This window comes from Dendrobates tinctorius, unplaced genomic scaffold (genome assembly GCF_039654945.1).
Source record: "Dendrobates tinctorius isolate UK_male_01 unplaced genomic scaffold, ASM3965494v1 ptg000084l, whole genome shotgun sequence".
NCBI lineage: Eukaryota > Metazoa > Chordata > Amphibia > Anura > Dendrobatidae > Dendrobates > Dendrobates tinctorius.
The window spans coordinates 51,268,142-52,408,322 of record NW_027361752.1 but is presented as its reverse complement, the minus strand read 5'-3'; the positions used below and the strand labels follow the sequence as shown (position 1 = coordinate 52,408,322).

Below are 1,140,181 nucleotides of genomic sequence, written 5' to 3'. Positions count from 1 at the left end.
ATCCATCTCCCCAGCCTCGGTGTATAACATCCAGCCCCATTGCCCCCGGCCCCGGTGTATAACTTCCGTCCTCCCAACCCCAGCCTATAATATCCAGCCCCATTGCTCCTGGTGTATGACCCCTCACCCTCGGTGTATAACATCCAGCCCCATTGCCCCCGGCCCTGGTGTATAACTTCCGTCCTCCCAACCCCATCCTATAATATCCAGCCCCATTGCTCCTAGTGTATAACATCCATCTCCCCAGCCTCGGTGTATAACATCCAGCCCCATTGCCCCCGGCCCCGGTGTATAACTTCCGTCCTCCCAACCCCAGCCTATAATATCCAGCCCCATTGCTCCTGGTGTATGACCCCTCACCCTCGGTGTATAACATCCAGCCCCATTGCCCCCGGCCCCGGTGTATAACTTCCGTCCTCCCAACCCCAGCCTATAATATCCAGCCCCATTGCTCCTAGTGTATAACATCCATCTCCCCAGCCTCGGTGTATAACATCCAGCACCATTGCCCCCGGCCCCGGTGTATAACTTCCGTCCCCCCTACCCCAGTGTATTATATCCAGCCACATTGACCCTGGTGTATAACATCCATCTCCGCGGCCTCGGTGTATAACATACAGCCCTATTACCCCCGGTGTATAACAACCAGCCCTCACCATGTCATCTGCCTTTACTAACGTGACAGAACGGCCGGTGGCGCAAAGCCCACTGATACCAGCGCGGTCCTGTAATAGGAGCCACCGGGGTGACAAGTCCATTCATGACATTTCTTCCTCCAGAATCTTCCCCCATCAGTGAGATTATTGAGATGTTGAGACCACGTATCGTTACAGAGCAGGGAATCAAGTGCTGAGAAGCAGAGGACATAAAAATCACCAACACTCTGCTGACCCCATAATTGCAGAATCCAGACCTGGTATAACATCAGCACAAACACTGCGCCATTGGCCAATGGTGGCTACTACAACACAGTTTGTATTAAATCTATCTTCCAACAAGTCTGACCAGCTTCCCTGCCCCTGCTGAAGAAAAGCCTCTCCACAGCATGATGCGGCCACCACCATGCGTGTCGATGGGGATGGTGTTTCCAGGGTGATGTCCTGTGTTAGGTTTCCGCCACACACAGCGTTTTGCATTTAGCCCAAAAAGTTATACTTTGGTCCCATCTGACCGGAGCACCTTCCTCCACATGCTCGCTGTGTTCCCTACATTACATTTTACAAACTACAAATGGTACTTATGGCTTTGCTTTAAAAAATGGCTTTCTTCTTGCCACTCTCCCATAAAGGCCAAATTTGTGGAGTATATGACTAAGGGTTCTCTCACACTAGCGTATAACACAGTCGAGTGCTACAGTGGGGAAAATATATATTTCATACATTGCCGATTTTGCGAGTTTTCTGACCTGCAACGAATGGAGAGGTCTGTAATTTTTATCGGAGCTGCATTTCACCTGTGAGAGACAGAATATAATAATAAAAAACATAAAATCACACTGTATGATTTTTAAAATATTATTTTTTATTATTATAACACATTTATTCCATGGCGCTTTACATGTGAGGAGGGGTATACATAGCAAACAACAAGTACAATAATCTTCAACAAAAATGAGTCACCGACTGGTCCAGGAGGAGAAAGGATCCTGCCCGCAAGGGTTCACAGTCTACAAGGGATGGGTGAGGATACAGTAGGTGAGGGTAGAGCTGGTCGTACAGCGGTTTGGTGGATCGGTGGTTACAGCAGGTTGTAGGCTTGTCGGAAGAGGTCGGTCTTCAGGTCCCTTTTGAAGGTTCTCACGGTAGGCGAGAGTCTGATATGTTGTGGTAGAGAGTTTCAGAGTAGGGGGGATGCACGGGAGAAATCGTGTATGCGATTGTGGGAAGAGGAGATAAGAGGGGAGTACAGAAGGAGATCTTGTGAGGATCGGAGGTTGCGTGCAGGTAAGTACCAGGAGACGAGGTCACAGATGTATGGATCGAAACAGCTGTCTGTGGATGGATACCATGTTTTGGCATAGGTGGTTTCCTTCATTGGAGACTGCCCTTCCCTTGGTTGTTCCTCCTGGGGGATGACCTGGCTAGTCATTGCTTGCGTTGAGAAACATGTGATGGTGTCTCCGCCGCTTGTGTTTTGCAGGCTTTTATATATTTCCCATAAGGGATGGGGGCATTGCTCTAGAAACACTGCGTTGAGAAACGTGATGGTGTCTCCGCAGTGGTGGATGTTGATCTCTATAAGTTCATTCATCCTCATTTTTCACAGATGTATGGATGACTCAGGTTGTGGATGGCTTTGTATGTCATGGTTAGGGATTTGAACTGGAGTCTTTGGGTAATGGGGAGCCAGTGCAGGGATTGACAGAGGGGAGAGGCCGGGGAATAGCGGGGGGGACAGGTCGATTAGCCGGGCAGCAAAGTTTAGGATAGATTGGAGGGGTGCGAGAGTGTTAGAGGGGAGGCCACAGAGCAGGAGATTGCAGTAGCTGAGGCGGGAAATGATGAGGTCGTGCACTAGAGTTTTTGCAGATTCTAGGTTAAGGAATGTATGGATCCTGGAAATATGCTTGAGTTGGAGTCGCCAGGAAGTGGAAAGGGCTCGGATATGTGATTTGAAGGAGAGATCAGAGTCCAGGGTTATCCCGAGGCAGCAAGCTTGTGGGACTGAGGAGAATGAGCAGCCATTTACCTTAATGGATAGGTCCGTTGAGGAGGTTAAGTTTTAGAAATCTAGCAGAGAAGAAAGATGAAATTCTGCTAAGTAAAAAGGTGATATCGGGACCAGAGAGGTAGATCCATGCGTGATCATTATAGGGATGACACTGAAAGCTGTAAGACTCTAAGAGCTGTCCCAGGCCGAAGGTGTAGATGAAGAAGAGCAGGGGCCCTAGGACTGGACCTTGGGGGACACCAACAGATTGGAGGTGAGATGAGGAGGTGCTGTGCAAGTGGGAGACACAATGTCTGATCAGTTAGGTATGAGGAGATCCAAGATAGGGGTAAGTCTGTGGTGCCAAGAGATAAGAGAATCTGTAGTAAGAGGGAATGATCCACTGTGTCAAAAGCAGATGACGGGTCCAGGAGAAGCCATGCACTCCCTCCACAATCCGCAACTCATCCTCCCTTCTGTGGGCGCTGCATTCAGGGATCTTCTGCGCAGTAGCCAGTGACTCACTGTGACCTCCGGTGTGGCGCTAATAATGTGCTCTGCCCCACTTCCTCCCTTCACAGTTATCACTAGGAACCATGTGCACATGGCAATGATTATGCAGGAAGGAAGTGGGGAGAGCACCTTATTGCCATGCACGCCATAGGTCACTGAAGCAGAATTCGCCGGCGCATGTGCAAAAGATCCCTGAATGCAGTGCCCACAGAAGGGAGGATGAGGTATGTATTGTGGAGGGAGTGCAGGGCGCAGGCGCGGGAATCTGATGCCATAACTGACACTAATGGGAGGGGGTAGTATTACAATGAAGATTAGGAGGCACCACACGCCCCGCAGCCTGGAAGAAATCATTAGCATCAAGAAAGAATCTAACATTTCTCATCAACAAGACTATTAATATGAGGCAGACAGGTAGGACTAGTGTAACATCTCTATCACCTGTATGCCCATATTAATAGGTCTTACATGTCCCTGGGGGGGGACAGATTCCCTTTAACTACTCTGTGTGACATAACTCTCTGGTTTAAGGGCGTCAGAATGAAAAGTTTAAAAATTGCTAAATATTCGCCAAATTTCCATTTTTTTCACAAATAAGCACAAGTCATATCAAAACTAATTTTACCACTATCATAAAGTACAATATGTCATGAAAAAACAGACTCAGAATCAGTTGGATCCGTTGGAACATTCTAGAGTTATTACCACATGGAGTGGCAGTGGTCAGAGTCGTAATATTTGGCCTGGGGATGAAGGTGAAAACGGCTGCGCGGTGTGGAGGGTTAGACCCAATCTGGCTGGATAGTGCACACGGATTCTACAGCCGGTGTGCGGACAGATCTCCTTTCTTGTACAGGGCAGAGTACATGAGCTGTAGCAGCGGCCTATTGGCACAGCGGAGCGGTCCTGCTCTACAAGTAACACCGGCGACATCCATCCTGGTCTATGCTACTAGTTGTGTCCCAACCAAAGATCCACACCGCTCCCTCCTCCGCACAGCTTCATGATTTTACAACAAATTATCAGGTGACAGCATCTGATCAAAGAAACAAGCAAACTAGGAAATGTAGATACTTCTTCATCATGTAATACTATCAGGGAGGCGTCCGATTGTCTCACCATTCATTCTGCAGAAGAACAACGACCCCAAACATTCAGCCAATGTCATGAAGAACGTGGAGTCCTGGGGGTGATGATCCGGCCACCGCAGAGCCCTGATCTCACATCATCCAGTCTGTCTGGGGTCACAGGAAGAGACAGAAGGATCCGCACAAGCCTCATACAAAGAAGATCTGGGGTCAGGTCTCCAAGATGTTTGGAACAACCTCCTGCCAAGAACCTTCAAAAACTGTGTGTGACAGGTACCTAGAGGAACTGATGGTGCCATAGGGCGGTCACCAAAAATTGGTGAGATTTAGATTTCTCTTTTGATAAAAACTATTAACTTAGTCCATTTTTTAATTCTGCACCTGCCTAAAACTTTTGTACCCCTTCAGGGTACCCCATGTCAGCTCCTTCTATAACTTTTTCCTTCAAGGGTTTTCCGGCTCCTGAGAAGGGCGATACACGTGATCAGTAAGGAATCCGGTGTCAGACTGAAGGAACCTGAAGACCTGCAAGGTGTGAGCTATACAAGTGAAGTTAACAGAAGTGAGGAAGAAAGAAAATGTGTTAGTCGCATGTCCCACCCAAGCCCACCTCATATTCACCTTCATATCTCCTGAAGTTTTAGCCCCAACACCTCCTGTTCCTAGCCAGGATTTCTTTACACGGCAGCAGCATTGATGGCAGTCAGCATGGCACAACATGGGTGCTGAAATTGCAAAGTATTTAACCTTTCCCAATGTCCGGTGCGGTGCATAGAGCTGAACTTGCTTGATACACAGCAGTTGTCGGCTGTGTTATACAGCCATCACCCGCCTAACAGCAGTGGCTGTGGCAGCTTTACGTGGAGATATACAGTCATATGTTAAAGTTTGGGCACCCCTATTAATGTTAACCTTTTTTCTTTATAACAATTTTGGTTTTTGCAACAGCTATTTCAGTTTCATATATCTAGTAACTGATGGACTCAGTTATATTTCTGGATTCAAATGAGGTTTATTGTACTAACAGAAAATGTGCAATCTGCATTTAAACAAAATTTGACAGGTGCAAAAGTATGGGCACCTCAACATAAAAGTGACATTAATATTTCGTAGATCCTCCTTTTGCAAAAATAACAGCCTCTAGTCGCTTCCTGTAGCTATTAATGAGTTCCTGGATGAAGGTATTTGTGACCATTCCTGTTTACAAAACAATTCCAGTTCAGTTAAGTTTGATGGTCGCCGAGCATGGACAGCCAGCTTCAAATCATCCCACAGATGTTCAATGATATTCAGGTCTGGGGACTGGGATGGCCATTCCAGAACATTGTAATTGTTCCTCTGAAGGGAACAATAAAATCCCACATCCTAGATATCACTGAAGGAAATATTCTAGTTGCAAATCTTTGTTCATTACATAGCGGAAAGCGTTGAGGACAAGAAAACATAAAAATGATCAATGTAAATCAAAATTAATATCCAATTGTGAGAGCAGGATTTATATTTATCGATCCTGACTCCATTTCGGATATTCTACACGTATCTCCTGCTTTCCGAAATGAGAGTCTGTGTGAGAGATAAGGAGTTTTAGGAATTCTTTGTTTCTTTTCTCCTAGACTCTTCAGCTGGAATTTACTTTAGCACACATACAACTCATTGACTAATACCAGCACATTTTTTGCAGACAAGCGAAGCCAGTTACATTGTTACCATGCATGACTAATAATAACCTATATAAAATTACGTTATTATGATGTAATAGAGAGAGATCTGCTTTGATGCTCAATGTATCAGCGTGGCTCTTCCGACACCATGGGTGTCTGGATTTGGAATAATACTCAAAACCAAAGTGGAAGATCAAATTTCTGTGGAAATGCCTCAAAACAAGTAAATGATGCTCAGTAGTGTGTATGGCCTCCACGTGCCTGTATGACCTCCCTACAATGCCTGGACATGCTCCTGATGAGACAATGGATTTTCTCCTGAGGGATATCCTCCCACACTTGGATTAAAGCATCAGTCAACTCCTGGACCGTTTGTGGTACAACGTGGTGTAGGTGGATGGAATGAGACATGATGTCTCAGATGTGCTGGATTGGATTCATAGCATCAAGGATTCATCATCATGCAGGAACTGCTGACACACATCAGCCACATGAGGCCGAGCATCGGCATGCATCAGAAGGAACTCAGGACCCAGTGCACCTGCATATGGTCTCACGCTGGGTTTGAGGATCTCATCCCGATTATTAGGCGTCGGGTTCCTGCAGCGGCACAACAGGAATCCAGAACCCCACATTCTGTGGTCTCCCATTCTCTATCGACCGCAGAGATTGCTCAGCAGTCCCGTCGTTCCAGACGCTCTACCCAGACCTGCTCTGTGGGTCTGGCTGTTGCTGCCACCTTTGGGTCAGCAATAGCAATGCAGGCTGCTCAGCAGCAAATCGCTCCAGAGGATGTCTCTCCGTCGCTCTACTGGGCATGCTCACGAAACGATCTCCCATTGGAGATCGGGAGTCACATGCCCAGGTCCTTCTCCAGATCTGATTGGTCCATCTCAGGGATCTGGAAGCTTCCGGAAGGTCCCGGCTATAAAAGGTTTGCATGGCTGAGCGCTAGTATAGACTCTAGTTGCTATCTGTGTGAAAGATGATGGATGCATGTACCTGCAAATGACTCATTAAGATCCCCTCCCTCTGATATTACATGTGTGGATAGGGACTTAGTCATTGAGTCTGTGTCAGTCAGTGGCACGCTACAGGCCACAGTGCACATCTCACAGAACTAGAGTCCAACAGTGCACCCCCTCTTGGGCATTGTCGTATTGCGGCTGGATCAGACGCCGTGCTGCAGTCAGCAGCACTTGTTGGCGTCCGCGGTAGCGACGCCGCACGCACAGTAGGTCTCGACGGACTTTGACCCTGAGTCTGCGACCTAGTCCTGTGATCATATACTGTGCGTGCACACCGCTGAGACCTTTGAGGTCAACAGGCTCGGCATTTATGTTTATGTCTTAGGCGCCTCTGTGATAACAACAGAGCTCGCTAGCGCACGCCGGGTGACGTTCAACCCGCGTGTGCCATACCGCCGTATTGTGCACATGCCATTATATAGCAGCAGTTTAACACCTCTGCACGGTGGACCCCGGGCGGCGAACGCACTTTCTGTTATTTAATATTTAGTGCTTTCCGCCGTCCCTAACACCGGTACCTAATGGTAGTCAGGGTACCTCTGCCTAGCACATGGAGGGCTGTGTAACCCTACAAAGAAATGCCTTCCCACACTATTACTGACCCACTGCCAAACCGGTCATGCTGAGTGTTGCAGCAGCAGAATGACTCCACGGCGCCTCCACTCTCTGTCACATGTGCGCAGTGTGAACCTGCTCTCATCCGTGAAGAGCACAGGATGTCAATGTCGAATCTGCCAACTTGGTGTTCTCTAGCAAATGCCAATCTCCCTGCACGGTGTTGGGCTGTAAGTACAACACCCACTTGTAGACGTAGGGCCCTCATACCACCTTCATGGATTCTGTTTCTGACAGTTTGAGCAGACACATGGATGTTAGTGGTCTGCTAGAGGTCATTTTGCAGGGCTCTGATTCCTGTTCCTCCTTAAACAAAGAAGGAAGTAGAGGTGCTCCTGCTGTGTTGTTGCTCTTGTACGGCCTCCTCCACGTCTCCTGGTATCTGCTTCATGCTCTGGACTTCTTGCCACAGCTCGCATTGATGTGCCATCCTGGATGTGCTGCACTACCTGAGCAACTTCTGTGGGTTGTACCGTAGACACCGCTTCATGTTACTGTACCTCTAGGGGTGAGAGCAATGACAAAATGCAAAAGTGACCAAAACAACAACTAAAAAGGATGAGAATAGAGAAATGGTCTGTGGTCACCCCCTGCGGAATCTCTCCTTAATAGGGGTTGTCTTGCTAATTGCCTGTTGTTTCTACTTGTCTGTTCAATTTGCACAACAGCAGTAGAAATTGATTCATAATCAGTGTTGATCCAAAACTGGACAAGTTGATTTTACTGAAGTGTGATTGACTTTGAGTTACATTTTGTTGTTCCCTTTTTTTTTTTTTTGAACAGCACATAAAAGCACTATCTTGCAGTGGGACCAGCCCAAGCACCCAACCATGGTAGCTTCACCAACTGTCTTGGTTGCCATCTGCATCGCTGCCACTCAAATAATTGACCCAGTGGGCCATGAAAGACAGGAACTGTCCCTGTCCATAATTGCTGCTTCATGTGTCCCTTTGAGCTCAATGTCAAGTCTCCTGAATGTGATGGCACAGAGCTGGAACCCGTTTCTTTAAGCACAAATGGTGGCTTGGCATCTACGAGCCAGGCAGACTAAACACGATCATTTCTCGAAAGACAATGGAATACACTGAGTGGTACAGCAGCAACTGAATAACCATTAACTTAACCAGGTAGGAAGTATGTTGGTACACAAGCCACTGACTAAGTGCATACATTTGTTTCCTGGCCACACAATCAGGTATGGATAGCTGATGGTGTGAAGAAAGCAGAGGAGAAATAGAGTTCGACAAGCAGTAGTTGTGGATGATTATGACACGGACTGGGTAATATTGGAGGATGCCACCGGCTACCAGACAGACAAGCTTGAGGAGAAGGGGTAGGAGGACAGAGCTTGGCTCATATTTCTGGACCATTTGCTTTCCCACATGAGAACAAGATGCTGCTCCATGTGCTGATGGATATCTATAGTTCCTAATCCATGATACAAACCTTGAGGTCCACAACCTATTTTCTCCCTGCAAGGCCTGCACACTGCAAGGGATTCATTGGTCAGCAAAATGGAAAAGAATGTCCACACTGGAGACGCCTGCAAGTAGGATTTGTTACTACCATGACCAGAATTTTTAGGCTCTGTTGTGCCTGCTTCACCAACTGTAGGGTCTTTTGGCTAGGCATCTGGGTCAACCCTCACACCCAGGGCAGCGGGGTACTCGGTACCGGGCAGGTGTCAGGGGGAATGTGTCACAGCAGCGGTGACCCGGTCCATGGCCCTGGGCACCCAATATCAATGGCGATGATGTCAATAGTGTTATAGCTTAGTTGAATAGTTTGTGACGCCACCCGTGGTGTTTGGCAAGTAAGATGTTAAGCCAACGCTGCATGCAGGTCCACTGGGACTGATGGTGTGGTGCAGCAAAGATGGTATAGCTCCCCACAGGTGGAGCTGTAGTCCCAGGGCAGTGTGGGTGCAATGGATGAGGAGAGGCGCAGAATGGTATAGATGCTGGTACACAGATGTAGCGGCGCTGAAGGTGTTAGCGACGAATGAATGGAGGACACCAGGGCTTGTAGTTTCAAAGCTTTACTCACAGTTCGTGGTACCCACTGGTGCCTGCCTCCGTGCCGTGTCCTCCAGGGTAGAGACTCAATCAACCTCCCGGGCAAGTCAGGGTTCTCCTCTCCAACACTCCGCCAACATGTGCCTTTCTTGAACGACTCCTCTATTGCGCCTTTTAATGTGAAGAGCTCCAGTACCGTAGTTCTCTGGAATTTCTCCTGTCAGATGTTCCTAGAACCTTACTTGTATGACAGACAGCTGTAGCCTCTATCGGGGACTCCTCTCAGAGTCCTGGCTTGCAAATTGGTTGCTGTTGTGTCTCAAGTCTTGGATGGGAGTAATGCATTTACAGCCAACTACTCCACCGGTGTCTGCTGCAGAACCATAAGTGTCCATACAACCTCGGGGAGCGGGCCCCGACCTTGCGCTGAGAACCTATAGGCAGGGTACTCTCTCAACCCACAACTCCTCTCTGTTCTCCGACTCCTTCGTTCCACGCTGTTCCTTCTCTCTCTTATGGAAGCTAAGGTTGCAGGTCTACGTCTTTCTCCTTCTCTTCTCTTTCCCTTGCCAGCTGGCTCAGATCACTGAGGCAGTTGCAGCACTCTCTTTCTAAACTGAACTCAAACCTGAACTTCTCTGGGACTCATCCCAGACCTTCTGTCAGACTGACCCCCTATTCTCTACTTTCCCCTTCTTTTATACTAACTCCACCCACCTCCCAGCACATCTCGTGTTACGAAGCAGGGTTCCACGAAGGGTGCTCTGCTACCCCCACCCTGAAGCTGCTAGGCTGACCAACTGAACTATCCTGTGTGTGGGATGCAGGTGTTGGAGTGTGGAAAGGAGTTCCCAACCTACCTAGGTTGGTGGGGCACTACACCTTAGGATAAGGTGCAGTGCCTCTGTGGCGACTGAGCCTCAGGGGCGCCACACGTCCGCTCCGCTCTTTATCACTGATGTAAAAAAACAAAACCTTCTGCTGTGACTCAATCACCTCCTAGTCACCCCTTTCTGCTACTTGTCTCCTCCACAATTATCAATCACCACTAGAGTTGAGCGACTTTGGTCAGATCGGGTTTCGTGAAACCCGAATGAAACAAAATTTGAGTCGGATGAAACTGGTCCGACTAGGGCAAAAAAAGTCGGAGTTTTGTCCGAAACCCGACCCCAATGCAAGTCAGTGGGGAATAAAAGTCGGCATTGAATGGATGAATGTCATCCGCTCAAAGCCGACTTTTATTTCCCACTGATTTGCATTGGGGTCGGGTTTCGGACAAAACTCCGACTTTTTTTGCCCTAGTCGGACCAGTTTCATCCGACTCAAATTTTGTTTCATTCGGGTTTCACGAAACCCGATCTGACCAAAGTCGCTCAACTCTAGTGGTGATTGATAATTGTGGAGGAGACAAGTAGCAGAAAGAGGTGACTCAGCCAACTCTCCCATACGCAGGAGAGCTTGTTTGGTCAAACTATCCAGTGTCCCTTATGTGAAACATATTGAATGACACATCGGCCCGATGGTTCATTTCCAGGAGAACAATGCAATCGGCAGTCCAGAATCCGACATCCCCGGTCAACATTTATGATGCTTTTACACGAGCGGCTTTCAGACCAATAAGCGAGCGCCGACGGACAATATTTCCGGCTGACGGAAAACCATGGATACAAAACAATCACTAATAGATTATTCTGTCCCCATACATATCATGTTATCAGCAGCTCATCTCCTATTACAACTGGCGATGCTCTGCCGAGAATGACTTTTTGTGGAAGGAGGTGGTTGGCAAAAGTTGCTAGATTTGGGGACAACCACAAGCTGCAAAAAAAAAAAAAAAAAAACAACAACTTTGCAACATTTTAAAACAGAATTCTGATGAAAACAATTTGTTGAAGGCAGGCCCATATTCCTAAATGTTCCCCCCCCCCCTTCCAGGATTTATATGGAATTGTTGCAGATAACAAGTGAAGTGAATGATGGATATTGGCTGAGTTTTGCTACCACCTAGTGGATAACTGTAAGAATACTTCCCCTGCTACACCCATTTCCCCCCAGCAGTCACTGCAGAATTGAATAATTTCTTGCTGTCCATAACATCTGTCCTATATTTTTTTTTCATTGCTTTTATAAACTCCACTTGTTTTCACGCCGCTGCAGTCTGTTACAATGTACCAGTGACAAGTAAAAGCTTTCCTTCTAGAATCAAGATATATACTACGAATTCGTCCTTAATAGCTCTATAGGATTTACCCGTATATAATGGGTTGTACTTTCTTTAATAAACTTATGAACACATTATTTGATCCCGTATGGTATTTTATGGAAACAAAAATATTGAACTGACTAATACTAAATATTTAAAACAGATATTTATTTTAGTTGTACATAAAAGAGCATTGCTAAAATTACTGGAATAAAGTAATAATAGCGGTGAATATAAGTCCATAATAAAAAAATAAATGGTCAAAGATGACATAAAGATATTCAAAATTACCTAAGATAAATAGATTTTTCTTGTAAATAATATTTAGAAAGAGCAAATGCTTCAAAATAAATTAACCAAAAATTGGTTTAAAGTGCATAGTGTAAATAATAAATTTTACAATAAATGCTTGATTCATCAAAGGTGGTGCAATTACACAAAGTGATCATTGGATGGTGCTTTTCATTTGCCATTCAAATTATAGGACATCTCTCTTTACATTAAGTGTATTCCTCTCTTCACATATTAGCGTAGACTAACAGGGGCAACGACGCCTTTGGTATCATTATTAGCTGTCTTAGTGCAGAATTTCCTAATACATACAGAACTACACCAAAGAACAAGGTGCACTTCATATCAAATATCTACTGGCAAAGTATAAATATGAGCCTAGGGGGGAATATATTACCTTTCTGTCACTGCCTCATATGCTCAAACAGGTGCTCGTGGACTCCAACCTCCTGGCCCCGACGTGTGCATTTCGCCCTGTTTCTTTGGGGGACGTGTTTAGAATACAGGGGTGCGTGTGTGTGACGAACAGCCCACCGCCGTTCGTCCACTTACGGACAGCGGACCCTGTGTCACCACTATGTCACAGTCCCACCACTGACACGGGTGTATCAGCGGACGGAGGGGCGTGACACAATGCCGGCACACGGCTATCACAGGCGCAGTGGGGCTTATCTTAGTTATCCCAACACTGGCACCATGTGACCAAAAATATCCAGCAAGCTAATCTCGCTCTACAATTTGCCGCAGGGGGAGTTTAATTTGGATGCCCCACCACTGCTATCAATCTTCCAAGTACTGCGGGGATTTATGTATATCCCACTTTCTCAGTTCCACTTTGGAACTCGCAGCTCTCCGGCGCCCCCCTTACCCTCAGGTCAGTCAGGGAACTGCACCTAGGATAATTAGTCGCCGGACGGGCTGCCTGTTGTGAACCGGCAATTAGGCTTCTGCAGTAAGGGAATTATCAATGCTGTGGCTGAAGCCCCTTACTCAGCAATATAAGACCCTTCTAGACTGCCAGCAAGCCGTAATAGCCGTACACAATGCGCTGCCACCAGTCACGGTTACTTAATTCACAGTGTTAAATTAAGAGGGTCCGTGGCAAACCCCTTGAATTAGTAGCGATTATCTATCAAAGGCGTATAGTTCGATTCTTAGAGCATGGAGACAGATCTAAATAATTTCATTTATTTTCCGAAAGAGGACAGTGATTACAGATAAAAGTTGCTATAAAATTGAGACATAAAATATGTACAGTACAGGTATAAAATAAAAGTGGAGAAAACAAAGAGATTACACTCACAGTTCCATATTGTTCCTTAGGCAGACCATGCGGCTAAGGTGGGTGGAGGCGGAGCTGCACTTCTCCGCTCATTGGGGTCCTTCTAGCACGACGACTTGAGCTGTTCTGAGCTGGTTTGCCCAGGAAATGCCTTATAGACTTTCCTATGTGACATCACAGAGAGGTGCATTCTGGGTTGATCCCACCTCTCTTATCCAAGTTATGTTTTGGCTACAAAACTTAGATTAGCTATAACTTTAGGGGAGAAGCTGGTATGGACTCATCAGTGGTATCATGTTTCCCAGCGTAATGAGCCCATCAAGAAAACATCAAACATCTATGCGATATGACCGTCCATTTGGGCGCAAATCCTATCTCATGTTCTGGACAGGGTAGAACTTCGAAACATACGCGGTCTCGAAGCTGGGACCGCTCAGGTTACAAAAATATGATTTTCATATCTCTAGGGTATTTGGTTCTTATGGTATAGTCTCTCATAGTTTTATTCGTTTCAAACAAAGAAGTTTTTCCCGCTCTGAAGAGGAGAGAAGGCAAATGGTGTGAGGAAGATGGTCTAGCTAATTAACATTCCTGCTCTTCCAGAGGAAGTGGCAGGGTTGATAAAACCTGGGGGGAAGGAATTCCTACTACTGAGAGTTTACAATGTCCTAGGGTGGAGGATTTGTTAGCACATTGCAACAGAAAACATATCTTGCAGACATGGTACATCACACCTCCCCCCTTAAGAGGGCGCTAAGGAGGCATTACCTCTCGGTAATCGGCCATGCGCACCTCAGCGGGTTCGCCCCGGCGGGACAACCCATCGGCATTGCCGTTTTCACTGCCCTTCCTGTGTTTTACAGTAAAATCGTACTGTTGAAGGGCAAGGCTCCAGCGGAGCAATCTTCCATTGGTTCCCGACACGGTGTGCAACCAGCTCAGTGGGTTGTGGTCGGTTACCACCGTGAAGGCGCGCCCATACAGGTAGGGCTGCAAACGCTGCAGTGCCCACACCATGGCCAGACACTCCTTCTCGATGGTCGAGTATGCCACTTCCCTCGGCAAAAGTTTCCGGCTCAGGTACAACACGGGGTGCTCTTGGTCCCCCGAGTCGACCTGGCTAAGCACAGCACCGAGGCCAAACTCGCTGGCGTCGGTCTGTACCAGAAACGGGCGACTGCTGTCGACTGCTCTCAACACTGGAGAGTTGCACAGGGCTGCTTTCAAAGCTTGGAAAGCCGCCTCACAGTCATCTGTCCAGTTGACTGTTTGGGGTAGCCTCTGCTTGGTGAGGTCAGTCAAGGGTTTGGCAAGGGCGCTATAGTCCTGTACGAACCGCCTATAGTACCCTGCAGTGCCCAAGAAGGACTTCACCTGTTTCTTGGTCCTGGGGGTGGGCCAGGACACGATTGCGTCCACTTTTTCTGGCTCCGGACTCATGGAACCCCCGCCTACCCGGTGCCCCAGGTAGTGGACCTCGCGCATGCCTATCTGGCACTTCCCCGGCTTGATGGTCAGGCCTGCCTGGTGAAGACGCTTGAGCACCTCCTGGAGGTGCTGAAGGTGTTCCTCCCAGGTGGAACTGAAGACGGCAATATCGTCTAAGTACGCCACTGCGTACTCCTCCAGTCCCCGAAGCAGGTGGTTGACCATCCGCTGGAAAGTGGCAGGGGCATTCTTCATGCCGAAGGGCATGACCGTGGACTCGTACAGTCCAAAGGGGGTGATAAAGGCGGATTTCTCCTGCGCCTCAGGGCTCAGGGGAATCTGCCAGTATCCCCGACTCAAATCCATGATGGATATGTAGTTGGCGTTTGTCAACCGCTCGAGCAGATCCTCGATGCGCGGCATCGGGTGGGCATCAGAGGTTGTGATGGCGTTGAGCCCCCTGTAGTCCACGCAGAACCGGGTGGTTCGATCCTTTTTAGGCACGAGGACTACAGGTGAAGCCCACGCACCTTTTGACCGTCGAATCACTCCCAGCCTTAACATCTCATCGACCTCTTGGCGCATGACTTGTTGCACCGTTTCAGAGATCCGATAAGGTGTTCGCCATAATGGGGCATGATTCCCGGTGTCCACCTCATGAACCGCTAACTCCGTCCTCCCAGGACGGTTGGTGAACACGGGCCGGAAGAGTTCCAGGGTGGCCATCAACTGCAACCGCTGGGACACGGTGAGCGAACCACTTATCTCCATGTCCTCAATGGACCCATTGGCCTTGGCCTGGGCCAGCATGTCCAGGAGGGAATCTTCCTCCCCATCCTCTGGCAGATTGCAGACCGGTAGGATGCAAGCTTCACGTTCGTAGTGCGCCTTCAGCATGTTGACTTGAAAGGCCTTGCGCCTACCCCGAGCATGGTCAAGCGTGACCACGTAGGTGACCGGGTTGAGCTGTTGGTGGACGACGTACGGGCCTTCCCAGGCTGCCTGAAGCTTATCCGTTGGTACCGGGACCAACACCCACACCTTTTGACCCACCTGGTAGGTCCGCTCCCGGGCGTTCTGGTCGTACCAGCGCTTCTGGTCAGCCTGAGCCTGCGTCATGTTGTCATGCACCAACTGCGTCAAGGTCTGCATCTTGTCACGGAAGCGCATGACATAATCCACGATGGACACTTCTGTGGGGTTTGGCTCATCTTCCCAGGATTCTCTTATCAACCCAAGGGGTCCCCGGACTCGCCTGCCATACAGGAGCTCGAAGGGGGAGAACCCGGTCGAAGCCTGCGGAACTTCTCTGTAAGCGAACAGCAGGTGTGGGAGGTACCGCTCCCAGTCGCGCCCTTGGGTCTCAACCAGTATGCGGAGCATCTGTTTGAGGGTACCGTTGAAACGTTCACACAAACCGTTAGTCTGTGGGTGATACGGACTCGATACCAGCTGCGTCACCTGCATTTTCTCACAGAGAGCCTCCATTAGGCGAGACATGAATTGGGGCCCTTGATCGGTAAGCATCTCCCTGGGAAATCCTACTCTCGAAAAGATGGTCACCAGTGCGTCAGCCACCTTATCTGCCCTGGTTGAAGACAGAGCTACTGCCTCTGGGTACCGGGTAGCGTAGTCTACCACGGTGAGAATGTATCGCTTTCCGGAGCTGCTGGGGACGGACAGCGGTCCTACAATGTCCACCGCGATTCTCTGGAAAGGCTCCTCTATCACCGGCAAAGGAATAAGGGGAGCCTTAAGAGCAGGCCCCGCCTTACCCACTTTTTGACAGGTGGCACAGGAGCGGCAGTAGTGTGTTACATCTGTCCCCATCTTGGGCCAATAGAAGTGTTGAGACAGCCGTGCCTTTGTTTTGCTGATCCCCAAGTGTCCAGCGAGTGGAATCTCATGGGCAATCCGCAACAACTCAGTTCTGAACTGATAGGGGACGACCAGCTGTCTTTCCCTCAACCACTCCTTTTTAGGATCTCCGGGTACTGTCTCCCGGTACAACCTTCCTCGTTCCCAGAACACCCTCTCCTTATCAGACTTGGAGGTGGGCGTCTCGGCGAGACCTCTCAATTTCTCCAGGCTGGCATCTGAGTGCAGAGCAGCCTGGAACTCCATGCTGGAGGCTGCCAGAAGTGACGTCAGGGTCCCCTCTTTACTGGGACCCTCTGGAACCGGCTCTGGGTTCACCTCTGGTTCAGTCTCTCCTGTAGCAGCAGAGGGTCCAGAAGACAGTGCGTTACCTGCGATCTGGGCACTCTGACTGCGTGTGACAGCTGCTATGTATGCTGTCTCCCTGGGGATTTCTGCAGACCCACCAGCTGGTGCTGCCCTGGGCTCTACCTCCCCATCCACCCCCAACACTTCAGGAGCAGTGCTACTTATGGGCCAGTTACCTTCCTCGGTGGCACTGGTCAGCTGCATGGCATTACCTTCCTCATGGTCCCCATGCACCTCCCCATTTCCTTGAGCACCGTTGCTTACTCCTGCCAGGGGTTCCTCAGCCGTCTCACTCCGCAGAGTGACGGGGCTGAGCACTTCGGTACCTGTGGACACATCTACCGCTTCAAAGAAAGGGTTAACGGGTTCAGTCGGCACAGATACATCAACATCATCATCATCCTTCCTAGGAGAAGAATGGTTATCAGTTTGCTTTGGTACATTCACATCAGCATCAGCATCGTACCTGGGGAAAGAATGGTTGTTAGTTGCATCATTACTCATCAAGGCATTAGCAGGTAACACATTCAGTTTCCCATCATCAACATCATCAGGGTTAATGTTACCCTTATTATCAGTTTGGGGAAGGGTGTCAGGGACATAGTATGCAACCATCCTCCCCAAGTCAGTCCCCAATAAAACATCAGTGGGCAAATTTTCAGACACTCCCACCTCCCTCAACCCGCTCCCGGCACCCCAGTCAAGAAAAACTCGTGCCACTGGCAAGGGACAACGGGTGCCTCCAATCCCGGTGACAGTCAGGGTTTTCCCCTCAACAAACTCTTCAGGGGCCGCCAGTCCAGGACGGATGAGGGTTCGTTCAGCCCCGGTGTCCTTGAGGCCTGTAGCAAGACGGGCCCCCACCTGAACAGGTTGAACGTTGTCGTCAGCCCTCCCAACCACACCTCCCACCAAAAGAACAGAGGCATTGGGCCCGGGGGCCTTGGCTGGGGGGTTCTTCGGCCTGTTCGGACAGGTGTAAAAGAAGTGACCAGGCCGCTGGCAGTGGTGACACAGGCGACTGTCAGTAGCCGGCCTGTTGTTGGCAACAGGGACAGGGCCTCCGGAGGGACGGCTAGCTGGGGCATTGGGGTTGGTTGCTGGCTTACCCCCTTTCCAGCTGGTGGCGACTGGCCTCCGCGTCTCGGGCTTCCGGTTGGCCTCGTGGTTGTCGGCGATCTGCGCCGCTTTGTCCGCGTTCGTTGGTTCGCGGTCCAGGATGAACTGTCGGACCTCAGCTGGGCAGAGATGCAGGAACTGGTCTTTGATCATCAGGTCCCGTAGCTGCTCAAAGGTTTCAACGGACAGTCCATGGATCCACTGGTCAAAGTGGGTCCTGAGTCCTTGCACCACATCACTGTAGCTATCGTGTGGGCCACGTTGGAGGTGTCGGAACTTCTTTCGGTATACCTCAGGTGTCAGCCGGTATTTGGCGATCAGCGCCTGCTTTATGGCGTCATAGTCATCATCGGCTTCTGGCGGAAGAGAAGCAAATGCCTCCAGGGCTTTGCCTTTTAGCCCTGGGGTCAAGTACCTTGCCCATTGGTCTCTAGGCAGCTGGTACTGTCTGCAGGCTTTCTCAAAGGCTCGCAGAAATGTGTCCAAGTCCCCGTCCTTTTCCATCACGGGAAAATGCTCTGGCCGGGGTTTAGGAGTCTGGACGCTGCTGGGCTCACGGCTTCGGGCTGTGAGGGCATTCCCACCCCGCTGGAGTACCTCCAGTTCATGGGCCCTCTGCGCCTGGCGCTCGGCTCTCTCAGCCTCAGCTTGGCGCTCAGCTCTCTCCGCCTGGCGCTCGGCTCGCTGCTCTGCTCTCTCTCGAGCTTGCTGGATCAGCCTCACCCGCCCATCACTGTCTTCGGCGGGGAGTTCGTCCAAGGCCATTTGCAGATAGGGGTCCACCCCGTTCTGGTTGAATGTGGGGCCAGCGCTCAGGAGTGGAGCCTCTGCTGCAGCCCCATTGCAACTTGGGCCAACTTCTGCGCTCGCTGTATTCTGGTCGTTGTCCAGCTGCACTAGAGCCGCGATCATTTGAGCTCTGTTTTTGTTCGTGGCGTCAAGGCCTTGGTACGTGCATAACGCAGCAAGAACTTCCTTTGTCTGCCGGGTGTACCAAGGTTCTCCTTTTGCCGCCATGGTTGCCAAATAAAAGATAGAAAAAGAAAAACGAAGAAACGGGAGGGGGATACTTGCAAGTACACACTAATGTCTCAGGACTAGTAACCACTGAGTCTGTTCTCCAAAACCTATGATGCAGGATTCCCGCAGGAACCGTGCAGGTTTTTAGTGAGAGGAATGATTGCTCAAACCAAATCACTAATGCTCTAGGATTATCCCACCGCGCTGCCACCAATATGTGACGAACAGCCCACCGCCGTTCGTCCACTTACGGGCGACACTAACGGGAGTCCCGCTGCCACCAAAACGCGACGGACAGCGGACCCTGTGTCACCACTATGTCACAGTCCCACCACTGACACGGGTGTATCAGCGGACGGAGGGGCGTGACACAATGCCGGCACATGGCTATCACAGGCGCAGTGGGGCTTATCTTAGTTATCCCAACACTGGCACCATGTGACCAAAAATATCCAGCAAGCTAATCTCGCTCTACAATTTGCCGCAGGGGGAGTTTAATTTGGATGCCCCACCACTGCTATCAATCTTCCAAGTACTGCGGGGATTTATGTATATCCCACTTTCTCAGTTCCACTTTGGAACTCGCAGCTCTCCGGTGCCCCCCTTACCCTCAGGTCAGTCAGGGAACTGCACCTAGGATAATTAGTCACCGGACGGGCTGCCTGTTGTGAACCGGCAATTAGGCTTCTGCAGTAAGGGAATTATCAATGCTGTGGCTGAAGCCCCTTACTCAGCAATATAAGACCCTTCTAGACTGCCAGCAAGCCGTAATAGCCGTACACAACGCGCTGCCACCAGTCACGGTTACTTAATTCACAGTGTTAAATTAAGAGGGTCCGTGGCAAACCCCTTGAATTAGTAGCGATTATCTATCAAAGGCGTATAGTTCGATTCTTAGAGCATGGAGACAGATCTAAATAATTTCATTTATTTTCCGAAAGAGGACAGTGATTACAGATAAAAGTTGCTATAAAATTGAGACATAAAATATGTACAGTACAGGTATAAAATAAAAGTGGAGAAAACAAAGAGATTACACTCACAGTTCCATATTGTTCCTTAGGCAGACCATGCGGCTAAGGTGGGTGGAGGCGGAGCTGCACTTCTCCGCTCATTGGGGTCCTTCTAGCACGACGACTTGAGCTGTTCTGAGCTGGTTTGCCCAGGAAATGCCTTATAGACTTTCCTATGTGACATCACAGAGAGGTGCATTCTGGGTTGATCCCACCTCTCTTATCCAAGTTATGTTTTGGCTACAAAACTTAGATTAGCTATAACTTTAGGGGAGAAGCTGGTATGGACTCATCAGTGGTATCATGTTTCCCAGCGTAATGAGCCCATCAAGAAAACATCAAACATCTATGCGATATGACCGTCCATTTGGGCGCAAATCCTATCTCATGTTCTGGACAGGGTAGAACTTCGAAACATACGCGGTCTCGAAGCTGGGACCGCTCAGGTTACAAAAATATGATTTTCATATCTCTAGGGTATTTGGTTCTTATGGTATAGTCTCTCATAGTTTTATTCGTTTCAAACAAAGAAGTTTTTCCCGCTCTGAAGAGGAGAGAAGGCAAATGGTGTGAGGAAGATGGTCTAGCTAATTAACATTCCTGCTCTTCCAGAGGAAGTGGCAGGGTTGATAAAACCTGGGGGGAAGGAATTCCTACTACTGAGAGTTTACAATGTCCTAGGGTGGAGGATTTGTTAGCACATTGCAACAGAAAACATATCTTGCAGACATGGTACATCACAGTGTGTGTATAAATATTGTCGGGGTAGCTATTTAGGGAGGGCTAAATTAACCCTTCACGGATGAGTCAGTGATGTCCAAATTATTCCACAGAGTGTTGCTAGCAACTCAAATGACCACACGGAGACGAGGGTCTCTGTACGGGAGGATCGAGACAGATCACCAAGCCCCTTTATTTTAGTCACTTCTTTTATAACATTTTGCTTAATTATGCAAAGTTCTCAACTACCAATAACATCATTTCACTTTATAAGCCAATAATATGGCAAGAAAACCGGAAACTACACATATGTCCGTATCCAAATAGCATAGAAAGCAATATAATGGCATATTCTTCAGAGTTTTACACCCCCGGTTCCCTTATCTTGCACCTGATGGGAACAGTCTGGTTTCATTACAGCCCATGCCAATTACAAAAATTTATCTTACAGCAACAAAAATGGAGAAACGAAACCTTCAGAGAATGGATAAAACGAAACTTCAACTCTGATTTTAGTATTAACCCTTCACATTCCCCCTAGATAAATTTTGTTAACACATATGCAGCATCAGAGGTGCTATCCCAAGCTAACAGCTTGAGGTGTACTGGTCTTAACATGACTGATGCCGTGTTACCAGTCATGGCTGTCGCAGCGCACACGTCCCCCCTGTATACTGCAGTTCACGAATAACAATTTTTGAAAACGGTGGTGGAGATCTTTTGTAGTTAGCCATGTGCTTGGCTTCAACATCTTCATCAAGTAGCCTTTTAAGATCGGTGCAGAGAAGAGCAGGGGCAACGACGCCTTTGGTATCATTAGCTGTCTTAGTGCAGAATTTCCGAATACATACAGAAATACACCAAAAAACAAGTTTTAGTATCACATATACCTCAAGGATACAAGCCGCAATGTGCACAAGCTTTGTAAGATCCCAGCTATCCAGCCCCCAATTCCCTTAAATCAATTGGCTGGATTCTCCTTTGAAGGTGTCTGACCAACAACTGTCCTTATTACGATCATTATCTTTATCGTATTGATCTCTGAGTCTTTGAATATCTTCTAACTTTAACTTTTAACTTCTACCAATAATATGGAAAATGCGAAAAACCAAAACATTATGCCCCTTTATTTGCTATTGGCTTGGTTAACCAGCTTGCAGTGCGATGCGTGAATCCAAGTAAGTCTTCTAGTTTCACTGATATAGGGGTGATAAGGAGAACTTGATCAGGACCGTCAAAGCAAGGGTTGTAGTCCGTGCTTTCTGACATGCCTTTTCATGACTACCAAATCACCAGGCTTCAGGTTATGACAGGTGTCGGTTTCTGCTGAATCTGGAAGAGAAAAGAAAACTAGAACATAGGTGTTAGCAAGATTTTTACTAAGCTGAATAACATATTGAACAGCACCGGTCAGTTTCTTCTGATAACTGCTGAGGCTGGAAATTTGCAACTGGTGGCCTAGCACCAAACAATATCTCATATGGGGACAGGCCATGTTTTGCAATAGGGGTAGTACGAATATGGTATAGTACAATGGGTAGGAGCTCTGGCCATGGAGCTGTAGTCTCCTGCATCATTTTGGTCAATTGTTCCTTCAGTGTGCCGTTCAGCCTCTCAACTTCCCCACTGGATTGTGGGTGGTACGGAGTATGGAGGGCTACAGTGGATCCAAGCATTATCAGAACTTCTTGGTACACATGAGAAGAAAAGGCCGGGCCTTGATTACTTTTAACAACTTCTGGAACCCCATATCTGCATATAACTTCCATCACCAGTTTCTTCGCTGTGGTCTTCACAGTCATGTTGGTAACAGGGAATGCTTCCGGCCAACTGGAGAACCGGGGCCCAGTAGAATTTTTGCACCAGGGCGAGGGCCTGATTCTTTCCTCGATGTGTAGGTCCATGTGCCCATGTGGCAATAGCAGGGTACATCTGCTTAGGGAGACACACGAGTTGGTCCTTTTTCCAGAGACCATTATCCATTCGTGCCCCATCAGTCTTCCATTGCTTCGCCTCTTCCTTTGGAGACATTCTCTGCGTTGTCATTAAGCGGTCTCGTGGGGTCCGACAGAAAACTTCAGTCTGTCGTAGATCATCAGGTTCTTGTAGGGTCAATGCTTCTTGTAACTGTTTATGCTGAGAGCGTGTGGTCACCATAGTTTGTATGGTTGGTTCAACGGTAAGAGAGCAGCGGCTTTTGCTTGCATATCCGCAAATGCGTTGCCAACAGTCTATGGACTAGTCCTAGGACAGTGCACCCTAACTTTGATCATGGCCACCTGAGTAGGTAATTTGATCAAGTCCATGAGGGTTTTAACAGATTCAGCATTTTTCACTGGAGTTCCGGCAGTAGTAATAAACCCTTGATCGGCCCGTAGAGCCCCAAAATCGTGAGCAATACCAAATGCATACCGTGAGTCCGTGTATATATTAGCCCGTCTGTTCTTGGCCAAAGTACATGCAGTAGACAGAGCCTGGAGTTCTGCTTCTTGTGCTGACTGTGAGCGCGGGAGCGCAGCTGCGTGCACTACAGTGTCCTCTGTGGTAACAGCATATCCCGTGTGGAATCTACCAAACTCATCAGCATATCTTGAACCATCCGTGTATAACACCAGATCGGGATTTGGGAGCAGATTCTCACTGACATTTGGTGGAGTAGCTGTTTCTTCAGTCAGAAGTTAGGAACAATCATGTTGGAGGTAATCCTCATCACTGCCATCTTTCCTTATAGTTCATTATACCGTCTTTCAAAGCATTGTAAAGGGGTTGCATTATGCGGGATGCATCAGGTATCCACGGACAAAAATAAGTGCACAGTCCAAGAAAACGCTGGAGTTCAGTTGTATCTAGTTTCATCTTTTGGGAAAGGAAGGGAGCTGACAGCTATTTTTCTTTCTTCTGTGAGGTGTCTGGCACCCTGAAGGAGACAGTGACCCAAGAATATCACTTGACCAAGGCAGAACTGAAGTCTCGAGGCCGAAACCCGACAGTTCAGTGCTGCCAGATACTTAAGGAGGCTAACAATGGCAGCAATGGCAAAAGACACTCGCTCATGTTTTTCAAACTGGTTGGGACTGTTTTCGGCCCCTTGTGGCATCTGTGGGAAAGGCATGAAAAATACAAATTTCCTCACTGTCTTCATCTACATAGGGATTATATAACGTAAGAACCATCTGACCATCATCTTGGAATTGTATTCTGGAGCAGAACTGTGATAATAAATCTGCTCCTAGTAAATTTACAGGACATGTGGGAGAGATTACAAACTGAGCAGTAACCTCTGGGAAGGGTTTTATGGGGTTTATAAAAGTATATTGAGTCTGCCATCTACCCCTATTAAAACAGCGTCCTGTATGACAATCTCTCTGAAAGTGTCCGAGTCGGGCACAGCGCCAGAATTGCTGACGAGAATTAGCAGGGTTCCCAGTCATAGGATTGGAAGAGATATTGCAGCGCGGGAGCTGGAGTCTGAGGGGGAGCTGTGTGTTCACAGCTGCAGTGGGGGCGATGGGAGGGGGCTGTAGCAGCTACGGCTGCTAGCTTGTTTTGGGTTTTTTTCTCTCTCTGCTGAACAGAGCGGGTTAAAGTCTTCTGAAAACTTTTTTTTTCCTTCTCTGGATCTGGTAAATGGAATGGGGTGGATACTCATAACCACTAGCAATATTAGGCATAACGGGGACTAAGGCTGGCGGCGGATAATAGGTACCGTCATCAAAGGTGGGGGCTGCTGCTCCCGGTCTCCTTGTACAATTGTCATCTAGCAGGGAGACCTCTTTTTTCAAATCATCACTTTTAACTATTTGTATGCCTTACACATTAGTATCAATCTTAATTCCTTATTTAATCACTTTCTCACACCACAGTCACTTTCTTGAACCACAATACATCCCATCCTTGCCATAATAGACAATTTTTCCTTCAACATAGCAGTAACAGAAACAATCAGAATTCACTTCCTCTGTTCTTCCTAACACCTTCGTCACACAATTCATGTGCCAAGCCACAAAATTCTTCTCTTCCTTCCACGGATTCTCTCATTTAGAGCTAAATATCCTTACTTCAGTTGTACACAGATCTGGAGCGGCCGTATCAGTCTGTTCCACTGGGTCAATAATCCCCCTCTGGGATTGCCCAAAATTCGCGATACTCAGTGAAAGGAGGAGGGTGTCTCAAGATATCCCTCCGGACACCTCTGGTTATATATATCTATATACCTGAGTTACGTATCCTACCCAGTCTTTGATCATTTCACCACCCCTGACTAATAGTGAATTCAGGACTTCAGGATATTTTGACTATAAAGAGAGTCACAATCACTGGTCAATCCGGGGTGTCCGTCCCTTATGAGGTACGGTTTGAGCACTGGGCCCCCAACGGGACTACACCTCTATATGATTCCACCCATGAATCACCCCACCACAGGGACAAACCTCAGATCCTCTTTGCAGCAACAAGCACAGGAAAACCACAACAATGGTCAGTCTGAACAGTATAACTGCCAACTTACCGTGGTTGTTGTGGGGGATGATCAGTCCCAATTTTCCAGCACCTGTGTCCGCTCCGAGGGTCCTTTGTCTTGCTGTCCTCCGGGGGCAGAGGCGTCCCTATTCGGTGGCCCCACATTGGGCGGCCAGCTGTCGAGAGAGCTATTTAGGGAGGGCTAAATTAACCCTTCACTGTTGAGTCAGTGATGTCCAAATTATTCCACAGAGTGTTGCTAGCAACTCAAATGACCACACGGAGACAGGGGTCTCTGTACAGGAGGATCGAGACAGATCACCAAGCCCCTTTATTTTAGTCACTTCTTTTATAACATTTTGCTTAATTATGCAAAGTTCTCAACTACCAATAACATCATTTCACTTTATAAGCCAATAATATTGCAAGAAAACCGGAAACTACATATATGTCTGTATCCAAATAGCATAGAAAGCAATATAATGGCATATTCTTCAGATCTTTACACCCCCGGTTCCCTTATCTTGCATCTGATGGGAACAGTCTGGTTTCATGACAGCCCATGCCAATTACAAAAATTTATCTTACAGCAACAAAAATGGAGAAATGAAACCTTCAGAGAATGGATAAAACGAAACTTCAACTCTGATTTTAGTATTAACCCTTCACAATATGATGTTGCTCCAATCACAAATTTGCTTTTATGTGACCTAGGTTGTTGCCGTGTATCACTGCGCAAGTAAGAAAATTACCAAAATTACCGTAAGTATTAACTATGACATAGGTAGTTGCTAGATATTATGGCGCATGTGCAAGCTACATATATGCATTTCTTCTAATGCGATCTGCAGACTGCGATCAGGTAAATTGCAACATCTACACCACTTACCATGTTGGCGCTGAGAGACTGGCTATCACCTACAGATCAGCAGCCTGCAAATCCAAATGCCAAAACAGCCTCCTTACATGCGCGCCAACCAGCAAAACCATTGAAAGGGGAGATTGTCTATAATCCAATAAGTCAAACACCTGTATTGATCTACTGATATAAACGGACATTTGTAAATGATAAAGCTAACAATATAGGAGGGCAAAATTTTAAATATATAGTGTAGGGAATATGGGTGTGTATAAAAATTGACAAAAATATATAAAAAATAAAAAATGTATGTTGCAATGTGAAACTAAAATGGGGAAGTAATATTAGTGAATATCATGTAAAAAGAGAAAAAAGAAGTAGGATGGCAGGATTGTTCCCGTGCCAATGCCTACGCCCTGTACTGATGAAATAAAGTGATTTACTTCACAAGAACGGTGAGTGCCATCCTACTTCTTTTTACATGAAGTTCACTGTTTTTTCAATTAGGATAGAGCACCCGTTCTAAGTGGGATTAAGGTGTTTCATGCATTTGTGGACTAAGGAATATATGTGCAAGTAATTTGGGTAATTTTGTGACATAACAGTGCCCGACATTTATTTCTTTTATTTTAATATTAGTGAATGTGTGTGATGTGTAAAGGGAATGCATTAAGGGTTTAACGTCAATGACTGCCCGAAATATAATCAGATTAATATTCTGAAAAATAGTGAACCAGTATACAGTGGGGGAAAAAAAGTATTTAGTCAGCCACCAATTGTGCAAGTTCTCCCACTTACAAAGATGAGAGAGGCCTGTAATTGACATAATAGGTAGACCACAACTATGAGAGTCAAAATGAGAAAACAACTCCAGAAAATCACCTTGTCTGATTTGGTAAGATTTATTTTACAAATTATGGTGGAAAATAAGTATTTAGTCACCTAAAAACATGCAAGCTTTCTGGCTCTCACAGACCTGTAACGTCTTCTTTAAGAGGCTCCTCTGTCCTCCACTCATTACCTGTAGTAATGGCACCTGTTTGAACTTGTTATCAGTATAAATGACACCTGTCCACAACCTTAAAACAGTCACACTCCAAACTCCACTATGGTGAAGACCAAAGAGCTGTCAAAGGACACCAGAAACAAAATTGTAGCCCTGCACCAGGCTGGGAAGACTGAATCTGCAATAGTCAAGCAGTTTGGTGTGATGAAATCAACTGTGGGAGCAATAAGACAAAGGAAAAAATACAAGACCACTGATAATCTCCCTCGATCTGGGGCTCCACGCAAAATCTCACCCCGTGGAGTTAAAATGATCACAAGAACGGTGAGCAAAAGTCGCAGAACCACATGGGGGGGACCTAGTGAATGACCTTCATAGAGCTGGGACCACCGTAACAAAGACTACCATCAGTAACACACTACGCCACCAGAGACTCAGATCCTGCAGTGCCAGACGTGTCCCCCTGCTTTAGCCAGTACATGTCTGGGCCCATCTGAAGTTTGCTAAAGAGAATTTGGATTATCCAGAAGAGTATTGGGAGAATGTCATATGGTCTGATGAAACCAAAGTAGAACTGTTTGGTAGAAACAACTCGTTGTGTTTGGAGGAGACAGAATGCTGAGTTGCATCCAAAGAACACCATACCTACTGTGAAGCATGGGGGTGGCAACATCATGCTTTGGGGCTGTTTCTCTGCAAAGGGATCAGGACGACTGATCCGTGTACATGAAAGAATGAATGGGGCCCATGTATCATGAGATTTTTAGTGCAAACCTCCTTCTATCAGCAAGGGTATTGAAGATAAAATGTGGATGGGTCTTTCAGCATGATAATGATCCCAAGCACACTGCCAGGGCAACGAAGGAGCGGCTTCGTAAGAAGCATATGAAGGTCCTGGAGTGGCCTAGGCAGTCTTCAGATCTCAACCCCATAGAAAACCTTTGGAGGAATTTGAAAGTCCATGTTGCCCAGCGACAGGCCCAAAACATTACTGCTCTAGAGGAGATCTGAATGGAGGAATGGGCCAACATACCATAAACAATGTGTGCCAACCTTGTGAAGACTAAGGCCTCTTTCACACTTCCGTTTTTTACAATCAGTCACAATCCGCCAGGTTTTGAAAAAAAACGGATCCTCAATTTTTTTTTGAGGATCCGTTTTTTTCCCATTGACTTGCATTAATGGCGGATTGTGACGGATTGCTGTCCGTTGCATCCGTTTTTTGTGAGGATCCGCCAAAAGTTGCTGTCCGTCACCATCGTCAAAAATTTCAAAACGGAGCTTGTAACGTTTTTTCCTCTGGCGGATCCTGCAAACACTGATTTAACCCGACTTTCTTTCTGGGTGCCGGACAAAAAAAAAAAAAAAAAAAATTTTCTCTCTCTCTCGCCAGCGATTCCTTTAAATTTCTTCATTTTCAGGATCCGTCTGAAAACGGATCCTGTGCCATCCGTTCACATCAGTTTAGAACGGATCCGCTTGTCCGCCTTTTTGGCGGATTATAACTGATGCAAAAAACTGAAGTGTGAAAGAGACCTAAGACCTCTTTCACACATCAGTTTTTTGTCATCAGTCACAAGCCGTCATTTTTTGAAAAAAACGGATCCAGCGAATGATGCCGCTGGATCCGTTTTTTTTCTCAGACTTGTATTAGCGTCGGATGGCCGCACATTTCATCCGTCGTTCGACGGATCTGTCAGACATTCTTTGTCCGTCGGCCGGAAACAACGGACATAGGAACGTTTTTTTGTCTACGTCGAAAAGTCGGACAGACGGATCCAGCGCCGCCCGTCGTTGGCTATAATGGAAGCCTATGGGCGCAGGATCCGTCGCTGTCCGTCAAAAGACGGAATCCGGCGATGGATTCCGTTTCTTAAAACTGAGCATTCCCGGAATAATTTCTATTCCTTTAATTTAACCCCTACAGCTGCTGAGACGGATCTGTAAAAAAAACCAGATCCGTCGCATCAGTTTTTCACAATCCGTTTTTTCAAACTTTGACGGATTGCGACTGATTGTTTTCTCATTGTGACTCTCATAGTTGTGGTCTATCTATGATGTCAATTACAGGCCTCTCTCATCTTTATAAGTGGGAGAACTTGCACAATTGGTGGCTGACTAAATACTTTTTTACCCCCTGTATAATATATGATAATAAGAAATAATGATATGTGTGAAAATGATATGACATTTTTAGAGACCTAAATTCGAAACTTGTCCATCTTTCTTGCCTGTGCGAATATTATCAGCAAGTCCAGAAAATCTCTGTTGGAGATAGTCATTGGTGCTTTCATTATCTCCTTCGCTATTCGGTTTCTTCTTTTCATTATTGCTCGGTAAGGTCAAATAGCGATCTCCACATCACACGATGGATGACCTCACAATTGGAAGCAGAGCAAGTATACATCAACTAAATTGAATTAAAAATAGTATACTCAAAATTGTAAAATTATAAACATAATAAGAAAAAAAAAAAAAATTGAAGATAGATCTGAAAATCAAACTTCGACGTCTTAAACGAACCCTAATAATATGGGTACCCTTCACTCGAAACCCCCCAAAAAAATACTCTTTCTAAATTAAAGAAAAGGACTTAAACCAAAGTTTTCATTTAGGCCCTGGGGTGCAAGAGAGCCCAATTGGAAAATCCACCTACTCTCCTTTTTTGCTAATATCGTCCCAAAATCCCCCCCCCCTCTAAAACCCATTAGGACATGATCAATTCCCCAAATTTTGAGGAGGTTAAGGTTACATTGATGGAATTTTTTAAAATGTTGTTTCGGGAGTGTCTTAAGATTAGTCATCTGTTGTCGTCCTCGCCTTCTCCAAACAACGTTCCCTTGGAACTTACTTTTAATTCACGGCTTGTAAGAGCTATATACATTTTCTGACAGGGACATTTTGCCTGATAAATGACGCCTTTGGAGGAACATGTTATTCGTTTCAATATCTGGTAGATTCTAGAGCCATCATGATTTTAAGTTTTTGCTTTTTACCAAATTGGCGCAAGCTTTAGTCCACAGGGAAAAATGCATTATTCGCACTATTAATTTCTTCTTGTTTTTTTTGGCTCATAACGACTGAACGAGATGGTCACGTAAATTTTTTGAGCGCTTGGCTACAATTGAAGGGACTGGTGGTAAAATTCTTTTTAAAAACAGGGTCTGTGAATAAAATGCTCTAATTTTGAGAGACAATTTTTCTAAAATCATACTATTGAGAATGAAAATTAGTGATAAGACATAACCTCCTACTGTGTTGTCTCAGTTTGATGCAATGATTGGTTCTAATATAAAAGGGAATTTCTAGGCGTATTTTTTGCTGTTTGGAATCCGTTTTTAATTTTTCGATGGATTATAACCTCTTCTCTTGGAACGGTGCTCTCAATTGCTAGGACTGTCTCAGAAACTCACTCTCTTCAGAGCAGATCTTTCTTAACCTTAAGAATTGTCCTATTGGAATACCCTTGATTGTAGACCCAGGATGTGAAGATGTAGCTTCAAGGAGCGAGTTGGTTGCTGTTGGCTTCCTAAAAATTGTCGTGGATAGATATCCTTCTGAATCTCTTGCAAGTGATAAATCCAAGAAATCAACCTGTTTGCCATACTTGAAAGTCAGTTTAATGTTGTAATTATTGGCATTAAGCCGCTCTATTAATGTAGTTCAATCCTTTACTGATCCCTCCTAGATAAATAGAATACCTATGTAGCGTATCCATTTATGGATTTTATCAATACATGGGATGGTCTCATCTTGGAAGATTTCTCACTCCCAATAACCTAAAAAAAGGTTAGCGTATGAAGGGGCACAAGCTGCCCCCATCGCTGTTCCCTGCTGTTGTAAATAAAAATTTTTATTGAATGTAAAAACATTATGGGTCAAAACAAAGTTTAACAAGGTGATAAGAAAATCTGCCATTGATTTGTCCACATTGCTAGATTGAAGGAACCAACTCACTGCCTTTAAGCCATCCTGATATTGAATCGAGTTATAAAGTGCCTCCACGTCTGCAGTCACAAGTGGCATATTTTAATTAAGGACTAGAATCAAGGCAGGAAGGCGTTGTTTTGCCATGCTAGTCTTATAGGGGCTGTGTAGCACCAGTTACTTCCGTATTGGGAAGAAAGTGGAGCTAATGAAATTGCTCACTTCCACATCAGAAGGAGAGCGGGTTCGGAGACTCCACATCTACTCATACCGGCCAAGTTGCACGCTTGATCAGCAGGCGTCATGAACCTACTCTATTTAATACGATCAGCAAAAGTGTCCTTTGCCTTTCTACAGGAATTGGAGGCAGAGAATTGTCTCCTGCTCTGCTCAAACTGTACATAGGAATAAAAGCGAGGTGCGTTTTTTAATTCAGGGCAAGAAAGCCATTGACAGATGCAACAATGGTGGGAAGTGATGGTAAAGTATATCCCCGCACCTATAGAGCTGGCAGAATGCTAATAAAGAGGAAATGCCAACTGAAATGTAATGGATGGCAAGTTACAGAGCAGAATAATAGGGAACGTTTCTGGGCATATTAAACTGTTGTGTGCCCAAAAAGTAGTTACTAATAGATAATGAGAGACGCAGTCACTAGATATAAATTTTGGTTTAATCGTGTGTTCAGTCTCATTTACAGTTTTATAAATACAACAAGAGTAGACATCCAGGTGTCAGATTGCAGTGATAACACTTAAAAATCAGAGCACAATTAATCGAAAATGTTTTAAAAAAAATATTTATATATTGGTTTATGGCTACCAGGAGGCAACCAAAAGAAAAAAAAAAAAAAAACGGAAACAAGAACGAAGCATGAGAGCAGCAAGAAAGCAGTACACAGATTATAATCAGGTGCACAATTCATTCGTACCAACTACATTAGTTTCTACTACAACTCTCATCATGGAATTAAAGCTCAGTCCCAGTGGGTGTGGAGTCAGTACAGGCAGCGGGTGGGTAAGGGTTAAAGGTCAGTCCCAGCGGGTGGGTTAGGGGGGCATCTCAGAATTTTCTTTTAGAAGTAGGTTCCTTTTAAAATAGGGCATTTGCACAAACTAGGTACCTCTTATGCAAATTAAAATATCAACAGTCATCCTACTTTACATGGAAAGCCCCGCCTACCTGACTGACTTGTAAAGTAGGAGGAGTCGTGAGAAATCAAATTTAACAAGCCAATTTATGGCCCGACTGACTGACTCTTTGGGAACGGAAATGCTCGTCGTCGTGTTGTACAAATGTCCTAATCAATAATTAACCCGTCCTAAAAGAAAAAATCCAAATTAAAGGACAAGTAAGAAAAAAGTAATATATAAGACTCAAACATTGTAAATGTGTTAGCTGCCAAGTGATTATCTTAGCATTACCATATATAAAAATAACCCAGACAAGATGGCTTTCTTTGCATTGATATCCCAACCAATAAAACTCATCTTAGCACTGCCCCTTTAAGGCTAGTAGACTTACTGACTATAGTCCAACAAGATGGCTTCCTCCATAATCAATTAAAGGGGCTGTCAGCACAGAATGACTGTTCAGACCAAGCACAGGTGCGACCATGGCGTGGTCGATCATTTCAGTGACCCTTGATTTCCATCTATCCCCCGCCCTTCTCTGGCTCTACAAAGGCGGAGCTGTCCATCAAAAAAATAGAGGTGGGGCAGAGATAGAGGGAAGACAAGTAGGTGGGAAGGTAAGACTGCCTTCCGATCCTACGATCACATTAACATCAATTCTCATTTTAATGAACGGATTTCATCACGGAGGATCGACACGTACAGTCCGAGAACAAACATCCCTGAAAAAAAAAACTAAGAAAACCAGAAGTGACAAGTCCATGTGGAATGTAGAGAGACGAACACACAAGTGCACACGGTCAAAAGAGGAATTGCTCCTTTAGGAAGGAAGGAAAAAAAATTGGAAAACCAAGAAAAAAAAACATTTTAAAAGGGACCTCAAAAATTGCCAATCCGTTGGCTGCGTGTCATAGAGCAGAAGGAGCCGAGCACATTGATATATAGTTTTATGTGAATAGATTCAGTAAAACATTTCCTTTATTCAATTAAACACATGATTTATACTTAGGGAGTCCAGTGGGTGGAACCCTCACCGAGTAGGACCACCCACTGGACTCCTAGCCATAGAACAGATATTTGAATATATTACAAGTTCTACAGAATATTTTCCCATAAAACTATATATCAAACGACTCAGTAAATCCTGCTCTATCACATGATGCTGTCAGAGGAGACACTGCGTCCAGTGTCACAGTTTCTCTTTCAATATTCAGTACTGCAGGTAAGTGAGTGCTCATGGTCTATGGCTTTTTGAGGAGGAAAAAAAATAAAAGATGAAATGAAACAGTGCCTCCAGTTAGTAGTAGTGTACGACGTTGCCAATTCTGGCATACTTTGGACTTTGAAAGGAAAGGACAGCAATAAGTTATGTAGAGAAGGTCACGTCTCAGAGAGCTTTGGTACTGACGGGTTCGTAAACCAAAAAAAGTTCCCAGCAGCAAGAAACTAATCATAAGGAATCACGGACAGGTCCATCCCGCTGTCCAGGGGGGATAAAACACCATCCTAAATTTATTTCCAACGGTGACGCACCAAAGAAGATTCATCGTTGACCACCTCAGGGTCATTGCTGTGACGTCTGTTGGGAAGAAGCAGCAAGACCACGAGAATCAGAAGTACTATGCCGCAGAAGGTCATGAGCGTGTAAGAGATAATCCACATGATCGGCTCCCGGAGGGGGTTGCGGGCAATGCAGTTACTGGCTACATCCACAGTACTGAACGGGCCGGAGATCTCAGACACCACCACACCTTTCACTTCTGCAGGAAAAAAAATATATAAAATTATACAGAGACAGGTTATATACACACTAAAATATTATATATATATATACACACACACCCATATACAGTATATATAGCTCTGGCAAGAATTAAGAGACCACTGCAAAAGTTTGTCTGATTTTTCTCTTTATATTTTTGAGTGAAATGTAAATTGCTCTTTTATTCTGTTAACTACTGACAACATGTCTCCGAATTTACAAGCACTAAATTTCGTATTTATTTTCAGAAAATGAGAAATGGTCAAAAGAACAAAAAAAAATGCAGAGCTTGACAACCTCAAATAATGCCAAGAAAGCAAGGTCATAATCATTTAGCAGCAACAATACTAGTGTTTTAACTCAGGAAGAGTTCAGAAATCAATATTTTGTGGAATAACCATGATTGTTAATCACAGCTTTCCTGCGTCTTGGCTGCTTTCCACCAGTCTCTCACACGGCTTTTGGGTGACCTTATGCCACTCCTCGTACAATATTATAAGCAGTTCTTCTTTGTGTGATGGCTTGTGACTGTCCATCTTCCTCTTGATTACATTCCAGAGGGTTTCAATGGGGTTCAGGTCTGGAGATTGGGCTGGCCATGACCGGGATTTGATGTGGTGGTCCTTCATCCACACATTGATTGACCTAGCTGTATGGCATGGCGCATTGTCCTGCTGGAAAAACCAGTGCTCAGAGTTGGGGAACATTGCCTGAGCAGAAGGAATCAGCTGTTTTTCCAGGATAACCTTGTATGCGGCTTGATTCATACGTCCTTCACAAAGATTAACCTGCCCAATTCCAGCCTTGCTGAAGCATCCCCAGATCATCACCGATCCTCCACCAAATTTCACAGTGGGTGCAAGACACTGTGCCTTGTACGTCTCTCCAGGTCTCCATCTAACCATTAGACGACCAGGTGTTGGGCAAAGCTGAAAACTAGACTCATAAGAGAAGATTACCTTACTCCCGTCCTCTATGGTCCAATCCTTATGGTCTTTGGCAAAACTTCAGCCTGGCTCTCCTTTGCTTCTCATTGATGAAAGGCTTTTTTTCTACCTTTACGTGACTTGAGCCCTGCCTCTAGGAGCCTGTTATGAATTGTTCTTGCCGTGCACTTCACCCCAGCTGCCATTTGCCGTTCCTTTTGTAGGTCACTTGATGCCATCCTGCGGTTGCTGAGTGACATTCAAATAAGATGACGGTCATCCCGGTCAGTGGAGAGTCGTTTTCGCCCTCTGCAGGTCTGTAGCTTTGTTGTCCCCAATGTCTGCTGCTTGACCTTGTTGTATTGGATTGCCGTCTTACAAATTTTAAGCATGAAGGCAACATGATGCTCACTGTATCTCTCTGCTAGTAAAGCCAGAATTGAGCTCTTCTTTTCCTCACTCAAGACTTTTCAACTCCTTTGGCATGGTTTAAAGTTATTTTCTCATTCCTATTACTTTTGGGATATTACTAGCACTTGTTTTGCCATCCAGCTTGTCCTATTGCAGGAGGATTGTGAACACCACAGCAGGGTTTATTATACTTTCCTTCGTTAAATAAGATTTGGTTCAGGTGATCACCTAATCAGAAGCACATTAAGTAGAATGAGGTGGACTCTGGTTGGAATTCAACGGACACTGGAATGTAATGGCTGCCAGACATGGAGAGAAGCGGATTTTTATAAAACTGTGTAGCCGTCTCTTAATTTTTGCCAGAGCTGTACATACATACACACACGTAATGCAGCATTTAGCCACTAGATGGCAGCTGATATCCTCCAATTACATAAGAGCAGGACTGTGTCAGTTTATTAAACCTCCTGTGTAATCCAAGATCAATTAATCTCCACATTCCGATGTTTTTGCATTTGTTTGTTTTACAGGACGAGTTGTAGTTTTAGGGCAAATACGATGTATTCAATTGTTATTCTTCTGAGTCGGGGGAGGGGTGGTGGAGTATTTTCTTTTTAGGACACTCCTTTTTATTTGATGTCATGGGTCATCACAATTAAAATAACAAAAATGTATAAAAAAAAAAAATTAATAAAATATATATATTTCACTATGAGCTGAAAAAAATTACATTTTTTAAATTTTACTAGAGGATTTGAAAATCTCATCGTTTCACATCACTTCTCTAATATTCCCTGGATTATGACCGTCAGTGCTACACGGACAGACGATTAGGGCCGCACCGTCACTGCAATGTCCCGCAATCCCCTTCCATAACAAACCTGCTTTTAAGCTACATTTTTTTGACCCCATATAAAAATTTCCTGATATGAAAAGTACCGATGGATTATCAACATTTTTGGATTATTGGATTCCAGATTAAAGGAATTTTTGAATTTGTATGTTCTGAAAATAAAAAAAAATAAAATAAAAAAGGGACAAACAAGGCGACGTCACCGACGACATATAGGAGGAAGGCCAACACCTGGGCCGGGGCATTGGCTCTATCAGGTGGTCGCCATTTTTGGGGTTTACATATCAAGAAGTCTTCAGGGAAGTAAGCGGTTAATAAGGAGGCCATCACAAAGAAAAATTGCCAGGAAATCTTCTCATTGTGTCGTTTCCCGGAGTGAAAGCCAAAGCAAACACGAAATGTGCAAGTAATGAGGACGAGGATTAAAGCGTCGCCCCTTAACACCACGCACAAAAGCCACTAAAGATGCAAAAATATTCACACCGGGGCAATGTAATAGGCACGTCTCAAAATTTGGAGGATGTGCCTATAGGTCTATATCGGACCCCAATAATGGCCATAAGTATCGCCAAATAAGCCAAGTAAGTGGCGTTTTGGGGACACAGCGTCTGACAGCTGATGGAGGCGGCCACTCTGCCTCATTCACAAAACCACAGATGCGGCCAGAGAAAGTCGCCAGACGCAGATTATGCCCAGGAATCTCGGTGTATTTCAGGATTATTTGTCCAGAATTGTGCGATTTAGAGATCTTTCTACAGAACAGAATCGGTGAATATTAGAAGCGCCCGATATATCATTTTCTAAAGGAAAACAAAGATTCTGGAAATGAACGGACACGATCTGTGCAGATTACATCCCCTAATGAACCAGCTGCCAATCGCCTCAGCAGCCATAGTCATCCCACTCACCTGCGCATTTACTGACGGCAAATCCAACCCTCCGCTCTTCCCTGTCGAAGATGACGTAGAACCCCTCCATGACGGTGGCGCCAATCACCAGAGCGCTGGAGGACGAGGAGATGCCGAAACGGAAACAGCTCAGATTCTCCCGGAAAGTCAATACGGACTGGATGTATAACTGGAGAACAAATATACAACGCTACATGTATAATAATACACGTATAATAATATAAAACCCACACACGTATAATACACACACCGTCACACGCACATAATACAACGTCACACACTGATAATACATACTATCACACATGTATAATACACAACACACACGTAGAACAAAACACGTAACACATGTATAATACACACACCGTCACACGCACCTAATACACACGTCACACACTGATAATACATACTATCACACATGTATAATACACAACACACGTATAATTATACACATCACACACGTAGAACAAAACACGTAACACATGTATAATACACACACCGTCACACGCACCTAATACACACGTCACACACTGATAATACATACTATCACACATGTATAATACACAACACACGTATAATTATACACATCACACACGTAGAACAAAACACGTAACACATGTATAATACACACACCGTCACACGCACATAATACACACGTCACACACTGATAATACATACTATCACACATGTATAATACACAACACACGTATAATTATACACATCACACACGTAGAACAAAACACGTAACACATGTATAATACACACACCGTCACACGCACATAATACACACGTCACACACTGATAATACATACTATCACACATGTATAATACACAACACACGTATAATTATACACATCACACACGTAGAACAAAACACCTAACACATGTATAATACACACACCGTCACACGCACATAATACACATCACACAATACACACCACATGTACACACACACACACCACATCACACATATATAATATAAAACACCTTCTACATTACACAATATGGAAGTTACCATTTACTTTATTCTTTTTTATTACACAGTTTTTTGTTGTTCCTGGCCATTCCATCGGGAAACGTCATCTGTCTCCCCATACTCTGGTACGTGTCAAACTGAACGTGACGCAGACCGCACTCCACCCTGTTTACCTTGTATTGTCACCAGGAAGGGTTGTTCTCTGGTTTAAGCAATCCCAGACTTTGGTTTCGTTATAGCCCTGGACTATGGACAGAATGTGCCCCCTCCACATTCCCCTCCAGGAGCTTTTTTGACCCCCCGATCCTACAGCCATAGACATTAATATGGAGTTGCTCCTCTGCAGATATAACGGCTCCTGCTCTTCTGGATTTCTACAAGATTTTGGAGGAGTCTGTGGGAATATTCACCTTTTCATCCAGAAGATCATTTGTGGGGTCAGGCCCTGATGTAGGGGGGAGGCCGAGGTCACAATCTCTGGTCTAGTTGTTGGATGGGGCTGAGGTCCGGGCTCTGTGCGGCCCCTCATGTTCTCCCCCCATGTCTGTATGGACCTTGTGCACTGGGCACAGTCATGGGGAACAGGAAAGGGTCTTCCCCAAACTGTTCCCACAAAGCTGAAGATACAATTGTCCACAAAGTCTTAAGACACCAGAACTAAGAGACCGCGGCTGCCCCCTGATAACAGCCCATAGCATTATCCTCCTCCCCATCTGTACAGGGGGCACAATGCAGTCAGGGGGTAACGTCCTCCCGGAATCACCAAACCCAGACTCCTCCATCAGGGAAGTGTGACCCGTCACTGCACAGACCACGTCTCCTCCAGAGTCCAGTGGTGGCGGCTTTACACCACTCTATCCGACGCTCGGCATTGTGCTTGGTGATGTATGGCTGCATGCAGCTGCTCGGCCATGAAGCTCCCGGCGGGGGCGCAGTGCTTGTGCTGATACCAGAGGAGGTCTGGACTCTGCAGTTATGGGGTCAGCAGAGCGGTGGTGACTTTTCTGCCCTCTGCTCCTCAGCACTCGTCCCCCCGCTCTATAACATTACGGGGTCTCCACTTCGTGACCGAGTTGCTGCTGTTCCTTACACTTCTCAATAATATCACTCACAGTTGATGGGGGAAGATTCAGGAGGAAAAAAAGTCATGAACGGACTTGTTACCCCAGTGGCTCCTATTCCAGGACCGTGTTGATCAGTGAGCTCTGCACCACCGGCCAAACTGGCCCAATACTTTTCTACGTATAGTTTTTCAGTCTGCTGTGGATTTTCCCGTCAGTCATTTATTAGAGCTAATCCTTCTTTTTTTCCTTAGCCATTAGTAACATCTTATTGCTGTGGAGACTTATTACACATTCACCATATTATAAGTAATTTGTTATTGCTTCCAGCGAAAAGAGATTTGGTTTCTTTAATGGTGGCACACAGTTTTCTTAGGGTCCGTCTGTGGGGCGGTTGGTCTGACGGACGGATCTGCCCAAGGAGAGAGGCAGAGGAGCAGCGCAGTGTAGGCTGAGATATAGAGCCAGGGGCGACATGTGGCCGTTTGACCATTAGAGGGCAGTGGGGAGCGTAGGAGAGAGTGGTTATGTAACTGCCATGGGTCAAGGTCACTGCCGTTGGTTAAAGGTTACGGTCAGGTGATAGTGGGCGGAGCTACTGGGACTGGGGAGTATAAGAGGTCTGGGAAGGTTCTGGAAGTTCCAGTCAGCCAAGGGCGCTCACTAGAGAGAGGAGAGTTAGCTGTAGGCAGAAAGACAGAAAAGGCCTACAGAGAGCTACTGACCGTGGAGACGGTCACGGGGGGTGACCCAAAAGGACAGTGGCTGCGGACAGAGACAGACTGAGTATCAGGTGGACGGCGTACTCTAAAGGGTGAAACGCTGTGGTGAAAGTGCTTAGGGCAGCCACAGCGGGGAAGAGCCATAGAGGACGCCACGAACGATAATATAAGGAAGAGAAGGTACCGGGTCCGTGTGTAAAAGTGAATTGTGGACAAATCCTGTGATGAAGTACGGTGGTCGTCCAAAAAACGGCCATTAAAATCTGAACTGTTGGACACAACCCTTGTCTCAGTCTCATGTCTGCCGGCGCCACGAAGTGGGTCACCCCCCAGTCCTGTTGGATCAGCACCACCTAATCGCCTCCCTCAGCCCGACCCTACATTTGGCGTAGTCGGCAGGATCGTTGCTGCCAATACAACATCTTCAGTGGCAAGCCTGCCACCAAGTAACAAAGGCCCCCAAGCTGTGTGGGGTGAAGAATTTTATTTTTTTTTCTCTTTCGCTCCCTGTGGATTACAATTTGAACCTGCGCTTTGGATTGCTGGCTGCTAATAAGATAAACCAGAGCAGAAACGCGTACTGCTAATATGGCTGTGACGTATCAGCAGCAGGAAGAAACACAGGGGTTTGAAGCCGTAACTGACAATCCAGGACTGTGTCGCATCCGCCCCTGGGGGGGGGGGGGGGGGGGGGGGGGGGGGACGGCTTACATCAGAAGGCAGCCACCCTCCCATGCTGGCCCTTGGAAAATGGTGGAGAGGCCGATCAACGCCCCACCCCTGGTGAAAAGACTGGGTGTAGCTGCTTGGCGCCGTTGAGTCTCGGAAACTCAGACGATATGCGACGTTGCAGTTGCTGTGGCCTCAGACGCCTGGAATGGAAATGGCGTCAGGAGGGTGAAAACCGCCGGGAGACCTGCTCCTGGGAGCCATTCTCGGTGGTCCGTACCTCATTGCACCCGCCAGTGGGAGAAACTGGAAATACATCTCATGCGGAGCCATCGGGCCTGGAGGCCAGCCCTGCCAGACGGCAGAGTGAATACTCATGGCGACTGGAGAAGCTGCGGGAAAGCCTACAGGGAGCCGCGACGCCGGGGAAGGCGAGCATTCCCCCACCTCAGCCGGCGGCATCACAGGCAGAACCCGCCCCAGGGCTAATGCATTTAACAGACCCTCGGACCCTGACTCTGGCCCTCAGCCTCCCCGGCTGACTTCCTGATCTACAGCAACCACGGTCCTGAATGATTCCATGGCTCCTGATGACCGTCAAGATCTGCCCCGCCTGGCGACGCCGGTGTGGAGTCAACCTACGGCTGCCCCTGCGCTGATCCGTTTACCAGCCGCGGCCTATTCACCAGAGCCTGCTGTCATTTCGGGCCCGCCGCAGGTCACCACGGCCTATTTAATGACACCCGCGGCCGCCGCTGTTTCATCTGCGACCATGGCTGCGGCCTACACACCCGAGCCCACGGCCGCCTTGATTCTGGCTGCGGCCAACCACGCAGCCTACCCGAAAGCACCTGTGACCGTTACTCCGCCTTGCCCGCTACTCCGGTTACGGCCTGTTCTTCAACTACTGCAGCCGCCTCTGCCCCGTTCTTGACCCCGACTGCGGCCCGCCCACTGGACTCTGCGGCCTATACCGGACCCTCTGCTTGGGTTGCGGAGATCATTGAGGAAAAGAAGGCCAAGGAGCGGGAGGTGTGGCCACTGCTCCATGAAAAAGGGGAGGCCGCCATGCCTGTTCCTTGGTCACACGGGCGGCTGGTGTACCTGGATGCCGGCAAAGGCTACGGGTTTATCAGAGATCGTACCACCGGCCATAAAATTTATTTAAACGTGGCTTTCATCAAGCACGGCCGGGTTCCGCGGGAGGGAGATTTAGTCTCCTATTACAAGGAATATTGCCCCCGCGGCTATTATGCGGTGGCCGTCATTGCTTACCCTGAGGGGTATGAGCCTCCAAAATAGAGACAGTACTGGCATCCCAGAGACTCTACGGCAGTGGAGTCCCCTGTTACGGCAAGACAATGGCCGCCAGGAGGTGGCCTGGAGGGCCCATACAATGGATTGCCAGGACTGCAGTGCACCGTTGCACAAAGAGGGGACTGTTCCGCGTCCCCATAGGAAGCCTACCCTCCTCCTGATGTATCAGGAATGCCAGTGGGGGTGTTGTTCGTAAAGGAAGGGGGAGCGCCCCTGTACTCATTCTGATAATAGTTTTTTTTTTGCTTTTTTTGTGCTTGCTTTGTTGTGTGTTTAACGAGTATTGGTCTAAAAAAAAACGTATTGCAACAAATATGGTAAAGTGTTATTTTAAAAAAATGTGTGTATTCAACAGGTTTCCGGGTGCATGCAGTATGACGACCACGACGTATTTAAGAGGACAGGACGTCAAGACAGGAAGAGTGTAGACAGACCGGGGTACATGAGTCAGGCCCCCAGTACCACGCATCCCTCAGAGTAAGATTGTCGAGGACGACAATAAACAAAGGAAGGGAGAATGTGGGGAGGTTGGTCTGTCGGACGAATCTGCCTAAGAAGAGGGGCAGAGGAGCAGCGCAGTGTAGGCGGAGATATAGAGCCAGGGGCGACATTTGGCCGTTTGACCATTAGAGGGCAGTGGAGAGCGTAGGAGAGAGTGGTTATGTAACTGCCATGGGTCAAGGTCACTGCCATTGGTTAAAGGTTACTGTCAGGTGATAGTGGGCGGAGCTACTGGGACTGGGGAGTATAAGAGGTCAGGGAAGGTACTGGAAGTTCCAGTTAGCCACGGGCACTCACTAAAGAGGAGTTTGCTGTAGGTAGAAAGACAGAAAAGGCCTACAGAGAGCTACTGACAGTGGAGACGGTCACGGGGGGGGGGTGACCCAAAAGGACAGTGGCTGCGGACAGAGACAGACCGTGAGTATCAGGAGGACGACGTACTCTAGAGGGGGGAAACGCTGTGGTGAAAGTGCTTAGGGCAGCCACAGCGGGGAAGAGCCATAGAGGACGCAACGAACGATAATATAAGGAAGAGAAGGTAAAAGTGAATTGTGGACAAATCCTGTGATGAAGTACGGTGGTCGTCCAAAAAACGGCCAATAAAATCTGAACTGTTGGACACAACCCTTGTCTCAGTCTCATGTCTGCCGGTGCCACGAAGTGGGTCACCCCCCAGTCCTGTTGGATCAGCACCACCTAATCGCCTCCGTCAGCCCGACCCTACACGTCTCCCAAATGTCATTGTGTGTATGAGGCCTAAAGTCTGCTAATGAAAAGACTGCACAGATATAATAAAAAAAACAAACAAACAAAATACTGAACCTGAGGTTTTATGGCGAGACGGAAGGACATGCTGGAGTTCACATCCCGCAGATAGATAGATATGTCCGGAAAGTACGCCCATGGCTCCTCCGTCTTCTCCCAGCACGCGAGCTGCAGGCCCGTCCAGAAGTCGTTATTGAAATTCTCAATCTGCAGAATCAATGAAAGGACGGAAATTATATTTTATATAAATTATATTTAGCATATAGTTTAATTTAATATTTTTTAATTTTATCCCCACTGATCACTTATGTGAATGGTAAAGAAACAAAAAGGTAAAAAAAAATCATTTATACTTTACCATTCACATTAAGTGATCAATGGGGATAAAAGAATGAAGAAAAATTAAAAATATTAAATATGAAAAATGTAATATTACATAACGTGTATATTTTACTATTATTTTTCATTCATCGTCACTGACCAGTTCAATGATCGGTAACGTAAAAAAAAAAAATATTTACAATATATTTTATTTTTTTTTGCACGATCAATAAGATCCGGGTGAATCCTCAGGCTTGTACAACTGAAAACCCCTGCTCTGCCCTGCTTGTAATACAAGGTGGAGCCGCCGTCTGTGACAGTATTTTCCAGTGACGTGTTGTGTTTGGTAAAGGAGAGAACGTGGCGCGATCTCCGGACAGAAAAGCAAACACCATAATTATACATGGTGCTGCGCGAGATGGATCAAAAGGTTCAATCATTCCCCCAAAGATTCCAATTTGTGCATTAAAGAACTTTTTGAACAACTTTTTTTTTTTACTTATTTAATTTTAAGTAAATGGTGTAAGTCACCAGGTCTTGTAGCGAGTATTTCCTTATCAAAACTCACCAAAGACGTCTCAATAATCCCCTCCACCACTGCATTGAATACTTTGTCAGGCAGTCGCAGGAGGGTCGTGCCGCTGTCCACAATGGCTTTATCAGAATTGTACTAAAGACAAAAGAAAAGGAAAAAAAACAAAAAAAAAAAAAACCTTAAATTATTCAGACAGAAAACCCACTCAAATGATTGCATTTTGAAGAATTCATCTATAGCCGTTAATTTAGAAAAAAAAAAAAAAAATACATGATTAGACAAGTATTAAAACCTGTGTTTTCCCTTCTATTCCCACTGCTCTATCAAGTACACCGTTTTTTCATAATCTGCCGCTCGGCTACAGAGATATGAGCCTGTTTATTTAGCAATTTTTATGGTCTTTAGAAGAGGGTGTGGCTCACAGGGTAATTATGCACAGAAGCCTAAACACACGCCCCTGAGGATCCTTTGAGTGATGCCCCCTTAGTAAAGACCACAAAAATAGCGGGAAATTTAAAAAAAAAAAAAAAAAAAAAAAAAGCCCATATCTCTCCATATCTATGGAACAGTATGGAGGATTCAAAAAAATAAAAAATAAAACTAAGGGTGGATAAAAACTGGATACGCTTGTCCTGGTGATAGTTGCTCGCTAATCACTTGAGTAATCAGCCAGTCCCCTTCACACACACGTCTGGTCACAAGCCAAAAAAAGATGCACTGCCCTATGTAAGTAGATTTCATAGGATCAGGCACCTGAACTAATTATTATTGTTTAGTGGTCTTTAGCGCGATCTCGAACCATGGTGTCTTGATGGATGAATGCTCTGTAGGATGATCGATCTTGTGCAATCCTAGATAGGGTCACCAGGGTCTTCTGGCCTGGTTCCTTGTATTCTTCCGACCATGACGACCTTTCGTATGAGGTGTCCAAAGTAGGCAAGTTGTAGCTTTGTAATTTTTGCGTCAAGTGACACGTCTGGCTCGTTTTGTTTGGTCTTCTTGGCATCCATGGTATTGATAACATCCTTCTCCATTACCACAAATTTGAAGTTGTTGATTCTTCTTCTGTCTTGTTTTTTTATCATCCAGGTTTTGCTTCCGCATGTTACTACAGAAAAGACCAGACCTATGTAGGAGCCGTGTCTTTGTCACTATTAAATGTTCCTTGATTTGAAAACCCTTGTCCAGTAACTTCATTGTTGGTTTTCTCCTATTGACTTCCGATGTCATCTCTGCATCTCGAGTCATCATTGATCCAAGTAGGTTGAAGTCCGTTACAGCTTCCAGTTCTTCTCCATCCATCTCAAATGTGTCCCGGTCGTACCTGGCAGTGATCAAAATCTTTGTCCTCCTTGTATACAGTGGGAGTGTCATGTTCGAGCTTTCCAGCTTGACACTCCGTAATAAGTCCTTGTTGCCATCAATGTTTCATCGTCTGTGTATTTTAAATCGCTGACGATTCATCAGGCAATTTTGATTCCATCTTATTTTCCCGCAACTCCAGCCTTCCTGAAAACCTGACTAACCTGAGCTAAAGGAACTTCTAATTGGATTTTTTTTATTTTTTTTTTCAGGTGGAAAATCCATGTAAAGGCATAATATACAATTAGGTCCTGCTTTCTAAATGAATGCCACTCTTACCTTTGAGCTGTAGCTATCATAGTAGTCACTAAATGCAACCTCGGGCCGAATTCTGATTATTTTTCACTGACCACAGGTTTCCTGACCAGAACTTACAGCATCATAGGTACATATGAAGATATAAGTTCTGGTCGGGATTCCCAAGGTCAGCCCAGACAGACATTGTAGGGGCGGTATACGGTGTGTAGTGGCACCATTATAGAAACTAAAATCCAAAGCATCCTATAAACCGACTGTCTAAAAATATTCCAAAATGCAAGTTAGAAAAGTAGAAAATCAAAACCAGAAATAACCGACTTATTGGACTTCAGTCTCAGGCCTCTGCCTGGCGACTTTAGATCGGATAACAAAGCATTTTCCCCAATTTACCTCCATACAATCCAGGTTTAAGTTTAAGCCTCCAACTTCAAACTTGAGAACCTCTACTTGGTAATACCACTCCTCAGTGATCGGCGTGTACCAGATCTCACCGGTGTACAGACTCGGCTCAATACCACCCATGACCTACAGGAGGGAAGAGTATGATGAGAAGCCAGTTACAAAACTAGGACTGAGAAGGAGAGGTTAAGTAAAAGTTGGTGTTATCAGAGTTTTCATTAGGGGTGTGTACTTCTCCCTGTATGATGCTGACCAATCGTAAGCTGGCAGTAACAGCGGAAAAAGAACACGCCCCCACCACAGCTTAGAGCAGGTTTTTCAGTGTGTGAGATGTAAGAAAATAGCTCTAACCTCTTGGTCTAACCTCCTGCATGGATCAGTGTGGGAGAAGAGCACAGCTCAGTTTAGTTGGGTCACATTACAAGCCTTCTATGAGCTCTCCTGATTATTGAGAGTGTCAGTTATTACACTTATGTCTGTTGTGCTCAAGCAACTTGTAATCCCTCTGCAGTGAGATAAAGGCTGTCATTGCATCTCATATAGAACCAGCATGTATTGTCTGGGCTACTGCTATGTGAGATGTAGAGAGACATAAGTGTGATTACTGACATCTATGGACAGGCAGTCTGGGGGAATAGCAGTGCAGCAGAGCTGAAAGTGCTATCAGAGGAGGAGCGCTGATAAAAGGATTTGTAATGTAACACAGCTAAACTTTAATGCCCCCCAACCCCACACACAATGAATCACACAGGAGGTTAGACCAGGAGATCAGAGCTGTCTCATACATCTCACACACCAAGAACCCGGCTCTAAGCTATGTTGGGGGCGTGTTCTTCGTTCTCTAGTCTGTTGCTGCCTGCTGATTGTTCAGCATCATACAGGGAGAAGAAGGATACGCCCCTCAGTAAAAACTGTCTGATAACACAGTTGGACTAAAAAAAAAAAAAAAAAAAGGGAGGGGCTAAATCCTTGCATAGAAGTCAGAAGTAGGTTCTTCTGATAGCTGCTAGTTTGGATGAAGTGAATACAATTACAACTTGACACTCGTAGACCCTAAGCAAAAATCTCCAAGGAAGCCTCCAACTGTCGCAGGTCTTTATTGATAATAGTCTTTTCGTGTGGGTCACAGGGACCTTTTGGGGCCCATTGGCTCCAGGGCCCAGGTGCAATTCCAACTTCTGCATCCATTACAGTTACACCCATAGTTGCAGCCGAATCGTTGTAGCACTTAGGAGTATGTATCACAGCTACTTACCAGACTGCCTCCATTGCTGCCCTCGCCGGTGGTGGGTAGACCGGCTCCACACATCTGCATGGAGAAGATATTGGGAATATTCTGCTGTTCTACCAGGGAATCAAAGAAAGTTTCTATAGAGCTGGAAGGCTGGAATATTGGAGGAAAAGAAAAAAAATGAAACAAAAACAACTGCAGGAATTAAAAGAAGTTTTCTACGATTTTCCGTCCTCTCCGATCTGCTGAGACAAAGCAATGGTGTCATTTACTCTCCCTCTTATGGCTTGCCTAAGAAAAGCGCCATACGTAGGGGTGTGGCTGTGCCTGGTACTGCAGCTCAGTAACAGTGATGTGTAATGAACGGATCTGCCCTGACCACAAAAATCTAACTTGTTCCATACATGAGGAGATGTATCGATGCATCTGTAAAGTTTGGGGTTTGTACCAGACACCTAATGTCCAGTGCTGAACTCCAAACATTGACTTCTTCTGGAAGTGAGACTGTGAAAAAGAGTGCGAGAGAAAGAGAGCAAAAAAGAGCGCGCAGAGCAAAAGATTTTTCAGCTCCAAAGTACGGGTCCTCATTGACTTCTATGAGGTCCGGGTGCAGTTCTGGTACCTGAACCGAACAGTGGACTAAAGTTTGGCGAACCTGAACTTCCAGGTCTGCTCCTCCCTATTCAGAAGCAATGGAAACTTTTCCCAATTTCTGCGATGGTTTTTTTTTAGGCACATGTGCCAGATTTTCCAAGTAAAGTCCTCTAGTATAAAAATAAAAGGTGATCTACCAGAAGTGGTGCCAGGCTTACGTTCTGGTGGGATACGCGACACCTCACCTTGGCCAAGGTCCTGTATGCCAGTCCTAGAATCCCATGCCAGTTGATTTGAGGCATAAAGAAACTCTCCGACTCCAGGATTGAGGCGATGTTCACCACAAAGGTGGCATTTAAACCCTTGGGAATCGTAATTACATCTTTCCCCAGAACTCCGGTCCAACTTCCCTGAGTGTAACGGACCGTGACGTCAATTCCCAGCGGCTGGTATGTACTGGACCTACAAAATAAAAAGAAAAAAAAAAAAAGAAAATTCTTAATTTATTTACGTGAAAACCAATATGACTTTAGTCATCCTCTTGGATTAAACTAATAAATATTCTATTTTCTAGCTCTATCCGCAACTGGGAAAGCCAGGTGACGAGTCTCATAATCGGGGGTAGCGGAGGTATTAGCAGGAGCCCCCTTATGAGAAAATCACCCAGAAAGAAGAAATCTCAGATCTCAGGATTGGGGCTGGAAGTAAAGCCCGGACAGCACATGAACGGCTCCATCTCGCCTATTGTCCAATAGTAAGCAGCCATATAAAAGACCAATCTCATCGAGTAACGTGTCAGCAGAGCTGAACGTGGCATCTGACGGACCACCACTCATCTGGGGAATGAAGGGGCCGCAGTTCGGGTGTCAAGCTTTCTTTATTTTTCTCTCATGGATGGCAGTCCCCTCTGCCGCCAGCACCTAGTTGTGCAGGAAGTAAATGGGGTTCGGGCGCACAGCCATGGGGTCCGGAGTGCGGCCAGCTGGCAAAACCTAGAATGGGGTGTAGCTCTACGTCTGGAACCCACACCCATCTGGACGATGGAACCCACATCTCACCAACATTTATGGCGGGGACTGTCCCTATACTATAAATGGCAACTATTGGAATAATCCTTCAATGTTCGCTGGAGACCCGACCTCTGGGACCTCCACAGTCCTCCAAATTAAGAGGCCACAGCCATGCTTCAGTGCGCTACACCTGTGCACAGCAGCGCTCCTGGACACACTGGTTAGTCAGGGAAAAATTATATTATATATACACAGTCAATCAGTGGAGTTATGCTGGAGCAGACGGCAGGGATGCTCCTCCAAAACGGACGTAGCACTGAAGCCCCTTCGGTAATATGCCATCACTCTGGAGGTGGCGATTCCCTTAACACAAAAGGGTATTCCAATGCTGACACTTATAAAAGGTGGTCACCGATTCAGATCATGGGTGGGTCATACATAAAGTCATGAGCCCCCCCGATATGATCGCTTCTATCCTACATGAGCACCCTAGATTTAAAAGCAATTTTAAACCCTTAGACGCCCTCTGCGCAGTGCTACACAACACGCAACTTGCGTGCTGATCCATCAGACCGATACAACTATGTGATGGCAGCAACCGATGCGACCTGCATGGCGACATTCCAGATCATTGAATTATGTGGAAAGACATTATTAGCCCAATAAATGCCAGAAAAAGGCTGCAGGTGACAACGGACAAGGCGATAATTACAAGGGGAATTTCTCTGTCTGACATGTATGGTATATCTCGTTTCTGCTATACGTGGGGGACACAACATCTCAAGAACGTGGCCCCATCTTTGAATGTCGAGGTGGCTGCGCATTTGCGACTCCCTCTATTCACTACATGCTTCCCAGTAGAATATAGGACTTTGGCACCTCAGGGGGCTTCCAGCACATCCAGCCCCTGATGGAACACTGTTGTACCAGACACATTGACCACCCCAAGCCTTTCTACAACTCTGTCTTGGTAGGAAAAAGAAGGGAGGAGGTCACAGTGATGTTCTGCAGTTTCTCTTCACGGAACCTCAGGATGAATGTAAGAGGTCACCGGATGTTGCTACATTGTCTGCGGTCAGGGCCGGGCCGTGCAACATAAGCCCTCATAGAAAGGCAACAGTTGAATGAGATTTGTTGTAGAAGTCTTCAGCCCGGAGGTGCAATTCCAGTAAGGTTTATGATTAAAGGCCCCTCGAGAGCCGCAGCCAACGCCTCCGAGAGGGACAGCTCCAGGGGGAACCAAAGTATCAGCAGCTGAACTCCAACAGTCCAGACCTGGCCATCTTCCGACATCAGGAGGCCCCAACACACAGACAGTAAGAACCTCGCCGGTCCTGCTCCTGGGTGAGAGAAAGATGGTGAAGGGAAGTCTTTTCTGGCCTTCTTACGTCAACTTTTTGAGGTTTTAGAGTTTCCGGTCAGTGACTCGGTGAACAGTTCTTCTAGGAGTTTTTGGAACAGAAACTGGGTGGAAACTTTCTAAATCTTAAAACCTTGGGAGTTTCTGCACCGAAAACTGAGTAGAAAATCTGCATGCACATGGCCTTACATAAACAATGCGGTCAAATGACCGGAGCGCGGCGGTGGATTTCACAGCGTCTCCACCTTGCAAGGATCAGTGCGTCAGTCGTTACCCCACTTGTAAACCTGGATCATTACACATGTCACTGACCTCCTGGTTAGAAAATCTCTCCGCAGAGCTTTTGTGTCACTGTGTCGGGAATTAGAGAAGCGGAACCCCAAGCAGATCCCTTGGATTAACGGTAAAATGCTCCGCTCTTATCACCTTCACAAACAAAGCACTGACTGCCCTCCTGTACTGCTCGGTATCAGCACGTCGTGAGTGGCGGTCTTAGTCGTGAACTACCAAGACTTGGAAGATTTATCTTGACAAACATCAAACCACTTTTGCTGTGAAGCTGCAGGCCTCCACGACTAGAAAATCACCAATGCTTTTCGCTTCCCAAAAATCAGCACCCCCATCTGTCTGCAGGTTGTATACGGGTATTGCATTTTCAGCCCCTTACTTCTATAACATAGAGCGGAGCTGCAATACCGCATACAACCTAGAGACAGATATGGCGCCGATTCTAGAAAAATGGCAAGTTCTGCATCGATTTGATTTTTCTCTTTATAGGTATATTTTTGAGTAAAATGTAAATTGCTCTTTTATTCTATAAACTTCTAACAACATGTCACCAAATTTATTGCTTGGAAATTCAGAATGTTTTTTGTGACAAAGAAAAATGGTCAGAATTAAAAAAAAAAAAAAAAAAAAAAAACACCCTGAATAATGCAAAGAAAAACCTCAAATAATGCAAGGAAAAACAAGTTCATAATCATTCAGAAACAATAATACTAATGTTTTAACTCAGGAAGAGTTCAGAAATCAATATTTTGTGGAATAACCATGAATGTTAACCCCAGCTTTCCTGCGTCTTGGCTGCTTTCCTCCAGTCTCTCACACGGCTTTTGGGTGACCTTATGCCACTCCTGGCACAATAATGTCAGCAGTTCTTCTTTGTTTGATGGCTTGTGACTCTCCATCTTCCTCTTGATTACATTCCAGAGGTTTTCAGTGGGGTTCAGGTCTGGAGATTGGGCTGGCCATGACAGGGATTTGGTGTGGTGGTCTCTTAGTTTTTGCCAGAGCTGTATCTATATGTGTATAATTTCCACAAACATAAAATAAAGCATAAAAAAAAATAATATAAAAAAATATATATAATAGAATAAAATATATATCAAAAGAATGTATGACGCTGACACTCACCAGTCCAAATGGTAATAAGCAGAAATGTCAGGATTCGGGGCTCCAGCCACTGCAAAATTACTGCTACCTGTGTCCACCAATATATTTAGCTGTAACATAGATAAAGGAAAGCACACATTATACATGGGCTAAAAATATATTTCCCCTTTAAAAAAAACCCCAAACATTATACCTGCAGTATTACAATATACCATAAGATTTTAATAACTAAATAATAAACCCATTTTCTCCTATCCCTTTAAATAGTCAAAGCTTAAAAGAAATTCAGAGAATTCAGGATAATAAAGAAAAAACAACAACCTCCTCCGTGGTTTGATGGGATTTCACTACAGCACCCTCTATTTGTCAGGTTTGTGTCAGTCTTTACTGAAATCCTGGCATTCTATACACGAACCAGGTGACCGAGGATTCACGTTCTTATCTGCAAAGTGGCTAAAACTCGCACAACTCGTGCAAACTTTGCAGCCAGTAAACTCCTACTACCGAGAATCCATCCAAACCCAAAATAATCTTACAAACCGCTAGAGATAATTTGCATCAATGGTGTGTCCGCCCCAATAAAGGTCTTAGTACAACATTAAAAATGATACTTTTACTTTAGTAATCGGATGTGCCAGTGTTGAGAAATTAAGCTTTGAAGCCACATGCAAATCAGGCAGGATGTGCTTTGGGGGCGTGTACATACATCCCAAATGCAATGACACACCCACAATTCACTTTACAGGTTAATTAGCAGCAGTTCCATTTCTGATGGTCCGTCTATTAACCAGGAGCGCTATTCATTCATTTGAAAGGCTACATACAGTACTTTATTTCACCAGCAGATAAAACAGGCAGCACCAGCAAAACCAACTGATTGGACCTCAAGATCTTCATTGATCAGCTGATCAACCAACCAGTTTTCTAACTGGAGGAATGCCAGCAAAAGCCACGTCCGCTTTAAAGGGGTCTTCGCCCATAAACATCACCTATCCAAATTACTTCTGGGATTCCAAACACTGATATCCCCACCGATCCCAAAATCCAGCGTGAATGAAGTGGTAAAATGCATGCAACAAGCCTTGTGGGATCTGTAATGGAAGCAATATAAGTGATAGCCCAATTTTACCAGGAAAAGAGAAAATTGAATGCTATTCAGTGACTTGCTGACAATCTATACAGACCTTTTTTTTTTTTTCATATCCGAGTCTGGCTACAATAAAGGCAAGTAAATCATCTGTGAGATACCTGGCAGTGTTGGACGTTTATAGCATATACACAGTTTAGGTCAGGATTAGGAGCGGGTCCAGAGGTGAAATCCTGTGTATGAGATGGGGATACCCCTTTCAAGGGTTAATAATTGTTGTAAAAGGCAACGTGTAGTAATGGGAAACTTGTCCAGGAGCCAGGGGTTTAATAGATGCCAGTCCTGACAGAGGGGAGAGTAATGCCATGCTGAGTAAGAGCGCAATATATTAATACAGAAATAGATGGCGCGCCGTCCGCAGATGGAGGAGGCGCAGGCAGAAGGCATGTCTTACCATGTCACTGAGAAATGTGCCAAGGCCTTGTCTGTAGCTGAGGAATGTGACGATCAGCGGCGCCCTCCTCGGCACTACAGCACTGGACATTCATGGATCTGCCCACCACAGATTCAGTGCCATCCAACAATGCAACATATTGTATAGAGCAGGGACAGCGACAATCCGTTACATGCATGATACACTATCAGGAATTAAAGGGACACTACACCGAAGGTCAGCAGATGAGTATAGCCGGGTTATCATGTCCCCAATCTGCTGTGCAGAGGAATGAGATCTAGAATTCCCTGTTATCAGCCAATTTATGCTGACTGTGGGTCGTCTTCCATAAGATCGCTGGCAGATGTCCAGAGGAATCCCTGCCCCCATTATCACCGCTTTATCTCACATATCTGCAATGCGGAGAACATTTACATCTATAGTGAGAATATATCCGCAGCCCCACATTTACCCCGCGCACAGTTATACCACGCTGTGCGTCAAAGAGTTTAAGGTTGATGGTAGATATAAATCCATCAAGTTCAACCCATGGCCGGTGGATCCAGAGGAAAGCAAAATCCCCATGGGGCAGATGCTAAATGATCCATAATATGGGGAAAAAAAAAAATCCTTCCCAACTCCACATACGGCAATAAGACTAGTTCTCTGGATCAACGTCTCATCACAGAATCGGGTGCTCGCAACCTGTAATATTATGTGGTTGCATAAAAGGCATCCAAACTTTTATAGTGAATTATGCAAAGAAAAAGACACACTGGCGCTACAAACACACAGGCAAATGAATAAGCTGCTGGCACACCAGGCAGAAAAGGTGTGCTGTCTGCCACTGAGAAAACAAAACAACTGAACTAGAAGTGGCCGCGCTTAAACGCTGTGTGATGGATTAATGAAAAAATTAATCCATCACACAGCGTTTAAGCGCGGCCACTTCTAGTTCAGTTGTTTTATAGTGAATTAACCATTGCAACATCATGTGGCAGAGAGTTCCAATGCCTCGCTGCTGGCACAGCAAAGACGCCACCGCCTCGCTGCTGGCACAGCAAAGACGCCACAGCCTCGCTGCTGGCACAGCAAAGACGCCACAGCCTCGCTGCTGGCACAGCAAAGACGCCACAGCCTCGCTGCTGGCACAGCAAAGATAGTCAGACGCGCAATGTTTAAACCTTGTTTCTTCTAGACGAGGGGTGGACAATTAACTTTCAAGATAGGCCATATGAGAGACCAGGACTGTTGTGGAGGGCTGAATCAATAGGCTAAAATTAATATTACATAATTATAATGGCATCACATAATATTGACTCAAGTATGCCGACACCCTTCTATACACAGTAAGAGTCCCCACACAGCCCCTCCCCCCCATATAAAGTATGTGCCATCACAAAGTCCTTCCTATATACAGTACGGGCCCCCACATAGGCTATACTCATCGCTCCCGTGGTGCTCTGCTCCGGTCGCACCGACACACCACGCAGCAGATGCGATACAGGGACTTCATTGCATCTGATGTCTCAGTCGCACACGCAGACTGGTAGAAGGAACGGAGCCTGCAGATAACAGCGATACTGGTGATATCGAGACGGCAGAGGGCACAGCGTTTCCAGCACGTGGACAGTCTGGGTCTGCGGGCTGCACTTGCCCACGTCTGCTCTATACCTACAGGATGCCCTCTTGTCCCCGTCACAGACCTCGGTGTAAATAGATCATTGGAAAGATTTCTGTACGATCACCTCACATATTTGTACTTTTTAATAACATCGTCCCAAAATTTTCACTTTTCCAAACTGAGGAAGCCCATGTCTAAACCTGTCCTGATCCTGCCGCCAACAGCTCCTTCAAACCTTGGTAGCACTTCTCTGTACTTGCTCACGTTCATCTATGTCGCTAGAGTACTGTGTACAGATTTGGGCTCCAGCGTATAAGTGTAACCGCACTAGTGATCTGTATAAAGGTAAACTTTGTTCTTGCCACGAGCATCTATGTCTCTTCTAATGCATCCTATTATTTTATTAGCCTTGGAAACAACTGCCTGACACTGGTCACAAAAGGTTAAAGTTAGTACATAGGGGCAGTATTATAGTAGTTATATTCTTGTGTATAGGAGCAGTATTATAGTAGTTATATTCTTGTACATAGGGACAGTATTATAGTAGTTATATTCTTGTACATAGGAGCAGTATTATAGTAGTTATATTCTTGTACATAGGGGGCAGTATTATAGTAGTTATATTCTTGTACCTAGGGAGCAGTATTATAGTAGTTATATTCTTGTACCTAGGGAGCAGTATTATAGTAGTTATATTCTTGTACATAGGAGCAGTATTATAGTAGTTATATTCTTGTACATAGGAGCAGTATTATAGTAGTTATATTCTTGTACCTAGGGAGCAGTATTATAGTAGTTATATTCTTGTACCTAGGGAGCAGTATTATAGTAGTTATATTCTTGTACATAGGAGCAGTATTATAGTAGTTATATTCTTGTACATAGGAGCAGTATTATAGTAGTTATATTCTTGTACATAGGAGCAGTATTATAGTAGTTATATTCTTGTACATAGGGGCAGTATTATAGTAGTTACATTCTTGTACATAGGGAGCAGTATTATAGTAGTTATATTCTTGTACATAGGGAGCAGTATTATAGTAGTTATATTCTTGTACATAGGGAGCAGTATTATAGTAGTTATATTCTTGTACATAGGAGCAGTATTATAGTAGTTATATTCTTGTACATAGGGGCAGTATTATAGTAGTTACATTCTTGTACATAGGGAGCAGTATTATAGTAGTTATATTCTTGTACATAGGAGCAGTATTATAGTAGTTATATTCTTGTACATAGGGGGCAGTATTATAGTAGTTATATTCTTGTACATAGGGGGCAGTATTATAGTAGTTATATTCTTGTACATAGGAGCAGTACTATAGTAGTTATATTCTTGTACATAGGAGCAGTATTATAGTAGTTATATTCTTGTACATAGGAGCAGTATTATAGTAGTTATATTCTTGTACATAGGAGCAGTATTATAGTAGTTATTTTCTTGTACATAGGAGCAGTATTATAGTAGTTATATTCTTGTACATAGGGGGCAGTATTATAGTAGTTACATTCTTGTACATAGGAGCAGTATTATAGTAGTTACATTCTTGTACATAGGGGCAGTTTTATAGCAGTTATATTCTTGTGTATAGGAGCAGTATTATAGTAGTTATATTCTTGTACATAGGGACAGTATTATAGTAGTTATATTCTTGTACATAGGAGCAGTATTATAGTAGTTATATTCTTGTACATAGGGGGCAGTATTATAGTAGTTATATTCTTGTACATAGGGAGCAGTATTATAGTAGTTATATTCTTGTACCTAGGGAGCAGTATTATAGTAGTTATATTCTTGTACCTAGGGAGCAGTATTATAGTAGTTATATTCTTGTACATAGGAGCAGTATTATAGTAGTTATATTCTTGTACATAGGAGCAGTATTATAGTAGTTATATTCTTGTACATAGGGGGCAGTATTATAGTAGTTATATTCTTGTACATAGGGAGCAGTATTATAGTAGTTATATTCTTGTACCTAGGGAGCAGTATTATAGTAGTTATATTCTTGTACATAGGGAGCAGTATTATAGTAGTTATATTCTTGTACATAGGAGCAGTATTATAGTAGTTATATTCTTGTACATAGGGGCAGTATTATAGTAGTTACATTCTTGTACATAGGGAGCAGTATTATAGTAGTTATATTCTTGTACATAGGAGCAGTATTATAGTAGTTATATTCTTGTACATAGGGGGCAGTATTATAGTAGTTATATTCTTGTACATAGGGGGCAGTATTATAGTAGTTATATTCTTGTACATAGGAGCAGTACTATAGTAGTTATATTCTTGTACATAGGAGCAGTATTATAGTAGTTATATTCTTGTACATAGGAGCAGTATTATAGTAGTTATATTCTTGTACATAGGAGCAGTATTATAGTAGTTATATTCTTGTACATAGGAGCAGTATTATAGTAGTTATATTCTTGTACATAGGAGCAGTACTATAGTAGTTATATTCTTGTACATAGGAGCAGTATTATAGTAGTTATTTTCTTGTACATAGGAGCAGTATTATAGTAGTTATTTTCTTGTACATAGGAGCAGTATTATAGTAGTTATATTCTTGTACATAGGGGGCAGTATTATAGTAGTTACATTCTTGTACATAGGAGCAGTATTATAGTAGTTACATTCTTGTACATAGGGGCAGTATTATAGTAGTTATATTCTTGTATATAGAATACAATAGTCACAGAAAGTCAAGAGTTAATTGGGGAGAAGTTGACCCTGAGTCACTAAGCACCTTGTGCGTCTATATTACACATTGTTGTGCTGGAGCCAGTCAGCTATTTGTGCCATGTTGGCGCGGGTTACTCCATACTAATTTAATGAATATCCCAATTGGTAGAACTATGTAACATGAGGCCAAGTCCTCGGCTTCCTGAATAAACCATATTTACACTGTACATAAAGCTTAACTAAGCTTCATTATTGTATAATTAAAAGTTGTACAACTCTCTAATATATTTCCAAGACTTGTTTGCAGTCAGTGAATGGTGCATTAGGAATTTAAAAAAAATTGGAAAATTCTACTAAAAATGAGAAAAAGAAAGCAACATTTTTGGGTGAATTTGTGGCCCAGTGAAGCTGGAGTGATTCCCAATATAGCTGCCATTATGGGTCCCATAGCACAGAAAGACAAACTCTAGTTACATATGGATTCATCTCCGCTCCGGAGAATAATGAGAGTTGTAGTTTCCATCTAGAGCCCACAGATATATAATGTGTATCCCCCATTCTGCCAAGTCCGGGAAGGAAGGAAGGAAGGAAAAAAGGATTTAGAAATTAGAATTTGCGGCTTCTTCAATTCTTCAGCGGGTTAATAGATGTGAAAATTAGCAGCCAATTTAAATAATGCCTCATTTAACACAAAGATTCCTAATTACATTACAAGCCCATCTGCTGCCGCTCCTCGCGAGCGCGGCATAGTAAATGGCTTCCTGGCCGGGCTCGGCTGGGTTTGCATGCGATTATTACATGTTATTATTGGCGCTCGTTTTGTTAATCATGTTCGTTTGGCTCTTTATAACTAACAAAGCCGCTCATCTGTTTAATCATATGTTTCGTAAAAAGGAGCTGGCGAAGAGCGGAGTCATGCATCAAGTCTCCGCCGAAGACACCGCCGTCTGCCGGAGGAATCCTCCGTACGTAAAAGGGGTTTTCCATTTTTATAAACGTGTGCATTCTTTAGTATTTTGTTTCATCTTATCAATGTGCACGAAAAAAACAACAAAATATATTATCTTTTAAGACTGTTAACCCCCTTAGATGCCTCGGCTTTCCTTTGACTTTGGCAGCTAAGGGGTTATACAACGAAAGACCAAATTTACTAATCTCCGATCTGTACATGATGCCCAAAGACGGCCAATACTAGTCTGAGCATTGTGACTGTGCGGTTCACAGCACACCAATCCTCATGTCCCGGCGGCACGTCAGTAGAAATATTATGGAAACCTTAAACTTAGGAATGAATGAGAAGAGTGAATCAGAAAAATGGTCGTCCTCGCTAAGGTCTTGCAGAAAAGGCTGTGAAAGTTTACAGAAATTCTGAGAACACAAGACTTATCCTCGAGCTGGGAAACTTACATTTATTTATTTTTTTCCCAACCAGTCACTGGCTAAAGGGTTCATCTAGAAAGGACAGAGGGGAGAGGCTCCTGCTGCAGACAGTTGCATGGAGATGGAGGAGGAAGACATGGCAGATCTCCCGAGACACACAACTTAAAGGGGTTCTTTGGGACTCATTTAGGATAGGCCATCAATATCTGATAGGTAGGGATTAGTGATGAGCGAGTATACTCGTTGCTCGGGTTTTCCTAAGCATGCTCTGGACTGCAGCTGAGACGACGAAACCTAAATCTCCGAGCACACCAAAATACTTAGAGGACACACGAGCATGCTTAGGAAATCCCGAGCAACGAGAATACTCGCTCATCACTAGTAGTAAATATGAAACACTCAGCACCCCGCCGATCAGCTGATCCTGGTGGTGGATGGATGTGTGTTTCCTCAATGGCACAGCGGCTGTGTCCAGGTACTGCACATCTGCCCCATACGCTAAATAGGGGACGGCTATGAAGTATCTGACAGTGGTCACTATACTGTTGACTCAACTCTGCACCTGAGCATATCCAACCGCCACCGAGAACAGCTGACAGGTGGGGGTGCCGGATGTTGCCATCAGTGTAGAAGTCCTGGGACAACCCCTTTCAAAAGGAAGCATGGTTTCACACCGCAAACTATTTATATGTGAATGTTGCTCTTTGGAAGTTAAGTCCAGCAACACCTTAACATGGCCAGTCCGTTACTGAGAAATAAGCATTATAGTTCATCTGCAAATTACGTTGAAGAGCTCTTTGTAGATCTGATGCCTCCGTCACTCCAGCTCTAGTCCCCATACAGCGCCACCTCCTACTGCTTTAATGACAGTTCCTTCGACTGAAATCACTTCATCGCACTTGTCAGACAAGCAGGAGGAGGCAGCACTGGGCAAGGAATAGAGCTGGATTGACAGAGGCATTAGATCTATTATCTCTCCTCAAAAGGAGAAAAATGTCAAGTTTTCCAATAAGATTATCACTATATCTCACTCCAAAATAAAAAACTATTGAAACATCGGATCAGTGACCAAATTACCAATTGCCAAGGGTGGGGAATTACGGGAATATTCCCGAGAAGCCACATGAGAGACCATGACTGGTGTGGAGGACAGAACAAAGGCTGAAATTAATTCTGCTCAATATTAACATTAATTACAATATAAATAATTTATATAACTTAATATTGAGCAAACATATGCCGACATAGCCGCCTATTCATAGCGTGAACCCCACACACACAGCGCCCACGCACACAGTGTGAGCCCACAAATCCACACAAAGGCGAAGCCCACACACAGCACTTTCCCCACACAGCGCAAGTCCCCACATACACAGCGTGAGCCCACACAGAGCGAGCCACCAAATAGCCCCCTATATACATACATTTATTCCATACACATGGGGGGGGACACACATTCTCACCTGGCTCCCATTCCCCCAGCACTCTGTTCCTGTCTCCTGTGCAATGAAATGACGTCATCTCGTCTGCGGTCTGTGCCGACTGGTGGAACATGGAGTCAGTGGCCCCTTAGTCCACCAATGTGCAGTGACAGCATGTAGCGGTGGCGGATAGACAGTGGGCGGGGAGGTCACGTTGCAGCCCGTGGGCCACTGTTTTAGCCCTTGGTAGTCTCGGTCCACAGGCAACATTGCAACAGTCAGAGGGCCGGACGTGGCTCACGGGCCGCATTTTGCACAGGTCTGCTATAGACTAAAATTGCATGGAATTTCTCTCAGGTCACTCACAGATCTTCAATGGGATTCAAGTCTGGAGCATTCCAAAAACTTTGTTCTCCTTCTGGTGAAGCCATTCTTTTGGCGATTTGAAGGTCGCTTAGGGTCATTGTTGTGCTATAAAAGTTGAAAGTTCTCATCATCTACAGCTTTTTATCAGAGGCCTGAAAGTTTTCTTGAAAAATTGACTGATCTTTGGAAATGTTCATAATTCCCTCCACCTTTAGGAAAGCCAAAGTTACAGCTGTCGAAAAACAGTCCTAGAGCATAATGCTGCCTCCAACATGCCTCCCTGTGGGTATGGTGTTCTTTTGGTGCTGTGCAGTGTTGGCTTTGGGCAGAACTGTATCTAGAATTTCTGGCACCCAGGGCAAGAATTCAGTTCGGCGTACCCCCACCACCACCACCACCAGCAGACATGCGATTTGCACACTTAGTCAGGTACCGACGAGCTGCTCTTCCTAATGCTCTCAATGTTCAGTGGAAAACATAGAAGCAAGAAGAGAAGCTCGTTGTCACAGGACCATAAGTATGAAAATCGCATATGAGTGAAGTGTCCATGTGATGACTACTGGAACCTGAAGAGCTGAATCCTGACATTGCAGCTTCTGAATTCTCACAATGAATGCACTGCACACTTTCAGGATTCTCCCGTACCGGTCACAAGTATGTGAATTATATACTTCAGACCATATTCCGACTAGACGTGCCCGGTCTCGCTCCGTTCATTTTCATTGAGTGAGGCCACACATGTCTAGTCAGCATGTGACCGCATGGATGCAAATAACCAGCACAAGAGAATCCTGACAGCGTTCAGTGAGCACTGTGAGAATTCAGAAGTCTGCAGTCACATAGAATGACTGCAGACACTGCACAAACCTGGACAACCCCTTTAATGTTCCTAACAAATAAAAACATGAGAATTAGTCGGTATCACAAATAACATTTACATCCAAGTACCTTATAGATGACGTCGTCTCTGGGGTCGTTCTTTTTTTCTTCTTGTCCAGACCCCATGATGAGTTTTCTCATCCACATCTTGTCTCTGCAGACTTCCATCTTCTCCGGTCTTCTGCAGCAAATTTCCACATGATGCCCTTAGAAATAGAAGTGTAATAATAATGCTCCCGATTAAAAATATCTGCAGTACGCTGAGCCCCTGAATAAATAATTGCCCCTCACTATATTGTCTGCACAAAATATGACCCAACACTGACCCCTTTTGGTACATGCTCTTCGCACTGACCTCTCCTATCCAAACTGGGATAACCTATTCACACTGTCCTCTCACACTGTGTCCTCCCTATAGGGCTCAGTCGCTATACTGTACCTTTTCATCACGCTCACTCTCCTTGGTATACTGTCCCCCTATGCTACACCCTCACTGCTCAGTCTCTATTCTGTGCCCACTCACTTTACTCCCCCCATACTGTCTCCTCACACTTTTCCCCTCCCTCCTCATACTGTCTCCTCTAACATCCCCCTGTTCACCATACTGTCTCCTCATATTTACCCCCCTGACTCTCTATACTGTCTGTTCACATGTACCCCTGACTCCCCATACTGTGTCAGCACACATCCCATCACCCTCACTCCCCATTTTGTGTCCACTAACATTTTTCCCATCGCTACTCATACTGTGTCCATATACATTTACCCGCTCACTCCCCATACTGTCTGCATCAATCCCCCCACTCACCATACTGTTTCATCATGCATGCCCTCATACATACACTCTTCATTGTGTCCTCAAATCCCCCCCCACACACATTAAGTGCCCTCCATCCCCACGCCAAATCCCGACACACATTAAGTACCCCCATCCCCTTGCCAAATCCCCCCACATAGGTACCCCCATCCCCACTCCAAATCCCCCCACACATTACTTACCCCCATTCCCATACTTACCCCCATTCCCACTCCAAATCCATCACACAGATTAAATAACCCCCCATCCTTACTCCAAGTCTCCCCACGCATTAAATAACCCCCCCATCCCCACGCCAAATCCCCCCACACATTATGTACCCCCCCTTCCACTTCCCTCAATTTGTGGTGGTTTCTTTAGCTCCAGAGTGGAGCACTTACCACCAATGCCCTTCGCGCTTCTAGGCGCCGGCGAGTGACGCTAGTAGCGTGATCACATGATCTGATCACGCTGCTGGCGTCACTCTGACCCAGTGGCCAGAGCTTCAATTGTACTGGCATCTGTAAGATGACAGTACAATTGATCCTTCGGAGCCAGCGCGCAGCAGCTTGACAGCCGACACAGAATGGCCGACTCCCTGTCCGGAGGGCGTCAGAATGCTGCCGCCAGTGGAGACACTGCGGACCATCGCATTATCACATTAGGCGGCCCGACTGTGCCCCCCTGCTGGCTGCGCCCGAGGCACATGCCCCGGCTGCCCCCCCTAGATACGCTTCTAGCCTTGGGTCAAACATACCTTTTGGAATTCAGGCCAAAAAGTTCCACCTTGGTCGCATAAGACCATAAAACACTTTCCCACGTGCTTTTGGCTGACGTGACTTAGGTTTTGGAACAAGATAACCAGGCTTTGATATTTTTCTTTGTAAGAAAGGGCTTCAGCCTTGCCACCCTACCCCACAGGTCAGACATAGGAATACAGCAGATTCTTTTCACATGCAGGACTTGCCAGAAATTCTTGCAGCTCCTTTAATGTTGCTGTAGACCTCTTCGCAGCCTCACGGACCAATTGTCTTCTTGTCTTTTCATTAATATTTGAGGGACATCCAGTTCTAGATAATGTCACTGATCTGCCACATATTTGGCACTTCTTGATGATGTCTTCACATTGTCCATGGTATAATTAATGCTTTTGTGATTTTTTTTCTTATACCCTTCTCCTGACTGAACTTTCAACAACGAGATCCCTTTGCTGTGTTCTCAGCTGTTTACGGGCCAGGAGTTTTGTTGTTAAATGCAAACAAGAAAGTGACTGGAAAATCCTCCTAGAACAGCAAAACTTTATGTGGGCTAATCAGAATGATGGCAGCCATGTGCTGACTACTATGTAACATGAGGATAAGTGAGACGGGCCAATTCTGAGCACAATCACATCCCACATATAAGGTGTTTATTCTTATGCAACCATATTATTTTAGTTTTGATCTGTTTTCAGGGGGAAAATTAAAACTATTTCAGTTTGTTTCTCAATGGATTTGTGCAGATTATGGGCGACATTAAAAGGTGCAAAAAGTTTCTTACATTATTTTTCTTGGTAGGATTTTTTTTTTACATGACAAAAATGTGGCATTTTAGCAGAAGGTGCAGACAAAAAAAAAAAAAGTCTATATCCACTATAACAATTTTTCCATAGACACAGCGATGTGAGGGTGTGGGGTTTCTCTTGCTGAACGAGTTACAGTTCTGAATAACACTATTCATTTTACCATATAATGTACACTGCTCAACATGGAAAGACAGATAGAGAGAACTGTACTGGGGCTCATGGCAGCTATGATTTTTAAAGCTACGCCACTTCCCTTTCTTTGCCCAGCGCTTTTTATGCGCCCCATAAAAATATTTTACCAGTGAAGCCAGTTATTGTTTACACACAGCATGGAGACCCCCCCACCACACGCACACACAGCATGGAGACCCCCCCACCACACACACACATACACAGCATGGAGACCCCCTCACACACACAGCAAGGAGACCCCCTCCCCCACACACACAGCATGGAGGCCCCCCCCCACACATCATGGAGGCCCCCCACACACACACAAACAGCATGGAGGCCCCCCCACACACACCACACACAAACAGCATGGAGGCCCCCCCACGCACACACACAGCATGGAGGCCCCCCCCGCACACACACACACACACAGCATGGAGGCCCCCCCCACCACACACACACACAGCATGGAGGCCCCCCCCACCACACACACACACAGCATGGAGGCCCCCCCCACCACACACACACACAGCATGGAGGCCCCCCCCACCACACACAGCATGGAGGCCCCCCCCACCACACACACACACAGCATGGAGGCCCCCCCACCACACACACACACAGCATGGAGGCCCCCCCCACCACACACACACACAGCATGGAGGCCCCCCCACCACACACACACACAGCATGGAGGCCCCCCCCACCACACACAGCATGGAGGCCCCCCCCACCACACACACACACAGCATGGAGGCCCCCCCACCACACACACACAGCATGGAGGCCCCCCCCACCACACACACACAGCATGGAGGCCCCCCCACCACACACACACAGCATGGAGGCCCCCCCACCACACACACACAGCATGGAGGCCCCCCCCACCACACACACAGCATGGAGGCCCCCCCCACCACACACACAGCATGGAGGCCCCCCCCACCACACACACACAGCATGGAGGCCCCCCCCACCACACACACACAGCATGGAGGCCCCCCCCACCACACACACACAGCATGGAGGCCCCCCCCACCACACACACACAGCATGGAGGCCCCCCCCCACCACACACACACAGCATGGAGGCCCCCCCCACCACACACACACAGCATGGAGGCCCCCCCCCACCACACACACACAGCATGGAGGCCCCCCCACCACCACACACACAGCATGGAGGCCCCCCCACCACCACACACACACAGCATGGAGGCCCCCCCACCACCACACACACAGCATGGAGGCCCCCCCACCACCACACACACACAGCATGGAGGCCCCCCCACCACCACACACACACACAGCATGGAGGCCCCCCCACCACCACACACACACAGCATGGAGGCCCCCCCACCACCACACACACACAGCATGGAGGCCCCCCCACCACCACACACACACAGCATGGAGGCCCCCCCACCACCACACACACACAGCATGGAGGCCCCCCCACCACCACACACACACACAGCATGGAGGCCCCCCCACCACCACACACACACAGCATGGAGGCCCCCCCACCACCACACACACACAGCATGGAGGCCCCCCCACCACACACACACAGCATGGAGGCCCCCCCCACCACACACACACAGCATGGAGGCCCCCCCACCACACAGCATGGAGGCCCCCCCACCACACAGCATGGAGGCCCCCCCACCACACAGCATGGAGGCCCCCCCACCACACACACATAGTGCGACACCAATGATGTCAGTGGAGGGGATGGTGGGCAGTTAATTCAGTGCTCCAGGGGGGCTGCACCACTTAGTGATTGACTGCAGCATTTAGGTTGCGGCTGTCAGTGTTGGTTGCTGACTGTTCCGCTCCGGAGCCGTTTCCTGAATCTGTACCCAACATGCTGAGAAGAGGTTATAACGAGCTATATTGTTTCTCACTCCTTTAGGGCGGTTTCACACATCCAGATAATTCCGGTACTGGAGCTATCCGTGTCCGTGTGGATACGTAGGCCATCCTTGTGCTATCCGTATGTCTGTGTGTACCATCCGTGTGTGATACGTATGCTGTCCGTGTAGTGAAAAAAATTGGTTTCAACGTTAACCCTATGACTCCATCCGGACAGCATCCGTGTGCGGTACGTGTTTACACGGACCCATTGACTTGTATGGGTCCGTGTGATCCGTGCTGTTGCACAAAAATGGACATGTCAGCGTGTTTTGCACACGGACACACGGTCCGTGAAAACACGCTGACATCTGCATAGACGCATTCCTGAGAATGTGTCTACATGTGTCAGTGTCCCCGGTACGTGAGAAAACGGTCACTACACGTACCGGAGACACTGACGTGTGAAACTGGCCTTATACAGTGTAGTCTGGGTTTAATCCAGTGATCAGTTGGTCGACAAAATTTCAACAAATTTCGCAATTACTGACACATAGGATACGGATTTAGGCTCCTTGGTCGGAGAAATACGTCTAAGACACAACAGGCACAAATCAGGCCAAATTTCTGATTTATCTAGCTTAGACAATCAGCCCTTCATGCGGCAAAGGAGTGATGTCATGGCCTCCCTAGTGGCGGGATATCACATGATACCTTACCAGGTCAGGGGGGCAATTATTATTAAGGGATTTACAGGGCCTCAGAGAGAGGCGGCTGCCGGGTGTGTGTCATAGGATTATTACCGAGACCGGAGCCCTCATCAGCTGAGAGAGTCCAAGTCTGCTCTGCTTCATCACATGGATTCACATGACGCCTCACTGGATAGAGGCAATCTGCGCACTAACCCCAGACGTGTGACACAGACGGCCTGACGGTGAAAACACAATATCCATTGTACACAGACACAAAGCGAGGATCTACCCGGATGACACTCGTTATTGGAGCCGCTCCCCAGAACCGAACTCTGTGCAAACCACCCTGCAAATCTGGAGAACAAAGGGGACGCTTTTCAGGCCAACGGCCCAGCTGCAGGTGACCAATGTCCATCTTGTTTCCTCTTCATCAAATCTTCGTCCCCGGGTCCACTGGCGAATCTCACTGCTGCGCCCCATGTCTGAAATTGGCTGCGGCGCAGGCGAAACGTCGGCAGCCAATAAGTGAACTCAGCAGCTCTGTCTGCGTAGATCGAACGTCCCCGTACTAAGAACATAAAACTGATCTGCAGGGCCCCCACATGTGCTAAGGACCTAAAGCCGATCCACAGGGCCCCCGCGCTAAGGACCTAAAGCCGATCCGCAGGGCCCCCGCGCTAAGGACCTAAAGCCGATCTGCAGGGCCCCCACATGTACTAAGAACATAAAACTGATCTGCAGGGCCCCCACATGTGCTAAGGACCTAAAGCCGATCTGCAGGGCCCCCACATGTGCTAAGGACCTAAAACCGATCCACAGGGCCCCCGCGCTAAGGACCTAAAGCCAATCTGCAGGGCCCTAGCACTAAGGATGTAAAGCCGATCTACAGAACCTCTAGATGCGCGCCAGGCATGTAACCTGAATCTAATGATGGAAAAAAAAAAAAAATTGGCAGGAGCAAAAAAATGATCTGCAGGATCCCCGACACGCTAAAACCAATCTGCAGGAGCTCCGGGCGCACTAGGGACCTAAAACTGATCTGCAGGACCCTTCACAGTGTCATGATTTGCACCACAACAATAAGGCCAGTGTATGACACAAAAGATTCAGATCCTTCTTTCCACCAGCCAGGTGGGAACTTCCAATCCGCAAGTTGCGGACGACCATTGGATCACTTCTATAAAGCACAGATCCGCCATTATTGGGGGCAGAAGTCACCTTAAGTTTAGATATCAGAGCTTGTCCCTCGAGTTTGCGCAGCAGATTTACATGAGGATTAGCCCCGTCATCACTCATCTGTTTTCTCCACAGCAGATTTTTATTTTTCCCCCCCAACTGCACAGGTGAAAAATCCCCTGGCTGACATCAACTTCACCCATAAACAAACCGGCCGAGCCAAGAGTCCATGTTTATTTCATTGGAGAGAATAAGCCGCTGCCAGACACGTCAGAAAAACCACGACCACTAGACGTAGCCAAGATCTAGTGTTTTCACAGAAAACTATGACGTGTCCAAACTTGTGTGTTATTGGTTGTCTCCTATGGGAATTCTATGGCTCGTGGCCATGTGGCTCCACACTACACAGCCGTGAAGTCTCCACACGCTGACATATAGACCTTGCCTGTCCTGAGTGTCGTACAGACAGGTGACCATTGTAGACCATCACCGCTGCAGCCAGCGGAGACGACATATGCCATCTGTGGTTGGAAGAGGAACCCAGAGACCACCTGCACTAGGAACTGCATTCTTTGAAAAAATAAATAAATATGGAAAACCCCTTTAAATCAAGCTGGATAAGAAGTGAAGAGAATCATATGACTATATCCCTCACGTGACACACAGAACCTGTCGCTCATGACCTCAAGCCCAGATATTCAACATATTTGCACTTCCTTTCTACCGCAGAAAATTAGCCCCAGGCGGAGAACAAGTTTTGTCAAAAACAGGATCAACTGATCCGTCAGGGACTCGCTAGAATGGGGAAAAGGGGGACAAACAGAATAATTCCTCTTTAAGAGGAATACAGCTAGTTAGAATCAGGGTGTGGGTCAACCGGGTGACAGGGGTAACAATTGCTACCCATCTTTCCTGGACTCCTATGTGGTAAATATCTCCCCTTGTCGGTCATAAAAAGGACAGGTCAAGACAGGCGCTGGTGCTCATTCCCTCCGCTGTACTGTGAGCAGAGAAGAATCCTAAATATTGGGCTCCCAGAGACAGCTTTGTGTAGTTCATCGGTGAAACAACTCTGCATTATATTCAGAAACACAACTCTTACTTTACAGGACAGGAGCACAATACCTGCTGGGCGGTACACGACATGTCAGCTGTGCCCCTCTCCTCCCGATATGGATCCCAATACATGTGAGCTTGGAGAGACCATCAAAGTAGCAGAAGAACCCTGGCATTGACACAATATGGTCCAGCAGAAAAAACCCACAAATCACTTGTCACTAAGGGCTCTTATTGATGGATGAAGAAAAAAAAAAAAAGAAAAAAGGTTAATTACTGACCATTCCCTACAGTGTGCCAATTCTGCCCCAATGTTAGAGTCACAGGGAACCATGAACTGGAGACATAGGGAGCTGTCCGATGAAGTCGTGATTTAGCTCATCCATCCCGAGTCTGACATGGAGAGAAACCTGACAAAACCTAACCCCTAAAATTTGCCCCTACACACAATCGAATGGGACACGAGCTTAGAGGACTCCACAGGGTCAACGCATCCAAAAATACATTAAAGTGAAAACTCAAATAACACATCCCAGATCTACATGAATGAAATATTCTCATTGAATACTTTGTTCTGTACAAAGTTGGATGTGCTGACAACATAATCACACAAAAATCATCAATGGAAATCAAATTTTTAAACCAATGGAGGCCTGGATTTGGAGAGACTCCCAAAATGAAAGTGGAAACAAGTCAAAATGAAAATCAAAACAAGACAAAATTAATGTGGAAACAAGTCAAAATGATGCTCAGTATTGTGAGTGGCCTCCACGTGCCTGTATGACCTCCCTACTGTACAATGTCTGGGCATGGTTCACACTCAGCACATGTGACAGACATGACAGTCTGGACACACCGTGGAGAGCGATCTGCTGCCTGCAACATCCTTCAGCATGACCGGTTTGGCAGTGGGTCAGTAATGGTGTGGGGTGACATTTCTTTGGAGGGCGGCACAGCCCTCCATGTGCTCATCAGAGGTAGCCTGACTGCCATTAGGTACCGAGATGAGATCCTCAGACTCCTTGTGAGACCATATGCTGGTGCGGTTGGCCTTGGGTTCCTCCTACTGCAGGACAATGCCAGACCTCATGTGGCTGGAGTGTGTCAGCAGTACCTGCAAGATGAAGGCATTGAAGCTATGGACTGGCCCGCCCGTTCCCCAGACCTGAATCCGATTGAGCACATCTGGAACATCATGTCTCGCTCCATCCACCAACGTCACATTGCACCACCGACTGTCCAGGAGTTGACGGCTTCTTTAAGCTGGAGTCACACATAGCAATCTCACTAGCGAGATCGCTGCTGAGTCACAACTTTTGTGAGGTACCAGCGAGATTGCTGTGTGTGACAGCGATCGGCCCCCCTGCCGGTATCGCTGATCGCTGCAAGAAACCTCTGTACATATTTTTGGTCGCTGGTCTCCCGCTGGCCAGCACGCATCGCTGCGTGTGACAGGCGGGAGACCAGCGATCAGCTGTAAAAAATTTAAAAAAATTAAAGATATTGTTATTCTCACCTTCCGACGTCCCGCGCAGCCTTCCCGCCTCTCTCCACGCTCCGGTCCCAGTGACCCTTTGCACGAATGACTGCGAGACGTCATGCTCCCTCGAGACCGTGACATCTCGCGGTCATTCTCGCAAAGGATCACTGGGACCGGAGCGTGGAGAGAGGCGGGAAGGCTGCGCGGGACGTCGGAAGGTGAGAATAACTATATTTTTTATTTTGATTCTATTTTTTACAGCGATGGCAAGCGATGCCGGGCGCTCGGCCTCGCTGTGCTGATCGCTGGTGAAGCTGTCAGTGTGACAGCTCACCAATGATCCTGACACGTTGATATCGGTGTTGGGATCGCTGATAAGTCGCTATGTGTGACTCCAGCTTAAGTCCAGGTCTGGGAGGAGATCCCTCTGGTTTCTAGCACCTTATCAGACCTGTCTGATTACAGATAATGAAGAGATAAATATCTCGTCCTTTTGATGGTGGAGCAGGAACAACTCGATTATCAAAGAGAGATGGCGCTTTCCTCTCTAAACCTTCTCCATCCTGACTGTTCCAGGCAATGATCAGCCGATTACCAGCACAGGATAAGGCCACGTTCACACGTTCAGTAGTTGGTCAGCATTTGTAAGTCAAAACGTGGAGCAGATCTGACCCAAAGACCGGTCAGAGGTGAGGGACAATCTGAAAGGAGCTCCGGCAGCATGGCAGGCCGGTCCAATATTATTTGTTAACCCCTGTCTAGCCCGTCGTTTAATATGTTTTGTTGTTTTCCCCCAAATAGACTTTTTTTTTTGGGGGGGGGAGGGAGGCAGAATTAATAGATCGAATTTGTCTGAAATAAATTTTTAGTTGTAGACAAGAATAACCTGAATCACTGGCAGCAAACAGGTCTTAAAATTTACAGAGAAAAAAACAATAATATATTTTTTTTTTTCTCCGTAAATTAAGACCTGTTTGCTGCCAGTGATTCAGGTTATTCTTGTCTGCAACTAAACATTTATTTCAGACAAATTCGATCTATTAAGAAATATATTTTCTTAGAACATTGCGAAACAATTTATTACACAAAAAAAAAAAAAAAACTATCCCTTTAAATGTGTCACCCAATCACACACCTTACGGCATTCCTTCCCAACCAGGAACAGCCAGATGAACAGGTGACTGACAGGCCAGACCGGTCACAGCCGCGCGCTCCGCCGTATCGTGTACGCAGCTCTCGCACCTTCTACCCAATGTCCTAGAAGAAATATATGAACCCAGCAATAATGGGCCGGCAGCAGGGAGGCTTTTTAAGCCCTTTCAGGACCTCGCTCCTGGGTTTTTGTCCAGCCCTTGGTCAAGTTCCAGCCATATAAGCCCCAATGGCGGCCTCCCAGCAGCAGAATAACCCATAAACCCAGAAACATTGTAACCACGATAAACGTTTCCATCACTGTTACTGTAAACACAATGTATCACAAGGAGAAGTCATTGGGGGGGGGGGGATTTAAAGGGCCAGACACAAAGGATCTCATTGCATTACACTGGTATATATAGAGTATATATTTACCGCCCTTTATGGGGGGGGGGGGGCACTGGCCTTATGGACTGGTAAAATGTAGCTGCATTTAAGGGTCCGAATCACGGCTGCCGAACCATAATACAGACCCTAAAGTGCGGCCATATAACCTTTTTAACCAATCTACAAAAAGGGTCCGCAGATAAAACCCCACCAAAAAAGTCAGAGATGGCAGCACAGGACTCATGGACCTCACAATGGAAACTGAGCATGACAACAATGGGCAAAGAAACAAAAAACTTCCATGGGGGAGGGGAGATAGAGCTCCAAACACACAGACCCCATGTGATCAGCCTTAGGGGGCAATATAGTATTTTTTTTTTTTTTAGGGGTTTAGATGGTGCATAGTATTGGACCCATGATCACCTGCTAATAGGTGCAAAACTACAACTCCCAGCATGCACTGGCAGGCACATGATGGCTGCTCCCTTTTTGAGGCTTCCTGCAGCCCCTCACACATGGGCAGCTGTAAGTAGCACCCAGGGGAGGATTACACATCCTGATCCACTGCCAGTCACAGAGCAGCCATAGAGGTGCCCTCCATACTGGGCACTCACCTTCTGAGCTGGGGTTCCTATCATCATCTCCAGGTAGTACCCCCTGCCAGAGTCCCCCTCCAGATTGTCCACCATGGCCATGAAGTTGATTTTGCCGCTGGGGTCTGATGCCAGGGAGAGGCCCACGATGTCCTTAGGAGTGGCAGGAGACACTGGCATGGGCTGGCTGACCAGTGCTGGGGAGATCTTCAGAGGAAAGGAGAACCTGGCAGAGGCATACACCTCCCCCAGCAGCAGGAGCAGGGCCAGGAGCCCCCTCCTCACAGCCATGATGTGTGGTCACAAGAGCTGACCCTCCACTGCCCACATGCCTGCAGCTCCTCAGTGCCAGGTCCCCTCCTGCAGTCCCAGCTCAGCGGCAGCTCTGCCCTGGGGCTACACAAACGGATATAGCAGGGAGGAGCGAGCTGGAAAGTTTTGCAAAGTTTTTGGAAAAGGGGGGAGGAGGAGCCCGGCTGCCCTCTGGTGGACACACACAGGTACTGCTCTGTTTCTTCACGCTTAGAGGTCACATCACAGGACAACACTCCAGGGAGTCCCAGGCAGACAGTCCATTGGGGGAGGGGAACTTTCTCTTTGTTTCCAAACTTTATTTTGGAGTCACTGATGGTAAATGTGCCCCCATCAGATATGTCGTGCTGGTGAGGCATGGGCTGGCAGAAAGGCACATACCTTCTAAAACTCTTGAAATGAGAAATAGGTGTAAGTTATCACCCCCCACTAAAAAAATAATACATCAATATTACTCATGTACCCCCATATCATCAGGCATAAGAGGGGTCACCAGCCCTCACCATGGATTGGCCTACAAAAGAGTTCAAGCGTATCATGCATTGTCCCCATGAGAAGCAGCTGTAGAGCGGCCACCATAAGTGCCAGGTATTATACTCATATAAGTGCCCGAAGTAACACCCACCACGGAGACTCCATAAGTGCCACGTATTATACTCATATAAGTGCCCGGAGTAACACCCACCACGGAGACTCCATAAGTGCCACGTATTATACTCATATAAGTGCCCGGAGTAACACCCACCACAGAGACTCCATAAGTGCCACGTATTATACCCATATAAGTGTCCGGAGCAACACCCACCACGGAGACTCCATAAGTGCCAGGTATTATACCCATATAAGTGCCCGGAGCAACACCACCACGGAGACTCCATAGGTGCCAGGTATTATACCCATATAAGTGCCCGGAGCAACACCCTCCACAGAGACTCCATAAGTGCCAGGTATTATACCCATATAAGTGCCCGGAGCAACACCCACCACGGAGACTCCATAAGTGCCAGGTATTATACCCATATAAGTGTCCGGAGTAACACCCACCACGGAGACTCCATAAGTGCCACGTATTATACCCATATAAGTGTCCGGAGTAACACCCACCACGGTGACTCCATAAGTGCCAGGTATTATACTCATATAAGTGCCCGGAGTAACACCCACCACGGAGACTCCATAAGTGCCAGGTATTATACCCATATAAGTGCCCGGAGCAACACCACCACGGAGACTCCATAAGTGCCAGGTATTATACCCATATAAGTGTCCGGAGCAACACCCACCACAGTGACTCCATAAGTGCCAGGTATTATACCCATATAAGTGCCCGGAGCAACACCACCACGGAGACTCCATAAGTGCCAGGTATTATACCCATATAAGTGCCCAGAGCAACACCCACCACAGAGACTCCATAAGTGCCAGGTATTATACTCATATAAGTGCCCGGAGTAACACCCACCACGGTGACTCCATAAGTGCCAGGTATTATACCCATATAAGTGCCCGGAGCAACACCACCACGGAGACTCCATAAGTGCCAGGTATTATACCCATATAAGTGCCCGGAGCAACACCCACCACGGAGACTCCATAAGTGCCAGGTATTATACCCATATAAGTGCCCGGAGTAACACCCACCACAGTGCTCCATAAGTGCCAGGTATTATACCCATATAAGTGCCCGGAGTAACACCCACCACAGTGTCTCCATAAGTGCCAGGTATTATACCCATATAAGTGCCTGGAGCAACACCCACCACGGTGAATCCATAAGTGCCAGGTATTATACCCATATAAGTGCCCTGAGCAACACCCACCACGGTGACTCCATAAGTGCCACGTATTATACCCATATAAGTGCCCGGAGCAACACCCACCATGGTGTCTCCATAAGTGCCAGGTATTACACCCATATAAGTGCCCGGAGTAACACCCACCACGGAGACTCCATAAGTGCCAGGTATTATACCCATATAAATGCCCGGAGCAACACCCACCACGGTGACTCCATAAGTGCCAGGTATTATACCCATATAAGTGCCCGGAGTAACACCCACCACGGAGACTCCATAAGTGCCACGTATTATACCCATATAAGTGTCCGGAGCAACACCCACCACGGAGACTCCATAAGTGCCAGGTATTATACCCATATAAGTGCCCGGAGCAACACCCACCACGGTGACTCCATAAGTGCCAGGTATTATACCCATATAAGTGCCCGGAGCAACACCACCACGGAGACTCCATAAGTGCCAGGTATTATACCCATATAAGTGCCCAGAGCAACACCCTCCACAGAGACTCCATAAGTGCCAGGTATTATACTCATATAAGTGCCCGGAGTAACACCCACCACGGAGACTCCATAAGTGCCAGGTATTATACCCATATAAGTGCCCAGAGCAACACCCACCACAGAGACTCCATAAGTGCCAGGTATTATACTCATATAAGTGCCCGGAGTAACACCCACCACGGAGACTCCATAAGTGCCAGGTATTATACCCATATAAGTGCCCGGAGCAACACCACCACGGAGACTCCATAAGTGCCAGGTATTATACCCATATAAGTGCCCGGAGCAACACCCACCACGGAGACTCCATAAGTGCCAGGTATTATACCCATATAAGTGCCCGGAGTAACACCCACCACAGTGCTCCATAAGTGCCAGGTATTATACCCATATAAGTGCCCGGAGTAACACCCACCACGGTGTCTCCATAAGTGCCAGGTATTATACCCATATAAGTGCCTGGAGCAACACCCACCACGGTGAATCCATAAGTGCCACGTATTATACCCATATAAGTGCCCGGAGCAACACCCACCACGGTGTCTCCATAAGTGCCAGGTATTATACCCATATAAGTGCCCTGAGCAACACCCACCACGGTGACTCCATAAGTGCCACGTATTATACCCATATAAGTGCCCGGAGCAACACCCACCATGGTGTCTCCATAAGTGCCAGGTATTACACCAATATAAGTGCCCGGAGTAACACCCACCACGGAGACTCCATAAGTGCCAGGTATTATACCCATATAAATGCCCGGAGCAACACCCACCACGGTGACTCCATAAGTGTCAGGTATTATACCCATATAAGTGCCCGGAGCAACACTCACCACGGTGTCTCCATAAGTGCCAGGTATTATACCCATATAAGTGGCCGGAGCAACACCCACCACGGTGACTCCATAAGTACCAGGTATTATACCCATATAAGTGCCCGGAGCAACACCCACCACGGTGACACCATAAATGCCAGGTATTATACTCATATCAGTGCCCGGAGCAACACCCACCACGGTGTCTCCATAAGTGCCAGGTATTATACCCATATAAGTGCCCGGAGCAACACCCACCACGGTGACTCCATAAGTGCCAGGTATTATACTCATATCAGTGCCCGGAGCAACACCCACCACGGTGTCTCCATAAGTGCCAGGTATTATACCCATATAAGTGCACGGAGCAACACCCACCACGGTGACTCCATAAGTGCCAGGTATTATACTCATATCAGTGCCCGGAGCAACACCCACCACGGTGTCTCCATAAGTGCCAGGTATTATACCCATATAAGTGCCCGGAGCAACACCCACCACGGTGACTCCATAAGTGCCAGGTATTATACTCATATCAGTGCCCGGAGCAACACCCACCACGGTGTCTCCATAAGTGCCAGGTATTATACCCATATAAGTGCCCGGAGCAACACCCACCACGGTGTCTCCATAAGTGCCAGGTATTATACCCATATAAGTAGCCGGAGCAACACCACCACGGTGTCTCCATAAGTGCCAGGTATTACACCCATATAAGTGCCCGGAGCAACACCCACCACGGTGTCTCCATAAGTGCCAGGTATAATAACCATATAAGTGCCCGGAGCAACACCCACCACGAAGACTCCATAAGTGCCAGGTATTATACTCATATCAGTGCCCGCAGCAACACCCACCACGGTGTCTCCATAAGTGCCAGGTATTATACCCATATAAGTGCCCGGAGCAACACCCATCACGGTGACTCCATAAGTGCCAGGTATTATACTCATATCAGTGCCCGGAGCAACACCCACCACGGTGTCTCCATAAGTGCCAGGTATTATACCCATATAAGTGCCCGGAGCAACACCCACCACGGTGTCTCCATAAGTGCCAGGTATTATACCCATATAAGTAGCCGGAGCAACACCACCACGGTGTCTCCATAAGTGCCAGGTATTACACCCATATAAGTGCCCGGAGCAACACCCACCACGGTGTCTCCATAAGTGCCAGGTATAATAACCATATAAGTGCCCGGAGCAACACCCACCACGAAGACTCCATAAGTGCCAGGTATTATACCCATATAAGTGTCCGGAGCAACACCCACGACGGAGACTCCATAAGTGCCAGGTATTATACCCATATAAGTGCCCGGAGCAACACCCACCACGGTGACTCCATAAGTGCCAGGTATTATACCCATATAAGTGCCCAGAGCAACACCCACCACAGAGACTCCATAAGTGCCATGTATTATACTCATATAAGTGCCCGGAGTAACACCCACCACGGAGACTCCATAAGTGCCAGGTATTATACCCATATAAGTGCCCAGAGCAACACCCACCACAGAGACTCCATAAGTGCCATGTATTATACTCATATAAGTGCCCGGAGCAACACCCACCACGGTGTCTCCATAAGTGCCAGGTATTATACCCATATAAGTGCCCTGAGCAACACCCACCACGGTGAATCCATAAGTGCCACATATTATATCCATATAAGTGCCTGGAGCAACACCCACCACGGTGACTCCATAAGTGCCAGGTATTATACCCATAAAAGTGCCCTGAGCAACACCCACCACGGTGACTCCATAAGTGCCACGTATTATACCCATATAAGTGCCCGGAGCAACACCCACCATGGTGTCTCCATAAGTGCCAGGTATTATACCCATATAAGTGCCCGGAGTAACACCCACCATGGTGCCTCCATAAGTGCCAGGTATTATACCCATATAAATGCCCTGAGCAACACCCACCACGGTGACTCCATAAGTGCCACGTATTATACCCATATAAGTGCCCGGAGTAACACCCACCATGGTGTCTCCATAAGTGCCAGGTATTATACCCATATAAATGCCCTGAGCAACACCCACCACGGTGACTCCATAAGTGCCACGTATTATACCCATATAAATGCCCGGAGCAACACCCACCATGGTGTCTCCATAAGTGCCACGTATTATACCCATATAAGTGCCCGGAACAACACCCACCATGGTGTCTCCATAAGTGCCAGGTATTATACCCATATAAGTGCCCTGAGCAACACCCACCACGGTGACTCCATAAGTGCCAGGTATTACACCCATATAAGTGCCCGGAGTAACACCCACCATGGTGTCTCCATAAGTGCCAGGTATTATACCCATAAAAGTGCCCGGAGTAACACCCACCATGGTGTCTCCGTAAGTGCCAGGTATTATACCCATATAAATGCCCGGAGCAACACCCACCACGGTGACTCCATAAGTGCCAGGTATTATACCCATATAAGTGCCCTGAGCAACACCCAAAACGGTGACTCCATAAGTGCCAGGTATTACACCCATATAAGTGCCCGGAGTAACACCCACCATGGTGTCTCCATAAGTGCCAGGTATTATACCCATATAAATGCCCGGAGTAACACCCACCATGGTGTCTCCATAAGTGCCAGGTATTATACCCATATAAGTGCCTGGAGTAACACCCACCATGGAGACTCCATAAGTGCCAGGTATTATACCCATATAAGTGCCCGGAGCAACACCCACCACGGTGTCTCCATAAGTGCCAGGTATTATACCCATATAAGTGGCCGGAGCAACACCCACCACGGTGACTCCATAAGTACCAGGTATTACACCCATATAAGTGCCCGGAGTAACACCCACCATGGTGTCTCCATAAGTGCCAGGTATTATACCCATATAAATGCCCGGAGCAACACCCACCACGGTGACTCCATAAGTGCCAGGTATTATACCCATGCAACACCCACCACGGTGTCTCCATAAGTGCCAGGTATTATACCCATATAAGTGGCCGGAGCAACACCCACCACGGTGACTCCATAAGTACCAGGTATTATACCCATATAAGTGCCCGGAGCAACACCCACCACGGTGTCTCCATAAGTGCCAGGTATTATACCCATATAAGTGCCCGGAGCAACACCCATCACGGTGACTCCATAAGTGCCAGGTATTATACTCATATCAGTGCCCGGAGCAACACCCACCACGGTGTCTCCATAAGTGCCAGGTATTATACCCATATAAGTGCCCGGAGCAACACCCACCACGGAGACTCCATAAGTGCCAGGTATTATACCCATATAAGTGCCTGGAGTAACACCCACCACGGAGACTCCATAAGTGCCAGGTATTATACCCATATAAGTAGCCGGAGCAACACCCACCACGGTGTTTCCATAAGTGCCAGGTATTATACCCATATAAGTAGCCGGAGCAACACCACCACGGTGACTCCATAAGTGCCAGGTATTACACCCATATAAGTGCCCGGAGCAACACCCACCACGGTGTCTCCATAAGTGCCAGGTATTATACCCATATAAGTGCCCGGAGCAACACCCACCACGGTGTCTCCATAAGTGCCAGGTATTATACCCATATAAGGGCCCGGAGCAACACCCACCACGGTGACACCATAACTGCCAGGCATTATATCCATATAAGCGCCCGGAGCAACACCCACCACGGTGTCTCCATAAGTGCCAGGTATTATACTCATATCAGTGCCCGGAGCAACACCCACCACGGTGTCTCCATAAGTGCCAGGTATTATACCCATATAAGTGCCCGGAGCAACACCCACCACGGAGACTCCATAAGTGCCAGGTATTATACCCATATAAGTGCCTGGAGTAACACCCACCACGGAGACTCCATAAGTGCCAGGTATTATACCCATATAAGTAGCCGGAGCAACACCCACCACGGTGTTTCCATAAGTGCCAGGTATTATACCCATATAAGTAGCCGGAGCAACACCACCACGGTGACTCCATAAGTGCCAGGTATTACACCCATATAAGTGCCCGGAGCAACACCCACCACGGTGTCTCCATAAGTGCCAGGTATTATACCCATATAAGTGCCCGGAGCAACACCCACCACGGTGTCTCCATAAGTGCCAGGTATTATACCCATATAAGGGCCCGGAGCAACACCCACCACGGTGACACCATAACTGCCAGGCATTATATCCATATAAGCGCCCGGAGCAACACCCACCATGGTGTCTCCATAAGTGCCAGGTATTATACCCATATAAGTGCCTGGAGCAACACCCACCACGGTGACTCCATAAGTGCCAGGTATTATACCCATATAAGTGCCCGGAGCAACACCCACCACGGTGTCTCCATAAGTGCCAGGTATTATACCCATATAAGTGGCCGGAGCAACACCCACCACGGTGACTCCATAAGTACCAGGTATTACACCCATATAAGTGCCCGGAGTAACACCCACCATGGTGTCTCCATAAGTGCCAGGTATTATACCCATATAAATGCCCGGAGCAACACCCACCACGGTGACTCCATAAGTGCCAGGTATTATACCCATGCAACACCCACCACGGTGTCTCCATAAGTGCCAGGTATTATACCCATATAAGTGGCCGGAGCAACACCCACCACGGTGACTCCATAAGTACCAGGTATTATACCCATATAAGTGCCCGGAGCAACACCCACCACGGTGTCTCCATAAGTGCCAGGTATTATACCCATATAAGTGCCCGGAGCAACACCCATCACGGTGACTCCATAAGTGCCAGGTATTATACTCATATCAGTGCCCGGAGCAACACCCACCACGGTGTCTCCATAAGTGCCAGGTATTATACCCATATAAGTGCCCGGAGCAACACCCACCACGGAGACTCCATAAGTGCCAGGTATTATACCCATATAAGTGCCTGGAGTAACACCCACCACGGAGACTCCATAAGTGCCAGGTATTATACCCATATAAGTAGCCGGAGCAACACCCACCACGGTGTTTCCATAAGTGCCAGGTATTATACCCATATAAGTAGCCGGAGCAACACCACCACGGTGACTCCATAAGTGCCAGGTATTACACCCATATAAGTGCCCGGAGCAACACCCACCACGGTGTCTCCATAAGTGCCAGGTATTATACCCATATAAGTGCCCGGAGCAACACCCACCACGGTGTCTCCATAAGTGCCAGGTATTATACCCATATAAGGGCCCGGAGCAACACCCACCACGGTGACACCATAACTGCCAGGCATTATATCCATATAAGCGCCCGGAGCAACACCCACCACGGTGTCTCCATAAGTGCCACGTATTATACCCATATAAGTGCCCGGAGCAACACCCACCACGGTGACTCCATAAGTGCCACGTATTATACCCATATAAGTGCCCGGAGCAACACCCACCACGGAGACTCCATAAGTGCCAGGTATTATACCCATATAAGTGCCCGGAGCAACACCCACCACGGAGACTCCATAAGTGCCAGGTATTATACCCATATAAATGCCCGGAGCAACACCCACCACGGTGACTCCATAAGTGCCACGTATTATACCCATATAAGTGCCCGGAGCAACACCCACCACGGAGACACCATAAGTGCCAGGTATTATACCCATATAAGTGCCAGGAGCAACACCCACCACGATGACTCCATAAGTGCCAGGTATTATACCCATATAAATGCCCGGAGCAACACCCACCACGGTGACTCCATAAGTGCCACGTATTATACCCATATAAGTGCCCGGAGCAACACCCACCACGGAGACTCCATAAGTGCCAGGTATTATACCCATATAAGTGCCCGGAGTAACACCCACCACGGAGACTCCATAAGTGCCAGGTATTATACCCATATAAGTAGCCGGAGCAACACCCACCACGGTGTCTCCATAAGTGCCAGGTATTATACCCATATAAGTAGCCGGAGCAACACCCACCACGGTGTCTCCATAATTGCCAGGTATTACACCCATATAAGTGCCCGGAGCAACACCCACCACGGTGACTCCATAAGTGCCAGGTATTATACCCATATAAGTGCCCGGAGCAACACCCACCACGGTGTCTCCATAAGTGCCAGGTATTATACCCATATAAGTAGCCGGAGCAACACCCACCACGGTGTCTCCATAAGTGCCAGGTATTATACCCATATAAGTAGCCGGAGCAACACCCACCACGGTGTCTCCATAAGTGCCAGGTATTACACCCATATAAGTGCCCGGAGCAACACCCACCACGGTGTCTCCATAAGTGCCAGGTATTATACCCATATAAGTGCCCGGAGCAACACCCACCACGGTGACACCATAACTGCCAGGCATTATACCCATATAAGTGCCCGGAGCAACACCCACCACGGTGTCTCCATAAGTGCCAGGTATTATACCCATATAAGTGCCCGGAGCAACACCCACCACGGTGACACCATAACTGCCAGGCATTATACCCATATAAGTGCCCGGAGCAACACCCACCACGATGACTTCATAAGTGCCAGGTATTATACCCATATAAATGCCCGGAGCAACACCCACCACGGTGACTCCATAAGTGCCAGGCATTATACCCATATAAGTGCCGGAGCAACACCCACCACGGTGACACCATAACTGCCAGGCATTATACCCATATAAGTGCCCGGAGCAACACCCACCACGATGACTTCATAAGTGCCAGGTATTATACCCATATAAATGCCCGGAGCAACACCCACCACGGTGACACCATAACTGCCAGGCATTATACCCATATAAGTGCCCGGAGCAACACCCACCACGGTGTCTCCATAAGTGCCAGGTATTATACCCATATAAGTGCCCGGAGCAACACCCACCACGGTGACACCATAACTGCCAGGCATTATACCCATATAAGTGCCCGGAGCAACACCCACCACGATGACTTCATAAGTGCCAGGTATTATACCCATATAAATGCCCGGAGCAACACCCACCACGGTGTCTCCATAAGTGCCAGGTATTACACCCATATAAGTGCCCGGAGCAACACCCACCACGGTGTCTCCATAAGTGCCAGGTATTATACCCATATAAGTGCCCGGAGCAACACCCACCACGGTGACACCATAACTGCCAGGCATTATACCCATATAAGTGCCCGGAGCAACACCCACCACGGTGTCTCCATAAGTGCCAGGTATTATACCCATATAAGTGCCCGGAGCAACACCCACCACGGAGACACCATAAGTGCCAGGTATTATACCCATGTAAGTGCCCGGAGCAACACCCACCACGAAGACACCATATGTGCCAGGTATTAAACCCATAAAAATGCCCGGAGCAACACCCACCACGGTGACTCCATAAGTGCCAGGTATTATACCCATATAAGTGCCCGGAGCAACACCCACCACGGTGACTCCATAAGTGCCAGGTATTACACCCATATAAATGCCCGGAGCAACACCCACCACGGTGACTCCATATGTGCCAGGTATTATACCCATATAAGTGCCCGGAGTAACACCCACCACGGTGTCTCCATAAGTGCCAGGTATTATACCCATATAAGTGCCCGGAGCAACACCCACCACGGTGACTCCATAAGTGCCAGGTATTATACCCATTAAAGTGCCCGGAGCAACACCCACCACGGTGACTCCATAAGTGCCAGGTATTATACCCATATAAATGCCCGGAGCAACACCCACCACGGTGACTCCATAAGTGCCAGGTATTATACCCATATAAGTGCCCGGAGCAACACCCACCACGGTGACTCCATATGTACCAGGTACAGTATTATACCCATATAAGTGCCCGGAGCAACACCCACCACGGTGTCTCCATAAGTGCCAGGTATTATACCCATATAAATGCCCGAAGCAACACCCACCACGGTGACTCCATAAGTGCCAGGTATTATACCCATATAAATGCCCAGAGCAACACCCACCACGGTGATTCCATAAGTGCCAGGTATTATACCCATATAAATGCCCGGAGTAACACCCACCACGGTGTCTCCATAAGTGCCAGGTATTATACCCATATAAGTGCCCGGAGCAACACCCACCACGGTGTCTCCATAAGTGCCAGGTATTATACCCATATAAGTGCCCGGAGCAACACCCACCACGGTGACTCCATAAGTGCCAGGTATTATACCCATATAAGTGCCCGGAGTAACACCCACCACGGTGTCTCCATAAGTGCCAGGTATTATACCCATATAAGTGACCGGAGTAACACCCACCACGGAGACTCCATAAGTGCCAGGTATTATACCCATATAAGTGCCCGGAGCAACACCCACCACGGTGACTCCATAAGTGCCAGGTATTATACCCATATAAATGCCCGGAGCAAGACCCACCACGAAGACTCCGTAAGTGCCACGTATTCTACCCATATAAGTGCCCGGAGCAACACCCACCACGGTGTCTCCATAAGTGCCAGGTATTATACCCATATAAGTGCCTGGAGCAACACCCACCACGGTGACTCCATAAGTGCCAGGTATTATACCCATATAAGTGCCTGGAGCAACACCCACCACGGTGACTCCATAAGTGCCAGGTATTACACTCATATAAGTGCCCGGAGCAACACCCACCACGAAGACTCCATAAGTGCCACGTATTCTACCCATATAAGTGCCCGGAGCAACACCCACCACGGTGTCTCCATAAGTGCCAGGTATTATACCCATATAAGTGCCCGGAGCAACACCCACCACGGTGACTCCATAAGTGCCAGGTAGTATACCCATTAAAGTGCCCGGAGCAACACCCACCACGGTGACTCCATAAGTGCCAGGTATTATACCCATATAAATGCCCGGAGCAACACCCACCACAGTGACTCCATAAGTGCCAGGTACAGTATTATACCCATATAAGTGCCCGGAGCAACACCCACCACGGTGTCTCCATAAGTGCCAGGTATTATACCCATATAAGTGCCCGGAGCAACACCCACCACGGTGACTCCATATGTGCCAGGTATTATACCCATATAAATGCCCAGAGCAACACCCACCACGGTGACTCCATAAGTGCCAGGTATTATACCCATATAAATGCCCGGAGTAACACCCACCACGGTGTCTCCATAAGTGCCAGGTATTATACCCATATAAGTGCCCGGAGCAACACCCACCACGGTGTCTCCATAAGTGCCAGGTATTATACCCATATAAGTGCCCGGAGCAACACCCACCACGGTGACTCCATAAGTGCCAGGTATTATACCCATATAAGTGCCCGGAGCAACACCCACCACGGTGACTCCATAAGTGCCAGGTATTATACCCATATAAATGCCCAGAGCAACACCCACCACGGTGACTCCATAAGTGCCAGGTATTATACCCATATAAATGCCCGGAGTAACACCCACCACGGTGTCTCCATAAGTGCCAGGTATTATACCCATATAAGTGCCCGGAGCAACACCCACCACGGTGACTCCATAAGTGCCAGGTATTATACCCATATAAATGCCCAGAGCAACACCCACCACGGTGACTCCATAAGTGCCAGGTATTATACCCATATAAATGCCCGGAGTAACACCCACCACGGTGTCTCCATAAGTGCCAGGTATTATACCCATATAAGTGCCCGGAGCAACACCCACCACGGTGTCTCCATAAGTGCCAGGTATTATACCCATATAAGTGCCCGGAGCAACACCCACCACGGTGACTCCATAAGTGCCAGGTATTATACCCATATAAGTGCCCGGAGTAACACCCACCACGGTGTCTCCATAAGTGCCAGGTATTATACCCATATAAGTGACCGGAGTAACACCCACCACGGAGACTCCATAAGTGCCAGGTATTATACCCATATAAGTGCCCGGAGCAACACCCACCACGGTGACTCCATAAGTGCCAGGTATTATACCCATATAAATGCCCGGAGCAACACCCACCACGAAGACTCCATAAGTGCCAGGTATTCTACCCATATAAGTGCCCGGAGCAACACCCACCACGGTGTCTCCATAAGTGCCAGGTATTATACCCATATAAGTGCCCGGAGCAACACCCACCACAGTGACTCCATAAGTGCCAGGTATTATACCCATATAAGTGCCCGGAGCAACACCCACCACGGTGTCTCCATAAGTGCCATGTATTATACTCATATAAGTGCCTGGAGCAACACCCACCACGGTGACTCCATAAGTGCCAGGTATTATACCCATATAAGTGCCTGGAGCAACACCCACCACGGTGACTCCATAAGTGCCAGGTATTATACCCATATAAATGCCCGGAGCAACACCCACCACGAAGACTCCATAAGTGCCACGTATTCTACCCATATAAGTGCCCGGAGCAACACCCACCACGGTGTCTCCATAAGTGCCAGGTATTATACCCATATAAGTGCCTGGAGCAACACCCACCACGGTGACTCCATAAGTGCCAGGTATTATACCCATTAAAGTGCCCGGAGCAACACTCACCACGGTGACTCCATAAGTGCCAGGTATTATACCCATATAAATGCCCGGAGCAACACCCACCACAGTGACTCCATAAGTGCCAGGTACAGTATTATACCCATATAAGTGCCCGGAGCAACACCCACCACGGTGACTCCATATGTACCAGGTACAGTATTATACCCATATAAGTGCCCGGAGCAACACCCACCACGGTGTCTCCATAAGTGCCAGGTATTATACCCATATAAATGCCCGAAGCAACACCCACCACGGTGACTCCATAAGTGCCAGGTATTATACCCATATAAATGCCCAGAGCAACACCCACCACGGTGACTCCATAAGTGCCAGGTATTATACCCATATAAATGCCCGAAGTAACACCCACCACGGTGTCTCCATAAGTGCCAGGTATTATACCCATATAAGTGCCCGGAGCAACACCCACCACGGTGTCTCCATAAGTGCCAGGTATTATACCCATATAAGTGCCCGGAGCAACACCCACCACGGTGACTCCATAAGTGCCAGGTATTATACCCATATAAGTGCCCGGAGTAACACCCACCACAGTGTCTCCATAAGTGCCAGGTATTATACCCATATAAGTGACCGGAGTAACACCCACCACGGAGACTCCATAAGTGCCAGGTATTATACCCATATAAGTGCCCGGAGCAACACCCACCACGGTGACTCCATAAGTGCCAGGTATTATACCCATATAAATGCCCGGAGCAACACCCACCACGAAGACTCCATAAGTGCCAGGTATTACACTCATATAAGTGCCCGGAGTAACACCCACCACGGTGACTCCATAAGTGCCAGGTATTACACTCATATAAGTGCCCGGAGTAACACCCACCACGGAGACTCCATAAGTGCCAGGTATTATATCCATATAAGTGCCCGGAGCAACACTCACCACGGTGACTCCATAAGTGCCACGTATTATACCCATATAAGTGCCCGGAGCAACACCCACCACAGTGACTCCATAAGTGCCACGTATTATACCCATATAAGTGCCCGGAGCAACACCCACCACAGTGCTCCATAAGTGCCAGGTATTATACCCATATAAGTGCCTGGAGCAACACCCACCACAGTGCTCCATAAGTGCCAGGTATTATACCCATATAAGTGCCCGGAGCAACACCCACCACAGTGCTCCATAAGTGCCAGGTATTATACCCATATAAGTGCCCAGAGCAACACCCACCACAGTGCTCCATAAGTGCCAGGTATTATACCCATATAAGTGCCTGGAGCAACACCCACCACGGTGACTCCATAAGTGCCAGGTATTATACCCATATAAGTGCCCGGAGCAACACCCACCACGAAGACACCATAAGTGCCAAGTATTATATCCATATAAGCGCCCGGAGCAACACCCACCACGGTGACTCCATAAGTGCCAGGTATTATACCCATATAAATGCCCGGAGCAACACCCACCATGAAGACTCTATAAGTGCCACGTATTATACCCATGTAAGTGCTCGGAGCAACACCCACCACGGAGACACCATAAGTGCCAGGTATTATACCCATATAAGTGCCCGGAGCAACACCCACCACGGTGTCTCCATAAGTGCCAGGTATTATACCAACATATAAGTGCCCGGAGCAACACCCACCACGGTGACTCCATAAGTGCCAGGTATTATACCCATATAAGTGCCCGGAGCAACACCCACCACGGTGTCTCCATAAGTGCCAGGTATTATACCAACATATAAGTGCCCGGAGCAACACCCACCACGGTGACTCCATAAGTGCCAGGTATTATACCCATATAAGTGCCTGGAGCAACACCCACCACGGTGAATCCATAAGTGCCACGTATTATACCCATATAAGTGCCCGGAGCAACACCCACCACGGTGTTTCCATAAGTGCCAGGTATTATACCCATATAAGTGCCCTGAGCAACACCCACCACGGTGACTCCATAAGTGCCACGTATTATACCCATATAAGTGCCCGGAGCAACACCCACCATGGTGTCTCCATAAGTGCCAGGTATTACACCCATATAAGTGCCCGGAGTAACACCCACCACGGAGACTCCATAAGTGCCAGGTATTATACCCATATAAATGCCCGGAGCAACACCCACCACGGTGACTCCATAAGTGCCAGGTATTATACCCATATAAGTGCCCGGAGTAACACCCACCACGGAGACTCCATAAGTGCCACGTATTATACCCATATAAGTGTCCGGAGCAACACCCACCACGGAGACTCCATAAGTGCCAGGTATTATACCCATATAAGTGCCCGAAGCAACACCCACCACGGTGACTCCATAAGTGCCAGGTATTATACCCATATAAGTGCCCGGAGCAACACCACCACGGAGACTCTATAAGTGCCAGGTATTATACCCATATAAGTGCCCAGAGCAACACCCTCCACAGAGACTCCATAAGTGCCAGGTATTATACTCATATAAGTGCCCGGAGTAACACCCACCACGGAGACTCCATAAGTGCCAGGTATTATACCCATATAAGTGCCCAGAGCAACACCCACCACAGAGACTCCATAAGTGCCAGGTATTATACTCATATAAGTGCCCGGAGTAACACCCACCACGGTGTCTCCATAAGTGCCAGGTATTATACCCATATAAGTGCCCGGAGCAACACCCACCACGGTGACTCCATAAGTGCCAGGTATTATACTCATATCAGTGCCCGGAGCAACACCCACCACGGTGTCTCCATAAGTGCCAGGTATTATACCCATATAAGTGCCCGGAGCAACACCCACCACGGTGTCTCCATAAGTGCCAGGTATTATACCCATATAAGTAGCCGGAGCAACACCACCACGGTGTCTCCATAAGTGCCAGGTATTACACCCATATAAGTGCCTGGAGTAACACCCACCACGGTGTCTCCATAAGTGCCAGGTATAATAACCATATAAGTGCCCGGAGCAACACCCACCACGAAGACTCCATAAGTGCCAGGTATTATACCCATATAAGTGTCCGGAGCAACACCCACGACGGAGACTCCATAAGTGCCAGGTATTATACCCATATAAGTGCCCGGAGCAACACCCACCACGGTGACTCCATAAGTGCCAGGTATTATACCCATATAAGTGCCCAGAGCAACACCCACCACAGAGACTCCATAAGTGCCATGTATTATACTCATATAAGTGCCCGGAGTAACACCCACCACGGAGACTCCATAAGTGCCAGGTATTATACCCATATAAGTGCCCAGAGCAACACCCACCACAGAGACTCCATAAGTGCCATGTATTATACTCATATCAGTGCCCGGAGCAACACCCACCACGGTGTCTCCATAAGTGCCAGGTATTATACCCATATAAGTGCCCGGAGCAACACCCACCACGGTGTCTCCATAAGTGCCAGGTATTATACCCATATAAGTAGCCGGAGCAACACCACCACGGTGTCTCCATAAATGCCAGGTATTACACCCATATAAGTGCCCGGAGCAACACCCACCACGGTGTCTCCATAAGTGCCAGGTATAATAACCATATAAGTGCCCGGAGCAACACCCACCACGAAGACTCCATAAGTGCCAGGTATTATACCCATATAAGTGTCCGGAGCAACACCCACGACGGAGACTCCATAAGTGCCAGGTATTATACCCATATAAGTGCCCGGAGCAACACCCACCACGGTGACTCCATAAGTGCCAGGTATTATACCCATATAAGTGCCCAGAGCAACACCCACCACAGAGACTCCATAAGTGCCATGTATTATACTCATATAAGTGCCCGGAGTAACACCCACCACGGAGACTCCATAAGTGCCAGGTATTATACCCATATAAGTGCCCAGAGCAACACCCACCACAGAGACTCCATAAGTGCCAGGTATTATACCCATATAAGTGCCCGGAGCAACACCCACCACGGTGTCTCCATAAGTGCCAGGTATTATACCCATATAAGTGCCCTGAGCAACACCCACCACGGTGAATCCATAAGTGCCACATATTATATCCATATAAGTGCCTGGAGCAACACCCACCACGGTGTCTCCATAAGTGCCAGGTATTATACCCATATAAGTGCCCTGAGCAACACCCACCACGGTGACTCCATAAGTGCCACGTATTATACCCATATAAGTGCCCGGAGCAACACCCACCATGGTGTCTCCATAAGTGCCAGGTATTATACCCATATAAGTGCCCGGAGTAACACCCACCATGGTGTCTCCATAAGTGCCAGGTATTATACCCATATAAATGCCCTGGGCAACACCCACCACGGTGACTCCATAAGTGCCACGTATTATACCCATATAAGTGCCCGGAGTAACACCCACCATGGTGTCTCCATAAGTGCCAGGTATTATACCCATATAAATGCCCTGAGCAACACCCACCACGGTGACTCCATAAGTGCCACGTATTATACCCATATAAATGCCCGGAGCAACACCCACCATGGTGTCTCCATAAGTGCCACGTATTATACCCATATAAGTGCCCGGAGCAACACCCACCATGGTGTCTCCATAAGTGCCAGGTATTATACCCATATAAGTGCCCTGAGCAACACCCACCACGGTGACTCCATAAGTGCCAGGTATTACACCCATATAAGTGCCCGGAGTAACACCCACCATGGTGTCTCCATAAGTGCCAGGTATTATACCCATATAAGTGCCCGGAGTAACACCCACCATGGTGTCTCCATAAGTGCCAGGTATTATACCCATATAAATGCCCGGAGCAACACCCACCACGGTGACTCCATAAGTGCCAGGTATTATACCCATATAAGTGCCCTGAGCAACACCCACCACGGTGACTCCATAAGTGCCAGGTATTACACCCATATAAGTGCCCGGAGTAACACCCACCATGGTGTCTCCATAAGTGCCAGGTATTATACCCATATAAATGCCCGGAGTAACACCCACCATGGTGTCTCCATAAGTGCCAGGTATTATACCCATATAAATGCCCGGAGCAACACCCACCACGGTGACTCCATAAGTGCCAGGTATTATACCCATATAAGTGCCCGGAGCAACACCCACCACGGTGTCTCCATAAGTGCCAGGTATTATACCCATATAAGTGGCCGGAGCAACACCCACCACGGTGACTCCATAAGTACCAGGTATTACACCCATATAAGTGCCCGGAGTAACACCCACCATGGTGTCTCCATAAGTGCCAGGTATTATACCCATATAAATGCCCGGAGCAACACCCACCACGGTGACTCCATAAGTGCCAGGTATTATACCCATATAAGTGCCCGAAGCAACACCCACCACGGTGTCTCCATAAGTGCCAGGTATTATACCCATATAAGTGGCCGGAGCAACACCCACCACGGTGACTCCATAAGTACCAGGTATTATACCCATATAAGTGCCCGGAGCAACATCCACCACGGTGTCTCCATAAGTGCCAGGTATTATACCCATATAAGTGCCCGGAGCAACACCCATCACGGTGACTCCATAAGTGCCAGGTATTATACTCATATCAGTGCCCGGAGCAACACCCACCACGGTGTCTCCATAAGTGCCAGGTATTATACCCATATAAGTGCCCGGAGCAACACCCACCACGGAGACTCCATAAGTGCCAGGTATTATACCCATATAAGTGCCTGGAGTAACACCCACCACGGAGACTCCATAAGTGCCAGGTATTATACCCATATAAGTAGCCGGAGCAACACCCACCACGGTGTCTCCATAAGTGCCAGGTATTATACCCATATAAGTAGCCGGAGCAACACCACCACGGTGACTCCATAAGTGCCAGGTATTACACCCATATAAGTGCCCGGAGCAACACCCACCACGGTGTCTCCATAAGTGCCAGGTATTATACCCATATAAGTGCCCGGAGCAACACCCACCACGGTGTCTCCATAAGTGCCAGGTATTATACCCATATAAGTGCCCGGAGCAACACCCACCACGGTGACACCATAACTGCCAGGCATTATATCCATATAAGCGCCCGGAGCAACACCCACCACGGTGTCTCCATAAGTGCCACGTATTATACCCATATAAGTGCCCGGAGCAACACCCACCACGGAGACTCCATAAGTGCCAGGTATTATACCCATATAAGTGCCAGGAGCAACACCCACCAGAATGACTCCATAAGTGCCAGGTATTATACCCATATAAATGCCCGGAGCAACACCCACCACGGAGACACCATAAGTGCCAGGTATTATACCCATATAAGTGCCAGGAGCAACACCCACCACGATGACTCCATAAGTGCCAGGTATTATACCCATATAAATGCCCGGAGCAACACCCACCACGGAGACTCCATAAGTGCCACGTATTATACCCATATAAGTGCCCGGAGCAACACCCACCACGGAGACTCCATAAGTGCCAGGTATTATACCCATATAAGTGCCCGGAGTAACACCCACCACGGAGACTCCATAAGTGCCAGGTATTATACCCATATAAGTAGCCGGAGCAACACCCACCACGGTGTCTCCATAAGTGCCAGGTATTATACCCATATAAGTAGCCGGAGCAACACCCACCACGGTGTCTCAATAAGTGCCAGGTAATACACCCATATAAGTGCCCGGAGCAACACCCACCACGGTGACTCCATAAGTGCCAGGTATTATACCCATATAAGTGCCCGGAGCAACACCCACCACGGTGTCTCCATAAGTGCCAGGTATTATACCCATATAAGTAGCCGGAGCAACACCCACCACGGTGTCTCCATAAGTGCCAGGTATTATACCCATATAAGTGCCCGGAGCAACACCCACCACGGTGACTCCATAAGTGCCAGGTATTATACCCATATAAGTGCCCAGAGCAACACCCACCACAGAGACTCCATAAGTGCCATGTATTATACTCATATAAGTGCCCGGAGTAACACCCACCACGGAGACTCCATAAGTGCCAGGTATTATACCCATATAAGTGCCCAGAGCAACACCCACCACAGAGACTCCATAAGTGCCATGTATTATACTCATATAAGTGCCCGGAGCAACACCCACCACGGTGTCTCCATAAGTGCCAGGTATTATACCCATATAAGTGCCCTGAGCAACACCCACCACGGTGAATCCATAAGTGCCACATATTATATCCATATAAGTGCCTGGAGCAACACCCACCACGGTGACTCCATAAGTGCCAGGTATTATACCCATAAAAGTGCCCTGAGCAACACCCACCACGGTGACTCCATAAGTGCCACGTATTATACCCATATAAGTGCCCGGAGCAACACCCACCATGGTGTCTCCATAAGTGCCAGGTATTATACCCATATAAGTGCCCGGAGTAACACCCACCATGGTGCCTCCATAAGTGCCAGGTATTATACCCATATAAATGCCCTGAGCAACACCCACCACGGTGACTCCATAAGTGCCACGTATTATACCCATATAAGTGCCCGGAGTAACACCCACCATGGTGTCTCCATAAGTGCCAGGTATTATACCCATATAAATGCCCTGAGCAACACCCACCACGGTGACTCCATAAGTGCCACGTATTATACCCATATAAATGCCCGGAGCAACACCCACCATGGTGTCTCCATAAGTGCCACGTATTATACCCATATAAGTGCCCGGAACAACACCCACCATGGTGTCTCCATAAGTGCCAGGTATTATACCCATATAAGTGCCCTGAGCAACACCCACCACGGTGACTCCATAAGTGCCAGGTATTACACCCATATAAGTGCCCGGAGTAACACCCACCATGGTGTCTCCATAAGTGCCAGGTATTATACCCATAAAAGTGCCCGGAGTAACACCCACCATGGTGTCTCCGTAAGTGCCAGGTATTATACCCATATAAATGCCCGGAGCAACACCCACCACGGTGACTCCATAAGTGCCAGGTATTATACCCATATAAGTGCCCTGAGCAACACCCAAAACGGTGACTCCATAAGTGCCAGGTATTACACCCATATAAGTGCCCGGAGTAACACCCACCATGGTGTCTCCATAAGTGCCAGGTATTATACCCATATAAATGCCCGGAGTAACACCCACCATGGTGTCTCCATAAGTGCCAGGTATTATACCCATATAAATGCCCGGAGCAACACCCACCACGGTGACTCCATAAGTGCCAGGTATTATACCCATATAAGTGCCCGGAGCAACACCCACCACGGTGTCTCCATAAGTGCCAGGTATTATACCCATATAAGTGGCCGGAGCAACACCCACCACGGTGACTCCATAAGTACCAGGTATTACACCCATATAAGTGCCCGGAGTAACACCCACCATGGTGTCTCCATAAGTGCCAGGTATTATACCCATATAAATGCCCGGAGCAACACCCACCACGGTGACTCCATAAGTGCCAGGTATTATACCCATGCAACACCCACCACGGTGTCTCCATAAGTGCCAGGTATTATACCCATATAAGTGGCCGGAGCAACACCCACCACGGTGACTCCATAAGTACCAGGTATTATACCCATATAAGTGCCCGGAGCAACACCCACCACGGTGTCTCCATAAGTGCCAGGTATTATACCCATATAAGTGCCCGGAGCAACACCCATCACGGTGACTCCATAAGTGCCAGGTATTATACTCATATCAGTGCCCGGAGCAACACCCACCACGGTGTCTCCATAAGTGCCAGGTATTATACCCATATAAGTGCCCGGAGCAACACCCACCACGGAGACTCCATAAGTGCCAGGTATTATACCCATATAAGTGCCTGGAGTAACACCCACCACGGAGACTCCATAAGTGCCAGGTATTATACCCATATAAGTAGCCGGAGCAACACCCACCACGGTGTTTCCATAAGTGCCAGGTATTATACCCATATAAGTAGCCGGAGCAACACCACCACGGTGACTCCATAAGTGCCAGGTATTACACCCATATAAGTGCCCGGAGCAACACCCACCACGGTGTCTCCATAAGTGCCAGGTATTATACCCATATAAGTAGCCGGAGCAACACCACCACGGTGACTCCATAAGTGCCAGGTATTACACCCATATAAGTGCCCGGAGCAACACCCACCACGGTGTCTCCATAAGTGCCAGGTATTATACCCATATAAGGGCCCGGAGCAACACCCACCACGGTGACACCATAACTGCCAGGCATTATATCCATATAAGCGCCCGGAGCAACACCCACCACGGTGTCTCCATAAGTGCCACGTATTATACCCATATAAGTGCCCGGAGCAACACCCACCACGGTGACTCCATAAGTGCCACGTATTATACCCATATAAGTGCCCGGAGCAACACCCACCACGGAGACTCCATAAGTGCCAGGTATTATACCCATATAAGTGCCCGGAGCAACACCCACCACGGAGACTCCATAAGTGCCAGGTATTATACCCATATAAATGCCCGGAGCAACACCCACCACGGTGACTCCATAAGTGCCACGTATTATACCCATATAAGTGCCCGGAGCAACACCCACCACGGAGACACCATAAGTGCCAGGTATTATACCCATATAAGTGCCAGGAGCAACACCCACCACGATGACTCCATAAGTGCCAGGTATTATACCCATATAAATGCCCGGAGCAACACCCACCACGGTGACTCCATAAGTGCCACGTATTATACCCATATAAGTGCCCGGAGCAACACCCACCACGGAGACTCCATAAGTGCCAGGTATTATACCCATATAAGTGCCCGGAGTAACACCCACCACGGAGACTCCATAAGTGCCAGGTATTATACCCATATAAGTAGCCGGAGCAACACCCACCACGGTGTCTCCATAAGTGCCAGGTATTATACCCATATAAGTAGCCGGAGCAACACCCACCACGGTGTCTCCATAAGTGCCAGGTATTACACCCATATAAGTGCCCGGAGCAACACCCACCACGGTGACTCCATAAGTGCCAGGTATTATACCCATATAAGTGCCCGGAGCAACACCCACCACAGTGTCTCCATAAGTGCCAGGTATTATACCCATATAAGTAGCCGGAGCAACACCCACCACGGTGTCTCCATAAGTGCCAGGTATTATACCCATATAAGTAGCCGGAGCAACACCCACCACGGTGTCTCCATAAGTGCCAGGTATTACACCCATATAAGTGCCCGGAGCAACACCCACCACGGTGTCTCCATAAGTGCCAGGTATTATACCCATATAAGTGCCCGGAGCAACACCCACCACGGTGACACCATAACTGCCAGGCATTATACCCATATAAGTGCCCGGAGCAACACCCACCACGGTGTCTCCATAAGTGCCAGGTATTATACCCATATAAGTGCCCGGAGCAACACCCACCACGGTGACACCATAACTGCCAGGCATTATACCCATATAAGTGCCCGGAGCAACACCCACCACGATGACTTCATAAGTGCCAGGTATTATACCCATATAAATGCCCGGAGCAACACCCACCACGGTGACTCCATAAGTGCCAGGCATTATACCCATATAAGTGCCCGGAGCAACACCCACCACGGTGACACCATAACTGCCAGGCATTATACCCATATAAGTGCCCGGAGCAACACCCACCACGATGACATCATAAGTGCCAGGTATTATACCCATATAAATGCCCGGAGCAACACCCACCACGGTGACACCATAACTGCCAGGCATTATACCCATATAAGTGCCCGGAGCAACACCCACCACGGTGTCTCCATAAGTGCCAGGTATTATACCCATATAAGTGCCCGGAGCAACACCCACCACGGTGACACCATAACTGCCAGGCATTATACCCATATAAGTGCCCGGAGCAACACCCACCACGATGACTTCATAAGTGCCAGGTATTATACCCATATAAATGCCCGGAGCAACACCCACCACGGTGTCTCCATAAGTGCCAGGTATTACACCCATATAAGTGCCCGGAGCAACACCCACCACGGTGTCTCCATAAGTGCCAGGTATTATACCCATATAAGTGCCCGGAGCAACACCCACCACGGTGACACCATAACTGCCAGGCATTATACCCATATAAGTGCCCGGAGCAACACCCACCACGGTGTCTCCATAAGTGCCAGGTATTATACCCATATAAGTGCCCGGAGCAACACCCACCACGGAGACACCATAAGTGCCAGGTATTATACCCATGTAAGTGCCCGGAGCAACACCCACCACGAAGACACCATATGTGCCAGGTATTAAACCCATAAAAATGCCCGGAGCAACACCCACCACGGTGACTCCATAAGTGCCAGGTATTATACCCATATAAGTGCCCGGAGCAACACCCACCACGGTGACTCCATAAGTGCCAGGTATTACACCCATATAAATGCCCGGAGCAACACCCACCACGGTGACTCCATATGTGCCAGGTATTATACCCATATAAGTGCCCGGAGTAACACCCACCACGGTGTCTCCATAAGTGCCAGGTATTATACCCATATAAGTGCCCGGAGCAACACCCACCACGATGACTTCATAAGTGCCAGGTATTATACCCATATAAATGCCCGGAGCAACACCCACCACGGTGACTCCATAAGTGCCAGGTATTATACCCATATAAATGCCCGGAGCAACACCCACCACGGTGACACCATAACTGCCAGGCATTATACCCATATAAGTGCCCGGAGCAACACCCACCACGGTGTCTCCATAAGTGCCAGGTATTATACCCATATAAGTGCCCGGAGCAACACCCACCACGGTGACACCATAACTGCCAGGCATTATACCCATATAAGTGCCCGGAGCAACACCCACCACGATGACTTCATAAGTGCCAGGTATTATACCCATATAAATGCCCGGAGCAACACCCACCACGGTGTCTCCATAAGTGCCAGGTATTACACCCATATAAGTGCCCGGAGCAACACCCACCACGGTGTCTCCATAAGTGCCAGGTATTATACCCATATAAGTGCCCGGAGCAACACCCACCACGGTGACACCATAACTGCCAGGCATTATACCCATATAAGTGCCCGGAGCAACACCCACCACGGTGTCTCCATAAGTGCCAGGTATTATACCCATATAAGTGCCCGGAGCAACACCCACCACGGAGACACCATAAGTGCCAGGTATTATACCCATGTAAGTGCCCGGAGCAACACCCACCACGAAGACACCATATGTGCCAGGTATTAAACCCATAAAAATGCCCGGAGCAACACCCACCACGGTGACTCCATAAGTGCCAGGTATTATACCCATATAAGTGCCCGGAGCAACACCCACCACGGTGACTCCATAAGTGCCAGGTATTATACCCATATAAATGCCCGGAGCAACACCCACCACGGTGACTCCATAAGTGCCAGGTATTATACCCATATAAGTGCCCGGAGCAACACCCACCACGGTGACTCCATATGTACCAGGTACAGTATTATACCCATATAAGTGCCCGGAGCAACACCCACCACGGTGTCTCCATAAGTGCCAGGTATTATACCCATATAAATGCCCGAAGCAACACCCACCACGGTGACTCCATAAGTGCCAGGTATTATACCCATATAAATGCCCAGAGCAACACCCACCACGGTGATTCCATAAGTGCCAGGTATTATACCCATATAAATGCCCGGAGTAACACCCACCACGGTGTCTCCATAAGTGCCAGGTATTATACCCATATAAGTGCCCGGAGCAACACCCACCACGGTGTCTCCATAAGTGCCAGGTATTATACCCATATAAGTGCCCGGAGCAACACCCACCACGGTGACTCCATAAGTGCCAGGTATTATACCCATATAAGTGCCCGGAGTAACACCCACCACGGTGTCTCCATAAGTGCCAGGTATTATACCCATATAAGTGACCGGAGTAACACCCACCACGGAGACTCCATAAGTGCCAGGTATTATACCCATATAAGTGCCCGGAGCAACACCCACCACGGTGACTCCATAAGTGCCAGGTATTATACCCATATAAATGCCCGGAGCAAGACCCACCACGAAGACTCCGTAAGTGCCACGTATTCTACCCATATAAGTGCCCGGAGCAACACCCACCACGGTGTCTCCATAAGTGCCAGGTATTATACCCATATAAGTGCCTGGAGCAACACCCACCACGGTGACTCCATAAGTGCCAGGTATTATACCCATATAAGTGCCTGGAGCAACACCCACCACGGTGACTCCATAAGTGCCAGGTATTACACTCATATAAGTGCCCGGAGCAACACCCACCACGAAGACTCCATAAGTGCCACGTATTCTACCCATATAAGTGCCCGGAGCAACACCCACCACGGTGTCTCCATAAGTGCCAGGTATTATACCCATATAAGTGCCCGGAGCAACACCCACCACGGTGACTCCATAAGTGCCAGGTAGTATACCCATTAAAGTGCCCGGAGCAACACCCACCACGGTGACTCCATAAGTGCCAGGTATTATACCCATATAAATGCCCGGAGCAACACCCACCACAGTGACTCCATAAGTGCCAGGTACAGTATTATGCCCATATAAGTGCCCGGAGCAACACCCACCACGGTGTCTCCATAAGTGCCAGGTATTATACCCATATAAGTGCCCGGAGCAACACCCACCACGGTGACTCCATATGTGCCAGGTATTATACCCATATAAATGCCCAGAGCAACACCCACCACGGTGACTCCATAAGTGCCAGGTATTATACCCATATAAATGCCCGGAGCAACACCCACCACGGTGACTCCATAAGTGCCAGGTATTATACCCATATAAGTGCCCGGAGCAACACCCACCACGGTGTCTCCATAAGTGCCAGGTATTATACCCATATAAGTGGCCGGAGCAACACCCACCACGGTGACTCCATAAGTACCAGGTATTACACCCATATAAGTGCCCGGAGTAACACCCACCATGGTGTCTCCATAAGTGCCAGGTATTATACCCATATAAATGCCCGGAGCAACACCCACCACGGTGACTCCATAAGTGCCAGGTATTATACCCATATAAGTGCCCGAAGCAACACCCACCACGGTGTCTCCATAAGTGCCAGGTATTATACCCATATAAGTGGCCGGAGCAACACCCACCACGGTGACTCCATAAGTACCAGGTATTATACCCATATAAGTGCCCGGAGCAACATCCACCACGGTGTCTCCATAAGTGCCAGGTATTATACCCATATAAGTGCCCGGAGCAACACCCATCACGGTGACTCCATAAGTGCCAGGTATTATACTCATATCAGTGCCCGGAGCAACACCCACCACGGTGTCTCCATAAGTGCCAGGTATTATACCCATATAAGTGCCCGGAGCAACACCCACCACGGAGACTCCATAAGTGCCAGGTATTATACCCATATAAGTGCCTGGAGTAACACCCACCACGGAGACTCCATAAGTGCCAGGTATTATACCCATATAAGTAGCCGGAGCAACACCCACCACGGTGTCTCCATAAGTGCCAGGTATTATACCCATATAAGTAGCCGGAGCAACACCACCACGGTGACTCCATAAGTGCCAGGTATTACACCCATATAAGTGCCCGGAGCAACACCCACCACGGTGTCTCCATAAGTGCCAGGTATTATACCCATATAAGTGCCCGGAGCAACACCCACCACGGTGTCTCCATAAGTGCCAGGTATTATACCCATATAAGTGCCCGGAGCAACACCCACCACGGTGACACCATAACTGCCAGGCATTATATTCATATAAGCGCCCGGAGCAACACCCACCACGGTGTCTCCATAAGTGCCACGTATTATACCCATATAAGTGCCCGGAGCAACACCCACCACGGAGACTCCATAAGTGCCAGGTATTATACCCATATAAGTGCCAGGAGCAACACCCACCAGAATGACTCCATAAGTGCCAGGTATTATACCCATATAAATGCCCGGAGCAACACCCACCACGGAGACACCATAAGTGCCAGGTATTATACCCATATAAGTGCCAGGAGCAACACCCACCACGATGACTCCATAAGTGCCAGGTATTATACCCATATAAATGCCCGGAGCAACACCCACCACGGAGACTCCATAAGTGCCACGTATTATACCCATATAAGTGCCCGGAGCAACACCCACCACGGAGACTCCATAAGTGCCAGGTATTATACCCATATAAGTGCCCGGAGTAACACCCACCACGGAGACTCCATAAGTGCCAGGTATTATACCCATATAAGTAGCCGGAGCAACACCCACCACGGTGTCTCCATAAGTGCCAGGTATTATACCCATATAAGTAGCCGGAGCAACACCCACCACGGTGTCTCAATAAGTGCCAGGTAATACACCCATATAAGTGCCCGGAGCAACACCCACCACGGTGACTCCATAAGTGCCAGGTATTATACCCATATAAGTGCCCGGAGCAACACCCACCACGGTGTCTCCATAAGTGCCAGGTATTATACCCATATAAGTAGCCGGAGCAACACCCACCACGGTGTCTCCATAAGTGCCAGGTATTATACCCATATAAGTGCCCGGAGCAACACCCACCACGGTGACTCCATAAGTGCCAGGTATTATACCCATATAAGTGCCCAGAGCAACACCCACCACAGAGACTCCATAAGTGCCATGTATTATACTCATATAAGTGCCCGGAGTAACACCCACCACGGAGACTCCATAAGTGCCAGGTATTATACCCATATAAGTGCCCAGAGCAACACCCACCACAGAGACTCCATAAGTGCCATGTATTATACTCATATAAGTGCCCGGAGCAACACCCACCACGGTGTCTCCATAAGTGCCAGGTATTATACCCATATAAGTGCCCTGAGCAACACCCACCACGGTGAATCCATAAGTGCCACATATTATATCCATATAAGTGCCTGGAGCAACACCCACCACGGTGACTCCATAAGTGCCAGGTATTATACCCATAAAAGTGCCCTGAGCAACACCCACCACGGTGACTCCATAAGTGCCACGTATTATACCCATATAAGTGCCCGGAGCAACACCCACCATGGTGTCTCCATAAGTGCCAGGTATTATACCCATATAAGTGCCCGGAGTAACACCCACCATGGTGCCTCCATAAGTGCCAGGTATTATACCCATATAAATGCCCTGAGCAACACCCACCACGGTGACTCCATAAGTGCCACGTATTATACCCATATAAGTGCCCGGAGTAACACCCACCATGGTGTCTCCATAAGTGCCAGGTATTATACCCATATAAATGCCCTGAGCAACACCCACCACGGTGACTCCATAAGTGCCACGTATTATACCCATATAAATGCCCGGAGCAACACCCACCATGGTGTCTCCATAAGTGCCACGTATTATACCCATATAAGTGCCCGGAACAACACCCACCATGGTGTCTCCATAAGTGCCAGGTATTATACCCATATAAGTGCCCTGAGCAACACCCACCACGGTGACTCCATAAGTGCCAGGTATTACACCCATATAAGTGCCCGGAGTAACACCCACCATGGTGTCTCCATAAGTGCCAGGTATTATACCCATAAAAGTGCCCGGAGTAACACCCACCATGGTGTCTCCGTAAGTGCCAGGTATTATACCCATATAAATGCCAGGAGCAACACCCACCACGGTGACTCCATAAGTGCCAGGTATTATACCCATATAAGTGCCCTGAGCAACACCCAAAACGGTGACTCCATAAGTGCCAGGTATTACACCCATATAAGTGCCCGGAGTAACACCCACCATGGTGTCTCCATAAGTGCCAGGTATTATACCCATATAAATGCCCGGAGTAACACCCACCATGGTGTCTCCATAAGTGCCAGGTATTATACCCATATAAATGCCCGGAGCAACACCCACCACGGTGACTCCATAAGTGCCAGGTATTATACCCATATAAGTGCCCGGAGCAACACCCACCACGGTGTCTCCATAAGTGCCAGGTATTATACCCATATAAGTGGCCGGAGCAACACCCACCACGGTGACTCCATAAGTACCAGGTATTACACCCATATAAGTGCCCGGAGTAACACCCACCATGGTGTCTCCATAAGTGCCAGGTATTATACCCATATAAATGCCCGGAGCAACACCCACCACGGTGACTCCATAAGTGCCAGGTATTATACCCATGCAACACCCACCACGGTGTCTCCATAAGTGCCAGGTATTATACCCATATAAGTGGCCGGAGCGACACCCACCACGGTGACTCCATAAGTACCAGGTATTATACCCATATAAGTGCCCGGAGCAACACCCACCACGGTGTCTCCATAAGTGCCAGGTATTATACCCATATAAGTGCCCGGAGCAACACCCATCACGGTGACTCCATAAGTGCCAGGTATTATACTCATATCAGTGCCCGGAGCAACACCCACCACGGTGTCTCCATAAGTGCCAGGTATTATACCCATATAAGTGCCCGGAGCAACACCCACCACGGAGACTCCATAAGTGCCAGGTATTATACCCATATAAGTGCCTGGAGTAACACCCACCACGGAGACTCCATAAGTGCCAGGTATTATACCCATATAAGTAGCCGGAGCAACACCCACCACGGTGTTTCCATAAGTGCCAGGTATTATACCCATATAAGTAGCCGGAGCAACACCACCACGGTGACTCCATAAGTGCCAGGTATTACACCCATATAAGTGCCCGGAGCAACACCCACCACGGTGTCTCCATAAGTGCCAGGTATTATACCCATATAAGTGCCCGGAGCAACACCCACCACGGTGTCTCCATAAGTGCCAGGTATTATACCCATATAAGGGCCCGGAGCAACACCCACCACGGTGACACCATAACTGCCAGGCATTATATCCATATAAGCGCCCGGAGCAACACCCACCACGGTGTCTCCATAAGTGCCACGTATTATACCCATATAAGTGCCCGGAGCAACACCCACCACGGTGACTCCATAAGTGCCACGTATTATACCCATATAAGTGCCCGGAGCAACACCCACCACGGAGACTCCATAAGTGCCAGGTATTATACCCATATAAGTGCCCGGAGCAACACCCACCACGGAGACTCCATAAGTGCCAGGTATTATACCCATATAAATGCCCGGAGCAACACCCACCACGGTGACTCCATAAGTGCCACGTATTATACCCATATAAGTGCCCGGAGCAACACCCACCACGGAGACACCATAAGTGCCAGGTATTATACCCATATAAGTGCCAGGAGCAACACCCACCACGATGACTCCATAAGTGCCAGGTATTATACCCATATAAATGCCCGGAGCAACACCCACCACGGTGACTCCATAAGTGCCACGTATTATACCCATATAAGTGCCCGGAGCAACACCCACCACGGAGACTCCATAAGTGCCAGGTATTATACCCATATAAGTGCCCGGAGTAACACCCACCACGGAGACTCCATAAGTGCCAGGTATTATACCCATATAAGTAGCCGGAGCAACACCCACCACGGTGTCTCCATAAGTGCCAGGTATTATACCCATATAAGTAGCCGGAGCAACACCCACCACGGTGTCTCCATAAGTGCCAGGTATTACACCCATATAAGTGCCCGGAGCAACACCCACCACGGTGACTCCATAAGTGCCAGGTATTATACCCATATAAGTGCCCGGAGCAACACCCACCACAGTGTCTCCATAAGTGCCAGGTATTATACCCATATAAGTAGCCGGAGCAACACCCACCACGGTGTCTCCATAAGTGCCAGGTATTATACCCATATAAGTAGCCGGAGCAACACCCACCACGGTGTCTCCATAAGTGCCAGGTATTACACCCATATAAGTGCCCGGAGCAACACCCACCACGGTGTCTCCATAAGTGCCAGGTATTATACCCATATAAGTGCCCGGAGCAACACCCACCACGGTGACACCATAACTGCCAGGCATTATACCCATATAAGTGCCCGGAGCAACACCCACCACGGTGTCTCCATAAGTGCCAGGTATTATACCCATATAAGTGCCCGGAGCAACACCCACCACGGTGACACCATAACTGCCAGGCATTATACCCATATAAGTGCCCGGAGCAACACCCACCACGATGACTTCATAAGTGCCAGGTATTATACCCATATAAATGCCCGGAGCAACACCCACCACGGTGACTCCATAAGTGCCAGGCATTATACCCATATAAGTGCCCGGAGCAACACCCACCACGGTGACACCATAACTGCCAGGCATTATACCCATATAAGTGCCCGGAGCAACACCCACCACGATGACTTCATAAGTGCCAGGTATTATACCCATATAAATGCCCGGAGCAACACCCACCACGGTGACACCATAACTGCCAGGCATTATACCCATATAAGTGCCCGGAGCAACACCCACCACGGTGTCTCCATAAGTGCCAGGTATTATACCCATATAAGTGCCCGGAGCAACACCCACCACGGTGACACCATAACTGCCAGGCATTATACCCATATAAGTGCCCGGAGCAACACCCACCACGATGACTTCATAAGTGCCAGGTATTATACCCATATAAATGCCCGGAGCAACACCCACCACGGTGTCTCCATAAGTGCCAGGTATTACACCCATATAAGTGCCCGGAGCAACACCCACCACGGTGTCTCCATAAGTGCCAGGTATTATACCCATATAAGTGCCCGGAGCAACACCCACCACGGTGACACCATAACTGCCAGGCATTATACCCATATAAGTGCCCGGAGCAACACCCACCACGGTGTCTCCATAAGTGCCAGGTATTATACCCATATAAGTGCCCGGAGCAACACCCACCACGGAGACACCATAAGTGCCAGGTATTATACCCATGTAAGTGCCCGGAGCAACACCCACCACGAAGACACCATATGTGCCAGGTATTAAACCCATAAAAATGCCCGGAGCAACACCCACCACGGTGACTCCATAAGTGCCAGGTATTATACCCATATAAGTGCCCGGAGCAACACCCACCACGGTGACTCCATAAGTGCCAGGTATTACACCCATATAAATGCCCGGAGCAACACCCACCACGGTGACTCCATATGTGCCAGGTATTATACCCATATAAGTGCCCGGAGTAACACCCACCACGGTGTCTCCATAAGTGCCAGGTATTATACCCATATAAGTGCCCGGAGCAACACCCACCACGGTGACTCCATAAGTGCCAGGTATTATACCCATTAAAGTGCCCGGAGCAACACCCACCACGGTGACTCCATAAGTGCCAGGTATTATACCCATATAAATGCCCGGAGCAACACCCACCACGGTGACTCCATAAGTGCCAGGTATTATACCCATATAAGTGCCCGGAGCAACACCCACCACGGTGACTCCATATGTACCAGGTACAGTATTATACCCATATAAGTGCCCGGAGCAACACCCACCACGGTGTCTCCATAAGTGCCAGGTATTATACCCATATAAATGCCCGAAGCAACACCCACCACGGTGACTCCATAAGTGCCAGGTATTATACCCATATAAATGCCCAGAGCAACACCCACCACGGTGATTCCATAAGTGCCAGGTATTATACCCATATAAATGCCCGGAGTAACACCCACCACGGTGTCTCCATAAGTGCCAGGTATTATACCCATATAAGTGCCCGGAGCAACACCCACCACGGTGTCTCCATAAGTGCCAGGTATTATACCCATATAAGTGCCCGGAGCAACACCCACCACGGTGACTCCATAAGTGCCAGGTATTATACCCATATAAGTGCCCGGAGTAACACCCACCACGGTGTCTCCATAAGTGCCAGGTATTATACCCATATAAGTGACCGGAGTAACACCCACCACGGAGACTCCATAAGTGCCAGGTATTATACCCATATAAGTGCCCGGAGCAACACCCACCACGGTGACTCCATAAGTGCCAGGTATTATACCCATATAAATGCCCGGAGCAAGACCCACCACGAAGACTCCGTAAGTGCCACGTATTCTACCCATATAAGTGCCCGGAGCAACACCCACCACGGTGTCTCCATAAGTGCCAGGTATTATACCCATATAAGTGCCTGGAGCAACACCCACCACGGTGACTCCATAAGTGCCAGGTATTATACCCATATAAGTGCCTGGAGCAACACCCACCACGGTGACTCCATAAGTGCCAGGTATTACACTCATATAAGTGCCCGGAGCAACACCCACCACGAAGACTCCATAAGTGCCACGTATTCTACCCATATAAGTGCCCGGAGCAACACCCACCACGGTGTCTCCATAAGTGCCAGGTATTATACCCATATAAGTGCCCGGAGCAACACCCACCACGGTGACTCCATAAGTGCCAGGTAGTATACCCATTAAAGTGCCCGGAGCAACACCCACCACGGTGACTCCATAAGTGCCAGGTATTATACCCATATAAATGCCCGGAGCAACACCCACCACAGTGACTCCATAAGTGCCAGGTACAGTATTATGCCCATATAAGTGCCCGGAGCAACACCCACCACGGTGTCTCCATAAGTGCCAGGTATTATACCCATATAAGTGCCCGGAGCAACACCCACCACGGTGACTCCATATGTGCCAGGTATTATACCCATATAAATGCCCAGAGCAACACCCACCACGGTGACTCCATAAGTGCCAGGTATTATACCCATATAAATGCCCGGAGTAACACCCACCACGGTGTCTCCATAAGTGCCAGGTATTATACCCATATAAGTGCCCGGAGCAACACCCACCACGGTGTCTCCATAAGTGCCAGGTATTATACCCATATAAGTGCCCGGAGCAACACCCACCACGGTGACTCCATAAGTGCCAGGTATTATACCCATATAAGTGCCCGGAGCAACACCCACCACGGTGACTCCATAAGTGCCAGGTATTATACCCATATAAATGCCCAGAGCAACACCCACCACGGTGACTCCATAAGTGCCAGGTATTATACCCATATAAATGCCCGGAGTAACACCCACCACGGTGTCTCCATAAGTGCCAGGTATTATACCCATATAAGTGCCCGGAGCAACACCCACCACGGTGACTCCATAAGTGCCAGGTATTATACCCATATAAATGCCCAGAGCAACACCCACCACGGTGACTCCATAAGTGCCAGGTATTATACCCATATAAATGCCCGGAGTAACACCCACCACGGTGTCTCCATAAGTGCCAGGTATTATACCCATATAAGTGCCCGGAGCAACACCCACCACGGTGTCTCCATAAGTGCCAGGTATTATACCCATATAAGTGCCCGGAGCAACACCCACCACGGTGACTCCATAAGTGCCAGGTATTATACCCATATAAGTGCCCGGAGTAACACCCACCACGGTGTCTCCATAAGTGCCAGGTATTATACCCATATAAGTGACCGGAGTAACACCCACCACGGAGACTCCATAAGTGCCAGGTATTATACCCATATAAGTGCCCGGAGCAACACCCACCACGGTGACTCCATAAGTGCCAGGTATTATACCCATATAAATGCCCGGAGCAACACCCACCACGAAGACTCCATAAGTGCCAGGTATTCTACCCATATAAGTGCCCGGAGCAACACCCACCACGGTGTCTCCATAAGTGCCAGGTATTATACCCATATAAGTGCCCGGAGCAACACCCACCACAGTGACTCCATAAGTGCCAGGTATTATACCCATATAAGTGCCCGGAGCAACACCCACCACGGTGTCTCCATAAGTGCCATGTATTATACTCATATAAGTGCCTGGAGCAACACCCACCACGGTGACTCCATAAGTGCCAGGTATTATACCCATATAAGTGCCTGGAGCAACACCCACCACGGTGACTCCATAAGTGCCAGGTATTATACCCATATAAATGCCCGGAGCAACACCCACCACGAAGACTCCATAAGTGCCACGTATTCTACCCATATAAGTGCCCGGAGCAACACCCACCACGGTGTCTCCATAAGTGCCAGGTATTATACCCATATAAGTGCCTGGAGCAACACCCACCACGGTGACTCCATAAGTGCCAGGTATTATACCCATTAAAGTGCCCGGAGCAACACTCACCACGGTGACTCCATAAGTGCCAGGTATTATACCCATATAAATGCCCGGAGCAACACCCACCACAGTGACTCCATAAGTGCCAGGTACAGTATTATACCCATATAAGTGCCCGGAGCAACACCCACCACGGTGACTCCATATGTACCAGGTACAGTATTATACCCATATAAGTGCCCGGAGCAACACCCACCACGGTGTCTCCATAAGTGCCAGGTATTATACCCATATAAATGCCCGAAGCAACACCCACCACGGTGACTCCATAAGTGCCAGGTATTATACCCATATAAATGCCCAGAGCAACACCCACCACGGTGACTCCATAAGTGCCAGGTATTATACCCATATAAATGCCCGAAGTAACACCCACCACGGTGTCTCCATAAGTGCCAGGTATTATACCCATATAAGTGCCCGGAGCAACACCCACCACGGTGTCTCCATAAGTGCCAGGTATTATACCCATATAAGTGCCCGGAGCAACACCCACCACGGTGACTCCATAAGTGCCAGGTATTATACCCATATAAGTGCCCGGAGTAACACCCACCACAGTGTCTCCATAAGTGCCAGGTATTATACCCATATAAGTGACCGGAGTAACACCCACCACGGAGACTCCATAAGTGCCAGGTATTATACCCATATAAGTGCCCGGAGCAACACCCACCACGGTGACTCCATAAGTGCCAGGTATTATACCCATATAAATGCCCGGAGCAACACCCACCACGAAGACTCCATAAGTGCCAGGTATTACACTCATATAAGTGCCCGGAGTAACACCCACCACGGTGACTCCATAAGTGCCAGGTATTACACTCATATAAGTGCCCGGAGTAACACCCACCACGGAGACTCCATAAGTGCCAGGTATTATATCCATATAAGTGCCCGGAGCAACACTCACCACGGTGACTCCATAAGTGCCACGTATTATACCCATATAAGTGCCCGGAGCAACACCCACCACAGTGACTCCATAAGTGCCACGTATTATACCCATATAAGTGCCCGGAGCAACACCCACCACAGTGCTCCATAAGTGCCAGGTATTATACCCATATAAGTGCCTGGAGCAACACCCACCACAGTGCTCCATAAGTGCCAGGTATTATACCCATATAAGTGCCCGGAGCAACACCCACCACAGTGCTCCATAAGTGCCAGGTATTATACCCATATAAGTGCCCAGAGCAACACCCACCACAGTGCTCCATAAGTGCCAGGTATTATACCCATATAAGTGCCTGGAGCAACACCCACCACGGTGACTCCATAAGTGCCAGGTATTATACCCATATAAGTGCCCGGAGCAACACCCACCACGAAGACACCATAAGTGCCAAGTATTATATCCATATAAGCGCCCGGAGCAACACCCACCACGGTGACTCCATAAGTGCCAGGTATTATACCCATATAAATGCCCGGAGCAACACCCACCATGAAGACTCTATAAGTGCCACGTATTATACCCATGTAAGTGCTCGGAGCAACACCCACCACGGAGACACCATAAGTGCCAGGTATTATACCCATATAAGTGCCCGGAGCAACACCCACCACGGTGTCTCCATAAGTGCCAGGTATTATACCAACATATAAGTGCCCGGAGCAACACCCACCACGGTGACTCCATAAGTGCCAGGTATTATACCCATATAAGTGCCCGGAGCAACACCCACCACGGTGTCTCCATAAGTGCCAGGTATTATACCAACATATAAGTGCCCGGAGCAACACCCACCACGGTGACTCCATAAGTGCCAGGTATTATACCCATATAAGTGCCTGGAGCAACACCCACCACGGTGAATCCATAAGTGCCACGTATTATACCCATATAAGTGCCCGGAGCAACACCCACCACGGTGTTTCCATAAGTGCCAGGTATTATACCCATATAAGTGCCCTGAGCAACACCCACCACGGTGACTCCATAAGTGCCACGTATTATACCCATATAAGTGCCCGGAGCAACACCCACCATGGTGTCTCCATAAGTGCCAGGTATTACACCCATATAAGTGCCCGGAGTAACACCCACCACGGAGACTCCATAAGTGCCAGGTATTATACCCATATAAATGCCCGGAGCAACACCCACCACGGTGACTCCATAAGTGCCAGGTATTATACCCATATAAGTGCCCGGAGTAACACCCACCACGGAGACTCCATAAGTGCCACGTATTATACCCATATAAGTGTCCGGAGCAACACCCACCACGGAGACTCCATAAGTGCCAGGTATTATACCCATATAAGTGCCCGAAGCAACACCCACCACGGTGACTCCATAAGTGCCAGGTATTATACCCATATAAGTGCCCGGAGCAACACCACCACGGAGACTCTATAAGTGCCAGGTATTATACCCATATAAGTGCCCAGAGCAACACCCTCCACAGAGACTCCATAAGTGCCAGGTATTATACTCATATAAGTGCCCGGAGTAACACCCACCACGGAGACTCCATAAGTGCCAGGTATTATACCCATATAAGTGCCCAGAGCAACACCCACCACAGAGACTCCATAAGTGCCAGGTATTATACTCATATAAGTGCCCGGAGTAACACCCACCACGGTGTCTCCATAAGTGCCAGGTATTATACCCATATAAGTGCCCGGAGCAACACCCACCACGGTGACTCCATAAGTGCCAGGTATTATACTCATATCAGTGCCCGGAGCAACACCCACCACGGTGTCTCCATAAGTGCCAGGTATTATACCCATATAAGTGCCCGGAGCAACACCCACCACGGTGTCTCCATAAGTGCCAGGTATTATACCCATATAAGAAGCCGGAGCAACACCACCACGGTGTCTCCATAAGTGCCAGGTATTACACCCATATAAGTGCCTGGAGTAACACCCACCACGGTGTCTCCATAAGTGCCAGGTATAATAACCATATAAGTGCCCGGAGCAACACCCACCACGAAGACTCCATAAGTGCCAGGTATTATACCCATATAAGTGTCCGGAGCAACACCCACGACGGAGACTCCATAAGTGCCAGGTATTATACCCATATAAGTGCCCGGAGCAACACCCACCACGGTGACTCCATAAGTGCCAGGTATTATACCCATATAAGTGCCCAGAGCAACACCCACCACAGAGACTCCATAAGTGCCATGTATTATACTCATATAAGTGCCCGGAGTAACACCCACCACGGAGACTCCATAAGTGCCAGGTATTATACCCATATAAGTGCCCAGAGCAACACCCACCACAGAGACTCCATAAGTGCCATGTATTATACTCATATCAGTGCCCGGAGCAACACCCACCACGGTGTCTCCATAAGTGCCAGGTATTATACCCATATAAGTGCCCGGAGCAACACCCACCACGGTGTCTCCATAAGTGCCAGGTATTATACCCATATAAGTAGCCGGAGCAACACCACCACGGTGTCTCCATAAATGCCAGGTATTACACCCATATAAGTGCCCGGAGCAACACCCACCACGGTGTCTCCATAAGTGCCAGGTATAATAACCATATAAGTGCCCGGAGCAACACCCACCACGAAGACTCCATAAGTGCCAGGTATTATACCCATATAAGTGTCCGGAGCAACACCCACGACGGAGACTCCATAAGTGCCAGGTATTATACCCATATAAGTGCCCGGAGCAACACCCACCACGGTGACTCCATAAGTGCCAGGTATTATACCCATATAAGTGCCCAGAGCAACACCCACCACAGAGACTCCATAAGTGCCATGTATTATACTCATATAAGTGCCCGGAGTAACACCCACCACGGAGACTCCATAAGTGCCAGGTATTATACCCATATAAGTTCCCAGAGCAACACCCACCACAGAGACTCCATAAGTGCCAGGTATTATACCCATATAAGTGCCCGGAGCAACACCCACCACGGTGTCTCCATAAGTGCCAGGTATTATACCCATATAAGTGCCCTGAGCAACACCCACCACGGTGAATCCATAAGTGCCACATATTATATCCATATAAGTGCCTGGAGCAACACCCACCACGGTGTCTCCATAAGTGCCAGGTATTATACCCATATAAGTGCCCTGAGCAACACCCACCACGGTGACTCCATAAGTGCCACGTATTATACCCATATAAGTGCCCGGAGCAACACCCACCATGGTGTCTCCATAAGTGCCAGGTATTATACCCATATAAGTGCCCGGAGTAACACCCACCATGGTGTCTCCATAAGTGCCAGGTATTATACCCATATAAATGCCCTGGGCAACACCCACCACGGTGACTCCATAAGTGCCACGTATTATACCCATATAAGTGCCCGGAGTAACACCCACCATGGTGTCTCCATAAGTGCCAGGTATTATACCCATATAAATGCCCTGAGCAACACCCACCACGGTGACTCCATAAGTGCCACGTATTATACCCATATAAATGCCCGGAGCAACACCCACCATGGTGTCTCCATAAGTGCCACGTATTATACCCATATAAGTGCCCGGAGCAACACCCACCATGGTGTCTCCATAAGTGCCAGGTATTATACCCATATAAGTGCCCTGAGCAACACCCACCACGGTGACTCCATAAGTGCCAGGTATTACACCCATATAAGTGCCCGGAGTAACACCCACCATGGTGTCTCCATAAGTGCCAGGTATTATACCCATATAAGTGCCCGGAGTAACACCCACCATGGTGTCTCCATAAGTGCCAGGTATTATACCCATATAAATGCCCGGAGCAACACCCACCACGGTGACTCCATAAGTGCCAGGTATTATACCCATATAAGTGCCCTGAGCAACACCCACCACGGTGACTCCATAAGTGCCAGGTATTACACCCATATAAGTGCCCGGAGTAACACCCACCATGGTGTCTCCATAAGTGCCAGGTATTATACCCATATAAATGCCCGGAGTAACACCCACCATGGTGTCTCCATAAGTGCCAGGTATTATACCCATATAAATGCCCGGAGCAACACCCACCACGGTGACTCCATAAGTGCCAGGTATTATACCCATATAAGTGCCCGGAGCAACACCCACCACGGTGTCTCCATAAGTGCCAGGTATTATACCCATATAAGTGGCCGGAGCAACACCCACCACGGTGACTCCATAAGTACCAGGTATTACACCCATATAAGTGCCCGGAGTAACACCCACCATGGTGTCTCCATAAGTGCCAGGTATTATACCCATATAAATGCCCGGAGCAACACCCACCACGGTGACTCCATAAGTGCCAGGTATTATACCCATATAAGTGCCCGAAGCAACACCCACCACGGTGTCTCCATAAGTGCCAGGTATTATACCCATATAAGTGGCCGGAGCAACACCCACCACGGTGACTCCATAAGTACCAGGTATTATACCCATATAAGTGCCCGGAGCAACATCCACCACGGTGTCTCCATAAGTGCCAGGTATTATACCCATATAAGTGCCCGGAGCAACACCCATCACGGTGACTCCATAAGTGCCAGGTATTATACTCATATCAGTGCCCGGAGCAACACCCACCACGGTGTCTCCATAAGTGCCAGGTATTATACCCATATAAGTGCCCGGAGCAACACCCACCACGGAGACTCCATAAGTGCCAGGTATTATACCCATATAAGTGCCTGGAGTAACACCCACCACGGAGACTCCATAAGTGCCAGGTATTATACCCATATAAGTAGCCGGAGCAACACCCACCACGGTGTCTCCATAAGTGCCAGGTATTATACCCATATAAGTAGCCGGAGCAACACCACCACGGTGACTCCATAAGTGCCAGGTATTACACCCATATAAGTGCCCGGAGCAACACCCACCACGGTGTCTCCATAAGTGCCAGGTATTATACCCATATAAGTGCCCGGAGCAACACCCACCACGGTGTCTCCATAAGTGCCAGGTATTATACCCATATACTGTAAGTGCCCGGAGCAACACCCACCACGGTGACACCATAACTGCCAGGCATTATATCCATATATGCGCCCGGAGCAACACCCACCACGGTGTCTCCATAAGTGCCACGTATTATACCCATATAAGTGCCCGGAGCAACACCCACCACGGAGACTCCATAAGTGCCAGGTATTATACCCATATAAGTGCCAGGAGCAACACCCACCAGAATGACTCCATAAGTGCCAGGTATTATACCCATATAAATGCCCGGAGCAACACCCACCACGGAGACACCATAAGTGCCAGGTATTATACCCATATAAGTGCCAGGAGCAACACCCACCACGATGACTCCATAAGTGCCAGGTATTATACCCATATAAATGCCCGGAGCAACACCCACCACGGTGACTCCATAAGTGCCACGTATTATACCCATATAAGTGCCCGGAGCAACACCCACCACGGAGACTCCATAAGTGCCAGGTATTATACCCATATAAGTGCCCGGAGTAACACCCACCACGGAGACTCCATAAGTGCCAGGTATTATACCCATATAAGTAGCCGGAGCAACACCCACCACGGTGTCTCCATAAGTGCCAGGTATTATACCCATATAAGTAGCCGGAGCAACACCCACCACGGTGTCTCAATAAGTGCCAGGTATTACACCCATATAAGTGCCCGGAGCAACACCCACCACGGTGACTCCATAAGTGCCAGGTATTATACCCATATAAGTGCCCGGAGCAACACCCACCACGGTGTCTCCATAAGTGCCAGGTATTATACCCATATAAGTAGCCGGAGCAACACCCACCACGGTGTCTCCATAAGTGCCAGGTATTATACCCATATAAGTAGCCGGAGCAACACCCACCACGGTGTCTCCATAAGTGCCAGGTATTACACCCATATAAGTGCCCGGAGCAACACCCACCACGGTGTCTCCATAAGTGCCAGGTATTATACCCATATAAGTGCCCGGAGCAACACCCACCACGGTGACACCATAACTGCCAGGCATTATACCCATATAAGTGCCCGGAGCAACACCCACCACGGTGTCTCCATAAGTGCCAGGTATTATACCCATATAAGTGCCCGGAGCAACACCCACCACGGTGACACCATAACTGCCAGGCATTATACCCATATAAGTGCCTGGAGCAACACCCACCACGGAGACACCATAAGTGCCAGGTATAATACCCATATAAGTGCCCGGAGCAACACCCACCACGATGACTTCATAAGTGCCAGGTATTATACCCATATAAATGCCCGGAGCAACACCCACCACGGTGACTCCATAAGTGCCACGTATTATACCCATATAAGTGCCCGGAGCAACACCCACCACGGAGACACCATAAGTGCCAGGTATTATACCCATGTAAGTGCCCGGAGCAACACCCACCACGAAGACACCATATGTGCCAGGTATTAAACCCATAAAAATGCCCGGAGCAACACCCACCACGGTGACTCCATAAGTGCCAGGTATTATACCCATATAAGTGCCCGGAGCAACACCCACCACGGTGACTCCATAAGTGCCAGGTATTACACCCATATAAATGCCCGGAGCAACACCCACCACGGTGACTCCATATGTGCCAGGTATTATACCCATATAAGTGCCCGGAGCAACACCCACCACGGTGTCTCCATAAGTGCCAGGTATTATACCCATATAAGTGCCCGGAGCAACACCCACCACGGTGACTCCATAAGTGCCAGGTATTATACCCATTAAAGTGCCCGGAGCAACACCCACCACGGTGACTCCATAAGTGCCAGGTATTATACCCATATAAATGCCCGGAGCAACACCCACCACAGTGACTCCATAAGTGCCAGGTATTATACCCATATAAGTGCCCGGAGCAACACCCACCACGGTGACTCCATATGTACCAGGTACAGTATTATACCCATATAAGTGCCCAGAGCAACACCCACCACGGTGTCTCCATAAGTGCCAGGTATTATACCCATATAAATGCCCGAAGCAACACCCACCACGGTGACTCCATAAGTGCCAGGTATTATACCCATATAAATGCCCAGAGCAACACCCACCACGGTGACTCCATAAGTGCCAGGTATTATACCCATATAAATGCCCGGAGTAACACCCACCACGGTGTCTCCATAAGTGCCAGGTATTATACCCATATAAGTGCCCGGAGCAACACCCACCACGATGTCTCCATAAGTGCCAGGTATTATACCCATATAAGTGCCCGGAGCAACACCCACCACGGTGTCTCCATAAGTGCCAGGTATTATACCCATATAAGTGACCGGAGTAACACCCACCACGGTGACTCCATAAGTGCCAGGTATTATACCCATATAAGTGCCCGGAGTAACACCCACCACGGTGTCTCCATAAGTGCCAGGTATTATACCCATATAAGTGCCCGGAGCAACACCCACCACGGTGTCTCCATAAGTGCCAGGTATTATACCCATATAAATGCCCGAAGCAACACCCACCACGGTGACTCCATAAGTGCCAGGTATTATACCCATATAAATGCCCAGAGCAACACCCACCACGGTGACTCCATAAGTGCCAGGTATTATACCCATATAAATGCCCGGAGTAACACCCACCACGGTGTCTCCATAAGTGCCAGGTATTATACCCATATAAGTGCCCGGAGCAACACCCACCACGGTGTCTCCATAAGTGCCAGGTATTATACCCATATAAGTGCCCGGAGCAACACCCACCACGGTGTCTCCATAAGTGCCAGGTATTATACCCATATAAGTGACCGGAGTAACACCCACCACGGTGACTCCATAAGTGCCAGGTATTATACCCATATAAGTGCCCGGAGTAACACCCACCACGGAGACTCCATAAGTGCCAGGTATTATACCCATATAAGTGCCCGGAGCAACACCCACCACGGTGACTCCATAAGTGCCAGGTATTATACCCATATAAATGCCCGGAGCAACACCCACCACGAAGACTCCATAAGTGCCACGTATTCTACCCATATAAGTGCCCGGAGCAACACCCACCACGGTGTCTCCATAAGTGCCAGGTATTATACCCATATAAGTGCCCGGAGCAACACCCACCACGGTGACTCCATAAGTGCCAGGTAGTATACCCATTAAAGTGCCCGGAGCAACACCCACCACGGTGACTCCATAAGTGCCAGGTATTATACCCATATAAATGCCCGGAGCAACACCCACCACAGTGACTCCATAAGTGCCAGGTACAGTATTATACCCATATAAGTGCCGGAGCAACACCCACCACGGTGACTCCATATGTACCAGGTACAGTATTATACCCATATAAGTGCCCGGAGCAACACCCACCACGGTGTCTCCATAAGTGCCAGGTATTATACCCATATAAATGCCCGAAGCAACACCCACCACGGTGACTCCATAAGTGCCAGGTATTATACCCATATAAATGCCCAGAGCAACACCCACCACGGTGACTCCATAAGTGCCAGGTATTATACCCATATAAATGCCCGGAGTAACACCCACCACGGTGTCTCCATAAGTGCCAGGTATTATACCCATATAAGTGCCCGGAGCAACACCCACCACGGTGTCTCCATAAGTGCCAGGTATTATACCCATATAAGTGCCCGGAGCAACACCCACCACGGTGACTCCATAAGTGCCAGGTATTATACCCATATAAGTGCCCGGAGTAACACCTACCACGGTGTCTCCATAAGTGCCAGGTATTATACCCATATAAGTGACCGGAGTAACACCCACCACGGAGACTCCATAAGTGCCAGGTATTATACCCATATAAGTGCCCGGAGCAACACCCACCACGGTGACTCCATAAGTGCCAGGTATTATACCCATATAAATGCCCGGAGCAACACCCACCACGAAGACTCCATAAGTGCCAGGTATTCTACCCATATAAGTGCCCGGAGCAACACCCACCACGGTGTCTCCATAAGTGCCAGGTATTAGAATCATAGAATCATAGAATCATAGAATCGTAGAGTTGGAAGGGACCTCCTGGGCTATCTGGTCCAACCCCCTGCTCAAAGCAGGATTCGCTAAATCATCCCAGTCAGATGTCTGTCCAGCCTCTGTTTGAAGACTTCCATTGAAGGAGAACTCACCACTTCTCGTGGCAGCCTGTTCCACTCATTGATCACTCTAACTGTCAAAAAGTTTTTTCTAATATCTAATCTGTGTCTCCTCCCATTCAGTTTCATCCCATTGCTTCTAGTCTTTCCTTGTGCAAATGAGAATAAAGTTGAGCCTTCTACAATGTGACAGCCCTTTAGATATTTGTAGACAGCAATTAAGTCTCCTCTCAGTCTTCTCTTTTGCAAACTAAACATTCCCAAATCCTGCAACCTTTCCTCATAAGACAGGGTTTGCAGACCGGTCACCATTCTGGTCGCTCTTTTCTGAACTTGCTCCAGTTTGTTGATGTCTTTTTTAAAATGTGGTGCCCAAAACTGGACACAATATTCCAGATGAGGTCTGACCAAAGAGGAGTAGAGGGAAATAATGACTTCACGTGATCTAGACTGTATGCTTCTGTTAATACATCCTAGAACTGCATTTGCCTTTTTTGCTGCTGCATCACACTGTTGACTCATATTCAGTCTGTGATCTATTAGTATACCCAAGTCTTTTTCACATGTGCTGTCACTTAGCCCTATTCCTCCCATTCTATATATGCTTTTTTCATTTTTATTGCCCAGATGTAGTACTTTGCATTTCTCCCTGTTAAAAACCATTCTGTTAGTTACTGCCCACTTCTCCAGTTTATTTAAATCTTTTTGAATCCTCTCTCTCTCTTCTCTAGTATTAGCTATCCCTCCTAGCTTTGTGTCATCAGCAAATTTAATCAGTTTACCCTCAATTCCTTCATCTAAATCGTTGATAAAGATGTTGAACAATACAGGGCCCAGGACAGAGCCCTGTGGTACCCCACTTGAGACATTCTTCCAACTGGATGTGCAGCCATTTACGACCACTCTTTGGGTCCGATCACTAAGCCAGCTATGAATCCACCTAACAGTTGCCTTGTCCATTCCATACTTAGTCATTTTTTCAATAAGGATTGTATGAGAGACTTTGTCAAATGCTTTGCTGAAGTCAAGATATACTATATCTACAGCATTTCCTTGATCCACCCAATCAGTGATACCGTCATAGAAGGAAATTAAGTTAGTCTGACATGACTTATTAGTTACAAACCCATGCTGACTCTGTTTGATCACTTCATTCTTATCCAGGTATTGACTTACATGTTGTTTAATAATTTGTTCAAAGATCTTTCCTGGTATAGAAGTCAGACTCACCGGCCTATAGTTGCCTGGGTCCACCTTCTTCCCCTTTTTGAAGATAGGAACAACATTTGCTCTTCTCCAGTCTTCTGGCACTTCTCCTGTTCTCCAAGAATTTTCAAAGATTATGGAGAGTGGTTCAGAAATTTCTTCTGCTATCTCCTTCAGTACTCTGGGGTGTAATTCATCTGGACCTGGAGACTTGAATTCATTTAGGTTAGCTAAGTGTTTCCTCACTATCTTTCTGTTTATAGATATCCTGGATTCTTCTATTCCCTTAATAGGACAGTGAATAACAGTTGGTGTTACATTTCCTTTCTGAGAGAAAACAGATGCAAAATAGGAATTTAAAAGTTCAGCCTTCTCAACATCCTGTCTTACCATTTCATCATTTTCATCCTGTAAAAATCCTATAGCATCTTTGACTTTTCTTTTACTTTTGACATATCCCCAAAATCCTTTATTATTGCTTTTGACATCTCTTGCAAGCCTCAATTCATTTTCAGCTTTAGCTAATCTGATTTGTGCTCTGCAGATTCTGCAGACAGCATTATATTCTTCTTTAGATATGCCTCCCTCTTTCCATTTTATAAACATTTTTTTCTTCCTTTTTAGCATGTGCTTAAGTTCTGTGTTCACCCATCCTGGTTTCCTTAAATGCTTCCTATTCTTCCCTCTTTTCGGAATTGTTAACAACTGTGCTTTGAGAATTTCATTTTTCAAGATTTCCCATCCTTCCTGGACATTTTTGTCTTTAAGGATATCCAGCCATTGGATCCCTCCAATTATCTTTCTGAATCCCTTAAAATCTGCCTTTCTGAAATCTAACCTTGACGTCTGAGTCTTCACAGGTCTTCCGCCTCTAGTTATCCAAAATTCTAAAATAGCATGGTCGCTACCTCCTAGGGTTCCAGCCACTTTTACCTCCTCAACCATTTCCTCCCTGTTTATAAGGATTAGATCCAAGGTAGCAGTTCCCCTTGTTTTCTCCCCTACCTTTTGGAAGATAAAGTTGTCAGCAAGAGAGGATAAGAATTTCCTTGACCTGTTAGTTTTGCCTGAGAGAGATTCCCAACAAATGTCTGGATAGTTGAAATCTCCCATGACAACTATGTCATATTTTTTGGAGAACTTGGCCATTTGATGCATAAAGAGTTCATCCATATCTTCAGCTTGCACAGGCGGCCTGTAGTAAATGCCTACAATGGTGTCCTTTCCATTGTTCTGTCCTTGTATTCTTACCCAAACAGTTTCCACAGAACTCCCAGTCTCTGAAGCTTCAATCTCTGTGCAGATATATGCATTTCTAACATACAATGCAACACCCCCTCCTCGTTTATCAAGTCTGTTTCTTGCAAATAAGTTGTATTTGCAAGAAAGTGCCAGGTATTATACCCATATAAGTGCCCGGAGCAACACCCACCACAGTGACTCCATAAGTGCCAGGTATTATACCCATATAAGTGCCCGGAGCAACACCCACCACGGTGTCTCCATAAGTGCCATGTATTATACTCATATAAGTGCCTGGAGCAACACCCACCACGGTGACTCCATAAGTGCCAGGTATTATACCCATATAAGTGCCTGGAGCAACACCCACCACGGTGACTCCATAAGTGCCAGGTATTATACCCATATAAATGCCCGGAGCAACACCCACCACGAAGACTCCATAAGTGCCACGTATTCTACCCATATAAGTGCCCGGAGCAACAACCACCACGGTGTCTCCATAAGTGCCAGGTATTATACCCATATAAGTGCCTGGAGCAACACCCACCACGGTGACTCCATAAGTGCCAGGTATTATACCCATATAAATGCCCGGAGCAACACCCACCACAGTGACTCCATAAGTGCCAGGTACAGTATTATACCCATATAAGTGCCCGGAGCAACACCCACCACGGTGACTCCATATGTACCAGGTACAGTATTATACCCATATAAGTGCCCGGAGCAACACCCACCACGGTGTCTCCATAAGTGCCAGGTATTATACCCATATAAATGCCCGAAGCAACACCCACCACGGTGACTCCATAAGTGCCAGGTATTATACCCATATAAATGCCCAGAGCAACACCCACCACGGTGACTCCATAAGTGCCAGGTATTATACCCATATAAATGCCCGAAGTAACACCCACCACGGTGTCTCCATAAGTGCCAGGTATTATACCCATATAAGTGCCCGGAGCAACACCCACCACGGTGTCTCCATAAGTGCCAGGTATTATACCCATATAAGTGCCTGGAGCAACACCCACCACGGTGACTCCATAAGTGCCAGGTATTATACCCATATAAGTGCCCGGAGTAACACCCACCACGGTGTCTCCATAAGTGCCAGGTATTATACCCATATAAGTGACCGGAGTAACACCCACCACGGAGACTCCATAAGTGCCAGGTATTATACCCATATAAGTGCCCGGAGCAACACCCACCACGGTGACTCCATAAGTGCCAGGTATTATACCCATATAAATGCCTGGAGCAACACCCACCACGAAGACTCCATAAGTGCCACGTATTCTACCCATATAAGTGCCCGGAGCAACACCCACCACGGTGTCTCCATAAGTGCCAGGTATTATACCCATATAAGTGCCTGGAGCAATACCCACCACGGTGACTCCATAAGTGCCAGGTATTATACCCATATAAGTGCCTGGAGCAACACCCACCACGGAGACTCCATAAGTGCCAGGTATTATACTCATATAAATGCCCGGAGCAACACCCACCACGGTGTCTCCATAAGTGCCAGGTATTATACCCATATAAGTGCCCGGAGCAACACCCACCACGGTGACTCCATAAGTGCCAGGTATTATACCCATATAAGTGCCCGGAGTAACACCCACCACAGTGCTCCATAAGTGCCAGGTATTATACCCATATAAGTGCCTGGAGCAACACCCACCACGGTGACTCCATAAGTGCCAGGTATTATACCCATATAAGTGCCTGGAGTAACACCCACCACAGTGCTCCATAAGTGCCAGGTATTATACCCATATAAGTGCCTGGAGCAACACCCACCACGGTGACTCCATAAGTGCCAGGTATTATACCCATATAAGTGCCTGGAGCAACACCCACCACTGTAACTCCATAAGTGCCAGGTATTACACTCATATAAGTGCCCGGAGTAACACCCACCACGGAGACTCCATAAGTGCCAGGTATTATATCCATATAAGTGCCCGGAGTAACACCCACCACGGTGACTCCATAAGTGCCACGTATTATACCCATATAAGTGCCCGGAGCAACACCCACCACGGTGACTCCATAAGTGCCACGTATTATACCCATATAAGTGCCCGGAGCAACACCCACCACAGTGCTCCATAAGTGCCAGGTATTATACCCATATAAGTGCCTGGAGCAACACCCACCACAGTGCTCCATAAGTGCCAGGTATTATACCCATATAAGTGCCCGGAGCAACACCCACCACAGTGCTCCATAAGTGCCAGGTATTATACCCATATAAGTGCCCGGAGCAACACCCACCACAGTGCTCCATAAGTGCCAGGTATTATACCCATATAAGTGCCTGGAGCAACACCCACCACGGTGACTCCATAAGTGCCAAGTATTATATCCATATAAGCGCCCGGAGCAACACCCACCACGGTGACTCCATAAGTGCCAGGTATTATACCCATATAAATGCCCGGAGCAACACCCACCATGAAGACTCTATAAGTGCCACGTATTATACCCATGTAAGTGCTCGGAGCAACACCCACCACGGAGACACCATAAGTGCCAGGTATTATACCCAAATAAGTGCCCGGAGCAACACCCACCACGGTGTCTCCATAAGTGCCAGGTATTATACCCATATAAGTGCCCGGAGCAACACCCACCACGGTGACTCCATAAGTGCCAGGTATTATACCCATATAAGTGCCCGGAGTAACACCCACCACGATAACTCCATAAGTGCCAGGTATTATACTCATATAAGTGCCCGGAGTAACACCCACCACGGTGACTCCATAAGTGCCAGGTATTATACCCATATAAGTGCCCGGAGCAACACCCACCACGGTGTCTCCATAAGTGCCAGGTATTATACCCATATAAGTGCCCGGAGCAACACCCACCATGGTGACTCCATAAGTGCCAGGTATTATACCCATAGAATCATAGAATCATAGAATCGTAGAGTTGGAAGGGACCTCCTGGGCCATCTGGTCCAACCCCCTGCTCAAAGCAGGATTCGCTAAATCATCCCAGTCAGATGTCTGTCCAGCCTCTGTTTGAAGACTTCCATTGAAGGAGAACTCACCACTTCTCGTGGCAGCCTGTTCCACTCATTGATCACTCTAACTGTCAAAAAGTTTTTTCTAATATCTAATCTGTGTCTCCTCCCATTCAGTTTCATCCCATTGCTTCTAGTCTTTCCTTGTGCAAATGAGAATAAAGTTGATCCTTCTACAATGTGACAGCCCTTTAGATATTTGTAGACAGCTATTAATTCTCCTCTCAGTCTTCTCTTTTGCAAACTAAACATTCCCAAATCCTGCAACCTTTCCTCATAAGACAGGGTTTGCAGACCGGTCACCATTCTGGTCGCTCTTTTCTGAACTTGCTCCAGTTTGTTGATGTCTTTTTTAAAATGTGGTGCCCAAAACTGGACACAATATTCCAGATGAGGTCTGACCAAAGAGGAGTAGAGGGAAATAATGACTTCACGTGATCTAGACTGTATGCTTCTGTTAATACATCCTAGAATTGCATTTGCCTTTTTTGCTGCTGCATCACACTGTTGACTCATATTCAGTCTGTGATCTATTAGTATACCCAAGTCTTTTTCACATGTGCTGTCACTTAGCCCTATTCCTCCCATTCTATATATGCTTTTTTCATTTTTATTGCCCAGATGTAGTACTTTGCATTTCTCCCTGTTAAAAACCATTCTGTTAGTTGCTGCCCACTTCTCCAGTTTATTTAAATCTTTTTGAATCCTCTCTCTCTCTTCTCTAGTATTAGCTATCCCATATAAGTGCCCGGAGCAACACCCACCACGGTGTCTCCATAAGTGCCAGGTATTACACCCATATAAGTGCCCGGAGTAACACCCACCACGGTGACACCATAAATGCCAGGTATTATATCCATATAAGTGCCCGGAGCAACACCCACCACGAAGACTCCATAAGTGCCACGTATTATACCCATATAAGTGCCCGGAGTAACACCCACCACGGAGACTCCATAAGTGCCAGGTATTATATCCATATAAGCGCCCGGAGCAACACCCACCACGAAGACTCCATAAGTGCCACCTATTATACCCATATAAGTGCCCGGAGCAACACCCACCACAGAGACTCCATAAGTGCCAGGTATTATACCAATATAAGTGCCCGGAGCAACACCCACCACGGTGACTCCATAAGTGCCAGGTATTATACCCATATAAATGCCCGGAGCAACACCCACCACGAAGACTCCATAAGTGCCACGTATTATACCCATATAAGTGCCCGGAGCAACACCCACCACGAAGACACCATAAGTGCCAAGTATTATATCCATATAAGCGCCCGGAGCAACACCCACCACGGTGACTCCATAAGTGCCAGGTATTATACCCATATAAATGCCCGGAGCAACACCCACCATGAAGACTATATAAGTGCCACGTATTATACCCATGTAAGTGCTCGGAGCAACACCCACCACGGAGACACCATAAGTGCCAGGTATTATACCCATATAAGTGCCCGGAGCAACACCCACCACGGTGTCTCCATAAGTGCCAGGTATTATACCCATATAAGTGCCCGGAGCAACACCCACCACGGTGACTCCATAAGTGCCAGGTATTATACCCATAGAATCATAGAATCATAGAATCATAGAATCGTAGAGTTGGAAGGGACCTCCTGGGCTATCTGGTCCAACCCCCTGCTCAAAGCAGGATTCGCTAAATCATCCCAGTCAGATGTCTGTCCAGCCTCTGTTTGAAGACTTCCATTGAAGGAGAACTCACCACTTCTCGTGGCAGCCTGTTCCACTCATTGATCACTCTAACTGTCAAAAAGTTTTTTCTAATATCTAATCTGTGTCTCCTCCCATTCAGTTTCATCCCATTGCTTCTAGTCTTTCCTTGTGCAAATGAGAATAAAGTTGATCTTTCTACAATGTGACAGCCCTTTAGATATTTGTAGACAGCTATTAAGTCTCCTCTCAGTCTTCTCTTTTGCAAACTAAACATTCCCAAATCCTGCAACCTTTCCTCATAAGACAGGGTTTGCAGACCGGTCACCATTCTGGTCGCTCTTTTCTGAACTTGCTCCAGTTTGTTGATGTCTTTTTTAAAATGTGGTGCCCAAAACTGGACACAATATTCCAGATGAGGTCTGACCAAAGAGGAGTAGAGGGAAATAATGACTTCACGTGATCTAGACTGTATGCTTCTGTTAATACATCCTAGAATTGCATTTGCCTTTTTTGCTGCTGCATCACACTGTTGACTCATATTCAGTCTGTGATCTATTAGTATACCCAAGTCTTTTTCACATGTGCTGTTGCTTAGCCCTATTCCTCCCATTCTATATATGCTTTTTTCATTTTTATTGCCCAGATGTAGTACTTTGCATTTCTCCCTGTTAAAAACCATTCTGTTAGTTGCTGCCCACTTCTCCAGTTTATTTAAATCTTTTTGAATCCTCTCTCTCTCTTCTCTAGTATTAGCTATCCCATATAAGTGCCCGGAGCAACACCCACCACGGTGTCTCCATAAGTGCCAGGTATTATTCCCATATAAGTGGCCGGAGAAACACCCACCACGGTGACACCATAAATGCCAGGTATTATATCCATATAAGTGCCCGGAGCAACACTGACCACGGAGACTCCATAAGTGCCAGGTATTATATCCATATAAGCGCCCGGAGCAACACCCACCACGGAGACTCCATAAGTGCCAGGTATTATACCAATATAAGTGCCCGGAGCAACACCCACCACGGTGACTCCATAAGTGCCAGGTATTATACCCATATAAATGCCCGGAGCAACACCCACCACGAAGACTCCATAAGTGCCACGTATTATACCCATATAAGTGCCCGGAGCAACACCCACCACGGAGACACCATAAGTGCCAGGTATTATACCCATATAAATGCCCGGAGCAACACCCACCACGAAGACACCATAAGTGCCAAGTATTATATCCATATAAGCGCCCGGAGCAACACCCACCACGGTGACTCCATAAGTGCCAGGTATTATACCCATATAAGCGCCCGGAGCAACACCCACCACGGAGACTCCATAAGTGCCAGGTATTATACCAATATAAGTGCCCGGAGCAACACCCACCACGGTGTCTCCATAAGTGCCAGGTATTATACCCATATAAATGCCCGGAGCAACACCCACCACGAAGACACCATAAGTGCCAAGTATTATATCCATATAAGCACCCGGAGCAACACCCACCACGGTGACTCCATAAGTGCCAGGTATTATACCCATATAAATGCCCGGAGCAACACCCACCATGAAGACTCCATAAGTGCCACGTATTATACCCATGTAAGTGCTCGGAGCAACACCCACCACGGAGACACCATAAGTGCCAGGTATTATACCCATATAAGTGCCCGGAGCAACACCCACCACGAAGACACCATAAGTGCCAGGTATTATACCCATATAGGTGCCCGGAGCAACACCCACCACGGAGAAACCATAAGTGGCAGGTATTATACCCATATAAGTGCCCGGAGCAACACCCACCACGGAAACACCATAAGTGCCAGGTATTACACCCATATAAGTGCCCGGAGCAACACTCACCACAATGACTCCATAAGTGCCAGGTATTATATCCATATAAGTGCCCAGAGCAACACCCACCATGGAGACTCCATAAGTGCCAGTTATTATACCCATATAAGTGCCCAGAGCAACACTCACCACGGTGTCTCCATAAGTGCCAGGTATTATACCCATATAAGTGCCCGGAGTAACACCCATCACGGTGACTCCATAAGTGCCAGGTATTATACCCATATAAGTGCCCAGAGTAACACCCACCACGGTGACACCATAAGTGCCAGGTATTATACCCATATAAGTGCCTGGAGCAAAACCCACCACGATGACACCATAAGTGCCAGGTATTACACCCATATAAGTGCCCGGAGTAACACCCACCACGGTGTCTCCATAAGTGCCAGTTATTATACTCATATAAGTTCCCGGAGTAACACCCATCACGATGACTCCATAAGTGCCAGGTATTATACCCATATAAGTGCCTGGAGTAACACCCACCACGGTGACTCCATAAGTGCCAGGTATTATACCCATATAAGTGCCCGGAGTAACACCCATCACGATGACTCCATAAGTGCCAGGTATTACACCCATATAAGTGCCCGGAATAACACCCATCACGGTGACTCCATAAGTGCCAGGCATTATACCCATATAAGTGCCCAGAGCAACACCCACCACAGTGACTCCATAAGTGCCAGGTATTATACCCATATAAGTGCCCGGAGCAACACCCACCACAGTGACTCCATAAGTGCCAGGTATTATACCCATATAAGTGCCCAGAGCAACACCCACCACGGTGTCTCCATAAGTGCTAGGTATTATACCCATATAAGTGCCCGGAGCAACACCCACCACGGTGACTCCATAAGTGCCAGGTATTATACCCATATAAGTGCCCGGAGTAACACCCTCCACGGTGTCTCCATGAGTGCCAGGTATTACACCCATATAAGTGCCCGGAGTAACACCCATCACGGTAACTCCATAAGTGCCAGGTATTATACCCATATAAGTGCCCGGAGCAACACCCACCACGGAGACACCATAAGTGCCAGATATTATACTCATATAAGTGCCCGGAGCAACACCCACCACGGAGACTCCATAGGTGCCAGGTATTATACCCATATAAGTGCCCGGAGTAACACCCATCACGGTGACTCCATAAGTGCCTGGTATTATACCCATATAAGTGCCCGGAGTAACACTCACCACAGTGACTCCATAAGTGCCAGGTATTATACCCATATAAGTGCCCGGAGCAACACCCATCACGGTGACTCCATAAGTGCCACGTATTATACCCATATAAGTGCCCAGAGCAACACCCATCACGGTGACTCCATAAGTACCTGGTATTATACCCATATAAGTGCCCGGAGTAACACCCACCACGGTGTCTCCATAAGTGCCAGGTATTATACCCATATAAGTGCCCGGAGTAACACCCACCACGGTGTCTCCATAAGTGCCAGGTATTATACCCATATAAGTGCCTGGAGTAACACCCATCACGGAGACTCCATAAGTGCCAGGTATTATACCCATATAAGTGCCCGGAGTAACACCCACCACGATGACTCCATAAGTGCCAGGTATTATACCCATATAAGTGCCTGGAGTAACACCCATCACGGAGACTCCATAAGTGCCAGGTATTATACCCATATAAGTGCCCGGAGTAACACCCACCACTATGACTCCATAAGTGCCAGGTATTATACCCATATAAGTGCCTGGAGTAACACCCATCACGGAGACTCCATAAGTGCCAGATATTATACCCATATAAGTGCCCGGAGTAATACCCATCACGGTAACTCCATAAGTGCCAGGTATTATACCCATATAAGTGCCTGGAGTAACACCCATCATGGAGACTCCATAAGTGCCAGGTATTATACCCATATAAGTGCCCGGAGTAACACCCACCACGGTGACTCCATAAGTGCCAGGTATTATACCCATATAAGTGCCCGGAGCAACACCCACCACGGTGACTCCATAAGTGCCAGGTATTATACCCATATAAGTGCCCGGAGCAACACCCATCACGGTGACTCCATAAGTGCCAGGTATTATACCCATATAAGTGCCTGGAGCAACACCCACCACGGTGACTCCATAAGTGCCAGGTATTATACCCATATAAGTGCCCGGAGTAACACCCACCACGGTGACTCCATTAGTGCCAGGTATTATACCCATATAAGTGCCCGGAGCAACACCCACCACGGTGACTCCATAAGTGCCAGGTATTATACTCATATAAGTGCCCGGAGCAACACCCACCACGGTGACTCCATAAGTGCCAGGTATTATACCCATATAAGTGCCCGGGGCAACACCCACCACGGTGACTCCATAAGTGCCAGGTATTATACCCATATAAGTGCCCGAAGTAACACCCACCACGGAGACTCCATAAGTGCAAGGTATCATACCCATATAAGTGCCCGAAGCAACACCCACCACGGTGACTCCATAAGTGCCAGGTATTATACCCATATAAGTGCCCAGAGCAACACCCACCACGGAGACTCCATAAGTGCCAGGTATTATACTCATATAAGTGCCCGAAGTAACACCCACCACGGAGACTCCATAAGTGCCAGGTATTATACCCATATAAGTGCCCGGAGCAACACCCACCACGGAGACTCCATAAGTGCCAGGTATTATACCCATATAAGTGCCCGGAGCAACACCCTCCACGGTGTCTCCATAAGTGCCAGGTATTATACTCATATAAGTGCCCGAAGTAACACCCACCACGGTGACTCCATAAGTGCCAGGTATTATACCCATATAAGTGCCCGAAGTAACACCCACCACGGAGACTCCATAAGTGCCAGGTATTATACCCATATAAGTGCCCGGAGCAACACCCTCCACGGTGTCTCCATAAGTGCCAGGTATTATACTCATATAAGTGCCCGAAGTAACACCCACCACGGAGACTCCATAAGTGCCAGGTATTATACCCATATAAGTGCCCGGAGCAACACCCACCACGGTGACTCCATAAGTGCCAGGTATTATACCCATATAAGTGCCCGGAGCAACACCCACCACGGTGACTCCATAAGTGCCAGGTATTATACCCATATAAGTGCCCGGAGCAACACCCAACACGGTGACTCCATAAGTGCCAGGTATTATACCCATATAAGTGCCCGGAGCAACACCCACCACGGTGACTCTATAAGTGCCAGGTATTATACCCATATAAGTGCCCGGAGTAACACCCACCACTGTGACTCCATAAGTGTCAGGTATTATACTCATATAAGTGCCCGGAGCAACACCCACCACGGTGACTCCATAAGTGCCAGGTATTATACCCATATAAGTGCCCGGAGCAACACCCACCACGGTGACTCCATAAGTGCCAGGTATTATACCCATATAAGTGCCCGGAGCAACACCCACCACGGTGACTCCATAAGTGCCAGGTATTATACCCATATAAGTGCCCGGAGCAACACCCAACACGGTGACACCATAAGTGCCAGGTATTATACCCATATAAGTGCCCGGAGCAACACCCACCACGGTGACTCTATAAGTGCCAGGTATTATACCCATATAACTATAAGTGCCTGGAGCAACACCCACCACGGTGACTCCATAAGTGCCAGGTATTATACCCATATAAGTGCCTGGAGCAACACCCACCACGGTGACTCCATAAGTGCCAGGTATTATACCCATATAAGTGCCCGGAGTAGCACACACCACGGTGACTCCATAAGTGCCAGGTATTATACCCATATAAGTGCCTGGAGCAACACCCACCACGGTGACTCCATAAGTGCCAGGTATTATACCCATATAAGTGCCCGGAGTAACACCCACCATGGTGTCTCCATAAGTGCCAGGTATTATACCCATATAAGTGCCCGGAGCAACACCCAACATGGTGACTCCATAAGTGCCAGGTATTATACCCATATAAGTGCCCGGAGTAACACCCACCACGGTGACTCCATAAGTGCCAGGTATTATACCCATATAAGTGCCCGGAGCAACACCCAACATGGTGACTCCATAAGTGCCAGGTATTATACCCATATAAGTGCCCAGAGCAACACCCAACACGGTGACTCCATAAGTGCCAGGTATTATACCCATATAAGTGCCCGGAGCAACACCCAACACGGTGACTCCATAAGTGCCAGGTATTATACCCATATAAGTGCCCGGAGTAACACCCACCATGGTGTCTCCATAAGTGCCAGGTATTATACCCATATAAGTGCCCGGAGCAACACCCAACATGGTGACTCCATAAGTGCCAGGTATTATACCCATATAAGTGCCCGGAGTAACACCCACCACGGTGACTCCATAAGTGCCAGGTATTATACCCATATAAGTGCCCGGAGCAACACCCAACATGGTGACTCCATAAGTGCCAGGTATTATACCCATATAAGTGCCCAGAGCAACACCCAACACGGTGACTCCATAAGTGCCAGGTATTATACCCATATAAGTGCCCGGAGCAACACCCAACACGGTGACTCCATAAGTGCCAGGTATTATACCCATATAAGTGCCCGGAGTAACACCCACCATGGTGTCTCCATAAGTGCCAGGTATTATACCCATATAAGTGCCCGGAGCAACACCCACCATGGTGTCTCCATAAGTGCCAGGTATTATACCCATATAAGTGCCCGGAGCAACACCCAACATGGTGACTCCATAAGTGCCAGGTATTATACCCATATAAGTGCCCAGAGCAACACCCAACACGGTGACTCCATAAGTGCCAGGTATTATACCCATATAAGTGCCCGGAGCAACACCCACCACGGTGACTCCATAAGTGCCAGGTATTATACCCATATAAGTGCCCGGAGCAACACCCAACACGGTGACACCATAAGTGCCAGGTATTATACCCATATAAGTGCCCGGAGCAACACCCACCACGGTGACTCTATAAGTGCCAGGTATTATACCCATATAACTATAAGTGCCTGGAGCAACACCCACCACGGTGACTCCATAAGTGCCAGGTATTATACCCATATAAGTGCCTGGAGCAACACCCACCACGGTGACTCCATAAGTGCCAGGTATTATACCCATATAAGTGCCCGGAGTAGCACACACCACGGTGACTCCATAAGTGCCAGGTATTATACCCATATAAGTGCCTGGAGCAACACCCACCACGGTGACTCCATAAGTGCCAGGTATTATACCCATATAAGTGCCCGGAGTAGCACACACCACGGTGACTCCATAAGTGCCAGGTATTATACCCATATAAGTGCCTGGAGCAACACCCACCACGGTGACTCCATAAGTGCCAGGTATTATACCCATATAAGTGCCCGGAGTAACACCCACCATGGTGTCTCCATAAGTGCCAGGTATTATACCCATATAAGTGCCCGGAGCAACACCCAACATGGTGACTCCATAAGTGCCAGGTATTATACCCATATAAGTGCCCGGAGTAACACCCACCACGGTGACTCCATAAGTGCCAGGTATTATACCCATATAAGTGCCCGGAGCAACACCCAACATGGTGACTCCATAAGTGCCAGGTATTATACCCATATAAGTGCCCAGAGCAACACCCAACACGGTGACTCCATAAGTGCCAGGTATTATACCCATATAAGTGCCCGGAGCAACACCCAACACGGTGACTCCATAAGTGCCAGGTATTATACCCATATAAGTGCCCGGAGTAACACCCACCATGGTGTCTCCATAAGTGCCAGGTATTATACCCATATAAGTGCCCGGAGCAACACCCAACATGGTGACTCCATAAGTGCCAGGTATTATACCCATATAAGTGCCCGGAGTAACACCCACCACGGTGACTCCATAAGTGCCAGGTATTATACCCATATAAGTGCCCGGAGCAACACCCAACATGGTGACTCCATAAGTGCCAGGTATTATACCCATATAAGTGCCCAGAGCAACACCCAACACGGTGACTCCATAAGTGCCAGGTATTTTACCCATATAAGTGCCCGGAGCAACACCCAACACGGTGACTCCATAAGTGCCAGGTATTATACCCATATAAGTGCCCGGAGTAACACCCACCATGGTGTCTCCATAAGTGCCAGGTATTATACCCATATAAGTGCCCGGAGCAACACCCACCATGGTGTCTCCATAAGTGCCAGGTATTATACCCATATAAGTGCCCGGAGCAACACCCAACATGGTGACTCCATAAGTGCCAGGTATTATACCCATATAAGTGCCCAGAGCAACACCCAACACGGTGACTCCATAAGTGCCAGGTATTATACCCATATAAGTGCCCGGAGCAACACCCAACACGGTGACTCCATAAGTGCCAGCCACTCTGTGCCATCAACAATAAGTGCCAGACACAGTAATCCCATAAGTGCAAACCACAGCACTTTCTTAAAGGGGTTTTCCTGGAAGACGACATTATCATGTATCCCCTGGAAAAGTGATAAGCGCAAGATTGATGGAGGCTGAAACGCTGAGCACTGAGACCACCACCGATTGCCAGAATGGGAGACTTCTGTACTACGCCAGCACAAACTTCAACTGGATGTGCGTCTTTGAACGTACATTCAACTGTAGTGTATTGCAGCACAGAGACCTGCTGGGTTCGTCCGTGGCAATATACGCTGCCGGCTAATCAGAGGCCAGCAGCTGATGTTGCCGAGCTTGTGACTGGGAGCACATGGCACTGGCGTCATGCACTCTAGTTACGCCACTGGCTGCAGTACCTGAAAATGGCCACTACACAGTATACGGCGCAGTCCTGCCACAAACCAGCAAACAGCTGGTCAGAGTGGGTGCGGAGTGTGAGACCGCCACCAATCTGATGACCTGTTCTAAGGCCCCATTAAGATGTCCAATTTTCACGTAAGTGTTTTGTGTGTTTTTCAGGGATAGAACATTTACCTATTATAGTCTTTGGGGCTGTGCACATATCCCTGTTTGCAGGCCTTGTGTCTGCAAAAAAATCCCAGCAACATGTCAGTTTTTCTTCCAAGTCATTAATAAAAATAACCCATCTGAGTCTACAGGTCCTTGAGAAATACGGGCATCATCAGGGAGTAATGTGTGCGCTGTCTATGGTTAATATCATAGCGGATAGGAGAAGATTTAGAAGATCGTTCCGCTTTTTGAGTACAAAAAAAAAATCACTGAAGTCTGAGCGAGGCCCGAGGATATAAGTCATTAACGGGGTTGTCCAGTACTAGGATTGTCCGCAGCGCTGATGTCACGTCGAAAGAGCTGCAGCCAATCAGTGAGCTCAGCGGTTCTGAATGATCTGTGCCGTCAACTCGGGCACAGCCTCCGACCTCACTGACTGGCTGCAGCTCTCTTGACGTAACGTCAGCGCTGCAGACAACATCTGAAGCTTGGAGCAGCGGCGACCCTGATTTATTGTCATAGGTCCTATAATAAACATCACCTGGGCATTTTTTGCATCGTACTCTTCCCAGTGACGGTGATACAGGAGGTGTCGCGAGGGAAGCCGGGCGCCATCTTTTCTGGAATCACTGCGGCGTTGTCAATAAGAAGAGATCACAGCTCCAAAAACTGCAAATATGTTCACGCCGTCCCCATGTCGAATGCCACAGATTTTTGCCATTTGATATGATTTAATAACCCTCGTCATCACCGCCGGCCAGGCTCGGTTGGCCGACCTCCAGTTGGCAGACGTTACATAGGAGAACTGTGACAAAGCCTCAGGCTACGGCTGGAAGGATGTCAGCGCTGTGTAAACTGGAAAGTACTGACGGCTCATTACACGGGACGGAGGAGAAAGCTGGAGCACGGCTCCGGGAAGGAAATTCGGGGATAATATGCAGAATAATTAAGGAATTAATAAGAAGCCTACCACCAGCAAAGATGAAAATACCAGTAAATGGAAATCCTGGAGTCATTTGAATCAGTCAAGAAGCGACTTATTTGGAATTACTTCTTGGCATTTCAGATTCCCTGGTGGTCCAGGGCTGTGAGAAGGTCTGTGGTAAATTAATAGGGTGTTGAGGGTCCCCCTTGACACTGGGGATGTGGGAAATTGCAGAATTTTACACCTGCTAAAACCGACCATACTATCTTAGACTGGAGCATGTGTTACGTGCTACAGAACCACTCAGCACCCAGAATATGTTGTGCAGTTATATGTATGTATAATAGTTTCTATGTGAGATGCATGTCCCTAATGCATCAGCCCACAGGCTGCGCCCCTGGGCAGAGGGGACACGATATTCTCCTTTTGTCTGCCCTCCCCCCACCTTTGTAATTCGCACAGTAAACATCAGCAGGCTCCGGCCACCTGCGGCTTTTGTAATGCATGTCTGGCCTGCCGCTTTTCTATTGGCCTGCCCTCTGTATCTGTGTGATATATTCTGTGTCCTGTGAGTAAAGTGTTGTCAGACTGGAAATACGTGGAGAAGCAGTGATCTTTTACATGCGCCCATGTAACCAAGGAATTCCAGCCAGCGTCATTCATTCAGACTCCAGCCAACGCAGAGCGGACCTCCGAAAACACGGGGTGGTACTGAAAGAGGTACTCCAGCTTGGTAGACCCCGTTACAGCTTGTAAACCATCACTGCCAATTGACGACCAGGGATGATGCCAGCGATGTCACACCGGTGGGGATCTGACCTCTGGCATCACCATCTTCAATCGACTGTATGAAGCTCCCGCTGCTGCAGCATGTAAACCATGTACAGAGGTGGCTAAATATAGTGCCATACATTGTGTTGTGGCCATTTTTTTACAGCAGCTCAAGTGGAATTGAAGTGATTGGGAGCTGAGCAACAGTGCCAAGAACGGCCACTACACAGTTTACGAAGCTATGCGTCTGGCCACAGTAGGACCCCCACTATTCTGAAATCGATCAATCACCTGTCCCAAGGATACATCATCAATATGTGGGAGTCATCACATAACTTTCCTCACAATCCTAAGGATCAAATCTGCCATCAACCGGTGTGAATCGGAAGGAAGGGCCTTCTGATGGAGGCTTTAAAGAGCAAATGGCACAAAAGTCTGGGATTAGATCAAAGAATGGGAGGTGGTGAGAAGGTTTGAGGAACAGAATACGCCAGCTACCGAAGAGTTAGCTCTTCATTGCTCTTTACACTAATTCTCTCTGCTAGCTGCGTTCTTCATCATGATCCAACGTTAAGAGTTCTTTGTCTGGGTCTTTGAGCTGAATCGAGGTAGTACAGTCAGTTATCTTCATAGCCTCCAGCAAGGAACAGAAGTGGAATTTATCCTTGTAGACGGAAAGAGGGGTGTCAGGGATGGTGGTGTCACAGACCCAAGGAGCCAAAAAAAGAAACACCCCAGGAAAAAACAACCCAAATCAAGTCCTGAAAGGAAGAAAGTGGAAGATGATGACAAAATCACTCATAGAGTGACAGACGAATCTGGCCAGAGGCCACAGGAAGCCTCCACCGATGGATCCGATCACCGATTTGGGAAAGTGGGCATCAGGGCAACCAGACCGATGGAAAGCAGCAGGCTTATGTTTTTTTTTTCTTGGCCACAGGTCAGGGAGATGATTTAACAGCCTTCAGCTCGATCTTGAGCCATTGGGACTGGATGGATGAACGCTCTGTAGGAAGATCGATCTTGTGAAGGCTAGATAGGTCCACCAGGGTCTTCTCTGCCGTTATCTTGATAGTATCAAGCCATCTGGCTGCTGGTCCTCCTCTTCGCCTTGCTCCTTCTATTCTTCCGACCATGATGTTCTTCTTCATCGCTCTGTCCGTATGATGTGTCTCGGTCGCCCTCCCAGGGCTGTGGGGTACTCGGTACCAGGCCCGTGAGCTTCAATGGGAGTTGTCACGGCAGCTGGGACCCGGCCCGTGGCCCTGGGCGCCCATTGTAAAAAGGGGGAAATGTTCAGTGTGCTTATGATGATTAGAGTTTATGAATGAATGAGTCGTGACGCTACCTGTGGTGTTCGGCAATGAAGATGTTGAGCCGACGCTGCAGACAGATCCTCTGGGACAGATGGTGTGGTGCAGCAGTGATGTTATCACCCTCCACAGGCAGGGCTGTAGTCCCAGGGCAGAGTAGGTGAAGTGACACTTAGATGATGTAGTGTCGGGTGCAGGGGATGTAGCAGTGCTGGGCAGGTTGATGCAGGAATAAGTGGAGGACACCAGGGCATGTAGTTCCAAAGCTTTACTCACAGTCTGTTGTGGTACCAGAGCCCGCATCCGTGCCGTGTTCTCCAGGTCAGGAGCTCAGCCAACTTCCAGGCAAGATGAAGTACTCCTTTCCAACACTCCGCCAACATATGTGCCTTTTCTGAATGTCTCTGTCATGATCCAGGACGGAGTTTCGCTTTGGCCCGTCCTGATCAGACTGGGGGTTAATTGTTTTGCCTCTCTCTGGCAGAGGGCGGCTATTTAATGCTCACTGGACCTATGTCAGGTGTCAGTTATACTCCTGCCCTCGGCTGAGTTAGTTGACCTTGTGCGTACGTGTGCCTTGTGCCTGATATCTTGCTTGCTTGTTTTGGTTTTGATCCGGTTCTGTCCCTGTTACGAGTTCTGCCTGTCCCTCTTGTACTGCGCTACCTCTCGTGTATGACTCTCTGCTTGTGACCCGACTTTTCTCTGCTCGTCCCCTTGGTACCACGTCACCCTCTTGTGTATGACCTTTGGCTTTATCTGACTACCCATCTGTTTGTCCCTCCTGTGCCTCGTTTGCCCGTACTGTTGTGACCTCCAATTGCCTGACTCTGAGTTGTTGTATGGTGTCCTGTCATATCTGAAAGCAGGACGCTAAGCCCCGCCCCCTTGCAGTCACCTGACCATAGGTCCTGTGCCAGCTTGCTGATTTCAGTGTCCGCAGGTCCTGTGCCTCTTTACTTTCCGGCGCTGACTGGACCCTGACACTAATAGTTTGAAGCACGCATTGTCACCTCTGCTGCCCTGCTCCACAGGTATCTTTTAGCACTGTTTCTGTACTCAGGACACGCGCACTGGCTCTGTGAGCGAGTGTAGTGCGGTGTCTCTGACATTCTCCCTCTTAGCGCCTTTAGTGAAGTACTCATAGTACTGAGTTACACTGGAGTTCCTCCTGTCAGATGTTCCTATGAACTCTACTTGTACGGCAGACAGCTGTAGCCTGCTTCGGGGACTCCTTACTACCTAGTCCCGGCTGTTAGGGATGGCGGAACGCACCAAATATAAATAATAGGAGGTGCGTTCGCCGCCCGGGGTCCACCGTGCGGTAGGTGACTAGACCGCTGCTGGACAATGGCAGATGCACCAGAAGGTGTCGTAGTGCGCACGGGTTAACGTCACCCGAATGCTAGGAGCGGCTCTGTTCAGACACAGAGTCGCTTGGCAAAAATATATGCAAAGGCGATGGCCCTGTTAACGTCACAGGAGCCGGCGTGTGGCGTCGCAGCCGCGTACACCAATAGCTGCTGGTATTGCAGCGCAGCGGCAGCTAAAGCCGCAAGCGTCGGCGCCGAGAACCGGGCACTGACGGACGCTAGTGTAGGCGTGGATCGCACAATGGCATGTAGCTTGCCACAACCTGGAGCTGACTAACCCAACACACAGTCACCAATCGTATTATCCAAGGGAAGGGGTTTCATAATAAGTCAGTCACCAGTCCATGCATCCATCACCATACACACACAGCATAATATGCTACACTAGCGCATGGCCGAGCCGCCATGCGGGCTTTTTATAGCCATGCACTTCCGGGACCTTCCAGTACCCTGGAAAGAACCAATCAGATCCGACGCAGGACCTGAGCATGTGACCCCTGCTCTCCAGTGAGAGGTCACCTTGCGGGCATGCCCAGTAGCACGGCATGAGGACTTAGCCTCTGGAGCGGTTCCCTGCAGAACAGGATGCGCTACCATTGCTGCACCAGAGGTGGCAGCAACATCCAGGCTGTCAGTGCAAGTCTGAGTAGCACGCCTGGCTCGCCGTGATTGCTGAGCAGCACCCAGAGCGGTCGGAGGAGAATGGGAGACAGCTGGATGTCTGGCTCTGGATTCCCGCTGTGCAGTGTCCGGAATCTGATGCCTAACATTACCCCCCCTCCTAAGGGCCCCTCCCCACTGCGCTCAAAAGCCGTGATCAGGAGCGGTGCATGGATATTCTCCACCGGCTCCCAGGTTCGAGCCTCAGGCCCATGACCCTTCCAATCCACTAAATAAAATTTTTTGCCACGGACAAACCTGCGCCCTACGATAGCATTAACCTCAAACTCGTCAGACGATAAGTCTGACGACCCGGCCGATGACTCAGAAAACCAGACCATGTGAACTGGTTTGAGGAGGGACACATGAAACACGTCCGAAATGGCTAAATGTGGAGGAAGAGCCAGGCGGTAGACCACCGAGCTAATTCGCTCAAGGACCTTGAAAGGTCCAATATATCGCGACGCGAACTTAGGGGACTTGACCCGTAGTTTGATGTTTCGGGTGGAGAGCCACACCATGTCGCCAGGGGAGAAGCTTGGAGCGGGTCGCCGATGCGTGTCAGCGGACGCCCTCATCCTCTCCTTAGAGGCATGGATAGCATCCTGAGTGCGATCCCAGATGTCCCGGGCCTCCACTGCCCAGTCTGACACCTTGGAGTCAGTGGAGGACACTGGCATCGGGACAGGGACGCGTGGATGTTGGCCATAGTTTAAGAGGAAGGGCGTCTGTCCAGTGGAATCAGCCACCGCATTGTTTACGGCAAATTCAGCCCAAGGTAGCAAAGATGCCCAGTCATCCTGCCTGGCAGAGACAAAATGCCGTAGATAGGTGGCCAAGGTCTGATTGGCTCTCTCGACCAAGCCATTCGTCTCGGGATGGTAGGCGGAGGACAGATTTAGCTCGATGCTGAATAGGCTGCAGAGCTCCCTCCAAAACCGAGACGCAAACTGGGGACCTCGGTCACTCACGATTTTGTCCGGCATGCCATGCAAACGGAATACGTTCTTAATAAACAAAGTGGCCAGACCTCGAGCGGAAGGCAGGCGTGCGAGTGGCACCAGGTGCACCAGTTTGGAAAAATGGTCGTGACCACCCAGATGACCGTACTGCCACCAGACTTGGGCAGGCCAACTATGAAATCCATGCCAACCATCTCCCACGGTCTATCCGAAACTGGCAGGGGATACAACAGCCCCGCCGGCCTCTGTCTAGAGGGTCTGTTTCGAGCACACGAGACGCATGCTTGCACGTATTCCTTGACATCTCGAGCCATATGTGGCCACCAATATGACCTTGCCAGGAGTTCGGTGGTCCGTTTATTGCCAAAATGACCACCCACCCTGGAGGCATGTGCCCAGGCGAGGACCTCCGGCCGTAGCTGAGGAGGCACCAAGGTCTTGCCTGGTGGCACTGACTCGAGAGCGACTGGAGCCACGGTTGTAAAACTCTCCGGCGGGAGAATTAACCGAGGCTCAGCCTCTCCTTCTTCCGCCGAGACCACCGTGCATGAGAGAGCATCCGCACGGACGTTCTTCTCTCCAGAAAGGTAGTGCAGGGTGAAGCGGAAGCGGGAAAAGAGCGACCACCTAGCCTGACGGGAGTTCAGGCGCTGGGCAGTCTGAAAATAGACAAGATTTTTATGGTCCGCATATACCTGGAAGGGAAACCGAGCCCCCTCCAGGAGATGTCTCCATTCTGAAAAGGCCAACTTCATGGCTAGCAGCTCCCTGTCACCGATGGAGTAATTCTTCTCTGCCGGTGAGAAGGTCTTTGAGAAGAAGAAGCAGGGATGCTTCCGACCTTGAGCGTCCTTTTGGAAAAGAACTGCTCCTGCACCGACAGAGGAGGCATCTACCTCTAGTATAAATGGCTTGTTCACATCGGGACGATGTAGGATGGGAGCGCCAGCAAAATGAGACTTTATAGCCGAGAAGGCCTTGGAGACCTGTTCAGACCAAGCGTTGGGGTTAGCTCCTTTTTTGGTGAGAGCAACCAAAGGAGCTACCAGGGTGGAAAAGTGTGGTATAAACTGGTGGTAATAGTTCATGAATCCCAGAAAGCGCTGCACCGCTTTGAGTGAATGAGGTTCTTGCCAGTCCATTACCGCTTGCAGTTTGGCAGGATCCATGGCCAGCCCCTGGGCCGAGATGATATAGCCCAGGAACGGCAAGGACTCCTGCTCAAACTGGCACTTCTCCAGCTTGGCAAAGAGGGAATTCGCCCGCAGACGGTTGAAGACCCTGCAGACGTCCCTCCGGTGGGTAGTCAAATCTGGCGAAAAGATTATATCATCCAGATATACCACCACCGAGGTAGAAAGCATGTCGCGGAAGACGTCGTTGACAAAATCCTGGAAGACAGCTGGCGCATTACAAAGGCCAAAAGGCATAACCAGATATTCGTAATGGCCATCCCTGGTATTAAAAGCTGTCTTCCATTCGTCTCCTTCGCGAATGCGGATTAGGTTGTATGCCCCTCGCAGATCCAACTTAGTAAAGATCTGGGCCCCTCGCAACCTGTCAAACAACTCAGAGATCAACGGTAGAGGGTATTTGTTTTTAACCGTGATAGCATTGAGACCTCTGTAGTCAATGCAGGGGCATAACTCTCCGCTCTTCTTCTGAACGAAGAAGAACCCTGCACCAGCCGGTGACACCGACTGTCTGATAAAGCCTCTAGCCAGGTTCTCCCGGATGTATTGTGACATAGATTCAGTCTCAGGGAGAGATAGTGGATACACAAAGCCTCTAGGAGGTACTGTGCCTGGCATGAGGTCTATCGGGCAGTCGTAAGGACGGTGCGGCGGGAGCGTCTCTGTAGATTTTTTGGAGAATACGTCCGCGTATTGGTGGTAGGGTTTAGGTAGTGCGGAGAGATCCGCAGGCACTTCAGTGGAAGCCACCTGAAGACTGCCCCTCAGACATCTCCCCTCGCAGTCCTTGCTCCAGGCCAGTATCTTCGCTGTCGCCCACTCGATATGAGGAGAGTGGCACCGAAGCCAGGGAACCCCGAGCAGCCCCTGATCGATGCCGTCTGGCAGGATTAGCAGGGACAGAGTCTCATGATGAGAGGGTGAGATAGTGAGCCCTAGTGGAGCTGTCTGATGGGTCACCTGAGAGGGTAACGGTGCTCCGTTAACCACCCTGATGGTCAGAGGCTGAGGTAATAATACCAGGGGAATGGCGTGTTTCTGGCGAAGGTAGAAGACATAAAGTTCCCCTCGGCCCCAGAGTCCACGGTAACCTCTGCCTCCCAGGTGGAGGACCCACTGTCTAAGATGCCCCGGAATACCGGTTTGGGTGAGAAGGGTTTCATATTGGACTGCCCACTACCTACGGCCACTGGGCGTGGACGCCTTTTCGCCCGCAGAGGACACGTGCTAGCCGGGTGACCAAACTGTCGTCACTGATAGCAACGTGCAGAGCTTCGCATCGGTCGTGGCTTAGAGCCGGTGCGAGACACCTCCATAGGTTCAGAGGGTGAAAGCTCCTGTGCGGGGTATATTAGAGGTTCGGTGAATGTGGGAGCCAAGTTAACCCTACGTCTGGATTGTGCCCGTTCCAGCCCTCGCTCCGTAAACCGGAGGTCAATGCGGGTGGAAACGGCAATCAAATCCTCCAGACTTGTGGGAACGTCTCTGGTAGCTAGAGCGTCTTTAACGTGCTCAGCCAACCCTCTCCAAAACACCGGGACTAAGGCTTTGTCCGGCCACTCTAACTCGGAAGCCAATGTCCGGAACCGGACGGCATAATGGCTGACCGAGAGTGACCCCTGTGTTAGGGAGAGTAATTGTAAAGAGGTGTCATGCGTGATCCGTGGTCCCAAAAAGACCTGCTTCAGGGCCGCGAGGAACTGCGCAGCACCCTGAACCACGGGATCATCACGTTCCCACAATGGCGTGGCCCACTGTAATGCTCTGCCAGACAAAAGTGACAAAAGTGCCCCCAAGTCTTGTGTGGGAATAAAGTGGTGACAACTTCTATTCCTCCAGTGTCTGCTGCAGGACCATTAGTATCCATACAACCTTGAGGACCAGACCCCAGCCTTGCGCTTAGACCTTGGGAAGGGTTCTCCTCTAACCCTAATCCTTGGTTCTCTTCTTCTCCTCACGTTCCATGCTAATCTTTCCCTTCTTATGGAGAGTCAGGCTTTCTAATAATGTTCCTTTCCTCTGCCAGCGGACTGAGGTTGGCTGCAGCACTTCCTTCATCCATCCACTCAGGGTATCTTCTTTCACAGACTTACCAATTCCTACACTCTTCCCGCTCTTTTGAGTGCAAAGCTAAACTCCACCCGCCTCCCAGCACACTTCGTGTCCCAAGCAGGGAGTCACCAATGGGTGCTTTGCTACACTACTATGTGGTGTGGGATGCAGGTGTTGGAGTGTGGTCGGGTGTCTCCACCTTACCTGAATGGTGGGGTACCACACCTCAGGAGGAGGTGCAGTACCTCTGTGGCGACTGAACCCTCAGGGGTGCCACATGTCTAATGTAGGCAAGTCGTAGCTTGGTGATCCTTGCTTCGAGTGACATGTCTGGCTTGATTCATTCAAAAATTGGAGCTTTATAGAGCTTTTAAAGGGAATCTGTCACCTATTTTTTCGCCTATCAGCTGCGGGCACCGCCATCAGGGGCTTATCTACAGCATTCTGTAATGCTGTAGATAAGCCCCCCGATATAACCTGAAAGAGAAGAAAAATGAGTTATATTATACTCACCCAAGAGCGATCCGGGTCCGGTTTTGGTCCGATGGGTGTTGCTGTCGGGTCCGGGGCCTCCCATCTTCTAACAGTGACGTCCTCTTCTTTGCTACCAGTCGTGGCTCCTGCATAGGCGCACTGCTCTGCTCTGTTGAGGGCAGGGCAGAGTTCTGCAGTGCGCAGGCACCGGGAAGGGTCAGAGAGGTCCAGCGCCTGTGCACTGCAACATCAACAGAGCAGAGCAGTGCGCCTACGAAGGAGCCAGGACGAGAAGCAAAGAAGAAGACGTCACCGTCATAAGATGGGAGGCCCCGGACCGGACCGCGACACCCATCGGACCAAAACCGGATCCGGACTGCCCCTGGGTGAGTATAATATAACTCATTTTTCTTATCTTTCAGGTAACATCGGGGACTTATCTACAGCATTACAGAATGCATTACAGAATGCTGTAGATAAGCCCCTAATTAGCGGTGCCGGCAGCTGATACTCGAAAAAATAGGTGACAGATTCCCTTTAAAAAGGGCTTTTTTGGGGCTAAAAAGTCTGCAGTCTCTCTCTGTTCTGAAACACAACTGCGTGCGATGCTCATACTGTTACAATTAGTTGCTATGAGTAAGAAAGTCACGGTTTGAAACACGTGGATCAGCAAACTATGTGAAATAAAGGATTATTTTAACATTTTCCTTATGGACGTTCTGCCGGATAGAGAGAATATTTCTGTTATGATTCCTGTGGGAGTGGGCGATTTGCATACATGTGGTCTCATGTTGACCAGATACTCTATTCCACTTCTTTCAATGAAATATTGGACAAATCGTCCATCCAGCATATGTATATACTGTATGTATAGTAAATGAAATGTACAGACTGCATTGCATACGGGTCGTACTGTGTGACGATTGTGCTCTCTTGGGCCCTGGAATCGGGAGCATCTTGTCCGTTGCAGGAGACAGGGTGGGTCGAAGACCTCGTGGAGATGATGGTTGATCATCTGAAATGTTTTTAGGAAATCTCATTATCAGAATGCACGGCCTGGAAATGGCATGTCACGTTAATCAGAGGAGTCTGTTACAATTCCTCCACTCAGTGTGTCCGGGACGCAATTAGTGACAGTTCTCCTGCCCTATGGAATCAAGGTCGTGCTGAGCTGTCTGTTTGGTAACAGCTCAATCGCCCAATCTAGTGCCAGGGCATGCTAAGCTGTCAGTATTTTGAGAGACAGCTCAGCCATCCATTCTGAGACAGGGAGGTGCTGAGCTTCCTTTAGGTGCTCCCTGTTCTGAGTAATTGCCCAGCTACTTAACTAAGCAGTTGTAAGGACGTGGCATGGACCCTCATGTATCTTCTCGCTCCTTAATGTTGTACACCTGTGTCACATGAGGCACCCTGATGTTTTATTAATGTTTTGCTATTGTGTGCACTGTAAAGTATTTGTCATGTACAGTAATGTCATGTGATGTATTATGCTTTAGCTTAGGGATAGATTAGTAAGTAGTGCAGGACCATAGGGGGATTAGAATAGAGGAGGCACTGTAGAGATTGAGCAATAGAATAGATAAGAGTGTTAGTTAGATACAAGATGCATAGGGGTTAAGCAGATGGGAGGAGTCACACAGTAGAGCAGTGCAGAGCAGGGAGGTATAGGAAAGGCACTTCCTGATTAGAGAGACCGGGCGGGCACCTTGCCCAAGGGCAGGACTAGTGAGCAGAGTATTACAGGTTTGTGGGGATAAAGCTTCAGTAAGGGGCCCCGGGCTGAGAATCGTGCCAGTGGTCACCAGCTTATACAGAACCATTCCAAGGAAAGATCTGAAGCTAGGGGCTGGGATTAGGAGGCAGCTGAGTCGGCAAGCCCGTTACCCTATAACTCGCAGCTTGACCAAGGAATCGGCAGGAAGCTGGTGGGCCTGGAGCACAAGTAGGACAGAGATTGTCCAGTAGAGAGACAGAAATTCTCCAAGGAAACAGATGGGACACGGATTGTCCAGGGATATAGTTGAGTTTGCTGGGAAAGGGAAGCTGATGCAGAAGATAGAGTCTGTCAGACAGGGAAAGATAAGAAGATGTCTCTATGTTTAACTTGTGCTGCCTGTGTGAAGAATGCAGATAAGATGTCTCTGTGTTTTACTTGTGCTGCCTATGTGATAAATACACTACTGTCTAGTAAAGTTAAACTGTTGGAAAAAGACCTCGTCTGTGAAGTGATTTGTGGAGCTCATGAATGCGGAGCCGACATGGCAGCAGCTGAGGGGAATCTGACAGAGCCTGTGAGTGTGCTGTGATGCATGCTGCACATGCAGTACAAGGGACTTTGTTTTTCTTTTCATGTACAAGGTGTTGGGGTGCTCACTGACTGTTGCTTAATGAACTTGCCCATAACTACCACCCCGTGCCACCTTGATACACAGTCAGTCCCAGATCGCTGCCAGTCGTAGTATTTGCTCTGTGGTGCATGTTTACCTTGTATCTCAGTGCTCTGTTTGTTGATCCATTGCTGCCTAACCTTGGACCTTGCTTTGACCAGCCATTTGCCTAGCCCCTTTGCTTTGATCCATTATCTTTTTGGTATTCTGACCTTGGACCATGACCTTTGTCTTTCCCCTTAGTTTACGACATGTTCTCTAGGTATCTGATCCCGGAACGTGTTACTATCCTGCATCACGGCTTGTCCAACAGTAGTGACTAGCTTCACAGGGTTATTACAGTTTGGTAATAGTGGATAGCAATATCTACTGCAAAAAGTTCAACCATCAAGCTCTTGTGCCTAAATGAAATTTGCAACTATGAAGCCTGTTGTGCCAATACAATCTGCAACTTTCTTTAAAGTGGACGACTCCACCAGCCTCTTACTCAAATGTCCTATCAGGGTATCAGGACCACATCCATGAGTCAGTACAGAAAGCTGCTCAGTGGGATCGAGCCATCCTTGTATTATAGTGATAACCATTCATATTAATGACCATGTAACATGACATCATCCTTACAGGGAGCGCCACAAGCAGGAGTTCAGCTGATCACTCCAGGGGTCTCTCGTTCTGAATGGGGCTGTCTCAGATTAAATTACTCCGATCAATAGGGGTCCAACTGCTGGCTTCAGAAAACCCCTGCTGTAGATAGTTCTAAAAAAAGGGAAACAAAGTGTTCTACCCTTCCCGAGTTATTGTCTGCAGCGCTGATGTCACCATTGACTCGCTGTTGATGTGACATCAGTACTGCAGTCTATAACAGACACTGGGAGCAGCCGCAGAAAATAAGAACTGGACCTGGGGAGGGTGAATAAAGCTCAACTTGTTATACTAAACAAATTGCAGCCGGGAAACGGTTGTTTTTTTTTTCAAAACCTTTAATCGAAGTGATCCCTTTTATTTTCTGCTGCTTCACCTCAATCCAGTACTGTGCAGGTACTGCAGCTCACTTCCATTCACTTGAGTGGGCATGTGTGTTTGAGTTCTCTATTGAGAGTACTTAATCTGGAGAGGGTTCCGTGCAATAGTTTAAATGGCCCTGTTTCAGATTTTAAGTATCACCACTTCCGCCGCCACAAATTGTCGCGAATACCACTCGCTCGTGACACACGTGCCTTGGATTCTAGTGTAAAGGGGAATTGCTGGTGATTAGAAAAGCCGAACTTGCAGCAAATTTGTCTTCTCCCAAAAGCCACCATTAGGGGGAGCTACTTACCCATGAATTTATTAATTCAAATAGTGTTGAGTTCTGTCTACATTGGGCTCCCCCTAGTGGTGGCCACAGGCACAAAAAATAGTATTGAGTTTTGTCTATATTGGGCTCCCCCTAGTGGTTGCCACAGGCACAAAATGTTAGATCACTGAATTTTTCACACTAAATATATTAGCCATCTTCAGAATGGAGATGAGGCAATTGTATGATGGTGGGTTTCCATCACTAGGACCCCATTTTATCTAGAGAAAAGGGGTCCTAAAGTCACTTGTTGGAATAAAGTGACTGTGTGTGTGTTGCGTGATGGGCATGCATTCATTTCTATGTGTCTGATGTATCGGCTATCTGGCTGCATATGTAGATGTGAGGGTGGAGACGGTAGCGTGACTGGGGGCTTCAAATCTTGTGACGGGTGCGGAACATATTGGAAAGGGGATGTAAGGGAATACCCCATGAAAGTAAGCTCAACCAGTTTAGAAAACCCCTTTTCTGGGTGGGGGCCCATTCCTGGCTCTGCCATAGGTCCCCATATATTTCAGCTTCGATCGTGCACCCTTAGATTGCTCTCATTTGTAGATGGATCATTTCCTGGCAGATGATGATTTGTGCAGATTCTGACTTTACTTTTGCATCGTTGGGGGTTTTTCTCCATCTCTGAGCAGGTGGTGACCTCCGAGCATCAGCACAACGCCAGGATGACTCCAGGATGATCTCTATGACCTGTTAGCCATGTCCTGAACACAGAGGTCTCCATTACATCCTCCTGATCTCAGAGGTTTTCAAGTTCCCACAATGGAGGCAGCACCATGACCCTGGACCTTTCCAACCTTGTACATAAATGACTTCATCTACTTGCACCTGAGATGGTTCCGGGGTTAGGGACGGTATTCCTTTCATATTCCTGGTGGTCTAGAGGTGAATACCCAATACTTCTGGTGGGCTGAGAAGAAGTAGGAGTACTGAAGTGTGTTATAAATGATGGAATATCCCTGAAGACCTGTTGTGCCTTAGGCTAATTTCACACATCAGGTTTTCGGCGTCAGGCGCGATCCGGCGTCGTGCCGGAATGCCGGATCCGGCAAATGTTTTGTAAAACCTGATGTGCCGGATCCGGTTTTCTGCCGGATCCGTCTTGTTCTTGACAGATAAAACCGGATCCGTCTCATCCGGTTCATCCGTTTTTCTATCCGTTTTTCGACGGATTACGCCGGATCCGGTTTTTAAAATTGACCCTTGTGGCCCCTCAAGGCAGAGTACACTGGCAGGATGACAGAGTGTGAAAGATTTGTGCCCTAACCAAACTTGTGTACCTTCTGGACCAACAGTATATATCTTTGCCAACCAAAGTTGGCTATCTTGTCATGGTCTTACTATTTTTACCTTTAGGCCACAGGTGTTTACCTGGTTGTGTTTTATGCAAAGTATTTCACCTTTTAACAAAAGTTGTGTACATTGTTAGGAAATCACCAACAATAAACACAACTTTTTAGGTGAAATACTTTGCTTCAAACACAACCAGGAACACAACTGTGGCAAAAAGCTAAAATTTACCCACAGTTATATACCTGGTTTTGAATACCTTTTTACCTTTGAAATACCCTGTATTTAACCTTTTTTTTAAACATAGTTCGCCGCAGAAAGAAATGACAGACAACCATTGTGAAACGATAATTTAACTTTTATTTAAAAATTTTTTTTTTTTTGTAAAATGTTTTTAAAGTGCAAAAAACTTTTTTAATAAAGGTTTTAAACCCAATGGGCATTTTTATTACAAAACACATCATAAATCTGTGTAGTGTGGGGTGGAAATACTGCTGGAGGGGCTGCGGGACACTTCGACACTGGGTGTGTGGAGAGAGGACTGGGATCGTGGTGGGGAAGGAACAGTAGAGGTGAAGGTGTGGAAAAAGCTACAGAATGGGTGGACATGTTGGAGGCAGAAGAGGTGGTGGGCGGTGGAGTGGAGGGTTGGGCAGGGACTGTAGGAGCAGATGATGTTGATGGAAAGTTGTATGGGGAAGGAGTTTGGTACGGGGAAGGAGTTTGGTACGGGGAAGGAGTTTGGTACGGGGCAGGTTGCTGGAAGTGGGGAGATGTCTGGTACTGGGGAGGTTGCTGGTATGTAATAGGAGGGGGAGGATGGAAAGTGGCTGGAGGGGGTGCAAATGTAATAGGAGGGGGAGGATGGAAAGTGGCTGGAGGGGGTGCAAATGTAATAGGAGGGGGAGGATGGAAAGTGGCTGGAGGGGGTGCAGATGTAATAGGAGGGGGAGGATGGAAAGTGGCTGGAGGGGGTGCAGATGTAATAGGAGGGGGAGGATGGAAAGTGGCTGGAGGGGGTGCAGATGTAATAGGAGGGGGAGGATGGAAAGTGGCTGGAGGGGGTGCAGGTGGAGGAACTACAGTGGTGGGAGGTGGAGGTTGGGAGGTAACCTGCTGTAGAGCACCGTGGCACGAATGCATTACATGCATCTGCTGGGTAGGAGATAGCGTTTCCATGCGCTCCACAACAGACCTGAAAAAGGTGTGGTTTGGCGAAGATCTTGCTTCTGAATGCATGGTTTGCAGAAGTGTCTTCACCTCCAGAATGCTGGAGTTGATCTGCTGAAAGCCTGCGGAGATTTGCTCTGACAAGACTTTTAGACAGTTCTGGAAAGATGCATTCAGATGCAAGAACTCTTGCGCATAACTCTTTTCCTGACCCCTCTGCCGCTGCCGCCCAGTACCCGCAGGTGTACTAGAGGTGGCAGGGGCAGAAGGGTGGGGTAAAGGGAAAGCGATCTCCTCACCAGCAGCTTCATGTAATGTAGGCGGCCACGATGCTCCTGTGCTGGTGGATGGGACTGATGGGTCGAATGTGTGGGAAGGCTGGGAAGGTGCAGATGTACCGGGGCGGTCGAAGTGTCCCTCGGTGCCGGTCTCCTCAGGGATCGCCTCAGAAGGGTCCAATCGTGCAGGCTCCCGAGTGCTGCTCACCGTGCTGTGGAATAAAGAGAAAAAAAAACAATTAAAATACTGACATGGTATGGCCCTGGCTGAAAAAAAAAAGTTACATCTAACATTTTTTTTCACATGTGGTGTGTAATATTTACCTTCTGGTGAGCATTGTTTCCCGGAGGAACGACAGGGCTTGTGCGTACTTGTACTTGCTCCTGCGTCCTCCAGATCCACTCGGGGCCCGCATCTCTTTATTGAACTCCTTCTTGAAACGATCCCTCACAGACCGCCACCGCTTCACAATTCTGTTCCCTGAAACGAGAAAGGAGTGGTTAGTATACAACATCAGTGTTTCACAAACTCCAGTCCTCATGGTCCCCAGGGGTCATGTTTTCAGGATTTCCATAGTAAATAGAAATCCTGAACACATGATCCGTGGGGACCACGAGGACTGGAGTTCGGGAAACACTGGTTTACATCAAGCAACCGGTACTGTATATACTTACGCTCTTTAATCTGGGCCCGAACATCGAGGTCCTCCCAGCGGCCCACAAGGAGCGAACAGATTTCCTCCCAGAGTCGTCGGGTAACGATCAGGTCAGCGTGGCGGCGGTCAGCCATATTCCAGAGCGGCTCCCTTTGTCTGACGAGATCGATGAGGTGGTCCACATCGAGTCCTCCATCCTCACCGTCAGAGTCGGGAGCACGCTGTGAAGGCTGTTAAAGAAAAAGACAAAAATAACATAATTAGCCTCCACAAAAGAAATGAAATAAAAAGTGCAAAAAAACAAAGCAAAAATATTTATACTTACACGCTGGTGACCGCCGCGTTGCTGTCGCCGACGACCCTGGGAGGCACTGCGAGGACCTCTTGGCCGAGCACCAGATTGGGAAGACTAGAGAAGAAAACAAAAAATGTTATGTCTTTGGATGTAGGCATTTGTTTGCTGTGTGTGGTCTGCAGAACATTGTTTTCTATGTGTTGTGTGTAGTGTGATGTTGTGTTTCTGCGTTTGATGCAAAAAACTTACCAATTGTGAGCCCACTCCAGGTGTCTGTCCACCCCTTCCTTCTTCTTCTGGGAGCTCCTCTTCATCTTGTGATTCCTGTTTTGAAATAAAAGGCAATGAATAGACATATATTACAGAGATGATGGATTTTGGAAATAAAAACTTACCGTCAAACGCTGACGATGCGAGGGAGGGCTCCCAGAAGAAGATGTGCTGTCCTGTTGATGGCCAGACTCCATGCCTGTGGGTATTGCTGCTGCTGTTGCTGCTGCCAGTGATGCCATTTCTGCTGCTGCTGCTGCTGCATCTCTTTGGCGGCTGTTGAATAAAGAGAAACAAAGGGCCAATGAATATCTTGATATTCCATGGCCCTAGTTTGGAGGAATGGGGGATTTGATAATTACCGTCTCTCATCTGCTGCTGGACTCCCCTCCTCAGCATGTTCCATTTGCTGCTCCATTTGGGGTGGTGCTGATGGTGCTGCTGCTGCAGATGTCTGCTGCCTTCTCCTGCTCCTGGTTCTTGGCTTGGGTGGCATGTTGGGTGTGGCTGAGGGTCCCATTGTCTTGCTTTTATATATCTCCTGTGGGCAGAGCTACTGAGCATGCTCAGACCAAAAAACCTGATCCGGCCGCCGGATCCGGCTTTCGCCGGATCCGGCGCATTGCGGCGCTCATAGGCTTTCATTGTGTGAAAAAGCCGGACGCGCCGGATCCGGCGTGTCCGGCTTTTTAGCCGGAGACAAAAAACGTTACAGTAGCCGTTTTTTCCAGACGCCGGATCGCGTCACATTGCCGGATCCGGCGAAAACCGGATGAAACGCATGGCCATCCGGCGCGATCCGGCGCAAATGCAAGTCAATGGGGGGGAAACCGGATCCGGCATTGCATTTTGCCGGATCCGGTTTCTGTCAAAAGCGCCGGATCGCGCCTGACGGCGAAAACCTGATGTGTGAAAGAGGCCTTAGTTGTCACCTTTTGTGAATGGTGGATGCCCAGTTAGCTGATGAACAGTATATAGAGAGCTTATCAGTCATTGTACAGGAGGGGGAGGAGGTGAGCTGTGACATCACCTACTGTGAATGGTGGATCCCGTGTTATCTACTGTATATAGAGATGTTATCAGTCATTGTACAGGAGGAGGAGGTGAGCTGTGACATCACCTATTGTGAATGGTGGATCCTGTGTTATCTACTGTATATAGAGGAGTTATCAGTCATTGTACAGGAGGAGGAGGTGAGCTGTGACATCACCTACTGTGGATGGTGGATCCTGTGTTATCTACTGTATATAGAGATGTTATCAGTCATTGTACAGGAGGAGGAGGTGAGCTGTGACATCACCTATTGTGAATGGTGGATCCTGTATTATCTACTGTATATAGAGGTGTTATCAGTCATTGTACAGGAGGAGGTGAGCTGTGACATCTATTGTGAATGGTGGATCCTGTGTTAGGCCTCTTTCACACTTCCGTTTTTTACAATCAGTCACAATCCGCCAGGTTTTGAAAAAAAACGGATCCTCAATTTTTTTTTGAGGATCTGTTTTTTTCCCATTGACTTGCATTAATGGCGGATTGTGACGGATTGCTGTCCGTTGCATCCGTTTTTTGTGAGGATCCGCCAAAAGTTGCTGTCCGTCACCATCCTCAAAAATTTCAAAACGGAGCTTGTAACGTTTTTTCCTCTGGCGGATCCTGCTCTCTCTCTCTCTCTCTCTCTCTCTCTCCCCGGCCAGCGATTCCTTTAAATTTCTTCATTTTCAGGATCCGTCTGAAAACGGATCCTGTGCCATCCATTCACATCAGTTTAGAACGGATCCGCTTGTCCGCCTTTTTGGCGGATTATAACTGATGCAAAAAACTGAAGTGTGAAAGAGGCCTAAGAAAAAAAAAATAAAGGTTGCAATTCTTCTTGCCACCACTAGTAGGCGCTATCTTCATATAAATTTATTATAGAGCTCAATGAGAGTTGTATAAATCTATCTGCAGTGGGCTCCCCCTAGTGGCACTTACAGGAATATAGAATTGTGTCGTGCTACACTATGGCTATGGTGTAGGTAACCCAGGATTTCAGAATGAAAGTGAAAGATAAAGAAATTGTAGGAACACTTTGCTTTTAAAACTACCTCTCGGCCATATATTATTATAAAACAATATGTAATGCTATATATACCATAAAGAATTAAATGGATTGTCCTGTAAAAGAAAGTTATCACCTATCCACAGTTTCATTATCACAGAAAGGATTACAATGAAAGGTAACAGCTCTGTATACAGTGGTTTTCACCCAACCCATGATCCACCATTCACAATAGGTAATATCACAGCTCACCTCCTCTTCCTTCTGTACAATGACTGATAACACCTCTATATATTAGCTGCACAGTGGTGTTTCCAGGCACTAGGACCCCCACTAGGTGTCCTGCTACATAAGGGGTGTCACCAAGCTTTACAAGACTTTATAAAACATAAATTGTCAAGTTTCGCTTTCTCTCGCAGTTCGCACAGGGAACTGTCACCCAGCTTTCCCAGATTTCTGACTGTTGAGCTATGTAGCATGACAATCCGTCTTGCAACACTGAACCGATTCAGGAGTCTGGGAAAGCTGGATGGCATCTAACACAGCTTTCTGGGACTTCTGAATGGCAGATTTGACTAATTGTGCGGCGATAGTCTCTGATAAGACAGGTTGGGGAGTCGGGGAAAGATGAGTTATCTTGAAATTTCAGCAATATTTTTCATATTATCTTATCACATCATGTGGTCTCCAAAGAAAGGCAAACCTAGCGGAGGGCAGATAAAGTGATATGACCCCATCATTGTCATGTTACAATCACATGTAAAGCGCTATGGAATAAATGGCGCTATAATAATAAATAATAATAGTAATAATCCCTTTAAGAGAAGGATCAAATGCTGTGCAGTATTTCTACAGTGCTCTAGTTTGGAAAATAATACAAGGTTGTGACAGCAGAGGGCTCTGTAAGATCACAGTTACCATCCTGAACACTGTAAACGATTGATAGGGGGGTAGTACAGATCTCCAGGTAATATTACAGGGATGGGGGGGTATTATCAGATCACTTATTATCAGAGTGGTCCGAGTCACCATTGCTTTGAGCCACATAGGTTCGGGGGTACGGAGCGGGCTCAGGAACTGTGGTCGCTGCGTTATACAGCCAGCACCTGCCCATAACAGCAGTGATCAGAGCTGGCTCAGATCTCGGCTGATGAACAGTTTCTATTGCTGCTGCCAAACTCTGAAAGCTGCATGTAAACGGTTATCTAAGAGGCGGTGATTGCCCAATGGCACCTAAATGCATGTGATTGGGCTGCGTGCCCATCCCCTGTATGATGGGTTACCACCATGCCACCCTGGAGCCTTATAATGATCCACGCCGCCCTCATCTTAATCCTCTACCGCTCAGGCTTCATAGAAGATCATCGTTTTTGCGATATGAAAAATTGCAGTATAAAGTACAAGCGATCAGATGATTGCAGGTTCCAACAGTGGACTAAAAAAAAGAGAAACTTCATAAAAATATATAAAAATGTAAAAAAAATATATATATATAATAGTGTGACTCATCCCTTTTTCCAATACAAAATTAAAGGAATTAAAATAAAGTAAAGGGAAATGCTCCTTTAAATCCATTTTTGGGAATGTGTCCTGTGCAGGATAAGATTTACGGAGGCCGGTCCTCCATCCTGGCATATAATGACCCACACAGGAGGACTTGGCATTCCTATCAGCTGCTGGACCAGCCAGGGTTGCCCTGGCAACAGTGAGACTGCAGGCAGCATACAGTCAGAGGGATGAGAGTGGAGATGTTGCAGACCCCGCTCCGCACTCCTCCTTATTACATGCGGGACCGTACACATGGGTGCGGGAATTCTGGATTATCAGACGTCCACAATTTACATAAAGAGACGGCTCAACATTTATAGCTGGGAAATATCTAAAAATCATTTTTTAAAAATGCAGCATTGTGGAATATAAACTGCACCCAAACTCATGTCCTGTGCAAGCAGAGAACCCGAATATACTGTGCAAGCAGAGACCCAATATACGGTGCAAGCAGAGAGCCCCAATGTACGGTGTAAGCAGAAAGCCCCAATATACGGTGCAAGCAGAGAGCCCCAATATACTGTGCAAGCAGAGAGCCTCAATGTACGGTGTAAGCAGAAAGCCCCAATATACGGTGAAAGCAGAGAGCCCCAATATACGGTGCAAGCAGAGAGCCCGAATATACGGTGAAAGCAGAGAGCCCCAATATACGATGCAAGCAGAGAGCCCCAATATACGGTGCAAGCAGAGAGCCCCAATATACGGTGCAAGCAGAGAGCCCCAATATACGGTGAAAGCAGAGAGCCCCAATATACGGTGAAAGCAGAGAGCCCCAATATACAATGCAAGCAGAGAGCCTCAATATACGGTGCAAGCAGAGAGCCCCAATGTACGGTGTAAGCAGAAAGCCCCAATATACGGTGAAAGCAGAGAGCCCCAATATACAATGCAAGCAGAGAGCCTCAATATACGGTGCAAGCAGAGAGCCCCAATGTACGGTGTAAGCAGAAAGCCCCAATATACGGTGCAAGCAGAGAGCCCCAATATACTGTGCAAGCAGAGAGCCCCAATATACGGTGCAAGCAGAGAGCCCGAATATACGGTGAAAGCAGAGAGCCCCAATATACGGTGCAAGCAGAGAGCCCCAATATACGGTGCAAGCAGAGAGCCCCAATGTACGGTGTAAGCAGAAAGCCCCAATATTCGGTGCAAGCAGAGAGCCCCAATATACTGTGCAAGCAGAGAGCCTCAATGTACGGTGTAAGCAGAAAGCCCCAATATACGGTGCAAGCAGAGAGCCCCAATGTACGGTGTAAGCAGAAAGCCCCAATATACGGTGAAAGCAGAGAGCCCCAATATACAATGCAAGCAGAGAGCCTCAATATACGGTGCAAGCAGAGAGCCCCAATATACGGTGCAAGCAGAGAGCCCCAATGTACGGTGTAAGCAGAAAGCCCCAATATACGGTGCAAGCAGAGAGCCCCAATATACTGTGCAAGCAGAGAGCCCCAATATACGGTGCAAGCAGAGAGCCCCAATATACGGTGCAAGCAGAGAGCCCGAATATACGGTGAAAGCAGAGAGCCCCAATATACGGTGCAAGCAGAGAGCCCCAATATACGGTGCAAGCAGAGAGCCCCAATATACGGTGCAAGCAGAGAGCCCGAATATACGGTGAAAGCAGAGAGCCCCAATATACGGTGCAAGCAGAGAGCCTGAATATACGGTGAAAGCAGAGAGCCCCAATATACGGTGCAAGCAGAGAGCCCCAATATACGGTGCAAGCAGAGAGCCCCAATATACAGTGCAAGCAGAGAGCCCCAATATACGGTGCAAGCAGAGAGTCCCAATATATGGTGCAAGCAGAGAGCCCCAATATACGGTGCAAGCAGAGAGCCCCAATATACTGTGCAAGCAGAGAGCCCCAATATACGGTGCAAGCAGAGAGCCCCAATATACTGTGCAAGCAGAGAGCCCCAATATACTGTGCAAGCAGAGAGCCCCAAAATACGGTGCAAGCAGAGACCCAATATATGGTGCAAGCAGAGAGCCCCAATATACTGTGCAAGCAGTGACCCAATATATGGTGCAAGCAGAGAGCCCCAATATACGGTGCAAGCAGAGAGCCCGAATATACGGTGCAAGCAGAGAGCCCGAATATACGGTGCAAGCAGAGAGCCCCAATATATGGTGCAAGCAGAGAGCCCCAATATACTGTGCAAGCAGAGAGCCCCAATATACTGTGCAAGCAGAGACCCAATATATGATGCAAGCAGAGAGCCCCAATATACTGTGCAAGCAGAGACCCAATATATGGTGCAAGCAGAGAACCCCAATATACGGTGCAAGCAGAGAGCCCCAATATACTGTGCAAGCAGAGAGCCCCAATATATGGTGCAAGTAGAGAGCCCCAATATACTGTGCAAGCAGAGAGCCCCAATATACGGTGCAAGCAGAGAGCCCGAATATACGGTGCAAGCAGAGAGCCCCAATATACGGTGCAATCAGAGAGCCCCAATATACGGTGCAAGCAGAGAGCCCCAATATACTGTGCAAGCAGAGAGCCCCAATATACGGTGCGAGCAGAGAGCCCCAATATACTGTGCAAGGAGAGAGCCCCAATATATGGTGCAAGCAGAGAGCCCCAATATACTGTGCAAGCAGAGAGCCCCAATATATGGTGCAAGCAGAGAGCCCCAATATACTGTGCAAGCAGAGAGCCCCAATATACTGTGCAAGCAGAGAGCCCCAATATACGGTGCAAGCAGAGAGCCCGAATATACGGTGCAAGCAGAGAGCCCCAATATACGGTGCAAGCAGAGAGCCCCAATATACTGTGCAAGGAGAGAGCCCCAATATACTGTGCAAGCAGAGAGCCCCAATATATGGTGCAAGCAGAGAGCCCCAATATACTGTGCAAGCAGAGACCCAATATATGGTGCAAGCAGAGAGCCCCAATATAAGGTGCAAGCAGAGAGCCCCACTATATGGTGCAAGCAGAGAGCCCCAATATACGGTGCAAGCAGAGAGCCCCAATATATGGTGCAAGCAGAGAGCCCCAATATATGTTGCAAGCAGAGACCCAATATATGGTGCAAGCAGAGAGCCCCAATATACGGTGCAAGCAGAGAGCCCCAATATACGGTGCAAGCAGAGAGCCCCAATATACAGTGCAAGCAGAGAGCCCCAATATACGGTGCAAGCAGAGAGCCCCAATATACGGTGCAAGCAGAGAGCCCCAATATACGGTGCAAGCAGAGAGCCCCAATATACTGTGCAAGCAGAGAGCCCCAATATACGGTGCAAGCAGAGAGCCCCAATATACTGTGCAAGCAGAGAGCCCCAATATACTGTGCAAGCAGAGAGCCCCAAAATACGGTGCAAGCAGAGACCCAATATATGGTGCAAGCAGAGAGCCCCAATATACTGTGCAAGCAGTGACCCAATATATGGTGCAAGCAGAGAGCCCCAATATACGGTGCAAGCAGAGAGCCCGAATATACGGTGCAAGCAGAGAGCCCGAATATACGGTGCAAGCAGAGAGCCCCAATATACTGTGCAAGCAGAGAGCCCCAATATATGGTGCAAGCAGAGAGCCCCAATATATGGTGCAAGCAGAGAGCCCCAATATACTGTGCAAGCAGAGAGCCCCAATATACTGTGCAAGCAGAGACCCAATATATGATGCAAGCAGAGAGCCCCAATATACTGTGCAAGCAGAGACCCAATATATGGTGCAAGCAGAGAACCCCAATATACGGTGCAAGCAGAGAGCCCCAATATACTGTGCAAGCAGAGAGCCCCAATATATGGTGCAAGTAGAGAGCCCCAATATACTGTGCAAGCAGAGAGCCCCAATATACGGTGCAAGCAGAGAGCCCGAATATACGGTGCAAGCAGAGAGCCCCAATATACGGTGCAAGCAGAGAGCCCCAATATACGGTGCAAGCAGAGAGCCCCAATATACTGTGCAAGCAGAGAGCCCCAATATACGGTGCGAGCAGAGAGCCCCAATATACTGTGCAAGGAGAGAGCCCCAATATATGGTGCAAGCAGAGAGCCCCAATATACTGTGCAAGCAGAGAGCCCCAATATATGGTGCAAGCAGAGAGCCCCAATATACTGTGCAAGCAGAGAGCCCCAATATACTGTGCAAGCAGAGAGCCCCAATATACGGTGCAAGCAGAGAGCCCGAATATACGGTGCAAGCAGAGAGCCCCAATATACGGTGCAAGCAGAGAGCCCCAATATACTGTGCAAGGAGAGAGCCCCAATATACTGTGCAAGCAGAGAGCCCCAATATATGGTGCAAGCAGAGAGCCCCAATATACTGTGCAAGCAGAGACCCAATATATGGTGCAAGCAGAGAGCCACAATATAAGGTGCAAGCAGAGAGCCCCACTATATGGTGCAAGCAGAGAGCCCCAATATACGGTGCAAGCAGAGAGCCCCAATATATGGTGCAAGCAGAGAGCCCCAATATATGGTGCAAGCAGAGAGCCCCAATATACGGTGCAAGCAGAGAGCCCCAATATATGGTGTATGCAGAGAGCCCCAATATATGGTGCAAGCAGAGAGCCCCAATATACGGTGCAAGCAGAGAGCCCCAATATACGGTGCAAGCAGAGAGCCCCAATATATGGTGCAAGCAGAGAGCCCCAATATACAGTGCAGGCAGAGAGCCCCAATATACGGTGCAAGCAGAGAGCCCCAATATATGGTGCAAGCAGAGACCCCCAATATACGGTGCAAGCAGAGAGCCCCAATATACTGTGCAAGCAGAGACCCAATATATGGTGCAAGCAGAGAGCCCCAATATACTGTGCAAGCAGAGAGCCCCAATATATGGTGCAAGCAGAGAGCCCGAATATACGGTGCAAGCAGAGAGCCCCAATATACTGTGCAAGCAGAGAGCCCCAATATATGGTGCAAGCAGAGAGCCCCAATATAAGGTGCAAGCAGAGAGCCCCACTATATGGTGCAAGCAGAGAGCCCCACTATACGGTGCAAGCAGAGAGCCCCAATATACGGTGCAAGCAGAGAGCCCCAATATATGGTGGAAGCAGAGAGCCCCAATATACGGTGTAAGCAGAGAGCCCCAATATACGGTGCAAGGAGAGAGCCCCAATATACGGTGCAAGCAGAGAGCCCCAATATACGGTGCGAGCAGAGAGCCTCAATATACGGTGCAAGCAGAAAGCCCCAATATACGGTGCAAGCAGAGAGCCCCAATATACGGTGCGAGCAGAGAGCCTCAATATGCGGTGCAAGCAGAGAGCCCCAATATACAGTGCGAGTAAAGAGCCCCAATATACGGTGCAAGTAGAGAGCCCCAATATATGGTGCAAGCAGAGAGCCCCAATATACTGTACAAGCAGAGAGCCCCAATATATGGTGCAAGCAGAGAGCCCCAATATACGGTGCGAGCAGAGAGCCTCAATATACGATGCAAGCAGAGAGCCCCAATATACAGTGCGAGCAAAGAGCCCCAATATACGGTGCAAGTAGAGAGCCCCAATATATGGTGCAAGCAGAGAGCCCCAATATACGTTGCAAGCAGAGAGCCCCAATATACTGTGTAAGCAGAGAGCCCAAATATACAGTGCAAGCAGAGAGCCCCAATATACTGTGCAAGCAGAGAGCCCCAATATATGGTGCAAGCAGAGAGCCCCAATATACGGTGTGAGCAGAGCCCCAATATACGTTGCAAGCAGAGAGCCCCAATATACTGTGTAAGCAGAGAGCCCAAATATACAGTGCAAGCAGAGAGCCCCAATATATGGTGCAAGCAGAGAGCCCCAATATACGGTGTGAGCAGAGAGCCCCAATATACGGTGTGGGCAGAGAGCCTAAATATACGGTGCAAGCAGAGAGCCCCAATATATGGTGCAAGCAGAGAGCCCCAATATACTGTGCAAGCAGAGAGCCCCAATATACGGTGCAAGTAGAGAGCCCCAATATACGGTGCGAGCAGAGAGCCCCAATATACGGTGTGGGCAGAGAGCCCCAATATACGGTGCAAGCAGAGAGACCCAATATACGGTGCAAGCAGAGAGCCCCAATATACGGTGCGAGCAGAGAGCCCCAATATACGATGCAAGCAGAGAGCCCCAATGTACAGTACGGTGCAAGCAGAGAGCCCCCATATACAGAACGGTGCACGCAGAAAGCCCCAATGTACGGTGCAAGCAGAGAGCCCCAATATATGGTGCAAGCAGAGAGCCCCAATATATGGTGCAAGCAGAGAGCCCCAATATACTGTGCAAGCAGAGAGCCCCAATATACTGTGCAAGCAGAGACCCAATATATGATGCAAGCAGAGAGCCCCAATATACTGTGCAAGCAGAGACCCAATATATGGTGCAAGCAGAGAACCCCAATATACGGTGCAAGCAGAGAGCCCCAATATACTGTGCAAGCAGAGAGCCCCAATATATGGTGCAAGTAGAGAGCCCCAATATACTGTGCAAGCAGAGAGCCCCAATATACGGTGCAAGCAGAGAGCCCGAATATACGGTGCAAGCAGAGAGCCCCAATATACGGTGCAAGCAGAGAGCCCCAATATACGGTGCAAGCAGAGAGCCCCAATATACTGTGCAAGCAGAGAGCCCCAATATACGGTGCGAGCAGAGAGCCCCAATATACTGTGCAAGGAGAGAGCCCCAATATATGGTGCAAGCAGAGAGCCCCAATATACTGTGCAAGCAGAGAGCCCCAATATATGGTGCAAGCAGAGAGCCCCAATATACTGTGCAAGCAGAGAGCCCCAATATACGGTGCAAGCAGAGAGCCCCAATATACGGTGCAAGCAGAGAGCCCGAATATACGGTGCAAGCAGAGAGCCCCAATATACGGTGCAAGCAGAGAGCCCCAATATACTGTGCAAGGAGAGAGCCCCAATATACTGTGCAAGCAGAGAGCCCCAATATATGGTGCAAGCAGAGAGCCCCAATATACTGTGCAAGCAGAGACCCAATATATGGTGCAAGCAGAGAGCCACAATATAAGGTGCAAGCAGAGAGCCCCACTATATGGTGCAAGCAGAGAGCCCCAATATACGGTGCAAGCAGAGAGCCCCAATATATGGTGCAAGCAGAGATCCCCAATATATGGTGCAAGCAGAGAGCCCCAATATGCGGTGCAAGCAGAGAGCCCCAATATATGGTGTATGCAGAGAGCCCCAATATATGGTGCAAGCAGAGAGACCCAATATACGGTGCAAGCAGAGAGCCCCAATATACGGTGCAAGCAGAGAGCCCCAATATATGGTGCAAGCAGAGAGCCCCAATATACAGTGCAGGCAGAGAGCCCCAATATACGGTGCAAGCAGAGAGCCCCAATATATGGTGCAAGCAGAGACCCCCAATATACGGTGCAAGCAGAGAGCCCCAATATACTGTGCAAGCAGAGACCCAATATATGGTGCAAGCAGAGAGCCCCAATATACTGTGCAAGCAGAGAGCCCCAATATATGGTGCAAGCAGAGAGCCCGAATATACGGTGCAAGCAGAGAGCCCCAATATACTGTGCAAGCAGAGAGCCCCAATATATGGTGCAAGCAGAGAGCCCCAATATAAGGTGCAAGCAGAGAGCCCCACTATACGGTGCAAGCAGAGAGCCCCACTATACGGTGCAAGCAGAGAGCCCCAATATACGGTGCAAGCAGAGAGCCCCAATATAAAGTGCAAGCAGAGAGCCCCAATATACGGTGCAAGCAGAGAGCCCCAATATACGGTGCAAGCAGAGAGCCCCAATATATGGTGGAAGCAGAGAGCCCCAATATACGGTGTAAGCAGAGAGCCCCAATATACGGTGCAAGGAGAGAGCCCCAATATACGGTGCAAGCAGAGAGCCCCAATATACGGTGCGAGCAGAGAGCCTCAATATACGGTGCAAGCAGAAAGCCCCAATATACGGTGCAAGCAGAGAGCCCCAATATACGGTGCGAGCAGAGAGCCTCAATATGCGGTGCAAGCAGAGAGCCCCAATATACAGTGCGAGTAAAGAGCCCCAATATACGGTGCAAGTAGAGAGCCCCAATATATGGTGCAAGCAGAGAGCCCCAATATACTGTACAAGCAGAGAGCCCCAATATATGGTGCAAGCAGAGAGCCCCAATATACGGTGCGAGCAGAGAACCTCAATATACGATGCAAGCAGAGAGCCCCAATATACAGTGCGAGCAAAGAGCCCCAATATACGGTGCAAGTAGAGAGCCCCAATATATGGTGCAAGCAGAGAGCCCCAATATACGTTGCAAGCAGAGAGCCCCAATATACTGTGTAAGCAGAGAGCCCAAATATACAGTGCAAGCAGAGAGCCCCAATATACTGTGCAAGCAGAGAGCCCCAATATATGGTGCAAGCAGAGAGCCCCAATATACGGTGTGAGCAGAGCCCCAATATACGTTGCAAGCAGAGAGCCCCAATATACTGTGTAAGCAGAGAGCCCAAATATACAGTGCAAGCAGAGAGCCCCAATATATGGTGCAAGCAGAGAGCCCCAATATACGGTGTGAGCAGAGAGCCCCAATATACGGTGTGGGCAGAGAGCCTAAATATACGGTGCAAGCAGAGAGCCCCAATATATGGTGCAAGCAGAGAGCCCCAATATACTGTGCAAGCAGAGAGCCCCAATATACGGTGCAAGTAGAGAGCCCCAATATACGGTGCGAGCAGAGAGCCCCAATATACGGTGTGGGCAGAGAGCCCCAATATACGGTGCAAGCAGAGAGACCCAATATACGGTGCAAGCAGAGAGCCCCAATATACGGTGCGAGCAGAGAGCCCCAATATACGATGCAAGCAGAGAGCCCCAATGTACAGTACGGTGCAAGCAGAGAGCCCCCATATACAGAACGGTGCACGCAGAAAGCCCCAATGTACGGTGCAAGCAGAGAGCCCCAATATATGGTGCAAGCAGAGAGCCCCAATATGAGGTGCAAGCAGAGAGCCCCAATGTACAGTGCAAGCAGAGAGCCCCAATATACGGTGCAAGCAGAGAGCCCCAATTTACGGTGCAAGCAGAGAGCCCCAATATGCGGTGCAAGCAGAGAGCCCAAATATACGTTGCAAGCAGAGAGCCCCAATATACGGTGCAAGCAGAGAGCCCCAATATACGGTGCAAGCAGAAAGCCCCAATGTACAGTGCAAGCAGAGAGACCCAATATACAGTGCAAGCAGAGAGCCCCAAAATATGGTGCAAGGAGAGAGCCCCAATATACGGTGCAGAGAGCCACAATATATGGTGCAGAGAGCCACAATATACTGTGCAAGCAGAGAGCCCCAATATACGATGCAAGCAGAGAGCCCCAATGTACGTGTCATGGTTTGAACAGGGTTCTTTCCCTGCACTCACAGGGTTAAGTGTTCGTGGCCTCTTTCTGGATCTGGGAGGGGTATTTAAACTCACTCTTTACCAGGGTTCTCTGTCAGCTATACTGTTGTTCTGGTGTGTCTGACCCCTGGTGTGCGTGTATTCTGCGTTGCTTGTTTGCTTCCCATGTATGACCCGGTCCGGTGCAAGCAGAAAGCCCCAATATTGAGAGCAAGCAGAGAGCCCCAATATACAGGGCAAGCAGAGAGCCCCAATATACAGGGCAAGCAGAGAGCCACAATATACGGTGCAAGGAGAGAGCCCCAATAGATAGATAGTGCAGGTAGAGAGCCCATATACAGTAAATAGTGCCAGTAGAGCATCTCTATAGAGAGTGCAGGCAGAGGGCCACCATAAATAAAGCAAGCAAAATCCTGATACCAAAAACATGATTAGTGCAGTAGCCCTATAAACAATGCCAAGAGTGCCCCTAATAAATAGCGCATGCAGACTTCCCTGAAATATCCAAATCCTGAAGAATCTCAATTTCTCAGACAAAAAAAAGAAGAAATAATAAAAATAAATTCTCAGAAAATAAATTTTCTTGAATCCTGTTTTACTGGTCGGTTGTTAAAAATATCTTAGTTTCTGGGAAAGCTGCCTAACTAACCACCAATGAGATGTGTCCTCATATACTGTAAAGGATCCTGAAAGGCAAATCTGTCTGGTTACGCAGCAAATCATAGAATCATAGAATCGTAGAGCTGGAAGGGACCTCCTGGGCCATCTCGTCCAACCCCCTGCTCAAAGCAGGATTCGCTAAATCATCCCAGTCAGATGTCTGTCCAGCCACTGTTTGAAGACTTCTATTGAAGGAGAACTCACCACTTCTCGTGGCAGCCTGTTCCACTCAATGATCACTCTAACTGTCAAAAAGTTTTTTCTAATATCTAATCTGTGTCTCCTCCTATTCAGTTTCATCCCAATGCTTCTAGTCTTTCCTTGTGCAAATGAGAATAAAGATGATCCTTCTACAATGTGACAGCCCTTGAGATATTTGTAGACAGCTATTAAGTCTCCTCTCAGTCTTCTCTTCTGCAAGCTAAACATTCCCAAATCCTGTAACCTTTCCTCATAAGACAGGGTTTGCAGACCGGTCACCATTCTGGTTGCTCTTTTCTGATCTTGCTCCAGTTTGTTGATGTCTTTTTTAAAATGTGGTGCCCAAAACTGGACACAATATTCCAGATGAGGTCTGACCAAAGAGGAGTAGAGGGAAATAATGACTTCACGTGATCTAGACTGTATGCTTCTGTTAATACATCCTAGAATTGCATTTGCCTTTTTTGCTGCTGCATCACACTGTTGACTCACGTTCAGTCTGTGATCTATTAGTATACCCAAGTTTTTTTCACATGTGCTGTTGCTTAGCCCTATTCCTCCCATTCTGTATATGCTTTTTTCATCTTTATTGCCCAGATGTAGTACTTTGCATTTTTCCCTGTTAAAAACCATTCTGTTAGTTGCTGCCCACTGCTCCAGTTTATTTATATCTTTTTGAATCCTCTCTCTCTTCTCTAGTATTAGCTATCCCTCCTAGCTTTGTGTCATCAGCAAATTTAATCAGTTTACCCTCAATTCCTTCATCTAAATCGTTGATAAAGATGTTGAACAATACATGGCCCAGGACAGAGCCCTGTGGTACCCCACTTGAGACATTCTTCCAACTGGATGTGCAGCCATTTACGACCACTCTTTGGGTCCGATCACTAAGCCAGTTATGAATCCACCTAACAGTTGCCTTGTCCATTCCATACTTAGCCATTTTTTCAATAAGGATTGTGTGAGATACTTTGTCAAATGCTTTGCTGAAGTCAAGATATACTATATCAACAGGCTGTTGATAACAGCATTTCCCTGATCCACCGAGTCAGTGATTCTGTCATAGAAGGAAATTAAGTTAGTCTTACATGACTTATTAGTTACAAACCCATGCTGACTCTGGTTAATCACTTCATTCTTATTCAGGTACTCACATATATTTTGTTTAATAATTTGTTCAAAGATCTTTATACCACTCTCTTTCTCTAAAGCGCCAGTGATGCAGCCATTAATCCCTTCTCTGAACTAGACCACAAAGACTGAAAACAGCAACCCCTTCCCGGCCCTAGATGATGAAATATGAAGACAATAACCTCTTTAAACCAAATCTATCATCAGGTTTTTGCTCTATAATCTGAAGACAGCATGAGGTTGGGATTAAAACACAAATTTCAACAATGTGTCACATGTCCGACTGTGTTGCTTTTACTTACAGTGAAGGTTTTATCACCTGGTGATTATCATTGCCCAGACTACAGCAGCTGCAGCAGTTCATGCATGCTAATCTGACCTCTCTTATGATAAGCAGCTCACTCTCTGTAGATAATATACATACAGAGTCTGGTGGGGGTGGGGTTAGCTGTGGTCTTGGCGGGGTTAGCTTTGCTGCATTGCTAAATCTAAAAATTATGTCAGAACTGCTGCACCCAGTAAACTAAGTGATACATCGTTGGATTTTGGGTCTCTGTCCCTACATCATGCTACTCTCAGATGAGGTAGCAATAGCATGATAACAGATTCCCTTTAAGGGTCTGTCACCAGATTACACGTTTCACACTGCTTACATTATTAAATAGATCTTTTAGGGTATGTTTCCAGGGGCGTATTCCTTCAGTATTTGCTGTGGATTGGACGCTGCATACAGTTACAGCGTCCAAACCGCAGCATCCAGATGTTACAGCATAGTGGGGGGGTTTCATGAAATCCCATATCCACTGTGCGTGCACAGCTGCATCCGGCGGCCCTGCATAACCGGACATGAGGAGCGCCTTTCCAGACCGCAGCATGTCTATTTATCTTGTGGAGAAGCACAGTCTATGTATAGGACTTGATTATTCCGCAAGGTTCAATGAACACATCCAGAATCACCGTGCGTACAACAGGGGGCGGTGCTTTGGGTGGGGCCGGGTATCGGCTGCGTCCAAAGCGCTGCCAATACGCCCCATGGACACATTCCCTTAGACTTGAGGCTGGTGTGCTTACTTTTGAAATGCTTTTCAGATTGTATAACTTGCCTCCTCACTACTGCAGCTGAATAATAACCTACAGCTCCTCAGTGTCTCTTCTACTTGCTACTGCTGAATCTGCAGCCACCCAGCCCTACTGACAGGTCCTCAGTGTTCCTCCTCCTTGCTGGGTGAATCTGTCCCTGTCTCCTATTGTACCTCCATTCCTGCTGCTGAATCAGCGTCCATCTAACATAATTGACAGTTCCTCAGTGTTCCTCCTCCCTGCTGCTATTGAATCTGCAGGCACCAGCCTGATTCACATAAAGTCAGTGTTCCTCCTCCTTTCTGCTGCCGAATCTCTACCCAACTAGCCTAATTGACCGCTCCTCAGTGTCCTTCTTGCCGCTGTAGCTGAATCTCAACTCATCTAGCCTGACTGATAGCTCCTCAGTGTTTATTCTCCCTGAGGCAGTTGAGTCACCGCCTACCTAGCCTGATTAACAGCTCCTCAGTGTCCCTCCTCCCTGCTATTCCGATTGTCATCTCCTCATTGTCCCCCCTCCCTGCTTCAGCTGAATCTCCACCTACCTAGCCTGATTAACATCTTCTCAGTGTCCATCCTCCCTGCTATTTTGATAGTCAGCTCCTATGTGTCCTTTCTATCTGCTGCTAAATCTTTGTCCATAAAGCCTAACTGACAGCTCCTCAGTGTGCCTCCTCCCTCCTGCAGCTGAATCTCCACTTACCTAGCCTGATTGACAGCTCCTCAGTATTCTTCCTCTCTGCTGCAGCAGAAATTTTACATTGCTCAGTACAAGCTGCATAACGATGTAGGGTTGAACAGGTTCGCAGGATGCAGTGACGAGACACTAGACGACTGATGGTTTGCAAAATAACTTTTATCTAGCTTTAGCCACTGGGCTTGTCTGAACAAACATACAATTAAGAACAAAACAAACAGTCCACGCAGGGACTCAACAATCTTAGCCAAATTCTAATGCCACTTAGCCTTCCAGGGACTGCTGGTTTCGTGAGCGTGGCCGCGTTGAGGTCGCTGAGGCGGCTGTCCTGAAGTCTCGCTTCCCCGGGAAGGAATGGGGCTCAACAGGCCCTGAAGAAAGTGATGACGGTGGGGCGCAACAGGCCCTGAAGAAAGCAATACCGTTGGGGCGCAACAGGCCCTGAAGAAAGCGATGCCGTTGGGGCGCAACAGGCCCTGAAGAAAACGAGGCCGTTGGGGCACAACAGGCCCTGAAGAAAGCGCTGCCGCTGGGGTGCAACAGGCCCTGAAGGAAACGCTGCCGCTGGGGCGCAACAGGCCCTGAAGAAAGAGATGCCGTTGGGGCGCAACAGGCCCTGAAGAAAGCGATGCCGTTGGGGCGCAACAGGCCCTGAAGAAAGCGAAGGAGGTGGCGCGTGGTGATGATGCAGTTCCCCAGATGACCTGTAGCCGTCCTTTATCAAGGAGTCTCTCCCAAAGCCAGGGTAGCGAGCCTTTTATCTCGCTTGTGACGAGGTGGCGTATCTTCAGGCCGGTGACGGCCGGGTCGGCGTGATGGGGGAAGGCTGGGGGGAAGTGCCAAGGCCTCTGTGGCCTGGTTATGGGTACTCACGGCCACAACCTGAGGTAAGGTTCCTCTCTCACCAAGGCGGGGGGTCGCGGGGATGATTCTCTCAGGACGGGAGCGGGGAGCAGTCTCTGGGAACAGTCTCTCACATCTCTCTTGTCAGTAAATGTCCAGCTTTCTCCTCGCAGGCTCCTCTCGGTGCCCCTGCAAGTCACCCTGCGTCCTGCCTTCACTCTCTCTCTTCCCCAACTGCCACTTCAGGGCGTCCCCTGCTCCTTTTACCCTAGCCCCGCCCCTTGTTGCCCTGACAACTTCAGTCGCATGTCTCCCTTTGTAATCCTCCTGATGTGATTCCTTCAATAACTCTGATGGCGGTCTGTGAGGTACACCTGGGGTGGACCCGCTAGACCGTGGCAACGAACCTCCCGGGGGCGAGCTGACCAGGTGGACCACCCCCTATACAGGGAGCGTTTGGGGCAAGCCCGCGGGTAACTATTACCACGGCAGCTGGTACCCTGGGAAGTAACGACAGACAGACAGCTAGAGCCGAGTTGGGGATACAGGACTGACGGTACCGGCTGGGAACCACAGGACAGACGGGCACGGCTTAGAGACACGAGACAGGTGGGCACGGCCTGGAGACACAGGACAGGCGGGCACGGCTGGGAGACACAGGACAGGCGGGCACGGCTGGGAGACACAGGACAGGCGGGCACGGCTAGGAGACACAGAACAGGTGGGCACGGCTAGGAGACACAGGACAGGCGGGCACGGCTTGGAGACACAGGACCTAGGAGAGAGGAAAATGGAGAGGTGAACGAGCAACGGATGGACAGGACGCGATAGCGTGCATAGAGGGCGGCCAGAATCACTAGGGAAAAGCAGTGATACTCAGGCACCGCTGGCAGGAAGAGGCGGCCAGATATAGGGGCTAGTAGGAAGACTTCCGGGTCGTGACCTAAAGTGGAGGAGGAGCAGGCGCGCGTCCTCAGGAGGAGGAGGCGCGCGCGTGCCCTGGCACAGTATGTGCGCGCGCCCGCCAGGCAGGAGGGGCGGGAGCGTGCACCCGGCGCGGTCCGGAAGACCGGACGGAGGAGACCGCCGGACGGAGAAGAGGAGCCGGGGAGGACCGCGGAGAAGACCGCGGCCGCCGGCGCAGAGGGGAGCAGGACACCGGAGGATAGGTAAGCTGCGGCCGGGAGGAGGCAAAGAGAGGAGTGCGCGGCAGCCGCCGCGTGACACGGTCCCCTTGGTTCCGGCCCAATCACTATATGGGGGTCCTCCTCCCCACATTCCCCCACCCTGTAAGCTCGCCAGTCCTCGGGCGAGGGAGTTAGTCTATTGAGATTGGCCTGTAAAGGTGTCAATATTCGTTGCCATACGAACTGGTCTTGTTCATACCGTTCGGGGGGTTTGCCGGCTGTTGACCGCTCAGAGCGTCTAAGTTCGACTGGGGTGGAATCTTCTGGGGTGGTGGACGTCGGTGGGCTGCATGATGCCGGTGGGTTAATTGTGTCAACTGGCTCATTATTGGGTGGAGGGCCCTTGGGAACTGGAGGGAAATCCTCGTCGTCCGAGTCCCAGCATATGGACTCCGGTTCGGATGTCTTCGGGACGGGTTCCAGTTGCTTCGGGTCGGTGGAAATACACGGGCGTAACATATTACGATGCACAATGCGGGTGGGCAGTGTTTCATCCTGCTCGGGCCGTATTTCGTACACAGGTCCTTCTGGATGGACACGGCGTAGTACCCGATAAGGACTCTCTTCCCAACGTGACACCAGTTTATTCTGGGGCGTTGATCTAGTACAAGCACACGGTCCCCACTTTGGAGATGGGGAGGGGAGGTTGTATTCTTCCCTGGGTGTTCCCAGTCTTGAAGTTTGGTATGCACAATTCGGTGAAGCGTTTGCAGCCTGTGGCGATGATTTCGGACCCAAGACGACACTCCGGTCCAGGGCCGAGGCTCTTCGGGGTCCAACTCTACCTCCGTGATCCCTTTACCCTCTTGTCCGAACAGCAGGAAATAAGGAGTATAGCCGGTAACTCGATGTACCCGATTATTATAAACCCATACTAATTCAGAAACATATTCAGGCCAACGAGCTTTCTTGTCACTGTCCGATTAAATCGCTCACAAGCCCCATTCTCTTGCGGGTGATATGGTGTGGTCCGGGATTTATCAATCCCATAAAGATGATGTAGTTCCTCCATAACTTTCTCCAAAAAACATGCTCCCTGGTCGAAATGTATACGTTGAGGACAGCCGTACACTTGCATAAAGTTTCTGCAAATTGCGGAGGCGGCTGACTCCGCGGTCTGGTCTCGAGTAGGGGTGACCACAGCGAACTTGGTGAAATGATCCACCATGACGAGGCAGTGTTTGTATCCCTGGAATGCGGGACCAATGTGCAGATAATCCACTGTCAGGAGCTCAAAGGGTGCTGAAGTCACAATCGTCTGTGTTGCGGCCCTCTGAGCAGGCGGTTTGGCCAATTCACATAAGCGGTAGGTACGGCAAACTTCGTCCACAACAGCCGACAAGCGTGGGTGATAAACTTTCTGTTGTAACCATTGCAAAGTCTTTTTGACTCCAAAGTGGGCCCCTTTTTCGTGAGCCTCTCGAGCGAGTTCGTGTAGTTGAGCTCCGGGCGTAACCACCTGCCAAACAGTCGTTGAGGTTGTTTGCGAAGTGATTTTACGGTACACTAGTCCCTTTCGGATAATCAGTCTCTCCCATTGTCGCAGCATCAGCAACAGGTCTTGGGTCAAAGTTTATCGTTGAGTATCAGTGGGTAATTGACCAGCGGCGACCCATGTCCGGAGAAGTCCAACTTCTTCATCTTCTTGTTGCTGTTGTATCCACTTATCCCGAGATTGTTCCAGGATGCCCCTGTGGGCCTCTGGGGAAGATACTTTTGCATCAACATTGGTGAGCACGGCAGCAGTAAGAGCGAACGGTATTTCCTCTCCTTCTAATTTTTCGTCTCGATTCTGTCCGGGAGTTGTATGTCGAATCCTGGAGAGAGTATCTGCATGAACATTCTCGGCCCCTCTTTTGTAAATAATCTTGTAATTGTACTTCGCCATTCGGGCCACCCATCGCTGCTCCAAAGCCCCCAACTTGGCGTTTTCCAAATGAGCCAGTGGGTTGTTGTCAGTTCGCACTACCACCTCGGAGCCCGCTAGGTACTCTGCGAATCTCTCCGTCATAGCCCACACCACTGCGAGGAGCTCGAGCTTAAAAGAGCTGTAATTGTCAGGGTTACGCTCGGAGTCATGGAGTGAACGGCGATCACCCTCTCCCGGCCATCCTGAACCTGTGACAACACAGCCCCTAGCCCGTGAAGACTCCCGTCAGTGTGCAGGATGAACGGCTGAGAGAAATCCGCATAAGCCAACACTGGGGCATCTGAGAGTGCAGCCTTGAGATCTCAGAAGGCCTCTCCTGAGGGTGTTGCCACTGGAATTTTCGCCCATTGGCCCCAGCGGGAGCCCCCTTCAGCAGGTCATGCAGGGCTCGAGCTCGACATGCAAAATTCTTTACGAAACGACGGTAATATCCAGCTAACCCCAGAAAAGCCCGCACGTCTTTCACCGTCTCGGGGGTAGGCCATTCCTGGATAGCAGCAATCTTCTCCCGGGATGGCCTCACACCCTCTGCTGAAATGACATGACCCAGATACTCAATCTGAGAGCGAAATAGGTGGCATTTCTGAGGCTTCACCTTCAACCCGTACATTTGCAGCTGGCTGAGTACCTGTCCCAACCGCTTCAGGTGGTCCTCGAAGGAGGCGGCATAGACAATGATGTCGTCCAGGTAGATCAGCGTGGCCTCAAAATTGAGATCCCCTAGACATCGCTCCATCAATCACTGAAAGTTCCCGGGGGCGTTGGCCAGCCCGAATGGCATCCGATTAAACTCAAACAGTCCCATGGGCATTATGAACGCCGTCTTAGCTCTGTCCTCTTCTGACATGGGCACCTGCCAGTACCCACTGGCCAAGTCCAGGGTCGAAAAATGTGTTGCTTTGCCCAATGCAGACAGAGATTCTTCTATGCGGGGCAGTGGGTATGAGTCTTTAATAGTGCAAGCATTCAATTTACGATAATCCACACAGAATCGTAGTGTACCATCTTTCTTCCGGACCAACACGATGGTGGCCGCCCAAGGGCTTTGACTTTCCCGTATCACCCCTTTTTGCAGCATCTGGGCCAGCAAAGTTTTCACCTCTTGATAGAGTTGTGGCGGGATCTGTCGATATCGTTCTCGGATAGGGGCCGCTCCTGCTGTGGGGATCTCATGAGTGATGGCGGTGGTACACCCAAAGTCGTCCTCATGGCTAGCAAATACTTCATGGTACTGTCCCAGCAATGCTTTTACTTATGAAAGTTGGGCCGCAGTTAGTCCAGAAAGCTCGGCCCGCATCTGCTCCAAAATATTTCGGCCCTTCTCTTGTGTCGAGACTTCGTGGGCCTGTAAGGTTCGTATTGTTACCTCCCAAGGATCCTCAGGGTGAACTCGTAATTGAACCGCAGGAGCGGGCAGCACTTCTTCTAAAGGCTTTACTAGTTTGGCCAGTACAGTCCGTGCTTTCAGAATGGTATCTCGGTCTTCAAGGTTAACGCAGCGGACCAGGACGGTTCCTTTTCGCACCATAGCGAGGGAACGGGCCACCAGTATGCCAGGAGGTAAGTGCTCTGAGTGACACGGCTCCACCTGCACCTCCACGCCCTCCAAAGGTATCGGGGCCCGAATTAGCAGGGCCACCACTGTCTGTCCAGGAGGCAACACAAGCAGGGGTGCCGCTGACACGATGACCTTGCCCAGAGCCTCACCCTCCTGGCAGTCCCGATGCACCCACGCACCTCACACCAGCTGCTGGAATACCTGTCCCTGAGCTGTGTGAGAACCCCACTGCTTCAGTGTCCTTTGTGTGGGATCACTAAGCAACAGGTTACCAAACTGTTTTAAAATATTCATGCCTAGGGTGACGGGGTGTCGTTGATCAACTTCTCCTTGAGTCAGCACCACCCCTATGCGGCCGAGGGGTTTACCGCACAACGTCACCTGCACCTACACTACCCCGGCAACCGGGACCGGCAGTTGGTTGGCGGCTACTAGTCTAATCATGGGCCCCCACTGAGGCCTTGCTGCCTCCGGAAAGTTTCGTTGAAAGTACACTGCGGGCATAGTGGTTACTTGTGACTCCGTGTCCACCAGACACCGGACGGCCCGGCCCTCTACTTCTGTCCAAACTACCGGACACTTTGCTACCAAATCTTCGGGACTTCCACCACCCCTAGTTGTGGTTTTCGGCTCCGAGCGGCGTCCCCCCAGCCCGGAGCCCTTTAGTTTAATGGCCGCCGGGGTGGGTATCTCCCACGCCACGGACACTCTCGGGCGAAGTGGCCTGGTTCTCCACACTCATAACACCGGGCCGGTATAGATTGACCACCCCGCGGAGAGCGTGACCCCCAGGGACCGGGATTAACACTGGGTCGTCCAGTCTCCGGTTCTTTTCTTCTCTTTACTTCAGCCAACTCGCTCTTAATATTTTTCAATTCTCGCTTCATCTCCTCCACCAACTGAGGTTCCTCAACTGTGTTCGAGGAGGCCTCCACACCTCGGACCTTCCCCACGGGGACCGCCATCCCCTGCTCTTGCTCCCGAACCCGTGCCTGACTTCCCACTTCTGAAAAGTCTATTTGGGGATTCATTCTGATCTGTTCCCGTAATGCCTGCTTTATCAGTGGATCTCGCAGTCCAGTCACCAGTAGGTCACGTAGGGTAATGTCAACAGGTCCTACCCCTACCCCGTCTTTTCTTTCAATAGCCGTATGCAATTCTTGGAGTACATTCATATACTGAGTAATCGTCTCCCCCTCTGCCTGCATCCGGCTAAACAGACGGGTCCTTAACTCTCCCACATTAGTGGGATCCCCGTGGGTCTGTTCCACTATCTGCAACACCTTTTCAAAAGTGTTGCGGTGCCCCAGAGGTTTCAACATCACTGACCTCCGCACCTCCCCATCTAGGGCCATGAGTGCCACTTCAGCTTCCAGGTCAGGGGTCATTGGGTGCATCCGAAAGAGCCCCCGCATTCGCTCTGTCCAGCTCCATAGCATAGTATTGGAGCCGGAGAATCTAGGCAAGTTGTTCAGCATGGCCCCCAATGAAATGCTAGTACGGGGGCCCTCATTATTTACAGAGTCTACAGCTTCCCCCTGACCTGCGCCACCACCGTCTACGCTCGGAGACTGCATCCTGCCGACTACGCCAAGTGTAGGGTTGAACAGGTTCGCAGGATGCAGTGATGAGACACTAGACGACTGATGGTTTGCAAAATAACTTTTATCTAGCTTTAGCCACTGGTCTTGTCTGAACAAACATACAATTAAGAACAAAACAAACAGTCCACGCAGGGACTCAACAATCTTAGCCAAATTCTAATGCCACTTAGCCTTCCAGGGACTGCTGGTTTCGTGAGCGTGGCCGCATTGAGGTCGCTGAGGCGGTTGTCCTGAAGTCTCGCTTCCCCGGGAAGGAATGGGGCTCAACAGGCCCTGAAGAAAGTGATGACGGTGGGGCGCAACAGGCCCTGAAGAAAGCAATACCGTTGGGGCGCAACAGGCCCTGAAGAAAGCAATGCCGTTGGGGCGCAACAGGCCCTGAAGAAAACGAGGCCGTTGGGGCGCAACAGGCCCTGAAGAAAGCGCTGCCGCTGGGGCGCAACAGGCCCTGAAGGAAACGCTGCCGCTGGGGCGCAACAGGCCCTGAAGAAAGCGATGCCGTTGGGGCGCAACAGGCCCTGGAGAAAGCGATGCCATTGGGGCGCAACAGGCCCTGAAGAAAGCGAAGGAGGTGGCGCGCGGTGATGACGCAGTTCCCCAGATGACCTGTAGCCGTCCTTTATCAAGGAGTCTCTCCCAAAGCCAGGGTAGCGAGCCTTTAATCTCGCCTGTGACGAGGTGGCGTATCTTCAGGCCGGTGACGGCCGGGTCGGCGTGATGGGGGAAGGCTGGGGGGAAGTGCCAAGGCCTCTGTGGCCTGGTTACGGGTACTCACGGCCACAACCTGAGGTAAAGTTCCTCTCTCTCCAAGGCAGGGGGTCGCGGGGATGATTCTCTCAGGACGGGAGCGGGGAGCAGTCTCTGGGAACAGTCTCTCACGTCTCTCTTGTCGGTAAATGTCCAGCTTTCTCTTTGCAGGCTCCTCTCAGTGCCCCTGCAAGTCACCCTGCGTCCTGCCTTCTCTCTCTTCCCCAACTGTCACTTCAGCGCGCCCCCTGCTCCTTTTACCCTAGCCCCGCCCCTTGTTGCCCTGACAACTTCAGTCGCATGTCTCCCTTTGTAATCCTCCTGATGTGATTCCTTCAATAACTCTGATGGCGGTCCCCTTGGTTCCGGCCCAATCACTATATGGGGGTCCTCCTCCCCACAACGATATACTTGCATTGATTTTTTTTATTGTGCCAATTAGAGGAAATACAATTCCATGCCCTTCCTGCCCTGTTGGCAGTAAAGGTGTAACGGGAACATATTGCACTTTTCATCCTGAGCTCCCTGGTTCATGGTTTATATGGGATAAGGTAGCCGTATACAATTATACAGAAGGGGCTGTATTTGTGTTTGTCACCAACTATATGTGGTTTTATATATTCGGTGGGGGACACTTATTTTTGCTGGGTCACGATTACCAGGAGCAACGCTTCATTGTACATTCTGCAGGTAGAAGCAACATAAAAGCCTCTCCGTTATCATTCACCTCTCGCCGCCTGCAGCCCCCACACCTGTTTTTCATTCCCTTGCTCCCAGGTTGGTGAAATCTGTTTTTTTTTGCCATTTGCGTGGTCTTTGGAAACATGAATGGGTCTGTTACTATGCAACTGAAAGCAGCAAGTGGATCTGTCATTACAGGTTATCCCTTCCCCCCGCAAGCATTAAAACCTAAGGCAAGGTCTGCAGCCTGTAGAAACGGCGACGGAGGAGGCCGGGAGAATAACAGTACCGGCATCCATTAATATTATGTCTGTAATAATCCAGCAAAGACTGAAATAACGAGAAGCCGGATTATTGGAAATAGTAAACTATCGCAAATAAACAGATTAGAAAATGAGACAATAAAGTAAATAATAGTGATACTTTTATCCTAAACCAGATTAGCAATTTCCAGGCCACTGAGGCCCATTAATCCCTTAGTGCCCAAGCTAATTTTGCCCGTAATGGCCAGGCCAAAATTTAGAAAATCTGACCAGTGTCCCTTTATGTGATACTAACTCTGGAACACTTCATCAGATCCCAGTAATTCTGAGGAATGTTTTTTTCGTGACATATTGTACTTTATGTTAGTGGTAAAAATTTAGGTTGATATTTTTTGCATTTCTTTGTTAAAATATCGCAATTTTTGTGAAAATTTAGAAAATAATAGCAATTTTCAAACTTTTTATTTGTATATCCTAAGACCAGTTAATCATGTGTGGCGCCCCTGAGGCTCAGTCGCCACAGAGGTACTGCACCTTCCTCTCTCCTAAGATGTGGTGCCCCACCATCCAGGTAAGTTGGAGGCTCCTGACCACGCTCCAACACTCGCACCCCACACAATAGAGTAGTTCAGCAAAACCACATTGCGGCTCCTTGCTTAGAGAAAAGCAGAGCACCTTTGGTGGCTCCCTGCTTGGAACACTAGATGTGCTGGGAGGTGGGTGGAGTTTAGAATACATAAAAGAGCGGGATGGTTTAGGATTACAGGTCAGTATGAGGCAGGACGTCACTCAGAGAGGAGTGAAGAAAGGAGATCCCTGGAAGAGGGATGGAGGAAGGAGTGCTGCAGCTGCCTCAGTGATCTGAGCCAGCTGGCACGGGAAAGGAAAGAAGGAGAAAGACATTGAACCGAAGCCTGAGCTTCCATAGAAGGGAAAGACAAGTACGGAACGTAGGAGTGAACGGAACACAGAGGACGAGGGTTAGAGGAAGAACCCTGCCTGGAAGTTCTAAGAGCAAGGCCGGGGCCCGGTCTCCGAGGTTGTATGGACACTAATGGTTCTGCAGCAGACACCGGTGGAGTAGTGGGCTGTAAATGCACTACTCCCATCTAAGACTTGGGGGCACAACAGCAACACGGATAGAGAGCCGGGACTCAAGACTAGAGAGTCCCCGAAGCAGGCTACAGCTGTTTGCCGTACAAGTATAGTTCTTGGGAACATCGGTTAGGAGGAACTCCAGTGTAACTCAGTACTAGGAGATCTTCACACTTAAAGGCGCTATAGAGGAGACGTTCAGAAAAGCACATAAGTTGGCGGAGTGTTGGAAGGGAGCATTCCATCTTGCCTGGAGGTTGACTGAGTTCCTGACCCGGAGGACACGGCACAGAAGCGGGCACTACAGACTGTGAGTAAACCATTGGAACTACATGCCCTGGTGTCCTCCATTTCTTCCTGCGTCCGTCCGCCTGACACAGCTACATCCCCTGCGTCAGACACTACACCATCTAAGTGTCTCCACAACTACACTGCCCTGGGACAACAGCCCTGCCTGTGGAGGGCTATACCATCATTGCTGCACCACACCATCTGTCCCAGAGGATCTGTCTGCAGCGTCGGCTTAACACCTCCCTTGCCGAACACCACAGGTGGCGTCACGAACTATTCATCTAACTACATTCCACCATTCAATCTCCCCCATTAATTGGGCGCCCAGGGCCACGGACCGGGTCACCGCTGCTGTGACACATCCCGCCGACCCCGGCCCGGTATCGAGTAACCCACGGCCCTGGGAGGGTGATCCAACTTGGCGTCACGAACAGGATGACGAGACCCAATGCCATCGGGTTCTGTGTGCCTAGGATTTGTTGGACTTAAAACTTTTGAGAATGTGCAGAAGACCCAATTTAATAGACTGTGAAATGAACATTAAAAATGGCTGTTGGCGTGGAGAAGAAGGGCGTGAAGAGATGGGAGGTCCTAGGAAAAGACCGCGAACAGTCTTGGGCCTCCCCTGCCTGAATTACTATGTGACAGCAACATGGCCCACCCCCGAGGGGTTCGTATACTGGCTTGGTATGGAGGCGCTGGAAGAAGACACCGCCCCAAGAAGGAGGGTCAGAAGCCAGTGGCGGGAAAGGGGCCGAGAGAGGAGGGAGAAGAACGCCAGAACGCCATCTTGGAGAGAGACGGGAGGAGACCTGCGGAGCGCGGGGAAGCGGATCTCCCCGGCGCCATGGCTGAAGGCTCCAACCCTGTAGCGGAGATAAACCGTCAGCAGCTGGAGGACGAAATTGCCCAGCTGACGCGCCGCCTGCAACTGAGGCAGGAAGCGCTATGGACACTGAACCTGCAGCACGCCCAGGAGGGGCCTACACCTGCGGTATCCGCGACACCGGTACCCGCCGCTGCTGCACCGGACCTCTTCCAGGCGGACCCTGTGGAGCCTGGAACCGCTGCTATGCCACTGGCAGCGTACTTTGTTCCCTCCCTGCCGCTACTACCCGAGGAGTTGTACACAGCACAGGGAGCTGAGGCGGAGAAAGAGAAGCCACTGTCCGGACCTGACGCAGCTGCGCAGGTCCCTACAGAAACCCCCACGGGCCCAGAGCTGCCGTTAGCTCAACCGCCGTCCCCGGTGTCCCACCGAGCAGTGTCCACTGCCACTATGCCTGCACCGGAGCAGAGACCGCACCGCCGGGAGGCACTAGGTTTATACCCTGGCCCTCCTAATGGGTTGCCCCCCCGAATTCACGTTGTCAGAGGCAGGCTTGCGGGAACTGGAAATGGGGCAGTTGGAAGAGTCAGCTGGGGGCACTGGACTGTCGGAAATGGGGAGGTGGAGGAGGTCCCTACTGAGAAGGGTACGGCTGAAACAGGCACGCACGATTCCGCATGTTCGGGGATTGGAGGAGTCTAGGTCACTTTGGGATAGTGACCTCGGGATCCCTTGGCTGCCAAGTCCCCATGTAGTCGCCTATCAGAGCCAACAAGCTGCGGCATCCCTCGGTGCTAGACCACGCACCAGACCATTGGAACTAGCATGCAACCAGCAGCAGGATGAAGATACCCAAAGTATCACATCTGGTAGCGGTTCCCAGTCAACAGCTTCCAGAACCCCAGGAGGGGACTATCATTAGCTAACTAAGTCTCGTTACCAAGGAGGGTTTATTTGCACCGTTGTGCCTGTTGTTCTATTTTTGACCATCATGGTTTAGTTTTGTTTTTTCAGTGTTGCCCTGTTTTGTTGGCAGCCTTCCTACTAGACTGAGCAATCATGAACTTGGAGTGATCCTAAAACTTTTGTTTGTAAATAGTTGCACCTCTTTAGGTGCCCTCTCTTGGTTTTACATGGGACACTTTGCGAAGATTACGTCTACCTCATTTGGAGCATGACTCCAATCAAAGGACACTGCAAGAGATCCCGGCTGGGAGCGGTGTCCAGCACTTACAAGAATTATTGAAAAGTTTTAATGTGAAGTAATTGATAATGATGTGTTTTATAAGAGTATTGGTAACTAGGAAATGGCTTTTATATAGAATTAGGAATATTTTGATACAGAGATGAGAGATTTGAATAAAGAATTGAAAATGTATATGATAAGCCAGGCATCACGGTTGTCACTCAGAGTTAAGAGAAAGTAGAAAATGTGAAAAGAGAAAAGAAAGAAATGTTGATGAAGAATACTGAAGTGATAGTGAGTAACAGACAATAGCACTTTCAATTAAGTATTGTATGGAAAATTGCACTTTTTGACATAGGATTTTAGATAATTAATTAAGAATTGTTTGCAACGTTCAAGAATGAGTGCCTCTCATATTGGGAAGTTTAGTATAAGAAATGTTTATTCAGCATTGCTAAAATTTGTATGTTCCTGTATTGTCAACTTTGTTTACCTTGCAGCCCGCGGACGTGCTGTGTTTAACGGGGGGGTATGTGGTGCCACAGAGGTACTGCACCTTCTCCTAAGGTGTGGTGCCCCACCATCCAGGTAAGTTGGAGGCTCCTGACCACGTTCCAACACTCGCACCCCACACAATAGAGTAGTTCAGCAAAATCACATTGCGGCTCCTTGCTTAGAGAGTGTTCCTGCTTGGAACACTAGACGTGCTGGGAAGTGGGTGGAATTTAGAATACATAAAAGAGCGGGATGGTTTAGGATTACTGGTCAGTCTGAGGGAGGAAGTCACTCAGAGAGGAGTGAGGAAAGGAAATCCCTGGAAGAGGGATGGAGGAAGGAGTGCTGCAGCTGCCTCAGTGATCTGAGCCAGCTGGCACGGGAAAGGAAAGAAGGAGAAAGACATTGAACCGAAGCCTGAGCTTCCATAGAAGAGAAAGACAAGTACGGAACGTAGGAGTGAAGGGAACACAGAGGACGTGGGTTAGAGGAAGAACCCTGCCTAGAAGTTCTAAGCGCAAGGCCGGGGCCCGGTCCCCGAGGTTGTATGGACACTAATGGTTCTGCAGCAGACACCGGTGGAGTAGTGGGCTGTAAATGCACTACTCCCATCTAAGACTTGGGGGCACAACAGCAACACGGATAGAGAGCCGAGACTCAGGAGTAGAGAGTCCCCGAAGCAGGCTACAGCTGTCTGCCATACAAGTAGAGTTCTTGGGAACATCGGTTAGGAGGAACTCCAGTGTAACTCAGTACTAGGAGATCTTCACACTTAAAGGCGCTTTAGAGGAGACGTTCAGAAAAGGCACATAAGTTGGCGGACTATTGGAAGGGAGCATTCCATCTTGCCTGGAGGTTGACTGAGTCCCTGACCCGGAGGACACGGCACAGAAGCGGCCACTACAGACTGTGAGTAAACCGTTGGAACTACATGCCCTGGCGTCCTCCATTTCTTCCTGCGTCCGTCCGCCTGACACAGCTACATCCCCTGCGCCAGACACGACACCATCTAAGTGTCTCCACAATTACACTGCCCTGGGACAACAGCCCTACCTGTGGAGGGGTCACCGCTGCTGTGACACATCCCGCCGACACCGGCCCGGTACCGAGTACCCCACGGCCCTGGGAGGGCGACCCACATGCTGCACATATTAATTAATAAATAACATCTCCCGTATGTCTACTTTACATCTGCATCATTTCTCAAACGTCATTTGATATTATTAGGATGTTAGAAGGGTTAAAAGTTTAGCAGCAATTTGTCATCGTTGTCAACAAATTTGCAAAACCTGTTTCTTTAGAGACCTATTCAGATTTAAATGGACTTTGAGGGGCCTATATATTGGAAACTTCCCAAAAGTGATGCCATTTTTAAAAAACGCACCCCTCAAAATACTTCAAAACTGCTGTCAGGAAATTTTTTCAGCCCTTCAGCTGCTACACAAAAATTAATGCAAAGTGGAAATAAAAAAAAAAATAACTCTAAAATGTTGTTTTAGCCCCAAATTTTTCACTTTTAAAAGGGATAGCATGACAAAAAGGAGAGCAAAATTTGTTACCCTGTTTCTTCTAAGCGAGATGATACCCCACAAATGGTCAGAAACTTCTGTTTGGGAAAATGGCAGGGCTCGGAAAGGAAGAACCATTTGAATTTTGGAGTACAAATGTGGCTGAGATTGCGGGCGCCATGTCGCATTTGCATGGCCCCTAAGGTGCCTAAATACCAGAAACCTCCTATAAGTGACGCCTTTTTGGAAACTACACCCCTCGAGGATTTTATCCAAGGGATATAGTGACCATTTTGAGCCTCCAGCTACTACACAGAGTTTAATAACATTAGGTCCTTGCTTTTATGCTTTATTCCCAAATTTCTCACTTTTGCAAGCGGTATCACCAAAAAGTGTACCCCACTGTTTGTTACCCACTTTCTTATAAGCATGGTGAGAAAGTTCTCTTTGGACAAATGGCAGAGCTCGAAAGGGAAGAGGAATTGAATTTTGGAAAACAAATTTGACTCTTTTTGGAATAGATTGCCATATTTGCAGAGCTCGCCTGGTTCAAGAACAACAGAACCCCCCATAAATGTATTTTATGCAAATTATACCCTTTAATGGATTTATCTAGGGAGGTAGTGAGTAGTTTGATACCACCATTTTCTATACATTTGATATGTGGTATTTCTCAAAAGAGGGGCTGACACAAAGACCTGGTTGTGATGGGCACATGGGGCAATAATAGCAGGAATCACTCCTTCTTCCGTGCTTTCTACAATCCCAGGATCTATTTGTAGGACGGTTTTGGGTTAGAGTAGGAGAAATGAATAAAATGGCGCTCTACAAGTCTCCGGAAATCCTCGTACTAGAAGACTGCCTCCTGTGCTGTTGAGACACTCAACATAGGAGACACTCAACAATTATCTCCTGGAACTGAAGGAAAACGAGCACTGTGTGGTCAGCATGTAGACATCCTTCCTGTCATTCCACTTCGTTGCCAGAAGTTGGTTACTTGCCAGTGAGAATGACGCCCTCTTCTCCAAACATCTGGACACCAATTGTGATGGAAACTCTACTCGTTTTTTTCTGACTGTCCCACAGGCCCCTGTATATGCAGCATGGAGGGATTTATATAGGGGAATACTGGTGTAATAATTATTACAAGTGGAGTGTGCAAATTCACCCAACGACTTTTGCTACATTCTGTAGTGAAGAAACTACGAAGAAACATTACGGAGTTCGTTAGAAAAAGGTATTATTTTTTTTTATATAAAACTCTAGGTGATCAGGACAAGTCGTGGGCTCCACATGTGGTGTGTTCTGTTTGTGTAGAACTAAGACAGTCAGACTAAAGGGAAGAAAGCGAGCTTTTGTTTTTGCGGGCCTATAATCTGAGGGAAAAGCAAAATCATAGTGATGATTGCTACTTTTATATGTGCAACGTGAAGGGATTCAACCTTACAAATAAGAAGGAGATTATATACCCGGACCTCCCATCAGCGATTCGCTCTGTGCCTCAAGGTCCAGGAATACCTGTCCCTTCACATCTAGAGAAACTTTAAGATACACCTGATTCAGAACACGAAGAGCAGGACTTTGATGGAGACTTTCATGCTAGTCTCAACGAGCCACAGCTTTATTCAAGCCTCAAATTAAATGATTTAATTAATCATGGACTTCGACCTTCCTAAACATTCTGTAGAACACTAAAGGAAAAGAACCTGCTAGGCTCCAGGTACCTCTTTTTCATGGTACAAAAGCAGAGAAGAGTAACTCCTTCCATACTTTTCCAAAAATGGTGCTCTGGGCTGATGGAAACATTTAACAATGTGAAGAGAGTGGAGACTCTTTATTGATTCATCAAAAAAAAAGAAAAGTCTGCAAGCTGTGCTACTGCACAATACCAGCAAATATGCTTCAGTGCCTGTAGGGCATTTTGTGCACTTGTAGGGAAGCTATGGGAATTTAGACTTTATTCTCAAGAACTTAACTACAAGGAGCAAGGATGGTCAATATGTGATGATGTAAAAGTTTTCTTTACTCCTTAGGCAGCAAGGAAGATACACAAAATACCGCTGCCTTATGTGTGAATGGTACAGTCTGACAGGGCTTATTGGCGCCAAAAAAGTTGGCCAACGAGAGCATCTTTGCAACCTGGACTCAAGAACATATTTGCGGAAAGTTTAGTTGATTCCACTAAAATTCTCCTCCCACCAATCCACATTAGGCTTGGACTGACGAAGCGGTTTGGGAAAGCTCTTCCAAAAAAAGGACAGACTTTTTAAGGACCTGTGTACCAAGTTTCAGTGACTGTCCGAAGCAAAACTGAAGGAAGGCATTATTGTGGGTAGGGATATTTGGAAACTCAAGAAGGACGATGTGTTTGAAATGAAAATGAAAAGGGCTTAGGATTCTTTTAAAGAAGTTGTGAAGAAATTTCTAGGTAACAACAAAGATCTAAAATTTAACTACATCATGGAGAAGATGCTGAAACGCTTCAGAGCCTTGGGTTGTCTGTAAAAAATGTAACTTCATATTCATCATTCTCATTTGGACTACTTTCCTGAAAATCTTGGTGCTGTTAGCGAAGAGCAAGGAGAAAGGTTTTATCAGGATATCAAGGAGATGGAAAGACGATACCAAGGTATATGGAACGTGAACATGATGGGGGACTACAGCCCTACTGCTGGATGCTTCACAGAGAAGTTCTGCAAGGCTTCTGTAAGGGAAAAGGTATCAAGAGAAGCTTTGAATGGGAAAAGGCGCAAGAATTAATTTTCAATAAAGTTACAGAATGAATGTTTAATACATTTTTTATATATAATACTGTGTACATTTTTGGCTTCAATAAAAAATGTTCTTGTTCATCTCGCTTGTAATTTCACACGCGTTTGGTGCAAAATCCATACGTGATGGTTAAAAAAGGAAGTGTTTTTATAAATCAAGGCATAAAGAAAACATAAGCGTCAGTCATAGGATTTAAAAAAATGTGAAAAAATGTTCATAAACCCAAATGTTGCATACCCGTGGTATCAATGTACATGTGGTACACTTGATGTAAAAATGGCATCATTGGGGGCGTGGCCTGACTGGCAATGGTGCTGACTGCATAACTTCTGAGCTCCCATGTGAGCTGCTCTAAATCGGCTCAAATAGATTCATTCCTCCTTCTCTCCTGGCTGGGGTTGTGAGTTTTACCTGCATGCCTCCCAGGAACAAGATGACCAGAGGGAAAGCTGCTAAGCGTCCTTCTCCAGCCAAACTTACAGACTTCTTCCCCAGAGACGGCAGCATGGTGAAGGGGAAGATGGCAGCTTCCCCTGCCTCCACTTCTTCCCGCTCCTCCAGAAGAGCCTCAGTGGTGAACTCTGACACGGCGCCGGACCAGTCAGACATCCCGCTGACAAAGAAAACAATGCAGAGCCTGCTGGTCTCATTGAGAGCTTCTTTACAGGAGGATCTGAGAGGTATGCTGGCGGGGATCCGGGAGGACATAACGGCTATAGGGGACAGAATGGATCATTTAGAATCTAAAATGGCGGAGCTCACCAAGTCTCATAACGACCTTATAGACGCCCATTCTACTTTAGAAGATCACGTTAGTGGCTTTCAAGCTAAAGTTACAGATTTGGAGGATCGGTCGCGCCGTAATAATGTAAGGATTCGTGGAATCCCCGAGTCGGTACCAGATGGGGAGTTGTCAGAGTTTTTACAAGGTCTGTTATCTGAGGTGCTCCCTGAGGCTGAATCGGCCAGTCTCATGGTAGATCGGGTCCACAGAGTGCCTAAGCCTAGATCGCTCGGAGCTGACATCCCACGTGATACCCTTTAAGACTAAAGAAGCCTTCTTGCGAGCTCTGAGGAGACAGCCGGTTTTATCCCCAAGATATGCAGCCTTGTTGGTATTCCCGGATCTATCTGCAGGGACACTTGCAAAAAGAAAGGAATATGCTCCTCTCACTAAAGCTCTCAGAGATGCTGGAATAAAATACCGCTGGGGCTTCCCAGTCAGTCTCTCAGTTTCACACAACGGTGCCCTCCATGTTTGCCGGTCTCCTGCCCATCTAGCAAAACTGATGGAATCCTGGAACATTCTCCCATATTGTGAGGCTGCAGGTTGCCCTCAAGATAATTCCCAGTTGGAAAAGATCTCAGAGGAATGGATCCAAACCTGAAGTTGAGAGCCAGCTCACTGTTGCTCAAGATCCTGGTCTATTTTTTTTTCTTTCTTCACCAGGTGCCCCCAAGTGTCTCAGTTTCGTTTTTAGCCACCAGCTACCCCCTTTGTGGTGGTGGTGATACAGCTTCTTGTTAAAGCTGTTTATTTGACTGCATGTTTTCTTCATGTTATTTTTGCTAGCTTCTGCTTCTTTCCTTCTAGTTATCATGCTTTTTTCCTCACCCACTCCTTTTCCATCTTCCTCTTCCATTCCCCTCCCTTCCTTCCTACAGATAACATAAATATTCTGCATGATCTGAAATGGGGTTAAAGTTCTTATCGTTGAACACTAAAGGGTTAAATTCCCCGGCTAAGCGTAACATGTTATGGAATGAGGTTCACAAGTCAAAGTGTGATATTCTATGTGTACAGGAAACTCATCTGGTTGCAGCTGACAATTTCAGGCTCAACAATCGGTTGTTCCCTCATAATTTTCATGCTAACTTTAGTAAAAAGCGGGCTGGGGTTAGTATTTTTATTAAGCATACAGTGGCGTTTAAGCTGAATTCTGGACATTCTGACTCAGAAGGCAGATTTCTGATTATACTGTGCTCCCTGAACAATGTGAAATACACTCTGGCCGGGGTCTATGCTCCTAATATAAGGCAAATCGGATTTCTGCGGAAATTCCTAAAAATCCTGGACCAAACAGCTGTGGGTCATAAAGTGATCTGTGGAGATTTCAATATCCCTGTTTCAAAACAACTAGACTGTTCCGCTAATACTGCTTATAGGAAAGAAATTGGCCAGCTTTTAGCACAACATCACCTTCACGATGTTTGGAGATACACCCATGCTGAAGAAAGGGACTACACGTATTATTCTGCTAGATACTCCTCTTATAGCCGCATAGATTATTTTTTAGTGGATAGTAGCCTCCTGGCTGAGTGCTCGGAGTCTCAAATAGGAGTCATATCATGGTCTGACCATGCGCCCGTCTCCCTAACAATTAATGAGGGTCATAATTCCTCAATTTTTCATAGATGGAAAATAAATGATTCCTTGCTCTCTAAACAACATGTTTTACAAGAATTATCTGGGGGGTTATCAGAGTTTTTTTCTTCTGAATGATAATTCAGTTTCAGATGAGACTCTTTGGTCTTCACATAAGGCGGTAATTAGGGGAATTTTTATTAAAATTGCTGCTTGGGAAAAAAAGAAAAGAGAACAGTTGACAGCGAATATTCTTGGTCAGATTCAAACCTTAGAATCACTAAATAAAACTGGCCCCTTACCCTCGCGCTCGGCCCAATTAAAAGAGCTAAGGTTACAGCTAAGGCAAATTCTTATCTTCAAATATGAAAAAAATCTTAGAGCTTTTAAAATCAAACATTACTCTTTGGGAGATAGAGCTGGTTCCATTTTAGCTAGGAGGGTCAAAAGTCGGGAAATGATGTCCAGGATTGAATTCTTGCATACCCCGGAGGGCTCTATAATTAAAAATCCTATTCACATTGCAAATGCCTTTGCAGACTATTACCAGGGTCTATACAATTTTAAAGACGACCCGTCCACCCCTCAGCCAACGAAACCTGCTATTGAGGCCTTCCTAGGTAAACTACACCTGCCTAGTCTGTCTCAAATGGACCTGGAGGTTCTAAATGCCCCCTTTTCTATAGAAGAAATCCATAAAACGGTCAAAGCTACAAAGACACATTCTGCTCCAGGTCCAGATGGATTTTCTAATTTATACTATAAACAATTTGTGGATCTCCTGGGTCCTTATTTGTGCAGGACTTTCACATATTGGCAAAATCAATCCTCGGTCGCCCCTTCCAATTTAGAAGCGATAATTACTACCCTCCCTAAGCTGGGGAAGCCCCCCACCTCTCCGGGGAACTTTCGCCCTATCTCACTGCTCAACTGTGACCTTAAAATATATGCAAAAATTTTGGCCTCTCGTTTACATAAGATCCTTCCCTCCTTGATAGCTCCAGATCAGGTGGGGTTTGTTGCCGGAAGGCAGGCTAAAGACGGGACTAGACGTTTGATTGACCTTATAGCTGTGATAGAGAGTAGGAGGGTCCCCAGTGTTCTCCTGTCCCTTGACGCCGAAAAAGCCTTTGACAGGGTGCACTGGGGATTCCTAAAGAATGTTTTGGAGAAATTTGGATTTCGGGGACCAATTTTATCTGCAATTCTCTCCCTGTACTCCAATCCTAACGCTAAGGTTCTCACTTCAGGGTTTGCCTCCCGTAGTTTTTCTATATCTAATGGTACCCATCAGGGGTGCCCCCTTTCCCCAATAATTTTTGCTTTGGTGGTGGAGCCTCTGGTGGAGTACATTCAGTTGCATAAGGGTATCGTGGGGGTGGCAGTTGGTAAAGTTGATCATGTTGTGGTCTGTATGCTGATGACATTATTATTTCCTGTTCTGAAGTACAGAGTTCTTTAATTAATGTACTATCGGTTCTTGAGGAATTTTCTGCTGTTTCATTTTATAAACTTAATGCAAATAAATCCCTAATTCTTCCCTTCTTTGTTCCCCGGGCTGAATGGGAGAGGCTCGCCACATCCTTGCCATTTCGCTGGGTGGACCATAGTATTCCCTATTTGGGAATCCATCTTACAACAACTAAACAATTGGTAAGGAAAAATATCTCTGAACTGACCAAAGAATTGGGAAAAGAGCTCCCTCGCTTTTCTGCATTGCCTCTATCGTGGTTGGCCAGAATTCACGCTTTTAAAATGTTATTTCTCCCAAAGCTGATATACCTTTTTAGATGCCTCCCTTTGAAGATTCCGAGATACTCCCTGTCCGGTATACAAGGCCTTATCCGCAAATATATTTGGGCTGGGAAGAAATCTAGAATACTTCAATCACTTCACCCCTCCTTTGGGGAAGGCGGAATGGGTGTGCCTGATCTGGTAGCATATCACAGGGCGGCGGTTTTAGAGTCTGTCAGGGACTGGTGGAGAGAGACGGAGGATCATAGATGGCTGCAGATTGAGGGATTCCTAAGTCCACTAGGTTCAACAAAAAAACTGCTGGGGGCTTTGATTCAAAATCGGTTGGTCCCACATTCCATTCTGGGCACGGTCGAGGCGGTGAGATGGCACTGGAGGGATTGGTCATCGGAGCTTGTGGCCGGTCTGATTTGGAGGTTGCCCTTTAAGGACATTAGGGCTTGTGTTCCTGATGTTGACCTCAGGGCTTGGGATCAGTTGGGGTCCCTGCGTATGTCAGATCTTTATGACAAGGGTTCCCTGTTACCTTTTCCTGAGCTGATGTCCAAATTCAACCTTCCAAGGCAGGTTTTCTACCAATATCTTCAAATTAGGCATTTCCTAAGCACTTTCCACCTGAGTTCCTCAGCATCAGGACATAGGTTTTTGGCAGACTTTCTATTGAAAGACTCGCCACTGGTCAAGGGCTTGTCCTTATTATATCGCCACTTTGCTTCTGATGTGGAGGGGAAGACACCAACATATATGACAAAATGGGAAAAAGAGCTGTCTCTCCCCTTGCCACCTCGGCAGTGGCATGTGGCCTCCCGGATGGTACTGGGGTCCTCCGCCTGCCTTAACCATTTGGAACAGATTAAGAAAGTACACATGGGTTGGTATAGGTGCCCAGCCCAGATAGCTAGGTTTGCGGAGGATTACTCTCCCCTCTGTTGGAAGGGTTGTGGCATGGTGGGGACAATAGGACATCTCTGGTGGTCTTGCCCTTTAATTTATAGTTTCTGGGGTCAGATCTTTGATCTAGTGGCAGAGGTTTGTGAGACTAGACTCCCTCCCTCACCTCAAATGGGGATTTTACACATGGGCTTGGATGCCTTTCCTGCTCCCATTGCTCAATGCATCTCTCACATCCTAATCTCGGCCAGTGTATCGCAGCTAGGTGGAGGTCCCCTGAAATTCCTGCTCTGGAGGAGGTGATTGCTAAAATCAACGTGCACTTCCACTATGAAACTCAATTAGCCAGCAGTGTCTCTTTGGCCTTAAAAATTCAAAAACGTTGGGCGATGTGGTCGGCCTCTCCCCCTCTAAAGTGGTGATAGCCTGCTCTTGTAATAGGTTGGACAGGTAGTTCTGTAACCGGTGGTTTAGAACAACTCTCTTTTTCTGTGCAATAAATATACTTACTGTATTGTTGTAAGTTACCTCCCCGCCCCCCCTTCCCCCTTTTCTTGCAATGTATGATGTTAGGCCTTGTCTTGTTTTGTGCATTGCCTTTCTTGTTGTTTGAAAATTCAATAAAAATCTTTGGATTAAAAAAAAAAACAAACAAAAAAAAAAAACAGCATTCCTGACGACTGAAGGGCTGTTCGAAAACTTGGTTATGCCCTTTGGTCTCACCAACGCTCCTGCAGTTTTTCAGAATTGTATTAATGTAATTTTCTCTGATTTGATTGGTCGTTTTGTGGTTATCTATTTGTATGACATTTTGGTGTACTCGGTGGACAGTCAATCTCACTTGCACCATTTGCGGATGGTTCTCATGAGACTGAGGGAGAATCATTTGTATGCCAAGTTGGAAAAATGTTCATTTTTCATGCAAGAATTATCCTTTCTGGGTTTGATTGTGTCAGGGGAAGGGTTCCGCATGGATCCTAAGAAGGTCCAGGTTGTTACGGATTGGGTGCAGCCTCATGACTTGAAAGGGTTGCAGCGATTTTTGGGCTTTGCCAACTTCTATAGGAAATTTATTAAGGGCTTCTCGCAGGTGGTAAAGCCTCTAACGGACCTCACTCTCAAGGGAGCTGATGTAAAAAATTGTTCTGTAGCTGCAAAAAATTCTTTCATGACATTAAAAAAATGCTTTTCTTCAGCCCCTGTATTGGTACAACCCGACCCGTCAAGACCTTTTGTCGTGGAGGTTGACGCCTCGGAAGTAGGAGTGGAGGCAGTATTGTCTCAGGGCCCTCCTACTATTACTAATCTGAGACCTTGCGCCTTCTTCTCTAAAAGATTTTCCTCTGCCAAGAGAAATTACGATGTCGGCAATAGAGAGTTATTGGCGGTAAAGTTGGCTTTTGAAGAATGGAGGCATTTCCTGGAGGGGGCCGTTCATCCCATTACAGTCATCACTGATCACAAAAATTTGGCTTATATCGAGTCTGCCAAGAGATTGACCCCCAGACAGGCTCGGTGGGCGCTTTTTTTTCTCGATTTCAGTTTACCATCACATTCCACCCGGGATCTAAAAACATCAAGGCTGATGCCTTATCCCGAAGCTTTGATTCGGTGATCTCTCCAGAACCTCCCTCCTCCATTCTTCAGCCAGGAGTAGTAGTGGCCGAAATCTCATCTGAGTTACAGAGAGGGATTTTGGAAGCCCAGGCTCGGGCTCTGGGTGGTAAACCCCCTGGTAAATTGTTTGTACCGGAACGTTTTCGTCTCGGACTTGTGCAGGAATTTCACGATTCTATGTTGAGTGCTCATCCTGGGATTGCAGCTACCCGGGGGGCAATCACGAGGGGTTTCTGGTGGCCCTCTATGGTAACAGATATTAAAAAGTTTGTGACTGCATGTGGGGTGTGCGCTCGTTCTAAAAGTTCTCAGGTCCGGCCGGCCGGGGAGTTGGTGCCTTTGCCAATTCCGGATAGACCATGGACACATTTGTCCATGGATTTTATCACAAATCTTCCTCCTTCCTGGGGCAACTCGGTGATATGGGTGGTGGTGGATAGGTTTTCAAAACAAGCCCACTTTGTACCTCTCCCCGCGTTAGCATCTGCTGAAACCCTGGCCCGTTTATTTATTCAGCATATAATTCGGTTGCATGGAGTGCCTATGAATGTGGTGTCAGACAGAGGGGTACAGTTTCTGGCCAGGTTCTGGAGGGCTTTTTGCAAAAAGTTGGGGATTTCGTTGTCCTTCTCCTCTGCCTATCACCCAGAGTCTAATGGACAGACTGAGCTCACGAACCAATCATTGGAGCAGATTCTGAGATGCTTGGCCTCTTCCAGGCAGGAGGACTGGTGTGAGGTATTGCCCATGGCAGAGTTTGCGTTCAACGGTCGTGTGAGCCAATCCACTGGGAAATCTCACTTTCAGATCAACTATGGGTTTAACCCACATTTTGGAGAGTTTTCCCGCATGGATTCAGGTTGTCCTGTTGCTGGGGATACGACACAATGTCTTAGAATCCTTTGGAAGGAGGTTCAGAGGAATATTTCCAAGGCCCAGGAAAACTATAAGCGGTTTGCTGACAGGAGGAGGGGGCCAGGTCCAGCATTTCCAGTAGGGGAGAAGGTGTGGCTATCCACCCGCAATATCAAGCTTAAGATACCATCTATAAAGCTGGGCCCCAAGTTTATTGGCCCATACAAAGTTGTGAAGGTTGTTAACCCAGCAGCCTACCGACTGCAACTGCCCACCTCCTTTAAAATTTCTGATGTCTTCCACAGGTCCCTGTTAAAGCCTGTGGGGACTGTGAGAGAGGATTCCTCATCCAATGCTCCGCCAGTGCTGGTAGAGGGGCAGCTGGAGTATGAAGTAGGGTGCGTTGTTGACTCCCGGTGGGTGCGCCGGAGATTCCAGTATCTGATACACTGGAAGGGGTACTCTCTGGAGGATCGGTCATGGGTTCCGGCCTCTTCGGTGCATGCCGATCGTCTGGTGCGGGCTTTCCACGCCAGATACCCAGACAAACCTGGGGGTCCAGTGGCCCCCAGTTAAGAGGGAGGTACTGTCATGGTTTGGACAGTGTTCTTGCCCTGCACTCACAGGGTTAAGTGTACGTGGCCTCTTTCTAGATCTGGGAGGGGTATTTATACTCACTCTTTACCAGGGTTCTCTGTCAGCTATACTGTTGTTCCGATTGTGTGTCTGACTCCCCTGGTGTGCGTGTGCACTGCATTGCTTGTTTGCTTCCCGTGTATGATCCGGTCTGTCCCCTCACTCTGTACTCCATCTCTCGTTTTGTTATTATTGTCTTTTCCGGTTCTGACCTCCTGGCTTGGCTATCGTTACTCCGTTACAGTTTATCGCTATTGTACCGTCTATTGCCCGTTCTGGTTTCTGATCTATTGCTACGTCCTGACTATCCATTCTGCCTAACCCTTTGGTACTGTCATGCTATCTTGTGCTTTGACCCTGGATTGATCTGGTTTCTGTCTCTGTCTATGCCCCTTGGTAACATTGTCCTGTAGTTACCTTTCTAGGAGTTTTCATCAGCTCCTAGCTCTCTGGAGTTTAGACCACGCCCTCAGTAGTCACATGCTTCAGGTCCTGTGAGCCTGAAGCATGCATCATCACCACTGCTGCCCCATTCCACAGTTTTGTACTCAGGACACGTGTACTGGCTCAGTGAGCAGGTGCAGTGCGGTGTTCCTGACACTCCCATTGAAGATAATCAAGAACTCTGAAGATCCAGTTGACTTAATGCAGTTGTTCCACCAAATAGGGATAATACTAATCAATTAATTTGGTCCACCTGTATGTATTGTGGGCAATAGGGCACTGCTGATTAAACAGTTGCATAGAGTCTTTTATCCTTCTACCTGAACGATACAGCAAGGCAGAGGATGGCCGCCTTTAAATAGGGAGACATGAAGAAGGTGAGCCCCTGCCAAGAAATTAATTACACTGTGACTTTAAGAGACAATGCTTCCCTCTGATTTGTGTGCATTTGAAATAGTCCTTTATTTTCCCTGCAGCTTTCTTTGTGTTGGTTTGAACAAGAAGCAGGAAGTGACTGTTCAGGACATGGAGAAGGGGCCTCATGCCTGTGAGAGACAGGCAGGACAACAAGTGTGTCCTAACAACGAGAGACTGGAAAAGATAGTGCCCAATTACCGAAGGTTCAATCTCCAGGACTGTGTCAGAAGGAAAGAGTTGCATTGCACAGCCAAGTTAGTTCTCCCAGAGCACCTGTAACCTGAGAAAGGAAACAACACTGTGGTACCAGTAATTCATCAACAATGAAAGTGGGAACGAGACTTGACCAGACCCAGAAGAAAACGGATCCGTTAACCTGAAGGAAGAGCTGAACACAACAAACTCGGCACCACTACATCAGGACCAAGCAGCAGCTACGAGACTTTCTTCTAAGCGCTACAGAACTGTGAGTGAGACACCAGTGTTCAACTGTATTAAGGTGTAGAGCATGGTTCTTTAGCAAGGGCACTGTAGCAGCACGGCTCGATTATTGGAAGCCAGGTAGGAAGATAGAAGAAAATCGGTTGTAGAAATTGTTTATACTGTTTGTATTGAACTTTGCATTGCCATAGCTGGAGCACAGCTTGTGTACACGCTCCAGCTATCTCTCTTTGCATCTATTATTGCCATTACCATTACAAGAACCATTACTCTTATTTTCTGGCATATAATCCTCTGTCTTTCAATAAAGCCAGTGTCTTGTTTCTGCCTCCTCGTTCACTCTACCTATATCTATCTGTGTGTCTAGTTATTTATCTAGCTTATCCTACACCTTTTTATAGAAAAAGCAGCATCTGCCTCATGGTACTACTATGGTGATCCTGTGAATGCTACAAGGTCCACTGGGTAAAGATACTGATTGATCTTGACACTGTCACCTTAATAGGATTCTGTTTTCCAGGTGGTGTGGCAGAGAAGAGATGTATTGCTGTCAGGTTCCATCTAGATTACATCTGATCTTTGGGGCCCCTGCGAGGCCATACTTTGTGATCAGTCTGTGGTCAGGAGACCCTTTTAGTGCAAAACAAATTTTCATTAATGGGGTTTTCTACTTTGAAAAGTTCCTTTTTCTAAAAGGGTCCCTGAAAAATAAACCAATCACAGAGCATCCAACCATCCCCCCTCATCTCCCAGCCATCAGCTGTAACCCGTGGGGGAACGAGAAGTATTTCATGTCCCTACAGCTCCTCCGCAGGTGAAATTAAGCATTACACCACTTTTTATTGAAATTTATGGGCCATCCATGTAATGTTTGTGCATGCAAGGTTTTTCCAGTGTCAGAGACACATTTATAGCTGTTCTCAGCCCTGGTTAAGGCTACTTTCACACTTCAGGTTTTCGGCGTCAGGCGCGATCCGGCGTCGTGCCGGAACGCCGGATCCGGCAAATGTTTAGTAAAACCGGATGTGATGGATCCGTTTTTCTGCCGGATCCGTCTTTTTCTTGACAGACAAAACCGGATCCGTCTCATCCGGTTCATCCGTTTTTCTATCCGTTTTTCGACGGATTACGCCGGATCCGGTTTTTAAAATTGACCCTTGTGGCCTTCCGAACGGGATTGGCTACTGGAAAACTATATATAGCATGTTCCTACAGCCCTTCTTTGACAGGTTGTAGAGGAGAAAGTGCAGGTTGGAGAGAAGAGCAAGTTATTGGCGAAGATGGATGTTGTCATTGGAAATATTTTGAAGAATTTGGCTGATTTTATAGCGGAGGCGAATCGTTTGAGGGTGATTGTTCTGGAGAAGGAGAGAGCGAGACAGCAGCGCATCAGGCATCGTAGACGACGTTTGTGGATCCACCCCATCACAGCCAAGAGAATGACGCGTGGGGTCTATTCTACACTCTGCATGCACCTTCGACGAAACCCGGATAAATTTTTTGGATATGTTAGGATGAAAATGGAGAATTTTGATTACTTGGTGGAGCGCATTGCACACCTCATAAGAAAAGCGGACACCTATTGCCGCTTCTCTGTTTCACCCACAGAGCGTCTGATGGTGACTTTAAGGTAAGCCACATTTATTGGATGTGATCGCATCAGAGCACACTTTCACTGCAATCTTGTTGGTGGTAGTTTGTATCTCCAAGTGTTATAGCTCAGTTTTGGTATGTAATGCTGTGATTTAAAACTAATTTATTGTTTTTTAATTCCCCACAGATTTCTTGCAACTGGAGAATCCCTTTCGTCACTGCATTTCCAGTACAGACTCGGGATTTCCACCATATCTGGAATAGTGAAGTACACATGCCGTGCACTGTGGGACTCCTTAGCTGAAGAGTTTTTACCAGAGCCCACAACAGAGAGGTGGATTGAAATTGCTGACAAGTTTCAACAGATATGTCAGTTTCCCAACTGCTTGGGCGCTGTGGACGGGAAACATATCCGCATTGTAAAGCCAGCTGGATCGGGATCGGAATATTTCAATTACAAGAAATATTTTTCAATTGTCCTCATGGCCATCGCTGACGCGGAATACAAATTTATTGCGGTTGATATTGGGGCCTATGGCCGCTCCAATGACTCTCAAGTTTTCAAACTGTCTGCCATGGGGCGTAAACTGTATGGAAACACCTTCCAGTTCCCACCACCTAGACCGCTGCCGCAAACATCTGGTCCACCGTAGGGGATGAAGCCTTCCAGCTGTCAGAACACCTTTTGAAACCGTACTCTAGCAGAGGATTGACAAGACCAAAACGCATTTATAATTACCGCCTCACAAGAGCAAGAAGAATGATTGAATGTACCTTTGGTATTCTGACAGCCAAATGGCGGGTCCTATTGACTGCGATCAACCTCAAGACAGAAACTGTGGACGAGGTGATCAAAGCGTGCATGGTACTCCACAATTTTGTTATCTGCAAGGAACCCATTTCCATTGAGGACACCTCTGAAGAAACCACCTTGCAAGATTACCATGACATTACCACTAGAAGTTCTGTGACGGTTTCAGTAATGAGGGACAATTTTGCACTATACTTTGTCACCTCAAGGCAGAGTACACTGGCAGGATGACAGAGTGTGAAAGATTTGTGCCCTAACCAAACTTGTGTACCTTCTGTACCAACAGTATATACCTTTGCCAACCAAAGTTGGCTATCTTGTCATGGTCTCTATTTTTAGCTTTAGGCCACAGGTGTGTACCTGGTTGTGTTTTATGCAAAGTATTTCACCTTTTAACAAAAGTTGTGTACATTGTTAGGAAATCACCAACAATAAACACAACTTTTTAGGTGAAATACTTTGCTTCAAACACAACCAGGAACACAACTGTGGCAAAAAGCTAAAATTTACCCACAGTTATATACCTAGTTTTGAATACCATTTCACCTTTTAAATACCCTGTATTTAACCTTTTTCGCCGCAGAAAGAAATGACAGACAACCAGTGTAAAATAATTTAACTTTTATTGAAAAATGTTTTTTTTAGTAAACTTTTTTAAAATTTTAATAAACTTGTTTAATAAAGCTTTGAAACTATAAAACTGAAACCATAAAACTGGTCATTTTTATTCAAATACACACATTATAATTCTGTGTAGTGTGTGGTGGAAATACTGCTGTAGGGGCTGCGGGACACTTCGACACTGGGAGTGTGGAGAGAGGACTGGGATCGTGGTGGGGAAGGAACAGTTAGAGGTGAAGGTGTGGAAAAAACTACAGAATGGGTGGACATGTGGGAAGCAGAAGAGGTGGTGGGTGGTGGAGTGGAGGGTTGGGCAGGGACTGTAGGAGCAGATGATGTTGATGGCAAGTTGTATGGGGAAGGAGTTTGGTACGGGGCAGGTTGCTGGAAGTGGGGAGATGTCTGGTACGGGGCAGGTTGCTGGAAGTGGGGAGATGTCTGGTACGGGGCAGGTTGCTGGAAGTGGGGAGATGTCTGGTACGGGGCAGGTTGCTGGAAGTGGGGAGATGTCTGGTACTGGGGAGGTTGCTGGTACTGGGGAGTTTGCAGGTACTGGGGAGGTTGCTGGTACTGGGGAGGTTGCTGGTACTTAGGAGGTTGCTGGTACTGGGGAGGTTGCTGGTGCTGTGGAGGTTGATGGTGCTGGGGAGGTGGATGGTGCTGGGGAGGTGGATGGTGCTGGGGAGGTGGATGGTGCTGGGGAGGTGGATGGTATGTAATAGGAGGGGGAGGATGGAAAGTGGCTGGAGGGGGTGTAGATGTAATAGGAGGGGGAGGATGGAAAATGGCTGGAGGGGGTGTAGATGTAATAGGAGGGGGAGGATGGAAAGTGGCTGGAGGGGGTGCAGGTGGAGGAACTACTGTGGTGGGAGGAGGAGGTTGGGAGGTAACTTGCTGGAGAGCAGTGTGGCATGAATGCATTACATGCATCTGCTGGGCAGGAGAGAGCGTTTCCATGCGCTCCACAACAGACCTGAAAAAGGTGTGGTTTGGCGAAGATCTTGCTTCTGAATGCATGGTTTGCAGAAGTGTCTTCACCTCCAGTATGCTGGAGTTGATCTGCTGATAGCCTGCGGAGATTTGCTCTGACAAGACTTTTAGACAGTTCTGGAAAGATGCATTCAGATGCAAGAACTCTGGCGCATAAGTCTTTTCCTGACCCCTCTGCCGCTGCCGCCCAGTACCCGCAGGTGTACTAGAGGTGGCAGGGGCAGAAGGGTGGGGTAAAGGGAAAGCGATCTCATCACCAGCAGCTTCATGTAATGTAGGCGGCCACGATGCTCCTGTGCTGGTGGATGGGACTGATGGGTCGAATGTGTGGGAAGGCTGGGAAGGTGCAGATGTACCGGGACGGTCGAAGTCTCCCTCGGTGCCGGTCTCCTCAGGGATCGCCTCAGAAGGGTCCAATCGTGCAGGCTCCCGAGTGCTGCTCACCGTGCTGTGGAATAAAGAGAAAAAAAAAACAATTAAAATAGTGACATGGTATGGCCCTGGCTGAAAAAAAAAAGTTACATCTAAACATTTTTTTGTCACATGTGGTGTGTAATATTTACCTTCTGGTGAGCATTGTCTCCCGGAGGAACGACAGGGCTCGTGCGTACTTGTACTTGCTCCTGCGTCCTCCAGATCCACTCGGGGCCCGCATCTCTTTATTGAACTCCTTCTTGAAACGATCCCTCACAGACCGCCACCGATTCACAATTCTCTCCCCTGAAACGAGAAAGGACAAAGTGGTTAGTATACAACATCAGTGTTTCCCAAACTCCAGCCCTCATGGTCCCCAGGGGTCATGTTTTCAGGATTTCCATAGTAAATAGAAATCCTGAACACATGATCCGTGGGGACCACGAGGACTGGAGTTCGGGAAACACAGGTTTAAATCAAGCAACCGGTACTGTATATACTTACGCTCTTTAATCTGGGCCCGAGCATCGAGGTCCTCCCAGCGGCCCACAAGGAGCGAACAGATTTCCTCCCAGAGTCGTCGGGTAACGATCAGGTCAGCGTGGCGTCGGTCAGCCATATTCCAGAGCGGCTGCCTTTCTCTGACGAGATCGATGAGGCGGTCGACATCAATCCCTCCATCCTCACCGTCAGAGTCGGGAGCACGCTGTGAAGGCTGTTAAAGAAAAAGACAAAAATAACATAATTAGCCTCCACAAAAGAAATGAAATAAAAAGTGCCAAAAAAACAAAGCAAAAATATTTATACTTACACGCTGGTGACCGCCGCGTCGCTGTCGCCGACGACCCTGGGAGGCACTGCGAGGACCTCTTGGCCGAGCACCAGATTGGGAAGACTAGAGAAGAAAACAAAAAATGTTATGTCTTTGGATGTAGGCATTTGTTTGCTGTGTGTGGTCTGCAGAACATTGTTTTCTGTGTTGTGTGTAGTGTGATGTTGTGTTTCTGCGTTTGATGCAAAAAACTTACCAATTGTGAGCCCACTCCAAGTGTCTGTCCACCCCTTCCTTCTTCTTCTGGGAGCTCCTCTTCATCTTGTGATTCCTGTTTTGAAATAAAAGGCAATGAATAGACATATATTACAGAGATGATGGATTTTGGAAATAAAAACTTACCGTCAAACGCTGACGATGCGAGGGAGGGCTCCCAGAAGAAGATGTGCTGTCTTCCTCATGGCCAGACTCCATGGCTGTGGGTGGTGTTTCTGCTGCTGCCATTGCTGCTGCTGCTGCTGCTGCTGCATCTATTGGGCGGCTGTTGAATAAAGAGAAACAAAGGGCCAATGAATATCTTGATATTCAATAGCCCTAGTTTGGAGGAATGGGGGATTTGATAATTACCGTCTCTCATCTGCTTCTGGACTCCCCTCCCGTTGTTCAGCATGCTGCTCCATTTGGGGTGGTGCTGATGGTGCTGCTGCTGCAGATGTCTGCTGCCTTCTCCTGCTCCTGGTTCTTGGCTTGGGTGGCATGTTGGGTGTGGCTGAGGGTCCCATTGTCTTGCTTTTATATATGTCCTGTGGGCAGAGCTACTGAGTATGCTCAGACCAAAAAAAACGGATACGGCCGCCGGATCCGGCGCATTGCGGCGCTCATAGGCTTTCATTGTATGAAAAAGCCGGACACGCCGGATCCGGCGTGTCCGGCTTTTTCGACGGATACAAAAAACGTTACAGTCACCGTTTTTTCCAGACGCCGGATCGCGTCACATTGCCGGATCCGGCGAAAATCGGATGAAACGCATGGCCATCCGGCTCGATCCGGCTCTAATGCAAGTCAATGGGGGGGAAACCGGATCCGGCATTGCATTTCGACGGATCCGGTTTTAGTCAAAAGCGCCGGATCGCGCCTGAAGCAGAAAACCTGATGTGTGAAAGAGGCCTAACAGAAGATGGTCCTGAATATGGACTTCTCAGGTAAAACTCTAATTGAGTATTTATAAATGAGCCATTAGGCAACATATACTTAGTTATAAGTAAGAATATTATAATAAAACGTAAGTTACAGACAATTTTTATTTCCAAAGAAATTTTTTCCTCTTCAGTGTAAGGTTAGGATGCCGCTCGTGGGTTCCCCGCTGATCTCTTCTGCTCTGACCCATTAGTACACTGCGACAATAATAAACCGCTTCACCTAATGGTATACACCACAATAAAGAAGCTGCTGCATCAACAATGACGGATTACTTCTGCATTGATTAGTGTCCTGTGTCTTATTTATTTTTTATCACGCCAAAAATATACTTCCCATGCTGCCCTCTGGCTGTGTGTACAGCCATTTAACCAATTACAGTACAGTATAGAACTTGTATAATTACTCTATTCCAAGGTGTTTGTTTTTAGAAAAGTACACAACCCCATCTAAAATAGGCAACTTCACCATTAGAAGATGCACAACCTTAATTGACAATTTAAAGAGTGTCCGTCGTTTTAAGTTTTATCTAGTAAAACAATAGTACACATGAAAATTAGAAACTTGGTAATATATCTTATCAGAAAAATCTGCTTCTTTCTCCTCCTGGACTGATCTATCACTTTCAAAACTTTCAAATCTCAGATAAAATCAAGTGAATGACTGGGCTAGGAGTTGGCCGTTGGTGCTCATAAAGTTCTATGGAGAATGGTAACTGTTGTTTCAGCAGAATGTCTATGTTTTCCTCTAGCTCCTCCCTCCTCCATAGAGTTTTAAAAGCACCAACTCTTCATCTCCTATCTCAGTAATGGAAAAGTCTGTTGTGGAGGAACGCACACAGACCCGTTCCTCCCACGTCACCACCGTGACGTAACTACACAGGCACAGCTCTCCGGCTCCCCTTTGTCTCTCAGGTCATTAAGGGAACTGCACCTAGAGCAAATGGTCGCCGGGGAGGAGGTCCTGTTACCCGCTGGGGGTTCTAAGATTCGTGATCAGAGTAAAAGCATCAGCCCAAGATTAAGTTTATAGTTTAATTGCCTTAAGGGCGCACTAGATAATTACAGAAATATACAGCAAATTTGCAGTCAGAGAAAAGATATAACAATAAGGGTACAAGACTTAAGATACTAAGCTGGAGGTCAATTTACCAGATTGTAGGGTCATGTGGGTGCTGGGGAGCGCTGCAGTCCACAGGTACAAGAATCTTAGTTGCCGGACAGACCCCCAAAGCATGGGGCAGGTCTGTCCCCAGGTCCTTCTTAGATCTTCTGTGTGAAAGAAAGAATATCTGCCAGGGGCTGCTAGTCCTTAAACACGCTAGGTTCCTCCCCCTGTGTCAGAGGGTGGGCTAATAATCCATGCTCCTAGGAAGGAGCCAAAGCGTCTGGGACACACAAAGGACGTATATTCCTGCGTCTGCTAGCAGGTACATTCTAATTGAAGCCCTAGGCTTTTTTCCGGCCCCCTGCTGGCACGGCTCCGTACCTGAGCTTTGAAGCTCTGTTTTGGGCCTATCCTCATTATCACACCAATGGCCCTGGCTATTTAGCATTGGAACACTAAATCCTGCTTGTACTTACTAAGTACACAGCACCTGGGGGTATAGAAGCCGTTATCTGTCTGTAATTCCTAGGATGGAGCCAAAGCGTCTGGGACACACAAAGGACGTATATTCCTGTGTCTGCTAGCAGGTACATTCTAATTGAAGCCCTAGGCTTTTTTCCGGCCCCCTGCTGGCACGGCTCCGTACCTGAGCTTTGAAGCTCTGTTTTGGGCCTATCCTCATTATCACACCAATGGCCCTGGCTATTTAGCATTGGAACACTAAATCCTGCTTGTACTTACTAAGTACACAGCACCTGGGGGTATAGAAGCCGTTATCTGTCTGTAATTCCTAGGATGGAGCCAAAGCGTCTGGGACACACAAAGGACGTATATTCCTGTGTCTGCTAGCAGGTACATTCTAATTGAAGCCCTAGGCTTTTTTCCGGCCCCCTGCTGGCACGGCTCCGTACCTGAGCTTTGAAGCTCTGTTTTGGGCCTATCCTCATTATCACACCAATGGCCCTGGCTATTTAGCATTGGAACACTAAATCCTGCTTGTACTTACTAAGTACACAGCACCTGGGGGTATAGAAGCCGTTATCTGTCTGTAATTCCTGAACTTAGACCAAAATGGATGCCAAGCTCAGACATGTGGCCCCATATCTAAGATGGCGGCTGCTCCTTCATCACATCTTTCTTCACTGAATATGGATTTTACCCATGAACCAAGAATGAAAGATGATTCCGGAAGGAGTAAGAAGCAGATTTCTCTGACAAAATATATTACAAAGCTTCTTATTTTCCTATGTACTTCTAAAAATTAAAACGACGGCAACACTTTAAGAATGATTTGAAAATGCCAAACGTGATGCAAATTTCTTTTGGATTCTGTCTTTTCATTTCACATTATTTTGTTCTGACTCCAATATACCATTCAGGGTCAACCCTATAAAACTCAAAGGGGTGTTCAAGATTAGAAAAACATGGCTGCCTACTTCCATAATCAGCAACACACGTCTACTGGTTCTACGTCCTACTAAAATTCCGCACCATTCATTTCAATTGAGCAGAGCTGCAATACCAGACACAACCTATAGGCGGGGTGGTGATACTTTTCAAATAAGGTAGCCATGTTTTTCTAATTCTAGATGCCCCTTTAAGACAGATTTTTGGCCTAAAATTAAATTTTGTCATGTATTAGTAAATCAAAATTGACTTTTAAAATAACCCTAAATAATAATTTTTAAAAAATCCTATTAGGTTTGCAGTCACCATGCAGGCCTATGTGTCTCCACAACTATGGACTGGACTATAATCCTGGTGTGCTGTCTGATCCTGTAGCCAGGGGTTACACTTCTTATAGTGTTTGTAGATTAGCAAGAAGAGGGAGCAGATTGAGTGAAAAAATACATGAACGTAGAATCCGACTACACTGCGTTTATTTGTAGTCTGTAACCATGGAGACGCACAGGTCTGCATAGGAGCTGTATATGTAAATGGGTTTCTTTTTTTAAGACAGATTTTATTTTAGATGCATTGGATCTATATTAAAATGATTACAAAAGAGAAATATTTTTAAGGAACCTATTACCAAATGAATGTAACAAGATGGCGACAGTGAGGGTGTGTGCACACGTTGCGGTTTTTGCTGCGGTTCCGCAGCGGATTTGGTCCTGCGGATCCGTTTACAGTACCATGTAAACCTATGGAAAACCAAAACCGCTGTGCACATGCTGCGGAAAATTCTGCGCACATTTTCTGCTGTTTATTTTCCGCACATGTCACTTCTCTTTTGCGGAACCGCTCCTGCAGTTTTCGTTCCGGGACAAAATTCTCTCTCTCTCTCCTTCCACAATCCACACAGCCCAAACCGCAAAAAGGATCGGAAACCGCAGGAAAAGAGCAAGCGTTTTACCCTGCGGTTTCTGACAAGTGATGCGGATTTTTATGCACAAAAAAAAACGCAACGTGTGCACACACCCTGAGAGAAGCAAAGCCCAGATCCGAGACAGCAAGATAAGTTTCTACAATCCAGACCAGTCTAGTATGATAACCCAAAAATCAAAACAAGCATAATGGTAATATGTGTGACGACTCCTGGAGAGGACCCTCTGGGTCGTGACACCAACCCTCCCAGGGCGAGCTGACCTAGTGAAGACCACCCCCTATACAGGGAGTGTCAGGGGCAAGCCCCAGGGGGTGAGGCACCACGACTGCTGGCACCAGGCGGCTGGCTCACAGGAGACACGAGTGGGTGAGTGTGTCTGCAGGAACGTGTAAAGTGTGGACACAGGAACACGTGGTATACAGAGACTTCGTTCGTCCGGGTGTGAGTGAAGCAGAATGCGTGCAAGGAGCACGTCAGAGCACTGAGTCAGGCAGCAGGTGTGCCAGGAGGTGTAACAGAGTGCAGGAGCAGGGTGTGTGCCAGAGGGCACAACTGAGCATAAGACAGAGCGCAGGATTGGTATGTGTGCCAGGAGGCACAACAGAGTAAGAGACTAAGTACAGGATCAGAGCATGTGCCAGGAGGCACAACTGAGTATGAGACAAAGCACAGGGTCCGAGTGTGTGCCCGGAGGCACAACTGAGTATAAGACAGAGCACGGAATCAGAGTGTGTGCCAGGAGGCACGACTGAGTATAAGACAGAGTACAGGGTAAGAGCGTGTGCCAGGAGGCACAACCGAGTATGAGACAGAGTACAGTGTCAGAGCATGTGCCAGGAGGCACAACCGAGTACGAGACAGAACACAGAGTCAGAGCGTGTGCCAGGAGGCACAACCAAGTACAAAGCAGAGTGCAGATTCAGAGCGTGTGCCAAGAGGCACAACAGAGTGCAAGGCAGAGGACCTGAATACAGCGCACAGCCAGGCAGGGACACGGCAGACCAAGCCAGGAAGCACAACAATAATCAGGCACCTCCCCTAGGGGGAGGTCGTCTGATATAGCACATGACTACTACTGGTTCCGGGTCAGGACCTAGCCAGAAAGCACATGAGTACTACAGGTTCTGGGTCAGGTCCTCCATTACCATAGAGAGGACCGAGCCCTATACAGCACTGACAGGAGCGCGCAAGCGCAAACGTGACATGTAGGAGGCCCGGGGACGAGAGCTGCGCGTGCGCACCCTACGGGACCCCCGGAGTGACCGCAGCTCCGGAAGAGATGACGTCGGGACCGAGGTCCCGCCCCCAGGTGAGCACGGCGTGACAATATGTGGCCAGGAACTGGTAGAAGACCCATATAGTTCCCCCACTTAATATAACGATACACCAATAAGTGTGGAGTACTCCCAACAACATGCACAACACCAGAGAAATGAAGTAACCATAAACCACAGACAAAGAGATTTATATATATCATAGAAAATACATCTTTATTAAGTTAAAATATCAACCATTTATAATACATGAGGTATTTTAGAGGTGCAATCCCAGGTAAAACAAACAGCAAGGGATCACCGCAATGAATTCAATTAAGGCAAAGAAAAGAACAGAGGTGCAAATATACAGATACTAGTGTGCAAGGTACTGATAAATACTGCAATAGGCCCAAAAGCTTATATTAAAACACCAAGCACCAACTGTGCAATAAAGAATGCACCAACTGCAGGTAAGTATCTAATGAGAACACCGGGGTTAATACCCATAGTGACCAATGCACATGTTAGCACTTACCCACATTGTCAATATTGTGAAGGTGAACACCTCGCCGTTGCCCCGACGCGCGTTTCGCAACAGCTTTATCAAGGGGAGATTCTTTATTGCACAATTGGTGCTTGGTGTTTTAATATAAGCTTTTGGGCCTATTGCAGTATTTATCAGTACCTTGCACACTAGTATGATGCCTAGCTGCACTAGGTGGCACCTGACAGACCCTATGCCATAGTAATCTGTAGAGAAGGAGGTCCTTATGAACCAACTAATGCATTGATAGAGACAGCTGCCGAGATGGACCATTTAGAGATGTCAGCTGGTCCAATGTGATCCAGGTACAGAAGATTTGTCCAGGTTTAATTTTGCAAATGACTGTGTGGCAGAGCTTCCCTTGCTGTCCTGGAGAGCAAGAAGTTATCACATGGGCTTGCCCCTGGTTGCTCAAAGCAGGAATGCCAAGCACAAAATGTACTAAACTGGAGAAAATGTGGAGGAATTTTAACATAGTCCACTGCTCACTTACAAGAAAAATTAACTTTTTTGCATTTTTAATAACATCTGTTTGCATATTTGGGTCACATTGGTCACTGTTAAAAAGCATGGGGTCAGCGCTAGCTTGTAACCTTAGCCTAGGAGAAGGTACTCAGGCTTCTGTTTTCCTTCCAGTAGAAGTCGAATGCGAAGGACAGAGAAGCTGCCACATGTATTGTCTGCATCGTAAAAATGGGTGATAGTCAATGCTCAATGGTACACCCTCCCATGGTTAGATAAGGGGATACCACAGTAAAAGGTTCCTATGTGCTGTCCTGAGGATTACCTGTAAAACAGAGAGAAAGAGACCTTAAACTAGAAAGATCAATAGGAAAACAAATTTTGTATCAGAACATTGAGGGCTAAAATTACATTGTCCAAAAGATCTAGTTTTAGGCTGGAAACGGGCTAGGGTATGGGATCAGAGGCAAGAACATCGGATGCGTTCTGCTGCGACAATAAGCCGAGTGTCTGAGTCGTGGCAGAGGAGACGGAGAAAGTAATTTCTCCATCTCCTCCACTGCCTGTCTCAGCATTTATCCATCACACTGCACTGGGATGTCATCTGATTGCAGTCTGTCGTTTCACTTGCACCCATAGACTCGTATGTATGCGAGTGAGTAGAGTCTTGCTGCCAATCACAAAATGCTATGATCATTCTCCCATGCCAAACCGGCATGAGAAAATAATCACAGATCTGAGCAGCCCCATAGAATAGCACTGATCAGAGTGCTGTGCCGTGTTTTATCGCATAGCACTTGGCCATGTTGCACGGTAGTGTGACTCCGGCCTTAGAAATGATTTCAGAAATAGGACGTGGGCAAATCACTCATTTCCATGGAACACAAGCTGAATTTGTCTGAATCCTTATCAAGACCAAGACTGTAATCTCTAAGTCCCGAGTAATTCCCTTGTCTGGATCTTTTAATCCTGGTGAATTAGTTTGGAATGACTGGGGACGTCCTGTATTGCGCCCTGATAAGCTACAACATATGGTTGGCAAGATGGTGATGTTAGATCCTTCCTGAACTGAAAAGTCTGACAACTTTTCAAAATCTGCTTGGGGGGCAATAATTTGATGTTTAACATAATGGTTGTGATCGTCTATGGCTACAGGGGGATACGATGACGTTCCTCCGGCCATCCCTTACAAATGCCGCTAAGCTTTAGCTGCCACATCTTCTGAAAATACATTTTGTGAGACTTTTTTCTGACCAAAATTTTGGCCACAAAAAAATCAGACTCCTGTTTCCTTTGTGGTTTGCACAGAATAATGGTTCGGCTGACGTGTGCCCGCTGGGATCCTTTTTACGACAATTTCCTCTAGCTTTTCAAAATCTTTTCCTGAACGTCTTGCAATAACATCAGGTATCTGGACACGTGGCTGTTCATTTTTTTTTTCTGGCATCATCCAAAAATCCAACTTTTGCACCAAACCATTTATACTACTAAGTGCTGCATAGTGAAGGCCTGGCAAATGCCCAGGCATGTTGGACAGACACATACAAACAAGACTACTGCCCTCCGCAGAGAAACACCCGACTTATGTATCATTTATATGGAGACAGAAAACAACTAATTAAAAAAATAATTTATATAAAAAAGGAATGTGAGAATTTTTACAAAAATTGGAGTCAGAAAGTAAATACAATAATTTATACTACAGTAATAAAAGAAAGAGACATATTTCCTGGAGCAAACTGACCATTAAGGAATTAGGATGGTGTCCTGAGGGACCATAGGGACCTAAGACCAGAATAATCAGTTACAGAGTTTATGCAAGGTATAGGAGACATGCAAAAATAAACAGGAAATGCCCGTGTGACGGGTTTACCGTAACAGAGCGGAGCCAGAAGACCGCAGCATGATTTCTCCTACTCCTGCACTGATTAGAAGCATTTTACCTTCATATTAAATGGTGCTGGTTTCGTTTAGTAGTGCAGGGGTTAATCTGATCAATTGAGAGTTTCTGGAAGCTTTCCTGAATTAAAGCTCTCAGCTGTTCATTCTTAGCCACTCCCATCTCCTATATAATCTGGGCCCTGGCTAGCACTCATTGTCAGAGTTAGCTTATGCTGCATGGCTGGAGGTTGTTGGTGGTTGTTGCTATTGAAGAAGGCATTTGGTGGATTTATCTGTGACTGTTGATAGGTTTTGGGTGTGTGATAATTCCCATGCTTCTCCTACTTTGGTTTAACCCCATTCTCCACTCCCCTGTGCATTCCTATGTTATATGTGCAAGTATATTTGTATGTCTGGTATTTTTTGTTATCCCTGTTTGTATTACCTTCTTATTCTGGTTGGTGTATTATGGTACACTACTGCTCCCCTCTTCACAGGTTGGGGGAAGGTTACAGACTGAGGGCGAATTCAGACACTAAGGCAAGGTACTTGGCCCTGGCGTCTTCACCATCAGAAGCAATCCAGGGAACAGGGCGAGCTAGTGCATCCCTAGCGTTAGGGACGGGGAAGGAGCCCGTCTTGGGACACCCAACAAGAGTCATGACAGCTTGAAGACGTGGGCCCAAATTATAAGTTCTATATCTAGGTCAACAAAACTTTGAGAAATACAGCACTCTTCTTCAGAGACCAGGAGGTAACAGAGGAGGTAAATACAGAACCTTTTCTGCATATACAGTATATTATGTAGTGTTACTATTTACCGTATTAACGTCTCCGGTAGTCCAATAAAGCGGTCATTAACTCACCCAACCCTTTAATGATAATCAGATGAACCTGCTTGTCCAGTCCCAGTCTATATAGCAAAGATGATGAAAAGAGCTTTAGGCCATATTCATTGTTGAAAATTTCCGCTGCAAATTTTGTCACAAATCTGTGACAAATTTCTATGGCATCCACAGACATAATCCACGAGTTACTTGCGACTTTTGCTAAGTATTACCCCCTACTCCATTACTAAGCACTGATTAATGTACCCAACCATCTAATGATAATGAGATTACCCTGCTTGTCCTGTCCGGGTCTATACTGCAAAGATGATAAAAAAAAAAAAGCTTTAAGTCATGTGGAAATTTTTTTGCTGCAAATTTTGGCACAAATCTGTGAAAAATTTGTAAGGAATGCACAAACAGAATCCCCAAGTGTTATTTGTAGACTTTTTTGCATATTTCACCCTACTCCGTTACTACCATTAAATAGGACTTTAAATCTGCACCATTATTTTATTTTTGCATGGATTTTTTTTTTCGCAAAATGTTATTTTGGAAACCCCATTTACTTGCCGTGCGGAATATGACAGACAAATCCCCCAAAAAATATGCGACGTGTGAATTTAACCTTAAAGGCATCAGTCTGTATTAAGACCCGCAGAAGAGGTGACTTTGGAGTATTTAATCAAGGGAGGGCCTGTAGAATCCCAGCTTGTTGATAATTTCCAATGTTCCGATATTGGCAGAGCAATCCTCACTACCTGGGTGACCGGTAAGTAGGCGTACGGGATATAGGTTGGTGAGTTCCACGACCAGCTTGAACTCCAACTTTTTGTAGAGGAAGGGATATAGGTTCTGCGCTGCAATGATTAGCAGGTCAGTGTGGGAGTTGTAGTTCTGCCGTACGTCAGGTTGCACTTTTTTCCTTGACCCAAGAAAGAATTTTCTTATGCAAAATGATCCTATCACTTCATACAATATCTCCATCTTTTCATGGCGCTGCCTGACTTGTTTTACATTTAGCACACAGCTGCTCTAACAGATGTCTGAAGACGTATTAAACATTCATCCCTGTGTCTCCACCATCTGGTAATTGCTAGAAAGACGTTGTGGATGTGTGATGTGCAGCGTTTATTGTCAGTCCTCGCACCGCGCTAAGTTGGGATGTTACTCAGCATTGTATGATGATGCCAAACGAGGACGGAATCACTCAGATACTGCTGACAACATCATTTTTGTACGTAACGCTGAGTCCCGTCTCTGGGCCGTTCGGCGGGCGTTAAGGTGGATGTTCTATCGTCCTCCCGGTTTATTCTATCATATTTAAAAGGTTAAAAAGCAATGCATGTAAAGCTAGAGCGAGTGATTAGACATAGGTCTGTAGATGATAAATTGTGTTTGTTTGCTTATTTTTTGTATGTTTTCTTTTTTTATTGTTTTCGAAACTTTTCCTGGGGGCGGCCATATTGGAAACACGCTTCCTTGTATTATATAGAAAGGCTGTGCAGCATTAATGTTTAGGAGTCTATTGAAGGAGAAATGTCCATCCCACATCATGAGTCATCCCCAGAGACCAAGGCACAACCAAGGAGTTGCATGCATAGTCTTATCCATGTGTTCACGCTCAGCCAAAAGCTAGCTCTCTAGAACTTCCCATACACATAAATGCTCGGCTTAGCTCAGTGTTTTGTTTTCTTTTAGCTGTTTCTCTGGTTGCTGAAATACAATTATCAGCATTTCACACGTTTTTACACTTTTATTGGTATATTCATCAAGTTTACATAAAGACTTATTATTTACAGTGCAAATTGAGATTCTAGTTTGGCTTTCCCCCCCCCGAGTCATAGGTTCGTTCCACCTTGGACGTAACCATACGTCCCGGTGACCTGGGTCTTATTGACCTGGAACATATGGATACGTCTCATCTTTAATGCAGCACCGCAACCGCTGTCCCGGTGCTAGCACTAAAATTCCGGCGCCATTTTAAAGCCAAGCACATGTAGTTGTCGTCCCGTAGTGTGGCGACGACCACCCTGCAACTATGATCGCTGTGATTGGCTGTTCAATTCTGCAACTATGATCGCTGGTGCATCGCTAAGTGGTCGCTAGTGAGCTGCCACACAGGCAGATCTCACCAGTGACATCGCAGGGGTCGGGGGTCGCTACTTAAGTCTAAGGCACTGAAAATGCGAAGATGGCCAATCTGAACACAACAATGGGCTATCTTTATCAATGTCATAGACTGTATGGTGCATCAGGGTGCTTGAGCGGCCAGCAGCTTCTTTCCAACTCCTCCTGGCCACAGTTGTGCTCACCCATTTCTGGTAATCAGTGGTGGGACCCAGACTAACAATCAGTACCTATCCAATGGATAATGAAAATCCAGTGATAATGTCTGAACGCTAAAGAATTGACGCTAATGCGCTTTGTACAAACACATAGGTCACACAAACATTATGGCGGCCGACTCCGATGAGGACCTAAACTTATCCCTGTGGGTATGTTCTCCCACTGCCAAGTTTTTGCAAAAAATGACAGGGAAGGAAGCAGGGGTGTGATTTCCATGACTTTCTGTTGAAGTTTAATCACTGACTTATTCGCTGATATATTTTTGCCTCTTTGTTTCTGCGCGTTTCCCGTCTTCCAAGTGTCACGAATAACAAGCCAGCTAAAGGCATTTCTGCCGGGGAGAGGGGGGAAAGGTATAATTTGAGATTGTTTTTTCTCTTTTCAGAACAATTCTAAAATCTATTGTGTCACATTTACACGATAAGAGGTTGCAAGTAAATGTTATTTTCTGCCGCGGAACGCTCATTGAAGATCCCCTCCTGTCATGTTAACAGCTTGTTTGTTCGCAGTTTGCACCTCCCTTCTTCATGCACTTCTCATAGTGTTTCTTAAGTCTTCTCAATATTATAAATCCAGAATCTCACTGTTAGGCTCAGCTGGTAAGGTAGATCCTCCAAGCCCAAGGTCTAGGTGGACACACGGATGCCGAGGCAGCAGCAGGTGAGGCATGCTGAAAACAGGTAGTAGAGGTACTGGAAGCCACAGACAGATACTAGAGGTAATGGAAGCCACTGGCAGACAGGGGACATCCTGGAGACCGTAGACAAGTAGCAGAGGTATTGAAAACCACTGGAGACCACAGACAGATAGCAGAGGTCATGGAGACTGCAAACAGGTAACAGAGGTCCTGTAGACTGCAGAAAGTTAGCAGAGGTCCTGGAAGCAGCAGGCCGACAGCAGACGTCCTGGAGAGCAGAGACAGGTAGCAGAGGTACTGGAAGCCACAGGAAGACAGGTCACAGGAACACTAAATATTTTAATACTAAGACACAGGTGGGTGTCTTGGAGAGCATTAGATAAGCCCAGGGATAACACTAAGCCATCTGCAAAGCATGAAAGTGTAAAGCAGAACGGGGTGAGGGGAGCAAAGTTTGGATCTGGGACAGGTATATAACACTTACCCTTCTTATGCTCAGTGGCATATATCAAAGGGATTTGTGTGTCTGATCCAAGTCATTCAATCAGACATCAAGAAGATCCCTTAAAAATACAACTGACTTCTCAAAAGCCATCTTCTGGACTTCCCATCAAGCGCAGTGTGCCTCTGAAGGTGGGAAGCGTACACAAGGCTTTAGGGACACAGTGACGGTACCGAAATGAGCAGCGTGCATGCGCAAGATTTCCTTCAGCTGGCAATGACGCCAAATCGTAAAAATTATGTTATCACGCTCAAAGGGGCATAACATGAAAAGAGAGCCGACTAGCCTGGGGAAACTAATGGCCCATCGACTAGTCAAAGCCCTCATTAGCATAGGAAAAGGGGAGGAGTTTAAAAGCGTTTTTTATACCTCGTTGTCACTGAATAGGGCTGATTAGACAGGGAATTTACTCACACATAGGTGAATGCTGCTGGTTTGGGGGGCATGAGGGACCTGACAGGTTCCCTTTAAATTATAGACCCGCTTAGATTTAGCTTAGTGAAAATCTTGGTGCCTTGTATAGAATGCAGACAATAAAGGCATTGGATATTTGCTCTTAAAAGAATATTCTCAAGTTTTAAAGTTATTCACTATCCATGGGATACATTTTTAGAGTCCCGGTTCTTAGGAAAGATGGGGAAAGCGGATAACTTTCAAACTTGAGAATACCCTTTTAAAACCAAATAACTTCTGCCTATTATTTCTGAATTGGTGGAGTTTCCAGGCTTGATCAGATAATGGTTTAGGTAATGATCCTTTTCTCCCAAGATTGTTCGTAGCCTACATTGGCGCTGCTCAACGGAAAGGTTTTGCCTTCTAGGTTCATCTTGTGAAAATTGTACAAAGATATGCAGAGGCCTTTCAAAATTAGGAGCTGTGGTGTAATGACCACTGTGTCCACTAGGGGGCGCTGTGTGGATGTCCCAAGAGAGAGGATGAGTGGCAGACTATGGAAGGACTGTTATGTATCTCAAGGCGGGTGGCCTTGAGATGGAGACTGATGCATGTGTTGAGCAGCAGTGATTCTGCTGCGGTGCTGTGTCATTGTGTCAGGGAGAAGTCTCCAGGTAACTAGGGAGACGGGCGGACTAATTACCTACAAACCCACCCAGGGGGTGTGTTTAGTACACTATAGTAAAAGATTGTGAGTGTGTCAAGGACTTGTGATGAGGTCATAGCCATGTGACCCGGTGGGCGTGGCTACGGACCATATATGGTGGCCAGGGTAGGTCACAGGGGATGAATGCAGGGACCTGGTTGGTCCAGAGCGGAAGGTCCCGCCAGGAGAGTTGTCTCCTGGCTCACAGCATGTGAGGTGGCTGTGAGCAATGGCGATGTATGCCTGAGAGTTCCCTGGAGGGAACGAACGTGTGCGGGATGGTGAAGCCGCATGAGGAACCCTGACGGGTGACATAACGCTGAGGCTGAAGAGCCTGCGCCATGCACATGTGCATAATCTGTGTGAGTACAGGATAACCAGAGTGAAGCTCTGTAATGGACGCTAAGCTGTTGTATATTGCTGCTGTGGGTTTATGATGGAGGAATAAACCGCCTGGACTATGTTATGGTTTTATGAAAACCCGGTGCCAGATGTGTTTTATTCACTGCCAAGCGAGTATCCCCTACCTGAATGACAGCGCTACCTCACAGAGCAAGTCTAGGCATTCCATGGACTCGTTCAGACTCCTTAGCTAAAAGACAACATGAAATGGGTGAAAAATCTTTTCATCCAGTGAGATAGAGAGTTTATGGCTAGCCAGTTTTTCCTTGAGTTAACTTTCCAAGCCTTCCCAGAATATTATTTATGTAGCACCATTGATTCCATGGTGCTGTACATGAGAAGGGGTTACATACAAATCACAGATTACTGTTAGTGTTAACAAACTAACAATGACAGTGTCACGCGGCGGCTGCCACGCACTCCTCTCTTTGCCTCCTCCCGGCCGCAGCTTACCCATCCTCCGGTGTCCTGCTCCCCTCTGCGCCGGCGGCCGCGGTCTTCTCCGCGGTCCTCCCCGGCTCCTCTTCTCCGTCCGGCGGTCTCCTCCGTCCGGTCTTCCGGACCGCGCCGGGTGCACGCTCCCGCCCCTCCTGCTCGGCGGGCGCGCGCACATACTGTGCCTGGGCGCGCGCGCGCCTCCTCCTCCTCCTCCTGAGGACACGCGCCTGCTTCTCCTCCACTTTAGGTCACGACCCGGAAGTCCTCCTACTAGCCCCTATATCTGGCCGCCTCTTCCTGCCAGCGGTGCCTGAGTATCACTGCTTTTCCCTAGTGATTCTGGCCGCCCTCTATGCACGCTATCGCGTCCTGTCCATCCGTTGCTCGTTCACCTCTCCATTTTCCTCTCTCCTAGGTCCTGTGTCTCCAAGCCGTGCCCGCCTGTCCTGTGTCTCCAAGCCGTGCCCGCCTGTCCTGTGTCTCCTAGCCGTGCCCGCCTGTCCTGTGTCTCCCAGCCGTGCCCGCCTGTCCTGTGTCTCCCAGCCGTGCCCGCCTGTCCTGTGTCTCCCAGCCTTGCCCGCCTGTCCTGTGTCTCCAGGCCGTGCCCACCTGTCTCGTGTCTCTAAGCCGTGCCCGTCTGTCCTGTGGTTCCCAGCCGGTACCGTCAGTCCTGTATCCCCAACTCGGCTCTAGCTGTCTGTCTGTCGTTACTTCCCAGGGTACCAGCTGCCGTGGTAATAGTTACCCGCGGGCTTGCCCCAAACGCTCCCTGTATAGGGGGTGGTCCACCTGGTCAGCTTGCCCCCGGGAGGTTCGTTGCCACGGTCTAGCGGGTCCACCCCAGGTGTACCTCACAGACAGACTGATACTGAGGGGAGAGGACCCTGCCTTTTCGGGCTTACATGCTACAAGATGGTGGGGAAGGAGACAGAAGGTTGGTGGGTTGCAGCAGTTCCAGTGTTGGTTGATGTGATATCTTCAGTAGTGGTGAGGAGGTAGCGGGGTCATTGCAGGCTGTAGGCTTTCTTGAAGAGGTGGGTTTTCAGGTTCCGTCTGAAGGATCCAAATGTGGTTGATAGTCGGACAGGTTGGGGCAAAGAATTCCAGAGGATAGGGGCTATTCGGGAGAAGTCTTGGAGGCGGTTGGGTGAGGAGCGAATAAGTGTGAAGGAGGTCTTGGGAGGACAGGAGATTACGTGAGGGAAGGTATTCAGGAGATTAGTTCAGAGAAATATGGGGGAGACAGGTTATAGATGGCCTTGTAGGTCAGTTTTAGTAATTTGAACTGGATATTCTGAGGGAATGGGAGCCAGTGAAGAGATTTGCAGAGAGGAGAAGCAGAGGAGTAGCGAGGAGATAGATGTATTAGTCAGGCAGCTGAGTTAAGGATGGACTGGAGAGGTGTGAGGGTGTTAGCAGGGAGACCACATAAAAGGATGTTGCAGTAGTCGAGGCGGGAGATGATGAGGGCATGCACAAGCATTTAAGTAGATTGAGGGTTGAGGAAAGGACGGATTCTGGAAATATTTTTGAGCTGGTAGCGACAGGAGGTAGAAAGAGCTTGGATGAGCGGTTTGAAGGACAGGACAGAGTCAAAGGTTACTCCATGGCAGCGGACTTCTGGTACTGGGGAAAGCATGATATCATTAATTGTTATAGGTAGGTCGGGTAAGGAAGATCTGTGAGATGGAGGAAAGATGATGAGTTCAGATTTGTCCACACTGAGCTTGAGGAAGCGAGAAGAGAAGGAGGATATGGCTGATAGACACTCTGGGATTCTGGACAGCAGGGAGGTGACGTCTGGGCCAGAGAGGTAGATCTGAGTATCATCAGCATAAAGGTGGTACTGGAATCCGTGGGACTTTGAGTTGCCCCAGACCAAGTGTATAGATTGAGAAGGGTAGGGGTCCTAAAACAGAGCCTTGGGGGACTCCAACAAAGAGAGGGTGGGATGAGGAGATAGTGTGGGAGTGGGTGACGCTGAATATGCGGTTGGAAAGGTATGAGATCCAGGATAGGGTGAGGTCTTTCATGCCAAAGGAGGAGAGGATCTGTAGTAGGAGGCAGTGGTCAACTGTGTCGAATGCAGAGGACAGGTCTAGAAGGAGTATAGCGTATTGTCCGTTTGATTTGGCTGTAAGTAGGTCGGTAGTAATTTTGGTCAGGGCTGTCTCAGTGGAGTGGTGGGGGCGGAAACCAGATTGTCAAAGAGCAAGTTAGATGATAGGTGGGAGGAAAGTTCAGCGTGGACATGCTGCTCCAGGAGTTTGGAAGCGAATGGGAGCAGCAATATTGGGCAATAGCTGGACATAGCGGTTGGGTCGAGGGTTGGCTTTTTAAGGATAGGCGTGATTGTGGCATGTTTGAAAGCAGAACGGATGGTACCGGACGTTAGTGATAGGTTGAAGAGGTGAGTTAGGGATGGGATAAGTGTGGTGGTGAGGTTGGGGAGGACGTGGGATGGGATGGGGTCGAGTACACAGGTTGTGAGGTGCGATTTGGAGAAGAGACAATTAAGCTCCCCTTCAGTGATGTTGGAGAGGGAGGTTATGGGGTTTGGGCATTGGTCTGGTATACAAAGGGGTTGTGGTGGTTGAATGATGAAGACTTGCCTTGTTTGGTCAATCTTATTTTTGAAGTGTGTGACAAAGTCCTCGGCAGAGATGAGGGAGGTTGGAGGGGGCAATGGTGGGCGGAGGAGGGAGTTATAAGTTTTGAATAACTGTTTGGGGTTGTAAGATAGGGAAAATACGAGGGTTGTGAAGTAGGCCTGTTTAGCAGAGGTGAGGGCAGATTTGAAAGCGAGTGTTGCCTGTTTGAATGCGGTGAAGTCGTCTTGTGAATTTGTTTTCTTCCAACGCCGCTCTGCAATCCTGGACACTTGCCAGAGCTTTTTAGTGGTGCTATTGTGCCAGGGTTGTCTGTTAATACGTCGCATTCTGCCATGAACGAGAGGGGCGACCGTGTCAAGAGCTGATGTGAGAGTGGCGAGAATATAGCAACAAGTGCTTCAATATTCCAGGTCAATTCAGAGGCAATGGTCCAGAGCTGAATGGTGTACTGCCTCATAGTAGAGATTCCTTGTTGAATGTGAATGAAGAATCTGCCGACCAGTAATGGTCTGGTGTGTCAAGCATCCTTGTAACCATAACCAGGAGCTGACGTAGAAAAAACATCACTAGCTCATCACATTCACAGAAAAAGGAGTTAGTAGTGAGAGCTCCAACGGACAGCGCCGAACTGATGAATGCCTCTTTATCTCTATCAGGGTACTTCAAATTAGATGGTACACTGGTTAAAAGGGTTGTCCATTTAAACAAAGTTATTACCTATCCATATAATAGATGATAACTTGTTGATCAGTGGGATTTGGACCACTCAGCTGCACATGGCTTTTTCCGGGGGCCCCATAGAGAAAGAATGGACGAAGGTAAAAGTTCCCCATCAGGATTAAAAATTCCCTGATCTCTCGATCCAAGAGATACCAGAGACAGAAGTCGAAATCAGACAGGCAGAGGTCAGAGCTGGTGGAGTTTATTCACAAGGAAAAGCAAAGTGGGAGTTGGGTTAGCTGGAGTTGAGGCACACCAGTAGAGAGATGGCAGGTCAAGACCGACAGCCAACATGTAGACAAAGTCAAAAAACAAGCCAAATCACATGTAAAAAAAAAATAAATAAGAAACTGAGACATAAGGAGACAGGGAGGTGTAGTCATCAGTAGAGTGGTGAGAGTCCACCAAAGGGTAAAGAGAGCAGCATTGTGTCCTATGAATTAACATATTGTGAGTAAACAAAAACGAGGTGCTAAGGTGGGAGAGAAGAGTGTACCAGTGTGCCATGGATGAGGGAAAGTAGATCTGGTATAGTATATATGAGGGAACTTACTGCATACAGTGTTATTATTGAGCTCAATATATGTATGCAGTCAGCTCATGAGCTCCATCTAGTGGTGATGGCAGATAATCAGAATGTTATCATGCAACATTATACACAAGGGATTTGCATTCGGATCTTTCTATCAGCACAAAACTGACTCCTATAAACATATTTTATAAAAAAGAACAGAAATTGGACTTATTTGGATAAAATAATACAATAGAGTTCATGGGGGAACATTCATTTATGATTCATACATTCTCTGCAGCTGGGGTGTTGTTCCTAGTTTCCAAATAACTGACAGTGAAAAGGTTTATAACCAAGATGAATGAAAATAGTGGGCGGGTGATATCAATCGATGATACAGACCTTGAAATTGGAAACACTAGTATTAGAATAAAACTGTAATATACTTGTCGACAAGCAGAGTGATCAGTCAACATCATTCACATCCACATCAGTGAGAAATCTCCGCCCAGCGGAAAAAAAAAGAAAACAGAGCAAATGCTATGTAAGACACTACAACATAAAAATAGAGTAAGACACAATATAATTCAACGTAAAGTAACAAAAACCTTGCAATCGTTTTGGCAGATTTACTAATCCTGAGTAATATTTAGTCAACGCAAGTCTGAAAATGCACCAAATGTATCACAACGGCTCATGAAGATGTCTGTAAATTTAATAGAACTGTATAACCCAGTAAAATAAATAAATAATTTAAAAATGATGGATCATACATTTGGAGTCACGACTTCTCGGTTGGCGTATTTTGCACATGTAATTTTCTCCAAACTTTAGGCAAACTTTATGAGAACATCCTGTGTCGGTGTGTTTCTCAAACTCCAGTCCTCAGGGCCCCCACACATCATGTCTTCAGGATTTCCTCAGTATTGCACAGGTGAGACAACCTGTGGCAGATTTTGATGTCTTGATAATAATTCCATCACCTGTGTAATACTAATGAAACACTGAAAACATTATCTGTTGGGGGCCCTGAGGACTGGAGTTTGGGAAACAATGGTTTAACTGGTTAGGCTGGTTTCACATTAGCGTTTTTTAGCGCAGCGCATCGTGCGTGTCCATGTGCATGCGCCCCTATGTTTAACATGGCGGGCGCATGGTCTAGTGTTTGCACACGTTCGTATGCGTAAACTTTCGTGTTTTTTTTTGTAGTGTGCGCCTAGGCGCGCCAGACGCAACCTGTTGCATTTTTGGGTCCGCCCAACGGTGGCAAAAAAAACCTATGTGCACGCTAGCGCACGGAATGCGCAAAAATAACACATTGCAGTCTATGGGAATGCAGGTGTGCGCATGGACACGGGCACGCCCGTGTTTGAAATCGCATGCGTTTTAAGAGTTAACATGGCTACAAACTGGTTAAAACGCATGCGCCTAAAAAACACAAATTCATGCAAAACGCATGATGCATTTTTTGCATACGTTTCTATTGCGCACGAAGCGCTGCGCTAAAAAACGCTAATGTGAAACTAGCCTTAGAGAGGCGTGCACTCAGTGCTGAGCAGTCTAGCCAGACGATATCACGCCCACATAGACCTGGTTATAGTCTTTCTGGTGCCCCTCCACCACTTCCCTGCTTCATAAGTCACACAAATGGCTGGTGGCCGAAGTGGCTTCGGGCATGCGCAGTGATCTGCCCATGTGCCACAGGACGTCTGCTGCGAGATCGTACAGAGAAGCGATGGGATCGGGTTTGCACAGAGATCTTCCTATGTGCCACCGCAATGTCATGACATTGTGCATACCCAAAGTCTGACCGGCCGAGCACTTCCCTGTGCGATCTCACAGCTGATGCGCTGCTGTGTATAGTGCTGAGAAGGCAAGTAGTGGCGCAAAGGCGTTCACTGTGTATGTCATTACCTCCTAACTCAGCACTATAACAGAGCAGCGCAGCATGTCTGCAGTCAGATCGCAGGAGGAAATGCTCCGCAAGTGTCACCCTCGGGCAGTGGCACATAGGCAGATCACTGTGCATGGCCAAAGTCACGGAGCATTTGTGTAATTTAGCAGGCAGGGACGAGGCACTACAGATACTTTAACCTTGCCTCTGTGAGCGCGACATTGGCCGGGTGGACTGCTCCGATCTAAGTGCACGCCTGTCTGACTAGTCATACTAATTAGACAGGCAAACAGAAGTCTAACATGCATTGATTTAACCATTATAACGAGAACTTTCCTTAACAATGGGGTTTAAAGAAATCAGCGTTTATTGACAAATGCAGGGCTGTTAATTAGTTAAGAGGGGTAGATCCTGCTGTCAGGGTCCCTTCAAGTCCTCGCTGCAATAGTGTCCATCAACAGGGAGATGCAAGTTCCAACCACGCTTGTGCTTCATATCGGGGTATTGATCTATTTTTGGTTCGTATAGGAGAGTTACTATCAGTAATAACGACAGATTTAGAACCTTTAGCAGTTTCTGGAAGTTAAACTAGTACAGTTGGAAATAACCCCCTTGGTAATTGTAAGGAACTAGAGATATAGTGACAGTGAAGTGGGTGAGAAGATTGGTTAGTGCCAAAATGTCTGGGCACGTCAGAGGCCGAGCTGCCGTAGTAGTGAACCATAGGTAAATAGAGGGAGACAACATATATACTGTATGTGATAGGCCTAGGCATCTTTTTATTGGGCCTGGAAGATGGAATCAAAGAACCCCTTTTCCAGGTGGTTGGAGCATCGCAACATGGTGGTGGTAAGTCCAGGTTTTTTGGAGGCCTCGCGGGTGTTTATCGCCTCAGAGTTCACTGGATTCGGTGGTTCAGCACCAGGGCCAAGGTTATAATCAGTTCAGTGATTGTGTTCCTTTGGTACATAAATGCTGTGGCCGACCTTCAACCAACAAAAGAAATTCCATGAAGGGTGGACCTCAAGTGGTTAAGAAGTTCTTGGGTACGTGACATAGATGGGAAGCAATACAAATCCCCAGTAGTTTCCAGTTCCTCTGTTCGCGGCAGCAGATCTTTTTGTAGCAGTACCCACATGCAGGTATCTCAGAATGATTAATGATAGAATGGGGTCTAGAGAAGCTCTGCGCAGAATATTTTACATTCATGAATCTGTAATAAGGTGAAGGAGCTGCAGATCAATGTATCAGAACCGCTCAAAATCACAGCGATGGAAATTTATCTTTGCTCCACATGAAGAAGTGAGATGCAAGGACCAAAACCTACAATGTCTACCTGGTCTGGCTGCCAAATAAAAAAAAAGCATCTTAAAGTGGCCACAAAGCTGATTTTGCGAGTATGGCCAGTTAGTGTAAATTAATTCCGCAGTCCCGGTGCAATCACGTTCATATGTGTCCTGGTCGTGCAATGATCATGTTCTGATGTGGTCCTCCTGATCCTGGTTGCTTCCTTGCCTTAGAAAAGCTCCCAGAACTCCAAGACCAGTCTGTCCTTTGTCAGAGGACTATTCTCAGGACCGTGACTGTGGAGAAACCTCCAAGAACATTCATACCTCTACAGGATGATAAAGAGTGAATACAGGGCTCCCCAGGTGAGCCCAGCAACCCACAATTCAGTTTTTGATGATACTTTCAGAAAATCAGTGCATTTTTCTTTTTTTTCTAACCCTGTATTTGTGTTTTCTGCAGGATGTTGTATTTTGGGTTGCCTAGTAGCTTTCTCACTTACCCTTTGGGTGACCACAAATTTAGTAAAAGTTGTAGCAGAGGTGTTCAAAGGAAGTTCTGTCTGCTGTACAAAAGACTGCCTCTCTATGCTACACAGACTTGTTCCCAACTGTGATAGATAGTATTTATCCACGGAATAGGATCTAACTTACGAGATCATTGGGGATCTGACCACTGTGAAACTCATTGATCCACATAACGTGGCTCTCAAATGTCTAATTGGTGGCCAGCTTTGATAAAGATCGTCATCCCGATCGAAACGCGTCACTTCTATCCCCGTTCATTGACATGAGGAGCACTCACGGACATGGTGATTTTAATGTATCAATAAAGCATTTCATAGTTTTAGAAATGAGCTCGAACTACAACCTTTTTTTTTTTGGCCGCGAAAGCGTACCACCGTTCTATTCCCAGTGTATAGGACTGCCACAGATAAACCTATACATAAATGCCTCTGATCTATTCTAATGGGGCATCGCAGAGCCTGTTTGTAGTCTGACCCCCCCAAGTCATCCCCTATGATAGGTGATAACTTGCCCGGCTGGGAATAATCCCTTATTTTCATTTTCCACGGAACATATGCTATAACAGACCCCACTTTAAAAAGGATTTGTCACCAGAACAAAAATGATCAATGTATGCTTTTCTTTTATTCCCACTGCCCCACCCCCGCCCCGGAAAACAATTGTCTTCTTCTTTACTCCTAATCCATAGAGTCTTTACCAAGAAGGCGGTGCTCACAGGATGATTGGGGGCATGATTTTAGGCTGCTCTGCATAATTAATCTCTGAGCCACACCCCCCTTACTAAAGATCATAAAAATTAGCTCTCAATATAAAGGCCCACATCTCTGTAACCGTACAGAGGATTTAAAACAAAAAGTGGAATTCTCGGGAGAAGCGGGAAGAAGAAGAAAAAGGTGGACACATTTGGAATGGTGACAGGTGCTCTTTAAAAAGGCGTTCTCAGATTGTAAAGCTTTCTCGTATCCATAGATAGAAGATGATTTACTAATGGCTGGCAATACAATCTCTACAATCTCAAAAAGAGAATACCATAAACAGCGTATGGAGTGCATGTCAAGCTTGAACACCTCTGCTCCATTCAAAGTGTTGAGCTCCTTTCTGGGGATCTCTGGAGGTCTGAGCAGTCATAGACACGGATAATAGATAAGACTTTAATAATGTCACGATGACTCGTCCTGTGTGACGCGACCAGCAGGCCAGTAACTGAAACAACAAGACGCGGCACGTGATACTGTCCTGTGTGACACGGTCCACAGGTTGGTAACTAAAACAACAAGACACGGGGAAAGGGGAAACAGTTACAATAGTGGGCCCTGCGATAGGGAAAGGGGACGTGGAGACCTCCTGCACTCCCCTGAGTCAGTGTCCCTAACGCTCCTAACATTCCCTATGCCGGTTCCGCACCGGGCGCCGATCAGGAACCTGTCCCCCTAGCACACCCTACACCTATCCCTTGCTAGGGAGCTAGGTGGCGCAGGCACTTGCCCCACCGCTGTACTAATACACACTAAGGAAAAACACAAACAGGGAAACACCACTTAGCTTTACTCTGTTGCTCTTGCTCCTGGCAACAGAGTCCACCACCAGAATGCAGCTCTCCTCCTGAATAGCTGCCACAAAGCTCTGTCAGAGCTACAAGGAAATCTCCTCTGACTCCTTCCACACCAGGGCTAAGACAGTGCTGCAAGGAACGCTCTCCAGCTCCTTCCTCCACCAAGGATGATTGAAATGAACACTATCACCAACACTGATTGCAACAACTGTGACTCTTTTATAGCAGAGCCAGAGCAATCACACCTGCATTATAATCATGTGCACTTAAGTAAAGAAACCAGAGTGCAATGACGCTCACCACCACCGAGGGCAAACTTAGAACAAAAGACACCACAGTGAAAAAATCCTAATGGCCACCGGGGGCAAAAACCAAACTTAAGCACAGCTTAAGAAAAAAAAGGTTACCTGTGCTTTTTATCAGTCCTGATCCAGCATGGATCATGACAAATAAGCTGTGCTATACAGTGGTGAGAGAGAAACCTGAGAAAAATATTCAGAATTTAAGTTGTCACCAAAATTACTTTGTGGGATTTCTTTTATGCCCTGGAAGAATTCATTTAGTAAAAAAGAAGATATTTTGGGTAACCATAACTTAGTATATTGTCCAGTTTTTATAAGAATAGCCAACAACTTTATTTGGCAAGTATAAAATCCTAGTAAATTCTACGCTATGATAAGTAGAGCACACGCGACATCTCTGCAGGGCTGGCCAAGGGCCAAGACAAGTCAGGTAGGAATCCAATTATCAGCTCTGTTTTATCTCTTTCATTATAGCATAATGCTGTATTGAATGAATAGCTAGGCTTCAATATAACAAAAGGAAAGCACAAGAGGTAGGGGGGTGCAGAACACTGCTATGGTGTAGAGGGGGGAGGGTGTTTTAAAAAAAAAAAAAAGCTAGTACTAAGCCACTTTCCATTATAGGTTATGGCTTCGTGTCACAAAAGAGGTTCACTAGAGGAGATGCATCCTCTAAGCCCAAGGTCCAAGTAGGCGCACAGGCCACTGGAATCAGTGCAGCAAATGGGTGAGGCACTCAGGAGCCAGATAGGAACTAAGGAACTGGAAACCGCAGGCAGACAGGAGATATCCTGGATACAGGTTGTAGACAAAACTCCAGAGTAACTAGAAAGTCTGAATACCATGGAAGCAGCAGATGTCCTGGAAACCGCTGGCAAAAATGTAGCAGAGGTCGTAGAAGACCGGTAGCAGACAGAACTCTGGAGCAACTAGAAAATCTGAATACCATGGAAGCCACAGGCAGACAGGAGACATCCTGTAGACCTCAGACAGCAGTGGTACTGAAAGCTGGAGACAGGGAACTGCGATACTGGAAGCCGCAGACAGACATGAGACATCCCGGAGACCGCAGTTAGAAATGGTACTGAAAGCATCAGACAGGGAACTCAAGGACTGGAAACCACAGACAGCCAGGAGACATCTTGGAGACTGTGGACAGGAACTGTGTAAAAGTCTTACAGAAAAATCTTAACTCCAAGACACAGGTGTGTATTGGAAGGCCTGATTTAAGCTTAGGAGGATCAACAAAAGGGGAGCATGCCAGGCTACTTGCAAAGCCTGACAACGGACCGGGGTGTAGAAAGCAGACACGAGACGCAGGACAGGTGTGCAACACTTTGTCTTTTACTGCAGAGTTTATTTCCCTGTATTCAAGGGTGGAGTTGACTATTTGGGTAGCTCAGAGTCAAATGGGCAGAGGTGGCACACACTTCTTTGGTCATTTGGTCACCCAGTTTGCCAGGGATAACAAAAAGCAACTAACATACAAAACACTCACCAAAGGTAGAGAGGTTTATAAGGAAGGGTAATATTGTACAAACCAAATGGGAATAGGACAATGAGGAAAGCATACACCCAAAAAAAGCATACAACAATCTCCAATTCTGCACAGCGACTCCAAGGAGCTATGAAGTAAAACTTTCACTGGCAAGAAAGAGAAGGTTTGGATACAAACCAGACAGGCCTAAATGCATCTGCACTAATACAGGGTGCAGCAGACCCAAGTAAAATGGCAGCTGCACAGGTGCATAAATACCAAATGAAACAGCCAGCCTACAATCAGGGATTGGCCGTGTGGTACACCAGTGCAGAAGAAATAATCCGTATGTGGCAGTGTTCACACAGGGAATGCAGGGCTTCTGGTTCACAACCTCTTAGTAACGCCATATAGGGGGGCTCTGTTCACACGGGATGCATTCTAGTTGGCACTGGGCAGCCCCCCCTATATGGTGTTACTAAGAGGCTATATATATACAATACAATACAATATAATTGTTTATATGACAGTGCAAACAAATGAGACCGCTTTGGGATTTTCACTGCTTTATGATGTTTCTTTCTGATAAGAATAAAGCTTTGACATTTTTAAGCTCAGTCATTTTTCCTTTGTAATGCAGATTTTTAGTCATTTCTATTTTTGCATTCATAGAAAACGCATTAATGCAGGAAAATATTCTGCTTGAGGTGTGCGGTTTAAAGGATACAGACACATTCAGGGGCATTTTTTTCTTAAACACATGTGTTTTTAATAAAATAAAAATATTATTTTTGCACTCAGGATTCATGAAACATTTCAGTCCTATTGATTTCTGCACCCTTTATGCGTCACGGTACATAGCCAGTGGATGATTTAGTAATTCATTCTGACAGTAGGGCCTGGGGCACTTATCTCTCCTCTCCAGAGGTCCTCTAAGCTCTAGTATGACCACAGCAAGAGCCAGCTCCACCTAGATGTGGGCAAAAACCAGTTTAATAGACAGTGTCGGTCAGGAGAGATGAGACTTTCACTTGTAATGAATTCTTCTGTGTACTGTGATACAAAGGATGTAAAACTAATGGCTCCACATTTCACATTTTTAATTAAACCGTATGCAAAAATTAAAAATGTTTTTTGGTTACAAAATACATTATATATATATATATATACATATACAGTACAGACCAAAAGTTTATTTTCTTGGCTATGAAAATTGTAGATTCACTCTGAAGGCCTCAAAACTATGAATTAACACATGTTGAATTATATAATTAACAAAAAAGTGTGAAACAGCTGAAAATATGTCTTATATTCTAGGTTCTTCAAAGTAGCCACCTTTTGCTTTGATTACTGCTTTGCACACTCTTGGCATTCTCTTGATGAGCTTCAAGAGGTAGTCAGTGGAAATGGTCTTCCAACAGTCTTGAAGGAGTTCCCAGAGATGCTTAGCACTTGTTGGCCCTTTTGCCTTCACTCTGCGGTCCAGCTCACCCCAAACCCTCTCGATATGGTTCAGGTCTGGTGACTGTGGAGGCCAGGTCATCTGGCGTAGCACCCCATCACTCTCCTTCTTGGTCAAATAGCCCTTACACAGCCTGGAGGTGTGTTTGGGGTCATTGTCCTGTTGAAAAATAAATGATGGTCCAACTAAACGCAATCCGGATGGAATAGCATGCCGCTGCAAGATGCTGTGGTAGCCATGCTGGTTCAGTATGCCTTCAATTTTGAATAAATCCCCAACAGTGTCACCAGCAAAGCACCCCCACACCATCACACCTCCTCCTCCATGCTTCACGGTGGGAACCAGGCATGTAGACTCCATCCGTTCACCTTTTCTGCGTCGCACAAAGACACGGTGGTTGGAACCAAAGATCTCAAATTTGGACTCATCAGACCAAAGCACAGATTTCCACTGGTCTAATCTCCATTCCTTGTGTTCTTTAGCCCAAATAAGTCTCTTCTGCTTGTTGCCTGTCCTTAGCAGTGGTTTCCTAGCAGCTATTTTACCATGAAGGCCTGCTGCACATAGTCACCTCTTAAGGCCGGGGTCACACTGGCGAGGAATACGGCCGAGTGAGAAGCGCTAAAAGCACGCATTACACACGGACAAATGATTCTCTATGGGGTCCCTCGCACCAGCCGTATATTTCTCATCCGTATTCTATGCTGCGATTGTCAGCGTACTACACCCGTAGTACGCCAATGCAAGTCTATGCATGGGGGTTGGACCAGATGGCCCAGGAGGTCCCTTCCAACTCTACGATTCTATGATTCTATGGGTGCGCAAAAAATACGGATTACACACGGACCACACATGTGACTTGCGAGAAATACGCACCCGGTGTCTTTTACCAAAGCCGGCAATTCAGTGCGCTATACAGTAAAATCACACTGACAGGTTTAATAAAGAAACAAAAGAATAGATATAGACACATAGAATATATATATATATATATATATATATATATACACTCACTGGCCACTTTATTAGGTAAACCTGTCCAACTGTGTGTTAAGACTTAATTTCTAATCAGCCAATCACATGGCGGCAACTCAGTGCATTTAGGCATGTAGACATGGTCAAGACAATCTCCTGCAGTTCAAACCGAGCATCAGTATGGGGAAGAAAGGTGATTTGAGTGCCTTTGAACGTGGCATGATTGTTGGTGCCAGAAGGGCTGGTCTGAGAATTTCAGAAACTGCTGATCTACTGGGATTTTCACGCACAACCATCTCTAGGGTTTACAGAGAATGGTCCGAAAAAGAAAAAAAATCCAGTGAGCGGCAGTTCTGTGGCCGGAAATGCCATGTTGATGCCAGAGGTCAGAGGAGAATGGGCAGACTGGTTCGAGCTGATAGAAAGGCAACAGTGACTCAAATTGCCACCCGTTACAACCAAGGTAGGCAGAAGAGCATCTCTGAACGCACAGTGCGTCGAACTTTGAGGCAGATGGGCTACAGCAGCAGAAGACCACACTGGGTACCACTCCTCTCAGCTAAGAACAGGAAACTGAGGCTACAATTTGCACAAGCTCATCGAAATTGGACAGTAGAAGATTGGAAAAACGTTGCCTGGTCTGATGAGTCTCGATTTCTGCTGCGACATTCGGATGGTAGGGTCAGAATTTGGCGTAAACAACATGAAAGCATGGATCCATCCTGCCTTGTATCAACGGTTCAGGCTGGTGGTGGTGGTGTCATGGTGTGGGGAATTTTTTCTGGGCACTCTTTGGGCCTCTTGGTACCAATTGAGCATCGTTGCAACGCCACAGCCTACCTGAGTATTGTTGCTGACCATGTCCATCCCTTTATGACCACAATGTACCCAACATCTGATGGCTACTTTCAGCAGGATAATGCGCCATGTCATAAAGCTCGAATCATCTCAGATTGGTTTCTTGAACATGACAATGAGTTTACTGTACTCAAATGGCCTCCTCAGTCACCAGATCTCAATCCAATAGAGCATCTTTGGGATGTGGTGGAACGGGAGATTCGCATCAGGGATGTGCAGCCGACAAATCTGCGCCAACTGTGTGATGCCATCATGTCAATATGGTCCAAAATCTCTGAGGAATGCTTCCAGCACCTTGTTGAATCTCTGCCACGAAGAATTGAGGCAGTTCTGAAGGCAAAAGGGGGTCCAACCCCTTACTAGCATGGTGTACCTAATAAAGTGGCCAGTGAGTGTATATATGCATTCTATGTGTCTATATCTATTCTTTTGTTTCTGTTTAGAAACCCTGTCATAGGGCTCCATTATATGTCCATTTTGCAAGCCTGCGAGAAAATCTCACCATACGGATTACATACAGATGCTTACATGCGCAAAATACGCGACCACACCTTGATTACGGATGACATACGGAGCACTGTTTAGGGGCCATTCATCCGTATTACGCATGTAAAATACTGACCGTATTTTGCGTCGGTTAGTGTGACCCCGGCCTAACAGTTGTTGTAGAGATGTGTCTGCTGCTAGAACTCTGTGTGGCATTGACCTGGTCTCTAATCTGAGCTGCTGTTAAGCTGCGATTTCTGAGGCTGGTGACTCGGATGAACTTATCCTCCACAGTAGAGGTGACTCTTGGTCTTCCTCATGCCATTCTTTTCTGCGGATTCCACTGCGGTTTGCCATCTCCTCCATTGTGGAGGTGATAAACCGCAGGCTAATCCGCAGATAAACCGCAGGTCTTTTGACCTGCGGATTTTGCTAAATCCGCAGACCAATCAGCAGCGTGTGCACATAGCCTAAGACAGATTCATGAAATTTGACTTTTTTTTTTTAAAGAAAAGTCACAAAATTTGGCACAACTCTACTCTGGTCCTCCCATAGTGATCCTCGCCCTATCCTGGATCTCCTCATACTTTTCCAACCGCACATTCAGCGTCTCCCACACTACCTCCTCATCCCACCCTCTCTCTGTTGGAGTCCCCCAAGGCTCTGTTCTAGGACCCCTACTCTTCTTAATCTATACACTTGGCCTGGGGCAACTCATAAAGTGTCATGGATTCCAGTACCACCTTTAGGCCTCTTTCACACATCAGTTTTTTGCCATCAGTCACAATCCGTCAAAGTGTGCAAAAAACGGATCCTGTTATGATTGAGTCACCGTAGGAGGCAAAAATAGAAATGCTAGCTAAGTCCAGAAAACCAGAGAAGTTGGCAGCTATCGGATTGCAGACCCCTGAACCTATCAACACAACTAGCAGTAGCCGTGGGGGGCTCCTACGATGCCCTAGGCCCCTCGATCACAGCCGGAGGACTACATAGCCTAAAGACAGAAAGGGAAATCTAAACTGCCCCAGAGCAGACCCCAAAGTAAAAGGCAGCCCCCCACATATAATGACGGTGAAGCAAGAAGAAAGAACAAAACACAGACAGAAAGATAGACTGAGCAAAGATGGGGCCCACGCTAGCTTAGATAGGAAAGGACAGGAAGGCTGCTGTCTGCAATCCGTGAAAAACCCTATGAAAATAAGAGCCAACAAACTGACAGTAAAAAAGGCCCTGAAGACGCTAGGCTTCAAGAAAGCTATGTCAGTACTCAGGAATATTCTGAAGACAGAGCAACAGGCAAAAGGAGATTCAGCTCACCCCAGCAGGGAATGGCAGAATCCAGAAAAGCAAGGAAAACCAAAACACTAATGCAAAAAGGCAAAGCAGAAATCTTAGCTTTAGATGAGCAGGAATCAGACTGGTTTCCTAGAAGTCCACAGAGAAATCACCCGCAGGCCAGAAGGGCGTCGGCAGCCTTATATCCAGTCATTAACTCCACTCAGCCAATCATCATCATCAGCCCCAGGTGTTTGACAATCAGGCTCACTACCTTTCTTCACCAGAAGAGGGAGTTCCTCGGGCCTCAGTAGTGAAAGGGAAAATTAACTCACAACAGTACCTCCACCTTGAGGAGGGGTCACCGAACCCTCAACCACGCCACCAGGGCGATCAGGGTGAGCCCGATGAAAGGCACGCACCAATCTTTTGGCATGAATATCAGAGGCAGAGACCCAGGAATTATCCTCCTGACCATAACCCTTCCACTTAACCAAATACTGGAGTCTCCGTCTAGCCAGACGGGAATCCAGCACTTTCTCTACCTCATATTCCATGTTACCTTCAACCAATACAGGGTCTGGAGGTGCAACCCCCGGAACAACAGGTTCAACAAACCTCTTCAACAAAGATTTATGGAACACATTATGGATTTTAAATGTGACAGGAAGAGCCAAACAAAAAGAGACCGGATTAATAATCTCCAAAATCTTGTAAGGTCCAATAAATCTAGGCTTAAACTTAGGAAAAGCCACCTTCATAGCAATATTTTTTGATGACAACCACACCATATCACCAACCTTAAATTGGGGACCAATGGTCCTATGTCGGTTGGAAAACCGCTGGGCCTTATCCTGGGAGAGAGATAACTTATCCACCACTTGGTCCCAGATCTGGTGCATTCTCTCCACCACAGTGTCAACCCCTGGGCAGGCAGAGGGCTCCACATGCCCTGAAGAAAAATCGAGGATGAAACCCAAAGTTACAAAAAAAAGGAGACATCAAAGTGGCAGAACTAGCTCTATTATTTAAAGCAAATTCGGCCAAGGGCAAAAATGAAACCCAATCATCCTGATCAGCAGAAATAAAACATCTCAAATATGACTCCAAGGTCTGGTTTGTTCTCTCTGTCTGCCCATTGGTCTGAGGGTGAAAAGCAGAGGAGAAGGACAACTGAATTCCCAGCTTGGAACTGAAAGTTCTCCAAAATCTAGACACAAACTGGACTCCTCTGTCAGATACAATGTTCTCAGGAATCCCGTGCAAGCGAACCACCTGTTGTAAAAACAGGGGCACCAATTCAGAGGAAGACGGCAACTTAGGGAGTGGTACAAGATGAACCATCTTAGAGAACCTATCACAAATCACCCAAATAACAGTCATCCTTTGAGAGACAGGCATATCAGAGATGAAATCCATTGAAATAAGGGTCCATGGCCTCTTGGGGACAGGCAAAGGCATCAACAACCCACTAGAGCGAGAACATGATTTAGACAGGGAGCACGTCCCACAGGACTGCACAAAATTCCTGACATCACGAGACAAGGAGGGCCACCAAAAAGACCGACTCACCAGATCTCTAGTACCAAAAATACCTGGATGACCAGCCAATGCAGAGCAATGAACTTCAGACATCACTCTCTTCCTCCACTGGTCAGGAACATACAACTTTCCACTGGGACAACGCTCAGGTTTGTCCTCCTGGAACTCTTCCAGAGCACGTCTCAAATCGGGTGAGATGGCAGAAAGAACTACCCCTTCGCCTAAGATGGTAGCAGGCTTGGTCACCACAGGAGAATCAGCAAGGAAGCTCCTAGAGAGGGCGTCTGCCTTGACATTCTTTGTTCCAGGAAGAAAAGAAACCACAAAATCAAAACGTGTAAAAAACAAGGCCCACCTAGCCTGTCTAGGGTTCAAGCGCTTAGCCGACTCTAGGTAAATCAAATTCTTGTGGTCAGTGAGGACCACGACTTGATGCTTAGCTCCCTCCAACCAATGTCTCCACTCCTCAAATGCCCATTTCATGGCCAACAGTTCCCGATTCCCCACATCATAGTTACGTTCAGATGGAGAGAACTTTCGGGAAAAGAAAGCACAGGGATTCATTTTAGATGTTACAGGATCCTTTTGGGACAAAACAGCTCCTGCACCAATCTCAGAAGCATCCACCTCTACCTGGAACGGAAGTGAGACATCAGGTTGCCGCAAAACCGGGGCGGAGGTGAATCTTCGCTTCAGCTCCTGAAAGGAAGAAACAGCCTCCGGAGACCAATTTAACACATCAGCACCCTTCTTAGTCAAATCAGTCAATGGCTTGGCAATACTAGAAAATTTTGCTATAAATTTCCGATAAAAATTAGCAAAACCCAAAAACTTCTGGAGGGCCTTCAAAGAAGTGGGCTGAACCCAATCGTAAATGGCCTGTACCTTGGCCGGGTCCATTTCAATAGTTGACGGAGACAAAATAAATCCCAAAAAAGAAATCCTCTTTACTCCAAAAAGGCATTTAGATCCCTTGACATACAGGGAATTCTCCCTCAAGATCCGGAACACAGTCCGAATATGTTCCACATGAGAATCCCAATCCTTGGAGAAGATCAAAATATCATCCAGATAGATAATCAAAAATTTAATCGTCAAAATCTCGGAAAATATCGTTCATGAAGCACTGGAAGACAGAAGGGGCATTAGTGAGCCCAAAAGGCATCACCAGGTACTCAAAATGTCCCTCCGGAGTATTAAACGCCGTCTTCCATTCATCCCCATGCTTAATGCGAATAAGATTATACGCCCCCCTGAGGTCAAGCTTGGTAAACCAGCAAGCACCTTTAACTCTGGAGAATAGATCAGAAATCAGGGGTAACGGATACTGATATTTAACAGTAATTTTGTTGAGAGCACGATAATCAATACAAGGTCTTAATGATCCATCCTTTTTGGCTACAAAAAAAAAACCTGGCACCTAAGGGTGACGAGGATGGTCTAATATGACCCTTCTCCAACGCCTCCTTAATATAGGATCGCATAGCCTCGTGCTCGGGTACAGATAAATTGAAGAGCCGACCCTTGGGAAATTTACACCCCGGGCTCAGTTCAATAGCACAGTCATAACTCCTATGAGGAGGCAGAGATGCAGACTCATTCTCACTAAATACATCATAAAAGTCCGCCAAATAATCAGGAACATCGTGCGACTGAGGAGAGGTAGAAAACACCGGAGCCTCACTAAAGGCACACCGACAACCCCAACTCACCACAGACACAGATTTCCAATCCAAAACTGGATTATGAATTTGTAACCAGGGAAACCCCAGAACAATAGTATCATGCAGATTATGCAACACCAAAAACCTTGTTACACCGCTCCGCCATACTCACCCGGCCTCCGCTCCCATGCCGCAGCCTCTCTGCACCCGACGGCCGCGGCGGTCACCTGAGACAGACCCGCGACCGATGCCTTCCCTGCATGCTATGCGCATGCGCCATAGGCCGCGGCCGCGCCTCCTTCCTGCTTCTTATGCTCCGGCTGTGCCCTGACCCGGAAGCACATTTGGACCAATGGCTGACCAGACGGGGCCATATCAGGCCGCTTCCCCCTGAGGGAGGCGCCTGATCGTTGTGTTTCCTGACACTCTGGCCTCGCTCCATCGTGCACACTCTGCTCCTGCAGTTCCTGTCTCGGCTGCTCCTCACAGCAGCTTCTCAGTCCTGCTACCCGTGTTCCTGTCGTCCTACTCCAGTCCTGCCTTGTGTTCCTGCCGTCCTACTCCAGTCCTGCCTTGTGTTCCTGTCGTCCTACTCCAGTCCTGCCTTGTGTTCCTGCCGTCCTACTCCAGTCCTGCCTTCACTGTTCCTGCCGTCCTACTCCAGTCCTGCCTTGTGTTCCTGCCGTCCTACTCCAGTCCTGCCTTCACTGTTCCTGCCGTCCTACTCCAGTCCTGCCTTGTGTTCCTGCCGTCCTACTCCAGTCCTGTCTTCAGTGCTCCTGCCGTCCTACTCCAGTCTCAGTCTTACTCCGGTCCATCCTGAGCCGCCCCTCTCGGTACCGGCTACCGTGGTACTCGAACCTCTGGGCCTGCTCCTAACGGTCCCTGTATAGGGGTCGGTTCCACCTGGCAGCTCGCCCGGGGTCCCTCGGTGCCACGGTCCAGAGGGTCCACTCTCGGAGCTCCCGCTCCTGACCACCCACGCTAACAGTACGATCAGGCCATGGACTCCGCCGGTACTACGGCTGCTACCCAGAAAGAGTTGCTATTCCTACGGGAGAATCAGGGGCGCATTATGTCAATCATGAAGTCGATGGACACCCGTTTGTCGGCCTTACAGGTGGCCGATCCTGGAAATGCCACTCAGCTGGCCAGTCTCCAACAGGAGCTGGGCCAGCAGCAAGATACTCAAACCCACATTTTGTCCTACATGGCCTCCTTTGATAGTCGCTTGTCGGCCCTCCAGGCTGCCGCTGCAGTGCCGACTCCTCCCCCTGCGTCTGCTGCTCATCCGACGCCCCGCCTCGCCAAGCCGCCTCGTTTCACCGGGGATCCCAAGCTCTGTAGGGGGTTCTTAAATCAGTGTAGTCTCCACTTTGAATGGCTGCCGCAGCAATATCCCTCGGACCGGGCCAAAGTGGCCTTCATCATGTCCCATCTGGAGGGAGAGGCCCTTTCTTGGGTAAACCCGCTCTGGGAACGTGACGACCCGGTCGTTTCGAGTCTCCCGGTTTTCCTGGATACGTTTCGTAAGGTTTTCGATGAGCCGGGCCGGTTAGCCTCTCTCACTGAGTCACTCTTTAACTTACACCAGGGCTCTCTCACGGTCGGACAGTACGCTATTCGCTTTCGCACTATTTCCTCTGAGCTCGGCTGGAATAAAGCAGCTTTGGTGGGGGCATTCTGGCGCGGTCTTTCTAGTAAAATAAAGGATGAACTCGCTGGTCGAGATACCCCGTCCACCTTAGAGGACCTTATCTCGCTGGCTACCCGCATTGACCTGCGCTTCCTGGAGCGCGCTCGGGAGTCAGTGAGAGACAGGCACTCCTCCAGGTCAGTTCCTCCTTTCGCTCAGTCGGCCAGCTCACGTTCAGTCGGATCTTCTTCCCTCTCTTCGGATGAGCCCATGCAGATAGATCATCTCAGGTTGGCCGAGTTACGTCAGAGAGAGAGACGGGCACAAGGTCAGTGCCTCTATTGCGGTCATTCGTCACACTATATCCGCACCTGTCCTAAGAGACAGGGAAACGACTCCACCTAGGTCAGGTAAGAGAGGCCTTCCTAGGTGATGATGATGATTCCTCTCAACCCCTTACGATTTCTGTGCTTTTGGTTTCAGGAGGGAGGCGTGGTTCCGAGGTGGCCTACGTGGATTCGGGCTCAGCGGGTAACTTCATTCGGCCGGAAGAGGTAGACAAATACCAAATTCCTGTAGTCACTCTATCTAACCCAATTCAGATTGCCACCGTGGATGGCAAACCGCTACAGGTGACCGTCACCTTGGTCACTGAAGAGGTGGAATTGCAAATCGGAGCCTTACATCGAGAGAAGATAGCCTTTTACGTTTTAACTAAGCTCTCTCACGCCATTCTACTCGGTCTTCCATGGTTAAGGACTCATCAGCCTGTTCTCGACTGGTCTTCTGGGGAGATACTCCGCTGGGGGCACCCGTGCCAAGCTCGCTGTCTGACTCCTGTCCGCCTGGCGGCCGCTCCACGGTCACCTCCAGACCTCCCGGGTCTTCCTCCAGCTTACAGCTCCTACGCCGATGTTTTTGATAAGAAGGAAGCAGAGGTCCTCCCTCCACACCGGCCGTTTGACTGCCCAATTGAACTTGTTTCTGGTTCAACCCCCCCAAGGGGAAGAATCTACCCTCTGTCTCCCGTGGAGACCACCGCCATGTCCGAGTACGTCCAAGAGAACCTCGCCAAAGGCTTTATACGGAAATCCTCTTCACCCGCGGGAGCCGGGTTCTTCTTCGTCAAAAAGAAGGACGGGACTCTACGGCCATGCATTGACTATAGGGGCTTGAATGAGATTACCATCAAGAACAGGTACCCTCTTCCACTCATTCCGGAACTGTTTGACCGTCTCAGAGGGGCTCGGGTCTTTACCAAGCTGGACCTCAGAGGAGCCTACAATCTGGTCCGTATCCGTGCAGGTGACGAGTGGAAGACCGCTTTCAACACTCGAGATGGCCATTACGAGTACCTGGTCATGCCCTTCGGTCTTTGCAATGCTCCTGCAGTCTTTCAAGAGTTCGTCAACGAGATCTTCCGGGATCTCTTGTACTCCTGTGTGGTCGTGTACTTAGACGACATCCTCGTCTTCTCGCCGGACCTCTCGTCCCACAGAAAGAGTGTCCGCCTGGTGCTTCAGCGTCTTCGGGAGAACCGTCTGTATGCAAAGATCGAGAAATGTCTCTTCGAACAGACCTCTCTGCCATTTCTGGGATACATTATCTCCGACGCTGGTCTAAGGATGGATCCCGAGAAGTTGTCTGCCATCCTCAAATGGCCTCGCCCCGTCGGATTAAAGGCGATACAACGATTCCTCGGGTTCGCCAACTATTACCGGCAATTTGTCTCCCACTTCTCCGCGATCACAAGACCCATTTCTGTGCTCACCCGTAAAGGGTCTAATTCCAAGGATTGGTCTCCTGAGGCAGAGGAGGCCTTTCTGTCCCTAAAACGGGCTTTCTCCACGGCTCCGGTCCTGCATCGCCCTGAGAGCGATCGACCTTTTGTACTCGAGGTGGACGCTTCCTCGACTGGTGCCGGGGCGGTGCTGTCCCAGAGAACCGCCTCCGGTCGCCTGCACCCTTGTGGCTTCTTCTCGAAGGCCTTTTCTCCATCCGAGTGTAACTACTCGATCGGTGACCGGGAACTTTTGGCCATCAAGTTGGCCTTGGAGGAATGGCGCCACCTCCTGGAAGGAGCTGTCCATCCTTTTGTCATCTTCTCGGACCACAAGAATCTGGCCTATCTCCAGTCTGCCCAGAGACTAAACGCTCGCCAGGCCAGATGGTCTTTATTTTTTGCCCGATTTGATTTCGAGCTCCGATTCCGTCCCGGCAGCAAGAATTCCAAAGCCGACGCCCTGTCCAGGGTCTTCCAACCACACGAATCCACGGAGGAACCGTCACATATCATTGATCCCACTAGGGTCATCACCGTGGCTCCAGTGAACTGGCTTACTCCTCCGCCTGGCAAGACGCTTGTGCCAGAGAATCTCAAGCAAAAGGTTCTTCTATGGGGGCACTCCTCCAAACTGCCCGGCCATGCCGGAACTAAGAAGACCCTTGATCTTATCAAACGTCACTACTGGTGGCCCTCACTTCGCCAAGATGTACTCGATTTTGTGGCTTCTTGTCCATCCTGTGCAAAGAACAAGGTACCACGGAGATCTCCGTCTGGCTTGTTGCTTCCGTTGCCTGTCCCTACGGTTCCTTGGGAGAACATCGCCATGGATTTCATCACCGACCTACCCTGCTCTGCGGGCTGCTCAGTCATTCTGGTGGTGGTGGATCGTTTTTCCAAGATGGCTCACTTCATCCCTCTGCCCGGTCTTCCCTCAGCGCCGGAGCTGGCCGAGATCTTCATTCATCAAGTCTTCAGGCTTCATGGACTACCTCGACGCATTGTGTCTGACTGAGGGGTTCAGTTTACCTCCAAGTTCTGGCGTTCGCTTTGTAAGCTTATGAACGTTTCCCTCGACTTCTCCTCGGCCTACCATCCACAGTCCAACGGACAAGTAGAGCGTACCAACCAGACGCTTACGGGATACTTACGCCACTTCTCTAACGCCCACCAGAACGATTGGGTCAGCTTACTCCCCTGGGCAGAGTTCGCTTATAACAACCATGCTGGTGAGTCTTCGGCCAAGTCTCCGTTTTTCATTGTTTTTGGCAGACATCCTGGTGTCCCTCTTCCGATAACCCCTGCCTCTGAGGTACCCGCGGCCAATGCCTTGTCCTCAGAATTTTCTAAGATTTGGGCTGAGACCAACACATCACTCAAGAGATCCGCTGATCAGATGAAGAACTATGCAGACAAAAAGAGGTTGGATTCTCCTCCGTATCGTGTTGGCGACAAGGTCTGGCTCTCCTCCAAATTCGTCCGACTAAAACTGCCCTCCTACAAGTTGGGTCCACGCTACATCGGTCCGTTTGAAATTCTGGGACGTATTAACGAAGTTGCCTACAAATTGAGGTTGCCTGCTTCGCTCCGGATCCCGAACACCTTTCACGTCTCTCTCCTGAAGCCTGTGGTGCTGAATCGTTTCCATTCCTCGCTTGATCTTGGTCCTCAGCCGGTGGGTGCCGACAACGTTTTTGAAGTGCAGGACATCCTCGCTGTGAAAAGGGTTAGAGGTAGGACTTTCTTTCTCGTTGATTGGAAGGGCTTTGGTCCTGAGGAGAGATCCTGGGAGCCTCGGGAGAATATTAATGCTCCCCGTATCCTCAAGAGGTTTCTTGTTAATCTCCAGGGGGGGCGGCTTAGGGGAGGGGGTACTGTTACACCGCTCCGCCATACTCACCCGGCCTCCGCTCCCACGCCGCAGCCTCTCTCCACCCGATGGCCGCGGCGGTCACCTGAGACAGACCCGCGACCGATGCCTTCCCTGCATGCTATGCGCATGCGCCATAGGCCGCGGCCGCGCCTCCTTCCTGCTTCTTATGCTCCGGCTGTGCCCTGACCCGGAAGCACATTTGGACCAATGGCTGACCAGACGGGGCCATATCAGGCCGCTTCCCCCTGAGGGAGGCGCCTGATCGTTGTGTTTCCTGACACTCTGGCCTCGCTCCATCGTGCACACTCTGCTCCTGCAGTTCCTGTCTCGGCTGCTCCTCACAGCAGCTTCTCAGTCCTGCTACCCGTGTTCCTGTCGTCCTACTCCAGTCCTGCCTTGTGTTCCTGCCATCCTACTCCAGTCCTGCCTTGTGTTCCTGTCGTCCTACTCCAGTCCTGCCTTGTGTTCCTGCCGTCCTACTCCAGTCCTGCCTTCACTGTTCCTGCCGTCCTACTCCAGTCCTGCCTTGTGTTCCTGCCGTCCTACTCCAGTCCTGCCTTCACTGTTCCTGCCGTCCTACTCCAGTCCTGCCTTGTGTTCCTGCCGTCCTACTCCAGTCCTGTCTTCAGTGCTCCTGCCGTCCTACTCCAGTCTCAGTCTTACTCCGGTCCATCCTGAGCCGCCCCTCTCGGTACCGGCTACCGTGGTACTCGAACCCCTGGGCCTGCTCCTAACGGTCCCTGTATAGGGGTCGGTTCCACCTGGCAGCTCGCCCGGGGTCCCTCGGTGCCACGGTCCAGAGGGTCCACTCTCGGAGCTCCCGCTCCTGACCACCCACGCTAACAAACCTGCAATTTTCTTGATGGTCTGGGGCGACCCGCATTACCACCAGGGTCCAAAACTGAGGTTTATTTTTAGCCAAAGGAGTAGAATCAATCCCCCTCAAAGGGATAGGCGTCTGCAGAGGTGTCATCGGAAATCCACAACGTTTAGCAAAATCCAAGTCCATTAGGTTTAGAGCTGCTCCCGAATCCACAAAAGCCTTGGCGGAAAATGTGGACAGGGAGCAGATCAGAGTAATAGCCAGAAGAAACTTAGGTTGAACACCACCAACAGAAAACGTGTGTGCAAAGCGTTTCTCGCGTTTAGGACAGACAGAAATAATATGCGAGGCATCTCCACAGAAAAAACACAACTTATTACACCTTCTGAACTCCTGACGCTGCTCTCTGGAAAAAACTCTATCACATTGCATAGGTTCAGACATCTGTTCAACAGGTGGCAACACCTCTCGTGCAGCTCTGCGTTCGCGTAAACGCCGATCAACCTGAATGGCTAAAGACATAGAATCGTCAAGACCAGAGGGAACAGGAAATCCCACCATAGTATCTTTTATGGCTTCTGACAACCCCTTCCGAAAGAGAGCAGCCAAGGCATTATCATTCCAGGTAGTAAGTACTGCCCACTTTCGGAATTTTTGACAGTACAATTCTGCAGAATCACGACCCTGGTTCAATGCCAGCAGGGTCTTTTCAGCCTGATCAATGGCATTAGGTTCGTCATACAACAACCCCAAGGCCTGAAAAAATGCGTTCACATTAGTCAGAATAGGATCATCTGGTTTCAAAGAAAACGCCCTATCCTGGGGATCGCCACGCAGCAAAGAGATGACAATTTTAACCTGCTGCGCGGAGCTCCCTGATGAGTTAGGCTTCAAGGCAAAAAATAATTTACAATTATTTTTGAAATTCAAAAATTTAGACCGATCCCCAAAAAATACATCAGGTGTAGGAATCTTTGGTTCAGCAGCATGTGAATGAGCAAGGTAGGCGGAAATTCCCCGCACTTCCGCAGTGAGCTGCTCCACACGATCAGACAATTGCTTTATCTCCATTGAGAGAAAAAAAAATTCCCCCTACGGCTTCAGAGATATAGAGGAAAAAATATACACACCTTTTTTTTTTTTACAATTCTTTCCTGCTATTGAGTACCCTAGAATCTGCGGTATGGCGGATGATTCTGTTATGATTGAGTCACCATAGGAGGCAAAAATAGAAATACAAGCTAAGTCCAGAAAACCAGAGAAGTTGGCAACTATCGGATTGCAGACCCCTGAACCTATCAACACAACTAGCAGTAGCCGTGGGGGGCTCCTACGATGCCCTAGGCCCCTCGATCACAGCCGGAGGACTACATAGCCTAAAGACAGAAAGGGAAATTTAAACTGCCCCAGAGCAGACCCCAAAGTAAAAGGCAGCCCCCCACATATAATGACGGTGAAGCAAGAAGAAAGAACAAAACACAGACAGAAAGATAGACTGAGCAAAGATAGGGCCCACGCTAGCTTAGATAGGAAAGGACAGGAAGGCTGCTGTCTGCAATCCGTGAAAAACCCTATGAAAATAAGAGCCAACAAACTGACAGTAAAAAAGGCCCTGAAGACGCTAGGCTTCAAAAAAGCTATGTCAGTACTCAGGAATATTCTGAAGACAGAGCAACAGGCAAAAGGAGATTCAGCTCACCCCAGCAGGGAATGGCAGAATCCAGAAAAGCAAGGCAAACAAAAACAAAACACAAATGCAACAGGCAAAGCAGAAAACTTAGCTTTAGATGAGCAGGAATCAAACTGGTTTCCTAGAAGTCCACAGAGAAATCACCCGCAGGCCAGAAGGGCGTCGGCAGCCTTATATCCAGTCATTAACTCCACTCAGCCTATCATCATCATCAGCCCCAGGTGTTTGACAATCAGGCTCACTACCTTTCTTCACCAGAAGAGGGAGTTCCTCGGGCCTCAGTAGTGAAAGGGAAAATGAACTCACAACAGGATCCTGTGCAGATTGCAACAAACTGATGCACTGGATCCATTTTTTTGACGGATCCGTTGCAGCAACCTGAAGTAGAAATTAAAGGAATAGAATTCTGGAGAGAGACAGAAAGAGTTTTGCTTTGACGGACAGCGACGGATCCTGCGCCCATACAACTCCATTATAGCCAACGACGGACGGCGCTGGATCCGTCGCTGTCCGACTTTTTGATGTTCACAAAAAAACGTTCCTTTGTACGTCGTCTCTGCCCGACAGACAAAGATTTTCCGATGGATCCGTCGGATGAAACGTGTGGCCATCCATCACAATCCGTCACTAATACAAGTCTATGAGAAATAAACGAATCCAGCGCTGGATCCATTTTTTTCAAAAAACGACGGATTGTGACTGATGGCAAAAAACTGTTGTGTGAAAGGGGCAATGACACTCAAATCTACCTCTGCGGCCTAGATGTCACCTCTCTGCTGTCCAGAATCCCAGAGTGTCTATCAGCCATATCCTCCTTCTTCTCCTCCCGCTTCCTCAAACTCAATGTGGACAAATCCGAACTCATCATCTTTCCCCCCTCTCTCACAGATCTTCCTTACCCGACCTATCACAATTGACGACATCACACTTTCCCCCGTACCGGAGGTCCATTGTCTCGGAGTAACCCTTGACTCTGCCCTGTCCTTCAAACCACACATCCAAGCTCTTTCTACCTCCTGTCGCCTCCAGCGCAAAAATATCTCCAGAATTCGTCCTTTCCTCAACCCTCAGTCTACTAAAATGCTTGTGCATGCCCTCATCATCTCCCGCCTCGACTACTGCAACATCCTCCTCTGTGGCCTTCCTGCTAACACCATTGCATCTCTCCAGTCCATCCTGAACTCTGCTGCCCAACTAATTCATCTCTCTCCTCGCTACTCCTCTGCTTCTCCCCTCTGCAAATCTCTTCACTGGCTTCCATTCCCTCAGCGTATCCAGTTCAAATTCCTAATACTGACCTACAAGGCCATCTATAACCTGTCTCCCCCATATGTCTCTGAACTAATCTCCAGATACCTTCCCTCACGTAATCTCCGGTCCTCTCAAGACCTCCTTCTCTCCTCCACACTTATTCGCTCCTCACCCAACCGCCTCCAAGACTTCTCCCGAATAGCCCCTATCCTCTGGAATTCTTTGCCCCAACACGTCCGACTATCAACCACACTCGGATCCCTCAGACGTTCGGAACCTGAAAACCCATCTCTTCAGGAAAGCCTACAGCCAGCAATGACCCCGCTGCCTCCTCAGCACTATTGGAGCTACCGCCTCACCATCACTGGAGCTGCTCCTACCCCCCAACCTACTGTCTCCTTCCCCACCATCCTGTAGCATGTAAGCCCGAAAGGGCAGGGTCCTCTCTCCTCTGTATCAGTCTGTCATTGTTAGCTAGTTTACTGTAAGTGATATCTGTAATTTGTATGTAACCCCTTCTCATGTACAGCATCATGGAACCAATGGTGCTATAGAAATAAATAATAATAATATGTACGCCAGTGAAAAAGCTGCATTTTTGGAGGCATTTTACAAAACGTACAAAAAAAACAGTTGAGGGACGAAAAAAAAAGACAACTGTGGGTGCTGAGCAAAATTCATGAATCGCATGTGCCATTTTGATGAATTTGGTGCAAAAAGAAAAAAAAAAGTCAGCGAAAACCACAAATCATAAAAGAAAAGTGACTTAAAAAAAAAAAAGAAAAAAAGAAGGAAATGGCTACGTGCCCACGGAGGATTTTTGCAGAGTTTTCCGAACAGAAACTGAGCAGAGATTAACATGGAGTTAGAAAATACACAGGTTTACAAAACCCCGGCGACTCCTAAAGCGTCTTTTGCTTTAAAAACGGACAATTTCTGATCACCGGAAAAAAAGGCGCAGTGTGAACATAGCCTAAATGTGCCCCCAGGTTACCCCTCTAATTCTCACATGGACAGCAGCATTGTATTGCTGATCCACATAGATGATGATTAAACTTCTTCTACTGGGGTTTTCCACCATTTTTCTTTAATTAAATGCATTCTTGCTTGCCTAAAAAATCTTTTTTTTGCAATCAGGTTTTCGCACTCTCTTTATCACACCATTTGCCTTTTATTGCCTCTGTGTTGCGCTGTGTATTGGTAGCTGCAGAATGAGTGAACTGAGAATCGGTCAGTGAGCTCAAGTCTGACTGGTGAGTTTATAATTCTTATTTCTGTCTTTTTTTAAGCTCTGTTATCATATTTAGGACCAGAGACACAAAAATTCATTGTGCGGATAAACACAGAGCCAGTCAGAGCAAAACGGAGCAATAGTTCTAATTAAACCCAATTGCAAAAATGTTTGTTAGCCGCAAATAAATGAAGTATTATTATTAATAATAATAACTAGGTGTGGGTGATTATTAGGCCACAGAAATGGTACTAGAGCTTTACAGGAAGCAGCACAGGAGCAGCACCACCACTACTGCTCCTGCAAGTACCTGCACTCACCAGGAGGTGGCAGTGAAGAGCTCCTTACAGGACCGCCGGCAGCTTTCTGCGCATGTGCACCAGTATTAGACACAACCAGGCCTGAACTGACCCCACAGAGACAGTGAGTCTCCCCAGTAGGCCCCTGAGCCAAAAGTGGGCCCCTGAGTCAGGAGTGGGCCCCTCTTCCTCCACAAAGGGTAAAGGTAGGGGCTGATTCCTAGCCTACCCACCTCATCCACAGAGAGCATCTTGTTCCAGAGAGGCTAGGAGACCTGGCCAATCAGTGCTTCTCCCTCCCCTGCTGGGCAGAGCAGAGGACCAATGGCAAGAGGAAACATTAGCCAATCAGGAGAGAGGTGACGAGAGGAAAAAAAAAAGTCAGGGAAGGAGAAAAGTGCGGGAAACACGAAGAGGGCGGAGTTACAAGGAGTATGGGGGAGGAGCATGAGCAGTGTGCGGCCAGCAGAGGGAGCCAGGAACCAGCAGGGGGAGCAGGTGAGCAGCAGGTTGTGTGCGCCGGGCAACTAAAGGTGGTTTCCACGGTTTCCACTCATCCCAGCAGGTTCTGTGTGAAAAAAAAAGTACATTAATATCTGTTGTTTGTCTGTCCTTAGTAATGCAGTGATTCATGTCAGTCCACCCTGAGAGAACCGCGGCCGTCCTCCCTGAGAGAACCGCGTCCGTCCTCCCTGACAGAACCGCGTCCGTCCTCCCTGACAGAACCGCGTCCGTCCTCCCAGACAGAACCGCGTCCGTCCTCCCTGACAGAACCGCGTCCGTCCTCCCTGACAGAACCGCGGCCGTCCTCCCTGAGAGAACCGCGGCCGTCCTCCCTGGCAGAACCGCGTCCGTCCTCCCTGAGAGAACCGCGCCCGTCCTCCCTGACAGAACCGCGTCCGTCCTCCCTGACAGAACCGCGCCCGTCCTCCCTGACAGAACCGCGTCCGTCCTCCCTGACAGAACCGCGTCTGTCCTCCCTGACAGAACCGCGCCCGTCCTCCCTGACAGAACCGCGTCCGTCCTCCCTGACAGAACCGCGCCCGTCCTCCCTGACAGAACCGCGTCCGTCCTCCTTGACAGAACCGCGTCCGTCCTCCCTGAGAGAACCGCGCCCGTCCTCCCTGACAGAACCGCGTCCGTCCTCCCTGACAGAACCGCGTCCGGCCTCCCTGACAGAACCGCGTCCGTCCTCCCTGAGAGAACCGCGGCCGTCCTCCCTGAGAGAACCGTGGCCGTCCTCCCTGACAGAACCGCGTCCGTCCTCCCTGAGAGAACCGCGCCCGTCCTCCCTGACAGAACCGCGTCCGTCCTCCCTGACAGAACCGCGCCCGTCCTCCCTGACAGAACCGCGTCCGTCCTCCCTGACAGAACCGCGTCCGTCCTCCCTGACAGAACCGCGTCCGTCCTCCCTGACAGAACCGCGCCCGTCCTCCCTGACAGAACCGCGCCCGTCCTCCCTGACAGAACCGCGGCCGTCCTCCCTGACAGAACCGCGGCCATCCTCCCTGACAGAACCGCGCCCGTCCTCCCTGACAGAACCGCGGCCGTCCTCCCTGACAGAACCGCGGCCGTCCTCCCTGACAGAACCGCGGCCGTCCTCCCTGACAGAACCGCGGCCGTCCTCCCTGACAGAACCGCGGCCGTCCTCCCTGACAGAACCGCGACCGTCCTCCCTGAGAGAACCGCGGCCGTCCTCCCTGAGAGAACCGCGGCCGTCCTCCCTGAGAGAACCGCGTCCGTCCTCCCTGAGAGAACCGCGTCCGTCCTCCGTGACAGGACCGCGTCCGTCCTCCGTGACAGGACCGCGACCGTCCTCCGTGACAGAACCGTGGCCGTCCTCCCTGAGAGGACCGCGGCCGTCCTCCCTGACAGGACCGCGGCCGTCCTCCCTGACAGGACCGCGGCCGTCCTCCCTGACAGGACCGCGGCCGTCCTCCCTGACAGGACCGCGGCCGTCCTCCCTGAGAGAACCGCGGCCGTCCTCCCTGACAGAACCGCGGCCGTCCTCCCTGACAGAACCGCGTCCGTCCTCCCTGACAGAACCGCTGCCGTCCTCCCTGACAGAACCGCGGCCGTCCTCCCTGACAGAACCGCGGCCGTCCTCCCTGACAGAGAACCGCGGCCGTCCTCCCTGACAGAACCGCGGCCGTCCTCCCTGACAGAACCGCGGCCGTCCTCCCTGACAGAACCGCGGCGTCCTCCCTGACAGAACCGCGACCGTCCTCCCTGACAGAACCGCGACCGTCCTCCCTGACAGAACCGCGACCGTCCTCCCTGACAGAACCGCGACAGTCCTCCCTGACAGAACCACGACCGTCTGCCCAGACTGTCCGCCCAGACTGTACCGAGACCGTCCACCCAGACAGAACCACTGTCCTCCCTGACAGAACCGAGACTGTTATGAATGGGTGACCGAGGAGGAGAGCAGGTCCAGGCTAAGACACAGAAAACCAGAGAGGTTGGTAACTAAGCGGATTGCAGACCCCTGATCCTGTCCACACAACTAGCAGTAGCCGTGGAGGGTACCTACGATGAACCTAGATGCCTCGACACAGCCGGAGAACTAACTAAGCCTAAAGCAAGAAAGGTGAAATCTAAACTGCCCCAGAGCAGACCCCAAAGGAATAGACAGCCCCCAAACATATATTGTAGGTGACACAAGGTGAAAACACAGGCAGGAAAATAGACTGAGCAAATGATGGGGCCCACACTGACTAGACAGGACAGGAAAGGAAAGACACTGTCTGCAATCACGCAAAAAACCCTGCCAAAAGTCCAACATGTCTGATGCAAAAAACACTGAAGTCGCACAACTTCACTCCCCACTATATCAGCACTCTGGTATATTCTGAAAGCAGAGCAAAAAGAGGCCAATCTAAGAGGGGAAAAAACAAACTGGCTCAAGCAGTAACATATGGGTGGTGATTCAGCACAGCCCCAGCTGGAGCTGTGTGACCCGCACCAAGAAGAGTGTAACAACCCTGCTGGCATCACTGCATGGTCTCCCATCCCCCGCACACCAACTTACTTTCTGCTTCAAGCCATGCTGTGAATTCTGTCTGTTGCCAGCCCTGAGCTCCATGTGCTATGCCTCTTGTTTTCCTGCTTGCTCTCCATGTTTCCTGACTGTGTGTATAGGGGGGCGGCGCCTGAACTCTCTGGTTCTTATGCAGTCAGGGTGCACCTGGCTAATGGGTCCCTGACCAATTACCTAGAGCCCTGGACTATTTAACCCTACCACATCCACTGAATCATTGCCTGTGCAATGTCTAAACTCAGTTAGCTCCTTGCTGCTGAGCCAGCCAGGCCCTGTCCTATGTCTTGCCTTCTCTGAAGGCTCTTACTGCGTATTCCTGTGCCTTGGTACCTTGCCTAGCATTTCTCTGTCCGCCTGTCAGGAGGCAGAATATCCTGGTCCTTGTGTCTTTGTCTCTGTGTCTCTGTCTGAACTCAGTCTTACCTCTGTCTGTCAGTCTCCTTGTCTGTGGTTCCTTCTCTGCCGTGTCTTTCCTTGTGTCCTCCCTATCTGTGCGTCTGCTCCCTGGCCGCTCTGCCTGCACGGCTCCCTGGCCGCTCTGCCTGCACGGCTCCCTGGCCGCTCTGCCTGCACGGCTCCCTGGCCGCTCTGCCTGCACGGCTCCCTGGCCGCTCTGCCTGCACGGCTCCCTGGCCGCTCTGCCTGCTCGGCTCCTTGGCCGCTCTGCCTGCACGGCTCCCTGGCCGCTCTGCCTACTGCACACTCCTGCCTATATCCATACCTGCACCTCCTGTGTGAACAGGTCCAAATCCTGTTCCAGCATACACCACTCCCTCCTGCCTACACCTGTGTGAACAGGTCCCTACCTGCTCCTTCTCATACCACGCCCTCCTGTCATGTGTCTCCAAGCCGTGCCCTCCTGTCCTGTGTCTCCAAGCCACGCCTGCTTGCCCAGTGTCTCAGCCGTGCCTGTCGTGTCTATCTGCCTGCCTGTCTATAGCTTCTGTCAAAGTGACTTGTCCCCGAGTGGGACCAGCAGCCACAGCCAGACACCACCCTGGAGTGGCACCCGACAGCTATCTGCCGCACAAGCCTGACCTCACCATCAGAGGCTCCAGTGAAGACCGAGGTAGCTGTCGTAGTCACGCCCCTTCCAGGGTAGTCTGGTTTGTGGCACAGTGGGGCCACAACCCCCCGGCTCGCGCCATTCAGCCAAGGCGCGAGCGTGACAAAGAGATATGCAAACAGAATAGCAAATAAACCACTTAGCTGAACATGCAGGGACAGAGCTGGAGAAATCAGACCTCAGGAGGAACAGGAAGCAAATCACTAGCAGGGATAGAGGGAGTCGGCTGTCTTAAATCACAATCTGAAACCCCAGATCTCCAATCATCATCATTATCAGGTGGCAAGCCTCTGTCAATCAGATCAGCTCCACTACCTCCAGTAATCACCAGAGGGAGCCCAGAAAGAGAACTCGCAACCCCTCTGTCAATCTGACCAGCTCCACTACCTTCAGTAGTAGCCAGAGGGAGACCAGAAAGTGAATTCACAACACGACACCGACCTCCCTGACAGAACCGAGACTGTCCTCCTTGACAGAACCACTGTCCTCCTTGACAGAATCACCGTCCTCCATGACAGAACCGTGACCGTCCTCCATGACAGAACCGCGACCGTCCGCCCTGACAGAACCGCGACCGTCCGCCCTGACAGAACCGCGACCGTCCGCCCTGACAGAACCGCGACCGTCTGCCCTGACAGAACCGCGACCGTCCGCCCTGACAGAACCGCGACCGTCCACCCTGACAGAACCGCGACCGTCCGCCCTGACAGAACCGCGACCGTCCTCCCTGACAGAACCGCGAAGACTGCAGCACTCGGGTGACATAAATGATATCTTCAGATCATTGAGGAACACAGCACTTGGAGTGGAAGACAGTGCTGTGGAGTCAGCAGTCAGGGAAATTGAGGCGTTGGAGGTTTGGCTTATCCACTCCACATCCCTGGCGGAAGAGGGTCATCTGTCCAACTAAATGATACAGAGTATGGTTGAATATTCTGTACTAAGGCCCCCTTCACGTGTCCTGTGTCCAGTACGTGTGGTATCCATTTATTTCACGGATGCCGCTTACACCCATTATAACCTACTCTGCTGTGCACATATCTGGGTTTTTACATGCACCATAGGTCCTTGTAAACCTGCTTGGAGACGCATTTTTACTGGCAGCACCAATGACGAAGGCCAATACAAGTCTATGGGTCCATGCAACACACAGAACCCTCTTAACGACACAAGAGTTTTTCTTTGTTGTGTTTTAGTTTTTCCTACTCTTTTAAGAGCCATAACTTTTTTTTATTTTTTGTCAACTTTGCTGTATGAGGGCTTGTTTTTTTTTTTTGGAGTGTAGTTTTGAATGACACCATTTACTTTGCTATATACTGTCTTGAAAAATGGGATAAAAAGTCCTTTGAAAGTGGGGAAAAAAAACCAACTCTGTTCCATAATTGTTTTTTGGGCTTTGTTTTTACGGCTTTCATTGTGCGGTAAAATTGACCCAACAACATGATTCTTCAGTCCAATTATGACGAAACTGAGCTTGTCTAGCTTTTTTTTTCTAATTTTAGTGGTGAATAAAAATTTGAAATTTGTGGAGATAAAAAAATTTGTGTGGATATTTTCCAAGTCCCATACCTTTTTATTTTGCATTGATGGAGCTGTGTTAGGGCTTTTTTTTTGCGCACTCAGATGACATTAATTATTGATATAATTTTGGGGGAATTTGACATTTTCAACGCTTTTTGTTGTATTTTTTTGGGGAGTTCTGTAATCGGAAGATAGAAGTTATGGTGTCTCAATTTTATATTTATTTTTTACTTTTAACATACGGTTTCAAAAATGTTATATTTTGATAGTTTGAACTTTTTTGACAATGTTTAATTTTTGTTTAATTATTTTTATTGGGATGTAAAATTGGGTGTTTTAAAATTTTATGTTTTAATAATTTTGTAATTTTTTTTTTTTTATTTTTAACTTATTTTTTGGTCCCCTCAGACTGCCCCTCCTGCAGATTCTTAGTTGCTGTCCAGTTGTGTATATGGCAAAACAGTGATATCTGGTGGCTATCTTCGATCTTCGGGTCCTGCATTCAATTAATTCATTAAAAAAGTAAAAATTCTGAGAAATTTTGCTCCCATGGTGACTTGGCTAAATGCATCTCCGTTATGGATTAACAAGCCTCCATATTTACAGAAAATTGCAACTAGTTATATTTTAAATGACTGAGGCTGCGTTCACACGTTGCGTTTTTTTTTCCGCGTTTTCGTGGCTTTTTTAACACGCAATTTTGCCGCAAAAAAACAGCATTCCATGCAATCCTATGGGATTCCGCAATACGCAGCATGCTCATTATTTTGCGGAATCGCGGCGATTCCGCCCACATAGGAGTGCATTGTTCTGCTTTCCGCATGTGGCTGTGCCTACGAAAAGTAAGCAGAACATTTGCGGATGGTACCCACGGTCCAGAGGAGAGTAGACTGTCCTCCGGGCTCTGGGTACCATATCCCTGTAAAAAATAGAATTAAAATAAAAAAATCTTCATTCTCACCTTCCGATGTCCCGCTCAGCGTTCCCAGACCTCAGCGATGCTGCCGGCAGGTCCCGTTCCCAGTGATGCATTGCGGCAATAACCTTTGATAATGACCATCATCAAAGGTCATTGGCGCAATGTATCACTGGAAACGGGACCTGCCGGCAGCATCGCAATGATCGGGGATGCTGCGCAGGACGTCGGAAGGTGAGAAAAACACCATTTTTTATTTTTCTTATTATTTTTAACATTAGATCTTTTTACTACTGATGCTGCATAGGCGGCCTCAATAGTAAAAGGTTGGTCACACTCGCCAAAATTGTAGTAAACAAAACTGGAAACCTATGTAGATTTTGAGTTTCCGCTACATGAAATTGCCGCAGATTATTCCACCTGGCATATAAAATGTGAGTCTAACTGAATTCCCTCCTATGAATGTTCTCTTTGATTATTATGTAATGCCTAATTTCCCTTGTAATTGTGCAACACTTAGGCCATCATACACATTAGACTAATGTAAGCTGATTGACGGGTTCAGGCGACTGTGTGTGAGGCCTCGGCCGACTGATGGTCAGGAGTAGAGTTGAGCGAAACAAGTCGGTCAGATGCAAAAGTCGGGTTTCGCCGAGCGAAACCTGTCCATAGCGTGAGGTCGGCCATGCGGTCGTCGACCTGAGCGCCAAAGTCGGATTTCACAGAATGCTTGCACATGACTTTTTTTTCAGCCAAGAAAGAGAGAGAGATTTCGTGCACTTTAAAAAAGTGGTCCGGCATGTAGGTGTCCTCCACTCCCTGCCGACTTTTCTTCCCCATTGACTTGCATTGGGTTTCGTGTTTCAGTCGGCCTCCGACTTTTCCCGAGGGTCGGCCAATTTCGTTCGACTCGACTTTTGAGAAAGTTGGGTTTCATGAAACCTGACTCGACCCTAAAAAAGGCAAAGTCGCTCATCTCTAGTCAGGAGAGATGTCGATCGTACATGTCCTATTTCAGACTGCCGATCAGATTGTTCTCCCAGAGATAAGCTGCTGGCCGACATCTACGCTGTCTCATAGAGAACACAGGAGCACATGGCCGAACAAGTGTAACGGTGTATGGGAGAATTCGGCTGAGATGGCTGTCAGTCAATCGGCTGACAGTCATCTAAAGTGATCACCATTGCTCACAGGAATCCAAGCAAGGAGCTGATACTTTGTGATCACATTATTGTCAAGGGTCTCTTTAAACTAATGTTTTGAGGTGTAGGGTGTAGCATATTTTTTTTTTTTTTTGGTGGTGGTACTTTTTCTTTAAAATGGGTTGATACTCTCTTATTCTGAAATCTTAGGATGGTAAATAAATCAGTCACAAAACAGAAACACTGATGCTCTGAGACACATGACAAAACATATTACCAGACTGAAAAATTAACAGTTGAAAAAAAAAAAAAAAAAAAAGCATTGCCTCTGAGCTCAGCCGATCACGTCTTCTGGGGAATATCATTGTAAAATTAAAATCTTAAAAAAAAAAAAAAAAAAAATCAATGCTTAATAAAAAGTCTGGTGCTTCTTCCGTGCGTTGTCACCCGTGCTGTGACATTGTCCACAAAGGGGCTTGTTAACATGTAGGTTTTACAAAATTACAATGTCCTCTGCCCATGTTTTGGAAAAATTGCAGATGAAAACACAGCATGATGAAAAAAAGATACTAACAGGACAACAATTAAAATCTGAATATGGAACTTCAAAACCGTCATTGCCTTTGGTATCTAAAAATCAATCAAAATCGACATATTAAAAAGATCTGTGATGATAATTGCAAAGTGGGAGAAAAGTCAGTTTCAAGTAGTCAATGTCATGTAGATCGACCTATTTTTTATTTTTTTCATTAGCAAATTTTTGGCTAAAATTTGAAAAAATGAAAAATACATAAAATTCAACTAAATAATAATAATAAAAAAAAAAATTAAAGATTGTAAATGATTAGCAGACAAGGTTTATGTAGTGACAGCCATTCAGATATAAGGAATCTGGAAAAAAAAACCAAACCTGCAGCTTGTCGCACCAATAAAAATGGAGCAGGGGTTGGGTAGGAGGAAAAAAAAAACCTTCACTCGCAGGACTGCTGCTGTCGCACCAGCGCCGCCGCTTTTGCAGAAAGTTCACGAAGCGCGCTGGTCTTTCTGGGGTTTTTATTTGGTCCTCACTATGGATGCGCTCGGTTGCTTAGAAGCTGCACGTTGACAGAGAGGGAGACCCATGAAAGGGTTAAGACTCTCCTCTTCTCCTGCACAGAGGCAGAGGGATCAATCTGATTAAAGCTGAAGAAGAGGAAAGATGTGCTTGCTTGTCTGCTTGCTGCCTGGATCTGGTGGTTGAAGGTTATGTCTGACGGTTGATTTAATTTTTTTTTCCTTTTTTTCCCCCCTTTTTTCTTTTTTTTTTTTCTTTTTCTTTTTTCATATTTGCATATAGGTGTTATTGCACGCAGGGATGCTCTTGTGCTTGCATTTAAGGATTTTTCACCTGAGGACCTGAGCCTGGTGCTGTTTCTTTTGCATGTGAAGAACACACCTGGGTTTAAAGCACCCGCCTCCCTCCTCCTGTAGCAGCCGTTATCCTCCCTGTATCTGCCAGCCAGACCATCCATCTCTGGACCTAAAAATATCCGTCCACGGAGCCTCTATCATCAGGTTTAGAGGACAGTCAGCCCCCCCTGATCTGCAGGAGCTTGGACCATTTCTGCTGGAAGAATTAACCTTGCTGTTCACACATAAAAGGAGAAATTGAGAGCTGGAAGAGGCTGAGCCTGGAGCAGTGAGGATTTGACAGGAGCATGTGGATACTGGCCGTCTTCTTGTTCCAAAGCATCGTAAATGGTGAGCAACCTTGCGCTATTACCCCCCTTATTCCATCCAGCTGATCGGTACAGGATGGCAGCTAATTACAGAAAGGCAAAAATCCCCCTCCCCTTCTCCCCATCCATCCCCTCCTTCATACGGTTATTACTGCTGCCGAGAAAAACGCTCGGTAATCATTTAGGCTAGCGGCACAGATGTTGCAGAGCTGAGTTGGTCTGGTTTATCTGCAGTCCTATGTAAAAAAAAAAAAAAAAAATGTGACAAAGTCGGCACTGCTGACTATAGCCAACTTGGCTCTGCTAGATCTGTATCCGATTTGCAGAGGTTCGATATGGATCGGAGTGTAGATTGGTTTGGATTGCAGCCGCCGCTGTCATTGGTCGTCGTTCAGGGCGCAACATAGGATCCGGCTCAGTGGCTGCAGCCAGACGGCGGCCAGGATATTGTTCTGCTGTACATGTGACCGACACATACCTGTATACATGTATCTACAGTACTGGCTATAGGGGAGGGAGGGGCGGATAAATATCTGTCACTTATCATGTGTATGGGAGGGAGGACGGGAGGTATTCTTATATAGGAAATCGTACGTGTGTGTGTACAATATATGCATTTGTGTTTATGCGTACATAATAAATATATATACACACAGACACCTGCTTATGTATATATACATAGATATACATGCATTTGTGTACATGTTTTCAAAACATCTGTCTAAACCTGGAGTAGTCTGTGAAATTTGCATAAAAAAATGTACCAAAAAATATTTTCTCGCTTGATTTATCATTGTCACACTGCATTAAAGGTTTAAGGTTGAAATGGCCAAGGGAAATAAATTCATGCTGCTTTTAGACAAAGTAGAAAAAAAATAAATGTTTGTGTGTGTATGTATATATATATATATATATATATATATATATATAATTTTTTTTTTTTTCAAAAAAGTAAATGGATGAATATAAAATATAGTAACTATAAATGCTATAAAAGAAACCTAATAAAATATCTGTTGTATATGCAAAAAACATCTAAAATATAAATAATGGGCATGGATAATGTAGGAAAACTTATAAATGTATGTGTGTGTGTATGTATGTATATAATATATTAAATTGTGTGTGTATATTTGTGTTAAAAATTTGTACATTTACAAAAAACTATAACATTTTTCAAATCTATGCACCATATATTGTAGGGTGGGCGTGTGGATTTTTTTTTTTTTTCTTTTGAGCCTTCATTGAACTGGCATAGTCATCTGCCTGTACTGCACCGAAGACTTAAATAGGGGTTGTAAAATTAATCCTACCCATCACCCCTTCATGGATCAGACAGGAGGAAGGGGTCAGGATTTTCAAGATTCTACCCCCACCCACCATTTACGGTAAATCTTGAGGTCTGGCTTTTTTTTTTTCTTACATCCCTGTCACCTGCAGCTGAAGCCGCCATAATGCATTGCAGGAGATAGGCCCTGGAGAGCGAATGGTGATGGCTGATGGGTAGCCGCAGTCAGTTCAGGGTCTTCTGAGATTTTTTGCCCTATAATTCAACCAAAAATATAGAAATTGTGTGTGTATGTATGTATGTGTATATATATATATATATATATATATATATATATATATATATATATATATATATATATATATATATATATATATATATATATAATTTTTTTTTTTTTTTTTTTTCGGGATGGGGGATTAATGCAAGTCAACCCAAAATGAGTAAGAAGATAATATATGTATCTGTAGATTTTTGTTCCATTTCTCCTTCTACTACAGAGAGAGAGAACTGCCAGGGCGTAGAGGCTGCAACAGGGTCCACGGGTCCTCCCCTTTTCTAATACAGGTCTGCTGGATTTATAATGTTGGCAAGGGAGGGAATTGTAGATATTTTTGGAGCAGGGGACAAATACTAGGGCTCGGTAATGGTGACAATCATTAGAAGGGGGGATCACTCTAGTGTTGGTACCCTCCTGGCATTGAGCTCATTTGACCTCTTTTTTTTTTTTTTTTGTGGGGGACACAAGGGCAGTTTTTCTCTTTAAGACTGTAGTCACACAGTTAAATGGATTGCCTATAAAGAATGAGATGCCATGGCAGACCTGGCCCATCCTGGTTGGCCGCTAAGTTAAATGTCCGGCATGTAATACCTCATTTATCCTGCAGAGGCCACTGCAGTGAAAATGTATAGCCAGTCAGAGCTAATAAAGTCTGATCGCTACTGATTAAAGGACCCAAAGCAGTCAGCTGATAACCATGCTGACTATTAGGGCACATGGACTTCATAGGAGGGGGTCCAGCTCTGAATGGTTGATATTGCTCAAAAAATTAGTTGCTCTAAATTACAGATTTAGGTTTCTTGATCCTGTCATGTTCATTGCCTTTGTACAAGGGAATATACTGAATACTCAAGTTCTTGTGGGTCATCTAATAACAGTGGCAGGTGGTGTCCTCAAAACCAGGGCTGTATAATATCTAATCAGGGCTGCTTAGACCATTAACTGTTTATAGAAATACATGACAAATAAATTGGATTTAAGGCTTTGTGGGGATAATGGAAAATGGGCCTAAAACGAGAAACCTGAACGAGCATTCATAGCTTTAAAAGAAGGTTTTCCATGATTGTGATATTAATGAATTTCCCCTCAAATAGGCCATGGGAGAGTGATTTGTGGTACTTCGTCACCTTCATTGCTTCCCATGTACAGCACCACCACTTCCTTAGTGGCTGTACCTGCTGTACTGCAACTCAGTCCCTTTTTTAGTGACTATGACTATAACTGGGCTGCAAATAGTGACGTCTTTCGCAGGGGAATGTCATCCAGCTTCTCTAGCATAGAGAAATTAATAGGAAAGCTGGGTGAAGTATGGTGGCGGCTCAGGGATGCAGTGAGGTATTGTGGTTGCTTGATGATGCCTACAGTGAAGCATGGTGGTGGTTCGGTGATGCATACAGTGAAGCATGGTGGTGGCTCAGTGATGTCTACAGATAGCATGGTGGAGGCACGATAATACTTACAGTGAAGCATGGCGGTGCCTCGGTGATGCCTACAGTGCTACATGATTGTTGCTTGGTGATGCCTACAATTCCTATAGTGTTGGAAATATTGGTTCTCATCCAGAATCAAATATCACCAAAAATGGCCAAATATAGTTTTAAGTAGGTTGCAAGGAAAAACTGATTCCAGGATTTATCCTTGTAGATACAGCTCACCGGCGTTGTGACATGTAAACACGTGCATGCCGCAGATTGCCCTCGTCAAGGGTAATTTATGCATTCCTATGGCACTTTGGATTTCTCGTTTACAGATTGAGTTTTGCGCTACTTGAGAGTCTTGCATATTAAGCACATGTTGTAAGTCACCCTGATGGCTCATTATATTAATGTGCAACATATGTGCACATAAATCAACTTGGAAACAAAGAGATACAAGTTTATAGCATTATATTACATTAAGAAATTACTGCGCGGACCAAAACTCATGGAATAAAACTGAAATCTATCTTGAAAGTGTCTACCGGTGTAGATCTGATTCTTCGTTATGGATGGAGGACAGATAACATCACATTGGGCAGCCGTCATGCCATACCACCAAGCTGGAGGAAACATACAGTCAACATGCACAGGTCCTCCATGTGCTGCCATACCAGATCCCTGCCGCTTAAGCAACGGTCAAATCTTATGTTAAAAATGAAACTTGGGTTTAAGTCAAGTTGGGCATTAAATGACAATATTCTGCATGTTGTGTGTAGCCCGTGGATAAAGGTGCCTATGTACCTTTAGCCTCATTTAGACATCCATTTTTCACACACTTGTTCTATTTTTGTTTTTCATAGACCATGCACCCATTGTATTCTATAGAACTGTTCACATGTTCATGCCATTTTGCGGACCATGTGTCGTTGATCAAAATCACCCATACAAGTCTATGGGTCTGTGAAAATCACAGCAAGCCCTCAGATCGCGGACAATCTGTGCGGTGTCTGTGATTAAAACAGTAATGGATAAGAGAAACTTTTTGATTTATTTTTTTCATATATGAAAATCACTGATGAAACTAGGACAGTTTTTTACACTGACGTCTATCTAAGGCCTCATTCAGATATTAGCTGACTCCCCCTAGCAGAAAAATGCTTGGCATTCACGTGTTTCAATGAAAAGAGAGGAGTAAGCCGCTGACACCTCTGTCCCTCCAGCAGGGGTGTAACTATAGTGGATGCATAGGTTTCACTTGCACCCAGTTCCTGCAGCCTAAATGGTCCATTTGGCACATATGAGAAGACTTATACTTAGGTGCCCTGTTGCCGATTTTGATAAAATGATGCTACTACCCTCCAGACCCCTCTGGTGGCTGAATGTCTCACTGGAGAAGTGGACAAATCCTTCTGCTGACATTTTGTCAGAGGCGAATCAGGAGACCCTCATACACATTAGATGGCTACTGTTCTTTCTGAAATCAGAGGATTCACTTTTCTCTGATGTGTGAGCCTTCAGATATCATGCACACCTGAGAGTGACTTTCTGCACTGTATTGTTGAGCCATAGGTAGATACGTTGTCAGGGCAGAGTCTGGAGACCCCTGTATGCGTTTGTGATACGGTCCTGCTCATCAATGGATTCAGACAGCTGAAATTCAACAGGCACTCTCCCTGATGTAGTCATCAGTAGAATAGTCTGTAGGCCTCATACACGTTAGACTGTCTTCCAATACCATCAATATCAGCTGGTTTGGCCAAATTTAGTCTAATGTATATGCGAGCTCTTAGCCGTACTTCCAATGGCAAGCTTATACCTGTAGGATAAAGGAAGGGAACACTCAGGGAAATCAGAGACCTGTATATATCCACCATGGCATCATAGATATCTGCGGGTGCTGCATTACGTTTATTTACAGAAATGCAGTCCTATGTCAAATGGAAAACCAATAATAATCCAATTTTTTTTTTATCCATTTCTTTTCTTTTTCCCAAGGTTCTTATTGTTCTCACAGCCATACACATCAGACGCCCTTGGCTGCTTACTGATTTGCTCAATTTCACATTTGCTTAATGTGCTTGTGCAAATACTATATGTGCACATCGTTAATCCCCCCCCCCCCCGACCACAATTATGAAAACGAGAAGAAATGATTAATTACCCCCACTCACTATTTAACCTATTTTCACTATGCCAACAGCAAGGAGCTGCCGCTCTATTTATAGAGAGACATTTTTTTTCCTTCCTGCCATAGATTGTAAGTTAAGATTGACAGAGCGAGTCACGTCCATTGTAAAACGTCTGGAGGATGCAGAGCAGGGAACACAAAGAAACCAGCGCAGATACAGAGGACGGACGGCCCAGCCATGTGACTTTTTATTATTTTTTTTCTAGCGTACATACAATTCCCTGATAGATGAGCTTAGCAATAGAGTGTGCAGAGGCAGTAGTCGCACCTGGGCCCTGGTGCTTGCCACAAGAGAATACAGTCGCCATTATTATACACTGCTCAAAAAAATAAAGGGAACACTTAAACAACAGAATATAACTCCACTTAGGAAGCAACACTGATTGACAATCAATTTCACGTGCTGTTCTGCAAATGGAATAGACAACAGATGGAAATTATTGACAATTATCAAGACACCCTCAATAAAGGAGTAGTTCTGCAGGTGGGGACCACAGACCACATCTCAGTACCAATGCTTTCTGGCTGATGTTTTAGTCACTTTTGAATGTTGGTTGTGCTTTCACACTCGTGGTAGCATGAGACGGACTCTACAACCCACACAAGTGGCTCAGGTAGTGCAGCTCATCCAGGATGTCACATCAATGCGAGCTGTAGTAAGAAGGTTTGCTATGTCTGTCAGCGTAGTGTCCAGAGGCTGGCGGCACTACCAGTAGACAGGCCAGTACACCAGGGGACGTGGAGGGGCCGTAGGAGGGCAACAACCCAGCAGCAGGACCGCTACCTCCGCCTTTGTACAAGGAGGAACAGGAGGAGCACTGCCAGAGCCCTGCAAAATGACCTCCAGCAGGCCACAAATGTGCATGTCTGCACGAATGGTTAGAAGCCGACTCCATGAGGATGGTCTGAGGGCTCGACATCCACAGATGGGGGTTGTGCTCATAGCCCAACGCCATGCAGGATACCTGGCATTTGCCACAGTATACCAGGATTGGCAAATTTGCCACTGGCGCCCTGTGCTCTTCACAGATGAAAGCAGGTTCACTCTGAGAACATGTGACAGATGTGACAGAGTCTTGAGACGCCGTGGAGAGCGATATGCTGCCTGCAACATACTTCAGCATGACTGGTTCGGCAGTGGGTCAGTATTGTTGTGGGGTGGCATTTCTTTGGAGGGCCGCACAGCCCTCCATGTGCTCGCCAGAGGTAGCCTGACTGCCATTAGGTACCAAGATGAGATCCTCAGACCCCTTGTGAGACCATATACTGGTTCGGTTGGCCCTGGGTTTCTCCTAATGCAGGACAATGCCAGACCTCATGTAGCTGGAGTGTGTCAGCAGTTCCTGCAAGATGAAGTCATTGAAGCTATGGACTGGCCCGCCTGTTCCCCAGACCTGAATCCGATTGACAACATCTGGGACATCATGTCTCTCTCCATCCACCAACATCACGCTGCACCACAGACTGTCCAGGAGTTGGCGGATGCTTTAGTCCAGGTCTGCGAGGAGATCCCTCAGGAGACCATCCACCGCCTCATCAGGAGCATGCCCAGGCGTTGTAGAGTAGGGAGGTCATACAGGCACGTGGAGGCCACACGCAATACTGAGCATCTTTTCCTTGTCATGAGGCATTTCCACTGAAGTTTCATCAGCCTGTAATTTGATTTTCCACTTTGATTTTGAATATCATTCCAAATCCAGACCTCCATAGGATATTCATTTTGATTTACATTGATAATTGTTATGATTTCTTGTTCTGAACACATTCCACTATGCAAAGAATAAAAATTTGCAACTGGAATATTTCATTCAGAGATATCTACGATGTGGTATTTTAGTGTTCCCTTTATTTTTTAAGCAGTGTAGATGGCACATGGTAGGTGGGGGTGACTTGTTACATATCTGGCATTGGGGCCCAAGAGTCACACATTGAGCCTCAGCCCAGATAAAGAAAAAAAATGCACCGCTCCCACCATTACAATCCTATGAGTTGGATCCTACATTTGGATCATGTTACTATTAAGAAATCTGAGGATCGGTATCGGATTTAGGCGTCCAGGCTCACGTATGAGTTCTGTGTTTTTCACAGATAGGATACAAACCCATTAAGGCTGTTCATTTCTCCATATGTTTGCTTTCTTGGAGACCGATTGACCTGAAGAAAAAAAAAACTTAGAAATGTTCATTTTTGGATCAATGTTTGGCATAAGCTCACCCTTTGATTTTTCTTGTGTGTTACAATATAAAAAGACTTCTGAATGATGCTTGCCTTGGAAATTTGCAAAGGATTTTTTCCACATCACATACTAATTACAAATTTTATAGTTGTGTCTTCGATGAAAAAACCAGAACTTCATGAGTTAAATTCAATGCTGGCAGCTGATTTTAGATATTTTGATGGAAAGCCGCTCCAGCAGCCACGAGAACGTGTCCCGCATTACCTATGCTTACATTTGATAATGTCACGATTCCTGTGTAGTCTCTTCTGGCCAGAGCCTCGCCTTGGATACAAAATGCGGCTTAATTATGGGTTAACCTTGCAATAGGCTACTAGGGAGAGTCGAATTTGCATTACTATTTTTTTTATTATTTTCATTTGATTTTTGCACGATGACTCAACATCACGGCTGTTTTTCGATTTTTCTGATATTTTTAGCATGCACCAAGTAGATAGAAGCTAATAACCATTTAAATCTGTCAGAGAGCCTGCAGGGGTTTGACACATTCTGTGAAGAGATGTCGGTCCCCAGGACACAAGAAAAACCTATTAGAGATAGATCTTACTGAAAGCTTTGAGTTTTATATTTATTCCTTTTTTTTTTTTAAATATATTCTGTAACCCTTTTGTTTTCCGTCACGCCAATGAAATGCGAGCAGCAACCATTTATCATTTATGCAGGGGTGGCATTTATGTACATGTAATCAAAGTACATGTATCTAAGTACGCTGGCAGTTATAACATGGCTGAATCTAACACGCATCTCTATTCTCTTCATACAGGTATTTAACTCTTTCCAGCAACTTCACTGAATCCTGCATGTGTTCAACCTCTATCCTTCATCTTTGCAGCATATATAATGGTATAATGGCCGCTGCATTTACACACATCCACCGCCCTGGTATTAACTCTCTACACTCCGTCCATATTGGCCCCTCATTCCTTTCCTCTCCTATGTATAGCACTCACGCTCTTTTCACATTGCTAAATTGCACAGATCCATTCAGTCCCACCATTCAACGTCAGAGACGATCTCACAAATCACTTAACCATCTGCTCACTCTTTCTATCCTCCTTCTCCTAGTCGCAGGAGACATTGCTCCCAACCCTGGTCCCCCATGTTGTAGAAAGTCAAACCCCCCCAACTGCTACACTCAGAAACCCCTCTAATCTTATTAATATTCCCTGCATGCCATCTGTCTCTCTTAGTTGTGCCCTTTGGAATTCTCGCTCAGTGTGTAACAAACTCTCCACTCATGTATTTTTCAATTCTAATTCTCTTAACCTCCTGGCTCTTAAGGAAACCTGGATCCAGCAGTCAGACACTACCGCTGCTGCTGCTCTTTCATACGGGGGACTACACTTCTCTCATACCCCAAGATCAGACAATAGAGCAGGTGGAGGCGTTGGTCTGCTCCTATCATCAAAATGTACCTTTCAGGTTATCCCTCAAGTACCCTCACTTGTCTTTCCTTCTTTTGAGGTCCATGCCGTCAGACTCTACACCCCCTTCTCCATGCGAGTAGCGGTGGTATATCGTCCTCCCGGCCCCTCCCATTAGTTCCTGGATCATTTTGCCACTTGGCTTCCACATTTTCTCTCCTGTGACATCCCTACCCTCATCATGGGCGATTTCAACATCCCCATTGTTCTTCCCCTCTCCCCATCTGCTACTCGCCTTTTATCTCTAACCTCCTCGTTTGGCCTTTTGCAGCTTACTAATTCTCCAACGCATGAAGACGGGAACTCCCTCGACTTGGTCTTCTCTCGGCTTTGTGCAGTGGATGATTTTGCAAACTCCCCTCTCCCGCTCTCTGACCACAACCTTCTTTCATTCTCTATCAAGAACTGCCAGGCTGCTCAGGTCACCCCCACTGTCCATATTTATAGAAACATACAGTCCATTAACACCCAGAAACTTAAGAAGAACTTGCAGTCTTCATTGGCCCCTATCTCCTCCCTTTCATGTCCTGATTCTGCATTGAAGCATTACAATGTAACACTTCAAAGTGCCCTGGATGAATTTGCTCCTCCTGTACATAGAACACCACAACACAGACGGCGACAACCCTGGCACACCCTGCAAACACGTTTCCTGCAGCCGTGCTCCAGGTGCGCCGAACGTCTGTGGAGAAAATCCAACCTACCCGAAGATTTCATCCATTATAAGTTTATGCTTCGAACATACAACACTGCCCTTCACCTCTCCAAACAAACCTATTTCAACACCCTCATCACTTCACTGTCCAATAACCCTAAACGTCTCTTTGACACTTTTCATTCTCTACTCAACCCAAGGGTACAGGCCCCTACCACGGAGCTTCGAGCTGACGATCTGGCCAATTACTTAAAAAAAAAAAATTGACCAGATCCGACAGGAAATTATCTCCCAATCACCTCATACCATGCACTGTCCTCCCTCCCCCACTACATCTAGCTCACTCTCTGACTTTGAACCAGTCACAGAAGAAGAAGTAAACAGGCTCCTTGCATCTTCCCGCCCAACCACTTGCACCAGTGACCCATTTCCGTCACATCTACTCCAGACCTTTTCCCCTGCTGTCACCCCTCACCTAACTAAAATATTTAACCTCTCCCTCTCGTCTGGTATCTTTCCCTCCTCATTTAAGTATGCCATCATACATCCACTACTTAAAAAACCATCCCTCGACCAAAACTGTGCCGCTAACTATAGACCTGTTTCTAATCTTCCCTTCATCTCTAAACTCCTGGAATGCCTGGTCCACTCCCGTCTTATCCGCTATCTCTCAGAAAACTCTGTTCTCGACCCTCTCCAATCCGGTTTCCGCACTTTACATTCTACTGAAACTGCCCTCACTAAAGTCTCTAATGATCTACTATCAGCTAAATCAAATGGTCATTACTCCATGCTAATTCTCTTGGATCTCTCTGCAGCATTCGACACTGTGGATCATCAGCTCCTCCTCACTATGCTCCATTCCATTGGCCTCAAGGACACCGTTCTCTCCTGGTTCTCCTCCTATCTCTCTGACCGCTCCTTTACTGTATCTTTTGCTGGCTCCTCCTCCTCTCATCTTCCCCTTACTGTTGGGGTTCCTCAAGGATCAGTCCTAGGCCCCCTCCTCTTCTCTTTGTATACTGCCCCTATTGGTCAAACAATCAGTAGATTTGGTTTCCAGTACCATCTCTATGCTGACGACACCCAATTATACGCTTCTTCTGACATCACGCCAGCCTTTCTAGAAAACACCGGCAATTGTCTAAACGCTGTGTCTAACATCATGTCCTCACTATATCTGAAACTGAACCTGTCAAAGACTGAACTCCTTGTGTTTCCTCCCGCTACTAATGTACCTATACCTGACAATGCCATTTCCGTGTGTGGTTCTACTATTACTCCCCAGCAACATGCCCGCTGTCTTGGGGTCATACTTGACTCTGAGCTTTCCTTTGTCCCCCACATCCGATCACTGGCTCGCTCTTGTTATCTGCACCTCAAAAACATTTCTATAATTCGACCTTTTCTTACTTTTGACTCTGCAAAAACTCTGACTGTTTCTCTTATTCATTCTCGTCTCGACTATTGTAACTCCCTTCTAATCGGTCTCCCTCTTACCAAACTCTCCCCCCTCCAATCTGTCTTGAATGCAGCTGCCAGGATCATATTCCTCGCCAATCGTTACACCGATGCCTCTACCTTGTGCCAGTCATTACACTGGCTACCCATCCACTCCAGAATCCAGTACAAACTTATTACCCTCACCCACAAAGCTCTTCATTGCTCAGCACCACCCTACATCTCCTCCCTTGTTTTAGTATACCATCCTACCCGCTCCCTCCGTTCTGCTGATGACCTGAGGTTAGCATCCTCAATAATCAGAACCTCCCACTCCCGTCTTCAAGACTATACACGTGCTGCGCCAATTCTTTGGAATGCACTTCCCAGGTCAATACGAGTAGTCCCCAGTCCCCACAATTTTAAGCGTGCCCTGAAAACGCATTTATTCAGACTGGCCTACCGCCTCAACACATTAATCTAATCTATCCCTATGTGGCACAGCCAAAAGTTTTTTACCATAACCAGGTTCCCCGCATCATGTTCCCACATGCTTTATGCATCCATTAGCCCTCTGCATCCGTACTGTTACACACTTAACATTATGGCTGGTCCATACAATCAGGGCAAATGTTACCACCCACCTTTCATGTCTCCCCTTTTTTTCCTCATAGATTGTAAGCTTGCGAGCAGGGCCCTCATTCCTCTTGGTATCTGTTATGATCTATGTGATTATTGTTATGCTGTAATGTCTATTGTCTGTACAAGTCCCCTCTATAATGAAAAGTGCTGCGGAATATGTCGGCGCTATAGAAATAAAATGTATTATTATTATTATTATTATTATCATGGCATCTCCTCATGCAGATTTGTATTGTCCCAAAGGTTATCTGTGTACATGTGACATTGTGGAATAGCCCCTGTAAATTCGCCTTGCTACACTTCCTTTAGCCATTTAATGAAAGCACACGAGTTTCTCTTGCATTAGGTTGGATAATTAACCAGTAAGCCACCGAAGCTAGTCTTCCCAAAAAGATTTAGCCATCCAAAGAAAATTAATGGAAGAAGTCTGTGCATGTTCACGCTTGACAGTTTCGCCAGACTTTTTTATAATTTGAAAAAAAAAAATAATAATTTTTAATCGACAAGAAAATGTTTGTTTTTTTGTGATATTTTATTTTTACTTAAAAACACAAAAAACCTTAAAATGCCTCAAATTAACATAATTTTTTGCTTAAAGTAGACTAGGCTAGGCCTTGGTTCTCAAGTTGTGTATTTATTTCAAATTTTATACTAGCATTTTTAAACTGAAATCCACAGCACATTTGCATCTGAATTTCATACCTTTTCATTTGTTTTTATGAGAGATTTTTTGTTGCTGAAGCACACAGAAATAATCCACAACAAAATAATGCCAGGCCAGCCATTTAACCCAGACGGATCATGGCAGTACAACAAATGCCTGCATGCGGAGCGCATCTTATGGCTACTAGGCCTCACATGAAGTTATGACATGCATCGCGATGCGAGATCATGGTGTCACGTGGAGCCTAGTAATCCCAAGAATTGCTGAGTATGCAGGTTTTCGAGCGCTAGCCATGAAAGCTAGCACTGCACAAGGGTCCGCTGCTATGGCTCAAAAAACGACGTAAAAACTGCTGAGTTTTTGCAAAATGTTTGCTGTAAGCCAAAACAAACATTTTTTGGAATCCCTTTGTCCTCAAAAATTGCATGTGTACTGTTGTTTTCCTGTGTTTTTTTTTTCTTAGGGTGTGTGCACACGCTGCGGATTCTGCTGCGGATCCGCAGTGGATTTGGTCCTGCGGATCCGGAGCAGAATTAGCTGCGTTGTACAGTACTATTATATCCTATGGAAACCGCAGTGCAGGTGGTGCGGAATTTTCGCACGGTTTTTGCTGCGGTTTCCAATCTGCAGAAAGAATTGACATGTCATTCTTTTCTGCGGATTCTGCTGCGGTTTGCCATCTCCTCCATTGTAGAGATGAAAAACCGCAGGGCAAAACCACAGGCTAATCCGCAGATAAACCGCATGTCTTTAGACCTGTGAATTTTGCAAAATCCGCAGACCAATCCACAGCGTGTGCACATAGCCTTAGACATTTCTTATAAAATATTATGTAGAATAAAATATTTAGCGTGATGGAAATCTTAGGTTATGTGCACATGACGTCTTTAAGAAGTTCCTTCAGATTTTCCAAGGCAAAAATTCTTCAGTAAAATGCCTGTGGTCTTTTTCCTGAACAGTCTTTGACAGCCTCTTATTAGTCATTTTTGTGGCGACCCCTCCTCATCTTGCTTGTACTTTCATATACAGTGGGGCAAAAAAGTATTTAGTCAGTCAGCAATAGTGCAAGTTCCACCACTTAAAAAGATGAGAGGCATCTGTGATTTACATCATAGGTAGACCTCAACTATGGGAGACAAACTGAGAAAAAAAAATCCAGAAAATCACATTGTCTGTTTTTTTTTCATTTTATTTGCATATTATGGTGGAAAATAAGTATTTGGTCAGAAACAAAATTTCATCTCAATACTTTGTGATATATCCTTTGTTGGCAATGACAGAGGTCAAACGTTTTCTGTAAGTCTTCACAAGGTTGCCACACACTGTTGTTGGTATGTTGGCCCATTCCTCCATGCAGATCTCCTCTAGAGCAGTGATGTTTTTGGCTTTTCGCTTGGCAACACGGACTTTCAACTCCCTCCAAAGGTTTTCTATAGGGTTGAGATCTGGAGACTGGCTAGGCCACTCCAGGACCTTGAAATGCTTCTTACGAAGCCACTCCTTCGTTGCCCTGGCGGTGTGCTTTGGATCATTGTCATGTTGAAAGACCCAGCCACGTTTCATCATCAATGCCCTTGCTGATGGAAGGAGGTTTGCACTCAAAATCTCACGATACATGGCCCCATTCATTCTTTCATGTACCCGGATCAGTCGTCCTGGCCCCTTTGCAGAGAAACAGCCCCAAAGCATGATGTTTCCACCACCATGCTTTACAGTAGGTATGGTGTTTGATGGATGCAACTCAGTATTCTTTTTCCTCCAAACACGACAAGTTGTGTTTCTACCAAACAGTTCCAGTTTGGTTTCATCAGACCATAGGACATTCTCCCCAAACTCCTCTGGATCATCCAAATGCTCTCTAGCAAACTTCAGACGGGCCCGGACATGTACAGGCTTAAGCAGTGGGACACGTCTGGCACTGCAGGATCTGAGTCCATGGTGGCGTAGTGTGTTACTTATGGTAGGCCTTGTTACATTGGTCCCAGCTCTCTGCAGTTCATTCACTAGGTCCCCCCGCGTGGTTCTGGGATTTTTGCTCACCGTTCTTGTGATCATTCTGACCCCACGGGGTGGGATTTTGCGTGGAGCACCAGATCGAGGGAGATTATCAGTGGTCTTGTATGTCTTCCATTTTCTAATTATTGCTCCCACAGTTGATTTCTTCACTCCAAGCTGGTTGGCTATTGCAGATTCAGTCTTCCCAGCCTGGTGCAGGGCTACAATTTTGTTTCTGTTGTCCTTTGACAGCTCTTTGGTCTTCACCATAGTGGAGTTTGGAGTCAGACTGTTTGAGGGTGTGCACAGGTGTCTTTTTATACTGATAACAAGTTTAAACAGGTGCCATTACTACAGGTAATGAGTGGAGGAAAGAGGAGACTCTTAAAGAAGAAGTTACAGGTCTGTGAGAGCCAGAAATCTTGATTGCTTGTTTCTGACCAAATACTTATTTTCCACCATAATATGCAAATAAAATGAAACAACAACAGACAATGTGATTTTCTGGATTTTTTTTTCTCAGTTTGTCTCCCATAGTTGAGGTCTACCTATGATGTAAATTACAGACGCCTCTCATCTTTTTAAGTGGTGGAACATGCACTATTGCTGACTGACTAAATACTTTTTTGCCCCACTGTACTGTATATCGATCATGAGGCTTCCCATCCAATCCAACCAAAAAATGGACGTTTCTTCTTTTTACTGCTTCAAGGTTTCCAAACTCTGAAGCAGCTAAAAGAAGTGATGTAAGACAGACCATGTGCAGAGAAATGTCATTTTGACGTTGCGTTGCATTATGTTCATTTTTTGTGGTGGTTTCGCAGCTCTTTTTCAGGTGGGTTCTTTGCTTAATCCGCCTAAAAAGGACATGAGCACATAACCAAACTATGACCAGCAAAGTGGATTTTTTATTGAAATCAATGAGAAGAGTATTCAAAGTGTCATTGAAGCATTATTTTCTATGGATTTTGGAGTTTATCTGCTTCAAAATTGCCATTAAAATACTCTGTGTAAAAAAAGCCTAAAAATATCAGGCTGCAGTGGTCATGTGAAGAGACATCATGGCAAGAGATGATCAGGGAAGCAAATGGATTATCGTGAACACGTTTTTGTTTTTTTTTCACACCCGCTGCTGTTTTTTAATGTGTATTTGCCAATTTGGATTTTTGGATTCTTGCTGTATATAAAAGTACACCTGGTTATTTACCAAACTAGTGCAAAAGAACAGTTGGCCAAAGTGACACATCTGGTAGGAGAGTGAAGAGGTGGAATCTGGTTGATATGGCCTTTCATTTAGTCAAATCTCCACCAATTTTGGCATAAAATTAGACCAGTAGTTAGTCCAGGTTTTATGGCTATAACATGGGTCCAAGAATTAGCCCATATTATAGTTGTGTGAGATGCTGAAGGCCAGTATTATACATCCAGCACTCTCGAGCCACAGTGTTGTGGGTCTTCTGCCCTGAACTCAACAGCCTTATAGGTATACTAGCTATGAACCCGTTCTATGCCCGGGTGGCGAGCATTTTTATTGGTATATGGTCTCCCTTCCTGGTATGTGCTGCCCCCCTCCTATCCTGGTATGCATTGCACCCCTCATCCCTATCCTGGTATGCATGGTATCCTCACCCCCCTCCAATCCTGGTATGCATGGCACCCTATTCCTCATCCTGGTATGCATGGTCCCCTCACCCCATAATCCTGTTATGCATGGTCCCCCCTCATCCCTATCCTGGTATGCATGGTCTCCTCACCCACTATCCTGGTGTGCATGGCCCCCTCAATCCTGGTATGCATGGTCCCCTCACCCCCCTATCCTGGTATGCATGGTCTCCTCACCCACTATCCTGGTGTGCATGGTACCCCTCATCCCCCAATCCTGGTATGCATGGCCCCCTCAATCCTGGTATGCATGGTCCCCTCACCCTCCTATCCTGGTATGCATGGTGCTCTCGCCCCCCTATCCTGGTATGCATGGTCCCCTCACCCCCCAATCCTGGTATGCATGGTCCCCCTCACCCCCCTTTCCTGGTATGCATGGTCCCCTCACCCCCCTTTCTTGGTATGCATGGTTCCCTCACCCCCCTTTCTTGGTATGCATGGTTCCCTCACCCCCCCTTTCGTGGTATGCATGGTCCCCTCACCCCCCTTTCGTGGTATGCATGGTCCCCTCACCCCCCTTTCGTGGTATGCATGGTTCCCTCATCCCCCTTTCATAGTATGCATGGTCCCCTCACTCCCCTTTGCTGGTATGCATGGTCCCCTCACCCCCCTTTCGTGGTATGCATGGTCCCCTCACCCCCCTTTCGTGGTATGTATGGTCCCCTCACCCCTCTTTCGTGGCATGCATGGTCCTCTCACCCCCCTTTCGTGGTATGCATGGTCCCCTCACCCCCCTATCCTGGTATGCATGGTCCCCCCCTATCCTGGTATACATGGTCCCCTCACCCCCCTATCCTGGTATGCATGGTCCCCTCACCTCCCTTTCATGGTATGCATGGTCCCCTCACTCCCCTTTCGTGGTATGCATGGTTCCCTCACTCCCCTTTCGTGGTATGCATGGTTCCCTCACTCCCCTTTCGTGGTATGCATGGTTCCCTCACTCCCCTTTCGTGGTATGTATGGTCCCCTCACCCCTCTTTCGTGGTATGCATGGTCCCCTCACCCCCCTTTCGTGGTATGCATGGTCCCCTCACCCCCCTATCCTGGTATGCATGGTCCCCCCCTATCCTGGTATACATGGTCCCCTCACCCCCCTATCCTGGTATACATGGTCCCCTCACCTCCCTTTCATGGTATGCATGGTTCCCTCACTCCCCTTTCGTGGTATGCATGGTTCCCTCACTCCCCTTTCGTGGTATGTATGGTCCCCTCACCCCTCTTTCGTGGTATGCATGGTCCTCTCACCCCCCTTTCGTGGTATGCATGGTCCCCTCACCCCCCCTATCCTGGTATGCATGGTCCCCCCCACCCCCCTATCCTGGTATGCATGGTCCCCACACCCCCCCTATCCTGGTATACATGGTATCCTCACCCCCCTATCCTGGTATGCATGGTCCCCTCACCTCCCTTTCATGGTATGCATGGTCCCCTCACTCCCCTTTCGTGGTATGCATGGTTCCCTCACTCCCCTTTCGTGGTATGTATGGTCCCCTCACCCCTCTTTCGTGGTATGCATGGTCCTCTCACCCCCCTTTCGTGGTATGCATGGTCCCCTCACCCCCCCTATCCTGGTATGCATGGTCCCCCCACCCCCCTATCCTGGTATGCATGGTCCCCACACCCCCCCTATCCTGGTATACATGGTATCCTCACCCCCCTATCCTGGTATGCATGGTCCCCTCACCCCCCCTATCCTGGTATGCATGGTCCCCCCCACCCCCCTTTCCTGGTATGCATGGTCCCCACACCCCCCCTATCCTGGTATACATGGTATCCTCACCCCCCTATCCTGGTATGCATGGTCCCCTCACCTCCCTTTCATGGTATGCATGGTCCCCTCACTCCCCTTTCGTGGTATGCATGGTTCCCTCACTCCCCTTTCGTGGTATGCATGGTTCCCTCACTCCCCTTTCGTGGTATGCATGGTTCCCTCACTCCCCTTTCGTGGTATGCATGGTCCCCTCACCCCCCTTTAGTGGTATGCATGGTCCCCTCACTCTCCTTTTGTGGTATGCATGGTCCCCTCCCCTTTCATGGTATGCATGGTCCCCTCACTCCCCTTTCGTGGTATGCATGGTTCCCTCACTCCCCTTTCGTGGTATGCATGGTTCCCTCACTCCCCTTTCGTGGTATGCATGGTCCCCTCACCCCCCTTTAGTGGTATGCATGGTCCCCTCACTCTCCTTTCGTGGTATGCATGGTCCCCTCCCCTTTCGTGGTATGCATGGTCCTCTCACCCCCCTTTCGTGGTATGTATGGTCTTGAATTGAACAGATCTTATAAAATTATTTGCACTCTACCGTGTGTCCTTAATTGCACGTTTTACATGTAATGTTGTCTTTTATGGAATGTTTTCAATAATGTTTTCAATAAATGTTGTATTTTTATAAAACGTGAACACTCCCTCATTCTCCTGATGCAATAGGTTACTTTAGAAGTGGCTTTTCAGTGTGGCAAAGTTTATGTTTTTATCTTTTCTCAGCAATTAACATGAGACTGGGTTCCTGTGTAATAAATAAATTACAAGGACTGTTGTAATTTTTATGGACCCATATATTTGTATTGGTACTATTCATCCATGATCCGTGTAAAAAAACAAAAACATTTGTTCCTTATTTTTGCACGGACACACGGTCCACAAAAAAAAAAAAAACACGGACATGTGGGCAGCCGCATAGACCGCAACTCGTGTGAGGATCGCATCGCAATCCTCGGATTGGCCATCGGTTATCCTGACCTGAGGGTCATGCGTATATTTCTATGCAGCTGTCAGGCTCAGGTCACGAGAGCCACTGGAAAGTCCGAGGATTGCAATACGATCCTTGCACAAGTAATCCATCTGTCTGCACCCGTAGAAGCAGAATTACTAAAAGCGGATAATTTGTCCCATTTACATATGCATGTTGGCTGCCTCTACCCTACTACATGGCCATAAATTCATGACAGGAATCGTATAGTCCATATATCTGCATTGGCTGCGGGGATAATATAGATTTCCCACTTTAGATACTGTAACTCTTGGCACACTTGCTGCCAGTAATGAGCTGGGCAAAACTCCAAAATCAGCCATTAATCTTTTCTCAGATACTCATAGAAAGCCACCATAACCCGCAATGCGACGACTGTTCTTTCTTTCTGGTGGCAGGGTATCTATAGCTTCTCCTCATCTTAGATCCTCACTTGCCTTTGTGGAACACAATAAGGTTGGTTACACATGACCCATGCCTGAATCTTAATACTTGGCCCAACCATCGGGTCTCCAGAACTGAGCTATCTGTCCCATTTGCATTTGTGAAGCAGTTATCTCAAGTCAAAACACCATGCCAGGTATTCTGATCCTGGCACATGCCGTGTCAATCTGGCCTAACCGAGATTTAACAATATGGCGCATGTGGTATATTTGTTGCAACTCGATGGGCATGATGGAGGAATCTTTTCTCATACCTGGCATATATCAATAAATTTGAGCTAAACATGGCACATATCTTTAAAAATATGTCAAAAATGTTGCTTCCGCTCTTACCTGACACTCTTTAGGCCTCTCATCTCATTCTTACGCAGGATGTAAAGTGGCTAAAGATGTCCTTACAATTACCGTAGATGGAAGAAAGAATTGGGTACTTAAATTTTGAACACTGTCAACCAAAGATGTCTGTGAGTTGCAAATTTCTCTCTCTCCATTGACAGCACAAGCACACTTAGCCAAACCGAGTGCACATGTGTATGGTAGAGGTAGAGGAGGCCACAGAAATACCTGTGAGTCGAGCTAAAGTGTATGGGCACCGTCACCAATTCGCCACAACAAGACAAAAATCATGACCATACATGTTAACACTCCTGGAAATAAAAGGGGAGACCTCCAGGAAGAGAGTGCAAATCTCCAGTTGCCACTGAATGGTAGTACATCTGTAAGGTTTCTTGTGCATGTGATGTACATTGGAATTAGCTGCTGCTCCGGCATCTAAATGTATATTCCAGGGGCAGAAAACAAGCTGTGGAAAAGGGTTGTGTCTGAAAAAGGGATATTTCCAAGGAAACATATTTTTTTAGTGCTGCATTAATCATACCTAGGTCACAATATGTGCAGGTAGAAAAATTTTAAAGGGAATCTGTCAGCAGGTTTATTGCCTTGTAATCTGAGAGCAGCATGATATAGGGGCATGATCGACCTCAAGCCAGAGAACAGCCCCTGATAAAGGAAAAATCACTTATAAATCCTGATGACCCTAAAAATGTATTGAAGATCCAGTATGCTAAATGCAGTGGGGAAAATACGGTATTTGTTACACTGCCGATTTTGCAAGTTTTCCCACCTACAAAGAATGGAGAGGACTGTCATTTTTATCATAGGTACACTTCACCTGTGAGAGACAGAATCTAAAAAAACAAACAGTAAATCACATTGTATGATTTAAAAAAAAATAAAAATTGCATTTTATTGGATGAAATATTTGATACAATAGAAAAACAGAACTTAAAGCTGCAATTGCAATTACAGAGGTCAGATGTTTCCTGTGGTTGTTGACCAGGTTTGCACACACTGCTGCAGGGATTTTGGCCCACTCCTCCATACCGATCTTCTCCAGATCTTCCAGATTTCGGGGCTGTCGCAGGGCAACATTGAGTTTTAGATCCCTCCAAATATTTTCTATTGGGTTCAGGTCTGTAGACTGGCTAGGCCAATCCAGGACCTTGAAATGTTTCTTACGGAGACACTCCTGGCTTTGTGTTTTGGGTCATTGTCATCTTCAGTGCTCTTACTGAAGGAAGGAGGTTGTTGGCCAAAATCTCTTGATTTATGACTCCATCCATTCTCCCTTCAATATGGTACAGTTGTCCTGTCCCCTTTGCAGAAAACACCCTCAAAGTGTGATATTTCCTCAACTCCATGCTTCAGGGTTGGGACGGTGTTCTTGGAGTTGTACTCGTCCTTCTTTTTCCTCCTAACATGGCAAGTGGACTTAATACCAAAAAGTTTTATTTTGATCTAATCTGACCACATGACCTTCTCCCACGCCTCTTCCGGATCATCCAGATGGTCACTGGTGAACTTCAAACAGGCCTGGACATTTGCTGACGTGAGCAGGGGGACCTTGTGTGCTCTGCAGGATTTAATAAATGGTGGTGTAGTGTGTTACTAACGATAATGTTTAAGACACTGGTCCCAGCTCTCTTCGGGTCATTGACCAGGTCCTCCTGTGTAGTTCTGGGCTGATTTCTGACCTTTCTCAGAAGCATCCTTACAGAAGCATACTTACTCCACAAGGCGATTTCTTGCATGGCGCTCCAGACCGAGGAAGATGGAATGTCATCTTGTGTTTCTTAAATTTTTAGTAATTGTGCCAACAGTTGTTGCCTTCTCAGCAAGCTGCTTGACTTTTGTCCTGTAGCCCATCCCAGCCTTGTGCAGGTCTACAATTTTGTCCCTAGGGTCCTTAGACAGCTCTTTGGTCTTGGCCATGGTGGAGAGGTTGGAGTGTGATTCATTGAGTGTTTGGACAGGTGTCTTTTATACCGGTAACAAGTTCAAACCAATGTATTTAATACAGGTCTGTGAGAGCCAGAATGTATCAAGTACTTATTTTCCCCACTGTATATTTGACCGGGATAGGGCTAACCTGCAATACTAATAGTCACTCAACAGAAACTCTGACATGGAAGAGGAGAAGAGAGGACAGGTTGTGCGTACTCCACGCACAGGTCTACAGGACAGGTTGTGCGTACTCCACGCACAGGTCTACAGGAATCATGGGAGAAGCTGAGCCTACAAATATGCCATAAATGTCAATATCTGGAAACCCTTTTGAGGCATAATGGTCTTGTTGGTAGTAAAGGAGCTTAAGTGCTTTAATTGGTTGTTACATGCAAAATGGACACTTTTTGGTTTTTTGTTTTTTTACTCAGATGCATGTATTTGGTGCTAAAAATCATTTTCGCAAGTGGGATCATTAAACATTTTGCACTGTTTGGCTTTTACAAATTCTTTGTTTCACTGTTTTTCCAACTTTGATGTGGTCTGTGGTCATAAATCAGCTGAGAGGAGCTAAGAAAAAAAACAGATAATAGAGCTATAAAATCCCCCATCAGAATGACCTCGCTGACGGATTCTCAGTTTACTTATTCTGCAACCAGTAATAAACAGCGCAATACAGAGACTATAGAAGACAAATGGAGCAACATTTTTAATGAAACCCAATTGCAAAAATTATTTTTAGTACCAAATACATGCATTTAATATAACTCGGACGAGGATCATTATGCAATGCGCGGACTGGCCAATGGCTCTGTACTTCTGTGCAGCTGTCACGCTCGGGTCGAGAGAGACTACGGCCAGTCCAAACATTGCTTTTCGATCCTCGTCTTCCTGAGAATTTTAACTAAAGTTGTTTTTCTCCTCACTGCTAGAATCTATCCCATGTATTGTCTCCACTAGCATTGGCATCATCTCCACATTTGAAGAGGCAATAAAAAAACACCGAGTTCATATAGCTTCCGGCCCTATGTACCTGGGGGACGGTCCCCACGCGAAGCTTCAATCAGCTACAGATTGATGTTCATTGAAATGTCACTAGGAAAAGCAGATTTAGTGGTGAACGTCCCGTGTGACCTCTTCACGTGCCAGTGAATATGCCAGCTGTTGGCCTCGTTCACTAAACGACGGTCGTCTTTTGGGAGGTTTTATTTTTTTATGCGTGCATCAGTCCAACAGCGACTGAACATAAAGTATTTCATATAAAGCATTTGCAGGCTTATGACGCTCATTTACTGCCTCCTTACAGCTATTTAGGCCTTAATGGAGGGTGTTTTATGGGTTCACTAAGCAATAAGTGCATCTCTTCGCTGCTCTCAATTCATTCCTAAAAAACTATATTTAGAATATATGCAAAACAATTTTCATAACACTTAGAGGAAGTGTTTGTGGCGTCAACAGCTGTCAACCGAATTTAGGGCCAATTTAGAAGCCTTCACGGACCCCTCAACTCACAGGGGCCGATCTGTTGGTTTTTTTAATCTTTTTTTTTTTTTTTTTTTAACTGTTATGACGCTTGGTTGAGCTTATGTAAAACTGTTGCTGCTTTCAGATCAGTTGCCGTTATGTATTTTAGATCTAGAAACTTGCAATATGTTTCCTATATAAGCAAAAAAATGTTTTGAAATATCCAGGAGGGGGGCCTTATCCCCCCCCAGGGACTGGCATACAAAACAGTACATGACAATTTTTTGAGAAGGGACATCAGGGAAGAATCTGAAAAGCGAAGCTTCGTACAAATATCATTCTTTATGCTCTGCCCAATTATTTTTAAATTATAAGTAGTTCAAAAGACTGCTCCCCTCTTCATCACACCCCAAAATTAGAACCGACCCAAGGCTCTACCTATAGTTACCAACATTGGTGTTGGCTATTCAGATACGCCTTAGTTCCTGCCTTTATGGATGGATTGTAACCCTCAACTTTTTGGCCCTGGGACCTTGTGAAATTTCCTGGACTGTTTAAAAAAAATGGGGCAAATTTGGAACAGTTGGCTTTAGTGACCCCTCTCCCCTAAACGAGTGAAAAATGTAAGGCCCTCCTGACCCTATATTAGGTATATTGGGAGCTGTATTTATTTAAACACATCTCCCCTCACACACACCCAGACCGATGAATTATAGAGCTCCTAAATCTCCCCCCTCCTAAATCTCCATCTCTATCCTTGTATGCACGGCCCCATCCTTATCCTTGTATGCACGGCTCCATTTCTATTCTTGAATGCATGGCCCCATCCCTATCTTTGTATGCATGGCCCCATCCCTTTCCTTGTATGAATGGCCCCATCCCTTTCCTTGTATGCATGGCCCCATCCCTATCCTTGTATGCATGGCCCCATCCCTATCCTTGTATGCATGGCCCCATCCCTATCCTTGTATGCATGGCCCCATCCCTATCCTTGTATGCATGGCCCCATCCCTATCCTTGTATGCATGTGGGTCGCCCTCCCAGGGCTGTGGGGTACTCGGTACCGGGCCGGTGTCAGTGGGATGTGTCACATCAGCGGTGACCCGGACCGTGGCCCTGGGCGCCCAAGTAATGGGGGAATGTAGTTAATGGAATGGAATAGTTTGTGACGCCACCTGTGGTGTTCGGCAAGTGAGATGATAAGCTGACGCTGCATGCAGATCCACTGGGAATGATGGTAGGGTGCAGCAAAGGTGTAAAAGCTCCCCGCAGGTGAAGCTGTAGTTCCAGGGCAGTGTAGAGGTGGATGGCACGGTGATGTAGCAGTGCTGTAAGGGTAGGAAGCAGACAAGACACAGCGGGGTGCAATTTCTGTACCTTTACTTGATAACTGCAGTCCAGGGTCCTGATTACAGATGGTAACGGAGCAGGCTAGCCTGGAAGCAATTCAGGGATTCTCTCTCAGCAGACGGGCTGTGCAGTCTCCTTCCTAGCGCCTATTTGAATGAAGTACTCCAAGTACTGAGTTATACTGAAGTTCCTCCTGTCACATGTTCCCAAGAACCTTACTTGCACGGCAGACAGCTGTAGCCTATCTCGGAGGCTCCTTTCTCCTGAGTCCCGGCTCTTTATCCAAGCTGCTGTTGTGCCCTCAAATCTTAGATGGGAGTAGGGCATTTACAGCCTCCTACTCCTCTGGTATCTGTTGTAGGACCGTTAGTATCCGTACAACCGTGGAGACCAGACTCCAGTTCATGCGCTCTCACTGCGAGGGAGCTCTCCTTTCCTAGCTCAACCTCCAGCTTCTCTCTACACGTCTGCACACTTCACCCTCCGCAGACTAACTGACCACTCCTTCCTCTTGGCCCTCAGAGAGCACTCCTCCCCTTAATCCCGGTTCAGAGTTCCCCCTGCTGGCCTGGAGTGGAACTGAGTTGCATGAATAGATTGCCTGCGAGAGAGACCCATCATTGCCTCCAAGCCTGTCATTACCCTCCCCTGGAGGAAGGCAAAGCCACTGTGGCGACCATACTCCTGGGGGCGCCACACATGGCCCCATCCCTTTCCTTGTATGCATGACCCCATCCCTTTCCTTGTATGCATGGCTCCATCTCTATCTTTGAATGCATGGCTTCATCCTTATCCTTGAATGCATGCTTCATGCCTATCCTTGAATGCATGGCTTCATGCCTATCCTTGTATGCATGGCTCCATCCCTAAACCATAATACTAATAATAAATAATATTAGTAATAATGTAATAAACCATTATACTTACTGTACTTTCCTGTGCTCCCTCGCAGCGTCTTGTTTCGGTGCCAGCAGCTGTTTTATGTTGGTAAGCAGCGCATGGCAGGGGCGTCATGCGCTGCTCACCAGCAGAGCACAGCTGCTGGAGTACTCACCACTCCTCACACCGTAACTATGTGTGTGGAAGGCAGTGAGTATTAAGCATCGCACGCAGTGTCAGCCGCCGGGCGGTCACGTGTGCCGCTACTTAAAAGAAATGAATATTCATCGCTCTCCACATACCCATGGGAATGGAGAGAGGTGAATATTCTTTTCTTTTAAGTGGCGGGCACACGTGACCGCCCAGCAGCTGCAGGGGCCGGCTGCTGCGGCTGAGACTGTCCACGCTATTACAGAGAAATTAATATTCATTGCCAGCACAGTGAATATTCATTTCTCTTTTAGCAGCGGGAGCAGGAGTTAGCCACAGCAGCCGGCTCCTTCCTCCTGTGATCCGCTTCTCCGCCGCTGCCGCTCCTCCGCTATCTTCTGGACACCTCACTCGAGTATAAGCCGAGGGGGCGTTTTCAGCATAAAAATGTGCTGAAAAACTCGGATTTCCCCCCCCCCCTGGATTATTAAAAAAAACATGGCTGCATGGACAAACAACTCTGCACCAGTTAATGGATTGTACATGATATAGCAACTTTCAAAGTACATAGAGTTTATTTGCAGTACCACAGAATACCTGTGGCCACAGGGGTGCCACTGTGCAACTTCTGGTTTTGCTTGCCTTTCTTTTGTCATTCCTGTATCACTTTGCTCTTGCTTAGGGCCCTGGAACCTGGACCTTGTCTTCTGTTACTCCAGCAGCTTTCCCATCTAGTGATTATCCTAATGAGTGATTAAATTATAATTTGATTAATGTATTGCGCGAAATGCTGTGAAAGTGTTTTGCGTTGCCTGGCTAAAATATGGTTAAGCATATTATCTTCCAGTATAAAATACACTATAGACTGAGCTCTATTGATGTTATGAAGGGGGATGCAGATTCTGTAGTTTCATCTGTTTGTAAAAATTCTGGTACAAAATGTTTCATTATTTTTTTTACTTTAATTTTGTAAAGTGAACAAGGGCGGTAGCCATGGACTAGCTGCTGCTCCATAACGCCCTGACACTTTACAGGAAAATCCCGTTTCCAGTGTGCTGTCAGGTGTGGGGTGCATCACACTCACTTGTAGGCCACAGGCCTCCGCTTTCTCTAGGCCTCCATCTTCCGCAGCCAGCGCACATAACTCAGGGAACACACAGTTCGTTTCAACAAGCAGAAGTTTACCCAAGTTCATCAGATTGTAACACACAGTACTGGAAACATTACTTCTTAAGAGGGATTTGATCGTTTACTTATTCCTTTACCAATAACACCTCCTCCCCGTATGTAAATAAAACACATGACTGCTTGCGACTTGGGTAAAAATGGCCACAGCATCCTTTTATTAAATTATAACATAACAAAAACTCGGAGAGGCCACAACATTGGCAATCCCACATCAATAAACATTTTCCTAACTACCTAAAGGCTAGTAGACCCAGACCAGAGACAAACCCCACGTCCTAGAAAGCTTTCCCTGGCCACGCCACACGAGCCCAGGGAGTAAGGTATTAACACCACACGGTTAATACCCTTAACCATGCAGGACTTACTCCTGCCAGTTTTATTGAGATTTAACCAAAGTCACTCTTCCCCCAATAGTACCCTTCACGTAAAAGGACACAACACTTAACTAGCCTGTGACCCAGACCTATCCCCCACCACAGACCTGACTGTGTGACACTTTACGAGGGTCGATCCTGCCACACCGACGAAGCTTGATGAAGTCTCCTTGCAGCACCACAATCCCACCATTCCTGGCTACAAAATGACCAACAATTAGCTTGGTTTAATCCTCACCATGTTCAGACTATACACCGACCTCACATACCTCCCAAGTAGTCCACGCCACAATGTCAGTGCACAATATTATGATTCCCAAATAGGATGACCATAACCACAACAAATCAAACTTTTATTTCCCATATTTATTCCCTGAAGGATTTGACACCGATATCATTCCTTCCAACCAGCAACAGCAACACATCCGTTGGACAGTTCACTCAACAGTAACATTTAAAAAGCAATAACACCCTACTCCACGTCATACCACGGATTCCCAGCCATGTCACCAACATCTATTTTGTCCAGATTTCCAACTATCAGGGCTCACATACGCTCGCAGCACCCCCCTCCGAGAACATGCAAGTGCCCCTAGGATCCAAATCCGACATGGTCCTATGGTAAAAGTAAAAAAACTAGGCTAATACACACCATATACTAAAGAAATATAAAACCAGCACAGTAACTTAAATGTAACCAATGAGGCGAACATAAAAATGAAACCTTGAAGATACCCAATGCCGAATGTGTTGAACCACCACGTCACCCAAAGCCCAGCACGACACCTTCATTGCTGACCCAATGTGAAAAGAATATGACCCATAATCATCGAGCTACTCGCCCTTCGTTTCAAACATTCTCGAAATACTTCAATAAACTGATGTATAAATAATGCCGAACCATCCACATGTCTCAATAAGGAACTCGAATAACCACCTTTAATGCCCAAGAAATACTTAACCGCTTTAATTGGGCAGCGCCCGTGCCCTGTAACCTCATACAGGACCATCAACATACCCCAGCCAACTTGATCTGTTTTTTGACACTTCAAAACATTCCACTCTATCCACCATCAAAGTTGTCTCACCGACATGCAGACCCCCCTAGGGCCCACCTAGAGGTACTAACCAGTTCAACAATCCGAAAAGCCCCATAAATGCAATGCTAATGCAAAATTGGCCGAGAACAGTAACATTGCATAATATGAAACAACAACCCCATTCTTCATGATGACAGTAGCCTGTCCAACATACAGAAGGAAACCATTCTCCTCCTATCACAACTATGCTTCCCTCTACGAAAAACCTCTCAACCAAAATTCCTTTGTTACGTCCTCCAACCCCTGCAACTTAAATAAAATTGCTAAGGCTGCCGGTCACTGCCAATGCTGATCTACCCCCTGAGAAATCGTGTGCAACCAAAGACAATGTCAAAACCACCTGTCACGGGGTTACCACAACAGTGAGGAGCCATAAGACTGCAGCGTCTGATTGCTCCTACTCCTCTGATGAAAAGAAGCACTTCTTTTTAAAAGGTGTTTATTTATTTTGGCAGAACTTGGGTTATGAGTATGACCTCTCAGCTCGGTTAGCCACTCCCATCCCCTTTATAATCTGGGTCCTGATTCAAACCCATGTCAGAGCTAGTTTATGCTGCATGGTTTGGAGGAGAGGTGTTTATGTGAGGATTTTTGAAGGAGTTATCTGTGACTGTTGCGTGGTTTGTAAGTGTGATACTCCCTTCCCTCCTCTTATTTTGGTTTTCCCCCGGCCTCCAGTCCCCGATGCATTCCTCTGTTATCAGGGATAAAAATTCTCCATTAAATGTCACCTGCTTAACCCAGCAGGAAGTACAGCGGCGTCTACAAATCACTAAAATTGACAAATCCCCGGGCCCGGATGGGATACACCCCCGAGTACTGCAGGAATTAAGCACAGTCATAGATAGACCACTATTTTTAATCTTTAAAGATTCCATAATAACAGGGTCTGTACCACAGGACTGGCGTATAGCAAATGTGGTGCCAATATTCAAAAAGGGGACAAAAACTGAACTTGGAAATTATAGGCCAGTAAGTTTAACGTCAAATGTGGGTAAAATCCTGGAGGGTTTTCTAAGAGATACTATACTGGAGTATCTGGAGAAGAATAACCTTATGACCCAATATCAACATGGGTGTACAAGAGACCGTTCCTGTCAGACTAATCTGATAAGCTTTTATGAAGAGGTAAGTTCCGGACTGGACCAAGGGAATGCAGTGGACGTGGTGTACATGGACTTTTCCAAAGCTTTTGATAAGGTGCCACACAAAAGGTTGATACATAAAATGAGAACAATGGGGATAGGGGAAAATATGTGTAGGTGGGTTAAGAGCTGGCTCAGGGATAGGAAACAAAGGGTGGTTATTAATGGAGCACACTCGGACTGGGTCACGGTTAGCAGTGGGGTACCACAGGGGTCAGTTTTGGGCCCGCTTCTTTTTAACATATTTATTAATGACCTTGTAGGGGGCATAGAGAGTAGAATTTCAATATTTGCAGATGACACTAAACTCTGCAGGGTAATTAATACAGAGGAGGACAATTTTATATTACAGGAGGATTTATGTAAACTAGAAGCTTGGGCTGATAAATGGCAAATGAGCTTTAATGGGGATAAATGTAAGGTCATGCACTTGGGTAGAACGAACAAGTTGTATAATTATGTGCTTAATTGTAAAACACTGTGCAAAACAGTCACTGAAAAAGACCTGGGTGTATGGTTGGACGACAAACTCACATTTAGTGGCCAGAGTCAAGCAGCTGCTGCAAAGGCAAATAAAATAATGGGATGCATTAAAAGAGGCATAGATGCTCATGAGGAGAACATAATTTTACCTCTATATAAGTCACTAGTGCGACCACACTTAGAATACTGTGTACAGTTCTGGTCTCCGGTGTATAAGAAAGACATAGCTGAACTGGAGCGGGTGCAGAGAAGAGCGACCAAGGTTATTAGGGAACTAGGGGGTCTGCAATACCAAGACAGGTTATTACACTAGGGGTTATTTAGTTTGGAGAATCGAAGGCTTAGGGGTGATCTTATTACAATGTATAAATATATGTGGGGACAATACAAAGACCTTTCTAATGATCTTTTTACTCTTAGACCTGTGACGGGGACAAGGGGGCATCCTCTACGTCTGGAGGAAAGAAGGTTTAAGCATACTCACAGACGCGGATTCTTTACTGTAAGAGCAGTGAGACTATGGAACTCTCTGCCATATGATGTTGTAATGAGTGATTCACTACTAAAATTTAAGAAGGGACTGGATGCCTTTCTTGAAAAGTATAATATTACAGGGTATATACACTAGTCTCCTTAATATTGCGTTGATCCAGGGAGCTAGTCTGATTGCCGTATGTGGAGTCGGGAAGGAATTTTTTTCCCCAATGTGAAGCTTACTGTTGCCGCATGGGTTTTTTTTGCCTTCCTCTGGATCAACATGTTAGGGCAAGTTAGGATAGGATATGGGTTGAACTAGATGGACTTAAAGTCTCCCTTCAACCTTAATAACTATGTTACTATGTTACTATGTATATGTGAATCTATATTTGTATGCTTGGTATTTTCAGTTTACCCGTGTTTGTGTTGCCTTCTTCATCGGGTTGGTGTTCTGCTGTGCGCAGTAGCTCCCCTCTTCCCTGTGTGGAGGAATAGAACAGACGGAGGGCTGATTCAGGAGATAAGGCAAGGGTGGCGGCACCGGCATCTTTACCTTCAGAAGTATCCCAGGGGAATTGGGTGATATAGGGTGCCCCTTAGTGGTAGGGGCAGGGAAGGAACCCCTGGTCCCGGGTCACCCAACAGCTGAGTCGTGACACCACCGATATGTATATGAGGAGCCAACTGGCACTGTACTGGCACCATGTAGCTCTGGTCACGGATTGTTTATTTAATTTAAAACTACCCTATTACCAGACTCCATAACCAGCCGGGACATTCCACTCCCACATCTTCAACCCATTGAGCCAGACTCGGAAACCTGTCGAACCAATGTCCTTGGAAAAATGCCACAAAACTAATTGATCCCACCTCCTGGGTATACAGTTGTAAGCCACCATTAGACACAGCCTTCTCCATCCACAATGAACATCTATTAAGTTTTTTCTCAAAAAAGAATCCCAAACCGCATAATCGGCCCTAACCTCCTCAATGCTCAGAAACAGCATAACTGTAGCTGGGCCTTCAGTCTTATCTGGGGACAAAGGAATACCAATGATGAGGCTACTTCCTTCAAAGTAAGCTGCAAGATTGAATTAACCGCCAAACAAGAAGAGCCTACACAGAAAAATCATCGCAGTAATGAATTATAAGGGGAATGCCATAAACATCCCGCACCCATTCAATAACTAAACTAAAAGGCATTGAAATAAGAACAAGAGATAAACAAAACCCATTGGTAAACCCCAATCTGTCATGGTCACGTGTCTCTGGACGCAGCGGTTACCGCAAGGCGAACCCATAACACACGTGACCCTGGATACACCGCCTCCAGTGGGGCGCATTTAAATAATAAAACGTGCAGGTGGATACGCCGCCTCCACCTGGCGAATTTAGGTATTACACGTTATACATAAAATCTGGAAACGCCGCCTCCAGAAAGGCGAATTTAAATAATAAAGGGGGAACCTGGGAAACTTTAACAATGGTGGGCCCTGCGATAGGGAATGGGGGACGTGGAGACCTCCTAAGCTCCCCTGAGCCAGTGTCCAAGCACTCCTTACATTCCCTAAACAGACTCCGCACCTGTCGCCGCACGCGTACCTTAACGCCCTTGCTCACCCTGACCCTAAACCCTCACTAGGGAATGGGTCGGTGCGGAGACTAATCCCACCACTGCACTAATAACACACAAGAGGAAAGAGACAATACAGGGGAAACACCACTTAGCTTTGCTCTGTTGCGTGCGCTCCTAGCAACAGAGCCCACCACCTGCGTGCGTCTTCTCCTCCACCCGGATCCATCACCATAACAGGATCCTTCACCTTAGTGCAGCCTTGGAGCAGAGTCCACCATCAGTTGCAGCTGCTTAGTAAACAGAGTCCCAAGGATGAGTTCAGCTTCTGACACGAAGTCGAGCATGCTTGAGTCCAGCTCAGCCGCCAAGTCCCACATGGTGAGTGCCACTCTCCATAGTCGCCACTCCACCAGCCCATGCAGACACTTCCCGCTGACACCATCACTGCGACCCCACCACGCCATGCCAGCCCTTCGTCCAGACACCATAGCTGAAACACGTCCCCCCTGGCTAAGCTGCGCAGGACTCCTCACCAGCTCCATCCTTCCTCCAGGCTCTCAAACTCAAAGTGAAAACAAACTCACAATATCACAGGCAGTGATTGCACACCCCTAGCACACCTTTATAGGGTGTCACACCTGATCCATAATTAAGTGCACAAAAACCTAAAGTGCAATACCACTAACCACCACCGGGGACAGTCAAGACACCTTGGAACTTTCCAAAGTAAAAAAAGTTCACCCAGTGCAATTTAAAACTGTCAGATCACTTCAGATCATGATAGTACCCCCTCCTTAATGAGGGGCCTCTGGACCCTCAAGACCACCCCTCATTAGGGAAACACCTACAGCGGGGACGCCCAGACCCTGAATTCACCCCACCATTACCTGACACTTCAGGTTTATGACAAACGCACCGCTGGTATTGGCAATAAAGTTCATTTTGGAGGCACCACTCATCTCCACAGCGCCGACCTGGGGAACGAGTTTATGTATGTGTATGTTTGTTATGAGCTGATCAGGCTCCACAACACACTTCCACAGGATGTTTTTTGGTGACACACATACATGCTCGTTCACACACAGGTCCGGACCTGAACGTTTAATGCACACATTCGTTTGTCATAAATTCGGTGAACTCATTCTGGACTCTAACAGAGGTGTCCCCCTGAGTCACCACACTCACACCCCCGCTATTCACCACGGGACACCACCCTCCAACCCTCTTTACCATGAGGTCTACGCCTCCCGGGTTGGCCAATGGCGAGGGTTGAGATTTGTCCCTACTCCCCTGCAGCACACACCAGGAGGAGAAGGGGACGGGAAATGGAGGAAATACACTCGCTGGTCGCCTCCACACAACCAGGAGGGCGGCTTCTTCGATGGTATAGAAGATTTGGCGTAAACCCCGCGGACTATCACACCAGTCAGCTCACCACAGGGGCGTACCCCTTCACCTCGGGGAATACCAGGCAGCTCCGTGGGGCACCATTCCTCCCACCTGCCTGGGTGCGCCCGCATGCATGAACCAGTCCCGCTCCCCAGCAGCGACTCTAGGGGGCTTTAGTACCAGAGCCGCAGGAATATGGAGGAAAATATATACACTCGCTGGTCGCCTCCACACGACCAGGAGGGGCGGCTTCTTCGATGGTATAGAAGATATGGCGTAAACCCCGCGGACTATCACACCAGTCAGCTCACCACAGGGGCGTACCCCTTCACCTCGGGGAATACCAGGCAGCTCCGTGGGGCACCATTCCTCCCACCTGCCTGGGTGCGCCCGCATGAATGAACCAGTCCCGCTCCCCAGCAGCGACTCTAGGGGGCTTTAGCCAGACCGCAGCCGCCATTTTTTGATTTTCTGGTTAGCTGAGCAGAGGCCCCAGACCCTGATAACTGCTGCTGCAGCGGCTTAAACACACCATGCCGCTCCCCACTCACCTCAGTGAGGCCCGGCAGCAATCACTAACAGGTCTCCACATGGCCGAAGCTCACCAGAAAAAAAAAGTATGGCCTGTGATAATGTCATGGTCACGTGTCTCTGGACGCAGCGGTTACCGCAAGGCGAACCCATAACACACGTGACCCTGGATACACCGCCTCCAGTGGGGCGCATTTAAATAATAAAACGTGCAGGTGGATACGCCGCCTCCACCTGGCGAATTTAGGTATTACACGTTATACATAAAATCTGGAAACCCCGCCTCCAGAAAGGCGAATTTAAATAATAAAGGGGGAACCTGGGAAACTTTAACAATGGTGGGCCCTGCGATAGGGAATGGGGGACGTGGAGACCTCCTAAGCTCCCCTGAGCCAGTGTCCCTGCACTCCTTACATTCCCTAAACAGGCTCCGCACCTGTCGCCGCACGCGTACCTTAACGCCCTTGCTCACCCTGACCCTAAACCCTCACTAGGGAATGGGTCGGTGCGGAGACTAATCCCACCACTGCACTAATAACACACATGAGGAAAGAGACAATACAGGGGAAACACCACTTAGCTTTGCTCTGTTGCGTGCGCTCCTACCAACAGAGCCCACCACCTGCGTGCGTCTTCTCCTCCACCCGGATCCATCACCATAACAGGATCCTTCACCTTAGTGCAGCCTTGGAGCAGAGTCCACCACCAGTTGCAGCTGCTTAGTAAACAGAGTCCCAAGGATGAGTTCAGCTTCTGACATGAAGTCGAGCATGCTTGAGTCCAGCTCAGCCGCCAAGTCCCACATGGTGAGTGCCACTCTCCATAGTCGCCACTCCACCAGCCCATGCAGACACTTCCCGCTGACACCATCACTGCGACCCCACCACGCCATGCCAGCCCTTCGTCCAGACACCATAGCTGAAACACGTCCCCCCTGGCTAAGCTGCGCAGGACTCCTCACCAGCTCCATCCTTCCTCCAGGCTCTCAAACTCAAAGTGAAAACAAACTCACAATATCACAGGCAGTGATTGCACACCCCTAGCACACCTTTATAGGGTGTCACACCTGATCCATTATTAAGTGCACAAAAACCTAAAGTGCAATACCACTAACCACCACCGGGGACAGTCAAGACACCTTGGAACTTTCCAAAGTAAAAAAAGTTCACCCAGTGCAATTTAAAACTGTCAGATCACTTCAGATCATGACACAATCTACATAAAACTCACCATCCCACATGCAACACAAAAAGTGAAAAACTTTCCGAGTGAACTGGAAGCAGACAGAAAGCAATTCAATGTTTGATTTTGCCATCAAAGCCCCACATCCATTTAAACTCACTAATTTCACCATTTTATAAACTGACACATGATCCGGAAAACCTTTCCGGATTAATGCCGTTGTTAACCAATGCACCAGCTGGATAAAATAAATGATGAATAAGCCTAAACTTATTAGGTTCACGTCTTGGGACCATGCCCAATGGAGACACCTTCAAATTTGGACATTTAGGTCTGAAACTATTGACCCACCATACGCCCAAGCTCACTTCCTTGGCTATTTTTTTTCATTACCTCTGCATAATCCCTTGCTGATTTCAAATTACCTGTCCTGAAAGATGGATCCTGAGGATCAGCCGGAAGCCTAAAACCCTCAAAAAAAAAAAAAAAAAAAAAAAAAAAAAAATACAGACTAAATTAGGAGCGCTGTTTCTAGATTCCAGTACCTACTTAAAAAAGGGCAGCATCGCCGTGACCTTCACCAGAGTCTTCCGTTTTTCCAGCACTCTCACCCGACTTTCCTTTTGCCTACTTAAAACACTTTGACAGGCTATGACTCCCCCAACAACTGGAACACTCATGTTTGAACTTATACAAAGCCTCAAATTTGTATTGACCCTCGTTATACAGCCAGCAAAAAAACGCTGGGCTAGAAACCTTGACACCCCCTTCTCACCGAAAGGGCTGTGAGCCAGAAGAGCAGGTATTAGGTGCATCCACAAGGATATGTCCTTATGATGCCACCACATAGCCTTACTCTGTCTAAATTACTCATCATAACTAAGCCAAGCTATACCCCTGTTCACGCTGTAAGCCTCACCGATCACATTCATATACCCAACCGGAGCCTATCACATTTGCCAGAATTGCAAATTCCTGCAACCAGTTGGAAAACATCCTCGGAATTAACCGAGAGATCTCGCGGCCAAACCCGGTAGTGCTCCCAAGATGCTTTACCTTCTTTTCATGCTGTTCCATGTCCATCATTCCCTGTACGCCAAATAACGCACTCTTCGTAATTCATGTACCAGGACTTGAGCTCTGGATGTTGCTCTTGGATGTTGCAGGAATGTCTGCAAGGGATTCCAATAAGGCTTCCCACTGCTCCGAACGACAGATACGAACATGCGTTTATGTGCTGCATGTATACCAACTGAAACCAAGCTAAATTTTTGTGTTTTTTCTTTGTATTTTTGAATTCTGTGCAAGCCAGGGTGTGGCCTCCCTTTCCTGAGCTGGAAATTGTATTTGGAGGCTTCCCCTTGCTGGCGTCCATTGGTTGGGACCCGGTCCTTTTGTCTGCCCTTATTCACACATTGAGGTCAACTTTGACACGGTAAGGTTTTTAATATTAGACAGTGTATGACAGCCCCGATCAGAGTCACTTTGTCGACGGTGGGACGGCTTTTTTGCTGTTTCTGATTGGAAACAGTTTTTCTATGAACTCTGTATTATTTAAAGGGAACCTGTCACCCCCCCCCCCCAGGCATTTTTAAGTAAAAGAGCTGTAAAGTAAAATTCAGGTATGTCTGACCAATTTTATAAACGGTTATTTCTGCGGTGCAAGGGATGCTAAATAAAAGAGCCACCTTGACAGAATGCGGCATTAGTGCTGCACAAGGTGGCTCTTTTACTTAAAAACGCCTGGGGGGGGGGGGGGTGATAGGTTCCCTTTAAATGCACTTTTGCTTGTTACTTACCGTATTTAGTTACAGCATGGTTTTTGCTCATTTTGTCTCTTGTAGGTTTTGCCACTGCAACTTGAATTTGACCTTGGATACTGTACTTTCCTATCTGATCTGCTATCGGGAAGCAGTCCCTTTTTACCGGGACTTGCCCTTCCCTCTATGGTCTAGTCTAAACCTTTTACCTATGTATATCCCTATATATATCTGTCAGTATATGCCTATAACTGACAGATATACCATTACAAACATTATTCATGGTATTTGCATATATTAAACATATTACATTTAGACTGCTTACCAAAGTCTGTCTTATTCCTATGATAACTAACTGATGTCCTAAAGCCTATCCTATGTATTATATCACTTATCTTATACTTTACATTCCCTACAGCCAGGCTGCACACTGTGCCTACTATACTAACAATGCTTATCACACTGAATTAAACAACTGCTGTAAGGGTTTATGCAGGTTGTAGAATTGGCATCATACAGCATTGGAGATACGCAAATTTTTCTTGTGAAGTTCACCATGGTACTATATTTTTTCATATGTGATTCTGTATGGTTTTCTGCATTGGTACTGTATAAGGTATGTGAGCTTCAGTATGAGCTCTGTATGGTCTATTTGGCTAATGTCTGAGTTACCTGTGATGTATTATGAGCTCTATGTAGTGTTCTGTATGTGTGCTGTATATGATGTTCTGTATGAGAACTGTATGAGTTACTGGTGATTTAGTATGGGCTCTTCATGGTGTCCTATATGGGTACTGGATGAGCTACTTGCGTTTCAGTATAAGCTCTGTATTTTGCCCTGTATGATTACTGTATGAGTCACTTGTGCTCCAGTATAAGCTCTATATGGTGTCCTATATGGTTACTATATGAATTACTTATGCTTCAGTATGAGTTCTGTATTGTGTCCTGTATGGTTACTGTATGAATTACTTGAGTTTCAGGGAAAAAAAAGTGAAGAGAGCGGCGCTTCCTCAGGTGAAATAAAAGCACTATTTTATTTCTTTAACCCCTTCACGACCCATGACGCCTACGTAGGCGTCATGAAAAGTCGTGCCCAAACGACCCATGACGCCCACGTAGGCGTCATGCTATAAATAGCATTCCTGCGGGTCGGGTGACCGGGCTCACTGAAATGTCACCCGACCCGCAGATACAGGACAACATGCAGTTAAGCCCAGGAGGGGTGGCTTTGCACCCACGAGGTTAGGATCGCTCTGATTGGCTGTTAAAATTGAAACAGCCAATCAGAGCAATAGTAATATTTCATCACTGAAAATTGATGAAATATTACAATCCACCCATGGTCGATGCTGCACTAGCATCGGACATGGCTGGAGACACTAACCTGACCCCCCCACACATGTCTGGCGGGGGCGATCGGCCCCCGCCACGGACTGACGGCAGCGATGGGCCGCTGCCGTCACGATCTACTCCCCCTACCCTTCCCTCCTGTCCGATTTCCCCCCCCCACCCTCCCCGGTACCTCCTATGTCCCGCTCTGCCTCCCGGTGTCCCGCCGTCCCTCCTACATGGGCGCCGCCATCTTGGAAAGTGCGCCCACCGGCATTTCCCGGCTGCAGATTCATTTTTTTTTATTTTGATCACTGTGATAAACTCTCACAGTGATCAAAATAAAAAAAAAGTAAATCACCGCCCCCTTATCACCCCCATAGGCAGGCACATGTAATAAAATAAAGAAAATATTTTTATTTTTCAATTAGGGCTAGGGTTAGGCTTAGGGTTAGGGCTAGGGTTGGAACTAGGGTTTGGGGTCACTTGTGGGGGGTTTCCACTGTTTAGGCACATCAGGGGTTCTGCAATCGTAACATGACACCCACAGACCATTCCATCAAGTCGGCATTTCAAAACGTCATTACTTCCCTTCCGAGCCCCGACGTGTACCCAAACAGTGGTTTACCCCCACATATGGGGTACCATCGTACTTGAGACAAACTGGACAACAACTTTTGGGGTCGAATTTATCCTGTTACCCTTGTTAAAATAAAATATTGTGGGCTAAATAATCCTTTTTTGAGGAAAAAAAATAAATATTTTTTATTTTCACAGCTCTGCGTTATAAACTGCTGTGAAGAACTTGGGGGTTCAAAGTGCTCACCACACATCTAGATTAGTTCCTTGGGTGGTCTAGTTTCCAAAATGGGGTCACTTGTGGGGGGTTTCCTCTGTTTAGACCCATCAGGGGCTTTGCAAACGTAACATGACGCCCGCAGACCATTCCATCAAGTCGGCATTTCAAAACGTCACTACTTCCCTTCCAAGCCCCGACGTGTGCCCAAACAGTGGTTCCCCCCCACATATGGGGTACCAGCGTACTCGGGACAAACTGGACAACAACTTTTGGGGTCCAGTTTATCCTGTTACCCTTGTGAAAATAAAAAATTGTGGGCTAAAATTAATTTTTTGAGGGAAAAAAAAAGATTTTTTATTTTCATGGCTCTGCGTTATAAACTGCTGTGAAGCACTTTGGGGTTCAAAATGCTCACCACACATCTAGATAAGTTCCTTGTGGGGGGTCTAGTTTCCAGAATGGGGTCACTTGTGGGGGGTTTCTACTGTTTAGGTACATCAGGGGCTCTGCAAACGTAACATGACGCCCGCAGACCATTCCATCAAGTCAGCATTTCAAAACGTCACTACTTCCCTTCCAAGCCCCGACGTGTGCCCAAACAGTGGTTCCCCCCACATATGGGGTACCAGCGTACTCAGGACAAACTGGAAAACAACTTTTGGGGTCCAATTTCTCCTGTTACCATTGTGAAAATAAAAATTAGTGGGCTAAAAAATCATTTTTTGAGGGAAAAAAAATATTTTTATTTCCACGACTCTGCGTTTTAAACTTCTGTGAAGCATCTGGAGGTTCAAAGTGCTCCCTATGCATCTAGATAAGTTCCTTAGGGGGTCTAGTTTCCAAAATGGGGTCATTTGTGGGGGAGCTCCAAAGCCTAGGCACACGGGCTCTTCAAACACGACATGGTGTCCGCTAACGATTGGAGCTAATTTTCCATTCAAAAAGTCAAATGGCGCTCCTTCCCTTCTGAGCCCTGCCGTGCGCCCAAACAGTGGTTTATGACCACGTATGAGGTATCGATGTACTCAGGAGAAATTGCCCAACAAATTTTAGTTTCCATTTTACCCTGTGGCCCATGTGAAAATGAAAAAAACTGAGGCTAAAAGAAAATTTTTGTGAAAAAAAGTACTTTTTTTTTTTGCGGATCAATTTGTGAAGCACCTGGGGGTTCAAAGTGTTCACTATGCATCTAGATAAGTTCCTTGGAGGGTCTAGTTTCCAAAATTTGGTCACTTGTGGGGGAGCTCCAATGTTTAGACACACAGGGACTCTCCAAACGCGACATGGCAACCGCAAAATATTCCAGCATATTTTCCATTCAAAAAGTCAAATCGTGCTCCTTCCATTCTGAGCTCTGCCGTGCGCCCAAACAGTGGTTTATGACCACATATGGGGTATCGGTGTACTCAGGAGAAATTGCCCAACAAATTTTAGGATCCCTTTTATCCTGTTACCCATGTGAAAATGAAAAAATTTATGCTAAAAGAAAATTTTTGTTGGAAAAATTAAAATGTCCATTTTTTCCTTCCATGTTGCTTTAGTCCCTGTGAAGCACCTGAAGGGTTAATAATCTTCTTGAATGTAGTTTTGAGGAGCTTGAGGGGTGCAGTTTTTAGAATGGTGTCACTTTTGGGTATTTTCTGCCATATAGACCCCTCAAAGTGACTTCAAATGTGAGGTGGTCCCTAAAAAAATGGTTTTGTAAATTTTGTTGTAAAAATGAGAAATCGCTGGTCAACTTTTAACCCTTATAACATCCTAACAAAAAAAAATTTTGTTTCCAAAATTGTGCTGATGTAAAGTAGACATGTGGGAAATGTTATTTATTAACTATTTTGTGTCACCTAACTCTCTGGTTTAGCAGAATAAAAATTCAGAATTTGAAAATTGCGACATTTTCAAAATTTTTGCCAAATTTACGTTATTTTTCACAAATAAGCGCAAAAATTATTGACCTAAATTTACCACTATCATGAAGCCCAATATGTCACGAAAAAGCATTCTCAGAATTACTAGGATGCGTTGAAGCGTTCCTGAGTTATTACCTCATAAAGGGACACTGGTCAGAAATGCAAAAATGGCCAGGTCATTAAGGTCAAAATAGGCTGGGTCATGAAGGGGTTAAACTGTAAAAACCCCACACACAAAGATAAAAAACTATCGTCCCAGACACACTTAATCATAGAATGCTAGGACCTGCCACTTGCCATAGATTTTTCCTACACATTTGCATTAGGCGCATAAAATCCAAAGGTAAAAAACGCACTCATGAATATATCAATAACGTTTTATCAAAGTCAAATACCAGACCGTATCAAAAACAAAGCAGCTTTGTTTAAAACATGACACATCATCAAAAAGAAGTAAAAAAGCAGCTTAAAACGCATTTAAAAACCGCAAGTAACCTAATATAATTAAGGGAACGTGCCTTCGATCAGGAATAGCAGCATTTTGAACAAAGAGCACTTGCGCTGCATTCAAAACGCAGCGTTGTACAGTACAAGCACAATGGTTGGGATTAATAGAAATCCCATTCTATGTGACGCTGCGCAAACTCACCCACGGCGCGGTATTACGAGCCTCAGCCTGGCAATTTCTGTTGCAGAGACTCAAAAACAGTTTTTTCTTAGTTTTTGCTGCTGTTTTTTTGCTGTGTTTTTCTCATGCTACATTTGTCTCTTGTGCATGCGGTTTAGTGCATAAAAAAAGTCTGATTCTACTTCAACAGGTTTTGGCACCAAAAACGAAGCAAAAACTGATACTTGCGTTTTTGTTTAGCATTTTTTGCACCACCCATTGCTTTCAATGGGTGAAAAACGTTGAAAAAATTCTAAAAGAAGTGACATGATGCATTTTGCAAAACCCAAGGTATTGCACAAAATACCGAGGACAAAAAAGCAAGCTACTACTGTAAAACGGAGCTGAAAATTTGCACTAAAGTACACATTAAGGCCTCTTTCACACATCAGTATTTTTGTCAGTATTTCATCAGTATTTGTATGCCAAAACCAGGAATGTCTCCAAAATAAGGAACAGGTGTCAGTCTTTCAATTATATTTTTTTCTCGGTAAGTTCCATTCCTGGCTTTGGCATACAAACACTGATGCAAAATACTGACGTGTGAATGAGCCTTAAAAAATCTGAAAAAATGCGACCTGTGAACATAGCCTGATATTGTAACCCTTTAAGATGGATACATGTTGCCAGCGTCAGTGGTGAGAAATAAAAAAAATAATTGAATGAACCCATTGTGAACCTTGCTTTACTTTTTATATTTTAAGCATAGAGACAGTATGTATTTTTTTTTTTCCAGTTTTGCATACATTTTTTTTTTTTTCTAAATTGGATGTCTGAAGCAATTTCTGTGTGGCAGCGGAGCTGTGCCCCCGAGATATGTGGCTTGTTTGAGCTTTATACTGGTATATGTCTCGTACCAAGCTGTATACACTAGCGCTCCCCTGCTTGTCACATTACGCTACAGGCTGCACAAAACATCTCCCCCTACTCACACAGAGAATAATCCGGATGAACATGGAAGGTTTATTATTAGGGGAGTCTCTTGCATCATCCTTGGTAATGACTTCCTCTCTGTCTCAATCTCTTACACTATGTGAATGTTTGTCTGATCATAGGGAGACTGCTGCTCCCTACGTGGGTCACTTAGAGGACAGGCTATATCAAAGAAAAGTAAAAAATAAAGGAAGAAAGGGAACCATCATAGGACCCTATTTATTTTCATGCGATTGACGACATTTTTTGAGGATCAGATTTTTTTTTTTCAGGCTGCACCATGCTGCCTACTGACCAACATTTCTGTCCATAAAATGCCTGATGATGGAGGAGCATGTGATCAGACCTGTCCATCAGCCTCCTCCAAGGCTAATGGACAGGTCCGTACACAAGCTCCTGCATCATTGGCACCTTCTAATGGCGCACCCTAGGTCTGCCCTAGTCTCGCCAGGAAACACCTCATTTGTGGGAAGGGTTTTTGTAAATCCCGCTCTTTTTCAGCACAATTATTTTTCTAAGCCTGTTTCCATAAAATGGGGGCAGAGTCAGCGAATTCGGGGCAGTTGGCAGATGGGATTCTCTGTGAATTTTGCACTGTGTTTTTTTTTTATATGAATTTAACAGCATATAAAAAAAAATAGGGATTTTAGTTTTTAATTTTTTTTTCCCAAATGACTGAAGGCTTATCAACATGCCATGGACCTTATATGGTGGCGTACAGGATTGTATTATGGACCTATAATAATAACCCTACATGTTGAAAAAACGTGGTAAATCTCATGATGATATCTTGCATATTTTTAAAGTACCAATCAGTATGAAAAAATAATTTGGCTCTATGTCGACATATTGCAGTATAGCAGTACATGTGTCTATTGTTGCTCCCATTTTATTGTGACCTAATGTGTATTTGTGGCGCCACTGAGCGTTCAGTCACCACTGAGATACTGCACCTCAGCCAGAGGTGTGGTATCCCACTTCCCAGGTAAGATGGAGGCACCTGACCGCACTCTTACATCTGCACCCAACACACACCCTAGAGTAGCAGGGCACCCAGGATAACCCCTGCTTGGGTCATAAAGGGTGTTGGGAGGTTGGTGGAGTTTGAGGGTTAGAGCGGGAGAATAGAAGGGAAGTTAAGTCAGTCTTCCCGTAGGGGAAGACGTGGAAGGACATAGATAGAGCAGCTCCTGGTTGAGAGGAGCTGCTGGAAGGGATAGAGACTGAAAGAAGCTCCCTGGAGAGGGAAGGAATCCCATAGGCACGGGCTAGGCGAGAGCCACCTGTGGGGCTCATTCCATGCTGACGGCCATCAAGTGGAGGGATCAGGTTGCAGAAGGGTCTCAACCCCTTAGCCTAGTGGAGTGGACAACGGACTCAGTTAGCAAGCCGACAGCTGTGGCAACTTTAGGGACCACAGCCACTAACCACAGTTATCTTCGCTGGAAAGGCAGCCAAAAGGGAGCAAGGAAACGCTCTGAGCACGTTATCCGATAAGGTCCACAGCTGCTGGCCTGGGACACTGACTGTGAGGTGTTGTGTAGGAAGAGGCGAGAAAGCAACACAGTGAGACGGCCAGGAAAGGAACACACTGAAGGGAGTGCTGGAAGGGTATGCTTCATCTGCCTGGGAGTTGACTGAGCCCCTCACCCGGAGGATGCAGCACCAAGCGGGCATATGTGTGCACCAGAACTGTGAGTAAAGCTTTGGAACTGCACTCCACTGTGTCCTTTGAATGTATTCTTCAATACCTACACTGCTACATCTCTTGCTAAATACTACATCACCATCACCTTTTACATCTTTCAGCTGCCCTGGGACTCCAGCTCTGCCTGTGGAGAGCTATTCCAACTCTGCTGCATCACACCTTCAGTCCCAGAGGATCTGCACTGCAGCGCTGGTCATCTCTGACCAGAAACCACAGGTTGCGTCACGAACACTTCTTTACAAAGTCTTTATTTCTCCCCTGTAAATAAGCCCTTTCATTGGACGCCCAGGACCACGGACCGGGCCACCGCCGCTGTGACACTGCCCCTTTAAGAAGTGGCCTGGTACCGAGTATCCCCACTGCCTTGGCGGGTGCTCCATATTACTTCCTCTGCATTTAGGAGATTATTTTTTGTGTGTGTGTGTATGTGTATATATATATATATATATATATATATATATATATAGTACAGACCGAAAGTTTGGACACAAACTGGGGGTGGCATGGGGGGTGGGGTTAGAACAGTTAATAATTTAAGAAAGAATAGAGGTACAGAGAGATACATAAAGTGCATGTATACTAATGCCAGAAGCCTTGCCAACAAAATGGAGGAATTGGAGTTAATGTTGTTGGAACATAATTATGACATGGTGGGGATATCTGAGACATGGCTGGACGAGAGCCATGACTGGGCGGTTAATTTACAGGGCTATAGTCTGTTCAGAAATGACCGAACAAATAAGCGAGGGGGAGGCGTGTGTTTATATGTAAAATCATCCTTAAAACCCATCCTTCGTGATAATATATATGAATCTAATGAAAATGTAGAGTCCCTGTGGGTAGAGATAAGGGGAGGGGGGAAAAATAATAAATTACTGATAGGGGTTTGTTATAAGTCTCCAAAAATAATGGAAGCAACAGAGAATATCCTCATAAAGCAAATAGATGAAGCTGCGACTCAAGGAGAAGTCATTATTATGGGGGACTTCAACTACCCTGAAATACATTGGGGAACCGAAACCTGCAGTTCCAGCAAAGGTAATAGGTGTCTGACAACTATGAGAGACAATTACCTTTCACAACTGGTTCAGGACCCAACAAGAGGGGGGGCACTGCTAGACCTAATATTAACCAACAGGCCAGACCGCATATCAAATGTAAGGGTTGGGGGTCACTTGGGTAACAGTGATCACAAATTAATAAGTTTTCATGTATCCTTTAATAAGAAGTGTAGTAGAGGGGTTACAAGGACACTAAACTTCAGGAAAGCAAATTTCCAACGGATGAGAGATTATCTTGGTGGAATTAACTGGGACGATATCCTGAGACATAAAAATACACAAAGAAAATGGGAGACGTTTATTAGCATCCTGAATAGGACCTGTGCACAATATATACCGTATGGAATAAACACGCGAGAAATAGGAGGAAACCACTATGGCTAAATAGAGCTGTAAGGGGCGCAATAAGGGACAAAAATAAAGCATTTAGCGAATTAAAGCAAATAGGTAGTGATGAGGCATTAGCTAAATACAGAAGATTAAATAAATTCTGTAAAAAGCAAATCAAGACAGCAAAGATTGAGACAGAGAGACTCATTGCCAGAGAAAGTAAAAATAATCCCAAAATATTCTTTAACTACATAAATAGTAAGAAACTAAAAAATGATAGTGTTGGCCCCCTTAAAATTAGTCTGGGTGAAATGGTGGATGAGGATGAGGAAAAAGCCAATATGCTAAATGACTTTTTTTCAACAGTGTTTACACAAGAAAATCCCATGACGGATAACATGATCAGGGATAAAAATTCTCTGTTAAATGTCACCTGCTTAACCCAGCAGGAAGTACGGCGGCGTCTAAAAATCACTAAAATTGACAAATCCCCGGGCCCGGATGGGATACACCCCCGAGTACTGCAGGAATTAAGCACAGTCATAGATAGACCATTATTTTTAATCTTTAAAGATTCCATAATAACAGGGTCTGTACCACAGGACTGGCGTATAGCAAATGTGGTGCCAATATTCAAAAAGGGGACAAAAACTGAACTTGGAAATTATAGGCCAGTAAGTTTAACCTCAACTGTGGGTAAAATCCTGGAGGGTTTTCTAAAAGATACTATACCTGAGTATCTGGAGAAGAATAACCTCATGACCCAATATCAACATGGGTTTACAAGGGACCGTTCCTGTCAGACTAATCTGATAAGCTTTTATGAAGAGGTAAGTTCCGGACTGGATCAAGGGAATGCAGTGGACGTGGTGTACATGGACTTTTCAAAAGCTTTTGATACGGTGCCACACAAAAGGTTGATACATAAAATGAGAACAATGGGGATAGGGGAAAATATGTGTAGGTGGGTTAAGAGCTGGCTCAGGGATAGGAAACAAAGGGTGGTTATTAATGGAGCACACTCAGACTGGGTCACGGTTAGCAGTGGGGTACCACAGGGGTCAGTTTTGGGCCCGCTTCTTTTTAACATATTTATTAATGACCTTGTAGGGGGCATAGAGAGTAGAATTTCAATATTTGCAGATGACACTAAACTCTGCAGGGTAATCAATACAGAGGAGGACAATTTTATATTACAGGAGGATTTATGTAAACTAGAAGCTTGGGCTGATAAATGGCAAATGAGCTTTAACGGGGATAAATGTAAGGTCATGCACTTGGGTAGAACGAACAAGATGTATAATTATGTGCTTAATTGTAAAACACTGGGCAAAACAGTCACTGAAAAAGACCTGGGTGTATGGGTGGACGACAAACTCACATTTAGCGGCCAGTGTCAGGCAGCTGCTGCAAAGGCAAATAAAATAATGGGATGCATTAAAAGAGGCATAGATGCTCATGAGGAGAACATAATTTTACCTCTATACAAGTCACTAGTGCGACCACACTTAGAATACTGTGTACAGTTCTGGTCTCCGGTGTATAAGAAAGACATAGCTGAACTGGAGCGGGTGCAGAGAAGAGCGACCAAGGTTATTAGGGAACTAGGGGGTCTGCAATACCAAGACAGGTTATTACATTTGGGGTTATTTAGTTTGGAGAATCGAAGGCTTAGGGGTGATCTTATTACAATGTATAAATATATGCGGGGACAATACCAAGAGCTTTCTAATGTTACTCTTAGACCTGTGACGGGGACAAGGGGGCATCCTCTACGTCTGGAGGAAAGAAGGTTTAAGCATACTCACAGACGCGGATTCTTTACTGTAAGAGCAGTGAGACTATGGAACTCTCTGCCATATGATGTTGTAATGAGTGATTCCCTACTAAAATTTAAGAATGGACTGGATGCCTTTCTTGAAAAGTATAATATTACAGGGTTTATACACTAGTTTCCTTAATATTGCGTTGATCCAGGGAGCTAGTCTGATTGCCGTATGTGGAGTCAGGAAGGAATTTTTTTCCCCAATGTGAAGCTTACTTGTTGCCACATGGGTTTTTTTTGCCTTCCTCTGGATCAACATGTTAGGGCAAGTTAGGATAGGATATGGGTTGAACTAGATGGACTTAAAGTCTCCCTTCAACCTTAATAACTATGTTACTATGTTACAAGCAGAAGAGACTTGTTTGGGCTAAAGAACACAAGGAATAGACTTTAGACCAGTGGAAATCTGTGCTTTGGTCTGATGAGTCCAAATTTGAGATCTTTGGTTCCAACCACCGTGTCTTTGTGCGACGCAGAAAAGGTGAACGGATGGTTCCCACCGTGAAGCATGGAGGAGGAGGTGTGATGGTGTGGGAGTGCTTTTCTGGTGACACTGTAGGGGATTTATTCAAAATTGAAATCATACTGAACCAGCATGGCTACCACAGCATCTTGCAGCGGCATGCTATTCCATCCGGTTTGCGTTTAGTTGGACCATCATTTATTTTTCAACAGGACAATGACCCCAAACACACCTCCAGGCTGTGTAAGGGCTATTTGACCAAGAAGGAGAGTGATGGGGTGCTACGCCCGATGACCTGGCCTCCACAGTCACAAGACCTGAAACCAATCGAGATGGTTTGGGGTGAGCTGGACCGCAGAGTGAAGGCAAAAGGGCCAACAAGTGCTAAGCATCTCTGGGAACTCCTTCAAGACTGTTGGAAGACCATTTCCGGTGACTACCTCTTGAAGCTCATCAAGAGAATGCCAAGAGTGTGCAAAGCAGTAATCAAAGCAAAAAGTGGCTACTTTGAAAAACCTAGAATATAAGACATATTTTCAGTTGTTTCACACTTTTTTGTTAATTATATAATTCCACATGTGTTAATTCATAGTTTTGATGCCTTCAGAGTGAATTTAAAATTTTCATAGTCATGAAAATATAGAAAACTCTATGCTTATTATCTATGGAAACCACGTTTATTGTATTTTTATAAGCATTGGATTGATGGATGTAGAATCATACAATGGTAAAAAGAGGCAGGCTGGAAAAGTGGACGTCTCTGTGCTCTCTGTAGTGTATAGTGACCATATATATACTGGTTCCCAGACACCAAACCGACGGATCAGGGACAGTTCAACTAGGCTTTATTTACAGTAATTTTAATATTATTATTATTATTATTTAATCTGCATATCTATATTTATTGCCATTCATCATTTTCAAAAGTTTTTTTAAGTCGCTTTTCTTATTGTCTTATTTTTTTTGCCAACATATTCTTCAAAGTGATGCATGCGGTTCATGAATTTTGAGCAAAAATAAAAAATGCTCATTATTTTTGCCATTAACCTTATTTCGCAACTATTTAGAGCAAAAAGTCCCATGTTGTAAAATTAGCTGCAAAATTTTCAGCCTTACATAAAATCACTCTCGGGGTAAGTAAGGACACTGGAAAATATTTGTTCAAAAAATGTAGTGGCTTTAAGAAATAGCAATTGATGAATCAGCGCGAAAATCTAAAACACTGTTTTTTGGTGATTCCTTTGTATCCCCGTTCATACTGCACCCACACACACGATACACCATTTGAAAGGTAAACTTGCCCCCTTCAGCAAGAAAATAGCCAAACAAACCACACATTCACGATTTTATCACTAAATACAGTTTAAACATTCATTTTCATAAACCTGCAGAAAAAGACAGTGACCTGCAGATGGCAACCTCAACCGGAAAACATTTTTTGGCCTCTACTTATGAAACCAATTTATTGTATTACCAATCTACATATATAAATACCAGTCTGTGTTCATCAGCTCATGAAATACATTTACATTTGAACTGCTTGCGTTTTCTGAATTTGCCTGCGCCCCCGAAGACCAATGTGCGAAAATTTGGCACGGGTCAAGCTAGTCATCTAGAAACCTTAAACCCTTAACCTCGTCCACAATGACAAACATAAGAAAAAACGAACAAATGCAAGAACATGTATAAAAATACTTCAAAAAAGGTGCAAATTAAAATATGAATAAGGCGCAAATGAAAAACAGCAAAAACTAAACAAAAAATAGGCGCAAAAGCAATAGTGAATCTAGGCCCTTGTTTTTTTGCTACATCCTGGCTCATTCATACTACTACTCGCATTCGTACACATTCTCCTAGGATGGAACATATTACATGAAGTGCCACAATTCATTTTTACACACGCGTGTGACTAAAGTGCATGTGGAATCACTGCGGGTCCCTGTCCAGATTGCCTGTAATGCCTAATTGGGGTAATCCTGCAGAAGTGGCTGAAGTTGGATACACAGCTACTTCTGTATATGAGCCTATGATAGATGTAGGACAGCAGTGAAGCCGCCTGCAGTCAGTACGGATGCGTGCTCTCTACTAAGACCCCAGGAGGCTCCGCAGGGCGCCCGCTCTATTGTCTCTACCCAAAGCTTGGAGCTCTATGTGATGCGCTGAGCTTAGCTCTTTCTTTTCAGTTCTTTTTCCAAATTACCATGTGGGATGTAAGGAGAACAGACAACTGATAATTATATCCTGAAGCTTTATCCAAGATGGCATTCCTGGAAGGGGGGTGATACAGGACGTAAAGAGTCCCCTGTCAGGCATCAGAGCTGGATAAAACTGCCTCGTACATGTTCTGCTATTCTGTAATTGGTTATAAGGACATTATATATGATGTTGAAAAAAGGAGGAATGGCACAAAAAACTCCAAAACATGGACTTTAATGCCACGCCACTTTGCATTAAAGTCCATATTTTGGAGTTTTTCGTGCCGTTTCTCCTTTTTTCAACTTGTTATTCATGCAATTGATTGCTGGCTGGAGAAGCATGCACATTATTGAGATATTTGATGGTGTTGTTCCAATGTTTTCTATATATATATATATATATATATATATATATATATATTCGTCTTATCATGTCTGTCTGTCTGTAACCGAAATCCCACGTCGTTGGTTGGCGGGCACTGACAGGCGCAGTCCGGAATTCGAAGGACTCACACCACGACAGTTGCCGCGGGTCATCTCCGGCCACACTCACGTCAGCGGCGATGTAGCCGGGAGATGACCGACGCTAGCCGGTACCCGGGCCCGGAGGAGAGGAGACTCCTCCGGACCCTGGGTACCATCAACCTGTAAAAAATAGAATAAAAATAAAGAAGAGTGATATACTCGAGTACCTTCCGACGGCCTCTGGACTCTTTCTCTCCTCTCCACGCTCCCGGCATCTTCCGTTCCCAGTAATGCTTTGCGCCAAAGACCACTGATGACGTCGCACTCTCACTGGCCATATTTTAGAATAGCCGATGCTTTAGAATCGGGCCACCAGCTAGTCTACTATATAATCGTCTTTTTCTGTCTGTCTGTCTGTAACCAAAATCCCGCAGCTGTTTGAAATGGTAAGCTGCGCCTGTCGTTGATTGGTCGCGGCCGTGACCAATCAACGACAGGCACAGTCGGGCGCAGCGCCCAATGTGCGGATGGTACCCAGGGTTCGGAGGAGAGGAGACTCTCCTCCAGGCCCTGGGTAGCATAAACCTGTAAAAAATAGAATTAAAATAAAAAATAGTGATATACTCACCTTCCGACGGCCCCCGGACTCTTTCCCTCCTCTCACCACGCGCCCTGCACCTTCAGCTCCCAGTAATGCTTTGCGCCAAACACCGCTGATGACGTCGCGCTCACGAGAGCTCGACGTCATCAGCGGTGTTTTGCAGAAAGCATTACTGGGACCGGAAGATGCCTGGCATGGCTGGAGTGGAGATTGGGGGCTGTCGGAAGGTGAGAATATGTAAAAAATAGCATTAAAATAAAAATAGTTATATACTCCCCTTCCGGCGGTCCGCGATCTCCACTCTATGCGCCACGCGCCTGGCACCTTCCGGTCCCAGTAATGCTTTGCGCGAAGGGCAGAGCTCGTGAGAGCGCGACGTCATCAGCGGTGTTTCGCGCAAAGCATTATTGGGACCGGAAGATGACGGGCGCGAGGAGCTTGGAGTGGAGATTGCGGACCGTCGGAAGGTGAGTATATAACTATTTTTTATTTTAGCAGAGACTCTAGAATACCCGATGCGATAGAGCCATCTAGTGTAATATATATATATATTGTATAGAATTGATATAAAATCATCAAAATGTAAGCAGCGGGACTGGCCCAAGGGGTATGTGGGCCCTTGGGTGTCAGTCAAGGACAACATTCTGTCTGCTACACACTAGGGAAGAAAGGTACATATTATGCACCATGAGAGCAATATGAATGCAGCAAAGGTGGAGGTATCTTATACTCTCTGATACTGCGCTCCATAGGTGTTGAGCATATGACACTGGCTCACTGTGAGACGTATATAAATGTTTTTTAGACATTTATTATTTGTATAGAAGTCTGTCTTATCCCTTAAGGACATATTTACCTGATAATTATGCCATAGTACGTAGCTCGGTGGTATGTATACAATGGATATAAGCGCACTATGAATAGCATGTAAAGATTTTTATCCGAAGAAAAGCTGAGGCAATTGGGTATGGTGCGCCTGAAGGTGAACACCAGTGTACAGCAATAGAAAATCGGATTATTTGATTGCCATACATTGCCCTTTTTCAAGGGAACCAAAGGCGACTTAGCACAGGTTGCTGTTTTTATTTGCACTATGCACGAGCTCTTTTTGTATGGCACGTGGATGGCACTTTGAATGTTTTTAATTATTTGATTAAAAGTTAAGTTTTACTATTCATCATACCAATTTGCTGCTTTTGAAGTGCTCACACACACACACACACACACACACACACACACACACACACACACACACACACACTAGTGTCGTGGTTTACTCACCCCCTCAGGCTCCAGCGATGTGTCCTGTATGTGACGTGCACATCATGTCTAGCCTCCCTTCCTGCATGATCGTTAAAGAAGCGGTCAGAGGGCATCTGGTGCTGGCGGCTGTGGACGATAATAAGACACACAAGGTTTCTTGTTTGTTTTTTATCTTATAATATGAAAAGTATTATAAGATTTTTCAATTTATTTTTTTTTTGCACCAATGCAGTACCATGGTTACCCTTTTCTGTAGGTCGTAGTAGACCTGCTGGTGACACTGACACGTGAGCAGCTATTTTCTTTACTATCCCACATCCCTTTATTCCCCTCCATCGCCCTATGTGGGCTCCACATTTCAGGTTACACCTGCTGAGGCCATTGTTTTGAACATGATGGGAAAAGCTGCAATATTGCAATACCGAAGACTCTCTGCCCGGGGAGGGTCTACTACAAGCTGGGCGGTAGATTGGTTATAACTAGTGATGAGCGAGTATACTCGTTGCTCGGGTTTTCCCGAGCATGCTCGGGTGTCCTCCGAGTATTTTGGCGTGCTCGGAGATTGTTTTCGTCATCTCATCTGCATGATTTGCGACTGCTAAACAGCTTGAATACATGTGTGGAATGCCTGTTTGTTAGGGAATTCCCACATGTATTCAGCCTGTCTACAAGTCGCAAATTGTGCAGCTGAGACAATGAAATCTAAATCTCCGAAAATACTCGGAGATCACCCGAGCATGCTCGGGAAAACCTGAGCAACGAGTAAACTCGCTCATCACTAGTTATAACAGATACGAATGGAAAGCTGTATGTAATCGCTATTGTCTCGCCAGGATGCGGAAGCTTCTGTGAACCTAAATGGCCTTTTGCCATACTGGAGTTTTTATTTACTGCTCAAATATCTCTGCCAATAGGAAGTGCTTGGTGTTTTTTCAGACTACAGCTCTTTTCATGGTCTTTGGGTGTGTTAACTTGGGAAGGTCTTTGGCAGGGATAGGTCGCACTTTCCAACTTTTTCTGAACTTCTGGGAAGCTTAGAAAAAAGACAAGTGGAAGATTTGGCAAAACTCACAGCCCATGGCAAAACTGAGCAAAAGATCCTAGAAAACAATGTTTCTGGAAGGTCTCTGATGGAGGAAGGGACCAAGGTGGAAATGTGTGGATGGGACATGGCCTCTAAAAGGATGGAATTTTCCAATGCAATGGAATGTAAAAATATTCCAAAAATACCAAGTGGGAAAGTATGGCTGGCACAGGTTCACATCACCCAAGGGATGAGCCCAGCTGCCTGATCTACAGCGTAATATTCTATCAATGACGTACCTGCAATGCAGACGAAGCAGCTGCTGTGGGGCCTGTGAGTTTGGGAACTTGAAATGGCATCACCCACTGCCTGGTGTCTGTCCACTACTGTAAGCCTGATCCAGACTCTTGGGTAATGAGCTTCTGGCACAGAAAAAACATGTCCCGATCCACAATTGTCCCAAGATTGATATAAACTGTAAAGTTTAGTTACACAGAGAAAAGTGTCGAGGTCAGTGTCTCACAGATCCTGTGTCAGACCTACCTGGTGGGTCTAAACGTCCTACTTATCTTCAATTTCACACTCTAATTTCTATTATAACCGTCCTTGTATCTTTTGTCTGAGGAGATAATTAATGAGATGGGAAGTAGGTTAGTCGGCCATGATTGCTCTACATTGTGCTATTGCAGTAAAGGCCCCCGGCAAATATTTCTGTTATCGTTGCTCCTTTCCTTGTATTCCTAACCTCCACTATTCTTAAAGGGAAGCCAATGTCAGAAAATGGCCTATTGTTTAAATCAGGTGTTTCATGTATTGGAAAAAAAAAAGCAATTTTTTCCCCCCCATATCATGATCTTTAATTAAAACAAAATTAGTAATCTTTGAATTGTCATACCTGCCTTTATGGCTTATTTAGACCCATAACTTCCTGCCCTTTCACTTGGAATTTACAGCAGCAGGTTCATTACCATCAGGGGCAGGATTATGATGACTGATAGCAGCTGATAATACAGGATCCATCAATCATAATAGTTGATGTCACAGCCAGTGGCATACCGTTAATAGTGGCAGACCACGCGGCTACTATGGAGCCTGTGAGTCTGGGGAGCCAACTGCCTCCCCGTCTGACTTACAACTGTATTCACATCCTGGATGCAGAAACAGTTCAAAGCGGTCTTTGAAGAGGCCATGATGACTTCATCACATTGTGACTGCTGTGCCAAGCAGTACAGACCACACTCTGCAGAGATCAGAGCAGCAGGGGAACGGTAAGACGTATGTTTTTTAATCAATGAGTACTTTGTGAGGGCAATTATACTATTTGGTGTGCTATTTATTGGGTCACCATACTCCCTTTTTTTTTTTTTTTTCTTTTAGTACAAAAAAGGAAATGGGCTGAAGGTTTGGGGACCCTGCATGGCAAGTATTTAGTATTGCCCCCTTCTGAAAGTATCACAGCTTATAAATGATTTTTTGTAGCCAGACAAGAGTCTTTCAATTCTTGATTGAGGGATTTTCATCCATTCTTCCTTGTAAAATTCCTCCAGTTCTGTGAGATTCCCGGGTCGTCTTGCATGCACTACTGTTTTGAGGTCTAGCCACAGATTTTCAATCATGTTGAGATCACGGGACAGTGAGGGTTAATGTAAAACCTTTTATCTTGTGCCTTTTGAGGTAGTTTATTGTGGATTTTGACGTGTTTAGGATTACTATCTATTTGTGGAAGCCATCCTCGTTTCACCTTCAGCTTCTTTTTTATAGATGGTGTTATGTTTGCAACAATAATTTGTTGAAATTACATTGAATCTATTCTTACCTCTACTCGTGAAAGGTTCCCCTTCCCATTGGCTGCAAAGCAACTCCAAAGCATGATTGATCCACCCTCATGCTTAATGGTTGGTGAGATTTTGTTTTCCTGAAATTCTGTGCCCTTTTCTCTTCACACAAACAGTGGGGAAAAAAGTATTTAGTCAGCCACCAATTGTACTGTCACGCTCGCGACTTGGCTGAGTGGCGTGAGCCGGGGGGGTTGTGGCCCCACTGTGCCACAAACCAGACTACCCTGGAAGGGGCGTAACTACGGCAGCTACCTCGATCTTCGCTGGAGCCTCTGATGGTGAGGTCAGGCTTGTGCGGCAGGTAGCTGCCGGGTGCCACTCCAGAGTGGTGTCTGGCTGTGGCTGCTGATCCCACTCGGGAACAAGTCACTTGGACAGGTGTGACTAACAGGCAGGCTGAGACACTGGGCAAGCAGGCACGGCTTGGTACACTGGCAGGCAGGCACGGCTTGGAGACATGGCTTGGAGACACTGGGCAAGCGGGCACGGCTTGGAGACACTGGGCAAGCGGGCATGGCGTGGAGACACTGGGCAAGCGGGCACGGCTTGGAGACACTTGGCAAGCGGGCACGGCTTGGAGACACTGGGCAAGCGGGCACGGCTTGGAAACACTGGACAAGCGGGCACGGCTTGGAGACACTGGACAAGCGGGCACGGCTTGGAGACACTGGACAAGCGGGCACGGCTTGGAGACACAGAGCAGGTAGGTGACGGCTTGGAGACACAGGACAGGCGGGCGTGGTATGAGAAGGGACAGGTAGGGACCTGTTCACACAGCAGGTGCAGGCAGGAGGGAGTGGTGTATGTTGGAACAGGATTTGGACCTGTTCACACAGGAGGTGCAGGTATGGATATAGGCAGGAGTTCGGAGTAGGCTGGACGGCAAGGAAGCCGTGCAGGCAGAGCGGCTAGAGAGCCGTGCAGGCACAGCGGCTAGGGTGCAGATTCACAGATAGAGCTGCAAGGGTGCAGATTCACAGATAGAGCTGCAAGGGTGCAGATTCACAGAGCTGCAAGGGTGCAGATTCACAGAGCTGCAAGGGTGCAGATTCACAGATAGGGAGGACACAAGGAAAGACACGGCAGAGAAGGAACCACAAACAAGGAGACTGACAGACAGAGGTAAGACTGAGTTCAGACAGAGACACAGGGACAAAGACACAAGGACCAGGATATTCTGCCTCCTGGCAGGTGGACAGAGAACAGACAAGGCACTGGGAACAAGACTCAAGGGCCAGGATATTCTGCCTCCTGGCAGGCGGACAGAGAAATGCTAGGGAAGGTACCAAGACACAGGAATATGCAGTAAGAGCCTTCAGAGAAGGCAAGACATAGGACAGGGCCTGGCTAGCTCAGCAGCAAGGAACTAACTGAGTTTAGACATTGCACAGGCAAAGGTCAGTGGGTGTGGTGAAACTAAATAGTCAAGGGCTCTAGGTGATTGGTAAGGGACATATTACACAGGTGCACCCTGACTGCATAAGAACCAGAGAGTTCAGGCGCCGCCCCCCTATACACACAGTCAGGAAACATGGAGAGCAGAGGCACAGAGCACAGGACTGGCAACAGACAGATTTCACAGCATGGCTTGAAGCAGAAAGTAAGTTGGTGTGCGGGGGATGGGAGGCCATGCAGTGATGCCAGCAGGGTTGTTACATGTGCAAGTTCTCCCGTTTAAAAAAGATGAGAGGCCTGTAACTGACATCATAGGTAGACCACAACTATGAGAGTCAAAATGAGAAAACAAATCCAGAGAATCACCTTGTCTGGTTTGGCAAGATTTATTTTGCAAATTATGGTGGAATATAAGTATTTCTCTCTCACCCATGACAGCACCACGGAGAGAGGGGGTCTGTCCATCAAGGACAGGAACCTACAGATAAAAAGGCGGCACCTCTCCTCCGCCCACAGTTGGGTTCCTGTCCTTGACGGGTGACTCGTGGAACCAGCAGCAGCGGCAGCAGCTTACCTTTGAAGAGGAGTCCAGGGCCGTCCCGTCCGTAATTCTGGCAGCGTGGAGGCCCCTATCGCGGCGGGGTCGGTTCCGGAAGCCGCCACCGCTGTAGCCGAGGGGCTTCACAGGGTGAGCGGGGGGGAGAGGACCGAGCCGCTGCTCCGGAAAGGAGGCTGGGGGAGGCCGGTATACGTTCGGGCAATGCGCGGTACAGAGGTGTACCAATATGGCGCTGCCCCGGAAATGGAATGAACGACTTCTGGGTCCCCGCGGTCGGCGCATGCGCACTGCGTGCTCCCCGGGGCACACAGCGGAGCAGGCTGGGAGAGGAAGTGACGTCACGGCCGGGAAAGTTAAAAAGGAGAACGCTGGAGCTACTCCTTGCTGGAAGCGTCCTGTAAATATGGAGGACAGCGACCAGCACGAGGAGCAGCCAATGCAGCAGCCTAAGCAGCAGCAGCTTCACAGGCAACACCACCATCACCGGCAAAAAGAGAAGGACAGGCATGAAGGCCGGTCCAGTAGCCACTCCACGCAGCGGAGCAAGTCGACTGCGAGGAGCAAGTCACCTTCCGTGGATCAACCCGTGAGGGATCTGAATCCACCTCCCGAACCGGTACCTGCAACCGAGCATAATGGGGTAAGTGATCTACGTGAATGTTCCCCATTGTAATAGACTTCTTCTTTCCCTTATTAGGGAAAGAAGAAAGAGAAAACAAAGAACAGGGAATGCCCCACCTGTAGCAGACCACTACCAGCTTCCTGTGATAAAAAGCTCTGCGACTCCTGCATACAGGAAGTTCTTGTGTTGAAACCCCGGATTACGCCTCGGATCTAAGAGTGGTAATCTGATCGGAGTTTCAGAGTGCCTTTTCATCCCTAAAACACAAAGGGAAAGCAAAAAAAAAGGGATGTAGTAGGCTCCCAGTCAGAAGTCTCGATGTCAGGGGAAGTTACCTCACAGACTTCGGACACCGACTCGCCATCCTCAGATGAAGAAACAGGGGGCCGTCACTGCTTTCCCCTAGATGAGGTAGACATGTTAGTAAGGGCAGTAAGGTCTACCATGGGGGTAGCAGACCCTTGGCCTGATAGATCAGTCCAGGACATAATGTTCGGGGGACTAGGCCAAAAGAAACGTAGAGTGTTTCCGCTAAATGAGAATGTATAGGGCCTGATAAAAAAAAGAATGGGAAAGACCGGATAGGAAGAACTCTACGGTCCCTTCCCTTAAGAGAAAATATCCATTCGACGAGGAGTCGTCCACGTCTTGGGATAAAGCCCCGAAACTACTTTATACGTGGCGGTTGCCAAGGCCTCAAAAAAATTTGCACTCCCCTTTGAGGATATGGGTACTCTTAAACAGTGGTCCCCAACCTTTTTTGCACCAGGGACCGGTTTCAAGCAAGACCATTCTTCCATGGCCCGGCAGGGCGGGGATGGAGGTGTGGCAGGGGCGGGGCTTTGGTCATAAGGGGGCGGGACTATGGACACGGTTGTAGTGTAGCAGTGCATACTTATAATTAAATAACATTTATAATGTGACTCAACTCACCATAGGTTTTGAATGAGTGCTCCATCACCCCCTTCTCCCCATCATTGCCTTCACCCCATCACTCCCCTCTCCCCATCATTGCCTTCACCCCATCACTCCCCTCTCCCCATCATTGCCTTCACCCCATCATTGCCTTCACCCCATCACTCCCTTCTCCCCATCATTGCCTTCACCCCATCACTCCCTTCTCCCCATCATTGCCTTCACCCCATCACTCCCCTCTCCCCATCATTGCCTTCACCCCATCACTCCCTTCTCCCCATCATTGCCTTCAGCCCATCACTCCCCTCTCCCCATCATTGCCTTCACCCCATCACTCCCTTCTCCCCATCATTGCCTTCAGCCCATCACTCCCCTCTCCCCATCATTGCCTTCACCCCATCACTCCCTTCTCCCCATCACTCCCCTCTCCCCATCATTACCTTCACCCCATCACTCCCTTCTCCCCATCATTACCTTCACCCCATCACTCCCTTCTCCCCATCATTGCCTTCAGCCCATCACTCCCCTCTCCCCATCATTGCCTTCACCCCATCACTGCTGTCTCTCCATCACTTCCCTCATGGCCTTCTCCTCATGTCCCCATCTCCTCCAGGGCCAGGCTACACAAACACAGACCAACACACACATACACACACACACACACACACACACACACACATACATACATATTATACGTACAGACACACACATACACACACACACACACACACACACACACAGACACACACATACACACAAACACACACACATTATACACACACATTATACATATACACACACACACCACCTCTCTCCTCTCACCTGTCGCAGCATCGCCCGCGCTTCCTCGCTCTGACACAGCAGCGGCGCGCTCCTCTCTGTGTCAGTCAGAGACAGGAAGCGCGGGCGGCGGGCAGGAAGCTGGACGGGTCCTTGCAGCTCCGCTCCTGCTATTCCCTCTTGCAGGCAGCGGAGCTGCTTGGATCGCTCCCTGCCGCCGCTACACACGCCGCCCCAGCCCCCGCTACGCCACTGACCGCCCCTGGCTCCCCTTGTGTCCGCGGACCGGCAAGGGCACTGCAGCGGCCCGGCGGTTGGGGGCCCCTGCTCTAAAAGACCCCTTAGATAAAAAGGCCGATACTCTCCTCAAGGGCACTTGGGAATCAGCTGGGGGAAATCTTAGGCCAGCGAGAGCAGCAACATGTACCTCCAGAGCCCTCATGGTGTGGGTGGATCAACTAGAGAAGCAATTAAGGGAAGGTACACCCAGGGAGAAGATCCTGGAATCCATTCCAGTAATAAGGGGAGCGGCGGCCTTCTTAGTCAACTCTCCAGCTGATTCAGTAAGGTTGTCATCCAAAGCAGCAGCGCCCTGTCAAATACAGCCCGAAGAACGCTGTGGCTCAAATGTTGGCCAGGGGACTTACAGACTAAAATGAAGCTATGCTCCATCCCCTGTGAAGGGAAATTCCTATTCGGAGAAACGCTGGATGACATCCTCCAAAAGGCAGGGGATAAAAAGAAGGGATTCCCAAACCTGGGTCCTACAGGCTTTAAAAGGTCCTTTCGAAACAAAAAGTTTGTTCAGAGGAGACCCCCGAGAGAACAGAAATGGGACGACAGAAGGAGGGACAGAGGGGGTTCCTCTTCGGTAACTCGTCCCGAGACGAAAAACCCTCTAAGTGACTGTTTGCCCAGGGTGGGAAGGAGGCTAAGCTTTTTTCTCCCAGCCTGGAGGAAAATATCGAACAACCCTTGGTTACTAAATCTGATAGGATCAGGGCTAAGGATAGACTTTCTCTCTCTCCCACCTCAAAAATACAGTTGTGGCCAAAAGTATTGACACCCCTGCAATTTTGTCAGATAATACTCAGTTTCTTCCTGAAAATGATTGCAAACACAAATTCTTTGTTATTATTATCTTCATTTAATTTGTCTTAAATGAAAAAACACAAAAAGAATTGTCCTAAAGCCAAATTGGATATAATTCCACACCAAACATAAAATAGATGGTGGACAAAAGTATTGGCACTGTTCGAAAAATCATGTGATGCTTCTCTAATTTTGTGTAATTAACAGCACCTGTAACTTACCTGTGGCACCTAACAGGTGTTGGCAATAACTAAATTACACTTGCAGCCAGTTGACATGGATTAATGTTGACTCAACCTCTGTCCTGTGTCCTTGTGTGTACCACATTGAGCATGGAGAAAAGAAAGAAGACCAAAGAACTGTCTGAGGACTTGAGAAACCAAATTGTGAGGAAGCATGATCAATCTCAAGGCTGCAAGTCCATCTCCAAAGACCTGAATGTTCCTGTGTCTACCGTGCGCAGTGTTATCAAGAAGTTTAAAGCCCATGGCACTGTGGCTAACCTCCCTAGATGTGGACGGAAAAGAAAAATTGACGAGATTTCAACGCAAGATTGTGCGGATGTTGGATAAAGAACCTCGACTAACATCCAAACAAGTTCAAGCTGCCATGCAGTCCGAGGGTACAACAGTGTCTACCCGTACTATCCGTCGGCATCTGAATGAACAGGGACTGTATGGTAGGAGACCCAGGAAGACCCCACTTCTTACCCCGAGACATAAAAAAGCCAAGCTGGAGTTTGCCAAAACTTACCTGAAAAAGCCTAAAATGTTTTGGAAGAATGTTCTCTGGACAGATGAGACAAAAGTAGAGCTTTTTGGGCAAAGGCATCAACATAGAGTTTACAGGAGGAAAAAAGAGGCATTCAAAGAAAAGAACACGGTCCCTACAGTCAAACATGGCGGAGGTTCCCTGATGTTCTGGGGTTGCTTTGCTGCCTCTGGCACTGGACTGCTTGACCGTGTGCATGGCATTATGAAGTCTGAAGACTACCAACAAATTTTGCAGCATAATGTAGGGCCCAGTGTGAGAAAGCTGGGTCTCCCTCAGAGGTCATGGGTCTTCCAGCAGGACAATGACCCAAAACACACTTCAAAAAGCACTAGAAAATGGTTTGAGAGAAAGCACTGGAGACTTCTAAGGTGGCCAGCAATGAGTCCCAGACCTGAATCCCATAGAACACCTGTGGAGAGATCTAAAAATGGCAGTTTGGAGAAGGCACCCTTCTAATATCAGGGACCTGGAGCAGTTTGCCAAAGAAGAATGGTCTAAAATTCCAGCAGAGCATTGTAAGAAACTCATTGATGGTTACCAGAAGCGGTTGGTCGCAGATATTTTGCCTAAAGGTTGTGCAACCAAGTATTAGGCTGAGGGTGCCAATACTTTTGTCTGGCCCATTTTTGGAGTTTTGTGTTAAATGATCAATGTTTTGCTTTTTGCTTCAATCTCTTTTGTGTTTTTTCATTTAAGACAAATTAAATGAAGATAATAATTCCAAAGAATTTGTGATTGCAATAATTTTCAGGAAGAAACTGAGTATTATCTGCCAAAATTGCAGGAGTGTCAATACTTTTGGCCACAACTGTACGTGGTGACCCCACTAAGATCGTCAATAAGAGACCAAAAGCTCTCGAAAAAGAGTTGAGCAAAAGAGTCCTCTAGGAGGTTCCCCACGCAGGAGAGAGGCAGAGGGTTCTACTTCCCTCTTTTTCTAGTGACCAAACCAGACGGTACGTTCCGGACAATTATAAATCTAAAGAGGCTAAACGATTATGTCAAAAACCAAAAATTCAAAATGGAATCAATCAAGTCAACCACCAAAATTCTCTTCCCACATTGCTTCATGACAGTATTAGACCTCAGTGATGCGTACTATCACGTCCCCATCCACAAAGACTCCCGAAAATACCTCAGACTGGCGGTCTCTATAGGAGGCGAAATAAGGGAGTTTCAGTACAGGGCCCTGCCATTTGGGATTTCTGTAGCCCCGCGAGTTTTCACGAAACTAGTAGCAGAAATGATGGCTCACCTAAGAGAACAAGATATTCTAATAATCCCATATTTGGACGACTTTTTAATAGCGAGCCACTCGGCCCAAAGATGCAAGGAACAGAGGGACAGAGTGATGGACACTCTACAAAACCTCAGCTGGCTTCTAAACCTAAAAAAAAAAATCGAGGTTGGAGCCCAGCAAAGTTCAGGAGTTCCTAGGACTAACACTGGACTCAAACACCCAGGAGTGTTACCTTCCAGACCACAAAAAAGAGAGGATTGCTCAGATGGTAGTGATATAGAAGAGTTAATGGTTTGCTTTTATATCCCTTTAAATGCCTTTAAGACTTCAATTGCCTTTTGCCTTATTATTGCTAGAATTATTCTTATGTAGACTAGTAGTCTCTGTCTTCAAGGAAACTATACTTGTTATCATATTTAGAACCCTTCCATGACGCTAAGAAAAGCGATGTCACTACTAGGGACCCTCTCCGCCTGTCAGCGGTCCAGTTGCCGCAGCTACATACGAGAGCTCTCCAATGGGATGTATTAGCCAACCAGTTAGTATTAGGAGGTCACTTGGAAGGTCACGTCACACTAGACTCCAGAACTATTCATTCCCTAGCTTGGTGGAGAAGCAGAGACATCCTATCCAAAGGGATTCCCTGGGTAATAAAAATCACACACATAATTACCACGGATGCCAGTCCCAAGGGATGGGGAGCCCATATAAGCAACAGGGTGGCTCAGGGGGAATGGGGAGGTCAGGAACTAGAAGCCTCCTCGAACCAAAAAGAACTATTGGCAGTAGGCTATGCCCTAACACACTTCCTACCAGTGCTACGGGGTCATCATGTCCGCATATTTTCAGACAATCGGGTGACGGTGGCCTACATAAATCATCAGGGGGGAACCAGGTCCCGAACACTAATGAACACATCCTCCGAAATCTTCACCCTAGCCGAGAAGAACCTACTATCCCTCTCTGCACTACACATACGGGGAACAGAAAACCAGAGAGCAGACTTTCTGAGTCGCACCCAGTTACACCAGGGGGAATGGGTTCTAAAATAGTCCATTTTTCGGCAGATTGTAAAAATGTGGGGAACCCCGGACATGGATCTGTTTGCCGACCACAAAAACAAAAAAGTAGAAGCATTCTCTTCTACCCCAGGGTAAATCCCCGGACCCTGGATGCGTTTATGCTTCCATGGACACAGGGCCTAATGTATGCCTTTCCGACGCCCATTCTCATCCCGGCAGTCATAAGGAAAGTCAGAGAAGACAGGGAAAGAATGATACTAATAGCCCCCTTTTGGCCAAAAAGTACCTGGTTCTCCTGGCTGAGAATACTGTCAATAACCGACCCTTGGGTCCTACCAGATCTCCCGAACCTTTTGTCCCAAGGTCCATTGTTACACCCTCAGGCAGTGAACCTCCATTTAACAGCATGGAATTTGAAAGGGCACTGCTGAGGGGGAGGCCGTTCTCAGAAAACCTGGTTTCCACGCTACAAAAGAGTAGGAAAACGATCACAACCAGAGCCTATGGGAGAATTTGGAGGAAATTTCTGTCCAGCTCCGGGGCAAAGGTTCAGGAGCCTATGGGAGAACTTGGAGGAAATTTCTGTCCAGCTCCAGTGCAAAGGTTCAGGATGGAGTCCAGATTGACAAAATTCTCGAATTTCTGCAAAAGGGGTTAGAACAGCGGCTAGTGACTAATACATTGAAGGTACAGATAGTGGCCCTAGGTGCCCTGTATAACCAGGATGTGGCAGGCAACCCCTGGGTAGCACGGTTTATTAGGGCCACAGCTAGGTCTAGACCAATAATCACCCAGAAACTACTGTCATGGGATCTAAACCTAGTATTGTCTGCACTAACAGGGCCCCCATTTGAGCCCATCCAGTCAGCACCCCTAAAAACCCTATTGTCACGCCGTGCTCACCTGGGGGGCGGGACCTCGGTCCCGACGTCATCTCTTCCGGAGCTGCGGTCACTCCGGGGGTCCCGTAGGGTGCGCACGCGCAGCTCCCGTCCCCGGGCCTCCTCCTACATGTCACGTTTGCGCTTGCGCGCTCCTGTCAGTGCTGTATAGGGCTCGGTCCTCTCTATGGTAATGGAGGACCTGACCCGGAACCTGTAGTGGTCATGTGCTTTCTGGCTAGGTCCTGACCCGGAACCAGTAGTAGTCATGTGCTATATCAGACGACCTCCCCCTAGGGGAGGTGCCTGATTATTGTTGTGCTCCTGGCTTGGTCTGCCGTGTCCCTGCCTGGCTGTGCGCTGTACTCAGGTCCTCTGCCTTGCACTCTGTTGTGCCTCTTGGCACACGCTCTGAATCTGCACTCTGCTTTGTACTTGGTTGTGCCTCCTGGCACACGCTCTGACCCTGTGTTCTGTCTCATACTCGGTTGTGCCTCCTGGCACATGCTCTGACACTGTACTCTGTCTCATACTCGGTTGTGCCTCCTGGCACACGCTCTTACCCTGTACTCTGTCTTATACTCAGTCGTGCCTCCTGGCACACACTCTGATTCCGTGCTCTGTCTTATACTCAGTTGTGCCTCCGGGCACACACTCTGATCCTGTACTCAGTCTCTTACTCTGTTACACCTCCTGGCACACCTGCTGCCTGACTCAGTGCTCTGACGTGCTCCTTGCACGCTTCCTGCTTCACTCACACCCGGACGAACGAAGTCTCTGTATACCACGTGTTCCCGTGTCCACACTTTACACGTTCCTGCAGACACTCTCACCCACTCGTGTCTCCTGTGAGCCGGCCGCCTGGTGCCAGCAGTCGTGGTGCCTCACCCCCTGGGGCTTGCCCCTGACACTCCCTGTATAGGGGGTGGTCTTCACTAGGTCAGCTCGCCCTGGGAGGGTTGGTGTCACGACCCAGAGGGTCCACTCCAGGAGTCGTCACAGTATAATCAGACCATGGACCCCGCTGGTGCCACCACCTCCATCCAAAAGGAACTGGTGTTCCTACGGGAGAGTCAGACCAGGATTATGGTCTTTTTGAAATCCATGGAGTCTCGTTTGTCGGCCATACAATCCGTTTCTGCCCAGTCCTCGGCCCCGCACCCGATACTGCGCCTCGGCAAGCCACCCCGATATAGCGGGGACCCTAAGTTTTGTCGAGGATTTCTGAACCAATGCCGGTTACATTTTGAGCTTTTGCCGCAGCACTATCCCACTGAGCGCGCCCAAATTGCCTTTATTGTTTCACACTTAGAGGGGGAGGCATTAGCATGGGTGAACCCCCTCTGGGAGCGCAATGACCCACTCGTCTCTCGGCTTTCCACCTTTTTGGACACCTTCCGCAAGGTGTTCGACGAGCCGGGTCGGCTGGCCTCTATCACTGAGTCCCTCTTTAACCTCCATCAGGATACGCTACCGGTAGGACAGTATGCCATCCGTTTTCGTACCTTGGCCTCCGAACTCGGTTGGAACAACGAGGCTCTCGTAGGGATCTTTTGGCGTGGCCTGTCCAGTCGGATCAAAGACGTACTGGCAGGTCGGGATACTCCCACCTCTTTAGAGGATCTGATCTCACTGGCGACACGCATCGACCTGCGGTTTCAGGAACATGCCCGTGAATTAGCCAGAGAGAGGAGCTCCTCTCCCCTCCTCCGTTCCTGCTCCAAGAAGCCGGGAAACTTCTCCGCCTAGGGTTGATAGGAGAGGCCTCCCTAGGTGTACGTGATTCCTCTCCTCCCCTGCTCGTGTCCGTATTATTGAATCTCGGTGCCAAGCGTTATTCTGAGGAGGCTTTCCTGGATTCTGGCGCGGAGGGGAATTTTATCACACTCGAGGCGGTTAAAAAATACCGGATTCCTGTCAGATCCCTGGAGACTCCTCGGTCGATTGTTTCGGTCAATGGTACGTCCGTGCTGGAGTCCGTTACCCAGGCCACCGAAGAGATCGAGCTGCAGATCGGAGCCCTGCACCTGGAGAAGATCTCCTTCCTCGTCTTGTCCACCATGTCTCACGCACTTCTTCTAGGCCTCCCTTGGCTACGGACTCATGAGCCAACCCTGGACTGGCGGTCGGGCGAGATACTCCGGTGGGGACCGTTCTGTCAGGAGAAGTGCCTGTTGCCCGTCCGTCTGATGAACTCTGCCGGTCCATCCCCGGCACCTACAGGTCTGCCGTCGGCTTACTGGTCCTTTGCAGATGTTTTCGACAAGAAGGAGGCCGAGACTCTGCCCCCCCATCGGCCATATGACTGTCCGATTGACCTCATTCCTGGTTCTACGCCACCCAGGGGTAGGATATACCCGCTATCCCCTGCTGAGACCCAAGCTATGTCTGACTATGTCCAGGAGAACCTTGCTAGAGGTTTCATCCGTAAGTCCTCCTCGCCCGCGGGAGCGGGATTTTTCTTTGTAAAAAGAAGGACGGCTCCCTCCGTCCTTGCATAGACTACCGAGGCCTGAACAATATCACGGTCAAGAACAAGTACCCATTGCCATTGATCCCGGAGCTCTTTGACCGACTTAGAGGAGTTCGAATTTTCACCAAACTGGATCTTCGTGGGGCCTACAACTTGATCCGCATTCGTTCCGGGGATGAGTGGAAGACCGCCTTTAACACCAGAGACGGTCACTACGAGTACTTGGTCATGCCCTTCGGCCTCTGCAATGCCCCAGGGGTTTTCCAGGAGTTCGTGAATGACGTCTTCCGGGATATGCTGTACTCCTGCGTGGTAGTCTATCTGGATGACATCCTCGTTTTTTCTCCAGACCTCTCCGCCCACAGAAAGAACGTGCGTCAAGTCCTCCAGCGCCTGAGGGAGAACCGCCTTTATGCCAAGCTCGAGAAATGTGCCTTCGAGCAAACGTCCCTGCCATTCTTGGGGTACATTATCTCAGAATCAGGTCTATGCATGGATCCGGCAAAAGTGTCCGCCGTCCTGGATAGGCCACAGCCCCATGGGGTGAAGGCAATCCAACGCTTCCTTGGTTTTGCGAACTACTACCGACAGTTCGTTCCTCATTTTTCCTCGTTGGTTCGCCCCATCTCGTCCCTTATCTGCAAGGGAGCTAACCCAAAGGCTTGGCCCTCTGAGGCTGAAGAGGCCTTCCAGTCGTTGAAACAAGCCTTCGCCGCTGCTCCGGCGCTTCACCGACCTGAGGTTAGTAGACCTTTCACTCTCGAGGTAGACGCATCCTCTACTGGGGCTGGCGCAGTCCTTCTGCAGAAATCCTCTTCTGGACGTTTTGTCACCTGTGGCTTCTTTTCTAAAGTATTTTCCTCCACTGAGCAGAACTACTCCATTGGCGACAAAGAGCTATTGGCCATTAAGTTGGCCTTGGAGGAGTGGAGGTACTTACTGGAGGGTGCCATACATCCATTCAAGATCTTCACAGACCATAAGAACCTGGCGTACATCCAGTCCGCACAGAGGCTCAATCCTCGGCAAGCCAGGTGGTCCCTATTCTTCGCCCGCTTTGACTTTGAGCTACATTTTCGGCCCGGCGATAAGAACGTTAGAGCGGATGCGTTGTCAAGATCATTCCTGTCGTCTGATGCAGAGGAAGAACCCTCTCATATCATTGATTTATCCAAAGTAATTACTGTGGCTCCTGTCAAGTTAACCACGTTACCTCCGGGAAGAACCTTTGTGGCTGAGAATAACCGAAAACGAGTGCTAAATTGGGGACATTCGTCCAAGATTGCCGGCCACGTTGGTGTCAAAAAGACTTTGGACTTAATCTCTCGCCATTATTGGTGGCCTTCACTCTCCCAGGATGTTAAAGACTTTGTAGCATCTTGCCCGTCCTGTGCACAGAACAAGATACCCAGACAACCACCCTCCGGTCTTCTGTTCCCGCTTCCCATTCCGTCGGCTCCATGGCAGCACATAGCCATGGATTTCATTACTGATCTGCCTTGTTCTTCCGGTTGTACTGTGGTCTTGGTGGTTGTAGACCGATTTTCAAAGATGGCTCACTTCATTCCTCTTCCCGGACTACCCTCTGCTCCTGACTTGGCGAAGATCTTCATTTCCCATATCTTCAGGATTCACGGCTTCCCCCAGCACATCGTGTCGGATAGAGGGGTCCAATTCACCTCCCAGTTCTGGAGAGCTCTATGCGGACTCATGAAAGTGTCATTGGATTTCTCTTCCGCCTATCACCCCCAAACCAATGGGCAGGTGGAACGTACCAACCAGATCCTTACATCCTATCTCCGGCATTTTTCTAATGCTCATCAGAATGACTGGGTCGGTCTACTTCCTTGGGCTGAGTTCGCCTACAATAATCACTCCAGTGAATCGTCTACCAAGTCTCCTTTCTTAATCGTCTTTGGACAGCATCTCAATGTGCCTCTACCGGTACTTCCTGTCTTGGGGGTACCTGCTGCCGATTCTCAGTCTGTGGAGTTTTCCAGGGTATGGCAGGAGACCAAAACCGCTCTCGAGAAAGCACGGGACAGAATGAAATTACACGCTGACAAGAGGCGCCTGGACGTTCCTCCATTTCTCCCTGGTGACAAGGTGTGGCTCTCCACCAAATACGTCCGCCTTAAGGTACCATCTTACAAACTGGGTCCCCGTTACATTGGTCCTTTTGAGGTCCTCAGGCGGATTAATGATGTTGCTTACAAATTGAAGCTGCCTCCTTCACTCCGTATTCCCAATTCCTTCCATGTGTCTCTCCTAAAACCTGTGGTTCTTAACCGATTTCATCCTTCTCCAGGCCACACACCCCAGCCTGTTGGCTTGGGGGATGAGTTTGAGGTGAATGACATTTTGGCCATGAAGAAGGTAAGAGGGAGAACCATGTTCCTGGTCGATTGGAAGGGTTTTGGCCCCGAGGAGAGGTCATGGGAACCCAGGGAGAATATCCACGCACCCCAGATTTTGTCTAAGTTCCTCTCCAGTTTTAGAAAGAGGGGGCGTAAAGGGGGGGGTACTGTCACGCCGTGCTCACCTGGGGGCGGGACCTCGGTCCCGACGTCATCTCTTCCGGAGCTGCGGTCACTCCGGGGGTCCCGTAGGGTGCGCACGCGCAGCTCCCGTCCCCGGGCCTCCTCCTACATGTCACGTTTGCGCTTGCGTGCTCCTGTGAGTGCTGTATAGGGCTCGGTCCTCTCTATGGTAATGGAGGACCTGACCCGGAACCTGTAGTGGTCATGTGCTTTCTGGCTAGGTCCTGACCCGGAACCAGTAGTAGTCATGTGCTATATCAGACGACCTCCCCCTAGGGGAGGTGCCTGATTATTGTTGTGCTCCTGGCTTGGTCTGCCGTGTCCCTGCCTGGCTGTGCGCTGTACTCAGGTCCTCTGCCTTGCACTCTGTTGTGCCTCTTGGCACACGCTCTGAATCTGCACTCTGCTTTGTACTTGGTTGTGCCTCCTGGCACACGCTCTGACCCTGTGTTCTGTCTCGTACTCGGTTGTGCCTCCTGGCACATGCTCTGACACTGTACTCTGTCTCATACTCGGTTGTGCCTCCTGGCACACGCTCTTACCCTGTACTCTGTCTTATACTCAGTCGTGCCTCCTGGCACACACTCTGATTCCGTGCTCTGTCTTATACTCAGTTGTGCCTCCGGGCACACACTCTGATCCTGTACTCAGTCTCTTACTCTGTTACACCTCCTGGCACACCTGCTGCCTGACTCAGTGCTCTGACGTGCTCCTTGCACGCTTCCTGCTTCACTCACACCCGGACGAACGAAGTCTCTGTATACCACGTGTTCCCGTGTCCACACTTTACACGTTCCTGCAGACACTCTCACCCACTCGTGTCTCCTGTGAGCCGGCCGCCTGGTGCCAGCATTCGTGGTGCCTCACCCCCTGGGGCTTGCCCCTGACACTCCCTGTATAGGGGGTGGTCTTCACTAGGTCAGCTCGCCCTGGGAGGGTTGGTGTCACGACCCAGAGGGTCCACTCCAGGAGTCGTCACACCTATCATTAAAGACTGTACTACTAGTGGCCCTAACATCCGCTCGCAGAGTGAGCGATATTCAAGCTCTGTCAGCGATACCACCGTTCACTAAAATCCTAGACGATAGAGTCATATTGAAACCTGACCCGGCATATCTACCTAAGGTAGCGACACACTTCCATAGGTCCCAAGAAGTAGTCCTTCCTTCCTTCTGCCCAAATCCTAGGAATAGGTTAGAGGAGAGATTTCACACCCTAGATGTGAAGAGGTGCCTAGTTCAGTACTTAGAGGCCACCAAGGGATGTAGGAAGGAAGGGTCTCTCTTTGTGTGTTTCCAGGGACCTCGGAAGGGACTCAAGGCATCCAAGAGTACCCTAGCAAGGTGGATAAGGGATGCAATTGCCCTGGCGTATTCATCCAGTGGGAATACCATCCTGGAGGGTTTAAAAGCTCACTGTAGAAGAGCAATGGCGACCTCATGGGCAGAAAGATCAGAGGTATCGATAGAACAGATCTGTAAGGGTGCCACCTGGTCAACACCTTCCACCTTTTTCAGACACTATCGTTTAGATCTAGCCTCTACATCTGACCTGACCTTCGGGAGAAGGGTCCTTCAGGTGGTGGTCCCTCCCTAAGCTACCAATCTCTGAAATTCTCTCCGTGGTGCTGTCATGGGTGAGAGAGAATAGCTTAGTTACTCACCGATAACGGTGTTTCTCGGAACCCATGACAGCACCCGCTCATTCCCCCTCTTTCACGTGTGCGGTGAGCACGGTTTAATGTGTGTAGAGTGTTTTTGTTAGACACAGTGCTTCTCCATAATATGCAATATTATAATGTTATGTATATAGTTTTGTTGTTAACTAACCGGGAGACCCTCTGATGCTCTGTAACCAACTGGGGGCGGAGGAGAGGTGCCGCCTTTTTATCTGTAGGTTCCTGTCCTTGATGGGCGGACCCCCTCTCTCCGTGGTGCTGTCATGGGTTCCGAGAAACACCGTTATCGGTGAGTAACTAAGCTATTGGTCATTAGAAAAAGTACATCTCAGTATTTTGTTTATATTCTTTGTTGGCAAAGACAGAGGTCAAACATTTTCTGTAAGTCTTCACAAGGTTGGCACACACTGTTTATGGTATGTTGGCCCATTCCTCCATTCAGATCTCCTCTAGAGCAGTGATGTTTTGGACCTGTCGCTGGGCAACACGGACTTTCAAATCCCTCCAAAGGTTTTCTATGGGATTGAGATCTGGAGACTGGCTAGGCCACTCCAGGACCTTCATATGCTTATTGCAAAGCCACTCCTTCGTTGCCCTGGCTGTGTGCTTGGGATCATTATCATGCTGAAAGACCCATCCACGTTTCATCTTCAATGCCCTTGCTGATGGAAGAAGGTTTGCACTCAAAATCTCACAATACATGGCTCCATTCAGTCTTCCAGGTACACGGATCAGTTGTCCTGGTCCCTTTGCAGAGAAACAGCCCCAAAGCTTGATGTTGCCACCCCCATGCTTCACAGTAGGTGTGGTGTTCTTTAGATGCAATTCAGCATTCTGTGTCCTCCAAACACGACGAGTTTTGTTTCTACCAAACAGTTCTACTTTGGTTTCATCAGATCATATGACATTCTCCCAATACTCTTCTGAATAATCAAAATGCTCTCTAGCAAACTTCAGACGTGCCCAGACATGTATTGGCTTAAGCAGGGGGACACATCTGGCACTGCAGGATCTGAGTCCCTGGTGGCGTAGTGTTACTGATGGTAGCCTTTGTTACAGTGGTCCCAGCTCTATGTAGGTCATTGACTAGGTACCCCCATGTGGTTCTCGGATTTTTGCTCACCATTCTTGTGATCATTTTGACCCCATGGGGTGAGATCTTGCTTGGAGCCCCAGATCAAGGGAGATTATCAGTGGTCTTGTATGTCTTCTATTTTCTTATTATTGCTCCCTTTCATCACACCAAGCTGCTTGCCTATTGCAGATTCAGTCTTCCCAGCCTGGTGCAGGGCTACAATTTTGTTTCTGGTGTCCTTCGACAGCTCTTTGGTCTTCACTATAGTGGAGTTTGACTGTTTGAGGTTGTGAACAGGTGTCTTTTATACTGATAAGTTCATACAGGTGCCATTACTACAGGTAATGTGGAGGACAGAGGAGCCTATTAAAGAAGAAGTTACAGGTCTGTGAGAGCCAGAAATCTTGCATGTTTTTAGGTGACCAAATACTTATTTTCCACCATAATTTGTAAAATAAATCTTGCTAAATCAGACAAGGTGATTTTCTGGATTTGTTTTCTCATTGTGACTCTCATAGTTGTGGTCTACCTATGATGTCAATTACAGGCCTCTCTCATCTTTTTAAGTTGGAGAACTTGCACAATTGGGGGCTGACTAAATACTTTTTTCTCCATTGTACCTTTGATCATTGTGTCCAGAGAGTTCTATTTTAACCTCATCGGTCCACAGGACTTGCTTCCAAAATGCATTAGATGTTCCTTTGTATACTTCTGATGCTGAGTTTTATGGTGAGGATGCAGGAGAGGTTTTCTACTGATGACTTTTCCATGAAAGTCATATTTGTGCAGGTGTCTTTGAACAGTAGAACAATGTACCACAACTCCAGAGTCTGCTAAATGTTTCTGACAGTCTTTTGCCGTCAAGCAAATGTTCTATTTTACCTCTCTAGCAATCCTATGAGCAGATCTCACTGAAATTTTGAATAGTCTTCCAGAACTTATGACCTCCACTGTTCCTGGTAACTGCCATTTCTTAATTACATTTCGAACTGAGGAAATTAAAACTTGAAAACACTTTGCTATCTTCTTCTAGCCTTCTCCTGCTGTGTGGGCCTCCACCATTTTCATTGTCAGAGTGCTAGGTGGCTGCTTAGAAGAATCCATGGCTGCATTTTTTTTGGCACAAGGTTAAATGAGGCTGGGTTTTTATAAAGCTGGGAAATTTGCATCATCTGGCCTTTACTAACGATGATGGTGAACAAGCCATAACAGGCTAATTAAGGTCTTAAACCTTGGTCAAAATTATCTGAGAACACAAATCTCCAAGGGTGCGCAAACTTTTGCATTGGCCTATTCTCCTTTTTGTAATTCTTAAAATGTAAAAAATGGCAATATATATTTTACCTAAAATAAAAAGGAAATGTGTCATCTGTAACTTTAGGACTATTATTGATAATTTAATCTTCAACTTGCTTAACTGTTCATAATCACAGTTATATTTTACCTTGAGTGTCCCAACTTTTACATTCCACTCTATGCTGTTCTGTGACCCAAACATACATTTTTTTTTTTCGGGGGGGGAGGGCACAGTTAGAAACTTTGCCTTGGGCTCCTTGACTAAGGCCACATGCACATGTTAGGTATTTGGTCAGTATCTTACATCAGTATTTGTAAGCCAAAATCAGAAGTGGAACAATCAGAGGAAAAGTATAATAGAAACTAATAGAAACACATCACCACTTCTGGATTTTTTCATCCACTCCTGGTTTTGGCTTACAAATACTGATGTAAAATGCTGACCAAATACTGAACGTGTGAACATGGCCTTAAATGTACGCCCCTTGTCACAGCTCACCTGCTCCGCCTCCATTCACGATGACCTTTGCGCACACATTGGATGTTTCAATACAAAAGACAAAGTAAAGGTCTGACTGTTGTGGTTAATGCACATTTGTTGTTTTTGAAATAACTTGAAGTTAAAGTCTAAGAAATGTGTTCAGTGTGAAAATGAGGAAAAAAATGTTGGCAAAATTATTAAAGACTTGTGCACAGTAACCTACACACAGTGTCAGGTCGGCGTCATTATATTGATTTAAAAACAAAAAGCCTTCTGCAGGCTGCTTTCAATCCTGCTGACAGGTTCCCTTTAAGAAAAATACATTTAGCACGAAAACTTTTAAACAATCGGTCATTTTCTGATGATAGTTTCCCTTTAACTCCTCAAAGACCACCGATACGCCTTTTAAAGGCGGTAGTTAAGGGTACTGAAACCACAGCACCATTAATTAACGGCACTGTGGAAAAAGTGTATAGCGCCCCCCCATAGTCGGATTTTCTCCAGGGTCTTGGCTGACGGGTGTAGCCGAGACCTCAGAGAACATGATTCGGGTCAGTTTTTACTGATCCCACTTTTGCGATCACCATTATTAACCGTGTAAAAAGCTGCGATTTTGCATTTACTTTCTCCTCTGATGTGATCTCACATCAGAGGAGAGAGAAATAAGGTCCCCGATTTCCCCGCCCCCCCCCCGGGACCTCCTGGTGGTCCACGGGCCCTTCTGCCTCCTCCGGTGGGTGCCGCCATCTTCTTCCTGGAAGTAAATGGCGGGCTCATGTGCAGTGCGCCCGCCGAATCGGCCGGCAGATTCCATTCATTCATTGAACATTTTGATCACTGTGATAAACCCTATCACAGTGATCAAAAAAAAAATATATAGTTAATAACCCCTCCTTTATCACCCCCATAGTTAGGGAAATATAATGAAATAAAGAAAATATATTTATTTTCATTTTTCCGTTAGGGTTAGAACTATTGACCTCTCAAGCTGATTTAGAATCATAGAATCGTAGAGTTGGAAGGGACCTCCTGGGCCATCTGGTCAAAGCAGGATTCGTTAAATCATCCCAGACAGAACTCACCACTTCTCATGGCAGCTTGTTCCACTCATTGATCACTCTAACTGTTAAAAAGTTTTTTCTAATATCTAATCTGTGTCTCCTCCCATTCAGTTTCATCTCATTGCTTCTAGACTTTCCTTGTGCAAATGAGAATAAAGATGATCCTTCTACAATGTGACAGCCCTTTAGATATTTGTAGACAGCTATTAAGTCTCCTCTCAGTCTTCTCTTCTGCAAGTTAAACATTCCCGAATCGTGCAACCTTTCCTCATAAGACAGGGTTTGCAGACCGGTCACCATTCTGGTCCCTCTTTTCTGAACTTGCTCCAGTTTGTTGATGTCTTTTTTAAAATGTGGCACCCAAAATGGACACAATATTCCAGATGAGGTCTGACCAAAGAGGAGTAGAGGGCAATAATGACTTAACGTGATCTAGACTGCATGCTTCTGTTAATAGATCTTAGAATTGCATTTGCCTTTTTTGTGAGGTGGTCCCTTAGAAAAATGGTTTTGTAAATTTTGTTGGAAAAATTACAAATGGCTGGTCAACTTTTAACCCTTATAACCTCCTAAGTAAAAAAAAATGTTGGTTCCAAAATTGTGCTGATGTAAAGCAGACATGTAAGGCTATGTGCACACGTTGCGGATTCTGCTGCGTTTCCGCAGCGGTTTTGGCCCTGCGGAAACGCAGCAGTTCCGCTGACCATGTACAGTACAAACGCAGCATGTCAATTGTTTGTGCGGATTCCACAGCGGTTTCACACCTTTACCATAGTAAAAGTGTGAAACCGCAGGGCAAAACTGCAGACCAAACCGCAGGAAAAACGCAGGTCACTTTACCTGCGGTTTTACCTGCGTTTCCGCACGGAAAAACCAGCAGCGGAATCTGCAATGTGTGCACATAGCCTAAGAAATGTTATTTTTTAAGTATTTTTGTGACATATCTCTCTGATTTAAGGGCATAAAAATTAAAAGTTTTGAAAACTGCAAAATTTTAAAAATTTTCGCCATATTTCAGTTTTTTTCATAAATAAACGCAAGTCATATCAAAGAAATTTTACCACTAACATGAAGTAAAATATGTCACAATAAAACAATATCGGAATCAGTGGGATCTGTTAAAGCGTTCCAGAGTTATAACCTCATAAAGTGACAGTGGTCAGAATTGTAAAAATTGGCCTGGTCATTAAGCTGCAAATTTGCTCCGTCACTAAGGGGTTAAAGAGTAATGTCATCAATTAGTAAAGTGCACACGGCAGTGATTGGGCTGTTTGTCATATCCAGTCTTCTTCCGGTCATATTGGGGGTTGTAGTGTTATACCAGGATTGCAGGTTTCGGTGTTCGGTGAGGGTAGTGCGGTGTCTGGATGGGAATTCTCGTTACGTGCTTACAGGGGCAGTTACCAATCACTAAATCGTTTCCCCTTGTCGTATTAGCAACAGATGGCTGGATAATAACATTATCCCTGTCATTGACTCTGGATTACACTGACATTATCCTTGTATTGTTTAGATTAAAGGATAAAACAAAATGGTGACAAGCCAAGATAGACGCAGCTAGAAAATATATTAATCTATCGTCACACACCTTATATACGGTTATATACACTAGATTTACTATATACATAAGAAACAGACCGAGCCTTTAACCTTGGAGGACTCCGCATTTATTCATGAATAGGAGCTGTGTAATACGTAATTTCTCCTATGGGGGTGCTGTAGATAATTGAATACTTGGTACTACTTTTTGCCATACATTGCAGATGATTAATGGATTCTATCAGGGGATGCTGTGTGATCAGCATAATGTAAAGTCACCCTTCTATCAGAGAGCAATTGTGAAAAGTAGAGGAAATTTTAAGGAACCGCTGGTGGGGGGGGGGAGAGAGAGAGTTTTTTTCCGCGCAATTTCACCGCGATTCTGTTCGCGATTTTGCCGCGATTTTCTCAAGCACTTTCCAAGCGATTTGAAGCATAGCTTGGAAAGTGATTGACAGGTTGGTCACACTCGTCAAACATAGTGTTTGACAAGTGTGAGCAGCTTTTTACTATTGAGGCCGCCTATGCGGCATCAATAGTAAAAGATAGAATGTTAAAAATGATAAAAAAAATAAAAAATCGGGGTATATTTACCTTCCGGCGTCCCGCGCTACCATCCCGGGCCTCAGCGTTCCCAGCGATGCCTTGCGAGACCTGTGATGACGTTGGTCTCGCGTTACTATAGCGATCTTGCGAGACTACGTCATCACAGGACCTTGCCGCAAGGCATTACTGGGAACGCTTAGGCCGGGAATGCAGCGCGGGACACCGGAAGGTAAATATACCCCGATTTTTTTTTTTTTTTTTTTTACAGGGGTATGGTACCCAGGGCCTGGAGGACAGTCTCCTCTCCTCCACACCGTGGGTACCAACCGCACATGAGACGCTTAACTTCCCGCATGGTGGGCATAGCCACATGCGGGAAGTAAGCGATTCTCATGCATTCCTATGGGTGCGGAATCGCAGCAATTCTTTGCGATTCCGCACAAAAGAATGATCATGCTGCGATTTTTTCCGCAATGCGATTCCGCCGCGGAAAAAAGCACAGCATTAGCACAGCATGTGCGGAATCATGCCATAGGAATGCATGGGGGGCGTCATGTACAAGATTTTTAAACGTTTTCGCAGCGTTTTCACGCCGAAAATCGCTGCAAAAACGCTTAAAAATCGCATCGTGGGCACACAGCCTTATACCCATCTCCAGTACCGCCGCCGTTCTACTGGTGTCAGCGCTGGCTCTCCCGGCGTTCCCTGTTGCCAGTCAGTTCTGTCTTCACTCTCCCCGCCTTTAGACAAATCACGTACATCTGGAGGAAGTGAGAACTTCTCTCACTTCATCTACATTTATGTGATGTGTATCATTAGAAAAATACATATTTAAATTCGACAACTAAGGCTATGTGCACACAGAGTTTTTTGGCTCTGCGGATTTTGTAGTAAAAACCGCAGATAAATCCGCAGGACTAAAGTCCTGCGGTTTATCTGCGGTTTTGCCCTGCGGTTTTACACCTCATAGTGGATGAGGTGTGAAACTGCAGCGTTTCTGCACTAAAGAATTGACATGCTGCGGATTGTAAACCGCGTGGAAAAATCCGCAGCATGTGCACAGCGTTTTTTTTATTTCCATAGGAAATAAAGGTACTGTACAACGCAGCAGAATCTGCAGCTGCAGAAAAGCTGCGGATCCGCAGCAGAATCATCACCGTGTGCACATACCCTAAGGGCTTCGACCAGAAACACATCAGAAATTAACATGAATTTAAAAACTCTGCACTATGGCTAATTGGATGAAATGAAAATCTAAATTTTTTATTTTCTTTTTTGATTCTTTTTTTCTTGCATTAATTAAATCATGATATATATATATATATATATATATATATATATATATATATATATATATATATAACATATTTTGGCTTTTTATATTTTTTTTTAATTATTATTCTTTTTATGTTACTACCCACATAAAAAATGTTGAAATATTTCAATTTTCGCACAGCCCACTTTAGCAGAAACAATAGGATGACACTTCCTGTTTTCCTATTACTTGCTTGTCAGCTTTGCTGTATAGACTGAGGCAGAGTCATTTCATTATCTTTAGATGGTGGGTGGTTGACAACGCTATTGCACTGATAAGAGTCTATACATCACTTCTCACTGTGCGGGAGGGACTGTACTACGCTACCTGAAGGCCATACTATTCTATTGATTCCTTATTATTGCAGCAGCCATAAAGCGAACACGCAGTCAATACGGGAAGGAAGGATTTGTCTCCAAAATGGCCGTTCCCAAGGAATAATAAATATCTACAACTATATTTATGAAAGAGCACAATCACATTCTATTTTCACTTCTACTATCATACATGTTATTCCCAAGGCTAACAACATTCAGGAGCCATTCCCTTTAAGAGTTACCAATGTCATTAAACATAATAGAAGCAATGCATTCATTAGGAGTATTTTTGTACACTAATTAAAAGGTGTTTTTCAGAATTGGCTTATAGCTTTCATATAGCCCATATGTTCAGCCATTTGTTACCGTCTAATGAGTAAAGCGACACATTCCATACATCAGCGGCCAGATTTTTATTTTTCAGGCGCGATTCAGGAGTTTTCTGGAGGAGGGGTGCGGCACGACACAAGCATCACAATTCACTCTGTTATTGTGGTAATGTTTTGCTTTGATTTTCGTTTTCCTTTCACCTATTTTTTATGAACTTTTTACTAATCCCACACTTTTGGCCAATAGACTGCTTTACCGATTTTTGGAAAGGGACGCCTCTCTCCCCCTTTAAAGCGATCCCCAGATAGGGCTTGTAAATACAGGCAATTTACTGCTTTTAAAATCTCGAGATATTAATAATACATTTCTTTTGTTTACAGCTCGATCCTTGCAGACTAACCACTGCTGCTAGATAGTTTAATAGGCGCTGTGCTTACAAGCTCTTTTACATTGAGCTTGTAAGCACTGTTTTGAAGCTTGCGGGAATCCTAGCCCGCCAGCTTTAGCACAGTGCTTGCAAGCTAGACAGCAGCAGTGGTCGGTCTTCTAGGTAATGAGCTGTAAGGAAAATAAATATTTCAAGAACGACTTCAAATTTTAACAAGCAGTAAATTGCAAGTTTGCTTGTTTTTAGAAACACTATCCAATTTTAGTCATTATTTAACTGGTGAATGTAGAACAAAAAATTAGGAGTGTGCCATGCGGTTATGAGTGACTTAAGTATCTGCCCCCATATGCTACACCTTAAACCCTTCTCATTTACCAGCCTTTAGTAAAGACCATTAAAATGCATATTTTCCCATCAGTCAGAGATAATGTGTTTATCTATCCGTGTCCATGAAATACATCTTATCGAATGCAAACAGTGTGTGCGGGCAGCTGGCCAAATGTATTGTGCGCGAGACAATAATAACATAATACTCTGCGCTGGGAGCTTTAAAAGCGACGTCCCAGCCACCTGTCCCAATTCTGTAGCTGTCTGACGAGTGCATCCCGGCCCCTCTGTAACCAGATAGCCCCTGTATTTGCATAGCAGTGTAAAGTAAATCCGAGTTGGTTTAGCTGACTGTTTTATCAGCTTGCACTGTTCAAAGGGTATTACGTTTACTGTTGGCTCATTGTCATAAAGGGTTTTATTATCTTGTGATATTATTGCCCACTCCTTTAAGGCATACAGGCTATGGTGGGACTTAGGTCGTCAATGTATTAAATCTGAGTGTCCGCCATGTAATACATTTGTCCTGTAGTGGCCGCTCTTTAACTAGCTAAATCTTACAAAAGCACAAATATCTCTGGTGTCTGTCTGGTTTCTAATTGGTGGATTTCTATGGTTGGGTTCACACATAGGAAAAGGGTCCTTATGTATAATTAACCTTGAAGGGGTATTGCCTGTCCATGCAAATTGCCACTTATACTCAAGATATCTGTTAAGTGTTTGTGTGTCGGATCTTGACAACCCCTACTGATCGCCAGACTAAAGGTACCGTTACACATAGCGATGCACCAGCGATCCCGACAACGATATGGATCGCTGGTGCATCGCTAAGTGGTCGCTAGTGAGCTGCCACACAGGCAGATCTCACCAGCGACATCGCTTGGGTCGGGGGTCGCTACTTACCTGTCAGACGCGGCGATGCTGACGTCCTCCCGCCTGCGTCGCTCATCGGCGCCACAGGAAGCCCAGCAGGAAGCGCCCGACGAGAAATGATCCAGGACCTTCTCGCGCGATCAGCGATAATCAGCGGGGGAGCCGGTCGGAGGTAAGTATCACATGTAGTGATATCGCTAGCAATATCGCTGCTACGTCACAAAATCGGTGACTTTACAGCGATATTGCTAGCGATATCGCAGTGTGTAACGGGGGCTTAAAGTTGGCCATACACATTAGACATCTGTTGCCTGAATGAAGCTTCGGCCGATGGTTTGGCCAACAGCCATCTTGGCCAACTCTCCTACACATAGGAGCGCTCGTTCAACTGAGCACTCATGTGTTCTCTATGAGAGAGCCGCTGACTGACATGTTGACCTTTCAGAAAAAAGTCTGAAATCTGACATGTCTGATCGACATCACTCCCATACACATTAGACAGTCGGCCGAACTCATCGCTATTGGTAGTTCGTCATGACATTAGTCTAATGTGTATGGGGGCCTTGAGGGATTTGCGTCTTCTTCAGCCTCGCATATCTTCGTCTTTGAATCTAGCAACCTGACCCCATTGATCATCTTCTGGACATCATCTTCATAGCAGGGAGGAAACAATCCCTTGTTCTAAGAATAGGTGGGATTTCCAGTGATCAGACCCACGCAGATCTAAGTATTCTAACCTATCCAATGGATAGGTCAATTTGTGTAAACCAGAATACCTCTAAGGTTTCAACCTCCAGTGGGACAGTCTTTTTTTCATGCACCCTATTAGAGCTATTAGACTCCTTAGATAGTGGCTTGTTCACACATTCATGTCCCCTTTGGTCAGCCAAAATGGAGAGCCAGTTCAAACAATGGTCGCCTTGAAGGTCTCATTGCACCTTTGTATTCCTTGAATTTTTTCCATGTTGCAGAGTGAGTTTCTCAGCATTGTAGCTCATTTCTCTAACTGATCGAAGCTTTAAACTGTAGCCTTTTGGAGGTCACACCCTAATTGTAGGAAATTACCTGTTTCTTGTTCTTTGCCTCTCAAGATACTGGGTCAGAAATAAAAGCTTCCCCCCAAAAAAACCAAAAACTGATTTCTGGAAGCTTTCAGAGTTTTGACAACTGTTCCATGAGTTCAGAAGGTCTGTCCTTATTCTGGGCGCTCACTGGATGTTGCGGGAGCGTTGGCAAGTGTGAGTCATTTATCTGTATTGTAAGGTAGTGCTTATTGTTGGTGCGTTAGGGGACACTCACTTGGCTGCGATATTGAGGTACACAGGAACACTTTCACTTAAAACAGTCCAATGCAGTTTATAACTTTATTGTGGCATCATAACCATGTTCTACTTCACAGGCTTACACATAGTCCATAACATTTCAACATATGGCTTTTCCTGGCAGTCCCTAAACACGCTGGACCTCCTCATTGTCCAGTTACCGTGGGCAACTGCACGCCGTACCGTTTATTAATGTCCATAGAATATCACAGGCACTAACAGTTATATCCCCATGTCCGGGGTTACCTCTCAGGAGCTCCGGCTCCAGATGCCGACTCTTTGTCAGTCCTCTTTCCCATGGAAGCTGTCGAACTGGAATCACCATCCTGGACAACGCCTTGGTCACCAGGCCACCTGACAGTCCAGATCAACAGACGGACGGTAGCTCCCCCAATGCAGTGCCGTTTCTGACTTTGCAAACACGTGGCCACTCCGGGTGCTATTCAGGACGTCCGGGACAGTCCAACACACAGGATTCACCGGGTGCTATTCAGGGATCCGATCCTACTCCCAGGATCTCCCACACACTGCTCTCACCAGGTCCAAGGTTGCAGCACGTGCTCCAGGGATCCGATCCTACTCCCAGAATCTCCCTACACTGACCCTCCTGAACCTTGCACGCTGAACCATTCAGGTACATACTCTCATGTGACCAGACCTCAGGCACATTATATGGTACATAACCACACCCACAGGTGAGGCATGGGTCACATGGTCATGACCTCACTACAGGTCCTATTCCACACATAGCAACACACATACAGGCTTTACTTTGGGCATTCAGACACACACCCCTGGGTGGGTTTGTACGTGACTGGTCCCACCCATCTCACCAAGTCACCTGGGAGCTTCTCTAATACACAGTAACAAACCCTCAGCAGTAGATCTGCTGATCAATACACGTTCCAGCTTCCATCACAGGGCCTCCCACCCTGTGATACATATCGACCATTTACAATCCTGCCGCTCATCTTTTCCCCATCACAATAAAGGAAACGCCTACATGCATGTCCTGGGAAGGCCATACAGCGCCCCCTAGCTGTCACAGGGGTCACTTCATCACAATATATATAAAAATGAGTGTATGTATGTGTGTATCAGCCACACCCAATCACTAAGCATCTTTCATTTCACCAGAGCTGTTTAAAGAAACTGAGCTGTGATTGGTTGCTATGAGCAACAACAGTTTTCCCACTCTATAACACCTCAGCAGATACTTACCGGGTGGTAGAGATCTAACACCCCCGGTAACATAAGCTCCCAGCCATTGTCTGCCCCCCAGAAAGGAGCAGAGAGCACATGACAGAAATGAATCCCCCCTCCCTGCCCATATACCCATCACACATCCTCCATCCCATAGTCCAGTGCCCATATACCCATCACACATCCACCATCCTATTATCCCATAGGCACATCTTCTTGACCACAACAGGTACACACTGCCTGTGTTGCCCATAGCAACCAATCACTAAGCATCTTTCATTTCACCAGAGATGTTTAAAAGATGAAAGCTGAGCTGTGATACACAGCTCAGCAACAGGATGTGCCAAAGGAGAGGACATTTTCATTCCAAGAATTCCACTCATTCCATCTTATTTGCCTTTTGATTTTAAACGCCTCCAGTTTCCAGTTCGACTGGCATTTGCAATGTCCATTAACAAGGCTCAGGGACAGTACTTGAAAATAGTAGGGATCAATTTGCAATCTCCATGGTTTTCTCATGGTCAACTTTGTGTCCTGTTCAAGAATTGGAACTGCCAAAAATCTGTTCATCTTCACACCGAAAGGAAAAAACAAAAATGTTGTTTATCAAAAGGCTCTTGAATGAGTTGAAAATAAAATACTATCAATACTTGTGTAATCGTTTAGTTAATTTGTGTTTCAAATCTGTAGTGTTGAATATATGATGTGAAATGTTTTTATGCGCAATATAATCATTATAAATTGTTATAACTAACCACAGTTGGTTACTATGCCCAGGCAACGCCGGGCTCTTCAGCTAGTACAGTAGATTTCCCAACTTGGCTAGTTAACAACTATTCACAGGATAGGTGATAACTTGCTGATTGATGGGGGTCTGACTGCTATGCCCACACTGATCCCCCGGAGAATTTTCCTATTAGGGCCCCGTCACACATAGCGACTCACCTGCGATCCCGACAATGATATGAACTTGTCAGGATCACTGGTGAGTCGCTACATGATCGCTGGTGAGCTGCCAAACAGGCAGCTTCACCAGCGATCAGCACCAGCGACGATAAGCGCGTGCGTCGCTGTGTACCTTGGATACCAGCGCGCTGGTGCAGGGAGCTCGTAACCAAGGCAAACATCGGGTTTCTAAGCGCCGCGCGGCACTTAGAAACATGCTGTTTACCTTGGTTACCAGCTCCCTGCACCAGCGCGCTGGTATCCAAGATACACAGAGGGTTTCTAAACACCGTGCGGCGCTTAGAAACCCGCTGTTTACCTTGGATACGAGCTGGGAGCTCGCTGATCGCTGCTCTCCGGCCTGCCACACGTAGCGATGCGTGCTGGCCAGTGGGAGACCAACGATCAAAAAAAAGTCCAAGGCATTCGAGCACGATCAGCGATACCCGGCAGGGGGGCCGGTCGCTGATAGGTGTCACACACAGCGATCTCGCTGGTGAGATCGCTGTTGCGTCACAAAACTTGTGACTCAGCAGCGATCTCGCTAGCGAGATCGCTGTGTGTGACGGGGGCTTTAGAATGGAGCCGTGACTGCACATGCTCTTCACCGATTCATTTATTGTGTACTGGACTGCCAGAGACAGCGAACTATAGTGCTCAGCTATCTCTGTCACTCCCATAGACAATGAAAGCAGTGGTGGTCCTCATGGGCAGTCACTGCTCCGTTCTAAAGGGGCATTTGGAATCCTCTTCTCAGGAAAGTGCGTTTCTAGCATTCAGACGCTTTCCTGTGGATAGGTGATAACTTCCCAAGTTGGGAATAACCCTTTAACTCTTTGTTTCAATGCTTCGTTCTCACCACCAGTCAAGGGCATTCCATCCCACATCGTAGATGCACCCTTTTTCTTATACCTCTATGAAATGATGTGTTTTTTTGTTCTCAAATTGACTCGTTTCTCATTTCCTCTCCGGACTCAGTGTGCCTGAATCGCCTGAATCTGTTAGTCCAATAAGCTGTGTAGCGGATAAACGCCATTAGCCACCCGTGTACCTCCTGAGGACAGGACACTGGAACGTGTGTAATTTGCTCATCCATGCATATACCTGGCTCGCACACTCTCTCGACACATTAGAATTGCCTTGCTAAGCAACGTGCCAAGAGCCTCCTTAATTATAAATGGGACAAATAAATAATTTAAAGGTATCACTTATTTGCACTTGAATGCTTCAAAGCCTGAGAAATTAGACCAATTAGACGTTTCAGCTCGGTTTAGCCTTCAATGTTTTAAGGAAATGTTGTGGAATTAAGCGGCAACACACGCGATTAAGGAAACAAACTCTATTAGTAAATCAAAATGCAAATTCACAGGTTCTTGGATTTCTCCTGTGTCGTATGACGCGACAAATTACATTATTATTGTATTTAGTCATAGTCATTAGTTGTCAGGGCTCAGTCACACCTGCATAAAAACATACAGGTCAAATATAGATAGATGCATAGTACACATTTCTCTGAATTTTTTTTTTTTTTTTACAATTTTGCAGATTTTTTTTTCTATTTTTACACATTGTTTTTACAATTTCACTTTTTTACTGTAAATGTTTTTATGTGCAACATTACAGATTGTAAAAAAAAGTCTTATTTTTTTTTACAATTTGACAGATTTTTTCTACCTTTTTTCTGCTTTTTTTTTTAGACATTTTTGCCAGTATAGGTCCATTTTTATGCCGCACGATCTCTCATGATTTAATATTTTTATAGTCTACTGACAAGTACTGTATGATATAAGGGCCATTTGTTTCCTTTCATTCAGTGTAATCTTATTTTTACGTAGTGTAGATCTGGAAAGAGATCATGACATAGATTTTCCCTGCCCTGGGACTGAGCCCGTCCATACGCACACAGGTTCTAGACTCTGGAGGATAAATCCTACGATGGGAATTGGAGTGTAAAATGTGTTTATCTATATCTGCTTATCACGGGCGGGATTTTAATTGTAGCTAATACCGCGGGTAATAGAGTACGGATCTCTGTGGCTACTGCCCGGGAGCAAGATACATATGATCACAGATGGATTTACTGAATGTATCCAGAACTGGTCCTATAAAAATAGGTAATTTATGTAAGTTAAGTGATTGGGTTTCTGTAGTTTTCTATTTCTTCTTTTAAGCCGTTGAAGGGGTTGTGCCGTTTCATATCACCTTTTAGTAAATTCTGAGTTAATAAAGGGAAGTCCTCTGTTCACGATCCTCACCTCTTGGCCAGAATGAGGCACGGTTATTTATTATTATTTTTATTTATTTATTTATACAGCACCATTAATTCCATGGTGCTGTACATGAGAAGGGGGGTTACATACAAAGTTATAGATATCGTTAACAGTAAACAAATTTACAATGACAGACTGGTACGGAGGGGAGAGGACCCTGTCCTTGCGGACTTAGGGTGTGTGCACACGCTGTGGATTCTGCTGCGGACCCGCAGCGGATTTGGTCCTGCGGATCCTCAGCAGTTTCTGCTGTGGTATACAGTACCATTATAACCTATGGACATCAAAAACCGCAGTGCAGACGGTGCAGATTTTACCACGCAGATTTGCTGCGGTTTCTAAACCGCAGAAAGAATTGACATGTCAATTCTTTCTGTGGATTCCGCAGCGGTTTACCATCTCCTCCATTGTAGAGATGAAAAACCGCAGGGCAAAACCACAGGCTAATATGCAGATAAACCGCAGGTCTTTTGACCTGCGAATTTAACTGTGGATTTTGCAAAATCCGCGCGGCCAAATCTGCAGCAGAATCCGCAGCGTGTGCAATTACCCTTACATTCTACGGCATAGTGGGGAAGATTTAAAAAAAGTGTCTCCCAATCTGGAGGACCAGAACGCCCTTGGGTATCAGAGGGTTTCTATAATGTTTTGAAAGGGGTATTCCCATCTTCAAGATCCTATCTCGATAATTAGTAGGTGTAATAATAATATTATCAGATACCTTCAATTAGAAGTGTATTGTAGTTCTTCTGATTTTGTTACGTCACTTACCCCATGTAGGGCATTGCAGTAGCTTAGGTATCCATAGTTACGACGACCACTCATATAGTGACAATTAGTTGTTAGAAGTGGTAACCATGGATACCTATTCTACTGCAATGCCTTTCATGGGGTAAGCAGCATAGTGAATCAGAAGAACTATACTACATTTCTAATTGGAGGTATTTGCTAATATTTTTATTATTACACCTGCTACATATTGGAATAGGAACGTGGATAAGACGTAGTAATGTAATAAAATAATCATTATTAACCCTTTTGAATCTCCCCTACTTCTCCAATGCTCCTCAACAATCGTTGAGCTGTCACGTGCCTAACATCTTTTACTTGACCACTGCAGTCAGTCACTGATCTTGCAGTAATGTTTGCAAGATGCAATGGTGTCACTAGATCATGCCTACGTGCTGACCCAAATACAGCACAGACTGGAGCAGACCTGTAGATCTGCTTAAAACATCAAGGAAATTGCACTAGGAAAGTATTTTTTCTTTTTGCACTATTTATAATGGTGTTGAGGGTCACTATATTGCGGGATGGATGGAATATGCTTCTTGAGGCAGCATATTATATGTGTTTGAGAGTAAACTGTGAGGGCATCATACTATATGCGGGAGGGCACCTTGGGGGCATTATAATGTGTGTGGCTGGGTGCTTTGAAGGCATCATGTGAGTGAGGGGCACCATTCTATGTGTGGGGGGCACTGTGTGGGTTTTTATAATGTGCGTGAGGAACTGTGGGGACATCTTGTGAGTGGGGGTGCAGTGTGGGGTCATTTTATGTGTGGAGGATTACACTGAGGGGGCATCTAATGTTTGGGGGCATTTTGCTGTGTGGGTTGAATTCAGAGTGGGGAATCATACTGTGTGTGGGAGAAATTTTGGGGGCATCATACTGTGTCTGGTAGGCATCTTTGAGGCATCATACAGTGGAGAGGCATCATGGTTAAATCATACTGTGGGGGGCATCTTTGGGCCATTATACTGTATGTGGGGCATGTTTGAGGCACCATACTTTTAGGTTAGGCAACCTGTGGACATTATACTGTATGTGGGGCATGTTTGGGGCACCATACTTTGAGGATAGGCAACCTGTGGACATTATACTGTGAGTGGGGGCATCTTTGTAGTATTTTACTATGTGGAGGGGCATCATAGAGACATCATATGCATGGGAAAGCATTATGCTGTCTAGGATCATGGAAAGCGATTTGTACTGAGTGGAAACTCTGGGGGGCGTCACTAAGCCCATTTTGTTAATTGCCAAAATGCCTGGAGTTTTTAACTGGTGAGTGCAGGATTATTGGAATTTTACAGCATTTAGATCATGCATAAACTCCAGCGTTAGGAACTGATTTCTTTGTTCACTTCTGAGATGTAAGATGTGAGTCTTGTCAAAATCTCTTCTAATATAGTAAGAAAGCTAAGATCACAACAGCGTTTACAGAGTCTGGCGCCCAGGTATTATGTGACTGCGTGTTCTGCCTGCGACTGCTGAGATCTCTTCAAAACCAGATGTGTAAATGACTGAATTGGAAAACAAATGTTAACACAGCGCACCTCCACAGGACACGCCGCTGCCTTTGTGCAAATGAGCAACTTGTAAACCCGGCAGCGGAGACAGCAGATCAAAGCTCCCCAGCTTTTTACCATCTCCATATTGTGTTACAGGAGCTAAAACTAGAGCAGGAATGTAAGATATGTAAAAATAATAACAAGAAGAGTGACGAGAATGTAAAAAGCCTGTCACTGAAAAGTGCCAACGAGGCTGCCGGTGATTCCGTGGAAACCGGGATGAATAGACAATCAGCAAATATTAGGAATATATTATAACGCTGAAGCAACAGGCGTCAATATGACTCGACCAAAATACAATTCTAATATACTCTGTGCAAAGAACACTACAACCCCAAGCAGGACTGAACACTGAACATGACTACCATACAACTGTATTATATTTATACATACAATACAATCCCCAAAATAGCAGGAAATTTTCTAAAGAAATTCCAATAACATTAATTTTTTTTCTTTACTATGTGACTCATCTATCATCCAAGTTGCTATATTTAGTCGCCTATTAAAGAGTATTATTAGATTATACTAGCAAATGTATAGCAGATACTAGAGATGAGCAAATCTTTTGAAATTCACACTATCACGGTCACAAAGTTTCTGTAAAGTTTCTTCAGTATTTTATGGCTCTCCCTATCTCTGTGGATAAGAAGTGACGCCTTCTCAAATTCACTGACAAACGGCTGCTGCATTCCTGCTTTAGCTTTTATACAGGCTTTGATAGTTTCTACTGATTGGCTGTACAATTTAATGTGATTGCTGCAAAGCACTATGGAGAAGTGAAACCGACCATACCTGAGGTGATGTGAGTCTTCTAGTCTGGGTGATGGAATCTTCTACATTGTGTAAAATGGCAGTGACTATTTTATGCTATTTGTGCAATTCGAGCGCAAATTATTAAAATTTGCAGAATTGCGCGAATTCCAAAAATTGGTACACAAATTCAATTTGCTTTTTATTAGTTCACCCATCTCATGTAGTGAGAACTTCTGGCCCTGTCAGAATGAGTGAAAATTGAGTTTTGTTGTGGCTCACAAACAGCTTATATCCTGCTGCCACAACTCTACAATGCCTCCAAAAACAATTTAATGTATAACTCTCCTTTAAATTATCAAAAAATGTAAAGACAGGTGTTTACCGAAATTCCTTACTTTGCTTCAATGATTAAAGATAAAGGGATGACATAAAAAATGGCTACACCAGTGTGATATCTTGCAAGTGTAGACAGTAGCATTGACACCATCAGACGTTACATGGGCTCATAATGATTTGGTGAAGCTGCAATTACCGATAATTTTTTCATCCAACCATTGAAACGTTAAATGTTATTTAGAAGTCAGGTAAGCATTCTTATTTGATTATTAAAAATGCTTCCATATTTTGGCAGCATCTCATACATCAGCCTACACGCTCTACAATCAGCCAACTACATCGTCCCTGCAACCGTAGCCGAGAGGGCTGTGGAAGGGCCCATCAAGCCCGGGCTAGCCATGTGCCCGACTGGGTAGATTAACTGCGGACCGCAGTGCTCAACTAAATAGTGGGCCACTTTCCAGACACCGACTCTCATGTTTCTGTACATAAGCACTGTGTACCTGCACATAAAGCTGAATTAGGTTTGATGCTGGTCAGTTTATAAATGTTAGTTGAGAATGGAGTTGGCACAATCTCGCCATTGTAGGTCTGCAACCAAAGTTAGTCTGAGCTGAATTGACTCCTGCAGGTATCGGGCGGGCTGAAGCATATAATTTTCCCCTATGAGTTATTCAATGTTTTCTATGCGATGTATACAGCAGTCTTAGTATATCCTTTGGGATGTATATGCAGCGATCTCAGAGTAACTTATGTAGTGTATATACAGCAGTCTCCGTGTATCCTGTGTGATGTATTTAGCTGTCTCCGTGTATCCTGTGTGATGTATTTAGCTGTCTTCGTGTATCCTGTGTCATGTATTTAGCTGTCTTCGTGTATCCTATGTGATGTATACAGCACAGTCTGTAAGCAACAGCCTCAGTGTACCTTATGTGATGTATAAACAGCAGGGTGTTAGTATATCCTATGTGATGAATACAGCAGAGTCTGTGTCTCTTATGAAATATATACACTAGCCCCAGTGAATCCGCTGTGATGTATTCAGCAGGATCCCAGTATATCCTTTGTGATTTATACAGCAGGGTCTCATTGGATCCTTTGGGATGTAAATACAGCAGTTGCAATGTGTTCTCTGTGATGTATACAGCCATGTCTGTGTCTCCTATTTGATTTGTACACCGCTGTCTCAGTGTATCCTGTGTGATGTGTAAACAGAAGAGTCTGTGTCTCTTATATGTTGTATTCAGCAGTCTCAGTATTTCTTATGTGATGTATGCAACAGTCTGTATCTCCTATGTCTTATATACACAGCTTTCTCAGTGTTTCCTATGTGATGTATACAGCAGTCTCAGTGTGTACTTTGTGATGCACGTACAGCAGTGTCCGTGTATCCTACCAATATCTGTGTTGGTGTATCTATTATTTTCTATGTCCGAAAACCTTTTGTACAAATAACAGTTAATTCCGGACAACATACGACTTATATCCAACCAGAGCTTAATGCATTAATTTCTTTAAAAATACAGTATGTAAAAAATATCAGTGACATTTTACTACTAGGATTACTACCTTTTACTAGGATTTGTACATTTCATATATCAGAAATCACAATTTTAGGACCTCCTCAACTATTTTAAAATATTCTTCAAACTGGCTGCTGTATAATTAGGAGTATCATGTGAGGAGTTTTTCTGTGGTGGCAGAAATTATTATTTTTTGTTCATCAGCTTTTGTTAGTGTTTGTGCATTTTATGTATAGCTCGACACAATTTTTTTTCCAATGGAGCCAAGAGATGGTTGGACACCCCCCGTCTTAATGCTTGCATGCCCACGCTCTAGGGCTGCCTTCTGCATGCGGCATACAAACTGCATTGCAAAAAGCGACCTTTTTTTACGTAGCCAAGCAAATTTTTATGCCACACCCTCTTAGCGACTTTAATTTGCATTTGAGCGCATCTAATGGCTCTTCAGGAAGTTTCAGAAGGCTTTGGTGGCATCCACGAAATTTCTGAATTCCTTCGAGACGTTTTCCCTTCAACAAAGTAATACCCAAAAGGTGTGACCACAATAGAAATCAAGTGGGGCAGCCATTAGTGATGACCCACATTCCGCTATGGAACTTATAGTCCAAAAGACTCTTCTGGTTTAAAAACATGTTATCGAATCGCTCTTCATGCATTTTTCCACCATATTATCGCTTTCTAGCTAGAATACTGTTGATTAACCATCTTATTCTTTGGCTGAGGGAACACCGGCAGGGAGTGAAGAGGACACCAGCAATCCAAAACCTTCTTAGAAATTTATGAAGTGCTAAAATGTTTTATTCACAGCGGCTGGATTATCAGCTGCTCCATGTAAACAGCTCTCAGGCTGCCTTTAATTCTGGCACGAGTAGGAGGCAGGCCGCTGTCATTAGGAAAACACACGTCACTTGGCATATGGTTCATCTTTTAATTAGCCGATCGTGGGAATGTTCTTAATTTTACCTGCCAGAAAGATGTCGCATAATAAATATATTCATGTAATAACGCAAATGTATAAATAGATGTAAAATGTTATTGAATGTTTTTGGTCTTGGAATCAACAATTTCAGGGCCATTTGGGCAATTTTTGTTAGCATTGGACCTTGGGTAAATCAAAAGCTGTATTGGGACTCAAGCCTACCAAGAGATCCTCATGTAGGCCCATGCTCTAGCAAACAATACGCCTCTTAGGTCCAGCAGAAGACAACACCATATAGTAATGGAGCAAACAGTGGCCACTATAGAGCCTGTTTTTTACTTGATGATCACTGATAAACTTAGATCTGATTACTGATTTGTAGAGATGAGGGAGCACTAAAATGCTCGGGTGCTCGTTGCTCGAACCGAGCAATTCCTAATACTCGAATACGCGTTGTAATGGGAGTCAATGGGAAATCTGAGCTTTTTTCCTGCAGACCCTACAAAGAGCTCTGGGGGCAGTGAAAATGTTCACATAGACGGGACTAGTGTGACTGGAAGGAGAACAGCATGGGAAAGATGCCTGGATGCATCTCTGACCCCCCATATCACTGCTGAGAACAATGGTGTCACACTTTTACTCCGCTTTAAGGACTGACAATAAAACATTCCAAACTGACGAGAAATTGCACTTTACAGAAACAAAAATGTTAAGAAACATTTTTTCATGCATAATGACTTGTATATAAGGCCAAGTTTAAAAAAAAATATATAATTTAAGTAAACCAAAACTGTTTTTTTTTTTTATTAAAAAATAGGAAACTGTAGTTTTGTTTATGAAGGAAGCAAGAACTAGGGACTCCGATACAGCCGGTTATGAGACATAAAGGCGGGCCTCATACACATTCTGTTCACATTGTCATGTACTGGTACTTCTAGAATCATAAAGGCTATGCACTTTTGAGGGTTATATACCAAGGAAATGTACTCCAAACCACTGAATCGTCTATGGAACAGCAATATAAATCCCAATAAATTTTGGAAAAAATTTTTGAGGCTTATATAGCAGCAAAATGCACCCAAGAAGATGTAGTACTCTATGGATGAGCAATACAATACCGATAAATACGTTTTTTTGAGGGCTACATATCAATGAGATGTATTCCAGACCAAGGAATAGTCTATGGGTGAGCAATATAATACCGAAGGGCCGCCATCGGGGCATTACTGCCATTACTGGCATATGGAGCCCAATGAGCAGAGAGGGGCCCCACACTTTTTGCTTCTGCTCACCTGTTACTAAGCTGGCGTGCTGTAATGCCGGGTATCAGCGCGGCCGCGTGCACTCGTTCTCTGCTCCTTCACACTCTGCGTAGTGAGGAGCAGATCGCAGGTGGTGCGCGTGACCGTGCAGAGAGTTGCCAGCTGTAGTGTAGCAGGGACTCAGTCACACTGTGACAATACTCACCCCTCCACTGCACCTGCAGTTACCAACACAGCCAGGACCTGAGCATTTGATTCCTCCCCTCCAGCAGCATCACAGCTCTCAGACTGCGGAGAAATATGGAGGGGCGGGGCTAAATGGCAGGGGTGGAGCTTCTGACAACCAGGGAGAAGAAGGCAGAAGGAAATATAAAAATCAGAGCAGGAGGTAGAAAAAGATGGAAGAAATGAGAAGAGAGACAAAAAACACAACAGAGAGGCAAAAAGACACAGGTGAGAAGATTATATATAAAGACACTGGCTGCAGTGGTGGGATTCAGGGGGCTCTCACCTGTTCTTTGACACCGCTTGTAAACAATAGCAGGCGGTTGCCCAAACCATCAAGAAGCGGCGCTGCAATCCGGTTTCCTGGCCAGCAATTTTCAACTAAATGTGCATCTGAGGATGCACATGCAGCTGCAATATATTGCGGTACAGAAAGCCACCGGCACATAACACCACATAACATACAGTATGAGCCCCCACACAGCCCTTCATTCAACAACCAAAGCAATCAACCTATTGGACCCTTATACATATAAACCTTAAGAAAAAAAAGCCTTAAAAATTCTCGCTTTATTTATTTAGTTTAAAACCCCAATACATACAGACATAGATACACACACGTTGGCATAGAAAAGCATTGATATAAAAAAAGAGCAAAAATTAAGAGAGATCGGGACTAGTTTTGCTCTTCACAATTCCCTTACTGACAGCAGTTGGCATCCTAAGTTGTAACGGTATGGTGCCCCTGCACCTCGTCGACTGCCCCTATCCTATGTAGCCCGACCACTACTGACTGACCAGGCATCTTCTATAGGTTATCAGATAATACATAATGAACATATACAAATATATACAATACAATAGATACTAGTGGGCTGAGAAATATCATTATTATTATTTATATAGCACCATTGATTCCATGGTTTTGTACATGAGAAGAAGTACATGGGTATACTAATAGATCACAGACTGAATATGAGTCAACAGTGTGATGCAGCAGCAAAAAAGGCAAATGCAATTCTAGCATGTATTAACAGAAGCATACAGTCTAGATCACGTGAAGTCATTATTGCCCTCTACTCTTTGGTCAGACCTCATCTGGAATACTGTGTCCAGTTTTGGGCGCCACATTTTAAAAAAGACATCAAGAAACTGGAGCAAGTTCAAAAAAGAGCGACTAGAATGGTGACCGGTCTGCAAACCTTGTCTTATGAGGAAAGGTTGCAGGATTTGGGAATGTTTAGCTTGCAGAAGAGAAGACTGAGAGGAGACTTAATAGCTGTCTACAAATATCTCAAGGGCTGTCAAATTGTAGAAGGATCATCTTTATTCTCATTTGCACAAGGAAAGACTAGAAGCAATGGGATGAAACTGAATGGGAGGAGACATAGATTAGATATTAGAAAAAACTTTTTGACAGAGTGATCAATGAGTGGGAGAGGCTGCCACGAGAGGTGGTGAGTTCTCCTTCAATGGAAGTCTTCAAACAGAGGCTGGAGAGACATCTGACTGGGATGATTTAGCAAATCCTGCTTTGAGCAGGGGGTTGGACCAGATGGCCCAGGAGGTCCCTTCCAACTCTACGATTCTAAAAGTTGCATACAAAATAATCACTTACAGTAAACAAACTAGCAATGACAGACTGATAAAGAGGGAAAAGGACCCTTTCATTACGTATTTTTCGCTTTATAAGACGCACCTGATTATAAGACGCTCCCCAAATTTAGTGAAGAAAAAGAGAATTTTTTTTTTTATGTTAAATGGAGGTGTGTTTTATAATGCCAGTGTCCGTCTTTCAAATCATATACAGTACAGACCAAAAGTTTGGACACACCTTTTCTTTCAAAGAGTTTTCTTTATTTTCATGACTATGAAAATTGTAGATTCACTCTGAAGTCATCAAAACTATGAATTAACACATGTGGAATTATATAATTAACAAAAAAGTGTGAAACAAATGAAAATATGTCATATTCTAGGTTCTTCAAAGTAGCCACCTTGTGCTTTGATTACTGCTTTGCACACTCTTGGCATTCTCTTGATGAGCTTCAAGAGGTAGTCACCGGAAATGGTCTTCCAACAGTCTTGAAGGAGTTCCCAGAGATGATTAGCACTTGTTGGCCCTTTTGCCTTTACTCTGCGGTCCAGCTCACCCCTAACCATCTCGATTGGGTTCAGGTCTGTTGACTGTGGAGGCCAGGTCATCTGGCGTAGCACCCCATCACTGTTCTTCTTGGTCAAATAGCCCTTACACAGCCTGGTGGTTTGTTTGGGGTCATTGTCCTGTTGAAAAATAAATGATGGTCCAACTAAACGCAAACCGGATGGAATAGCATGCTGCCGCAAGATGCTGTGGTAGCCATGCTGGTTCAGTATGCCTTCAATTTTGAATAAATCCCCAACAGTGTCACCAGCAAAGCACCCCCACACCATCACACCTCCTCCTCCATGCTTCACAGTGGGAACCAGGCATGTAGAGTCCATCCGTTCATGTTTTCTGCGTCGCACAAAGACACGGTGGTTGGAACCAAAGATCTCAAATTTGGACTCATCAGACCAAAGCACAGATTTCCACTGGTCTAATGTCCATTCCTTGTTTTCTTTAGCCCAAACAAGTCTCTTCTGCTTGTTGCCTGTCCTTAGCAGTGGTTTCCACCATGAAGGCCTGCTGCACAAAGTCTCCTCTTAACAGTTGTTGTAGAGATGTGTCTGCTGCTAGAACTCTGTGTGGCATTGACCTTGTCTCTAATCTGAGTTGCTGTTAACCCCTTCATGACCCAGCCTATTTTGACCTTAATGACCTGGCCATTTTTGGCAATATTGACCAGTGTCCCTTTATGAGGTAATAACTGAGGAATGCTTCAACGGATCCTAGCGATTCTGAGATTGTTTTTTCGTGACATATTGGGCTTCATGTTAGTGGTAAACTTAGGTCAATAATGTTTGCATTTATTTGTGAAAAAAACAGAAATTTGGCGAAAATTTTGAAAATTTCGCAATTTTCACATTTTGAATTTTTATTCCGTTAAACCAGAGAGTTATGTGACACAAAATAGTTAATAAATAACATTTCCCTCATGTCTACTTTACATCAGCACAATTTTGGAAACAAAATTTTTTTTTGTTGGGAAGTTATAAGGGTTAAAAGTTGACCAGCGATTTCTCATTTTTACAACAAAATTTACAAAACCATTTTTTTTAGGGACCACCTTACATTTGAAGTCACTTTGAGGGGTCTATATGGCAGAAAATACCCAAAAGTGACACCATTCTAAAAACTGCACCCCTCAAGCTACTCAAAACTACATTCAAGAAGATTATTAACCCTTCAGGTGCTTCACAGCAATTAAAGCAATGTGGAAGGAAAAAATGAACATTTTAATTTTTCCAACAAAAATTTTCTTTTAGCATCAATTTTTTTCATTTTCACATGGGCAACAGGATAAATTGGATCCTAAAATTTGTTGGGCAATTTCTCCTGAGTACACAGATACCACATATGTGGTCATAAACCACTGTTTGGGCGCACGGCAGGGCTCAGAAGGGAAGGAGCGCCATTTGACTTTTTGAATGGAAAATATGCTGGAATATTTAGCGGTTGCCATGTCGCATTTGGAGAGTCCCTGTGCGCCTAAACATTGGAGCTCCCCCACAATTGACCCTATTTTGGAAACTAGACCCTCCAAGGAACTTATTTAGATGCATAGTGAGCACTTTGAACCGCCAGGTGCTTCACAAATTGATCCGTAAAAAAAAAAGGACTTTTTTTCACAAAAATTTTCTTTTAGCCTCAGTTTTTTCATTTTCACATGGGCAATGGGATAAAATGGATCCTAAAATTTGTTGGGCAATTTCTCCTGAGTACATTGATACCTCATATGTGGTCATAAACCACTGTTTGGGCGCACGGCAGGGTCCCGAAGGGAAGGAGCACCATTTGACTTTTTGAATGGAAAATTAGCTCCAATCGTTAGTGGACACCATGTCGTGTTTGGAGAGCCCCTGTGTACCTAAACATTGGAGCTCCCCCACAAGTGACCCCATTTTGGAAACTAGACCACCCAAGGAACTTATGTAGATGTGTAGTGAGCACTTTGAACCCCCAAGTGCTTCACAGAAGTTTATGACGCAGAGCAGTGAAAATAAAAAAATAATTTTTTTCCTCAAAAATTATTTTTTAGCCCGCTATTTTTTATTTTCACAAGGGTAACAGGAGAAATTGGACCACAAAAGTTGTTGTGTAGTTTGTCCTGAGTACGCTGGTACCCCATATGTCAGGGGAAACCACTGTTTGGGCGCATTGGAGAGCTCAGAAGGGAAGGAGCGCGATTTTGGCATGCAGACTGATGGGATGTTCTGTGGGCATCATGTTGAGTTTGCAGAGCCCCTGATGTGCCTAAACAGTAGAAACCCCCCACAAGTGACCCCATTTTGGAAACTAGACCCCCCAAGGAGCTTATCTAGATGTGTAGTGAGCACTTTGAACCCCCAAGTGCTTCACAGAAGTTTATAAACGCAGAGCCATTAAAATAAAAAATCAATTTTTTTCCTCAAAAATGATTTTTTTGCCCGCTATTTTTTATTTTCACAAGGGTAACAGGATAAATTGGACCCCTAAAGTTGCTGTTCAGTTTGTTCTGAGTACGCTGGCACCCCATATGTGGGGGGGAACCACTGTTTGGGCACACGGCAGAGCCATTTGACTTTTTGAATGGAAAATTAGCTCCAATCGTTAGCGGACACCATGTCGTGTTTGGAGAGGCCCTGTCTGCCTACACTTTGGAGCTCCCCCACAAATCACCCCATTTTGAAAACTAGACCCCCTAAGGAAGTTATCTAGATGCACAGTGAGCACTTTGAACCCCCGGGTGCTTTACAGAAGTGTATAACGCAGAGCTGTGAAAATAATAATATTTTCTTTTCCTCAAAAAATTATTTTTTTAGCCCGCTATTTTTTATTTCTACAATAGTAACAGGAGAAATTGGACCCCAAAAGTTGTTGTCCAGTTTGTCCTGAGTACGCTGGTACCCAATATGTGGGGAGGGACCACTGTTTGGGCACACGTCGGGGCTCGGAAGGGAAGTAGTGACGTTTTGAAATACCGACTTGATGGAATGGTCTGCGGGCATCATGTTACGTTTGCAGAGCCTCTGATGTGCCTAAACAGTGGAAACCCCCCACAAGTGACCCCATTTTGGAAACTAGACCACCCAAAGAACTTATCTAGATGTGTGGTGAGCACTTTGAACCCCCAAGTCCTTCACAGAAGTTTATAATGCAGAACCGTGAAAACAAAAAAAATCATTTTTTTTTCACAAAAATCATTTTTTTAGCCCCCAATTTTTTATTTTCCCAAGGGTAACAGGAGAAATTAGACTCCCAAAGTTGTTGTGCAATTTTTCCTCAGTACGCTGATACCCCATATATGGGGGTAAACCACTGTTTGGGCACACGTCGGGGCTCGGAATGGAGAGAGTGCTGTTTGACATTTTGAACGCAAAATTGGCTGGAATAAATCATGGCGCCATGTCGCGTTCGGAGACCCCGTGATGTGCCTAAACAGTGGAAACCCCTAAATTCTAACTCCAACTCTAACCCCAACACACCCCTAACCCAACCCTAATAATAACCCTAACCACAACCCTAACACCAACACACCCCTAACCCTAATCCAAACTCTAACCCTAACTACAAGTCTAACCCTAATCCCAACCCACCCCTAACCCTAATTCCAGCCCTAACCCTAATTCCAACCCTAACTCCAACCCTAACCCTAATTTTAACCCTAACCCTATCTGTAACCCTAATTCCAACCCTAACCCTAATTCTAACCCTAACCCTAATTCTAGCCCTAACCCTATCTGTAACCCTAATTCCAACCCTATCCCTAATTCCAAACCTAACCCTAGTTCGAACCCTAAATGAAAAAAAAATAATTTTTTTTATTTTATTATTTGCGCCTGGCTATGGGGGTGATAAAAGGGGGGTGTATTTACTTTTGTTTTCATTTTGATCACTGTGAAAAATGAACGGGCAACCGGCAAATTCATGGGCGCTGCCATCTTGGACAATGGCAGGCGCACTGCGCATGCGCCCGCCATTTTGCAAGATGGCGGTGCCCATGATCCGGACGCCAGGAGCACCATTGGAGGTCCCGGGGGGATCGGAAGGTGGGAGGGAGCGATAGGAAGGGGAGGGGGAGCAGATGATGACGGCGGCGACCGATCGCCGCCGTCCATCGGTGGCGGGGGCCGATCGGCCCCGCCAGTCGGTGTGGGGGGGGGTCAGGTGTTGGTGTCCAGCCATGTCCGATGCTATTGCAGCATCGGCCATGGCTGGATTGTAATATTTCACCAAATTTCATTGGTGAAATATTACAAATCGCTCTGATTGGCTGTTTCACTTTTAACAGCCAATCAGAGTGATCGTAGGCACGTGGGGGCTAAGCCACGCCCCCTGAGATTAACTGTAGAGTGTCCTCTGTTTGCGGGTCGGGTGACCTTTCAGTGACCCCGGTCACCCGACCCGCAGGGGGGCTATTTATAGCATGACGCCTACGTAGGAGTCACATGACCACAGGTCCTATTGGTCACATCATGGAAGGTCCTGAAGCTACGATGGACTGCCTGAATGAGCAGCTGCTGCCGCGTGCCCTTGCACGAGGAGGATGTCAGCACAGACACAGGAAAAGCCAAGGGGGAGCTGGGAGCATGGAGCCATTATCGGAAGGTGAATATAGTGGGGGGGAGAGTGCAGGCTCATGTAATATGCAGCGCTCCCCTGTCTACCAACTCGACGCGGTTTCAGCACCGAAGTGATGGACAGCGGGTGCAGTGAATATTACATGAGCCTAATGAGCGGGAGCACTGACCACCCACTGTCTCTGCAGCCAACCCTCTCCAGCCCCCTGACACCATGCCAGAGCCGCCCCCTCCTCTACAGCACACAGATTCGGATTATAAGACGCACCCCCCACTTTCCCCCAAAATTTGGGGGAACAACAGTGCGTCTTATAATCGGAAAAAATACGGTATATGTGTGTATGTATATGTGTATGTGTGTGTGTGTGTATATATATATATATATATATATATATATATATATATACTGCTCAAAAAATAAAGGGAACACTTAAACAACAGAATATAGCTCCAAGTAAATCCAACTTCTGTGAAATCAAACTGTCCACTTAGGAAGCAACACTGTTTGACAATCAATTTCACATGCTGTTGTGCAAATGGAATAGACAACAGGTGGAAATTATTGGCAATTATCAAGACACCCTCAATAAAGGAGTGGTTCTGCAGGTGGGGACCACAGACCGCATCTCAGTACCAATGTTTCCTGGCTGATGTTTTGGTCACTTTTGACTGTTGGTTGTGCTTTCACATTCGTGTTAACATGAGACGGACTCTACAACCCACACAAGTGACTCAGGTTGTGCAGCTCATCCAGGATGGCACATCAATGTGAGCTGTGGCTAGAAGGTTTGCTGTGTCTGTCAGCGTATTGTCCAGAGGCTGGAGGCGCTACCAGGAGACAGGCCAGTACACCAGGAGACTTGGAGGGGGCTAAAGGAGGGCCACAACCCAGCAGCAGGACCGCTACCTCAGCCTTTGTGCAAGGAGGAACAGGATGAGCACTGCCAGAGCCCTGCAAAATGACCTCATGCAGGCCACAAATGTGCATGTGTCTGCACAAACGGTTAGAAACCGACTCCATGAGGATGGTCTGTGTGCCCGACATCCACAGATGGGGGTTGTGCTCACAGCCCAACACCGTGCAACCCTCCAAAGAAATGCACCCAACACCATTACTGACCTACTGCCAAACCGGTCATGCTGAAGGATGTTGCAGGCAGCAGATCGCTCTTCACGGCGTCTCCAGACTCTGTCACGTCTTTTACATGTGCTCAGTGTGAACCTGCTTTCATCTGTTAAGAGCACAGGGCCCAGTAGCGAATTTGCCAATCCTGGTGCTCTGTGGCAAATGCCAAGCGTCCTGCACGGTGTTGGGCTGTGAGCACAACCCCCATCTGTGGATGTCGGACCCTCAGACCATCCTCATGGAGTCGGTTTCTAACTGTTTGTTTAGACACGATAAAATGTTTCAATGATTTTTAGGAGTGTTATATAACACAAAAATTACCTTAAATACAGAATACTTGATGGATCAAGATATATTTCAGACCCCAAAAAGAGATACAGCTATATATTTTCAAATGTGGACTACACAGTCCTAATCACTGTCTACAGACTGGATTCTGTCATTCTCCCTGCTCCTGCCACTTACTCTCCGTCCCTAGGCTAAATGCAGATTGTATGTGATACAAATGATTAGCGCTTAGAAGAACTGTTAGTATGATGGCTCCTCTTCAGCACCAGAATCAACACTACAGGCCTCTGATTCGTTATACTGTGCACACACAGGCCTGGACAAGCAGTCTCTCCCTCCAATACGAAGTGTCACAAGGCCGTGCAATGGCGTCAGTGTGCCGAACCGGGTGGCCGGGTGGCTCCTGTTCTTTTATAACTCCTGATGATGTGACACGGCCACCCAACCGCAATAATGCCACACCCAAGATGGCTACGGCATTGCAGTGATGCGCAGGAAATGCCTGCAAGCTTATTGGCTGTGCAACAGGTGCCAGAAATGCAGGACAGGGATTCGAGTTTTACTTAGAGTACCACCCATTACTTGCAGAGTACCGAGCACTGATGCTCGAATGATAAGAGTATTAACGAACACGTTCACTCATCCCAACTTATTTGTTCTGTAGTGTGACCAAGACACCCCAACACGATGGTGCACCCCATGATCGATTAACCATTCCCAATATACTGTAGACCGTCCACTGATCATTATGACCAATTTCAAGTCTTTTTTTTTTTTTTTCTTCCCTCTTATTGAGGGAAAACTTAGTAAGCCTTCATTGTTCCCTGTTACAAAATCTTAAAATGTACCTGCCATCACCATAACCAAGAGGCCCCCAGAAAATGAGGTAGCTTTGACGGGTGCAGAGGTAGCAGTTGAACCAGAACCCTGGTATCTAAATAAGCCGTGCTGCTAAATAAGGAGACAACAATATTGTACATGGTACTATTACAACTCTGTTAGCAAGACACCAAACTGGAACTTGCATGTTCACAGGAGCTCTCGGCATGCAAGATTTGTCCCATTTTCCAGTAATCCTGGAAGTGTCCCCTTATTCCCAGCTGCACTGAGGCCCATAAGGTAAGGGGGCCCACTTTTACCTGCAAATTAGCGAGCAGATCCTGTCACAGACACAGAAATTTATATTGAACATATACGGTTCTTGCACTGGGGTCCTCTTCCTTCTGTGTCCTCCACTGGACAACAGATTGCATAAAAGTGTTACAAATGCCACATGTCCATGGGGGGCCTTGTTCCAAATTTCAAATTACTCCTCTGCACTGTATGTAGGAAAAAGACTCATCACATACTGGACAGTAGAGGTGAAAATGTTCTGTAATATTTTATATTGCAGTTGGACACTGTTACAATAATGCTGTCTTACACCAAAATCTAAAAGCTCCCTAGTGTACTCCCTTTAAAGGGACTGTCCAGTTTGGTCAATCCCTTTTGTTAGAAGGGCCTCTTTGGTAAGAAGCTATGTATCCTATTGTTAGCATCCATAGAAAGGAGTTGTAATTTTAAAAAGAACCATTGGTATTAATTTTTCCTGCCGTGCCCCCACAGGCGAAATAGATTATTACATGTTGTAATGAGTTAAGAGTAAATGAGTTATGTCTTTTCTAGCTACTATGATGATCTGATAATGTGCAAATCACTTGCCAAAAAATGTCATGCTTGTAAATATTTAGCTGAAGGTGATTACTTTGTTTGTTTCAATTTGCAAAGTGAGATTTAGATCAGAGTGCGGTAGTCGAATTTAGCATTAAAAATTGGCGCAACCTGATCCAGGAATAGTGCCAGGCTAAGGTTGTGTTGTGAGCGGAAGCAGCGAGTGAGTGATTTAACGCCATGCAGCATCGTATCACTGAAGTTAGGAGCCAGCTCATCAATTGACTAATAGCATGATAATTGACTGTGCAGGATAAAAGGAGTAAAAAAGAGAGATTATGGTAAATTAATTACCAGGACGGGTTCAGAAGTCGAAACAAAGATGGGAATAAAATATTATTATTTATAAAGCGCCATTTGTTCCATGGTGCTGTACATGAGAAGGGGTTACATACAAATTACAGCTATCACTTAAAGTAAAGAAACTAGCAATCACAGACTGATATAGAGGGGAGAGAGGACCCTGCCCTTTCGGGCTTACATGCTACAGGATGGTGGGGAAGGAGACAGTAGGTTGAGGGGTTGCAGCAGCTCCAGTGATTATGAGGCGGTAGCTCCAGTAGTGGTGAGGAGGTAGTGGGGTCATTGCAGGCTGTAAGCTTTCCTGAAGAGGTGGGTTTTCAGGTTCCGTCTGAGGGATCCGAGAGTGGTTGATAGTCGGACGTGGTGGGGCAAAGAATTCCAGTAGATGGGGGCCATTCGTGAGAAGTCTTGGAGGTGGTTTTGGTGAGGAGTGAATAAGTGTGGAGGAGAGGAGGTCTTGGGAGGACCGGAGATTACGTGAGGGAAGATATTGGAAGATGAGTTCAGAGATATATGGAGGAGACAGGTTATAGATGGCCTTGTAGGTCAGTATTAGTAATTTGAATTGGGTTCGCTGAGGGAATGGGAGCCATTGAAAATATATGCAGAGGGGAGAAGCAGAGAAGTAGCGAGAAGAGAGATGATTTAATTGGGCAGCAGAGATAAGGATGGACTGGAGAGGTGCGAGGGTGTTAGCAGGGCGGCCACAGAAAAGGATGTTGCAGTAGTCGAGGCGGGAGATGATGAGAGCATGCACAAGCATTTTAATATATCTAGGGTTGAGGAAGGGACAGATTCTGGAAATATTTTTGAGCTGGAGGCGACAGGAGGTGGAGAGAGCTTGCATGTGCAGCTTGAAGGACAGGGCAGAGTCAAGGGTTACTCTGAGGCAGCGGACCTCCGGTACGGCGGAAAGTGTGATGTCGTCAATTGTTATAGATATTTCAGGTAAGGAAGATCTACGAGATGTTGGAAAGATGATCAGTTCAGATTTGTCCACATTGAGATTGAGGAAGCAGGAGGAGAAGAAGGAGGTTATGGCTGATAGACAATCTGGGATTCTGGAGAGCAGAGAGGTGACATCTGGGCCAGAGAGGTAGATCTGAGTATCAACGGCATAAAGGTGGTACTGGAATCCGTGGGACTTTATGAGTTGCCCTAGGCCAAGTGTATAGATAGAGAAGAGTAGGTGTCCTAGAACAGATCCTTGGGGGACTCCAACAGAGAGAGGGTGGGATGAGGAGGTAGTGTTGGAGTGTGAGACACTGAATGTGCGGTTGGAAAAGTATGAGGAGATCCAGGATAGGGTGAGGTCTTTGATGTCAATGGAGGAGAGGATCTGTAGTAGGAGGCAATGGTCAACTGTGTTGAAAGCAGAGGACAAGTCTAGAAGGAGGAGTATAGAGTATTGTCCGTTAGCTTTGGCTGTAAATAGGTCGTTAGTAATTTTGGTGGTCAGGGCTGTCTCAGTGCAATGATGAGGACGGAAACACATTGTAGATTGTCAAAGAGCAAGTTAGATGAGAGGTGGGAGACGTGGATGTGTTGTTCCAGAAGTTTGGAAACAAATGGGAGCAGCGATATTGGGCAATAGCTGGACATAGCTGTTGGGTTGAGGGTTGGCTTTTTAAGGATAGGTGTGATTGTAGCATGTTTGAAAGTAGAAGGGAAGGTACCAGAAGTTATTGATAGGTTGAAGAAGTGGGTTAGGGATAGGAGAAGAGTGGTGGTGATGTTGGGGAGGAGGTGGGATAGGGTCGAGTGCACAAGTGGTGAGTTGTGATTCGGAGAGACGATGAGAAAGCTCCTCTTCAGTGATGTTGGATAAGGAGGTTATGGGGTTTGGGCATTGATCGGGTATACAGAGGGGTTGTGTTGGTTGAGCAATAAAGACTTGACGTGTTTGGTCTATGTTGTTTTTGAAGTGTGTGGCAAAGTCCTCGTCAGAGATTAGTGAAGTCGGAGGGGGCAGTGTTGGGCGGAGGAGGGAATTAAAAGTATTGAACAACTGTTTGGGGTTGTGGGATAAGGAAGATACAAGGGATGTAAAGTAGGCCTGTTTACCAGAGGTGAGGGCAGATTTGAATGCGAGTGTTTGTTTGAGTGCATTAATGTCATCTTGTGTTTTCTTCCAGCGCCGTTCTGCAATTCTGGATGCTTGCCGAAGCTTTCTGGTGGTGTTATTGTGCCAGGGTTGTCTGTTGATTTGTCTGTTATGCATGACAGGGGTGACCGAGTCGATGGCTGATGCAAGAGTGGCATTGTAGAAACTAGTGGCAGTGTCTGTGTCGTGGAGTGAAGATATGGAGGACAGTGGTAGAATAGAGTCAGAGAGTGCGAGTGTCTAGATGTGCAAGATTTCTGCGGGCGTGTGCATGTTGCTGGACATGGGTGCCAGGTGAGGAGGACAGGTATGAGAAAGTGAGTAGATGGTGGTCAGATAGAGGGAGAGGGGAGGTTGTGAAGTTAGATAAGGAGCAGAAACGGGTGACGACCAGGTCTAGTGTGTGCGTGGCTGAGGAGGACCACTGGGTAAGTCCAAAAAATGATGTAAGGGACAGGAGTTTGGAGGCTGCTGACTGATGGGTGTCAATGGGGATGTTCAAGTCACCCATGATGATGGTGGGAATGTCAGCAGAGAGAAAGTGGAGGAGCCAGGTGGAGAATTGGTCAATAAAGGCAGTGGTTGGGCCTGGAGGTCGGTATATGACAGCCACTTGGAGGGAGAGTAGATGCGGACAGAGTGGACTTCAAAGAGGGGAGGATAAGGGAGAGTAGAGGTGGGATTGGGTTGAAGGTGCATTTGGAAGAAAGGAGAAGACCCTCTCCTCCACCATGTCTCTGTTGCCAGGGCGAGGAGTGTGGGTGAAGTGAAGGCCGCCGTAACATAGTGCAGCAGGGGAGGCTGTGTCAGAGGGTGTCAGCCATGTTTCTGTGAGATCAAGGAAGTAAAAATTACGAGAGGTAAAGAAGTCGTGAATCACATGGAGTTTATTGCAGACAGAGCCAGCATTCCAGAGTGATCCAGAGAGTGGGAGCAGGGTGGTGGGCGTAAAGGGCACGGATTTAAGGTTGGAAAAATTTTGGGTGTTTATATTGGGTTGGGAGCGATAGAAGGGGTAATAATGGGAAGTATGAGCTGTGGGGGTCCAGGGTTGGGAGATATGTCACCAGCAGTAAGGAGAAGCCGAGAGAGACAGAGCATGTGGGAGAAGGAGGGTGGGCGGTTTGTTTTGTGTTTTATTAGGAGAGATCTGAGGTTGAGGAGCAGATCAGCGGAGGAGGTCAGGTGGGGGGGCAAGAGGGAAGGGGAGAATATTACTTGGTTAGAGGGTGTTGGGGCTTGTGAATAGCGAAGGAGAGTGAGGAGTAATGGAGCCAAAACTGTTAGAGCGTATGTCAGCATGGTGAGAGTAAGAGAGGAGTAAGTAAGAGAAATTTAGTACATATAAACACAGTGGTTAGTCGTACCTTCTGTTCACTTCTGGCTCATTTCTGGCATAGTTCTGCTGTTATCCTTAAAAACACAGACCGAGGTGAAAACAGTATATTGTTATTATTAGGGGTGGCAGTATTATAGTTATTCTTGTATGTTGAAGCAGTATTATAGTAGTTATATTCTTGTACATAGGAGGCAGTATTATAGTTGTTATATTCTTGTACATAGGGGCAGTATTATAGTAGTTTTATTCTTGTACATAGGAGCAGTATTATAGTAGTTTTATTCTTCTACATAGGAGCAGTATTATAGTAGTTATATTCCTGTACATAGGAGCAATATTATAGCAGTTATATTCTTGTACTTAGGGGCAGTATTATAGTAGTTATATTCCTGTACATAGGAGCAATATTATACCAGTTTTATTCTTGTACATAGGAGCAGTATTATAGTAGTTATATTCTTGTACATAGGAGTAGTATTATAGTAGTTATATTCTTGTACATTGGAGCAGTATTATAGTAGTTATATTCTTGTACATAGGAGCAGTATTATAGTAGTTTTATTCTTGTACATAGGAGTAGTATTATAGTAGTTATATTCTTGTACATTGGAGCAGTATTATAGTAGTTATATTCTTGTACATAGGAGCAATATTATAGCAGTTATATTCTTGTACTTAGGGGCAGTATTATATAAAATTGCCCCAATTACATTAGTGACAGGGTGTGTGCACACGCTGCGGAATGCTCTGCGGATTTGTCCGCGCGTATTTAGTAAAATCTGCAGGTAAATCCTACGGATTACCCTGCGGTTTATCATCTCTACAGTGGAGCAGATGGCAAACCGCAGCGGAATCCACAGAAAGAATTGACATGTCATTTCTTTCTGCGGATTGAAAACCGCAGCAAAACCGCGCAGAAAAATCCGCACCGTCTGCACTGCGGTTTTCTATTTCCATAGGTTATAATGCTGCTGTACACCGCAGCAGAATCCGCAGCGTGTGCACACACCCACAGGTTGTGCATTCTAATGATAACTTTTTTATTTGAAATCGATCCGGCACCAAGTTTTGTGTCCCTTTCATATTCTTGCATTTCCATTTTTTTTCTTTCACATTTTAGTGCCTGTAGGTGAAAATAATGTTTTCAGATCTAAAGTTTCCACCGTACAATCTCTTTGTACAATGACTTTGATTTGAGATCAGAGGAAAATCGACTCTTTGCCTTTGGCTTGAGCAGCCTATGTAACTGCTAGGACCCATGAAAGGAAGCATAGATAATTCTCTACCCATCTCCTTACCCCTGCCTGAAATTGCCTAGTGTTTAATGTTTAAGCAGAGTTTGAAAGGACAGCACCATATTCCCAACAGATAATATATGATCAATCCATAAAGTGCCTTTTCTGAAAACTAAAATTGTCCTTCTTACTATCTCTCAATTAATTTTCTAGTATAAATGCTCTGACATAGCGGTCAGTTAATTTTTTGTTTGGCACCCAACTTGTGCATGTTTTCCTTTTATTAGTCAGAGCATTCATAAAGAGCAGTTTGTGCCTTGGAGGACTTGCCATGCCAATTCATTATATAGACAGCCTATTGACTTCAATCAATGTTGTAATACTTCATTTCACCTGCGGTGGTGCTGCAGAGAAGCTGAACATCTGCTGAGTTTCTCACTATATCTGATTGCTGGTCACAAATCATTATGCGCCTTCCTGCATATCAACTTATTCTCGGGAGACTATTTCAACATAAAGGGATTTTTTTCAACCATGTCAACACCTTTAAAAGGGTCTTCATGGTTGGCTAGAAAGAAGGAGGCAAGTGTTAAAATACTTAAATAGTGTTAAGCCCTATGACAACCTTGTGTAAAAATCTTTAATAGCCCAAGTTCTTCACGTTCATATTGGTCCGAAATGTCTACGAACATTACTTCTGTGTCTACTGGAACAGAGGGACTGTATGGAGGGAAGAGATGGTGGGAATCCCATGGCCAGCTGGCTCGGTGCACATTCATACCCCTGTAGAAATGTTCTGTGTTTGGCTGCTCAATGCAGAAAGCATTTCTTCAGAGAGTTTTGACGGACAGTGCGCCAGCCGGGTGGGAGGGTGGAATTGCTCCCTGCAGCTGTGCAAAAGAAAGCTCAATAATATGCTGCATTGTACGATTCCTGGTTGTAGCGCCAGCTCTTCACATTTCAAGCCCGTGATGAGGTCTGAAGAATATAAGCCCCAAAATGTTCGTTTTTCTTCTACACCCCCCCCCACACACACACATAAATGAGGCTTTCATCTCATTTTTATTTATGTAGGAAGCCTTTCTTCAGAGAATCTACATTACAACAGATAAGACATAAGTGCTTCATTAGCGCTGACGAACTGATTAGCTCCCCGCTGCACAGCGATCTTACTGTCTCGCTTTATCCTTATTTTTGTGACTTTGTTAAATAAGTACTAATTTGTTTCTGATTAGCTACAATGACACTTTTCATGTTTTTAAGATGTGAAATTGTTCCAGTAGATGCACATGTTTCATTCAAGCCCGCAACCAAAAAATATATACAGAATTTTCCATCAAGGCACCTGCTGAATTGTGGACTGTAGGAATGATGTGACCATGAGAGACACTAAGTCAGTATTGTCCTGGATTGCAAGGAGTGTAACACCTCACCATATCTTTTCTTGTCAATGACCTGGTGCAAGAATGCTCAGCAGTTGATAATTGTAAGGTACTCCTAAAGTAAAAGGACTTTGATTTTAAAGAGCATTGACAATTCTGTTTCCTAGGGAAGATTAGCTGATTGTAGGAGCGCCCAACTGGGAACCCTTCAAATTTGGCAAGTTCTTGTATACCTGCCTGAATCACAAAGGAATCATCTTTGTGTATTGAAATCCTGCTGCTGGGTTTGCCACTGCTTCTTCAGGTCAACTTTGAGGATCTTCAGTTATCAGGTTGATTCCACATTGGACACTATGGTGTACAATGATGCACTTGGGTCTGGTGTACAATGATGCACTTGGGTCTTCTATCGATCATTCTGCCACAGGTGCCCAATCTGACTGATTCTGGAGAAAGTACATGCAGGTTCACTGACCCTAAACAATACAGTAACTCCTTGCCGTCAAATATTTGACCTAGTTTACAGGTATAATACTATCAATAGTTCAAAGGCTTGTTGCTCTGAACCTGCGCAAATTGATGTTTTCCATCCTTAGCCAGCTAGCTGGTGAATTTACCACAAGGCACTTGGGTTAATTATTACAACAGAGGTGCCAATCTTGAATGATTTTAGGGTCCTCCATCTCTACAACATTGTCCACAAACTTGGTAACAATGCTACCAAATATTCATCCATTTCATTTGATGTTTAATCATGACTGGTCTCCACTGACGGACTTTCTTAACTAGCAAAAAATGATCCTTCCCACCTTTAGGAGACTTGCTGTTGGGATCACCATTGGGTCTTCACATCTATGATGAGGCTTTTTTTTTTTATTGGATGATCATTACCCTAGTTAAGCCAAACCTGGTATTAAAAACTTAATTTGCCAATTTAATCTATCATAGGGTACACAATATAGTTGGTGGCTCTTTTGATGACCCAGTTATTACTTCCATTTGATGATTAATCATTGGCTTTTTCCTCTGTACACAAACTACTCTCTCATTGGCCCACTTGCTGTTGGGTCCACCCATGAGCACTAAGGATTATTATTAAGCATTTTGGAGTCTTGTTCTATCGATCTACCAGTGGTCTGAAACCTAACTAATATAAAGGAATTCACATCCAGCTCCATCCCTCCATAAAGCATACTATACTGTTAACGCTGATGGAAAATATTTGACTACGTTTACAGTTTTCTTTGAAAACAGAAAGCCATTCATGTTTTTCTAGTTCTGTATAATTCCGTTATCCCCATTATAACTGGATGATAATTCAGACCTTCTGGGGTCATCACAACACAGAATCAGACCGGCAATCAGAGGGCAATAAAACCTTCACACTGCTTATCTATGAACTGCTCCAATATTTTTGCTTATCTCTCTCCCATAATGACTATTCCGCTTCACATCACTTGTCTTATCTATTGAGTTATTTCTGTGCTGTCTTGTGTATAAATATGTGATTCTTCAAATGTTGTATTAGTCTATGCCTGATGAACAGACCTGAGTAGTCTCGAAAGCTTGCAATGTGTTACCATCTTTTCAGTTAGCCATTAAAAGGTATCAACCACTGAGGACTCTCAATTCTAAATATTCTTGGATGATTTTAGACCTTTTTTGCTGGCCCAGTTGTAGTTTTCAATGACACTATTCATTTTTATGCATAATGTACTAAACAATTAGAAAAAAACCCTCCCAAGCATGGTGAAAGGAAGACCACTCTGCCATTGTTTTTTTCAGTTTTGTTTTTACATTGTTCATTTTGTGTATCAACAAATTGGTGAGATCCCTCACCCGATAAATATCATGAGGGGATATTCATAGTATAACTGATTACACCTACAAAGATAAACGAATAACCCCAAATACAAAACCAAATGAATGGAATAATAAAATATTTTATTGAATACTATTTAAAAAGACAAAGGATAAAACCAGCAAAATAGACAGATATAATACCATAAACATTAGGCGTTACATGGTAGACATGGGGCAAATGTAATTAAATAACATACAATCTTCATGGAACAAAGCATAAAGTGCAGTGAGCAGATACATCTGAATAAAAATGCATAATATGTGAATAAGATATATATACCAGTATAAAGTGCCCAATGCCTCTCCAACTCCAACGTACGTTTCGCTTGATGTGGCTTTCTCAAGGAGTCCTTGAGAAAGCCACATCAGGCGAAACGTACGTTGGAGTTGGAGAGGCATTGGGCACTTTATACTGGTATGTATATCTTATTCACATATTATGCATTTTTATTCAGATGTATCTGCTCACTGCACTTTATGCTTTGTTCCATGAAGATTGTATGTTATTTAATTACATTTGCCCCATGTCTACCATGTAACGCCTAATGTTTATGGTATTATATCTGTCTATTTTGCTGGTTTTATCCTTTGTCTTTTTAAATAGTATTCAATAAAATATTTTATTATTCCATTCATTTGGTTTTGTATTTGGGGTTATTGTTCATTTTGTGGTAAAAATGACCTGGAGACATGATTCTTTAGTTCTGTATATTTGCGGCAAAACCAAATTTTGGCCTGATAACATGCATAGAAGTTGACACAAATGGGTTTGAATGGCTACTAAAGGTAACATCCTCACCTGTGACGAGTTTGCTTGTAATCAGTGTTTGTGCATAACAGCTGAGTGAGTTTCTGGGATCCAGACAGACTCTTGCATCTCTCATCCAGCCTCTGACGTTTCTGGTTTGTGAGAACAGAAAAGAAAGAGAGAGCAGCATCCAATCCGGGTGAAAAAAGTGACCGAAAATTTATTGTGCCATCATCACATACAGTACTTGTGATGTGATGATGGCACAATAAATTTTCGGTCACTTTTTTCACCTGGATTGGATGCTGCGCTCTCTCTCTTTTCTGTGAATACTTTTTGTCCATTTGGGTCCTTGGCCGTGCATCTTGATCATCCCTGCTGTGCTGTCGGCTGTTCTATGGTTTCTGGATTGTGAGTCATGGGGAAGCTTTATAAAACAGTAAAGGGATACAAACAAGATATACACGGAATTGATAATGCCAGTCATAAGCTTTCAAACTGTGATTAACAAATGGAAAATCAGGGGCTCTGTAAAAAAAAAAATCCACAGTCACGTAGACCAACAAAAATTTTGCCCATAACTTCCAGGAAAATTGTTTGGGGTGCAAAGAAAAACTCACAATTAGCATCAGCTGAAATACTGGACTCTCTGAAAACTAGTGGTGTGGCTGTTCCAGATGCACAATAAGGAGTCGCATGAAGAACAATGTTCTGCATAGTCGAGTCACCAGAAGAAAGCCATTTCAGGGCAAATGCCACAAAGTATCTTGCTTGCAATACGCAAAACAGCACAGAGACAAGCCTCAAAACTTCTGGAACAAGGTAATTTGGAGTGATGAGACCAAAATTGAACTTTTGGTCACAACCATAAACGTTACATTTGGAGAGAGGTCAACAAGGCCTATAATGAAAGGAACACCATTCCTACTGTAAAGCATGCAGATGGATTGCTGATGTTTTGGGGATGTGTGAGATACAAAGGCACAGGACACTTGGTCAAAGTTGAGGGAAAGATGAATGCAGCACATTATCAGCAAATATTGGAAGCCAATTTGCAATCATCAGCCCAGAAGCTGCGCATGGGATGTACTTGGACGTTCCAACTCGACAATGATCCAAAACACAAGGCCAAGTCGACCTGTCATTGGCTACAGCAGAACAAAGTGAAGGTTCTGGAGTGGCCATCTCAGTATCCTGACCTCAATATCATTGAGCCACTCTGGGGAGATCTCAAGCTCGCATTTCATGCTAGACAGCCCAGGAATTTACAGGAACTGGAGTATTTTTGCCAAGAAGAGTGGGCAGCTTTACCATCTGAGAAAATAAGGGACCTCATCCACAGCTACCACAAAAAACTTCAAGCTGTCATTGATGTTAGTGGGGGCAATACACGGTTTTAAGAAATGGGGTATGTAAACTTTTGATCAGGGTCATTTGGATGTTTTGGGTTGTTTGTTATTATGATTTAGAAAGAGAAAACACAGTAGTCTGACAATAAATGGCTTCACCCAACCACTAACCATGAGTGGAGAAAAAGTTTTTGTGTTATCATTCATTTTGAGCACAACTGTATATACACTGGGGAAAATAAATATTTGATACACTACCGATTTTGCAAGTTTTCTCACCTACAAAAAATGGAGAAGTCTGTAATTTTCATCGTATGTACACTTCAACCGTGAGAGGCAGAATCTAAAGAAAAAGAAAAAAAATCCAGAAAAACACATTGCTCTATACACAGGCACCCTGACTTGTGACATCCTCCAGAGGAAGCCCAAGTGAAACGTGCGTCAGGGCCGCTCATCCGCTCTTATCCACACGGGTTACTATGGGTAAGATGGCCTTTTAAGCATACTAACTTTTCACCTTGCATTTTCATGACACTATTTTGTGTACAAGTGGCACAAGACTTACTTGCTGTTTAATTTTATTTTTCTTGGCCAATAAACATTTTTACGCTACTCCTATTTGCCTAAATATATTTCAGGGGACACATTATCATTATTGTACAGGCTATTTCACATTTGAGCGATAACTAATATAATTGTCAGTTTTTGATTTATACTTTCACTTTCTGTTGTCCCAGATTTATGTATATACAATATTGTACATATATGTATTGGCCTTTACTACCTATACCCTTCACATTTTAGAGGATCTGTAGCATCTTAACATTTTGTGTCATCACGATTGACTTTTTATATTATTTATTTTTGCCAGTGTTTTTGAAGTTTGTAATAGACATATTGTTATAAGTATTCATCTTGTTGGACTCTGACTCCGTGTCGCTCATAGGTTACAGCTTCATGGGAGTGTCCATTATTATTTTTTATAGACCATTTATTATCACTTCGCCATGATCATTATTATTATTTTTTATTTATATAGCGCCATTAATTCCACGGTGCTGTACCTGAGAAGGGGGGTTACATACAAAGTTATAGATATCGTTAACAGTAAACAAATTTACAATGACAGACTGGTGCAGAGGGGAGAGGACCCTGTCCTTGCGGACTTACATTCTACGGGATAGTGGGGAAGAGACAGAAGGTTGGGGGTGCAGCAGCTCTGGTAGTGATGATGAGGCGGCGGCTCGGGTGGTGGTGAGGCGGCAAAATGGTTATTGCAGGCTGTAAGCTTTCCTGAAAAGATGGGTTTTCAGGTTCCATTTGAAAGATCCGAGGGTGGTGGATAATCGGACGTGTTGAGGCATGGCATTCCAGAGGATAGGGGATAATCGGGAGAAATCTTGGAGGCGGTTGTGTGAGGAACGAATAAGTGTGGAGGAGAGTAGGAGGTCTTGGGTGGATCGAAGATTACGTGAGGGAAGATATTGGGAGATTAGTTCAGAGGTATAGGGAGGGGAAAGGTTGTGGATGGCTTTGTAGGTCAATGTTAGTAGTTTGAACTGGATTCGTTGTGGAATTGGGAGCCAATGGAGGGATTTGGAGAGGGGGAGTAGCGAGGAGAGAGGTGGATTAGTCGGGCAGCAGAATTGAGGACAGACTGGAGTGGTGCAAGAGATTTAGCAGGGAGGCCACAGAGGAGAGTGTTGCAGTAGTCAAGGCTGGAGATGATGAGGGCACGTACAAGAGTTTTAGTAGATTGAGGACTGAGGAAGAGACGGATTCTGGAAATATTTTTGAGTTGGAGGCGACGGGAGGTGGCAAGAGATGGGACGTGTGGTTTGAAGGACAGAGCAGAGTCGAGAGTTACTCCGAGGCAGCGGATTTCACGTGCTGGAGAGAGCGTGGTGCCGTTTACCATAATAGATAAATCGGGTAGGGAAGATACGTGAGATGGAGGAAAGATAATGAGTTCAGTTTTGTCTACGTTGAGTTTTAGGAAGCGAGAGGTGAAAAGTGAGTATATGGCTGATGGACACTCTGGGATTCTGGACAGCAGAGAGGTGACATCTGGGCCAGAGAGGTAGATCTGAGTGTCCTCTGCATACAGGTGTTACTGGAAGCCATGGGACTTTGAGTTGTCCTAGGCCAAGAGTATACATGGAAAAAAGTAGGGGTCCCAGGACAGAGCCTTGGGGGACTCCAACAGAGAGGGTGCGGGATGAGGAGGTAGTGTGGGAGTGGGAAACGCTGAATGTGCGGTTAGAAAGGTATGAGGAAATCCAGGACAGGGCAACGTCTTTGATGCCAAGGGAAGAAAGAATCTGTAGCAGTAGGAAGTGGTCAACTGTGTCAAAGGCAGAGGACAGGTCAAGAAGGAGTGGAGAACTGTCTGTTAGCTTTGGCTGTGAGTAAGTCATTATTAGTAATTTTGGTCAGGGCAGTTTCAGTGGAGTGGTGCGGGTGGAAGCCAGATTGCAGGATGTCAAGGAGGGAGTTAGATGAGAGGTGGGAGGAAAGTAGAGCATGGACATGCTGTTCAAGGAGTCTGGAAGCAAACGGGAGCAGTGATATGGGGCGATAGCTGGGCATAGCAGTTGGGTCAAGATTTGATTTTTTGAGGATGGGTGTTATGGTGGCATGTTTGAAGGCAGAGGGGAAGGTACCAGAAGTTAGGGATAGGTTGAAGAGATTGGTTAGGGCTGGAATGATCATGTTAGTGAGGTTGGGGAGCAGGTGGGAAGGGATGGGGTCAAGTGCACAGGTGGTGAGGCGTGATTTGGAAAGGAGAGGAGTAATCTCTCCTTCAGTGATGTTGGAGAGGGAGGTTATTAGGGAAGGGCAGAGGTCTGGTATGTGGAGCGGTTGGGGTGGTGGAACAGTAAAGTTTTGCCTTGTTTGGTCAATCTTGTTTTTGAAGTAGGTGGCAAAGTCCTCAGCAGAGATGAGGGGAGTTGGAGGTGGCAGTGGTGGGCGGAGGAGAGAGTTGAATGTGCTGAGCAGTTGTTTTGGGTTGTGGGATAATAAAGATACAAGGTTTCTGAAATAGGTCTGTTTAGCAGAGGTGAGGGCTGATTTAAAGGCAAGTGAAGCTTGTTTGAAAGCTGTGAAGTCGTCACTTATGTACTATTATACAGTATTTTCTGTTCAGTTGATCTTGGTCTCAGTTACACAGTATTGCAGCATATGGTTAAAATGGTATTCTCATATGAAGCCCAAGCACCGAGGCACGGACTAGGCTTCATAAGAGAACAACAATGACAGCGACAGAGGCCTTACGCCGGCTCCCGACTGCCATTGTCTCTGACAGCGTCATCTAAATGATTGAACAGCAGTAGAGCTAGCTGTTACATGCCAAAGCCAACATTGTATGCCAGTTCCTGAGCCTGCTCTATACACGGGCACCCTGAGTTGTGACATAAATTGTGCGCTAAGGTTATGAATGGTCAATAAATATTCTGAACTTGTAAACAATGCCCTTGACTGCTTTGCAATAACCGTCCACTTGGAGCGCTGTTCCGTTGGTGCTCACAGCTAATTGAACCATTGTGTAATACTAATGAATGCTTATACAGAGAGATTAAATCATTAGTATTAGCCACATTTATCTTCTTGTGTATAAACGAACTTACAAGATGAAAGTTAATATGAACCCTACATTGTGAAGGGTGACTTAATTAAGGGCAGGGAAATCGGAGGCTTTTAGGATGTTCAAAAGCCTCATTTCGCTGGAGGGGAAATTGTGTTGTCAAACTAATCTGATATTATTTTCTGACAGGACAAGTGGCTGACCGTACCAACATAATAAGGTCTATGGGGAAATGTTATTTAGTGAATAGCCTGCTGGGAGTGATTTACTGTTTGCTAGTGCTGCACGTAACAGGTATTTGGCCAGAGGTATGCAATTATACAGTATTTGCAGCTAGTGTGAACATCTATATTTTATGTTACAGATGCCCTTAATTTCCATTAGCATTTCACATAAAACAATAAAAATAGAAAGTTCTGTAGCAACATCATTACTGTCACAATATTATATATATACATATATATATATATATATATATATATATATCAATCAGATGTAAATGATCATAAAAAGGACTTATAAGGCATTTTCACATTTGAGCATTATTTCACAGATCACATGTAGATTAAGCTTAGAACATAAAGACATTACATTACTGATCCTGAGTTACATCCTGTAGTATCCTCCAGAGCTGCACTCACTATTCTGCTGGTACAGTCACTGTGTACATACATTACATTACTGATCCTGAGTTACCTCCTGTATTATACCCCAGAGCTACACTCACTATTCTGCTGGTGCAGTCACTGTGTACATACATTACATTACTGATCCTGAGTTACATCCTGTAGATCTTTTATTATAAAAATGAAAAACATAACAATAATAATAACAACAGAAACATAACAGGAATATCAGCCAGAAAATAATCCGTATACTGAACACTGGTCCAGCCGATCATTCTCTCCTGTCACACATATTATACATATATACAGAATAATAACTAATAATAACTTACACCTTCCGGTCCGGTCACCAACAAACTAATAACAAACAATAAAATAAACAAAGGCTGACATAAATATGTACCTAATTTTTTTTAATATATATACATATATGAAATAACCAAACTATACAAATATATACAAGACTAAACTAAACACCCCACACTCAATCCCACCATTCCCAACCCCCGCACTGACCTGAGAGCTGGTCCTGCGTCTCATGCCTCAGTCCATGTCCAATGTCCATAGGCCAGATCAGGCAGTGCCAGTGTTTCCCCAAACACCCCAGTGTCCCATAGTCCCACAAGATAAACCCACCTCCCCCCTTTTCCCACCACCCAACCTAACACCTACACACAAATCTATATCCCTATATACAATATATACAGAAACAAACACTACAACTCCCACAAATCACAAAGCCCAAGTTCGGCGCCTGCAGCCCTACATCACTGTATACCGATCACAAAACAAAAATCTACAGTGTCAGCGGCAGCCCACCACCAGGAAAGGAGATGACCAGACTAGGGCACACTAAAAGAAAAGCCCCTCCAGAGGAGAGCGGCCCTACGTGTGCCCAGTCTATCATACTCCAGAGAGCACACCTTCGCCAGGTCACCGAGTATGGTCCTAAACACATCATCCACTGGGAGGATTTTCCGTTGCGTCGATACTAAGCACCGTGCGTTCTACGTGTGATACCTAACCACTGCACTAACTAGAAATAAGGTGCAGCGGTCCCGACCACCAAGGTCGCCGAATGCTCCATAGGCCCATTCCGCATAGGAAAGACCGGCCAGCCGAGACCAGCCAATGGAGGCGTCCACCCTGTTGTACACCTCTATGTTGAAGGGACAATGAAGCAGGAAATGGTCCATGCTTTCCAGCACGGTACCACAATGCTCCCGAGATCAGTTCCTGTCCTCAGAGCTCCTACACTTCAGATTGTCCCTCAGACACAGTTTCCCATGGAAGCAGCGCCAAGCCAATTCCCAAAACTTCGAGGGAATCCTGATAGAATTCAAAAGATGCAAACCCACTCCAAGATCCCGACTTGGGCAATCACTGAGCACCAGAGGCCTCTGGAAATCGGTCAACAGAACCCTATTGTCAAGGAGTTTCCTTGGCAGAGTCCTAGTCTCCCACATTCCCAGACCCCACCGGCGAATTACCTTCAGAACCAAGGAAGCGTAAGCCGGAAGATGTCCATGCGGTGTGCGAAGATCCTTCACTTGCCCTCCTGTCTCCCATTCCTGGAAGAAAGGCTGAAACCATCCCCTACAGGAGAATACCCACGGAGGAGCCTTCTCTTTCCAGAGGTTTGCAATATTGATCTTAATGAAGGTATCCACAAGGAATACCACAGGGTTGACCATACCAAACACTCCTAGTCTCCTCGTACGGTAAGTAACCTCCCTCTTGACCAGGTTTCAGTCTATTCCCCCATAATAGTTGGAAGAACAAACTGTAGACTCGAGTCTAGAGAGACTCTGGCAAGATGCACACACTGCCCAGATAAATCAGTAAAGGGAGCAGGTAAGTTTTGATCAGGTTTACCCTTTCCCTGAGGGTCAAAGACCAACCCTTCTATTGGTTCACCTTCTGAGTGGCGATCTCTAGCCTGCTATCCCAATTTTGTTTGGGGTAATCCCTGTGGCCAAATTCGATGTCAAGGACTTTTGCAGAGACTTTGGGTCCTGGAAGGGTGTCCGGGAGATCAAAACCAGGATCTCCTCCTCCCAGCCAGAGACTCTCACACTTATCCCAGTTGATCTTGGACCCGGATGCCGCCAAGTAGCAATCTTCCTCTGACATCAGCCACCCTGCCTCCTCGTGAGAGGAAACAAAAACAGTGACATCATCGGCATACGCCACCACCCTCAGAGTGGCTTCTGGTGCTGCCCGGTCCATCCCGATCCCGGCCAACGGTCCACGCTCCACCCTCCTAAGAAGTGGGTCGATCGCAAACACGTACAGCAGCGGGCTCAAGGGACAACCCTGGCGAACACCAGATCCAACCTCAAAAGAGCTGATAATCCAACCGTTCACAAGCGGGAAACTCTCTGCAAGGTTTTAAGCCAATCAACAAAACCCCCCGGCAGGCCATATCTCAGGACAGACCAGAGGTACTCATGATTAACCCTATCAAACGCTTTTGCCTGGTCCAGTGACAGCATGTACCCCTTCCAGTGACCAGCCCTACCCTGCTCCACCGCCTCCCGGACACTGAGCACAGCACTAAATGTGCTGCGACCTTGAACAGAGCAATGCTGGGCCTCCGAAAGGAGTCGGGGTGCAAATTTCACCAGCCGATTAAACAGCACCTTTGCCAGAACCTTCCTGTCTGCATTGAGAAGCGCTATGGGACACCAATTCTCAATGCACGATGGGTCCTTACACTTTGACAAGATGATCAGGGCAGACCTCATCATTGACTTTGGCAGAGTGACCGAGGAAAGACACTCATTGAATACCTCAGTGAAGAGGGGAGCCAAAGCGTCCCTAAAGGTCTTATAGAACTCGGATGTTAAACCATCTGGACCGGGTGATTTTTTTTGGTCAAGCCCTTCAATCGCCAACGTAACTTCCTCTTCCCTGATCATCTCTGTCAAAACGCCAAGAGAGAGGTCTACCCCTGGTTCAGGAACGGCTTCAGCCAGGAAAGCCGACATCTCATCCCAATCAAGATCCCTCTTCCCCAAGAGGTGCGAAAGAACCCCCTGATGAAGGAAAGATTCCGAAACGCGCGTCGGGGAGCGCGTGATAGGAACGTGGTGACCCCTATAGGTAATGATCTGACTATGTGATACCGCGCTATATATGAATTAATTGTAATTTTCCAGAGAAAAAGGTGGCACTGTTTGTTTTTTATATATTGTGCACAGCTCTGATTGCACAGGCACTCTGCACCTTATTTTGGACATGTGAAAAACTTGTGAATATATATAAATGTGGTTTCAAAAGGCACATGTGGTTTTTTATTACTCTTTTGCACATTGCACTTTTTCATGTGTGTTATTTATTTATTATTATATTATTATTTTTATGTAATTTTTGCACTTTTTTATAATTTCCTTTGGAAAATGGTCATTTCATAATATATGTGGTATACATATTTGATATATTAATTGGGTCCTATTATTCTTCTGAAAATTGTTCCTATACGTGCACTTTTTTTTTTTTTTTTTAATTGGTTTTAATATAACCACCTGTATAATACAAATATAATAAAATAATATTTAATAAGTACACCCTGTCTGGTTTTCTTTGGTAAAGAGGTCTTTTGATTGATTGGTTGGTGTATTTTATCCCTAACAGTGTGTTATCACTGATTTCACTGGACACTGGTGATATATTTTATTAATTTTTATTATTATTATTATTATTATTATTATTATTATTATTATTATTATTATTGTTATTTATTATTTTTTATAATATACAATAATATATTATATCCAGTGTTGGTGTGTTCTCTCCCAAGAGGTGTGAGTAGAAGGATCTGACAACCTCCTCCAGGATCCCTGATCTGGATCGCCTCAGGGACCCCGTAGTGTCGACCTGTCCTGTAACCACTTTACTATTCACTGACATCTTGCAGTTTCTGTAAGGGTCGGCCGAGCGGTACTTCCTGTAATCCCTCTCAAAAACCAAAGATGCGTGTCTATCATACTGACACCTCATGAGCAAAGATTTCACTCTGGAAATCTCCTTGCGGCTACCTCCAGTTGAGACAAGATGCTCGAGTTTCCTCGTCAGACCCTGATATATGCGGTACCTGTTCGGACTCCTGAGGCTTGAGAGCTGGCGGAAGAATCTCGCCACCCTTTTCTTGAACATCTCCCACCACTCTGACTTACTACTACAAAGATCCAGTAAGGGTACCTGACTCTGAAGAAAATCCTCAAAGGACTGTCTTATATCTGCTTCTTCCAAGAGACATGAATTGAGCCTCCAAAAGCCTCTTCCCATCCGGAGAGTCTTTGTAACATTCAGAGAAAACAATATTAAACAGTGGTCGGAGAACTCCACCTCAACAACAGACACTGCTGAAGAGACAGCTTCCTCCTTTAAATAAAACCTATCTATTCTGGACCTACAGTTACCTCTATGATAGGAGGACCCCTCGTGGCCTGGGGTGTGCCGAATGTGGACATCCACCAGGCGAGCCTCAATAGCTATACAATTAAGGGCGACGCTATCATAAGTCAGCTGGTCTCTGGAACCTCCTCTATCTCGGGGCCTCGTGACAGTATTGAAGTCCCCTCCAAAGGTAACCTGTCGACTTGTAAAAAGGTAGGGCTTGGGCCTCATAAAGAGACACTTCCGGTCCCACTTAGATTGGGGACCATAGATGTTAATGAGCCTGAGCTCTTGTCCCTTCATGAGGACATCTAAGATCAGGCACCTCCCCATTTCTAACTCAATAACCCGTCGGCATTCCACCGGTGCGGTAAAAAGGACCGCCATTCCGCTATACGGCTCCGCTAGAAGAGACCAATAGGAGGGCCCGAGTCTCCACTCCCTTTTGGCTTTGAACACATCTGCCATGTTTGGCAGTCTGGTCTTTCAAAAAGAAAATGTCAGCTTCAACACAGCTGAGAAAATCAAAGGCCGCAAATCTGGCTGTATTTGACTTTATGCTGGCGACATTAATGGACGCCAGCGTCAATGGAGTGGGTACCGGAATCATTAGTGATTGAGTTAAATGGCTTTTTTTCTTCCCACTCCCCTTATCCTCTGCCTCAGAGGAGGAATCCTTCCCCCTCTTTAATGACACAGAGGTGTCCATTCCCACGCGATTTTTCTTTTTGTCGTCCTCGTCTCCGGACTCCGGGCCAGTCCCTCCATCCAGGGACCTTACATTCCCAGAAGAAGGGGTTAATTCGTTGTTAAAAATAACGGGGACTCCCGCTGACGACACTGAGGCTGCAGGGAGTCCCCGTAGTTTTTAACAACGAATTAACCCCTTTAATTAACCCCTACAACTCCAAAATTTAACCCACAAACCCTCATCTAATTACTAGTGATAGACATCTTAAAAAGAAAAACCATGAAATGAAATGGTTAACTGTATGTAAACCATGTGTCATTTCATGTCGGGTAGGAGAATGATTTTCCAAAAGCCGGCTAATGTTTCAGCGGCTATTCTGCTATGAAGAACTGTATGAATTAGAAATATACTGTATATATAAATGTGTCTATATGACATGTGTGTATATGTGTGTATATATACAGTCATGGCCAAAATTATTGACACCCCTGCAATTCTGTCAGATAATACTCAGTTTCTTCCTGAAAATGATTGCAAACACAAATTCTTTGGTATTATTATCTTCATTTAATTTGTCTTAAATGAAAAAACACAAAAAGAATTGTCCTAAAGCCAAACTGGATATAATTCCACACCAAACATAAAAAAGAGGGTGGACAAAAGTATTGGCACTGTGCGAAAAATCATGTGATGCTTCTCTAATTCGTGTAATTAACAGCACCTGTAACTTACCTGTGGCACCTAACAGGTGTTGGCAATAACTAAATCACACTTGCAGCCAGTTGACATGGATTAAAGTTGACTCTACCTCTGTCCTGTGTCCTTGTGTGTACCACATTGATCATGGAGAAAAGAAAGAAGACCAAAGAACTGTCTGAGGACTTGAGAAACCAAATTGTGAGGAAGCATGAGCAATCTCAAGGCTACAAGTCCATCTCCAAAGACCTGAATGTTCCTGTGTCTACCGTGCGCAGTGTCATCAAGAAGTTTAAAGCCCACGGCACTGTGGCTAACCTCCCTAGATGTGGCCGGAAAAGAAAAATTGACAAGAGATTTCAACGCAAAATTGTGCAGATGTTGGATAAAGAACCTCCACTAACATCCAAACAAGTTCAAGCTGCCCTGCAGTCCGAGGGTACAACGGTGTCAACCCGTACTATCCGTCGGCATCTGAATGAATAGGGACTGTATGGTAGGAGACCCAGAAAGACTCCACTTCTTACCCCGAGACATAAAAAAGCCAGGCTGGAGTTTGCCAAAACTTACCTGAAAAAGCCTAAAACATTTTGGAAGAATGTTCTTTGGTCAGATGAGACAAAAGTAGAGCTTTTAGGGCAAAAGCATCAACATAGAGTTTACAGGAGAAAAAAGAGGCATTCAAAGAAAAGTACACGGTCCCTACAGTCAAACATGGCGGAGGTTCCCTGATGTTTTGGGGTTGCTTGGCTGCCTCTGGCACTGGACTGCTTGACCGTGTGCATGGCATTATGAAGTCAGAAGTCTACCAACAAATTTTGCAGCATAATTTAGGGCCCAGTGTGAGAAAGCTGGGTCTACCTCAGAGGTCATGGGTCTTCCAGCAGGACAATAACCCAAAACACACTTCAAAAAGCACTAGAAAATGGTTTGAGACAAAGCACTGGAGACTTCTAAGGTGGCCAGCAATGAGTCCAGACCTGAATCCCATAGAACACCTGTGGAGAGATCTAAAAATGGCAGTTTGGAGAAGGCACCCTTCAAATATCAGGGACTTGGAGTAGTTTGCCAAAGAAGAATGGTCTAAAATTCCAGCAGAACATTGTAAGAAACTCATTGATGGTTACCGGAAGCGGTTGGTCGCAGTTATTTTGGCTAAAGGTTGTGCAACCAAGTATTAGGCTGAGGGTGCCAATACTTTTGTCCGGCCCATTTTTGGAGTTTTGTGTGAAATGATCAATGTTTTGCTTTTTGCTTCATTCTCTTTTGTGTTTTTTCATTTAAGACAAATTAAATGAAGATAATAATACCAAAGAATTTGTGTTTGCAATCATTTTCAGTAAGAAACTGAATATTATCTGACAGAATTGCAGGGGTGTCAATACTTTTGGCCATGACTGTATATATATACACTCACACGTGTGTTTAGATCTATTCTTTCGTTTCTTTATTTAACCGGTCAGTGTGATTTTACTGTACTGTAAAAAGAATTATTGCCGGCTTTTGGTAAAGGACGCCGGGTGCGATTTTATCTCAAGTCACACATCCGGTCCATTTGTCATCCGATTTTTTTCTCGCCCCCATAGACTTGCATTGTCGATTCCGATCCGAAAATCGGTGACAATCGCAGCATGCTGCGATTGTCTCGGTCTGAGGAACGGATCCGACAAAAAAACGCATGACAGGAGCAGCACCATAGAATAACATTGGGACGAATGCTATGCGATTTTTTTATCGCATTGCATTCGTCCGATTTAATCGCCAGTGTGACTCCGGCCTTAGGAACGCTTTCCTCACCCCCAGCTCATTAATATCCAGCTTCAGTTGCTTTACCTCCGGTTGGAGTTGGGTCTGGAGGAACCTGCAGCTTTGGCGCTTGTGCAGCGCATCTCCTCCCGGAGCATCCTGATGGTCTTACTCGCCTCTTCATACTCACGGAGGTGGCTCATGACCCAGGAGGCATAGGTGGACACAGACTCCTTTGGTTTCTGCAGCCCCCAACCATCGCCAGTGAGGTCGGCCTCACCTCCGTGAGCACTCAGCTTTCCTCCGGAGGGACCGCCATCTTGCATGCTGCTAGCAGGCTTCTCCTCCATGTTGGAAGCCTTACGGCTTCTCTGGGTCTCTGCAGGCCTGGGGGGAGTAGGAGCCACATTGCTGCGGCTCCTGGTGGAGCGTCTCACCCTCGTGTCCTCTGATGTGCAGGCCGGTTGCTGGTTTCTTCTGCTCCCCGCCGGCCTGGACCGGGAAACAGAAGCCTGGGACTTGGCTCCTTCACTCATCCCAGGAAACCCACTCCTCCCTGGGTAGGAGAGAGAGCAGGTCCCTGGGTGGAGAGGTGTTGATTCTCTGTAGCTCAGGAACACACAGCAGGATCAGTGTGGACCACACCCACAATTAGCACACTCGCTATTCTGCTGGTGCAGTCACTGTGCACATACATTACATTACTGATCCTGAGTTACATCCTGTATTATACTCCAGAGCTGCACTCACTATTCTGCTGGTGCAGTCACTGTGTACATACATTACATTACTGATCCTGAGTTACCTCCTGTATTATACCCCAGAGCTGCACTCACTATTCTGCTGGTGCAGTCACTGTGCACATACATTACATTACTGATCCTGAGTTACATCCTGTATTATACTCCAGAGCTGCACTCACTATTCTGCTGGTGTAGTCACTGTGTACATACATTACATTACTGATCCTGAGTTACATCCTGTATTATACTCCAGAGCTGCACTCACTATTCTGCTGGTGTAGTCACTGTGTACATACATTACATTACTGATCCTGAGTTACATCCTGTATTATACTCCAGAGCTGCACTCACTATTCTGCTGGTGCAGTCACTGTGTACATACATTATATTACTGATCCTGAGTTACATCCTGTATTATACGCCAGAGCTGCACTCACTATTCTGCTGGTGCAGACACTGTGTACATACATTATATTACTGATCCTGATTTACATCCTGTATTATACCCCAGAGCTGCACTCACTATTCTGCAAGTTGTTATTGGGAAAAGTTAGGCTACTTTCACACATCCGTTTTTTTAAATCCGGCATGATGCGGCGAAATTTGTGAAAACCGGATCCGGAATTGGATCCGTTTTTTTCACATAGAATGTAATGATCGCCGCATCATGCCAGATGGACATGCGGCGCCTCCGGGTTTTGCCGGATACGGCAAACATGCGCCGTCCGGCATCTGCAAAAAAACGTTGGCTGCAACGTTTTTTTGCAGCGCCGGACCGGCTTTTTCAACTGCGCATGCCCGGGCACTATGAGTTTTAACCCCACAAGTGCCAGGCGCGCATCTCTCTCTCTCCCCCTCCCCTTCTCTCTCTCTCTCTCTCTCTCTCTCCATACGCTCCATACCTTTCTTTGGCTGGCTCTGTAGTCCCCCTCTGTCTCTCTGGCTGCTCTCTCGTCCCCCACTGTCTCTCTGGCTGCTCTCTCGTCCCCCGCTGTCTCTCTGGCTGCTCTCTCGTCCCCCGCTGTCTCTCTGGCTGCTCTCTCGCCTCCCGATCTCTCTCCGGCTCCTTTAAATGTCCTCCAAGCCGCATCAGGGGCTGCATGTACATCCGGTGTCATCGCTGCAGGCCAGATCCGGCGGCCCGGCTATTCGCCGCAGGCCGCCGGACCCCTGACACCGGATGTGTGAAAGAGGCCTTAGCAAGCTTGTGGTCAGAGTTACCCCTGAGGGTACGTGCACACGCTGCGGAATGCTCTGCGGATTTGGCCGCACGGATTTTGTAAAATCCGCAGGTAAATCTGCAGGTCAAAAGACCTGAGGATTGGCCAGCGGTTTTGCCCTGCGGTTTATCATCTCTACAATGGAGGAGATGGTAAACCGCAGTGGAATCCGCAGAAAGAATTGACATGTCAATTCTTTCTGTGGTTTAGAAACCGCAGCAAATCCGCGCGGAAAAATCGGCACCGTCTGCACTGCGGTTTTTACTATCCATAGGATATTATGGTACTGTACACCGCATCAGAATCCGCAGCGTGTGCACACACCCTGACACTTTAGCGAAGCTCATATAGTTCAGGTAGACCGTTTGCTTTATCACACAGTACCTGATATATTAATGAGGGAATAATGGGAGTAGTCTTGTTTGCAGAATTAGGAAGGCAGCTTTGGACTACATATTTGCCAATGTTTCTGGAGTATTTTCCAAGTCCTGTCCAAACCTTGCCCATTCCCTCCTTAGAATGCATCTCTCTCTCCTGCAAATTCCTCCGTCCCATCCACAGAACACCTGTTTTTGGGCAGGTTTTTCATTTAACCCACCCTTTTTCCCATAGGAGGTTGTGGGAAATCTGTGACATTTGGTAAGCTGTAGTTTGGGATCTGAGGATTGTAGGCTTAGGGCGCCTATAGGTTGTGTGGACTCCCTGTTTACAGCAGTAATTTGGAGCTTGCATCTTGCAGTTTTTGGGTAGGAGATGCTGCATACATGTTCTCGTTGTCTTCATTTTTACTTATTCTATTCTCCTAAAGTTCCTATAAATTGATACATGTGAGATGTCTGTTTTGCATGAGGTTCGCGTGATTTGCTGGTGCTCTTCTTCAAGGTTCTTGTCACAAGATATTGAATCAAACCTATTACGTATTCCCTACAGATCCCTCCGCTGGGCTATAGGTCATAGCACAAATAGGTGAAGTGCGTTTCTCTAGATGCTAAAAGCTGCGTTCACGGAGATGAACAGTGTTACCCTGACATTTCCACCTTGTTTAGTGCCCTTGGTCAGATCTCTGAGAATTTATAGTGCCGCCATTGTATATGGTGAAAAACCTGTTAAGTGTTTTTCACTTGATTGCATTAACACCAGATTGTACGAACCAGAGAGTGTTTACTATGTGATTTATCAATTGAGTTTGTTTATATTGTACCAACACATTCTGCAGCGCTGTACACAGGTTTCAGTATCCATCCATATTCACAACTGAACAGTGAATCTATGGGTATGTGCACACGTTGCAGAACCTGCTGTGGAATTTTCCGCGCAGATTTTGCTAAATCCGCAGGTAAAATGACCTGTGTTTTACCTGCGGATTTACTGCAGTTTTTGTGCCGATTTCCCCTGCGTTTTGAGACCTGCGGATTCCTATAATGGAGCAGGTCTTAAAACGCTGCGAAACTGCACAAAAGAAGTCACATGCTGCAGTTTCTAATCCACAGCAAATCTACGCGGAAAAATCATGTGCAGCATGTGCACTGCGGATTTTGATTTCAATATACTAGAATGGTACTGTACATCACTTGGTAGAATGGTACTGTACATCACAAATCCGCTGCGGATCCGCATTAGAATCCGCAATGTGTGCACATACCCTTTGGATGGTTTCACATTCGCGTCTGTGTGCGCAGCGCTTGATCCGCATGTGTACATATATTTAACATGGTGTACGCAGGGCCATGCGTTCGCATGCTTTTGCGTATGCATGTATCGTTTCGCAGTGTGTGGCGGTGCATGGCTAACGCAACATGTTTGATTTTTGAGGCGTCAAATATGCACAGGCATGCGGATGAGTGTGCGTCAGGAAAACACATTACTGTCTATGGAAACACATTAGTACGCAAGGACATGCGTACCCTTGCATTCGATGCGCATTCGTTCTTCAAAATGTAAATAGAAATTTCATGAGACACGCCCATTTTTGTCTCATGTCATATCGAATGCATGCGCATAAACAACGCAAACGCATGCAAAAATGCATACAAACGCATGCACACGTAGCGTTTTTCTGTCATGCTTAAGGCTAGCTTCACACTAGCGTTTTGGGCCGCAGCGCACGGCCGCCGCTAAGCCCCGCCCCTGCGGTCATCTCCTCCTAGTATCACACACGGCTGCATGCAATCTGCACACCCTATATTTAAAATCACAAAAATGGCCCAATGTATAATACAATCTGTATACACCACAGAAACAAATGCTTGAACTTTTGTGGTAACAACATAAGAAGCGTTGACCCCACACAATGATGTATATATCTTTAAAATTTTATAAACTTTATTAAACATAAAAGTCCAACATGACATACAAATATACACAATAAAGGTGCTAGAACACAAAAATAGGAAAAGGGACTACAATCCATGGGATCTCACATTACGGCATCAAAAGATAACCGCCCTCAAAAAGGGGCAATGCAAGGTGGACAAAAACCACTGTCATGATATCAAATTGCATAAATAAACAAGGTTGTAGTTATTTATAAGGCTACAATGAACCCGCAATCAATTGAGGCCAAAGAATGCCCACAAAGAATTATCAAGCTGCACAAAGTAGACCGCATGACCCTGTGATGCCCCTATAGCATAACCCCCATCGGAGGCCAGCTGTACACACATAGTTAATGGCTAAACTTTTTCATACCAGAATGTGCCGATGGAGATACCTGGACGTCCCTCTGCCCCGACGCGCGTTTCGCACTGCTTCTTCGGGAGGCGTGTCAGGGCAGGGGGATATCCTACCATATATACCAATATCGTGAGTGTATACTAATTAAAAAATCATGCAAACCTGTGTTTGATTACATTCACAATCGCGAATGACTGCCCACGCATGCGCAGTGGAAATATGACCCCGGCACTACCGGAAGTGATCAGATCGCGCATGCGCATATTATTGCTGCGTCACTAGGCAACACGATCACAGCGCCCATCATCTCCAATGGCTGCCAACGCATGCGCAATAGAAGTATGACCTTAGCCATGCTAAAAATAACCAAATGACGCATGCGCGGTACATTCCCACATCTCTAGGCAACAGATCCACGGCGCACACATAAACTTTATACCAACAGTGATCACAAAATCATTAATGGCACCAATGTTCCATGGCTCAATAACAACCAGAAAAAAACCTACTAGATCTACTTGAAAAATTTCGAGAGAAGCCCACTCATAATTTTAAAGGGGATTGGTGACGCATGCCCGGTACCACAAGGAACGTGATATAAAGGAGGGGGAGTACATCGCGGTCACATGACCCAGCGCTGCACAATCCCTGGTGGGATTATGCACACCAAACTCATGTTAAGACCACTTTGCACCCTCCAACGTCCCTGTGTATCCAGCATGCGTACTACCCAGAAAGAATGGATTCATGATCACACGTTATATACTTGTTAACCATTTCAAACGATCATAGTCCATATAAACTCAATATTCAATAGTATGGGCCAATTCGAAAAGTGACAGTACAATCATAATGTAAACTACGCCAATACGCTAAAACAGAATATCCATATATTTATATTTATACATAATATTATGAATAAAAACATTACAAAAGTCACATAATCCCATTATTGGCGGCGGATAAAAAATAATAAGGAATTGCATTTATACTTATTATGTACCACTGCAAATCGTACCACCCACCAATAATGAAACCCAATAGCACAATACAATATTGCACAGAATAATATGGACCATCCACAATTGATGATGAACATCCATCCATCCACTGTTGTAAAGCAACCAGACTTCAACCCAGGCTTCTTCCTGATTCTCCTTGATTCATCCAGAGAAGATAAGTGCCATTCAACGATGAACCCAAAACACAGATAAAGATAACTGAAATTAAAATAGTCAAGTTAAAAACACACCCATTAAAACTGAAAAATTAAAAGAAAGAAAACCCCCCACCTCAAACAAGAACAACCCCTATGGTACTATAGATATGCGCTGAAACCAAAGCTTTCATTTAAACCCTGGGGGGTAAGGGTCCCTAGCCTATATATCCATTGGCATTCTTTTTTGGCTAGTATCTTGGACACATCACCCCCTCTTGGGCCAATCGTCACTATATCAATCCCCTTTACAAGTAACAATCTAGAATTACATTGGTGGTATCTCCTAAAGTGCCTCGGAAGAGTCTTGAGTGAACTAATATCTGTAACAGTTTTAGCCTTGTCAATGTCTAAACAATGCTCACGGACCCTTACCTTCAATTCACGACTGGTCATGCCAATGTAAATCTTCCCACAGGGACACTCAGCGTAATACACTACCCCCTTAGATGAACAAGTAATATTGGCCCTAATTTCAAACTTTCTAGATTGATCAAAGTTAAAAAAATATGAACCTTTTTTCATGTTGGCACATCCTTTACAAAACCCGCAAGGAAAAAATCCTTTACGTTCTGGGTTCTTCTTGTTTTTCTCTCTTCTTTTAGGATCGTATGTGCTATGAACCAATATATCACGTAAATTGGGGGCCCTTTTTGCAACGAAAGATGGAGTATTTGGCAGACATTTTTTAAGGATAGGATCCGTAAGGAGGATTTTCCAATGTTTATCAATAATTCCTCGTAATTCCGACCACCTACTATTATAATTGGTAATGAACCTTACCTGTTTTTCTTCCTTGTCTTGCAACACCAAGGGCTGGTTTTTATGAAGTAGGGATTCCCTTGACGTATTTTTAGCTCTGTTATATCCCCTTTGAATGGCACGATGGCCATATCCCCAATCTTGAAACCGTTTTTTGAGAATAATAATCAACAATATCACAAATTATTTCACAAAGGCCATCATTAGCTGCAATAATCGGTCTCCCTGGAGGATTAAGCGGATCTTTGTGCACCTTTGGAATAAGATACAGGGTCGCCAATTTGGGACAGAATTTCTCATAAATTTCCAGCAGTTTTTTAGGGATGACGCTGTCTTCATATGCTTCAATCAAGATGTCCAACAACTCCATTTTAAATTTATATGAGGGATTATAGGTGAGCAACTTATACTCAGACAATTTATTTAGTAATTTGTAGGCCTGGGCCTCATACATCGCATTAGGCCAAATGACAATGTTGCCCCCTTTATCTGCCATCTTGAAGACAACGTCATCCCATTCTTTTAACTGCTGCAAAGCTTCCCTTTCAACCCTAGTCATATTGTTAAACATCTTATTTTTGGATTTTTTCAAACCCTCTATTTCCAAAGAAACAAGCTTAGTAAACATGTCAACAGCAGGAACTGTAGCCAATGAGTGGGCTTCTCTCGGAATTTTTCAAGTAGATCTAGTAGGTTTTTTTCTGGTTGTTATTGAGCCATGGAACATTGGTGCCATTAATGATTTTGTGATCACTGTTGGTATAAAGTTTATGTGTGCGCCGTGGATCTGTTGCCTAGAGATGTGGGAATGTACCGCGCATGCGTCATTTGGTTATTTTTAGCATGGCTAAGGTCATACTTCTATTGCGCATGCGTTGGCAGCCATTGGAGATGATGGGCGCTGTGATCGTGTTGCCTAGTGACGCAGCAATAATATGCGCATGCGCGATCTGATCACTTCCGGTAGTGCCGGGGTCATATTTCCACTGCGCATGCGTGGGCAGTCATTCGCGATTGTGAATGTAATCAAACACAGGTTTGCATGATTTTTTAATTAGTATACACTCACGATATTGGTATATATGGTAGGATATCCCCCTGCCCTGACACGCCTCCCGAAGAAGCAGTGCGAAACGCGCGTCGGGGCAGAGGGACGTCCAGGTATCTCCATCGGCACATTCTGGTATGAAAAAGTTTAGCCATTAACTATGTGTGTACAGCTGGCCTCCGATGGGGGTTATGCTATAGGGGCATCACAGGGTCATGCGGTCTACTTTGTGCAGCTTGATAATTCTTTGTGGGCTTTCTTTGGCCTCAATTGATTGCGGGTTCATTGTAGCCTTATAAATAACTACAACCTTGTTTATTTATGCAATTTGATATCATGACAGTGGTTTTTGTCCACCTTGCATAGCCCCTTTTTGAGGGCGGTTATCTTTTGATGCCGTAATGTGAGATCCCATGGATTGTAGTCCCTTTTCCTATTTTTGTGTTCTAGCACCTTTATTGTGTATATTTGTATGTCATGTTGGACTTTTATGTTTAATAAAGTTTATAAAATTTTAAAGATATATACATCATTGTGTGGGGTCAACGCTTCTTATGTTGTTACCACAAAAGTTCAAACACCCTATATTTAGCATAGGGTGTGCACACCATGCGCTGACCGTGCGCTAGTAGAGTTTTGCGTGCGCTGCGCCCTTTTGACGGTGCGCCGAACGCACCATGTTGCATTTTGGTGCGCTCGGAGCACCGTCAAAAGAGCGCAGCGCACGCAAAATTCTACTAGCGCACCGTCAGCGCATGGTCTGCGCACCCTATGCTAAGGATAGGGTGTGCAGATTGCATGCAGCCATGTGCGATACTAGGCGGAGATGACCGCAGGGGGCAGGGCTTAGCGTGCGCTGCGGCCCAAAACGCTAGTGTGAAGCTAGCCGAAGATGATGCGCATAAAAAACGCTGCGTAAACATGCATTTTGAATGCGTTTTTGGATGCGGATGATACGCTCCGGACTCAAACTCTAATGTGAACCTAGCCTAATACTTTTAGAGTTAGGACTTAAAGGTGTTTTTCAGGTGTTGGAAAAAAATAAAGAAAGAAGGTATTAGTAGTAAATTCTTAAATATCTTTATTTGGCACATCACTCCTGAGATCATTATAGAACAGTTATAGGCCTACTGTCCTAGAATTAATAGGACAGATACTTGTGGACATGTGCAGTAGTAAGCTCCTCTGCTCTGACCTGGAGATGACTAAGGCTAGTTTCACACTAGCGTTCTGGAGGGCTGCGGACTTCCTCCGTGAAGCTCCACCCACTGCCACACCGCCTCCGGTCAGCTCCGCCTACGTCTGCATGCAGCCTGCGTACCTATCTTTAACATTAGGTACGCAGGCCGTGCGGATGTATGCGGATGCATCCACGTGCATCGTTTTGATACTGCAGCGACCTGCGCCAAATGCAAGTGTTGCAATTTGTTTTTGTCGCCGCATCGTCAAAACGACGCATGCGGACGCATCCGCGTACATCCGCACGGCCTGCGTACCTAATGTTAAAGATAGTTACACAGGCCGCATGCAGACGTAGGCGGAGCTGACCGGATGAGGTGCGGAAGTGGGCGAAGCTTCACGGAGGAAGTCTGCAGCTCTACAGAACTCTAGTGTGAAACTAGATTAATGTAGTGTGCTTTCAAACTATTTCCAGATCACAGCAGTCGCTTTGCATCAGATAGTCAGGATGGACTGCGGTATGAGCAGCCTCTTCTCACCTTAGCATTTCTGGTATCTCTAGTTTTCGATCAGGGTGGACAGCAGTCTCTTCTTACCTCAGCAGTGCACCCCTGGTATCTCCACTATTAGATCAGATAGGCAAGGTGGTCAACAATGTGAGCGGCCTTTTCTTACCTCATAGATCAGATAAACAAGGTGGACAACAGTGTGAGCGCCTTTTTTTACCTTATAGATCAGATAGACAATGTGGAAAACAGTGTGAGCAGCCATTTCTTACCTCGGTACCCCTAGTATCTCCTTTGTTAGATCTGATAGACAAGGTGGACAACAGTGTGCGCAGCCTTTTCTTACCTCAGCACCCCTGTTATCTCCAGTATTAAATCAGATAGACAAGGTGGACTGCAGTTTGAGGGGCCTCTCCTTACTTCAGCACCCCTGTTATCTCCAGTATTAAATCAGAAAGACAAGGTGGACAGCAGTGTGAGCAGCCTCTTCTTACCTTAGTAGTCCTGGTATCTCGACTGTTAGATCAGATAGACACGGTGGACAGCAGTGTGAGCAGCCTTTTCTTACCTCAGCACCCCTGTTATCTCCAGTATTAAATCAGATAGACAAGGTGGACAGCAGTTTGAGGGGCCTCTCCTTACTTCAGCACCCCTGTTTTCTCCAGTATTAAATCAGAAAGACAAGGTGGACAGCAGTGTGAGCAGCCTCTTCTTACCTTAGTAGTCCTGGTATCTCGACTGTTAGATCAGATAGACATGGTGGACAGCAGTGTGAGCAGCCTTTTCTTACCTCAGCACCCCTGTTATCTCCAGTATTAAATCAGATAGACAAGGTGGACAGCAGTTTGAGGGGCCTCTCCTTACTTCAGCACCCCTGTTATCTCCAGTATTAAATCAGAAAGACAAGGTGGACAGCAGTGTGAGCAGCCTCTTTTTACCTTAGTAGTCCTGGTATCTCGACTGTTAGATAGACACGGTGGACAGCAGTGTGAGCAGCCTTTTCTTACCTCAGCACCCCTGTTATCTCCAGTATTAAATCAGATAGACAAGGTGGACAGCAGTTTGAGGGGCCTCTCCTTACTTCAGCACCCCTGTTATCTCCAGTATTAAATCAGAAAGACAAGGTGGATAGCAGTGTGAGCAGCCTCTTCTTACCTTAGTAGTCCTGGTATCTCGACTGTTAGATCAGATAGACACGGTAGACAGCAGTGTGAGCAGCCTTTCCATACTTCAGCACCCCTGTTAGCTCCAGTATTAGATCAGATAGACAAGGTGGACAGCAGCGTGAGCAGCCTCTTCTTACCTCAGCACTCCTGGTATCTCGACTATTAGATCAGATAGAAATGGTGGACAGCAGTGTGAGCAGCCTCTCCTTACCTCAGCACCCCTGGTATCTTGGTATCTTCCATTTTAGCATAATATATCCATTTGAGGCTCATCCAATAAGGATGTGAGGTGGAAGTTTGTTTTCATGCTCCCAGACTCCAGTCCTAATAACATTCTAGGAAAGGTTTCTGTCAGTGTAGCAAAACAGCGTCCATCTTAATATTTTATTGTGAATACGTACATTGACAAAACAAGTGTGATTTGCTAATTAAAGATATTAAGAAATGTATTTATAATTTATCTTTATTTTTTTTTTTCTATTCTCAGAGAATCTCTTTAAGGCTATGGCCACTCTATCAGTATTTAGTCAATATTCCACATCAGTATTTGGGAGCCAAAACCCGGAGTGGGTCAAACATGCAGAATTGGTGCACTTGTTTCTATTATACCTTGTCCTCTGATTGTTCCTCACCCGGTTTTGGCTTACAAATGCTGAGAAAAAATATTGAACAAATACTCATAGGTGGCCATAGCCTAAAGGAGATGTCCACTACTAGGACAACCCCTTCTTAAATTAAATGTTCAGCCTGAATAAAATAATAAATAATAGGTGTCGGCATTCGCGGTGGCGTTACTGTACCTGCCTTAGGACAAACTGAACATGAAGAGGAAGTTTGGGAGCAGCTGCAGCCCTGGCTTCCTCTTCATGTTCCGTTTATTACGAAGGCAGAGACAGTGACGTTAGTGCTGATTTGGCGTTACGTGTCACAACAAAGCATCCCAGGCCCCGGTGAGAGCGAGTGCTGAAACCGTGGGAGTGGCGCCAGCATGGGAGGTGAGTATAGGCTTTATTATTTTATTGGGGCCGAACATTTAATTTAAGAAGTGGTTTTGTTAGCAGTGGAAAACTCCTTTAAGGTAATTGTATGTAAAGGGTCCTGGGTAGTTAAAGAGAACCTGACACCTGATGCATGCTTCCCAATCTGTGGGGAGCATGTATCACCCACTGACTGTATGACATCCGCCATGAATGTTTGACTCTGAAACACTATGGCGCTTCATAGGAAAACTTACTTTAGTAGCTGCCGGAGATCAAGAACTCGCTATAGACTAGACGGACAGGCAGGTCACCTCACCCACTGACCTGGAGTGACCAGCCTCTGCCCTTGGGCCGGAGGTTCCTCACCCCTGATATAGACCCTCAGTGTTTGGATAATGGAGGTCTAAATACTCAGATGCCTATAATGATGGAATGACAATATAAAGGGGATTATCATAACCTCTGGTCAAGAGCAGTGTTGATAGACCTACCCATATACCAGATAGATCTTAGGTCTTAATCTTCCTTGTCTACAAATTGTTGGTTATGTTCCAAGAGGAAGGAAATTAAGAGTGATGTTACCGATTGTTAATCGAGTAATACTGAATAATGCTGCAATACAGTGCAATATAATAATCCTGTAATGCTTACATAACCAGTTCATTCATCATAGCCCAAATAACAGCGATACGTCATGTCTCCTTAATACCACAGCAGTCACCAAAATCTAAATTTGAGATGATCAAGACAGGAAGGTGTATGAGTTCCGTGAGAGATGTAGATATGGAGGGAAACTATGGCGGTAACTCACGGGGCAGGTGCACGCCTGTAAATCCATCCTCCTTTTTAAAGTCCAATTGATATGGATTAATATCTGTTGATAACGAGTTTTGACAAAGTAACTTAACCTGTCAAGTCCAATCCTGCTGTCTTCATATAGCTAGTTGTTGGTAGGCCACATGATTCTAGATAATTAAAACAATGCAGTAGAATTACCTGCAGTCCTATGTTAAACAACAGATGACGCCATTAAAGAAGACCTGTCACTTGCCATAAATATGTCATCTTTTTACCCGATGTAAAAGCCGCTATTCTAATGAATCTGTCGTTGTTTTTCTTTTGTTCCTGCGCCTCTCTGTCCTTGAGATACGGCCCGCTCTTCCCTGTATATAAATCTGGAGTTGTTAAACAAGTGGGTGTGGTCATTAACTCTTCTCTATGGGCTTTTTTTTTAAGGATCACACCCATTTGGATAAGAAGACTAGATTTATATACAGTGAAGAGGGAGCCGTATCTCAGGAACGGAGAGAAGCAAGAAAAAAAAGAAAGAGTATTCCAGATTCAGGAGAACAGCGGAAATTTTTTTTTACACATTTATAGCAAGTGACAGGTCTGCCGAAATCGTGCCAAGCAACAAACTCATCTCATGAAAACTCAAGTCATTATCTCAGTAAATTAGAATACTTTATAACACCAGCTTGAAAAAAATAATTTTAAGATCCGAAATGTTGGTCTACTGAAATGTATGTTCAGTAAATTCAATATTGGTCCATTCAAAATTGATGTTGTGTGTTAATAGTAAATGGACGATGGTGGCTTGGATTCACTCTGTGTCATGCTCCTCCACTTCAGACAGGTATCATTTTTGCCTGGAGTGTTCCTTTAACATTCCTCAAAAGGGGGTTTTGTACTGCTTTACCAGTCATATTGGTCCTCCTGCTTAAGTGTTAATATCTACTAGGGATACTTTTTGATTTCAGGTGGCGGTAACCAATCATCTTTACATTACAATTACATTGCCATTTTCTCTTCTTCTCTTTCAGTTTCTTGCGAAGATCTACACGCCAGCTTATATTTTATCAATGCATCTCTGCAAGAGGTAGTATTTGCTAGCACCACGGGGGCCTTGGTACCTTGCCCTGCAGAAGGAGTCCCCCGTGTGACGCTCAGATGGTACCTAGCAACGGGCGAGGAGATCTACGATGTCCCTGGGATCCGCCACGTCCACCCTAATGGCACTCTCCAAATTTTCCCTTTCCCTCCTTCAAGCTTTAATAACTTAATCCATGATAATACTTATTATTGCACAGCTGAAAACCCTTCAGGGAAAATCAGGAGTCAGGATGTCCACATTAAGGCCGGTAAGTGGGTACAATTTTTCTTAAATTTATTTATGTTTATTTTTTGTTTAATTTTAGTATCAATTATTAGATTTAAGTATGTAGAAGTAATTAATTTTATTATATATATTTTAGTTATTTTTAAAAACTTTCCTGCAAAAGCTATATTGGAGACATGAGCTTTCTGCCTCTATTTTCTTTATTGGTCGTGATTCTTTAAGGCAGTGGAAATGAATGGGAGTCAGTGGTCAAAACAAAAAATGTAATGGCTTATAACCATCTCCAGGAAGAAATGGCGTATAGGCCCTCCCACAGACACCAAGGAGTTCCCGGAGTTCTCTGTACTTCCTCTTATCTGAGTGTTGATATGTAGACTTATCTAGGCTCCAGCAGTACATGACTTGGATATTGGACGGACCCCACTCCATCTTAAAACCACCGTAACTACAGTAAACCTAGGCACAAGAATAAATACACAAAACACCATTATTTTGGTTGTCAAAATGGCCACAGCTTTATTTAAATCACAGGATTAAACATTTGCAGTAGGAGTCAGGTGACGTGCTAGTACATTGTGATTCCCAAGTACTGTGATATCCCAGCTGTCTGACATACAGCACCAGGACAGACAGCCATAAAGGGGCGGCACGCACTGGCTTGCCATTCAAGCAGAGCCAGTAAACTTTCAGGGCACCAATGACCCTATTATCCTCACTCCTGTGCCCGCCCCTGATTGACCTTACCATTACAACGTCCCTGAGGCTGGCCACCAAAGCCGAGCCTGTTCACCACCATGAGGTTTTACATCCTCTGTTAGTTAAAATGAGTCCACCTTAACTTGTCTCCAACTTCCACCTGACTCCTAAACCACAAAGCTGTGATGGGTTATAAATTCCAAGTCACATTTGACACTTTTTTTTTTTTTTTAAATAAATCACTTTTGTAAACTTATAAACTAGAAGTCCCTGCAAAAGCATTAAGGGGAATAAACTTGGCAAACCTCCGACTCACAAAGAGTCATCCTACAGCGCTCAGGAGAGGGAAAACCCCCTGTGGAGGAAACCTCTAGGGAACCATGGCTGAAGGATGGCCCTTCCCTTGGGCTTAGAAGGTTAATGATAACTCTTTATAGCCATGATAAAACTGAACCTGGTAAAGGATACACAATGGCAAATTCCAAAAATACAATAAAGCATTCATCATTATACAAGTAATAATTAAAATGTTTTAGGACAGTGATTATAAACAGGGCGGGTAATGTTTCCTCCAGTTCATCCTGTGAGAGAAAGAGGGAGAGAGAGCCAGAGTTACCTCCTGTATATAAGCCCCACCGTCCTCACAGTGACCCCCCAGGCACAGACATACTGTGCTCCTTCCTCTTAAAGCAACATCACTCTTGCTTAAAATCTACACCACTATACAAACAAAGCTACAGGAGTTAAAGGTCCACCCCTCCCAAAGTCATGTCCTCCTCTGCCTAGTGCTTTGGTGGTTTCTTTATTGCTGTCATTACTTCTTCACCCATGATTGATAAAGATATGACTCTGCCCATTCTGTCTCATTCTGTACAGCAAAGCTGACAAGTTATCTGCAGAAAACACGAAGTGTCAATCAATTGAGACAGCTTTAGGGTTTAGATCAGTAGCAGCAGGTACATCTGGGAAAACTAGAAAAGTATAGCTATTGGTCTGAGGGGACCCTGAGACAGCAAAGGAGAAGATTGTAGCTAAGGCACCATGTTCTAAGGACTTGGGGGGTCTAGTGGAAGAAGACTGGACTTGCCTAGCCGAGGCACAGGTACTGAGCAGAGGTAGGCAATGGAACAGAGGAAGGGTAGCTGAAATGGAGGACATCATCTAGGCCATATATCTGAAATGCTTTTAGAAAAATATGTGCTGCGCCACATGTAACTGCTAAAGCTGTGCCTCTGTACAATGCCGATGTGATTAATGAGTCGTACTGGCTACTGATTGTATATAAATGTGTGTGTTCTCTCAAGTTCACCAGTAAAAAAAAAATATTTATATTCTGAACTATTCTGTATGTCTATATGTTATTTATGGGGTTCCTGTGTCATTAGTTGGTATGCGGCCATAGAGGGCAACGTCTGCAGCGTTTAATATCACACACACTCAGTGATCCATGTCACTGGTGCCTAGGGTGACGACAGAAGACCTCTGCTCGTCTGACCCTAACGTGAATGGGGGCTTTATTGGAAACAAGTCCATTTGGTTTTGTAGTCCTCCTGTTTATATCCGCATAGAGAATCCACATTATTGGACGTACCTTAAAACTTCTTAGGAAGATATTCCACTTTATAACAACAAGTTTATTGCATTCCAGAACTAAAATATAGATTTTTTTTAATGTTTAAAACAAAAAAAATGCTTTATGTATCTGTATCTATCCTTTACTGTCCTTTAGTCATATGATGCTTTTCCGTTGTCCGTTAAGTCACATGACTTCCTGTGGAGTACAGGTAAATTACTTATAGATTCCAAAAAGGAATCCGCAGAATCCTGACTCTTTCCAGAATGGTCATATCAAGAAAAAAAATAGTCTGAAGTCACAATCAATTAACGGGAACCTGTCACCTTGGAAAACACTAGTTACCTTCAGTTATAGGGTTAATCTGCAGGTGAATAGTGTTACAATGCTGCCCGACTGCATTGAAAGTGCAGGTAGAGGGATGAAATTAACTTTTTTCCTCTCGGGAGCAGCCGGCTTTCAGTCATGTAAGTGTGCCCGGAATGGCTAAAGTCACCGCTCACGACACCGTTCCCTTTATTTATACATCCCAACTCTGTGATAGATGGCTCGCGCTGCACAGATGCGCTGTAGAACCTGCTGCCAATCAAAGTGTCAGGGCATTTTTATAGCTGTCACTCACAGTATAGTGTGCAGTTACTGTAGCCGCTCCGGGCATGGCCCTATGACTGACCGTGCGCCACCATAAAAAACATTCCTGTTGTAATTTAAGCCACTTTAATGATTTTGTTGGGTTCATTTAGCCCCTTCCCATTCTGCCTTGCTCCGCCTATTTTTGTAAAAGTAGGTGGAGCTGTTCATGCTAAAAGTCGCAACATTTTTGTGCAGCTTCAAATTGTGTAAAAAAAAAAAATTGAAACATTTCAAGCCGTTTTACAACAAAATTTTGGTAAAAACTTCCTTATGAATCTGGTCCCTATTTATGCAGCATGATTTTGCAGTCATTAGAAACTTCAGTATAATATAAGGGGTGTATCCATGGAGCAGAGTATCAAATCACTGCAGACTACACAGTCGTAGTTCTGTACTCTGTAACCACGGAGACACATTGGTCTGCATAGAAGCTGCGTGCACAAAATGGTAATTTTTGATGGTTATTTTCTTTTTTGAAAAATTTATATTTCTAATTTTGTGATTTGTGTCTAGTTTTACGGGAAGCCTATACGGTCCGAGTGGAGGACCAGAAAGCCATGAGAGGCGGTGCAGCAGTTTTCAAGTGCATTATTTCCTCCCCGGTGGAGGCCTACGTCTCGTGGGAGAAGGACACAGTCTCACTTGTCTCAGGTAGGTCATCCATAATATCTTCTACAAGTTTGGGATTTATTTCCTGTTTTTTTTTTTTATGCAGATTGTAAAGTCTTTGGTCACGTCTGGTGATGTGGAGGACGTGCCGCAGAGATGTTGAGTCTGTGATTAATACCTTCTGCATCTCTGTAATTAGGTTTTGTCTCTCAGGGTTACTTTCTGTTTATGTCTTTGTTGTGCTGTTTGTGCTGAACGCCTTCATTTCTTACTACGTGAAAGAAGAGACCTTTGTTTCTCAGTGATGTCATCAGGTACGAGTAATAATCAATAAGATGTTTCTCAATGATGTCATCAGGTCATAATGGTGAAGAATGTACTCCTTCCTTAGTGATGTCATCATTGCCTAGTAAAAAAGGATAGACTGTTTATCAGTGATGTCATCAAGTACTGATAGTGAAAGCATAGGCTGTTTGTCAGTGCTTTCATAATAGTAAAAGAATACACTGCTTTCTTTTTGATGTCATTATTGACTAATAGTAAAAGGATAGACTCTTTTCTCAGTGTTCTCATCAGGTGCTAGTATTAAAAATGTAGGCTGTTTCTCAGTGATGTCATCAGGTACTAGTTATAAAAGGATAGAAGGATAGACTCTTTCTCAGTGATGTCATCAGGTATTAGTAATATAAGGATAGTAGGATAGGCTGTTTCTCAGTGATGTCATCAGGTACTAGTAATAGCCTCCCGAGGAAGCTGTGCAAAACGCGCGTCGGGGGCAGAGGGACATCCAGGGATCTCCACCAGCTGACACTGGTATGTACTAGACATTATTGGCCACACGCTCCCGTACTATTTATAGGCATTGTGCTATTAGGAGGATATCTAGGAAGATACAGTAGCTGCACAACGGACAGTTTTTCTTATGTATACCCGGGGTGGTTAATTGCATCACAAAGGGGTAGTGTGGGTGTTTGCTTTCCATGTATCTTAACTCTGCTATATCACTGCATATTATATCGTGTGGATGTCTTTAATATCAATGACATTAGTTGTATTGCTGTAGTGGGATTTCCTATGGATTGTTAGTCCCTCCTTATTTATTTCTAGCACCTTTTTCCTGTACTTTGTTATTAATGTTATAATAATGGATGAGATTTTATTATTGATATACCATTGTGTGGTACCAATTTTTTTCACCTTTTGGTTACCACAAAAGTGAGAGAGTTTTTCTGTGGTATATCACCTGGTAAGGGAATGAAGATAAAATTTGGGCAATTTTTTTTGTGATTATACTAGTAATAAAAGGATAGAAGGATAGGCTGTTTGTCAGTGATGTCATCAGGTATTAGTCATAAATCAGGTCCTACCACTGCACAGATGTAATCACAAGCTAGTAGTTAAAGCATAGGCTTAATTTGTAATAAGGTCAGAGTAATACAGGATTAGGGTGCATGGTCAGTGATGTCATCACCAAGTCCTCATCATTCTGAGTGATGTCATCAGGTCCTATAACTGCCCGTGGGTTATTGGGATCTAATGCCATACTAGGCTACACTCTCAGCCATGTGATTGGGTCCTGGCAGCTGCACGCTCAGTAATATCGAGTTCTACCATTACATGTAATTGTAGGCTTTATGCTCAGTGATGTCATCTGATTGTAGTAGCCATGATGCCACTATTTGGCTGCATTCTTATTAATTTTACTGTTTTACTGATATAATGTTGTTGTTTGTTCTAGTGTGTAACTTGTATAGAGTGCAGAGAATAAACGTATCGTCAAGAAATCAGATGTCATTATTACCAGCAAGGTAGTGGCATCACAAATCAGCAGCACAACAAGCCACAATGCAGAAGTCTGATTTTTGTCGTTGTTGTCAACAATGTGGATTAGTGAGATAGATGATGGTGGATGCTGATAATGTCAGGTTGCTAAGCAACAAGGTGACTTCTAGTATATTCTGGGGGGTCCTGCAGGTGAAATTTGAAATACAGTACATGGAAAAAATAAAGGGAATTGTTTTCTTTGTTTTGTATTTCTTCTTTAGATGACAGGTGAAATTTTGTGCAGTGCTACAAATCAGGGGGAAATACTTCAGCTATTGATTTGTAAATGTGTTTTTTAGTGTCTCTAAGTTCACTATAGCATAAGATGAATACTCATTTTGGGTCTGCGAGGGCGGTACTTAACATGGCACATGCATCCGCCCCCTCGGATCCTGCAGTAGTAACAACCAATTATACAGCACATTGTACAACATTTGTTCGTGGTGTCATACCCAAAACCTCCTTCCCTAGTCCCCTATATATTATACAGATGTATCCGCCACCGTCTCTTGATGACTGATATGCCATATCAATAACGTAGATTTTTATATTACTTGCATAGCACAGATATTATCATTCACTTTAAATCTACACTGATGCCATCATGCTGCTATATCTGTATCTTTATTAGAAAAAAAAAAAAATGAAGCTCCCAGATGTCAACTTGATTGCAAAGATCAATGACTTCTAATAATGTGCCATGATGCCTTGCCCAGGTGTCAAAAAGTGTAGGTGAGGCATGATCACATGACATGAGAAGATTATAGTGATCTAGTGTGCCTTATGTGTGAGTAGAACAATAGAGATGCATTTTTAGGGCACAAGAGAGGCGACAGACAATGCAGTGCACAGCAACATGCAGGATAGGAAAAAAAATGGTCAGACAATCCGCGCTGCCAATCACTATGAACAATTACAGTGGTCTTTATTTGACGTGTTTTGAAGTTTCACAGAACTCCTTCCTCAGGAAAAAAAAACACCTGAGGAAGGAGTTCTGTGAAACTTCAAAACACGTCAAATAAAGACCACTGTGATAATAATTGTTCATAGTGATTGGCAGCGCGGATTGTCTGACCATTTTTTTCCTCTCCTGCATCTTCTACGTTGGTCCCTCGTGGATCTGTGGTCTCTGCGGCAGCGAATCCTCCATGCTTATTACAAGCTCCATCTGGTGAGTGGATTATTTTTAAACTGATATACCTACACTGGATAATGCACTATTGCACAGCAACATGCATGTCACATGCAGTATGCGGCAAAAAACAACGACAACAGAAGAATTCACATCAAGCACGTCGTACTGTATGTGGGTAAGGGGGCAGAATGAATCAAAAACACTATATTATAATTTTACCAATATTTTCTAGCAGTCGTCCCAGATTAGGAAAAAAAAATGGCTGATTTCTTTTAAAAAAAAAGAAAAAAAAAAAAACCACACCTTTTAATGACTTTTGTTTAGTATTTCAATTTAGCGCCTTTGAAGCAAGTGGACTAAGCTGCAATACTCCACACAATGGAAGAAAGCAGCCATGTTTCTCTAATAATAAATAACCACTTTAAAGGGAATCTCTCTCCAGGTTTTTGCTAATTTTTGTAATCTGAAAGCACCATGATATAGGTGCTGAAACCCTGATTCCAGTGATTTGTCACTTACTGGACTGCTTGTTGGCATTTTAATACAGTTAGGCTAGTTTCACATTTGCGCTTTTGAGCGCAGCGACGGCCCGCGCACGGCCGCCGCTAAGCCCCGCCCCCTGCAATGCCTCTGCCGGTAGCTCCGCCTACCGGCGCATGACGCTGCATGCGTCCTGCGTCCCCTATCTTTATCACTGGGGGCGCAGGCCGTGCGCAGTATACGTTTGGCGGCGCATGCGTCCTTTTCACGGTGCGCCGAGCGCAACCAAACTGCAGCAGGTTGCGTTTGGCGCTGGTCGGCGCACCGTGAAAAGGACGCATGCGCCGCCAAACGCATACTGCGCACGACCTGCGCCCCCAGTGATAAAGATAGGGGACGCAGGACGCATGCAGCGTCATGCGTCGGTAGGCGGAGCTACCGGCGGAGGCGCGGCAGGGGGCGGGGCTTAGCGGCAGCCGTGCGCAGGCCGTCGCTGTGCTTAAAAGCGCAAATGTGAAACTAGCCTAACAGTTTTCTGTGCTGTAGAGCTAGCAGTGCTCTGAATACTGATTGGCAGATATTGAACAGTGTCCACAGAAAACGACCAATCACTGGTGGAGGCGGGGTTACACAGAGCAGTTGACTAGGAGGCACGAGACACCTAATCCTGTAGTGATAATCTCCTGATGATAAAAACTAATTTTATTGAAAACAGCAAACCTGCTGACAGATTAACTTTAAGCAAAGTAACACTATGATATGTATATTCTATTTTGCCTCGATCAGCACAGTTTGACAACATTCCATCCTTGTATCTTATATTAAGATCAAAGGCATAATAGGCCCAAGTTGCCCAAAATAATGTATATTTTACCCTTTTTGTAATTTCATGTGGTTCCTTCCATATTGTCATTGCAGAAAATCCCTTCTTCCAAGAATAGACTGCACAATACCAGGGATGGTGGGGAAGGCTGGGCCGGCAGTGCGGAATAACTTGTGTATAATTAAGTGGCTTACATTATTTATGTCTTCTGCTACTTCAGACACGCTGATCATCGATGTGTGTGTCCTCACCAGACTGGCTTTTAAAAATAACCACTGCCGGTACAGTGCCGTGTTCACGACGATTACAATGGCTGCTGTACATTTAATCCCTTACATAGAAGTTGTACATAATATATGCCGTAATATATGGTAGTGGTGGTGGTGTGAGCCAACCACTAAACTTTCTGTCCAAGCAGACACTTTGAATACACACGCTAAAGCGATCCCAGGAATTTGTCTGCTGTACAGTAGACTTCATCTCTGTGCAAAACAGACTTGTTTTAAGTCCAAACTTAAGTCAGAAATTGTGAAAAGAGCAGCATTAAATCATTCACGTTCAGAATGAAAACATGCAAGACACAGATGGAAATAACGGGAAATCACTATATTGCTAAATTCTTTACGAAAACCAAAATAAAATGTACTGTAATCAAAACCGTAATACTGTACAGATTAAAGGTCTTCCTTGTTTTCCTAAACGACCCCATTCCTGCATATAGGTTGAGTCAAGTATTGCATCTCTGACCCAGTCATGTTATGTAAAGTATAACCTTGAGACAGGCGGCTATGATATAAATCGGGTAGAGACAGGCGACCATGTTATACATTGCCTAGAGACAGGCGACCATGTTATACATTGCCTAGAGACAGGCGGCCATGTTATACATTGCCTAGAGACAGGCGGCCATGTTATACATTGCCTAGAGACAGGCGGCCATGTTATACATTGCCTAGAGACAGGCGGCCATGTTATACATTGCCTAGAGACAGGCAGACATGTTATACATTGCCTAGAGACAGGCGGACATGTTATACATTGCCTAGAGACAGGCGGACATGTTATACATTGCCTAGAGACAGGCGGACATGTTATACATTGCCTAGAGACAGGCGGACATGTTATACATCGCCTAGAGACAGGCGGACATGTTATACATTGCCTAGAGACAGGCGGACATGTTATACATTGCCTAGAGACAGGCGGACATGTTATACATTGCCTAGAGACAGGCGGACATGTTATACATCGCCTAGAGACATGGCAGACATGTTATAAATTGGGTAGAGACAGGCGGCCGTGTTATACATTGCCTAGAGACAGACGGCCATGTTATACATCGCCTAGAGACTGACGGCCATGTTATACATTGCCCAGAGACAGGTGGCCATGTTATCCATCACTAGCGACAGGCAACCATGTTATACTTAACTACAGTCGGCCATGTTATGCATCACTGGAGACAGGCGGCCATGTTATACATCACTAGAGACAGGCGGCCATATTATACATCGCCTAGAGACAGGCGGCTGTTTTATACATCACCTAGACAGGCGGCCATGTTGTACATCGCCTAGAGACCGGCGGCTATGTTGTACATCGCGTAGAGACAGGAGACCATGTTTTACATCGCGTAGAGATGGGCGGCCATGTTTACATCATCTAGAGACAGGCAACCATGTTATACATCACTAGAGGCAGACACCCATGTTATACAGCAATAGAGGCAAGCTCCCATGTTATACATCACTAGAGATAGGCGGCCATGTTATACATTGCCTAGAGACAGGCGGCCATGTTATGTTGGCCATGTTATACAACACTAGACACCGGCGGCCATGATATACATCGCTAACAAGATGTGGCCATGTTAGACGTCACTAGAGACAGATGGCTATGATATATATCACTAGGGACAGGCGGCCATGATATACATCACTAGAGACAGGCGGCCATATTATGCATTGCTAGTGACAGGCGACCATGTTATACGCCACATGAGACAGGCGGCCATGTTATACATTACTCGCGACTGACAGCCATATTATACATCACTAGGGACAGGTGGCCATGATATACATCAGTACAGACAGACGGGCATGTTATACATCACTGGAGACAGGCTGCTATATTGTACATCGTTAGAGACAGGCACCCATGTTATACATCAATAAAGACATATGGCCATGTTATACATCACTAGAGATAGGCAGCCATTTTATACATCACCTAGAAACCCGAAGCCATACATCACTAGACACAGGCGGCCATGTTGTACATCACTAGAGACAGGCGGCCATGTTATCCATCATTATAGACAGGTGGCCATGTTATACATCGCCCAGAGACAGGCGGCCATTTTATATATCGCCTATAGTCAGGCAGCCATGTTATACATCACATGAGACAGGTGGCCATGTTATCCATCACTAGAGGCAGGCGGCCATGTTATCCATTACTAGAGGCAGGCGGCCATGTTATCCATCACTAGAGACTGGGGGCCATGTTATCCATCACTAGAGACTGGGGGCCATGTTATCCATCACTAGAGGCAGGCGGCCATGTTATCCATCACGTGAGACAGGCGGCCATGTTATCCATCACTAGAGACTGGGGGCCATGTTATCCATCACTAGAGCCAGGCGGCCATGTTATCCATCACTAGCGACAGGCGGCCATGTTATCCATCACTAGAGACAGGCGGCCATGTTATCCATCACTAGAGACAGGCGGCCATGTTATCCATCACTAGAGACAGGCGGCCATGTTATCCATTACTAGAGACAGGCGGCCATTTATCCATTACTAGAGACATGCGGCCATTTATCCATTACTAGAGACAGGCGGCCATGTTATCCATCACTAGAGACAGGCGGCCATGTTATCCATCACTAGAGACAGGCGGCCATGTTATCCATCACTAGAGACAGGCGGCCATGTTATCCATTACTAGAGACAGGTGGCCATTTATCCATTACTAGAGACAGGCGGCCATTTATCCATTACTAGAGACAGGCGGCCATGTTATCCATCACTAGAGACAGGCGGCCATGTTATCCATCACTAGAGACAGGCGGCCATGTTATCCATCACTAGAGACAGGCGGCCATTTATCCATTACTAGAGACAGGCGGCCATGTTATCCATCACTAGAGACAGGCGGCCATGTTATCCATCACTAGAGACAGGCGGCCATGTTATCCATCACTAGAGACAGGCGGCCATGTTATCCATCACTAGAGACAGGCGGCCATGTTATCCATTACTAGAGACAGGCGGCCATTTATCCATTACTAGAGACAGGCGGCCATGTTATCCATCACTAGAGACAGGCGGCCATGTTATCCATCACTAGCGACAGGCGGTCATGTTATCCATCATTATAGACAGGTGGCCATGTTATACATCGCCCAGAGACAGGCGGTCATTTTATATATCGCCTATAGTCAGGCAGCCATGTTATCCATCACTAGAGACGGCGGCCATGTTATACATCACTAGAGACGGCTGTCATGTTATACATCGCTAGAGACGGCGGCCATGTTATACATCGCTAGAGACGGCGGCCATGTTATACATCGCTAGAGACGGCGGCCATGTTATACATCGCTAGAGACGGTGGCCATGTTATCCATCGTTAGAGACGGCGGCCATGCTATACATCGCTAGAGCCGGCGGCCATGTTATCCATCGCTAGAGACGGCGGCCATGTTATCCATCGCTAGAGACGGCGGCCATGTTATCCATCGCTAGAGACGGCGGCCATGTTATCCATCGCTAGAGACGGCGGCCATGTTATACATCGCTAGAGACGGCGGCCATGTTATCCATCGCTAGAGACGGCGGCCATGTTATACATCGCTAGAGACGGCGGCCATGTTATACATCGCTAGAGACGGCGGCCATGTTATACATCGCTAGAGACGGCGGCCATGTTATACATCGCTAGAGACAGCGGCCATGCTATACATCGCTAGAGACGGCGGCCATGTTATACATCGCTAGAGACGGTGGCCATGTTATCCATCGTTAGAGACGGCGGCCATGCTATACATCGCTAGAGCCGGCGGCCATGTTATCCATCGCTAGAGACGGCGGCCATGTTATCCATCGCTAGAGACGGCGGCCATGTTATCCATCGCTAGAGACGGCGGCCATGTTATCCATCGCTAGAGACGGCGGCCATGTTATACATCGCTAGAGACGGCGGCCATGTTATCCATCGCTAGAGACGGCGGCCATGTTATACATCGCTAGAGACGGCGGCCATGTTATACATCGCTAGAGACGGCGGCCATGTTATACATCGCTAGAGACGGCGGCCATGCTATACATCGCTAGAGACGGCGGCCATGTTATCCATCGTTAGAGACGGCGGCCATGTTATACATCGCTAGAGCTGGAGCCGGCGGCCATGTTATACATCGCTAGAGACGGCGGCCATGTTATACATCGCTAGAGACGGCGGCCATGTTATCCATCGCTAGAGACGGCGGCCATGTTATCCATCGCTAGAGACGGCGGCCATGTTATCCATCGCTAGAGACGGCGGCCATGTTATCCATCGCTAGAGACGGCGGCCATGTTATACATCGCTAGAGACAGCGGCCATGTTATCCATCGCTAGAGACGGCGGCCATGTAATACATCGCTAGAGACGGCGGCCATGTTATACATCGCTAGAGACAGCGGCCATGTTATCCATCGCTAGAGACGGCGGCCATGTAATACATCGCTAGAGACGGCGGCCTTTCCCATGCTATATGAGGAACATCTTAAAATATCCCACAAATGCCATAGTTGAGATGTATCTGATATTATTTCCGTGTTGCGGTACTTTTATCTAGAACATTTATATATATATTTAGTGTAACACTAGTGATTTGCAAATTGTTGCAGTTTGTTTTCATGTTTTCTTACGAGGGAGCTTTGCAGATATCACAGTTGCTCGCTGTTTTTATCCTTAAATATTTATGACGGCCGGGGCCTGGAGAGGCTCAATGCTTTATACGGCCTCCTTAAAATGGAGACCAGCGCGATGAAGTGCACACGAGGATCGTCCCTGCCGACGGATCCTGCGGCAGCGTAAACTCAACTGCGTCTCGTAAGTCCCGCTGCAGATGGGGGTTGCACGTCCACACACCGGGGGCGTCACGAGCTGCACAAACCTGTCAGCATAAGCAGGTCAGCAAGATGGAGCAAGGAGGAAAATCAATAAATCTTTGAATTAATCATGCTGCTGCCACAGAGTGTTATGGGGGCTTGAATTGAAGCTTCTGGGAGCGTGCCCATAGCAACTGCTTCACTTTTTTCTTCACCAAAGAGAGGGGCGGCCATCTTTAGGTCAAAACACTTTACATACGAGTGATGTTTGGAATAATCAGAGGAGCCTTTAAGAAGGGCTGTAGATCTTTTGAATTTGCCAGGCCGCTCCTTTTTTTTTTTTTTTTTTTAAAGGAGAGTATTTTTTTTTGTCCCCGGCTTAGTTCTAGTATTGTTCTTTGGAGGGAATGGGGCAATGTGCTCCTTAAAGGGGTTTTATTAAAAGGAATTTACAGGCTGGAAGTGATGACCTCACAGCCACCAGTGACCTGTTTGCTGAGGCCACTGATTGTATTCAGGGTGGGATGACTGGTGAGTAGGCAGGGATCCCTTCCGGGCCAGAGCAGCAGCTCTTGAGCAGAGGGGGTAAGTTTAGCTTTAAGGTACTGTCACACTTAGCGATGTACCAGCGATATGACGCGGTCAGGATCGCTGGTGCATCGCTAAGTGGTCGCTAGTGAGCTGCCACACAGGCAGATCTCACCAGCGACATCGCTGGGGACGGGGGTCGCTACTTACCTGTAATACCAGGCGATCCTGCGTCCTCCCGCCCGGCTCCACGCGTCGCTCGTCGTCACAGCAGGAAGCGCCGCAGGAAGCTGACGACGAGAAACAGTCCAGGACGTTCTCGCGCGATCAGCGATAACCAGCGGGGGAGCCGGTCGGAGGTAAGTATCAGACACAGCGATATCGCTAAGTGTGACAGTACCTTTACTTACTCTTTTATCAGGTTGGCTTCTCATTGGTAGTTTGTAATAAAGAGGAGACATTTTAGGATCTGTTTTGGGTTTAAATATTGGTACCTGGGTTAATTTTGGAATTTGGTAATTAATTTTGAGGCCTGTTTCAGACTAAATGAGGTATTCGATTATTTTATAGTCTATAACTTGGTTTGAAAGTGTAGGGCATTTTCTGAAAATTCCTCTAAAAGACTTAAAGGAATTTTCCACTTTTTGCTGATTTTGCTTAGTTCGATGATATGTTGCCTGGTTTAGAATCTTTATGTCCTTCCCAAAAAAAATCTACCAAAATCCTTACAAAATTTTGTGGAAAGCAGAGGAGGCGTGGACAGGATGCGGTGGAGACATTGAGGGGAGTCTCCTATGGCGGAGCATAACTCAGGGGCGGGCACAGACTGAACAGACTGAATAGGGCCCCTGTGCAAGAAATCTTCCAAAGCCCCGCAATGTGAATAAACCATAAGCTACCTCGTACACACACACGGCTCCGCTCCGTAAACCTCACACACACACGGCTCTGCTCCGTACACCTCACACACGCGGCTGCGCTCTGTACACCTCACACACACGCGGCTGCGCTCCGTACACCTCACACACGCGGCTCCGCTCCATACACCTCACACACACGGCTCCGCTCCGTACACCTTGTACACACACGCAGCTCCGCTCCGTATACCTCGAACACACACAGCTCCGCTCCTTACACCTCACACACACACGGCTCCGCTCCATACACCTCGTACACACACACAGCTCTACTACATCTGTGGGGAAGGTGACGGACAGACGTGACTGGTAGTAGGAGAGGACGGTTTGTGCACTAGAGACGAAGGGTGACAGCTGGGAAAGGTGGATAGGAGAGTGCAGTACCTGGAAATGACCACAAGATGGCAGGGGGGAGTAGCTTAGGACTTAACATCAGCTTATGGCTTGAGAAACGCTTAGTCATGGGGGGCGGGGAGATAGGAATCCAGGAGGGGAATTCCCGGTGAGAGAGGGGATAAATAGAACAGGGTAGGGTTCCAGGCAAGCTAGTCAAGGGAGGAGCTCGGTAGAAGACGGTGAAGAGAGAAGAGCTCGACCAGGGGACGGACAGCAAAGAGACAGTCAGGGGGGTGGCAATGACTCGACGTACCGCAGGACAGCTGAGGCCCCGGGGGTACCAATTGGACGACGACCTCGGCAGGTGAAGCACTGGCGGTAGATTGGTCTAGGACAGCCCCAGCGAAAGATCCGCGAGGGATATTACTTTGACTGGAGCAAAGGTGCAGGTACCCGGGCCTGGAGGCAGAGAACTGTAAAGAGGCTACGGTGCGTCGTTGTGGTCGTCAGGAGGACGGCGAATAAATCCGGAACTGTTACAACTGAAATCTGTCTCCGCCTCGTCCTTGCATCACCTGGTGTCTGTGTCATCCGGACAGGGTAATCAGAGGTCCACCCCCCAATCCCGGCCCCCACCACACATCCACCCTGTAAACTCCCCTGACCCCACACATAAACTTACTTCCCCTCATCCAGCACGATGACAACCAGCACAGCAGAGTCCTGCGTAAAACAAGGGCTAGGGCTGTGCACAGGACCTGTGATGAGGTCACAGGAGGGGAGAAGTCAGGGGTCACATGATTAGGGGGCCCTGACTCCTTCCCTCCTGTGACTTCATCAATTACAACAAGCCTCTTGCACGACCGCAGCACCAGCGTGCAGAAGAGGCTAAATTGTAGGTGCTGCGGGTAGAGGAACGCATAATGCCGCGTCCCCCTGCTGCCTGCCGCTTGAGCGGCTGGCTCAACTCAAATCATTATAGCTGCTCCCCTGCATGCGGTGCTGGAGGCTGGAGGGGCCCCCTCTCCCCCAGGGCCCCCGTTCAATGCACTGGCTGCACGAGCGGTAGGTCCGCCCCTGGCATAACTGCTGAAAAAGATTCACAGAAACATGTTACTCGAGTATAAAGTGTAGCAGAGACATATAATTGCCATTCAGATATGCAGATACATAAATTTGGACTTACAGTATTCATAAAGAACATGAGAGGCAACACCAACACATGTGGGTAGAATCAGCTGCTGTTAAGAGAATCCCTTTAAAAGTATAAATTTATGGAATTACTGAATATTGGGGCCATCTAACTATAAATGTGGCTTCCTCCATTACATTACAGCTTTCAAACCTTTTGTTCTTCAGGAAAGTTGTCTAAATTTAATTTTTTTTCCTGAGTTGGCGGGAAGACACGGCGCCGCACGGAGAGACATAATCCCGCTATGGCCTAGATACGTCAAAAAGAGAATAAAATCTTGACACCCGTTAAATATTTTTGTTTCTACAAATCTGTGATGTATCGTGGAGCTAAGTTTTAAGGCTTAGCTTATCATCTTTCATTGTAAATAGATGGGATCCGAGCCCAGACTGAGAAATTAAAACGTCATATTATTGAAGGAGAACTGTACCCTTGTATTTTAAAGTCCCGTAACATGATGGTGGAGGTGGTGCAACATGGCAATTCCATCACTAGTACTTTTCATTTTTTGCCTTTTTCCCCACCATTGCTTTCATGCTTTCATTGTATTTTATCAGGAATTTTTGGAGTCAGTTTTTTCTTCGTCTTGGTGCTCGAGTGGATGGGATCTAAAATAAGTCTGTGTAGCATGTAGAGGTAGTCTGTGGTGTGGAGACACAGGGGTCAGCGGGTGTTCTAGTCTGCTGGATTGAGACGGCATGGACCAGGGATCTTCCCACTGAACGTCCGCTCTCCTTTACCTTGAGCATAATACTACTCGAGATAACATGAGGCGCGGGTAAAACAGTGTGGCAATACTTTATTGAACCACAAAAAAGGCAAATAACACATATAACAGTCCCAGCAAAATACCCAAGATGGAGCAAAAGTACAGCGTCTCACCCTCCCGCTGACTCACCGGGATTAAAACAAGCTGCAACTTCCAAGGCCGACGACCCCCACCTGTAGTATGCACAGAAAGGAAGTAGCAGCAAGCTTTCCCAAACATATCCATGGGACTCAGGTGACCGGTGGGTCCAAATCCTGACTTCCCCAAACGTATTCATGGGTTCAGTGATAGTCAATGGAGCAGATCTGTATTCTATCAGCTGGGGCCGTGGACCCCTAAGCTGGCATCCTGTAGAATATCAAATCTGTGTCCCTCGTGATGGAGCCATGATATCCTTGCTACTGCTGTAGAGTGTTCCTGGCTCTGGTTCTCTTGTTACAGAGGCATATTCCCATTATATAGGTCACAGCTGTTGTCCTTCAAGCCATCATCCAGAGGTCAAGAGGCAGATGTGATGAAATTAACTTGCATTGTTTGAGTAATCAATTTGCATAGTTTTTACTCCTCTGATTTAAAGTCAACAAGCCACAGGGTCCCACACAATGATCAATAAACATATTAGCAAACATCCATTGTTAAATGATCATGCATCCCTGTCTTGCAAAGATAGCAGACAATAAGCTGTAGGAGCTGATATAAGAGGCAAACAGCCATTCAAATACGGCATATCAAAAATCAACGTTTAAGACTCACAACCAACAACAGTATATTGTTCTTAATCAACTGAAAATGATCAACTGGATAATTAAGATTAATAAATGCTGTTTCATCACATATGGTATAGCATGTAGGAAGTTTTCCTTTTGACTATTCCAGTTTATATGGCTGCAGGTACTCTAATGCTGGACATAATTACTGGAGGTGGGTGTAAAATTCAACTAATGTGACATATAACATTCTGGAAGGGTGGGTTTATATATGACTGTGGTTACTGATGCAAATCTGAAGTATCTCCACAGCAAAATCTTTTTTTAATGTACTCTTTACAGTTAGGCCCATATATATTTGGACAGAGACAACACTTTTCTAATTTTGGTTCTAGACATTACCACAATGAATTTTAAACAAAACAATTCAGATGCAGTTGAAGTTCAGACTTTCAGCTTTCATTTTGAGGGTATCCACATTAAAATTGGATGAAGGGTTTAGGCGTTTCAGCTCCTTAACATGTGCCACCCTGTTTTTAAAGGGACCAACAGTAATTGGACAGATTAAATAAAATGTTCATTTCTAGTACTTGGTTGAAAACCCTTTTTTGACAATGACTTCCTGAAGTCTTGGACTCATGGACATCACCAGACGCTGTGTTTCCTCCTTTTTGATGCTCTGCCAGGCCTTCACTGCGGTGGTTTTCAGTTGCTGTTTGTTTGTGGGCCTTTCTGTCTGAAGTTTAGTCTTTAACAAGTGAAATGCATGCTCAATTGGGTTGAGATCTGGTGACTGACTTGGCCATTCAAGAATATTCCACTTCTTTGCTTTAATAAACTCCTGGGTTGCTTTGGCTTTATGTTTTGGGTCATTGTCCATCTGTAGTATGAAACGACGACCAATCAGTTTGGCTGCATTTGGCTGGATCTGAGCACACAGTATGGCTCTAAATACCTCAGAATTCATTCGGCTGCTTCTGTCCTGTGTCACATCATCAATAAACACTAGTGACCCAGTGCCACTGGCAGCCATGCATGCCCAAGCCATCACACTGCCTCCGCCGTGTCTTACAGATGATGTGGTATGCTTTGGATCATGAGCTGTACCACGCCTTCGCCATACTTTTCTCTTTCCATCATTCTGGTAGAGGTTGATCTTGGTTTCATCTGTCCAAAGAATGTTCTTCCAGAACTGTGCTGGCTTTTTTAGATCTTTTTTAGCAAAGTCCAGTCTAGCCTTTTGATTCTTGATGCTTATGAGTGGCTTGCACCGTGCAGTGAACCCTCTGTATTTACTTTCATGCAGTCTTCTCTTTATGGGAGATTTGGATATTGATACGCCTACCTCCTGGAGAGTGTTGGTCACTTGGTTGGCTGTTGTGAAGGGGTTTCTCTTCACCATGGAGATTATTCTGTGATCATCCACCACTGTTGTCTTCCGTGGGCGCCCAGGTCTTTTTGCATTGATGAGTTCACCAGTGCTTTCTTTCTTTCTCAGGATGTACCAAACTGTAGATTTTGCCACTCCTAATGTTGGAGCAATTTCTCAGATGGGTTTTTTCTGTTTTTGCAGCTTAACGATGGCTTGTTTCACCTGCATGGAGAGCTCCTTTGACCGATGTTTCCTTCACAGCAAAACCTTCCAAATGCAAGCACCACACCTCCAATCAACTCCAAGCCTTTTATCTGCTTAATTGAGAATGACATAACGAAGGGATTGCCCACACCTGTCCATGAAATAGCCTTGGAGTCAATTGTCCAATTACTTTTGGTCCCTTTAAAAACAGGGTGGCACATGTTAAGGAGCTGAAACTCCTAAACCCTTCATCCAATTTTAATGTGGATACCCTCAAATGAAAGCTGAAAGTCTGAACTTCAACTGCATCTGAATTGTTTTGTTTAAAATTCATTGTGGTAATGTCTACAACCAAAATTAGAAAAATGTTGTCTCTGTCCAAATATATATGGACCTGACTGTATATCAGGAATTGATCTACTTATTCAGTTCTCTCTTTATGTTTTTCTGGCTTTTCATTCTTTTTGCAGATATTTAGATCGGCCCGCCCTGCATCAAAGTGACCCAGTTTTAGTTTTATGGGACATTTTTTTTTTTTATACTTTTTACATAAATTCTCCTATGGTAATGACATACTTTGTTTTATCTGCCTGTTCTCTCTGGTTGAGCTGTTTTGTTTCTTATGCCCACATTCACTGGGGTAGATAAGGATAAAATAAAGCTTAAAGGGAATCTGTCACCTCATTTTGCCCTAAGAGCTGCGGCCACTGTCATCAGGGGCTTATCTACAGCATTCTGTAATGCATTCTGTAATGCTGTAGATAAGCCCCCGATCCGACCTGAAAGATAGAAAAACAAGTTATATTATACTCACCCGGGGGCGGTCCGATCCGATGGGTGTCGCGGTCCGGTCCAGCGCCTCCCATCTTCTAGCGATGACGTCCTCCTCACTTCTGCCGCGGCTCCTGGGCAAGCGTACTTTATCTGCCCTATTGAGGGCAGAACAGTGTACTGCAGTGCGCAGGCTCCGGGAAAGGTCAGAGAGGTCTGGCGCCTGGTGATGCAGTACTCTGCTCTGCCCTCAATAGGGCAGATAAAGTACGCCTGCGCAGGAGCCGCGGCAGAAGTAAGGAGGAGGACGTCATCGCTAGAAGATGGGAGGCACTGGACCGCGACACCCATCGGATTGGACCGCCCCCCTCCCCCCCCCCCCCCCCCCCGGTGAGTATAATCTAACTCGTTTTTCTTTCAGGTTACATCGGGGGCTTATCTACAGCATTAGAAAATGCTGTAGATAAGCCCCTGATGGCAGTGGCAGCATCTTATAGGGCAAAAATGAGGTGACAGATTCCCTTTAACTGCAGCACCAGACACAACCTATGGAAAAGAATGGCACTGTATCTGAAAAAAAAACAATGCTTTTAAGGAGTGTGACGTCCTCCTTTAAACACAATTTGCTTTTATTTTTTTAATCTAAAAAAGTTCAAAACATTGTAAGAAAGAAACTGTATTCTCAGCTTCCAGAGGGACAAGGAGATTGATTCTCTACAGAGTCTAGGCCAGCTACAAAAAGGTGACACATGAAAGCAAAAGCAAAAAATATGAAAATGGAATAATAATAATAATCTACTAACCCTACAAATCACATTAGAACGTCTAATAGCAACCTTTCAGGATTTTTAGTATGAAGAAAGAAGGGACTAAACTCTCAGCTTTCTGATAAAGGAGACTGATTGTGTCCAGACTCTTGACCCATCTACAAGAAGGAGACACGTGGAAGCAAAAAAAAAATATTAAAAAGGAATAATAATATTCTAGAATCCCTGTAAATTACATTAGAACGTCTATTAACAATTCTTCAGGATTTTTAGTATGAAGTAAGAAGGTACTAAACTCTCAGCTTCTAGGAGGAAAGGAGAGCTATTCTGCCCTGAGACTGGCCCAGCTACAAAAAGGGACACGTAAAAAAAAAATAAAAATGAAATGAAAACAAAATAATAATATTCTTGAAACACTACATTACATTAAAACAGCTATTAACAGGATTTTAGTATGAAAATAATCCATAAGAAAACCCCTCTGATATATCCTCGGCTTGTTCTCACGCAGCATTTTATAATGGCAGCAAAGAGAATAAGATTTCTGAAATCTCATGCACAAGCTGCTAATTTTTTCCTTGCGGATTTGAAACTGTTAAAGGGTTTTTACGTTTTTAAAATTGCAGTGTGTCAATGCTTAAAGTGTTTTTGCAGCGTTTTTCTCCCCATTCAATACTAAAAACTTGTAGAAAAAAACGCAAGTATTTTACGCAACGTTTTTCCTGCAATACTTTTTCTTTTTTGCTGCAAGTACTCGGCGTGTGCACAGACTCCAGTCTTAGTATGATCAAGGCTCAGTTTTGCTGATGAAGCTCTTCAAATCTGTATAGAGATAAATGATAAAATTCTGTCTACCTGCAGTCACCACTAGAAGGAGCTAATGAGCTGAGTGACTGTTAGTGCATTGAAATAAATAATAAAGCAGTATGCAGTGAGCTCCCTCTAGTGGAGACTGCAGACAGACAGAATTTCACCATGTAATTCTCTTTCTTTACAGGAGTTTTGGAGCTCTGCCCCCAGAAAGAAAAGATGATTCAACCCTAAAAATAAATATTAGGAAATAACTCAATGCTAAATATTAGACCATGAAGTTATATAGTGCTAAATGGTGGAGAGTCACTTTAAAGGTTTGTTTAGAAATATTTGATAGTTTTGGGTTTTACCATCTGAACGCTTAACTATTGGTGATCATATGTAGGAATATTTTGGTATCCCCAATGTTGGCAGAGTTCCCCCTCTTCATAGCCTATCCAGGGAAATTCCTTTGTCTAGTTTAGAAATCATATATAGTGATTTAATATCAGGATCCTCACATCATGGTCAGAATAGATATAGATTACAAAGAGCGTCAACACAGACATCCCATTGCTATGAATAGACACTGCTGTAATGCTTCATTTCACCTGTGGTGGCGCTGCAGGGAAATTGAACACTTACTGGTGGCTGGGGATTCCATCAGGACAATTACTGATTTGGTTCTTACCCTTCCTCTGAAAATATTAGCATTTTGCCCTTTAAAATGTTCCTTTATTTCCCCATTTTCTTGAAATCCGTCTTCTGTCCTGATTTTTTACTGACATTTCTTCTGATACTATGTGCTGAGCTTGAAATATTTATATCGCCAGTTCACAAGCGTCACACCGAGCCCCTTGTTCCCTCCTGATATTTTTTTTATCACTTGAAATTTGTGACTATCCCGGCACATGCCTCTCATGGGGGGCACAATCACTTTGCAGTCCTGAAAGCAGCTCTTGAGCTGGCTGCATTTTACTGACTGGCAGTTTTGTTCTAATTAAGCTTCATGAATATGAAGATTTGTATCGTATTCCCATGATATCCCTGGTTAGGTTTAGCAATAAGACTGTCTAAATTCATTGCAATCTATTAGGGTGTCACTTTCACTCAGCGCTAACACTGTTTCTGGCGTCTGCATCCATCGCGTTTAATTTAAAGTGGGAAAACTGGTTATTACTTGCAAGAAAATAAAAGTCTTAATGATTTACAAACTGAATAAATAAAATGCAATTTAATTAAAAATGAAAAAAAAAAAGAACAAGAAAATTAACATTTTTCTGCTGGTAGCGTCACTATACACATCATATTACTTATCCTCTGCTGATCCTGAGTTACATCCTGTATTATACTCCAGAGCTGCACTCACTATTCTGCTGGTGCAGTCACTGTGTACATACATTACATTACTGATCCTGAGTTACATCCTGTATTATATTCCAGAGCTGCACTCACTATTCTGCTGGTGTAGTCACTGTGTACATACATTACATTACTGATCCTGAGTTACATCCTGTATTATACTCCAGAGCTGCACTCACTATTCTGCTGGTGCAGTCACTGTGTACATACATTACATTACTGATCCTGAGTTACATCCTGTATTATATTACAGAGCTGTACTCACTATTCTGCTGGTGCAGTCACTGTGTACATACATTACATTACTGATCCTGAGTTACATCCTGTATTATACTCCAGAGCTGCACTCACTATTCTGCTGGTACAGTCACTGTGTACATACATTACATTACTGATCCTGAGTTACAGCCTGTATTATACCCCAGAGCTGCACTCACTATTCTGCTGGTGTAGTCACTGTGTACATACATTACATTACTGATCCTGAGTTACATCCTGTATTATACGCCAGGAGCTGCACTCAATATTCTGCTGGTACAGTCACTGTGTACATACATTACATTACTGATCCTGAGTTACATCCTGTATTATACCCCAGAGCTGCACTCACTATTCTGCTGGTGCAGTCACTGTGTACATACATTACATTACTGATCCTGAGTTACATCCTGTATTATACTCCAGAGCTGCACTCACTATTCTGCTGGTGCAGTCACTGTGTACATACATTACTGATCCTGAGTTACATCCTGTATTATACTCCAGAGCTGCACTCACTATTCTGCTGGTACAGTCACTGTGTACATACATTACATTACTGATCCTGAGTTACAGCCTGTATTAAACTCCAGAGCTGCACTCACTATTCTGCTGGTGCAGTCACTGTGAACATAAATTACTGATCCTGAGTTACATCCTGTATTATACTACAGAGCTGCACTCACTATTCTGCTGGTACAATCACTGTGTACATACATTACATTACTGATCCTGAGTTACATCCTGTATTATATCACCAGAGCTGCACTCACTATTCTGCTGGTGCAGTCACTGTGTACATGCATTACATTACTGATCCTGAGTTACATCCTGTATTATCCCCAGAGCTGCACTCACTGTTCTGCTGGTGCAGTCACTGTGTACATACATTACATTACTGATCCTGAGTTAAAGCCTGTATTATACCCCAGAGCTGCGCCCACTTTCTGTAGATGTCTCCTTGTTTTGTAATTTGAGGATGGACCCCTGTTCTTTGCCATGGGGGGTTTCCTTGGTCATCGTCCCTGCCTGTCCATGCAGTATAATTCCTCATATCTTCGGTCCTTGTCAGTATTTCCACCTGCTGTGAGATGACTGACGTGACTATACAATTTATGTAATAACAGCCAACAGTCCAGGAAATAATCTCATAGTATAGAAATAAGCTGGCAATCAGTATTCTCGATATACAGATAATTGCCGGCTTAATAGATGTGCAGTCTCTATTCTCGCTAATCACGTTTTGTTCTTCGGCTGGAAACGTTCTGTCCTTTTTGTTACTTTTCTTTGTCTCTTGGAAACAGTTAAATTCCACCAAGCGACGGATCCCGCGCATACTTTGATGTGAGCATGTGTAAGGATGTCACCTAAGGTACTGTAGATAAATGATTTTATTCTTCTCTTTCCTTTGTCAAAGGCCTAAATACATCAGTCAAAAAGAAGAAAGGGAGTGGTGCATTGTTACCACTCTTAGATGGGTGACGGTTCCAATGCTGAGTAACAGCTTAAAGTGATTTACATTCTTATAGCAGTCTGCAATAATACAGAAAATTTGTCCCTAAAACCTCCGTCATTTCAGGTGAATTTTTAGTATTAGCTGTGACTATTTTATCACGTGTATGCTACATTTTTCATCAGTTTCCCCCTCTGCTATCTCTAATTTTCTGTTGTCTCTGCGCTGGTGGATGGAGACTAGATGATGTGATGTTTCCTCAAATACAAGGTTTTACTGTCCCCTGTCTATGTAGCTATGTAGCTATGTATGTATGTTCACAAAGGGCAGCAACAGCATGTAGGACACGATAAAGCAGTACTGAGCTGTGAATCTTACTCTTGGGTGAGACAAAACAACAACTAGAAAGCTGCAGCATCAGGTCTGTGAATATATCTCACACTCTGCTCCTCCATCGACATTAATATATATTTTTTGGACCAGTACGCTCACCTTACAAGAAATAAAAGGGGACTGATCAATGTATTTTCATCATTTCTGACTTGCAATGCCCCTGTGATATATCGTAAGACATTTAAAGGTATACATACCCTTTAATATATGGCCACTGCACCCCAATTATAACTTTTTTTTTAGGGACTGCATCCATATAAGTAATCCTTTCCAGCTTCTCACCAGCTGTACATTCGAGATAGTGAAGTTCTGGGGCGTCGCACGCCATGAAGACACTTCACCAGAGACCTACTAAAATCCAATCATTCTTTGCATAATCTCGCCAGATTTACCCAATTCCTTTAAATCTGCTTAGCATAACATGAAGAGAACAAATGTTCTTTCATATTTGACCTTATATATTCCTTCTCTTCTTTTTTTTTCTCCAGCACATTCATTTAGTTTGCAGCTCATCATTAATATGATTTCCCACAGTCTGACTTGTTAATGTGTCGCACGCCGCTGAAGTTTTGGAGCTGAAATGGGGTAACGGAGAGTTCAGAGCATCCATGATGTATAGCGCTGACACTATCGCCTGCTGAGCGTGGAGATACCGATATGAAATTATCTTTTTTTTTTTTTCCCTCTCATCTAGTTTCAGGAGCGCTTTTCAAAAGTAGTTTGTTTTATGCCACCTGGAAATAAAAGTGAACTCCCCTCACCTTATATCTGGAAATACCTTGCTAAGTACTATGAACAGAAGTAGTGTCTCTCATAATGGAGGGCGGCTTCAAAATACATTTGTCTGGAGGACCTGATGTGTCCCAGCATTACACATTTCAGTAGCAATCATGTAATATTTCATTTCCCATGTGGTGGTCCTGCAGGGAAGATGACCACCTACTGCTGGGATACCCAGTCATCCTATAAGAAAAATCAGGAAGTCATATTGCCATAAAAAATATACAATTTTTGTTAGGTAAAAATTGGAAGAAGCATCACGCGAAACGCGTGTCGGGGGTGCCACAGCCCGTTGGAAGTATGACACATTATGCTCTGCTGCCATTTTTATCCATCTTATGATTTGCTCCTCATGCCCTACCCCTACTGCATCACTTGAAACTAATTTGGGACATTTGGACATCGGGACAATCAATTTATAGGCAATATAGCTGATCATTTTTAATATGGTTCACATATGGGTAATGCCTTACTGCTGCTATCACTGGGTTTAGCATAATATATGCTTTTGTCATGTCTTTATAATACCACAATCATTGTAAAGCTGGTTTTTGGTCTCATGCACTATGTTTGCAAGCTTCTTGGCTGCTTGATATACCTGTATACCTGTACTACTTGCATTTTGAGATCATTTATATCATTTTACTTGTTAGTGCATACCATACGGCTTTTTTCATTTCCTCCAATAGCCGTTCTTTTTTGCTTTGTTTGTCCCCTTTTTTAAAAAAAAATTATAAAAAGGTTCATTGTACCATTTTAAATATTACCTAATAAAAATTGTATATTTTTTATGGCAATATGACGTCCTGATTTTTCTTGTATGATGATTTGATATTTGGAGGTTGCCACAGGTTTAGCCATTTTGCACCATTTTTTGATTGCTGCTGGGATACCCATCTGATCATAGCAGATTATTGGAAAAATCCTAGTGAAATGGATGAGGGCACTAGTAGAAATACTATTTTTTTTTTGTAAAAATAATGGCCCAGGATAATTAAAAAACCGAGCACTGGTGTAAACCGATATTATTGAGGCCTCGTTTTTTTTCCCTGCACCAAATACAGCCAAAATTTAAATAGAATGTGTCGCTTGCCTGTGTAGAAAAGTCTATTCTTTGTCTGTTAGCTGTCCGTGCTACTAATGATTCCTGCCAGAAGAATAGTGTCTGTTCTGTGCTTTGTAGTACGACAGAACCACAGTGATCAAAAGTGCAGGGGGCATCCGAAGCAATCAAGTGATGAGGAAAAAAGGCTGATGTGATCAAGAGGGATGTGGCTGGAGGCTTGTGCCTCATGAGAACCGCTCAAATGTTAGTCACAGAATGGTGAACTGGTGATGGATACAAGCACACAGTAGGTGACAGTATACAACACAACCGTGCTTATTATCTATGTATCTATCATCAGTGTATTTATCTTCACAACGCACAGGTGTAAAACGTCACACAAGCAGAGCGCACCCATCAGACATGTCAGACAAGCAGAGCGCACCCATGAGACATGTCAGACAAGCAGAGCGCACCCATGAGACATGTCACACAAGCAGAGCGCACCCATCAGACATGTCACACAAGCAGAGCGCACCCATAAGAGCAGAGCGCACCCATGAGACATGTCACACAAGCAGAGCGCACCCATGAGACATGTCAGACAAGCAGAGCGCACCCATGAGACATGTCAGACAAGCAGAGCGCACCCATGAGACATGTCACACAAGCAGAGCGCACCCATGAGACATGTCACACAAGCAGAGCGCACCCATGAGACATGTCACACAAGCAGAGCGCACCCATGAGACATGTCACACAAGCAGAGCGCACCCATGAGACATGTCACACAAGCAGAGCGCACCCATCAGACATGTCACACAAGCAGAGCGCACCCATCAGACATGTCACACAAGCAGAGCGCACCCATCAGACATGTCACACAAGCAGAGCGCACCCATCAGACATGTCACACAAGCAGAGCGCACCCATGAGACATGTCACACAAGCAGAGCGCACCCATGAGACATGTCACACAAGCAGAGCGCACCCATGAGACATGTCACACAAGCAGAGCGCACCCATCAGACATGTCACACAAGCACAGCGCACCCATGAGACATGTCACACAAGCAGAGCGCACCCATGAGACATGTCACACAAGCAGAGCGCACCCATGAGACAAGTCACACAAGCAGAGCGCACACATCAGACATGTCACACAAGCAGAGCGCACACATCAGACGTCACACAAGCAGAGCGCACATGTCAGACATGTCACACAAGCAGAGCGCACACGTCAGACATGTCACACAAGCAGAGCGCACACGTCAGACATGTCAGACAAGCAGAGCGCTCACATCAGACATGTCACACAAGCAGAGCGCACACATCAGACATGTCACACAAGCAGAGCGCACACATCAGACATGTCACACAAGCGGAGCGCACACGTCAGACATGTCACAAGCGGAGCGCACACATCACAGAAGTGCAGGACATACACTGCTGCAACATATGCAACAGAAAAGCATTAACACACACATGTGTACAAGTATAACTGCACAAACCACCTCATAAACAAGCGGTTGTTACACAGGCTTACCGTGGTTCAGATGTTCACAAAACGATCATCAGCAGATCATATAGGAATAGATCAGGGTGCCATTTCTTTTGACATCACACGTCCTGTTTAAACACGAGAATGCGCTTCCGAGAGCATTGTTTATTGGAGTAAAGAAAAAGATCATTTCACCAGACGAACAAGCGTTTTGCTCGTTTGCCAGGTGATCGGCAGCCTGTTTAGACCGCTCTATCATCATGAAACGAGCGATCCTAGGAAAACTTGTTAAAAATAAAATTAGGCACAAATTAAATCAGCTTAAAAATGTTTTGTTAGAAAAAATATGGACCCATAGAAGTGCATAATTAGCGCGAAACGGCCGGAGTCCGTCAGGTTTCTTACCTGCACACCGCACTTTAATAGGATGTTGATGTTATCCTAATTATGGATTAAAGAAATTCATCATTAAGAACCGGAATCATGCAGCAAAATGCACCTTTAGGCAAAATTACCACTTCCATCAACTACAGGCTCAATTCAGATGCTCCAAAGCACCGAAAGACAGTTAAGCTCCGCCCACTCTAAGAGCTAAGCCCCGCCTACACCCACCCTGCTGTGCCATCTTCGGTTTAGCTTCCAGGGTCATATACATTATGTGGTGCACTGGTCCCAGGTCCCATTTTTAGTTGTGAGGAGCCCAGGTCCCCTCTGAACCCTTGTGCTGCTAGGTTATATGCCCACCCCGGTTTACTATGTGTGTTTATGTGTGTGTCATGTGTATATGGATATGTAATGTGGTCAAGTGTATGGATTCTACATATGTTTTTGTGCATGTGGGTACTACGTACAGTGTCTACAGTGTGTTACCATGTGCATATATTTTATGGTTTAATATATTTTTATTGAAGTTCTATTTAACAATTGATGTTTCAACATAAATCAAATTCAGGTTGCACAACAGATATAATCCACAAAATGTAAGTATATTAACCAGCATATACTTATTTGGAAAGGGAGAGTATAATGCAACAAATAATATTGAAACGTTGTATCATGTTATGTGAATAAATTGTTGCATTCCAATGACGAGACACCATAGGGAAGAATCGGGGGGGGCAGAGGTCAGCACAGGAAGAAGGTATAGGGAGGGGAATTTTGCATATTCTGAGTGTGATATCAATGGCTCAAAATCACAAGAATGGCATTGTTAGCCAAGTGCTAAATTCAGGTGAATTTCTGAATGATGTCCAGGGTAACCGAGCTCCCATATATTCGTATGAGTCCAAGCTCAGCCAGCTGTCAGAGACTATGAGCTCTTCGTGCATATATTCTATACATGTTTGTGAAATGTTCATGTTAATCTATCATAAAAGAATATCAACAGAGACTAAGTATAACTCTTTCCTAGAGGGAAGGTGCCATTAACCCCATAGTCTTATTATTGGTGGGGTTCCTGAGTCAGAACCCTATTGTTCAGACATCTGATTTTTAACATATGCCTTCATAGCTCTCCTTTTTTGCTGTCATGGTTCATTTTTAAGTGTGATTTTGTATGTTTATTTTACCTGCCATGTAAAACGACCAGAGCAGATTAAATGTCTTGTTAAGACGCTGACGAGGATTTTCCAATTAGGTAACTGGTTGTAATGAGGGCTGATCCTTGGTTTGTTACGTAGTCGCTGCTGATCCCATTGTTTGTCTAAACAGTGGTGAAACTGGAGTGACATCTCCTCCTTGTGGCCCCTGACCTGGCTGCTGATCTGTATACCTAGTGGAATGGCATCCCTAATCAGATACTACCTGGTGCCAATACCAACAGCCCACCTCCTTGAGCCCAGCCACAGCCCACCTCCTTGAGCCCAGCGACAGCCCACCTCCTTGAGCCCAGCGACAGCCCACCTCCTTGAGCCCAGCGACAGCCCACCTCCTTGAGCCCAGCGACAGCCCACTACCTTGAGCCCAGCAATTTATATCTTCTTGCCAATGTAGTTAATGACCTCGGAGCCTTCAAGCAAATAAGACCCTTAGGCTTCATCCCGTGGATGGTAGTCTGGTGATGTGGATTTCAAATCCAAAGTCACATTTACTATGTTATCTCAATCCAGGTAGATTTTCTGACCCAGGAATGAGGGGTCCCCTTGACAGACTCAGCGGAGCCTTTTTATCGTTTTCTTTCTGACAGGATTCAAAAACAAAATACACTTATCCTTTTTTATCTAAAAATAGCAAACGCGGTTCCGTATCATTGACTCTATATTTTGAGATCTTGTGTGGGGGGAAAAAGCAGCCGAAGATCAGACTTGAGATATTGCAGAGGCCCAAGGATGGAGGGGGATTGGCGCTTCCGAACCCTTGGATCTATTACTTAGCTGCTCAGGGCCAACAGATGAGGGGGTGGAGGGAAGCAGCTGGTACGGGTTCAATACAAAGGATGCTGGTTCAGGTGTTGGGGAGGGACCCATTGGTTCAGAGGCTGGAGGCAGGTAGCTTTAGGAGGATGGGATTGTTGCATCCCACTCTAGCTCGGATACATACATTTTGGAAGGCAATTAAAAAGACTAGGGGTTTAGAGCATTTGACAAATTTTTCCCCGATATGGCAAAATCAAACATTACTGGAATTTGGTAAAATTTAAAAATTGGAAGAGACTGGGAATACAATACATGGTTCTGGTACAGGACACGCAAGGACTAGTGTCTTTTGGAAAGTTACAGGAGGACTATGGGTTACCGGAGGTCTGTAGGTTCCAGTACGGGCAGCTTAGACATGCATATGTCACACAGGGCAAAACGGTTAATATGGAGGTCCATAAAGATATATTGGTGGACTCTGTCTGTGCAGAGAGGGGAACAGTGAGGGTGGGGTCAGATATTTATAAAGATTTAATGTATACCTTCTTAAATGACTATCCAATTAAATCAAAAGGAAAATGGGAGGAGGAGTTGGGAAGGATAGAGGAAGACAAATGGGAGGTGATCATGGAATATATACCCCAACTCTCGCTGAGTGAACCGGGCAGACTCTTGCAGATACATGTACTTCATAGAGGGAATTTCTTAGACAGTCCGACTCTATTGTGAACATTGAGAAGAGTACTTATGTTAAAAGAAAGGGGGAAAGAACATTTGAGACATTTGTGGACACCATGGGTGGAGAGAAGATGATCCTGAACGAAGGCTGTATCACCAATCATTTGCTTTTCTTGTATGTAATGGGGGGAGAGTAGGAAATTTTGAAATTGTTGACACTGTTCATTTTGGCAATATTGTGCTTGACTGTTGTTTTGAATTTTGAATTCTGTGAATAAAAATTTATCTGATTGCTGGAGATGTGGAGTGGAGGAGAGGACGATGACACACATTTGGTGGAGCTGTCCCATAATAAGAAGTTTCTAAGAGGTTTCTGGACTCAGGTAATTCAGACTATTAAAAAAGTGACTAGTCTCTCTGTGCCCGACTCTCCTGAATATCTTTTGCTCTTTATGATCCCAACTAGTTTCACCAGATACAAAAGGTCTTTAATAAGCTACTTTACCTTATACAGGCTGCTAAGAATATCATTCCTCGTCACTGGAAAACAACTTCTCCACCTACTCTGTGAAATAGCCCTTCTAAATAGGATGGAACATTTTGATTGCCAATCCCCCAATGACTGTGATAGATAGATACTGTGAGACTTGGAGAGACTGGATTGAATTCCAAGAATCCGATGCCTACCATCTTACATCAGACTGATAGGATCCACCCCTTTCTCCGATGCGTTTCTTCTCTGTCTGGATTGTGCTCCTCGTTGGTTCGCGTCTGGTTGCGCTATGTATGGTTTCCATTGGACTTTAATAATTTCATAATTGTAATACTGATGGCCTAAAATGTTCCCTTCCCTCCTTTTACTTCTTATAACTTGATGTTTTATTGGACAATATACTTACATTCTATGATATACTGATGCTAACATTGTCCTAGTTATTCCTTTCTTTTTGTTGTATTTTGAGATTGAAAATTATTAAACCTTTCAATAAAAATTGAATTTTGATAAAAGCAAATGGAGAAAAAAATTTATCTGATTTAAAGAAAAAAAAAAATAACAAACGCGGTTATACTCCCCTAACACCCATTCCATTTAAGCCCTCGTCTCCTGTAATAAAACAAAAAAACCCCCAACCATATCCCTCACCTGTCCGTCGTTCTGTTCCACGCCGTAACTCATGTCTGGGTATAAACAGCTTTTCACCTGAATGGTGCCAATATGCTACCGTCCAGCCTTTATCATTTGCTTTCTGCCAGGATTCAAACTCAAGACTTATAATGTGTAAGGCACATAAACTATCTTCACATTGCGTTTAGTTACACGTTTGTGTCGTGGGTCCCGTTGGGCTTGCGTCCAAACCCCGTGCAAAACTGGATTTGGACGCATGCGTCAACAGGGCCATAGACCTTAATGGTGCAGCAGACATCCGTGTCATCAGTGTGACATATACCAGTGCCTGAAAATCAGCGGTACTGTTAGCGTTGTTCCTTGGCACTGGGTGCTGAAGACAGCTCTCATCATTCTCCTGTGCTAGCGCTGCGATCAGCGCTAGCAGGGGAGAATGTTGGCAGTTGTATTCATCTGATAACAGCGAGAGCAAGCGGCTCCTGATGGCAGTATTCTTAAGCCTTTTCCTGCGCTATAAATAAACAAATAAATAATAATAATAAAAAAAATTACTTGGGGTTTCCCTGTATTTTTGATAGCCAGCCAGGCAAAACTGACAGCTGAGTTCTGAAACCCTCAGCTGTCAGCTTTAGAAAGGTTTATTATCAAGAATAGAGGGATCCCCACGCCGTTTTTAAAAAAAAAAAATATTTAAATAAATCATTTAAAAAAAATGGCACAGAGTCCCCCCCCCCCACGTTTGACAACCAGTCAAGATAAAGCAGACAGATGGGGGCTTGTATTCTCAGGTTAGTAAGGGGCCATGGATATTGCCTCCCATCCTAGAAAAAAGCAGCCCGCAGCTACCCAAAAAAGGCACATCTATTAGATTGTGGCGCTTTGCCTGGCTCTTTCCACTTCCCCTGTGCCCTTTGTATTGTCTGGTGACAACAAGCCCACATCTTAGTAAGACATCTGTCCATTACTAATTATATCGTTATATGGTAAATAAACACACAGCCAGAGTAAAGTCCTTTATTTGAAATAAAAAACAAAACACATCCTCCAGCTGTCTGCTTTAACATGACTGGTTGTCAAAAATGTGGGAACACCCCTGGTCATTTTTTAAAACTTATTTATTTATAGCGCCATCTGATGAATACTCTCATCAGCCACCGCCTGCTCTCGCTGTTAACAGTTGAATACTACTCTCAACATTTTCGACTGCTAGCGCTGCTTGCAGCACAAGCAGGGGACAGTGATGTGAGTTGTCTTCAGGACCCGGCACTGGGGAACAGCGCGAACTGTACCGCTGATTCCTGAGCGCCGCTACTTGTGATACTGATGTGGCACATGGTTACCACATGTATGCCACATGTATTAAACACATATACATGGCTATCTACTGTACTGTTTTATTTCCAGTGCCGGAAATATCAGGACCTTCAGACGTAGTAGCGAGCCACAGGCTGGACTGGTTACAATTTTCTCTGCCTAAAAACCTCAATAGTATTTTTTTAATTTCAGACATATTGCACAGGTACCTATAGCCAAAGCTCTATATGGTAATACAATATACGACTAAAAAAGGTTAAAAGTAAGATATTTTTTTTCCCTTATGATTAAAAAAAAAACACGGCAAACATTAAAACAAATACAACAAAGACATTCTTGTAATACATTGTTAACCACTTACCGACATCTGCTATACATGTACAGCACAATTGGTAGCGTGTGTATGGAGCGGGTTTATGGGGTGAGCTCGCCCCATACCCGGCAGGTAATGGCTGTGTTACAGACTGGACCTGCCTATAACAAACGCAGGTGGTGCAAAGCCATGTTAAATTCCGCCAATTCCTGACATCAGCACAGCTCGCCAGCATAATACTGTTCGCAGCCCGTGTGGACTAAACCTGCTCCTATGGCTGCAGCGTCTCCAGACTTGTCTCCTATCGAGCACAATTGAGACGTGATTGGCTGGTAATTACACAGGAGCTGCCAGCAGAGGATCTTGATGTCTTTCCTGAGTGCATTCAGCAGCAGAACCTTCCACAGACGACCATTAATAATCTCGAGGATAGCAGCCGAGGCTGGAGGTTCCGGGATTTCTGCACGTGACTCTCATACTCCAGACTGAAGAAATCGAGATGTTTTAAAAATGTTTCCATTTTTCCAACATTTGCCGATCAGTGACATGTCTATCCATCCTTGTCTATCACTCCTTGATTTTTTTTCCCTCTTGGTGTTGGAATTTCAGTGTTGAGAAGTGTAGCTATACATTACCTATACTCTGTCTCATTACCTACGCGCTGGTTATCTCAGACTTTTGCAGACCGTTCTCGGTCTGGTCCTCTTTATTCTATACTTTTTTAGGTCTATTGCCCTTTTACATGCCAGGAAAGTCCTAAATAAGAAACATTGCTCTAATATTAGTCCTTCACCCTCAGAGGAGTGGGTTCCTGTTATATTAATGACATAAATTATTCAGTGGTTAACATTTGAGAGAATCCATACTGTAATAAGCGCTTGCTGCCGGCGTACTTGATTATTCATGGTATCCCTATAACATATGGATGCGTTCCTCACCGTGAAAAGAGGGAACCCCATCATGTGTCACCCAGTAGGTCTCAATGGGATTTTCATCCTTCAGAGGTAGATGAGAATGTTTCTAATTACTTACAGCAAGCAGAGCTCAGGATGAATATGCTGTACGCGTTTTAGATGAAGTATGGTAGAAAGTTGCAGAATTTTGGTTCCGTTATTAGATATTTCAACCCCTAAAAATTAAAGAAAGACTCCCAGTGATTGGCTGTTGTGGTCATACGACACAGCAGAGAGACGAACAAAACGCAATCATCCAGTGTTCACAAGAACGCGATCCCAACCTATTGTTACCCCTCTACAAATCACTGGTGACGAGGCCGCATCTAGAATATGGGATCCACTCTTGGGCTCCACATTTTAAAAATGATATTGAGAAGTTTATAGTCGTTCCAAAGGTGACAACTAGATTATTACAAGGGATGGAGGCTGCTCATATGAAGAGAGGTTGGAAAAGTTGGGCTTGTTTAGCTCAGAAGATATCTCATTTATATGTATAAATATATGTGTGGTCAGTACAGAGGACTGGCACATGACTTATTCCTTACAAGGACCGTACTAAGGACCAGGGGACACTCAGTATGGGTGGAAGAAAGGCAATTCCGCCAGCTAAACAAGAAAGGGTTCTTTACAGTTAGAGCTGTCAGACTGTGGAATGCCGACCACAAGAGGTAGTAATGGCCAACATTATAACAGCTTTTATACAAGGGCCGGATGATTTCATCAGTACAAATAATATTGTGGGCTATAGTTGATTTAGTGACAAAATGTATAATTGGTGTAGAAAGGTTGAACTTGATGGACTGCTGTCTTTTTTTCAACCTATGTGACTATATACTGTATATGTAACAAGAATTGCAGTAGAGCTGGAAGACCCCTTTAGGCTGGTTTCACACTTGCGTTTTTTTTCGCGGGATTTTAGCGCTAAAAAACGCATGCGTTTTTTTTCCCTATACTTTGCATGGGATGCGCTTATGTGCGCATACACACGCGTTTGTATGCGTTTTTGCGCGCATGCGTTTTTTTGCGGTATGCGCTCGGGCGCACAAAATGCATCCTGTTGCATTTTTTGGGCGTCCGACTTGCCTCAAAAAAACGCATGCGCGCGCAATGCGTTTTTTTTACAGCAAGACACCCATTATAAGTCTATGGGTGCGCATATGTGCGCATTGGCATGCTTATGTATGCGTTTTTTTGCACATGCGTTTTTTTTTTGTTAACCATGGAATTTAGGGGTTTGGGTTAGAGTTAGGGTTAGTTAAGGGGGTTTAGGGTCAGGGTTAGGGTCAGGGTTAGGGTTAGTTAGGGTTTAGGGTTTGGGTTAGGGTTAAGTATGGTTTGGTTAAGGGTTAGGGTCAGGGTTAGGGTCAGGGTTAGGGTTAGGGTCAGGGTTAGGGTTAGGGTCAGGGTTAGGGTCAGGGTTAGGGTTAGGGTTAGTAAAGTCATGGTTTGGGTTAGTGTGAGGGGCCACCTAATGTTTGGAAAAAACGCAAACGCGGTAAAAACGCACTAAAAACGCATACAAACGCATAACAACGCTGCGTTTTTTTCATGCATGCTCATAAAAATGGTTGAAAAAAAAAAAAACGCAGCAGTTGTATGCTTTTGTATGCGTTTTTTCAATGCGTTTTTTTGCGGGAAAAACGCGCTGCAAAAAAAAGCAAGTGTGAAATTAGCCTTAGATGTGTTCCAGTGACCAGTGGTACAGTAGCTAGAGCTGTTTATCTGGCACCACTATTATAAGAACACTAGCTATGAACCCATTCTATGCCTGGGTGGCGAGCATTTTAATTGGTATATGGTCTCCCATCCTGGTATGTGCTGCCACCCTCCTATCCTGGTACGCATGGCACCCCTCATTCCTATCCTGGTATGCATGGTACCCTCACCCCCCCAATCCTGGTATGCATGGCACCCCATTCTTCATCCTGGTATGCATGGTCCCCTCACCCCTCAATCCTGGTATGCATGGTCCTCCCTCATCCCTATCCTGGTATGCATGGTCCCCTCACCCCTCAATCCTGGTATGCATGGTCCTCCCTCATCCCTATCCTGGTATGCATGGTCCCCTCACCCCCTATCCTGGTATGCATGGTCCCCTCACCCCCTATCCTGGTATGCATGGCCCCCTCACCCCCTATCGTGGTATGCATGGCCCCTTCACCCCCTATCCTGGTATGTATGGTCCCCTCACCCCCTATCCTGGTATGCATAGTCCTCTCATCCCCCAATCCTGGTATGCATGGTACCCCTCATCCCTCAATCCTGGTATGCATGGTACTCCCTCATCCCCCTATCCTGGTATGCATGGTCCCCTCACTCCTATTAAAACTACACACATACAAAAAACAAACATTTATACTCACCCTTCTTTCCTGTGCTCCAGCGCTGTCACCACGTTCTGCTGGAGGCCGGGGGAGGAGTCTGGCGCCGGAGTACGCGCATGCCCATAGCGCTGTCCGGCGCCATATTGTTGAAGACACACTGCAATGTGTGTCTTCACTAAAATGGCGCCGGATCGCGCTATGCGCCTGCGCGATTTCGGCCGCACTCCCGCTCCGGCCGAAGAGAAGTGCCGCGGCAACGCTCCTCCCATATGTAAGTATGGCGCCGGACATAGCGGTATGCAGTGTGTATGCGTACTGCCATCTCCGACGCCATACACACTCCTCACCATGCTGCCTCATTCTGTCTGGAGCCAGACTACGCAGGCGCGTATTATAGATTATAGTGACACTGGGTTCCGAGGCTGACACTGCTATGAAGGCTGTGAGGCTGTCAGCATTATGGGGTCTCTGAGGATTTCATTGTTTTGGGAGCTTTTATGCTATTATTGTCATGATCAGGGCACTGCCAATTCACTGTTGTAGGGTCTCTAATGCTATTGAATGGGAGCACTGATGCTCTGTGTTGGGGCTCTGAGGCTGTCATTGTTGTGGGTGCTCTGAAGCTGTTACTGTGTTGGGGTCTCTGAGGCTGCCATCGTTTTTGGGGGCTCTTACGTTTTCACTATGTTGGGGTCTCTGAGGCTGTAACTGTGTTGGGGCTATGAGGCTGTCATCGTTTTGGGGGCTCTGAGGCTGCCACTGTATTGGGTGCCAATGTATTTGGTGCCAATGTATTGGGTGCCAGTGTATTTGGTGTCCTGTCTTGGGGGCATTATGGTTGATATTACTGGAAGCACCTTATATTGACTCTATTCTGCTAGTTAGGCCGGGGTCACACTTGCGAGAAACTCGCACAAGTCTCGCGTCTCAGTACCCGGCACTGCCGCCGGCACTTGGGAGCGGAGCGTGCGGCTCCATGTATTTCTATGCTGCTGAATGCCCCGGACCCGAGTGCCGGCGGCAGTGCCGGGTATTAAGACGCGAGACTCTTGCAAGGTTTTCTTGCAAGAAATTCCCTAAAATTAACAGCTTTACCATGATATCCAAAGGTAAATAATAACTCTGGTTGTCTACGATGATCATTTTTAGAAATGGTCCACCTGCCGTGACCATTTAATTCTATTGCTGGAGACAGGAGATGCCAAGACCCAGAGTCACATGTTCCTCCAATTCCCATGCTCTGTCGATCTGCGATCTGTAAGGAAGCACCATTTTGTGAAGTTTCCTGGGAGCTCTCACGTCACACGGTGCGCTACGCTGACACGTCGCCCTGCGACAGCCTCATCAGTGCTGCATCCACGAGCCGCGCTAAATAGCAGCAAAATCAGTCAATCATCAGAATCGTGTGTGTCTGAGAGGTGTGGAAAATGCGGATTAACGCTCTGTCACCCCTCATTATAATCACAGCCAGCAAAAACCTAAAAACATATTTTCAGTCCAGGCTTCAATCTTAAATCAAGCACAAAAGAAAAACCAGAAAATGGAAAATAAAAAATAAATAAAATAAAATTACTGAAATGACTCTGAGTTTTTCTACTTGCTCATTCTCCCTTTGGCTCCTCTAAACTCTGTGTCTATATGGAAAAATTTAGAAAATTATCCCAACAGGCGATATATAAAAATCATGGTAATTAAAACTATTTACTTTTTTGTTTTTAATTCAATCTACAGTTTTATTCTTTTAAAGGGGTTGTTCACTACATTTTTTTATTTTAAAAATGGACTCGTGATGATGCTACATAAAAAAAAGCATATTCACCCACCAGATCTCTGTCAGTCTGCTCTTCCACATTGCTCCTGATATCCATCCTCTTCTGGCGGGTGCTTCAATTAACTGCTGCAGCCTGTCAGTTACCTGTCACTGGCTGCAGCGGTCATATTTCAGAAGAGTTTCCCAGCACCAGGCTTGGACTGGCCCACAGGGTAACAGGGGAATCCCCTGGTGGGCCCCTGTGTAGATCTGGGCCCCCTAACCCACTGTATGGGCAGTACTTGGCATAATTTACTTGATTTACTCTGTACAGAAGAAGCAGCAACTCATCATTCATTAACCAAACTACCCAGTTTATTATCATGTAGAGATATAGGTACATTTGTGAATGAGGGGGGTGTAATATTTGTACGCAGGTGAAGAGTGGGCCCCTCAAAGTCAATGTTAGTGGTGGGCCCTTGACACCCCAGTCCGACACTGCCCAGCGCTCTCCCTAATTCTTTTGAGATCTTTTGGCATCAGTGTCCAGTGATCATCAGACTCCTTGTACCTGTATCTGCCTGTGCCCCATTGTATTTTCAGCATCTACCAACACTGGGTTCTGTTCATCCTCCCTGCCTTAATCTTGCTGTCCAATGGCTGAACTGTCAAAGAACCATGGAAGCACCAAGGTCCTGCACATTTGCTAATAAAGTCTTTTAATCTCCCAATTGTGCTGGATTATAGTCTTGGTTGCTAAAATAGGGTGATTGGAGTCACACCCCTAGGATTGCCCCGTATGGGGGTGAATGCCCATTTCTGTTGGCAGCACACAGACCGTAATTACGCTTGTATGGACTGGCCCTTATTGGGAGCCGCGGTTGTGTCTCGCCTGCGGGCAAGGTTGTTCCTCAAAGCAATAGAGAGAAGGGGCGCTGGTGCAGGACAGCGGACTGGGGTGTAGAGGAGATGTAGCAGAGCTAGAGCAGTAATGGCTGGGAAAGCAGAGCTGTTACTACAAAGTAGTAGAGTTATATAACCACGATGTAGCAGAGTTGTTCCCGTCAAGTAGCAGTCTTGCTAATACAATGTAGTAGAATTATTAATGCGGTGTAGCAGAGTAAGTTCAGCGATGTAGCAGAGTTGGTACAATGATTAAGCAGACGTGGTACTATGATGGAGCAGAATTATTAGTATGATGGAGCAGAGTTGAGAATATAATGTAGGAGTGTTGGTTCAACTGTGTAGCAGAGTTGTTAGCACAATGTAGCAGAATTGTTGCTACCATGGAGAGTTGATAAGAGGATGTAGAAGAGTTAGTAAAATGATGTAACAGAGACTTGCTATGATGAAGCAGAGTTGTTAATGTAATGTAGCAGAGTTGGTACAATGATGTAGCAGAGTTCTTACTTTGATGAAGCAAAGTTGATAATGCTGTATCAGACTTGGTAGAATGATGGAGTAGAGCTGATCATATGATGGTGCAGAGTTAGTTAAATGATGTAGCAGAGTTGTTACCACAGTGTAGCAAGGCTGATAACACAATTTTGCAGAGTTGGCACAATGATGAAGCAGAGTTGTTACTATGTTGAAGCAAAGTTGATGATAGGATGTAGCAGAGTTAGTTCAATGATGTAGCAGAGTTGGTATAATTATAAAGTAGAGTAACCAATATATAGCAGAGTCGTTATCTTGATGCAGCACAGCTGGAACTACAATGTAGCAGAGTTGTGCAGTGGAGTCTGATGTAGCAGTGCCAGTACAACAAAATCAGCAGTGTTGAGGCGAAAAGGCGGTTCACAACGCTAGTGGCAGCACACCAACAGGCTGTGTCCTGCTGCCACACCTGATTGTAAATGATTCAGGTTGATCAAGTCATAGGGTGCATCAGGTTGCAAAAGCAACCTGACATGCAGGAGCAGAGACCGGATCGGATGAGCAACGACTGTAATACGGAGGGTTAATGTGGAGCGATGCCTCAGAATAATGGGGTATATGGGATTTTGATACACCAGCACAGTCCCGATGAGTGGAACTTTATGCACATTATACCATGTCCAGGTAAGCTGTGGACAGTCAGTTGTATCCCAGTCATAGCGGTAGATTGCTAAACAATATATAGATGTAGCAGAGCTGACTGTGAGATTTCATACTCTGTGTTTTGGCAGCACGTGTACGATCGTTGCACAGAAGCGTCATAGCAGGTGCAGACTCTGACGGCGTAACATGGATTCCGTTAATTAAACAGCGGCTCGTTCATGGCTGTACATTAGCATCTATCGATTTCTGGATGTTGCTGACGGGTCGGATGTCACAGATTTCCCACTGCCCGGACTCCTCATCCCTATATCATACAGAAAAACTCACCGTCTCCTTCACTTCGTTGTCAGAGATCAATACTCCGGGATTTAATCCAAAACCACAGAATGACAGGCATCAAAAGTAATTACCTCTGCACCTCGCCCGCCTAAATGTAACTGTCTCAACACTAATCCACGCAGCATATGGGACGGGGGAATTAAGCACAGCGCCGGGGATTCTTGTCTGAGAGACGCATGCAGGAGCCGTCACTGTCAGATGAGCATGCAACATATCGTAGTGGTGGGTCCTGGGCCGACTCAGTGCTCATTAAAAGCCTGACAAAGAAATCAGAAAATCTCACGTACAGGTGCAGCAGAGCCGAGTGTGTCCCTGCTATATGTGTACTGTACATCCGAGACCATCCCAGCTGACATCACACGGCTTTCTACAAAAGCATTGCCTTCCTTATCATGTCCTGGAAATATCTTATACTCTAGTCACATCTAAGCTGCACTGGGAATTCTGCCAGCAGCTAAGCTCTCCTCACCGAAAGCCATAGGATCCAATTCATCAACTGCGGGGTTTTTTTTTGTTTTGTTTTTTAAGTCCATTTTCTTTTTTTTTCTTTTGCGGCAAATTCATAAAAATGGCACAGACTGTTCATGAGCTCTTCACAAGGCCCAAAATTGTATTTTTTTTCCCCCTTTGACTTTTAATCTACATAAAATCACTTACAGGGGTAAGCTGGGGTAGAGTTGTGCCAAATTTTGTGACTATTAAAAAAAATAATCTGAATTTGTCTAAAACATCTGGAAAAAGGCACATTGACGTACAAATCAGAAAACTAAACCACAAAAAAAAAATTGAAAAAGTAGCACAAATTCATTGATGAATTCCGTCGCAAATAAAAAAAGTCACTAATTGAGAGTATTCACACCAAAAATCTGGAGGAAATGCAGCAATGAATCAGGCCCAAAATGTCTACATAACGATGACAACCACACATAGTGTCAGCCACAGATCCCCTAATAAGTGACAGCCGCAGCGCCTCCATAACAGTGTCAGCCACAGTGCCTTCCATAACAGTGTGAGCCGCAACACCCTCCATAACCGTGTGAGCCGCAGCACCCTACATAACAGTGTCAGCTACAGTGCCCTCCATAACAGTGTGAGTCACAGTGCGCTCCATAACAGTGTGAGCCACAGTGCCCTCCATAACAGTGTGAGCCACAGTGCGCTCCATAACAGTGTCAGCTACAGTGCGCTCCATAACAGTGTCAGCTACAGTGCCCTCCATAACAGTGTGAGTCACAGTGCCCTCCGTAACAGTGTGAGCCGCAGTGCCCTCCATAAAAGTGTAAGCTACAGTGCCCTCTATTACAGTGTGAGCCACAGTGCGCTCCATAACAGTGTGAGCCACAGTGCCCTCCATAACAGTGTGAGCCACAGTGCCCTCCATAACAGTGTGAGCCGCAATGCCCTCCATAACAGTGTCAGCTGCAGTGCGCTCCATAACAGTGTGAGCCGCAGTGCCCTCCATAACAGTGTGAGTCACAGTGCGCTCCATAACAGTGTGAGCCACAGTGCCCTCCATAACAGTGTCAGCTAAAGTGCCCTCCATAACAGTGTGAGTCACAGTGCACTCCATAACAGTGTGAGTCACTGTGCCCTCCATAAGTGTCAGCCACAGTGCCCTCCATAACAGTGTGAGCCACAGTGCCCTCCATAATAGTGTGAGCCACAGTGCGCTCCATAAAAGTGTGAGCCACAGTGCCCTCCATAACAGTGTGAGCCACAGTGCCCTCCATAACAGTGTCAGTCAGATCCCCTAATAACTAAAACACAAAAAAAAATTTGAAAAAGTAGCGCAAATTCATTGATGAATTCCGTCGCAAATAAAAAAAAGTCACTAATTGAGAGTATTCACACCAAAAATCTGGAGGCAATGCAGCAATGAATCAGGCCCAAAATGTCTACATAACTATGACAACCACACATAGTGTCAGCCACAGATCCCCTAATAAGTGACAGCCGCAGCGCCTCCATAACAGTGTCAGCCACAGTGCCTTCCATAACAGTGTGAGCCGCAGCGTCCTCCATAACAGTGTGAGCCGCAGCACCCTCCATAACAGTGTGAGCCGCAGCACCCTACATAACAGTGTCAGCTACAGTGCCCTCCATAACAGTGTGAGTCACAGTGCGCTCCATAACAGTGTGAGCCACAGTGCGCTCCATAACAGTGTGAGCCACAGTGCCCTCCATAACAGTGTGAGCCACAGTGCGCTCCATAACAGTGTCAGCTACAGTGCGCTCCATAACAGTGTGAGCCACAGTGCCCTCCATAACAATGTGAGCCACAGTGCCCTCCATAACAGTGTGAGCCACAGCGCCCTCCATAAGTGTGAGCCACAGCGCCCTCCATAACAGTGTGAGCCACAGTGCCCTCCATAACAATGTCAGCCACTGTGCCCTCCATAACAGTGTGAGCCACAGTGCCCTCCATAAGTGTGAGCCACAGTGCCCTCCATAACAATGTCAGCCACTGTGCCCTCCATAACAGTGTGAGCCACAGCGCCCTCCATAACAGTGTCAGCCACTGTGCCCTCCATAACAGTGTCAGCCACAGTGCCCTCCATAACAGTGTGAGCCACAGTGCCCTCCATAATAGTGTGAGCCACAGTGCGCTCCATAATAGTGTGAGCCACAGTGCCCTCCATAACAGTGTGAGCCACAGTGCCCTCCATAACAGTGTGAGCCACAGTGCCCTCCATAACAGTGTGAGCCACAGTGCCCTCCATAGCAGTGTGAGTCACAGTGCCCTCCATAACAGTGTGAGCCACAGTGCCTTCCATAACAGTGTGAGCCACAGTGCCCTCCATAACAGTGTGAGTCACAGTGCCCTCCATAACAGTGTGAGCCACAGCTCCCTCCATAAGTGTGAGCCACAGCGCCCTCCATAACAAAGTCAGCCACAGTGCCCTCCATAACAGTGTCAGCCACAGTGCCCTCCATAACAGTGTGAGCCACAGTGCCCTCCATAACAGTGTCAGCCACTGTGCCCTCCATAACAGTGTGAGCCACAGCGCCCTCCATAACAGTGTAAGCTACAGTGCCCTCTATAACAGTGTGAGTCACAGTGCGCTCCATAAGTGTGAGCCACAGTGCCCTCCATAACAGTGTGAGTCAAAGTGCCCTCCATAACAGTGTGAGCCACAGTGCCCTCCATAACAGTGTGAGCCACAGCGCCCTCCATAACAGTGTAAGCCACAGCGCCCTCCATAACTGTGTCAGCCACTGTGCCCTCCATAACATTGTCAGCCACAGTGCCCTCCATAACACTGTGAGCCACAGTGCCCTCCATAACAGTGTGAGCCACAGCGCCCTCCATAACAGTGTCAGCCACTGTGCCCTCCATAAGTGTCAGCCACAGTGCCCTCCATAACAGTGTGAGCCACAGTGCCCTCCATAACAGTGTGAGCCACAGTGCCCTCCATAACAGTGTGAGCCACAGTACCCTCCATAACAGTGTGAGCCACAGTGCCCTCCATAACAGTGTGAGCCACAGTGCCCTCCATAACAGTGTCAGTCAGATCCCCTAATAAGTGACAACCGCAGTGCCCCCATAACAGTGTCAGCCACAGTGCCCTCCATAACAGTGTCAGCCACAGATTCCCTAATAAGTGGCAGCCACAGTGCCCCCATAAGTGTCAGCCACAGTGCCCTCCATAACAGTGTCAGCCACAGATTCCCTAATAAGTGGCAGCCGCAGTGCCCCCATAACAGTGTCAGCCACAGTGCCCTCCATAACAGTGTCAGCCACAGATCCCCTAAAAAGTGACAGCCACAGTGCCCCCATAACAGTGTCAGCCACAGTGCCCTCCATAAGTGTCAGCCACAGATTCCCTAACAAGTGGCAGCTACTGTGTCCTCAATACCAGGGCAACCACAGTTTTCCATAGTAGTGACAGCCGAAGTCCCCCATAACAGTGTTAACCATAGGCCCCCTAATAGACCTATAGCACGCAGAATTCTCACATATAGTATGATGCCTTCACACTGCCCCCACCGCCACACAATATGATGCACCTCACAGATGCCAACATTGTATGATGTCCCCACAATGAGCCTACACACGTACGAAGTCCCTCACTTACAGTATGATGCTTCCTCCGTGCCCTTACACACAGTATGATGGCCCCTTTGTATGATGCTTCCACACGGTATGATGCCCCAGCAATGCGCCTCCACTTAGTATGATGGCCCACAGTATCATTGCTTCTTATTGCCCCAACATACACTATGATTGCCTCTTTATATGATACTCCCACAAACACTATGATGCCCCCACTCAGGTAAATTGCCTCTCAGTGCCACCACACAGTATAATGCTCATCAGAAAGCCCCCCGCACAGTATGACGTCCCCTCTGTATGATGCCCCATTCCATGATGACTCCATACAGTATGGTGCCTCCTCAGTGCCCAAAGTATGATGACCCCACACAGTATGAAGCTCCTCACAAAGCCCCCACATAGTATGATGGGCCCTTTGTATGATGACCCCACACATAATATTATGGCCCCTTTGTGTGATGCCCACTCAGTGCCCCCATATACAGTACAGTATGACGCTCCACACAAAGCCCCCCAATCAGTATAATAGCTCGTTTGTATGATGCCCCCATACGCAGTATGAAGCTTCTCACAATACCCCCCAATGTGTTAGAGCCACAGGTTCCATGAGAGCGCAGCACCACATTGCTTCGCGTTGTACTGTACCTCTGTGCCAAGTTATAATTGATGCCTTTTTTTCCTACCACAACCAAATCCTGTATCAGAATTGAGCTCAGGATTCTTGTTGCAACTGGCTGAATTGTGAATGCAGCTCTGGATGTGACTGGAGTATAATTCACATTTTATGCACATTCCTTCCCTATGATAACTGTAAGCTGTGAGAACCTACAGAAATATGTGTCCCTAAATGTTCAGTAACTGGCAATTGGACGGGGCCCTCCAGACAGGATTCCAGATGTTTCTACATCCTTCAGGCTAAAGAGCTAAAGATTCATCTGCTCATTATCATGGCCGCTGCCACCCTTAGTCTAATTCCTCCAGTCGGTATTATATGTAAAGCAGCTTTTACCATATGGACTCAGATGAGGTCAATCCAGTGTTCTTGATGATGGTCCAAGAGGCATCGGTTCAGTCCTTGTTCTGCTGGGGGGGTCTGTATGACGCTCTCATATTTTCTTTACCAGACACTCCTGAATAAGTAAGTTATTCCAGCACAGTCACTAAGACTTGACATTAAATACTTGACATTAATTAAAGAAAGACTCCACCATTAAATAAATCCTTTACCACCTTGCTAAGCATGTGCTGATTTATTTATATATTGCTTCAGTTTTCCTGATATAAAGTTCCAAATATTCTGATAAATTAAACTTACAATCCTGACTACCTGCAGCCACCACAAGAGGGAGCACAGGAGCGAACTGCATACTGTATTACACTGAACTCTCTGATGAATCAGTATGCAGTAAGCTCCTGAGCTCCCCCTAGTGGTGACTGCAGGAAGGCAGAATTATAAAAATCTACACCTTGCAGGGTGGAGCTAAAGTGTTTTCGGTTTCCAGCAAAAATGTTGAAAGCAGATCTGTGTGTGACTAGAGTAATTATTTAACTCAAACAACAGTTAGCAAACATGAGGGTGGATCAAGGAAAGCTTGTGAAGGGGGAAGAAAACACACGGGGCAATCATTATCGCAGATACAGTGGGGCAAAAAAGTATTTAGTCAGTCAGCAATAGTGCAAGTTCCACCACTTAAAAAGATGAGAGGCGTCTGTAATTTACATCATAGGTAGACCTCAACTATGGGAGACAAACTGAGAAAAAAAAATCCAGAAAATCACATTGTCTGGTTTTTTTTCATTTTATTTGCATATTATGATGGAAAATAAGTATTTGGTCAGAAACAAGCAAACAAGATTTCTGGCTCTCACAGACCTGTAACTTCTTCTTTAAGAGTCTCCTCTTTCCTCCACTCATTACCTGTAGTAATGGCACCTGTTTAAACTTGTTATCAGTATAAAAAGACACCTGTGCACACCCTCAAACAGTCTGACTCCAAACTCCACTATGGTGAAGACCAAAGAGCTGTCAAAGGACACCAGAAACAAAATTGTAGCCCTGCACCAGGCTGGGAAGACTGAATCTGCAATAGCCAACTAGCTTGGAGTGAAGAAATCAACTGTGGGAGCAATAATTAGAAAATGGAAGACATACAAGACCACTGATAATCTCCCTCGATCTGGTGCTCCACGCAAAATCCTACCCCGTGGGGTCAGAATGATCACAAGAACGGTGAGCAAAAATCCCAGAACCACGTGGGGGGACCTAGTGAATGAACTGCAGAGAGCTGGGACCAATGTAACAAGGCCTACCATAAGTAACACACTACGCCACCATGGACTCAGATCCTGCAGTGCCAGACGTGTCCCACTGCTTAAGCCTGTACATGTCCGGGCCCGTCTGAAGTTTGCTAGAGAGCATTTGGATGATCCAGAGGAGTTTTGGGAGAATGTCCTATGGTCTGATGAAACCAAACTGGAACTGTTTGGTAGAAACACAACTTGTCGTGTTTGGAGGAAAAAGAATACTGAGTTGCATCCATCAAACACCATACCTACTGTAAAGCATGGTGGTGGAAACATCATGCTTTGGGGCTGTTTCTCTGCAAAGGGGCCAGGACGACTGATCCGGGTACATGAAAGAATGAATGGGGCCATGTATCGTGAGATTTTGAGTGCAAACCTCCTTCCATCAGCAAGGGCATTGCAGTTGAAACGTGGCTGGGTCTTTCAACATGACAATGATCCAAAGCACACCGCCAGGGCAACGAAGGAGTGGCTTCGTAAGAAGCATTTCAAGGTCCTGGAGTGGCCTAGCCAGTCTCCAGATTTCAACCCTATAGAAAACCTTTGGAGGGAGTTGAAAGTCCGTGTTGCCAAGCGAAAAGCCAAAAACATCACTGCTCTAGAGGAGATCTGCATGGAGGAATGGGCCAACATAACAACAGTGTGTGGCAACCTTGTGAAGACTTACAGAAAACGTTTGACCTCTGTCATTGCCAACAAAGGATATATCACAAAGTATTGAGATGAAATTTTGTTTCTGACCAAATACTTATTTTCCACCATAATATGCAAATAAAATGAAAAAAAACAGACAATGTGATTTTCTGGATTTTTTTTCTCAGTTTGTCTCCCATAGTTGAGGTCTACCTATGATGTAAATTACAGACGCCTCTCATCTTTTTAAGTGGTGGAACTTGCACTATTGCTGACTGACTAAATACTTTTTTACCCCACTGTACATATCACGTTTTCTTTCATTCATTTGCCTTTCCTTATGTATTTTATTATCTGAGAGCCACTGCTCATCCTGGTCAACCTGGTTCACGAATAGAATACTAGAACTACAGTGAAGACTGACACAGTCACAAAAGGAATTATTTAAGCTACAGTTTAGGAGCACTTCACAACCCCTATGGCTGCTACTTTGGTTGGCTGCAGATGATATTTCCCAGTCTGTCCTGATAATTTCACCGTCCCGTGTTTCCATCAGCGATCTCTTAATTTATTTGCTCCCGGCTAAACTCAGTGCTTTGCACTCACTCATTATTGTCTATTTCCAAGGCTAATTTTGAGTTAATAGAGCCTGAGACATGAGGACGTAGTTGAGCCCCATTGCCTGGGTATGTAGACTAAGATGGCCAATTGGTCACAGTTTACTAGCCAGGACTGGCAAATACTCACTACTGATATATACAGCCTCCTGTGTCTGCTCATCTGGACTCCTAAACCTTACAGACGGGCCATGGGATGAGTTAAGTGGCTTCCACTCATCCTTGAAAAAAAACAACTCCTCTGTGGGGTGCTGAATATATGGGCCTGATCCAAAGCCCTTCAGGCTAGGGGGTCCACCAGCACTACTGGGCCTGATCCAAAGCCCTGCAGGCTAGGGGTCCACCAGCACTACTCCATGCTACTAGATTCATCTTGTTGGGGGGGGGTTAGAAATTTACTAAGACTTACAATTTATACAGAAGCCAGTCTTCAACCTCTGGCCCATTGTGAAAGGTGTACCAACCTGATGAGTAGGTTCATGCCATCTAATCCCTGACCCTTTTTGTGCTTTCGTTTTTTTCTTCCCTTGTACCTCCAGACAACTTTTTGAGGGTACATGTGAGGGCTTGTAGTTTTGAATGACACCAATTGTTTTGCCATATAATGCACTGAAAAATAAGGTAAAAAAATACACAATCCCTCCATTGTACTTTTGGTTTTGTTCTGTTTTACAGCATTGTGCAGTAAAAATACATGAATTCTTTTGCTTAATAACAATATGTTGATACAAAAACTTTTCTATGTTAGTGATATTTTTTTTTTTAAGAAAAGAAAAACCCCTTTGTTTATGTCTCCACTTTACAAGACCAATATTTTTTCTTTTGATCGATCTATGTCAGGACTTGCTATTTTGCGTGACCAGTTGATATTTGAACTCCATGGGAGCCCAATTGGTGGCGAGAGGGGTTTCCTTTGGACTTTTTGTGAGTCAAAAAATAAAATCTGTGCTATGTGCTAATTACAATGACTCCCACCATTTTTGCTAAGTCCTCCCATTTTTTTCAATAATGTGGTTGACACAAAAAAAATAAACACATTTTTTTTCAGAATGATATGATTATTTTCCCTGATTATTTTCCCTCATGTGGCTCTTTTAGATCTGGCAAAATATTTAGAATTATTCAGAGCTCTGTTTTTCTGAGGTAAAATCCTGTCTGCAGTCACCACTAGGGGGAGCTCCCTGTATACAGAGATACTGTTAGGAGTCAGATTTCTGCCATTACTAGGCAGGAATCAAGACCCTCACATTCTGCAGTCTCCTGCTCATTGTCTACTGCAGAGGAGATTGCAAAGGAGATTGCCTTGCAGCAACTCTCTCCGGAGGCTAATCCTTCTATCCATCTTCTGAGCATGCTCATGGGACGATCTCCCATTGGAGTTCGGGAGTCAGGTGCCCAGATCCTGCTCCAGATTCCATTGGTCCAGCTCAGAGATCTGGAGACTTCCGGAAGGTCCCGTTTGCTATAAAAAGCGCGCATGGCTGTTCCGCCATGCGCTAGTATAATCATACTTGCTGCTGTGTGTATGTTGATGGATGCATGATCTGGTGAATGACTCATTTGAAACCCCTATCCTTGGATATTACGATTGTGTGAGGGATTGAGTTATAGCCAGTACCAGCGCCAGCTCCAGCGCGCTATGGCTCCTCAGGCACACTTTCTAGCGTCCTACATTGCGCCTGCATTACAGCGGTGTCACTCTGCGGCACTATCCATGCCGCGCTGCAGTAGCAGCCTTTTGTGCGTTCGCGGTTGCGACGCTATTCACACGGTTGACACGGTAGGTCTAGACGGATGTAGTACCGCCATCTTGAGCTACTCCTGTGACCATTTGCCGCGTGTGTTTCGCTGAGTTCCTGTGATTCTACCAGGCTCAGCGTTATTGTGTTTTTCCTTTTGTTGTTGCAGCTCTGTGAGTTCAACAGAGATTGCTCTGTGCACCTTGGTGTCGTCTAAACCCTGTGCACACTACCGCCTTAGTGCTCTGCCACCATCTAGCTGCGGCTTTTCCATCTACTGCACGGTGGACCCCGAGCGGCTAACGCACTTTATTTATATTTTTATTTAGTGCGTTCCGCCGTTCCTAACAGATACATGATAAGATCCTGTCCGCAGTCACCAATAGGGGGATCTCTCTGTATACAGATATACATGATAAGATCCTGTCTGCAGCCACCATTAGGGGGAGCTCCCTGTATACAGAGATACATGATAAGATCCTGTCCGCAGTCACCACTAGAGGGAGCTCTCTGTATACAGAGATACATGATAAGATCCTGTCCGCAGTCACCAATAGGTAGATCTCTCTGTATACAGAGATACATGATCAGATCCTGTCTGCAGTCACCACTAGGGGGAGCTCCCTGTATACAGAGATACATGACAAGATCCTGTCTGCAGCCAGCACTAGGGGGAACTCCCTGTATACAGAGATACATGATAAGATACTGTCCGCAGTCACCACTAGGGGGAGCTTTCTGTATACAGAGATACATGATAAGATCCTGTCCGCAGTCACCAATAGGGGGATCTCTCTGTATACAGAGATACGTGATAAGATCCTGTCTGCAGTCACCACTAGGGGGAGCTCCCTGTATACAGAGATACATGATAAGATCCTGTCTGCAGCCACCACTAGGGGGAGCTCCCTGTATAGAGATACATGAAAAGATACTATCTGTAGTCATCACTAGGGGGAGCTCCCTGTATACAGAGATGCATAAGATCCTGTCTGCAGCCACCACTAGGGGGAGCTCCCTGTATACAGAGATACATGATATATCCTGTCTGCAGCCACCACTAGGGGAGCTTCCTGTATACAGAGATACATAATGAAATCCTGACTGCAGCCACCACTAGGGGGAGCTCCCTGTATACAGATTCATTATTGAGCTTTGTGGTGAAACGTTATGCTATGAGCTGCAGGATGGGGCTACACATTCTAGCTCATTGTCTGGCCAGTGTTATTTGTGCACCGGATGGCGGTGATTATCAGGCACAGCATGGCATCTTTATTTATACACTGTACCGTTGTATTATTTGGTCACTAAATTGTTACACCATGTACGAGATACTATGGCGGCTGGCATGGCATCATCCTGTAGGCGACCGAGGATTGTGTAGACTGGATCCTCTGGCAGAGGTATTACATCTGTTCATCATTTCATATTTTTGCTGCAAAATATTTCTATTTGTTGACAGAAAGCAGAGATCTTGAAAAAAGAAAACTTTATTATATAATGAAGTTGCAAAAAATAAGTAAATCTAGAATGAGGTTAGTATAAATCTCTGCACATTAAATGTCAGGCTATAATTTAGGAGCTGCCATGTCTGGCAGAGGAGAGGCAGCAGGGACCGCCGGTGCTCCAGCATCAATATTCCCCCGATATAAGCCGTTCCTAAGAAGATTTGCCCTTTAATCCGCCACTGATTGTTACACAATTGGTTGTCTTACAATTAGGCACAGATGGTCGGGACGTGTAATGCCGATAACAGGCGCACTGCAATTTCCGGGTTGGATTTTTTTTCCCTTCTTTCTTGTAATCCAAGCCCAAAGCATGTCCAATCTACCCTGCGGTAATCACTGCAATATGTTTACAATCTGCCGGTACATGAAATAATACTTATTATAATATTACGGGTTGGGGATATTATAGGCAGCCGCTGTCTGTCATCAGGACACAGGGAAGGTTCTGGGACTTGTAGTATTAAAGGGCCAGCACAGACTCCACTTAATGATGGTTCTTCTAGATCGGGGTGGGTAATAGTCGTAGACACCCTGTAAGAGCTGCGGCCCCTCAGTAACTGAGCTGACCACTGTGAACCCACTATAAATGACCCCCCACAATGGACCCTAAAAGATTGATGGCTGCAGGATCTCCGGTAAAAAACGGGCCACAGTGGACCAAGTATGAGCGACAGTTGCAAGACCCCCAGAGTTACATGTGCCGGACAAGCAATAAGTTCAACATTATATTTTATATGGACAGAAGTAAGTGTCCCCTCCACATCCACCTCCGGGAGCATTTTTTTCCTTCCAATCTACATCAATAAACACAAATATGGCGTTAGTCCCTCTGCAAAGTCAGTTCCTGCTCTTCTAAGAAGGATTTCCATAATATTTTGGAAGGGTATTTGGGAATTTTTTCCCCTTCATTCAGAAGAACATTTGTGAGGTCATACTCTGATGTTGGAGGAGAGGCTGGGCCCACAATCTCTGGTCTTAATCATCTCTGAGGTGTGGGATGAGATTGAGGTTGAGGTTCTGTGTGGCCACTAATGTTGCTCCACATCAAACACATCTGGAAGCTACAATTGTCCACAATGTCTTGTGCTGAAGCATTGATTAATTAAAAAAGTTTTTTCTAATATCTAATCTGTGTCTCCTCCCATTCAGTTTCAATCCATTGCTTCTAGTCTTTCCTTGTGCAAATGAGAATAAAGATGATCCCTCTACACTGTGACAGCCCATCAGATATTTGTAGACAGCTATTAAGTCTCCTCTTAACCTTCTTTTTTGCAAGCTAAACATTCCCAAATCCTGCAACTGTTCCTCATAAGACATAACTTGCAGTCCGTTCCCCATCCTGGTAGCTCGTCTCTGAATTTGCTCTAGTGTTTCAATGTCTGTTTGAAAATGTGGTGCCCAGGACTGGACACAGTATTCCAGATTAGGCCTGACCAAGGAGGAGTAGAGATTGCACGTGATCTGTATTATGCTTCTCTTATTACATCCTAGAAGTGTGTTTGGCTTTTTTGCTGCTGCATCACACTGTTGACTCATGTCAGTCTGTGATCTATTAGAAAACCAAAGTCTTTTTCACCCGTACTGTTGCTTAGGTCTATTCCTCCCATTCTGTAGATGTAATTTTTGTTTTTCTTGCCCAAATGTGGAATCTTGCATTGCTCCCTGTTAATTGCCATTCTAGTAGTTGCTGCCCATTTTTGAAGCTCATCTAGATTTTTCTGAATCCTTGCTGTCTTCTTTAGTGTTAGCTATCCCTCCTAGCTTTGCATCGGCTTCAAATTTGATTCGTTTACCTTCAGTTCCCTTATCTAGATCATTTCTAAAAATGTTGAACAACACTGGGGCCCTGACAGAGCCTTGTGATACCCCACTTGAAGCACACTTCCAATTGGATGTGCAGTCGAGGTGCAACCGGCTTTGCTCCGGCAGGTCCGGGACTGATACAGAATATGCTTCTGAAGCAGAACAGTTTTCAGCCAGTGACGACTCCTTTTCCTCCACAGGATTCCACAGACTGATGGTATTGTTGTCAGTCTTCACTGCTAAAACCTCAAGGTCAATTGTGCGCCGTCCATTGTGGCATCCTGACAATGCGTTTTCCCCTCGCATTCCCCCTTTTTCAGCAACCTTGGAATAAATGTAGATGTCACCATTTTACCCCCTTTGAATTTTTCAAAATTCCTCTCCGCTCCTTTTGACCAGTAAAATCTGTCCACAGCACCCCTGCTGTCATGTCCCAAGCCATTAAGAAGCCCTAATGAGATTCCTTCTAGTGATAATTCCCAAGCCCCCTTAAGAAATTACCCCAACTATGATCACCATAGTAAATTTTGACCCCTAATTTCCCTCCTAAAACATTCAGTTTTAAATTCCTACACCCCTGAGCAAAATTTTGCAGTCGACGAGTCCTTGATGAGATTCCAACAATTCCCCTCCAAGTGAGCGAAATATGGTGTCAAATGATATAAAATGTGTGACAGCACAACAGGGTACACGTGCACCTTTCTAATATACAAGGGTAGGAACTGCCAAATAGATCCACCAAACTGCCCCCAGAAAATTGGCATCCTGGTTAAAATTGTCTGGGAGCTAATGACACCATTTTTGCATCAAGGGTACCACATGTATACTGACAACTATTACAACAGCATCACCCTATATAAATCCCTCCACGCTGCAAATACAGGGGACTATGGGACAGTCAGAAAAAAACGAGTAGGGTTTCCGTCACACTTGGTGTCCAGGAGTTTTGAGAAGGGGGCGTCATATGCACTGGCAAGTGACCAACTTCTTGCAGTGAAGCTAAATGTCAGGAAAGACATCTACATGCTGACCGCACTGCATGCGGATGTAGGGTGTTATGAGTTCATTTTCCCCTTCACCATTGAAGTCTGATGAACTCCCTCTTCTGGTGAAGGAAGGTAGTGAGGCTGATTAGCAAGCACCTGAGCTGGGAGAGGATGACTGGGCGACGGGGATCTCTGACTGGATATAAGGCAGCTGACGCCCTTCCTCCTCGCTGGTGATTTCTCTGTGGAATTCTAGGAGACCAGTCTGATTCCTGCTCCTCAAAAGCTAAGTTTTCTGCTTTGCCTTTTTGCATTTGTGTTTTGGTTTTAGTTTGCCTTGCTTTTCTGGATATTGCCATTTCCTACTGGGGTGAGCTGTATTCCTTTTTTGTCGGTTGCTCTGTCTTCAGAAAATACCTGAGTGCTGACATAGTCTTTTGAAGCCTAGCGTCTTCAGGGCCTTTTTCCCTGTCAGTCTGTTGGCTCTTATTTTCATAGGGTTTTTCGCGGATTGCAGACAGCAGCTTTCCTATCCTGTCCTGTCTAGTTAGCTTGGGCCCCATCATTTGCTCAGTCTATCTTTCTATCTGTGTTAGTGTTTTTTCTTCTTGCTTCACCGTCATTATTTGTTGGGGGCTGCCTATTGCTTTGGGGTCTGCTCTGGGGCAGTTTAGTTTTCCCTTTCTGTCTTTAGGCTAGGCAGTTCTCCGGCTGTGATCGAGGGGTCTAGGGCATCGTAGGAACCCCCCACGGCTACTGCTAGTTGCTGTTGATAGGTTCAGGGGTCTGCAATCCGATAGCTGCCAACTTCTCTGGTTTTCTGGACTTAGCTAGCATTTCTGTTTTTGCCTCCTACGGTGACTCATTCATAACAGAATCACCAGCCATACCGCAGATCCTAGGGTACTCAATAGCAGGAAAGAATTGTAATAAAAAAAAAAAGTGTGTATATTTTTTCCTCTATATCTCTGAGGCTGTAGGGGGAACTTTTTTTTTCTCAATGGAGATAAATCAATTGTCTGATCGTGTGGAGCAGCTCGCTGCGGAAGTGCGGGGAATTTCCGCCTACCTTGCTCATTCAGATGCTGCTGAACCAAAGATCCCGATGTGTTTTTTGGGGATCGGTCTAAATTTTTGAATTTCAAGAATAATTGTAAATTATTTTTTGCCTTGAGGCCTAACTCGTCAGGGAGCTCCACGCAGCAGGTTAAAATTGTCATCTCTTTGCTGCGTGGCGATCCGCAGGATTGGGCGTTTTCTTTGAAACCTGATTATCCTAGTCTGACTAATGTGAACGCATTTTTTCAAGCCTTGGGGTTGTTGTATGACGAACCTAATGCTATTGATCAGGCTGAAAAGACCCTGTTGGCATTGAGCCAGGGTCGAGATTCTGCAGAATTGTACTGTCAAAAATTCCGAAAGTGGGCGGTCCTTACTGCCTGGAATGATAATGCCTTGGCAGCTCTCTTTCGGAAGGGTTTGTCAGAAGCCGTAAAAGATACTATGGTGGGATTTCCTGTTCTCTCTGGTCTGGATGATTCTATGTCATTAGCCATTCAGGTTGATCGGCGTTTACGTGAACGCAGGACTGCACGAGAGGTGTTGCCACCTGTTGAACAAGTGTCTGAACCTATGCAGTGTGATAGAGTTTTGTCCAGGGAGCAACGTCAGGAGTTCAGAAAGCGTAATAAGCTGTGTTTTTTTTTGTGGAGATGCCTCGCATATTATTTCTGTCGGTCCTAAATGAGAGAAACGTTTTGCACACACGTTTTCTGTGTGTGGTGTTCAACCTAAGTTTCTTCTGGCAATTACTCTGATCTGCTCCCTGTCCACATTTTCTGCCAAGGCTTTTGTGGATTCGGGAGCAGCCCTGAACCTAATGGACTTGGATTTTGCTAAACGTTGTGGATTTCCTATGACACCTCTGCGGACGCCTATCCCTTTGAGGGGGATTGATGCTACTCCTTTGGCGAAAAATAAACCTCTGTTTTGGACCCATGTGGTAATGCGGGTCGCCCCAAACCATCAAGAAAATTGCAGATTTTTGGTGTTGCATAATTTGCATGATACCATTGTTCTGGGGTTTCCCTGGTTGCAAATTCATAATCCAGTTTTGGACTGGAAATCTGTGTCTGTGGTGAGTTGGGGTTGTCGGTGTGCCCTAAGTGAGGCTCCGGTTTTTTCCACCTCTCCTCAGTCGCATGATGTTCCTGACTATTTGGCGGACTTTTTTGATGTATTTAGTGAGAATGAGTCTGCGTCTTTGCCTCCTCATAGGAGTTATGACTGTGCAATTGAACTGAGCCCGGGGTGTAAATTTCGCAAGGGTCAGCTCTTCAATTTCTGTACCCGAGCACGAGGCTATGCGATCCTATATTAAGGAGGCGTTGGAGAAGGGTCATATTAGACCATCCTCTTCACCCTTAGGTGCTGGGTTTTTTTTCGTGGCCAAAAAGGATGGTTCATTAAGGCCTTGTATTGATTATCGTGCCCTCAAGAAAATTACTATTAAATATCAGTATCCGTTACCCCTGATTTCGGATCTGTTCTCCAGAGTTAAAGGTGCTTGCTGGTTTACCAAGCTTGACCTCAGGGGGGCGTATAATCTTGCACAACATAAAGAAGGATTTTTCCAGCGTCTCCAGGAGATAAAATAATAATTGCTTTATTGAGAATATAAAATCTTCATACCATCAGGTAAAAACGACATAAAGAGGCGTATGGAGGGGAGCAATTTCCTACGCGTTTCACCCTAAGAGGGCTTAATCATGGAATCCTTCTTTATGTTGTGCATGCACTATACACCCGGGTCAGGGTGTTTCCGTGCGTCGGAGATGTGATCAGGAGTGAAGAGGGGTGAGCTGAATACTTCTTGTTTGGGCGTATAATCTTATCCGCATTAAGCATGGGGATGAATGGAAGACGGCGTTTAATACCCCAGAGGGACATTTTGAGTACCTGGTGATGCCTTTTGGGCTCACTAATGCCCCTTCTGTCTTCCAGTGCTTCATGAACGACATTTTCCGAGACTTTGTGGATAAATTTTTGATTATATATCTGGATGATATTTTGATCTTCTTCTCCAAGGATTGGGATTCTCATGTGGAACATGTTCGGACGGTGTCCCTGATGTTGAGGGAGAATTCCCTGTATGTCAAAGGATCGAAATGCCTTTTTGGGGTACAGAGGATTTCATTTTTGGGATTTATTTTGTCTCTGTCAACTATTGAAATGGATCCGGCCAAGGTACAGGCCATTTATAATTGGGTTCAACCCACTTCTTTGAAGGCCCTTCAGAAGTTTTTGGGTTTTGCTAATTTTTATCGGAAATTAATAGCAACATTTTCTAGTATTGCCAAGCCATTGACTGATCTGACTAAAAAGGGTGCTGATGTGTTGAATTGGTCTCCGGAGTCTGTTTCTTCCTTTCAGGAGCTGAAGCGAAGATTCACTTCTGCCCCGGTTTTGCGGCAACCTGATGTCTCACTCCCGTTCCAGGTAGAGGTGGACGCTTCTGAGATTGGTGCAGGAGCTGTTTTGTCCCAAAAGGATCCTGTAACATCTAAAATGAATCCCTGTGCTTTCTTTTCCCGAAAGTTCTCTCCATCTGAACGTAACTATGATGTGGGGAATCGGGAACTGTTGGCCATGAAATGGGCATTTGAGGAGTGGAGACATTGGTTGGAGGGAGCTAAACATCAAGTCGTGGTCCTCACTGACCACAAGAATTTGATTTATCTGGAGTCGGCCAAACGCTTAAACCCTAGACAGGCTAGATGGGCCTTGTTTATTTACACGTTTTGATTTTGTGGTCTCTTTTCTTCCTGGCACTAAGAATGTCAAGGCTGACGCTCTTTCTAGGAGCTTCTTTGCTGATTCTCCTGTGGTGACCAAGCCTGCTACCATCTTAGGCGAAGGGGTAGTTCTTTCTGCCATCTCGCCCGATTTGAGACGTGCTCTGGAAGAGTTCCAGGAGGACAACCTGAGCGTTGTCCCAGTGGAAAGTTGTATGTTCCTGACCAGTGGAAGAAGAGAGTGATGTCTGAAGTTCATTGCTCTGCATTGGCTGGTCATCCAGGTATTTTTGGTACTAGAGATCTGGTGAGTCGGTCTTTTTGGTGGCCCTCCTTGTCTCGTGATGTTAGGAATTTTGTGCAGTCCTGTGGGACTTGCTCCCGGTCTAAACCTTGTTCTCGCTCTAGTGGGTTGTTGATGCCTTTGCCGGTCCCCAGGAGGCCATGGACCCATATTTCAATGGATTTCATCTCTGATATGCCTGTCTCTCATATAATGACTGTTATTTGGGTGATTTGTGATAGGTTCACTAAGATGGTTCATCTTGTACCACTCCCTAAGTTGCCATCTTCTTCTGAGTTGGTGCCCCTGTTTTTGCAACAGGTGGTTCGCTTGCACGGGTTTCCTGAGAACATTGTATCTGACAGAGGAGTTCAGTTTGTGTCTAGATTTTGGAGGACGTTCTGTTCCAAGCTGGGAATTCAGTTGTCCTTCTCCTCTGCGTTTCACCCTCAGACCAATGGGCAGACGGAGAGAACAAACCAGACCTTGGAGTCGTATTTGAGATGTTTCATTTCCACTGATCAGGATGATTGGGTTTCATTTTTGCCCTTGGCCGAATTTGCTTTAAATAATAGAGCTAGTTCTGCCACTTTGATGTCACCTTTTTTTTGTAACTTTGGGTTTCATTCTCGATTTTCTTCAGGGCAGGTGGAGCCTTCTGCCTGCCCAGGTGTTGATACTGTGGTGGAGAGAATGCACCAGATCTGGGACCAAGTGGTGGATAAGTTATCTCTCTCCCAGGAAAAGGCCCAGCGGTTTTCCAACCGACATAGGACCGTTGATCCCCAGTTTAAGGTGGGTGATATGGTTTGGTTATCATCAAAAAATATCGCTATGAAGGTAGCTTCTCCTAAGTTTAAGCCTAGATTTATTGGGCCTTACAAGATTTTGGAGATCATTAATCCGGTCTCTTTTCGGTTGGCTCTTCCTGTCACATTTAAAATCCATAATGTGTTTCATAAGTCCTTGTTGAAGAGGTTTGTTGAACCAGTAGTTCCTGGGGTGGCACCTCCGGACCCTGTATTGGTTGAAGGTAACATGGAATATGAGGGAGAGAAGATACTGGATTCCCGTCTGGCTAGACGGAGACTCCAGTATTTGGTTAAGTGAAAGGGTTATGGTCAGGAGGATAATTCCTGGGTCTCTGCCTCTGATATTCATGTCAAAAGATTGGTGCGTGCCTTTCATCGGGCTCACCCTGATCGCCCTGGTGGCGTGGATGAGGGTTCGGTGACCCCTCCTCAAGGGGGAGGTACTGTTATGAGTTCATTTTCCCCTTCACCATTGAGGTCTGATGAACTCCCTCTTCTGGTGAAGGAAGGTAGTGAGGCTGATTACCAAGCACCTGAGCTGGGAGAGGATGACTGGGCGACGGGGATCTCTGACTGGATATAAGGCAGCCGACGCCCTTCCTCCTCGCTGGTGATTTCTCTGTGGAATTTTAGGAGACCAGTCTGATTCCTGCTCCTCAAAAGCTAAGTTTTCTGCTTTTGCCTTTTTGCATTTGTGTTTTGGTTTTAGTTTGCCTTGCTTTTCTGGATATTGCCATTCCCTGTTGGGGTGAGCTGTATTCCTTTTTTGTCGGTTGCTCTGTCTTCAGAAAATACCTGAGTACTGACATAGTCTTTTGAAGCCTAGCGTCTTCAGGGCCTTTTTCCCTGTCAGTCTGTTGGCCCTTATTTTCATAGGGTTTTTCGCGGATTGCAGACAGCAGCTTTCCTATCCTGTCCTGTCTAGTTAGCTTGGGCCCCATCATTTGCTCAGTCTATCTTTCTATCTGTGTTAGTGTTTTTTCTTCTTGCTTCACCGTCATTATTTGTTGGGGGCTGCCTATTGCTTTGGGGTCTGCTCTGGGGCAGTTTAGTTTTCCCTTTCTGTCTTTAGGCTAGGCAGTTCTCCGGCTGTGATCGAGGGGTCTAGGGCATCGTAGGAACCCCCCACGGCTACTGCTAGTTGTTGTTGATAGGTTCAGGGGTCTGCAATCCGATAGCTGCCAACTTCTCTGGTTTTCTGGACTTAGCTAGCATTTCTGTTTTTGCCTCCTACGGTGACTCATTCATAACAGTAGGGGGTGTGCAGGCAGCTGATTTCGCACCTGCGCCCCGATGCATAACTGCTGGACAAAACCGGGTACACTGTGGTTGTTTCACTATGTGCTTATGTGTATATGTCATTTATAGTATGCGTTTACATGTGATAATTATGCAAATTGTCTCTTCAGAGGAAGAGGACTAGAACTCTAGTGCCACCTATTGGAAGTAGCAATCCTAAAAGTCAATGTCGACCCTTTAACGAGCCTTGTTACATGACTTAGGATAAAAGCCAAGCCAGAATCTCAATTTGCAGACACTGTGTTTCGGGGTACTGCCCCTCGTCAGTGCAAAGTGTGAGATCTGGTTTGGCTGTGAGAAAGGCGTCTGACCGATATCCAAGAGTATCAGTAACATTTACATGTGATGTAATGTTTATACACCTGTATTATAATAGGGAAAAATTGTGGTTATCATCCGCGCTGCTATCCAAATAACGGTCCAGTCATGTAGATGGTGAAGAAATTGTGTTTTGTTCTCTCAACACGTTTCGAAGTCTACAGGACTTCTTCCTCAGGAGTGTTAGCATCTATTTTGCTTGCATTAGCCTGTATTGTGATAGGGACTAAGGTAGGGACAGTTAGTAACATAGTTAGGCCTAGAATTTAGCATAGCATAAGGTTATGTGGAGTACTATAAGGGGAGCACTATAGAGGCAGGGGTGTAGAATTAGATGTGAGATAGGATAAGAAGTAAGAGTGAAATGTTTAAGCCAATAGAAAGAGGGAATGGGAGGAGTTACCCAGAGGGAACAGGAGTTTTTCTAGGAAGTTCTAGAGAGTTGAGTAAGAGGAGGGAAGAGAGCAGAAGAGTCCAGAGTGGGAGACACAGTGGAGAGAAGGCTGGAGTTGAAGAAGTTGATGGAAACTGTCTTCAGGGAACAAGTGGGACTGGGCAGCCTGAGGATACAAATGGCGAGGCTTTTTTTTTTTTAACCATAATTTTTATTGAAGTATAACAATAAAAATAAAAATTGAACATACAGATTATGGGCAGTATCAATCATTTTCACTTTCATCCAGTCGGTTATCTTTAATAATAAGCAATTGTCTATTATCTGGTTTCCAGTTTCAAAAATTATCAATCATTATGCAACATTGAAACCCCAATGGTTGAACCTCTACCAATACACCAGACAGACCCGAGCACCAGCATTCCCCTTATCCTAATCTCGCCTGGAGTCAGAGTACTCCAGCCACTTTCCCCATGTAACTTCAAACTTGTACCCTGTATTGTTGCTGACTGCTATCATCTTTTCCATACTAGAATTATATCGCATCTTGGCCCTTATTTCTTGAGCAGTCGGAACCGCGAAGTTTTCCATTTGCTCGCAATGCACACTCTTACCACTGTCAAAAATTGTATGGTTATTATTACATCGTTATGGTCCATGTCTTCCAGACCTATGGACAACAAGGCAGTTTCGGGCCCCAACTCCACACCATAGCCCAGTATCGAGCTTAACACTCCCACCAGATGTGAAGCAACGAGCCCAGCTGTTTGTTACACCTCCAACACGTGTCTGATAATTGAGGATATATTTTCTGTAAACGTGCTGGCGTATAATACCATCTGTACAGAATTTTCCTTGATGTTTCCAAGTGATTAATACAATGGGACATTTTTTTGCGTATTTGAAAAGAGTAATCCCATTGTTCTTCCCGGAAATGTGTTTTCAAATCAATTTCCCATTTCCCCACAAAAGGTAGGGAGTGCGGGCCGCCCATGTCATTCAAGACCTCATACGCCCTTGATATTCCCCCCTTTGTGTCTTTGTTAACCTCAAAAAAGTTTTCATATGGTGAGACCAATTCCTGTTGTTCTGCTTTAACACTTGATAATAAGTGTCTAATTTGGAGGTATTTGTAAAAATCCCTCTTATGTACCCCGAACATTCTAACGAGATCACCAAACGGTCTGAGATCCGAATTATTCATAACATCTCCAACTTTAATTAGTCCTTTCAAGATCCAGTCTCCCAGATCCAAATTCTGGATCAAGTTACCCACTACATTCATTGGAAGTTTATGTATTCTTGTTGGGAGTAATTTCTGTCCTATCGTCTGCATTAACCAAATGTTCGCGCCTGCTCGTATTGTGGGGTGTCTTGGCAATTGCTCTTTCTTGACCAAACGGAGATGCCACATATATGAGACCATAGAGGGATGCCCCACTATTTGCGCTTCTAGTTTTACCCAGGCCTTTGAAGAGTTCCCATCCCACCAGTATCTTAGCTGATCTAACAACGTAGCTCGGTAATATGCGCGTACACATGGGCATCCTAGCCCTCCAAATTTTATTGGCAAAAACAGGAATTTCGCTGATACTCTCTCTCTTTGTTGGTTCCATGTGTAATTCATTAAAGCTGATTGGAGCCTATGGAGGGTATGAAGTGGGACTTGGATAGGCAAATTGCGAAAATAATATAAAATTTGGGGTAATACCATCATTTTTACCACTGATATCCGGCCTAACCAGGATATCATTGCCTTGGGAAATTACTGCAATTCCTTATGGATATTCTGCAGTAAATGTGCATAATTTATTTTCCCCAGATTTTTGATGAGGTAAGTTAATTGAATCCCTAAGTATGGAATTGAGTCAGCCTTCCAAGTCAGAGGATATTGTTCCATTAGTTTCTGTTTTGTAGCCTGTGGAATACCCATATTAAGAATTAAACATTTACTTAAATTAATTTTATAATAGCTAACTTGCCCAAATTGGGTAATTAGTCTGAATATATGGGGCAGGGAGACCTCAGGATTCATGACGCATAATATGACGTCGTCAGCAAATAGACCTATCTTATTTTCCACAGTGCCCACTCTGATCCCAGAAATTTCTTTCTCCATTCTTATAGCCTGGGCAAACGGTTCCATCAATAAGACGAATATCAATGGGGAGAGAGGGCACCCCTGCCTCATTCCGTTTGTGATATTAAACCCCGGAGACAGATACCATTTGCATATACCTGGGCCGAAGGCCCAGAGTATAGTGCCATAATGGAAGACAGAATGGGTCCCCCGAACCCAAAACATCTCAACGTCCTTTCCATAAATCCCCAGTGGATTCTGTCAAACGCCTTCTCCGCATCCTATTACAGGAGCTGAGAAGGCATACAACCCCCCTCCACCTCAGCAATTAAATCGATAAGGCGTCTGGTTCCGTCACTGGTTTGCCTATTTTTGACAAATCCAACTTGATCCTAGTGGACCAACTCGGGAAGGATGTGTAGGAGTCTTAGAAATAGTACTTTAGCAAATAGTTTGACGTCCGTGTTCAAAAGCGAAATTGGCCGAAAGTTTGCCGGGGTATTTGGATCCTTTCCTGGCTTGGGCAGGGTGATAATATGAGCGTTCAGCATTTCTGCTGGAAAGGCACCATTCTTGGTAGCTTCGTTGAACACTCACCAAGTAAGGGGAGATCAAATTTTTATACTTTATATAATAGTTGTTTGGAACGCCATCTGGTCCTGGGGCCTTATGTAGCTTCAAGGTATCAATAGCTCTGTGGATTTCCAATATTGTGAGTTCCTGAGATAATGTTTCTTTCTGTGTGGGTGATAACGTGGGTAAGCTTATTGAGTCTAAGAATATCCCTATTTCTGCATCACTTGGCTGGTGGGTTTGATTATCTCCTTTTAAATTGTATAAAGTTTCATAATAGTTGGCAAATTCGTTTGCGATTCTCTGAGGGTCTATTATTTTTCCCTTGTTGGGGCCGTTTAAATATGGGATACGGGATTTTGCAGCACGTATTTTCACCTGTTTGGTCAATAATTCCCTAGATTTATTTCCATGCCAATAATATTTCATTTTGAGTTTTTTGAGGGCTTTCTCGTATGTGTGTAAATTAAGCTCATGTAGCTGTTTGTGAAGATCTGAAATCTCAGCCGCTCTTGTGGGAGAGTATGATCGTTTGTGCAATCTATGTAATCTTCCCAATTTGGTTTGGATATCATTTACCGCAGATTGTGTAGATTTTTTATAGTGAGAAGCCTGCTTTATAAAATTCCCCCTCATGACTGCCTTATGTGCACACCATAGGGTTGCGTCCGATACTTCTCCGTTATCATTTTGTATAAAATAGTCATGAATGGGTTGTTGCGTTTGCGATTCATAAGTGGGGTGGTTCAGGATGTAAGTGTTAAGCCTCCAAATTGGGGATCTATCTGTTTCATGCTTCTCTTCTATTTCTAATGTGATAGGAGCATGGTCGCTCCAAGTTATAGTACCTATCTTGGCAGTTAACACTCGAGGGATTACTGTTTTATCAACTAGAAAAAAATCAAATTCTCGTGTAGGTATTATGCGGGTGAGAAAGAAACGTATAATCTCATGTAGATGGGTTTTTAAGTCTCCAAATGTCGTATAGTTCTTGCATGTGAAACAATTTGGTAAGTGGGCTAGGGTTGAGTTTATTTGATCTAGCTGTGGAATCCATGTTGGGCCACAACGCTACATTAAAATCCCCTACTACTATAAGAGAGCCTTTCTTGACTTTAATAGCTTTTGCTATGGTCTTCTTAATGTGAGTATATTGTCCTTTGTGTATATATATATGGGGCATATATGGTTACTAATGTGTATGGGATATTGTTGATTGAACACTGCAGTATAATGTATCTTCCATGAGAATCTATAATTTGATTAGAGAAAAGGCCGCCGAGTCCCTTATTGCAATCGACACCCCACCTTTTTTCCTATCCACCGGTGCCAGAATCACGTGAGGGAATCTTTTATGTTTTAATCTACTCATGTCTTCACTGTTTAAATGAGTCTCCTGTATACACAGTATGTCTGCATTGGTCCTCAGTGCTTCTTTCCATAATATTGACCTCTTGTATGGGGAATTTAGGCCTTTGGCATTTACAGATAAAAATTTAATCACCATCTATGAATGTGATCAAGGTTGCTGAGTGCCTCTTCTGTGTATATTGTATCCCCTCTATCTTGTGTATACTGGTGGGATAGACCAACCTGGTGTCATACTCAATCACCGCATAGCTTCTTCTATGATATTTTTTTGGAACCTGCTTTGCGTGATTTATCCCTCTTCCCTTGTGTAGGTTTACCAAACATGCTATGAAACATACAATCTCATACTCATCCTGGGCACTGGTGCCCACGGTCATTACTTGTTCAAATTGCTTCTCGCCCCTTTTTCCCACCCCTGAAGATCTGACTGAGAAATGCTGCCACTGTGGATGAAAAGAAAAATAAACACAAACACAAATAACATCCAAACTAATAACTATGCCCTCCAAGGCACAAATACAGGGAGCCCGTACAGGCTGCCTGTCATGGGCATCGGGAGCCCAGCAAAAGCTTAATAGACCAAATGCGGCCTGGGCTCTGACATAAGTCCCAAAAATGGACCAATGCCAGAAAAAGTACCACGTTCGGAGAAAAACAGCAAAAGAAACCATAAAAATTAAGAAGCAATGAAAAATCAAAAAGGTTGCATAAAAAATCTCCATATGTAGAAAAAAACAAAACAAAAATAAAAACAAAAACAGGAGTTCAGAAGATCCTGGTGAATGATCCATGTCCAAGTCCCGATAGCCGTAATTGATGGGGTCCTGCCATAAATGACCCCCGACTTCTCAGACCCAGACAGTCCTACCCCAGAGGATTTAACTGCTTTCAACTTGTATAACCGAAAATAACGAAGCCATAAGAGCTCCCCTGAAAAATATCAACCAACAGAGGACCACTCCAGACGTCCATATCCTGTTCCAGGAGACTAAGCCAGTTCCTTGTTGCATGCTGCTCACGCTTGGGACCATTCCTCCAAAATTGGTCATGGTAGTGGGTTTTTTCCTTGAATTTCCCTAGTTTTGAGAGGAAGATTCCATTCTTTGCAAAGGCGTAAAGCTTGCTCCGCGTTGTTCGCCACATGCTTGCGCCCATCTTTTGTTATTACCAACTTCACTGGGAACCCCCACTTGTACGGGATATTGTGTTCTCTTAAGATCCCCGTGCATGATGAGAATGTTCTCCTGCGCGCTAGAGTGAAAGCTGACAAATCCGCAAATATAACTATGTCTTTAAAGCGGTCGGGCAGAGACGGCGGATTTCGAGCAGCCTCCATCACCTTCTCTTTTATGTGAAAGAAATGGATTCTAACTATAACATCTCTCGGTATTGCGGTCGGGAGACGGTTTGGCTTGGGCAACCTATGGGCCCTATCCATAATCAAGTCGAGCTGTGTGGTGTCCGGCAACAGACATGAGAAATAATCAGTAAGAAATTCTTTGAGGTCTTCAGTCTTCACCGTTTCTGCAATGCCCCTCAAACGGATGTTGTTGCGGCGAGATCTGTCTTCCATATCTGGTACTTTCAGTTTTAATGCATCTACATCTTCATCCGTGGACACCACTGTGTCCACCACCTCATTGTGCGCAGCAGTTAACTCCGCCATCTTATCTTCTATGTGGGACGTGCGTTCTTCCAGAACATTAATGTCCTTTTGCATAGATCTAAGCATGTTTTGCATATCTTTTTTAAAAGTAGACATTATTTCAGACATAAGTTGTCTCATAGTGTGCTCATTTAATGGTTCTCCAGCAGAAGTTAATACATTGCTCTGTCTGTATTCTTTGGGGCTTCTTGAGGCCCTCAGGCCTCTTCCATGAGGGGATGCCTGGGGTTGGATTTCTGGGTCCTCCCCCCCGCTCCTGTCCTCCTGCGCCGTGGGGGACCCGTAGTCAACCCCAACATGATCCTCCTTGTTATAATCGGGTAGGCTGCTCCCCTTGTGTTTCCCCTCCGCAAACCTCCGTGGAGATTCTCCTACCTCTCCCCTTGAGCGTGGGGCGGTTGAGCGCTGTGCCTCCATGCCGCTTCTGTGCTTCCCAGTGCCATTTTGCTCACTCTCCGCCGCTGGATAAAACTGGGTGAGTTTAAGGGGGCTTTTCCTCCCCTTTCCTCTACTGCTGCGTAAATCTTTCATGGCCCCGCACTCCCGCTGCTTTCCGCCGTCCGTCGGGTCTGGAGCCGCTGCTTTAAGTAGCTGTGTGCCGCTTTATGGGGTCAGTATGCACCGGAGAAGTTCTACTATGCTTCTTTCTCCATGTGCAGCAGGCCACGCCCCTAAATGGCAAGGCTTTTGGGTAGCTTCCGAAACATCCGTGATTGGAAGAGGGACGGTGAGCCCCTGGAAGAAGCGAGACCATCATCTCAGACAGCTGTGGTATTAGATACCTGGGAACCAGATCCCGTGTCAGTGGATAGTACTAGGGAGAGCCTAGAGCAGGAAGATTCTGTGTCATGTGGAAAGTACTGGACTGTAACTGCTGCATGGTTGAATGAACTAAGTAAAATTTTGCAAAAAATGAACAGAGACTCTGACTTGTGTGTGCATGAGGAGAAATGGAACCTTGCCCTCTGAGGAGAGCGCTGGCCCACAGGCAGGTGAAACACCTAGCACACACAGCACACTACAAGATGGACATTCTTATATTTCTGTAGCGGAGCGTCAGGGAGTGGAAATAACACCAAAGACCCTCGCCACGACTGACACCCTGGCCCCCGTTACACGGACACCACTGTGACAGTCTGAGACAGGGGTGCTACCAGGGACATGGAAAATCCCGTCTGCATTACAGATTATAATAAATTTATGGGAGGCGTTGACCTGTCAGACCAGGTGCTTTAACCGTATCTGGTGAAGTGGAGTACCAGTGCCTGGTATAGCTGAAGACCAGGGCCTGTTATAAAAAGGTAGTAATCCAGATCCAGGTTGCTTCCTATAACAGTTTTGTTCTATACAAAAAGTCTCAAGGAGCACTTGATTTCCTCCAGATCAAGGAGAAAATTGTTGAGTGTCTCCTATTTGACTCAATGGCACAGGAGGCAGTCTTCAAGTTCGAGGATACCCGGAGACTTGCAGAGCACCATTTTATTTGCATTGTCCCTGGCATGCCTCCCTTTGTGAGAAATAATTCCTTGAAGGCTTGTCTTGTTCGGTGGCTCAATGTCTCTGTAAGCTTTGAATGGATCCCGTAATTCCATAAATTTTACCCTAAAGACCAACTGGTGCACCATCTATTTTAGGCACAGCCATGTATCCAGTACTCACATTGGTGCCATGTTGGATGTTTATCCGAACACTCAAAGACTAGAGGAATAAAATTTGAGGTTTGTTCCTCAGAACGTATAAAAATGATTCATAAAAGAGATAATGAAAAAATGCAAATTGTAATTTTTCAAACTTGTGTTGCTTCAAATGCATAAAAAATGGTGGTAGCAAACAACTTACTACCTCCCTAGATAAATATATTAGAGGGTATAATTGACCAAAAAAAGTAATTTATGGGGGTTTTCTGTTGTTTTTGAACTACGCGAGTGCTGCAAATTTAGCAAGCTATTCCAAAAAGTGACAAATTTGTGTTCCAAAATTCAGATAGTTCCCCTTCCCTTCTGAGCCTGTCCGTTTGTCCAAACAGAACTTTTTGGTGTACATGTGGGGTATAACCGCGCTCATAAGAAATTGGGTAGCAAACTGTGGGGTCCACTTTTTGGTGTTACTCAGGGCCGGACTGGCCATTTGGCCATTCTGGCAAATGCCAGAAGTGTCTGTCTGGTCATGGGCCACCTTGTCTGCTACGTTGTTAACAGAATGGGTGTTCTCAAGACACCCATACTGTTAAGAATTGTAATAGAGCACAAAGTTGCTGACTCCATCACTTATCCCAGCAGGCCACGGGTATCATTAGAGATATTGGTCATGTAGTAAATCTTGGTTCCTCCATCCAGGGTAATATTAGTGATATATCCCCATCTGGTGCTTGGGGACGGGGACAACATGGGCCTGTATGATTTCAAATGCCGGGGCTGATTTTCAGCCCCAGTCCGTACCTGGTGTTACTTCTTGTAAAAGTGAAAAATTTGGGGCTAATGCAACATATTTGTGAAAAAAACGAAAATGTTATATATGACGACTTAATGTCCTCAAATTCTGTGTAGTACCTGCAGGCTCATAATGCTAACTATACCCTTGGATAAAATTCTTGAGGGGTGTGGTTTCCAAAATGGGGTCAGTTGTGGGGGGTTTTCTGCTGTTTGGGCGCCTTGGAAGCCGTGCAAATGCAACATGGTGCCCGCAATCTCTTTCAGCCACATTTGTGTTCCAAAATTCAAATGGTGCTCCTTCCCTTCCGATCCCTGCTGTGTATCCAAGCAGAGGTTTCTGACCATTGTGAGGGGTCAGCGTGCTCAGAAGAAACTGGGTAACAAACTGTAGGGTCCATTTTGTCATGCTATCCTTTGGAAAATGGTAAAAATTGAAGTTAAAGCAACATTTTAGAGGCAAACTTAAAATGTATTTATTTTTCTTTCCACTTTGTGTAGCATCTGAAGGGTTAAAATGTCCTGACAGCAATGTTTAAGTATTTGAGTGGTGTGATTTTTAAAATGGTGTCACTTTTGGGAAGTTTCCCATATATAGTGCCCGCAAAGTTCATTTAAATTTGAATAGGTCCCTAAAGAAACAGGTTTTGTAAATTTGTTGAAAAAAATGAGAAATTGGTGCTAAACTTTTAACCCTTCTAAAATAATAACAAAATAAAATTACGTTTGAGCAATGATGCAGATGTAAAGTAGACATAAGGGAAATGTTATTTATTATTTTGTACAGCATGACTAACTGGTCTTAGGATATAAAATGTTAAAGTTTGAAAATTGTGAAATTTTCACCAATAAACACAAAACATATTGACCTAAATTTACCACTAACATAAAGTACAATGTGTCACAAAAAAAAAAAAAATCATAATCAGTGGGATACATTGAAGTGTTCTAGAGTTATTATCACATAAAAGTGACACTGGTCAGATTTTAAAAATTTGGCCTGGCCATTAAGGTCAAAATTTGCTTTGTCATTATGGGGTTACATAGGTTAAAACAAGACCTAGGTCCATCAAGTTCAACCTTCACTGGAACTAAGAGACCGCGGCCGCCCCCTGATAACAGCCTATAGCATTATCCTCCTCCCCATCTGTACAGGGGGCACAATGTAGTCAGGGGGTAACGTCCACCTGGAATCACCAAACCCAGACTCCTCCATCAGAGAAGTGTGACCCGTCACTGCACAGAACACGTCTCCTCCAGAGTCCAGTGGTGGCGGCTTTACACTGCTTCTTCTGATGCTTGGTGATGTACGTATGCATGCAGTTGCTTGGCCATGAAGCTCCTGGCTGGGGCGCAGTGTTTGTGCTGATGTTAACGCCATAGGAGGGCTGGACTCTGCCGTTATGGGGTCAGCAGAGCGTTGGTGACTTTTCTGGTCTCTGCTCCTCAGCCCCCCGCTCTGTAAAGGTACCGGGTCTATACTTCGTGGCTGAGTTGCTGGGTTTCCTTCCATTTCTCAATAATATCACTCCCAGGTGATGAGGGAAGATTCCAGAAGAAGAAATGTCATGAACGGACGTGTTACCCCGGTGGGTCCTATTACAGGACCGTGCTGGTATGAGTGAGCTCTGCACCACTGGACGATCTGTCATATTTTAGTAAAGGCAGACAGCACGGCGGGGGGTGGAGGTTACTCCCCTGGGGAGGTCAGATATTTTACACCAGGGGCTATGGGACGGAATAAAAACCTGCATTTAATGATTATGACCGGTGTCCTGACACGTTCCTCCATATTGTGTGCAGAAGAGAGCCCGACCTGTGAATACTAATTTATATATACCTCTTTGTAAACTGTCTTCAGGCCTTGTTCACACGTTCAGTATTTGGTCAGTATTTTGCATCCGTATTTGTAAGCCAAAACCAGGAGTGGAACAATCAGAGGAAAAGTATAAGAAACCCGTCACCGCTTCTGTATTATCACCCACTCCTGGCTTTGATTACAAATACTGATGTAAAGAAACTCACAAAATACTAAATGTGTGTGAACATGGCCTTAGTCTCGGGGCTTAAACGATGCCATAAAACGAAAGCAAAGTGCTTTATTTAAGGTTCGGTGGCCATGAATAAAGCCCTGAAGAAGTTGCGGCTTGTTGGGCCCCGTGGGGGGTGGGGGAAGTAATTAAACCTCGCAGACAAGTGATGATGTTCAGCTAAATGCGATCTGTAAATAGTAATAGCCTGGCGGTGTACGTGCCGCGTGGTGCCCGGGGGGTTGTGCTGACAGAGCTCTAAGATCTGGCGCAGCCTCTCATATACAAGGCAAATTGATGGAAATGTTATGAGCGGATCTGCATAAAGCAGAATTGTGCCTGAGGGTGCAGACAACAGCGAGTCATTAGCACGACGGCATCTTTTTCCTTCCGTACCCTGTTGATTCCACTCATCACAGTCGTATCCCAGATGCCTTATGCCAACCTGCAGCCGCAGAGTTCATCCATGCAGAACATACCATATGTACCTCACTTACTTTTTTTGTATTTTAGATACTTTTTTTTGTGGAGAGACATCTATTTATAAAATTGCCTTGTAATGTTTTCATTTCCTGTTCTGTCCAGATGTCACCGTATCCCAGAATTCCAAGCGTAGGAAGTTCACCGACCACCATTTCGGGACACCCAAGTGATGGGTGTCTCAATATGGAAACTGCTGCTACCAACCTATTGTGCGGTACCACCAGCGGAACACCGTCGCACTGCGCCCGTGCGAATTCCACGCAGGTGCAGTGAATCATTCGGCTGATCCCGGCGGCAGATGCGCGACGTGTCTACAGGCGGAGGAAGCCGGTCACATTAAAGGGGTTTTCCCATGAACGAAAGTTCATTTTAAAAATTGTCTGTGTCTGACTGTGTACGGAGCATACCACATCTCCTGGGCAGGGGAGGAAGCAAAAGACTATACTGACATTACAGCAGGGAATCACAGAGGATTCATTTTGTGAGGTAAAATATTTCACTGACTTTTGAAACAATATTTTACCTCACAAAATGTATCATCTGTGATCTCCTGCTGTAAAGTCAGTATTGTCTTTTGCTTCCTCCTCTGCCCAGGAGATGTGGTATGTTCTGTACACTGTCAGACACAGGGGTGAGAGAGACAGAGCACAGGGGGAGACAGCTCAAACGGGACAGCACATGAGGGGAGAACACAGCACAGGAAGGAGAGAGACAGCAGACAAGGGGGATATCACATGGGGTAGACAGGTCAAAGAAGAGAACGCAGACGGGAGAAGTCAGCACATGGGGAGAGAGAGAGTGGATAGGTGGGTGAGCACATGGGGGAGAGATTCTTAACACTGCAAACCCTGCCCCCATCGTGACATTACCACCCTCCCGATGCAATAGCATTGGGCCTCTATCTTGTATATATATTATTTATTTTTGTAAATTGGTTACAGCGTACCTCTGGTCTAAAAGGAGAATTGCTACAGAATCTACATGTGTAGTGGGCATGTTATGTCTTCTCCTGTAAAGCTCATATGTTTAAGGGCAAACATAATATTTAATGGGATTTGAGGCTCGGTCTCCCATTCTCATCACTACAAGCCCGAAAGGTTAGATTACCATGATCTCTAATATCTTCCTCTTTGCCCCCTGTAGAGACCACCTCCCTACGTTCCTCACCTCTAGCTTTTTAGCCAGTGATGGGTAAATGGGATTCCTCGCTATCAGTGAATACTTTATTAAGACTGACACCATCCGAGAGGCTTCATGTTTTACTGCCGCCTACAGCTCCACACATAAAATCAATGATAAATGACCGTCACCCCTTCTATTCTGTTACACGCTTCATTAGCGGCATCATCACAATTCACATAGATGGTGGGTAATTATCAGGAAAGAGGTCACTTGCTCCTTCCTCCAAGTGCTGAGAAGTGGAGAGCAGAAAGGTCACTGCCGTACTGCTGTCCCCATAACGGCAGAGTCCAGACCTCCTCTGGTATAACATCAGCACAAACACTACGCCCCCGCCGGGAGCTTCATGGCCGAGCAGCTGCATGCAGCCGTACGTATATCACCAAGCACAATGCCGAGCATCGGATGAAGTGGTGTAAAGCCGCCATCGCTGGACTCTGGAGGAGACGTGTTCTGTGCAGTGACGGATCACACTTCTCTGATGGAGGATTTTTATTTATCAAGTATTTGTGGGTTTTCTTTTTTTTTTTTTTTAGTATTCTGCTTTTTCAGGGAAGTGTCTCATCAGAACTTCATGAAGCTTCTTGAAATCAGTATGAAGGAAGGAAAATGAAAGGAGCAGAGGCTGAGTGATGGTGGCTGCGCTGTCAGTGGTGATGGCTCTGCAAGTCACTTCACACTCTGCACTGTTACCTCGGTTGTGTCCCGTTTTGTGTGGTGGACGTGGGCAGAGATACTAAACTTGTGACCAATCAGAAGATAAGAATGTTTAGAACTGCAGGAGACGACTGTGTTGATCTTGAGGGGGAGAGTGACCCGTCCACTAGAAATGATTTGATGAGGATAAAATTGTGTGTGGCAGGAGCATTGTCATGTGAGAAGGCATAAGTGACAAATGGGAGATAGAACTGTGGGTGGAGGATGGCGCTAGCAGCACAGAGTATTTCAGAACATAAGGAAGCTGTGATTTGATTTGGGGGAGAGGCTTTCTACGGACAGTTCTGGAGGGATCAAAATTGATATAAAATAGATGAGAGATGTGTGAAAGGTAAATGGGTGTGAAAAGGTAGACAGATGAGATAGATATGAGATAGAAACATAGATAATTTATAGATAGATGATAGAGTAATAGAAAAAAATGGAACAGCACATTCAGTTAGATGGGTGCACAGGCCACCCAGCAACTAATCTAAATACAAGTATTTGCCAAATATATAAAGATAAAAAATGGGAAACAGCACTCCAAGGTTTTCAAAAAGTAAAGGCGGAATTTAGTAGGCCCACATGGCCACGCCGCGTGGGCCTAATAAAGTCCACCTTTGCTTTTTGAAAACCTTGGAGTGCTGCTTCCCATTTTTTATTCTTAGCGTAATAGACACATGGAGAGATATGGGATAGATAATTGATAAATCAGTATGTTGCAGTCCATGCTCCCCATGCCATGTACACATTAACTGGGTGACTGTGCCGTAAAGCACTCGGCTCTGCAGTGCAACACAGGCTGGACGGTAATAAAGCGCTGCAGCCATTGTCTGAGCCGCAGCTTTCCGTGATATATGCAACCGTTCTGTGTTATAATTCTCCCGTCATTATTTATTAAGCAGATAACAACAGTCACTGGCTCTCCTTATACAAGGTGCCCGATGCCCCTTCCCCCAGCTGCTGCCAAACCTCATCACAATCCCAGAGCTGCAGTGCCTGGAGAATACTGTGATTTCCCAAGGGAGCGGCCACAAGCAGAAGGAGCATCAAACTCCAAGCCTGCAGAAGTGCCCACACTACATCACTCATCATCCGCAGCTGTGTGAGCAGACTGGGGGTGATCCAACCATACTATCTATCCATCTATGCCTTATCTATACACTATAAGTAATGCAGTCACAGCAGCTTGCACCTGTTCACATTGGCTTCATTCTGTGTCTCTGTGAGGAGGTGCTCTTCAGGTTTTGTTGTTTATCTACCTCTCTATCTGGACATTTCTACTTTCTGCAGCTGCACAGTGAGGAGCTGTCCATGATCTGGTGCTGAGCAGTGTGTGGAGTACCCTCTGCTGTGATGCCATGGTACACACTGCTCCCCGCAGGACAGCCATGAACATGCTGCTCCTCTTTCCATCTCCCGGGATCTCACCTTCACAGCTCTTATTAAATGATTCTCTTATGCTTTTATTATGTCTCTTTAATACATGCTGCATCTGTGATTGAGTTTATCTCATTTCACTGTTTGTAATATAGATCAGGCAGGAGTCATAGCTGAAGTTAGAATTTATATGTCATCATCAGCACATACGTAGAGATGTAGCAGAGCATCATCATGGATGTAGACGTGTAGCAGAGCATCAACACGGATGTAGAGATGTAGCAGAGCATCAGCACAAATGTAAAGATGTAGCAGAGCATCAGCACAGATTTCAGAGATGTAGCAGAGCATCACCACGGATGTAGATATATAGCAGAGCATCAGCAGGGATGTAGAGATGTAGCAGAGCATCACCACGGATGTAGACGTGTAGCAGAGCATCAACACGGATGTAGAGATGTAGCAGAGCATCAGCAGGGATGTAGAGATGTAGCAGAGCATGAGCAGGGATGTAGAGATGTAGCAGAACATCAGCACAGATATAGAGATGTAGCAGAGATTCAGCACATATCTAGAGATGTAGCAGATGATCAGCACAGATGTAGAGATGTAGCAGAGCATCAGCACAGATGTAGAGATGTAGCAGAGCATCAGCACAGATTTCAGAGATGTAGCAGAGCATCAGCACAGATGTAGAGATGTAGCAGAGCATCACCATGGATGTAGAGATGTAGCAGACCATCAGCACGGATGTAGACGTGTAGCAGAGCATCAACACGGATGTAGAGATGTAGCAGAGCATCAGCACAAATGTAGAGATGTAGCAGAGGATCAGCACAGATGTAGAGATGTAGCAGAGCATCACCACGGATGTAGACGTGTAGCAGAGCATCACCACGGATGTAGATATATAGCAGAGCATCAGCAGGGATGTAGAGATGTAGCAGAGCATCAGCACGGATGTAGACGTGTAGCAGAGCATCAGCACGGATGTAGACGTGTAGCAGAGCATCAGCAGGGATGTAGAGATGTAGCAGAGCATCAGCAGGGATGTAGAGATGTAGCAGAGCATGAGCAGGGATGTAGAGATGTAGCAGAACATCAGCACAGATATAGAGATGTAGCAGCGTTTCAGCACAGATCTAGAGATGTAGCAGATGATCAGCACAGATGTAGAGATATAGCAGAGCATCAGCACAGATGTAGAGATGTAGCAGAGCATCAGCACAGATTTCAGAGATGTAGCAGAGCATCAGCACAGATGTAGAGATGTAGCAGAGCATCACCATGGATGTAGAGATGTAGCAGACCATCAGCACGGATGTAGACGTGTAGCAGAGCATCAACACGGATGTAGAGATGTAGCAGAGCATCAGCACAAATGTAGAGATGTAGCAGAGCATCAGCACAGATTTCAGAGATGTAGCAGAGCATCAGCACAGATTTCAGAGATGTAGCAGAGCATCAGTACAGATGTAGAGATGTAGCAGAGCATCAGCACAGATGTAGAGATGTAGCAGAGCATCAGCACAGATGTAGAGATGTAGCAGAGCATCAGCACAGATGTAGAGATGTAGCAGAGCATCAGCACAGATGTAGAGATGTAGCAGAGCATCAGCACAGATGTAGAGATGTAGCAGAGCATCAGCACAGATGTAGAGATGTAGCAGAGGATCAGCATGGATGTAGAGATGTAGCAGAGCATCAGCATGGATGTAGAGATGTAGCAGAGCATCAATAGGGATGTAGAGATGTAGTAGAACATCAGCACAAATGTAGAGATGTAGCAGAGCATCAGTAGGGATGTAGAGATGTAGCAGAGCAACAGCACCAGATGTAGAGCTGTAGCAGAGCATCAGCAGGGATGTAGCAGAGCATCAGCATTGGTGTACAGATGTAGAGATGTAGCAGAGCATCAGCACAGATGTAGAGATGTAGCAGAGCATGAGCACAGATGTAGAGATGTAGCAGTGCATCAGCACAGATGTAGAGATGTAGCAGTGCATCAGCACAGATGTAGAGATGTAGCAGAGCATCAGCAGGGATGTAGAGCTTCAGCAGGGATGTAGAGCATCAGCACAGATGTAGAGCTTCAGCAGGGATGTAGAGCATCAGCACAGATGTAGAGATGTAGCAGCAGAGCATCAGCAGGGATTTAGAGCATCAGCACAGATGCAGAGATGTAGCAGTGCAATTAGCACAGATGTACTCTATGTAGAGATGTAGCAGAGCATTAGCATAGACGTAGAGATGTAGCAGTACATTAGCATAGATGTAGAGAGGACTAAATCATTGACCATGGTGAAATCAGTGTGTGCTATTCTTCTATATGATTGTGATAGAGAACTGATACCTCCCCAGATGGTTAGTTGAAAAATCCACCTCTGCAACATCATTAAACACTTCACCTTGTGTCATTCACAATGAAATCAGTCCTTTTACATAGGACTGCAGGAAAGCTACTGCCCAGACTTCTTTCTGCCAAACAGCGTCTCTGTACATGAGCTTCCCATCTGACCGCTGCCTCCTATGTCCCCCCCTGTGTCTCCCTTGTCATAGTTCCTTTGCTGTGCTCTCACAAAATAAGTGTCCCCTTCAAGTAATAATATTCTTTATTGGCTATTGTGCTCTGCTACATCTCTACATCCCTGCTGATGCTCTGCTATATATCTACATCCGTGGTGATGCTCTGCTACACGTCTACATCCGTGGTGATGCTCTGCTACATCTCTACATCTGTGCTGATCCTCTGCTACATCTCTACATTTGTGCTGATGCTCTGCTACATCTCTACATCCGTGTTGATGCTCTTCTTCAAAATAATAGTGCCCCCTAAAAGTAATTTAATTCTTTTTGCCCCCAATTATAGCACCCTCCACAAAATCATAGTGGTGTAATTTGAAGCTCGTGTGCCCCAATGCGAAACCTCCTTCTGGGCCTCCATCACTGATCTTTATTAGTAATGGTCTTTTCGTTTGGGCTAAAGGGACCTTTTGGGCCCCCCTAGGCTCCATGGCCTGGATGCGATTGCAACCCTTGCACCTATTATAGTTGCGCCCCTGATCATAGCGTCCCCTCTTTGCCCCCCAGTGTAATAATACCCCGTTTTGTGACCTCACAATAAATAAGCCCCGGTACATGGACGCCTTTATCTTTGTGCCCTGTTGTGAGTTCATTTTCCCCTTCGTCACTGAGGTCTGGTGAACTCCCTATTCTGGTAACGGAAGGTAATGAGCCTGATTATCAGGCACCTGAGTCTAATGAGGATGACTGGCTGAGTGGAGTCACTGACTGGATATAAGGCTGCCGACGCCCTTCTGCCCTGCGGGTGATTTCTCTGTGGACTTCAAGGACACCAGTCTGATTCCTGCTTCCCTAAAGCTAAGTTTTCTGCTTTGCCTGTTTGCATTTATGTTTTGTTTTTGTTTTCCTTGCTTTTCTGGATTCTGCCATTCCCTGCTGGGATGAGCTGAATCTCCTTTTGCCGGTTGCTCTGTCTTCAGAATATTCCTGAGTACTGACATAGCTTTTTTGAAGCCTAGCGTCTTCAGGGCCTTTTTCACTGTCAGTCGGTTGGCTCTTATTTTCATAGGGTTTTTCACGGATTGCAGACAGCAGCCTTCCTGTCCTTTCCTATCTAGGTAGTTTGGGCCCCGTCTTTGCTCAGTCTATCTTTCTGTCTGTGTTAGTGTTTTCATCTTGCTTCACCGTCATTATATGTTGGGGCCTGCCTATTGCTTTGGGGTCTGCTCTGGGGCAGTTTAGATTTCCCCTTTCTTTCTTTAGGCCTATTTAATTCTCCGGCTGTGATCGAGGGGTCTAGGGCATCGTAGGAACCCCCCACGGCTACTGTTAGTTGTTGTGATAGGATCAGGGGTCTGCAATCCGATAGCTGCCAACCTCTCTGGTTTTCTGGACTTGGCTAGCAGTTTTGTTTTTGCCTCCTACGGTGACTCAATCATAACAGAATCACCCGCCATACCGCAGATCCTAGGGTACACAATAGCAGGAAAGAATTGTGTTTTAAAAAAAAAAAAAGTGTGTGTATATTCTTTCCTCTATATCTCTGAGGCCGTAGGGGGAATTTTTTTTTTCTCTCAATGGAGATAAAGCAATTGTCTGATCGTGTGGAGCAGCTCGCTGCGGAAGTGCTGGGAATTTCCGCCTACCTTGCTCGTTCGCATGCTGTTGAACCAAAGATCCCTACACCTGATGTATTGTTTGGGGATCGATCTAAATTTTTGAGTTTCAAAAATAATTGTAAATTATTTTTTGCCTTGAAGCCTAACTCGTCAGGGAGCTCCGCGCAGCAGGTTAAAATTGTCATCTCTTTGCTGCGTGGCGATCCCCAGGATTGGGCGTTTTCTTTGAAACCAGATGATCCTATTCTGACTAATGTGAACGCATTCTTTCAAGCTTTGGGGTTGTTGTATGACGAACCTAATGCTATTGATCAGGCTGAAAAGACCCTGTTGGCATTAAACCAGGGTCGAGATTCTGCAGAGTTGTACTGTCAAAAGTTCCGAAAGTGGGCGGTCCTTACTACCTGGAATGATAATGCCTTGGCTGCTCTCTTTCGGAAGGGTTTGTCAGAAGCCGTAAAAGATACTATGGTGGGATTTCCTGTTCCCTCTGGTCTGGACGATTCTATGTCATTAGCCATTCCGGTTGATCGGCGTTTACGTGAACGCAGGATTGCACGAGAGGTGTTGCCACCGGTTGAACAGACGTCTGAACCTATGCAATGTGATAGAGTTTTGTCTAAGGCGCAACGTCAGGAGTTCAGAAGGCGTAATAAGCTGTGTTTTTTCTTTGGAGATGCCTCGCATATTATTTCTGTTTGTCCTAAACGAGAGAAACGCTTTGCACACACGTTTTCTGTTGGTGGTGTTCAACCTAAGTTTCTTCTGGCAATTACTCTGATCTGCTCCCTGTCCACATTTTCTGCCAAGGCTTTTGTGGATTCGGGAGCAGCGCTAAACCTAATGGACTTGGATTTTGCTAAACGTTGTGGATTTCCGATGACACCTCTGCAGACGCCTATCCCTTTGAGGGGGATTGATGCTACTCCTTTGGCTAAAAATAAACCTCAGTTTTGGACCCAGGTGGTCATGCGGGTCGCCCCAGACCATCAAGAAAATTGCAGATTTTTGGTGTTGCATGGTCTGCATGATGCCTTTGTTCTGGGGTTTCCCTGGTTGCAAATTCATAATCCAGTTTTGGATTGTAAGTCTGTGTCTGTGGTGAGTTGGGGTTGTCGGTGTGCCTTTAGTGAGGCTCCGGTTTTTTCCACCTCTCCTCAGTCGCATGATGTTCCTGACTATTTGGCGGACTTTTATGATGTATTTAGTGAGAATGAGTCTGCGTCCTTGCCTCCTCATAGGAGTTATGACTGTGCAATTGAACTAAGCCCGGGGTGTAAATTTCCCAGGGGTTGGCTCTTCAATTTATCTCTACCCGAGCACGAGGCTATGCGGTCCTATATCAAGGAGACGTTGGAGAAGGGTCATATTAGACCATCCTCTTCACCCTTAGGTGGCGGGTTTTTTTTTGTGGCCAAAAAGGATGGTTCTTTAAGGCCTTGTATTGATTATCGTGCCCTCAATAAAATTACTATTAAATATCAGTATCCGTTACCCCTGATTTCGGATCTATTCTCTAGAGTTAGAGGTGCTTGCTGGTTTACCAAGCTTGACCTCAGGGGGGCGTATAATCTTATCCGCATTAAGCAGGGGGATGAATGGAAGACGGCGTTTAATACTCCGGAGGGACATTTTGAGTACCTGGTGATGCCTTTTGGACTCACTAATGCCCCTTCTGTCTTCCAGTGCTTCATGAACGATATTTTCCGAGACTTCGTCGATAAATTTTTGATTATCTATCTGGATGATATTTTGATCTTTTCCAAGGATTGGGATTCTCATGTGGAACATATTCGGACTGTGTTCCGGATCTTGAGGGAGAATTCCCTGTATGTCAAAGGATCGAAATGCCTTTTTGGAGTACAGAGGATTTCATTTTTGGGATTTATTTTGTCTCCGTCAACTACTGAAATGGACCCGGCCAAGGTACAGGCCATTTATGATTGGGTTCAGCCCACTTCTTTGAAGGCTCTCCAGAAGTTTTTGGGTTTTGCTAATTTTTATCGGAAATTTATAGCAAAATTTTCTAGTATTGCCAAGCCATTGACTGATCTGACTAAGAAGGGTGCTGATGTGTTGAATTGGTCTCCGGAGACTGTTGCTTCCTTTCAGGAGCTGAAGCGAAGATTTACCTCCGCCCCGGTTTTGCGGCAGCCTGATGTCTCACTCCCGTTCCAGGTAGAGGAGGATGCTTCTGAGATTGGTGCAGGAGCTGTTTTGTCCCAAAAGGATCCTGTAACATCTAAAATGAATCCCTGTGCTTTCTTTTCCCAAAAGTTCTCTCCATCTGAACGTAACTATGATGTGGGGAATCGGGAACTGTTGGCCATGAAATGGGCATTTGAAGAGTGGAGACATTGGTTGGAGGGAGCTAAACATCAAGTTGTGGTCCTCACTGACCACAAGAATTTGATTTACCTAGAGTCGGCTACACGCTTGAACCCTAGACAGGCTAGGTGGGCCTTGTTTTTTACACGTTTTGATTTTGTGGTCTCTTTTCTTCCCGGAACTAAGAATGTCAAGGCAGACGCCCTCTCTAGGAGTTTCTTTGCTGATTCTCCTGTGGTGACCAAGCCTGCTACCATCTTAGGCGAAGGGGTAGTTCTTTCTGCCATCTCGCCCGATTTGAGACTTGCTCTGCAAGAGTTCCAGGAGGACAAACCTGAGCGTTGTCCCAGTGGAAAGTTGTATGTTCCTGACCAGTGGAAGAAGAGAGTGATGTCTGAAGTTCATTGCTCTGCATTGGCTGGTCATCCAGGTATTTTTGGTACTAGAGATCTGGTGAGTCGCTCTTTTTGGTGGCCCACCTTGTCTCATGATGTCAGGAATTTTGTGCAGTCCTGTGGGACTTGCTCCCGGTCTAAATCTTGTTCTCGCTCTAGTGGGTTGTTGATGCCTTTGCCGGTCCCCAGGAGGCCATGGACCCATATTTCAATGGATTTCATCTCTGATATGCCGGTCTCTCAAAGAATGACTGTTATTTGGGTGATTTGTGATAGGTTCTCTAAGATGGTTCATCTTGTACCACTCCCTAAGTTGCCATCTTCCTCTGAGTTGGTGCCCCTGTTTTTGCAACAGGTGGTTCGCTTGCACGGGATTCCTGAGAACATTGTATCTGACAGAGGTGTTCAGTTTGTGTCTAGATTTTGGAGGACTTTCTGTTCCAAGCTGGGAATTCAGTTGTCCTTCTCCTCTGCTTTTCACCCTCAGACCAATGGGCAGACAGAGAGAACAAACCAGACCTTGGAGTCGTATTTGAGATGTTTTATTTCCGCTGATCAGGATGATTGGGTTTCATTTTTGCCCTTGGCAGAATTTGCTTTAAATAATAGAGCTAGTTCTGCCACTTTGATGTCACCTTTTTTTTGTAACTTTGGGTTTCATCCTCGATTTTCTTCAGGGCAGGTGGAGCCTTCTGCCTGCCCAGGTGTTGACACTGTGGTGGAGAGAATGCACCAGATCTGGGACCAAGTGGTGGATAAGTTCTCTCTCCCAGGAAAAGGCCCAGCAGTTTTCCAATCGACATAGGACCATTGGTCCCCAGTTTAAGATTGGTGATATGGTGTGGTTATCATCAAAAAATATTGCTATGAAGGTGGCTTCTCCTAAGTTTAAGCCTAGATTTATTGGACCTTACAAGATTTTGGAGATTATTAATCCGGTCTCTTTTCGTTTGGCTCTTCCTGTCACATTTAAAATCCATAATGTGTTCCATAAGTCCTTGTTGAAGAGGTTTGTTGAACCAGTTGTTCCTGGGGTGGCACCTCCAGACCCTGTATTGGTTGAAGGTAACATGGAATATGAGGTAGAGAAAATACTGGATTCCCGTCTGGCTAGACGGAGACTCCAGTATTTGGTTAAGTGGAAGGGTTATGGTCAGGAGGATAATTCCTGGGTCTCTGCCTCTGATATTCATGCTAAAAGATTGGTGCGTGCCTTTCATCGGGCTCACCCTGATCGCCCTGGTGGCGTGGTTGAGGGTTCAGTGACCCCTCCTCAAGGGGGAGGTACCGTTGTGAGTTCATTTTCCCCTTCGTCACTGAGGTCTGGTGAACTCCCTATTCTGGTAAAGGAAGGTAATTAGCCTGATTATCAGGCACCTGAGTCTAATGAGGATGACTGGCTGAGTGGAGTCACTGACTGGATATAAGGCTGCCGACGCCCTTCTGCCCTGCGGGTGATTTCTCTGTGGACTTCAAGGACACCAGTCTGATTCCTGCTTCCCTAAAGCTAAGTTTTCTGCTTTGCCTGTTTGCATTTATGTTTTGTTTTTGTTTTCCTTGCTTTTCTGGATTCTGCCATTCCCTGCTGGGATGAGCTGAATCTCCTTTTGCCGGTTGCTCTGTCTTCAGAATATTCCTGAGTACTGACATAGCTTTTTTGAAGCCTAGCGTCTTCAGGGCCTTTTTCACTGTCAGTCGGTTGGCTCTTATTTTCATAGGGTTTTTCACGGATTGCAGACAGCAGCCTTCCTGTCCTTTCCTATCTAGGTAGTTTGGGCCCCGTCTTTGCTCAGTCTATCTTTCTGTCTGTGTTAGTGTTTTCATCTTGCTTCACCGTCATTATATGTTGGGGGCTGCCTATTGCTTTAGGGTCTGCTCTGGGGCAGTTTAGATTTCCCCTTTCTTTCTTTAGGCCTATTTAATTCTCCGGCTCTGATCGAGGGGTCTAGGGCATCGTAGGAACCCCCCACGGCTACTGTTAGTTGTTGTGATAGGATCAGGGGTCTGCAATCCGATAGCTGCCAACCTCTCTGGTTTTCTGGACTTAGCTAGCAGTTGTTTTTGCCTCCTACGGTGACTCAATCATAACAGTGCCCCCCTTGCATCTCTCATAATAGTGCCCACCTATGGGCATCCAAAAATTGATATATCCTAATTTTTAATTACGTTGTCATGTCAGGTGGCTCAATATCTCCTTCAAAGGGCACCATGGTGCACCCACCCGTGGTCCCAAAGTGGACTGAGGCCAATCGGAGAGTATGGCAGTATAGATACTGATGGCGGAGCGGGAGGATGTGCATGGCTGGAGGTATCATGGGCACCGGGTGAAAAATTCTGCGGCATGTTCCCCCATGTCAAGTGCTAGTGATCTTAGAGGCTTGTCACAACTAGAAATTGATACAGCCTCATGGTACGTGCACATGCTGCGGTTCCGCAGCAGTTTCTGCTGAGGTGCACAGTACCATTAAAATCTATGAAAAACAAAAAACGCTGTGCACATGCTACAGATTTTTCAGCGTGGATTTGCTGCGGTTTGTAATCCGCAGCATGACAATTCTTTGTGCGGATTCCGCAGCGGTTTTACTCCTGCTCCATGATCAGGTGTCAAACCGCAGGGCAAAACCACAGGCTAATCCGCAGATAAACCGCAGGTCTTTTGACCTGCAGATTTACCTGCGGATTTTGCAAAATCCACGCGGAAAAATCAGCAGCACAATCTGCAACGTGTGCAATTACCCTTAGAGTTATATGACAAAGCCAGCTCTTCTACACCTGATGGAACAGCGGAGCTGACACAACTTATGATGATAAGCCTATGTTCGCCTCCTCTGGAGTCTTCGGCCTCACCCAGTTTCCTCCGTGGACGGAGCGGAATCCATATATTGTACGACAGATGAGAGAGTTCTATTGTTGCCATAGCAACATGAATTGTCATTCTGCAGGTATTCCTGCCGTCCCTGCTTCTCTGGGCAGCTATTTTTGGTCAGGGGCGTCTCGCTGCACACTCGCCTCTGCTATATGGGCGCTGTAAGCAGAGCTGGGAGGGATGGGGGTCCTGTCAGCACATTCACCCTAATGGTGGATAAATCATTCATATTCTTCTATGTTGTTGGTGGGTAATGGGTATAAAAGCGCCTGAGAACAATGCGTTATTTTTAGCATCCAATAAGATCATCGCTTGAAAAGAAGTGGGTGGGACCTTCAGCATCACATGACCTGCACATTGAGTATATGCTTCTCTAGAATATATATATACATTCACACACATATATGTACCCACAAGGGCATTTTACCTCTCATCTGGATATTTTTAGACATGCCTGTTTTCCCAGAAAGCTCGGTGACAGCCATGATCATTATAGCTTTTCCCAGTCACTCAGCTGTTCTAGTTTCCTGAGTGGCAAATCTGCCTAGAAATATCCCCTAATAGGCTGATGCAAATGTATAGACACCCCACATGATGTCCTATACATGTACCTTTATTGCATAGCGAAATTCAGACTGGGAAAGTTAGGTGACAACCACTAAAGGTTTAATTTAAGTTCTGAGAGAGGTTGTCACTCAGATTTATTTATCTTAATCACGTATATAGCGCCATTAATTCCACAGGGCTTTACAGACATTATCATCACTGTCCCCATTGGGGCTCACAGTCTAGATTCCCTGACAGTATGTCTTTGGAGTATGGGAGGAAACCGGAGATCCCGGAGGAAACATGGGAACAACATACAAACTCCTTGTAGATGTTGTCTTTGGTGGGATTTGAACCCAGGACCACAGCGCTGCAAGGCAAGTGTGCTAACCACTGAGCCACCGTTCAATTCTAACCACTGAGCCACCGTACAATGCTAACCACTGAGCCACCATGCTACCAAGCTTTCTCTGGTTCCTGAATGGCAATTCTGCCCCCTACGATCACTGCTCCTATTTCATCTCATAGATAGATTCCATCTTGATGACAGTCAATATCGGCATCATCACTCCACCCATAGAGGCTATCACTCAGCTTTCCAATGTTCCTGCCTGGCAGATTTGTCTATACATTGGGACATATCCCCTGTCCCCCATATTCCAGCATTGATAGATTCTAGTTGGGAAAAGTGGATGATGGCTAATGTAAGTATCATCACTGCACCCATAAATGTAGTGACTCAGCATTCCCAGGTTCTGATGGTAAAGCCACCTATATACTGTATATGGCAGCACCAGTTACCGCACAGCTAATTTATACCTGGGTAAGCTAGTTTGACAACTATGATTACATAAGCAATAAGCGGTTGTCACTCAACTGACAAGACTTCCAAATTGCAAATCTTCCCTATGACACAACACATCCCCTGTCCTTTATCTCTGAGAAGACTCAAGAAAAGATGGGTGACAAATTGACAATTAATATAACCATCATCATTAACCCATAGAGGCAATCACCCAGCTTTCCCAGGCTCCTGAATGGCCAATCTGCTAAGATATATGGTGACATATCCTTGTATCACTGATTAGCTAGATATAGACATAATCTCAGCACCCGTAAAAGTAGTCACTCGGCTTTCCCAGTCTGAATGTCAAATTTGCCTACAGACATGACGGACTCCTCGCCTGTCCAGTATCAATGAGTAGACACAAGCTGGATGACAACCACTATACTGTATATTGGTTGACATCTAGTTTCCCCAAGAAAGTAATAAAGTTCAGTGAAGCAAGTGAGAAGGGAACAGGAGATGGATACAGTGCTTGGTGGCCATATTGGTGCCCACCAAACTTTCCTAGAAAGTGCCACTAGGGGGATACGTTCGCATACGGCGTTATATGGCTTCCCGTATGTCCTTACACTTCAGCACATTCTGCAACTTATCTACTCGATTCTACCACTGATCCCTATTGATCTGCTAACCTGGATAGAGTTGTGAATAAATCTACATCCCCCATGATAGCAGCCAATGTATACCTCTGTTAGTACATTACATGAATCCTGTCCTTGTCAGTCTCCCTCCATTGCCTGCTGTGTGTACAGAGCATCAGGCGGGGGAGGGTAAACATTGGCGTGGGATTTTAATGCCTGTTATTTCCATGGGTAATAAAGCAAAAACAGTTTGAGTCACTTAAGCCATTGTCAAGTATTTTCCATCATGTTCACACCATTAGGTTTTCCCATCATCAAGCATCAGATTCTGCATAGCGCAGGATGGGTGAATTTTATGATTTCCATAAATACAGCTGGAAGAAGGCCGGGCACATGTGACACCAATTGTAACATTATCCAGGCCATGTGCCCATCATCTGATGACCATATGGCAGACATAAACCACTGCCTTGGCATCAGTGTCAGAATACATTTTTGACTGTTTAATAATGTGGAATATTTGATTATTTGACATCTATCAGGTTCCATTAATGTTAGACAGTAAGAAGAGTTGGCAGTGAAATTATATAGCTGCTATTGGTGCTGATTCATGCCCTCTCAAGCCAGGAATTGGGGGTCCTGCATAGTGTGGCCTTCGTTATAGCTACTACTCTATGTTAAGTAAACAGCAGGCAGTGGTGTAACTAGAAAAGTCAGGGCCCCTTAGCACAATTGTGATTGGACCCATCCCCTTGCCGGCACCTTCTGCAGTGCTGTCCCTCTAATATCCACCTGTTCATCACCCCTGACACCTCCTGCAGTGCGGCCCACACTGCTATTGCCCCATTCATCCCTGCCTTCCCTTCTTGTATTGCTGCCTTCTTTACTATCCCCCACCCCGCTCTTGATATATCTTTTTTCATTACCACTGGGATCCCCTGCAGTGCTGCCCTGTCTGACAATGGCTTAACCTCCTCAGACCCAGAAGTCCCAGAACCCAGAAACCGTTGTACACTACAGTGTACGTGTAAGAAGATGAGTCAAGACAGAGACAACGGTGTACGGTGTCCTTTAAGGCCGGAACAATTGGGGTTGTCACCACTCTTAGCGGGAGAGTTTTCCCCGGAAAGGGAGAGACCTTTCTGTTAGACGGGAGGGGGCGCAGGGTACTAAAGGAGACCTGAGTATGGGAACAGGAAAGACTTGGCGGGAAGGCGACAGGAGACAATAATAATGCTTTGGCACACCTGGAGAACGCCAAGCTAGGGGCCTTGGAACAGCGCTGGATGGCAAAGTTCCGGTACCAAATTGCCTACAGGAGAGGGGCAGAGAACACACATGCTGACGTCCTGTCTAGGGCCAGACATCTACCACCGGGGAAGAGTAGAGATGAAATGCTACAAGGAGAAGAGGATCCTCAATTCCGAAGGCCTGCTAGGACGGTGTCGTCTTCGCTGGACCAAATACAGCCCCCCCCCATCATGAAGGAGTTTTGGGAAGATCTTGGGATGCACGGGTCCAATTGCAGCAGGAGGACCGTGAACTCGCTCTGTTCAGACACTGGGTGACATTGGAGAAGCTGCCTAGTCCAGAGCAGTGGACTGCTCTGTCTTCAGAAGCATTGAAGATCTTCCGGCAGTGGGAGCACCTTCAGATGAGAAATGGACTGTTATACGGAAGATTCAACTTCGGGGAGAATTAGGGGCCTCCTGGCAGGTGGTGGTACCAGAGACAGTACTGCCTACTCTGGCCACCGAAGCTCATGAAAGGGGGGCCCACTTCGGCCTTGAAAAAACGTTTCAGTGGCTCCAACGGTTAGTTTACCGCCCATGGCTGAGAGCGGCTGTTGAGGAAGCTTGTAGACTCTGTCGGGCCTGTGAGTTGGCCAATTCCCCGGAACAATTAGGTCCTGTACAGACGATAGTAACCTCCTCTACCCTGGAACTATTGACCGTCGACTAGTTAATGATCGGGCAGCTCATCAAGGATATAACCACTGCCTAGTGATGGTAGACCATTTCACGAAATTTGCGGTGGTGACGCCCACCCGAGATCAGACAGCTGAGACTGCTGCATATTATATCTGTAAACACTTCATTCTGGTGTATGGATGCCCACAGCGGATCCATTCGGATCAAGGAGCTTGTTTCTTAGGCAAAGTGATGGATGAGTTGCATCGGATCTACCAGTTCGACAGATCTCATACCACACCATATCATCCTCAGGGAAATGGGGCCTGTGAACGATTTAAAAGCACTTTGATTCAGATGCTAAGAACTCTTGAAGATGATAGGAAGGCTAGGTGGCCAGAATATGTCTCTGTGGATCTATAACAATCGAGTCAATAAAACCACTGGTCACACACCTTGTTGTTCAGCCAAACAGGGAAAGAAGTCACAGAGCTGGAACTGGATCCAGGAGAGGACTACCCATAGACGGGGGTGTCTACCTGGGTCCGACAACATCACCATCGTCTACATTCCTTACATCGTCATGTGCTGACACGGCTCCGGGAGCTGGAGCACTCTGAGAAGCTTCCTCTCCAGGGGTTAGATCTTCAGGTGGGTGATCGAGTGTTGGTGCGGGAAAAACGTCCCCGTGACAAACTGGAAACTCGGTGGGAGAGTACAGAGTGGAACGTCGGGTCAGTGTGGAATTGCCTGTATATGATGGGTTTCCAGAAGGAGAAGAAAATGTGCCCACTAGGGTGGTCCATAGGAATATGCTTCGGCCGTGCCTCTCGGAAGATCCCATGCAGAGGGAAGAAACTCCTAAAATTCCTGAGGAGGTGCCTCCTGTGACTGTGGAGGATGAAGACGAGGAAAATCCCGAGCAGCCATCTGGAGATATGTCCACGGATCAGGTTCCGGAGACCCCAGAAGCAAATGTTATTGCGGATGAAGATTCGGCTTTGTCTCCGCAAAAATACTCCACTGTTCCTTCCAATCTACGTAGCTCCAAACGAACAACAGCTGGACAGCCCCCCATTCGGTACAATCAAGACCAATTTGTTTGGCGGCAAACGGCTGAACCTGTGAAGAAACTCTCCAGTTATGCTCAAGATGCCTCGCCCGTGGAATGGCGAGTGAAAAGAGAAGGGGGTGTGTAAAAAGATGAGTCAAGAGAGACTGAGACTGCAGTGTACGATGCCTTTTAAGACCGGAACTATCGAGGCTGTCACCACTCTTGGCAGGAGAGTTTTCCCCGGAAAGGGAGAGACCTCTCTGTCAGACCGTAGGGGACGCAGGGTACAAAAGGAGACCTGAGCACGGGAACGGGAGAGACTTGGCGGGAAGGCGACAGGAGACGGTTGACTCCCACTCCGTGGCTTATACTGACAACCCCACTTTTCCTGGACATCCGTTTGCTGACCTTAAAAGCCCCCTTCACACATAGCGAGATCGCTAGCGAGATCGCTAAAGCGTCACTGATTTTGTGACGCAACAGCGATATCACTAGCGATCTCGCTACATGTGACACTTACCTCCGACCCGGCTCACCACTGGATATCGCTGATTGCGCGAGAACGGGACGGTCCATTTCTCGTCGTCGGCTTCCTGCTGGCGCCGACAAGCGACTCCATGGACGCGGGCGGAAGACGTCACCCTCGCTGCGTGTGACAGGTAAGTATCGACCGCCGACAGCTGCTGCATTACTAGTGAGTTCTGCCTGTTTGGCAGCTCACTAGCGACCATTTAGCGATGCACCAGCGATCCTGACCGGGTCGTATCGTTGTCGGGATCGCTGGTGCATCGCTAAATGTAACGGGACCTTAAAACTTCTCATGACGTTAAGTTACCGTCTGTACCTGCACTGTTGCATACCCCTGCTTTACCCGATATCCTGGATCAACTGTTTAGAGACTACTCCGAATCACCGCGGGCTGTTGCGGCTTGTACCCGTGCTCACGACCTGTGCCCGGCGTCATCACTGAGGCTTCCATGTAAAGGACTGTTTCCACATTTCGGCACACCCAAGACAAGCAGGACTGAATCCCTTAGCACTATTGGGTGGCAGTGTTAGTCGTTTCTCCGTAGCACAGCCAGAGACTTGTGCATCGTTTGAGATGGCGCCGGGAGATCTTCTAGCCTTCCCCTTGCCAGAACTGCAACTGATAAGTGTCCCCTTTATTCGTTATCTTCTCTTGCTGATTACCTTTACCTCCCTGCATGGAGTATCACCTGTTATTGATTGTTCAGTAAATCCTTGTTAACCCTTTCTCTGTCTCCGGTTACTCACTGCATCCCGCATTCCTGCTTCTCCACTTACATTTGCGAGGTCTAAGGAGAATAGCTAGAGTCTGATGGGTACTGGCGCAAGATTTGGACCAGGACCCTATCCATCCTGCATTTTGCAGTGAGAAAAAAGTATTTGATCCCCTACCAACCATTAAGAGTTCTGGCTCTTACAGACCAGTTAGATGCTCCTAATCAACTTGTTACCTGCATTAAAGACAGCTGTCTTACATAGTCACCTGTTGTGAACACTTTTGACCTGGCTTCTGAGTTTGGGCTCTCTCTGGTGGTTGCTGCTGGTAATGAAGCTGGTTTGGCTGACAGAAGTCAATCACCTGAGGATGATGATTGGAGTTCAGGTGTTACAGACTGGAGAGATTAAAGGGAGCAATCTTCCCTCAGTTGTTGCCAGTGATTTGGTTTGCTTCTTGAGCATTTTGGAAGTCTGCTGGCCTCCTGCTCTGTCCTGCATCTTTCAGAAAAGTTATTTGTCTTTTTGATTCTTTTTGCATTGTGATTCATTTTTACTTTTCTCTGATTTTTGCTTTGCTGCTGTGAATCAGCCTGGTTCCCTGAGGGGACCTGTGCGAGACTCTGTTTCATATGCCACAGCTTAACTCCAGTTCACACCAGAATTCTGATCTAGTGGGGGAGAGGTCGTGTGGCCTCAGTATTTTTGCATATCAGATGTGTTGGATTTTTCTTAGGGTTTTTTGTGTGATTGCAGACAGTATCCTTTCCTGTCCTGTTCTATCTAGACAGTTTGGGCCCATCATTTGCTTACTCTATTTTCTGCCTGTGTTTTGTGCCTCATCTTGTCTCACCGGCAATATATGTTCGGGGGCTATCTATTCCTTTGGGGTTCTACTCCGGGGCAGTTTAGCTTTCTCATTTCTCTCTTTAGGCTTAGTTAATTCTTGGCTGTGCCGAGGCGTCTAGGGCATCGTAGGAACGTCCCACGGCTAATTCCAGTTGTGTCGTCAATTTAGGGGTCTGCAATCCACTAAGCTACCAACCTCTCTGGTTATCTGGTTACCTAGCCTTTTTACCTGCTATCCTCCTCGGTTACCTAATCATAAGTCACCTTTATAAAGACTGTTACCAAGGCTGGTCAGGAGACAAATTTCCAGGAGTGGACCCTCCTGACCGTGGCACTGAGGGGCCCCGGGCAAGCTGCCAGGTAGAGCCGACCCCTATACAGGGATCGTTAGGAGCAGGGCCAGGGGTTCGGGTGCCATGATAGCCGGTACCGAGAGGGGTGGCTCAGGACAGACTGGAGTAGGAGTGCGGGACTGAAGCGTAGACAACAGAGCGGGATCACTGGAGACTGGACCGGAGTAGAACTGCAGGACTGGAGCATAGACAACAGGACGGAGCAGAAACACGGGAGGCAGGACTGGAGTAGGACTGGAGTTTGGATAGCAGGATGGAGCAGGAACACCGGAGGCAGGACTGAAGGACTGGAGTGTGGATAGCAGGATGGAGCAGGAACACTGGAGGCAGGACTGGAGTAGGACTGAAGGACTGGAGTGTGGATAGCAGGATGGAGCAGGAACACCGGAGGCAGGGCCTGGAGTAGGACTGAAGGACTGGAGTGTGGATAGCAGGGTGGAGCAGGAACACCGGAGGCAGGACTGGAGTACGACTGAAGGACTGGAGTGTGGATAGTAGGATGGAGCAGGAACTCTGGAGGCAGGACTGGAGTAGGACTGAAGGACTGGAGTGTGGATAGCAGGGTGGAGCAGGAACACCGGAGGTAGGACTGGAGTATAGATAGCTGGACCCACGGAGCACCGGACTGCGGGGCTACTGCAGGGACCACGGAAGGCAGGACTGCGAGACTGCAGAGAGCACAAGAGGAAGTAGGGCCCAGTGTGCTAGCAAACACAACGATCAGGCGCCTCCCTCAGGGAACGGCCTGATATGGCCCTGTCAGGTCTGCCATTGGTCCGTAGGTGCTTCCTTGTCAGGGCATTGCTGGAGCACAAGTAACAGGAGGGAGACGCGGCCTATGGCGCATGCGCATTGCATGCAGAGTCCCCGTCGGCCGCGAGCCTGTCAGAAGGGACTGCCGTGGCTGTTGGGCGGCGTGGGAGCGGAGGCCGGGTGAGTATGCGGAGGTGGCGTGACAAAGACTCCTGTCCACAGGCTCAATTAATCAGTCAGACGCTAACCTCTACAACATTGGCAAGATCAAAGAGCTTTATAAGGATGTCAGGGACAAGATCATAGACCTGCACAAAGCTGGAATGAGCTACAAAATCATAAGTAAGACGCTGGGTGAGACGGAGACAACTGTTGGTGCAATAGTAAGAAAATTGAAAAAATACAAAATGACTCTCAGTTGACGTTGATCTGCGTCACCATGCAAAATCCCACACTCCAAAGACATACTGATAGGGAATTTAGATTGTGAGCCCCATCGGGGACAGTGATGAAAATGTGTGCAAACTGTAAAGCGCTGCGGAATATGTTAGCGCTATATAAAAAAAATAAAAGATTATTATGTTCTAGGTGTGTTTCTCTGCTAAGGGCACAGGACTACTTCACCACATCAATGAGAGAATGGATAGAGCCATGTACTGTAAAATCCTGAGTGACAACCTCCTTCCCTCTGCCAGGACATTAAAAATGGGTCATGGCTGGGACCTCCAGCAAGACAATGACCCAAAACATACAGCCAAGACACCAAAGGAGTGGCTCAAAAAGAAGCACATTAAGGTCATGGAGTGACCTAGCCAGTCTCCAGACCTTTCTCCCATATGGAGGGAGATGAAGCTCTGAGTTGCCAAACAGCAGCCTCAAAATCTTAATGATTTAGAGATGATCTGAAAAGAGGAGTGGACCAAAATTCCTCTTGACATGTGCGCAAACCTCATCATCAACTACAAAAACCGTCTGACTGCTGTGCTTGCCAACAAGGGTTTTGCCACCAAGTATTACGTCTTGTTTGCCAGAGGAATCAAATATTTATTTCTCACTGCAAAATGCAAATAAATTTATATAATTTATACAATGTGATTTTCTGGATTTTATTTTTGATATTCTATCTCTCAATGTTAAAATTAACCTACCCTTAAAATTATAGACTGTTCATGTCTTTGTCATTGGGAAAACTTACAAAATCAGCAAGGGATCAAATAATTATTTCCTTCACTGTATATCGCCCATCTTGGTATATGTTCCCTGTTCTTTAATGTATAGAAAAAAAATTATACTCATCAGGGACGTTACATAGAAGTCATGGGGCTCCATAGAAAAAGTATAATGTACTCCCCATAGACCTCCATATAATATTCCGGTCTCCTCAGCATCTTCTGATCCTCTGCACTCCGCAGCGCAGAGTTCGCGCGGAAGATACCGGAGATGCAGGGATGTCAAACTCGTAATGTACAGAAGGTCAAAATTAAAGCCAGGGACAAGTTGACGACCAATCTTGGTATTTATTAAAAAAATGTTTCCAACTGAGAACGTTTTTCCTTATGATCAAATATAATGATCAACTTTTTCATATTGAAACAAACATAAAGGGATTACTTGTGTCCCACGAACAAAGTACATTATAATTACTAGATCTTAGAATAAAATAAACACATAATTAGAAATGGGGCACACTGGAATAATAAAATGTTTTTTTGAGCAGTAAAAGCATATGGCACAATGGCCTAATTTAAATATGTTATAGTTATAACAAAGGATGAAAACCTTAACCCCTTAGTGACGGAGCCAATTTGCAGCTTAATGACCAGGCCAATTTTTACAATTCTGACCACTGTCACTTTATGAGGTTATAACTCTGGAACGCTTTAATGGATCCCGCTGATTCTGAGATTGTTTTTTGTGACATATTTTACTTGATGTTAGTGGTAAAATTTCTTTGATATGACTTGCGTTTATTTACGGGAAAAAAACTGAAATATGGCAAAACTTTTTTAAAATTTTTCAATTTTTCAATTTTTATGCCCTTAAATCACAGAGATATGTCACAAAAAATACTTAATAAATAACTTCCCACATGTCTGCTTTACATCAGCACAATTTTCGAACCAAATTTTTTTTAATTTTTTTTGTTAGGAAGTTATAAGGGTTAAAAGTTGACAAGCGATTTCTCATTTTTACAACAAAATTAACTAAACCATTTTTTTTATGGACCACCTCACATATGAAGTCATTTTGAGAGGTCAGTATGACAGAAAATACCCAAAAGTCACGCCAAACCAGTTTCAAGAAGTGTATTATCCCTTTACGTGCTTCATAGGAAACTGAAGCAATGTGGAAGGAAAAAATTAACATTCAACTTTTTTTTTTACAAACATTTTACTTCAGAACCAATTTTTTTCATTTTCACAAGAGTAAAAAGAGAAAATGAACCACAAAATTTGTTGTGCAATTTATCCTGAATACGCCGATACCCCATATGTGGGGGGGAGCCACTGTTTGGGCGCACGACAGGGCTTGGAGCGGAAGGAGCGCCGTTTGACTTTTTCAATGCAGAATTGGCTGGAATTGAGATCGGACGCCATGTTGCGTTTGGAGAGCCCCTGATGTGACTAAACAGTGGAATACCCCAACAAGTGACCCCATTTTGGAAACTAGATCCCTTCAGGAACTTATCTAGATGTGTAGTGAGCACTTTGAACCTCCAAGTGCTTCACAGAAGTTTATAACGTAGAGCCGAGAAAATGAAAAATCATTTTTTTTCCACAAAAATGATCTTTTCGCCCCCAAATTTTTATTTTTACAAGGGTAACAGGAGAAATTAGACCTCCAAAGTAGTTTGCAATTTGTCCTGAGTATGCCCATACCCCATATGTGGGAGTTAACCACTGTTTGGGCGCATAGCAGAGCTCAGAAGGGAATGAGCACCGTTTGACTTTGTCAATGCAGAATTGGCTGGAATTGAGATTGGGTGCCGTGTCGCTCGTTTGGAGAGCCCCTGATGTGCCTAAACAGTGAAAATCCTCCATAAGTGACACCATTTTGGAAACTAGACCCCTTAAGGAACTTATCTAGATGTGTGATGAGCACTTTGAACCCCCAAGTGCTTCACAGAAGTTTATGACGCAGAGCAGTGAAAATAAAAAAATCTTTTTTTTTTCCTCAAAAATGATTTTTTTAGCCCGATATTTTTTATTTTCACAAGGCTAACAGTATAAATTGGACCACAAAAGTTGTTGTGCAATTTGTCCTGAGTACGATGATACACCATATGTGGGGGGGGGGGGGACCACTGTTTGGGCACATGGGAGAGCTCAGAAGGGAAGGAGCGCCATTTTGGAATGCAGACTTTGATGGAATGTTCTGTGGGCGTCATATTGCGTTTGCAGGACCCTGATGTGCCTAAACAGTAGAAACCCCCCACAAGTGACCCCATTCTGGAGACTAGACCCCCCAAGGGGCTTATCTAGATGTGTGGTGAGCACTTTGAACCCCCAAATGCTTCACAGAAGTTCATAACGCAGAGCCGTGAAAATAAAAAATCATTTTTTTTCCACAAAAGTGATTTTTTTTAGCCCCAAATTTTTTTTATTTTCCCAAGGGTAACAGGAGAACAGGCGGCGGCGGTCGTTAAGGGGTTAAATAATACAACTAATTACCTATGATGCCAAAGAAAGTTCCAGTTTAAACACAGTAATATAGTGAACTCCTCCACAGTACCCTCTACATGCACAGCATGATGACCCTTCTGTGCCCCCTCCTCAGCAAGGTGACCCCCCAACACGTTATGATTCCACAATTGTGATCCCCACACAGCCCTCCACTCAGTGTGATGAACCCCACATCATCCTCCATACATTATAATGACATCACAAAGTCATCCATACAATATAATGGGCCCTACATTGTCTTCCATACAGTATATGTCATGCTCACGCCCTGACTGGTGGGCCTGAGCCTAGGGGGTTGTGGCCCAACTTTGCCACAAACCATACTACCCTGGAAGGGGCGTGACTAGGACTGCTGCCTTGGTTTCACTCGAGCTTCTGATGGTGAGGTCAGGCTTGTGCGACAGGCAGCTGCCACGTGCCACTCCAGGGTGGTGTCTGGCTGTGGCTGCTGATCCCACTTGGGAAGACGGTGGCACGGCTGAGACACTGGCAGACAAGCACGGCTGAGACACAGGGCAAGCTGGCACAACTGAGACACAGGGCAGGCTGGCACATCTGAGACAGGGCAGGCTGGGACGGCTGAGACACAGGGCAGGCAGGCAAGGCTGAGGCACAGGGCAAGCAGGCACGGCTGAGGCACGGGGCAGGCAGGTGTGGTGTATGAAGGAACAGGTAGAGACTTATTCACACAGCGGGTGCTAGTACTGGTACAGACAGGAAAGAGTGGAGTATGATGGAACAGGTTTGGACCTGTTCACACAGCAGGAGCAGGTACAGGTACTGACAGGACAGAGTGGAGTATGACGGAACAGGTTTGGACCTGTTCACACAGGAGGAGAGCCACAAGGCTGCGGAGAAGAGTTGTACAGCAGCGAGAAGTTCTGCAGCAGCAGAACCAGAACCAAGCAGATCCTCAAGAGTACGGAGCACAAGTGTCATGATCTCAGTGCGGGTTTGACTCGCACACGTGGGGTTAATGTATGGAACCAGTACTGATGACTGGCATTTCTGGGGTTAAAGGTTGTGATCCCGGTGCAGGCTTACCTGCACACCTGGGGCTATGATTGTGGCCTCTCCCTGGTTCTGGGGGAGGCTTCTTATAGCCTCAGGACGCTCCCATCCCTGTCAGTTATACTTTCGCCCTTGGCATTGTGTGGCGACCCCTGAGTGTGTTAGTGCTGTGTTCTGGTTACTTGATTCTCTGTGTATGACTCGGTCTGTTTCCTGGATATCGCTTTGGATTCTGCCTGGTACCTCCTATGTCTGTTTGGTTTTGATCTCTGCTTGGCCCTGATTTTCCGCTCTGTCTCATCACTGGTACTGTACTGTGATCCTGTGTATGACCTTTGGCTTTGTCTGACCTCCCGTCTGTTTATCCCTCCTGTACCTCGTTTAGTACTTCTTCTGTACTCAGGACACGCGCACTGGCTCTATGAGCAAGTGTAGTGCGGTGTCCCTGACAACAAGCAGAGCCTAAAGAGTACAGAGCAGGCAGAGTCGCAAGACAGCGGAGCACAAGCAGTGCCGCAAGACTGCGAAGAAGAGTAGCAGAGCAGCAAGAGGTTCTGCAGCAGCAGAACCAGAACCAAGCAGAACCGCAAGAGTACGGAGCAAAGGCAGAGCCTAAAGAGTACAGAGTAGGCAGAGTTGCAAGAGAGCGGAGCACAAACAGAGCCGCAAGAGTGCAGAACACAAGCAGACAGGGAGGACACAAGGAAAAACACAGCAGGGAAAGAAGCCAAAGACAAGGCGACAGACAAAGGTAGGACAGAGTTCAGACAGGGCCACAGTACGAGACAGAGCCAATGACACAGGGACCTGTGTATACACAGGTACAAAGCAAGGCAAGAACAAAGACACAGAGACCAGGATATTCTGCCCTATGGAGGGCAGACAGAGAAGTAGCAAGCAAAGCTAGGTGCAATGCCACCAGAGAAGGAGGAACACAGAACAAGACCTGGCAGCTCAGTAGCAAGACACTAACTGAGTTAACACATTGCACAGGCAAGGTTCCACTGGGTGGAGCTGCCCTAAATACTACAGGGCTCTTAGTAATTGATCAGGGACACATTAGACAGGTGCACCCTGACTCCATAAGAACCAGAGAGTTTTGGCGCCGTCCCCCTATGCACACAGCCAGGAAACATGCACAGACCAGATAGGAGACAAGTGGCACAGAGCATGGAGCTGGCAGCAGACAGAAATCAGCATGGCCTGGAGCAGTGAGTAAGTTGGTGTGTGGGAGATGGAAGGCCATGTAGCGATGCCAGCAGGGTTGTTACATTATAATTGCCCCACATAGTTCTCCATACAGTATAATAGGTTACTCATTGCCTTCCATATATTATGATGTGCCCACATCATAATCTTTCTTACAGTACAATGGGCCCTGCATTACCTTCCATACAGTATGATGGCCCCACATAGTCCTTTATGTAGTATTATGGGCCACACATAGTCTCCACACTAGTGATGAGTGAGTATACTTGTTGTTTGAGTTTTCCCAAGCATGCTTGGGTGGTCTCTGAGTATTTTGGCGTGCTCGGAGATTTAGTTTTTGTCACCTCAGCTGCCTTATTTGCGGCTGCTAGACAGGCTGACTGCATGTGGGGGTTGCCTGTTTGTTAGGGAATCCCCTCATGTAGTCAGGCTGTCTAGCAGCCCCAAATCATGCAGCTGAGGCGACAAAACCTAAATCTTTGAGTATGCCAAAATACTTGTATTCACCCGAGCATGCTCAGGGAAACCTGAGTAACGAGTATGCTCTCATCACTACTCCGCACAGTATAGTGGGCTCTGTACTACCTTCCATACAGTATAATGGGCCCACACAGTCTCCATACAGTATAATGACACCACATAGTCATACATACGGGCAATGCATAAAAAAAAAGTATATTGGCACCCGGGATGCCCATATAGTTGAAAGTGTGATATTGGGCGGGGGGGGTCATTGCGGGCCAAATACTCACCCTGATTTGGCCCTCGGGACAGAGTTTGACGTGTGTTCTAGAGTATGCACACTATTTTGAAGACGTGTAGACACCTCTAAGATGACTTGGAGCTCAAAAATAAAATTCTGACTGCTAACAGGCACCACCACTAGGGTAGCTCATAGCTCAATAATGTATACAACTTTTGCAAATTTTTGAACTCCCTCTAGTGTTGGCTTTAGGCAGCAGTAATTTTAAAATAAAGTCTTTGTTTAAATGGGTTGGGGGGAGTAATGCCAAGAATCCCTGCTCCACCATGTGCAAAACCCCTTTAAGGCCACATTAATTATGTTTATATTATTCTCTTGCTCTTAATGAAATAAGTGAATGTTGCTGTTTTCCCCACACTTACACTGGCTTGATGGTGCTGTCACAACATCGTTGTATCAGTCACATCATCCCATCTGATTGTAATCCATCTTTGGGGGTTATAATTGTTCATGTTTTATAGTTTATTTAGTTACATGACAGCAGCAGGAAGAAAAGCAGATATTTGCTTGGCTGAATTTTCATGAACTGAACATTGGAATTCGTTCCAGGCTGCCACTGCTGTTTTATGCCAGTCACAGCGAGAGAGCGCTTCTGTCACATTGTATGCTAATAGGCCGAATTATGACAATGTTGGCGACGTATCACAGCCATGTATCCAAGCTGATCAGATGCCCGGAGAATCTCAGTGGCATACTATTACCATCATCTGTAAATACATATATCAGCTCCAGTTCTCATATTTGCAATCAGGAAAGACATCTGTTCCTGAATATTATGCTGACCATGCCCACAGTGTGCCATGGTCATCAGCAATATGGTAGAATCTCTTTACACCGCTGGAAATAATACTTCAGTGTGAGTAGCAATCATCTCTATAACTATTAGTATTATTCTAGTTACCGGTATATCCTTGTACGCAAGAGCAGTATTATAGTAGTTATATTCTTGTACATGGGGCAGTATTATAGTAGTTATATTCTTGTACATAGAAGCAGTATTATAGTAGTTATATTCTTGTACATAGGGGCAGTATTATAGTAGTTATATTCTTGTACATAGGAGCAGTATTATAGTAGTTATATTCTTGTACATAGGGGCAGTATTATAGTAGTTATATTCTTGTATATAGGAGCGGTATTATAGTAGTTATATTCTTGTACACAGGGGCAGTATTATAGTAGCTATATTCTTGTACATAGGGGCAGTATTATAGTAGTTATATTCTTGTACATAGGGGCAGTATTACAGTAGTTTTATTCTTGTATATAGGGAGCAGTATTATAGTAGTTATATTCTTGTACATAGGAGCAGTATAATAGTAGTTATATTCTTGTACATAGGAGCAGTATTATAGTAGTTATATTCTTGAACATAGAGAGCAGTATTATAGTAGTTATATTCTTGTACATAGGGGCAGTATTATAGTAGTTATATTCTTGTACATAGGGGCAGTATTATAGTAGTTATATTCTTGTATATAGGAGCGGTATTATAGTAGTTATATTCTTGTGCACAGGGGCAGTATTATAGTAGCTATATTCTTGTACATAGGGGCAGTATTATAGTAGTTATATTCTTGTACATAGGGGCCGTATTATAGTAGTTATATTCTTGTATATAGGAGCAGTATTATAGTAGTTATATTCTTGAACATAGAGAGCAGTATTATAGTAGTTATATTCTTGTACATAGGAGCAGTATTATAGTAGTTATATTCTTGTACATAGGGGCAGTATTATAGTAGTTATATTCTTGTACATAGGGGCAGTATTATAGTAGTTATATTCTTGTATATAGGAGCGGTATTATAGTAGTTATATTCTTGTGCACAGGGGCAGTATTATAGTAGCTATATTCTTGTACATAGGGGCAGTATTATAGTAGTTATATTCTTGTACATAGGGGCCGTATTATAGTAGTTATATTCTTGTATATAGGAGCAGTATTATAGTAGTTATATTCTTGTACATAGGGGCAGTATTATAGTAGTTATATTCTTGTACATAGGGGCAGTATTATAGTAGTTATATTCTTGTACATAGGGGCAGTATTATAGTAGTTATATTCTTGTACATAGGGGCAGTATTACAGTAGTTTTATTCTTGTATATAGGGAGCAGTATTATAGTAGTTATATTCTTGTACATAGGAGCAGTATAATAGTAGTTATATTCTTGTACATAGGAGCAGTATTATAGTAGTTATATTCTTGAACATAGAGAGCAGTATTATAGTAGATATATTCTTGTACATAGGGGCAGTATTATAGTAGTTATATTCTTGTACATAGGAGCAGTATTATAGTAGTTATATTCTTGTACATAGGGGCAGTATTATAGTAGTTATATTCTTGTATATAGGAGCGGTATTATAGTAGTTATATTCTTGTACACAGGGGCAGTATTATAGTAGCTATATTCTTGTACATAGGAGCAGTATTATAGTAGTTATATTCTTGTACATAGGGGCCGTATTATAGTAGTTATATTCTTGTATATAGGAGCAGTATTATAGTAGTTATATTCTTGTACATAGGGGCAGTATTATAGTAGTTATATTCTTGTACATAGGGGCAGTATTACAGTAGTTTTATTCTTGTATATAGGGAGCAGTATTATAGTAGTTATATTCTTGTACATAGGAGCAGTATAATAGTAGTTATATTCTTGTACATAGGAGCAGTATTATAGTAGTTATATTCTTGAACATAGAGAGCAGTATTATAGTAGATATATTCTTGTACATAGGGGCAGTATTATAGTAGTTATATTCTTGTACATATGAGCAGTATTATAGTAGTTATATTCTTGAACATAGAGAGCAGTATTTTAGTAGTTATATTCTTGTACATAGGGGAAGTATTATAGTAGTTATATTCTTGTACATAGGGGCAGTATTATAGTAGTTATATTCTTGTACATAGGAGCAGTGTTATCAATTTACATAGTTGCCTTGTAATGTTTTCATTTCCTGTTCTGTCCAGATGTTACCGTATCCCAGAATTCCAAGCGGAGGAAGTTCACCGACCGCCATATTGGGACACCCAAGTGATGGGTGTCTCAAAATGGAAACTGCTGCTGGTACCAACCTATTGTGCGGTACCACCAGCGAAACACCGACACAGCACACACTCACACACACACATTCTTACACACCCTCACATTCACACTCACGCAGCCTCTTGCGCGATACCACCAGCGGAACACCATTGCACTGCGCCTGCGCGAATTCCGCACAGGCGCAGTGAATCATTTGGCTGATCCCGGCGGCACATGCGTGACGTGTTTACAGGTAGAGGAAGCTGGTCACATTAAAGGGATTTTCCCACGAACGAAAGTTCATTTTAAAAATTGTCTGTGTCTGACCGTGTACGGAGCATACCACATCTCCTGGGCAGGGGAGGAAGCAAAAGACAATACTGACATTACAGCAGGGGATCACAGAGGATTCATTTTGTGAGGTAAAATATTTCACTGACTGTTTTTAAACAATATTTTACCTCACAAAATGTATCATCTGCGATCTCCAGCTGTATTGTCAGTATTGTCTTTTGCTTCCTCCCCTGCCCAGGAGATGTGGTATGTTCTGTACAAGGTCAGACACAGGGGTGAGAGAGACAGAGCACAGGGGGGAGACAGCTCAAACGGGACAGCACATGAAGGGAGAACACAGCACAGGAAGGAGAGAGACAGCAGACAAGGGTGATAGCACATGGGGTAGAGAGTTCAAAGAAAAGAGCACAGACGGGAGAAGTCAGCACATGGGGAAAGAGAGAGTGGATAGGTATGTGAGCACAAGGGGGGGGATTCTCAATGCTGCAAAGCCTGCGCCCATCGTGACATTATCGCCCTCCCGATGCAATAGCATCAGGCCTCCATCTATTAGTGGTTATATTCTTGTACATAGCAGCAGTATTATAGTAGTTATATTCTTGTCCATAGGGGCAGTATTATTGGGTAGGGGCATGTTGTTTAATAATTTGTTCAAAGATCTTTCCTGGTATAGAAGTCAGACTCACCGGCCTATAGTTGCCTGGGTCCATCTTCTTCCCCTTTTTGAAGATAGGAACAACATTTGCTCTTCTCCAGTGTTCTGGGACTTTTCCTGTTCTCCAAGAATTTTCAAAGATTATGGAGAGGGGTTCAAAAATTTCTTCTGCTATCTCCTTCAGTACTCTGGGGTGTAATTCATCTGGACCTGGAGACTTGAATTCATTTAGGTTAGCTAAGTGTTTCCTCACTATCTTTCTGTTTATAGATATCCTGGATTCTTCTATTTCCTTAATAGGACAGTGAAGAACAGTTGATGTTATATTTCCTTTCTGAGAGAAAACAGATGCAAAATAGGAATTTAAAAGTTCGGCCTTCTCAACATCCTGTCTTACCATTTCATCATTTTCATCCTGTAAAAATCCTATAGCATCTTTGACTTTTCTTTAACTATTGACATATCCCCAAAATCCTTTATTATTGCTTTTGACATCTCTTGCAAGCGTCATTTCATTGTCAGCTTTAGATAATCTGATTTGTGCCCTGCAGGTTCTGCAGACAGCATTATATTCTTCTTTAGATATGCCTCCCTCTTTCCATTTTATAAACATTTTTTTCTTCCTTTTTAGCATGTGCTTAAGTTCTGTGTTCATCCATCCTGGCTTCCTATTCTTCCCTCTTTTCGGAATTGTTAACAATTATGCTTTGAGAATTTCATTTTTCAAGATTTCCCATCCTTCCTGAACATTTTTGTCTTCCAGCCATTGGATCCATCAAATTCTCTTTCTGAATCCCTTAAAATCTGCCTTTCTTAAATCTAACTTTGACATCTGAGTCTTCACAGGTCTTCCTCCTCTAGTTATCCAAAATTCTAAAATAGCATGGTCGCTACCTCCTAGGGTCCCAGCCACTTTTACCTCCTCAACCATTTCCTCCCTGGTTATAAGGATTAGATCCAAGGTAGCAGTTCCCCTTGTTTTCTCCCTTACCTTTTGGAAGATAAAGTTGTCAGCAAGAGAGGATAAGAATTTCCTTGACTTGTTAGTTTTGCCTGAGAGAGATTCCCAACAAATGTCTGGATAGTTGAAATCTCCCATGACAACTATGTCATATTTTTTGGAGAACTTGGCCATTTGATGCATAAAGAGTTCATCCATATCTTCAGCTTGCACAGGCGGCCTGTAGTAAATGCCTACAATGGTGTCCTTTCCATTGTTCTGTCCTTATATTCTTACCCAAACAGTTTCCACAGAACTCCCAGTCTCTGAAGCTTCAATCTCTGTGCAGATATACGCGTTTCTAACATACAATGCGACACCTCCTCCTCGTTTATCAAGTCTGTTTCTTGCAAATAAGTTGTATCCTTCTAGCCTTGTATTCCAATCATGTGTATTGTCCCACCAAGTTTCAGTGATTCCAATGACATCATATTTCTTTTCCTGTGTTAGTAGTTCCAATTCTCCTTGTTTGTTGCCCATGCTTTGTGCATTAGTATAGAAACATTTTAGTTTGTGATTGGTTTCTCTTTATCCAATATTTTTATTAATTAGATTCTTTCGTCTTTGTTCTTCCTTTCCACTTCTAATAGCAGAGTTCTCAATAGCATTTGTCAGGTGTATGGCTTTTTCTGGTCTTTTGCTTCCCTTCCCATGTTGTTCTAGTTTAAAGCTCTCCTTACAAGTGTAGCAAGGCGACTTCCAAATACCTGCTTTCCAGTCTTCGTAAGGTGCACCCCATCTCTAGCAAGTAGTCCATCGTATAAGTAGTTCACTCCGTGATCCAGAAATCCAAATCGTTGCTGACGGCACCATCGACGTAGCCAGTTGTTCACCTGCAGAATCTTATTCCACCTCCTTGTTCCATGGCCATCCACTGGGAGGATGGAAGAGAAGACCACCTGCGCTCCCAGTTCTTTCACTTTCTTGCCTAAGTCTTCAAAGTCTCTGCAGATGGTTTCCAGGTCGTTTCTTGCGGTGTCATTTGTCCCCACATGTAGTAGCAGGAATGGGTAGTCATCTGTAGGTCTGAAGAGTCCTGATATCCTGTCAGACACATCTTTAATTTTTGCACCTGGAAAAGTAGTTATATTCTTGTACATAGGGGGCAGTATTAGGCTATGTGCCCACGCTAGCGTTTTTAAACGCTCAGGAAAAGGATCCCCTTTCCCAGAAAACGCGTCTTATTCCGCGCATTTCTTGCGCGCTTTTTTTACGCTTTTTTTGACACGCAATTTCTGGGAACATTGGGGATTGCTAAAAACGCTGAGCAATGCGGGAATTAATGAGCATGCTGCGTTTTTAGCCGCTAAGCGATTCCTGAGCGGTTAAAAACGCATGCATTGGCACAAAAAGCCAAAAACGCATGCTAATTAATTTGATGCATCCTTTAAGCATTTCTGCAGCGTCTGATCCGGCTCAAACGCTGCGGAAACGCTTAACAAAACGCATCGTGGGCACACAGCCATATAGTAGTTATATTCTTGTACATAGGAGCAGTATTATAGTAGTTATATTCTTGTACATAGGGAGCAGTATTATAGTAGTTATATTCTTGTACATAGGGGGCAGTATTATAGTAGTTATATTCTTGTACATGGGGCAGTATTATAGTAGTTATATTCTTGTACATAGGGGCAGTATTATAGTAGTTATATTCTTGTATATAGGGGGCAGTATTATAGTAGTTATATTCTTGTACATCAGGAGCAGTATTATAGTAGTTATATTCTTGTACATAGGGAGCAGTATTATAGAAGTTATATTCTTGTACATCGGGAGCAGTATTATAGTAGTTATATTCTTGTACATAGGGGCAGTATTATAGTAGTTATATTCTTGTACATAGGGGGCAGTATTATAGTAATTATATTCTTGTACATAGGGGCAGTATTATAGTAGTTATATTCTTGTACATAGGGGCAGTATTATAGTAGTTATATTCTTGTATATAGGGGGCAGTATTATAGTAGTCATGTTCCTGTACATGGGGGCAGTATTATAGTAGTTATATTCTTGTACATAGGAGCAGTATTATAGTAGTTATATTCTTGTACATAGGGAGCAGTATTATAGTAGTTATATTCTTGTACATAGGGGGCAGTATTATAGTAGTTATATTCTTGTACATAGGGGCAGTATTATAGTAGTTATATTCTTGTACATAGGGGCAGTATTATAGTAGTTATATTCTTGTATATAGGGGGCAGTATTATAGTAGTTATATTCTTGTACATCAGGAGCAGTATTATAGTAGTTATATTCTTGTACATAGGGGGCAGTATTATAGTAGTTATATTCTTGTACATAGGGGGCAGTATTATAGTAGTCATATTCTTGTACATCAGGAGCAGTATTATAGAAGTTATATTCTTGTACATCGGGAGCAGTATTATAGTAGTTATATTCTTGTACATAGGGGGCAGTATTATAGTAGTCATATTCTTGTATATAGGGGGCAGTATTATAGAAGTTATATTCTTGTATATAGGGGCAGTATTATAATAGAATCATAGAATCATAGAATCGTAGAGTTGGAAGGGACCTCCTGGGCCATCTGGTCCAACCCCCTGCTCAAAGCAGGATTCGCTAAATCATCCCAGTCAGATGTCTGTCCAGCCTCTGTTTGAAGACTTCCATTGAAGGAGAACTCACCACTTCTCGTGGCAGCCTGTTCCACTCATTGATCACTCTAACTGTCAAAAAGTTTTTTCTAATATCTAATCTGTGTCTCCTCCCATTCAGTTTCATCCCATTGCTTCTAGTCTTTCCTTGTGCAAATGAGAATAAAGTTGAGCCTTCTACAATGTGACAGCCCTTTAGATATTTGTAGACAGCAATTAAGTCTCCTCTCAGTCTTCTCTTTTGCAAACTAAACATTCCCAAATCCTGCAACCTTTCCTCATAAGACAGGGTTTGCAGACCGGTCACCATTCTGGTCGCTCTTTTCTGAACTTGCTCCAGTTTGTTGATGTCTTTTTTAAAATGTGGTGCCCAAAACTGGACACAATATTCCAGATGAGGTCTGACCAAAGAGGAGTAGAGGGAAATAATGACTTCACGTGATCTAGACTGTATGCTTCTGTTAATACATCCTAGAACTGCATTTGCCTTTTTTGCTGCTGCATCACACTGTTGACTCATATTCAGTCTGTGATCTATTAGTATACCCAAGTCTTTTTCACATGTGCTGTCACTTAGCCCTATTCCTCCCATTCTATATATGCTTTTTTCATTTTTATTGCCCAGATGTAGTACTTTGCATTTCTCCCTGTTAAAAACCATTCTGTTAGTTACTGCCCACTTCTCCAGTTTATTTAAATCTTTTTGAATCCTCTCTCTCTCTTCTCTAGTATTAGCTATCCCTCCTAGCTTTGTGTCATCAGCAAATTTAATCAGTTTACCCTCAATTCCTTCATCTAAATCGTTGATAAAGATGTTGAACAATACAGGGCCCAGGACAGAGCCCTGTGGTACCCCACTTGAGACATTCTTCCAACTGGATGTGCAGCCATTTACGACCACTCTTTGGGTCCGATCACTAAGCCAGCTATGAATCCACCTAACAGTTGCCTTGTCCATTCCATACTTAGTCATTTTTTCAATAAGGATTGTATGAGAGACTTTGTCAAATGCTTTGCTGATAGTTATATTATTGTACATAGGAGCAGTATTATAGTAGTTATATTCTTGTACATAGGAGCAGTATTATAGTAGTTATATTCTTGTACATAGGGGCAGTATTATAGTAGTTATATTCTTGTACAGTCATGGCCAAAAGTATTGACACCCCTGTAATTCTGTCAGATAATGCTCAGTTTCTTCCTGAAAATGATTGCAAACACAAATTCTTTGGTATTATTATCTTCATTTAATTTGTCTTAAATGAAAAAACACAAAAAGAATTGTCCTAAAGCCAAATTGGATATAATTCCACACCAAACATAAAAAAGAGGGTGGACAAAAGTATTGGCACTGTGCGAAAAATCATGTGATGCTTCTCTAATGTGTGTAACTAACAGCACCTGTAACTTACCTGTGGCACCTAACAGGTGTTGGCAATAACTAAATCACACTTGCAGCCAGTTGACATGGATTAAAGTTGACTCAACCTCTGTCCTGTGTCCTTGTGTGTACCACATTGAGCATGGAGAAAAGAAAGAAGACCAAAGAACTGTCTGAGGACTTGAGAAACCAAATTGTGAGGAAGCATGAGCAATCTCAAGGCTACAAGTCCATCTCCAAAGACCTGAATGTTCCTATGTCTACCGTGCGCAGTGTCATCAAGAAATTTAAAGCCCATGGCACTGTGGCTAACCTCCCTAGATGTGGACGGAAAAGAAAAATTGACAAGAGATTTCAACGCAAGATTGTGCGGATGTTGGATAAAGAACCTCCACTAACATCCAAACAAGTTCAAGCTGCCCTGCAGTCCGAGGGTACAACGGTGTCAACCCGTACTATCCGTCGGTATCTGAATGAAAAGGGACTGTATGGTAGGAGACCCAGGAAGACTCCACTTCTTACCCCGAGACATAAAAAAGCCAGGCTGGAGTTTGCCAAAACTTACCTGAAAAAGCCTAAAACATTTTGGAAGAATGTTCTTTGGTCAGGTGAGACAAAAGTAGAGCTTTTAGGGCAAAAGCATCAACATAGAGTTTACAGGAGAAAAAAGAGGCATTCAAAGAAAAGTACACGGTCCCTACAGTCAAACATGGTGGAGGTTCCCTAATGTTTTGGGGTTGCTTTGCTGCCTCTGGCACTGGACTGCTTGACCGTGTGCATGGCATTATGAAGTCTGAAGACTACCAACAAATTTTGCAGCGTAATGTAGGGCCCAGTGTGAGAAAGCTGGGTCTACCTCAGAGGTCATGGGTCTTCCAGCAGGACAATAACCCAAAACACACTTCAAAAATCACTAGAAAATGGTTTGAGAGAAAGCACTGGAGACTTCTAAGGTGGCCAGCAATGAGTCCAGACCTGAATCCCATAGAACACCTGTGGAGAGATCTAAAAATGGCAGTTTGGAGAAGGCACCCTTCAAATATCAGGGACCTGGAGTAGTTTGCCAAAGAAGAATGGTCTAAAATTCCAGCAGAGCATTGTAAGAAACTCATTGATGGTTACCGGAAGCAGTTGGTCGCAGTTATATTTGGCTAAAGGTTGTGCAACCAAGTATTAGGCGGAGGGTGCCAATACTTTTGTCAGGCCCATTTTTGGAGTTTTGTGTGAAATGATCAATGTTTTGCTTTTTGCTTCATTCTCTTTTGTGTTTTTTCATTTAAGACAAATTAAATGAAGATAATAATACCAAAGAATTTGTGTTTGCAATCATTTTCAGGAAGAAACTGAATATTATCTGACAGAATTGCAGGGGTGTCAATACTTTTGGCCATGACTGTACATAGGGAGCAGTTTTATAGTAGTTATATTCTTGTTCATAGGGGCAGTATTATAGTAGTTATATTCTTGTACATAGGGGCAGCATTATAGTAGTTATATTCTTGTATATAGGGGGCAGTATTATAGTAGTTATATTCTTGTATATAGGGGGCAGTATTGTAGAAGTTATATTCTTGTATATAGGGGCAGTATTATAGTAGTTATATTCTTGTACATAGGAGCAGTATTATAGTAGTTATATTCTTGTACATAGGAGCAGTTTTATAGTAGTTATATTCTTGTTCATAGGGGCAGTATTATAGTAGTTATATTCTTGTACATAGGGTCAGCATTATAGTAGTTATATTCTTGTATATAGGGGGCAGTATTATAGTAGTTATATTCTTGTATATAGGGGGCAGTATTGTAGAAGTTATATTCTTGTATATAGGGGCAGTATTATAGTAGTTATATTCTTGTACATAGGAGCAGTATTATAGTAGTTATATTCTTGTACATAGTGGGCAGTATTATAGTAGTTATATTATTGTACATAGGGGCAGTATTATAGTAGTTATATTCTTGTACATAGGAGCCGTATTATAGTAGTTATATTCTTGTACATAGGGGCAGTATTATAGTAGTTATATTCTTGTACATAGGAGCAGTATTATGGTAGTTATATTCTTGTACATAAGAGCAGTATTATAGTAGTTATATTCCTGTATATAGGGGGCAGTATTATAGTAGTTATATTCTTGTACATAGGGGCAGTATTATAGTAGTTATATTCTTGCACATTGAGGCAGTATTATAGTAGTTATATTCTTGTACATAGGGGCAGTATTATAGTAGTTATATTCTTGTACATAGAGGGCAGTATTATAGTAGTTATATTCTTGTACATAGGAGCAGTATTATGGTAGTTATATTCTTGTACATAGAGGCAGTATTATAGTAGTTATATTCTTGTACATAGAGGGCAGTATTATAGTAGTTATATTCTTGTACATAGGAGCAGTATTATGGTAGTTATATTCTTGTACATAGTGGCAGTATTATAGTAGTTATATTCTTGTACATAGGAGCAGTATTATAGTAGTTATATTCTTGTACATAGGGGCAGTATTATAGTAGTTATATTCTTGTACATAGAGGGCAGTATTATAGTAGTTATATTCTTGTACATAGGAGCAGTATTATAGTAGTTATATTCTTGTACATAGGGGCAGTATTATAGTAAATATATGATTGTACATGTATGCTGGCACGGTACATATACAGTAGTGGCAGACATGTATACGTACCTGCAGCTCAGCTCTCTATATTTAGTCTTTTATGAATAGACCTAATATTTATGATGCCACTTGACTCTTTCATCTCTTTTCATCGTTGATCTGGGGTAAATAATAGAGTAAATGAGTGACGCATTTCAGAGCCATTATCCTGCCGCTCCTCGTTACAGATTGTTCTGAGCTGTGAATCGCTTCTCTGATGAGGATAATTGGCCAAGTAACAGGATTCCTCAAGTAGAGACCCGTCGTGTGGCGGCAGCGCTGCTTCACGCATATTATGGTTTTTCACCATTTGCCTCTTAAATGACAATTATGAGTTAGTTAGAATCGTCTTAAAGACCTCTCTGCTCCGTCTCCAGAGGATGGAAATTTCATACACTGAAAAGCATCTCTTTGTGTGTAAAGTGTGTCCGCCGGAGGGTAAAATGTGTACACTCCGCCGCACCGCACATCTCCTGTCATCCTCCAAGGTGTTCTGTTCATGTAATTGGAGGAGCCGTGAACAGATGTTGGAAATGATGTAAACGGTGTATCTGACTTTATCGGGAGAGGTTGTTGTACTGGATGGGCTGGCAACCAAAATGTCAACCTTCTGTGGGGCAGGGGCAACTCACTTTTGTAAATTTGCACTAATGTATGCTTAGGTTGCTGTGTTCCACGAAGTCATAAAGACTTTTGGCCTATTGAGGAAGAATGCAGAGTCCTTACCATAGGGACCCCAAAATAAATCATATTCCTTCTTTAGAAGAATAATCTGTATTTTCCATGCAACACAGAACCATAACACATTACTAGGCAGAGTAACGACCATGTAGAGAACCCCTACATCAGGGGTGTAGCTACATGGGGTGCAGAAGTAGTGACTGCTCACTGTCCTGGAGCCAGAATGGACTCATTGACCTCTTTGCTACATAAGGAGAAACCACCGGTATTATAAATGGCACATGATGAGGTGGTGCTGAACCTTTGGTTTTTCCATTGGTGCGCAGAAGCTTGAAGTCTTACCTCTGCCTCCTATTAAAATGAATTAGAGGGCAGTCGTGGCCTGTGGTGGCTGCATCAACGTGACTGCAGTGCTTCCTATCGGAGTCGAAGGAGCTTTCAAGGAAGATTTAATAGTTGTTACCTAACAACAGTGCCAGTCACAGTAACTCCATAACAGCACCATCTGGTGTCTCCATACCAGAGCCAGGTCAAGTCTCTATAACAAAGCCTTTAACATGCTTCCATAACAGTACCATTCAGAGTGTCTTTATAACCGTGCCAGTCACAGTGCCATCAGCACCAGCTACATTCTCCATAGCAAATCCTGATAAAGTACTCCAATAATTGCATCGGCTACTGTCTACATAGCAGTTCCAGCTAAAGTGTGTCCTTGATAGTGCCAGTTATATATAGTTCCTCCAAAACAGCACCTGCTGGTGTCTGTAAAACAGTGGTAGTCACAGTGTCTCCTCAACAGCACCTGCTAGTGTCTCCTTTATAGGGCTAGCTAAGGTGTCTTTATAACAGTGCCAGAAACAGTTCCTCCATAACAGCACCAGTTAGTGTCTCCACAACATAGCTAAAGTGTCTTCATAACAGGGCCAGTCACATTGACTTTATAACATTGTCAGCTACTGTATTTATAACAGTGTCAATTAGTGTATCCATAACAATGCCAGTCATGGTGTTTCCATTATACTTCCAGCCAGTGTCTCCATAATAGTGCTAGCTAAAATGTCTCCATAACAGGACCAGTCACAGTACCTTCATAATAGTGTCAGGTAGTATCTCCATTACAGGGTCAGTCACAGTACCTTTATAGTGACCAGTGTGATGAACGCAAGCAGGAGGCACGCCGTTGCCACCAAAACGTCACGATCCCACCACCGACACGTTTTTTTCAGCGGACGGAGGGACGTGACGCACTGCCGGCACACGGCTATCACAGGCACAGTGGGGGCTTATCTTAGTTATCTCACCACTGGCACCATGTGACAAAAACACAGCAAGCTAATCTTGCTCTAACAATTTATCACAGGGGGGTATTTTGGTTGCCCCACCACTGCTAACAACCTTCCAAGAACTGCGGGGATTTATGTATATCCCACTTTCTCAGTTCCACTTTGGAACTCGCAGCTCTCCGGCGCCCCCTTACCCTCAGGTCAGTCAGGGAACTGCACCTAGGATAATTAGTCGCCGGACGGGCTGCTTGTTGTGCACGGACAATCAGGCTACCGCAGTAAGGGGATTATCAATGCTGTGGCCACAGCCCCTCATTCAGCATGTTAAGCCCCTGTTACTCATAGCGATATCGCTAGCAATATCGCTGTAAAGTCACCGATTTTGTGACGTAGCAGCGATATTGCTAGCGATATCACTACATGTGATACTTACCTCCGACCGGTTCCCCCGCTGATTATTGCTGGTCGCGCGAGAAGGTCCTGGATCATTTCTCGTCAGCCACTTCCTGCTGGGCTTCCTGTGGCGCCGACGAGCGACGCATGGACGCGGGCGGGAGGACGTTAGGATCGCCGCGTCTGACAGGTAAGTAGTGACCCCCGACCCCAGCGATGTCGCTGGTGAGATCTGCCTGTGTGGCAGCTCACTAGCGACCACTTAGCGATGCACCAGCGATCCATATCGTTGTCGGGATCGCTGGTGCATCGCTAAGTGTAACGGTACCCTAAGACCCGTCTGTACTGCCAGCTAGCCTAGCCAGCCGCGCACACCACGCTGCCACCATCTCTTTGATGATGATAATGTGATTAGCCCTGTTATGGGGACACATTGTCTCAGGACACTGTGACCAGCACTACTATCGTAAGACTATATCTCACCCTGTTATAGTGATCCTGTGGCAGGGAACATTGCGGCTGTTACTGTTATGATCACACAGCAGATCGGGGCACTGATTCGCTCTTTTATGAAGCACCATGGACATTGAGGCTTTGTGCCCACGTAAGTGTTTTTGAAGCGTTTGTCCCGGTCAAAACGCTTCAAAAACGCATAAAAGCATCCCATTCATTTTAAATGAATTCTGCAATTTTTGTGCACGTTGATGCGTTTTTTTCCGCTCAAAAAACGCTTAGTGGTCAAAAACACATCATGCTTATTTATTTTGCGGAAAAGACAGCATTTTTGCTATTTTCTATGAGTCAGAAAACGCACGGAAAAAAACGCATCAAACACGGAAATAAAACGCGCGTTTTCTGGGAAGGTGTCCGGTTTTGAAACAGAAATTTTCTGCATACATGGGCACATAGCCTGATACTGGTGTCTCTGATGCTGTTATCGCGTTCGCTATATTTGGCTTTACTATGGTGTCACAGCACCGTCTGTAGAAACATTGTGTCTGGATCCTTTATGGGGGCACTGTCAGTGCGAACCCTGTGGTTGATTCATAGGTTTCATGATCCACAATGTTGTGATGATGTAGTTCAGGGTTCCCCAACTCCAGTCCTCAAGGCCCACCAAAAGGTCATGTTTATCACCTGGGAAATACTAAGGGTACCGTTACACTTAGCGATGCACCAGAGATCCCGACAACGATATGGATCGCTGGTGCATCGCTAAGTGGTCGCTAGTGAGCTGCCACACAGGCAGATCTCACCAGCGACATCGCTGGGGTCGGGGGTCACTACTTACCTGTCAGACGAGGCGATCCTGACGTCCTCCCGCCCGCGTCCACGCGTCGCTCTTTGGCGCCACAGGAAGTCCAGCAGGAAGCGCCCGACGAGAAATGGTCCAGGACGTTCTTGCGCGACCAGCGATAATCAGCGGGGGAGCGGTCGGAGGTAAGTATCACATGTAGCGATATCGCTAGCAATATCGCTGCTACATCACAAAATCGATGACGTTACAGCGATATTGCTAGCGATATCGCTATGTGTAACGGGGGCTTAAGGAAATCCTGAAAACATGACCTGTTGGTGGGCCTGGAGGACTGGAGTTGGGAACCCTGATGTTGATAATAGTTGCTGTAGGTGCCAAGTACCGTAAAACAATATCTCAGTGCTGAATGATTCTGCTAAAATCTGCTGCAGTCTGTAAACTGAACCACAAAACTAAAAGGGAATGTATCACTCAGTTTTTTATTATTGTTTTTTTTTTATAAATCAGGAAGTGTCAGACAAAAAGTGAATAAATTCCCATTGATATATTTCCTTTAACTTGATCATTAATGGGTCACAAAATATTTATATATTTTTACACTTTCTCATATTATTCTTATTATTCCCTGACTTATTTCTACATTTATTCATTTGCTTGATTTCCGGCGCTTCCAATTTGGCATAACTCCTAAACGATGTGCAGTACTTGGGGATGTAATTGAGAGCAATGAAAAGACACGGCCACGTCTCTCCTCCGCTCCCCTCTGGGCTACAAGGGAAGATTTCTGGTGGAGCCGATTCCGTCTTCCAGTTCAGTAGCATTTTGTGAAGTCAAGAGTGCAGCAGGCCTAACAGGCGGGAAGACGGAGAGCCGGGGAAGAATTCACCATCTGTCACAACACAAACACAAGCCAGCGTTTTATTTTCTCCAAACAGTTTATCAGTTTGTTGATGTGGAAAGAAATTGTGATCATTATACTAAATCAGTCACTTGTAGATGTTAAACATTTGCCAGCACGTGTGCGTCAACAAAGCGGCCCCCCGAACGGGCAAATCTAAGTGCTGCGTTCACACATGCTTAGTCAATTTAATTGGGGTGTAAATGTGGTGCAGCCATCGCTGCTAATTGGGGTTAATAGAGTGATTTAAAGAAAAGGAAATTAAACCACCGCTTCTTATCTTCTAGCTTTTTACCCAATAGGGTGCGGAGTTGAATAAAATCTAGATGACTCCAAATCGCCTATCTGTTCCCCTCCATGTCATGATCAGAAGGCCACTATTTATGTTTGCCCACTTCACTTTCCTTATGGGGCTGAAATCAGGAGGAGAAACTGGGGAGCAAAAGGATGTAATATGGTTTTATCCGATGGTACACAAAGGATAGAGAAACCTTGCTCACCTGGGGAGATTGTGATCACACAACCCCTTTTTCTTGGCAAATCAAACCAGCCACCGCAAGCCACGGGTTAAAAACCCTGGAAAATATTGCATTGAAATGTATAGATAGTTTTCTGTGCTGCTGGTGAAGTTTCACAAATGAACCAGGACACAAAGGATGAAGAACAATGCAATTTTTTATTATCTACGTGTTTCAAAGTGATCCAACTTCTTTCTCAAGATACAACAACACTAACATGCGCCTACACAGTGTAAACATGCGGCTACACATTGCATGCATGCCACCTTATATTCCAGTTCATCTCTTTAGGTTTTTGGTTCAGGTATTTGCAGATAAGGGTGTGATGTACCTTTTCTTTAAGCTGGACATTATGTTTATATGGCTCCCCATGACTGGGTGTTCATTAGTCGGGGTCTCGGCCCTGCTCATCCCTTATTCACAGTTATGTCATTAGACACATGGTAAGGTTTTAATACTTGAAGTTAGGACCATCCCGAATAGGGTCACCTTGATTCAGTGGGATGGCTTTTATGTTGTTTTATTATTTTTTTTATCAAAATCACGTTAACTACGTACCGTAAGTTATTTTCATGCACTAATAATAATAATCTTTATATAGCGCCAACATATTCCACAGCACTTTACAGTTAACTATACAATAACTAAAGTAAAATAAGACGCCCCTGCTCGTGAGAGCTTACAATCTACAATGAGGTGGGGGAGATACAAAGTACAGGTGTGTATTTACAGTGATGTATTTACAATGATGGTCCAGCCATCTTGAGAAGGTGGGGGATAGAGATAGTAAATGGGCTACACATGCACACTTACACATAAAATGACTTTGATTAGTGAACGTGATAGGCTGCTGTGAACAGATGTGTCTTGAGGGAGTGCCTAAAACTGTGCAAATTGTGGATCGTCCTAATTTCTTGGGGTAGAGCATTCCAGAGGATTGGCGCAGTGCGGGAGAAGTCTTAGAGTCGGGAATGGGAGGTGCGGATTAGTGCAGAGGTTAGTCGAAAGTCTTTTGCAGAGCGCAGCGGTTGGCTAGGCCGATAGACAGAAATGAGGGAGGAGATGTATGTGGGTGCCCCACTGTGGAGAGCTTTGTGGGTGAGAACAAGTACTTTGAAGTGGATCCTATAGTGAATGGGCAGCCAGTGTAACAATTGGCAAAGAGCGGACGCGTCCGAGTACCGATTAGCCAGATGAATGACCCTGGCTGCTGCATTAAGTGTGGACTGGAGAGGGGAAAGTCGAGGAACGGGGAGGCCAATTAATAAAGCGTTGCAGTAGTCCAGGCTGGAGTGGATCAATGCGACAGTGAGGGTTTTTGTTGTTTCCATGGTGAGAAAAGGGCGAATTCTGGAGATTTTCTTTAGGTGTATGCGGCAAGAGCAGGCAAGAGATTGTATATGGGATGTGAAGGAAAGATTGGTGTCAAGCATAACGCCCAGACAGCGCGCCTGCTGTCGGGGTGTTATTATGGTGCCACCCACGGAGAGGGATATGTCAGATTTAGGGAGGTTAGTAGACGGTGGGAACAGAAGAAGTTCAGTTTTGGAGAGGTTGAGATAGATAGAGGGCGGACATGATGTTGGAGACTGCGGACAGTCAGTCACTGGTGTTCTGTAGTACAGCAGGGGTAAGGTCGGGGTATGACGTGTATAGTTGTGTGTCATCAGCATAAAGATGGTACTGAAAGCCAAATCTGTTGATGGTCTGTCCAATTGGGGCCGTGTAGAGAGAGAAGAGAAGGGGGCCAAGGACTGAGCCCTGAGGTACCCCGACAGCGAGAAGAAGAGGAGATGAAGTGGAGCCAGCGAACAAAACACTGAAGGAGTGGTCAGAGAGATAGGAAGAGAACCAGGAGAGTGCAGTGTCCTTAATGCCTAGTGACTGGAGCCTATGGAGTAGGAGATGGTGGTCAACAGTGTCGAAAGCTGCAGAAAGGTCGAGAAGAATGAGCAGAGAGTGTTCACCGTTACATTTTGCTGTCAGAAGATCATTGGTAACTTTGATGAGTGCAGTTTCAGTCGAATGTAGGGGCCGGAAGCCAGACTGTGAAGGGTCTAGGAGAGAGTGAGTGGAGAGGTAACTGGTAAGGCAGGAGTAGACTAGGCACTCCAAAAGTTTGGAAATAGTAACATAGTTAGTAAGGCCGAAAAAAGACATTAGTCCATCCAGTTCAGCCTATAAAATTCTGTCAGAATAAATCCCCAGATCTACGTCCTTCTAAAGAACCTAACAATAACTGTAAGATACAATATTGTTCCCTCCAGGAAGACATCCAGGCCTCTCTTGAACCCTTCGACTGAGTTCGCCATCACAACCTCCTCAGGCAGGGAATTCCAGATTCTCACTGCCCTAACGGTAAAGAATCCTGTTCTATGTTGGTGGAAAAACCTTCTCTCTTCCAGACACAGAGAATGCCCCCTTGTGACCGTCACCTTCCTTGGTATAAACAGATCCTCGGAGAGATATTCGTATTGTCCCCTTATATACTTATACATGGTTATTAGATCGCCCCTCAGTCGTCTTTTTTCTAGACTAAATCCTAATTTTGCTAATCTCTCTGGGTATTGTAGTTCCCCCATCCCCTTTATTAATTTTGTTGCCCTCCTTTGTACCCGCTCTAGTTCCATTATATCCTTCCTGAGCATCGGTGCCCAAAACTGTACACAGTCCTCCATGTGCAGTCTAACCAGAGATTTGTACAGAGGCAGTGTAATGCTCTCATCAGTTTAGAGATGAAGGGGAGATTGGAGACTGGTCTGTAGTTGTTTGTGCAGAATGGGTCGAGAGCAGGTTTCTTTAATAATGGAGAAATGATAGTGTTTGAAGGAGGATGGGAAAATGCCCGAAGAGAGGGAGAGGTTAAAGATTGTAGTTAGGTGAGTTGTGACGACTGGAGAGAGAGACTGGAGATGTGAGGGAATGGGGTCGGTAGTGCATGTAGTCGGAGGAGAAGAAGAGAGGAGTCTGGAGACTTCTTCTTCTGTGATGGGATCAAATGTGAAAAGTGAGCGAAGGGAAATGCAGGTAGGGATGGGAATCACAGCACTTGGTGGTTGGGAGCGGATTTCCTGATGGATATTATCTATTTTCTCTATAAAATGGGAGGCCAGGTCATCTGCACAAATGTCTGAGATAGGAGTTGTGCTTTTGACCTGAGGAGGGAGTGAAAGGTGTCAAAAAGTTTCTTGGGGTTGTTGGCTACTGAGGAGATCAGGGTGGTGAAGTAGGTCTGTTTGGCGAGGTGAAGGGCAGAGTTATAGGTTCTTAACATAAATTTGAAGTGGATAAAGTCTTCTGGTGTGCGAGTCTTTCCTCCATCGGCGTTCAGCACTCCTAGAGCATCACTGGAGAAATTGAGTTTGCAATGTGAGCCAGGGCTGTTTTACTCTGTGTTTGGAGGTTCTGAGGGTGAGGGGCGCTACCTGGTCAAGGGTGCTTCTAAGAGTGTTGTTGTAGTGATGAGCAGCCAGATCGGGACAGGAAAAAGAGGAGATTGGGGACAGGGAAGATTGTAGGAAGTCTGAAAGTGTCTGAGGGTGAATGGCTTGTAGATTTCTGAATGTGTGATAGGTAGGAGTGTGCTGGGGTGGGTGAGGATTTGTGAGCGTGAAGGAGAGAATATTGTGGTCAGAGAGGGGAAGCGGCGAGTTATTTAGGTAGGAGATTGAGCAAAGCCGGACAAAGACCAGGTCAAGGGTGTTACCGTCTTTGTGTGTCTCAGAGGTTGAGAGCTGTGAGAGGCCAAGAGAAGTGGTTAGTGATAGAAGCTGGGATGCAGCTGTGGAATTGGGGCTGTTAATGGGGATGTTGAAGTCTCCCAGGATAAGGGTTGGTAGTTCTGAGGACATGAAGTGCGGCAGCCAGGCTGAAAAGTGGTCAAGGAAGTGGGTGGGTGAGCCTGGGGGCCGATATATGGCTGCTACTCTGAGGGAGAGGGGACAGAAGAGTCTGATGGTGTGGACCTCAAAAGAAGGGAATGAGAGTGATGGAACTGGAGAGATGACCTGGAAAGTGCATTGTGGCGACAGGAGTATGTCGACTCCACCACCAGGTCTGTTTGTGGGTCTCGGGGAATGGGAGAATTGTAAGCCACCGTGGGAGATGGCAGCAGGGGATACTGTGTCAGAATCCTGAATCCAGGTTTCAGTGAGGGCCAACAGATTAAGAGAGTTGTTCAGAAAGTAGTTGTGCAGGAAAGGAAGCTTGTTACATACAGACCACGGATTCCAGAGGGCACAATTGAAAGAAGGAGTTGAAGGAGTGCAAGTAATATTAATTAGATTATTATGATTTTGATATGGGGTAGGGTAGGGGTTGAGGTTGGGGGATGGGGGACCAGGGTTGGGGAGATGTCCCATGAAAATAGTAGGAGTAAGAACATAAAGAGCAAGTAGTTATTTGAAATGTTGTTTTTTGTGCAATGTGTTTGGGCAAGATGGGCTAAGGTTTTTTAGGAAAGTGAGAAGTGCATGGGAGCTGTACATGGGAGAGGGAAGTATAGAGGGGCTGATGTGTGTGAGTGGTGATGGAGGGCGGATGGGGCAGTGAACGTGGATGGCAAGGGAACGCAGGAGGATAGAAATAAAGCACATGGTTAAAAAGGAGGGCAAAGTGTGGGTTACCTGACTCCTGTCCTGACTAAATGCCATGGAGTTAAGCCCCCATCACACACAGTGAGATCGCTGCTGAGTCACAAGTTTTGTGACGCAACAGCGATCTCACCAGCAATATCGCTGTGTGTGACACTTATCAGCGACCGCCCCCCTGCCGGCTATCGCTGATCGTGCTCGAATGCCCTGGACATTTCTTTGATCGTTGGCGCTTAGAAACCCGCTGTTTACCTTGGTTACCAGCTCCCTGCACCAGCGCGCTGGTATCTAACGTACACTGTGGGTAACAAAGCGACGTGTGTCGCTTGTTACCCGCGTCATCGCTGTCCTGATCGCTGCTGAGATCTGCCTGTTTGGCAGCTCACCAGCGATCATGTAGCGACACATCAGCGATCCTGACAAGTTCATATTGTTGTCGGGATCGCAGGTGAGTCGCTATGTGTGACAGGGCCCTAACTGTCTTTTGCTACGTGATTAGCTAATGTGATGCTTTGCTGAATGCGTGCTGACCCTCACTATTGCTATTTATTTATTGCAGGGCATTTGCTCATTATTTTTATCTTAGGTTCTATCTCTATATATTTATCTATTGTCTATCTATTATCTATCTATATATCTGTTATCTATTTATCTATCTATTTCCCCAGCCCTCTTTCTATTATCACGTCTCTGTAGGTGTGATAACATGCTTTGCACAAGCCAGCGTCATCATCAGCTCCTGATAATCTCGCGCATGCGTGCTGCTCATTTTGGCAGCGTCACTACACCTCTGTAGCCCGGTGTACGCTTCCTGGCTTCAGAGTCGCACTGCTCATGAGCGGAAATGCAGAAGACTTGTGATTTGTCTATTTTGACTTAGTTGAATAATTATAATAATAATAATAATAATAATATTGAGAGATATTTTACACAAAAAATGGGGTTAAAGAGCAAAACAATAGGGTGAGAATACATGGGGTACATACAACCATAATTGTGAGTGCTGTAATATAACATGAAAAATGAAAACATTTGTCAGTAATAGGAGGTTTCTGATATCTTTTAGAATGTCTGTGTGGATTTCAGTATCAGAAGGATCAGTCTCACATTAAGACAACCTAATTAATTTGCGCAATGTAATATTCAGCAAAGGTTCCATGAATCTTACATCACGGTGACCCTGGAGTAATGGACGTGGCGCCTATCGAATACTTGACTATTCACTCTCCAAGTTTTGTAGCTGTGAGAAGTTTTGGATCTTCCAGCTAGATTGTCTGATGTCGGGTATATTAATTTGTGGGGCACTCACTCTTAAATGGTTATTTTTGATCTTACTATACTTTTATAATTGTGATGTGTTTCTCTGCCCTTCTGAGAATAGGGTGTAATGTCATTTCTGGGATGAGGCAGAGTTATTCTGATGACATTTGTTTCTGGAATCGCCAGTGTTCCCATGTCTGATTGGACAGAGGTTTTACTAGAGGATATGTATAGAAATGGGCAGCATTTTATTAATAAATGGTATTATGACATTGAAGAGGATTGTCAAGGGATGATATTACTAAACAAGTCCTCCCACCGGATTTAAGAGCCTGCTTCAGTAGTGCAGACCTGGAGGTGGGGGACACTAGATCCATTGGTGGAGTTGACCATATGTCTTCCAGCCGGGTGGTTCTCCTTCTTTTATCTTGTTTACTGGACTATAGAGGTAGAAGAACTTGACATTGGGATCTGTAACATAATCCCACCCTCCTTAGTAATTGCTCCCCCATTTCTCCAGTGAAGCTCAGTGGTGTTTCCTCATGTATGTAGATGGGGTCTAGCAGATGACGTGCAGCGGCATATGCACAGATGTTTCTGTGTCGGGGAAAATCAGCACAGCAGCTGCCATAATTAAATCTTTCCAGTCGCACAAGCACGTTATTGTCTGTCATTAGTCTCTATAATAGCACTCTACCTTTTATCACCTTCTTACACGGCCGCACATCTGTCAGAGAGGAGCTACTTTTCCGGCTCGCTTATTTGCTCAGTGTATTGCGTAGGAACGCCCAAGGCCGTTATGTTAACATGTATGAACGACGCTGGCGAAGAGAGATTCACCCAAGTGTAAGCGGGATATTGGCATGATAATTTCAGGGATGCAAGCAGAGATCTTACACAATGTGGGTGATTGATACCTTTCTTGTTTTAACATTTTTTCATTTTCATAGTGTAATAGTAGGTGTGAATATCATGACTTATCATAAGTCAGTTCTCAGGTGTATTTGGATATTACTTATATTAACTCACCAACATTTAGAATGCCAAATTCAGGACATTTAAAGTGATTGTCTGCCTTTGGTGACATATATACAGCGCTGGCAAAAATTAAGAGACCACTGCACAGTTTTACAAAAATCAGCTTCTCTCCATGTCTGACAGCCATTCCGTTCCAGTGTCAGTTGAATTCCAACCAGAGTACACCTCATTCTACCTAATGTGCTTCTGATTAGGTGATCACCTGAATAAAATCTTATTTAACGAAGGAAAATATAAAAGACCCTGCTGTAGTGTTCACAATCCTCTTGCAATAGGACAAGCTGGATGGCAAAACAAGTGCTAGTAATATCCCAAAAGTAATAGGAATGAAAAAATAACTTTTAACCATGCCAAAGGTGTTGAAAAGTCTTGAGTGAGGAAAAGAAGGCCTCAATTCTGGCTTTACTAGCAGAGGGATACAGTGAGCATCATGTTGCCTCCATCCTTAAAATGTCTAAGGCTGGTTTCACATTAGTGCTTTTTAAGCACACGCACGGCCGGGGGTAGCTCCGCCCCCGAGCCGGCTCTCTGCCCGGCGTGCCCGCCCCTTGCTTGTAGCGCCGCCTCCTAGCGCACAGCGGCGCCTGCGATCGGCGCACCCTATCTTTAGCATAGGGTGCGCAGATCGTGCGCAGGCCGTGCGCTAGTTGCGCTTTGACCTGCGCTGCGCACTTTGACGGTGCGCCGTGTGCGCCAAAATCAAACTTCGGATTTTGGCGCGCACGGAGCACCGTCAAAAGTGCGCAGTGCAGGTCAAAGCGCAACTAGCGCACGGCCTACGCACGATCTGCGCACCCTATGCTAAAGATAGGGTGCGCCGATCGCAGGCGCCGCTGTGCGCTAGGAGGCGGCGCTACAAGCAAGGGGCGGGCACGCCGGGCAGAGAGCCGGCTCGGGGACTGAGCTACCCCCGGCCGTGCGTGCGCTTAAAAAGCGCTAATGTGAAACCACCCTAAGACAGCAGTCCATTACAACGAGGTTAAGCAGCAAACATTGGGGACAACAAAGCTTCAGACCTGCCAGAGCTGTATATATATACCGTATTAGTATTATTTTTCTCTACTTAAATGCATGTATTTTGGGCTAAAAATAATTTTTGCAATTGATTTTAATTAAAAAGTTTGCACTGTTTGGCTTTTGCAGGCTCTTTATTCCCCTTCCATGTGTCCTGTGTTCATAAATAAGCTGAGAGAAGTCATTAAAAGATAAAGGGTATGTGCACACGTTGCGGATTCTGCTGCAGTGTACAGTACCATTGTTTTCAATGTAAAACAAAAACTCTGTGCGCATGCTGCGGATTTTTCCGCGCAGATTTTCTGCGGTTTTGAAGCCGCAGCATGTCAATTCTTTGTGTGGATTCCGCTGCGTTTTTGCAGCTCTTCCATTATAGGAATCCGCAGGTGAAATCCGCACAAAATCTGCACTAAATCCACAGGTAAAATGCAGGTAATTTTACCTGCGGATTTAGCAAAATCCGCAGCAGAACCTGCAGCTTGTGCACATACCCAAAAGAGTTACAAACTCTCATATTAGAGACTGTCAGAAATAGCTCCATAATGGAATCTCAGTTAACTCACTCTGCAGCAAGCGATAGGCTCAGAGACTTTACAGTAGGGGTCAAACAGGACAAAATTTGTAAAGAAACTCAATGGCAAAATTGTTCCTTTTTTTTTTTGTCCCCAAAACTGGACAACTTTTTTAAGCTCCTCTCTCAGGAACATTCCCAAAAAATGACTACTTTTGGATTGTGTTTGTTAAAACCTGCCCTTTTGCTGTGTGGGTCACAGGATTGTTCTTCAGACTGTTGGCAGCTATGTACACACCCCTATCACAGAAAACTGCAATTAAGCTGTTACACCGCTCTGTCATACTCACCCGGCCTCCGCTCCCACGCTGCAGCCGGCCTCCGCTCCCACGCTGCAGCCGGCCTCCGCTCCCACGCCGCAGCCTCTCTCCACCCGACGGCCACGGCGGCCACCTCTGACGGGCTCGCGGCCGACGCCATCTCTGCATGCAATGCGCATGCGCCATAGGCCGCGCCTCCCTTCTGCTTCTTGTGCTCCGGCTGTGCCCTGACCCGGAAGCACCTTCGGACCAATGGCAGACCAGACAGGGCTATATCAGGCCGCTTCCCCCTGAGGGAGGCGCCTGATCGTTGTGTTACCTTGCACTCTGGGCCCTGCTTCCTCCTGTGCTCTCTGCAGCCTCTTGGTTCCGTCCGCAGTGTTTCTTGCAGCAGCCTCGCAGCCCTGTCTCCCGTGTTCCCTACAGTATTCTCCGTCCTACTCCAGTCCTGCTCCAGTGTTCCTGTTCCTTCCTACTCCAGTCCTGTTCCTGTGTTCCAGTTCCATCCTACTCCAGTCCTGTTCCAGCGTTCCTGTTCCATCCTACTCCAGTCCTGTTCCTGTGTTCCTGTTCCATCCTACTCCAGTCCTGTTCCTGTGTTCCAGTTCCATCCTACTCCAGTCCTGTTCCTGTGTTCCTGTTCCATCCTACTCCAGTCCTGTTCCTGTGTTCCAGTTCCATCCTACTCCAGTCCTGTTCCTGTGTTCCTGTGTCCCAGTTCCATTCTACTCCAGTCCTGCACCAGTGTTCCTGTTCCATCCTACTCCAGTCCTGCCTTTGGTGTTCCTGCTCCATCCAGCTATCCACACTCCTACAGTCCTACTCCAGTCCTGTCTCCTGTGTTCCGCTCCAGCTATCTCTCCATATTTACAGTCTACACTTCAGTCCTGCACTCCTACTCCAGGTCATTGTGAGTTGCCCCTCTCAGTACCGGCTACCGTAGTACTTGAACCCCTGGGCCTGCTCCTAATGGTCCCTGTATAGGGGTCGGTTCCACCTGGCAGCTCGCCCGGGGCCCCTCGGTGCCACGGTCCAGAGGGTCCACTCCTGGAGATTCCGGCTCCTGACCACCCACGCTAACATAAGCACTCGCAAATCTAAATAAAATTACATAATAGGAAAAATGGATCAAGTCAACAGCAGTATGTGGACAGTGTCCACGTAGAATTGTTTTTACTGTTCTTACTGAATCAGAACAAGTGGGAAAAAAAAAGATGAAAACCCAAAAAGGTCATAGAAGTACCATTGATCATAAATACCATGGACCGGTAGAACATAGGTTATGTGGTGGCCGTGGCATGTGTCAGGGGTGGAATTTATTAGGAAGCTAGTGATCAGTCGGAACTTGAAGCAAGAAAAATGGGCGAGCGTAAGGATCCGTGATAAGGGTGGGATTGTGATGGTGAGATGACTGGTTCAGGGGATTGTTGTCTCCAGACACAGCGCCATACATTTTGGAGTTGTTGTCTACGGTATTTCAACTTATTCCCATTGATGTGAATAGGACTCAGCCATATGTTAGGTGCTGTGCATAGGAAGCAGTACTTCATTCGCCTTACCAGTGGTGGTTCCAGAAGTCAATGATCTGAAATTGATAACCAGACTATATCTTTAATACTCACCCCTTTAATACTGAGCATTCAATGGTGCAGTGATCTTTCATGAGAGGGTGGGTAAAGCAGGAAGTCAGTGTACTCCAGCTTCAACCAATAGCTGCAGAGCAGGAAGTGATGTAGAAGAGGCCAGGGCGTGGTTTGGGGAACTTTCGCTGCCCAGAAAAATGCCGCAGTAGTTGTTATTATCTGTTGTGGAAGGTTGTACATTTATACAGTGCAGCATGGAAGCCCACATTTGGGGAATCTCATTTTAAATTCTGGATTTGTTCCCAAATCTTAAGAGAACAGGAGAATCCTACTTTTATTTATTAAGTCCTTTTACATCCAATGGCAGTGGTCTGGTACCGTACGTACATATACAAGACACGTCCTGTGTTAGAAGGGATAGAAATGATGTAGGAGAAAATGTAAATCCCAACAAGTGTCAGTGTGATGGAGGCAGACCATGAGGACGCTATGAATTAGGGGGGCCGGGCCCTAAATGCTTCAAGTCAATTCAAATTTGCTTAGTGGATGGTGTAAGGGTTTTTCTTTTTTTGCCATTTCCACATGAAGGCATCAGTTTAAAGAAAATCTGTCCTGGTGCACAGTGGTCCAATTACATCCCAATATGGAGAACGTTATTCATATGGGCACTGTGTGCAAAGAGTTATATGGGCACTGTGTGGTCCTAGTTATATGGGCACTGTGTGGCTCTAGTTATATGGGCACTGTGTGGCCCTAGATATATGGGCACTGTGTGGCCCTAGATATATGGGCACTGTGTGGCCCTAGATATATGGGCACTGTGTGGCCCTAGATATATGGGCACTGCATACAAATAGTTATATGGGCACTGTGTGGCCCTAGATATATGGCCACTGTGTGGCCCTAGATATATGGGCACTGTGTGGCACTAGTTATATGGGCACTGTGTGGCACTAATTATATGGGCACGGTGTGGCATTAGTTACATGGGCACTGTATAGGAGAGCCTATATCACACTGTTTACATACACATTCGGTATATACATGTGGAAGTATATATGAACTTATCTTTTACTTGGTCCATTTCTGCAGATGTGACATTGATAAATGAGCACATTAAAGATATAGATAAAATATAGAACATTCTAGATAGTGGATCCAGACTGATCCTTCTGTCATGGATAATTGCTGTGGGGGGAGCACTGTGTTTTTGTTCCTTCCAGTCCTTCTACCAATGAGCTTTTGGCCTTAATTAGCAGCACAATGGAACAATGAGCGATGGCGTTTTCAAAGGTGACGGTTGCCAGGCAGCAAGGAACTTAGAGCACAGCCTCGCGCTGCACTGTCACCTCTTCAAGCTTTCAGCACATTGGAGGTTTCTTTGTATTATAAAGGTAACCTACCTTCAATATACATCTAGGCGAAAGGAGAATTACCACGGTGGATTGCGGCCAGACAAAAATCACACAACATCCATCCGGACATTCCGTTTGTCTGTTCCATTTTAGGAACAAACTGAATACCTATTCAGTCACCAGAATAAGTGATCTGTGGCAACAGTCATCGGAATAAGTGATCCGTGGCAACAGTCACCAGAATAAGTGATCTGTGGCAACATTTATCGGAATAAGTGATCCGTGGCAACAGTCACCGGAATAAGTGATCCATGGCATCAGTCATCGGAATAAGTGATCTGTGGCATCAGTCACCAGAATAAGTGATCCGTGGCAACAGTCACCAGAATAAGTGATCCGTGGCATCAGTCATCGGAATAAGTGATCCGTGGCATCAGTCACCGGAATAAGTGATCCGTGGCATCAGTCACCGGAATAAGTGATCCGTGGCATCAGTCATCGGAATAAGTGATCCGTGGCATCATTCATCGGAATACGTGATCCGTGGCATCAGTCATTGGAATAAGTGATCCGTGGCATCAGTCATTGGAATAAGTGATCCGTGGCATCAGTCATTGGAATAAGTGATCCGTGGCATCAGTCACCGGACTAAGTGATCCGTGGCATCAGTCATCGGAAAAAGTTATCCGTGGCATCATTGATCGGAATAAGTGATCCATGGCATCAGTCATTGGAATAAATGATCTGTGGCATCAGTCATTGGAATAAGTGATCCGTGGCATCAGTCATTGGAATAAGTGATCCGTGGCATCAGTCACCAGAATAAGTGATCCGTGGCAACAGTCACCGGAATAAGTGATCCGTGGCATCAGCAATCGGAAAAAGTGATCCGTGGCATCATTGATCGGAATAAGTGATCCATGGCATCAGTCATTGGAATAAATGATCCGTGGCATCAGTCATTGGAATAAGTGATCCGTGGCATCAGTCACCAGAATAAGTGATCCGTGGCAACAGTCACCGGAATAAGTGATCCATGGCATCAGTCACCAGAATAAGTGATCTGTGGCAACAGTCACCGGAATAAGTGATCCATGGCATCAGTCATTGGAATAAGTGATCCGTGGCATCAGTCATTGGAATAAGTGATCCGTGGCATCAGTCACCAGAATAAGTGATCCGTGGCATCAGTCATCGGAAAAAGTGATCCGTTGCATCATTGATCGGAATAAGTGATCCATGGCATCAGTCATTGGAATAAATGATCTGTGGCATCAGTCATTGGAATAAGTGATTTGTGGCATCAGTCACCAGAATGAGTGATCCGTGGCAACAGTCACCGGAATAAGTGATCCGTGGCATCAGCAATCGGAAAAAGTGATCCGTGGCATCATTGATCGGAATAAGTGATCCATGGCATCAGTCATTGGAATAAGTGATCCGTGGCATCAGTCATTGGAATAAGTGATCCGTGGCAACAGTCACCAGAATAAGTCATCTGTGGCAACAGTCACCGGAATAAGTGATCCATGGCATCAGTCATTGGAATAAGTGATCCGTGGCATCAGTCATTGGAATAAGTGATCCGTGACATCAGTCACCGGAATAAGTGATCCGTGGCATCAGTCACCGGAATAAGTGATCTGTGGCAACAGTCACCGGAATAAGTGATCCGTGGTATCAGTCATTGGAATAAGTGATCCGTGGCATCAGTCATTGGAATAAGTGATCCGTGGCATCAGTCATCGGAATAAGTGATCTGTGGCATCATTCATCGGAATAAGTGATCCATGGCATCAGTCATAAGCACAGTATGGTGCGATCAGATTGCACTGCCATGTGTGTAAGCACTGTATTGCTGTTATGTGGACATTACTGTGATTTTATTTAGGCACAGTTTGTACTATGAATTGCATACCATATGGCTGTATTGTGCCATAGAAATGTATATTTTGCCCAGGGTGCTTTGACTTGGTCCTAAAATCTGCAGTTTGTTGTGTTTTACCCTCACACAGTCATCTTGTGTATAATACCATCAGAGCAGCCATGTATCTGTGCGCGGTAATAATAATTTCCTATTGTCTGGGGGTGGCGGCACGCAGTCGTGTGTGCAGCGGATCGTGTCCTAAAGCAGGCAGGAGTAAAATTACAATGATTTTGCATGGTGCATGCCCCCTCTTGACCTGTAATTACTGACAGCCGCTGTGCCCTACAGTTTTTCCAGCCACTGAAGGGATTCTCTGAGTGTGCACAGGATGGCATAAAATAAGCAGGTCACCCCCTCCCCCAGTGCAGCCGCCACCCTGGAGGAGACGAGCCGCTCCTGATCCGAGTTAATGAACTATAAAGGCTGATAGTCGCTCCATTCAGCCAATCAAAATTCATTATTTAAAGTGGTTGTCAGAGTCATTTCTGGGGCTTTCATCCAGAAGACTCATGGTAGCCCAATGACATTATTACTGGGCCAGTGGCTAGTTAAATCCATAATTGGCATCATCTTAATTTTAGTTGAATCTGCCTTTGGGAAAAAGACTGGTGCGGCCCCTGTTAAAATGGAAATTATTGCCCAGCTTTCCCAGGACCCTGAATGCCAAATGTTATCTGATTTATGTAATTTGATGCTATATCTCCCCCCCCCCCCATATATAGCTATTTCTGGCAATATGGTGGTACCTACAACAACAAATAGAAGGAGTTTGTGAGGTTTGGGCCATTTTTGACCCATATAAAGAGTAGGATTGAATTTGGGGCTTAAAAAGTTCTCTGATTTATGGTTCATGGCATTTTTTGTATTTTGCTAACTCACAATCTGCAATTTCACATTTTTTTGGAGGGTTTGCATCTGTTCATGTAAAGAACATGCCTACAACTGTGAACATTTGGTTTTCTTTTTATTGTTGAACAAACAACAAGTAGGACACAATAACTGTTCAACTTTAGAGTGCATAACTATTCACTCCCCTAAAGTTAGTACTTTGCAGAGCCTCATTTTGCATTAATTACAGTTGCAAGTCTCTATGAGCTTTCCACATCTTGCCACTGGGATTTTTGTCCATTCTTTGAGGCAAAGCTGCTCCAGCTCCTTCAAGTTAGATGTTTTCCTCTGGTGAACAGTAATCATAAAGTCTGACCACAGATTCCCAATTGGATTAAAGTCTGGGCTTTGCCTAGGCCTCTCCTAAACATTTACATGCTTCCCCTTAAACCACACGAGTGTTTCTTTAGCAGTATGCTTTTGGTCATTGTTTTGTTGGAAGGTGAACATCTGTCCCAATCTCAAATACTGGCAGACTGACACAGGTTTTGCTCAAGAATATCCCTGTATTTCGCCCCATCCTTCCTCTCGATTAGGACAATTTTCCCTGCTCCTGCTGCCGAAAAACATGCCCACAGTATAATGCTGCCACCACCATGTTGCACTATGGGGATGGTGTTCTTGAGGTGATGAGCTGTGTTGGTTTGGTGCCAGACATAGGGTTTACCTTGGTGGCCAAAAATTTCAATTTTGGTCTCGTCTGACCACACCACCTTCTTCCATAAATTTGAGGAGTATGCCACATGTCTTTTGACAACTCAAAACGAGCCTTATAATTTGTGTGTAAGTAAAGGCTTTTTTTTTTCTGCCCACTCTTCCATAAAAGGCCACCTCTATGGAGTGTACGACTTATTGTGATCGTATGGACAGATACTCCAGTCTCTGCTTGGGAACTCTGCAGTTTCTTCAAGGTTACTTTTGGTCTGTGTGCTGCCTCTCTGATTAATGCCCTTCTTGTCAGGGCTGACAGTTTTGGTGGGCGCCCTCTCTTGGCAGGTTTGTTGTGGTGCCATGTTCTTTCCATTTGATGATAATGGATTTGATGGTGCTCAGGGAAATCATCACAGAGTGGAATATTTTTTTAATAACCCAACCCTGACTTGTACTTCGCAACAACCTTGTCCCTGACTTGTTTGGAGATCTCGTTGGTCTTCATAGTGTTTGGTTAGTGATGCCTCTTGTTAATGGTGTTACAGCCTCTGTGGCCTTTTTGGAGAGGTAAAGTGTATATACTGTGTGGTTTAGTGACCACTGTGTCCGCCAAGGGGCGCTGTGTGGGTGGTCCAGGACAGGCGTATAAGCATTTCCAGTGTCCTGATAAGAGTAGGATGCTGAATGATCGTAATGTATCTCAAGGTGGGTGGCCTTGAGATGAAGACTTGTGTATGTGTTGATCAGCAGTGATACTGCTGAGGTTCTGTGTCAATGTGTCAGGGAGAAGTTTTCAGGTAGCTGGAGAGATGGGCTGGACCAGCTACCTACAAATCCACCCAGGGGTGTGTCTAGAACGCCATACTAAAGAATGTATGAATGCTTGTAGGACCTGTGATGAGGTCATAGCCATGTGACCCGGTGGGCGTGGTTTCAGACCATATAAGGTGGCCAGGGTAGGTCACATGAGTGAATGCTGGGACCCGGTTGGTCCGTTGTGGAAGGTCCTGCTGGGAGATGGGGCTTCCTGCCTGACAGCACGTGAAAGCTGTGAGTAATGGCTGCAAGCATCTAACAGTTCCCAGGGGAGAGGGATTGAACGTCTGCAGTGAGCTGAAGCAGCCATGTGGTAAACCCGGACAGGGGTGAGAAGTGTGAGGCTAGAAAGCCTGCGCAATGGACATTGCATAACCTGTGTGACCACAGGCTTAGCAGAGTGGAGCTCTGTCATGGACGCTATGCTGTTTATATGAGCTTTATGTTGCTGCTCTGGGTTTATTATGCCTGAATAAACCGCATGGACTGTTATTGTTTTATGAGAAACCCGTCACGGACGTGATTATTTGGCTGCCAAGCGAGTATCCCCTACCTGAATGACAGCGCTACATTACAACTGACAGACATGGGACACATAGATCACACACAGGTGCTGTCCTGTCTCTAAGCATGGGACTTATGAAGGGAATTGCTTGCACCAGAAATTTTTAAGGGCTTCATAGCAAAAGATGTAAATACATATGCAAATGCCAATTTTTATTTTATCCCATAAATTTTTATTTTTTGCCTTTGTTTTTCTCACGTCGCCTTACCAATTTAGACTATTCAGTGCTGATGTATCACACACAAATCGGATTACAAAAATATTTAAACACAGGTTGTAATGTTTTTTGTACTGTTGCACACTTAACATTATGGCTGGTCCATACAATCAGGGCAACTGTTACCACCCACCTTTCGTGTCTCCCTTTTTCCTCATAGACTGTAAGCTTGCGAGCAGGGCCCTCATTCCTCTTGGTATCTGTTATGATCTATGTGATTATTGTTATGCTGTAATGTCTATTGTCTGTACAAGTCCCCTCTGAAATGTAAAGCGCTGCGGAATATGTTGGCGCTATAGAAATAAAATGTATTATTATTTATTATAATGTTAAAAAAAATAGGTAAATAACCAAGGGGGTGAGTAATTTTGCAAGTCACTGTATATGACAGTGTTGCGTCTTCACTGTGTAACACTATTGTAGCAGCGTTAGTACTGACATGTAATGTATGGCAACGTCATATGCTTCCTGTATGGTACTACAGTATACATAGGTACTGTACGGCACTATTATATGGTCAATATACAACTTTGCTATTTGTTTGTTCTGTGATACTATTATTTAAGCACTTTATGGCAGTATTACGTATTCACTACGTGGCATTGTTATATGTTTACTGGATAACACTGTGGACGAGGTACGACACTATGTACTCACTGCTTGGTATGGCACTAATATATACGCACTGGATGGCAGGATCATGTCTACATGACATTGATATGAATTTATTGTATGTTACTATTATGTAGACACTGAGTGGCAGTATGAAGGGGTCACTATATGGCATTATTATAAGTGATGAGCAAACATGCTCAGATAGGATGTTATCTGCCATGCTCGGGTGCCAACTGAGTGACTTCGGGGTGCTCACATAATGTGTTCGAGTCCTCACGGTCACGGCTCTACGTTTTGCAGTTGTTCGACAGCCGCTACACAGGTATTGACTGTTTTTAAGGCAAACAGCCGCGAGACATGCAGCCGCTGAGAATCGATTATAGTATTCGAGCACCCCGAAAACACTTGGTTAGCACACGAGCGTGCTCGGATAACGCCTTATACATTGGCAGACAGGATGGTGATATTGATATGCATGATTAGTGCGGTACTATTAGTTAGACACTGACACTATTACATGCTCATTATATGGCACCATTATCTGTTTCTTGTATGGTACTATTATATAGATGCTCAGAGGCAGTACTACTTGTGTACTATGAGATTGTTATGTGTTTATTGTTTGACACTCAGTGGCAGCATTTTGTGTTCAGCATATGGCCCTGTTATGTGTTCACTATATGGTAGAGAGTGATAAAACTAAAAATGAAGTCCTTCATTTGGAACTGTTTCTGCCATTTTTATATACTTTGTATTTCCTGATTGCATTGTGTTGAAAATTTCTATCTTTCTCAATGAACTAATCTCCTGTGTTGTTTTGCCTTCTTTTTAGGATCTAGATTTCTCATTACATCATCGGGAGCATTATATATAACAGATGTACAGAATGAAGATGGACTAAACAATTACCGGTGCACCACGCGGCACAAATACACCGGAGAAACGCGCCAGAGTAACAGCGCCAGGCTGACTGTATTAGGTAATGTGAATGTTTTACTAATTTTATGGGAGAAGAGATATCGGTTTACTCGTATTCTCCGGAAGGCCACTATATGGCGATGTGTTTGCAGCTGTATTCAAGTAGCAAATATCCAGGAGTACAGATCATTGCCCTATAGTGGTGGAAAAAGGTAGTCAAGATTTCTGTACCAAAGAAAACGAACTCTGCAGCCTTAGGCCTCATTCAGAAGTCCGTGTTTATTCACGTGCGCAAAAAAAAAAGTGATCACTTTTTTGGATTTGAGTTTTATCAGTGTTTTGTCCATGTGCTTTACCAAAGTTTTTCTCCTATCCTTTGCAATGTTAATCACTCACAGCACACAGGCTTCACGCTGATGGCATTCGTGTGCTGTCTGACTTTCATGGACCTACAGGTTTGTATTGGTTCGATGAAAGATGGAAATGTCTCTGCTTTTTTTCATGGAAACTTGGTAAGCAAAGAGCCATGGCCGTCTGAACAGCCCCATGGACCATAATGAGTACGTGTCATATCCATTAAAATCACTAATAGAATATGTATGTCATGTATGTGAAACATGGAGGTCTGAATGAGGCTTTATAGGGTATATTAAAAATGGTAAAAATAAGAATGGTAATAGAAGGTACCCTCCCTTCACGTTTACTCCTGATTCACCAGTGTAGCTAAAGCAGCTGATTTTATATATCTCTCTATATAAAAGTGTATGTGTGTGTGTGTGTGTGTGTGTGTGTGTGTGTGTGTGTGTGTGTGTGTGAATCACTAACCAATCACGAAGCATCAGAGTGGGACACGGATGGAGAGCGGGGCTGCGGACGGATACAGCAGGACGGTGCATGGAGAGCGGGGCTGTGGAGGAAGAGAGCGGGGCTGTGGTGGGAGAGAGCGGGAGAGCAGGGCTGTGGAGGGAGAGAGCGGGGCTGTGGAGGGACAGCGGGACACGGATGTAGAGCGTGGCTGCGGAGGGATAGAACGGGACGGCGGGTAGAGAGCGGGGCTGTGGAGGGACAGCGGGACACGGATGTAGAAGCGCGGCTGCAGAGGGATAGAACGGGACGACGGGTGGAGAGCGTCCCGTTCTATCTTTATTCCAGAAAAACTCACATAACCAGGTAAACGATATCCTCCGGTTCACAGCCAGATCCTCCAAACAGTCCAGGTTCAAACCCGTTGCCGTGGCCATTTGCACTGCCATATCTCTTAGGTGTGTCAGCAGCTTTTAAGTCCCTGGCTCTGTGTTAGCTTCACACCAACCTGGGTTGCACAGAGCCTCCTGCTCTGCAGCTTGCGAAACAAAACTGACACACCCAAGACCAAACTGAGAGTTTAAATGGGAATTGTGGACAAAACTCGGAGTGGAGGGAGGGATTCGCCCCACTATCAAACCTGCAAATCCCTCCAAAAATAAAAGCCCATGTTGGGTTTTCCTAAAATATGACTTGGTCACCTACTTTAACTAAATCCACTCACTTTTACTTTGTCTTGTAATCACAGAGGCTTTGCTGTAATCACATTGTGCTCCAGCGGGTTTAATATGTCTCTATATGCATCCTGGGGGACACATAGCGGCCCTAGTATATGATCCCCCTCACTGCCTCACAATATATATGTATTTGTATATATAGATATAGATAGATAGATACAGTAGATGGATAGATGTAATACTGTACAACAGCACATGCAGTCACAAACTAAACTCATAAATGTGTGGATACTAAGAGGATGAGCAAAGCTGAACTGAATTATTCATGTTATTTATAGGGAATGTGGCTTGATTTCCTCACTCATAAATCTAAAATGGTTCTGCAAGTAATTGGGCAGGTGGTTAGCCGGATCCCCAGAGCGACAGTCACCTGGAATAACCCGTTGTTCATCACAATATTCATCAATAGTTCAATGAGTCGCTGAATTTGCTTTACTAAGAAGAGCCACAAATGAAATGTGTATTACTGTATATGTCATCATGTACGGTTTGTGACCACATCATTTACAAACTGTTGTATTTGTGTAGGCTCTTTTAACGCATTGAATACATTTTATGCACCATCATACAGTTTATAGATGTGTAATCTACATAAAACTGAGTCACTGTGTGCATACATTACATTACTTATCATGCATTATCCTCCAGTGTCACTGTGTACATACAGTATATGACTGATCCTGAGTAGAGGTGAGCGAAGGTGTTCGGAAAACTTTCGCCAATCTCAAAATCGGTGTTAACGTAGCTCAGTCGGCTAAATTCGGGCGCAGTTCACACCTTCCAGCATCTAAATAGTTTGTAGAACTAGTGTTTTTCAGACAGGAGTCCACATTTCCTAATCAAAGTCGTTTGGGCTAATATTATGTTGCAGTCAGGAGGTCACATTTCCTAATCAGAATCATTTGGGCTAAAATTGTTGTGCATGCACCAAGCCCCGTTTACTAATCAAAATCATTTTGGCTAATATTATTGTGCATGCACCAGGCCCCATATCCTAATCAAAATCATTTGGGCTAATATTGTTGTACAGGCACCAGGCCCCTTTTCCAAATCAAAATCATTTGGGTATAAAATAGTTGTGCAGGCACCAGGTCCCATTTCCTAATCATAATCGTTTGGGCTAATATTGAGATGCAGGCACCAGGCAAAATTTCCTTTTTCAAAATCATTTGGACTAATATTGGGATACAGTCAGGAGGTCCCATTTTCTAATCAAAATCATTTAGGCTAATATTGTTGTGCAGGAACCAGACCCCATTTCCTATTCAAGATTGTTTGGGCTAATATTGGGGTGCAGGCAGGAGTCCACATTACCTAATTAAATTAGTTTGGGCTAATATTAGGCTGCAGGCACCAGGCCCAGTTTCTTAATCGAAATTGTTTGGGCTACTATTTGAATGCAGGCACAAGGCAAAATTTACTAATCAAAACAGTTTAGGCTAATATTGGGGTGCAGTCAGGAGTCCACATTTTCTAATCTAAACAAAATCGTTTGGGCTAATACTGAGTTGCAGTGAGGAGGTCTCATTTCCTAATCAAATTGCACATTCTCCAAACTGTTCAATCATTAGTATATAAAGGCTTTGGTTCACTGACAGCAAACAGAAACTTTGAAAAATAAAATTCAGTGTGTTGGGCTTTTACATGTACTTTTCATGTGCCAAATTTGACTAGTAGCTGCTCACCTTCCTTTCTCTGGATGATTAGAAAAGCAATTTCCCATTAGCAATTTTTAACAGCGGGATTGTCTGATGAGTGGGATTTGACTGCACAGACTCTCGCCAGTCACAAGATTGAGTTATCTTTGTGAGTGGTGCGTATGTGCACATGTGTGACCACCAATCCATTCAGTGTCTACAAGACTGATGAAGATAGCTGACATAAAAAGAGTCACGGTCACACATGCACACTACCGATCCAATTACGTGGGAGGACTTGGAAACCCATTTTCTTGTTATTGGTCATCAGTGCCAAAGATTGAACCCCAACTAATCATACACAAAGTGTACCTGTAGTTTCAGTTGACTTTTCAGAATAAGCTACCATGAATTTGTACATGAGTAACACTACTTCTTGCCATTATATGACTTGCATCCTGTATTTTACACCAGACTTTTTGACTGGTGGCTCCATCTCCAATTTTCAGTTGTTTCTGAGCTAATGAGTGGAGACTAGTTTCTGTGAGGTCTTCCAAACACAGCACACAACACACAGACATGAGAGATTCCTGCTCTTCTGTCTCTGTGTAGCATTTGTTTTGAAGCAGCTGCAGCTTGGAAGACATTATACAACAGTACTAAGCAGTGCAGATATGATTTCAGCTCGCAGGTGAGATAAAACATTTACCAGAAATTAGCAGCATGGAGGATATTATACACCGGAACTGAGCAGCATAACTGTTATACCAGCTCTGAGGTGTGTGCTAAAACACTAGAAATAAGCAGCAGCATGGAGGATATTATACAGCAGTACTGAGAATTAAAGCGGTGAGTACATCTCTGTATGAGATACAACACTCAAGATCATCATTGTGTACATTATATAACACTCCTGAGCAGTTTAGCAGTGATTCCAACTTTGGATGAGATAAAACATGTAGCAGCATGGAGTACATGTACAGCAGTACTGAGAAGTATAGATGTGATGTCAGCTCTGAGGTGAGATAAAATGCTTACCAGAAAGCAGCAGCATGGAGGATGTTATACAGCAGTAATAAGCAATGTAGCTGTGAATCCAGCTCTAGCACTAGAAAGCAGCACTACTGGTCTATGGGTGTCTTTGCTTCTATCTTTCACTTTGTTCCTCCTCTCCCTCAGTAATCTGGCAGTTCCTCTTACTTTGACTACGTTGGTCAGCTGCTTTTCAGCGTGGATAATGAGTTCAGGAGGCAGTGGAAGAAGTGGCTCAGAAGTGGATAAAGAAGCAGATGTTCTTCAAAGTTTTATTATTAATGATATATTTCCCCTTCCCAATCTGTCATGTTCCATTTTTTCCAGATTCTACATGGATTGTTTCACTTTTTACCTTCTTCCTTCTCTTGCAGATCAAGTGAATTCATCTCCAACCATTATCGATAAGTTTGAGCAAATCACAGTAATGGCGGGACAGAGAGTGGAGCTTCCATGCAAAGCATCTGGCTACCCCATCCCAAGTACCCGCTGGCTGAAGGACAACGTTCAGCTGGAAATGGACAGCAGGTTCAGGAACACTGTGGTTGGTTTTCTGATTGAGAACACCAGGCCGTCAGATACCGGAACGTACGTTTGTGAGGTGTGGAACGCCTATGGCAATGCGGAGGTGATAGGATCGCTGAATGTAAAACGTAAGTCAATTGTTCCTAGGCTGAAAGTCTCAAGAATCTGACAGAGGTGGTTGCATTAATGGCTCGGTTTTAGGGCTCGACAAAGGAGCAAGAGCACTCACCGCCCAACACAGCGACCATTAGTCCCATTCTTCCACTAATTTTATTGTTCCTATGGGGAAGACCCCCAGCAATCACATATGAATGTAATATCATGAAAACCGGATTGTCCAGTAGCAGAAAACCATGTCATGTCTGCCCATGGCTTTATCTGGAATATCAGTTCAGCTACATGGACTTATGTGTTTTTTTTCATCTCTTTCTGCCTTTATTGTTACCGATATGAGGGGTTACCTTTTGCAGGACGAGTTGTAGCTTTCCATGAAGCCATTCACTATGCCATATAATATACTGAAAAATGGGAAAAAAAAAAGTCCTACTGCGAAATGGTGAAACGAATGCAATTCCCCTTTGTTTTTTTGGGGTTTAGTTTTTTTTTCCTGCCCTCGTTGTACGATATGTTAGACCTGGCAGCATGATTCTCTAGATCAATAGGATTCTGGCTATCCGATTTTTTTTTTTTTTTTTTAAATATGAGTTGTATAAAAATTTTGGAAATTTGGAAGCAAAAATTTACATTTACTGGGATCCAATAACTTTTATATTTCTTCTTCGATAGTTTTTTCACACTGAGCTGCAGTGATGAATTATATCATTTTGGGTTACCGATGATCCCTCTTTTTTTCATTTTTTTTTTTTTAGGTGAGTGAGCAAAAAAATAACAATTCTGGCCTTTCTATCTTGTTTTTTACTGTTCTAATTAAATAATTTTATTTTTATTAATTTTATATTTTTATGTTTTATATTTTGATAGATCAGACTGTTGTGGACTCAGCAATATATTTAGTTTTTTTAATAATTTTTTTTAACTCGTAAAGAACGGTTGATTCAAAGTTTTATATTTTTTTATTTACATTTTTTTTTCTTGCTTTTTATTTTAAGGGATTTGAATCTGTGATCATTTCATCTTGTGTCCTTTCTACTGTAGTACTACAGTATTGAGTGATGTAAAGATGATGGTCCAAGATGGCAGCCACGGCATTTCATGATTTAGGTGTCACACATCTATATCAAGAGTGAAAAATCAGCAAAAAAAAGATAAATTATGAAAATGTTGGATTATTGTACTTGTTGACTGTAGAGCCAATAGTTATCGGTCACTTTAACAGTTTAATATCATAGCTACATAAAAGACTGCATTAACGATTCCTGCAGATTTATGATCTCTTATGGAAGAAATAAGAAAAAATTCTGTGTAAGAAAAAAAACAAATATATTATTACCGAAGCGCGATTGTTCTGCATTCAAGCACATGACCGTTGTGAGTGACGGCCTAAGTAGTACTTAAAAGGGAAATAAAAGGAGGCAGCCAGCGGGGTAGTGCCATCTGCTGAAGAGCGATAATCATGTACAGATGTGATTTCAATTATGAAATTGAGTGACATTAACAGATGCAATAAAACCCAACTGGTTCTGCAAAGGCTTCAGTGTATCAGACATAAACAGAGAATCAGACACATTTGTACATAGGGGCAGTATTATAGTAGTTATATTCTTGTACATAGGGGGCAGTATTATAGTAGTTACATTCTTGTACATAGGAGCAGTATTATAGTAGTTATAGTCTTGTACATAGGGGAAGTATTATAGTAGTTATATTCTTGCATATAGGGGCAGTATTATACTAGTTATATTATCGTACATAGGGGCAGTATTATAGTAGTTATATTATCATACATAGGGGGCAGTATTATAGTAGTTATATTCTTGTACATAGGAGCAGTATTATACTAGTTATATTCTTGTACATAGGGGCAGTATTATAGTAGTTATATTCTTGCATATAGGGGCAGTATTATACTAGTTATATTATCGTACATAGGGGCAGTATTATAGTAGTTATATTATCGTACATAGGGGGCAGTATTATAGTAGTTATATTCTTGTACATAGGAGCAGTATTACAGTAGTTATATTCTTGTACATGGGGGCAGTATTATAGTAGTTATATTCTTGTACATAGGGGGCAGTATTATAGTAGTTATATTCTTGTACATAGGAGCAGTATTATCGTAGTTATATTCTTGTACATAGGGGCAGTATTATAGTAGTTATATTCTTGTACATAGGGGCAGTATTATAGTAGTTATATTCTTGTACATAGGGGCAGTATTATAGTAGTTATATTCTTGTACATAGGGGCAGTATTATACTAGTTATATTCTTGTACATAGGGGGCAGTATTATAGTAGTTATATTATCGTACATAGGGGCAGTATTATAGTAGTTATATTATCGTACATAGGGGGCAGTATTATAGTAGTTATATTCTTGTACATAGGAGCAGTATTACAGTAGTTATATTCTTGTACATGGGGGCAGTATTATAGTAGTTATAATCTTGTACATAGGGGGCAGTATTATAGTAGTTATATTCTTGTACATAGGGGCAGTATTATAGTAGTTATATTCTTGTACACAGGAGCAGTATTATAGTAGTTATATTCTTGTACATAGGGGCAGTATTATAGTAGTTATATTCTTGTACATAGGGGCAGTATTATAGTAGTTATATTCTTGTACATAGGGGCAGTATTATAGTAGTTATATTCTTGTACATAGGGGGGAGTATTATAGTAGTTATATTCTTGTACATAGGGGCAGTATGATAGTAGTTATATTCTTGTATATAGGGGCAGTATTATAGTAGTTATAATCTTGTACATAGGGGGCAGTATTATAGTAGTTATAATCTTGTACATAGGGGGCAGTATTATAGTAGTTATATTCTTGTACATAGGGGCAGTATTATAGTAGTTATATTCTTGTACACAGGAGCAGTATTATAGTAGTTATATTCTTGTACATAGGGGCAGTATTATAGTAGTTATATTCTTGTACATAGGGGCAGTATGATAGTAGTTATATTCTTGTACATAGGGGCAGTATTATAATAGTTATATTCTTGTACATAGGGGCAGTATTATAGTAGTTATATTCTTGTACATAGGGGGGAGTATTATTATTATTAGTTATATTCTTGTACATAGGGGCAGTATGATAGTAGTTATATTCTTGTATATAGGGGCAGTATTATAGTAGTTATAATCTTGTACATAGGGGGCAGTATTATAGTAGTTATAATCTTGTACATAGGGGGCAGTATTATAGTAGTTATATTCTTGTACATAGGGGCAGTATTATAGTAGTTATATTCTTGTACATAGGGGGCAGTATTATAGTAGGTATATTCTTGTACATAAGAGTAGTATTATAGTAGTTATATTCTTGTACATAGGAGCAGCATTATAGTAGTTATATTCTTGTACATAGGGGCAGTATTATAGTAGTTATATTCTTGCATATAGGGGCAGTATTATACTAGTTATATTATCGTACATAGGGGCAGTATTATAGTAGTTATATTATCGTACATAGGGGGCAGTATTATAGTAGTTATATTCTTGTACATAGGAGCAGTATTACAGTAGTTATATTCTTGTACATGGGGGCAGTATTATAGTAGTTATATTCTTGTACATAGGGGGCAGTATTATAGTAGTTATATTCTTGTACATAGGAGCAGTATTATCGTAGTTATATTCTTGTACATAGGGGCAGTATTATAGTAGTTATATTCTTGTACATAGGGGCAGTATTATAGTAGTTATATTCTTGTACATAGAGGCAGTATTATAGTAGTTATATTCTTGTACATAGGGGCAGTATTATAGTAGTTATATTTTGTACATAGGGGGCAGTATTATAGTAGTTATATTATCGTACATAGGGGCAGTATTATAGTAGTTATATTATCGTACATAGGGGGCAGTATTATAGTAGTTATATTCTTGTACATAGGAGCAGTATTACAGTAGTTATATTCTTGTACATGGGGGCAGTATTATAGTAGTTATAATCTTGTACATAGGGGGCAGTATTATAGTAGTTATATTCTTGTACATAGGGGCAGTATTATAGTAGTTATATTCTTGTACACAGGAGCAGTATTATAGTAGTTATATTCTTGTACATAGGGGCAGTATTATAGTAGTTATATTCTTGTACATAGGGGCAGTATTATAGTAGTTATATTCTTGTACATAGGGGCAGTATTATAGTAGTTATATTCTTGTACATAGGGGGGAGTATTATAGTAGTTATATTCTTGTACATAGGGGCAGTATGATAGTAGTTATATTCTTGTATATAGGGGCAGTATTATAGTAGTTATAATCTTGTACATAGGGGGCAGTATTATAGTAGTTATAATCTTGTACATAGGGGGCAGTATTATAGTAGTTATATTCTTGTACATAGGGGCAGTATTATAGTAGTTATATTCTTGTACACAGGAGCAGTATTATAGTAGTTATATTCTTGTACATAGGGGCAGTATTATAGTAGTTATATTCTTGTACATAGGGGCAGTATGATAGTAGTTATATTCTTGTACATAGGGGCAGTATTATAATAGTTATATTCTTGTACATAGGGGCAGTATTATAGTAGTTATATTCTTGTACATAGGGGGGAGTATTATTATTATTAGTTATATTCTTGTACATAGGGGCAGTATGATAGTAGTTATATTCTTGTATATAGGGGCAGTATTATAGTAGTTATAATCTTGTACATAGGGGGCAGTATTATAGTAGTTATAATCTTGTACATAGGGGGCAGTATTATAGTAGTTATATTCTTGTACATAGGGGCAGTATTATAGTAGTTATATTCTTGTACACAGGAGCAGTATTATAGTAGTTATATTCTTGTACATAGGGGCAGTATTATAGTAGTTATATTCTTGTACATAGGGGCAGTATGATAGTAGTTATATTCTTGTACATAGGGGCAGTATTATAATAGTTATATTCTTGTACATAGGGGCAGTATTATGGTAGTTATATTCTTGTACATAGGGGGGAGTATTATAGTAGTTATATTCTTGTACATAGGGGCAGTATGATAGTAGTTATATTCTTGTACACAGGAGCAGTATTATAGTAGTTATATTCTTGTACATAGGGGCAGTATTATAGTAGTTATATTCTTGTACATAGGGGCAGTATTATAGTAGTTATATTCTTGTACATAGGGGCAGTATTATAGTAGTTATATTCTTGTACATAGGGGGGAGTATTATAGTAGTTATATTCTTGTACATAGGGGCAGTATGATAGTAGTTATATTCTTGTATATAGGGGCAGTATTATAGTAGTTATAATCTTGTACATAAGGGGCAGTATTATAGTAGTTATAATCTTGTACATAGGGGGCAGTATTATAGTAGTTATATTCTTGTACATAGGGGCAGTATTATAGTAGTTATATTCTTGTACACAGGAGCAGTATTATAGTAGTTATATTCTTGTACATAGGGGCAGTATTATAGTAGTTATATTCTTGTACATAGGGGGGAGTATTATAGTAGTTATATTCTTGTACATAGGGGCAGTATGATAGTAGTTATATTCTTGTACATAGGGGCAGTATTATAATAGTTATATTCTTGTACATAGGGGCAGTATTATGGTAGTTATATTCTTGTACATAGGGGGGAGTATTATAGTAGTTATATTCTTGTACATAGGGGCAGTATGATAGTAGTTATATTCTTGTACACAGGAGCAGTATTATAGTAGTTATATTCTTGTACATAGGGGCAGTATTATAGTAGTTATATTCTTGTACATAGGGGCAGTATTATAGTAGTTATATTCTTGTACATAGGGGCAGTATTATAGTAGTTATATTCTTGTACATAGGGGGGAGTATTATAGTAGTTATATTCTTGTACATAGGGGCAGTATGATAGTAGTTATATTCTTGTATATAGGGGCAGTATTATAGTAGTTATAATCTTGTACATAAGGGGCAGTATTATAGTAGTTATAATCTTGTACATAGGGGGCAGTATTATAGTAGTTATATTCTTGTACATAGGGGCAGTATTATAGTAGTTATATTCTTGTACACAGGAGCAGTATTATAGTAGTTATATTCTTGTACATAGGGGCAGTATTATAGTAGTTATATTCTTGTACATAGGGGCAGTATTATAGTAGTTATATTCTTGTACATAGGGGCAGTATGATAGTAGTTATATTCTTGTACATAGGGGCAGTATTATAATAGTTATATTCTTGTACATAGGGGCAGTATTATAGTAGTTATATTCTTGTACATAGGGGGGAGTATTATAGTAGTTATATTCTTGTACATAGGGGCAGTATGATAGTAGTTATATTCTTGTACATAGGGGCAGTATTATAATAGTTATATTCTTGTACATAGGGGTAGTATTATACTAGTTATATTCTTGTACATAGGGAGCAGTATTATAGTAGCTATATTCTTGTAGATAGGAGCAGTATTATAGTAGTTATATTCTTATTCATAGATAGAAAGAGAAAATATTGGTATATTATCTTCTTTTTAGTTATTCCATTGTCTTGCACAATCTTTTAAATTTCATGATTATTTCTTCCTTCATTTTTGCAGAACCCCTTAAGGTGACAATCAGTCCACGGAAAGTGAAGACCAGCGTTGGAAGCCAAGTGACGCTATCATGTAGTGTGTCCGGTTCAGATGATCCTGACATCTCCTGGTACAGGAACGGCGACATCATCAACGCTGGGAGTAACGTCAGAATCACAGGTGTCAACCGTGAAACCCTCATCATGGACGCAATGGCAAAAAGTGACAATGGTGCTTACCAGTGCTTCGTACGTAAAAACCGGATGTCTGCCCAGGATTATGTGCTGGTAGTGCTGGAAGGTTCGTTTTTGCTATTTTTATATTTTAGGTAAAGGAAATGGCCGGATGGTCAAGGTGGTAGAGTGTATCATTGTGGCCCGGTCTAAATATCCACTTTGTTCCTCTCTTGGGACTATCTCTCTCTTGGATTTTCATTAAAATGTCATACGCTAGCTGGATGGTGTCAGGTCTCACCAAGAAGGGGATCACTTATTTTTGTATGGGGGGGCACGTTGGTTATAGAGTTTATGCCTCATTCTTGGCCTGACAATAGGTTTCGCCAGATCACCATGTGACCGTACAAGTCCAGTGCGTCCTCTCATGTTTCTACGTTTTGCCTTTTGCTGAACTGTTCCCATTTTACTGATCCTGTGTTACAGCCTCTAGAGCTGCATTCACAATTCTGCAGGTTTCAGAGGTGAAATCTCCCAGCATTCCCTTCTGGAGTTTTTTCTGCACAAGTTTTTAGCAGTGCAACTGTGAACATGCCTGCTCATTGTCTCATAAAATGAACTGGAATAATGATGAATTCATCTGTAGAGTCCGGTAAGGCTTCCTTCACACTTGCATTTTTTCACATTGCATCTTTTTTTGTCCGAGGGGAAAAAAAAAAAAACAGCATGCTTTTCTTTTTCCATAAAACGATGTACGGCCTGATGCAAACTCAATGGATCCCCTTGTAATCAGTGAGGTCTATAAAGTGACAGATCCGATTTCCGTTTTCATAGCGTAAATCAGAATGCAGGTGTGAAATGAGTCTCGCTCACAAGTGTCTTATTTCCAAGGCTGCAAGGTTACATCACACAACCAGCTCCCATGAGAAAAGCGTCATGTGCAATAATTAGAAAACAATATCGTATAATTTTGTAATGCTCAAGGTTGTAAAAGCCGAGAGGCACAATATTGCTATAATTCTTATAGATACATAAAGACAAAATAGAGACATGAGGCAGGATCTCAGAATCTTCACCAATCACCTGTGAGTCATATTATTGATCAATGGAAGGAAGCGCAGCAACTCGGCAAAGAAGTGGAGACCCTGTAACGTTACAGAGCGGGGGGCCGAGTGCTGTGTAGCAAAGAGCAGAAAAGTCACCAACAGTCTGCTGACCCCATAACTGCAAAGTCAAGACCTCCTCAGGAGAAACATTAGCACAGACACTGCCTCCCCGCCAGGAGCTTCATGGCCGAGCAGCCGCATGCAGCCGTATATCACCAAGCACAATGCCTAGCGTCGGATGAAGTGGTGTAAAGCAGCCACCACTGGACTCTGGAGGAGACGTGTTCTGTGCAGTGACTGGTCACACTTCTCTGATGGAGGAGTCTGGGTTTGGTGATTCCGGGAGGACGTTACCCCCTGACTGCATTGTGCCCCCTGTACAGATGGGGAGGAGGATAATGCTATGGGCTGTTATCAGGGGGCGGCCGCGGTCTCTTAGTTCTGGTGTCTTAAGACTTTGTGGCAATTGTATCTTCAGCTTTGTGGGAACAGTTTGGGGAAGACCCTTTCCTGTTCCCCATGACTGTGCCCAGTGCACAAGGTCCATACAGACATGGGGGGGAGAATATGAGCGGCCGCACAGAGCCCGGACCTCAGCCCCATCCAACAACTAGACCAGAGATTGTGACCCCCGACGTCCCCCCAACATCAGGGCCTGACCCCACAAATGATCTTCTGGATGAAGGAGCAAAAATTCACACAGATGCCTCCAAAAGTTTGCAGAAAATCTGTGTGTGTGTGTGTGTGTGTGTGTGTGTGTGGGGGGGGTCAGAAAAGCTCCTGGAGGGTAATGTGAAGGGGGCACATTCTTTTGTCCATATAATAGATAGGTTAATACAACCAGACAGAAGAGGACGAGTCAAGGACTTATTTTTGCTGGTAATTTAATGTTTCTAATGGGTTTTTCCTCTATTGACACTTGTGGCCCCCACTGCAGTGCAGATATTCTCCCAGGGGCCCCAGGCTGCAATACACAGCATTTATGTGAGGACAAATAAAGTCAATGATTGCAGATAGCAGCGGCGGGGACACTATTGCTGGGTTTTGTGTTTATTCGTGGATACGGCTATGTATGGGGACACTCGCCCAGCGTTGTCACTGTGTTTTTTCTGGAATTCCCCATTGTAGGGCACATGACGATTATAGATAATAACCCACAGACAGAGGCGCCAGCTGAGGCTGTGATTGTCTCTGTAATTACAGATCAGCCGCGTGTCCTTCTCGGCATCTCATCTCCATGCGATATCTAGGAATAATATGGAAACCGGAGTCATAAGCTGTAAATGATGGAACTGCAAACGATTATGTTCTGGGCCCAGATCATACAATGCAGCCATCATTGTGGAGATGGAAGGGGATCTGTGTATGGACTAGCAAATACGGTCACTGTTATAGGGGGGCGCTGTGACTGTCACTGTTATAGGGGGCACTGTGACTATCACTGTTATAGGGGGCACTGTGACTGTCAGTGTTATAGGGGGCACTGTGACTGTCAGTGTTATAGGGGGCACTGTGACTGTCAGTGTTATAGGGGGCACTGTGACTGTCAGTGTTATAGGGGGCACTGTGACTGTCAGTGTTATAGGGGGGCACTGTGACTGTCAGTGTTATAGGGGGCACTGTGACTGTCAGTGTTATAGGGGGGCGCTGTGACTGTCAGTGTTATAGGGGGCACTGTGACTGTCAGTGTTATAGGGGGCACTGTGACTGTCAGTGTTATAGGGGGGCACTGTGCTTGTCACTGTTATAAGGGGCACTGTGACTGTCACTGTTATAGGGGGCACTGTGACTGTCAGTGTTATAGGGGGCACTGTGACTGTCACTGTTATAAGGGGCACTGTGACTGTCACTGTTATAGGGGGCACTGTGACTGTCAGTGTTATAGGGGGCACTGTGACTGTCAGTGTTATAGGGGGGCACTGTGACTGTCACTGTTATAGGGGGCACTGTGACTGTCAGTGTTATAGGGGGCACTGTGACTGTCAGTGTTATAGGGGGGCACTGTGACTGTCAGTGTTATAGGGGGGCGCTGTGACTGTCAGTGTTATAGGGGGCACTGTGACTGTCAGTGTTATAGGGGGCACTGTGACTGTCAGTGTTATAGGGGGGCACTGTGACTGTCAGTGTTATAGGGGGCGCTGTGACTGTCAGTGTTATAGGGGGCACTGTGACTGTCAGTGTTATAGGGGGCACTGTGACTGTCAGTGTTATAGGGGGCACTGTGACTGTCAGTGTTATAGGGGGCACTGTGACTGTCAGTGTTATAGGGGGCACTGTGACTGTCAGTGTTATAGGGGGCACTGTGACTGTCAGTGTTATAGGGGGCACTGTGACTGTCAGTGTTATTACAGTGTTATAGGGGGGCACTGTGACGGTCAGTGTTATAGGGGGGCGCTGTGACTGTCAGTGTTATAGGGGGCACTGTGACTGTCAGTGTTATAGGGGGGCGCTGTGACTGTCAGTCTTATAGGGGGCACTGTGACTGTCAGTGTTATAGGGGGCACTGTGACTGTCAGTATTATAGGGGGGCACTGTGATTGTCACTGTTATAGGGGGTACTGTGACTGTCAGTGTTATAAGGAACACTGTGACTGTCACTGTTATAGGGGGCACTGTGACTGTCACTGTTATAAGGAACACTGTGACTGTCACTGTTATAGAGGTCACTGTGACTGTCAGTGTTATAGGGGGGCACTGTGACGGTCAGTGTTATAGGGGGGCGCTGTGACTGTCAGTGTTATAGGGGGCACTGTGACTGTCAGTGTTATAGGGGGCACTGTGACTGTCAGTGTTATAGGGGGCACTGTGACTGTCAGTGTTATAGGGGGCACTGTGACTGTCACTGTTATAGGGGGCACTGTGACTGTCAGTGTTATAGGGGGGCACTGTGATTGTCACTGTTATAGGGGGTACTGTGACTGTCACTGTTATAGGGGGGCACTGTGACTGTCAGTGTTATTACAGTGTTATAGGGGGGCACTGTGACGGTCAGTGTTATAGGGGGGCGCTGTGACTGTCAGTGTTATAGGGGGCACGGTGACTGTCAGTGTTATAGGGGGGCACTGTGACGGTCAGTGTTATAGGGGGGCGCTGTGACTGTCAGTGTTATAGGGGGCACTGTGACTGTCAGTGTTATAGGGGGCACTGTGACTGTCAGTGTTATAGGGGGCACTGTGACTGTCAGTGTTATAGGGGGCACTGTGACTGTCAGTGTTATAGGGGGCACTGTGACTGTCAGTGTTATAGGGGGGCACTGTGACTGTCAGTGTTATAGGGGGCACTGTGACTGTCAGTGTTATAGGGGGCACTGTGACTGTCAGTGTTATAGGGGGGCACTGTGATTGTCACTGTTATAGGGGGTACTGTGACTGTCACTGTTATAGGGGGTCACTGTGACTGTCAGTGTTATTACAGTGTTATAGGGGGGCACTGTGACGGTCAGTGTTATAGGGGGGCGCTGTGACTGTCAGTGTTATAGGGGGCACTGTGACTGTCAGTGTTATAGGGGGCACTGTGACTGTCAGTATTATAGGGGGGCACTGTGATTGTCACTGTTATAGGGGGCACTGTGACTGTCACTGTTATAGGGGGGCACTGTGACTGTCAGTGTTATAGGGGGCACTGTGACTGTCAGTGTTATAGGGGGCACTGTGACTGTCAGTGTTATAGGGGGGCACTGTGATTGTCACTGTTATAGGGGGTACTGTGACTGTCACTGTTATAGGGGGTCACTGTGACTGTCAGTGTTATTACAGTGTTATAGGGGGGCACTGTGACGGTCAGTGTTATAGGGGGTCACTGTGACTGTCAGTGTTATAGGGGGCACTGTGACTGTCAGTGTTATAGGGGGCACTGTGACTGTCAGTATTATAGGGGGGCACTGTGATTGTCACTGTTATAGGGGGCACTGTGACTGTCACTGTTATAGGGGGGCACTGTGACTGTCAGTGTTATTAGGGGGCACTGTGACTGTCACTGTTATAGGGGGCACTGTGACTGTCACTGTTATAGAGGTCACTGTGACTGTCACTGTTATAGGGGGCACTGTGACTGTCACTGTTATAGGGGGCACTGTGACTGTCACTGTTATAGGGGGCACTGTGACTGTCACTGTTACAGGGGGCACTGTGACTGTCAGTGTTATAGGGGGCACTGTGACTGTCACTGTTATAGGGGGCACTGTGACTGTCACTGTTATAGGGGGCACTGTGACTGTCACTGTTATAAGGGGCACTGTGACTGTCACTGTTATAGGGGGCACTGTGACTGTCAGTGTTATAGGGAGCGCTGTGACTGTCACTGTTATAGGGGGCACTGTGACTGTCAGTGTTATAGGGAGCGCTGTGACTGTCACTGTTATAGGGGGCACTGTGACTGTCAGTGTTATAGGGGGCACTGTGACTGTCACTGTTATAGGGGGCACTGTGACTGTCAGTGTTATAGGGGGCACTGTGACTGTCACTGTTATAGGGGGCACTGTGACTGTCACTGTTATAGGGAGCGCTGTGACTGTCACTGTTATAGGGGGCACTGTGACTGTCACTGTTATAGGGGGCACTGTGACTGTCAGTGTTATAGGGAGCGCTGTGACTGTCACTGTTATAGGGGGCACTGTGACTGTCAGTGTTATAGGGAGCGCTGTGACTGTCACTGTTATAGGGGGCACTGTGACTGTCACTGTTATAGGGGGCACTGTGACTGTCAGTGTTATAGGGAGCGCTGTGACTGTCACTGTTATAGGGGGCACTGTGACTGTCAGTGTTATAGGGAGCGCTGTGACTGTCACTGTTATAGGGGGCACTGTGACTGTTACTGTTATAAGGGGCACTGTGACTGTCACTGTTATAGGGGGCACTGTGACTGTCAGTGTTATAGGGAGCGCTGTGACTGTCACTGTTATAGGGGGCACTGTGACTGTCAGTGTTATAGGGAGCGCTGTGACTGTCACTGTTATAGGGGGCACTGTGACTGTTACTGTTATAAGGGGCACTGTGACTGTCACTGTTATAGGGGGCACTGTGACTGTCAGTGTTATAGGGAGCGCTGTGACTGTCACTGTTATAGGGGGCACTGTGACTGTCACTGTTATAGGGGGCACTGTGACTGTCACTGTTATAAGGAGCACTGTGACTGTCAGTGTTATAGGGGGCACTGTGACTGTCAGTGTTATAGGGGGCACTGTGACTGTCACTGTTATAGGGGGCACTGTGACTGTTACTGTTATAAGGGGCACTGTGACTGTCACTGTTATAGGGGGCACTGTGACTGTCAGTGTTATAGGGAGCGCTGTGACTGTCACTGTTATAGGGGGCACTGTGACTGTCACTGTTATAGGGGGCACTGTGACTGTCACTGTTATAAGGAGCACTGTGACTGTCAGTGTTATAGGGAGCGCTGTGACTGTCACTGTTATAGGGGGGCTCTGTGACTGTCACTGTTATAGGGGGCACTGTGACTGTCAGTGTTATAGGAGGGAGCAGTCACTTTTATAGGGGCCACTGCGGCTGTCAGTGTTATAGGGAGCGTTGTGACTGTCACTGTTATAGAGGTCACTGTGACTGTCAGTGTTATAGGAGGGAGCAGTCACTTTTATAGGGGCCACTGCGGCTGTCAGTGTTATTATGACTTTTTCTGCATGTATTCAGTCTGCACCGTCTACATTTACGATGTTTTCTCTGCCGACCTTCATTTTCTCTGTGATTTTGTTCTTGCGATTAATTAGTGGAAGTCGTATTGATTGAAGGGGAAAGGATTAATAAACGCGGCCACCTGCTAATGAAGGCTGCAGCCACTGACAATATGGAGGCTATATTTAGTCTGTATGTTCGGAGAGGAGCGATTACCGGCCTGGGCCCAGTTACCGCGGCAACCATCCCTGGTGGCTCCAAAATCCTGAAGAGTGTATTGATCACCCATAATAATGTAGAGAAAGGGAGAGTTGGGGGGATCTCACAGGCTGCCAGCGGGGGGCACAGAAAAAGTAAACATGTACAGTAATGTAATGTAAAGTAAACAGTGGGCACAGGAGGACCCCGAGGGCGAGGATCCGTAGGGCATGAGCTGCACAAACATCATCCCCCAACCCAGCGCCTATACCCCATGTATATGGAGCTGCTGATGAAGTCACTCTCCACCCGCCCATGAGTTAGCTGCCTATTATGTCCGTGCAGTCTGTATCGTTCACCTGTTGTGGTGATTGGTGGTGATCTCTGACGTCCGACCCCCCTGGATCTTAGTTGTTGTCATCTATTCTGTTTGTTTACAGAAAATAAATGCGTTTTTTTTTCTTACTATTATTTCTGTTCTTGTTTAGATGGAACCCCAAAAATCAACTCTGCTTTTAGTGAAAAAGTGGTGAGCGCCGGAGAACCCGTGTCCTTGTTGTGTAATGTGAAAGGCACCCCGCTACCAACAATCACCTGGACGCTGGACGACGAGCCCATCAGCAAAAACGGAAACCACCGGATCAGCCAGATCATCACTTCTGACGGCAATGTTGTCAGCTACCTAAACATCACCAACACAGGGGTGCGGGACGGGGGAGTCTATCGCTGCACGGCCAATAATTCTGCCGGAGTCGTCCTGTACCAGGCTCGAATAAACGTAAGAGGTGCTTGTCAAATCAGCTCTTTAAAAAAAATAAATAATTAATTAATAATAATAAAATGAATATGTGATATGTTCTTGCAGACCTGCTTTCACAATTCTGCTGGTTGCACTTTGGAAACAGTCAGCAGTTGAGCTCCATTCTGCTGTCAGACATGTGACCTGAGGTCCCACAATGCACTGCTTTCTGGAAACCAGCAGAATTCTGAATCATGTAACTGAAGAAATGTAAAATTTTGTATTTAGACTTTTTTTTTCTCTTTTTCTTTCCTTTGTTTTGTGTCCAATGCTATGGTAGCATTTGTTTCAGGTACTTGAGAACATGGCTTTAATTTTATTTTTTTGCATAACTTATTCAGTGGTTTCATGTATTGGTGGTATGTCCAATTGTTAGGACTACTGCAGGACTACCATGTATGACTACAGGTTCCATGCAGACCTATGTTTCTCCATGGTAACAGACTACAAACACTATGTAGTCATATCCTGAAGTGTTCTGATCTGAAACCTTGCGGCCACCGCACTGAGAGCTCCGCCGGGATGAAATGAACTTTATTCCTACTGGCAGCCTCGAGCTTTCAGTCATATAGGTGTGACATCAGTTATCGCTCAGTACATAGTGAGCAGCGGCTGTACACACACACACCCAGCACGGACTGAGAGCCGACTCTGCTTTCATGCACTGTAGAGCCGGCTCTCAGTCAGTGCTGCTCACTATGCACTGAGCGGTAACTGATGCCGTGCCGGCCACACCCCTGTGACTGAAAGCCAGAGGCTGCCTGGAGGAATAAAATTCATATCCTCCCAGCAGAGCTCTCACTGTGGCAGCCCCATGGCTTCACAAAGCTTTCAACCTTCAGGTCAATAGCAGTTTTTCACTTGACAGGTTACCTTTAAGGAAGTGAGAAGTAGAGAATGTGTCTGCAGGATCTGACTACACAGGGTTTGCTTGTAGTCTGTTACCATGGAGACACATGGATTTCAATAGAAGTTTATGCACTCAAATACATTTATAATAAATATAATAATAATGTGTTTCCATAGTAACAGGCCACAAACAATCCCATGCTCCAGTCCCACTCCTTTTTCTCCCTCAAATGCCACTTGCTTACTTGTATTTACTGCATGAGTGAGAACTAATGAGGGCATTTGCAGGTTCTGACTACAAAGGGCTTCTCTGTAGTCTGTTACCATGGACTCATGTAGGTCTGTAGATGAAACCAGCGAATCATTACGAGAGATTAATAATAAGAAAATCAATCATTTTTTGTTTACAGTTCAAAACAAGACCTATGCGTCTCCATGGGGGCAGACTAATGGCTTAGTAGCTGTGTACACAAAAAAAGTAAAAGATTGCAGAGTTGTGGTTTTTTTTTTTTTTTTTTTCATTAATTTTTTAATGAAAATCACTTTTAACTTTAGTCTCAGTTACGAAAGCTCAATATTACATTTGTGCTGCTGTATTCTAGAATCATATAGTGCTCCCCTATGGTCTTTTTAGGACCGGCAAGCATTCGACCAATGAAAAACATCACAGCAATAGCTGGAAGGGACACCTACATTCACTGCCGTGTGATCGGGTACCCCTACTACTCCATAAAGTGGTACAAGAACTCCAACCTCCTCCCATTCAACCACCGTCAGGTCGCTTTTGAGAACAATGGGACCTTAAAGCTCTCGGACGTTCAGAAGGACGTGGATGAAGGGGAATACACGTGTAACGTTCTCGTCCAGCCGCAGCTCTCCACCAGTCAGAGCGTCCATGTCACTGTGAAAGGTAATACAATTTGGGGGTGGGGGGCATTTTTTTTCTTTACCGAATTAAATAATTTTTTTCTGTATGCAGTTTAAGAAATGAATAATTCCCACTTTGGGAGCAGTATTGAGTTCTGTGGGTACCTAGTGGTGGCTGCAGGTCCATGAATGATTTCATTTAAAGAGAACCTTTCATTTGCTATAAATATGATTTTTTTTTTTTTTTACCTGATCCGTCAACAGCAGCTTGTTGACACTACCAAAGTTGCAACAGGATACTCTTTCAATACAGAATTGAAAACAAACGCAATGGGAAAAACTAGAAAAACGAGAAAAACCTGGTAGATGCAGTTCATGGGCGATTTGTTCTCTTTTTTTCATCTTGAAGAAGGTCATCCGTGATTCAGGTTACTAAATTCATCATGGTGCTATTGATTCAATTCACTGGGAACATGTCTTGCACGTGAAATGTTGGCGATGGCCCAAACACAATTGTCATATGTCAGTAAGAAACAAAAAGTCATGGTCAGTAAAATTGCACACAATGCCCCCCGTCGTAGTTTATACTGCTGCTTTGGAATCTGGTGAAAAGGGTTCATTTCAGGGTATGACATGTATTTTATTTGTCCTTGACACTAGAGTGACTTTTTTTTTTTTTGCGATAAGGAATACATTCATTTTATGAGATTCAGGCTGGAATTAAACACAATTGCAGCCGCCGCTGATAGTCAGGCCTCAATTAACAGATTTGTTCTGAAAGATGCAATTATGAAGCTCGTTCTCCAGAGATCACCGCCTGCCGGGATGTTGTCTGTAGTTAAAGAGAAATTTCACCCGAAGATGAAATTCCACATAGTGCCATCTGATTCATCTGTGATGCAATAACCATACAGGAGAGGGCTGGGGGCACGGAGGAGATCTCTGGGTTTCATTTTGGGGCAACCAGGGAAGGTGTTAGTCTCCTTTCCATAATCAAAAGCTATGGGAGAAAAAGAAATTCTCTATAAGATTAAGTTAAGAAGTGGTTGAATGCAATTGCTCTACCTGAAGAGCATTTGGGGCCTTTTACTGAGAACCATAAAAAAGGGGTAAAGCGGAAAGTCAGTAGCTCATCTGAGCTTGCAAGAAATACATATGTGTTTACCACGTGGAGAGTTTTTGCTACTGGTAGTCAGAAGCATGTCAGTTATGGATGACACTTTGCCCCCATCATGGGTAAGAGATTGGTCTGTGGCTAGGATGTGAAGTCAGAACTAACCAGGAGCACTAGCGTCTCTGTATGTAAAATTTCATGGAATCATCTGCTATTACCTATGGACAATAGGCTGAAGACTGTTGGGGGCACACTTCCAAATTGCAGTGAAGGGGGTTTTCCAATTTTTGGTCCTGCGGTTTACTCTTTCTCAACTCTAGTCTACAACTATGGTGGCCGCACCTTAAATACAAACTTCCTTAAACAAATACAGACTGTAGATCACCTTAATAAGCATCAACATTTTTTTTCTCTAATTTTTTGTGCACTCCCCAGTAATTTATGGGTTGCTGTCCTTCCATTCCCATCTTCCCTTCTTTCTACATCCTGCCCTACTTTTTTGGTCTTCTTCCTTCCCGCACATTAGCAACGCTTCCCATGGCCGCCTCGTATATACTGTATATTGCCAGCTATCCTCCTCCACTCTGTACTGTTAAGTCACAAGCCACCTCCTTGATATCATCAGCATAGCAAAATGATGATCTCTTTGGATCAGGAGCTCCAACTCCCTTGTCCAGCCACCTCCGCCATGCTACCCGCCTTCAGCACACTGGTAGACAAAACAAGAAGGGGGAAGATTCAGAATGGAAGGGCATGACAACAGAGACTTCAGCACGTGTAAGGGGGCTTTACAGTGACGGGGATATTACACTGACGGGGGCTTTACAATGACTGGGGCCTTACACTGATGAGGCTTTACACTGATTCTCAGGAAAAGCTCACAGATATTGGTACCCTCTTTAAGTAAACTCCAACCCTTTCTTGCTCAAGTTAGTATTCCTGGTCATCTTGACAAAACATATCTTTGTTAGTAAGTTACCCCTCTCTCTGTTTTTCTTTCTCAGTACCTCCTTATATTCAGCCATTCGAGTCCCAAAGATTTTCCATCGGTCAAAGAGTGTTCATCCCTTGTGTGGTGGTCTCGGGGGATCTGCCCATCACTATCACGTGGCAGAAGGACGGAAGGTCGATCCCAGCGAATCTCGGAGTGACTATTGACAACATTGACTTTACAAGCTCCTTAAGGATTTCCAATTTGTCACTGATGCACAATGGGAATTATACGTGCATCGCCCGCAATGACGCAGCCGCCGTAGAACATCAAAGTCAGCTGATTGTAAGAGGTAAGAAGTGTCCACTCTCACATCCCCATGGTATAGAAGACGGATGCTGCAGCATTCCTGGAAATAAATATATACTAATATATAAGTATGTGTGTGTGTGTGTGTATGTGTGTATATATATATATATATATATATATATATATATATATATATATACTAGCTGAAGAGCCCGGCGCCGCCCAGGCATAGTAACTAGCTGTGGTTAGTTATAGCAAATTATAATTATCCTCCATCCCATAGTCCCGTGCCCATATACCCATCATACATATCCACGATCCCATAGGCCCGTGCCCATATACCCATCATACATATACTCCATCCCATAGTCGAGTGCCCATATACCCATCACACATCCTCCATTCCATAGTCCCATGCCCATATACCCATCACACATCCTCCATCCCATTGTCCGATGCCCATATAACCATCATACATATTCGCCATCCCATAGTCGAGTGCCCATATACCCATCATACATATCCTCCATCCCATAGTCCCATGCCCATATACTCATCACACATCCTCCATCCCATAGACCCGTGCCCATATACCCATCATACATATCCGCCATCCCATAGTCCTGTGCCCATATACCCATCATACACATCCTCCATCCCATAGTCCAGTGCCCATATACCCATCACACATCCTCCATCCCATAGTCAACCATGATGACATCATAATGAGGGGCTTGCAACCTATGATGACATCAGCGTCGCCATGGCAACCATTATGACATCATAATGAGGGGCGGGGCTTGATACACACACTTTTTCCCCATTATGTAGATGGGGCAAAATTGTTAATTGTTTGGTGAATTGGAACGCGCGGGGTTAAAAGTTCGCCTTACAACATAGCCTAGGGCACTCTTGGGGTCCAGACGTGTGACTGTGCCAAATTTTGTGGCTGTAGCTGCGACGGTGCGGATGCCAATCCCAGACATGCACACATACATACATACATACATACATACATATACACACACACACACTGAGCTTTATATATTAGATGACAGAAATAGGTGACTCAAGATAAGTGGTGGAACTAACATGGGGACAGATAAGGAGGTCATAGATTTTAATTGCAGTTGCCACTAGAGGGAGGTTAATATGTAAAAATCAGTTTAATACTAGCTTTATGAATCCCTATACACGTGGCTCCCTCTTGTGGTGGCTGCATGCATTCAGAATGATATAATTTAAAGAGGATGTATCATCAGGTCAAAAGTGGCCAATTTTTGCTCTTTTTTTATTCTCACTGCTCACTTGAGTGTTCCTTATTTTGTTATTTTTAAATCCGCCCTAGACTTCCAGAAATATGAGCCTTTGCTAATTTTTATGTGTGTTTTGTTTTGTTTGTTTTTTTACCAAGGAGGCGTGGCTTACAGGATCCTCAGAGGCGTGTGTAGGCTGCTCTGCATTATTACCTTGGGGCTATGCCGCCTTGGCACAGACCATGACAATGTGGGAGCAGTTAAAAGGCCCTTAGCTCAGGAACCTTATGGCGGGTTTGAAAAAAAAATCATGAAAAAAATAAGGAATACTCAGGGGAACAGCGGGAATAAAATAAGAGCAAAAACTAGACACTTTTGTCTTTGAGACCGCTCTTCTTTAATTATCCCAATTACAGGATTTATTATTGAGCTGTAGGATAGGTAATAAATAGGGATCAAATTTGTTACAAACTTCTCCAGAATTTCAAGGTCTGGCAAATCCGAATATTTCGGTGTTTGATTTCTCAGACTGCCTCCATTATGCTGAATTCTTTGGAGGGCTAGGAAGACACTTTATCATTACCTGAGCCCCAGGTGTACCCTATTTAAAGGAATTGTCTCATCTTAGTCAACCCCTTTAAGAGGAAAGCTGCTTATTTATTTATATTGAACTATACAAATGGACGATGGCCCGCAGTGGCTTTGCATATAGGAATGCAGAGATCTCCGCAGTGCAGGTGACACGTCAGGGGGTTGATGGAAGGATTAATGAGGAGAAAGAGTTTATATTCTCTCTCTTTCACACATTTCCGCAGTCGATCTGATACCTTCACATTTAGTCGTATCTGTCAGCTGCATTTTCTTCCTGAGGGTAGGCAGAGGTCATTGCTAAGCCCAAAGGAACGGGGAGCCATCATGAAAATGAGAGCAGTTGCTAAGGAACGGCCAACCTTAGCCGCCTGCCTCTCCTGCTGCAGCCGCCTCACCCTGAGATGGCTGAAGATGCCGCATTCACCTCACGTCTACATGGTTTTTCATTGTAGGCACTGCATGCTATCTACTGCTGAAATATGGCTGTCACAGTCCTGGCAGGGTGTTCTGCGGAGAATGACATGGCCATGGCGGCTACACGTTCTGTATTATGCCAAACCTACTTACAGAATACATAAGGAGTATCAAATGTCCCCTATGTACAAGAATATAACTACTGTAATACTGTTCCTATGTACAAGAATATAACCAATGTGATAAAACACTCCGGGATCGCCTTTGCTGGGGTCAAAGGTCACGTGCAGTCAGCATGAAACTCAGGCGCAGAGCGGGGATTCGTGTATAACTGACCCTGGGTCAGGTTTATTAACGGTGAAAGCAATGCAAAAGGAAATAAAACATAAAACAAATCCTTGCCTGTCCGGCACTAACTAAACAATGGACAACCTAACTACCAACTGGCGGGCTTCTCCCGTCCAGCCAAACCACAGTTGCAGTGGGCACTGCTTCCACTCACGTGTGTCTCTCACACAGACAGGCTCTCTGTGTTCCCAGGCTGAGACACTCACACAACCACCTGGCATCCTTTTATATCCACCTCCCATTATCCATTAGTAAGCAGGTGCGATACTGACCAGACTAGGCCACATAGGAAAGGAATCTGGGCGAGATATACCTGCCCTCATCCACTATTCCCACATGATTCTCACATATCCCCCCCCTCTGCTCAGACCACTCCGGTCGAGCAATGACACCCGCCAAACAGTGCACTCGGGACAGGGCATCTGCATTTCCCATCTGTACTCCTGGGCGGTGCTCCACCGTAAAAGTGTAGGCCTGCAGGGCAAGGAACCACCGGGTCACCCGGCTATTCCGTTCCTTGTTCAAGTGCATCCACTTGAGAGGGGCATGGTCAGTGATCAGCCTGAACTTTCGGCCCACCAGGTAATATTTGAGGGCCTCTAGAGCCCACTTAATGGCTAGGCACTCTTTTTCCACGACTGCATACCTTTGCTCGTGTTTATTCAGCTTCCTGCTGAGATAGAGGACTGGGTGTTCCACTCCGTCCCTCACTTGTGAGAGTACGGCCCCGATACCGGTATCAGAGGCATCCGTTTGTACCACAAACTCGCTGCGGAAGTCTGGAGTCACCAGTAAGGGCTGAGAGCAAAGTGCCCGTTTTAGGCTATGGAAGGCTTCCTCAGCCGCTAAACTCCATTTAATCATGACGGAGTCTTTCCCTTTTGTAAGATCCGTCAGGGGGGTAGCGATGGCTGCAAAACTGGGTATGAACCGGCGATAATAACCGGCGATCCCCAGGAAGGCTTGCACCTGCTTCTTGTTGACAGGTTGTGGCCAGTCCTGAACCGCCTGAATCTTTTCAACCTGGGGTTTAACAACACCCCTCCCAATTACATACCCCAAATACCGGGCTTCTTCTAGCCCGATGTGACATTTCTTGGGGTTCGCGGTTAGACCTGCCTCCCACAGGTCGTCAATCACAGCTTGTACTTTCTGGAGATGAGTCTCCCAGTCCAAGCTGTAAATGACAATGTCATCCAAATAGGCCGAAGCATACCGCCTATGTGGCCTCAAGACTCGATCCATCAGTCTCTGGAAGGTCGCCGGTGCCCCGTGCAGTCCAAACGGCATATACACATACTGAAATAAACCTTCCGGCGTAGCAAATGCTGTCTTTTCTCTGGCAGCCTCCACCAGAGGGATCTGCCAATACCCCTTTGTTAGGTCTAGGGTCGTAATATACCGGGCTTTTCCTAACCGATCTATTAACTCGTCGACCCGGGGCATGGGGTAGGCATCAAATTTTGAGACCGCATTCAGTTTCCTGAAGTCATTGCAGAACCGGATGGTGCCGTCCGGTTTAGGAATTAGCACAATCGGGCTGGACCACGCACTGTGCGATTCCTCAATGACTCCTAACTCTAACATTGCCTTCACCTCTCGGGAAACGGCTTCACGGCGCGCTTCCGGGATTCGGTAGGGCTTTACGTGAACTGTGACACCAGGTTCCATTACGATGTCATGTTTCATTAGCATAGTCTGCCCGGGTTTTTCTGAGAAAAACTTTTGGTTGTGAAGTAGAAACTGCCTGACTTCCGTCTTTTGCCGCTCCGAGAGAGTCTCTGCAACCCGTACCTCCGGTATGGTATGCGAGCAGACAGGACGGGCCAGCTCCGCTGACAAGGCAGACCGATCCTTCCAGGGCTTTATCAGATTTACATGATAAATCTGTTCAGGTTTCCGTTTACCTGCCTGGTATACTTTGTAGTTTACTTCACCAACTCTTTCCTTGATCTCAAAGGGGCCCTGCCACTTTGCCAGGAACTTACTGTCCACCGTGGGGACCAGGATCAACACCCTATCTCCGGGTGCAAACGTACGGATCTTGGCGCCCCTATCATAGATTCTTTTTTGGGCTCCTTGAGCCTGTATCATGTGTTCTTTGACGATAGGCATAACAGCCGCAATACGGTCCTGCATTTGTGTGACGTGATCTATCACCGTTTTAAACGGAGTGACCTGACCCTCCCAGGTTTCTTTTGCAACGTCTAACAGTCCGCGAGGACGTCGGGCGTACAATAACTCGAAAGGCGAGAATCCCGTGGAAGACTGGGGCACTTCCCTGATGGCAAAAAGCAAATACGGAAGTAAATAGTCCCACTTCTTCCCATCCTTGTCTATCACCTTTCTCAGCATCTGCTTCAGAGTTTTATTGAACCGTTCGACCAACCCGTCTGTTTGAGGGTGATACACGGATGTGCGTAACGGTTCGATTTGTAACAATCGGCAGAGCTCCTTCATTACCCTGGACATAAAGGGGGTCCCCTGGTCGGTGAGTATCTGTTTTGGGATACCGACCCGACTAAACACATGCACCAGTTCCTTGGCAATCGTCTTGGTGGCCGTGTTACGCAAAGGGATGGCCTCCGGGTAACGAGTGGCATAATGCAAGATGACCAGGATATGTTGGTGTCCACGTGCAGACCGTGGAAGGGGCCCAACTAAATCCATCCCAATCCTCTCAAACGGGACTTCAATAATAGGTAGGGGTACCAAAGGGCTACAGAACCGGGGCTTAGGTGCAGAGGCTTGGCAGTCAGGACAAGACTCACAATATACTCGAATATCGTGATGCATGCCTGGCCAAACAAAACAGTGTAATATCCTTTCGGTGGTTTTCTGGACTCCCAGGTGACCTCCCATCACATGTCCGTGGGCCAGGTCCAGCACCTGCCGCCGGTAGGGTTTTGGCTCGACTAATAGTTGCACCGTATCTTCCCCCTTTTTCTCTATCTGATAGAGTAAATCATTCTCCAGAACCATGTAAGGATATGCCAGCCTAGAGCCAGGTTCTACGGGTACCCCATTTATCACTTTCACATTTGTCCTAGCCTGAGAAAGGGTAGGATCCTTTATTTGCTCGCTTTGGAAGTCATCTTTCTGAACTTCTAAATCCAGCAAACGGGGAGGTGGACGGCTGTCAGCCTCCTCCTCTTCCCCGGTCTCCTCATTATCACCCGCCATGACTGAAAACGGGAACTGCAGGTCATTTCCCGCAGACTCTTCTCCAGAGTCTTCCGGGGAGACCTCTTCCAGGGGTTCGGGACTCACACGCGCCCTGGGAGAAGAATCATGTACACTATTACCCGAGGGCATCAACTGATTCTCCCACAATTGCCAGAAGTGGGGAAAATCCCAGGCCAAGGATAACATCATGCAATAACGCCGGGACGAGTCCCACTTTATGTTGCACAGACCCATAGGAAGTTGTAATGCATATGACTGTGGTGAGGTACGAACAGGTGTCTCCATGCACACACGTTACAGAGAATTTGTCTGATGGCCCAGTCGGGGCTGGCACCAGACTGGCCTTCACCAGAGTCACCACACTTCCCGAGTCTAACAATGCCGCCACATTTTTGCCATCAACAGTTAAATCACACAAGTGTTTTTCCACATCTTTTTGACCGGCATTCACACTCACTACCCGTGCCACCATAGACATGCGGTTTTTAGAGTCTGTGACGTCGCACTGCATGGGTTCAGTAGTGACCGGACAGTTCGCAGCAATATGTCCCATCTCTTGGCAGCGGAAACACCTAACGGGCCCCTTGCTTAGACCATAGTTCGTTACTGTCGGCCTCGCAGTGCGGGCAGTCCCGTTTTCCTCCCCCACTGTCTTAGGGATTTTTCCATCTCCCCTACTCCCTGGAACAGTCTTACCGGTTCCACGTGGAGATGATGAAGAACGAGGTGGGGTAACGTCGTCTCTGAGTCCTTCCGCCACGGAGTAACGTTCAACCAGATCCACCAGTTGATCTGCCGTCGTAGGATTTCCATGGCTTACCCACTTCCTCAGGGCTGGCGGTAGAGCTCTCAGGTACTTGTCCATGACGACTCTCTGGATTATCTCTGGCGCTGTCAACACCTCGGGTTGTAGCCACTTCTTCGTCACGTGGATCAGGTCGAACATCTGGGACCGCGGTGGTTTATCCGGCTGATAAGTCCATTGATGCACTCTCTGTGCACGGACAGCGGTCGTCACTCCCAGCCGGGCCAAGATCTCGGCTTTCAGTTTGTCAAAGTCCTGCGCAGCTTCAGGCTCTAAGTCATAATAAGCCTTTTGGGCCTCACCGGAAAGAAACGGGGCAATCAGGCCGGCCCATCGTGCCTTCGGCCATTTTTCTCGCACCGCCGTCCGTTCAAACGTGGTCAGGTATGCCTCGACGTCATCTTCGGTCGTCATCTTCTGCCAGTACCGACTCACGTGAATCACTCTCGACTCAGCTTCCAGGTTAACCTCCTGTAGGCTTGCCAGGCGCTGCGCCACCTGCTGGAGAAGCGAACGATCGGTAGCTGTCATGTCCACCAACTCCTTCAGCTGAGCCATCATCACCCGATTAGCTTCTTGCTGGACGGCGGTGGACTGTACCAGCGCTTTCACCACGTCCTCCATGCTCATGCTTGCAACGTGATGCCCGCGTTTTCCACCACAATGTGATAAAACACTCCGGGATCGCCTTTGCTGGGGTCAAAGGTCACGTGCAGTCTGGGCGAGATATACCTGCCCTCATCCACTATTCCCACATGATTCTCACACTACTATAATACTGCCCCTATGTACAAGAATATAACTACTATAATTCTGTCCCCTATGTACAAGAATATAACTACTGTAATACTGTTCCAATTACAAGAATATAACTACTATAATACTGCTCCTATGTACAAGAATATAACTACTATAATACTGCCCCTATGTACAAGAATATAACTACTATAATACTGCTCCTATGTACAAGAATATAACTACTGTAATACTGCTCCTATGTACAAGAATATAACTACTATAATACTGCCTCCTAGCTGTGAGGTTGTGTGTTTGTAGCTCTCCTGATGTCTGGAGCAAGCCCAGGGGGAGGCCACCCTGGGCGGGGTAACTCCCCAAGCAAGGCCCAGGCTTCCAGGCCTACACTTGGAAGTAACACCCAAGTTGTGTCTAAGGCGGATGCAAGTCCCAAAGTTGTTTCTGAGGGAAAGAAAGCTCAGAATGGAAGTAGCAGCAGCAGCAAGAAAGATGAAGCTGTGAAAGTACGTAAAGTAACGGAACAAGGAAAAGCCATGGTTGTGGGTAAGAAAGTTCCAGTTAAGCAGTCGGCCAGCCAAGGCAAGCAGAGTGAAGGACAACTAGGAGAAATCCAAAAGAAATCTACTGGTGAGAAGCTGAATGGAGGAAAGCAGCCTCCAGCTCAGGAGGTGCCATCACCATCTTCAGGTGTGCAGCTGACTCCCAGCAGACAGAGGAGAACCTCACTGGAGAGACAGACGCTCCAGGAGAACCTGCAGCAGCAGCATGTGGTGGCCAGCATGGCGAGCTCTGGGCGCACAAGGTCGCAGTCAGGTGGCAGCAGTAAAAGTGCTGTGGAGCCTGGAGCCACGAAACCAGCGGTGGTGAAAGTTAAGGAGACGTCTGGTTTCAAGCATCCAGGGACATTGCTGAAAGCAGGATCCCAGGAGGAGACGCCATGTGCACCTGAGCTTCAGGTCGCAGAGGAGATCCCAGGACTGGTCAAGAGGCTCGGTGAGTTACAGCAGCACAAAGACTTGCTGCAGAAACAGATAGACATGGGCTATAATGTAAAGGCTGCTAATCCTGGTGGGGATCACACCTTTTGTGATCAGACTCTGAATATGCTTGGCATACAGCTGGCAAAAGTGGTGACGGACATGGACTGTATCCTGGAGAAGATGGGGCCCCTGGCAGAGACTTATAGGAACCAGGAACTGTTTATGGCACACAAGCAGGACTCTGCAGGTTCCAGCTCAGACATTGTCCCAGGTGAGCCCCAGAAGCCGGTGCGGCCAGTGCTGCAGCCTGCAAGTTTTTGCTTCCAAAAGGGTCAGATACTGCAGCCGCAGCAGCCTGCGGCAGATCCCAAGCAGCAGCATGTTATGCAGATTCCAGCAGGTGTACCACAAGTCTCAGAATGCCCAGCACAGCAGCCTGCAGCAGATTCCAAGCAGCAGCATGGACTGCACTTTCCAGCAGAGGGACTACAAGTCTCAGAATGCCAAGCACAACAGTTGGGCGGTGGACATGTGCCGGTCATTACTGATGGTGCCCAGCAGGGCTCTGATGCTGGGGATAACCGCACTGTATCTGGGGGGTCGGGGGCTTGGGGGAGCACAGTATCTTTGGTGGACGCTGCACAGTCTGATAATGAAATTGATGCTGATGATAACAATGTGCATGATAATGTCTGTGATTTTCCCCCTTTAATTTCGAGCACACAAGGTGTGGCTGCCCCTCCTGCTGCAGACCTTCACCCCGTCAGTCAACCCAATGTGACCCCGCACGGTCCCCCCAGTAATGCCTGGAGTCGTGGTGCTCCGTCTTTTACCTCTGGTACCAATTATACAGGCCAGGCGTTTAAACGGAGAAACGTCGTGCGTTTCCGGCACAGAGGTGCCAAGGAGGACCTGCCAGACAGGAGGTTTGTCATCAGGGAGCTCTTGTGCCACCAGATGGGGTTTGTGCCAGTCAGCATCCTGGCAGTGATTAATCTTCCAGACAGGCAGGGCTATGATGTCAGCTTTAAGCTCATGTCTGACCTGGACAGATTCTGGTCTAGTTTCCCCAAGTTTAGAGACACGGAGGGCTGGAGTAAGTTCAGCTTTATTCCTATCTCTAAGCCAGATACCGTTACTGTTAGTGTCATCTTCTGGAATGAGTCTGTTCCCCCGCAGGACATTGTGGTGTGGCTCCGGAGGCATTGTGACCTGGTCTCTGACCTCACCAAAAGCAGAGACAGTGATGGGATCTGGACGGGAGGGTGGCGGGTTTTGGTGAAACTGCGCCAATGCAATAACATCACTGCCCATTTACCCAACTCCTTCTTTATTGGGAGGGAGAGGGGTGTGTGTTTCTATCCTGGGCAGCCTCGTAAGTGCTTTAAATGTGGCAAGGCAGGTCACCTGGCAAATACCTGTACTGTGGTGAAGTGCAGCCTGTGTGGGGAGGTCGGCCATCTAGCTGCAGACTGCCAGAACATCAGGTGCAACCTCTGTGGGAAGATCGGTCACCCTCACAGGGACTGTCCAGACGCCTGGCACAATATCTGTAAGGACTTTCCTGACGAGGACTTGGTGGCAGGGGCAGAGATTCTGGAGGAGGCAGCTTTACTGTCAGGGGAAATACTGACCAGACCAGAGGTCCACCAGGGGTCTACTCAGCTAACACCAGAGCAGCAGGGTTCAGAGAGAGAACAGGGGAGTATGGAGTTTGTACCTCAGGGGCAGCAGTCACAGGAAGGCATTACTTCAGTGCTACCATCCGTGTCTGAAGAGTATAGCAATAATCAGAAAAGGAAGAAAAAGGACAAGGCCTCCCGTAAACCTGAGGGATACGACACTGGCCAAGGAGCCGGGAAGAAATTCCACAGTTCTGCAGGTGTAATGGTCGTATCTAACAGGTTTGATGTTCTGTCCGAGTCTGACGGCGATTTTGAAGATGACCTTAAAAGAATTGACGCAGAGTGTGATAGGGACATAGAGGACTGTCCTCTGCCAAAGCGGAAGCCCTTACCTGAGGGCACTCGGGTAGAGTCTGAGATGGAGACCGGTGGTGAACAGAATAACTCTGACTCAGATCTGTGACGCTGTCAACCAGATAATGTCTGAACTCAGGGAAAATCATTAGGAGAAATTAGGAAATGTTAAGATATGGAAGGATGAGTCACTGGGTAGGAATATGATGAGCTCTGTTTGCAAAGTGTGTTTTTTTTTTTTTTTTTCCCTTCTCAAACTAGGAGTATGGACTCTAAGTTAATTTGATATGTATAACCTGGATATGTAATGAATGTATGTACAATCCTAGTGAATTCAGTTTTGCATTATTGGAGGAATGTTATTTGTATTTGTTTGGTTTTTACAATAAAAATTGCCCCTATGTACAAGAATATAACTACTATAATACTGCTCCTATATACTGTACAAGAATATAACTACTATAATACTGCTCCTATGTACAAGAATATAACTACTGTAATACTGCTCCTATGTACAAGAATATAGCTACTATAATACTGCTCCTATGTACAAGAATATAACTACTATAATACTGCCCCCTATGTACAAGAATATAGCTACTATAATACTGCCCCCTATGTACAAGAATATAACTACTATAATACTGCTCCTATGTACAAGAATATAACTACTATAATACTGCTCCTATGTACAAAAATACAACTACTATAATACTGCCCCCTATGTACAAGAATATATCTACTATAATACTGCCCCCTATGTACAAGACTATAACTACTATAATACTGCCCCTATGTACAAGATTATAACTACTATAATGCTGCTACAATAACAAGAATATAACTAATATAGTACTGCTCCTATGTACAAGAATATAACTCCTATAATACTGCCCCTATGTACAAGAATATAACTACTATAATACTGCCCCCTATGTACAAGAATATATCTACTATAATACTGCCCCCTATATACAAGACTATAACTACTATAATACTGCCCCTATGTACAAGATTATAACTACTATAATACTGCTCCTATGTACAAGAATATAACTACTATAATACTGCCCCTATGTACAAGACTATAACTACTATAATACTGCCCCCTATGTACAAGAATATAACTACTATAATACTGCCCCCTTTGTACAAGAATATAACTACTATAATACTGCCCCCTATATACAAGAATATCACTACTATAATACTGCCCCTATGTACAAGAATATCACTACTATAATACTGCCCCTATGTACAAGACTATAACTACTATAATACTGCTCCTATGTACAAGAATATAACTACTATAATACTGCCCCCTATGTACAAGAATATAACTACTATAATACTGCTCCTATGTACAAGAATATAACTACTATAATACTGCCCCTATGTACAAGAATATAACTACTATAATACTGCCCCCTATGTACAAGAATATAACTACCATAATACTGCTCCTATGTACAAGACTATAACTACTATAATACTGCTCCTGTGTACAAGAATATAACTACTATAATACTGCCCCTATATTCAAGAATATAACTACTATAATACTGCTCCTATGGACAAGAATATAACTACTATAATACTGCCCCTATATACAAGAATATAACTACTATAATACTGCCCCCTATGTACAAGAATATAACTACTATAATACTGCTCCTATGTACAAGAATATAACTACTATAATACTGCCCCTATATTCAAGAATATAACTACTATAATACTGCTCCTATGTACAAGAATATAACTACTATAATACTGCCCCTATATACAAGAATATAACTACTATAATACTGCCCCTTATGTACAAGAATATAACTAATATAATACTGCTCCTATGTACAAGAATATAACTACTATAATACTGCCCCTATATTCAAGAATATAACTACTATAATACTGCTCCTATGTACAAGAATATAACTACTATAATACTTCCCCTATATACAAGAATATAACTACTATAATACTGCTCCTATATACAAGAATATAACTACTATAATACTGCTCCCATGCACAAGAATATCACTACTATAATACTGCTCCTATGTACATGAATATAACTACTATAATGCTGCCCCCTATGTACAAGAAGATAACTACTATAATGCTGCCCCCTATGTACAAGAATATAACTACTATAATACTGCCCCCTATGTACAAGAATATAACTACTATAATACTGCTCCTATGTACAAGAATATAACTACTATAATACGGCCCCTATATTCAAGAATATAACTACTATAATACTGCTCCTATGTACAAGAATATAACTACTATAATACTGACCCCTATGTACAAGAATATAACTACTATAATACTGCCCCTATGTACAAGAATATAACTACTATAATACTGCCCCTATATTCAAGAATATAACTACTATAATACTGCCCCTATATACAAGAATATAACTACTGTAATACTGCTCCTATGTACAAGAATATAACTACTATAATACTTCCCCTATATACAAGAATATAACTACTATAATACTGCCCCTATGTACAAGAATATAACTACTATAATACTGCCCCCTATGTACAAGAATATAACTACTATAATACTGCCCCCTATGTACAAGAATATATCTACTATAATACTGTCCCTATGTACAAGAATATAACTACTATAATACTGCCCCCTATATACAAGAATATAACTACTATAATACTGCTCCTATATACAAGAATATAACTACTATAATACTGCTCCCATGCACAAGAATATAACTACTATAATACTGCTCCTATGTACAAGAATATAACTACTATAATACTTCCCCCTATGTACAAGAATATAACTACTATAATACTGCCCCTATGTACAAGAATATAACTACTATAATACTGCCCCCTATGTACAAGAATATAACTACTATAATACTGTCCCTATGTACAAGAATATAACTACTATAATACTGCCCCCTATATACAAGAATATAACTACTATAATACTGCTCCTATATACAATAATATAACTACTATAATACTGCCCCCTATGTACAAGAATATAACTACTATAATACTGTCCCTATGTACAAGAATATAACTACTATAATACTGCCCCCTATATACAAGAATATAACTACCATAATACTGCTCCTATATACAAGAATATAACTACTATAATACTGCTCCCATGCACAAGAATATAACTACTATATTACTGCTCCTATGTACAAGAATATAACTACTATAATACTGCCCCCTATGTACAAGAATATAACTACTATAATACTGCTCCTATATACAAGAATATAACTACTATAATACTGCTCCTATGTACAAGAATATAACTACTATAATACTGCCCCCTATGTACAAGAATATAACTACTGTAATACTGCTCCTATGTACAAGAATATAACTACTGTAATACTGCTCCTATGTACAAGAATATAACTACTATAATGCTGCCCCCTATGTACAAGAAGATAACTACTATAATGCTGCCCCCTATGTACAAGAAGATAACTACTATAATACTGCCCCCTATGTACAAGAAAATAACGGCTATTATATGTGCCTATATATAAGAATTTAAATTTTAATGGGTGGCGCAACAGAAGTGACTAGAATTGGAGTTTATACATTTTTTACTATTTATTCTCTGATTCTGTGGGTGGACATGGATACATATAGTTGGTATGGTCACTGCTTCTAATAACTGGTGGAGTTTGGTTATGTACAGTGTTACATGGTGCTAAGGCCTGTTTCACACTTGCTTTTTTTTGCAGCGCGTTTTTCCCGCAAAAAAACGCATTGAAAAAACGCATACAAAAGCATACAACTGCTGCGTTTTTTTCAAGCATTTTTATGAGCATGCATGAAAAAAACGCAGCGTTTTTAAGCGTTTGTATGCGTTTTTAGTGCGTTTTTACCGCGTTTGCGTTTTTTTACAACATTTTTAGGTGGCCCCTCACACTACCCAAACCATGACTTTACTAACCCTAACCCTGACCCTAACCCTAACCCTAACCCTGACCCTAACCCTAACCCTAACCCTGACCCTAACCCTTAACCAAATCATACTTAACCCTAACCCAAACCCTAAACCCTAACTAACCCTAACCCTAACCCTAACCCTAACCCTGACCCTAACCCTAACCCTAACCCTGACCCTAACCCTAACCCTGACCCTAACCCTTAACCAAACCATACTTAACCCTAATCCTGACCCTAACCCTAACCCTAACCCTGACCCTAACCCTAACCCTAACCCTGACCATAACCCTTAACAAAACCATACTTAACCCTAATCCTGACCCTAACCCTGACCCTAACCCTTAACAAAACCATACTTGACCCTAACCCTAACCCTAACCCTGACCCTAACCCTTAACCAAACCATACTTAACCCTAATCCTGACCCTAACCCTGACCCTAACCCTTAACCAAACCATACTTAACCCTAACCCTGACCCAAAACCCAACCCTAACCCTGACCCTGACCCTAACCCTAACCCTAAACCCCCTTAACTAACCCTAACTCTAACCCAAACCCCTAAATTCCATGGTTAAAAAAAAAAAACGCATATGCAAAAAAACGCATACATGAGCATGCCAGTGCGCACATATGCGCATCCATAGGCTATAATGGCCATTTTTAGCGCAAAACGTGCGCATATGTGCGCATGCGCTTTTTTGCAGGGCCAAAAAATGCAACATGCTGCGTCTGGAAAATCCAATCGCACACCCCAAAAAAACGCAGCGCATGAAAATCGCATACATGGGCTTACAAGCGCGCAGGTATGCGCACCCATGTTAAATATAGGGGAAAAAACGCATGCGCACATGTGCGTTTTTTTACAGCGCTAAAAAACGCAAATGTGAAACCAGCCTAAGTCTTGCATGCAAAGTAATGACAGTATTTACCACTCATATCTCTGTGGACAGCAAAGCTCAACTTGACGGAGTCCTTTTCTTTTCTTTGGGGTGGTATCTGGCGGATTTATTTAACTTATGAATATCTTATTGATGTATTAAACTTATGTAAATAACCCTTTACTTTGATACTGCAGCTCCATGTATAATGTACTCAGTAGTCACTTATACTTTATAATAGGTCACCCCCTACTGGCCAATTTGTATTATTACAAGGCTGATTGTGTACAGTAAGGTGATTACAATATGGGAAAGCTGCATGACAACCTATGTGCGCCCAGTGGCAGCTCCTACCCGGGTTGGCAACCAGATATTCAGCTTCTTAAGAGTCGGCTCAGTCTGTGCCATTTACTCATTACCTGATAAATACAAATTTGAAGGGACATGTTTACTAATGTCTGTACTTTTAGTTCCTCCTAGATTTGTGGTCCAACCCACTGACCAAGATGGGATTTTTAGAAAAGCTGTCATACTGAACTGCTCTGCGGAGGGTTACCCTGTGCCTACGATCGTGTGGAAATACTCTAAAGGTAAGGCCCTACCAAGTGTCCTGGCTTTTGTCATTGTAATCCTGCCTCTAATGATAATGTGGCTGCTGAAAACTCTTCATATTACAAGAAGTCAAGGTGGTAAGGATCGAGTTATGAATCTAGAGACAATAGTTCACCCTATTGGTGGCTGCTGAGAGGCAGAATTTTATCATTTTGCACTATGTCAACAAAGAACATTTGGTCTTGAGTGTCAGAAAAACTAAGGAACAGCTGCTAAAATTAGAAATTAGACATAGTATTACAAGCAGGAAGTTTCTTGTGATACAGGAGGTGCATTGTGGATGAAAAAATGTGTTTAGTGCTGTCACTTTCTGTGGATGGCCGTGGCTGTAAGTCTGTGTCTCTGCTGTTTAAATTGTAGTTTATTCATTCCCTAAGGAATTTGAGTGGAAAGCTTAATCACTAGACAGGAGCGCTCATTACTCCGCACAGCGCTCCCAACGAGGAGACGGAAACAAAGGTGTTATATCATCTTCCGTTTCTGACCTCTAGTAACGCTGAAATATCGACTTTTATAAATAGGTCCTCATACCTGTAATGTGTCCCATAGGTATGCTGTGTCCCCCTGTATCAGCCGCCTACCATCCGTCCATCATGCCTGTATCTTGTGCCTGGGCACCGCCTACCATCCATCCATCATGCCCCTTGTCTTGTGCCTGGGCACCGCCTACCATCCATCCATCATGCCCCTTGTCTTGTGCCTGGGCACCGCCCACCATGCCCCTGTGCGTCGCTGCCTCCTCCTGTCTTGAATGCCGGCGCCTGCACTGTGACAAGAGTTCTCGGGCATGTGCAGTGCGCGCTGCCCGAGAACCGACATCAGGCTATTGCGCCTGCGTGCTGCTGAGGCCCCAGCCCCGCAGTGTGAATACATCATAACACACTGCAGGGCGGGATCTCGGGCCTCAGCAGCACGCAGGCGCAATAGCCTGATGTCGGTTCTCGGGCAGCCCGCACTGCGCATGCCCGAGAACTCTTGTCACAGTGCAGGCGCCGGCATTCAAAACAGGAGGAGGTGGTGGCGCACAGAGGCATGGTGGGAGGAGCCCAGGCACAAGACAAGGGGCATGATGGACGGATGGTGAGCGGCGCCCAGGCACAAGACGCAGGCATGATGGACGGATGGTAGGCGGCTGATACAGGGGGACACAACATACCTATGGGACACATTACAGGTATGAGGACCTATTTATAAAAGTCGATATTTCAGCGTTACTAGGGGTCAGAAACAGAAGAACCACCTTCACAGAATGCAGCCTTGGTGCTGCTGAAGGTGGCTCTTTTACTTAAAAACGCCCTGGGGGGGTGACAGGTTCCCTTTAAGGCTGAAGCTGCACTTCTATCTATCTGTTATCTATCTATCTACAGTATCTATCTATCTATGTATGTATCTATCTATCTATCTATCCATTATCTACCTTTCTTTCTATCTACCTACAGTGGCATTCTTTGTGTTTTGCTACCCCACAACCTGGAATTTCACGGTTTTGTTGAGGGCTTGCCGCAGTTCATGTAAAGAACATACCTACAACTGTCAACATTTGATTTTCTTTTCTTTGTGAAGTAAACAACAAATAGGGCCAAATAACTGGAAAACTTCAGTGTGCATAAATTTTCACCTCCCTTAATTCAGTACTTTGTAGAGTTTCCTTTTGCATCAATTACTGCTGCAAGTCACTTTGGATAAGTCTATTTGAGCTTTCCACATCTGGCCACTGGATTTTGCCCATTCCTCAAGGCAAAACTGCACGAGCTCTTCAAGTGAGATGGTTTCCTCTGGTGAACAGCAATCTTCAAGACTGACCACAGATTCTCTGGGCTTTGACTAGGCCACTCCAAAACATTTACATGTTTCTCCTTAAACCACTTGAGTTGTCTTGTTGGAAGGTGAACCTCCATTCTAGTCTCAAATCACTTACAGACTGAAACAGGTTTTGATCAAGCATATCTCTGTATTTATCACCATCCATCTTCCCCTTGACTCAGATCATTTTCCCTGTCCCTGCTGCTAAAAAACACCCCCACAGCATGATGCTGCGACCACCATGTTTCACTGTGGGGATGGTGTTCTTGGGGTGATGAGCTGTGTTGTTTTAGTGACAAACATAGCATTTACCTTGATTGCCAAAAAGTTAAATTTTGGTCTCCTCTTACCGCAGCACCTTCCTTCTTACATTTGGGCATCTCCCACATGTCTTTTGATAATCTCAAAAGGAGCCTTACAACTTGCATGTAAGTAAAGGTTTCCATAAAGGCCACCTCTATGGAGTGTACAACTTATTGTGGTCAAAATGGGGTTGGGTCAATTACAGACAAAAGGAAACCAAAAAGAAAAATTCCCCCCCAAAAAAAATTATCAAAAAAACACCAAAAACTTTGCCAAAAAAACTGGACATAATTAAGGTTCAGTACAATATATAGTAAATCAAAAAGAAAAAAAATACAAAAGAACCATAAACCATTGAAAATACAAAATTTTATTAACAAAAAAAGACAAGGTAATTAAAAAGTGGGAAACCAAGAAAATGGCCGTGGAAACCCACTACATGTTATACAGAGGTACTACATAGTAAACACAGTAGAGAAAAAAACACTATATAGAAATATGTATATGTACGTATAAAGATAATGTATCCCAGATATAACATAACTCTACTGAAAATAAATGAATGTCAGACAATTCGGTATCAAATATAAATAATTGTTGTGCCCATATTGATGAATAAAATTAAGCTACAAAAAATACCTGCACAGTGGGTTAAAGATGGCGATGGTGCTTAATTCCCATCTGTGCCAGTAGGGTGCCGGACTTTGAAATTATTCTTGCATTTTTTAGCACTTTTTGTCACAATTCTTTTGACCAGCTTTTTATGACAAATATCACACAATTTTTGGTATGTCATTTTATATGAATTAGCACTCTGCACTTTATACTTTGCACATTTTGTATTTTATTGATTTTATTTTTTGTGCTCTATGTTAAATATTTGAACCTCATTGATACCATATTTGTGTGCTATACTTTACATTGGGGCTAAGCCAAACTAATTAATCAATTTTTTTTTTTCTGTGGGTTTAAGTTATATTAATATATTAAACAATTGTATTTATTTATATATTCTTTTTGGTGCTTTTTTAGCGTATACAGTGTCATTTAACCTTTTAAAAATAAAAGTTTTTTTATTAAGCACATTTTTTCTTCACGTCTTATTTTTATTCATCAATATGGGCATAACAATTATTTATAAGAGGTACTACATAGACTATTATACTACGCACAAATTGCGTCAAGAGACAACTGTTAAAGTGCTTGGTATAAAACCATTTCTAAACACTGACCCCCAGAAGAAGGCAATAGCCAAAACGTACGTAGGGCCAGGCACTGGCACCCACCAGAGGTAATCTTTGCACTACTGTGATTCTATATTCTGATTTTTATTGCGTCAGTGTTTCATAGCAAAAGGGAAGAATACATATGTGCATACCATTTTTTTTTTAGTTATTTAATCCCAGAAATTGAATTTATGCCTAGATTTTTCTCACTTCACCAACTTAGACAACTTAGTACTGATGAATCACATACAAATCGGATTACAAAAATATTTAAGCACGGTTGTAATGTAAAAACATTGGTAAAAAGCCAAGGGGGTGAATATTTTCGCAAGCCACTGTATCTGTCTAATTTTTTAATTTTAGTGTGTTTTTTAGCACCATTGCCCTCCAGTATATACCTCCGGCCCCCCACCTGCCGTTTACCTTTGCTAACATGTGACAGAGCGCTCACTCATACCAGCGCGGTCCTGTAATAGGAGCCACTGGGGTAACAAGTCCATTCATGACATTTCTTCTCTCCTAAATCTTCCCTTATTACATGTGAGTGATATTACTGAAAAGTGGAAGGTACCACAGCAACTTGGTCACGAAGAGGAGACCCCCTTCTTTAAACAGCGAAGATCTGAGTATTAAGGAACAGAGGGCAGAAAGGTCACCAACGCTCTGCTGACCCCATAATTGCAAAGTCCAGACCACCTCTGGTATCAGCACAAACACTGTGCCCCAGCCGGAAGCTTCATGGCCGAGCAGCTGCATGCAGCCGTACATCACTAAGCACAATGCTGAGCGTCGGTTGGAGTGGTGTAAAGCCGCCACCACTGGACTCTGGAAGAGACATGTTCTGTGCAGTGACAGATGATGCCGCTTCATACTTCAGCACAAGACATAGAGGACAATTGTAGCTTCCAACTTTGTGAAAACAGTTTGGGGAAGACCCTTTTCTATTCCCCATGACTGTGCCCAGTGCACAAGGACATTAAAGGGGTTATCCAAGCTTGAGACTGACGTTTTCAGACACTCTGTGTGAGTGCAGACTTGTGAATCCATACAGTGTGAGACGCTGGGATCGGGCAGTCATGGGACCACAAGTACAGTATGTGATTTGCATATTCCTGGCCACATTCCAAATACACGTGTCCGACTTCGCTCATATCACTTGTATAGAGTGAGGATGGATATGTGTACTCTGCACGTGACTCAATATTAAAGTCTATGGATGTAAAATGGGAGGTCAAAAAGCTCTTGGAGGGAGAATGTGGAGGGGGCACATAGTTTTGTCCTGGGAGTGCAGCCATCTATATTTGTAACTACCTAATTGTCACGATCCATTTTTGGATGGGTGGCAACTCTGGTTGCACAATAATTTAAATGTAGCTTTTTTCCTTTAAGGCCAAGAGGGGTTAATGTCAGTTTCCCTTGCTGGCAGCATGCTGCAGTTGCTGAGTTTCTAAGTCAGCTGATGTGTGTGGTGACCAATCCCACCATCCTTTAACTGGTCACCTGATGCATCAACTGATTGTTGGTGATAGATTTATTCTATTGAGACCAGCCTTGCAGTTGCAGCTCTCTGGTGTCAGCACTGTATCAGCTACTTCTGGAGTTTAGGGTACTGTTTCCGTGTCTTTTGTGATGTGGAGCTTGACAGCGGTGTCTAAAAGCTAAGTACTGTGTTTTTACCTTGTCTGTCTCGCGCTTGTCACTGTCCCCTGTGTTATGCCATCAGCAGTTGTGAGGCTAGCGCCCTTGCTGGCCAGTTCACTATCCAGGGCAGTGCGAGGTGACAAAAAGGATGAGGTTTGGGACGCAGGCGGGGGGGAAGAACCCGCTAATGGCGTTAGGGGAGTGCAGGGACAGGCTCAGGATGGAACTCAGGAGGTGTCCCATCCCTCATTCACTATCGGTAGGGCCTTCCTTTCCCCATTTCCATCCCATTGAGTGTATGTTCTGTCATCCGCTGACCGACCCTCTGTGGGATCGTGACATTATCACCAACCCGTATTTTTTCCGGTGAACCCATGGCTGAGGCCTTTGCTCACCTTTTCCAGTCCCTCACAGATGAGGGTTTCCGAGTTGTGGACTCAGGTAGTGCAGCAGTTTCAGCAGGTGACGGGGTTCTTGGTCTGATCTCAAATCAAATCCTGGCTCAACCGGAACCTAAAGTGTCTCTCCCTGACAGATTTTCTGGAGGGAGAGATAAATTTATGGTCTTTAAAGAAGCCTGTAAATTGTATTTCAGGCTTCTCCTTTGTTATTTAGGGAGTGAGGAACAGCGTGTGGGGATTATAATCTCCCTTCTCAAAGGTGATCCCCAATCCTGGGCCTTCTCCCTGCCGACTGATTCACCATCTTTATCACCGGTGGACGAGTTTTTCTTGGCATTGGGGATGGTGTATGGGGATCCTGATGGCATCTCCCTGGCTGAGTCTAGACTCTGTGAAATCAAGCAGAGGGACCGGCCGGCTGAGAAGATTTTTACGCCATTCAGAATTCATGTGATGAGGCTTTCAGTAGTGCCCATGGGGTTTAGACCTCATTCAGTTGTCTATATAGAACACATACTCATAGTCTCTGGAGCTGATGAAGTGTTTGTATGCTTTCTTGCGGTCCAAGTGTCCTAAACCCCCGTAAAAACAAATAAGTGTCCATTTCTTTTATCCCATTCAGGGATAAAACTCGCCAATGGATGTCTATGGGTCCATAAAAACCCTCATGGCACCCTGATAGTGTCCCAGTTGCATACTTGTGCTGTCCACGCTTTGCTGACTATTTCCTAGAAGAAGCTTCAGTGTCTTCGATTCCATTTTTTTGTATATGACAAAAACTGATGGGGAAAGCGGACTAAACGGTGATGAAAACCTGATCCAGATCATGGAACAAAAGCCGTCCAGATTTCATGTACCTGAAAAATCAGTGACGTGTGAGTGAGGCCTACATTCTCTCTGTGCCACCCGTACCTTACAGCAGTCAGTGAGAGTTAGGCTGGGTTCAGACGAGTGCATGAAAATCATCTGTTTCTCTGGACTTTTTGGCGTTACGTTTGTCATCTGTTGTCTGACCATGATATCTGTTTTATGGGCTGCACGGAGGCTCAGTGGTTAGCACTGTATGGTGCCTCAGTGGTTAACACTGCAGCCTTGTAGCACTGGGGTTCTGGGTTCAAATCCCACCAAGGACAACATCTGCAAGTATTTTGTATCAGAACTCCCTGTGTTTGAGTGGGTTTCCTCCCACACTCAAAGGCATACTGATAGGGAGCCCCAATGGGGACAGTGATGATGATGACTGTAAAGCTGTGGAATTAATGGCGTTATATACCATAAGTGAGTAAAATAAATAAATACATAATATGTAGAAAAAAATAAATACAAATAGTACAGGGCCCGTGACAGTTTCCTGTGTCATTGTTTTTAATGGTTCCATTAAAACCAGATTCTGTACAGATGGAGTCCATATGACATATCTTTTTTTTTTTTTTTTCACCCATAGGATTTTGGAACTCCAAACCCTATTAAAATATATAAAATATGGTGAAAGTTAAGTTCAATAAAAGTCTTACATTTGTCCGAACTTCAGGAGTAATTGAAAATCAGAAAAGGTCTATCCCAGCTTTCAATTTGCAAAATATATGCCATTTTTAAAGAACCTTGATATTGATGGACTATCCCAGTCTGTATCAGATCAGTGATGGTCTGACACCCATCACTCCTACTGGTCAGCTGTTAACAAGTCCCTTGGGGGCTGCATGTTCCCAGTGTATGGTGCTGTGGTTTTCGGCCTCTGTACATCCTGCCCTCGAGGGACTTGGTAACAGCTGAATTGTAGGAGTGCTGGGTGTCGGATCATCACTGATCTGTTACTGACTGGAACAGTCCATCAATATCATGTTGTAGCTGATCTTGGGTACGGCATGGCAGATCACATTCACTTTAATAGGGTCTGAGTACCCCTGAATAACCACTATACAATGCACATGGTGCTGTATCAGCTCTGTGCTGGGTAGCAGACCTCCACCAACCTTATATTGATAAAATAATCCCTATTGGCTGACAACAAAGGATGCCACACTTCTCCAAAATTATCTTGTCTCCCTTTTTTTTTTTTTTTTTTTTACATTTTGGCGATTTACCATATCAAAATGAAAATTTGTGCACAGTTTTGGCCCCATAATTATTTGCAACAATTTTTTTTTCTTCCTGCAATTTGTTTCCAAGACTGATAGAAATTAATTAACAAACTTGGAATTTCCATGAACAATCAAGTAAGAAGTTTGAAATTCTTTTCCGGAACCTCTCTTACGACTCTGCACGAAAGGGTTAAATGCTATACATGTAATGTTATTACCTGACATAAAAGCAGCTGTTCTCCTGAATCCGGCGATGTTTTTCTTTTGTTCCTGTGCCTCTCTGTTCCCAAGGTATGGTTTCTTCTTCCCTGTATAAAAATCTAGGCTTGTTAGTAAAGTGGGCAGAATCCACAACTATGCTCTTAAGGGCCACGCCTAGTTGGCTAACAAGATGAGATTTATCTATAGTGAAAATGAGACCGTATCTCAGGAACACAGAGAAGCAGGGACAAAAGAAAAACAACTCAGGAGAACAGTGGCATTTGCAACAGGAAAACATAATTAGTGTTTACTGCAAATTACGGATCCCTGTTAAATGTTTCTATAGAATAAAATATTAATATTTTTTTTAGTAATTAGTGCATCTCTCCTGTCTCTGCAGGTGCTGGAGTTCCTCAGTTTCAGCCCATCGCCCTGAACGGTCGCATTCAGCTTCTCAGTAATGGTTCCTTACTGATTAAGCACATCCTGGAGGAAGATAGCGGATACTACCTCTGCAAGGTCAGCAATGATGTGGGAGCTGACGTCAGCAAGTCCATGTATCTCACAGTTAAAAGTAAGAACTGTAACTATATATATGTATATATTTTTTTTTTGCTAATCTGGAATTTATTTGATAGTAGCTGGGTCACAGGATGTACATAAGCCCTCGGTGGGGCAGGCACAGCTCCCGTACCTGCATAGTACATTTATGTGCTTACCTCCTGGTGCAAAAAATCTACAAAAAAAACTCTCACATGTACAGTAAGCAGAATAACCTACAATCTGGCTTCCGTCCCCATTATTCCGCTGAGACTGCCCTGACCAAACTTACTAATGACTTAATTACAGCCAAAGCTAACAGACAATTCTCTATACTCCTACTTCTAGACCTGTCCTCTGCTTTCAACGCAGTTGACCACTGCCTCTTACTACAGATCCTCTCTGCCTTTGGTGTCAAAAACCTTGCCCTATCCTGGATCTCCTCATATCTTACCAACCACACATTTAGCGTTTCCTACTCCCATACTACCTCCTCATCTCGCCCTCTCTGTGTTGGTGTCCCTCAAGGTTCTGTCCTAGGACCCCTTCTCTTCTCAATCTATACCCTTGGCCTGGGACAACTCATAAAGTCCTCTGGAATTCTGTGCCCCAACACGTCCGGTTATCCACCACATTTGTATCCTGAAAACCCATCTCTTCAAAAAAAGTTAACAACCTGTAATGACCACACGGCCACCTCAACATCATCAGAGCTACTGCAACCCCCGACCTACTGTCTCCTTCCCCACCATCCTGTAGAATGTAAGCCCCAAGGGCAGGGTCCTCTCCCCTCTGTATTAGTCTGTCATTGTTAGTTTGCTTACTGTAAGAGATTTTTGTATTTTGATGTAACCCCGTCTCATGTACAGCACCATGGAATTAAAGGTGCTATATAAATACATAATAATAATAATTTGATAGTAGCTGGGTCACAGGATGTATAGAAGCCCTCGGGGGGGCAGGCGCAGCTCCCGTACCTGCATAGTACATTTATGTGCTTACCTCCTGGTGCAAAAAATCTACAAAAAAAACCCTCAGATGTAAGCAGGATAAGGTCTGGAAAAAATGTTTCTATTCACTGAGGTCTAGCAGAGTTTTTGAGAATTCATTAAGACTGTCATTTTGCACGCCATTTGTGAGCCGCGCACGTCTTATTGAATTTTACTGCATCTTTCTGCTGCTGTTCTCCAAGAAAGGTCCTGCAGTCAGGGGCTGGTGTACATTTCTGTCAGAAATTATGAAGAATTTATCTCCGTCCCCCTCCACCTAGCGAAGTTACATCCAGTTTTTAAAACGTCTCGCCGACTGTAGTAAAACGGCCAAAAGTGTCAAAACTTTAGCGCAACCACGATATGAACAAAGTTTTTTTGAGACCAAAAGCTTGAACAAAATTTTGGTAATATTTCAAGCAGCTTTACACTAAAAATTTAGCCGAAAAAACCCCAAACATCTCGATGTATCAGGGCCAAAGTGTTAATTGTGATATTTTATTAATGTAGATTTACATTTCCTCTTCAGTATTTGCACATTCTGTATTAATGTCGAGGGTCTCGCTCGCTCTTGCCTGGAGGCGACAGCTCTCACTGGTAGCCATTAATGGATCCTGTATACTGCGAGCTGCAAGGTCACCCCTTCCATCTTCACTTCCCCGCGAACTGCCAGCAGGAGGCAGAGAGCCGGGCGCAATGCAGACTGTGCTCTGACACAAAGGAGAAATGAAAAATGATTTTTTTTTTTTTTTGCTCATGTTCTTTCTTGCTGCACAATATATATTGAAATTTTCCCAGCATGCACTGCAGCTGCAGAGTATGAAACTAGTGTGATAAGATGCATAAAGGGGAACCCCGAACTCCCACTTACTCTTCACATACAAAAGAGAGCGCTCCTCCAAATAAAAAAAAAACAACACATATCTGTATTCTGATTGACTGGTATGCCTAACTACACTTCTTATCATGAGCTCCATAATATAGAGACCTGATTACAGACCCCTAAACTAATAGACTGCTAGACAAATGCAGACCCCCAAAATGGAGATTCCAGAGCGCTAATCAAATACAGATCCAGGACCTTGAAATACAAACATTTTTAATAAATGCAGATCCCCCCCAAACCTGACCCCTTAGGCACAAATTCAAGGCTAAAACCCTTATACTGATGTAGACAGAAGACCCCCTAAATAAATACCCCCATATAACTACAGCATCCAGACCAAACCCCTTAAACTAAAATTCACTGCAGATCGAGCATTCTAAATGCAGATCCCCATACCAAACCCCATAAACAAATGTAGACCCCCTCAAAAAAATGAAGACCCCCCTAATCTCTGAACAAATTCAGGCTCCCAGGTCTGGAAACAAATACAGATTACAGACCAGACCCTTTTAATTAAAAATATTTTAAATAAAAATAGACCCCAAACCTGACCCCTTAATTACACACCCTTAAACCCCCTAAACTAATACAAACCCCAGAGTCTCTAAGTACAGAGCCAAGACAAAAAAACTCTAAGTAATACAAGCAACAGAACCCAAAACAAATTATGGTCCACACCAGACCCCAAACTAGTACAGGTCACAGACCAGGCACCTAATCTAATACAGACCTCATATCAGATCTTCTAAACTACAGACCCAAGACCAAAATTCCTAAATTAATACAGACTACCTAAAACGGAACCTTATTTCTGCCAGGCATCATTTGAATGTTTAGACCATCGCTCTGTTACGCGGCCCAGCCGACCCTTCCACGTCGCCAGTCCACGATGACGTGGGGCAAGCGTCCCAGGTGATAACGGAGTGTAGACCCATTGGACCACAGAGGGAGACCTGGACCTACCCGGACTAGGGAAGAGCAGCGACCAGGGTCTTTGGCAGCTGAGCATGTGAACAAGGTGGCGAAATGCAGGACTAGACGACACCGCACAACTTCAGGTATGAAGAAACATAAAGTTTACTTAAACAAAGTCACAGTACATAAACAGAACATAACAATGCCAGGCTTCCGATTCCGCACATCAAGGAAGGGTACACGTCTCAGGTTAACAGACGAAGGCAGGAGGTCATCATGGGTAGATGCAGTCCAGGGTCATCTGGCACGGGCATACTAGGAGGACCTCTCTCTCTCGGACCTCAGGCTTAGCACAGGCACAGCAGGAGAACATCAGACACCGACCTCAGACAGACGTCAGACGATGGCAGTGGGTCATCATGGGTTGATGCAGTTCAGGGTCATCTGGCACGGGCATACTAGGAGAACCTCTCTCAGGCCTCAGGCATAGCACAGGCTCAGCAGGAGAACATCAGAGACCCGACCTCGGACAGACGTCATCACAGGGTAGCCCCCAGGGAACCGACAGGACATCGAGACACAGGCCGGACATTGGACAGCATGGATCCAGGAACACTGGCGTAGCAGCTCAGGTCATCAGCTGAGACACGGTTGGCACAGTAACACTGACGTGGCAGCTCAGGTCATCGGCTGGACAGGTCCAGACAGGGCCGTCACCGAGGAACAAGGCTGGAGGCTCCCCAAGAACACAGAGGAGTCCATCCAGGAACACAGGTGGGACCGACAATGGAACATAGGCTGGACCACGGACTGGACATCTGGACACAGGCTGGACATTGAAGACCTCAACACGACATAGGGAAGCGGTCGTCAGGTTCCGGACAAGAGACATGACCCTCAGGCACCACTCAGCGATCGTCAGGCATCAGACAGTGGACGCCAGACTCCGGACATTGGGCATGATCTCCAGGCACCGGTAGTCAGGTTTCGGGCACCAGACAGTGGACATGAGGTTCCGGACATGGGACCTAGGAAGGAACTCAAGCGGGATAGTGTAAGCACCGCCAGATTGGATCAGAGCCGGACGGAGCTAGCACCACATAACAAGCTGAGCACAGGGTAGTAGACTCTCAGCAAAAACACAGCACTCCATCTTCAAAAGACCAACCCAGGTTTGCTCACAGGACACCAGTTACAGGGAACTCAGTCACTGGGTACATGGTTCCAGACACAGAAGGACTTCAGAAACATAAAACAGCAAGAATCAAGACAAGGACTTTGGTACCAACACATAGACAGGACAGGTCCAGGGTCAAAAGACATCAGCTTTCCTAGAACTGATCGCAGGCAGGACAGGAGCTGAACACAAAACACACATAGTAGGATAAGAAACTTAATGCGGAACTGGAAACTCCCAACAGGAAAGAGGAACTTTATATAGGAGCTGCCCCTCAGCAATAGGCTGGGGACAGCAATTCAAGTGCACACACTATCCCTAATAAAAGCAGGGAAGGTGTGGCCGTGCGCATCCTAAGCTCAGACAAACCATTGCAGCACAGTCAGCACAGGAACTCAGGCTTAAGGCACCTGGCAGCGGCTGCAAGCCAGGGCACACGTGGGAAGTCATGCACCAGCAGCAGAGGATCTTGCATCCAGGGACCGCACATGCTGATGGTCATGCAGCGGAGCAAAGACACCACAACGCATGTACGGCTATGCAGCAGAGCAGGGAACTGAGCAGCATCCATACAGGTAACAGACATCAGTATCCCAGCTAGTTAGGGGGGAAAGAAGCAAAGGGTTAAAGCAAAGACATGCAGAGTAACGCCGGGGAAACAAGGTACAAACACACCGGCGTTACGCGCTTGACTGCCTTACAAAATTGTCAAGTTGAAATTTATCCCGCCATATTTGGGCAAACATTTAATTAATTATCCCCTAATGTGATGGCTGGAACTGCTTCTCTTTGTTGCAGCTCTGATGTTAGGTGGTATGGATGATGATGCTACTGATAACTGCATTTCCAGATCTGCGTCAGTCTAGAGCGTAGGCGACTCTTTGAATGAATTTTGAAAAGAACTTGCAGCAGTAAGTCCTGAACACATATGTATATTACACTGAATGTCTCCTAATGGGAAATTCATCACTGCTCATGTAACATTTCTAGAACTCAAGCAGTGGGGGATCTGCTGTATATACATCACATAGGAGTCACCGAGACTGCTGTATATACATTGACATAGGAGACACGGAGACTACTGTACATACATCATATAGGAGACACAGAGACTGCTGTATATACATGACATAGGAGACAAGAAGACTACTGTATATACATCACATAGGAGACATTGAGACTGCTATATGCACATCACATAAGATACCATGAGACTGCTGTATACATCACATAGGAGATATTCAGACTGCTCTATATACCTCACATAGGAGACACCGAGACTGTTGTGTATATATATATATAATACAGAAACACAGACTACTGTAGATACATCAAAAAGGAGACACCGTGACTACTGTGTTTACATTACATAGGAGACACCAAGACTGATGTATATACATTATATTGGAGACACTGAGGCTGCTATATAAACATCACATAGGAGACACTGGGCCATATACATCACATAGGATACACTGGGACATATACATCACAGGAGACTTGGGGCATATACATCACAAGAGGGGCTGAGGGCATATACATCACAAGAGACAATGGGGGCATATATATCACTGGAAGGACTGGGGCATATACATTTCATGAGACTCTGGGATATATACATTACAGGAGGGGCTGCCACTCCTATTGCCTTCAATGCGACTGGAGAACAGAGCGCTCGGACTCTGGCCACATAGGACATCTGGACTCTGGCACACATCAGGATGTAAGCCTGCATTGCATGCGCCACAGCGTTTTGTAGTGAACGCTGCATGCCCGTGTATGCAGTGTCAGGCGCAATTGAAGGGCTAGCTGTCGTCCTGAGCTTTGTGGTCCCCAGGAATCTGCTCAGAGGCAGGACAAAAAGACTTTTCTGGCCCGCGGGTAAGAGGTTTCCACCCCTGCCCTAAACTAATATATAAACCAATCAGTTACCCACACCAAATACTCTAAACTGATACAGACTTCAGACCCTATAAGTATCTACAGACCCAAGACCAAAATACCTAAATGAATACTGACCTCAAACCAGATGCTAAACTAATGCAGACCCCAGACCTTCCAAACTAATAAAGACCCCAGACCTCCTATGCCAACACAGACTCAAGATCAAACCCCACGAACTAATACAGAACCTAAACCCTTTAAATAACTGCAAACCCAAGACGAAAACCCATAAACTAATACAGATGCCGAACCGACCTCCTAAACTAAAGTAGACTCCAGACAAGCAAATAAAAACATCAGATGACCTAAATACAGATCCCCAGATCACACATCTTAAAGAGAATCTGTTAGCAGGTATTTGCCACCTAAACTGAGAGCAGCATAATGTAGAGACAAAGACCCTGATTCCAATAATGTGTCTTCTACTGGGCTGCTTGCTGTAGTTTGCATAATATCCTTGTTTTATCAGCAGGAGATTATCACTATAGGGCTAGTAAACCAGCTGCCATATAGTCCTCCATATTCATAGGCTCTGTATAACCACGACCCCAAACCTCTGCCTATGCACAGTGTACACAGAAAGCTGCCAATCATATGTGTGTGTAGGGTTAGATAGAGCTTCAGCATTCAGAGAACTGCTAGATCTACCGCAGAGAAAACTGTGATTTTATCACAAATTAAAAACAAGAAGCCCAGTAATCAGATTGCAAAAAAACTGGTTATATATTTCCTAAAAATATAGACATTCTAAATTTTGTACACTGACTCTCTAAACTAATATAAACCCCTGACCGAACCCCAAAAATAAATATAAACCTTGACTTAGAGAACGCAGTCTTTTTCCCACTGAAGTAAAGCCTATCTCTGCTAGTAGATGAGCCGCGCTCTGCATTTTAGTACTGTGGCTTTTTTTTCATTTTTTCCTTTTTCCGTCCTTGTGCAAATATGAAGGGGAAATCTGCATTCCCCTATGTGAGATAATAAGGCAGCAGATGTATCCCTTCATGGGTGCAGAGAGGCGCGGGCTGATATCTGAGCGAGGTCACATGGCTTTCATATTAAATATTTAACAAAGTTTAACTAAACCGACTGTAGTCATTGCGCTGCCTCCACTTATCTCTACAAAGGCTCTTTGAAGTGGGAAGGCTGCGGAATACCTTAATCTCCTCGCTGAAAGACAGAAGGGAAGGTGCAGATTGTGGAGGCTCGCAGAGCCGCTGCTAATATCTTTATCTAGCGGAATCATATTATGTAAAAGCCTCCAATGCTGCGCAAAAGAGCACTAAGCTCGTATCCTTACAGTCATACAGAGCTAGCATAAGGCAAAAATAATATACTATTTGTATATACAGTATATTTGTGTGTGTGTGTGTGTGTATATATATATATATATATACTGATGTCTGTGACAAATGCAATTAGTACAGTGTGTGTACTGTACAAGTATTCAATAAAAGATTATTTTTCTGTAAGAAAAATGGAGTGGACTCACACGTAATTTTCTTAACCAGCAGAGGGAAAGCTGACGGCTCGGGGCCGATGTTTATAGCCTGGGAAGGGGGTAATACCCATGGAGCTTCCCAGACTATTAATATCAGCTCACAACTGTATACTTCACTGGCTATTAACTTGGGGGACCCTAAAAAAAATGACATAGGGTCCCCCTATAAATAATAACCAGCAAAGGCTATGCAGACAGCTACGGGCTGTGTGATATATAAACTGATCTAGGTGTGTTAAGACCCAGCAGTTCTGCTGGACTCGTCTGATTGCTGCGACCCCTGGAAGCAGAGGCTTGTCGCTGATACATATGCCCCAGTGAGCAGTCACTTAGGAGTTAAAGTTGTTTGGTCGCGTTGCACCACCTATGTTATGTTCCTTTCGCTTCCATGGAGCTGCTTTTAGTAGCACAATTCATTTTTCCCTTTTGGATCTTTTTATGCTGCAAGGACACTTTGGACTGGATCATTGGGTATCGACACGGCATGTAATTGCAATAAATCTTGTAATAATCATGGAGGTTGTAGCTATGATCACCAGCATCTGTGCCGCTTTCCATATTATCCTAAACAGCATCCTCTCCATCTGACAACGGTGCCCCGCGCCAGATTTCCCGACTGAACAGTCCATTAAGTATCGGTTAATATACGAGCCACGCGTCTGCCTTGTCTCTACAAATGTACGTTTTCTGCCAAATAAACGTCTGTAGCGCTCTGCCAGTTTATAGTCCGTTATATCAGCGCAATTAACTCAGAGATGCCACAATCCCGGCAGCTCCGCGCTCTTCTCTAATTTCTCCAATCCAAAAAGTAGAAAATTAGCATTTTTAGCTTTTATTTGAGGCGTGAGGGGGGATTTTTGAAAGCGGTAAAATTCATAACTAGAGATTGGTGAATTGATGGGCAACAGATCGAAATTCTGTACAAATTTCCAAAAAATTTCAGATTTTAGAAAATCCAATAATGTTGCGATCTGATTTGTACAAATCCAGCCTCTATGTTTTGAAGAATAGTAAAATATTAAAATAATAAAATACATTATAATCACTTGTTCTTGCAACTTCGCAGTTTCCCTGTCCTATGCAACTGTCTTTGTTTTTTGGTCCTTTCTAAAGGCATGAGAAAGGTTCTCACCAGAACCGAAATGTTGATGAGCCCCAATGGGTTATTAAATCACAGTTTTTTAAACTCTTGATGGAGCGCTAATTTCATTTTTTCTTAGGTATCTGAAGGTTTGGTAATTGTCTGAAACATTTTACTGACTTTATAATACCTGAGAGTGCTGTTTTTTTTTATTTCTGTTTACCTATCTATCCCACATCTATATATAGTGGCATGTGAAAGTTTGGGCACCCCTGGTCAAAATTACTGTTATAGTAAACAGTTAAGCAGGTTGAAGATGAAATGAGCTCTAAAAAGGCTAAAGATTACACATTTCCTTTGTATTTTAGGCAAAATAAACAAAAATAACATTTAGAAAAAAAACAAAAAGGAAAATGATCTGATGCAAAAGTTTGGGCACCCATTGAGATATGTGTGCTCAGATAACTTTGATGTCTCAGACTTTAATTGACCTGTTAGGGTTATGGTTTGTTCCCTATCATCGTCAGGAAAAGACTAGAAGATGCAAAGTTCTCAGCTTTATAAAACCCAGCACTCTGAAAATGGAATTGGTAGACCAATACAAAGAAGGAGAAGGCTGTATGAAGATAGCAAAGCGTTTTCAAGTTGTCCTTTCCTCAGATCAAAACGTAATTAAGAAATGGCATTTACCAGGAACAATGGAGATCAAGATAAGGTCTAGAAGACCAAACAACATTTCAGTGAAAGCTGCTGGTAGGATTGCTAGAGAGGCAAATCAGGACCCCCACTGGACTGCAAAAGACGTTTCAGAAAAATTTAGCTGACTCTGGAGTTGTGGCACATTGTTATACTGTTCAGAGAAACCTGCACAAATATGGCCTTCATGGAAGAGTCATCAGAAGAAAACATCTCTGTGTCCTCACTATAAAATTCATCATCAGAAGTATGCAAAAGAACATCTAAACAAACCTCATGAATTTTGGAAACAAGTCCTGTGGACCGATAAGTTTAAAATAGAATTCCTTGGCCACAATGATCAAAGGTTTGTGTGGGGAATAAAAGGCGCAGAATTTCAGGAAAAGAACATCTCGCCAACCATTAAGCATGAGGATGGATCAATCATGTTTTGGGGTTGTGTTGCAGTCTATGGCACAGGGAACATTTCACAGGTAGAGGGAAGAATGGATTCAATGAATATAACATAACACCATCTGTATAAAAGCTGATGGTGAAATGAGAATGGCATCTACAAATGGATAATGATCCTAAACACACGTCAAAGTCCACAATAGGTTTTACAATGGCCCTCACAGTCCCCTGATCTGAACATCATTGAAAATTGAATCTCACAGTACGGGAAGAGTTTTCCAAGGAAGAATGGATGAAAATCCCTCAAAAAGGAATTTATAGACTCTTGTCTGGCTGCAAAAAGTGTTTACAAACTGTGGTACTTTCATATATATATCAGCCACAGTACTCCCGTAATATCAGCAGCCATTGTCCCTATAGTATTGATTTCCAGTTTCCACAGTACTCTAATAATACTGACAGAGTACCCTCATAACGCTGACAGCCACATTGCCCCATATTACTAATAGCCACACTGTACCCCATAATATTGACAGCCACACAACCTCCATATTACTAATAGACACAGTACACCCATAATACTGACTGTGACAGTGCCCTCATATTACAAAGAGACACAGTACCCCATAATAATGATAGTGACAGTGCCTCCATATTACTAATAGACACTACAGCCATAATACTGAAAGCGACAGTGCCCTAATATTACTAGTAGACACAGTACCCCCTTAATACTAACAACAATAGTGCCCCCATATTATTAATAAACACAGTATCCCCATAATACTGATAGTGACAGTGCCTCCATATTATTAATAGACACAGTACCCCATAATACTGATAGTGCCTCCATATTAGTAATAGACACAGTACCCCAATAATACTGACAGTGACAGTGCCTCCATATTATTAATAGACGCAGTACCCCATAATGCTGACAGTGCCTCAATATTAGTAATTGACACAGTACCCCAATAATACTGACAATGACAGTGCCTCCATATTATTAATATACAGTACCCCATGATACTGACAGGGCCTCCATATTACTAATAGATACAGTACCCCATAATACTGACAGTGACAGTGCCTCCATATTACAAGTAGACACAGTACCCCATAATATTGACAGTGCCTCAATATTAGACACAGTACCCCATAATAATGACAGTGACACTGCCTCCATATTATAAGTAGACACAGTACCACATAGTAATGACAGTGCCTTCATATTACAAGTAGACACAGTACCCCATAATACAGACAGTGACAGGGCCTCCATATTATTAATAGACACAGTACCCCATATACTGTCCTCATACACGTTAGCAGGGTGTGCAATGAGACATGTAGCTAAACCCCCTGTCTTCTTTAAGAAAAGAGGCTGTAAAATTGTAACCTTCTTTTATTGATTGCAGATGTGACAGGAAAGGGTGAAACTATAGGATGCAATAACAGGAGCATTTCAGAATATATAATTGCACAGAGCATAAAATACAGATAGTCTGCAATACACAGTAACATGAGGTAATACATAGGTACCGTGAGGTAATTCTTAGGTAACATGAGGCAATACATAGGTACCATGAGGTAATACATAGCTGATGATTATCTATTTAATACAACAAACATTATAAATACAGGATTATAGCACCTAGATAGTGCTTACCAACTATGCTTAGAGCAGGCTGTTTAAGAAGCATGAAGAACACGAATGGTGTAGTTTCTCCTAGGACACATGGAGGAATAATGGCTGCTGTTTCCCTCACAGTGTCATAAACAAGACTGATGTAACAGGAACAATCCCACAATACATTGCAAATTAAACTAGAATCTATGCATTAAACGGCCAGCAGGTGGTGCTGTTACCTTACAGTATGAAATATATGAAGGATTAATACACACAAAAATACAATGTCTGTAATAATCGAAGACATAAAAAATGACTACATTAGACCTTCTAGACAGCAATTATATGGCTGGGCAGAACACTCCCCACTTGATGTCAGTGTTATGAACGGCGGAACACGCTAAATAAAAATATAAATAAAGCGTGTTCGCCGCTCGGGGTCCACCGTGCGGTAGATGGAAAAACCGCAGCTAGATGAAGACAGAGCACTAAGGCGGTAATGTGCACGGGGTTAACTAACACCCAAGTGCACAAAGCAAGCTCTGTTGAAGTCACAAAGCTGCAAGTAGTAAATAATAACTACAATGGTGCTGAGCCTGTTAACTGCACAGGTACTCAGCAACACACAAGCGGTAGATGAACAACGGAGTAGTTATCTAACTGCACTACATCTGCAAGGACCTACCGTATAAACTTGTGAGTGAAGCGTCGCAACCGCGAACGCACAAATAAGCTGCAACTGCAGCGCGGTGAGGATAGTGCCGCAGAAAGACACCGCTAAACGCTGGCGCGATGTCAGATGCTAGCAGGTGATAAAGGAGCATTGGCGCGCTGGCGCTAATACTGGCTATAGCTCATTCCCTCACACAGACGTAATAACCAAGGAAGGGGGTTTCAAATGAGTCATTCACCAGTCCAAGCATCCATCAACATACACACTGCAGCAAGTATGACTATACGAGCGCATGGCGTGACAGCCATACGCACTTTTTATAGCAAACAGGACCTTCCGGAAGTCTCCAGAACTCTGAGCTAGACCAATGGAATCAGGAGCAGGACCTGAGCACCTGACTCCTGAACTCCAATGGGAGATCGTCCCACGAGCATGCTCAGAGGATGAGATGAAGGTCTTAGCCTCCGGAGAGAGTTGCTGCAAAGCCATCTCCTCAGCAATCTCTTCTGCAGTGGACAGAGAGCAGGAGAATGCAGGATGTGAGGGTCTAGATTCCTGCATAGTCAGGGCAGAAATCTGACTCCTAACATTACCCCCCCTCCTAGGGCCCCCCCCTCCCTGAACCCTCCGGTCCACCAGCCTGTGCCCACCAGTGGCACAGGCCTCAGACTCGTCCAAAGGCGAGCCTAATGTCCTGGTAGGTGAAACTGAAAACCGGGACACTCGGAAGGTATCAGTGGAGGCCAGGTCACCAGGTTTCAGGAGGGACACCCGGGAGATAATGGGAGCGGGAGTCTCAAGGGAACGCCGCCGTGTATCGACGGGCGTCGTCACACTCTGTCTGGGAAGGCTATCTCGAGCACATGAGGTGCATGCCCGAATAAATCTTTTCACATCCCGAGCCCTGTGCGGCCACCAATACGATCCGGCCAAAGACTTCGTGGTCTGCATATAGCCTCTATGGCCATCCGCATTGGACGCGTGTGCCCACGCGAGAATCTTAGGCCGCAAGTGAGGAGGAACAAAAGTCTCGCCGGCCGACTCACAATCAGACCATTGCGGGGCTTTGTCTTCCTGGGGAGCAGCGTGTAGATGCTGACAACCGCAAATGGACACTTGAGCCGGCCGTGTCTCAAAAATGGCGCGAGACACCTCCATGGGCTCTGGGGCAAGAACCTCTGGCTCGGGCGGCTCCAGAGGCTCAAAAAAGTTGGGAGCCGGAGTACCTCTCCGCTTGGAGTGAGCACGCGCCATACCGCGCTCCGAAAAACGGAGGTCAATACGGGACTGAAATCTGACTCCTAACAGTCAGCCGACGTCACTATTGTGTTTATTGGACGAGAACAGCAGAACGAGTTCCCCTACTGGTCTGAGGAACAATTTGGTCTCTCCTTGTTTTCCTATTTTTACTTCCACCTTGCGTACGATTCCATCCTTACTTGGGAATGTCTGGGTAATGAGACCTAATGGCCATTCATTTCACAGTCTTTCATTAGTACTATATCGCCAGGCTGGAGGTTAGGCTTGCTGGTTTGCCACTTTCTCCTCTGTTGCAGAGTAGGCAGGTACTGTTTTTTCCACTTGTCCCAAAAGGCATTGGAGAGACTCTGTACTTGTCTCCATCGACTCCTGTAACGGTCTTTAACATTAAATTCTCCAGGTGGAGAGCAATTAGGGTCAGTCTTCTGCGTAAGCAGCAGGGCTGGGGTGAGAACAGTTGGGTCATCAGGATCACTGGAGATTGGAGTCAATGGTCTGGCGTTTATGATGGCTGACACTTCAGCCATGAATGTTGTCAAGCTTTCGTGTGTCAGTCTTGCAGATCCTTCCTGTAAGAAGATTGAATCGAGGATTCTCCTTGCGACACCTATCATTCTCTCCCATACACCTCCCATATGTGAAGAATGTGGTGGGTTAAAAGTCCGAGTACACCCATGTACACTTAGGTATTTTTCTACGTTCTTCATATCCAAGTTGGAAGAGAGTTGCATTTCTCTTGCTGCTTCGACAAAGTTCGTGCCTCGGTCTGAACGAATATGTTTGACGGGTCCTCTGATGGCAATGAAACGCCGGAGAGCATTTATGAAGCACAAAGTGTCCATAGATTCAATTACCTCTATGTGGACGGCTCTAATGGATAGACAAGTGAATATAATCGCCCATCGTTTCCCGTTTGCGTGGCTTCCTCTGGTTTGTCGGACAACCACAGACCAAGGACCAAACACATCTAGACCGATGTTGGTGAAAGGTGGATCTGTGCTAAATCGGTCATATGGAAGATCTGCCTTCTTCGGAATCTGTGCCATACCACAAAGTTTCTTGCACGTAACACAGTTAGAGATGAATTTGCACACACATCTCTTAGCTCCAACTATCCACAGACCAAATGTTCTTAAGGCTCCCTCTGTGAACAGACGACCTTGGTGTTTTGTCCGCTCGTGATAATGTTGAACAAGCAGAGTATCTATGTGATGTTGTCCAGGAACTATCACGGGATGTTTTTCTGCAGAACCTATTTTTGCCTCTTTAAGGCTAGTTTCACATTAGCGTTTTTTTGCGCAGCGCATCGGGCGCATAAAAAACGCAAAGAAAAACGCAAAACAAACGCGCGTTTTTTAACGTCATGCGCACGCTGATGCGTCAAAAAAACGCAGCGTTGCTTGCCTTTTACATGCGTTTTTGCATGCGTTTGCGTTTTTTATGCACATGCGTTTTTTAGGTGTGACATTTTTTCCATTGTCTAGAGAACATTCTAGACTTGTTTAACTCAAAAACGCATGCGCAAAAAAACGCAAGCGTGCACAAGACCATGTGCACGCATGCGTTCCCATAGACTTCAGTGTGTTGCTTTTGCGCAATCCGTGCGCAAGCGTGCGCATGCGTTTTTTTGCCGAGACAGGGCGCACCAAAAAATGCAACATGCGTCTGGCGCGCCTGGCGCGAAAGACAAAAAAAGCATGCGCACGAAAACGCAAGTGTGCGCAAGACCATGCGCACTTCATGTTAAACATAGGTGCGCAGTGCGCATGCGCACGGGCGCGCACGATGCGCTGCGCACAAAAGCGCAAATGTGAAACCAGCCTAAGGCGTTCTCCTATTCTTAAGAGACCGTCTCCATCCATGACTGGGTCGAGTTTCCTCAGAACACTATCTTTTGGTATTGGTCTTTGATTGGTTACACAGTCGATTTCTTTGGCGTAGTTTTCCAGTTGTACAGCTCGGATAATTATATTCTTTGACTGCTCTAGATCGAGAGCTGTGTGGACATGTTTACAATGATGCCAACCTGTGCAGCTCTCCTTTTTTGTTGGTGAGGTTGTCTTGTACGACTGAGCTATGTGGGTCAGGCAGGCAATGGCACGAACAAGCAAATTCCAAGTAGAGAACCTACTGAATCGCTGGGATCCCAGGTGGCGTTTCAAAGTTTCCGTATGTAACGCAGACACTTGAGGGCGAGTTTCAACGTCATCATGTGGATTTACTAGTTCAAACAAGGCTGTTTCTGTCATGTTGGGCAATGGTCTACACAAAAATTCAGGGCCTGTAAACCAAATCGTGTCTTTGAGGCGATTGGCAGCAACAAATCTGGTAGCCTGGTCCGTAGGGTTGAGATGTGTAGGCACATATTTCCATTGTTCAGGTGAGGTAGTCCTTGGAATTCTGAGCACTCTGTTGCTAACATAGACATAGAAGCATCTCACTTCATTATGGATGTACCCAAGTACTATCCTGCTGTCAGTGTAGAACTCAAAGTCTTTAATTTCTAGATTCATTTCCATAGCAACGAGTTCTGCCAAATCGACTGCTAACACAGCGGCACAAAGTTCCAGGCGTGGTATGGTGTGTTCACGGAGCGGTGTTAGTTTTGCTCTGCTCATGACAAACCCTACATGGCATTGTTGACTAGTGTCTATCGTCTTCAAATAAGCTACCGCAGCAATCGCTTTGATTGAAGCATCGGAGAACACACAAAGGGTTTGTGTCTCTCGGTACTAGGTACAGACACATACAAGCGTGTTGTATGAAGACTTGATAAGGCTGTGAGAGAATTTCTCCAGGCTATCCACTTGGTTTTCTCTTTTGTGGGAAGAGGAGTATCCCAGTTCGTCACCTCTCTGGTGAACTCTCTTAACATAGCCTTGCCTTCGATGACTACAGGAGCTACAAACCCCAGTGGGTCATACAAACTGCTTATGGTAGACAGTACTCCTCTGCGAGTAAAGGGTTTATCTTCTCTGTTAACCTGGAAGGTGAAGGTATCAGCTTTTATATCCCATAGTTGGCCGAGGCTCCACTGCATCCGTGGGGAGTCTATGCCTAGATCTAAATTCTTCATGTCATTTGAATGATCCTCAGGAGGGAAGGCTTCCATCACTTCCTTGCTGTTAGAAGCGATCTTGTGCAACCTCAGGTTAGATACAGCGAGCATGTCTTTGGCTCTTTTCAGAAGACTAATCGTGGTCTCATTTGTTTGCATCGATTTCAAACCGTCATCCACATAGAAATCTCTCTCTATAAACAGTCTGGCATCTGTTCCGTACTCTGTTTCAACCTCTTGAGCTGCGCGTCTCAGCCCGTAGATGGCTACTGCAGGAGAAGTACTATTACCAAAAATATGTACCTTCATACGATACTCCTTAATCTCTTTGAAAGGATCGTTATCCTTGAACCACAAGAATCTCAAGAAATTTCTGTGTTCCTCTTTAACAGAGAAGCAATGGAACATCTGTTGGATGTCTGCTGTGTATGCAATAGTCTCTACGAAAATAGATAAGCACTCCTAAAAGTTTGTTGTTCAGATCCGGGCCTGATAACAAGACATCATTCAATGAAACACCTTCATACTTAGCACTCGAATCAAATACCACTCTGATTTGGCCTGGCTTTTTCGGGTGATACACTCCAAACAGAGGCAGGTACCAGCGTTCTTCAGAGTCTTGAAGTGTAGGTGCTAACTCTGCATGACCGTTTCTAAATATTTTCTCCATGAAGGTAAAGAAATGATCTTTCATCTCTGGCTTATTATGGAAGCTGTGCCTGAGGGACACAAATCGTTTGTAAACTTGTTCTCTGTTGTTAGGCAAACGTTGTCTTTGAGGCTTGAATGGTAAATGTGCAATCCAGCTCTTCGTTTTGTCCTGCACCATTCCTTGCTCCATCATCTCTAGGAACAGTCTATCTTCAAATGACATTGCTATACGATTATCTTCTTTGGTCTTGTGGAAGACCGTACACCCAAGGTGATCTTGGTCGCAATTTTGAATGCAATCATCATTGGCACGACTCGCTAAGATACTTTGTGCTGAAGTGCTGTGTAGCAACTCCTTTATGAAGTGGTGATTTTCACATGGTTGAAGGAGAGATGGACGTCCATTCTCGAGAGTCCTGGTAAACATGTTGTTAACCACTGTCGGTTTGTGTGCACCTCCTAAACAGACTTCTCCTACAATGACCCACCCAAGGTCGAGTCTTTGAGCATATGGAGCATTGTGCGAGCCATTGATCTGTTTTCTAACCTTGTGAACTTGTAGAATATCTCTCCCTAGGAGCAAGATTATTTCAGCCTCTGGGTCAAGGTTAGGAATCAGGCGTTCTATACGCTTCAGATGAGGATGATACGATGCCACTTCAGGTGTAGGTATCTCTGACCTGTTGTCAGAAATCTGGTTACATTCCAATATGATTGGTAAGGGCAGACGCATTTGGCCATCTATAGACTCGACTACGTAGCCTCTTGCTCTCCTACCAGCTGTCTCTACTATACCGGCACAAGTTTTCAAAGAGTGGGGGCACTGGGTCCTCTGACGTTAAAGCTATCAAAGAAGGCTGACTTGGCTAATGACCTGTTACTCTGATCATCTAAAATCGCGTACACTTTGATGGCTTTGTCCCTTTCGTCTGCCGGGTAGACTCACTAGGTAAATTTTAGAGCAGGACTTGCCTCCTATGAGATTTCCACAAACTTTGGTACACTTAGAAGTAATGGCTGGAGTGTCAGTATTTGAGTCATTCAGCTCCCCGCTATGTTCTTGGGGCAAAGCATCCGATGGTGGTCCAGGGTGTAGAACTGAGTTATGTTCGGTGCTGTCACATTCGGTTCACCTTGCACTAACCTCACAGTCCCTGGCGAAGTGGGATGTTGAAGAGCAGAATTTGTAGCAGATGTGGTTCTCCTTAAGGAAGGCCTTCCTTTCTTGCAATGACTTTTCTCTGAAAGCTCTGCACTTAAGTAAGGAATGTGGCTTCTTGTGTAAGGGACACTGCCTGCTTGGGTCTTTGGATTTGTCTTCTCCTTGACCGGAGCTGAACTTTTTGAGAACTGAACCTGTGGAAGAAATGTTAGTTTTGTGGACCTCTACAGTTGTTCTACGAGGTTTACTAACAGAGTTATTGGCACATGACAGCATGAAATCAAAGCTAGGATCATTTCTAATTTTTGCTTGTTCTGAGACAAAATCTACAAACACATTTAATGGAGGAAATGGTACATTGTAAGTCTGTTTATACCTAGAACCATATGTAACCCATTTGTCTTGCAGGTTATATGGGAGTTTTTGAACTATGGGGTTCACACCTCTAGCAGTGTCGACATATGTCAACCCCACAAGATCTCCTTCTGCTTTTGCTACACACAACTCCATTAACAAGTCAGTTAATTCTCTGAGCTTTGAATAATCCTTGTTTGCTATTCTAGGAAAGTCCTCTATTCTTTTAAACAAGGCACTTTCTATAACCTCTACTGAGCCATAGCATTCATCAAGTCTATTCCAAATTCTTTTGAGGCCGACATCTGGATAATTTACATTAATGTCTCTGATTCTCTTTGCGTGTTCGTCAGACTCGCTTCCTAGCCATTTTACCAAGAGATCCACTTCTTCACTACATGATAGACCTATGTCTCTTATGGTATTTTTGAAGGAGGCTCGCCGAGCCCTGTAGTATTCAGCGCGATCGCTGAACTTTACAAGTCCCTTAGTGACCAACTCACGTCGAGCAAGGAACTTGGCAAAGTCCATTGTGGCTTGATTGGCACTGATGCCAGCTGATGGAGTGTTGTCAGAGTACATGTGTGCTGTGCGATCATACCTGTTAGATGTCTCTGGTTTGATCCAACTGCTGTAGTACCTTTTCTGAAGCGAAGGGATTCTCTTTAAGCCGGGACAAATTCCGGATCTTCTGTTCTGGAGAAAGATTATTGTAGTCAGTATCATCCCAATGTGTATTTCCTTGCTTTTGGTAAGGAGACTGATAGTTGGCTTTCTGGGGGTCGGAATTATCTGGTTGGCTTGGCTTGTTGACAAAATGCTCCGTCTTCGCCTGTGGGTCTGGATCGTCATTTGATTTGGAATGCTGATGGACGTACTCTGCAGTTCGCTGCAATAGATCGTGAGTAACTTGTTGTAGGCCTAGCACACTGCTGTGTTCGTCGTCAGAATATACGGCAGCTTCTAAGGCTTCTGCTTCTGCTATGGCAGCTGCTGTTTCTTTTTCAATAGCAAGTTTCTGTAATGTTGCTTCAAGGCGCTCTTTCTCTTCATCCAGGCATTCTTGTTGGCGTGCTTTTTCTGCATTCAGGCATGCTTGTTGGCGTGCTTTTGCTGCATCCAGGCATGCTTGCTGGCGTGCTTTCTGTGCATCCAGGCATGCTTGTTGTAGTTTCAATTCTATCTCTTGCTCAGCAAAGGTGCTTCTTGCTTTTGCCGCTTCAGCATTTGCGCGGGCAATAGCGGCGGCATTGCTGACGGATGATGTCTTGGAGGAACCAACTCGTGATCTCGTCTTGAAAGAGGATGCTTGTTACGTGTTACGGAACCACTCAGCACCCAGAATATGTTGTGCAGTTATATATGTATAATAGGTTCCATGGGAGATGCATGTCCCTAATGCATCAGCCCACAGGCTGCGCCCAGCCGCCCCCCCACCTTTGTAATTCCCACAGTAAATATCGGCAGGCTCCGGCCACCTGCGGCTATTGTAATGTATGTCTGGCCTGCCGCTTTTCTATTGGCCTGCCCTCTGTATCTGTGTGATATATTCTGTGTCCTGTGAGTAAAGTGTTGTCAGGCTGGAAATACGTGGAGAAGCAGTGATCTTTTATATGCGCCCATGTAACCAAGGAATTCCAGCCAGCGTCCTTCATTCAGACCCCAGCCAAAGCAGAGTGGACCTCCGGAAACACGGGGTGGTACTGAAAAAGGTACCCGAGATTGGAAGACCCGTTACACTGGTGGCAGCAGCGGGATATGATACCCCTTCTACAGGAGGAAAGGAATGAATGGAAAACAACTACCAGAAGTTAAAGAGGACTACATTAAAAGATCTGGTGGAAGCCCGAGGGTTGATCGCCAGCAACAAAACAAAAGCGGATTTGATAGCAGCCATTCAAAGAAGTGATCTTGGCCCAGTATGCGCTGACACCAGAGGCATACCGCCAAAAGTTCCGCGGACTTATAAAACGCGTAACCGATACCCACGCTGATTGGGCCTGTAAATTACGGCGGTCACTGCTACAGTGGGTACAGGGGAGCCAAGCAACCACTAAGGAGGACGTCCTCCAGCTCTTCTTGTTAGAACGATTCTTTAATGGACTAACCCCCGAGACACAGGAATGGCTTCGAGACAGGCGGCCAACGACTCTTGAGGAAGCCTCTCGTCTGGCCGATGAACATCATGATGCCAGGAGGCCTCAGTTGTCCGGATCAAAGATGGTTACTAGGGGCCCGCCCATGGAGCTGGAGGGCTCAAAATCACCGAAGATTGTAGGGGGACCAGCTAGAAACCCGGCCTACCACAGTCCCCCTGGGGCGCGATGCCACACCTGCCGTCAGCTGGGCCACCTGCAAAGACAATGTCCCAATCGGACTCCGCATACCCAGTGGCCAAAGGCGGGAACAGCTACCTTCAGCCGGGCTGCTGTACACTGCTACCAAGGCGAAGCTGACCCGGCATTGGGGGCTACGACTAACCAAGAGCTGGAAGAGATGGAGGAAGTGCTGCATGAAGTAGACCCCGTGCAGGCAGCCCCGGGCAGATAATCGACAACAGCATCGACAGGTCGTGTGGGTTAATGGGAAACGTATGCAGGGACTAAGAGATTCCGGGGCAACTTTGACCCTTGTGAAGCCTCATCTCGTCCGGGACCAAGAGAAGACGGATCGGACAGTGGCAGTCCGTGTAGCAGGGGGAGTTATACATCGACTTCCCACTGCCAGGATTCACCTGAGCTGGGGAGTCGGGGATGGCCTTGTTGAGGTCGGCTTGATGGAGGATTTGCCTGCAGACGTCTTGCTGGGAAATGACTTGGGGCCCATGATGTCTGCATTCTCGGTTGCCCCTCTGGCTGAGACATATCCTGTGACCACCCGGAGACAAGCTCGAGCTGCGGAGGCGGAATCACACTAAGAGGAGGTCCAGGTAAGACATCCCAGCCCTACACGTATTCCCATAGCCAGACACATTTCTTGGGCCACCCCAGATGAATTTAAGAGGGAGTTACTTGAGGATCCTTCAATGGAGGGATATTGTGGGAAGGCACAGGAGAGGAGAGGGGTACTGGAAGGGGAACAGTTTGTATGGAAGCAGGGACTCCTCTACCGGATCACAGAGCAGCACCACACAGGGACGAGCTCCACTATAAAACGACAGCTGGTAGTTCCCAAGAAGTATAGGCAGGAGTTACTGCGAATCTCTCATGACATACCCTTGGCCGGGCACTTTGGCGTCAGTCGCACCAGGCATCGTCTGACACAAAACTTCTTTTGGCCGGGGGTAACCTATGATGTTCGTCAGTACTGCCAGACCTGTGACAGTTGTCAGCGCATTGGCAAGAGGGGGGATCGATGCAAGGCCAAATTACGCCCCCTTCCCAATTGTGGAGGAACCATTTAGCCGAGTAGCGGTCGATCTAATAGGGCCGTTAGCCAAACCCAGTCCGTCAGGGAAAAGGTATACACTCACTGGCCACTTTATTAGGTACACCTGTCCAACTGTGTGTTAAGACTTAATTTCTAATCAGCCAATCACATGGCGGCAACTCAGTGCATTTAGGCATGTAGACATGGTCAAGACAATCTCCTGCAGTTCAAACCGAGCATCAGTATGGGGAAGAAAGGTGATTTGAGTGCCTTTGAACGTGGCATGATTGTTGGTGCCAGAAGGGCTGGTCTGAGAATTTCAGAAACTGCTGATCTACTGGGATTTTCACGCACAACCATCTCTAGGGTTTACAGAGAATGGTCCGAAAAAGAAAAAAAATCCAGTGAGCGGCAGTTCTGTGGCCGGAAATGCCATGTTGATGCCAGAGGTCAGAGGAGAATGGGCAGACTGGTTCGAGCTGATAGAAAGGCAACAGTGACTCAAATTGCCACCCGTTACAACCAAGGTAGGCAGAAGAGCATCTCTGAACGCACAGTGCGTCGAACTTTGAGGCAGATGGGCTACAGCAGCAGAAGACCACACTGGGTACCACTCCTCTCAGCTAAGAACAGGAAACTGAGGCTACAATTTGCACAAGCTCATCGAAATTGGACAGTAGAAGATTGGAAAAACGTTGCCTGGTCTGATGAGTCTCGATTTCTGCTGCGACATTCGGATGGTAGGGTCAGAATTTGGCGTAAACAACATGAAAGCATGGATCCATCCTGCCTTGTATCAACGGTTCAGGCTGGTGGTGGTGGTGGTGTCATGGTGTGGGGAATTTTTTCTGGGCACTCTTTGGGCCCCTTGGTACCAATTGAGCATCGTTGCAACGCCACAGCCTACCTGAGTATTGTTGCTGACCATGTCCATCCCTTTATGACCACAATGTACCCAACATCTGATGGCTACTTTCAGCAGGATAATGCGCCATGTCATAAAGCTCGAATCATCTCAGATTGGTTTCTTGAACATGACAATGAGTTTACTGTACTCAAATGGCCTCCTCAGTCACCAGATCTCAATCCAATAGAGCATCTTTGGGATGTGGTGGAACGGGAGATTCGCATCAGGGATGTGCAGCCGACAAATCTGCGCCAACTGTGTGATGCCATCATGTCAATATGGTCCAAAATCTCTGAGGAATGCTTCCAGCACCTTGTTGAATCTCTGCCACGAAGAATTGAGGCAGTTCTGAAGGCAAAAGGGGGTCCAACCCCTTACTAGCATGGTGTACCTAATAAAGTGGCCAGTGAGTGTATATTGACAGTGGTAGATTATGCCACATGGTATCCAGAGGCGGTTGCGTTACCTAACATACTGGCAGAGACGGTGGCGGCCGCCCTGCTTCAGGTTTTCTCACGGGTTGGATTTCCCCAGGAGATTATCTCGGACCAGGGTACCCAGTTTACGCCGCACAGCTTCCACAGTTGGTTGGTCACCTCTGCTGTAAAGTCCATTAGAAGCGCCCCGTACCACCCGCAAACCAATGGGTTGTGTGAACGCTTTAACGGGACATTAAAACAGTTCATTGGGACTTTTACCAGGACCTACAGGGACTGGGAGAAATTCTTGCCACACCTCCTGTTTGCCTATCGGGAGGTGCCCCAAGAATCCACAGGGTTCTCCCCGTTCGAGCTGGTATACGGGAGACGGGTAAGGGGACCCTGTTGTGAGTTCATTTTCCCCTCCGTCACTGAGGCCTGGTGAACTCCCTATTCTAGTGAAGGAAGGTAGTGAGCCTGATTATCAGGCACCTGGGACTAATGAAGACGATTGGCTGAGTGGAGTCACTGACTGGATTTAAGGCAGCCTACGCCCTTTCTGCCCTGCGGGTGATTTCTCTGTGGACTCTTGGACACCAGTCTGATTCCTGCTCTCCTAAAGCTAAGTTTTCTGTTTTGCCTTTTTTCATCTAAGATTTGTTTTTGTTTTTCTTGCTTTTTGGATTCTGCCACTCCCTGCTGGAGTGTGCAGTGTTCCTTGAGCTCTGTCTTCTGAAAGTACCTGAGTGCTGATTTAGTTTTTGAAGCTTAGTTGCTTCAGGGCCATTTTTATATCAGCTTGTTGGCTTTTGTCTCCGATAGGGTTTTGGCAGATTGCAGACAGCAGCCTTCCTATCCGTTCCTATCTAGGTAGTTTGTGGGCCCTGTCTTTGCTCAGCCTGTCTTTCTGTCTGTGTAAGTGTTTTCATCTTGCTTCACCGTCATTATATGTGGGGGGCTGCCTATTGCTTTGGGGTCTGCTCTGGGGCAGTTAGATTTCCCCTTTCCTTCTTTAGGCCTATGTATCTCTCCGGCTGTGATCGAGGGGTCTAGGTCATCGTAGGAACCCCCCACGGCTACTGCTAGTTGTGTTGGTAGGTTCAGGGGTCTGCAATCTGATAGTTGCCAACTTCTCTGGTTTTCAGGACTTAGCTAGCATTTCTGTTTTTGCCTCCTACGGTGACTCAATCATAACAGAATCACCCGCCAAACCGCAGATCCTGGGGTACTCAATAGCAGGAAAGAATTGTGTATAAAAAAAAATAAATAAAAGGTGTGTGCATATTCTTTCCTCTATATCTCTGAGGCCGTAAGGGGAATTTTTTTTTCTCTCAATGGAGATAAAGCAAGTGTCTGATCATGTGGAGCAGCTCGCTGCTGAAGTGCGAGGAATTTCCGCCTATCTTGCTCGTTCACATGCTGTTGAACCAAAGATCCCCACACCTGATGTATTTTTTGGGGATCGATCTAAATTTTTGAGTTTCAAAAATAATTGTAAATTATTTTTTGCTTTGAAGCCTAACTCGTCAGGGAGCCCCACGCAGCAGGTTAAAATTGTCATCTCTTTGCTGCGCGGCGATCCCCAGGATTGGGCGTTTTCTTTGAAACCAGATGACCCTATTCTGACTAATGTGAATGCATTTTTTCAAGCCTTGGGGTTGCTGTACGACGAACCTAATGCTATTGATCAGGCTGAAAAGACCCTGTTAGCATTGAACCAGGGTCGAGAATCTGCAGAGTTGTACTGTCAAAAGTTCCGAAAGTGGGCGATCCTTACTACCTGGAATGATAGTGCCTTGGCTGCTCTCTTTCGGAAGGGTTTGTCAGAAGCCGTAAAAGATACTATGGTGGGATTTCCTGTTCCCTCTGGTCTGGACGATTCTATGTCTTTAGCCATTCAGGTTGATCGGCGTTTACGTGAACACAGGATTACACGAGAGGTGTTGCCACCGGTTGAACAGACGTCTGAACCTATGCAATGTGATAGAGTTTTGTCTAAGGCGCAACGTCAGGAATTCAGAAGGCGTAATAAGCTGTGTTTTTTCTGTGGAGATGCCTCACATGTTATTTCTGTTTGTCCTAAACGTGAGAAACGCTTTGCACACACGTTTTCTGTTGGTGGGGTTCAGCCTAAGTTTCTTTTGGCGATTACTCTGATCTGTTCCCTGTCCACATTTTCCGCCAAGGCTTTTGTGGATTCGGGAGCAGCGCTAAACCTAATGGACTTGGATTTTGCTAAACGTTGTGGATTTCCGTTGACACCTCTGCAGACGCCTATCCCTTTGAGGGGGATTGATGCTACCCCTCTGGCTAAAAATAAACCTCAGTTTTGGACCCAGGTGGTCATGCGGGTCGCCCAAGACCACCAAGAAAATTGCAGATTTTTGGTGTTGCATGGTCTGCATGATGCCGTTGTTCTGGGGTTTCCCTGGTTGCAGATTCATAATCCAGTTTTGGATTGGAAGTCTGTGTCTGTGGTGAGTTTGGGTTGCCGGTGTACCTTTAGTGAGGCTCTGGTTTTTTCCACCTCTCCTCAGTCGCATGAGGTTCCTGACTATTTGGCGGACTACTATGATGTATTTAGTGAGAATGAGTCTGCGTCCTTGCCTCCTCATAGGAGTTATGACTGTGCAATTGAACTAAACCCGGGGTGTAAATTTCCTAAGGGTCGGCTCTTCAATTTATCTGTACCCGAGCACGAGGCTATGCGGTCCTATATTAAGGAGGCGTTGGAGAAGGGTCATATTAGACCATCCTCTTCACCCTTAGGTGCCGGGTTTTTTTTTGTGGCCTAGAAGGATGGTTCTTTAAGGCCTTGTATTGATTATCGTGCCCTCAATAAAATTACTATTAAATATCAGTATCCGTTACCCCTGATTTCGGATCTATTCTCTAGAGTCAGAGGTGCTTGCTGGTTTACCAAGCTTGACCTCAGGGGGGCGTATAATCTTATCCGCATTAAGCAGGGGATGAATGGAAGACGGCGTTTAATACTCCGGAGGGACATTTTGAGTACCTGGTGATGCCTTTTGGGCTCACTAATGCCCCTTCTGTCTTCCAGTGCTTCATGAACGATATTTTCCGAGACTTTGTCGATAAATTTTTGATTATCTATCTGGATGATATTTTGATCTTCTCCAAGGATTGGGATTTTCATGTTGAACATATTCGGACTGTGTTCCGGATCTTGAGAGAGAATTCTCTGTATGTCAAAGGATCAAAATGCCTTTTTGGAGTACAGAGAATTTCTTTTTTGGGATTTATTTTGTCTCCGTCAACTATTGAAATGGACCCGGCCAAGGTACAGGCCATTTATGATTGGGTTCAGCCCACTTCTTTGAAGGCCCTCCAGAAGTTTTTGGGTTTTGCTAATTTTTATCGGAAATTTATAGCAAAATTTTCTAGTATTGCCAAACCATTGACTGACCTGACCAGGAAGGGTGCGGATGTGTTGAATTGGTCTCCGGAGGCGGTTGCTTCCTTTCAGGAGCTGAAGCGTAGATTTACCTCCGCCCCGGTTCTGCGGCAACCTGATGTCTCACTCCCATTCCAGGTAGAGGTGGATGCTTCTGAGATTGGTGCAGGAGCGGTGTTGTCCCAAAAGGATCCGGTAACATCTAAAATGCTTTCTTTTCCCGTAAGTTCTCTTCATCTGAACGTAACTATGATGTGGGGAATCGGGAACTGTTGGCCATGAAATGGGCATTTGAGGAGTGGAGACATTGGTTGGAGGGAGCCAAACATCAAGTTGTGGTCCTCACTGACCACAAAAATTTGATTTACCTAGAGTCGGCTAAACGCTTGAACCCTAGACAGGCTAGGTGGGCCTTGTTTTTTACACGTTTTGATTTTGTGGTCTCTTTCCTTCCTGGAACTAAGAATGTCAAGGCAGACGCCCTCTCTAGGAGTTTCTTTGCTGATTCTCCTGTGGTGACCAAGCCTGCCACCATCTTAGGCGAAGGGGTAGTTCTTTCTGCCATCTCGCCCGATTTGAGACTTGCTCTGCAAGAGTTCCAGGAGGACAAACCTGAGCGTTGCCCCAGTGGAAAGTTGTATGTTCCTGACCAGTGGAAGAAGAGAGTGATGTCTGAAGTTCATTGCTCTGCATTGGCTGGTCATCCAGGTATTTTTGGTACTAGAGATCTGGTGAGTCGCTCTTTTTGGTGGCCCACCTTGTCTCGTGATGTCAGGAATTTTGTGCAGTCCTGTGGGACTTGCTCCCGGTCTAAATCTTGTTCTCGCTCTAGTGGGTTGTTGATGCCTTTGCCGGTCCCCAGGAGGCCATGGACCCATATTTCAATGGATTTCATCTCTGATATGCCGGTCTCTCAAAGAATGACTGTTATTTGGGTGATTTGTGATAGGTTCTCTAAGATGGTTCATCTTGTACCACTCCCTAAGTTGCCATCTTCCTCTGAGTTGGTGCCTCTGTTTTTGCAACAGGTGGTTCGCTTGCACGGGATTCCTGAGAACATTGTATCTGACAGAGGAGTTCAATTTGTGTCTAAATTTTGGAGGACGTTCTGTTCCAAGTTGGGAATTCAGTTGTCCTTCTCCTCTGCTTTTCGCCCTCAGACCAATGGGCAGACAGAGAGAACAAACCAGACCTTGGAGTCGTATTTGAGATGTTTTATTTCCGCTGATCAGGATGATTGGGTTTCATTTTTGCCCTTGGCCGAATTTGCTTTAAATAATAGAGCTAGTTCTGCTACTTTGATGTCACGTTTTTTTTGTAACTTTGGTTTTCACCCTCGATTTTCTTCAGGGCAGGTGGAGCCTTCTGCCTGCCCAGGTGTTGACACTGTGGTGGAGAGAATGCACCAGATCTGGGACCAAGTGGTGGATAAGTTATCTTTCTCCCAGGAAAAGGCCCAGCGGTTTTCCAATCGACATAGGACCATTGGTCCCCAGTTTAAGATTGGTGATATGGTGTGGTTATCATCAAAAAATATTGCTATGAAGGTGGCTTCTCCTAAGTTTAAGCCTAGATTTATTGGACCTTACAAGATTTTGGAGATTATTAATCCGGTCTCTTTTCGTTTGGCTCTTCCTGTCACATTTAAGATCCATAATGTGTTCCATAAGTCCTTGTTGAAGAGGTTTGTTGAGCCAGTTGTGCCTGAGGTGGCACCTCCGGACCCTGTATTGGTTGAAGGTAACTTGGAGTATGAGGTAGAGAAAATTCTGGATTCCCGTCTGGCTAGACGGAGACTCCAGTATTTGGTTAAGTGGAAGGGTTATGGTCAGGAGGATAATTCCTGGGTCTCTGCCTCTGATATTCATGCCAAAAGATTGGTGCGTGCCTTTCATCGGGCTCACCCTGATCGCCCTGGTAGCGTTGTTGAGGGTTCGGTGACCCATCCTCAAGGGGGGGGTGCTGTTGTGAGTTCATTTTCCCCTCCGTCACTGAGGCCTGGTGAACTCCCTATTCTAGTGAAGGAAGGTAGTGAGCCTGATTATCAGGCACCTGGGACTAATGAAGACGATTGGCTGAGTGGAGTCACTGACTGGATTTAAGGCAGCCTACGCCCTTTCTGCCCTGCGGGTGATTTCTCTGTGGACTCTTGGACACCAGTCTGATTCCTGCTCTCCTAAAGCTAAGTTTTCTGTTTTGCCTTTTTGCATCTAAGATTTGTTTTTGTTTTTCTTGCTTTTTGGATTCTGCCACTCCCTGCTGGAGTGTGCAGTGTTCCTTGAGCTCTGTCTTCTGAAAGTACCTGAGTGCTGATTTAGTTTTTGAAGCTTAGTTGCTTCAGGGCCATTTTTATATCAGCTTGTTGGCTTTTGTCTCTGATAGGGTTTTGGCAGATTGCAGACAGCAGCCTTCCTATCCGTTCCTATCTAGGTAGTTTGTGGGCCCTGTCTTTGCTCAGCCTGTCTTTCTGTCTGTGTAAGTGTTTTCATCTTGCTTCACCGTCATTATATGTGGGGGGCTGCCTATTGCTTTGGGGTCTGCTCTGTGGCAGTTAGATTTCCCCTTTCCTTCTTTAGGCCTATGTATCTCTCCGGCTGTGATCGAGGGGTCTAGGTCATCGTAGGAACCCCCCACGGCTACTGCTAGTTGTGTTGGTAGGTTCAGGGGTCTGCAATCTGATAGTTGCCAACTTCTCTGGTTTTCAGGACTTAGCTAGCATTTCTGTTTTTGCCTCCTACGGTGACTCAATCATAACAGGACCCCTAGACTTAGTTCTAGAACACTGGGAAGGGGAGGGCCTCATAGAAGGGGTACCTATTGTACCCTATGTGCTGGAATTCCGGGACCGCCTACAGGAGCTGACCCAGGCTGTACGTGAGAACATGCAGGTGACCCAGCGGCGCCAGCGCGTATGGTATGATCGGAGGGCCAGAGAGCGCACCTTGGAAATAGGACAGAAGGTCCTGGTGTTAGAGCCCAGTAAGCAGAACAAGTTCCAAGCTGCATGGAAGGGGCCCTACCAGGTAGTGGGGAAAATAGCCGACACAACCTATAATGTCGCCGATTGTGACGACCCCAGGGTTATCCGCATGTTCCACGTGAGTATGCTGAAGCCCTACCGGGAGAGCCCTGAAGAGGTAGTGGCCATCTGTGCACCTGAAGCAGAGGATTTAGCCGGACTTCCCTTGCCGGATGTCTTAGGGGAAAGGACTCAGTTTAAAACATGGGACCAGGTACACTTGGGTGAAGACCTAGGCCCCCGGGAGAGACAGCAGGCGGAGGAGTTGTTGAGGCAGCGACAGAGGATGTTTTCGGGGAGACCAGGGTACACTCGCCTGGCACAATACAAGGTTGAGACCCAGGATCAGACCCCCTGCGACAAAACCCCTTCCGCGTCCCTGAGTCTGTACGAGAGGGGATGCGACAAGAGATACAAGAGATGTTGCGTTTAGGGGTCATTGAAGAGTCAGATAGTCCCTGGGCATTCCCCGTAGTGTTAGTGCCCAAGAAGGATGGGACTACACAGTTTTGTGTAGACTATCGTAAGCTCAATGAGAAAACAGTGACGGATGCATATCCCATGCCGCGTGTGGATGAGTTGTTAGACCGACTGGCGGGGGCAAAGTATTTGACTACCATCGATCTATGCAAAGGCTACTGGCAGATTTCCCTTAGTCCTGACGCTATTCCCAAGTCGGCATTTGTCACCCCGTTTGGGTTATTCCAGTTTCGAGTTATGCCATTCGGGATGAAGAATGCCCCTGCGACCTTCCAGAGGCTGGCTGACCGGCTTCTGGATGGTCTCCAGGACTATGCTTGTGCCTACCTGGACAACATCGCCATCTACAGTGCGACATGGGAAGTGCATCTAAATCACCTAGAGACAGTATTGGACAGGATCCGCCAGGCCAGAATCACCCTGAACCCAAACAAGTGTCACGTGGGCAAAGCAGAGGTTCAGTATTTAGGGCATTGGGTGGGAAGTGGGAAACAGTGACCAGAACCAGCCAAGATTGAGGCCATAGCCAAATGGCCCACCCCACGCACTAAAACCCAGGTCATGGCGTTTCTAAGGACAGCGGGGTATTACAGGAAATTCGTTCCCAATAACAGCAGCGTAGCCAAGCCCCTCACTGATCTGACCCGTAAGAACCTCCCCCGCCAGGTAACCTGGACCCTAGAGTGTGAGGAAGCCTTCCGCCAACTAAAGGACGCCCTCATGAATACCCCTGTATTGGCCGCACCCGATCCAACTAAACGTTTCCTGGTTCACACAGACGCTTCTATGTTTGGATTGGGGGCAGTACTGAGCCAAGTCGGGCCGGACGGCCAAGAACACCCGGTAGCTTACCTGAGTCGGAAACTACTGCCCCGTGAAGTAAGCTATGCGGCCATCGAGAAGGAGTGCCTGGCGGTAGTATGGGCACTCAAAAAGTTGCAACCATATTTGTATGGACGACAGTTTTCCCTCCTAACGGACCATAATCCCCTAGTCTGGCTTAATCGGGTCTCCGGAGACAACGCCAGATTGCTGCGGTGGATTTTAGCCCTACAACCTCTGGACTTCACCATCCACTACAGACCCGGCAAACAAAACGGTAACGCCGATGGACTAAGTCGACAAACGGAACTTGTACCAACCCCATAAACTTCGGTCATCCCCCAAACCGATCCGTTAAGGATCAGACTGTGTATGCCGATCGCGTCGCTGAAAAGGGGAGCCGCTTTTTCAGTACCACCCCGTGTTTCCGGAGGTCCACTCTGCTTTGGCTGGGATCTGAATGAAGGACGCTGGCTGGAATTCCTTGGTTACATGGGCGCATATAAAAGATCACTGCTTCTCCACGTATTTCCAGTCTGACAACACTTTACTCACAGGACACAGAATATATCACACAGATACAGAGGGCAGGCCAATAGAAAAGCGGCAGGCCAGACATACATTACAATAGCCGCAGGTGGCCGGAGCCTGCCGATATTTACTGTGGGAATTACAAAGGTGGGGGGGCGGCTGGGCGCAGCCTGTGGGCTGATGCATTAGGGACATGCATGTCTCATGGAACCTATTATACATACATATAACTGCACAACATATTCTGGGTGCTGAGTGGTTCCGTAACACGTAACAATGCTCGTCCTTGAGACATGATTCAACAGTTAGGCGACCGCTATGATATCCCTTTGTCGGCTCTGCGTGGATAATGGCGGGCTCCGTATGGTCCGATTACTCGGTCCGACCGTTAGACAGTTGCTGCAATATCCGTATGCAATAACCGTATGCTTGGATAATGGCAGGCTCTGTAACGTCAGATCTTCTGAGCTTGTTCTCAGCAGTTGTGTCACTATACTGTCCTCATACACGTTAGCAGGGTGTGCAATGAGACATGTAGCTAAACCCCCTGTCTTCTTTAAGAAAAGTGGCTGTAAAATTGTAACCTTCTTTTATTGATTGCAGATGTGACAAGAAAGGGTGAAACTATAGGATGCAATAACAGGAGCATTTCAGAATATATAACTGCACAGAGCATAAAATATAGATAGTCTGCAATACACAGTAACATGAGGTAATACATAGGCAACATGAGCTAATGCATAGGTTCCATGAGGTAATACATAGGTACCATGAGGTAATATATAGGTACCATGAGGTAATACATAGGTTCCATGAGGTAATACATAGATACCATGAGGTAATACATAGGTTCCATGAGGTAATACATAGGTACCATGAGGTAATACATAGGTTCCATGAGGTAATACATAGGTTCCATGAGTTAATACATAGATACCATGAGGTAATGCATAGGTTCCATGAGGTAATACATAGGTACCATGAGGTAATACATTGGTTCCATGAGGTAATACATAGGTACCATGAGGTAATACATAGGTACCATGAGATAATACATAGATACCATGAGGTAATGCATAGGTTCCATGAGGTAATACATAGGTTCCATGAGGTAATACATAGGTTCTATGAGGTAATACATAGGTTCCATGAGGTAATACATAGGTACCATGAGGTAATATATAGGTACCATGAGGTAATACATAAATAATAATAAATTTTATTTTTATAGTGCCGACATATTCCGCAGCACTTTACATTTCAGAGGGGATTTGTACAGACAATAGACATTACAGCATAACAATAATCACATACAGTAGATTATAACAAATAACAAGAGGAGTGAGGGCCCTGCTCGCAAGCTTACAGTCTATGAGGAAAGAGGTAGACACGAAAGGTGGGTGGTAACAGTTGCTCTGATTGTATGGACCAGTCATAATGTTAAGTGTGTAACAGTACAGACACAGAGGGCTAATGGATGCATAAAGCATGTGGGAACATGATGCTGGGAACCTGGTTATGGTAAAACTTTTGGCTCTGCCACACAGGGATAGGTTAGGTTAATGTGTTGAGGCGATAGGCCAGTCTGAATAAATGCGTTTTCAGGACACGCTTAAAATTGTGGGGATTGGGGACTAATCGTATTGACCTGGGAAGTGCATTCCAAAGAATTGGCGCGGCATGTGTAAAGTCTTGGAGACGGGAGTGGGAGGTTCTGACTATTGAGGATACTAACCTCAGGTCATCAGCAGAACGGAGGGCACGGGTAGGGTGGTATACTGAAACAAGGGAGGAGATGTACATAGGTTCCATGAGGTAATACATAGATACCATGAGGTAATATATAGGTACCATGAGGTAATACATAGGTTCCATGAGGTAATACATAGGTACCATGAGGTAATATATAGGTACCATGAGGTAATACATAGGTTCCATGAGGTAATACATAGATACCATGAGGTAATACATAGGTTCCATGAGGTAATACATAGATACCATGAGGTAATACATAGGTTCCATGAGGTAATACATAGGTACCATGAGGTAATACATAGCTGATGATTACCTATTTAATACAACAAACGTTATAAACACAGGATTATAACACCTAGATAGTGCTTACCAAATAAGCTTAGAGCAGGCTGTTTAAGAAGCATGAAGAACACGAATGGTGTAGTTTTTCCTAAGACACGTGGAGGAATAATGGCTGCTGTTCCCCTCACAGTGCCATAAACAAGACTATGATGTAACAGGAACAATCCCACAATACATTGCAAATTAAACTAGAATCTATGCATTACATGGCCAGCAGGTGGTGCTGTTACCTTACAGTATGAAATATATGAAGGATTAATACACAGAAAAATACAATGTCTGTAATAATCGAAGACATAAAAAATGACTACATTAGACCTTCTAGACAGCAATTATATGGCTGGACAGAACACCCCATAATACTGACAGTGACAGGGCCTCCATATTACAAGTAGACACTGTACCCCATAATACTGACAGTGACAGGGCCTCCATATTACAAGTAGACACAGTACCTCATAATACTGACAGCAATAGTGCCCCGGGTTCCTAATAAAGATTTACTTGTATTTTTGACTGAATTGCATTAGGTGTGCACACCATTATTTGTTTGGTCTTTTTTTCTTCTTGTTTTTTTGCATTATTCATATACCTTGTAGTGCGCTATTACTAAATTTTAATCGTGGAGGTGCATTCTATTTTTCCATATCCATATTACAAAGGGTATGTGCACACGTTGCGGATTTGGCCCTGCGGATCCGCAGCAGCTTTCCATGCGGTGCACAGTACCATGTAAACCTATGGAAAACAAAAACCGCTGTGCACATGCTGCAGAAAATTCCGTGCAGAAATGCAGCGGTTTATTTTCCACATCATGTCAATTCTTTGTGCGGAATCCGCAGCGTTTTTACACCTATTCCATTATAGGAATCTGCAGGTGTAAAAAGGCAGACGAAATCTGCACAAAATCTGCACAAAGTCCGCAGAAAACCCACGGGGAATCCACAGGTAAAATGCAGGTCATTTTGCCTGCGGATTCTGCAGAATCCGCGCTGAAAAATCCGCAATGGAATCCGCAACGTGTGCACATACCCTTATAGACACAGTACCCCAATAATACTGAGAGTGACAGTGCCTCCATATTACTAGTAGACACAATACACCCAAAATACTGACAACTGGTCACATAGTACTGACAACCACCGTGGCCACTTAGCAATGACGGCCACCGTGGCTACTTAGCAATGACGGCCCCCGTGGCCACTTAGCAATGACGGCCCCCGTGGCCACTTAGCAATGACGGCCCCCGTGGCCACTTAGCAATGACGGCCCCCGTGGCCACTTAGCAATGACGGCCCCCGTGGCCACTTAGCATAGACAGCCACCATGGCAACTTAGCACTGACGGCCACAGTGGCCACTTAGCACTGACGGCCACCGTGGCCACATAGCACTGACGGCCACCGTGGCCACATAGCACTGACGGCCACCGTGGCCACATAGCACTGACGGCCACCGTGGCCACATAGCACTGACGGCCACCGTGGCCACATAGCACTGACAACCACCATGTTCACTTAGCACTGATGGCCACCGTGGCCATATAGTACTGACAACCACCATGTTCACTTAGCACTGACGGCCACTGTGGCCACATAGCACTGATAGTTAGTCTCTGTTGTGGTGCTGTTTGTTACACTGTCAATAACCCTCACATTCACTGTTACAATTAAATCTAAGCCCTTTCCCATATTGTGGCCTAAACGCGCTTCAAAGTTAATGAGGTTTGATCCCTAATTGTTTGCAGCCTTCACCCTGACGCATCAAATCAGATCTCACTGTTTGGCCGTTTCTGGCAATCCAATCGCTGTCGGCCCCTATTAACGCCCCACATCAAACGATGCTGCGGCCGCCTGACAACACGTGTCTGATTAATGCTAATTATCATCATAAGACTGGAGCAGGAGGAACCTGGGGAGAGTTCAGTCCCATCTACTTCTCTCAGATTGGAACATTCTGTAAATACTTATCTTTGCAAGCTTGCGAGCAGGGCCCTCACTCCTCCTGGTATCTGTTGATTTATGTGATTATTGTTATTCTATAATGTCTTTTATTGTCTGTAGAAGTCCCCTCTGAAATGTAAAGTGCTTCTGAATATGGTGGCACTATAGAAATAAAATTATTATTATTATTTATTATTATCTTAACCCTACGAGTTGCTGAGAAAGTTGGGGGACAAGTATTATGGTGGCCAACTTTCTTACTTGCTGCTGATTTAATGCTACCGTTGTAGCTTTAGAACAGTTTTTGTATGATCTTATAGAGCAGTAAAATCCACACAAACTACATTTGTAACAATCTGTAAAGCAATAGGCTGCTCATTGTCTCTATGGCAGCCACTAGAGGGGAAATGCAGCATTACATGCAATGACATTTTGCATTAATTCAACGAATTCTTTAAATACGTCAGAAACTGATACAAAAATAAACCATTGTATGGAACTCTATGGCAGGCAGTGCATGGGGGGATCAGGTAATTGCATCTATCGTATCTAATATCTTTCTGCCTTTTTTTTTGTAGTTCCGGCAAGAATCATTTCTTACCCAAATACCACACTGGCAACTCAAGGTCAAAAGAAGGAGATGAACTGCACGGCCCACGGCGAGAAGCCCATCATAGTACGCTGGGAGAAGGAGGATCGCATGATAAACGTCCCTGAGATGTCCCGGTACCAGGTGTCCACCAAGGAGGTGGGCGATGAAGTGCTCTCCATACTGCAGGTATGGTCAGCTGTCTCAGTAAGTCATCTTCCGGTTAGTGGTTACTGGTGAACCCACTTTGGGTAGATATCTGAATCTAATAGGATGCGTGCCACTCACAGATAGTATCTGCTATTATTGGTTGGAATGAATGCTGCACTCCTCGATAGTTGTGGAGGTTCTTCATGTTCTTCTCAGGTGCAGACTAAATCTAGTGATTTCAGGCCCTGGAACCTGACATGTCAGCAGATATCCAAAAAGTACATGGTTACTATTCTGTTCATTGCAGATCCTGCCCACAGTCCGCGAGGATTCTGGATTCTTCTCGTGTCATGCCATTAATTCTTTTGGAGAAAGTCGAGGGATGATCCAGCTCACAGTGCAAGGTACATGGGAGTAGTAGTTCCCGAGGTGCGTGGGAATGGCTGACGTTGACAAATACTCACATCCTAACCATTACATTTCTTCACTTGTGATCGGACTCCAACACTCACCTTGAAAGAAGACTTTCCAGAAATCACCCTCCACATAAATATTCACATGTATTCAATCCAGGCCGGATGTAGATGTTGATGCAAATGATAAATTCACACAAGCTCTCCATGACAGCACTGTGATACGGAGACATGTTGGCTCAGTGGTGCAGCCTTAGGCTTCAGACCTGTGACTTCAAGCTATTATGTCTTAGGTTAGAAGTAAAATATTAGAGGGGTATTCCTTGACTTAGATATTGATTATTGGTATAGGAACTATAGAGCATCCCATCTTATCACCTGTATTGGGTTACCACAGCTCAGCTCCCATTCACTTCAAGAGGAGCTGAGCTGTAATACCTAAGAACGGCCACACACACAATATGGAGTTTTGTGCTGTGCCGGTTCTGAATACCAGTGGCTGCAGACAGCTGATTGGGGGGGGTGCCAGTTTTCTGACCCCCCGCTACTTGTCTTACCTATTGCATTTTTCCTGTGTCTTGTGTATAAATATGTGACTCTTCAGATTTTGTATTAGTCTAGCCTGAAGAAGAGACCTGAGTAGTCTCGTAAGCTTACAATTTGTTACCATCATTACAGTTAGCGATTAAAAGGTATCAATCACTGAGGACGCTCAAATTTCAATATTTTTCTATCTACTGGCTATAACGGTACAAAGATATATATATCTTTCCTGTATAAAATAAATCTTGAAATTCGTAATTTAAAAGGTTTGTCTAGGACTTGGAATAGGTCATCAATATCAGTTTTGTGGGTGTCCCAAAAGGTATCAACCACTGAGGACTCTCAAATTTTAATAGTTTTTTTTATATGACTAAAGGGATTATCACATTGAAAAGAAACAAGTATCCACACGTTTAATGGGGGTCCCTACAAATTATTAGAAAGGTGATCCCAATCCTATTATTAGATATTTACTATAATGTTAGACTTATACCTTATAAGCACCTAAATAGCTTATACACACACGTGTTATTTCTACCCAGAACCTCCAGACCCTCCAGAAATCGAGATCCGAGAAGTTAGAGCCCGAAGCATCGCTCTTCGCTGGACCATGGGATTTGATGGCAACAGCCCAATCACAGGATACGACATCGAATGCAAAAACAAATCAGGTATCAGCATATTGTTAAATAGCAGCAGTCATACAGGGAGAACCTGATACTGTGTCGCCATCTGCTGGCCATACGTAGTTTACATCACGCTGCATGGTTTTACCTGTGTTAACATTTATGTGCTCTCCACTACATTCACACTGTCTTCCTGCTGGGTGCTGCGGATTGGAAATCTAGACTATGATCACAACTTACAGGACATGATAGCAGCCACAGGCGTACAAGAAATCACAGGACCCTATAGCAAAAGTTCTAATTGCCCCCCACCACCAAAAAAAAGTGAATGTGTGTATCTAGGGACAAATAGGATTCAATAGGGACATAATTACTGTGTGTCCCGGAGTTACTGCGACAGTGTGGAGCCATAAGACTGCATCGTCTGATTGCTCCTACTCCGGCACTGAGAAGAAGCACTTCTTAATTTTAAATGTATTTATTTCTTCTGGCAGAACAGGGGTTAATCGGCCCTGTTGGAAATCCCTGTGTTCATAGCTGAGCCTGGTTAGCGACTCCCTTTCCCTTTATAATCTGGGAATCTGGGCCCTATGAGGGCAGTATCACATGTCCACATAATTCCGGTACTGGAAAAAACGGTACCAGAGCTATGTGTGTCCGTGTAGATACGTGGTACATCTGTGTGGCAACTGTGTGCCGCATGTGTTCCACATCAGGACCACACGGACGGCTGCTGGGGAAGAAGCACTACAGTAAGCGCTGTTCCCCGGCGGCTGGTGCTGAAAGCGGCTGTCATTCTTCTCTCCTGCTCTGCCGGCAACAGCGAGAAGGAGAGAATGAATGAATGAAAACACAACGTGGGGTCCCCCCCTCTGTTTGTGAACCAACCCAGCAAAACTCACAGCTGGGGGCTGCTATTCTCAGGCTGGTAAGGTGCCATTGATCTTATTCCCCCCCCCCCCAGCCTAAAAACAGCAGCCCGCAGCTGCCCAGAAAAGGCGCATCAATTAGATGCGCCTATTCTGGAGCTTTGCGGGGTTCTTCCCACTTGCCCTGTAGTGGTGGCTAGTGGGGTTAATAAGGGGTTAATGTCACCTTGCTATTTTAAGGTGACATTAAGTCCGGCTTAGTAATGGAGAGGTGTCAATAAGACACCTATCCATTACTAATCCTAGAGTTATTCAGGGTTAAATAAACACACACACAATAAGAACAAAGTATTTTAATGAAAGAATACACTACACAGTTTTCAAATCTTTATTATACTCCTAATCCCATATCGAAGCCATTGTTCTTCTGTAAAAAAAAATAATAAACCAACAATATCCACAAATGTCCGCCATGCAGTCAAGTCCCATGGCATAAATCCTTCTGGGGGGGTTTAATCAGTTTACAGCCAGAGCACTGCTAATGCCACCGCTCTGACTGTAATCTACTGGGGAATGAATGTGAAGCAGCTGGTGCATGCCCAGTAACTAGCGGTGACATCACAGAGCCTGTGCGCACTGCTTCCATTCATTCCCCAGTAGAAATGCTAGTCTAAGGGGGTCAGATTCCTTGCAGGAATGCTCGGACCTGACACCCATAGTGTGGTGGTCCACCATCTTGCTGGAAAAACTCAGGGAACGTGCCATCTTCAGCGCATAAAGAGGGCAACACATCATCATGTAGCAGTTTCAGATATCTAGTGGCATTGAGGTTTCCATTGATGAAGACTGGCCCCACTATCTTTGTATCCCATATACCACACCATACCATCAATTATGGGTGTCAGGTCCGAGCATTCCTACATGAACAGTTTCCTGGAAAATGGATTAGTCGTCGTGGGCCAGTTGAATGGCCACCAAGGTCTCCCGATCTGACCCCCTTAGACTTTTATCTTTGGGGTCATCTGAAGGCAATTGTCTATGCTGTGAAGACACGAGATGTGCAGCATCTGAAACAATGGATACTGGAAACCTGTGCTAGCATTTCTTCTGCGGTGTTGCTATCAGTGTGTCAGGAGTGGGAGAGGAGGGTTGCATTGACAATGCAACACAATGGGCAGCACTTTGAACACATTTTATAAGTGGTCATAAACTTGTAAATAACTCATGAAAGAATAAAGTTTTGTTAAAACCAAGCACACCGTTGATTTTCTTTTGAAATTCTCAATAAGTTTGATGTGTCACATGACCCTCTTCCCATTGAAAAAAATAAAGTTGGATCCAAAATGGCTGACTTCAAAATGGCCGCCATAGTCACCACCCATCTTGAAAAGTTTCCCACTCCCATATACTAATGTGCCACAAACAGGAAGTTGATTTCTCCAACCATTCCCATTTTATTTAGGTGTATCCATATAAATGGCCCACCCTGTATAATCAGTAATGTGCAGTGTCTTGTAGGGAGCCCCTCTTCTTATTTTTGACTTGCTCACCTTAAAGAGAGGTCAGTGTGTGTGGACACCCCTTCGGAAGAAGCAAGCATGTGAAACGCGCGTTAGGGGCTTCCCAGACGTGGTCCTTCAGTCTGATTCAGTGGTATGTTACCCTAAGGGTTAGATGCATCTTTTTGCTATGTGGATTGCCTTGCACCAATGTAACACTACTATATTGCACTTTGCACTTTAAAAAACTTTCTTCTTTGTTTATGCAATTTTGCAGTGATTATGATATAGATTTTAAAGAGATCTATATGGGTATTGGATGGTGCTTGGCACAATCTGCAAAAAGGCATATAATGAACTATAGGAAAGGTTGTAGCAGGGTATGTGGTTTAAATCACCAATAGGATGTAATTCTTTCTATCCCACTAGAGGACAGTGTAATAATAAAAGACTCCTCCTATATACCGTATACAAAATTTCTGTATTGATTTTGTATGAATAAATTGTGGAGATTTGTGTCTGCAATTATTGAGAATGTTATGGTGAATATAGTTCCATAGTCCAGTATAATGAGGACAGTGTTTTTGTGAGAATAATCATGTATCTACTATATAGTTGTCTAATTCTGTCTGTCTGTCTGTAATGGAAATCCCGCCTTGCTGATTGGTCGCGGCAGTTAGGCCACGGCCTATCAGCGAAAGTTGCTTAGTCGTCACGGCAACACGGCTGCATCGCTTATTGTACAGGCACATTACAGCCGTTAAAGGCATCACTGCTGCATCGCTCATTACACAGGCACAGTCCTATACATATTCTGGAGTACAATACATTAGGTAACAGCAGAACAGTGACTGCAGCTCTGGGTGTAGCTGGAGTACAATACATTAGGTAACAGCAGAAAAGTGACTGCAGCTCTGGGTGTAACTGGAGTACAATACATTAGGTAAGATCTGAACAGTGACTGCAGCTCTGGCTGTATCAGGAGTATAATACATTAGGTAAGAGCAGAACGGTGACTGCAGCTCTGGGTGTAACTGGACTACAATACATTAGGTAAAAGCAGAACAGTGACTGCAGCTCTGGGAGTAACTGGAGTACAATACAATAGGTAACAGCAGAACAGTGACTGCAGATCTGGGTGTAACTGGAGTACAGTACATTAGGTAACGGCAGAACAGTGACTGCAGATCTGGGTGTAACTGGAGTACACTACATTAGGTAACAGCAGAACAGTGACTGTAGCTCTGGGTGTAACAGGGGGACATTAGGTAAGAGCAGAACGGTGACTACAGCTCTGGGTGTAACTTGCGTACAATACATTAGGTAAGAGTAGACCAGTGCAGCTCTGGGTGTAAGTTGCGTACAATACATTAGGTAAGTTCAGAACGGTGACTGCAGCTCTGGGTGAAACTGGACTACAATACATTAGGTAAAAGCAGAACAGTGACTGCAGCTCTGGGAGTAACTGGAGTACGATACATTAGATAACAGCAGAACAGTGACAGCAGCTCTGGGTGTAACTGGAGTACAATACATTAGGTAACAGCAGAACAGTGACTGCAGCTCTGGGTGTAACTGGAGTACAATACATTAGGTAACAGCAGAACAGTGACAGCAGCTCCGGGTGTAACATGAGTATAATACACTAGATGGTGGCCCGATTCTATCGCATAAGGTAGTTTAGAGTCTCTGTTAAAATAAAAAATAGTTATATACTCACCTTCCGATGGCCCCCGGATTCTGTCCCACCTCTCACCACGCTCCCGGCATCTTCCGGTCCCAGTAATGATTAGCGAGAAGGGCCGGAGATGACGTCACTCTTGCGAGAGCGCTACGTCATCAATCAGCGGTGTTTCGCACAAAGCATTACTGGGACCGGAAGATGCCAGGAGCGTTGAGAGGAGAGAAAGAGTCCGGGGGCCGTCGTAAGGTGAGTATATCACTATTTTTTTTTTTAACAGAGACTCTAGAATACCCGATGCGATAGAATCGGGCCACCATCTAGTTTTTAAAGAACTATCTAATATTTGTATCACTTCTTACTTGAAGGTATAATGTATTGTGTAATCATGTACTACTTACAATTTGTGTTTTATTAATTATTGTGTTTAATAAAAAATTGTTGATTTTATTAAGAAGTTCTGTAAGCTTTTTTGATAGGATAATTTAATCGTTGATTTAGGAGAATTAGTATTTTGTGCCTCAAACTATTGGATATACACAACACACAGGTAGTTGCCTCTTTTAGAAACAACATGCCTTAAGGATTGTCACTGTATAATCAGTAATGTGCAGTGTCTTGTAGGGAGCCCCTCTCCTTATTTGTGACTTGCTCACCTTAAATTGAGGTCAGTGTGTGTAGGTGTGTCTTGTAAATCGAGAAGAAGAAACCTAGTTTTAGGAGGGGAACCGGCCACTGTCACTAGTGTAAGCAGATAGAGTACTGCTATCTCAGCATCTAAAAACATCCAGCTTATTAGTAAAGCTTGGCCGGACCTTTGGGGATGATCCCAGAAAGGTCAAGTGCACCTGTGTGGTCAGATTATAGACTTGATCCTCTGCTTGTCCACTGTACTCTAATACTGTCCCTTAAAGTGTGACCACCGTTTTAATTTTTATTTCATAAGTCAATTGTACACATGAAAATAATAAAACTTTAGAATATATTTTTATCAGTGAAATCTTATCTTTTCTTACATGTGAAAAGGAGTGTACATAATAAAAAACAAGTACAATAATATTGAACAAAAGTCACCGACTGGTACAGGAGGAGAGAGTATCCTGCCTGTGAGGATTCACAGTCTACGAGGGATGGGTGAGGGTACAGTAGGTGAGGGCATATCTGGTCATGCAGTGGTATGGTGCAGCTAGGGTTACTGCAGGTTGTAGGCTTGTCAGAAGAGGTAGGTCTTCAGCTTCCTTTTGAAGGTTTCCCCAGTAGGCGAGGGTCTTATGTGTTGGGATAGAGCGTTCCAGAGGAGGGGGGATGTGCGGGAGAAATCTTGTATGCAATTGTAGGAAGAGGAGATAAGGGGGAAGTAGAGAAGGAGATCTTGTGAGGATCGGTGGTTCAGTGCAGGTAAGTACCGGGAGACTAGGTCACAGATGTATGGAGGAGACAGGTTGTGGATGGCTTTGTATGCTATGGTTAGGGTTTTGAAATGGAGTTTCTGGGCAATGGGGAGCCAGTGCAGAGATTGACAGAGTGGAGAGGCTGATGAATAGCGGGGGGACAGGTTGATTAGTAAGGCAGCCTAGCTTGGGATAGATTGGAGGGGTGTGAGAGTGTTAGAGGGGAGGCCACACATCAGCAGGTTGCAGTAGTAGAGGCGGGAGATGATGAGGACATGCACTAGTGGCTTTGCAGATTGTTGATTAAGGAATATTCGGATCCGGGAAATATTTTAGCGTTGAATCGGCTGTAAGCGGAAAGGGTTTAGATATGTGGTTTGAAGGAGAGATCAGATTCGAGGTTTACCCCGAGTCCGTGAGCTTGCGGGACGGAGAAGAGTGAGCAGCCATTGACTTTGATGGATAGGTCTGTTGGGGTGGGTTGAGTAAGATGGGGGAAAGATGATGAATTCTGTTTTATCCATGTTAAGTTTTAGAAATCTAGCAGAGAAGTAAGATGAAATAGCGGCCAGACACTGTGGGATTCTGGTTAGTAAGGAGGTTATATCTGGTTTAGAGAGGTAAATGTGTGTGATCAGTATAGAGATGATACTGAAAGCAGTAGAACGCTATGAGGTTTCCCAGGCCGAAGGTATAGAGAGAAAAGAGCAGGGGTCCTAGGACTGAACCTTGGGCAACACAGGTAGCTAGGGGATGAGATAATTATGAGGAGGAGGTAGTGTGTGAGTGGGAGACACTGAATGTACTGTTTGTTAGGTATGAGGAGATCCAAGATAGGGCCAAGTCTGTGATGCTAAAAGATGAGAGAATCTGTAGAAAGAGGGAATGATCCACTGTGTCGAAGGCAGAGGATAGGAGGAGGAGGACAGGGTAGTGTCACTTCGATTTGGCAGTTAGTAGGTCATTGATGACTTTAGTCAGGGCAGTTTAAGTGGAGAGGTGTGGTCAGAAGCCAGATTGTAAGCGTTTAAAGAGGGAGCAGGAGGAGAGATGGGAGGACAGTTCAAGATTGATGTGTTGTTCCAGTAGTTTTGAGGCATAGGGGAGAAGTGACATGAGGCGATGGCTAGATACAGAGGATGAGTTTAGGGAGGACCTTTTGAAGATGGGTGTGATTGAGACATGTACGAAGCAAGAAGGGAAGGCACCAGTTGTTAGTGACATGTTGATGGGATGGGCTAGGGTTGGGATGAAGACTATGGTGAAGTTTAGGATGTGGTACAATGCGATTGGGTCAAGTGCACAGGTAATAGCGGAGAAGCTGGTTTTGGAGAAGAAGGGCTGAATAGTTATGAGGAGGGGCTGTAGGCCAAAACTTTCTCTGATGTTATCAATCATCTGCATGAATAATAAGGCAAAGTCTTCAGCTGAGATGAGAGGAGATGGAGCTGGTGCTGGAGGGGGGGGGCAGAGGAGAGGATTGAAAGTTGGAGGGAGGATATCATAGATGAGAAGTGTGTTTTTTTGTTTTGCTGCAGTGAGTGTGGACTTGAAAGTAATGGGGGACTGTTTGAATGTGATGAAGTGCTCGTTGGAATGTGATTTTTTTTTTTCCATCTCCACTCAGCAACCATGAAAGCCCGCCTCAGTTCTTTTGTCAGGCTGGTATGCCAGAGTTGCCTGTTGATTGTGTGAGCTTCGGTATGTGTGAGGGGGGATAAGCGATCGATTTGAGACCTGCAGCTGTTGTAGTGTTATATAAAATGGCAGCAGCATCTGCATTGTGTAAGGAACTTATGTCTGCAAGAAGTAGAAGGGATTCAGAGAGTAGTGTAAATCAATGTGTTTGAGATTTCTGTGAAAGTGTGCAAGTCTGTGGACTGGGGATTGTGCACCTGGAGAGGAGAGGGAAAACAATTGTTTATAACAGCGATCAGACTGCAAAAAGTGAAAGTCCCATAGTGAGACTAAGTAAAAAGGTAAAAAAAAATTTAAAAAAATATTTTTTTTTTTTAAAAATCACAAAACATTTTTTTTTATCATAATGCCGAACAAAAAGTGGAATAAAACTCAATTAAAAAGATAAATGTAAATAAAACTGGTATAGCTGAAAACATAATTCTGTCTCGCAAAAAACAAGCTGCGATACAGCTCCATCAGCGGGAAAAACAAAAAAGTTATCATTCTCAGAATCAAGTGATGCAAAAATAATGATTTTCTTTCCATAAAATAGTTCTTATTCTGTAAAAGCGCTAAAACCTAAAAAATGATGAAGGTGGTGTTGCTGTAATCTTAGTGACCCCAAAGAGAATAAAGTTGCCTTATCGATTAAAGCAAAATAAAAACATTGCTGATTTTAGTTAATATACCTCCCAAAAATCAGAATAGAAAGCGATCATAAAACTTCATATGGTCAAAAATAGTACCAATAAAAACATCAACTCGTGCCACAAAAAAACAAGCCAACACATGACTGTTTGCCGAAATATGGAAAAATTATAGCTTTCAAAATATCGGGATGCTTTGCAATAAAAAGCGTATTTTAGTGTGTGACAACCGCCATGCATAAAAAGCTATATAAATCTGGTATTGCTGTAATGTTACCGACCCAAAGAGTAAAGTCGCCTAATCACTTGTACCACGCAAGGTTCCTGCTGTTGATTTTTTTTCATTCTGCCTCCCAAAGATCGCATTAAGGCTCGGCTCACATTTATCTTGCGCTCTACGCTAACACTGGCGTTTTCATGTAAATCTCTGAAATACGTGATTCAGACGGAACCCTGACCGGAAGATTCCTTATAGTAAGGTAGATGGAGGCACGGTTGACACAGTCTGGTCTATGATTTGGAGGTTTCCATCTTTTTAGGCTAGCATAAAAACGCGGTCCAACACAGTTTTGTGCACTACTGAAAAGGACACCGCTGTACAGAGGCCAAATGGAGTCCAGCGTAACGCTGCTGCCTCATTATACTGATGGCTCCCTCTGGGGTTTCATCCGAATCACGTCACTTGGAGATTTAGATGGAAAACTCAAAAGTAAAATAGGTCTCCCGAGATTCAAAATCAGGAAGAAAATCTCGCTCTCTCTGATTTTCTTATTTGTCAATCAACCTCACCCCACAATTTGGCAAGATCACAATATCAAAAAATTGGGGGACATCTCTACAGGGGTACACTTTCTACCATTCAGTGACTTGAAACCTAAATATACCCTATCCTCATCGATGTTCCTCCAATACCTCACTTTAAAAGACCAAATTCAAACCTTTTTGGACAAAAAGCCAAAACTCTCTGAAGCCTCTCTAAATCTTCTGAATAACCCTAACCACAATATTTTTTGGAGCCATAAGTATATCAACAATTGGTTCAACCGTTATACAGAACTAGTAAAATGCCCAAGTATGAAGAAATGGGAAAATGAATTAAGCCTGTCATGCCCTCCAGAAAAATGGGAAGACGGAGACGCTCTCTCATCCACCTACTCATCCAACATTTCAATGACCCTCCATGAGACCCACTCAAAACTAATCTCCAGATGGCATTATACCCCAACAAGACTGGCTCACATAAACACCACAAACTCCCCCTATGCTGGAGGAATTACTGCCTCTGGGGCAACTTACTCCACATTTTTTGCTCCTGCCCAATCATCCGCATTGTTTGGTCTCAGATTTCCTCTCTCATTAGCAAAGTTTCTAATCAAAACATCTATCTTTCCCAGCAGATGGCATTCCTATCATTTGACTTAGAAAACATTAGACCCAACCTCAGAGCTCTAATTTTCCACATTCAACTAAAAGCTAAAAAAGCCATTGCCTTCAACTGGAAAAACCAAGTTCCCCCTAACTTTAAAGATTTAATAGACCAAATATCCATTCACAGATCATTTGAACTCAGATTCGCCCTAGCTAACGATTCCCATTCCAAGCACTTCAATAAATGGTCACACTGGGACAAACACTTCCCTTGACCCCTTTCCCCCCACCCCCTCCCCCTTATTCCTACTTCTATCTTTGGGACAGACTCCGTAAACGATTATGTATTTACTGTAAATAATTCTTCTGTTAATTGTTGCTATTTCACCTTCTGTAAACGTTAAATTTGCAACTTTAATGCATTCCTAAAGCTTTTGGTTACAACTGTAAACTCCTAAAGATTTGTTTCCCATCCTTCCCTTCCTCCTCTTCCCCCCTCTCCCCCTCTTTTTCCCTAGTTTACTGTTTGAAAATATTGTAATAAAACTACTGGAAAAGGCAAACTCAAAGTAAGTGCTCAGTGTAGAGCACAGGATAAATGTGATCCCAAAAGTTAAGTAAACTGTTCCTAATAAAAGCTTCAACTCAATCCACAAAAAAGCCCCCACTTAGGTCCATCATCTGGTAACAGAAATATAAGGGGCTTCCGTGTTTAGTAGTAAAAATCCTCTGGAAAAGTGAAATGGCTCCTCACACCCCAAAGGAAATGCAAGGACTTTTGCGCTCCCAAATCCAAATGCCCCCCTCTTTTCTGAGCACTAGAGTGTACCTAAATCACATTTAGCGTCCACATGTTTGGCATTTCTGTAACAATGAGAGACTGGCAAACTTACAGGTGCATGTCTCCAGAAGCATGAGCTGGGCATAATGTACAGGTCCCTGTAATGTATTGGTCACTATAATGTACTGGTCACTATAATGTACTGGTCACTACAATGGCAGATTTCCAATTTTCACTCAGCAACACTGCTGGTTGTTTCTGGGAAACAGCTATGCAGTGAAAATCATCACTACATCTATTGCTAAATTCCCAAAGGGGTATAATTTCCAAAATGGGATCACTCGAGGTGGAATTCTGCTCTTCTAACACTTAGGGGCTCTTTATTTGGAATCCTCAAACTATTGTAGGAAAATCTGCGCTCCAGGAGGCAAATAACGCTCTGTCCCTCCCGAGTCTCTCTATCTGGATAAACAGTACTGTACAGCCAGATATGGGGTATTTCCTTATACAACAGAAATTGTGGGACAAATTTTGGTGCCATTTTTACCTTGTGAAAATGCAGATGGGGTATTCCATTTTATAGAATAATGTTGTATAGTAAGGTCAGAATTGTATAATTTGTTCATGAAGGTGAAAACAGGCTTGGGGGGTAAAAGGGTTAAGAACTACATTTCCTTAGTTTACTTCTATGTTGCTTTAGTAAGACAGGTTTTGAAACCAGCTTTATAAATATGTTCTGATTTTAACAAATGGCAGTACCGTACAACGCAAGTCATGAGGCCCCATAGAATGTAAGTCCGCACGGACAGGGTCCTCTCCACTCTGTACCAGTCTGTCATTATAAATTTGTTTACTGTTAACGATGTCTATAACTTTGTATGTAACCCCCCTTCTCATGTACAGCACCATGGAATTAATGGCGCCATATAAATAAATAATAATAATAACGAGGCCCCATCCTTAAGATCCACTGGCGTAATATCAAATATGTCCCTTTCCATCCTAAGTACATAGGGGTCCAGAGGCCGTAGGTCTCTTAAAAAACTAAGCATTACCATAAGGGTGGGTTTCCACAGTGCGGACAGCATTTTCAGATTGTTGTTTCTGGTGTTGTCTTGCATTGTAGCCGCCATCTTGAATTTTTTCCGTTATGTTCACTGCATTCTTCTCTCTTTACAAGATTCATGGGATTCCGTCCAGAGAACCAAAGACGTCTCACCTCAGCTCAACCAGGCGACCATCATCGACCTCCACCCATCCTCCACCTACAACATCCGGATGTATGCAAAAAACCATATAGGCAAGAGCGAAGCCAGCAATGAGCTCACCATCACCACTGAGGAAGCAGGTACGGGACGCTGGCGCCAGGAGCGTGAACCATTATATACAGGGAATGTAGAATAGTTACCAGTTACAGCTTTCAGACCCTTATTAAAGGGACAGATAAAGGGGTCACATCACGTCACAGACAACCCCACTGTCAAAGGTTGTCAAACCTCGGCACAGCTACACAGACAACAAAAATGTGCAGATCTCATACAGCAACAAACAGGAGTAAACATTTTAGTGACTCCCCCCCCAAAGTACAGAATATTAGAATATGTAGCCATAAGATGACTGTTACCCTCATTTTGGGGTACATGTATGGAGTACATGTGATGTGTATCTTTTTTTATTTTATTTCCTGTTCAGTATTTTCTATGTTGTATTTTCAACTTTTACTTAATAAAAACACTTTTATTTATAAAATAACTATTTTTGTGTTGCTACAGCCTAAGACATATAAGATTTGTATATTTCGACACAAAATTTCCTGTTTTTAGGATATATATATATATATATATATGGTATATACAGTACATGTTTTTAGTGTCCTGTCGGACATGGCCCATGCAGTCCTTTGCTGACCCAGATCATACACTTATACACACATACTTCTGTCCGGCAGTAAATTATACCCGTCTGTGTTGCACAGATATTACTATTCACACTACACATGTGATCCTTTTATCAATCAGCACTGCCACCTAGTGGTAATATGGGGAAGTTTAAAAACACCAAGCCCAGGGTAAAAAGTGGAGACTGAACGTTACAGCCATAATAATCATTTGTTTATTCAAATAAATTATGAGCTTTTCATATTGTTGGACAGTTTTACTGATGATTCACCCCGGGATCCGATATGCAGAATAAATTAGTTTTTTTTTTTATATTTGCTCTCTTTCCCAGCACCTGACGGCCCACCTCAGGAAGTCCAGCTCGATCCAGTATCCTCACAGAGTATCAGGGTTACCTGGAAGGTGAGTCACTTACATTTTAACTCCTAGATGAGAGATTCAGAGGGTTAAAGGATTATTCGCATCCTCATAAATGTGTATTCTTGGAGAAGCGCTTGCAAATTTTGCAATTTGCTGCTTGTTCAAATTTTCAGCTGTTCTTGACATAGTAACACTATTTCTTTCCTTTTGTTTACAGCTCGTTGCCTTGGAGACCGACCGCCGGCGTAGGCAACGAGCTGACAAGTAAACAGTTAATATCTCAAGAACGGCTGCAAATTTTAAAAAGAAGTAAATTGCAAAAGTGCTTGTTTTTTTACAAGATGTATCCAACAATGTCCATCTGTGAAGATCAGAGTCACTCTTTAAAGGGGAATTTCATTTTATATAGTGATGTCGTATAGTAAGGTCACTTTAGGATCGTGGGAGTCTGATCTCTGAAACTCCTCAGCGATCCTGAAAATAAAGGTTCCGCAGAGCTTGCGTAGTGCTGAGTCCTCCTCTAACTTTTCTCTGTAGGGGTGGACACCAATCCGTGCTTGAAACTGCAGTGCTGTTTGTGGAGGGGAAACTTAGAATGGAGCAAATTCACTAAACCAGCACTGCAGCCTCTTTGTTCTCAGGATTAGGCCACGTTCAGTATTTTTACATCAGTATTTATAAGCCAAAATCAGGAGTGGAACAATTAGAGGAAAAGTATGATAGAAACCCATCACCACTTCTGTATTTAACACCCACTCCTGGGTTTGGCTTATAAAGACTGATGTAACATACTGACCAAATTCTGAAGGTGAGAATATGTCCTTAGGGTTCGCTCACACTAGCATATGAAAAATCGGTCAGAAATAAAATTCCAAGGTGCTCACTACATATCTAGATAAATTCCTTGACGTGTCTAGTTTGCAAAATGGGGTCACTTGTGGGGAGTTTTCACTGTTTAGGCACATCAGGGGCTCTGTATCAAAGTCAGCAGTCCAAAACGTCACTCCTTCCTTTATGAGTCCCTGCTGTGCGCCCAAACAGTAGTTTTCCTCCATGTAGGGTGCATTGGTGTACTCAGGAGAGATTGCATCACTAGCAAAAGAGGAAGCAGCAGAAGCCCAAATGGTGAAACTATAAATCTTTATTTAGAAAAATATGATACAAACAGTAAAACATTTGTTTAATAATAAAAAGGTTGAAAAAACAGCAAGAGAAATCCCCTACATGCAAGATGTAACAATAATTTATAGGAAATATAAACAGTTTATCATCAGCCACTGAATGCAGAGACATTCCATGGATCAATAGTGACTCCTAGTGATCAAAAAGCAAAATTACAGTTTGTGCTATAGAAAAATACAGCAATATAAATACAGGTACAACAGTGACTCCTAGTGGTCACACCGATTGATTGTAATTTGTACTGTAAATAATGAAATAGAGATGGAACAAGTACAATACAGAAAATGCAAACTGAGACTCAAATGTTTATATGGAATGGTGCATAATGAAGCACGAGACAATAATAGTTCCAGACAGTCCTAAAAGCAAAGATAATAATTACTGAAGCATTTTAGAAATAAAGTAATAAAAGTAAAATACTAGTCACATGAAGAAGTATAAATTCAGGTTTATAAGATATATGTAAGTTGAAAGGCTGACCCATGTTTTCAATGCTATAATATGTTAGAAAGCAACAAGTAATTAATTCAAGATAATACCTATTTAAGGTCTGGGAATGCAATGGAATAAGACCCCAATGCACCTTTTGCATTAGCTTCTTACTTGGGGGAGGGGGGTGAAATAGATTTTGCTGTTATGGTTTGAGCGTGCCATGTCACATTATCAGAGTCCCTGAGGTTGCATAACAGCAGGACCCCCCCCCCTAAGTGACCCCATTTTACAAACTACACCTCTCAATTAATTTATCTAGGGGTGCAGTGATCATAATGACGCCACAGGTGTGTCACAGAATTTTATGCTATTGGTTGATGAAGAAAGAATAGTTACATTTTTACCCCTAAAATGTTGTATTAGCCCCAGATTTTACATTTTCACCCACAGAAACAGGTAAAAACTTTGTTTAGATACACACTGGGGCTCAGAACGGAGGGGGCATTTGGATTTGGGAGGTCAGAATTAGTTAAATTTCTTTGGGGGGGCAAAGAGATATAATGATTTTCCAGAGCCTTTGTACTACCAGTAACGTGGAAGCCCCTATATTTCTGTTAGTAGATGACAGACTTGAGTGGGAACTTATTTTCTGTGGGTTGAGTTGAAACTTTTATTGGTGGCATTTTGGGTTACATAACATTTTGTATCATGATTATCCTGTGCTCTATACTGAGCATTTACATGGGAGTTTCCATCTAAATCTCCAAAATACCTGATTCAGATGAAACCCCTGAGGGATCCATTCACTGTAATGAGGAAGCAGAGTTACTCTAGACTCAGTCTGGCCTCTGTTCAACGGTTTCCTTCTTTTCAGAGGTGCACAAAACTGTGTCGGACCGCACTTTTATGCACCCCTAAAAAGACGGACACTGCTGGATCACAGATCAGACAGCGTCCACAATACCTCCATCTGCCTCATTATAGGGAATCTTCCTCCAGGCGTTCTGTCTGAATCAAGTATTTCAGAGATTTACTCGTAAACCCCAGTATAAGTGCTCAGCGCAGAGTGCAGGATAAATGGGCGCTGAGCCTCACTGTGATCTTTAGGAGGCAGAATGACCAAATCAACAGGAGGTGAAGAATTGGTTTTATTTATTTTTTACGCCGCTCCTCGTTCGGTGTAAGTGATTAGATGATTTTATTCTTTTCTCAGCGATACCATATTTATATTGTTTTTTAGGGTTTACTACTTATCGACATGCCATAAGTTGTCATTGAATTTTTGTATTTGATGGGTATATATACAGTCTTGTGAAAAAGTGTTTACCCCCTTCCTGGTTTCCTATTCTTTTGCATGTGTGTCACACTTAAATGTTTCCGATGACCAAACAAATTTAAATATTAGACAAAGAGAACTCAAGTAATCAGAAAATGCAGTTTATAAATTAAGGTCTTTATTACTAAGAGAAAAAGAAATCCAAACCTGCTATCACGGGGTGGATTGCAAGAGAACTCACCAGTGCAATCTCCCGGAAGACGGGTACCGAAGACAGCTTCAGGCTCCTAGGAACACGGGGTGAGCAGGGCAGGAGAGAGATGGTTTCAGGACCTGAATCACCTGACAGTTGGGGGCGTGGCTTAGGATCAGGAGATCTAGAAGCTGAAGGAAAACTCCTAGAAAGGTAACTACGGGGCAAAGTTACCCAGGGGAAAAGACAGAGACCTAGATCAGAACAAGCCGAGGTCAAAGCACGAGATAGCAGTACAGTACCAAGGATAAGACAGAACAGATCGTCGGGGCCAGGCAGAGGTCAAAACCAAATAGACAGAGAAGGTACAGAAACAGAATCCAACAAGCAGTATCCAGAGAACAGACCGAGTCAAAACCAAAGTATCAGGCAAACCAGAACACAGCACAAACACACTCAGGGGTCAACACACTCTGCCAAGGGCGAAAGTATAACTGACGGGGATTGCCGTTTCCTGGGGCTATAAGAAGCTCTCCCCGAACCAAGGAGAGGCCACAATAATAAGCCCCAGGTGTGCAGGTAAGAGCCTGCTTTGGGATCAAAACATTAACCCCAGACGTGCAGGTCAAACCTGTACTGGGCTCCAGACATTAACCCCTAGCGTGCAGGTCAAACCTGCACTGGGATCATGACACCTACAGAGCCCTTTGTGAAAAAATGATGCCCCCATCACCCTAAAACAGAAATTAATTGTGATTTATCACATCTTTGAGAGGCAGAGTTCTATTTCCCAGGCCTGATTCCTACCACACCTCTTCTCAATCGTGAAATCCTTTAACCCCTTCCTTACATTGGGCGTACTATTCCGTCCATGTGACCCGGGACTTAAATTCCATGAACGTAATAGTACGTCATACGCGATCAGCGGCGCTCACTGGGGGGAGCGCCGCTAATCGCGGCCGGGTGTCAGCTGATTATCACAGCTGACACCCGGCACTGTGCCAGGGGCGGTCATGGACCACCCCTGGCACATTAACCCCTGGCACACTGCGATCAAACATGATCGCAGTGTACCGGGGGCATAGGGAAGAATCGCGCGGGGAGGGGGATCCCTGTGTACTTCCCTGAGCCCCTCGGAACAGCGCGATGTGATCGCGCTGTTCCGAGGGCCTCCTCCCTGCGGATCCAATATGGCCGCGAGGGCCTTCAGGGTCCTGCAAAGAGGCACTAAGAAAGCCTCGGCAGTGCCTGTCAGATCACAAAAAAAAAAAATGTGTAAAAATAATTTATAAAAAATTCCTAAACACGGTAAATTAAAAAAAAATCCCTAATACGTTTTTTTTGTTAATAAAAACCCAAAACAATAAAAATACACATATTTAGTATCGCCGCGTCCGTAACGACCCGCCTATACTAGTTAACCCCTTTAGTTAACCCCTTCATAAACAAAAAACAAGGCAAAAAACAATGCTTTATCATCATGACGCTGAGCAAAAAATGCAATAACACGTGATCAAAAAGATGTATATAAATAAACATGGTACCACTGAAAACGTCATCTTGTCACACAATTTCCTTGAAAAAGCTAAAAAGGCGAAACGTGCGTCGGACTCCAGGAATTCTGTGAACAGGCGATTAAATGGGTATGTGCTCATGTTATATATGATTACCAGCATGGGGATTTTTTCCTCTATATGGCACTTTGCACTTTACAGACCACTATGGGTCTAGGTGGATATATGCTGATATATTTTTGCACTTTACCATTACCTGTATCTATTCCTTTATTCCTGCATTTGTGTGTATTTCACTTGGGTATATATTCATTCCTCTTACTTGTATTTTGTTTGTCTATTTATCTATGATATGAATTTACTTAATAAAATTTATTTTTTATTTATGATATATCTCTCTTTGTTAGTGGTGTGTTCAGGATACTTTGTTTCCACTTTTTGGTCTATGTATTTCACACGCCCCAGTACTTTATGCATGCTGGGAAGTCCTTTAAGGTGAAGGTTCCCCTGCCACATTAGTATGTTTTTGGACATTTTTGTGCGTGTGCCCATACAGTAGTTTTCTCCTACATATGGGGTATCAGCATACTCAGGACAAATTGGACAGAAACTTTTGGGGTCCAATTTCTCCTGGTACCCTTGGGAAACTAAAAAAATTGGGGACTGAAAGATCATGTTTGTGGAAAAAATATTATTTTTTTATTTTCACGCCCGGGCATTATAAACTTCTGTGAAGCATTTGGGGGTTCAATGTGCTTACCACACATCTAGATAAGTTCCTTGGGGGGTCTAGTTTCCAAAATGGGATCATTTGTGTTTTTTTTTCACAGTTTAGGCACATCAAACGTGACATGGCGCCGATCTCAATTCCAGCCAATTTTGCATCAAACGGCACCCCTTCCCTTCCGAGCTCTGCCATGCACCCGAACAGTGCTTTACCCCTACATATGGGGTATCAGCATACCCTGAACAATATGCACAATAACTTTTGTGGTCCTGTTACCCTTGGGAAAATAAAAATTGGGGGTGAAAGGATCATTTTTGTGGAAAAAATGATTTTTTAATTTCACGGCTGTACGTTATAAACTTGTGTGAAGCCCTTCGGGGTTCAAAGTTCTCACCACACATCTAGATAAGTTCCTTGGGGGGGGTCTAGTTTAAAAAATAATGTCATTTGTGGGGGGTTTCCACTGTTTAGGCACATTAAGGGTTTTCCAAAAGCAACATGGCATCCGATCTCAATTCCAGCCCAAAAAGTCAAATGGCGCTGCTTCCCTTCCGAGCTCTGCCATGCGCCCAAATAGTGTTTTACCCCCACATATGGGGTACCACCGTACTCAGGACAAATTGCACAATAACTTTTGGGGTCCTGTTACCCTTGGGAAAATAAAAATTGGGAGTGAAAAGATCATTTTTGTGGAAAAAATATGATTTTTTAATTTCACGGCTGTACATTATAAACTTTTGTGAAGCCCTTTGGGGTTCAAAGTTCTCACCACATATCTAGATAAGTTCCTTGGGGGGGTCTAGTTTCCAAAATGGTGGTCACTTGTGGGGGGTTTCCACTGCTTAAGCACATCAGGGGCTCTCCAAACGTGACATGGCATCCGATCTGAATTCCAGGCAAATTTGCGTTGAAAAAGTCAAAACAGTGGTTCCCCCCCACATATCAGGTATCAGCGTACTCAGGACAAATTGCACAATAACTTTTGCAGTCCAATTTCTCCTGTTACCCTTGGTAAAATAAAAAAAAATTGGACCTGAAGTAATTTTTTGGGGAAAAAGAGTTAAATGTTCATTTTTTTTTTAAACATTCAAAAAATTCCTGTGAAGCACCTGAAGGGTTAATAAACTTCTTGAATCTGGTTTTAAGTACCTTGAGGGGTGCAGTTTTTGGAATGGTGTCACTTTTGGGTATTTTCTGTCATATCGACCCCTCAAAGTGACTTCAAATGTGATGTGGTCCTTAAATAAAAAATGGTGTTGTAAAAATGAGAAATCGCTGGTCAACTTTTAACCCTTATAACTTCCTAACAAAAAAAAATTTTTGTTGCAAAATTGTGCTGATGAAATGTAAACATGTGGGAAATGTTACTTATTGAGTATTCTGTGTGCCATATCTCTGTGATTTAAAGGCATAAAAAAAATCAAAGTTGGAAAATTGCAAAAATTTTCCAAATTTTCGCCAAATTTCTGTTTTTTTCAGAAATAAGTGCAAGTTATATCAATGAAATTTTACCATTAACATGAAGTACAATATGTCACGAGAAAAACAATGTCAGACTCACCAGGATCCATAGAAGCATTCCAGAGTTATTACCTCATAAAGGGACAGTGGTCAGAATTGTAAAAATTGGCCCGGTCATTAACGTGCAAACCACTCTTGGGAGTAAAGGGGTTAAATAGGACCTGCCTGACAAATTGAAGTAGACCAAAAGATCATCAAAAGCTAGAAATCAGGCCGCTATCCAAAGACATTCTGGAACAAATGAGAAACAAAGTAATTGATATCTATCAGTCTGGAAAAGGCTATATAAAACCATTTCTAAATATTTTGGACTCCAGCAAACCACAGTGAGAGCCATTGTCCACAAATGGCGAAAACATGGAACAGTGGTGAGCCTTCACAGTAGTAGCCAGCCAACCAAAATTACCCCAAAAGCGCAGCGACGACTCATCCAAAAGGTCACAAAAGACCCCAGAACAACATCCAAAGAACTGCAGGCCTCACTTGCCTCAGTTAAGGTCAGTGTTCTTGACTCCATCATAAGAAAGAGACTAAGCAAAATTGGCCTGCATGACAGAGGTCCAAGACAAAAACCACTGCTAAGCAATAAGAACATAAAGGCTTGTATCAGTTTTGCCATAAAACATCTTGATGATGCCCATGACTTTTGGCAGAATAATCTGTGGCCTCATGAGACAAAAGGTGAACTTTTTGGAATGTGTATGTCCCATTACATATAGCGTAGAAGTAACACAGCATTTCAGAAAAGGAACATCATACCAACAGTAAAATATGGTGGTGGTAGTGTGATGTTCTTGAGCTGTTTTGCTGCTTCAGGACCTGGAAGACTTGCTGTGGTAAATAAAGATATGAATTCTGCTGTTGGGTCGCCCTCCCAGGGCTGTGGGATACTCGGTACCGGGCCGGTGTCAGGGGGATGTGTCACAGCGGCGGTGACCCGGTCCGTGGCCCTGGGCACCCAAATCAATGGTGGGTTTTAATGTAGTTTATGTGAATAGTTCGTGACGCCACCTGTGGTGTTCGGCAAGGGAGGTGTTAAGCCGACTCTGCATGCAGATCCGCTGGGACTGATGGTGTGGTGCAGCAAAGATGGTGTAGCTCCCCACAGGTGAAGCTGTAGTCCCAGGGCAGTGTAGGTGCTATGGATGAGGAGAGGCGCAGGATGGTATGGATGCTGGTACCCAGATGTAGCGGTGCTGAAGGTGTTAGCGCACAAATGAATGGAGGACACCAGAGCTGCAGTTTCAAAGCTTTACTCACAGTTCGTGGTACACACTGGTGCCCACCTCCGTGCCTTGTCCTCCGGGGTAAAGACTCAACCAACCTCCCGGGCAAGTCAGAGCTCTCCTCTCCAACACTCCGCCAACATGTACCTTACTGAACGACTCCGCCAATGCGCCTTGTGGTGTGAAGCACTCCAGTACTTAGTAACCCTGGAATGCCTCCTAAGAGATGTTCCTAGAACTCTACTTGCACGGCAGACAGCTGTAGCCTGCTTCGGGGACGCCTCACTCCCGGCTCTCTATCTGTGTTGCTGTTGTGCCTCAAGTCTTAGATGGGAGTAATGCATTTACAGCCAACTACTCCACCGGTGTCTGCTGCTGAACCATAAGTGTCCATACAACCTTGGGGACCGGGCCCCGGCCTTGCACTGAGAACCTATAGGCAGGGTTCCTCTTCCAACCCACGTCTCCTCTCTGTTCTCTACTCCTTCATTCCGTACTTGACTCTCTTATGGAAACTTAGGTTACAGTTCCACGTATCTCTCCTTTTCCTCAGACCCGTCCTCAGACTCTCCTGACTGACTGTCCTTCTCCTCTCTCAGCCTGATCTGAGACTGACCTCCCGTCAGACTGAACCTGTAATTCTAAACCTTCCCAGCCTTTTATATGGATCTAAACTCCACCCACCTCCCAACACATCCAGTTTTCCAAGCAGGGAACCACCAGAGGTGCTCTGCTACTCTCTAAGCACTGAGCCGCAATGTGGTTGTGCAGAACTACCCTGTTGTGTGGGGTGCGAGTGTTGGAGTGTGGAAAGGAGCTCCCAACTTACCCAGACGGTGGGGCACCACACCTTAGGAGAAGGTGCAGTACCTCTGTGGCGACTGTGCCTCAGGGGCGCCACACTGTCTACCAAAAAATCCTGAAGGGGAATGTCCCGCCATCTGTTCGTGATCTCAAACTGAAGCGCATTTGGCCTATGCAGCAGGACAATGATCTAAAACACACCAGCACGTCCACCTCTGAATGGCTTAAGAAAAACAAAATTAAGACTTTGGAGTGGCCTAGTCAATGTCCTGACCTTAAACTGATTGAGATGCTGTGGCATGACCTTAAAAATGCGGTTCATGTTCGGAAACCCTCCAATATGGCTGCATTACTACAATTCTACAAAGATGAGTAGCCAAAATTCCTCCAGAGCGTTGTAAAAGACTCATTGCCAGTTATCGCAAACACTTAATTGCAGTTGTTGTTGCTAAGGGTGGTTTAACTAGTTATTAGGTTTAGGTGGCAATCACTTTTTCACACAGGGCCGTGTAGGTTTGGATTTCTTTTTCCCTTAATACTAAAGACCTTCATTTATAAACTGCTTTTTGTGTTTTCGTGTGGTATCTTTGTCTAATATCTACATTTGTTTGGTGATCTGAAACATTTAAATGTGACAAACATGCAAAAAAAATAGAAAATCAGAAAGGGGGCAAACACTTTTTCACACAACTGTATATGTTTTATTTCTTCTTTTTAGAAATTTGTTTAATTTTTTTTATTATTCAAGGCCCCCAAAAAACACCTGCAGAATGGGATAATCCGTGGTTACCAAATCGGCTTCCGGGAATACAGCACAGGGGGCAACTATCAGTTTAATATCATCACTGTGGACACGACTGGGGACAGCGAGTTGTACACCTTGGATAATCTTAAGAAGTTCACCCAGTACGGAGTGGTCGTGCAGGCATGTAACCGGGCCGGGACAGGGCCATCGTCTCAGGAAATCATCACCACAACGCTAGAGGATGGTAAGACCTTCATTAGGGTGATCATCATGTCCGGCCTGACACAGTGCTACGTGTGAGTACCAGGGGTGCCAGATCCAGGCGACGAATGCAGGAGAACCCCGAGAGCCGAATCATAGATTGGTAGAGTTAGAAGGGACCTCCTGGGTCATCTGGTCCAACCCCCTGCTCAAAGCTCAAAGATCTTCTTAAAGCAATAGTCCAGACTTAGGCAAAAAGAAAAAAAAAAAAACCTTCTGCAACTTTTTTATATTATTCTACATTTTAATTCCAATGTGCACATTGTGGCGATCTTGTGAGGATTGTATAGTACAATTTGGGATGACCCAACAGGAACCCTCACTAGTAAGTCCTAAAACTTAACTTTTATTATGGATTATAATACTGGGGTAAAAGTAAACATGAAACGTTCTGCCCCTGTATTGCCCAAACAATTCTAATGTAATGTAGAGGCGATTTCCAAATATCACCTAATGACACCCCGGGGTGTCAACGTTATAGGGCAAACAGGACAATATTTCCTAGAGCACATGATTGGATATCAGGACACGCTCCTTCATAGATGTGTCTACCAGATTGGCTGGTTCTAATAGTGACATGGCGCTTCCTGATAGGAGTGCATATAACACGTCGCCATGGATACCAAAACTATTTAGAATTTTAAAATTAATTTATATCAGCTTCTTAATGTAAAGAGAACATTATATTATTTTAGATCAATAATTTATACTTATATTTATTATCATTTGCTATTTTTTGACTGCAGTGTTATGTCTGACATGGTTCCAATATTAACGAATGCCAACATGCTGAGCATTTTGACACAAGATGACGTGTTATATCTGCTCAATGCTGTCATTATTATAACCACCTATTAGTGCAGCGGAGATAACTTTGGCGCATTCTACTGTTTAATCATGTGGCTAATGTTATGATATGGAGCTGATATAAATTAATTTTGACACAACAGCATCCTCCACAGTGCTAGCGTCCGACAGTGCGCCTGCTTCCGGGTATTGTCGACTAGTGGCAGTGTCTGTTGCCGCGCTGCAGACTGCAGCTCCTTTTGGCGTCCACAGTTGCGACGCCGCACGCACAGTAGGTCTAGACGGACGCTGACCCTCTGCCTATGGCTCAGCTCCTGTGACCATATACCGTGCGTGCACTTCTCTGAGACCTGTGACGCTAACAGGCTCAGCCTTTTTGTGTTTTGCACTTAAGGCATCTCTGTGAGTAAAACAGAGATCGCTCAGCGCACCTGGGTGACGTTCAACCCGCGTTCGTTATACCGCCATATTGTACGTCCGCCATCAGCTAGCAGCAGTGTTAACACCTTCTGCACGGTGGACCCCGGGCGGCGAACGCACTTTACGTTATTTTATATTTAGTGCGTTCCGCCGTCCCTAACACTCAGGATACACTCACTTCGCCAGATAACTTGAACGAGGATCAGGGCGCTTTGCTTGGATTGGACGTCGGCTCTCCTGATCCGAGCGTGACAGCTGCATAGAAATACATGCGGTCACGCTCCTGTCGGGAGAGTTGATGGGTAGTCCGAGCATTGCGATTCTCGTGAAAGTTATGCGGCCGTGTGAGTCTCCCCTGAGGGCTCACTCAGACCAACGGCGCTGTTTCTGAAAGACAGCAGCCATTACATATGTGCCATTAAAAGAGGGCGACCAGGATTTAAAATTACCGTATTTTTCAGATTATAAGACGCACTTTTCCCCAAAAAAATTTTGGGGGAAAATGGGGGTGCGCCTTATAATTCGAATATACCTTACCGGCCGCGATGGAGCAGGGTCCCCGGGTCACTGCTGGAGGAAGCAAGAGAGGCACGTTGCTGCAGGCCGCAGGCAGGGATGAGGGGGTGTTTGGAGGTGCAACACTGCGGGTGTTCGGTAGTGCGGAGGCTCCACCAACACTTTGTGAAAGTCCGGGACCCCCGCACTTCCATGGTTTACTTTGCGGTGGACTCCGGGAAAATGTCTTCCGTGGGCAGCCCATGTACAGATGGAGATCTCAGCACCAAGATCTTGGGAGCTGAGATCTCATCGCCACGATCTCCCTCTGCGCATGCGCCACCCATGGCAGCCATTTTCCTGGAGACCACCGCAATGTAAACCATGGAAGTACGGGGGCTCTGGGCTTTCACAAAATGTCGGCGGAGCCCCCGCACCACCATACTCCCCCAGCATTGCACATGCAAACACGCCTTTCTCCCAGTGTGGGGTCCGCAGCATCGCCCCACTTCTGCCTCCGCCAGCAGCGACCCTGGGACCCTGACTCACCGCAGCCACCACTGCCAGTAAGTAATAAGATGCATGGATTATAAGAACCACCACCACTATATTAAAAACTAAATTTTTTCCTATTTTTCTCCTCAAAATTTGGGGTGCTTCTTTTAATCCGCTGCGTCTTATAAACCGCAAAATACGGAATATATACAGCATATGTGTATATATACAGTGTGTATGTATGTATCTGTATATATATAATATAATTTTAAATTGAACAGAATTTGTCACTTAGACCACAACTGTGGGTTCTCGGATGATATGTCGGATCTATCGCTAGGTGGAGAGGTGACATTTATCTCATGTTTTGTCATTTCAGTTCCCAGCCGCCCCCCAGAGAATGTCCAGGCAGCTGCAACTTCACCAGAGACAATAACTATCTCCTGGTCGACCCCTTCCAAAGAAGCCCTCAATGGCATCCTCCAGGGGTTCAGGGTTATCTTCTGGGCAAATCTTCTAGACGGAGGTAAGCGTTTGTATTCATCTAAGAACACAAAACATAGAGTTTTAAGATAAAAGAAGGCTTTTTGGTACTCACCGTAAAATCTTTCTTGGAGCCTTAGTTGGGGGACACAGATTACCATGGGTGTATGCTGCTGTCACTAGGAGGCTGACACTAGGCAAAAAAAAGGAAATAGCTCCTCCCTAGTAGTATATACCCACTGACAGGAACCAAGTACCTCAGTTAGTGTTAAAGCAACCAAAAACTCGACATATGTACCAAATCGGCAACAAAAGGCACATAGGCCCGAAAACAGTACAAACAGTTAGGGAGGGTGCTGTGTCCCACAATGAAGGCTCCAAGAAAGAGATTTTACGGTGAGTGCCAAAAATCCTTCTTTCTTTATCGCTTCATTGGGGGGACACAGGTTACCATGGGACGTTCCAAAGCAGTCCCCTGGGTGGGAAACAGAAAACAATGAAAAAAAAACCTAGGTCGGCAAGTGCATAACCGCCACCTGTAACACCTTCCTTCCCAGGTCTGCATCAGATGAGACATGGGTATGAATCTTATAAAACGCCGCAAAAGTGTATAATGAAGACCAGGTCGCAGCTAGCAATCTGTTAAGCCGAGGCCTGGTGACAAACTGCCCAGGTAGTTCCCACTTCCCAGGTGGAGTGAGCCTTTAACCTCGGAGGAAGTTGTTAGTCCTGAACGAGGTATATTCACTACCTGCAGTCACCACTGGAATGATCTCAGGAGCTGTTGCATTCACTACCTTCAGTGACCACTGGAGGGAGCTCCGGAGCTTTTTGCATTAAGTACCTGCAGTCACCACTGGAAGGAGCTCAGGAGCTTGTTGCATTAACAACCTGCAGTCACCACTGGAGGGAGAGACAGAGCTTGCTACATTCACTATCTGCAGTCACCACTAAAGGGAGATCCAGAGCTTGCCACATTCACTATCTGCAGTCACCACTAGAGGGAGCTCTGGAACTTGTTGCATACTGATTTTATCATAGAGTTCACTGTATAAACAATATGCAAAAACGCCTGAGCTACCTCCAGTGGTCACTGTATATAGTGACAATTTCTTTATCGCTTCATTGGGGGGCACAGGTTATCATGGGTGTATGCTGCTGCCGCTAGGAAGCTAGCACTAGGCAAAAAAAGGAAATAGCTCCTCCCCAGTAGTATATACCCACTGACAAGAACCAAGTACCTCAGTTTAAGCTTAATGTCTGTAGGAGGCAGACTTGAATCTAACCCCAGATCCGCAGTTTTTTTTGTCAGGTCACCTGTTAATGGAAATGAGGTTTCACATGGCACAAGCCTTTTCTTCTTTCCAAAGTTGAAGTTCTTATTCCTGTGCCGAGGGATCTGCACTCTAAACGACCAGCTTCTCTCTCCCTACAATACAGTATGAGAGTTCTGGGGAAGTTAATTACGGCCATGGAGACATCTCCCTTTGCCCAGTTTCAGACCTGTTCTCTTAAGCTGTGTCGGCTTGGGACAAGAGGACCGCTTCCCTGGATCGGTTCATTCTACCACCGCTTAAAGGGAAGCATTCCCTGACCCGGCGGACGTTATTAGCGTCAGTCCTTCGAGGGAGGTTCTTCCACCCTCTCTGGTGGCAGGTCGTCACTACTGATGCCAGTCTCCTCGATTGGGGAGCGTTTTTTTCATCATCATTCAGCGCAGGGTCGCTGGAATTCCTAAGTAGCCGCTCTCCCCTTCAATTTCCTGGAGATCAGAGCAATATTTTGTTCTTGCCCTTCGCCGCTGACAGTCCTTCCTAGCAGGCCAGCAGGTCCGCATAAACTCGGACGACGTCACTGCCTTGGCTTAAAACATCAAGGAGGGACTCGCAACAAACATGTATTGGCAGAGGTAACAAGGATTCTGCGACGGGCGGAGCGTCTCGTTCCCGTCATATCATCCATACACACTACTGAGGTGGAAACTTCAGTCTTCATGGTCTCGCACCAAGCTAGTGGTCTTTCATTTCCGCCATTTTCAAGCAAATATGGCAGAGAGGGGGCTCACCGGACGTCATCCTTCTGGTGTCTCGGCTGAACCACAAGTTTCCTTCGTTCGTATCCAGGTCCCGGGATCCGCTTGTCATAGGATTTGATGCACTAGTGACCCCGTGATTACATTTTCAGGTGACTTATTTTTTTCCGGATCTCCTCTTTATTCCGAGTGTCGTGAAAAGGATACAGACGGAAGGAACTCCCGTAATCCTGGTAGTTCCACATGGCCCAAGAAGGGCCCAGTATGCAGAGCTGGTAAACATGCTCATCAAATGCCCTCTGGAGGCTTCCAGACCATCCAGTTTTTCTTTCACAGGGCCCCCTCTTCTTCCAGAGTTCTCAGTCTCTGATTTCAACAGCATGACCGTTGAGGCCACAGTCTTAAGGGTGACCGAACTTTCCTATCAGATTATTCACACCATAATTAGAAAAAGAAAACCAGCATCCTCGCTTCTCTATCACAGATACTGGAAGGTCTTCTTTCAATGGAGTGTGGACAAAATTTGGTCACTAACCTTAAGGGTCAGGTTTCCGCTCTTCAATCCTTTCTCAACTAAATTTGGCTTCTCGTTCCCAGGTAAAGACCTTTCTTCCAGGAGTCACCCACCTGGCACCTCGCTTGTCGTCCACCGATGGATCCATAGGATCCTAATCTTGTCCTTGGGTGCACTCCAGCGTGCTCCCTTTGAGCCCATTCAATTTTTTCCGTCTTCTCTCCTCTCATAAAAGTGGCCTCCTTAGTTGCCATTACGCCCATCAGGAGAGTTTCTAAGTTAGCGGCTTTGTCCTGCCGTTCCTTTTTCCTGATTCTCCATCAGGACACGGTAGTTCTCGGGACTGTTCCTTCCTTCTTACATAGAGTGATCTCTTCACTTCACAATTGTCCTTCCTTCTCTATGTCCCTCTTCGGTTCATCCCCTGGAGAAGTCCCTTCACATGTTGGATCTGGTCAGAGCTATCCGAGTGTATCTCTCAGGAACTGCTCCCTTTCGTCTCTCAGATGCCCTATTTGACATTTCTGAAGGTCGTCGTAAGGGACTCCAGCTTCCAGGTCCACTACTGCCCGTTTTGTTCCCTTCGGCAATATTGGAGGTGCAACAAGCTCCTGAGCTCACTCCACTGGTGACTGCAGGTAGTGAATGCAACAAGCTCCTGAGCTCTCTCCAGTGGTGACTGTAGATAGTGAACAAGCTCCTAAGCTCCCTCCAGCTGTAACTGCAGATTGTGAATGCAACAAGCTCCTGAGCTCCCTCCACTGTTGACTGCAGGTAGTGAACAAGCTCCTAAGCTCCCTTCAGCTGTAACTGCAGGTTGTGAATGCAACAAGCTCCTGAGCTCCCTCCACTGTTGACTGCAGGTAGTGAACAAGCTCCTGAGCTCCCTCCAGCTGTAACTGCAGATTGTGAATGCAACAAGCTCCTGAGCTCCCTCCACTGTTCACTGCAGGTAGTGATCAAGCTCCTGAGCTCCCTCCAGCTGTAACTGCAGATTGTGAATGCAACAAGCTCCTGAACTCCCTCCACTGTTGACTGCAGGTAGTGATCAAGCTCCTGAGCTCCCTCCAGTGGAAACATCATATAGTGATAGAGTTGTTCAATTGATAGAGTTCTATCAATTGAGATTTTTTGCTAGGGTTTTTTATAAGTAGGAAAAAAAATTATATACATTTGGTATTACCATAACTGGTACTAACCCGTAGAACATAATTACCAGGTCGTTCTACTACACAGTAAATGTCGTAAAGCAATCACTCACCCCTCTCCCTACAAAAAAGGCACAATTGCAGTTTTTTTTATTACTCAACTCCAAACAGGTATCGCCGGGGGTCCTAGTTCACTGCTCACTAGCACTTTTACCAACATTTAATTGAAAAAGACTCAACCATCAACAAGAGCGTTGCTGTTTTTGGAAAAAATAAAAATACACTTTTAAACATATTGTTTCAGATATTGTTTTCAGTGCATTTAGATGACCCATACATCTCTGCAGAACATCACACAGCAAAAAAACCTATAGCCCCAACCCTATACAAGGTAGTCCACCAGTATCAGAAGCACGTCACCCCATTGTTGTATCTTCTTCTTTCAGAACTTGGTGAAATAAAAAATGTGACCACATCACAACCATTATTGGAGCTGGACGGACTGGAGAAATACACCAACTACAGTATCCAGGTGCTGGCGTTCACACGGGCCGGCGACGGCGTCCGCAGCGAGCAGATATTTGTCAGAACCAAAGAGGATGGTAAGAGTCACCCAAAGATTGTGTCATCTGTGCATAAGGTCACTGCCCACTGAGAAGGACACAGCAGTTAGGTTGTACCAGCCTGCAGCCATTAAATATTTCATAGAGTCTCATTCAGATGTCAATGATCATCGGTCTGATTTCCTATCGCAATGCACGGATGGACCGCACGTATTCCGAAGGAGTGTGACAGCCGCATAGAAACATATGAAACTGTCCTGCTCGGGTCAGGAAACGCATGGTCAGATATGAGATCGGACCGATGATCATCTGAAAGAGCCCTTAGGCTGAGTTCACACAAATGTATAAAAAAGCATCCGACTTTTATCCAGAAAAAAAATTTGCTTTTTCATTTCACTTGTCACCCATAGGTCCGTTATTAAAATGTACAAGACTGAGTACAGTTTCCTATGTAAATTGCAAAGTATCTGTAAAAATCAGATTCTGTACAGATCTGATTTTTTTGCTCACCACTAGACAAGTCAAGTCTCATCTGAAATACCAAAGAGAATAGTGCAGACTGCAACTTTTTTTTAACTTGCAAAATGCTCATCTGAACAGCCCCATTGAATAACAGCGGTCCTAGTGCTGTCCGTGCGATGTCAGTTTTCTTGCAGATACAGTTAGGTCCATATATATACAGAGATAACATTTTTCTAATTTTGGTTCTAGACATTACCACAATGAATTTTAAACAAAACAATTCAGATGCAGTTGAAGTTCAGACTTTCAGCTTTCATTTGAGGGTATCCACATTAAAATTGGATGAAGGGTTTAGGAGTTTCAGCTCCTTAACATGTGCCACCCTGTTTTTAAAGGGACCAAAAGTAATTGGACAATTGACTCCAAGGCTATTTCATGGACAGGTGTGGGCAATCCCTTCGTTATGTAATTCTCAATTAAGCAGATAAAAGGTCTGGAGTTGATTTGAGGTGTGGTGCTTGCATTTGGAAGGTTTTGCTATGAAGGAAACATGCGGTCAAAGGAGCTCTCCATGCAGGTGAAACAAGCCATCCTTAAGCTGCAAAAACAGAAAAAACCCATCAGAGAAATTGCTGCAACATTAGGAATGGCAAAATCTACAGTTTGGTACATCCTGAGAATGAAAGAAAGCACTGGTGAACTTATCAATGCAAAAAGACCTGGGCGCCCACGGAAGACAACAGTGGTGGATGATCGCAGAATAATCTCCATAGTGAAGAGAAACCCCTTCACAACAGCCAACCAAGTGACCAACACTCACCAGGAGGTAGGCGTATCAATATCCAAATCTACCAAGAAGAGAAGACTGCATGAAAGTAAATACAGAGGGTTCACTGCACGGTGCAAGCCACTCATAAGCATCAAGAATAAAAAGGCTAGACTGGACTTTGCTAAAAATCATCTAAAAAAGCCAGCACAGTTCTGGAAGAACATTCTTTGGACAGATGAAACCAAGATCAACCTCTACCAGAATGATGGAAAGAGAAAAGTATGGTGAAGGCGTAGTACAGCTCATGATCCAAAGCATACCACATCATCTGTAAAACACGGCGGAGGCAGTGTGATGGTGTGATGAACAGCCCACCGCTGGCACCAATATGTGACGAACGGGGGTCCCTGTGTCACCACTATGTCACAATCCCATCACTGACACGGGCGTATCAGCGGACGGAGGGACGCGACACACTGCCGGCACACGGCTATCACAGGCACAGTGGGGGCTTATCTTAGTTATCCCACCACTGGCACCATGTAACAAAAAATGCAGCAAGCTAATCTTGCTCTAATAATTTATTGCAGGGGGTATTTTGGATGCCCCACCACTGCTAACAATCTTCCAAGAACTGCGGGGATTTATGTATATCCCACTTTCTCAGTTCCACTTTGGAACTCGCAGCTCTCCGGCACCCCCCTTACCCTCAGGTCAGTCAGGGAACTGCACCTAGGATAATTAGTCGCCTGACGGGCTGCTTGTTGTGCACGGGCAATTAGGCTACCACAGTAAGGGAATTATCAATGCTGTGGCCGCAGGCCCCCCCTTAGCAATATAAGACCCTTCTGTCCTGCCAACTAGCCTAATCAATCGCACACACCACGCTGCCACTATCCACGCTTTTCTTAATTCACAGAGTTAAATTAAGAGGGTCCGTGGCTAACCCCAAATTAGTAGCGATTATCTAAAATAGGTGCATAGTTCATTTCTTAGAGCATGGAGACAAACTGATAATTTTACGATTTATTCCCAAAATGTGGGCAGTGATTATACAGATAAAAGTTGTTATAAAGTTGAGACATAAAATATGTACAATTACAAATATAAAACAAAGGGATTAAAAGACAGAAAGTACACTCACACGTCTCCACTCATCTGGGGGTTCTTGTCGGCACGGACTCTGTAGCTGAACTGACTGGGATATGGTAGGGAATGACTCTAGACTAGGGCTTGTGACCTCATGAAAGGGGCGGTCTGGAGAGGTCCAACCTCCCTCTCTCCAAGTTAGGATTTGGCTACAAAACTTAGAATACCTATATCTAAATGAGAAAAACCCGTACCAGCACATATAGGGCATCATTGTTTGTGATTTACCGAATAGAACCCGAAGACACCAAGCATGCTATACTTAAGACACTCTGTTTGGGAGCAATCCATATCTCAGGTTCTGGCGGTGATAGAACTTTGCAAGAGCCACCGTAGGGAAGCCGGGTCCATGCAGATCACAGAAATATGATTGTTATATCCGTGCTGTGTATGGTTTTTGCAATATGACTTGTTTTAATACTTCTCATATTGATCCCAGCACATGTCTAGAGACAAAGGACTTCCTGTCCTGGCATGGCCAAGGAGGGGGGGAGACTTCAAGAGGAAATGCTCGCTCTCAGGTTTCAGATGCTGGCAGAGCTGATAAGACTTGGGGGAAGGGACTGCTACCAGCTTACAGTGTACAATGTAACTCAGAAGGAAAGGGGAGATTCTGGAAGGTTCCAACAGTAAACATCATACTTTGCAGACATTACATTACAGATGGCTTGGGCATGCATGGCTGCCGGTGGCACTGGGTCACTAGTGTTTATTGATGATGTGACACAGGACAGAAGCAGCCGAATGAATTCTGAGCTATTCAGAGCCATACTGTGTGCTCAGATCCAGCCAAATGCAGCCAAACTGATTGGTCTTCGTTTCATACTACAGATGGACAATGACCCAAAACATAAAGCCAAAGCAACCCAGGAGTTTATTAAAGCAATGAAGTGGAATATTCTTGAATGGCCAAGTCAGTCACCTGATCTCAACCCAATTGAGCATGCATTTCACTTGTTAAAGACTAAACTTCAGACAGAAAGACCCACAAATAAACAGCAACTGAAAACCACCGCAGTGAAGGCCTGGCCGAGCATCAAAAAGGAGGAAACACAGCGTCTGGTGATGTCCATGAGTTCAAGACTTCAGGCAGTCATTGTCAACAAAGGGTTTTCAACCAAGTACTAGAAATGAACATTTTATTTACAATTATTTAATCTGTCCAATTACTTTTGGTCCCTTTAAAAACAGGGTGGCACATGTTAAGGAGCTGAAACTCCTAAACCCTTCATCCCATTTTAATGTGGATACCCTCAAATGAAAGCTGAAAGTCTGAACTTCAACTGCTTCTGAATTGTTGTGTTTAAAATTCATTGTGGTAATGTCTAGAACCAAAATTAGAAAAATGTTGTCACTGTCCAAATATATATGGACCTAACTGTAGCACTCGGACTGCAAATGAAGTTAGGTAAACTTTGCCTCAGGGTGGTCTGGCGACCATTCACTAGACGGAGGCAAATTGTGTATTATTTGGTCCTCCATATGACCGGTATGCAACTGCTTTAACTGTAAGACACTCCCTGCTATTTGCTATCATGTATGAACTGCCTGAATTTATGTAAAATATGTTACATTTATGAAGGGTATAAGAATACGAACACTCCAGAACTTGTTGGAGATTGTTGGAAATCACCAGCCCGAGTACTTCTATTCTCTCTGGCTGTAATCTGAATCCCCAAAACATCTAAATTGGTGTGAGGGTCACTTTAACACATGTTTGCTCCAATAATAGATTACTGTACTTCTGTACTCCAGTATATTCTGCCATGAAACCTATTGCCAAAACTGAACAGCCTTCCTCAGCTCCCTGCAGTACAGTACACAGGCATTCCAACAGCGACCACCAGGGGGAGATAGCTGCAAGTATCTTTATATTAGGGCTCACTCACAACTGCTTATAAATCTGGCCAGTCCAATGCAAGAATAAATCGCTTTGATCTTGCACAAATGTTATTCAATGAGGCAGTGTTAATCGGTCATCTGTTGTTCCTCAGCTGGAATTGGGCTGAGAGAAAAAATCGCAGCATGTTGTGTATGGCCGCGTAGAACGGCCGAGACTCACCAATGCAAGTCAATGGGTGCAAGAAAAAAAAATCGCACGGCACATGACCATTTGTGCAGTCTGAGTTTTACGCACCCATCTCATAGGAAACCCCAACATTTCATTTGCCAAGTGCAATAAATTAACATCCCAAACCATCAGAATAGAATAAATATATAGATACAATAGATATGTAGAATAGATAGATACAATAGATATATAAATTAGATAGACAGATGTCATGTTGAAATTTAATATCACAAGCCCTTTAACATATAATAAATTGGCACTGTTTAGTGCCTTTCATGTGGCACTAAAGTTTGCTTAGCCTTATTTAGCCTAATAAATAAAGACATTATTTAAAAAAAATGGCATGAGGTCTTGTCCTTTTTTTCATAAGCAGCTAAAGGAAAGCAGACAGCTGTGAGCTGGGAAGGGGCCAATATCCATGGCTCAGCCTATTAATATCAGCTCACAGCTGTCGCCTTTACTGGTTATTAAGAAGGGGGACCCTAAAAAAAATGGCATGGTGCCCCCCCCCATTTTTAATAACCAGCAAAGGCTAAGCAGACAGTTGCTGGTGAAAATTAATAAGCTGGGAAGGTCCATAGATATTGGCGCTCTCCCACATTGAGAACATCAGCCTTCAGTTGCCCCAGAAATAACGCAACCATTAGATGCGCTAATTCTGGGACTTAGCCTCAGCTCTTCCCGTTTGCCCTGGTGTGTTGGAAATAATAATGGTTATGAAGCGCCGTTCAGAGAACAAAGTTACATAGACTAGAGCAGCAGCCACTGCCAGTTCTCGCACTGTGCAGCGCAATACTCGGCAAAATTATGAGCGTTAACGCACCAGGGCAGTCGGGAAGAGCCAAGGCTATGGGCGGAGACACACTGAGGATTTTAAAATCTGTCCGATTTTGTTCCTGCAAAATCGGACGAGTGTCATGCGGTTTTCATGCAAGTACAATTTGATTTTTCACACCTAGCATCCGATTTATATCTAAATACAGTGCGATTACTATCCGATTGCAATGCGATTTTAGCATGAGCTTTTACATAGAGCAATTCTCTATGTATTTTACACATAGTTTTCAAAGGAAATATTCTTCAAAACACACACACATATATATAAAATATATATATACATAGATATATATATAGATATATGGATTAGAAGGATCGATAGATATACCAACAGGAAAGAATAGATAGATTGCATACAGTATATACACATATAATAGATAGATATAGAGATGTCAGTGACATATACACTTAGTGCAGTGCGTGTGCAGCTTACTGTACATTTTTTATTATAAAAAGATTATATTTCTGAAAAAATTAGCATGGGCTCTTGCATAATTTTCTTAACCAGCAGAGGGAAAGCCGACAGCTGGGGGACAATGTTTATAGCCTGGGAAGGGTTAATACCCATGGAGCGTTCCAGGCTATTAATATCAGCTCACAGGTGGGTGGTCAAAACTGAGGAAGAAGTAATTTTGTACTTCGAAATGCATTGAATAAACCACTACCTTTTCACTCATTATACCGGAATATACGTCTCAGGCTGGTTATCAAGAACAGAAGGGTCCCCACGCCGTATTTTTTAAATTATTTAAATAAATAATTTTAAAAAATGGCATAGGGTCCCCGATATTTGACAATCAGCTTTGCTAAAGTCGACAGCTGGGGGCTGGTATTCTTAGGCTGGTAAGGGGCCATGGATATTGCCACCCAGCCTAAAAATAGCAACTCCCCAGAAAAATCGCATCTATTAGATGCGCCAAATCTGGTGCTTTGCCCGGCTCTTTCCAACTAGCGGTGGAAAGTGGGGTTCATATTTGTGGGGTTGATGTCACCTCTGTACTCGCCTTTGCACCGTGTGACTTTTTGACGGTGCTAGCGGGGATCTCACCGAGGTCACCACAGTTCAGCCCGGCTAGGAACGCAGCCTCGGTAACCGGAGGTTACCTCGATGATGGCACCGCTAGTCACTGATGCTGCGCTCGCAGCAGCTCATTTCCCAGTGGTTCTCAGCCTGGATGGTCGCATCTTGGCACCATCCAGGCTGAAAACGGTTTATCCCCCAGACATGGATTACAGCGTGGGACAGAACAACGGAGAGGTGATGAATATTATTGTTTTTTATTTTAATTGTCTTGCAGGGGACAATGGCGTCACTGGCATGGATGATGCTGTAGGTATGGTATAATTAAGATTTATTAAAGAAGTCTGTGTCATTCTTTCAATTAAACTACTTTATTCTCGATGTATGTGTTTTTATACAATATAACTATGGTGTTAGTAATGGGGACGTCTTATAGGTGCCTCTCCAGTACTAACCTCAGGGCTTGATGTCACCCGACAATACAAAGGTGACATCAATCCCCCCAACTATCATCCCACTTGCCACCGCTACAGGGCAAGTAGGAAATGCGAGGCTAAGGTCCAGAATTGGCACATCTTATAGATGCGCCTATTCTGAGGCAGCTGAGTACTGATGTTTTTAGCCTTGGGGGGCAATATCCATGGCCCCTTCTTCGGCTATTAATATCAGCCCGCAGCTCTCTGCCTAGCCTTTGCTGGCTATTAATTATAGTGGGACCCTAAGTCAATTTTTTGGAGGGTCCCCCATTTTAATAGCCAGTGAAGGCTAAATATACAGCTGTGAGCTGATATTAATAGCCTTGGAAGCTCCATGGGTATTACCCCCTTCCCAGGCTATAAACATCTGCCCCCAGCCGTCAGCTCTCCCTCTGCTGGTTAAAAAAATAACGCGGGTGCCCACAAAAATTTTTTCAGAAAAATAATCTTTTAATAATTAAATACATGTATAGGGAGCTGCACACACCGTACTAATTGTATGTCACTGACGTGTCTATTTTCTATTCTATGTGTATATACTGTCTGTAATCCATATATTCTATCCTGTCGGGTCCTGCTGTGATTTTACTGTATGTGGCTGCTGAATTGACGGCTTCTCAAAGAACATCGGTGTGTGAAAATGCAGATGAACACACACAATGATAGAATAGCATTGGTCCGAATGCAATCCGATTTTTAATCGCTTTGCATTCGTCCGATTTCATCGCCAGTGAGAATGAGCCCTATGTTTCAGAATTGGTGCATCTAATGAATGTGCCATTTCTGAGGAGGCTGAGAGCTGGTTTTATTAGACTGAAAAGGGGCCAATATCCATGGACCTTCCCAGCCTATTAATATCAGCCCGCAGCTTTCTGCTAAGCCTTTGCTGGTTATTAAAAATAGGGACCTCACATCATTTTTATCATTTATTTACCGTACTTAATAGCGAAATACATGAACACTAAGCTACACACATAACACTAATTATGAATCTCATGGACATCTATCTATCTCCTATCTATAGCTGTATATAAGATTGTTTTATTAGTTTTGTAAAATAGCTTTAAATGATGAAATTACTTAGAGAAGTACTATATGCAAAAGATGATGTTAAATACGCTTTGCATGCCCATGTCATACAGATGTCATATGGATGCTTGGTGAGAAAATCACCTTGTACTCACATGACATGCGTCCTACTTTTCTGGATCAACATCAGGCTGATTTCTTATATGCCAGTGTGACTCCAGCCTTAATCTCTGACATGCCTGGGAGCTGTATGAGAATCTCTGCAGTGAGCTGCCCCTGGTAGCGACTCACAGGATAGGTGATAACTTACTAATCGTTGGCGGTCCAAACCTCACAAAATACTGAGACCTAGGCTTTGAAATGCCTCTTTAGAATGGAGCCATGGCCACTTATGTCTATGGGACTTCCACAGATAGCTGAGCATAGTCCCATAGATAATGAATGTATGATAGTGCGTGTGCAACCACTAGTCCTTTCTAACTTGGCATTTGCGAGCCCCGTTCTGGGAATTGGTGTGGGTCACAGTGATCAACTATAGGGAATACTTGCTGAGTTTGAACAACCCCTTTAATATTATGGTTGTGTGAAGATCTAGTTTTATCATGTAAAAAAGACAAAGGAAATAATGTCATCCTGTTGGCCTCGTGATAGCACAAGAAGTGACCACCAGAGGGCACATGTGTGACATCCTGCATATCAGGCTCCACTCTGAGGTTTCTGCTGCCCTCAGGCAAGCTCCAGTCATATAAGACACTACACTAGAAACTTTTTGCTTCCTCCACAGTTACGCTGCATTAAAAAAATAGTTAAAAATTTTTCGCACCTGTCACAGAAAAACTTGCTCCTTTTTTATGTTACTACCTTAGGAAACGTCATCCTCATTCCTTTACTTCTCCATTCCAGTTCCAGGTCCCACAGCTGGAGTTAAAGCTGCCGCCGCCTCTGCCTCCATCGTCTACGTCTCCTGGCTCCCTCCTCTGAAGCTGAATGGCATTATCCGCAAGTACACAGTGTTCTGCTCACATCCGTACCCCACGGTAAGAGACCACCCACTAACTACTGCTCCTTATAGACACTCCGCTGCTCCTCTGAGAGATCTCGTGACTGCTACGATTTATAGATATCGACCTACTGTCGGCTCGCAGCGTGCAGGTCACCCTATATTTGGTATCTGTATCTGTACAAATATGATGCGTTACTGACCGCATGGAGCGCTGGGAAAATTGCCCTGATCAAGGTCTAAGGAGAAAGGTAAATGCCTCAAACTGAGAATCGGACTGAATCGGGCTGATTGTCTAGGGTAGCGCATTCTAAAAAAACTGGTGCAGCATAAGAGAAGTCCTAGAGATTTCCAACAGACCCATAGGTGCATATTGACCTCAAACAGCTCCATCTACGGAGAAATACAAATGGGATGGATCTCAGAAAATGGCGAAACAAGGCAAAAATTATTTATTTTTTACAAAGATTACAGCTTTATAAAGTTCTGAAAATAATGAAGCAACCATACAAGTTCTGTATCTCTGTAGTCGCACTGGCTTAGAAAATCTTGTGACCAGGTCATTTTCACCTTACTATGAATGCTGTAAAAACAAAAAAAATTTTTTTTTTTTTACTATTTCACCGCATTTGACATTTTTTCCAGCTTTTCAGTACATCACATGGTGAAATGAGTGGTGTCCTTCGAAAATACAAATTGTCCCACAAAAAATCAAGCTCTACGGCGATGTTAGCGTAAAAATGAAAAAAATTATCGCTCTTAGACAAAAAGGAGGGGAAAAAAATTAAAGTACAAAAAAAAAATGGAATATTGGGCTCAAATAAATTTCAGATTCTGGGTGCCCGGGGGGGATTTCTGGAAAATCACTCTGCCTTGGTGTTTCACATCACCTATTTAAGGGGATGGGCGTCCTTGTTATCTTCATATCTGTTCTTATTTTTGATTAATAGTGAGGGTCTGGAGTAAGAGACCCTCTTTACCATGTGCCCTAAGGGTGACCAAAAATACCCCGACTGCAAAATAATGCATAGAATATTCTGTGGAAATCCCTAACATTCTGTCATCTGTCAGCAGATGGCACTCTGGTTCTTTTTTTCCTTCTTTTGTTCTCTTAATTCTTTTTTTTTTGCCCCCCTCCCTGTAAACACTTCACACCTACGCAACCAGGCATTTGTCTCCTATAATTCTTTCTATGCAATTACATTGCACAGAACATCAGCGCCTATTTATACACATCAGCGTGTTCTTAGAGGGGAAGCGGGACGACGATGCATAGTCACCTTGCAAATCTGGCAATTCGAAAACGATGGAACAATTATTAATTAGGCTGCCGTTAATTGCTGCAGAGATTGGTGCTGTCATATGCCAAGAGGACACACACAGTGTCCTATCAGGGGGTATTAGGTACATTTGTAAAAGCTGCCATATTTTTTCAAGCTATAAAACACACTCAGGTTAAAACAAAAAGACAAACATAATCTTTTAGACTAGTTCAATGTTTCCTGGTGGTCTAGGGTACTACATTGGTAGTTATGGGGTAGTTCCGCTACCATTGGTGATCTAGGGTAGAAGAATTGGTTCATTTTTGACTTCTTAGTGGTCTACAGCATTGCATTTTTTCTTGGTGGCTTAGGGTAGAATAGTGGGGTTACAATTTATGCCCTGGTGTCCTAGAGTAAAAGAAGTGTTTAATACCTGGCGGAGAGGAATAAATGATCCCCATCTGATGCATGTACTGTATTTTTTAGACTATAAAAGGTTCTAATAAAAAAATAAGAAAAAAAAAAGTAAAACATTGCTGGAGGTTTAGGTTACTACATGGGTTAGTGGCACTAGTTCTGGGATAGTGTCCTCTTCTTTTGAGGTCTAATGTTTTCATATTTAATTTCCTGGACGTTCAGGGTAATTTTTTCTCAGTGATCTAGGGTAAAAGAGGAGGACTCAATTTATTCCCTGGTTGTCTAGAGTAAAAGAGGAGGTGAATACCTGATGGGCAGTAATAAATGACCACCAGATAATACATGCTTTACGTTTGTTTTTTTAACTGTAACACAGCCAGATTCAAATAAAAGAAAGTAACAAAAAAAATTATAATATTTTAGTTTTCTCAACCGTTCTAATGGGCTACAATACGACAAGGGTTAATTACACTAGTTCTGGGGTAGTTCACCCTTTAGTATTGGTTTTGGGTAGCATTATGGGTTCATATTCGACTTCCTGTTTGTTTAGGATAATGGTTTCGTTTTGGGGGGTCTTTGGTAGAACAGTGAGTCATAATTTATTCCCTGGTAGTCTTGAGTAAAATTGGAGGGTAATGTCAGGTGGGCAGGAAATGACCACCAGATAAAGCATGCACCATATTTTTTGGACTATAATACATACCCAGGTTCAGACAATAGAAACATTGTTTAAAATATTTTTAAAATATTCAACTTTTTTCTTATTAACTTCCCTGGTGGTCTAGGGTAACACAAGGGCTATTATCACTAGTTCTGGGGTTGTGCCCACTTCGGGACTGGTCTTGGGTAGAATAATGATTTTATACTTGATTTCCTGTTGGTTTAGGGTAATAGCTACTTTCTTAGTTGTCTGAGGTAGAAGAGTAGGTCATAATTTAGATTAAGATGGGCAGGAATAGTGATCACCAGGTGATGCAGGTGTTATCATATTTTTTGAACTATAAGACACACCCAGGTTCAGTTAATAGAAAATACACACACATATACACACACACACTGTCAAAATTGTTGGTACCCCTCGTTTAATGACAGAAATAACTTGAATCTGACAAAAGTAATCATAAATCAAAAATCGATGAAAATGAACAAATGAAAGTCAGACATTGCTTTTCAACCAGGCTTAAACATTTTTTAAAAAATAAAGCTCATGAAATAGGCTTGGACAGAAATGATTGTTCCCCTGAAAATAATGTGACAAAAGAGACATGTTAAATCGCGGTGTGTCCACTAGTTAGCATCACAGGTGTCTACAATCTTGGAATCAGTGAGTGGCTGGTATAGAGGCTACAGATCCTCACTGTGCTGTGTGATGACATGGTGTGTATCACACTCAACATGGACCAGAGGAAGCGAAGGAAAGAGTTGTCTCAGGAGATTAGAAAGAAAATTATAGACAAACATTTTACAGGTAAAAGTTATAAAACCATCTCCAAGCAGCTCGATGTTCCTGTAACTACTGTTACACATATTATTCAGAAATGTAAACTCCATGGGACTGTAGCCAACCTCCCTGGACGTGGCTGCAGGAGGAAAATTGATCATAAATCAAAGAGACGGATAATACGAATGGTAACAAAAGAGCCCAGAAAAACTTCTAAACAGATTAAATGTGAACTTCTAGCTCAAGGAACATCAGTATCTGATCGCACCATCCGTCGTTGTATGAGCCAAAGTGAACTTCATGGGAGATGACCAAGGAGGACACCATTGTTGAAAAAAAATAATAAAAAAGCCAGACTGGAATTTGCCAAACTACATGTTGACATGCCACAAAGCTTCTGGGAGAATGTCTTATGGACAGATGAGGCAAAAATGGAACTTTTTGGCAAAGCACATCAGCTCTATGTTCACAGATGGAAAATGAAGCATATCACGAAAAGAACACTGTCCCTACTGTGAAACATGGAGGAGGTTCTGTCATGTTCTAGGGCTGCTTTTCTGCATCTGGCACAGGGTGTCTAGAATCTGTGCAAGGTATAATGAAATCTCAAGACTATCAAGGGATTCTAGAGAGAAATGTGCTGCCCAGTGTCAGAAAGCTTGGTCTCAGTCGCTGGTCATGGGTCTTGCAACAGGATAATGACCCAAAACACACAGCTAAAAACACCCAAGAATGGGCCTTCTGTGAGCCCTGTCCTAAATCCTATTGAGCATCTTTAGAAAGAGCTGAAACATGCCGTCTGGAAAAGGCAGCCTTCACACACGAGACAACTGGAGCAGTTCGCTCTTGAGGAGTGGCCAGAATACCTGTCGAGAGGCGCAGATGTCTCATTGTCAGTTACTGGAATCGTTTGATTGCAGTGATTGCCTCAAAAGATTGTGCCACAAAATATTAAGTTAAGGAACCATCATTTCTGTCCCGGCCTATTTCATGAGTTTTTTGTTTTTTTAGATATTCTGTGGAAGCATGGCTGAAAAGCAATGTCTGACTTTCATTTGTTCATTTTCATAGATATTTGATTTATTATTACTTTTGTCAGATTCAAGTTATTTCTGTCACCATTGTGGGTATTTCTGTCATTAAACGAGGGGAACCATTTTGACCACGTGTATGTATATTTCAGACTACTTAACATTTCCCTGGTGGTGTAGGGTACTGGTGCAGTTAATATTACTAGTTTTGGTGTCTGTAGGTAGTTTCCTTTCTTTGATGGTCTAGGGAAGAAAAATTGATATATATTTTATCTCCTGGTGGTCTAGGGTGACACCCCATTTCTTGATGGTCTAGGGCAGGATTCCCCAACTCCAATCCTCAAGGCCCACCAACAGATCATGTTTTCAGGATTTCTTTTGTATTGCACAGGTGATGCAATTATCACCTGAGCAATACTAAGGAAATCCTGAAAACATGATCTGTTGGTGGGCCTTGAGGACTGGAGTTGGGGAACCCTGGTCTAGGGTGATGCCCCATTTCTTGGTAGTCTAGGGTGATGCATGATTTCTTGGTGGTCTAGGGTGATGTCCCATTTCTTGGTGGTCTGGGGCATTGCCCCATTTTTTTGGTAGTCTGGGGCGATGCCCCATTTCTTGGTGGTCTAGGGTGATGCGCCATTTCTTGGTGGTTTAGGGTGATGCCCCATTTCTTGGTGGTCTAGGATAATGCACTATTTCTTGGTGGTTTAGGGTGATGCCCCATTTCTTTGTGGACTGGGGCATTGCCCCATTTTTTGGTAGTCTGGGGCGATGCCCCATTTCTTGGTGGTCTAGGGTGATGTCCCATTTCTGGTGATCTAGGATAATGCACTATTTCTTGGTGGTCTAGGGTGATGCACCATTTCTTGGTGGTCTAGGGTGATGTCCCATTTCTGGTGATCTAGGATAATGCACTATTTCTTGGTGGTCTAGGGTGATGCACCATTTCTTGGTGGTCTAGGGTGATGCCTCATTTTTCTGTGGTCTAGGGGGAGGCAGCATTTCTTGGTGAACTAGAGAAGGAGAATGGGTTCATATTTGATCTAGTGGTCTGTGGGGAGAGGCCCCATTTGTTGAGGGTCTAGGGAAGAATAAAGGATCATCATATGTTCTTTGGTGGTCTGCATTATAAAAGAGGGTTAATACCTGGTTGTCTAGTGTAAAAGAAGAGGTTCATATTTTATTTCTTGAGGGTAAGGGTACATGAGTATTTGATTTCTGGTGTTCTAGGAAAAATCAGAGTTGATATCGGATTCCCTAGTGGTCGAAGAGTTGGTTGATACCTGGTGGTCGGTGGTTTTCTCACTTGCCTAGGATCCTATGACCAGTCCCAATCTTCTTATCATCCTGTCCTGCAGTGATCATACAGATTAATAACAGGTAAGAAGATCTCTATGGTCAGCTGTATAGTTCGATACCTCTCCGGTGATTACCATCATGATGACCTCATGACAAAAGAGCACCACCATCAGCAGTTATTTATTACCAAGGTGACATGTCATTATGGGCATCGTCATGTTGCAGTGGTAACGACTTAGCACCAAGGTATGGCAGAGACCCCCTATAGTATATTACAACCTTCTTACCGTTTTCCTGTATAGGTGGGGTTCTAAATTTTGGAAATGTCCTTTAAGACTGCAGATTGTCCCCAGTCATGAGACTTTTTCCTTCATTTGATACAATTGCTGTTTCAATTCTCTCTTTTTTAATTCAAGAACTTTTCTGCTGAGCATCTTATACTTAAAATGCAGGACCGCTCCCAAAAATGCGTTTATTTTGATCCCTCATTTCCTGAACATCTGTGCTTCTCGAGCTCGGCTTCATTAATTATCGTCGGTGTTGGGAAAATAGATAAATTCTACACAAAACAAAGTAGGCGTAAATATTCACCAGATCGGAGGAAACAGAGAGATTCACACCCTCCCACAGCCAGTACAGGTTAGAAGTGGATCCCCCCCCCATAACCTGAGCAGACTATACAAGTACATTATCAGCCTACATTTATCACACCGCTGTGGTCTGTGCAGACTCGTCATCCAATAGAGACTACTAATCTGTGGTCTAGTTACTGGATGGGGCTGAGGTCCGGGCTCTGTGCAGCCGCTCATGTTCTCCCCCCATGTCTGTTTGGACTTTGTGCGCTGGGCAAAGTCACGGGGAACAGTAAAGAGCTTTCTCCTAACTGTTCCCACAAAGCTGGAAGCTACAATAGTTCAAAATGTCTAAGGCTTAAGAAATAGAATTAGGAGGCGGCTGCCCCCTGATAACAGCCCATAGCATTATTTTCCTCCCCATCTGTACAGCGGGCACAATGCAGTCAGGGGGTAACATCCTCCCGGAATCACCAAACCCAGACTCCTCCATCAGAGAAGTGTGACCCGTCACTGCACAGAACACGTCTCCTCCAGAGTCCAGTGGTGGCGTCTTTATACCACTCCATCCAACGTTTAGCATTGTGCTTGGTGATGTACGGCTGCATGCAGCTGCTCGGCCATGAAGCTTTTGATGGGAGCACAGTATTTGTACTGATGTTATATCAGAGAAGGCCTGGACTCTGCAGTTATGGGGTCAGCAGACTTTTCTGTCCGCTGCTCCTCATCTCTCGAACCCCACTCTGTAATGTTACAGAGTCTCCAGTTTGTGGCTGAGTTGCTGCGGTTCCTTTCACTTCTTAATAATATCACTCACAGATGAACGGGCTTGTTACCCCGGTGGCGCCTATTACAGGGTATACGTGAGCTCTGCACCACTGGCCCTTCTGTCACATGGTAGTAAAGGCAGACGGCACAGCAGAGGGCTGAATGTTATACGCTTGGGGGTGAGGGACCCATTGTTATACTCCGGGGGTGAGGGGCCAGAGTTTATACACTAGGGGGGCCAGAAGTGATATATCGGGGGGGGGGGCGGATGTAATATACCAGGAAAGCGAGGCATCGAGGTTACACACCAGGGGCTGAATATTATACACTGAGGACCTGAGTTATACACTGGGGATGAGGAGCTGGATGCTATACACTGGAAGAGGATGGCCGGAGGTTATGCACTGGGGGCGAGGGGCCAGAGGCTATGTAAAGAGGGCCAGAGATTATACTCCGTGGGAGGCGAATGTTATGTGGCTCCCCTGAGGCTTCAGTCGCCACAGAGGTACTGCACCTTCTCCTAAGGTGTAGTGCCCCACCATCCAGGTAGGGTGGGAGCTCCTGACCACGCTCCACACCTTCATTCCACACACAGGATAGTTCAGTGGGGCCACCTAACAGCTTCAGGCTGGGGGTTAGCAGAGCACCCCTCGTGGAACCCTGCTTCGTAACACGAGATGTGCTGGGAGGCGGGTGGAGAGAGATGATACAAAAGAGTGGGAAGAGTAAAAGTTAGTGGTTAGTTGGTTAGAGGAGAGAGAAGAGAGAAGATGGGTGTCTGAGGGACGTGCTGCATCCAGGTCCCAGTGATCTGGGCTGCTGGCACGAGAAAGACCAGAGAAAGAGACTGATAGGATTGATAACCTAACCTTCCATAAGAGAGAGAGAACAGATCGGAGCGAAGGAGAATAGAAGGACGGTGGGAAGCAGGTTGAGAAAGAGAGAGAACCTTTCCAGTCCAGAGAGCGCAAAGGCCGGGGCCCAGTCCCCGAGGTTGATTGGATCTTTATGTCCAGCAACAGACACCGGAGGAGTAGTGATCCGCTAATGCCTTGCTCCCATCATAGACTTGGGACACAACAGCAACTGAATAGAGAGCCGGGACGCAGAGTGGAGTCCCCGAAGCAGGCTACAGCTGTCTGTCATACAAGTAAAAACATGTAAATCAACAGCCGCGTAGACACCATCACATGTTTCTCAACGCAAGCAATGACTAGCCAGGTCTTTCACCGGGAAGGAACAACCACGGGAAGGGCAGTCTCCAATGAAGGAAACCACCTATGCCAAAACATGGTATCCATCCACAGACAGCTGTTTCGGGGTATTGCCCCTCATCAGTGTGGAGTAGGAAACTGGCTAGTAGGAGCAATGCCTAGTAAAGACTGTGAAAAATGAGGATGAATGACCTCATGGAGATCAACATCCAACACTGCAGAGACACCATCACATGTTTCTCAACGCAGTGATGCTAGAGCAATGCCCCCATCCCTTATGGGAAATATGCAAAAACATAAGCCGTGGAGACACCATCACATGTTTCTCAACGCAAGCAATGACTAGCCAGGTCTTTCACCGGGAAGGAACAACCACGGGAAGGGCAGTCTCCAATGAAGGAAACCACCTATGCCAAAACATGGTATCCATCCACAGACAGCTGTTTCAGGGTATTTGCCCCTCATCAGTGTGGAGTAGGAAACTGACTAGTAGGAGCAATGCCTAGTAGAAGACTGTGGCATAGGTGGTTTCCTTCATTGGAGACTGCCCTTCCCGTGGTTGTTCCTTCCCGGTGAAAGACCTGGCTAGTCATTGCTTGCGTTGAGAAACACGTGATGGTGTCTCCGTGGCTGCTGATTTACATGTTTTTGCATATTTCCCATAAGGGATGGGGGCATTGCTCTAGCATCACTGCGATGAGAAACGTGATGGTGTCTCCGCAGTGTTGGATGTTGATCTCTATGAGGTCATTCATCCTCATTTTTCACTGTCATACAAGTAAAGACTAGGAACACCTAGAGAGAGGCATTCCAGGGTAACAAAGTACTGGAGTGCTTCGCACCTAAAGGCGCATTGGAGGAGTCATTCAGTAAGGTACATGTTGGCGGAGTGTGGAAGGGAGAATCCTATCCTGCCTGGAGGTTGGCTGGAGCCCTGACCTGGAGAACACGGTACGGAGGCAGGCAGTTGAGTGAACTGCAAACAGTGAGTAAAGCTTTGGAACTGCATACTCTGGTGTCCTCCAGTTATTCCCGCACCACTACACCTGGGTACCAGCATCCATACCATGCGGCGCCTCTCCTCATCCATTGCACCTACACTGCCCTGGGACTACAGCTCCACCTGTGGGGAGCTACACCATCTTTGCTGCACCACACCATCAGTCCCAGCGGATCTGCATGCAGCGTTGGCTCAACATCTTACTTGCCAAACACCACGGGTGGCGTCACAAACTATTCTAATAAACTTTAACACCATTAACATCACCGCCATTGATATTGGGCGCCCAGGGCCACGGACCGGGTCACCGCTGCTGTGACACATTCCCACCTTGACACCGGCCCGGTACCGAGTACCCCGCTGCCTTGGGCGTGCGAGGGTGACCCAGTTATACACCAGGAGCAGGATGTTATACATCATAGGCGGGGGACCAGATGTTATACGTCGCTTGGGCGGATGTTATTCACCGGAAACGAGAGGTCGGATGTTGTACGTCATTGCGCAGGGAGCTGCATTACCACAAACAACCTCTGTACAGGTGTAGCGCTGTTTCTGGTGACGTTCACTGTTGTTATAGACCTCACATATGTCCACTTGCTTATTATAATTAATTTCTCTCGTCATGTTTCGGAAAAAACACAAGAGTAGATGGTGTAGACGAGAGACATGGCTATTGCAGGGAGGCTGGTACATGGCTGTGTAGGATGTGAAGCCCTCGTGTCTCTCATCCCTCAGGCGCCAGCACTGCAGCACAGCTCATTTTTCTTTATTCACATGTGCCTGCATGGAGGCTGGTGGGTGGATGTGCGCTGACAACGGCAAAATCTCACTCCTCCACACCAGCCTTCTGTTTACTACCAACTACTATGTGCCAGACGTGGGACTTGCCATCTCTGCTTATTCTCAGTGGATGGAAACATTGAGGCCATGTGCACACGATGCAGATATCTAGCAGATCCGCAGCGGATTTTACCATGCAGAAACACTGCATATCCGCATTGTGATGTACAGTAGCATGTTAATCAATTGAAAAAAAAAAAAACCGCTGTGCAGACGCTGCGGATTTTTCCGCGTGGTTTTCTTGTGGTTCAAAATATGCAGCATGTCACTTCTTTTGTGCGGTTTTCCACGTGCTCCATTCTCCAAATCCGCATGGGGAAATCCGCAGGGGAAAACCGCACAAAAACCGCAAGAAAAAAGGAAGAAATCCGCAGGGAAAATGCAGGTCATTTGACCTGCGGATTTCTTCAATTCTGTGCGGAAAAATCCGCAGGGCTAAAAAGTACGTCTGCACTTAGCCTTAGCCCCCAATTCATCATTCATTTTTGCACTTTTGGATTTTAGGCATTTTTAATTTTTTTGCAGTAAAGTCATTATGGCTTTCACACCAATTTTACACCATTCTTATCAGTCCTCATCATTTGTTTGGGTTTTTATTATCAGGATATTTTTGGCTAATTCACCATTTATGACTTTTTAAAATTTCACAAATGTTTATGCAATTTTACTTAATTATTATTATTTATTTTTTTATTAAGTTATATAGCACCATTGATTCCATGGTGCCATACATGAGAATATGGATCGTCCGCCAGGGCCGTGGGGTACTCGGAGCCGGGTCCGTTGATTTCAATGGGAAGTGTCACGGCAGCGGTGACCCGGTCCGTGGCCCTGGGCGTCCATGTAAAAGGGATTGGCGTTAAGCGTGGCTGATGATTAAAGGTTATAAGTGGATGATTCGTGACGCCACCTGTGGTGTTCGGCAATGAAGATGTTAACCCGACGCTGCAGACAGATCCTCTGGGACAGATGGTGTGGTGCAGCAATGATGTTGTGGCCCTCCACAGGTAGGGCCGTAGTCCCAGGGCAGTGTAGATGAAGTGCTAGTGAGGAGAGCGTAATGGTGGAGTGTTAAGCACAGAGATGTAGCAGTGCTGAGTGGGTTGGCGCAGGAATAAGCGGAGGACACCAGGGCATGTAGTTCCAAAGCTTTACTCACAGTCTGTTGTGCATACAGGTGCCTGCTTCGGTGCTGTGTCCTTCAGGTCGGGCTCAGCCAACCTCCAGGCAAGATGAAGTACTCCGTTCCAACACTCCGCCAACATATGCCTTCTCTGAACGTCTCCTTTCTAGCGCTTGTAATGAAGTACTTGTGGTTGTGTGTTAAACCCAAGTTCCTCCTTTAAGATGTTCCTTTGAACTCAACTTGTACGGCAGACAGCTGTAGCCTGCTTCGGGGACTCCTTACTACCAAGTCCTGGCTCACTCACGTTGCTGTTATGCCCCCAAGTCTTGTGTGGGAATAAAGTGGTGACAACTTCTATTCCTCCGGTGTCTGCTGCAGGACCATTAGTATCCATACAACCTCGGGGACCGGACCCCGGCCATGCGCTTAGAACTTGAGGAAGGGTTCCACTCTGACCCTAGTCCTTAGTTCTCTTCTTCTCCTTACAAATCTTTCTTCCTTATGGAGAATCAGACTTTCTATTTTCAGGCATACATTATACAGGAGGATAGGGAAGGAGACAGGTTGGGAGTTGCGGTAGTTCTGATAGTGTTGAGGTGGCAGCGGGGTCATTGCAGGTTCTAAGCTTTGTTGAAGAGATGGCTTTTCCATCCGTCTGAAGGATCCGAATGTGGTGAATGGTGAATAATCGGGTGTGTTGGGGCACAGAATTCCAGAGGATGGGGGATAGTCGAGAGAAGTCTTGGGGACGAATGGGTGAAGAACGAGTAAGTGTGGAGGAGAGAATGAGATCTTGGGAGGACCGTAGATTACGTGAAGGAAGGTATCGGGAAATTAGTTTGGAAATCTACAGGGGAGACAGGTTGTGGGTGGCTTTGTATGTCAGTGTTAGTAATTTGAACTGGATACGATGGTGAATTGGGAGCCAATGAAGGGAGTTGCAGAGGCGAGAAGCGGAGGAGAATCAAGGAAAGAGATGATCTAGTCGGGCAGCAGAGTTAAGGATGGACTCGAAAGGTGCAAGAGCGTTAACAGGTTGGCCACAGAGGAGGATGTTGCAGTAGTCTAAGCGGGAGATGATGAAGGCATACACAAGAATTTTACTAGATTAAGGGTTGAGGAAAGGCCGGATTCTGGAAATATGTTTGAGTTGGAGACGACAGGAGGTGACGAGAGCTTGGATGTGCGGTTTAAAGGACAGGGCAGAGTCAAGGGTTACTCCGAGGCAGGGGATTTCTGGTACAGGGGAAAGCTTGGTATCAGTTATTGTGATAGATCAGGTAGGGAAGATGAGTGAGATGGAGGAAAGATAATTAACTCAGATTTGTCCACATTGAGCTTGAGGAAGCAAGAGAAGAAGGAAGCTATGGCTGATAGACACTCCGGGATTCTGGATAGCAGAGAGGTGACATCTGTCCCAGAGAGGAAGAGCTGAGTATCAACAGTTTATAGGTGGTACTGGAAGCCATGGGACTAGATGGAGAAGAGTAGGCGTCCTAGGACAAAGCCTTGAGGGACTTCAACAGAGAGGGTGAGGAGGTAATGTGGGAATGTGAGACGCTGAATGTGCGGTTGAAAAGGTGATCCAGAATAGGGCAAGGTCTTTGACACCAAAGGGAGAGAGGATCTGTAGTAGGAGGCAGTGGTCAACTGTGTCTAATGCAGACAAGATATCAGCCACAACCACTCTGGTTGAAGAATGGAGGAAGGAGGCTCGAGAGAGGACACAGGGTCAAAACTTCAGGATAATGCATCGGCCTTAGCATTTTTTGAACCAGGACGAAATGTAATGGAAAACTTAAACCTGCCTAGGAGTCAATCTTTTGGCAGACTCGATGTAGGCTAAATTTTTATGATCAGTAATCACAGTAATGGGATGAGCCGCACCCTCCAAAAAATGCCTCCATTCCTCAAAAGCCAATTTAACCGCAAGAAGCTCTCTATTGCCCACATCATAATTTCTCTCGGCTGAAGAGAATTTCTTGGAAAAGAAGGCGCATGGTTTAAGATTGGTAAGAGTGGTGGGTCCCTGTGACAAAACTGCCCCCACCCCCACTTCAGAAGCGTCAACCTCCACGATAAAAGGTCTGTGGATCCGGTTGCACTAGCAACGGGGCTGACATAAAACATTTCTTTAAGGTCAAAAAAGATTCCACAGCAGACGTAGGCAAATTTTTAACATCCGCACCCTTAAATGTAAGATCAGTAAGAGGTTTAACCACCTGTGAAAATCCCTTGATAAATTTCCGGTAATAATATGCGAACCCTAGAAAGCGCTGTAACCTTTTCAAGACTCGAGGCTGAACCCAATCGATAATAGCCTGGACATTTTTGGGGTCTATACGAAAATCCTCCTTAGATAAAATAAACCCCAAAAACGACAATTCCTGCACAAAAAATGAACTTTTTTCCAACTTAGCAAAAAGTTGATTCTCCCTAAGTCTCTGGAGAATGGCACTCAAATGCCCCAAATGGGCTTGTATGTCAGAGGAGTAAATCAAGATGACATCTAGATATATAACTGCAAAGCGACCGATGAGGTCCGAAAACACAAAATTTATAAAATTTTGAAAGACGGCTGGAGCATTTGTCAGCCCAAAGGGCATAACCAGATTCTCAAAAAGATCCTCGGACGTGAGAAAGACCATCTTCTACTCGTCCCTCTCTCGTACCCTAATCAGGTCCTAGGCTCCCCGTAAATCTAATTAGAAAACAATTTTGCCCCGGACAACTGGTTACACAAATCGGGAATAAGGGGGAGTGGGTACGTGTTTCTCACTGTGATCTTGAGTCCCTGAAAGTCGAGGCAAGGGCGCAAACCACCATCTTTTTTTTTTTTAACAAAGAAAAATCCAGCTGCCACAGGAGAAACAAAAGGATGGATATTCCTTACGGAGGCTCTCAGCAATATACTCCTTCATGGCAACCCGTTCAGGACCCGAAAGAGTAAACAACCGGGCCTTGGGCAATTTAGCACTTGGAATCAAATCAATTGCGCAATCAAAAGTCTTCGAAATCCTTTAGGTACTCAGGAATACCCTCCGGACCGACAGATGAAATAGACACAGAATTACAACATTGGTTAACATAAATGGATCCCCATTGGAAAATTTCTCTGGTCTCCCAATTGATAATAGGATTATGACGTTGTAACCAGGGAAAACCCCGAACCATCCTTGCAGGTAAATTGTCCTAAACAAAGCAAGTAATATGTTCCATGTGAGAAGAGCCTACCTTAAGCAAGAACATTTCCGAGACACAGGTGATTCCCCACTTGGTGAGGGGAGTGGAGTTAATGGCCAGCACTTTTAGTGGAGTCTCGAGCCTAACTGTCCCTATCTTACAAAGTTTCACCAAGTTAGAGTAAATCAAATTAATGGTTGTGTCACCAAGTTAGAGTAAATCAAATTAATGGTTGGACCACAATCCACAAAAACTGTAGTAGGGAGTAGATCACCATCTACCCCAAGCTCCCCCTGGAGCAAAATTTTATACATTGAAGAAAAGTGTACCTGAGGGTCTGGGTAACCTCCTCGACTGTTACCCAGACCTAGACGTTTCCCGACACTTTGGAGGACGGAGGGCAAGAGGGGCAGTCTTTTCTCCAGTGTCTCGGAGCCCCCCAGTAGAAGCAAAGTTTGTTTTCCTTGCGGCGTCTCCTCTCCTTTTCCTTAAAGGACACGGCTCCCACCTCCATGGGTTACACAGATGGAGGTATCAACCTTGATGGGATACAGAGGGTCACCTGCTGCATCACTCCTCTCGCACGGCGTCTACGGTCCATGTAGATGGCCTGAGTCATGGCTTCCACGAGAATGTCCGGCGGAGCATGTAACACCAAGGCGTCCATAAGTTGTTCAGACAAACCTCGGCGGAACAATTCCCTGAGGGCCAAATCATTCCAAGACACCTCTGTGATCCACCGCTTAAACTAAGAGCAGTACCACTCGGCTGAATGCTTCCCCTGGGACAGACTCATAACCATATCCTCATCTAGTCACACACGATCAGGTTCATTATATTTGGCCAAGGGCCTCAAAGAACCGATCCACAGACATTCCTTCCGGAGCCGTGGGGGGGGGAGAAAAAGCCCAAGCCTGCGGCCGGAGCCGTGGGGGGGGGGGGGAGAAAAAGCCCAAGCCTGCGGAGCCTCCCTTAATAAAGAGATGACAACCCCACTCTTTGACCCTCGTCCCCTGAAGAACGGGGTCGCAAAGAAAACAATAACTTACACCCTTCTTTAAAGGCTCGAAAATTTTTCTTATCCCCAGAGAAGGTATTTGGTAACTTAACTGGAGGTTCTGAAGGAAATAACAAAACATCAGTAGCTCCCCCACCCTGAGCCCCAGAGAGAGGGCCACTCCGAATGGCATCAGCAACCTCTCTCTGAACCTGCTGATGAAACTGAGCCAAAGTCCTCTTCTCCACAAACCGGGGGCGTGGCTGGAGGAAGAGCTAACCTCCGTGCAAAGGAGATGGAGAGAGAGATCAGACAAGCCGAGATCAAAGCCAGAGGGTAACGCAGGATTCAGTGGCACAGACTGAAGAAGGGTCAAACACAAGCTGAAGTCAGAAACCGGACAGGTAAGCAGTAACCAAGGGCACAAACAAGGAGGGTAGTCAGAGGGCAACCCAGAGATCTGAACCAGAGAATAGAATAGGTACAGAGTCAAAGCGCAGGCACAAAGCGAGGGACAAGCCGGATCATACACAGGACAAGCACGCGGGAACGAACGTTATGCACAAGTATAGCAAGGTCAGCTGCTCAGCTGAGGACAGAACTATCACTGACAAAAACCCAACAGAAGGGTGGGTTAATATAGCCCTCCCCAGACCAAAAGGAGGCCAGCAAAGATAACTCTATAGAGCCCAGGACGGGGAAAGGAATTCCTGTCCAGAGTCATGACAGCACCCAGTGCCAGCAAAACAACCCAAAAATATTTTTGAACCTCCACCATATTTGACTGTCGGTATTGTCTTATAGACCTCATTCCATTTTTGGTAAACAGTAGAATGATGTGCTTTACTAAACAGCTCTATCTTGGTCTCCTCTGTCCACAATACGCTTTCCTGAAAGATTTTGGCTTACTTGTCTACATTTTGGCAAACTGCAGTTTAGGTTTTTTAGGTCTCCATGTCAGCAGTGGGGTCATCCTGGGTCTCCTGATATAGTGTTTCATTTTATTCAAATGTTGATGGATAGTTTGCGCTGACACTGATGCATCCTGAGCCCCTGCAGGACAGCTTGAACTTGATTGGCACTGCTTATCTACCATCCAGACTATCCTGCGCTGCAACCTTTCATCAATTTTTCTTTGCTGTCCACATCCAGGGAGTTTAGCTACAGTGCCATGGGCTTTAAACGTCTTCATTATGTTGTGCACCGTGGACAAAAGAACATCAAGATCACTGGAGACGGACTTTTAACTTTGAGATTGTTGATATTTTCCCACAATTTTGGTTCTCAAGTCCTCAGACAGTTATCTTCTCCTCTTTCTGTTCTCCATGCTTAGCATGGCACACACAGACACACAACACAAAGATTTCTCCCCTTTTTATCTGGTTTCAAGTATTGTCCACACCTGTTACTTGCCATAGGTGAGTTTGGATGAGCATCGCATGTTTGTGCGTAATCAACTTTGTTTCAATCTTAGAAAGGTGTGTAAGGTAGCGCTTATTATTCAGATAGGGGATACTCGCTAGTCAGCTGATAAATCAGGTCCGGCACAGGTTTTTCAACATCAGACACACGTCTCCACGTGCACTCAGGAAGGCAGACACGTCAGCCAGATGAGACCTTCCATACGGACCAACCGGGTCCAAGCATTCACTCATGTGACCTATCCTGGCCACCTTATATGGTCCGTAGCCACGCCCACCGGATCACATGGCTATGACCTCATCACAGGTCCTTCAATCATTCACACACATACACTTTACTATGGTATTCTAGACACCCGCCTCTAGGTGGGTTTGTAGGTGATTGATCCCACCCGTCTCACCAATCACCTGAAGGCTTCTCCCTAACACATTGGAACAAAAGATCAGCTCTGCTGATCTGCACATAATCAAGCCTTCATTCCAAGGCCACCCACCTTGGGATACATAACGGTCATTTAGGACCCTGCTCCTGTTACCACTCTGGACATGGCTATCCATCCGTCCTGGGATACCCACACATCACCCCCTAGTGGACACAGTGGTCACTACACCACATTCCTCCCCCCACTATTCAAGCTTGTGGGGTTGAACACACATCACCCGGGATCTCGAGACCGGGCACCCATGTCACCTTGCCTCACAGGCCGAGAGAACCGTCTCCGTCTGTTTTGTTTATCGTAGGGGCTCATTTCTACGTTAGGCCTCCCCCGCCCCCAGCGGTCAGAATATTGGCCTTGATCTTTGGCCCTCCAGTCACAGTCTGTCTGCGTCATCAGCCACTGTTCAGTCACCACACTCCTCCAGTGCGCTCCGTCACCTCTTTCCCTGTCTATTCGTCTTGTAACAAATGGTATATCACCACGTCTAAGTTTGCTTTTCAGTGCATTAACCTCACGGTTCATTGCATCTGCTGTCTCTGTAGCATCCTCCAGTTCATGCTGTAATCTACGGTGCAGCGTATTGGCACGTTGAGCCTCTTTCTCTGCTTCTTCCACCTGGCGCTCCAGCTGTTTCAGGTGCACATTATTTTCCTCCGCCAGGCCTTTGTACTGCTCAGAATTACACCTTTCATCATCCATGTGCTAATGCATCCTTCAGTTTTTTCTCGGTACGACGTAGTTGTTTGCTTGTAGATTGTCGCTCTTTAGTTTCCGCATCGAGCTGTTCCTCCAGTTGTGCAGTCTTTGCTTTTAACTCCTTATTCTGGCGATCTATTTGCTGAAGGGCATTCTCATTCTTCTGAGCCTTACTACATTCCGCATTCAGATCTGCATTCATCTGGTCAACCTGAAGTGTGGCCTTTCTCAGCCTGTCATTGGCTAATTCAACATTGCCTTGTTCTTCCTCCAATTCTTCTTCAAGCTGTGCAATGCGAGACTCTAAACGCCTCTTTTCTTCCAAAACCAGATCATCTTTACCACTGTTGTTGGCAATTACATCGGCCAGTTCATCTCTTTCCTGCTGTGCTTGCCTTTTAGCATGCTCTGCAGCAGCAAGCTCCTCCTGCATATGGATCATCAATGCTTCCATACTTTTCAGTTTTTTCTTGTCTTCACTCTGTTCATCACTTGGGCCTGGCCGCTGTAAGTCTTTGTCCCACTTTTTCTCCCGCAGAAGACCTCTTACAGTTTCTGTGAGTACTCCTACCTCTTCTCTGAGGGACGTATTCAGACCTTGCCACGTTGCCAAGTGACCTTGGAGCTCGGAGACTTCCTTCTCTAGCTCTTCTAGTCTGTGCTCCCTTTCTCTCTCAGAGCCACAGTCACCCCTAGAGTCTGAGTCACGCCGATCATCCAAGAGAACCCTCCAGTTACCCTATGACCGTGTGTCCACTCCAGTCGTCTCATCTCCCAGCCCACCATCCGTCATGTCACGAGACGTCAGGTCCGTAAGTTGGGCAGATGTACCCCTTCTTCCGGTCACTTCTACATCAGACCTGTCCACTCTAGGAGGCGTCACCGTCTCAATGTCTGCTAACCCAACATTAGAAACGTCTCCATCCCCCTGCCATACATCATCAAACAAAACAAAGTCCCGACCCCTCTCCAAGGCATACACTATTCTGGTGGTATATAGCCACCTTGGCACTCAATGCCTCCGGACCCCTCAAACATTACTCTGTCTACCGCATAGTTCACAGTAACCCCATGTTTACAGCGAAACTGGACCATTTTCTCAGTCAGACAGAAAGCGAGAGGAGATCCTGTCAGAGTCACCTGACTTTGAGTCCAACCGTCCAGATACGCCTTCCCGATGCAGCATCACGGTACACACCTGCGGCCCGTCATTATCTGGAAAGAATGTCCCACATTCTGAAAAAGTCATATACACACACAGTGGTTTCCCAGACATGTCCACTGAGGTACCCAGTGCTGCCCCTTTTGAGAACTCCGCCTCTGATTTCTGGACTACCCCGATTTGGGTCACTGCCCCCCTCTGGGACTCCACCCCTTTTTGGGTTACCACCCCGATTTGGGTCACTGCCCCCTTTCGGGATTTCCCCATGTCCTTTCTACAGGTCTCCTTAGACCACAGTTCACACAACACAGTTTTTCTTTTGGGCCCGTACTGGCCCTTTAAGTACGATACCACACTGGCACCACCACAGCTCCTGCTGTCACCGATCACTGACACCTCTGACTGCCACTCACACACAGCTGCTGGTGTCACCTTCGTAACCTCGCCGAGTTACAGCAAGCCGCTTGTCACCTTCGTAACCTCGCCGAGTTACAGCAAGCCGCTTGTCACCTTCTTGACCCCACTGAGCCACCGCAACCTGACTTGAGAGGGAAAAGAAAAAAAAAACACACAACACAAAACTCACATGTCCTGTCTGTGTGCTATTCAGGACGTCCGTCTCCTCCTGAGACCGTCCAACACACAGGGCGCACCGGGTGCTATTCAGGGAGCCGACCCTCCTCCCAGGGTTTCCCAACACACCAGCCTCACTAGGTCCAGGGGATCAGCGGGTGCTCTTCAGGACATCCGTCTCCACCTGAGACTGTCCAACACTCACGCCTCACCAGGTCCAAGGTCACAGCACGTGCTCCAGGGATCCGATTCTTCTCCCAGAACCTCCCAACAGTGACCCTCCAGGACCTTGCACACTGAACTCTCCAGGTGCACAGTCTCACTGACCCCGATCAGTTCAACACGGACACCTGTCCGTTACCCGTGTCAGCCACACAGGTTCTCGGGTACCTCTTATCCACAGAGGCACCCTATAGCAATCACCAGTCTCTTTCTCTGACCCCGGTTAGCACATCACAAGGCTTTCACGACCATCACCTGCCGGCCACGCAGGTTCTCGGACCCCTCTACCGCAGAGGTGTCCTATAAATCTCTTCCACTGACCCCGGTCAGCATATCACACGGCTTTCAAGACCGTCAGCCCTCCTGGCTCAGCATTGCCAACACTGCAACATGTGCTTTTGGAACCGTTTCCCTTAGCAACTGAGTTTTGCAGTCCTCGTCCGTTGCCCCTAGCAACAAGCCTACAACACTGCCCTTTGCATTCTCCACCAATTGTAAGATAGCGCTTGTTATTCAGATAGGGGATACTCGCTAGGCAGCCGATAAATCAGGTGCGGCACTGGCTTCTCAACATAACTCAGTCCATTCGGTTTATTATGCAGCATAAACCAAAGCAATATGCAACAGAAAGTTCATATCAAACAACATAGCGTCCATGACAGAGCTCTCCTCTGTTAACCCCGTGGTCACACAGGCTTTGTTACGTCCAGTACACAAGCTCTCTAGCCTCACAGTTATATCCCCTCTCCAGGTTACCTTCTCATAGCTGCTTCTCAGTGCAGACACACGTCTCCACGTGCACTCAAGAAGGCAGACACGTCAGCCAGACGAGACCTTCCATACGGACCAACCGGGTCCAAGCATTCACTTATGTGACCTATCCTGGCCACCTTATATGGTCGGTAGCCACGCCCACCGGATCAAATGGCTATGACGTCATCACAGGTCCTTCAATCATTCACACACATATACTTTACTATGCCGTTCTAGACACCCACCCCTAGGTGGGTTTGTAGGTGATTGATCCCACCCATCTCACCAATCACCTAAAAGGCTTCTCCCTAACACACTGGAACAAAAGATCAGCTCTGCTGATCTGCACATAATCAAGCCTTCATCCCAAGGCCACCCACCTTGGGATACATAACGGTCATTTAGGACCCTGCTCCTGTTACCACTCTGGACATGGCTATCCGTCCATCCTAGGACACCCACACAGTGCCCCCTAGCAGTGGTCACTACACCACAGGTGCTAACAATTTTGTCCGGCTCATTTTTGGGTTCAGTGTTAAATTATGTTCAATTTGCCTTTTTTCAGGTTTTTTTTTGGTGTTGTTCAAATACACACAAAATAAATGAACATGTATAACAAAACATGTATAATTGCAATAATTTTCTGGGAGAAATACTTTACCTTCTGGAACTATTTCAAGGGTGCTTTCGACCATGATTGATGATTGTATGTGTGATCATGGGGACCTGAGATTTTACATTTACCGTCCATTTAATTTTGCAATGGAAAACATAAATTACTCACTTTTTATGTTCTGCAGCTCTCTATATGGCAGCATAGGGGTTCATATGATCCAGTTACTTAGTGGTCTGAAGGGGATGCGGACTGTGAGTAGACAGAGCTGCGGTGCCCTTGTGTGCACAAGTAGGCGTCATTAGTAAATACGGGACATTATATCATCAGCTCGGGGCACAGTTCTGTAATTGAGCCTATATTTAGCAGGAGATGTTATGGATGTTTTGTTTCGTGCACTTGGATCATCGCTGACTTAATTCTCCTCCTGTAGGTGGATAACTTTTTATCAACTAGTCCTGGGGCTTATGACATCTCCTCCTAAGGAGGCTCTGCATTCCTGAGACTTACAAGGATTGTCTAATTTAGAAAATCATTTGCCGTAAATCAGCATAATATTGCATTTAGAGTTGATAAAGGAGGGTTGTCCGTAGAGAGCTGCTATAAAGAGTGTTTAGCTTTCTCTGGAGGCCCCGACATGGCCATTGATTAAAAAGACAACCTATGAATTTCAGTGGTTATCACCAAAGGAGCAATAATGTCATATTGCTCCTATGGTGGCGCTATAGAGAATTGAACACTTGATTCTATGATCTCATAGAATATAGCACATGGGTCTCATCAACACAAGTAAATAGTACAACTGTTTCGATAAACTTCATCTGATTGTCAATGAGTAACAAAATGTAATTACGCAAAATGACATTTTCAGCTTGGAAAATCTCTCCAACATGCCGGCCTCTACATGTCTCCAATTTGTGTAACTGAGGCAGTTTACAGTCAGCTTCTCTGCTGTTAGGAAACTAGGAAGTTGGTTTGGAGCGTTGTCGCTTTACAGGAAGTGGGGCAAGCTCCTTCTACAGGAAGTGGAAGCTGGTCTTTCTCTCTCTACAGGAAATTAGGTGGAGCTTTGTCTACAGAAAGTGGGGGCTGGTCTTTGCCTTTCTATAACAAGTGGGGCCAGCTTTTTCTACAGGAAGTTTGGGCTGGTGTTTGCCTTTCTGTAGGAAGCGGGGGCAAGTCTGTGCCTTTCTATAGGAAGAGGGGGCTGGTCTTTGTCTCTCTATATGAATTGAGAGAGTGGGTCTTTTTCCACGGGGAGTGGGACTGGTCTTTGCCTTTCTATAGGAAGTGGGGCGGATCCTTCATGGAAGTGGGGACAGGTCTTTGTCTCTTTACAGGAAATGTGGGTGGGTCTTCATCTCTATAGCAAGTGGGGACAGGTCTTCATCTCTTTATAGGAAATGGGGACGGGTTTTCGTCTCTATAGAAAGTGGGGACAGGTCTTTGTCTCTTTATAGGAAATGGGGACAGGTTTTCGTCTCTATAGAAAGTGGGGACAGGTGTTTGTCTTGCTATAGGAAGTGGGGACAGGTGTTTGTCTCTCTATACGAAGTGGGGACAGGTTTTTGTCTATAGGAAGTGGGGACAGGTCTTTGTCTATAGGAAGTGGAGACAGGTCTTTGTCTCTCTATAGAAACTGGGGACAGGTCTTTGTCTCTTTACAGGAAATGTGGGTGGGTCTTCATCTCTATAGCAAGTGGGGACAGGTCTTCATCTCTTTATAGGAAATGGGGACGGGTTTTCATCTCTATAGAAAGTGGGGACAGGTCTTTGTCTCTTTATAGGAAATGGGGACGGGTTTTCGTCTCTATAGAAAGTGGGGACAGGTGTTTGTCTTGCTATAGGAAGTGGGGACAGGTGTTTGTCTCTCTATACGAAGTGGGGACAGGTTTTTGTCTATAGGAAGTGGGGACAGGTCTTTGTCTATAGGAAGTGGAGACAGGTCTTTGTCTCTCTATAGAAACTGGGGACAGGTCTTTGTCTCTTTACAGGAAATAAGGGTGGGTCTTTCTCTATAGGAAGTGGGGACAGGTCTTCATCTCTTTATAGGAAATGGGGACAGGTCTTTGTTTTTCTATAGGATGTGGGGGGAGACAGGTCTTTGTCTCTCTATAGAGACTGGGGACAGGTCTTTGTATTTTTACAGGAAATGAAATTGCATTCAGACCTAGCAGAGAGGTGGCTTTCACTTGAGAGTAGGCAAGCCATTGAATAATAACAGGAGCAATGCACACTGGGAAGTGAGAGAAAAGCAGTTCCAACATCTATAGTACTGGCATAATGCAGATGGAGAGGATCCTGCCATTGAAAAATAATGGAGTTAGTTACAGACCATGAGAATTCGGATAGTTAGTGAACATTTTAGACTGGTATATCCACTAAAAGTAGTTTTATCTTGTAAGTGGTGAAGGCAGCAAAACCATGCTTTACTGCAGGCAGTAATCTAATGGCGATATATACCTCTTGGACCCCCAACAGGCAGCTCTAGTATGTGTGGAAACCTGGAAAAAAAAACTGCTAAAATCCCCTTTAGCGCCACCGCAGAAGAAATGAAGCATTACACAGTGTCCATTAAAGGTGCTTTAAAAATCACAAAATCAGATAGTCTATGTGCCACGTTATTGGCTAATTCTTTGAATTGCCGCCAAGCAATAGTACATGTATACTGCCATAGGTGCTGCAGGAGGAATGTCCCTCTAGATTTGCCCTTTTTTCAAATTCTGGGGATTATTGAAACCAGAGACCCGCTGGATTCTGTATACAACCCCTTTAAGTCGCTGACTGTTAGATGATGCACAAATGTGGCGCCCCCAGGAGTATGGTCACCACAGTGGCATTGCCTTCCTCCAGGGAGGGTGATGTCAGGCTTGGAAGCAATGAAGGGTCTCTCTAGCAGTTAACCATAACATGCAACACAGTTCCCACTCTGAGCCAGCAGAGGGAGCTCTGAACCAGAATTGGGGGAGGAGTGCTCTCTGAGGGCCAGGAAGGGAAATGAGGAGTTAGTGTGAGAAGGCCGAAGTGTGTAGACGTGGAGAGAGAAGCTGGGGGACTGAGCGGAGTTGAGAGCTCGTTCCCAGGTGGAGCGCATGATCTGGAGCCTGGTCTCCAAGGTTGTATGGATACCGACGGTCCTGCAAAAGAAACCAGAGGAATAGGAAGCTGTAAATGCTCTATTCCCTTCTAAGACTCGGAGGCACAACAGCGACGTGTGAGCCAAAGGAGATAGAAGGCTACAGCTGTCTGCCATACGAGGTAGATCCAAAAGGGAAGAAGAAGGAGGAACGTCAGTGTAACACAGTACTGCATGTACCTCAAGTAAGCGCTAAGTAGGAGACTACACAACCTATCTGCATAGAGAGATTCCTGAGTTGCTTCCAGGCTGATCAGCTCCTGTGCCATCTGTAATCTGGACCCTGGACTGCACTTACAAACTAAAGGTAAAGAAACTACATTCCGCTGTGTCCTTGCCTTCTTTCTGCAACTTCTCCAGCACTGCTACATCTCTGTGCCAGACACTGCACCCTCTTCCCCAATACCGATCTACACTGCCCTGGGACTACAGCCCTGCCTGTAGAGGGCTACAACATCATTGCTGCACCACACCATCTGTCCCAGAGGATCTGTTCGCAGCGTCGTCTTAACACCTTCCTTGCCGAACACCACAGGTGGCGTCACGAATCTTCCACTCAAAAAAAACTTAATTCCATCTCTCTTAACCCCTTTTACATGGGCGCCCAGGTCCACGGACCGGGTCACCGCTGCTATGACATTCCCTTCTGAGAGACCGGCCTGGTACCGAGTACCCCACAGCCCTGGGAGGGCGACCCATTTTGGCGTCACAAATAGAATTTACGGAGCCCGGTGTCCCCGGGTCCTGTGTGCCAGAGACTGTGTTGTGTGCTATAGACTGTTTGTGAAAGTGCCACCTTTATCCTTTATCCCGCTGCTTGGCGCGCGCGGGAACCCAAAGAGGCGGGCCGTCATGGGCGGAGCCAGCCGAAGAGCGCAAAGAAGTGAAGTGCTGCGCGGGAAGAGGCCAGCGCTCGAGAAGTGGGAAGCGGAGGCCTGCAGCCCCGATCATCCAACCTGCAAAGCTGCAGCCGGTAAGCCTGCTCAACCCCGGGGCCTGGCTAACGTTAACTGGGGGGAAGAGAATGTCGGAGGCACGCACCGATGCAGCGGCGGATGCCCCCGCCAACCCCTCAGCGCCGCAAGATGCAGGGCCCAACGCGGCTGCGGCTCCAATAGCACCCACCGCAGCGGTCCCCATAATCCCGCTGTCTATGCCTTACATACCGGGAGCAGCATGGTTACCGCAGTATTCAGGGGAGTCACATACCCTGAGTGACTTCAAAGAGAGACTGTGCAGTTTGTTTGAAGTGTATCCTCTGTCTGAAAGCCAGAAGGTGAACATACTTATTGGGCAGCTAACAGGTGCAGCACAGAGAGAAGTAAAAGCCTGGCAGGACACTGATAAAGAGACTGTTAAAAAGATTCTGGCCAAGCTAAAAAGCACCTTTGACATCCGTACTGCCGCTGAAATCAAGAGGAGATCCTTTGGGTGTAAGCAGAAAGCGCAGGACAGTATACGGGACTATGCTCTTAACCTGCAGGAGGCGCTGCAAGCCGTCAAGCAGATTGACCCAGACAGTGTGAAAGATGGAGACGAACCGTTAAAGGAGCAATTCATTGAGGGACTCCTATCCAGTACCCACAGAGCACAGCTGCGCATCATAGCCCTACAAAACCCTGCCCTAGACTTTGCTGATTTCAAAGACAGGGCTATCCGGGTGCTGCATGAACCAAATGTCAGCTGTCCAGTGCCCCCTAGGTGCCCAGCGATTACATACCACCAGGAAGCAACATCTTTCCCTTCCATCCCTGTGGAGGCTGATGCACAGACTCTGGACAAAGATCCATCTGCAGAACTGCGCCTTCAGGTCCAGGAGTTGACCAAAGGTATGGCTGCCCTTGCCAAGACTGTGCAGTCCCTGCAGATATCCTCCAAGGAGAAGATCCAGCTGGCTTCCAGTCCAGAGGATGTCCCGTGGCTAAGGAAGAAGAGGATCCCGCCACTCCGAGGGAGAACCAAGGATCTCTGTGACCAGGACGGACGTCCCATCTGTCGTCACTGCCACAAGGCAGGCCACATCGCAAGATTCTGTTATTTAAACGGGCAACCCCTGGGGCAGAGGGCCAACCCCCAGGAGTAGGACCACAAGGCCCAAAGAACTGGTGAGCTAAGTATGTTGGAGGGAGACCGGTCCTCCCAGTGGTGATTGACGGTATCCCCATGAACGCTTTGCTGGACACTGGCTCCCAGGTGAAAACTATGCCATATATCCTTTACAAGCGGTATTGGGCTGACTCTGAACTTACCCGTGGCCCACGTGATGAACTCACAGTAGTTGCCAGTAATGGTCAGTCTTTACCGCAAGTGGGATGTAAAGAAATTACGGTTAAAGTGGGTTGAGTAGAGTTAAAATCTCAAGGTCTGATAGTTGTGGATATTGATCGACGAGAATGTAACCCAATGATGACTCTTGGTACCAATGTGATTGAAAATTGTCTTTCCGAGGTTATTGTCTTGTTGCAACAGGAGGCTGAGACTGCAGGTTCCAGTGAACAACGAGTCCTGCAGAAGGAGATCAGAGCCCTGATGCAAAGACAGCAGGTAGAACTCTCTGGCGGAGAAATTGGCAGCGTCAGAGTGAGTGATTCTTTCCCAATTGCAATACCCCCCAGATGTGAAATGTTGATTTGGTGTCGGGCAGCCTCAGAGGAAAAGATTACCAGGCAATAGTAGAACCAGTGTACTCTGATAGCAGGCCCACTGTCCTGACAGCCAGAGGGGTAGTTGATGTACGTAAAGGGAGGGTACCTGTATGCCTCTTGAATTGTGGGGAGGAGGAGGCCACAATACCTCGGTATCCACAGATGCTAAGCTGCTTACTGTCAGTACCAACGCAATACAGGCAGCAGAGCCCTTGGTCTCATCCGACCAGGTGGAGGACAATGGCTCTGTAAAGCAGCTGGAGGAATGGTGAAAGCAACTGCAGGTGGGGACTGACTCCACCCCTTCATACCAAAAGAATGGGGTTTACAGAGTGACTCAGAAATATGCCCGGGTATTCAGTAAACACCCCCTAGACTTTGGGAAGGCAAAAGGGGTTCAACACCATATCCCCACTGGAGATCATCCACCCATTAAAGAAAGGTACCGGCCTATACCCCCAACACAATATCAATGTGCCAAAGGTATGTTGCAGCAAATGAAGGATGCTGGGGTGATCAGAGACAGTTGTAGCCCCTGGGCAGCTCCAATAGTCTTTGTGAAAAAGAAAGATGGTACCATGAGAATGTGTGTTGATTATAGAAAAATTAACAGCATTACACATAAGGATGCCTACCCAATACCCAGAATTGAGGAGTCATTAGCTGCACTTAAAACTGCTAACTATTTTTCCATCTTTGATCTCACTAGTGGGTATTGGCAGGTTCCCGTGGCAGAGGCAGACAAGGAGAAAACAGCGTTTACAACACCAATGGGTCTCTGTGAGTTCAATTACATGCCATTCGGGCTCTGCACTGCCCCAGGGGCATTCCAACGGCTGATGGAGTGCTGTCTGGGACACAAGAACTTCGAGACAGTCCTGTTGTACCTTGATGATGTCATTGTTTTCTCCAAGACTTATGAAGACCATCTGAAGCACCTGGCTGAGGTGTTTGAAGCCTTGTCCAACTTTGGCCTGAAGTTGAAGCCTTCCAAATGCATCTCCTGAAGCCCAAGGTTCAGTACCTCGGTCATGTAGTGAGTGCAGAAGGTGTGGCACCCGATCCTGACAAAGTCACAGTCATCCGGGACTGGCAGAAGCCCAGCAACCTTCATGAAGTACGTCAATTCCTCGGGCTGGTAGGCTACTACCGAAGGTTCATCAAAGGCTTCACTGAGATAGCCACTCCTATGCAAAATCTTCTGGTGGGTCAGCCCAAGATGGCCAGAAAGCAGAGTCCTACATTCTAATGGAATGAGGAGCTGGAGAGGTCCTTCACTCGACTGAAGATGGCTCTCACAGGAGATGAAGTTCTGGCCTACCCAGATTATGACCAACCCTTTGTGTTGTATACTGATGCCAGCAACGTGGGACTGGGAGAAGTAATGTCACAGGTACAGAATGGCAAAGAAAGATTGATCTCCTACGCCAGCAGGAAGCTTTGTCCCACTGAAAGGAACCCTGACAACTACAGTTCCTTCAAGCTGGAGTTCCTCGCCATAGTCTGGGCTGTGACTGAACGATTCAAGCATTACCTAGCTTCAGCCAAGTTTACTATCTTCACAGATAACAACCCGTTGACTCACTTGGAAACTGCCAAACTATGTGCACTGGAGCAGCGATGGATGGCTCGGCTGTCTAACTATGAATTCACCATCAAGTACCGAGCAGGGCACAAGAATGCCAATGCTGATGTGCTGTCCAGAATGCCCAATCTGCCAGATGCAGGAGAAGACCCTGAGGCACTTGAAGAAATCGAGTTACCTGCCTTCCACCGGCCAATTGTGGCCCAACGTGCCCAAGGAGTGAGAAACAGATGGTTTGGCTTGAAAGAGGCCACCCTAAATCCATTGTCTCATCATGACTGGGCAGAAACGCAGGATAGCGACCCCGCAGTCCGCCTAGTGAAGGAGCTACTGTCACAAGCTGACTCACGCCCAGAGTTGGATGCTCCTGAAGAAACCCAGCAGTTGTGGAAGGAAAGAGGCCGGCTGTTCACCTATGAAGGCAAGCTGTGTCGGAGGAGTATCAATGCCCGCACTCATGAGTTGGTTTGGCAAGTGGTAGTCCCAAAGAGGGAAGCATCATTGGTCTTGGAAGCATACCACAATGGAGCTGGAGACTTTGGATGGAAGAAGTTGGAGGCTTTGCTCCGGGAGAGACTCTACTGGGCTGGTATGAGGAAAGCCATTGAAAATTGGTGCCGGGAGTGTGGATAATGTAACCTGCGCAGGAAGGACCGTAACAGCCAGCGAGCTACTTTGCAGCCAATAATAACCAAACAACCACTTGAGTTGGTTGCTCTGGACCGTGTGAAGCTGGTCCCAATAACCATTCAGGCTACATTTATGCTCTTACCATCGTTGACCACTACTCGAGATTCCTGGTAGTCGTGCCTGTCAAGGATCAAACAGCCAGGACAGCAGCCAGAGCATTCCAACAGCACTTTTGTAGACCACACGGATATCCCGAGCAAGTGCTTACAGATCAAGGTCCAGCTTTTGAGGCAGAAGTGTTCCAGGAATTCTGTAACTTGTATGGTTGCAAGAAGATCAGGACAACACCGTACCATCCACAGACCAATGGCATGTGTGAAAAGATGAACCAGGTGGTGATCGACCTACTGAAGACCTTGCCTTTGGAAGAGAGGAATCTGTGGCCAGAAAAGTTGCCAGATCTGGTAGTGCTCTACAACCACATTCCTGTGAATTCCACCAACTGCACTCCAGCCTACCTAATGAGAGCGAGGCCTGGTAAGCTGCATATTGATTTGGATATGGGAGTCCTTACACCTGAAGTAACATCACCAGATGTTGACTGGGACACAGAGCGGCAGCAACAGTATCGAAGAGTACAAGAGTGTGTAGAAAAGAGTCTAGCTCAGGCAAGACAAAAACAAGAAAGGCACACAATCACCATGCACTTGCAGTTCCCTTGTCACCAGGAGAACAAGTCCTAAAAAGGAAGAGGAGGATGCATAAATTAGATGACCAATGGGAAGCTGAACCCTACACCATCTTACCATCAAATTTTGATAACGTCAAGGTGTGCCTTACGAGTAATGATGGGGGAGAAACCTCAGCAGCAGTATCAAGGGATCATTTGAAATTGTGCCCTGACCAGTTAAAAGAAAGAATGGAAGAGCAAAACAACATCCAACCCATAGAGGAAGAAGAAAAGGTCAGCACTGTACTTGGAGAATTCCCTGCAAATTGGACTAGCGCAAATAATGCCATAGTGGTGCCAGTTTTGACCTTTCCCCAACTGGTAGTGCAAGAAGAAGTGACTCAAGACCACCCTGAAAATCAGCAAGTGCAAGCAGCAGATGCTACACCAGCAGTGGAACAAGAGAATTCTCACCCTGCCAGTGGTGAATCTGTCATGCCCACAGTGAGTAGAAGTGGTCCTAGGAAATCTAGTATCCCTGTGCTGCGCAGAACCACCAGTATTGTAGCCAGTACAGTACACACTACCCCAGTGGTTAGCAACAGACAACCAGTGAGATCCCCAACAACACCAGTGCTACGTAGGTCTGTCCGTAGTACCCAAGGTTGTTGTGAGTTCATTTTCCCCTTCATCACTGAGGCCCGAGGAACTCCCTCTTCTGATAAGGAGAGGTAGTGAGTCTGATTATCAGACACCTGAGATTAATGATGATGACTGGCTGAGTAGAGTCACAGACTGGATATAAGGCTGCATACGCCCATTCTCCCTGCGGGTGATTTCTCTGTGGTATCCTTGGAGTCCAGTCTGAATTCCTGCTCTGCTAAAGCTAAGTTTTCCTCCTGGCTTTTTGCATTTGTGCTTTGCTTTGGTTTTTCTGGATTTCAGCCATTCCCTGCTGGGGTGAGCTGAACTCCTTAGCTCTGTCTCCTGAAAATACCAGAGTGCTGATTTAGTTTTGAAGCTTAGTTGCTTCAGGGTGTTTTTCCATTTCAGCTTGCTGGCCTATGTTTTTGATAGGGTTTTTTGCCGATTGCAGACAGCAGCTTTCCTTTCCTTTCCTTTCCTGTTTAGATTAGATTGGGCCCCAACGTTTGCTCAGCCTATCTTTCTATCTGTGTCAGTGTTTTTTCATCTTGCTTCACCGTCATTATATGTTGGGGGCTGCCTTTTACTTTGGGGCTGCTCTGGGGCAGTTTAGATTTCCCTTTCTATCTTTAGGCTATATAGTCCTCCGGCTGTGTTCGAGGGGTCTAGGGCACCGTAGGTACCCCCCACGGCTACTGCTAGTTGTGTTGATAGGTTCAGGGGTCTGCAATCGGATAGTTGCCAGCTCCTCTGGTTTTCTGGACGTAGCTTCTATTTTTGTGTCTGCCTCCTACGGTCACTCAATCATAACACAAGGTATTCCACCCCTCAGATATCGTGTATAAATTAGTTCATGTAAATGTTAAATTGTATGTATATATGTAACGTTTAAGTTTTGTGCCTACAGAGACTCTGTAAGAAATCCCCTTTTTCAATTTTCCAGTTTTGATGGACAATTGGGCCATAGGACTAGGTGTGGTCAAAAACTACCTTTGTACATAGTTCACCATTTGCCCAGGAATGGACCATGGACATTGACGCATGGACTAATCGTCACAGGACTATTTTTGGAGCTTTTGGTTTTTGTAATTTTTCTTTTTTCTTAAATCTTCTACATTTATAATTGTTTATATGTTCATATGTTTTTTTTATCAGTCCAGGAGTACTGAATTGCACTAGGGGCGAATGTGGCGCCCCCAGGAGTATGGTCGCCACAGTGGCATTGCCTTCCTCCAGGGAGGGTGATGTCAGGCTTGGAAGCAATGAAGGGTCTCTCTAGCAGTTAACCATAACATGCAACACAGTTCCCACTCCGAGCCAGCAGAGGGAGCTCTGAACCAGAATTGGGGGAGGAGTGCTCTCTGAGGGCCAGGAAGGGAAATGAGGAGTTAGTGTGAGAGGGCCGAAGTGTGTAGACGTGGAGAGAGAAGCTGGGGGACTGAGCGGAGTTGAGAGCTCGTTCCCAGCTGGAGCTCATGATCTGGAGCCTGGTCTCCAAGGTTGTATGGATTCTGACGGTCCTGCAACAGAAACCAGAGGAATAGGAAGCTGTAAATGCTCTATTCCCTTCTAAGACTCGGAGGCACAACAGCGACGTGTGAGCCAAAGGAGATAGAAGGCTACAGCTGTCTGCCATACAAGGTAGATCCAAAAGGGAAGAAGAAGGAGGAACGTCAGTGTAGCACAGTACTGCATGTACCTCAAGTAAGCGCTAAGTAGGAGACTACACAACCTATCTGCATAGAGAGATTCCTGAGTTGCTTCCAGGCTAATCAGCTCCTGTGCCATCTGTAATCTGGACCCTGGACTGCACTTACAAAGTAAAAGTAAAGAAACTACATTCCGCTGTGTCCTTGCCTTCTTTCTGCAACTTCTCCAGCACTGCTACATTTCTGTGCCAGACACTGCACCCTCTTCCCCAACACCGATCTACACTGCCCTGGGACTACAGCCCTGCCTGTGGAGGGCTACAACATCATTGCTGCACCACACCATCTGTCCCAGAGGATTTGTTCGCAGCGTCGGCTTAACACCTTCCTTGCTGAACACCACAGGTGGCGTCACGAATCTTCCACTCAAAAAAAAACTTTATTCCATCACTCTTAACCCCTTTTACATGGGCGCTCAGGTCCACGGACCGGGTCACCGCTGCTGTGACATTCCCCTCTGAAAGACCGGCCTGGTACCGAGTACCCCACAGCCCTGGGAGAGCGACCCACAATGAAAGCCATTTGGTAAATGGAAATTTTCAGTCACTCTTGGTTCTCCCTCCCTCCTTTCTCTTTTGTCTGTGTCCTTTGCAGTAACAACTCTGCTTATACTTTATAATCCATTACCGTGTACATTTTTCTTTGCTTGTCTTTTGAAAGTTTATTACCCACTAATATGTCTAAATGATGATGTTCTCCTACCTATGGTCACCTCCTAGAAGGATCATCCATCTTCTACCTTGTTATATGCAAGATTTGAAAAATAAATCAAATTTTGCTTCATTAAAGGCAAACACAAACACTTAAGACAAATGGTTAATACGTCACAACCTCTAGTGCTGACATGTATTTTAAATGTTAGTGGTAGAAATTTTATTGCATTCATTTAAACATGACTATACATATTACATGATGTATATAAAGAACATACTGAAAACAGTACTACTACCTATAGGAATGTAAAAAGAATATGGGTAGTATTATATTGTCTTTGCATATACCTATAAAATACTGCATCTTATGTACAAGAATATAACTAGTGCAACACTTCCCCCTATCTACAAGAATATAACTATTATAATACTGCCCCTATGTACAGTAATATAGCTACTATATTACTGCTCCTATGTACAATAATATAACTACTATAATACTGCCCCCTATGTACAAGAATATAACTACTATAATACTGCCCCCTATGTACAAGAAAATAACTACTATAATACTGCCCCTATGTACAAGAATATAACTACTATAATACTGCCCCCTATGTACAAGAATATAACTACTATAATACTGCCCCCTATGTACAAGAATATAACTACTATAATACTGCCCCTATGTACAGGAATATAACTACTATATTACTGCTCCTATGTACAATAATATAACTACTATAATACTGCCCCCTATGTACAAGAATATAACTACTGTAATACTGCCCCCTATGTACAAGAATATAACTACTATAATACTGCCCCCTATGTACAAGAATATAACTACTATAATACTGCCCCCTATGTACAAGAATATAACTACTATAATACTGCCCCTATGTACAGGAATATAACTACTATAATACGGCCCCTATGTACAAGAATATGACTACTATAATACTGCCCCCTATGTACAAGAATATAACTACTATAATACTGCCCCTATATACAAGAATATAACTACTATAATACGCCCCCTATGTACAAGAATATAACTACTATAATACTGCCCCCTATATATAAGAATATAAATACTATAATACTGCCCCTATGTACAAGAATATAACTACTATAATACTGCCCCTATGTACAAGAATATAACTACTATAATACTGCCCCCTATGTACAAGAATATAACTACTATAATACTGCCCCCTATGTACAAGAATATAACTACTATAATACTGCCCCTATGTACAGGAATATAACTACTATAATACGGCCTCTATGTACAAGAATATGACTACTATAATACTGCCCCTATATACAAGAATATAACTACTATAATACGCCCCCTATGTACAAGAATGTAACTACTATAATACTGCCCCCTATATATAAGAATATAAATACTATAATACTGCCCCTATGTACAAGAATATAACTACTATAATACTGCCCCCTATGTACAAGAATATAACTACTATAATACTGCCCCCTATGTACAATAATGTAACTACTATAATACTGCCCCTATGTACAAGAATATAACTACTATAATACGGCCCCTATGTACAAGAATATAGCTACTATAATACTGCTCCTATGTACAAGAGTATAACAACTATAATACTGCCCCCTATGTACAATAATGTAACTACTATAATACTGCCCCTATGTACAAGAATATAACTACTATCATGCAAGAATTGCTCCAAACATCTGCACTTTCCAGCAGGTAAATATCAGAACTTCTTCAGCTCTTACATTTTCGTCTCCATCCCGCTTGTGTTTTCTTTCCTGGCTCCTTCAGGACTCGTCTTCACCCTCTCGTCATTGTGCAAGTTGAAGTTTAAATATAAAACAAGTAATCTAATAAAAGAGTCAAATTAAGAGGATTTGCACAGCTGTCCAATCCAAATACAATTTGCCCAAGCATATGTGTTTTGGTAATTGTGCTAACGCTTGAGGTTTTCTTTTCCTTGTAAAGAGCAAATCTCAGAAGATTGTTGGGTCGTCAGCAGAGTTGCCGCACTTCACATACACGATTGCCTATCAATAGCAAAGCACATTCTGCTTCTCAGCTGTTACAAGTCACGACCACCACCAAAGAGCGCAATTGCTTTTTGTTGGTATTTTTTTCAGATCTGTTGTGCATTGTAGCATCTTACAAATGCCCTTTAGCTCATTAGTTGGCCAAAGGTCCAGACATGGGCGCTGACTAGTGGTATGGGTCATGCCTCTTGATGTGGCTTCTTTTCTGTAGTCCTCATATAGGAACCTAGTGGGCCTCCTAGCTCAGCTTTGTACAAACTGGGGTCAACTTTAAACTTATTGAGGTTTTATTTTTACTATTCTGTATTTGGACATCGAAATTGCTGAAGTGTGGACAGTCGCTATCATGGACTTCAGATGATGCAAGTGACAAAAGACGTGACTAACGAGCTCCTTGTTGGCAGATGACAGTGAAGTATTGAATACGATACACCCAGAAGATTTTCAAGACGTTGACGAATTATTTTTGCAGGAACATATGAGTTCTGAACTCTTCCATCAGCCTGTCCATGTCCATTGTCAACCCAGGTGTAACTTCAAGTACTTCATCAATGACGTTCGTACCTCTGAGATTACGATCATGAAGTTAACACCTATAAAATGTATCATTATATTTAATGCTAGTCACAATGGGTTGTTTTTGGAGAGTAGCAATTGGCTAGCAATCACTGGAAGCTGTAACGTTTGCTTTTAAGGACAGGCCTTGAGGTGGGATTTGCTCTTCTAAAATAGAACTATATTGGTCTGACTTTTTCCAATGTTAGTGCTGGACCAACCTGGTGAGATGCACTTGGGTCGTTGGGAGATGCACTTGGGTCGTTGGGTCCATGCCTACCTGGGCTAAACCATCTCTTTACATATTAAGCCATGGGTTGAGTAGGTAAAACTCAGGGGTTCACCGCATTGGACTGTCCCTACTTCATCAGTAATTTTTTTCTCCTACTCAAAGTACCGTCCAAGTTTCATCGGCGTTTTTGATCCGATTCTCATCAGCATTTGGTCAGTTTTTACCATCAGAATTTCATCAGTTTTTTAAAATGAAAATATGATGTTTCAGAATCTTCTCTATTATCAAACAGTGCGTTAAAAAACGGACAGCACACCGATGCCATCCAAGGCTGTCTGATTTCCTTACAGACCCCTAGACTTGTCCTGTTGGATTTGATCTGTAACTCACAATATTGTATGGGTCTTCATGATTTTTTTGCCCACTATTTGGTCTGAAAAATCCACGGACATGTGAACAGCACTATAGACTATGTATGAGTTATATTTATGAAAAACACAGATAGAATTCATACGAGAAAAACATCTGAATGAGCCCAAAGGCTGTGTTCTCACGCAAGTCCATTTCTGCAGCCAAAACCAGCGCTCTTGGCAGTAAAAACACTGTGTTCAAAATACCCATTTATCAGTGTTTTTGCTGTTTCTCATGGCTTTTTTTACTCTTTTTTTTTTTGCAGTGTTTTTTTTAGGTGTGAATTATATGCGTGCTTTGTCTACAATACATATTTAATAATTTTTTTTTTATTTGCGAAAAGTGCTTCAAAAAGTCAGCGGAACTTTGATACGTTTTTACATTTTTTCACTTCATTGCTTTTTATGGATGAAAAAATGCTGCAGAAAAGCTGAAAAAATTGACATGTTGCAGATTTCAGAAACGCTGCAGTTCTAAAATTCAGTTAGGGGAAAAAAGCAAGCGCAAGCATCAGGTTTCTTAAGTTTCATATCTTTTGCTGGTAGTGTAAAAAAAAAGCTTTTTATTTGCAAAAAAAGATGATGCATGTGAACATAGCCTTAGGGTGCACAATTGTGATAAGCGAACGTGCCCGCATAAGGTGTTATCTGAGCATGCTCTTGTGCTACCAAGTGACTTCGGCGTGCTTGAAAAATATGTTTGAATCTCTGCAGCTGCTCGACATCTGCAACACATGTAGGAATTTCCTGTTTGTTAGGCTAGTTTCACATTAGCGCTTACGGCCGCAGCGTCGGGCTGCGCACGGCCGCCGCTAAGCCCCGGCCCCTGCTGCGCCACCACCGGTAGCTCCGCCTACGGACGCATGACGCTACATGCGTCCCCTATCTTTAGCACTGTTGACGCAGGCCGTGCGCAGTATGCGTTTGGCAGCACATGCGTCCTTTTGACGCTGTGCCGACCAGCGCCAAAACGCAACAGGTTGCAATTTGCATACTGCGCATGGCCTGCATCCCCAGTGCTAAAGGTAGGGGATGCAGGACGCATGCAGCGTCTTGCGTCCGTAGGCGGAGCTACCGGTGGAGGCGCGGCAGGGGCGGGGCTTAGTGGCGGCCGTGCGCAGCCCGACACTGCGGCCGTAAATGCTAATGTGAAACTAGCCTTAGGCAATCCCTGCATGTCTTGAGGCTGTTGAATAGCAGCGAGATATGCAGGCACGGGGACTTGAACATATTATTCGACCACACCGAAGTCACTCGGTAGCACACGAGCATGCTCAGATAACACCTTTTCCTGAGCACGTTCACTGATCACTAGTACACACCAAATACGCTGCCTTAGAGTATGTTCACATGTGGCGTTTTTGCAGGGTTTTTTAAGCAACATTTTACAGTACCACCCCATTGATATTTCTAAACTCTCATGCACACAGCAAGTCTTTTTTTTCCCCATACGTATTTTGTGCCCTACTGCTTTTTGCCAAGATAAAACATGTCATTTCTTCAGCGTTGTTGCAAGACTTTTCCCCCACTCAAAAGAATAGGTGAAAAACACTAATAAAAGCGCAGCAAAAATTGCACGTATTGTACTCAGGTGGTTGTTGCAGATAAAAAAAAATATGCAAAAGCATGACATGCGAACATACCCTTAGAAGGATCCCTCGATAAGTATTCCCTTCAGCAAACAGCTGTAATCTGTAGGAACCTGACAATAAGTGTTTAATTTTCCTACAGCTCCTCCACAGGTTAAATAAAGCATTGCACTGTACTCAATCACTTTAATGGGTTGTCTGTGCAATACAAGACAAGACTGGTCCGCCAGAGCAAAAGACAATCTTAGTAATTGCTCTTCAGTCAAAAATCAGATTTTTAGGATTTAGGTTTGTTATATTGTACAACCCCTTAAGTTGTTTCTCCTTTTAATTTTTTTATGCAGAAAAGTCAGTTTTGCTAAGTCATGACAGAAGTAGACTCCATATTTTCCCATATTTCCCTTCTCTGCTCCTTGCGTTATGGTCAGGTGAGGTTTATATATCATCCCCTGTAATGTTGGGTTTGTTGATTCTTTAGGTAACCATGTACATTACTTGTGTTGGCCAAAACATCTCTGAATTTCCTAGAAAGATGTGTGCTAAGCTGGGACATTTTATTAATAGGGGACCGGTAAACAAGCTATCAGGATCCTGACAGCGCCGGCGTACAGCCTCCGCTGAGCAGGGACTCACTCGCACTGTAGGGACCCCTGGGGATCAGGACAGTCAGAAAGTATAGGTGCACAGGACCTGAGTGATGAAGTTTAGCAAGCTGGCACAGTACCTACGGTCACATGACTGCAAGGGGGCGTCCTGCTTTCAGAGAAGACAGAAAACACAGAGTCAGGCAAAACTGAGTTCATACACAGTACGGACAGCGAGGTACAGGAGGGATAAACAGACGGGAGGTCAGACAAAGCTAAAGGTCATACACAAGAGGGCGACGTGGTACCAAGGGGATGAGCAGAGAGAAGTCGGGTCACAAGCAGAGAGTCATACACGAGAGGTAGCGCAGTACAAGAGGGACAGGCAGAACTCGTAACAGGGACAGAACCGGATCAAAACCAAACAAGCAAGCAAGATATCAGGCACAAGGCACACGTACGCACAAGGTCAACCGAGGGCAGGAGTATAACTGACACCGGACCTAGGTCCAGTGAGCACTAAATAGCCGCCCTCTGCCAGGGAGAGGCGGAGCAATTAACCCTCAGTCAGACCAGGATGGGTCAAAGCGAAACCCCGTCCTGGATCATGACACAAGCCAATCCTAGAATTATCTTATAAGATCAGAAGAACCAAACATCTTCTAACGAGGCCTCCAAACCAGTGGTGTGAAGGGGGCACCAACACGAGCTACTGGCGTAGGGAGATTCCATTTTTTTTTTTTTTTAATCCATTTACTTGACCCATTTCTAAACAGTATTTGGCATTCTTAAACCTATAAATAACTTCTTAATTATTGTTTTTTGAGATTAAGGATGATCCGCTCATAACCAGAGGACTGCAATTAAATTTTTCATTCCCCCACGATGACCCCCACAATGTTTCTTTAGACGTGGGAAGAAGAATCCATCATTCCTTAATGAGACAACTTTCTTGGCTTTATACTTCACATATAAAATACATTGCCCAAAGCAATTAGGAGGATTATAATAAAGGAAGGAAAAGCAGAGATTATGTCTAACGCACGTTGGTTTAAAGGGCTTACCGCTTTCTGATGTGATGTTCGTATCATTAACCTTGTATGTTTGTAGTCAATAACATTTTGCCGTGAAGAGCTCACTTTGGATAGGGGTTCCAAGATCTGTAACCAGACAGATGTGCTAGAAAACGGCTTTTGGTCTCCACTTTATGGAGAAAGATGAACATAAAGACCTAGAGATTGGGGTAGCTGTGAACCTATGACATGTCTGATTCTTGTGATGAGTAGGTGGAGACCACCACCACCTATCGACAAAATGGAGCTTCAATGACCCCTATTTGGCAAGTCATGATCCCGGAGACGTGATTGCCTTGCATGTGGGCACATCTAATGAAATTCCTTCTTTACCTTGGTGTGCCCACTGGAGTTCATTATATCTCCTCCAAGTCCTCAACTCATCAGTTAAATGACCATGACTAACTTGTGTTATGAGCATCTCGACATTAAAATCTTGTAGTCTTATTTTTTTTCTTTTTTTTTTCTTTTATTACAATCAATCTTATTTTAATTCTAGGTCATCAGTGAATTTGAAGCCGCCCCAGACTCCTTTTTTTATCGAATACCAAACCTGAGCCGGAACAGACAATACAGTGTGTGGGTGGTAGCCGTGACTGCTGCCGGTAGAGGCAACAGCAGCGACATCATTACTGTTGAACCGACCGCTAAAGGTAATAATTTTATTATTACACGTTTTGTTTGGTGTTTCTTTAGTGGGAATGCAAGGAAAATTTAGGTGTGGAAATGTTTTGGGGGTAGGAAAGTAAGAGATGAGCCTTCAGGGATTATTAGTTGGATGAGCCATGGTTCCTCTCACAATATTCATACTTCAGATGGATTTCTGGTAGTACTTATTTATGTTCAAGGATTTAGCTACCATAATGGGCATAACTAATAGTCTGTCAATGGTAGCTACCACTGGAGAAGATTTTCACTCAGGTGAGGTACAGAACTAAGAGTGAGAAAAAGGACTAAGATCACTGGGAGACCAGGAAAAAAGGAGACTGGGATAAAGTAGAGCCTGAAATGGATTAGAGTTCCTTGCTAGTTTTGCCAAGGGACCGCATATTTACCGTACATATCACCCCCTTGGCTGCTGATCACATATAGCCTTCCTCTGCATAGAAATCTGTTGAAATCCAGGTAATGTGTTTTGAAATTGCCTCTTGAAAAATACAATATATATATATATATATATATATATATATATATATATATATATATATACTAGCTGAAGAGCCCGGTGCTGCCCGGTCATAGTAACTAACTGCCGTTAGTTATAACAAATTATAGTGATTATATCTGTCTCTCTCTATATACTGAGTGTATAGCCCTGCCCACTCCGCATAACCGCATTCACTATAATATCCCACATCATCTCGTCAGCCAGAGCCACCGGACTACTACCCCTAATATCCCACATCATCCCGTCAGCCAGAGCCACTGGACTACTACCCCTAATATCCCACATCATCCCCTCAGCCAGAGCCACCGGACTACTACCCCTAATATCCCACATCATCCCCTCAGCCAGAGCCACCAGACTACTACCACTAATATCCCACATCATCCCGTCAGAGCCACCGGCCTACTACCCCTAATATCCCACATCATCCCGTCAGCCAGAGCCACTGGACTACTACCCCTAATATCCCACATCATCCCCTCAGCCAGAGCCACCGGACTACTACCCCTAATATCCCACATCATCCAGTCAGCCAGAGCCATCGGACTACTACCCCTAATATCCCACATCATCCCGTCAGCCAGAGCCACCAGACTACTACCACTAATATCCCACATCATCCCATCACAGCCACCGGACTACTACCCCTAATATCCCACATCATCCCGTCAGCCAGAGCCACCGGACTACTACCCCTAATATCCCACATCATCCTGTCAGCCAGAGCCATCGGACTACTACCCCTAATATCCCACATCATCCTGTCAGCCAGAGCCATCGGACTCCTACCCCTAATATCCCACATCATCCTGTCAGCCAGAGCCATCGGACTCCTACCCCTAATACCCCACATCATCCTGTCAGCCAGAGCCATCGGACTCCTACCCCTACCCCCTGTCATGTGCTCTGCTCCTTTCTGGGGGGCAGACAATGGCTGGGAGCTTATGTTCCCGGGGTTGGTAGATTTCTCCCACCATGGCAGTTTCTGCTGAGGTGTCGTGGAGTTAGAAAACTATTGCTCATAGCAACCAATCACAGCTCAGCTTCTTTTAGGCTGTGTGCCCATGTAGCGTTTTTTAAGCATTTCTGCACCGCTTTTAGAAAAGCGACTCTGCTGCAGAAACACTTAAGAAAAGCATCCAATTGATTTTTAATGAAAAATGCACATGTTGTGCCAATGGTGCGTTTTTAACCGCTGCGGAAACGCTTAGGCTGGTTTCACATTTGCGTTTTTTTGCGCTGGAAAAAAACGCATACGTGCGCATGCGTTTTTTCCCCTATATTTAACATGGGTGCGCATACCTGCGCGCTGGTAAGCTCACGTATGCGATTTTCATGCGCTGCGTTTTTTTGGGGTGTGCGTTTGTATTTTCCAGACGCAGCATGTTGCATTTTTTGGCCCTGCAAAAAAGCGCATGCGCACGTATGCGCACGTTTTGCGCTAAAAATGGCCATTATAGCATATGGATGCGCATACATGCGCACTGGCATGCTCATGTATGCGTTTTTTTGCACATGCGTTTTTTTTGTTAACCATGGAATTTAGGGGTTTGGGTTAGAGTTAGGGTTAGTTAAGGGGGTTTAGGGTTAGGGTCAGGGTCAGGGTTAGGGTTGGGGTTAGGGTCAGGGTTAGGGTTAAGTATGGTTTGGTTAAGGGTTAGGGTCAGGGTTAGGGTTAAGTATGGTTTGGTTAAGGGTTAGGGTCAGGGTTAGGGTTAAGGTTAGTTAGGGTTTGGGTTAGGGTTAAGTATGGTTTGGTTAAGGGTTAGGGTCAGGGTTAGGGTTAGGGTCAGGGTTAGGGTTAAGTATGGTTTGGTTAAGGGTTAGGGTCAGGGTTAGGGTTAGGGTCAGGGTTAGGGTTAAGTATGGTTTGGTTAAGGGTTAGGGTCAGGGTTAGGGTTAGGGTCAGGGTTAGGGTTAAGTATGGTTTTGTTAAGGGTTAGGGTTAAGTATGGTTTGGTTAAGGGTTAGGGTCAGGGTTAGGGTTAGGGTTAAGGTTAGTTAGGGTTTGGGTTAGGGTTAAGTATGGTTTGGTTAAGGGTTAGGGTCAGGGTTAGGGTTAGGGTCAGGGTTAGGGTTAAGTATGGTTTGGTTAAGGGTTAGGGTCAGGGTTAGGGTTAGGGTCAGGGTTAAGTATGGTTTGGTTAAGGGTTAGGGTCAGGGTTAGGGTTAGGGTTAAGGTTAGTTAGGGTTTGGGTTAGGGTTAAGTATGGTTTGGTTAAGGGTTAGGGTCAGGGTTAGGGTTAGGGTCAGGGTTAGGGTTAGGGTCAGGGTTAGGGTTAGGGTCAGGGTTAGGGTTAGGGTTAGTTAGGGTTTAGGGTTTGGGTTAGGGTTAAGTATGGTTTGGTTAAGGGTTAGGGTCAGGGTTAGGGTTAGGGTCAGGGTTAGGGTTAGGGTTAGGGTCAGGGTTAGGGTTAGTAAAGTCATGGTTTGGGTTAGTGTGAGGGGCCACCTAATGTTGGAAACGCGGTAAAAACGCACTAAAAACGCATACAAACGCATAAAAACGCTGCGTTTTTTTCATGCATGCTCATAAAAATGCTTGAAAAAAACGCAGCAGTTGTATGCTTTTGTATGCGTTTTTTCAATGCGTTTTTTTGCGGGAAAAACGCGCTGCAAAAAAAAGCAAGTGTGAAACTAGCCTTAGCGATTAAAAACGCAGCATGATCATTAATTTTGCGCATACCATCAGTTATATGGGCAAAAATGCTTAGGAAAACGCATGCAAAAATGCTTGCCAAACGCTTACAAAAGCACGTCAAAAACCGCATGCGTTTTCCCGGGAGCAGGGTGTGTGATTCTGCTCAGGTTTATTCTGCTTCAGAATCGCTACGTGGGCATATAGCCTTAAACAGCTCTGGTGAAATGAAAGATGCTTTGTGATTGGTTGGTGATACACACACACTCACACATACATACATTCACATTTATATATAGATATATATACACATATCCATGCAGTTGCTTCTTTGCTTCTCACAAAATTAGAATATCATCAGAAACTTAATTTATTTCAGTTCTTCAATACAAAAAGTGAAACTCATATATTCTATAGAGTCATTACGCACAGAGTGATCTATTTCACGTGTTTATTACTGTTAATGTTGATGATTGTGGCTTGCAGCCAATGAAAACCCAAAAGTCATTATCTCAGTAAATTAGAATACTTTATAGCACTAGCTGGAAAATTATTTTAAAATCCGAAGTGTTGACCTGCTGAAATGTATGTTCAGTAAATGCACTCAATACTTGGTCGGGGCTCCGTTGGCATCAATTACTAGGACAAGCTGGATGGCAAAGCAAGTGCTAGTAATATCCCAAAAGTAATAGGAATGAAAAAATAACTTTTAACCATGCCAAAGGAGTTGAAAAGAAAAGTCTTGAGTGAGGAAAAGAAGGGCTCAATTCTGGCTTTACTAGCAGAGGGATACAGTGAGCGTCATGTTGCATCCATCCTTAACATTTCTAACATTACAACAGAGGCAAGCAGCAGACATTGGGGGCAACAAAGCTAGAGACCGTCAGAGGGTGAAAACGACTCTCCACTGACCGGGATGACCGTCACCTTATTTGAATGTCACACACCAACCGCAGGATGACATCAAGTGACCTACAAAAGGAATGGCAAATGGCAGCTGGGGTGAAGTGCACGGCAAGAACAGTTCGTAACAGGCTCCGAGAGGCAGGGCTCAAGTCATGTAAGCTAGAAAAAAGCCTTCCATCAATGAGAAGCAAAGGAGAGCCAGGCCGAAGTTTGCCAAAGACCATAAGGATTGGACCATAGAGGACTGGAGTAAGGTAATCTTCTCTGATGAGTCTAAATTTTCAGCTTTGCCCAACACCTGGTCATCTAATGGTTAGATGGAGACCTGGAGAGACGTACAAGGCACAGTGTCTTGCACCCACTGTGAAATTTGATGGAGGATTGGTGATGATCTGGGGATGCTTCAGCAAGGCTGGAATTGGGCAGGTTAATCTTTGCGAAGGACGTATGAATCAAGCCACATACAAGGTTATCCTGGAAAAACAGTTGATTCCATCTGCTCAGGCAATGTTCCCCAACTCTGAGGACTGTTTTTTTCCAGCAGGACAATGCGCCATGCCATACAGCTAGGTCCATCAATGTGTGGATGAAGGAGCACCACATCAAATCCCTGTCCTGGCCAGCCCAGTCTCCAGACCTGAACCCCATTGAAAACCTCTGGAATGTAATCAAGAGGAAGATGGATAGTCACAAGCCATCAAACAAAGAAGAACTGCCTAAATTTTTGACCAGGAGTGGCATAAGGTCACCCAAAAGCAATGTGAAAGACTGGAGGAAAGCAGCCAAGACGCATGAAAGCTGTGATTAAAAATCATGATTATTCCTCAAAATATTGATTTCTGAACTCTTCCCGAGTTAAAACATTAGTATTGTTGTTTCTAAATGATGATGAACTTGTTTTCTTAGCATTATTTGAGGTCTGCATTTTTTTGTTATTTCGACCATTTCTCATTTTCTGAAAAGAAATGCAAAATTTAGTGCTTGTAAATTCGGAGACATGTTGTCACTAGTTTATAGCATAAAAGAGCAATTTACATTTTACTCAAAAATAAACCTATAAAGAGAAAAATCAGCCAAATTGAAAATTTTGCAGTGGTCTATTAATGTTTGCCAGAGCTGTATATGTGTGTGTATATATATACATATATTTATATATACATAAATTCATCTTATAAAAATATGTACCGTATATAATTTTTTTTTATAAGACACCCAAAGAGAGGAGTTGAGGACCACAGCGATTTGGCTGGCAAGACTAGATTTATACACGGAAAATAGGTGGCCATCCCTCAGGAATGGAATTGGGTACATGTTCTTGTCTCGTTCTTTGTTACTTTTTTTCCCTAGATGCTAAGACATTATATTTCTTTTTTATATTTTCTGACCTTGCATTTGTGTTTGGATCGATCTTTACAGTGCATAAACCTAATAAAGATTTCACATGGAGGTTAAATGATAACATACTTAGTGATGTTCTCTGTATGACCGAGGTTCAGTCTGCGGTTTCCTCAATTGCCTAAACCACGTGCATAAAATGTGAAGTTCTTAAGTGCATTCTCAGAGGCATTATTATCTCTTGTGGTTACGCGGCTTGAAAAAGAGGTCTACCAGATAAAATGAGAGTAAAGGAGCAGACCATCAAAAGATCTTTTTTGACATTTAATGGAGATATTGGTTACTAGACATTAATTTCCCAGTATTCTTGATCAGGAATTTTAAAGGGCTAGAGAGAGATTTCAAAGTTTTCTTTGAGTATGACTTGCTAGATCTTTTCATCAGAGACTGCCTCAATCCCACAATGCCTTCATTCACTTTCCATCAGAAAGGGGCAAGTGTTGTGAACACTCTTGATCTGACTTCTGAGTTTGGGCTCCCTCTGGTGGTTACTGTGGATAGTGGAGCTGGTCGGGTTGACAGAAGTCCATCACCTGAAGATGATGAGTAGAAGTCAGGTGTTACAGACTGGGAAGATTTAAGTGAGCAAGCTTCCCTCAGTTGCTGCTGGTGATTTGTTTTTCTTCCTGTGCATCTTGAAGTCCGCTTGTCCCCTGCTTGGTCCTGCATCGTTCAGATAAGGTATTTGTTTGCTGGAATCTTTTTGCATTTGATCCAGTTTTGCCTTTCTCAGCTTTTTGCTTTGCTGTGTGGGTTCAGCATTGATCCCTGTTGGTACCGGTGCTGGACCCCGCTCCATATGCCACAGCTTATGTCAGTCTGTTCAGTATTGCTAATCCCCTGTTATAGCAGTGTCTTTGGTTTTGCTTCCAGTTCACACCAGAATGGTGATCTAGTGGGGGAGAGGTCGTGTGGCCTCAGTATTTTTGCATATCAGACGTGTTGGATTTTTTAGGGTTTCTGTGTGATTGCAGACAGTATCTTTTCTGTCCTGTGCTATCTAGACAGTTTGGGCTCCATCATTTGCTTACTCTATTTTCTGCCTGTGTTTGTGCCTCATCGGCAGTATATGTTTGGGGGCTATCTATTCCTTTGGGGTTCATCTCTGGGGCAGTTTAGCTTTCCCCTTTCTTGCTTTAAGCTTAGTTAACTCTTTGGCTGTGCCGAGGCATCTAGGGCTTCGTTGGTATGTCCCACGGCTAATTCTAGTCGTGTTGTTAGGTTTAGGGGTCTGCAATCCGCTAAGTTACCAACCTTTCTGGTTGCCTAGCTTTTTTCCCGGCTATCCTCCTCGGTGACCTAATCATAACAGGCAAGGTTATTTCTCCCTCTGACATCATGACCACATTTTTCCAGTTCTTTAGGTCATTTTGTAACATTACTCCCTCTGGGTTCCCCAGAACTCTTCACATCATAGTGATATGATTAAAGACTACTTATCCCGGCTCACCACAGCTCCATTGAAAGATGAATAATGAAATGTTCATGAGACTGAGATCACCGAACCCAGGTCCTGATGGATTTTTTTCAAATCCTAAAGAATCTCCATTATATTTCCAAAAGTCTTTCAGGCTATATGAGAGGGTTGTCTATTCCTTCGTCAAGCTTTGTCGGCCCATATTTCTTCCATCTTGGAGCCAGTGAAGAGCAACACTCCTTATGGTAGTTATAGGCCAATTTTACTTAGGCTAGCTTCACACTAGCGTTTTGGGCCGCAGCGCACAGCCACCACTAAGCCCCGCCCCCTGCCCGCCCTCTCCGGTTAGCTCCGCCTAGTATCGCACACGGCTGCATGCGATCTGCACACCCTATCTTTAAACACAAGAGAACACAAAATGACAAATTTGCAAAAATACTCTGTAATAAAACATGACAGTAATCAGCAAGTGCTGTATAACAAATACAAGGTATTTACACCCTATCTTTAGCATAGGGTACGCAGACCGTGCGCTGACCGTGCGCTAGTAGAATTTTGCGTGCGCTGCGGCCTTTTGAGGGTGCTCCGAGTGCACCAAAATGCAACATGGTGCGTTCGGCGCACACCGTCAAAAGGGCGCAGCGCACACAAAACTCTACTAGCGCACGGTCAGCGCACGGTCTGCGCACCCTATGCTAAATATAGGGTGTGCAGATCACATGCAGCCGTGTGCGATACTAGGCGGAGATGACCGGATGGGGCGGGCAGGGGGCGGGGCTTAGCAGCGGCCGTGCGCTGTGGCCCAAAACGCTAGTGTGAAGCTAGCTTTATATACGTAGATATCAAGATCTGTTCAAAGATCTGGTCCATCTTATAAACAATGAGCAGGTTGGATTTATCCCGGGTCGGAAAGCCCATGAAAAGACTATAAAGACTCTTTCCTTGATCTCTCTGTGTTGCCATCAGAGATTCCCACTCTGATTTCTCTTGGATGATGTTGAAAAAGTATTTAACCAGTGAACTTGGGGTTCCTGTCGGCGACTCTGGAGGTCTTGGGATTGGGTCCTTTAATGACTGATTTAATGAAATGCTATTAGGAGTAATTATTCTCTCCATGTAATAAGATCACACCATCATAAGATCTCTATCTCCACAGATCATTTACTTATATACATAATAAACCCCAGAGTTGGACTCACTGTCATTCTTAAGGAGTTTCAGGTGTTTAGTAATCTCAGCAACTCTATGGTCAACTTATAGAAATCAGAGACACTGAATTGATCACTCCACCCATAGGAAGTGAATCATTTGAGAATTACTTTTAGGTGGCAAATTAGGCATATAAAATATTTGGGCATATGGATTCCAGATAACTTGACAAAGATTTAGCGTCTTCTCTTCCTTGTTGCGAGTCCCAGAGTCGGTTCTTACAAAGGTTAGATTCTCTCCTGCTTTCTTGGTTGGGAAGAGTAAATGTCAAAATAGATTTCCTACTAAAAAAGGTCTTTTCCGAGCGACGTTACCTGTCGCTTCACCTCGCTGCTTTTTGATGACCCTGTGGAAAATCTTCTGTAAGTTTACTTGGAAGGGATCGGCCCCTCATTTGGGTAACCTGGTTCTCATTCAACCAATCAATAATGGAGGTCTTGGTTTTATCTTTACTTTATAAGGCAACATTATTTAATCATATATTCAATCTGTTCAGAGATGGGAGATCTAAACTCTGGGTGGATGTAGAAGCTGCCCACTGCCATTAGAAACCTTATTCTGGGCCAGATGTGTGGAGAAGGAGAGAGTCCTAATATCTTCCACCGTGTTGGCCTTACTGGCACACTTTTGGCATAGCAACGTGTATAAATTAGGGGTTGCAGGTCACCCCTCCTATTTTTGGCAACCTTGACTTTTAAACTGTCCCACAGACCAATATTTAGGGGGGTGTCTAGAAGTTGTCATTAAACTCCTAGCAGAGCTTTTTAATTTTACATTAACCCCTAAAGGGCCATTGTGACAACCAGAAGGAACCTGCTAAGACCCTTATCTAGTTTTTTAATTCTCCGATTCACACTGTCCCTGCCATCTGCAGCCGCCTCTTGATCGAGTGGACAGATTCTCAGCCCGCCTTTGTTGCCACATGGGAAAAAGATGTGGTATGCTCCATTTCATTCTCGCTGCCAGCTTGATTACCAGGCTGATCTGGCTGTACACCACTAAAGTGGAAATAGATAATAGAATAGATAATATCTGTCAGGAAATCAGCTCCCAGCCACCAAGTGCAGTCAATCCCATCCCACCCGGCATTTCCCCTGGCTCACTCTCCACATTTGATCCCATCACAGAAGAAGTCTCCAGGCTCCTCTCTTCTTCTCGTCTGACTACATGCATTACCTTCCCCATTCCCTCACATCTCCTCCAGTCTCTCTCTCCAGTCATCACAACTCACTAACTACAATCTTTAATCTCTCCCTCTCCTCTTGCATTTTCCCATCCTCCTTCAAACACACTATCATTTCTCCATTATTAAAGAAACCCGCTCTCGACCCATCCTGCACAAACAAATACAGACCAGTCTCCAATCTCCCCTTCATCGCTAAACTCTTGGAGCGCCTTGTCTGCTTCCGCCTTACCCGTTACCTCTCCACGCATTGCCTCCTAGACCCTTCACAGTACGACTAACGCCCCCTACATTCGACAGAAACGGCACTCATCAAAGTTACCAATGACCTTCTGACAGGAAAATGTAACGGTGACCACTCTCTGCTCATTCTTCTCAACCTTTCTGCAGCTTTCGACACTGTTGACTGCCATCTCCTACTCCATAGACTCCAGTCACTAGGCATTAAGGACACCGCTCTCTTCTGGTTCTCTTCCTATCTTTCTGACCGCACCTTCAGTGTTTTGTTCACTGGCTCCACTGCATCTCCTCTTCCTCTCACTGTTGGGGTACCACAGGGCTCAGTCCTTGGCCCCCTTCTCTTCTCTCTCTACACGGCCCGAATTGGACAGACCATCAGCAGATTTGGCTTTTAGTACCATCTTTATGCTGATGACACACAACTATACACGTCATCCCCTGACCTTACCCCCGCTGTACTACAGAACGCCAGTAACTGTCTGTCCGCAGTCTCTAACATCATGAAACTCAACCTCCCCAAAACTGAACAACTTCTGCTCCCGCCATCTACTAACCTCCCTAAATCTGACATTTCCCTCTCCTTGGGTGGCACGATAATTACACCCCGGCAGCAGGTGTGTTGTTTGTGTGTTATGTTTGACACCAATCTCTCCGTCACCTCCCATATACAATCTCTTGCCTGCTTTTGCTGTTTACACCTAAAGAACATCTCTAGGATCTGCCCTTTTCTCACCATGGAAACAACAAAAACCCTGACTATCGCCTCGATCCACTCCCACCTGGGCTACTGTAACGCTCTTTTAATTGGTGTCCCCCTCACTTGACTTTCCCCTCTCCAGTCCATCCTTAATGCAGCAGCCAGGGTCGTCCATCTGGCTATTTGGTACTGAGACGTGTCCGCTTTTCGCCAGTCGTTACACTGGCTGCCCATTCACTACAAGATCCAATTCAAAGTGCTTGTTCTCACCCACAAAGCTCTCCACAGTGCGGCACCCCCCCAGTCTCCTCCCTCATTTCTGTCTATCGGCCTAGCAGATTGCTGTGCTCTGCAAGTGACTTTCGACTAACCTCTGCACTAATCCGTACCTCCCACTCCCGACTCTAAGACTTCTCCCCCGCTGCGCCAATGCTCTAGATTGCTCTAGAAATTAGGACTATCCACAACTTGCACAGTTTTAGGCGCTCCCTCAAATCACATTTGTTCAGAGCGGCCTATCATGTTCCCTAATCAAAGTCATTTTATGTGTAAGGGTCCCGTTTCACTTAGCGACGCACCAGCGATCCCGACAACGATACGACCTGTAAGGATCGCTGGTGTGTCGCTAGTAAGCTGCCAAACAGGCAGATCTCTAAAGCGACGTAGCAACCATCCAGCGATCCTCGGCGCTCGTTGGCACCTTGTCACACAGCAGCTTTTCTGAACGATTCCAGCCTGCGTCCCTGAGTTCTGCGTCACCAATGAGGTCGCTCATCGGGTCAAACACAGTGATGCGCGCTGGACAGCGGGACACCGACGATGAAAAAATGGCCCAGGAGTCACATTCGAGCACGATCAGCGATATCCAGCAGGGGGGCCGGTCACCGCTATGTGTCACATCTAGCGAGATCGCTGGTGAGGTCGCTGTTGCGTCACAAAATCGGTGACGCTTCAGCGATCTCGCTATGTGAGACGGGGGCTTAAGTGTGCGTAGCCCATTCACTGTCTCCATCCATCCCTCACTCCCTCGAGATGGCTTAACCATGATTGTAAATGCATCATTGTGAGGAGAAAGAAAAAATAGGATGGCACTCACCGTTCATGTGAATCAAATCACTTTATTTCACATACACAAGGTATCGGCATAGGCACGGGAGCAATGTGCTGGAAGACGGACAACAGCCGTCGGACAACAGAAATGTACTGTTTTTTCAACATGGGATTGAGCACCCGTTCCAAGTGGGATTAAGGTGTTTTTTATTAATGTGAAAAAATATATGTGCAGACATCCAGGGTATTCTTCCACACAACTGTGCCGGATATCTATTTTCTCAATTTGTGGACAAATACATCATTGTAAATACACACCTGTACTCTGTATCTCCCCCACCTCATTGTAAGCTCTCTCGAGCATGGTCGTCTTATTTTTCTCTAATTATCGTATTGTTAACATTTTTACTTATGACTGTTGTGTTTGAAACTGTTAAACTGTAAAGCGTTGCGGAATATGTTGGAGCTATATAAATAAAGATTATTATTATTACTACACTCTAAGTGTGGATATCCGAATTCTAAACCATATGACCTCCACCACCATCTTGTGCCTTATGGAAGTAGAGACCAAGGCTCTATAATGTTTACGTAGCTCGTACTCGGGCAGCAGTCTGTCTTCTGCATTAAAGTACGAGATTTTGGTGCCACAGCAAACAGCCTTTTCCGAAATATTTCAACCCCTTATTGCTGTGCCTTCTGGCAGGAAACTCTGCTGGAATTTCTCTTTTAATTTCCCAGAATTAAATGATAAGAGACAATGACTGCTCACTAGTGGAGAACATCACTTAATGTTCCCTCTCAGCACGAGCCCTGTAGACTTTTGTAAGACGACGTCATCTGCAGAGCCAGTAATGTGTCGCAAATGAAATTCTTATTTTTACATTAAAATAATTTTTGCCTGATCGACTTAAAACAGGATGTGGATTTCCCAGGCCGTCATCTCCCATCCTCGCTCCTTCTCTTGCCTCGAAGCTTTGAATTTCCTCACTTCTGGTCTAGTGATCTCCCTGAAGCAGTACGCGTAAAACTAAAAACATCATTATAATACTTGCCTCTTAAATATTGAGCCAAAAAAACATAAATTTTCTTTGCCTTGAAAGAAAGAAAGAAAGGACATTTTTTTTAATATCCTGCCTGTGTTGCATTTAGCACCCGTACCGGAGGCTCAGAGCATTCGGATAAGTTAATTTATCTGTTTTGTTTGACTCCCCACGTTCCTGCGACTCCTCTATAACTTAGACTTAGCTGCGGTAATGGATGTCTGTGGCAGGATTCACTGCAGGAAGGCTCTCAGCAGCATCAAAAGCTCATTATCACACTCATTATTTTCACTGCAAACTAAAGGAGAGTGACAAGCACCAAATGAAAGCAGAACATTCTCTCCCAGCCCGTACGCGGGGACGTGTTTGCTTTCAAACACTGAGCGTCAACTTATTTCCTAATAGCTCAATAAGAAATGTGTAATTAAGGAGGCCGTCGAGATGTTGTCACAATCTGTTGAAGGATTTCTGGAACCCTGTGTTAGGGGGGAAAAAAAAGACTAGAAACTTGTCCTGAAAGTCATCGCTATCTCTTTATAATAACACACTCATCATAAAGTTCTTTTTTTGACCTTCACAAATATTACTTACCAGAGAGGTCTTGGTAGGTAGCATCCAGCCCCCTACTTGCAAGAATTTACACCCTTACGGCAGAGACAACATCCACTTCAATGTTCGACCTGTCACGGTCAATGTGTGTCTGGACGCAGATGTTACCGCAAGGCGAACCCATAACACACGTGAACCTGGATACAGCGCCTCCAGTGGCGAATTTAAATAATAAGGGGGAACCTGGGTAACATTAACAACGGGGGCCCTGCAATAGGGAATGGGGACGTGGAGACCTCCTGCACTCCCCTGAGCCAGTGTCCCCGCACTCCTCACATTCCCTATACAGGCTTCACACCTGTCGCCGCACGCGAACCTTAAACCCTTGCTCGCCCTGACCCTAAACCCTCACTAGGGAGTAGGTCGGTGCGGAGACTAATCCCACCGCTGTACTAACAACACATAAGGAAAGTAGACAATACAGGGGAAACACCACTTAGCTTTCCTCTGTTGCGTACGCTCCCAGCAACCGAGCCCCACCACCTGCGTGCGTCTTCTCCTCCACCCGGATCCATCATCATAACAGGATCCTTCACCATAGTGCAGCCTTGGAGCAGAGTCCATCACCAGTTGCAGCAGTCCAGTCACAGAGTCCTAAGGATGAGTCAGCCTCTGCCAAGAATCTAAGCATGCTTGAGTCCAGCTCTCGGCAACCAAGTCGAGCATGCCGAGTGCAACTCTCTCCATAGTCACCACTCCACCAAGCCATGCACGCACTTCCCGCCGACACCATAAACTGCGACTCCTCCATGCCATGCCAGCAATTCCTGCAGACACCATTAGCTGCCACTCGTCCCCTCTGGCTGACTGCGCAGGACTCCTCTTCAGCTCCATCCTTCCACCAGGCTCTCACAAACTCAGAATCAATCAATGAATGAATATCACCAGCAGTGATTGCACACCCTGAGACTCATTTATAGAGCCCCACACCTGATTCATAATTACGTGCACATTAAACCTAAAGTGCGATACCACTAACCACCACCGGGGACAGTCAAGTCACTTTGGCAACTTGCCAAAAGGAAAAAAGTTCACTCTGTGCTTTTAAAACTGTCAGATCCACTTCAGATCATGACACGACCAAGAAAGGGGTCTTTATACACCCAATGGGACCCCAAAGCCACGTTTATAACTGCCAAGACCAAGATGCCCTAACCAGTGGCCATCAAGATGGGAAAGTCCTCATCCATGGCCAGATCAACTGACAATAAAAGGGAGGCAGGTGGTCAGGGATGAAGCACACAATGGAAAATGTCTCTTTGACCCAGTATTCATCCCACCACAAAGTCTCTTACCTCACAATGGGACTACTTCCTTTTCAGACAACTCTTCTAGCCACTCACTTGTGGACCTCTCTACTTCTGCACAATTTTTTTCCTTAGTAACACATCACCTTAACACTTTCTCACTGGCCCTGTAAGGAGTAGTAAGAGTGGACCCTCTGGGTCATGGTACCGGGATCCCTGGGGCGAGCTGGCCAGGTTGTGTCCGTATACAGGGACCGTTAGGAGCAGGCCCAAAGGAGTCGGATACCGCGACAGCTGATACCAAGAGGGGCGGCTCAGGTGCGGATGATACAAACAAGGCAGAGAGTCAGGAGCGACCGGAGTCAGGAGCGACCGGAGTCAGGAGCGAACAGACGGGGCCAGAGTACTGTACGGTAGACACATGATAATCAGGCGCCTCCATGAAGGAGCCGCCTGATATACCTCATGCTGGCTGTCATATCGGACACTGTTCGCACCAGGGTGTCCGGCAGACAGCGGTAATACCCCATCCTACCACTTTGTTCTCAGCGGCGCTGGTTGGTCTTCTGATCCGGCTTGGATTGGTTTAACCAGGTTGTCATTCTGGCTGAGTAGCCACGCCCTCTGTCTTTAAATTGTCCTGCGTGACTATGGGCGACGCCGACTATAGCTCTTGCCTTTTGCTAGCGATACCGGTCTGGAGTGGTGGTCTAAGGAGCATACTGTTTCTGGTGTAGTATATTCCGTTGTTGCCATTTTGCCTCCCTGTGTTGTATTTTTTGGTTGCCCTTGCACATTATTGTATTCTCCTGTGTGTACGCGGTGTGGTGCGTTTCCTTTATCCCTCTCCATACTTATTTGTGGGGTCTGGTGTTTGGTCTCCTCACTGGGTGGAGGGTGGTGGGTTCAGCTTAGGGCTGGACAGGAGACAAGGACAGGGTGGAGGCCCAGGCAGGCACACCTTCAGTGTAAACCCTGGGTTGAGGGACAGACAGGGTTTTCCCTAGTCTGAGGGACACCGCAGGGGCCCCGGGTTTTAGCCTATAGTTACCTAGGCTTCCCATGACATTATAGTTGGCCCAAATTTTATTTACCATGGATCCTATAGTCTCCATAACCAAGCAGCTGGAGGCTTTGTCCATACAGGTCACTGAACTGAGGGGGCGGTCCAGCAACAAGGCCTGTCAGTTCCTGCTGTGCAAACTGAGGCAGCAGTCAGGGCAGCTGAACCCAAGTTAGCTCTCCCTGAACGATTTTCTGGTGATTGCTATAAGTTCGTTGTATTTCTTGAATCCTGCAAATTGTATTTTCGTATGCGTCCACTCTCCTCAGGAAATGAGGCTCACCGTGTGGGCTTGGTAATTTCCTTGCTGAGTGGTGATCCACAAGCATGGGCCTTTTCACTACCTTCTGATTCACCTGCATTTGAGTCCGTAGACTTTTTTTTTCTGCTCTTGGTTTAATCTATGACGATCCTGACAGACTGGCGTTAGCAGTCTAAAATACGCTCTCTACTCCAGGGTGAGCGACTGGCGGAGGATTATTGTACGGAATTTCGTCGCTGGGCTGTGGACACTCAATGGAATGACCCTGCACTAAGGAGTCAATTTTTGCATGGGGTTTCTGGAAGGGTTAAACAAGCTCTGCTAATGTATGAGACTCCCGCTTCTCTGGAGGCTGCTATGGTGCTTGTAGTACGCATTGATCGCCGCTTTCGTCAGAGGTCGTAGGAGACATTGCCTGTGGGGGGGGGGTTGCCTCGGGTGAATCCATGGAACCTATGCAGATCGCTGGTATATCACATACACATAATAACAAGCATAAATGTCCCTTGCCCAGAAAGCAAGGGGTCTGTTTTATTGTGGCAAAAAAGGACATTTTATTAATGCTTGCCCGCTGGTACCTAAGAAAGACGTGCCGGCGGAAAACTGCTAGGCTCAGAGGGTTTGGAGGAGTCTAGTCTGAGCCTTTGCATATCCTCCGTGGTGGTCTCCCAGTGTATGCTCCCTGCCAAGGTAGTAATCGGGAGCCAAGAGCTGTCGTTTACTCTATTTGTAGATAGTGGTTCAGCCGCTAATCTCATTGATGAAAAGTTTGCGCGTACAGCGGGATTTAAGGTGGAGACGCTGCCTAATCCTATCCGGGTGGTTACCATCAATGCCTCCCCTCTCTCACAAGGGGAGATTAAAGAGTTTGTGGCTGATGTAAAACTCCACATTGGGGTCCTACACTCTGAGCGGGTAACATGTAAGGTGCTCAGTAATTTACCTGCTCAGGTAGTTCTGGGGTTTCCATGGTTGTCTATGCACAATCCGGTGATTGATTGGAAAACCCAGGACATAATCCAGTGGAGCAGATATTGCCAGGAGAGTTGTCTGGCCACGTGTATCTCCGCTGTGACTCCCAGCATCCCGGAGCCACTGCTGGACTTTGCTGATGTATCTTCTGAAAGAGGTTGTTCAGAGCTGCCACCGCACCGACCCTATGACTGTGTTATTAGGTTAAAACCGGGGGCCAAGTTACCGAAAGTCGGAATGTTTAATATCTCAGGTCCTGAGAGGCAAGCTCTCAAAGAATACATTACAGAAAGTCTAAGCAAAGGGCACATCAGGCCTTCATCATCTCCATTGGCGGCGGGGTTCTTCTTTGTCAAGAAGAAAGATGGCGGATTACGCCCGTGTCTGGATTCCAGGGAACTCAACCAGATTACTGTTCGTGACCCATACCCGATGCCACTGATACCTGATTTGTTCAACCAGGTGTCTGGTGCCAAATGGTTTTCCAAGCTTGACCTCGGGGGCGTACAATCTCATAAGAGTCCATCAAGGGGATGAATGGAAAACTGCATTTAATAACCCTGAGGGTCATTTTGAGAATTTGGTGATGCCATTTGGGTTGACGAGCACGCCAGCAGTATTTCAACATTTCATAAATGATGTCTTTTCATATCTCTTGGGGAAATTTGTTATTATATACCTTGATGACATTCTTATTTATTCACGCGACCGTGATGCACACATAGAGCATGTTAGGCAGGTATTGCAGTTGCTCAGGGAGAACAAGCTCTATGCCAAGCTTGAGAAATGTGTATTTGTCGTCCAAGTATTACCTTTTTTGGGTTATGTAATTTCCGCCTCAGGGTTTAAAATGGACACCGCTAAGGTGCAAGCGGTGCTGCAGTGGGATCGGCCTGATAATCTCAAGGCGCTTCAGCGATTCCTGGGCTTTTCCAACTATTATAGGATTGCTAAACTGCTCACCGACATGACTAAAAAAGGTACCAATTTTTCTGACTGGTCTGAGGCTGCTGTGAGCGCGTTTGAATTCCTCAAAAACAGTTTTGCTTCAGCTCCCATCCTGGTTCAGCCTGATGTCTCCCTACCATTTACCGTGGAGGTGGATGCATCTGAGGTTGGAGTGGGGGCGGTACTGTCTCAGGGTCCATCCTTGGGCAAATTGCATCCGTGTGCCTACTTCTCCAAGAAGCTGTCGCCTGCCGAGCGTAATTACGATATTGGTAACAGGGAATTGCTGGCCATCAAGTTGGCATTTGAGGAATGGCGACACTTCTTGGAGGGGGCTGGCCATCAGATTACTGTTATAACAGACCATAAAAATCTGCTTTATTTAGAGTCTGCTAAACGCCTGTCCCCCAGACAGGCTCGCTGGGCGTTATTCTTCACCTGGTTCAATTTTTTTGTGACATACCGACCAGGTTCTAAGAATACTAAGGCTGACGCCTTGTCCAGATGTTTTCCGGGTGGAGAGCCACGTGAGGATCCGGTGCCTATCCTCCAAAAGGGAGTCGTGGTCTCGGCTCTCACGACAGAAGTTGAGGCAGAGATTGCTGAGGCTCAGGAGGAGGTACCGCCGGATCTGCCTCCTAATAAATCGTTTATGCCACTACACCTACGCTTAAAGGTGTTAGGGGAACATCACGATACTGTCCTGGCGGGCCACCCAGGGATTAAGGGCACTCTGGAACTTGTATCACGTCGTTTTTGGTGGCCCAAAATCCGGCAGGACGTGGCCTCATATGTGTCAGCCTGTACCACGTGCGCACGGGCCAAGACACCACGCTCCCATCCTGCTGGCATGTTGCATCCTCTCTGTGTGCCCAGTAAGCCATGGACTGAGATTTCCATGGATTTTATTACAGATTTGCCCTCCTCAGCTGGGAACACGGTCATTCTGGTAATAGTTGATCGGTTCTCTAAAATGTCGCATTTCGTTGCTTTGCCATCTTTGCCCAATGCAAAGACTCTTGCTCCGGTATTTATTCGCGACGTGGTCAGACTTCATGGTGTCCCGTCTGACATTGTATCTGATAGAGGTAAACAATTTGTGGCAAAATTTTGGAGAGCTTTTTGTTCACGCCTAGGGATTAAATTGTCTCATTCATCGGCTTTCCATCCGCAGTCGAATGGGCAGACTGAGCATATGAACCAAAACCTGGAACAATACTTACGCTGTTTTGTGTCTGACAATCAGGAAGAGTGGTCGGCGTTTCTTCCTCTGGCTGAATTCGCAATAAACAATCATTGTCAGGCTGTGTGCACACGCTGCGGATTAGGTGCGGATTCAGCCGCGCGGATTTTGTAAAATCCGCAGGTCAAAATACCTGCGGTTTAACCTGCGGATTGCTCTGCGGTTTTGCCCTGCGGTTTTTCATCTCCTCAATGGAGGAGATGGCAAACCGCAGCAGAATCCGCAGAAAGAATTGACATGTCAATTCTTTCTGCGGATTGAAAACCGCAGATAATCCGCGCGGAAAATTCCGCAGCGTCTGCATTGCGTTTTTTGATTCCCATAGGGAATCATGGTACTGTACACCGCAGCAAAAACTGCTGCGGGTCCGCAGTGGCCAAAACCGCTGCGGAACCACAGCAAAATCCGCAGCGTGTGCACACAGCCTCAGGAATCGTCTGGGGAATCTCCCTTCTTTTGTGTTTATGGTCAACATCCCCAGTTCTGTACCTTGCGCCAAGGGTGCTCTACGGGCGTCCCTGAGGAGGACCAGTTGGGAGCACAATTGTCATCCGTTTGGAGGAGAGTAAAGCAGCGCTTGCTGAATGTAGGTTCTAGGTACAAACGTGTGGCTGACGGTAGACGTGTGCCAGGTCCGGACCTGTGTGTGGGTGATTGGGTATGGTTGTCTACAAGGAACATCAAACTCAAAATACCATCGCTTAAGTTGGGTCCCAGGTTCATTGGTCCGTTTAGCATCTGCGCAATTATCAACCCTGTGGCATTTCGTTTGGAGTTACGAGCCGTATACAAGATACATAATGTGTTTCACAAGGCGTTACTTAAGAAGGTCTTGGGTGCTGTTGATGTTTCTCCCGTGCCACCACCTCCCGTCTTGGTGGATGGCACGTTGGAGTTTGAGGTGTCCAAGGTGGTTGACTCTCGGGTAGTGCGTCGCACTCTACAGTACCTGGTCCACTGGCGTGGCTATGGTCCTGAGGAGAGGACTTGGGTGCCGGCTTCGGACATACATGCGGCCCGACTGGTTACAGTGTTTTATCGCCGCCATCCGGACAAGCCGGGTCCTCGACATTTTGAGGTTCCTGGGGTCCCACGTAGAAGGTGGGGTACTGTCATGTCGGACACTTTGCACCAGGGTGTCCGGCAGCCAGCGGTAATACCCCATCCTACCACTTTGTTCTCAGCGGCGCTGGTTGGTCTTCTGATCCGGCTTGGATTGGGTTAACCAGGTTGTCATTCTGGCTGAGGGCTTAGCCACGCCCTCTGTCTTTAAATTGTCCTGCGTGACTATGTGCATCGCCGACTATAGCTCTTTCCTTGTGCTAGCGATACCGGTCTGGAGTGGTGGTCTAAGGAGCATACTGTTTCTGGTGAAGTATATTCCGTTGTTGCCATTTTGCCTCCCTGTGTTGTATTTTTTGGTTGCCCTTGCACATTAATGTATTCTCCTGTGTGTACGCGGTGTGGTGCGTTTCCTTTATCCCTGTCCATACTTATTTGTGGGGTCTGGTGTTTGGTCTCCTCACTGGGTGGAGGGTGGTGGGGTCAGCTTAGGGCTGGACAGGAGACAAGGACAGGGTGGAGGCCCAGGCAGGCACACCTTCAGTGTAAACCCTGGGTTGAGGGACAGACAGGGTTTCCAATAGTCTGAGGGACACCGCAGGGGCCCGGGGTTTTAGCCTATAGTTACCTAGGCTTCCCATGACATTGGTACTTGATTGGAGATCGCTCGTTAGGGAAGGTGCAGAAGGGGTTAAGAGGAGGGAGGAGCGCACGCCCGCGGCCTAAGGCGCATTCCCGAGGCTGGAGCAGGAAGAAGAGGAGACCCCACTCTGGATTACCCGGGCTGCAGGACGGGAGGCTGGGAGCAAAGTGCGGCGCCGGGAATGGTGAGCGGGGAGTCGGGGGGAAACCAAGGGAGCAGAAGCAGGCAGAGCGGGACCCGGCGAGACAGGTGACGCCGGCCCCGACCAGACAGGCGGCGCTGGTACCGACCTGACAGGCGGCGCCGGCTTGACATGCCCATTGCTTTCTCTTAGGACTTTGCCACTTCTGAAGTCCTCAATTGGTGACTAAGGCCTCTACTTGACCACTAAAGTAACCTTTGCTTCTGACTTTCAGCCTTAGTAGGCCCAACTGTTACTTAAGCCTTCTCCTAAACACCTTCTAAAGTTTTCTCAGAGTAAAATATGTCTGTATGCAGGTCACTAGCTTTGCAAAAGTTTTGTATCGCTTTTGAGTAATTATAAAATGCTTCCACATAGCAATATTCAACCCTGTAGGCAACAGCTTGGTTTAAAGGAGTTTATCTTGGTAAAACAACCCCTTTATTGCTGAACATACCCCTGTCCTAAAAGCAAGGGGTTAAATGACGCAATACAAGTTGCCATCAAGCTCTATATGCAATTTACTATTTATGGTTGATGGCTCCAAACTTGTTTTACTAATCATATTTTGCTGATCATATTCCCCATGCAATGGTCGGCTCTGGCAGTGCTATACATTACCATAGATACAGTTTACAGATCGGCATGTGGGCCTGGTGCCTGCTACAAGTAAAGCTCCACGGGAATCACATGAACATAACACAAAAAGGATGGAACTTATTCAAACTCCGCTTAAAAGTTGGTGTTTTAGGGGCAATTCCCAGCCAGTGTATTGCATAAATGATTAAACCATGGATCGTAGGTTCAGGTCCCCTAAGGGGACTTTTATGATATGTAAAATAACATTGACAAACAGTTTTAACAAGTCAAAAAATATAAAAGTTAATATCATTTAAAAAAATTAAAAAAAAAGTTAAAGGAGGAAAAAGAAATAGCAAAAATGCCTATATCTTCAAGGGAGTAAAACAAAAAAAAAAGTTTAAAGGGGTTGTCCACTACTAGGAAACCCCTTCTTGATCAAAATTTTTTGCCCCCATAAAATAATAAAGCCTATACTCTCCTTCCGTGCAGACGCTGTTCCCGCGTTGTCTGCACTCGCGGTCTGACACATGACACTGGTGCCCAATCAGTTGTAGCGTCACTGTCCCCTCCTTCGGACAAATCGAACATGAAGAGGAAGTCCAGGCTGCCGCTGATCTCTGGCTTCCACTTCCTGCTCAGTTCGTCAGGAGACGGGGACAGTGATGCCAGCGCCCCATCAGCGTATCATAGCAACAAAATGGGAGCCCTGGGAGACGGAGTACCGACATCACGGGAATGGCACCAGCACGGGAAGTGAGTTTAGGCTTTATTATATTATGGGGGTTGACTAAATAGTGGACAACTTCTTAATTTCTTTAAAGGGTTTGCCTAGTCAAAACTGATAAATCTGTAGTCAATCAGTATGACTGCAGACTTATGAATCCCCCCCAGTGGACACACTGTGCAATGCGGGAATTCGCCGGTTTCATACCCGGGCCTGGAAGGTATATATGAGTTATACATCCGGCCTGTGGGCACGGCCTCGCTCTCCATATACATGTATGGATCAAGGCCAAATCTTGACAAATCTGGACTTGCAGAATACATCAACATTTAGAATGATGTGCTTTACCAAAAAGCTCTATCTTTGTCTCATCTATCCACAAGACACTTTCCATAAGGATTTTGTAGTCTAGTTTTTTATGTCTATGTGTCAGCAGTGGGATCCTCTTGGGTCTACTGCCTTAGTGTTTCATTTGTATTCAAATGTTGACGAATACTTTGTGCTGACACTGATGCATCCTGAGACTGCATAACAGCTTGAATTTCTCTGGAACTTGATTGGGACTGCTTATCCACCATCCTGCATTGCAAACTTTCATCAATTTTTCTCTGCGGTCCATGTCCAGGTTGTTTAGCTACAGTGCCATGGGTTGTGAACATCTTGATTAAGTTGTGCATCATGGTCAAAGAAATGTCAAGATCTCTGGAGATGGACTTGTAACCTTGAAATTGTTGATATTTTTCAACAGTTTTGGTTCTCAAGTCCTCAGACCGTTCTCTTCTCCTATTGCTGTTCTCCATGCTTAGTGGGTCACACACAGACACAAAATGCAACGATTGAGTCAACTTGTCCCCCTTTTTATCTGGTCTCAGGTGTGATTTTCATATTGCCCACACCTGTTACTTGCTACAGGTGAGTTTGAGCAAGCATCACATGCTTGAAGCAAAGTCGTTTAGCCACAATTTTGGAAAGGTGTCAACAATTTTGTTTGGACCATTTTGATGTTTTGTATGAATGTGTCCAATTTGCCTTTTTTTCTCTGTTTTTTTTGTGTTGTTCCAGTACACATTAAGGAAATAAACGTGTATAAGAAAACGTGTAACTGAAATAGTTTTCAATGAGAAATACTTCATTTTCTGAAACAATTGCAAGGGTGTCAACATTTTCAACCACAACTGTACGTTTCAATTAATTTTCAGATTGTTGTATCGTTAGAAGAGCCTTGTTGATAGATAAATTTGCATTCATGTCCTAAATAAGTCATTGAAGTTTAAGAATCTCCTAACGGATAGCGTTTGCCATACTTACTATCTCTGATATTTTCTTTTCTTGGCAAATGGTCTTGGTGTCGGAGTCTTCACATGATCAAACATCCTGCAAATAGGCCTGAACAAATAAGTAATATTTGCAAACTGTAGTTGTAGATTTTCTTTTCTAAATGATTTAGGTTCTCAAATTCCATCCAAGGGCCTCGAAGGCTATAATCATACACTGTGCTGCCGGTAGGCCTCAGCTGCTGAGTGTTACATGGCTCTGTCGGTGGACGCCTGATAGCCATTTTTAAAGCTATCGTGGACAGGTTACTCTGTTTACAAGAGAACGCTGGCCTTCACCCTTTAGCCTCTGTATAGGGTTCTAGATTCAAACGGGCCCCTGGGTGGGGGCCACAGAGTAAGCTGCTGGGTGGAGGTGCAGGCTGATTCAGGTAGGTCAGAATCAGGAGGATAGTACAGAACAAAATTAGCAAACAAAAAAATGGTCAGGAAATGGGCCGAGGTCAGACTACTAGGATTCAACAAAACAAAAGGCATGAGCTGAGACCACAGGACTGAACCAGAGCAAACAAAACTATATATGGTTGCTGCCAGCAGTAAGTTGTGAGCTTTAATAGGGTGTGGTGCCTTCCAATAGGCCAAAGCAGGGAGCTGAGTGCTCCAGCTAGATAGCAAACACAACCATACTGCCAGACTGGACAGCACTTCAGGTCCCAGCCATCTTAATCTTATGGGCTGGACAGAACCTGCACTGCCCAGAGATTCTGGTCCTGAAGTGTCCTCCATCACCAGTGCTGCCCACATAATGACTATGTAGGCATCTAGTGACATAGGCAGTTGTCACAGGAGCAGATTTTGGAGATGAGACAGTGAGTAGGTTTTTCAAAGCTCTTGATTCGGAACTGCAGTTGGAATTCAGCGTGGACAAATGATGTGGGTGCAGCAGGGCAATCCAGCTGGAATTACAGCAGTTGTAGAGAAAAGGTGGCATTTGGTGTAAAGTAAAGCAATAGTAGCAGAGGTGAGTAGATTAGGAAGCTCACTGAAGTGATGTAGCAGAGACTAGTAATGTGGCAGAGTCTTGAGATGTAGTAGAGTTGAGTATATCAGGAGGCACGCTATGGCAATGTAGCAGAGACCAGTGAAGTATTAAGGTTGGGTATGTAAGGCACAATCTAGCAGAGCTTCTCGGCATGTCAGAAGGATTTAAGTAGTTACATGGAAGAGGCCGGCGGTATAGCAGAGCTGGGTATTTACAGCGGCACTCAGTGAAAATGTAGCAGAGCCCAGCAATGTAGCAGAGCAGGGTATGTGAGGAGGTACATTGTGGCAATGTTGCCGAGCTGGGTAAGTCAAGAGGCACTGCATTCGCAGAATAAAACAATGATGGTCTGATATGGTGGCATAAATGGCAACTACCTGAATTCTCAGTCAGGGCTAATGGAGCGGTTGAGTGATATCATAGGAGCCTGGTGAATAGCAGAGAAGAGAGATGGCAGCTGCAGAGCGAGAATGGAGCCCAGTACACTGTGGGCCAAGTGCCTGTTCCCTCAAGATTTAGGGGGGATACAATTTTCCCTAGTGTTGACATAGAGAGACTTATAGGCCAGGTAACGCTCCCTTGGAAAAGGGTATACAAATGAGTTCCCATCCAGGAGGGAGAAAGATAGCGCTCTAGTGATTCATTTTAGACACAGCTACCCTATAATTCAGCATTTAACTCTTTAACGTGTCTTTTTGTGGCGTATTTTCTTCTTGTAGAATGCTCAGGTTTGGCCCAATATCTAAGCCTAAATGTCTAGATTTGTTTAAAGGTCAGACATTGAGTTATAGAGGATTTATAACTCAATGTCGCTTTCTTCCTTCTGGAGGGGAGCTAATGCGCTTACCTGTTTGCCTCAGAACATAGCATGGTCAATAAGTCTCCCTACGTCAGCTAGCAGTCTCAACAAGTAGGAACGGTACCTTTCAAAACTGAGGCACAGACACCCTGGGGTGTCTCAATTTAAGAACTGATAGTCTGTCGCTGTGGCTAGCAACCTATGTCACTCCAGCTTTTGTAAAACCACAACTCCCAGCATGCCCTGACAGCCTGCAGGAGCAAAATAAAGGTGTGAGCTCTACTAAGCAAGTGATTTTCCCATCAGGTCACCACTCTGGGGGTACTTCGAATCTCAGACTTATAAATTGCCTGAGTTAGTGACTTCAAACAGAAGGTCAAAGGTGGCCAACATGTAGCTGTAAATGTCCCCATACAAATTAGATAATAATAATAATAATAAATTTTATTTTTATAGCGCCGACATATTCCGCAGCACTTTACATTTCAGAGGGGATTTGTACAGACAATAGACATTACAGCATAACAATAATCACATACAGTAGATTATAACACATACCAAGAGGAAAGAGGGCCCTGCTCGCAAGCTTACAGTCTATGAGGAAAGAGGGAGACACGAAAGGTGTGTGGTAACAGTTACCCTGAATTGTATGGACCAGTCATAATGTTAAGTGTGTAACAGTACAGACACAGAGGGCTAATGGAGGCATAAAGCATGTGGGAACATGATGCGGGGAACCTGGTTATGGTAAAACTTTTGGCTGTGCCACACAGGGATAGATTAGGTTAATGTGTTGGGGTGGTAGGCCAGTCTGAATAAATGCGTTTTCAGGACACGCTTAAAATTGTGGGGATTGGGGACTAATCGTATTGACCTGGGAAGTGCATTCCAAAGAATTGGCGCGGCACGTGTAAAGTCTTGGAGACGGGAGTGGGAGGTTCTGACTATTGAGGATGCTAATCTCAGGTCATCAGCAGAACGGAGGGCGCGGGTAGGGTGGTATACTGAAACAAGGGAGGAGATGTAGGGTGGTGCTGAGCCATGGGCCATGAACCTTGGTCAGACCGATCAGCTATCTGATATGTACCAGGCCTCCCTACACAACTCTTTCCAGACTGATAATGTTGAGTTACAAAAGCACCCGACAATTGCTATTTCAACGCCTGATCCTTTTGTGTCTTTGGGAGAGATAAGCCATTGCCATTTGTGTCTGATGGTGACTTTCGCCTCTCTGCCTATTGAAAACTCAGATATATGGGTACCAAACAAAAGGCCGACCAAGAGCTATTTCAAGTGTATGACCAGCTTTAGGCCGGTATCAGGAATGTATGTTCCGTGTTGACCAGCTTTAGGCCAGTATCAGGAATGTATGTTCCGTGTTGACCAGCTTTAGGCCGGTATCAGGAATGTATGTTCCGTGTTGACCAGCTTTAGGCCAGTATCAGGAATGTATGTTCCGTGTTGACCAGCTTTAGGCCAGTATCAGGAATGTATGTTCCGTGTTGACCAGCTTTAGGCCGGTATCAGGAATGTATGTTCCGTGTTGACCAGCTTTAGGCCAGTATCAGGAATGTATGTTCCGTGTTGACCAGCTTTAGGCCAGTATCAGGAATGTATGTTCCGTGTTGACCAGCTTTAGGCCAGTATCAGGAATGTATGTTCCGTGTTGACCAGCTTTAGGCCAGTATCAGGAATGTATGTTCCGTGTTGACCAGCTTTAGGCCGGTATCAGGAATGTATGTTCCGTGTTGACCAGCTTTAGGCCGGTATCAGGAATGTATGTTCCGTGTTGACCAGCTTTAGGCCGGTATCAGGAATGTATGTTCCGTGTTGACCAGCTTTAGGCCAGTATCAGGAATGTATGTTCCGTGTTGACCAGCTTTAGGCCAGTATCAGGAATGTATGTTCCGTGCTGACCAGCTTTAGGCCAGTATCAGGAATGTATGTTCCGTGTTGACCAGCTTTAGGCCAGTATCAGGAATGTATGTTCCGTGTTGTAGTAAACCTGCCAGTCGTCATTTTCTACTGTTTCTAGTATTCTGTCGTGCCCACTCCACTATCTTGTGACCGCAGCTTTGACTGGCTGGAAATCACTGCCAGTGTAGATCCTCGTTCGGAGTCTCAGCTTTACATTAAAAAGTGACTTCCGGTCCATACCGCAAACACTGGAGTGATCCGGCATATCACAACTGCTGACACAAGCCCAAGAAGTTTAGTGGAGCAGCGCTGGAAACGGCAGAAGACTGTGACCAGTAAGTATTTACTGCAGTACACATGGAGCATACATTACCTGATACCTAACCAGTGGTGATTTTTTTGGCAAGTTTCACCGGAGTGGTACCTGAAGGGCAAATTTAATACGACAAGGCGGTCAGAGCGAGAGCTGCTGTGCTGTGGCTCATACAGAGATGTCCTACAGAAGGGACATGACATCCATGTATCATGAAAGGATGTATGAAAATGTTTTTTTCTATTGTGCACCTACAGTAGCCAAAAATACAGAAGGTTTATCGTAGCTTGTAGGGCATACTAAAGCCATTTCAGGGCAGACAGTCTGTCAAAGTGTCACTAGGGCAAATAAGGTGTAATTGATGAGATTAGTTACGGGCAGTGCTATTGTTGTGAATATGATGAATTACTGACCATACAGTAGCACCTCCGGCGGGGCTGGGGCACTAATGTCCTCATGCTTTATTTCCAAGCTCCAGTTACCTATTGTGTAAGCAATTTGCAAGGAAGGGTAAGAAAGTCCAGTCCCCTATGAGACGGAGAAAGGACGGACGTGTACAGCAGCCAGAGGTGGCGTCACATTAAATAATTCATGCTCCTGTTTTAATCTGAAGAAATTAAAATTTTGGACATTTCGACAAAGATGCGCTGACCCCCCTTTATACTGTGTAACAAAGCCTTCTGAAGATAACCGGCATCTGGTTTCCTTTTTTCTGTCTTCAAGGACGTCCTTGTACAGAGAATCGCCCTCTGGCTATTAAAAAGCAAATTTACCCGGAGATGAATGGTTTCATAATATGCTTGAGCTGTTTGGAGTAGAAGTTTAAACCTTCACTGACACTTTAATCGACCATTATTGGCCATTAGTGTTTCTTTCATTACTTTTTGTGTTTTTATTTTTTTTGTGTATACTAGAAGTTTTCGTGTATACAGACAAAATCTGACCTTAATGCTGGTGACTGGTGGCTAAAAGATTCTGATCAAGAACTTTCCATGAAAGTTTCTGATTGCCCTTGCAAACATCTCAAAATCGCGCTTTAGATAAAAGCTCTCCATAAATGCCAATGAAATATTATATGAATGTGGAAATTTCAATGCTTGACACCCCAGTAAATATCTTTCTAAAATGAAGTTGGATTTTTATCAATGGACTTGAGAATGAATGAGTCAGCATCTACACAAACTGGCCCTTCTGTGGAGTCTGTCGGCACACCTCCAGCTCAGTCTCATCAGGCAAAACACTCAGTGTCATATAATGAAGGGAAGAACCCACTCACCCTTACGTTATTTTTTCTTATCATCAATGTATGACTTTGGCTAGAGTTGAGCAAAAAAGTTTTGCAAGATTGTGGTCCAGCAGGCACATTGGTAACGTGTAGCCTCCGAATCCTGCCAATCTTCTCCTACCTGGCTGTATCCCTGGCATCTCTTTTAACTAGTAGGCCAAACACGATGTCATTGCCAGGGCACCATGACATCATGGCTGGCCTACTTATCAGAAGAGACGTCAGGGATGTCAGTAGGTTGGAGGACTACCGATGTGGCCACTCGACCGGGGCCTGCAAATAGTTTGCTCAACACTAACCTTAGCCATACGATTGCAGTGTAATGCAAGAAATGTAGGGTTTTTGAATGCATCTTTTGCACAGATCTACTCTCTGATCCAGGGAAAGCGAAAGGGGAGGAAAAACTGCAGATGCATCTCCTTCCTCTCCCCACTCTCCCTGCCTACCATTTACTGTATAAATGCAGATAGAGATCACCTTGTATCTTCTCGGTCTTCCTATATGAATATATAGATCCTGTGTTGAGCATCAAAAAACTGTAGGATCTCTAACATTTTATTTTCCTTTACAGCCCCTGCTCGAATTTTAACCTTCAGTGGGACCGTGACAACACCATGGATGAGGGATATTGTTCTGCCCTGCAAAGCAGTTGGAGACCCTTCCCCTACAATCAAATGGATGAAGGAAAGGTAACCAGCAACCAAATGTGCAAAAAGCCAAAGTCCACCCCTTCTCCCGCAAATCTGGTTGAAATAAGTTATTAGGGAATCATCCCATAATAAACAGACCCTAGTGGGAAGTGATTGCTCCACAGTCACCTCCATATTGTCTTCCACTGGACTATTGTAGTTTCAGAGCTGGGGAGCCTTCTCCTCGGGTTCTTTGTGTCCAGACCAAATCCATTATTGACATTGTAGATCACTGAGCTTGTGACCTCTGCTTCAACTTCAATCAGGTGTCACCGTATTGCACAATAAGGTTTTAGTAGAAAGTATTATATGGGTAATCTGTCAGCTCTGAATCGATGTCGAGAGAAATCCCAGTTTTATGGTGACATAGAGCTGCTGCTTTTTCGACAGCATGGTCATTCTGGTGGGATCAATACAGCATTTATTAGGTTTTGACAGGTCCCATGTCAGCTAAAAGACCCCGTCTGTGGCGTAAAATGAACTTATGCAAATAGTAAGTGAAAACTCTGGACAAATTAGCACATGGGATCTCCAGTGGCGTACATAGACATCATGGGGCCCCCTAGCAAAAAATCCTAAATACACCCTCCTCCTACCAAAAAAATAATAATTCAGCGAGTATCTGGGGTCATACCTCACAACTTATAAAATCAGGGAAAGGGACAAGTATGATGACAGGTACAAGGCAATTATGCCCATACTGAAGCCCCTTAGTGTTCTCACCCCTACTATACCCTTTTTATGGCTTTTATCAAGGATACTGCCCTAAAAATATGGACTCATATTGCATGATACCCCCACAGTGAATTCCCACACAGTATAATTACTATCACAGCATGATTTCATTAATGCCCCCCATACAGTATGATGGCTCCATTGCTCCCCTTTATATAGCATAGAGGCCCCACAGCCCCCTATACACCGTTTGATGGGCCCAAAGCCCCAGCACACTATATGATGTCCCCATCAGATCCCACAGAAGGCTCCCACTCATTGTATACTGTCACTCACAGCTCCCCCCAAAAAGTATGATGTCCCCCACACACAATATGATGTCCCCTACAGCTCAAACATGCAATTTGAGGGCACCACACAATGTATGAGGACACCCACATAAAATATGGCGCTTGCAGCACACCACTCAGTATAGGATCCCCCTCAGAACCACACAATATGGGGACCCCCGCACACAGTTTGATGAGCTTCCAGCCCCATACCCATCCTCAAACAGACGCACACGATGATGCCCCCACAAGTCATTATGTCCAATTCAAGTACGGAAAATAAAAAATCCAAACTACTGACCTCCTACCGTTCCCTGTTGTCTGCGCCAGTCCATGCACTGTGCCGGCCGAGGCTCCTTCCACACAGGAGGCGCGATGCAATGGCGCCATCGCATCTGCTTTGCTGGGTCACTCACACGCACAGGTGGAATGATGCAGAGTGGAAGAGATGGCTGCTTCCTGCACCATTCTATACCGTTGACATTGTGACGTCAGGCTGGTAGAGTTAGGGGGACGATGCGTCTCGACACCGGTCTCCTGCAGCTCACGGGTCCCATAGCGGCTGTATGGTCTGCCGCTGTGGGTGGTAAGACCCTTGATGTCACTATTCGGGGTAAGATGGTTGGCACTGGAAATTTTTTTCACTCGTATATCTATTAATGAATTGGAATCTGTCATCACAGAGTGACTGTTCAAACCAAGTACAGGTGCCCCATGCACCCTTGGTGTGGCTAAAGATTTAAGGGCACCTTCCCACATGCTTGCTTTCCCCTCAGTCTCCACCTCGCCTTCTTTGACTGGCAACCAACCCTTCTCTCTAATCTCCTCCTCAGTGACTTTTTGTTACATGTTCTGCATGATGAGAAATGTTGTAGAGCGAGTCGTACACCTGTGAAGGGATGTGGTCACCGTGACGGTGCGTTATTCCTGCGTCCGTCTCCTTTAAGGCAGCTGCGACACTAGGACAGATGGGGCCATTCATCTGTTCGAGCGATGCGCGGCTGCTGAAGAGCGGTTTCACAAATATGATGGATGAGCGAGCGGCATATGGCAGATATCCAGTCCAACTGCTAAATTAACTGTATCATTTACTGTTTATTCGAGGAGGCGGAAGAGGGAAATGCAAAGTCATGAATCTTTATCGCTTTCTAAGATGCGATGTAAAGTGATGAAAATTTCTCTGGTTGAGAGAGAGTAAAAACTGAATATTCAGCGTCTTTTAGCTCTCAAAAGTAAGCCGACAGACATGCATTTACTAAAGGACCGACATCTGCCGAAAAACCCCAACATCGGAGATTTCAGCTAGAAGTGAAGTGAGTTAGAAACTTCTCAATGCAATTTGGTCCTTCCCATTGGTGACAAGATTTAACTAATTTTTAGGCTGTGTTCACACGTGATATAACTGTGCAAGTACAAACAACAGGCACAAAGGATGAGCGTCCTGCAACCGATTGTAGACCATATAGACATGTGTCTCCGGAAGAGAGGAGTGTAGCCCAGGTTGGCTTTTTTCCTTATTAGGAATTCATGCAAAATAGTTTTGTTACTGACTCAAAAAATATACAAGGATCCTGGATAGGAGATATCTAACAAACGAAAGAAAGAGACATGGAAGTAGCAGAGACCGTCATCCATTACTGTATGGGGGTCCAATGCCTGTACCCACTAGCATGAAAGAGTATGAAAGGCGAATAGTATAAATGTGATCCCTCAGTCCTGAAGGATTTTGATTGTAATTCCGTTAATTTATGATTTTTGTTTCCTGTGAGGTAGTAACGGGACACCCAGTCTAGTAACGAATGATGGGCGAAGAAGCGTCTACAGCAACGGAAGCTTTATCATCCGCACAGTGAAAGCAGAGGATTCTGGGTATTACAGCTGCTCTGCCTCAAACACCTGGGGATTGGAGGAGATTGTCCTAAATCTGCAGGTTCAAGGTAAGAAGATGATGGAGCTTAAATATTTCTTACACTACTCCTATTTACAATAATATAACTACTATAATACTGCCCCATATGTACAAGAATATAACTACTATAATACTGCCCCATATGTACAAGAATATAACTACTATAATACTGCTCCTATGTACAAGAATATAACTACTATAATACTGCTCCTATGTACAAGAATATAACTACTATAATACTGCCCCTATGTACAAGAATATAACTACTATAATACTGCTCCTATGTACAAAAATATAACTACTATAATACTGCTTTCTATAGTACCGGTCAAAACGTTGGACTCACCTGTTAATGTAATGGTTTTCTTTGTTTTTACTGAATGTGCATATTGTAAATTCAGACTTAAGGCAGAAAAAAGCACAAATGATTACATATGGAGTAAAGAAAAATATATGTGACACAAAACGGAATGTGGGTTACACCTTAGATTCCTTCACGTACCCCTCCTTTTACTCTGATGACAGCTTTACAGCCTCTTGGTATCTCTCAGCAGCTTCTTCATGTCAACCTTTGGAATGGCATACAACAGTCTTGAAGGATTTCCCAGAGGTGTTGGACACTTGTTGGCTGCTTTTCCTTTATTGTGTGTCCAACTCTTCCCAAAACATCTCAATTGGGCTGAGGTCCGGAGATTGTGGAGGCAATGTCATGTGATGCAGCCTCCATCCCTCTCCCACTTGGTCACGTAGCCCTTACATTGCATTACTGTTGCAACATAAATGTTGATCCCACTAAATGCAAACCAGATGTGGTAGCCATGCTGGGTAAGTGTGCCTTGAGTTTGGAATTAATTACCAACAGAGTCACCAGCCAAGTTGTTGTTCACCATCACACCTCCTCCTCCATGCTTAACCGTGGGCACCACACAAGTAGAAACCATCCGTTCACCTACATCTCACAAAGACATGATGATTGCTATAAAAAAAATCTCAAATTTTGCTTCACCAGAGAACATTAGAAATTTTCAATGATATATTGTTCAGTCTCTCCTTGTTTGCGGTCCTCAGTAGTGGTTTCTTTGCAACACTTCGACCATAAAGGCCAGATTTTCACAGTCTCCTCTGGAGAGTTTGTTGAGATGTGCCTGTTACTTGATATCTGTGAATCATTTTTAGGGGTCTGTTATCTGTGGTCCTATCAATTTGCAGTTTATGAGGAGGCAGAGGTCATTGTAGGTCTGCTTTCCTGTAGTTGTTCTGTCAAGAACACCGCACTGCACTTGCTCACTGAGCCAGTGCGCATGTTTCGAGTAAGACAAACTGTGCTCTAAGATACCTGTGGAGCGGGGCAGTAGCGGTGAAGGTGTGTGCTTCAGACCAACAGGACCTGAAGCACGTGACTGCTGGGGGCGTGGCCAAAGCTCCAGAGAACTAGGAGCTGAAGGAAAACTCCTAGAAGGGTAACTACGGGACAAAGTTTCCAAGGGGCATAGACAGGGACGTAAACAAGATCAGGCCAGGGTCAAAGCACGAGATAGCACGACAATACCAAAGGACTAGATAGAATGGATAGTCAGGACGTAGCAGCAGTCCGAAACCAGAGAAGCAGTACACAATCTAAAGAAGGCAAACTCACAACGGGGGGACAGCACCGGGTCAGAACCATAGAAGCAAGCTAGAAGACAAGCACACAGGGGTCACCACACTCGGCAAAGGGCAAAAGTATAACTGACGGGGATTGGAGCTTCCTAGGGCTATAAGAAGATCTCCCCGAACCAAAGAGAGGCCACAATAATTAACTCCAGGCATGCAGGTCAAAGCCTGCACTGTGCTCAAGACATTAGCCCCTGGCATGCAGGTCAAAAACCTGCACTGGTATCATGACAGTACCCCCCCCTCTCAACGGGGGGGCCTCTGGACCCCCAGGCTTCCCCGGGTATTTGGCATGGAAAGCCCGAACCAGGCGATCCGCATGTACCGAGTGAGCAGAGACCCATGAGCGATCCTCCGGTCCATATCCCTTCCAGTGGACCAGGTACTGCAAGGAGCGGCGCACACGCCGAGAGTCCACAATATGTCCGACCTCATACTCCAAGTGACCCTCCACCAGCACTGAAGGAACAACAGACTCTGAGTCCTCCTTGACAGACCCCACAGCTTTCAACAGAGATTTATGGAACACATTGGATATTTTTAAAGAGGCGGGGAGATGCAGCCTATATGCCACTGGGTTGACTGTCTCGATAATCTCGTACGTACCAATGAACTTTGGTCCCAATTTAAATGATGGTACCTTCAAGTTGATGTTACATGTGGAAAGCCAAACCTTCTCCCCCACCTGAAACATGTGTCCCAGGGCTCTTTTTGTCAGCAAAATATTTATACTTCCCCTGGGCCCGAGAGATATTATGCTGGACTTCTGCTCAGAGGTTTTTTAACCGTTGAATGGATCCCTCCGCCCCTGGACAACCAGAATCCACCCGTGAAAACTCCCCAAAATGAGGATTAAACTCATAATTGATCAGGAATGGAGACATGTTGGGGAACTGACTCGCCCGGTTGTTAAAAGCGAATTCCGCCAACGGTAACGCATCACACCAATCCTCCCAATCCTCCTGTCTGACGGAGGTCAGACACCTGAGAATTTGTTCCAGGGATTGATTGGTGCGTTCCATCTGACCATTACTCTCCGGGTGATATGCCAACGAGAAGTAGAGTGAGATGCCCAATTTCTTACAGAATGCCCTCCAAAATTTGGCCACAAACTGCATACCTCTGTCAGACGCCACATTCAGGGTACCCCATGCAATCGGACCACATGCTGCATAAATAACCTTGACAATGTTTCTGCTGAGGGTAATGCTGCCAAGGGAATGAAATGGGCCTGTTTCAAAAACCTATCCACCACCACCCAGATCACGGTATTGCTCCTGGAAGGTGGAAGACCGGTATTAAAGTCCATGGAGAGATGAGTCCATGGCCTATCAGGAACCGGTAAAGGTATGCGTTCCCCAGCCGGCCATGTGAGCTTTTGGAACGGGCACAAACTCCACAAGCAGAAGTTAATTTCTTGACATCGGACCCAAGTGAAAGCCACCAAAACACCCTGGCTACTGCCTCTCTAGTAGCCGTGATACCGGGATGAGCACTCAGCCTAGACTCATGAAACTCCTGCAGAAGTCTAGGCCGTAATAAATCTGGAACAAACAATTTATCCCCTGGCCTGGTCACCGGAGCTAGGAACTGAGCCCTCAAAATTTCTTGTTCCAACTCTAATGAGACCCCCGCCACTACCACCCCCAGGCGAAGAATAGAGGATGGCAGATGGGGGAGACACCGGGTCAAAACTTCTGGACAGGGCATCCGCTTTAACATTTTTGGACCCTGGTCAAAAAGTAATGGAGAATTGAAATCTTGAAAAAAAAAAAAAAGAGACCAACAGGCTTGTCTAGGAGTAAGCCTCTTAGCAGATTCCAGGTAAGCCAAATTTTTGTGATCCGTGATGACAGTGACAGGGTTAGCCTCCCCGTACAAAAAGTACATCCATTCTCCGAATGCCAGCTTGACCGCAAGAAGTTCTCTACTGCCTACATCATAGTTTCTCTCGGCGGAAGAGAACTTCTTGGAGAAGAAGGTGTCACGTGCCCCATCCTGTGTGACACGGCCAGCAGGCCGGTAACTAATACAACAGGACACGGCACATGTAATTGTCCAGTGTGACGCGGCCCGCAGGCCGGTAACTAATACAAGACACAGGGGATAGGGAAACACTTACAACGGTAGGCCCTACGATAGGGAGAGGGGACGTGGAGACCTCCTACACTCCCCTGAGTCAGTGTCCCTAACGCTCCTAACGTTCCCTATGCCGGTTCCGCACCAGGCGCCGATCACGAACCTGTCGCCCTAGCACACCCTACACCTATTCCTTACTAGGGAGCTGGGTGGTGCAGGCACTGGCCCCACTGCTGTACTAACACCAACATGAGGAAAAATGACAAACAGGGAAACACTTAGATTTGCTCTGATGCACTTGCTCCAGGCAACAGAGTCCAACACCTGAGTGCATCTTCCTCCCACCGTGTCCAACACCTGGGTGCAGCTGTCCAGTAACGGAGTCCTGCTCCTGAGTGCAGCTGTCCAGCAACGGAGTCCAGCACCTGAGTGCAGCTTTCAGCCAAAGAGTCCAGCAACTGAGTGCAGCTCTACAGCATAGCTGCCACTCCACCAAGCTTTGCAGGAATTCTTCCTGACAACATAGCTGCCACTCCACCATGCTTTACACGAACTCCTTGCTGACACCATAGCTGCCACTCCAGGACTCTGACTGAGCTGTCCTGAGCAACGGAGTCCAGCACCTGAGTGTAGCTGTCCAGCAACGGAGTCCAGCACCTGAGTGCAGCTTCCAGCCAAAGAGTCCAGCAACTGAGTGCAGCTCTACACCATAGCTGCCACTCCACCAAGCTTTGCAGGAATTCTTCACTGACACCATAGCTGCCACTCCACCATGCTTTACACAAACTCCTCGGTGACACCATAGCTGCCACTCCAGAACTCTCACTGAGCTGCCCGGGACTCTCCTTCAGCTCCATCCTTCACCCAGGCTTGCTTGTAAGTGAGGACTTATCACCAACAGTGATTACCACACCTGACACTCTTTTATAGAGCAATTACACCTGTTTTATAATTACGTGCACAAAAATAAAGTAACCATGTGCAATCACGCTCACCACCACCGGGGGGCAAATTTAGGACAAAAGACACCACAGTGCAGTCATCCTAATGGCCACCGGGGGGAAACTAGAACTGAAACACACAACCAAAGGAAAAAAAGGTTACTTGTGCATTATCTCTGTCATATCCAACCTGGATCATGACAGAAGGCACAGGGTTTGAGATTAGCAAGGGTGGCAGGACCCTGGGACAACACTGCCCCCACCCCCACAATAAATGGTTTGAACGGGTCTAGCTGAACCAACAGCGGGGCGGACATGAAACATTTCTTAAGAGCAGAGAAGGACTCCTTAGCGAGTCCCGACCAATTTTTTACATCAGCCCCCTTCAGGGTAAGATCCGTGAGTGGTTTAACCACTTGTGAGAAACCTTTAATGAATCTCCACTAATAGTTCGCAAATCCCAAGAAGCGCTGGAGCCCCTTGAGATCACGAGGCTGAACCCAGTCTGCGATCGCCAGCACCGTCTTAGGATCCATACGAAACCCCTCACAAGACACAATAAGCCCCAAAAAAGACAGTTCCTGTGCGAAAAATGAACATTTTTCCAATTTAGCAAACAAGTGGTTCTCCCTGAGTCTCTGGAGAACTGTCTGTAGATGTTGCAAGTGAGACTGACTGTCCGGGGAATATACCAAAATGTCATCCAAATAAATGATAACAAAATGGTCTATCAGGTCAGAGAACACAACATTGATAAAGTTCTGGAAAATAGCAGGGGCAGTAGTTAACCCAAACTGCATAACCAGGTTCTCAAAGAGTCCCTCTGATGTGAGGAACGCCGCTTTCCACTCGTCCCCTTCCCAAACCCTTATCAGGTTGTAGGCCGCCCCGGTGATCTAATTTGGAGAACCATTGGGCCCCAGATAACTGGTTGCATTAGTCTAGGATGAGGGGAAGTGGGTAAGTGTTCCTAACCGTTATCTTGTTAAGTTCCTGAAAGTCGATCCACGGCCGCAAACCACCATCTTTCTTCTGCACAAAGAAGAATCCTGCTGCCACGGGTGACACAGAAGGCCTGATATGCTCTTTGCGGAGACTCTCAGCTATGTACTCCTTCATGGCTTGGTGCTCTGGCCCAGACAAATTGAACAACCGAGCCATAGGTAACTTTGCCCTGTGTACTAAATCAATGGCACAATCTATGTGGAGGCAGCGCCTCAGCATCGCTTTCGGAAAACACGTCTTCGAAATCCTTCAGGTACTCCGGAATACCTTCCAGACTGACAGACGACACAGATACGGATATAACAGAGTTAACAAGAGGTCCCAGGTTACAACATTTATCTTTGCATCCCTATTGAGTGATCTCCCCCGTTACCCAATCAATGGTAGGATTATGGCGTTGAAGCCAAGGTATCCCCAGTACCAGTCCCGCAGGCAAGTTATCTAACACAAGACAACTAAGTTTTTCCACGTGAGTGGGACCCACTTTCAGAGAAAAAAGTTCAGACCTCAAACAGATACAGTCCCGGGTAAGAGGGGATGAGTCAATTGCCACAAGTTTAACAGGGTCCTGAAGCCTGACTGTCCCTATCTTATTAAGAGTCATAATCCGGGTATCAATCAGGTTAACAGCAGAACCACAGTCAACAAAGGTGGTAGTCTGAACAAAACCATCACCAAGTTCCAGTACCACCTGAAGCACAATTTTTGCAAGTGAGGAAAAATGTACCTGAAGGTCTGGGTAGCCTCCTCGACTACTACCCAGACCTAGTCGTTTCCTGCCACCTTGGAGGATGACGGACAGGAGGGGCAGTCCCTCTTCCAGTGTCCAGATTCCCCACAATAGAAGCACAATTGCTTCTCCCGACGGCGTCTTCTTTCCTTCTCACAGGTGGCAGCACTCACCTCCATAGCCACAGGAGGAGTTCGGGTCTCACCTCCACTGGAGAATAATGATATTTCAAGTTGCATAACGCCTCTTTCCCGCAGTCTGCGATCCATGCGAACCTCTTCGCTCATGGCATCCTCTAGGGAGTCAGGTGGAGGATGAAGTGCCAGGTCATCCTTCAGACGTTCACACAGGCCTCGACAGAACAACCCCCGAAGGGCGGCATCACTCCAAGAAACTTCAGCTGCCCAACGTCTAAATTCAGAACAGAACCACTCTGCCGAGTGCTTCCCCTGACAGACACTGATCACCTTGTCCTCAGCCAAACACACTCTATCCGGCTCATCGTAAAAAAACTCAAAACCTCAAAAAAAAACCCTCAAAAAACCCATCCACAGTCATTCTCTCTGGGGCAGAAAAGGAAAGAGAAAACGCCCAGGCTTGTGGGGCCCCCTTAAGCAGGGACATAACCACCCCCACCCTCTGTTTCTCATCCCCAGAGGAGCCGGATCTCAAGGAGAAAAAGAGCTTACAGCCCTCCTTAAACACTCTAAATTCACTTTTGTTACCAGCAAATGTATCCGGTAACTTAATCGGGGATTCGGGTGGGACAAAAATGACATCTCTAGTCCCCCCACCTGCTGAAACCCAGCGGAAAGCGCCCCCTGAACTGAGTCCGCAACCTGCCGTTGGGACTGGGCCAGGGTTTGGTGTTCCAAGTTTAGCTTCTGCAGCGACTGAGTCAAGCATTTCACCTGCTCAGATAAAGCATGCATTGGGTCCATGCTGCAAAACAGAAAAAAAGTTCACGGTCAGTTATAATGTCAAGAACACCGCACTGCACTTGCTCACTGAGCCAGTGCGCATGTTCTGAGTAAGACAAACTGTGCTCTAACATACCTGTGGAGTGGGGTAGTAGCGGTGAAGGTGTGTGCTTCAGACCAACAGGACCTGAAGCACGTGACTGCTGCGGGCGTGGCCAAAACTCCAGAGAGCTAGGAGCTGAAGGAAAATTCCTAGAATGGTAACTACGGGACAAAGTTACCACCAAGGGGCATAGACAAGGACGTAAACCAGATCAAGCCGGGGTCAAAGCACGATATAGCACGACAATACCAAAGGACTAGACAGAACGGATAGTCAGGACGTAGCAGCAGTCAGAAACCAGAGAAGCAGATACACAGTACAGAATCAAAAGGCAGACTCACAATGGGGGACAGAACAGGGTCAGAACCATAGAAGGAAGCTAGAAGACAGGCACACAGGGGTCACCACACTCGGCCAAGGGCAAAAGTATAACTAACAGGGATTGGAGCTTCCCAGGACTATAAGAAGCTCTCCCCGAACCAAAGAGAGGCCACAATAATTAACCCCAGGCATACAGGTCAAAGCCTGCACTGGGCTCAAGACATTAGCCCCTGGCATGCAGGTCAAAAACCTGCACTGGGATCATGACATGTTCCTTATGAGATCCACTTCCATCATGGTGATTGATGGTTTTCAAGACTTCACTTTAGGATACCTTCAAGATTCTAGCAAATTTTCTGGATTTACTTCATGCCATACAGTAATGATGACTTCATGCCATAAAGTATTGATGACTTCTTTTTATTTCGAGTCGAGTGGTTCTTGCCATATTTTGGCTTAGAACAGTTGTAGAATAGGGGAGCTGTGTACCAACACGGTTGCTGCAAGACCTACCTGATGGTAACAAACACTTTTTTTTTGAAGGTCAGCAATTCCACACAACTGAACTTTTGATGACACAGACCTGTTCATTCTAATCCATTTCACTTGACTATCTGATTAAGAAGCCATTGGGGTATAAAACTGTCATCAGAGTAAAAGGAAAGGGGAATAAAGCTTAACTGTCACGCGGTAGTAGGAAAATAACAGGAGACGTGGAACCTGGGCCCCTGAACTGCCCCTCAGGCTAAGGAGGTGCCCTGACTTTCCTTAACTTGGGGGTACACTTGAAGGTAGTGAGGCCCAAGTCCCTGACCTGTCCCTATCTCCTGTTTAGCCCTGAGCTAAACCACCAACCCCCTCCCCAGGAGGTGAGACAGGGAATAAAGTGTACTGCACAACACCCAAAGGAAAAAGGGAAAAACACCAAAACACTTATCTTGCTCTGCTGCAGTCATCAGGCGGCAGAGTGAATCACCGGATAAACTTTTCGCAGTGGCTCAACACCTAAGAGCCAGCTGCCACCTTCACCATCTAACTCTGCTGCGGACACCAGGCAGTCAGAGTTCACACCAGCTTCAGCAGTGGCTCTTCACCTCAGAGCCAGTTGCTCCCTTCACTGTGGTTCGCATCCAAAAGGAAAATGCTGCTATTACCAACACCTGCTCATAGACCATGTGACCCTATATAGGAAAAGGGAATGGTCAAATGATCAGGGGCCAAAAGCTGCTATAACCCCAGTGACCACCGGGGGCAAAAGGCAAACTAAAGAAAGTATCAGATGTAATGACACTTGTGGCCACCGGGGGGCAAAACCCCATATCAATCCCCCAGAAGCCTGAAAATAAAGGTTTTCATGAGGGAACCCAGACTCTGACACGGATCCAAGAATTGGACCGTGACATTAACACATTGGGGTTTGTTTCTCACGTTTTTCTTGACGCGTGTTTCTTTCACGGTTTTGCTGCCTTCAGTCTGAATCTACAGGTGCACAATCCTATAAGAACAAGGAAAAACACTGCCTGAACAGGTGTGTCCAAACTTGTCACCAGTACGGTTTTAACAAGAATATACGTGTTACAGCTGAGAATATATCAACTATGATAGTAGTATGAGCTCCAGAATCGGCTGCGGAGCTGTTCATCCACTTTTTAGCAGTTTTGCTTCTTCCTGTTATTGTGGTTTATGTGATGAAGTATAACAGAAGAGCAGTCCTCTCCCCGTTGAGCAGATAAACTATTTATACGGTAATGGATCAGGCCTGCTGTGATATATACAGATTTCAGAGGCCATGGTATTGCAGACTGCTCCCATCCAGTTGTTGTAGGCAGGTGTCAGCCAGGTGTCATCTGTACTGATCCAAGAACACCGTGTTTATCATGGATACATACTGCAGGCGTTGTGAACACCGGCTTCACGTCACTGTATCCGCCGCTGCCAGTATTGTTCCTTTCTGACTTTTTACAATCCTTTCATGATCGTTATGTCCTGGAAAAACAATGCTCTGAAGAATAGCAATGGGGGTCAAAGCGATCCATTACTTGTATGACGTATGTCTGCGGCACTTTTTATAGATACATATGCATTTTTATAAAGATGGAACCACATATACTCATTTTTGCCTATAAAAAAATGAAAATGTTCTCTTAATTGTTTTTTTTTCTGCAGAGTTATAAATTTACTTTCTGGCATGGTAAATTCTGTAAAAAAAAACAAAAAACAGAAAAATAATGCTGGATTTGTTGTTTTTGATTCATCTTATGTCCCAAAAACTGTTTAAAGAGTAATTAAAAAGACTTATATGGCACAAGTAAAAATGGTACAAGTAAAAACATTAACTCATCCTGCAAAAAAAACAAAACAAATGGTTTTTACACAGCTCACTCAACAGAAAGATAAAAAAGATTAAAAAAAGTAACGGTTCTCAGAATATGGCACAAGAACTATTGTTTACTATTGTTTTTTTCTATAGTTTTAATTGTGCAAAAGTACAAAACATAAACTAGATAAATTTGGCACTGATCTAAACTGTAAAGCTTCACCATATTTTGCACAAATAAAGTAAACCCCCCAAAAAAAATGATACTGCTTTTTGTAGGTTACCCTTTATGTCCACGCCATGGCCCTTTTTATCCATATGATGCTACTTTTTTTGGACTCTTTTCTGTCAAACTTACAAAGTGGTGCATGCACTTACTATCCTCCTTTCATTTCCTATGCTGTACAGTAAAACCTATACAACTATTCTATATCTTTCCGATAAAATCATCCTTCCACCTCCCCTGTTATCTAACCTCTCTCTATGTGACTGCAGCAGGAGCCTCTCCCCATTGCTTTGTTTACAAGTGTACATCAGAGGTGTTTAAACATCACCATCTTATCTGCTTTCTTCCAGTGCCTCCTGACCAACCTCGGCTGACCGTGTCCAAAAGTACTTCTTCGTCCATAACCCTTTCCTGGATACCAGGAGACAATGGAGGGAGTTCTATCCGAGGTAAGAAAACATTAGTATGTGGAGGTCTGGAATAATAGCTGTAGTAGGAGGAGGCTGATCATTCTTCTTCTTCATATATAGAACAGATTTACGATGAGGACTTCGCAAAGTAGAGTAACAAAAGTCTTCTGCTGTGCATGAAACCCGTTCAGGATAAGACCATTTTACCCCCTTCCCGACCAAGGACATGTTCAGGTTTTTGTTTGGAGAATAAAATAATTTTTCCTTTTTTTTTCCTCAAGATACATGGGCTTAATTTTTGTGTCACGTTTATATTCTATTTTTTCTGATATCGAAATGTGCCTATTTTTCAAATTTTCCTAATTTTTTTTTTTTTTTTTTTGTATCACACAGAACTGCTGAAAACATTGTTAATTGCTTTCCCCTTTCCATATAAAAAGCATGTTTTTTTTTCTGATGAGGACATGGCTTTAAATAGTGAATTAGATAGGCAGTTTCTCTGCTTTTTAAGTTTTGTTTTATTCTTTTTCTTGCGTATTTCATTTATTTATTTTTTCATTTATTTCACACACTGTGTCCCCATAAGGTCTTAAAAGTAAGGGGTGGGGGGTATGTTAGTTTTATTGCAGATTTCCTCTGTACCTTGGGCTGGGATATTAGCCCCAGTTACAGGTGAAGTACATACAACTCATTGCCTGATCAGTGTCTGCTTCTGCTCTCTCCCTACACCCAGCGATCACATTATCCTGGGTCTGAATGAGGAAGCGCCAACATCGCTTACCATCCTATATGCAGAGTGTTTATACAACGCTGTGTATTCAGTGATCAGGAAGGCAGCGATGGTAATAAACCATGTCTATGTTTTGTATGGGGAGTCCATTTGTGTTTGACAGCTCCCCACTCTCATGATCTCATGCACACAGGTTACTTTGCACTGACATTTTAGAGTGTCAGTGCAGAGTAAAGTGCGACTGCAGGATCAGACTACACAGGGTTTGTTTGTAGTCTGTTACTATGGAGACACAATAATAGCAGCTTATTTGCAGAAGCAGTGCCCCATTTGTCCATAGTTTGTGGGTAATACTTTACCTTAGCTCCAATTGAAGTAAATAGGGCCAAGTGGAAAAACTATATACAACTTGTGGACAGAGGTGGAACTGTGTGTAGAAAAAGAAAAAAGCATGGTTTTCTAATCCTAGACAACCTACATAGGCTATCCTCTCCCCCACCTAACTATACGAGTGGCCAAGATGGCAGATACTATCAGGCCCTAAAACCATGGGGTCCTAAAGGTGTCCGAACCAAATAAAGAGACCAGATTATAAGAAGAGAACTGTGACTAATTGCACAGTGCACAGATTTGTCATTCAGAATCCAAGGAAAGCTGAGTGACAGTCCCCATTGGAGCTCTAGTGGCAGCCATATTGATCGTCAACCAGCTTTCCCATAATGCTGAAATGTGATTTGCATGAAATATCTTAAGATTTGACAGGAGAGGGCACGGTGTAGAGGCTCGGAGCTGCCGTTTTTTTTATAGTGACAAGATTCTTTGCGTACGTCTTGGTGATTGCTTTGTTCACTCGGTATTAGATGATTTCTTTTTTAGAAGTCCTGTCAGGATGTTGTTTTCTGCTGTTTTCTCACAAGAAGCAAGATCATCAAAGAAAATTCGCCGACACCTTGTGAGCTGAATAACGTTACACGTTTCTTCCTTTTCGTATCCTGCAGGGGATTTCTTACATTTGTGATCACGAATCTTATGGAGAAAACATATATAGTTATAAACTCTTTGGATGACTTGATCTGAGATCACCAAGGGAGCAGCACTACCCTAATTGGGTCATAGAAGACAACACTAAATACTAATAGTAAAATTGTGGCTGCGTGTGGTCACCACTAGGGGGAGCCCTCTGTATAAGGATGTATACAGCTGCTGTTGAACTCTGAATGCAGTGAGCTCCCCCTAGTGGTGGCTTGTGTTATAGAAGTAAGATTTATCAGAGGATATAAAACAAACATAACATAGGACCGGTTCCATGCCGCAGTTGCCGTCTTGTTTTCTAATTAGACAGATTGGTAAAATTGTCCTTTTAAAAAAAACTGGGTCATCAATAATAATAGTAGTACATAGCGGGACCTGCGCCCTTATGTGTCCCTGCAGTCCCAGGACAGTTTTTCTTTATTAATAGTAGTACATAGCGGGATCTGCGCCCTTATGTGTCCCTGCAGTCCCAGGACAGTTTTTCTTTATTACTAGTAGTGCATAGTGGGACCTGCGCCCTTATGTGTCGCTGCAGTCCCAGGACAGTTTTTCTTTATTAATAGTAGTACATAGCGGGATCTGCGCCCTTATGTGTCCCTGCAGTCCCAGGACAGTTTTTCTTTATTACTAGTAGTGCATAGTGGGACCTGCGCCCTTATGTGTCCCTGCAGTCCCAGGACAGTTTTTCTTTATTACTAGTAGTGCATAGCGGGACCTGCGCCCTTATGTGTCCCTGCAGTCCCAGGACAGTTTTTCTTTATTACTAGTAGTGCATAGTGGGACCTGCGCCCTTATGTGTCCCTGCAGTCCCAGGACAGTTTTTCTTTATTACTAGTAGTACATAGCTGGACCTGAGCCCTTATGTGTCCCTGCAGTCCCAGGACAGTTTTTCTTTATTACTAGTAGTACATAGCTGGATCTGCGCCCTTATGTGTCCTTCAGTCCCAGGACAGTTTTTCTTTAATACTAGTATTACATAGCGGGACCTGCGCCCTTATGTGTCCCTGCAGTCCCAGGACAGTTTTTCTTTATTACTAGTATTACATAGCTGGATCTGCGCCCTTATGTGTCCCTGCAGTCCCAGGACAGTTTTTCTTTATTACTAGTAGTGCATAGCGGGACCTGCGCCCTTATGTGTCCCTGCAGTCCCAGGACAGTTTTTCTTTATTACTAGTAGTACATAGCGGGATCTGCGCCCTTATGTGTCCCTGCAGTCCCAGGACAGTTTTTCTTTATTACTAGTATTACATAGCTGGATCTGCGCCCTTATGTGTCCCTGCAGTCCCAGGACAGTTTTTCTTTATTACTAGTAGTGCATAGCGGTACCTGCGCCCTTATGTGTCCCTGCAGTCCCAGGACAGTTTTTCTTTATTACTAGTAGTACATAGCGGGATCTGCGCCCTTATGTGTCCCTGCAGTCCCAGGACAGTTTTTCTTTATTACTAGTATTACATAGCGGGACCTGCGCCCTTATGTGTCCCTGCAGTCCCAGGACAGTTTTTCTTTATTACTAGTATTACATAGCGGGACCTGCGCCCTTATGTGTCCCTGCAGTCCCAGGACAGTTTTTCTTTATTACTAGTAGTGCATAGCGGTACCTGCGCCCTTATGTGTCCCTGCAGTCCCAGGACAGTTTTTCTTTATTACTAGTAGTGCATAGCGGTACCTGCGCCCTTATGTGTCCCTGCAGTCCCAGGACAGTTTTTCTTTATTACTAGTAGTGCATAGCGGTACCTGCGCCCTTATGTGTCCCTGCAGTCCCAGGACAGTTTTTCTTTATTACTAGTAGTGCATAGCGGTACCTGCGCCCTTATGTGTCCCTGCAGTCCCAGGACAGTTTTTCTTTATTACTAGTATTACATAGCGGGACCTGCGCCCTTATGTGTCCCTGCATTCCCAGGACAATTTTTCTTTATTACTGGAGAACAAAGACAGCTTGGGAAAAAGTCCAACACTTGAGATCAGCAGCAAAGTGTGAACATCTGCGTCTGCTGAAATTAATTTGAGTTTTTCAGACATTCTGCTTCACAGCAAATTACTGGGAAACTTTTTTAGATTTTTAGTTTGCATCTCCAAACATGTTTACTATTATTAAAAAAAAATTGTTTTAGAGATTTTATGTTCCATCAGGACTTTTACTACATTCACATCCCCCAAAAAATGATTGGCTCCTGAGAGTCATGTGACCTAACAGTGCTAATAGACCTGTGATATAATTCTCTCCAGCCTACAATGAAAATTAGCCCTAGACCTTCCTAATGTATAGTCAGTATACCTAGTGCCTTTCTTATCCCTGTTGCTGTGGTTTAGGAGACCTTCCCCCCACACACCTGTCTAATAATATCAAATGGACCATGGTAAGACATGATGCTGACATCATCACACAGGACTGTCGTTGGTAGTGAAAGGGAGGGGGTAACTGACTTTCCACTCTGCTTCTTATGCCGCCATTTTCCTGGCAAAAGGGGGGGGGGATAAGCAAGGATTGTACGGAGACTCCAGGTATGGTGTCTATATACATATAGTAAACATACTAAAATTTTCATTGTGGGGTAAACAGCCACTTTGAAGAGAATCTATCAGCAGAATCTATTGCTTTGTAATGTGAGAGCGGCATGATGTAGAAGCTGAGACCCTGATCACAGGGGTGTGTCACTTACTGGGCTGTTTCAATATGAAATCAGTATTTTATCAGCAGGAGATTATCACTAGAAGGCTAGGTGTCCCTTTCCTCCTAGTCCAACCCTGCTCCCACTACTGATACAGTGTACACAGAAAGCGTCCAATCAGTGGTGTGGGGGCGGGGTTATACAGGGCTCAGCATTCCGAGCTCTGCTAGATCTGCAGCAGAGAAAACAGAGAATGTATCACAACTAAGTGATGCATTGACGGAATCAGGGTCTCTGCCCCTACATCATGTTACCTCAATTCCCTTTAAGTTAGATCACATTATAACCTTGTTTCCCTTACTTTGCTGTGTAGAAACACAGGATGGAGTATAAGGCCCACGAAGGCGCTAGACTTGCTCTGCGCAGCAGCATGCATATCACATGCAGTGTATACATTTCAGCCCATTACAGGGAGGGAAGTGATGAGTGTTTAGGCCTCATATAAAGAAGTATCAGAAATGTCAGGTAGTAGCAAATTTTAAATTTGGGGACCAGGTAATTTCTGCTGGTTACTTTGTTAGTAACAGTGACAGAATGTTAACATGTTCGCCTTTGTATTAACTCATCGTGTCCTGCACTACGTATTTTCATGATTAATATATAATCGGTTGGATATTTTCTTTTTTTTTTTTTCTTGCTTTCGTTACAGGTTACATACTCCAGTATTCGGAGGATAACAGTGAACAATGGGGCAGTTTTCCCATCAGTCCCAGTGAACGTTCTTACCGTTTAGAAAATTTGAAATGCGGCACTTGGTATAAATTTACTCTGACAGCCCAGAACGGAGTGGGGCCAGGACGCATCAGTGAGATCATAGAGGCAAAAACCCTTGGGAAAGGTACTGGAGTCTTGTCCTGCCCATCCAAAGCAGGAAGTAATTATACGTCATCCAGTTTTTTTTCCTTTTTATTAATGACTTTTGCAATTATAAATAAACATGAATGTGATGGTTTTGTATTTCTTCTGTTATATATATACCAATACAGTGAAGCTCGGGCCCAAGGCTCTGCTCACATGTGCAGTTGTCCTCTCCTTGTAACAAATCCAGTAGTAAAAAAAATAAGTAATCTATTATGATCTGTTTTTCATAGACTTGAATGCTGAATAAACACGGATCCTTTTAATATCCGTTTTTTTTTTCCTTAGCATAAAAGTTGCATAGATGCGTTTTTTTTGATCCAGCAAACAAATGGATAGCAGCTGGAAAGTAAGCAAGAAATATTATGACACTTCTTGAAAAAATTAGAGATATTCCCTTCTCCAAGATCCTATCCCAATATGTAGCAGATGTAGTAATAATAATATTAGTAAATACCTCAAATTAGAAATGTAGTATAGTTCTTCTGATTCACTATGTCGCTTACCCAATGTAAACGTTGCAGTAGATTAGGCATCCATGGTTACGACCACTAGCAACTACTGTAACTAACTGTCATTATATGAGTTTTCGTAACGATGGAGATACCTAAGCCATTGCAATGCCATGCACATGGGGTAAGTGACGTTGCGAATCAGAAGAACTATACTACACTTCTAACTGGAGGTATTTGCTAATATTTTTATTATTACACCTACTATATCCTACTACATATAACTATAGGATCTTGGGGATGGGAATATCTCTTTAAGGCTGGGGTCAGACTTGCGAGTGTGATGCGAGAAACTCGCACGAGTCTCTCGCATCAACACCCGGCGTGTAAGAGACTTGCGCGAGTTTCTCACATCACACTCGCAAGTCTGATCCCGGCCTAAGTCCTGTGCTGGAGTGTTTCATTCCTGGATTTATTATCCCATAATGGATCTAAAAACGAAAGTAACTTCTGGACATGTGAACAGAGGCCAACAGCAAAGTGGACCTGTCACCAGATAAATGGTGTCCAGTTTTTGCTTTTATTTTATTCCTGTTTTTTTGGGTGGAGAAACGCCATAAAATCATCACTAAATAAAAAGGCTCATAAGTCTCAAACTGTAGGGTGGATTCTAAAAAAAACCAAAAGCGGCATACTCAGCTGAGCAACGGGAATAAGATAAGATATAAAAAAAGCTGGTCACTTTTGACCTGGTGACAAGTTTTCTTAAATTGCCAAAATTGGGACTTTTACGCCCTGCCCTGAAATGCCCACTTGTGGCCATATTACCAGGCTCATTTTGCTTAAACCCTGTCCTTTTGGGTTTTGCCCACTTACCGTGACCCTTGGACCAGCTCCGTACACGTTTATCACAATCCGGTTCCTCTGTAAAGACCAATCCTGTGAAGGTTTTACTCATCTGTTTTTAAAGGTGATTGGATGTCTGACCATGGTTTGGTCTCTTCTTCCAGATCCCCCATAGTAGAAACTTGGTCTGCCTCTATGTTAGTTTAGCTCCTGACGTAGATAAAATTCCTAGAAAAGGGGAGGATCAATCCCAACCTGAGGGTTATGCATGTCGTAGACAATTGGACCCAAAAACATTGTGTACCCCAACGATTGAAGGTGCCACCTTTTGTTAAAGTAATCTATAGGGACGATGCAGGAGTGAGCAGATTCTTGACCTTAGGTTACAGTTGGGCTTACCAGGTGAGGTGGATCCACTAAGCCACTAATCTTGGTGGGCACACAGACTCCAGGCGTTGGTGCAGCCTCCGAAGGACACAACAAAATTGTGGAGACTTGGACTAAATGGAAACTCAGGAGCAGACGGACAGATGGAGTCTAACCTATCAGAGATGGATACGTGTTGAAACAGTAGTACAGATAATGAAGCTCACCACCAAGGAACACTAGCGTTTCAATCCCAAGACACAGGGGTGTGTTAATGGGCCTTAAATAGGTCTAGGCAGATGAAGCCGTTGCAGCATGCTGGGCCACTTGCATAACCCGACCTGGAGCACAGCAGAGGGCAGCAGACCCCCGAGAAGAAAACAAAACCCTAGATACCCAGAACTGATGTAACAGTTGCTATCAACAGGATTGATTTTTTTTTTTTTGCTACCCTCACAACTGGGTTTAAAATGTAAATAGGGGGTACTGTTAAGAAGTTAAGGAATGTATGTGATGTGTGCTTGTTTGCCTAATTTGTTCTTTAACCACGATTCATGATTATCAGCACTATGACTTTAAGAGGCCACAATTTTATGGCACCGTCCTCTGCTGTATGTCATTTTTATATGAATCGCATTGTGTGGATATAAATATGTATGAGTTTGCAGTATAATCCCGCATATATTTTCCTGGGTCAGGCACTGTGTGCTCTCTTTAAATATCAATATATCTAGTTTTCACTTCTTGGAAAGTAGATCCGTTACTTTGTGTTCTGTAGAATCGCATTAAGATGTAAATCTGCTCTTTCCTTGACCTTTATCGTATATCAGTACTCTTCGATAAATATTAACTACTAGCTGAGGAGCCCGGCGCTGCCCGGGCATAATAACTAACTAAGGTTAGTTATAACAAATTATAATGATTATATATATATATATATATATATATATATATATGTATATATATATATATATATATATATATATATATATATATATATAAAGCTGACTGTAGAGCCCCGCCCACTCCGCATAGCCACATTCACTATAATATCCCACATCATCCCGTCAGCCAGAGCTACCGGACAGCAACCCTAATATCCCACATCATCCCATCAGCCAGAGCCACCGGACTACTACCACTAATATCCCACATCATCCCGTCAGCCAGAGCCACCGGACTACTACCCCTAATATCCCACATCAGCCAGAGCCACCGGACTGCTACCCCTAATATCCCACATCATCCCGTCAGCCAGAGCCACCGGACTACTATCCCTAATATCCCACATCATCCCGTCAGCCAGAGCCACCGGACTACTACCCCTAATATCCCACATCAGCCAGAGCCACCGGACTACTACCCCTAATATCCCACATCATCCCGTCAGCCAGAGCCACGGGACTACTACCCCTAATATCCCACATCATCCCGTCAGCCAGAGCCACCGGACTACTACCACTAATATCCCACATCATCCCGTCAGCCAGAGCCACCGGACTACTACTCCTAATATCCCACATCATCCCGTCAGCCAGAGCCACCAGACTACTACCCCTAATATCCCACATCATCCCGTCAGCCAGAGCCACCAGACTACTACCACTAATATCCCACATCATCCCATCAGCCAGAGCTACCGGACTACTACCCCTAATATCCCACATCATCCCGTCAGCCAGAGCCACTGGACTACTACCCCTAATATCCCACATCAGCCAGAGCCACCGGACTACAACCCCTAATATCCCACATCAGCCAGAGCCACCGGACTACTACCTCTAATATCCCACATCGTCCCATCAGCCAGAGCCACCGGACTACTACCCCTAATATCCCACATCATCCCGTCAGCCAGAGCCACCGGACTACTACTCCTAATATCCCACATCATCCCGTCAGCCAGAGCCACCGGACTACTACTCCTAATATCCCACATCATCCCGTCAGCCAGAGCCACCGGACTACTACTCCTAATATCCCACATCGTCCCGTCAGCCAGAGCCTCCGGACTACTACTCCTAATATCCCACATCATCCCGTCAGCCAGAGTCACCGGACTACTACTCCTAATATCCCACATCATCCCGTCAGCCAGAGCCACCGGACTACTACCTCTAATATCCCACATCGTCCCATCAGCCAGAGCCACCGGACTACTACTCCTAATATCCCACATCATCCCGTCAGCCAGAGCCACCGGACTACTACCCCTAATATCCCACATCATCCCGTCAGCCAGAGCCACCGGACTACTACCCCTAATATCCCACATCATCCCGTCAGCCAGAGCCACCAGACTACTACCACTAATATCCCACATCATCCCATCAGCCAGAGCTACCGGACTACTACCCCTAATATCCCACATCATCCCGTCAGCCAGAGCCACTGGACTACTACCCCTAATATCCCACATCAGCCAGAGCCACCGGACTACAACCCCTAATATCCCACATCAGCCAGAGCCACCGGACTACTACCTCTAATATCCCACATCGTCCCATCAGCCAGAGCCACCGGACTACTACCCCTAATATCCCACATCATCCCGTCAGCCAGAGCCACCGGACTACTACTCCTAATATCCCACATCATCCCGTCAGCCAGAGCCACCGGACTACTACTCCTAATATCCCACATCATCCCGTCAGCCAGAGCCACCGGACTACTACTCCTAATATCCCACATCGTCCCGTCAGCCAGAGCCTCCGGACTACTACTCCTAATATCCCACATCATCCCGTCAGCCAGAGTCACCGGACTACTACTCCTAATATCCCACATCATCCCGTCAGCCAGAGCCACCGGACTACTACCTCTAATATCCCACATCGTCCCATCAGCCAGAGCCACCGGACTACTACTCCTAATATCCCACATCATCCCGTCAGCCAGAGCCACCGGACTACTACCCCTAATATCCCACATCATCCCGTCAGCCAGAGCCACCGGACTACTACCCCTAATATCCCACATCATCCCGTCAGCCAGAGCCACCGGACTACTACTCCTAATATCCCACATCATCCCGTCAGCCAGAGCCACCGGACTACTACCCCTAATATCCCACATCATCCCGTCAGCCAGAGCCACCGGACTACTACCACTAATATCCCACATCATCCCGTCAGCCAGAGCCACCGGACTACTACCCCTAATATCCCACATCATCCCGTCAGCCAGAGCCACCAGACTACTACCCCTAATATCCCACATCATCCCGTCAGCCAGAGCCACCGGACTACTACCCCTAATATCCCACATCATCCCGTCAGCCAGAGCTACCGGACTACTACCCCTAATATCCCACATCATCCCATCAGCCAGAGCTACCGGACTACTACCCCTAATATCCCACATCATCCCGTCAGCCAGAGCCACCGGACTACTACCACTAATATCCCACATCATCCCGTCAGCCAGAGCCACCGGACTACTACCCCTAATATCCCACATCATCCCGTCAGCCAGAGCCACCAGACTACTACCCCTAATATCCCACATCATCCCGTCAGCCAGAGCCACCGGACTACTACCCCTAATATCCCACATCATCCCGTCAGCCAGAGCCACCGGACTACTACCCCTAATATCCCACATCATCCCATCAGCCAGAGCTACCGGACTACTACCCCTAATATCCCACATCATCCCGTCAGCCAGAGCCACTGGACTACTACCCCTAATATCCCACATCAGCCAGAGCCACCGGACTACAACCCCTAATATCCCACATCAGCCAGAGCCACCGGACTACTACCTCTAATATCCCACATCGTCCCATCAGCCAGAGCCACCGGACTACTACCCCTAATATCCCACATCATCCCGTCAGCCAGAGCCACCGGACTACTACTCCTAATATCCCACATCATCCCGTCAGCCAGAGCCACCGGACTACTACTCCTAATATCCCACATCATCCCGTCAGCCAGAGCCACCGGACTACTACTCCTAATATCCCACATCGTCCCGTCAGCCAGAGCCTCCGGACTACTACTCCTAATATCCCACATCATCCCGTCAGCCAGAGTCACCGGACTACTACTCCTAATATCCCACATCATCCCGTCAGCCAGAGCCACCGGACTACTACCTCTAATATCCCACATCATCCCGTCAGCCAGAGTCACCGGACTACTACCCCTAATATCCCACATCATCCCGTCAGCCAGAGCCACCGGACTACTACTCCTAATATCCCACATCATCCCGTCAGCCAGAGCCACCGGACTACTACCCCTAATATCCCACATCATCCCGTCAGCCAGAGCCACCGGACTACTACCCCTAATATCCCACATCATCCCGTCAGCCAGAGCCACCGGACTACTACTCCTAATATCCCACATCATCCCGTCAGCCAGAGCCACCGGACTACTACCCCTAATATCCCACATCATCCCGTCAGCCTGGGGTCAGAACCAGAGCGCTGAGTGGAACGGTCCTAACTTCCATACCGGGGATTCCTTTAAGAGAGGCTTGGCGTCAGAACCAGAGCGTTGAGTGGATTTGCCCTGACTTCCATACCAATGATCCCCTTGATAGAAGCCTGGGGTCAGAATTAGAGCACTGAGGGATTTACCATAACTTCCATACCGGAGATCCCTTTAAGAGAGGCTTGGGGTCAGTACCAAAGCGCAGAGTGGATTTGCCCTCATTTCCATACCGGAGATCCCTTTAAGAGTGATTGCACCATAGCATAGCAACCAATCATAGCTCAGGTTCTTTTAACGAGCTCTGGTGAAATGAAAGATGCTTCGTGATTGGTTGGTGATACACACACACATTCAGTTTTATATAGAGAGATTTTAGCCTATGTTCCCAATGGTTTACCAAGATCAGAACTTCCAACAGATTCACAAGAGCCACTTCAGAAGCAAATGGAGTCGAAAACATAATATCTGCAATTTTTTCAGATAATGCCGTTTTTTGAAGTCAGCAGGATGGAGAAGGGTAATATGAAGTGTTAATTTGGAATATGTGAAGCTACAAAATATGAAGCATATTGACGAAAAGGTCTACGAAGACCAGTTGCTCCAAAATGTTCTCCACAATCCCATCTATATTTATGTTCATCTTCTTAGGACTACAAGGACTCTTGTATTTAGTCCCTGCGAAATCATTTTTGGTACTCCAACTTTTTATTTATTTTTCTGAGTTCCAACCCAAAAAGTACCAAATCAAAAGTGATTTCCTTTAATCCCCAGCATTGGCATCCTTTGTCTTTGATTTCGGATTAGCAAATATTGTTTTATGGACACATGGCAATAATAATGAATTATTATTGTATATAGAATCTTTTGAACTTTAACGCTTCCTCTCTCTAGTATGTGTCACTGGCAAAAGAGAAAGAGATCTAGAGGAGGAACTCGTGACAAAGTGCCAAATTGTGGATTAGTAGCTTAATCAGACAGGTGAGGTCAGGGTTATGGGCGAGCTTCAAGATCAGGTCAAGTTGAAATGAAAGATCATCATTTGAAGAGCAGAAGTAGTCCAAGATGCTGGAGTGACCCTGGCATAAAATAAAGGAACAGTAGATTCAAGGATTAAGAAGAGCCCACAATACTAAAGGGGGTTCCCACAAAATCATGTTATTCAAAGTCCGATTTGGTGGAGCTCCTGCAGCTTGGTCATTTACCCACCCAGAAGCTTTTCATTTCTGGTTTTATTGGGGAGGTGGCCACAGAAATGAGATTTGAGAGTAACAAATACATATTTGTAGAATTTGATAACATCTATTCCTACACATGTGCAACTACAATAAATAGAAATCAGTCATCAGAGAAGGATTAGCTTATTCAGGATTGTTATTTTTTGTGAAATCTTATTCCAGGGAGCTGAGCAGTTCCTTCCAAAAAATGCTTTGGACAATTGCAGCTTGTTAGAAGCCTATTGACAGTAAGCAATTCGAAAACTGTCTCTCTTGCCCAGACCCTCAACGATCATCTGTTATCTGGGGAGGGGAACCTGGGATTAGGGGTTCAGTTCCCTCCAGCACCTCCACGGGTTACTTTAAGTATTACACAGTGTCCATACACATCAATGGGTTGTTTGTGCAGTGCATGACATGACTCATCTTCCATGTTGAGAGGCTTTTTCTCAAGCCAAAGCATCCTGGATCTAGAAGTATCCAGGCTGAGACAGTTTTCCAGGTCAAGAGAGATGTGAATGAATGTCTAGATACTAGGCCTAAGAGAGGTGCCAAGGCAGGCTCCAGTGCCATTCCCTAGGTGTCCAGAGTAGACTGGGCAGCAGCAAGCCGAGGCAAAATGTTCACTTAGCAATAACCTCTCTTTAATAGAGCCTGTGCCTCAAAAGTATACCTGCTCAGGCATGTCTGGCAAGAAACAAGCTGGATAGTCCTTATTCGAGCATCTTCTGTGGTCTTGACCATAATCTTTGGATTTACCCTATGTATAAAGCACCAAGAGGGTTTATTTGGTCCCCATAAGAACTCCGGCATGGGATTGAATTTGACCTTCTGTAACTTTTTATAATAATGGATAAGATATAATACAGCGACAGCTGCACACTCTACGTCTCAAAATCAACTGTTAAGTAATGGAGCGTGAGAGTCACTACTTTCTGATGCTATAAATAATAAGCACCTGCATGATATCGTCTTATGGACCATTAACCATGATTATTAAGTCAGTAAGAAATGATAATTACTTATGTAAAATGAAACTTTCTTATAACAGACTTCACTTGGCCTGTATTTGCCTTAACATTTCTGGAGAATATTTTTGGTTTTCTTTTTCCCCATTGGACATCAAACTTGGTGCCAGTGTCGTTTTTTTTGGTCACACTTGATCCTGTCTAGGTATTCTTGCTTTAGTTTAACTTACCGTAATCTATCTATGGACTCCATGGAGGTCAGGGGAGACATACATACAGACCAAGGAGAAATCTTTGTACTGACATCACGTGAAGGAACCCATGTATTGAGATCAATAAAGTCCTTCACGTATGGGGATCAGTGGTGACATCTAGGTATGAACATTGAATGGGACATCGATGAATGAAGATTAGTAGATTAATCTATTTAGAGATTAGTGGAGTTATCCATGTATGGAGATCAGTGGAGGAATCCATGTATGGAAATCAGAGGTGGAATCTATGTATGGAGATCTCTGGAGGTATCCATGTATGGAGATCAGTGGAGGTGTCCATGTATGGAAACCAGAGGAGGAATCCATGTATGGAGACCAGTGGAGGTATCCATGTATGGATATCAATGGAGTAATCCGTGTATGGAAATCAGTGGAGGTATCCACATATGGAAATCAGTGGAGGTATCCATGTATGGAAATCAGAGGTGGAATCTATGTATGGAAATCAGTGGAGATATCCATGCATGGAGATCAGTGGAGGTGCCCATGCATGGAGATCGGTAGAAGTATCCACGTATGAAGACTGATGGAGGAAAATTCATGTGTGGAGATCAATGGAAGCATCATGTATGGAGATCAGTGGAGGAATCCATATATGAAGATCAGTGAAGGTATCCACGCAAGAAGATCAATTGAGGCATCCATGTATGGAAAGCAGAGGAAGTAGCCATCCATAAATGTTGGTGGAGGCATCCATGTATGGAGATCAATGGAAGCATCAAGTATGGAGATCAGTGGAGGAATCCATGTGTGAAGATCAGTGGAGGCATACATGTATGGAGATCAGTGAATGAATCCATGAATTGAGATCACTAGAGCCATCCATGTATCAAGAGGAGTGGAGATATCCATGTATAAGCGGAGGCGTCCTTATATGTAGATCAGAGGAGGCATCCAAGTATGAAGATCAATGTAGGAATTCAAATATGGAGATCCACAGAGTAATCAATGGATGGAGGTAATTTAAATTGTCCATGTATGGAGATTAGTGGAGACATCCAAGTATCGATATTAGTAGACACATCTATGTATGGAGATCTGGGAGGGATATATGTTCTTTAATAATTGTTACTTGCCTCCATGGTGTCTTTAGACATCTTTAGGTGGTCTTAGATTTGACTTACAGTAATTGTGGATGTGTCCTGAGCTGCTTCAAGGGTCGTTAAACTGGGCAACATTGGTGACCATGTAGGCTGTGAAGCATCAAACGGATGTACGACTAATGTCTATCCTATCAATATTGACTGGACAACTGAATTTAATTGCTCCCTGGTATCAGCTGGGTTTTTCCCCACTGTAATATTAATCAGTGGGATGACTAACACAGCTCTATATCTACATTTGTATATATTTATTGCCATTTGCTTAGATCTAAGAAATTAAATGGGTTGTTGGGTTAAGGCTGTATTCTAATTTGTGATCTATTAGCAGGAGATCGTCTCCACTAAAGGGTCTCTATTTCTCTGGCAGGTCAATGTATCACATGGACAGCCAATAGAATTCAAGAGACATCATGTAATGCTTCATTTTCCCTGTGGTGGCGCTGCAGCAAAAATAAACAAATTGTTTTGAACTCCCACATTGATTATAGCTGATGAGTGGACGGGGGCCCTATGATTATCATATCATTGGGCATATCTTCTAACAGAAAGCTGACCACACTCTAAATATTTATTGATGCATTTTCTTCCATCTTGATTTTCAGTAGTGATATTTTTTTCTTTCCATTCCTTCTTGGTCTTTAGAACCTCAGTTTTCAAAAGAACAAGACCTGTTTGCCAGTATTAACAGCACGAGAGTGAGGCTGAGTCTGACTGGTTGGAATGATGGTGGATGTCCGATCACATCGTTTAACCTGGAATACCGACCGTTTGGCACCACGGTGTGGACCCTGGCGCAGAGGACCTCCTTGTCCAAGTCCTATATACTGTATGACCTGCAGGAAGCAATGTGGTATGAACTACAGATGAGAGTGTGCAACAGTGCAGGCTGCGCCGAAAAGCAGGCCAATTTTGCAACACTGAATTACGATGGCAGTAAGTAGTATATGACTTTTCAGTATCTAATGTGTTCTAGTAATACATGTAAGAGTCTTCTAAATTACTACCTGTGGTAATTACTTATCAATATTAATAATGCATAACAATTAAAATAATTAACTCAAAATATATATTTTACTCTGATATGAAAATTCTCTTATCTCTCTTTCTACTTAGGGGGCAGTATTATAGTAGTTATATTCTTGGACATAGAAGCAGTATTATAGTAGTTATATTCTTGTACATAGGGGCAGTATTATAGTAGTTATATTCTTGTACATAGGGGCAGTATTATAGTGGTTATATTCTTGTACATAGGGGCAGTATTATAGTAGTTATATTCATGTACATAGGAGCAGTATTATAGTAGTTATATTCTTGTACATAGGAGCAGTATAATAGTAGTTATATTCTTGTACGTAGAGGCAGTATTATAGTAGTTATATTCTTGTATATAGGGGGCAGTATTATAGTAGTTATATTCTTGTACATAGGGGCAGTATTATAGTAGTTATAGTCTTGTACATAGGGGACAGTATTATAGTAGTTATTTTCTTGTACATAGGGAGAAGTATTATAATAGTTATATTCTTGTACATAGGGGACAGTATTATAGAAGTTATATTCTTGTACATAGGAGCAGTATTATAGTAGTTATAGTCTTGTACATAGGGGACAGTATTATAGTAGTTATTTTCTTGTACATAGGGAGAAGTATTATAATAGTTATATTCTTGTACATAGGGGACAGTATTATAGAAGTTATATTCTTGTACATAGGGGGCAGTATTATAGTAGTTATATTCTTGTTATTGGAGCAGTATTATAGTAGTTATATTCTTGTAATTGGAGCAGTATTACAGTAGTTATACTCTTGTATACAGGGGGCAGTATTATGCAGTAGTAGTTATATTCTTGTACATAGGAGCAGTATTATAGTAGTTATATTCTTGTACATAGGAGCAGTATTATAGTAGTTATATTCTTGTACATAGGGGCAGTATTATAGTAGTTATATTCTTGTACATAGGAGCAGTATTATAGTAGATATATTCTTGTATATAGGGGCAGTATTATAGAAGTTATATTCTTGTACATAGGAGCAGTATTATAGTAGTTATAGTCTTGTACATAGGAGCAGTATTATAGTAGTTATATTCTTGTATATAGGGGCAGCATTATAGTAGTTGTAGTCTTGTACATAGGGGGCAGTATTATAATAGTTATATTCTTGTACAAATGGGCAGTATTATAGTAGTTATATTCTTGTTATTGGAGCAGTATTATAGTAGTTATATTCTTGTATACAGGGGGCAGTATTATACAGTAGTAGTTATATTCTTGTACATAGGAGCAGTATTATAGTAGTTATATTCTTGTACATAGGAGCAGTATTATAGTAGTTATTTTCTTGTACATAGGGGCAGTATTATAGTAGTTATATTCTTGTATATAGGGAGCAGCATTATAGTAGTTATATTCTTGTACATAGAAGCAGTACTATAGTAGTTATATTCTTGTACATAGGGGGCAGTATTATAGTAGTTATATTCTTGTAAATAGGAGCAGTATTATAGTAGTTATATTCTTGTACATAGGAGCAGTATTATAGTAGTTATATTCTTGTATATAGGGGGCAGTATTATAGTAGTTATATTCTTGTATATAGGGAGCAGTATTATAGTAGTTATATTCTTTTACATAGAAGCAGTATTATAGTAGTTATATTCTTGTATATAGGGAGCAGTATTATAGTAATTATATTCTTGTATATAAGGGGCATTATTATAGTAGTTATATTCTTTTACATAGGAGCAGTATTATAGTAGTTATATTCTTGTACATAGGAGCAGTATTATAGTAGCTATATTCTTGTACATAGGAGCAGTATTATAGTAGTTATATTCTTTTACATAGGAGCAGTATTATAGTAGTTATATTCTTGTACATAGGAGCAGTATTATAGTAGTTATATTCTTGTATATAGGGAGCAGTATTATAGTAGTTATATTCTTTTACATAGAAGCAGTATTATAGTAGTTATATTCTTGTATATAGGGAGCAGTATTATAGTAATTATATTCTTGTACATAGGGGCAGTATTATAGTAGTTATATTCTTGTACATAGGAGCAGTATTATAGTAGTTATATTCTTGTACATAGGAGCAGTATTATAGTAGTTATATTCTTTTACATAGAAGCAGTATTATAGTAGTTATATTCTTGTACATAGGAGCAGTATTATAGTAGTTATATTCTTGTAGAGGCAGTATTATAGCATACACATAGATTCACTTCCTCCATGATGTTGCTGTCAGTCTGCTCCCTATACTTGGCAGTGACACAGAGTAACTTTTTTTTGTGCGCGTTATTGTAAACTGTCAATAATACCAATATTGTGCCAAGCCTTCTTTAATATATAATGTGCCACTTATTTTATTTCTGTTTTCGATGTCAGCTTTAAATTCTCAGAAAATAAGATCTGTAGCCTCTGCCGCTGTTCAATTATGAACAGTTAAAGTGCAATTCCCGTCATAAGTATCATATACATCCAGAATACAAGAAACACTCAAGGTGAATGATGAATCGTTTAAAAAAAAAACCATCTCTGTAATTTACCTTCATGATCCGGTTATTGCGGTTTTCACGACTATTGCGTATGAAACTATTTCCCGTTGACGCTTGTACACTTCTAGACGCAGCGGCTCCTGGGATTCGTCCCCGTCTGATATAGCGATGTCATCACTTTTTATCACCATGTAGCGCTCCTAATCTTCAGGTTATACCAGTGAGCCCATGTATTCAGCAGGCCAGAGCCTTCTTTCCTCCAATGTCATCTGTTGGGAGATTGTCGAGACGCCCCCATACACATTATACATTCCTGCCAACATGGCTGAGTTTGGAAGAATTTAATCCGTTGTGCATGACTTCACTCTCCCCTGTTGTCAGGGGGTAAAAAAAAAAGAATCAGACATCTTGAATATAAACATGCCCAATCCTTTGTCCCCATGGAAGATAAACCAATCCTATGATGTATTATATTGTGGGCACCTAGGGAACAGTGACCACAATATAATACACTTCCACTTGTCCTTCAGTAAGGTGCCCTGGAAGGGGGTTACGAAAACGCTGAATTTCAGGAAAGCAAAGTTTGATCAGCTTAGAGAGGACCTTCGCCGAATTGATTGGGACAGTGTCCTCAAAAATAGGAGCACAGAAAATAAATGGGAAATATTTAAATCAGTTTTACACACCCACTGCGAGATAGCCATACCGTACAGAAATAAAAGGGCTAGGAACAGGAGAACACCAATGTGGCTAAATAAGGATGTAAAAAGGGCAATCAAGAACAAGGCAATTAGGAAGCTAAAAAAAGAAGGCAATGAAGACGCATTAAAAAGTTATAGAGAAAAAAATAAAATGTGTAAAAAACAAGTACATTTAGCAAAAGTGGAAACTGAGAGACTCATTGCTAAGGAAAGTAAAACAAACCCCAAACTGTTCTTTAATTATATCAAAAGTAAAAAGATTAAAATTGATGGTGTCGGCCCTTTAAAGAACAATGAGGGTGAAATCATAGAGAGCGATGTGGGAAAAGCAAATGTTTTAAATACTTTTTTCTCAACAGTGTTCACACAGGAAAAGGATTTGCCAGGGGAAATGCAGAGTGATAATGTAAACTCCCCATTAAGTATTACCTGCCTAACCCAGGAAGAAGTGCAGAACCGCCTTAGTAAGATTAAAATTGACAAATCACCAGGCCCTGATGGCACTCACCCTCGGGTATTAAGGGAGTTAAGTAATGTGATAGACAGGCCTCTATTCCTTATATTTAAAGACTCTATAGAAACAGGGTCTGTTCCTTTTGATTGGCGGCAAGCAAATGTGGTACCAATATTCAAAAACGGATGTAAAAGGGAACCTGGAAACTATAGGCCGGTAAGCTTAACATCTGTTGTGGGTAAAATTTTTGAAGGGTTTCTAAGGGATACCATTATGGAATATCTCCATGTTAATAAATGTTTAACTCCATATCAACATGGATTTATGAAGGATCGCTCCTGTCAAACTATCCTGATCAGCTTCTATGAGGATGTAAGCTCTCAAATGGACCATGGAGAATCATTGGATGTCATTTATCTCGACTTCTCTAAAGCATTTGACACTGTCCCACATAAAAGATTGTTAAGTAAGATGAGAAAGCTTGGGCTAGGGGAAAATGTGTGTAGATGGGTAGGTAGCTGGCTTAGTGATAGAAAATAAAGAGTGGTTATTAATGGGGCATACTCAGATTGGGCCAGGGTTACTAGTGGAGACCACAGGGGTCTGTATTGGGCCCCCTACTATTTAAAATATTTATTAATGATCTAGTGGATGGCTTACACAGTAAAATATCAGTATTTGCAGATGATACAAAACTATGTAAGGTAGTTAACACAAAGGAGGACAGTTTGCAGCTACAGACAGATTTGAGTAAATTGGAGAATTGGGCTGAAAAATGGCAAATGAGGTTTAACACAGATAAGTGTAAGGTTATGCACATGGGAACGAGAAACAGATGCTACAATTACTTACTAAATGGGAAACTGCTGGGGAAATCAGACATGGAAAAAGACTTAGGCATCTTAGTCAATAAGAAGCTAAATTGGAGTGCCCAGTGTCAGGCAGCTGCCACCAAAGCAAATAGGGTCATGGGATGCATTAGAAGAGGTCTGGGGACACGAGATGAAAACATAATCCTCCCTCTGTACAAATCACTCGTCAGACCACACTTGGATTATTGTGTGCAATTTTGGACGCCGGTGCTCAAGAAAGACATTGCTGAACTTGAAAGGGTTCAAAAGCGGGCTACTAAAATGATAAATGGAGTTGGTTCACTACAATACCCAGAAAGGTTATGAAAATTAGGTCTATTTACTCTAGAAAAGAGAAGACTTAGGGGAGACTTAATATATATGTACAAGTATATCAGAGGGCAATACAGAGATCTCTCCAATGAACTGTTTGTACCAAGGACTGTGACAAGAACAAGGGGGCATTCTCTTCGTTTGGAGGAAAGACAATTTCTGCACCAGCATAGAAGAGGGTTCTTCACGGTAAGAGCAGTGAGGCTCTGGAATTCTCCTCCTGAGGAAGTGGTGATGGCCAACTCACTGAATGAATGTAAGAAAGGAATGGAGGCTTTTCTTGTGAGTAACAGTATAGAAGGTTACGAATAACAGAATATTATAAGTAGATGGTTGACCCAGCTTAGGGGAAGGAATTTTTTTCCCTATGAAGGAAATTGGCTTCTACTTTGTGGGTTTTTTGCCTTCCCCAGGATCAACAATGCAGGACAGCTGCACTAAAAAATTGGCTGAACTAGATGGACATAAGGTCTTCCTTCAGCCTTCAAAACTATGTTACTATGTTACTATGATGGAGTTAAAGTTACGATGTTTCCAGAATATCTTTTCATCTTCTGACAGTCTGGTTTTTCAGAAAGCTTCAATTCTCATTTACATAATAGTTTCAGATCCAGGCCAAAAGTAATTTACCAAAACCGCAATCGTTTGGTTTCCGCCATTTTTCCTGACAATCCATTTTGTGAATCTGATTTCTGGGCCCGCGGTGGGAGCCATAATTGTCCGTAGTCTGCCAGAGCCTCGTATCTTATAACAGTCACGAAAGCAGGAGAATTTGCTTTGCCTAAATTCCATTTGGCTCTGCTCGTGATCGGCTCTGATCGCACTGAAGTGTAAGATTTATGACTGTGATTATTGCGTTTGATGCAGAGGATGAGCTAATGGAGATCAATGTGTCTGATATTTCGCAGACTCGGAGTGTGCCGGGAAGGCCCCGATAGCGGACCAACATGTAACACAGCATTCAGTCACAGGGAACCAAACATGTCTTGTGTTATGGTGGCTGGAGGATGACGGACAGCACCTCTGCACTATCTTTTTTAGAGGTTTTTTTTTTGTGAGCCATCTTATTCTTTAGACATGCCACCTATTTTCTGATTAGGAGGTTACAACCTATTCTCAGTAGAAGACAGATGCCACATCTCACCTATCCTTTTCCTGGATGAAAACTGTCTCCACGTTGTCAATATATTTTCAGATTATGTTCTACATTTCTACATCAGCACTGTCTTATATTTGGTGGATGTGAATTTCTAGTCCTGGGATATCGGATACAATTTTTGCACTATTGCATACCTGTGAGAAAAGAGGACCACTATTGTGCTATACTATTTTCTGGCGATAATGGGGGCCACTGTTTCTCTATACTGTTCTCTGGAGGTAATGGGGGGAACTATTACTCTATACCAGGGGTCTCAAACTCGCGGCCCGCGGGCCAACTGCAGCCCTCGGGATAATAGTTTGCGGCCCTCACCTCATGGGTCCTGGGGACAATAGTTTACGGCCCTCGGCCAGGATCACACATGCGAGAAACACGGACGAGTTTCGCATGTGTACCGCTCATTAAGGTCATGAATATGAATGCCACTCCACTCTCATAGGCGTGGCGCCCATATTCATGAGCTTAATGAGCGGTACCACGTGACATGTGACCGCGCGCTCATACAGGAAGATATCGGCGCTGGTCCATCGGAGCTGCAGCAGGAGGAGGTGAGTATGATGATGGCTAGACAGTCACAGCAGCCTCCTGTCAGCAGGCAAGGCGTATGAGTCACACTCACAACACATGCAGCAGGAGCAGCCGAGCAGGGACCGGACTGCGCCACAGACTCAGGTGCGCCGGGTTCAGAATGAGCGGTGGGGCGGTGCGGTATATTGATCTTGGAGGTGGGACATCCAGCCGGCCTTATTGCGAACTTGTGCCATTACCCCGGGCTCAGAAGCGGAGGCGGCCGCGGAAATTACTGCTCAGCGGGACAGAAAAAAAAGCGGAAAAGACGCATCGGCATGGGGATGTGCTCTACTTCACCGAGGTACATTGGCTCAGCAGGGGAAACATATTGAAGAGATTTTTTGAGTTGAGAGCGGAAGTGAAAGCCTTCATGGAGAAAAATAGGGCTGCTGTTCCTGTGCTATATGATCCAAAATGGCTCATGGACTTAGCTTTTTTTGTTGATCTCATACATTGGCTTAATGTACTGAACAAGAAGTTACAAGGCCAGGGGCAACTTGTCAGTGCTGCCTATGACAACGTGAGAGCATTCTCTTCAAAACTTATGCTTTGGAAAGCCCAGCTTTCTCAGACAATCCTTTGCCGTTTCCCGTCATGCAAGGCACTCATGGAAACAGGCGCACAATTCAGTGGTGAGGAGTATATGGATGTCATTTTGAAGCTACAGGAGGAATTTGAGCTCAGATTTGCAGACTTCAAGACACACAGAGCCACATTTCAAAATTAATAGAATCATAGAATCGTAGAGTTGGAAGGGACCTCCTGGGCCATCTGGTCCAACCCCCTGCTCAAAGCAGGATTTGCTAAATCATCCCAGACAGATATCTGTCCATCCTCTGTTTGAAGACTTCTATTGAAAGAGAACTCACCACCTCTCGTAGCAGCCTGTTCCACTCATTGATCACTCTAACTGTCAAAAAGTTTTTTCTGATATCTAATCTGTGTCTCTTCCCATTCAGTTTCATCCCATTGCTTCTAGTCTTTCCTTGTGCAAATGAGAATAAAGATGATCCTTCTACAATGTGACAGCCCATGAGATATTTGTAGACAGCTATTAAGTCTCCTCTCAGTCTTCTCTCTTGCAGGCTAAACATTCCCAAATCCTGCAACCTTTCCTCATAAGACAGGGTTTGCAGACCGGTCACCATTCTGGTCGCTCTTTTCTGAACTTGCTCCAGTTTGTTGATGTCTTTTTTAAAATGTGGCGCCCAAAACTGGACACAGTATTCCAGATGAGGTCTGACCAAAGAGGAGTAGAGGGCAATAATGACTTCACGTGATCTAGACTGTATGCTTCTGTTAATACATCCTAGATTTGCATTTGCCTTTTTTGCTGCTGCATCACACTGTTGACTCATATTCAGTCTGTGATCTATTAGTATACCCAAGTCTTTTTCACATGTGATGTTGCTTAGCCCTATTCCTCCCATTCTGTATATGCTTTTTTCATTTTTATTGCCCAGATGTAGTACTTTGCATTTTTCCCTGTTAAAAACCATTCTGTTAGTTGCTGCCCACTGCCCCAGTTTATTTATATCTTTTTTAATCTTCTCACTCTCTTCTCTAGTATTAGCTATCCCTCCTAGCTTTGTGTCATCAGCAAATTTAATCAGTTTATCCTCAATTCCTTCATCTAAATCATTGATAAAGATGTAGAACAATACATGGCCCACGACAGAGTCCTGTGGTACCCCACTTGAGACATTCTTCCAACTGGATGTTCAGCCATTTACGACCACTCTTTGGGTCCGATCACTAAGCCAGGTATGAATCCACCTAACAGTTGCAATGTCCATTCCATACATAGTCATTTTTTCAATAAGGATTGTGTGAGATACTTTGTCAAATGATTTGCTGAAGTCAAGATATACTATATCTACAGCATTTCCCTGATCCACCCAATTAGTCATTCTGTCATAGAAGGAAATTAAGTTAGTCTGACATGACTTATTAGTTACAAACCCATGCTGACTCTATTTAATCACTTCATTCTTATCCAGGTACTGACATACATGTTGTTATTTGTTCAAAGATCTTTCCTGGTATAGAAGTCAGACTCACCGGCCTATAGTTGCCTGGGTCCACCTTCTTCCCCTTTTTGAAGATTGGAACAACTTTTGCTCTTCTCCAGTCTTCTTGGACTTCTCCTGTTCTCCACGAATTTTCAAAGATTATGGTGAGCGGTTCAAAAATTTTGTGGACCCCTTCTCCTTTGATGTGCAAGATGCCCCTCCTGTGCTTCAAATGGAGCTCATTGAACTGCAGTGCAACTCTGAACTCAAAGCCAAGTTCAGGGAGGTGAGTGGAAAAGCAGATAAGCTCGGGAAATTTTACAGAGAATTGCCCCCCATCTTCCCTGAGCTTTCCCGAATGTTCAAGTGGACCTTGAGTCTTTTTGGGAGCACATACTTGTGCAAAAAGCTCTTCTCTACCTTGAACTTCAATAAGTCCAAGTACAGGTCCAGACTTACTGATGAGCATCTTCAAGCCCTACTGAGGGTCTCAACTGCTTCCTCCCTTAAGCCAAATGTGGTTCGGCTATGCGAGAATAAGCGCTGCCAGATCTCTAGCAGCAAGAAGTAGGCAGAAGAAGCCATGTTCAATGTTCCAGTCATGTTCAGAAAGTTAAATGTTAAAAGAGAAGGTGCCGTGTTTTTTCATAATTTAATGTAAAAAAGAAAATCGTATAAAAAGATATTGTCCCCTAAGCTTGACTCAGTGGTGTGTATGGATATTTTTTTTTTTTCTGTAGTAATGCAGCCACTGGGGGCTGCCATCTTACCTTTCTGGCTGCTGAACGACACTTTCCATGCTCATTTACGGCAGTCCCTGGGCATAAGAGACAATAGTCGGCTCCCGACCCTATCTCTTTCATTGCAGCTGCGTCAGGAGTGAACTGTCCACGCCTCTGTGGGCAGCTCAATTCACAGCTGTAGGTGTGGCCAGGCGCCATCTTATTAGAGCCCAGTGCTTCCTTTTAGCTTCATTTACACTCTATTGCAAGCCCTGTTATGCCAGATGCAGGGCTTGGATGTTCACTCTGCACATACCAGCTGCAGGAGAGGATACAGGACGAGCTACTGGAGACCGAGCTGCTCTTTCCAAAACACACGGCCAGCTGCTGCCCCTGCTCTTGCAAAACATGGGAGGAGCTGCTCCCTGCTGTTTCAAAACACTTGGCAATCTGCTGGACATCTAATCCTCTCCTGTGTGATACTGACTGCTGAGCCCTGTATCTAATCCTCTCCTGTGTGCTGAGCCGTGTATCTAATCCTATCCTGTGTGATACTGTCTGCTGAGCCGTGTATCTGATCCTCTCCTGTGTGATACTGTCTGCTGAACCGTGTATCTAATCCTCTCCTGTGTGATACTGACTGCTGAGCCATGTATCTAATCCTATCCTGTGTGATACTGTCTGCTGAGCCGTGTGTCTAATCCTCTCGTGTGTGATACTGTCTGCTGAGCCGTGTATCTAATCCTATCCTATGTGATACTGACTGCTGAGCTATGTATCTAATCCTCTCCTGTGTGATACTGACTGCTGAGCCATGTATCTAGTCCTATCCTGTGTGATACTGACTGCTGAGTTGTGTATCTAATCCTATCCTGTGTGATACTGTCTGCTGAGCCGTGTATCTAATCCTCTCCTGTGTGATACTGTCTGCTGAGCCGTGTATCTAATCCTATCCTGTGTGATACTGTCTGCTGAGCCGTGTATCTAATCCTCTCCTGTGTGATACTGACTGCTGAGCCATGTATCTAGTCCTATCCTGTGTGATACTGACTGCTGAGCCGTGTATCTAATCCTATCCTGTGTGATACTGTCTGCTGAGCTGTGTATCTAATCCTATCCTGTGTGATACTGACTGCTGAGCCATGTGTCTAATCTGTGTTCTACTGACTGCTGAGCTGTGTATCTAATCCTGTCCTGTGTGATACTGACTGCTGAGCCGTGTATCTAATCCTATCCCGTGTGATACTGCTCTCCTGAAATACTCTGTGCTGCTGTCACCCTGCTCCTCCACCATATATCTCCCTCTGTGCCCCCCATAGACCAGCACACTGCTCTCCTGAAATACTCTGTGCTGCTGTCACCCTGCTCCTCCCCCATATATCTCCCTCTGTGCCTCCCATAGACCAGCACACTGCTCTCCTGAAATACTCTGTGCTGCTGTCTCCCTGCTCCTCCCCCATATACCTCCCTCTGTGTCCCCCCATAGACCAGCACACTGCTCTCCTGAAATACTCTGTGCTGCTGTCTCCCTGCTCCCAGAATCCTTGCTGCCTGCCATCCTCAGTGACCGAAGACCCAATTCCTCTCCTCAGATCCCGTCCTGGCGATGTGTGAAAGCGAGGCGACAGGGGCCTGATATATGGTGGAAGGAGCAGGGTGACAGCAGCACAGAGTATTTCAGGAGAGCAGTGTGCTGGTCTATGGGGGGCGCCCTGTTCGGTGCCAGGGATTGTACATAGAGCGCTGTGTTTTATACACATGCATGGACCGTCTGCTTGTCTGCTCCTCAGAAATCCATGACACATGTCTGCTGATTGATGGCCTGTTCTGATCCATACTTTACATGCAAAGACAGTCAGTAACTTTGCAGGCCCCATCAAAATGGCTGCTCATTGTGTTCCTAGATCTCATCCTCTCTTTTCCCTTAGCAAACACCCAGAAGGGGAGGAGAGGAGTGACACCACACCCATGTCAGCAGACTCCGCCCATATTTACTGCATGGCAGTAATGTGAGCTAGTTGCACTAGGTTTTTGTGCCAAACTTCAGTAGCTGCTCCCCCTAGTGTTAGCAAGTGGAAATGCCAAACTTTTTAAAATTATTTTTCATATTTTACAAAATTAAAAACAAATGATAATATTTTTTAAGAAAATATAAACATTAATTCTTTACATTTTTTCAATTGCTGAAAAAATTTTTTTGGGATGTCACCTTCCCTTTAAAGAACTGTTAATACAGACATCTGAATCTGAATAATAATTATAATTCTCTAGTCAGCAACTATATGTGGTTTCTTCAGTCTTCTATATCTGCTGTATTATTATCATTTTCAGTTTATTTATTACTGATTGATTTCTTTTCTTTTGATTTTGTTAATTTTTTTTAATTTTTTAACCGAAATAAGATGACAAAATAAAGACATTTGATAACATTGGAATGTTTTAGAGCTTTTCTTGTGGAAAACCTGATGCGGCCCAGCATAACCCAGATTCTACCTCCAGCGGCCCCCGGGTAAATTGAATTTGAGACCCCTGCTCTATACTGTTCTCATCTGGATGTATTGAGGGGGCACTGTTGCTCTATGCTATTCTCTGGAGATAAGAGGGACTACTATTGCTCTATAATATTCTCTAGAGATAATGGGGGCCACTATTACTCTATACTGTTCTCTGGAGATAATGGGGGCCACTATTACTCTATACTGTTCTCTGGAGATAATGGGGGCCACTATTACTCTATATTGTTCTCTGGAGGTAATGGGGGCCACTATTACTCTATACTGTTCTCTGGAGATAATGGGGGGCCACTATTGCTCTATACTGTTCTCTGGAGATAATGGGGGCCACTATTACTCTATACTGTTCTCTGGAGATAATGGGGGGCCACTATTGCTCTATACTGTTCTCTGGAGGTAATGGGGGCCACTATTACTTTATACTGTTCTCTGGAGATAATGGGGTCCACTATTACTCTATACTGTTCTCTGGAGATAATGGGGGGCCACTATTGCTCTATACTGTTCTCTGGAGATAATGGGGGCCACTATTACTCTATACTGTTCTCTGGAGATAATGGGGGGCCACTATTGCTCTATACTGTTCTCTGGAGATAATGGGGGCCACTATTACTCTATACTGTTCTCTGGAGATAATGGGGGGCCACTATTACTCTATACTGTTCTCTGGAGGTAATGGGGGCCACTATTACTCTATACTGTTCTCTGGAGATAATGGGGGGCCACTATTGCTCTATACTGTTCTCTGGAGATAATGGGGGCCACTATTACTCTATACTGTTCTCTGGAGATAATGGGGGGCCACTATTGCTCTATACGGTTCTCTGGAGGTAATGGGGGCCACTATTACTCTATACTGTTCTCTGGAGATAATGGGGGCCACTATTACTCTATACTGTTCTCTGGAGATAATGGGGGCCACTATTACTCTATACTGTTCTCTGGAGGTAATGGGGGCCACTATTACTCTATACTGTTCTCTGGAGGTAATAGGGGGGCACTATTGCTCTATGCTATTCTCTGGCGGTAATTGGGACACTATTGCTCTATGCTATTCTCTAGAGATAATGGGGGGGCCACTATTACTCTATACTACTCTGGAGATAAGGGGGGCACTATTGCTCTATACTATTCTCTGGAGATAAGGGGGGCCACTATTGTGTTATACTATTCTATATAGATAAGGGGCCATCATTGTGCTATACATCAGGTACTCAAAGTGTCTTTTCGATTCCTTTTATCACGGAGCAGAATTTTGAATTCAGCTCTGGATGTGACCAGAGAACATTTGGTAAAATTTGCATAATTAGAGAATAAATGTCTTATTTTTTGAGGTTTAGTTTCCCGTTCCCATTGATGTAAATAATTAAAACAAAGTTGACATTTGGAGGAGATTCTTCCTCCTTGGAGTTGCTTGGAAATGGCCTTTGATTCAGGATGCGACATTACCGCTGCATTACATAAGAGGGATAATTAGGCGCTGATGTCCTGCGGTGGTAGTGCAGTACATTGCTCTTCAGACACATGGACAGTAGTAAATCCTTGTAATCAGGAGCAGATTTGGATTGTGCATGCACCCAGTGTCCCTACGATGAGCGGGTGGTGAATTATGGAGGCGCCCGAGTCGATCGTTCAGCAGATCTGCTGACTACATTAGTGCCATCACATCTCAGAGCCTTGTATAATAACCTGACATGAGCGACTGTGACAGTCCAAGGGGTCTTTATCAAGTAAGATGTGCCTAAAAGGGGCGGCAGTGAACGTGTGACAGATGCATATATATTGAGTAACAGCCCAACCCCCAGACAGCTGATATGTAGGATTAGGTGCCGGCGGCTTCTAGAGGTGTCCATAGACAATAACTGAAAGTTAGGCCAACTATCTAACAAGTTTAAGAACTTTCAAATTATCCACCAACTGCAGATGTTAGCAGAGAGAAGGATCGGGCATATGAATTTTCATCATGTCCAATCCTTTGTACCCGCTGTAGATAAGTTGTTGCCATATGTGCCTGTCAGCAGCTTTTCTCTTTCGTCTCATTGGGGGACACAGAAACCGTGGGTGTGTCCTGCTGCTTCTAGGAGGTTGACACTATGCCATGAAAAAAATGATAACTCCGCTTCCTCAGTATACACCTGGATCGCCCGCCAGGGCAGTGGGGTACTCGGTACCGGGCCGGTATTTCACAGGGAAGTGTCACAGTAGCGGTGACCCAGTCCGTGGCCCTGGGCGTCCATGTAAGGGAGTGAAGTGATGGAATAAAGTTTATGAATAGATGATTCGTGACGCCACATGTGGTGTTCGGCAATGAAGTTGTTAAGCCGATGCTGCAGACAGATCCGCTGGGGCAGATGGTGTGGTGCAGCCAAGATGTTATAACCCTCCACAGGCAGGGCTGTTGTCCCAGGGCAGTGTAGATGGGTGTTGGGAAGGAAGGTGCAGTGTCAGGCACAGAGATGTAGCAGTGCCGGGGAGGTTGCAGCAAGAAGGCAAGGACACAATAGGTTGCAGTTTCTTTACCTTTACTTGGCAAATGCAGTCCAGGGTCCTGAGTACAGATGGCACAGGAGCTGGTTAGCCTGGAAGCAAATCAGGAATCACTCTGGCAGATGGGTTATGCAGTCTCCTTACTAGCGCTCTCAATGAAGTACTCCCAGTACTTAGTTAAACTTGAGTTCCTCCTTCCTGATGTTATCCACACTCCACTTGCATGACAGACAGCCGTAGCCTTCTATCTCTCTTGGCTCACCCGTCGCTGTTGTGCCTCCGAGGATTATGTGGGAATAGAGCATTTACAGCTTCCTATTCGTCTGGTTTCTTGGTGCAGAACCGTTAGTATCCATACACCCTTGGAGACCAGGCTTCAGATCATGCGCTATCACTGGGACTGAGCTCTCCACTTTCCTCAGTCTCCCCAGCTCTTCTCCTCCACGTCTGCACACGACGCCCTCCTCACACTAACGACCCTATTTCCCTTCCTGGCCCCCAGAGAGAAGCTCTTCACCCTAGTATTGGTTCAGAGCTCCCTCTGCTGGCCCGGAGTGGGAACTGTGTTGCATGTTATATTTAACTGCCAGAGAGACCCTTCATTGCTTCCAGGCATGACATCACTCTCCCTAGGAGGAAGGCAATGCCACTGTGGCGGCTATACTCCTGGGGGCGCCACACACCCCTCCGACAGGTTGTAGGACAATCAGTTTTGCTTAGTAAGATAGGAGGTGGACAGGGGTCTCTTACAAGACCCATCCATACCTCAATGTGCGTCGTTTCTTTTCAGGTAACTATGGAGGGATACAGAGTAGATCTGTATTCCCACACCGGGATTATGAGTACGGCGTGTACTGCCACCCCGTATCCTCATAGATCCCATTGGCAGGAACCTAGCCCCTAACACGGACTCAGGTTCAGGTGATCGTTCCTGGTCCTGACCTTCGTCTCCCATCACTCGCCCTCCAGAGCCTGTTGATCGAGTGAGACACCCTGCAGAAAAGATTTGGGACAGTAATCTTTTCGTCAGGTAACTGCTTCCTGTCACGGGGGGGAGCTGGAGGTAAGAGGCTGCAGCATTTTTATTGAGGAAAAAAGAAAAAGAGAATCTCTTTTCCTTGCATTTATGGAGGGGACCACTGTTACCCTGTGCTTACAGCTCGTGGCTCTAACTTATCTCAAGAGCCAGTACCTGCTTCCAAGCACTCCAGGAATGCAGATTGTGGCGCAGCCTCCAATCCTTCCTCCCGCGGCGGCATTATGCTCCTATGCTCCAGCGGCTCCCCTCCGGCTTCAGAGTCCAGCACGCGCGCGTCCGTCCCGACGCCATCTTGGTGCTCCAGGAAGTCCGAGGCAGCGGCAGGGCTGTTCACCTCTCTCTCCTCTGCCTTCGGGCGGCAGCTGCGGTGGGGACACAGGACGTGGGATGTGAGTTTCAGAATGAGTCAAACAGCTTAGACAGGGCATATTGGCTGGGGCCCCACCAGCAGAACTAGGGAAGTTCGCAAACAAAATCTCTCTGGTCGGGAAGTATATGGTATCAGCAGCCTTGGACGCCGCATCCTGCTCAGTCCAAGCATCCAGCAACATGGTAGGCATCCGGTGATCAGTCTGGCTAAAGGTCTGGCAGGCTGATTTGTTCTCAAAGAGATCCCTGACCAATCTGCCTTTTTAGGATTCCCGACTCTTTGGTCCAATGTTAGATCAAATCATTAAAGATGCAACTGGGGGCATAAGCTTCCTTCTCCCTCAGGCCAGGTCTCGTCGATAGGTTTTCAAACGAAAGGCCCAATCCTTTCGTCCCTTTCGCCGTGCCCCAGCGACAGACGCTTATGCTTAGAGCCCACAGAGGTCGCAGGCGCCTAAGGACAGGAAGGTGTCCTTTCGGGCCTCCCCTTCATGGTGCCCTCACAGTTCCCACAGCAGAACTACCAGGTCGGGGCCAGGCAGATCCTCTTCAGCCTGACGCGTGAAGGGATTACAGCTCCCTTCCCAGTCCCTCTCCCAAACTAGGGGGCCGCCTTCTCTTCTGCAGAGATGTCTGGCGGAGTTCAGTAAAGGATACCTGGGTAAGGGAGATGGTATCTACAGGATGCAAGATAGACTTCAACGCGCCTCCGCGAGACTGTTTTTTTCTATCCCAACCACCAAGAGACGCTGGCATGGCCCCAGGTTTTTTTGCGGCAATCAACTCTCTCCTCAGTGCAGGAGTAATCATGCCGGTTCCCGAGCAGGAGCGTTTTACAGGCTTTTACTCAAACCTGTTTGTGACACCAAAAAAGGATGGCTCGGTTTGTCCCATACTAGACCTCAAGAGGTTAAACAAATGGGTCCGCCTATGCCGCTTCAGGATGGAGTCGATCCGGTCGGTGATTGCCTATATGGAGGATCAGGAATTCCGATGCTCCATAGACATTCGGGGCACTTACCTGCACATCCCGTCCCCATTTTTCAGGGACATCAAAGATTTTTGCGCCTTGCAGTCCAGCAGCAGCATTTCCAGTTTGCAGCCCTAACATTTTGGCTGGCAACAGCCCCCAGAATTTTTACGAAGGTTATAGCAGCAATGGTAGCTATATTAAGAGTCAGAGGCATAGTATTAGCCCCAAATCTCGACGATATTCTCGTCAAAGCACCCTCCTTCGATGAGGCTCAGGAAAACCTGTCTGTTTTTCTAAACACGCTGTTCCGGTTTGGTTGGCTCATCAACAGGGAAAATCCCGCCTTACCGCCATCACAATGCCTAGAGTTCTTAAAGATGCTGATCGACACCCGCCGCTCGAAGGTCTTTCTTCCCGAAAGGAAGTGGATTACTATTCGGCAGGGAATTCGCTCTCTGCTAGAATCCCGACTCCATGAGGGTCCATGAGGGTCCTGGGGAGGATGGTGGCAGCCTCAGAGGCGATACACTTTGCCCTGTTCCGTTCCAGAATACTTCAGAGAGACATCCTCCTTCAGTGGAACAAGTCCATCTCCTCACTGGATCGCCCCTTCCTCCCTTCCAGTCAGACCAGGCAATCCCTCAAGTGGTGGCTGACCCCCTTCCCCCCCCTTGTTTATCTGGGATGGTTCTTTCCCCCTGTGCACTGGCAGGTGATAACTACGGATGCCAGCCTCCTGGGCTGGGGTGCGGTATTCTGTCACCTGACGGTCCAGGGGCAATGGTCGAGACAATAATCCTCACTGTCGACCAACATTCTAGAACTGAGGGCAGTCTTTCTAGCACTCCTACATTGGGAAGGATGCCTCAAGGATCAGCCAGTCCGGATTCAGATCGACAATGCCACAGCAGTGGCATACATCAATCACCAGGGGGAACCAGGAGTCCCCGGGCATCGGCCGAGGTATCCAGAATCTTCAGCTGGGCAGAAGCCGCGATTCCTGCAATATCGGCAGTTTACATCCCCGGCACAGACAACACGGCCGCCGACTTCCTCAGTCGGGAGGGGCTCGCAGCAGGAGAATAGTCCTTACATCAGGACGTGTTTCCATCAAATCTGCCGGCTATGGGGGACTCCGGATGTGGAGCTTTTGGCGTCTCGACAGAACAGAAGGGTCCAACAGTTTGTCTCCAGGTGCCGCGATCCTCTGGCAATAGGGGTCAACGAACTGGTTATTCCCTGGTCACAGTTCAGACTCCCTTACCAGCTCCCTCCCTTCCTCTACTGCCCAGGTTGCTAAAGAAGATCAAGGCGGAAGGGGTGTCGGTCATATTGATCACCCCTAAAAAAGTGGATTAAAAACACACATGTGACATGCACAATGTGAACAAGTCTGTTGGACCATGTTCACACCACCCTGACTGAAACACAAACAAAAAGCACAGAATGACAAATGTGCAAAAATACCTTGCAATAAGACATATAACAGTGATCAGCAAGTGCTGATAAAAGGTAACAACAAATACAGGGTATTTAGTCGATACTTTTTTTGCAAAAAAATGTATGCCAAGCTGCTTCACCAACGTCAAGGTAACCCGTATTGAAGCAGTCCCTATCTAATGTATTTAAAACCTGAACATATGAACAATGTCTAAATGAGCAGGATTAAGACAGGCGCTTTCTGGTATGGGCACGTGGTGCAAGACAGCTCCTTATGTGCATGTCACACAAGAGAGGGGTGGGGTCTCTCAAATCATGCATAAGCATGAAAAAAACTGGATTAAAAACACACATGTGACATGCACAATGTGAACAAGTCTGTTGGACCATGTTCACACCACCCTGACTGAAACACAAACAAAAAGCACAGAATGACAAATGTGCAAAAATACCTTGCAATAAGACATATAACAGTAATCAGCAAGTGCTGATAAAAGGTAACAACAAATACAGGGTATTTAGTCGATACTTTTTTTGCAAAAAAATGTATGCCAAGCTGCTTCACCAACGTCAAGGTAACCCGTATTGAAGCAGTCCCTATCTAATGTATTTAAAACCTGAACATATGAACAATGTCTAAATGAGCAGGATTAAGACAGGCGCTTTCTGGTATGGGCATGTGGTGCAAGACAGCTCCTTATGTGCATGTCACACAAGATAGGGGTGGGGTCTCTCAAATCATGCATAAGCATGAAAAAAACTGGATTAAAAAACGGGTTACCTTGACGTTGGTGAAGCAGCTTGGCATACATTTTTTTGCAAAAAAACGTATCGCCTAAATACCCTGTATTTGTTGTTACCTTTTATCAGCACTTGCTGATTACTGTTATATGTCTTATTGCAAGGTATTTTTGCACATTTGTCATTCTGTGCTTTTTGTTTGTGTTTCAGTCAGGGTGGTGTGAACATGGTCCAACAGACTTGTTCACATTGTGCATGTCACATGTGTGTTTTTAATCCAGTTTTTTTCATGCTTATGCATGATTTGAGAGACCCCACCCCTCTCTTGTGTGACATGCACATAAGGAGCTGTCTTGCACCACGTGCCCATACCAGAAAGTGCCTGTCTTAATCCTGCTCATTTAGACAGTTCATATGTTCAGGTTTTAAATACATTAGATAGGGACTGCTTCAATACGGGTTACCTTGACGTTGGTGAAGCAGCTTGGCATACATTTTTTTGCAAAAAAACGTATCGACTAAATACTTGTTGTTACCTTTTATCAGCACTTGCTGATTACTGTTATATGTCTTATTGCAAGGTGTTTTTGCACATTTGTCATTCTGTGCTTTTTGTTTGTGTTATATTGATCACCCCGTACTGGCCCAGGAGAGCCTGGTTCGCAGAAATTACCAATCTTCTCACAAGCACCCCATGGGGGACTCCCCGACAGACCTTCTGGTTCAGGGGCCGTTTTACCACCCGAATTCTCGGTTGCTCAATTTGACGGCTTGGCCATTTAAACCCCAATACTAAGAGCAGTGGGATTTTTGGACCAAGTCATTAATACAATGATCCAGGCTAGGAAGCCATCTTCTTCCAGGGTCTATTATCGAGACTAGAAGGCTTATTTATGGCTGGTGTGAGTCTAATCACACGTAGACCCTGGTCCCTACCATCTGTCTTAGCCTTCCTGCAGGCAGGACTGGATGCCGGTCTTGCCCTAAGTTCCTTGAAAGGCCAAGTATCTGCTCTCTCTATTCTTTTCCAAAGGAATTTGGCCTCTTGCCTGCAGTTAAGACCTTTCTTCAAAGGGTGGCACATGCAGCTCCTCCTTACAGATCCCTAGTGGATCCATGGGATCTTAACCGGGTCTTGGAAGCCTTGTCAGATTCACCCTTGGAGCCCCTCCGGGAAGCTCCCATATCCTTTGTGTCCTGGAAGGTGGTATTTCTCGTAGCCATCACCTCTATTAGGCGGATTTCAGAGTTGGCGGCCCTGTCCTGTCACCCTCCATTTTTGATTAGGCACCAAGACAAGGTTGTTTTGCGGCCTGCCTCCTTCCATCCTTCTCAAGGTGGTATCTGCCTTCCACCTGAACGAGGATATAATCTTTCTGTCACTTTGTCCTGCCCCAACTCATCCTCTGAAGCGCTCTTTCAATAAGCTGGACCTGGTTAGGGCGATAAGGGTATACCTGGCTAGGACTGCTCCTTTCAGGGAAACAGACTCGCTCTTTGTCAATCCTAATGGGGTGAGAAGAGGCCTGCTGGCCACTAAGGCGACAATCGCCCGCTGGATCAGAATGGCAATTCTGGAAGCCTACCGGGTGAAGAACAGGGTGTCCCCTGCTGGGGTCAAGGCTCACTCAACCAGGGTGGTGGGCGCCTCCTGGGCGGCACACCATAGGGCATCAGCCATGCAATTATGCAAGGCAGCCACCTGGTAGTCCGTTCATTCCTTTTCAAGATTCTATAAGGTCTATACCTATACTTCAGCAGACGCCAGCCTAGGCAGAAGAATTTTTTAGGCGGCAGTGGTGAGTTCTCCGACCTGAAGGATGTTTCTGTCTTCTCCTTCCCCAGGGACTGCTTTCGGACGTCCCACAGTTTCTGTGTCCCCCCAATGAGAAGAAAGAGAAAACAAGATTTTGGTTGCTTACTGTAAAATCTGTTTCTCAGAGTCTTCATTGGGGGACACAGCTCCCTCCCATGATTGTTACTTACAATGATTATATGTTTGTCACACATGACAATGTCTCCTACTGCTTTGTCACTAACTGATTGTCCTACAGCCTGTCGGAGGGGTGTATACTGCGGAGACAGAGTTAACATTTTTTTCATGGCATAGTGTCAACCTCCTAGAGGCAGCAGCACACACCCACGGTTTCTGTGTCCCCCAATGAAGACTCTGAGAAACAGATTTTATGGTAAGCAACCAAAATCCTGTTTTTACCTTCTCCCCATTGAAAACACATACAAGCATCACCGAGCTGAGCAAGCATGTAAGTGTTTGAGCGGGTTGTGAGCTGTCAGAGAAACATTTAGTGAACAGCTATGTAAAGTGTATGGGCATCTTAAAGGGGTGGTCCCACAGGCAAAATTTATCACTGATCCACAGAATATAGTCCCAAAGTTCTGTGCAAATTGAACAGTGCTCCATTCACCTCTGCGGTTCTATAGCAGTAATAGTGCGCATGTGTGACCACCGCTCTCATCCCTCTGTGTATAGGAGAGGTGTAGTGGGCATGTGTGACGGGTGTGGGTATATATGACGATTGCTCTCTTCCCTCTGCTCCATGGTAGTGTGTATGTTCAACCACCGCTCTCTTCATTCTCCCCTATGGTAGTGCACATGTGTGGCCCTCGCTCCATTCCCTCTGCTCCATGATGGGGCGTATGTGCGACCACCGCTCTCTTCCCTCTGCTCCAGGGTAGTGTGCATGTGTGACCACCGCTCCATTCTCTCTGCTCCATAGTAATGCGCATGTATGACCACCAGTCCATTCCCTTTGCTCCAGGGTAGGGCGTATGTGTGACCACCGCTCCATTCCCTCTGCTCCAGGGTAGTGCGTATGTGTGACCACTGCTCCATTCCCTCTGCTCCAGGGTAGTGCGCATGTGCGACCACCACTCCAGTCCCTCTACTCTAGGGTAGTACGATTGTGCGTCCACCTCTCCTTTCCCTCTGCTCCATGATAGTGCGTATGTTCGTGCACCACTCCATTCCCTCCATTGACCACCAGTCCCATAGACAATGAATGGTGCAGGGGTCTTGCGTACACACTGCTGCTTCACTCAAACTGTGAACACTGGACCACTGCTCTTGTGTTTTGAGGGATCCCATGGTCAGACCACTACCATGCATGCATTTAGAAAAAGAAAAATGTTGTGAAGAAGAAACGGATAGTGGTGGTCATGGGGGATTCCCTGTTGAGAGGAACAGAGGCCGCTATCTGCAGACCGGATATAACTTCAAGAGAAATGTGCTGTCTTCCAGGTGCAAAAATTAAAGATGTGTCTGACAGGATATCAGGACTCTTCAGACCTACAGATGACTACCCATTCCTGCTACTACATGTGGGGACAAATGACACCGCAAGAAACGACCTGGAAACCATCTGCAGAGACTTTGAAGACTTAGGCAAGAAAGTGAAAGAACTGGGAGCGCAGGTGGTCTTCTCTTCCATCCTCCCAGTGGATGGCCATGGAACAAGGAGGTGGAATAAGATTCTGCAGGTGAACAACTGGCTACATCGATGGTGCCGTCAGCAACGATTTGGATTTCTGGATCACGGAGTGAACTACTTATACGATGGACTACTTGCTAGAGATGGGGTGCACCTTACGAAGACTGGAAAGCATGTATTTGGAAGTCGCCTTGCTACACTTGTAAGGAGATCTTTAAACTAGAACAACATGGGAAGGGAAGCAAAAGACCAGAAAAAGCCATACACCTGACAAATGCTATTGAGAACTCTGCTATTAGAAGTGGAAAGGAAGAACAAAGACAAAAGAATCTAATTAATAAAAATATTGGAGAAAGAGAAACCAATCACAAACTAAAATGTTTCTATACTAATGCACAAAGCATGAGCAACAAACAAGGAGAATTGGAACTACTAACACAGGAAAAGAAATATGATGTCATTGGAATCACTGAAACTTGGTGGGACAATACACATGATTGGAATACAAGACTAGAAGGATACAACTTATTTGCAAGAAACAGACTTGATAAACGAGGAGGGGGTGTCGCATTGTATGTTAGAAATGCGTATATCTGCACAGAGATTGAAGCTTCAGAGACTGGGAGTTCTGTGGAAACTGTTTGGGTAAGAATACAAGGACAGAACAATGGAAAGGACACCATTGTAGGCATTTACTACAGGCCGCCTGTGCAAGCTGAAGATATGGATGAACTCTTTATGCATCAAATGGCCGAGTTCTCCAAAAAATATGACATAGTTGTCATGGGAGATTTCAACTATCCAGACATTTGTTGGGAATCTCTCTCAGGCAAAACTAACAGGTCAAGGAAATTCTTATCCTCTCTTGCTGACAACTTTATCTTCCAAAAGGTAAGGGAGAAAACAAGGGGAACTGCGACCTTGGATCTAATCCTTATAAACAGGGAGGAATTGGTTGAGGAGGTAAAAGTGGCTGGGACCCTAGGAGGTAGCGACCATGCTATTTTAGAATTTTGGATAACTAGAGGCGGAAGACCTGTGAAGACTCAGACGTCAAGGTTAGATTTCAGAAAGGCAGATTTTAAGGGATTCAGAAAGAGAATTGGAGGGATCCAATGGCTGGATATCCTTAAAGACAAAATGTCCAGGAAGGATGGGAAATCTTGAAAAATTAAATTCTCAAAGCACAGTTGTTAACAATTCCGAAAAGAGGGAAGAATAGGAAGCATTTAAGGAAACCAGGATGGATGAACACAGAACTTAAGCACATGCTAAAAAGGAAGAAAAAAATGTTTATAAAATGGAAAGAGGGAGGCATATCTAAAGAAGAATATAATGCTGTCTGCAGAACCTGCAGGGCACAAATCAGATTATCTAAAGCTGAAAATGAATTGAGGCTTGCAAGAGATGTCAAAAGCAATAATAAAGGATTTTGGGGATATGTCAAAAGTAAAAGAAAAGTCAAAGATGCTATAGGATTTTTACAGGATGAAAATGATGAAATGGTAAGACAGGATGTTGAGAAGGCTGAACTTTTAAATTCCTATTTTGCATCTGTTTTCTCTCAGAAAGGAAATGTAACATCAACTGTTATTCACTGTCCTATTAAGGGAATAGAAGAATCCAGGATATCTATAAACAGAAAGATAGTGAGGAAACACTTAGCTAACCTAAATGAATTCAAGTCTCCAGGTCCAGATGAATTACACCCCAGAGTACTGAAGGAGATAGCAGAAGAAATTTTTGAACCCCTCTCCATAATCTTTGAAAATTCTTGGAGAACAGGAGAAGTGCCAGAAGACTGGAGAAGAGCAAATGTTGTTCCTATCTTCAAAAAGGGGAAGAAGGTGGACCCAGGCAACTATAGGCCGGTGAGTCTGACTTCTATACCAGGAAAGATCTTTGAACAAATTATTAAACAACATGTATGTCAATACCTGGATAAGAATGAAGTGATTAAACAGAGTCAGCATGGGTTTGTAACTAATAAGTCATGTCAGACTAACTTAATTTCCTTCTATGACGGTATCACTGATTGGTTGGATCAAGGAAATGCTGTAGATATAGTATATCTTGACTTCAGCAAAGCATTTGACAAAGTCTCTCATACAATCCTTATTGAAAAAATGACTAAGTATGGAATGGACAAGGCAACTGTTAGGTGGATTCATAACTGGCTTAGTGATCGGACCCAAAGAGTGGTCGTAAATGGCTGCACATCCAGTTGGAAGAATGTCTCAAGTGGGGTACCACAGGGCTCTGTCCTGGGCCCTGTATTGTTCAACATCTTTATCAACGATTTAGATGAAGGAATTGAGGGTAAACTGATTAAATTTGCTGATGACACAAAGCTAGGAGGGATAGCTAATACTAGAGAGGAGAGAGAGAGGATTCAAAAAGATTTAAATAAACTGGAGAAGTGGGCAGCAACTAACAGAATGGTTTTTAACAGGGAGAAATGCAAAGTACTACATCTGGGCAATAAAAATGAAAAAAGCATATACAGAATGGGAGGAATAGGGCTAAGTGACAGCACATGTGAAAAAGACTTGGGTATACTAATAGATCACAGACTGAATATGAGTCAACAGTGTGATGCAGCAGCAAAAAAGGCAAATGCAATTCTAGGATGTATTAACAGAAGCATACAGTCTAGATCACGTGAAGTCATTATTTCCCTCTACTCCTCTTTGGTCAGACCTCATCTGGAATATTGTGTCCAGTTTTGGGTGCCACATTTTAAAAAAGACATCAACAAACTGGAGCAAGTTCAGAAAAGAGCGACCAGAATGGTGACCGGTCTGCAAACCCTGTCTTATGAGGAAAGGTTGCACGATTTGGGAATGTTTAGTTTGCAAAAGAGAAGACTGAGAGGAGACTTAATAGCTGTCTACAAATATCTAAAGGGCTGTCACATTGTAGAAGGATCAACTTTATTCTCATTTGCACAAGGAAAGACTAGAAGCAATGGGATGAAACTGAATGGGAGGAGACACAGATTAGATATTAGAAAAAAGTTTTTGACAGTTAGAGTGATCAATGTGTGGAACAGGCTACCATGAGAAGTGGTGAGTTCTCCTTCAATGGAAGTCTTCAAACAGAGGCTGGACAGACATCTGACTGGGATGATTTAGCGAATCCTGCTTTGAGCAGGGGGTTGGACCAGATGGCCCAGGAGGTCCCTTCCAACTCTATGATTCTATTATTCTATGATTTATCCCACATCCTGTGGAAAGGGTTACCTCTTTCCATTCAACAGCTTTCTTTTCTGTTGTGCATCTATAACTCTGCTTGTCGACAGTGAATGGAAGCCATATCTGTCTTACCAGCTATTTCCCGATCAGTAATGATGTGCCTCCTGACGGGTAATGCCACCATAGGTATTATATGTTGACCAGGACAGGCGGCCGCTATCTGTGATATCCCCTGCTTCCTCCAGCTACGAGGGTCCCTCACATGGTAGAAAAGCGTCTCCCTCTGCTCATTTCCATCTTTACGGCTTGGCCCCATTATCCTTGTCTGCGAGGCAGATTTTATCCAATAAACTAATTAGAGCCGGCTACAATCCTCGATGCCCATTGTTTATTCTGCCAAATAACTTCTACTTATCATCCTTTATGTGCTGGCGCTGTTCAGGCACAGATGGTGCCAGCTGCCGAGCCATGACTCTCCCTGATCTGGCGACTGTGAGAATCATGTGGGAATAGTGGATGAGGGCAGGTATATCTCGCCCAGATTCCTCTCCTATGTGGCCTAGTCTGGTCAGTATCGCACCTGCTTACTAATGGATAATGGGAGGTGGATATATAAGTATGCCAGGTGGTTGTGTGAATGTCTCAGCCTGGGAACACAGAGAGCCTGTCTGTGTGAGAGACACACGTGAGTGAAAGCAGTGCCCACTGCAACTGTGGTTTGGCTGGACGGGAGAAGCCCGCCAGTTGGTAGTTAGGTTGTCCATTGTTTAGTTAGTGCCGGACAGGCAAGGATTTGTTTTATGTTTTATTTCCTTTTGCATTGCTTTCACCGTTAATAAACCTGACCCAGGGTCAGTTATACACGAATCCCCGCTCTGCGCCTGAGTTTCATGCTGACTGCACGTGACCTTTGACCCCAGCAAAGGCGATCCCGGAGTGTTTTATCACACGACACAGTGCCAGCGCCAAAAAGCTACACTGAAAAAATAGAAAGTGTAAAAGAGAGCAAAACGTAAAACTTCTTGTAAAGTTAGTCAGGACCCTAGGCATGACATCAGTGGAAATGCACTAATTTTCAGGAAACCCCCAGTCATCATTCTGCTGGATTGTTTTTAGCTCTGAGTTTGCATTTCTCTGACATCTGCTGCTGATTCAGGAATTTTATTTTTTACACATTTATTATGTCATATTGCCAATAGGGAATCAGGTGTGGCCTTGTATGCAATTAAGTACTACTAAATCTGTTATAAGTATGTAATAGTAGAGATGTCACCCCATGTGGGTGGGAGAGAGCCTCCGGTACTCATTGGTTTCCACCACTTTTCTTCCTGTGACTTTGAATCTTCATTATAGCACGGTTATCACAGCGATGTCTTGTAACGAACCGTCCTGTCGTGTATACTGCACAGATTCGCCCTGTAAGTAAAAATACCTTTTATTATACTACTCACCCACGGGGTGGTCCTGTCCGATGGGCATCTCTGGTCTTGATCCGACACCTCCACTCTTCTTGCAATGTCGTCCTCCTTCTCTGCTTCTGGTGGATGACGCGTCCTACGTCATCCACACTGTGTCCCCGTTCGCTCACCTGCGCAGGCACATTTCTCTTTTCTCTGCCCTGCTGAGGGAAGAGCAAAGTACTGTTCTGTGCTTGTGTAGGGAAAGGCCGAAGAGCAGCGGCGCATGCGCATTACAGTATTTTGCTCTTCCCTCAGAAAAAAGTAATAAAAAACAAATCTGAACTGAGAAAAGTAAGTTAATGTGTATGCACAATGTAAGTGCATATTAACACATGACCATTAACCAGAGAAAACAAAAAGCAAAAAACACAAATATCTTGAACTAAAAGTAAAAAATATACTGCAAATAATGCATAAAGGTAATAATAATAATAAGGGTATTTAGTAAACATAATTTTGATCAAAATAATGTACAAGCCATCCCGCCACGTCACGGCAACCCTTGTGGGACAGTCCCTACTCTAGTATTTAAAACCTTTTCACTTGCCAAGTGGCGTGAATGTGAACAAGGGTCGAGCGGCTGAACCACTTGTAACAGCTATCCAGTCTGGCCTAAGCTGTTACAAGTGGTTCAGCCGCTCGACCCTTGTTCACATTCACGCCACTTGGCAAGTGATAAGGTTTTAAATACTAGAGTAGGGACTGTCCCACAAGGGTTGCCGTGACGTGGCGGGATGGCTTGTACATTATTTTGATCAAAATTATGTTTACTAAATACCCTTATTATTATTATTATTATTACCTTTATGCATTATTTGCAGTATATTTTTTACTTTTAGTTCAAGATATTTGTGTTTTTTGCTTTTTGTTTCCTCAGAAAAAAGTGTGTCTGCGCAGGAGAGGAATGCGCCTGCGCAGGAGCGCAAAGGGCAGCGCTGTGTGAATGACATAGGATGCCTCATCCACATGAAGTACAGAAGGAAGACGGCATCACAAGAATAGAGGATGCACCCATTGGACAAGAAAGCCCTGTAGGTGAATATTTTAAAAAGCTCTTTTTTTTCCGTCAGAGTGAATTGGGGTCATGTGTACAGCAATTTAGAATGCTGTCACATGGGGCTGAAAGGTGGAGGCTGTAGGTTAGATGTGGAAAACATGGTGACAGGTTCCCTTTAAATGCTCATTGGCATTTCATCAATTTTTGCATACATCAGTAGCCAACATAAGAAGATTTGTACATCATATATCTTTATCAGAAATGCCTGCTTCTTTCTCCTCTTGTGAGACATTTGTAACATCTCCATCCGAACTCATCATTTGCTGTAAAAATCTGTCTTTGTCAAAACTGCCAGCACACTGAGGGTTCAGTTTACAGCTGCCTGTTGATGTCTAAGGAGAGGTAAGGGTAGAGCAGAGTGAAACAGACATTTTGTTCGGCTGCTTTTTAGTAAGTGTTGTATATCACTCTAGAGCTGGATTCACATCTACACTGCTTAGTACTGCTGTATATTGTCCTACATCATGCTCTTGTTCCTGAAAATGTATTACATAGAGACAGGAGAGCAGGAATCCCTCATCTGTGTATGGGAGACATCATAGCAACTAGTCTGCATCCACCAGCTCAGAGACAACTGAAAATCAGATAGCAGAGGGGGAAACTGGTGAAAATGCAGGATACAAGTCATATAATGTCCAGAAATGGTGTTATTCTCTATGTACACACAGCTGGTTCTGAGCAGTCACCTGAAATAACAGGTTCACTAGTTAGAGGATTTGGGGGGTCTGTATCTAAAAATTGGATCTTTTTGATCGCTGTAAAGAGATATCAGGACATTTGTCAGTAGCACTTGACTCTTCGGTATCTCTCACACTTCATGGGAGGAAATTATGCAAAATCATCTCCCACTTGTGCATTCATTTTTTTTTTATTTAAATAAATTTATTAACAAATTTTAACTATGTACAAAAAGGACACATTCATTTTTAAAGGGGTATTCCTCGATCTTCATCTTCTGTTCCCTCAGCCGGCAGAACTACAAACTGTGATTCTAAAGTCCGTGGAATATCGTAACCCACTGCCAGATTGTGAACATGCACTTTTTATACCGCACTCTTTTTGCAATTTGTTCTTTTCTCGTTATCGATATCATAAAAGCTCTTTTTGGGCAGGGGGGGTGTCCCTCTGTTTCTATCTGTGTGAGGACAGATTAGTCATTTACTGGCGCCTGGTCTGGAATGAACTTCAGATTGATTTACTAGTCGGCCGCATATAGCAGCGGTTACCTGGTGCAGAGTGTGCGCTCGCTGCTTATCAGACACGTCCTTATTGACTCATTTATCATCACCGCCACAAGACGTTCCATTAAGTAGGACCATTCAGCAAATTATACCCCCGAGTCGGTCCCAGCTTCACTTCTTGGCAACATTTTGCATTTTTACAGTCAAGAAAAGAAAATTCCTTAACAAAAAAAAGTTTGCTTCTTCTCAGTGTAACTTCAAATTTTTCTAGATGCAAATACACTGTGTTCCAAATTATTATGCAAATGATATTTTTCTATGATTTTCCTAAATAGTCGGTACAAATGACAGTCAGTCTAATAAAAGTCATCACCCGTTAGAGTATACATCAAATTTTATTGAAGAAACCTCCCAATGATAACAGTATAATCTCCAAAATGAATAAAAGCTCAAATTGCACTGTTCCAAATTATTAGGCACAGTAGAATTTCTAAACATTTGATCTGTTTTAAAGAACTGAAAATGTTCATTTGTGGAATTTGCAGCATTAGGAGGTCACATTCACTGAACAAAAAAGCTATTTAACGCCAAAACATACTAACAGGCCAAGTTACATGCTATCATAGGAACCCTTCTGTGACATCACCTTCACAATTCTTGCATCCATTGAACTTGGGAGTTTTTGGAGAGTTTCTGCTTGTATTTCTTTGCATGAAGTCGGAATAGCCTCCCAGAGTTGCTGTTTTGATGTGAACTGCCTCCCACCCTCATAGATCTTTTGCTTGATGATACTCCAAAGGTTCTCTACAGGGTTGAGGTCAGGGGAAGATGGTGGCCACACCATGAGTTTATCTCCTTTTATGCCTATAGCAGTCAATGACTCAGAGGTATTCTTTGCAGCATGAGATGGTGCATTGTCATGCATGAAGAGGATTTTGCTCCTGAAGGCACATTTCTGCTTTTTATACCATGGAAGACAGCTGTCAGTCAGAAACTCTATATACAGTACTTTGCAGAGGTCATTTTCACACCTTCAGGAACCTTAAAGAGCCCTACCAGCTGTTTCCCCATGATTCCGGCCCAAAACATGACTCCTCCTCCTCCTTGCTGAAGTCGCAGCCTTGTTGGGACATAGTGGCAATCCACCAACCATCCACTACTCCATCCATCTGGACCATCCAGGGTTGCTCGACACTCATCAGTAAACAAGACTGTATGAAAAATAGTCTTTATGTATGTCTGGACCCACTGCTGCAATTTCTGCTTGTGAACACTTTTTAGGGGTGGCCGAATAGTAGGTTTATGCACCACAGCAAGCCTTTGAAGGATCCTACACCATGAGGTTCGAGGGAGTCCAGAGGCACCAGCAGCTTTAAATATCTGTTTGCTGGTTTGTAATGGCTTTTTAGCAGCTGCTCTCTTAATCCGATGAACTTGCCTGGCAGAAACCTTCCTCATTCTGCCTTTATCAGCACAAACATGTCTGTGCTCAGAATCAACCACAAATCTTTTAACAGTACGATGGTCACGTTTAAATTTTTGGGAAATATCTAATGTTTTCATCTCTTGACCAAGGCATTGCACTATTTGATGCTTTTCAGCAGCAGAGAGGTCCTTTTTCTTTCCTAAATTCCTTGAAACCTGTGCCCTGCTTAATAATGTGGAACATCATTCTTAAGTAGTTTTCCTTTAATTGGGCTCACCTGGTAAACTAATTATCACAGGAATTTGAGATTGATTTCAGTGATCCAAAGAGCCCTGATACACAATACCATCTATGAGTTTATTGGAAAAACAAAAAATTACATCTTTATGACACTTAACTCCAATTTGCATAATAATTTGGAACGCAGTGTAATAATAACAAATCAGACCCTTATAGAAACTAAGGATCAGAGTTCACTGTGTAAAGGCCCGACACCATCCCAGTGCTGGGTTTATAGCGATGTATCAGGATTTCCCTACAGTGTGCCAAACCCAACAGCTGTGTCAGCGGCATGATATCAGAAGAGTGTGTACAATCATTGGATATTTTTCTATTCAGTGACTGCATGCAGAGGTATGGCTGACGATCAGAAAGGAAATGTGTACACATATTCTCATTCTTCAGGATGGTAAGAAACTTGGCCAAGACTATTATAAAGTAACCAGTCATCACCACCGATCCTGCACCGCCAATCCAGTCATCGTCACTGATCCAGCACAGCCAATGCAGTCATACCCACTGATCTAGCACTGCCAATCCAGTCATCCTCACCTATCCATAACCACCAATCCAGTCATCCCCACCGATCCATAACCACCAATCCAGTCATCCCCACCGATCCAGCACCGCCAATCCAGTCATACCCACTGATCTAGCGCTGCCAGTCCAGTCATCCTCACCTATCCATAACCACCAATCCAGTCATCCCCACCGATCCAGCACCGCCAATCCAGTCATTCCCACCGATCCAGCACTGCCAATCCAGTCATCCTCACCTATCCATAACCGCCAATCCAGTCATCCTCACCTATCCATAACCACCAATCCAGTTATCCCCACCGATCCAGCACCGCTAATCCAGTCATTTTCACCGATCCAGCACTGCCAATCCAGTCATCCTCACCTATCCATAACCGCCAATCCAGTCATCCTCACCTATCCATAACCACCAATCCAGTCATCCCCACCGATCCAGCACCGCCAATCCAGTCATTCCACCGATCCAGCACCGCCAATCCAGTCATCCTCACGAATCTAACACCGCCAATCCAATCATCCCCACCGATCCAGCAGCGCCAGTCCAGTCCTCTCCATGAATCCAGCACCGCCAATCCAGTCATCTCCACTGATCTTCCAGTGGTGACCTAAGCAGCCAATCACTGGCCTCATCGGCTGGTGAATGATGTATTGCGCATGATCAGTGCAGAACCGGTGAGGACAGCTTGGATTGAAGTTCAAGTAATCCTTTTTTTCTTCACATTTACTATTCTTGGCCAAGATTTTTAAACATTATTCCAGGTGCGTATCTAGAAAGTGTTACAAAACTTATGGACTGATAAATGTTTTACCACATAAATATGACATTTCTCATATATCCAAAAATCTATTGTCCATTCCCGCATCTTGGCTTTACCACGAATTGCCATCCTTCACCACACCATAGTGCAATTCTTGTCCCTGCAGCAAAAATCACAGCGTGAACGCTCAGTGTGAACGTGCCCTGGTGTTACTCAACTACATCACAATTTACAGCACCCAGACATGAAGCCCGAGACTGAGCCGAGCGTTGTCCACCACCACTCAATTGATGTAAGCCTGACTTCTCTGAGTACATCCATATCTTCAGCCTCACAAACCCCAATCCAGACGCTCACCAGGTCCAGAGAAATTGCTGCCCTTTGTCACGATGAAGGGGTTGTCAGTGCTGGTGAACTTGGCTGTCTCGTCCCTCTCCAGTGCCTAAACACCCACCAGTCCCTGTACACCTGTGCCATCAGAAATTCCACTCAGCAGTAGGATCTGCATAAAGTTTCAAACCGAAGGTGTCCTACTGCGCTCTGTCATCCCCAACATTCAGTTCCTCCCTGGTCACAACTGAATGACATTACTCTCCCTGTCAGGATCGATGCAAGACCATCTGTCATGGCAGGGATGTATGTAGACCACCTGGACTATAGAGCTTAGCTGCAACTACATTTGGTACACCACTGATTTATTTATTTCCAGAAGACTAAAATATTGTTGGTGGGACCTCCACCAATAGTCAAAACGAGAGGATCGAAGTCGCATTGACATTTTAACTACTCAGTGCTAACCACCGATCAAAAAGTGATGGCAAACCCTGGCAATATGCCATCACCTTCTGTGGTAGGCCACGACTGTAATATAACAATACATTTTGAAGATATTTTCTTTCCTTGTTCGGACCCAGTGAAGTTCTAGATCCTACTAGATTGCCACAGACGAGAGCTGCTGACGATATAGCGGTTCACTCAATAATGAGTCTTGTCCTCCATTGAACAGGGAACCACAAGTGCCCTAAAGACTTGTCTAACATTGCACTTCTTTTACTAATATTTTGCCCCTCTTCACAGGTACGATCCCCCCACTCATAAAGTCCATAGAATCCAGTGAAGAAGGACTATCAACCAACAAGGGGATAAAAATGCTGGTGACCATTTCCTGTATCCTGATCGGCGTCCTGCTCCTGTTTGCTTTACTGCTGATTGTCAGGCGTAGAAGACGAGAACAGAGGTTGAAGAGGCTGAGAGGTAACCTAAGTTTTCCTCCCATCATTTAAAACCTATATTTGCTAAACAATCTACGGCCGTATAGGCTCACAGACTTGTTTTAGCTCCCTTTCATTTTGGGCAAAGTCGGTCACACAAAGCTAGATCTTGGATCCTTTCAGCTTATAAAATGAGACATCGTCTAGGGGAAGAGGGTTCAAATGCAAGAAAGTTTAAAGGGGTCATACAACTTTATAAAAGTTATTAAAAGCTGCAAGTGATAAAAAAGAAGTTGTAGTTAACTCTTCCTTTTCCTGATGGCCCTCGAACTCATAGTATTGCATGTGGTCACTGCTTACATTACCGATTAGAAAGCTATGATGCCATTAGTACGACATGAGACCGCCATGTGATGGGGCATAAATACTGGGCGGGCCTCTGGAGCACTGGATCTGGAGACCCTTTTAAGGGTTACCGTATTTGCTCAGGTGACTGGTTGGCGTGAAAAGACCTTTTCTTTGTCGCTCCGTAACTAGAGAAAGCGGAGATTAATTTTAGGCCCAGAAAGGTTAATGTTTAATTGTAAATGCCAAGCTTGGCTTCTAGTCCATTATTTGTCATTAAGTGTCATCAAGTCAATTTCTACACCCAGCAACCACATGAATGAGGCTTCACCGGAGTGTTTATGATTTCTTCCACCCATCTATCTTGGTGTAACCTCTCTCTTTCTTCCCATAAGGAATAATTAACTGATCCTTGTCATATCTAAAGGTGTATAGGTGGTACATGTGGCTGCTATGGACACTTGGAGAAAAGAGGCCAAGACTGACGATGGCCTGAGCAGGCCCTTCTGTCTTAGACCTTCCAAAACTTTCACAAACCCAGCAAATTCTAGCACATCCAGATCTGAAAGCGGTTGTTCCTGTACGGTTTGGGGCATCATATGGCAGTTCAGGGGGTTGGAGTAGGGGGGCTTTACTGTAAGTAAATCTCCTAGATGAACTGGAAAACACAGAGATGGAGAAGGATCTGTGAGAGGAACTGTAAATCGCAATAAAGGATTAGTCTAGATGCGCCTCCCCTGGAAGGTTTGGCTTGATTTGTTCAAAAATTGAACTAGTTTCTGTTCTTTTTATTCCATAAAGTCCATAAGTTCCAAAAAAGGTTGAATGATAAAATTATAGTTGCCTGCATACACCACTAGCAGGAGCTGTCTCCATACAGTGTTATTAGTGAGTTCAATGTTTAATCAGTGTGCGGTAAGCTCCAGAGCTCCCTCTAGTGGCAGCCGCAAACTAAATTTATCAGCAGGACACTTGGGGAGGGGGGAAGAGAAAAAAGGAAAAAGAGGGGTGGTGGGTGGTGGTGCTATCCAAGTGTAGTAATTAAACATACTTAGCTTGTAAAATCAAGTGGCTACACAATTACCTACATTAGATGTGGATGGGCACAACTCCATAGAAGGCATGGATGAACAGATTCACTCATTATTTATTCTTTTTTATCCATGTAAGACGGAATTATCTGTGAATAACAGTTCATTTTTGGATAATAGGTTCCTTTCAAGGGTTTAATGTATGCACAAAAAGTAATGCTGTACATTACAACCCCCCATAATCTGCGTTGCGTATCCTGTTTTCTGTATGTTATTCATTGGCACGGATCAGTACAGATACAAAGATGGAGTACTTGTGGAGATGAGGAACATATCGAAAGGGCAGAGTCATGGTGTTCGGTCACAGAGAGATGAGAAATTAATGACTAGAGGCACAGAGGTGACTGACGTAAGATTATAGATGTAACTGGAGCCAGAAGCTCAGAGTGCACCTCCTGGTTTACTATCCACACTGCCAGTCAGTTTTACATCTTCATGAAGGAGAATTATGCCATTTTGTATGCCGCTCCTAGGAGTATTGCCCAAATTCAAGAAGATAAAACCACTTGGCTGGTGGGTACATCCTTCTAAATGCCCCCCAACCAAGAGGTAGAAAATCATAAGTTGTAATCTTTTTCCATCTTCATAGAAGCCAAATATGATCAACTCAATTAAGCTATATTAATTTCCCTAGTAGGGTGTTACTCTACCTACAAGTTCCCCATGCAGGTGCCCAGTGTCACAGAGCTGTATGTTGGCACTGTATTAGCAATATACAGTTATGGGTAGAAGATTCGCAGCCAACCGATCGCCGCCCAGTCTGATTCTCCATGGTATCCAGATCAACCAGACTAAAAAGTTCCAGCAACAAACATCCAAATCAGATTGTTGAATAGACGTTAAAACTTCATCTTTATTGCAAGGCCTTTAAAAACATATTGTTAAAATTGTAAATCCAGGGGATTACGCGTTTCGAACAAAAATTTTTGTTCGAAACGCGTAATCCCCTGGATTTACAATTTTAACAATATGTTTTTAAAGGCCTTGCAATAAAGATGAAGTTTTAACGTCTATTCAACAATCTGATTTGGATGTTTGTTTCTGGAACTTTTTTGTTTGATTACCACAGTCGCTTTTTCCGAGCACCATCCTGGAGTCACAGGAATTCATCTAATGGTGTGCTGAACACCTTTTTTTTTTTTTCATCCAGATCAACCAGGTCTTTACTTCTATCCTATAGGCGTCTCTAGCGTTTACTAGCTTCTGAGACGTAATGATGTGGCCGATATACTCCAGACTTGCTCAGGATGCCAGCCAGAAGTGAAGACTGTCTTGGCCTGGAAGACCAGACTGGACGCAAGACTGGGGCGGTGTCAGTCTTTGTGCTCAGGATACCGGCCAAAAGTGAAGTCTGTCCTGGCCGGTGCAACCTCGATCTTTTTGCCTAACTCTAATTATGAGCCTTCATGTTTCTGTTCAAAAGCATTTTGGGGAAAAAAAAAGTTTTCATTTTGTTTGGTTCCAATTGGGAAAAATCACAAACAAACACCCAGACCCCAATTTACGTATTTTTTTTCCATATAGTAATTTTTCTTTTCTAGTTCTAAGGTTAAATAGGGCAATCCCCCTAAAGACTTACGGTATTTATTTTCATCATACAGGCAGAATATTATCGATCGCTTGCATCTTTTGCTGATGATGACCATAAAGCAGGACGTTCGCCAGCGGAACGTTACTTAGATTACCGAACATCCCGCCGCATTGTGCTAAGCGCGAGGGATTTTAATAATGCAGCATACTGTATAAAGGTACAAATGTGTCACCGTATGCCATCCTGAAGGGGACTGCTGGCAGAAAAGAAACTTTTAGGTTATCTCTATCGAGCTTCTCTCCTGCATATATTATTTACAGTCTTGTAAAATGAAGCGAGCGCTCCTCGGCAGCCCTCTCTCTTTTTTCTCTTTCTCCCTCCAAGAGCTAATGACCTCATTGTGCATGATCATTCTTCTAAATTGAATCATTTCCATGCTTCGTAACCTTGACTTTCTAGTAGAAAAACGGTCCATGATTCAACTTCTCAACGGAGGAAAAAGTTAGCAAATAACCCGGAGGCAAGTTTAGGGCAAGAATAAAAAAATGTCTGCAAGATGGGTTAATATATTACTATATGTGCTGCTCTGCTGACCCCTTTGCTGACCGGATAGTCGGATTATCATTGTGTTTCTCCCCTCTACTAACCTCACTCTACCTAACATCGAAATAACCCTGGAGGGTTCAACCATAACTCCCAAGCAGCATGCCCGCTGTCTTGGGGTCATATTCGACACTGAACTTTCCTTTACTCCGTACATCCGATCACTCAGTCGCTCTTGTCACCTGCATCTTAAAAACATCTCCAGAATCCGACCTTTTCTCACCTTTGAAACTGCTAAGACTCTTACTGTCGCTCTTATTCATTCTCGCCTGGACTACTGCAACTCTCTTCTGATCGGTCTCCCTCTTACCAAACTTTCTCCTCTCCAAACCATCTTGAATGCGGCAGCCAGGGTCATATTTCTGTCCAGCCGCTTCACCGATGCCTCCATCTTGTGCCAGTCATTACACTGGCTACCTATTCGCTACAGGGTGCAGTATAAACTCATCTCTCTCACCCACAAAGCTCTCCACTGTTCTGCACCGCCTTATATCTCCTCTCTCATCTCTGTCTATCGCCCTACAAATGACCTAAGACTAACATCCCCCGTAATCCGAACCTCGCACCTCCGCCTCCAAGACTTCTCTCGTGCTGCTCCAGCTCTCTGGAATGCACTTCCCCAGGCGATCAGACTGATACCTAGCCCTGACCTATTCAAGCGCGCTTTGAAAACCCATCTCTTCAAACAAGCCTACCACATCAACTACCCAGCAAGCTAACTTTGCCCTGTTCCCTCCTTCCAAATATTATTCTGAATCTGCACCCTACTATTCATCTGTCTCCACACCCTTCATGCACATGATAACTGCACTTGATACTTGTCTATTGCACTTAAACACACGGGCTGATGACCGGATCATGCAGCTTTATATGAAAATCCCTATTATATTTGCCAGACCTGAATTAACAAGCATTTTTCACCTACTGTGTCCCCCCATTTCCTTGTAGAGTGTCAGCTTGCGAGCAGGGACCTCACTCCTAATGTCACTGTTTGAATTGTCTTAACTTGTATTGAATTTATTGTCTGTACATGTCCCCGCTTAATTGTAAAGTGCTGCGGAATATGTTGGCGCTATATAAATAAAAATTATTATTATTATTATTATCATTAAGCTATACATATTGCAGTTGTAAAAAAAAAAAAAGATAAATTGCCATATTGTTCAACCGAGGGATAGGAAAGGACATAAGGAAGAGCTATAAGTATGACCAGAACACAGTGTTTCCCTCCTGAGTGTAATTCAACAAGATCAACATTCAGAACATGAAGTTCATACATTTACATAAGTACCGGATTCATGTTATTTTCTTCTAAAAAAAAAATAAAACTCTCCATCTAATCCTTTCTGAAACCATCGTCCGCTCCCGCTGTGACCGACTCCTGTGGTCGACTATTCTACAGATTAATAGTTCTTATGGTAAAGAAGCCTTTGCTCCTCTGGAGATTGAAGCTTTTTTTTTCACCAGTCGGAGGGAGTAGCCTCTTGTCTTTTGAGGGGGTTTTACATGAATCAGCTCTTAAGTATATTTTTTGTATGGGCCATTAATGCACTTGTACAAGTTTATCATGTCACCCCCTTCTGAAGACTAAATAAATGTATTTCTTTAATCTTTTCCCTTAATCACAATGCCCTTATCAGTTTTGTAGCTCTTCTTTGTACCTTTTCTAGCTCCAGGGCCAGAACTGATTTGCATATCCCAGATGGTACTATGGCTTTCTACATCCGTGTCCCATGAGTTCATACCTCTTAAGGGCCTTTCGCACATAGCAAGATCGCTAGCGATATCGCTATAGCGTCACCGATTTTGTGACGCAACAGCGATATCGCTAGCGATCTCGCTTTATGTGACTCGTACCTGCGACCGCCCCCCCCCCCCCCCCTCCGCTGGATATCGCTGATCGCGCTCAAATGTCCTGGGGCATTTTTTTTCGTCGTTGGCGTCCCGCTGTCGCTGACTAGCGACGCATGGATGCAGGCGGAAGTTGTCATCATCGCTGTGGTGTGAAAGGTAACAGCGACCGCCGACTAATCGCTTATCGCTGCTGCGTCGCTGGTGAGATCTGCCTGTTTGGCAGTTCAATAGCGACCATTTAGCGATGTACCAGCGATCCTGACTGGGTCAAATCGTTGTCGGGATCACTGGTGCATCACTAAATGTAACAGGACCCTTATAATACATGATAATATCCTGCTGTTCTATGAAAACGCTGATTGACAGTAGATGCTGCTATTTAGTCTGTGACTGTGACCAAGAATATACCCAGGTCCTTCTCTACAAGCGACTCTCCTAGTTTTCTCTAGAACATATGATGTTCTCAGATTATTAGCTCTCATGCGCATAGCTTTACATTTCTCCAATTGAACCTGCCACGTGGATGTCCAAACACTCAGTTTTTCGAAGGCGGCCTGTGACTTATGAACATCCTCCATAGACTACACTATATCATGTCTTTTATCAGTTGAATAATAGGGGACCCAGCACTGAATCTTGGGTCAGCACTCACAGCTGGAGTCCATTCAGAGTTGCCATCATTCACCGCAACTCTCTGGGTGCGGTCAATATTTGAGCCAGTTTTTGATCCAGTTACAAACTTTTACTTTCTAATCCTGCAGATCTAAGTTTATAGGTGTCCCAGGTTAAATGTCTTTGCAAAAGGTCACAAGTATTATTTCCACAGGTGTACTGTATTTATCTCAATCAACGCAACCTAAATTTTTCCAAGAGGGCAACATGTTTTTTTTTTCCTTTTGCCAAAAAAACCCACACTTTCTCCGCAGCTCCTTGGCAATGAGCACAAAAAACATTTTACGTGGACTTTTTGTTTTTAGAATACAGTGCACCTAATACTCTGCGACCTCTTCCCTGCAATCTTCTGAAAAAATCAATATACCTTGCAATTTTTCTTTCATTTACTAAGTATGGAGGAGAGAACGGACCCCCCATACCTTATTCACTCAAAACCACTTGCTTGGTCTAAGGCTGAGTTCACACGTGGCGGTTTTGTCGCGTTTCCGCAGCGGTTTTAACCGCGCGATTTTGCCATCCCATGCATTCTTATGGGATTCCGCAATGCTGTGCTAATGCTGCGGTTTTTACCGCGGCGGAATCGCTTCGCGGTAAAAAATGCAGCATGCTCATTAATTTCGCGGAATCGCGGCGATCCCGCACCCATAGGAATGCATTGTTCTGCTTACTTTCTGCATGTGGCTGTGCACACAATGCGAAAAGTAAGCAGAACATTTGCGGATGTTACCCACGGTCCGGAGGAGAGGAGACTGTCCTCCGGGCATTGGGTACAATATCCCTGTAAAAAATAGAATTTAAAATAAAAAATATTGTTATTCTCACCTTCCGACGTCCCGCGCAGCCTTCCCGCCTCTCTCCACGCTCCCGGTCCCAGTAAGCCTTTGCGAGCGATGACGTCCGTTCTCGCGGGATCGCGAAGTCTCGCGGTCATTCGCACGACGTCATCGAATTTCACATTTCCGCGAGAGTTCCGCTACGTGTGAACCAAGCCTAAATATTTCAACACAGGAATTACAGAAGGAAGCTTACTAAAGTTATATTTTATTATGAATGGTACGATGGAGTAAATGGGACACAATCTATATAAGTCATGCATCGCATACAGCAGAAGGGTAACAATGCAGCCCTGCGGCAACTCACCGAGAAGCTAAATATGTCTCCCGTATTTATAGACTGTGACTCAGATTGTCTTTCCGGATAAACGTCTCATAATATTTTCTCAATAAATACAATAGCCCTTTGACTCAAGGTACAGAAATGATTTGTGTATGTGACCTCCAATATCTGTATGTGGCCTCCAATATCTGTATGTGGCCTCCAATATCTGTATGTGGCCTCATATATCTGTTACTGATCAGTGAAATATAGCAGATACTAGTAACATGGCAGGGATTTATGAGGATTGAAAAACAGGCAAAGATAGAGATGGAATAGATTAAATACGATACGATACGATAAGATAGATACGATACATAAATAATAGATAATAGGTAGATACATAGATGATATATAGATAGATAAATTGATGATAGATAGGTAGGTAGATAGATGATAGATTAATAGGTAATAGATGGATATTAGATATGATAGATAAATAATCGATAATAGATAGATACTAGATAAATAGATGATTGATAATAGATAGATCGATCGATAGAGTATAAAAGTGTAAATTTGGTGTCCTCTAAAGTAACTCAACACACAGCCATTAATGTCTAAACCACTGGCAACAAAAGTGAGTACACTCCTAATATTTTGTGTTGTCACAATTATTTAAAAATAATTAAAAGCACTGCCTTAACTCTCTTGAGCATGGAGGTCACTAGCGCTTCACCGGTGGCACCTAGAATCTTCTTCCATGACAACTCTATGCATAGTCTGAGCACTGACAGGTGGACCCTGAATACCCCTATAACCTCTATGTATGGTCTGAGCACTGACAGGTGGACCCCCCACCCCTGTAACCTCTGTGTATGGTCTGAGCACTGACATGCGAGCCCCATCATCTCTGTAACCTCTGTGTATGGTCTGAGCACTGACAGTCGGATCCCCACCCCTGTAACCTGTGCAGCAATGCTACCAGCTCTCATACATCTGTTGTGAGAAGACAACCTCTGGATATAAAATAAAACTACTGTAACAAACAAATATTCCCTCCCACTCACTCCCAATTTGTGTAGCCAATTGTCCGGGACCCAATAGCTTTCAAAACTAGATTTGCGGGGGGCATATAACCTCAACCTGGTGCGGGAGGGGGACGAGTGGAGATCTACGTTTCTCACCTCAGAAGAGCTATTTGAAAATTTAGTTATGCCGTTTGGTCTGACCAGTGCCCCTGCGGTTTTTCAATCGTGTTTTCTCTGATTTTATTGGGAGGTTTTTGGTTATATACTTGGATGACATTCTGGTTTATTCACTTGATAAGCAATCACATATTGGTCACCTTTCGGGCGGTTCTTCAGAGACTCAGGGAGAACCAACTTTTCGCTAAGCTAGAGAAATGCCAATTACTACCGGAGGTTTATTAAAGGTTTCTCTCAGGTTGTCAAGCCCCTCACTGACTTGACACAGAAGGGGGCTGACGTTTAGAACTGGTCTGACTCAGCAGTTGCTGCGTTTCTCACTCTCAAAAAATGTTTTATGACTGCCCCTGTTCTGGTTCAACTGGATCCATCTGAACCTTTTGCGGTGGAGGTTGACGTCTTGGAGGTGGGGGTGGTGTTGTGCCAGGTGCCTGCCACCTTGACCAATCTGAGACCATGTGCCTTCTTCTCCAAGATATTCTCCCCGGATTAAAGAAATTATGAAGTGGGAACTTCTTGCGTTTAAGTTGGCCTTTGAAGAACGGAGGCATTTTTTGGAGGGGGAGGTTCATCCCATTACTGTAGTTATGGACCACAAGAACCTGGCGTATATTGAGTCTGCTAAAAGGTTGACCCCCAGGCAAGCCAGATGGCCACTTTATTTTCCCGGTTCCAGTTTTCGATCACTTTTTGTCCGAGATCCAAGAATGTGAAGGCCGATGCCTTGTCCCGGAGTCTGGATCCAGTTTCTCCCACATGCCTCCATCATCCATTCTTCAACCCAGGGTGGTGGTGGCTGATGTGTCTGCACGGTTGGAACGGGAGATTCGGGAAGCCCAGTCCCAGGCTCCCCCGTCCAAGCCAGTGGGAAAATTGTTTGTTCCGGTCCAACTTCGACTCAAAGTCCTCCAGGTGTTCCATGATTCTTCGCTGAGTGGACATCCGGGGATTTCGGCCACTAGTGTGGCCATCGCAAGGGTTTTTTGGTGGGCCTCGCTTACATCTGATGTGAGAAAGTTTGTGTCTGCCTGTGAAGTTTGTGTCCACGCTAAGAGCTCTCATAACTGGCCAGCCCTGGGAATTTGTGCCTTTGCCAGTTCCTGATAGACCATGAACACATCTGTCCATGAACATTATCATCAGTCTTCCTCCCTCCAAGGGTCATACTGTCGTCTGGGTGATGGAGGACAGGTTTACGAAGCAAGCACACTTTGTAACCTTAATGGCAATACCCTCTGCGGAGACCTTGTCTAGGTTGTTCGTTCAACATGTGGTGCGTTTGCATGGTGTGTCCTTGAATGTGGTGTCTGACCGTGGTGTGCAGTTTGTGTCCAGGTTTTGGAGGGAGTTTTGTAAAAGGTTGGGTATTGAGTTGTCCTTTTCATCTGCTTACCGTCCGGAGACCAATGGTCAGACAGAACGGACCAATCAGTCGTTAGAGCAGATTTTGCGCTGCCTTGCCACTTCCAGTCAAGAGGACTGGTCCGATGCCTTACCTTTAGGAGAATTTGCGTTTAATAACCGTATTAACCACTCTACAGATAACTCCCCTTTCTTCTGTAACTATGGGTTTAATCCACACTTTGGGGAGTTTTCTCACCGGAACTCCGGTTGCCCGGGGGCTGATATTGCTGTACAGCAGATGAGGAATTTATGGCGGGAGGTACAAAAGAATATTGGGGAGGCTCAGAGGACATTTAAGCTTTTTGCGGACTGGAGATGGACTGTGGGACCCACCCTTCGGGTTGGGGATAAAGTGTGGCTGTCCACCAGGAACATTAAACTTAAGGGTCCGTTGCCAAAATTGGGGCCTAAGTTTATTAGCCCTTATGAGATCACGGATGTGGTTAACCCCTTTCTGCCATATGACTTAATATCCCGTCCATGTGCCCTGGGACTTAATTCCCAGGGATGGGATAGTACGTCATAGCGATCAGCGGCGCCCACGTGGTGAGCGCCGCTGATCGCAGCCAGGTGTCAGCTGACAGCTGTTATCACAGCTGACACCCGGCACTATGTGTCAGGGGCGGTCACGGACCACCCCCGACACGTTAACCCCTGGCACACTGCGATCAAACACGATCGCAGGGTACCGGAGGTTTAGGGAAGCATTGGCAGGGAGGGGGCTCCCTCCGTGCTTCCCTGAGACCCCCACAGCAGCACAATGTGCAGCGCTGCTGCGGGGGCCTTCTTCCCTGCAGGTCCCCGGATCCAAAATGGCGGCGGGGACCTTCGGGGGCCTGCAGGGAGCCGGCTTCCTCAGTGCCTGCAAAGCGCAAGCACGAGGAAGCTTTCTCCACTGCCTGTGACAGATCGCTGATCTGTCACAGCGATCTGTGATGTGACAGATCAGCGATCTGTCACATGACAGTGATGTCCCCCCTGGGACAATGTAATAAAGTTAAAAAAAGTGTAAAAATAATTTATATAAAAAATCGCTAAATAAATAAAAAAAAATTCCCTAATAAATTCATTTTTTGGAAATAAAAAAAAAACAATAAAAGTACACATATTTGGAATCGCCGCATCCGTAACGACCCGCCCTATAAAACTGTCCCATTAGTTAACCTCCTTAGCAAACCGCTTAAAAAATAAAAAAACAAAAAATAATGCTTTATTATCATACCGCCGAACAAAAAGTGCAATAACACGCGATCAAAAAGACGGATATAAATAACCATGGTACCGCTGAAAATGACATCTTGTCCCGCAAAAAACGAGCGGCATCAGCGAAAAAATAAAAAAATTATAGCTCGCAGAATAAAGCGATGCAAAAATAATTATTTTTTATATAAAATTGTTTTCATTGCATAAAACCGACAAAAACATAAAAAAATGACCTAAATGAGGTATCGCTGTAATCGTACTGACCCGTAGAATAAAACCGCTCTATCAATTTTACCGCACGTGGAACGGTGTAAACGCACCCTCCAAAAGAAATTCTTGAAATGCTGGTTTTTGTTCATTCTGCGTCCCAAAAATCGGAATAAAAAGCGATGAAAAATGTCACGTGCCCGAAAATGGTACCAATAAAAATGTCAACTTGTCCCGCAAAAAATAAGACTTGGTGGGTCAAAATATGGAAAAATTATAGCTCTCAAAATGTGGTGATGGCAAAAACTCTTTTTACATTAAAAAGCGTCTTTTAGCGTGCGACAGCTGCCAAACATAAAAACCCGCTATAAATAGTAAATCAAACCCCCCGTTATCACCCCCTTAGTTAGGGAAAAATAATAAAATTTAAAAAATGTATTTATTTCCATTTTCCCATTAGGGTTAGAGCTAGGACTAGGGCTAGGGTTAGGGCTGAGATTAGGGTTAGCGGTGTTAGGGTTGGAGTTAGAATTGGGGGGTTTCCACTGTTTGGACACATCAGGTGATCTCAATTCCAGCCAATTCTGTGTTGAAAAAGTCAAATGGTGCTCCTTCCCTTCCAAGCTCTGCCATGCGCCCAAACAGAGGTTTACCCCCACATATGGGGTATCAGCCTACTCAGGACAAATTGCAAAACAACTTTTGGGGTCCAATTTCTCCTGTTACCCTTAGGAAATTAAAGAATTGGGGGCAAAAATATCATTTTTTGTGGAAAAAAATATGATTTTTTTATTTTCACGCCCGGGTGTTATAAACTTCTGTGAAGCACTTTGGGGTTCAAAGTGCTCACCACACATCTAGATAAGTTCCGTTGGGGGTCTAGTTTCCAAAATGTGCTCACTTGTGGGGAGTTTCAACAGTTTAGGTACATCAGAGGCTCTCCAAACGTGACATGACACCCGCAGACCATTCCATCAAAGTCTGCATTCCAAAACGTCACTACTTCCCTTCCGAGCCCCGATGTGTCCCCATACAGTAGTTTTCTCCCACATGTGAGGTATCAGCGTACTCAGGACAAATTGGACAACAACTTTTGGGGTCCAATTTCTCCTGTTACCCTTGGGAAAATAAAAAAAATTGGGGACTAAAAGATCATGTTTGTGGAAAAAATATGATTTTTTTTTTATTTTCACACCCGGGCGTTATAAACTTCTGTGAAGCCCTTGGGGGTTCAAAGTGCTCACCACACATCTAGATAAGTTCCTTGGGGGGGTCTAGTTTCCAAAATGGGGTCACTTGTGGGGGGTTTTCACTGTTTAGGCACATCAGGGTCTTTCCAAACGCGACATGGAGTCCGATCTCAATTCCAGCCAAAAAAGTCAAATGGCGCTGCTTCCCTTCCGTGCTCTGCCATGCGCCCAAATAGTGGTTTACACCCACATGTGGGGTATCAGCGTACTCAGGACAAATTGCATAATAACTTTTCGGGTCCTGTTACCCTGGGAAAATAAAAATTGGGGGTGAAAAGATTGTTTTTGTGGAAAAAATATGATTTTTTAATTGTACAGCTGTACGTTATAAACTTCTGTGAAGCCCTTGTGGGATCAAAGTCCTCACCACATATCTAAATAAGTTCCTTGGGGGGGTCTAGATTCCAAAATGGGGTTACTTGTGGGGGGTTTCCACTGTTTAGGTACGTCAGGGCCTCTCCAATCGTGACATGGCGTCCGATCTGAATACCAGCCAATTTTGCATTGAAAAAGTCAAACGGTGCTCCTTCCCTTCTGAGCTCTGCCATACGCCGAAACAGTGGTTCCCCCCCACATATCAGGTATCAGCGTACTCAGGACAAATTGCACAATAACTTTTGCAGTCCAACTTCTCCTGTTACCCTTGGCAAAATAAAAAAATTGGACCTGAAGGAATTTTTTTGTGAAAAAAAAGTTAAATGTTCATTTTTTTTTAAACATTCAAAAAATTCCTGTGAAGCACCTGAAGGGTTAATAAACTTCTTGAATATGGTTTTGAGCACCTTGAGGGGTGCAGTTTCTAGAATGGTGTCACTTTTGGGTATTTTCTATCATATAGACCCCTCAAAGTGACTTCAAATGTGATGTGGTCCGTAAAAATAAAATGGTGCTGCAGAAATGAGAAATCTCTGGTCAACTTTTAACCCTTATAACTTCCTAACAAACAAAAATGTTGGTTCCAAAATTGTGCTGATGTACAGAAAACATATGTGAAATGTTACTTATTAAGTTTTTTTTGTGCCATATCTCTGTGATTTAAGGGCATAAAAATTCAAAGTTGGAAAATTGCAAAATTTTCAAAATTTTCTCCAAATTTCCGTTTTTTTCACAAATAAACGCAAGTTATTTGAATGAAATTTTACCACTATCATGAAGTACAATATGTCACGAGAAAACAGTGTCAGAATCACCGGGATCCATGGAAGCGTTTCAGAGTTTTTACCTCATAAAGGGACAGTGGTGTTAGGGTTCTAGGTAGAAACCTGAGAGTGGACCCTCTGGGTCGTGGCTCCAGAGCCCCCGAGGGCGAGCGGACCAGGTGATGACCACCCCCTATACAGGGAGTGTTAGGGGCAGGCCCAAGGGAGATGGAACCACGACAGCCGGAACCAAAGGGATGACCCGGGGTAAATACAGGAGAGCAGATCAGAGTGTGGGAAGGTATACGAGGGGCAGAGTAGATCCAAGGTAGCAGGAAGCAGGCAGTGGAAGCCAGAAGGGTCAGGACGGAACCGAGATTGGACCTAGGGAATGAGACAAAGAACGAGATAGGGGAAGGAGCGTAATGTACAGGAGGCAGGCAACAATAGGGGCAGAGGTACAGGAGAGGGACCGGACCAGGGAACACAGGAGGAGGGAAAACAGAGGAACCAGGGAGGAAGGTAGGCAGTGACAGGGAGACACGGGAGCAGGCTACAGACGGGGACCAAGGCAGAGAGCAGAGCGCAGTACAGAGGGTGCGCGGGGACCTGATGGCCAAGGGTGACGCTGCGCAAGGATAGCAGGCGCCACGGGCTAAGACACACAGGCGTCTTACCTGTCCCGACGCCCAGCTGAAATACCCGGTGGGCGCCGCCATGATAGGGCGGGGCCACTGGGTCACGTGCCCCCAGGATGCACAGAGGCCGAGGAAGGGCGAGCGCGCATGCGCGGACCTCCGACGCGCCGAACCCCTGCAAAGCCAGACAGGGGACGGTGTGAGAGCGGAGAGGGGGAGCGCCGGCAGGAGGAGGACCCCAGGTGAGCGCTGGCGGGTGCAACAGTACCCCCTCTCTTACTCCCCTCCTTCTTAAGGCGGGATAAGAATTTTCTAATGATATGAGGGGCATTGATGTTTTCTCAGGGTTCCCACGACCTCTCCTCAGGACCGAACCCTTTCCAATCAATAAGAAAAAAGGTCCTACCCCTGACGGTCTTCTTTGCCAAGATGTCCTTGACATCAAAGATGTCTTCTGCGGTGCTAGGTTGAGGGGCGCGGGAGGAAGCTGGGTGAAAGCGATTAAATACTGTGGGTTTGAGGAGCGAGACGTGGAAGGTATTGGGAATTCGCAGAGAGGCAGGTAGCTTTAGTTTATAGGCCACGTCATTGATGCGACTCAAAATCTCAAAGGGACCAATATAACGTGGACCCAATTTATAAGAGGGGATCTTAAGGCGGACGAAATGCGAGGATAGCCAGACCTTATCGCCCGCCTGATAAGGAGGAGCGTCAAGGCGTTTCTTGTCGGCGTACCTCTTCATCCGATCGCTAGCTCTCTCAAGGGCCCCTTTTGTCTCCTCCCAAATTTTAGAGAATTCTGAGGACAAGGAGTCTGCCGCCGGCACGCCCGAGGCGGGGGAAACGGGAAGGGGAATGCCCGGGTGCTGTCCGAAAACCACCAAAAAGGGGGACTAGGAAGAGGATTCGTTGGGGTGATTGTTGTGGGCGAATTCAGCCCAAGGAAGCAGCGAGACCCAGTTGCTCTGGTGTGCATTAGAAAAATGCAGAAGATAAGAGGTTAACACCTGGTTGATTCGTTCCACTTGGCCACTGGACTGCGGGTGGTAGGCAGAGGAGAAATCCAGGGCTACCTCCATTGAGCCGCAGAGGGCTCTCCAGAAACGAGAGGTGAATTGAACACCACGGTCAGACACGATGTGCTGGGGAAAACCATGAAGTCGGAAAATATGTTGCAAGAAGATCTTCGCCAACTCGGGTGCCGAAGGCAGGCCAGGCAGAGGGATAAAATGGGCCACTTGGAAAAACGATCCACCACCACCAAAATGACAGTGCAGCCGGAGGATGGAGGTAGATCCGTGATAAAATCCATGGCAATATGGCTCTAAGGGACCGAAGGTATAGGCAACGGATGTAAGAGACCAGAGGGTAACTGTCTTGGGACTTTATTTTGGGCGCAGGAGGGACACGAAGCGGTGACCTCCAAGACGTCCTGGCGGAGCGATGGCCACCAATAATGGCGGGAGATGAGGGACAGAGTGCTTTTGGCTCCAGCATACCCGGCGACTTTAGAGGAGTGTCCCCAACGCAGAATCCTTACTTTGTCATGGTCCAATACCAAGGTCTTGCCGGGTGGTGGATTAACCAAACTTAGAGGAGCTAAAGTGACTATTTTCGCTGGATCGATGATGTGAGCAGGACCCTCCTTCATCCGTAGGGAGGAATGACCTCGATAGCGCATCTGCTTTGGTATTTTTATTACCCGGCCGAAAGTGGAGCTCGAAATCAAAGCGTCTAAAGAATAAGGACCATCTGGCTTGCCGAGGGTTGAGCCTTTGAGCAGACTGGACGTAGGCCAGATTCTTGTGGTCGGTAAATATGGTGAAGGGATGGACAGCTCCTTCGAGAAGGTAACGCCATTCCTCTAAAGCCAGTTTTATCGCAAGTAGTTCCTTGTCCCCAATGGAATAATTGCGCTCGGGCGGGGAAAAGGCTTTAGAGAAAAATCCACATGTGACAGTCCGACCAGTGGAGGTTTTTTGCAGGAGAACTGCTCCAGCTCCAACAGATGATGTGTCGACCTCAAGAATAAAGGGTCTATCGGCATCCGAACGGTGGAGAACAGGCGCTGTAGAGAATTCCTTCTTCAAAGCTTGGAAGGCGTCCTCTGCCTCAGGAGGCCAGAGGTGGGGTTTTGCCCCTTTGCGTACTAGGGCAGAGATAGGCTTGGTTAAGGTGGAGAAGTGAGGAATAAATTGCCTATAATAATTAGCAAAGCCGAGGAAGCGTTGGATGGCTTTGAGTCCAAGGGGACGAGGCCAGTTCAGGACAGCGGACACTTTCTCAGGATCCATCTTAAGACCAGACCTCGAAATGATGTATCCTAGAAACGGCAGGGACGGTTGCTCGAAGACGCATTTCTTCAACTTGGCAAACAGGTGGTTCTCCCTAAGACGTAGCAACACTTGCCGTACGTCCCGCCGATGGGTAGGGAGATCCGGGGAGAAGACAAGGATGTCGTCTAGATAAACCACGACACAGGAATAGAGGAGGTCTTGAAAAATATCGTTGACGAGTTCCTGGAATACTGCAGGTGCATTGCAGATGCCAAAAGGCATAACAAGGTACTCGTAGTGGCCGTCACGAGTATTGAACGCGGTCTTCCACTCATCCCCAGCGCAAATTTGGACCAAGTTATAGGCTCCTCGGAGATCAAGTTTGGTAAATATCTGGGCTCCTCTAAGGCGATTAAAGAGTTCGGGGATGAGGGGCAACGGGTACTTGTTCTTTATCGTGATGCTGTTTAAACCTCTGTAGTCAGTGCACGGGCGGAGCGACCCGTCCTTCTTCTTGACAAAGAAGCCTGCGCCTGCAGGAGAGGAAGACTTCCATATGAAACCCCTGGCCAAGTTCTCCTGAACGTACTCAGACATGGCTTGCGTCTCTGCCGGCGAGAGCGGATAGATCCTTCCCCTCGGAGGGATGGCTCCAGGGACGAGATCGATGGGGCAATCGTAGGGTCGGTGCGGCGGGAGGTTCTCGGCCTCCTTCTTGCTAAAGACGTCCGAAAAAGAGCTGTAAGCGATGGGCAACCCGGGGACCAGGGGAAGGGAACGGGAACCACCCACGGGACGCACCGACAGCAGACACCCCGCCCCACAGGACTCTCCCCAGCGCAGGATATGGCCCTTATGCCAGTCTAAGGTAGGCTCGTGGGCCCGTAACCAGGGAAGACCAAGAAGAATAGGGTGCGAGATGCCCGCTAGGACATAAAAGGCGATCTTCTCTTTGTGCAAGGCCCCTACCTGGAGTTCTACCTCATGGGTGACCAGGGTAACTGCCTCTTGAAGAGGTTTACCGTCCACGGAAGCGAGGATCCGTGGAGTTTCTAAGGTCTTAACCGGAACCGAGAATTTAAGAACCTCCTCAAGCCGAATAAAATTTCCTGCTGCGCCGGAATCTACATAGGCCGCCAAAGAAAAACGTTTACCACCAACGTGCAACAAAACGGACAGAGTGAGGGGTAGAGAGGTATCACATACACCTAGGGAGGCCTCTCTTACCTGACCTAGGCGGAGGAGTTTTCCGGACGTTCCGGGCCGGCACGGACCAGATGAGAGTCGCTGCACAATAGAAACAGAGACCATTGGTGCGCCTCTCCTCCCGGCGTTGTCCCGATAGTTTAAGCCGGTCTACCTGCATGGGTTCAGGCATATAAGCTGAAGCGGATATCCCGGACCGACGGCAGGGTGGTCCACGGATGGCTGGGGAAGAACGCGGGAGCCTTCTCTCTCGAGCACGTTCCTGGAATCGTAGATCAATACGTGTGGCCAGTGAAATCAGTTCCTCTAAGGCGGTGGGTGTATCACGTCCAGCCAACTCGTCCTTAATACGACCCGCGAGCCCTCGCCAGAAGGCCCCTACCAATGCCTCGTTGTTCCACCCCAAATCCGAGGATAGGGTCCGAAACCGGATGACATATTGACCCACGGTTTGGGACCCTTGGTGGAGGTTGAATAAGGATTCCGTGGTAGAGGCCAGACGGCCCGGTTCGTCGAATACTCGACGAAACATCTCAAAAAAGGTACTTAACTGGGAGACCACAGGGTCATCCTGCTCCCAGAGAGGGTTAACCCATGCCAAGGCATCTCCCTCGAGGTGGGAGACAATAAAAGCCACCTTGGCCCGCTCAGTGGGATATTGCTGGGGCAGGAGTTCGAAGTGGAGACGGCACTGGTTCAGGAAACCCCGACACAGCTTGGGGTCCCCGTTGTAACGAGGTGGCCTAGCTAGGCGGGGTGGTGGGTGAGGAGCCAAAGCTGAGCCGGGGAACGCGGCGGCTGCCTGCAGGGAGTGTAAGCGGTCGTCTATAGAGGCCATATAACTAAGAATATGGGCCTGGGAATCTCTCTGCTGTGCCAGCTCTTGTTGCAGTCCAGCCAAATGGGAAGCGTTCCCCGTGTCGGAGGCCTGGAGCGCAGAGAGACGGGAATCCATGGACTTCATGAAAGCCATGATACGGGTTTGGTTCTCCCGCAAAAAGAGCAGCTCCTTTTGAACCGCAGCGGCTCCGGCGGGGTCCATGGCCTGTGTGTTCTGTTAGGGTTCTAGGTAGAAACCCGAGAGTGGACCCTCTGGGTCGTGGCTCCAGAGCCCCCGAGGGCGAGCGGACCAGGTGATGACCACCCCCTATACAGGGAGTGTTAGGGGCAGGCCCAAGGGAGATGGAACCACGACAGCCGGAACCAAAGGGACGACCCGGGGTAAATACAGGAGAGCAGATCAGAGTGTGGGAAGGTATACGAGGTGTAGAGTAGAACCAAGGTAGCAGGAAGCAGGCAGTGGAAGCCAGAAGGGTCAGGACGGAACCGAGACTGGACCTAGGGAATGAGACAAAGAACGAGATAGGGAAAGGAGCGTAATGTACAGGAGGCAGGCAACAATAGGGGAAGAGGTACAGGAGAGGGACCGGACCAGGGAACACAGGAGGAGGGAAAACAGAGGAACCAGGGAGGAAGGTAGGCAGTGACAGGGAGACTTGGGAGCAGGCTACAGACGGGGACCAAGGCAGAGAGCAGAGCTCAGTACAGAGGGTGCGTGGGGACCTGATGGCCAAGGGTGACGCTGCGCAAGGATAGCAGGCGCCACGGGCTAAGACACACAGGCGTCTTACCTGTCCCGACGCCCAGCTGAAATACCCGGTGGGCGCCGCCATGATGGGGCGGAGCCACCGTGTCACGTGCCCCCAGGATGCACAGAGGCCGAGGAAGGGCGAGCGCGCATGCACGGACCTCCGACGCGCCGAGCCCCTGCAAAGCCAGGCAGGGGACGGTGTGAGAGTGGAGAGGGGGAGCGCCGGCAGGAGGAGGACCCCAGGTGAGCGCTGGCGGGTCCAACAAGTGGTCAGAATTGTAAAAATTGGCCCGGTCATGAACGTGCAAACCACCCTTGGGGTCAAATTAATGCAGTGGCGTTTCGTTTGTGTCTTCAAGCGTCTTTTAAGATCCCCAATGTATTCCATAGGGTCCTGCTGAAACCATTGGGGGCTGTGGAAGAAGCGTCATTGGGTCCCTTGTCGCCTGTGTTGGTGAATTGTCAGGAGGAGTGCGAGGTGGAGAGCATTGTGGATTCCCAGTTGGTCCGCCGTTCCCTCCAGTATCTTGTGCACTGGAAGGGTTATGGTCCTGAGGACCAATCCCGGGTTCCTGCCCGATCGGTTCATGCTGATCATCTGGTGCTCTCCTTTCACACCCGGTTTCCTGGGAAACCTGGGGTCCGATGGCCCACCGTTGAGAGGGGGGTACAGTCATGACTCTGGACAGGATGGTTACGCCTCCATCCTGGTCAGGTCAGGGTTAATTTTAGTCCGTCTCTCTTTGGTGTCGGTGATACTGGCAGTTCCTGAATTTGGTGTCAGTGATACTTCCGTATCCTTGGTTAGTGGTTGCTGACCCAGGTGACTAGTCCTTAAATGTGTGCTTGTGAGCTTTGCTGTGTATGACCTGGTTTGTCCCCTGATTTTTACCTCTGTATCCTGCTTTGTACTGCTCTACTGCTCTGTCCTTCCTGGTTATCTGACCCCTTGGCTTGTCTCAGTTTACTCTTTGTCTTGTCCCTAGGTACTACGCACTCGTCTGCCTTTTGACCCTCGGCTCTCCTTGACCATGTTTTCTGTCTTTGCCCTGTGCTCTGCCTGCTCAGTTTCCTTCTCTGCACTCATGTGCGGTGGCTCCGTCCCCTGATCACGTGATCGCTTAGTGCCAGGTCCTGTACTAACTGTACTAGTCTCAGGTCCTTGCGCACTGCATGCCTTCTGCCTGCACTCCCTGTGCTCATTCACGTGCCTAGGCAGCGTCAGTGACACCTTAGGTGTCATTACACTGTCATGTTACACCGCTGTATTGTCTTGGCCATCGGGCTGCAGCTCAATGCCAGGGTGTTGGCAATCGTCTTATAGCCTTGGTTATGTAGAAAAGCAAATTCTTTTTTTCAGATCCTCAGAGTTCTTTGCCATGATGAACTTCCAGTGACCGGTATGAGAAAGTGTGAGAGAACACTAAATATTACACACCTGCTCACTATTCACATCTGTGACTTTGTAACACTAATATGAGTCACCTGACACCACGGAGGGAAAATGGCTAATTTGGCACAATTTGACTATTTTCACCTGGGGGTGTACTCACTTTTGTTGTCAGCAGTTTAATGGCTGTTAGCTACTTGGTGGGCACCAAATTTGCACCGTTACACAAGCTGCACACTGACTACTGTACATGGTATCGCAGTGTCAGATCTTCAGTATTGTCCCATGAAAAAAGACAATAAAATATTTACAAGAAAGGGGGGGAGGGTGTACTCACTTTTGTGATGTACTGTAGGTATCTCATTACTGTTGTTATGTTGCACTGGAGTTGGCCTGGGACTGGTTTCGCTAAATGTGAGATTACTGTAATTTTTGGGATTATTGGCTGCAGCGCAGGGCCAGATCTAGGTGTGAGAAGATAATATCGGGGAATTACACTTCTAGTAGTTGATGTGTAGGATGAAGAACATGAATACACAGCACAAGTCAGGAGGACGGTTTCACATCCGTGTTTCATGGTTCGTGTGCAGACCTTGATGCATAGACCAGATCTAAACAACCCCACAGGTATATATAAGGCTGTCAGGTGCTGGTCCCTGAATTATGTTCTGTCCTCGGACCACGAAACACTGATGTGTGAAACCGGCCATAGTTACAAATATCACAGGTAGTCCCAAGAGCTTGGCGTACATCACGCCGTCACGGGCCATGAGGCTGGCTCTCTACATATCTACTCTGTTTCTCTAACGTTTATAGTTTTTCAATGTGTCCTGCAGGTAAAAAGCCATATTACAACTCTTGTATAACAAGTCCATGAATGAACACGATTGCAACCACAAACTTTTTTGTTGATCTGATGTAACTTTTTTTTCTATTCCAGATGCAAAAAGTTTGGCTGAAATGCTCATGAGGTAAGAGAATCTCACTGGAACTTTTCAGGATATCACTATCTGGTTTTGATAGTTTTTACTTTCTGTTTCATTCTTTGTTTCATCGTGGTATGGAAGTTGTTAAAATGATCATTCCCTCCTTCTTCCAGCCAGCTAAATATCATACATATGTAAGGAGGTTGTCCAATCGATACTGGACAACCTCCTTTAGGGTAGATTGGGCCTAGACCTAACTTCAGGGCAGTAGGCACCTGCTTGACCTAAGGCTCTACTGTAGGGTTCAACAAAAAGATTCGGCGTATTTCGGCGTCCAATCTGTTCTCACATGGCAGCCCACGATGTCGCCCAAGAGGTGCCCAGGATGCCGGCCAAAGATGCCAGCCTTAGAAAAGAAGACTACCCTGAGCCTGCTACCGCAGAGGACCAAACTGGACATCGCAGATCTTTTCCTTCAACTGTATTTCCCTCAGATGTTCCCAAATGCCACCTACACATGGTGTCTCCTGGATGGCATTGTGGTTCACTATAAACGGGGATTGGGTAAAATAAGGCCGGAACTCAAAAGCGGCCATTATACAGGTTTGTGAAAAAACTACTATAGTGGGCAATATACAAAAATGGATCATAACGATGTCCAGAGGGGGTCATTTGAAGATATTAGGACATTTAGGGCCCATACTCTAACCATAATGAGGGTGTTCAGTGAAAGTAGTAGACCACCTTTCTCTGGACCACATATGGTAAATTTGTGCCATCTTAAGAAGGTGAGGTTTTTTTTTATGATACAAGAAAATTTGAGCAGATCCTAAAGGGACCCAAACCTTTTAGAGCAGGCTTCCCCAACTCCAGTCCTCAAGGCCCACCAACAGGTCATCTTTTCAGGATTTCCCTTGTATTGTACAGGTGATACAATTATCACCTGGGCAATACTAAGGAAATCCTGAAAACCTGACCTGTTGGTGGGCCTTGAGGACTGGAGTTGGGGAACCCTGTTTTAGAGAGTGCTGTATTCCCATTCTTTTGGAGTGAAGGAACTACTATTCACAGGATCCTTTATAGCCCCTGTTCACGCCACTGTCATCACCATTGACCTCTAAAAACTAACCATAATGGTTGTGTGATCAGCGATTTAGTTTTTATAAGCTGGGAAGTTACAAAAATGGAAGTCCAAAATTCCATATTTGACAACTTTTTTTTCAAAATTTTTGAGAAGAAGAAATTAGATTGTTCCGCTATGCGATTCCGCAGCGGTAAAAAACGCACCATTGGCACAACATGTGCGTTTTTAATTAGGAATGCATGGAATGCTTTTCTTAAGTGTTTCCGCGGCAGAATCGCGCGTTTAAAATCGCAGCGGAAACGCTTAAAAAAACGCTACGTGGGCACACAGCCTTAGCGTTTTCTTCCTTCAGGTGCAGTCACACAATTAATGGAAATCTAATAACGGCTTACCGTAATTAATTTAAGTCATAAAATTGGTTTTTTGTCCCTAAGTTAATATAGAGGATGTGGCTGAGATGTAGCCACTAAATATCCCTTCTGCGATGTCAGAATAGGTCTCCGTATACATAGAAACCATATGCAAGCAGGATGACAATCATTGTTCACAGACCCTGTATTATGGCATTATCCTATTTGCTGTGAGCTAGTCACCCTGGGCCTATACATTGAAGAAAACCAGACAGGAGCTAAATTTGTGTTGCTGAACTATTAAAAATATATAATGTTTGTACCTGATGTAAAAGCCACTGTTCTCCTGAATCCGACGATGTTTCTCTTTTGTTGCTGTGCCTCTCCATTCCTGAGATATGGTCCTATCTTCACTCTGTATAAATCTAGTCTTCTTAGCCAAGTGGATGTGGTCATTAGCTAGTAGATATTTTTTTTTATCATGCCCACTTGGCTAAAAAGATTAGATTTATATTCCGGGAAGAGGGGGCCATATCTCAGGAGCGGAGAAGGGCAAGAACGAGAGAAAAACAACGCCGGATTCAAAAAAAACAGTGGCATTTACCCCAGGTTAAAAAAAAATGACGTATTTAAGTCAGATAACAGTTTCAGGAATTTCTAAACTAGATACATTGGAGTTCAGTGAGCCTGTATGAATCAGTCTTCATTTAGCGCCATCTAGTGGTAGCTGTCAACCTAAAGAATACACATGGATAGAATATAAAAATTGTGTATGGAGGGTTGAAGAGAATATCCAATTTTAGGGAAAGTTATTTTTCTTTCTTTAGATGAATATCGTTTCGGCTAAAAATGATTTTTGCAATTGAATTTCGTTACAAATTGTGCACTATTTACCTTCTGTAGGCTCTTTGTTGACTGCAAAATGAGCTAACTGAGGATCCATCAGTGAGCTCGCTTCGAAGGTATGTCGGAGAGTTTGTAACACTTTTATCTGTCTTTTTCTGAGCTCCTCTCATATCGCCTGAAGAATGTGCCGACAAACAAAGAACCTGTAAAAGCCAAATGATGCAAAATATTTAATGAAATCCAATTGCAATTTTTTTTTAACCCCAAATACATTCATTTAACTTAAGAAAAAAAAGTCTCTAAAGGTGGACTTCCCCCTCAATTTTCCATAGTATATAGTAGATCTATAAAGGCAGTTTTCACCATGCTGGATCACACAAATGACAGAAAAGTGGTGATGACTTCCTGGCAACTTTGTATATAAATGTAGAGACTGGCATAAAAATGAAGGTTAAAGTCAGCGTAAAATCTCGACAGCAAAGTGTCAGTGGTAAAGCGTCTTGTAAAGCTCCACTTTCCCAGGACGATGTCTGCGAGCGCTGCGCTTAGGATCTTCCCTCCATCAGACTCTTGTAAACAGGACTGAAATGTTATTTTATGCTTTATTACCCACTTGTATGTTATTATTTGTGCTCCGTGTGACTGCAGGAGGCCGGCCGCCAGCAGCTCATTAAACAGAAGTGCTAGTAAAATACAGATCTACAGTAAAGGCGACGTCGGCTGGTTATAGATCCCTATCCATTAAAGTCTACGGCGTGTCCATGCAGAGTCGCTTGCTGAAGGATTTTTTATAGACTGTGTCCTTTTACTGCTGGTTTCAGATTGATACTTAACCGTTTTTTTTTTATAATCCTATTTATTTTTTCCTCCTTTTTTTACGCCTTCAGTAAGAATACGCGGACGTCTGACACACTGAACAAGCAGCAGACCCTGAGAATGCACATCGATATTCCCCGCGCACAGCTCCTTATAGAAGAGCGGGACACCATGGAGACTATCGGTACGTGTCTTCTGGGCCAGGACGGCGATTTCTTCTCGGTTCCTTCTCTTTGCTGGCTCAGTGACCTCAGTGCAGAGATATCAGTGGGACGGCGCTGGCTCTTTTCTACAGGACCAGTGTTAGCCCCGAGACAAAACTTCTCTATCACAAGAAGCACAAGTGCAAAGTAATAACGTTAAAATATTGTGTGTGTCATAGTAACATCCTTTAACTTACAAACCGTGTCCACAAAATAACTTCACACAGTACATAATATTACCACTGGGTCCCTGCATAATGCTACCATAGAGTATATGCTACCATACATTGCCTACATAAAGAAATAGTGCCATGCAATAAATAATACTACCACTGAGTGCCTGCATAATACTACCATAGAGTACATAAAATGCTATCATACAGTGCCTACATAATAGTGCCATACAGTACATATTACTAACCACAGAGTGCATGCATAATACTACCATAGAGTAGATAAAATGCTACAATAAAATGCATACATATTAGTATCATACTGTATGTATACTACAGTGTGTATATAATAGTACCACACAGTACCGATAATGCCACTGTATAATGCCTACACAACATACTACCATACCGTACATATTGTACTACTATACAGTGTCTACAGTACACATAATACCATAGATTGCCTACATAACATAACCATAAAGTGCATATAATACTGCCATACAGTGCGTACATAATAGTACCATAAAATACACATAATAGTAAAATAAAGTGATGGAAGAATAGTACCATACTGTACACATACTATCGTACAGCACCTACATAATGGTACCGTACATTACACATAATAGTACCTTACCTTGCCTACATATTAGCTCTATGCAGTACAGATAATACTACAGGGCCTACATAACAGTATCATACCATGTCCGCCATACAGTGCCGTAATACCAGCCTCATGCTGTGCCGTCATCACCCGCTCACTAATCACGTACCAATGCTGTATACATAATAGCAGCATACAACATATGCAGTGCCATATAGTGCCATACATTACACACATACATCACAGTACCCTCATGTAATACCGTACACTGCGCCTGTATTACTGCACTATGTAACAATCTCACACCTGATAGAATTGGCCTATGAGGGACGGGCCGCTCACACACATGGGGACGCCGTGTCCCTATGAGCCGGTGTTGCTGGACCTCCCCCGTACGGCGCTGCGCTTCCTGTGTAAGCGGATTATTTGCTAATACGGAATAACGTTCATCTGTCTCCGCAGCAACATTTGTTTTGGAAACAGAATTTGCAGACCGCTCACAGGGAGCAAATATCACAGGGGTCACCGGGGCTGCGACATGCCAGGGGCCGCTGATCACAGAGACCCCTGCTCTCCTGTCACATCACTGTGACTGTCAGGACCTGCTGGGAGCTGTAGTCCCACAGCTGATAAGGAGTCATACTTGCTATAGTCTTGATTTAAAAAATCTGCCTTTTGGGGTATGCAGCTCATTTGCTGACTAATGGAAGCATAAATAAGTCCTGTATAGTCTGGGCTTGCTGTTACAGTTAGGTCCATATATATTTGGACAGAGACAACATTTTTCTCATTTTGGTTCTAGACATTACCACAATGAATTTTAAACAAAACAATTCAGATGCAGTTGAAGTTCAGACTTTCAGCTTTCATTTGAGGGTATCCACATTAACATTGGATGAAGGGTTTAGGAGTTTTAGCTACTTAACATTGTCTAGAACCAAAATTAGAAAAATGTTGTCTCTGTCCAAATATATATGGACCTAACTGTATGTTTCACTATACCTGTATTAAGGGGGTTGTCTTGTATTAAACGGGTTTGAAACATTTCAGATACAACGCCACCCCTGATTATGGGTCGTGTCTGGTATTGCAGCACAACTCCATTCATTTTAATGGGGTTGAAGTGCAATAAAAGACTCATCTTAAAGGGGTTGTCCAATTATGGCCAGCAATTGTTTTTTTTTTAATTCCGTGTATTTGGGTCTAAAAATAATTTTTGCAATAGTGTTTCATTAAAAATTTTGCGTCCTTTGACTCTTGTCAGCTCTTTCTTCCTCTGCACATTCAGCTTTAATGTGAGATGTCTGTGGTCACACATCGGCCAAGAGGAGCTCGGAAAGATGACAAACACGAGCTCTACTAACTCTCCCATAAAACTGAAAGAGCTCACTGACATATTCTCAGTTAACTCATTCTAAAGATGAAAGAATGTGCTGACATTACAATTCTTCTGATTAGCTGGAAATTGATGCAAATCGAATTTATGGTTAAAAAAAAAAACTATTTATCGTGCTCTGAGTTTTCGGCTGGACCCCAGAACATGATAATGAACTTTTTTTTAACCCATTCCTGACAAACAAAATTTGTATTTGAAAATGTTGGGAAATTCAAGAGTGATTTCAATTGCTTTAAACCTAGTAATCCCTTTAATGGTTCCTTTCTATACCACCTTTTATATCCCTAATAGGATCTATGCAACTTCTATATACATTACTGCTCGCACAGGACCCAGCTTTCCCAGAATCCTGAACAGCTAATCTTCACCATTCTCTCGCTCTATGGGTACCAGCATTAGATGAGGGCTTAATTTGGGAACGCTGGGTGGACAGATCCAATGTAACATGTTAGATGACTGGCGGTCGACTGCTCTGTCACTCCACATCCCGGGCGTGCAGGTTAGCGGCGGACACATCAATGAAGCAATTAAGTGTTGTCTGGCCGGGCAGCAGTGGGAGTTAATCTTGGCAGCATCTCGGTGCCGTTACCTTGTCCCTTGGCGCACGCACAGACTCCTAATAACCTGCGAGGCTTTAATCCTCGTATTTCCAGCACATACTGTCCGCCCGCTGCCTTGTTTGGGCAAAAAATGCAAACAACAGAAGTGTGCAGAGTCGCGGCCGCCCCATCGCTGTCACACGGAAGACTTAACGGAAAAGTGGAAAACTTCCAGCCCCTCCGAGCAATGAAAGCTCCTCCACTGTATAAATAAGGCTTGCGGGCGTCTCAGGAGGGATGACGCCGATGCTTTATGGCCCCCTTCGCGCGCTTACAGATCGAAAATCCTTCCACCTGTTTCTTCCACATCCCTCTGTTTTCTATCCTAAGCGAATCTCCCGAGGATCGATGCCCGAGGGGAGACGCGCTCATGAATGGAGGAAATTCTCCTTGTTTAGTAACGTCGAGTTTACAACATAAAGAGAATGGGAAAGATGTTGCGAAATAAGACGCTGCTGTTCCTTGTGGGGTTTGGAGCCTTTAGTAGTGTTCATCCTGAGCCACCTGCTTCATGAATACATAACAAGAGACTGGTGTGATTCAAGCAGGGAATATAATGTTGGATATCCTTGATTATGTCGTGCCATCCCTGATGATGTCATCACTTCTTTGATGATGTGCCATCCTTGACAATGCCGTGCCAGCCTTGATGATGTCATGGCATCTTTGATGATGTTGTGTCATCCTTGATGATGATGTGCCACCTGAAAAGATGCAGTTATTAAAGGGATATTTCTATACATGTGTGCCTGAGAGATGTCAGTCCAACCTCTGGGACCACCCATGTTAATCCTCTGGGACCACCCCTTTTAATCCTCTGGGACCATCCCTTTTAATCCTCTGGACCACCCCTTTTAATCCTCTGGGACCACCCCTTTTAATCCTCTGGACCACCCCTTTTAATCCTCTGGGACCACCTCTTTTAATTCCCTGGGACCACCCCTTTTAATCCTCTGGACCACCCCTTTTAATCCTCTGGGACTACCTCTTTTAATTCCCTGGGACCACCCCTGTTAATCCCCTCCAGTCTTTACTCTCCGTAGAGCTGAATAGAGAGGTAACTAATTAAAGTCTGGGAGTTACCGATATCTGTGTTTGCTAGGGCACCTGCTGGCTCCATACCTGCCTTTTTTTTACCCACCGGTTTTATAGATATGACAGTGGGGTTGATTCTTGTAAAACTGGTGAATCTCAGCCATATACACATGTAGCAGCCATGAGCATGTTATCTGAGGGATTGTAATGTGGCGCGGGCGTCTACGCTGTCCTAGAGAAATAGCGTAAATCAGCGGCTACATCTGTAACATAAGCTGTGCATTTCATATGGGATAAACTATAGTAGGTTTTTACTTTGTAATCTGACAGCAGCATAATGAAGGGGCTGAGACTCTGATTCCAGTGATGTATCACTTAGATTATTGGGTGCAGCAGTTTTGATAGAATCACAGTTTTCTCTGCTGCAGATGTAACAGAGCTCGGAATGCTGAGCTCTGTATAACCCCGCCCACACACACTCCTGATTGGTGGGCATGTGGCTGGACCAGGAGGCACAAGACACTTAGTCCTCTAGTGATAATCTCCTACTGATAAAACACTGATTGTATCGAAACAGCAAATCACAAGCCCAATATGTATCACACTGCTGGAATCAGGGTCTCTGCCCCTACATCATACTGTTCTCAGATTACATAACAGAAACCTGCTGACGGATGCCCTTTAAAATTTGATTACATTACATATATATGATTTATTCCCCTCCACCCACAAATCTGAATATAGTGGGATTATCCCGAGTGATGGGACGGAGTGAAAAACTTGTTGGGACTTCACAATGCCCGTCAGAATGTCTCTAGTGTGTATGTGACTGTCTGTGATAGCCAGACGCTCCGCTCTCACAGGGAGTCCCAGCGATCAGACTCTGAAATCAGTAACTAAAGTGATGACCTACCAAGTTGGGAAGTTTGGAATTACTTTGTAATGGCAATATCTTACACTTCATTGAAAAAAAAATATTTGATTAATTTTTCTCCTTTTATTACAATTTTTTTTTGTACTGGTGAGCCAGACAGAGGTCCAGCATCAGCATCAGATTTGTGATTTTTTTTTTTGACCTCGTCTAACTTTTTCTGCTTCCTTTGAATTTTTTGGTTACAGGATTGTACAATCTCCCTTTTTGCACCAGATCATAATTCAAAGGAAATCATCCCTGCTCCCCTATTAAAAGTTACAATGTACTTACAAAAATAATATAGATATTTTTTCTAATGACCTATATTTCGTCAAGTAAACATTAGGACACTTCAGACTGCTGACGATTCTGATCTTTTTTCCCGATTTGCCCTCCACATCCAGAATCTGAATCTTTTTGTCTCCTCACTAATGACCAGGAGATAAGAACATCCTTTTCTGCAGTCTCGCTTCTTCCCAGTTTAATGGGCTCTCTTGCTTTGCAAGCAATGCAGACAGAACGCCCGTTCCATCTCTCCAGCTATCATTCCTCGCTTCACTGTCTAGAGTCAAGATTTATCCAAGACACCGAGCAATTTATTCCTCTATTTCTGCACACAGAAAATGTGACATAAATGCAAAAAAAAATACGTAAAAAAAAAATTTCAATGTTAAATCAGTTTTTTGCTTTTTTAATCAATGCATAAAGTGGGCCAAAGGTTTTGAGCTTCTCAGTTGTCGCCTTTAAATCTTCTCCTAACATTAAATCTTCTCTTGCTCCAGATGACAGATCTACGGTGCTATTGACTGATGCTGATTTCGGGGAGTCATCGAAACAGAAGTCGTTAACTGTCACTCACACAGTGCATTACCAGTCCGTCTCACAGGCTACAGGGCCCCTGGTCGATGTGTCAGACGCTCGGCCCGGGACAAGTAAGTGTTATTACATTTTGTGTATAGCAGTTTTTATATATATATATATATATATATATATATATATATATATATACACATGTATATATTCTTATCCTGGTATGCATGGCCCCATCAGGAAAACATAACAAAGACATAAAAAATTATACTTGCCTTCCTGCGCTCCCTCACAGCGTCTTATTCTGATGCCAGCAGCTGCTTTATGCTTTAAGCAGCGTATGGTAGTAACGTCATGCTTTGCTTAGGCCAGGTTCATACTGCGTTAATGCAGTCCGTTCAGCGCATAGTGTTGACGGACTGGGTTAACGCTATAGCATAATGCGATCGCGTTATGCTATACCGCTAGCGCAGATGCTTCATCTGCGGTAGCAGTGACTGACCCTCGGACGCTGCAGACCGCGTCCGAGGGTCCGTCACAGAATGACGGCACATCGCTAGCGCATGCCGATTATGGCATGCATTAGGTGATGCGCTCGATAATGGAGGTGAATGGCAGCGTTACAAGCAGCCCAGGGACACAGCTGCTGGAATACTCACTGCTCTCCATACCCGGACTATATACGTGGAGTGCAGTGAGTATTCATTGCTCTTTAGCAGCGAGCACAGTGTTAACCACACCTACAGCTGCCGGGCAATCACATGTGCTCGCTACTAAATGGAATGAATATTCAATGCATTCCATGCCTATGGCAGTGGCGAGCAGTGAATATTCATTGCCTTAAGTAGCGAGCACACGTGAACGCCCGTCAGCTGCAGGAAGCCGGCTGCTGAGGTTAACAGCGTGTCCGCTATTAAAAAGAAGTGAATTTTCATTGCTTTCCACGCCCATGGGTGTGGAATTGAGTGAATATTCATTTCTCTTTAGCAGCGGGCACAGGAGTTAGCCGTAGCAGCCATCTCCTGCCTGCTGTGACCCGCCGCTCCCCCACCTCCCCACCACTGCCAGAGCAGATACATTCGGACTATAAGACGCACTTCCCATTTTCCTCCACATTTTTGGAAGAAAAAATGCGTCTTAGGCTACTTTCACACTTGCTTTTTTTTGCAGCACATTTTTCCCGCAAAAAAACGCATGGAAAAAACGCAAATGCTGCGTTTTTTTCAAGCATTTTTATGCGCATGCATGAAAAAAACGCAGCGTTTTTATGCGTTTGTCTGCGTTTTTAGTGCGTTTTTACGGCGTTTGCGTTTTTTTCCAACATTAGTTGGCCTCACCAAAAAAATCAAGATAGGGTTAGGATTAACACTAACCCAAACCATGACTTTACTAACCCTAACCCTAATCAAACCATACTAACCCTAACCCTTTACCAAACCATATTAACCCTAACCCTTAACCAAACCCTACTAACCCTAACCCTTAACCAAACCCTACTAACCCTAACCCTTAACCAAACCCTACTAACCCTAAACCCTAACTAACCCTAAACCCTAACCCTTAACCAAACCATACTAACCCTAACCCTAAACCCCCTTAACTAACCCTAACTCTAACCCAAACCCCTAATTTCCATTGTCTAACCAATGGTCAACAAAAAAACGCATGCGCAAAAAACGCATACATGAGCATGCCAATGCGCACGTATGCGCACCCATAGACTTACAATGGGTGTCTTGCTGTAAAAAAACGCATTGCGCGCGCATGCGTTTTTTTGAGGCAAGTCGGATGCCCAAAAGATGCAACAGGATACATTTTGTGCGACCGAGCGCACACCACAAAAAAACGCATGCGCGTAAAAACGCGTACAAACACGTGTATGCGCACATAAGCGCATCCCATGCAAAATATAGGGGAAAAAAAGCGCATGCGTTTTTTAGCGCTAAAATACAGCGCAAAAAAATGCAAGTGTGAAACCAGCCTTATAGTCCAAAAAATATCGTATACAGTGGGGAAAATAAATATTTGACACACTGACAATTTTGCAAGTTTTCCCGCCTACAAAGAACGGAGAGGTCTGTAATTTTTATTGTAGGTAAACTTCCAACTGTCAGAGACAGAATCTAAAAAAAAACCAAGCAGAAAATCACATTGTATACTTATTTTCCCCACTGTACATATACGGTATCACTGTCCCCATCCATCAGCTTAATAAATAGGAGGGCACACTCTATCCTCATTGGGCACATTTTGGATGATTGGTCCTAATATTCATGAACATTGGAACATAGAAGGATAGATAACAACATTCTAGTGGCATGCAGAATGCAAGCCTTTCATTGCGGATTCCATTCCGAAACCCACGTCAAGTCTGACAACACTCAAACAGCATGCAAACCCCTTCACATGAAATATAAAAATTGTGTATTAAATATTTTTTATATCCGTGTGTATAAAAAGTAGCATGTTACTTATTTTGTTTTGGCTGTGGAAATACCTGGCAGAAATACAAAGCTCAGTTTTAATTAATTTGCTTACAGAATTATTGATTGATCTATAAATCCCCTGCATTTCCTGCAGCCACCAGTAGGGGGAGTGTAAGAGTTTGCTGCATACTGTTTATATTTGGATCTTAATGTAAAAGTGTGCAGTAATCTTCTGAGCTCCCCCTAGTGGTGGCTGCAGGCGACCAAAATCTTATTTATTGTTCTAAGCTCTTATATTGTATTAGGACTGATCCTTCAAAATTGTGCCTGAGGAGGATAGTGTCATTCACCCTCCCCTGTGCAGCTTCATTAATTAATTTGCTAATTTAAGGCTTGGTAAATAATTGTAGTTTCTGTAATCAGCTGGAATTTGGTTAATAATATATGAAGTTATTTTCTCTGTCTCCGAGTGGTAGAATTAATTGATTAAAAGCCTGGGAGGAAAAAGAAAAAAGCAAAATTGAATCTCACATAATCAGACTTGCACTGGAGAGCACAGGAGGTAGAGTGCTTAACCCTTTCATAGCCATCACTGCCATGCATTTGTATCCCCCAGAAAATCTAAAGGGATTCTATCATTTATGACAGACTGCAACTTTTCAGTATATACACCATCTGATCTCGAAATCATGGGTGACAATTCCAGTGAAAGAGGCAAAAATTTGATGATTACCGTAGTTATTTTTTATGAATATCAGGAGAAACATAAGAGCATGCGATTAATTTTATGTATAAAAATATCCACATTTTATTAAACACCAATGATACAAAAAACATAGCAACAGAGTGCTCATAAATATATGTGGACAATATGTCCCATGAAACAACCCCTCAACCTACCCTAGATGGAAACAACCCGGTAAGAATACCTTTGGGGGAATATAACACATGTGATATCTCATATCATGGTGCCCTATAAACATGTAAAGGCCAAGTCACTACAAATCAGTGGCCAAATAAGACACAAGTGCTAATTGCATTAGGGGCATGGCGTAAGTACTCCATAAGAACAGTTAGCCCCAGAACTGCAAGAGTTCCCATAGGGTAACTTAACAGGGAGGGGAAGAAGAGGAGAGCCCGGCAGTGAAGCCCCCGACGCGCGTTTCGCGACGTCCCCCGCCTCTTTATCAAGGAGGAGATGACTGTAAGTATCCAAGTAGGGCCTTAAAATAGCCCTTGAACCCGGTCATGTGACCCGTATCCACCAATGATATTGGCGCCAGCGGCGCATGCGCCATGGTGTCTGCAGGTCCGTCACTGCGGCCAGGCATCATGCACAGTCCGCACGCGCCGGGAAAACCCGAGGCAGAGCACCGTGCATATAGATGCCGGCCGCAGCGCGGAGCCACAGACAGCATGGCGATGCGCACGGCCATGGGAAAGAAGTGGATCATAGGAATGACTATATCTAACCCGAAAGAGAAAATGTATAAAGAACCGGAACAACATCATATAGATTAACCCTATGTCCCCACGCTAAACAATGCATAGGCGTAGAAATAATCAGCCTAACTAAACGTGTAATAATACAATAGGCATATATTAAGGCAAGAATGAAACATAACATTCATCGAATAAACATACAATGATTTCCATAGAACATTTTGTTATAAGTACACCTATAATAAAAAAAGCCTATATCCACATGTACAAAGGTATGCATAGATAAAGCATGACAACAGTTGGGCAAGTATATGATGAATTCCGTGACAATGCTTGATTGTAGAAGATGGCATGTCAGATCCACAATATAGGGCTAGTCCAAAACCAAACAAGGACTCACTGAATAGTAACTAAAGAAATAAAGAAACAATGAATAAAATTTAAAAACAAATAAAATTAAAAACAACCACTGGTGAGAAGCATGGGAGATACAGGGTCATGCGGACACAATAAAAAGGAAAAAGCACGAGAATAAACGTCGGTATACAGTTATACATCCTCTTATGTCAAAACCAAACATAAGGAGAAAGGAACCACTGCAGTTACCCACAGGAATAGGGGGTCTTGTATAGACTTATGTAGAAATTCATATAGATTTGTATAGGGATTTATAAAAATGGGGTGAAACTCAGAAATTCTTTAAGTCCTCTCGGGCTCATGGTATCCAATTGGACAATCCATTTCAACTCCATTTGCCCGAGAACTTTTTTATAGTCACCCCCCTTATAGCCATATGAAGTGCATCAATACCCCTAATTTTTAACAGCCCCGCATCACAGTTGTGGTGCGCCCGAAAATGTCGGGGAATGGTTTTAAGCTCCAATGGATCGGACACAAACATGGCAGGCACCAATGTCCCGCACATGTTCACGTACTCGCACCCTCAGCTCCCTGGTGGTGAGACCAACATAAATTTTAGGACACGGACATGTGGCGTAATAGATAACATTTGACGTACCACATGAAATCCGATGTCTGATCTTATACTCTCTTATACCATCCGAGGAGCTGAAAGTGGAACAGCGCAAGACATTGGCGCAAGCCAGGCAGTGTCCACATCTATAATAATAAATGCCCTAAGCAGCTTCCGGTTGTAACAACTTCCGTCCAGTTGTAACCGGTGACGTCACCGCACACCTCTTTCCATGTTAACCCTCAACACACACACTCCTCTCACCTTTCACCATCTCCACTCACGTCCACTCACTCTTTCACTCCACATACGACCCTTTCTCTCACTCCGTCTCTCATACTCACGCCGTCATCGCCGCTGATCCACGATCCCCGACATCTTCTTCCGCCGGCGCCATCCTGGATCCAGACGTCCTCCATGCCGGCGACATGTTCTTGCGGCGACGCCATTTTGGATCGGCGAAATCCCGCGATACTGAAGATGGCATCGCCGCAAGAACATGTCGCCGGCGAGGACGACGTCGGGATCCAAAATGGCGTCGGCAAAAACTCGCGAGATTTCGCCGACGCCATTTTGGATCCTGTCGTCGTCCACGCCGGCGACATGTTCTTCCGGCGACGCCATCTTGAGTATCGCAGGATTTCACGATACTCAAGATGGCGTCGCCGCAAGAACATGTCGCCGGCGTGGACAACGTCTGGATCCAGGATGGCGCCGGCGGAAGAAGATGTCGGGGATCGTGGAGCAGCGGCGATGACGGCGTGAGTATGAGAGACGGAGTGAGAGAAGGGGTCGTATGTGGAGTGAAAGAGTGAGTGGAGATGGTGAAAGGTGAGAGGAGTGTGTGTGTTGAGGGTTAACATGGCAAGAGGTGTGATGCTATCGCATCCTCCCGATGCGATAGCATCGGGCCATAATCTAGTGTAAAAGATCCACAAATCGGGCCATTGGAACCAAAAAAGTTCTTGGGGGTAGGCACATAGTGACTCCGTACCAATAAATCGCTCAAATTTCTTGAGCGGCATGGCATCATGGATGGGGTGTGCCCCAGGGCGGTCCTCAAGGATGGATCTGTCTCCAGAATAGGCCAGTGTTTTTGTAAAATGGTGCACATGTTGCGCCATTCGTGAATATATGTAGAGATGAACCGTATAGGTCCCTCTCTACTGTACAGGCCATTCTTCTTAGTTGATTGTAGAAGGCCACTGCGTGGGGTATGTCGCGCCCTATTATATTCCATCTTTACATACCTGCGGTTATTTTTTAGTATAAAGGAAAGCAAACTATTATTGGTCACTATTCTATGTAATTTATTGGTGTTTTTTTAAAGGTTAATGCCTTTAGTAAAAACATCGACCCAAACGATCGGCTCTAGCTTTATTTCATCTGGCCACACTTTTTCCCCACAGTGGCCACTACAGTTGGAATGTAGTATTGCATGACTCCTATTTAAATGATTGGTTAACCATGTAACTCGTGGCCTCCAGAGCAGAGACCACCCTTACTTAGTATCTCTCTGCTCTAACTAATAGAGGGGATTAGATGGGGCATATAGAAGGGTGATTATGAGACCACCCATTTTATTTTTGGGGAAAAAAAAATCCCTGAAAGTATTGAATCTATAATATGTCTGGTTATTCCAAGTAGCTTGTCAATTGCAGACACTTTACAATTCTGTATGCAGCATTGGCTGTGACTAGAGAACGGGAAATCGGTTTCTTAAAAATAGCAAAGTATATGACTCACAGTCATTGAAAATCTTAATCAAATGTTCAAAATCGGAGCTGCACTTCCCATTTTGCAAAGAAATCTTTCTCGCATCGACTCTTCTGTGCCCTAAATCCCTATTTTTAGATGCTCGTTATTTATTTTAGAGAAGAAAATCCTTCAGCTAAAAAAGAAAAAAAAAAAACCACTTCATAAACTATGTATAAGGTTGTTCTCAGGAGACATAAGAATACCACAGCGGGGTGCGAAGAACCACAGTTGGATAATAGGGCAATTGGGGTAAAAAGCCATATTATATCTGACGGCGCTGTCTAGCCAGGCTAAAAATACACCGGCCGTCTCTGCGGCAGACCTGACATTTACAGACGTGAGGGAATTCTCCGAGAGCCGGAGCAAAGAGTAGGACATAAGGGAGCGGAGGACTGATGAGAAAGCCGCGGTGTAGGGGAACACTCCGGCGCTGTCGGCACATATATCTGACATCCGGACTCTACGCCTCGCGGACACAGATGTGGATGTCGTGATGCTTGGCCTCTCCAGGGAATGACTTTGAGATTATTTATTGTTTAGTTTATTAAATTCTAAATCGTATTTTGTAAAAAACAAATAAATAAATGGCGTCATTACCCATAAGCCTGAGGCAAAGCTGGGCATGGGATCATAAAGCATTGTGACACTCTCTAAGGACAGCCCTGGAAAGTAGAATGTAATGCAAAATATAAGTCATTCTTTTTCTATTTAGGGTATGTGCACACTTTGCGGTTTCTGCTGCATTTCCGCAGCGTTTTTGGCTCTGCAGAAACGCTGCAGATTCTGCTGCGTTGTACAGTACCTTTATTTCCTATGGAAATAAAAAAAAGCTGTGCACATGCTGCGTTTTTTTCCGCGCGGTTTTGCTGCGGTTTACAATCCGCAGCATGTCAATTGTTTGGTGCAGAAACGCTGCGGTTTTACACCTCATCCATTATGAGGTGTAAAACCGCAGGGCAAAACCGCGGAAAAAACGCAGATAATCCGCAGATAAACCGCAGAAAAACCGCAGCACTTTGTCCTGCGGATTTCCTGCGGTTTTCTCTACAAAATCCGCAGAGACTAAAAACTACGTGTGCACATAGCCTGAGTCATTTCTACGTTCTAGTAAAGCTGGGTGACCACAAATATGGCGGCCGGTAACTACGGGGACTGCATTACCTGCGCTGCTGCACAGATACTGTAGGTAATGAAGATTTAGGTGAAAGACTATCAGGTTGATGTAATGACAACTATAGTCGGTGTCACCAAACTTTCCGAGATCCTGATAAGTGAAAAAAAAAAAAATTAAAACTTTTTTTTAACTTATCCTATACCTATTTTTAACCTATCTGTAATTTCGGCTATTAAACTCCCTTTATATCGAGAGCTGCATTTAGTATCCTGTTAGAATCGGCCTGACCACTCAGGTTAGCTGCACATACAGAGGCATATAAAAGTTTGTGGACCCCTGGTTAATATTACTGTTATTGTAAACAGTTAAGCAAGCTGAAGATGAAATGATCTGTAAAAGGCCTAAAATTAAAGGTGACACATTTCCTTTGTATTTTAGGAACAAAAAAAAAAATTGGCCTTTTTTCATTTTAAAAATTACAAAAAGTAAAAAGATCTGATGCAATAGTTTAGGCACCCTTGGTGATTTGTGTGGTGCGATAACTTTGACCAAGGTTTCAGACCTTAATTAGCCTGTTAGGGTTATGACTTGTTCAATATCATTATTAGGAAAGGCCAGGTGATGCAAATTTCCCAGATTTTTAAAAACAGAGCCCCCTCTAACCTTGTACCAAAAAAATAGCAGTCATGGGTTCTTGTAAGCAGCTGCCTAGCACTATGACAATGAAAATGGTGGAGGACCACAAACCAGGAAAAGGCGATAAGAAGCTAGGAAAGCGTTTTCAATTTGCCCTTTCCTCAGTTTGAAAGGTACCGTAATTAGGATATGGTAGGTAACAGGAACATGGAAGTCAAGAAAAGGTCTGGAAGACCAAGCTAAATTTCTGTGAGAGCTGCTCGTAGGATTGCTAGAGAGACATGTGCACAAATATGGCCTTTATGGAAGAGTCATCACAAGAAAACCTCTCCTGGATCATCATCATAAAATTCAGCATCAGAAGTATGCAAAAAACACAAGTCCTGTGGATCTATGAGGTTAAACTAGGGGAAGAGTCCTGAGGAGATAATTTGCATATTCCCAGTGCCTTCTGTGAAAAGTAAAGAGTCTCTGCGAGCTCAACGATCACTGGATTTTGGCCGTTGCAGCTGAAAAGAGGAAATCGGTAAACCGCGCGCCGATATGTTGGCTCATTTTTCATTGCTTTGAAATCTCTAACTATAACAATATGGAAGAGGCCAGGAGCCATTTGGTGAGCTGCATTTCTTGCTACATGTTCACAGACTTACCAGTGGAAAAGCCAAACTTCACATGCCACAAATGCAAGCTTGTGTCCCTGTTGGAGGAAAAGTTGCAAAATCTCGAAGAGAGGTTAGCTACGTTGAAGATCATTAAGGAAGGTGAAGAGTTCTTGGACAGAGCAGAATTATCTCTTCATGTTACAGAAAGAGAAGAAATTCGAAGTGCACCTGAAGAAACAGAGGAATGGAGACATGTGACCCAGAGAAGCAGGAGGATCAGGAGGCAGTCAGCACCCATACTGCTCAGGAACCAGTACCAGGCTCTCACGCAGGAAAACGATGAAGAAATACATCAGGATAAGACTTTGCCCACAAACAGCAACCTTGTACGCCCTCAGAGTCCTCCTGGATGGAGAAAGAAAAATGTTGTGAAGAAGAAACGGAGAGTGGTGGTCATGGGGGATTCCCTGTTGAGAGGAACTGAGGCCGCTATCTGCAGACCGGATATAACTTCAAGAGAAATGTGCTGTCTTCCAGGTGAAAAAATTAAAGATGTGTCTGACAGGATATCAGGACTCTTCAGACCTACAGATGACTACCCATTCCTGCTACTACATGTGGGGACAAATGACACCGCAAGAAACGACCTGGAAACCATCTGCAGAGACTTTGAAGACTTAGGCAAGAAAGTGAAAGAACTGGGAGCGCAGGTGGTCTTCTCTTCCATCCTCCCAGTGGATGGCCATGGAACAAGGAGGTGGAAAAAGATTCTGCAGGTGAACAACTGGCTACGTCGATGGTGCCGTCAGCAACGATTTGGATTTCTGGATCACGGAGTGAACTACTTATACGATGGACTACTTGCTAGAGATGGGGTGCACCTTACAAAGACTGGAAAGCATGTATTTGGAAGTCGCCTTGCTACACTTGTAAGGAGGGCTTTAAACTAGAACAACGTGGGAAGGGAAGCAAAAGGCCAGAAAAAGCCATACACCTGACAAATGCTATTGAGAACTCTGCTATTAGAAGTGGAAAGGAAGAAAAAAGACAAAAGAATCTAATAAAAATATTGGAGAAAGAGAAACCAATCACAAACTAAAATGTTTCTATACTAATGCACAAAGCATGGGCAACAAACAAGGAGAATTGGAACTACTAACACAGGAAAAGAAATATGATGTCATTGGAATCACTGAAACTTGGTGGGACAATACACATGATTGGAATACAAGACTAGAAGGATACAACTTATTTGCAAGAAACAGACTTTATAAAAAGGAGGAGGTGTCGCATTATATGTTAGAAACGCGTATATCTGCACAGAGATTGAAGCTTCAGAGACTGGGAGTTCTGTGGAAACTGTTTGGGTAAGAATACAAGGACAAGACAATGGAAAGGACACCATTGTAGGCATTTATTACAGGCCGCCTGTGCAAGCTGAAGATATGGATGAACTCTTTATGCATCAAATGGCCTAGTTCTCCAAGAAATATGACATAGTTGTCATGGGAGATTTCAACTATCCAGACATTTGTTGGGAATCGCTCTCAAGCAAAACTAACAAGTCAAGGAAATTCTTATCCTCTCTTGATGACAACTTTATCTTCCAAAAGGTAAGGGAGAAAACAAGGGGAACTGCTACCTTGGATCTAATCCTTATAAACAGGGAGGAAATGGTTGAGGAGGTAACAGTGGCTGGGACCCTAGGAGGTAGCGACCATGCTATTTTAGAATTTTGGATAACTAGAGGAGGAAGACCTGTGAAGACTTAGACGTCAAGGTTAGATTCAGAAAGGCAGATTTTAAGGGATTCAGAAAGAGAATTGGAGGGATCCAATGGCTGGATATTCTTAAGGACAAAAATGTCCAGGAAGGATGGGAAATCTTGAAAAATGAAATTCTCAAAGCACAATCGTTAACAATTCCGAAAAAAGGGAAGAATAGGAAGCATTTAAGGAAACCAGGATGGATGAACACGGAACTTAAGCACATGCTAAAAAGGAAGAAAGAAATGTTTATCAAATGGAAAGAGGGAGGCATATCTAAAGAATATAATGCTGTCTGCAGAACCTGCAGGGCACAATTCAGATTATCTAAAGCTGACAATGAATTGAGGCTTGCAAGAGACATCAAAAGCAATAATAAAGGATTTTGGGGATATGTCAAAAGTAAAAGAAAAGTCAAAGATGCTATAGGATTTTTACAGGATGAAAATGATGAAATGGTAAGACAGGATGTTGAGAAGGCTGAACTTTTAAATTCCTATTTTGCATCTGTTTTCTCTCAGAAAGGAAATGTAACATCAACTATTCTTCACTGTCCTATTAAGGGAATAGAAGAATCCTGGATATCTATAAACAGAAATATAGTGAGAAAACACTTAGCTAACCTAAATGAATTCAAGTCTCCAGGTCCAGATGAATTACACCCCAGAGTATTGAAGGACATAGCAGAAGAAATTTTTGAACCGCTCTCCATAATCTTTGAAAATTCGTGGAGAACAGGAGAAGTCCCAGAAGACTGGAGAAGAGCAAATGTTCCTATCTTCAAAAAGGGGAAGAAGGTGGACCCAGGCAACTATAGGCCGGTGAGTCTGACTTCTATACCAGGAAAGATCTTTGAACAAATTATTAAACAACATGTATGTCAGTACCTGGATAAGAATGAAGTGATTAAACAAGAGTCAGCATGGGTTTGTAACTAATAAGTCATGTCAGACTAACTTAATTTCCTTCTATGACAGAATCACTGATTGGGTGGATCAGGGAAATGCTGTAGATATAGTATATCTTGACTTCAGCAAAGCATTTGACAAAGTATCTCACACAATCCTTATTGAAAAAATGTCTAAGTATGGAATGGACAAGGCAACTGTTAGGTGGATTCATAACTGGCTTAGTGATCGGACCCAAAGAGTGGTTGTAAATGGCTTCACATCCAGTTGGAAGAATGTCTCAAGTGAGGTACCACAGGGCTCTGTCCTGGGCCCTGTATTGTTCAACATCTTTATCAACGATTTAGATGAAGGAATTGAGGGTAAACTGATTAAATTTGCTGATGACACAAAGCTAGGAGGGATAGCTAATACTAGAGAAGAGAGAGGATTCAAAAAGTTTTAAATAAACTGGAGAAGTGGGCAGCAACTAACAGAATGGTTTTTAACAGGGAGAAATGCAAAGTACTACATCTGGGCAATAAAAATGAAAAAAGCATATACAGAATGGGAGGAATAGGGCTAAGCAACAGCATATGTGAAAAACACTTGGTTATACTAATAGATCACAGACTGAATATGAGTCAACAGTGTGATGCAGCAGCAAAAAAGGCAAATGCAAATCTAGGATGTATTAACAGAAGCATACAGTCTAGATCACGTGAAGTCATTATTGCCCTCTACTCCTCTTTGGTCAGACCTCATCTGGAATACTGTGTCCAGTTTTGGGCGCCACATTTTAAAAAAGACAACAAACTGGAGCAAGTTCAGAAAAGAGCGACCAGAATGGTGACCGGTCTGCAAACCCTGTCTTATGAGGAAAGGTGGAAGGATTTGGGAATGTTTAGCCTGCAAAAGAGAAGACTGAGAGGAGACTTAATAACTGTCTACAAATATCTCAAGGGCTGTCACATTGCAGAAGGATCATCTTTATTCTCATTTGCACAAGGAAAGGCTAGAAGCAATGGGATGAAACAGAATGGGAGGAGACACAGATTAGATATTAGAAAAAACTTTTTGACAGTTAGAGTGATTAATGAGTGGAACAGGCTGCCACATGAGGTGGTGAGTTCTCCTTCAATGGAAGTCTTCAAACAGAGGCTGGACAGATATCTGTCTGGGATGATTTAGAGAATCCTGCTTTGAGCAGGAGGTTGGACCAGATGGCCCAGGAGGTCCATTCCAACTCTGATTCTATTTGGTCACAATGATCAAAGGTATTTGTGAAAGAAAAAGGGCACAGAATTTCAAGAAAAGAACATCTTTAACCATTAACCATGGGGGTGAATCAATCATGCTTTGGGGTTGTGTCACAGCCAATGGCATTGGGAACATTTTGGCGGTAGAGGAAAGAATGGATTTTATGAAATTTCAACAGTTTCTTGATGCAAACATAACATCATCTGTAAAAAACTGAAGATGAAAGGAGGATGGCTTCTACAAATGGATAATGATCCTAAGCATAGGGCAAAATCCACAATAGAAGGTTTTACAATGGCCCTCTTAGTTCCCTGATCCGAACATCATTGAAAATCTGTGTCTAGACCTCAAAACAGCAGAGGATGGAAGACGGCCCAGGAATCTCTCAGAACTGGAAGAATTCTCCATGGAAGAATGGATGAGAATCTTTTAGACAAGAATAGAAAGACTATTGGCTATCTGCAAAAATCATTTACAAACTGTGGTACATTCAAAAGGGGGTGTTAATAGGTAGCCACCATGCAGGGTGCCCAAACTATTGCATAGGCCCATTTTCCTTTTTGTAATTTTAAAAATGGAAAAGATTATTCATATATATATCCATATATACAAATAGGTTTGCCTAAAATACAAAGGAAAAGTGTCAGCTTTAACTTTAGGTCTTTTAGAGATAATTTCATCTTTAATTTGCTTAACTGTTCACAATAACAGTAATTTTTACCAGGGTTGCCCAAACTTTTACGTGCCACAGTCACTGGCAAAGTCCTGGAGGGGAGGTATGTTTCACTGAGGGTATTGTCTTCAGTGATAGCAACCTGGCAAATGCTCCAGCATAACAAGTGCTGAAAGGAGTTAATCAGCCATATTTAGTGCTAGGTTGATTGAACAGCTGTAGCATGGCAGGAGCGAAGAGGATAAATACCCAGCCTTCTAGAGCATTCAGAGTGGGGGTGGGCCTGGAGTTGCAAGCTCTGGAGCTGTGTTTTCATGTTAAAGGAAGTTGAACCTTTTGTTGTTTGTTCCTGAAGCGGGCGGGTTCCTGCAGCAACAAGGACTGTGCCATGCATTATGTTTTGTTTTCCTGTTAGGTTTGTTTTGCTAATGTTGCACTGGTTTGCACAGGATTTTTAATAAAAAAGTGGAAGATTTAAATAGACAGTGATCCTGTTTCTACCTCTATGTGCAGCCATGTGAGTCAATCTACCACACACTGTATAATATAGTATGATATGGTAAAATTCATTTTGGGAAATCACATTTTTTTTTCCATCAGATAAGTGTACATTGCCTTTTGCTAACATTAGATGTATTACCAGATTTCCCAACTTAGAAAAATAAGAAAGAGGGGCCCGGGCACATACTGCGTAACATGCCGCGGTAATTCCCTAACCTGTACTACTCTTTTACAGTTGTGGCCAAAAGTATTGACACCCCTGCAATTTTGTCAGATAATACTCAGTTTCTTCCTGAAAATTATTGCAAACACAAATTCTTTGGTATTATTATCTACATTTAATTTGTCTTAAATGAAAAAAAACACAAAAGAGAATGAAGCAAAAAGCAAAACATTGATCATTTCACACAAAACTCCAAAAATGGGCCAGACAAAAGTATTGGCACCCTCAGCCTAATACTTGGTTGCACAACCTTTAGCCAAAATAACTGTCCCCACACACAGTATGATGCCCCCGCAAAGTCCCGAACATGCATGGTATGATGTCCTCACAGTTTTCCTCAACACAGCATGATGCCCCCACAGCCGCACAGTACATTTCCTGCCGCACACACAGTATGATGCCCCCCACAGTCCACAAAATGCACAGTATGTTGTCTCCACAGTCTTCAACAAAATGTGATGCCGTCACAGCCCCTCACAATACATGTCTCCACAATATGATGCCCCCAGTGTCTCCTACACAAAGTATGATGCCCCCATTATCCACCCTACACTCACCTACACACAATATGTTGCCCCCAAAGTCACACCATATATGATATGATGCCTCCCACCGTACATTCCCCATAGTATGATGCCTTAGTGTCCCCCATGTAGTATGGTGTAATCACATCCACTATTGCAAGCGGTGGGAATTGGAGATGTTCAATCAGAGCTGTGAAATAGCCAGTACTACAATGCAACTATGTAGAGAGCAAGCAATGAGCATGCAGAGAGATGTGGAGTTAGAGCTATTAGATAGCCAGTATTATAGTGCACTGAAGCAGTAGAAAGCTGCTGGCAGATGGGAAGTCAGAGTTGGCCAGTACTAGTATGCACTAAAGCAGACACTGAACTAGCAGGACAATGCTTGTACTAACATCACTAACGCACAGACACTGAGCCGATAGGTTGGTGCTGGGAGAAGTGAAATCCAAGCTACTAGATAGCCAATAAAACAACGACACCGAACCAGCAGTGATGGAAGATGTGAAATCAGAGCTACTAGATAGCCAGTACTAAACTGCATCAAAGCAGGGACTCTGAACCAGCAGGAAGATGCCGGGAGGTGTGAATTCAGAGCTATTAGATAAGCAGTGTTATAATGTACAAAATTTCAATAAGGAATAAATTCTTGGACTTTAAGTGCGCTGCCAGACAGATTCAATAACCACACAAGGTTAAAAAAGTTAACCCTTTAATCCCTACGCGTTTCGAAGCATAACGCTTCTTCTTCAGGGGTTGATTTTTTTTAACCTTGTGTGGTTATTGAATCTGTCTGGCAGCGCACTTAAAGTCCAAGAATTTATTCCTTATTGAACTGTGGTGCGGTTCCGCTGTGGACCGTTGGACGTGCAGCAGGCTGACTTACTATGCAGGCTTTACTTTCTCTTTGAGAAGGTGAGTATAATACTTTCAGTAATTGTACATTTTACCCGGATAAGACCCTATTGCGCTTTTGTTTCAACCCTTTAGTGAATATAATGTACAAAATTTGAGACACTGAATCAGCAAGAGGTGCTGTCAGAGCTGTTGCATAGCCAGTACTACAATGCAACAGAGCAGAGACGCTGAACGAGCATGCGCAGGCAAGGAGATGTGAATTTAGAGCTATTAAATAGCCAGTATTATTATAGTGCCCAAAAGCAGAGACACTGAGTCAGTAGAAGGATGTTGGCAGATGTGAAATCAGAGGTAGCCAGTACTTGTATGCACCAAAGCAGGTACTGAAGCAGCAGGTGGATACTGGAAGGTGTGAAGTCAGAGCCAGTGCACCAAACAGATACTATGCCCCAGAGACACTAAACCAGCATGCTAGGTGATGTGAACTCAGAGCTATTAGATAGCCAGTACTACTACAAACCATAGCAGAAACTGAATCAGCAGCTGGGAGATACGAAGTCAGAGCTATCAGGTGGCTGTGAGAATTCTTTATATGTATAATATATACTGCAACCCAAGGTATTTACAGGTAAAGTAACTTTCTTAAAGGGAATGATTCAACATGTTAAATGGAGAAAATTGTAGAAGCTACAAATTTCCCCTACAGTGGCCGCTACAGGTCAAATTTGGTGTTACATCATGGCACCGTTCTATGTCCAGCCTGTTGTGGCAGTCGAATCGTTTTAGTTGCTCTTTGCCTTAATAAGAGGGGTTCAAGTGAAGGGGTAACATTTCTATAATATCCACAAACCCTGCATGTAAGAGTGAAACCTGTAAGAAAGGTGTTGGCCCCGTCACTAGTAGATGAGTTATGGTGCGTCAGTCTTTTCATTGCCACTTCCTTCCTTTATTTTCATCCCTTTTTTACCACTTTTTCTTTCTTACAGATCCAACCACTAGGAAAAACGCTAAAGCTGGTCCAGCAGCCCGCAATAGATACGCAAGTCAGTGGACACTTAACAGACCCCACCCCACCATATCTGCACACACGCTAACAACAGACTGGAGGCTGCCAACACCAAGAGCAACCGGATCAGTAGACAAGGAAAGTGATAGCTACAGTGTGAGCCCATCACAGGACACAGGTAAACTTATTTCTTTATGCTGGATAGTAGATATATCACTATTTGTATTTTTTCAGTTTAGACACTTTACTATAGTGTTGTAAATACACAACAATCACTAAAAACTTTGTGACGTGTAAAACGTAACCTTAAATGGGGCTTGAGAATTGAGACCCTGTTGTATTCCTATGGTCCCAACCCTCTTGAATTCACCCAAAACTCTGTAGAAGGTTGGATGTTTCCTTTAATTTCATTTTAGGTTCAGTCCCTGGGTGTATAATACAGTAGGTGTCCTTTGTATTTTGTTTTTTTTGCCTTCATCTAAAGTCACTTTTCTAAGCGTAGTCAGAATCCCCAATCTATTTGCAGTGGTCCGTTCCTCAAGACACGACATCATCCTGAACCATTGTGGATCAAACCACATAACAGACGCGCAGGGGTTCTGACTACATAAGTGGCTGCTTAGCAGTATAAAGCTTGGCAACCACAAAAAAAAAACCAATAAAGAACATTTCTTTCAAACTACAACTACTACTGCTCATCATCTGCATCTTCTCCCTTCCCCGAATTGAACATTTGCAAGATTTTGGAAGCTTTCGCGGTCAAATAGTCATATAGTGGGTTACATGGATGTGAGAGTCACACATAAGACACGCAGACCTCTCTCATGCCCATGACGTCAGTAAAGTTTTCCGGATCTGCGGCATCTGATGACCTACTGACATCATTCTCACCTCCGATGCCCGGCCCCTGCCGGCATTACTGATGCCATTTCTGTATAAGACCATCATACACTGCAGACACAGAAATCTGGAATTCTCCACCCATGAAACGCTTCTCCCTCAGATTCCTCCAGCCGGTAAATCTGTTATATTGCAGTTCCTATGGTAACTTCATTTATCAGCCCCTCCGACAAAACTCGATTAGAAAGTCTATTACCGGCAGATGCAAGATTATTTCTATGCATCTGAATTGCCTCGGACTCAATCCGCCGCGTATGATTTGATATTTTTTAAGGTCCGACCGCTCCTCCTGGCGCTGAAGACGGTTTTGTGAATGTAAATGTGATGGCGATTTCCCCATTGAAACACGTCCTAAGCCAATAAAGGGATTACAAGGAGCGGCCATTGATTTTCTTGTAAGCTACTTACCAGATGAGAAATTGCCTTAATATTAGCGAGGATGATAAAGCAATTAAAAACGGTATAGATTACGAGAGGCCGCGTTTACTGCCACCGCCCCGTGCGCCCGTATTGATTGCATTATGCTGTTTACTCGCATGAAAGTACATTGTGTTTTTATTAGGATGCAGTCGATATGTAGGATTCTGGATCACTAGATGTTCTGGACCGTCAGATGTTCCATGTTATTGCTCTGAGTAACCAGAACAACTCTAGTTAGGGCTCATATAGGGGGCAGCGGTGCATGCAAGGTCTGGATTATAGGCCTATTGGGACACTGTGCATCTTTGGGTGTAACCACCAGGGCCGCAGGCATAACATCTGTTTTGGGTCCCGGGAATTAAAAGAGCCCGGCTCTACAAATGGTGAGGTGCACATCTCAATGTCTGTGAAATATAAAAGGGTGTGATGAAAATTGAATGTGATCCCACTCTAGGTGTTAGGCCGGGGTCACACTGGCGAGGAATACGGGAGAGTGAGAGGCGCTAAAAGCACGCTTTAGACACGGACCAATGATTCTCTATGGGGTCCCTCGCACCAGCCGTATTTCTCATCCGTATTCTACGGTCCGTGCCAATCGCAGCATGCTGCGATTGTCAGCGTACTACGCCCGTAATACGCCAATGCAAGTCTATGGGTGCGCAAAAAATACGGATTACACACGGAACACACATGTGACCTGCGAGCAATACGCACCCGGTGTCTTTTAGCAAAGCCGGCAATTCAGTGCCTATACAGTAAACTCACACTGACAGGTTTAATAAAGAAACGAAAGAATAGATATTTACACATAGAATACATATATATATATATGCCTTCTATGTGTCTATATCTATTCTTTGGTTTCTGTTATAAACCCTGTCATAGGGCTCCATTATATGTCCATTTTGCAAGCCTGCGAGAAAATCTCACCATACGGATGCCATACGGATTACATACGGATGCTGACATGTGCAAAATACACGACCACACCTTGATTACGGATGACATACAGAGCACTGTTTAGGGGTCTGTCATCCGTATTACGCATGTAAAATACTGACCGTATTTTGCGTCGGTTAGTGTGACCCCAGCCTTACTGTTTTACTATGAAGTCACATACATTGGGGCAAAAAAGTATTTAGTCAGTCAGCAATAGTGCAAGTTCCACCACTTAAAAAGATGAGAGGCGTCTGTAATTTACATCATAGGTAGACCTCAACTATGGGAGACAAACTGAGAAAAAAAAATCCAGAAAATCACATTGTCTGTTTTTTTTTCATTTTATTTGCATATTATGGTGGAAAATAAGTATTTGGTCAGAAACAAAATTTCATCTCAATACTTTGTGATATATCCTTTGTTGGCAATGACAGAGGTCAAACGTTTTCTGTAAGTCTTCACAAGGTTGCCACACACTGTTGTTGGTATGTTGGCCCATTCCTCCATGCAGATCTCCTCTAGAGCAGTGATGTTTTGGGCTTTTCGCTTGGCAACACGGACTTTCAACTCCCTCCAAAGGTTTTCTATAGGGTTGAGATCTGGAGACTGGCTAGGCCACTCCAGGACCTTGAAATGCTTCTTACGAAGCCACTCCTTCGTTGCCCTGGCGGTGTGCTTTGGATCATTCTCATGTTGAAAGACCCAGCCACGTTTCATCTTCAATGCCCTTGCTGATGGAAGGAGGTTTGCACTCAAAATCTCACGATACATGGCCCCATTCATTCTTTCATGTACCCGGATCAGTCGTCCTGGCCCCTTTGTAGAGAAACAGCCCCAAAGCATGATGTTTCCACCACCATGCTTTACAGTAGGTATGGTGTTTGATGGATGCAACTCAGTATTCTTTTTCCTCAAAACACGACAAGTTGTGTTTCTACCAAACAGTTCCAGTTTGGTTTCATCAGACCATAGGACATTCTCCCAAAACTCCTCTGGATCATCCAAATGCTCTCTAGCAAACTTCAGACGGGCCCGGACATGTACAGGCTTAAGCAGTGGGACACGTCTGGCACTGCAGGATCTGAGTCCATGGTGGCGTAGTGTGTTACTTATGGTAGGCCTTGTTACATTGGTCCCAGCTCTCTGCAGTTCATTCACTAGGTCCCCCCGCGTGGTTCTGGGATTTTTGCTCACCGTTCTTGTGATCATTCTGACCCCACGGGGTGGGATTTTGCGTGGAGCACCAGATCGAGGGAGATTATCAGTGGTCTTGTATGTCTTCCATTTTCTAATTATTGCTCCCACAGTTGATTTCTTCACTCCAAGCTGGTTGGCTATTGCAGATTCAGTCTTCCCAGCCTGGTGCAGGGCTACAATTTTGTTTCTGGTGTCCTTTGACAGCTCTTTGGTCTTCACCATAGTGGAGTTTGGAGTCAGACTGTTTGAGGGTGTGCACAGGTGTCTTTTTATACTGATAACAAGTTTAAACAGGTGCCATTACTACAGGTAATGAGTGGAGGAAAGAGGAGACTCTTAAAGAAGAAGTTACAGGTCTGTGAGAGCCAGAAATCTTGATTGCTTGTTTCTGACCAAATACTTATTTTCCACCATAATATGCAAATAAAATGAAAAAAAAACAGACAATGTGATTTTCTGGATTTTTTTTTCTCAGTTTGTCTCCCATAGTTGAGGTCTACCTATGATGTAAATTACAGACGCCTCTCATCTTTTTAAGTGGTGGAACTTGGACTGTTGCTGACTGACTAAATACTTTTTTGCCCCACTGTAGTTACCTCTGCGCATTGTCCCTGCAGTGTCACTGTGTGCATTATCCCTGTATTGTGACATTACTGTGTACATTAGCATAGTGCTGAGACTTCACTGTGCGCTTTCTCTGTTCTGTGACATCACTGTGTGCATTATCCTTGTACTGTGACATCACTGTGTGCTATATCACTGTACTGTGACATCACTGTGTACATTATCCATGTACTATGACATCAATGTGTGCTGTATCTCAGTACTGTAACATCACTGTGTTCATTATACCTGCACTGTGACATCACTGTGTGCTTTATCACTGTACTGTGACATCACTGTGTACATTATCCATGTACTATGACATCAATGTGTGCTGTATCTCAGTACTGTGACATCACTGTGTTCATTATACCTGCACTGTGACATCACTGTGTGCTTTATCACTGTACTGTGACATCACTGTGTGCATTATCCTTGCACTTTGACATCACTGTGTGCTTTATCACTGTACTGTGACATCACTGTGTACATTATCCATGTACTATGACATCAATGTGTGCTGTATCTCAGTACTGTGACATCACTGTGTTCATTATACCTGCACTGTGACATCACTGTGTGCTTTATCACTGTACTGTGACATCACTGTGTACCTTATCCCTGTACTGTGCCATGACTTTGTGCAAGATTTCTGGGCGGTGACATCACTATATGCATTATCGCATTTTTCAGACATCACTGTGTGCGTTATATATGTACTGTACCATTGCTGTGTGTAGGATTTCTGTGCATTTTGCCAGTATAATTACATCTGTTTGTGAATCACATTGCTTCCACATTAGGAAGAGACAAAATAGCAATCGTTTTTTTGCCTTTTGTACTCACTGCTGACAATGGCCCCTGTGTGCCAAGGCCCCCATTACCAGCTTTGTTATGGGGACTCATGGTTACTTGAGCGTGGTGCTGATTCCCCTAGAATATTCTTATACGATCATGTACATTAGTCACACGTTCTGATCTTGTGGGATTACGGAATATCTTGCCTTTCTGTGCCTACAGCAAATTCTGCCCTGTGAGATTCAGGATACTTCTATTTAAAAGAAGCCAAATTAACCCTTTTACGACTTCCGCCATACTAGTACAATGAAGGTCACTTCCCTCCCGTTGATGTGGTCTCCGGCCCTGAGCCCACATTTTTCCCGGGACATCTGACATGTGCCCGCAATAGCCGCGGGTGGAATGGCAGTCCACCCACGGCTATTAACTAGTTAAATGCCGCTGTCAAACTCATTTAATCCTCCCACCAGTGAGCCCCTACACGTGATCGTGGGTTACCCGTTCGTTGCCATGACAACCAAAGGTCTCCTGGAGACCTCTATGGTTGTCAGTGCCGGATTGCTATGACCGCCGCCCAGTGGTCGGCGCTCATAGCAAGTGAGTAATTCTACTACATAGATGCGATCTGATCATCGCATTTATGTAGCAGACCCGATCGGGTTATGGCAGCTTCTAGCCTCCCATGGAGACTATTGAAGCATGGCAAAAGTAAAAAAAAAAAAAAAAAAATTTTACAAATATTAAAAAAATGAAAAAAAAATATAAAAGTTTAAATGACCCCCTTTTCGCCTCATTCAAAATAAAGCAACAACAAAACCTCCAAACATACACATATTTGGTGTCGCCGCATTCAGAATTGCCCGATCTATCAATAAAAAAAGGATTAACCTGATCGCTAAACGGTGTAGCAAGAAAAAAAGTCAAAACGCCAGAATTACGTTTTTTTTGGTCGCCGGGACATTGCATTAAAATGCAATAACGGGTGATCAAAAGATAAAGATCGTATCTGCACCAAAACGGTATCATTAAAAACATCAGCTCGGCGCACAAAAAATAAGCCCTCACCAAGGCTCAGATCACGAAAAATGCAGACGCTACGGGTATCGGAAAATGGCGCAATTTTTAATTTTTTTAAATTTTTTTTTAACAAACTTTGGATTTTTTTTCACCACTTAATTAAAAAATAACCTAGACATGTGTGGTGTCTATGACCTCATAATGACCTGGAGAATCATGATGGCAGGTCAGTTTTAGTATTTGGTGAACATGGTAAAAAAAAATCCAAAAAAGTTATGGAATTGCACTTTTTTTTTTTGCAATTTCACCGCACTTGGAATTTTTTTTTCTGTTTTTGAGTACACGATATGGTAAAACCAATGGTGTCGTTCAAAAGTACAACTTATCAAGCTAAAAACAAGCCCTCACACTGCCATATTGATGGAAAAATAAAAAAGTTATCGTTCTGGGAAGAAGGGGAACAAAAACAGAAACGCAAAAGCGAAAAAGGGCAGGGTCTCAAAGGGGTTAAAAGTAAAAATCACAGCATCAGCAGCTCTGCACCGAGGCAAATCTGCTGCATCTGTTCATTTACATATGAGACTCCTGGATCAATTTTTCCACTTCATTTCATCTCTCAGACCCTGCCGGCAATATCAGCAAATATAGGACTTGCTGTAAATTGCGAGGACATAAGGCCGGAAAGGTTTGGACACTTATTTTATACAATGCCCCATGCATGCCATTGATGGCCAGGGTATTGTGCTGCCAGACTGTAAACCAGAGTGCCGTATGTATCTATACAGTAAAATGTAATAATCCAACATCAATGGGGTTTCATCTGCACTGGAACATCAGAGGTAAGGATATATTCCAAAAGTTAAAGGGTCAGGTCACTTGGTGATGCAGGAGGGGGTCTTTAATGCCGCCATGGTCCGCTGGCTTAGTCCAATTTCTATATAGCCCTAGTTAGATGCCTACTTTGGTGAGTACAGCCTTGTTGTAGCCATACCCATGAACTTTCCTGAATCATCTTAGACTGGTCTGAATTTTTGGAAAGTCTTCATGGTTTTTGTAACTTTTTCCAAACTTGGGTTTTTTACACGGCGGACCTAGGGCAGACCTACATTAGTAAGTGTGTCAAACCCATAGTTGTAGTAGATTGCACAGCACAAACCATCTCAATGACAGTGCATGTGTGTATTTCATCTTACAGACCGAGCACGGAGCAGCATGGTGTCTACAGAAAGTGCCTCGTCCACTTACGAAGAGCTGGCAAGAGCCTACGAGCACGCCAAGATGGAGGAGCAGCTGAGACACGCCAAATTCACCATCACAGAATGCTTCATATCAGACACCTCGTCAGAGCAGCTGACTGCAGGGACTAATGAGTACACAGACAGTCTGACCTCTAGCACTCCATCAGAGTCCGGGATATGCAGGTTTACTGCATCACCCCCTAAACCTCTTGACGGCGGAAAAGTGCAAAATATGGCAGCTCCAAAGGCACATCGGCCAGGTAAGTACATCTCTTCCTTCTTCAGGCTGTGGCATTCCAGTGGTGAGCACCATCTTCACTAATCTAGAAATGTGCTATACCGTGTCTGCTATACAATAGACTGCCTTACCGTGATGCACAGACCTGATTTATACGGTGGCTACAACTTTAGTTTTTGGTATTTTTGATCCAAAGTTGTTTTTGGGCCTTGGTCTTTTCCACTGTTCCTCTTTTCTGTAATCTCTCCACCTAACCCCTCTTTCAAAGGTCAGTGTCTCCTGTACACGTGATGACAATTTTCACACGTACCGGAGACGTTTACACACATAGACCCATTATAATCTACGAGTCTGCGCACGTGCCAGTTTGTTTCCACGGACCGTGTGTCCGTGTGCAAAACATGTTGACATGTCTGTTTTTTGTCGGCAATCCGTCCCGCACACTGATGACACATGGATGACATTTGGCCGACAGTCATCCCAGCCGACTCTCTCATACCCCGGAGCGCTCGCGCGTCTGAGTGCTCCTGCGTTCTCTAATAGAAGGCCGACTGCTGACGTGCCGGTTTATCCCTGGAAGAACAATGTGATCGACAGTCCAAGATCAGTCATGTGCACTAATCGACATCCCTCCCGACCATAAGTCAGCCAGAGGCCACATACGCATTATCTTATTGATATCGACGGGTTTAGCTGACATTAGTCTAATGTGTATTGATCGTCAGCTGTCTTTTTGGCTTGTCGGAGGGTCGTTTAGTGAGTGGAATAGCTGCCAATGTTTCAGTATGAATAGGAAAACTTGCAGAAGGCCTGATCTGGTTTGTTGGTGACGCCTCTTTAAGAAGCTCCTCTGCAGGTTCTGTGCTGTTTGCAGCCACTATCACAACAGGCATAGATGGCCTTTATTTGGCCGCTTTCCTCTGTGGGTAAACAGTGGTTAGAACTGAAGGGTGACATTTTCTAGACTCGCTGGAAACAATCCGTCCGTTCCGTTGTGCCGCCACACGCGATATACCTGTCAGCTACCGCTGCGGGGTTATTTTTAAACCTGAGGATTTTTATAACAAGAATGTTGTGGAAACAAAAAGAAATCTTTTTACTTGTCAGAAAACCAACCGACCATCAAATGGTTTGACAAGCAGCTTATTTAACGGCTTAACATCAGGACGGAACTTTCTTTTCTTTTCTTTTTTTTTTTTTTTTTTTTTTAATATTCTAGATTTTTTTTATTTTGTAAGTTGGTCTGAAAAAGAGTCTACATTATAATTTCATGCTTTTGTAATTTTAATTGTGCCTGGCAGATGCCTCATATCAACAATATCTTTTGACAGTATAGTAATGAAGTTGGAGCATCGTAGAGAGTCGCATTCGGGCATTCATTTATGTCGATCGTGGCTAAGCTAAGGATTTATTTAAAGGACCATCTAACTAAAATTGATTGTTCACCAAATGTGTTGAACATTCTGTGTTAATATATCTGTATAGTGCACAGTTTAAAACCTCTGCATAGATAAAGCTTTAAGGCTATGTGCACACGTGCGGAATTGCCGCGGAAATTTACGCGGCAATTCCGCAACTCCCTGCAGCGGGAAATGCGTATGCGGAATTCCCGCGAAAAAATAGCGTTTTGCAAGTGTAATCAGCTTGCAGAATGCTAGCATTTTCCAAGCGATCTGTAGCATCGCTTGGAAAACTTATTGACAGGTTGGTTTCATTTATCAAACATAGTGTTTGACAAGTGTGAGCAACTTTTTACTATTGAGGCGGCCTATGCGGCCTCAATAGTAAAAGATATAAAGTTAAAAATAATTTAAAAAAAAATAAAAAATTGTGATATTCTCATCTTCCGACGTCCCCCACAGCGTTCCCAGGCCTCAGCAATGCTCCCGGCAAGTCCCGTTCCCAGTGATGCCTTGCAACAATGACTCCAGATGATGTAGCGGTCTCGCGAGACCGCTACGTCATCACAGGTCATTGTCGCAAGGCATCACTTGGGCCAGAAGATGCCGGCTGCGTGGCTGACAGGCGGGAAGGCTGCGGGGGACGCCGGAAGGTGAGAATATCACGATTTTTTATTTTAATTCTTTTTTTTAGCAGGGATATGGTACCTAGAGCCTGGAGGACAGTCTCCTCTCCTCCAGGCCCTGGGTACCATCCGTACATTTTCCGCTTACTTTGCGCATGGTGGGCATAACCACATGCGGAAACTAAGCGGAACAATGCATTCCTATGTGGACGGAATCACTGCGATTCCGCAAAAAGAATGAGCATGCTGCATATTTTTTCGCGATGTGAATCCGCCAGAATGCTATTGACTTCAATCAGTTGCTGATTTTTAGCGTTAACACAGCGTTTTCGCGGTGAAAAAACACTAAAAATCCGTAACGTGTGCACATAGCCTCACAGGTAAAAGTCGGACTTCCTGCAGCCACCACTAGGAGGAGCCCAGGAGCCTATTGCATAATGTTTAGGCACTGAACAGTATGCAGTGAGCCCCTAATGGTGGGCAAACATACAGTTATGTATAATCTTTAGTTTTATATAGTGCTCACATATTCCGCAGCGCTTTACAGTTTGCAAACATTATCATCACTGTCCCCAATGGGGCTGACAATCTAAATTCCCTATCAGTATGTCTTTTGAATGTGGGAGGAAACCAGAGTACCTGGAGGAAACCCACGCAAACACGGGGAGAACATACAAACTCTTTGCAGATGTTGTCCTTGGTGGGATTTGAACCCAGGACCCCAGCGCTGCAAGGCTGCAGTGCTAACCACTGAGCCACCGTGCTCATTTAATCCAATGCCTATCCAGTGCGACAGTACTTTTAAGATATAAAAAAAAATAAATTAAATTAAGTGTCGACAGTAGTCCGAAAGGTCTCAACACCCAAAACTTGTACCTCTAGTTATACACTAGATGCTCTAACCTATGAAAAGGCAGCCACCTAAATCTGTTATATCTAAAACTACTATAAAACTGCCCCTATGTACAAGGATATAACTACTATAATTCTGTCCCCTATGTACAAGAATATAACTACTATAATACTGCCCCTATGCACAAGAATATAACTACTATAATACTGCCCCTATGTACAAGAATATAGCTACTATAATACTGCCCCTATGTACAAGAATATAACTACTATAATACTGCCCCCTATGTACAAGAATATAACTACTATAATACTGCCCCTATGTACAAGAATATAACTACTATAATACTGCCCCTATGTACAAGAATATAACTACTATAATACTGCCCCTATGTACAAGAATATAAGTACTATAATACTGCCCCTATGTACAAGAATATAACTACTATAATACTGCCCCTATGTACAAGAATATAACTACTATAATACTGCCCCTATGTACAAGAATATAACTACTATAATACTGCTCCTATGTACAAGAATATAACTACTATAATACTGCTCCTATGTACAAGAATATAACTACTATAATACTGCCCCTATGTACAAGAATATAACTACTATAATACTGCTCCTATGTACAAGAATATAACTACTATAATACTGCCCCTATGTACAAGAATATAACTACTATAATACTGCCCCTATGTACAAGAATATAAGTACTATAATACTGCCCCTATGTACAAGAATATAACTACTATAATACTGCTCCTATGTACAAGAATATAACTACTATAATACTGCTCCTATGTACAAGAATATAACTACTATAATACTGCCCCTATGTACAAGAATATAACTACTATAATACTGCCCCTATGTACAAGAATATAACTACTATAATACTGCCCCTATGTACAAGAATATAACTACTATAATACTGCCCCTATGTACAAGAATATAACTACTATAATACTGCTCCTATGTACAAGAATATAACTACTATAATACTGCTCCTATGTACAAGAATATAACTACTATAATACTGCCCCTATGTACAAGAATATAACTACTATAATACTGCCCCTATGTACAAGAATATAAGTACTATAATACTGCCCCTATGTACAAGAATATAACTACTATAATACTGCCCCTATGTACAAGAATATAACTACTATAATACTGCTCCTATGTACAAGAATATAACTACTATAACTGCCCCCATGTACAAGAATATAACTACTATAATGCTCCTCCTATGTACAAAGATATTACTACTATAATACTGCTCCTATGTACAAGAATATAACTACTATAATACTGTCCCTATGTACAAGAATATAACTACTATAATACTGCCCCTATGTACAAGAATATAACTACTATAATACTGCCCCTATGTACAAGAATATAACTACTATAATACTGCCCCTATGTACAAGAATATAACTACTATAATACTGCCGCTGTGTACAAGAATATAACTACTATAATACTGCCCCTATGTACAAGAATATAACTACTATAATACTGCCCCTATGTACAAGAATATAACTACTATAATACTGCCGCTGTGTACAAGAATATAACTACTATAATACTGCCCCTATGTACAAGAATATAACTACTATAATACTGCCCCTATGTACAAGAATATAGCTACTATAATGCTCCTCCTATGTACAAGAATATAACTACTATAATACTGCCTCTATGTACAAAGATATTACTACTATAATACTGCTCCTATGTACAAGAATATAACTACTATAATACTGCCCCTATGTGCAAGAATATAACTACTATAATACTGCCCCTATATACAAGAATATAACTACTATAATACTGCCCCTATGTACAAGAATATAACTACTATAATACTGCCCCCTATGTACAAGAATATAACTACTATAATACTGCCCCTATCTACAAGAATATAACTACTATAATACTGCTCCTATGTACAAGAATATAACTACTATAATACTGCCCCCTATGTACAAGAATATAACTACTATAATACTGCCCCTATCTACAAGAATATAACTACTATAATACTACCCCCTATGTACAAGAATATAACTGCTATAATACTGCCCCTATATACAAGAATATAACTACTATAATACTGAAAATATACAAAAAAAAGTTTAGTGTCTGTTCACCTCCTCCTGGAGCGCACGGATCCTGTTGTGCGGCAAGTTTTCAGAACTTAGAAAAAATAAGTCCAGCGCTGTAAGTCCATAAAATCCATTTTTCTTTTATTCCATCACTTCCAGTAGTATAAAAGCAATTACGTCATAGTCCAAAACATTAAAATCAAATGTGTTTCAATGCAAAACCGTGCGTCTTAATCATTGAGACGCACGGTTTTGCGTTGAAACGCGTTTGATTTTAATGTTTTGGACTATGACGTAATTGCTTTTATGCTACTGGAAGTGATGGAATAAAAGAAAAATGGATTTTATGGACTTACAGCGCTGGACTTATTTTTTCTAAATACTATAATACTGCCCTCTATGTATAGGAATATAACTACTATAATAGCGGTAGATATATATCTGTCCATCAGATGATGTGTAAAGCCTTCATTTCTTCTCACACATAGTTTTTCCGCTCTCTGCGTGTTGCTGCTCATCGATTGCTCTTCATTTTCTTAGCAGTTAATGGATTCTCCCTTAGTAGACGGTATCGGAGGTGCGCTGTTCCTTCCCCAGTGAGTGTGGGAATTCATATAGAGTGGTTTTATGGATTCTAATTTGCTTCGTGGCTCTGGAGGACTGCTCCTGTTTTAGTTTGTTTGGACTCCAGGGAAAGCTGAAGTAAAAGAAACACAGTTCTATCACTGGTAGGAAAAGATAACAGATTAACTCATCGTATACTTATAGATGGCACCAGCACCAAAGATCTTGTGTCCTGCTCTTAAAGAGATAAAGATGATTCATTATGTTATAGCTAATGCAGGGCCTGAGGATGTAGAGATTGGCACAGCGAATCAAAGATAAAAAAAAAATGATAACTTTGTAGATGCAGCTTTGGAAGTGAGTGGAAAAGAATTCACGGTATGTGACATAGTTACTAAAATTTTTAAGTAGATTTGAACTTTACGATGAAATTCTGCAGTCACCACTAGGGGGAGTTCATGAGCGCAGAGGTCAGTGTATAATTAGTACGAAGTCAGCTCCTCTGCTCCCTCTAGTGTTGGCTTCAGAGAATGAGAATTTTATCATTTTGCTGGGATTTGGATCTCAGTTTCAGAAAAGCTCTGGCCAGAATTGGGATATATTAAGAAATCAATCAGCACAACATGGCTTTATTTGAGGTTCTGGGATGGACATGCATTTTAAGGATACTGGGATGGGTATTGGATGGAGAACATGCTTTGCAGTGCTGGTGGAGGAAGCAGCTAAGCGCTCCAGGGGCGGCAGTGGCTTCTACTGGCTGATCGTTGTATAAATCACAGCGGACAGTTCATTACTGCCGATGAAAGGAAATCCTATTTCCCAAGCTTTGAACTTTCCTGAAGGAAATGACCCATAAGTGGCAGCTGCTCCTAACTAAAAATCTCCAGCCTTCACAGTCAGTAACCCATCGCCCTGATCCAGAGAAGGACGCCTCTATATATAGACGGCAGCCAACTGTATACCCCGGACTGTAACACTCATCATCCATGTAATGGAATGTTGGAAGCAGTAGTGTTCTATGCATAGAGTGTCATAGAAATGTATTATGGTCATGTTGGGGGTTGTAGGGCTCCATTTAAAGCCTGTGATAGTTATATACTGATTACTATCTCTATACTGAGGTTTATATAACTCCTTGTCTTCGCACTACACTCATCCTGATGTCTATATAGAGTATGATGATAGAAATGGCTCTGTTTCAGGACCTCCATGGTGATAGGAGATTTTTGGCAGCAGGCATGAGATTTGCAATATAAGGTCTTTTGTCTGCATTCACCATGCCTGGGTAACTTTATCTTGTACGGACTTTAAAAAAAAAAAGGAATAATTGCTTGAACCTGCAGGCACCGTCTGTGCCTCCTCTGTACTGCGCCACAATGTAACCGCTTGTATTCTCACTCATTCATGTGAAAGTATGTGTGTTCCCTGTTTTATTTTTTATTATGCCACACATAGACCCACTGAGTACATCCTATTCTGATCCTCAGCATTGGATCAGAAAAGTATATGCTCTTAGCTCTTAGCTCATCCTCATATTCGTTATTTTCACAGCAGTGTGGATCTGTTAAACTCTATACGGATAAAGGATAGATATCTATGATATAGATATTGTATAGATAGATAGACAGACAGACTAGATTCTACCCCTGGGCAAGAAAAACGAAAATTACATCTTCAGAATGAGAGTAATAGAACTAAACAACAGCATGTGTGAAAAAGACTTGGGTGTGCGAATAGATCACAGACTGCACTTTAGTGTCACGGGTGTGTCAGGTGTGACACAGTCATTCTGGATAGGGATGTTAAAGGAGTTAGGGTGTTGTCAGATCTGCCTAGGAGCCTCTATTCCCCCCTTTCCTAGTTTAGGCTTCCTCACCCTTTTCCCATTGTTGTGCACCTAGCTTCTCCCTCACCCAGTGTGATAATGAGCCAGCAGTGTGATGCAGCAGCAAAAAAGGTTAACACAGTTCTAGGATGTATTAAGAGAAGCATAGAGTCTAGATCACGTGAAGTAATTATCCTCTTCCACTCCTCCTTGGTCAGGCCTCATCTGGAATACTGTGTCCAGTCCTGGGCACCACATTTTAAAAAAAGACATTGAAAAACTGGAGCAAGTTCAGAGAAGAGCTATTGGGATGGTGAGCAGACTGTAAAGTATGTCCTACAAGGAACGGTTAAAGGATCTGGAAATATTTAGCTTGCAAAAAAGAAGCCTAAGAGGAGACTTAATAGCTGTCTACAAATATCTGAAGGGCTGTCACAGTGTAGCGGGATCATTCTTATTCTCATTTGCACATGAAACACGAGAAGCAATGGGATGAAACTGAAAGGGAGAAGATTCAGATTAGATATTAGAAGAAACTTTTTGACAGTGAGGGTAATCAATGAGTTGAACAGGCTGCCACGCGAGGTGGTGAGTTCTCCTTCAATGGAAGTCTTCAAACAGAGGCTGCACAGACATCTGTCTGAGATGGATTAGTGAATCCTGCATTGAGCAGGGGGTTGGACACGATGACCCAGGAGGTCCCTTCCAACTCTAACATTCTATGATTCTATATGGAACAGATAGATATTGGATAGAGAGATAGATGGGAGGAGGCAGATTCATGATACTGTGACTTCATGTATGAGGTAGGTTTGCCCTTGTTAGACATACACTATGGGATATTGTCAGTCAGACAGGCATGATTGCTGTGTTGATCTACTTTTGTCTTTCATTTCCGGAGAAGTACTAGAAAGCTCATTCAGAGAAGTGAGACATCTTGGTTTCCTACTGTTCCACTGGATGATGAGAAGATCATTATCTGCCGCCTTGAAAAATATATGAAGAGGAAATCCAATCCTCGCAGGAAGGCGATGCTTCATCATCCATGTGTTATTTATTCACCATTGTTCCATGTTCACCTGTGCAAGTGCCGAGTGATTGTCTTTCCTGCTAAACAGAGCTGACAAACAACCAATCACACGATTGGGTTCCCTGTCCCTTTAAAGAAATATTCTTCCATTTACAAGAAGTATTCCTTTAAGGCTTAGACGTGACATAGATAAATTATGCACAATTAAAATTGCTAATGCAGTAAGAAAAGATATCCGCACAATACTGCTTACTACAAATTCTTATTGGGTTGTATTAAGTAATACGGGTCTATGTGTCCATGCGTAAAGTGTTGTGATAATTGCAATCTCGTGCATTTTTCTTCCACTTTGAATTTATTAAATTGGCATGTAATATAGTGTGATGAAGCTACAGCAGAAATAAGGCTCACAGCCACATGTATAACATGCAGCTGTACCTGGATAAAGATCGCAGAGGCTGCAGCGATCCCCTACTGATTACAAATTGATGGTCTATGGACTGGTTTGCCAGAAATATAAATTGACGGCATTTCTCAATTGTGATAAGTTGAGATCCGACCTTTGGGACTAACATAATTAGGAGGCACAGCTACAGTCGCATTGACAGACATGCAGATTTACCTGGATAAAGATTGTAGAGGCTGCAGCGATCCCCCACTAATCACAACTTGATCACCTATCTTCAGAGTAGGCCATCATTGTGTTTTCTTCAATATCCCCTTAACGTCGTGGACAGGTTTCCCAGGAATTCACATTCATGGCCTATGTATGAGATGCAGCTAGCACAAAAGCATTCAGATTTACCTGGATAAAGATCGCAGAGGCTGCAGCAATCCCCCACCAATCTCACATTAGAACATCATTGTGTTTTCTTACTTGTTTCCCAGGAATACACAGTATTGGCCTGTTCTAAGTGTGATCGGTGAGGATCTGACCTTTTGGACCTAATTTGTGTAGCAGAATTAAGAGGTTATGCGTTAGCTGCAAATATGGGCGTCCAATTATACCTTAATAAACATTGTAGAGGCTGCAGCGATCACAACTTCATGGGATTATTGCCATATAATATAGACTTCCCAAATATTTATGTAGGTTCATAATAGACTTCATTTCATAAAGTCCTATGATCACTGTTAAATAATCGTTTTTTGGTAATGTTCTCCAGGAGGCAAGACTCTATTCTGAATTATTAAATAAGCATTATGCACAGATCTTGTTCAGGCAGAACATGGAGGAGGGGAGTAGGAGGGTCTCCTAAAAAAGTTGAGGAAACCCCAACTATCTTAGGTTTTAAGACGGTATCAGTCTATTCTAATGGGACTTGCAAGGAGCTACATGTCCTCAGATGTCTTAATTTCTGCTCGAGGTTGGGAACATTGAGATATATAGCGTCTATGTGAACGTTCCAAGAAAACTTGATTATCGAGGCATCACGTGTTATCACGCTTTTCGTCTTGTTAATATCAAATGCAAAAATTATGGTTTTAATATCTCGAAAATTCTAAGCTGATCTCAATCTCGGTCTCTCGACGCTTTCTTCAAGTTAATAACAAGTCAGTTTATCTTCAGATTTAGAATTACAGGATTTTTTTTTTTGCTCCCTCTCTCGTGAAGCAGTGTATGATCACATGTAATAACTCCGTATTCGTTATGGCACACTGGTTCTCCTGCGCTGGTGACACATTGATCACGCTCTCCAGCTCATTGGAAAACACAGGAAGCATTTATATCCTGCACCTCGAAAGCCTAAAATTATTATTATTCTTTTTAACAGATTTTTCAATGATTTTTTCTGAATGACTAGGAATAACCCAGACATTACTACTCATTCATGTCCTGACTTCTTGGCCACAACTTTTTGTCATGAGAAGTATTGAATTGATGCAAAGAACATAGTTAAAGGGGTTGTCCATACATTATATATAAACTACTGATCACCTTTTTGATCCCTGCCAATCCCTGGCCGCCACCAGTTGCTGCAGCAATGACATGTCAACGTTACATGTAACCACTGCAGCCCATCATTGTCTGCAGCAATAGCGAAGCGTTACCATAACAACTAACAGTCATGTGTTGACATGCCATGTTATGTTGGTTAACAGAGGCCCAGTGATATGTTGGCATGGGAGATTATAAGGCTAGTTTACACTTTTTTATTTTAGCCTATTATTTATTTTAGCCTATTATCTTAGCCTATTAAAATCTCTTTGTGAAATAGTGTTGTCATGCTGCTTGCGCCGCATGACCCCCGGAGCCGGGTCCCTGCGGCCGCTCCGGGGGCGCTTTCAAGTGCTCACGTGCATCTCACCCTATGGCTGCACGCCGTTGCTAGTGCGCACCTCCTATACTGGATCCTTTGGCTGGACGCCTATGCCCAGCGCGCGTGCGCGCCTGTCTCTGCAGCCGTTCCTCTCTGTAGTCCTGGAGGACCTGACCCGGAGGTCATCTCTATGGTCCTGGAGGACCTGACCCGGAAGTTCTTTCTATGGTCCTGGAGGACCTGACACGGAAGCCCTCTCTATGGTCCTGGATGACCTGACCCGGAAGTTCTTTCTATGGTCCTGGAGGACCTGACCGGAAGCCCTCTCTATGGTCCTAGAGGATCTGACCCAGAAGTCCTCTCTATGGTCCTGGAGGATCTGACCCAGAAATCCTCTCTATGGTCCTGGAGGACCTGACCCAGAAGTCCAAGTGCTCATGCCCTATATCAGGCCGCCTCTTCCTATGGGAGGCGCCTGATTATTGTTGTGTTTCCCTGCTAGACCTGCATGGTCTTTGCTCGGTCTCTCCCTATATTCGGCACCCCTGCACTCTGCTTTGTGGTGCTTCTTCGCACACACTCTGTGTTTGTACTTTGTCTCGTGTGCTGTACCTTGCTTCTGTTTCTTTCTTATATTCTGCTCTGTTGTGCTTCCTAGCCCATGTCCTGTCTTTCCTCCTGATACATGTCCAGCGGTGCTCCTTAGCACATGCCCTGTCTTTCCTTTACTCTGCCCTATCGTGTTCCTTTAGCACAAGCTCTGCTTTCCTATACTCTGCCCTATCATGTTCCTGTAGCACAAACTCTGCTTACTTATACTCTTCCCTGTTGTGCTCTCTTGCACAAGCCCTGTACCTTGCCTTGAGCAACATTCCTATTCTCTTCCTTGTTCTGCTCTCTGCACTAGCTCTGTTTCTGTACTACGCTTCGCCGTGCTGTCTAGCACGCGCTTTAGTTCTGTACTCCGCCTTGTGCTCTGTACCGTACCCTGCCTTTTGCCTCTTGCCTGTACTTTTCTTCGTGTACTGTTCCGTACTCAGTCCTTTGCTCTGTGCCTGTACACTGCCTTGAGCTTTATTCTTGTACTCTGAGCTGTTGTGCTTTCTAGCACATGTCCTGTCCATGCCTTGAACCCTGGCGTGCCTCCTAGCACGCGCAGGACCATGCCTTGAACCTTGGACCCTGGTGTGTCTCCTAAACACGCACCATGCCTTGAACCTTGGTGTGACTCCTATCACACACCATGCCTTGAACCCTGCCATGCCTCCTAGCACGCACCATGCCTTGGACCCTGCCATGACTCCTAGCACGCAACCATGCCTTGGACCCTGCCGTGCCTCCTAGCACGCACCATGCCTTGGACCTAAGTTTCTCTTAACTACCGTGTATGAGGAAACACATTCCAAGGTTCCTTTACATCGTATAAGGAGACCTGTACCTTATGAAACATAAGACCAGTACTACCTAAGGTTCCTTTACATCTTATGAGGAGACCTGTACTTTGAGGTTTCTCTTCAATATGAGGAAACCTGTACTATGTAAGGTTCTTCTCTATACCACATGAAAGACAAGTAAAATAAGAAGTTCCTCTACATAATCTGAAATTACCAATACGTTATGAGGTGCCTCTGCACCATATGAGGAGACCAGGTTCTTCAAGTTAAGAACCTCATACATTTTGGGCTAAAGTTAGCCAAATCCACCGATAATTAAATGTGTATAGGGGCGTCCCACCTCTCCCCATACACATGAATTTGAGGGAGAGAAGGATACTTCCTGTTGGGTGTCCAATGCCTATTTTTTTTTATCCCAGAGTATAGGCTCTGCCAGCGGAGTTTGGTAGCAGCTCTCCTAGGAATCACAAGAGCGTTCACCAAGGCCGAGCCCTCTGGTTTATGGTTTAATCGGGAGAGATAGCTGTCAACTGAATGGTCATATATGTGGGGGCCATACCCTTACAAATGTAAATTCAATGAAACTTGCCTCAAAGCTTATTTAACTTATTTAATAGACATTTGTGGGTCACTTCATTATGGTTATTTGTGTGGACTCCACTAAGAATTTCTCCTAGCATATATCCATAATTCATTTCTTTAGTTAGTAGCTGTATATACATGGCTACATGTATGGATCATTTCACAACCAATTGACTCTCTCCTGTGTTCTTAGAACGCCACAACCATGTCCGCCCTTTTCTTTGTTAGTGCCGCCCCTGCTCATCATCTTTTTTTTTTAATACAGTTTTAGAAAAATATACAAAAAAATAGTCTAGTCACAAATAACAGTAAAGCATTTCTTATGCCTTTGATACTTGTTTCTTCACTCATTATACCTACCTACAGTCCGACATGAATGTGAGGACCCCGCATCCGCACTCAGGATAATCTCGTAGAAGAGGCTCTCGGTCTGTGATCACTCCAAGATCTGTGGATAATGATGAAAAACCTAAAAGCTTAAACTAATCTGTTTTCCAATATCAAAAAGAGGAGAGAAAAAAAAAATCTCATTTTCACATTTCACAAAGAAATCCATCAGAGAAAATGACTTTAAAGTTTCATCATGGAAAAATAATTACTGCAGGATATGCTGGCGGCAGGTATTTATAGCTCGCTCCATAGTAAACACAGGGTAGTAGGGGTGTAATTGTGGTAGTGACATGACGGTGCTATTAATAGAGGATCCTCCAGAAAAGAAGCAGAGTGGGAAGAGACATATCATTAATTCAGGTATAGATTGTGTGCAATTATTCAGTTTTATATATTACTGGAAGCAAAACAAAGGCCACCACATGCAAAAATACGCAAGAGCGGCTTAGATCTGCTATACGACTCCGACTCGGGTCCACTGGCCAGATCAGTAATCTGTGACCACTGGATGGAGACCTGCGTATCTCCTTCCTGCCATTCCCAGATCCTTTTTTGATTAGCCTGGCTGGCGTAACGCTGTCTGTGGGTCACACCGCAATGATGATGTCGCCCCAACCCTGATAATTAAAAGAAGAGTCGAAAATACTGGGAGGTAAGAAGATTCACAGGGTTCCGTCCAGCAGTCACAGAATACTGACCCATCCGATGGTGCCGGGTTCTGAAAATCGATTCTCCGACCTCTATCTTTGACTTTCTACATTAAAAAAAAAACCTGGTGAAATTGGTGAAAAACGCTGCAAAATCATTACAGATTTGACACACTGCAGATTTCTAAAAAATGCTTTGAAGGTTCAGATCTACAAGGAAAAAATAAGCAACGTGTGAATGAGATTTCCGGAATCTCATTCACTTTAGTGGTATTTTGTTTCTCCAGAGGCAGAAACACGCTGTGTGGAAAAGAAAAAAAACACAGTGTGAACAAACAAGCCATAAAAGTTACCGCTGCCCATTACCTTCCATCTCTTTAGTATCTCGGATCACTGACTTCCCCTTCACCCTGCATTAAAGTGCAGCTTTGCCTGTTTTGCTTGAATGCTGAGCACAGTGGCTCAGTTGGTAGCAGTCCTGGGTTCAAATCCCACCAATGACAACATCTGCAAGGAGTTTGTATGTTCTCCCTGTGTTTGTGTGGGTTTCCTCCCACACGCCAAAGACATACTGATAGGGAATTTAAATTGTGAGCCCCAATGGGGACAGTAACAATAATGTCTGTAAAGCGCTTAATGGCGCTATATAAGTGAGTAAAATAAATAAAATGCTGAGTACAAGTACAAGCCCACCAGAAGGTCGGTAAAGAGAAAGCTGATTTTCATGACAAAGCAATGTGTAGGGTTCCCAGCAGCAGCAGTACAGTATGGAACATGATGGACAGGCAAGCAAGTGGCATAATTTGACTGGTGATAAATAGCCAGTACTGTACTACCGTATACAGTACTACATAAAAGGATCACATAAAACCACAAGTAGGAATAAAAAAAGCCAAGTATTAAGTGTTTACCCTGGAGAAGATCTCCTTTAGGTCACGTTCACACAATCAGTATTTTATGTCAGTATTTCTACACCAAAAACCAGGAGTGGGTGATAAATGCAGAAGTGGTGACGTGGTTCTATTATACTTTTCCTCTCATTCTTCCACTCCTCATTTTGGCTTTTAAATACTGACAAATACTGACCGCGTGAACGTGGCCTTAAAGGAAATTGGCTATTTTTCCAACTATCACTGTGCAACTAATTAGTTTTTTAACCCATGAATTATTGAAAGACGCTAGTTTGCAGAACTGATACAGCGGAATGGTTTACTCTCCTCGGTAATAAGATGTTGCGATGCTGAAAGAAGGTAATTAGAGCTGCGGGGCAATGATCCCTGCTCCAAACGTAATAAAGCTTTGTCTGGATAACAAGATCGCTCAGCTCCATTGTGCCTTAACAAATTGGAAACAGAAAGGGACAGATAAATCCTGTTTTATTCATGGGAGCGCGCAGCGGCAGCAGCTGAAGATGTTCCTCGTAGTATCAGCAGTTCTGTAAAAAAAAAAAAAAAAATGTGCGATTGATAGTATTTAAATTAAAATCCAATTAGCATTAAGAATGGGACATTTACTGGGAATATGCAGTTCCAGATAGCCCCAGGTTCTTCTGTGATGGATCTCTGACAAATATTTTTGGCCAATGATAGAATATCCAAAATGCTGCTCTATAATGTCAAAGTGAGAATAATTCCGTGGCGTTAAAGAAGTGCAAAGTGCATAAGTGTTCACACCCTTCAGGTTAGTACTTAAATTTGAGTGTTTGATAATGATTCTGCGTAATGCTGAAGTGTTCACACCCTACTACCGTAGTTATTGTTTAGCAGTGATACTTTCTCTGACAATTCCTGTGTATTTGCGGAGCGTTCTCGTTCTGGTTTCTATTAGCTTTTCACATAGGGGCAACGTTTTGAGTTTTTTCTTTTTCGCCCAATTTTTTTGTTTAATTATTTAAACCCCTTCATGTTCCATAAGACAAGATTTTCTGTTGCGATACAAAATTCTTAATTGGCCACACTGGGATGTTGTTGTTGTGGATTTTAAGCCATCCCTGTGTTGCTTATCTTTAGAGTCAGGGGTAGGTCTATAAAAATATGAAAAAGTCTTGAAAATAGAGGAAGAGGAATACTTGTTTTTACTAGAGTTGAGCACAAAGATTCGCTGGATTCTGGGCCAGCAGCCACGTCGGTAGTCGCCGGACCAGAGCATTGTAAACCTCCTCCCACCTGCTGGCATCTCGCGCTTCTCTCCTATTGAAAAGGCCCAGTGCGACGTCACATATGTGATGAAATCGTGTCGAGGCAGCTAATCAGTCGGGGCCTCAGACACGGAAGATGAAGTTCTCAGAGCTCTGGTCTGGCGGCCAGGAACTGCCGATGTGGCCACGGGACCTGGTTCCTGCTGATCTTTTTGCTCAGCTGTACTGAAAATGCTATAGGTTGGCTCAGTACGGTTTATCTAATATATAAAGCTGAGTGTATGTATGTGAGTGTGTATCAGCCACGTCCACTCCACATAGCCCCACCCAATCACTAAACAGCTTTCATTTCACCAGAGCTGTTTAAAAGAAGCTGAGCTGTGATTGGTTGCCATGAGCAACAGTTTTCCCACTCTACAACATCTCAGCAGACACTGACCGGGTGGGAGAAATCTAGCATCCCTGGGAACATAAGCTCCCAGCCATTGTCTGCCCCCCAGAAAGGAGCAGAAAGCACATGACAGAAATGAATCAGTCCTTGCTCTATTACTGCCGCACTCTACTATTGTTACCAGCGTAGAAAATTGCATAATCACTGGCCGCACACAGAGCCGCATTGCCAGGTTACATAACAGCACATCTCCTGGAACTCCCTGCTCAGCGCCACCCAGCTCGGGACTATGGGATGGAGGATGTGTGATGAATATATGGGCATGGGATGGGGGATATGTATGATGGGTATATGGGCACAGGACTATGGGATGGAGGATGTGTGATGGGTATATGGGCACTGGACTATGAGATGGAGGATGTGTGATGGGTATATGGGCACTGGACTATGGGATAGAGGATATATATGATGGTATATGGACACGGGACTATAGGATGAAGGATGTGTATGATGGGTATATAAACACGACTATGGGATGAAGGATATGTATGATGGGTATATGGACACGGAACTATGGGATGAAGGATATGTATGATGGGTATATGGGCACGGGACTATGGGATGGAGGGTATGTATGATGGGTATATGGGCACAGGACTATGGGATGGAGGATATGTATGATGGGTATATGGGCATTGAACTTTGGAATGGAGGATATGTATGATGGGTATATGGGCACGGGAATATGGGAGGGAGGATATATATGATGGGTATATGGGCATGGGACTTTGGAATGGAGGATATGTATGATGGGAATATGGGCACAGGACTATGGGATGGAGGATGTATGATGGGTATATGGGCACTGGACTATGGGATGAAGGATGTATGATGGGTATATGGGCACTGGACTATGGGATGGAGGATATGTATGATGGGTATATGGGCACTGGACTATGGGATGTAGAATATGTATGATGGGTATATGGGCACGGGACTATGGGATGGAGGATGTGTGATGGGTATATGGGCACTGGACTATGGAAAGGAGGATGTGTGGGTATATGGGCACTGGACTATGGGATGGAGGATATGTATGATGGGTATATGGGCATTGAACTTTGGAATGGAGGATATGTATGATGGGTATATGGGCACGGGAATATGGGAGGGAGGATATATATGATGGGTATATGAGCATGGGACTTTGGAATGGAGGATATGTATGATGGGAATATGGGCACAGGACTATGGGATGGAGGATGTGTATGATGGGTATATGGGCAAGGGACTTTGGGATGGAGGATGTGTGATGGGTATATGGCCACTCAACGATGGGATGGAGGATGTTTGGGTATATGGGCGCTGGATTATGCGATGAAGGATGTGTGATGGGTATGTGGGCACTGGACTATGGCATGGAGGATAATCATTATAATTTGTTATAAGTAACCACAGTTAGTTACTATAACTGGGCAATGCCGGGTTCTTCAGCTAGTTGTTCATAAAATAAAAATAGATCAATATTTCCAGAGTTCACACAACTATAAGTCAGGTTTCAATTAATAATATAGAACCACTAGACCCAGACCCTCTTGGCCTAAAGTGACCGGAGCCACAGTGGATTTTATGATTTGATTCTTCCCTCTAAAATCCATGGTGGGTCCGGGTCTTATTTGCCCCAAGTAAAGATAACATTTTGTCTTACCCTTCCACAGGCCTCAAACGGGTTGTCCACTTTCAGACAATGTTCTTCCTTGGCTTCAGTTTGGTACAAATAAAAAATAAGGGTCTCTTCCACTTATTTCCCATGTCTGTTCTAGGCTGTGGCACTGATGTCACATCGACAGCAGTCAATCAATGAGACAACCTCCTCACTCATTGGCTGTCGTGACATCAAGGCAGCCAATCTCATACATCAGGAGCAGCGGCGGAGACTCGCCGGTGGACCCCAGGAAGGTGAGTATATGTTTCTGGTAAGTTGTAAAATGTGTATTCGGAGTTTCTCTTTTTCCTCCCCTTGTGGGAAGATCTGATCACTTTATATGAGAGGATCCTAAATTTAAGTTTTGGTTGGTTTGGGGATTTTTTTACACTCAAACTCCATCCTTAGATATGGGCTTTATATAATATATCCAATTTACTTGAGCTGACCTGCAATACCACACACCACCTACAGACTACGGTGGCGCTGTTTCTAGATAAAAAAAATTAGAAACTGCTTGAAAAATGCATGTTTTTATTGTATTGCTGAATGTATTGCTACATGCACATGTATTATGCATTCACATTTTTATGTTTTTTTTTTTCTGAAGGTGATGTGATGAACTTGCCGCCATACCTTAGAATGGACTTTTTATTAAATCGAGGTGCTTCAGGAACTAGCAGAGACTTGGGTTTAGGGCAGGCTTGCTTGGAACCTCAGAAAAGCCGAACCTTGAAGCGACCCACAGTTTTGGAACCAATACCCATGGAAAACCCTTCAGCACGTGAAGTACAGTCGTGGCAGCCCAGTGCGGGGGCAGCAGCGGCTGCACCGGTGCCTCCACGAGAGGCATCAGAGCTTGGACAGGCAGCTAAAATAAGCAGTTCACAGGAATCGCTGCTGGACTCCCGGGGGCACTTGAAAGGAAATAACCCTTACACAAAATCTTACACCCTGGTATAACAACAAGAAAACAGCTTGTAAATACTAACAGATACAACAAAATGCAAATCAAAGCTACCTTTTTCTACTGAATTCCAACATTTATAATTTAAAGAAAAGAGAAAAAAAAAGATTGCCAAAACATTGAAATGATACAAAAACTGTGCAAAGACTCTGTTTCTTTTTTTCTTTTTTTTAATTTTCCTTTTGAATCACTCTAGAAAAACAAAAACATTCATCTCCTCTTCCCGGATGTCAAACTCTTGAAAGAATTTGGGTTCTTTTTTAAGTTCCATTTGTACCAAATTTTTTTTTGTACAATCTGGCGCATGAAAACATTTTACTTGAACGTCCCTTAATTATACAAACTAACAAGAATCCAGATTTCAGAGCTATGGAGGGGAAAAAAATCATTAACGTCACGCAATCTTTGTTTTTTTTTTGTTTCGTGGAATTCTATCAAAGCAGATGTATTTATTTTTTTTCATTTCAGTTATCTAATTGACTCATTTTTGTCTTTTGAGAATCAAAGTGTCTTCTGCCTTCTGCTGTGACGCCTGCTATAATTTGCTGGCTCCAGATGAATCTCTTGGGAAGTTTCTTTCATACCTATAGGTAGAATATGCACTATACAAGGCTTTAAAAATAAGTTTAATTTTCCTAACTCACGCCACTTGCAGAATCCTGTTTTTGAGAAAGCAATTTTGAAATATTACCTCCTTTTTTTAAAAAAAAAATTATTATTATTTATCAGGTGAAATTTTCAGCATCGTCTTTATGTAAAGTCAGGCATGTGATGAAGGGCTATCATCCAAAGCATAAGGGCTCTGATCCACATACTGTACACTCCCAACATGTAGCCAACGACTGCAGAGTTACATTGCTCGATGGAAATTCAGCTTCTGCACGGACACACACGGGTGTAAAATTCCCAATAATAAACTAAGATTTTTTTTTCCTTCATTTCCCATTAAACAAACTGTTCAATTTAAGCCATGATATAAATAAATTAAGGAACACTTTGTTAAAATGAGTGCCAGATTCTACTAATTGGGCATCCAATTTGTCGATTCGAAACGCGTCAGTAATTTTTTTTATTTTAATAGTCACAATAAAGAAGTGTTTGCTTTTAATTCGCTCTGCTGGATTGAAAAACCTTTCCTCTTCTCAAATAGATTTAAAACTTACTTACCTAGAATTCATTCTCTATTATTATTTTTTACCTTAATTTTTTTTGTTTTGTAATGTTACAAAAGATAATTTGATTGGATAAGAAAATTTAAAAAAAAAACAATAAAATAGAAAAAAAAAAATCTTAGTTACTTCTAAGGCCGGGATCAAACATGCGAGAAACTCGGATGAGTCACGCATCTTAATATCCAGCACTGCCGCCGGCACTCGGGAGCGGAGCGTGCCTCTGCATGTATTGGTATACGGCCGCACGCTGCGGTCTGAGTGCCGGGTATTAATATGCGAGACTCGTCCGAGTTTCTCGCATGTGTGATCCCGGCCTTAGTCAGATTTACTTGATTAAAAAGTAGCAAATATTTATTTGTTTATTTTTTTTATATTTTACTATTTTTGTTCATCTTTTTATCATAAAACCGTATCAAGTCTTACTTAGCTGACTTGTTTTTGATCTATGGTGGTAGGTTAAAGTATTCTTTCAGATTACTAAAGGATTCTCAGGTGGGTCTAGGTTTTCACGTCATAATGGTCCAGCGCAAGAAAAGCCCATTTAATAATACAAATTATTATTATTTCTGTAGTGCTAGAAAATTCCGCCACACTTTACAATTGTGGACCAAATCTATTAAGGGAAAAGTTAGAAATTACCTACCATAATTTAAAAACAAACAAACAAAAAAAAAACATCATCAAATGATTCTAATCCGTCAACTGTTGTACGGCTGAATTTCCATTGAATTGAGTCATAAAGTATTGCCTTTCAAAAAAAAAAAAGAGTAACATACCAATCAGAGTTATTTTCATATATTTTCACACAAGAAAAACTTCTCTCGTCACTTCGGTTAATTAGCAAATTTTTGTTACGCCCTTTAACGGGAGCTGGTACCAAACAAAGTGTCACTTCACAATTAAAGAGCCTTATTTCAGTTGGTCACCTTGTGCCGCGTTTACATTGAAGAATTTTTTTTTTACTGCATTGGCCAAATATGCAATATATGAGTGAAAAAGATTTTATTAAAAAAAAAATCCCTTTTACAAATTGCATTTTTGGCTGCTGTTTTGCTGTATTTGTATCATCATCATGTCCCACTTGTGTTTCTTGTGATGATTCTTTTTCCCCCGACTCCTTCAATGTGAAATCACAGAAAACTCCAAAAATCTCATTCTTCTGGGGTTCTTGAATCATCATGTTATCAACTAGACACTCCATGTATAAACGTGGCGTTATAGGGTTATTCCCTTCTCCAAGATCTTATCCTAATATGTAGTAGCTGTAGTAATAATATTAGCAAATACCTCCAATTACAAATGTAGTATAGTTCTTCTGATTCACTATGTCACTTACCCCATGTGCAGGCATTGTACTAGCTTAGATATCCATTGGTTACAACCACTCATATAGTGGCAGTTAGTTAGCTAGTTGCTAGTGGTCGTAACTATGGATACCTAAGGTCCTGCAGTGTTTACACATGAGGAAAGAGACATAGTGAATCAGAAGAACTACACTACATTTCTAATTTGAGATTGGATCTTGGAGCGGAGAATACCCCTTCAAGGTTTTTTTTCCCTTTGGGTAATGTTTATTATTAATAAACACCAACTTTGGTCTGATTATAAACACACAACTCCTGACTATATACTTGGGGGGTTTTCTATATATTTTTGGGCTTCTTTGAAAGCGATGAATGGCATAGAATCATAGAAATCATAGAATCGTAGAGTTGGAAGGGACCTCCTGGGCCATCTGGTCCAACCCCCTGCTCAAAGCAGGATTCGCTAAATCATCCCAGTTAGATGTCTGTCCAGCCTCTGTTTGAAGACTTCCATTGAAGGAGAACTCACCACTTCTCGTGGCAGCCTGTTCCACTCATTGGCAGCTTTTCTGTTTACAATATCTACGATTAATTACTGGAAAATGTAAAAAAAAAAAAAAAAAAAAAAAAAAAGAAATCCGTACCTGACATGACTGTCAAACTTTTTTTGTACAATTGGATAAACAAAAAAAAAAAAAAAAACATTTTTTTCAGTGTTTTTTTTTCAGATATAGTTTTTAATTTATCTTAGAAAATATCATTGCTTTCAAACATCAGTCCTTTAAGAGTAGAGTAAAAAAAAATAGGCCAATAAAATCTTATACAGAAATGTCTATCTACCATAATTAATTTTTTAAGTAATTACATTTTTTTAAGTAATTATTTATTTTATTTTCGCACCGTATATATGTTTCAGGCTGAATAAGTCCTAATGATCATTTCAAACTGGGCCGTGAAAAGTACATTTTTCATTATTTTTTAAACCTTACATACCTGTATACTTATATGGTGCAACACAAATTAGGTTGTTAGGGGAAAAAAAATATATAGAGGAGATATTGACTATTACATATCGCGGTGCAATCTGAAACATCAGTTATGGCGGCTGAGTTAACGACTGTGAACATTTTTGATCATATGGCATCAATGAGTGGATATATATTTTTGTAACAGAGTAGATGTCTTCTTTTTATATTTTGTCTGATAACGTACTTTGTGTTGAAATGCGGTTTATCTGTGGGATTGTACAGTGTCTGTAAACTTTCTGGATTGTCTCCATTTTAAAAACATAAAAAAATGTCAAATTGTCCATTTATTTTTATTTTTTTAAGGGGACACATTTTTTTTTTTTTTTTTTTTTTTTTTTGGTAAATAAAACCCATAATATACACTATGGGACCAATCCATCAAAGCAATTTTGCCAGAATTCTGGCGGAAATAGTTTCAAAAAGTCACAAATTTTGCCACTTTTGGTCTTGATGAACCAGGGCCTGTGTTTTTTTGTTGATTTATAAGGGAGAGAATTAATCTTTCTTTTTTTTTTTTCCCCAATTTTTTACATATCACAATTGGCTGCATAAGTTACCACCAATTTGTCAAATCCTTAATAAAAAAAAATGTATAAAATAGTGACATTTAAAAAGTAATAATTCCTAATTTTACTATTAAATCACTAAAAAAAAACATTGTAGTTCAACAAACAGCATTTTTTTTTTCCATTTTCTAAATTTAACTTTTATTTTCCAAAATCAATCCTGATCAAAATACATTCCCTGAACAATACCGCACTATGGCGTATGTATACCGTAAACAATGTTAGAAGGAAAACCTATTGGCCTTATTCATCAAATCTTTTACGCAAGTATTTAGGCCTAAAAAGCTTTGAAAAGTTGCAAAAATTTAGATGCAACTCAAAGCTGCACTAAAACTTGGCGACTTTTGGCATTCTCACGACATTTTCGCCCACCTCTGACAAAGTGGATGGGAAGGTGGCGTGACGGCGGTGGAGGCTAAGCCACAAATTTTACTCCAGCAAGGACTGAATTTGTGGCGAGGCGCACATGGAGGTGCTCGCCACTTGTCTGACGCTTCTGATCCATTAAGAGGTGTGCGCCTCTTCATGAATCAGTAGCGTCTGACTCCAACCCATCTCCTTATCAAGACCAAAGCCAGTTTTGATGATTTTGGCCTATATTTGTAAGCAAAAAATAGTGACAAGCATTTAAAAAAAAATATTCCTCCTTCAAAGTCTCATAAATGTAACGCTGTTTTGCATTTCCTGAATTTTGTACGTGTTCACCAGTAGAGATGAGTGAATTTACAGAAATTCGATTCGCCGCATACATTTGAACAAAGAGGACCTAAATCCAATTTCCCAACCAAATTCAGCACCTATCAAACTGCTGGTAAATCCGTTTATTATGCTCTGATAGGTTTCCAGACCCCAGATAATAACAGAGCTGTTGAAAAATATTATACTCACATCACCCATCACGTGCCCCGGCAACACAGATCCCCGCCCAGTCTTCCGCTGGCTCGCTTCCTCCTGCCTCCTCCAGTCTTCTCTTCCATCTTCAGCCGCCTTCAGTTTTTGGTGCTAAAGTAGGTCTCACTCGACGTCGTGACATCACTTCTAGTAAGTGACGGAAGCACATATGGATGATGATGGAAGAGAAGATCGGCGCTTGTGGGAGGAAGTGAGTCAGAGGAGGACGAATCGGGGATCTGTGGTGCCAAGGCAGGTGATGGATGAGATAAGCATAATGGTTTTTTTTAACCATTTTATCGCTGCAAAACATCGAGCACAATGGCGGCTAGTAAATCAAATGGCAAGTGAACCAAATTGCCAAAAAATTTGGTATCTGTCAAATTCAAAATTTTTGTGAAATTCGCAGTCAATTTTATTCAACTTGAATCAATTCACTCATCTCTACTTTACATCTTTCTGCTCAGAGGATCAAATTAGTTATTTGAATCTTTAAGAAAAATGTGTATATAGGGTGGACATGGTCCAAAGTAGGAACCAATAGGACTCTAGGGAACTCGTGGCCGACACCTAAAATATTTATAGGAAATACATAGATGCCAGAGCCAAATATAATTTTTTTTAATTAAAAAGACATTTTTTTTGATAAGTTTATTTTTAACTTTTTTTTTTTTTTTTTACTTTGGTTTTTAGAGGTTCCAATATTTTTTAATTTTTTTCCTCTAACAAAGTAATATTCTGTCCTATGTTTGCAGGATAAAGTTTTTTGCACCTTGAGCTGTCATCAACATGTGTAAAGTGAACCGTACACTAGAGCGTTCAGACGGCCATTTCCCAGTTTGTGAAAGTTTTCGTTCTGGATGAAAATGCAGTCAATTCTCTGTCTCAATCTGAGACCTGGATCCAAGTTGGCCAAACGTCTCTAATTCGGGTCCTAGTTAAAGGTGCAAAGGTAGCAGTTGCGCCATTTGATGTCAACGACTGCACCAAACCTTCCACTCTCCATCTTTCTTTGCTCATTCACATCACCATGGCACAACATTTTCCCTTTCTGGCCTCCGGGGATCTCTAGTGTTTGGTGAACTTCTGGTTGGGTTCACATTATTACCTTTAAATGTATTTGTATGTTCAATTGTAACTGTAATTCCGATGAAAAATTTAAGGCAAGTCAGAAGTGATTTTTTTACAAAATTCAATGAAGCCAATTTTTTTTTCCCAAAAAAATTATAATAAATCTCAATGATTGATGGTACAAATGTTCAACCCTCAAGGTCAAATTGCTGTAAAATGTTGTCATCCCCAATTATGTAGTTAGGTTATACCCAGTAAAGGTAAAGGTCATCACAGAGTGCCGCGACACAACCGGATCTCTCCCGCTATGTTTCCCCATTGTTTAAGCCTCACTATGCACTATGCCTTTATATTTTATTACATGGCAGTAATGTAATATGACATAAATATCAACCATTTTCTTACATTCTTAGCTTTCCTACTAATTTTCACTGTGTGATTGGGAAATAGGTATTAGATGGGGGACAGGACGTGTCAGTTGTGGAATTTTTAATAATATCGCATTTAAGTCTCAGTCCAATAATTAACTGATTCACTATAACTCGTGCCCATCTTTGCCTCAGTTTTCCAATTCTAATTAAGTTAATAATTAAAAGAGAAATTCTCACTTGCGAAAGGTGTGATGACTTTTTATTTGTGTGGCGAATGTCTTCCTTTGGGAAATAAAAACATAAAAGTAAATTAATCAGCTCAAACCAATGTATGTACCCTATATATAGAAATACATTTAGGAAAAATTGGGTTATTCGATACATATTCCTTATTGAACGGATACTCTCAAACATACTGAGTCATACAGAAAAGGACTACCAGAGAGTCATTTTGAGTCCAGAAAATTCATAATACTCAATCATGTGTCATAAAAGACCAAAATAAATTATCAGTATCTTTATTTCACAATACAAAAATCACCAACAATAATTCACAGGTTATAAAATGTAGATAACACAAGAACAGGCAGGCAGCTCCATAACCATATATGCAATGGTAAGCACCATAATTATGGACTAAAAATTGTCTACTCATGATATGCGTATGAATTTAACAGTAAAAGTGCATACTAAATCATATCATAAATTGACAAATAAAGTAATGCAAAGTATATGTCCATTAAAGCAAAGCTCAGGAATAGGGCGATAACGTCAGAGTACAAAAACTCAAATATAGGTTGTCAAGAAGTACTGTGCAGCTTATGTAATAAATCACAAAGTGTACCTATAAAGGAGCAACATAGCCCAAACATGAACAACCCTATTCCCCAACAGATCCTAAGCGATGCTTACCTATAATGGATGCATTACCAAAGCGCAGGAGCCCCGACGCGCGTTTCGCTGTGGCGTCCTCGGGAGGGCAGTGCCCGGGCAGCTCCATAACCATATATGCAATGGTAAGCACCATAATTATGCACTAACAAATTGTCTACTCATGATATGCGTATGAATTTTAACAGTAAAAGTGCATAATAAATCATATAATAAATTGACAAATAAAGTAATGCAAAGTATATGTCCATTAAAGCAAGGCTCATGAATAGGGCGATAACCTATATTTGAGTTTATGTACTCTGACGTTATCGCCCTATTCCTGAGCCTTGCTTTAATGGACATATACTTTGCATTACTTTATTTGTCAATTTATTATATGATTTATTATGCACTTTTACTGTTAAATTCATACGCATATCATGAGTAGACAATTTGTTAGTCCATAATTATGGTGCTTACCATTGCATATATGGTTATGGAGCTGCACGCCTGTTCTTGTGTTATCTACATTTTATAACCTGTTTTTTTTATTGTTGGTGATTTTTGTATTGTGAACTAAAGATACTGATCATTTATTTTGGTATTTTATGACACATGATTGAGTATTATGAATTTTCTGGGCTCAAAATGACTCTCTGGTAGTCCTTTTCTGTATGATTCAATAAGTGTTAGGAACGGCGGAACGCACTAAATAGAAATAAATAATAAAGTGCGTTCGCCGCTCGGGGTCTACCGTGCAGTAGATGTTACACCGCTGCTAGGTAATGACAGACGAGCAATATGGCGGTATAATGCGCACGGGTTAGACTTCACCCGAAGTGCGCAAAGCGGGCTCTGTTCACACACAGAGGCGCCGCAACATAAACATACGAAAACGCCGAGCCTGTTAGTGTCACAGACTACAGGGAAATGCACACACGGTATCTGGTCACAGGAGCAGAACCCAAGGCAGAGGAGCTGCGTCCATCTAGACCTACCGTGTGTGCGGCGTCGCTACTGCGGACGCCAAGGAGGGCTTCAACTGCAGCGCGGCGTAGGGCACGGCCGCTAGTTGACAAAGCTAGAAAGCAAAATAAAGGATGGAATCTCCAGCGCTGGACTTCAGTTAAAAATACATCATTTATTGTAAATTCTTAAAATCGAACAGAAAAAGTGTGGATAAGGACATACAGGCAGATGGGGTCTCTGGTGGTCTCCAACCAACGCGTTTCGACCTAGAGGGTCTTACTCATGGTTCACACTAGACCAATACTGACGACTACAAATAGTACAAAAACTAGTAAATCACAGGTGTTGGACAAAAGAATTAATGAAAATAGGGAGTATCCCTACCAGTTAACTCTTGCAAACACTCAGCCTAATGTGGAGCTGAAACAAAAACTAGTCGGAAAAACAGGAAAAAAAAAAAAAAAAAAAACCTAATAAAAAGATATCATAAGAATATAATAACAATCACAAAAATTATCAGAATAACCAGAATTGAATAGGACTAAGTAGAATGTAAATATACAGAAGAAAATATCAATCTAATTGCAATATTAAATCAAGTCGTTTGTTCAGACCTAATGGTACTCTTGTATTTAATTTAAAAATCCAAAAGGATTCACGATTTAATAATTTTCTCCTGAAATCACCTCCCCTAGTAGATCTATAGACTTTCTCTATTGCTATAATTTTGAGGCTATCAGTTTTACCTCCATGAACAGTTTTACAATGATAAGAAACTGCTGAAATATTATAATTACTACTAGTAGCTTCTGACAATTGTTTCCTAATTCTCTTTTTAAGAGGTCCTATTGTGCAGCCTACATATTGTAGGTTACAAAAAACGCATTCAATAACATATATTACTCCTTCTGAATTACAATTTATGTGAGACTGAATAGGGTATGATATGCCAGTAACACTAGAAGTAAATCTGCTGGTTTTAACCACATAGTTGCAGACTTTACAGGGATGATGTCCACATTTGGAAAAGCCTTTATATGACAACCAAGTATTATTTTTAGTTCTCCTATTACTGATAAAAAGACTGGGGGATAAGATATCGCTCAAAGCAGGAGCTTTCCTGGCTATGTATCGTATCTGGGTATTGTCCAGAATTTGACCAAGTTTATTATCATTGTGTAAAATAGGTAAATATTTTTTGACAATGTCCGTTATCTTATTGAATTGTGGACTGTACATGGTAGAAAAACTAACTATAGGACGGTCATAATTATTACAGGGGGCCCGTGTGCGATTCTTTTTCTTGCTAGCAGTAACTCCAGTGTGTACAAGGCTCAAAGGAGATTCATTCAGCAGGGTGTGTCTATCGATCCTGCTGACAATATTATCAGCTTTCCTTAGCATCCAATTAGCATATCCTCTGTCCTTAAGTCTAGAAAGGGTTTTGTTTGATTCTTTAGCAAATATTATAGGTGAACTACAATTTCTTTTTAACCTAATTAATTCTCCCACTGGAATGTTTTTAACCACGTGCTTGGGGTGACAAGAATAAGCTTGTAAAATTGAATTTGTATCTGTGGGTTTTCTGAAAGGAAAAACGCAAACCTTTTGGCTGTCAGAATTCACAGACAAAGTCACATCCAGATAACTGATAGAAAAATCCGACACTGTAAATGTAAATGAAAGATTAAACTCATTCATATTAATATAGCTAATGAAATCACTAATCCCTGAGATGTCTCCCTTCCAAATCAAAATCAGGTCATCTATAAAGCGGCCATATAGTTGTATATTTTGTGAAAAGGGATTATTGTTACATAAGATATATTTCTCTTCCCAAACAGCTACTGTAATATTAGCTAAAGCTGGGGAACATTTACCCCCCATACTTACTCCTTGTTTTTGTAAGAAAAAAATTCCATCAAATGAAAAATAATTATGTGAGAGAAGAAAGGAAACTGCATCCACAATGAAGGATTGAATTTCTATCACATATGTGCTATATTTGTCCAAAAAGAATGTGAGACTAGAGATAATCACATTATGTGGTATGGACGGGTATAAACCCACCACATCACAGGTAATCCATGAATATTCTGGTGACCAATGATAATCATCCAAGGCAGAGATTAACATTTTAGTGTCTCTGATATATCCTGGAAGATCAATGACCAAAGGTTGTAGGTAATGATCAACCCACTCTGCCAATTTCTCTGAAAAAGACCCTATCCCCGAAATTATAGTTCTAAAGGGGGGGGGGAACAAATCCTTGTGGATTTTAGGAAACGCATGATAAATGGGAATCACAGGGTTCTTGATATTAACATAATCATAAATTTTCTGTGTTATGGCCCCTGTGACTAAACCATCGTTTAATAATTTTGACAAATCACACTGAAATTTAGACGTGGGATCACTAGAAATCTTGGAATAGGTAGCAGAATCATTCAAAATGCGCAGATTTTCTGAATAATACAGGCCAGCATTAAGCACGACTACTCCACCCCCTTTATCTGCCTGTCTCACCAGAATGTCAGCATTATCTTTTAACTCTTTCATAGCTGCTCTCTCTTGTGCTGTTAAATTGTCATATGTCATTTCTGTTATTTTATCAAGCTCCACTAAATCTTTCTCTATTAGTTCTTGGAATATATCTAGAATAGCAGGTCTGGACTGAACTGGATAAAACCCTGGATTGGGCATTTTAAAGAGATCATTTAAAGTCCTATTTTTTGGTAAGGAATGTGATTGTAAGTCTCTAAGAGTGGAATAGCCTATAAGATCTTTAAAAGAAAAATTTCCATAGGGAAAAATTAACTCAGGAATATTTGTAGATCCAGACAGTGACAAGGTCTCTGAAGAGGTGGACTGGTAGTCAAAATGACATTTCAAAGTTAAATTTCTGGCAAACTTATTCACATCTAGAAGAGTCTGATAAATATCAAATTTGTTGACTGGACTAAATCCCAAGCCTTTGCTCAAGAGAGTCATATGAGCTTCTGATAGGATATAGCTTGAAAGATTTATTACAGGGCATGTTGATATCTCCTCCGGTTTCTGAAGTGGTAGTTTCTTTTTATGTTTCCTCCCCGCTCTTCTCCGTCGTTTTTTGATCTCCTTACGATAATTCCATCACTACGGATATCCTCAGAATGATTAGTGTTGAAGGAAGCATCTAAGAACTCTTCTGACGTATTCAGATTAGAACTGGAAGACGCTGTTGAATCATGAGACCTGGTGAAGCTGACCCTGCGATCTCTATGGTGAAAGCCTGAAAAACCATGCTGATATCGTTTTTTACCTTCTTGAAAAGGACGGCTTTTCTTCCAGGAATAGACCTGGTTCAATTCAAAGTCGCGTTTGTCTCTTGTGAATTTACTGCGTTTTATATCTGCAATATATTCTTCCAGTTTGGAAAGATTTTTTTCCATTCTTGAATTAAATTTGTCAAAGTCTTTCACATTATTGTGTTTGTTCAGAGAAGTCTGCATCTTAGTGATCTCTTCTTTAACACAAGTCATCTCCAGTTCCTCATATTTAATAATCAACTCCATTAATTTGAAAGAACTTTGTGTAAGAATCTGCTCCCACTCTAATCTGAAAGTGTCTGAGTAGATGAAGGTAGGTCTTTTATTCAGTCTCAATCCCCTAGGGATAAGTTTTTTCGTCAGATAAGATTTTAGAGAGGTCATGTCCCACCATAATCTGGTTTCCTTATTTTTCCGATTTTCCAGTTTATTAAAAAGGTTTTCTAAAGACTCTACCTGAGAGACCCCACTGCTCACATTAGTAACATCATCTGTAGAGTCAAAAATGGCTGCAAAGATATGCTGCCTATTTCTGTCCAAATCCATGTCCATAGAATTAGTGTTTACAAGCGTCCACAACAATTATAGAGTAAGGGAGCAGGACTAGATCATAAATATAATTATAGAAGGATAGGGAAAATGAAGGGAGGTCAGCTCACCAGTCTCGGTTGCGATCCATAATCCTCCTGCGCACGGAGTCACCTTGATCAGGGGTGTTGACTGAAGCAAAATAAAGGATGGAATCTCCAGCGCTGGACTTCAGTTAAAAATACATCATTTATTGTAAATTCTTAAAATCGAACAGAAAAAGTGTGGATAAGGACATACAGGCAGATGGGGTCTCTGGTGGTCTCCAACCAACGCGTTTCGACCTAGAGGGTCTTACTCATGGTTCACACTAGACCAATACTGACGACTACAAATAGTACAAAAACTAGTAAATCACAGGTGTTGGACAAAAGAATTAATGAAAATAGGGAGTATCCCTACCAGTTAACTCTTGCAAACACTCAGCCTAATGTGGAGCTAAAACAAAAACTAGTCGGAAAAACAGGAAAAAAAAAAAAAAAAAAAAAAAAAAAACCTAATAAAAAGATATCATAAGAATATAATAACAATCACAAAAATTATCAGAATAACCAGAATTGAATAGGACTAAGTAGAATGTAAATATACAGAAGAAAATATCAATCTAATTGCAATATTAAATCAAGTCGTTTGTTCAGACCTAATGGTACTCTTGTATTTAATTTAAAAATCCAAAAGGATTCACGATTTAATAATTTTCTCCTGAAATCACCTCCCCTAGTAGATCTATAGACTTTCTCTATTGCTATAATTTTGAGGCTATCAGTTTTACCTCCATGAACAGTTTTACAATGATAAGAAACTGCTGAAATATTATAATTACTACTAGTAGCTTCTGACAAGTGTTTCCTAATTCTCTTTTTAAGAGGTCCTATTGTGCAGCCTACATATTGTAGGTTACAAAAAACGCATTCAATAACATATATTACTCCTTCTGAATTACAATTTATGTGAGACTGAATAGGGTATGATATGCCAGTAACACTAGAAGTAAATCTGCTGGTTTTAACCACATAGTTGCAGACTTTACAGGGATGATGTCCACATTTGGAAAAGCCTTTATATGACAACCAAGTATTATTTTTAGTTCTCCTATTACTGATAAAAAGACTGGGGGATAAGATATCGCTCAAAGCAGGAGCTTTCCTGGCTATGTATCGTATCTGGGTATTGTCCAGAATTTGACCAAGTTTATTATCATTGTGTAAAATAGGTAAATATTTTTTGACAATGTCCGTTATCTTATTGAATTGTGGACTGTACATGGTAGAAAAACTAACTATAGGACGGTCATAATTATTACAGGGGGCCCGTGTGCGATTCTTTTTCTTGCTAGCAGTAACTCCAGTGTGTACAAGGCTCAAAGGAGATTCATTCAGCAGGGTGTGTCTATCGATCCTGCTGACAATATTATCAGCTTTCCTTAGCATCCAATTAGCATATCCTCTGTCCTTAAGTCTAGAAAGGGTTTTGTTTGATTCTTTAGCAAATATTATAGGTGAACTACAATTTCTTTTTAACCTAATTAATTCTCCCACTGGAATGTTTTTAACCACGTGCTTGGGGTGACAAGAATAAGCTTGTAAAATTGAATTTGTATCTGTGGGTTTTCTGAAAGGAATTTTTAAATTAAATACAAGAGTACCATTAGGTCTGAACAAACGACTTGATTTAATATTGCAATTAGATTGATATTTTCTTCTGTATATTTACATTCTACTTAGTCCTATTCAATTCTGGTTATTCTGATAATTTTTGTGATTGTTATTATATTCTTATGATATCTTTTTATTAGGTTTTTTTTTTTTTTTTTTTTTTTCCTGTTTTTCCGACTAGTTTTTGTTTCAGCTCCACATTAGGCTGAGTGTTTGCAAGAGTTAACTGGTAGGGATACTCCCTATTTTCATTAATTCTTTTGTCCAACACCTGTGATTTACTAGTTTTTGTACTATTTGTAGTCGTCAGTATTGGTCTAGTGTGAACCATGAGTAAGACCCTCTAGGTCGAAACGCGTTGGTTGGAGACCACCAGAGACCCCATCTGCCTGTATGTCCTTATCCACACTTTTTCTGTTCGATTTTAAGAATTTACAATAAATGATGTATTTTTAACTGAAGTCCAGCGCTGGAGATTCCATCCTTTATTTTGCTTCAGTCAACACCCCTGATCAAGGTGACTCCGTGCGCAGGAGGATTATGGATCGCAACCGAGACTGGTGAGCTGACCTCCCTTCATTTTCCCTATCCTTCTATAATTATATTTATGATCTAGTCCTGCTCCCTTACTCTAATTGTTGTGGACGCTTGTAAACACTAATTCTATGGACATGGATTTGGACAGAAATAGGCAGCATATCTTTGCAGCCATTTTTGACTCTACAGATGATGTTACTAATGTGAGCAGTGGGGTCTCTCAGGTAGAGTCTTTAGAAAACCTTTTTAATAAACTGGAAAATCGGAAAAATAAGGAAACCAGATTATGGTGGGACATGACCTCTCTAAAATCTTATCTGACGAAAAAACTTATCCCTAGGGGATTGAGACTGAATAAAAGACCTACCTTCATCTACTCAGACACTTTCAGATTAGAGTGGGAGCAGATTCTTACACAAAGTTCTTTCAAATTAATGGAGTTGATTATTAAATATGAGGAACTGGAGATGACTTGTGTTAAAGAAGAGATCACTAAGATGCAGACTTCTCTGAACAAACACAATAATGTGAAAGACTTTGACAAATTTAATTCAAGAATGGAAAAAAATCTTTCCAAACTGGAAGAATATATTGCAGATATAAAACGCAGTAAATTCACAAGAGACAAACGCGACTTTGAATTGAACCAGGTCTATTCCTGGAAGAAAAGCCGTCCTTTTCAAGAAGGTAAAAAACGATATCAGCATGGTTTTTCAGGCTTTCACCATAGAGATCGCAGGGTCAGCTTCACCAGGTCTCATGATTCAACAGCGTCTTCCAGTTCTAATCTGAATACGTCAGAAGAGTTCTTAGATGCTTCCTTCAACACTAATCATTCTGAGGATATCCGTAGTGATGGAATTATCGTAAGGAGATCAAAAAACGACGGAGAAGAGCGGGGAGGAAACATAAAAAGAAACTACCACTTCAGAAACCGGAGGAGATATCAACATGCCCTGTAATAAATCTTTCAAGCTATATCCTATCAGAAGCTCATATGACTCTCTTGAGCAAAGGCTTGGGATTTAGTCCAGTCAACAAATTTGATATTTATCAGACTCTTCTAGATGTGAATAAGTTTGCCAGAAATTTAACTTTGAAATGTCATTTTGACTACCAGTCCACCTCTTCAGAGACCTTGTCACTTTCTGGATCTACAAATATTCCTGAGTTAATTTTTCCCTATGGAAATTTTTCTTTTAAAGATCTTATAGGCTATTCCACTCTTAGAGACTTACAATCACATTCCTTACCAAAAAATAGGACTTTAAATGATCTCTTTAAAATGCCCAATCCAGGGTTTTATCCAGTTCAGTCCAGACCTGCTATTCTAGATATATTCCAAGAACTAATAGAGAAAGATTTAGTGGAGCTTGATAAAATAACAGAAATGACATATGACAATTTAACAGCACAAGAGAGAGCAGCTATGAAAGAGTTAAAAGATAATGCTGACATTCTGGTGAGACAGGCAGATAAAGGGGGTGGAGTAGTCGTGCTTAATGCTGGCCTGTATTATTCAGAAAATCTGCGCATTTTGAATGATTCTGCTACCTATTCCAAGATTTCTAGTGATCCCACGTCTAAATTTCAGTGTGATTTGTCAAAATTATTAAACAATGGTTTAGTCACAGGGGCCATAACACAGAAAATTTATGATTATGTTAATATCAAGAACCCTGTGATTCCCATTTATCATGCGTTTCCTAAAATCCACAAGGATTTGTTCCCCCCCCCCTTTAGAACTATAATTTCGGGGATAGGGTCTTTTTCAGAGAAATTGGCAGAGTGGGTTGATCATTACCTACAACCTTTGGTCATTGATCTTCCAGGATATATCAGAGACACTAAAATGTTAATCTCTGCCTTAGATGATTATCATTGGTCACCAGAATATTCATGGATTACCTGTGATGTGGTGGGTTTATACCCGTCCATACCACATAATGTGATTATCTCTAGTCTCACATTCTTTTTGGACAAATATAGCACATATGTGATAGAAATTCAATCCTTCATTGTGGATGCAGTTTCCTTTCTTCTCTCACATAATTATTTTTCATTTGATGGAATTTTTTTCTTACAAAAACAAGGAGTAAGTATGGGGGGTAAATGTTCCCCAGCTTTAGCTAATATTACAGTAGCTGTTTGGGAAGAGAAATATATCTTATGTAACAATAATCCCTTTTCACAAAATATACAACTATATGGCCGCTTTATAGATGACCTGATTTTGATTTGGAAGGGAGACATCTCAGGGATTAGTGATTTCATTAGCTATATTAATATGAATGATTTTAATCTTTCATTTACATTTACAGTGTCGGATTTTTCTATCAGTTATCTGGATGTGACTTTGTCTGTGAATTCTGACAGCCAAAAGGTTTGCGTTTTTCCTTTCAGAAAACCCACAGATACAAATTCAATTTTACAAGCTTATTCTTGTCACCCCAAGCACGTGGTTAAAAACATTCCAGTGGGAGAATTAATTAGGTTAAAAAGAAATTGTAGTTCACCTATAATATTTGCTAAAGAATCAAACAAAACCCTTTCTAGACTTAAGGACAGAGGATATGCTAATTGGATGCTAAGGAAAGCTGATAATATTGTCAGCAGGATCGATAGACACACCCTGCTGAATGAATCTCCTTTGAGCCTTGTACACACTGGAGTTACTGCTAGCAAGAAAAAGAATCGCACACGGGCCCCCTGTAATAATTATGACCGTCCTATAGTTAGTTTTTCTACCATGTACAGTCCACAATTCAATAAGATAACGGACATTGTCAAAAAATATTTACCTATTTTACACAATGATAATAAACTTGGTCAAATTCTGGACAATACCCAGATACGATACATAGCCAGGAAAGCTCCTGCTTTGAGCGATATCTTATCCCCCAGTCTTTTTATCAGTAATAGGAGAACTAAAAATAATACTTGGTTGTCATATAAAGGCTTTTCCAAATGTGGACATCATCCCTGTAAAGTCTGCAACTATGTGGTTAAAACCAGCAGATTTACTTCTAGTGTTACTGGCATATCATACCCTATTCAGTCTCACATAAATTGTAATTCAGAAGGAGTAATATATGTTATTGAATGCGTTTTTTGTAACCTACAATATGTAGGCTGCACAATAGGACCTCTTAAAAAGAGAATTAGGAAACACTTGTCAGAAGCTACTAGTAGTAATTATAATATTTCAGCAGTTTCTTATCATTGTAAAACTGTTCATGGAGGTAAAACTGATAGCCTCAAAATTATAGCAATAGAGAAAGTCTATAGATCTACTAGGGGAGGTGATTTCAGGAGAAAATTATTAAATCGTGAATCCTTTTGGATTTTTAAATTAAATACAAGAGTACCATTAGGTCTGAACAAACGACTTGATTTAATATTGCAATTAGATTGATATTTTCTTCTGTATATTTACATTCTACTTAGTCCTATTCAATTCTGGTTATTCTGATAATTTTTGTGATTGTTATTATATTCTTATGATATCTTTTTATTAGGTTTTTTTTTTTTTTTTTTTTTTTTCCTGTTTTTCCGACTAGTTTTTGTTTCAGCTCCACATTAGGCTGAGTGTTTGCAAGAGTTAACTGGTAGGGATACTCCCTATTTTCATTAATTCTTTTGTCCAACACCTGTGATTTACTAGTTTTTGTACTATTTGTAGTCGTCAGTATTGGTCTAGTGTGAACCATGAGTAAGACCCTCTAGGTCGAAACGCGTTGGTTGGAGACCACCAGAGACCCCATCTGCCTGTATGTCCTTATCCACACTTTTTCTGTTCGATTTTAAGAATTTACAATAAATGATGTATTTTTAACTGAAGTCCAGCGCTGGAGATTCCATCCTTTATTTTGCTTCAGTCAACACCCCTGATCAAGGTGACTCCGTGCGCAGGAGGATTATGGATCGCAACCGAGACTGGTGAGCTGACCTCCCTTCATTTTCCCTATCCTTCTATAATTAAAGCTAGAAAGCAGGCGCAATATCGGACGCTAGAGTAGAGGTGAGGTGAGCACAGTGGCCTAAGGCTTGCCACTGACTGGCGCTGACTGCTGCACTAATTCCCTATCCACATGCGTAATATCAGAGGGAAGGGGTTTCAAATGAGTCAGTCACCAGAGTCATACATTCGTCACCATTCACACATTAGCTTGAAAAGTCTATACTAGCGCATGGCTGAACGGTCATGCACGCTTTTTATAGCCGTGCGGGACCTTACAGATCTCTGCGATGGACCAATGAGATCTGGAGCAGGACCTGGGCACATGACTCCGATCTCCAATGGGAGATTGCCTCGTGAGCATGCCCAGTAGGAGCACAGGGGAACTTAGTCTCTGGAGCGGTCTGCTGCAAAGTAATCTCTGCAGTAGACAGACAGCAGGAGACTGCAGAATGTGAGGCTCTGGATTCCTGCAGAGCAGACGCAGAACCCAGACGCCTAACAATAAGTTTGATAGATATCAGAAATATATATAAAGTGAGAGAGATAGAAAATGAGATTAACACAGATAATAGATATAAAATGGAAAGATGGATAGATACACACGTGGGCAAAATTGTTAGTACACTTCTGTTAAAGTAAGAAAAACCCCTAGAAAAGGTTAAAACTAATTTGACCATAGGGACATGTGAAACTAAGGAATGTCCTGTAATTAACATCACAGGTGTCTACACACTTATAATCAACCAGACTTTCTATTTACAGGGTGAAAAGTAGCCATTGTGCTGTTTGGTATCATGATGTGCACCACAATGAACATGGAGCAAAGAAAGCTGAGGAGGGAGTTGTCTCAGGAGAATAGAAAGAAAATTGTACAAAAACATGTTAATGTTAAAGGCAATAAGACAGTCTTCAAACGGCTCAATGTTTCTGTTGCTACAGTTGAACATATTATTCAGAAGGTTAAGGTCTATAGGATGGAAGCCAACCTCCCTGAATGATAGCCAACCGCCACAAGAGAAAAATTGGTGAAAAATGGAAGAGATAGATAATACAAATGGTAACCAAAGAGCCCAGAACAACTTCCAAAGAGATTAGTGGTGAACTTCAAGGTCAAGGTCCATCAGTGTCAGATCGCACCATCCGGCACTGTCTTGGCCAAAGTGGACTTCGTGGAAGATGATCGAGAAAGAAACCACTGCTGAAAGCAAATCATAATGCAATGCTGTGAAGGCATCCCTGCCTGATCCCTCTCTCTCCTCCCGGCAGGGACGCTGAAAATACTCACTGTACCGGCTGCTAAGCTATCTCTACGTGCCCTGCACGATTTCCTGGTTCCCTCCGTCTGTGCACACTGTACAGGTCTCCTGGTGGAACTCTCCTCGATTCTTAAAGGGGAAATTCCCTGAGCCAGTACCTTGGGAGGCAGCTAGTATTTAAGGCACACTACCCTGTACAGAGATGCCTGTACAACGACATCCTTCTTGGTAATTAGTTTGCCTTTGTCCCTGCTTAGTTAGTTGTCATGTTACTGAACCTATTCCCGTACTTATTCTGTTAGTACCTGAACCTGTATCCGTGACCTGTGCCTGCCATGTTGTTTAACCCAGAATCTGTTCCATTTCATGTTGTACCTTACTTTTTCCTGCGGTACCTGAGCCTGACTCTACTACCTGCTTTTCATGAACTTTGACACCACTCCTGCTGTACCTGAACATGAAGCTGCACCTGTGGTACCTAAAGCCTGGCACCACTCGAGGGGTACCTGAGCCAGAAGCCACACCCACGGTACCCAAATCCTGTCACCGCACCTGCGGTACCTTAGCCTAAAGCCGTGTCAGGGTCCTGTCAGCGCCGGCGTGCAGCCTCCACTGAGCAGGGACTCACCCGCCCTGTAGGGGGGCCCGGGGTCAGGTACGGCCGGAGAGTACAGACAAACAGGACCTGGGGACGCTGAAGTTTAGCAAGCAGTGAAGGACCTACGGTCATGTGACTGCAAGGGGCGGGGCTTAGCGTCCTGCTTCCTGAGATCGGCAGGACACAACTACAGGAATGCTCAGTCAGGCAAAACGGAGGTCATACACAGACATAGCAGTAAAGTAACAGGGATGAGACAGAACAGATAGTCGGGGCCAAGCAGGGGTGAAAACCAAACAAACATAGAAGGTATCAGAAGCAGAATCCAACAAGCAATATCCAGAGAACAGACCGAGTTGTACACAAAGTATCAGGCAATCAGAACATAGCACAATCACACTCGGGTCAACACAACTCTGCCAAGGGCTTCCTGAGGCTATAAGAAGCTTTCCCAGAACCAATGAGAGGCCACCATAATAAGCCCCAGGTGTGCAGGTAAGAGTCTGCACTGAGATCAAAACATTAACCCCGCACTTGCAGGCACCTGAACCCTGACATCGCTCCTGCGCCACCTGAACGCTGAAGCCGCACCCGCAGTACCTGAACCTTGAAGCCATATGGGTCGCCCTCCCAGGGCTGTCTGGTACTCGGTACCGGGCTGGTGTCAGGGGAATGTGTCACAGCAGCGGTGACCCGGTCCCTGACCCTGGGCGCACAAGTAATGGGGTAATGTAGTTAATGTGGAATGGAATAATTCGTGACGCCACTTGTGGTGCTCGGCAAGGGAGGTGTTAAGCCGACGCTGCAGACAGATCCTCCGGGACAGATGGTGTGGTGCAGCGAGGATGGTATAGCCCTCCACAGGCAGGGCTGTTGTCCCAGGGCAGTGTAGACGTGGGGACACTTAGGTGGTGTAGTGTCCGACGCAGGGGATGTAGCAGTGTCAGGCAGACGGACGCAGGAAGGAATGGAGGACACCAGGGCATGTAGTTCCAACGCTTTACTCAGTCAGTAATGCCCGCTTCTGTGCCGTTTCCTCCGGGTCAGGGACTCAGTCAACCTCCAGGCAAGATGGAAAGCTCCCCTCCAACACTCCGCCAACTTATATGCCTTTCCTGAACATCTCCTCTATAGCGCCTTTAAGTGTGAAGATCTCCAGTACCATGGTACTCTGGAGTTCCTCCTGTCAGATGTTCCCAAGAACTCTACTTGTACGGCAGACAGCTGTAGCCTGCTTCGGGGACTCCCTTCTCCTGAGTCCCGGCTCTCTATCCGATTGCTGTTGTGCCCCAAGTGTTAGATGGGAGTAATGCATTTACAGCCAACTACTCCACCGGTGTCTGCTGCAAAACCATAATTGTCCATACAACCTTGGGGACCGGGCCCAGGCCTTGCGCTGAGAACCTATAGGCAGGGTTCCTCTTCCAACCCACGTCCTCTCTGTTCTACTCCTTCATTCCGTACTTGTCTTTCTCTCTTATGGAAGTTTAGGTTTCAGTTCTATGTCTTTCTCCTTTCCCTTTCCCATGCCAGCTGGCTCAGATCACTGAGGCAGCTGCAGCACTCCTTCCTCCATCCCTTCTTCCAGGGATCCTCACTCCTGTCTGAGTGACTTCTTACCCGCCTGACCTTCTGTCAGACTAAACCTCACATCCTACACTTTCCCACTCTTTTATGTATCTAAACTCAACCCACCTCCCAGCAAATCCAGTGTTCCAAGCAGTGAACCACCAAAGGTGCTCTGCTACTCTGTAAGCACTAAGCCGCAACGTGGTTGTGCAGAACTACCCTGTTGTGTGGGTTCGAGTGTTGGAGTGTGGAAAGGAGTTCCCACCTTACCTGGGTGGTGGGGCACTACACCTTTGGAGAAGGTGCAGTACCTCTGTAGTGACTGAGCCTCAGGGGTGCCACACATACAAACTGTACCTGAACCTTGAAGCCACACCCGCATGTTATGAATGAGTCACCGAAGGAGGAAAAACAAAAATACAAGCTAAGTCCAGAAAACCGGAGAGGTTGGTAGCTATCGGATTGCAGACCCCTGATCCTATCCACAACAACTAACAGTAGCCGTGGGGGGTTCCTACGATGCCCTAGACCCCTCAATCACAGCCGGAGAACTAAATAGGCCTAAAGAAAGAAAGGGGAAATCTAAACTGCCCCAGAGCAGACCTCAAAGCAATAGGCAGCCCCCAACATATAATGACGGTGAAGCAAGATGAAAACACTAACACAGATAGAAAGATAGGTTGAGCAAACGATGGGGCCCAAGCTAACTAAAAAGTACAGGATAGAAAAGCTGCTGTCTGCAATCCGTAAAAAACTCTACCAAAAAATGCCCCAACCATAGGAAAAACAGGCCCTGAAGTCGCTAGGACTTCAGAATGACTATATCAGCACTCAGGTAAATTCTGAAGACAGAGCAAAGAGACAAACTGATCAGAGACAAAAATGGAACTCAGCACACCCCCGACCGGGGATGGCTGAACTCTAAAAAACAAGGTAAACAAAACAAAACTAATAAGTTCAATAGCAGAGCAAAAACTTATCTTTGGGAAGCAGGAATCAGACTGGTCTCCAAGAATCCAGCAGAGAAATCACCAGCGACTCAGAAGGGTGTCGGCTGCCTTATATCCAGTCAGAATTTCCTGTTACCCAGTCATCATCTACCAGATCAGGTGTTTGGTAATCAGCCTCACTACCTTCCTTCACCAGAAGAGGGAGTTCATCAGACATGGACTGTGAAGGGGAAAATGAACTCACAACAGTACCTCCCCCTTGAGGAGGGGTCACCGAACCCTCATCCACGCCACCAGGGCGATCAGGATGGGCCCGATGAAAGGCACGCACCAATCTTTCGGCATGAATATCGGATGCAGGGACCCAAGAATTATCCTCCTGGCCATAACCCTTCCATTTAACCAAATACTGGAGTCTCCGTCTAGCCAGGCGAGAATCCAGTATCTTCTCAACCTCATATTCCACATTACCTTCAACCAATACCGGGTCAGGAGGTGCCACCACAGTATCTACTGGCTCAACAAACCTCTTTAACAGAGACTTATGAAACGCGTTATGGATCTTAAATGTAACAGGAAGAGCCAATCGAAAAGAGACTGGATTAAGAATCTCCAAAATCTTGTAAGGTCCAATAAATCTAGGTTTAAACTTTGGAGAAGCCACCTTCATAGCGATATTCTTTGATGACAACCAAACCATATCACCCACCTTAAACTGGGGACCAATGGTCCTATGCCAGTTGGAAAACCGCTGGGCCTTTTCCTGGGAGAGAGACAACTTATCCACCACTTGGTCCCAGATCTGGTGCATTCTCTCCACCACAGTGTCAACACCTGGGCAGGCAGAAGGCTCCACCTGCCCTGAAGAGAATCGAGGATGAAACCCAAAGCTCCAAAAAAAAGGTGACATCAAAGTGGCAGAACTAGCTCTATTATTTAAAGCAAATTCGGCCAAGGGCAAAAATGAAACCCAATCATCCTGATCAGCAGAAATAAAACATCTCAAATACGACTCCAAAGTCTGGTTTGTTCTCTCCGTCTGCCCATTGGTCTGAGGGTGAAAAGCAGAGGAGAAGGAAAACTGAATTCCCAGCTTGGAACAGAAAGTCCTCCAAAATCTAGACACAAACTGAACTCCTCTGTCAGATACAATGTTCTCAGGAATCCCGTGCAAGCGAACCACCTGTTGCAAAAACAAGGGCACCAACTCTGAGGAAGATGGCAACTTAGGGAGTGGTACAAGATGGACCATCTTAGAGAATCTATCACAAATCACCCAAATAACAGTCATTCTCTGAGAGACAGGTATATCAGAGATAAAATCCATTGAAATATGGGTCCATGGCCTCCTGGGCACCGGCAAAGGCATCAACAACCCACTAGAGCGAGAACAAGGTTTAGACAGAGAGCAAGTCCCACAGGACTGCACAAAATTCCTGACATCACGAGACAAGGCGGGCCACCAAAAATACCGACTCACCAAATCTCTAGTACCAAAAATACCTGGATGACCAGCCAATGCAGAGCAATGAACTTCAGACATCACTCTCTTCCTCCACTGGTCAGGAACATACAATTTTCCAATGGGACAACGCTCAGGTTTGTCCTCCTGAAACTCTTCCAGAGCACGTCTCAAATCGGGCGAGATGGCAGAAAGAACTACCCCCTCACCTAAGATGGTAACAGGCTTGGTCACAACAGGAGAATCAGCAAAGAAACTCCTAGAGAGGGCGTCTGCCTTGACATTCTTAGTGCCCGGAAGAAAAGAGACCACAAAATCAAAACGTGTGAAAAACAAGGCCCACCTAGCCTGTCTAGGATTCAAGCGTTTGGCCGACTCCAGGTAAATCAAATTGTTGTGGTCAGTAAGGACCACGACTTGATGTTTAGCTCCCTCCAACCAATGTCTCCACTCCTCAAATGCCCATTTCATGGCTAACAGTTCCCGATTCCCCACATCATAGTTACTTTCGGATGGGGAGAACTTTCGGGAAAAGAAAGCACAGGGATTCATTTTAGATGTTACAGGATCTTTTTGGGACAAAACAGCTCCTGCACCAATCTCAGAAGCGTCCACCTCTACCTGAAACGGGAGTGAGACATCAGGTTGCCGCAAAACCGGAGCAGAAGTGAACCTTCGCTTCAGCTCCTGAAAGGAAGAAACAGCCTCCGGAGACCAATTCAATACATCAGCACCCTTCTTAGTCAAATCAGTCAATGGTTTGGCAATACCAGAAAAATTAGCTATAAATTTACGATAAAAATTAGCAAAATCCAAAAACTTCTGGAGGGCCTTCAAAGAAGTAGGCTGAACCCAATCATAAATGGCCTGTACCTTGGCCGGGTCCATTTCAATAGTTGACGGAGACAAAATAAATCCCAAAAATGAAATCCTCTGTACACCAAAAAGGCATTTCGATCCCTTGACATACAGGGAATTCTCCCTCAAAATCCGGGACACAGTCCGAACATGTTCCACATGAGAGTCCCAATCTTTGGAAAAGATCAAAATATCATCCAGATAGATGATCAAAACTTTATCCACCAAGTCTCGGAAAATATCATTCATGAAGCACTGGAAGACAGAAGGGGCATTAGTGAGCCCAAAAGGCATCACCAGGTACTCAAAATGTCCCTCCGGAGTATTAAACACCGTCTTCCATTCATCCCCATGCTTAATGCGAATAAGATTATACGCCCCCCTGAGGTCAAGCTTTGTAAACCAGCAAGCACCTTTAACTCTGGAGAATAGATCAGAAATCAGGGGTAACGGATACTGATATTTAACAGTAATTTTGTTGAGGGAACGATAGTCAATACAAGGCCTTAATGACACATCTTTCTTAGCCACGAAAAAAAACCCAGCACCTAAGGGTGAAGAGGATGGTCTAATATGACCCTTCTCCAATGACTCCTTAATATAGTATCGCATAGCCTCGTGCTCGGGTACAGATAAATTGAAAAGTCGACCCTTGGAAAATTTACACCCAGGGCTCAGCTCAATTGCACAGTCATAACTCCTATGAGGAGGCAAAGACGCAGACTCATTCTCACTAAATACATCATAAAAATCAGCCAAATAGTCAGGAACATCATGCGACTGGGGAGAGGTGGAGAAAACAGGAGCATCACTAAGGGCACACCGACAACCCCAACTCACCACAGACACAGATTTCCAATCCAAAACTGGATTATGGATTTGCAACCTGGGAAACCCCAGAACAATGGTATCATGCAAATTATGCAACACCAAAAATCTGCAATTCTCTTGATGGTCTGGGGCGACCCACATTACCACCTGGGTCCAAAACTGAGGTTTATTCTTCGCCAAAGGAGTAGCATCAATACCTCTCAAAGGGATAGGCGTCCGCAGAGGTGTCATAGGAAATCCACAACGTTTAGCAAATTCCAAGTCCATCAGGTTCAGAGCTGCTCCCGAATCCACAAAAGCCTTAGCGGAAAATGTGGACAGGGAGCAGATCAGAGTAATTGCCAGAAGAAACTTAGGTTGAACACCACCCACAGCAAATGTGTGTGCAAAACGTTTCTCTCATTTAGGGCAGACAGAAATAATATGCGAGGCATCACCACAGAAGAAACACAGCTTATTACGCCTTCTGAACTCCTGACGTTGCGCCCTAGACAAAACTCTATCACATCGCATAGGTTCAGACATTTGTTCAACAGGTGGCAACACCTCTCGTGCGGTTTTGCGTTCACGCAAACGCCGATCAACCTGAATGGCTAATGACATAGAATCGTCAAGACCAGAGGGAACAGGAAATCCCACCATAGTATCTTTTACGGTTTCTGACAAACCCTTCCGAAAGAGAGCTGCCAAGGCACCATCATTCCAGGTAGTAAGGACCGCCCACTTTCGGAATTTTTGACAGTACAACTCTGCAGAATCCCGACCCTGGCTCAATGCCAACAGGGCCTTTTCAGCCTGATCAATAGCATTAGGTTCATCATACAACAACCCCAAGGCTTGAAAAAATGTGTTGACATTAGTAAGAATAGGATCATCAGGTTTAAAAGAAAATGCCCAATCCTGGTGATGGCCACGCAGCAAAGAGATGACAATTTTAACCTGCTGCGCGGAGCTCCCCGACGAGTTAGGCTTCAAGGCAAAAAATAATTTACAATCATTCTTAAAATTCAAAAATTTAGACTGATCCCCAAAAAACACATCAGGAGTAGGGATCTTTGGTTCAGCAGCATGTGAATGAGCAAGATAGGCGGAAATTCCCCGCACTTCAGCAGTCAGCTGCTCCACACGATCAGACAATTGCGAAAAAAAAAAATTCCCCCTACGGCCTCAGAGACATAGAAGAAAAAATATACACAAAAAAAAAAATTCTGACAAACTTTTTTTTTTTTTTTAAATTCTTTCCTGCTATTGAGTACCCTAGAATCTGCGGTATGGCTGGTGATTCTGCTATGAATGAGTCACCGAAGGAGGAAAAAACAAAAATACAAGCTAAGTCCAGAAAACCGGAGAGGTTGGTAGCTATCGGATTGCAGACCCCTGATCCTATCCACAACAACTAACAGTAGCCGTGGGAGGTTCCTACGATGCGCTAGACCCCTCGATCACAGCCGGAGAACTAAATAGGCCTAAAGAAAGAAAGGGGAAATCTAAACTGCCCCAGAGCAGACCCCAAAGCAATAGGCAGCCCCCAACATATAATGACGGTGAAGCAAGATGAAAACACTAACACAGATAGAAAGATAGGTTGAGCAAACGATGGGGCCCAAGCTAACTAAAAAGGACAGGATAGAAAAGCTGCTGTCTGCAATCCGTAAAAACCCTACCAAAAAATGTCCCAACCGTCTGATAGGAAAAACAGGCCCTGAAGTCGCTAGAACTTCAAAATGACTATATCAGCACTCAGGTAAATTCTGAAGACAGAGCAAAGAGACAAACTGATCAGAGACAAAAATGGAACTCAGCACACCCCCGACCGGGGATGGCTGAACTCCAAAAAACAAGGTAAACAAAACAAAACTAATAAGTTCAATAGCAGAGCAAAAACTTATCTTTGGGAAGCAGGAATCAGACTGGTCTCCAAGAATCCAGCAGAGAAATCACCAGCGACTCAGAAGGGCGTCGGCTGCCTTATATCCAGTCAGAATTTCCTGTTACCCAGTTATCATCTACCAGATCAGGTGTTTGGTAATCAGCCTCACTATCTTCCTTCACCAGAAGAGGGAGTTCATCAGACATCGACGGTGAAGGGGAAAATGAACTCACAACACCCGCGGTTCCTTGAACCCTAAAGCCGCATCTTCAGTACCTGAACCCCAAAGCCGCACCCATGGTATCTGAAACTGCAGGCTAGGTACCTGGACCCTGAAGCCGCACCGACAGTACCTGAAGTCGCACTCGCGGTACATGAACCCTGATGCCGCGCTCGTGGTATCTGAACCCTGAAGCCACACCTGTGGTACCTGAAGTCACACCCATGGTACTTAAGCCCTGAAGCTGCATCCATAGTCCCTGAACCTTGAGGCCACACTGCAGTACGTGAACTCTACACCCACGCGCGCAGTATCTGAGCCTGAAACTGTTCCGATACTATTAGCACCACTGTCTCCTCTAATTAGCGTTCCAGAGTCCGTACTGTTGGAGCTTGTTTCAGTATTCGAATTTAGCCCTGTCTGTGACTCCGTGTCGGTGTCCATTCCGCCCGATAACCCAGAACCAGTGTTGTCTGAATCCAGCCCTGTCTGTGACTCCGAGCTTGTCCAATTCTGCTATCATAACCTCTTGGGTCAGCAGCTGCAGAACTGAGGCTTGCTTGGAGTGGTATCTGGTGGCTACCTGCAATTGAAGCCTAACACCATCAGGAGCTCTAGCGAAAACCAGGTAGCCGATTAGCTACTCGTAAGTCCCTGCTAGTTAAGCCCGGATTGTGGCACAGTGCGTCCACGATCCACACGTGTGTGACATGTAGTCTGGAATTTGCCAAAATGCATAGTGGCCAACCACAAAGCTACTGGGAGAATGTCTGGTGGAGCTTTTTGGCATGACATCAACTCAATGTTCACAGATGCAAAAATGAAGCCTACAGTCACATGGAGGAGGCTCAGGTATATTTTGGGGTGGCTTTGGTCCATATGGCACAGGGGGTCTTGAATCTGTGCAGGGTACAATGAAATCTCAAGGCTATCAAGTCATTCTGGAGCAAAATGTGCTGCCTAGTCTAAGAAAGCTCTGGTCTGAGTCGCATGTCATAGGTCCTCAAACATTAATGACCCAAAATCACTAAAAACATCCAAGAATGGCTGAAGGCAAAGCATTGGACTACTCTGAATTGACTTCTATGAACCCTGATCTAAATGCTATTGAACATGTGAGGAAGAAGCTGAAACATTTAGTCTGGAGAAGGCGGCATCACATCTGAGAAACATGGAGCAGTCTGCTCATGAGGAACGGCCAAAATATTTGTTGATGAGGGCAGATGTTTGTCATCACCCAAGAAATCGTTTGTTTGCAGTGATTGCCTCAAAAAGTTGTGTGGCAAAATATTAACTTAAGGACCATCATTTTCAGTGTTCATTTTTTATTTTTCTGTTGAACCAAAAGTCAAAATCAAAAAAGTAAAGTCTGATTCTTATTATCAGAATTCAGTAAATTTGCATAGAAAATTACGTTCATTGTGGTGTTTTATTACTTTACCAGAAGGTACCAACAATTATGGCCAAGTGTGTAGATAATAGATGTGAGATGGATAATAAATATCAGATGGATAGATAATAGATAAATAATATTGTAAATGTAATAGGAAGCAGAATAACTTCTCATTGTTTTTGGTGTGAGAAGAAACCGGAGAACCCAGAGGAAACCTTGAAGTCAGTTTATTCTACATCATTCAACACTATAACATCAAAAGTAAGTAGCCGTCTGTCCTTGTTCTTGTGTTAACATTTTTCAACTAAGGGCTCTACATGATTAACTTTTTAATGGCTTATGCTGTATATTTTATATAAATAAATAAAAAAAGTTTTTTTGAAAAATAATTTGGTGAATTTGATAAAAAAAAATAGTTTTATTCATCCCTCGCTTTTCCCTATCCAAAAAAGTAATTTAAAAAATAAACATAATTTTTAAATAATAAACATATTTCTTTTGGGCCACATTCATAAAAGCTGCAATCTAACAAAATGTGAAACAATTGATCCCAAACAGTAAATTCCATACAGAAATAAAATTGAAGCCCCAAAATTGCTGTTTTTTTGGTCGCCATACCTAATCCAAAAAAATGCAATATAAAGTCATCAAAAGTTGCATGTAGCCCATAGTGGTACCAATACAAAGTACAGCTCAGCGTGCAAGAAACAAACCCATCAATAGGAAAAACAAAACCTGATCTGTGTTAGAAAATCGTGACACAAACCAAATTTCTTCTTTTTTTGTTATTCCTCTAAAACAATAATTTAAAAAAAATATATACAGTTTTGGTACTGCTGTAATTGTACTGACCTTGAGAATCATGTTGTGGGGTAATTTGTACAGCAGAATGAAAGTCGTAAAAAGAAAACCACCAAGAAAACAATGGTGGATTTGCATTTTTTTTTTTACCATTTCATCCTACTTTAATTTTTTTTTACCAGTTTTCAGTACATTACATGTTGAAACAAATGGTGAAATGCATTCAGAAACTATAGCTCGTCCCTTAAAAAAAAATTAAAAAATCCACAAACGACTATGTGGATGGAAAAATTAAAAGGTCGTAGCTCTTGGAGGGAAAGGAACATAAAATTGGAAAATGGCTGAGTGGTGAAGGGGTTGAAGAAGGTCATCAGAGCTGAAGGGACACTGAGATCAGTCCTGTGCATCTGCCACTTTACTTAAGGGATTATTGGGGGTCCCAGAAGAGCAGTAAATGTTACAGGATGGAATCACTACCTCTAAAATGATTCAAAGTGAGCATCAAAAGGATTTTTACACCATTAAAGCCTTTACTGAAGGTCCCTGAGCACCCAGAATGCGAGGGGCACGATATTCTCCTGGAAGCAAGGGATCAGAAACTTAGCTCAGGCTACAGATCATAGACAGAAGTGATTACACCTCAATAAATGACACATTACAGAAGCAAAATCAAAAGAATCATCTTTCATAGAATCCCACAAAGTGCACAAATAATAGTATCCAAATAATCGCGCCGTACAGTGCACAGAATAATGTTGCCACAGTGTCACAGCAGCGTGGGTAGAATATCTAATGATATTGGCGGACAGAGCAGGGCTTAGAGAGGTTTTACTGGAAAAAAACAAAAGTGAGGGAATGTGACAGTAATTCTGTGAAATAAAAAACAAATTACCCGGTGAATACTTTTCTGCATTGGTCATGTGCCGTTAACACACTTAACCACTACAGCCAATCACTGACCTCAACGGTGATACTCCGATGGATGGATAAAAGTAATGAGAGACCGTTAGGGAGCATCCGAGCAACAGCCCTGGAGGAGCAGCAGATTAATATTTTTGTAAAACCTGATTAATCCCCTTAATACCGCCATACGTTGCTTAAATTACAGGTTAGGTGCCTCAGATGGCCTAGAATTAGAGACTTAAACGGCAGGAACCTTATAGCAGTATTAAAGATTGAGGCTCTGAGGCTTAACATCATTTCTGTTCTTCACTGTCAATCAAGAAGCTTATATGGAGAAGTGAAAAGGAGCCATAGACTGCAAGTGCCCTGATACGCTAATTTGCATATCAATAAAATCCTAATTTTGATGCATAAGGGGGACACAACATCATTATAATAAATAGGGCATTATTAAACGGAATCTATCACCCCTTTTTTCGAATATGAGCTGCCGCCACCGACATCAGGGGCTTATCTACAGCATTCTGTAATGCTGTAAATAAGCCCCCGATGTAACCTGAAAAATAAGAAAAAAGAGTTAGATTATACTCACCGGGGGGGCGGTCCGGTCCGATAGGTGTTGCAGTCCGGTCCGGCGCCTCCCATCTTCATATGATGCCGTCCTCTTTCCTTCCTGTCATTGCTCCGGCGCAGGTGCACTGCTCTGCCCTATTGAGGGCAGTGCAGAGTCCTGCAGTGTGCAGGCGCTGGGAGAGGTCCGACGCCTGCGCACTGCAGTATTCTGCTCTGCCCTCAACAAGGCAGAGCAGTGCGCCTGCGCCGGAGCAACGACAGGCAGCAAAGAAGAAGACGTCACCGTTAGAAGTTTGGAGGCGCCGGACCGGACTGCGACACCCATTGGACTGAACCGCCCCCCCCGGTGAGTATAATCTAACTCTTTTTTCTTATCTTTCAGGTTATATCGGGGGCTTATTTACAACATTACAGAATGCTGTAGATAAGCCCCTGATGTCGGTGGCGGCAGCTCATATTCGAAAAAAGGCGTGACAGATTCCCTTTAAATAAGCTGCATGATCCATTCATGAGGCAGTATCTGTCTAGGTACAGTTGCCAAGTGCTATTTGATGCATGGAGGATGTGGAGATAGATGACTAGGATGGACCAGGTTTTAATTAAAATTTAAATAGAGGGAACAGAGGAGAGTTAGGTTAGTTGAGGTGATAGGCCTGTCTAAAGAGATGTGTTTTTAAAGCACATTTGAAAACGTGGGGGATAGGTGTTAGTCAGATTGTTTGGGGTAGTGTGTTTCAGAAAACTAATGTAGCATGAGAGAAATCACAGAGGTGGGGGGTTCGGATTATGAAGGATGTTAGGGTACCGTTACACTTGGCAATGCACCAGCGATCCCGACAACGATATGGATCGCTGGTGCATTGCTAAGTGGTCGCTAGTGAGTTGCAACACAGGCAGATCTCACCAGCAACATAGCAGGGGTCAGGGGTCATTACTTACCTGTCAGACGAGGCGATCCTGACGTCCTCCCGCCCGCATCCACGCGTCGCTCGTCGGCGCCACAGGAAGCCCAGCAGGAAGCGCCTGACGAGAAATGGTCCAGGATGTTCTCGTGCGATCAGCGATAACCAGCAGGGGAGCCGGTCGGAGGTAAGTATCAGACATAGTGATATCGCTGCTGCGTCACAAAATCGGTGATATTACAGCGATATCGCTATGTGTAACGGGGGCTTTAGTCTTAGGTCAGTTGCGAAGCAGAGACCCCACATAGAGTGATAGAGATGAAGGAGCATATATAAGCCAGAGCAAAAGTGAGTTAGAGAGAGATAAGTTTATATTGGACTCTGTAGCGGATGGGCAACCAGTGCAATGACTGGCACAGGGTAGAGTCATCAGTGTAGTGGCTGGACAGAAATGTTACCCTGGCTTCCACATTCAGGATGGATTGGAGAGGAGAAAGTTTAGTTAAAGGAAATCTGATCAGTAGAGAGTTGCAGTAGTCCAGACAAAGATGAATAAGAGATAGTAAGAATTTTTTGCAGAGTCAAAGGTGAGAAAAGGTCGGATTCTGAGATGGTTTTTAAGATGCAGGTAACATGAGCGAGTATGGGATTGGATATTATTTAATGGTATGGTGGTATTATTTCAGTATTGTATTATTTGAATATCACATGATGGTATTTGAGTAGTATTTAGTGGTATTGGACTATTGTATCATTATTACATTACTGTATGATGGTATTCCAGTGGTATATTGTGGTATCAGAGTACTGTATACTGGTATTATTTCAGAACTGCATTGTGGTAATATTTAAGTACTGTTTAGAGGTATTTTTCAGTATTGTATTGATGTATTTTTTCAGTACATAGTGGTATTATTTAATGTAGGGTGGTGTTATTTCAGTATTGTATTTATGTGTTTGAGTACTATATACTGCTTTTGACTATTGTATAGTGGTATTGTTTGAGTCTTGTATGGTGAGTTTGAGCATTATATTATGTCTTCACTGCCACTCTATAGTATACACTTTGCAGTGGCACCATAGTATAGCATTTATATTTAAGCACCTTTTTGGAAGTGTTATATGGGCATCATACCATATGATAGTTATGAGACACTGGTCAGTTTGGTTTTGATATTGTAAGACAGTACACCAATATGGGGTATAATCCAATATTATGCCAGTCCTGTTCATAATATATGTGGTATCTCCTTGCTAAAATCCACAGTTTGCTACACATTTAATGGCGAAATGTATATATTCTATGAGAGTCCAAATAATCCTCAACACAAGTAGGAAACTTCCTTGATATAAATGTGGTTATGTAGCGTTCTATAGGAGCATTTGGCCTGAGGAGCCTTTCTGAAATTATATCCACATATTTTTTAAATGAATTCATTAACATCTTCATTTAGAAAAATCTTTACATTAACCAATGAGTATTGATGGAACCTGAGGGATGAGCTATGGATCAAGGGCTGGCACTTAGCAGTAGCAGTTGTAATGATTTAGTGAAGTAGCGTAGACAATTGATGTCCCGATCAATACGCCACACTTCTTAATTCATTGATTCTGCTGATGCCCATTTCTGAGCTTTAATAGTTTGCTGTATCAGCATTTATCTCCAAGATATGACAGAGTGGGCCACAAAGTGGACTTACCTGGTACACCAATAATTGGGACTTTCTCAATGTTTGGATCAGCCGAAATGCCAATATTCCCAATTATCTTCCTTCATATCATCTACAACAAGATAAAATTGCTTTGGGTGTACATAGCAGTCTAAAATCTACAGGTCCTGTCCCAAGTCTCTGTAATGTCTGTTAGAGGCCACAGGCACAAAAATGGCAACTTCGACAGACTTGGCAGATACCAGAGGAACCTTTCACGAGTGTGTCGCATCCTCCTGGGAGCTCTGGGGTTAGAAGATCACTACGTATTGTGAATTGTAGATCTTCCATTTAATCTGTCTGTGTCCCATATTAAATGGATTTGGTTTTGTTTGATGCTGAAGAGGTTAATAACCCTTTCTATGCTGGTCAGAAATATACATCTCCATTTCACCTGCTTCTGATCTCTCCCTGTAAAACCTGGCCAGACCTTCTCTTCCTTGCCAGTGAAAGTTTTGCTTCCTAGCTCCTTGGAGACACTGTGCAGAATTGAAGATCGTTGTTGCTACTGGAGATTGTGTGCTGTTTTTGAGTGTATGCTTTCCTCATTGTCCTATTCCCATTTGGTTGGTACATTTGGTGCCTTTCCCTATATACCTCTTTACCTTTGGTGAGTGTTTGTATGTTTGTTGCTTTATATTATCCTTGCTTGTCTTACTTGATACACTAGTTTTTCTGTCCCCGGCCTCCTGGGGGACAGGGAAGAGACAGCTTAGGGAATAACAGGAGAACAGTAAAGCTTATGGCCCAAATCTTCTCATCTTTAAAGGTACCTTTGGGAACAGGGATAGTTAGGGTACCAGTACTAAGGACGGTTCAGGGCCCCTTTCCCGAATCACAAACTATCACAATGTGACAGAACCCCAGCCTTCACCCTTTAACCTCTGTACACGATACTTCCATGGAAGTGCTGCTGTCCAGAGGAGCAAACCAGGGCAAGAGAATGGTCTGGTAGTCGGGTCAAAACCAAAGAGTGCAGAATAGGTACAAAATATTCAAGCAGGAAAGATGTTAATAAAGAAGCCAAAGTCAAAACAGGAAACAAAAAAACTAAACAGAAGCAGAGAACTCAGACTTTAATCAGAGGAACACAAGGCTATATATGGCAGTTTACAGCATTAAGCCAGAGCTTTAATAGGGTGTGGTGCAAATCAATAATCTAAAGCAGGGAGTTGAGTACTCCAGCAGGGCAGCACACACAACCATACTGCCAGACTGGACAATACTTCAGGTACCAGCCAGCCTAATCTTAGTGGTTGGACAGAACTTGCGCCATGCAGAACTTCTAGTTCTGACGTCTCTTCCATCACCAGCACAATCTGTAGAATACAGTGTTGCCTGGTGACAGAAGCAGACTTCGCAGGGGCAGGTCTTGGTGGAGATGTTACAGTCTCATGCTCTGTAACTTGCCATTGACTCGTTTTTTTTTTCTCTGGCTGATTTTCCTTTATTAGCATTCTGTCATCAGTATAGGTGCTGGAACTTTCTCTTCCCAGCATGGTTTACGCTTGGCATTGTCCAATGACTTGCCTTTTCTGATCTTCCCTGTATACAGATTGACAGGAGAGGAGGAGCCCTGAGACAAAGACTGGCTTTCACTTTTTCTCTTATCATAATGGAGAATCTTATGATTTTTTTAAATTTTGGAATAAAGGAATAAAAATTTTTTTAATCTAATTACTGATCTGGATGCTGGATTTTTTTTCCATATTTGGCTTTCACTTCCCGTATAGAGAAAAAGACCTGCCCATCCTTCCTGTAGACAAAGACTTATGCCCTCTTCCTATACAGAGACAAAGATTGACTCCCACTGCCTCAAGAATGATAAATGCCCGCACCCACTTCCAGAAGAGAGATAAGGAACTGAGCCTTTTTTGCAGATAGATAAAGACCTGTCCCACTTCCTGTAGAGACAAAAATCATCTCCCACTTCTTCTAGAGAGATAAAATCCCATTCAAACTCACTGTAGAATGATAAAGATTCGCCCCCACTTTTGTAGAGAAAATGACCTGCCCCTGCTACTTCTAGAGAGACAAAAACTGACTCCAACTTCTATAGAGAGAGTGACAAAGACTTTTCCCCACTTCCTGTACTGAGACAAGAAACCAACCCAGCAGTCTCTAGGCAGAAGACCCACATTCACTTCCTGTAGAAAGGCAAAAACTCACCCACACTTTTGGTAAAGAGACAAACACCCACTCCAATTTTCTGTGGAGACAAAGATTCGCCTACACTTCCTGTAGAGGCAAAGATCGGCCGACCCTTCCTATAGAAGGCAAAGATCCTCCTACCATTTCTGTAGAGAGACAAATATCCACCCACCATTCCTGTTGAGATAAAGATCCGCCCACCCTTCCAGTAGAGACAAAAATCCACCAATACTTCCTGTAGAGACAAAGATCTGCTCATACTCCTTGTAGAGACAATGATTCACCCACACTTCCTGTGGAGAGACAAAGATCTGCCCACACTTCCTGTGGAGAGACAAAGATCTGCCCACACTTCCTGTAGAGAGACAAAGATGTGCCCACAGTTCCTGTATAGAGACAAAGCTCAGCTCATACTTACTGTAGAGAGACAAAGACCAGCCCACACTTCCTGTAGAGACAAAGATCCACCCACACTTCCTGTAGAGAGACAAAGATCTGCCCACACTTCCTGTAGAGAGACAAAGATCCACCCACACTTCCTGTAGAGAGACAAAGATCTGCCCACACTTCCTGTAGAGAGACAAAGATCTGCCCGCACTTCCTGTAGAGAGACAAAGATCCACCCACCCTTCATGTAGAGAGACAAAGATCTGCCCACAAGTATTGTAGAGACAAAGATCCACCCACACTTCCTATAGAGAAAACGAACCACCCACACTTCCTGTAGAGAGGCCATGATCTGCCCACCCTTCCTGTAGAGAGGCCATGATCTGCCCACCCTTCCTGTAGAGAGGCCATGATCCGCCCACCCTTCCTGTAGAGAGGCCATAATCCGCCCACCCTTCCTGTAGAGAGGCCATAATCCGCCCACACTTCCTGTAGAGAGGCCATGATCTGCCCACCCTTCCTGTAGAGAGGCCATGATCCGCCCACCCTTCCTGTAGAGAGGCCATAATCCGCCCACCCTTCCTGTAGAGAGGCCATAATCCGCCCACACTTCCTGTAGAGACAAAGATCCGCCCACCCTTCCTGTAGAGAGGCCATGATCTGCCCACCCTTCCTGTAGAGAGGCCATGATCTGCCCACCCTTCCTGTAGAGAGGCATGATCTGTCTACCCTTCCTGTAGAGAGGCCATAATCCGCCCACACTTCCTGTAGAGAGGCCATGATCTGCCCACCCTTCCTGTAGAGAGGCCATGATCCGCCCACCCTTCCTGTAGAGAGGCCATAATCCGCCCACCCTTCCTGTAGAGAGGCCATGATCTGCCCACCCTTCCTGTAGAGAGGCCATGATCCGCCCACCCTTCCTGTAGAGAGGCCATAATCCGCCCACCCTTCCTGTAGAGAGGCCATAATCCACCCACACTTCCTGTAGAGAGGCCATGATCTGCCCACCCTTCCTGTAGAGAGGCCATGATCCGCCCACCCTTCCTGTAGAGAGGCCATAATCCGCCCACCCTTCCTGTAGAGAGGCCATAATCCGCCCACACTTCCTGTAGAGACAAAGATCCGCCCACCCTTCCTGTAGAGAGGCCATGATCTGCCCACCCTTCCTGTAGAGAGGCCATGATCTGCCCACCCTTCCTGTAGAGAGGCCATGATCTGCCCACCCTTCCTGTAGAGAGGCCATGATCTGCCTACCCTTCCTGTAGAGAGGCCATGATCTGCCTACCCTTCCTGTAGAGAGGCCATAATCCGCCCACCCTTCCTGTAGAGACAAAGATCCGCCCACCCTTCCTGTAGAGAGGCCATGATCTGCCCACCCTTCCTGTAGAGAGGCCATGATCTGCCCACCCTTCCTGTAGAGAGGCCATGATCTGCCCACCCTTCCTGTAGAGAGGCCATAATCCGCCCACACTTCCTGTAGAGAGGCCATAATCCGCCCACCCTTCCTGTAGAGAGGCCATGATCTGCCCACCCTTCCTGTAGAGAGGCCATAATCCGCCCACACTTCCTGTAGAGAGGCCATAATCCGCCCACACTTCCTGTAGAGACAAAGATCCTCCCACACTGTGTTCGTTATACCAGAGATTGTACCTTCTATGTGCAGTTTTGCACTACAAATTGTGTCAATTTCTGGCTGAAGTATTAGTAAAATTGTGATGGCTATGGGAGACAAAGTTCTCCCTATAAGTTACCACCATTTTTAAAAAGTGAATATAGAGGAGAGTGAAGTTGCAAATAAATGTTAAAATGTGGCTTGTGCATTAATTTGCAACTTTTTGCCACCACAAAACCATTTTGAAAGGAAGTGGCGATCAGATGAGTACTGTGGCTCCAGCTAATCTCTCTCCTGGTTTTCAGCAGATAATGTGACAATTGGTTATTCCTTCCTTGAAGGTTGAAGGAAACCATGATTTAATCACAAAGTTACTCAGGCTCCATAAAGATGTCCTCTTCCTGCTCTCTCCTTACTTTTGCTCTCTGTAACTTTTCTTTCTACTGAAATAAATGCCATGCCTGTGTCCATAGCGCTAATACATCCTTAAAGGGACTGTCCACCTCTTGAGATAATTTCCTAGTTTACTTAAATGCATGTATTTGGAGCTAAAAATCAATTTTGCAATTTGTTTTTATTACAATTTTGCACTTTGTCTTTTACATGCTCTTTGTTTCAACTTGAATGTGGTTTGTGGTCATAAATCATTTTAAAAAAGACAAATTCGAGTTAGAAACTCTCCTATTTGATCGTCAGATCGAGCTCACTGACGGATTCTCAGTTATCTCATTCTGCAGCCAGCAATATACAGTGCAATACAAAAACTATAGACGATAAATGATGCAAAATTTGGGATGAAGTCCAAATACAAAAATGACTTTTAGCCCAAAATACATGCAACTAAGGAAATCTCCATATGTTGTATAGCAAGAACTGGAAATTTGCTTGCAGCTCTTGATTCACCGGTCTGGTCTTCATTAAATTTGCAGCGTCTGCTCAGCACTCTGGTTCAGATTTGTCCATGGCAGGAGAAATTTTGGACAAATCCTGTAAGGCTTTCAGCCGTAACATCACATGTGTGAAATCATTGAGTCTGGCGGTGCAAAGGAGGTCGCCACCACCACCACAACCCCGTGCTGTGATCAGGACAAGTGCAGGATTATGTATTGAGATGGAAATTACCTTTAAGCACATCGTACAATCCTCAGTTTGTCAGACCATTAAGATAATTTATAACTTTCTTATTTATAAAATGGATCTGAGTTTTTGTACCCATTTCCGAGTAATTTTGCGAGGTTGTAACAAGTAGTCCTGTCTGCTGAGAAATGTCAGCGAGATCTTAGTGTAATACTTATATGTGAGAGTCATTGGAAGGGAAATCGAATGTGATATTTTATTAGAAACCGAGAAGGAAAATCTTAAACGGAAAGTCTAAAATCACATATCATTATTTTATGTTCTCTAGCTGCACATTATAAAGGTTGTTTGTTTCGCGTATTACTGACACACAGTATTACAGTACGACTTCCAACAGTGCAGCAACATGTGGCTCTTTTCAGAATCAATCCTGTATATGTAGAGCGCTACTTTAATCCTCCACCTAAATAATACCGTCATCCAATGCAAAGTATAAAAATACAGGCACTGCCAGGAAATACATGAAACGTCAGCCCTTTTTTTTTTCTTTACGGGAGAGAATTAGGATTTAGATTGATGAATTGATTCATGATGTATATAATAAAAAATAAATGAGCAACGAGGTGATTAATTATAAATATGTACAATATGCCGTCATCAGCGGCGCTACCCTAAATAGCTTCATCTATAAGTGAATTTATCACATACGGATACATAACTGTTATTTTATAAGCCACCCACCAGCTAAAATGTCTTCTTTTTTTCCCCTTAGGTTATGGCTATGCATTGCTCACACATACAGATTGCAAACCTGACATTTATTTTCCTGCAAGTTCCTGGGCAGATATGAGTCTAAGGCTATAAGGCTACGTTCACACTATGCAACTTTTATAAATTCTATTTTTTGTGTCAAAATGACGGCATTTTGGCACTAATTTTTGGGAAATTGTTGTAAAAAAATGAGGCTTTTTTTTGCTATGATTTTGCCAAAAAAAGTGGCAAATAAGTGCAGCAGAGCAGGAGTAATGTGTGGATCGGTGTAATACATGGATTTCTGCCGCCGGAGTGATGTGGATCCACACAAGCATTAGCCCCACAGTCATTTAATCGCTTTTCTGTGCAATATCAGCATGCTACTTATTAACACAATGGATTTTTCCATGCCGGCGGCATCATTTTTCCGTAAGTTTTACGTTTCACGTAAACAGGATTGAGCAGAGACCGCGGTTTCCTGCATGGGATGTGGAATGTCAGCGAACGTAATGCAGATTTTGACATGGAATCGGATGAATTCAGGATCCAATCTGACTCTGAGAAATTCCCGGTGACTAAGCCTCAAGGCGGACATTTAATTTCCCATATGGATTCTCATCTAGATTTCTATTCTACCTACACTGCGTGGCCACGTTATTAGAGATTCGTAGAACTGGCGCTTCCCAGTATGGATATCAGACACATACTCCTCTGTCAGTTCATGTACTATGAATCAGTTTCGGTGTGAATTCACATGGAAAAATCGATAGAGGAAAAACATCCGCCTGTGGGCAAACACAAGTCATCTAAGGCAGGGTCAGAGGAGCATGGAAAAAAAACATTCTGGAGGTGCACAGTCAAGAAAACCTCAGCCAAGTACAAGGCTGTTGTCCAAATATCATGTCCGTCGCACAACTCCTCGATCCTTAGTACAGATGAGCTATAACAGCAGACGACCAGCTATAGCGCCAGAAAGACAAGACTCCCATGGGCAAAAATTGGATCAGTGAGCAGTGGAAGAACAATGGTCAGAGGAATCCGGATTTCTGTTGCTTCGTGCTCATTCTAAGGTCAGAATTTGGCACAGCATGTGTCGATAAAAACTTCATGTCAGGCTGGAGGAGGTAGAGTAATGGTTCGTGGAATTGATTGATTTCTTGGCACACCCTGGCTCATACCTGTGGATGTACTGTATATTTGGACCAAAAGGTTTAACTAAGCGTTGTAGACGATCCTTCTTGGCAGCTAGATGGACAATGCCCCCTACCACAAAAGTAGAGTAATGGTGCCCGTGGGGTTGATTTCTTGGCACACCCTGGCTCCTTTGATACCTGTGGATGGACATTTGAACCATAAGGTTTATCTAAACATTGTAGATGATCCTTATGGACAGATGACAGGTAATTCCACTGCCACAAGGGTCGTATACTCATAAATTGGTTACAGAAGCATAACAGTAAATTTTTCTTGCTTTTTCGGTCTTCACAGTTCCCAGCTTCTCCAGCACAAGGTAAACCAGCTGCTTGGATCATACTAGTACTGTCATGCTATGACGGTCTTGGGTAAGAAAGGGGGGGGGCCTCAAACTGTCCCTGGAACTGGGACCCTAACTGTCCCTGTGCCGGGGTACTCTTGAAGGTAGCGATGCCCGAGTCCCCTACCTTACTATGCTACTGTTCAGCCCTGATCTGTCCCCTCCCCCACCCCATGAGGCATGAGACATAAAATGTAATGTAAACAAGACACAAAGACAAAGAGGGATAACAAAAAACCCCTATCATACAAAAGCACTAACCAACAATAGGGAGGAGGATAGTGGCAGAGTGGAATAAACTAAATGGGAATAGGGACCAGGAGGTAAACACACATGTACTATAGAAAACCACTGAACACTTCTACAACAACTCTACTCCAACAATTTAGTATTAGCAAACAGTACAGGAAGACAAATCTTTCACCGGCAGGGAAAAGAATGTCTGACCAATTTAAATAAGAAAAGGTTCAGAAGCAGCAGAAATGGAGATGCAAGTTTCTGACCAGCATAGAAAGGGTCATTAACTTCTTCAGCACCAGAAGAAACTAAATCCATTTAATATGGCACACAAATCACACAATCTCTAAAGAAGACCTGCGATTCATTACCCAACATGACCGTCTAACTCCAGGTCTTCCAGGAGGACGTGACACTTTCGTGACAAGTACCTCCAGTAGTAACTGTGAGAAGCTATCCAGTTCACATGGTCCAATATTCCAGCAGAACATCTTCAACACCTAGTGGAATCTGTTAATTGCGAAAACAGTTCCTATTGTTCTGAAGGCCAAAATAGGTCCAACATGCGACTAGTTGGGGGGGTCTCTAGTTAAGTGCTCAGTCAACGTTTGTTGCCATGCAGTGACATCGACCATGCCCATCTTTTCCTGCTGCTCCGCTTGTGTGTCGGTTTTCACTACATTTCTGTAGCTGCATTCATGAATCTGGAGTTAGAGGATAAATATTACTCTGGTGGCTCCTAAGATGGAGATACTTCACAGTATACAGCATTGTAGAATGATTCAGGAATAAATACACTTTCCCCACTAGATTTATCATCAGGATCTCTTACCGTATGTTCCCACATTTCTTACAGAAAGCAGTTTTGTGCACGACTTGCACATTGCCAAAAATACAAGTTTTACAGCCACAGAAAATCAATGGCAGTCAGTGTGAGTGCGAAGCCGAGCTCCACAGGCTGCACGGAGGTGGTAAATAAGCATTGTGTATGACAGGTGACTGGCAGATGGAATTATATAGGGTACGAGGGTACGCTATAGATGGTGTGTGCTCGGAACACTAGAAAGGCACCGACTTCCATCAATGTTTCCAGCTCCCGGGTCAATCCAGCAGTTAATGGGACCGAATAATTAGCTGTAATTATCTCCAGGATATGATTATTTAGGCAAAAAAAAATCTGATTATTCCGCTGGGAAAATTGCTGCTTTGCTGATTTAGTCATAATGAAGGAACTTATTTCCTGTTGGTTTGGAGATCCAAATTTACGAAGAAAAAGACAAGTCCTGATAATATTAAGAGTCGGCGCCTACTGCAGAGGCTGAATCGGGGGTGCAGCTATAGAGCCGTAAGAGTGATGGACTGTTCTGCTGCGTCCCACCCCTGAAGACAACAATTGCACTATGTGTGCAGTGTTATGTGGCTTTATATGTAATGTGAATAGTGATGTGTGTGTCATATTGTATGATGGTAATGCAGCGTGTAAGAATCTAAAGAGTTAATGCATAATGTGAGTAGTGCATGGTGAAGGGTAAGAGCAGAATTAGACTTGGAGATAAGATAAGGACACTAGGTTTAGTCATTGGAAAGGAAATAGTTAATGGTGGGGACCAGTGTTATTGAAGAGTGGGTACTTCCTGATAATGGGTTAGATAGGAAAGTACCGTCACAAGTTCAAGTGCAGTGGGCTGCTAGGGTCAGTATGAACCAAGCGTTTGAAGCAGTGGGAAGCCCTACTGATATTCTGAGCGTGCGCCCCATTCACGTCCAGAGCCCAAGGTCTGGCATAGGGGCTGCCGGACACATCATGTCCTCTGGCGTACAGTGGAAGATGTACAATGACCCGTGTAGACGGAAGGCTGAGAATCTCAGGTGCACTGCTGAAGTGGACAGGAAATTCCTGAGGCTGATGGAGTCAGTGGGCTTAGGAACAGTCCAGGATTAATGGGTGGTAGGGCTGAAGAAGACGCATTGTATTAAGAAAGTTAGAAACATGTAGTGCTGTGCCCTATCCCACATGTTACACCCTGATTAACTTGAACTGACCAGTAAACGCTTGCTTCATGCAATGAACTTGGTGTCCCCTGAATAGTGTGCGGCGGCTCCTGAGGATGAAGGCTTGGAGACAGCCTATAAGTGAGGGTCATGCACCCCACATCCTACAACACACTGGGACTGGGACGCTGTTTTCCTGTAAAGTATCGGAGCGTAACCGGACAGCAGCTTGGTCATGACTACTGCTCTTGGAAACTTTCCAGAGTGAGCAGAGGTCGTGGTCAAATCCGGTCCCTGGTGCCTGCAGGGATACATCAGAAGACACCAGCACTATGACTGACACATGGTAGGAGAGGGATCTGTTGCAGATTTTACGCTGAGGACTCGGAATTTCAATTTCTGTGTGTACTTGCTTCAAAAAATGTATATTAATGTAAATTAAATTGCATGTGTCTCCACTCTTCCCATAGTGGTGTCAGGTGCCTTCCAGTTTCTACAATAATGTCTACTGCCCTTGGTTGTGGTTCTCCTCTGCCACGCGGCCCACCTTTCCAGTTTTCACCACGTTCTCACCAATACCATGGGTCCTATTTAGAAGGATCTCCAACTTCACCACTTCATCTGTAATTTAAGGTACATCCTTTATTTGGCTTTTTACTCCTGATTCTGACCTTGACTTAGCTCCTAGATATCACTTCGGTCTTTTTTGTTGGATTTGTCGCTTGGTTCTTGCTATTCCGCTCCTGAAGTCCACTCATGGCCCATTCTCTAATTCTGCTTCCATGTCATCCTCCAGCTTTTTACATCTTGACTGGTTCCTTGGTGACGTCCAATGGCCAAGGTGTTGACTTCAACTGACACCAATCGTTGACTATTCTCACTATTTCTGATTGCCACCAGGGAATCCAACCAGGAAAGTCCAAAACTTTTTGTGGTTGATTAAAAGTGAAAAGGGAGAATTTTTAGACTCCTCTCCCCATCTAACATGTGCCAAATTGACCGGGATAATGGAGGATCCACTAATGATTAATAATTCTGAGTGAGTTGTAATTCTACATTAAGGTCCACCAGGAGCAATGAACGACAGTGTCTCTCTATAAAGGTCTAGATCCATGGATCACATGATGTAATACTTTTTTTCCCCTGTGGGGAAAAACTAAACACTGTAAATTTATGGCACTTGGTATTGGGCTTTAACCCAGCACTATGATACATTTATGGTGCAGAGTTAAAGCTTCTCTGGTAATCTAGCAGGAGCAGGTCCAGTCTCCATCTCTCAAACACAGCCGTAGACCATGGGGAGAAGACAGAAGTGGTTAATTACCACTTCTGTCTTCTCTTTTGCCGGCTAATAGCGCTGTGTAGTACACAGAAACATCGGCACTGATCCTGTTTGTGTAGGACCTGGTGATGATATGATCACCATGTGCAGCAGACCAAGATTAATGCTGCCAGTTGTGTATGACATAGCAGGGTGGTGTTTTTCCCTGTAATTGGGACTCCTAATAATGACCCGGTTACAGTGGAAAAAAAGTGAACAATAGAGGGGAAAAAATGCTCCCCAGTGATCTTTAATGTTCTCTCGGGGAACAAATTTTGTAAAAAAATATCTATATGTATAAAACATTTTGGAAAAAAAAGTAAAGAAAGACGAAAAGTCCCAACTGCAAAAAAAACATAACAAAATCAGATTTCATTAATAATAATAAGCATCATCTGTAATAACCTGGTGAATTCAACATGTTATTTGGTGGGAAACTTGAACAGTAAAATATATATATTACACTAATTTATATGTACCCAGAACAGCAGTAAAAAATAATACAATTTGTCAGGCATAAAACAAAATGAGGTTCACATCAGCGAAACAATAAATATAGTTAAGGCTATTGAAAAGCGAAGAAGTAAAAGTGAAAAAAAAAAAAAGAGAAAGGAAAAAAAAAAAGCTGACCTGATCATTTATGGGTTAAAGTTTTTCAATATACTTACTATATAACGCTACATTTAATCAGATACTATATGCAAATTAGCTCATGGATTAATTTTTTCCCATGGAGCATTACCAATAAGACCATTTCCCTGGATGGTCTCCGTAAGGAGAAAAAATCCCCCTGAAATTTGCAGAAAGCCAATGTAAGCAGTGAATTATAATAATTATCACTGGTGCGCGCAGACTGCAGGAAAATCGTTCTTCCGATGAGTCACTGATAATCCAGATAAACTCTGAGGGGAGAGCAATAAATGCTGTAAAAAAACACCAACAACCCAAACTTCTAATAATCTGCATCGTGAAAAGTTTTCAACTTGGAAAAACTTTCTCCTGACTCCAAATTTTTTTTTACCAAAAGATGCTCCCTGCAGACCCCATTACTGATACTGTAGAGTGCACAAACTGTGCCCCCTGTAAAGTTAGAGGCGCCATTCACAGGAAACAATCAGATCAACAAATCTAGAAGGGAAATGTCTGCGGCGTTATCGTATCATCCGATTAAATAAATCATGAAAAACGTAAGATAATGAATTCACATCTGAACTGCTTGTAAGGCTGCACACGTACGGGAGGTTTGTCGTCCCGGCGCCTTGGTAGTTATAGTAATATAGCAGAAATAGGGGAGAAAAGAAAAAGTATTTGCCTCCCATGCTTTGTATTGCGAAATAGGTCCTTAAAGGGAATGTGTCAACAGAAAATGGTCTATTGTTTAAATCAAGTTTTTATACTGAATGTATCTTTTTTGTTTTGATGCATATGTTTGTATTAAAAAGAAACTGAAATTTAGCAATTCTTACACTGGCAGTAGGTCTCATATGAGTCTCACACTTCCTTTCAGAATCTCGTTGTCATCGAAGACAAGATTACAATGATGATTACAAACAGTGGACAACACAGGATCCACCATTCACAATAGGTGATGTCACAGCTCACCTCCTCCTGTACAATGACTGATAACCTCTATATACAGTAGATAACACAAGATCCACCATTCACAGTAGGTGATGTCACAGCTCACCTCCTCATTGTACCACAAGATCCACCATTCACAGTAGGTGATGTCACAGCTCACCTCCTCCTGTACAATGATTGATAACACCTCTATATCCAGTAGATAGCTCAGGATCCACCATTCTTAATAGGTGATCTCACAGCTCACCTCCTCTTCCACCCTTTACAATTACCTTTGCCCAGATTAGAGTATTCTAAATTCTATTGCTGCTAATGTCGATGTTGTTGTAGAAGAGAACAAGAAGTTTGAGTCTAGTTTTAGGTATAGTAGCCAGCATTGAAATTGATCATTTATTTTTTTATTTATATCGATCGTGATATGAAAATTTTAAAAACAAAACATTAGTAAAATAAAAAATATTGTATAGATATTAATAATTAGTCTGATTGAAGCAATAGATCATTTTCTGGTGACACATTTGTGGGAGTTGTGAAGATGGTGTTACTTTCTCTGATATCCCAACTTATCAAATGTATTTTATAGTAGTACTAGCTGAAGAGCCCGGCGTTGCCTGGGCATAGTAACCAACTGTGGTTAGTTATAACAAATTATAATGATTATATTGCACATAAAAACCGTGCATCTAATCCTATCCTCTGTGATACTGACTGCTGAGCCGTGTATCTAATCCTATCCTGTGTGATACTGACTGCTGAGCAGTGTGTCTAATCCTCTCCTGTGTGATACTGACTGCTGAGCTGTGTATCTAATCCTATCCTGTGTGATACTGACTGCTGAGCCGTGTATCTAATACTATTCTGTGTGATACTGACTGCTGAGCAGTGTGTCTAATCCTCTCCTGTGTGATACTGACTGCTGAGCTGTGTATCTAATCCTATCCTGTGTGATACTGACTGCTGAGCCGTGTATCTAATACTATTCTGTGTGATACTGACTGCTGAGCAGTGTGTCTAATCCTCTCCTGTGTGATACTGACTGCTGAGCTGTGTATCTAATCCTATCCTGTGTGATACTGACTGCTGAGCCGTGTATCTAATCCTATCCTGTGTGATACTGACTGCTGAGCAGTGTGTCTAATCCTCTTCTGTGTGATACTGACTGCTGAGCCGTGTATCTAATCCTATCCTGTGTGATACTGACTGCTGAGCCGTGTATCTAATCCTATCCTGTGTGATACTGACTGCTGAGCCATGTGTCTAATCCTATTCTGTGTGATACTGACTGCTGAGCTGTGTATCTAATCCTATCCTGTGTGATACTGACTGCTGAGCTGTGTATCTAATCCTCTCCTGTGTGATACTGGGCTCCCCCTGCAGTCTGTGTCAGAGGGTGGTCTGTGTTGGCACGGTAATAAACTGTGTTATTTCCAGCTTTACAGAAGGACGATAACACCATAGAAATGATAAGAATAATAGGCCTCAGTTACCACAACTGTCTACAAAGAAAACTGTTGCTGATAGCGACCAATCACAGCTCATTTTCCATCTGTTAAACAGCTCTGGGACAGCGTGGCGAGTTTTGAGTGGCGACTTTTGTGTTTGGACTTTTATGTGGTGAGGTTGGTGTGTGTGTGGTGAAATGTGTGCTGAGGGTGGTATATGTGTTCAAGCACGTGGTAGTGTGTGGCGCATTTTGTGTGTGTGTTCATATCCCCGTGTGTGGTGAATATCCCATGTCAGGGCCCCACCTTAGCAACTGTACGATATATACTGTTTGGCGCCATCGCTCTCATTCTTTAAGTCCCCCTTGTTCACATCTGGCCGCTGTGAATTTGCCTCCAACACTTTTCCTTTCACTTTTTCCCCATTATGTAGATGGGGGCAAAATTGTTTGGTGAATTGGAACACACGGGGTTAAAATTTTGCCTCACAACATAGCCTCTGATGCTCTCGGGGTCCAGACGTGTGGCTGTAGCTACGACGGTGCAGATGCCAATACATACACTTTTTCCCAATTATGTAGCTAGGGGCAAAATTGTTTGATGAATTGGAATGCGCGGGGTTAAAATTTTGCCTCACAACATAGCCTATGATGCTCTCGGGGTCCAGACGCGTGACTGTGCCAAATTTTGTGGCTGTAGCTGCGACGGTGCGGATGCCAATCCCGGACATACACACATACATACTGTGGGGAACAGATAGCTCAGCTGGGATCTTTGCTTTGGCACAAGCGTGTGGCTATGAAGTCACTTCAGCAGACTAGCAATATGGACACGGCATATTTATTGTGCACACTTGTTATCCAATGTTACACATGCCAAACATGAAATAAAACGTCTAAGGCCGTCTGGCCACTAACTAACAATAGCAGGCTAACTACAAAATAAACCTATATAACAGCAAACAAGTCCATGTAATCTTACTGTGTCAGCTCCCAGCTCAGCAGACGAGATAGACTGAGAGATTCCAGCTCCTCCTGATTATATCAGCTGGACCAGTCAGGAAACCAAAACCTGGATTGAATTAGTGGAGGGGGAACTACCAGTCCTTTCCATGCTGATCACTAAGGAGACCAGGACTGGATTACAGTGAAATAAACTGGCTTCATCATCAGTACAGGGAGACATATGAAATGAAACGGGGAGAAACATACCTGTTTTCTAGTACCTCTCCCCTTGGCACCTCCTCCTCTGTTCGAGCCCGTGGGGTCGGACACGACGAGTCACCAAGCAGTGCGTTCTAGACAACGCATCTGCATTTCTGTGCGCTGTGCCCGCCCTGTGCTCAACGGAAAATTTAAACCCTTGTAATGCTAAGAACCAGCGTGTCACCCGTGCATTGCCTTCTTTTGCCCGGGACATCCATGTTAGGGACGAATGGTCCGTCACTAGCCTAAACTGGCGACCTAGTAAATAATAGCGCAAGGTGCACAGGGCCCATTTCACAGCCAGGGCTTCCCGCTCAACTACACTGTAGTTCTTTTCTGCTTTCGTAAGCTTTCTGCTTAGATAGGCCACTGGGTGTTCCTCGCCATTTACTTCTTGAGACAAAACCGTGCCAAGGCCCACCCCAGAGGCGTCTGTTTGGACAATAAACTCCCGTTTAAAGTCTGGTGCAACCAACACTGGTTGGTCACAGAGGACTGTTTTCAATCGCTGAAAGGCCTCCTCTGCTTCTGCGTTCCACTTTATTGTGACAGATTTCGACCCCTTAGTAAGATCTGTGAGAGGAGCTGCGATGGTCGCAAAATGTTTGATGAACCGCCTATAATAACCAACGATCCCTAAAAAAGCTCCAACCTGTTTTTTGGTTACCGGTCGTGGCCAATTTTGAATAGCATCCACTTTATTGGCTTGAGGCTTCACGACGCCTCTCCCTATGCTATATCCCAGATAGCGAGCCTCTTCCAATCCCAACGTACATTTCTTGGGATTGGCAGTCAACCCAGCTGTTTTTAAGGAGTCTAAGACGGCTTGTACTTTTGACAAATGCGTGTCCCAGTCATCGCTAAAGATAATGATGTCGTCCAAGTACGCAGATACATACTGGCCATGGGGTTTTAGGACAATATCCATTAGAGGTTGGAAGGTGGCTGCGGCACCATGCAACCCAAATGGCATATCTCGGTACTGGAATAATCCCTGGGGCGTAACAAAGGCAGTTTTCTCTTTGGCTGATTCCGTGAGGGGAATCTGCCAATAACCTTTTGTTAAGTCAATAGTGGATATGTACCTAGCCGAACCCAGTCTCTCTATCAGTTCATCGACTCTTGGCATCGGGTAGGCATCGAATTTCGATACTTCGTTTACTTTCCGAAAAATCGTTACAAAATCAGATAGTCCCATCGGGTTTGGGCACCAGTATGATAGGGCTAGCCCAATCACTCCGGGACTCCTCAATGACCCCGAGCTCTAACATCTTCTTCACTTCCTGGGCAATGGCTTGTCTCCGAGCCTCCGGAATGCGATATGGTTTAAGCCGTACCCGCGCCTGTGGATCAGTAATAATGTCATGTTTAATTAGGTGAGTCCGGCCAGGAAGTTCCGAGAAAATATCTGCGTTCCTCTGTATGAACTCCCCGGTCTCTCGTTTTTGGCTTTCGGATAGCGTGTCTGCAATACCCACTTCTGGCGGAGCTACCTGGGGGTCCTTCACCTTAGAAGGTGGTGCCCCTCGAGGCCCATCCTCAAGGGCAGCTCCTGCCACCAGACTCTCCCTGTCCCGCCAGGCCTTAAGCAAGTTTATGTGGTATATTTGTTCGGGCTTTCTCTTGTCTGGTTGGTGTATCTTATAATTTACTTCACCTACTCGTTCCAGCACTTCGTATGGTCCCTGCCATTTCGCAAGAAATTTATTCTCTATGGTAGGCACCAATACCAACACCCTGTCTCCGGGTTGAAAGACTCGTGTTTTTGCCGCTCGGTTGTATACCGTGCTTTGGGCATGTTGTGCGCGCTCTAAACACTCTTTAACTGTTGGCATAACTGCTGCAATTCGGTCCTGCATAAGTGTTATGTGTTCAATTACACTGCGATAAGGAGTCACCTCTTGTTCCCAAGTCTCCTTGGCAATATCTAACAGGCCTCTAGGACACCGCCCATAAACCAACTCAAAAGGTGAAAAGCCTGTGGAGGATTGGGGTACCTCACGTATAGCGAACAGGAGGTATGGTAGTAGGGCATCCCAATCTCTCCCGTCCTTATCCACCACCCTTTTCAACATTCCCTTTAGGGTTTTGTTAAAGCGCTCCACCAAACCATCAGTCTGAGGGTGATATACTGAGGTACGCAAATGGGAGATTTTTAGCAGTTTACATAAATCCTTAAGTATACGAGACATAAAGGGGGTCCCTTGATCCGTAAGTATCTCTTTCGGAATGCCGGTGCGGGAAAACATATTAACCAGCTCCTTTGAAATTGATTTCGCATTGGCATTCCGCAAGGGCACGGCTTCGGGATAACGCGTGGCGTAATCCAATACTACCAAAATGTACTGATGACCCCTGGCAGATTTAACTAATGGACCGACTATATCCATTGCTATCCTCTCGAAGGGCACCTCTATTATTGGTAAGGGCACTAAGGGGGTTCTAAAATGTGACATAGGTGCGGTCAATTGACACGTAGGACATGACCGACAGTACTGGGTCACGTCTCCCACTAGACCCGGCCAAAAGAAACGTTGCAGAATACGGTGTTTTGTCTTTTCTACCGCCAGGTGTCCTCCCAAGGGATGTTTATGTGCCAACTCCAAAACTACCTGGCGAAAGGACTTAGGTACCACTAGTTGTTCTACCATCACCCCTCGCACCTTGTCTATGTGATACAACATATCCTGCTGCACCGCCACATGTGGGAACTCGTTTTGAGCCCCTGGGTACAATGGTCTTCCCTCGGAGACCTTTATGTTTTCCCACGCCCTTGCTAGAGTAGGATCCTGGTGCTGAGCGGTCCCGAACTTACCACGGGCCACCTCAAGGTCAGGCATTTCTAAAACATCCTCTAGCTGGTCTGCCTCGCCTGCATACACAGCCAGAGGAGAGTCCACAGATTCTAGTACTTCCTCTGAGATGAGTTCTCCGTCGTCTTGCTGCAATGGTTCAGGGGCTAGCTCCGGAGCACCGTCTTCAACTAGAGGGTTCATGCCACTTTTGAAGTTCCACAAGTCCCAAAATAAGGGAAAGTCTCTCCCCAGGATTACACTATGTCCCATAGACTTTATGACTGCCGCCTGATGTCTTTTGGTCCCTACTGGCGTGGCAAGAGTAACCCAGGCAGTGGGGTAGTTCTTAGTATCCCCATGGATGCAACTAATGCCCACGGTTAAGTTCGTTAGGGCGCTAGAGTCCACCAAACTGGCATGTACCAAAGTTACTTGACTGCCGGAATCCAAGACGGCATTCACACTATAACCGTCAACCTCGATGTGGCACACGTGTTGTTCATTTCCCGTGAGGGTCTCCGCCACACAGACTGACTGCACATATAATGAAAGACGCCTCATAGCATTACAGTCCATTGGCTCTGTAGTCATTGGGCAGTTAGCTGCTACATGGCCAAGCCCGCGACATCGCCAACATAGTATAGGCCCTTGTCTCCTCGATGGAGATCCCAGACGAGGTCTGCTGGCTTGATGTGAGCCCGTACCACCTCCATAGTCCTTTGTAGGTCTGCTACCCTTCATTGTGACGTTCTCTTCTTTTGAAGATGGAGTAGGTTTCGCAGGACTCTCCAGTGATTTCTTGGGGGGCCAGTGGGGTGCTAACGTCCCTTGGAGTAGGCTTTCAGAAGCATTGTAGCGTTCGACCATATTCACCAACTGGTCAGCGGTAGTTGGGTCACCCTGTCCAACCCACCTCTGGATCTTAGCGGGTAAGGACCGCAGGTACTTGTCTAGAACAACACACTCCACCATCTGTGCGGACGTCAAAGCCTCCGGTTGCAGCCATTTTTTTACTAGATGGATGAGATCATGCATTTGTGAGCGGGCTGGCTGATGCTCCACAAAATTCCATAAATGCACCCTCTGTGCACGTACATACGTGTTTACTCCCAGCCTTGCCAGGATTTCGCCTTTGAGTTTGATATAGTCCATAGCATCCGCTCCACTCAGATCGTAATAGGCTTTTTGTGGATCTCCGCTCAGAAATGGAGCCATTACCACAGCCCATCTGTCCAGTGGTAAGTGCTCACGTTCTGCAATACGTTCAAACACGGTGAGGTATGCTTCCACATCATCGTCTGTGGTCATTTTAAGCAAAGTCTTCTGTACGGCTTTCTGCGGACTAGCAGCGCTTTGTGCAGGGTCTCCCTCATCTCGGGGTTGCCGAACCAAGGCCTGTTTTATTGCCTCCAACTGCTCTTGCTGCATCTGGTGTTGCTGCTCCAGAGCCTTCTGGAAGCAAGCATTAGTCTGCTGTTGTTGCACATTTGCTTGCAATAACTGCTTCACTAGTTCCTCCATATTACTGGACTCTTGGCTCTTCAAAAGCGCAGAAGCTTTCAGCCAGGACATACACAGCGTTTTCTCTGCAGTCACAGTCCAGCAGCCACAGTTGCCCGCATTCGAAACACCATTTGTGGGGAATAGATAGCTCAGCTGGGATCTTTGCTTTGGCACAAGCGTGTGGCTATGAAGTCACTTCAGCAGACTAGCAATATGGACACGGCATATTTATTGTGCACACTTGTTATCCAATGTTACACATGCCAAACATGAAATAAAACGTCTAAGGCCGTCTGGCCACTAACTAACAATAGCAGGCTAACTACAAAATAAACCTATATAACAGCAAACAAGTCCATGTAATCTTACTGTGTCAGCTCCCAGCTCAGCAGACGAGATAGACTGAGAGATTCCAGCTCCTCCTGATTATATCAGCTGGACCAGTCAGGAAACCAAAACCTGGATTGAATTAGTGGAGGGGGAACTACCAGTCCTTTCCATGCTGATCACTAAGGAACCAGGACTGGATTACAGTGAAATAAACTGGCTTCATCATCAGTACAGGGAGACATATGAAATGAAACGGGGAGAAACATACCTGTTTTCTAGTACCTCTCCCCTTGGCACCTCACAATACACACACACCCACATTGAGCTTTATATATTAGATATGTTATCTGAAAGCAAATCACCCTGGCACTGCAGTATAGCTTAGACAGTGATAACTGTAAAGGCCCAGATTGAGGAGGGGTAACTGAGTGTAAAGGGGGCTTTACACATAGCGATATCGCTAGCAATATCGCTAAAACGTCACTGATTTTGTGACGTTACAGCGATATCGCTAGCAATATTGCTATGTGTGATACTTACCTCCGACCGGCTCCCCCGCTGTCCGTCCCTGATCGCGCGAGATCGGGCGGCCTCATTTCTCGTCATCTGCTTCCTGCTGGGCTTCCTGCTGTGACAACGAGCGACGCTGGACGCGGGTGGGAGGACGTCAGGATCGCTGTGTGTGAAAGGTAAGTATCGTGCGCTGCGTCGCTGCTGCATCGCTGTGAGATCTTTCTGTGTGAAAGCTCACTAGCGATCATTTAGCGATGCATCAGCGATCCTGACCGGGTCGTATCGCTGGTCGGATCGCTGGTGCATCGCTAAATGTAAAAGGGCCTTAAGTGTCAAGTTCTGAAGTGTCATGTTCAGTTAGATTGGAGTGTGGTGAAGTGCTAGCAGTGGTCATATGCAGTGGGCTGTTAGGGCCAACATGAGCCTGTTACTCAGGGCAGTGGATTGCCATAAAACCCTTCCGGGCAAGTCCAGCTGTTAGGACTGGAGCCTTGAGATGGACGTGTGGTCTTTGGGCACACTAAGCATGCAAGGGAAGATGGACTCAGACTCTCATAGGACGAACTAGGTAATGGAATCGGGATGCACTGCCTTCGGGAAGAATTCCCAGTGCTAGAGGAATTAGCAAGAGAGATGCTCTACTTACACCGAGAACTCAGGCTGAATTTATGTCCGGTACCTGTAACCTGTTGTGCCCACTCCCGCATGCTTCATTGTAATGACCGTAAACTGCCCTGTAAAAGTTTGACAGTTTTAAAGTATTCTATGTCCCCTGGATTGTGTGCTGTGAAGGTTCTGGAAGATGTAAGCCTGAAGCCAGAGGTGGCCTATGGGCCACAAGCAGGGTGGAGCACCAGGACACTGGACAATTATCTTCCCTGAGGAAGCAAACGTGTGAAACGCGCGTTGGAGTGTGGGGTCACAGCGTCCACATACAGAACATGAATCCAGGTTGGTTAAAGTAACTCTTGCTTATCATGATTGAAACTTATCTTATGTTATTATTATGATTTAGATTTACTTTATACTTAGAAATGCACTATGCACTTTATGGAATTGTTTATAATCAGTATATAATGACACTTGATATATTATTGGTATAGTATGTTTATAATAGTTTGCACATGAGCATTGGATATTTTTGGAGAAACTATATTGCCTGGTCATGGATTATTACAATTTAATAGTGTATGTTGGCCTGTTTCCACTTATATGCTTTTTTTAATATAATTGTCTTTTATATTTTTTGTTGGCGTCTCCAACTAATAATAATAAAAAAATTTTCAATTTAACAATATCTTGGTAAGATTGATTTTTAAGTGGTCTATTTTGGGTATATAATTATCTGGTGGGCCCTGGTCCTTGGCGGGACCCGAGGACGCACATTCAGTTGAAATGTATTGCGGTGCAGAAAGTCTGCACCGCAATAGTTAAAATGGCCTCCGACCTATCAGAGGCCGGTGTAGCTGACGTCAGTGCACCTGTCACAGGCGGCACATGACAGTGACTTTGACTGGTGGACTGACGACCTCTGCCATTTTAATAAGGCCATTTGAAGGGAGAGGACGCCGATAGCATAGGCAGATAAGAAGAATCTTTTTTTCTCTCTTCCGTGGATACGGCATGATACCGTGCAAGGACATGAGGGCCACGGACAAGGTAACAGGGATTTATGGGCCAGGGACATGAGGGCCACGGACCAGAGACATGGTGGCCAGGGACATGAGACCAGAACATCGGACCAGGGGCATGGGCCTAGGACATGGGACCAGGGGCATGGGGGCCAGGGACATGGGGCATGTGGTCAGAAAATAGGGCCAAGAGTATGGGGCCAGGGGCATGGAACCAGGACCAGGGACATAAGGGCCAGCACCAAGGAGATCGGGGACAGAACCAGGGACATAGGGACCAGCACCACACATACCTTTGTGGTTTATAGTTTAATTAGTCACAAAATGTACAACTGGTGGAGAAAGATTGAACTTGATGGACCGTGGTCTTTTTTCAGCCTATGTAACTATGTAACCAGGGACATAGGGGCCAGCACCAGGGACATAAGGGCCCAAGATGGGGGAACATAGGGACCCAAGATGGGGACATTATTAAAGGGGCCAAATTGAGGGACGTAATTACTGTATGGAGGACAAATGAGGAACCTACATTATTGGTTTATGGTGGTGTAATACGCCGGCCGGGTGGTAATCATGTCAGCACAATCCATACTCACTGTGCTGCCGGCTGCTTCTTCCCTGCTGTGTCCCCTGTTCTTCCTTCCACTCAAAATACAGGAGGGGGAGTCCAAAGCAACTTTAAACATAACAGATTTATTCTCTTCAGGACACAGCACATCCATAACACTTCCAGCACATTTGTCACAGTACCAGCAATGCATTATTCTTCATCTTTCACTAACTTCTTCTACTTCACAGGAATAGGCCACAAAGATATAACAGGACGAGGAGCCCTGTGAAAACACCACTTCAATATATCTCCCTGGAACTGACTTCAGATCAGACTCGGAAATATCATCTACTGGGTCGTCCACCCCCTTTTGGTTATCCTGCCCGCGCACTCGCTGGTGGCCCACTCTACTACTTCTGTTCCCAAACTTCTTCTTTAACTTCTTCACTATGTTGCTGTGGATACCATGCACTTCACTCTTCTCTTCTTCCTTTATACTTTCACTCATTTCTATGGATGGCTGGGCTTCTACTTGAAAACGTTGTGTGATAGCTGAGCAGCTCAGGCCCCAAGGCCACCTGAACACACCAGGGGTCTGCCCCCAACTGACTCTAACCAGGAAAATCTGTCTAGCATATTCCCCAGCTACCACTCCTACAATTAACCTCTAAGTGTCCTACAACTAAACCTTCCTATGCAGTGTACTCAGTGCCCCCATCTAGTGGCCTTTTCCCTAACTGCACTGTCCCTGGCTTACATATGATACAAAGATACGTAAATATGGCATAATGAAATACATAGCAATTATATACACGGCTCACACAAATATGGCAATTATGTACTGTATATGTAAACAGTAGCATCAAACATTTAAAGGGGCTAAGCCCTGACCCCCTTACAGTGGCAAGTGGACCGACATAATTACTGTAGGGCTAAAGCATGACGATATGAAATATGAACAGAAACACAGCTTCTGGATACTAGGAAAATGAGATGCTTAGCACATAATTTGATCAGTTTATGCATGCCCATCAACCAACGACAAGGTGTCTCAAAACTGATGGGTTCTAACGTGTCTAATGTGAAAACCTCTCTGAGACTGAAGTCTGAATTCCTGGGTAGATGTGAATACCTCTCTTCCAAATCTGATTTTTTTTTGTGTATGGAGGCATGTTATGAATGGGTCACCGAGGAGGAAAAAACAAAACAAGCTAAGTCACAGAAAACCAGAGAGGATCCCTGATCCTAACCACACAACTAGCAGCAGCCGTGGAGCGTTCCTACGATGAACCTAGACGCTTCGTCACAGCCGGAAGACTAAATAAGCCTAAAGCAAGAAAAGGGGAAAACTAACTGCCCCAGAGCAGACCCCAAAGGAAAGACAGCCCCCACACATGTATTGACGGTAAAACAAGATGAAAACACAAACACAGGCAGGAAAATAGGCTGAGCAAACGATGGGGCCCAAACTAACTAGAAAGGATACGAAAGGAAAGACACTGTCTGCAATCTGCCAAAAACCCTACAAAAATAATGTCCAACACTTCTGATAACAAAATTAACCCTGAAGTCATAGACTTCTCCCACTATATCAGAACTCTGAAATATTCTGAGACAGAGCAAAAAGAGGCCAATCTAATAAGGGACAAAAAGCAAATTGGCAAATACAGATAAATAAGAGTGGAAATTCAGCACAGCCTGTTATGAAAGAGTCACCGTAGGAGGCAGACACAAAAATAGAAGCTACATCCAGAAAACCAGAGAAGTTGGCAACTATCAGATTGCAACCCCTGAACCTATCAACACAACTAGCAGTAGCCGTGGGGGGTTCCTACGGTGCCCTAGACCCCTCGATCACAGCCGGAGAGCTAAATAGCCTAAAGACAGAAAAGGAAATCTAAACTGCCCCAGAGCAGACCGCAAAGTAAAAGGCAGCCCCCAACATATAATGACGGTGAAGCAAGATGAAAAAACACTCACACAGACAGAAAGATAGGCTGAGCAAACGATGGGGCCCAAGCTAACTAAACAGGACAGGAAAGGAAGGTTGCTGTCTGCAATCTGCCAAAACCCTATCAAAGACATAAGCCAACAGGCTGATATGGAAAAAGACCCTGAAGCAGCTAGGCTTCAAAAGCTATATCAGCACTCAGGTACTTTCTGAAGACAGAGCTAAAGGAATTCAGCTCACCCCAGCAGGGTATGGCAGAAATCCAGAAAAACAAAGCAAAAACAAAGTCAAAGCACAAATGCAAAAGGCAGAGCAGAAAACTTAGCTTTAGAAGAGGAGGAATTCAGACTGGTCTCCAAGGATCCCACAGAGAAATCACCCGCAGGGCAGAAGGGCGTCGGCGGCCTTATATCCAGTCAGTAACTCCACTCAGCCAGTCATCATCATTAGGCTCAGGTGCTTGATAATCAGGCTCACTACCTTTCTTTACCAGAAGAGGGAGTTCATCGGGCCTCAGTAGTGAAGGGGAAAATGAACTCACAACAGTACCTCCCCCTTGAGGAGGGGTCACCGAACCCTCAACCACGCCACCAGGGCGATCAGGGTGAGCCCGATGAAAGGCACGCACCAATCTTTTGGCATGAATATCAGAGGCAGAGACCCAGGAATTATCCTCCTGACCATAACCCTTCCACTTAACCAAATACTGTAGTCTCCGTCTAGCCAGACGGGAATCCAGTATTTTCTCTACCTCATATTCCAAGTTACCTTCGACCAATACAGGGTCTGGAGGTGCCACCCCCGGAACAACAAGTTCAACAAACCTCTTCAACAAAGACTTATGGAACACATTATGGATTTTAAAAGTGACAGGAAGAGCCAAACGAAAAGAGACCGGATTAATAATCTCCAAAATCTTGTAAGGTCCAATAAATCTAGGCTTAAACTTAGGAGAAGCCACCTTCATAGCAATATTTTATGATGATAACCACACCATATCACCAACCTTAAACTGGGGACCGATGGTCCTATGTCGGTTGGAAAACCGCTGGGCCTTTTCCTGGGAGAGAGATAACTTATCCACCACTTGGTCCCAGATCTGGTGCATTCTCTCCACCACAGTGTTAACACCTGGGCAGGCAGAGGGCTCCACCTGCCCTGAAGAAAATCGAGGATGAAACCCAAAGTTACAAAAAAAAGGTGACATCAAAGTGGCAGAACTAGCTCTATTATTTAAAGCAAATTCGGCCAAGGGCAAAGATGAAACCCAATCATCCTGATCAGCGGAAATAAAACATCTCAAATATGACTCCAAGGTCTGGTTTGTTCTCTCTGTCTGCCCATTGGTCTGAGGGTGAAAAGCAGAGGAGAAGGACAACTGAATTCCCAGCTTGGAACAAAAAGTTCTCCAAAATCTAGACACAAACTGAACTCCTCTGTCAGATACAATGTTCTCAGGAATCCCATGCAAGCGAACTACCTGTTGCAAAAACAGGGGCACCAACTCAGAGGAAGACGGCAACTTAGGGAGTGGTACAAGATGAACCATCTTAGAGAACCTATCACAAATCACCCAAATAACAGTCATCCTTTGAGAGACAGGCATATCAGAGATGAAATCCATTGAAATATGGGTCCATGACCTCTTGGGGACAGGCAAAGGCATCAACAACCCACTAGAGCGAGAACACGATTTAGACCGGGAGCAAGTCCCACAGGACTGCACAAAATTCCTGACATCACGAGACAAGGAGGGCCACCAAAAAGAGCGACTCACCAGATCTCTAGTACCAAAAATACCTGGATGACCAGCCAAAGCAGAGCAATGAACTTCAGACATCACCCTCTTCTTCCACTGGTCAGGAACATACAACTTTCCACTGGGACAACGCTCAGGTTTGTTCTCCTGGAACCCCTCCAGAGCACGTCTCAAATCGGGCGAGATGGCAGAAAGAACTACCCCTTCGCCTAAAATGGTAGCAGGCTTGGTCACCACATGAGAATCAGCAAAGAAGCTCCTAGAGAGGGCGTCTGCCTTGACATTCTTAGTTCCAGGAAGAAAAGAAACCACAAAATCAAAACGTGTAAAAAACAAGGCCCACCTAGCCTGTCTAGGGTTCAAGCGCTTAGCCGACTCTAGGTAAATCAAATTCTTGTGGTCAGTGAGGACCACGACTTGATGTTTAGCTCCCTCCAACCAATGTCTCCACTCCTCAAATGCCCATTTCATGACCAACAGTTCCCGATTCCCCACATCATAGTTACGTTCAGATGGAGAGAACTTTTGGGAAAAGAAGGCACAGGGATTCATTTTAGATGTTACAGGATCCTTTTGGGACAAAACAGCTCCTGCACCAATCTCAGAAGCATCCACCTCTACCTGGAACGGAAGTGAGACATCTGTACTCCAAAAAGGCATTTAGATCCTTTGACATACAGGGAATTCTCCCTCAAGATCCGGAACACAGTCCGGATATGTTCCACATGAGAATCCCAATCCTTGGAGAAGATCAAAATATCATCCAGATAGATAATCAAAAATTTATAGACAAAATCTCGGAAAATATCGTTCATGAAGCACTGGAAGACAGAAGGGGCATTAGTGAGCCCAAAAGGCATCACCAGGTACTCAAAATGTCCCTCCGGAGTATTAAACGCCGTCTTTCATTCATCCCCATGCTTAATGCGAATAAGATTATACGCCCCCCTGAGCAGGGCCGCCATCAGGGCAATACTAGCCTTACTGGTGTAAGGGGCCCCGGGAGCTGGAGGGGCCCCATGCTCAGAATTTTCATAAACCGGCGTTCTGTGTGTGTGGAGGGAGCAGGAGTCATTGTGACAGACAGCTGGGAGCAGCGTCGGACTGGCCCACCGGAGAACCGGTGGATTCTCCGGTGGGCCCTGGCATCTGGTGGGCCCTGGCACCTGCAGGCATACAGGGCCAGCAGTTGCCTAGGGCCCCCGCTGCTCCAGGGGCCCCCAGCCAGTGGTGTGTCGCACACCATGCAGCTGCTATGGGGGCCCCTGCCAGCGGAGCAGCAGCGGGTGTCAGGAGGCAGGAGCCCCTGTCCCCGCTGCTAAAGAGAAATGAATATTTCATTTCAGGTCTCCACACCCCCAGAGGCCCCGCCCCCAGCCCAGTAAGCCGCTCTGCAGACTACAGCTGTAAATCAGGGCCGGCGCCGCCCTCAGTCCTCTCTGCTCCTGGCTCACAGCCAGTGCGCGATGACGTCACTACATCGCGCACCCGCTGTGTGTCTGGCAGAGGGGGCAGCTCCTGACACTGAAGCCGGGATCAGCGTGGGAGCGAGGAGGAGAGGTGAGTATTGTGTTTTTTTTTTTTTTTATATCTCTCTCGCTCTCTCTATCTGTCTCTCTCTATCTCTATATATCTCTCTCTCTATCTCTCTTATATCTATCTATCTTTCTACCTCTATTATCTATATCTATCTATATCTATCTCTATCTATTATCTATATCTATCTATTTCTATATCTATCTCTATCTATTATCTATATCTATTTCTATATCTATCTCTATCTATCGCTCTATCTTTATATCTATCTTTCTATCTCTACATCTATCTCTATATCTATCTATCTCTATATCTTTCTATATATATCTCTATATCTATCTATTATGTCTATCTATCTCTATATCTTTCTATATATATCTCTATATCTATCTATTATGTCTATCTATCTCTATATCTATCTATCTTACTCTATCTATCTCTATATCTATTATCTCTATATTTATTATCTATCTAGCTACCATCTATATCTATCTATATTTATCTATATATATATATATCTCTATCTAATATCTATATCTATCTATCTCTATACCTATCTATCTATTTATCTATCCGTTATCTATCTCTATATCTTTTCTCTGTATCTATCTATCTCTATATCTCTCGCTATCTATCGCTCTATCTCTATCTCTATATCTATATAGCTATCTCTATATCTATCTCTATATCTATCTCTATATCTATCTATATATCTCTCTCTATAGCTATCTATCTATATATCTCTATCTATCTCTATATCTATCTCTCTGTATATCTATCTATCGCTCTATCTCTATATCTATCTTTCTATCTCTATATCTATATATCTATCTATCTTTCTCTATCTATTTATCTCTATATCTTTTCTCTGTATCTATCTCTCTCTAAATCTATATCTATCTCTATATATATCTATTATCTCTATATCTATATCTATTTCTCTCTATATCTCTCTCTATATCTATCTATCTATTTATCTCTATCTCTATATCTATCTCTCTGTATATCTATCTATCTTTCTATCTCTATATCTATCTCTATATCTATCTTTATCTATCTATCTATCTATCTATTTATCTCTATCTATTATCTCTATCTATCTCTATCTATCTATCGCTCTATCTCTATATCTATCTTTCTATCTCTACATCTATCTCTATATCTATCTTTCTGTCTATCTCTATATCTATCTATATCTATATCTATCTATTATGTCTATCTATCTAGCTATCTCTATTATCTATATCTACCTATCTCTATATCTTTCTATCTTACTCTATCTCTATATTTATTATCCATCTTTATCTATCTATCTCTATCTATTATCTATTATCTATCTCTCTATCTATTTATCGATCTCTGTATCTATCTCTCTCTATATCTATCTCTCTCTATCTACCACTCTCTCTATCTCTATCTATCTTTATATCTATATCTATCTATCTCTATATCTATCTATTATCTCTATATCTATCTATCTCTATATCTATCTCTATATCTATATCTGTTTCTCTCTATATCTATCTCTATATCTCTCTATAGCTATCTATATATTATCTCTATATCTATCTATCTATATATTATCTCTATATCTATCTATCTCTATATCTATCTGTTATCTCTATATCCATATCTATCTCTATATCTTTCTATCTCTATATCTATCTCTATATCTATCTTTCTATCTAACACTATATCTCTATATCTATCTCTATATCTCATTATCTATCTCTATCTCTCTCTTTATCTATCTATTGATCTATCCATCTATCTCTATATCTATCTATTACATCTATCTATTATCTCTATTATCTATATCTATCTATCCATCTATCTATCTATCTAGCTATCTCTATTTATCTCTATATCTCTCTCTATATCTATCTATCTATCTTTCTAACTCTATATCTGTCTATCTCTATACATATCTCTATATCTAGCTATTATCTCTACATCTATCTCTATATCTATCTTTCTATATCTATCTGTCTCTATATCTATCTATCTCTATATATATCTCTATATCTATTTTTATTTATAGCCATCTATCTATATATATATATATCTATATCTATCTATATATGTCTATATTATTATTATTATTATTATTATTATTATTATATCTGTATATCTCTATCTATTATCTATCTCTATCTATTATCTATCTCTCTATATCTTTCTATCTATAGCTATGTATCTCTATATCTATCTATCTATCCATTATCTATTTTCTATCTATCTCTATATCTATCTACCTATCGATCTATCTATATCTATCTTTATATCTATCTCTATCTATCTCTATCTATCTCTATGAATCTTTCTATCTATATCTATCCATTATCTACTTTCTATCCATTATCTACTATCTATCTCTATATCTATCTATTTCTACATCTATCTTTCTATCTATATCTATCTAACTCTATATCTATATATCTATATAGCATTATACCCTATGAGGGGGGCAGTATTATACCCTATGAGGGGGGGCAGTATTATACCCTATGAGGGGGGCAGTATTATACCCTATGAGGGGGGCAGTATTATACCCTATGAGGAGGCAGCATTATACCCTATGAGGGGGTGCATTATACCCTATGAGGGGGTGCATTAAACCCTATGAGGGGGGCAGTATTATACCCTATGAGGGGGGCAGTATTATACCCTATGAGGAGGCAGCATTATACCCTATGAGGGGGGTGCATTATACCCTATGAGGGGGTGCATTAAACCCTATGAGGGGGGCAGTATTATACCCTATGAGGGGGTGCATTATACCCTATGAGGGGGTGCATTAAACCCTATGAGGGGGTGCATTATTCCCTATGAGGGGGTGCATTATACCCTATGAGGGGGTGCATTAAACCCTATGAGGGGGTGCATTATTCCCTATGAGGAGGGCAGCATTATACCCTATGAGGGGGGCAGTATTATATTCTATGAGATGGCTGCATTATACTATGTGAGGGGGCTGCTTTATATTCTATGAGGGGGCTACCCCAACTCCTGCTACATAATTAAGACATGTACAACCTTATATTATACCCGGATATTAGCGTGTTTTACCGCACAATTGGTGGTCTGGTATTTAACTCTATGCAGCTACATAGTGGGGCCCAAGAATGATTTTCTCTGGTGGGCCCAAGGTGTTCCAGTCCGACACTGGCTGGGAGAGGCAGCCAGTGCTGAGCAACAGGAGGGCGGGACTTTCCAGCAACCAATCCTGGCTGAGCGCGGGCTTACTGCAGTGCAGTTAGTATTCTCCCATCACACAGTCTGGAGCGAGTCACTGAGCAGCAGTGCAGCCCTCAGTCCTCCCGGTGAGTGTCTGAGCCTGTGTTTTTTAAGTGTATGGCCAGTGTCTTGCCAGGATCTACTGTAGTCCAGCCCCTGTAGCAGATGGATCCTCAGTGAGTGGGCTGTGTGCTCAGTGACAGCGTCAGTCACACTATCAGCACAGCAGCCGCTCACCAAGGAAGGACGCTGCTATGTCCTGAGTCTGACCCCTGCCTGTATCAGCTATAGACCAAGATAACAGCAGAGCTGAGTGCCCCCTCACCCAGCCTGCCCCCTGACAGGACACAGCAGCCCCCTCTCAGGATTCCCTGCATTTACTCTCCAAACTTATGTAAAAAAACTTCAGTCTTCAGAATGGAGCTGTGGTGTCCTGTCAGGGGCAGAGGGGGCACAGCAGCCTTATCCTTCTCTGGAGGGGACGGGGCCAGGACTCTGCTCATCAGGATTTATAGCATCTCCCAGAGATGTTATGTAACCCTAACCACACACTATAATCACAAACACAGCATATGTTAGGGTATATGCACACATGGCAGATTCTGCTGCGTTGTACCCTTAGGCCATGTGCACAGGTTGCGGATTCTGCTGCGGATCCGCAGGGGTTTTGGCTCTGGAACCGCAGCTAAGCTGCGTCGTACAGGACCATTGTTTTCAATGGAAAATGAAAAACGCTGTGTGCATGCTGTGGATTTTTCCGCGGGTTCAAATCCGCAGCATGTCAATTCTTTGTGCGGAATCCGCAGTGGTTTCACACCTTCTCCATTGTGAGGTGTGAAACCGCAGGGCTAATCCACAGGTAAACTGCAGGACTTTTGACCTGCGGATTTTTCCAAATCCGCACAGAAAAATCCGCAGCACGTTTCACTACGTGTGCACATAGCCCAAAAGGCTATCTAAAACCAAAACTGTTGTGCACATGCTGCGGCTCTAAATCTGCAGCATGTCAATTCTTTGGCTGATCCGCAGCATTTTTACACCTCTTTTATTATAGGAATCCACAAGTGTAAAACCGCTGTGGAAATCTGCACAAAATCTGCAGAAAATCCTCAGGTAAAACGCAGGTCATTTTACTGCGGATTCAGTGAAATTTGTGTGGAAAAATCCGCAGCAGAATCCGCAACGTGCACACACCCTAAAAGTATGCAAAAATTCCACAGTATTACAGAACAGTAACTGAGGCCGGAATCCAGCATGAGAGGCTGATGAGAAGATCTGCAGGGGAATGAAGGGTCTCAGTCCTCGCTCACACAAGCGTATAACACGGCTGAGCGCTATGTGATGTTTTATTGCATAACACTCAGCACAGTGTTATACTATGGGGCATCGCAGATCTGTGATTTTTTCTACAGACCGAATTCGTCTGTGGAAAAATAATGCCGTGAGTGGCTTTGGAATTCGGATCACACAGACCCATTGAAATCTATGGATGCGTGTGAACCATCAGGCTGCACTCAGCTGTCAGCTGAGTGCAGTCTGAATCCACGATCTCAGACAATGGAGAAGATGGAGAAATTAAGTTCCCTGTCTTCTCAATGTGCTCCGATTATTTCATGCAAGAGAATCAGATGACACTTGGATGAGAGTTTGAGCTGAGTGTCAGTAGCATAATTAAGCTGATTCTCTCACATGAGAGAATCATCACTCGTGTGACCCCGGCCATACACTTTTTTCAGCTAGACAATTCTTTTATATACCTTAATAATTCCTAATATTACCAAAAACTTTATAACATAAGTATCCTTCCCAAACCCACTGACCTAACCAGGGCCGCTATCAGGGCATTACTGCCCTTACTGGATGGGGCCTGATGAGCAGAGTGGGCCCGGAGTGGGGCCCCAGTCACTATGTGGTGGTAAAATGTGGTCTGGTCATGGCGTGATGGTATTTGTTCCTTGTATATGGGATTTTAGTTCACCATGTGGTGGTAATATGGTGGCTGGTCATGGTCCGGTGGTATTTGTCCCTTGTATGTGGCATTATTGGTAATTTTTAAAAATGGAAAAATAAATAAAAATATACCGAAATTGTATTGGATATTTTAGCAAATGTTTAGTAAGTTACAGTAGAGTAGGGCCCGACCAACAGAGTCTACTTTGTCGTGGTGGCGGATTAAAAAATCTTTTGGCCAAAACAAAAGCTGCTGGCTATGTATATGGTGATGGGAACTGTTAATGTGTGATTTGTGAGGACATGGTGCAGAAGTGGAGTTGTTCCAAGAGAGAGTGGTGGGACTTTGGAAGGTTCGAGGGGTGGAGACGGGGCTGGGTAGAGCCTGGGCGGAGTTTCAAGGGGCCCCGAAAATTTTGCCAGTATGGGGCCCCGAAATTCCTAGTGGCAGCCCTGCCCCTGAGGTCAAGCTTGGTAAACCAGCAAGCACCTTTAACTCTAGAAAATTGATCCAAAATCAGGGGTAACGGATACTGATATTTAACAGTAATTTTTTTTGAGGGCACGATAATCAATACAAGGTCTTAATGATCCATCCTTTTTGGCTACAAAAAAAACGGCACCTAAGGGTGACGAGGATGGTCTAATGTGACCCTTCTCCAACGCCTCCTTAATATAGGATCGCATAGCCTCGTGCTCGGGTACAGATAAATTGAAGAGCCGACCCTTGGGAAATTTACACCCCGGGCTCAGTTCAATTGCACAGTCATAACTCCTATGAGGAGGCAGAGACGCAGACTCATTCTCACTAAATACATCATAAAAGTCCGCCAAATAATCAGGAACATCATGCGACTGAGTAGAGGTGGAAAACACCGGAGCCTCACTAAAGGCACACCGACAACCCCAACTCACCACAGACACAGATTTCCAATCCAAAACTGGATTATGAATTTGTAGCCAGGGAAACCCCAGAACAATGGTATCATGCAGATTATGCAACACCAAAAATCTGCAATTTTCTTGATGGTCTGGGGCGACCCGCATTACCACCTGGGTCCAAAACTGAGGTTTATTTTTCGCCAAAGGAGTAGCATCAATCCCCCTCAAAGGGATAGGCGTCTTCAGAGGTGTCATCGGAAATCCACAACGTTTAGCAAAATCCAAGTCCATTAGGTTTAGGGCTGCTCCCGAATCCACAAAAGCCTTGGCGGAAAATGTGGACAGGGAGCAGATCACAGTAATAGCCAGAAGAAACTTAGGTTGAACACCACCAACAGAAAACGTGTGTGCAAAGCGTTTCTCTCGTTTAGGACAGACAGAAATAATATTCGAGGCATCTCCACAGAAAAAACACAACTTATTACGCCTTCTGAACTCCTGACGCTGCTCTCTGGACAAAACTCTATCACATTGCATAGGTTCAGACATTTGTTCAACAGGTGGCAACACCTCTCGTGCAGTTTTGCGTTCGCGCAAACGCCGATCAACCTGAATGGCTAATGACATAGAATCGTCAAGACCAGAGGGAACAGGAAATCCCACCATAGTATCTTTTACGGCTTCTGACAAACCCTTCCGAAAGAGAGCAGCCAAGGCATTATCATTCCAGGTAGTAAGTACCGCCCACTTTTGGAATTTTTGACAGTACAATTCTGCAGAATCTCGACCGTGGTTCAATGCCAGCAGGGTCTTTTCAGCCTGATCAATGGCATTAGGTTCATCATACAACAACTCTAAGGCTTGAAAAAAATGCATTCACATTAGTCAGAATAGGATCATCTGGTTTCAAAGAAAACGCCCAATCCTGGGGATCGCCACGCAGCAAAGAGATGACAATTTTAACCTGCTGCGCGGAGCTCCCTGACGAGTTAGGCTTCAAAGCAAAAAATAATTTACAATTATTTTTGAAATTCAAAAATTTAGACCGATCCCCAAAAAACACATCAGGTGCAGGAATCTTTGGTTCAGCAGTATGTGAATGAGCAAGGTAGGCGGAAATTCCCCGCACTTCCGCAGCGAGCTGCTCCACACGATCAGACAATTGCTTTATCTCCATTGAGAGAAAAAAAAATTCCCCCTACGGCCTCAGAGATATAGAGGAAAATATATACACACTTTTTTTTTTTCCTTACAATTCTTTCCTGCTATTGAGTACCCTAGGATCTGCGGTATGGCGGGTGATTCTGTTATGAAAGAGTCACCGTAGGAGGCAGACACAAAAATAGAAGCTACGTCCAGAAAACCAGAGAAGTTGGCAACTATCAGATTGCAGACCCCTGAACCTATCAACACAACTAGCAGTAGCCGTGGGGGGTTCCTACGGTGCCCTAGACCCCTCGATCACAGCTGGAGAGCTAAATAGCCTAAAGACAGAAAAGGAAATCTAAACTGCCCCAGAGCAGACCCCAAAGTAAAAGGCAGCCCCCAACATATAATGACGGTGAAGCAAGATGAAAAAACACTCACACAGACAGAAAGATAGGCTGAGCAAACGATGGGGCCCAAGCTAACTAAACAGGACAGGAAAGGAAGGTTGCTGTCTGCAATCTGCCAAAACCCTATCAAAGACATAAGCCAACAGGCTGATATGGAAAAAGACCCTGAAGCAGCTAGGCTTCAAAAGCTATATCAGCACTCAGGTACTTTCTGAAGACAGAGCTAAAGGAATTCAGCTCACCCCAGCAGGGAATGGCAGAAATCCAGAAAAACAAAGCAAAAACAAAGTCAAAGCACAAATGCAAAAGGCAGAGCAGAAAACTTAGCTTTAGAAGAGCAGGAATTCAGACTGGTCTCCAAGGATCCCACAGAGAAATCACCCGCAGGGCAGAAGGGCGTCGGCGGCCTTATATCCAGTCAGTAACTCCACTCAGCCAGTCATCATCATTAGGCTCAGGTGCTTGATAATCAGGCTCACTACCTTTCTTTACCAGAAGAGGGAGTTCATCGGGCCTCAGTAGTGAAGGGGAAAATGAACTCACAACAACAGCCCCAGCCGCTGCTGGCTGACGACAAAAAACTGAATAGACCAACAAAATCAAGTGTGAACATTAGCAGAAAAACTTAGCTTGAGCTGACTGGAACAGAGCTGAGAACCAAGACCTGACAAGCCAGAAGGAATCACCAGCACCAGAATAGGGCGTCGGCTGTCTTAAATCCAGTCTGAGATTCCTGAGGTCCAATCGTCATCCTCCTTATCAGGTGGCAGCTCTCCACTGATTAAGTCAGCCTCACTACCTCCTGTTACCACCAGAGGGAGCCTGGAAGGAGAACTCACAACTGGTAGACCAGAAAATGAACTCACAACAGAGGCAGCTGCTCCTAGTTGGCAACTGTTCACATTAGCTTGGAAGTGCCAGTCAGTCTTTTTGTCATTAGCATAATTACTGTAGGGGCCAATTAGGGAACATTACTGCTGTAATATAATTTACTTTTTAGAATACTGTTTTCCATGGGGATGAACAAAAGGGGTGTACTGTTACTGTGCAGGGTAGCACTATGTCTCATCTTTTTTCTTTATCTGGTGTAGTGTATAAGTAGGGGAATAAGTGGGGAATGTGCTCTGGAAGTGATCAGCTATTGATAACTGTTATTTTCTGCAGAGATTATTCCTGGCTGGAAGAAGTGATGGCGGTCTGTGCCAGATGAAGAAGAAGAGGAAAAACGAAGATGAAGGACTTCAAATAGAGACATCACTGGTAAGTCTGTGTGTTGCCTGTACACTTACACTATACACTGCATACTACATACAAAGCTCTTATGTATAATGTAACTGGTGATCACTGTATTAGCTGTACACTGACACGATATACAGAGCTCATGTGTATAATGTCACTGGTGATCCCTGTATTACCTGTACACTGTACACTATATACAGAGCTCCTGTGTATAATGTCACCGGTGATCCCTGTATTACCTGTACACTATACACTATATACAGCACTCCTGTATATAATGTCACTGGTGATCATTGTATTACCTGTATACTGACACTATATACAGAGCTCCTGTGTATAATGACACTGGTGATACCTGTATTATCTGTACATTATACACTATATACAACACTCCTGTGTATAATGTCACTGGTAATCATTGTATTACTGTACACTATACACTATATACAGCACTCCTGTGTATAATGTCACCGGTGATCCCTGCATTACCTTGCACTGACACTATATACAGAGCTCCTGTGTATAATGTCACTGGTGATCCTTGCATTACCTGTACACTGACACTAAATACAGAGCTCCTGTGTATCATTGGTGAGTCACTGTATTACCTGTACACTATACACTGTATACTATATACAGAGCTCCTGTTTATAATTAAACCATTGGTAACAGCAGTGTTGTTAGTATTGTGTTTTTTATTAATGCTATTAATGATCAGTATTGTAGTATTCGGTCACTATGTGGTCCAAACATGGTGTGGTGCTATTTATCCTTGTATATAGCACTATTCGGACACTATGTGGTCTTGTGACGGTGTGTCGGTATTTCTCCCTTGTATGTGGAATTATTTGGTCACTATATGCTGGCAATATGTGGTCTGGTCATGGTGTGGTGGTATTTCTTCCTTGTATGTGGCATTATTGGTCTTGCTATAGTGGAGTATGTTGTATATGGAAGTGGAATGTGTTGTATATTGAGGTCAATTGTTCTTTCTGATATTAATTAGAGAGAACACTTATTTCCATTAGTGATTAAATACTTGGTGTAAGATGCACTTTCATGGGTTCTCTGTGAAATCAAGCAATCACCTCTCCACAGGATAAGTGAACTGATAACTTATTGATTGGTTGGGGTCTGACTGCTGGGATCTGCATCGATCCGCAGAATGTGGAGCTTTTATCCCCATTAGACTGGAGTGTCATGTGTGACTTGACCACTGATCCATTCATTCCATCAGTGGCTGCTTTTGTTTTTTTCTGGAAGCCCCAAAGAGGATGAATGGAGCTGCGGTCAGATATCCCACCTGCTGCTGCATTTTAAAATGGGGATAAGAGTCCTGTCAGGGATAAAACTTCGCAATTCTTCTGATCGGTGCGGTTTCCAATGGTCGGACCCAAACGATAATAATAATAATAAATTTTATTTTTATAGCGCCGACATATTCCGCAGCACTTTACATTTCAGAGGGGATTTGTACAGACAATAGACATTACAGCATAACAATAATCACCTACAGTAGATTATAACAAATAACAAGAGGAGTGAGGGCCCTGCTCGCAAGCTTACAGTCTATGAGGAAAGAGGGAGACACGAAAGGTGGGTGGTAACAGTTGCCCTGATTGTATGGACCAGCCATAATGTTAAGTGTGTAACAGTACAGACACAGAGGGCTAATGGAGGCATAAAGCATGTGGGAACATGATGCGGGGAACCTGGTTATGGTAAAACTTTTGGCTCTGCCACACAGGGATAGATTAGGTTAATGTGTTGGGGTGGTAGGCCAGTCTGAATAAATGCGTTTTCAGGACACGCTTAAAATTGTGGGGATTGGGGACTAATCGTATTGACCTGGGAAGTACATTCCAAAGAATTGGCGCGGCACGTGTAAAGTCTTGGAGACGGGAGTGGGAGGTTCTGACTATTGAGGATGCTAACCTCAGGTCATCAGCAGAACGGAGGGCGCGGGTAGGATGGTATACTGAAACAAGGGAGGAGATATAGGGTGGTGCTGAGCCATGGAGGGCTTTGTGAGTGAGGGTAATAAGTTTATACTGAATTCTGGAGTGGATGGGTAGCCAGTGTAATGACTGGCACAAGGTAGAGGCATCGGTGTAACGATTGGTGAGGAATATGATCCTGGCTGCAGCATTCAAGACAGATTGGAGGGGGGAGAGTTTGGTAAAAGGGAGACCGATTAGAAGAGAGTTACAATAGTCGAGACGAGAATGAATAAGAGAAACAGTAAGAGTTTTTGCAGAGTCAAAGGTAAGAAAAGGTCGAATTCTAGAAATGTTTTTGAGGTGCAGATGACAAGAGCGAGCCAGTGATCGAATGTGGGGGGCAAAGGAAAGCTCGGAATCAAGTATGACCCCAAGACAGCGGGCCTGTTGCTGGGGAGTAATAGTGGAACCACACACAGAAATAGCAATGTCGGGTATAGGTACATTAGTAGAGGGAGGATCACCTATCATGTGGAGCCCAAGGATCAGTGATAACGTGTTTTAACCAAATAACTCCTTTAATGCAAACTACCGTAATTTTGCATCCCAGTTATGGAGACGCACAGTAGATGTACAGCAGTCGCCTGTGTTTTACGGTCGATGCTCCACTATAAAGGGGATAATGGCTAATAGGTATTTGCATATAGCTGTAGGCTTGGCCCCTTGGATCAATTCCTCCTGTGGGCCCCAGAGACCCCAGTCCGACGCTGGCCACAAGTAAGTGCGGTGCACTCCACAGATAGCAGCACACCGGCATTGGGACATGATTTTCCTCTCGGGCACCTTACGCATTCACTTTAAGGGGATCCTCCGCTTTGGACAATGCCTACTCTTCCTTTTCACTTAAATGTTCCTGTGGCTTTGGTTTGCACCAAGGATGTAGAAATTGCAGGGTACATTGGGAACACTTATTGTTCTTTATTTAGTATTTTGATGCCCTTGTTGGTAATATTAGATATTGTTTTTAACCTGCGCTATTTTTCTTATCTGTTTCAAACAAGCCATGCTGCAGTTTAAAGCACGGTGGCTAAAAATATAAAAATAAAACAAAAATCTTAGTAGTTAGGTACCAGATCATATCTATCATTTCTAAAAAAACCCAAAAACAATCGTATAGAAATTTCTACAAACTGTATCAAGACTTGTTGCCAAGAATGGCACAGCCATATTGACAATCATGTCCTATTATTGTCGGGTTTATGTTGTATGTAATCTATACCAGCCGCCAATTATGCAATGTGCGTGGCTTGAAGTCAAACACCGGTAACATCCGGGACATCATTTTCTGGAAAACAAATCATGTAGCGGGTGCCATGTTTCACTGTAATGACATTATTTCATTAGGCGGCTGCGTGCTTCACGTGTGCGCATTACCATGATTACAGCTCATTGATCCTAATTCTGAGAATGGCTTCTTTGGGGTGTGTGCAGATTTAGAAGATTGATTTCCGCTCACAATTCACTTTATTTTAGAATCTGAGCCAATCAAGATCAATTGCTCCAAATTTCGCTGACAGTCCAGACTAATCCCACCTAGAAAATCAATAAATATCTAAAAAGTTAAGTATAAAGTTTACTACATGGCTCACGGATGCTGGGTGGCACTCACCAATGTCCGCAAGGACAGTGCCCCTGAGGTGTTCATAGGGTCGTGCATCAAATAGGTGTCCTATGTCGTCTTCCTGGACAGAAGGGCATTTTGTTCCCCTTCCCAATCTTTCTATGACCTTTTCGGACAATTCCTTACCCTTTTTTCCCCTATCCATGCAGTAGCAAACAGGGTTGGGACCAAAAAAAAATAGTGGGCCCTCATCTTCCAAGAATAAACCCCTAAAGAACCCACAGAAAAACTCAGGACGGGTGAGAAAAAAAATCAAATGATAAAATTCAGTTTGATTGAAGCCACCACTATAGGGAGCACATTATTGGGAGCTGTATATGGGTCGCCGTCCCAGGGCTGTGGGGTACTCGGTACCGGGCCGGTATCAGCGGGATGTGTCACAGCAGCAGTGACCCGGTCCGTGGCCCTGGGCACCCAAGTAATAGGGGAGATGAAATGGTGGAAAGGTAGTTAATTGAATGAATAGTTCGTGACGCCACCTGTGGTGTTCGGCAAGTGAGATGTTAAGCCGACGCTGCATGCAGATCCTCTGGGACTGGTGGTGTGTTGCAGCCAAGATGGTGAAGCTCCCCACAGGTGGAGCAGTAGTCCCAGGGCAGTGTGGATGTAGGGGTAGAGGAGAGGTGCGGGCGGTGTAGAAGCTGGTACCCAGATGTAGCGGTACCAGGTGTGTTGGCGCAGGAATGAATGGAGGACACCAGGGCTTGTAGTTCCAAAGCTTTACTAACAGTCTGTAGTACACACAGGTGCCTGCCTCCGTGCCGTGTCCTCCGGGTCAGAGACTCAATCAACCTCCAGGCAAGATAAGATGCTCCCTTCCAACACTCCGCCAACATGTGCCTTTCTGAACAGCTCCTCTATAGCACCTTTAAGTGTGAAGTACTCCTAGCCACACTCCACATAGAGAATAATGGAGCCTCCAGCACCGACCTCCACCCGCAGAGCCACACTCCACATAGAGAATAATGGGGCCTCCAGCACCGACCTCCACCCACAGAGCCACACTCCACATAGAGAATAATGGAGCCTCCAGCACCGACCTCCACCCGCAGAGCCGCACTCCACATAGAGAATAATGGAGCCTCCAGCACTGACCTCCACCCGCAGAGCCACACTCCACATACAGAATAATGGGGCCTCCAGCACCGACCTCCACCCACAGAGCCGCACTCCACATAGAGAATAATGGAGCCTCCAGCACTGACCTCCACCCGCAGAGCCACACTCCACATACAGAATAATGGGGCCTCCAGCACCGACCTCCACCCGCAGAGCCGCACTCCACATAGAGAATAATGGAGCCTCCAGCACTGACCTCCACCCGCAGAGCCACACTCCACATAGAGAATAATGGAGCCTCCAGCACCGACCTCCACCCACAGAGCCGCACTCCACATAGAGAATAATGGAGCCTCCAGCACCGACCTCCACCCGCAGAGCCGCACTCCACATAGAGAATAATGGAGCCTCCAGCACTGACCTCCACCCGCAGAGCCACACTCCACATACAGAATAATGGGGCCTCCAGCACCGACCTCCACCCGCAGAGCCACACTCTACATAGAGAATAATGGGGCCTCCAGCAGCACCGACCTCCACCCGCAGAGCCACACTCCACATAGAGAATAATGGAGCCTCCAGCAGCACCGACCTCCACCCGCAGAGCCACACTCCACATAGAGAATAATGGGGCCTCCAGCAGCACCGACCTCCACCCGCAGAGCCACACTCTACATAGAGAATAATGGGGCCTCCAGCAGCACCGACCTCCACCCGCAGAGCCGCACTCCACATAGAGAATAATGGAGCCTCCAGCACCGACCTCCACCCGCAGAGCCGCACTCCACATAGAGAATAATGGGGCCTCCGGCACCGACCTCCACCCGCAGAGCCGCACTCCACATAGAGAATAATGGAGCTTCCAGCACCGACCTCCACCCGCACTCCACATAGAGAATAATGGGGCCTCCAGCACCGACCTCCACCCGCAGAGCCACACTCCACATACAGAATAATGTGGCCTCCAGCACCGACCTCCACCCGCAGAGCTGCACTCCACATAGAGAATAATGGAGCCTCCAGCACCGACCTCCACCCGCAGAGCCGCACTCCACATAGAGAATAATGGAGCCTCCGGCACCGACCTCCACCCGCAGAGCCGCACTCCACATAGAGAATAATGGAGCTTCCAGCACCGACCTCCACCCGCAGAGCCGCACTCCACATAGAGAATAATGGAGCCTCCGGCACTGACCTCCACCCGCAGAGCCGCACTCCACATAGAGAATAATGGAGCCTCCAGCACCGACCTCCACCTGCAGAGCCACACTCTACATAGAGAATAATGGAGCCTCCAGCACCGACCTCCACCCGCAGAGCCACACTCCACATAGAGAATAATGGAGCCTCCAGCACCGACCTCCACCCGCAGAGCCGCACTCCACATAGAGAATAATGGAGCCTCCAGCACCGACCTCCACCCGCAGAGCCACACTCTACATAGAGAATAATGGAGCCTCCAGCACCGACCTCCACCCGCAGAGCCACACTCTACATAGAGAATAATGGAGCCTCCAGCACCGACCTCCACCCGCAGAGCCACACTCCACATAGAGAATAATGGGGCCTCCAGCACTGACCTCCACCCGCAGAGCCGCACTCCACATAGAGAATAATGGGGCCTCCAGCACCGACCTCCACCCGCAGAGCCGCACTCCACATAGAGAATAATGGAGCCTCCAGCACCGACCTCCACCCGCAGAGCCACACTCTACATAGAGAATAATGGGGCCTCCAGCACCGACCTCCACCCGCAGAGCCGCACTCCACATAGAGAATAATGGAGCCTCCAGCACCGACCTCCACCCGCAGAGCCGCACTCCACATAGAGAATAATGGAGCCTCCAGCACCTACCTCCACCCGCAGAGCCGCACTCCACATAGAGAATAATGGAGCCTCCAGCACCTACCTCCACCCGCAGAGCCGCACTCCACATAGAGAATAATGGGGCCTCCAGCACCGACCTCCACCTGCAGAGCCACACTCTACATAGAGAATAATGGAGCCTCCAGCACCGACCTCCACCCGCAGAGCCACACTCCACATAGAGAATAATGGAGCCTCCAGCACCGACCTCCACCCGCAGAGCCGCACTCCACATAGAGAATAATGGAGCCTCCAGCACCGACCTCCACCCGCAGAGCCACACTCTACATAGAGAATAATGGAGCCTCCAGCACCGACCTCCACCCGCAGAGCCACACTCTACATAGAGAATAATGGAGCCTCCAGCACCGACCTCCACCCGCAGAGCCACACTCCACATAGAGAATAATGGGGCCTCCAGCACTGACCTCCACCCGCAGAGCCGCACTCCACATAGAGAATAATGGGGCCTCCAGCACCGACCTCCACCCGCAGAGCCGCACTCCACATAGAGAATAATGGAGCCTCCAGCACCGACCTCCACCCGCAGAGCCACACTCTACATAGAGAATAATGGGGCCTCCAGCACCGACCTCCACCCGCAGAGCCGCACTCCACATAGAGAATAATGGAGCCTCCAGCACCGACCTCCACCCGCAGAGCCGCACTCCACATAGAGAATAATGGAGCCTCCAGCACCTACCTCCACCCGCAGAGCCGCACTCCACATAGAGAATAATGGAGCCTCCAGCACCTACCTCCACCCGCAGAGCCGCACTCCACATAGAGAATAATGGGGCCTCCAGCACCGACCTCCACCCGCAGAGCCACACTCTACATAGAGAATAATGGAGCCTCCAGCACCGACCTCCACCCGCAGAGCCACACTCTACATAGAGAATAATGGAGCCTCCAGCACCGACCTCCACCCGCAGAGCCACACTCCACATAGAGAATAATGGGGCCTCCAGCACCGACCTCCACCCGCAGAGCCACACTCCACATAGAGAATAATGGAGCCTCCAGCACCGACCTCCACCCGCAGAGCCACACTCCACATAGAGAATAATGGGGCCTCCAACACCGACCTCCACCCGCAGAGCCGCACTCCACATAGAGAATAATGGAGCCTCCAGCACTGACCTCCACCCGCAGAGCCGCACTCCACATAGAGAATAATGGGGCCTCCAGCACCGACCTCCACCCGCAGAGCCACACTCCACATAGAGAATAATGGAGCCTCCAGCACCGACCTCCACCCGCAGAGCCACACTCCACATAGAGAATAATGGGGCCTCCAACACCGACCTCCACCCGCAGAGCCGCACTCCACATAGAGAATAATGGAGCCTCCAGCACTGACCTCCACCCGCAGAGCCGCACTCCACATAGAGAATAATGGGGCCTCCAGCACCGACCTCCACCCGCAGAGCCGCACTCCACATAGAGAATAATGGAGCCTCCAGCACCTACCTCCACCCGCAGAGCCACACTCTACATAGAGAATAATGGGGCCTCCAGCACCGACCTCCACCCGCAGAGCCGCACTCCACATAGAGAATAATGGAGCCTCCAGCACCGACCTCCACCCGCAGAGCCGCACTCCACATAGAGAATAATGGAGCCTCCAGCACCGACCTCCACCCGCAGAGCCCCACTCCACATAGAGAATAATGGAGCCTCCAGCACCGACCTCCACCCGCAGAGCCGCACTCCACATAGAGAATAATGGAGCCTCCAGCACCTACCTCCACCCGCAGAGCCACACTCTACATAGAGAATAATGGGGCCTCCAGCACCGACCTCCACCCGCAGAGCCGCACTCCACATAGAGAATAATGGAGCCTCCAGCACCGACCTCCACCCGCAGAGCCGCACTCCACATAGAGAATAATGGAGCCTCCAGCACCGACCTCCACCCGCAGAGCCCCACTCCACATAGAGAATAATGGAGCCTCCAGCACCGACCTCCACCCGCAGAGCCGCACTCCACATAGAGAATAATGGAGCCTCCAGCACCGACCTCCACCCGCAGAGCCGCACTCCACATAGAGAATAATGGAGCCTCCAGCACCTACCTCCACCCGCAGAGCCGCACTCCACATAGAGAATAATGGAGCCTCCAGCACCGACCTCCACCCGCAGAGCCCCACTCCACATAGAGAATAATGGAGCCTCCAGCACCGACCTCCACCCGCAGAGCCGCACTCCACATAGAGAATAATGGAGCCTCCAGCACCTACCTCCACCCGCAGAGCCGCACTCCACATAGAGAATAATGGAGCCTCCAGCACCGACCTCCACCCGCAGAGCCGCACTCCACATAGAGAATAATGGAGCCTCCAGCACCGACCTCCACCCGCAGAGCCCCACTCCACATAGAGAATAATGGAGCCTCCAGCACCGACCTCCACCCGCAGAGCCGCACTCCACATAGAGAATAATGGAGCCTCCAGCACCGACCTCCACCCGCAGAGCCGCACTCCACATAGAGAATAATGGAGCCTCCAGCACCGACCTCCACACGCAGAGCCGCACTCCACATAGAGAATAATGGAGCCTCCAGCACCGACCTCCACCCGCAGAGCTGCACTCCACATAGAGAATAATGGAGCCTCCAGCACCGACCTCCACCCGCAGAGCCGCACTCCACATAGAGAATAATGGAGCCTCCAGCACCGACCTCCACCCGCAGAGCCGCACTCCACATAGAGAATAATGGAGCCTCCAGCACCGACCTCCACCCGCAGAGCCGCACTCCACATAGAGAATAATGGAGCCTCCAGCACCGACCTCCACCTGCAGAGCCGCACTCCACATAGAGAATAATGGAGCCTCCGACACCGACCTCCACCCGCAGAGCCGCACTCCACATAGAGAATAATGGAGCCTCCAGCACCGACCTCCACCCGCAGAGCCCCACTCCACATAGAGAATAATGGAGCCTCCAGCACCGACCTCCACCCGCAGAGCCCCACTCCACATAGAGAATAATGGAGCCTCCAGCACCGACCTCCACCCGCAGAGCCGCACTCCACATAGAGAATAATGGAGCCTCCAGCACCGACCTCCACCCGCAGAGCCACACTTTACATAGAGAATAATGGAGCCTCCAGCACCGACCTCCACCCGCAGAGCCGCACTCCACATAGAGAATAATGGAGCCTCCAGCACCGACCTCCACCCGCAGAGCCGCACTCCACATAGAGAATAATGGAGCCTCCAGCACCGACCTCCACCCGCAGAGCCGCACTCCACATAGAGAATAATGGAGCCTCCAGCACCGACCTCCACCTGCAGAGCCGCACTCCACATAGAGAATAATGGAGCCTCCGACACCGACCTCCACCCGCAGAGCCGCACTCCACATAGAGAATAATGGAGCCTCCAGCACCGACCTCCACCCGCAGAGCCCCACTCCACATAGAGAATAATGGAGCCTCCAGCACCGACCTCCACCCGCAGAGCCGCACTCCACATAGAGAATAATGGAGCCTCCAGCACCGACCTCCACCCGCAGAGCCGCACTCCACATAGAGAATAATGGAGCCTCCAGCACCGACCTCCACCCGCAGAGCCACACTTTACATAGAGAATAATGGAGCCTCCAGCACCGACCTCCACCCGCAGAGCCACACTCCACATAGAGAATAATGGAGCCTCCAGCACCGACCTCCACCCGCAGAGCCGCACTCCACATAGAGAATAATGGGGCCTCCAGCACCGACCTCCACCCGCAGAGCCGCACTCCACATAGAGAATAATGGGGCCTCCAGCACCGACCTCCACCCACAGAGCCGCACTCCACATAGAGAATAATGGAGCCTCCAGCACCGACCTCCACCCGCAGAGCCGCACTCCACATAGAGAATAATGGGGCCTCCAGCACCGACCTCCACCCGCAGAGCCACACTCCACATAGAGAATAATGGAGCCTCCAGCACCGACCTCCACCCGCAGAGCCGCACTCCACATAGAGAATAATGGAGCCTCCAGCACCGACCTCCACCCGCAGAGCCGCACTCCACATAGAGAATAATGGAGCCTCCAGCACCGACCTCCACACGCAGAGCCGCACTCCACATAGAGAATAATGGAGCCTCCAGCACCGACCTCCACCCGCAGAGCTGCACTCCACATAGAGAATAATGGAGCCTCCAGCACCGACCTCCACCCGCAGAGCCGCACTCCACATAGAGAATAATGGAGCCTCCAGCACCGACCTCCACCCGCAGAGCCGCACTCCACATAGAGAATAATGGAGCCTCCAGCACCGACCTCCACCCGCAGAGCCGCACTCCACATAGAGAATAATGGAGCCTCCAGCACCGACCTCCACCTGCAGAGCCGCACTCCACATAGAGAATAATGGAGCCTCCGACACCGACCTCCACCCGCAGAGCCGCACTCCACATAGAGAATAATGGAGCCTCCAGCACCGACCTCCACCCGCAGAGCCCCACTCCACATAGAGAATAATGGAGCCTCCAGCACCGACCTCCACCCGCAGAGCCGCACTCCACATAGAGAATAATGGAGCCTCCAGCACCGACCTCCACCCGCAGAGCCGCACTCCACATAGAGAATAATGGAGCCTCCAGCACCGACCTCCACCCGCAGAGCCACACTTTACATAGAGAATAATGGAGCCTCCAGCACCGACCTCCACCCGCAGAGCCGCACTCCACATAGAGAATAATGGAGCCTCCAGCACCGACCTCCACCCGCAGAGCCGCACTCCACATAGAGAATAATGGAGCCTCCAGCACCGACCTCCACCCGCAGAGCCGCACTCCACATAGAGAATAATGGAGCCTCCAGCACCGACCTCCACCCGCAGAGCCGCACTCCACATAGAGAATAATGGAGCCTCCGACACCGACCTCCACCCGCAGAGCCGCACTCCACATAGAGAATAATGGAGCCTCCAGCACCGACCTCCACCCGCAGAGCCCCACTCCACATAGAGAATAATGGAGCCTCCAGCACCGACCTCCACCCGCAGAGCCGCACTCCACATAGAGAATAATGGAGCCTCCAGCACCGACCTCCACCCGCAGAGCCACACTTTACATAGAGAATAATGGAGCCTCCAGCACCGACCTCCACCCGCAGAGCCACACTCCACATAGAGAATAATGGAGCCTCCAGCACCGACCTCCACCCGCAGAGCCGCACTCCACATAGAGAATAATGGGGCCTCCAGCACCGACCTCCACCCGCAGAGCTGCACTCCACATAGAGAATAATGGGGCCTCCAGCACCGACCTCCACCCGCAGAGCCACACTCTACATAGAGAATAATGGAGCCTCCAGCACCGACCTCCACCCGCAGAGCCACACTCCACATAGAGAATAATGGAGCCTCCAGCACCGACCTCCACCCGCAGAGCCGCACTCCACATAGAGAATAATGGGGCCTCCAGCACCGACCTCCACCCGCAGAGCTGCACTCCACATAGAGAATAATGGGGCCTCCAGCACCGACCTCCACCCACACTCCACATACATGGCTGCTCTCAGTGCTGTGCGCACAGGACCTGTGATGAGGTCACAGGAGGGGAGGAGACAGGGGTCACATGATCGGGGGCCCTGACACCTTCCCTCCTGTGATCTCATCACAAGCCTTTGCACGCTACGAGCAGCATCAGCGTTCACGCTACTTGTAGATGCTGCTGGTAGCAGAGCACATAATGCCGCCCCCACGGTCACTCACTTTTAGGTGGGGAGAAGATGGAGTGCCATTGCAGCAGCCAGCAGGAATGTGGTGGGGGCCCCCTTAGAAGCTCTATAATCCGGCCCTGCGCGGTGGCGGATTATAATGGGGCAATTTACTGGCCTGGGCTGTGGGCCCCTTAACCCCACTGGGCCCGGGGCAACTGCCCAAATTGACCTCATTATAATCCGCCACTGCTGGCTCCAGATTTTCGTGGGCCCAGGGCCAAAGAGTGTCAATCGGCCCCTTTAACACATGACTAGAGTTGAGCGACTTTTGGTTTTTTAGGGTCGCGTTTCGTTTCGTGAAACCCGACTTTTTCAAAAGTCGGGTCGAGCAAGATCGTCCGATTATAGGGAAAAGTCGGGGTCGTCCCAAAACACGAAACCCAATGTAAGTCAATGGGGAATAAAAGTCGGCAGTGAGAGGAGGACAGGAAACACACCTACAGTGCCCATTTGAATGCCAAAAGCATCAATTCTTCTTACTTAAGCTGGTCAACCTTAATTAACTTCATAATACAAGTTACGCACTGAAAAATGGGGGTTATTTGGCTAAAGTTGTGGGGGGGGAGGGCTGGCTCCAGGTTTTCATGTGCCCTGGGCGAAAGAGCGCCCCTTTAACACATACCACAACTCATGATGCTCCGATACGGCAGAGAAATAGCGGTATAGTACAATGAAAAATACTTCACTTTTTACATCTCATGACGAGGCCCATCTATTTCTCCATACAGAATCATTGGTCCCATATAATGTTTGAAACAGTATATGATGAGCTCCACATAATGCTACAGTATATGTTGGTCCCCATGGATGAAGCTCCACTGTCTTATGGGCCCAAATAATGCTCCAAACATAATGGGCCCCATTTCTACTGCTCTAGTGTATAATGGGCCCTGTAAATGCTGCTCCAGTGTCTGATGTCCACCTTTGGAATGTTCCAGTGTATGGTGGGCCCCATCTATCATTCTCCAGAGTATAGTGCTCCCCAAAAATTGCTGTCCCAACATTGAAAACAATGAAATAAGTCTCCTCGCTAGGGAGTCCCTGTACTAGTCTGGACTCCTCGTCGTTCCCATCTTCCATCTCACTGCACAGTATTTCAACCTTGCAAGTGCTGTGATCCTGAGCAAGCAGGGGGGCCCACTCGTTGGCGACGGCACTGGCACAGGGCCCCTGATAGCACAGTGGTGTGTCTGATGGCGGGTGGGCCGAACCTGCACTTTCATCTGCAGCTTCCTCTTTGTCACCGTGTAAGATGGAACTGTATATGGGAAGGGTAACCTGAGTTTCATCAGGGTCAGATTCAGGCCGTGTAGCGTGCGAGGGGAATGTAGTGGTCTGGGTCAATGTACCAGCAGATTCATCGAGCAGTGGCTGGGCATCAGTGCACTTGTGTCGCCCCCAGGAGTACGGTCGCCACAGTGGCATTACCTTCCTCCTAGGGAGTGTGATGTCATGCTTGGGAGCAACGAAGGATCTCTCTAGCAGGTTAACTGATTGGGCGGCGTTATTCCCACGAGTCATGACCCTCCAAACAGCGTTCATGAAGGCAAAGTGTTTGTTTTACGTGGGCAGTATGGTTGCAAAGCTGAACCTTAAAGGAATGTCCAGAAGGGCACCACCAGGAGTGGAGCCTACGGTTAAATTCGACTCCACCTGGGAAACCTCAACCATGCAAGCTACAGAAAAGATGCACACATTGCAAGCTTAATTCCGTTAACGAACGAGATTCCGTCATGCCCCGCGGTCCGAGTCCGGCTTACTAGAGGGACACGTGAGGCTCTGGCACATGAGATTGGCCAATAACTGGTATGTCATGCCCTTACATGTCCGTGGCTGTATCTGCGCTACACTGAAAAGGCCAGCGTTTGTCGCTTACAGGTGCAAATAACACGCTGAACAACGTTAGTGATGGGGATCACTGATTACAATTATTACCCGCGAACGATGATTTCCCAGTAAGTGCAGGTCAACCGCAGTTCCGGAATTAGGCCTAACCGTCATTCCTGAAAAAATGAAAACTTACGTGTGCAAACCACAGGTGCTGTAGCTTGCTTAACAGCTCGCCAGCCGTTCTCAGGCCCAGTATGGATTACACGTGATTGCACAAAGGTGAGAAAGGGTACCGTATCCCCGGATAACATGTATGGATAGCGTACACATTCAAAATATATGTCTCAGGAGGCAGGCTCAGACGGTGTCAGGCCCAGTATGGATTGCACGTGATTGCACAAAGGTGAGAAAGGGTACCGTATCCCCGGATAACATGTATGGATAGCATAGTGTACACATTCAAAATATATGTCTATACATCAGGAGGCAGGCTCAGACGGTGTTAGGCCCAGTATGGATTGCACGTGATTGCACAAAGGTGAGAAAGGGTACCGTATCCCCAGATAACATGTATGGATAGCATAGTGTACACATTCAAAATATATGTCTATACATCAGGAGGCAGGCTCAGACGGTGTCAGGCACAGTATGGATTTGACGGCCCAGACTACACAGCGGAGGAGCAGGGAGAGGTAAAGATTGCAAATGCTGGGGCCCTGCCCAAGCAAGGGGGGCCCACTCCTGGGCGTCGGTACTGGCACTGGGCCCCTCATAGTACGGCGGTGTGTCTGACGGCGGGTGTGCACCACCACCGTCAGAGACACTTCATTGCACTATGAGGGACCCTGTGCCAGTGCCCGCGCCCAAGAGTCGGCCTACCCACCTGTCCAGGGCAACGGCACTCGCACGGTGTCGTGCGCTAGGTGGTGACCCCGGCCATGGGGGGGGAGGCAGCACAGTTAGGGAGTTTTAGAAAGTGGCATATGTTGATGTTGGACATTCAGCTGATGCAAAAGGCGAAATAGGTCAAGTCCCAGGAAGAGGTGGACCAAAGCAAGCCATTTTTCTGTCACCCTATGTGTCATCAGGGGAAGGTGGGACAAAATCCTTGGAAACCCATGCATGGTTCATTTTAATGAAGGTTAGATCATCCACATTTTGGGTTGACAGACGGGTCCTTTTTTCTGTCAGGATTGATCCAGCTGCACTGAAGACTCTTTCCGATAGCACACTTGCAGCTGGGCAAGCGATCTCCTGTAAGGCATATTGTGCCAATTCAGGCCAGGTGTCCAGTTTAGTGGCCCAATAGTCAAAGGGGAATGACCTGTGTGGGAGAACATCGATATGGGAGGAAAAGTAGTTTGTAACCATAGTTGACAACTGCTGTCTCCTGTCACTTTCCATCGATGCAGTATTACCAGTTGTGTGAGCGGTACTTGAAAAATCAGTCCACAACATTGTCATGAAAACCCCTGTCTCCAACGCCACTTCTGCTGTGTGCACCACAAACACCTCTGCCAAGCTGCCCCTGGCCCGTACGGCTCGTGTGAGAACCATCACCGCTGCTGTGTGCTGGGAATGCCTCAAGCAACCGATTTACCAGAGTTGCTTGTTTATTAGCCAATATTAGGTCAAGGTTCTCCTGTGGCATGATGTTTTGTAATTTGCCTTTATAGCGTGGATCCAGGATGCTGGCCAACCAGTAGTTGTCATCGTTCATCATTTTGGCAATGCGGGGGTCCTTTTTTAGGATCTGCAAGGCATAATCTGACATGTGGGCCAATGTTCCCGGTGTCAATGATGCACTGCGAGTGCTGGTTGGAGGAGCACTTTCTGGCAAATCCACATCCCTCCAGTCACGCACAAACCCTGTACCAGACCTTGCCACGCCAACATTTTCACTTGCCCCACGAGATGCATCCTCCTCCCCTAAGTAATCATCCCCATCATCATCCTCCTCCTCCTCTTCTTCCTCCACCTCGTCCAGGAGAGGTCCCTGAGCAGACAATGGCTGAATGTCATCAAGGATTCCCTCCTCATCAACATTGGCTGCAGACGCCTGCTCCTTAAGGTGCGTCAAAGTTTGCATGAGCAGACGCATAAGTGGGATGCTCATGCTTAGGATGGCGTCGTCTGCGCTTACCAGCCGTGTGCATTCCTCAAAACACTGAAGGACTTTACAGAGGTCTTTCAGCTTCGACCACTGCACACCAGACAACTCCATGTCTGTCTGCAAACTGCCTGCCCGTGTATCCTCCCACAAATGAATTACAGCCTGCCTCTGTTTGCACAGCCTCTGAACCATGTGCAGGGTGGAGTTCCACCTTGTTGCAACATCGACAATTAGGCGGTGCTTGGGAAAGTGGAGCAATCGCTGCAGCTTCTGCATACGACTGGAGTGTACGGGCGACCGGCGGATGTGCGAGCACAGTCTTCACACCTTATGGAGCAGGCATGTTAACTCCGGATAATTATTGAGGAAGCACTACACCACAAGGTTCAAGGTGTGAGCCAGGCAAGGTATGTGTTGAGTTTTGTAAGGGCTATGGCTGTCACAAAATTCCGGCCGTTATCACTAACTACCTTGCCTGCCTCAAGATGTAGACTGCCCAGCCATGACTCAGTTTGTCGCTGCAAGTAGTCGGCCAGTACCTCTGCGGTGTGTCTGCTGTCTCCCAAACACATCATCTTCAACACAGCCTGCTGACGCTTACCACTAGCTGTTCGATAGTGGGACACCTCGTGCAACAGTGGCAGCTGCGGATGGAGTGCTCGTGCGACTGTGCTCTGTGGACGAGCTTTCGCTTCTGGAGGAGGAGGAGGGTCGAACGCCTACAGCCAACTGTTTCCTATACCGTGGGCTAGGCAGCACTGTCCCACCGCCGCTGTCCCTTGTGGACCCTGCATCCACCACATTAACCCAGTGCGCAGTGATGGACACCTAACGGCCCTGGCCATGCCTACTGGACCATGCATCTGTTGTGAGGTGCACCTTTCCACTCACTGATTGCTTGAGTGCATGGACAATGCGGTCTTTCACATGCACGTGGAGGACTGGGATGGTTTTTCGTGAAAAGAAGTGCCGACTGGGAAGGTCATAGCGTGGTACTGCGTAGGCCATGAGCTCGCGGAAACCTTTGCTTTCAACCAACCGGTAAGGCATCATCTCTAACGAGATTAGTTTGGCAATGTGGGCGTTCAAAGCCAGTGTACGCAGATGAGAGGATGAGTACTTTCTTGCCCTACTCAGAGTCTCTGGTAGGGTGAGCTGGACTTGAGAGCTGCATATGGTGGAAGTAGCGGTGGACAGGGCGGACTGAGAGAGGGTTGGTGATGGTGTTGTTGGTGTTGCTGATTGTCTAGATTCAGTATTTCGTTGATATAACAGTGGGATTCCCTGACTGCTGTGGCCTTGCAATGACACCTCAACATTTGCAGCTGTGCTGACTGGTGGGCTTACAGTGGGGGAAGCGATGTAGCGTTGCTGACTACCTTCATTTGGTGCAGGTGCACATGTGGTACATGAGGTTTGGTAGTCCATCCACGCTTGCAAGTGCATTGTGGTTAAATGTCTAAGCATTAGAGTTGAGCGAAACGGGTCGAAAAAATTCAAAAGTCGCGTTTCATGAAACGAAACCCGACCCTAGGATGAGGTCGGCCACGAGGTCGGCGACTTACGCGCCAAAGTCGCGTTTCAAAAGTTTGTTTTGCGCTCTTTCAGCCAATCAGTATCCACGGACACTGTGGGCAACGTGATGACATAGGCACGGGTCACCACCATCTTTCAGAAGGGCATGCAAGTGATTGGCTTGCTTTGGTGGGCGTCACAGGGGGTATAAAAGGGCGTGCCCGCCGACCACCATCTTACTTCTGCCGATCTCAGTATAGGGAGAGGTTGCTGCTGATTCTGTAGGGAGAGCGTTAGGCAGGGAAGAAGACCAAAAAACTGCTTCTGCTGCTAGCGATTTGGCCTGCACAACACACCAGTCACTGTGTGTGCAGTGCAAGGGGAGGCTATATAGTGGTGTATCAGTGGTGTTGGTTGTTGGGCTGCCTTCTAAGGCTTCCTGACAGGCTGGCATTGCTGTTTACCCACTGCTCCGCAAACTGCTTTTTTAAAAGCAATCCAATCTCCCTTATCCTCTAGTCACTTAGGTCACAGCTGTGCCATCGAGCCTGTCACATAGCGCTCAGATATCAGTGGGCCTCACACAATCCAAAAGTGTCCAGTGTCCAAAAGTGTGTGCAGAGATTCAAAATCTCACTTATCCTCTAGTCACTTAGGTCACAGCTGTGCCATCGAGCCTGTCACATAGCGCTCAGATATTCATTGGGCCTCACACAATCCAAAAGTGTCCAGTGTCCAAAAGTGTGTGCAGAGATTCAAAATCTCACTTATCCTCTAGTCACTTAGGTCACAGCTGTGCCATCAAGCCTGTCACATAGCGCTCAGATATCAGTGGGCCTCACACAATCCAAAAGTGTCCAGTGTCCAAAAGTGTGTGCAGAGATTCAAAATCTCACTTATCCTCTAGTCACTTAGGTCACAGCTGTGCCATCGAGCCTGTCACATAGCGCTCAGATATTCATTGGGCCTCACACAATCCAAAAGTGTCCAGTGTCCAAAAGTGTGTGCAGAAATTCAAAATCTCCCCTGTCCTATAGACACCTTGTACCTTGTTTTACATACTATATAGTTTGTTGGATTTTGTCTACATTTCTACCAAAAATGAGGAAGGCTGGTGGAAGAGGCCGTGGAATTGGGCGGGGGTTGGCAGCTGGTAATGATGGTGTTGGTGGTGGATCTGATGGTAGTGGCAAGAGCAAAATAGGACCGAATGCAGGAGGTGTTGAGCCTGCATCATCGTCTGGCTACATAAGGCCTCGAACGCTTAGTTTTCTAGGAGTTGGCAAACCGCTTTTAAAGCCAGAGCATCAGGAAAAAGTTTTGTCTTACATTGCTGACTCAGCCTCCAGCTCTATCGCCTCCTCTTCTTCAGTTGTAAAAAGTAAAAGCACTGAGTCGTCATTGGAGGCTCATGTTCATGAACCACACCTTTCCTTGTGTCCTTCACCCCAACCAAGATTGAAGGATGACGCAGGCCATCCTACTGATTACTCCATGGAGCTGTTTTCACATACCATGCCTGGATTATCAAGTGAAATGGTGAATTACCCAGGCCAAGATGAATCTGACATGGAGTGCACTGATGCACAGCCGCTGATGGATGATTCTGCTGGTACATTCACTCAGAGCACTACATTGTCCTCGCAGTGTACAGAGCCAGATTCTGACCCTGATGAGACTCAGGTGCCCCTTCCCGCACACTATACCACCATACACGGTGACACAGAGGAAGGTGCACATGACATAGAAGAGGAGGTGATGGATGACCCAGTTGTTGACCCAGATTGGCATCCATTGGGGGAAGAGGGTGCTGCTTCCAATAGCTCAGATGAGGAGCATCCACAGCAGACATCGACATCGCAACAGCTGTTATCTGGCAGGCCCGGAGCACTCCAAAGACAGGTTCCAAACATCAAAAGAGTTGCTGGACAGCTTGTCCAGAGGGTCAAAAGATCACAGCATGCTAGGCCGCAAAATGTCTGCCAAAGTAGGAAGAGTGCAGTGTGGCACTTTTTTGAACAAAATCCTCATGATCAGGCCAAGGTTATCTGTAAGAAGTGCGCAAAGACCTTTAGCCGAGGGAAAAATCTGAAAAATTTGAATACCAGTTGCATGCTTAGACATTTAACCAGCATGCACTTGCAAGCGTGGACACAACACCAAACCTCAAGTGCCACATGTGCAACTGATCACAACGAAGGTAGTCATCAACTCTACATTGTTTCCCCCACTGTAAGCCCACCGGTTAGCACAGCAGCAAATGTTGAGGTGTCGTTGCAAGGCCACAGCAGTCAGGGAATCCCACTGTTATATCAATGAAAGACTGATTCTAGGCCATCAGAAAGAACACCAACTCCATCACCATCATCAACCCTCTCTCAGTCCGCCCTGTCCACCGCTACTTCCACCATATGCAGCTCTCAAGTCCAGCTCACCCTCCCAGACACTATGAGTAGGTCAAGAAAGTACTCAGTCTCTCATCCGCGTACACTGGGTTTGAACGCCCACATTGCCAATCTAATCTCGTTTGAGATGATGCCCTTTCGGTTGGTGGAAAGCACAGCTTTCCGCGAACTCATGGCCTATGCAGTACCACGCTATGACCTACCCAGTCGCCACTTCTTCTCTCACAAAGCCATCCCAGCCCTCCACCATCATGTGAAAGACCGCATTGTCCATGCACTCAAGCAGTCAGTGAACGGAAAGGTGCACCTCACAACTGATGCATGGTCCAGTCGGCATGGCCAGGGCCGTTACGTGTCCATCACTGCGCACTGGGTTAATGTGGTGGATGCAGGGTCCACAGGGGACAGCGGTGGTGGGACAGTGCTGCCTAGCCCACGGTATAGGAAACAGTTGGCTGTAGGCGTTCCACCCTCCTCCTCCTCCTCCAGAAGCGAAAGCTCGTCCACAGAGCGCAGTCGTACGAGCACTCCATCTGCAGCTGCCACTGTTGCACACGATGTGTCCCCCTATTGAGCAGCTAGTGAAAAGCGTCAGCAGGCTGTGTTGCAGATGATGTGTTTGGGCGACAGACACACCGCCGAGGTGCTGGCCGAGTACTTGAAGCGACAAACTGAGTCATGGCTGGGCAGTCTACATCTTGAGGCAGGCAAGGTAGTTAGTGATAACGGCCGTAATTTTGTGGCAGCCATAGCCCTTTCAAAACTCAGCCACATACCTTGCTTGGCTCACACCTTGAACCTGGTGGTGCAGTGCTTCCTCAAAAATTATCCGGAGTTAACAGCCCTGCTCCAGAAGGTGCGAAGACTGTGCGCGCACATCCGCCGGTCGCCTGTACACTCCGTTCGTATGCAGAAGCTGCAGCGATTGCTCCACCTTCCCAACCACCGCCTCATTATCGACATTGCAACAAGGTGGAACTCCACCCTGCACATGGTGGAGCGGCTGTGCGAGCAGAGGCAGGCCATAATGCATTTGTGGGAGGATACACGGCCAGGCACTTTGAGAGCAGACATGGAGTTGACAGGTGTGCAGTGGTCGAAGCTGAAAGACCTCTGTAAAGTCCTTCAGTGTTTTGAGGAATGCACACGGCTGGTAAGCGCAGACGACGCCATCCTAAGCATGAGCATCCCACTTATGCGTCTGCTCATGCAAACTTTGACGCACCTTAAGGAGCAGGCGTCTGCAGCCAATGTTGATGAGGAGGAAGAGGAGGAGGGAATCCTTGATGACATTCAGCCATTGTCTGCTCAGGGACCTCTCCTGGACGAGGTGGAGGAAGAAGAGGAGGAGGAGGATGATGATGGGGATGATTACTTAGGGGAGGAGGATGCATCTCGTGGGGCAAGTGAAAATGTTGGCGTGGCAAGGTCTGGTACAGGGTTTGTGCGTGACTGGAGGGATGTGGATTTGCCAGAAAGTGCTCCTCCAACCAGCACTCGCAGTGCATCATTGACACCGGGAACATTGGCCCACATGTCAGATTATGCCTTGCGGATCCTAAAAAGGGACCCCCCGCATTGCCAAAATGATGAACGATGACGACTACTGGTTGGCCAGCATCCTGGATCCACGCTATAAAGGCAAATTACAAAACATCATGCCACAGGAGAACCTTGACCTAATATTGGCTAATAAACAAGCAACTCTGGTAAATCGGTTGCTTGAGGCATTCCCAGCACACAGCAGCGGTGATGGTTCTCACACGAGCCGTACGGGCCGGGGGCAGCTTGGCAGAGGTGTTCGTGGTGCACACAGCAGAAGTGGCGTTGGAGACAGGGGTTTCATGACAATGTTGTGGACTGATTTTTCAAATACCGCTCACACAACTGGTAATACTGCATCGATGGAAAGTGACAGGAGACAGCAGTTGTCAACCATGGTTACAAACTACTTTTCCTCCCACATCGATGTTCTCCCACACAGGTCATTCCCCTTTGACTATTGGGCCGCTAAACTGGACACCTGGCCTGAATTGGCACAATATGCCTTACAGGAGCTCGCTTGCCCAGCTGCAAGTGTGCTATTGGAAAGAGTCTTCAGTGCAGCTGGATCAATCCTGACAGAAAAAAGGACCCGTCTGTCAACCCAAAATGTGGTTGATCTAACCTTCATTAAAATGAACCATGCATGGGTTTCCAAGGATTTCGTCCCACCTTCCCCTGATGACACATAGGGTGACAGAAAAATGGCTTGCTTTGGTCCACCTCTTCCTGGGACTTGACCTATTTCGCCTTTTGCATCAGCTGAATGTCCAACATCAACATATGCCACTTTCTAAAACTCCCTAACTGTGCTGCCTCCCCCCCCATGGCCGGGGTCACCACCTAGCGCACGACACCGTACGAGTGCCGTTGCCCTGGACAGGTGGGTAGGCCGACTCTTGGGCGCGGGCACTGGCACAGAGTTCCTCATAGTGCAATCAAGTGTCTCTGACGGTGGTGGTGCACACCCGCCGTCAGACACACCGCTGTACTATGAGGGGCCCAGTGCCAGTACCGACGCCCACGAGTGGGTCCCCCTTGCTTGGGCAGGGCCCCAGCATTTGCAATCTTTACCTCTCCCTGCTCCTCCGCTGTGTAATCTGGGCCGTCAAATCCATACTGTGCCTGACACCGTCTGAGCCTGCCTCCTGAGACATATATTTTGAATGTGTACGCTATCCATACATGTTATCCGGGGATACGGTACCCTTTCTAACCTTTGTGCAATCACGTGCAATCCATACTGTGCCTGACACCGTCTGAGCCTGCCTCCTGAGACATATATTTTGAATGTGTACGCTATCCATACATGTTATCCGGGGATACGGTACTCTTTCTAACCTTTGTGCAATCACGTGCAATCCATACTGGGCCTGACACCGTCTGAGCCTGCCTCCTGAGACATATATTTTGAATGTGTACGCTATCCATACATGTTATCCGGGGATACGGTACCCTTTCTAACCTTTGTGCAATCACGTGCAATCCATACTGTGCCTGACACCGTCTGAGCCTGCCTCCTGAGACATATATTTTGAATGTGTATGCTATCCATACATGTTATCCGGGGATACGGTACCCTTTCTAACCTTTGTGCAATCACGTGCAATCCATACTGGGCCTAACACCGTCTGAGCCTGCCTCCTGAGACATATATTTTGAATGTGTACGCTATCCATACATGTTATCCGGGGATACGGTACCCTTTCTAACCTTTGTGCAATCACGTGTAATCCATACTGGGCGTGAGAACGGCTGGCGAGCTGTTAAGCAAGCTACAGCACCTGTGGTTTGCACACGTAAGTTTTTCATTTTTTCAGGAATGACGGTTAGGCCTAATTCCGGAACTGCAGTTGACCTGCACTTACTGGGAAATCATTGTTCGCGGGTAATAATTGTAATCAGTGATCCCCATCACTAACGTTGTTCAGCGGGTTATATGCACCTGTAAGCGACAAACGCTGGCCTTTTCAGTGTAACGCACATGCAGCCACGGACATGTAAGGGCATGACACACCAGTTATTGGCCAATCTCATGTTCCAGAGCCTCACGTGTCCCTCTAGTAAGCCGGACTCGGACCGCGGGGCATGACGGAGTCTCGTTCGTTAACGGAATTAAGCTTGCAATGTGTGCATCTGTTCTGTAGCTGGCATGGTTGAGGTTTCCCAGGTGGAGTCGAATTTAACCGTAGGCTCCACTCCTGGTGGTGCCCTTCTGGACATTCCTTTAAGGTTCAGCTTTGCAACCATACTGCCCACGTAAAACAAACACTTTGCCTTCATGAACGCTGTTTGGAGGGTCATGACTCGTGGGAATAACGCCGCCCAATCAGTTAACCTGCTAGAGAGATCCTTCGTTGCTCCCAAGCATGATATCACACTCCCTAGGAGGAAGGTAATGCCACTGTGGCGACAGTACTCCTGGGGGCGACGCAAATGCACTGATGCCCAGCCACTGCTCGATGAATCTGCTGGTACATTGACCCAGACCACTACATTCCCCTCGCACGCTACACGGCCTGAATCTGACCCTGATGAAACTCAGGTTACCCTTCCCATATACAGTTCCATCTTACACGGTGACAAAGAGGAAGCTGCAGATGAAAGTGCAGGTTCGGCCCACCCGCCATCAGACACACCACCGTACTATCAGGGGCCCTGTGCCAGTGCCGTCGCCAACGAGTGGGCCCCCCCTGCTTGCTCAGGATCACAGCACTTGCAAGGTTGAAATACTGTGCAGTGAGATGGAAGATGGGGACGACGAGGAGTCCAGACAAGTACAGGGATTCCCTAGCGAGGAGACTTATTTGATTGTTTTCAATGTTGGGACAGCAATTTTTGGGGAGCACTATACTCTGGAGAATGATAGATGGGGCCCACCATACACTGGAACATTCCAAAGGTGGACATCAGACACTGGAGCAGCATTTACAGGGCCCATTATACACTAGAGCATTAGAAATGGGGCCCATTATGTTTGGAGCATTATTTGGGCCCATAAGACAGTGGAGCTTCATCCATGGGGACCAACATATACTGTAGCATTATGTGGAGCTCACAATGATGCTCTCAGTCCAAGTATGGACACAGGCAGCCTAATAAGCAGGACTGCTACACAGTGCACACACAAAAGGGTGGAAAAATGAAAGCTTGGTAACTGTGCAGAAAAGAGGAAGAAAAGTATTTTTGCTTTTAAAAAAGCAGTTTGCACAGCAGTGTACAAACAGCAATGCAGCTATCAGGGAGCCTTATAAGGCAGCCTAATAACCAACAGAGCTGATGCACAAAAATAGAGCCTCCCCTGTCACTGCACACAAAGTGTTGTGTTGTAAGTGGAAATCGCTAATTGCAGAAGCAGTTTTTTGGTTCTTCTTCCCTGCCTAACGCTCTCCCTACAGAATCAGCAGCAGCAGCTCTCCCTATGCTAAGATCGGCATAAGTAAGATGGCGGTCGGCGTTCACACCCTTTTATAACCCATGTGACACCACACAAAGCCAGCCAATCACTTGCATGCCCTTCTCAAAGATGGTGGTGACCGATGCCTATGTCATCGTGTTGCCCACAGTGTGCGTCCTCCATCATTGGCTGAAAAAGGGTGCTGGAAGCATCTTTTGAAACGTGACTTTGGCGCTCTGGTCGCCGACCTCGTGGCCGACCTCACGCTATGGTCGGGTTTCGTTTTATGAAACCCGACTTCAGCTAAAGTCGGCGACTTTTGAATATGACCGACCCGTTTCGCTCAGCTCCCCTCTGTATCAGTCTGTGATTGTTAGTTTGTTTACTGTAAGTGATATCTGTAATTTGTGTGTAACCCCTTCTCATGTACAGCAGCATGGAATCAATGGTGCTATAGAAATAAATAATAATAATAATAAATTTTATATAAGGGTTGTTGTCCAATTGTCCAGCGAAAGGCAAATCTGGAATATTTGTAAAATATTACAAAAATGCATCATGGAACATTAGGAGTCCAGGAGGGTCTTGGAAAAAAGTAAGGTCTCATAATCTCCTGAAGACTTCTGAGACCACGTTACCTTATAAAGGTATTTCTTCTGTGAAGTGGGTATAAAAGTGGCACAACCTGAGAAACAGAGGCATAGCTATGGATCTCCTAGCCCCTCAAGGAAAGACTTCACAAAAAGATGGCAAATTTAAGGTGATGGCGCTGTCATGTGGTCTGCTAGGCAAGAAGAGTGTGACACCTAAGTTTTATAAATGGTACATGGTTTTTATAAATGGTAGGTGGGAGCCTGTTGCAAATTTTTACTCATGGGTCATGCCATGCACCATTCTCCCTAGTAACAAAAAGAAATACAGATGGTTCGAGCAGTTTTTTATCAGCCGCAACTATTTATCGTTCCCCGATAAATACCGTAAGCCGGAGGGGCCATTTTAATAAGTAATGCCGCTATATACTGCTCTCCACTGATGAATGAGAATCCCCTCTAGCCATGGAAAGCCCAGCAGAGTCAATGGCTGGGACCCTCCATTATAAATGTGACAGGTCGTCAAGAAATGGAAATGGTCTCTTTAAAATTTAATCAGATTGAACTATAACTAATATATAATAACTATCAGTTATCAGTTAATAATAACTATCAGATTGAACTATATTTACCGCTGGAAATCTGCAGGTAATGGGGGGCCGAAATCCTCAGGACTGGGGTCTGTAGTCCTAATTCTTTAGATTTTACTAATTGGCAGCCAGATGTAGCACATTTCCTAGGCACATACAAGGGGGAGGGCCTAGACCAGAACTGATGATGTCACAGCCCCGGGTGGAGTGATGTTATAATCAGGAATGATACATATATTGAATGACATACAGCCATGTCCGAATCCAACCCTCTAACACAATGGGGTGATACGGGCCATCTGTTACGGTTTTATTTGACCCAGAGTAACCCCAAAAATCTCAGTCTGGTGGATTTAGAAGGAAGTGGCCAAGAGGACCTATGTGAGGGCCTGTGAACGGGAGCAGTTTCTGTACCTGTGATGCTTCTGGGGTCTGGCAGCGTCCGAGAGTGGACCCTCTGGGTCACGGAACTGAGGCCCCCGGGACGAGCGCACCAGGTGGAACCGACCCCTATACAGGGACCATTAGGGGCAGGCCCGCTGGGGGGTCAGACATTGCGACAGCTGGAACCAAGAGGGGCGGCTCGAAGGACCGGAGCGACCACAGGCAGGACAGAACGGCTGCACCGGAAGCTAGGTAGGGGCTCCGTGTGGAGAGCGTGAGGAGAGATACTGGGCGGTTAGTACCAGAGGCTAGTAGGATGACAGACAGACATCAGACAGACAGCAGGCAGGGGAACAGGACAGGGAACAGGAAGACACTAGTGGGCGGCACGGAAACGGAGAACAGGGAACGTAGACTGCGGAACACGGACAGGCAGGACGGGAGACAGGCAGGGAGAACAAGCAGTGGCAGAGACGGCAAGGCTGGAACAAGGGGAAACCACAAGACGGAGGGAGAACCTATAGATTAACCATAGGCGGCCAAATTAGTGCAGGAGGACACACAATAACCAGGCGTCTTCCCCTTATGGGAGACGCCTGATATATCCCCTGCTGGCAGGCGATTGGCTGACCGCTATTCGGACGCCACCCACCGCAGGGTTAAACAACCCGACAGGCGCGCGCCCGCGTCCTAGTGCGCATGTGCGGGCTAGCAGCTGCCCGAGAAACAGGAAGGGGGAGGAAGCGCGTGACAGGCCGGGTAAGCGACTGCCGCGGGAGGACCTGGTGCCAGTGGGACGGCGGTGGGCAAGGTCGCTGCTGTTACAGTACCTTGTTCATAGGATTTAGCAGAGACCAATAAAATGCTCCTAAATCGGAGTCTCCTTGGAAATGGAATAGGATATAAAGGCCCCAAATCATCAAGTAGTTTTCAACAGTTTTCTGGTGTAAAAACGTCACGAAATGTTGCAAATTTATTGCACAAATGTCAATTGTTAAAAAAACTATACAACTTTTGGTGTCTTTAAAACAGTATTGGGCAGCTCCAAGAACTTCTTGAAAAGCGTGTTGAAAGAATGTGACTGGGTATGGTGGGAAAATACGTCGTAATTTACGGCACATAAGTGTCACAAGTTTTGACAGAAATGTGCTCCACTCCCATAATGGCCTACTTTCTTACTGCAGCTGAAAGATGCGCCAAATTCTTTAAGACGCAGATATAAAAGTAATTATTGGATCCACTTTTATTCCAGAAAAATGGTGCAAAAAAATGATTCATAAAGAGGACTGTGTAATGCCAAATTTCTCCTGTGGGGGCAGCGTTGGAAAATTAAACACTTACTACCAAGTGTCTTTACAGATCGTCATCGATCATTGGAGATTCCAGCAGTAAAACGTTCAATAATCAGGACCCTTTGAACAAACATCTATTTTCTGTACCCCATTTGTTTCATAGCAATTTATATCGCAATAAACTAGCAGCTGCTCTGAACACATTATGGAAATTCTTTTTTTGGAGTGATCCATCCCCCTGGAATTAGTATAAGCAATGTTCCAGTCTCTTTGGAAGCAGCTCTAGATCAGGCGGCATCATTGCCGTACACTCACAACCCGTAAACAATTTAACACCTGACTGGCATCACCTCCTGCTCCGCCGTTTAGTGCCAGCCAGCGCCATTGATTAGTTATTCCTGAAGCGATGAATTAGCATTTCTGTTTGCCTGGGTTTGGGCTGTATCCTCTCGAGCTGAAAGTCGTAGATCCCGTTCGGAAGTGGAAGTGCTGGCCTGTGACGAATCATTGACCTTCTGTATGGGGGAAAGGGGGATCTTACAGAATTTCTTCAAGATGACAAGAAATTGAAAAATAATCTAGAGGTTTGGATAATTCATCAGGAGCACAGATTCTGTAAATTAAAGTATCAGTGAGATGCAGAAAACACTCATCTTTCTTAAAGGGATGTTAAAGATGAAATGTCACCGGGGCAAAAGTGGACATTTTTTTTTTCTTATTTTGTTCTTATTTTATCCTGCTGCTGTTACTATAAAACAATACCATATGGAACAAATTGAAATGTACCCCAAACGAGTCACCAATTGTAAAATTATGACTCAGAGGGGATCGATAATGGACACTCCCACATAACATATTCAAACAAAAAAATGGAGTAAAAGTCCGTAATGTATTAGAAACGTATGAAATTTATTATACATAAAAATAGTACTGACAATTATAAACAAACATCTACAATGAAGGAATCGGGTAATATCAGCTGCTTTTTGTCCTGTCCATATAATATCAAGTAAAAAAGTGCCAAGTGCTTCTTATAAAGATGGGCCATAAAAACGGGACACAAATATAGGGAAAACCCCTTTATCCCATGCTAAAGTGCTTACCCATCATATGCTCCAGGACAAGTGCAGCGCCGCCACCGACGCGCGTTTCGCCTCTTTCTCAAGGTGCGGTGCACTTGTCCTGGAGCATATGATGGGTAAGCACTTTAGCATGGGATAAAGGGGTTGTTTCTCAGGATGCGCACCTGGGTTTTCCCAATATTTGTGTCCCGTTTTTATGGCCCATCTTTATAAGAAGCACTTGGCACTTTTTTACTTGATATTATATGGACAGGACAAAAAGCAGCTGATATTACCCGATTCCTTCATTGTAGATGTTTGTTTATAATTATCAGTACTATTTTTATGTATAATAAATTTCATACGTTTCTAATACATTACGGACTTTTACTCCATTTTTTTGTTTGAGAATGCTGTTACTGTTGCTCACAGGATGCTCTGGGGCGTGTCTATAGGATGTGCTGCATAATTATCCTGTGAGCCACGAGGTTCCCCAATACCCACTACTAGGGGTTGCCACCGTAGCAGTAATCATGGCTACCTGGTTAGAAGTTTATCCCCCCCTGAGCTGCACCCATAGCTATGCCTGTGGTAGGAGCATAAGCTAACCAGATAACTCCTTATGTGGTATACCCTGCTGTCTTCTCTTTACTTAAGCACAAAGGGAGAAATTCTGCAGCCACATCCCCCTCCTCTCCCCTTCTTACGGTCTTTTACTTACCATTCCACACTAGGAGGTTTTTTCAGCTGCGGACTTTTTTTTGAACATGTACAGAGCGGTCAGGGGCATAACCTGAAGTTTCTAGACCCCTAATGTAAACGCTGTAACATGGCCCAACCATCCTGTATCATTTAAAGTAACAGTCTCCTCCAATGGGGCAGCAGTCAATCATTGTTTTACCTATAGTTACTACCAGGGTGTGCCAACAAGCCTCTCTGTCTTGGCTTAGATACAGGGATGTAGCAGAGAGTCGGGACCCTGCCTCAGTTAAGGTCTGGGTACGACTCTAACTACAGGCTGCCGTAGGATGAGGAATATTTCAGTTTCCCTTAAAGGGTTGTAAAGGATTTGAAAAATATGGTGCCACCGTTGCCTGCAGGTTGTGTGTAGTATCACAGCTCTGCCCCATTCACATTTAATGTTCCTGAGACACCAATAGGTAAGCGACTCTTTTTGGAAAACAATGCTGCCATGCTTTTGCAATCCTCGAGAACCCAACATTCACTATTTTCATGAACAGATTGACATATATTTTATTCTATTTTTAATCGTAGGATTCTGTTGCCAGAAAAGACATCATCATGTACAGTATAGGTTTAGTGTGTGTGTTTTTTTTTTGTCTTTACTGTCCTTTTAGATTAACCCCTTTCCAACATTGGATATAATAGTAAGCAGATGTCGGACTTCCCCTATTTGGTGCAGGCTCCACCGCTGAGGCCGCACCTTTCCGCGCACATGTCAGCTGATTTATACAGCTGACATGTGCCTGCAACAGCCTCAGGTGGAATCGCGATCCACATGCAGCTGTTAACTTGGTAAATGCGGCATTTAACTCACACTTACCAGAAGCGTGTCACTAATCCCGCCAATCCGTGACCCCGTCACATGATCACAGGTCATCGATAGGTCGGCATGACAACCAGAGGTCTCCAGCAGACCTCTATGATTGTCATAGCCAGATTTCTGTGAGCGCCGCCCGGTAGTCGTTGTTCATTGCAAGTGAGCATTTCTGCTGCACACAGGAGATCTGGTCATCGCCTGTATGTAGCAGAGCCAATCAGACAACTGCAGCTTCTAGTCTCCCATGGAAACTATTGAAGCATGCCAAAAGTTAAAAAAAAAAAGTTTTTTAAAAATCTGAAAAAAATATAAAAGTTAAAATCACCCCCCTTTCGCCCCATTCAAAATAAAACAAAACAAATTAAACATACACATATTTGGTATCGTCGCGTTCAGAATCAACCAATATATCAATAGAAAAAATAATTAACTTGAACGCTAAACAGCGTAACGAGACAAAAATTCAAAATATCATAATTCATTTTTTTTGGCACAAAAACAATAAGCCCTCACTTATCCCCAGATCATAAAGAATGGAGACTCTACGAGTATCGGAAAATGACACCATTTCTTTTTTTTTTTAACAAACTTTGGATTTTTTTTACCACTTAAATCAAAAAAGAACCTAGACATGTTTGGTGTCTATGAACTCGTAATGACCTTGAGAATCATAATGGCAGGTCAGTTTTAGTATTTAGTGAACATGGTAAAAATAAAACAATAAAAAAAAACAACTGTGGAATTGCACTTATTTTGCAATTTCACCGCACTTCGAATTTTTTTCCCCATTTTCCAGTACACGATATGTTAAAACCAGTGGTGTTGTTCAAAAGTACAACCGCAAAAAACAAGCCCTCATATGTTGACCAAAAAATAAAAAAGTTATGGCTCTGGGAAGAAGGGGAGCAAAAAACGAAAACGCAAAAGCGAAAATACCTCTGGTCGTGAAGGGGTTAAAGATTGAAGCCCTAGCGTATCATATCTTGAGAATAGGCCCCAAGGAGGCAAAAAAAGTGAGAACTGCTGAGGTCCTCGTTTTAGTTGTCTTCTCCCTTTCCCCACAAACACTAGAAGATTTTTGGATTTACCACCAGGAAAGCCTCATTTATGGGAGATGGAATTTACTGTGTCTCAGTGTCAGTGTCTTTAAGATCATAGACTCCTCACTGGATGGACCTTTAACATTTGAAGGTTTAATCGATGCAGAATGTGACATTTCGTCTCTTGTTTATACGTCAGATCAATAAAGGAACCGTACGCGGTTTCGCCTATAACCTCAAGAATCTGAAAATAGAGCGTCCGGAACATCTAATGATCTGCGGAGGACAAGCCTGGCGCTGGGAGGACGAGCGGCTCCATCTACAGGTCCACGGTGGATGAACTGATCTTTGGTGTCATCACCATTACGAGCTTTGTGCTGACATGTTTCTCCTGCCAAGAGGTGGGGGGATCAATCTGTAGATTATTTTGGGATTCTATCTCCTCTAAGGAAGATCCAATTGATTTACCAATTCTTTTGAGTTTTCACCCAAAATTGAGTTCCTTCAAATAAGTAATGACACAGAATAAAAAATGATTACTGTAGAAGCTAGTGTGGCGCCCCTGAGGCTCAGTCGCCACAGAGGTACTGCACCTCCTCCTGAGGTGTGGTGCCCCACCATCCAGGTAAGTTGGAGGCTCCTGACCACGCTCCAACACTCGCATCCCACACAACACAGTAGTTCAGCAAAGCCACATTGCGGCTCCCTGCTTGGAGTGTAGCAGAGCACCTTTGGTGGCTCCCTGCTTGGAACACTAAACGTGCTGGGAGGCGGGTGGAGTCAGAATACATAAAAGAGTGGGAAGGTTTAGAATTTCAGGGAGTTCGAGGTCAGTCAGCCAGAGAGTCACTCGGAGAGGAGTGAGGAGAGAGGATCCCTGAGAGAGGGATGGAGGAAGGAGTGCTGCAGCTGCCTCAGTGATCTGAGCCAGCTGGCACAGGAAAGGAAAGAAGGAGGAAGACATTGAACAGAAACCTGATCTTCCATAAGAAGGAAAGACAAGTACGGAACGTAGGAGAAAAGGGGAACAGAGGACGTCGGTTAGAGGAAGAACCCTGCCTAGGAGTTCTAAGCGCAAGGCCGGGTCCCGGTCCCCGAGGTTGTATGGACACTAATGGTTCTGCAGCAGACACCGGTGAAGTAGTGGGCTGTAAATGCACTACTCCCATCTAAGACTTGGGGCACAACAGCAACATTGATAGAGAGCCGGGACTCAGGAGTAAGGAGTCCCCGAAGCAGGCTACAGCTGTCTGCCGTACAAGTAGAGCTCTTGGGAACATCTGTCAGGAGGCACTCCAGTGTAACTCAGTACTGGGAGTACTTCACACTTAAAGGCGCTATAAGAGGAGACGTTCAGAAAGGCACATGTTGGCGGAGTGTTGGAAGGGAGCATTCCATCTGGCCTGGAGGTTGATTGAGTCCCTGACCCGGAGGACACAGCACGGAGGCAGGCACCGGTGTGTACCACAGACTGTAAGTAAAGCTTTGGAACTACAAGCCCTGGTGTCCTCCATACATTCCTGCGCCAACACCCCTGGTACCGCTACATCGGGGTACCAGCTTCTACACTGTCTGCGCCTCTCTTCTACCCCTACATCTACACTGCCCTGGGACTACAGCTCCACCTGTGGGGAGCTTCACCATCTTGGCTGCAACACACCACCAGCCCCAGAGGATCTGCACGCAGCGTCGGCTTAACATCTCACTTGCCGAACACCACAGGTGGCGTCACGAACTATTCATTTAACTACATTCCACTATTGCAATCTCCCTGTTTGCCATGGATCCCCAGGGCCACGGGCCGGGCCACAGCTTCCGTGTCAACTCCCATTGAGATCAACGGGCCCGGTACCAAGTACCCCGCTAGCCCTGGCGGGCGCTCCACTAGCACATCAGAATCTAACCCGTATTTGAATCCTTCTGTGTAATGTAAACCTCAGCTGCCGCAGAACTGCTTTAACAAAATGAACGTGAAGCTAAAATGTCAATCATATTGTGATAAAGAAAAAAGCTACCTATCAGGATAGCCCGGCGGTCACTGCTGGTTTGGCTGCAGAAATCACCAGCGATCAGTTATGATTGTCATTGGAAGTTTATTCATAATCTCTTCAAGTGCCACTGCTTCAGAAATGTAGTATTACACGGTGACCAATCACATGAACATTCCCAAATCTTGCTCTATGTTATAAAGTGAAGTCCTGGAAGTAGGGAATTTTATAATATAAATTCAGAGTTTTATTTTCTCTCCCACAATTTAATGCCCCACGTCACTGATGGAGTCTATAGGTAAGGATGGCAGACAGGCCTTGTAAGGAGATGGACCAACTGCCGGTTTTCCCCCTGAAGACATCAATGTTCCTGAAGTATAGAATATGTAGGATGTGAATAATGTATTGTTCCTTGTGATAAGTGTTAATTTCCCTGTGGGCGGCAGTACTAATAAACGGTCACAAGATGTCACCTTCTAGAACGTAGGTGAAAGGTAAAGTTTTTAGTTAGTGATAAAAATATTTGCGCTAAGAAGGCCCCGGACCAACTTTTGCACCCAGTGACAGGGGCGCGGCTAAGCTAAAAAGGCTGCAGCGCGTGGGAAACAGATCAGACTTGGCGGAAACGCGCAGCGCACAGGTCGACAGTGTGAGTGCTCCGACCTCGGAGCGTCGTGTCTAAGCAGTCCCAACCCTAAAGGGCCGCAGCGCCACTACCAGGGACTGTCGACAGACACCTGTCTCGTGTCTGCCGACTCCGCTGCTGCCACTTACTTCACCGACTGTGCTGCTACCGCTGACATCACCGACTCCGCTGCTACCGCTGACTCCACCAATGTCACGGACACCTCTGACAGTGAGTCATAAGGCCCGTAGACACACGCCCGTACCGGCAGGAAAGCCGGGTGACCCATTGTGAACTGTGCCCTGATAAGTCCGCATATAGCTGCAACGCATTGATAAACTGTGCCCAGGATAGACTTCATCCTCTCTGTCCCCTCATCTTCCGGACCCAAGACCATCACCAGAACCACGAGGAATCACCGCCGTCGCCAGGATCCGGGACGCCATCTTCTCCAGGACTATGGCAGACCCCATACGCGCCACGGCCTTGGCGCCAATGTTTAGTCGCTGGTTTGATAAGTTTATTAATTCTGAACTTCTTGCCTTATTTGCCTAAACCTGTTCTTTCCTTGCTATAATACCCCCACTGAAGTAAGCCCTTTCCCCCACTTCTCCCTGCGTGGAGTATCCACTGTATTATTAAAGCCCCTTTAACGCTTGCTCTGCCTCCAGTCCGTTACTGCATCGCGCATTCCTGCTGTATCCTACACATTCTTGACAATTTTGTGGTTATTGTCGTATTTGCAGCTGAATCCTCTACAGTAAATACCAGCGCCACTAACTTTCTATTGAAAGGTAAATTTTGCCCAGTAATACAGCACGCATAGAGACAGTGAGAGGTTAATGGCTGGACATGATTGGGGAGGGTGAACTGACAGTTAATGCCAAGTTCAAGAAGTAGTGCTCAGTAGAGAATAGTAGTGACAACAGCATTCGCAGGCAGTAGACTGTTGGGGACAACGTGGGCCTAATACTTCGGGCAGTAGATCAGCAAAGAACCCTTCCATGTGAATCCATCTGCCGGCCTGGGAACATCGAGATGGACTTCGGGGCCCTTGCCAGTGGTGGAGAAGAGTTCCTAATGCTACAGAAAATAAGACGGATACTCTACCCATTCCGAGAACCAGTGCATGCATTGTGTCCAGTCCCTGTGGGAAAGATGACAACCTGTTAGGCCTTATCCTTTATGCCTGTTTGTAAAGACTGCCAGTTCTCAAGTAAAAGTTTGATTGTTTTTACAAATCCTGTGTCCTCTGGATTGATTGCTGCCAATGTTACAGAAGAGAAAAACTTGGAGGCTTGCAGGCCAGTAGTAAGTGATGCACCCCTCACACAGCAGCACACCGGGATGGGGACAAGTTGTTGTCTGTAGAGTGCCAGAGAGTGTGTGAGCAGCAGCTCGCCCATGACTACTTTGCTTTGGTACTTTACATTTGGTGTAGCCAGCAGGATGCTAGTTCTTCGCATGAAGAAAGTGGGGATGAGTTGACCCATGGTACAGATGAAAGAGTGTTGGAAGGCGTGCGGACCAAAAAGAGGCCTGGATGCCAAGATGGCGACAGTGGCGGTGAAGAGGAGAAGAACCGCCTATCATAGGCATCAATAGTGCCCGAGATCATGAAAATGTGTCCAGCCCCCAAGAGTGTCGGATGTGTCCTGCAGTCAGGATTCAGCCCGGAATGGGAGGTACATTCTGGAGGAGGGAGTGGTGCAGTGTGAGGAACGGTCCATCGAGTGGTGGATGGCGGATGCAGGAGACATGGCTGAAGGTGGAATCGCCAGGAGTAAAGCATGACGTGTTCACATGAGAGGTTCGTTCCAGAAAGAGGTGGAGCTAGATGCGTAGTCAGAGAGTTATTGGAGCCATTTTTGTTCAAGCACATGAGAGGTGATAAGCTGAGCAGAAAGCCCCGAATGACGATGTCACATAGTGGTCAAGACTCGAGTATACCCCACGACTGCCCTATGGACAGTAACGAGGACGAAATGGAAGCAGAGGAAGAGATGGCCTCTGCTCAGGGAGAGAAAACCCTGTCGTCATGGCGACAATGAAGGCCCAAAAAGCGGTGGAACAAGGACATGGATAGGCCATGCAGATGGCACTGGTGGTCCGTGAGTACTGCATCTACTTCTGAGGTGATCAGAGTGTGCCGGAGAAGGCACGAACAGCAATTGATAAGGCTGACGAAACGAGCTATGGTAAGTCAGGGTGGACTCCACCTAGTGAAAACAAGTGTGCCAGCTTCTGGAGATGACAGATAAGAAGGTAAGACCAGGTGGACTGCTAGGAAGGATCGAGGCCGAGCAGGAGCCATGGATGGCAGCCTGGTTTGTTGCCCACAATAGGGACAAGCACCCAGATCTCCTGCAATCCATCCTGCTGTGTGCAGTTCTTGCCACACAAGCAAAGTTAATTGCGGGGGTGGTCAGGGCCAAGCTGGACAGTCCCAAAGGGGATAGAGGCCGTGGTCTGCTGTGGAAGTTGATAACCCTCGTGAGACAGGGTCTGAAGTATGACTTCATGGAGGAAATGATCGCTTCCCCATCCAGTGGGACGTTTGTGCCGAGAGAGAAGGTGAAATCCCAAGAGGTACCAGTTCCTGTCACAAGCCATGCTGGAGTCAGCAGAATTACAGGCTTGTGGCCTGATGCAGATATGCAGGTAGTTCCAGTGATGACTTCGTCTGGAAGTGACTTGGTTCTGCCTAGCATGATTCTGGAAAAACATGTAGAATTTCCAGGAGGTACCTGAGCAGTGACAAAGGTGTTCTCTGGGCAGTGGCAGTAACTCGATTGATTCAGCTGGCTATTTTGAGGGGTCAAGTTCCGAGGAACCCCTGTCTAAAGACTGTTCGAGTCTCAGGAAATTAAGTTTAAGGAGCATCGCCTTTGGTTTTTTTGAAATGATGGTTGGTAACTTTGTGGCCGTAGGGCCTGTGTGTTTTTCCTAAAAGGAATCTGAAGGACTGTTCAAGATATCATTGAGGCCAGGTGGACCTGTAGCAGCCCTGGACAGCTGAAGGTTGGTTTGCCCTTTTGCTTATTGCCCCCCGGCTGGTTGAGGGACTTTACATTGTGAGAGTGCTCTACAACCTTCGAAAGTGCCTTGCCCAACTAGTTGGGGACTTTGTCCCAATGTCCCTATGGAATTTGTTCTATTTGTACTGTGTCCCCATCCTATGGATTAATGGGGAACAATGGACTGTACCCTCCATGGACTGTGTCCTGGTTGTAAGGACCAAAGTTTGGTGGAGGGGAAACGGACAACCTGATGTTCCAGCCAGATCAAGAACATTGAGGACTGTGTCCTTGGACAAGAAGGGCTTGTGTTGGCCTGTGGTTCTCTGTCAAATATGGACATGGACACTTGGTTCCAGGGTCCCACCCAAATGGGACCAGGGTCAAAGAAACAGGAAAGAAAGCATCTGACTTCGGGAGAAGAAAATATATATATTTTTGGTTGGTTTTATACATTGGTGTCTTGCAGGATTTCTGGATGGTTGAGGATGTCCATCATTAAAGAAGGGAGAAATGCAAGGAGCTGGACCAGCTGCCATGTCCCCCCCTGAAGACATTACTGCTACTGTGATAAAGAATATGGAGAATATGAATAATGTATTGATCATGATATGTATCTTTATGTTAAGTGTTAATTTCCCTGTGGGCGGCAGTACCAATAGTCACAAGATGTCACTGTATAGAACGTAGGTGAAAGGTGAAGTTTGCCCAGTAACACAGCAGGCATAAAGGCAGTGTGAGAGTTAACAGCAGGACAAAATTGAGGAGGGGGAACTGAGAGTTAGTGCCAAGTTCAGGAAGCAGTGTTCAGTAGAGAATAGTAGTGAAAAGTGACAGCAGCAGTTGCAGGCAATAGGCTATTAGGGACAATGTGGGCCTAATACTCTGGCAGTAGACTGGCAAAGAACCCTTCCATGTGAATCCGTCTGACAGCCTGGGAACCTTGAGATGGATGTCGTGGCCCTTGGGCGCACTCAGCATGTGAAGCTACAGGGAAAGATGAACTCAAACTCTTAGGGTACCGTTACACTTAGCGATACACCAGCGATCCCGACAACGATATGGATCGCTGGTGCATCGCTAAGTGGTCGCTAGTGAGCTGCCACACAGGCAGATCTCACTAGTGACATAGCGGGGGTCGGGGGTCGCTACTTACCTGTCAGATGCGGCGATCCTGACGTCATCCCGCCCGCGTCCACGCGTCGCTCGTCGGCGCCACAGGAAGCCCAGTAGGAAGTGGCCGACGAGGAATGGTCCAGGATGTTCTTGTGCGACCAACGATGAGCAGCGGGGGAGCCGGTCGGAGGTAAGTATCACATGCAGCGATATCGCTAGCAATATCGCTGCTACGTCACAAAATCGGTGACTTTACAGTGATATTGCTAGCGATATCGCAGTGTGTAACGGGGGCTTAAGAGGTGGGAGGTGTTGCAATCAGGGTGCACTGCTAGTGGTGGATAAGAATTCCGAGTGCTAGAGAAGATAGCAAGAGGGACACTCTACCCATACCTAGAACGAGGGCTGAAGTTGTGTCCGGTACCTGTGGGATAGACGACAACTCTTTATGCCTGTTTGTAAAAACTGCCAGTTGTCTAGTAAAAGTTTTATTGTTTTTATGAATCCTATGTCCCCTGGATTGATTGTTGCCAAGAGAAAAACCTGGAGCCAGTGGAGACCTGTGGGCCAGCAGTAAGTGTGATGTACCCCACACGCAGCAGCACAGAATGTGTGTAGAGTGCCAGAATGCATGAGAACAGCAGTTCACCCACAACTACTTCGCTTTGGCACTTTACAGTTTGTCAATTACTTGCTATTCATATAAAAAAGCCTCATGGTCATTTGCAATCTTCCAAGGCAAAGTAACATGCCCCCAGGCTTCTTCTAAGTAAATTAGGTCCCCAGGTACAAAACACAAAGGGAGCAGGGTCTGGCCAAAAGGTGGAGATCTGCTGCAAACCTTTCCCAAGTGTCAGAGCCAAAAGGCCCCGCAAGTGATCACTGGCCTTTGGTGAGAGTACTTTTACCTTCGGCTACTATCCCAGTGTGGTAGGGGCCCAGATTGGGGGGTGGTCCACTGCTTACCGCCCACAGCCGACACAGAGACGAGACGGAGGCAGATTTCAGTTGCAACAGGTCCGGGTTTTATTGGCCGTCCTCCTGACGACCGTAGCCATACACCGCAGTTCCTTTACTGCCCTCCGTACTCAGGCCCGGGTACCTTCACCTTCCTTCAGTCGTAGTGACGTTCCTCGCGGATCTTTCGCTGGGGCTGTCCTAGACCTATCTTCCGCCAGCGCTTCACCTGCCCGAGGTCGTCGTCCAATCGGTACCCCCGGGGCCTCGTCTGTCCTGCGGTTCTTGATGTCAGGGCCACCCCCCTGACTGTCTCTTCCTGTCAGTCCCCTGGTCGAGCTCTCCACCGTTGTCAGTCTTCTGCTCCTGAGCTCCTCCCGGGACTAGACTCTCCTGGAACCCTGTCCTGTCCTATTTATCCCCTCCCTTGGGAATTTCCCTCCTGGGTTCCTATCTCCCCGCCCCCCATGACTAAGCGGTTTCTATAGCCGTAAGCTGCTGTCAAGTCCTAAACTACGCCCCCCCTACCATCTTGTGGTCAAATCCAGGTATTGCAGTGCCTTTTCTATCTTCCCTAGTTGTAATCCTTCTCTCATTGCCAATCTCCGTCTACAGTGCACAAACCATCCCCTCCTCCCCCAGTCGAGTCCGTCCGTCAAGTCACCTTCCCCACACCAGTATAAACCAGTAGCAGACGTCATTGTTTGGCTACCCTAGATGAGGGAGGCCAAAACTGCAGGTAGAGCTGACGAACCTGATGGCCATAAACACCAGTCCAGACCTTCAGGAAGATCAAACTATAGGGGTCAACATCTACAAAAAAAGACAGCCAGTAGGCTTAGCCATATTGAGGTTTGGACACGCAAAACGGATGTGTTAGTGAGCTCATTCACTTGAATGGAGCACTTTTGTACATAATGAACAATCTCTTTAAGAGTGCGCAGTGCCAGGGCTGACGGCGGTCTTCAATATGAAACCTATATTAAAAATAGACTTACTGATGTAAGACTTGCAGAAACAATGATGATGTATGTTGTCCGTTATATCACAGAGAGCAGCGGGGATTAATTAAGGAGACGCCACAGGTTTCTTCGTAAACAAATCTAATCTTTGGGGACATTGATGTCTGGGAAAAAGAAGAGCCATTCATCTCTGAGATGTCGTTACCGTACGACCTGTCCAGATATTACTGTGTCCTTTGCGCAGAAGTAAAGGACACGGATGAGGACTGCTGATGAGGCTCAGAGATGCTCACTTTCTTTACGAAAATACTCTTTCTGCTTTTCACATTTTTCTCTTTAGACTTGTGAAGAAAGAAAAAGGGTTGAAAGATTTAAAAATGTATGGTCACTTCAAAAATACCTATGGCAGTGGTCACGTGGAGTTAATTTTAAGTACTTTTTGGAGTGAATCTGCTCAAAAATCCTCCTGAAAAACTGCTCTAGAGACGCTTGGGAAAACTCTTCCTAGGATTCTGGAAACTGGACATCAAGATCCTGATTAAATCCACTGCAAACTTTGTCAAATCAAAAGACTACAAAAAAAAAGCATCAGGAAAAAAAATAAATAAAAACTATTTAAGGGGATGTGCACAGTGCACCTTTTTCAGGCACATTTCACTTAAATGAGCGTAGCAAAAGCGCTCCATAAAATGAACATAATGCACGGCAATGTGCAGACGACATTTCTCTGCGTTCCGTCTTATGTCACTTTTTTTTTTTTTTTTAGCTATTTCAGGTTTTGAAAACCTTGAAGGAGCTAAAAGAAGTGACATTCATTTTTTTGGCGGCTTCTGCATGGAAGCCACCCTCTCTTTATAGACCGTAAGGCCTCCAATTGTTAGGGCATGCTGAGTATTATAGTCTTCCTGAAGAATAAAATCCCATAGTTACGGTGGAAATGTTCCTTTGCTCATTGCATCTTTTTATTGCAGTAGTATTGCAGTTTTTTTTCCATCCCTTACTGACATTTGGGGGTTTGCAGTCACTGTGGCACTAGGAGGGAATTTTGCTGGCAATTAGTGAGACAGTGCCTACCTGGCACATTGACCATGACTACGTGTCTATTTTTACTATACAGGCCTTATGGGAACGGCATGCGCTCGAGAAGGATGATGCCACTTTAAATTCTTCTTTGTTTCACAAGAAAGCATGGCAGATTTTTGTAATGTGGATACAATGGTCCATCGTGAGAGAGTGTTTCTGCAAGCAAAGAACAGTTCAACAGTTCCCTGAAAGAGAGGCAATGCGCTTGATGGTTGCAGAGTCTAACAGGCACTGGAACAGAGGTAGACAGTTCGTATACACATTGGGCTGACACTCTGCTTGTACTTGTGCTTGCAACAGGCTGCCGGCTTTCTCCTGTGTGAGATGCTCAAGCGAGGTAGTTGTGGGCGAGCGTCTGGTCCCACACGCTCTGGCACCTTATAGACCAGTTGTGTCCCTGTTCTGCTGTACTGCTGTGCGTGGAGTACATCACACTTACTTCAGGGATGCTGACCTCCATGGGTTCCAGGCTTTGCTCTTCTGGAACCTTGACAGTAATAGCTCAAGGGGACATGGATTCCATAAAAACAATTAAACTATTACTTGGCAAATAGCAGTTTTTACAAACAGGCACACAGGATAAGGCCCAATGGGTTGTCGTCTTTCCCAACAGGTACCGGACACAACTTCAGCCCTGGTTCTCGGTATGGTTGGGATGTCCCTCTTGCTATCTTCTCTAGTTGTAGCAGTATATTCGGATTGCAATACCTTCCAACCCATGTACTCTGAGTCCATCTTTCCATGTAGCTTCACAAGCTGAGTGTGCCCAAGGCCCCCAACATCCATCTCGAGGTTCCCCCCAGGCCTTTAGACGGAATCCCAAAGAAGGGTTTTTCTGGCATCCCACTGCCCTAAGTATTAGGCCCATGTTGAACCTAGCAGCCCGATGCTGGAGAATGCTGCTGACCGAACTAGCAGCAAACCAGTGAGAGTCAGTGAAGCGACTGATGTAAAAAAAATAGTGGTCATCATCAGCACATGACACAAAAACTAAAGGTATGATCTCACATGTATAAAGTAACAATTTAATTAGCTACAGACATAAAATACACAAAGAAGATAAAAAGTGGGTGATAACATTACTGATAAAAAGGAAGTATAACGAAGCAGCTCACATCCAAAAACGATTGGAAAACCGTACAGTTATTTTTTCTTCACAATCAATTTATAATAATTAACTAAACCAAAGGGCTTGATACAGGTATAATAGGGGGAATCTAGAAAACACAGCAGCCTCATTGGTAACGGTAAAATTCTTATAGAGGTGGGCACTGCAAAAAATATGTTCTACAGGGATCAACCTAATTCATACTGAATAAATAACAGGAACAAATCAGATATTTATTAAAAATGTAAACAAGAACTCATACAAATTAACCACAAAAAACATCTAAAAACATTTAAAAAGTCTAAAGCTACCGTAATAAGAGCCAGACCACATGTAATGGTCTTCTCCAATGTCCATTACACCATCAAAATAAGATCTAGACTAGACCTGTCACACTGGAATATAAGAATAGTGCAAAAATGGCTTATAATAACAGTTAATGCATGCCGAAGACTAATACAAAACAGCTCCGTTGATGGCGTGCTGCCAGCCACAGCCAGCTCAGAGAAAATCAGTATAACCTGCTTATCAAGCAATGCTTCAAAGCAATAAGTATATGAGGTTATTGTACACTGGAGCAGGTATACAAAACAGCCCAATACCAGTCTCTGCCAAAATAGCAGACCTATTACCCAATGTGGCTCATGCCTCAGTAGATAATGTGGAGCTGGACAGCCATAGAGACCCTAGTAGGTAAAGTTCTAAATGCAGTCGGGGAAACAAAGTCCCATGTGTTTCGACACTCAAAGGTGTCTTCCTCAGGGTCCATGTCATACCAGTGGTAGGTATGCGCTTTATATACAGTATGTACAAAGAGATAGAGATGTGGCATTCGCTAATTCTTTCTGTGCATGCGTGCAGCTAGCCAATAACGTGGTGCAATCTGATCGACTCTACGCAAGCATACAGCCAGCCAATCATGACGGTAATGCGCAGATCGCGCCACCAGGCATGTGCCAAGGTGTCCAAGCTTAGCAATAGTGCATACGTTGCATCATCAAGTGCGTACAGCGCATATAATGAAGATAGAAGAAATTCAGACACGCCATCAGGTCCATCATGTGCATGCGCTAGAGCGTCTACATTGAGTCACATTTACACGAAAAAGGTGGTTTGCACTAAGAGTTAAAATCCAAAATAGGGATATATAATATACGTTAGCACCCACTCGGCCAATCAGAATAACATAGGCAATAAGTCAGACGAACAAGGATTGACACTTAATAGGTAAGGACCAGGTATATATACTGTATAAGTGTGCCCATTATTTAAGTAATGAAAAAGTATAATAATAATATAAAAATTAAAGGCATAGGGTTGTCAGATCAGAGGGATTTTGCTGTGAATCAAACTTTACACATATAAGAACCTATAAAGAGAATATTATCACCTAATTTTATAATCTTATAAGTGGTTCTATCAGAGATATGAGAGTATGTGGGGATAAGATTGTGGCACCCCTGAGGCTCAGTCGCCACAGAGGTACTGCACCTTCTCCTAAGGTGTGGTGCCCCACCATCCATGTAAGGTGGGAACTCCTTGTCGGACTCCAACACTCGCACCCCACACAACAGGGTAGTTCTGCACAACCACACAGCGGCTCAGGGCTATAGAGTAGCGGAGCACCTTTGGTGGTTCCCTGCATAGAACAGTGGATGTGCTGGGAGGTGGGTGGAGTTAGATATAAAAGAGTGGGAAAGTGTAGAATTTCAGTTCAGTCTGAGAGGTCAGTCTCACAGGAGGGTGAGAGAGGAGGAAGACAGTCAGTCAGGAGAGTCTGAGGACTGGTCTGGGAGGAAGGAGTGCTGCAGCTGCCTCAGTGATCTGAGCCAGCTGGCACGGGAAAGGAGAGAGAAAGAGAAAGACGTAGAACTGTAACCTGCACTTCCATAAGAGAGAGAAAGACAAGTACGGAACGAAGGAGAAGGGAACAGAGAGGATGTGGGTTGAAGAGAGAACCCTGCCTATAGGTTCTCAGCGCAAGGCCGGGGCTCGGTCCCCGAGGTTGTACGGACACTTATGGTTCTGCAGCAGACACCGGTGGAGTAGTTGGCTGTAAATGCACTACTCCCATCTAAGACTTGAGGCACAACAGCGAAACAGATAGAGAGCCGGGAGTGAGGTGTTCCCGAAGCAGGCTACAGCTGTCTGCCGTGCAAGTAGAGTTCTAGGAACATCTGTCAGGAGGCATTCCAGGGTAACTAAGTACTGGAGTGCTTAACCATTAAAGGCGCATTGGAGGAGTCGTTCAGAAAGGCACATGTTGGCGGAGTGTTGGCAGGGGGAATCCTATCTTGCCTGGAGGTTGCTTGAGTCTCTGCCCCGGAGGACACGGCACGGAGGCCGGCACCAGTGTGTACCACGAACTGTGAGTAAAGCTTTGAAACTGCAAGCCCTGGTGTCCTCTATTCATTTGTGTGCTAACACCTTCAGCACCGCTACATCTGGGCACCAGCCTCCACACCGCTTGTGCCTCTCCTCTAATCGCACATCTACACAGCCCTGGGACTACAGCTCCACCTGGGGGGAGCTACACCATCCTTGCTGCACCACATCATCAGTCCCAGTGGATCTGCATGCAGCGTTGGCTTAACATCTTGCTTGCCAAACACCACAGGTGGCGTCACAAACTATTACATTAAAAACCACCATTTATTGGGCGCCCAGGGCCATGGACCGGGTCACCGCTGCTGTGATACATCTTCCCTGACACCGGCCCGGTACCGAGTACCCCACAGCCCTGGGAGGGCGACCCAAGATCATTTCATTTAATCTGCACATATGAGATCATACAGTAATTGTAAAGGGCCATGTCACATTAATCCAGCTTGGTTACTATAGGGTTATGTAAAGTTAAAGGCAGAACCTAGGAACATATGATGTTAAATATTATTATGAGGACAAACTAATGTCGAAAGAATGTGAAATGAAAGGTCAATATTATCTATTAGCGCGATCCTTAGTGAAAACGCAAAAGAGCGTGAGAAGTCGCACATAGCTAAAATAGCCTCATTGGTTAGGGTAACATATAGGACATATTGTTTAAAAAGTGTAAAATTACACTCACAAAGCACTGTGAAGCTGAGATATCTGTAAGATTTACTGTATAGTTTTTTTTTAATGTTTTTGTATCTGCCTGTGACATGGACATTATTAATAGCCAAAATATTGCAGACCTTCCAACTTCGAAAGACAGGAAAGTGGTACATATACTGTGACATGGCAATTTCTATTCTAGTCTAAGTCTCTTCCCAAAACTTGACAATTCCTGGCCCGCAGCCCCCAATGCCCCTCTTAGCCGCTCAGCCCTGTTCTTCCAAAGCCAGCTTCTCCATCATGACAGAAGATCAGCTCTTCACCCTACTGTCAAGATCACACCTCACCACTTGTGCGCTTGACCCGCTCCCGTCCCACCTCATCCCTAACTTTGCCACAGTCTTCATCCTGTCTCTAACACACCTCTTCAACCTTTCACTTACAAATGGTGTCTTTCCCTCATCCTTCAAACATGCCTCAATCACACCCATCCTCAAAAAGCCTTCCCTCGACCCATCCTCTGTGTCTAACTATCGCCCGATATCTCTTCTCCCTTATGCCTCAAAACTACTGTAACAGCATGTATATCTTGAACTGTCCTCCCACCTCTCCTCCTGTTCCCTCTTTGACCGGTTACAGTCTGGCTTCCGACCGCATCACTCAACTGAAACTGCCCTAACTAAAGTCACTAGCGACTTACTAACCACCAAGAGCAATCAACACTACTCTGTCCTCCTCCTGGATCTGTCTTCTGCCTTCGACACCGTGGACCATTCCCTCCGGCTACAGATTCTCTCATCTCTTGGCATCACAGACTTTGCCCTATCCTGGATCTCATCATACCTAATAGACCGAACATTTAGTGTCTCCCTCTCACACACCACCTCCTCACCTCGCCCCCTGTCTGTTGGTGTTCCTCAAAGCTCAGTTCTAGGACCTCTAATCTTCTCCATCTACACCTTCGGCCTGGGACAGCTCATAGAATCTGATGGCTTGCAGTATCACCTCTACGCCGATGACACGCAGTTTTACCTATCTGGACCTGACCTCACCTCCTTACTGACCAAAATCCCACAATGTCTGTCTGCTATTTCAGCCTTCTTTTCTGGTTGCTTTCTCAAACTGAACATGGACAAAACAGAATTCATCATCTTTCCCCCATCTCTCTCTACCCCTCCACCAGACCTATCCATCAATGTCAATGGCTGCTCGCTTTCCCCAGTCCGGCACGCTCGGTGCCTTGTGGTGTTCCTTGACTCTGTCCTCTCTTTCAAACCACATATCCAAGCCCTTGCCTCCTCCTGTCGTCTCAAACTCCAAAATATTTCCCGGATCCGCGCATTCCTCAACCATGAAACCACAAAAACACTAGTGCACTCCCTTATCTCCCGCCTTGACTACTGCAACCTACTACTCTCTGGCCTCCCCTCTAGCACTCTAGCACCACTCTAGCACCACTCCAGTCCATCCTACACTCTGCTGCCCGACTAATCCACCTGTCTCCCTGCTATTCACCAGCCTCCCCCGTATGCCAGGCCCTTCATTGGCTTCCTATTGCCCAGAGGCACCAGTTCAAAACCCTAACCATGACATACAAAGCCATCCACAACCTGTCACCTCCATACATCTGTGACATGGTCTCCCAGTACCTACCCGCACGCAACCTTCGATCCTCTCAAGATCTCCTTCTCTACTCCCCCTCATCTCTTCTTCCCACAACCGCATACAAGACTTCTCCCGTGCTTCCCCCATACTCTGGAACTCTCTGCCACAACATATTAGGCTCTCGCCAAAAACGGAAACCTTCAAGAAGAACCTGAAGACCCACCTGTTCTGACAAGCTTACAGTCTGCAATGATCCTCGGTCTACTGAACCACCGCACAACCAGCTCTACCCTCTCCTAGTGTATCCTCATCCATCCCTGTAGACTGTGAGCCATCGCGGGAAGGGTCCTCTCTCCTTATGAGCTTACGTGTCCCTTGTCTTGCACATGTTTATTGTACTTGTCTATATTTCCCCTTTTCACATGTAAAGTGCCATGGAATAAATGGCGCTATATAAATGTATAATAATTCCTTCATATGCACCTACGTAAAAATACGGCTTCTAGTGAGGCCCATTAGTGTTCCCACACAGTATGGAGCCACTTTGGTAGCCCCTTCTGCAATGCCACTCCTCACATATTATGCTCCCACACATAGTGTGATGCCCCACACCCTAGCCGAGAGTCTCTCAACACAGAAAGAAGCCCCCACACAGTGCATACCCCCACTCACAGTATGATATCCTCAAAGTCCCCACAAATATGAACAGTATAATGTCCCCAATTTCTATCTAGACGGAATGGTGTAGCCGGGACTTGTCGGCTCCTTGCTTCATTGTTATATTCAAGTGCAACTGAGTTCTGAGGAAACAGATGCAGTTGAAGTCGGAACATACCCCAGACCTCCTGGGCCATCCCCCAAAATCCAGGACAGTCCCGCTGAACCCGATAAAATTGAGAGGTATGTGGAATTACATTTGAGTTTTGTATCTACCATGTGTCGGTGCTTAATAAACTTTGGCACCTGGGAATTCGCACAGTTTTTGCGTAGTGATTTGCGCTGTTCTTACTTGACTATTATGTAAGTTTACTGTAATGATGCTGTTTGCTACTTTAAGGAGAATGATGAAGCACTCGCACACAATTCAGGTTGTACAGGGTTAATCCTGTAAGACTAAATTCTGCAGAACGTTCTGGAAGATGAGAGGAGCAAAGACTATAAATACTCCAGAGTTCTAGTTTAGAGCTCATGAGCAGTCGGAAGCTGAGAGCAGATTGAGAAGTTTGTAGACTAGTGCAAACTCTAAGAAAAAATGAGAAGCTTGAAAAGTTGTAGCTGAACTTTCCTGAGCACAAGTTCTCCATGAGGCAGATACTGAATTTACACCCTGACTCGCAGATGCATATGGTTGTACTAGTACAGAGGATAAGAAAGCCCACAGTGGAGAAGCCCTATAGAGATGTGGATGAACATGATGCTGCAGGGAAAGGAGAGATGAACTGCGGCATCAGATGAACTCTTTACTAGAAGAAGCTGCATAATTGATATCTACCAGGGAGGAAATGCCCAAAATCCTCGACGTAAGGCCTGTCCTGGGAAGTAATACTGCAGTGCACACCGCCATCCAGAAACATCTGCTGCTGTGGTAGCCCTTCAGTCCGTGCCTCTGTATATTACAGAGGATGTTTCTGAGCCAGGAAAAGTGTGTTCTGATTGATCCATGTTCTACAACTGCCCTCCTGTTCTTCTATTTATTGCTACACCAAGGGGTTCACCATTTCACCAAGTGCTTTACCATTCAACCACGAGAGGAACAGGATCGTCGATGTCACCTTGAACATTCACAGCTTTGTGTTCACCACTGTTATTGGGGTGCTTGACAACCGATGTGACCACCATCAGTGACAAGAGGAACCAGACCAATTTACTTTTAGTTTTGGTTTACACAATTACAGTATGTAAAGTTTTCTAAAGAAAATAAACATTCCCTTTCTGTATGAACACATCTTTCAAAACTTTAATATCACACACCAGACTGCAGGACGTTGGATCATTTTCAGACGTTCGGGTGCAGGAAGCTTGAAATGAAGTGCAAATATTTTATGGTTATTAAGTTAATGACATAATTAGGGTTTGGGTGGAGGTTTTCTCGACGGTGGAATCGCTATGCTTTGGCATATGGGACACGATTCCCCTGACTGGTCTCAAAATGTGGAGTCATTATATGAATTTTATAATAAAGCACTAATTGATGTTAAATAGTATCATATATATTAATGCTCACATTAAACTATTTATAGACAAACCTAAAAGGCTGTTTCACTCGTCTGCCTCACAGACACAGTGACTCACCTGCCTTACAGATACAGTGACTCTCCTGCCCAGATGTAGCGGTACCGGGTGTGTTGGCGCAGGAATAAATGGAGGACACCAGGGCTTGTAGTTCCAAAGCATTACTCACAGTCTGTAGTACACACCGGTGCCTGCCTTCGTGCTGTGTGCTCCGGGTCAGGGACCCAGTCAACCTCTAGGCAAGATGGAATGCTCCCTTCCAACACTCCACCAACATGTACCTTTCTGAACGTCTCCTCTATAGCGCCTTTAACCCCTTCACTGCCAAGGGTGGTTTGCACGTTAACTCCCGGGCCAATTTTTATAATTCTGACCACTGTCCCTTTCTGAGGTCATAACTCTGGAACGCTTCCATGGATCCCGGTGATTCTGACATTGTTTTCTCGTGACATATTGTACTTCATGTTAGTGGTAAAATTTCATTCAAATAACTTGCATTTATTTGTGAAAAAACGGAAATTTGGCGAAAATTTTTAAAATTTCGCAATTTTCCAACTTGAATTTTTATGCCCTTAAATCACAGAGATACAGCACACAAAAAACTTAATAAATAACATTTACCACATGTTTACTTTACATCAGCACAATTTTGGAACCAAAATTTTTTTTTGTTAGGAAGTTATAAGGGTTAAAAATTGACCAGTGATTTCTCATTTTTGCAACACCATTTTATTTTTACGGACCACATCACATTTGAAGCCACTTTGAGGGGTCTATATGATAGAAAATACCCAAAAGTGACACCATTCTAAAAACTGCACCCCTTAAGGTGCTCAAAACCACATTCAAGAAGTTTATTAACCCTTCAGGTGCGTCACAGGAATTTTTTTGAATATTTAAAAAAAAAAAATGAACATTTAACTTTTTTTCACAAAAAAAATACTTCAGGTTCAATTTTTTTTATTTTACCGAGGGTAACAGGAGAAATTGGACTGCAAAAGTTATTGTGCAATTTGTCCTGAGTACGCTGATACCCCACATGTGGGGGTAAACCACTATTTGGGCGCATGGCAGAGCTCGGAAGGGAAGCAGCGCCATATGACGTTTTTGGCTAGAATTGAGATCGGACACCATGTCGCGTTTGGAAAGCCCCTGATGTACCAAAACAGAAACTAGACCCCTCAAGGAACTTATCTAGATGTGTGGTGAGCACTTTGAACCCCCCAGTGCTTCACAGAAGTTTATAACGCTCGGGCGTGAAAATAAAAAAATCGTATTTTTTCCACAAACATGATCTTTTAGTCACCAATTTTTTTATTTTCCCAAGGGTACCAGGAGAAATTGCACCCCAAAAGTTGTTGTCCAATTTGTCCTGAGTATGCTGATACCCCATATGTGGGGGAAAACTACTGTATGGGCACACGTCAGGGCTCGAAAGGGAAGTAGTGACGTTTTGGAATGCAGACTTTGATGGAATGGTCTGCGGGTGTCATGTTGCTTTTGGAGAGCCCCTGATGTACCTAAACAGTGGAAACCCCCCTCAAGTGACCCCATTTTGGAAACTAGACCCCCCAAGGAACTTATCTAGATGTGTGGTGAGCACTTTGAACCCCCCAGTGCTTCACAGAAGTTTGTAACGCCCGGGTGTGAAAATAAAAAAATTGTATTTTTTCCACAAACATGATCGATTAGTCCCCAATTTTTTTATTTTCCCAAGGGTAACAGGGGAAATTGGACCCCAAAAGTTGTTGTCCAATTTGTCCTGAGTACGCTCATACCCCACATGTGGGAGAAAACTACTGTATGAGCACATATCTGGGCTCAGGAGGGAAGTAGTGACGTTTTGGAATGCAGACTTTGATGGAATGGTCTGCGGGTGTCATGTGCGTTTGGAGAGCCCCTGATGTACCTAAACTATTGAAACTCCCCACAAATGACCCCATTTTGGAAACTAGACCCCCCACGGAACTTATCTAGATGTGTGGTGAGCACTTTGAACCCCCAAGTGCTTCACAGAAGTTTATAACGCCCGGGCGTGAAAATAAAAAAATCATTTTTTTCCACAAAAATGATATTTTTGCCCCCAATTTTTTATTTTCCTAAAGGTAACAGGAGAAATAGGACCCCAAAACTTGTTTTGCATTTTGTCCTGAGTAGGCTGATACCCCATATGTGGGGGTAAACCACTGTTTGGGTGCATGGCAGAGCTTGGAAGGGAAGGAGCACCATTTGACTTTTTCAATGCAGAATTGGCTGGAATTGAGATCAGACGCCATTTTGCGTCTGGAGAGCACCTGATGTGCCCAAACAGTGGAAACCCCCAATTCTAACTCCAACCCTTACCCCAACACACCCCTAACCCTAATCTCAGCCCTAACCCTAGCCCTAACCCTAGCCCTGGTCCTAACCCTAGCCCTAGCCCTAACCCTAACCCTAATGGGAAAATGGAAATAAATACATTTTCTTTTAATTTTATTATTTTTCCCTAACTAAGGGGGTGATAACGGGGGGTTTGATTTACTATTTATGGCGGTTTTTATGTTTGGCAGCTGTCACACGTTAAAAGACGCTTTTTATTGTAAAAATAGTTTTTGCATCACCACATATTGAGAGCTATAATTTTTCCATATTTTGACGCACAGAGTCATGTGAGGTCTTACTTTTTGCGGGACGAGTTGACGTTTTTATTGGTGCCATTTTCAGGCACGTGACATCTTTTGATTGCTTTTTATTCTGATTTTTGGGACGCAGAATGAGCAAAAACCAGCGTTTCATGAATTTCTTTTGGGGGGTGCGTTTACACCGTTCCGCCTGCGGTAAAATTGATAAAGCGGTTTTATTCTTTGGGTCAGTACGGTTACAGCGATACCTCATTTAGGTCTTTTTTTTATGTTTTGGCGCTTTTATGCAATGAAAACAATTTTATATAAAAAATAATTATTTTTGCATCGCTTTATTCTGCGACCGGTAACTTTTTTATTTTTTCTCTGATGATGCTGTATGGTGGCTCGTTTTTTGCGGGACAAGATGACGTTTTCAGCGGTACCATGGATATTTATATGCGTCTTTCTGATCGCGCGTTATTGCACTTTTTGTTCGGTGGTATAATAATAAATCATTATTTTTTGCTTCGTTTTTTATTTTTATTTTTTAAGGGGTTCCCTAAAGGGGTTAACTAATGGGACAGTTTTATAGAGCGGGTCGTTACGGACGCAGCAAAACCAAATATGTGTACTTTTATTGTTTTTTTTTTTATTTCCAAAAAATGAATTTATTTAGGAATATTTATTTATTTTTTTAATTTATTTAGCGACTTTTTAAAAATTATTTGTACACTTTTTTTTAACTTAATTACATTGTCCCAGGCAGCTATCTGTCACAGGCACTGCACAAGTCTTCCTCCTTGCCTGCGCTTTGCTGGCACTGAGGAAGCCAGCTCCCTGCAGGCCCCCGAAGGTCCCCGTCGCCATCTTGGATCCAGGGACCTGCAGGGAAAGAGCCCCCCACAGCAGCGCTGCACATTGTGCAGCTGTGGGGGGCTCAGGGAAGCACTGAGGGAGCCCCCTCCCTGCCGATGCTTCCCTTTAACCCCGGTACACCGCGATCGTGTTTGATCGCGGTGTGCAAGGGGTTAACGTGTCGGGGGCGGTCCGTGACCGCCCCTGACACATTGTGCCGGATGTCAGCTGTCATAATCAGCTGACACCCGGCCGCGATCAGCAGCGCTCACCACGTGGGCGCCGCTGATCGCTATGACGTAATATTCCGTCCATGGGAATTAGGGCCCAGGTCACATGGACGGAATATTACGTCCAATGTAGGTAAGGGGTTAAGTGAAGTACTCCTAGTACTGAGTTACACTGGAGTTCCTCCTGACAGATGTTCCCATGAACTTTCCTTGTACGGCAGACAGCTGTAGCCTGCTCCGGGGACTCCTTACTCCTGAGTCCCGGCTCACTATCCAAGTTGCTGTTGTGCCCCCAAGTCTTAGATGGAAGTAGTGCATTTACAGCCTGCTACTCCACCGGTGTCTGCTGCAGGACCATTAGTGTCCATACAACCTCGGGGACCGGGCCCCGGCCTTGCGCTTAGAACTTCTAGGCAGGGTTCTCTCCTAACCCACGTCCTCTGTTCCCTTTTACTCCTATGCTCCGTACTAGTCTTTCCTTCTCATGGAAGATCAGGTTTCTGTTCAATGTCGTTTTCTTTCTTTCCTTTCTCGTGCCAGCAGACCCAGGTCACTGAGATCTGCTGCAGCACCTCCTTCCTCCATCCCTCTCCCAGGGATCCTCACTCCTCACTGACTGACTTACTGACTGACTGACTGAAATTCTAAACCTTCCCGCTCTTTTATGTATTCTATCTCCACCCGCCTCCCAACACGTTTCGTGTTCCAAGCAGGGAACCACCAAAGGTGCTCTGCTACACTCCAAGCAGTGAGCCGCAATGTGGCTTTACTGAACTACTGTGTTGTGTGTGGGATGCGAGTGTTGGAGCGTGGTCAGGAGCCTCCAACTTATCTGGATGGTGGAGTACCACACCTCAGGAGGAGGTGCGGTACCTCTGTGGCAACTGAACCCTCAGGGGCGCCACACAGTGACTCTCCTGTCTCACAGACGCAGAGACTCTCCTGTCTCACAGACACAGTGACTCTCCTGTCTCACAGACGCAGTGACTCTCCTGCCCCACAGACACAGTGACTCTCCTGCCTCACAGATACAGTGACTCTCCTGTCTCACAGACACAGTGACTCTCCTGTCTCACAGCGCAGTGACTCTCCTGTCTCACAGACACACTGACTCTCCTGCCTCACAGATACAGTGACTCTCCTGTCTCACAGACACAGTGACTCTCCTGCCTCACAGACACAGTGACTCTCCTGTCTCACAGACACACTGACTCTCCTGCCTCACAGATACAGTGACTCTCCTGTCTCACAGACACACTGACTCTCCTGTCTCACAGACACAGTGACTCTCCTGTCTCACAGACACAGTGACTCTCCTGTCTCACAGACGCAGAGACTCTCCTGTCTCACAGACACAGTGACTCTCCTGTCTCACAGACGCAGTGACTCTCCTGCCCCACAGACACAGTGACTCTCCTGCCTCACAGATACAGTGACTCTCCTGTCTCACAGACACAGTGACTCTCCTGTCTCACAGCGCAGTGACTCTCCTGCCTCACAGACACACTGACTCTCCTGCCTCACAGATACAGTGACTCTCCTGTCTCACAGACACAGTGACTCTCCTGCCTCACAGACACAGTGACTCTCCTGTCTCACAGACACACTGACTCTCCTGCCTCACAGATACAGTGACTCTCCTGTCTCACAGACACACTGACTCTCCTGTCTCACAGACACAGTGACTCTCCTGTCTCACAGACGCAGTGACTCTCCTGCCTCACAGACGCACTGACTCTCCTGCCTCACAGACACAGTGACTCTCCTGCCTCACAGACACAGTGACTCTCCTGCCTCACAGACACAGTGACTCTCCTGCCCCACAGACGCAGTGACTCTCCTGTCTCACAGACACAGTGACTCTCCTGCCTCACACACACAATGACTCTCCTGTCTCACAGACACACTGACTCTCCTGCCTCACAGACACAGTGACTCTCCTGTCTCACAGACACAGTGACTCTCCTGTCTCACAGACACAGTGACTCTCCTGTCTCACAGACACAGTGACTCTCCTGCCTCACAGACGCAGGGACTCTCCTGCCCCACAGACACAGTGACTCTCCTACCTCACAGATACGGTGACTCTCCTACCTCACAGATACGGTGACTCACCTGTCTTACAGACACAGTGACTCTCCTGTCTCACAGACACACTGACTCTCCTGCCTCACAGACACAGTGACTCTCCTGCCTCACAGATACAGTGACTCTCCTGCCTCACAGATGCAGTGACTCGCCTGCCTCACAGACGTCTAGGGTGTGTCATCCTGGATCCGGCTGTAGAAGGTCTTTGCGTTTGGCTCAAGCACCTTCTTGATCTTTGAATCTGTTATGGAGTGATATCCTTCTTCCTCTAGGACCCAATAGTTACCTCCACCTTCTGCTGCTAATCACACACTTGTGCTGAAGGTTTAACACCTTAGTGACCACCAATATTTTTTTTATTGACCTGTGATAGAATAGCATCCTCTGATGGATAACAATCCATCAGCTGTCAGCTGTACACTATACCTGACAACTTGCTGCTTCAGCCATGGTCAGTGTTGGTACCAACAATAGTCATTTAAACCCTTAAAAGCTGCTGTCAATAATGATTACAACATCTAGATGGTTATTAGAGTGTGGGCTCCCTCTTTCATCTCATGGGCACCCTGAGATCTTCATCATGTGGTCTTGATGTTTGCCACAGCAATTCATGGCCAAATTATGGCCTAAAAGTCTGCTGGCTTCATTGGTCTGTTCAAAGTTTTCCAACGTTTAGATGGTAAAAATAATCTTCATTCCTGTTATGTCACTTTGCCTTAATTCCTGTAAAGCACCTGAACGGTTAATGAATTACTTGAAAGCAATTCTGAATATGTTAAGGGGTGAGGTTTTTAAAATGGTATCACTTTTGGGGGTTTCTAACATGTAGGACCCTCAAAGTCGCTTCAAAACTTAATAGGTCTCTAAAAAAATAAGTTTTGTAAATTTGCTAGAAAAATTAAAAATTATAGCTACATTGTTAAACCTTCTAAAATTCTAACAAAATAAAGCAACATTTCACAAATGGTGCTGATGTAAAGCAGACACGAGGGAAATAATATTTATTATTGTTTTTGTGTGGTATGACAATCTGGATTAAAGGGATAATCATTCAAAGTTCAAAATTTCTAATTTTTTGTGTTTATTTATAAAAATTATAGACATCAACTTACCATTATCATAAAGTACAATATGTTGCGAAAAAACAGTCTCAAAATCAATGGAATATGTTTAAGCGTTCCAGAGTTATTACTAAACTAGATGGAGGCGGTAATGTCACGATGGGGGCAGGCTTTGCAGTGTTGAGAATCTCTCCCCCCCCCATGTGCTCACCCACCTATCCATTCTCTCTTTCCCCATGTGCTGACTTCTCCCGTCTGTGCTCTCTTCTTTGGCCTGTCTGCCCCATGTCCTATCCCCCTTGTCTGCTGTCTCTCTCCTTCCTGTGCTGTTTTCCCCTCATGTGCTGTCCCATTTGAGCTGTCTCCCCCCTGTGCTATCTTTCTCTCTCACTCCTGTGTCTGACCGTGTACAGAACACACCACATCTCCTGGGCAGGGGTGGAAGCAAAATACAATACTGACATTACAGCAGGAGATCGCAGAGGATACAGTTTGTGAGGTAAAATATTGTTTAAAAACAGTCAGTGAAATATTTTACCTCACAAAATGAATCCTCTGCGATCTCCTGCTGTAATGTCAGTATAGTCTTTTGCTTCCTCCCCTGCCCAGGAGATGTGGTATGCTCCATACCTGGTCAGACACAGACAATTTTTAAAATGAACTCTCGTTCGTGGGAAACCCCTTTAATGTGACCGACTTCCTCTGCTTGTAGACACTTCGCCCATCTGCCGCCGGGATCGGCCGAATGATTCACTGTGCCTGCGCAGAATTCACGCAGGCGCAGTGTGGCAGAGTTTCGCTGGTGGTACCGCGCAAGAGGCTGCGTGAGAGAGTGTGTGTGGTGCATACGGCGTATGGAGTGTGTGTGTGGTTCGATGGTGTTCCGCTGGTGGTACCACGCAATATGTTGGTACCAGCAGCAGTTCCATATTGAGACACCTATCCTTGCCTCAGTCTTGTTGGAAGTTCTAGCATTCTGTTAGTAACTTTCTCTGAGGACCCTTAGAGGAATTATGGTGTGACATCTTGGTTGTCTTCTCAGCGGAAGTATTTTCTCCCCATCCGTCTTCCATCTCTGTCTTTAGTTTTAGTAGGGCTGACTAGTGCTCACCCTGTCCCCTCCCTAGCCAAGGCCTATTGCTATGATCAGGTAGGGATTAGGTTCCTGCTCGGCGATAGGTGCAGATGCTATATAGGGACATTTAGGGCAGACAGGGTGATTTTAGATCTGCCTAGGGGTCTCCACTCCCCTCTTACCTAGTGTTTGTGCTCCCCCTTCCTTCTTCCCATTGTTGTGCACTTACTTATCCTTCACCCAGCATGACACAGACACAGTGACTCTCCTGCTTCACAGACACAGTGACTCTCCTGCCTCACAGACACATTGACTCTCCTGCCTCACAGACACATTGACTCTCCTGCCTCACACACACATTGACTCTCCTGCCTCACAGACAGTGACTCTCCTGCCTCACAGACACATTGACTCTCCTGCCTCACAGACACAGTGACTCTCCTGCCTCACAGACACAGTGACTCTCCTGCCTCACAGACACAGTGACTCTCCTGCCTCACACACACAGTGACTCTCCTGCCTCACACACACAGTGACTCTCCTGCCTCACAGACACAGTGACTCTCCTGCCACACATACACAATGACTCTCCTGCCACACACACACAATGACTCTCCTGCCTCACAGATACAGTGACTCTCCTGCCTCACAGACACAGTGACTCTCCTGCCTCACAGACACAGTGACTCTCCTGCCTCACAGACACAGTGACTCTCCAGCCTCACACACACAGTGACTCTCCTGCCACACACACACAGTGACTCTCCTGCCTCACAGACACAGTGACTCTCCTGCCACAAACACACAGTGACTCTCCTGCCTCACAGATACAGTGACTCTCCTGCCTCACAGACACAGTGACTCTCCTGCCTCACACACACAGTGACTCTCCTGCCTCACACACACAGTGACTCTCCTGCCTCACAGACACAGTGACTCTCCTGCCTCACAGACACAGTGAGTCTCCTGCCACACACACAATGACTCTCCTGCCTCACAGATACAGTGACTCTCCTGCCTCACAGATACAGTGACTCTCCTGCCTCACAGACACAGTGACTATCCTGCCTCACAGACACAGTGACTCTCCTGCCTCACAGACACAGTGACTCTCCTGCCTCACAGACACAGTGACTCTCCTGCCTCACAGACACAGTGACTCTCCTGCCTCACAGACACAGTGACTCTCCTGCCTCACACACACAGTGACTCTCCTGCCACACACACACAGTGACTCTCCTGCCTCACAGACACAGTGACTCTCCTGCCTCACAGACACAGTGACTCTCCTGCCTCACAGACACAGTGACTCTCCTGCCACACACACACAGTGACTCTCCTGCCTCACAGATACAGTGACTCTCCTGCCTCACAGACACAGTGACTCTCCTGCCTCACAGACACAGTGACTCTCCTGCCTCACAGACACAGTGACTCTCCTGCCTCACACACACAGTGACTCTCCTGCCACACACACACAGTGACTCTCCTGCCTCACAGACACAGTGACTCTCCTGCCTTACAGACACAGTGACTCTCCTGCCTCACAGACACAGTGACTCTCCTGCCACACACACACAGTGACTCTCCTGCCTCACAGGTACAGTGACTCTCCTGCCTCACAGACACAGTGACTCTCCTGCCTCACAGACACAGTGACTCTCCTGCCTCACAGACACAGTGAGTCTCCTGCCACACACACAATGACTCTCCTGCCTCACAGATACAGTGACTCTCCTGCCTCACAGACACAGTGACTCTCCTGCCTCACAGACACAGTGACTCTCCTGCCTCACACAGTGACTCTCCTGCCACACACACACAGTGACTCTCCTGCCTCACAGACACAGTGACTCTCCTGCCTCACAGACACAGTGACTCTCCTGCCTCACAGACACAGTGACTCTCCTGCCTCACAGACACAGTGACTCTCCTGCCTCACAGACACAGTGACTCTCCTGCCACACACACACAGTGACTCTCCTGCCTCACAGATACAGTGACTCTCCTGCCTCACAGACACAGTGACTCTCCTGCCTCACACACACAGTGACTCTCCTGCCTCACACACACAGTGACTCTCCTGCCTCACAGACACAGTGACTCTCCTGCCTCACAGACACAGTGAGTCTCCTGCCACACACACAATGACTCTCCTGCCTCACAGATACAGTGACTCTCCTGCCTCACAGACACAGTGACTCTCCTGCCTCACACACACAGTGACTCTCCTGCCACACACACACAGTGACTCTCCTGCCTCACAGACACAGTGACTCTTCTGCCTCACAGACACAGTGACTCTCCTGCCTCACAGACACAGTGACTCTCCTGCCACACACACACAGTGACTCTCCTGCCTCACAGATACAGTGACTCTCCTGCCTCACAGACACAGTGACTCTCCTGCCTCACAGACACAGTGAGTCTCCTGCCACACACACAATGACTCTCCTGCCTCACAGATACAGTGACTCTCCTGCCTCACAGACACAGTGACTCTCCTGCCTCACAGACACAGTGACTCTCCTGCCTCACAGACACAGTGACTCTCCTGCCTCACAGACACAGTGACTCTCCTGCCTCACAGACACAGTGACTCTCCTGCCTCACACACACAGTGACTCTCCTGCCACACACACACAGTGACTCTCCTGCTTCACAGATACAGTGACTCTCCTGCCTCACAGACACAGTGACTCTCCTGCCTCACAGACACAGTGACTCTCCTGCGTCACAGACACAGTGACTCTCCTGCCACACACACACAGTGACTCTCCTGCCTCACAGATACAGTGACTCTCCTGCCTCACAGATACAGTGACTCTCCTGCCTCACAGATACAGTGACTCTCCGACTTCACAGACACAGTGACTCTCCTGCGTCATAACATAGTGACTCTCCTGCCTCACAGACACAGTGACTCTCCTGCCTCACAGACACAGTGACTCTCCTGCCTCACAGACACAGTGACTCTCCTGCCTCACAGACACAGTGACTCTCCTGCCTCACAGACACAGTGACTCTCCTGCCACACACACACAGTGACTCTCCTGCCTCACAGATACAGTGACTCTCCTGCCTCACAGACACAGTGACTCTCCTGCCTCACACACACAGTGACTCTCCTGCCTCACACACACAGTGACTCTCCTGCCTCACAGACACAGTGACTCTCCTGCCTCACAGACACAGTGAGTCTCCTGCCACACACACAATGACTCTCCTGCCTCACAGACACAGTGACTCTTCTGCCTCACAGACACAGTGACTCTCCTGCCTCACACACACAGTGACTCTCCTGCCTCACAGATACAGTGACTCTCCTGCCTCACAGACACAGTGACTCTCCTGCCTCACAGACACAGTGAGTCTCCTGCCACACACACAATGACTCTCCTGCCTCACAGATACAGTGACTCTCCTGCCTCACAGACACAGTGACTCTCCTGCCTCACAGACACAGTGACTCTCCTGCCTCACAGACACAGTGACTCTCCTGCCTCACAGACACAGTGACTCTCCTGCCTCACAGACACAGTGACTCTCCTGCCTCACACACACAGTGACTCTCCTGCCACACACACACAGTGACTCTCCTGCTTTACAGATACAGTGACTCTCCTGCCTCACAGACCCTGTGACTCTCCTGCCTCACAGACACAGTGACTCTCCTGCCTCACAGACACAGTGACTCTCCTGCCACACACACACAGTGACTCTCCTGCCTCACAGATACAGTGACTCTCCTGCCTCACAGATACAGTGACTCTCCTGCCTCACAGATACAGTGACTCTCCGACTTCACAGACACAGTGACTCTCCTGCGTCATAACATAGTGACTCTCCTGCCTCTCAGACACAGTGATTCTCCTGCCTCACAGACACAGTGACTCTCCTGCCTCACAGACACAGTGACTCTCCTGCCTCACAGACACAGTGACTCTCCTGCCACACACACACAGTGACTCTCCTGCCTCACAGATACAGTGACTCTCCTGCCTCACAGACACAGTGACTCTCCTGCCTCACAGACACAGTGACTCTCCTGCCACACACACAGTGACTCTCCTGCCTCACAGACACAGTGACTCTCCTGCCTCACAGACACAGTGACTCCTGCCTCACAGATACAGTGACTCTCCTGCCTCACAGATACAGTGACTCTCCGACTTCACAGACACAGTGACTCTCCTGCGTCATAACATAGTGACTCTCCTGCCTCACAGACACAGTGATTCTCCTGCCTCACAGACACAGTGACTCTCCTGCCTCACAGACAGTGATTCTCCGGTCTCGCAAACACAGCATACCTCCCAACTTTTGAAGAATAGAAAGAGGGACAGATTATGCGGTGCACGTAGCGAGCTGCGGCAAATTTTGGCCACGCTCCTGGCCACACCTCAACCCACCCATATACCATTTCTTTCTCCCCTGGTAGGAGGAGATGTCAGTGGAGTGTTGGCGGTGAGGCATATTCAGACGCCTTAGACTGCAGGGCGTAAGCCCAAACCTGGGAATGTCCGCTGTATCTGGGACAGTTGGGACTAAAAATCAGTGCATCGGTTCAGCGTGCAGGTGAGTGGTACCCGGAGGCTGGATTGGAGGATACAAATCTTTTACCGATTGTCGTCCCCAGTGCTGCTTTTGATTAGCCAGGGCCAGCGTGAAGTCATCTGTCCATCCTGCTCATCTCTAGTTGGGACCTGTGGATTTATTGTTAGTTCCATCATTCACAGTCGGAGCCGCCAGAACTTTCTCATCTTTATGTAACTTCACTATACGACATCTGAGTTTTTGGTGTCTGTAAGGCTACGTTCACATTAGCGTTCGGGGGCTCTGCGGAGGGCCGTGTACTTCCTCTGTTAAGCCCCGCCTACTTCCGCATACTTCTGCATGCGTCCTGCATAACTATCTTTAACATTGGGTATGCAGGACATGCGTACGTTTATGGATGCGTCGTTTTGACGTGCCCGCCGACCGCACGGGAACGCAAGAAGTTGCATTGTGTGCGGACGGCGGGCGCGTCAAAATGACGCATCCGCATACATCTGTATGTCCTGCGCCAAAACCGCACAGTTCAGCAGCGTCTTTAAACCACATGGGACGCAGATTTCGTGAAATCACATCCTCTTTGCTTGGACAGTTAAACAGCAGAATTTCTGTGGAAAATAAGCAGCATTTACAATACATGTGAACACGGGCTAAATGTCTAAGTGGATGTGATTCCATGAAGTCTCTGCCCTCGGTGTTTCTAAAGATGCTGCTGGACTCTGCGGCTTTGGTGCATTTTTTTCTCTATAGGCTTCTATCTGGAGCCTGAAAAAAACGCAAGGAACAAAAATTGCTGTTGCATTTTTAAGTGCAGAATCAAAGCTTTTCTGTATGATTAGAAAAGCGGATTTACATCGGCACCAAAATCGCTTCAAATATGTGGTGTGGCAGGGCTAAGGGTTGTGTAATCGATGGGAGATATGTTTCTCATAGATGGCTTGTCTCCATAATATAAGGCATAACAGATATTATTATTATTGTTTTGCAAGGACCTTTGGGGGAGGTCATGTGACCAGTCAGCTGCTGGGTTCGGGGGTGTGGCTACACCCTTATACTGTGGCCTACTCCTGAACCAAGGAACTATATGTGATGGGGTTATACACCTCCTGTGTGCGCTGAGGCTCGCGGACTGTGTTAAATATTAATAATCCGTTAATTTCTTATAAGACCCAGTTCTGTAGAATGCTTTAGCTTACATGACATAGGCTATTTTTAAGCTTGGCTCATGGTAGAAAGACAGCTCCATATATGTAGAGACCACGTGCTTTAGGAGACGTATATAATTCATGGCTAACTGTAGAGGTTGCTCCTCTTCTTCCCTCACCATCATGAGAGACAGACGCAAGATGACATGACATAACAGCTGGTATATTACTTGACGGCGATGTGAGAAGCCGAACTGAGACACAGCAGCCATTTGCTATTCAGGATCTCGGAGAGAAGAAGAATACATGTTGCTTTTGCCATGTGGGATCTCAGAACATGATCTAATGGACAATATCTCTTTCACTTATTTTTATTCACCTGTTTTTCTGTAATAACCTTTCTTTGATGGAAGAAACCAAATAAACCACTATATTTTTATCTGGTAACTAGTCCTGAGTATTTTACAGGATATGCATTATTTTACATTGGAGAGCCAGCCAGATCTGAATTTTTGTACTTTTTTGCGGATTTCCCTCAACTTGCCCACACGGGGGAATGGACTTTGCTAACGTCAAATCATATGTGCAAGTTATCGGGAATTCCACTACTTACAAGAATCACATAGAACCTAGAAGTAAGAAGTACCAGATAGATTGAGAAGTACTACAAGTGCCAAAAGTACCAGACGTAAGCCAGACGTGTAAAGACAGGAACCCAGCGTTGTCCATCAAAGGGAACAAGCTGAGACATTTCAAGGTAAGAGAAATGGATGTCATTAATTGTCTTGCTAAGCAGAGTAAATTGAAATTTAAGTCTGTAGACAATTCTAATTCAGAAGTTCTATGGTTAAGTTTATATGCCGAGTGTGAACTCGAGAATCAAAGGTTAGATTCTAAGTTTTTCAATAGAGAAAGAGAGAGATTAAAAAATATTCTACAGATGGTAGATATATTTCATAGATCTGTGTCAGAGAAATCCAAAAATGATTGTTGTGATGTTCTCGAGATTGGCTGTAAAGTTAGGGAGATTGACTGTAATCAAGTGTCTGTAGCAGCCATTGAAGGTGACCTTGCAGACGTGGAACAAGATGGAGAAGTAGGAGGAGACTTCAGAACTGACGTAGAGGACGTACAAAGGAAAGACGTACCACTAAAAATAGAAGACTCACAGGCCCAAATCCGAAGTAGCGTGAGGAAGGATTTGATAAAGATATGCCAAATAATTCCTGCTTATGACAACAAAATAGATGTTTGTAGAAACTCTGAGATTTATGAAAGTTGTACTGATAACTTTGATTTATCTAACGAGGAGAAGAATCAGTTGTTCAAAATGTGGATCCCTGTAAATTTTGCTAGGAGATTGTCTTTAAAGTTATCTGGTGAAACACATGAGAATTTAACTGATAAGGACAGATTAAAAATTCTCATTTTTTGTTCATCAAATGAAAATCATCCAGATATTGATATTCTTCAAAAATTAAGGATTGGTCGGAAGGAATGTATTTTTACGTTCATGTCCATATATGAACGTTTGTATAGAATGCTGAGTGAGAATGTCAAAACACCGTCCCTCATAAGGAGTTTTGTAAGCAAATTTTGGTTTCTAAATCCTGCATCTCGTGTTATTGCGTCACAAAAAGATTCTTTGTTTGAATGTGCGCAATCCCTTGATTTTGCCAGAAAACACGAGAATCGTGAAAGGAAAGTAAATTGTGCTAATTTTGTAAAGACAGGCAGAGTAAAATCTTATCAGAAGCCTGTATTAGCAAAGCCTTCTAAAATGAGTTTTCCCCAAAAGCAAATATATGAAGAACAAAGGAGATCACATGTTTGTTATAAGCCATATGGAATGATGCAAAAGAACACCGAAAAGACACAAATGGAATTAAGAAAAATGATGAGTTCTGATTTTCTTTCTGTAACAAAGATGGCCGAATTTAACAGACAGAAACAGGTGGTGAGTGACATCATGGCCTGTAAACTGAATACTCTGCTCCAAGAATCTATCAGCTTTAAAATGGCAAGAACCTTTCAGGATATTTTTTGCAGAGAAATAAGTATGGGTGTAGGAATTGGCTAGAAAAAGTAATTATATATATTGTGTAAAAGTGTTATACAATTAGTGAGTTATATGTAATTATTTTATAGAGTATAATCCTGTAGTTTTATGGTTTGTGGGTATATACATAGTCATACAGTATATATAGAGTGTTTGTAGAAGTAGAAATAGTAGAACTGTATTTTTTTAATGAAAATTAAAATCTACATCAGTAATAATATTTAGAATATGAATATGATATTAACCTTATTTTTTATGTTTCCTTAGAATTTTCATTTCAAAGCAGGACTTAATCGAGAAAAATTCTCTTCCAAGGATTTATGCCTTTATTTACACAGGATGTTGCAATAATTGCATGATTTTATATATCTAACCCTTAAAAGGAAATAACTAATTGCATTTTTAAATGTGTTCTGGGTGTGTGCTTTACTGCATGGTTTGAATGACAACCACAGCAGGGGAATTTGAACCTTGTTCTAATAATACAAGTATACCAGTATACTATGTCCCTGTTCCTTAGGAAAAGAATTTTAAAGGGGGTCTCAACTTTTGCAAAGCAATGGAATTTTTTTTCCAGGCCTAAATGTCAAGTATAGCTATATATATATTTATGTCATGTGTATTTGGGGAATATTCAAAGAAATATTAAGAGACTAAATTGAAATAGTTTACAATGCATTGATAATTAGGATAATTTGGGTTAAAATACGTGTATTCATCACACCTTCGTATGTGAGGTATTTGGTTTAAAGTTAATATGTGACACAGTCTGAGTGACAGTGACTGAGTGTATGAGCAGCTGCTGAGCGAGTAATGTGATATGTTTGTGAGACCTCAGGATTCTGAATGAGGAAAGAAAAAAAAACCCCAAAAGCTTTTATCTTTAGTAGAAAATAGTTTAGGAAGAAAATCTATTCTTTCACAGAGCCTGGTATTCACCAGCTGCATCTGGGAATAGTGGACCTTCCTTCTCTGTCCAAGTGTGTTAATCTTAAACTACATTTAAATTAATTTTTCCAAAGGATAATTTTATGATATTCAAATTAATTTTGATGGTTACACATCTTCAGACAAATAATGGTATAAGCAAGTATAAATTCACATAATTTATACATTAATTATTTTTAATTTTGGTTTTGATAAATGAATTATTTCATGAAACAATATTTTTTGGTATTAAGGGGGAAATATGTTTTTTATCCTGACTACATCATCACATTTGATTAATACCTCTTCTTCACACATTTTAATAGGAAAAAATATTAATAAGGTACAATGGTATAAGTATTGGGTATAATAACAAGTATTATAAAGAGTCATTTCTTTACACTAAGAGGAATTACATGCAAAGTTGCATAATTTGAATATTTTGGTAACACAAGTTTATGACAATTATGAAATAATCCAGATCATGGAAATATTAAGGGTATATGTTACTGAAGACATAACTACTCTGCATCAACATAAAGGCCTTATTCTTATTTTTATTTTTATTCTTATTTTTCATTATTTTTAATTCTTTCACCAATATTTAGTAAAGTAATATCTACTGAGAATATTGCTTCATTAAATATAGCAATTATATGGTTCTATTACTAAGAAAATGTTTCACTTCTGAGTTATATGCAACAATTCTTTTATTCATTCATTCGCTCACTCATATATTCTTATTTTGGTTCATGGCTATACATTCCTACATATTATTAGTATAATAAATATATTCCTTATTAATAAAGATGAAAACACTGGTTACATAAAACACAGTGACACCTATGGGTTGAAAAAGGTAATTACACCTATGACATAAAAATGTTCTATCACATGAAAAATATGGATAATAATGTATTATCACTTATTATTGGTTTATTATTTCAAACATTGAAATCCATATACAGTACAAATTCTGATAATAATTATATGGATATTACTGATTGCTATGGTACGCTGTGATATTATAGGATAGGAAATTACCAGATTTGGTATAGACTAGGGAATGAAGACTTCAAGCAAGATACTGAAATTATGTTAATAAAGACTTTTCACATTTCTAAACTTCATTGATTCTTATCAGTTGCAAGAAGAAGAATGCCGCGATCCAGAAGTCCCAGAAGGTAACAAAGCTATGACTTCTCAGTAAGACTGTGTTAATTACAAGTGCAGTATCCACCACTGACAGTCACGATTAAAGTGTCTAACCTGACAACCAGAGGACGATGATCCTACGATGCTGATGTGAACTGTGTTATCTCGTTCTTATCAAGTTCCAGAAGTTTTCAATCACCTGTAAAGCTTCGATGTAAAGCTGGTGAACAATAAGGTAATTGTCAGGAAGCTACAACCCTGACATATGTCCTGTGCATTAGGACAAGGACTGGTTATGGTGCTATGTTTAGCAAGGAAGAGTCATTTTAACCCTTGCTTTGCTGACCAAAGACGTCACACCTGTTCAAAGACCAGTACCGATGGAGGATTCCAGAATATCCAAGGCGAGCCAATGTAAGCCCAGGTTTTTAAAGATGACACTGCACAGATATTAAAGCTGCATTTCATCTATAGACTTTGTTTCTTATCAACATTTGAATTTATGGACTTTGATTTGATACACCACACAATTCCTACAACATCTATATGCTATAAGAAAACTGTATTTTTAAAAGAACCAAGAAGAAGACAGAAGACATCAAAATGAAGACCAGATGACATCAGATGATGATGACTGGACCTGAGATGCTTCAATTTAGACTTAGGGAAGTATAATTATACATATTTTATATGAATATTGTTCACAGCTTACCATAACATGAATTCACATCAATTATGTCATTGAGTACTTATAACGGTAATCTAATATTATTATTATTATTATTATTATTATTATTGATATTAAATTATTTTGTCAAAGAAGAAGAAAAGAAGAAAAAAGATCGTTATATTTGAGGGTTCCAATTAATGTCTGTCTCCCTCAAAAGGGGGAATTGTTAAATATTAATAATCCGTTAATTTCTTATAAGACCCAGTTCTGTAGAATGCTTTAGCTTACATGACATAGGCTATTTTTAAGCTTGGCTCATGGTAGAAAGACAGCTCCATATATGTAGAGACCACGTGCTTTAGGAGACGTATATAATTCATGGCTAACTGTAGAGGTTGCTCCTCTTCTTCCCTCACCATCATGAGAGACAGACGCAAGATGACATGACATAACAGCTGGTATATTACTTGACGGCGATGTGAGAAGCCGAACTGAGACACAGCAGCCATTTGCTATTCAGGATCTCGGAGAGAAGAAGAATACATGTTGCTTTTGCCATGTGGGATCTCAGAGCATGATCTAATGGACAATATCTCTTTCACTTATTTTTATTCACCTGTTTTTCTGTAATAACCTTTCTTTGATGGAAGAAACCAAATAAACCACTATATTTTTATCTGGTAACTAGTCCTGAGTATTTTACAGGATATGCATTATTTTACAGACTGAGCCTGAAGGAAAGGACATTTGATGTTATTTTGTCGCCTGAACTGAAGGCTGTTTATTTTGGTGACGTGCTGTTTGGGTAATGACGTAATAAACCGCATGAACTTTAAGGGAACCTGCCTCCTGACTGTCTCCCGTCGCACCTAAGCGAGTAGAATCCCTACAGTGGGAACACACATAAAAAAACGCAGCAAACACGTAATCAAAGAAGATTATTATTGCATTACGTGGTATGGACACCTGTTGAAAAAAGCAGCATTCACGTTACATGTGAACACGGCCTTCTCATTTCATTTTTATTAAATTTTTTTATGGGTTTAATAGAGAAAAAATATCAGTCACTCCATTTTTTTACATCATTTACAGATCCGCGTAAGTAATCTGATCAATGTGTTGTGCGAGTCATTACGATTACAGGGACACCAAATATGCCCATGTTATTTGCTGATTTGTGCTGTTTATTATTTTTTTAATAAAGCAAATTAAAACTGACATTATTGTAATCTTTTTCTACTCTCTCTCTAGAATGCAGGCAAATAGAAATACTATGTACAATATAACAGTACAATCTGCCTATGGAGTCAGGGCCTGCAATATAGATTAAGTATACAAAATTCTCCCTGTTTTACCACTGGAGCCTGTTAGCTCTTGCCTGTAATGTTGAAGGTTGTAGGTTCGAGTACCCAACAGATTCACAGAACATTTCATTTTTGTAATTGCTTTTTATTATTTTCAGTAGATTTATAGGAACAGAAAAATATTTTCCTTCACCTCAGTATACTAGTCCAAAGAAATACACTGCTGTAAACAATGTACATGCATAATCTGCTTCTGGGTTCAATGCCTGCAATAGATTTCAAATTCAATACATAGACATGCAAGATCGAGTCCTGACCAGATCACAGGAGAAGAAAAAGGTTAGATATTTAATTTAATTTATGCACTGAGCAGACAGATGCAGCCCGTCCCATTCGGAGGAGCTATGGAGAGATGAAAATGTTGGGTGAGTATTAGAAGCCGGGGAAAAGCCCTGACGTGGCCAAACTGAGCCCTCAAAATGGGACAGTATTACTTAATCTGGGACATTTGAGAACTATGGACACAGTGACTCTCTTGACATCGCACAGTATCTCCTGCTTCACACACATTGACTCTTCTTCCTCACAGACACAGTGACTCTCTTGACCTCAGACAGTGACTCTCCTGTGTCACAGACACAGTAATTCTCCTTCTCACAGACAACGTGACACTCCTCCCTCACATACAGTGACTCTTCTTCCTCACAGACACCATGACTCTCTTGACCTCACACAGTGACTCTCCTGCCTTACGGACACAGTGATTCTCCTGTCTCACAGACACAGTGACTCGTATCTCTCTCTTTCTCTCTCAATTAGAATCATAGAATCGTAGAGTTGGAAGGGACCTCCTGGGCCATCTGGTCCAACCCCCTGCTCAAAGCAGGATTCACTAAATCATCCCAGTCAGATGTCTGTCCAGCCTCTGTTTGAAGACTTCCATTGAAGGAGAACTCACCACTCCTCGTGGCAGCCTGTTCCACTCATTGATCACTCTAACTGTCAAAAAGTTTTTTCTAATATCTAATCTGTGTCTCCTCCCATTCAGTTTCATCCCATTGCTTCTAGTCTTTCCTTGTGCAAATGAGAATAAAGTTGATTCTTCTACAATGTGACAGCCCTTTAGATATTTGTAGACAGCTATTAAGTCTCCTCTCAGTCTTCTCTTTTGCAAACTAAACATTCCCAAATCCTGCAACCTTACCTCATAAGACAGGGTTTGCAGACCGGTCACCATTCTGGTCGCTCTTTTCTGAACTTGCTCCAGTTTATTGATGTCTTTTTTAAAATGTGGTGCCCAAAACTGGACACAATATTCCAGATGAGGTCTGACCAAAGAGGAGTAGAGGGAAATAATGACTTCACGTGATCTAGACTGTATGCTTCTGTTAATACATCCTAGAATTGCATTTGCCTTTTTTGCTGCTGCATCACACTGTTGACTCATATTCAGTCTGTGATCTATTAGTATACCCAAGTCTTTTTCACATGTGCTGTCACTTAGCCCTATTCCTCCCATTCTATATATGCTTTTTTCATTTTTATTGCCCAGATGTAGTACTTTGCACTTCTCCCTGTTAAAAACCATTCTGTTAGTTGCTGCCCACTTCTCCAGGTTATTTAAATCTTTTTGAATCCTCTCTCTCTCTTCTCTAGTATTAGCTATCCCTCCTAGCTTTGTGTCATCAGCAAATTTAATCAGTTTACCCTCAATTCCTTCATCTAAATCGTTGATAAAGATGTTGAACAATACAGGGCCCAGGACAGAGCCCTGTGGTACCCCACTTGAGACATTCTTCCAACTGGATGTGCAGCCATTTACGACCACTCTTTGGGTCCGATCACTAAGCCAGTTATGAATCCACCTAACAGTTGCCTTGTCCATTCCATACTTAGTCATTTTTTCAATAAGGATTGTATGAGAGACTTTGTCAAATGCTTTGCTGAAGTCAAGATATACTATATCTACAGCATTTCCTTGATCCACCCAATCAGTATTACCGTCATAGAAGGAAATTAAATTAGTCTGACATGACTTATTAGTTACAAACCCATGCTGACTCTGCTTAATCACTTCATTCTTATCCAGGTATTGACATACATGTTGTTTAATAATTTGTTCAAAGATCTTTCCTGGTATAGAAGTCAGACTCACCGGCCTATAGTTGCCTGGGTCCACCTTCTTCCCCTTTTTGAAGATAGGAACAACATTTGCTCTTCTCCAGTCTTCTGGCACTTCTCCTGTTCTCCAAGAATTTTCAAAGATTATGGAGAGGGGTTCAAAAATTTCTTCTGCTATCTCCTTCAGTACTCTGGGGTGTAATTCATCTGGACCTGGAGACTTGAATTCATTTAGGTTAGCTAAGTGTTTCCTCACTATCTTTCTGTTTATAGATATCCTGGCTTCTTCTATTCCCTTAATAGGACAGTGAATAACAGTTGATGTTACATTTCCTTTCTGAGAGAAAACAGATGCAAAATAGGAATTTAAAAGCTCAGCCTTCTCAACATCCTGTCTTACCATTTCATCATTTTCATCCTGTAAAAATCCTATAGCATCTTTGACTTTTCTTTTACTTTTGACATATCCCCAAAATCCTTTATTATTGCTTTTGACATCTCTTGCAAGCCTCAATTCATTTTCAGATAATCTGATTTGTGCCCTGCAGGTTCTGCAGACAGCATTATATTCTTCTTTAGATATGCCTCCCTCTTTCCATTTTATAAACATTTTTTTCTTCCTTTTTAGCATGTGCTTAAGTTCTGTGTTCATCCATCCTGGTTTCCTTAAATGCTTCCTATTCTTCCCTCTTTTCGGAATTGTTAACAACTGTGCTTTGAGAATTTCATTTTTCAAGATTTCCCATCCTTCCTAGACATTTTTGTCTTTAAGGATATCCAGCCATTGGATCCCTCCAATTCTCTTTCTGAATCCCTTAAAATCTGCCTTTCTGAAATCTAACCTTGACGTCTGAGTCTTCACAGGTCTTCCTCCTCTAGTTATCCAAAATTCTAAAATAGCATGGTCGCTACCTCCTAGGGTCCCAGCCACTTTTACCTCCTCAACCATTTCCTCCCTGTTTATAAGGATTAGATCCAAGGTAGCAGTTCCCCTTGTTTTCTCCCCTACCTTTTGGAGGATAAAGTTGTCAGCAAGAGAGGATAAGAATTTCCTTGACCTGTTAGTTTTGCCTGAGAGAGATTCCCAACAAATGTCTGGATAGTTGAAATCTCCCATGACAACTATGTCATATTTTTTGGAGAACTTGGCCATTTGATGCATAAAGAGTTCATCCATATCTTCAGCTTGCACAGGCGGCCTGTAGTAAATGCCTACAATGGTGTCCTTTCCATTGTTCTGTCCTTGTATTCTTACCCAAACAGTTTCCACAGAACTCCCAGTCTCTGAAGCTTCAATCTCTGTGCAGATATACGCGTTTCTAACATACAATGCGACACCCCCTCCTCGTTTATCAAGTCTGTTTCTTGCAAATAAGTTGTATCCTTCTAGTCTTGTATTCCAATCATGTGTATTGTCCCACCAAGTTTCAGTGATTCCAATGACATCATATTTCTTTTCCTGTGTTAGTAGTTCCAATTCTCCTTGTTTGTTGCTCATGCTTTGTGCATTAGTATAGAAACATTTTAGTTTGTGATTGGTTTCTCTTTCTCCAATATTTTTATTAATTAGATTCTTTCGTCTTTGTTCTTCCTTTCCACTTCTAATAGCAGAGTTCTCAATAGCATTTGTCAGGTGTATGGCTTTTTCTGGTCTTTTGCTTCCCTTCCCATGTTGTTCTAGTTTAAAGCCCTCCTTACAAGTGTAGCAAGACGACTTACAAATACATGTTTTCCAGTCTTCGTAAGGTGCACCCCATCTCTAGCAAGTAGTCCATCGTGTAAGTAGTTCACTCCGTGATCCAGAAATCCAAATCGTTGCTGACGGCACCATCGACGTAGCCAGTTGTTCACCTGCAGAATCTTATTCCACCTCCTTGTTCCATGGCCATCCACTGGGAGGATGGAAGAGAAGACCACCTGCGCTCCCAGTTCTTTCACTTTCTTGCCTAAGTCTTCAAAGTCTCTGCAGAGACAGGTTACATCTATATAAGTCTCTTTTCCTTACACACTATTCTTCACTGTTGTTCTGTCACATACCACCAGTAATGTTTATTCAGTGTTTTATGACTTCTCCCTATCACTGTGTCTCAGTTGTAAGTTGTGACATTCTCTCACAATCAAGATTCACCATAAAATGGCTGCTGCATTCCATGGCTTAGCTTTTATATTGGCAATGATAGTCCCTTCAGATTGGCTGTGTGATACTGTGGCGCCCCTGAGGGTTCAGTCACCACAGAGGTACTGCACCTAATCCTGAGGTGTAGTATCCCACTCTCCAGGTAAGATGGTAACACCTGACCAGCCTCCAACACCTGCATCCCACACAAACACGGTAGTGTAGCAGAGCAACCTTCATGGCTCCCTGCTTAGAACACGAAGAGTGCTGGGAGGTGGGTGGAGCTTAGACTGCACTAGAGAGCGGGAGAATATTAGGAAAAGGTCAGTCTGTGAGAGATCCCCAGAGAGGGATGGAGTGAAGGAGGTGCTGCAGCAGACTTCAGTGACCTGGAGCTGCTGGCACAGGAAAGAGCCATAGAAAGCCTGATTCTTCAGAAGGAAGATAGTTTAGTACGGAACGTAAGGAGAAGAGAACTAAGGATCAGGGTCAGAGCAGAACCCTTCCTCAAGTTTGAAGCGCCTGGCCAGGGTCCGGTCCCCGAGGCTGTTTGTGAAACTAATGTTCCAGCAGCAGACACCGGAGGAATAGGAGCTGTGATCACTCTATTCCCACAAAAGACTCGAAGACACCGTGGCAACCTATGTGTGAGGCGGGACATGACGGATGGAGTCCCCGAAGCAGGCTACAGTCACTTGTCATGCGAGTAGAGTTCAAAGGAACATCTGAAAGGAGGAACTTGGGTTTAACACACAACTACAAGTACTTCAGTATAAGCACTAGTGAGGAGACGTTCAGAACAGGCACACGAAAGGGAGAGCTGGAAAGGTTAATTCCATCTGCCTGGGTGTTGGCTGAGCCCCTGATCTGGAGATGGCAGCATTGAAGCGGGCACCTGTCTGTGCCAAGAACGTGAGTAAAAGAACTGGAACTGCATTCATCTGTCTCATTTCCTTCTTCCTGCGCCAACCCACTCAGCACTGCTACATCTCTGTGCCTAGCACTGCACCATCTACTTCTCCTCACTCACTCCTCATTTGCCAACCTTATCTACCCTGCCCTGGGACTACAGCCCTACCTGTGGAGGGCTACAACATCATTGCTGCACCACACCATCTGTCCCAGAGAAGCAACCCTGCAGCGCTGGTCAAACTGACCAGAAACCACAGGTGGTGTCATGAATCATCTCAACAACTTTATCCCCATCACTCTACCCCTTTTACATGGACGCCCAGGGCCACGGACCAGGTCACCGCTACTGTGACACTTCCCTCTGAGATACCGGCCCGGTACCGAGTACCCCACGGCCCTGGCAGGCGACCCAATAGCATTTGATGCAAATGCTGCAAGACATTATGGGGAAGCCTGCCTGTCTATACCTGCAATCACATCTTACTTTCTATGGCTGATGCAATTTTTCATAATGTCTAAAATAGAGGCGGCCACATTATCAGATTCACGCAAAGCAAATCACATGCTATTTAAATACACCCGATTTAGCAAATTCCTAAAAAATTCAACATGAATTCAATACACAATGAATTATTTCACTCATCTTTAGCCATCTCTTCCAGAAGTCAGAGAAGAGCCCATTTTTAATCAGACGCCCCTTCGATATTAGGCACTTATCCTTTAGATACTGTGGTCTATAGTGACCTTATTATCTAAGTGGTTTGAGAGGAATCTATTTTCAGGAGAAAAAAGGAAAAATTTTCCATCTCCCCTTCCGACACTTAAATATCGAAAATAGCTCATGCCATTTGATAGTCTAGTAGATGATGCACGGCCATGGATCCAAGGTGACTAATGGATGCCATAATATACCGTAGTTATACAATATGGTTAGGAGAAAAGATGATCCAGCACTCGTCTTCAAAGATAAGATGGAAATTCAAGATGATAAAAAAAGTTCAAAGACTAGGACTAGCCTTATAAGCCTACGCGTTTTGAATTGATATTATTAAATGTTTCTTATGTTAAGGGGGTTAAGTAAAAATGTTCATTGTTGTATTTATTACTCTTTGCTAACTGGTACTGCTACATGTTTACATGTATTACCGCAAGTATGAAATGGTACTGCTACCCCTTCTGGTATTACCATTGTTTTGTCTTTATGCTTTATTGTATTATTGCTTTTATTTCCACATAGTTGTGATAATGTTTACTGCATTTCATGGTTTGTCATTTAAAGTATAGGGAAAACGTAGTGCTCTTTTTTGGACACTAGAGGGGGCACTCTAGTGTTTAGAACTAATAGCAGGATAGGGCTAAGTGTAGGAGGGGCTGCTGGGAGTTAAGGTTAGAGAATGGAAGTTAGTTCAGATGGGGCCAGGGTGCCCGCAGAGTCCACATGGGCTATAGCCCCCGGATGGCTTGGCAGCCACCCTGTCATGGTCACTGTGTGTCTGGGCGCAGGTGTTACCGCAAGGCGAACCCATAACACACGTGACCCTGGATACAGCGCCTCCAGTGGGGTGAATTTAAATAATAATACGTGCAGGTGGATACGCCGCCTCCACCTGGCGAATTTAGGTATTACACGTTAATAAACATTCTGGAAACCCCGCCTCCAGTATGGCGAATTTAAATAATAAGGGGGACCTGGGAAACATTAACAATGGTGGGCCCTGCTATAGGGAAAAGGGAATTGGAGACCTCCTGAGCTCCCCTGAGCCAGTGTCCCTGCACTCCTAACATTCCCTATGCCGGTTTCGCACCGGGCGCCGCACGCGTACCTTAACGCCCTTGCTCACCCTGACCCTAAACCCTCACTAGGGAATGGGTCGGTGCGGAGACTAATCCCACCACTGCACTAATAACACACATGAGGAAAGAGACAATACAGGGGAAACACCACTTAGCTTTGCTCTGTTGCGTGCACTCCTAGCAACAGAGCCCTCCACCTGAGTGCATCTTCTCCTCCACCCGGACCCATCACCATAACAGGATCCTTCACCTTAGTGCAACCTTGGAGCAGAGTCCAACACCAGTTGCAGCTGCTTAGAACCAGAGTCCCAAGGATGAGTTCAGCTGCTGACACGAAGTCGAGCATGCTTGAGTCCAGCTCAGCGGCCAAGTCCCACATGGTGAGTGCCACTCTCCATAGTCGCCACTCCACCAGCCCATGCAGACACTTCCCGCTGACACCATCACTGCGACTCCACCACGCCATGCCAGCCCTTCGTCCAGACACCATAGCTGACACTCTTCCCCCCTGGCTAAGCTGCGCAGGACTCCTCACCAGCTCCATCCTTCATCCAGGCTCTCCAAACTCAGAGTGAACACAAACTCACAATATCACAGGCAGTGATTGCACACCTCTAGCACACCTTTATAGGGTGTATCACCTGATCCATAATTAAGTGCAAAAAACCCTAAAGTGCAATACCACTAACCACCACCGGGGACAGTCAAGACACCTTGGAACTTTCCAAAGTAAAAAAAGTTCACCCAGTGCAATTTAATACCGCCAGATCCAACACTGGATCATGACACACCCAATGTTAAGCAGCGACAGCCCACGTTATCCATGGCCACTGGACATCAATACAGTGGGCCAGTACAGTAGAGAGAAGATGTGGCGACTCATAGCCTGGGCGGACGCCTTTAGGGTGGGAGTCGGTTGGAGTGAGGAACAGAAGAATGCTGAAGCTTCAAAGGGAATGGTACAGATGGGACAGATGCATTTCCAGAGGCAACCAAAGCTGGTGGCGGATGATTTCAAGTCTGGGATGAAACAGGCAGAAGAAATTGTCATCATGGCAAGATTAGGCCAGGAAGAAGCTGGGAAGCAGTCTAAGATGGTCCAGTCTGGACGTGTGCCATATAGAAGCGATCATTTAGGAAAACCGCAGCTCTCACTGCCCTCCGACCGAGCGTACGTCACCAGAAACTTGGTGAAAACCTTTGCGCCTGATGTCAGCGTTTTCACACTGTTTGGAGCATAACTGGGGGGTCGATTGTGTCATTTTATTCATGGTTTTGCCAGTTGTCCTTCTTCTTCGTGACACACCAGTATGAGCACCCTAAGTTCTCCAGCAAACCTACTTGGCGATGAGTCTCATAACTGGGAAAATCGTCTCCACTCCACAGTTCATCGATGTTGTCGCTTATCTCTGCTGACTGGTATAGACGTTACTCGTCCCCATATGGCAGCACAATTAGCAGTTTTGGGAGACAAATTGCCTTTTTTTAGGCTAACAGGACATGGAACAAGACTTATTTCTCTATTTAAGGGTATTATAAACTTACAAATCTCTGTATTCATATGCTGTGTGGAGCAGCGGCGCGGTGATGTATTGAGAAGCGTCATCCTAATCATTTTTATTGCACCTGGTTTACAAATAAAAATTGAATGTGCTGAACAGAGCGCCCTAAAAGTTATTGTGTATTTCTATGTCTCACTAATGGCATTGTCCATATTTTATACTGCAGGAAGCTTCAGGATTTTTTCTCTCATCTGACGCGGCAATAAAAACAAAATCTAATTCTCCGATGCATTGGCTTCACAATTGTTCAGGAGTTATTTTCCAGAGGCTGGAAAAGCAATTTTCTGTAACTATGTGGATTGTTCAGATTTTTACATAATATATATATATATATATATATATATATATATATATATATATATATATATAATGATTCTATATATTTACTGAAAATGGGAGCTCTATGATAAAGATTCATCACCTTTATTTATAAATAGCCTCAATTCACGCTGCATAGACGTCCACATAGGATGGCATGGGAGTTACTGATAAATGAAGGGGTTAAGTTGAAACTTTAGATTAAGAAGTGTGAAAGGACTTACTAAAATTGTATTTTTAGGATATTCTGAAAAAGTGGTTGTTGAGAATTCATTTGACTGTGTAGGGTAGCACATCCCAGAGATCTGGTACAGCGCAAGAAAATTCACTGCTTTTAAAATGGATGGAAACTTTTGCATTTGCACTGCTGCTCCATTCTCACTGGGCACTTTGTGAGGGGAGCCCTGTGGTTTGATGTTCAGGAATCTACAAAAATCTGAAAGTTGAATTGTTATTGGTTTTAAAAAAAAAATATATATTTAGTGTTAGACAGGTTTGATAATCTTGTCATTGTATTTTTATTGCTTCAATGCACCTAAAATTAAATATAAAGCAACTTTCAAGCCCCGAAAAAGTGCCTCTTTCCACTTTTGTGACACCAGATCTATGTAGGTCTTTGTATCTCCATGGTAACAGAATACAAACAAATCATTTGTAGTCTGATCCTACAGTCATGACCCCTTCTACCTGTATCTTACATCTTACTGACATAAAAATATGATACGGATATAAAGAATAATAGCGGCAGGATCAGATGACACATAACTCTGCATAAGACCTGTGCGCACAAAACTGTAGTATATACAGTGGAGAAAACAAATATATATATATATTTATATACATAGACACATATGTATAATTGAAAATAAAGGATGAATTTATAATTGTGTATGTATATGTAGAAATAGCAGGAATGCGGGATGCAGTGACGAACAGGAGGAAGAGCAAGAGTTAAAGGGTTTATTACAGGGGATACTCAACGCAGGGAGAGAAAGAGTTAAGAGGGGAGTACAAACTGAGTATAGTAACAGGGTAAGAACTAATGCTTATGTAAGGCTGGTTTCACACTAGCGTTTTATCGTGCAGCGCATCGTGTGATATCGGGCGCACGCGCAATGGTCCCCTATATTTAACATGGCGGGCGCAGGGTCTAGCGCTTGCACGCATTCATCAGTGTTTTCGTGCGCTGCACATTTTCCAGGTGTGCACCCAGACACGCTAGACGCTACATGTTGCATTTTTTGTTCCGCCCAACCTCGTTAAAAAACAGCACGTGCATGTGTGCACATGTAATGCGCAAAAAAATAACATTACAGTCTATGGGGTCGCATGCGTGCGCATGGACGTGCTCACGTCAGCGCTTTTTGCACGCATGCGATTTTAGAGTAAACAATGTCTAGACACTTGTTTAAACCACCCCCTACACAAGCAACATTGTTTGAGAGGAGTCTAGATAAAAGCTGTCTGCACTGTCAGACCACTACTCTACAGACAGCCTTGAAGAGACAAGACAGCCTTGAAGAGACAAGACAGCCTTCCAACTTTGGATCCAAGCTGCAGCAGCCAAAATGTGAGTATTCTTAAACCTAATGTCTGCCTGTCCTTTCAAATTTATTATGTACTAATGCTTATTTTTTTTTAAATTGCAGCTTGTCTTCTGGATCGGAATACTCTCCATCCCAGCAAGAACTGGCCCAAGCAGAGTGTGAGGTGAGTATCTTGCTGCCTTTGGGTAAGTATAGCTGCCTCTACAAATGTGTAATAATTTTATTTTTTACAGACATCATCATCGGACCCGGCAAGTGAGGCCGAATAGCGGGAGCAGCCTAGCCAAGTCCCAGCGAGGAGACAGAATGTAAGTATACAGTCTGTCAATGTCCCTTTTTTTTAATTTATTTTTTCTCTTCCTTTTTTTCTGTATTGTTTTTCATCTTCTATCTTGCTTTTTTTTATTTCTATTTTGTATCTTTTTCCTTCAAAAAATTTCCAAGATTGTAATGTATTTTTTTTTCTAGGTTCCACAACAGGATGAAGATGTCTATCTGTACAACGAGCACCTGATCTGCCTGGTCAAGGAGCGTGTCCCGTTGTGGGACAGCTGTGACCAGCAGTACAAGGACACTGTGGTAACCCAGCAGCTCTGGAATGAGGTGGCCGCAGCGTTGATGGATGGCTGGGACAGCGCCTCTCCAACTTCCAAAAAGGCGTTTAGTAAGTATTTCCATGCTCTGTGATGCCGCCTTGACTCTTGTTCCTGCTGATACTGTTGTGTTTCCTGCTAGATATATTCTAGCAGGAAACACAACAGTGTCATCAGAATCAACAGTGACTGCATCGTGTATTGTACTGCTGTATTGTTCCTGCTTTGACTCTTGTTCCTGAAGATACTGTTGTGTTTCCTGCTAGATATACTCTAGCAGGAAACACAACAGTGTCACCAGGATCAACAGTGACTGCATTGTCTATTGAATTCTTTTGTGATGCCGCATTGACTGTTTGCCAAGTTCACTCAGGTGTGTGTGATGATACAGATGTTTCCATCAGTGCATTGTATAACGTTTTTTCTTTGTTTTTCCAACACCAAACAAAGTCCTCACACGTTGGCGCTCGATGAAGGACCGCTTCAACAATGATGTTCGTGCTGAGGGACAGGTTCGCAGTGGATATGCGGCAAGGACCAGGACAAAATACCGTTACCATCGCGAGTTGGCATTCCTAAGACCGGTCCTTGCCACCAGAGCGTATTTTTTTTTTTTTTTCTGTGCTTTTCTATTCTACAGCTGATGCTTCTTGTAAATACATGATACTAACGTTTTTCTTTTCTTTACACAGCACCTGGAACAGCACCCTGTAACCTGTCCCTGGAGCAGTCCTTCATCGGACAACCTCGGACCCGTCCCAGCCATCCGACAGCCAGGAAGCAACTTGCAGGTCAGCAACACGGAAGCTGGTCAATCAGGTGTTCCCCTGTCCCAGGTCTCTGCCACTGGTTATGCGGGCACTTCCCGCCAGCGGCAGAGGGCCTCAGACAGGCCTGTCTTGCCCGAGTTCATGCACTTGAGCGAGGCCTTTCATGCCAGCCTCAAGGCGCTGTCAGACAGAGTGGAAAGCGGCTTTTCACTGATGGAACGCGGTTTTACCCACATGGAACACTACTTCCACTCTGTCGACCAGCGCCTTGACCGGCTGGAGGCCGACCTCAACAGACCAGCGCACCATTTTTTCAGTAAAATTGAATGGGGCATGGCAGAACACCTTAGTCCTGAGCAGGGCTTTTTTTGTAAAAAAAAATATTTGCCGGTACGCAATATTTGCCCCCGACCTCCTCTGTGCAGCCCCCGACCTCCTCTGTGCAGCCCTCGACCTCCTTTATGTAGCCCCCGTCCTCCTCTGTGCAGCCCCCGGCCTCCTCTGTGCAGCCCCCGGCCTCCTCTGTGCAGCCCCAGCCTCCTCCTTCATACTCACCCTGCTGTGCCGTCGCTGAACGTCCCTGAATCCTCCATTGTCCAGCGCTGACAGCTTCCTGCCTTCAGCGGTCACATGGTACCGCTCATTAAGCTCATGAATATGCTACCACGCCCATGGGCGCCCATATTCATGAGCCTAATGAGAGGTACCATGTGACCGCTGAAGGCAGGAAGAAGCTGTCAGCGCTGGGACAAGGAGGATGCAGGGGACGTTCAGGGAGGCATGGGAGGGGTGAGTATGACTTCCCTGCCACCGGCTCCTGCCGCCGCTCCCTCTCCCCCGCTGAAGCACCTACAGATTTCCGGTACGCCGTACCGGCGCAGTAAAAAGCACTGGTCCTGAGCAACAGCTGAATGTGTTACAGGCCTGCAACACTGCTTACTTGCAGGCTATGCAGCAGAATCGGTACGTGCAGCAGTCAGTGGTGTCATTTCCAACTGTGCCACCACTGACTCTCTACACATCACTACCGACTTCTGCTGCATACCACTGCATGGTCACTTGCATTCCAAGTCAAGCCGGACACCACTACACCACACCAATGCCGAGTGCTGCTGGACACTCCACCCCCCGCAACCACCATGGCAAGCGCTGCTCCTGTCTGGAGCACCACCACTGCCACCGGTCCACCATCTTGGAGCACCACCACCGCAGAACCTGCGTGGACCACCGCCACCTATTCTCCTGTTTGGAGCACCGCCACCACTTCTCCGTCTAGGAGCACCGCCACCACTCATCATCATTATAAGAGCACCGCCACCACTTCTCCTTCTAGGAGCACCGCCACCACTCCTCATCATTCTAAGAGCACTGCCACCACTCCTCATCATTCTAGGAGCACCGTCACCACTCCTCATCATTTTACAAGCACCGCCACCACTTCTCCTCCTTGGAGCACCGCCACCACTTCTCCTCCTTGGAGCACCACCACCACTTCTCCTTCTAGGAGCACTGACAGGACTTCTCCTCCTTCTAGGAGCACCGCCATGACTTCTTCTCCTTCTTAGAGCACAGCCACCACTTCTCCTTCTAGGAGCACCGCCACCACCGAGCATCAGAGGGGTGACCCACATTCCATCTTTTACCCATCAAGGCCACTGTCCACCAGCTCAAGGCGGTCGAGCAATGTAAGGCGGTCACACGGTGGAAGTCGGTCCAGGCAGGAGAGTCCTGCCCCAAAGAAACCAAAAAAAAAAGACTTTGTTTGTCCCTCCCCCCTCTCCTCCTAATGTGTCTCACCCTGCCTCCAGTTCCATCCCTGATCTTCCCCCACTACTTTCGTCGCTCCTTCTCCTAGAACCCCTTCCTCAACTTCCAGCCATTCCTCGTCTCTCCACAGCCCCAAAGTATCCCAATCTTCCCCCCAAACGTCCTTCACAATAAAATTTTTTTTTAAATAAATGTGTAATTCTGCTTTCACCTAATACGGTTTGATTAATGTGTCTGTCGCTGCCTACACACACTGCACCGTACACACACTGCGCCATATACTTTGCGTTTTTGACACCACATAGCTCCATTACTGACACATGTTTCTTGTCAGTCCTGGAGATGTGTAGTCAAAAACACAAATCTATGACTTGTATTTTCACCACCAGTCTCTTCAGTCTGCTAATATTGCACAGACTGAATAGAGGATGGTGTTGAGTGCAAGGCATATCTATTGTTATCTTGCCAGGTATCATAAAAAGTTAATTGAGGATGGTGTGTTTTTACCATCATCGTTTAACTATTTGTGAGACAAGGCCAGGGGATTCTAGATATACCTTGTAATTAACCACATCCTCTATTCAGTGTGTGTTGAATAAACTGAGGAGATGATGGGGAAAATAAACGTCATATGTACAATACCCTGGCCTTGTATCATAACTATTTATCACACCTGGGCAGGTGAATACACATGAGTTTTAACCTGCAGCGTCGCTTCAGTCTGCATATATTTCAAGCAGACTGTAGCGATGCTGCAGTTTAACTCATATGTGTATTTTCCTGCCCATGTGTGATTACATTCTGAAGTCAGTATGCGTTAGTTTAGGCGTCCTCACTTCAGCATGACACCAGGCCTGGGGATTGTAGAAGTTGTATAAACTTTATTATGTCTCCAGTCTGCGTTCAAACTCAAGCCACAGTGAAACATAGTTTTATACATATTTGACAACTTTTGAAAACTGCCAGCAATGCAATGTTAGGGGAGCAAATTTGCTCTTTTTGCAAACTACAGCCGTTGTTGCAGACCGCACCCATGCTCATTCTATATCCACAGCACAGTATGTGGTGTAACAGGATAACAGATGTCTCTGATAGCTCAGCTGGATCAGTTTCTTGAGGATGCAAATAAAGTTGAAAGTGGTCTTTGACCAAGAGATTCTACAACTTATCTGGGAGTCTGGGAAGTTTTCCCTATTTTCGGGAACCTCGCGGACGTTCCAGCAGAGTTGTCAAGTATGGTTGTATTACATGCGGCACTGACGTAATTGCCGCCTTCATATTTTCATATTTTTCTTTATTGCTTTGCAAATAACCATCCGACATGCTCTCCTCCAGAATATTGTTATCTGTCCCCTTTAACAAGGGTATAAATTGAAGACTTCAGAAGCATATGACATAGGAAAACTCCAAGGAAAATGAATTTAAGCCCAAAACAGCATCATGGCGTTATCGCTGGTGAAGAATGCTCCAGAGCTACGAGCCGCAGAGCTGACAGTGAGATTATACTCCACTGGTTTTACAACTAAAACTCATTTAAAGTTTGCGGCCGGCTCAGCCTCTCCGAGTTAGACTGAGGACAGAAATAGCTCCTGGCCTCTCGCCACCTGCAGACGGATCTGTGCGTACGTCTTGTCAATCTCTCATTCATTTTACCAGGACCCGAGGCAAGGCTGGGGCAGACAGTGGCAGGCACAAATAAGATTCACCGCACGTTCACATCAGACGACGGGGCCATAAGGTATTGTTCTTAAAGACGGCATTAAAGGGACGCTCATCTTTCAAGTTATATATAGAAATAATTTGAAATGAAAGTGGAGTCACTTTATAAATGCATTGGATTACTTATCTGAGATCCTGAGTTACATCCGGTATTATACTCCAGAGCTGCACTCCCTATTCTGCTGGAGCAGTCACTGTGTACATACATTACATTACTGATCCTGAGTTACATCCTGTATTATACCCCAGAGCTGCAATCACTATTCTGCTGGTGCAGTCACTGTGTACATACATTACATTACTGATCCTGAGTTACATCCTGTATTATACCCCAGAGCTGCAATCACTATTCTGCTGGTGCAGTCACTGTGTACATACATTACATTACTGATCCTGACTTACATCCTGTATTATACTCCAGAGCTGCACTCACTATTCTGCTGGTGCAGTCACTGTGTACATACATTACATTACTGATCCTGAGTTACATCCTGTATTATACTCCAGAGCTGCACTCACTATTCTGCTGGTGCAGTCACTGTGTACATACAGTTAGGTCCATATATATTTGGACAGAGACAACATTTTTCTAATTTTGGTTCTACACATTACCACAATGAATTTTAAACAAAACAATTCAGATGCAGTTGAAGTTCAGACTTTCAGCTTTCACTTGAGGGTATCCACATTAACATTGGATGAAGGGTTTAGGAGTTTCAGCTCCTTAAAGGGGTTGTCCGGGCTTTTCACATAATCTCAGTACATACAGTTGTGGCCAAAAGTATTGACACCCCTGCAATTCTGTCAGATAATACTCAGTTTCTTCCTGAAAATGATTGCAAACACAAATTCTTTGGTATTATTATCTTAATTTAATTTGTCTTAAATGAAAAAACACAAAAGAGAATGAAGCAAAAAGCAAAACATTGATCATTTCACACAAAACTCCAAAAATGGGCCAGACAAAAGTATTGGCACCCTCAGCCTAATACTTGGTTGCACAACCTTTAGCCAAAATAACTGCGACCAACCGCTTCCGGTAACCATCAATGAGTTTCTTACAATGCTCTGCTGGAATTTTAGACCATTCTTCTTTGGCAAACTGCTCCAGGTCCCTGATATGTGAAGGGTGCCTTCTCCAAACTGCCATTTTTAGATCTCCACAGGTGTTCTATGGGATTCAGGTCTGGACTCATTGACTCATTCACCTTAGAAGTCTCCAGTGCTTTCTCTCAAACCATTTTCTAGTGCTTTTTGAAGTGTGTTGATGAGTTTGTGATTTGATCTTTATCTCTCAATGGGAGATCGATATGCTGGAAGGTTGCCAGATTATGGTCTGAGGCCTACTCGAGTAGCGGAGAACAAACACACACAGAGACAGGGTATGTATCTGCAGGATGTTCCCTCTTTCCTGATTTAATTAGGTAGCTTATATGCTCATTTGAGTAGGCGGTAACATTACATCATCACATTTCATTGGACAATTGATCATTCAACAGTAAGCATAAATGGTTCCAACCAATCATATTCATATTCGTTAACCAATCAGATTGTACTCGGCTGTTAATTATTAGTATTTGTGTAGACGTGCTGAAAGCTTTAATAGGTCTTGGGTAAATTACACAAGATCCCAATATCATTCTCATAAATCTAGCCTCATGACAGTTATAGCTCCATTAGCCTCATTAACCTGTCTTACTAAGTATTCATGGCCCCAGTATCTACCTAATATGTGGACGTGTAGTTTCAATGTCCAACTGGGTGCAGTAAACAGTTTATCCATCACGTACAATTTCTTATGAAGAATAAGGTTATAGGTAATCATTATCATGAGACAGCATTTTCATATACAGAGTATGCATGTAAGACCCCAGAAATACATTGATATTAAAAGGACATACAGAATTCCCTGTCAGTCCCCCCTTTTGAGAACAGATATGACTCTACCATTCACATGTAGGTACATTCAAAGGCCTAATGCCAGTGTCGGACTTCCTAACCCTTCTTCTGCCGAATTCCCCATAGGGAAAGGGAGATCATATCTAATTCTCAACCTCAAACCATTTGCTCATAATCATTATTGTAAGGTTTCATCGTAATATACATAGTTTTAGTAATAGACGCATCAATCAGTCTTTGAAGTAGTCCTCTGATACATGGTATGCAGCAGCATCCACAGGTCACAAGTACTGCTGCTACTACTGCCAGAGAGATGAGGAGGCTGGACACAAGATGACTCCATCTACCGAACCAGGATTCCAACCAGTCCATGAAGGGATTGTTGATACCCGAATTTTCTGCCAATTCTTCGGACAGGGATGTAAGACCCTCCAACGCCTTGGTGATACTCCCATCTGGACTTGTATTATTGGGGATGAAGGTACAGCAAAACGTTCCAAACATCTTGCACACGCCCCCTTTTTCCGCTAGCAACATATCCAAAGCCATCCTATTCTGATGTGTCATTAAAGAAGTTGGGCCTAATTGTTCAGCTATCCCTTTTACTGCATCCCTTGTGTAATTTATAAACCTTTGCTGATTATAGTAAATATAATTTATCCAATCCACATTTTTATTAAGTGTCACCCACCAAAAGAAAATTGATTCAAAACCTGCTGCTATCTGGTTCCTGGCCTTGTACTCATCCGGTACCCCTCTGGGTACCCCTATATTGTCTATATAAACTCTAGGATCAAAGGACCCAGCAGGTACTGACCTTTTATTTCTGTGTAGGGTTTCAACATTCATTCCACCTCCTTTAATCTCTTCTGATGAAATTATTTTAAATGGCATGAGCACTTGAACTAGAGCACAGCTGCCAACCCAACCTGGTGGCAACCTAGGCCTCAATTTCATATCTCCACATAACCACCATATGTCACTCCTTGCTATAGTTTGGTTTTGAAACCAACTGGCTTTAAAACCTCCTGTATCTGTATTTATTGGGATGGTGTTGTGACAAAACTCTGAAGTTAGATTTCCTACCCATCTTCCTGGTCCTGTTCTCAGGAAGCAAGTGTAGTCACCTGGATATGCATAAACTCTAGGTGGTACCTGATCAATTTTTGCTATTGGATACCGGACTGATAGAGATTGACACAGAACATTATCACTAGGGTCATATGTGGCATTATACAAAGCTAGAATACACTGTAAGTCTACTTGATCCTGTTCTGAATATCTGAGGGGAATAGTCCCTAAATGGGGCCTAGCGGTTGCACATGCAATACAATCAGTTTTGTTATTTTGCTCTGTAGTATACTTCATCCATAGCAACCATTCATTCCTCTCTGTGTAGCCTGTTTCTACGGCTAACTTCTCCTCATAGCCTAATTCTCCAATTCCATCAACATCCAACATTTCTCCTGACCTTTGGGGTTTGTCCTCCTCTTGTTCCTTGTCCTGTGCAGGAACAGCTTTTAACCAAAATGTTCCCTGCTGAACCTGTCTACCTGGGGTATACAGTCCCAATACATAGAGACCTTCATCTCCAAGAGAGGGTTCATCCAGTGTTATGAGGAGAGGATTGCAAGAGAATCTCCAGTCCAAAACCTCTGGATCACAACCCCATTTTGGAATGGGTACCGCAATATTCATCCTCTTGAGGAGAGGCTTTCCTGATGAACACGAGTCATGGCTTCCTCTGGCTTATACCCCCATGACGTTCCCGTGTTCCAAGCTGCATCTGACCAAGAATTACAGTTCTCATTTCCAGGTCTAGTTACACAGATATATACCACCGCCCCTTCAACTCCTGTTAGATATTTATAATTGGGGTTGCTACTCTTCTTCCCAAATTTAAGATTCCATTGACACTTCACTATCCGACACAAGTCCACCCTAAATGTAGCTGTTGCTGCCTTGGTGTCAAACCACAAGGTTACTGATGTGCTATTCTGAAGTGTCTCGTCCATTTGTCCTTCTTGCAGTAGAGCTGCCAACATCATCAGGGACAGGACCCATATTCTTCCACTCCAGGACCTCATAGTAGCTTGTGTAGACCGGTCTTCCGTTTAACTCTACGGATGTGGCTTAGCGGGGACCATCAACCAGTGGCTCCAGTGGTCTTCGTGTCTTTTGGTCAGCAACCAATGTCTGGATTAACTAAAATAGAATCAAAAACTTATTTATACACAAATGGGAGTCCCTTTTGGACTCCGGACCTGCTGCAGGGGTTGTCAAATAGTCACAACATCTATGTGGACAAAAGAGTACCTCAGTTGTGGTAGCTTCTGACATCAGGAAGGCCTCCAGTCCCCTGAAAAGAGATCAACACACACGAGCACATACTTCATACATCTTACCTTGGGCAGCCTGTATGAAGTCAATCTGCAGTCACTGAAACGGATAGGAGGGCCCAGGCGCACGTGTATGTCTATGGCATCTTTCTAGTCTATCTGTGTTGTGCGCATCTAATCTATGTTAATGTAAAGCTAAACAGGTGGACCCAGCATCTTTCTTCAGAGCACATAGTTTTTGTCTTCACTCACGTGCGTTGAGTCATGAGCCATCACATGGTGCAAGGATTTTGGCAAACATACCCACTGTCCCACCATCCACGGTTCTGAGCTCCAGCTTCCGACCAGACTTCAGTCTCTTCCCCGGTTGGTGACCGAGTCAGAGCCTGTAAGATACTTAAGTCTAACTGGTTATCTTTAATGCTCACCATGACCAGTGGAGGCGCCTCAGGGGTCTCCCAGTACCTTGGTCTTCTGGCTGATTCCCAGCCACTTTGTTTGCTTCGTGCTCCACGGGTTCCTTCTCATATGTACCCTCACTTCCACTATGGCAACCTCTTCCAGGGCCTGTTAATGTAAGAAAAGACCTTTTCTCCCCATATGGGGCTGCAGTTGTAGGTTCACCTGAAAACAATGACTTGTATATGTGGTGTCTTGCTTACCTTAAAGCCCCCTAAACGCCTCAATGAGTGCCGTCAACTCCACCTCCCCTGTAGAGTTATGAGGGAGGAGTGGTTCTGCTTTCTACTATCTCATGCTGTGTGATCGCCATACAACCAGGTTCTTGGACCTTCCGGAAAGAAAAACTCAAAATCCAGATTAATGAGAGATACCTTTATGGATTAAAAATATTTAAAAATAGCTGACTCTCCTCTCTTCTCCCCCCCTTTGGAAATCACCATATTAATACCGAATAGGGGGCAGAGTGGTGGATTTCCATTACACATATAACGGGATTTCCTCTTCTTTTTTTTTTTTTTTTCCTTTCTAACACATACTAAAAGCATTCCTTATCTTTACTACCTGACAATTGCCTTCCATGGATATCTAACACTGCTTCAAGTCAAAGGCAACTTTGTACCTTGAACCATCTGCCTCTCCTTTTTTTTTTTTTTTTTTCAACATGCATTCTAAAAAAAACTTGACATTATGAAAAACTAGCTGTATACCTTCTACAAATACGTATTATGCTATAATGTGAATCCAGTGAGCAAAGCCGCAAGCTGCGCTTCAACCAGGTACGTCTCCGGTTGCCCGTTATTTAATGGACATCTGACAAGATTATAATTTTCTATGTCACTTAATGAAATTCCGTCGACCCAGGGAGTTGCAGGAATACCATGCACATTGAGCCTAAACACTTTATACTCTGGAAATCTGTCTGACAGAAATCCAAAACCAGTGAGCTGTTGGATATACCCTCCTGGTATAATTTTGACAATTCTCCAACCTTCAGGAGATATAAGCAACATTAATCCAAATGTGCAATTAGGGCACGACATTTTCTCATGGAATATCTGGCACACACACACACACACGGCAAGCAATACAACAGAATTTCACACATGAGATCATGCACTTCCACTTATCAGCAGAGAGTCTCAAAGGTCATTCACATTCCTTCACACAGATTCAGTAAACTGTTAACTGCTTAAGCTTATTACCTCCTGGTGCTCCTGCTAAAAATCCTATCTATGTTTTCTGGTTGATACTTGACTGTATTGGGGCGAAAAATTCTCCTGGCTTGTCCTAAAGTGTAAAATGCCTATGGCTTGCGGACCCGTACTGACTGCACTTCGCTAACTCAATGTACAGGCCGCACCTAGACCATATCTCTCTATCTGCCTCTTTCTCTGGTTGCTATTCACTTATTCTCTATACGCTGTTACTGTGTGCCCACATCTCAACAAGTCTACTTCTTCTTTATCACTCCTGCTTAGCAATATCTATGCCGACATAGACTGCATCCCGTTGTTATATGAGGTTCCCGCTCAATGTTTGAACTTGCGTGTCCTAAACTGAAACTGATCAGTTGATAGGCATCAAACCCATGGGAACCTTGATAAGAAGGTTAACTATTTAGTGGTCTGGCCATGACCCTCCTGGTCATCTAACACTAAATCTCTACGTACTCAGTATGAGATGGCACTTCTCTACAATTAGTCCTAGCGTATTCAGCAATTCTATATATCAACCAGAGAGCAAAACCAATTAACTATAGGCAGACTAATATGACCCAAATTTTCTTATTAGCCCAGTAAAAATCTTTTCCCTCAACTAAACCTGCTGAGCCGTGTATACTCAGAGATCTTATTTATCAACCAGAAGACTAAAGCTATCATTAGTATGCAGGCTAATGTAATCCCTACTACCTCAAAGTTCTTTAGCACCATTAGAGGGCAGTTTGTGCGTATCAGACAGAATAGAAGGTGGATAGACCCATCCTGTCTGTAACGGCGTTTTAACACCGTAATAGTACCTCTAGCACTCTCCAAGAGGACGTACGCAGCCTTCTTTATGCGTATGCCGCCAGAGACGTGTCCTCACATGAATCCTGGCAAGCCAGTTACCATGGAGAGACGCTCCCAAGGGGCAAAAACACAGTAAAGAATTCCTAGTACCCTCAAGGTTGGTTCAATCATTCATGCGCAATCATACGTAGCAGCTTTTAGGTTTCTCCCTCCAGCATACGTATTATGTATCACAAGGATATTCTACGGTTCTTAGCGCTGGTATGTAAGAAGACAGACTATAATGTACCCCAAAAGCCGGTTCAGAGCATTTAGCAGAGGGGAGACACAGAATTTGTAAGAATCAATGGCTCTTACCTTCACCGGTGATTTTGATCTGTGTGTCCTCTAGGCCTTCAGTCTGCGGGTGCCGGATTTCAGGATACTGGGGTCTTCTGTTGTAACCAGCCCACCCAGGGACGCCAACTGATGAGTTTGTGATTTGATCTTTATCTCTCAATGGGAGATCGATATGCTGGAAGGTTGCCAGATTATGGTCTGAGGCCTACTCGAGTAGCGGAGAACAAACACACACAGAGACAGGGTATGTATCTGCAGGATGTTCCCTCTTTCCTGATTTAATTAGGTAGCTTATATGCTCATTTGAGTAGGCGGTAACATTACATCATCACATTTCATTGGACAATTGATCATTCAACAGTAAGCATAAATTGTTCCAACCAATCATATTCATATTCGTTAACCAATCAGATTGTACTCGGCTGTTAATTATTAGTATTTGTGTAGACGTGCTGAAAGCTTTAATAGGTCTTGGGTAAATTACACAAGACCCCAATATCATTCTCATTAATCTAGCCTCATGACAGTTATAGCTCCATTAGCCTCATTAACCTGTCTTACTAAGTATTCATGGCCCCAGTATCTACCTAATATGTGGACGTGTAGTTTCAATGTCCAACTGGGTGCAGTAAACAGTTTATCCATCACGTACAATTTCTTATGAAGAATAAGGTTATAGGTAATCATTATCATGAGACAGCATTTTCATATACAGAGTATGCATGTAAGACCCCAGAAATACATTGATATTAAAAGGACATACAGAATTCCCTGTCAGTGTTTTGGGTCATTGTCCTGCTGGAAGACCCATGACCTTTGAGGGAGACCCAGCTTTTTCACACTGGGCCCTACATTATGCTGCAAAATTTGTTGGTAGTCTTCAGACTTCATATGCCATGCACACGGTCAAGCAGTCCAGTGCCAGAGGCAGCAAAGCAACCCCAAAACATCAGGGAACCTCCGCCATGTTTGACTGTAGGGACCGTGTTTTTTTCTTTGAATGCCTCTTTTTTCTCCTGTAAACTCTATGTTGATGCCTTTGCCCAAAAAGCTCTACTTTTGTCTAAACTGACCAGAGAACATTCTTCCAAAACGTTTTAGGCTTTTTCAGGTAAGTTTTGGCAAACTCCAGCCTGGCTTTTTTATGTCTCGGGGTAAGAAGTGGGGTCTTCCTGGGTCTCCTACCATACAGTCCCTTTTCATTCAGACGCCGACGGATAGTACGGGTTGACACTGTTGTACCCTCGGACTGCAGGGCAGCTTGAACTTGTTTGGATGTTAGTCGAGGTTCTTTATCCAACATCCGCACAATCTTGCATTGAAATCTCTTGTCAAGTTTTCTTTTCCGTCCACATCTAGGGAGGTTAGCCACAGTGCCATGGGCTTTAAACCTCTTGATGACACTGCGCACGGTAGACACAGGAACATTCAGGTCTTTGGAGATGGACTTGTAGCCTTGAGATTGCTCATGCTTCCTCACAATTTGGTTTCTCAAGTCCTCAGACAGTTCTTTGGTCTTCTTTCTTTTCTCCATGCTCAATGTGGTACACACAAGGACACAGGACAGAGGTTGAGTCAACTTTAATCCATATCAACTGGCTGCAAGTGTGATTTAGTTATTGTCAACACCTGTTAGGTGCCACAGGTAAGTTACAGGTGCTGTAAATTACACAAATTAGAGAAGCATCACATGATTTTTCGAACAGTGCCAATACTTTTGTCCACCCTCTTTTTTATGTTTGGTGTGGAATTATATCCAATTTGGCTTTAGGACAATTCTTTTTGTGTTTTTTTCATTTAAGACAAATTAAATGAAGATAATAATAACAAAGAATTTGTGTTTGCAATCATTTTCAGAAAGAAACTGAGTATTATCTGACAGAATTGCAGGGGTGTCAATACTTTTGGCCACAACTGGATCTGGGCTGCAGAATGGTGACAATAAGTAATTTACCTTCTGTCACCAGTTTGCAGAGTTTTCTAGATTTCACTCTCTTGCTTCTGATCAGAATGTCCAAGGGGGGATATGTTCTGGCATTGAAATGAGAACTGGTCGTTTCCTCCTACTCTACTAAAAATCTGCTCTCTATAGCAACAACCCCACCCTCCATAGAAACAGGCACTCCCCGTTCACATGAACAAGCCCTCCTCACACAGTAACAAATCCTCCCCCTCGAGCAGCCTCAGTGCAGAAAGCAGAACCACCCAGCTGCTCCTCCCACAGACACACACTGAACAGTGAACTATGGAAAATGAAACTCTAGTGAGGAGGGAAAATCATCCTGTATTCTGGTCCCCTCCATGATTACAATACATAACTCACTCATTATCAGTGATTCCTTCCCTCAATGTCCCAGGCTGCTGGCAGTGATGGGGCTTGGGCTGGCAGCGATGGGGCTCAGCAGCTGGCAGCAGTGAGAACAGACTGTGTGATGGCCAGTGATGGGGGTCTGCAGCTTCTAATCTGCACAGGGGATGGCAGTCACTGATGTAATCTGTTGTGTGACAAAGCCTCTGTTATGTGAATGAGACAGCTCTGTGTCAATGATGTCTTCACACAGCAGCAGATTTGGTGCAGTGTATGTGTGAGCATGTCCATTTGGTATACAGCCTGCAGCAGCTGTCTATTTGGTATACAGCCTGCAGCAGCTGTCTATTGGGTATACAGCCTGCAGCAGCCATCTATTGAGTATACAGCCTGCAGCAGCCATCTATTGTGTATACAGCCTGCAGCAGACATCTATTATGTATACACCCTGCAGCAGCCGTCTACTGAATATACAGCCTGCAGCAGACATCTATTGTGTATACAGCCTGCAGCAGTCTCTATAGTGTATACAGCCAGCAACAATCTATATTGTGTGTATGTGTAATATATATATATATTATGCTGGAATGGAGGCAGAGCTGGAGTGGAGGATGAGCGGCATCTCCAGGGGACCCGGATATGTTGTCAGTAAGGGACCCTGAAATTTTGAGTGTCAGCACTGCAGGGATGCGAGCATAGATGGAAGAAGACATCAAGGTGGAGACAGCACAGGGGAAGAGCACATAGGGGGAGACAGCACAAAGGAGAGAGCACATGACGGAAGAAGACAGCACAGGAAGAAGAGAGAGCGGACAGGGTGAAAGACAGCTCCACGGAGCTCACCTCATCGTGACATCACTGCCCTCCTGATGCAATAGCATCGGGCCCACATCTAGTATATATATTATACACATATCTACTATAGACTTGCATTAGGTGCTGTATATAGTTTTCATTACACAATATACAATTATCTACAAAGAGTATGGCATGGAACATGTAATGGCCCTATCTATTACCATTGTGGATGTGATGTAGATTGTGCTGCTTTCACAAATACAGTATCACTGCGGTGTTCTTTCCAATGCTGGAATGATGATAAAGATGAGTGCTGGTGCAGTTTACTGACAGCCAATGAGTGGGCAGTGGGTGGTGCTGGTCACTGGAGCTTGGTGGGAGCTTCACGCATACACTGCACCAAATCTGCTGCTGTGTGAAGACATCAGTGACACAGTGCTGTCTCATTCACACAGCAGAGGCTTTGTCACACAACAGATTACATCAGTGACTGCCATCCCCTGTGCAGATTAGAAGCTGCAGACCCCCATCACTGGCCAACACACAGTCTGTTCTCACTGCTGCCAGCAGCCTGGGACAGTGAGGGAAGGAATTACTGATAATGAGTTATGTATTGTAATCATGGAGGGGACCAGAATACAGGACGATTTTCCCTCCTCACTAGAGTTTCACTTTCCATAGATCACTGTTCAGTGTGTGTCTGGGGGAGGAGCAGCTGGGTGGTTCTGCTCTCTGCACTGAGGCTGCTCGAGGGGGAGGATTTGTTACTGTGTGAGGAGGGCTTGTTCATGTGGACGGGGAGGGCCTGTTTCTATGGAGGGCAGGTTTTTAGTAGAGTAGGAGGAAACGGCCAGTTCTCATTTCAATGCCAGAACACCCCCCCTTGGACGTTCTGATCAGAAGCAAGAGAGTGATATCTAGAAAACCCTTCAAACTGGTGACAGAAGGTAAATTATTTATTGCCACCATTCTGCAGCCCAGATATGTACTGAGATTATGTGAAAAGCCCGAACAACCCATTTAACATGTGCCACCCTGTTTTTAAAGGGACCAAAAGTAATTGGACAATTGACTCCAAGGCTATTTCATGGACAGGTGTGGGCAATCCCTTCGTTATGTCATTCTCAATTAAGCAGATAAAAGGCCTGGAGTTGATCTGAGGTGTGGTGCTTGCATTTGGAAGGTTTTGCTGTGAAGGAAACAAGCTGTCAAAGGAGCTCTTCATGCAGGTGAAACAAGCCATCCTTAAGCTGCAAAAACAGAAAAAACCCATCCGAGAAATTGCTACAACATTAGGAGCGGCAAAATCTACAGTTTGGTACATCCTGAAAAAGAAAGAAAGCACTGGTGAAATCAGCAATGCAAAAAGACCTGGGCACCCACGGAAGACAACAATGGTGGATGATCGCAGAATAATCTCCATGGTGAAGAGAAACCTCTTCACAACAGCCAACCAAGTGACCAACACTCTCCAGGAGGTAGGCGTATCAATACCCAAATCTACCATAAAGAGAAGACTGCATGAAAGTAAATACAGGGGGTTCACTGCACGGTGCAAGCCACTCATAAGCATCAAGAATCAAAAGGCTAGACTGGACTTTGCTAAAAATTATCTAAAAAAGCCAGCACAGTTCTGGAAGAACATTCTTTGGACAGATGAAACCAAGATCAACCTCTACTAGAATGATGTAAAGAGAAAAGTATGTCGAAGGCGTGGTACAGCTCATGATCCAAAGCATACCACATCATCTGTAAAACACGGCGGAGGCAGTGTGATGGCTTAGGCATGCATGGCTGCCAGTGGCACTGGGTCACTAGTGTTTATTGATGATGTGACACAGGACAGAAGCAGCCGAATGAATTCTGAGGTATTCAGAGCCATACTGTGTGCTCAGATCCAGCCAAATGCAGCCAAACTGATTGGTCGTTGTTTCATGCTACAGATGGACAATGACCCAAAACAGGAGTTTATTAAAGCAAAGAAGTGGAATATTCTTGAATGGCCAAGTCAGTCACCTGATCTCAACCCAATTGAGCATGCATTTCACTTGTTAAAGACTAAACTTCAGACAGAAAGGCCCACAAACAAACAGCAACTGAAAACCACCGCAGTGAAGGCCTGGCAGAGCATCAAGAAGGAGGAAACACAGCGTCTGGTGATATCCATGAGTTCAAGACTTCAGACAGTCATTGCCAACAAAGGGTTTTCAACCAAGTACTAGAAATGAACATTTTATTTTACAATTATTTAATCTGTCCAATTACTTTTGGTCCCTTTAAAAACAGGGTGGCACATGTTAAGGAGCTGAAACTCCTAAACCCTTCATCCAATTTTAATGTGGATACCCTCAAGTGAAAGCTGAAAGTCTGAACTTCAACTGCATCTGAATTGTTTTGTTTAAAATTCATTGTGATAATGTCTAGAACCAAAATTAGAAAAATGTTGTCTCTGTCCAAATATATATGGACCTAACTGTACATTACATTACTGATCCTGTACTGATCCTGAGTTACATCCTGTTGCCAAACTTTTTGGCAACAATGCCAAACGATATGTTTGGCATAAAGGCAACACAGCTCATCACCCTGAACACACCATCCCCACTGTCAAACATGGTGGTGGCAGCATCATGGCTTGGGGCTGCTTTTCTTAAGCAGGGACAGCGAAGATGGTTACAATTGATGGGAAGATGGATGGAGCCAAATACAGGACCATTCTTGAAGAAAACCTGTTGGAGTCTGCAAAAGACCTGAGACTGGGACAGAGATTTGTCTTCCAACAAGACAATGATCCCAAACATAAAGCAAAATCTACAATGAAATGGTTCACAAATAAACATATCCAGGTGTTAGAATGGCCAAGTCAAAGTCCAGACCTGAATCCAATCGAGAATCTGTGGAAAGAGCTGAAAACTGCTGTTCACAAACGATCTCTATCAAACCTCACTGAGCTCGAGCTGTTTGCCAAGGAAGAATGGGCGAGAATTTCAGTCTCGATGTACAAAACTGATAGAGACATACCCCAAGCGACTTGCAGCTGTAATCGCAGCAAAAGGTGGCACAACAAAGTATTAAGTTAAATGGGGCCGTGTAATATTGCACGCCCTACATTTCAGTTTTTGAATTTCAACAAAAATTTAAAATAACCAATAAATTTCATTCAACTTTGCAATTGTGTCCCACTTGTTGTTGATTCTTCACCAAAAATTTACATTTGGTATCTTTATGTTTGAAGCCTGATATGTGGGAAAAGGTTGAAAAGTTCCAGGGGACGAATACTTTCGCAAGGCACTGTACATCCTGTATTATACCCCAGAGCTGCACTCATTATTCTGCTGTGCAGTCACTATCTACGCACATTACATTACTGATCCTGAGTTACATCCTGTATTATACTCCAGAGCTGCACTCACTATTCTGCTGGTGCAGTCACTGTGTACATACATTACATTACTGATCCTTAGTTACATCCTGTATTATACTCCAGAGCTGCACTCACTGTTCTGCTGGTGCAGTCACTGTGTACATACATTACATTACTGATCCTGAGTTACATCCTGTATTATACCCCAGAGCTGCACTCATTATTCTGCTGTGCAGTCACTATCTACGCACATTACATTACTGATCCTGAGTTACATCCTGTCTTACACTCCAGAGCTGCACTCACTATTCTGCTGGTGCAGTCACTGTGTACATACATTACATTACTGATCCTGAGTTACATCCTGTATTATACTCCAGAGCTGCACTCACTGTTCTGCTCGTGCAGTCACTGTGTACATACATTACATTACTGATCCTGTACTGATCCTGAGTTACATCCTGTATTATACCCCAGAGCTGCACTCACTATTCTGCTGGTGCAGTCAATGTGTACATACATTACATTACTGATCCTGAGTTACATCCTATATTATGCCCCAGAGCTGCACTCAGGTGCGGACTGGGACTGAAATTCAGCCCTGGCATTTGCAATCACACAGTCCCATGTTGTCCCAGTCTCCAAGCACCGGATGAGATATATTACTAATATCACCCTGGATGGAGGAACCAAGATTTACTACAAGACCAATATTTCTAATGATACCCGTGACCTGCTGGGGTAAGTGATGAGTCGGCAACTTTGTGCTCCATCACAACTCTTAACAGTATGGGTGTCTTGAGAACACTGATTCTGCTAAAATTTGCCAGATGGCCAGTCCCCAGCCCTGGCTGCACTCAGGCACTCACTATTCTGCTGGTGCAGCTGTGGGGAAGGTGACTTGATGGACAGACGTGACTGGTAGTAGGAGGGGACGGTTTGTGCACCAAGAGATGGAGATTGACAGGATAGAAGGGTGACAGCTGGGAAAGGTAGATAGGAGGGTGTAGTACTGAGAAATGACCACAAGATGGCAGGAGAGAGTAGTTGAGGACTGAACATCAGCTTATGGCTCAAGAAAGCTTAGTCATGGGGGGCGGGGAAATAGGAACCCAGGAGGGGAATTCCCCAGTGAGAAAGGGGATAAATAGAACTGGTTGGGGTTTCAGACTAGTCTAGTCCCAGGAGGAGCTCAGGAAAGGAAGACTCAGGACTAGAGTTGAGCGAAACGGGTCGAAAAAATTCAAAAGTCGCCGACTTTTGGCAAAGTCGGGTTTCATGAAACGAAACCCGACCCTAGGATGAGGTCGGCCACGAGGTCGGCGACTTACGCGCCAAAGTCGCGTTTCAAAAGTTTGTTTTGCGCTCTTTTTCAGCCAATCAGGATCCACGGACACTGTGGGCAACGTGATGACATAGGCACGGGTCACCACCATCTTTCAGAAGGGCATGCAAGTGATTGGCTTGCTTTGGTGGGCGTCACAGGGGGTATAAAAGGGCGTGCACGCCGACCGCCATCTTACTTCTGCCGATCTTAGTATAGGGAGAGGTTGCTGCTGATTCTGTAGGGAGAGCGTTAGGCAGGGAAGAAGACAAAAGAACTGCTTCTGCTGCTAGCGATTTGGCCTGCACAACACACAAGTCACTGTGTGTGCAGTGCAAGGGGAGGCTATATTGTGGTGTATCAGTGGTGTTGGTTGTTGGGCTGCCTTCTAAGGCTTCCTGACACGCTGGCATTGCTGTTTACCCACTGCTCCGCAAACTGCTTTTTTAAAAGCAATCCAATCTCCCTTATCCTCTAGTCACTTTTGTCACAGCTGTGCCATCGAGCGTGTCACATAGCGCTCAGATGTCAGTGGGCCTCACACAATCTACAAGTGTCCAGTGTCCAAAAGTGTACGCAGAGATTCAAAATCTCCATTATCCTCTCGTCACTTTGGTCACAGGCAGCTGTGCCATCGAGCGTGTCACATAGCGCTCAGATATCAGTGGGCCTCACACAATCTACAAGTGTCCAGTGTCCAAAAGTGTACGCAGAGATTCAAAATCTCCATTATCCTCTTGTCACTTTGGTCACAGGCAGCTGTGCCATCGAGCGTGTCACATAGCGCTCAGATATCAGTAGGCCTCACACAATCTACAAGTGTCCAGTGTCCAAAAGTGTACGCAGAGATTCAAAATCTCCATTATCCTCTCGTCACTTTGGTCACAGGCAGCTGTGCCATCGAGCGTGTCACATAGCGCTCAGATATCAGTGGGCCGCACACAATCCACAAGTGTCCACTGTCCACAAGTGTACGCAGAGATTCAAAATCTCCATTATCCTCTCGTCACTTTGGTCACAGGCAGCTGTGCCATCGAGCGTGTCACATAGCGCTCAGATATCAGTAGGCCGCACACAATCCACAAGTGTCCAGTGTCCAAAACTGTACGCAGAGATTCAAAATCTCCATTATCCTCTCGTCACTTTGGTCACAGGCAGCTGTGCCATCGAGCGTGTCACATAGCGCTCAGATATCAGTGGGCCTCACACAATCTACAAGTGTCCAGTGTCCAAAAGTGTACGCAGAGATTCAAAATCTCCATTATCCTCTCGTCACTTTGGTCACAGGCAGCTGTGCCATCGAGCGTGTCACAAAGCGCTCAGATATCAGTAGGCCTCACACAATCTACAAGTGTCCAGTGTCCAAAAGTGTACGCAGAGATTCAAAATCTCCATTATCCTCTCGTCACTTTGGTCACAGGCAGCTGTGCCATCGAGCGTGTCACATAGCGCTCAGATATCAGTAGGCCTCACACAATCTACAAGTGTCCAGTGTCCAAAAGTGTACGCAGAGATTCAAAATCTCCATTATCCTCTCGTCACTTTGGTCACAGGCAGCTGTGCCATCGAGCGTGTCACATAGCGCTCAGATATCAGTAGGCCTCACACAATCTACAAGTGTCCAGTGTCCAAAAGTGTACGCAGAGATTCAAAATCTCCATTATCCTCTCGTCACTTTGGTCACAGGCAGCTGTGCCATCGAGCGTGTCACATAGCGCTCAGATATCAGTGGGCCTCACACAATCTACAAGTGTCCAGTGTCCAAAAGTGTACGCAGAGATTCAAAATCTCCATTATCCTCTAGTCACTTTGGTCACAGGCAGCTGTGCCATCGAGCGTGTCACATAGCGCTCAGATATCAGTAGGCCTCACACAATCTACAAGTGTCCAGTGTCCAAAAGTGTACGCAGAGAATCAAAATCTCCATTATCCTCTCGTCACTTTGGTCACAGGCAGCTGTGCCATCGAGCGTGTCACATAGCGCTCAGATATCAGTGGGCCTCACACAATCCACAAGTGTCCAGTGTCCAAAAGTGTACACAGAGATTCAAAATCTCCATTATCCTCTCGTCACTTTGGTCACAGGCAGCTGTGCCATCGAGCGTGTCACATAGCGCTCAGATATCAGTGGGCCTCACACAATCCACAAGTGTCCAGTGTCCAAAAGTGTACACAGAGATTCAAAATCTCCATTATCCTCTCGTCACTTTGGTCACAGGCAGCTGTGCCATCGAGCGTGTCACATAGCGCTCAGATATCAGTGGGCCTCACACAATCCAAAAGTGTCCACTGTCCACAAGTGTGTGCAGAAATTCTAAATCTCCCCTGTCCTATAGACACCTTTTACCTTGTTTTACATTACTATATAGTTTGTTGGATTTTGTCTACATTTCTACCAAAAATGAGGAAGGCTGGTGGAAGAGGCCGTGGAATTGGGCGGGGGTTGGCAGCTGGTAATGATGGTGTTGGTGGTGGATCTGATGGTAGTGGCAAGAGCAAAATAGGACCGAATGCAGGAGGTGCTGACCCTGCGTCATCGTCTGGCTACATAAGGCCTCGAACGCTTAGTTTTCTAGGAGTTGGCAAACCGCTTTTAAAGGCAGAGCATCAGGAAAAAGTTTTGTCTTACATTGCTGACTCAGCCTCCAGCTCTATCGCCTCCTCTTCTTCAGTTGTAAAAAGTAAAAGCACTGAGTCGTCATTGGAGGCTCATGTTCATGAACCACACCTTTCCTTGTGTCCTTCACCCCAACCAAGATTGAAGGATGACGCAGGCCATCCTACTGATTACTCCATGGAGCTGTTTTCACATACCATGCCTGGATTATCAAGTCAAATGGTGAATTACCCAGGCCAAGATGAATCTGACATGGAGTGCACTGATGCACAGCCGCTGATGGATGATTCTGCTGGTACATTCACTCAGAGCACTACATTGTCCTCGCAGTGTACAGAGCCAGATTTTGACCCTGATGAGACTCAGGTGCCCCTTCCCGCACACTATACCACCATACACGGTGAAACAGAGAAAGGTGCACATGACATAGAAGAGGAGGTGATGGATGACCCAGTTGTTGACCCAGATTGGCATCCATTTGGGGAAGAGGGTGCTGCTTCCAATAGCTCAGATGAGGAGCATCCACAGCAGACATCGACATCGCAACAGCTGTTATCTGGCAGGCCCGGAGCACTCCAAAGACAGGTTCCAAACATCAAAAGAGTTGCTGGACAGCTTGTCCAGAGGGTCAAAAGATCACAGCGTGCTAGGCCGCAAAATGTCTGCCAAAGTAGGAAGAGTGCAGTGTGGCACTTTTTTGAACAAAATCCTCATGATCAGGCCAAGGTTATCTGTAAGAAGTGCGCAAAGACCTTTAGCCGAGGGAAAAATCTGAAAAATTTGAATACCAGTTGCATGCTTAGACATTTAACCAGCATGCACTTGCAAGCGTGGACACAACACCAAACCTCAAGTGCCACATGTGCAACTGATCACAACGAAGGTAGTCAGCAACGCTTCATTGTTTCCCCCACTGTAAGCCCACCGGTTAGCACAGCAGCAAATGTTGAGGTGTCGTTGCAAGGCCACAGCAGTCAGGGAATCCCACTGTTATATCAACGAAAGACTGATTCTAGGCCATCAGAAAGAACACCAACTCCATCACCATCATCAACCCTCTCTCAGTCCGCCCTGTCCACCGCTACTTCCACCATATGCAGCTCTCAAGTCCAGCTCACCCTCCCAGACACTATGAGTAGGTCAAGAAAGTACTCAGTCTCTCATCCGCGTACACTGGGTTTGAACGCCCACATTGCCAAACTAATCTCGTTTGAGATGATGCCCTTTCGGTTGGTGGAAAGCACAGCTTTCCGCGAACTCATGGCCTATGCAGTACCACGCTATGACCTACCCAGTCGCCACTTCTTCTCTCGCAAAGCCATCCCAGCCCTCCACCATCATGTGAAAGACCGCATTGTCCATGCACTCAAGCAGTCAGTGAGCGGAAAGGTGCACCTCACAACTGATGCATGGTCCAGTCGGCATGGCCAGGGCCGTTACGTGTCCATCACTGCGCACTGGGTTAATGTGGTGGATGCAGGGTCCACAGGGGACAGCGGTGGTGGGACAGTGCTGCCTAGCCCACGGTATAGGAAACAGTTGGCTGTAGGCGTTCGACCCTCCTCCTCCTCCTCCAGAAGCGAAAGCTCATCCACAGAGCGCAGTCGTACGAGCACTCCATCTGTAGCTGCCACTGTTGCACACGAGGTGTCCCCCTATCGAGCAGCTAGTGGAAAGCGTCAGCAGGCTGTGTTGCAGATGATGTTTTTGGGCGACAGACACACCGCCGAGGTGCTGGCCGAGTACTTGAAGCGACAAACTGAGTCATGGCTGGGCAGTGTACATCTTGAGGCAGGCAAGGTAGTTAGTGATAACGGCCGTAATTTTGTGGCAGCCATAGCCCTTTCAAAACTCAGCCACATACCTTGCTTGGCTCACACATTGAACCTGGTGGTGCAGTGCTTCCTCAAAAATTATCCGGAGTTAACAGCCCTGCTCCAGAAGGTGCGAAGACTGTGCGCGCACATCCGCCGGTCGCCTGTACACTCCGTTCGTATGCAGAAGCTGCAGCGATTGCTCCACCTTCCCAACCACCGCCTCATTATCGACATTGCAACAAGGTGGAACTCCACCCTGCACATGGTGGAGCGGCTGTGCGAGCAGAGGCAGGCCATAATGCATTTGTGGGAGGATACACGGCCAGGCACTTTGAGAGCAGACATGGAGTTGACAGGCGTGCAGTGGTCGAAGCTGAAAGACCTTTGTAAAGTCCTTCAGTGTTTTGAGGAATGCACACGGCTGGTAAGCTCAGACGACGCCATCCTAAGCATGAGCATCCCACTTATGCGTCTGCTCATGCAAACTTTGACGCACCTTAAGGAGCAGGCGTCTGCAGCCAATGTTGATGAGGAGGAAGAGGAGGAGGGAATCCTTGATGACATTCAGCCATTGTCTGCTCAGGGACCTCTCCTGGACGAAGTGGAGGAAGAAGAGGAGGAGGAGGAGGAGGATGATGGGGATGATTACTTAGGGGAGGAGGATGCATCTCGTGGGGCAAGTGAAAATGTTGGCGTGGCAAGGTCTGGTACAGGGTTTGTGCGTGACTGGAGGGATGTGGATTTGCCAGAAAGTGCTCCTCCACCCAGCACTCGCAGTGCATCATTGACACCGGGAACATTGGCCCACATGTCAGATTATGCCTTGCGGATCCTAAAAAGGGACCCCCGCATTGCCAAAATGATGAACGATGACGACTACTTGTTGGCCAGCATCCTGGATCCACGCTATAAAGGCAAATTACAAAACATCATGCCACAGGAGAACCTTGACCTAATATTGGCTAATAAACAAGCAACTCTGGTAAATCGGTTGCTTGAGGCATTCCCAGCACACAGCAGCGGTGATGGTTCTCACACGAGCCGTACGGGCCGGGGGCAGCTTGGCAGAGGTGTTCGTGGTGCACACAGCAGAAGTGGCGTTGGAGACAGGGGTTTCCTGACAATGTTGTGGACTGATTTTTCAAATACCGCTCACACAACTGGTAATACTGCATCGATGGAAAGTGACAGGAGACAGCAGTTGTCAACTATGGTTACAAACTACTTTTCCTCCCATATCGATGTTCTCCCACACAGGTCATTCCCCTTTGACTATTGGGCCGCTAAACTGGACACCTGGCCTGAATTGGCCCAATATGCCTTACAGGAGCTCGCTTGCCCAGCTGCAAGTGTGCTATCGGAAAGAGTCTTCAGTGCAGCTGGATCAATCCTGACAGAAAAAAGGACCCGTCTGTCAACCCAAAATGTGGATGATCTAACCTTCATTAAAATTAACCACGCATGGGTTTCCAAGGATTTTGTCCCACCTTCCCCTGATGACACATAGGGTGACAGAAAAATGGCTTGCTTTGGTCCACCTCTTCCTGGTACTTCACCTATTTCGCCTTTTGCATCAGCTGAATGTCCAACATCAACATATGCCACTTTCTAAAACTCCCTAACTGTGCTGCCTCCCCCCCCATGGCCGGGGTCACCACCTACCGCACGACACCGTGCGAGTGCCGTTGCCCTGGACAGGTGGGTAGGCCGACTCTTGGGCGCGGGCACTGGCACAGGGTCCCTCATAGTGCAATCAAGTGTCTCTGACGGCGGTGGTGCACACCCGCCGTCAGACACACCGCTGTACTATGAGGGGCCCAGTGCCAGTACCGACGCCCACGAGTGGGCCCCCCTTGCTTGGGCAGGGCCCCAGCATTTGCAATCTTTACCTCTCCCTGCTCCTCCTCTGTGTAATCTGGGCCGTCAAATCCATACTGTGCCTGACACCGTCTGAGCCTGCCTCCTGAGACATATATTTTGAATGTGTACGCTATCCATACATGTTATCCGGGGATACGGTACCCTTTCTAAACTTTGTGCAATGACGTGCAATCCATACTGGGCCTAACACCGTCTGAGCCTGCCTCATGCTGTATAGACATATATTTTGAATGTGTACGCTATCCATACATGTTATCCGGGGATACGGTACCCTTTCTAACCTTTGTGCAATGACGTGCAATCCATACTGGGCCTAACACCGTCTGAGCCTGCCTCATGCTGTATAGACATATATTTTGAATGTGTACGCTATCCATACATGTTATCCGGGGATACGGTACCCTTTCTAACCTTTGTGCAATGACGTGCAATCCATACTGGGCCTAACACCGTCTGAGCCTGCCTCATGCTGTATAGACATATATTTTGAATGTGTACGCTATCCATACATGTTATCCGGGGATACGGTACCCTTTCTAACCTTTGTGCAATCACGTGCAATCCATACTGTGCCTGACACCGTCTGAGCCTGCCTCCTGAGACATATATTTTGAATGTGTACGCTATCCATACATGTTATCCAGGGATACGGTACCCTTTCTAACCTTTGTGCAATCACGTGCAATCCATACTGGGCCTGACACCGTCTGAGCCTGCCTCCTGAGACATATTTTGAATGTGTACGCTATCCATACATGTTATCCAGGGATACGGTACCCTTTCTAACCTTTGTGCAATGACGTGCAATCCATACTGGGCCTAACACCGTCTGAGCCTGCCTCATGCTGTATAGACATATATTTTGAATGTGTACGCTATCCATACATGTTATCCGGGGATACGGTACCCTTTCTAACCTTTGTGCAATGACGTGCAATCCATACTGGGCCTAACACCGTCTGAGCCTGCCTCATGCTGTATAGACATATATTTTGAATGTGTACGCTATCCATACATGTTATCCGGGGATACGGTACCCTTTCTAACCTTTGTGCAATCACGTGCAATCCATACTGTGCCTGACACCGTCTGAGCCTGCCTCCTGAGACATATATTTTGAATGTGTACGCTATCCATACATGTTATCCAGGGATACGGTACCCTTTCTAACCTTTGTGCAATCACGTGCAATCCATACTGGGCCTGACACCGTCTGAGCCTGCCTCCTGAGACATATATTTTGAATGTGTACGCTATCCATACATGTTATCCAGGGATACGGTACCCTTTCTAACCTTTGTGCAATCACGTGCAATCCATACTGGGTGTGAGAACGGCTGGCGAGCTGTTAAGCAAGCTACAGCACCTGTCCAGACTAGTACAGGGATTCCCTAGCGAGGAGACTTATTTGATTGTTTTCAATGTTGGGACAGCAATTTTTGGGGAGCACTATACTCTGGAGAATGATAGATGGGGCCCACCATACACTGGAACATTCCAAAGGTGGACATCAGACACTGGAGCAGCATTTACAGGGCCCATTATACACTAGAGCATTAGAAATGGGGCCCATTATGTTTGGAGCATTATTTGGGCCCATAAGACAGTGGAGCTTCATCCATGGGGACCAACATATACTGTAGCATTATGTGGAGCTCATCATATACTGTTTCAAACATTATATGGGACCAATGATTCTGTATGGAGAAATAGATGGGCCTCGTCATGAGATGTAAAAAGTGAGGTATTTTTCATTGTACTATACCGCTATTTCTCTGCCGTATCGGAGCATGATGAGTTGTGGTATGTGTTAAAGGGGCGCTCTTTCGCCCAGGGCACATGAAAACCTGGAGCCAGCCCTCCCCCCCCCACAGTTTGTAGCCAAATAACCCCCATTTTTCAGTGCGTAACTTGTAATATGAAGTTAATTAAGGTTGACAAGCTTAAGAAAGAAGAATTGATGCTTTTGGCATTCAAATGGGCACTGTAGGTGTGTTTCCTGTCCTCCTCTCACTGCCGACTTTTATTCCCCATTGACTTACATTGGGTTTCGTGTTTCGGGACGACCCCGACTTTTCCCTATAATCGGACGATCTTGCTCGACCCGACTTTTGGAAAAGTTGGGTTTCACGAAACGAAACGCGACCCTAAAAAACCAAAAGTCGCTCAACTCTACTCAGGACAGAAGACTGGAAACAGTGGAAGAGCTCGACCAGGGGACTGACAGAGAAGAGACAGGGGGGTGGCCCTGACCCGACGGACCGCAGGACAGACGAGGCCTCGGGCAGGCGAAGCGCTGGCGGTAGATTGGTCTAGGACAGCCCCAGTGAAAGATCCGCGAGGGATATCACCACGACTGAAGGAAAGGTGAAGGTATCCGGGCCTGGAGATAGAGTGCTGTAAAGAAGCTGCCGTGCGTGGTTGTGGTCGTCAGGAGGACGACGAATAAAATCCAGAACTGTTACAAGTGGAAACTGTCTCCGTCTCGTCTTTGCCTCGTCTGGTAAGCAGCGGTCCACCCCCCAAGCCCGGCCCCCCACCAGTCACTGTGTACATACATTACATTATTGATCCTGAGTTACATCCTGTATTATACCCCAGAGCTGCACTCACTATTCTGCAGGTGCAGTCACTGTGTATATACATTACATTACTGATCCTGAGTTACATCCTGTATTATACTCCAGAGCTGCACTCACTATTCTGCTGGTGCAGTCACTGTGTACATACATTACACTACTGATCCTGAGTTACATCCTGTATTATACTCCAGAGCTGCACTCACTATTCTGCTGGTGCAGTCACTGTGTACATACATTACATTACTAATCCTGAGTTACATCCTGTGTTATACTCCAGAGCTGCACGCACTATTCTGCTGGTGCAGGCACTGTGTACATACATAACATTACTGATCCTGCGTTACATCCTGTATTATACGCCAGAGCTGCACTCACTATTCTGATGGAGCAGTCACTGTGTACATACATTACATTACTGATCCTGAGTTACATCCTGTATTATACTCCAGAGCTGCACGCACTTTTCTGCAGGTGCAGTCACTGTGTATATACATTACATTACTGATCCTGAGTTACATCCTGTATTATACCCCAGAGCTGCACTCACTATTCTGCTGGTGCAGTCGCTGTGTACATACATTACATTATTGATCCTGAGTTACATCCTGTGTTACACTCCAGAGCTGCACTCACTATTCTGCTGGTGCAGTCACTGTGTACATACATTACATTACTGATCCTGAGTTACATCCTGTATTATACTCCAGAGCTGCACGCACTATTCTGCTGGTGCAGGCACTGTGTACATACATTACATTACTGATCCTGAGTTACATCCTGTATTATACTCCAGAGCTGCACTCCCTATTCTGCTGGTGCAGTCACTGTGTACATACATTACTGATCCTGAGTTACATCCTGTGTTACACTCCAGAGCTGCACTCACTATTCTGCTGGTGCAGTCACTGTGTACATACATTACATTACTGATCCTGAGTTACATCCTGTATTATACTCCAGAGCTGCACTCACTATTCTCCTGGTGTAGTCACTGTGCACATATATTACTGATCCTGAGTGACATCCTGTGTTATACTCCAGAGCTACACTCACTATTCTGCTGGTGCAGTCACTGTGTACATACATTACATTACTGATCCTGAGTTACATCCTGCATTATACTCCAGAGCTGCACTCACTATTCTGATGGTGCAGTCACTGTGTACATACATTACATTACTGATCCTGTACTGATCCTGAGATACATCCTGTATTTTTGACTCGGCAAAAACTTTTACAGTAGCTATTATTCATTTTCGTCTGGAATACTGTACCTCTCTACTAATGGTCTCCCTCTTTCTAAACCCTCCCCTCTCCAATCCATCCTGAATGCTACAGCCAGAATCATATTTCTCGCCAACCGTTACACCGATGCCCCCACCCTGTGCCAGTCTTTGCAATGGTTGCCCATCCACTACAGAGTTCAATATAAACTTATCACTCTCACCCACAAAGCATTCCACGGCTCAGCACCACCCTACATCAACCCTCCGTTCTGCTAATGACCGAAGATTGACATCCTCAACAATCAGAACCTCCCAGTCCCATAAATAAGACTTCTCATGTGCTGCGCCAATTCTCTGGAATGCACTATTAATCAATACCCACAGTGTTAAGCATGGCCTAAAAACACATTTCTTCAGACTGTCCTATAACCTCACTTATCTAACTATCCCAGTTTGGTCCATACAAATTTTTCTTCAAAACCAGGACCCTGGCTGATAACCGGTTCATGCAGCATTACATGAACACCCGATTTCTTACATTATGGCTGGTCCGAACAATGAAAGCAATTGTTACCATCCACCTTTTGTGTCTCCCTTCTTCCCCATAGATTGTAGCTGGCGAGCAGGGCCTCACTCCTCTTGGTATCTGTTGATTTATATGATAATTGTTATGCTGTTATGTCTTTTATTGTCTGTACAAGTCCCCTCTAAAATGTAAAGTGATGCGGAACATGTTGGCGCTATAAAAATAAAATTATTATTATTATTATCGGATCACAGAGATTATCATGTTATTCAGCTTTCTCTGACCTACATGCCCATGTAGACGGCTTAGGAGGATTCATCCTACTGACCGATGCCCTTTAAAGGGGAACACGATTTTCAAAGAAAATTGTTCCATATTGAGCATCTTCTTCCCCTGGGTGGAAATTTGAATAACTTTGCACATACAAAATTTTACATTATTCATTTTGCACTTTTTGTACCAATTTTCAGCTTTATTATATTTTCTTTTCAATCCGCACCCAACGTGAAAATAATAATTGGGCAAGTCGCTACTTGAAGTATTACTTACGTGATGGACAGGTTCAGCTGTAACACAGTTCGGCGCTCTCTGCTAATAGGACTCGTGATAGCGGCAACATATTGTGAACAGAGAAAACTGTGATATAACTCAAAACGAGAGCAAGCTCTACTTTCAGGAAGACGCAGAATGTCATGCTCGCCCAAAGACTTCAAGAGATCTCCCTCCCCCATTATTTGGACATTCACCATTGGCAAGTTTGAAGTTGTATTAGGACACATCAGTCTAGCAACATAAAGGACTTACCCAGAAGGGGAAGCTCCACGGGTTCTCACACAATGAGCCTCAAGATTTCAGTGGCACCCCATTTAGAACAAAGTTTGGAGACGATTTGGCATTGCCTGGTCGTGGTGTAGTCATGGTCCGGGTGGTGAGGTCTCAGTCCCCTGATTTTGCGATAGGGAACATGAACTTTAGATTCTACACCCTATACATGCAACAGGACAGGATCCATGATTTATGCCCATATTGCACCCTATGATGTACGTTTGGTGGGCACCCAAAAAAGGTTGTACTTTTGAAGAAATCACAGATCTTGAATTGAAGGCTTACTTGCCAATTTTTTTTACATGATCTTCTCAGAGATTACAGAGCGGGGTGCAGAAAGAGCATAAATGTCCATGCCCCTTATACAGACCCATGTCCTTTTTCCTGCACCCTGAATATTCGTTATCAGACCAAGCCCCAGTGTCCAGACTAAGTATCTTAGTATCACGAGCAAAAAATCTTCAGGGATTGTTAATGACTGGGAGGTCTCCAGAAAGCCGTGCCGTCCTCAGGCAGTAGAGCGTGACTTTACGGACTCCGTGAGTTGACGGGTGCAAAATATTTCTGGGGAGAAATGGTCGCAGAATACTCATTGAGGTCTGCACTAGTGATGATCAAACGTGCTGGGATAAGGTGTTATACGCCATGCTCTGGTGCTGAGTGTCGTTTGAGTCCCGGCGACTGCATGTCTCGTGGCTGTTTGACAGCCACAACACAGAGGGATTGTCTAATAAACAGTCGCAGGGACTTCAACATATTTTTCGAGCATGCCGAAGTCACCATTTTCAGAGCACATTCGCTATTACTAGTCTGCACATTTACGCTATTGTTTTCTTATAGGCACCATATTGGGAACAAGTTTTGCCCATGACTACCTAATGAAGAAGACTTGTCACTTGACATATTTGTTTTTTCTTGCTCCAAATGCCGCTGAATCTGATGATATTTTTCTGTTGTTCCTGAGTTTCTCCGTACCTCAGATGTGACCCCCTTTTCCTAATGCAGTAATTATTATTTTTAGACAAGTGGGCATGGCCAATTTTTTTCTGTAGGCATCTTCTTGAGGACCACACCCTTTTCACTAAAAAAAAAAAAGAATAGATTTATATACGGGGAAAAGGAGCCATATCTCAAGAGCAGGAACAAAAGGAAAATAGCACCGGATTCAGGAGAACAGAGGCAGATGAAAAAAAAACATATTCATGGTACGTGACAGGTCCTCTCTATATAAATTAATGCTTAATATGAGAGATTATAGCGCCATGTCTTAATTGCTGGATGGGGTTTTTTTGGCATCTGCAGGGAGGGTCGATCCCCTTTTTGCCTGGGCTCCTCACTGCTTTACCTTCCATACTTTCTTGGTTGTTGTCTCAGCCTCATACAAGTAGGTCCTTACCTATAAAGCAATATACACATGATACTGAAAAAAATACCCACAACAGAGAAGGGTTTGCACTTCTCATCTCAGCATGTTTTATTATAACATCACATAAAATAGGAGGTTACAGTTGAATTGGTTCCTAGATAACAGACTGCAGTGAAGCGCTCAGTGATTGTGTCTAGTAGACTATAAATAGTTAGCCCCTTTGTACATGCACCCTATATATTCAGAATTTCCTGATTGATCATTCTATCCTTTATATTTTTTCAGATAAAATTTTCTTTGCTTTCTCATTCCCCTAGTAGTGAGAGGTAGGTACTACGAGTCATCTGCCCCCTGCTTCTTCTTTTGAAATTTTCTGAACTGAGACTGTATTGCCACAGCTGCTCGCTCTGTTTCTGGGGCTCCCATGTCAATGTCGAAGTCCTCCTCCTGAACTTTCTTCTGGTCGTCTGTTAGGAGAGAAAAAAAACAAAGCTGTAATATATGCTCTTAGGTCACATCTGGAGAAGAATTTACTGTTTTGCCATTTCTCCTAAATACTCCCCCCCACTTTAGGCATTGCTGAATACCCAGGTTATACCAGCCTGGATGCAGACAATGCATAGCTTATATTAGCTACACATAGATCATTATATGCAGGAGATACCCAGGTTATGCCTGCTGTACATATATAATTATATACAGAAGATGCCCAGGTTATACCAGCTGTGCATATTTAATTTGTTACAGTAGATATTCAGGTTATACCAGCTGTACCGATATAATTATATATAGAAGATACCCAGGTTATACCAGCTGTACATATATAATTATATACAGGAGATGCCCAGGTTATACCAGCTGTACATATATAATTATATACAGGAGATGCCCAGGTTATACCAGCTGTACATATATAATTATATACAGGAGATGCCCAGGTTATACCAGCTGTACATATATAACTATATACAGGAGATGCCCAGGTTATACCAGCTGTACATATATAATTATATACAGGAGATGCCCAGGTTAGATAATTATATACAGAAGATGCCCAGGTTATACCACCTGAACAAATATAATTATATACAGGAGATACCCAGGTTATACCACCTGAACAAATACAATTAAATACAGGAGATACCCAGGTTATACCACTTGTACATTTACAATTATATAAAGAAGATGCCCATGTTATACCAGCTGTACATATATAATTATATAAAGAAGATGCCCAGGTTATACCAGCTGTACATATATAATTATATACAGGAGATACCCAGGTTATACCAGCTGTATATATATAATTATATACAGGAGATACCCAGGTTATACCACAGGTACATATACTGTATAATTATATACAGGAGATGCCCAGGTTATAACAACTGTACATATACGATTATATACAGGAGATGCTCAGGTTATACCAGCTGCACATATATAATTATATACAGGAGATGCCCAGTTTATACCAGCTGTACATATATAATTATATACAGGAGATGCCCAGTTTATACCAGCTGTACCTACAGTGCCTCGAAAAAGTATCCATACCCTGTGAACTCTTCCACATTTTTCACCTTACAGCGACAAACTTAAGGCTATGTGCCCACGGTGCTTGTGTGAAAATGCACACCAAAACCGGACTCCTTCCCAGAAATCGCGCGTTTTTTTCCGCGCGATTTCACCGCAATTTTGCCGCGATTTTCACGTGCGATATTCAAGCACTTTTCAAGCAATTTGAAGCATCGCTTGGAAAGTGATTGACAGGTTGGTCACACTCGTCAAACATAGTGTTTGACAAGTGTGACCAGGTTTTTAATATTGAGGCCGCCTGTGCAGCATCAATAGTAAAAGATAGGATGTTAAAATGCTAAAAAAAATAAAAAAATCGGGGTATATTTACCTTCCGGCGTCCCGCGCTGCATTCCCAGCCTAAGCGTTCCCAGTAATGCCTTGCGAGACCTGTGATGAGGTAGTCTCGCGTTGCTATAGCGATCTCGCGAGACCACGTCATCACTGGACCGTGCCGCAAGGCATTACTGGGAACGCTGAGGCCGGGAATGCAGCGCGGGACGTCGGAAGGTAACTATACCCCGATTTTTTATTTTTATTCTTTTTTTTACAGGGGTATGGTACCCAGGGCCTGGAGGACAGTCTCCTCTCCTCCACACCGTGGGTACCAACCGCACGAGATGCTTAACTTCGCGCATGGTGGGCATAGCCACATGTGGGAAGTAAGCGATTCTCATGCATTCCTACGGGTGCGGAATCGCGGCAATTCTTTGCGATTCCGCACAAAAGAATGATCATGCTGCGATTTTTCCGCGATGCGATTCCGCCGCGGAAAAAAGCACAGCATTAGCACAGCATGTGCGGAATGCCATAGGAATGCATGGGGGGCATTGTGTACACGATATTTAATCGTTTTCGCACCAAAAATCACGGCAAAAACGCTTAAAAATCGCTACGTGGGCACACAGCATAAATGTATTTTACTGTGGGTTTATTTGACATACCAACACAACGTGGCAATTATTTGTGACGAGTAAAGGAAATGATACTCGGTTTTCTAAATATTTTAAAAATACAAATCTGTTAATTGTGAGGTGCATTTGTATTAATCCCCCTGTAGTCTGATACGCCTAAATAAAATCAAAACAGTCATATAATTTGTAAAATTGTGTCCACCTGTGTGTAATTTATTCTCAGTATATCTACAGCTGTTCTGTGAAGGCCTCAGAGATTTGTCTGACAACATTAGGCTTCAAGCAGCGTCATGAAAACCCACGAGCACACCAGACAGGTCAGGGATAGAGTTGTAAAGAAGAATAAAGCAGGGTTAGGTTATAAAGAAAATAGCACAAGGTCTGAACAACTCACGGAGCCACTGCTCAATCCATCATCCAAAAATGGAAGGAGTATGACACATCTACAAACCTACCAAGACATGGCCGTCCACCTAAACTGACATTCCAAGCAATGAGAGCACTAATTAAAGAAGCAGCCAAGAAGCTCATGGTCACTCTGGAGGAGCTGCAGAGATCCACAGCTTAAGGCCAGAGTCACACTAGCGAGAAATACGGACGAGTGCTAAGCGATAAAAAAAATCGCCTAGCACTCGTCTCAATGTTAATCTATGGGGCAGTTCCCTTCATTCAATATTTTTCTCGCCCATTTTATACGTGCAGAGGAAATCGAAGCATGCTGCAATTGTCAGCGATTCTCGGCCGAGACTCGCCAATGCAAGTCTATGGGTGTGAGAAACAACGGATTACACACAAGTGTAACTTTTTCCCTCGCTGTCAGTTCACCTCTGGTCAGCCGGGGACTCCGCGCAGCCTCAGTGACGTCAGCGGTTGTCAGTGAGGCTACGCGGAGTACCCGACTGACCTGAGGTGAACTCAGGAGCATGGGAAAAAGTTCAGAGACTTTCCCACGCTTATTAGTTCATCTCCGGTCAGCCGGGGAGGCTGCGCAGAGATGAATTCATTCATTCGGAAGTGGTTTACAGTGGGGCCGGTAGCATTATCACCGGTCCCCGTTGTAAACTAGTTAACACCTTGTGATGGATTGCAGCGGGGGACCTGACTGAATGGCGGCGAGGTATATATATTGTTTTTTTTTTTGTTTTTTTTTCAGGAGAACAAGGAATTCTGTTGGATTAGCAGAATAAATTTTGTCAAAAACTTTGTGTCATTATTTCATTAAAAGAATTTTTAATTAATGTGTGTGTGTGTTTTTAACCCATTTTTAACTCGGCTTAATGTCACCTTTCAATAGCAAAGTGACATTAATCCATTATTAACCCATGAGCCACCGCTAAAGGCAATGGGAATAGAGCGGGTAAGTGCCAGAAAAGGCGCATCTTATAGATGCGCCTTTTCTGGGGTGGCTGGGGGCAGATTTTTTTAGCCAGGGGGAAACAAAAGCAATGGTCCCTCTCTAGGCTATTAATATCTGCCCTCACTCACAGGCTTTCCCTCTCTGACGGAGAAAATACCACGGGAGCCCATGCAATTTTTTTCAACAAATTAACCCGTTAATTTAACACCTACATGTCCCAAACTTTACACACATACTCTAATCTAATTATTAGTCAAATACATATAAAAAAGTAAATGAAATGAAATGGCTTAATGTATGTAAACCATGACTCATTTCATGTCGGGTTGGGGAATGATTTTACAGAAGCCAGCATTTGATTATATATATACAGTATATGTATTCTATGTATATACATCTATTCTTTTGTTTGTGTTTTAACCTGTCATTGGGATCCATTATATGTCCATTTTGCAAGCCAGTAAGAAAATCTCGGCAGACGGATGCAATACCGATGTCATACGGATGCTTAGATGCGAGAGAATCGCATCCTCGCATGACAATCGGATGACGTACGGATCATTGTTTAGGGAACATTTGTGCGATTCTGGTCCGTGAAAAACGGACCGTATTTTTATACGTTCTGTGTGACTCCAGCCTAAGTGGGAGAATCTGCCCACAAGACAACCAATATTCATATAATTTACATATCTGGTCTTTATGGAAGAGTGACAAGAAGAAAGCCATATTTGAAAGTAAGCCATAAGAAGTTCTGCTTACAGTTTGTAAAAATCCATGTAGGGGACACAGCAAGCATATGGAAGAAGGTGCTCTGGCCAGATGAGATCAAAGTAGAACTTTTTGGGTTAAATACAAAACGCCATGTGTCGCCGAAAACTAACACTAAATATCACCCTGAAATCACCATCCCCACCGCCCAACATGGTGGTGGCAGCATCATGCTGTGGGGAGGCTTTTCTTCAGCTGGGACAGGGAAGATGGTCATAGTTGATGGGCAGAGGGATGGAGCTAAATGCAGGGCAATACCGGAGTAAAACCTGTTGGAGATTGTAAAATACATGAGACTGTGGCGTAGATTTACGTTCCAGCAGGAAAACGGCCCTAAACATCCAGCCAGAGCTACAATGGAGGGTTTAGATCAAAGCATCTTCATGTGTGTGAACAGCCCAGTCACAGTCCAGACCAAAATATCATGGAGAATCTGTGGCAAAACTTGAAAATTGCTATTTACAGATGCACTTCATCCAGTCTCACTAACATAGACCTACTTTAAAAAATAATTAGAAAAGTTCACAGTATATGAATACTTTTTCAAGGCACTGTATATAATTATATACAGAGGCATGTAAAAGTTTGGACATCTCTGGTCAAAATTACTGTTATTGTGAACAGTTGAATACGAATTGACATTTAAAACACATAAAGTTACAGATGAGACATTTCTTTTGTATTTTACACAAAAAATATATTTACATTTTTTTTACATTTTAAAAATTACAAAGAGACAAATGGGCCAATGCAAAAGTTTGGGCACCCTTGGAGATTTGCTCAGATAACTTTTATCAAGGTTTCAGACCATAATTAGCCGGTTAGGGCTATGGCTTGTTCACTATCATCATTAGGAGAGGCCACGTGATGCAAATTTCCCAGCTTTATAAAATCCAGCCTCATCTAACTCTGTGCCAAAAAACAGCAGCCATGGGTTCTTCTATGCAGCTGCCTAGCACATTGAATAGGAAAATGGTGGAGGCCACAAACCAGGAGAAGTCTATAAGAAGATAGCAAAATGTTTTCAAGTTTCCCTTTCCTTAATTTGAAATGTAGTTAAGAAATGGCAGTTACCAGGAACAGTGAAGCTCAAGATAAGGTCTGGAAGACCAAGCAAAATTTTAGTGAGAGCTTCTCGTGGGATTGCTAGAGAGGCAAATCAGATCCCCCACTTGACTGCAAAAGACCTTCAGAAAGATTTAGCAGAGTTGTTGTGTATTGTTCTACTGTTCAGAGACACCTGCACAAATATGGCCTTCATGGCAGATTCATCACATGAAAACCTCCCCTGAGTCCTCAACATAAAATTCAGAGTCATAAGTATGCAAAAGAATATCTAAACAAGCCTGATACATTTTGGAAACAAGTTCTGTGGACCAATGAAGTAAAAATAGGATTCTGTGGCCACAATGATCAAAGGTATGTGTGGAGAAAACAGGGCACAGAATTTCAGGAAAAGAACATCTCCCGGGCCATTAAGCATGGTGGTGGATCAATCATGTTTTGGGGTTGTGTTGCAGCCAATGGCACGGGGAACATTTCATGGATAGAGGGAAGAATGGTTTTAATGAAATTTCAACAAATTTTTGATGCAAACATAACACTATCTGTACAAAAGCTGAAGGTGAAAAGAGGAAGGGGAAGAGGATGGCTTCTACAAATGGGTAATCATCCTAAACACACGTCACAATCCACAGTAGACCATCTCAAAAGGCACAAGCTGAAGGTTTTACAATGGGCCTCACAGTCCCCTTATCTGAACACCATTGAAATTCTGTGACTAGACCTCAAAAAAGCAGAGGATGCAAGACGACCCAGGAATGTCAGAGAAGGGAAAGAATTTTACATGGAAGAATGGTTGAGAATCCCTCAAGTAAGAAATGAAAGACTCTTGTCGGGCTACAAAAATCATTTATAAGCTACGATACTTGGAAAAATGGGGTTCAACTAGGTATTAAGCCATGCATCAACCCATTTTCCTTTTTTAAATTTTTAAATCTAAAAGATGAATAAAAAAAAAGAATAAATAATAATAGATATATATATATATGTGGCGCCCCGGAGGCTCAGTCGCCACAGAGATACTGCACCTTCTCCTAAGGTGTGGTACCCCACCATCCAGGTAAGTTGGAGGCTCATGAACACGCTCCAACACTCGCACCCCACACAATAGAGTAGTTCAGCAAAACCACATTGCGGCTCCTTGCTTAGAGAGAGGCAGAGCGCCTTTGGTGGTTCCCTGCTTGGAACACTAGACGTGCTGGGAGGTGGGTGGAGTTCAGAATATACATATATGAGAGGGATGGTTTAGGATTAGAGGTCAGTCTGACAGGAGGTCAGTGAGAGAGGAAGCCACTCGGGAGGAGTGGGGATCCCTGGAAGAGGGATGAAGGAAGGAGTGCTGCAGCTGCCTCAGTGACCTGAGCCAGCTGGTACAGGAATGGAAAGAAGGAGAAGGACATTGAACTGAAGCCTGAGCTTCCAGAGAAGGGACAAGACAAGTACGGAACGTAGGAGTAAAAGGGAACAAATAGGACGTGGGTTAGAGGAAGAACCCTGCCTAGAAGTTCTAAGCGCAAGGCCGGGGCCCGGTCCCCGAGGTTGTATGAACACTAACGGTTCTGCAGCAGACACCGGTGGAGTAGTGGGCTGTAAATGCACTACTCCCATCTAAGACTTGGGGGCACAACAGCAATACGGATAGAGAGCCGGGACTTAGGAGTAGAGAGTCCCCGAAGCAGGCTACAGCTGTCTGCCGTGCAAGTAGAGTTCTTGGGAGTTCTGTCAGGAAGAACTCCAGTGTAACACAGTACTAGGAGATCTTCACACTTAAAGGCGCTATAGAGGAGACGTTCAGGAAAGGCACACAAGTTGGCAGAGTGTGGAAGGGAGCATTCCATCTTGCCTGGAGGTTGGCTGAGTCCCTGACCTGGAGGACACGGCACATAAGCGGGCACTACAGACTGTGAGTAAAGCTTTGGAACTACATGCCCTGATGTCCTCCATTCCTTCCTGCGTCCGTCCGCCTAGCACTGCTGCATCCCCTGCGCCAGACACTACAACACCTAAGTGTCCCCATATCTACACTGCCCTGGGACAACAGCCCTGCCTGTGGAGGGCTATACCACCATTGCTGCACCACACCATCTGTCCCAGAGGATCTGTCTGCAGCGTCGGCTTAACACCTCCCTTGCCGAACACCACAGGTGGTGTCACGAACTATCCCATTAACTACATTCCACCATTCACATCTTTCTATTACTTGGGCGCTCAGGGCCACGGTCCGGGTCACCGCTGCTGTGACACATCCCACTGACACCGGCCCGGTACAGAGTACCCCACAGCCCTGGGAGGGTGACCCATATATATATATATATATATATATATATATATATATATATATATATATATATATTGTGAGGTAGCGCTGTCATTCAAGTAGGGGATACTTGCTCAGCAGCTACAAAATCAGATCCGGCACTGGTTTTCCATACAACATCATAGTCCATGCGGTTTATTTAGCAGCATAACCCACAGAAGCATCATATAACAGCATAGCGTCCATTATAGCGTCACTCTGGTTACCCTTATATCACATAGGTCAAGCAAATGTCCATTACACAGGCTCTTCAGCCTCAGTGTTATCTCACCCACGTCAGGGTCACTCATGGTTCCATCATGCGGCAGACGTCCATTCCCTCCTTGGAATTACCAGGCACGTGCAGCCATTAACACAGCGTTCACTTGCTGTCAGAAGGCAGCCCCATCTCACTCAGACGGGACCTTCCACACTGGACCAACCAGGTCCCAGCATTCACCCCATGTGACTCACCCTGGCCACATTATATGATCCATAGCCACGCCCACCGGTTCACATGACTATGACCTCATCACAGGTCCTTCAACCACTCACATATACACTTTACAATAGCGTTAATAAACGCACCCCCTGGGTGGGTTTGGAGGTAACTAGTTCCTGACACATTGAACCAGCACCTCAGCAGTATCACTGCTGATTAACACACACATAAATCTCCATCTCAAGGCCACCCACCTTGAGCTACATAACGGTCATTCCGTATTTCGCCATTCATCCACTCTCCTGGGACATCCATACAGCGCCCCCTAGCGGACACAGTGGTTACTACACCACAATATATATATTTATTACAAAGGAAATGTGTCATGTGTAACTTTAGGTCTTTTAGAGATCATTTCAACAATTTTGACCAGGGGTGCCCGAAGTTTTACAGACTACTGTACAGGAGATGCCCAGGTTATACCAGCTGTACAAAGCTGATATCTATTCTCTTACAGTAGGTCACATCTGGAGAAGAATTTACTGTTTTGCCATTTCTCCTAAATGCCCCCCACTTTAGGTATCACCCAATACCCAGGTTATACCAGCTGTACAAATATACTAGCATGCCTATACACAATGTACAAGAAGATACATAACTTATATGAACTGTACATATATTATATAGATAATAGTTATATGCAGAAAATGCCCAGGTTATAGCAGCATTGCCTGAGTTTTTACAGTAGAGCTTTTTACATATTCACTGGATTAAGAACGACTTTCACCGAGCCTGAATGTCACATTATAGCACAGAGAAGCTGCTCAACACATGAAAAGCGCGTCTGCAGCAAAATGTCAGCGGAGTGGAAGTGACAGGACGGGACGTTCGGAGATAAAGATCCGATCAGAAAGCAACAGTAAAAGCCGAACGATTATCGTTATTCTGCAGGCAGTGATGTACGAAGATGTTACCAAGATAATACCGACACGAGGCACATTATCAGAAGACAACGACTGGTTCTGTGAATTATATCATGGCCTCCGGGCAAAACAACTGTCTCAAAAGGGGGTAGTGACAGATCCTAAGTGCAGAGTGGCAGGTCCTAGGAGCAGAAAGTCCTAAGAGCTGAAAGACAAGTCCTGGGTGCAAAGCTACTAGTTCTTGGGAGCAGAAAGAGAAGTCCTAGAGGCATAGTGGCAAGTCCGAAAGACTGAATGACAGGCCTGTGGGAAGAGTAACAAGCCCTAGGAGAGGCAAGTTATAAGGGTGGAAAGAGAAATCCTAAAGATGGAGTGACAAGCCCTAGGAGCACAGTGTAAGGTCCTTGATGAAGACGTCCTATCGGCAGATTGGTAAGTCCTAATGACTGGATGACAGGTGGAAAGACAAGTTTTTTTTGATGGGGTTGACAGTTTCTTAAAACAGAACTATAATCCTAAGACTTCTCATTCCTCCTGAAGGACTTGAGATGATCTTGACTAACAACTTCTAGGTGAAGAGTGCAAAGTCTTAGATTCATCTACTGTCTAAGAGTAATGGTCGGAGAGCAATTTTGGCTTCTGATCATTAAAGGTCAAGGTCATTGGCTGGATACAAATCACTATGGCCGTGACGCACTTGACACATGATGTAATTATGTATGTAGGCCACATGTTCTCCTAGGCCCCTGAGTATTGCCTTATTGGCCCTACAATATATCCACCCCTGCCTAAACAGTGGCATGTAAAACTTTGGGCACCCCTGGTCGAAATTACAACATTGTGAACAGTTAAGCAAGTTAAAGATGAGATGATCTGTAAAAGGCCTTAAAGTTAAAAGATAACACATTTATTTTGTATTTTAGGCAAAATGAAATATGTATTGTCATTTTTTCATTTAAAAAATTACAAAAAGGAACATTGGCTGATGCAAAGATTTGTCACCCTTGGAGAAAGATTTAACAGATTCTGGACATTGTTCTACTGTTCAGTGACACCTGCACAAATATGGCCTTCAAGGATACTAGATGTGGTAAAGAGTTACAACCTCAAAAATTATGGAGGGCACCACTAAGGGATCACCAATTACATGCTTAAGACCAATATCATAAACCAGAAAAGAGGCATGTAAAGAGGAGGGATCACCAATAAGGTATAACTAAATACAAGATAATAAACTTTTTATTAATCATCCAAAACAAACAACATGTAGTGCAATTATAAAAACAGTTAAAACCGCACAATCGCGTTCATTTAACACAATAACCCCTGCACAAACCCTTCATGATGCTATTATTTGCAAATATGCTAACAAAGCACCTGGTATAAGTATATAAAATCTTATCAGCAGGTAATGAAAAACATACACTCCACCTTCCACCTTATATAATAATGGATGCAAACTACCTAGTTAGTCTAACAAATTGTTAGGACAAAAAACCTGCTCAAATTAGCACAAAAAACCCCTAACAAATAAACAATGTATATGCACAAATGAGAACATAGGGGTTGATAGGGTAAAAGGCTGCTAATGCAGTGTAAACAGGCCAAAAAACAAGGGTCCCAATTGCCAATGGCCCCCTCTATACAACCTGTTAAGAGCAAAATAATGCTGGCAGGTAAAGCCCTAATCCAGTAACCAGTGGAGGTAAGAGTGAGAAGTGGTGAGGCAGGGGCAGAGGAAACGCCCGACGCGTTACGCCAGAGCAACTGGCTTCATCAGGAGCAGTGTCATGTTGTGAGTGGATGGTGTATAAATACCCATAACATCAGCTTTCAGCCAGGGAACAGGTGTGAGAGCAAGGCTCAAGGGTTGCCATGACATAGTGCAATGATCACAAACCGGAAGGGAGGTGTCTGGTTTTGCACAGCCGCAATAGACTGAGATGAAGTCTTCATAATGGACCATGGCAACCCTTGAGCCTTGCTCTCACACCTGTTCCCTGTTGTTTATTTGTTAGGGGTTTTTTGTGCTAATTTGAGCAGGTTTTTTGTCCTAACAATTTGTTAGACTAACTAGGTAGTTTGCATCCATTATTATATAAGGTGGAAGGTGGAGTGTATGTTTTTCATTACCTGTTGATAGGATTTTATATACTTATACCAGGTGCTTTGTTAGCATATTTGCAAATAATAGCATCATGAAGGGTTTGTGCAGGGGTTATTGTGTTAAATGAACGCGATTGTGCGATTTAACTGTTTTTATAATTGCACTACATGTTGTTTGTTTTGGATGATTAATAAAAAGTTTATTATCTTGTATTTAGTTATACCTTATTGGTGATCCCTCCTCTTTACATGCCTCTTTTCTGGTTTATGATAGATGTGGTAAAGAGGACCCAAGACAGGGTAGTCAGAAGGAAGCTAAGAAAAAGGAAGCAAAATTTCTTTCCTGCATGCTGACCAACGCAAGAAGCCTGACCAATAAGAGTGAAGATCTGGAGTTGGTAATGTATGAGGAAAAATACGACATAGTAGGAATAACGGAGACATGGTTAGACGACAGCTATGACTGGGCGGCTAACTTGCAAGGATATGATTTGTTTAGGAGGGATCGTAAAAAAAGGAAAGGGGGTGGAGTCTGTCTATATGTAAAGTCCACTTTAAAGCCCACACTAAGAGAAGATATACAAGAGGGAAATGAAGAGGTGGAGTCTCTATGGGTGGAGATACAAGGAGGGAAAAGTAATAAAATCCTCATAGGGGTTTGTTATAAGCCACCAAATATAACAGAAGCCACTGAAAATGTATTATTGAGACAAAGAGACAAAGCAGCAAATCCCAATGAGGTGATTATTATGGGGGACTTCAACTACCCCGACATAGACTAGGAAACTGAAACCTGCGGATCTCAGAAAGGAAACCAATTTCAGTGACCAAGGATAATTATCTGTCACCACTTGTGCCGGGCCCAACTAGAGGAACGGCCCTTCTGACTTAATTTTAAGCAACAGGCCAGATAGAATAACAGAAGTCCGAGTCGATGGGCACCTAGGGAACAGTGACCACAATATAATACAATTCCACTTGTCCTTCGGTAAGGTGCCCTGGAAGGGGGTGATGAAAACGCTGAATTTCAGGAAAGCAAAGTTTGATCGCCGAATTGATTGGGACAGTGTCCTCAAAAATAGGAGCACAGAAAATAAATGGGAAATATTTAAATCAGTTTTACACACCCACTGCGAGCTAGCCATCCCGTACAGAAATAAAAGGGCTAGGAACAGGAGAACACCAATGTGGCTAAATAAGGGTGTAAAAAGGGCAATAAATAACAAGAACAAGGCATTTAAGAAGCTAAAACAAAAAAAGGCAATGAAGAAGCATTAAAAAGTTATAGAGAAAAAAATAAAATGTGTAAAAAACAAATACATTTAGCAAAAGTGGAAACTGAGAGACTCATTGCTAAGGAAAGTAAAACAAACCCCAAACTATTCTTTAATTATATAAACAGTAAAAAGATTAAAATTGATGGTGTCGGCTCTTTAAAGAACAATGAGGGTGAAATCATAGAGAACGATGTGGGAAAAGCAAATGTTTTAAATACTTTTTTCTCAACAGTGTTCACACAGGAAAAGGATTTGCCAGGGGAAATGCAGTGTGATAATGTAAACTCCCCATTAAGTATTACCTGCCTAACCCAGGAAGAAGTGCAGAACCGCCTTAGTAAGATTAAAATTGACAAATCACCAGGCCCTGATGGCATTCACCCTCGGGTATTAAGGGAGTTAAGTAATGTGATAGACAGGCCTCTATTCCTTATATTTAAAGACTCTATAGAAGCAGGGTCTGTTCCTTTTGATTGGCGGCAAGCAAATGTGGTACCAATATTCAAAAAGGGGTGTAAAAGGGAACCTGGAAACTATAGGCCGGTAAGCTTAACATCTGTTGTGGGTAAAATTTTTGAAGGGTTTCTAAGGGATACCATTATGGAATATCTCAATGTTAATAAATGTTTAACTCCATATCAACATGGATTTATGAAGGATCGCTCCTGTCAGACTAACCTGATCAGCTTCTATGAGGATGTAAGCTCTCAAATGGACCAAGGAGAATCATTGGATGTCATTTATCTCGACTTCTCTAAAGCATTTGACACCGTCCCACATAAAAGATTGGTAAGTAAGATGAGAAAGCTTGGGCTAGGGGAAAATGTGTGTAGATGGGTAGGTAGCTGGCTTAGTGATCGAAAACAAAGAGTGGTTATTAATGGGGCATACTCAGATTGGGCCAGGGTTACTAGTGGGGGACCACAGGGGTCTGCATTGGGCCCCCTACTATTTAATATATTTATTAATGATCTAGTGGATGGCTTACACAGTAAAATATCAGTATTTGCAGATGATACAAAACTATGTAAGGTAGTTAACACAAAGGAGGACAGTTTGCAACTACAGACAGATTTGAGTAAATTGGAGAATTGGGCTGAAAAATGACAAAAGAGGTTTAACACAGATAAGTGTAAGGTTATGCACATGGGAACGAGAAACAGAGGCTACAATTACTTACTATATGGGAAACTGCTGGGGAAATCAAACATGGAAAAAGACTTAGGCATCTGTCAGAAACACCGCACTGAACTTGCTCACTGAGCCAGTGCGCGTGTCCTGAGTAAAGCGAACTGTGCTCAAAGATACCTGTGGAGCGGGCAGCAGCCGAGTAGATGCATACTTCAGAGCTGCAGGACCTGAAGCACATGACTGCTAGGGGCGTGGCCTAAACTCCAGAGAGCTAGGAGCTGCAAGCGAACTGCTAGCAGGGTAACTGCGAGACAAAGTTACCAAGGGGCATAGACAGGGAGAATAGTCAGGACGTAGCCAATTAGTCATACACAGAGATAGCTGCAAGGTACAAGAGGGGCGAGCAGAGAGCAGTCAGATAACAGGCAATGAGTCATACACAGAGAGGGTAGCACAGTACAGAATCAACAGGCAAACTCTCAACGGGAAACAGTAACGGGTCAGAACCATATAAACAAGCTATAATAACGAACAGGCACAGACACACAGAGGTCAGCACACTCGGCCAAAGGCAAAAGTATAACTGGCAGGGATTGGAGCTTCCCAGGGGTTTAACAAGCTCTCCCAGAACCAGAAAGAGGCCACAATCATTAGGCCCAGGTGTGCAGGTCAAAACCTGCACTGAGCTCCAGACATTAACCCCTGATGTGCAGCTCAAAAGCCTGCACTGGGATCATGACAGCATCTTAGTCAATAAGAAGCTAAATTGGAGTGCCCAGTGTCAGGCAGCTGCCACCAAAGCAAATAGGGTCATGGGATGCATTAGAAGAGGCCTGGGGACACGAGATGAAAACATAATTCTCCCTCTGTACAAATCAATCGTCAGACCACACTTGGAGTATTGTGTGCAATTTTGGACGCCGGTGCTCAAGAAAGACATTACAGAACTTGAAAGGGTTCAAAGGCTGGCTACTAAAATGATAAATGGAGTTGGATCACTACAATACCCAGAAAGGTTATCAAAATTAGGTCTATTTACTCTAGAAAAGAGAAGACTTAGGGGAGACTTAATATATATGTACAAGTATATCAGAGGGCAATACAGAGATCTCTCCAATGAACTGTTTGTACCAAGGACTGTGACAAGAACAAGGGGGCATTTTCTTCGTTTGGAGGAAAGACAATTTCTGCACCAGCATAGAAGAGGGTTCTTCATGGTAAGAGCAGTGAGGCTCTGGAATTCTCTTCCTGAGGAAGTGGTGATGGCCAACTCACTGAATGAATTTAAGAAAGGAATGGATGCTTTTCTTGTGAGTAACAGTATAGAAGGTTACGAATAACATAATATTATAGTAAATGGTTGACCCAGCTTAGGGGAAAGAACTTTTTTCCCTATGGAGAAAATTGGCTGCTACTCTGTGGGTTTTTTGCCTTCCCCAGGATCAACAATGCAGAACAGATGCACTAAAAATAGGTTGAACTAGATGGACATAAGGTCTTCCTTCAGCCTTCAAAACTATGTAACTATGTATAGAATAGTCATCAGAAGAAAACTTCTCCTGCATCCTCACTATAAAATTCAGCATGAGAAGTCTGCAAAAGAACATCTAAACGAGCCTGATCCATTTTGGAAACAAGTCCTATGGTCCGATAAGGTTAAAATAAAACACTATGGCCACAATGATCAAAAGTATGTGTGGAGGAAAAGGTCACAGAATTTCAGGAAAAGAATATCTCGCCAACCAGTAAGCATGGTGGGGGATCAATCATGCTTTGGGGTTGTGTTGCAGCCAATGTCACGGGGAACATTTCACGAATAGAGGGAAGAATGGATTCACTGAACAAATTCTTGCTGAAAAGATAACACCATCTGTAAAAATGCTGAAGTTGAAAAGAGGAAAAGGACGGCTTCTACAAATGGATAATGATCCTAAACATACGTAATTTTTAAAACAAAAAGATGAAAATATATACTTCTTTATTTTTTGCCTAAAATATGAAGGAAATGTGTCATCTTATAACTTTAGGCTTTTAGAGATCATTTCATCTTCAACTTGCTCAACTATTCACAATAACAGTAATGTGGTCCACGGGCGCCCAAACTTTTACATGCCACTGTGGCTGTACAACTGATCACGTATAAGACTTTGGATCTTTTCTCCTACATAGGGACAGTAGATCTTTTCTCCCACCATCATGCCCATACCACCATCTCGATGGGTCTACATCTTCTTCTTGGTGTTCTTCCTAATTATTGTATGAAGCTTCGTCTTTTTTTTTTTTTTTGCTTTGAAATCCGGTGATATTTGATGAATTTCATCACACAGTTATTAGTTGCAACTTTGCTTCCAGCAAATTATTCCGTTTACTTTTTTTTTTCCAACTCCCGAGATAAAATGAACAATGACAGCACTAGAAAATGTGAGGCTTCCATCTTTCTTCCCTCCAGGATGATGGAGCAGAGAGGGAGGAGGAGGAGGAGGAGGAAGGAGGAGGATGGCAGACGCTTTACTGAAAGGCTTTGTTAAATTCCCTGAGAATCTCACCTGCTCCTCAGTTCAGTTTATATCAGAAAAAAGGACAGAGATTTATGTTCCTGACGAAGAAAGATTCTGCAAGTTACAGGGGCAGAACATCGAAAAGCCGCGAAGGCTAAAATAGGCCATTATCACAATGCTGGGTACGATTATGCTGATCCATCCGCTTAGCACTAAGTATTTAATGCAAAAAAATTATATTAGAAAAATCTCCATTAAAACAGGATTAACATTTCAAAAATTCAGCAAAAATATAAATTCATAGTCTTAATAGATAATAATATTAGATAAATATAAAAAATGCTAAATATATAATAAAAAGGAAAAATGCAACAGCATCATAATGGAAACAGTATAGGAACATCTGTTATTTTTACATTTTATATAAAAACTTATGGGTTAGCTATTTTTTTTTTCCAAACTCTTCCCTCTAGGTTGTGGCCGGTATTGCAGCTTAGCACCATTCAAGACACAACCCACGGCCAAAAATGGTGGTATTTTGGGGAAAAACAATCCAGGATAACTCTTTTACGATTTCAGCTTCCTATTTTTCCTACGTCTCATATGCAAACACTAGAGAAACACTGATAGTTGCAGTTGCATCAAACCATGTGCTACAGGCAGGAGCACATAGTGCAGGCACATAGAAATTAAGGAGGGACTCGGCCCACAAAAGACATTGATGGAAAAACACAAAAGTTATGTAAAATACAGTTGTGCTCAAAAGTTTATATACCCTGGCAGAATTTTTGCTTTATTGGCTTTTTTTCAGAGAATTTGAATGATAACACCAAAACTTTTTCATCCACTCATGGTTAGTGGTTGGGTGAAGCCATTTATTGTCAAACTACTGTGTTTTCTCTTTTTAAATCATAATGACAACCCAAAACATCCAAAAGACGCTGACCAAAAGTTCACATACCCCATTTCTTAATACTTTGTATTGCCCCCTCTAACATCAATGACAGCTTGAAGTCTTTTGTGGTAGTTGTGGATGAGGTTCTTTATTTTCTCAGATGGTAAAGCTGCCTACTCTTCTTGGTAAAAAGCCTCCAGCTCCTGTAAATTCCTGGGCTGTCTAGCATGAACTGCGCACTTGAGAACTTTCCAGAGTGGCTCAATGCTATTGAGGTCTGGAGACTGAGATGGCCACTCCAGAACCTTCACTTTGTTCTGCTGTAGCCAATGACAGGTCGACTGCATTATGTTTTGGATTGTCATGTTGGAACTTCCAAGTACATCCCATGCGCAGCTTCCGGGTTGATGAATGTAAATTTACCTCCAGTATTTGCTGATAACGTGCTGCATTCATCTTTCCTTCAACTTTGACCAAGTTTCCTTTGCCTTTGTAGCTCACACATCCCCAAAACATCAGCGATCCACCTCCATGCTTTAGAGTAGGAATGGTGTTCCTTTCATCATAGGCCTTGTTGACCTCTCTTCAAATGTAATGTTTATGGTTGTGGACAAAAAATTCAATTTTGGTCTCATCACTCCCAATTTCCTTGTTCCAGAAGTTTTGAGGCTTGTCTCTGTGCTATTTTGCGTATTGTAGGCGAGACAGTTTGTGGCATTTGCACAGTAATGGCTTTCTTCTGGCGACTTAACCATGCAGCACATTTTTCTTCAAATGACTCCTTAGGGTATGTGCACACGTTGCGGATTGTTGTGCGGAATTTTCTGCGCAGAATCTGCATCTCTTGGCAGAATCCGAAGGTCAATATCTATGCGTTTTTTATGCAGATTTCCTGTGGATTTTTTGCGGATTTTGTGCGGATTTGTCCTGCGTTTTTACACCTGCGGATTCCTATTATGGAATGGGTGTAAAAATGCTGCGGAATCTGCACAAAGAATTGACATGCTGCGAAAAAAAATAAAACCGCTGCGTTTCCACGTGGATTTTTGCGCAGCATGTGTACAGCAATTTTTTTTCCCCATAGAATAACATTGTACTGTAAACCACTTGCGGAAAATACATACTTATTGTGCATCTTAAAACAGCCACACCGCTAGTTTTTAGAAAGTCCAGTATTTCAGCTGATGTTATTTGTGGGTTTTTCTTTGCATCCCAAACAATTTTCCTGGCAGTTGTGGACGAAATTATGAAATTTTTGTTGGTCTACCTGACCTTTGTTTTGTTTTTACAGAGCGCCTGATTTTCCATTTGTTAATCACAGTTTAAACGCTGCTGACTGGCATTATCAATTCCTTGGATATCTTTTTGTATCTCTTTCCTGTTTTATACAGTTCAACTACCTTTTACCGTAGATCCGTTGACAATTTTTTTGCTTTCCCCATGACTCACAATCCAGAAACGTCAGTGTCTGGATGAAAGATGCAAGAGTCTGTCTGGATCCCAGAAAATCACTCAGCTTTTATGTATACACACTAATTACAAGCAAACAGGTCACAGGTGAGGATGTTACCTTTAGTAGCCAGTCAAACCCATTTGTGCCAACTTCTGTGCATGTTATCAGGCCAAGATCACCAGGGTGTGTGAACTTTTGATCATGGTCATTTGAATGTTTTGGGTTGTCATTATGATTTAAAAAGAGAAAACACAGTAGTTTGACAATAAATGGCTTCACCCAACCACTAACCATGAGTGGAGAAAAAGTTTTGATGTTATCATTCATATTCTCTGTAAAAAGGCCATGTATGTAAACTTTTGAGCACAACTGTAGCTAAAAAGTGATAGGAGAAATAAATAAAAAGTGACAAACTAGTTAACCACAATATTCAAGAGTAAAAGCAGTAATAGGGATAAGCAGATGTACAATTTTAATAAGTATTAACTGATATATGGCAGAAAAAATACATCATGGTCGAACCCCAGAGTAAAATTGGATCGGAATACTGGTGAATAAATAGGAACTCAGTTTATCCTTTTGTTATTCCCTTGAAGAAGCGTCAAGCGAAACACCCACTGGATGTGCCTGTATAATATAGAAGTATATTGAAATATCTTTTATTTTTCCCCTTTATACAAAAGTATGTGTTCCATAAAAACAGGCTTTGCCTTTTTTTGTAGAAACTGTGCCACTCTTGCTTCTAGCCTGTGCCTGGTATTGCAGTTTGGTCCCAGTCCCATGAACAAGAATGGTGTTTATTTTGTTAACCAAAGCAAGGTTTCCGCTTGTTATTTTTTCCTAGACCCCAGACTGGCACATTAAACGAACATTGATGCGTGAAGTTACATTTGATGTCCCTGGGAATTTCTCTCTCTCCTTGAAAAAAAACTTCAAAAAAGCTAAAAAAAATAAATAATAAAAGTAACAAAAACTAAAATTAAAATAGATAAAAATTTTTGAACAACTACTACTTAATTTTTTTCCACAAAATGTGCAGTTCAGAGGAAGAAAAAAAAAATGTGTTTAATGTGCCAAAATCCAAAGGCAAAAGTAAGGATTAATGACACTATAATATCAACTACCATGAAGAAAAGTGACCTCACAATCATTATCTCAGGCATCCTCGAAGTGCCGTGGGCAAGCAATGCAATGAAAGCGATGGGGAGGTCATCTGCCGGTGGCCCGTGGGGGGGGATCATTTTGCTTCACACAGAATCATAAAAATGGGGGCGAACCTTATTGCTAATTTATGTCACTATAAAAGATAAACTTAAAATAGGCATTAGGCATTTTTACTTGTGTTGTACTAGTTTATGTATTCCACTTCTTGGTCACATTTAAAGGGAACGTCCAAGATTAGTAAAATATGGCTTCTTTCTTTTACATTTTAATGGAGATGCACACACAGACTCTAGAAGTCAAAATTTCAATAAGAAGTAATTTCTGTAGGTGAGAATACCTATTTAAGGCAACCACCGATACCGTAGATAAATAAGTCCACGGAGATAAATATTCTAATGGTACAGCTCCCCACCTCTGCTCGCTGTCTCCTCTGCTGCAATATATATTAATGGTACAGCCAGCGTCGGACTGGAGCACCTTGGGCCCACCAGAGAAAATCATTCTTGGGCCCACTATGTAGCGACATAGAAATAAATACAAGACCACCAATTGTGCGGTAAAATACGCTAATATAAGGTAGTACACGTCTTAATTATGTAGCAGGGGTTGGGGTAGAATCACAGAATCATAGAGGGGTAGCCCCCTCATAGAATATAATGTAGCCTCATAGAATATAATGTACCCCCCCATAAAATATAATGCAGCCCCCTCTCATAGAATATAATCCAGCACCCCACAAATTATAATGCAACCCCCTCATAAGGCATAACACAATCCCCAGCATAGAATATAATGTAGCACCCTCATAGTGTATAATACAGCCCCCCTCATATAGTATAATGCAGCCCCACCACAGTATGTAATGCAGCCCCACCATAGAGTATACTGTAACCCCCATACTGTAACCCCCTCATAGGGCATAATGCTGCCCCCTCCTATAGTATGATGTAGCCCCCAGAATATAATGTAGTCCCCTGAGAGAATAATGCAGCCCCACCACAGAATATAATGCTGCCCATCCATAGAGTATACTGAAGCCCCCTTAAATAGTATGATGTAGCCCCCAGAATATAATGTAGTCCCCTGAGAATAATGCAGTCCCCCCACAGAATATAATGCAGCCCCTCTTCACCCCATCATTGTCCTCATCACCACCTCAATCATTGCCTCCCCCACCACCATCAATACCCATCACCTCCATCATTGCCTCCCCCCACCACCATCATTGCCCATCACCTCCATCATTGCCTCCCCCCACCTTCATCATTGCACATCACCTCCATTATTGCCTCCCCCCACCACCATCATTGCCTATCACCTCCATCATTGCCTCCCCCACCATCATCACCCATCACCTCCATCATTACCCCCACAATCATCATTGCCCATCACCTCCATCATTGCCGCCCCCCTGCCACAATCATTGCCCATCACCTCCATCATTGCCTCTCCCACCGCAATCATGGCCCATCACCTCCATCGTTGCCTCCCCCCACCAATATCATTGTCCTTCGCCACCACCCCTCTCTCACACACACACACATAAAGCACCACATCACTCTCTCACACTCACACACAAAGCACCGCAGCACATACACACACACAGGCACACAGCACAGCTCACCTCCCTGCAGCAGCAGCACACCCCGGCAGCCTCTTCCTCGCCATCAGCTTTCTGTCTGAGACAGCGCGCTGGATAATGACGTCATCCAGCTGGGCTGTTTCAGACAGGAAGCGCCGGGTAGGAAGCTGAATGCCGGGATGTGCTGCGCTGTATGTCTGTGTGCCTGCCTGTGTATGTGGTGCGGTGCTTTTTGTGTGTGGTGCGGTGGTGGGGCTTTACATGCGGGCAGTGTTAGCTGCAGCCTGCGGCTAACGCTGCACGCTATTAAAGAGAAATGGTATTCATGCCTCTCCATGCCCATAGGGGCGTGGGGAAGCGTGAATATTCATTTCGCTTTAGCAGCGAGGACAGGATCCTGTATCCAGCTGCTGCTACGCAGGCACAGAGCAGGCCCCCTTGACTAAGGGGCTCCTGCAGCATTGGGGGCCCTAGGCAGCTGCTGGCCAGTATGCTAGCAGGTGTCAGTGCCTGGGCCCACCGGAGAATCCTCCGATTCCCCGGTGGGCCAGACTGAGCCTGGGTACAGCTCCCCACCTCTGCTTGCTGTCTCATCTGTTGCAATATATTCTAATCGTACAGCTCCCCACCTCTTCTTGCTGTCTCATCTGCTGCAATATATTCTAATGGTACAGCTCCCCACCTCTGCTCGCTGTCTCATCTGCTGCAGTATATTCTAATGAACTCTGCTTATTGAATATTTGCTATAATTCATCTGTAGCATTGCACTCAGTACTCACTGTTGTATATCCATGGATGAGGGTCACTGTAGATACTATCTTGGGAAAGGTGTAATAGCATAGAGATGGAAGCAGGACTATTGTCTTTGATCATCTATCCACTCCCGGGTGTGTAGAGCAAATGCTGCTAATTTATCCCTAACCAGCTCCCACAATCCTTCTCTCCTGACCCTGTATTGTGGCCTATAAATTTAGAAGTATTCTAAGGGGTGCACGCAGTGTGGGGTGCTTGCACACATCCCCTCAGCAAAACATCTCAGAAGCTAAGCATCTAGAAAAATCAGTTATTCCATGGCAGTTAGTCAGGGCAGGAGACAGGTAACCCACACTTTGCTCTCCCTTTTATCCATGTGCTTTATTTCTATCCTCCTGTGTTCCCTTGCCATCCACATTCACCGCCCCATCCCCCCTCCATCACCACTCACACACATCAGCCTCTCTATACTTCCCACTCCCATGTACAGTTCCCATGCACTACTTACCTTCCTGAAAAACTTCAGCCCATCTTGCCCTAACACATTGCACAAACAAACTTCTTACAGTTCCAATAGCTACTTGCTCTTTATCTTCCTACTCCTACTGATTTCAGGAGACATCTCCCCCAACCCCGGTCCACCATCTCACAACCTCAACCCCTACCTTACCTCACATCGAAACCTTAGTAACCTTATTAACATTTGTTGCACTCCTTCATCTCCTTCTTTTAATTGTGCCCTCTGAAATCCGCAGTCTGTATGTAACAAGCTTCCTTTCCTGTACAACTACTTTATGACCAACTCTCTTAATCTGTTGGCCCTCACTGAAACCTGGATTCAGGATTCTGACACCGTTTCCCCTGCTGCTATTTCCCATGGTGGCTTACAATCCTCCCATTCCCTGAGACCCACAAACAGACCTGGTGGTGGAGTCAGCATACTCCTGTCCCCACAATGCACCTTCCAGGTCATCCCCCCAGTTCCATCACTCTCATTCCCTTCTTTTGAGGTCCACACCATCAGGCTCTTCCGTCCCCTCTCCCTCAGAGTAGCAGCCATATATCAGCCCCCAGGCTCACTCACTCAATTCCTTGACCATTTCTTGGCCTGGCTGCCGCACTTCATGTCCTCAGAACTTCCAACCCTTATCCTGGGAGACCAACATCCCCATTAACAGCCCCACTTCCATATCTGCATCCCAGCTTCTATCACTAATCACTTTTCTTGGCCTCTCACCGCTCTCAACCTCTCAAACACATAAAGACGGTAACACCCTTGACTTAGTCTTTGTCCGGCTCTGTTCAGACTCCTACCTAGATAGCTCACGCTTCCCCTCTCTGACTACATAATTCTCTCCTTTACGCTCACAATTCCGCGCCCACCCCAGCACACACCTACCGACCACACATTCAGAAATCTACATGCCATTAGAAAATAGATAATATTCATTAGGAAATCCGCTTCCAGCCACCAATTGCAGTGAATCCCATCCCTCCCTGCATTTCCCCTGGCTCATTCTCCACATTTGATCCCATCACAGAAGAAGTCTCCAGGCTCCTCTTTTCTTCTCGTCCGACTACATGCATTACTGACCCCATCCTCTCACATCTCCTCCAGTCTCTCTCTCCAGTCGTCACAACTCACCTAACTACAATCTTTAATCTCTCCCTCTCCTCGGGCATTTTCCCCTCCTCCTTCAAACACTATCATTACTCCATTATTAAAGAAACCTGCTCTCGTCTCATTCTGCACAAACAACTACAGACCAGTCTCCAATCTCCCCTTCATCTCTAAACTCTTGGAGCGCCTTGTCTACTCTAGCCTTACCCGTTACCTCTCCACTCACTCCCTCCTAGACCCTTCACAGTCCGACTTCCGCCCTCTACATTCGACAGAAAATACACTCAAAGTGTCCAATGACTTTCTGATAGCAAAATGTAATGGTGACCACTCTCTGCTCATTTTTCTCAACCTTTCGACACTGTTGACCACTATCTCCTACTCTCTAGGCTCCAGTCACTAGGCATTAAGGACACTGCTCTCTCCTGGTTCTTTTCCTATCTTTCTGACCGCTCCTTCAGTGTTTTGTTCGCTGGCTCCACTTCATCCCCTCTTCATCTCACTGTTGGGGTACCTCAGGGCTCAGTCCTTGGCTCCCTTCTCTTCTCTACATGGCCCAAATTGGACAGACCATCAGCAGATTTGGCTTTCAGTACCAGCTTTATGCTGATGACACACAACTGTACACGTCATCCCCCTGACCTTACCCCTGCTGTATTACAGAACGCCAGTGACTGTCCGCAGTCTCCAACATCATGTCCGCCCTCTATGTGAAACTCAACCTCTCCAAAAACTGAACTTCTTCTGCTCCCGCCATCTACTAACCTCCCTAAATCTGACATTTCCCTCTCCGTGGGTAGCACCATAATAACACCCCAGCAGCAGGCGCACTGCCTGGGTGTTATGTTTGACACCAATCTCTCCTTCACCTCCCATATACAATCTCTTGCCCGCCTTTGCTGGTTAAACCTAAAGAACATCTATAGAATCCGCCCTTTTCTCACCATGAAAACAACAAAAGCCCTCACTGTTGCCTTGATCCACTCCCGCCTGGACTACTGTAATGCTCTATTAATTGGCCTCCCCCTCACTCAACTTTCCCCTCTCCAGACCATCCTTAATGCAGCAGCCAGGGTCGTCCATCTGGCTAATCAGTACTCAGACCGCTCTTCGCCAGTCATTACACTGGCTGCCCATTCACTACAGGATCCATTTCAAAGTACTTGTTCTCACCCACAAAGCTCTCCACAATGCGGCACTCCCTTACATCTCCTCCCTCATTTCTGTCTATTGGCCTAACCGATCGCTGCGCTCTGCAAACAACTTTTGACTAACCTCTGCACTAATCCGTACCTCCCACTCCCGACTCCAAGACTTCTCCTGTGCTGCGCCAATCCTCTGGAATGCTCTACCCCAAGAAATTAGGACTATCCACAACTTGCACAGTTTTAAGCGTTCCCTCAAAACACATTTGTTAAGAGCGGCCTATCATGTTCCATAATCAAAGTCATTCTATGTGTAAGTGTGTGTGTGTAGCCCATTCACTATCTCCATCCATCCCCCGCTCCCTCAAGACGGCTGGACCATCATTGTGAATACACCATTGTAAATACACACCTGTACTTTGTATCTCCCCCACCTCATTGTAGATTGTAAGCTCTCACGAGCAGGGGAGGCTTATTTTGCTTTATTGTATTGTTAACGTTATTACTTATGACTGTTGTGTTTGAAACTGTTAAACTGTAAAGCGCTGCGGAATATGTTGGCGCTATATAAATAAAGATTATTATTATTATTTAGGGCCCTTTCTTAGGGTTTTATGGGCCCACTGCACCCGCAACACGCCCTTTCTTAGTTATTATTGAGCATTATCCATAAGATCCAGTAGGTTATTTAGGAATCATCCTATAAATGTAGACTTTAGTGGTAAGTGATTGTCTCCAAGATCACCTACAATTTGTGGCTGTCTTCTCCTGGACGTTTAGTGTCTATTATTGAGCCAGAGCTTTGTTCTACACAAGGATCTTTTGGTATTCTGGGAGGGTCAATCTATATTACAAACTCAGACCAATCCAATTATTTTTTTCAAAATTGGTCAAGAGGTATAAAATGGAAGCATGCCCAAGCAGACCAAATCCAAGTTTACCAAAAACAGCAATTCTGCGCCATATCCATGCGTGTAGATTGTCAAAGTGAACTCTTCTCCACAGGATGCGGCTGCTTCCTACCTTACATGAGATAAATTTCTTCTTATCTCTTCCCTTTGTCCAAAACTGATTCTTGCCTTCTGAAACACAAATCCCCCACCAAAAAAAACATCAAACCCCTTAATATATGTATCAGGACAGATCACAAACTTGTCCTTTAAAAATGTAGATTGTGATCTGAAAAGGTTATCTGAAAAGGAGAGAAATAATTTCTTCTTCTAGACGGAGGAGGATCAATCCCCCCCATCATCTGTGGATGATTGATGTTAACACATAAAAGGTAATTTGAACGAAACATCCGAGAGATTGATGAATATCCAAGGGGGGTGGAGGAGAAACAGACACTCTCACTTTGCATAAATGAGAAACTTGTCAGGGTGGCTGTCGCTTTTTGGCTATTCTTAGGGCAGTAGTCTCAGATTTGGAGCATGTCTTTTGATCAACGCTTTTGATGGTAAGTATTTCAATAGGGAAGAAGGTCTACCTCTTGACTATGGCCTTAGCCTAATGCAGCATCCACATGGGAAGATCATCAACTTTTATGGCTGGGTCGCCCATCCGGAGATGTCCTTTGTGCCACGGTTTTGCCATAAGTAACATGAGAACTTTTACCGGTTTCTTGTCAAAAAACTTTTTCTCGTCCGTTTTTTTTTTTTTTTTTTAACATTAATACAAAAGTCCCTAAATATTGAAAAAAAAATGGCACATTGCCCATGTAGCTCTTAACAAACAATGGCCAAATGGAGTGCAACTCCTTGTACGTGCTGTAGGGATTCACACTTTCAAGTATTAGGTAGCGTTCACATCAGGCAATGCGATTTGATTTCATAAAATTCCAAGGGATTATAAAAATATAAGAACAAATAAATAGTTCATTCAGCAGGCACAGTTTACAGTCCTTTCTCAAGGAGCAAGTTTTATACACAGAAGAGATACGGTCCTACAAGTCTCGGTATCCCCAACAGCATAAGCTTCAGCAGCTTCCAGTGCCAAAAAGAAGTGTTCACCTGCAGGTTCACACTGAACAGGCTGCAGCTCCAACACACAGACTGCTCAGCTTTCTTAGCTGACCCGTTCAGTTTCCATTAATAGAGACACCCTGGTTTGTCCTCCAGGGACCCTTTCACATTTGAATGTGCGCAGTATATGCCTTCATTTAAATTAATTATCTGTTTTTTTTTAATTGTCTTTGCCAGAACTTAAGCGCAGGATTTGTGGTAAGGAAGGCAGAAACTCTAACAGTGAGCCACAGGCAGCACTCTTGTGTATGAGCAGATTTTGATTTCAGTTTGTCTCGTAAAAAAACCTAGACCTATTTACTTAAAAATTCTAAGTTATGTGAACATTTGCTTGTGTATGCACAGTTGTGCTCAAAAGTTTACATACACCTGCAGAATTTTTGCTTTCTTGGCCTTTTTCCAGAGAATATGAATGATAACACCAAAACTTTTTCTCCACTCATGGATAGTGGTTGGGTGAAGCCATTTATTGTCAAACTACTGTGTTTTCTCTTTTTAAATCATAATGACAACCCAAAATATCCAAATTACCCTGATCAAAAGTTCACATTCCCTAGTGATTTTGGCCTGATAACATGCACAGAAGTTGACACGAATGGGTTTGAATGGCTACTAAAGGTAACATCCTCACTTGTGACCTGTTTGTTTGTAATCAGTGTGTGTGCGTAAAAGCTGAGTGAGTTTCTGGGATCCATATAGACTCTTGCAGCTTTCATCCAGCCACTGATGTTTCTGGATTGTGAGTCATGGGGAAAGTAAAAGAATTGCCAACAGATCTGCAGGAAAAGATAGTTGAACTGTATAAAACAGGAAAGGGATACAAAAAGATATCCAAGGAATTGATAATGCCAGTCAGCAGCATTCAAACTGTGATTAACAAATGGAAAATCAGGGGCTCTATTGAAACAAAACCACGGTCAGGTAGACCAACAAAAATTTTGTCCACAACTGCCAGGAAAATTGTTCAGGATGCAAAGAAAAACCCACAAACAACATCAGCTTTAATACTTGACTCTCTGAAAACTAGCGGTGTAGCTGTTACAAGATGCACAATAAGGAAGCACTTGAAGAAAAATGGGCTGCCTGGTCGAGTCACCAGAAGAAACTGCACAAATGCCACAAAGTATCTCACCTAAAATGCGCAAAACAGCACAGAGACAAGCCTCAAAACTTCTGGAACAAGATAATTTGGAGTGATGAGACCAAAATTGAACTTTTTGGCCACAACCATAAACATTACATTTTGAGAGAGGTCAACAAAGCCTATGATGAAAGGAACACCATTCCTACTGTAAAGCATGGAGGTGGATCACTGATGTTTTGGGGATGTGTGGGCTACAAAGGCATAGAGAACTTGGTCAAAATTGAAGGAAAGATGAATGCAGCATGTTATCAGCAAATACTGGAGGAAAATTTGTAATCATCTGCCCAGGAGCTGCGCATGGGATGTACTTGGACATTCCAACATGACAGTGATTCAAAACACAAGGCCAAGTCAGTCAACCTATCATTGGCTACAGCAGAACAAAGTGAAGGTTCTGGAGTGGCCATCTCAGTCTCCAGACCTCAATATCATTGAGCCACTCTGGGGAGATCTCAAGAGCACAGTTCATGCTAGACAGCCCAGGAATTTACAGGAACTGGAGGCTTTTTGCCAAGAAGAGTGGGCAGTTTTACCATCTGAGAAAATAAAGAAGCTCATCCACTACTGCAACAAAAATTTCAAGCTGTCATTGATGTTAAAAGGGGCAATGCACAGTATTAAGAAATGGGGTATGTGGACTTTTGATCAGAGTCATTTGGATGTTTTGAGTTGTCATTAGGATTTAAAAAGTGAAAACACAGTAGTTTGCCAATAAATGACTTCAACCAACCACTAACTATGAGTGGAGAAAAAGTTTTGGTGTTATCATTCAAATTCTCTGCAAAAAGGCCCATAAAGCAAAAATTCTACTGGGTATGAAAACTTTTGAGCACAACTGTATGTGTACTATGTATGTGTCTGTGTAATGGATGTGTAATATACATAAATGCCAAAAAGAAAAAAACAGATGGTATCGGCCCCTTAAAAGACGATAATAACAAGAAAGTTATAGAGGACAAAGAAAAGCCTGAGATAGTAAACAGGCACTTTTCATTCATGTTTACCAATAAACTGACTCCTCCCAGGATCATTCAACAATGCAAGAGTCAAAGTTCACCACCTGATATAACTAATTTAATACAAAAAGAAGTACACCTATGTCTGAGCAAATGACTCCAAATGGGATATAGTCAGCAGTGGGGACCTTACGGATCTGTACTGGGAGAAGTGGGGATGTTAGGGATCTGTACTGGGAGAAGTGGGGACCTTAGGGATCTGTACTGGGAGCAGTAGGGACCTTAGGGATCTGTACTGGGAGCAGTAGGAACCACAGGGATCTATTCTAGGACCGATTCTTTTTAACCTCTTTATTAATGACCTTGTAGATGGGATTGAGAGTAAAGTGTCAGTCTTTGCAGACGACATCAAACTATGTAGGATACTAAAATCTGACTGTGAAGAAACCAGAGTATATCTTAATTGCCCAGACAGCTAAGTTTTTGCAGGCCTGGAGGAATTGACTTTTTGTCTGTATATTTGGCTTGTGGATTTAAGCGTGGCTTCTGGTGGGTCACGAAGGCTGACTTGCACAATGATATACCATGTAACATAGTGTGTGCTTATCTGATGTTTGCTTATATTCTGGAATCAGTTTGTTGACTTTGACTGTAGATAGGGAAAGGTTGTGAGGTTGGACAGGTCTGCTCTCTGTCATCTCCCTACGCTTGTCGTGACCTTCTCTCAGTAAGTTATCACAGGTGGAATAGCGACCCTGGGATCTCTGACACAACATCCACTAGCATCCTGGTGAGTCAGTGGAGGGGAGAGACCTTGTAATATGCACCATCTTGGGGAAATTGCTGGAATTGTTCTGTTTGCTAGTGGGTGTTGTGGTTCAATAAAGCTTGGCCACACTGTTTTACCCTAACCGTGTGTTGTCTGTGTAGTGTTCTGCCCACAAGGAGATAGAGCGGGCATTCAGTGGTATGAACCCTGGTCCATGCAGTCTTGCTAAAGACAGCCCAGATGAGAGCACCCACTAACCCCGTCTCTCCACACTGACCTTGATATTACAATACACAGAACGATCTTGTCAGATGAGATTAATGTAGACAAATGTAGAGTAATGCACCTGGGAAGAAGGAATCTAATTGCTGCATATACATTAAATGGAACCATACTTGTGACTACTCAGCAGGAGAAGGACTTGGGAATCTTGTTACAAGTATGCTGAGCAGCAGCACTCAATGTCAAGCAGCAGCCGCAAAAGCAAACAAAATTTTAGGATCATAGAATCGTAGCGTTGGAAGGGACCTCCTGGGCCATCTGGTCCAACCCCCTGCTCAAAGCAGGATTCGCTAAATCATCCCAGTCAGATGTCTGTCCAGCCTCCGTTTGAAGACTTCCATTGAAGGAGAACTCACCACTTCTCGTGGCAGCCTGTTCCACTCATTGATCACTCTAACTGTCAAAAAGTTTTTTCTAATATCTAATCTGTGTCTCTTCCCATTCAGTTTCATCCCATTGCTTTTAGTCTTTCCTTGTGCAAATGAGAATAAAGTTGATCCTTCTACAATGTGACAGCCCTTTAGATATTTGTAGACAGCTATTAAGTCTCCTCTGAGTCTTCTCTTTTGCAAACTAAACATTCCCAAATCCTGCAACCTTTCCTCATAAGACAGGGTTTGCAGACCGGTCACCATTCTGGTCGCTCTTTTCTGAACTTGCTCCAGTTTGTTGATGTCTTTTTTAAAATGTGGTGCCCAAAACTGGACACAATATTCCAGATGAGGTCTGACCAAAGAGGAGTAGAGGGAAATAATGACTTCACGTGATCTAGACTGTATGCTTCTGTTAATACATCCTAGAATTGCATTTGCCTTTTTTGCTGCTGCATCACACTGTTGACTCATATTCAGTCTGTGATCTATTAGTATACCCAAGTCTTTTTCACATGTGCTGTCACTTAGCCCTATTCCTCCCATTCTATATATGCTTTTTTCATTTTTATTGCCCAGATGTAGTACTTTGCATTTCTCCCTGTTAAAAACCATTCTGTTAGTTGCTGCCCACTTCTCCAGTTTATTTAAATCTTTTTGAATCCTCTCTCTCTCTTCTCTAGTATTAGCTATCCCTCCTAGCTTTGTGTCATCAGCAAATTTAATCAGTTTACCCTCAATTCCTTCATCTAAATCGTTGATAAAGATGTTGAACAATACAGGGCCCAGGACAGAGCCCTGTGGTACCCCACTTGAGACATTCTTCCAACTGGATGTGCAGCCATTTACGACCACTCTTTGGGTCCGATCACTAAGCCAGTTATGAATCCACCTAACAGTTGCCTTGTCCATTCCATACTTAGTCATTTTTTCAATAAGGATTGTATGAGAGACTTTGTCAAATGCTTTGCTGAAGTCAAGATATACTATATCTACAGCATTTCCTTGATCCACCCAATCAGTGATACCGTCATAGAAGGATATTAAGTTAGTCTGACATGACTTATTAGTTAGAAACCCATGCTGACTCTGTTTAATCACTTCATTCTTATCCAGGTATTGACATACATGTTGTTTAATAATTTGTTCAAAGATCTTTCCTGGTATAGAAGTCAGACTCACCGGCCTATAGTTGCCTGGGTCCACCTTCTTCCCCTTTTTGAAGATAGGAACAACATTTGCTCTTCTCCAGTCTTCTGGCACTTCTCTTGTTCTCCAAGAATTTTCAAAGATTATGGAGAGGGGTTCAAAAATTTCTTCTGCTATCTCCTTCAGTACTCTGGGGTGTAATTCATCTGGACCTGGAGACTTGAATTCATTTAGGTTAGCTAAGTGTTTCCTCACTATCTTTCTGTTTATAGATATCCTGGATTCTTCTATTCCCTTAATAGGACAGTGAATAACAGTTGATGTTGCATTTCCTTTCTGAGAGAAAACAGATGCAAAATAGGAATTTAAAAGTTCAGCCTTCTCAACATCCTGTCTTACCATTTCATCATTTTCATCCTGTAAAAATCCTATAGCATCTTTGACTTTTCTTTTACTTTTGACATATCCCCAAAATCCTTTATTATTGCTTTTGACATCTCTTGCAAGCCTCAGTTCATTTTCAGCTTTAGCTAATCTGATTTGTGCCCTGCAGGTTCTGCAGACAGCATTATATTCTTCTTTAGATATGCCTCCCTCTTTCCATTTTATAAACATTTTTTTCTTCCTTTTTAGCATGTGCTTAAGTTCTGTGTTCATCCATCCTGGTTTCCTTAAATGCTTCCTATTCTTCCCTCTTTTCGGAATTGTTAACAACTGTGCTTTGAGAATTTCATTTTTCAAGATTTCCCATCCTTCCTGGACATTTTTGTCTTTAAGGATATCCAGCCATTGGATCCCTCCAATTCTCTTTCTGAATCCCTTAAAATCTGCCTTTCTGAAATCTAACCTTGACGTCTGAGTCTTCACAGGTCTTCCACCTCTAGTAATCCAAAATTCTAAAATAGCATGGTCGCTACCTCCTAGGGTCCCAGCCACTTTTACCTCCTCAACCATTTCCTCCCTGTTTATAAGGATTAGATCCAAGGTAGCAGTTCCCCTTGTTTTCTCCCTTGCCTTTTGGAAGATAAAGTTGTCAGCAAGAGAGGATAAGAATTTCCTTGACCTGTTAGTTTTGCCTGAGAGAGATTCCCAACAAATGTCTGGATAGTTGAAATCTCCCATGACAACTATGTCATATTTTTTGGAGAACTTGGCCATCTGATGCATAAAGAGTTCATCTATATATTCGGCTTGCACAGGCGGCCTGTAGTAAATGCCTACAATGGTGTCCTTTCCATTGTTCTGTCCTTGTATTCTTACCCAAACAGTTTCCACAGAACTCCCAGTCTCTGAAGCTTCTACTGTAATAAAACATAGATAAAATCCCGCGATCCCAACGAATTATTACCCCTTTATAAATCACTGGTGAGGCCGCATCTAGAATATGGGATCCAATTTTGGGCTCCACATTTTTAAAAAGGATATTCAGAAATTAGAATCAGTTCAAAGGGGGGAACTAGATTACTACAAGGAATGGAAGGCGTCTCATATGAGGGGAGGTTGGAAAAGTTGGGCTTGTTTAGCTCGGAGGAAATCTCATTTATATGTATAGATATATGTGTGGTCAGTACAGAGGACTGACACATTACTTATACTTTTCAAGGACGGTACTAAGGACCACTCATTACGGGTGGAAGAAAGGCGATTCCGACAGTTAAACAGGATAGGGTTCTTTACAGTTAGAGCAGTCAGCCGACCACAAGAGGTCGTAATGGCCGACACTATAACAGCACAGGGGCTGGATGATTTCCTCAGTGCAAATAACATTGGGGGTTATAGTTAATTTAGTGACAAATTGTAAAATTGGTGGAGAAAGGATGAACTTGTTGGACTGGTAGCTTTTTAAACCTATGTAACTATGTAATATGTGTGTCTAATGAAGCTGAATGTGTTGTATGAGCATATTACGCGTGTATACGTGGGTATAGCGGAGGGCAGGTGCGGTCATTTGTCCTGTATAGGAACTCTTCATGGCCAATGTCCGTCCCTGCAAGAGAGTGACCAAATAGCTGCTCTGTATATAATAATACCGCAAACAACCTCTAAATAATACCGCTATATATATAGGGATTTGTCGCAAGTCTCGGGCGCCAAGTTTTCACACTTGCCCATTTCAGCGGGGTCGGCTGTGATGCGCTGGAATTTGTCCCAAAATACAGTATAAATCCAGAATTACTAATAATCCTGAACCTCAGTGGTGCTAAACATGACGGACTGTAAATTTATATGGACTCGCTAATATTTCACAAGCGATAATCCTTCCATTTTTTAACTACGCTGGTACCACGGAATTAAATATATCTTGGATATCCGATATCACCCCAAATGGGTCACCGTCCAACACTGAGCCCAACACAAAAGCCTCTGAGCTGCGTCACGCTGTGCCGCCTGTAATCATGACGAGTGGGAGTTATCCCCTGACAATGGCGGTACTGTATATATATATTCATTCTCCCCGCTGACCTTGCCTCTAATAATATTATATTCTTATCTCTGCTCCACTACTTCATCTATTTTCACCACATGTAATAATCTAGCAGAACAGCATTATTTTCTCCTGACATATGAAAAATGGCCCTGTAAGGCGATTATTAAAGAGCGTATAATAGCGGATGTACGCGGCACACAGATTTTATGCTGTTCAGCGTAATATATTGACGTTCGTAGGAATAGAAAAGACTAACGACGGACAGAAATTATTTTTCTAGCTTTGAACTCAATTTCTCCCAGCTGAATCTTTTTTCAACAAACTCCCTTTACACGTGCACGCTCATTCAGCTGAGCATACATGTGCTTTCAATGGGAAGAAGTCCTGCCACCAAAGCTCCCAGCTTTGGACTGATTCAAGAAAATCTGCATAAATTGAATTTCAGGAGATTCACTCAACAAATATTCACATTTATTTCTTCAGGAGCGCAGTATGTGAAATCTTTGGTTGAACGTTTCTTCAGAGTCTTCTCTGGGGGCAGAAGCCTTCACCCCTCCCTCGCTGCCAATCACAGCTTGGCAGCGTCTAAGACTGATAGATCAGCAGTTGAGCTGTGATTGGCAGCATCTAGGAAGGAGCGGGGTGAAAGCACATGCCCCCAAGGAAGACTCTGAAGATAACCTCAGTTGCACTACAAGCAGAGATTTCACATACTGCGCTCCAGAAAAAACAAATGTGAGTATCTTTGCAATGGAGCAATATTGCAGAATGGAAAAGGGTGGAATCAGGAGAGATCAGGGATTATTTTAAGGTATTTACTGTTACTCAATTGTTTTGAGCAAATGACAGGTCCCTTTTTAAGTGTAATAGGATTTTAATAAATCTGTCCCAATACTGTGTTACGCCTAGCATCAGGCCTGAGGGAGTGGAGCATAATACAAGCATTCTCTCATTGGTGAAAGGTCATGCTCCACCCCCTCGGAACCTCTAATTCGCAGAGCACATGGAATGCCAGTACAAGTGTCCTCTCACTCCTCCCAGCAGGGAGGCCTACATACTCGCCACCACGGCCGCTCGACGGAGCCTCCTTCTCCTGCTGTAGCTTCCTGCTCCCAGGGTCTACGCACATAGCGCAGGTCTTCCTGTTGCACGCGCTCCCTGCTTCTTCTGTGCATGCCTGGAAATGAGCCAATAGCTGGGAGGCATTAAGTATTTAAGACACCCTCCCCTGTAGGGAGGTGCCTGAGCAATGTTAGTTCCTAGTTTATGTTTGTACCCACTAGTCTGTGGTCAGATCCCTGTGAATAAGTCCATGCTGTCTGAACCAGAAGCGATTCTAGAACCCATTCTGTCTGAACTTGTTCCTAAGCCCAGTCCTGCCCAAACCTGATTCTGAGTCCTGAACCCGTCCTGTCTGTACCTGTCTTATCTACCAGTAATCCAGAATTTGTCTCATCTAAACCCTAAGTCCATCTCGCTTGAACATCCTGTTCCGTCCATGTCCGATCCTGTTCTGTCTGAACCGGCTCCGATATCTGCTCTAACAGTTATCCCAATCCTGTCCTACCAGTGACTCCAATTCAATGACTGCTATCCTGACCATTGGGGGCCAGCTGCAGCAGTAGCAGGGGGGTACCTGGCGGCTACCTGAAGTTCCAGCCTAACTCCACAATCAGGGGCTTCAGTGAAAACAAAGTAGCCGCTTATCCACACTATCCCCAGGGTAAGCCGGGCCTGTGGTGCATGGGTCCACGATCCACCAGCGTGACAGCACACTGGAGGGAATTTATTATTTTGATTTGCACCAGTAGTGACACAGATTCCGGCACACACCATATTTTTACTATAATTTCCCTTTTTTTTTTTCTTCCCGCTACTTATAGAACAATAGGAGGAAAAGTTGATCAGGTTTTAAAAAGTGAGTCGGATTAAAAGGAGGGGAGCCAACAATGGGCAGACAACTTTATTAAAGGGGTCACATTTATGGCCTTTGGGGCCCTCTGAGCTGTTCCTGACATTGCCGCTCCTATGAGATGTGGATAAGTGGTTAGACTCCTATCAATCAGTCAGAAACTCTACATCCAAAGGCAGGGAACTCGCCTGCTACGGGGCCACTGTGATACTGAACTTATTCCCATGACAGTAGCCTAAATAACAATACCATATAGTGCCGTCACCAGCATACATTATAAAAACAATATCCTGCACAAAACACCATATAGTGCTGAAGTAATACCAATATATAGTGACCAACTAATTGCAAAAGTTTTTCTAATACAAAGTCTAAATAATAGTACTGCCCCCCGCCACTAGGGGGAGCTACAGTTCCAATAAAGTTCAATACAAGCTGTAGAAATCCATATAGAGTGAGCTCCCCCTAGTGGTGACTTCAAGCAACCAGAATTTTATCCATTAACAAGTGAGAAAAATCTGAAAAATGAGCTTTCCATTACCACCAGCGCATCTAAAGTAAAAACTAAGATCCAAGCATTTTTTTATTATCCATTTTTTTACTTTCCGTATGCAGCTCCTATGCAGAGCTATGCAGTCTGATTGTGCAGTGATTTTACCTCCTCCTCTTCCAGTATCTGCAGATTAGCAAAGAGGAAGGAAGAACATATCATCACAGGACGAACACATGATTTATTTGTAGTCTGTAACAAGGACAAGTCATAGCTCTGCATAGTAGCTGCATACCTAAAACGGCATGCCATTTTTAATTAAAAAAAAATATTTAAAGGGTTTTTTTTATTTTAAATGGACTTTAGCAATAAACAAAATGGTTGCACAGATGGTCACATCCTTTACAGGCTGTCCTACAAAGGACTTTCCTGTTGCTAAACTGCTCTCACAGGTTTCCTTTTAGTTTAACAGCTGAGGTTTTGTTACAATTGTTTCCAAATTAACCAATGCAGTGCTCAAATAACATTGTTATCTAGAGCTATGCATCATAAAACAACCAGATATCACTGCCCAAATAATAGACCTGCCCTCCAATGTGTGTGCAGATAAAATAATACCGCCATATTACGGCTACATTCCTGCTAAGATGAAGACCTTTCATATTTTTATGGAAACTGTTCTGCTCCTTTAACCAAATTCTCAGCTCCCCACGCTCAGTCTTATTTCAGCTTCTCATTGCTATTTGAATAGATTTGCATGGAAACATAAAAACATCCCTGATGGATTACAGGATACACGTCTCCTCCTGTCAGCGGCAGATCAGAGCGACCGGAGAGACAGGCGAGCGAAGCAAGGGAGAAAAAGTAACCCGCAAATCTGGACGTGACATCCAGATCTGGGCCCCCAACAATATTACTCATTGCCCCAACATAGTCCAATGTAAATGGCCAATTCTGCACATTAATGCAATCCTGATCAAATATTAATGACTCATTCACGTCACAGTGAGCGCAGCTCTGGAGTATAATACAGGATGTAACTCAGGATCAGTAATGTAATGTATGTACACAGTGACTGCACCAGCAGAATAGTGAGTGCAGCTCTGGAGTATAATACAGGATGTAACTCAGGATCAGTAATGTAATGTATGTACACAGTGACTGCACCAGCAGAATAGTGAGTGCAGCTCTGGGGTATAATACAGGATGTAACTCAGGATCGGTAATGTAATGTATGTACACAGTGACTGCACCAGCAGAATAGTGAGTGCAGCTCTGGGGTATAATGCAGGATGTAACTCAGGATCAGTAATGTAATGTATGTACACAGTGACTGCACCAGCAGAATAGTGAGTGCAGCTCTGGAGTATAATACAGGATGTAACTCAGGATCAGTAATGTAATGTATGTACACAGTGACTGCACCAGCAGAATAGTGAGTGCAGCTCTGGGGTATAATGCAGGATGTAACTCAGGATCAGTAATGTATGTACACAGTGACTGCACCAGCAGAATAGTGAGTGCAGCTCTGGGGTATAATACAGGATGTAACTCAGGATCAGTAATGTAATGTATGTACACAGTGACTGCACCAGTAGAATAGTGAGTGCAGCTCTGGAGTATAATACAGGATGTAACTCAGGATCAGTAATGTAATGTCTGTGACTGTCTTTTATATGAATCCATCCTGTACACACTGGCTAACGGTTTACTCTCCCTAAGGATAAAAATATTGAAGTAATAAAGTTGTTTCAGATACGGTGAGAACAAGTGTTTCATTTACCCACGGAAAAAAAACGTAAAATATCACCTTGTACTCAGTTATCCGCCTGTGTTATAAATATTACAGGGTGGAATCTGGAGTTTAATAGAAGGAATTATAAAACCAATCAATAAGACTCTTGAAAAAAAGATGTTGAGCGCGATGTAAAAGCATCGGTGTGACCTTCTCAGCCGCTCCTCATTTACCTGCACGCTCACGCTGTTCCGCAATGTACTGCGTGTCTGAGAGCAGGAAGAATCAATAGCCGGTGGGATTTCTCCGCCGCCTGTTGGGTTCTGCTACATATTAAGGCGAGCGTATAGCTAAGATTTCTTCGGGAAACTGCAAACATTCACAGGTGACAGACGAATCCTAATTTGCTTCCAGTCCACACTCCACTACAGTAACTGCAGCAGCTTCATTTATTCCTACACTCGCAGCTCTCCCCCAATATATTTAGTATTCTGCTTAGCAAACTCTTGTCTTTCAGTCTCTGGTCGACCACAACATGAGAACTATATCATTACAGGTGATGCAATGGTCATAAGAAAATGTCTGCAATACAGCAGACTGCCTCTCAAGCCTGCACAGACTTGTTTTAAGTAACTCCAACCCAACAAGTAGGAAACATAAAGAACATTACAAAATAAGTCAAATTTTTTTTACATTTGTGTGAAGTCAAATCTCCGCATTTATGCTGTACGTGAAACTCTTTGGGAAAATATTTGGAAGGGTGTCATGGATGTCGCTCCAGACAGTATTCCCAGATGGGTGCTCCGGGAACATCTACAGTACACCCCATTAGCGGTGAGGTTTGAGTTGCCTGTAAAACTAGTGAGCAACGAGTAACCGGCCCTAAGTGCTGCATGTAACCGGAAGGGCGAGGCGGTGCGTATAGGACAGAATCTGGATGCACCCAAGGGGTAAAGGCCTCTGGTTCCCATCAGTCGGGGTCAGTTGCAGACGTTATGTGGAGCAGGAAGGAGCTACAATACCTGAAACAGCTCGCAAATTATGGGAAACGGGAACATTTCTAAGGACTCTCCGTCACCCCAGGTTACATTATGGATAGGAGATGTGACGGTGCCTGGTGGAAAAGGCCAGTAGTTGAGAAAGAGTTGCCGCCCTTGTTGAGTGAGAGCGTGCAGGGCGCAGAATAGAGATTCCTGCAGAAAAGAAAGCGCATGCAGAGGAGATAAAAAGGTGTTCTCTGCTGTAGAGAAGAAGAGTCCTGACATGGAGATACGTGAAACACCAAAAGAAAGATGAAAACCGGCAAGAGTCTCGGAGGTGGAAGTATTTATTGGTAAGTATTGGCAAGTTATTCATGTACCAATCATGGTTTAGGTGCTGTATTAATGAACTTATGATGGTTCTGGTACTGTTCCTGAAGTTATGGTGGTTCTGATGCTGTATTCCTGTACTGATGGAGGTTCTGGTGCTGCATTTATATAGTGATGGTGGTTCTGGTGCTGCACTCATGTATTGATTCTGGCTCTGATGCTGTACTCATGTAATGATGGTGGTTCTGATCATTTATTCCTAGAATGATGGTGGTTCTGGTGTTGTATTCCTGCATTCATGGTGGTTCTAGATTCTGTATTCCATTACTGATGGTGGTTCTGGTGCTATATGCATGTGCCCAGGATGGTTCTGGTGCTGCATTAATTTACTGATGGTGGTTCTGGTGATTTATTTATGCAATGATGGTGTTTCTTATATTGTGCTCAAGTACTGATGATGGCTTTAGAGCTGTATTCATGTACAGATTATTGTTCTGATAATTTACTCATGTACTCACATTGTTTCTGGTTCTATATTCATGTACTGATTAGTTTTGATGCTATATTCATGTACTGATGATAGTACTGGTGATGCATTCAAGCACTGATGGTGGTTTTAGTTCTATATGCACAGTATGACAACATTTGTTTTGCATACTGCATATATACAGTTGGGCAAAAGAGTATTTAGTCAGTCAGCAATAGTGCAAGTTCCACCACTTAAAAAGATGAGAGGCGTCTGTAATTTACATCATAGGTAGACCTCAACTATGGGAGACAAACTGAGAAAAAAAAATCCAGAAAATCACATTGTCTGTTTTTTTTTCATTTTATTTGCATATTATGGTGGAAAATAAGTATTTGGTCAGAAACAAGCAATCAAGATTTCTGGCTCTCACAGACCTGTAACTTCTTCTTTAAGAGTCTCCTCTTTCCTCCACTCATTACCTGTAGTAATGGCACCTGTTTAAACTTGTTATCAGTATAAAAAGACACCTGTGCACACCCTCAAACAGTCTGACTCCAAACTCCACTATGGTGAAGACCAAAGAGCTGTCAAAGGACACCAGAAACAAAATTGTAGCCCTGCACCAGGCTGGGAAGACTGAATCTGCAATAGCCAACCAGCTTGGAGTGAAGAAATCAACTGTGGGAGCAATAATTAGAAAATGGAAGACATACAAGACCACTGATAATCTCCCTCGATCTGGTGCTCCACGCAAAATCCCACCCCGTGGGGTCAGAATGATCACAAGAACGGTGAGCAAAAATCCCAGAACCACGCGGGGGGACCTAGTGAATGAACTGCAGAGAGCTGGGACCAATGTAACAAGGCCTACCATAAGTAACACACTACGCCACCATGGACTCAGATCCTGCAGTGCCAGACGTGTCCCACTGCTTAAGCCTGTACATGTCCGGGCCCGTCTGAAGTTTGCTAGAGAGCATTTGGATGATCCAGAGGAGTTTTGGGAGAATGTCCTATGGTCTGATGAAACCAAACTGGAACTGTTTGGTAGAAACACAACTTGTCGTGTTTGGAGGAAAAAGAATACTGAGTTGCATCCATCAAACACCATACCTACTGTAAAGCATGGTGGTGGAAACATCATGCTTTGGGGCTGTTTCTCTGCAAAGGGGCCAGGACGACTGATCCGGGTACATGAAAGAATGAATGGGGCCATGTATCGTGAGATTTTGAGTGCAAACCTCCTTCCATCAGCAAGGGCATTGAAGATGAAACGTGGCTGGGTCTTTCAACATGACAATGATCCAAAGCACACCGCCAGGGCAACGAAGGAGTGGCTTCGTAAGAAGCATTTCAAGGTCCTGGAGTGGCCTAGCCAGTCTCCAGATCTCAACCCTATAGAAAACCTTTGGAGGGAGTTGAAAGTCCGTGTTGCCAAGCGAAAAGCCAAAAACATCACTGCTCTAGAGGAGATCTGCATGGAGGAATGGGCCAACATACCAACAACAGTGTGTGGCAACCTTGTGAAGACTTACAGAAAACGTTTGACCTCTGTCATTGCCAACAAAGGATATATCACAAAGTATTGAGATGAAATTTTGTTTCTGACCAAATACTTATTTTCCACCATAATATGCAAACAAAATGAAAAAAAAACAGACAATGTGATTTTCTGGATTTTTTTTTCTCAGTTTGTCTCCCATAGTTGAGGTCTACCTATGATGTAAATTACAGACGCCTCTCATCTTTTTAAGTGGTGGAACTTGCACTATTGCTGACTGACTAAATACTTTTTTGCCCCACTGTAACTGCTATATTTCACCTTTTTCCCCAAACCACATTAGCCTCTGCTCCAATGGAACTCACAATCCAATTTTTCTATATTAGACACACAAATATCTTGGTGAATTTCATAAGAATAGCATACTTTAGGAATGTGGAAAAAAAACGGAAAACACGTAGGAAACCCACACAAGCATGAGGAGAGCATACAATTCCAAGCAGACGATATCCCTTGTCAGACTCAAACCACAAATGAACAATGTGGTACAATTATATATTAGTCTATGACATGATGATATAGACCACATATGGCATTAATATATATATATATATACATATATATGTATATATATATATATATATATATTGAAAGGTAGCGCTCACTGAGGGTATTGGGGAACACTCACTTGGCTGCAGACAGACCAGGTCCGGCACAGGCTTTTTCATATAACATAGTCCATACGGTTTATTGTGCAACATAAACCATAGCAGCATGAGGAAAACGATAACAGTCTTACAGCAGACAAAAATGAATGTTCATAGTGGAGCTCTGCTCCCTTAGCCCTGTGTTCACACAGGCTGTGCTTTATCAAGCAAACAGGCTCTACAGTCGCTCAGACAATTCCCCCTCTGTCTGGGGTTACCTCATAGCTGCTTCTCAGTCCTGACGTCCCTTTCCTCCTGAGGACTGGCCAGCACTCACAGGCTATTACACACAGGCCACACACGGTCAGCGGCATCCACATGTGCGCATCAGGAAGGTAGCACACCTCCTAGCACGTTGGCCTTCCGGGACCTTCCACACGGACCAATCAGATCCATGCACACACTCATGTGACCTACCCTAGTCACCCTATATGGTCCGCAGCCACACTCACAGGTGATGTAAGGATCATATGGCTATGACCTCAATGCAGGTCCTTTCCAGACACCCAGCCATACACACACATATACAGGTTTTACTATGGGCGTTCAGACACACGCTCCTGGGTGGGTTTGTAAGTGACTGGACCCACCCACTTACCAAGCCACCTGGAAGCCTCCCTATTGTAAACAGGACCCATCAGCAGAATATCTGCTGATTAATACAGATTCCAGCTTCCATCCCAGGGCCACCCCCCCGGGATACATATCGGTCATTTACCATCCTGCCGTTCATCCTTTCTAAATTACAATAATGGACATGCCTGTATGCATGTCTTGGGACGCCCACACAGCGCCACCTAGCTGTCATAGCGGTTACTGCACCACTATATATATATATATATATATATATATATACACACACTTTATGAAATCACAAATTTAGGACCCCCACCTGTCCACAAAAAAAAACAACAACACAGCATAATACTCTGCTTCCAAGTGACAGCTGGATAATAAATCTTTTTTGGAAAATGGACATATTTCACTTGAGACGCTTACAATGAGCCTCCATTCTGTCGCATCGTACACGGACGCCCGGACCGCCATAAATATTAGCTTTCAGGTTTACATAATGGGATAATAAAACTTTTCATCTCTAGGAAAGGCGCCGATTGAAAAGCACCATGGGAGGAATATTAATCCTGCGCAGCATGCCGGTGCTTTGCTCTCGGTGCACGTCCTTCTCCGTGGCGGTGTAGCTCCCGGTGTAGCTCCTTCAGTTCTGCCAAATTCATAATTATTTAACTATCGTCTCTGCGAGATTACTTACTCAAGCAGCAGCTTTGTCTTGCATTGATTCCTGCAACAGCTACCCGGGCACTACGCCAGGTCATTTCTCTGCGTGCTCCTGCTCTTGGCAGCTTGTCTTATTCAGCAATTATACAGGTCTTAAAGGGCTGCACCTTTTCTATACGACCTTTATATCCAGGCATTATTTACAATGAGCGGTGTCAGCAGAACATGGAGGCGCCATATATTGCAGACGATTGCGTAGTTAATTTTACAGGCAATCTCAATTTTGATGAATAGTAAAGTTGAGCAAAAAGATTCACAGGATCCTGGTCCGGCAGCCACTTTGGTAGTCGAACCTCCTTCCATCCGTTGGCAACATTGGCTCCTGTTCTCATTGGTCATCCACGTTGTACCTGTATCACACCACAATGATGATGTTAATCCGGATCTACTAATTAAAGGGGTGCCGTCAGGTAGCAGTACGTATGCAAGGTTCTGATCTAGCAGACGCCAACTATCAGCACTGTGGTTGGATCAGGGTCCTGCTAATCTTTTTGACCAAGGAACAGCACAGCAACGCAACCCCAAGAAGGGAAGCTGGTGGCCTTAGACAACTTTTCTGCTTATTCTTCCTGAGTCTTCTCTAGTTTTGCGTTTTGCTAGTGTCTTTGTCACTACTGGTAGCATCAGACTTTACCTCCTGCCAATATAGGTTATACACGTATTCCAGTTCCTTCAGGTTGGTACATCCATAAATGCTCTTACAAGAAGGTTTGCTGTGTATTCCAGCACAATCTTGAGCATGGAGAAGATACCAGGACACTGCTGTTACATGAGGAGAGCCGGACAGGGACAAAGAACAACAAACCAGCAGGAGGAATGGTATCTTATCCTTTGTGCAAGGAGACAATAGGACCTCCAGTGGCTTCCAGGGTCAGAGGCGGACCTACCAGCTCATTACCAGTTCATTAGCCTGCACTGCATGGCTAATTATTCAGTTTTCAAATTAGCCATGTGGAGCGCAGGAGGAGAGGAGAGGAGAGCAGTGCAGAAGCATTGGAGGACCTGTGGTGACATCATCGTCATGTGATCAGGGGGCGGAGCTGATCACAGGCCTTCACCACTGATCAGCTCCACCCCCTGATCACATGACAATGACATCACCACAGGTCCTTTAGCTGAGCTCGCCTCACACGGGAGCTGCATCTTCCAGCAGGAGCTCGGACAGGTAAGAATTTATTTTTTTAATTATTATTTTTCCCCGCAGGATGGATACACATGGACCATGTGTCTCCATCCTGCCAGGGCAGATTGGAGACAGAGGGGGGAGGCAAGATGGAGACGGGGGCAGGATTGGAGACATTGGGGTCAGGATGGATACGGGGCAGGATGGAGATGGAGCAGGATTGGAGATGGGGCAGGATTGGAGGCAGGGGCATGATTGGAGACATTGGGGGCAGGATGGAGATGGGGCAGGATGGAGATGGGGAAGGATTGGAGGCAGGGGCAGGATGGAGATGGGGCATGATTGGAGACGGGGGGCATGATTGGAGACATTGGGGGCAGGATGGAGATGGGGCAGGATGGAGACATTGGGGGCATGATGGAGACATTGGGGGCAGGATTGGAGACATTGGGGGCAGGATGGAGACAGGGCAGGATTGGAGACATTGGGGGCTGGATGGAGACGGGGACAAGATTGGAAACATTGGGGGAAAGATGGAGACAGGACAGGATTGGAGACATTGGGGCAGGATGGAGACATAGGGGACAGGATGGAGACATTGGGGGCAGGGTGGAGATGGGGCAGGATTGGATACAGGGGGCAGGATTGAAGATACAGGGGGCAGGATTGGAGATACAGGGGGCAGGATGGCAGACACTGGGGGCAGGATGGCAGACACAAAGGGCATGAATGGAGACATGGGGGCAGGACTGGAGACACGGGGCAGGACTGGAGACATGAGGGCAGGACTGGAGACACGGGGGGCAGGATTGCAGGTACAGGGGGCATGATTGGAGACAAAAAGGGGTAGGATGAAAGACATGGGGCAGGATTGCAGGTACAGGGGGCATGATTGCAGACACAGGGGGCATGATTGGAGACAAAGGGGGCAGGATGAAAGATACAAGGGGCATGATTGGAAACAGGGCAAAATGGAGACATGGGGCAGGATTGGAGACACAGGGGGCAGGATTGGAGACAGATGGGGCAGGATTGTAGACAGATGGGGCAGGATCATGGGGCAGGATGGATACGATGGAGACAGATGGGGAGATCATATGGGTCACAATGGATACTCAGGAGGGTGGGATGGGAGAACATATGGCTGAAGCCAAGAATGAGACACACGGGGGGTCAGGATGGGAGATATTAGAACCATAGGGGCTAATTAAAGGATATTATTACTGCAGTGATGTATTTATTTTATTTTTTGAGTATACTGTTTTAAATGGGTGGGGGCAGTCCTGTTACTGTGTAGAGTGATACTATGTTGCCTTTTTTTCTTCATGTGGTGTAGTGTAGAAGTTGGGAAAAAAATAAGTAATGTGTTCTGCAAGCAGAGCTCTAGATAACTGTGTTATTTCCTGCAGAGACGAGTCCTGGCTGGAAGAAGTGATGGCGATGTGTGCTGGATGAAAGATGAAAAGCAAGGATGAAGGACTTTACCTAGAGACATCACTGGTGAGTTAGTGTGTTACCTGTACACTGCCACCATACACTGTATACTATATACAGAGGTCCTGTGTATAATGTCACCAGTGATCACTGTGTTACCTGTACATTATATACAGAGCTCCTGTGTATAATGTCATTGATCACTGTATTACCAGTACACAGACACTAGATAGTAAGTACAGATCCCCTGTGTATAGTGGCACTTATGTTGATAGTATAGTTTTTTTTATTGATGATCAGCATTGTAGTATTAAGTCACTATGTGGTGGTAATATGTGGTCTGGACATGGTGTTGCTGTATTTGTTCCCTGTATGTGCTATTATTTGGTCACTTTGTGGTGGTAATATGTGGTCTGGTCATGGTGCGGTGGTATTTGTTCCTTGTATGTGATATTATTCGGTCACTGTGGTAGTAGTATATAGTCTGGTCCTGGTGTGGCGGTATTTGTTCCTTGTATGTGGTATTAATTATAGGTCACTATGTGGTGGTAATATTGTGTCTGGTCATGGTGCGGTGGTATTTGTCCATTGTATGTGATATTAATGGTCATTTTAAAAATTGAAAAATTAATACAAATGTACCTAAATTGTATTGCATATTTTAACAATTATTTAATAGGTTACAGAAGAGTAGAGCTCGGCCAAAAGTGTCTACAGAGTTGTGATGGTGGCTTAAGAAATATTTTGGCGAAAAAAAAAATTTGCCGGCTATATGTGTGATCTGGTGATGGGAACTGTTAATGTGTGATTGGTGAGAAGTGGAGTTTTCCAAGAGAGGGTTGTGGGACTGTGGACAGTTTGAAGGGTGAAGGTGGGGCTGGGGTGTAGCCTGGGCGGTGTCTTATGGGGGCCCCGAAAAATTTCCCAGTATGGGGCCCCGAAATTCCTAGTGGCAGCCCTGCCCCTGCCCAAATGCTGCAGCAGTTCAGGAATGCGCGGAGTGCGGACACTGGACAGTGTGGAATGGATGGATCCTCTTGGTCTGGTCTGCCCTGCCTGCTCCAGGTAAGAGTACTACCAGAGCTGAGCAGGACTGAGGGACTGGGACCGAGGCGTAGGCATGATTTTGGGGGGGCACCTGGGGTGGGGGAGAACTGAACATGGCAGGCATGATTTTGGGGGGCTCCGTCCTGTGGGAGAACTGAAGCGTGATGGCCTGGCTGCTCATGAATGGGGGGCCCCTGACCTGGGGAGAAGGGAAGCATGGCCTTGGCTGCTCATGAATGGGGGAGCCCCTGGGGAGAAGCATGGCTGCTCATGAATGGGGGGTGCCCCTGGGGAGAAGCATATGACTGCTCATGAATGGGGGGGCCCTGGGGGAGATGCTTGGCTGCTCATGAATGGGACGGCTCATGGGGGGGGAAGAAACATGAATTGGGTGGCCCACATAGGGGGAGAAGCAGCAAAAACTGGGGGGGGGCCACATAGGGTGAGAAGCACTATGCCAAAAGTAGACCGCATATGGGGGAGAGCATTATGAAACAAAGGGAAACGGGGGTGCCTATATATATTACCTATCTATATGTTTACATAACGTTGTTGCCCTATGAAGGACGGGGGGCCCCAAAAAATTTCTTGCACTGTGGCCCACTACAGTCTGTGTCCGCCCCTGTCCAGGGTGCATGATTGTGACCAAACCATCAGAAACTGCATTCCCCAGAGGACATCAGAATCTCCAGATCCACTGTTCTCCAAGCTCTTCACAGATGATAGCAGGGTCACACTGAGCAAATGAGACACACATAAAAGAGTCTGGAGACAAGTGGTGAACATAATGCTGCCTGAAACATCATCTACCATGGCCAGTTTGGAAGAGAGTAGGTGATGGCCTGGGGATGAATATACTTGGAAGGTCCTAACCGCTGTTAGGTGCTCAGAACCATTATCAGACCTGATTCTGATGCTGTGGCCCTTGGTTCCTCCTGGTACAAGACATCCTTATGTGGGTAATAATCCCAGCTCTCACTTATTTCCAGATCCATGTCTTAGAATAGAAGGCCAGGACACCATTCACTGTCTCATCAGGAGCATGTCCAGACATTGCCGGGAGGGTGCGTACAGGCACATGGTGGCCATACACACTATTGATCAAATTATGGGTTGCTTTAATAAAATATTGGATCCATCTATGATTTTGATTTTCTACCTTGACATTTGGGGTGATTTGTGATAAAGTTGATTTTGGTTCCTATTCAGCATTGATAAGGATTTGTAAGGGTGATATCAGGAAAGACTTTCAGCTTTAATCTGTCCTTCATCAGGATCCGATGTCTGGATTTACGTGTTCATTTATTGGGGAAGTTTACATAATGTGAATGGGGACAGGATGAGCTCAGTTTTACCCTTTAATAACCCGAGCATTTGGGGTGTTTTTTTTTATTTTTGGCATAGCTACTATTCATAGTCAGAAGATAAAGGATGGTGTCTTACCATTTTCACCTGATTTCTTGTCTTTTACACTTGCTGCTCCAGAACTTTGTCTCTAGATCCGGAAAAAGAAAAAGGAGCAAAAATAATTATTTTGATTATTCAAATGGCAACTAAAGTGTTAATGTAAAGCAGTAAAGTGATAAAATGTAACAAAATAATTCAAAAAGTTCGAAAAAGACTTAATTATGCCTAATTTTCACTTTCTTTTATTGACCATGTGGCTGTCTCGTGAAGAAATATGGCAGCGATGCTGTATACCCATGTGTGCCACCAGCCCCTTTTCCAGTAGTTACGGCAAGTGACCCTGTTAGAAACCCACCGCAGAGGTCCAGAAGACCTTCAGTGTCCAGCGTTGGGACTCCATACCCTCATACATGTTCAGGAGTGATACCATTTTGATGTATGTGCATTTTCTTTTTTCTTCCACACATCCCTCTGCTTTGATAGATTTTTACTTTTGTTACTCCGTATTGTCAATTGTTGATATTTTGTTTATATTTTTTATCTCTTTTTTTATTTTGCCGTTTCGCCCCTGTAGTAGGTGATATTGCTTTTCTGCAATGTGGGTGGCCCCTTGACTTTCAGGGTCAAGTGTGCGCAGATTCAGAGATCCATGTAAAATAACAGAGCACCAGGTAACAGCTCCAGAACTCCCAATAACAGCTATATAGCTTCCAGTAATGGTTACAGAGCTCCCAGTAATTAATTGCTCCAGAGCTCCCAGTACCAGCTACAGAACTGCGCTCCCAGTAATTGTTCCAGAGCTCCCAGTAATTGTTCCAGAGCCCAAAGTAACAGCTAAAGAACTCCCAATAACAGCTACATAGCTCCCAGTAATGGCTACAGAGCTCCCAGTAATTTATTGCTCCAGAGCTCCCAGTAACAACTAAAGAGCCCCAAGTAACAGCTACAGAGCCATCGATGACAGCTACATAGCTCCTAGTAATTGTTCCAGTGCTCACAGTACTTGTTCCAGAGCCCAAAGTAACAGCTACAGAGCTGCCAATAACAGCTACATAGCTGCCAGTAATTGTTCCAGAGCTTCCAGTAATTGTTCCAGAGCCCAAAGTAACAGCTAAAGAACTCCCAATAACAGCTACATAGCTCCCAGTAATGGCTACAGAGCTCCCAGTAATTTATTGCTCCAGAGCTCCCAGTAATTGCTCCAGAGCTCCCAGTAACAACTAAAGAGCCCCAAGTAACAGCTACAGAGCCATCGATGACAGCTACATAGCTCCTAGTAATTGTTCCAGTGCTCACAGTAATTGTTCCAGAGCCCAAAGTAACAGCTACAGAGCTGCCAATAACAGCTACATAGCTCCCAGTAATTGTTCCAGAGCTTCCAGTAATTGTTCCAGAGCCCAAAGTAACAGCTAAAGAACTCCCAATAACAGCTACATAGCTCCCAGTAATGGCTACAGAGCTCCCATTAATTTATTACTCCAGAGCTCCCAGTAATTGCTCCAGAGCTCCCAGTAACAACTAAAGAGCCCCAAGTAACAGCTACAGAGCCGTCGATGACAGCTACATAGCTCCTAGTAATTGTTCCAGAGCCCAAAGTAACAGCTACAGAGCCTTCGATGACAGCTACATAGCTCCTAGTAATTGTTCCAGTGCTCACAGTAATTGTTCCAGAGCCCAAACTAACAGCTACAGAGCTCCCAGCAATGGTTTTAGGGCTCCCAGTAACTGCTCCAGAGCTACAAGTAACAGTTACAGAGCTCCCGATAACAGCAAAGAGTCCTAATAACATCTCCAGAGCCCCCAGTAATGGCTCCAGAGCTCCAAGTAACAACTAAAGAGCCCCAAGTAACAGCTACAGAGCCGTCGATGACAGCTACATAGCTTCTAGTAATTGTTCCAGTGCTCACAGTAATTGTTCCAGAGCCCAAACTAACAGCTACAGAGCTCCCAGTAATGGTTTTAGGGCTCCCAGTAACTGCCCCAGAGCTACCAGTAACAGTTACAGAGCTCCCGATAACAGCAAAGAGTCCTAATAACATCTCCAGAGCCACCAGTAATGGCTCCAGAGCTCCAAGTAACTGCAAACAGTCCTAATCAACAGCTACAGAGCTCCAAGTAACTACTAAAGAGCTCCCAATAACAACAAAGTGGCCACATCTTCCTCCAGTAACAGGAGGTCATTCAGAGATAATACTGGGCACCTGTATTTCTGCCATGTAGGTGTCTTTGTGACTTTCGGGGCCAGTTTTATCCACTTTTAATACTTTCTTGTGCACACATTGGATACTGATGTGATGTTTTGGTGATAAATTTCTTTTTCAGTATAATGGAGGTGTTGTCGTGTGGCTTTTCGGTGGCTTGAGGTTATAGCCGGCCAGCACTCTCCTTGATACTTATCTACAGTGATGCATCCACATGTCAGACGGGTAGAGCGAGGGCATATTGTGGCTCGCTGCCGTCCATCTAGGAGATTGCATCAGCTGGTATCTTTCATAACAAAGCGCTGGCAGCAAAGAGAAAGGGCTGCTGATCAGGAAAAGGAGTGGGCGCAAGATGACAGGAGATCTGAGCTTCAGGAGCCTCATCTTCCTCCAGTAACAGGAGGTCATTCAGAGATAATACCAGATGGGCACCAGGGGCAGAGACAGAGGCCAAGTTATTAGACTTTTTGAGCCTTCAGCATCTTTATTTGTTACTCCCAAATGCTGGCGTCAAAAGAACTATCTACAGAATCATAGAAAATGCAGATTACTGGAACTAAAACCAGCGGAATCCACAAAAAGAGAAGGGACTCCATAACAAACATCAAACTTGCTAGGCTTTGGATCCCAGGACAGCAGGTTCTCACCATTTATTACTGAAAGGGATAAAATGACCAAGTATTGGTCTCCTCTCGTAAGGTCCCAACCGAAGTCTCATGATTTGCCTCTATAGTAAGAATGACCTCAGCTAAAAGCAGAAGACATGGCGCTTTAAAAAGTTATCTTGTCCTAGTGATTGGTGGGGTCCCAGCCAAGGGCGTAATGATCGCGGTCGTAGAGGGTGCAACCATGACCGAAGGTGGAGGAGTGCCTGCTGACCCCAGCGAATACTCCAGCGTCCAAGAATGCTCAGAGCTGAAGAGTATTGCAGCGCAGGGACCCTCCAGCACACTGACTGCCATACACGACATCAGCCAATCAGAGACCGACTGTCAGCTGATATCGGCGTGCCAGGCATTGGCATCGCATGGAAGTGACACCATAGCAGGTACAGAAGAGAAGAGCACACGGAATGTCAAGCGAGTGGAGGAAGGTGAGAAGAATGATATATATTATTTTTTTGTTGTTTTTTTTTTTTTTATGGTGAGGCAGAACGAGGAACATATACACCAGAAAGGAGCCCATAATGGGGGACATATATACTAAGATGTGAGACATATGTACCAGAAAGGGGCCCAGGATGGGGGACATATTACCATGAAGGGGCCCAGGAAGGTAGACATATATACTAAGAAAGTGGACATGTACACCAGGATGGGCATCAGGATAGACTGGCATATATACCTGGAAGGGGCCAAGGATGGGGGACATTACTGTATAATGGGGGAGGGGGAGTAACACATATCTCTTTATAGGATTTAGAACCCTACAGGGGCCCATACATTTGGCCAACATGCAGGGGTGGCACAGGTCCAAATTTTGCACAGGGGCCCATTGGACTCTAGTTACGCCATAGGCGTCCAAGCTCTAAGAACTCCAACAAAGAAAAATTGTGATATGACTCTTTGACAGAGCTCTCAGTAACTGCTGTAAAGAACATAGTAGTAGAAAAGTGTTACACATAACATGAGAAGTAGACTCACCAAAACCTTGACTAATGCACTAGCAGCAGACCTCCATTGATAAAAACTGGGGCAGCACAGGTGCATTCCACTGATAAAAACAACCAGCCACCCACCCAAACAATGGAGGGGTTGGCTGCCTAGTGGAAAAATGCACAAAAATAAGGCTTGCATAAGATGTAAGTCACACTCCAATACCCCATTTAATGTATTTATTGTATGCATCATCTTTTTTGCACTTTTTAGCATTTTTGCAGGATGAAGCTAGGCCTCTTTATGTTGGCTTGGTTTTCTGTGTGATGTATATATATATATATATATATATATATGGGTGTGATCAATAGGCTGTTCAGGCACTTTGCATCACACTTATCTGCAGCGTCGGACTGGCCCACCGGAGAACCGGAGGATTCTCCGGTGGGCCCTGGCATCTGGTGGGCTCTGGCACCTGCAGGCATACAGGGCCAGCAGTTGCCTAGGGCCCCCGCTGCTCCAGGGGCCCCCAGCCAGTGGTGTGTCGCACACCATGCAGCTGCTATGGGGGCCCCTGCCAGCGGAGCAGCAGCAGGTGTCAGGAGGCAGGAGCCCCTGTCCCCGCTGCTAAAGAGAGATGAATATTCACCGCGAAGCAGTGAATATCATTTCACAGTCTCCACCCCCCAGAGGCCCCGCCCCCAGCCCAGTAAGCCGCTCTGCATCAGGGCCGGCGCCGCCCTCAGTCCTCTCTGCTCCTGGCTCACAGCCAGTGCGCGATGACGTCACTACATCGCGCACCCGCTGTGTGTCTGGCAGAGGGGGCAGCTCCTGACACTGAAGCCGGGATCAGCGTGGGAGCGAGGAGGAGAGGTGAGTATTGTGTTTTGTTTTGTTTTTTATATCTCTCTCTCGCTCTCTCTATCTGTCTCTATCTATCTATATCTCTATATATCTCTCTCTCTAGCTCTCTTATATCTATCTATCTTTCTATCTCTATCTATTATCTATATCTATCTATTTCTATATCTATCTCTATCTATCGCTCTATCTTTATATCTATCTTTCTATCTCTACATCTATAATAATAATAATAATAATAATAATTTTTATTTATATAGCGCCAACATATTCCGCAGCACTTTACAATTAAGCGGGGACATGTACAGACAATAAATTCAATACAAGTTAAGACAATTCAAACAGTGACATTAGGAGTGAGGTCCCTGCTCGCAAGCTTACAATCTACAAGGAAATGGGGGGACATAGTAGGTGAAAAATGCTTGTTAATCTATCTCTATCTATCTATCTCTATATCTTTCTATATATATCTCTATATCTATCTATTATGTCTATCTATCTATCTCTATATCTATTTACTCTATCTCTATATCTATTATCGCTATATCTATTTCTCTCTATATCTCTCTATATCTATCTATCTCTATCTCTATATCTATCTCTCTGTATATCTATCTATCTTTCTATCTCTATATCTATCTCTATATCTATCTATCTTTATCTATTTATCTCTATCTATCTATCGCTCTATCTCTATATCTATCTTTCTATCTCTACATCTATCTCTATCTATCTTTCTATCTATCTCTATATCTATCTATATCTATATTTATCTATTATGTCTATCTATCTAGCTATCTCTATTATCTATATCTACCTATCTCTATATCTTTCTATCTTACTCTATCTCTATATCTATCTGTTATCTCTATATTTATTACACAGGTCAACGAAAAAAATTTTTTTTTCTGGTGTCCAAAATATTTTAATGAATTTGGGGTATTTTTGGGGTGCTGATTCTGAATATGTCATCAGTTTTGCCAGATTGGCTCAAGTTTTTGAGATTTTTGGTATCTTATTTATAGCACTTGTTGGTAAATGCGACGCATCATCTCATTAATTTCTTTGGATTAGTACTTGAACTGAGCAGTTCTCAATATAGTTTTGTGTTAATTAGTGTTCTAAAAGTTTGTTCATAGCTTGATTTTTGCACTAACTTTATGTTGTTGTCTGTTTTCCAGTGAAAAGCATGAACTCATCATGAAGAAGTTGTCTTAACGATCCAGACTCATTCTGTTACATTTGTGGTGAATATACACTGCCAAAACATAGAAGAAACATAACACACTTCGTAAAAAAAGTGTATTTTGCCTATTTTGGGGTTATGCTTGGGGACCAAGACAAGTTTTGGGCACCACACATAGTGTGCAAAGCATGTATCGAATTATTACGAAAATGGAGCAAAGGACAAAGAAAAAGCTTCAAATTTGGTGTTCCAATGGTGTGGAGAGAGCCAAAAAATCATCATGATGACTGTTATTTCTGTGCAGTGCAAGTGCAAGGATTCAATAAGCATAAGAAACGAAAATGGGAGTAACATGGAATCTGCAAGAAGGCCTGTCCCTCATTGTGAAGATGTGCCTGTACCTGTGTTTACCATAAATAACAGTCATCATGATGATTTTTTGGCTCTCTCCACACCATTGGAACACCAAATTTGAAGCTTTTTCTTTGTCCTTTGCTCCATTTTCGTAATAATTCGATACATGCTTTGCACACTATGTGTGGTGCCCAAAACTTGTCTTGGTCCCCAAGCATAACCCCAAAATAGGCAAAATACACTTTTTTTACGAAGTCTGTTATGTTTCTTCTATGTTTTGGCAGTGTATATTCACCACAAATGTAACAGAATGAGTCTGGATCGTTAAGACAACTTCTTCATGATGAGTTCATGCTTTTCACTGGAAAACAGACAACAACATAAAGTTAGTGCAAAAATCAAGCTATGAACAAACTTTTAGAACACTAATTAACACAAAACTATATTGAGAACTGCTCAGTTCAAGTACTAATCCAAAGAAATTAATGAGATGATGCGTCGCATTTACCAACAAGTGCTATAAATAAGATACCAAAAATCTCAAAAACTTGAGCCAATCTGGCAAAACTGATGACATATTCAGAATCAGCACCCCAAAAATACCCTAAATTCGATGAAATATCTTTGGCACCAAAAATGCTGTTGACCAGTGTTATCTATCTTTATCTATCTATCTATCTCTATCTATTATCTATATCTATATCTATCTCTCTATCTATTTATCGATCTCTGTATCTATCTCTCTCCATATCTATCTCTCTCTCTATCTACCGCTCTATCTATCTTTATATCTATATCTATCTATATCTATATCTATCTATCTCTATATCTATCTATTATCTCTATATCTATCTACCTATCTCTATATCTATCTCTATATCTATATCTGTTTCTCTCTATATCTCTCTCTATAGCTATCTATATATTATCTCTATATCTATCTATCTCTATATCTATCTGTTATCTCTATATCTATCTGTTATCTCTATATCCATATATATCTATCTCTATCTATATATCTCTATCTATCTTTCTATCTAACACTATATCTCTATATCTATCTCTATATCTCATTATCTATCTATCTCTCTCTATCTCTCTCTCTTTATCTATCTATCTATTGATCTATCCATCTATCTCTATCTCTATATCTATCTATTATATCTATCTATTATCTATATCTATCTATCCATCTATCTATCTATCTCTATCTATCTCTATATCTCTCTATATCTTTCTAACTCTATATCTATCTATCTCTATACATATCTCTATATCTAGCTATTATCTCTATATCTATCTCTATATCTATCTTTCTATATCTATCTGTCTCTATATCTATCTATCTCTATATCTATTATCTCTATATCTATCTATATATATATATATCTATATCTATTTTTATTTATAGCCATCTATCTATATATATTTATCTATATATCTATCTATATATGTCTATATTATTATTATTATTATTATATCTGTATATCTCTATCTATTATCTATCTCTATCTATATATCTATCTCTATATCTTTCTATCTATAGCTATCTATCTCTATATCTATCTATCCATTATCTATTTTCTATCTATCTCTATATCTATCTACCTATCGATCTATCTATCTATATTTCTTTCTATATCTATCTTTATATCTATCTCTATCTATCTCTATGAATCTTTCTATCTATATCTATCCATTATCTACTTTCTATCCATTATCTACTATCTATCTCTATATCTATTTCTACATCTATCTTTCTATCTATATCTATCTAACTCTATATCTATATATCTATATAGCATTATACCCTATGAGGGGGTGCATTATTCCCTTTGAGGGGGGCAGCATTATACCCTATGAGGGGGCAGCATTATACCCTATGAGGAGGCAGCATTATACCCTATGAGGAGGCAGCATTATACCCTATGAGGGGGTGCATTATTCCCTATGAGGGGGGCAGCATTATACCCTATGAGGAGGCAGCATTATACCCTATGAGGAGGCAGCATTATACCCTATGAGGAGGCAGCATTATTCCCTATGAGGGGGTGCATTATTCCCTATGAGGGGGGAAGTATTATACCCTATGAGGGGGGCAGTATTATACCCTATGAGGGGGGCAGTATTATACCCTATGAGGGGGCAGCATTATACCCTATGAGGGGGGCAGTATTATACCCTATGAGGGGAGCAGTATTATACCCTATGAGGGGGGCAGTATTATACCCTATGAGGAGGGCAGCATTATTCCCTATGAGGGGGTGCATTATTCCCTATGAGGGGGGCAGTATTATACCCTATGAGGGGGGCAGTATTATACCCTATGAGGGGGGCAGCATTATACCCTATGAGGGGGGCAGTATTATACCCTATGAGGGGGCAGCATTATACCCTATGAGGGGGGCAGCATTATACCCTATGAGGGGGGCAGCATTATACCCTATGAGGGGGCAGCATTATACCCTATGAGGGGGTGCATTATACCCTATGAGGGGGGCAGTATTATACCCTATGAGGGGAGCAGTATTATACCCTATGAGGGGGGCAGTATTATACCCTATGAGGAGGGCAGCATTATTCCCTATGAGGGGGTGCATTATTCCCTATGAGGGGGGCAGTATTATACCCTATGAGGGGGGCAGTATTATACCCTATGAGGGGGGCAGTATTATACCCTATGAGGGGGCAGCATTATACCCTATGAGGGGGGCAGTATTATACCCTATGAGGGGGCAGCATTATACCCTATGAGGGGGGCAGCATTATACCCTATGAGGGGGGCAGTATTATACCCTATGAGGGGGCAGCATTATACCCTATGAGGGGGTGCATTATACCCTATGAGGGGGGCAGTATTATACCCTATGAGGGGAGCAGTATTATACCCTATGAGGGGGGCAGTATTATACCCTATGAGGGGGGCAGTATTATACCCTATGAGGGGGCAGCATTATACCCTATGAGGGGGTGCATTATACCCTATGAGGGGGGCAGTATTATACCCTATGAGGGGGGCAGTATTATACCCTATGAGGGGGCAGTATTATACCCTATGAGGGGGCATTATTATACCCTATGAGGGGGTGCATTATACCCTATGAGGGGGGCAGTATTATACCCTATGAGGGGGGCAGTATTATACCCTATGAGGGGGGCAGTATTATACCCTATGAGGGGGGGCAGTATTATACCCTATGAGGGGGGGCAGTATTATTCCCTATGAGGGGGGCAGTATTATACCCTATGAGGGGGGCAGTATTATATTCTATGAGATGGCTGCATTATACTATGTGAGGGGGCTGCTTTATATTCTATGAGGGGGCTACCCCAACTCCTGCTACATAATTAAGACATGTACAACCTTATACCCGGATATTGGCGTGTTTTACCGCATAATTGGTGGTCTGGTATTTAACTCTATGCAGCTACATAGTGGGCCCCAAGAATGATTTTCTCTGGTGGGCCCAAGGTGTTCCAGTCCGACGCTGCTTATCTGTAATAGCCACAAAACCCCCAGTAACTGAATCAGCGTTCAAGCGAACGGCTATGGCGCTTCCAGTAAAACAAACAGAGCTCCAACTAGTAGCACCGGACCACCAGTACCAGCTACCCGGCCATGTATCTTGTGATATTCCCGGCTTCATTTCACACTGATGAGATAACCCCTATGTGACCCCTGTGAGGAGAGACTGGTGCACAGAAACTGAGTCTGATAGGAGCAGACATTGCAATCCCTGCTTAGCTGCACTGCCTTGGCAACCTGGAAGAGGAAGAGTAGCGGAAGGGGCAGCGCTGATTAGCTGAGCAAGAAGGGCAGAGGAGACAGTACCAGAGGACATGAGGGTTGTCAGCCATTACTCAGAGGAGACAGCAGGTATCCAGAAAGAGCACAGTATGCGGACTGATAGCTCTGCTGCTCCATGTGAGAGGACAGAGAGCCTCGGAGCTGCACCACAACTACAGACCAGCCAGGTTCCCCACCTTCTGGCTTCCCATCAAGGAGAAGAACTCTGCATTGCATCCTTAAGCAACTGACTCCTGAAGTTCCAGATTGGAACCCTGTGTGACTGCAGAACTGCCACATCAAGGATTGAGTATCTTGCTGGGACTTGTGGTTCCACTGGGGTCAATTGTATAAGATATATATACAAGAGAGCATTTCTGGGACTTGTGGTTAAACACACTTGGCGTTATAAAAGAATAGCCGTGGAGGAGATCTTGGTCCTTATGTGCACCAATGTACTCTGCCAGCGCGCCATCTCCCACGGCAATAGGGCCCCAACATTGAACTGTGTTGTTTCCATTGCTGCAACCATTTATAGTTTAATTAGTATTAGGAGTGTACTTGTTGCGATTTAAAGGGGAAGCATCATCCCTAACATTTAGGTTAACTGCAAAGCCCAATATTGTATTTGCACATGTAGATTGTGTAATACTATTTGTTTTATTGTTACTTGCTATTCCCCTTACCATATTCACAATTTATCCGCTGTATGAATAAACCTGTTAATTGTTCCAACTCATCTTTTGTGACTGTATATGGAGTGTGAACATGGGTTTACTGAGTCGACCCCTGGCAGAAGAGGAAGACCCTCCTGCATTACACTACATCTCCCAGCAAAATTCAGGTGGAGGCACTGCGCCATATTGAGGTGAGAACTAACAAACACCCTTCCCACAGAGGCGGCTTAAAGGGGTGTTAAAGTGGATGCACTGCAGAGATCGATCAAGACAGGTACAGCCATTATGGAAATGTTAACTGAAGCACAAGTGTCCATATTGTGTGGAGAGATGAACTTCACAGCAGAACCCAGCTTTGTAGTATGTGGTGAACTCACTGATGCATCTGATGAAGAGGTGCTACAGAGCGTTAACTGACTGCTCTAGAAGATGCTTTTCAGTCCCCAGAGGATGCCACAGATCTCCTTTATAAACTCTGCACCACTTATCAGGTATATAGTGAGATGTCAGATTACCTCTATCGACTGGATAAACTGGTGCATGGAATGCTATCCGAGGGCGGACTTAATCCTGGACAAGTTGATCAGTGTTGTTGGGATCAAGTGCTACAAGCTCTGACTCATGATTCCATAGATCAACACTGAGGTGTTGTGATTAAGATCAGATTCCCTGGTCCTTCCATCAGCTACTTAAGCAAGTGTGTCAAGAGTAAGTCATCCTAGCAGCAAGAGAACAGGTGACCAAGCGAGTGGCTGCTGTTACTGTAAATCCCAAGCCAAGCCAGCGAGAGGGAGAAATTCTGAAGGTCATTGAGAAGCAAACGGAACAGATTGCCCAACTCATAAGTGCCCAGGCTATGGAGGTAGAGTGTCTAAAGCAAATCGTTGAGTGAACTTTCAAAAACCAACAACAACCTTTGAAATTGATGAGTGATGACTATAGTCGGGTAGAAGAGACAAAATCAGATGAGTTTTTTGTGGCAGTGCCAATCATGTGGCTCGCCAGTGCCCAAAGAGATGGAGTTGGAAGAAATCTTCGAAACCCCCCCATCCTCAGAAAAGGCAGATGGGGAAGGGGGCCAGTAGAGTTTCATACTAGTCCCCAGCAAACATAAAGGTGTACTCTACAAGTCCATCGAACATTACTCATTCAAGTCAACTTCCTAAAGGTCTCGTGGGACCAGCACCACATGTACCAGCCTGTATCAATGGCCAGCCTTGCACTGTGTTGCTGGATAGTGGATCTCAAGTTTTGAGAAATGTTATAAAAAATACGTGTCGGACGTACCCCTGCAACCTCTAACTGGACTCATGGTCTGGGAACTGAGTGAAAGCAGTTACCTCTACAAAGGATATATATCAGTTACGCTACGATTTGCAGAGACTATCACTGGGGTGGAGAGAGAGAGTTACAAATCATAGCCTTAGTTTGTCCAGAAGCGGACAAAGACCAGGGAACATTACCTGTTATAGTGGGGATGATACTGAGGCTCAGTTGTGTCGAGAAGTTGTAGGCAATAGATATTCGCAGACTCTCACAGTTCATCCTGTATGTCTGGCTGCTCATGAGAAGATAGAGAAAGAGGAAAGGAGTGAACTATGTCCTGAACATTTTGACCCCTGCTCTGAAGGTAGTGACTTGAAGAGGGAGGAAAAGCAGTCCGTGATAAGTGGTATGATGAAGCATGCCGGGGCCTTATCAGTGGGAGATTGGGATCTGGGCTCCATAAAAGGAGTGGAGCACCACATCCGGCTGACTAATGAAAAGCCATTTCGAGAGAGATCCTGAAGGTTGGCTCCTGCAGATAAGGAGGACACCAGACAGCAATTATTGGGCTTACTGGTCACTGGAGTCATCATAGAGTCCAATAGCCCATTGTGGTTGCTCAGAAGAAAAAGGGGGCTATCAGGAAGAGTGTGGATTATCGCACTGTGAACAAGTACACAATACCCGATCAGTATACTGTGTCTAGAATTGATAAAGCCTTAGATTCCCTGCAGTGCAGCCAGTGGTTTTCCGTGTTAGATGTCAGGAGTGGATACTACTAGATACCCATGACAAAGGAGGATCAAGAGAAGACAACTTTCATTTGTCCTATTGAGTTCTACCAATTTCGGGGGATGCCTCAGGGAGTGACGGGTGCCCCAGTTACCTTCCAGAGGTGCATGGATGAAGTGATGGTGGGCATGAACTTTTGTGAGGTTCTGGTCTACCAGATGATCTGATTGTATTTGGGTACACTTTGGAAGAGCACAACCAAATGTTATTCAAGGTGTTGGATCGGTTGGATCGACTAGAAGAAGCTTGACTAAAATGATCCCTTTACATGTGCCAGTTTTGCCAAAAGGCTGTGAAGTATGTAGAACATATTGTCATCCGGGAAGGGATCTCTACAGACCTGGCCAAAGTAGAAGCAAATAGGGGGAGCTCAGATCTTTTTCTAGGATTCTGCAGGTACTTCTGAAGATTTGTGCCATAGTGTTCCAAGATATTAATGCCTTTAGCTCTAACCAAGGATATCCCCTCCACGTGGAACAGCTCTCTCTAAGAAGCCTGCAACAAAGACCTACTTCAGGGTAAATGAGCCCTTCAGAGAGAGATGGACACCAGCATTTGATGAGGCCTGCTTGACACAGGCACCAGCAGCTGAATACTGAAGCTCCAGGTTGGAACCCTGTGTGACTGCAGACCTGCCACATCAAGGAGTGAGTAGCTTGCTGGGACTTGTGGTTCAACTGAGAACAATTATATAAGAGCTATTTATAAGGGAGAATTGCTGGGACTTGTGGTTCAATACACTTGGAGTTATAGTAGAACCATCCGTGGAGGGGATCTTGTTACTATGGCATTACATGCACCAAAGGACTCTTCCAGCACGCCATCACCCACGGCAATTGGGCCTCAACATTGAACTGTGTTGTTTCCATTGATGCAGACATTTATAGTTTAATCAGTATTAGTTAGGAGTGTTCTTGTTGTGGTTTTAAAGGCGAAGTGTCATCCCTAACATTCAGGTCAACTGCAAAGCCCTTTATTGCATTTGTACTTGTAGTTGTTTTATTGTTACTTGCTATTTCCCTTACCATATTCACCATTTATCTGCTTTATAAATAAACCTGTTATTTGTTCTAGCCTCATCTGATGTGAGTGTATTCAGAGAGTGATCAGGAGTTTTCCGAGTCGATACCTGGCAGAAGAGTAAGACCCTCCTGCATCCCACTACAGCTCACAGCAATGCGCCACATTGAGGTGAGAACTACTCGACACCCTGCCCAGGGAGGCAGTTTTAAGGGGTGTTACACCTGTAAACTATTATCCTATAAGGGATAGCTTGGCCATCCCCCGCTGGGCCAATGGCATAATAATAATAATAATAATAATAATAATAATGTTTTATTGCACCCCCCTCACTCTGACTCTTGATACATAGCGATGCACGTGGCTCTGCCTCTCAGACGTTGTGTCCCGTAGGTGCTCCTTTCTTCTTTACTCCCTTCCCTTTGTCAGTTTCTATTTCTTTCCTAGTCTTTTTTTTGTTATGGGCTGGGTCAGAGAGGAGGAGGTTTGGATATGCTTTGGTGGAGTCAGACTCATCTTGGGAAGGTTTTCATGGGGTCTCTGCAGACTCACGGCCAGATATTATGGGATTACTATTTAGGTGACTAATTTCCATTGATAAACAACCTCCATGTTACATAGAACAGGAAACATGAACTATTCCTGTATCCCCGATGGAACGAATGTATCAGATCTGGAAAAAAAAAGGAAGATGGAGCCTCAAAACAGGTGTACGGGGGTGGAGACCTCCCTATTCCCCTGAAGGATGTTTTCTCGCTGACAGTTCTCCCAATTACTGGCTCTGCAGAAGTGAGGAACGTCCATGGGGTAACATTATGAAAGGATAAACCGTTTTGTTAGCGGGTAGGAGGACGCGTCATCTGTGTCCTGCTCCTGGGCACATTAATGTTTAATAGGTGATTTACCGCAGGTTGGGGCCCAGTATACGGCGCAGGCAGATTTATAGGGACACAGCTCATAAGGATGAGGGCAATGCTTGAGATCAATCCAGAGGATGACAGCTCAAAGGGGCGCCGTCATAATGGCCACAGCTCTGCATGGAGAGAAAGAGAGAAAAAGGAAGGTAGGAAGGAAGAAAGGAAAGAGAGGAGGAGAGAGAGAATAAAGAGCTATAGGGAGAACGTTAGAAAGGGAGGCAGGAAGGAAAGAAGGAAGAACGAAAGAAATGGAAGGAAGGAATATAGAAAGAAGAAAAAGAGAGAGAGAAAAGGAACAGAGATGGAGAGAAAAATAATGAGAATGAGAGAGAAAGAAAAAGGAAGGAAGAGAAAGAGAGGGGAAAGAGGAAGAAGGAGAGAAAGATAGAAGGAAAGTAGGAAAAAAAGAATGAAAGAAAGGTGATCCTATTGTGGGGGCATTCAGGTGAGGGATAATTCTAAATGGGGTAGTGGCCTAACCGGCGGTTGCAGACAGGTCATCCTTAGATGAGAAGCCCCACAATTCAGAGTCTGACCACAGAATAGCTTCCGTTGGAAAGATGCAAGCACATGGGTTCAGGCAGGAGCGGGTAGACATTTTGGCCAGCAGCCTATCAGTCATCAATCAGAGATTGTGGCACTTGTTACATTTCTTCTACTGTTAAAGAGACTGTATCCTGCAGCAGTGAGTGCCCTCTAGTGGTGGCTGCAGCCAGGCAGAATTTTATCGTTTTATTATGTGTGTGTAGGGGGTATGGAGGTCTGTATCAGAAAAGCTGTGATGGAAAAAAAAAAGATGCAAAATCAAAGATCCATCAGTTGTAATCATTTAATGGACAAAAAAAAGACCCAAAATTAACCCCTTAATGAACTATGACATGCATTTTCATCACAGGTTGCGAAGGGCTGTATGAAGAGGACTTCTTACCAGGCAGATGACGACCATCTTACATAACCACCACCTGCCTGAAGCCAAGAGCTTGATTTGATCGCTGCAGTTTAATCATTTCGATCTGACTGAAGTCAATCACTGATCGTGACTTGATCTCGGTGCGTTATCATTGCAGATGGGGGCTTGGTGAAGGCCGCTGTGGCTGCCATCTTAGTCCTCACCCTATGGCCATGAATTACACTATATACGGCAATGCTCAAATAATAACCGCTTCACGTCCCCTGAGGGGACTGACAAAATTTGTTTTTTAAATTGAAAATGTATAAAAATGTAAATCACCTCGTTTTCTCCTTTCAAAAATAAAGAAATTGCAAGTTCAGGTACTGAAAGTCGTTCTGCAAAAAAAAAAAAAAACAAGCTCTCATATGCTATGATGATGGAAAAATAAAAAAGCTACAGCTCTTGGAACAAGGGGAGGAAAAAAAAAAGCAAACTAACAAAAATGAAAAATATCCGGGTACTTAAAGGGTTAAGCAGGATATAATCTTTAGTGTCAAATGGTCACTGTTATCTGCCAATTTCTGACCCTCTAAAAAGCAATGCGCAGTGCCAACCACTAGGTGTCTCCCTTCCGTCTCACTTGTTGTTCACTGCCTGTTGTAAAGAGTTATCTGTCATTAGCAGCAGAGACACCAAAACGGATAACAAGAAGAGTGTCATGGAGTGGACTGGGTTTATGCCCTGCCTTTGCAGGGTTAATGGTTGTAGCCTCCCTTTGGATCTGGGAGGGTTTTTTATACCCACACTGAACCTGGATTCTCTGTCGGTTATACTCTGGTCTTCGACTGAGTTCTGACCCCCGTGTATCTGTGGATACAGTTTGCTGGTGTTTGTGTTGCCTGTGTTTGACCAGGTCCGATCACGTTCCTGCTTTGGCTATCTGATTCTGTACCCTCAGTTTATCTCCTGGTTTGACTCTTGGCTCTGTCTCTGACCTTCCGTCTGTTTACTCCCTCTCTATACTGCGCCGCTCTCTCCGGTTGTGACCACAGCCTATCACTGACTCTGTCCCTAGCGTGCCCCTTCGGCATCTCATACCCCTCCGTTTGCACCCGTGTGTTCCCGCACCCCGTTCTGCACTCTCCGTCGACGCTTTGCTCCTCGGGGGCGGCTCTGGGGTTAGACTCCGTCCCCTCTCCGGCCACTCCTCCGGCGGTAACGTGCTCCAGGTCCTGTACCTGTTGCACGACGCGTCTCTGTAGTTTGCACCACCTATCTCTACACTCCAAGCTATTCCGTCCCTGCTCAGGACACGCGCACGGACGCACCGTGACAAAGAGGTTCTCTGTACAGCAAGTGTGGGGGCTCCTGAGCTCTCTGCTCCTGGTTTCCTGTCTGTCAAATTAAATAAATGAATACTAAAGAGGAGGATGTCCAGTTCAGGGCAGGTAAACCATTGGACAAACTCCTAAACAGTGCATGTTGGGAAGTCAATAAGAGGAAGTTTCAGCACCTATAGTGCTGACTGAATGCTGATGAAAAAAAACGCCTGCTCAAAAAAAGTGGAAGACAAGTTACAGAGCAAGGTAACCGGGTCCTACATGACTGGTATATGCACCACAGGCAATTTTGCTAATTTTTTTGCCAGAGAGACTGATGGAAACATCTAGAATTGTGGCTGAATCACAGCACGGAATGTGAATGAACATCCCGTCAAGATGCGTCATCCCTCACGGTACGGTGTGTGGCATCAGACGCGCTTGCTCTGTCCCACGCTGGAGACCTGTCTGTCTCTATAGCTGGTCTGCCTCCTCCTGTGCGAGCGGCCGCTGAGTGACAGCACGGCTCCTTCCCTGCTAATTCCCATACAAAGTCTCCATCCTTTCAGAGTCCGCGTCCTCAGCAGCGATAGATCACCAGGAGTCCATGCTGTGAGGCAATTTAGCATCATTCAGGCGCTGAATAACTACGGAAAATGCGGAAAAAAAACTCTAAGTATTTCTAAAGCCGAGGATAAATGGCACCGATACGCCAGTGACTCATGTCTCCACTATGATGGAAGCGCTGCAAAACTGCCCCATTATCACCCCATGGAAGTGCCCATCTGCAGGGGGCTAATGCATATTTAACCCCTTCCCACCTTGTCTTATTTTCTCCCCTTCTTCCAAGAATCATAACATTTTTTTTTTTTTTTTTTTTCCCCGTTGTGTACAGTACTTCATCATTAGTGCCGTATAAGCCGCAGCTGTGAATTTCAATGCTTGTTTTACCGTACGATCTATTGTAAAATGCAAAAATTATATATATGTATATACTGTATATATAATATATATTAAGTGCACTAAAAAGTTGGAAAAAAATCAATTCCACCGTTTTTTATTTGCGGTATTTTCACGGCATTCACTGTGTAGTAAAACTGTCTCGATAACATGCAGTTTGGTACCAAACTTGTATACTTATTTTGTATTTTTTAATGTAAATGTTAAAGATAAATTTGGAAATTTGTAAAAAAAACACAAGAAAAACTTAAAAAAATAGATTGTAGCACCATTTTCTATGATCCGTAAAGTTGTAGGTTGTTTTTAGACGTTTTCATTGGTCCCCACTTTGGGGTACATAAGACATTGTGATAACTTTTTATTGCATTTTGCATCCGGAAAATCTGTTTTCTCTTTACGGCATGATCTATACAGATTCATTCATCTGATAGTTTCATAGATCGGACTTTTACAGACACGCGGATATGACAAAGGCTTATTCTTTATATTTAGATGGGAAAATGGGGATGATTCAAATTTCTTACATTGCTTTTTTTTAACTTACTTTTTAGTCCCATTAGGGGACTTGATCCTGCGATCATTTGATCTGTTGATCTATAAACTAATATACTGCAGTATATTGTCAAAAAGATGTCAAAATATATTGTCAGATATTGTCAAAATGAAGCCCAACCACAGGCCAAGCTTCATGGGAGGAGGACTACGATATGGTGACCTTCTGCAGGTCTCAAGCGACCATGACATCCCATGGGCACCCTGCTATGTCCCAATAGGAGCTGGTGCATGCAATTGGACTATTTAAATGCCTCTGTCAGTGATCGATGGAAGTATTTAATTAGTTAAATACCAGCCATCTGAGCTTGCTCCGGTCACTGCTGTTAGAAGTGCCGGCTGGATAATTCAGATGACATCTGCCAGATATACTGCTAGCTCAGCTCCTGCTCCTGCTCTATACATGGGGATACTATATAGGAAGTACTATTACCTCCTACATTGGGAAGGGGTTAAATGGGATCTCATCTTTAGTCAAATGACATATGGAGGCGATGGAAGGATGACCTCTATTGGAGCCCTGCTCTATTATGAAGGGGTGACTCTTGTTTTTGCGGAAGGGGTGCACATCTTTTTTATAGACCAAAGTCAACATTGTCATTTTAAACTACTTCCAAGGGCCACTTGGAAGTTGAAGAAGGTTGAAGATGTCATTGGACAGATAATGGTAATAGGGCTCATGGAGGACAGGTAATGGTACTAGGGCTCATGGAGGACAGGTAATGGTAGTAGGGCTCATGGAGGACAGGTAATGGTACTAGGGCTCATTGAGGAAAGGTAATGGTAGTAGGGCTCATGGAGGAAAGGTAACGGTAGTAGGGCTCATGGAGGAAAGGTAATGGTAGTAGGGCTCATGGAGGAAAGGTAATGGTAGTAGGGCTCATGGAGGAAAGGTAACGGTAGTAGGGCTCATGGAGGAAAGGTAACGGTAGTAGGGTTCATGGAGGAAAGGTAACGGTAGTAGGGCTCATGGAGGAAAGGTAATGGTACTAGGGCTCATGGAGGAAAGGTAATGGTAGTAGGGCTCATGGAGGACAGGTAATGGTAGTAGGGCTCATGGAGGAAAGGTAACAGTAGTAGGTCTCATGGAGGAAAGGTAACGGTAGTAGGGCTCATGGAGGGAACGTAACGGTAGTAAGGCTCATGGAGGACAGGTAATGGTAGTAGGGCTTATGGAGGACAGGTAATGGTAGTAAGGCTCATGGAGGACAGGTAATGGTAGTAAGGCTCATGGAGGACAGGTAATGGTAGTAGGGTTCATGGAGGACAGGTAATGGTACTAGGGCTCATGGAGGACAGGTAATGGTAGTAGGGTTCATGGAGGACAGGTAATGGTACTAGGGCTCATGGAGGACAGGTAATGGTAGTAGGGCTCATGGAGTGCAGGTAATGGTAGTAAGGCTCATGGAGGACAGGTAATGGTAGTAGGGTTCATGGGGGACAGGTAATGGTAGTAGGGCTCATGGGGGACAGGTAATGGTAGTAGGGCTCATGGGGGACAGGTAATGGTAGTAGGGTTCATGGGGGACAGGTAATGGTAGTAGGGTTCATGGGGGACAGGTAATGGTAGTAGGGCTCATGGGGGACAGGTAATGGTAGTAGGGCTCATGGGGGACAGGTAATGGTAGTAGGGTTCATGGGGGACAGGTAATGGTAGTAGCGTGTCCTTGATGGTACTGTGTTACATTTCCCCGCTTTAATGGTGATTAGAAGACTGGCTATAGGAGAAGACTTATAGGGGCTGCAATTTGAGCTGGACCTGCGCCCTCTTTATCCTTGGGGTCCTGACGGTCAGATCCCACCAATGAGTAGCAGACATTTACAACAAAACATTACTTTCTGTTATGGGAATAACCCTTTAAATGGTATTCCTAATATTAAGAAGTACAAACTAATTTTTTTTATCAGGGCGCATCCAAACTTTTCTACAGACGGCAGCTGGATAATGGCAGCCCCAGGACTTTTGCATTCTTCGAGCCTCCCCATGCGCAGTGTCAGAGGTCTATTGCTGAAGTGGAGCTTAGAGTTACAGAATCTTCAAAGTCAATGTTCGAGAATGATGAAACTTGAAAAAAAAGCTTCATCTGTCGTTTGTCAAAACTCATCGTAAACACACGTATATCATGATACATTATGGATTGCGTTACACAGGACAGCAGGCGAACCAGAGCACACAGGACTGAAATAGTCGCTGTCGGTGCAACAAACTTTGCATAGATCAGTGATACAAGCAAATAAAACAAACTGTGTAATATGCTTCTTTCTCTACTTTGAGCCACTTTTCCTCCTCTGCCTCCTGATTTCATTATTCACTCTGAAAGACTGATAAAATCCGTTAAAATATGACAAACTGACAGATCAATGAGGGATTAGATTACAGCTGCCTAATGAAGTCTATGGAATGGGCAGAAGGAAAGTGAAAGAGAAGAACAGAGACAGATATGTAGCTCTCCGGGAACTGTTTTTATCTTCTTCCACTGCTGGATTCACAGCTACACTGCTCAGTACTTCTGTTTATTGTTCTCCATGCTGCTGCTGCTGCTTCTGAATGTGGTCTACATAGAGACAAGTGAGCAGGATTCCTTTATGTCTGTGTGTGCTGTATATAGGAGACATTATATCAGGTAGTCTACACCCAGGAGCTCAGAGACAACTGGAAATCAGAGTTAGGAGAGGGGAAAACTGGTGAAAATGCAGGATACAAGTCATATAATGACCAGAAATGATGCTACCCCCCCCATGTACACACATACAGAGGACAGATGTTTCTGGGAAGTTACCTAAAACGACAGGCACCTTTAAAGTTCCCAACCTGCCTAATACATGGGGATACAGAGTCAAGGTTAAGGGCAACAGGAGCTGATCTGGACAGTAGGTCCTGTGTAGCCCCTTATCTAGAGCTCCACCACACATAAGGTAAGGTTTAGGCTGGAGATATATCATATATGGCTATAGGTGGCACGAGTGGGCTCAGTTTAAGTAGCGATTTTGGATTGATATACACCTTGTTTAAAGAACACATTCAGCTCTGCCACATCTGTCTCTATGAAGAACAGTAATAATTACCGTGGATATTGCCGAGTAGAAGGAAAACGTCATTTCAAGGGCACATTAAGAAGGATGGCACACCGGGCGCCAGCCATTATGTACCATTCATACAAAGCTTTTAAGGCTTTGTTAGGTTTCAGGAATCATCACTGGCAGGATAATGTGCGATTCCCAAGACGAATCATCCTCCTGACGTGTTTATATATACATAGGTGCATTAGTGTCTGGCTGTGAAGAGTCTGCAGCCACATAATGGACCCATGCATCCGATGGAAACACGCCATATATGTCAGTGTATCCTCCGGCGGGGCAGCCGGGGCCGGGACAACATGGGCCAGGGCGGAGCGCCAACAAAGCACTTTACCACCGGCTGAGGCATCAAACTGGATCTTGGCCCTTTATGAAATAAAACCTGGTCTGACATAGTTCTTTGATTTCTAGTTCCATAGTTAATGGAGAGAGGAGGCTTCTAAGGCCGCGTTCACACGGTCAGTATCTGGAAGCCAAAACCAATAGTGGGTGATAAATACAGAAGTGGTGACGGGTTTCTCTTATACTTTTCCTCTGATTGTCCCGCTCCTGGTTTTGGCTTACAAATACTGATGGAAAATACTGAACGTGTGAACGTGGCCTTAACCCCTTCCAGCTGCAGCCAAGCTTTCACTTTTGTTATTTAGTTTTTCCCTCCTGTACGTTCAAGAGCCATAATAACATTTTTATTTTTTTCCACCTTTACAGCCTTATGAAGTCTTGTTTTTTACCTGACGAGTTGTATTTTTGGAGTGACTTTAAAAAAAATTCATAACTTTGTAAAAAAAACAAAACAAAAAACTTTTTACTTGTGTCGCCATTTTCTGCCCTAACATTTTTATTGATACCATTTTGGGGGACGTATGACATTTTCATTTGGATTGCGTTCTCATTGCATTTATTTATTTTTTATTGGAGGGGAGATTTACAGCAGGAATTAACCCTAAAGGTTAGAAAAGGTATCTTTTGATAGACTTTTTTCAGGCATGGAGATACCAAATGTGTTTTGTCTTTTTTTTTTTAATTTTTTTTTTTTACTTCTTTATTTTTTATTATTGAGGGTGATTCAAACTTTTATTTGTTTTTAGAAATGTTTCAATATTGTAGAACAACTTTTTTTATTACATTTTTTATTTGGTTCCCCTACAAACCGAGAACACCTGAATTGATGCCACACCAGGATCGCGTCACTTAAATCTCCTGGTCAGAAATTGGAATTTTTCCAATAAGAGCGCCACCATCATCCATAGGTTGTGTCAGGTATTACAACTGACAACCATTGGTCTTGTTGGTCGTTACATAGAAAACAATGTGGCAAAGTGATTATTCATTCAGAAGAAACAAAGCAGACAGAAGAAACAGACTATCAGTAATGGAAACAGTCAACAAGTCCACTGAAAGCAGTGGAAGACAAAGTGGTTGGCAGAGGACGTCACATCTACAAGTCATATATGAAGGAGAAAACAGAGTAATCCTAACACAGTACTTCCACACTGTATGTCAGACGGGCTGCTAAATAATAAAAATGTCCTGGACAACCCCTTTAAGTGCATCTGTATCCTAGTCATATGCCACCACTTTATGTGTTAGGCTGGTTTCATATTAGCGCTTTTGTGCGCAGCGCATCGTGCGCACCCGTGCGCACTGCGCACCTATGTTTAACATGATGTGCGCATGGTCTTGCGCACACTTACGTTTTCGTGCGCATGCGTTTTTTTGTCTATCACGCCAGACACAACATGTTGCATTTTTTGTTCCGCCCTGTCTCGTCAAAAAAACGGAATGCGCAAAAACAACACATTGAAGTCTATGGGAACGCATGCGTGCGCATGGTCTTGCGCACGAATGCGTTTTTTTGCGCATGCGTTTTCGAGGTAAACAAGTCTAGAATGTTCTCTAGACAATGGAAAAAATGTCACACCTGAAAACGCATGTGCATAAAAAATGCAAATGCATGCAAAAACGCATGTAAAACGCAAGCAACGCTGCGTTTTTTTGCCGCATCAGCGTGCGCATGACGCTAAAAAAACGCGCGTTTGTTTTGCATTTTTCTTTGCATTTTTTATGCGCCCGATGCGCTGCGCAAAAAAACGCTAATGTGAAACTAGCCTTAGGAATACCCCTTTAAAGCTTCCACCAGGCTCTGGACTAAATAAGCAAATCACTGACTTCTCACAGCTGAGGTCTGCTACTACTGCATGGTGTCCAGGTGCAGGGAGACCAGGCTTGGGCAAAGCTGAAAGTGCAAGCAAGGCGACCTACGAACCTGGATCAGTTACACCAGTTTTGTCAGTTGGAATGCGCCCAAATTCCGACCAACTATCGTGAGAAGCTTGTGGAAGGAAACCCCTAACGTCTAACCCAAATCATTCAGGTTAAGAGCAATGGTAACAAATACTAATGAAATGGATGGAAAGTGTTGACTTTGCAGTAAGTAATAAAAATGCCTTAAAACATTCTCTCTCTCATTATTCTGGCATTTAGCAGAATAATTATGGTAATATTAATTGACCTAAAACAGGAAACGTTTATTCTGATTTCATGTCAGATATTGAGAAAAACCTGCAGATGTGTCTTTTTATATAGTGGATGGAAACTTCTGGTTTCAACTATATATATACTGTGTGTGTGTATATATATATACACTCACTGGCCACTTTATTAGGTACACCTGTCCAACTGTGTGTTAAGACTTAATTTCTAATCAGCCAATCACATGGCGGCAACTCAGTGCATTTAGGCATGTAGACATGGTCAAGACAATCTCCTGCAGTTCAAACCGAGCATCAGTATGGGGAAGAAAGGTGATTTGAGTGCCTTTGAACGTGGCAAGATTGTTGGTGCCAGAAGGGCTGGTCTGAGTATTTCAGAAACTGCTGATCTACTGGGATTTTCACGCACAACCATCTCTAGGGTTTACAGAGAATGGTCCGAAAAAGAAAAAAAATCCAGTGAGCGGCAGTTCTGTGGCCGGAAATGCCATGTTGATGCCAGAGGTCAGAGGAGAATGGGCAGACTGGTTCGAGCTGATAGAAAGGCAACAGTGACTCAAATTGCCACCCGTTACAACCAAGGTAGGCAGAAGAGCATCTCTGAACGCACAGTGCGTCGAACTTTGAGGCAGATGGGCTACAGCAGCAGAAGACCACACTGGGTACCACTCCTCTCAGCTAAGAACAGGCATCTGATGGCTACTTTCAGCAGGATAATGCGCCATGTCATAAAGCTCGAATCATCTCAGATTGGTTTCTTGAACATGACAATGAGTTCACTGTACTCAAATGGCCTCCTCAGTCACCAGATCTCAATCCAATAGAGCATCTTTGGGATGTGGTGGAACGGGAGATTCGCATCAGGGATGTGCAGCCGACAAATCTGCGCCAACTGTGTGATGCCATCATGTCAATATGGTCCAAAATCTCTGAGGAATGCTTCCAGCACCTTGTTGAATCTCTGCCACGAAGAATTGAGGCAGTTCTGAAGGCAAAAGGGGGTCCAACCCCTTACTAGCATGGTGTACCTAATAAAGTGGCCAGTGAGTGTATATGTGTCTAAAGGGGGGCTATATGGGGGCTCATATTGTATATAGGGGGCTGTATTTGGACTCATGCTGTATATAAGGAGGCTATGGATATATGAGGCTCATACTCTATAAAGGGAGGCTGTGGTGTGGACTCATACTGTATATAAGGAGGCTATGTGGGGCTCATATTGTATATAGGGGCTATGTGTGGATTCATACTGTGTATAGGAGGCTATGTGGGGCTTATACTCTACATAAGAAGGCCATGTGGGGCTCATATTGTATATAGGGGGCTGTGCGTGGACTTAACTGTATATGGGGAGGATATGTGGGTCTTGTACTCTACATAAGGGGTTGTGTGTGGGGGGGTCATACTGTATATAGGTAGGCTATGTGGGGCTCATACTGTATATAGGCAGGGCTGTGTGTGGACTTATACAGTATATAAGGCGGCTATGTGGGGCTCATACTGTATATAGGGGCTGTGTGTGAAGTTATACTGTATACAAGGAGGCTATATGGGGCTCATAATTTATATAAAGGGCTGTGGGTGGACTCATACTGTATATAAGGAGGCTATGTGGGGCTTATACTCTATAAAGGGGGCTGTGTGGACTTATATTGTATAATGAGGCTACGTGGGGCTCATATTGTATATAGGGGCTGTGTGTGGACTTATACTGCATATAAGGAGGCCTTGTGGGGCTCATACTGTAAATAGGGGGCTGTGTATGGACTTAACTGTATAGTCTGTAGTCCAAGCTGCTCTGCACAGAGGACTTTATGTTTGGGATATAATTCCTCAGTTATCTGGTTGTTGCCGGATTATGAATCAGGAGGTTCTGGATGAACATACCTTCTGATGCAGTGTATGGCATGGCAGGGGTACAGATAAAATATAAGACACTTTTCAGTAACCGATGTTGCATCTATGAGGAGTAGCTCTGTAATGTATGTGATTGCTATAGTAAAAAGCTAATACTGTGTATTTTCTTCTTCTAGTCATTAAATCTAAGAAACATTTGACTCTTCCTCTAGAAAAATGGTGAAGTCACAGAGATGCAACCTAGAGGATAATTATAACACTTGCTGGAATGTAATTGTGGGCAAAGGTTGCAGTAACCCTGGGTGCAGCTCCTGTCCTGCAGCATTGCCAGGCAGCACTTTTATATACTTGTATGATTAACATGGCTGAGGAAAGCCCTAGGTCACATTTTTATTGCATGAAGAAAATCAAATCTTCACCTGCTATTTCTCTTACTACACCTTCATAAAGCGCTGAGCTTCTTCCAACACAGAGCTCCAATCCCCTGCATTGGGCTAAATGATATAATTCTGTCTGCCTGCATCCACCACTAGAGGGAGCACAAAGCATATCCTGTTATTAGCACCTTTCACTAGTTTGAGCATATTAAATGGGCCACATCAAGGAATAGTTGCCATAGAGCTGAATAAAACGTAGTTTTTAATTTCTCCATTGTGGAGATATTAGCTTAAGTTTAGATTCTAATTTGTGCTTTTTCCACTGCCTGACATTGACCAATCATAAGCAAGAAGCATCATGCAGGGAAAGAAAAAAAGAACATCCCAAGAGATAAGCTTAGAGTCGACTTTCTCTTATAAGACATGTAATGACACACAGCCCTGCTTTCCTCACTGTTCTTTGCACCTACTGTGCAGAGTACAACAGAGCTGAGTTTCATTACAAACACTTCCAGTTTTCATCTCATGGCAGGCAGTGTGGGGGAGTTAGAGTAGAGCAGATGTAGGGGGTGAAGTAAGACGTCCCCTTTAAGTTCCCCCTTTAAGAAGTCTTATGTATATATGCTATTATTTGATGTGAACAATGCTAGCGGTACTGCTACACGAGTATGTGTATTACCGCCCGTCTTAGGCTACTTTCACACTTGCGTTTTTTTGCGCTGCGCACCGTGCGCATTGCAAACACACATAAAAAACGCATCATGCGTTTTTGTGCGTTTTGCGCTTGTTCTTTAAAAAAAGCATGCGTTTTTTCGCTGACGTGCGCATTAACATGCGCACATCAGCGCACCCATAGACTATAATGGGTGGTTGGGTGCAAAAAAAAATGCATTGCGTGCGCATGCGTTTTTTTGGGGCAAGTCGGACGCTCAAAAAATGCAACAGAGTGCATTTTGTGCGCCCGACCGCACACTACAAAAAAAAGCATGCGCGTACAAACGCATGTCTATGTGCACCCATAAGAATAGGAAAAAAAAATGCATGCGTTTTTTTGTGCGAAAAAACAGCGCAAAAAACAGCAAGTGTGAAACCAGCCTTATTGGTACTGCCACGTTATATATGTGTTACCATGTTGTCGAGACTGTAACACATTTTAATATATTGTAACAACCCTGCTGGCATCACTGCATGGCCTCCCATCCCCCGCACACCAACTTGCTTTCTGCTTCAAGCCATGTTGTGAATTCTGTCTGTTGCCAGCTCTGTGCCTCTGCTCTCCATGTTTCCAGACTGTGTGTATAGGGGGGCGGCGCCTGAACTCTCTGGTTCTTATGCAGTCAGGGTGCATCTGTGTAATCTGTCCCTGACCAATCACCTGGAGCCCTTGACTATTTAGTTTCGCCACTCCCACTGAAACATTGCCTGTGCAATGTCTAAACTCAGTTAGCTCCTTGCTGCTGAGCTAGCCAGGCCCTGTCCTATGTCTTGCCTTCTCTGAAGGCTCTTAGTCTGTATTCCTGTGTCTCAGTACCTTGCCTAGCATTTCTCTGTCCGCCTGCCAGGAGGCAGAATATCCTGGTCCTTGAGTCTTGTTCCCAGTGCCTTGTCTGTTCTCTGCCCTCCTGCCAGGAGGCTGAATATCCTGGTCCTTGTGTCTTTGTCCCTGTCTCTCTGTCTGAACTCAGTCTTGCCTTTGTCTATCAGTCTCCCTTTCTCCTTATCCGTGGCTCCCTTCCTTGCTGTGTCTTTCCTTGTGTCCTCCCTGTCTGTGCGTCTGCACTCTCGCCGCTTTATCTGTGCGTCTGCACTCTCGCCGCTTTATCTGTGCGTCTGCACTCTCGCCGCTTTATCTGTGCGTCTGCACTCTCGCCGCTTTATCTGTGCGTCTGCACTCTCGCCGCTTTATCTGTGCGTCTGCACTCTCGCCGCTTTATCTGTGCGTCTGCACTCTCGCCGCTTTATCTGTGCGTCTGCACTCTCGCCGCTTTATCTGTGCGTCTGCACTCTCGCCGCTTTATCTGTGCGTCTGCACTCTCGCCGCTCTGTCTGTTCGTCTGCACTCTCGCCGCTCTGTCTGCACGGCTGCCGCTGCAGAACCTCTTGCTGCAGCTTCTCTCCACAGACCTTGTGGTTCAGCTTTGCTCCACTCCTACTGCTGCTGCAGAACCCCTTGCTGCAGCTTCTCTCCACAGACCTTGTGGTTCAGCTTTGCTCCACTCCTGCTGCCGCTGCGGAACTTCTTGCTGCAGCTTCTCTCCACAGACCTTGTGGTTCTGCTTTGCTCCATTCCTGCTGCCGCTGCGGAACCTCTTGATGCAGCTTCTCTCCACAGACCTTGTGGTTCAGCTTTGCTCCACTCCTGCTGCCGCTGCGGAACCTCTTGATGCAGCTTCTCTCTCCACTCCTGCCTTCACCTGCACCTCCTGTGTGAACAGGTCCAAACCTGTTCCTTCATATTCCACTCTTGCCTGCCTGCATCCATACCTGCACCTCCTGTGTCTCCAAGCCATGCCCGCCTGTCCTGTGTCTCCAAGCCGTGCCCGTTTGCCCAGTGTCTCCAAGCCGTGCCCGTTTGCCCAGTGTCTCCAAGCCGTGCCCGTTTGCCCAGTGTCTCCAAGCCGTGCCTGTTTGCCCAGTGTCTCCAAGCCACGCCTGCTTGCCCTGTATCTGTCGTACCTTCTTGCCCTGTGTCTCAGTCTGCCTGTCAGCCACATCTGTCCAAGTGACATGTCTCCAAGTGGGATCAGCAGCCACAGCCAGACACCACCCTGGAGTGGCACCCGACAGCTATCTGCCGCACAAGCCTGACCTCACCATCAGAGGCTCCAGTGAAGACCAAGGTAGCTGTCGCAGTCACGCTCCTTCCAGGGTAGTCTGGTTTGTGGCACAGTGGGGCCACAACCCCCGGCTCGCGCCATTCAGCCAAGGCGCGAGCGTGACATATATGATATTGTATAATATTGTGCATAACATATATAGATTAGGGTAAGCTGGTGCATCCTTTGGGGTCACTAGAGGAGGGCACTATTAGTATAGAGTTTCTAGATATGGGTAAGTGTAGTTCTGTAGTGGGCCACTAGATGGGGGAATACTAGTGGGCCTTATTAGGTATAGCTAATAGGAAGTTCACATAGGGTTAACTGTAGGAGGAGCTGCTATGGGTTAAGTAAGTGTAGGAGATAGAAATAGGGCAGAAGGGAAAGCACACCCGAAGTGTCCACAAGGTCTCTAAGCCCAGGACGCCATAGCAGCTACGCAATGTTTCTGAAGAAGTAAAGCACGGGCACAGTCAGACGGGTTCTGGATAAGACCAGAGCACCCGGGAGATTGCAGTCCATGACAGTAGCAGGAACGGGATGGAATACGTGGTCTAAAAGTCGTGCAGGGCGCAGAATATTCACCATGTTGCAGATCTTGAATAGGGCTGAAGCTTGCAAATCTGGGGCGAAACGGATGAACGGGATCCCCTATGTCTTGAGGTCCTACAGAAGTGATGCTGCGGTACCGCCTAGGGCGCTACTACCCCGTAATGTGCATGAGGACAAAGAGAGCAGGAAAGGCAAAGTGCACGAGGAATGCTGTGTGGACTGTAATGTAACTGAAGTGTCCGGGACCGTTGAAGAAAAAAGTAAAATCATTTGTTTTGCAACTGAACCGGTATCTGTGTACGTTCTTTCTACCCTGTGCACAGAAGCTGAGTGTGCAGGAGCTGTGTCGCACCGCAGTGAAATTCCTGATGGTGAACCAGAACCTCGAACAGGTACGCCGGTAGAAGCTGACAATTTTTCTGTGGGAAGAGGCTGGGACACAAAGGCCCTGGTGTCCTCGGCCACAACTACCGTCCTGGCCCCTTCTTACACAGAGCTGAGAGTCATTACAGACACCTTTTGCAGCTTTCATCCCACAGTTCTGTCAGTCCAGGATTGGCGAAAGGTTCTTTTAAGATGGAACATATCCTTAGGGTTTCCCGTACTAAACTGCTTCCAACCTGTTATTAGGCCTAAAGTTTCCAATTGCGTCCTTATACCCCCACCACAGCCTGGAAAACCAGGCATTTCAGTTCACATGCTAAAATTACGGCACCTCCTGCCAGCCTGATAATCTACCCCCTATTTCCATGATGAATGAGGATGATGTCCCCTATCTACATCTAGCTGTAAACTTTGCACTATTGCCATTTTCCTAAAGGCTGGTGCATTTCACTCTGCCCTGTTCAATGAAGTGGCTTCAATTTGGCAATGTCCATGTACCAGTAATATTCTAAAGAAAAAGGACCTCTCTGCTGCCCAAAAGTGTCAATTAGTGCAATGCATTGGACAAGGTATGAAATCATTAGATATTTCACCAAAACTTAGGCGTGATTATCATAGTTCTGTGGAAACTGTTTGGGTAAGAATACAAGGACAGAACAATGGAAAGGACACCATTGTAGGCATTTGCTACAGGCCGCCTGTGCAAGCTGAAGATATGAATGAACTCTTTATGCATCAAATGGCCAAGTTCTCCAAGAAATATGACATAGTTGTCATGGGAGATTTCAACTATCCAGACATTTGTTGGGAATCTCTCTCAGGCAAAACTAACAGGTCAAGGAAATTCTTATCCTCTCTTGCTGACAACTTTATCTTCCAAAAGGTAAAGGAGAAAACAAGGGGAACTGCTACCTTGGATCTAATCCTTATAAACAGGGAGGAAATGGTTGAGGAGGTAAAAGTGGCTGGGACCCTAGGAGGTAGCGACCATGCTATTTTAGAATTTTGGATAACTAGAGGAGGAAGACCTGTGAAGACTCAGACGTCAAGGTTAGATTTCAGAAAGGCAGATTTTAAGGGATTCAGAAAGAGAATTGGAGGGATCCAATGGCTGGATATCCTAAAAGACAAAAATGTCCAGGAGGGATGGGAAATCTTGAAAAATGAAATTCTCAAAGCACAGTTGTTAACAATTCCGAAAAGAGGGAAGAATAGGAAGCATTTAAGGAAACCAGGATGGATGAACACAGAACTTAAGCACATGCTAAAAAGGAAGAAAAAAATGTTTATAAAATGGAAAGAGGGAGGCATATCTAAAGAAGAATATAATGCTGTCTGCAGAACCTGCAGGGCACAAATCAGATTAGCTAAAGCTGACAATGAATTGAGGCTTGCAAGAGACGTCAAAAGCAATAATAAAGGATTTTGGGGATATGTCAAAAGTAAAAGAAAAGTCAAAGATGCTATAGGATTTTTACAGGATGAAAATGATGAAATGGTAAGACAGGATGTTGAGAAGGCCGAACTTTTAAATTCCTATTTTGCATCTGCTTTCTCTCAGAAAGGAAATGTAACATCAACTGTTATTCACTGTCCTATTAAGGGAATAGAAGAATCCAGGATATCTATAAACAGAAAGATAGTGAGGAAACACTTAGCTAACCTAAATGAATTCAAGTCTCCAGGTCCAGATGAATTACACCCCAGAGTACTGAAGGAGATAGCAGAAGAAATTTTTGAACCCCTCTCCATAATCTTTGAAAATTCTTTGAGAACAGGAGAAGTCCCAGAAGACTGGAGAAGAACAAATGTTGTTCCTATCTTCAAAAAGGGGAAGAAGGTGGACCCAGGCAACTATAGGCCGGTGAGTCTGACTTCTATACCAGGAAAGATCTTTGAACAAATTATTAAACAACATGTATGTCAGTACCTGGATAAGAATGAAGTTATTAAACAGAGTCAGCATGGGTTTGTAACTAATAAGTCATGTCAGACTAACTTAATTTCCTTCTATGATGGAATCACTGATTGGGTGGATCAAGGAAATGCTGTAGATATAGTATATCTTGACTTCAGCAAATCATTTGACAAAGTATCTCATACAATCCTTATTGAAAAAATGGAATGTATGGAATGGACAAGGCAACTGTTAAGTGGATTCATAACTGGCTTAGTGATCAGACCCAAAAAGTGGTCGTAAATGGCTGCAAATCCAGTTGGGAGAATGTCTTAAGTGGGGTACCCCAGGGCTCTGTCCTGGGCCCTGTATTGTTCAACATCTTTATCAACGATTTAGATGAAGGAATTGAGGGTAAACTGATTAAATTTGCTGATGACACAAAGCTAGGAGGGATAGCTAATACTAGAGAAGAGAGAGAGAGGATTCAAAAAGATATAAATAAACTGGAGCAGTGGGCAGCAACTAACAGAATGGTTTTTAACAGGGAAAAATGCAAAGTACTACATCTGGGCAATAAAAATGAAAAAAGGATATACAGAATGGGAGGAATAGGGCTAAGCAACAGCACATGTGAAAAAGACTTGGGTATACTAATAGATCACAGACTGAATATGAGTCAACAGTGTGATGCAGCAGCAAAAAAGGCAAATGCAATTCTAGGATGTATTAACAGAAGCATACAGTCTAGATCACGTGAAGTCATTATTTCCCTCTACTCCTCTTTGGTCAGACCTCATCTGGAATATTGTGTCCAGTTTTGGGCACCACATTTTAAAAAAGACATCAACAAACTGGAGCAAGTTCAGAAAAGAGCGACCAGAATGGTGACCGGTCTGCAAACCCTGTCTTATGAGGAAAGGTTGCAGGATTTGGGAATGTTTAGTTTGCAAAAGAGAAGACTGAGAGGAGACTTAATAGCTGTCTACAAATATCTAAAGGGCTGTCACATTGTAGAAGGATCATCTTTATTCTCATTTGCACAAGGAAAGACTAGAAACACTGGGATGAAACTGAATGGGAGGAGACACAGATTAGATATTAGAAAAAACTTTTTGACAGTGATCAATGAGTGGAACAGGCTGCCACGAGAAGTGGTGAGTTCTCCTCCAATGGAAGTCTTCAAACAGAGGCTGGACAGACATCTGACTGGGATGATTTAGCGAATCCTGCTTTGAGCAGGGGGTTGGACCAGATGGCCCAGGAGGTCCCTTCCAACTCTACGATTCTATGATTCTAAATTTGTGGCTGATACCGACTGGTTCATGCAGATAAAGGCATAATGAGTAAGGTTTCTGCCAGACAAATTCATTGGAGTAAGAAAGCAGCTCCTAAAATGCCATTATTACAAAGCAGCAAACAGGTATTTGCTCGTGCCTCTGCCTTCCCATGAACCTCATGGTGTAGGACCCCCAGCGGCTGCAGTTATGCATAAACCTACTATCCGGCTACCCCTAAACAGCACTCACAAGCTGAAATGGTTGCACTGGGCTCAGACGTACATGAAGACTAATATTAAACAGTCTAGTCTACTGATGAGTGCCTGCAACCCTGGCTGGTCCAGAAGGAAGGTGTAGTGGATAGTTGGTGAATGGCCACCATGTCTCAACAAGGCTATAACATATTTATAAAGTCATATTTCTATTATATGCCAGGCTACAGTGGTGATATAAGGACATATTTAGAAAACTGAGAACTAATAGAGAAGTGGCAGCCACTTAGTACTTGGAAATAAGTTTCCTTTAAGCCTTGTATGCACTTAGTTCCCTCTAGTGGTGACTGCAAGCAGCCAAAATTGTATTTTTTAACTATATTAAAAAGCTGAGGATTTGTGTTCTGATTTCCAAGACATTGTAAGAGGTTAAGCAACACAAAATATTTTGGATCTACGTATGCCATGTACGGAGAGGAGCGCCATAATTAACCCTAGCTGCAGATCCTTAATTTTATCAGTCACAGGCAGTGCCACCATTGCCAGACGGTATAAACGTCCACTAGCATTGCCAGTCAGTAAAGCCAAATGCGCCATTTCATCCACAGCTTCTTCCTAAACTGTCAGAATCAGAGGGAAATCTAATTTGTAAGAGGCCAGTGCAGTAATTTACACCTCCTTATGATGGATGACATTGTAATTAATGAGCAGCTCCTGCAACACAAAACTCTGCTGTACCTGTACAGCGACTGAGAGTAATGGCCTGGGTTGGAAACGTGAGTTGGGTTTCACTCCATAATGACCGGGCTGCTTTATGTCGTCTGCGGGTTCATGTTCCAGTATAGTGTGGGTACATTGGCGCTCCACGGACACTTTTTTTTTTCATATATCAGTAGTACATGTGAAAATAAGAAACTTTGTAATATAACATGTTAGAGAAATCTGCTTCTTTCTCCTCCAGGTCTGATCTTTCCTTCTCAAAATTCTCAATTCACGGTTAAAATCTGTCTTCAGTGAACACAGATTTTTCCATTACTGAGACAGAAGATGGCAGTTGGTGCTTATAAACTTCTATGGAGGAAAATAACTGTCATTTCAGGAGAGCTTGCAACAAAATGTCTGTGTCCGCCTCTATAGAATTTTATGAGCACCAACTGTCATCTGCTGTCTCAGTAATGAGAATATCTGTCTTCACCGAATACAGATTTTACCCATAAGTTGAGAGTGTAAGGTCAGGCAGGGAGGAGAAAGAAGCAGATTTCTCTGATAAGATTAATGACAAAGTTGTTTATTTTCATGTGTTTTATTGATTTATGGAACCAAAATTTAAATGAGGGTTACACTTTAAGGGTGGAGAGCTCATGTATGAAAAATCTGAGGGCGGAGCTTATGTATGAAAGATCTGAGAGCGGAGCTTGTGTATGAGAGTTCTAAGGGCAGAGATCATGTATGAGACATCTAAGGGCGGAGCGCATGTATAAAAGATCTACGGGCGGAGCTTATGTGTGAACAATCTAAGGATGAAGCATGTGTATAAAAGATTTGATGGCGGAGCTTATGTATGAATGATCTAAGGGTGGAGCTCATGTGTGAGAGATATGTGGGCGGAGCTCTTATATGAAAGATCTGAGGGCGGAGCTTATGTATGAAAGATCTAGGGGCAGAGCTCATGCATGAAAGATCTAGGGGCAGAGCTCATGCATGAGAGATCTGAGGGCGGAGCTCATTTATGAAAGATCTAGGGGCAGAGCTCATGTATGAGAGATCTGAGGGTGGAGCTCATATATGAGAGATCTGAGGGCGGAGCTCATATATGAAAGATCTCAGGGCGGAGCTCATGTATGAAAGATCTCAGGGCGGAGCTCATGTATGAAAGATCTCAGGGCGGAGCTCATGTATGAAAGATCTCAGGGCGGAGCTCATGTATGAAAGATCTCAGGGCGGAGCTCATGTATGAAAGATCTCAGGGCGGAGCTCATGTATGAAAGATCTCAGGGCGGAGCTCATGTATGAAAGATCTCAGGGCGGAGCTCATGTATGAAAGATCTCAGGGCGGAGCTCATGTATGAAAGATCTCAGGGCGGAGCTCATGTATGAAAGATCTCAGGGCGGAGCTCATGTATGAAAGATCTCAGGGCGGAGCTCATGTATGAAAGATCTCAGGGCGGAGCTCATGTATGAAAGATCTCAGGGAGGAGCTCATGTATGAAAGATCTCAGGGCGGAGCTCATGTATGAAAGATCTCAGGGCGGAGCTCATGTATGAAAGATCTCAGGGCGGAGCTCATGTATGAAAGATCTCAGGGCGGAGCTCATGTATGAAAGATCTCAGGGCGGAGCTCATGTATGAAAGATCTCAGGGCGGAGCTCATATAAGAAAGATCTCAGGGCGGAGCTCATATAAGAAAGATCTGAGAGCAGAGCTCATGTATGAGAGATCTCAGGGCGGAGCTCATGTATGAAAGATCTCAGGGCGGAGCTCATGTATGAAAGATCTCAGGGCGGAGCTCATGTATGAAAGATCTCAGGGCGGTGCTCATGTATGAAAGATCTGAGGGCGGAGCTCATATAAGAAAGATCTGAGAGCAGAGCTTATGTATGAGAGATCTCAGGGCGGAGCTCATGTATGAGAGATCTCAGGGCGGAGCTCATGTATGAGAGATCTCAGGGCGGAGCTCATGTATGAGAGATCTCAGGGCGGAGCTCATGTATGAGAGATCTCAGGGCGGAGCTCATGTATGAAAGATCTCAGGGCGGAGCTCATGTATGAAAGATCTCAGGGCGGAGCTCATGTATGAGAGATCTCAGGGCGGAGCTCATGTATGAAAGATCTCAGGGCGGAGCTCATGTATGAAAGATCTCAGGGCGGAGCTCATGTATGAAAGATCTGAGGGCGGAGCTCATGTATGAAAGATCTGAGGGCGGAGCTCATGTATGAAAGATCTGAGGGCGGAGCTCATGTATGAGAGATATGAGGGCAGAGCTCATGTGTAAAAGATCTGAGCGTGGAGATTATCTTTGAGAGATCTCTGGATGTAGTTTATGTATGAAATATCTGAGGGCGGAGCTCCTGTTTGAACGATCTGAGGGTGGAGCTTTTATATGAAAGATCTAACTGCGGAGCTCATATATAAAAGATCTGCGGGAGGAGCTTATGTATGAATGATCTGAGGGAGGAGCTTATGTATGAATGATCTGAGGGTGGAGCTTATGTATGAATGATCTGAGGGTGGAGCTTATGTATGAATGATCTGAGGGTGGAGCTTATGTATGAATGATCTGAGGGTGGAGCTTATGTATGAATGATCTGAGGGTGGAGCTTATGTATGAATGATCTGAGGGTGGAGCTTATGTATGAATGATCTGAGGGCGGAGATCATGTATGAGCGATCTGAGGGCGGAGATCATGTATGAGCGATCTGAGGGCGGAGATCATGTATGAGCGATCTGAGGGCGGAGATCATGTATGAGCGATCTGAGGGCGGAGATCATGTATGAGCGATCTGAGGGTGGAGCCTACACATATATACATATATATATACAGTACATACTGTACATTACATGAGGATTTGAGAATGGAGCTTTTGTATAAAAGATGTTATTTCCCCAGTCGGCTCACAGGAATTCTTCTGTATCATGCAGCGCTCTCTCATTCATTCCTCCTGACATCTTCTGTCTCCTCATTATTAGCCCCCATCGCTATATACAGAATTACATGTCCTAAAATGACAATCTCCAGAATTATTAGTGCAGAAACGCTGCACAGGCCATAATAATGGAGATAATAATCGTAATCCCGCTCTTTGCCAGTGCTGCTCCTAATAATGTGCAGCCATTAAAGAATCGCTTCATGATTTTATAGGCATCATGTAAAATCGCGTCCTGATGTGAACCCCCGAGCTGCACATACAGATCTGATAATGAGAACACGCAGTTACCTCCCCTGGTCACCATGGCTGCGGCATCGGAAATATCTATACAGACAGAATTATTATTTACTCTGCACATATTTATCAATTTTGTGGTAATCCCTTTCACAATATAATTTTTTAATCATTAGCAGCGCTCGTTTTTTTCTAATACTGAGCTCAGAATCCCCTGCAAAGTCTTAGAGATAAATGATACAATCGAAGCTGTCTTCAGCCACCACTAGGGGGAGCTCACTGTAACTAACTGATATATAATATACTCATTCATAACACAATATACAGTTAGCTCCCTCTAGTGGTGGCTGCAGATGGCTAGAATTTTTGCATTTATCCCTTTGCAGAATAATTGGAGCCCTGTATCAAAAAAACAACCCACCATGGTTAATTTGCATTATGAAATTAATTAATTTATATTTGTAAGTTAATATTTATTTTCTTAATATACCAACATCTATGAAGGACAAAGCTCATTGTTTACACAGAACTCCAAATCCCCAACAAAATCATAGACATTAATGCTACAACTAGAGGGAGCCCACTGTATACTGTGGTGTTATTTATGACCATGTATATGCAGTAAGCTCCTGAGCTCCCCCTAGTGGTGACTGCAGGTAGCCAGAATTTTTGTAGTTTTCTATTTTTCGATGCAGGAAATTTGAAGTTTTATATCTGCAAAACTGAGTTACAGCCCCTATATAGATACATTAAGTAAATTTTCGGTCCATTTGAATATAAAAATCAAAACTGTGTGCTGTATATGTAGCAAACTCAGCTCTGCTATATCTGATTAAGATTTAATATAGTAAATAATAACGCGATGTGACACTAATAAAGTATTCATAGACGGGGACTTAAGAGTGAAGCCAGGACATTAATCAAGTGACACGTCCTCATCATAGCAGGAAACGTGGACTATTAATGTCTGATATTATGCAGGTACATTAATCAGGAGGAGGCAGCGGAGCTCGTTATTATCGTCCTGACACTCGGGTCGTTATAACGACGCCTGTTAAAATCCATCCGACATATGCTCCACTATCAGGCGCCAATCCGCTTACACTGGCTCCTTAAGGGAATAAGCCTTTTATCCATGTTCCGACGTCTTATTACACTATTTGTAAACAGATGTTGTAATTTGGAAACATTTTTGGGAGTCTTAAAGGCGACTTATCACCGGGTCAAAAGTGACCAGTTTTTGTGCTTATCTTATTCTCGCTGCTTCCCTGAATAGTCCACTTTTTGTTGTTTTTAAGTCTGTCAGACGGTTCCGGAGATAACGGTCTTTTTATTTGGTGATAATCTATACGGTCTTCTTCAAGGGGGCGAGGCTCACAGGGCAATTATGCAAAGCAGCCTAGAGACACTCCCCCAAATAATCATGTAATCCACGCCCCCTTATACAGACCATAAAAAAATTAGCACAAAACAAAAAGGCTCATATCTCTGGAACCGTACGCCAGAGTTAAAATAAACTAAAAGCAGAATACTCACTGGAGAAGTGGGAATAAAATAAGAGCAAAATCCGGACATTTTTGACCTGATGACTGGTCCTCTTTTAAGGGGGTATGATGAACCTACACCTCACCACCCCACCTGACATCACTATTACGTCAGACAGATCTTGTAATGCAGCTTCCCCACTTTCTCCAAAGTGACGTTCTGTACCGCCTGGGGACACGCAAGGTCAGTTTTGTACAGTATTACACAGACACCCGCTGTCCATACAGGCCCAGGGAGACACATAGAGTGAGAGGATGTGGCCCATGCAGTCACTGACGTGGCATCACACTCGCTCACAACCCTGACAGGCTGAGAGGCCAATTTCATTAGCACTAGTGAAACAGAGCGCTGCCAGTCCGGTCAGACTGACACCAGTTACTCGTTGGATATAAGCCCCATGCGTTAATGGGATTATATCGGGCCAGAAACCAGCCCCAGTAGCATAGAAAGTTAAACCAAGAAACAGACGTGTGGATTCGTGGATCGAGATAAAAGAGCAGCCCAAGGTTAAATTATGTATTTAATTGCCTTAAGGGTACATTAGACAATGCACTATACACACAATGGTTATACATAGACAATGAACAGATATGCAAATACAATAGTGGTAGGAAAAAGGATATAAGCAGACGGATCATGTCAATTGCCAGGTTCATGTTCGACCATGTGTACACTGGGCCGCAGGGGGGCATGGGCTGCTAGCTGGCTCCTAGGACCTTCACAGCAAGTTATTCGACGTGACCTCCCTTTAGAAATGGACCATATGCATAACAGAGAGAGCGACCACATGGCCATACACTAGCCTTTATCCCCTTTGGTTTACTCCCCTCTGTGCTGAACCTAAATCCCCTCCCCTTGCCTCTAGTAGCTAAAACCCCCAAAACCTAAGATGAGTCATAAATCTTTAATGGACGTTTTAGGGAGGCGGTTTTAGTGCCATCAGTTCTGGCTGGGTCCCTGCTACACGTTGAAACTAAACTTTTGCTATCTGGTTCCTATTAGCCATTCTATGTATCTCCCCTCCCTGGGGTGTTAGAACAGATTGAGACCTAGGAGGGGGTCAGCCCATTCTAGAAATCTTGAAAATGTACATTATGTACGGATAGGATGTATAGTATCTCCATAACTTCTTATGGAGTTATGTTTCTAGAATTCTCTTTGGCAGCTTCAGCATGACTCTGACTCTACATTTCAAGCAAACCTTTGTCCTGCTCTGAGCTGGCTGGCTCAAAGTGTGAGATCGGTCAGTCACAGCCTTTAGAAGCTTGACCCTCCTGCTGAGCTAGGTGTTCTCATACAGCTATAGGCTGAAGGGAGTTTTGTAATCAATGCCAGATAGAATACAAATCATTTGCATGAAATTATATCTCCAATATTCTTAACAGGGGGTTGTCCATCACTGAAGTAGTGATGGATCAGTAAGACACCCTTATCCAACATGGCGGTGGACGGAGCTAAAAACATTGTGATCATTACTAAGAGCACTGGGTGCTCCCTCTATGGTGCATATGGATGGAGTTTTATGGGGTAAAATGGTGTTTTCTAAGCTGGGCCACAGTGAAAAACAGCATCTGCATTCTGACTGGTGGTAACTGGTAACAGCGCAATGAGACACAATTTTGATAAAACTATTTGTTGCCCACAGCAACCAATTGCAGCACAGCTTTCATTTTACCAGAGCTATTTAAACAATGAAAGCTGTGCTCTGATTGGTTGCTATGGTCAGCTAAACAAATGAGGCCTAGTATCCTTTCTCTACACAAGACCAATTTGTGACTCATTCCCATCCCCAGCATGATAACTTTTGTGTCCTCCATTACCTTCTTGTAATTCTACAATTCATTCTTCTCCTGGTTCCTCTAGTTTTTCAATATTTGTACCTAACTAAAGAGGTGGGGGTCCCTCACCGATCCTGAGAGTGAAGGCACCAGGGCAGTGCCGCTCCAGGGCTAAATGCCCTTCTATCTCAAGCAGCGCCTTATGATCAAGAAGTGCTTTATGATCCTCCGATCATAAAGGGGTGGCGTATCATGGCCTTTCAGATGGAAATATCCCTTTAATTCTTTCTAACATCTCTATTATCAAAAATCTTACAATTAGGGCCACATCAGATGCTGATTATCCCTTTATACATCTTCATTCGGCATTGACCTTCACACGGTCTTGCATGGTCTCAGCCCAAATCACTCACTGGAGAAGAGAATTACAAACGTTCCTTAAAGGAGGTCTCACCCAAAACTGAAAAAAGATCCATATATTAGTAAGTCAAACGTTAGCACAGTACGCACAATGTGAGTGGGGCGGCCCTGAGGCTCAGTCGCCACAGAGGTACTGCACCACCTCCTAAGGTGTGGTGCCTCACCATCCAGGTAAGTTGGAGGCTCCTGACCACGCTCCAACACCTGCATTCCACACAACACGGTAGTTCAGCAAAGCCACATTGCGGCTCCCTGCTTGAAGTGTAGCAGAGCACCTTTGGTGGCTCCCTGCTTGGAACACGAAAGGTGCTGGGAGGTGGGTGGAGTTAGAATACATAAAACAGCGGGAAGGGTTAGGATTTTGGAGTCAGTTATTCGGAGAGTCACTCAGAGAGGAGTGAGGAAAGAAGATCCCTGGGAGAGGGATGGAGGAAGGAGGTGCTGCAGCAGATCTCAGTGACCTGGGTCTGCTGGCATGGGAAAGGAAAGAAGGAGAAAGACATTGAACTCAAACTTGATCTTCCATAAGAAGGAGAGATTAGTACGGAACAAAGGAGTAAAAGGGAACAGAGGACGTGGGTTAGAAGAGAACCCTGCCTAGAAGTTCTAAGCACAAGGCCGGGGCCCGGTCCCCGAGGTTGTATGGATGCTAATGGTCCTGCAGCAGACACCGGTGGAGTAGTGGGCTGTAAATGCACTACTCCCATCTAAGACTTGGGGCACAACAGCAACTTTGATAGTGAGCCGAGACTCAGGAGTAAGTAGTCCCCGAAGCAGGCTACAGCTGTCTGCTGTACAACTAGAGTTCTTGGGAACATCAGTCAGGAGGCACTCCAGTGTAACTCAGTACTAGGAGATCTTCACACTTAAAGGCGCTATAAGAGGAGACGTTCAGAAAGGCACATGTTGGCGGTGAGTTGGAAGGGAGCATTCCATCTGGCCTGGAGGTTGATTGAGTCTCTGACCCGGAGGACACAGCACGGAGGCAGGCACCTGTGTGTGTACTACAGACTGTGAGTAAAGCTTTGGAACTGCAAGCCCTGGTGTCCTCCATTGATTCTTGCGCCAACGTACCCAGCACCGCTACACCTGGGTACCAGCTTCTACACCGCTTGTGCCTCTCCTCTACCCCTACATCTACACTGCCCTGGGGCTACAGCTCCACCTGTGGGGAGCTTCACCATCTTGGCTGCAACACACCACCAGCCCCAGAGGATCTGCATGCAGCGTCGGCTCAATATCTCATTTGCCGAACACCACAGGTGGCGTCACAAACTATTCCATTAATTACATTCCACCATTCAAACTTCCCCTGTTAATTGGGCGCCCAGGGCCACGGACCGGGTCACCGCTGCTGTGACACATCCCGCCGATACCGGCCCGGTCCCGAGTACCCCACAGCCCTGGGAGGGCGACCCATGGGCACGGTACTGTAATCGCTTCAAGACATACTGACTTTTTCCAGTATGTTGCAGCCTCCATTTTGCAACAGGAAGAACGTCCCTATTGGTTGTTGTCACCTTTGAATTAACTTCGCAGAAACTGAAGTAATTGGATTTTTCTGTGGATACCTTCCATCAAAATTAGCGTGATAGTTTATCGGTTTATTATTTCAAATCAGTGGGGCACCCCCTACATCTCCTCCCTCATTTCTGTCTATCGGCCTAACCGATTGCTGCGCTCTGCAAACGACTTTCGACTAACCTCTGCACTAATCCGTACCTCCCACTCCCGACTCTAAGACTTCTCCCGCGTTGCGCCAATCCTCTGGAATGCTCTACCCTAAGAAATTAGGACTATCCACAATTTGCACAGTTTTAGGCGCTCCCTCAAAACACATCTGTTCAGAGCGGCCTATCACGTTCACTAATCAAAGTCATTCTATGTGTAAGTGTGTGTGTAGCCCATTCACTATCTCCATCCATCCTTCACTCCCTCAAGATGGCTGGACCTTCATTGTAAATACACCATTGTAAATACACACCTGTACTTTGTATCTCCCCCACCTCATTGTAGATTGTAAGCTCTCATGAGCAGGGGAGGCTTATTTTGCTTTAATTATTGTATTGTTAACGTTGTTACTTATGACTGTTGTGTTTGAAACTGTTAAACTGTAAAGCGCTGCGGAATATGTTGGCGCTATATAAGTAAAGATGATTATTATTATTATTATTAAATCAATGACTCCACTTCCTGCTGTTACTTTTGCAAAATGGCCGACACCAGAAAAGACAAAAATGGTGATAGCTCTGTAAACAAATAAAACTTAATGACCAAACTATGGCCGTCCCCTTAACTTCTGATTTACTAGTATATACAGTAACGATATTCACATATTGGGTGGAAATATCCTTTAAGCAGGTTATTCTGTTAAAAACTAAATTTCCATGACCCTGTTATGTAATATGTTTCTGTACAGATTACAGCTGATCGCTGGAGGTTCGAGCAGGAGGACATTTTGCAATCAGAGTATGGTCAAAGGACCCCTTTGAAAAGTCGGTATTGTGTAAAGGAATGCTAGTTAAAGCACACTTTGTAAATATAGCAACCACGCTTGGACCTGCTAGGCTAGGTATCAAATTTTTTTCTTGTAGGCCATCATCTCCCTAAAAATCATGGAGGAAGCTCACATAGAACATATGTACACATAAACCACAACAGGGTCCAATGCCATGGAGATGATTCCACCCTTACTCAACCACATCCCATCCCATCACGTTGCGACCCACCATGCCAGTGACAACTTCCATTATGTTCTGAGGTTATGGGAGAAGTCATCTTTATGCTTATACTACTCATGGGGTCACCCTTGGCTTGTAATCAGCATATGTTCAAACAACCCCTTTGAAAAGTCAAGAGTGTGTAAAGCAATCCTAGTTAAAGCACACTTTGCAAATATAGCAACCACGCTTGGACCTGCTAGGCATCACATTTTTTCTTGTAGGCCATCATCTCCCCAAAAATCATGGAGGAAGCTCCTAAATTCACATAGAACATATATATACATAAACCACAATAGGGTCCAATGCCATGGAGATGATTCCACCCTTATTCAACCACAACATCCCATCCCATCATGTTGCAACCCACCATGCCAGTGACAACTTCCATTATGTTCTGAGGTTATGGGACAAGTCATCTTTATGCTTATACTACTCATGGGGTCACCCTTGGCTGGGGAATTCCTTTCATTTGATACCTAAAGAAGACCTGTCATCAGATCACATGTGTCCACTTTTTTGCTCTTATTTTATTCTCGCTGCACCCCTGAGTATTCTGTTTTTTTTTGTAATTTTTAAATCTGCCATACGGTTTCAAAGATATGGGCCTCTTTATTTGTACTAATTGTCATGGGGGCGTGGCTCACAAGGTAATTATTCAGAGAAGCCCAAAGACCCGCCCCAGAGGATCCTGTGAAAAGATCATAACATCTAGTGCTAAATAGAAAGGCACATAACTCTGGAACCATATAGGGGATTTAAAAAATACAAAAAGTGGAATATTCAGGGGAGCAATAGGAATAAAATAACAGCAAGACACTTTTGACAGGTCTTCCTTAAAGGGGTGATTTGATTCTGAAAACCCATTTGCAAATACACTGTTATGGTATTTGGAGTCAATATAGAAAGGTCCCACTTTCTGGATCCTCATCTGCAGCTACATCAAGTGCTTCATTTCCCTTGAGCACCTTCGCTGGTGAAAATGAGTATTACAATGGACTATGCATGGAAATCATGCATCTAAATGTGGGAAGCTTGTTGATATTAATAAGACGGATGTAATGCCTTATTTTTCCTTTGGGGGCTTTATGGGAAGAGTAACACTTGCTGATGGTTTCCCCACAAAAAAAATTAGAATTGGTCACTGGAGATGCTGATTTGCTGGTATTGTGATCGGCTTGTTATGGAAGAACACCAACAATGTTATGTCGTGTTTAACCCCTTTGTGGCACCAGGCTGGGATCCGAGCCTTCTATGGGCCGTAGGGGCCATTGGCAGTTTGACGTTGCCTTTTAGAGACGGTAGAATTGATTCTCCGTGAGACGTGTTGGATGGAGATGGATCAGCGAGCTCTTCGCAGATCAATTCAGCAGACAGGTGATAAAAATTGACAAAAAAAAAAACCTGGAGCGCTGATCTCAGCACAAACCGCAGGCGGGCGTTAATGAGGACGCCATAACTACCGATAAAACTTTTTGTTTGGACGGGTAAAGTCTTCATACATCATCCTGTCATCGGTTGTTTAGTCAAGAAAAGCTTGAAAAAAAAATCCACAAGGGAGCGCACGGGGGCTGATTGATCGCTCCGTATGGAATGACATTCAAGGCTCGTGAAAAACTCTGACGTTAATTGAAATTTATGGAAATCGCTGGAATTGATTTGAATAGAGAAATTTCTACATTCAAAACATAATTTGGATGAGAAATCCTGGAAAGATAAAAGGTGGCGGATAAAAGAGACGGGCGGGGGGGACGACGGGGAGGAGGAATCTCGCATTCACTGCCCCACCCAGAAGGTACTGTGATCACTGTGGGAGCGACGATCCGGTGATCGAGCGAGACGTCTGCAGAAATCAGCGAGCCCAACTAGGGTATTACACCTCTCATTGTCCTGTACCCCGAGTGTCAGTGTAACTATACTGTACCCCGAGTGTCAGTGTAACTATTCCGTACCCTGAGTGTCAGCATCATTATCCTGTACCCCGAGTGCCAGTGTAACTATACTGTACCCCGAGTGTCAGTGTAACTATTCCGTACCCCGAGTGTCAGTGTAACTATTCTGTACCCCGAGTGTCAGTGTAACTATTCTGTACCCCGAGTGTCAGTGTAACTATTCCGTACCCCGAGTGTCAGTGTAACTATTCTGTACCCCGAGTGTCAGTGTAACTATTCTGTACCCCGAGTGTCAGTGTAACTATTCCGTACCCCGAGTGTCAGCATCATTATCCTGTACCCCGAGTGCCAGTGTAACTATTCTGTAACCCGAGTGTCAGTGTAACTATTCCGTACCCCGAGTGTCAGTGTAACTATTCTGTACCCCGAGTGTCAGTGTAACTATTCTGTACCCCGAGTGTCAGTGTAACTATTCCGTACCCCGAGTGTCAGTGTAACTATTCTGTACCCCGAGTGTCAGTGTAACTATTCTGTACCCCGAGTGTCAGTGTAACTATTCTGTACCCCGAGTGTCAGTGTAACTATTCTGTACCCCGAGTGTCAGTGTAACTATTCTGTACCCCGAGTGTCAGTGTAACTATTCTGTACCCCGAGTGTCAGTGTCATTATCCTGTACCCCGAGTGTCAGTGTAACTATTCCGTACCCCGAGTGTCAGTGTAACTATTCCGTACCCCGAGTGTCAGTGTAACTATTCCGTACCCCGAGTGTCAGTGTAACTATACTGTACCCCGAGTGTCAGTGTAACTATACTGTACCCCGAGTGTCAGTGTAACTATACTGTACCCCGAGTGTCAGTGTAACTATTCTGTACCCCAAGTGTCAGTGTCATTATCCTGTAACCCGAGTGTCAGTGTAACTATTCCGTACCCCGAGTCAGTGTAACTATTCCGTACCCCGAGTGTCAGTGTAACTATTCTGTACCCCGAGTGTCAGTGTAACTATTCTGTACCCCGAGTGTCAGTGTAACTATTCTGTACCCCGAGTGTCAGTGTAACTATTCTGTACCCCGAGTGTCAGTGTAACTATTCCGTACCCCGAGTGTCAGCGTCATTATCCTTTACCCCGAGTGCAAGTGTAACTATCCTGTACCCCGAGTGTCAGTGTAACTATTCTGTACCCCGAGTGTCAGTGTAACTATTCTGTACCCCGAGTGTCAGTGTAACTATTCTGTACCCCGAGTGTCAGTGTAACTATTCTGTACCCCGAGTGTCAGTGTAACTATTCTGTACCCCGAGTATCAGTGTAACTATACTGTACCCCGAGTATCAGTGTAACTATACTGTACCCCGAGTATCAGTGTAACTATACTGTACCCCGAGTGTCAGTGTAACTATTCCGTACCCCGAGTGTCAGCGCCATTATCCTGTACCCCGAGTTTCAGTGTAACTATACTGTACCCCGAGTGTCAGTGTAACTATACTGTACCCCGAGTGTCAGTGTAACTATACTGTACCCCGAGTGTCAGTGTAACTATACTGTACCCCGAGTGTCAGTGTAACTATACTGTACCCCGAGTGTCAGTGTAACTATACTGTACCCCGAGTGTCAGTGTAACTATACTGTACCCCGAGTGTCAGTGTAACTATTCCGTACCCCGAGTGTCAGCGTCATTATCCTGTACCCCGAGTGCCAGTGTAACTATCCTGTACCCCGAGTGTCAGTGTAACTATTCTGTACCCCGAGTGTCAGTGTAACTATGCTGTACCCCGAGTGTCAGTGTAACTATTCTGTACTCAAGTAAGTGTCACTACCATGTACCCCAAGCATCAGTGACACTATCCTCTACCCCGTGTGTGTGTGATTATCTTGCACCCCAAGTATAAGTGTCATTGCCTTTTGCCCCAAGTATCAGTATCATTACCCTAAGTGTCATTATCCTGCACCACAAGTGTATGTCATTGTTGTCCCCCCCCCCCGTGTAAGTGTCATTACCCTACACCCCATATGTCAGTGTCATACATCCCAAGTATCATTATTCTGCACCTCAAGTGTCAGTGTCCTATACCCCAAGTATCATTATCCTGCACCCCAAGCTTCACTATTCTGTACCCCAAGTGTCAGTGTCTTGCACCCCCATGTCTTGTGGATTTCGGTTTATCTCCAGATATTACTATGTTTTTCCTCCCACACATAAAGTTTCCTGTAACCTGCAGACATTGCAGCGCGGCGTCTTCTCGGGCGACATCTATACTATATGTGTACGGTATCGTAGCCCCAGAAGTGTGATTGCTCCAGGAATAATGTCATTACTCTGGGGTGGTCCCCGGGGGTCTCATGCAATATTCATAGCGTTCTCTCTGCATTTCGTGCATCAATAGGAGACCTGTTACCTGCGAATGTAATCAATACTGATGAAATATTGAGGCGTGCCGCCTCCGCTGCGATCTCGGGCTTTACACCTGCCGTTCCCTACATCACATAATTCCAGAGGTTCCATGCAAATCCCCACACCATTATGCAGCAAAGGCAAATGAGGTCTTCAACAAGTCCCTGCAAATTTGGTTTAAAGAAGCCCGGCTCTAAAAGAGCGCCCGCAAGCCATGAAAACAATCACCGTATCGTCAGCGCGTCAGATGGAGCAGAGCTGAGTTTGTCATTTAGTGCATAAATCATTTACATAGGACTGCAGGTAAAACAGCCAAACTCAAAAAGAGCCAAAAACAGTCATAAAAAAAAAAAAAAACCTGTTCAGCTCTGCTACATCTATAGCACAGGTGGCTTTTGTCACCTGCAGAAAAATGTTGCATTGCTGCAGCTACTTAGTATTGCGGAGGAGAGTGAGTCCTGCGCCTGGTGGCGGTCACTTACCTCGCTCATGGTGGCTTTGAGATGACAGTCCTTACGTCTCCAGCTGTTTTTTTACACTGAAGGACACGCGGCTCCGAGCTGTTGTAATGTACTAAAGCCTTTTCTCTTAAAAGGGGCTACCCTGTGGCATCACCAGCCCAGCAGACCAATAAGAGTCCTGCAGCTGACAACCAGTTAGTCTTGGCTTTTTATTGCAAAGTCAAAGGGGACACCTAGTGGTGAAAGGTGGAATTACAGGATACAGCTGCAATGTGCAGAGCAGAGCTGGGGAAGAAGTGCTTGTAGCATGGAAATAGCTGAGAGAATAGCTGCATCTGTATCCTGCAGGGGTTAAAAAGATGCGCAAGGGGGTGGGCGCACAGAGAAATGTCATATTTGCACCATCGCATTGGACTGAGCCATCTCTATATAGACCCTATACAGTATGACGTCAGCATGTATAGTGCGGTAATAAATGCCAGGTGTTGGCGCTAGGTGCCGCTTCCATCACCTCTGAGGCCGGGTTCAGGCAAGCACATAAAAAAATCATGAAAGAAAGGATGATTTTGGATCTCTATGGTGGGTCCGTTTTTGACATCCGTTTGATTAGAGATGAGCAAATTCCAAAAATTTGGATTTGACCGAGTCCACATTTTTCGGTATCATTTTGCTGATGATAAAGGGACAGGAAGGAGTTAAAATGTTCCACTCTTCCATCCTTCACCTGTCTGGCCGCACAGCCCCACTTCGGTCTGGTCTTTACCGGGCCATGTTCGACCTCTTCAGGCATCGCCATACTTGGCACCTTCTGCTCTGATGACTGACTGCGATGTCGTAGCTTTTGTGCAAGTTATGCTGCTTAGCTTCTCTCAAAGGTACCTTGGGTTTCACGCTTTGCCCTACTATACAGGGGACCCCTGGGTTGCACCCACGAAGTAGCTGCTGGCTGGGGCACTGAGATGGCATAGAACAGTCAAACTAGCTGAGCCAAAACCAGAGAGGGCAGATAGGGAACAAAATCAGGAAACAGGGACAATGTCAGGAGGAGAGCAGAGGTCAGAACCAGGAGGATGGAGTAAGTTCAGGGTCAGTAGAGGTATCAAATAAGGCTGGCCAGGCATCAATACCTTCTGCAGAGCTGCTGGGCAGCACACACACCCACTCTGCCTGACTGGGGCACCACGACAGGTCCTAGCTACACCAGAAATTCTGGCTGGAAAGCGCCTGTACTGCCCAGTACTTCTATTGCCCACAATGTCTCCTTCATGACCAATACCGCTCGCAGTATTATGTGCGCCTGGTGGCAGAAGTAGCTGTCGCTCGAGCAGGCCCATGAACAATCTTATATTGTACGACAGGAGGATGTCTTATGGGGGGAGGCAGAAGATACCGCAAAGAGCAGCATTAATGTAAGGCTGGCTGTGCAGACGGTGGGGCCCACAAGAATAGTATCAACTCTCCAGAAGGCCCAAAGAAAAAGGGGAAGCCCTCGACCTCTCAGAATCCTGACATCATTGGGAAATCTCTTGTGATGGGTAGAAGACTCGAAGAACTTCCCAGAAAGTCAGGTTCCCCTAAAGACTTCTTCCCACCATCACCAGGGGTTTCTCCTGATTCAGAGAACGAGCCTTCAGAGCAGCCTGTTGGAATCTCATAGATAGGCGTGCTTGGCCACCGCTTCTTTCCAAAGAGGCAAGGGCCACGTTCTTTAGATTTGTGGCCTCCAGCAATCAGCAAGTTTTTACTAGGTGATACCTCGTGAAGATAGAAATAAGCCTTCATGGGGTCTAAACAGGGCATGGATGGGCACGGCCTGGTGGAGGTATGGTGGGGTTATGGAAAAAATAGCAACTCAACTATTTTGAAAAGCGGGCACCCTGGCCTAGAAACCCACCTTCCAACGAGAGCCAAGTTCTGGACCCCCGACTGAGGCTGGTAGCAGATTATCCTCTACTTTACATTAAAGGCATCACCCTGCAATGGGCAGGAGGAACCGGTTCAGAAAAAGGCGAGGGGGTAAAATGCCCTCCAGGTCCGACCACCACCACTGCTCATTAAATTGCTAGAAAATTATTAGAGTTGTAATAACACAAAACAGGTAAGTAATTCTGATGTGTAAGCGTCGCTGCAGTGGAGAAAAGTGGCGTTATGAGTCACACGCTCCAAGGGCGAGATAATGGAAAAACGATGCGACCGTGAACCTTAAGCTTCTGAGAAGAAAGAGAACTTTCAGCAAAATGCCGAAGCTTTATAAGAAGGTCACAGGGCGCCGCGAAATAAGGTGATTCCTAACCATCCGTCACATCTGTGCTGCAAACCTGCGCTACATGTGAGCGGCACTGTGGGCACAACGGGCACTGCCACCTGCAAGGAGGAATCACTGATCGCACCATCATAACTGAACCCTCCTGTATATTATATAGGGACATTATGTATATCATTATAGATGTACAGCTGGTATAACCTGGGAATATTCTAAATACTATATACGTACAGCCAGGATAACCTGGGCATCTCCTGTATATAATTATATATGTACAGCTGGTATAACCTGGGCATCTTCTGTATATAATTATATATGTACAGGCGGTATAACCTGGACATCTCCTGTATATAATTATATATGTACAGCTGGTATAACCTGGGCATCTCCTGTATATCATTATATATGTACAGCTGGTATAACCTGGGCATCTCCTGTATGTAACTATATATCTACAGTTGGTATAACCTGGGCATCTCCTGTATATAATTATATATGTACAGCTGGTATAACCTGGGCATCTCCTGTATATAATTATATATGTACAGCTGGTATAACCTGGGCATCTCCTGTATATAATTATATATATACAGCAGGTATAACCTGGGCATCTCCTGTATATAATTATATATGTACAGCTGGTATAACCTGGGCATCTCCTGTATATAATTAAGTATGCACAGCTGGTATAACCTGGGCATCTCCTGTATATCATTATATAGGTACAGCTGGTATAACCTGGGTATCTCCTGTATATAATTATATATGTACAGCTGGTATAACCTGTGCATCTTCTGTATATAATTATATATGTACAGGCGGTATAACCTGGACATTTCCTGTATA

The 1,140,181-nt window shown here is 45.2% G+C and overlaps 3 protein-coding genes and 2 long non-coding RNA genes across 6 annotated transcripts; 2 read left to right on the top strand and 3 right to left on the bottom strand.

The window, feature by feature from the left end:
- Positions 1-31,776: 31,776 nt before the first annotated feature.
- BACE2 (beta-secretase 2) lies at positions 31,777-72,833 on the bottom strand. The gene is made up of 9 exons (XM_073584701.1): positions 72,388-72,833; positions 51,606-51,694; positions 48,068-48,284; positions 47,253-47,381; positions 45,989-46,123; positions 44,012-44,113; positions 43,180-43,329; positions 37,115-37,283; positions 31,777-34,014 (listed from the first exon to the last, which is right to left on the bottom strand). The coding sequence occupies exons 1-9, from the start codon at positions 72,655-72,657 to the stop codon at positions 33,767-33,769; spliced, it is 1,509 nt and encodes a 502-aa protein (XP_073440802.1). The 5' UTR covers positions 72,658-72,833; the 3' UTR covers positions 31,777-33,766.
- Positions 72,834-207,761: 134,928 nt separating this feature from the next.
- On the bottom strand, positions 207,762-245,810 carry LOC141097534 (uncharacterized). The gene is made up of 2 exons (XR_012233991.1): positions 245,609-245,810; positions 207,762-208,047 (listed from the first exon to the last, which is right to left on the bottom strand). It is a non-coding gene; the product is annotated as an uncharacterized lncRNA (long non-coding RNA).
- An 8,450-nt stretch (positions 245,811-254,260) lies between these two features.
- Positions 254,261-863,934, top strand: DSCAM (DS cell adhesion molecule). Of its 2 annotated transcripts, none has more exons than XM_073584700.1 (33): positions 254,261-255,012; positions 393,661-393,978; positions 397,372-397,509; positions 528,998-529,144; positions 533,668-533,946; positions 540,490-540,765; positions 548,058-548,354; positions 549,852-550,127; positions 552,203-552,481; positions 568,068-568,187; positions 576,266-576,439; positions 612,355-612,554; positions 612,823-612,919; positions 614,014-614,142; positions 625,194-625,361; positions 626,243-626,313; positions 635,895-636,135; positions 638,749-638,895; positions 642,993-643,148; positions 651,827-651,960; positions 691,627-691,780; positions 720,811-720,928; positions 723,706-723,869; positions 734,487-734,585; positions 739,627-739,815; positions 750,144-750,434; positions 783,792-783,968; positions 805,572-805,602; positions 808,725-808,837; positions 814,362-814,511; positions 831,020-831,217; positions 838,109-838,411; positions 856,930-863,934. In XM_073584700.1, the coding sequence occupies exons 1-33, from the start codon at positions 254,970-254,972 to the stop codon at positions 857,280-857,282; spliced, it is 6,030 nt and encodes a 2,009-aa protein (XP_073440801.1). In that variant the 5' UTR covers positions 254,261-254,969; the 3' UTR covers positions 857,283-863,934. The 2 variants fall into 2 exon arrangements, with proteins under 2 accessions (XP_073440801.1, XP_073440800.1); XM_073584699.1 differs by having other exon boundaries at positions 739,627-739,851.
- Positions 863,935-1,040,229: 176,295 nt separating this feature from the next.
- Positions 1,040,230-1,137,243, bottom strand: PCP4 (Purkinje cell protein 4). The gene is made up of 3 exons (XM_073584698.1): positions 1,137,094-1,137,243; positions 1,088,699-1,088,750; positions 1,040,230-1,040,613 (listed from the first exon to the last, which is right to left on the bottom strand). The coding sequence occupies exons 1-3, from the start codon at positions 1,137,100-1,137,102 to the stop codon at positions 1,040,480-1,040,482; spliced, it is 195 nt and encodes a 64-aa protein (XP_073440799.1). The 5' UTR covers positions 1,137,103-1,137,243; the 3' UTR covers positions 1,040,230-1,040,479.
- On the top strand, positions 1,102,359-1,104,586 carry LOC141097533 (uncharacterized). Its single transcript, XR_012233990.1, has 2 exons — positions 1,102,359-1,102,572; positions 1,104,214-1,104,586. It is a non-coding gene; the product is annotated as an uncharacterized lncRNA (long non-coding RNA).
- Positions 1,137,244-1,140,181: the final 2,938 nt, after the last annotated feature.

What these genes read in the sequence shown, in the direction of transcription:
- BACE2 (XM_073584701.1), bottom strand. Translation starts at nt 72,657, where the DNA reads ATGGCTGTGAGGAGGGGGCTCCTGGCCCTGCTCCTGCTGCTGGGGGAG. An exon ending in TAGGAACCCCAGCTCAGAAG is followed by an intron (nt 51,695 to 72,387) that starts GTGAGTGCCCAG and finishes TCTATGTTACAG; the next exon opens with CTAAATATATTGGTGGACAC. An exon ending in TAAACCTGGATTGTATGGAG is followed by an intron (nt 44,114 to 45,988) that starts GTAAATTGGGGA and finishes TTTTGTCTTTAG; the next exon opens with TACAATTCTGATAAAGCCAT.
- DSCAM (XM_073584699.1), top strand. Translation starts at nt 254,970, where the DNA reads ATGTGGATACTGGCCGTCTTCTTGTTCCAAAGCATCGTAAATG. An exon ending in GTATCAGGGTTACCTGGAAG is followed by an intron (nt 626,314 to 635,894) that starts GTGAGTCACTTA and finishes TTATTATTCAAG; the next exon opens with GCCCCCAAAAAACACCTGCA. An exon ending in GAGGTTGAAGAGGCTGAGAG is followed by an intron (nt 783,969 to 805,571) that starts GTAACCTAAGTT and finishes TTTCTATTCCAG; the next exon opens with ATGCAAAAAGTTTGGCTGAA.
- PCP4 (XM_073584698.1), bottom strand. An exon ending in CAAGAAATCAGGTGAAAATG is followed by an intron (nt 1,040,614 to 1,088,698) that starts GTAAGACACCAT and finishes CTCTCCTAACAG; the next exon opens with ACGACCAGAAGAAAGTTCAG.